This window comes from Venturia canescens, chromosome 4, assembly GCF_019457755.1.
Source record: "Venturia canescens isolate UGA chromosome 4, ASM1945775v1, whole genome shotgun sequence".
NCBI classification, from domain to species: Eukaryota; Metazoa; Arthropoda; class Insecta; order Hymenoptera; family Ichneumonidae; genus Venturia; species Venturia canescens.
The window spans coordinates 13838148-14956107 of record NC_057424.1 but is presented as its reverse complement, the minus strand read 5'-3'; the positions used below and the strand labels follow the sequence as shown (position 1 = coordinate 14956107).

The 1117960-nt window shown below is 40.5% G+C and overlaps 69 protein-coding genes, 4 long non-coding RNA genes and 1 pseudogene across 141 annotated transcripts; 40 read left to right on the top strand and 34 right to left on the bottom strand.

The window, feature by feature from the left end:
* Positions 1–15157: 15157 nt before the first annotated feature.
* Positions 15158–22631, bottom strand: LOC122409646 (dynein axonemal intermediate chain 3-like). Its single transcript, XM_043417375.1, has 10 exons — positions 22203–22631; positions 20906–21226; positions 19993–20241; positions 19720–19878; positions 18973–19304; positions 17946–18515; positions 16685–16985; positions 16389–16565; positions 15451–15798; positions 15158–15370 (listed from the first exon to the last, which is right to left on the bottom strand). The coding sequence occupies exons 1-10, from the start codon at positions 22629–22631 to the stop codon at positions 15158–15160; spliced, it is 3099 nt and encodes a 1032-aa protein (XP_043273310.1).
* Positions 22632–51427: 28796 nt separating this feature from the next.
* Positions 51428–277122, bottom strand: LOC122408999 (synaptogenesis protein syg-2-like). 8 transcript variants are annotated; one of them, XM_043416165.1, is made up of 16 exons: positions 276624–277122; positions 270043–270820; positions 242386–242424; positions 128504–128636; positions 100789–100997; positions 95291–95401; positions 91683–91889; positions 78603–78757; positions 71823–71967; positions 70534–70664; positions 70011–70170; positions 66777–67076; positions 65833–66132; positions 61199–61441; positions 59883–60046; positions 51428–57374 (listed from the first exon to the last, which is right to left on the bottom strand). In XM_043416165.1, the coding sequence occupies exons 2-16, from the start codon at positions 270170–270172 to the stop codon at positions 56967–56969; spliced, it is 2835 nt and encodes a 944-aa protein (XP_043272100.1). In that variant the 5' UTR covers positions 270173–270820; positions 276624–277122; the 3' UTR covers positions 51428–56966. The 8 variants fall into 8 exon arrangements, with proteins under 8 accessions (XP_043272100.1, XP_043272099.1, XP_043272103.1 ...); XM_043416164.1 differs by having other exon boundaries at positions 270043–270624; XM_043416168.1 differs by having other exon boundaries at positions 59883–60040; positions 270043–270624.
* Positions 277123–401577: 124455 nt separating this feature from the next.
* LOC122408983 (serine/arginine repetitive matrix protein 1-like) lies at positions 401578–411771 on the top strand. Of its 4 annotated transcripts, none has more exons than XM_043416139.1 (15): positions 401578–401940; positions 402102–402191; positions 403280–403402; positions 405424–405594; positions 405698–405858; positions 406128–406328; positions 406441–407193; positions 407472–407594; positions 408095–408271; positions 408780–408999; positions 409126–409214; positions 409307–409542; positions 409647–409808; positions 410035–410534; positions 410795–411771. In XM_043416139.1, the coding sequence occupies exons 1-15, from the start codon at positions 401929–401931 to the stop codon at positions 411005–411007; spliced, it is 3231 nt and encodes a 1076-aa protein (XP_043272074.1). In that variant the 5' UTR covers positions 401578–401928; the 3' UTR covers positions 411008–411771. The 4 variants fall into 4 exon arrangements, with proteins under 4 accessions (XP_043272074.1, XP_043272070.1, XP_043272073.1 ...); XM_043416135.1 differs by having other exon boundaries at positions 408095–408592; XM_043416138.1 differs by lacking the exons at positions 401578–401940; positions 402102–402191 and adding an exon at positions 403915–404659 and having other exon boundaries at positions 408095–408592.
* RpIIIC53 (RNA polymerase III subunit C53) lies at positions 411735–414994 on the bottom strand. Of its 3 annotated transcripts, none has more exons than XM_043416140.1 (8): positions 414722–414994; positions 414167–414428; positions 413383–413494; positions 413052–413310; positions 412729–412830; positions 412530–412645; positions 411956–412201; positions 411735–411881 (listed from the first exon to the last, which is right to left on the bottom strand). In XM_043416140.1, exons 2-8 carry the CDS (start codon positions 414415–414417, stop codon positions 411762–411764), a joined length of 1206 nt encoding a protein of 401 aa, XP_043272075.1. In that variant the 5' UTR covers positions 414418–414428; positions 414722–414994; the 3' UTR covers positions 411735–411761. The 3 variants fall into 3 exon arrangements, with proteins under 3 accessions (XP_043272075.1, XP_043272076.1, XP_043272077.1); XM_043416141.1 differs by lacking the exon at positions 414722–414994 and adding an exon at positions 414500–414688; XM_043416142.1 differs by lacking the exon at positions 414722–414994 and adding an exon at positions 414537–414688.
* A 3860-nt stretch (positions 414995–418854) lies between these two features.
* Positions 418855–420760, top strand: LOC122409516 (protein artichoke-like). The gene is made up of 2 exons (XM_043417145.1): positions 418855–418961; positions 419100–420760. Exon 2 carries the CDS (start codon positions 419112–419114, stop codon positions 420522–420524), a length of 1413 nt encoding a protein of 470 aa, XP_043273080.1. The 5' UTR covers positions 418855–418961; positions 419100–419111; the 3' UTR covers positions 420525–420760.
* A 2548-nt stretch (positions 420761–423308) lies between these two features.
* On the top strand, positions 423309–427940 carry LOC122408875 (uncharacterized). The gene is made up of 15 exons (XM_043415960.1): positions 423309–423687; positions 424010–424086; positions 424157–424180; positions 424564–424611; positions 424691–424732; positions 425175–425219; positions 425302–425343; positions 425556–425600; positions 426216–426302; positions 426392–426433; positions 426510–426554; positions 426651–426692; positions 426776–426805; positions 426883–426924; positions 427284–427940. The coding sequence occupies exons 2-15, from the start codon at positions 424036–424038 to the stop codon at positions 427563–427565; spliced, it is 867 nt and encodes a 288-aa protein (XP_043271895.1). The 5' UTR covers positions 423309–423687; positions 424010–424035; the 3' UTR covers positions 427566–427940.
* A 3566-nt stretch (positions 427941–431506) lies between these two features.
* On the top strand, positions 431507–521835 carry Calx (sodium/calcium exchanger 3). 2 transcript variants are annotated; one of them, XM_043415896.1, is made up of 8 exons: positions 431507–433918; positions 438331–438603; positions 455315–455406; positions 480124–480306; positions 484955–485146; positions 503205–503363; positions 509611–509782; positions 510344–521835. In XM_043415896.1, exons 1-8 carry the CDS (start codon positions 432558–432560, stop codon positions 510555–510557), a joined length of 2646 nt encoding a protein of 881 aa, XP_043271831.1. In that variant the 5' UTR covers positions 431507–432557; the 3' UTR covers positions 510558–521835. The 2 variants fall into 2 exon arrangements, with proteins under 2 accessions (XP_043271831.1, XP_043271830.1); XM_043415895.1 differs by having other exon boundaries at positions 431508–433918; positions 480115–480306.
* Positions 521836–523200: 1365 nt separating this feature from the next.
* On the top strand, positions 523201–529607 carry LOC122409714 (alpha-glucosidase-like). 6 transcript variants are annotated; one of them, XM_043417468.1, is made up of 11 exons: positions 523201–523473; positions 523709–523833; positions 524174–524358; positions 524717–524896; positions 524992–525149; positions 526421–526555; positions 526633–526838; positions 527016–527220; positions 527387–527808; positions 528623–528763; positions 528867–529607. In XM_043417468.1, exons 3-11 carry the CDS (start codon positions 524184–524186, stop codon positions 529585–529587), a joined length of 2343 nt encoding a protein of 780 aa, XP_043273403.1. In that variant the 5' UTR covers positions 523201–523473; positions 523709–523833; positions 524174–524183; the 3' UTR covers positions 529588–529607. The 6 variants fall into 6 exon arrangements, with proteins under 6 accessions (XP_043273403.1, XP_043273404.1, XP_043273407.1 ...); XM_043417469.1 differs by having other exon boundaries at positions 523709–523874; XM_043417472.1 differs by lacking the exon at positions 523709–523833.
* A 3015-nt stretch (positions 529608–532622) lies between these two features.
* Positions 532623–537657, top strand: LOC122409487 (sporulation-specific protein 15-like). The gene is made up of 3 exons (XM_043417100.1): positions 532623–532650; positions 532993–533105; positions 534246–537657. Exons 2-3 carry the CDS (start codon positions 532997–532999, stop codon positions 536666–536668), a joined length of 2532 nt encoding a protein of 843 aa, XP_043273035.1. The 5' UTR covers positions 532623–532650; positions 532993–532996; the 3' UTR covers positions 536669–537657.
* On the bottom strand, positions 537533–555083 carry AMPdeam (AMP deaminase). Of its 5 annotated transcripts, XM_043417096.1 has the most exons (15): positions 554941–555083; positions 554753–554844; positions 553707–554073; positions 552770–552939; positions 551241–551456; positions 547100–547265; positions 543481–543634; positions 542253–542439; positions 541536–542083; positions 541110–541405; positions 540896–541022; positions 540551–540714; positions 540001–540295; positions 539789–539899; positions 537533–539423 (listed from the first exon to the last, which is right to left on the bottom strand). In XM_043417096.1, the coding sequence occupies exons 4-15, from the start codon at positions 552903–552905 to the stop codon at positions 539256–539258; spliced, it is 2568 nt and encodes an 855-aa protein (XP_043273031.1). In that variant the 5' UTR covers positions 552906–552939; positions 553707–554073; positions 554753–554844; positions 554941–555083; the 3' UTR covers positions 537533–539255. The 5 variants fall into 5 exon arrangements, with proteins under 5 accessions (XP_043273031.1, XP_043273030.1, XP_043273029.1 ...); XM_043417095.1 differs by having other exon boundaries at positions 553707–554844; XM_043417094.1 differs by having other exon boundaries at positions 553707–555083.
* A 423-nt stretch (positions 555084–555506) lies between these two features.
* LOC122409484 (uncharacterized) lies at positions 555507–562033 on the bottom strand. 2 transcript variants are annotated; one of them, XM_043417093.1, is made up of 5 exons: positions 561065–562033; positions 560564–560699; positions 560423–560485; positions 558935–559097; positions 555507–558834 (listed from the first exon to the last, which is right to left on the bottom strand). In XM_043417093.1, exons 2-5 carry the CDS (start codon positions 560632–560634, stop codon positions 555754–555756), a joined length of 3378 nt encoding a protein of 1125 aa, XP_043273028.1. In that variant the 5' UTR covers positions 560635–560699; positions 561065–562033; the 3' UTR covers positions 555507–555753. The 2 variants fall into 2 exon arrangements, with proteins under 2 accessions (XP_043273028.1, XP_043273027.1); XM_043417092.1 differs by having other exon boundaries at positions 560564–562033.
* A 149-nt stretch (positions 562034–562182) lies between these two features.
* On the bottom strand, positions 562183–564439 carry LOC122409492 (peroxynitrite isomerase THAP4-like). 2 transcript variants are annotated; one of them, XM_043417107.1, is made up of 4 exons: positions 564302–564421; positions 563887–563940; positions 563148–563533; positions 562183–562486 (listed from the first exon to the last, which is right to left on the bottom strand). In XM_043417107.1, exons 3-4 carry the CDS (start codon positions 563529–563531, stop codon positions 562361–562363), a joined length of 510 nt encoding a protein of 169 aa, XP_043273042.1. In that variant the 5' UTR covers positions 563532–563533; positions 563887–563940; positions 564302–564421; the 3' UTR covers positions 562183–562360. The 2 variants fall into 2 exon arrangements, with proteins under 2 accessions (XP_043273042.1, XP_043273044.1); XM_043417109.1 differs by lacking the exon at positions 563887–563940 and having other exon boundaries at positions 564302–564439.
* A 21-nt stretch (positions 564440–564460) lies between these two features.
* Rrp46 (exosome complex component Rrp46) lies at positions 564461–565815 on the top strand. The gene is made up of 4 exons (XM_043417105.1): positions 564461–564711; positions 564781–564894; positions 564995–565116; positions 565458–565815. Exons 1-4 carry the CDS (start codon positions 564612–564614, stop codon positions 565782–565784), a joined length of 663 nt encoding a protein of 220 aa, XP_043273040.1. The 5' UTR covers positions 564461–564611; the 3' UTR covers positions 565785–565815.
* Positions 565816–565964: 149 nt separating this feature from the next.
* On the top strand, positions 565965–569490 carry Sec10 (Exocyst complex component Sec10). The gene is made up of 4 exons (XM_043417101.1): positions 565965–566392; positions 566555–566998; positions 567448–569022; positions 569139–569490. Exons 1-4 carry the CDS (start codon positions 566360–566362, stop codon positions 569238–569240), a joined length of 2154 nt encoding a protein of 717 aa, XP_043273036.1. The 5' UTR covers positions 565965–566359; the 3' UTR covers positions 569241–569490.
* Positions 569377–572909, bottom strand: Art1 (arginine methyltransferase 1). Of its 3 annotated transcripts, none has more exons than XM_043417102.1 (2): positions 572679–572909; positions 569377–571348 (listed from the first exon to the last, which is right to left on the bottom strand). In XM_043417102.1, exons 1-2 carry the CDS (start codon positions 572742–572744, stop codon positions 570263–570265), a joined length of 1152 nt encoding a protein of 383 aa, XP_043273037.1. In that variant the 5' UTR covers positions 572745–572909; the 3' UTR covers positions 569377–570262. The 3 variants fall into 3 exon arrangements, with proteins under 3 accessions (XP_043273037.1, XP_043273038.1, XP_043273039.1); XM_043417103.1 differs by lacking the exon at positions 572679–572909 and adding an exon at positions 572100–572253; XM_043417104.1 differs by lacking the exon at positions 572679–572909 and adding an exon at positions 572008–572144.
* Positions 572910–573129: 220 nt separating this feature from the next.
* Vps20 (vacuolar protein sorting 20) lies at positions 573130–577302 on the top strand. Its single transcript, XM_043417106.1, has 4 exons — positions 573130–573576; positions 573683–573792; positions 574041–574459; positions 575157–577302. Exons 1-4 carry the CDS (start codon positions 573511–573513, stop codon positions 575201–575203), a joined length of 642 nt encoding a protein of 213 aa, XP_043273041.1. The 5' UTR covers positions 573130–573510; the 3' UTR covers positions 575204–577302.
* A 6024-nt stretch (positions 577303–583326) lies between these two features.
* Positions 583327–596084, top strand: LOC122409305 (uncharacterized). Its single transcript, XM_043416773.1, has 4 exons — positions 583327–583832; positions 592223–592473; positions 594559–594851; positions 594969–596084. Exons 2-4 carry the CDS (start codon positions 592225–592227, stop codon positions 594970–594972), a joined length of 546 nt encoding a protein of 181 aa, XP_043272708.1. The 5' UTR covers positions 583327–583832; positions 592223–592224; the 3' UTR covers positions 594973–596084.
* On the bottom strand, positions 587001–588251 carry LOC122409307 (uncharacterized). Its single transcript, XR_006260648.1, has 2 exons — positions 587776–588251; positions 587001–587313 (listed from the first exon to the last, which is right to left on the bottom strand). It is a non-coding gene; the product is annotated as an uncharacterized lncRNA (long non-coding RNA).
* On the bottom strand, positions 589105–592380 carry LOC122409306 (uncharacterized). Its single transcript, XR_006260647.1, has 3 exons — positions 592264–592380; positions 591635–592171; positions 589105–591505 (listed from the first exon to the last, which is right to left on the bottom strand). It is a non-coding gene; the product is annotated as an uncharacterized lncRNA (long non-coding RNA).
* A 1657-nt stretch (positions 596085–597741) lies between the features above and the next one.
* On the top strand, positions 597742–601427 carry LOC122409304 (probable ribonuclease ZC3H12C). 4 transcript variants are annotated; one of them, XM_043416772.1, is made up of 6 exons: positions 597742–598145; positions 598396–598609; positions 598974–599383; positions 599674–600022; positions 600301–600510; positions 600636–601427. In XM_043416772.1, exons 2-6 carry the CDS (start codon positions 598431–598433, stop codon positions 600841–600843), a joined length of 1356 nt encoding a protein of 451 aa, XP_043272707.1. In that variant the 5' UTR covers positions 597742–598145; positions 598396–598430; the 3' UTR covers positions 600844–601427. The 4 variants fall into 4 exon arrangements, with proteins under 4 accessions (XP_043272707.1, XP_043272705.1, XP_043272704.1 ...); XM_043416770.1 differs by having other exon boundaries at positions 598275–598609; XM_043416769.1 differs by having other exon boundaries at positions 597742–598609.
* Positions 601059–606323, bottom strand: LOC122409301 (DNA excision repair protein ERCC-6-like). The gene is made up of 14 exons (XM_043416766.1): positions 606015–606323; positions 605610–605842; positions 605080–605459; positions 604765–604866; positions 604331–604619; positions 604094–604221; positions 603865–604022; positions 603450–603764; positions 603147–603344; positions 602903–603052; positions 602694–602804; positions 602405–602608; positions 601795–602326; positions 601059–601606 (listed from the first exon to the last, which is right to left on the bottom strand). The coding sequence occupies exons 1-14, from the start codon at positions 606135–606137 to the stop codon at positions 601428–601430; spliced, it is 3102 nt and encodes a 1033-aa protein (XP_043272701.1). The 5' UTR covers positions 606138–606323; the 3' UTR covers positions 601059–601427.
* Positions 606324–607066: 743 nt separating this feature from the next.
* Positions 607067–616504, top strand: Sf3b1 (splicing factor 3b subunit 1). Of its 3 annotated transcripts, XM_043416755.1 has the most exons (17): positions 607077–607101; positions 607203–607323; positions 607836–608014; positions 608280–608366; positions 608806–608932; positions 610763–610842; positions 611011–611181; positions 611268–611484; positions 611595–612463; positions 612609–612966; positions 613098–613390; positions 613533–613880; positions 613993–614175; positions 614264–614452; positions 614711–614886; positions 615029–615518; positions 615758–616504. In XM_043416755.1, exons 2-17 carry the CDS (start codon positions 607296–607298, stop codon positions 615914–615916), a joined length of 3954 nt encoding a protein of 1317 aa, XP_043272690.1. In that variant the 5' UTR covers positions 607077–607101; positions 607203–607295; the 3' UTR covers positions 615917–616504. The 3 variants fall into 3 exon arrangements, with proteins under 3 accessions (XP_043272689.1, XP_043272690.1, XP_043272691.1); XM_043416754.1 differs by having other exon boundaries at positions 607067–607323; XM_043416756.1 differs by lacking the exons at positions 607077–607101; positions 607203–607323; positions 607836–608014; positions 608280–608366; positions 608806–608932 and adding an exon at positions 608948–610038.
* A 914-nt stretch (positions 616505–617418) lies between these two features.
* DppIII (dipeptidyl peptidase 3) lies at positions 617419–621201 on the bottom strand. Its single transcript, XM_043416767.1, has 4 exons — positions 620756–621201; positions 620025–620322; positions 617894–619658; positions 617419–617809 (listed from the first exon to the last, which is right to left on the bottom strand). Exons 1-4 carry the CDS (start codon positions 620935–620937, stop codon positions 617664–617666), a joined length of 2391 nt encoding a protein of 796 aa, XP_043272702.1. The 5' UTR covers positions 620938–621201; the 3' UTR covers positions 617419–617663.
* Positions 621202–621824: 623 nt separating this feature from the next.
* On the top strand, positions 621825–624595 carry LOC122409303 (Factor interacting with poly(A) polymerase 1). Its single transcript, XM_043416768.1, has 4 exons — positions 621825–622231; positions 622459–623373; positions 623534–623895; positions 624099–624595. The coding sequence occupies exons 1-4, from the start codon at positions 622055–622057 to the stop codon at positions 624217–624219; spliced, it is 1575 nt and encodes a 524-aa protein (XP_043272703.1). The 5' UTR covers positions 621825–622054; the 3' UTR covers positions 624220–624595.
* A 231-nt stretch (positions 624596–624826) lies between these two features.
* On the bottom strand, positions 624827–726746 carry pum (pumilio). Of its 8 annotated transcripts, none has more exons than XM_043416757.1 (19): positions 726391–726746; positions 724544–725181; positions 723374–723796; positions 722292–722489; positions 701520–701543; positions 696803–696935; positions 694485–694596; positions 693948–694047; positions 693665–693795; positions 690600–690966; positions 640076–640456; positions 638668–638911; positions 637017–637175; positions 636371–636490; positions 635603–635897; positions 635219–635459; positions 634603–634993; positions 634233–634401; positions 624827–633968 (listed from the first exon to the last, which is right to left on the bottom strand). In XM_043416757.1, exons 2-19 carry the CDS (start codon positions 724634–724636, stop codon positions 633653–633655), a joined length of 3897 nt encoding a protein of 1298 aa, XP_043272692.1. In that variant the 5' UTR covers positions 724637–725181; positions 726391–726746; the 3' UTR covers positions 624827–633652. The 8 variants fall into 8 exon arrangements, with proteins under 8 accessions (XP_043272692.1, XP_043272696.1, XP_043272695.1 ...); XM_043416761.1 differs by having other exon boundaries at positions 723374–723784; XM_043416760.1 differs by having other exon boundaries at positions 724544–724847.
* Positions 719150–722211, top strand: LOC122409308 (uncharacterized). Its single transcript, XR_006260649.1, has 3 exons — positions 719150–719378; positions 719455–719718; positions 720413–722211. It is a non-coding gene; the product is annotated as an uncharacterized lncRNA (long non-coding RNA).
* A 2271-nt stretch (positions 726747–729017) lies between the features above and the next one.
* E2f1 (E2F transcription factor 1) lies at positions 729018–744929 on the bottom strand. Of its 6 annotated transcripts, XM_043416394.1 has the most exons (8): positions 738190–738375; positions 736001–737043; positions 735204–735301; positions 734954–735111; positions 734298–734653; positions 733363–733636; positions 732629–733046; positions 729018–731944 (listed from the first exon to the last, which is right to left on the bottom strand). In XM_043416394.1, exons 3-8 carry the CDS (start codon positions 735280–735282, stop codon positions 731820–731822), a joined length of 1410 nt encoding a protein of 469 aa, XP_043272329.1. In that variant the 5' UTR covers positions 735283–735301; positions 736001–737043; positions 738190–738375; the 3' UTR covers positions 729018–731819. The 6 variants fall into 6 exon arrangements, with proteins under 6 accessions (XP_043272329.1, XP_043272327.1, XP_043272328.1 ...); XM_043416392.1 differs by lacking the exons at positions 736001–737043; positions 738190–738375 and adding an exon at positions 742812–744929; XM_043416393.1 differs by lacking the exons at positions 736001–737043; positions 738190–738375 and adding an exon at positions 744549–744929.
* Positions 744930–747032: 2103 nt separating this feature from the next.
* On the bottom strand, positions 747033–749513 carry Archease (protein archease). Its single transcript, XM_043417111.1, has 4 exons — positions 748915–749513; positions 748651–748675; positions 747633–747837; positions 747033–747530 (listed from the first exon to the last, which is right to left on the bottom strand). The coding sequence occupies exons 1-4, from the start codon at positions 748964–748966 to the stop codon at positions 747345–747347; spliced, it is 468 nt and encodes a 155-aa protein (XP_043273046.1). The 5' UTR covers positions 748967–749513; the 3' UTR covers positions 747033–747344.
* Positions 749514–749520: 7 nt separating this feature from the next.
* On the top strand, positions 749521–755581 carry LOC122409495 (uncharacterized). The gene is made up of 3 exons (XR_006260714.1): positions 749521–749948; positions 750295–750925; positions 751281–755581. It is a non-coding gene; the product is annotated as an uncharacterized lncRNA (long non-coding RNA).
* A 1402-nt stretch (positions 755582–756983) lies between these two features.
* Positions 756984–759353, top strand: LOC122410264 (uncharacterized). The gene is made up of 5 exons (XM_043418406.1): positions 756984–757128; positions 757808–757900; positions 758010–758279; positions 758383–758541; positions 758738–759353. Exons 1-5 carry the CDS (start codon positions 757050–757052, stop codon positions 758884–758886), a joined length of 750 nt encoding a protein of 249 aa, XP_043274341.1. The 5' UTR covers positions 756984–757049; the 3' UTR covers positions 758887–759353.
* Positions 759354–763447, bottom strand: LOC122410269 (protein takeout-like). The gene is made up of 6 exons (XM_043418410.1): positions 763331–763447; positions 762825–763178; positions 762004–762137; positions 761255–761427; positions 760899–761107; positions 759354–760367 (listed from the first exon to the last, which is right to left on the bottom strand). Exons 2-6 carry the CDS (start codon positions 762895–762897, stop codon positions 760216–760218), a joined length of 741 nt encoding a protein of 246 aa, XP_043274345.1. The 5' UTR covers positions 762898–763178; positions 763331–763447; the 3' UTR covers positions 759354–760215.
* Positions 763448–766042: 2595 nt separating this feature from the next.
* Jhbp16 (Juvenile hormone binding protein 16) lies at positions 766043–771930 on the top strand. Of its 2 annotated transcripts, XR_006260885.1 has the most exons (5): positions 766043–766315; positions 766886–767148; positions 769537–769648; positions 769883–771188; positions 771910–771930. XR_006260885.1 is itself a non-coding variant. In XM_043418407.1 (4 exons), the coding sequence occupies exons 1-4, from the start codon at positions 766255–766257 to the stop codon at positions 770194–770196; spliced, it is 750 nt and encodes a 249-aa protein (XP_043274342.1). In that variant the 5' UTR covers positions 766043–766254; the 3' UTR covers positions 770197–771800. The 2 variants fall into 2 exon arrangements, 1 of the variants encoding a protein (XP_043274342.1); XM_043418407.1 differs by lacking the exon at positions 771910–771930 and having other exon boundaries at positions 769883–771800.
* A 2040-nt stretch (positions 771931–773970) lies between these two features.
* Positions 773971–777308, top strand: LOC122410262 (Juvenile hormone binding protein 2). Its single transcript, XM_043418404.1, has 4 exons — positions 773971–774368; positions 775559–775846; positions 776313–776462; positions 776544–777308. The coding sequence occupies exons 1-4, from the start codon at positions 774194–774196 to the stop codon at positions 776693–776695; spliced, it is 765 nt and encodes a 254-aa protein (XP_043274339.1). The 5' UTR covers positions 773971–774193; the 3' UTR covers positions 776696–777308.
* A 4687-nt stretch (positions 777309–781995) lies between these two features.
* Jhbp3 (Juvenile hormone binding protein 3) lies at positions 781996–786089 on the top strand. Its single transcript, XM_043418413.1, has 3 exons — positions 781996–782202; positions 783383–783614; positions 785367–786089. Exons 1-3 carry the CDS (start codon positions 782139–782141, stop codon positions 785800–785802), a joined length of 732 nt encoding a protein of 243 aa, XP_043274348.1. The 5' UTR covers positions 781996–782138; the 3' UTR covers positions 785803–786089.
* A 1493-nt stretch (positions 786090–787582) lies between these two features.
* LOC122410270 (putative beta-carotene-binding protein) lies at positions 787583–789878 on the bottom strand. The gene is made up of 3 exons (XM_043418411.1): positions 789635–789878; positions 788422–788784; positions 787583–788004 (listed from the first exon to the last, which is right to left on the bottom strand). Exons 1-3 carry the CDS (start codon positions 789690–789692, stop codon positions 787694–787696), a joined length of 732 nt encoding a protein of 243 aa, XP_043274346.1. The 5' UTR covers positions 789693–789878; the 3' UTR covers positions 787583–787693.
* Positions 789879–793486: 3608 nt separating this feature from the next.
* LOC122410266 (putative beta-carotene-binding protein) lies at positions 793487–797424 on the top strand. The gene is made up of 6 exons (XM_043418408.1): positions 793487–793728; positions 794534–794574; positions 795251–795453; positions 795873–796044; positions 796149–796298; positions 797227–797424. Exons 1-6 carry the CDS (start codon positions 793703–793705, stop codon positions 797379–797381), a joined length of 747 nt encoding a protein of 248 aa, XP_043274343.1. The 5' UTR covers positions 793487–793702; the 3' UTR covers positions 797382–797424.
* A 1083-nt stretch (positions 797425–798507) lies between these two features.
* Positions 798508–802050, bottom strand: LOC122410268 (uncharacterized). The gene is made up of 4 exons (XM_043418409.1): positions 801825–802050; positions 799738–800118; positions 799500–799649; positions 798508–799238 (listed from the first exon to the last, which is right to left on the bottom strand). Exons 1-4 carry the CDS (start codon positions 801889–801891, stop codon positions 799090–799092), a joined length of 747 nt encoding a protein of 248 aa, XP_043274344.1. The 5' UTR covers positions 801892–802050; the 3' UTR covers positions 798508–799089.
* A 1334-nt stretch (positions 802051–803384) lies between these two features.
* On the bottom strand, positions 803385–809778 carry LOC122410260 (uncharacterized). Its single transcript, XM_043418402.1, has 5 exons — positions 808173–809778; positions 807796–808062; positions 806912–807038; positions 806616–806771; positions 803385–804260 (listed from the first exon to the last, which is right to left on the bottom strand). The coding sequence occupies exons 1-5, from the start codon at positions 809469–809471 to the stop codon at positions 804136–804138; spliced, it is 1974 nt and encodes a 657-aa protein (XP_043274337.1). The 5' UTR covers positions 809472–809778; the 3' UTR covers positions 803385–804135.
* Positions 809779–810598: 820 nt separating this feature from the next.
* LOC122410263 (protein takeout-like) lies at positions 810599–812676 on the top strand. Its single transcript, XM_043418405.1, has 3 exons — positions 810599–810684; positions 811132–811372; positions 811801–812676. Exons 1-3 carry the CDS (start codon positions 810609–810611, stop codon positions 812240–812242), a joined length of 759 nt encoding a protein of 252 aa, XP_043274340.1. The 5' UTR covers positions 810599–810608; the 3' UTR covers positions 812243–812676.
* A 3456-nt stretch (positions 812677–816132) lies between these two features.
* On the top strand, positions 816133–822055 carry LOC122410261 (protein takeout-like). Its single transcript, XM_043418403.1, has 4 exons — positions 816133–816601; positions 820161–820253; positions 820320–820601; positions 821205–822055. Exons 1-4 carry the CDS (start codon positions 816472–816474, stop codon positions 821507–821509), a joined length of 810 nt encoding a protein of 269 aa, XP_043274338.1. The 5' UTR covers positions 816133–816471; the 3' UTR covers positions 821510–822055.
* An 808-nt stretch (positions 822056–822863) lies between these two features.
* Positions 822864–830315, top strand: LOC122409521 (MFS-type transporter SLC18B1-like). 3 transcript variants are annotated; one of them, XM_043417152.1, is made up of 9 exons: positions 822864–823059; positions 823665–823820; positions 826119–826214; positions 826418–826708; positions 826824–826944; positions 827102–827325; positions 827640–827815; positions 828074–828242; positions 829291–830315. In XM_043417152.1, exons 2-9 carry the CDS (start codon positions 823710–823712, stop codon positions 829600–829602), a joined length of 1500 nt encoding a protein of 499 aa, XP_043273087.1. In that variant the 5' UTR covers positions 822864–823059; positions 823665–823709; the 3' UTR covers positions 829603–830315. The 3 variants fall into 3 exon arrangements, with proteins under 3 accessions (XP_043273087.1, XP_043273086.1, XP_043273088.1); XM_043417151.1 differs by having other exon boundaries at positions 822864–823130; XM_043417153.1 differs by having other exon boundaries at positions 822864–823143.
* Positions 830316–832678: 2363 nt separating this feature from the next.
* LOC122408772 (malate synthase-like) lies at positions 832679–835189 on the top strand. Its single transcript, XM_043415801.1, has 2 exons — positions 832679–833261; positions 833593–835189. Exons 1-2 carry the CDS (start codon positions 832910–832912, stop codon positions 834975–834977), a joined length of 1737 nt encoding a protein of 578 aa, XP_043271736.1. The 5' UTR covers positions 832679–832909; the 3' UTR covers positions 834978–835189.
* Positions 835190–838070: 2881 nt separating this feature from the next.
* Positions 838071–884712, top strand: LOC122409581 (mucin-12-like). Of its 3 annotated transcripts, none has more exons than XM_043417257.1 (11): positions 838071–838354; positions 868690–869226; positions 873024–873186; positions 874393–874533; positions 875148–875272; positions 875352–880844; positions 881008–881404; positions 882033–882452; positions 882605–882806; positions 882939–883133; positions 883384–884712. In XM_043417257.1, exons 2-11 carry the CDS (start codon positions 868818–868820, stop codon positions 883555–883557), a joined length of 7719 nt encoding a protein of 2572 aa, XP_043273192.1. In that variant the 5' UTR covers positions 838071–838354; positions 868690–868817; the 3' UTR covers positions 883558–884712. The 3 variants fall into 3 exon arrangements, with proteins under 3 accessions (XP_043273192.1, XP_043273195.1, XP_043273193.1); XM_043417258.1 differs by lacking the exon at positions 838071–838354 and adding an exon at positions 864012–864108; XM_043417260.1 differs by lacking the exon at positions 874393–874533.
* A 213-nt stretch (positions 884713–884925) lies between these two features.
* On the bottom strand, positions 884926–885981 carry DCTN3-p24 (Dynactin 3, p24 subunit). Of its 2 annotated transcripts, none has more exons than XM_043417273.1 (2): positions 885732–885981; positions 884926–885650 (listed from the first exon to the last, which is right to left on the bottom strand). In XM_043417273.1, the coding sequence occupies exon 2, from the start codon at positions 885635–885637 to the stop codon at positions 885071–885073; it is 567 nt and encodes a 188-aa protein (XP_043273208.1). In that variant the 5' UTR covers positions 885638–885650; positions 885732–885981; the 3' UTR covers positions 884926–885070. The 2 variants fall into 2 exon arrangements, with proteins under 2 accessions (XP_043273208.1, XP_043273206.1); XM_043417271.1 differs by having other exon boundaries at positions 884926–885653; positions 885732–885979.
* Positions 885982–886191: 210 nt separating this feature from the next.
* On the top strand, positions 886192–887521 carry LOC122409588 (rhodanese domain-containing protein CG4456-like). Its single transcript, XM_043417270.1, has 4 exons — positions 886192–886497; positions 886778–886984; positions 887092–887254; positions 887375–887521. The coding sequence occupies exons 1-4, from the start codon at positions 886353–886355 to the stop codon at positions 887427–887429; spliced, it is 570 nt and encodes a 189-aa protein (XP_043273205.1). The 5' UTR covers positions 886192–886352; the 3' UTR covers positions 887430–887521.
* Positions 887522–887567: 46 nt separating this feature from the next.
* LOC122409587 (NKAP family protein CG6066) lies at positions 887568–889558 on the bottom strand. The gene is made up of 3 exons (XM_043417269.1): positions 889016–889558; positions 888631–888721; positions 887568–888486 (listed from the first exon to the last, which is right to left on the bottom strand). The coding sequence occupies exons 1-3, from the start codon at positions 889099–889101 to the stop codon at positions 887911–887913; spliced, it is 753 nt and encodes a 250-aa protein (XP_043273204.1). The 5' UTR covers positions 889102–889558; the 3' UTR covers positions 887568–887910.
* Positions 889559–889686: 128 nt separating this feature from the next.
* LOC122409582 (protein ST7 homolog) lies at positions 889687–892305 on the bottom strand. Its single transcript, XM_043417261.1, has one exon. The coding sequence runs from the start codon at positions 891652–891654 to the stop codon at positions 890104–890106; it is 1551 nt and encodes a 516-aa protein (XP_043273196.1). The 5' UTR covers positions 891655–892305; the 3' UTR covers positions 889687–890103.
* A 322-nt stretch (positions 892306–892627) lies between these two features.
* Positions 892628–910896, bottom strand: LOC122409580 (uncharacterized). Of its 2 annotated transcripts, XM_043417256.1 has the most exons (15): positions 909752–910896; positions 908746–908930; positions 908301–908497; positions 900909–907759; positions 900033–900724; positions 899771–899951; positions 898876–899496; positions 898671–898782; positions 898274–898583; positions 898164–898208; positions 897972–898088; positions 897755–897857; positions 897422–897667; positions 896706–897314; positions 892628–896555 (listed from the first exon to the last, which is right to left on the bottom strand). In XM_043417256.1, the coding sequence occupies exons 1-15, from the start codon at positions 909894–909896 to the stop codon at positions 895489–895491; spliced, it is 11481 nt and encodes a 3826-aa protein (XP_043273191.1). In that variant the 5' UTR covers positions 909897–910896; the 3' UTR covers positions 892628–895488. The 2 variants fall into 2 exon arrangements, with proteins under 2 accessions (XP_043273191.1, XP_043273190.1); XM_043417255.1 differs by having other exon boundaries at positions 892628–897314.
* A 1264-nt stretch (positions 910897–912160) lies between these two features.
* LOC122409583 (GA-binding protein subunit beta-2-like) lies at positions 912161–917144 on the bottom strand. Of its 4 annotated transcripts, none has more exons than XM_043417263.1 (8): positions 916601–917144; positions 916340–916442; positions 916078–916191; positions 915629–915826; positions 915206–915551; positions 914717–914980; positions 914291–914565; positions 912161–913953 (listed from the first exon to the last, which is right to left on the bottom strand). In XM_043417263.1, the coding sequence occupies exons 2-8, from the start codon at positions 916400–916402 to the stop codon at positions 913690–913692; spliced, it is 1524 nt and encodes a 507-aa protein (XP_043273198.1). In that variant the 5' UTR covers positions 916403–916442; positions 916601–917144; the 3' UTR covers positions 912161–913689. The 4 variants fall into 4 exon arrangements, with proteins under 4 accessions (XP_043273198.1, XP_043273200.1, XP_043273199.1 ...); XM_043417265.1 differs by having other exon boundaries at positions 916821–917144; XM_043417264.1 differs by having other exon boundaries at positions 916340–916459; positions 916975–917144.
* A 155-nt stretch (positions 917145–917299) lies between these two features.
* LOC122409585 (protein phosphatase 1 regulatory subunit 21) lies at positions 917300–920418 on the top strand. 3 transcript variants are annotated; one of them, XM_043417268.1, is made up of 6 exons: positions 917300–917443; positions 918023–918110; positions 918357–919199; positions 919418–919564; positions 919834–920067; positions 920136–920418. In XM_043417268.1, exons 2-6 carry the CDS (start codon positions 918048–918050, stop codon positions 920160–920162), a joined length of 1314 nt encoding a protein of 437 aa, XP_043273203.1. In that variant the 5' UTR covers positions 917300–917443; positions 918023–918047; the 3' UTR covers positions 920163–920418. The 3 variants fall into 3 exon arrangements, with proteins under 3 accessions (XP_043273203.1, XP_043273202.1, XP_043273201.1); XM_043417267.1 differs by lacking the exon at positions 917300–917443 and adding an exon at positions 917467–917576; XM_043417266.1 differs by lacking the exon at positions 917300–917443 and adding an exon at positions 917491–917576 and having other exon boundaries at positions 918005–918110.
* Positions 920419–920428: 10 nt separating this feature from the next.
* Positions 920429–921759, bottom strand: LOC122409590 (iron-sulfur cluster assembly 2 homolog, mitochondrial). The gene is made up of 3 exons (XM_043417274.1): positions 921554–921759; positions 921198–921419; positions 920429–920837 (listed from the first exon to the last, which is right to left on the bottom strand). The coding sequence occupies exons 1-3, from the start codon at positions 921628–921630 to the stop codon at positions 920660–920662; spliced, it is 477 nt and encodes a 158-aa protein (XP_043273209.1). The 5' UTR covers positions 921631–921759; the 3' UTR covers positions 920429–920659.
* Positions 921760–923802: 2043 nt separating this feature from the next.
* Positions 923803–927788, bottom strand: Cap-G (Chromosome associated protein G). Its single transcript, XM_043417088.1, has 7 exons — positions 927480–927788; positions 926494–927287; positions 925852–926383; positions 925392–925700; positions 924944–925312; positions 924326–924838; positions 923803–924202 (listed from the first exon to the last, which is right to left on the bottom strand). Exons 1-7 carry the CDS (start codon positions 927585–927587, stop codon positions 924065–924067), a joined length of 2763 nt encoding a protein of 920 aa, XP_043273023.1. The 5' UTR covers positions 927588–927788; the 3' UTR covers positions 923803–924064.
* A 97-nt stretch (positions 927789–927885) lies between these two features.
* Positions 927886–934402, top strand: tst (twister). Its single transcript, XM_043416774.1, has 11 exons — positions 927886–928052; positions 928510–928819; positions 929125–929785; positions 929890–930127; positions 930225–930478; positions 930639–930810; positions 931053–931331; positions 931671–932563; positions 932656–933017; positions 933311–933489; positions 933612–934402. Exons 1-11 carry the CDS (start codon positions 928020–928022, stop codon positions 933939–933941), a joined length of 3711 nt encoding a protein of 1236 aa, XP_043272709.1. The 5' UTR covers positions 927886–928019; the 3' UTR covers positions 933942–934402.
* Positions 934403–934424: 22 nt separating this feature from the next.
* Positions 934425–942178, bottom strand: LOC122409645 (protein SEC13 homolog; annotated as a pseudogene).
* A 9557-nt stretch (positions 942179–951735) lies between these two features.
* On the top strand, positions 951736–1023401 carry LOC122409519 (uncharacterized). Of its 2 annotated transcripts, none has more exons than XM_043417148.1 (4): positions 951736–952078; positions 952293–952471; positions 1021403–1021675; positions 1022106–1023401. In XM_043417148.1, exons 3-4 carry the CDS (start codon positions 1021508–1021510, stop codon positions 1023399–1023401), a joined length of 1464 nt encoding a protein of 487 aa, XP_043273083.1. In that variant the 5' UTR covers positions 951736–952078; positions 952293–952471; positions 1021403–1021507. The 2 variants fall into 2 exon arrangements, with proteins under 2 accessions (XP_043273083.1, XP_043273084.1); XM_043417149.1 differs by having other exon boundaries at positions 952259–952471.
* On the bottom strand, positions 1016838–1020472 carry LOC122409644 (outer dynein arm-docking complex subunit 4-like). Its single transcript, XM_043417373.1, has 3 exons — positions 1020235–1020472; positions 1019267–1019542; positions 1016838–1018153 (listed from the first exon to the last, which is right to left on the bottom strand). The coding sequence occupies exons 1-3, from the start codon at positions 1020470–1020472 to the stop codon at positions 1016838–1016840; spliced, it is 1830 nt and encodes a 609-aa protein (XP_043273308.1).
* Positions 1023331–1024627, top strand: LOC122409520 (uncharacterized). The gene has a single exon (XM_043417150.1). It carries the CDS (start codon positions 1023444–1023446, stop codon positions 1024002–1024004), a length of 561 nt encoding a protein of 186 aa, XP_043273085.1. The 5' UTR covers positions 1023331–1023443; the 3' UTR covers positions 1024005–1024627.
* A 10841-nt stretch (positions 1024628–1035468) lies between these two features.
* Positions 1035469–1037798, top strand: Gnpnat (glucosamine 6-phosphate N-acetyltransferase). Its single transcript, XM_043415748.1, has 5 exons — positions 1035469–1035821; positions 1036231–1036369; positions 1036729–1036791; positions 1036867–1036994; positions 1037249–1037798. Exons 1-5 carry the CDS (start codon positions 1035804–1035806, stop codon positions 1037483–1037485), a joined length of 585 nt encoding a protein of 194 aa, XP_043271683.1. The 5' UTR covers positions 1035469–1035803; the 3' UTR covers positions 1037486–1037798.
* A 17-nt stretch (positions 1037799–1037815) lies between these two features.
* yata (N-terminal kinase-like protein yata) lies at positions 1037816–1042311 on the bottom strand. The gene is made up of 12 exons (XM_043415726.1): positions 1042194–1042311; positions 1041589–1041732; positions 1041018–1041146; positions 1040705–1040916; positions 1040449–1040539; positions 1039848–1040330; positions 1039539–1039760; positions 1039140–1039392; positions 1038832–1039002; positions 1038466–1038731; positions 1038153–1038261; positions 1037816–1038068 (listed from the first exon to the last, which is right to left on the bottom strand). Exons 1-12 carry the CDS (start codon positions 1042305–1042307, stop codon positions 1037935–1037937), a joined length of 2328 nt encoding a protein of 775 aa, XP_043271661.1. The 5' UTR covers positions 1042308–1042311; the 3' UTR covers positions 1037816–1037934.
* Positions 1042312–1042740: 429 nt separating this feature from the next.
* On the top strand, positions 1042741–1045529 carry LOC122408753 (centrosomal protein CCDC61-like). Its single transcript, XM_043415749.1, has 8 exons — positions 1042741–1042958; positions 1043440–1043522; positions 1043590–1043741; positions 1044187–1044383; positions 1044590–1044889; positions 1045117–1045194; positions 1045271–1045376; positions 1045503–1045529. The coding sequence occupies exons 1-7, from the start codon at positions 1042787–1042789 to the stop codon at positions 1045345–1045347; spliced, it is 1059 nt and encodes a 352-aa protein (XP_043271684.1). The 5' UTR covers positions 1042741–1042786; the 3' UTR covers positions 1045348–1045376; positions 1045503–1045529.
* LOC122408748 (putative OPA3-like protein CG13603) lies at positions 1045410–1047886 on the bottom strand. 2 transcript variants are annotated; one of them, XM_043415742.1, is made up of 4 exons: positions 1047814–1047886; positions 1047407–1047492; positions 1046938–1047131; positions 1045410–1046399 (listed from the first exon to the last, which is right to left on the bottom strand). In XM_043415742.1, exons 3-4 carry the CDS (start codon positions 1047077–1047079, stop codon positions 1045879–1045881), a joined length of 663 nt encoding a protein of 220 aa, XP_043271677.1. In that variant the 5' UTR covers positions 1047080–1047131; positions 1047407–1047492; positions 1047814–1047886; the 3' UTR covers positions 1045410–1045878. The 2 variants fall into 2 exon arrangements, with proteins under 2 accessions (XP_043271677.1, XP_043271678.1); XM_043415743.1 differs by having other exon boundaries at positions 1047407–1047478; positions 1047814–1047850.
* A 179-nt stretch (positions 1047887–1048065) lies between these two features.
* On the top strand, positions 1048066–1052162 carry PIG-N (Phosphatidylinositol glycan anchor biosynthesis class N). The gene is made up of 7 exons (XM_043415724.1): positions 1048066–1048562; positions 1048687–1049124; positions 1049416–1049701; positions 1049890–1050358; positions 1050492–1050828; positions 1050971–1051364; positions 1051645–1052162. Exons 1-7 carry the CDS (start codon positions 1048330–1048332, stop codon positions 1052059–1052061), a joined length of 2574 nt encoding a protein of 857 aa, XP_043271659.1. The 5' UTR covers positions 1048066–1048329; the 3' UTR covers positions 1052062–1052162.
* Positions 1052163–1052340: 178 nt separating this feature from the next.
* On the bottom strand, positions 1052341–1055171 carry Sf3b2 (splicing factor 3b subunit 2). Its single transcript, XM_043415727.1, has 2 exons — positions 1052795–1055171; positions 1052341–1052575 (listed from the first exon to the last, which is right to left on the bottom strand). The coding sequence occupies exons 1-2, from the start codon at positions 1054970–1054972 to the stop codon at positions 1052507–1052509; spliced, it is 2247 nt and encodes a 748-aa protein (XP_043271662.1). The 5' UTR covers positions 1054973–1055171; the 3' UTR covers positions 1052341–1052506.
* A 194-nt stretch (positions 1055172–1055365) lies between these two features.
* On the top strand, positions 1055366–1056898 carry Membrin (golgi SNAP receptor complex member 2). 2 transcript variants are annotated; one of them, XM_043415745.1, is made up of 3 exons: positions 1055366–1055680; positions 1056312–1056516; positions 1056598–1056898. In XM_043415745.1, exons 1-3 carry the CDS (start codon positions 1055541–1055543, stop codon positions 1056808–1056810), a joined length of 558 nt encoding a protein of 185 aa, XP_043271680.1. In that variant the 5' UTR covers positions 1055366–1055540; the 3' UTR covers positions 1056811–1056898. The 2 variants fall into 2 exon arrangements, with proteins under 2 accessions (XP_043271680.1, XP_043271679.1); XM_043415744.1 differs by having other exon boundaries at positions 1055369–1055680; positions 1056312–1056898.
* Positions 1056899–1059136: 2238 nt separating this feature from the next.
* On the bottom strand, positions 1059137–1063325 carry LOC122408743 (myotubularin-related protein 9). The gene is made up of 7 exons (XM_043415730.1): positions 1062776–1063325; positions 1062388–1062553; positions 1061779–1062065; positions 1061578–1061681; positions 1061126–1061430; positions 1060225–1060548; positions 1059137–1059915 (listed from the first exon to the last, which is right to left on the bottom strand). Exons 1-7 carry the CDS (start codon positions 1062938–1062940, stop codon positions 1059506–1059508), a joined length of 1761 nt encoding a protein of 586 aa, XP_043271665.1. The 5' UTR covers positions 1062941–1063325; the 3' UTR covers positions 1059137–1059505.
* A 615-nt stretch (positions 1063326–1063940) lies between these two features.
* Positions 1063941–1072303, top strand: Zmynd8 (Zinc finger MYND-type containing 8). 3 transcript variants are annotated; one of them, XM_043415721.1, is made up of 8 exons: positions 1063941–1064244; positions 1064437–1064859; positions 1066477–1066903; positions 1067543–1067870; positions 1068079–1068259; positions 1068681–1070627; positions 1071008–1071352; positions 1071865–1072303. In XM_043415721.1, coding segments are annotated over exons 3-8 (3201 nt in total). In that variant the 5' UTR covers positions 1063941–1064244; positions 1064437–1064859; positions 1066477–1066505; the 3' UTR covers positions 1071867–1072303. The 3 variants fall into 3 exon arrangements, with proteins under 3 accessions (XP_043271656.1, XP_043271655.1, XP_043271654.1); XM_043415720.1 differs by having other exon boundaries at positions 1063942–1064244; positions 1068693–1070627; positions 1071008–1071312; XM_043415719.1 differs by having other exon boundaries at positions 1063942–1064244; positions 1071008–1071312.
* Positions 1072304–1073064: 761 nt separating this feature from the next.
* On the bottom strand, positions 1073065–1075307 carry RpS8 (ribosomal protein S8). Its single transcript, XM_043415746.1, has 5 exons — positions 1075285–1075307; positions 1074730–1074860; positions 1073784–1074035; positions 1073564–1073693; positions 1073065–1073221 (listed from the first exon to the last, which is right to left on the bottom strand). Exons 1-5 carry the CDS (start codon positions 1075286–1075288, stop codon positions 1073112–1073114), a joined length of 627 nt encoding a protein of 208 aa, XP_043271681.1. The 5' UTR covers positions 1075289–1075307; the 3' UTR covers positions 1073065–1073111.
* A 1016-nt stretch (positions 1075308–1076323) lies between these two features.
* Sap130 (Sin3A-associated protein 130) lies at positions 1076324–1082072 on the top strand. 2 transcript variants are annotated; one of them, XM_043415723.1, is made up of 10 exons: positions 1076324–1076538; positions 1077558–1077877; positions 1078130–1078377; positions 1078660–1079011; positions 1079143–1079343; positions 1079550–1080075; positions 1080254–1080403; positions 1080489–1080929; positions 1081106–1081302; positions 1081479–1082072. In XM_043415723.1, the coding sequence occupies exons 2-10, from the start codon at positions 1077569–1077571 to the stop codon at positions 1081725–1081727; spliced, it is 2673 nt and encodes an 890-aa protein (XP_043271658.1). In that variant the 5' UTR covers positions 1076324–1076538; positions 1077558–1077568; the 3' UTR covers positions 1081728–1082072. The 2 variants fall into 2 exon arrangements, with proteins under 2 accessions (XP_043271658.1, XP_043271657.1); XM_043415722.1 differs by lacking the exon at positions 1076324–1076538 and adding an exon at positions 1076872–1076902.
* A 143-nt stretch (positions 1082073–1082215) lies between these two features.
* Positions 1082216–1084801, top strand: Dnaaf3 (Dynein axonemal assembly factor 3). The gene is made up of 5 exons (XM_043415734.1): positions 1082216–1082907; positions 1083116–1083305; positions 1083547–1083897; positions 1084038–1084275; positions 1084404–1084801. The coding sequence occupies exons 1-5, from the start codon at positions 1082661–1082663 to the stop codon at positions 1084701–1084703; spliced, it is 1326 nt and encodes a 441-aa protein (XP_043271669.1). The 5' UTR covers positions 1082216–1082660; the 3' UTR covers positions 1084704–1084801.
* Positions 1084796–1100559, bottom strand: Atg4a (Autophagy-related 4a). Of its 4 annotated transcripts, none has more exons than XM_043415735.1 (10): positions 1100536–1100559; positions 1088143–1088320; positions 1087830–1088000; positions 1087573–1087750; positions 1087375–1087454; positions 1087096–1087247; positions 1086946–1087024; positions 1086537–1086733; positions 1086281–1086452; positions 1084796–1086077 (listed from the first exon to the last, which is right to left on the bottom strand). In XM_043415735.1, exons 1-10 carry the CDS (start codon positions 1100542–1100544, stop codon positions 1086010–1086012), a joined length of 1284 nt encoding a protein of 427 aa, XP_043271670.1. In that variant the 5' UTR covers positions 1100545–1100559; the 3' UTR covers positions 1084796–1086009. The 4 variants fall into 4 exon arrangements, with proteins under 4 accessions (XP_043271670.1, XP_043271672.1, XP_043271671.1 ...); XM_043415737.1 differs by having other exon boundaries at positions 1086579–1086733; XM_043415736.1 differs by lacking the exon at positions 1100536–1100559 and adding an exon at positions 1089166–1089533.
* Positions 1091226–1100351, top strand: MFS9 (major facilitator superfamily transporter 9). 2 transcript variants are annotated; one of them, XM_043415732.1, is made up of 10 exons: positions 1091226–1091533; positions 1094567–1094625; positions 1095559–1095742; positions 1095858–1096091; positions 1096267–1096569; positions 1096713–1096836; positions 1096902–1097035; positions 1097160–1097302; positions 1098297–1098417; positions 1098916–1100351. In XM_043415732.1, the coding sequence occupies exons 2-10, from the start codon at positions 1094573–1094575 to the stop codon at positions 1099096–1099098; spliced, it is 1479 nt and encodes a 492-aa protein (XP_043271667.1). In that variant the 5' UTR covers positions 1091226–1091533; positions 1094567–1094572; the 3' UTR covers positions 1099099–1100351. The 2 variants fall into 2 exon arrangements, with proteins under 2 accessions (XP_043271667.1, XP_043271666.1); XM_043415731.1 differs by lacking the exon at positions 1091226–1091533 and adding an exon at positions 1093739–1094248.
* LOC122408736 (proteasome activator complex subunit 4B-like) lies at positions 1099795–1110183 on the top strand. Its single transcript, XM_043415718.1, has 15 exons — positions 1099795–1099914; positions 1100872–1101098; positions 1101188–1101455; positions 1102305–1102445; positions 1102597–1102765; positions 1102845–1103243; positions 1103354–1103502; positions 1103597–1103916; positions 1104164–1105166; positions 1105316–1105586; positions 1105719–1106105; positions 1106190–1106753; positions 1106857–1108440; positions 1108620–1108799; positions 1108887–1110183. The coding sequence occupies exons 3-15, from the start codon at positions 1101229–1101231 to the stop codon at positions 1109019–1109021; spliced, it is 5529 nt and encodes a 1842-aa protein (XP_043271653.1). The 5' UTR covers positions 1099795–1099914; positions 1100872–1101098; positions 1101188–1101228; the 3' UTR covers positions 1109022–1110183.
* Positions 1110184–1110303: 120 nt separating this feature from the next.
* On the top strand, positions 1110304–1114037 carry LOC122408742 (protein O-mannosyl-transferase TMTC4-like). 2 transcript variants are annotated; one of them, XM_043415728.1, is made up of 10 exons: positions 1110304–1110689; positions 1110915–1111140; positions 1111238–1111421; positions 1111560–1111739; positions 1111833–1112293; positions 1112505–1112888; positions 1112976–1113083; positions 1113197–1113338; positions 1113463–1113760; positions 1113833–1114037. In XM_043415728.1, exons 1-10 carry the CDS (start codon positions 1110665–1110667, stop codon positions 1113988–1113990), a joined length of 2166 nt encoding a protein of 721 aa, XP_043271663.1. In that variant the 5' UTR covers positions 1110304–1110664; the 3' UTR covers positions 1113991–1114037. The 2 variants fall into 2 exon arrangements, with proteins under 2 accessions (XP_043271663.1, XP_043271664.1); XM_043415729.1 differs by lacking the exons at positions 1110304–1110689; positions 1110915–1111140 and having other exon boundaries at positions 1111281–1111421; positions 1111550–1111739.
* Positions 1113781–1116603, bottom strand: Pbp49 (proximal sequence element A Pbp49). Of its 3 annotated transcripts, XM_043415740.1 has the most exons (7): positions 1116482–1116498; positions 1116154–1116245; positions 1115805–1116064; positions 1115315–1115507; positions 1114752–1115003; positions 1114430–1114671; positions 1113781–1114358 (listed from the first exon to the last, which is right to left on the bottom strand). In XM_043415740.1, the coding sequence occupies exons 3-7, from the start codon at positions 1115999–1116001 to the stop codon at positions 1114025–1114027; spliced, it is 1218 nt and encodes a 405-aa protein (XP_043271675.1). In that variant the 5' UTR covers positions 1116002–1116064; positions 1116154–1116245; positions 1116482–1116498; the 3' UTR covers positions 1113781–1114024. The 3 variants fall into 3 exon arrangements, with proteins under 3 accessions (XP_043271675.1, XP_043271674.1, XP_043271676.1); XM_043415739.1 differs by having other exon boundaries at positions 1115805–1116245; positions 1116482–1116603; XM_043415741.1 differs by lacking the exon at positions 1116482–1116498 and having other exon boundaries at positions 1116154–1116258.
* Between the last annotated feature and the right edge of the window lie 1357 nt (positions 1116604–1117960).

Below are 1117960 nucleotides of genomic sequence, written 5' to 3'. Positions count from 1 at the left end.
TTTTATATAAGCCTTCACATATTCATGAGAAATGTATTTTTCAGTGACCCACATATTTTTCAGAATCTGTATGACCATGATTAATGAATCGAAGCGAAAAATCATCAGTTTATCTTGAAATTGGGCTCGGCCGACAAACACCCCTTCCCGATTTCGTTCTCTCGGCCTCGTGAGGTCAACGTGATCGGCAAGGGCCGGATCCCTCAACGTGTAATCGATCTGATCCTTCGGTGACAGTGATTACAGTGCGTAATCAAGTGGAACCCTATAACGATCGTCTATTAGCTATAATAGTTCTCGCATCTTGATCACACATCGCACTCTCACTCTCTTCATGTCTCTCTCTCTTTCTCTCCCTTCAGGTATTTCGATATCTATATACGAGCTTATAATCGAGCAATCTGCACGCATACATAGATAGAAAACAGGTCACTGGTGATGATCTCTCAGATAGAAGATCATCATGTATCTATCGGGGAGCCTCAAATTCACCATCAAATTCTCATCACTATATACGTGTCTTTCATTAATTCTTTGATAATCCGTACGAGGAACTAATAGGATAACAAATTTGTAGAGACTGATGAACGTTCGTTTATGCGAAAAAGTATAAGGAAAAAATAAATTTTATGAAAAAATATTGTGGTACCATAGATGCCGGGTACAGTATAGCGACCGACATTTTTACCATCGGTACAGCAACTTTTCATTCAACTTTCATTAAATTTGCAAAATGTCATAAATTTCGTTTGCATTCCAAATGAATATTGACTCTGTTTTTGGTGAAAACCATGAGTCTATGGTGTCGTACTTCGTCTTTGTTGCATATTCGTTTTTGCCACTGATTCGAAAATGCGTGTCGAAATACTTTTTTTGTTCCTTAAGGCTGACCTATCGCAGCAGCTAGTCAAGAGATACCCTATGATTTAAAAAACTTTAAATTGCCTATAGATGATGGATTTATATATATTATTTTATTAGTTTTACGAATGTCCATGATTTTCAAGTGTGTGTCCTGATGATTTATGGAACATAATTTATCATGATGTTTTTCAATGTCATTCTGATTTGACTCGCATCGTCCAATCAGCCACACTCCTGATACATATGGCAACGCTGTCTCGTTTGCTTACCATTTGCCATCGCTTTATGTGCGAGGAGGTTCTGCTTGATCATGAATCGACACAATATTCGGCTTGACCAGAAACATTTTCTTCAAACAAATTTGTTTTTCCTAGCATTCTGTTTCTCAGATGAGAACCCTCAATTCCACTATTCAGTGAAAACAGTTTGATAGTTCACATATTCGAATCCGTTCCGTGTTATTCGAGATTATGCATCGTTGCCACCTCTACGCAGTCAGAGCGGTCGTGGCAGAAGACGACGACACTCCACGTAATTACTCGACTAAATCGAAGATTTTTATTTTCATTGTTCGAAAAACTTCTTTTTTTTATTAAAAATGGTTTTTATCATTTTTTTAACATTTGATAATGTTTTTAAAAACATTTAATCGGGAAAATTATTTATTCAGGGCTCAAATCTCTGTTGGAGCGCGGTCTCCGTAAGCTGTGTGTTAAATTTATAAATTTGATCGATTACTTATTGTTATAACTAGTCAATGATGCGCCCAAAAATCTTGCAGGCGTTTTCCTGTGCACTTTAACTATCAAATAAAAAAATATCACGTTCGTATCTAATAATGAAGTTTGCAATGGGTCAACCTTAAGAAACCATGGAGCTTCAGCACCTTGGCTCAGCTGCATCTTTTTTTAAATCTATTTCCAACGATAGTGCCCAATAGATATAATTTTTTATCAAATATATCAAGTTTTCTTCCTGCTCCGAACCTTTTTTACGTTTGGATCTCTGGTAATATTTATCATTTAAATAAACTTTTCATTTTTATTGCCAACGTTCATAGCCTTCCGGAGCTTAACAAGCGCATCCCACCACTATCGATCCCATTTTCCCCCTCACTGATTCTGTCCCTGCGAGACCCTCCAGAGTTTCGTCTGCAGTGATTGTTTTCGAACGCACTTCGTACCGCATTTGCAAGAGGGTCAGGGAAACTGTCGGGAACCCGGTCGGTACAAGTGGCGAAATTTTCATAATAGTTTCAGGCGGTCGGTGCCATCAGAAACTCCGATGAACTGCCTCCGCGTCAGTGATAGATGAGCGAGCCGGTACTCATTCAGCCGAACGGTCACTCATCCAAGTACTTCTTACCTTCGCTTCTCCCGAGGCTGTCCAACTCGAAAGATCGCCGAAGCCATTCTCCGAACGCGAACACATCACAGTCGATAAATTAATATTCATAAATTCACTGGCGACGTTCTGTTTGGACCATCGTTGAAATTCTTTGCAGTGCGTTATTGGGGCTTAAAATTTTCTATATCTTTTCCTCAGCAGGTTTTTTTTTCTCGTTTTTCTTTTTTTTTTCTTCCAGAAGCAGCTTGAACTACTTATGCAGATGCATACACGTATACAGGAGGTATATATAGGCAGAGCTGCACAGAATATATCGATGGAGAGAAGTGATATGAATATTACGATGAAAACGCGGAATATACGATTTCTCTCGAGAATGGCAGAGAGGCATCGAGAGTGAATATCTCCGATTTCTATACGTGTATAGATGTAGGTATATGTATATTCTCTGAGGAACTGCAGCGTTGGCAAATGTGGATTCACCGATATGACGAAGCATAGACCCGAGTCTGGGAGAGCAGGGAGAGGCTAAAGCCTCGGGAGCTATTCCAAATATAGGCAGGTATATATGACGTATGAAAATTGCGCGAGAAATTTGGATCACACCGTCTTGCCAAGTGATTAAGCCGTAATTGAGGGATTATGATTCGCGGCTTGCGTGCCTTACGGAAGCTGTGAGGGAAGGGGAAGACAGAGAGGGGGAGAGAAAGATAGTTGCTCTTTCCATCTCGTTGTCTTTCTCACTACTTGCATCACCACATTAGAGTGTCATCTGCATAAGTAAATTATGAAGAATTTTGCAAATGGTTCGATCGAATTAAATTCTTGAACAAGTTGACTCAATTACGCAGATAATTCAGATGAAATCTTGAGCTCTTCGCAATCGTTGAGTTTCACCTACGAAGGAAAGTTTGAGTTGCACTATTGGAGGGTGTAATAATTGGAACGAATATACTGTGGGGTGGAGCAGTTTATTGTAAAACAAAATTTTATCTCCCAGATCGTCAGTTTGGACGAGTTTGCTATTCAACGATTTTTTCATCATTGAATGAGAAAGAGAAAACATTTACATAAACTGTGTTTTCTATTTGGCTGAATGAGAATGGTGTCGTCACGATCGACTGTGTGCATATTCTTCTGCGTTGAAAAGTTTAAATGATTTTGTCGAGTGAAACGAAGCCCCCGGTCTCACATTCGCCGAAAGTGTTGACACATCGTGGACCACGAACGCGATCATATCTGAAATGACTTCTGGTGAGAAAAGCTTGTGCAAGCCTCGAACGTAGCGAGAGTAAGAGTGACCGAGACGAGAGCTCGGTTAAGGGTGGGGAGCACACACACACGAGGCAAAAGCTTTCTGCTCCTCGAAATGGTTAGTGCCTTTGGGCCTTGGTCAAACCATGGTCGTCGACGGTTCTCGTGGTCGTTGATTTTGCTGCGGGTGTGGCCATCTTGGTACCCGTACGAAACTGTTCCTCCGGGCGTCGTAAAGTTTCTGGGTGGGGAACGAGGATCGCAACGATACGAAGAGGGAGAAAGAGAGGGAAATCATTTGGCCCTGGAGGAGTACGTGGTCGGAGTACAACACGATTCAAGTCGGTTCTCCTTGTTTCATAAAATCGTGTTATTTACAATATTAAAAAGAAGGTAAAATCCTGCAAGAGTCATCGATTAGTTGCTTCAATGACGTCATTAAATCGCAAATGCCTGGGAATTACGAAATTTCAGTTCAGTATGTTTTTTTTCTAAAGACTGAATTTCGTGCGACGGGGATTCGCCTTTCTCTCATTTTTCCTCTGTTTCTCTTTCCATCAAACATTTTTGGAACTATGCATAATGCCGATGGAATAATGACGGACGTCGTTAATGTACAATATAGAAACTAGACGAGCGCATGAAATTTTAAGTCCGGGCCGTCCATTGTTCTGCGTTCGAATAAAAAACTCAACGGTGCATGAGTTTTATATACTTTAATTTCGTGTACACTTTTATAGGGACGTTTCGTACATTACGGTGGATTATGTTTATGGGATAATTTTAATAATGGATTACTTCATTGAATAATGAAAAACTCATTTTTACTTATACAATATTTACCGCAAGCAGAAGAGAAAAGATTTATGAGATGTCGTCTAGCTGCGAACAAGTACAATTTTTTCAGTGTTTTCCCACCGCACGAAAAATAATCTAATTTTATCGTGAACCACGAAATTCATTTATTCGAATTCCATATATAAGGTTTTGCTGCATGTTCAATGAATTTTTTATGCTGCTATCGAGCTTAGTTTCACTTGGATACAATTTTACACGAGCTAATGGGACACGCAATTATTTTCTGCTCCCTATGCAGACTTACATATGCACCTTTTCAAATACGCATAACGACGTCTCGGCCCTTTAAATTGATAAGTATTTTCGTCTGATGATAAAAATTGCGGTCTTCCAGATAAGCGAAACGAAAAATTAGTAGTTTTTTCTGTTCGAGTGCTTTTGAAAGATTTAAGCGATTTATAAATTTACGAAAGCAGTGAGCAACGATTAACCCGAAACTCGAATAATTCTTGAGCCATGAAAGAGCACTGCGATTTTTTTTCCGTAAAAGAAAAAATGAAATTGGATTCTACACTATTTGTTGATTGTACTTTTGTTTTGTCCATTCACTGCGCACGGTGATCCGGAGCGATTGAATTTTCAATCGGTGTCTCATATTAATTCGAGTTATTCAACGTGAAATTTCTTATTACGAGTGGGTGGCGAGGGCGAGCCGAGATAGAAAGAGATAGCGAAAAGGAGGGTTGGAAGGATGTATTTAATAAATTTTTCCGATTCAGTACAAATTTTAGTTGATTTTATCTCAACTCTATTTACGTCGTAATAGAGAGGGAGAGAGCAGAGGAGAATGGAAGGGGGCGAGGGGCAGAGAAAGGGCACATTCGATAACGTCTTGATTAGTCGGCTCAAGTCGCCCGAGGATAATTGCATTTAGTCCGGGAAACGGTAGAGCGCTTGCTCCTGGTCTCTCCCATTGCGAGCATCGCATCCTTCTTACGTCTTGAATATCTATTTTCCTTCTCGGAGGCCTCTTCATTATTCATACGACGAACGATCGACCTTGCTACGTTAATTTTCTTTGAAGCTCTCGAAATTGTAGCTCCCAGCAAGCCTGGGTGGGTGTCCATAGTGAACGAGAGACATTGCCGAGGTTTAAGATAATTGGCTATTAGCTGACATTACTCATGTATACGATGAAGCTTTTCATACATTTCATAAGAATAAAATTCATTTTTATTCGATTAACGTATGAATGATATCCGGTTACTCAAGCAGTAATGCTCTAAGAAGATTTTACTCGAGGGATGAATAATTCTACGGGACGAACTATCGACGAATTTTCTCTACGAGCACACTCGTTTCGTGGAAAACGATTGAAACGTTGGAGCGTCTTATCGCAGATGGTTGCGGCTACATTTCATCTTGAAACCGAGTGTTTCCGTCGCTCACCATTTTTCAATGAGATTTATGAAAAACACTTTTCCTGCATCGAATCGTAATGTAATTTTGTCAAATATTTTTATTCGTCTGCAGCTAGACGCGAAATGGAAGCAATTTCATATTTTTTTCGTACCTTTTTCCGCCGTCAATGGCCCCTCGGATCCTCTTTTTCTTCCCATCCCCCTATCGGCGTAGTTTATGCCAAAAGATTTGAAAATCGTTGTCGAGTCTGTTCTCTGCGAAGCGTTGAGAAAAGAACTTTTGTTCGTACGAAAAATACTCCCCTGACAATAATCAGGGAAAGATATTTCGTACGTATCGGGGAGTATCGTTGAAAAAACAAGACTCCGTTTGAAGCTCGGAGGCGAAGGTTTCATCGTCGAAATTCGTTAAAGACGTAAAAAATGTCAGTTCCAGCTTGAGTTTGCTGTTTACAATATAAATATATACGTTTATACGTTGCCCAAGGGATGGCGACGTTTCGAGGATGTTGTAAATGAATAAACGGTAGGGTACGGTGTTAACGTATAATGTCGACCTTAACCCTCGGAGTGCCCAAGGTCACCCCCATCCTTCTTCATTAAATTTAACCTGCTCGTATAGCTGTAGGAGGGCTCCTCGATAAGGGAGAGCAAACTAGAACGAGAGAGCGATGAAATGTTGCAAAAAATAGAGCGAGACAAAGTGAAAGAGGGAGGAGAGCGCTGTAAATTGCACCTCGTAATAATGAAATGTTAATGAGAGCCGCACAGTAATGAACAGGGAAAAAGAGAAAGTGGCATGAGCGGGGGAGGTAGACGCTGCAAGGATTCAACCTCTCGCTTGAGGGCGTCTCGTCGTTTCTCTTTCTTTTAATCCCTCTCGCTTATTTTCTTCAACACTTTACGTTTTTCAAATGAATTTACTTTATTTCAATTTATTTAAATCAGCCTCGTGCGCTCTTCTTTGAAGCGAATGTGCCGCGAGAGAGAAGGAGCAGCGACGAGTATATTTATAATACTCGGCACTCTGGCAAAACATTTTCCTACATAATATACATGTACATCATGTATAGCCTCGTGTATTATATGTTTCTCTTTTACTTGGCGAGAGTTATGGCAGTTGCACCGCTGCTGGCTCGAGTCCCGTACAAAATTCATAACATCCATGTAAATTTTGCCCTGTTGATTATTGTTGAGAGGTGTTGCTCGCATTTCCTGCTACTTCAGTTTATACGTCGTTATGTTATACGTATAAACACATCGCCCAAACGTACGGGGCATTTCGAACGAGACCGAACGATTTTTCAATCTCAATGTTATTCCGATTGATTATTATTGTTAACGCTCCTAACAGAATCGAGCTTCGGAGCCAGTTTTATTCCTCGAAAGATCAATCATCCCTTTAAGTTTATGGATTTAATCAACTTTATTATTGGATGATAGTTTTTATTGATAATTGATGAGATTCGCTCTGGGAAGATTCCCTGAACGGAGTTGATTAACGAATTCTCCGACTGATTATCATTTTTCTTTTTTAAATAAACAGTCAATTGGAATTGTCAGTGGCTACTCTGCTATAGAACACCCCATAATAGTAATTTTATACACACACACACACACACATATAGATGGGGAGAGACATTTATAGCAGAGTAATGAGATGAGAGAGAGAGAGGAGGATTATGCCTCAGCTCGGGAGCGCAGAATTAAAATGGAAACATTTCGAAATCGTGCACTTCGTCTAAACTTTATTCGTACAATGCATTAAACACATTAAAATAGTCAGTAATATCGCGAGGTTGAGAGAGAGAGAGAATAACAAAAAAGTGCGTTGCTTCGAAATGAGAGGAAAATATCTAATGAATTAATTCTTCTATTTCACGCGTGTTTTTATGTACAATGAAACCGAGGAGATTTCCTTAATTGGAGGAGGATGCTGGAGATTGAGATGAAATGAATTTGGAGCGTGAGTCAAAGGAAGTAAGAGAGTGCCATAAACTTTCATTCCAATGTACTCCGAAGGCTAATCTGGTATTTCTCTGTGGGCACATCCGAACAAATTTGTTTCATTTACAGCTGCAAGTTCGCTACCTTCGTTTACGTCTTTGAGGAGTTTGAATTTCGTTGTTTGAATTCGCTTGTTCTCTCTCTCTCTCGCGCGCGTGCGGCAGCATCGAGAGTCACGAGTGTTTCGCAGCCTCGAAGTTTCCTGCTCTTGCGAGCTTTCCGTGTGTGCTCTCCAATATATCGACAGCTGCGAGGTTGTAGAGCACACGAAGACTGGACACGGATAGCCTCACTCGAATGCTGTACACGGTTTAACTTTGTCACGACATACGAGAGTTTGTTCGCCAGTTCCGCTTCGAATACTCGCAACTATCTATATAAAACTCATATGCGGTGTATTCTATAGAGAATTTGGAAGAGAAGAAAAGGGGAGCTAGGCTCCCAGTTGTCTTTCTGGTTGCCGTGCAGCTTCTTGTCCGAGGGATACAAGCGAGATTTCACAAGCCGGTCACCGCCTGCCCCTAACGATTATTACCGTCCGACCTCTCTCCCAAAAGCAGCGTTTTCTCCTCCTTCTTGGACCACGACAATCGTGCTTCAAGCTTCTCTCTCATTCAAGCTCGACCTCGGAGGTTAGCCCGCAGCCATGGACGAGAAACTCTCACGTGTGTTCTGCGTCCTCTTATCATGCTCTCCTGTCTCTCGTACACTCCCCCCCCCCGGACCTCTTCCTCCTCCGCCCACTTCTTCCCCAACCCTCTTACTCTCAAAAGCTTTTGTCCTGCCGTATATCGCGTATACACTGCGTGTCCCTGTCAGATTTATCTCCATCCAACTCGTATATCTATATTTTATAGACGTGCAGTCACTCTAAAAGACACGATTTTTCGAGCTAAATTCACAAAGACCTGGCTGCTAACTCACGACTTTTGATTCTCTAATGATCGCAATAAAGTTTTCGAGTCGCTTGAAAATCTTTCATTCTTCCCACGGTGCTGGAAGCTTCTTCATTGTTCTTTCAGCTCGGAAAAGCTTTCATAAATTGGGTTTTCCTCGTATCTCCTATTTTTCTGCTTTACGAAAATTGTTTTGTTTTTTAAACTGAAAAAATTGGATTTTATCTCACAGATGTGCTATGAAGTCTTTCTTAATTTCGTGTTTAGAGCCTTCGCATTTGAGTAAAAAATTATTTCGTTCGGGAAAAAGAATCGAATATCCATATAGAATCGTGGGGAAGAGGTACGAGGTTCTTGACGGTTTCGAAAATCTGAAGGAATTGTTCAGTCGTGGGGGTCTTCCCGGGGAAGATATCACAAAATGCCATCCGCATTGAAGCCATTCGAACGCGGAAAATGGGAGAGTTAAATATTGAATATTGCGGATTTACGACGAATTAAAAGGTCATGCGTTTGATCGCGCAAATGTAGTTTCAAGGGAAACGTGTCGCTGTTTCAAACTTGTCTTTACAACTTGCTCAACGCATATAATCCGAGCACCTCATCCGTTTATAAACCCGGAAGAGAATTCTCAGAAATGTCGAGACACGATGAGTTGGGATAAAACAATTATGGTGAAACATGAATTCTCATCGTGGAAGCTTTAATGGAAAAAAAGCGGAGGATGCATAAAAGAGGAAAATACTATTTGAGAATGTTTGAAATTCTGCGTAAGAATCTCATTTCTTGGGCTATGGAATGCGGCCAAAGGATGAAGTTGTATTGAAATTTATGCAAGCTTGACGAGCTTCATGTGTGACGAGAAAGGCTCCGTGTATGGGTCGCACGTCGGAGCAGAAAAGTCGGTGAAGAGTAGATTAGCGTCTTGTGTCCAACATAACCGAAATGCGCACCGTAACACGCCGTTGAGCGAGGCTGCTCGACTTCAATGTTTCTCATAATAGACTAAACAAGTTGACTTTTTACCCTCGACTTTCTCATTAAGAGACACGTCCTTTATGTCGCTAGAAATCCCCACTCTCTGTCCCAACGGGCCAGCGAGTCCTTGTTCCTTCTACCCTTTTATCTTTGTATTGGGTTCTCTCATTTATTCTCCAGCTCCATTTTCTCCTCTCCTTTTTATCTTTCTTCCTTTTTTTGTTCCTTCTTTTCCGCTCTCTCTCTCTCTCTCTCTCTCTCTCTCTCTCCCTCTCTCTCTCTCTCTCTCTTCAACAACATAATTACATTGCAAATTTCGTATCCTTACCTTCAAAAACAGAGCCTTTGGTCTGCCACGGCAACCAGCTCTAATTATTATTTCGAGCGTGAACTTTATATTATGGTGTTTTACAAGAAAACGTCATAAACCGAGCACTCGACGGAAGCTCTTTCGTATACAAAAACCTAGCCTTTGGACTCGGCTCATAATGTTCCGGCTTTGATTCGAGGATTTGTAGAGAGAAATCGTTACAATCATTCTCTGGGTTTCATTTCATTCGCATTTCAGGCGCGCGTCGACTTTATTCAGAATTTTCTTTTACCCTGGCAGCGATTGAAACAAATGGTCAAATTAATGCGAGCATACCATTTATGAGAAATAATTAGCTTTCGCGTCAATTATCTATGAGAACCGGTTGTATAACGATAAGTCAACTCCCATAATAATATCGACGTTCGACGCGTAACGTGCTTTGCCCGGAGCTCGTTAATATTCATCACGAAAGAGGAAAAAATGAAGAGCTCGTTTTGATCTTTTTGCGCCGCACGATGTCGCGGCGACGACGAGAAATTTTCCACGGATAAAAGGCTCTTTCATTCCCTCACTAGAAACGATCCTTTACAGATTCGTCGCTTCGGATTCCCGATGCTGAATTAACGCGATATGATGCGATGGCATATTCATAGTAAATTTCACGTTAGTGTGGGTTTTTTCGGAAACAATAATCGACGTACGTCGACATCTCGTTTTCTGCACTCATCGAACGTATTTTTTAAAATCAAATTTCAATTGTTCTTTCATCATAAATTTATACAATTGATTTTTTATTTTTTTAATGACTTTTCCATTGTTCGCATCGCTATTTTTACTCGGAAATAGCTCCACGACGAATGATGAATTAATTGGCAATTCCTATTGTGCAACCAGAAGTTGAGCGAAATTTCTCAGTTTCGTAACAGCATTTTGAAGTATTTTGAACAGGAAAATTCAACGCTGTTACAAAAACGATTAAGGAAATTCTCAGGAAATTCTCGCAAGTTCGAAAAATGTAATTGAGCAGATTATAGTTTCGTGATTTTGATGCTTGGCTGCGTGCTCGGATACGTTCACACGAGTCGTATGAACTTTTGTAAAGACATTTGGATTCATTCTCATTCGGTGAGCGAGCGAGATATACTTTTTCGCCGGATGTTCGTAGCTTGTTTTGTCAATATAAATGAAGAAAAGTTTGGCTCATCCGGGGCATCGGGCGGAGGAACAAAATCCTTCGTACAGATCCATCTGTCCAGTCAGTATCAACGTTGCCCGGGTGGCCAGTCTCCGCATCGATGTAAAGAGAGCTCAATATATGTACACAGATATATGTATATAAATATAAAATATATAGATAGATCTGGAGGGGAGTTTGGTCGGAAGATGGGTGAACGGACAAACAGACAGTCGGAGAAAAGCAGAGCAAACGAGTGCCGAGGATGTTTCGGAACTTGGGCAATAATGCCGGCCGTCGTTTCCAGAAAGCTTCGCGTCGCTCCCACTCTCGTCGCTGCCGTTACAGTTTCTTTTTCTCCTCGCTCCATCTTTCTCGCAGAGCAAGAGGAGAATATAGTTGGCGAAACTCGTATCATTGCGGGGCGCACGTACGGAGCGGCCTTTCGTTTCTCGCAGCATGCCCCTCCGTCGAATTTTTCCCATCAAGTCCCGCTCGGTCCCGTTCCCCTCTTCGCGGTAGTCCCTCGATTTATTTATTAACTTATTTTCTTTTCGGCTGAATTCTGCCCCCACCACATTTCTTTTTTCAACACTCAGCAACATCGGGGGATGCGCGTTACCACCCACGCTCGTTTCTCCAATGATTTTCCTCTTTCTCTTGCGCCTTCACTCCGCGCCCTCTCTCTCGCTCTGTCTCTTATCCGAGAGTTGATCGTTTGCTTTTCTCATTTTCTTTTTGGTCGTCCAACTCACCACCCTGGAGGGCGCCGAAGCCCGTACGAAATGAGAACGAAGGATTTATGTAGCGTGGCAGTAACCTCAGCTCGACGTGAGATGCGCGTCCTTGCCTTCGGCTCCGCACACCCTCGCTTCGCACAGCGCCGCTGAGAAGCGCTCTCGATTTTCATTATTCTTTATTTGACCGACATACCACCATCCAGTGTCTCGCAAAATATGTTTTCTCCGGTTATCTCATTTTATTCTTGGCTTAAGGAGCTCTTGTTTCAATTTCAAAATTGTGTCAAGCACTTTGGTATCTCCATGATAAGTTATTGACGTCGCGCCCGACTACGCCCTCTCTTCCTCCGCGGAAACTTTGTCCAAGTTTTCCAACTGTTCTTCAAAAATAAGTCAACGAATAATGGATCACACTCGGATATTTATTCAATTTCCTATAAAACGTCCCGGTGCGTTTTCTCGTATTTTAACGTTACGTAACGCTGCGATTCATTTAAAAAGCCAACGAAATATATCGCCGCTCCAAAATAACGAATGACCTTTTTCCTATTCAGACTCTCTGTGTCTCTTTTCCACATTCTTCGCTCTTCTATTCGTAATAAAAATAATACCCCAGAGATAAGATCCCGGAGCTATCCATGCGTCAATAACCAATGGAGGCACGAGGAGCTCCGCGTTTTTTCCCCTTTTCTAACGGTTCACCTATTTGTGTCAAACCCTTCCATGTCCCTTCACGAGACACCGTAATGATGATAACTCTTTTTTTTTCAAAAATGAGGTATGATTACATTCCTTCCTGGACTCGAGCTAGCTTCGTGCGTTTCTCTTCAACATCCAGTCACATGCATGAATTCCGTATCACGCTCCAAAGCTCACCTCTATTTTTTTGTACATCTCATTTCGTTCTAGTTATTACTGCGAGAATTCAAGAGCCGTTTAGCCCAAGAGTTTGAGGTATATCCACCGGGTAGACGGGTCGTTTTTTCATTTGTCAGAATGCGCAGACGAGAGCAGAACGAGATTCGTGGGGAGTTGTGTTTTATGTTAGTTTTTATCATTTTTTCTAGCAATGGATCTTCGATGCGGCAGTGTCCGCTATCGCCAGTTTTGGCACTCGCGATTCAAAATCTATTTTTGTTCTCGTTCAGTAGTCGTCGTCGGCATAATGAGAAGAGGAACAACAATTCTTGTTACCTGTGCCAGGAATTCTTCCCATTCATCGTTCCATTTCAAATGCATTTTACGAAAGACCCCACTTTTTCGAACAACGTGACAGTGACGATTAATCTCGACGAATTCGATTGATTTTTAATATTTCTTTTCACGATTATTAGCTGTGAAAGACGTTACAATTCGTTCATAAATACGATTGGGGGTTGCGACTAATATTTCATAGTCACGTTCTCGCTAGACATGAAATTTCATGTTTTCAGAAGAATCGCAAAGGATAGAGCGCGGCTAGATTTTATTTCAAATTCCCGAGTACGTTGAGTGTGTAGAGAAAGGTAAAATTAGCGAAAGAATATGTCATTAGCTTGGTAGTTAGGAAAATGTAGCAACGACAAAAGTGAAGAATATGAATGCAAAAAAGTAAAAAACGAAAAAAAAACAACAACGAAATGGTAAAAAAAGGAGGAACAAGCGGCTCGTAATTGCAGCTAGCGTAGCGCCGGGAGGGGGTGAAAAAATGAGGTTTCTCGAGAAATTTGTCAGTGTAAATTGAAACTCTGCTAATGCAGACCTTTTATCACGTTTCTTTTCTCGCTTTAAAGTTCCTCGGTCTCAGTTCCATAGGTGAAAGTGGACGAGAAGGTTTCCATGTTATTTTTTGGTCGATGATGAATATCTCCTTGTTCTTTCTCTTGCGAAGAGATCGAGAGTTGAGATTTAAAACAGTATCAACGGTTTTGTAATTTTTCAATGCTAGATTTTACCCAAGAAAAAACGACGATGTTAAGAAAGGGAAAGAGAGGGGTGGGGGCGGGGGGGGGGGGGGGGAGGAAAGAGAAAAGCTTGAAATTATGAAGCGACCGAAAAATGATAGGAGTGGGTAGAAGAAAATCGGATGAGGGAATGGGGCTCTTGGGAAATGAAGAACGAACGACACATCTCCCTCGCTCTCTCTCTCTCCGCCTCTTCGTTTTTTTCGTCGTCTTTATAGGTCCATGTACATTCCAAGCCAGGGATAATGACGCCACGGGCTGAAAGACACCCTGCGTCATGTTCACGTAGTCTCTTCTCCTTCCTCCTCCCTCATTTTCTTCCCCCCCTTCAAATGTCCATATCTTCGTTTTCATTTTCTTTTTCCGCTGTCTCGTAGTTTGTTCTCTACCGAGACTAAATCGTGTGACGGGATATAAAGATTGAGGGTTGAAGAGAAAAAAAACGCTCAGACTTCTCGGTGACGCCCGGTAGTTTGAAATTTCAAATTCATTTACGCCTCCGCCTTTCGTCGAGTTTTAATCCGCTTTAATTATGAAAAATCTCCGAGTCTCGACGACTTCATCTATATTTCTTCTTATCCACTTCGCTCTTCCTCTCCGTCTCTCTTTCACTTCGCCTGCCTGCCTCCCTCTTCGTTTGACTTTTACATATACACGTAAAATATAAATTTTCTCATTTATGGGTCGCGGCAGGGACGAATCAAGGACCCTGCGCTCTCTCGCTCGCCTTGTTAACTACGACTTGGTTCTTTGTCGCGTAGTTATGTCGTCGTTACTATTCTTATTTCTCTCACTTCCTTCTCCAGCCTTCGTACTCATCGATTCATTCTTGCTGATTGGGGCTGAGCCGCAATCTCGTGTCTTCCATGCCACCTTCTCGGATCATTCCTCCCTTCTTTCGTGGAGTTTTAGCATCAATGAAGACTCGATTTTCTGTACTTGGCTTTGCGAGTCTTTCCGCATCGTACGTTATAACCACGTTTTTACAACTTTATTCCTCGAGTCTGCAAAGTAAAACGAGCTTCTGTCCGTTCGATTGTAATATTGAATACGAAAATGTAATTAATCCGTTGAAATAAAATGTGAAAAGTTGTAAAGTGGTCGAACAGATTTTGTGCAAGTTATTTTTTTTTTATTTTTCAATTTCACTTATCGTTAGTATACTCAGCAGCTTTAATACATTGATTCATACAATATTTGTCGGTTCACCCAAGGCTAAATATCACGAATTCATCAAAACTGTCGGTGTATCGGAAACGCTGAAATATTTACATTTTTTTCATGGAGTTATGAATGAAATTTGATAAAATAGTTGGAATCGTTCGGTAACGATTATTATTGGCGTAATGAATTTGAGGTCGTCCAAGCTCATCCTTCTCAATAACTGACAAGTTTGTTAATCGGGTTGCTATCGAGCGCTATTTATTGTGTTTCATCAGTCCAATGCGGCTCGTTTTGTTCCGCGTTCCATTTCAACGCGACGTCCATTGATTTTCTTCGCATTTTACCCTCGCTCAGCACTTTGCGCCAGTCGAAATCCGGCTCATACGGATTCGCCCTCATTTCTGCCAATGCCTCGCTCTGCGTCTCCATAAAATCGTATATTATTTGCTCCTCAGGATTCTTGAATCTCGCCTACGGTGTGACGGGTCGCAATTGAAATCGTTTTGCCGTTATGGCTCGTACGTGGAAACATCTGACGACCAATGACTCACCTTCGGCAACTCTTCGAGCACTTTCTTCAAAGTGAGCGTTGTGTCGTCCGTTTCATCAATTTCTGGCAGCTGAATAATTTTCGTTTCTGGACGGTCGTAATAATACTGTTCGGGGAACAAAAATGCCATTGTCTCCTCGAATATTTGATCTTGCAGTTGCATTATCTCACGTATTTTTCTTTTCTTCTTCTTCGCGTCCTGTCGTAACTTCAAATACGGAGCTCTTCGTCTCTCGAGAACGTCTTCTCGGAGACCTTTCTTTTCAAGTATAACTCTTTGCATACGCTCGAGCACCATTGCTTTCCATTGGAGTCGAGCGTCTTCTAAAAATTTACCGGACCTGTCACTCTGTGGATTCAAAAATGAAAGAAATTTCAATGTTTTTTCATCACCGAGACAAAAGTTTGGTTGAAACACTTGAAAAATGTTCAATTTAACTAAAATATTTATTACGAGCATTAAGATAATGATTCAAACTGATAGCGATTTGGATTAACGACATTCAGGACTCTGTGACGATATTTGGGTTACTCATGTTTTGTTGCTACGAAAATGTTAGTTTCCGAAAACTAGGAATACATAGAAAAAAAGTTATAAACAAATGTTTCGAGTTGTTCGAGCAAAAGATTTCATTTCACTTATTCAGTTAATTTACATAAACAAAAATTTATTGATTCGGGATAAGTGAACTATTCTTTATTTATCGCAAGCAGATGTTGGTTAGATCAAGCAACAAAAATATCAACTGAAGACATTTAGTTGTTACAACTATTTTTTCTCAATGAATGTTTTCAATATTTTTAATCTTGTTTTTTTCTGTTAATGATTCTTCGCTGTTTTCGCGAAGTAGAAAGAACTAAAAATCCAGTTATTGAGAGAACAAGAGTTAATGAAACAGTTTGTTCCCTCAATTATATTATTATCGCGAGGTTTGTTACTTTTTTCGGAGTCCTTTCGAGCTTCTCCGTGTTCATTTGGTCCATCGGAATTTTGACTTTTGCTTCTGCTTCACGCTGCTTCTTTTCAGCCTCGATATCAGCCTCCCTTTTTCGTTTTTCAGCGGCGTCAAGATTCGCCTCATTTTTTGACATTTGCCACCGTTTGAACTGACGAATCTTGCGATTATGAGGAAAAAAATGTAGAATTTTTATCATTTTTTGGAAGCCCCATTCGCGATGCACTGTCGTGCCATCTTTGATAGAAACCCAAACGAATGACTCTGCCCGACATTTACTCTGTCGATTTCCCGGTCGACGTATTTTCTCATCCACTTAATGTCGCCAGCATCAAAGGTGAGGAGATCGGGCGGTGCGGTGAAAACTCTGAGCGTACCGTTATAGTCGCAGAAAGCGACGCATTGAGGATTCAGATAAAGCTCGTGAGTGTATATGCCGGTTATAATACGACCCGATAGACCCTGAGTGAAACTTGGCTCGTGAGTCTTGACGATAAAGTCCCAAATCTCGGCAGTTCCGTCGACCCGTGCCAATATTACAACCGTAGGCCTGAAAGTGCCCCAGCAACAGGCAGTATATCTGTCGCAAAAAATGTGCAAATCCATAAATGACGACGAGTCGAACCAAATGAAAAGTACATCTTTTTATGTGGAGCGTTCGAGAACCTGTAAGAAAATGTGAATAATCGTCGAATAAAAGCGACAGAGTTTTCTAACCCAGGAATAATGACACTGGGAGTTCTATGTAGCGTGGAAAATGGAACTATTTCGTGAAAATATATTTCGTATAAATTATAATTTATATTGGAGTTGAGAATAATTTAAAGCGCGATTTTTTAAGTCAGTTGTGTTTTCTTATTTTTTTTTTTTCCCAGTGATTTACGAAATCGTTACTGAATGAAATTCGATTCTATATTCCTTCTCTTTTGCTCGGCCAATTTAAAAAAAAAATTTATCTCTGGTGGAAATATTTTTTCGATGATAATCGTGCAAAATTCAAATCCGTTAATGGATTTTAAATACATTCGGTTATTCATCTTCAGTAAATATTTTGCAACGAGTTATTATCATTTTAAAAGAAGATTTCGTACTCGTGAAAAGGATTTAAAATGGGATGGAATTGATATTTACTGCGCGGGAATATGGGTGAAGGAAACAATGTATTATCCACTAGTGGATTTGCAACGAGATTTAACCGCTTTTATGAGGTATTTCACGTTTTTCATGTAATCGGATTTGTTCCGATTATGTGTTACGTTTTTAATGCATTATCCATCCCGCGGTAAATGGACGCAAGATTATTCGATTATATTTCGTTTTTTATTCTTTAATTACGAATAATAGAAGTGCTTATTATTTAATCATTTTTAATTGTTGTTACGAACGAAATATTTGAATTTTTATAAAAATTGTCTTAGTGTCGAGCAAGCAAGAGAAAAATATATTTTTGAGTTCGCAGTCGGACAATCGGTGGACTGCAGTAATTTTAATATCGAAATGGGGAAATATTGAAAAAAGTGGATTGAAATATCGTAAATACCTGACTTTGCACTTTTTCCAAATAACTGGTTCTTCAAAATCTTCACGCCAAACCGCAAAAATATTGCCACCAACGGTGAGAATGACGTCTTTGAGATATTTCGATCTAACAGCGTGGGTAACAGGCCCATCGTGAATACTATTTTGCCACTCAAATTTCGAGGTCTCGTGGTTGACGAATACACCTGTTGAAAATTCGTAACCCTCCCACGACAAACGCGCAACGTAGCCGTCGACCGTACCGATGAAAATGAAAGGTTCGAGATCGTAATCCGGTTTGAAGTTTTCTAATTTGTAATATTTTCTAACACCAACATTATCGTCTTTGGGATTTGGTTTTGGATTGTCCAATTTTTTTTCTAATATGGGATTGTGAATGCTCATGGTCGTGATGACAACGGGTTTTTCCTCGCCCGGACGTCGTACCTCGAGCATATAGAAAGGACGAAAAAGACCGTCAAAGGATTTGAAGGGAGAAATCGATTGGAGAAGAGCTTCCGGACGCTTGATAGTTTTTCTTTTTTTCTTATTTCGGCTCCCAGTTTTCTCCTTCTCCTCAGGAGGCTGCAACCTTTATTTGCCCCAACGAAACACGAAACATCATTAGTTCAACATTCTTTTACCGTATATCCGAGGCAAGAAAAGAAAAACTATGAAAGAGGAACGAGCGGAAAAGTGTAACGACATTTTGTTCGCCTCGTTCGTTGGCAATTCGTAGAGGTTAATTGCCCATTCTCAAGTGGCGGAAGATTGAAGGGAAGCTTGTAATATGGATGCGAGGCTTGTTTCTTGGGGAGAAAAAAAGATTCAAAAGTTTTTTTTCTCGCCCCCGAGTAAAGCGAGTTTAGGGACGAATGAGAAGTTTTGAGATTGGCGAAGAGGTGTCACAGCGCTGATGAATCTTTGAGGATTCTATTTTTCCGTCATACCTTCCCCTTCTCTCACTTTCCTCATTTTCATACCCCCGCGCGACAAATTTTCATCTTATTTCGCCTCCTTTCTTTTCTCATTTAGTGACAATTAAATACCTCAAATCCCAGAACGCTATGGTCCCGTCTTCACTCGACGTTGCAAATTGCCAACTCAGCTCTTCCCTCGCCGTGTCCTCTGGCAAACTTTCGATTCTACCGTTTTTATCGATTCTGTTGTACGCCGGAAACCAAACTATTTGCGTTATCGGCCCTCTCTGACTGTATCGCATCGATGACATTGCGGCTGCTTGAATTATCGACGAATTCGCAAATCCTTTCATCCACGACATCAACGGTTTCAACGCTGTTCGATACTTGACCTGCGCCGCTGTATTTATCACGATCGTTTCCACTTCTTCGATCTTACCGGGTATCGTCCAAATAGCAATCTGTCCAATAATCGAATTAATCACATCTCCCGCTCCATTTCCCTTTCCGGTCTTATTGCTTCGGTATATTTCCCATCGCGTCTCGTCCTCTGTCCTATTTTCATTTTTCAAAACTATCCAAGTACATCTGTTTCTACTGTATTTTGAACTACATTCATTAAAAAAATTGTTTTATCTCTCGCAAAATCTTTGTCCATTGTTCGACGAAACTGCTCTTACTTTTATTAAGTTTGAGGAAATTTCGTGTTGGCAAAATTCCACAGTTCGAAAATGGTCCAGAAGGCTCAGTCCAAAAAAACGGTCGTGAAAAGGAGCCAACCGTGCATTTCGTACGTACCCGAAATGCATGTTGCACTCTCAATCGAGTTGACTCAGTGCAAAACGAGTGAATTAACAAAGTTATCATAATTCGTACTTGACCACTGGTGCATCCTCCCACAACGACATTTCCATCGAGAGGACAAATAGAAATTGCGGTGACTTCTCGAGAGCATTCTAGTATCAATTTGGGTGTCAAGCAATCGTTGAACGACCAAACGAGCACTTGGTTTTCCATTTCCGTCGATGGTAATACCTGAGAAGGTGAATGTGATAATTGAATTTCGCGTTGTCGATATTGTACGAAAGTTGGTAAGTTTCTAACTTTATTTTTCGAGTTTTTTATAGTTGAATGTAAATTTTTTGTCACCTCGGCGAGGGACGAAAGCCCAGTGAGACGATCGCTTTTGCAATATTCTGTGTAAGCAGCCACAGCGACACCCGTCCAGAATGGATGCCAGCAGAGGTCATTGATGACTCTGTCGTTGGTTAATTTTCCATCGTAATAACTTTGGTGCTCGGTATAAGCGATGGGTATGGGGGCCAAAGTGTCTCTCACACGACGAACCAGTTTGGAACAATCGTCCGTGTAAATGTCCCAAGTGGCATTTTGTGAAGCCTGTGATTGAAAAGAGAGTTTCACTTCAAAGTTTGATTGATACGATTGAATGAGAAAAGATCGAAATTCTGTCGAAAACTAGATTCCAAAGACAGCTTATTTGCTTCCGTCAACAGGAAGAGAAAAAAATCGATGTTTTTCCTTAAACTTGAGCATTCGAGAACGAGATTTTGATTATCCTAACGAAGGGAGTTTGCGAATTTCACCGGAAGGGTTTCCCGCTGCGTTCTTGATGGCTCGGATCGAAAGCCGAGTGATCAGGGGACCCCGTACGAGTTTCATTTACTCAGCAAATAGTCACTTTCCAAAGTAAAATGGGAATGAAGAAATGACTTTTTAAACTTCACCAATTACCCGAATCGATGGCATTCTACAAATTAAACCTTCGTTTATTCAAAGCCGTTTTTTAATAGCCTCCAATAGCATTTGTTGGATATAGTTTTACATCCATGAACTTTTAATGACTCTGCACAAAACTCTAGACCGATGGATGCGGGTTGCTGTATTTATTTAACAATTTTTCGGGAAAGGAGAATTATCGAGCCGGCGTGGTTACGAAAACATTTTATCGACCAACTTTATTCTCAACTCCTCCGAGATAAACACGCGAATGAGAATCTTTCAGGTTCGTAAAAAAGCCAGCTTATGTTATGATCGATCAAACCTCGTCGCACAAATCGTCGGTGTACTTGTCGAGGAATTTTTTCATCGCAGATTTTTTCTCCTCGTCGTAGGTATTCGGGTTAATAGGTTTGTGGTCGTAACGATATTGAAACCACGAATTGACGAGCATCGTCGGTGTGGTCTGGGCATTGTTTTCACGCAGTGCAAGTCCTGTCTGTATGCCCTTTGACGCGATTTTCTTTGTCACGTTATCGAAGCTCTGTCGATAAGGCAAGAGTTCGACGTAGCCGTCTCGTTGATCGTCGGCGTTACGATCGGTTAGCTTGATCGGAACCTTCAGTAAATCCAACGTCGTTTCCACCTGCCAAACCACGCTCGACTTATGGCAAACTCGTTCCACGTATTCATACTTTTTTCAATTCTACAACTCGAAAGAAACATTTTTGACGATCCTTTGTAACTTCAATTTAATACAAAGAACAAGACTTTTCAAATTTTTCCAGATTTTACATAAACAATTCGATTCATCAACTTGTTGACTTATTTCAACTCTTCTTTGTAACAGTATAAACAAAAAGGAAAAAAGTGAACCAGCGTTTATTTTCAGCATGATTGAGCTTGATAGTCGTGAAGTTAGTTTTCAGGTACCGCAGTTCATCCACAGTCGCGTTCAAAAGTTAACTCTTCGATCGTTGTTCGGAAACTCGCATATAGCTTGTGGAATAATCTAATTCGGTATCGTACCTCACAGTTAAGAATGTAAGGGGGGGGGGGGGGGAGAGAAGTGTCTAATATAAAGTTTAGAGCTTGAGAAATAACGACGGTTCGAATTTCTAGCATTTCTAGTAAAAATGGATCATTTTTTATGGCAAACATCGTCGGACGTGTTTGCTGAGTTCTTACTGAAGAAAATATGCATAGAAAGTTTTCGGAGTTACGACGAGGAATGTGAAATTTTTGGATGCTCTCCATAAAAACACTAAAAAACGAGGAGATTTTTTATTTCCAATATCTTGAAATTTCCAGTCTCAATTTTTTTCATCCTCCAAAGAAGCTAAGGTTAGCGAGATTTTTAGCGAGATTAGCGAGAACACTCGGAAAAATTGTCTCCCGCTCGAGGGTTGATGCACGCGAACGGCTCAACGGCCACCCCACCAAGTACTGGCCTCGCCCGAGGCTGCCTAAACTCGGAAGATCGCCGTAGCCGCATACACCGATTGCACCCCCATTATTGTCGCTCCATTAATGAGAAAAATGATTTATCGAATGGTTTCGATCGCCATAAAACTATTTTGAAATGGCACCGGATAATGCTCCGTTAATCGTTGATATCAAACCTCAATTTCGAATAATGGCCTCGTATTCTTGACTATGGCGTCGTCAACCTCTTGGCCACTCCCGAGGTCCTGCCATGTGCGAGGTATTTTATAAACGGCGTTTCGTACTCGATTCTCCTGATCGATTCTCAATGCCTCGATGCTTTTAATGACCGCGTCTCTTCCGGCTTCCGTAAGACAAATATAAAATTGTCCTTCATCGTCGGAAGTTGGCGAGTAACCGATGAGGATATTTTTATCCGGATAAAGGCTGATGTGATCGCGGACCGGCAAAAAATCACTGCTTTCATCGTGGAGATCTAAATTGTCTTCGATGTCCTCTTTTTTAACGTATACCCATGGATATTCGGTCGTTACGTTTTCCCCGATGACACAACCAATAATCTTTTGGGTCAGAGGCGTCAGATTGATTCTTGCTATTCCTGGCATTCCCTTAATCAATGTAAAGTCGTACCTTGTAACTATGGAGGTTAATCAAATTTTTCGAATCTCCGTAAATGAAAATGAAAAGGTTATGGAAGTGAAGGAATCAGCGTTGCATCTGTACCGAAGCTTCGGAATATCGAAATTTCCGTGGCCCCTCGAACTCGGTTGCGCTTGTTTCACCGCCTTCGTAATCCTCGAATATTGAAATCTTCGACGCAGCGTAAGAGTCGAGCTCATAAATGGTTCTTCGTCTCTCGCTCGGTTTCTCCTCTTCCGCAAATGGAAATTCGATGTTTCTTCGCCCTCGGGTCCCTCGATCTTCTCCCTCGATCGTTGCCATTTTTATCGATTAGAAAAATCCAAAGATTTCATTACTTTATATTCCGGATCGTGGCATCGGTGCTATAAACGTTCGAAAAAAACCATATTTTCGTGATAATCATTTCGATAAATTATCCCTCATCAGTAAATATAATTCCGATCTTCCGTGTTGAAATTTGTCATGAAATTATATTTGGATAATTTTTCATGAAATTATATGGATTTCAATTTAGATGAATATTTGATTTTGGTAAATGCGTCGAGGGAGCTAAATTTCATTGAATTACTATTTTCGAATACTTATCAGATTCCGTATATTCGAAATTATATTGTTCCTCGTGTTCAGGTGCTCCAGATTCTCCCCATTCGTCCAGTGGCCCCTTCACAGAATTCATAGTTCCAGAGATTTGGTACTCGTAGTCAAGCTGGGTTGGCTCTTCTCCTTGAATTTCTTCCTCACTTCTCGATGTTCGTTCTTCCATTCCTGCAGTTTTCTCGAAATCATGCTCTTCTGTTATATCGCCTAGTCGACTGCGAGAGCTTCCCTTCCAATTCATCGTCAACAGAAGCGACCAGAGCTCTTATGGTAAAATAAATGGCAGAATGACAAAGATTGAAAAATAAAAAAACGCCTCCTCGAAACGTAACGGTCCTCGACGTCCCGTGAACAACGCCCTTTCACCACTGTCCCTCCGGAAATCACTCGAGCTTCCAAAATGGATTTGTACCAGAGTACTCTCTCAGCTTTCTATTCCATAGTTCTCGCTCATCCTTCCTCGCGCCATTATCTTCATCTGACTCTGTATATCACTCGTTCAAAAAATACGAGTGACGTTGCCCACTCTTGGCCTTTCATAGCACACGGGGCTCGATTCGTTTTTTTTCTCCCCTTTTTTTGTTTTTTTTTTTTTTTTTCGTTTCAAGACAAAAGAAAAATAGTCAGGGAGACGCGAAATTTATGCGAGCTTCACCGCGATTTCATCCGATGAATGACAACATCCCCGTTCCTATAGGAACTGGCACTTAAAAATGCGAGCTTCGAAAGTTGACAAGCATCTCTGATGATAAAGTGAATAGGGAAACTAAACTTTTTTTTTTATTGAACACGAAAAACTTGGAACTGGATTTTTAGTCGGTAGTAAGTTAATGAATTTCAAGAATATTCAATTTTTATATTTTTTTTTTAGTCATCTTCTTGAGTTATTATATTTTGTTTTGATATTTTTCCAGACTGCACTTCCATGCCATATTATTCTTTATGGAGTGTAAAAACTGTAATTTCTCATGCAAAGTAAAACAGTCTCGTAAAGAATAGAGTGGTGGAGCAAAAAGATGAGATAATAACTTTTTTACTTAGTTTGTTTAATGAATTTAGTTTTCACGACATTTTCATGTTTTTTTCAACCGAAAATTGTCCTTTTTTTTATTAAATGATTAAAAATAAAATAATGATAATAATAATATTGTATGAGTGAAAAAAGAAAATTTATTTTAAAAAATTTGCTACGGAACTTCGAAATTCACGAGTTCTGCAAATCATTTGATTCGCTAGCTTCAATTTGGTTGGTGGGAAAATTCGATTTTTTCTAGCTTTCCTAGCTTTTTCATTCAGGACATTCGGGGAGACAGAACGACACTGCAGAGAGGAGTGTAAAAAACAAAACAATTTTGACTGAGGGATAGAAATTTCGGATGAAAAAATCCTCACAATCATTCGAGTGTTTTCCGTTTTTTGCTACGTTACATCGAAGAATAAAACTGTGAATTCGATTAATTTACCTTCAATACGATTTCTGAGGGTGCAAGTTCGTCCCGAAATTCAGTGAAGCAATACTTATTGTGTCTCTTTCATGGGTGCATCGAAGGTTTTTGCAGGAGTGAAAATATTTCGTTAGAGCAAAATGAATTCGTTTGTATTGGCTTTATTGAAATTCGTGCTAAATTCTTTGGCCTCGCTATCGGTACTGCAACGAAAAAAATTGACGGATAAAAAGAGATGGAGAGCGAGTGCAAAAGGGGAGGAGGAAAGAATGGACGAAAACTTTTCGATGAAATGGCACATGAAAGAAATGATAAAAAAAGGCTGGACGAAAAGGAGTACGAAAAAATGTTAAAAAGAAGAAGAAGAAGAAGAAGAAAAAAAAAAAGAGCAATCCCCGGGCTGCTTGGATCTTGGGGAATTTTCTTTGAAGCTACGAGGCAAGAAGCCTCTCGTTGAAATGAATGAAGATGGGGAAACATAAACGACGAGCCAGCAAAGTGGTGTCTATCTACAGAAACCGTTCTCTGGTATGCATATATACACGAAAATTATTCGTACAGCGAGACAATATTATGAGTTGGGTGTATATAATATACATGTATATAAAAAATTGAATGTACGTTGTACATGTGTGCGCGTATTATACGGGAAAGCTCGTACATTTTGTCACAACCGTAAATTCGTGCGATAGAGAAACCGCTTGAATTATGTAAACAGATTATGGGCGTCTCTATGGGGGCCGATTATGGAAAAAGCTTGGTGGATAGAAGCACGGCAATGAGCTCAACGTTCGTTTGGATTTTTCTCGTATTTCTTTTTTTCGTTTTTTTTCGTTTTTTTTTTTAATTATATTTTTCAACGTTGAACAATTAAAATTGTCATTAACCACGAGCGTTTCGCAACTCAAATGAGGGCAACGCACTGCCATTCAAGCGCATTGATTAATTCACCGAAACGTGAGTTTAATCGCGGACAATGAATTTACCCAAACGCTGCTCGGTGCGTTTAAAGCAACGAGTTAACGACATAATCACAGACGCCGGAAAGCGAATGATTTTAGTATCAAATTCACATGAAGTCTCGTTATACACGGATTTTTCAAAGCCTCTGAAGCGGCGCTCCGAAAAGTCCATTTCTTCATCAACTTTTTTCGACGATACAGGAACTTCTGCGGTCTCAGTCGATTACGAATCGAAACTCGCAACAGGAAAATAATAAATATTTTTCATGAGAAAAAAATGCGAAAATAGTTTTGAAACAATGCAATAAAACCTGGAGGGTTCTGAAAAATTGTACTAACGGAGAAAAATTGTGAATTTCCCATCAGAACATTGATCAATGGCTCGTCTTTTCAGGACTATGCCAATCGGGGGAACGTCCTTTCTATCTTTTCTTCTCACTTTTGAAGATAGAGGACAATATATCGTTCGAGCTCTTCACTATATCTTTCAAACCCAAACTTCGATTTTCCATTTTTACAATACACACACACACACAAGTATGCATACATTCATACATGAATATAGCATACTCGCAAGTGACGTGCACAAACGTTCTTTACCTTCGAAAAAGCCGATCGTTCGAGCGCTTCGTATCGAGAGGAGCACGATATTATTCCACGACAATGTGCGGAGAGAGGTAAACTGCGAACGGGGGACGAGAGAGAGAGAAAGTTGCGCGTGTATGTCGACGACAGAAGCGTATATGGAGGCGTGAGTGCATTATCCAAAAGCCGATCGAGCACGGGAGAGCGGGCGAAAGGGTTTGCAGTCGAGGTCGCATGAAAATACGGTTCTCGAAGAGAGGAAAAGCGGAAGACAGAGACGTAGAAAGGGCCACGCGCGCACACACGCCCGCGTACGAGCGAGAGAGAGAAAGAGAGCGAGGAAGCTTCCACAAAATGCTAGGAAGCTCCGGCTTTGGTGAGCTTCGAACAGTTTTCCAGATGAGGCGCGCGGGACGCTAGCCCGCGAAGGGGGCGCGGTCGCGTGACGCTGCCAGAAGGGAGATAAATCTTGCTTCGACGGTAAATAACACGCTAAAACAGTGAATTGGATTACGGGACGGAGAGGGCCAAATAAAGCGCTCTTGAAGCGCCCAAGAAGAGGGAAAAGGATTCGGGATTGACGGGCAAAAACGAGCCGGGAACCGTGTTCTCACACTCCTAAATACTTATGCATACAACTCGTAACTATACAATGGACAAAATGTTGCATACGCGAATTATCGACAAATCGAATCGACCTGAATAGCTAATTGATAATAATCAAATACTACTCTGTCTAATTTCAACTATACTTTCTCATATTCTATTATAAAATCAACCTCAATACCGACCGGATGCTAGTTTTTCTCGACGACCTCCCCCCCCCTCCTTTTTTTTACTTTTTTTGTGAACAGCATTATCAACAACTCCGTGCCGTTTTTACGCAGTTTTGAATGTAATAAAGTTGTGGAAACAAAAGTTAAGGAAGCTCATCCGGTAGTCGAATTAACATGCAAAGAGATTTCGATTTAAAAATTTAAATACTGTAACGAATAATAATAAAATGTCCTGTCAAAATTTTAAGGCTAGAGGACACTTTGCTCGTGAGAAAAAAAATGAAAACGGATTCTCCAAATGAACACGGTCTCTTACGGGTTTCAGTAAAATCCATTCAATACTTATAAAGTTCGCAATTAATGATTTTTCTCAGGAAAAATGGTGATTACAGTCGCGCGCTTTTTGAAATCGCAGACTACGTTTTCCGATCGACGCGACTCACACTAGAGACTTGCAATAAGATTTGGAAGACGGGTGAGAAAATCTTGATGTAATTAATAAAAACTTGTTTTTTTTTTAGACATTTCTGGAATTTTTTAATCATGCCAAACGTTTGAACACTGATTATGACTTGATGAACTTCCTTAATAAACGGCAACTGTCACCCCGCAAAAATATATTCTAGTAAAATCTATTTGAAATTCGTCATGCACGGTGATAAAATTGTTGGAGAATAACGAGTTAGAATTTTCGTTACGTGTCGGACGCGTGTGAAAAGAGAATAGAAACAAGGGAGGGGAGAGAAATATATCGCAAACGGAAATCCATGAGTCGTGCTGCAGACGAAGAAACCACACGGGCAATAATCGAAGCGATGAAAGTCGTGTAGCTACGAGAGCTTCGGGAATCGTAGATCGGCGAGTCGTAAAATCTCATGGGAATAGCTGGAGGTGAACACAGGTTTTTCCAGATAAAATCGTTACCATCGTCGAATGAACGTTATTGTCGAAAACATCATATCGAACGAGAAAATGCGAGGTCAAGGAATTTCGAATTTTCATCCGAAAAATAAAGCATTTTCAAGATTTTCAAAAACACTATTAATTTTACTACTTAATTTACGAGGCGAGGCATTATTTTTGCGATATTCCGAACGAACCATCGTCAGTTTTCTTGAAACATTAATCTTCGTTAATTCCTCAAACAATCAAGGGCAAAAGCAAAGATAAATGTGAAAATCGCCTCGAATCGCCTCTACATTAGATGATTCCGAAGATGGAAGGAATATCGGGGTCGTTCAATGTGCATTCGAAACCCCAGGGCACACCTTCGGTTGTGCTATGAGATTTTTCAGTACGCTATACATACACACACAAATATAAGTGTACACGTCGAGTCGTCGAGAGAGTTTTGGACATGAGATGAGACGATCGAGTCTTTCCCGTTGGGTTGGCTGATTCTACCATGTACTTGAGACTGTCGCTGTGAAAACTTTCTCTCCCTCCCTCCCTCCCTCGCTGTCTCTCATCGCCTCGTGTTTTCCGTCCCTCTATTTCTGTAATGTAGTTTGGTGGTCCCATACGCGAGAGTTCGTCAATAAAGCCGAATCGAATCGACATCGAATTTTTTCGTCTCACGTTGGTGAGGGCGAGATCCAGAGAATTCTTGCACGAAATTACAGCGTGATGTCACTTTTTTGGAATGACACTTATTCGACATCCCATACACAGAGATTTCTCACACGTACGTTATTAACATTTTGCATGTGTGTTTGGAAGCGACCAGCACGAACGGCCGTCTCCCCCAGCAAGAACGATGTAAGAGGTCGAAAGAAAATCGAAGGGATATCGAAATGATCAGAGACTCGGCGGGGCTGCCTCGCGATATACAATAATATACAATGTGCTTGAGGGAGCAAAAACGATTCGCCATGCGAGATGTTTTTTTTTGCGTCTGACCCTCGCGATTTGGCGCTTCCGTTTCACTGCGAAGGCTCCAGTACATTCTCCACCTACGCGTTGCCCTTCGCATTGTGACAATCTTTTTTGCGATCATCCACCTCCGGTCTTTCCCTTCCTTCCCACCGATTCGGGGCCGAGGGTGGGCGTCTTTTCGCCGAAAAACATTTTGTCAGTCACGCGTCTAGTTATTTCGTCAGCTTCCCGGCAAAAAGGCAAAATTTGCTTCGACCGAGATATTTTTAGTTCGATGAAAATTTATTATGATCCAGATCCTGTGAAAGCCCACTTTTTGCAGGCTATGATGAGCCTGAATTTTTCCTACTATTTTATCACAAAGCCGAGGCAATCTCGCTCTGCCAACGTCCCATCGTCCACCGCGCCTCTACTCAGCCCCAGTTCCAAGCGAAGCGGAGCCCAAAACCATGGGACCAAAGCAATGCCAAATGAACGTTGTACCGAGACACTTCGAGGCAGACTGCGGCATAAAAAATCCTCACGAATTCCCCCTCCAAAATTCTTGACTTCCACTCTACATTTTTTTTTTGTATTTATATAAATGCAACTGAATTGGACGTTTTTCGTGCTAGGATTGGATCTAATGGCAAAAGAGAGCGAAAGATTACGAGACGCTGGGAGTATTAGCCCGGAATAGACAAGAGGTCTTATAAGCATAGCGCGTCGGGTCCGCGTTTCCTTTTCGAATAAATCCAGACGATTCATTCGGAAGGTAGCCCCCGGAACGGAGCTCGCAGTAACGTGGCTTTTCGTCTTTATACAAGCTTCCACATACAAGCGTAACCTCACTCATATGGACAAAAAGTTCCACACACTCGTATGTTTATGTGTGGATGTTTCCTTTATCGTTTGCCAGTACTTTTATAGCCTCATAAATGTTACGAAGTGTTATACTGCCACTACCGGCTGTAGGTACGTGTATATACGTGCATATATATCACGCTCTTGTATAAGTATAAGGGCGTACGGTGCGAGTACATTGGAATAGTAAATATGGCTTTTGGTCTTAGGACTTTGACGCGTATATACGTAACAGCCGCTGGTATGACCGGGCCCAACGGAGCTGTAGCTGTACAGCCGCGTTGCACGTTCAATTGTTCGTGATAGCGTGAGCGAGTCCATCGGACTCGCGCCCTTTTGACGCATGCAACTGCTATAAAAATGGGAAAAAAATAAATGAGAGGAGGAAAAAGGAAAAAGCTAAGAAAAACTAACAGCCACGTGTACACACGGACACTGCCACAGTGTGTGTGTGTGTGTGTGTGTGTGTGTGTGGTTACGTAAGAGATGGACATAACGCGGTAAGAGACATTAGGGATACGCGCGGTTGCGATAGAGAGGAGAAACAGGAAAAAAAGCTATTCCCGCGTTTTAGTCGCCATAAATTGTTATCCACGAGGATCACATTGCGGTCTCGAGGCTTTTAAAAACTTCCCTTTATCAGTTCGGCTTTGTAAGAATCGAGAGTTTTTTTTCGCTCGTCGAACTTCATCCGAGCACGTACAATTTATTCGGATGCGCGCAAATATTGCAATACGAAAATTGGCTTCATGATGAAACATTGAAATATTCGAACCGCAATTTTTTGCAGTCCCACTCCCTTGGCAACGCGCTCATCAGCCTCGAGTGATCACAGCTTTCTTACGGGTCCAGTATTTTGGCGTAATTTTGTTTTTTTTCGAGTGTTTCCAGCGATTCGCGAGTGAGAAAGGAAAAGAACGCTCGAAAGTCGAAGAGACAAAACATCCTCATATCCGTGTTCAGCTGCAGGATCGCGCTCCGATAATATCCCGGGAGAATGTGTCTCAGCGAACCAATAATACCACACCCGGGAAACAAGCTAAGAGATTCCGACGTGCATGTGCACACACCGGGCTTGTGTAAGTGTGCACAGAATTTCCGAGTCGCCGCGCCGTTCGAGGGGAAAAAAATCGAAACAATCGTGGCGTATTGGTTTCTTGACTTTGCCACTATCCTGTGTATAAAAAGGCGGAGACGACAGAACCAGCACCCTTCTATTCCACTCCTCCTTGCACGGACTCGGACTTTCGTTGGGGAAAAGTCAATTACCCGCATTTCTCGTTTCACCCTCTACCACAATACATTCATTCACATACAGATGTATAGCGTTTCTCTTTATCGCTGTATGTATGTGTACGTTATGTATTTGTACATGGCGAAGCGCGTGTCCGCAACACCCCCTATATTGTTACAGAACCGTTTTGTGGAGCGTGGAGATAGCGGACGTGTGCGAAAAATCTTTGTACCTTTTTTTCTCTCTCATTCTCTCTCGCCCCCCCCCCCCCCCTATATTTCGTGGAACGAGGAAAAGGTCTCGTCACGTGTTATTACGTGATACAATCGTGTACAAGAGGCATTTTACGCCAGGCAAAGAGTGAAACACGTATCACTTGCATTTTCGGAAAATTGGCTCGTTAGTTTTTATTCTCTGCTTTTCACGAATGCGATGAAAATATATTAAATTATCTTCGAATTTCAGCCAACAGGCCTTTCGAGATCAAATCGATCGAGCGACACCAAATGACGATCGAAACTTTCCGGCTGAATGAGTCACCAAATTTTGGTCTCCGGTGTCGTCTCCGCGGAGACCGTCGCCAAGGGACGGGTTATCGAGGACGAGCATTTAAGGGATTAAGGCCAAAAAGAGCCGGACTCCGAATCGATGCTTTTACGACAAGTTGACAATAAGTTTATTCAAGAAGTAACTAATTCGAGGTTCGACGACACCACGAAAACCTGGACGTCAAAAGTGATGCGACGAAAGCTTCTCCATTTTGTGGTGCAAGGCTTTGGCGAGCCATGTTGCACAAATGTCTCTGCACATTTCTCGTCGGGTCAGACGGATTCTGATAAGGCAGTGATAACATGCGCGTGTAATCGGAGAAGGGCGCGGTCGATTACTTATTAGCGTGTCTGCATTCGGCGTGTGCAGTATACAAAATCGCGTTATCGGCAGGGAGAGCCAGCGAGAGCGAGAGAGCGAGGAATGGGGATGGTGGAGAACGCTGGAGGTGAGCGAGTACACGTGTGAGAGAAATCGACTTGGCTGTAGCGAGGGTGCCATGTAGATGCGCATATAAAGCGTGTACATAACCTGGTGAACCCGGGTTCAAGTGCGGGATCGCCTGTGATTAGAGGCCACCGAAATGGATGAACCGTTGGTTGGTTAATTTTCAATTATCTGAAGCGCACAGATAGAACCGAAGTACACACGGTGATGATGCGCGCATTCTCTCTGCGTCTGCCTTCCTCCCCATTTCTCTCTTTCTCCTCCATTTCCGCTTGGCCGTGCTGTGTCGGCGAGGACGCACTCAACGCTAACACGATTCTCTGTTTTTCTAGTAGATTGTGAAAGCTCCGCTGTGCTGACTTCCCAGACGAATAAAACCGTGGGAAAGAAATCAAACGTGAAAATAATAATAATAATAAAAAATCCGAAACCAAATTCGTGACCCTCGGTCCACACGTCGGTGCGGTTTATCAAAAAATTATGTGCAAAACGGGTGCGCTGGTGCAGCAACGTCGTATGTTTCACGATAACTTCGAAGTTTCGAGTCCGCGCAGATTGACACCAGCTTGTTCCTCGCTTTTTTCGTTCGAAGCATCTCACCTACACAAACGTTTCATAAACTCACAATACGCCCTTCTGCTTCTCACTTAAATCCAAATTTGCAGGGAGAATCCCTTCAGCACAGTTTCGGCTGATCATCAGCTCTCCTGATTGGACACAGTCACGCGTAGCTCGAGGCAATTAAAGCTTCGGGGCTGATGGGCCTCTCACACCTCGTGATTCTCCTCCACATACATAATTCATTTGTCCAATATGCACATGCACATACGTGCGGTAGATAAAATATAAAAAAAAAGCACAAATGAAAAAAGCGAAAACGACAGAAGCAATAACAACAACGATCTCGAGTTATGAATAATGTGTTTCGTGTCGATAGGGGCTCCGCAATTTTACTAGTGAATAGAACTGCTGATGACTTTTTAGCAATATCCTCTCTGTTTGTTCAACGCGATGCTGCGATATCGGTGCGAATGTTTCGTACCGATTACGTAATTTGAAGCAATGCTGCTGCCTCTTGTAACGCAACACTCGGCAATCAAAATACTCGGCCCCGCGTCCGCTGAACGCTGAATAATGAGAATTATTGATTTTGACGATTCGTTGATAAAAAAAGCTGATCAGTATTATTAGCTCTGTGCGGAGATAGTATATCGCGAACTGCGCGAGGGTGAAACGGGCAGATATGATAAAAATGAAAACGAGTAATAATTGCGGGCTTTATCGAGGACGAAAATTAACTCATCTCTGGAGAACGAAGCTCTGTGGGGCATTGAAAATTTTTCACACGCCTCGGGGACCCTCGCGCGCCCGTTGTGCGCGAATTTTGTGTATGAAATTTGGATAAGCGATTAAGTATCGGCGAACGGAATACGGTTAGTTTGAAAAATGGGTTTAATGAGCCATTTGAGAATATAAACATAATTCATCAGGATGTTTAAAAAATCTGTCGCCCCTCCCTCAGAGGAGAATAACTTTACGAAGTTATTCGCTTTTCAGAGTGTACCATTTTTACAAAATTTATATTAAGCTTTCGTCTTTTTCTGGAGTAAAAGGAGGAGAGCTGCTCCCGAGGGAAGGACACGGTGCTTATTTGCTCCGGTCGACTCCGGCGGATTAAGCACCTTCTCGGCCACAGGTGCATCGTTCGGGTCAACGGAGAAAAATAGCTGCTAGAGTTTGCTCCTCTTGCTCCTGTTTTCCGTAGACTCTGGCTACCTAACCGTTATAAATACACAAAAATTCACGTACGCAGTTGCATTATGTGCAAAAGATTCGCGGAGCTCGTGGGAGGGGGTGGGCCGAGGGAGAAATTATCGTATCTGCCGGGGCTTTAATGCATGCCAAGAGTTTACCACCCTTGGCCTCCCCCTCCTCGGCATCCGTCGACCCGCGATCCCTTGTACAGGGACGACCTTACAGGGCGCGGCCTTCCTTTTAAATTAGAGCTGTTTCTCCTTCGTGCGATTGTTGTTAACGTTTTTTTTCTCTCTATTCCCGAACGCGGTGCTTACAACGGAACTGTACGCCGTACAAATCTCGGTGGCCCGCGTACTTCACTCGAAGCCTCGCTCCCTCTCTTTGGAAAAGCTTCAGACTTTCCGCATACGCGATATACGCGACGTTTCAGACCCTACAATAGAAATCCCAGCGGTGCGACGACCGCTACCCTTTCTCATCCTCTCTCTCGCACATGGAATGGCCCATAAGAGAGTAATATTTTAATATTACGCAGTTACGTACCAAGCTCACTGAGTTTTTCATCGTGTTTTCCTTTTTATCTCGCTCCCTTCCTCCCACTTTCTTCTCCCTGGCTGCCTTCCGTCCCTTCTTTCTCTCGCAACAGTCTTTCTGCTTTTCTGTGCTTCCGCAGGCAGCTTGAAATATGTAGCTTGTAGGAGAAATGGGAGGATTAATGCGTTACTTTTTTCCCTTAAATTACGAATCTTGATCCGCCGTCGTAGTTTTTTTTTTCACATATTTTCTACTGCAGTCACGTGGCAATGATAGTCTTTATTATTTATCGCACACGGTTGGACATATCTCGGGTGTGCGATGCATAGATTTCAGGAGCTCCTGTAAAATGATAAATTTTCTGTTGTCTTTATTCTTGTGCTATCCGAATTCATTCCGTTGAAAAACTTTCTACGGTCAAAAAAGTGTCTGCGGGTTCCAACGCGGTCCTTTTCGAATACGCAGTAAGTCTTGATATTTTCTTGGAACTTTGTGATCCGCTGAGGTGAATTGATCGTTGATTTTTTTCAACCGAGTCCACCGCACTTATTTTGTCAACTCGTCTTACATTGTCCAACCGCCAAAGATTATTCTTCTTTCTCATACTCCGGGCAAATATCTCGTCCCGTTTAACAAAGCACGCTGAGAATAAAAATATCGTATATTTAGCGCAGCGATTCGGGGCGAGTTTTTGGAAGCACCGTCGCCGTGTAAGAACGGGCCGTTTCGTTATTGCGCTAATGTAGCGTGAACGCAGCTTTGAATTTTCCACTTAACCTCTTTTCCAATGTCATAAAGTGCTGCACTGACGCGCTCGTGCACAATTGGCAAATAAGAGGCATTACTTACTTGTGTAACGAGTGCATAATGTTAACTGTAATGGTCTCGTGTACTCAGAGGGATGTATAGCGAAACAATGTATAACGAAGCATGCGAAAAGCACTTTCCCATTCCGCCCATTGGTCGTTTGGAAATACACTTGCGACTGTATACACACACTCGTACACAAGCCCACACCGACGTGCAGAGTGTAAGCCAATCTCTTTACCCATCTACCTTCATTTTTCACTCCTTTCTTCACGAGAGAACACGAGAGTCTCTCTATCTCGTTAGAAACAGGATATCCTTCCCTCCCGACATGATAAGTAATTCCCGTAATTTTTTTTTCTTCCTCATCGCGAAATTGCGCGGAGTTGCGTCATGAGTATAGCACGTCGTACCCTTTTCCGTCTTCCGCTTTGTCTTCTTCGTTCCTGTCTTTCCCAAGACTTCTCGTCGTCGTCGTCGTCGTCGTCGTCGTCGTCGTCGTCGTCTTCGTTCTTCTCGTTGCCGTGCTTTTCTCCTCCTCAGCTCCGCTTCATCCACGTGTATATACATTTACACAAAAGTGCGCATACGTGTGGGTGTGTATATGGGCTGATGGTAGATATCAGGCCTCTTCCCCGGTTACAAGACGATTATTAACACGTCGACCAGACCCACTCTGCGCTACGTGACATTCACCAGCGAGGCGAGCCTTGGCTATATACCTTTGGGACATTATTCTTTCCGTTAAAATTGAGGAAACTTGTAATCGGACACTTTCCAGAGGTACATACATAAATGAGGTATTATGGATCACTCGACGGAGCCGGCGTCCATCACGCTTCATTATGCTTTTCGTTTTCGCCTTACTTAGCGCTGGTGTATGGTGACCCATTAAAAATACTTTGTCGTAATACCCAATTCTTCTTGAAAATCGTTCAATCCGATTTTCAGGTTTTCTTCCCTCGTAGCCCTCTCGTTTTCCTCGGTTATACGGCACGATGTACGCGCGTTGAATTCGAGACACGCTATAATAAATCCTCCGGGGATGTCCAGTTATGCTTGAACACGACGAAGCAACTTTCGCCGTTATTCAATTACGGATCATTATTTATTTCGCTCCTGTACCCCTGCATGTTTCTTTTATCTCAGGTTTTTTACGCTCCCTTCCCTCTACTGTAGCTTCGAGTCACTAATTTTTTTAGCTCCTCGGAGACTCCCAAGAGCGGTGTCCAAAGCTACTCTTATACCTAATTCACTATGGTGGCTGGAGCTTTCACGCGGGGGGGGCAAAAAGGTTTGGCGAAGCTGGCTCAAAACTCGTTGCCATATTGGAATGAATTCAGTCGGTTTAGCACCAATAGAAACTCTCATGAAATCACATCTCTCTCTCTCTCGCTCTCTCACTGATCACTGGACGAGCCACCGAGTGATTAAGCGGTTATCGATTCGAGCTCCGTCTCAGCATTAGATTCTAAACTTCGATAACGACCGAAAGCGCACATTGACCGCGAGCGCTGATTGGTCAGCGATTAATTATTTTTGTAATTTGGCTGCTCAGCGAGCTGGTAAATTTTCTGCAGGGATACGAGTTTTTTGATTCAGCAGTGATGTAGATTCACTCGGTAAGATCATCGCACTCTCTTTTACTCTCAATTCGCGATGCTAAGTTGCAACGAGTCGTGCCATCCGCGCTCCTCTACTTCGAGTGCAGCAGCTGCGCTCGAATCGTTTTCATAACGACAAATATATTTACCGTTCATATTATGAATCTACGCATATACACACGGAAAGGTAGGACGCAAGAGGGATCAAAGTTCGCGATTGGCCGCGCCGAACGGTTGACGCGACGAGACAGTTCGGTAGCGAATTCCTAAAGGCCAAAAACGCTGAATTCAATTATCGGCCGTTTTGCCATGTCGGGTACAGTTGCCTTGGTAAATACGATTCGTCGCGAGGCGGTGGAAGAAAGAGAGAAAATAGAGCGAGAGTGGTAGCTGCGCGGGGACACAGTGGACGAAGTACGAAATGAAAAGCATCCGCAGCGGGCTAGGGTTAAAAGATGCAATTACGTTTTTGCACCCTCAAACCGTCGCCACCGCTTTCCAGAGAGTTTTGCGTGTCCGCATCCTTCTCACTCTTTCCGCTCTCGCGTCGTCAATCCGACCCTCTCTCCTTCCATTTTCCCTTTTAAAGACGAATTCTTGCGATAATTAAATGTCATTCAGTCGTGACGTTCATTAAGCGGTTGGCTTGTTTTGGTATTCCTACCTTTTCGTCTCTTGTTCGATCCCTCACTCTTTTTCCCATTTCCAGGTTACTTTCCGTTTGTTTGCTTCTCTAATTATCTTTCCTTACAATAATAATTTATCTACGTGAGATAGCAAAAAGGAGAATAAACCGAAAGAAACGAGCGTTGATGATTTATTGGTAATTCCAAATCCGCTTCGATTTTATACATTGTGATTTTGTACATTTGCAATACGGTCGGAAAAATCGAATAAATAGAGAGGCAGATAAACCTTCGTATATTTTCTTAGCAGAGAGAATAAGAAATTTACTGTGCATGGAAATGTGAGATATCGCATCGCCGCGTCAACAGCCCGCACTTTTTCGCTGAGCTTTTTTTACTCATACTTTGTTTGTGTATCGGCAAAGGTGAATGTTTATGCGAAAGGATGCGAAGGTGGACAAACGATGGGGTTGCGGTCGATCTCGCCGTAGTCTCCATTCTCTCAGGCCGGTTTTCTCCGCGCAGCTTTTGCGAGTTCGTTCACCGAGCGGCTGGAATGGATTTTATGTTTTCGATATAACTGGACCACTCTCTTGAATGGCCGGGTCGTTCTCAGGGTCTAAGGTGTGATATAACTCGTCGAAGAAAACGACATAGTCTGGCGCCTTGTACAGTTTTCTCTCCGGGCATTTTTCTCTCGATCATTCTATCTTCCTTCCTCGCCTTGGGGCATAAGGAAAACGGGTCGACGATGACGACGACGACGACGACGATGAGAACCGACCGAGAGTACGGTGTACCTTCCCGAGAAAAAAAGTCCCGAGTGGTACTGGAGGATAGGGGTAGGCAAAATGTAGCGCGTTTCTCGCCGGAGGGAGATTGAAGAAAAGAACGAAAGTAGAAGAAGGATATTGAACAATAGTTCTTCTCGAAGAATTTATTCAATATAGTTATACTCGAATATACAGATATGTACGAACACCGTGCGCAGCACATTCGTCGGCTGCTATCCGTTTTCCTGTCATGGGATATCATTCTCTTACAATTTTATGCAATTTTATTTTTTTCTTCCATTTTTAAAATAGTATCATCGTCAATGGCTTATAATTACTGGTGCAAAAAATGATTTTTCTCGCGTCAAATTTACTGTGTTTGTAACTGAAGATTGTTGGCTACACCTCGATGGACATTCGTTTGGAGAAGAATTTTTCGGCGTAAGAATTTGATTAACGACTCAACTGCCCCTTTTCTATGTCAAATGCCAACGTTACAAAGTCTCTTTTCAAGATAAACATAAATTATTCTTTTTCAGTGTTTCGAATGAACGTTATCATTCGGTGCGTATTTAATCAACGGGCGAGAGTGCCCTCGAACTTTATTGCATCTTCCAAAAAGTTAATCGAAGCCAACATTATCTGCTGGCATAGTTAATATCACGTCTCGCAGCTTCGGAACGAATAACATCTCTGTTGAAAGTTGGCAACTCTGCGACATTTACGACTCTTGTAATGAGCGATGAAAGTGTCGTTATCCTTTCTTATCCAGACGTTTATATAGTCACAAGTTTGAGGATTGCGAGCAATAGTATGTTCCGTCCTGGCAGATTGGTTACGTCCATAAAATATGGCGATGTTCGAGTACAGTCATTTGGCTTTTGATATTCTTTACGTGTTTCTCTTCCATATTGAACTCGTTGAGCTCTCTATTTTTATCATCACAGATTTTTAATGATTTTCAATCTTTTGGCTCGTGCACTTTCGTACTAAAATACCGAAATAAAATGAAATTAGTGGAGGAGAATGAGAGCCCGGAGATTTCGTTGATTTTTAAAAAACTCATTTCTCTCTGTGGATTGTACTTGGGGCGATGGACCGTCGGGGTCGGTTAAAAAAGTTCACTCACGTGTCTAAGTGTGCTTAAATGTTGTGTCGCGCGGGGCTTTCGCCCAAAAGACCGGAATTTTGATACCCACTTGTATATTTATTGTTATTTTAACGTAAAAATTTCACATGACTGGCATCCTCGTCGTTTCAGGCCTGGTGGAAGCTCGCGCACCAAGCTTCAACATACTTTGAAACAGAGCGAGAGAGAGAGAGAGAGAGAAAGAGAGCGGAGTAAAGAATTGGATGGGTGCACATGGTGAAAATATATATAACCGGGAATACATCGCCCGACAACGGAAGAGAGCGCTATAGTATTTACCATGTGGAAAACGCGTCGTCCTATTTCTTTTTATTTATTCCTTTCTCTCTTCCCTACTCGCTTCGTCTCCCCCGACCTTTCAAGAGTGTCTGCTGTTTTTCCGCTAGGACTCCGCAATTCTTCAGCCGCGAGTGTTCTTTTTCGCTCGTTTCTCCGTAGCTTCAACCCCCCTGCGAATCCACCGCGGCAGTGCCACTATTTGATCGCCATTCTTTCCAGGGATATATCTCCCTGTTTTCTTCCTTCAAATCCGCCGCACATGTATCCGTTCTCGCAACGTGCCCCAGTGTCGTTTCGCCCGTGGGTGGGTGAGGCGTGAGCCAATAAAACGAAGAAATTACCACTGCTTTTCTCCCTCGAGTATTTAACCGTTAATTGTGAAAGGATCGAAGAAAGGGGGCGTCTGAAGAATCGATTGCGGCGTCGTCGCGCATGCACCACAGCTGTTTGACGATCATTCCATTCCAGGATCAAACTATTAAAGGTTTTTTTTATCACGAGGATTGCAGAGGTTGGGAGCCTCGAACTATTCGCTAAATCTGATTACGGGACGAGCCCTATTTTAATGGGTATTCGATGCAATATTTCCATTGATCGCTCGAGCCATCAACTTCTTTCTTCTTCACGGAGAGCGAGAAAAACTAGTTTGACAGGAAAAATTGTGTGCACATATACAAGTCGCATAGACATTGGCTAGAGCGCGAGACTTCAAGTGCTGGGCAAATTCCCATGGCACGTTGACGAGGTTAAAGGAAACCCTGTGCATTGCACGACGAAGCGCGCACACTGCGACTCCGGGCTGGGGTCAGGAAGCACAAGGGATTCGCTTGGACATGTATAAACGCGCTCCTGTTTATTTTCCGTTGCACGAAACAGGTAGGAATGCCCGTGTTTCCATTGTATGCCCACACTCGTCGGAGCATATGAACAAATGCTCGCATGGAGAGAAAGGTAGAGTTATAGTGGCCGAGAGAAAGAGAGGGAGAAGGGGAGAACGAGTGAGAGGTCAAAGGTTGAAGGGGGTAGGTAATGGTAGGGGGTAGTCATACAGGAAAAGACGTTGAATAAAAGAGTCGGAAATATAAAGGCTAAAACGAGAGAATGAAAAAGCGGGACTAGTGGAAAGCCCGGGGGGTTGGAACGGCGCGACTGGAACGAGTCGGGATGCTGCTATGCTGGGGACCAGAGAATGAGAGAGAGAGAGAGAGAGAGAGAGAGAGAGAGAGAGAAGGAGAGGGACGGAAACTTCTGCTTCAAAACGTGCATATTTGCGGTCGACATTTTTATAATTCCATTATCACAAGCCTTATTTCTTTTATCTTTTATTTCTGGATTTATTTTCTTTTTTTTAATCCTCCTTCCCCCATTTCTATATTCTCTCTTTCTCTCTTAAACGTTTTCACTCCCGGTTTGGTCACCCCAGATTCACGCAACGCGACGCTGCCCAAGTTCCTTGGTAAATACGGAAAATCTTTTTTCTCCTCTCGTTTTGCATTTAAAAACGTTTTTATTTAGGTTTCGAGGTGGCGGAACAGAAAACTCTATAAAATTGTTTGTTTCACGAGAATGCAAAATAACAGTTATATCCTGGAATTTCTCGATTCAGCGCAACTCTCTATTGCTCAACGGTGGAGTTCGAAGCACCCGGCTCAGCCAGGGATTCGTCCTCCAAGTAGCGATGTCCGATTGCGATCAGACGCCAAGCACATTTTTACGATTACTCAAATGCGATTGCATCCAAATGTACTGCGAGCTCCTCCGCGCCCGTTTTCGCTCATTTCCTCGGGGCATATTTTCCCGAATTCTCATGCGCGTATTAATCGCAGACAATCGGTACGATCGAGGCATCCGTAGCCGGCAAACTTTTATTGCCCTTTTTCAGAACGCGACTCTGGCTTGGAAGCATTAATATTGATAAAATTTGGCCCGGACTCAAATGCTTTTTCCTCGAATTACGAGATCCTAGGGATCTAAACAAATAGCAGTTTGTAGAGGGAAAACTAACTCGTTGAGCTACCGCGCTTACGATAACGTTTGACTCCGCTGCACCAAGTTGACCCCCGCCAACGGCCGGGAATGCTATAAGATGGTTTACAGTACCGCAATCGCCGCATAGCTCTGCCCCTGTTTGCGCTCTTTCACTGTTATTCCTTGCGGCAGCTCGGGATAGTCATCTTCCGCACAGAAGACATTAGCTTCATTGTGTGCGTTTGCAATTCATTATTATCTTGAGCCTGAGTCTTGTCTCGGTGCGGGGAGCGGAGGGGGGCGGATACGAATAGAAAATAAGCTGGATCACAATTTCTCTGTCTCTTTCCACTTATTTTCTTTACAATTGTAAACGTTCTCGCGTATACGATAATACCGACGGATAACGGATTGACGCTTCGTTATGCCAGTCTGGACGATAAATACCGACGTCCCCGCACCCTCCGCTTCTCTCCCCGCACTCCTACAAACTGCTCCGGTTACCCTCGTCGCGGCCACGGTTCGCGAAGCTCGTCGCTTGAATTATTTATGCAATTAGGCGTTTACTGTATTTTCATACACGCGTGCACGTGCACGCTCGCACACACGCACGTGTAACGCTCGCTCGACTATGGCAGCAGCGATATGCATTAAGCAGAGCACTTGCACCAACGGCGAGACGAGTGTATTACTGTATTTATCATCTCGCGGTCCAACAAGCCGCGAGATATCCTCATTCGGAATCTGACTTGATTCGCCCCCCCCCCCCTCCCCCTCCTCCTACTCCCGCCGCTCCGCTTTCTCTGTCGTATTCATATACGTGTCGTACAGCCTCGTCCTATTTTCTCACACCTTCTACCCACCGCGTTATCTGCTCGCAATCACTCTTTACTCCCGCTCGAACGAAGAGGTTGAACGAGAAAGAGAGAGAGAGGGTCGTACGAGAGCGAAAGAGAATGGGAAGTGAACGGGATCCCTGTATTTCCTGTGTTTCCAGGATTAACCGACCAATAATTCGAGTCAATATACAATCGACGATTGCACGGTTTGCGTGTACCGCGGGGTCTATGTATTGCTACGAAAATGGCGTTGTACATGTTCTATTTGTTTATGAAAATGGAGGATCGAATAGAAGTCAGAATTGGTTAAATTAGATTTTTCGAGATTGGAGCAGTGGCCGAGTGTCTGTCTAAATCAATTGTGTTCTCTGCATGGACCGTTGGGGAGATCGTTTTCGCGCGATCCCGGAGGTAAAATCATTCGGGGTTTCCCCGTTGATTGCCTTTTTTCTCTGTCTTCGTTTTTAATCGATTCTTCTCTGCTGCTATTGTATTTACTTTTTCATCTCGCGAGAGCGTTCGCAATTGTTTCTTCTTCATTGTTTTAATCTATGAAGGAATTCTCTCTCTCTCTCTCTCTCTCTCTCTCTCTCTCTCTCTCTCTATATCCACAAAACGTGGATTTTCATCTGGTTTTTATCTCCCGACGATCGGGGGGCCCCTGTAGCTCGATGAAAAACTGCCAAGTCTCTCGTCGGATTAACACTCCTGAAGAAGAAGTATACTGAAGGAAATGCTAGGAAGGCCGCAAAAAAGACGTATAAGAAAATGGCGAACGAGGAGAGGAACGGGCTTCGGTGAACACCAGCACGAAGGTGCTCCCGCTACGAGTAGCCTCGGAGAAAGAGAGAAAGAATCTGGGATGATCCGTCTCTACGTGACCGGTGATTTCCGTGAATTATGCCCCGTTCGTTTTCTCGTTTCGCGGCTGTAATCGAGACCGGATGGCTCTCGCGCGGCACACGCCAGATCGCGTTTCTAAAAATCGCTTTGGGGCACGAGAGCGCCACGAAAAATCGGCCGTTTACCTTCTCTCCGTTATATATTTTTCCTTCTCCTTTTCTCCCATATTCTCTCCCCGCTCTCTCTCTCTCTCTCTCTTTCTTTTCTCATCGACTCGTCGCTGCTTTATGATCTAATTGTCGGCCGCGTTGCAGTCGCATTTGAGAAGTCAGGGGCGAGTAGGATACTGCGAGAGGCGATCGGGAAGCATCGCTTTCAAAATAATCAGAGAAAAAGATAGGATATGTGAAGAAAAAAAAGGACGCGAGAGTTGTCTGTGATTTTTGATTTATTCGGAAAAGACTACAGAAATCCACGCACCAATCAATGCATTGTTTATTTTTTTGAAAATTTGTACATTCGTTTAGTTCGTTGGATAAAAATCGAAACGTTAGTTTCATATTTCGCAATATTTTTCATCCCGCCAAGTGTCAATTTGTAGGGAAAAATTGAAAAATATTTTTTCCCAATTAACAGTTCGAGGGGGAATGAATTTCAACAGGATAACCTACCACGGATTTTCCACTTGATTTTTTCATTTGCCGCAATTCGCTGGATATCCGTGCACGCGATATACTTTTCATTGGAAAATAACCGGATGAGGTTCATTGAAATTGGAACAGGTCTCAACGTATTCCGCTGAGCTTCGATATTACATTTTTGGTTTGTTAAAAACGTAAGTTCTGCTGGAAGGTGGGAAACCACGACTCTCGTCCACGGTAAATTTCGAACGAGAACGCTATTTCAATCAATTCTAGCACAAATACAAATTCACATAAATTCGTATCCTTTCATTCGGCGGGTGTAATGTTCCCAAGGGTTGGTCTCTGGCAGCGCTGCAGTGGCGCCCTCCTGCGCTGTGGAAATCAGATTTCACGGGAAATTGAAGAACGTGGGCTTGGAACGGTGCCAGCAGGCTAGTAGAACGTTTCCCGAATGCTTCGCGAATGTTAGGGCGCGTGCATGTTTGTAGATAGTAACAGCTCCTTCTTAATTTATATGCTTTTTTTTTTCAAGACGAAAAAGGAAAGAGTTGTTGAGCTGTAGTTATGCAAGCGATTACCATTTGAAGGAACATCCCATTTTCATGATTGCATCCGCAAACTTTAATCGTTCAATTCACCATCGCTTCTTTCGGGGACAGAATGTTATGGGCACTTTTTAATAGCGGTACTGAAGGCAGTTATCAAGACCCCTCCAGTTCAGTATTCATATAATTAGTTAAAATCCTTAAGAAAGATCATGCGTCACTTGTCATTCAAAAAAGCAACTGAATTTTTTCCTCTTTTGATGATCAAAGAAACGATTAAAATTTATTCTCGCAATTATTAAAATTATGTGTAATTTAGTTGTTCAGATTGATAAATTTTTAATACAATTTTACATTTATTTATTTATTACAATTATTGATTATTTATTTATTATTTATTATTTATTTTTCAGTTATTAATTATTTATTTAAACATTTTCGTAGTAAAATCGTCAAGCAAAATGTGACAACAGGCATTTTCTATTAATATGCGCATGCATGTCTATATTTTAAATCAGCTGGCTCATGGTGTTGTCAAACTTTCCACCGTTTGTGTCATCACTCGTCAACCTCAAATAAGTGTTTTACTTTTTCCATTCCCAAGTCATTTTCATCGGTAACAAGACTTTCTCAAGACATCATTGATATCTAAAAACACTTTATTTTCTTATTCTCGTTTTTGGCTCTTTAAAGTTGGGAGGATCCTATTTCATTAAATCCAAATCGTCGCACAGAAAGTGTGTGCCTGCCATACGAGTAAAACCCTTCAAAAAATGTGATTTTCGTTAATTGTTTTCTCGACAACTAGACCGTAGATCCTATAATAATTCCGAGAATAGTTGGAATTTTCGATTTCCATTAGATTCGCGTCAACTTCCTTAATACGATAATGCTGATAGGCACATTAATTACCGTCGTTTCGTGGGTCAATTACATTGATTAATTCCAATGTAGATACGGCCAGAAGAATTTCCAGTGAAAAATCTGTTCGACACCATTCCCGAAAGATCAATTAATTCAAGAATTTAATAAACGATTTCATTCGAGGAGAGTAAGACGATGTTCTATCGTTTCCATGCGAAATTTATTTTGTACGAATACTCCATTAATCATCGTTGAACAATTATGGAAAATTGTTAACAACGTCTGGGTTGTAAGGACGTTCACATGTATATTGCTCTGCTGCTGACTCTGCCTACGAGTAATCTCTAACGTACAATAGTGTTCGTAATAGAGCATTTGTGTTTCGTAACAACCAAGAGAAAATGAGTCACGGTGATTAATCGTATTATTAATAAAAGTTTCAGGCGCAGATCACCGCGTGTCGTGATGCTTGTTTTGGCCTCTGGAAAATTCATATGCGGAATTCAGACATTTGAAGACGTTCTACATCCAGTGCAGACAGCTCGAATCCTATCATTTTTCAATAAGAAGGTAAGAGACTACAGAAATTTACTACTTTTTTATACTCGTTCTATCTTTCGATGAGGCTGATTCAGTGTTGAAAAATAATTTTAGTTTATCTTGGAAGTCGTGCAATGAGTAGTGCAGGAATCGTTCTTTATACGAAAGGACTGTAAATTATTCTTCAACTCTGTTTTGATGACTTAATCGATCGTATAATAATTCCGTCGCGGCGACGTGACTACGAATTTAATGACAGTCTTATTGTAATTCCTGTGCCGAAGCACCTTTTTCTCTTTCTTTCGGTCTGCACAGTTTCATTCTCTGTTTTTCACGTTTTCCCTGTTCTCCGGTACCGTAATCTTTATTTGCCGACTCAAGTGCCATTGGATTTTCTAAATCTGCAAGAAAAGCGGGCAGAGGGTTGCAGCTTTTCAACAATTGTCGAATCTCGAGGTGTTTCTTCGTATCAACTACGTGAACGTACTTTCACGATTAATGTCTCTTATCGCAAATAAATAATTCTATTCTTTGTGGTTCCCACGCCTGTTTACGAATTCGCTTCGTGTCCAGGGGGAAAAAGCTTCGTTGATATATAATTGAGCTTCGTCGATCGTGGTGAAAAGTTTGAATTTTTATACCGCTTACTGGGTCCAGTGCAAACACGGTGGTTATCGAAAAACTTGTTTTCACGAAAACCTCGTCGATCACTAATTTTCGTTCGCCACATGAAATGAAGAGGGCAATTTTCGCAAAAAAATTTGCCAACTCGTACAACTGTGGCTTCCAGAAAATGTTTTATTACATTCTTTTTGAAAATCATCACGAATTATGGAACCTTTTTTTTGCCTCAATGCCTTCTTTCTACTCTCGTGTCACAGTGAGCATAGTAAAGAATTCGTTATGGAGATAACGGTGGTCTGGACTTCTCGACAAAGTACTCGATGTTTCAGAATTATCGCAAAGACGATAAAATACCTGGCAGAACGTCCAGTCAGGGATATTATGAACGGTAATGGTGTACGATGATTGAGAGGAGCGTTCGGAGTAAGCTGGCATTCGATCGCTCCTTGCGAACTTTGGAGCGTATTTCTATAAAACTGATAATGGGCATTGAAAAGTGTGTGGATAACGATTTTTTAATCCGTAAGATTGTATTAGTTTTACGTCGATATTCGAATGTGGCGATATACGAAAAACTCGTTTATAAAATGGTCGGGAATGCATAGCGAATAGAATAAAAGTGATCGGCGGTTGTTGGGGAGGTAAATTGAAGAAATTGCGGTTTGGATATCACAAAATGTAGGGCGATTGCTATTTCGAAATGAGAGGGTCGCTTTATTGAAACGCCCATTTTCTTCTCACCACGACTATTGCTTGAGTTTGCTGGTGCCCGCTGCGGCCCGCATCGCTGGATACAGCGGCTTTTCTCAAGAGAACAATTAGCATATTATTCGATATCGCCCAATGGAAATGACTTCGGTGGAGGAGAAGGCTTCTCGCGATACGTACCGGATACTGTGTTTAGTGCTCGGCCAAACGAAAAGTGAACAGAAGAGCTTATATATTCAGCGAGATAGCTGCATTGAAGAGCAAACCGCAAAAGGGAGTGTGAATCCCGATAGCTATTTCAGACTGCACTGGATACACTTAACTTTAAACCCAAAAGGAAAGAAATGTCATAAAGAACGAAAGTGGCCTGCTGCTGTATCGAATTTTCGTTCCTTTTCTCCCTCCAAGTTGTTCAAGTCGCTTTCGTACAATATTTTTCGCTCTTCTTATTCCCATCTGCGAGTCTTCTTTTCAGTTGAAACTATGAACGTATTGGTTCTTCGTTATATTGGTCGGTGGAATTTAGTATTGTGAGATATTATTACAACAAAATTCTTAATATCGAATTACACGCGAGATTGATTTTTCTATTGACGCTGCTCAACAACTTTGCAATAATTCAATAGACAAAGAAATTATTTTTATACGATTATTTCAGAATAATTGACATCGGATAATGCAATACTGCTGGAGTGAAATCAAATATTAACGAAAATCAGTCAAAATCAGATCCTCCGCATTTCCTCATAACGGAGCGGTGGAAAGAATATCAATGAAATTTAATTTCGTGGAGGTTATGTTTCTGTTAGATATGGTACGAAGTTTCCGATATTTATCTGCCGGTTCATTTTGCCCATAATGATTCGTCCACCCAACTTACCCGGAAGCCACAGTTATTGCGCTATAAATACCTTTATATATTGCACACACACACATATACTGACACATAATCCACCTCACTCCCTTCACCGAACAGGGTCGATACTTTATCATGAAAGTGCCTTTCCTAGTGCAGTGCCGCGATTCTATGAGATGCTTCATGCCTCTCTCGCACTCTCTCTCTCTCTTCCTTTCTTTCTACATCGACACACAGGATGTGTTCGCGAATTATCGGTGGTGCGAAAGTACAGAGCCGGCTGTTCCGGCTTTCCAGAGAAGCTTTTTGCGAAAATGAAGGGAGGAGTGTGCTGCGAAGCTCCGTGGTAGTTCAGAATGGGAAAGAGAAATCGTAAAATAGTAAAAACAAAGAAAAGAAGCAGTAAAAAATAGTGGTGGTGTGGATTATCCTGAAACACACACACACACACACACACACACACACACATTTGTAGGCTTCCCTGTTGAATATTATATCGGAGGCATTTATTTATCGATACATCGTTATTATAGTCTCTTGCACAAACGCTTAAGGTAGTGGAGGTTAGAATGGCGTGATGCACCCAGTAAGGGAGGTTCACGATTCCAGTTACACTGTTTTGTTCAACATCAAAAATAGCTAGAAACTTTATGCAGTCGTATGGTATCGATGTAAAGATTGGTGTGTTTATAGCAAACGAAAAAAATGGGAGGGGGAAGAGACGGAAGGAATGCATGTACTGCTTAATGAAAGGGGAAAAATGTGGGATGAAACTGTTCGGTTTTGTATACTAGTACGAGAACTGAGTGGACTACTTTTGGCCACTGATCGCATTTGACTATCGAAAATCGAAGTGCACAGATCGGGCTGAGCTTTTCACCACTTTCCGGTTCTCTGTAAACTGTTAACAGTTGCCACGAGAAACCACACCGATCGATTATTTACGAGGGGCAAAGAGAAAACAGCGCCGGCGAGAGAGAGAGAGAGAGAGAGAGAGAGAGAGATAAACAGAGACGGAAAGAGATTGGGGGACGCGAAGCAATAGTTGCAATCCACAGGGACATCCTTGATTGCAACACGTTACGGATTAACTAGATACCTTCTCTGCTACCCACCCTTTCCCTCTTTTCTCTCTTTCTCACTCCTTTTCCGGTTCAATCCCCTTCCGCAATTACTCTCAACGGCAGCAATCCTACATAGCGTTATCTACACCCTTTTGCTATACTCTTGTGTCGCACATCGAGAGTGCCCCGAGCATGGTTAACACCCGATAAAAAAAAGCCGATTGCTTAACTATGGTGCGCATGCAAAATTATCGATGCTGGATGAAAATTGGTGTTGAAAAAAATTTTCAAACTCTACGGATTTTAAGGAAGTTCACGCGGGTCTAATGGCTATCGAAAATTCAAACTTTAAGAGTTGAAATTTTGAATTCTGCTAGAAATATACAGTGTGCAACTATTCTCGGAATTATTGTAGGATCTACGGTTTAGTTAAAATTAAACAATTAACGAAAATCACACTTTTTAAGGGCGCTTATGGCAGGCACACTCCCTGTGCGACCATTTGGATTTAATGAAATTGGATCCCCCCAACTTTAAAGAGCCAAAAACGAGAATAAGAAAATATAATGTTTTTAGATATCAATGATGTCTTGTTACCGGTGAAAATCACTTGGGAATTGAAAATGAAAAACACGTATTTGAGGGTGACGAGTAATAACGACATTAACAGTGGAAGGTTTGAAAACACCATAAGTCAGCTGGTTTAAAATATGGATGTGCATGCGCATATAAATAGAAAATGGCTGTTGTCACATTCTGCTTGACGATTTTACTACGAAAATATTTTAACCGTTGTATTAAAAATTGTATTAATTGCAATAAATAAATAATTAATAACTAAAAAATAAATAATACATAATTGTAATAAATAAATAAATGTAAAATTATATTAAAAATTTATCAATCTCAACAAATAAATTACACATAATTTTAAAAATCGCGAGAATAAATTCTGGTAAATATGTCGAATCGGGGCTGCAGCTCAAAACTGTAACAATTTTTTTTTTACATTTTTCGTTATAAAATTTTTTTTTTTTACCGATCATCCTTAATTTCTTCTTATAACTTGCGAGGTCAGGGTTGATTCCATACTGCAATACCGTGGTGTCGTTAGAGCTAAACTTATCGTTTTCATTTTTCGTTTCTCTCGACGAATGTGAGAATTGGGGTGACGATTGAGAGGGGAAAAAAATGGAGAAAGGGGGGCAGCGCATACACACGTAGAAAAAGCGAAGGCGTACTTGATTAATAATTCGTCGGAACGAAAAGTGACCAGGACATGGGGCAAGGGGTTGCGCGCGAAAGAGAAAAAGCGTTGAGGGCTGAAATTGGTCGGTTACACCAATTCTCGATAAATTGCTTCGCGGCAAGAGGCGGACTTTTTAATTATACGCGTGAAGAGGTGAGTGCGATATCTCGTGTAAAAGAGGCTAAAAAAAACCAAAGGAAAGTGAAAAAGAAGAAGTAAAAGTAAAAAAAAAACGAATAAAGTAATGAAAAAGAGTATAAAATTAGGGGAGGAAAAGAACGACTCTGAGGGGTTGTTCGTGACGAGGAGATAGCCGTGAGCTTTGTGGTGCTGTGCTGCATCCTCGGGACGAAAATTCTTTCGAGTAAAAATCCATTTATTTTGTGCCACTCTACGTCGACCTCTGCCGCGCTCCTCGTAAAGTGTTGCTCCTCATGATCTTTTTATATTTGCCTTGTGTGCGCGCGCCTTCGAGATTTTTTGATGTTTTCCCATTATAGTACTCAGTTTTCGTTGATGATACTTTCCCATTGAGAGTCGTGATGCTCGAGGAAAAATAAAAACTACAAAAGGAGAAGAAATGAATACATGAAATAGAATGAAACGAGGAGGAGGAGGAGGAGGGTAAAAACGTACGAGTAAACACAGATGCACGAGGAAATCGTTCGCGCACAAAAGTTCTCAGTGTTCGGGTCACGAACTCGAGGACGTGAAGGCATTATTAATTACATATTATGACCAAACAGAATAATTAATTGAATAATACGAGGAAAATTTCTTTTCGCTGGTACATTTTCATGAGTTATTGTTTCAAGCTTGGATAATTAGTCATCTTCATTCAATTCGCTGTAACCCACAAAATAAAATTAGCACCAGAGCGCGGTGGTCAGCATGTAGCAGGAAAGAAATTCAAAGGAAAAATTTCCTTTACGCAGGGAAATTGTTTGGCCGATGAAAAGAAATGAGTACAACAAATTTTATTTTCTTTTTGTTTGTTTTTTTTTTTTTTTTTTTTTTTTTCATATCAACACGTTTATTTGGTTTACGTTGTTGTTTACGTATAATATAATTATTATTTACACATTCTTGTTCGTTCATCGATTCATTTATATACATATATAATCTATAATTATTGTAAATACACATAATATGGTCATCGTCTTCTCTTTTACTTTTTATATTCGTTTGTATATTTTTCTTTATTTATTTTTTTATTTTTCTTAAATTCTCTTCGTTATTGATAAATTTAATAAATTCACGCGCGCTTTTAATCTCAATCTCGTTTCACTCTCTCTCTCTCTCTCTCTCTCTCTCTCTCTCTTGTCAATAGGCAAAAGTCATATGTTCACTGCTTCGATCGAATGTATCGCAATAATTTTGACATCGTTACAACATCGATCGGCGATACAATTTATCGTATTTTAACTCGTCTTCTCATTATTTTCTCCTTATTCTTTATCGCGTTAGCCACTCTGTGTACCTAGGCTCGAGTGTGTTTTTGTTGTGTGCGTCACGTTGGAAATGAAATTGTTCGACTTAAACAAACCGGCTGGGCTGATAGGAGCCTCGCGGAGACACAAAATGAGCGTTATTCAGTGGATCCTTGGCTCAGTTAGGAGCGATTGAAGAATAAATGATAACAAGCTCGTGAACGAAACAAAATTACAATGGAACCCTTCCTCGCTCGCGGTTCGTCCCGTCGCGTTGATATTCATTGTTTTTTTCTTCATTTGTATAATTTATTCAATAGTTTAGAAGTACACGATTATAAATATCGATATAAAGCGCAGGTCTTAGAGAGGCCGTTCATTGATTTTCACGAAAAATCAACAGTCCGCTTCTTCGAGGTGGACAAACTTTGGATATACACGGATTTAACTCATTGGGAATATTCGATGATTAAATCAGGTTAAGCAGGAGGATATCAGTCTCAAAGATTCGTAAAATAAGGGGTGGCAGTGACGAAGATACATTAGATTCTTTAAATTGTAGATGGACTCAGCCAGGTCCTTCTTGTGCGTGACAAATAATGGCAGGAATACGAGAGAAAGAGGGGAAGAGAGAGAGAGAGAGAGAGAGAGAGAGAGAGTAAGAGAAAAAAAGCAGATGACGTGATCGGAGAAGGCTCGCGACGCTAATTCCAAAGGCATTGCGTCTTTTTCAGTGCTTCTTTCCTCACCATTGAATAACAATGGGAAAAATTGAATTTTTTATAAAACGACGAAATTAGAAAGTCTCTTGGAACATTCGGAATGAATTCACGCGAGTGGAGATGCTCAGTCGGAGTCGTCGGATTGGAAATGAAATTATACCTTAAGATGGAATGTTTTGGAGTGATTCACAATTTGCTTTTCGATAAGTATTCCCTGCTCCTGCTGCGAATGTTTTGTGTTTTTAGACAGTTGATAGGTGGTTTTTTATAAGGTGATTCCGATGGTTCTCAAAAGAGAGGCTTTTTCGTGTTGCGCGGGGATGGACGAAACAGGGAAGAGAAAAATGATGGAGTTTGAGTGTTGGAAAAAAGTGGAATTTCGTTTCGAACAGCCGACCCAAGTGGGTGCACGGTGGAGGCTCAGAGCATCGGAGCAAGCGAGACAGGGGTCCGACATACTTCGGTTGCATTAAATCCGCGGGTTATCGAGGCCGCTGTGTCGGACTATTAAAACATGCGTCGACGATGTACAATTTGAGGAAGGGAAGGTCCGGATTCACGGCATCCCTTGGATCGTTAATTACTCCAGTACACGTTCGTAAAACGAAAAGCGCGTTATTGGCCGGTGTTTGAAGAGCTCAAATTGTTCGTTTCGGGAGCTCAACGATCTTGTGTACCATCACGATGTTCATGGACGTGTCGCGTTAACATGTATTCGACAAAAGCTCCACCGAAAACGTACAGGAGTCTAACGACTGGTACCAAGTGCCTCTCCAATGCTTTAATACCTCGAAATAGGGCGAACGAGAGAACGGTCGAGATCATTTACATCATAATTCTTATGTATATGCGACGTGTGGTCCGAGTATTGGAGATCGACAGATATGATTATAAATAGAGTGAAAATCGCGTTGAAAAAACGTTCGTCAAAAAGGTTTTTCGTCAAATGTTCAATCTGCGTAATTCCGTTTTCAGGAGCCTTGAAAATTCGTTACCAACTTGAAAGTAAAGGGCAAACGTTTCGCCATCAGGATCGTGCTTTTGTTCTCTCGGTTAAAAAAATCCTCAAATTTGCTAGTAGTTGGGACCTGAATAAAAATAGTGTGCAAACGTTGAACGTCGAATAAAACTTTTTGCTCGTTGATTTGGTAGGTGGGTGCTTTTTGAAAAATAGTTTCCTTTCATTTGGGATTCCTTCATGTACATAAATGAGAGAATTGAAGGACGTGAATGTATAAAATGTTGAATTGTCGGTGATGGTCACTCAGTTTCCCCGCACCGAGGATGGCACGTCTATTCCGTTGGATTGACGAGCGGTTGCGGAAAACGCGCGCGCAATATTCGATGAACGCGAAACGCGAGAGTCCCGAGTAGGAGAACGCGGTGCATTTGAGCTCGACTATGCACGAGAGCGGCAGAGAGAGAGAGAGAGAGAGCGAGGGGGTCAAGAGAGAAGGGTCGGAGCGGGAGGGGTCGAGGAGAGGTACGCCAAAACTGGTAATCGTTAACGAACGCGCGTGCTTCAAATACCTCGGGAAATTGAAGGGCCTCGGGTCGCCCGACGTGACCTACATATTGTCCTCGGACATAGTGTGGAGAAAAGTTACAAATTCGGACGTAAAAAAAGCTTGGCCAAAGAGTGGAAAAGAAGAAAAAATTAATAGATCGGCGCAGCATAGAAAAAAATATATCTATGGATTTTGGTCTCGACGCAGATGGTCACTCGAGCCTGAGTGGCTCGGGGCTGAGTGTTGCACATAAAAGGCTCATTCACTTGTATTTTTTTCTTCATTTTTTATTGTTTTTGTGTTCGTTCTTTCTCCGCTTTTTGCTTTCTCTCTCTCTATCTCTCTCTCTCTCTCTTTCTCTCTCATTCGCTCGTTCGCTTTTTTAAAGTCCGATATAGTATTCATTTATTAAATTTGTCCACGAGCTCGTTGACTCCATATCCGACTGATAATATTTTCTCACATTTGCACCTGGCCAATCTCTTTCTTTCTTTCTCACACACACACACACACACAGAGACAAAACTACACCGTTTCACAGACAGAATAAAGATATAGTCGTATATAATCTGTACCTTCGTTAAGTGTACTAAATTCATTTTATATATATAATATTTATGAGAAATATATGTGGAGCATTCCTCACGGAGTTGCCAGCCTCGAATTCAATAAATTCGTAGTGCTCTTACTTTCAACAACAACTATTAAAAAAGATTTCAGGAAAAAGAACGACTTAAATTCCATCGCGGAAAGTTGTGAAATTGAAAAAGTTCCGAGTGTGATACTCGGTGGTGTGGATGAAAACATTTGGCGTTACGAGAAAATTTTTAAGATTTTCACGAACAAAAAAAGATAAAAACAAAAGTAAAACAAAAACACTCGCTCGACGAATATTAATTTCGAAGATAACAATGAAAGATTATCTTTCCATTTTGACGCAAACAACCTGCAAGGAAAGAAGACCATCAGGAAAACTAAAAATTTCAGACCTTCGACTTTATCAATCGGTCTGGAGTGCTCCACATACACTTAATCGTTTCTCCTGAAACTCGGAGTAAACAAAAATGTCTCTCTCTCTCTCTCTCGTTCTCTCGCCTTCCTCTTTCGACAGTGTTTCTTAGCCTTTTCTCGTTATTTTTTGTATTTTTTTTCTTTTCGTTTTTTTTTAATTTACCTTATTTTACTAACGTACGTTTTTTTTTTTTTTTTGAAAAAATATCACTGCTGTACATCGGTATATTTTACAGATGAGGCTTTCTCAAGAGTATTCGTCGTCGTGGCGACACGAGTCTGTAGAACGATACAAGCGTCGACACATGGCGTTCAGTATTTCCTGCGTAATTTCACCATGTTTTTATGGCTTTTTGTTGCATTGTTTGCCGAGCTTGCCGAGGGATCGCGACGACTCACTTCGAACACCGACAAATCCTCCCTTTCCATCTCTCTCTCTCTCTCTCTCTCTCTCTCTCTTTCTCTCTTCCCCACTTTTTCGGTTTTTTTCTCCTGCTGTTTTAGACCGTATTTTGAATATCTCTGTAAAAACTACGAAAACGAGGAACAAACGTAATGGAAAAACACAGTCATAGGGAAATGAAAAAAAATATGGCGACTCGACCGTAAGAGCGCGACTATTGTCGGGAATGCGTGGAATTTTTAAATATCCTTTCCAAGGATATGAAACATTTGATACAATTTAAAATCATTCTCGGGTTGAACATTCCATTCATTTTTAGGCACACCGTCCAATTTTTTTCGCTCGTTCTTCTCATCAATTTGAAATACCGTTTTGAATTCTCGTTCGTTGGAAAAATCAATTGTTTTTTTCCTCTGCGTACACAATGTTTCATACGTTGGATATTGAGGGTTTAGTTGCAGCCGCAACGCTCAAATTTCTCGTCGTTTCATAGCGTTTAACAATATTTTAAGTTCCCTTAATTGTTGCTTTTTCGTTCTTTTGTTTTCAACCATCTCGTATTTACAATAATGTACAATATTTTATTCTATAGGGATATATTTATTTCTTTGGAATCGGGATAAGGAAAAAGGGAAATTGGTTGTTGATAGTTCGAACGCGAGGTCCCATCGTTGAAATTGAATATTTTTCATTTCATCGAACCACGTCGATTGATTTTTTTTTCTTGTTTTTTCTTTTTTTTTTTTTTCAGGATCCCCGAGAGAATTATTTCCATTTTATCATTATTAATAATAATATTATTATTATTGTTATTATCATAACATTATTTACATCTATCGAAATGAATTTGTCAGTAGTTGTGTTGTTTTTATTGTTACGAATTAGTCGCGTTATGTGGTTTTGGTTTGTTATTGTTTCGTTGCGATTTACCGAACGTCACTTCCCTTCGATCGATCAAACGTTACGCCTGGCGATACAACATTTTCAATTAATTGGATAACGGTGTGAACGAAGTGAGAAAAATTTTGAAGAAGGAATGTGACTACGAGAAATTCGCGAGGAAGGACGACGCAAAATACCTTCTCAGCTCCGCCTCCCCGGCTTCATCTTTACATGCAAATCGTTCAAGAAGATATAAAAGACACGAAAGGGGAAGAGATTCCACGATGCGAGCGTCTTCACCGTCCCTTATTACTTCGACGCACCATGTTTTACAACCGTAAGCACGCACACATATGATACGGATTTTATCGACAGTTAAACACGACGAAACATCGAACGTTTTTTGAAAAGGGATTTTTCATTAGAATTTTCGATCGATTTCTCATGGAGTGCTTCGATGAAAATGAAAAATCGAGTGACAGGTCAATTCGGCATTACGAAGCAGAGAAAGTGGCCTTCGATGACGCGCAGTGTGACGAGCACGCTATCCGGAGCGTAATTTATTAAGTGTCTTTTCTCTTTTTTTGGATGCTATCGTTCGGAAAAATGAGTTTTTATCTTCTTTTTTTCTTTTTCGGAGCGCAATATTCTCAAGATTTCAATGATTATTTTTTGCTTTCAATTTCCAAGATCGACGCCGCAACCACGATCACACGTAATACTCGTTGACGTTTAGGGCGTCGGTTTCCCGTCCCTATACGCAACTCTCCTGCGTCGAAATAAGTGGCGTACGAACCGTAACGACTTCCCGGGGATGATGATGATGTTGCTGCTGCTGCTGCTGCTGCTGCTGCTGTTGCTTACCCCCAATGCCTATGGAATCTTGCAAAAGAGAAGTCTCCAGATTGGCACCCCCGTTCGACGATGGCTGACAAACCTGATCGATCTTCGGTGGCCTCGCGCTGTGATCTATGCACGCGTACACGGTCGCCTCTTTTGTATACTGTTTGCCACCCACTAGAACTCCTAGGCCACTCGTAAATCCACCCAAACCAGCCAGTCCACCCACGCTACCGAGACAAGCCAGTTTCGAGTCTGCTGAGGTCGTGAGTGTCGTTGGTCTTGCCAGACACAGCTCCGCGTACGTCACTTCACCAGTCAACTGAAACCATTACCAAGATCAACGTTTTATTCTCAATCTTCAATATTTTCAGGAAGGAGCAATTTTGTTTTTGGGGAAAATGATCATCAAATCGTTCGACATTGATTTTTGGTCAAATCTTTTTTCTCCTTTCTGGGAAAAAAATTCTTTCGTTTGATAAAACGAACCTCGTCCAAGTTTTCGTTTCTCATCACGATCGATGCAGAAGCTAAGAATACGATGGCACTAAAAAATTTCAAGAGATCGTTTCTTTTCGGCGCGATGCGCACCTAAAATTCGTTCTCAAAGACGAAAAGCACGTTCTGTTCTATCCTAGGATTTTTCAAGCTTTCATCGTGTTCGAAAAACGCCCAAGATTTCATTCCTTCTGAAGTACTTTTTAAGTCAAATTTTCAGAATTACTTTCTACATTTTGCGTGTGAAAATATATGAAACGTTGAAAACGCTGAGTTTATCAAACGAGGATTTTAGGAAGAATGTCTCTTGAGTTCGTCTATTCTATGAAATCAAGGGTCACGACTTCGAAGAGCTAGTTGGAAAGCACGAGTGTTCTCGGACGTCTCGTTAAGCTGAATAAAAGGGAGCGTCCGAGCAGTTTCGTCTGACGTCTTTATGCCATATTAACGTCAAGCTCAAAACTTTACCAATGCTCTTTCGCCCCTCTCGTGTTTACATCTCTCTCTCTCTCTCTCTCTCTCTCTGCATATGTCTATATATATATAGAGAAAAAGAGAAGAAGAGACAAGTTTGTTTTTTAGCTCAGCTATTCGAACGAAAACGTTATTCCTTTTGGAGATTAAGACAACCGAGCGCCTCAATACGTTCAAATGATCGTGGAAGAGCAGCAATTTCGAGTTTCCCCGCATTAGTGATAAAACTAATGACGAACCGGGGCGCAGTATTACGTTGAATTTGAGATGGAGGGCGAGGAATGCTATGAAGATGCGAATCCGAGTGCTCGTATGCGATTTCCGGGACAGGGCATGAATGTGTGCAGGCTCTCTATTCCTGACGACGTTTTCCAGAGACAATGTAAAACCTAAGATAACGAGATTCCATTGGGAGCTCAACGTTTTCCAGCATTCCTAGCGCTGAAGAATTTCTCCGACGAAATCTTAAAAATCCGTGGGAAAGTAGCTTACAAAATAATGAATATCATTGTCTAAAAGTATGAGTGAAATATGAGTAAAGATGAGTTTAACGAGGGAGTGGAAAATGTGTCAGGGCAAGAGACTGTACATGACATTCAAGCTGCTCCGGAGGTCGGGCGACCAAGAAAAAGCAACCATTTGAATCGGATTCAGTGGTATTAATAATTTCATTCCTTCGCTAAAGTTTCCAGATGAAAACTGTCTTGGTGGCCTATTTCCTTCCGACGTTTTGCAACGTTCAAATCATCGTACTAAAATGCCTTAAACGTATTCGATTTTTCTTACTAACTTCAACTACCATAACTGTCATGAAGCACGTTGAATAGATGCGCCCGAGCCGCTCCATTTGTAATCATTTGCTCGATAATTTATACCTTTTCGACACGTTCGTCTTTGTTCCCCACTTATTTGCAATTTATCGGAAGCTTTATAGTCTCGAAGAAAGCAAAATGTAGCCCGAATGAATTTGATTGGAGTTAAAATCTCATTCCCTGGCGAATGGCTCGTTCATACACGTGTCTATACCCACGAAACTTTATATTGAACAAACTTTATTTGTTTGCAGAGGCATTTGTATCATTCCCTTTATCCTTCGTATCTCATGGATTCACTCTTATTTTGCCTCGATGTATACTTTCTTGCTTGTCGGGATTGCAAACCCATGCAGAATTCAATCTCGTACTAGTTTACGCGTTCGTTCCCACGAGTTACGTCCTCTCGTTTGCTTATGGTCAATACTCAAGAACACCAACGACATGGATATACACATATACGCGGGGACAGTGAAACTAAGAATAGCGGGTTGTGCAAGCTTGCCATCTTCGACGCTTTTCTTAAGATTTTCCAACCCCTGTTCTGCTCCTCCCCTCTGTCTTCAGGTCTTACATTATTGGACGAAAGAATGGCTCTCCCTTGAGTATCTCGAATGAAGCAGCTCCCGAACCATGGCTCTTGTCATTGCGATAGTTGAATGTTTGAGAATTTCAAAAATTCGTTGCCCTTGAATCAAGAGCCATGGAGTCTGAAGGATTACGTGAAATTTTCTGTGCGTTTGATAATGAAATTCTAACAAAATGAGTAATAGGAATACGAAGAATTTATCCAGCGACGCGGCAGCGTCTTGACGCTACGTAGTAAAAAGAAGATTTTTTGAATTATTCTCAGGAAATATTTTCATGTTCATAATGCAAAGTAATTTTGAAAATATTGAATTTTTATGAACGCAAGTATTTTCGGTGTTGTCGAATGTATAAACGAGCGCTGGGGAATGCAAAGAGCTTCGTGCTGGAAATTTATTGTTTCTTCCCAATGCAACGCTCCCCGTACGTGCGAAGGATTTGATGTGAAAAAAACTCACCGGCAATGTTGGGTAATTGGTGTAGTCGTTATGAGCGTAATTAGCCAGTCCTTGTAGATGATTCGTCTGTTGAATCGAAAGTGACGCAGCTGGTAACTCGTCAGGGGTGTTTTGCGTTGCGAGGGGAGTTCCCGCAGTTGAGCCCGTCAGCTGATAATCTGAATCTTTCGATTAAAACGAATATTGACGTAATACAGCCTCGCATATTGCCAATTAGATCATCGCATCACTTTTTCATTACTGAGCAATTATCTTGACTCGTTTAATGAATGCAATTCATTAGTGAACTTTTATATTCACTATTTTGGTGCAATTTCGTGTTATCCAAATTGGCGTCTATCAAATTCTGATGAAATATCACTCAACGGTGATATCGCAATTGCAGTTGAGTTCTAACGAACGTTATGAATGAATCGAGGGTCAACTTGAGCCATGAAATTCGAGACATGACAAATCAACTTTCCTCTTAAGGCAGGCCTGCTTTAGAAAGTCAAAATATATCGATTCTTTTCGGAAATGTTTTTAGGATAGACGCGGAAATAACTCATCGTAGCGAACTTTTCGGTATAGTTTCAAGGATATTTCAAAAATACAAAAACATTTTTTTCATGTGAGAAATACTAATTTGTACATGCTTTGTGCGCAAAGTCTGATTGTCGAAATTTCTCAGCTGTGTACAATGTGGAGATCGTAATTATTATCCGAAACGAAAATTCAAATTTTTTTTTCCATTTTCATACATTTTCCTTTCATGTAAACGTCTATCCTAAAATAATCCTATTTCCGCGTCTATCCTAAAAACATTTTCGAATAAAACAATCGATTTTTTTGACTTTCTGAAGCTGGAACCCCCTTAATATTTCGTTTCCACATTATTCGATTTAAATGAGCCCTCAAATTTCAAGAAGTTTGTTAATAAAATCGATTCGTAAGTCCATTTTCGCATATGCGACGATATTAATGTGCTTCGCTCCAAAAACGGAAAAGCGTTTTATTTATAATGATATGAAAATCGATTAGGTTAAAAAACTGATAAAATATTCACGACTCATGCTATCGCGAATATTATTTATGATTGATTCGGTAAAAACGAATTTCAGTTAGTTTGCTTCCTGAGTATCGGCCCGAAAAAACGTGCTGTCTTCGAAGCTTGAATTTAAAGTCGATTGATCGTAACTCAAAACCATATTTCATCGAGACGGTGCGTCCGTCAACATCGGAAAAGTGTGAAAAAATGCAAAGTTTTGTTATATTTTTACGAGATTTTCAAGCCGATGATTTTACATTTACGCGAGTATAAACGTTGATTTTTTTACCTTTATTAGTTGGCACGACATCAGGATTTCTGTCGTCAGCGTCGTAAAGATCTTCGGAGCTCGGGGCCGTGGCTTTTTTCACGGGCAAGTCACCGGGTCTTTGTGCCCGACGTTCGCTTCGAACTTTTAACGCACCGAGTATGATTATAGTGACGAGAAGTAACGCCGCGACGACCCCTATGAGGATACCCAGGAGCGGCGTTATCTCGAAAGGCACCGGGGTACCTGTGAACAAAACCCGCACTACTCTCGTGTAGGCACTTCCATAGTTCGCCACGTCCGGTGTAAAATAAGAAAATAAGAAAAGAAAACAAAAAAACGAGGGAAAACCCATTTTTCATAGCAAAGTTAGAAGAGTTGTTAGAAATATTAAATTCATCAATGGAAATGGGAATTTTCCGAAGATTGAAAGAATTTGAAGCATCGAACCAAATTGAAAGGTCATTTTTCAATGTTTCCTTTGAATTTCGTGCCGAATTTCACAATAAAAGTGAACGAAACAATGAAGTTCCGTTGTCCACCAACTCCCCTCGCCGATACAATTATTGGCTACGAATCAGACGTAAAAAAACGTTCGATAAACGGTAAATTCGTTGACGTACTTCAACGTCTGCGCAAAAAGCTAAATTCATCGTTACCTTGCGACGTTCATAAAGAATCATGAAGACTCATTAGCCAAATTAATTTACGAGTCATGCATGATGAAAGTGTTTGCCCAACGTTTTTTTAAGCACTATGTGCGTCTCCTCGCATACGGCGAGAGAACGAACCAATTTTTTCCCCCACCTTATTTTCTTTTCACCGGATACTCGGTGCTCTCTCTTCTCATATGCTTTTTTCACACCCATCGTTTATCGCCGTATCTCTACGTATAGCCGACTCGTACGTGTGTGAATATGCATGTATTGTAAGAAGCGATTATATTCCGGAGCCAGCGGTCGGGACGAGCTAAAGTGCGTGGTTAATTTTTAATCGAGACGAAAAGTGTTTTGGGGTAGGTTCCTAGCAGTGCCAGGCCCTTATCTCTGATGGATGAAGTCCCTTAGCCGCTTTCACCTTTCGACCTCCCCCTCTCTCATCCAGCTCGCCCCTTATTTGCAGCTCTCGAGCTTACGTTAAGAGACCCTCGTAGTTTTTCCTAAGTTTCTTCCTAACGCGAGATCCCCTGAAATTCGTCTTTCTTTAACGTACTGTCGACAGATTATTCCTTTCTGCCGAGCCTCATTTTACATTCGCCGGAGCTGCCAAACGTATAAATATCAAAATGGACTGGCTCGTATATCTTAGAATATTCATTGGCTAGCGTCCGATTTACGAATTCATTAGACCGACGAAGCGAAGGTTCGTGTCACTGGAATATGATCGTTATTATTTATTCAGACTGGGTCAGGTTGACGAAAAGAATAGCGAAGTATTAAAAATGTACGGTCTTTATCCAAGATTGATTTTTAGGGGGTTAATTATAGTTGAACGATTTATTGAAACGACTAGTGATTTTCTCGCTCATTTCTCGTTCTCGGGAGTTAAGTAATGAAATTGCGTCGCAGTAATCTCCATAAGCGTCTTATTCCCATCGCGATTTTCTCGAACCCGTTTCGATCCCGGCGAGTGGTTAATTTAACCTCAATAAGGCCTGAGCTCTCTTGTTCCCTCTTTCGAGCTCGATTGAATTTAATCTGTAGCGAGAATCAGCAAGAAAAAAGTCTTGAGTTGAAAGAGATCGAAATTGTCGATCCATCCCCCCCGTACATTTATACAGATTTAATATACGCGATTGTGCCAGCTCTGTCTCTCTCCCCTTTGACTTTTAAAGGTACTCTTTCCTCCTCGATTCGAAGCATCCCATTCGAGCGTTGATATAATACGTCCCTTGGCGTAACGCCAGAACTTTATGACACGACATTCGCCGGAGCTTTTTCTCCTCAGATTCAAACTCTTCTTCGTCACCTACTCGAATCTTCGAGGGCTCAAGTTGTACCATTCTCGCACTGGATACAAAGTATCAGTGATTTCTTCATGAGGGACGAGAGAGAGGGAGAGTTAGTTTTCCCTCTGCGCATCGATGCAACGAGTACGGTAAGAAAGAGGGAGATTCGAGTTCTTCCAGTCCCTCTGTCTGATGCTACTATTTTTTAACGACCCATCTCTCCACTTTGTACATTTTCCAACGAGATTCGAGTCAGCTTTTTTCCCATTTTTTTCCTTTCAGTTTCCAAAACCGTTCTGGAGCGGAGTTTCGAATTTTTCGCAGTCATTCCCCACTGCACCGAGTGATCAAAAATCGTCATCCATGCTGAGTGTTTCAATTTGTATGTAAACGCGCAGGCTTCAAACAAAATAGCGTCAACGAAAATTCAATTTTGCAGATCGATCGATACAGTCTGGAATGTCTTTTGTATACTTTAGTCTGGTGCGATTGAATGATGCTGCGGGGGAATGACGTTGTACGCGCTCCGCTGGCTACGATTCGCGTGCTGTTAGTCTACAGGCGGACGCCTCTTTGAAATCCGAGATATTCATTAAATGCAGCGATGGCCTTATTTATTAAAGTACTTCTTCTTCTCTCTCTCTCTCTCTCTCTCTCTCTCTCTCTCTCTCTCTCTCTCTCTCTCTCTCTCTCTCTTTCATCCCTCAAATCATATATACATATAAATCCTTCTCTCGCTTTCCATGAACCTCGTACTATGACGCCATCCCTTTTTCTTGTCCAGAATACTCGAAAAGCCCCCTGTTTCTCGTCTGCCTGGCCAACCTTTTCGCTCTTTCTTTTTTTCCCCTTCTCTCACTCTCTCTTTTTTCCACGCTCTCTCTTCCTCTTTCTTTCCGTATCGTCGTCGAGGTTGCCTCGTCGACGCTTTATGAATCTCTAACTAACGAGCTCCGAGTGAGTCCCCTCTCACTCGGCTTGGCTATATATAAAATATAAACACCTTTACATTATATACTTATGCATATATAATGCGTATAAAGCTGATGAGATTTCGAATCTCCTGAAGTATGTAGTTCAAAGCCGAAACTTTTTTGCGGCACAGAAAGTATACGTACAAGCGAGAGTATATCGTGCAGTAAGAGAAAGGGAGAAACAGTATTTTCTTTTATTTTTCATATAATACTGGCATAATCTCGGTACTTGTTTTCTTTATTTTTTTTATCACTTAAAACACGGAGGGTTCATTGAATAAAATTGAGCGAGACTTTTTTTCTTTACGAGTCCCTTAATAATTCAGGGTTTTTTGTGTCGTGCGAATGTGCTCGTGAACATATTTACAAAATCGTTGGCTTTTTCTTGCCTCCTCTACGAGCAAAAGTGTTCTGACGATTAACACAGTCGTGAATGAGACTTGTCACTAAATTAATTGCTCCGGGCTAAATGTTGTGTAGAGAATTTCTGCTCACGCTATTATTCGACGTACTTTTCAGTGATAGCACAAAATATAGTGCTGCGAAATTATTAATGGAAATGTGTTTCGTAAAGTTGGTAAAAATCGTCTGGAAATGGGGACTCGATGTGCTGTCGACAATCCTTCTGGCTCCTTGTTGCTACATCCGGTTTTGCACCGTCCCGATAAATTCATATCGATTTTCGTTGAGTGTAAAATCGTGTAATCATAAATATTATCCGGATTTTGTGGTTTATGTAAAATTACGAAAATCGAAAGCATGTTTTGGCCTCGAACATTCGGTCGCCAGGTTTTCTGAAATAACTTTACTCTGGTCTGCTATTGGCTGTATGAAATCAACTTTTTTGCTCAAGTATCGATGAGAATTGATATATGCTGGTTTAAGAAATCTCTGCAGCACATGATACGGATGTGAGGGGAGATTTGAATGAAGAATTAATCTCATTGTGGAAGCCTCTACGGAGTCTAGTCTGATGTGAGTTTTATGAAAAAACTGAGCAGACCGAGCCATTCCTTGTTCTCCCCGTTTTTTTATCGTTACCACAGATGGACAATAGCAATTTAACTTGTAAATTTCCCACGTCCTCGACATTCCTGATGGACAAACGAAGACTCTGAAATTTCGATGCGAGCTCTTCTCTTCGTTTATCGATTTTCTCGCTTTATCTTTTTTTCTCTGCTTATTTCTCATATCGTCTGCATCCTTTCATCCCAATATCCAAAAAAACGTACCAGCCGGGCGGCACAACGATCGATTCGTTCGCACTGCTGCTGCAGGCTTTTTTACAGTAAAAAATAAACACTTTTGCGAGGCTGCTTTTCATGACTCAAAGGAACTCAAACATCAATTATTTAACGAATCGTTCTAGTAAATATTTTGTGCAGGTCGAAAACAGTAATTAACTTTCTGAAATTTTGATTGAATTTTTCATCTTTGAAAAATATATTTTCGTTGGCTCTATCGTCAATTTTTATAGTTCGCTTTCTCACTATTGGGCTTCCAATAAATCGAGGGATTCGGAAAATTGTATTTTTTCTTTGCCCAGACTTGCAACATATTCTAATTCTAATTTCGAATGCAACGAATTCGAGGACAAGTCTCTTGGTGTAGATTTTCATTGATGTCTGTGCATTGGAGAACAGCAGTCGAAGGTTTCAGCTTCGAACTTAAAATTAATACGAGAAAGAGATCGAAAAAAGAATTGTCTTAGGACTCAGAGGCTCGAGACTTACCAGTCTGTTTTTCAGCGATCTTGAGGGTGAAACCCTCGAGTCTCGTTGGCTCGCTTCTGCCTTTAGAATTGACAGCGTAGAGTTTCATATTGAGTATTCTACCAGGTTCGAGGCCGTGTACTGTGAAAGCAGCATTTTCCCTCGACGTCAAATTCTTTTGGAGTACGTTCGTGTGTTGATCGTAAACCTCGAGGACAAAGTGTTGAGTTTGACCTCCGTCGAAGCCCGGTGTGCATTCGACCGAGAGTGACTCGGTCGTTTGATTCGTCAGTGTACAGTTGTAAGGTGCTTCGGGTTTGCCTGCGTGACAAACGGTCCGGCAAAGAAAACACGAGATTACTCCTTAAATTATGGAAAAAGGGAGGAAATAGCAATCGAGAGGGAGAGGAAAAAAGCCCCGGAGGCATCGTTGTTCGAAAAAAAGGAACAATAATAAAAAGCAGACGAGGCGCGAAGGCACAAAAACATTGTGAGAATTATTCGGGCTACGCGCAGCTGAGAGTGGGTTACGCAGTGGAAACTGAGAGTGAGAGTGGCTTAATTAATATACATTTGTTGGTTCTATTTCTCTCTCTTTTTCTCTAAATTTTTAATGCTTCATGAGGATTAAAAAAACAGTGAGCAAGCATCGAGGCCGGGGAACGGCGCTCTCAATCTTCCCCGAACAAATATTCTTTCCCTTCGAAGTGGCATCAATAATTCGTAAAGTTTCGCTTTTACCCTCCGCATCGAAGTAGCCCTCATGAACGTTTTCCCTGTATTCGATTCTTTTCGTGCTATTGTCGAATACAACGAGGGTGGCTCACGTGCCCAAGTTCATGGGTCTTTAGATACACATAAATTTTTGTTTTGTGCCTTCGAGCATCGCTGCCTATATTCGGACTCGCAGTACCAAGAACAACATTCACTCGCGTGTACAGATTGAAATTTTTCGTATGACTTACCAGCTGGAATAATACGGAATACGCAAGCGGTTTTCTGCGTTCCTGGGGTATTGCTCGCCCAACACAACACCATCCCATAATCCATTTCCGTAACCGGCCTATACTTCAACACACTCTGCGTGTGGCGAGTCGAATTCTTGTAACGATCTACCGGTACGTCGACGAGTTCCTCAGTGTTGTTAAAAGCCCAGCGAAAATTGTTCGGCATCGGATATGCCTCGACTTTGCAAACTATTCGAGCCTCCTCGAGACGCGCCACGCCGTAAATGCGCTGTTGATCCGGCAGGCATATCGGTTTATCTACAAATTAAATGAAAAATTCATGAGCCGTGTCTATCGCAATGTGGAATCAACATTTTTTCTTCCTACGCCCTCTTTTTCCACGTTATCAGGCTTCGAAACGAAATTCGTCGCAGAACTTCGAAATTGTTTTCTTCTCGGTCATGGTGGAAAATCCATTCTCGGATTAATGCCAAACTTTTGCTAATGCAATAATTTTCTGAACAAAATCCAATACAGTTTCGAAGTTGTTGAAACTTGAAGGCTAACGAAGCGCTACATTCACTCGGATTTATCGACAAATTTATTTATGGCTGATGTAGCTTGTCAATTTAAGGGAAATTATTATTATTTTTTAATTCTGTAAGCAATGACTCGATCGCTTAAAAATAGTGTTGAGATGGGCTTTGAGAATACTGTCAGGATTTTTTTTTTCGATCTGTTACCCCGATGAAAAAACCTCCGAGAAGAATCTAATATTATTGGACGAGTGGAGAGTTTAACGAGATAAATTTGCTTCCACTTTGGTTTATGTGAATTCCATAATTTCCCCATTTTTCAAGCTGAGCCATCGGTTTATAATGGATTTGGATGGAGGTCGAGGGTCATATTAGATCAAAGGTCTTATTCGACAGCCCATTAATTCCTAATTCACATTAAAATATCATATTTTCGAATCACTCGATTCTCGAGAAAACTCTTACAAGCTTCTGGAGAGAAAATTGGGTCGATTTTCCAGGCATTGACATGGGACATTGGCTGATTGATTTACTAATATTTACTCTGTCATGAATAGTAGGTTCTGGTGATTCAGGGCGATTTAGGGTTAAGATAGATTGATGGATCCATCGAGGTCTGACAGTTGATGGAAAAATATCATGAAATCATACGGCCCTATTGATAAAAGTGACGTGGAAAAAGTCTTCGTATGTTTGTAACGAAAAAAATCGATCTTCGTTACATTTGCCTTTCAATACGAACATCGAGGATGCTTGAATGAATAAAAAATCAATGAAATGAGTAATTTAAGAAGCAATGAAAACATAGTGTCCATTACAAAAGCTTGAATGATCGAATGAGACGGAAAAAGAGAATTTTTGATGAAAGTACACGCATCGAAGGTCCTTTGTATCTTGGTCGGACGCCAGGCTCTCTCAAACCAAGCAGAAAACTTGGATCCTATGATCTTTTTTCACTCCGCGAAGTAACGCAATGAATTTGAATAGTTCGACAGTCGTGAATGGACGTTTTTTTGAACGATACAAATCCGTGTCTGGGCTAATGGAAGATAATAGTCTGTGGTATATAGCGATGGATTGAAGCATCGAAGAGCTTCTCCCTTTCTCTCGATCTGTCAAAAAGCACAGAAAACTCGAGCGTCGAGGTTGTGGTCCGAATGAAAATAATTCTTGCGATTCTCTGCTATCGTGCTGGTGCCAGAGGAAAAAGCAATTAAACACAACGACGCATCTAAACTCCGATTTTGCTAGCGCAGAGTATTCGATATGTAACTACAGCAAGAGTATTCACATATACATAGATAAATATATATAACAAATAGGAGAGTATAACGAGAGATGGACTGCCGGAAAGAGAGTTTACGTAAAATTTATTAAAACTCTCATGGACAGAGTGCGAGCGGGAGAGATCGAATGGATTTTTGGTTGGAGGTTTTGGTCGATCGAGGGTGAGGTGAGCTGGGGGGTTGCAAGGTTGGAGAGATGTTCGAGTTTTCGCTGGCGTTTTTTTTCATCCTCTCTTCTCTCTCTCTCTCTCTCTCTCTCTCTCTCGTTTTCTCGTCTCCCTTTTCTCTTTGTCTATTCTCCCATATCGTTCGAGGTCCTCGCCCGCGTCCACCGAACACCGGAAGATCGATGGGCATTATTCCTGCGTTCAAATAGTTTCCCTGAACGGGTATAAAGTTCGTCGGCACGGAATAATTTGTCGGTTTTTCCCCAGACCTCATCTCTCCATCTCTCTTTCTCTTCCCCTCTCTTTGCTTTTCTCCGCATGGCCTTGTCAGCTAGTGTGCGTTTTTGTTTTCTTTTATGTTTGTTTTTTAATGTTTTTTTTTTTTTTAATTTTTTTGTTTTTTTTTTCGTTCACCACGATGTTACTGCTATCCAGCTCGTACAGTCGTGTCTGTTTTTTATTCTCTAGGAAAATCGTACACCTCACTGAACGGCAACGTACACGTGGGCAGAGAGGGAAAGAGAGAAAGGGAGAAAAAAACAACGCGAGTTGGTCCTCGTTACAACGACGCTATCGAGAGATGATTTTTTCGGTTTATATTTCTCTCGCGATGGACTATAATCAATCAACTCCTATAACCGAGTGTTTCCAGATACCCATCATGTCAAAGTTATTGATAAAAATCTGAAATATTTTCCTTTCGTTCTCCATCGGATTTTTGTTCATGTTTCACTGTTTTTTTGTTTATATGTTTTTTCTCGACACTGTCAAGTCTTTTTTTTCTCTACTGTTAAGGTGAACGTTTATGTGTTTATTAGTAGGTCATCGCCGCAGGGGACGAAACTGGCTGTTGTATTGAAAATAATCTGAAAGCGTCGGACGCTGTCAGAACAAGCTTTGGTGGTTTCGAATCAATACCTCAGCACTGTGCTGCCTGAGCTTAAACAAGCTCCGATTTCTGTGCACGATCTTTATCGAAGGAATCGTGATTTTTATTGAAATATTCATCGGATTTCTTTTTCATTATTCTCATCCCTTTTGCAGCCAACTTTTCTCGAGGAGAAAAGTTTGACAGCTTAGATTGAAGAATAATTGGCTTGAGACTTGAAATGCATTCTTTGAATTGGCTTCGTATCATGCTCAATGAAAAAAGCACTTCCCAACAATAATAATGCTTCAGTCAAAAACTTACCGTCACTTTCTTCAATGCCAATGAATTTGAACAATTTAATATTATCGCTCGTATCGGTGTTAGTTACTTACACATTATTTTGAGCTCGACACTGTTGCTGAAGCCATCACCCTCGACGTTGGACGCGACGCAAGTATAATTGCCGGCCTGTGATCGATTGACTCCTCTCAGCGCAAGACCATTCGGTTGAACTATGACACCGTTGTTGACATTGTGCTGGATTATTTTTCCCTGTGTTACAACACACAAATGAGAAATCGTGAGGCATCGTTGAGCAGAGAGTTTTATAACCCTCGATTAGTAACGCAAAACGTTTATTTGGCTTTTGAAAATGTTTAGTTTTGGCACAAACTCATCTTCGAAGATTCATGCAATTTGGAAATATTTTTTTTTTTTTTTATCCACAAAGGCCAAAGGTGAACGAGTAAATATACTGCGCAAGTCGCTCCCTAGCTTTTCAAGCATTTCGCTCTTTCGTCTACTTCGTCCAAATATCCACTGTCATTTGCGGATAACTCTCGATAAGAATTTAACAATGCGAATAAAGTAAGAAACGAGCGACACTTCGTTACTGACAAATTGAGAATGACTTACATTGTGCTTCCAAAGAACCTTGTAAGCTTGAGGATTCGCGTGTACTTTGCACTCGAAATAAACGTCGTCGCCCTCCTCGATGTCGTGAGGATTCATGTTGGAGCCGAGTTCGAGAGTGAGGATTGGCATAACTGGTAGGAACACACAAACCAAGATAACAACTTGAGATGTGACAATATTTTATGGATACGTACAAATATATGATTTGTCGAAGAGTGGGTATGAATACGTGTCCGTGAAAATATATGTGAGTGAAAAAAAAAAAAAAAAAAATAAGTTTTGCGCGAGGTACGAACCCCAGCCGGGAATAAGTAGTGTGAGATGAAGCGGGTAGGGAAAAGAGAGCGTACAATAGGTAGTTGGTTGGTTTAGCCGAGGGAAGTGAAAGAGCCAAGTGTTGGAAGAGGAAATAAAGAGGAAGAGAAGAAGAAAGAAGAAGGAGAGTGAGAGAAAAGAAAGCGAAGATAAATAGTGAAGACTGGAAGGAAAATACGGGGAGAGTCGTTCGGAACTTTTTGCCAACTTTTCACAACGCGAGAACGAACCCGACGAGCCTCCGCTCTCAAGGCCCGCGTGGTGAACCCTCCGCTGCGGTAGTGTGCGGGTGTCGAGCGTGATAATGACGTTTCTCAGCGTGCGTAAACGCTCGAACGCTGAAATTTTCTTCGTTTTTTTATTCACTCGTATTTTTTTCCATTCCACCTCCCATCCGCTGGGCCTCGTTTTAAAACCGTTTACCCAACACTAGTATCGAAATTTGCGAACCGCGGTGCGGCAACGGGCGCGTCGAGTTGTTTAAATCCTGCACAGGCTATACCCGCCGAACCTTTCATTTTACCCGGCGTTGACTTTTCTGTCTCGTTATTTCGATTACATTGCCGCGCGCTTGCATCCACGTAATCTCCATCGACTGTTCGTACTCACACTCGTCCCGGGCGCTGCTGCTTCTCCCTTTTCATTTATACCGCTCTCGCTCGCGAATCGTTTGACCGATACCAACCATCCGGCTGAATACGCTTAACTCGTTCAAATACCGGCCGAAATAATATGGAGTCAGGAGCAGAAGGGACCGATAAATTGCATCGTTACATAATCGCGCGCGCGCTCGTGCCGTCCTTTCATACTCGAAATACCATTTGCGGCTTTTCATTCTCGTTTTTACCCTTTAATTGTCTATGACTGTAAATACCCTTGCAATGCGTAAATCTATATCTTCTCGAATAAGCTATTTTCATCGTTTAACTAAAAGGAGAGAATTATATCGGAGCGTCGAAACTCTTGAAACTTACAGTACACGTTCAGCTTCCAATTGTCCTCTTCAAAGCCGCCGTGAACTTTGTCGTTTTCCGCTCTACAAGTTATCACTTTGTTGTTATCCTTCAGCGTCGGATTAAATGTTAACATTGACGTCGTCATATTACCATCTTCTGATATCTGCAATACACCGATGAAATAATGCGTTAGCACATTCAAGTAGTTCGGCCGTTCGACAAAGTACGGCAAAGATCCACTTTTTTTGCGGGAAATGATGTAGTTTAAGGTCCTTTGATAACGATAAGCACAGTTTCGGGACCTCTTACGGGGCAAAATTTACAATTATTTCATTTACAATTTTGAGTCTTCAACACGGTATCCTGTGGGAGAACTCGCAATAATATTAATTGTGAAAAAATTGTACGATGTTCGAGCTTCGGAAAAGTTTATTTCGTGAAGAAAATCACAGATAACGGTTCCTTAAAAAAAACATTACTTTATGGGGCTTTGAAGAAAGAAAACATGAAAAAACTTCAGTTTTTGACGCGTCGAAAGCGGATGCCAGACATTGCGTTGGACTGTTGGTAACAACTGATTGAACTTCGGGCAAATTCAAAGAATCGCCGGAATTTCATCAAATTTATTTTCGAGACTGACTCACGTGCTTTCATTCGTCTAGTAGCTTCGCTTTTTTTAAATGAATTGACCATTCCTTTTTCTCGGTGCCATTACACCGATATAAACTTTCTTTCGCACAATAAAAATGTCCTCTAGGTTATGTGTATTTCGAGTGTCACCGGTATCGACTCGATCATTAACTAGTCGATATTTTTAAAGCATTTTATTACATTCTTACGATAAAAATATTCTCAATGTAAGTGTTTATTAATTTTATTAATAATTGAGATTTAAAATAAATCAACATAAAGTAGTTGCAAACTTGACTAGTCGTAGAACAGTCGGACTACAATGCTGCGATTCATCAGAAATAAATGCTGATCAAAGTTTCGATATGACGCTGAAGTTTGCAACGTTCGAGTCCAACGAAATGATATAAAAAAAACTCTCCACTAATTCCAATAAATCTCCAATTTCGTTTCCTGCCGAGTTTGCAATTCGTATTTTTTCAACCTACACCGATGCTTCGTGAAATAAAAAATCAGTGAATTACAAATGTTTTTTCGTTCATTTCGTTGGACTTCAAAGTTGCAAACTTCAGCGTCGTAGTTTCGATTCATCTTGAGAAATGACTCGTTACAAATGACAAATAAGAATTACGATAAAGGAATGATTCGGGATCATTCGTTTTTCCGGGTTCGTTCAACATTTTTTTTTTGAACACGACAAACTTTCGTTAGTTTCGTGACGATCGATTATTTTTTTTCAACATCACAATTGTTCTCTATTCCTGAAAAAAGGTGCTCCTCCAGCCATGAGATCTCTGCAGATATTATGATAAAATAATTCGTTGGCCCATCGTTCTTCCACAGATTTTTGGTCAATTCAGTAATGACCAGCAACACAACGAAAAGAGCGAGAGTGAATAGAAATGTGCGGGATGAGATAATCGCTGGTGTGCTTGAAAATGAAGTCCGTCATGAACGAGGAAGAAGAGAGGAGGGAGGGCGAGTCGAGAACCTCTAATTTAGCATCAACAACGCCTTAATTGCCAGTAGGGAGTAGGGAGATTGCGATTTGGAGGGTAAATGGAGAAAGACTGGATTGGGGCCAAATCCGTAGCGAGCGGAGGATCCTGCGGAGACAATGAGATTTCGGAAGTTAATTGCGTCCGATATTCAATGGTTTCTGCTGATCGCTTTGGTTGCAGACGCATATAGCCATGTAATCGAGTAAATGAAGACGTGAACTTGGTGCAACAGGACGAGAAATAAATGCTTTGAAATAACGTGCGACTATCCAATGACGGTCAGTCATTAAAATCAACGTTCGGACACCTGCTTAGACAAATAAATATTTCCAGCGATAACTCGCCCGCGTAAAATCGTTGAATGTCAGATGATTCGATCTTATGCTCAGTCGTGAAAACGGTATGAAAATCTGTGCGCGATATGCCAGCATTATCGGATAAGAGGAAAGGCCCTGAGAGGAGGCTCGGGAGGATTATCCACGCCGTAAAATAACTCGGAAGGAGTTAACGATAAACAAACTCGTTGCTAGGTTACGACTTGAACGTGTGTCATTCACATAACCATCCCGTGATTCCCGTAATGGCCATTTCGTCTTGCAGCATCACTTCCGCTTGTTAGTGTCTCGTTGCTTGATCAAAATCCTTATAAAGGCTTGTTACAAGCGCAGGGAGCAGCAGCAGGAAAAGCAACTCGACGATGTGCACGGAAACTGGGATTCACGAGTTTCGTATACGCGTACATATGATTTATACGCGTTTTGTAGCCGTTTCATGAATATATATGTATAATAGAGAGCGTTTATATGCATAGTGTACCGCTGCATCCACTTTGGCTGTGTATAATATTGGCTGGAAAGAGGGGAAGGTAACGATGAGTCCCAAGCGATATAACCCACCTTCGTGTGTACATATACACGCGCGTGGACGCGTGTCTATGTGATATATATGTTAAGGTAACGACGGATTATAACGTTGGTCCGATCTTATCTCGCGAGCTCATCTGTGTGCCCTATTCACGTCAGGCTGCCGCCGGTATAAATCTTTGTGTACCTAGTGCGGAGGTACATTTTGCACGCTAGCTTCATATTCGGAGAGAGTATCGCGAATGATGTAGTGTTCGACAAAGTCTCGAATCCTTGTGAAACTAATTGGGGGGAAGCTAAGCTTTTGTCTTTCCATGCGTACGATATTGTGTTGGAAAAAAAAAATTTAAGAAGCTTTACAACGAAAATAGACTTATTGGGAGATTGAGTCGAAGATGAATTTGCAATAAAAAAGCGACCGTTTCACGAATCTTTTTTGCAAAAAGCAGCTGGCAACAGGGACGCCATTTCGGATGGATTTCATTTAAAATATCGGACATTTATGCCTGCGCTAATTGCTAATGAGCCCTGTAATGGGTTTGAGAAAGTAAGGCAGGAAATAGGATCGATGGACAGGACAACTCCAAATTTGGCAGGACGTTAGATTATAATGTGGAAGTAACTCGTTCCGATTTTCATTGTCCGAGATGGGTTTTCACGAGAGATACTTGCAATTCTTTTTATAAGCTTCAACAGGTCGATCCAACGTCGCTTTTTCCGAGAAATCACGAAGTGAGCTGTTCATTATTTTTCTCGATATCTCCGTCGTTACGCAGAGGGATTAAATAGATTATTCGGCTTTAGAATGTTTCAAAATTTTGACGTCACAAACAATGTAAAATATGAAAAGCCCTGGAGCCAGAAAGCTGGATCCTGGCTAAAGACGTTGCAACGTCCAACAAATACGCAAAATACGTTTGCTGGTTACAGCTGATGAGCTATCAACCGTCGACGTTACATTAACGTATTCCTCTCGCGAACCCGAATATTCTTCAAATAACTGATTTCAAATAACAGTAAAGTAAAAGTGCATGCGAATAGAATGGCAAAATTTCAGGTCAGGTTACCGAATTTTTAATGAATATAAAAAATAACGATTAATCAAAATAAAAATGAATAATACATGTACTAAATAATTCTAAATTCTTGATACAAACTGTCTCACAGTTAGAAAAAAGTGTAAGGAATTCATAGCGACAATAAAAACAAGTTCGAAAAATGGCAGAAGCAGAAGCTTTTCCCGTATAATCGCGACTTCTCAGAGGTCAGGAATCACTTGAGAAATTTCGAGTGCCCTAGTTTGCCCCACCAAAAAATACGCTCATGCGAAAGGAATACCTTAACCGAAAGCGCGCATGAACGAAAAACAACGGTGTCAAATAAAGTAATAATCAGCTCGAACGTTCTCATGCCAAAGTCGCTCAACTTTTTTTTATAAAATAGAGGGAATGATTGATGCGAAGTAATCATCGAATGCATGTTTGCACCATCGATTCGGATAGTCATCCCTATTTATCCGCCAGAATTGCGTACTGTCAGCACACCGTGTAACGTTCTTCATGAGAGTGAACGAAAGTAACGTTTAATCGAACTTGTAGAGACAGCGCAACGATCAAAAGAGGAATAAACAAAGAGTATTTGTTGATGTCGAAAATCTATATGGAATCTCATCTCCTTTGGTTGGTGCACAACGGTGGACTGCACATATTAGGTAGCCCAAATGTGGAGAGCTACGGATATCTGACGACAGAGCAACGGCGAGGAGAGTATCGATAGATTGTGGAGTAGGTAAAGCACAGACGGATGTGCAGAAGGACGGACGGCGACGGACGAATCGAACCCGCTGGACAGGACATGTCGCGCGTTGCTCGAGTCCTACTGCTGGCGCATCGGACAAGAGGATCCTGTTTCCCCTATGTAATATATTAACTGTATGCTATAATACATATACATACGTAAATTGATGCATATATAGTTGAGTATATAGAAAATATATGTACTCTCTGCGTGAGAATCGAGTTGCATGGACGGAGTGAAATTGGCTTGGCGCTAACGGTAATAAATCGAGGAACGGTGGGAGATGAGGTTGCCGGGAAATCGGGACTGGCTGGGATGTTGGCAACAGAGAGAACGAGAGCCGCGGAGCAAAATCAGCCCGGGAGTGAACGGAATGAGAGATGAAAGCATCGGTGACTCTCGCGCGGCCGCGCTTCTTGCTATCGATATACCGTTGATGTGCGTCTAGTGACGTATATTCGCGAACCAGGCAACATTCCTGCCTCCGCCGTCCCTTGATATGTTTTCGTTTTCCCTGTATCTACCGACAAACACTCCACCCATTTGATCAATCGATCGTTTCCAACGTTCGACAACCCCCCCTCCTCTTCCTCTTGGCACCTGTCTCTTTCTCACTCTCTCCTTCATATTATGACATATCGCGCCAAATATTCGCAACGCTACGACCAACCGCTATCCAAAGTCGATGAAATATATGGACGAGATGAGTGGCTAAAACAGCCCTCTGCATTCTACGTCCCATTCCTCATTCGTCGTACATACACATTTGTATGAATTAAAGGACCCTTGACTATATTGCAATATCGTCTCGGCCATTCAATGCCTTATTTTGCTAGCCGCGTATGTGGCATCAAATCGCGAACAAAAATCCAGCGGTTTTTAATTGGCCCTCGTCGTCTCGGCAGTTCACTCCGAATTTTTGTTTTTCACGTTCGATGAGGTCAGCGGATACAGTGGAAAGGCTTGTTATGCCGAACCGTATTTTTCTGCTCATCAGTTCGATTAACTGGTTTATTAAATATCACCTAACGCGCGTGGTTCGACTTTTGTGAGCTTTATCGACCCGGTGATCCTGCGAATCATCCCCGGAAAGGGGGAATAACAAACACGAAATAAAATCATGCGACACATAAAATTTGAAAAACTCATCACGCAGATACGGTTTTTCGGTAGAGGCGCTGACTTTTTATTGGTTATTGGGTTACTTTTCGACGCTGATTGAAGACTCTAGTTTTGCTGTCGAGAACAGCACTAAAGTAGAGCAGTCCAGAGCATGCGCCACTCCGAACCGCGCGTACACGTATACACACTCGATACACCGCAGATTGTTATTTGTGACGATTTGGGTGTTTCGCAAATACCTCTAACTGGCAAAGCTCGAATTTCCACTCAGGTGCCCGATGCGAAACAGGCGCTGCATTATATACACACGCAACTGCCCTGCTCTTTCCCCTCAGGGCTATGGTTCCGATGAAATTCTCATTCGGCTACCGAATCCTTCGTTTTTTTCTTTTTCGTTTATACTTTTTTTTTCATCCCATTGGGTAACCAAAGTGCTTCATCGATTGCGATGCAACGAGAGAAAGAGGTGACTGGTTGATTGAGAGATTTATCGCTCAGATCCACGCTGACTTTTTATATGCTAATTGTAAGTTTTTTTAATTGATTCATGGCTACCGCGTTAGTTTTCCGCTTGTTTATCGACCATTAAGCCAAAACGGCGTTCAACCCTCGATGCATCGGCTCTTCGAATTCCGATATCAAACGAGAAGTACGCACGCGTTTGGACACCAGAGAGAAAAGGGATTGCGGTCAGGCGTATCAAGGGTTAACGGTTTACGCATTCGTCTGGTAACCATCCATAATGGTAACGCACGAAATGAGGCGAAACGGCGAACAAGGCGATAGACAGAGCGAGCGAGAGGTTGCATTCGGTGGGGAAACAAAGTAAGAGACAGAACGCTACAGAATGAGCCACCTCATCACGAAAGCATCGCGAACTCTCTCTCTCTCGCTCTCTCCCCCTCTCTCGGGTAATTGCCCTGTGGCGTGCTTGTCCGCAGGAACGCTAATGGCAACGATGCAAATACCGATACCTGCTACACCTAATGTCAGTGATTTTGAGGCCCGAGATCAGAAGGAATGCCAGAAGCACATAAGTCCTACACGAACTCTGGTCATATCATGGACTCACAGCTGAAAATACCTGTGCCCTGGGGTTTGTGAGCTCAGGATTTCTACTGTAGCCCCGGGCCATCTATCGCCAAATGGGCTTTGTAGCATTGGATGTGATGACTCAATTTCTTGACTCTTCGGCGTACTAACGACCGATTTTTTTGGTCGTCGAATACGACGATAAAACATGTTTTTTCACCTTGCTGATGATCGTGCCCTTTGTTTTTTCTCAGTCTCAAAATTTCGGTTTTATTCGAATAATGATCTCATGGCTGGGATTATTTGAAGCGGATTTTGAAATATCGTCTTATTGTTTAAGGAGTCGAACTTACCGTTTCAGTGTAATTCGTGAGCCTCGTATCTTCCATGTACCAAGAAAGCTTGGCTGCTGGTCTCGAGCCGACGGTCATGCAGTTTATTTCGTACTGCCGTCCCGCACTGAGGGGTGCAAGCTCGCTGCTCAGGATCGAAACGCTCAATGGTTTAACTGCAACAAACGGAATTATTGAGGGCGAGAAAGAGAGAGGGAAAAATAGGAAACTAAGAGAAACGAAAGCGCGCAAGACACGAAGGTAAATTTTTGATTCCGAGGGTCCAATGACAGGAGGGGTCGCTCCTTGAATGGGGAAAAAATATCAGATAGGAGAGGTATAATGAGAGATATGGGGAATAAAACACGAATGGAGAAGCTTTCGTCTTTATTTCTCGATCTTGACGAGGGTTCTCCTTCGTTCGTTTTGCTCTTCACCGATACGTGTTTCTCCGCGCCGCCTAATGTGTTTCAAATGGAAGCGCAATTTTTTTTTCCTTTCTTTTTTTTCGTGTACACGGATTATCCGGATAGCTCGGATATAAAAGATTCAACGCTCCGAATCCAAAAATACGAATATCCGGGGCTTTCCGGATGACGAAAAATCCTTGTAATCTCAAGCGGATAATAATGGCTGGTAGATTCCTCTTATTAGTTCCTGAAATACATTCTTGATAGACGTTTTTTAAGAATACGTTGTCAGACTTGTTCAGTTTTCCGATATATTTTGCCTCTGCTATTGGAATAATTGAAGAACAAAATTTCCATCCACATATTCACAGTTATTTGGTAAATCTGATAATTTACAAACACCTCGAAAGTCTCCAAGTTTTGGAATCAACATTTTCATCCTAGTTTCAGACACTTTTGGCAAACGAAACTTCGGGGACGAATCTTTGACACTTATTTTCATATTTGTAGCTCACAAGTTTATCAGAGTTTCTCTAATCTTCGAGCGGAGAACTCGTAAGCTACAATGAATACTCGTCGTTGGGGTTTCCTCAGCCTCTCGTATTTACACTCAGAATTATTACATGGAAACTTTTCCTCGTGTGTCAACGCTATTCCAATATTTGTTTTGCACAAATTCTTTTAATCAATCTCGCACTGAAGAGCAAATGTTTATTATATTCCCAGTGAAAATGACACGTCAACATATTTGCACGGGAAAACTCCACCTTCCAGGAACAAAGTTCAAAATTTTCATTCCCAGTGCTAAAGTACGATAATGGATAGTCTTTTTGTGAAAGCGAACAAACCGTGCAAATGAAATAAGAAAATGAAGGAATTGTGCAAATTTCACTGGCATAGTCTGCCTTCATTTTTATACACGACGATTCGAAAACTTTCGTATTTAAATATTTAAACATACATACTGGGAGGATGAAAAAAATGATAGTTATAAACACACACAGAAGATTAATTGAGATTGAGTTTCACAATATACCTATATAAATATGCCCTTTTATGATACCGAAAGATACCGAGTAGAGGCTCGTTGATAATGATCTCAAAGCAACGTATATAAATATGTACTTGTTGTGAATAATATCATGACACAGCTAACCTGCCTCATTCGCTTTCCGAAGATCCACACCCGTTCGTGTGTATGCGATTAATATCGCTAGTGAACTCACTCTTTGTCGTACAATTCGCATATTGATATACATTTTTTTGTCACGCGAGAGTCGTGTTCGCTTATCTTTTTCGTGTATATCTTTATTTTATTCTCTCTCTCTCTCTCTCTCGTCCCTATGAATCTTTACGTATATTTATATGGAGGGATATAAAAACGTCACGTTTTGTTGGCGATGTGCACTCTCCAGTTGTATTTTTAGATGGATCAACCGTCAAAATCTGGAGGGGGAAAAAATGTGGCGAGAAATCGAAAGAAATCAGATTCATCGGATTCATTCACTGTGATATGATCGTCGACGAGCGAGTTTCGTGTATTTTCGGCTGGAATATTATCGTCTCCTTGAATCTTTGGAGTCGTAATGATACGGAGGATTTTCAAATAATTTGTGTTTAGACGTTCCTGCGTAATGAAACAACTTTTAATCAGTTTTAGGAAACTATAATAGCGGATTTATTTTTCTTCACAAGGATATTATTTTCTATGGTGTCAATTCGAAGGAAGAAGTGAGTCTTCTCACTCTCGTGATACTCGGGTGAAAAGGGTTTTTCGGAAAATAAAAGTGGAGTTGGATGTAGGAAAGATGTCTCTATCGCGTGACTGGAAAAAGGGTGAAAACTAGGAGAAATGCTACGAGATTTTCCATTCAAGAGGCGTGTGGTGAGAGAAATAGGGGGAGGGTAAGAGGGTTGCCACACGAAAAACCGGAATTAAACTTTTGGCAGTCGCGCGCGCAACTTTGACTCCAATGAAAAAGCAAGAGAAGCGAAGGAAAGAAAAAAATGTTAGTTTTCGTTGAGAACGAAAACTCGTAACTTTTTCGTCCTCTTTTACTACTTTTTTCTGTCTCCTTTCAATTCCTCTGTCCTCTCCCTCCTTCACCGACCTCTATCTATTTACTTGTTCTTTCTCTCTGATCGTGATATCAAAATCTAACGTGACTTTTTATTTCTCCCTCGCTTTCGCACGTTATCGAGATCCATGGGAATAGCTATCCGCACGAAATCCCAGTCTTTCTTCTCTTTTCCATTTAAATTTACTCATTAGACTTGGAGAGGCCGCGGCGAGTCTCCTCGCGTAACCGCTTCTATTCTCAAAATTCATAATAAAATTCGATGAACTGAAATTCACAATGAGATTGGAGGATATTACTTTTGGATGAAGAATAATAGATGCGGCCTCGGGGTTCGCGGTCAGATGGAATTATACATCGGCTCCGCGCTCATATATCTATGCGAGATATATTTCAAGCGGAATAACTTTATGGAAAAAGGATAATTTATCTGAATTTTCAATCTCTTGTGGGCTTTGAACGGTCGGAGTATATAATTTATTCAAAAATTCGATGTCTCTTAAAATAACTCTGCGACGAAGAGTCATACACGCTTTTTAAAGGTTTTCAATTAAAACGGTCGTTTACATTATAAAATATTTAGCATAAAAGTATTGTGAAAATGAGTGAATTTTAGGTGTCGTTAAAATAGCTAAATTCCTATTGAAAAACCTTTTACTTTCTAAGAAACGTTCAATACAAGTATTCGAAATATCTCCAATGCGGATTAAAGGTTAAGGCATCGACGCGTTTAACAAAGCACAAAGTAAATGATGGAAATCGGGAATGTGTTACGAGAGACTAGAGGCTTTTGAGTTAAAATAATTAACGAGAAGAAAAAATTAAAAGCTGGGACTTGCGACCAGAGAATAATGAACGAGCGGAGTTGAGAGAACGAAAGAGAGAGAGCGAGATGAGAAAACGAGTGAGTAGGGAGGGTGGGTTGTGCAATTACGGGTAAAAGGGTGAGTGAAGGGAAGAAACGAAAGAAGAGGAAAAAAAGGAAAAAAAAGGAACGAGCGGGGTATGAAACTCCTCGAGCTCTATTTATCGTTCGTCCTTTCTCGTCCCAGTGGGTTCAATAAGAATTCACCTCTGCGCTTACGCGGTGCGGGGTCTCGAGCGAATAAAGGAACGAGAAAGAGAATAGCGAACGAAATGAAAACTGCAATGAGAAAAAAACGAAGAAGAGAGAGAGAGGGAGAGAGACGAAAAACAACGAAAAGAGAGAAAGAAAGATGGACGAAGCACGAGACGAATGAATCCATAGGAAATCCAACCTGGACCGATAAGAGTTTCACCCCATGGCTATAGGTTCTCCTAGCGAGATCGAAGCACGAGGAGAACCAACTTGGCGTCACGGGGGGGAGCGCGGTAATCACGGGGGAAAAAAAACAAGAGATACAGGGCAAAAGATGGGGAAAGATTTCCGTGGTTTTGCCGAGGGAAACTAATGAGCGAACGAGAATGAACGTAAGTAACGAGCGAGAGGTGGGGGCACGAGGTTAAACTTATTGCAATAGGGAATTGAAAATATATACGTTATACACATAAATATATACATTTTTTTTATACACGTGCAGCAGAGAGCGCCTTTTAATCGTTGACTACGCGTGCTTAGATGTTTCTAGTTTGCGGAGATTTTACCTTCTCTTCGTTCGCGTTTATAAAGCGTCTCCTATCTCCTCCATATGGACAAACTACACTTTCTTGCTCGTGGTAAATGCAGAGCAAGAGAAATTAATTGCGTGAATATAACGATTGAATCAGTCTTTTTTTGGAAATGCTAATCGGCGAGTAACGAATGAAAGGTTTTTCATTTCGACTCAGAATTTTGTGTGAGAAAACATTTTTCTATCGCAGACGATCGCTCTTGAGGTATCGTTGAGGAGGTCAGGTGCAGTGACACCTTTTTCTATTAAATCCTATTTCGCAATTCATTGAACATTTTCACACGCGAAAACTGTTGTTGCACACTTTTTATTCTGCTTTTTCGTGCGTTGCTTCATTTTTATTTCTCCAGGTACGGTCGGTTCGCAACAATCATCCCGGGAGACTGTTCCCTCTCGCTCCTCACTGCAACCTCTGGGCATGCATTCTGTATAAATATATATTTCGAAATTTTTCTATTTCTCCGTACTTTTTGTCGCACTTTTTTTTACTCTCCAAGATGACGTGGCAGTGTTTCCTCGCTTCGTTCGCTTCCCTTGTGAAACTCCTTGTGCGATAGTAAAATACGAAAGAAAAATAATGTTTGCGCCCTCCGGGTGCGAGGAAGCCTGGAAAGGTGCAAGATCTTTTTCTCGCGTCCTCGCGCGAATTCGCACGTTTATGCTCTTTTTCCCCTCCTCTCGCTCGCGTTTCCTTTTCGAATACAATCTCGATGATTTTCGTTCGCTTTTCTTTCTCAATACAGACGTAACTCCGACATCGTTTGCTCTCTGTTTTTTCTCTTTTGTTTGCCCGATCGAGAAATTCCCACTCCTGTTGCGATACTCGCTGTAAGACAGCCGAGCGAGCTTTGGCTGAGCGTTCTCACAGCCTTCGGCTATACGAATCGTTTCGTCTTGATTTTTTTTTCAAACTCAGAAATCGCTAATAAACGCCGAACGAAAAGAAAACTGTAGCTTCCACGTGATGCATTTACGGGCTAAAATCAACGAAATGCGAAAGAGCTTCGTTGTAAATACTTTTTTACAAGATCAATGAGGCTCCGAATTTCCCTTTCAACATTATCAGAAATGTAAATCCACAGCAAGTTGTTCCTCCTTAATGGGAATCCTTGTCAATGATAAATGTGATTCAAAACATAATTTACAAGTGTTTTAAGTTTTTGTTCGATGTGAATTAATAATGTGTCAACTGCGTTAGTGGAACGTTCACGAAATGGATAAATAATAGCAAAACAAAGCACGAATGAATGGAGGTTGATTTTAGGTGTGGACGGTCGACGTACCATCTCCCGATACGCATTTGAAAAGTAACATATCACGCGAAGGAGTGCACATCGTTCAGTGCTTTTGTGCATCGGCAACAAACACTTTTTTACTCTTAGAACTTTGCTAATGGCATTATACCATATTGATAATGGTGTATATATACTTCCATTGAGCAGAGCTTTTCTGATCCATCGATATAATATTTAATCGAGAGTTCCGGCAGTACGCTGATGGCCCTCCATTTTCCTTTTCATTTTCATTGTCGTTGTTTCAACTTTCTTTATTTCTTTTCTGTCCTTTCATCTTTTCGTCTCGGTGTTCTCCCATCGTGCCCGGCGGGTTTCCTCTTTCCGTGATCCGCACGAAGAATCAGAGAGCTTCGATCGAAAAATCTAACGGATTTCCGTGCGCCGGTGATTTCTCTCTCTCTCTTACTCTCGTTTTCTTTTTTTTTCTTCGTCCTCGTGAACGAATTTTTCTTGTTCCCTCGGGCATTCGTTGATACCATTTCATTTCTTCCTCCCTCATTCTCGCTTTCTTTCTTTCCACGTCTCCCTTCATTCCTTTGTTCTCCTTTTTGCTCTTCCCCCTCTCCCTTCCTCGCGCTTGTTCTCCCGCGGCCCTCCTCCTCTCCCTTTCTTTGTACGTCGATCTTTCGGTCAATGAGCGAATCGGTGAACTCTTGGGTAGTCCATTCGTAGGAACGTTTCCGTTCAACCGGCCGGAACAAGCTGGCCAATCGACGGAGCGACCACCAACCACCGGCCTCGATGCGATGCTAGTAACCGTGGCAACTAGTAGTGGCGTTAGTGGTTGCGGAACCATCCCCCGCTTCTGTACGTTAGAATCCAAGAGTAACTCGGCATTATACAATTTCCTGGTGCACGCTCTCTCTCTCGCGCCACTCACTCGCTCACCTTTATCGTCTCACTTTCACAATCTCCTGGCACGTGTGTGCAAGCGAGCGGCTGTGTGCGAGGGCGCGCGTGTGTGTAAATCAGGCATAGCATTATCCAATTTCGCTTGCTGACTCCATTACCAGCCAACTGGCCTCTAATTAGTCAAGCTCGATTAGGTAGGTCGGGTATGGTGCAGAGGGAGGAGACGGTCTATATAGGCCTGAAGGCGAGAGGGCTTCCCGGGGGGTCGGTGTGTTCTCCGATTCTCTGTAGAAATTGAGAAAGGACTTGGGCGCTTCCGACCACATCGAAAAGCACTCCTGTGTGGAGATGATCCTCGTTCTCTATATTTTCTCTTCGCTCCTCTCGAGCTTGCTTCAGAACGCATATAGACGCAGGTGCACATACATCCGCATACATACGGACTTGGCTCTAATGCGCTACGTGCTTTAGCCGAAGCGCAATCGTTTCGAGCTCTCTAATTTCTCTCTCCTTGAGGTTACATCAGGCGCGCCGATTCAATTTCGGAATCATTCTTCCGCAAATCTTCTGCTCTACTGTCTTTTTCCTCCTCGGCAGCTGCTCCTTTTTTCTCATCTTTGATTCGCTCGACAGTGGAAAATCTTTTCTTCTTCTCTCTCTCTCCCCTCTCTCCCTTTGGCATTTCTCTCCCTTTCGTGGACAACTCACCGCATATCTTTGCCAACTTTGTCGGAGTCCCGAAGTTCTTGCACTCTGCTCAAGGGTAAGCCTTCATCTTACAACTGTTCACCATCTTCTCCCTCTTTTCATCTTTCACTCCACCTCCCATTTCTTTATTCCTCTCCATTGGTTGTAGATAAAGGGAGCATTGATTCTTAAGGTTTCAAGCCAATATCGAGGCTCTGGGCACTGCACACTTCGTTAACCATTTCTCGCGGTTTCTTCATTTTTCCGTTGAAATAAAAAAGTTTGCTTTTTCGTGTATCCCTGGATGGAGTTCTGGAATTATTCTTGTCGGCTTTTCCGATCGGTCCTACCATAACTATTTCTAACAGGCTACAGGTATTCTCATCCGGTGAGGAGAACATTCCGATCGAATAAAACCTTGTAACTTTTATTTTATCTCGGCAGTGCAGTTTTAAGTAATATTCGTACTTATAAACGTCCCCACAGGACTTTCTTTGCCTCATTTAATTCGTTTCAGTGCCGCTCGTCTCGCGCATATTTGACGACTGAATTAGCTCGCTAGAAATTTCCAAGTGCATCACTCAGCAGGAGTTATTTAGTCAACCGAAATTTCTTCGCTCTGCAACTGCAGTCGTTCAATTCGAGTTTGTTTATATGTGACTAGCATTGCGCACGCTGCGAAAATCGGCACTTGATAAACGAGAGGTCTCCGAGTTTTGGAGACAAGAGAAGTCGCAAAGGTATGTACGGGAGCGAGTAGAAAACAGAATGAAAGAGGGCAAGTAAGGTGACTCGTGAGGCGGCATACCGATAATTCCACAAAATGCATCGCGAAAGTTATGAGATTTAATCCTTTGCGGAATCCCAGAGAGCAGCGCTTTCTCGTATTCTGTGCCTCTGGCACTACTTTATCGTACGAATTCCTTGTAGTACAGCTTAAAATCTCACTGGAGGTCGGTGGTGCTTACTGCCGCTTTCCTCACTCTCAGTCTAATCCCCTTCGGGACTGTGGTTTCGATTTCTCTTCGAGGAACGTGCGAAGGTTCAAACAAGAGGTCCAAAGTTCAAAGTGCAAAGAATAAAATTTCCATCTGTTAATTTCGCGTCATAGGTAGACATTGACAGACGAAATTTTCTCTCTGGCACTTTCCTCGAGCATGAAAAGCTGACGTGCACCTCGAATTTCAACTGGTTCTATTTAAATAAAACCACAGATGTGGTAGATACGAGATAGAGAGAGAGAGAGAGAGAGAGAGAGAGAGAGAGACCTGAAGAATCCTCACGAACTTTGGAAACGAGTTGACGAGCCTCACTTTCAAAATGACGAAATTCCATTTCTAAAGGTGAATTACTTAGGGGGTAATTAATTAGTAGAAAATCTTCTGCTATTCGCATTCGTATAGGTATTCTGACAAAGAGTGTGGGCTGAAGATTGGAGGAATATCATTTCCTGTCGATTATTCGGAGTTCGCCGTATTAAGCAGCTGATCATTCATTATATTTAAGATCTCGCGAGAGCCAACGACTGAAATAGCTCACGAAAATCTCTCCAGAAACATTCGCCATCGTCAATTTTTATTCCAGTCACATTCGTCGATAGGTACAACGGTTAGAAAAACAAAAAAAATAGTGAGAGAATTTAAGTAATTCCCTTTAAGAACAAACTTTCAAAGTGCAAGAGTAAAACCCAAAGTGTTCATTTACGCACTTTAAGAGGGCAACAACCGTCGACGCGGTTTTGTGACTGTCATGTGAACAGATAAAGAGCGAAAGCCGAAAGCAGGAACGAGGGCGAGAGAAAGAGAGAGCGTCGTATAAAAGAGAGCGGCTAGAAAACGTTATAGAACGTTAATGTGTTACGATAAAAGCTTAAAAGGTCAAAGTGCCTGTATACCCGGTGCACGCGGGATTCTCTAATACCTTGGTAAAAAGGTAGCTCGAGAGGAGTACAGTATCTATGAATACCTGGTGAGATGTTATGCGCTTCTCTGAAAGTAAACTTAACGATATGGAGGAGCTCGAAGGTGGAGACAAACTTGGGCTCCGGAGAAGTGGCCGAGCCTGAATGCTGTACGCGATAGAAAAGCTCTTATAACCTTTGCCTACTTACATATACGTGGATGCACGTAGATATGCACGTATATATCGATGGATTTAAGTAAAAAGGCGTATCGAGAGTGTACTTTCGACAGAATAAACGACCTTTTTTTACTTTAACTCGTATGTATAGCTCCCGTATATAGTAAAATGGATATAAAATTCAAGTGTGAGTGTATGTGCGTTTACGAGTACACTGAACCACCGCAAGGTGATAGCTGAGTGTACGACGAGCGAATGTACGGCCAATATGGAGCTGGTACGCTCTGGTTAACTTCTCATCGTCGCCGGGGAGTCACGATAACGTTGAAAGTCAATGTGCACTACCGCAGTACTCACTTGGGACATATTCACACGTACACACACACATTCATTTGAGTTAATATATAGAAAACAAGCGTGCTTTTCCACCAAGAGCGTTTCGCTTTTTTAACGAGCACTCGTGGTGATCGTACAAGAGTCAACCCACTCAAACCCGGTTATCGGACTTTTCTATCCTATTTTAAGCATCCTCGCTAAGAATATGTTCCCATCTAATATACTTTATTCCCTCTGGTTTGAAGATGGACGACGCTGTTTGCTTGGAAATTATAGTCGTTTCTTGCTACAATTTATCATTGGCTTTGCGTCCCTCCAGTTTCAATGCTTCAAGAAGCTTTTGGAGAATTTTGTGAGCTAATATCAATTTCGATATTGTGAGCAAGACATTTTTTGAAAAACGAATCGTTCAACTCTGAATTCGTAGCTTGGGAATTGGGAATCGAAATTACAGTTTCGCTCATTTCGTTAAATTATCGTCCATTGTTTTATATGTAAAGCGATTAAAAAGCAGTTTTATGAATGAGTGTAAAGTGCTATTAGACGAAACTTTGCGCACACAAATAATCGATTCATTATCTGGGCTCCTAATCGCAACATCTTTGGGTCGTTGTATCCGTGGCGAATCACATCGTTTATCATGTTCTTACGGATTTAGCATCCTGTAAATAATTGATGAGGTTTCATTAATCTTATGAATAGGGAATTCAAGAGCGTCTTCATTTGTACATTAGAAAATCAGAAGATGAGGTTTCGGCTTGCTACGTCAAGTGTCCGAAGAGAAATTTCAAATATAAGCCAAGGAGACGAGCAACTTGAAGACTACAATTTATACAATTGTGTCTATTTTAATTAAAATGTTCTTGAGAAAATGGTTGGCCGAACGTTTTTCCACCACTCTCGTTTTCAGTAGTCGCATTTTTAAGATAAAAAATGCAAAAATGTCGCGCGTCAACCTGTCTCTTCCGTCGGTGTAGCAGGTCGAGGTTCCTGTCATGTTTCTTGTTCTCTTCTTTATTTTTATTGTATTTGTAAACGTCGGGAGTCGAGAGGAAGACAGTCGAATAGATAACTTGAGATTTCAGCCTAGAGACGAGGCAAGTCGGAATTGTGTACAGTTCGACTCGTGAGTCTCGATAAGAGCAATCTCGAGGAGCCGTGGAAATGAATGAACTGTCAGTTTCGATAGGCGAAAAAAATACCGAGACGTTGAATTTTCTGAGAGAAAGAAAATTCGTGCGAGTAATGCTTTCTAGAGTGTCTGCAAAGCGAAATTACTCGTCTCGTGGTATCTTTCCTTTTCGTTATAAATAATATCTGTAGAAAGGATCGAATCGCTTGAAATGCTTCCAAAGACAGCAGCATGTTCCCTTATCGAAGACACATTTTTCAGTGATTCTTTTTTTAAACCATACACGCAAGGTCTCATTGCCAGTGGAATTATGACTTTAATTACGATAATGAAAAGAGAAAAAAGAAACAACAACAACAAAAAGGGAGAAACGTACTGCTGGTATTTGTGCAGAAATGCTGCACATTTGTGAATTTTATTATTGGCTCCAATTTTATCACTCTGAGATTATCAGATTGTCCCAAATACGTCGACTTTCGTTCCTATCGAGAGAGCCTGCCAGAAGCTCTTCGCTTCATGGCAATCGTATAAATTTTCAAAATTTCAATCGGTAAACCAATTTGGGATAGTTCCTTGTTATTTTTGGTAATACCAGAAAAGCATAGTTTTGACGAGTCTCGGACCAGCGGACGACGGAGCTGTCAATGTACTTGCTATCTATGACTATCAATCACTAAGATATTTGATTAAAATTTTTTTGGTATTTTCGGTTTCGTTTTGTCCGACGTTTGAGCTTTATTCTGAGCCTCCCTTATAAAAATGTGATATTTATTGCTCTAATTATATCGATAATTAAAAACTACAATAATACACCTTTCAATAGTCATAATCAGATTAATTTCTGTTTCAAAACAGTGCTGGTTGTTTTTTTTTTTTAATTTTCATTTTTCATGCAAACGTGCCAAGTATTCATGGCGAGTTTACCGATGCTATGAGTCAATTTTTTCGACGCTGCGGATGGATATTTATCTGTGTTTATTGTACGACGCCACGACGATTTGTTTCATATTTTACGACAAAAATTCATCGGAAATAGTACCTCCAGGATACATTTTGTTCGAAATATCTTCGTCGTTTCTGGAATCTCTCGACATCACTGATGAAATCTGAAAAGATGAGCATTTCTCGTAAAATGTGGTTCTTTTTCGGTCGAGAGATTCTGTTGGAAAGATATATTCTCGGTCGTGGAAGAGAGCAGAGAGAAGAAAGATGCTTTGGTTTGCCATCGAAAATCGTCGTTCACAACAAAAACATAATCCGCGGCGAATGTATCGATGTTGAGGAGAAAAAGAAAAGCAGCATCGCGGAAGCTTCATTGAAGAGAGAGAATGCAAAAGAAGCACATGCTCCATTCGTACGGAAGCTTGCGCGAGAGTAAAAGGAATGGCTTTGGCAGTCAAGGCTATGAGCGTAAAAATTTCCTTTGCGCTCGACTGGCAAACCGAGAACTCTCGGTATTATGACCGTTTGTGCACAGACGTGAATTTGCTCCTCAACTGGGCGAATTTTCGTTTTTCATCGTTTGAGAAAACGCATCTTTTTATCTCCATGGCCTATTTACTATGAAATCTCGCTCATTTTCTACTTCGAACACTCTTCACTTTTCCCCTCTGTACTTTTGCTCCTCTTTTTCTATTTGTTCTCTTTCTCCCTCTTTAGCTCTCTGGAGAGCTAAATTTTCTGTAATTTCCTCCGCTTTAGCTGGCCCGTTTGGGAGCGGTGGATTTCCGCGGATTCTGTGTTGTGTATATGTGAATGAAAGAGAGGGATTCCGGCAACTAGACGAGAGTCAAAGCACCTCATAAACTTGAGGTTTCTCTTATTTCGGTTTGTAGACAAACTGAGCCGAGGCCAGGTGATTTTCACGAGATTTCAATGAAAATAACAAACTCCAAAATCTTGGAATATATTCGATGAGATTCACATACAATGGGGAACACCGTTGTTTTGTAGTGAATGAGCGAAACATTGTAACTCAAATAATCAGCAAAAACTTTCTACAGGATTATTCATTGATCGCGAAGTTGTATCCCGGGCATGCCAGCATTTTATTTTCAACTCGGATGGACAGTTCCGAAATGATTTCATTAGAGAAAGGATGCTCCAGTCAAGCTGGAAGTCCTGGAAGTATTCTTTCATGAGTGAAAACTTACGTGAAAGTTTTAAGTTAACCAATTAGTAAGATTGCTCAACGAAAGTGCTCGCGCCACTTGGGTCTCCATTGGTCCTTTGAATGGTAACATAAATCGAGAACGGATAAGTGAAGCCGCTTAGTTTGCAAACGATTTGACGATCCTTCATTAATTGTTTGAAAATTTTTTCTCTTCGCTTATCAACGGAAAATGCATACAAACCGAATGTCAAATCTCGAAAGTTTCTTGATAAGAAATACTGAATTTTTCTTTCTGCAAGTATATCAAGTAGCTTCATTTACGTTTGGGGTAACAATAACTTAGGGAAACGACGGGGTTGATTGTCAGCTCGATTGCCTTTTACAACGCGCTGGTCCTGTTCGAATTGAGGAATAAAACAATAAATAAGAGGTCGTTGGAGCAATTTGGGGGCATGAATAATACTCACGATGCATTTCAATGGCGACCTTTGCCGAGACAGGCTGACTAATGTTGTTATTCGATGCCTGGCATGTGAAAACAGCATGTAGATCAGCCCTTGTAAGGTGTTTTACAACGAGGGTGTTTCTCTTTAACTCGGGAAACTCCCCAGGTTCGTCCTTCGAATCGATGAGAGTTTCACCCCTCCACCATTTGACGTTGGGTTGAGGTCGTCCTGCGAGTGAATAAAGATAAAATACATTGTTCGTTAGTTATGTTATTTCGTGACAGCGTTAAGATTTATTGAGAATAAATAAATACTTAGTAGCACACGTTATTATTTTTCAATCCAACATTCCTCTAAGAAAATCTACTCGATCATTCTATCGAACGTGGACAAAATAGTGCTCATCAATTACAGTTATTATCTTCGACAAGGTAGTTATTCCGTTCAATAAATCGATGCTATTCCGACTCTGAATACTTGTCATCGTCCTTATAATATTCGGTGTCAAAAGGTTACTATTTGGTCACTTAATCTCGGCTCTCTGACTGGCACTATTTGCATCCGTTTTATACCCTCTTGTACGGATGACAAACAGTCAATACATGGAATTATATCTGCATATTTATTATCGCAAAATATTACCAAGTTTTAGAGAATGTCTGACCTGAAAAAGACAAGGCCATCTGTTAAAATATACACGTAAAAATACGCGCACATGCACGCACGAGTGTGCGTGCAGATGAAGCGAGGCCCTTGTCTTACGCTCCACGAGGCCATCGGCTTCTAGTTCACCCTTCCCTCCTCGCCCTCGTCTCGTGTAGTTGGTACGCGTTAATTCATAATTCATAATGGTACTTGCGTGTCGGTAATTCGCGGGGGAACTGGATGCCCAGCGTGTGTCGACCGCCCTATACAGCATGCACGAGTGTAGGAATATATATACAAGTACAGAGATCTGATGGTGGTCGGTCGCGAAGCAGTCGACCTCGTTATTTTTCATCGGTGAGGTCACGTCGTCAACCTTTTCACCGCTGTGCATTCATGCATCGGATATTATCCTGGAAGTGGGCCATTTTTTGGCTCTTGATTTTTAGATGGCTCTCGAATTCACTTCGATTTGAGGATAGAAAAAAATCAGTTTTTTATACAGCCAGCCGTTGCCCGGAGCATTCGATATCCTGTAAGTTTTCTATCGCAACGAAAAATCCCGGACAAAAACCAAACGGAATAGGCTATATCAATGGAAAATAACGGTACGGAGAAATTTTGGAAAAAATCTAGGAAAACATTCGGCGAGTCCGAATACCGGAATGAAACTTTTTGCTCCTGAAACGAAATATTTGTTGGGAAATTGCAGTTTTTCTTAATCGAAAGAAACGTTGATAACTTTTCAATGATAAAACTTTGAAAATTTTCTAAAAACGAAACTCGAAATTACTTTTGTCTCAAAATCCAGTGTGGAAAGCACTGCAGGGATAAAAGTGAAAAAACCGAGGAAAAAACACCACGGAGCTGAATCCGCGTGCTTTTGAAAAAGAATTTTGAAAAAAATGCTCATCGAATATACGACAATTTTTCATCTCATCCGTGAATTAGTCGATTTCGATTGGTAAGGTCGAAGGAAGTGGTCTTACATTTTCAAATATTTTATCTCTGGCTCTTGTACGATGAAGGGAATTGCGGAAGCAAACTCATCGAGCGACTTGAGAAAAACTCTTTGATTTTTCGACGAAATCCGACGTCGAATCGAGAGACAATTATTCCCACTGAATATTCTGAGGATCTTAATCATTGAAAAGCTATATTCGAAGGTCGAAATAGGTGGTTCAACAGATCGTGGAAAAGCTTGAAGAACGGTCGAAAATCGTCTAATCATCCATAGAATATCCCATGTAAATAGTCATTAACGCGAAGCATAGGCAGCGTTCACAGCAGCACATGGTTGAGGGTCGAAAATGTTTCGGGGCGGAGGGAGCATCTCCCGTCGCCCTTCCGACACCAGGCGAGTGAACAGCTGAACAAGAGGGTCACGAATTCGGGGATACACATGAATTTTGTCGGAAAGGCATGCGAGGCAATAAACATGAATTTATTATCGTTATTACTGGCTGTTTTGCGAGTGCATTAGAGCCACGACAGTTAAACTGTAATGAAGTAAGCGAGACTGGTTTCGCGAAAACATTGCAAACTCGGGGCGTGAGCCTCGAGGAGAGTCGGCTCCCACCCGGGAATGAAATTAGTGCGAAGCTTTTAACCAATATTTTATAATAATATGTGTTACGCGTTACATTTGCATATAAACTATATTTAAAAACAGGCGTTTGACAAAATCGTACTGGTGTTGGTGCTACATTCGTTTGGCTTTTAGCTCGACAGAGCAAACGAATAATTATTCGAAGTGGAAAATTCTCGAAGAGTCGTTACCCTGGCAAAACTATTCGGCGTTGCAACGATCATTTGTATAACGAAATATCTTCCGCTTAATTGTTCAATATATCTAAAGTGGAACGCCACCATCGTCCATTTTGGAAGTTCGTTGTTTCATTTGTTCGTGTTTATATTGTAGATTGTGCATCCCTAAATTGGCAAAAGTTTTCAAATACATCAACTAAAGCCTTGAATGTTTAACACGAGAGAGAAAAAAATTATCGCCAGCCTCCGCTGTTTAATAGAAAGTTCTAACTTACGTTCGTTCGTGCTATTATATAAGAGAGCCAAAATGAGACTTTGGGCCATATGAAGGGATTGAGAAACTGTAAACCACGAGGCGATGTGAGGAGAAAAAATAGTGTAATTATTTCGCCTTTAGAAACGTTTTTTACGTGATTGTCAATCCTCGAAAATCGATCAATAATTGCGAGAAAAGTTTTTGTTTACAATCCCATACAGGGTTCTGCTGAAGCACAAGAAAAAAATCAAACTTCCATAATTTTTCGTTACATAGCTGGAATATGATCCTATTCAAAATATTGAAATGAAATCTTCGTCATTCTTAAGCGTTTAAGGGGGGCTCCTGCTTTAAAAAGTAAAAAAAATCGATTGTTTTGGGGGAATACAGCACGTTGAAGTAATATTCTTCATCTTTAGAAGCGTTTTTTTTTCAAACTCGCTAAAAATATATAGAATTTCGTAATTTTTTCTGGTTTTTATAGGTTCACGTGGATCGAAAATACATGAAAATGGAAAAAAAAATTGGAATTTTCGTTTCAGACAATAATTAAGATCTCCATATTGCGCATAGCTGAGAAATTTCGACAATCAGACTTTGAGCATCAACAATGTACAAATAAGTATTTCTCACATGAAAAAAATGTTTTCGTACTTTTGAAATGTCCCTAAAACTATACCGAAAAGTTCGCTATGCAGAGTTATTTCCGTCTATCCTTAAAGCATTCCCGAAAAAAATCGATTTTTTTGACTTTCCAAAGCAGGACCCCCCTTAAAAGCAAAGTTGATTTGTCATGCCCGAATCTCGATTCATTTTGCCCCGGTCTCTTCCAGATCGCATCGTAATCTCGCATCTGCTATGTTTTTTTTTTTTTTTTTTTTATTCAAACAAACGATCGTTTATCGAAATGAATATTAATACTCGAGAATAATTAATAAAAGTATTCGTGGTATATACGAACCTCCGGAAACGAGGCAGGTGAGTTTCATGCTGCCGTTTTCCTCGAAAGGGCCAGCGACTTTAGTAACCGTATCGCCGAGTTCGTTCACGATGTTCGGTTTGCTTGGAGGTACTGTAACAATCGAAAGCAAAGTTATTCAGGAATGTTGGACGTTTCGATGAGGCTGATTCCACCGCGAATGCACGATGGGAAAACATAAAGCGAATACAATAAAGACAAAAGTCATTTATAATTCCAATTTCGTAGTGAATCCATGCGAGATAAACGCTGTTGTATATTATTAATAATTTTCGATGAATGAGGTTAGTGTAAGAGCCCTTGAAAAATGAATTGAAAGGATCTTCGTTCAAGCTTGCAGCCGCAGTACCACAAACTTCTGTAAATTCTTTGTAAGCGCGATTTCATTCCGACGGAAGCCTGTCAGATGTCAATCAATCGATCAATCAATCATATTTTCGTTTAAACTATTATCGATACCGGGGGGACTTATTCATCACCCGCGAAAGATGGAGTGTAAAAGAAATTCGTTCTCCTGCGTTCATCCCTCAGCGGATGTGCGGGGAGCATATTATTCCTGATATCCGTCTCGCATCCATCCAAATTTAGTACACCAGCTTAATATTCATCGGGCGTGCGTTAGCATCAATTATTAATCTGTATACGTATATATAGTACGCCGCGAAATCGTTCAACATACCACAAACAGTGAAGGACGTCTCGTATATTTCCATTGAAAATATGAGGGAGATTGGTGAGACAGCCAAGAATCATGAATGTCTGACACGACGACGTGGATAAGCGTGCCACGTCGTGGCGAGGAGTTTCGTCGGTACGACGTGTAAAGGGCTGGAGTAAAGGCGAGAGTCGGGAAAGAAGGGAAGGTTGGGAGGACGTTTCTTGACACGAGTCGGACGTCTATAACGCCACGTAATTTCTTGGATATATGCTGTGATAAAGTAAAAGGGGATGGTGCTCGTGTGTATGAAATCACGTGTCGGAGCTCTCTCGGCGCGGTGCGAACGTTAAACCACGAACACCTGTACGTCGGTTCGGTAAAAGCAGTGAGAAAATGAGAGGAGTATTGAAGGAGGGTGGGGAGATAGGTCAGGATTCCATCTCCCTCTTTCTCTCCCTTATTCAGTCCTACGCGAAAACGCGAGAGGGATATTCTCGTTTGGAGCTCTCGTGCGCTCACCTGAGCGTGCGAGGGAGGCTTGCAGACATTGATATGAGGCCAGAAGAGAAAGGGGTGAGTTACGCCTTCACAAAGGAGACTCCGATTTGAACTGGCATTGGTGCAAAGGGGATGTTCTCAATACCGGTCTCTGCTTTCATTGGACTTTATATATATATATATATTTACGTGCACCATGTGCTCGATGCGCGCGTGCTATCCATGCTCTCGCGAGAGACATTGTGATTTATGGCTTTGCCAATCAGCCTTTGTTTCACTTCTGAGGCGATGCATACTCACGAGACTGTTGAAATAGTTTTTACCTGTGCATATATGTTCTGCCTGTAACACTGAGAATGACTGAAGCCCCCAGAGCAGCCAACTTCTAATGACAGACCATGCTTCGTCGGGGCTACTATGCGGTTTTATGCACCACATGCCCCGTTGGCTTCAATCGGCAAGTACATTATACACGTGCACAAGTTCACGTGATATTTCTATTCGTAAATGTGCAGAGAGCAGCGCCGGTACACACAGACACTTTTAATAAGACGCTCGAGCCAGCCTGGCTGTAAAGCTGCGCAAAACTAGCAGGCAAAAAAACAGGAGGCCGATGTACAGGATGGAAATGATCGAATTGCCTCCGTGACCGTACCCTGGCGCCTGCAACCTGCCAACTCCTTTTCGTCTGGAGAATTATCCGTGTTTTGCATAATAGGCCGACAGACACGCACACCTGACACCTTCGTAAAATCGAACGTGATAACCCCCGAGATGCTGAAAAGTGTGTATTTAAAGGTTATCGATGTGGAATCGTAAGGGAGCGATTCAGTTTGTCCGAGAGAGAGAGAGAGAGAGAGAGAGAGAGAGAGAGAGAGAGAGCTCATCGGTAACTGAAGTTAATTAATTTTTCTCTCCCTTTTAGAAAGCACGAGCTGTCATCGAGGTTTTGGCGTTTCACTCTATGTGTTCGTATTTAATCGTAGTTTCTAGCCAACGAATAAATCTTTCACTCGGAATCATGTGTGAATTCAAAGTTACTGAAATCTTCGTTGTATCAAGAGTCTTGAGAGAGTCTGCTCGAGACGAGCACATTCACAGCTCTCCTGTCTATGGCGGCCCGAGGCTTGTCGAGACTTTATTATCTCTGAGTGAAACGGTTCCTCGTGGTGGGGGTAGAATCGGCATATCATTTCGTTTAATTAAACAGTTCAGATATATATATTTGCACGAAAATAATCAAGGATTCTTGTCTGCTCGTCTGAAATGTATAATTAAATCGTTTCTGCATTCTAGAAATTGAATGTCTATATCCAAGATGTTTCGTAGACGTTATAGTTGCAGCACAAAAGCGATAAATGTCACAGTACATCGAGCACGTTGATACTGAGCAATTCAATTACTCTCTCTCTCTCTCTCTCTCTCTCTCTCTCTCAATGTGGAAAGCTCAAGGACGTTTTATATAGAAAAACGTGGAGGAAAAGGATATAATTAATTGATACTCATTTATATCGTCGGTATTAAGGTTGTCGGATCAAAAGGAGAATGGAATCTCCTGTTTCTTTGGCAGAGACAAAAGTAGAAGATAATCCACTATAGGGTGCGGAGAGTGTATTCGGTACTCTTTCATCCACATCTCGTCGATATTTTTTCACTTTCATCTCCGACGATTCAGCTCAAGGATTCTTTATCTTTTGCCGGTTACAGGGTTTCGCAAGCTCGACTTTCATTTGCACCAACTCGTCGAACGTTTCTATCACAATGAAAAGAGGCGGGAGTCTCGAAATCATCGGAACGTTGGGACTGTTGCGATTTCAAGGATCTCGTGTTTTCAGGGAATTCTTTATTTTTGGTTTTATTGTTTTTTCATTTTGTGACGGAAAGATTTTCCGATCTGTTAGAAACGTAGAATATGTGAGAGTTGTTTTTCTTCTGGGGTTATATATTCAGCATCTCAATCGAGAAGGAGCAGTTCTTTCGAGCTTGTACGAGAGTCATCCACGTACGAATAGTTTGGAGTGCGTACGAGCTTTGGCGCAAAAGAGATCGTGCCCGGGGTTGAAAGAGAGCATTTCACTCGTGGTGAGAATATGTGCGATATCGCAATGCTCAGTGAAACTCTCGCTCTTCTTTTCGTCTCAAAGTATAAAACCGAAAAGAAGCATCTCTCTACTTTGCGGTTGCGAAATCTCGCATCTTGAACCCCCACTCCGAGGCAAGTGGTTCCTCTTCAATGGTTCGGTACACGCATCGATGAAACTCAAAAGAAGTGACTGTTGGCGTGAGAAAAATCGACGTATGAAGAGAGGAGCAAAAAAGATCTGTTTCTTCCTATTCGCCTGTTTCGCGCTAAAAATTTGTTTTTCTCTCTTCTATAATGAGTTGTTTCTTTCTCTCTTTCGTTGTTCATTTCTCGGGAGTCTCGAATAAGTAACGATTTTATCAGGGTGATAAAGAAATTTGTAAAATTCGTAAATGAAAGTCTCGACGTTCGGTGCATGAATTTTCGAATCGGGACAAAGCTTTATCCCGTTCGTACACACGGGTTTTTTGTGTTCTCATCTAGGCCCGTGTGTTGGTGAACGAAAAAGTGAATGCAAAATTGCAGTATAGATTGAAATTTGTTGGAAAAGGTACAGGCATGTTTGCAAAGCGTTTTCTCTCTTCCTCTCTCTCTCTCTCTCTCTCGTGGGTCGAGTAATGATAATTACGGCGTGCCTTGAGGGCAAGAAAAATATAGGGCGGGTGAGAGCACGTTTATGGGCTCAGCGTTTGAAATTCTATCATCATAAAATGCATACAGAAGTACATAGAAGTACGTTCTGAAGCTTTATTTGCCCTGTACTTTTGACTGTTACACTATTTTCGTTTATCTCTCGCGTTTCATCGAGAGACGAGACGATATATGCAGCCGACTCACGAGTATAAAGGTATTTGATCCTCCGCTAGATAATATAGCATTTTCACCTGGAAAAGTCATTCAACGTGCGCCCCTACGTAATCGTTCATACGTACAAAACTACCCAGTAAAATGGAGTATGCTGCTCTTTGCCTTTTAGATTTGAGTCTCTCTTTTTACACGAGCCTGCCTCGCTGTGAAACACTTTTACGTGGCAATAAATACGAATAAGAGCATACGGAGACGGGCGTAAAAAATAACTACGGCGAAAAGAATAAGACCCTTGACTTTTCGCGTCATTCAGCAATAATATTGTGTCGTTAAATGAAAAGAAGCGTCGGTCGTCCCAAAACACGAAGTTAAATTTACGAAACGGAAAGTAATTGTGCAAATATAATTACAATCGAGTCATAAAACTTGACGGTCACTCCCAGGAAGCCTTTCATGGCTCTTTTAAACCATCGATCTTTGACAGAGCTTACGGAAATATTCATTCGTGTAAACATTCGTTAAAATAAGAAGGTGTTTTTTACTGCTCGTATTATGGACGTACACACGGTTTATAATACGATGGTTAACGGGCCAGACTTTCGTTGGGCTCTCTCTCCCCGTGGACATATTTATCTACTAGAAAACGCAAACACTATACTCCCGCAGAAATGTCAGTTACGAGACTCCAGTGCCACGAACAAACTTTCGATGTTCGTTCTCTGGCTCATGTGCAAAAGTATGGCAGTAAAAAGAGAGGAGCGAAAAGAGACAGGGAAAAAGAGAGAGAGAAAGAGGGTAACTTCTGTCCAAAACGTATATTGGCTCAGTACACAGGTTTATGTTGAATATACGCATGGAGTTGATTAAAGTACGGATGAAAAGATGCGAAAAAGCGAAATCATAACAGGAGTTTCTCTCCGCCACGAATACGGAAAAAGTCGAGTGGTTTTGATAGTTATTTTCGCGATATTTCACGCTCTCTTAAACCAGGCTGTTCCTCCAGGAGGGAGAGGGAGAGTTTCTAGAACAAAATGTGCTTCCACGTTTCTTTGATATGCCCGCAAACGTCATCGTCAGGATTAACTGCTTTTTCGTACAAATCGTTTCAAAGCAAAAATTCTGCATAAACGAAGAATTTATCGAGGTGAAGTTTAGCTGCAAAAATACGATACGACGGGGGCGCGAATAAACAGTTTCAATGAGCGATTGCCAATACGGAAAAAATCTGCATATCGCTTATTCAGGAAGGCGATGGCATCGTGAGACAAGAATTGGTCAGGAGCCCTTACCGCACTCTTACACCCTCGAATATGACGCTTCCCCGAGTTTTTCTCGTTCTTCAAACTTATTGAAATACAGCAATACGAATTTGCCTTGGAAATGTGATGGCGTATTCGGATGACGCGAAGAGTGTATAAATTCGACGAAACTTACCTATCACGGTGAGATTTATTCTCGAGTTTCTCGTCGGATTTTTCGTGAAATCGACTCGACATCGATATTCTCCTTCATCCCGCTCCTCGACATGGTCGATATTCAGAGACGCTGGTTCCGCGGCTGTCCTGAAGAAAGCGCGTTCATTTAAATACTCCTTGTCGGTCCACCGTGACGCTGTTTCCGGTTGTCGTCCTCGTATGTCATAACTGAAGCATTGCAAAAAAAAAAAAATACAGTTCAAGTTTACAAACGTTTTATCCGAGGTTTCAGTGTGACAAAAAAATGCTGCAGTACACTGAGAAAAAAAATTGTTGATTCAATAGCAATTGATGTTATTGCAGGAAGAATTTTCTTCATTTAACTGCAATGTTTTCGGAGAGAATGAATCTGCAGTTTCATCCAAAACTATTTTATTCGTTTAATCATGTTTAACCTTGTGATGATCATATATATTTCATTGGCACCCCGTAATATCACATTTCGTCGTTCCGCAATGACTTTTTTTCTCAGTGTACATTGAAATATTTTCGTTATTATCTTCAGTTGAGAAGTCGAGTGGTCCATTTATCACAATAAAATACAAATTCGACTGCACGGGCGGGGTTTTAAGCTGTAATTTGTACGAGCCACATGGAATATTGTTGTGTTGGGGAGTTTGCTCTCTGGATTTCTGTGCGCCTCTCATCCGGAGGATTCGGATTGCATTATACACTGTCTCGCCAATGTCCTCTCGTGTCTACACGCTTGAAACTGAACGTTTTACAAACGTTGAGGATCGCGGGCGTGTTCGGAGTGTGGCGAGAGAGGATCGTGATCACGAAACGTTCACTGTTCTCTTGTAACATCCGGTTTCTGGCGTCAGTGCATCATTCGGACTGATACCGCCGCCGCTGCGTGTATAGACAAACTCTCGCGAAAATACGAAGTGATTCTCTATGCAGGCAAGCCCCACACGAGCACATATTTACAGCTCCATATGCCTGTATATACATGCGCCAAGAAATACATGTGTACGGTGAACGTGGTACACGTTTTGAGCGAGCGACACTCTGAAAACTAGCCTCACGCCTCGACCACCCGGATTGCGGATGCATTGCGTTACGTTCGCGAGAATCCTACTGGCGCTGTGTGGCGCATCATGGAAGGTCGGGCACACGTTAACATGAGTGTGTGCGCGCGTGTGTGTGTGCCTACACAGAGCGTCGTTCTACGTGTTCCCGGAATGGAGACTCGACTCGTGTGGGTGGTGCATCAAATTTGGGAAAATACTCCGATGCGATGATCATCCGTACATCGATGTTGAATGCGTGTATGCGGTTGTTCGTCAGTAGATATTCGGGCGGTATATTGCTCCAGCTCTCGCGCTCTCCCTGCCTGTCTATTTCCGCCTCGCACGCAGTCTGTATATTTCATTATTCGGGGACGCAACACTGAAGAGAAAGCCAGATGAGGCGCTGGTCGAGATTCGTGGTTCACTCGTTAAGGGCTCTTGCCGACTGGTCGCGATGGAACACGGTCCTCGTGCGAGGTTAACTGATACGGAAACTCCCTCGGGGAGTGGTCTGTGCTTCTGATATATTCAAATGCATCTACGTGTCAACGTGTCCAATCTAACGAGACGTGTACCTTCGACATGTTTTCATACGTGTATTACTCCCCGTCACACGAAGCCCTCATACTCACACATTGGAAAAACTGTGTAAGAGAGGGAGTGATCATTTTAGTAACTGCTGCAATTAACCCTTGCAATAACATCTGTGCCTTCGTTTTCCTCCCGTTTCGCGCATATAGCAACATTGAATCGCCTTCTGTCGAGACGTTTGGAAACAGAGCTACAAGTCTATCCCCTGCTGCCTCCACAATCTGGCTGTATGAAACTATCAAACGAGGTACCAATTTACCTCTGTGGAATGAAACGAAATCCATCTGAATGCGAGGCGTAAAGATGAGGAGGAAAGAAGAAATAAAAAATGCGTTCCACCCCCTTTTCATGCCGTTTGTACTCTACTTCGTCATTGCTTCTTACTTTTCTCATCGACCGAGGTCCAGTACGGAATGAATGTTTTAACGATGGGTGTCGAAAAGAACTTTCAAACTGTTTCTTCTTCCATTGGATTCTCTGACAATTGCGCACTGTTTGAGCCGGTTTTAGAACATATGTCATCCACACGTACACGTTATAAAGTGTACATGCATAAGCCAACAATACGTGACACAACCGAGAGTTGGTAGAAACTCGCCCCGTCCGGCGAATGTTCGCTTAGGATGCGCTACGGGAATTACACAGGCAAGGAGAATTACATGCTCGAGTACATTTCGGTGTACACATTGATATATATAGATATCTGCATAACACGCCAGTGGATCAAGACAAGAGATCTTTGTCGTATGAGGATCCTCGCGTAATTTATTTTGAAACAGAAGGGCGAACTACGAGCTCGCGGACGCTCTCGCCCGGGCGAAAAGTTAACGAGAATACCAGTGGAAAAGTTGGTCCGCGTATTGTACCCGTCCATTTCTCGTTTATATATTCAACTTCAACGGACGTATAATGGGTTCCATGGGGCCTAGAAATTCACTGCGAAATATGGCTCTTTCTCGTTCCTATTTGGAGTGAAGGCTAGAACTTCTGACAACGATATTGCCTTCCATCGGATATATATATGTGCACGTATATGTAGACAATATTCGTGAACATTATACATTTTTGCTTGGAATATACCGTTGCGAAATATCATAACTTATATCTACATTCGCTTTTAGCGAGAAACATCGCGCACTGGAGCTGCGGATGCTGAAACGAAAAGCTCCGAGTGGGGATGCTGGAGCAATGGCGATTATTTTGAGTCAAGCTGATGCTTCTGATTGGTCTTTCTAATAGACAGAAATAGAGAAATCCACACTGTATGGAGACTCGCAATGCAACGCTAGATACGTACAGTCAAAGTTCCCCGAATGCTCTCTACGACCGAACAACTTTTTGCAACATGATCGCCCACCTATGACGCAGGATGGAGTTCGAGTACAAATAGCAATGCTTCTATTTTCACGTAGTGAGTATGCTGAAAGCGGTCTGAAATCTAACCCACGAACTTTCAAAACACTCCGAAGTTCCCTTGTTTTTATTCATTTTATCAACGATCTACGCGCTTTGGGCTACTGTTACTGATCAAATCTGCGCTTTTACACGCACGCTTTTTACGTTCAAGGTCTTTATAAATTCGTGTAAGCGAATAAGAATTCATGCAATCATTTTTATGGACAATTAACGAATCATACCAGCAGATAATATACGTGTAAGATGAGACTCGGTGCATATATTTCGAGGCCTTCTAAATTTATAAAAAGAAATAGAAAATAAGGCTGCTAAGAAAAAAACGGTGCCAGTGTTGTGCCCGTATATCGCACTCATAAAATCGAGTATATAAATTAAGCGCTCTCAGCGCAAATGAGTCAATGACGAAATATCGACGCTCCTGAACAAGCGCATCGATCCTCGATCTCAACATCGAAACTTCTAGAAGGAAATTCAGGCTATATTCCCATGAAAGGGGAAAAACCCCCGAATTTATAAAACTATCGATTAACCGAAAATCGCCAGTCTTTGACGAGCATTTGTAGCGATTGGTCTCGAGGCAATAAAACCTTGAATTTGCAATTTCTTAAGTAGACTTATTGTTAACTTGTTGTAAAAGTATCGAGTTGGAGTTCCGCTCTTTTTGACCTTAATCCCTTAAATACTCGTCCTCGATAACTCCTCCCTTCGTGACGGTCCTCGCGCACACAACACCAGAAACTTGGAGACATAGATCTTGATATCACAGCTTTTTTCGTGGCTGGTATTCGTTTATTCAAGTATTCTCTTATTCTGCCATGTCTCAGGAAAGTTCACGTTGCATAATAACTAGTTGTTGATCCCGACTATTTCTGAATTCATGCTCATTTTGAAAAAGAACCCACAACATAATGTTTGTAGCAGTTCAGGTTACGTGTTCTCGCATGACGTGTGTTCTATTTTCCTCTTTGGTCTAATATTCAATGGACTGTTTGATGTTTCGCTCATACCCATTCCTCAGCTTTCGTAGCTACATTTTACCTGGTTCTTGATCCTGTGGAATTGTGAGTTTCGTAGAATACATCGTAAGCTCCGAGCCAAACCACTGCTGGTCCTGAGCATTTCTCATTTTCCGAGCACCCAATGAATATCATGCTACTGACGTGTGAAACTTTACCATATGCTCTTGAATTTCTCGTAACTGCGATGTACTTTATCTATTCACTATGTCATTTCGAGTGCATTCATGATGCATGTATTTCGTTGCTCAGGATACTACGTGTATCCGACGGAGTTCGTTGAATCTGATGTCTTGTTGTTCACTCCCTTTTGGAGGTTAGCGGCTTTGTGACGAGGTTAATGTGAGAATTGCCATAAATGTTAATCGACGATGGGCATGAAAGCAAGTTTTTATTCTCGAGAGCATTAATAACTTTCTCTCTGAATTTATGTTCAATATTCCTCGACATTGTTACAAGGAATATTGACGCTTTTCATTGGTATCTTCATTTAAAATATTTCCTGAGCCATAATTAAATACCGTGTGCGCAATTGGCGGTGCGCAGATCTCTTTCAATCATGGCTGAAAGAGAGGTAGAAGGGAGTGGAACATTTCAGTCGAATTCCTCCAATATCTTCGTATCTATCTCCATCGTTCACATAGTTTTGCTTTCACCCTTCTATTCTCCTACAGCTCGTCTTTAATTATAGTTAAAGGAAGAAAATAAAGAATGATGAAAGTACATGGCAGAAAGTCCGAAAGCGACGGAATTGCCAGCATTCCGCGAAGAGATTAATCTCAAGCGTCCTTTATACATTCTTTCGTTTGGTATAAATTCGGCATAATTTTATCATCGTCAAGGAAAAGGGCATTTTATGTGAAAGTGAACATTCCATTTTTCCAATATGGGGATAACAACAATTATTAATCAACAGTCTGAGTTTGATGTTCCTTTTCCGACGAATTTTGTCGCACGACGCACGCTGAAGTTCTGAATTCCAGTTGCAGGATTCATTATTTTTGATACTTCTGTAGATGTTCGTAATTTTCTTCTGACTCATTGACGTATTAATCTCATGCATAAAATCAATATTTCATCATAAATTTGTGTGTCTTATGTGCAAATGTCAGGAACATTGTGAATATAAAATTTCGAAATTAATATGTCGATCTCAAGTTAAAGTCCTGTTTATTGTGAATGTGATTTTATTTTATCGACGGAAGATTGTAGTTTAAATAATATTTGAATCCAATGAGCTTCTTTTATATCGTTGAAACGACGAATATCGATTCAGTACTGGATTGTTTTCTATTTTATTTTTATCCTGAGCCAAAATGGGAGCAAACACTGCCTCCGGTAGAACTAAACCGGCTATTAAACGAGATCTACCTCTGGATTGGACGGCTCGCTTAATCGAATGATCGATCGTTCAAATTTGTTTGTTTTTTTTCTTCATCACCGTAATCTTCCCGAGCTTTCCCCTTGCAGCTGAACTCTATTTCTAGCGCAGTTTGCGCATTCCAGCTCTCGCGTGTTGGTGATTTTCGTCGGCAGTCAAGCTCCTTTTTTTTCTGACCGAGCATCCATTAATTGTCATTACAAGTTTGTGTGCTAAAACTTATTGGAAAAAGTCAAGGGACTGACAAGCGTAGATTAATGAGTCCTACCATACTTTTCTCGAAGTTTCACGAGTTTTATTTATAAGTATACAAACTCATCTTTCGATATTTATACTCAGCTACGAAGCTACGTGAATTGGTTTTATTGATGAAAGCGCTCGAGTGTCTGCCGAATATTCATTTCTAGTCAACTCCAAACCAGTAGTTATAGCAATATCGACAAGTTTTTTCGTCTCTTTTTAAACTACACAAATGTATACACGCGACTGTGTTTCTATCATGTATCAACGTCCATTTGGACGTGATGATACTTCAATCTTCATGCAATACTAGGAATCGTCAAATACAACGTTTTTAGATTCATACTTGGCTCTCACTGCGCGAACACCACCGCGCACATACAAACCTATTGTATCTCTTTATGACCACAGGACTGGAGTTCGATCCGTAACGAATAGCTCTTCAATACTATGAACATAAAAAGAAACTCGATGCGGTCATACGAGTCTTTATTTGGTATCGACAAATGCCACGTACTGTTCAATCATCATTCGTTTGATTTCATTGAACAGCGAGAGCACGCGGAAAACCGATGAAAAAGGAGCGGCGAGAGATGAGGGAATTAGGAATGCGAAATTTACCGCCAGAATAATTACGTATCTCGTTGATTAATCCATCAATTTTGGTGAAATTATATGGTAGTTCGAATTCTACCGTAAAGGCACGCGAAACATATGAGCACGTTGGCATCGCAGCAGCCGTGCGTGGTGATCCATCGGTACGCGGAATATTGTAAAGTTGTTACAATGAATTAAATCGTTAAGCAATGAGTTCACAAGTAGTAACGGAAGCACGAGTTAATTAGCCAGATCCGCATGACATTGCGGTAATTATCGAACAATCCAGTAGATACCAACGATTATTTGCCTGTAAAAGCTAATAACTGGCGATGTACGAGATATTCAGTTAACTGCGTACATGCGGTGAGCTTCAATCTCGATGATGGATATTTTGGAAGTCGAGTATGATGTAGTTTGCTGGAATGCATGGGTTTAGGAATGCAGGAGTTTTCTGGTCGAACAGTATGCCAGTGCCTACGGGTTATTGGGGTGTAGAAATCAGGTATCTCGATGATGATTGTCAGTATCGATGGTTAATACGAGTGAAAATGAGGTATTTTGAGGAATTCATTAGTGCAACGAACCCACGTACGGTATGTGCAAGGTCTAGAAAAGTTAGGATGGCTTTACTTGTAATTATCTGCGCAATGTTTCGTCATCGAATTCGACTCGTGATTCGCCAATATCGAAGGTTTACGGGAACACAGATAATGTATAGTCGAATAAATGCAAATGCCTCGAAATAGCGAAGATCGAATGAAAGCAGTAGTTTGATAAGTCGCAGGAGTTTGCGTTACTCTCATCTCCTCTAGTTATTATCGATGCTGGCCATAGGAAGTTCAGGGACCGAGGTGACTCCGTATCCGAGTCCTTTGGTCAGTTCCGGAGTTTAACCGAAACCCGAGTGAATGGCCGATCTGTGTCTCACTCTCTGCTTCCCGTATCTGACTGGTGCTGCTGCTGCTCTTCGTATTTCGGGCTCTTTCTCTTCGGTGCTTCCCTTCGTCGAGGCCAGCACAGTAGCGGGTCTACATCAATGATCTCTCGGATACGATGGCGCGTGAGCTCGAGCAAGCTCCTCTTTACATGTCCGAAGCTCTCTTCGATTGAGATAGCGCACATCGAATTCCTGTATACACTCGCATTCGCATTGCGTATCATGTGCTGCGTGTATATCGGCAGGGAAGAACAGCATCCTGGGTCAAAATCCAAGTCATGTGGAGGGGAATTTCTCCTCATCAGAGGATCTAACTCGAACAATCTTGAGGTGAATGGTGATGCTGTGTGTCGGTGGTACTTGCTGCGGGCGGATGCCACAGCCAGAGTGTCTCACTGATCTCTAATACTACAAGCTCGTGCATATATCGATATACGTTATTTGGCATATAGTGTAAAGCTAGGCTTCCCCATCAGTGACAGTGCCACCGGCTGTGGTGTGCCAAACGTGTCAAGCAGATAGCACACTCTCTCTCCCTCTCCGCTGCTGTAGCTACTGCAGTATCACAGAAGGTCTGCTATAAACGAGGAGTGAGAGAGCAGCGCGAGGCTCGGATAGAGGAAAGCTTCGAGAATCGGACACCGCGAGAATCCAACCACTACGAGCACGCGCCACGATTTTCAATTATCGACGCCGGATACGTTCGCGTCTATCTCGGACCGTACCTCAGATCTAGCCCGAAATTGGATATTCTACGTGCTCATTCACTTCAGAGGAGTAACTCCATCGGAAACGAGATGATATACTATCTTCTGTAGGTTCGGGTTAAAAGGATCGTACTTTCAGATGTATTTTGAGCGATGTCCATGCGCATGTGTCACGACCATAGGGACGATACGGACTTTAAAGAGTTTGCATTTTTCTCAGTGACGTTCATAACCTTCTATAGTTTATAGCATTTCTTATATGGGAATAGGTGCGCTCTTCGCTATTTTCGGTCTAACGTACGTTACGGTGTATTTCGTAAGGCCTTTCGTTGGAGAGAAAGCTTTTTATTTTTAATGTATTTGAGAGGAAGGCATAAAGGAAACCTGCATCTTGGGAACAAATGCTCGGTATAAGAAGCACATAATTCTATGGTCACTTGTTTCCATGACATTTTATCTCTTTATAGGGAAGGACCCAGAAAAAGAGAGCATTTTTCGTGTTATTACACCGGCGTGTATACTTTATCCTCCGGGACTCTCCTTTCGAGGAATGTGCAGGAAAAGGAGAACGAAAGTCCCGACATCGAACGTACTAAGAACGAGGGATTTTCGCTGAATCTTCTCGTACCTCGATCGTGTCTTTGTCATGCGATCGGTCGTCGACCGCCCCCGCTTCGCCTCTCTCACTCTCCTTCTCTCAATTCTCGTCTTTATCTCTTACCCCCCATGTTTCTCTTCAATAACTTCCTTCTCGTTTGGCCCCTTGAGTATCCGCGATTTTCAATTAACCTACCTCCGTTCTTCCGTTGGAGGAAGGTCTGGCCGGAGAATTACCAGAGAGAACTTGAAAAGCTGACGGTGTAGAGTATCCGCAGCCTCTCCTTGGAGTAATATATCTATACGAGGAATCCGTGTACGACGAAGCGGAGTAGCAAAGTCCCATGTCGATTTCGCTGGAGGAGAGAATTTCGCTCGGTAACTTCCCTCGCAATGTTTTCGTCCAGTCAAAGCTCTTCCATTTTCGTTTCTGTTGATCGTCCTATCGTTTTGACACGTCAAGGATATTGGTATTCCGTCATTCGTGTTGTATCTGTATACACACACGCGTGCACATGCACGACTGATCCTCACGGAGAATTTGTATATGCGGATAGGCCATTTGGAAGATGGGTGGAGGGCGACGAATAAGCAGACGTGTGCGTTGTTGCGCACATGTCCGTGTGCACCTGTGTATGTGTGTGCGAGTGTGTCTGAGAGAGGGAAAGGTAGAAAGAGAGAAAAGCGCAGAGAATGTCGATTCCCGTGAGGGGGATAGCGGGCGACTACGACGCTGGAAATTCCAGTCGGCGAAAGTTGCCTGCACCGCTTCCTGTTCCTCAACCCTCCATCATTCCGAACATCCTACTTCCACTACTCCGCGTAGCTCCGCTACTTGCATCACACCACCATCGCGCTACTACCACCAATGTTCAATTTCTTCTTATCCCTCACTTCGCTGCACACCGCACATTCACCTCGTTCTCGTTCCGCACTGAACCACCCACCCTCCCAGGGAGACTGTGTCTAGCGAGTCGAGAGAACGATTTGCATATTCATTAAACGCTCGCGGTGTGGCTCCGCTGTATAGTTCGCTAAGGGCCCAGCTACGTCTAGTTTCTCCGCTGTGGCAACATCTATATATGTTCAAGTGCATACGTATGTCATAACCAAGTTCTACCTTTCGGCCGAGCGGTAAAAGTGATCGAGAGAAAGCGAGACCAAGTTATGGCGCTGGGGCGAAGGAGCTTTCTCTCCGTCCCGCTCGCTCTCGCACATCCAGTGGCAACATCCTCTTTCGTCGTCCTTTCCAATATGGCAGTAACGCTGCAGGCAGGCCAGTAAGGACCGGCGTCGACGAGAAGCACACTCTGCTTACACGTGTAAGTGTATTCGACTGTCTTTAACGACCAAAATTTAAGACGGATTTGCATTTTGACCGTTCTTCCTCCAAGCAATTTTCCCTTCAGCACTTTCTCTTCGCCCCAGAGAGACACTCCCCGGCTCTTCTCTCTCCCCCGGTGGTAAGCTGATAACGATTCGAGTGTGGATACTGAGAAGTGACTTAAACTTCTAGCGGTGCGAGCAGACCCACCCCTTTTCTCGTTACGAGTACTTGAATACATCTCTCCCTTTAGGTACACACTGCTTGAAGAAAATATGAAGTAAAGCTATCGAGCGAGCGAGAAGGACGTGGAAGATGAACGACATCTGGCTTTTGGCAAGCTGAATGGATATGGGCGTACGAGAAGACTTATGAGGGGGAGAGTTTGTGCTTTCTTGCAGACGAACAAATTGGCACACAGTGTTATTGCGCCTTCTTCCCGCGACACTGCTTCACGGTGGAAAAAAACACGCCGAGCTTCTTTGAACCGAGTGAAGAAATAAAATTCTGCTTTTTACAGCCAGCCTCAGTGGTTTCAACGAATTTATATTTGTTCGCAAAAAGTTTATATAAAGTTGAACGAACCGATACAATTTCCAAGTAAATATTTGACAGCATCTCGTTGTATTGCTATTATACAAGAGTGAAAGACAGATGAATATGAACGGAACGTTATCATACTCAAACAACAACGCAGCGTCGAACCGACTACATCTCACCGAACCTAACGAACTGATATCGACGAATTCGTGAGCGACGAACCGCTCATTTCGGATGAAATTAGTGTCGGCGTCGCAGCTCGGGGAATAATCCATCGCGGCTTGTTTCGATGCGGGGACCAATCAGCACCAAATGAAAACACTACGCTCCTCTGTTCTATAACATCTTTCGAGCTTACAGGCTCATAATTGCTTCCTACTGGTTTTCCTCTGAGCCTAATTTTCACCGCTAATAACACGGTTACGCCTTGTACGTAGTTATGCCATCCGTCTGCCAAGGCTGTAATCCCCTTTCTACCTCTTACTTGCTTAATAATATATACCGGAACAACTATCAAGTTCTCCAAGTGCTCGAACTTGCTTGCCGCAAGAAGCTGCTCCTCTTCAGCAGCAGCGACAGCATCGCTATCTCTTCATCTCTTCTACCTCGTACCCAGTAATTAATTCGGGTTTGCTTAGGTATCGTTGTCACCAGCCGGCATCTGCTCCGGCGATGCGAACTCGAATGAGAAGAGTACCACGACACGTTTCGAAAATCTCTCTCCCTCGGCCTCTCTGTCTCATTCTTCGTCAGAGACGACGTCGCGCGGCGTGTCTTGGTCTCTTCTCCAACTCTTCGCCAGTCACCATCGCTACTCCTGCCAGACCTCGAATTATGCATTTTCTTGTCACGCCGCCAGATAAGAGCTAACTGAATATTAATGCGGCGTGTAATAGTTTGTAAACTAGGTCCGTGCCTCGGGCTAGCTCGATCTAACCTCCCCTTTCTCTCTTCATCGTATTCTCTGACTCGGTTATATTCCACCGCTACCGCACCACCACCAGCCATAGCAATACTCCCGCATACTCACTCTTCCCGTACGCTTAAAACAGCCGCAAGGGCTTTTCCCATCTAACCATCTCTTCCTGCCAGGGCGTATGAGCAAGAACGTCACTGGATGTCGCGCCTTCGGAGGCCGAAAATTTGCAAACTTTGTTACCAGCCGTACTCCACAACCTGAAGGGATTTTCAGTGGCCCTTGGCGTGATTTATTCTCTTGCCTTACCAGTCCCTCCTTACTTGACTGTTATCCGGCAACTTTTCCAAAACAAAACTGATGCGGTATACGCGTCACTATAAAATTTGCACCCGAACGACAAGTCGTTTCTGCGTGTGACATTAAAAACATTATGTCGGGGCTGCGACTGTGTATTTTGCTACGATCGACCTGTAACTTTTACATTTACTTCATCGATCTTCAGATCCTGCGGAGAGAAAACTGTCGCAATGTTAATCCTCAAAGATTAGTGAAAAAAATATTTTCCTAGTGCGATACGCCATCTTGGCTGGTACGTGGATTGCATTTCATAGCTTAAAGTATCAATTTCAAATACACTTTGTACAAGTCACAGTGCCGAGGGTGAGCAGCCGGAAGCGTTGGATTACAATTGCAGGCAAATATTCACCGGCCAGCTCGTGTGCATGTATTCATAGCTCATTTACAATTTATAAAAATTCTCTTGGTATTAGGTGCCGAATTCCTTCCGGGAGCATCTGTCTCGCAGCACTTTGGCTTCGCATCCCTATTTACCAAATCCATTTCCTTTTTTATCCTATTCGTTTCTCTCACGCCTCCGGTCCACTCGGCTTTCGAGCGCTCAGTCAACGAAATGCAGAAGCACCAAGGCCGATAACCCAACAACCTCTTGTAAAAGAGGGAACCACCTACTTCTTCTCTTTTCCTTAGAGTCTTCGTCCGTGCACCTCCCCCACTCCTTCTCCACCACTTCTGACGCTACTGCTTCAGTTCTTTCTCCTACCTTTGTACATTATTCATACACCTTACCACCGTTTCGCATCGCCACTCGTCGTCTCAAGTATTACGCGCTCGATATCGTTCTGGCGGTTGTGCTACTGCTTGGGGTACAAAAGAAATTCGCTCGAAAAATCATCCCCCATCCCCCTCGGGCTCTCACTTCCTCTATACTTTTCAAGACCTTCTCCTGCTCCTCGCTCTGTTTTGTTTTTCATTCTACGAAAATACTCCATTTACTCGTTTACCCTATTTTACTTATCCATTCCAAGAGCATTCGCGTAAAATTTTATGCAGGAGGATAAAACTGAAAAATGGCTGGGAATTCTGAAAAACTCTTCGTACGATACATCATTTTGCAGATCATAATCTAAATAGTCTCGCGACTAACGTATATTCTCGAGCTCTCGTTCTCTTCAAAAATTATGATGCATTTATTACTAAATCGATTTTCACATGAGATTGTATTAAGCAATGAGGTCGGACGAAAAACCATAACCGCAAACCATTACCTAGCCGTTCACAGATTCTAGCTTTATTCGCCATAGTATGATTGGCTGTGGATTGGTTGCGTCGGGGGTTCCCCCGTCCTGCTCTTGATGCTTCGTTTACTACATGCGACTCGCTGCCGCGTCGCCCTATTTCCACGAGACCTTTCTGCAGCTCCACTGTGTCGCCTACGATCGATCCGCACAACTTCCCTAACGCTCACCGTGGCGAATAATTACTCGAGCGTTATTACTTTGCGGGTCGTCGTAATACCGTCGGGTAAACCGAGTCTCGGAAAAGCCGAGAAAAGAGAAATCAGAAAAACGATAGACTGGGAGAAACATTGAGAGCGAGAGAGAGAGAAATAAAAAATGAGAAAGGCGAAGAAAAATGCACCGCAGAGTGGAATACAAGGGCTGTGGAAATATTGAAAAAAGGGTGGGCGTGACAAAAATAAAAGAATATTCAACTGGCTGGGGTGAGCAAGAAAGAGAAATTGGTATGAGTAGACCTACGCTCTACTGCGAAGGAGAGGCATAAGATACTCGGCATAAACATACATATTCAAGAATCTGAACAAGTTATGGCCAGACAGATGACATTATGCAGTATGATTTCTACAACTGACAATTCAACAGCAAAGTGATGCATAATTAATACGATAATAATATATTTTTATCCTGCTGAAATGAGGATAACCAACGTACATTTATCGTTTTGTGATGACACTGAAGCGAATCAAAGAGTATGATGATAACTGTCATTGACCCTGATCATTCGTAATTCATGTTCTACCACTTCGTACACGTCACAATTGCAACTGCATGCCTCCTTTGGCATTGGCAACGATAATAATCTCGTTAATTACATGAGGCTTTTGTTACGGAGGCTCAACGTTTCTATTTCTCGTTTTCCATATGATTCGTTTCCAATTATTCTAAGTACAGGACGTAACGTTTCATTCGCGAACGTTTCCACCTGTACAAGCCAAAAACCCTTTTTTTCCCAGGATTTTCACTTCCGAAAATGCAAAAATAAGAAGCTCAGTATCTGTACGAGTTCGGGTACCTACATCTTGTGCACTATCGATAAAAGGATACAGAGTTTTTTCATGTTGCGGTAAGAAGTCTACAGGCTGAGAGAAAAAGGAGTGGAAGAGAGAAAATAGTTGAGGGAAGAGAAAAAAACGCTATGTCGCCTCCTATCGCAGCTCGTAAACGCTACAAAGTTTCGAATTACCAACGAAGTGTGGCACTGCCAGAGGGTTATAGCCTGTGGCACCCCTCTCACTACAAAAACCTCAAGCTCAAAGAGAGTGATTTGGAAGGTTTGAGTTCCTAAGTGAAGAGAAAAACGAACGTACAGGTATAAAAACTTTGCTCAAAACCATGTTTACGTATAGAATGATGCAGAAGCAAAAAATTTATATGGTTTCTCGCTCCCGGAGCGAGCAGGTTTCTCCTGTACATTTTCGACGATAAAAATTCCTCCTGCAATCCTCATTAGTATATAATTGTTGAAACTGTCGAAAAAACATTTTTGACAGAATTTTTGTACTATTTAGTGCCCATCTTTATCGAAAACTCTGTGAGTATGAGAGAAATTGAATGAGAAACGGTTTCTGGAACGATAATCATAGGAATTCAATGAGACGAAGTTCCACGGATATACGACTACCTACGCTCTCGCTGCACCGTAGAGCTCTTGATGCAATAAAGTATCTGATTTCGTATTGGGTCAAGAATATTGAATTCATTCGCATCGTTAAGCTACGGTCGGTTTTACCTTGAGGGAATTCAAGCAATTCTGTTTGAGATCGCGACGCGCGGTCTCAAGTTCTTGTTGTTCCCTCGGTGCATCCTGGAGCTTTCGCTCACGTATTCGCTCCAGTAACGGTGCAGCAAGAATCGTTAAGCTGGTACTTTCGCCAGGCATTAACGCCGTTCGCGACTCTCCTGCGGGCTTCCATTAACGGGTTTCGCTTCGCCTTGCCACGCCCCTTCTTGTACGAGTAATATTGTACACCATACATTGCACGCCTACCTGTGCGTTTCTGTGTATGTTGCACTTGTATATACTATTTGCCGCGAATCGTGAGGCTTGTTTTGGTAGGTTTAGGAGTCGAGGGTTTAACGTTTTCGCCTCGATGAACCTCAGTGGGACCTTAGTGGCATAGCAAACTTCTGCACCCTTCGCGGATGAGCGGACCACGAGAGTTTCATGTTCACGGACGGCTTTTCCAGACGCTCATCTTTCTCTCTCCCACTCTTTATTCCTCCCCGCCTCTCTTTTTCCCTTATTCTAAAGTTTCTTCTGGGGGTTTACTCACTTTTCTGACACACCCCTCTTAATTATCGAGTCGTCAACATCCTTGCATATCGCTAATGGTATCGTCCTCATGACTTCTTCATAAATTCTTCGGCTGCCCGACTCCCATTACTGCCGAGAGAATAAGAAAACTATCGACGTTTTACATCACCTATTTTTCTGCTTTTACATAGAAAACAGACTGTTCGAGAAAAAGTTTTCAAAGTAAAAACAAGAATTTTTAACTTTGCACCAAGCCAACTGAACCTGAACACGGTGATCGAAGATCGCGATGAGAAATGATTGATATCCTTGGCATAAGTGACTAAGGTTTCATATTTATCAGCGAGGCCATTCTGCTTTGATTTATAGAGCGATCAATATTTACATAGCTAATGAGCACAAAAAGCCACGAACGACTGGACGATCCTAAATGTATGTCGATTTGTCTGCTCTCTAACTCTCGTATGACTTTGCGAGAGAGATTAATTAACTGCTAGTTTATATGTGGATTAGAGTGCCGTCTCAAGAAGGACGATTACTCGACATTTCTGTGTTCCTCCACAGCCTACCCATAAATACACAAATGAAGTGAATTCCTAGATAAGAAACACTGATTGAGGAGCAGTTTCGCGACGAGTCACTCATCTACCGCTATGCTTGTCAGGAGATGAAACATTAGAGGTCACATACCAGAGAGATTCGAGTGATATTATATCACACAAAGACATGTCGGGCCATTCATGCTGGAATCTCTGCCGTATTCGACATCGGTTAAGAGTATCGGCACTGATAACTTTCCATGGCTTCTCAATCTGTGGGCAACACATTTGCACATAATCGGCAGGATACACGTACGTGGAAACTCTCTCGACCTTTAGTGCATTCCCATGTGGATACGAGGTGGTACGCGTCGATGCGACGATTGGGTTCAACGGAAATTCGTCGCACCTCCATTTTGTCCTATGGGCCGTATATAGAGGAGCAGCGAGGATCGGGAAATCCTAGTCGGAAGCTAACCAAGTGGATTCTACCAATCACCAGCGTGTTGAGAGCCACCGTTGTGCATTTACTATGTTGAAAGTTCCGACATGCTGGTGGATTCCTCATGGCGTATTCCAAAGACAAAGGTGTATTGGCTGGTGTCCGCACCTACCTTGCGATTTGTATTAGACCGCTAGGCGTACAGTTTACCTATTCGACGAGCGTCCAACATCCAGCCTGTAATCTCGATGACTGAACGCGCTCAAGAATCCATAATAGTTCTGACAGTTTGAACTTCTCTGTTGCTCTTCTGTCCCTTCCACTTGCCTTTGTTGCTCTTTCTCTCACTCTCTCTCTCTCTCTCTCTCTTTATACGTATATTTATGTATAAGTGTCTATCCAGTCGATGTACAAAGATATAGAGGATTGAACCGCTTTGGTTATCACCGTGAATTGAGGCGACTACTACCAGCTAGACTTTCCTGAAATTTCATCTCGTCGTCGTTGTTAGTTCACATTGTACGTAGCCCTGGCATTGTCTCTTTCTCTCGTTCAGGTCCTATCGCCGAGTCAGATAAGTCATTAATTTTCCTGGAGGAGTTCGCCATCGAAGTATAAGGGCTGCACTAACCAGTATTAAGCTTAAGCCTGAGCGTGGCTCCGGCATATAGCGGAAGCACTTTCATGGTTTCCTCTTCGTTCAGAATGAAGGATCAATGAAACGAAAAAAAAAGAAAAAAAAAAATAGAGTAGAGATGAGCGGAAAGCGGAAAATGTATCGGGCAGAGGTAGATTGAGGATTAAGGATTATCGAAAATAGAGGACCTCCCAAGACCAAAGCTTTCTCTCTTCCTCTCGTCATCCATCCGGTAGATATTGAGTTGCATTACTTCTCTCATATATATATACAGTCAGATAATTTTCATTAGAGATTTTAATGAATTTTCAATGGTTCGTTCCACCAGATTTTTCATTAATGAGATTTAAATTCGTATGATAAGTTTCTTTTAGCATTCAACTCAATACCGTATAGTTTTTACGAATAGAATTTCTTTCGTAGTATTTTCGTTCTACTAGCAAAGGGATTCGTTGAAACCTAGCTTCCGAAATGTCAACCGCGTTACTCTGTGCTCGTTCGATTCAAACTTTTTAGCGCTTAAAGTATCAGTGATGGGAAACGAAAAAATTCCGGTGGCATAATTTCTACAAAAGCCCGTTAAAAAAAACGATTCCAGTAACCGATTTCATCACGATGTTGAAAACGCAATTATTCCGAGTTCGAGGAATCAGAATGGTATCGATTCGCCACGAAGTGAGTGTTACGCACGTCACTCAGAGTAAGGCCCCTTCATTGTTGTGTACATAAAGCATACGTGTATGGGTAGCCTAGGTGATAAAGTCTACATCTCGGAAGGAGCGCACGTTGAGTGTTGGCAGAGTGCTCGGCGAAGGGTGAAAGCGAACCCGCAGCATCTCCCTTGGGCAATCAACTCCTATTTCGCTTTGGCGCTCTCGCATCTGCGGTATAGTATCTCGGGAAATGCGCCTGGTTAAACGATGTATAATCTACGTGTATATTTAACCTAAACTGCATACGTACCAGTCGTGGCTTAGTGCATGTATTCGCATTTAGCATATCGACATTATGAACAGGCGATTAGATGCAAACGGTAAACATAATGGATGGAATTTCAAGATTGACGAGCGAAGAAGTGTGGAAGTGTGTTTAGTGTATTTACTGAGACAGAGATAAACCAGCATAAATATCCTTGGGAACAACGGAGCGAGCCAAACTCCCGAAAATGTGGTCCAGTCGTGAGAAAACTGGGCCGAAGACCAAAGTTTTTTTTCATCCACTTATTTTGTATGTCAGATTCTCATTAGCTATTGACCCCGCTCGTTTTTTCACTCGTTTCAGTGTCTCTTGAATCTGAGCGAATTACTTGTGGCGGCGGCTTCGGTCGTTGAGCGATCCGGACGTAAATCCGCGCGCGAGCGACACGATCCTACGAGTTTACCCCACATTTTTTCACCCTCGCTCGTTCCACTACGTATCACACTCCGGAGACATATCTGCCTCTATACGTACACGATTACAGCACACCATAAAGTTCCAATAAATAAATCGTACCTTCTTCTTCGCAATCGATAAATCTCCACCATGTGTCGAGCTGCCGTGCCGAATTATTCATTTTCATCTGCGTCCCTTTCCTATCAAATCGTTTCTCCTCCATTCAGTTTCAATTTTCTCAATTAGATTGTCCTTGATTGAAGCAGTGTATCTTGACGCGGCAGTGCTTCTCAGAAGATTATCAATATTTAATCTCGTTGAGAAGAAATAGAAATCAGAGCTCCGTTCTATAGGGCCACAAAAAGCATTTATCACGGAACGATATCGCATCCCTGTGAAAAACTGAGCATCTTTTTTGCGCTTTTCTTAAAAAGTGTAAATCGTTTGGACGCAAGCAATTTAGTATTCAACACAAAAATTAATGATCCGCGTATTATTTTCTTATCAGACAGTTTTACGATAATTATGCGTGAAAACAAATATAAAGAATTGAGTAAAAATATCTATTAATTTATAGTGTGACCGTTTATACGTGCAATCGAAAAAGCCAGTCTTTTTCACGCTCGCACTACGCTCTGTTAATGTCGTGTCACAGCCACACTATTTATAAAGTCTTTTTTTTTCTATATATATTTGAAAGCACTCTGCTCCATTAAAATCATCATTTTTATTATTCGCTTGAGGGGCAGATGGCATAAGACGATAAAACGTCGTTACATTAATGTGGCACGGTTTCCCTAGTGTTAAGTGCAAACTAACCAACGACTGAATGAGGCGGATGAGTTAAAATATGACACCTGTGAGTACGGTCGGACGAATACAACACAGAGGCTCGTACATCCACACACGAACGTAGATATCCTTACAGATATACAGACGTTGTACGAGCGTGGATATATCCTCTCTAGACACGAGGAACGTGCAGATGAGAGGCAAAAGTGTCGAGTGCCTTTTTATTACGTCCGGGAAAATGAGACACTCGCAGCTTTTTCGTTTCCTCCTGCGTTTATTTTTCTTTTGCTCTCGCACCCACATCCAGTCGTGCATGCGCGTGTTGTGTCTCCTTGTCTGCATTTACACATGAACATATATAAATCTATCTGTGTATGCATGTACACTCATGTGTGATATATACAAACTACCCCTTAACATCAACTAACACTTGAGCCAGAAAATTGGTAATAAGCCACGCTGTGTTATCGCTCGTTTCCCGTGTGAATGTGCACCCGAGTGTTTCTCCGCGCTCCAACCCCTGCTTGTGTGCGCGCCCGCGTTCTCAACACAGATACCCGAGCGTAGAAAACACGTATAATGCCTCGATGATATAGTGTGATCGCAGTGTGAGCTGTTAAATAATGTTTAGCCATTAAGCGGAGCAGGAGACGGCGCGGTGTTGGTGGCATTGGCTCGCGACCCTCTGTGAAACGGGCTGTTTTTCACCGCTACATTCGCTCTATATTGATTACGAGCGAGAGTGTCGCAGAAATTGCATAAGCTTTTACACTTAGTAGAGCACCGTTGTGTACGCTTCTACATCCCACTTTTCACTCTTGCAATATTCTTATTCCGAGTTCACACCATCTGATAAGTTGATCTCGACTTTTATTATATAATTTAGAGGTTTTTCTGTGTCTTTATACGAATAAATTGATATAACTAATATTTTTTTGCATTTGTCAAAAACGTTGAACAACTGAATGGATCTGTGCGTGAAGATGAAACATTTGCGTGATATTTATTTTGTAACGATGCGCGAGGAAGGGAGCCGAGATCCAAAGAAGTGTCCAGCGCTCCAAATTTAAGGAGAGATTATCGCGATCACGGTGATAATATTTAGTAGTCGACTGGCTACCGTCTGGAACGCACAAAATTATAAGGACGCTCTTACGAATAATACCGACTCGAAACAAAAGTAAATGAAAAATCTGTCGATCGCTGACGTCAAACACAAAACTCAGGTCGTGGCCTTAAGCCCTCTCTCGCCGCGCGTATTATTAAGTTCGCGATTTGAAAATTATTATAATTGTGAAGGAAAGCGAAGATTATTTGTAAAAGGTCGAAAATTTCGAACGATTATTGTTAGTACCAATGAGAAATATAAGAAAAAGGAAAACAAGATTCTATAACGTCAATCAAATAAATAGAGAATATACGAAATAAATATCGATTCTTGTTCGATCGTTATTTCAAACGTTGTTTAACTATTTTATGCCTCTGTATTAAAATAAAAAGAAAATTACGTTACAATATCAACAGTTGAAACGAGAGCAGTTTGATTTGATTTAAAAAAAAAATTGGATGTCGTCTCGTTTTTTCTGCCAAGTCGAAGCGCCCCGGCTATTTCGAGTAAGCAACCGAGAATCTTTCAATATTCGAAGGAGAGGCGGGGAGCTCGAGAGCTCATTTAGAAATTGAATTGAGGAAGAAAGTCGGCGAAGAAAAAAGAAGTGTAGTTGAAAAGAGAGCGCGTCTGGTAGCGTAACCGTGAAAATGGAAGATAAAAAGAGTCTCCAAGTCGGATCACGTACGTGCGGTGTTTCAGTGCCTGTGTAATGCTGTTTGTGCAGTAATAGCGAGAAACTAGCTTCTAGGAGGGAAGGAATGGTGTTTAAACGCGCAGAGAATGGGGGAATAGAAGAAAGAGGGTGGTTGTTGTTACAAATGAGGAGTGTCACGGAGACAGCACACCGGTTTTGTCCTGCATGCATGCGAGGGAGCGCGCGAACCGACCACCATCGGGCATAATATACTCCCTGCTCGGGAGCAGGGGTGGGTGTAACTACTGAGGGTACCTTGGCTGCACCTACCAGTGGATACGCGTTACCTTCCATTATAGCTTTGCCGCTTGTCCTCTGCTGGCTTGGACTGCGGGGATAGAGAAGCTCGGGTGTGCACTTGCTCCCTCGGTATGCCAGCAGATAGCATCGCATATACATTTGTATCCAGATACATATACGTGCCATTCGTATCTATGTATTTACATTGCCAAGTCGGGCAGGGGCCACAGCAGCCAGGCGTTACCGCGAAACAAGTGACTAAATGAAGACACATTGCTTTCATTATGAGCCACGCTTATATATAGTGAGAGTATATCTATTCTCGGCCTTTTCTCCAACGGACGAAGAACAAACCCTTCTCACGTGTACACCGACAGCCTCACCTCTCAGATCCTACACTAAATGTACCAAACACAGTTTTCCTTTATTCTCCTATTCTTCTTCACTATTCGAACATCAGATATCATTTACGGTGAGTAACGATAGCCTCGTACACTATTCACGTGGCTTGTATTTGTCTCGAGGCGCGTCGTTGTTAAAAGTCCTTTCAGTTGTCTCACAGTCATTCTCGCATTTTACTTTCGTATTGTTGATGCTGAGAATCGTGTTGGAAGGTTCAAGACTGACGATTCGTGAGTGAATAATTTTCGTTGATTTTTTATCGCTTGTTTTATGCGGTTTTTGTCGCCTGAATCTTTCTCTTTTCTCGTGTTCGCTTTCAACATTTCGCATTTTGGGATCTAGTTTTTCTCATCCCTTCCTGCGGCGGGGGAGGAGAACCGTCGACAAGTGTACCGACACAACTGCCATCTAACTAAAATTATCTGCACGATCAACAAAAATGCTTTGCTCCGCACCCCTTGAAGTGCAATTTATACAGGAATGCGTTGAAAAATCATCCCGAATAAATCACTGCAATTTTTAAACGAACGGAGTTCCTAAGTCGGATTTTAGTATTTAATTCTGCATTGAGAAATCGCGACAGTAGCAGTTCGTTGGATAACACGGTTCGAGAGTTTTGAGGACAAAAGAGACGAGCGGGGCAGGAGGGGGGAGTTGGGACAAATTGAGGGAGAAATCGACGACGAAAGGATGTCGCGTGCAGTTGAACGACGGAGGAAAATTGAAAAACATTCATCTTGTTCAACCGTTAAAGAGGTATCTACGAGGATTTATATAAGAGTTATTTTTTTGTAAACGGTTTAAATTTGCCATGTCTATTTGAATTCCGATAGAAATGTACTGCGAGCCTCGAGTTACGCTCAACTATTTTTTTCTCATTTTTCTAGTACTCGTGTATTTTCTCGTTCTTTTTCTTCTTCTTCATTTTTTCTTCGTACACGATGTAATTTCCATTGCTCAGCAAGCCGTCGAATTCACTACTTCATTCTTGTGTCAATTGTCACTCTTCATTGAGACAAAGAAATATCGCATCTGAAGGTCAATCGAATAAATTCATGGGCATCTCCGTTCACTGGAATTAAACGGGAAAAAGATGCTCGTGAAAAAAGCAGTGAATCTCAGCCGATACGGAATCCTGTTACTGCCTGGCCAGGAAACTCACCGATTTGGCTCGGAAAGTCTCCCACATAAATGAAGAATATCGAGCCGAATGAAAGTTTCATGAGACAGTGACGCTCTTGAGAGCAGACTATCAGTGTTCCCGACTCTCGTTGGGACTTACTTCCAGCCCTATTTTTTCAGCAGCAATTAGAAGCCGGATAATTTATTTAGCCCATTCTCGACACAAACTGAAAGTTTTATTGTACAAGCGCGTTGGAGTTTTGTGAAACGAGAGAAAGAAATAAGGGTTCCGGGGAAGCTGCACAAGTACGTACGAGAAGTGGGAACTGTGGCAATACACAAAGTGATGCACGAAGCATGAAACCTAAACTGTAAGGTCTGCACAACTCTACTCGCGCGACCATTAAATATGTACACGTATGAAACTCGAAGGGGAAGGTAAAATGAATTTCTGCTCAGCGACAAAGCGTGGAAAGATAAAAATGTGTATGCGCAAAAAATATTGGAATGATTCGGTGGCATTGACTCGGTTTAGCGTAATGAAAAAGACGAATCGTCTGTAAATAATTGATAGCCAAGTACAAAAGGTCAGTCGTCGCTCATTCGAGTGGGCGTGTTTACAGATAATGCGTCAAATTTCACAACGACAGGTAAAAAGCTTCTCATGTTATGACAAAAATGTTTGAATCATATTTTGATATGATTTCATATTCCCAGGACAGAAAAATAAACATGAAGTGGGAAGGAAAATGGTTAACACACGTGCGTGACTGTACGGCAGAAAAAAAGAGTAAATCGAGTTGAAAAATTGCATGAAAATTCATGCACATCGCTCTGACAAATACCTGTAAATTGTGTTCCATAAATGCCTTTCGAAGTAATTCTGTTATATCCAAAAATCAGCAAGTAAGGACTCGGTATAAGGACTATCACGGATTTTAGCTTCATTTACCAATTAAGTTGCAAAAAATGGCCTACTTTTGTTGTTTTTTTTCTCTTTTTGTGTGTGTTTTTTTCTTCTTTGCTTTTGTGTATAATATAATCCGTACAGCTGCGGTGCGATGACGTGACGAGGAAAAGTGAGAGGCCGTGTGACACGCGAAATTCAGGCTCGCTAATGAGAGGAGACACGGATGTTCATACTTTTGGCGTTCTATCATTCAGCCGTAGAGGAAAGTGACAGAGGGATATGTACGGGGAGAAAAAACGAGAGGCGGATGAGCGAGAATTTGATGAGTGAACGTACAATATGTATATTAAATGTGAACGAGATACGAGCAGACGAGTTTTCTAACCGAGCAGCAGACATGGCATGCTTTCACGACAGATTTTCTGTCCTCGTGAGGCAGCAGCGCCCTGTTATATAACTGGATTCACGTGTACTCATGAAGATTATACGAATGAACGAGAGAGAAAATATATGGGAACAAGGCCAAAAGCCGGATGCTATTCTACCGTCCGCTCGAATCTTCCACCATCAAATCCATCGTATACACACACAAATAGAAGAGTACAGGGCGACGCGAGTGTGTGCACAGGAAAAAGGAAAAGGGCTAAGAGTGTGTTATCGCGGATAGGAAGAAAAAAGTTGAGTGCAACGGTGAGTGCAAGTGAAACACACAGGCCTGTAATCCACACGTATATACAGAGGGAGGAGGGCAGCTCGCGACTTTTTATTGTTTTAGTGGGCCGATTTCCCGGCAGCGCACGGCTTCTGAATATTCATGAAACTTTCGTACGGTAATGCAAAGAACGGTGCTCCTGTATGGTTGCTGGTGTGCATGTGTGCATGGCCGGAAGTGTTCACCGAGCAGATCGCCTGTGAGAGCGCCAACCGCAGAAGCAGTAAAACGCAAGTACGCGACACGTACGGAGGAGTGAGCAGTGCGAAAGGGGTAACTCTCTCCGTAGTCAGCATGTACTAGTTTAATACATGACCCGATGATATTCCCTATCGCACTCTTCGAATAGCCATGAGACTGAATAACCCAACATTTGTTTGTGTAGAGAGAATTATTCCGGAAAGGCATACGTAACGGTTCTCGCTGGGCCGCGAGAAGTCTTGTTTTTTTTAAGCAGACGCGTCATACTTTTTTCATTTCTCTCAACGTTTTTACACGCTGCTGCTACTGCTGCTGCTTTAGTTTAGTGGTCCTCGCATTGCGAGAATGGATCAATACCCGTTGGGCCTGGAGTCCATGGAGAGACTTTCGTCATGGGCTTTGTAGCGTTGCAGCATACCGAAAAATTTAAAGAGACAAGCTAGCTATTATTTTTTCAGCATTACGCGGCAAAATGACTGCTTTCATTTATCTAATGGAAATATTTGCCTCCCGGAACTCCGGCAACAAGACCGGTTTATGTAATTTCATTTAAATATATGTCCGACAACAAAACGTACAAGGGATGTATAACTTCGGTTGTGAAAGCATCCAGCAAAGTGAACTTTGGAAAATTAAGTCTCGTTGGAGGAAAAATGTTGCTGTGGCATCGTATTTTTCAAGTAAAATTATTTATTTTTCAAATCGAGCTACAGGCTTTCTTACATCCTTATATATATCAGGACTCACGACGTAAAAATGTGAGAATTATTCCACTATCTGCAATATTAAACGTCATCTACGAACAAGGGAATTCATTTTGTGATTAGCAGTGACAATTCATACGTCAAAACAATTCCATCTTGCTCAACTGTCCGCTTCGTGTCTACCTGCGATGAACTGTACATGAAAAGGAAATTATCGAGCTCCCCAGAACTGTTTTTTCCTCGAGCATTATCTATACATAGATCAGACGTTTGCTAGTCCACCAGCAGTTCGAAGACGTTTTGACGGAACTTCGGAATACTTCATGGGATGTTCGTACGTAATGTTCTACTCCCATTATGATCAATAAAGGTAATACACGTGCCCGTTGAATGCGTTCTGCGCTACCTCGATGTCCGACCCTTTACGGTATTTCTCTACTAGCTAGTCGGCCGAGGCATTCGTATCTATCTGCAGTCTCGTATTTCCGAGGGGGCATTGAACATCGAGTAAAGACTGAGTGAAAGGAAGCTTCCCAGTAGTGCAATCTACCTACAGTCATACGTCGGAGTTCTCTCTACGGTCAACTAAAAGTATACTTACATTCAGTAAAATTCTACCTAGCAACCTTAGAATAGATTGCTCTGCTATTTCTTTGAATCTCATTCATTCTCCTGCTAGACACTCGAGTATTGATTATAAACTAATCGATATGATTATAGGAATTTAATCATCGATGTGTGATGTTAAATTATGAAGATTTATGTGAAATTGATGAATTTTCAATTTGAGATTTCCATATTGAAAAATTTGAAAAATTTAAGGAATCGTGTCGATTATCAAAATGAAATAAATCTTTTTATGTCATAGCATATATCGCTTGCTGGAAGCCAGCCACTAAAATTGGTGAGTTATTTTTGGGGTTATCGGAAGATTTTCAGACCGACGTCCGGCGGTAGGGGTGATCGATATTGTGTGGCATTCAAAGGTCAAAAGGTTGATAGTTATTTTCTTAAAACTGGACAGCAGTTCGATCTATCCGAGTCTTCCAACGACTTTCAACGGCCCATCGCAAGAGGGTGTACGAAACTGAGGATTCCGGAGCATAGAAATCTGGACCTTGCATTTTGAGAACTCTTTTTAATATTTGAAGTGAAGACGCTTCGCATTTCTCGATATTGCGGTGCTCGAATTTACCCAGCTCCTGTAATTGCCCCACTTTTGCCTTTTTCGTTTTTCCCTGTCTTCAAATTTCATAGTCCCATGTCATTCCCAGCCACAATATCTTTGTTGAATTCCCAGTCGTAGGAAGCCGGCTATAGACGTTGGTACGAAATGTTTCTAATATTAAGGGAGGCTAAGGGAAACGAGAGAGTTGGTAAGCAACAAACCGGCGAACGGAGGGGCTCGTCGCGAAGCCCTGCTTGGCGTCTATTACCTGTTGACACGCGGTCTCTTATTACAACGCCCTACGGAGTCGACCTCTAGCAGGGGGCCACGGTTACGCCTTGTCCGTTGCTCCCTCGACGTCCTGTCCATACCTAGTCGTCGGTGTATACGTACCACTTATATAATGTCATACACATTATAAACTCGTATGGATACACCCCTGAGTATATGTAGTTATGTAATGCAGAGCGTTAAACTAACGTGAGTCTTTACACTCTCGAATTTGTGAAATTGATATAAGTCAAGGTGTACACGTAGAAAGTCAGACGGTCTGCATTCATTATGGATGTTAAATAATGTTTTTATAGACTTCAGAAAAAAGACAGGCTTACGAATAAGATCTCTGAAAAAACTAGCGTCACTATCAAAGGTGTGCCTTCGAGTCGCACTCTCGTTTGTACGTGCACCTGCTGCTCGAGGATTGTATGCAGCATGTGAAACTCGTACGATGTATTTACCGCGTATTATTTTAGGGTGTAAGTGTTACATAGAAGAGAAGAAAAATGATGTTGGACACGCGAATTACGTGTCACGACAGAGACTCAGACTCGTTTGAAGAAATCCGCGGGATAATATCAAGGTCGTATTCATATTTTTCCTCATTTTTTAATCCTCAACTTTTTCATCTCTTTGCAACTATTTTCTTTGAAACTTTTCATTCATTTTGCCATACCCACTGACCTGTTTTCGCTATACACGAAACTAGATAATTAGAGAGCCCATTTGCTTGATTGAAAAAGACCTCGTATTCTTGTCAAATGTATATTTAAAAAGATGTCGAAGCCGAAAAGCTCGAAGGCCATGATGTCTCTAATTAAATTCCTCTACCCCCCACCTTCGCCCAAGGGTCAAGGTCATGTTAGCATACAATCTTCTTGCCACTCGTTAGAGTGGTCCGTGCGCACAGTATATTTGACTCGGGATGCGATTATCAAAAAGCCAAGACTATCGAAAGCTTTTCGAATTCTTTATTTTTTCAATGGAATTTATAAAAACCCCGTTTCCTGATAATTTTTATGTTCTTAGATTCTCATACGCTGGCCAATCTCTATCCCACTGCATGAATAATTTTACGACCAAGAATATCGTGAGGTCGATAACGACCGCGGTGAAACTTCGTAGAGCGAAAAAATGGGGCATAAATAACAGCGTTGTTTATAGTAACAGGTATTCTTGACTGGTAATTATTTAACGAGACGGTTGAATATTCTTACCTGTATATCGGGACAACGTCGTTCTTGTACCAGACGACGAGGATGGCTGTGTCGTTGTTTCGGTTTGGTGGGTGAATGTCGCAGGGCAATTCAGCTGTTCCACCGAGGACTGCCCTCACCTGGGCTGGTGGACCTGTAACAGGAAAAACTGATCGGATAGTCGCCACCTGTGTCGCACCTCATGCTCTTCTGAGCATAATTTGAACTACTGTACTACCGATCGAACATGTTCTAAACACAGAGGCTACGTTGATGACTGCAGACATGCACGGAGAAATAATTTGTAATGACTTTTGTAGAAGCGGAGTACTTCCGAGTGGAGCTCATTTTTTAATGTGAATAAGTAAATATAGTATAAAACTAGAATTACGAATATGGAGCGTCCGACTGAAATCGTTGAAAATAGAGTAAGAAATCGGTGAAGCTCGTGTGAAAATGCTGGAGTTCTGCGCACCTGCGAGGGCTTTCGATTTCACAAGGAATTTATTTGCATCGAATCTCGTTATCTGCATGAAGAAAATAAGGCAGCAAGAAACGAAAGCACCGATAAAGCGTAGCTCGAAGAGATCCCCACGAGGTAGCGAAGTCTGCTTTTTTCGGTCGTAATTCAGCACAAGTGTCTGTATATTTATAGAAAATGTAAGGTGTCGCGTGAGAAAGGGACCAGGCGGTGGTTTTGAAATCTCTTGTCGGAAAACTAAGACGTGTAACCGGATTCGTGCTCGCAACAACCATAGATTCGAGGCTAAAACCGTGAAGCTCATGTACGTGACGATCGACATACGCTAAAATAACCTTACGCACGCTCTATTCTGCCCTTTCTTGCTTCCGCTTCACTATTTCCGCTTGCATATCACACTCATGATATCTATATAGAATCCGCAGCTCTTCTCTCGAAGCAGCCAAACGATCCTTTCTGTTATTCCAGCACGTTTCGGGCTCGCGCAGCTTCACCATTTCTCACGGTCTTTTCTCTTTGATCGCTTGCTCTCGCTCGCTTCTTTTCGGCTAGGCTACCTTGTGGAATTGTTTCAATGAGAGCTCCTAGGTGGGTCGTTGTTCGTTGAAACGCGCCTTCTCTTCAAGGTCGATATAACAACGTGTGTTACTTTAGAATTCCGGAAAAATCTACGGCGCGTATTGTCGGTGACGAAAGTGTCCTGCTCCTTGGCAGGAACCATTGCGCGCGGGGACTTTAAAAAGTTACTGATTCGCCTAATTGATTTAAATCCTCATCAAACGAAGTCTTTACTTCATGAAACTTAGCGTTGCGAGCCAGTCTAAGTTATCGGATTGCAACGTTCGATTCGTGTTCGCAACTTGTACCGTGTGCAATTAACTTTGTACGCTGGGCGTTCCTCCTTTAGCGCAAGAGGAAAAATAAATTAAACAAAAAAAAAAATAAATAAAAATCATACTCGCTGGCTCATTCTACGGATGGTCTGGAGAAGTATTGATACACATCGACAGCTCTCTCATATCGCACCTATGAATTTTAACGATTGGGCAATTTCGTTGAAAAAGTCACGCGATAATGGAAAAGTCGAAAGCGCCTAAGGAGACTGAGAGAGAGAGAGAGAGAAAGTTTAAGAGGACGTAAGCGTGAGAAGATCAAAGAGAAAGAACGAGAGAGAAGGATTGATTCGTGGGTTTAAGCAGTAGGAGGAGACCAGCGGCGCATACGTTGTACCACCAGTGGTTAGAGATGCCTATCCCTCTCACTTCTTTCAGCCTGCCTTTGTACACCCCCAATCTGTATGTGATCCTCGTCCGGCATCTCGCGTGTACGCCACGACCTCGAGCGTATGTATGAAACAAGGGTTTTACCGTGCCACGCTAAATTTCCCCTGGGTTACCTTCCGTTGGATTATGAGTAGCGAAGGGTGGCGCAACAACAACGACGACGACGGGGCTGGTCTCTTATAGTCTCTTCATGTGGCAGGGTACAAGAACTCTGTCTGTTGAACTCTTTCCTATACACAAACTGTGTTTGTGTGATCCTATCTTTCTCTCTCGCCTCGTGTTTCGCTGTGCATTATTTCGATCGATAAAGTCAAACAGATCATAAAATTCAATCACTCGATCGTTAAGTACGTCTGCATGATACGTAATAAACGGAATATTTGGACGTTTTATGAGCTCCGAGTCATAAAAGAACTGGTAAAATATTATACTACTCTTCGTTAAATTTATGTCAGTAAAGTAGCTGCTTGATTCAACCGATACACGTTAACCAACATTTTTTTTTATTACAAATTGATAAGTAAATCATCCCTCGCAGTGCTCTATCCATGGCAATAAAATAATATGGTGTAAGAATACTATATCAATACGAACTATCCGAAATTTATTTCGAGTCATATGTTTTGCATACGATGAATACGTGAAAATATTTTAACTCAATAACATGGTTTTTCACGAGTGCAAAGAGGATTGCTCACGAGTTCCACGATAGTTGAAATATACGTGAGTATTTTATGCGAATTCCTACAAATTCCTTTTTTCCACTTGATTCCCCGTTTCATTTTTATTCGATCGTCTGTTGCCCGACTCTTGTTCGCACCCTCGCATTTGCTTTTGACGAAAGTGGATTGCTCCAGTTAGCATCACATTCTCTGCTTCCTGGTTGTTGGTAGATACTCCTACCTCAAATTCTCCTTCTCTCTCATGCAGCTAAAAGATCAACATTATATGCTTTTCTCTGGGTTCATCCACTGAGGTGGATACCGCGCGCGGTTCACTTACACGTCGGGGTGAGGTGGAGAGAAACAGAAGGAGACAGAGAAATAACCCAACTGGCTGTTCTTAGTCGTAGGCAGATAATCCGCGGGTCAGACAGTGTCGCGAAGCCGTGCTAGTGCTTGCTTTAGCCCTCTCGATTCTATGGCAAAGCAAATATGTATATTCTACAGCCGCGGCCATAATATACCTTTCCTCATGTCCAACGGCGTATCCCTCTATGCCGTTGGCCTTGATCCCCACATAAAAAATTCGTACAATTTTCTTATTTCGTACATTCGCAAGATGAGAATGATTCTAAAAATAGTTTTTTTTTCCATATTATCAATGATAATATTCTTGAGCTGAAAATTGTCCCATCGATCCTCCATCCTCTGAATATGTTTCGTATGTGCCCACGAATACATGGATCATCATTTGCATATCGACGTCATTTTTTTTTCTGTGCCATTCGCAAGGGCAGACATCAGCTCCTTTATCGAGGATACGCGAGTATTATTGAAGTGGAAACTTGTCACTGCGAGATGGATGATTTCCGACTCGCCCTTCGTAAAACTACCGTTCGATATCGAAGAGTTATATAAACGTAGCGGCGCTATAATTCTTTCGATTTAAGCCGTATCTCCCTGGCACATTCCCTTCTGCTAAGGGCTCTTTTTCTCGTAGTTCACCGAGCTCTCTATCGCAGGCATCTATACGAGTTTTCTATATACACTCCGGAGTCGATGAGAGCTAACCTTTATGGACCGATGTGCTTAACCCAACCGTTTACTATCACTTCCGGACGATCGTTCACCGATGTGCGAGTGATCACTGGGATTTCTCAATAAAAATATAAAGGAAAGCTTGAAGGGGTCATGAGCATGGCGAACGAGAAAAGGAATAGATGTATACTATAAAGCAGAGTGGAGGTGTGTATCGTTATTACCATCTGCACTCGTAAAATTACAATTTTTCGAGCGCCAATGTGCTTTGAATTACAATTTATGTGCCGGTAATGTCTTTCCAAAGCGAAATAACACGTTGTAGAATAATTTAATCTTCCAGATGGAAGCGACGAGATTTCCTACCTCACTGTAGCCTGGCGGAAATAATGATATCTTTATTCCCACTGGGATATATATTTTGGGGAATGAAAAGCAATTATCCGTGTTCGTGGAGCCTTAAAACAGTCCGATAGGACAGGGCAATCATCTTGATCATGATGCAATCTTTAGTGGCGTTCGCGCGCAATATGGAGATTTGCGTAGATCCGATTTCATTTCCATTTTTATCTGTGTGTGTTGTGTATACGAAACCGCAGAGATTCAAAGCACATAAGAAAAAAAAAGTGTGTTGGAAAAGAATTCGCAATTTCGGTTAGTTCGCCCGACCCCTCTGAAATCTGCGCGCACTCGTAAGCATCTCTGCTCCGGAATACGCGGCGGGGAATGCAAAGGTGCGAGGTCGTAATCGTGTGGAATGATCTTGCCGGCGTAGACGACCAATCGAGTGCGCACAGGGGGATTGCACGTTCACCGCATACAAATGGCATTTCTATTATCAGGTTTACGCGGAGGGCGAAAGTTCATCCTTCAGGTATAGTTGCTGGGAGAAGGTGGGAGATCCACGAAGCCCAGCCTAGAGGTGGAAATTTTATGGATTTTCTATTCACTCATAGGCCATAATATATGGGCAATATATCGTACGTCCGAATAGTCTCGAGAACTCATTCGGTGTTTAACGGTTAAAGTCATTTGCAATTCTACAATGGCCGCCACATATCCCGCTACGAATAACGCCTGCAGAAACAAAATAGACAAACTCTGGAGAAAAGTATAGCTTATAAGGGATATTCACAGAACTAGCAACACCTAACGACGCCTAGTCCTTTGGTCTTTCGCAAGCAGCAGCAGCAGCAGCAGCTCGTTCTCTACCTACGATTCCGTTTCTCTCTCATTCTCTGTCAAAACTTTGAAGTGAGTGGCGTGCTCCGTCTCCATCACAGAGCGAGCGTCTCGTTCCGAGTTACCACCGCGAAACGCTTCCGAACTAACCGCAAGACTCGACTCTGCTCGGCGTCGTGCACAACTCCTGCCATCGTTCATCACGTATATGTTCTACAGTTTCAGACCTTTCGCTGCCATCTCGCCTCTCTTTCTTCCCCTTTCTCATTCCCGTCTCTCTCTGCCTCCGGCCGCCTCCGGCCGCCATTGCCGATGACGATGCTGCAGAAGGATTTAGTTGCGCACTTTCAGCGCTCCCGTCAGCGCATCATTCTGAAACGTTGTGGCGCATCGTCTCGTAGATACTAACTCACTACTTGAGCTTAACCACTCTCCCGAAGCATCCCTTTCCCAACTGCGACCTTTCCCACCATGCCTCTGGCAAAGTTTCATTGGGTTCAACGGTAAGGCATTCTCCGGTCGAATTGCTGCCGCTCTTCCGTCGGAAGCTCATCACCCGTTCCACCTTATATCACGTTGAAAGAGGTATACACCAAGAGTCGAGGAGTATTACACGGAACGAGGCGAGTCACGCATCAATCGTGGTAGCTAAACCTCGCTGATGGCACGTATACAGTAATTGGAATAAACTTTCATTGAAGCGTTATACAACGATAAAAGCGGCATCAGCTGAGCCTCTTTGGTATAGAGCGTTCTGTGTTCTTCCTGTGATAACATTTCTTTTTTCTTTTATTTCCTTAGCAACGATATCACAGTCAAACGTATGAAGAGGCACGCTAAAATATGATAGTAATTGGGCCCTCCTATGGCGAAGCATTTCACTGTAAATCTATGAACGAGATGACGATCTCGTTAAAATTTGCCGCACTGCATGCTCCAGAACTCAATTTCTATTAAAGAGAGGCAAAACTTCGTCACAGCAAAAGAAAGAGATTCCACCGACAGTGATGCTTGTGCGGTGTATGGCTTCAGTGAACTCCAAAGTTAAGCGGCCTCGACCGCTACTTCGGTGGGTGATCGCTTAGCCATGCACTCGCTCGCGCATCGACCACTGAGCGGTAGACAGTGTTCCAACGTTCCAGATTTTCCTCAAACCACCTGAAATTCAGTAAGAAATCGAGTTTTTCACGATTTTCATTGGCCCTCGTGCAAATGCCATTCAGTGGGGCATTAGGAAAGAGTCACTTTTGGCAACACTGTGAGCGAGTCTCGCCGGGGAAGGAAGAGGATAGTGAAGGGCAAAATTAGTGTAAGGGTGATGCAATGAGCTCGCCGAAACCCGCAGGGACAATAAAAATTTGCATAATGATATGAAAGGGCATTCGATTGATGATATAAAACAATGTTCGTGCTCAAAATTCTTATAGTCGAAACACTCTCGTTAATGGCAAGGTATTTTACCCATTAGAATAGCTTCAATTAAGGGTGAATGATACAAAACTCGAAATAATTAGAAATTGATCAAATTTGGTGATAATGTTCTTCAACATCAAGTGCGAAAACACAAATTTTTTCAAAATTTTCTTCTGTTTAGTTATCAAGTAATTACGCATTAAAGCAGATTTCTTATGCCCGGAATGTATACCTATATATATATATGGAAACGCTATGCTTATACACGTGAACTTTAGTGATCAATTACTCGATAACTGTACAGAAGAAAAATCTTAAAAAAATTGTATTGTCAAATTTGGCACTAAAGAATATGTTCACCAAATTTTATAAAATTCTGATCATTTTGAATTTTTTTATGTTTTTAGCATGGTTTAGCATGGCAACATTGTATCGCCTGTGCAATATATCCTTAAATAAAGATCATTCATGATGGAGCAATGAATTTATTGATTGATTATTTATTTTGATCGATTGATTTATGTCATAAATACAGCTGACTTGAGGCATTAAGACATTCGCTATGTTGCATTAAAAGTTCACAGACAAATTGAAAGCATTAATAAAGCTGAGCAAGAGGTTGAATTAAAATACGAGCAGCAGGACACTGGGGATGTATACATTCGAGGAGAGTAACTCTTAGGTGACACAGACTAAAGACACGAGAGGAAACATGGTCAAGAAAACAAAGTAGGAAAATCCAGGAAAATATATAAGGTTAGAAGCAGAAAAACCATCCAGTTGAATCCTCGGTTGGTATTCTTGTCACGGTGTCCATCGGCGAGCACGCTCAAAACAATAATCCCTGCCTTACGTGACATTCTTTTGGAAAATAGAAAATGTAGGAAAACCTAGAAATGAAAAAGAAATATTCTGAAGAATATTTATGAGCATGACTAGTTCAATGTACGCATAACTGTCGCTCCACCCATAAATAATTAAGATCCCTGAAGCTCATCAAAATACTGTTTACTTAAGGTAAATATAATTTCAGTTAAGCGAGCCTCATTTTTCTTGGGGCTTTGCGTGAAAGATATAAGTGAGAAAAAGAGCCTGAGGGTATAGATGCAAGGTATTGGAGCTTGGTGAACCTAGCTACGAACAGGGGTAACAGAGAGGCGCGTACTCGGCCGAAAAAGAAATCATTTTTCTTGCCTGGACCCTCTCCGCTATTCTTTATCCTGTGCAGCTCTTCCGCCGGACCAGGATTTCCGGAGCGCCGTTATTATTTCCGTGTCCCGCCTCACCGATGGACCGATCTAACTCTTCGCTCGCTTTTAGTCACTTATATTCTTCAACCTATAGGTATGCAGCCTCAGTTCTCTTCCATTTTCATCCTCTTTCTCTCTCTCTCTCTCTCTCTCTCTCTCTCTCTCTTTTGCCTTCGTGATTTCCCAACCTTCGATTATCCACGGCCGACACTTTTTCTTCGACAAAAGCTTTCTGATAACCTTGGCTTTTCAGTCGTAAGTTCGAAGCTTTCACATACCGGAGAAGTAGTAAATTCAGGAGGGGCTCACATTTTGAGTTGAATTTCGACTCGCCCAGAATCAAGGCAAATCCATTCAATGGACTGAATTATTTCCGGGAAACATGAGCCGAGTATGATTGGTACCTTTCGTGAACGATAAGACGAGATTGCGTTCCTCGAAACAGTGAATTCACTTTGATCTGCATATTCTCAGGATCCAATTGAAGGGCCATTGTCAAACTGACTGCATAATTTTTCCTCGAACCTCTGAACTCGATTCTTTCGAACATCTTACACTATTCGAGAAGCAGCCTGCTTCCGAAGAAGGCTTTTCTCCACACGCGCGAGTATATAAATCTTGATTAACAGGATTGCTGGAATTGGAATTTGCCACAATGTTATCGACTCCAGCACCGCTAAGAGCGGTTGCTACTGTACTCACTGGAATTGCAACCCGGGCCCGGGAAACGCATTTCCCGTATTTGCTAGCTGGCTCTCCAAATCTCGCTATCTCCCTCCCGCTTCGATCGAATGTACCTTTGCTTGCTTGCCCATCTGGGATTCCTCACCGTCTTCATCCTAGCCGGATCAACATCGATTCTCGAGAGGGCTTTGTCCGGGTTCAAGAGTAGGATAGAGATGGAGAGTGAGAGAACGAGAGAGAAGGATTTGAAGACCGTATTGTACATAGCACGGTACTGCAACTTAAGCAAGTATACAATATGTATTCAGGTCAAACGGTTGTGATTGGCGGATTGAAGGATTTCCAATACATTCACTTATCTATCGATCATGTATATAAGTATTCCAAGAAATGTTTTTTATCTTTGTTGTAAATATTCGTATAGTATTGACGATGAAAAAGTGCATGAATATTTTTAAAATTTGGAATTTTAAGATTTGGAAAAATGATGGAATGCGCGAGCGGGAGTTCTGATACCGAGTAAATAAATTCAGTCCGCCAGTGGCTGAAGGTGCGCACGAAAAGAAGTAGTCTAAAAAGCTTCACTTTTCGGAAACAAGATCCTTTCGATGTACGTGTTTCATGCATTAGTCGTCGTTTTCCATTTCCACTGAGCATCTCACCGAGCTCTTTTCTATTTCTTCCTCTTCAAACTCGTTCATTTTCTTCGTGGTCTCTAACGATCGTTTTCGACGTACTTTCAACCTAACACTCTTTGCTCGTCGACAATCCCCCAAGTCACGTAAGTTCTACGTAACGTTAGACCGCTCAGTTACAAGACTCCTTCGAGTAGTAAGTAAAGAAGAAGTGTGTACGCACGCAGCGCAGCCATCTCTGTGTGAAACCCGAGGAACAAGATCTTCTCGGTAGCACGGAGTAGCAAGCACTCCATTCTACCAATGAGAATGGCTAGCAAGAAGAACACAAATAGCGTCTCGATCTATCTCAACTTTGCTATGGTGGTATAAGGGTGGTGTGCTCTTTCTCAATGTCGATGATTCAACTGGCGGATGGCATGGACTATCGAGAGAATTGCAAGCATGGCTAGTTGATCGATTGCTTGCCAACTTTTCTTTCTTTTTGGATAACTCTTAGAAGTAGAAACCTATTTTTCTTGTAATTTCAACTTTTAATTTGTTTTATTATTTTTTTTTATTTTTTATTATTTACTAGTCCAGTTCTAATACTCGAATGATTTGAGTTTGAATAGGAGAATCCCTCTAATTGTCTCGCAATAGCCGCCCTTCTTAGCGGTGATTACATTGTTATATTAATTACAGCGTAATTATTTTTCTATCTTACATAGTCCATGGTTAACATTCAGATCATATTATCCTCCCTCTGGAAGGGCAGTCAACTTCATTTTTATGTACTCGATTCGCTTGTACACATGCACGTGTCTACCTACTGTACACGTATTTCAGACTTGTTAGCCACGCATCACGGGACAAAGTGCACCGCCGCACGAGATTCACCATGCCCGTTACTTTATCCTTATAAACGGATTTCGTATCGTAACGGGAGAAGTGTGTGTTGTGTACGTGTATGTGTGTGCTTTTCAAGTACGGTAGATAGATATATGGTGCATAACACAGTTGGTCGGTGAATCGCTGCTTTTAGCAGCTTATAAAATTATACGAGAAACGTAGAGCCAGCCGCCTCTGCTTTGGCACTCGCAAGAGAATCGCTCGTGGGTTGCTCCCAGACGGATATTTTCTTCTTCACTTTTCATCCCACGATAGTAGCTCATCTCTCGCTTTTTCTCTCTTTCTCACTCATGCATGGGCACACCCCTTAACGCATTAATGCAACGGCACTTCAACCGAGACACATTAAAACGATATAATATTCCGGATGCACAAGATTTTCGCCGAGTCGGGTTATTATTTGTAAAATATCAGCCGATTTAACCGAAATTTCCAACGGAAATAGAGGATCACGTTTATATTGCACGTGTTACGAGGCTACCGTATTGTATAGCTGAATAGCGCGCTGCGGTACAAGAGCGGGGATTACTGCAGCAGTGGAAACGCGTTGCGTCGACAAAGCGTGTACAGTATCGGGCCAATGTATAGCACATTCGGCACAGCCCGAAGAATCTAGAGAAACGAAGCGCCTGGAAATAATCGGTTTAGGCTCTCCGAGAGGCTGCACCGAGCCGGTCAAATACTTCGACGAGTTATCGCGAGATAATCCCCTCAATTCACGAGAGCCGTGAGTTTGACTTTGGAATTCGGATGTCAATCGGTATTTCTAATGTCGCTGCGGCAACTCGAGACGGGTACACCGAGTCAAATTATTCCGACAGGAAACACAACAGGAGATGGTGATATAGAGAAGACGGTTAAGAAAGAGATCTCGATGCATGATACGATTCGATAATTTCTCAGGTCATTCGTGCGGAAACAACGTGGCAAGGGAGAATAGGATATTCACGCCTTGTGTTATGTCTCGGATCCCTCTGCCCTCTTCACCTTCTTCTCATTTCATTCGCGTTGGCCGGTTGCCAAACCTCGTAAATTCGCAAATTACTGTGCAGCTTGCTGATGCTCGAGGGAATAACAGTTCCACGGAGTCGACAACGAGATACCCTTTGAGAGGCTACTCCTCGTCCTACTCTATTCTTCGACGATGATATTGGATTCTCTTCTTCTCCTCTCTTACCCTCTCGGCTCATTTCAATTTCGGGAAATGCTGGGTCACTCGTTGAAACTTCCGTTCATGAGGAAGTCTGATGCAATCCGAAACCGTGCATGGTGACAGCAGTGGAGCAGCATGTAGCTCAATGGTCTGCTATGTAAAGAGCTGGTTGGTGTCTGTATATGGCTAAGACTTATTAGGAAATTCACGTATTCAGGTACCTGCTTTCTGACTGAAATCCCACTGGCGAAGATTCTCGTTCTTGGAGTAAACAGTCGCTCCAGCGTGTTGTTACAGTAGCAGCTTTGATAACTATTCTCCCAACTCTGTACAAGGAGATACTTCACCGGTTAGATGCCCCAAGTAGGAAGCATCCTGGAAGCGATGCACTCAAAAGGAATTTCATGATCCGGGGGTTCCTTCGACCAGCGTTGTTGATGGTTGGGTAAAGTGTGAATCGAATATGAAGCTAATAAGTGCATCCTAACACAATAGCATTGGGTTACTTGAGTCCTCGGGGAGTCGTGAAGGCCAATACAGGTGAGACTAACGTTTCGGTATAAAAAGGTACGGGAGACTGATATATCTCATTTTCAAATTTTTTTTACTAAAGTAACAAGTTGGGGAAATACAAATTCGAGTGAAAGTAATTTCGAGCGTAGCGAAACGAAGGAGAGAAAGAATTTAAAGAAAAGGGATTAGTGAAAATAAAAAGTTTTTAGTGACGAGCGACATGAAGTCACGTAGAAGCGAGTTCCCAAGAAAGGAACAACCACAACTGATTCGGCCTTCGTGTTCATGAATGTCAAAGTATTTACTTTGATGAGAAATATAGAGTAGAAAAGAATGTGATGGATAAAAAGTGGAACAATAAGAAGAGCAAGGATGTGGCCGTTGTCACAAGCAGTAGCACAACATCGTCAGGGCGATGTCATGAGGTGGATAACACACCACAAAAGCCTGTAGTTAAAGCCTCTATAAACTATCTCCATCGACTATTCGCTTTCACTTCACCGATCTCAGTGGAATCATTCCAAAGTTCAACCGCACTTTGGAGCGAATAATCTTAGGTCGAAGCTAGCAGCGGATAAGATGCTGCCAAAGACCAGGGGTCTCTTTGTGTTCGATTGTTCACGAATTTCACGACACGTCTTGCGGTACACCAAAGTATGGGGTTGTGGTTCATTGCAATATGAACAGAATATTGGAGAATTAACTCTCATCAAGTGCGATCGCGTTGACGAGACAAGACTGTTGCATTGAAATATGCATCAACGGCATATTATAGAGTAAATATTAAGCATTTAGTCGAACCGAAATTGCGAGAACAATTCATGAAACGATTCGATTTACGTCGCGAGTTTTTATAATTCAGGAAGAAGAGGAGGTGGATGGAAAAAGTAACGCACTATTTTGAAATCTCTTGAATTTCAGCAGTTGGAGAAAAGAGCTATGCACGTTGCGGAGCATCGATTTATGCGGAGTGCCGCGTGTCCTGTCTTTGAACTTTGATATCGGTGAGTATCCGTTATGCTCTTTGTCCATTTTCTTTTACCTCTGCATAAGCTGAATGAAATATTTTCTTTATACCATGACATGACATCGCATGACAATTTAAACGAATCTGATGCCGTTGGGCTGAATTAAACAACAATAGAAATTTATGCAGACTAACAAATTATTTCGGCCAATATTGTCGAGGTCATCCAGCACAGATCAAAGGTGTGTTTTGGATTCATAACGTTGAGTTTGACCATGTGCGCTTCTTATTGCAAATCTTACCACTGAATTTAGGATCTTCAGTGGCCTTAAGACTTTGATGGGAACAATGATACATAAATTGATAGCACGATAACGAGTTTTTAGTTTTCGCTAATCAATGTTCCGTTGTCAAGAAGAATGTAAAAGATAGAGACCAGAACAAATTTTTCTAGCAAATGTTGAAGACGACAGTCTGCTTCAGCACTTTTAGAATCTTGAACCGGATAGCAGGCTTTATTGGAAGAAAGTATTCGTGCCGGATACAGTAGACCCTCGGCATGTCTTGATCGTTCGACAAGGTGGTACGCAAGACTCTCTCGCCGGGGTGCTGATGAGATTTCAGTTCTCAGATTCTCTATTCCTCTTTCTACTTCAATACAATCGTGAGCATGAAGCGTGTCGCGCCGAGCCAGCACGGACCATCGAGCGCTAAACCGGTATAGGCAATTACCGACATCCGTGCACTTCCGTTCCAACCATCAAAGATCTACAGTATCCGATACACGTATAGTTAGATAGACGGTGGATCCTCGCGTCGTTCGCTCGCTCGTGATTCTACGCTACGATACACGGAGCAACGCGAAAGTCTCTCTAATCGCCCGCTTCGTATGTGCAGGTGTGTAGGGTGATTCGACGTGCATGAACACACAAGCCACCCGTAGCAAGCTTTTGTACGATGCTGGAGGTCTCAATTTGACGCTGAGTCCCTTTAACGTTTAACAAAACCCGTTTTCATTAAATTAATGCTCGAGTTGAGCTCGTACATGTGGCCTCTGTATGCGCATACTACGTGGCAAGATTTATCCATATAATTAAGTGTAGCGTATGAAATACGGAAACGTGACGCGGAGAGTTCACTCAAAGCAAAGTGCTAAATTATAGATGATTGAGAAATCTTTCTTGAATATTTGATTACATACTAGTTTTCATTAACATGTTATTTGCTTCATGGGCATTTCAAAAGTCAATTATATTCTCAGTTGATATTTTACGTGGAAATTTATGGTTTAGAAATATTAATTAAACCATGAGAATCTATATGAGAATTTACAAAAAAAATCGGCATAATAACAACCATCCTCTTTACGTCACTCGAAAAGAACTCTTTACTCCGAAATTCATAACATTTTTACGTCAACTCATGTATAATCCATAATCTTCAATATTTCTATTCATGATGAGATGTGCCCTGAAATTATCATGAGTAGAGATATTGGGGATTAAATATCACACCTCTTTAACGTGTCTAGGCGGATAACACAGATTACTAATGACAAAAGAGGAGACATATTGCATTGTATTGATTTCGCAAATTTGAGAATAGGCCTGTTTGGAGCAGCGTTGTTTTTGAGTAGAGCCATAAAGAGGACGGTTCTTATTCTGCTTAGAAATTTCATTCGATATCTCATCAAGTAATTCGCTACTTTATGATTCATTTTATTTTTTACATTTCCGTTCAATTGCGTCTCCGCCGTTAACTTTGGTCAATGCTATTGAACAAAGCACCGCTGTTGACTTTTCTTTGGGGCGAAGAAAATAGTGCGAATATTGTGTTATCTGGATGTACGGTTGTCTAGTTTGCTTGGTCACTTTATTGAAGTGATACATTGGACGTTTGTCACAATTCATCGTCACTGGGAAGCAAGACACTTGAAAAAGTGCGGTGGGTACCGGACACGTTAAACGTGAAAAAGTGATGTAGGTTGACGCTGAAAGTGGACGCCACGAAGGTGTCTGACGACTACTTTAGTATCGAGTGCTCGAATAGCCTGTGTTTCAGAAGAACGCCAACGTCACGGATATGCTCGTTCGAGCGTGCGGTGTAAATCAAAATTGGCAGGTATGAAATTGCAATAGGATTTCGAAGCTGTGTTGCCGCAGTTCTCAACACAACATCCGTATGAAAACTCCTTTCGTGGATTCATAGCAGTGCACGTACCACATCGATCAGAACCGAACATGGCTAGTAGCAGGGCCGAGTGTGCTAAGAAAAATGGACTCAAAAGGAGAGAGACCGAAAAATGTGAGATAGTGACTGCGGTGAGTCTCCTTAGGATATCAAGGGCACTAAATCCAGAAGAGCTTTAAGGCAAACGAATGCGAGGAAAAACTTTCACCAGTAGTATCGGTTGGGTGAATGAAGAAACCGACAAAAGCTAAAAGACTCACGTTTCAAAAAGAAGTCAAAAGAATCTCAAGTAGAATCCGATATGCGATATGCCAGTGGAAAGCACGATCAAACAAAATAGCCATGATAAATTAGAATGGAAATAGCAATCGGTGGAATTGGAATGAAGATAGGAAGAGTAGGAAGAACGAAAGGGTAGGGGTGGACTGTCGATCCAAAACTTATGCGCCGACCTCTGAGAAGTCCTCTTGCCACTAAAAGATTCAGCTTTCATAGTTTCTCTGCTCAAATTTCTGTGTTTTACGTCCCAAGAACTTAACTCATAGAGGCACATGGCACAGCACTTCTATCGCGAAATTATTCTCCGTTCTTTCGCATTCGAGCTTCGGTTGGAGTCTTCTTATCGATCTTCAATGGCACGTGACCAGCGAGCCAGCAACGAGAACGAAAACATTTTGAGAGGAAGCAAAAGGAGGCATGCGCTATGACAAACGACGAGAGAATATGTGCTCTGCTCCCGGTGCGTCGTGAATTTTACTACCTGAATTTAACGTCTAAAGGAATGACTTCGATGGGGTTGAGGACGGTGAGAGAGATTCTTGAGGTTCTATTATATAGTTTGAATTGAACGACGAAGCGATCAAGAAATGATCGATCTGAGCGAGGATAACGTAGCACCTTAGGCGGTGACAAATATCCTATAAGTATAATCACAAGCATAACCTGCTTCTCCATACTGCAAACCACGTATATAAACCTTGATTTATAATTCTAAGAAGATGGATCACTATAAAATGAGTATGCGGATGAATAGACTGCATAAATGAAAATGGTCGCTCATAAAATTCAGTTTTTCCGGGGCCAGTCAATATATTAATATAAAAAAGCATATGAAATTTTCGGATCTAAAGTCAAAGCTCCGGGAGCCTTAAGCTTACGCTATTTAAAAAAATAAAAAAATAAAAACTTGAAAAGCCGTTTGAAGCGACGTATCGACAGTGTTGTAAAGGGAACACTGAATGAAGGACGCACGAAGAGAGAAAGATAGATATCGAGGAAGTCGAAGAGAGATAGGCAACAAATGAATGCCACTGTGGATATGGCTCGGACTGTGTTCGTAAATCGTTGATTCACTCTGTCTCTCTGTACGCGTCACGTACAAAGGTTAATTGGTTCGACGATCGGCGCCACGCGAACCGATAAATCTCAGTTCCGACTGCCGTCAGGCTAAAGGGATAGCCATATGTAAATTTGGAGGGAGAGAGAACAAAAGAGATAAAGAGAAAGAGAGAGAGAGAGAGAGAGAAAGAAAGAAAGAGAGGAAGAGGTAGGTCATTGCATCAGATTCTACCAACGTACTGCACGTTCTTCCGCCACTGCCACGAGACGGTAGCAGCATCGCGTATGAATTTATCGTGTCGGATGCTCACGTTACCTTGGCTTTTACGTTACTTCGAAATGTAAGGGATTCGGTGCACGAATCGCTCGACACATTATAGTCTCTGACAAGCTACTATCAATGATATCAGTGATATCTTGAATTTTGAATAGCTATAGATCCATCAAGCTGCATGCAACGTTAGGGCTGCTATATCAAACGATGATTCATAAAACTGAGAAGATGCGGACTGAAATCTTTAGCTGAAACTCTTTTTTGAGATATGAAACTTTGGACTGAAGAATTTGGGCATTTTATTTTTCACCGATTTCCTAATACTTGTTTCGAATATAAAACAAAACAATGGTATCTGGCATTGTGAAAATGAACCGTTGACCCACACGGTGTGTAAACCAAGAGGGCACGAGATACAAACCCCATTCAGTACGTTACGCCACTATTTCTTTGCCAAAAAACATTTCACAAGATCGAGAAGAATCATAAACCCCCGGGCTTACTTATCGTCACGGAAGTATGGAAAGGAAAGAGGAAAGGGAAGCTCGAAATCCGGTGAAGAGCTGGCGAAAGAGTGTAGTAACGTTTCTTCTACGGAGAGCTCTAGGGAGCAACGGGCGGAGGAAGGCACTACGAAAAGCTTGTAGTGTACTGGTCCGAAGTCTGCTGGCTGGTTCCACGGGTTTCCGAGACGGAACGAGGAACTTTTAGCCAGACATCCGGTCTGGCGGCCTTCAGACCCGTTGCAGGGGGATCGTCGACAAGCGTAAGAGAGGGAGTGCCAAGTCGAAAAGTTGCAGCTTCGCCGAGCGTTATATAAAGAGATGGAAAAATAGATGGAGCATGAGAACGACTGAGAAAGGAGGAGCAGGATAGAGGCCGAAAGGGGATAAAATTGTGGGAGAGCACTGCGAGCAAGAGTAGCGCAGCATCTACCCCGGAAAGGGTACCACGTGTTTTCTCTCAACGCGTCCGCTTTTATCCTTTTCACCGGCAATCCTTTATCTACCACTCCTGCTGCACCACACTATCTTCTTTAGAGCACTAACATCCTCGAAAGGCTATATCTATTGGCTTATACACGCGCTTTTCCACGTTCCCTCTCTACATACATTCGTACTTTGGTATTTACGCAAGTGTACGAAACGTCTCTGCGTGCAGACAAATGTGCTCTTAGGAAGTCTCCCTCCTTTTCCACTTGTTCAGGACTTTTGCGGCTCGTCCAAGACATATTTGGGCAGTGGATCGTGGATGAGGTACTGATCAACTGGCTGAAGGTTCTAATGAAACATTCATGGACATTCGAGTGTGGTAATGAACGATTCAGGCTTTTAACTGAGGAATTCCAAGTCCAAATTTTGATGAGGAAGAATACTAGTAAATCCTAAGTGAAATATCCTGTGCGTGTATTTGCAGATATCATTATACGTACATACAGTATTTGTAGATAATGAAAAACTCTTGTAATCCTTATTTGCTCTACCGACTGCTGGCTGTGTAAGCAAAAGCTATGTACTTTTGTACTTGCCCTAGCGCGAGTATACGCATCGGGGGCTAGCAGCACGCGGACGAACTTTCAGAGCTTCTCGAATTACGGTAGGGCGTATTAAAGAGTTTCCAGGTGCTTAGGGAACTGAAAGAGCAACGGCGCCAGGCTAGATCTTGTTTTATCCACCAAAGTAAAATGGATATGCCTTCCTGTATACAAAATAAAACACCACCGCTCTTTTCGCCTCTTTCCGAGTTCGAGGGGGGAGAACATTTTTCACGGAAAACTTTGACTTTGGTGCGAGTGACCACGTGCGGTGAATGTCTGTAATTCGAGAAAGTCTGTTTGCTTATTCCCCACTTCATCATTGCACGGGGAAAAAAATTGTTTGTCGAATAAAATCTCATTTAGTTAGATGAAAATATGGTGGATTCAACGTTTTTTTTTGTTGGATTAATCACTTGCCATTTCAAAAAGCGTATACCAGTTCAATCAACTATATTTTCATCAAACTGTAATTCTATTTCAGAGTTTTTTTCTCATTGCATATTTTAAATAATTTAATACTCGTTTTTGTTTGCCTCACGGTTGAGGCTCTGGGTTATCATTTAACAAAAGATTTCCTGCATCAAGTTGTACATTCCAGTAACTCAAGTATGCGAGAATGTAAGAAATGTGAAGCCCCATCATATTTGTACCGGGTTGAAACAATATTCAGCCCACTACGACAGGGAGTGTGCATATGCCTGAAAATACTTGTGTAAACATATTTCATAACTCTTTTTCAAAGGTGCATAACTGTACGAATGTGGTATTTGAAAACGAAACGAGGCAGTCGTGAAATTCAAATTGTCCATAAGCCTATGTAAATGGGGAATTTCAGATGAAGCTACATTGATCGTTGGCTTTACAGCAACTAATAATACACTATGCTCACTATCTTGCCAACATCTCCAGAAATTATTACCTTTTCTGAGGTTATATCGATTTACCCTTTTCGAGAATAAGTTTCCTCTCTTATGTCTTCGCATGAATACAGTGACAAGAATTTTCGTTTGTTTTTCTGAAAACCATTAAAAAACTCTACCAATTTTTACAGCTAAGTTTAAGGCATCAAGTATAATAAAATTCTTTTTATACGTCATTCTTGGATGTCCAAGAGAAATGTCGCCGTTAAGGAGGCTCATTAAGCAACAATCGTTGCAGCTTTTCTTATATTCTTGATAGCTGCAGACGACATTGGTACCAGAGTCGATTCAACATTCGCATGCTGGTTCTTTCGTGCACATTTCCTCAGTTTTATCTGCAATCTGAACATAGTAAGGTTGAGGGCTCGAGGAGTACGATGAAAGATGACACCAGATTTCTCGTGGTAAAAGCAGGTACTAGATTGCTAGGTGGAAAAGAAAGAAGTGGAGAGGGTTGAGGAAAAGGGAGGGGGAAGAGAGTGAGTGGGTGAAAGGGCACGATAGAAGGAAGTCAAGAATCACGGTAGAGAAGAGATTGAAGGGCTAGAAAGAAATGAAACCTTTATGAAAGGAGCGAGAGTGAAAGAGAGACGAGATGAGATGGAGAAATGTATCGACGTTGTCTCGAGAGGTTGCTGCAGGGCTGCTTATGTACTTTCTACTGCGGGTAAGACTTTGCGAAAGTTCGTTCCCCAGGCCACTCATTAACAAGCCTTATTTCATTAAGTTCCTTCATTCACCTTCTCCTCCTCCCCCCCCCCCCCCCTCGGCTAGCCCCTCTTTCACTTCTATCTTTACTGCAAGCTCTTGTTGGGCTCAGACCCTCGGGTATACCGGCCAGTAAACTATAGATATTGAGTGTTTTGCGGGGTCGCTTCTCTTACTTTAGTCTTTACACCCTCTTGAAACCTAGCACTTTGTATATACGTATATTTATACACATATATATGACGTGATTCAAATATATATGGAAGTAGATAGATAGATAAGTAGTTTTAGTGCAACAGCAGCCAGTCCAGTCTATCGTCGGTACAGAGAAGGTGGAGCGTATATTTTCGCCCACGACGGCCAACCCCGTCGTGAAACGTCTGATTTATATCCCACCTGGCAGCTGAGTAATTCCGCCCGTTTGTCTCGCTAATTATTCCTTCGCTGGCTACCGGAGAGTTTCCAGTTTTTCCCATTGCCTCTATCTGCTAGCATTCATGCCTCGTACTTCAAAGTCACACTCTCATACGGCAAAAAATTTATAGAATTTCTTTCTTTTTCTCCAAATGCAGAACTCCTGTATCGACTGCACTTTTGTATTCTCTATCATCTTCCAAAGTAATGAACTCTTAATTTATCGCTGGATAAAAGGTCTCTTCGAGCGAATCGACACTTCGTGCAATTAATGGCTATGACTCATTGGATGTGGGCATATTTTCAACGTGTTCCTATCGGCATAGAGATAGAGGAAGGATATCTGCTTTTTTTTGGTTCATGAATTTAGGCTCATTAAAACTTTGTGAAAATGTATATTTTCCTGCAAAATAATCCACTTTTCTAGGCAATTCGTCTACTTGCTCATTTAAACCATATATCAGAACATGGCAATATGTTTATGTAGACGCAAAAAATTTGATGAAAAATGTTTACAAATTCTCATATGGACTCTAAATGTGGATTCATTCCTTATTCATTATTCACTGCACATAATGCACAGTATAATTAGTTTAATTACATATCCGGACCTCTGTGGGATGTAGTAAAAAAAAATCATATCCCAGGGATTTGGTATTACGTTGGTGGACACGTTATGAAAAATGTTTTTTTTTCCTGTGAATGTTTGGTTTCGGTGGATTTTTAAAAGAAATTTTAATAAAAAATGTTTGAGCTGTCTTTTTCTATCAAAATAATCAGAACGCTGGCGTGTTCAGGGTACGAAATACATTTCACTTTAACGAATTAAACCGAGGTAGCTGTATGGGAAGCTATCTCTTGCAATGGGCTACAGAAAAAGGGGAATTTTCATAGTGGCATTGTGCACCTTACGAGCTCGCTCGGTATAGTCCACATATATACGTGTGATCTTTTATCTCTTTGCCGAAATAAGACCAAGAGAGAGAGAGAGAGAGAAAATAGAGGTGAAAAATTCGATGATCAGCTTGAGGGGAGCAACGAGTATAAGAAAAACAGTGAAGCAAGGAAAGTGGCACATAAGGAAGGAAAGACGAATACGAGGAGGATGCATAAAAAGCAGAGAGAAAATGGTGAAGGAAGCGCAAGTGGAAAAATGTTAACCTGTGACTTCCGAGTAACGATTGGAGGGGTGATTGGGGACAACGCTGATGGAAGTTGTCGGGATATAGCTTGGTTGTTCGTGAGAAAACCCGGAGACAACGTTTCTAGCAACGAGACATCGTATGATGTTGATTGGGATTTCCACGGTAAAACTTTCATGCGGTAATGTTGAAACGTTCTCACGGGACTGGATGTGAGATTGAGACATCGAAGTGACGATGTCGAACGTGCTATGAACGTATAATGCTTCTATCTCGAGAATCTGTATACGGACATTGTTTTAGGGTCGAAATAACAATGGATATCCGTCGAAGAAAACAAACATTCGCAGTATGTGAAATGCATGTTTTTTCAACTCTGTTTCTTTCGTCTCAAGCATTTTTGATAGTTCGACCGAACTTTATTTAGTTCCCGTGACGACGTCATCGATACAGTGACCTCAAGAATTAATTCAAGTAATCACCAAGTTTTTGAGAGTTACGAAGTTACAATCGAGTTTTAAAATATTCTTGCTGAAATTCTCATTCACTCGAATCTCGATTCCGAAGTGCCGTGGATGTGCCATTTCGGAAGTTTCACTAGTTATCCCAATAAATAAATAACGTACGAAATGTCAGAAGAGGATTTGAGGATTGAGTCTGTACGCACGATCCTTTAAAAGCTCTGTCGGTAGTGACGCATAACGATCACCGGCTTAACAGACGATGTGGTGGGGTGGTAAACGAGACGTGCACCAAGGTACATAAAGTTTTAGACGCCGCGATATGCGCACACGTTCGCTTACCACATTCGATGATAAATTATTAATCGAGAGGGCGAGAGAGAGAGAGAGAGAGAGGGGGGGGGGGGGGATCGATGCGATGCCAGAGAAGCAGGGGAAAGGGGACCCGGAAGATCGAGTTCCAGGTTGGCAAACTGGTGGTGCTTCGAACGCTCTAACCTGGTCGTGGTATTAGAGATGGTTGAACAGAAGTGGGGAGCTCTACAGGGAAGAAGAAAGATCGACCGTAGGTGGAGGAAGAATCGACGCGAAGCCATCTCTAACCGGTGCGAGCGGGGGAGCTTATCCGAACGATTCGGAAGAGGAGGTTGAGAAGATCGTCGCACACTATACATGTATATGTGCCTACATACAGCATAACCATCTTTCTTCCGTCCTCCTACACCGCGTCACATTCGCTCCTCTTCCTGTAAGATCGATCGATCTTCGATATCCGCGACGTGGCCCTTTTACCATCGTGAAACGAGGATTCTCGACTTAATCCCGGCACCGAAGTTTTGGCAGTGATGCTGAGAAAACGTTATTTATCACACATCCATAGTCAATAGATAAATATATAGTCTGTTTATATTTACGTATTCACCTGTATTCGTTGTAATTGAGTGTGAGAATATATACATGTATGCGACTCTACTGGTAGAAAGGAAAGAAGAAATTGTGAGCTTCGACACGATAGATACGTTAAGAAATGTAAGAACAAATGCGCGGCAAAAGGATGAGTGTGGAGAGTGGGAGATAACCCGGTGTTCGGGTCGTGCGAGGCCCTTCGACAGTACGACGCGAGGTCTTGTGATAAATACACGCATTATCGTAATTATTCTGGTTGAGTTATTTTATTAAACCCTGGTTCCTATATTGAAGTTCTCAAGTTTATAAGACTCTTACAATCTCAGAAGTGGGATATGAACAATTAAAACGTACAAAAAAAAAAAAAAAAACTTAAAAAGGAACACGAGACCTTGGAATTCGCGGCGTGGGAGAAAACGAAAACGTGTTTCAAAATTACGGTGTTGATTACGGTGTGCGAGAGTAAGAATATTGTAGCGAAACGGGCGTGGCAATCTCGGCTAATTCGCGTATAATTTCGACTCGAATTTTATCGTAATTTTTGAAAACGTGTTTCTTTTCCTTTCCGAAGCATCGGGTAACGGGAAGAAAGATCCCAGTCCAACGGAAGTGACTGTGGAAAAACAACAATTAAATATTGGGAAAAGTTCATTTTTAGTGAGATCACAAGCTGAGAACGGATGGTCAGCGACAAAATTTCAACGGTGATTGAATATAGAAAAGGTGAATTTCTTTTGGTGCGATCACAAAGCTGGGAACGGACAGCCAGCGAGGAAATTTTGGTGATTCAATCCATGTGAAGCGAAGGCTAAGGAAAATCGCCTTTATTGTTACGATTGAACATTCGAAAACTGTGTTGAGCATAACGACGAACTCAGAATCACACGATCGGTGGCATGATCTCCGATCTACCATAGCGGTTTTATTTACGTTCTTCGAGAGACTTCGAATTATTTTGGATACTCCCGCTCGTAGAACAAGAGATAGGAAATAGAAGGACACACGAATTCTGGCGAATCGTGCATGTGAGTGATCGACCAGAATACGTCGAATACGTCGGTAGGTGCGTGTGAGTAGCGTCTCCGTGTTCGTAAACGTACCAAGATAGTCGGTGTGTACATTCGTGAATATTGTGGACAATAACTGTATACCAGTGTGCTTCTATCGACCAGCCTTACATATATCTCAAAACAGTGAACGACGGATAATTCAAAGTTATCGGGAGATAAATATTCATCGACATAAAATGAAGGAACCAAACGAGTTTACAGTTCCTCAGTTAAAGGCGAAACTCCAGAAACGCGGGCTCTCATCAGCTGGTTCGAAAATTGAACTGATTGCCCGTTTACAGGAAAATGACCCATCCGGGGAATGGAGACAAGAGTCGGAGGAATCAGTGAGCTCGGGGGAATCATCGCACCAACATGACCCGGTATGTAATACACCGACGGCAGACGCACAGAGAGAACTCGATTTGTTAAGGCGCGAACGCGACCTTATGCAGCGAGAACTCGAGCTCGCACGACGAGAGCTCGAGCTACTTCGAAGGGGGAATTCTCCAGCAAGCGTGGAAGGGCAATCAAAAGTCAATATTAAATCGCTTTCGGATCTAATAAGCGAATTTAACGGGACACAAAATACTTTTTCGAATTGGGTAAAACAGCTGCAACTATTGAAGAACTCATATGACTTGGACGACCATTCTAGCCGGATTTTGGTGGGGTCAAGGCTTAAAGGGAAGGCACTCGACTGGTTCCATTCGAAGCCCGAACACATTGAGATGAGTCTTGATCAATTGCTGGAGGAAATGCGAACAATGTTCGATCATCGGCCAAATAAAGTCGCGTTACGCCGACAATTTGAGAATAGAATCTGGAAGAGTGGGGAGACTTTCAATGACTATCACCATGACAAGATTATACTAGCTAATCGCGTAGGAATACCACAAGATGAGATAGTTGATTATGTAATTGATGGGATTCCAGACCCACGACTTCAAGACCAAGCCAGAATGCAAAAATTTGATGACACGACCTCGATACTAGAAGCTTTCGAGAAAATTGCACTTCGTCCGTTCAAGGGAGACGGGAAAAGTGGTAGCAGACATGATAATAACTACAGGACGGGTCAAAAACAATCATCGATGGTGCCCGGTACAAGCAGAAACGTACGCGGAGAAACAGCGGACCAGCGCTCAACACCGAAGTGTTTCCACTGCCAGAAGGAGGGGCATTTGAAGCCTCAATGTCCCGAGCTTCCGAAGAAAGAAGTTTTCTGTTTTGTTTGTGACCAACCCGGCCATTTTGCGCGAGACTGCCCCCATAAGCCTTCTCAAATCAGTAACGTTTGTCCAGCACCCAGTGAAGACGATGAGTATCACAGAAACATCCTTTATACTGTGTATCCTAACGGGGGAAAAGAGCGAATCGAGTTGTTGACATTGTTAGACACTGGGAGTCCTATCAGTTTCGTTAAATTGAAATATATCCCAGGCGATGTAATAGAGGTTACGGATGATCAAACTAGTAAATTTAAAGGAATTAATAATAGCAACTTAGTCGTTCTCGGTTCGGTCTGTCTCGATATTGAGATGAATGGAGAGTCGCGAAAAGCCAAATTAATGATTGTTCCTGATTTCACCATGGTATCTTCGGTAATTCTAGGTCGCGATATTTTAAAGATGTTCGGTCTTAGTTTGAAGGGAGAGAATACCGAGTATGAAACTGAAATTGCTAACATCGCTAATATTGATATCTCGTCATCTGGTGATGACCCTAGGGATCAGTTGGAAATAAATTCCGCACTTCCGATCGATGTACAAAAAAAAGTCGAACGACTATTCGAAGAAAGATATTTGATGCCTGAACGACCCGAGGTACCATTGGTGAAGACGGAATTCTCTCTGTCTCTAACTAGCGCTCAACCGTTTCGGTTCGCGCCTCGCAGGTTATCGTATGTTGAAAAAGAGCAAGTACGCGAAATTGTAAACAGACTGCTCGAGAGAGGGATTGTTAGGCCTAGCGAGTCGGAATACGCTTCTCCCATTGTGCTCGTGAAAAAGAAAAACGGTGAGACAAGGATGTGTGTCGACTATCGCGCGTTAAACAAAGTTACCGCTCGAGATAATTACCCCCTCCCACTGATCGAGGATCAACTCGATGTTCTGCAAGGAAAACAGTATTTTACAATGCTTGATTTAAAAGACGGGTTCCATCATATAAACGTCGCTAACGATTCGATTAAATACACCGCATTTGTTACCCCTTTGGGCCAATATGAATATGTGAAAATGCCCTTTGGACTCAAGGGTGCGCCGACCATGTTTCAGAGATGGATTAACCAAGTATTGCGAAAATTTATCGAGCGAGGCGATATAATTGTATACCTTGACGACTTTATGATCGCGACAGAATCGGTCGAGCAAAATCTAAATATACTCGGAGAAGTCTTTGAAACGCTTGTGGCTAATAAATTGGAACTTCGCGTTGATAAATGTCGATTCTTATTCACCACGGTCGAATATTTAGGCTACAGAGTGTCAAACGAGGGGATTAGCCCAACTGATGATGGAATCGCCGCGATTCAAAGATACCCAGTACCGAGAGATACCCGAGGCGTGAGGAGCTTTTTGGGCATGGCTTCGTATTTCCGGAAGTTTGTCAACGGGTTCTCGCTCATAGCAAAACCTCTGCACGAACTTTGTAAAAAAAATGTAACGTTTCGATTTGGAGAAATCGAACTAAAAGCGTTCGAAATGCTGAAAGAAAAACTCGTTCAAGCACCAATCTTAGCGATTTATAGCCCTCGCGACGAAACCGAGCTACATTGCGACGGTAGCTCTCGTGGTTATGGTAGCGTTCTGTTTCAACGGAAATCAGACAACAATCTACATCCTGTGTTCTATTTTTCGAAGCTTACGAGTGAAGCCGAAAGCAAGTATCATAGCTTTGAATTGGAAACCCTTGCGATTATTTACTCGTTGCGAAGATTCCGAATCTACCTACATGGAATCAAATTTAAAATAATAACGGATTGCAATTCTCTGAAAATGACCCTCAATAAAAAAGAAATTAACCAAAGAATCGCTAGATGGGCCTTGGAATTAGAGAATTTCGATTACGAAGTCGAACATCGCGCGGGAAATAGAATGCAGCATGTGGATGCGCTTAGCCGTGCGACAAACGTGTTGGTGGTCGAAGATAATCCGTTCGAAGTGAATCTCGCTGCAAGTCAAGGGCGTGACCCGGTTATTAAAGACTTGAAAGAGCTACTAGAAAAAACCGAACACCAGCATTTCGAAATGAGAAATGGCCTGGTGTACCGTAAGGAAGGGCAGGAGTTGATGTTTTATGTTCCACAAGGAATGATCACGCATGTTATACGGAAATGTCATGACGAGGTAGGACACTTATCAGTAGAGAAGACGTGTGGTGCAATAAAGTCTACGTATTGGTTTCCAAAAATGAAAGAAAAAGTGAAAGCATATATTCAAGACTGCCTCAAATGCATTGCGTTTAATCCGGTCACGGGAAAGACGGAGGGATTTTTACACAGCATTCCGAAAGGAAATGTACCCTTTACAACGATACACATCGATTATTATGGACCGATTGAAAAAGCACGACTGATTAAGCGCCACCTCCTCGTCGTGATAGACTCGTTTACGAAATTTGTAAAGCTCTATGCGACAAAAACCACAGCGACTACCGAGACGATTAAATATCTGAAACGCTATTTTACTGACTACAGTCCGCCGAAATGCATTATCTCCGATCGGGGAACGAGTTTCACTTCCCACGAGTTTGGCGAGTTCATTAGAGAAAATAATATCAAACATATTGAAATTGCAACTGCGTCTCCACAGGCCAACGGGCAGGTCGAGCGCGTAAATCGCGTATTAGGACCGATGTTAGGAAAACTAATCGACAATGACTCAGGACGCTACTGGTATAAGGTTCTAGATCAAGTAGAATACGCGCTCAATAATTCGATTAACAAATCAACCGGTGAAACCCCGGCAAAGCTTCTATTTGGTATGAACCAACGTGGAAAAATCCAAGACGCGATAAAAGAATATGTTGAAGACACGATAGTGAACAAGACACGCGATTTCGATGCATTACGAGAAAAAGCTGCCGAAAAAATAATGAAATCACAAAAATATAATGAAAAAAACGCTGATAAAGGGCGTAAGGAAGCACACCGATATAAAGTTGACGACTTTGTCATGGTGAAAAACTTCGAGAGCGCACCAGGCGTGCCTCATAAATTGATTCCGAGATTCAAGGGACCCTACCGCGTTATAAAGGTTTTACGTAATGACCGCTATGTCATTGCTGATGTAGAGAACCATCAGGTTACCCAAAAGCCGTACTGTGGTACCTGGGAGGCTAAAAATATGCGACCCTGGTGTTCTCAAGGAGATTTTGACACTGACGAGATCGAATGTATAAGCGATTGATCACTGAAAACGAGTAAAAAGGGAAACGATAAACGAAAGAGATTTTGACACTGCCATCTACGCTATGAAAATAAATTTAAGTTTATAATGTAATACATAATTGACGCCCGAGACGGACGTGTGTCAGGAGAGGCCGAACTGTGAGCTTCGACACGATAGATACGTTAAGAAATGTAAGAACAAATGCGCGGCAAAAGGATGAGTGTGGAGAGTGGGAGATAACCCGGTGTTCGGGTCGTGCGAGGCCCTTCGACAGTACGACGCGAGGTCTTGTGATAAATACACGCATTATCGTAATTATTCTGGTTGAGTTATTTTATTAAACCCTGGTTCCTATATTGAAGTTCTCAAGTTTATAAGACTCTTACAAAATATTGAGGTGAAGTGAAAAAAATTCCGATAAATTCGAGTGCATAACTTTGATGGAATCATGAGATTTATACTCGAAATGAATATGGTGGCGCCTCTCGTGGCGTACGCGAACTGCTTCGTATTTTTATTCATTCGTTGCGTTGACGAGAACAATCTGGTGTCCGAATACGGAGCACAGCCGGAATCGGCTAATTGAATCACGTCTTTTGATATTTTGTTTATTCCCGTAATCGCGTTACATTCGCGACGAAATCCGGTAGAAACGGATTTTAGTTTGATTCTTGGGCACTTGGCGCTGCGCGCGCTATCGCCCGATGACTCTTAAAGATGAGTATATGCAACAATTTAATTACAATTGCCACCTGAAGTTTGCCCAAACAAAATGATTTTGCAGCGGCGTGTGCAACGTGAACAACAACAATAACAACAACGTACCAGACGTTACTCCATGCTATAATGGATTGTGATTTAAATAGAAATGGTATGGTATCCTGTAGAGAACATAGAACGGGAATATATAGATTCTGAGTATCCAACTGCGCGATTCAGTGGAGCACAAAACCTCTCGACATTCCCCAAACTCTCGGATAACCTATATACTGCTCGGTACATGCTCGTATGTATGATAACTATAGGCGATCCTGGGAGCGTACTCTGGTGTCTGCTGGACGAACTAAGCCCGGCGGACTTTGGGGTTGGTTTTTGGGGTTGGGGCGAGAGTCGCGCGAAATTAGTACTCTATTCAACTCTATTTCCACTCACCTGTCGCTTTCCCGGGACGTCAGTCGACGCGAGAACAACGGACTCCTGTCCGACAGGTTCGACAGATAATCGAGTAATGAAATAAAAGAAAAAAAAAATACCGCTCGTAAAATGGGAACGGTTGGAATATGTTGAAAAAGATGGGGCACGGGGCAACACTGCCGACCTTTCGAGTGTAAATTACTTGATTCTATTCTGCTAACCAAGGTGCTTTTTTTTCTATCGACTTGTACAAGAAAACAAGGGAGAAGAAAGTAGATTTTTAAAATGAATGTTCACAGATGACGACGTATGGAAAACATGAAAATAAAACAATTTCAAGAGAGGTAACGAGAGCAAGAGAAACAAAAGCGTACTTTTATGATCCTTAGAATTTAACATCTCGACGAGATTCTCCTCCTTTCGTAAAGCTCGTAAGCACAAGTAAAAGAGATCTGAAAATTTGTTCACCCTTCCTATCTCATTCACTCTTTCGCAATCCCAGAATATTTCTCATTTCCCTAAAACTGCATGCCGTTGTTCTTGCCCTAGAATAGCGAGAGGCGAGGGAAAGAGAGTGAGAATATCCTCGTTTTGTCAGGACGTCTATTCGCATTCTCATTCGTATTCGTTTGGATATGTATGCCTATGTATACGTATATACATATTTATATAAATACGTTGATACATGTAAAGAGGGTAAGAGCACACCGCGAACGAGCAGCATCAGGTATATGGGAGGATCTCATCCGAGGCTTGCACACGCCGTTACTCGAAACAGCCCTCTGTGCCCTCTACGTTCATTCTACTTCACCCCCTAGAGCAAACCCCTTCGCTGTTATATATAAACGCAACTCTACTTCAGTTTCGAATCTCTCTTGCTCTTGGAACGTCTTGTTTTCTCGGGGGTCTTGCTGCTGCTGCTGCTGCTGCTGGCACCCTCTCGGTTGAAGTGGGTTGGAATAGCAGTAGCGGAGATAGAAAGAGACGAGGCGACAGCCGCCGGAAGTGAGAACGGCGAATGCACCGGGTATGAGAATGGGAACGAGACAGTCAGAGATCCGGATACCAGCACCACCGAGAACCTCGCTATATGTGTATCCATACATGTATTTATATAAGGCTATAGTTATATCCTGATGCGACGTTACGTGTAGAAATAGCAAGTGCAAAAGCGGAAGAGCCCCACCCGGTTCGCACACAAAGCCATTACGACTCCTAGTGTAAGTATCCCGGCGGCGTTCTTGCGGCATACTACAGCGCCACCATCATGAAAGCGGGACCGACGCCCACCTTTTACAACGTGCGCGATCCGGCTACGTTATGTACTTGGCGGAGTACACGCACGGTATAAACTTTGCATCGCCGCGTTGCAGAATTTTCTGCAAAAAGTCAAATAAAAAGGGGTGTTTGGTATAGTCGTTGAGAGAAGGCTCACCGGCAGGTAGCTGAAAACTTCCGGCTGATGCTCTCTTTTTGTTTTTCTTACTTGTACACTCCCTAGTGTCCTCGAACACGAGAAGAAGCACGTCGTCAGCGGACTTTGACATCGTCACAAAATGATGATATTCCACCGAGGCCATAGTCTTCGAGACAAGGAATATACATTTTTTAAGAAATATAAATCTTCAGGCTTATGCACTGAACAACGTAGGCAGCTTTCGAAAATGAGAATCTTAAAAGTCCAGTCGACGAAAGAATTATTCTCAAACGCGATCGTCAAAGAGGCCATGTCATTTTTTTCTATATAATATTATGCAAAGAGAACGACGAAAAAAGTAGTGAAGGGATAATTGAATAATTTGCAGAACGAGGTCGTCGCTCGTGAATGGTGAATAAATTTCTGACAGGTCAGCGGGCTTCGAGTGGAATGTGAAGATGAAGTGCCAAAGGGAAAAGAAAAGACAAAGAGCGAATGAGCAAGATAGCGAATCATTTTATTTCATCTGCAGATGACCCCCCAATCGTTTCATCCCTGATATCTCGCTCTCCGAGTACGAAAGAATTAATGCAATATACCCTCGTGTGTAATGAGTATCTATATACGCGGATTCATCCCTCTGGGAGCTCGAACATTTGAACGAATTGGTGAAAAAAAATTGACGTTCCTTCTCTCTCTTTTGTGAGGATCTTGCCGAGGATGTGATGATTATTTAACGTTTTGCCAACGACTGCGGTAAGAGAAGGTGGAAGCAAAGACGAATATCGCCGAACGAGACTATGCTCGCTCGACCGAGGGCGTTGAAGCCTCGTTTTCGCTTCGCCAGCTTTTCTTGCACATCATATACTACCCAGATAATACAAGCGGGTGTAGGATGAGGATGAGAATGAAGAAGGCAGCGATCTCGACGATATTCTGGCACCCTGCGATCTTACGTCGTCTCCGTCCGGAACCTCGTTCATATTTTCCCTCTTCCTTTCACTTCCCTTTTCATTTTGTGCGCCAAATTCGCTTTACCTCTCGTTTAGAAGCTCGTATGTCAAATTTATTACAATTGAGGTACGTCATTGAGTCAACTGACGGCAGCCACCGCGAATATTCAAAAATTTTACAACTCCGCTACAGTAAACAAAAGCAAATCAAATAAATTAATCCTCCAACACTAAAATGAGTCCAAAGGATTTCAGCGAAAACCTGCATTGTTTTGTTTCAAAGTTTCCTTATTTTTTCTTTCTCGAGTCCGAAAAATGAAACGATAACTCTATAACAATCCTCTGTTCTTCTGTCTCTGCTTACCATGAACATCTGTTTGGAATCACATGTTAAAATCACAAAAAAGATATTTACATTCGCAATGTTGGTTCGATTAAATACAATGATCCCTTTCGTAAGCATGTTCATTACAAACGATAAATTACATTAATACATACCAGGCTTTTAACGAAAGATGTATTTGTTCAACTGCATATCTAGCATAGCTTTACTGTAAAAGAGAGAAAAAATGTACTGACAGCACAGCTAATGCGGAATGAGGAATCGCGCAGGTAAATCGAATCATTTAGCTGGCCTCCCTATCCCCTTAAATACCATTGTGTATGTGGGATGAGCCAACACGAGAGAGTGCCAGCTTTTGTAAAATGTTGCGCCATGTATCCAGAGAGGGGTAACCAATTGGGCGTGCCTATGTATGTCCGAACGTGTATATATGTGTGTTGGCAGAAACAGACAGTGCAGTCCTGTTTTCCTCCGCAATCGTTTACCAGCTTGGATTAAAGCGAATCTCCTATATATGCGACACGACGTGCGCGCGCATAATGGCCAAATGCACAGGCTATAATTTTCGGTCCTGAGTTCACCGTATCTCTTATTCTCCAACTCTCTCGCTCGCGATTTTCCGCAACGAACTTTACTTCTAATTTAATTGCGTATCCGTGTGGTGTAGAGAGCAAGCTTTGTGATTGTGAAACATTTTTATACTGGATTACCGAGGTTAAATTATTGAAACGACCCGATCTCATTGATCAAAGTGCACGTGATGTCGTTCGACGACGAATGTTGAGGTTTGAGCGACCAAAAGTTCACTGCATGAAGCATTGTTATTTGTTTACGAGGACTCGAATGAAAAAAAAAAAAAAAAAAAAAAAAAAAAAAAATGTGTCAAGTGGAAAATCGTGGACCTGTGATGTTTGAGACGAACAGAGGAGTTTTGATTCACATCTATTTTGCATTGATCGCTTCTCCGGATCTGAGCCATTTCACCACTGAAAAGTAGACTGAAAATAATAAGTGACGCTGAAGTAGCGTGGAGCGACCTCAAAAATAATCACAAGCTCGCCTCAATGAGGAACAAAACTTCGAATCCCGGTTGAGAGGAGAATGAAGCAAGAGGAAAATTATGAAGAACGGATAAACTGCTAACAATGAAAGAGGCATCAAACTGTAACATCTGACAGAAGAAAATGAAAGCTGCTACGCCATTTTAAAAGTTCATAAGTGATACGCGTGCATGTACATACCGTGACGAAATTAGGAGAAACGTTAGCTAGCGGAATGGGGTACGAAGAGCCTGCACGAGAAAATTGGACCGGGAAACATATCGTACGAATGCGTGCCACTCGTCGTCGTACATTTGCACGTGAAGCAATCATAATTTCCTCTCCCACCGTACTCTCGAACAAGCATTGCGCGGTTTGTCAAAACGACGAGGAACCATGATTATTATACTTACGTGAAAACGGTTTTATACTCCTTCCATTCATACCAATCCTTTCACAGCTATATATGAATACAGTTTCGAAATAATTGAACTGCACTCACGTTGTTTTGCATTTTCCGACCTGGTTCTTTTGTTTTCTTTCAGAAATGAAAGTCCTTTAGATACGTCTTCGAATCTCTGAACTATTTTGTTTCATTGCATCGATGCGAATATTTTTCAGTTGTTCAAACAAGGACCAATCGAAGAGGACTAACATAATGACGTTGATCTAGGTCGAGAATTCCATGTACTTTTTTTCGCTCAATGATCGCCCGCACTTGTCGAGTGGAGTAGCGATGGAAGCAACTGCACTGAATGTTATCTATGATTTCAAACTTTTAATGAGACATCTTCACCCTTACATTTTCAGACGTCCTCAGACTATTCTTATTTAGATCGAAGTATCGAACTTTTTTCGCTATTTTTTTCTTTTTATAGTACAGCTCCCTGACTGCACGCTTTTTTCCAACTCCGAATATATATTTTGTCCTAGTTCACCTTTCCATCGTCTAAGTCGAAAATTGTATAGAGTTAGAAAATAGTCAAGAATTCAGGAGAACGGGCAAAGAGAAGAGACGAGGGTGAGCTGAGAATCACGTAATTTTCGTAACTTTGATTGTACACTTTCTTTTGCGACGTCGTATGAATTTAAAAATTCATTATTGTTGGGTAGGCAAATGAGGGAGGTGAAAGAAAGAAGCTCCAGTTTTTGCACTTTTTGTGATCTCGTAAGATCTCTCCTCGCGCGAATCCTGAAGTTCGTTCTAACATTTTTTCTCCTTTCTCTCTTTCTCGTCGTCGGTCTTGCTTCCTCTCCATTTTTTTTCCCTCTCTCATAATCCTCTCCTGTATCTCGAATCTTCGCTCTGCCAAGCTTCGTTGTGCCAACAGAGCCTGATTATCCTTCTTGTTATCCTTACAACTCTCTTATGCCTCTGGACGACTAACTCCAACTTTCCGTTCTCTCGTTCATTTTACCGTTGTTCTTTATTCAGAAAAGTTGTGATGTTAGCATGGCTCGGTGCATCTTATTGTACTTGGATAAAAACTCTCCTATGGGCCCGTCATATAATTCAATATCATAAACTGTTGGGAGAACCGGGCACATCGAAATCCACGTGCGTTATAAAATATAATTCACTTTTAAAGTATCGTTTATAAGCAAACATTTAAATTTATAGTTTTGGTAGATTCATTTACAAAAATCTGAAAGAAATTTCTGTTCTTGCTTCTCGACACAAATACCATGATCGTTTTCGTTAACCATATCATGCTCGTTGAAAATACAAATCATAGACAGTGATAGCACAAGTAACCGGAAGCTAGAAATGGGGCGAAATATTTTGAGAGATTTCGACTAGTTTACTTCGGTTTGCCACGTTTGTTTGAGTTCGTGCCATTATGTCGTTGTGGTTGATATTTTTCATGGCTATCTATCGAATCGTGGATAGTGGAGCGGCGGAATAACTATTGTGGGACGTAGAGGCAATTTATTCAAAACGAACGTCACGCGTGCACCGAAACTGCAGCTGTGTTTGTAATAACAAATGCATTTATCGGTTGGGTATATGAGATCAATCGATTCAATGTCATACGCCGCTGAATTCCCATCGAACGTATGCACTGGCACGTTCTCCTATCAGAAATTAACTTTTCGACTTTCACTTGACGGTACGAGCGAAATGCGTTATTGCATACCCAAATCCACACGTACCGATACGTTATCTATATGTGGTCCCTGCGATCGAATTGACGTTGACATTCTACGTGGAATCAGAAATTCCAGGATTTACGAAATTCCACCGAATGCGAAAAATATACTTTTATCCGTTGACGAGCCTCGAATTATGGTGACGGAATGGCAATTAGCAGGGCCATTTGAATTCCATAGAAATGATCAGGTTTCACACACGAAATTAACATACTCAGTAGGATTCCAATGAGTTTGACAAAGCGTGATACTAAAATCAATCATGCTCGTTATGAAAATACTTACAATTGGGATGGTGCAACGTGCTAATACTCACCACCGTGTTCGAAACATAGATTTAGTATATCGTAACGTGGACTCACCTGGAATCAGAGAAAAAAGGCTTTGATATAACAAATTTCCATAGAGGCATATGTTTTATTTGTACGAAGTGCAACGATGGCAGTAGCATAGAAAAAATGACTATGAATTTTTGTCGACGTCGCACTGTTAATATAATAAAATTTGTTATTTATATAAAACCAGTTTTTTGCTTTATGCTCGACTGAAATACGTTCTGGCAGCGTGATAAGAATCAAGACATGTTTTTTTATGTGTCATATGCTACAAACACGATAAAAGATCCATATTGATTGTTCCGTAGGATAAAAAATTTCGATATTCGTATCTTTGTATACACCTGGTTTTATGCCATCGATATATTTCAGTTTGAAAACAAAAAATCAAACGACAAACAGCATGATAAATATACGCGTGGCCTAAATAAAACTGCGATTTCGTGTCAACGAATCCAAGTTACGTTTCCGGAAGATGAATAAGTTCCCAAGGTAAACAGTTTTTGTAAGAAAAATTTTCGATACAAATAAAGCGACGAGGATTCTTCGGAACTGAAAATTTACCTTCCAATTTATCGTGAAGTATGACGTGCGGTGGCTTTAGCCAACCCCTTTTTCCCCCTATGGCCGATCCCTCACGGGCGTACGTTTGCTAGGGTTTTTATTTTTTTTTTATCTGCGTCATCTGCTCTCAACGCGTAAACGCGCGCTCAGCGCCAATGTTACACGTAGATATATTACCGAGGCTAAAAAGGGGATGAACATATCTCGCATCGTATTCTATGGCTCGATTTTGTCGTTTTTTTCTCTTGTCCTCTCCTGCTCTTTCTATCCTGCGTGGATGTAGCGTCCATGCGTACGAGCGTAGGTAGTATCACGACGAACTCGAAAAGTACGGCAGAGGTATACGCACACAGACGCACACTCACAAACAGACAGACGCACACTGAAACTGCGAGATAATAACGTGTCCTATATTCTCGTTATATCCTCGCCTCCAGCACTCTTGCTTTCTTCATCCTTCTCCCCGTCTCACTCTCAACTCTTTTTCTCTCTTTCCTGCTCGCTCGTATAACACATTTCCGTATGATCATATATACGTGTATATATGAATGGAAAAATCAGTATTTACTCATGCGTTGTAAAGCCAGCACACACCAAGTTTTTGCTAGAACCGTAGAAACGCGAGGACGTGAAACGGACTGACTCCGATCTCTCGGTTCCTCTCCCGACTTCCTCGCGTATTAGCATTCTGCAGGTTCACGCCTATATACTATTCGTGTGTACCGTACAACGACCCAATGCACATTACTATGCGTGTGTATAGACGTGGCGGCGTATATTTAAACACTGAAAGTTATATTCGCCACTGGAATCGTACACAAAGGGGCAGCATCCTCGCTTTTTTATTCTAACATCATACGACACAAAGATATACGCACAAGTCCTAGAAAACTTTCATCTTTTCCGAGGATATTGTCATTCGAAATGCTCTTGAATATGATGGAACCTCAGCGATTTCTCAACTAAATTGCACTTGTACTCACTCATATTCAAGAAATTGACATTTCGGTACCTGCACCCCTTTACACGTACTCGATTCTCAACGTTTTCCGTATAACGTTATTGATTCGCTGCTGTATCGATGATATCGTTGCAGCACGAAATGTTTATCCCTTCGTCCGTCAGATTCTACCTGGCAGAGCATTCAGATTCTGGAGCAAGGCAGCAATATACATTGCGAGAGATCGTAGAATTTCCTTCGTAGAAAAGATTCGACGTTGAAGGGATTTTTCTGTCAGAGTAACTCTCACTGTAACATCTTGCATATCTCTTTCGAACTTCTCACAGATTTTCACGATTCCAATCATTCTGATAACCTGTCGATTCCTCTTTTTTCAGAATTCAAACATAGCTACTCGTTAGCTGTATCATAAAGCCAGTGGGCCATTCATGCAGGCTGAATGAATAGGGGTTTTGTGAAGCCACGAATTCGCTCATAATGATTTCCGACTAACGAATTTTCAATGTTTTTAATAATTCAACTCATTTCATTCTCCGTATCATATTTATTAATTATAAAATTAATGAATTAAATATAAAATATTCAATTCATTTAAAATTCACGCTGCGCACGTAATTTTCATCAAAAGCCAAAGTATCGCTGGAATTTTAACATTAAAAATCAGTCAAATTGTGAATAGGGCAGGTTTTTCCTGGATTATTTTGCGAATACCTTTCAACTCTTCAGTCTCAATTATCGAGTGTTATACTGGATGATAGGCAGAGACCGACAGAATATGAAGCTCCTTTCATCCTTCAATAAAATTCAAGCTTATTCCAAAGTAAATGTGACGATTCATTTATTGGAGTGCCACCGTATGTATACAGAACTACGCAGATTTATGCGTTTGAGCTTCGATCATTAACGGGTATGTTGAATGATACGGCGGGCTCTCGGCATCACACCTGCCAGGAGTTTCAGCTGATGAGATATGACTGGGAGAGATCTTGAGTTATCTTGTTTCACTCACTTTTCAAATTGATCATTTCCTATACCCGTATTTCTTTTTCTCGATCTCGGGGTATATTTCAATTGAACGTTTCGAACCGGTAACGAAGCTAATAGAGGGAAGCCGATGACACAGAGAGAAGCTCGTGCTCGTGATCCTGATACGCCGTCATAAGCAATGCGCGCGTCGTTCAATCATTTTTACCGCAATGCATACTTTGGAGCATGTTTCAGGTGTTGCATAAGATAAATGCGGTAGAATCCATCAGTATGAAAATAGTTAGAGTGAAGAGTTCTTCGAGCAACTTCGACGTTTCTCACTACGGGAAAAACATTCCCGCACTTTTTCTTTCTGCATTTTTAACAAGCCAATATCTCTTCCCGTTCAACCACGTTCGAGCGTGCCCTTATGCGTGACATTTTCCTTGTACTCGTTTTTTTCTTTCTTTTCAGAGGTCAAAAAAATGTTTTGTGAAGTTTTTGCCAGTAGATACTGTTCAAATAGAACGCACATCGCTGTGTAGTAAGCAGGTTTGTGGTGGAGTTGGAAATAAAAATACTGGAAAATCAGAGGCAAAGGCTATAAACGAAGAGAATTTATTGTAACCCGCCTACAAGAGAAACTTTGGAATCGAGCCACAACGGAGACCAACACAACCCTCGTCCTTAAACGACGACACACACTGCATGCTACTACAGGCTTGCAGATGTGACTCATTTAGCATGAGGGCCTTGCGAAATTTTAACTAGAAAACTCTTCAGGCCAGATTCGAATGCATTCTTCTGAAAATCTGAGCCAAAACGCCGACAGTTATTCCACTAAAAAAGGAATTTTACTGACTTCTACACAGTCTGCTATCAAATGACTGAATATTTAGAACCCGTCTGTCAACTACGCTATATTTTGAAAATGGAATTATACGTGTGCGAATTAATTATCTTTTCTATACGAGTAACGCTCAAAAACGAAATCCAAGAATGCGAGCACGTTTAAAAAACCGGCGAGTGAATAAAATGGTTTTCAAATTATTTCGTTCATCGGTAGAAGAGGTTTCGTGATGGCGAAATAAATTGAATTTCAAACAGAAGTAAATTCAGCTCGTAGCAATGGCTCTGGGAAATCTCTTTAGCGAATTTCCATACATATAAATATAAAAATTAGCAAATACCGTTATCGAGAAATCAGCGGAGTGTATAACATGTGAACAAAGGTATTCAAGCACGCTTGTGTGTCGTGTGAAAGAGAGTAACACACGTATAAAGCTTCTACCTTGTAGGGTTGGGAACGCCTCCGCCAATTCCGCAGTTTCCTCGCCCCATAGAGCCTCTATACACGCTAGGGCTATTTCAGAATCGCCGAAATCAGATTGAACGCTTTGCGGCTAATACGTGTACTCTGAAAGTGGCGTTGAGGCAAGAGAATGGCGTAAGAGTAAGTGAGGGAGAGAAGCAACGGTTAATAGACTGCTTTTGGTGTATGTGTGTCGAAAATATACTTTGAACGAAGTAAATGAGTGGCTGAGTGAGAGGGAGAAATGTGTATGTGCGAGTGTCAGCAAGAAAGAGAGAGAGAGAGAGCCAGGTGGGAAAAGCAACGTAACTCCGCAACGGTGCACGGCGTCTTACGGAGGCACGAATTACCGCAGAAAGATAACTCCGCGTCACTATACGGTCTGAGTGCGCTCCGGTACGCAGAAGCCACGATATACAAGTGGCGGAATATACGGCATTGCTATAGTAAAAGCAGCGGTGGTTGTAGACCGAACAGGAATAGCCATGAACGAATGATTTGAAGGGTCTATACCCACGAATGGCGTTTGCTTCAGGATCGGAAAGCGTTTCAACTCGGATCGTCTAGAGCGAAAACCCCATCCTGTACCTCTTCCTTCGGTACACCTACTTCTCGCCACTCTGTTGTAGCCTCTTCCGAAACTTGGGTTGTGATTTTGCCAGGAAATTGGAAGGTCGATTATATACGTGTGGTAGACACGTGCAACTCTCCTGCTTTCCTCTCTTTCCCTGTGCTATGTTATGGACGAGTTATATGCCAGGACCATGGTAGATGTATATTGTACTTGGGACCGATGCAACATGCTCGTTTGCGTTTCCCGGAGACTCATGTAGCATAGAAGCCAGCTGAAGTTGTTGAAGTTTGGGGCAAGAGCACGGCTGTGAACTTAGTCAGTTGTACATGTGCATATTACATTGGTTGAAGTCTGAAGAGGGATGTGGCGAATGTCCGGATGAGGTGTCTTGTTTCGTGTGCGTTTGGTAACGAGTTCGAATTGAGGAACGTTTCAGACACGTATATACGTTCGAAAGCAACTCTCCCCGAAGCTCATTATAAGTGGAATGGCTTATTGCATCGATGCTTATGATTATTATAAGATTTTAAAGGAGACTAGGAGTCTTTCGAGCATGGAAATACTCAATTCTTGGTGATATAATCTTATGGCGAGTCAATATAACTATAGCTCGGTGGTGTCTCGCTGCAGAGGTGTCCTGGTATAAAAAGCAGTTCAGCAGTTTACAGTTTACCACGAAGAAGCCGGTAACCAAGTAAGCCGTAGGAACGAAGAAGCGCTAACATCGTCTTACGGTCGAAACTGTGTGCCATCTCTCGAGTAGCTAACATCAGGCTCCTTGAGATTTAACCCCATGAATCAGCTGCATTATTTTACCTTCCAACGGCACACGGGGGGCTATATAGATACACATTTGCGCGACTAGATATGTATGTACACAGGGGCAAAGAGAGAAGGAAGATTCTCGAGTCATCGATGCATATTCATACGAATTAGCATAGCCTCGAGTTGCAAGAGACAAGAGTGAAGTAAAAGGAGAAACGCGGAACTAGGGACGTAGAGGGCGTCTTGGTGAGGGTAGTTTTGCACTGCTTTTGCTTCACTCGTGAGTGTTTGTATGTTGAAACAGGAAGTGTAGGAATTATCCAAGAGATAAAGAAAAAGATTTTATCGAGATATAGGCAAAGTATGAGTCTCCGGACAGCCGCCGTACCTTACAGATAATTCTATATGAAGGTAGAATAAGAAAAGATAACTTCTTTGACCTCAAAATAACCATCGACTGCCTGGGTACCCGGTAATCCATACATATGCACACGAATATTCACGCAACCGGTGGTAAATACGGAACCAGGATCATACATAAACATGAACAGTGCCACCTCGCATTTGGTGAAACGAAGGTTTTATCTGCATATAAGAATTCAGAGTTAAGAAGATAGCAGATTACCTGTAACCACCGCGATGAAACCTTCTCGACAGAGTTAATCCCTTTGAAAGCCGCGGAATGTTTGCACTTACAAGAATTACTTTCATATGGTTTGTTCTGCAAATAGAAACGTCCATTCGTTTCAAATATTTTTATTCTCAACGTCAAATGATCCAGCAACTTTGTAAACATTAATAACTTTCAAATAATAATAAACAATAATGACAACAATAAATAAAGTAAATAATAAAACTTTCAATCCCATCATGGGTAGATGTGATTTTAATCATCTAGCTGCACGTACTTGATGAATTAATCTTTTTCCACACTTTCAAAGCTTCGTTTCAGCCTCGTATAATACAATTTACCGCGATTTTCTTTCGCCTCACGCGTTTTCATCGAGAAGCCAAGTTTGAGAAAGAACTGGTAGGGCGGGTAAGGAAGGAAGATTGACGGTGAACATTAGACGTCAGAGGCCCGTATACAGCATGGATATTACAGTCGAATGGGGAAGCGATAGAAGAAGAGGGGAGGGGAGTCTATATGTGTAAGAGAGAAAGCGAGAGAGAGAGAGAGAGATCCCGTCAAGTAACCTAACAGCTTCAGCTACAACCCCAACCCTAGTCAGCTAGCTATACAGAAGCAGCAGCAGCAGCAGTAGCAGCCCCTTCGAACCCACCGTCGCGATTTAATCCAGACAAATGATCCTGCTTCCATGCCGTTGCTGTTGGATCCTCGGTTGCCCTCGGCGAGCGAAATATACGTCTGTTATATCACTCCTGTTAAACTCTAACCTGTGCGGGCGCACGACCGATCGAGTGACGAAGTCGATTCTATGAAACAAGCGGCCAAGACATGCCGTGAATTGCTGCCACTGGATCGAAACACCTTCAAGTACGCGACTTGATTGCATAACAATGGGATATGTGGGAGGGGTTTACAGACGTCCGAGGGCCAATCCGATGACTCGACATCTTCACTTTTCCCCACCGTTCGTAATTCCAACCAGCTTTATTCAACGTCTCTGGGCAGTTCCCTGTCATCCAATGTTTTTTCTATTTGCTGATAGCCCTATTTTTCGGTTCCATGAATTCCAGATGAATAGACTGTGGAAAATCACTATTTCAAAATGCTTCCAGAATAAAAATATACGAATAAAGTTTGCTGTCAATAAAAATACTCGAGCATGGCTGCCGCGGTGCGAAAAATACTTCGCTATCGATTTTCAAAGATGATTGACAAGCTTTCTGTTATCCACATTGAAAGAGAGGAGTCGAAAAAAGCGAGTCAACACCGACTGCAAATCTTTTGTTTGCAAATTTGGGGAATAATTCGGGGTAAGCTGCTCAGTTGATTTACCGTGGAGAACTTCCATCCCCTACAGCAATATACTATAGATATGTCCAAACGTAGACATTGCATGTCTCCGTCTGTGTGATCGAGATTGAAGCTGGATGTGAGCAAAGCTGGGTCATCCCCGATGCGACAGGTATTGAATGGGTTGGGATGGAATACCGGGACCGATGTGGTGCGTGGCTCTCGGGATATACCGGATAGATAAACGTGCTCGCCTTGCCGCACACTGGAGAGACTCGGAGCATCCAGTCGTAATACCTGCCATTTCTCTCGTTCTCTGTCGTTCCTTGTCTCATTGCCAATGCTCCCGTACCTGCTTTCCCCTCCTTTATGTATATGAGGGATCTCTCTCTCTCTCTCTCCTCGTCTCTATTAAGCCACTCGAATCAATCCATGACTAGGGTATCTAATGATCCCACTCCGCTTCATTCATCACGCAGAATATACTGCGTTAATTATGACAGATGTTCGTCCACGCTGGATCCTCTCATCTGGCACAGCGAGTGACATCGGTTGAAGCTGTTCTTGATGCACCCAAGGGGAAGGAGATCGACCCTTGTGTTCGATCGAGACAATTGATTTCATAAACCGAACCTCTCCTATTAATATGCCTGTATAAGATACGATTTTCATCCCCAATTACCCAATTTACCGAGCATCTAAATTCGCTTGAGAACATTGACGTTCGCGGTTTGGATTTTTTTTTTCAGGAGTGAAAAGAAAACGTTCGCGTTCCATCGGAGCGTAGTGCGTCCGTATTTTCGTTACGAGACATCGACATTTTTGAAGAATCCGGTACGATTTGCATTCTTACTGGTACCCCGTTGCCTATATACATTTATTTGTACTATCACAGTTCGTATACCGGAATACAATTTGTTTTCTATATGTAGTTTATTTAGATATATGCATACGTGTACACAACAATACATCGCACATCCGTATTGTCTTCTGCGCACGGAGCATAAATCACACCGGATACCGTAGTAGGTAGTATACTAGCCGCATAAAATATATAGGAAAACCACTGGAGAGAACTCAACTGGTTGAAGACACTGTTGCGATTTCCTTCTGCATTCTACCTTTTCTTCTCACCCTCTCCCTCCCTCCCTCCCGCCCCGTTTCCTTATTCCTTGCATCTATCGTAACAATTTCCTGGGTACGAAAGCATTTCTCTTGGCGTATAAAAGCCCGTCACTCGACGATTCTCTGTGGACTTTATGCGCTTTCGTCGTCATCTCCACTGCGGTGTGCTCTGTTTGCGTTGAGGTCGAGTGCATCTTGTTGAGTACTCTGCTGTACTTATGCGAAAGCACGAAACGAATTCTGGAATGTCTAGTGTGGCGGCTTCGATGCTCACATGTATTTGAATCATGGATGATTGTTTTGAGCCACGTATTTCGTGACCGTTTGGAAAAGTTTTTTTTATATTCATGAAAACCCGAGAGGAAACGCCGGTATTCACTGTATGCACGCAACTTTCTCGTTTTTGTTTTTTATTCGGAATGTATACAAAGTTCATAGAAACGCTTTTTGAATTCCGATCTCGATGGACCGTCATTCTTCGCCCCTGTGCTATCCATTTTTCTTTCCATCTCCATTTCTCGAGTTTCTTGGATAATATCAGTTCTTCCGTGGCATCCGAAAGTCGTCTTGGCATGTGAGCACGTGCAACATAACGAAAGAACAGGGAGTTAGAGGGGGACGAAAACTCACGAAGAGTGAAAACGCCGGACAAGCCCAGGATTACTAGGGAAGCATCTCCCGAGGACTTTCTCTAAAAACGACACGAAGCTCCCACGAGATTCGTGGTCACGTCTCATTTGAATACGAATACATTTCAATTTTATCGAAATTCACAAAGTTTTACGTTCTCCTTCGTCACACGATGCGTCCTGTGTCCTGCACGGGGAGCTGTGTCTTCCCTGGATGTGTCGGTAGTCAAGTATATATACTTCAATGTAATATGATAACGCGGCTGGAAAGAAGTCCTTGGAGATAAAATCATGAAGTTGCTTGAAGCTCGATCGACGCAAATGTACGGTAAATAAAGTGAACTAAGATTTTCCATGGTCGGTTTGAGATATCGTTACGGACTTTTCTATTTTCCGGTAAAGAAAATGTAGCTGACGAAGAGTACTTCTATTCGATCGTATATGTGAGTACTTTTTTCGAGGGCCAGTTCTTTTGGCTCGTAAAACTCGTTGTTATGCATGCTCTATTTCTCCTCGGTGGGCGCCGCCACAACCACAGATTGTTGGAAACTTTTGCCACCGGAAGTTGCGGTTATGCTGTACGTATCAATATTTCTCTACACGTACGCCGTCCACACGTTCATGGAAGGGTTGAATAAAATCTCGAAAAAATATCGAGGTCTACTGTGTACGAGATCGGAATTCCGAAACAACAAATTAGCTGTTTATGGTTTGGAATTTCTGCTCGATCACTTTTAAGGGCTTCTATGTTTTGTAAGACTGCAATGAAGATGTTGAATACTGTTTTCGACCTTCTCATATACCGCATCTGTTGCCTGCCTTGACCGGAAACTCGCCCGGTCGTAACCATGGAGGGTGGAAACAATTTGTGTAAAACTTTTCCAATCAAAAGCGTGGACGACGGATGACAACGGGGAATTGTTTTTTTTTTATTATTTCTACAGTGTTCCTTCGTTCAGTCGTTTTGGATTTCTATTGTTCCTTCTCATAATTGAATTCTACTGAAATATCTCCCGCGATACTACGTTATTCAGAGCTATTTTTTCTCATAGAATAAGAAAATTTTCATGCTGAAATGACTGGTTTTTTTTTTTTAATTGCGTGCTGATTTGGTTAACGGCACGAAAAAATCAGAAAAGCTGACTCGTTTAATTAGCGGTCTCGACCGAAGCTGCTCGAACAGAAAAATCGCTGGAGCAATTAACCGACAATTCAGCTATTGTCACTGTAGATGCGATCGCAAAAATAGGAACAAAAAAAAGCTGCAATATTCGATCACGAGATCGTGGAAACATTTTTCTCGTATTAATGCAAAAAATCAGTGAAAAGGGTAATCCGTATTTTTAAACTGTTATTTTTCACATTATTCTGCTAACCGCAATCATTTTTATTTCAGGTGATCCTTTGGACAGTAAAATGGTTTTCCGAGACGGGCTTCACAGAGTATGTAATTGACTTTTTTGTGCACATGCCAGGGGATGCTTCGGTAAATTTTTGTGTGCGCTTGTATCTGTTTACATTGTGAAATTATCCGTTTTCTGTGCCAGCGAACAGTCCGATTGTCAAAGCGAAATGGAACACAGAGCGAAGCTGAACTCATTTTGCGGCTTCTCGCGTATTCGTTTAGCGCCGCATGTTTCCAAATTGTAAAATCACCCGTGCATGATAAAACGAACTCCTGATAGTTCCATGAACGCTGCAAGAGAAAGGTCCCCTTATTATCAGGCGCGGATTCAAATAATAGATTGAATGATTAGTCTTGGAAAGGGCGGCGGCGGGAGAAAAAAAACGGTCAATGCGATTGTAAAACGTGCTCTGCGCTCTCCGCAGATTCATCCACATTCGCACCTCCGCTGCATTAACGGAGTTATGTTTTGATGGATCATCCTATTTTCATATCAAATAATATCGCATTTCCCGAGCTATATAGGAGCCTTAAGGTATCGATTCAGCAGGTGAGCGACCGAGTATGTGCCAGCAATGTGATTCGAGGACTTAAGATTACATATTACAGGATTATAAACAGTTGGCTGATAAGTACCTTGCCAACGGAATTTCGCCGAATTAACGTTGGTGTCGCTCCGTGCAAAACTATCCTCTGTTCCAGAACGATGTTACGACCGTTTTATACATTTATTATGCGCCAGTATGGGCGTATGTGTATGCGAGTGCGCAGGTGTGCCTTCGTACGCATATGAAGATTACGTGATAGAAAAATAATATGGAGATATAGATATACAATGTTGGATATAACGTTAGTCAAGGTACGCCGGCACGTAGAACAGCGAGGTTGAAAACGTTAAGACGCCCTACGACCGCGAAACACTTGAGCTCTTGGCAATGTAAATAAAATTGGCCTGGATATACAAGAGCAGCATTCGCCGTAGTCGGTGCATGGCTTATCGTAGGTAACGGCTTTATCACCGGTGTATATATTTCCACGGGTGGGAGAGCGCGCGCGCGTGCCTTTTCACGAAAGTATATTCTGCGAGCCTTGGTCTCTAAGGAAACCTCCGCACCGGTGGAGAAGGGAGAAACGCGAATGAACGAAGTGCCACGTACGCTCAACGGCTACCTGGTAAACGTGGAAACTCGAGACGAGCAAAGGCAGCGAGCGAGGGTTGAAAAAAAAGTTGAACACCCTCCGAGGACTCGTAAAGACGCCTGGCTAATTTCTCAAGAGAAAGAGAGGAGGGGAGGAAGACGTGGACGGGTAGAAGAAGAAGAAGAAGAAGGAAGAGGAGGAGTGAGTGGAAAGGGTGAGTGAAATATGAGAGCGGAATGAGTATATATGAAATCTAGAAACAAGCAATGGCGAATAGGTCGAGTATAATTCTCCTGAAGCGAGGAATTCAGTTTTTTTTCCTTGACTCTTTCATCTCACTGCTCTGAAGAATCCTCTTGGCACCCACGGTTCGTGACTCGCTTACGATAACCAGCAGCTAAACTATCATCGTGCGAACAAATACTTTTTATTCGGTCCGAAAAAAGCAACTTTCTCGGTGAACGAGTACAAATTTTTGGGGCGATAATACTCCGACTGATTGGAAGACGATCACGTGCACAGAGAGTAGCTTACGATTACACACATTTTTCACTGTTCTTGTTTCTTCTCCTCTCGGCCATTCCCCTCGCCCCACTCTCTATCGGCCTTCCTTCAAAGCTCCATCACCAACACGCGTAAAGGGACGTATCAAGATAGAAGCTCTCAGACGGTAGAATGTCTGAGTGATAGAAAACGAGGACGGTGGATAGTGGCGGGGAGATAGCAGGAATGTGCGAGGTTCGAGTTTACCCGAGCGACTTCAAAGGGATAACGTTTTGTTCCAGTGGCTTGTCTCGTTGAGAGCACCTTGAACGGTAGTGCGTGGAGCATCAACTTTCGTCAGGATGAATATACTCAGCTGGCCAAGTTACTTTACCGAGTCATAGGAAAATGGGTGAAACGAGAAATAGTGAAAAAGCATTAGTACCGACGAGGTTTTGCCTTTGTGCGACTAGGGATTCGTGGCCTGGTTAACTTAAACAAGCTCGAGGTTAGATCGATCAGACAAAGGCGTCAAAATATTTTCACAACAGTCCGTAACACCCCGGTATATTCCATTAGAGCCTATAATTCTTGGCTGTACCGGGATTATGAATAGTCTGCAGCTGCAACTGCATTGGGTACTAATAGAAGGTCTTCGGCAAACTATCCGATCGTTAGGAGTATACGAAATCCGTGTGTGCTGAAGGGATTGTACGTAGCACATAACGCCCGACCAGAACGTAAGTGACGCGTGAAGTGGCCACATACGTTGGTCATGGGGTTGCAGTGGTCGACTAGTTCTACGTCTGAACTAACTGCGTACATGTGCATATAGATACAACAAATGTGGATGCGTATGTATAGGTATGGATGTATACGTAAATGCCAGCTCATGCAACTTCACAATTGTACTATGTATGACGTTGGAGGTCCGAACTATTGTAGTGCCGCAGTGCAGGGTTGCCGGTGGAGTGATACACACATTGGTTCAAACCAATTCTGTTCGTGCTGGCGACTCGTGGCCAGTTCAAGCTTCCCCAATGCTCTGTGGCCGAGAGAGCCGTCCAGAGAGAGGAGAACAAGGGGTGGATTACAAAGGTGTTGGAACGGCAAGAGCTTGCTAAAACCAGGGCATGAAGAGGGACGAATGGCTACGAACATACGATCACTGAGCAGAAAGGGAGACGAGGATAGAGCGAGACGGAGATATAGAGGAAGAAAGATGGAGAGAAATCCCAACCCCGGGCCAACACATACCAGAGAGAAGCGGATGGTGTAATTTCGGCGAGACCCCTGGGTGTAACTCCCGCAGCTGTCGACGGTGGTGGTCAGTGCTGGAGCCACCCCCGTGGCGTCATGGACAATACTCTATTCACGGGCCATCGAATTCGGGCTTCGCCCACTCCCTTGCTCTGTCCTCTCTTTCTTTTCACTTCTCAGTTTCCCTTTGCCTCCCTCCCTCTCTCTTTTTGCTCCGATAAAGCAGCTAACCATCATCAGTTTCTCTACAATTCTTCGCTCTATATACGCCTTTCACGACGGTCGTGAATTCCATCTCACTTTTGTCAATTAACGCTCGGCGAGAAAAGCCTTGCCCCCAAGTAGACGGGTTGTAATGGACAGCACGTATGGACGTAATCAGGCGTATCGTAGATGATGAAACGTAAAATAATTTTTTAATGCATCGATACAGTACGGTCGCTGATCATAACGTCTTTGGAGAGATAAATCACGAAAATCCATAAATTTCAACGAACACCCACGAGTTTTTCAGCCACTCGGGATTCTCGACTCATCAATTTGCTCGACTCAAGGACATTAATTTACTGGCTTGGAGTGCAAGAAACTCAAATGTATATGATCCAGCGGTTATGATCATGGGCATTGAAAGTACACAGAAGAGAAACGGGCTCGAGCTGGGAGCAGCACAGCAGAAACAGAATACATATTCGTTCTTTCACCAAGCATTATATCTATCTTTGCAGCTAAATAAAAAGCGCGAGGCCGCAACAACTCGGTGAAGTTTGTAATTACTTTTTTATTCCGGGCTCTTCCAATGAAGCTTTACCGCGTCTCTTGCATTACAACTTGCTACCCTTCTACTTTCGCTGTTACTTGTATTTTTTTTCCTTCCATTTAACCATGGAATACCATCTATTTATCGTACGACCTATGCAGTACGGTTTCATTGCATCTTTTTGTACTTTTTTGCTCTTTATTTCCTATTTGAATGGCGAGATCTGCAGATGTTTTCAATTTCATCGTATTCTTCAGAATTGGAAAAAATTTTCTAAGGAAGTTTCTTGAGGTCTGACAGTGTTTTTCCATTTCGAAAGAATTTATGTTTTGGCCAATACCACATTTATCAGGCTAAGGACGACGAAAAAATTTGTTGAAAACCCTCGATAAATCTTTCACAGTTCATCTCGAAACGTAACTGTTTATAATTCACAATGTCCACATAAAATGCTAAACGTTTTATTGGTTCTCAAGCACACCATTGTGTAGCGAGCTACCAGGAGGTCACGAGACCCTGTGGAAAGCCACGAATAATAACACTTCATTGTGGTCCGTACTGAAAAGCTTGGTATTCCGTTCCGCACAGTTATCCTAAACCGCTGGCCACAATAGTACTTTGCCTCGAATGACGTCTAGTGCAATATTCGAGCCGTTCATAATATTTTATGGATGAATTTTGTATCGTGGATGGAGCCTCTTCCGTAATCGAGGTAACGGTGAGTCTTTCTATCATTTGCGTCCAATTATTATTCGTTCAATAATACGGGTGTGATTGAGCTCTGATTATGTGTGCGATACACCGTCATTATAAAAGTGAAACGAACTAAATTCTACGATTGCAGTTTAAGCGTGCATGCGAGCTCTGTGCAAGAGATTTAACGCGTATTCGGCTGAAAGCTCACAAATCAATTATATGTTCCAGTAAACGAAAGAATACAATAACGACAGAAGTACGAAGAGAAAATAAGAAAACAGAAGTGAATGGCGCTTATGCTGAACTGAATGAAAAACCAATGCAAGTCACGAAGGAAATAAATTCAACGTGAACGATTGAGGTTCGCATAATCGGTAATCAGACTCGTCCAGTATCAGTGTGCCGATGTTGTTTTAGTGACGATGACGTAAAGCTGTTTTCGGCTCCCATGTTGCGTATAATTAACCAGTCTTTTGATTCCAGCATCATCGCGCATGTACTTGGAAGTCATGAATTTTTGTACCGCTCGTATATCACAGAATGGGCTTCGTTAAAACGACATCTAATTGCGTACATTTTTTCACTAGCACGATTACAAGTAGCAGGAAACGAGGAATACTCAATTAACGTAGCAGAGCATTCCAAAGTTCCTCCAGCAATCAGGTCACTGTAGACTTCTTTTCACCAAAGACTGTGTCGACGATAACCAACGGCCATGGTGTACTTCTCGGCAACTCCATCGTAAGAGCAGCCCGCTCTAGCACGTAGTACACATAGTTCACGTAGTATTCTCTGTTGCTTCAACGTACTATAGTTCATCTTGAACCTTGCTGGTACATGCAGAAGGCGTTTGTATGCGACTAGGGGTAGGTACGCTGCCTTTGTCGCGTAACTACTGGAGCTCTCCTTTGTCACATTGTAAGAGAATGATTACCGTACGACCCGCTTCTAAGCGATCTTCATCCCGAATCATAATAACAATGATAAATAAAAAAAAATTAAAAGAAAATAGGAACAACCAGGACCTGTTAGTAAGTTAAAAAGAAGGGATATCCTATTACGAACAATGAGGGATGTAATAAGGCAAAAGGTTCAGGGCAGAGAGTGAAAGAGGAAAAGAGCGAGGGAGGGGGGGGGGTAGTTCAAAGGGAAGTGTTACTGTGTGTGCTTGGCTTTCTGATCGCTCTCGTTAAAAAAAGATCTGATATAACTGTACTGTGTTTACGGACAAAGGGCGGCGGGGGCACGGAGGGATTAATGCTGCAACATAATATTGGGTGAGCTCTTATTCTGCTGGGCAGTGCTCGATCCACACATAGATTCCCCATTCCAAAGTGGAGCAATGGTCATTGTAGAGTATAGCGAAAGTTCGAAGCCCGTATTATTATGAGGGTGAAGTCATGTCTTGTGTCGTAACACACCCCGTCGAGTTCAACAATCGAACGCTTAATGCCCCGTTTATCGTGTGTCGATTCTCAAGAGTCTCTAACTGCGCGTCGTTGTCACGGGTGTTCTCGTTTCAATTGGAAAATTGCACTCTTATATTAACGACCATAATATAACGAGAGGTATAAGCGAATTGTGTCGAATAAAGAATTCGTTTGTTAGCCGATGAAAAAAAGGGAGAATGGGAGAACGCGAGAGATGTAAGAGTATGCCGAATGGTACTTGGATCGACCGTTTTTGAGAGTCGCCCATATATAAGTTGCCTGATCCCAAGTGTGTGTCAAATTTGCCACGCCGGGTGTTCGCCTCCACTTATCCAGCTCCTTCACCACGTCCATATGATTATTATCAAATGAATCCTGATTTTGAGTATTGACCCTTGGAAACGGATTCAAACAATCTCCTGCTCCCTGGCGACTGCTTAATGTATGAATGACGCAATGTCGAAAGAAAACGACAGACGAAACGTGCAGAACTCAAAACCAATGAAATAAACGTTGGTCAGTACTCGTGGAAGCTTATTTGGCTTAACTCTTGGAATATTCTGTCGAAAAACGTTCCATCGATAACACAGCTTTTAATGTTTCAGTCTCGTTTATATGCACTAGGCTACTATTTGAAGAAAGAGATTTTTCACGTAACGAGAGAGCACGGTTCGGGATAAGTTAAGATCGCAGGACACGTGTGCGAGACGGTAAAATGGGTCAGGATGTAAATGCCGTGGAAGATTGTGTATATGCTATCACGTTTCGACTCCCCTCTCGTGTACACGTGAAGCAAAGCAACTTTGCTTCGGAAGAGGATGACCAAAGGGAGAACACGTGACATACTTTTGTTCGTTTTTCGTAAGTTTTTCTCGGTCTCACCGCCAAGATATTTTGGCAGGGTCGTATCGTTTTTGTGGCCTATGGCTCGGAAAATTGCCAGGGTCAACGGGGGGCAGCAGCAATTTGGGATGCCCTGATACCCCGCACCCTCATCCTTTTCATAAAGTCTCTTCGTCATTGCCCTTCTCAGATATTTCCTAAAACGTACTCGACCGCGTACGACAGTAACGCCGAATGAAAGCCATTGCGACGTTCTTTTCCCCTCTTCTGTCTTTCAACCTCACGTGACTCGAAATTTTCCTTTATTATCATTCATTAAATGGTTGCCCATTTCTAGGACATTCTACAAATATCCCACTACGATCCTCCCGTAAAATAACTTAGTGTTCACAACTTTTACATTAGTGCATGTGTGCCTGTAGAAATACGTGGATGGGATAGGTAAATTCCTCGCCAACCGAGGCTTTCAGAGAGAAAGAGAGAGAGAGAGAGAATACAATGATACTGTTTTTATGGTTGAAATGGTTATGATTGAGGACCAAGCCGAAATATTGAGATTGCGATCATGTACGATTTAATTGAATATTGAATTTTATTTCACCCAACAGCTTGGAGGTTATTAAAATTCAAGGTAAATTTGAAATTCACGTTTCACCGAAATACATGCTTCCCAATACGCATCACATCGCACCAGGTGGAATAATAAGTTAGGTTATTTTACCTCAGGCTTGGATGGCTCTTGGATGAATGAAAAAGTGTGCGGCAAGTCTGTGTGTGTGTGTGTGTGGATGCATCAAGAAAATTACTCGCAAATGCGCTGGTAAGAAGCAAGGATTTGATGGGGAGACAAGATCTGTACACAAATATATATATACGTATAGAGATCTCGTAAATCCTAGCCGAGCTAAGGTGGTGAAACTTTCGTGGCCGTTTCTTCAATAACCCGCCGGAATGGAGCTTACGAGGCACTGGTATACGGTATGAGTTTCATCTTCTATCTTCCTCTATAAGAGCACCACACCACACAGTTTACCGTGGAATGGTTGAGTTGCGGTAACCCAGCTATTCTCAAACGTTTTACTTCAGCTGGCAGCTGTTAGGGTGTGATATTGAGACGAGGGTAGAGTTGGGGTTACTTCACAGTGTAAAGAAAGAAAAAAAATATACATATACGAAGAAGAAACAGAATCAAGTACTTCGTTCTCGCGCGGGATCCGCAGTCTGAAAACTTCCGGTGAAAATGATTTTGCATCACTGCGTATCAAACCGGTGGCAAGTGTCCGTCAATTTTCGGAGATGGCACATTAATTTCGCAACGTAAAACAGCTCACATGGTCCGACACGAATCGGAACTTTAAAGACACAAGTGTAAAGTGCCTTCTAAGCAAATTTATTGAAGATTTTTCACTCAAAACCAATATCCTTAGAAACATATATCCATGAGCTTGTTTAACAAGGTTTCTCTGCATCGTTATGGCCTAAAAGTTATAGACCCATGGCTTCTTGTTGGTACCCTGACCAAACTACGTCGTCGTCGTCGTCGTCGTCGTCGTTGTTGTTGTTGTTGTTGTTGTTGTTGTTGGTCCTCCCGGTATGGCGTATCAGTGATCATCGGTACGAGGGTTGTATACCTCGAACTATATATCGAAAGTTAGAGAGATGACAGGGGATACGACGAACGATCGGTATTCTGCACCAGAGAAGCGGTCGCGCCCACCACCCTTTAACCATATTCATACAGCACGCGAGCACATATACGTGTATAAGCGAGCAACGTTTATAGGACCTCATAACCTTGCCGCGATATACGAAAGCCAGTCGAAGCCCCTCGCGCATTGCCTCGTGATTTACAACGAGGAATTACGCCCTGCCGGCGTTCGTACGTCACTCGCAGGGTCAGTCATAGTAGAACGTGTACGGTCGTAGTATTAGTAGTAGTATCTGTACCGACCAGTGAGATCGAAACGCCGTCCGGATTTTAGTACGACCGATACGACAACCCTTCCACCATTCCACTAATTCCCCCCCCCCCCCCCCCCCCCCGCCCCCTGCCGTTCCTCTCTTTCTCGTTGTCCTCTTTCATCTGGACCTTTTTCTTTTCAATTTGCGTGTCTGAATGTGTACAATCAACCATTTTTGAACGTGAACGGATGAAGCATCGAGGAATCGATCAAATCGATAGCCCCTGACTGATGATTTATATTGAAAAATGAAAAGGTTCGTGTAAACTTCCGAGTGAGCTTTATTTGAGAAAATATTCTCTTCGGAAAACGGAATGAACCGAATATTTGATGCAGTATTTTCTAATTAAAAGAGAAAAGATGAGTTGGAAGAATAAAATGGACGCTTAAAGTTATAATTAAAGGTGTTAAATTGTGGTGGCTGCGAACGTTAAAGATTCATACAGCACCCGACGGTTTTTAATCGTTATGGCGCAGCGGGTATAACGAGCGTTGACAGATGGTCGATTGGCGCGGAAGGTTCGTTATAATATTGTGTACGTTAGCATCACGCGGGGTGGATATTATCTGTGCTATTGTATTATGGAAATGGTCGTTGCAATAATGTCAGGAGAGAATCATCGCGATGCGGTCAGAATTTTTCGCTGTCTACCCCTCGTCGCGGAAACGTTCTCTTCATGATTTCCTCTGCTGCAGAGCGTGGACCCTTGGGACAGATTACAACGGTCAGAGCGGTGCAATAAAACTCATCCAAATAGTGTTATCTATTTCTCTCCGCCATTTTTACGATTGTCAACCTCTTTCACAATGGAAATAAATTTCACGACATTTATTAAGATAGATGTTTAGTGTAGCGAGAAAAATGAAGTGTAGAATGGGACGAAAAGTTGACAAGGGAGAAATTCGTGTTGAGAAACGTGGCGTTGAAACAAGCGACACCTTCCTAAAAATAGATACGAATCAAATATTTGGCATGATTCCAAGGAAATGACGTTTTGCTGTCACTCTTAATGGAAGTTGAATAAATCATGATCGTTAGGAATTCTACAGCCAAGAGAAACATCACCGTCGGTGACGGATAAATATCGCGGTGACTGAGAACGATCTCAAAGGTTCGGAGATCGAATATGACCTCGAGCATGCGATGTTTGTCGTAAGACTCAAGACTCCGAGGGGCTGGAAGACTTTCCTGCACATCAGCAAAGCTCGTTTCTAGCTTTTGATATAACGAATGAACTCTGCATCGCAGTCGCAAATCGCTAGAACAATTTGGAGTGCAATTTGGAAACGGTTGTTCGGAGGCCAATAGCAGCTGGTACAAAAGTGGTTGCCAAGCAGGGTGGGAAATGAATTTGTCAAAAACTCACTTTTCTATGGACGATACACTCTCCTTTTTCCAGATAAAGCTTGCAAATTTATTGTGACTCCGTGTCTCTCTCTCTCTCTCACGTTTCCTATAATATGGAGCCACCGATCGCTCGATTCGTTGCATAAATGGAGCAAGAGACAGGAGCTGTCGAATAAATTCTTCCATGTAAACTCTACCAACGTGCCAAGATGGTGAATTATCATTATTTTTTGGAAGCATCCTCTTTCTTGAAAAGTTGACTCGTAAGATGGCAAAAAAAAATCACTGATTCATTCGATTCTAGGGATTCCAGAGTGAATGGCTCCTGAAGGAATGTACTCGAAGAAACTTCAACGAAGCGGTTCATACGTCATCCTGAAAGAGCAGGCTACAGTCGACGAGGGAAAAATCGGTGTATTTTCATGTATTGAAATATTCATATAATCCCTGTCTCGGGTCTGCGTTTTCATGCATCCGTTTAAATTCCATATTGCTTCTTGATGAGATATGGGGCCTTGGCCAATATCATAAACCACCTGGATTGCACGAAACGAAGGCTGAAAAAGGCTGGGGGGCTGAGAAAAGAAATAAAATATATGTGTGCGTTTCGACTTGGATTTCATCGATCTGGTCAACGGCGATTCGGAGGCAGCAAATTTCGTTTCTGTCTCTGGTCGTTCTACTCTCGCACACCAAACGATCGTCGAGCTAACCGTTATTGGTACGGTAAAAGGAACGTACAAATTCGCGTCGGTTTTTTTTACGAAAAGAAAAAGTGCCATACAGATATGCGAGGGCTCTGAGCCTGTCACTATGATGTGTGCATGGGGGTGTGCCTCGGTGGGTGAGTGGATCGTCCAACGGTGAGGCTGACGGCGCGATCGTATACCCTCCGGGAAATATTATATTCGTAAGTGAAGGAAGAGGGACACACTCCGTGTGTATCTCCGCGCCTCTCGCTTCTTTTCCTCTTTCTTTTATTCTTCCATACTCGTCGTATACATATACGGAGTTTTTGCTGAGAGCGGAGCTCTGTGATTTATTCGTAGGTGGGGATCGGTAGCAGGTGGCATCGTAATATTCTGGGAACTCGTTCTCTGCGGCACTCTCCCGAACTCTGCTGCGTTCTCGTTCCCTCGTTCTGGACCCTCCGAAGACCGAACGAGAGCTTGCTGTTTTCCGTTGGCAAAATTGTTTTTTAATATCGAGAGACAAGAGAGGGCCGAAGGAATTGCCATCGCGCGGTCTGGCATCCCTCACCCGAAATGTCCTTATACATACATATAAACAGAAAAGACGAGCAATGATGAAAAAATCAAATAAAACGAACCGGAGGCTCCTGCAAGCCGCGGTATTCTTCGGCGCTGTCCTGAAGATGCCTCGACACGCGTAGAAATTTCTCGCGTAAAATACGCGCACGATGATTTCGAAACTTATTTTTAACAGCCTATTCGAGAAATTCGCAGATCCATATACATACGTGTGTATTCGTAGGTGTACAACAACGAACGTATCGCTCGAGTATCGAGCTTTGGGCTTTGGTACCGCGAGTCTTTTTGTCCTACTTGGCCCCTCCGTACACTGTATAGAATGCACAGAACGTTCTATATACATTAGAACAGTAACCGTACGTGATAAAACACACTCGAGGCGTGTACGTGAAACGAGACTCCTATCATTTTCCATCCCGAAACGACGAGGCGCGAGCGCGATGGAAAAAATAATAAAAAAAGAAAAAAGTATGAAATGGAGCTTATGGGAGCTCGCAATAGCTGCATAGTGGCAATGTTCCTCGTTCCCTGCTGCTATACACGAATATCCCCTTTACATCTCTCCCTCCCTCTTCTTCCTCCTCTCTCTTTCTCTCTCTCTCTCGACCACTTTCTATCTTATATCCCGTTCCATATGTAAACCTCAAAGAATAGCTTATTCTAAAGCGATCACGAAACGCTCTTCAAGCCCCGGAGGATATATGAACGAAATCGCGTTTTATTTGAGCGAGGCCAGCAGATATGGAGTATGAAGTGAGAGGAGTCCGATAGGTGGAAGAGAAAATGAAGGTGCACGTGGGGAATGATCAAACATCGACCTACACACGGCCCCGCGCCTTCAGCTACTTCATTTCCATACTTCCATTTTTCGCTCTACTCGTCTCTCTCTCTCTCACGATCTTCTTATCTACTTTTTATGGGAATGATAATCGTTTCGATTTATTAATCTTACAGTTTCTTTCGTGCAGTTTCGATCGTTATTATTGCTGAGATAATATCGTTTTTATTTTTTTTTCTATTTAGTTGCACGACTGAGAAGAGTTGAATGGCGGGGGGGGGGGGGGGGGGGGGGGGGGGGGCATCGATAAATATCATGAATTTATATTCATAATACCACGAATAATGGTTATGACCATCATTTTTTTTTGTATATATAAAAATCCGAACGTTCAAAGTTCTTTTGCATAACGATTATTGCAATAGGATTTCGAGTTTAGTTTTCTCGCAGTAAATTATAATAACGATTGATTCAACATTATGATGTTTGACTCACGGTCTTGCATTGAGACGTGGATATAAACTAATCAATCAATGACTTCACTTCGTTCCTCCTCTGTAGTTTTACTCTATTTTTCGTTCGCTTGTTTATTTTTTCCCTTTATTTTTATTCTCCCTACACTCCCATTCCGCAATGAAATATATAACTATTCACAATATAAAATAATTGGAATATTGACTGCAAAGAAGGTAAACTATGAACGTAAAAACCACTCAAGTAATCAAATTTATTTGATGTTTTATGGCGCATTGTTCGCTATGCGACTAGTTCTATGCATCAATGTGCTTCGTATCTTGAAAAGCTCCATATTTAATAGCTTCGGAGTTTCAACGTTATGAAAGCTATTTTCTTATGTTTACAAAAATGAAATTCGATCCTGCAGCTACCTTCCTTTATAATGGATAAAAAAGAATTTGAAGGAACGTTTACTTTCTTCGTTGTTTTCATACAGGAAACGAAAAACATTTTGAATACGACCGTGGATAAAAGGGGATGAAGTTACCTGCCAATAACGATTGGTTTCTGGGTTATACCCGCCTGGTACCCTAATGGATTTGGCGTTCGCGGTGTTTCATCGTCAAATATTTATCTTCGTTCCAAACACAGCGAGTAAAACGAGGCTCTTACTTGTCAGTATAAATTTTTCTCACCAAATTGTCAAAAAAAAAAACAATGGAAGTATGCGCTGTCGTAACAAAATCTATCCACGTTCACAATATAAAAGTTCGAAAGTCGAAAATCTTTAAATTTTATCAAATTTTTCATTCAATCTCGAATTTCTTGTCCACACGAACCTCGACGCGAGTTAAAGTACGAATTACATAGAAATAGATTACGAATTTTCATTCGTCAATGAAACAATCGTCCAAATACTCTGTGTTTCGTGAGCATATTCGAAGAGGCGTACATACGAGCAGGCCATTGGCATCCCATGTGTTTATATTATCTGTAGATATTCAATTTAATTTATCGATCCGTATAATGAGTTTGATGTGTACCCTCGATATTGATTCATTCCGATATTAGTGGCTCTGGTGACCCGGCTATTGCGAGAATCTACGTCAATAAAGTACGAACGTTAGTGTGGCCAGTATGACGTGTGTGCACACAAATTAAATATAGAGAGTAGCCTTTAACATGTTTGTGTAGTTTTCGGGTGCGTTCGACGACTGAATGTTCCAATAATTTTATCACCGACGGCAATGTTCTCGACTGTGTCAGCATTGTACGACGCGTACATTGGGATAAACCAAAAACATTGGCACCAATATCATTCCAGATGGGAATGATATTTCAGGTGAATTGAACGTTAGCGATTGGAATGATTTTTCCCATTCTCATAAATTCATCGATGCGAGCGATTTCTTTGAAAAAACTTTAGCTCAATACACACGGAAAGTTTATTATTTCGCTGTATCGCGATCGAAGTTGATAACCCTTGAGGGATATTAACTATTGATATTAATTCAATCCAAACTTTCGATGGACGGAATGAAGCTCACGTGTGCCTTCAAATGGATTAGTGTGAAAGGAAAAAAGGGGAATTCGGAGTCGCAGTGAGTGCGGGGCATCGGAGCAGGAAGTTGGAATAAAAGTGAAGCATATTCCTAGTGGTCAGGAACCCCCCATCCTGTCATGTCAAGGCTCTCTTCTTTCATTTTTTTCGCACCCTCTTCTTTTCATATCCAGACCCCAGGGTAGTACATGCGAAAAGTTTTACTTCAATATTTATTGCTCTCTTTTTCGCATCGCGATGCGACCCGAAGAAAGATACAGAAAGAAACGAAGACGGAGCGACAAAAAGGAGGGAAACAAAGAGAACGCAACGGAGAACGACACGAGCAGATAAAAAAGAATAAAAACGGAACGTTGCGTGTGTATGTGTTAGAGGGAGGGAGAGGGAGAAAGCGTCACTGCATTACTGAAACACGATAACAATACTCGAGAGACCCGTCACAGGGGTCGGACGCGTTCACGTTTCCACAAACTTCATTTCGCTCGTACACGATCGCCCAATGTGCGGTGTCACAACGTTATTTCCAGGGTTTTGTCACAGTGTTGGTCTTTCTCTTCCTCCCTCTTTCTCTCTCTCTCTCTATCTCCCGTGGTGGTGTTCGAGAGAGAGGGAAAGAGAGAGGTGGTGAGAGGCTTTGCCGCCATCACCACCGACGACAATTATTAGCCATTGTCCTCCCAGAAAATTCCCCCGAGGTCGAATTATCCTCACCGTCTGTCTCCTCTGGTATAACGTTCGATGTTCACCCACTAGTCAGCGCACATATTTATATGTCATATACGTATGTACATCAAGTGAATAGAGTGCAGCACATGTGCACTGTGTGTACATGTGTGATATTTTCCGATGGCAGCTACGCGTCGATGCCTCTTGGGATTTTGCGAGCTCTCACAAAATTGAAAGTATTCCCGTGTGTCGGAGACCCCTGTTCGTCGTGATATCGCTCCAAAAGTTTACTGTATTTCCTGGCAAAAGGCAACATTCTCCTTTCACAAAGGCTTCAACTGGCACAAAGTTATCGGTATATCATTGATGAATATAAACAGCAGTGTGAAATATGAATTTTCAACGTACCGTTGCAACCTTCGTTGTTCTCCATGAGATCCCACATTAAACTGAGGTAACAATATCATAACCCATACGAGGTAATTAACAATTACTAACGGAAATCGTTCAAATTCCTGTGAACAAGACTGAATTATTTATCGACCAGTTACAACAATATTGTAACCCAAAACAAATGAGTTAACTAACACTGTTCCATCTATTTCGAATATCCTTCAAAAATCAACGTCCTAACGTTTACATTTACGTACAATAATCGTACAAATTTACTCTGGAAAAAAAAGAAATTTGTCGAATCAGGCGATGGGGTATGAAAAACAGTGCAGCGTACTATATTGAATAAAAATATACGTTTTCTCACATATGACCATATAAACACACATGTATCCATATACATTGAAACTGGGTAAGATTTTCACTGGGAATCCGGCGAGAGGTGTGGGAGGGAGCCCTTGGGAGCGGCTTGGAAGAGTGTGAGTAACGTTAGACGTATGACGGATGTCGGGAGTGTAGAAGGGGACGCGAGTCGTAGGAGGGAAGCGAGGAGAAGGGGAGAGGATCTAGTGCGCCCAGGACGTCGTACTCTCATTCATATTCATATTCATATTCGTGCTCTCGCATTCGTATTCGCGGACCGAAGCTACTTGTGTATACATACAGTCACGGTGTTCCTGTCCCCCGTATATATATTTTATGTAACCCTGGTACGTCCCTATTCGTATGCACATTTGTGTTGATAACCCTGTGTACAAAGTTTCTGTGTAAGTATACGTGATATCTACAGCCATTCGCAATGTAGATAGTTGCGTATTTGAACTATGCAGGAAAGTGTACTGGAGTGGCTCTATTCAAGCACACCGGAGTAGCAAGCGTATGCCACCCTTGCCAGCGTACGTGGTACATACGGCCGTGTGTATACCTAATACGCGAAGGAAGATACACGACTCCCACGAATCTCATAGGACGAGAAAGGAGATGCTGGCTTTTCGTATATGTACCATGTCATCCCAGCCAGAGAGTTGTCTTTCTTGCCCTCCGAATCCAGCCCTATTATTCCTCTTCTTTCTCCTTCTTCTTATTCCTGCAGCCCTTGCTTCGACATACCTTAGTCGAAGCTTCACATGCACGTGGAAATGCACACAAGTGTATGTTTGAGCCACAGAATGGGGACTACCCTTCTTTACCTCGCGTTCCCGACACGTATTCTTCCGGTCATCCTCTACATCTCCTTTGCCTCCCCCCCCCCTGCCCTTCCACCGTCACTCGAGCTCGACTCCAACCGAAAACTTGGTATGTATGCTCCTCTGTATGTACATGCACTTTTCTGGGCAATGTCCATCTTCTATGTGGGATAGTCGACGTGCGCCTTTACAGTTAGATACATAAATCAGTGGCTGCGCGCCGGGATTCTCGGAAAGAAAGCAGCAACGACGTCCGGAAACATTTTGGCTTGTGACTGTCGCTCCTTGTATCTCATATTGTCTCTCTCCTCGACTAGCCTCGACGAGATTGTACTTATGTAAGCCACTGCATAAAGCTTTGTGCGCTTCGCTGTAACAAACCACACCGCAACCAACAAGTCGTCGTGCGGCTCGCCACAGAGTTTTCGGACGCTGTGAGGAGAAAAAATAAAACTGTTGGGCTGCGACTTTTCATGGGATGAACATTTGTGCACGAAGACGGAATCCTTTGGGAGGATTTTTTATCACGTGTTTGTGGCTTTATATTATGGGGACGTCATTTTTAGGGTTTGATTTTACAGTTTTCTGGAGTGGATTCGAAAGTATTTTTAGAGTAACGCTGCTGGAACGGTTTGAAAATTGTTTTCGAATCGTAATAATTTATTCATTTGATTCACCAACGGGATTTTGTTTTTTCTAAACTGCTAATAACAATACTTTGAACTTACATTTCTAACGCTTAATTATAATATACAGCGACACTTAATTCCAGATCCTCAATTACCCCACGTTACTTCGAGACTATCGCTGTGATAATTGACTCTGCCGCGCGCGCTTCCGGCGCGAGCATTGGCTTTACGAACTGTAAATTTTCTCTCTCTCTCTCCCCTCCTCCCTCCCTTGTTCTCTTTCGTCGCCTTTACCTTTTGTCCCTTTTACCAATGAACAGGTCCGATAAAACCAAAGGTCTGTGGGATTCTCGGAATGTCCAAGTTCATAGATTAGGGTAAGTAAAACGTCGAACTGCAAGTACGAGTAAAAGGGGATTGTAAACTCTGTGAGTGAATAGTAGAAGCGAAGAACGGGTGATTCAAAAGAGAGAGAGAGAGAGAGAGAGAGGAAGTGGCTTCGATCTGTGGTCGTAGGGGGAATTCTACCCGAAAACCTAAGCGGTGTTGTTTCTATTGTTACACATCTATATATGGGACGTGTGTGTATTAGCGTATTTGAGTCGATAACGTGCTCGCCAGCCACTCGATACCATTCCTATATATTTATATACATATGTGCATATATACAGAGAGAATTCTGCCCCAATACAATTGAGAGTTCCACGCGAGAAGTGGCTGGGTAACCACTTGAAATCATTACATTTCATGCATTTCCCGGCCCTTGGGTCGTGCACTTGTTCATCAATTCTCCCTTCCGACCACTCCGATATACTTTCCGCCCCTTCCTTCTGCAGGCCACCAGGCCCACTTTATAATATCGTATATGCATACACTCTGCATTTTCATTAGAAAACGAGTCACGGAGTTACCTCCCTCGTTGCGCATCATATACATCCAGGCCAAATGTATATACACTCATTTATGGAGATATCGGTAACCCCGGTGGTGCACGTGTAAATACGAGTATACAAAACGCACACGTACGTATAAGTTGACAGTAGCTGGTACATGGCGATCCCTTGGAAATCCTCTTTTTTATACCAATTTTTTTTTTATTTTTCGTCGTCATAAAAGCACAAGCTTTGTTCGTATAATCCGTGAGTACGCGCGGAATATATACGAGTGGAAAAATGTCCAATTAAATGTGTAGATCAAGTTTTATTTGAACGCAAGAGTAATCATTTGTGCGTATGTGTGGGGGGCCACACGCTTTCTTCAAATCCAACGGGCTTTCAGGCATTTTCAATTCGGGTCATACGAATAAACAGGACCAAGTTATTCGAAGGATCCCACCAAAAAACTGAGCGAATAAAATATTGAGCACACTACAAAAAAAAAACAATTGGCAAGCGTTAAAATCTATAGACACGCGGAGTGATCGAATCCGAAAGGTTTCGAATCCCCTTTATTTGATGAGACAGCGAGTATCGTGTAATACTGGACCATCAAGAAACTAAATTGAAACCCGCTTGAAATATTTGAGTAACAAAACATACTCTCCGCTATCCCGCTATTTCCGCCTACCGGACAGCTCCAATTCATAGTGCTATCGTCTATCCCGTGGGATGGAGTGGCGTCACGACTCGTCAATCGGCCTGTCTCATTCGTACGTTCTATTACGTACAACGGGATCGCATGCATTGAATAACGAACCTGTTAGCACTCCGGTCGAAACATCATTTATAGATTCGACACATGGCCCCACCAGGCGTTATTCATCGGTAGGCCCAGCCTTGGCTGAAAATATTGGGCATATCCTGTGGGTCTTCTCGTGCGGGCAAGCAATCAAATATCTCAACGAATACGAATCGTAAGTCGAGCGAACAAACGAGCTTCGGAAGCCAACGATTCAAGCTCGATCCTGTTTATTTTATTTCACTTTAAAAAAGCACTTTCAAGACTTCGAAAACATCGTGATTTCGTTTTTGAAAAACTTCCCTGCCATTATTTTCCCATTGTTTCTCGTTGAAATATTCGGGTTTTATCTGACATGAAAACTCAAAGGGTTCCTCATACTTTTGGCCAGGGCTGTACGAAAATACATACGTGAATACTCATATCTTCGAGCATGATAATCACACGACTGTTTAAGGCAGTTTGAAAATTTAGGGGGACGATAATGGTGAGTTCGAAAATGTATTCGATAGAAAAATTCCTTGTCCCCATACAAATCGCGAACGGACATGTGGTAGGCTCGAAAATATAAGAAACAGCGTTATATTTCTCGAACGGAAGAGAAAACTGCGTGGCACGTGCCAGTCGTAATGTTCCACGTGTGCTCGGCATACGAAACTCCGTGGCGATACATATGTTTTATACATTTACCATTACATACGAATATTTGAATGTACATAGTTATGGGAGTGTAAAGGTAAGAGAAAAATTTTGCAAGCGCTATCTGGCGAGCGCGCACGTTCGCTATACGGAATGGAACGGGGGCCAGAAGAAGAAAGGGACGCGTATAACTCGAAGAAAACGGTGAAAAAATACATCCGCGCGGTTGGAAAAGCTTGAAATTTAAAGGAGCATATATAGCTGTGAGCGAAAAGTAGTTTCGAAGGAATAAGAGAATTCATGAGAGTGCTTTGAAACATCGAAGCAGGTAATACGCGCCGCGAGAAACATAAGCTCAAACGCCTGAAATGAAAGATGAGTGGACATTTATATTTATATTCGTGAAAAGATGAACGTACGTTTTGATGCTCATGAAGATAGACAAAAATAAGCTGAGAGCGGTAAAAGTGGAAGAGAGAGAGAGAGAGAGGGGCGCGCGCGAAAGGCGAATTTACAACGCACTTAAAATTCATAAAACGAAACAGCTTCTTCTAGCATATGAAATATTCGATGTGTATCTCTCGCGAGATGCGAACGCAGGAGTCTTGCCGACTAAATAAAATATAAAACAGGCGGAAATTGTTGAATGGAGACCCGTGAAGAAGTAAATGTTTTTTAAAAGCCTCTCGAAATGTGGCACGTTGCATGACTCGACGTTGCGGTAGCTCGGTTAATTAAAATATCAGACGGGTAAAAATCACATTGAACACAACGAAATGTATTGAAACTGTAAAAAAAGCTTAACCCAAAAATGAACGTGTAAATGAGAGTGAACGCGCGAAGCTGAAAAGTATTCGTCACAAAAGCTCTTTTCTGCACAACTTTCTATATTCCATAAGAAAGTGTCGTATTTAAAGGCAAAGAGTTCATTCGTTCTCCAACACGATTTGTACGAGATCTTGCCCATTTGTTTCAAAATAAAATGGTATACGAGTTCGTAATGTTTACAGCCAGCACTAAAGCTTCCGTAACATAATATTAATCGAATTCTATTCATGCGCTGTTAATATGAAACATGCATTCAAATAGGATTATTACAAAGTCGAAACTCTGTAACAATAACCCTGGAGCGGTGAGTACGGCCGTTACGCACACGCGCATGTAGAGATATAATAATGAAATATAGGGAACATCGAATCCGGTACGAGACACTTACGAGCCCCGAGAGATGTTGGCAAGCTAGCGCCGCTCTTTTCTCGCCTCACCTTGTGCTGATCTCGTCGTGTCTCGTGCGCGCATGGAGGATGATGCCGCTTCTGTTTTTCATGGCTTTCGCCAGGGCGGCGGGCGCGCGCGTGTTACCGCAGACAAAAGTAGCGGGTGGCTCGTTTCGAATGAGCGCGTAAACCTACGGCGCTATCAACCAGGTCGAGTTATGTTTGCATTACGAAAGTATATGTACAAGTATAGAGAAGACGGTGAATCATGAGATTGAGGGGGCTTTTGGTGCGAGTATTTTCTCGTAGCACGCATCATCCCTGTGGTATACGGGTCCGACGTTAAAATCGTAAATATTTATCAAGTTTATAGAGCCTCGGGGGGATGCGTGGCTACATTGTCGAGCTTCTCCGACGTTATACCTTGTCCCGTAATTTTTTGCCTCTTTTACCGGGATCTTTTTCTTGAGGGTGTTCCGCAGGTTTTTTCTCTCCTCCATTTTTCCTCCTCCTTTTGTTTTATTTTTCACTTGGCCGCCCCTTTTTTATAATTCTGTGTGTGATGCTTTCGTCATTGTGCCTCGCTCAACGGAACAAAATGAAAGAAAGAGAAAATAAATTCGCGTCCGGAGAAGCAAACGTGGCTGAGTGAGACACATTTTATCTGCGGATATATCTCTCTATACGTGTATATACATTCGCACACATTAAAGTTAGATGAGCATATATATGCACGTAACTACTAGGGAACACTGGTGAACCTCGTAGCATCCAACTCCCGAGGGGCTCGAAACGACCCCGTTCCGCGACATCGCCGGCCGGCGACGCTAAGGCGCCCTTCTATTTCGCTTTTTTTTCAGCGCACAAGTCCCAGCCCTCCACTGGCATGCGTCCCGTCCCGGAATCCCTTGACGAAACGCTCGCTAAAATTTTTCCAGCAAAGCCCCTTCCCACTCCCTCCGCCGCTCCTCCTCCTCGCCCTGCTTATTCTCTTTTCTCTCCTGCCTCTCTGTTATACCTCCGTATCGTCAGCCTTGGCTTGTCGTCGACGAGCCTCACGGGCACCCTGTGCACGCGCTCCCTTTGCCTCTCGCGCGTCACCGAGGCCAAAGCTTTCGAGCATGCGGCAGAGAGAAGGTTAAATTGAATGGGACGGTCGTGATTGCCCGAAGCACGCAACGTTCTCCTCCGTGCAACGTATCCTTTTTTCCTTTCTATCGTCTTCTGTCTACTTCTCGCTCTCCTCTCATCTTCCCTAGCTCCTTCCTCTCTGGGGGCGTTCTTCTGCAATTTGGCTGTTCTATGTAGCATCTTTCCTACAACGATAGAGCCCCCTCGTATAACTGTAACTTCACTTTTTCCTTCGTTTCAAACAGTTTCGTATTTCCGCTTTTCATTAAGGTTTTACTTCGCCATTCGCTCATAACTTGCTCCTCGGGGATACACTTTTTTATTTAAGAGAACCTGCTCCCTGTCTCCTTTACTTTTGACTAAATGTGTGAACAATTCGAGTGGATAAGACAGGTGGCCCTAGTGATCAAAGCATGTGCTATACGAACGTTATTATCATTTCAAGATTTTATTCTGGTCCCATCAAAATCTCAGTGCTTGGAGTCTTTTACTCCAATTCTTTTCATTTTCCTCATTACATTACCATCTTGGCTGAATTAACGGAAGCGCTCCGGATTCGTTTGCTTTTATTCATACTGACCTTATTCTACCGTTACGAATGAAAATGCGATTGCGAACGCATGTAATTCTTATAAATTCAATTGAATTGTCAAATATTTGCATGACGTATAATATACCATTTTGTTTATATCAACGTTGAAAAATCTTAATACAAATGATTGCGCTTTCGGTGCTACGATAAATTTCCATAAAAGATCGTTAATTGCTACTCTCGTTACAATTCCAAGAGTTAATGATCACGCGGTCGTTGCACGCGCTCGTATACGCGAAGCAGGGGAGCGAAAAAAGGCAAAAGTGAGAGCTTTCCTGTGTTTTATAACCGTTCGTTTTTTCCGTCCAATCCGTCCGCTCGCATAACGCTTGTCCATAGCGAAACCCTATGCCGCATGTAACGAGAGAAAAAATTATAAGAATAAACGAAAGAATACTGTTTGTTGGCGATGTCAAGTGCTCGGATGTACGTGTGTATGTGTGTGTGGGTCAATATCCACAGTTGTGTAAAGAGAGGTCGACCATGAGGAAACGAAAAGTAGCTTAGTCCAAGGAAACCCAGAGAAAATGGTCGAGATTAGAACGAGAGCAAACCAAGAGAGAGCGAGAGAGAGAGAGAGAGAGAGCGACCATTTCCGTTAGGCGTTACGCTCAAAGAAACGTGCTTGCTGGTGTAACTCGTTCGGCGATTCTCATACAACCACAGAGAATTCAGCGCGCATTTTACGTTCGTAATGCCAAGCTTGCGTGCTCCGTATCGACTTTGACCTCTGCCCATTCGAACCGTCAGCTACTTCTGTTATTCTCGTAAGCCCACTTGCCAGAAAAATAATACCTTCGACTGACTATCGGAAGTAATGCCACGTAAAGTACAGGGAAAATCAACGATCCTTTTAAAATATATATAGAATACCAGCAGGTTTCAAGTCACAGTGGATAACCGTCAACAGCTGAGAGATATTAAAAGTTTTACTCCCGATATGAAAAGCAGTCCTGAAGTAATGTTTCAATTAACTCTATTTCGTAATCACAATAGCAATTCTTTAGGTGGGACGAGGAAGTACTTGAGTGTGTTTCAGTCTATTCATCGTCTTACTCGATTCGTTGATATAAATTAGATATTAGACCGGCGTCTTCCACTCGAAAAGAAACTTACGCGGAAACTCTCTTCCGTATCCTTGCCCGAGCGTACAATGACTTCAATTTGCTTCACTTCTACAACAAGCGACATTGCTCTTACCCTTCTTTCTACGACACTCAGCTCAATTTTGGATCTACGTTTATAGCTACAGTCTGGGAAATATACAATACACAAGTTGATTAACAGTCCTCACAATTTAAGGGGAGGTACTTGTATAGCGGCCTTAAAATAAAGTGAATTTCACTAACTTGTTTCTCTTGTAATGAAGTAAATAGTCAACTTGAGTTTTTTTAATTTTTTGCCTAGAGACTCGTACAAATAGTTGACAGGATTTTATTTTTCATTGGGGAAAAAAATCTTTTGAACTTCAAGATTCAGTAAATGAATGTGAAAAAACTTGAGTTTTTCACTTACTTTAGTTTGAAGGGGGAAAATTCATGAAATTCACCTCATTTTTCAGTTTCTTGATAAGAACCTGCCCTTGATTCCTTAATTCTCCAACAATTATGTCACTTATTGGATTGCACACGAAATACTCTTCAAAGAATATCTCTCTGGTTTATTCTTCTGCTCGTTAATTTGTTGGGTCTTTGAAATCAGGCGAGCCCTGCATCATCAGCATGTCGACTGAACAGCATCACTTTCGTAAAAGGCTCAGTTTACTTTGACAGTTTGACAAGGAAGTGCGTACTCCGACTAATGTTTGATGGAAATTATTCTCAATTACTGCATGAACTATCTCTGTAGAGTGACTCTTGCAATCTCAGGTCGAAAGACACTTGCACGCTGTAACGACCTACTAATTGCGGAAAAAGCTAAAATTTATTATTCTGAAAGCGGATTTAGATTATTCTGCACTCTCGTTAAGAATTCAGAAGTATCTGCAGCCCAAAACAATAGTGATGCTCTTTGATGTTTAGTGTGTCGCGTGGTTAAAAATACGATATGACCTTGGAGCAAAATTTTTCGAAAAAAAATTTTAAAAGAGAGAAAACAGTGAATGGTATTCATAAAATTGTAAAAATTATTGAGTAACAATGAAGGCATCATGTAAAATTTCAAGAAACATTCATTAATTTCCTCACTACAAGGGAAGTACACGGAGAAAACGAGGCCGAAAATTCCAGAAGAGAGTGAATATAATATTTCGGGGACAGTATATACGCACTGGACTGCAGTATTAATTCAAAGATACCTTTTATTCAAAAGACTCAAAAGTGTTTTTCACTATAAGAATAGTAAAAAATGTTTTCAGTCACTTGAAATTTTCATATTGTAAAGTATGCTCGGTCAACCCTGAAAAAAAAACTATTCACACGTATTTGCTGTATATTCGTGTATTTATCATAGAATTTACTATGTTGACAGTGAAAGTTTGTGATTAACATCTTCACTTATCAGTAAGTGCTAGTTTGACACGATGAATGATACTCGAAAAGAAAACGAAGTATAGTTCTCACGTGCATGGTTTTTTTGCTATCCACATACAGCTCTTTAGAATTCAAGGGACGAAAAACTGCAAAATTCAAAAAATACTATGCTCTCTGTAATCGGTGCCTACATACTTTTTAAAATTGTCATGAATCATAAGGGGAATAAACGATGAGAAATGAGGAGAATGCTAGTGCGAAAGATACGTGCAGGAGAGCTGCAGAGGAATTCGCTGAGATAATGATTGAGCGCAGATGAAAAAAAAACTTCACGTAGCGAAAGTTTTTTGCTTGATACAACAAAAATACGAACGGGATACTATTTTCGTGCGGCAATTTTATCCACTAAAGAAGCATCGTATGTTTGAGGGCTTATCATCGCAGAGGTCGCTTCATTTCGTCTTTTCTGTGTCTACCCTTTGGAAGGATCTCCGTATCTTTATTCGGGATTACTGCAGCTTTCTGTCTTCCATTCCCCGCCCTTCCCCCTGTCCCGCCGGTTCTGGAACGAAAACTCTGAAAATCTTGTCCGAAGGATAGAACACGTGAGAGGCAGAAGTAGAACAACACCGGATCGAGTTGTATTATCATGAACAATCTATATCATAGAGTAGCGAGAAAAGGGCAGTAGCTTGGCAAGCTGGCCGAGGGTCACAAAAAAAGGGAATGAGAAAAGATCTCTGGACTAGTCGCGCGAAAGAAGATCAAGTTTTGGATTTTCCGTCTCTCGGGGGAGATAGCCGGATAATAACCTTCTTCCGAATAGTATGCCTCGTAAAAAAATGTTTCGTCGAGGTCAGAGCCGTTGGGAGGATTCGATCGGCGCGGGAGAGCTTTCTGGACAAGGACGATTAGTTTTAGGGATTTTTTCCCCAGCGATGTCGCGGGAGGGAGGCTAATCGAAACTGGAATGTCGTCCGAGGGGGAAAAAATATAATAAAAACGGCATGTTACTAAGGTGCGGAAAAAGTAAAGCAGAAAATAATAAAGGCATGGGTTTGAAAGAAAACGTGATCCATGGCTATTCATTCGTGACGAGAAATCTGTCGAGGAAACACTTTCCTCGAGCTTCCTCGTATTTTTTCCTCTAAAATCTTCTATCAAACGAACAATATTCTTAGCTAAATAGAACACCTGAAAAGAGGCGAAAATAGCGTGTCACGCACCAAGTTTTTACGATATCAAGTTATCGCGCAGGCGCAGTTGCATCAAAAACCTAACGAGACACAAAGGTAATTTTGACGATCGTCGCAATTCCACTGCAAAGCAGTGCCATACTGCATGCCTCAGGACGTTGTGCGCTTTCACGATGTTGGACGTTTCTCCATAGCGACTAGGGTTACAGAGGATTCAGAGATTCCGTTTGGCATTCTCGAGAGACAGCGTGTAGAGAGTTAGGTCCATGGTCACATTGGCTCCATCCAGGATGGAGGTATGTGTCTGATCATCAGCTCGCTTGGAGCGCGCTTTCCTGGCTATTATATATAGATTCGATATTGTATATCGAGCTTGTGTCTTACCTAGTACGATGGAATAAGGGAGAGGGTGTGCTTTGAAGCGGGATGGAGAGAGGGCCATCAAGGAGAGCGGAGAACAAGAGGCGCTCCGGCACTGTGATGCTAGTGACAATGGTCCGCAGGCCTGCCCGTCTCCCGTATGGTGCAATTGTATAACCGTGTGGTGAAAGTGGTTGACGTTCTCGACTTCAAATTCCATCGTGTTTTGTTGCCCGCCGTGTTTGTCACCGTGTACGTGTACGTGGGTGCGTTTGGTGTAACACGGATCCCTCCTTCATTGTTACATCCCATAGCAGCCTGCTTAATGTTCACTCACTCACGTAGTAAATTGGCGCGTCAGGGCTCACCCGATCCCCTGCTCGTGCCAGGTATGTGACGCCGATATAGTGAAACGACAAGCGCATCATGCATATATTGCCATCATTAATCATGCCTATATATTGAGTGCTTTGCGTTCTCGTCTACGCCGAGAGCCCGTGAGCCACGGGGAAACGGTTACCAAATATATGAAGCTACCGTTCGGGCATTCCCGATAAAAGAGGCGGGGTGAAACGAGAGAGTGGAGTGAAAGAGAGTGGAACGCGGTGCGGAGGTGTAACGTTCATAATGATGCACTTGAAACGCGAAGCACGGAAGCTCCAAGTACTTTGGATCAAACTACCAATTGCATCCTTCAATCTCTCAACCAACAATTTATTCACAGCTATATGCGTGCACACAGCACGCATAAGAAGCTCGCTATTAATGATTACCAGATGCTGCTAATGAGTGATTTATCGAAAACAAATGACTAGGCTATTCGATGAGAAAAATATCTGAGACGAGGAGGGAACGATCCTCGTTGTGTGCGCATTTAAAATATCCTCTCGGGCCTCGTTTATCGACTTGTTGATATGCATTTGAAAATCAGAGCGGTTCGAAGGGACCAGTAATTTATATCTGTGCTGTTGCTCTTTGAAAATGCCTAAATATAGCCTGCTAATTTGCACTTTCCCATCTGCCAATTTCACCCTTTTCGAAATGTTTCATCAGCAGAGCGTCATTCGGAAAACACTCAACCCTTCGATGGTCCTGTTTGCTTCATAGTTGTTTATTCTGTCATGGAAATATACGAATGTTCAATATTTGACGTGCCATTTATTTACAACTCGCGTCATGCTCGCAATCCCATGTCGATGCTGCCGAAGTTTGATGTAAATAATAAATAAACCCGAATATTGGGAGGAATATTATAAATTATTTTCAAATGAAATGGAATGTCAGTAATAGGAAAAAATTCTGCAACGAATTTTGACGAATTCGCATCTGCAAACATGTCAAACTGCCGATCGAGTAACGACGGTGAGCCCTTCGTTGTGATTTTTGAAACTACTGGCGTGATCAAGCGAGAAGTTAATTGTTACAAGGAGGCATCGATCTGACCTAATGTTCACCAGCAGGCGGCAAAACAAGTCCCCAGGAAAAGTGAAGAAAGAAAGGGATGTGGAGAGGAGAGAAAAGGATCTCGTCTGATATTCAAGTCGATCTCGATTTCAGCAAAGGTTCAGTCACGTACTCGGTACCAGAAAAGAAGCATCAGAGGGAAAGATGAGACGGAGTATGCGGGAGAATGGATGAAGGAGATGGGAAAAAGGGATGGTACTGGGAAAGATGCCAAAATTATGAAATCAGCAGTACGTGAGAAGGATTTTGCAGCGTGAAAGGTGGAATGCCGTTCGTACGCCACGATATATATGGAAGAACGTATTTATGCCTCTCGTTCTTCGCTTTACATGAATAAAAAAAAAGAACTTGGCAAGAACTTACGTCGGGAAAATACTAAACGTGTGAGTCTGAAGCATCGGAAGAGAGTATACAAATTATACATATATCTGGACACAGACAGCATAATGTCATCACCGGGAGCGACGAATGTATGGTTTCAGCGATCTCAAAAGTGAAACAGCCTCCGGCGAACTCGATACTTGAATGGGTAACCGCTTCGCACTGTAACGGCTGGAGGTGAAACTCAATTAAAATATAGTCGCCTCTGTATCGACCGATCTTTCGACTTGGCTCTCGTACAAGTGCGGTACAGAAGTGCAATAGAAATAAAGAGCGCAACCATGGGCAACGCTCTCGAAAAGCGTGGTTAAAAGTGATGGGATGAGCTTATGAAAACCCAAAAGGGTTTACGTAGGAACGTGAAAAAAGCGGTTTCGAAAAACGTTCCTTTTTTCGTTCAATACTTTTTCAACGTGCTCTGTAGCCTCGTAGAGATTTCGCTAATTCACGATTTCATACAAATAATTCAAATTTATGATCCAAGCTTGTTTTTAAACTCCATCGTTATGTATTTTACTGACTTGCTGCGGCACAATATACAGCGATAAATTCTGTTGACAAGGTAAGAGCTGGTTGTACTTTCGTCCACGTTGTCCTTTCGTTGGATCTTCGGAGGTGTATTAACTAGCCTCCCAAGAGGACCATAAGCTCAAGCCAACGTCACAAGCTTAGACCGTTTATATATGTGTGTGGATGTATGATATAGAGCATTGTAGTATTCGGTCCTAATATTTATGGTGCGTCCCTAGGGATATTTCTATGGGGTAGCTTAGAAGGAACATCCACAATCTACTGAACGGACAGCTGAACTATTCTGGGCTCAAGAAATCACAAGGCAAATGCAATGTGGTGTACGAAGGTCGCACGAAAATGACATTACAAAGTTCTAAGATGAAGTGTTTCAAAGATGAAGAAGTTCTCGCGTGTGCGTGTGTGCGGGTTCATATTTCGATGAAATTGGCATTGAAAATTCACTTTGTTGAAAATTACTTGTAAATTTGCTTCTGCCCGATAATCACGTGACTGGTATTTAGAGAGAAAAAAGTCATGAAGATTCGTGCACGGTACTTTTGACACGCACGAAAGCTTCGAGCGTCTCGTTTATTGACGGAATTCAGAGGGATGTACAGTAAGCGAAAAATAAGAGCGTGATACATATGAGTCACGTCAAAGAAAATTTTACTTCGTGCGAGAGCGAAGCGCAGAGGGTTGCCAAGCGCATGTCGAGAGATTTAGTTTACAGGGGTGTGTGTCTCGTTGGTAAAATTCTTGGGCTTTTTCTCAGAGGGATAGTGGCTTGTTCAGTAGTATATTTCTCTCGTGTGTGGCACCCCGTAAAAAAAGCTGAAGCTACAAACGGTGAGACATATATACAGATACGAAACTATATACACAGAGACATATTCCTATTCATGAATAAATGTGCTCGAAACGGAATGGCAGCCATGAGAATAAGAGACAGAAAGGAGGGCGAAAGAGTTCTGTCAATCTCGTCGTGGTGCGTACCTCAGTCTCGAGTGGAAAACGCTCCGGGCCCTATGCTAATAAGAAACACGAGTGGAGGAAAGAGAACAGAGAGAGAGAGAGAGAGAGAGAGAGAAAATTCACCAGCTGGAGATGTTTATACATCCACAAAATGCATGTAAAAACACACGAAATAGTGTAGCACGCACACAAAAAGAGTTTAAATGAATCTTGAGCAAAAAAAGAGAGGAAAATTGTGCTTCATCTTAGTGTCGAATCGTGTAAGTACGCCATATTGTTTCCCAAAAATCGATATACATATGTCGCGTTAAGAATCTTCGGCTACGAGGGTTGGAAAACGCGCGGCGGTGAGCGATGAATACGTGAGGGAAAAGAGAATTTAAAGGGATCCCGAGTTACAAATGATATCTTTTAAGGCATGCAGGTACCGTAAGATTTACTACGAGAGAGCGAGAACATTTGAGCCAGGGGTGTAATGTGCCACACGGCCTAGCTCACGTACCTGCCATTTTGAAAATCTCCAATAAATTGTAAGAACTTTTCCTTCTCTTTTAACTAACCCATACACGTGGTGCTTCGTGAAAAATAATGCGAGAGGCCTTATTCCTTCGAGGATTCTCGGTGGGGAGAGAACGAGTTTTTAGCACCATTGTGATTCGATTCAATAAAATTTTGTGTCCACTCCACCGCTACTGGCTACCGAAATATATCAGCATACCATGAACCATTCGAAACTGATCTAGGTGATCTGAGGAATCTTTCATGCCTATAAGTAGGTCCAAGTTATTGTACCCAATCCGTTCACGTAAGTGTTTCACATCATATAAACAGCCCCTATAATACAAGCACATAAATATTTGATAGGTTCGAAAGAACCGTTGAGACACGGAGGACCAGCAGCACTGAGATGCGATCTTGAGTTTCTCCCCACGTCAGCCCATACGCCGCAGGCCTTATACACCGGAGGTTCTCGAGACACGAAAGGGTGCGACGTGAACGAATGAGTGTTTTTTCCTTCCGGCAATGTATATTATATAAAACCGTACCTTATCCCCTATTCTTTTCTTTCGTTTCAGTCTCGTCTACGAAAGTTTGTCAAAATATTAAAACAGCAAGAAAAAAAAAGTAGAAAAGTCTGGCGAAACAATCGTAAGGGTCAAGAACACGAGAGATAGCAAGGCAAAACGTATGAAAAAAAATGATGAAAAATCGCTCGAACCTTCTGTGGAAAGCTGCTTTTTCTTATTTTTTCTCCTTAAACATTTTCTTTCACATCTCCCTGCTTTACCGCATTTCTACATGATACTTTCTCGCTCGCTCGTAAACCAAGAATTGCATACACCCTCGTGCTTTCTCATCGCGTACTACCTCGTATATATATATACACACCCATACAAGACACGTGTGTACAAGCTTCTTCCGAAGTTTGTCGCAATCATCATTTGTCTTCGTACCGACGTGCTCCCATGTGCTTCCACGCTATATTTCTAGCTCTTTCTTTCCCTTCCTTTTTGCTTCTTCTGGTTTCTACCTCTGCGAGCTTTTTTTTTTTATTTTTTGGCGTTGTTAGCCAGTCCTTGTCCTCTCCGGACAAATAGCATGCCCTGCTTGATCACAAATCCAATATTATAAATATAGCAATGAAGATGTGTATGTGTATACCGTACATCGGTAAAAATATCGCCGAAGATCACGAAGCCCATGAGCTATCGTCCATATATGATACAAATACACGCGTGTACATTTATTTTTCCGACGGTACTTTCATCGAGATTGATTGTTTTACGGAAAAACGTGCGAAGAATTATATTCCAAAGCTGGTAATCCAATGAAAGTAAAAAATATTTGAACAACGGCAAAAATCAAACTACAACGAATTTTCGTTTTTCATGATTCACGAATCGCGTGCAGAGCCTAGGAATTCTTCCGGTAACTATTCTGCTGCTTTCTCGACTGCGCGTCAATTTCGTATGAAAACTTTTCCCCTGAGGTGGGTTCGTAACTCTGAGACACCAGAGATAAAAGTCGTCAATCATTTCATCTTTCATCCGCAATTATATTTGTATAAAGGCATTAGTATTACCAAAATTTCCATTTGAACCGTATTTTTGTCAAAAGACGCATGAGCAACCCGAAAAGAAAGAGGGCGTTTTCTGGTTATATTCAGAAGGCACATAATTTAAAATAAAACCGGAGGAAATGTTTAAAGTTTATTCCCGTGTGATTGTGAAAAGTAATTGGAGAAGGCGATCGAGGGGTGAAATTTTCGTTCGATATCCATTCGAGCATTGAAGGGAGAAAGCGAAAAAGAAGATAATTATATCGCGAGAGAGATAATATTGCTGTAACCGTGATGTAGCTTAAACGTACACATTCTTCGGTTGGGTAGTAGAGAAATACGAGCGTCCCGACGAGCCCGGGCGCTCTGGTAGTGCCGGTTAATATTTGCATAGGAGACCGCGCACAGCTCTGTGAATTCTCATATACAATCCTCAGTTCTCGTGCACGTTGCATGTACGAGATAGAAGTTCTCAAGGGCAAGATACGGGGAAAAGCGGAGGACTAGACGCTCAGAAGCGGAGATCGCAATGATCTCACCCAAGGGAAATAACTTATTTATGAGAATTCTGGTCTCTGGTTATGCTATTCGTAAACGAGGAAAGCAATAGTGCTCCAGGGCGGGTTATATTGCCCAGCACAGAGAGAATGCGATACAATGTAGAGTGTGCGAACGCGCGGCATTGGAAACACGGCCGATGTTATTTCGCATGTATATAGACACCGTCTCAAATGAACAAAATCGGAATACATACAAACGCCGAAAAGATCGTCGAGACTGCGCCGGGATGTACGACTCGCTTCGTTAGGTACAACCTCAGTATCCATTGTTCACGACGTAACCTAGAAACGATCGTGCGACTTCTCTTCGTTCTCGAATTCAGAATAATCGTCTTAGACGTCTATATAAACGCCCGGATCGTATATTTACAATATTCGAACATTCCAATTTCAATTAGAAGCCATAATCCGACGTGCTACTTCATAAGCCTGGAGGCTAAAATAATGTCAGCAATTATTTCAAGTAATGAGGCAACTTTTACTTCGATGCTTTTCTTTCATTTTTTCATTCAGTCATCCCTCGCTGCTGTCCACATTTGTCTAATGCCAAATGAAAATATCGTTCCGAACATTGGAGTTGTAACACTTCTGTACCATATAAAACATGAAAATGTACTTTTCGACCAGTCCGGAGGCAAGTAATTCCGTGTTGACCTGTTCCTTTGATCGTTCATCATCGGTAACCATGAGAATGAGTGTAGAGCATTCAATAAACTGTACTCATCGGAGCGAAAACTTGGAATCGGAGATGGCGGTTCCAGTGCTCCAATTTTATCCTATTCACATTGATGCCTTTGCGACCATTCTATAGACCGCATGGCCAATCAACCTGTCTGAGCATTAGCAGGTATTTCTACTGCGACTCAAGCGTCGTCAAGTTTCTAGTTTCCTAACAGCTATCACAGATTTTACCATTCGTTCGTTATGTCCAACTCCCTTCGTCGTTCCGCTGCTCACAAACGACCGCAACTTCGACCTTTTTTGACTTGCAACAGCTGCATGCTTCCCATTGATTGACTTGGTCAATTAGTCGAAATGCCCTGCGGTGTAGTTTAGGTCGAACAGAGTAGGACGAAGATGCACATTACACGTGAATATTCTCGCACTGTATTCAAAGAGTTGGAGACAGAATTTTGAATACCATTAAAAATTAGTTTTCAGGCGTGCAATCGGAATTTTACGTACTAGTACGCTCGGTGCAACAAAACGAAAAAATCATCTTCACAGCAGGTCATTGAATTCTCTTCTTCGATTAGATTCCTTCCCAAATGTGAATCGGATTGAAAACTCTCGAAGGTACCAGTAAAATATTTATATCCGATTGTTGCAACGCGAATAATACGTGCCGCAATGGACAGCGCGTTTATGCCCAACATTTTAAGTGGGAATTTCCATGCATCCTTTGCTCAGAGACGTTTTTTCCCCTTTTTTATGGAATAGCATATTTCAATCTCAGCAAAGGTGGGTTGGTCACGTTTCGGTAATTGACGCGAAAAATTCGAGTGTTCTTTAGTTAGTCACATTTTTGAATATGGATTTTCTACTCCCTCTTTTATTCTCATTGCAGTAACCAATCGAATTTTCTCTTCAGTTGGTAAGAAGGGGTGCTTTTTCTCTTCCATTATTTTAAAGCATGTTTGTAAAAACAGATTCGTAACGAATTCAGAGCTGCTCACATCGGAGCAACTTGTCTATACCGAACGAAAGAGCTGTCGTTATTTTTTATCAAAGCACTTCAGCTATTTTTGATTCATTTATTCCAAATACCTAACTCTTCGTAAAAAGTTGGTTAGGGCATCATCAAGAGACGATACACCGATTGCAAGCAACTGACTCGATATTCAAAAGAAAACTTAACAATTAATTGGTTCGTTGAACTTGAGTCCAACATTTCAACAATTAAATATCCTCGATCCAGATAAAATATTGGCGAAACAAAATCCGCTGAATTCTTCGTTCTGCTTGGAGACAATGAAAAAGATAAGGAACGGTGTGGAAAAAATGGACCAGGATATGACAATTATGGTAGTTTGAAGGATCCGCGACTATATCGAAGTATCAAATTTGTATAATAGAAACCACATATTGTATATAGAGACTGTTGATGTTGGTAGAAGGGAGTGGTTATAGGGCACATGCTCGAGAGAGGGAAGTACCAGGAGACCGAGGAACTTGATCGATGATCGCGTCCACGTCGGATGTTGTCACGATACTCACGTAAAGGTGAAGGGAGTTGAAGAGAGTATAGGAGAGTAACGTCAACGTATATCCAACGATAAGCCGAGGGAATATATAGTAGTAGAGCCGAGTTATACTGAGCATGGTCTTCGCAGATTCAACGCGAATAATCGATTCTCATACTCCCCGAAGGTTATACAGCTGAAACAAGCCCACAAGCTTGCATATAACATCCCTGTTACCTTCGGCAGTTTGCACATGGCTTGCTGGTATAAGCCCTTCCCCGCATCACGATCGTTTCCCGCCGATACACCCCTCTTCATTCTATCCCCTGCGTACTTTTTCCACACTTTTCCTCTCTTTGGTCGCGCTGTTTTCCAGCAGCCCGCCCCGGCCCTCTGCCGCTTTCTCACTCTCTTATTCTCGTCAGTCTGTAATCGTGTGCAGCGGGAATCGAGTGGAGGGTAAGTAAGTGGATAAACGATCGAAGCTACACCGTATGATGGAAGTAGAAGCGAATAAAAAGAGAACTACGAGAGGGGAGAAAGTCGAAGTAGTATCGTCGTGCATAGTCGAGTTAACGATATTTTTTCTTTCCACCAACGGTTACAGCAGTGAATTTTCAGACCGAGTAGCTGCGTGACGACCGTTATTAAAAAAAATATATGCGAATAAGGGGCTGCGATACCGAAGCCCTTTCCTCGGTTCTCGGTCTTTTCGACTTTGTGTAAGTATCCGTGCTGCGGGAGCAGCGCAAGTTCATGTGCGTTTATATGCAGGTATCGATGTTTTACAGTGGCAACAACACACGTATAAAATGCTCGACACTCGGGGTATCAACCGTTTGATCGTTCGGCGCCCCCTTTTTTCCTTCCTCCCTCTCTCTCTCGCCCTCGGAGCATATTTTATGCGTGAATCGCACGAGCCATCATCACCTTTCGCTCTCGTTTTATTCGTCCCTCGCTACCCCCTTCGCTTCTATTCTTATTTTTTTTTCTCTTTTATTTTTACAATCGCCCGCGCGTTCCATTGCAATCTTCGCTTTTGTCAAGACTTTATCGTTTTCTCGATATATAACAAAGTTTTCAAACGCTTTTTATTTGCTTCTTCGTATGGTTGTTCGGTCGCGCAACGTGATAAGAAATGGAAGTTAAAAAATAGGAAAAAGACAAGAATACACACACACACACACAGAGTGGAAATCCGACTTCGTTCCTCATCCGAGAATAAGGAAAGATAAAAAGAAAATTGAGGAAAAGATAGAGAGAGTTCGTAAATTGGAGGATAAAAATCGCGGTGAGCTAACTCGATCAAAGTCAATCTAAGACAAGCGGGGATCGCCGGGATGTGGTTATACGGAAGAGAGGCTCTTGGATGTGCTGGATCAGGCTAGGTTATACAGAGATATATACAGACATACACGGAAACACCCACATACACACACGAAACAGGGATCAAACACATCCACAGAAATAGCACGGTGGACCACACAGGAAGCTCGGGAAAATGCGACGTGGGCGAGACAACGCTTTCCAAGCGGACAGAAAAAACGCCAGGGATGTTGGTATAGAGGCAAAAAAAATTGCTGGAAGGAAAAAGGGTCGCGGTTTGTTAGCCATTGGCTCCCGTAACACACGTCGCTTCGTTCACTACCGACTCTTTCTCTCTATCTTCCAAAAACCTCGACAGACTTTTGTTTCTTCGTTGAAAATAACGCGATATGTCGATAGCATTCACATCAAATTTATTCATCATTGATTGAACCCGAAATTTTATTCGTCCCTGGCTAAAATACCATAGTTTTTTATGTAAAAAATCGCATTAGAGAGCGCAAAGTGAAAATACAACGGGAAATGGATAAAGAAAAAAGTATAAATAAAAAGACAGAAGGCTGTGACAAGCATGGCCCAAGCCAAGAAGGAACAAAATGCCGAAATAAGCAAACGTGAGGTTGTACAAATGCTCATTGCCAATTTCGTCCAATCTTTAACGTAACTATTTAACACTAGTAAGACAATCGTCTCGAATTTTTTCTCGGACCTTCATTTTATACTTCATTATTATTGTGTACTTTTTCGTAAATTTATCTTAATAATCAATTAGAAGAACCCTTTAGAATTTAATATGCGTGTCAGTCGACTAACCATTAAAACTCTGTGTAAATTTCAAAACTTTCTTATGAAAATCGTTTCGTGCATATGAACTACCTTAAGAGAATAAGAATCGCCAGCATCATTTTTTTTCTCGATTATGAATCCAGCATCCTTGATATCTTACGATCTTGAAGATAATTCACCGGGCCAGAACATTTTCTTGAAATAATCTCACGGTCAAAGAAACGTCAGGGCGTTGTGAGCTATGTTACAAGGTGACTAGAGAAACTTTGTTTTTAATAACCTGCATTAAGATTCAACTTTGTATGCACAATTTTATAATGAAACTTGAAAACGTTGGAGTTTCAGAAAGTTATCTCGTTCTGCCAAAGAAGCCGAAAGTCTTCAACAGCAAGACACCGATCATTGGACTTCTCTTCGAGTTTTTTGGACTTGGAAAAAGTCCAATTCGATGTTTAGCTCAATGATATCTTTCCCAGTGTGCTGAACCTAAAAATTTATTAGATCACTCTGTGTCTTTTTCGTCTTTTTATCTCGACTGTAATTAACTCTAACAAAACTATCTCTAAGCAAGCCTTGCACACTCTTTATTCGTCGATCAATAAATAATTGTTGAATACACGTGAAGCGAGAAGAAATATCAATGAAATAAACTTTTCGTCTGTGACCAACGCTTCGGTGGTGAGTACCACTTCACTTGTAGGATTGAAAAAAAAAATCGTGTCCGCTTGTTAACGACTGATGGAAGAAATGCGGATTGATAATTATTGGCCAACGTTTTAATGGGGTTTACATTTCGGTCAGATACCTCGTTCACGCTACGCGCTGCGTTGCATCAACTCTTTATCTGTCTTCCTCTTCCATTCGGCTTATTTATTTATCCACGAGCTATTGCCGTCATTTATTTACTGTAACGCGTTAATCCGTCACGAAAAACGAGAGAAAAGCCGGAGCTGGAAGCTGCGTGCTCGGGAGAGGGAAGTTCGACCATTATATACGACATGAATCGCGCACGCTTGACCGAGAATATATGCAAAAAGCAGGGTATATCGCCATTTTGTGTTGTAGGCACTGACGCAATTGGTGCGGTGAACAGAGGGACTGGCAAAGTCCAGCTGGCGCAGGGCGATAGTTTATGCTCACCGACTCTACTGATAAGAGATTGCTCGCAAGAGATTGTCAAATGTGTCTGCGGGGCAAATACGCGTATGCATATATCTGTATATAAATAAATGCACTCGCATACATATATACAGAGCTACCAATGTATATATTATACATAATGTTTGGTATCTGTCTCAATGCATGTAGTACGTATTCCATGCTCTCCGTGGAGGATCGCATGCGAAATCGCGCCCAATCCAGCCCATATTCTCTCCCCGTAAACCCGCCTCCCGCGAAACTGACGTCACACCATACCCCGTTATCGAAATGACCAACCGAGGCGACGCAAAGCCGCTTTTAGGGTGTTTGCATTCGGACAAAAAGAGCGCATTAACCCGCAATCCTTTGTATTTTTATTTATCGACGCGTTTTATTTTTCGCGAACGATTTTGTATGTGCGCACTCTCCTCATCCGTACAATTCTCAATTCTGGTATCCACAGGGTACTAACATCGATGCAAAATCCATTTTCCATATCTGACTTTTCAATTTGATCCTCTTTTCCGATCTGCTTTATTAGACGACTTGTATATCTCGTTCGCCCAAACGAGTTGTACTTGTAATTCGATAGATTATCCTAGGCTCCGGAGATCATTCGCGTTTCCCCGGTTGACGATGTCGTCTGAAAATTTAATGGCGTAATTTATCCCATGTAATGAGACACTTTTATTCATGCTTGATTCCTAATCGTCAACGCGCCGAAACGCTCCTTCGACTTAAAACGTTGTTTTTTTACTGATTATCAAAAGCCCTTTTATCCCAAAAAATGCAGACTCGCTCTACTCTTATTGCAGAATATTTTCTAATGGAAAAGATCTCTGGATTCCATCAAGGGAATTAATTAAAGAGCAGGGAAGTGAGAGAGCGAGAGAGAGAACATCGCTGCGTTCGCAATGCTTCTCGGTGTGGCTTCCTCGAACCTTAAAGCTCGTTCATTGCCTCCTCGCACAGGACGCTTACCCGTTTCTTCCACCTCCTTGGCTCTCCCGGGCCCCCCTTCTAAATTACCCGATAATGCACTTGCGGCCTTATAATTTACTACTAGAAAGTGAAAGTGGATAGGGAGAGCTTGTATATAGACCGATGGGGCATGCCCTCGTAAGAATTAGAGAAGGAACAAAAACAAAGTGGTGAGGGAAAAGCAAAGAGAGCTGTGTAGTCTGTGATGCAGTACTATATAGAAAGGAACGAGAGTCGAAAGAGGAGAGTGGGCGAGCGATAGTGAATCGCTGTAAGGATACGGAGGAAATAGCAGACGGTGGAGTCAGGGGAAGGCGAGGTAGGGAGTTGAGGCGGCAAAAGGAAGCAGCGGAAAAAGAGCAAAAGCAAGAGCAAAAGAGGAAGAAGAGGAAGAAGAAGAAGATGAGGTAAGGGAGCGATAAGTGCTTGTAGATCTCTGGCAAAGTTTGCGGGAGTGCAACTCCAAAGGCACACTAGTAGGATATATATGTGCGGAAGAACGGAAGAAGAAAAATGGCTGGTGGAGGAAAGAACGTTGTAGCTCTCGTGTTAGGTAAAAACCACGGAGTGCTATCCGAATCTCGTATATCTCAAAGGCTCTGTATATATTTTGTATAACATAAGAAACGTATAATATTGATATGGAAAGTTCACATATTACGATTTACTGCCCGTGTATCTCCCGCCGTAGCGGCCACTTCTGTCTTCCTCTTCCCGCACTTTCTTTCAGCACATTGTCTCTGCTTACTTTTACTGACGTCTGACAAAAAGACGCGACTGAGTTGAGCACCTGTTTGACCTCTTTCGCAGAGTCTGACCCTCATTATCTTTATTCTCTGGTTTCAACCGACTCGCGACTGAGTACATCTATACAAAAACCTCTAGAGCTTGTCGCGTTCGCGTGCAGAAATATGCACAAGACTACTAAGAGTGCTCCACTCCGATTACCATGATCACAATAAGCTTTGTGCCCAAGTTAACCAACATCCAGTGGGTTACGAGCAGTAGCAATCCTTTTACCGAGGAAAAAATCCACGAGGAACCAACCAAGAACTTCAAAATTTGTACACAATGCAGTTGAACTCGTATTTGTACGAGCTGCCAAAATTACTTGAGCCTTGAAAATATTTTCTCTCCAATCATCTCGAATCTCCAATGAACAGTAAGATTATGGGACAATTATATTTATCTCATTTCTTATTTACATGAAAGTATTATAAACTTCAATCATAAATTGCAGATTATAACTGCACAATTGTGTTTCCTATTTTATTGGAAAGTTTCTCATTAATCTGATTAGAATTTTTCGAATCAATCAAAATGACAAGCCTCCGAGCATAAAAATTATTCATTCAAGCACGAGAAGGCCATCGATCACATTCGCCTGTTTGAAGCAGAGCACTACAGCGTCATTCTCATGAGAAAAACGAACGCTAATTCTAGTTTAACTAAAATCTCTTCCACTTATCTCACTGTGCATGTATACCAGCACACCTCTATATCTTTTCCCACTAGTCTGTATCTGTATCTATAACTCTTGCTCTTTCGTAGACTGGTGATTGCAGTTAAATTTATACGAAATGAATTTCCTACCGAAGGGTACGTTCTAGTACGTGCTTAAAAGCACAGGGAGCGAGAGAGAAAAATAGGGACGAGAAGAGAGCCATCAAAAGAGCAAGGGTGAGAGAGAGCAAGAGCTAGTGACGCAGGGGAATCAGAGTACAACTCGAGTGAGTTTCGATGGAACTCTATCGAAGTGGTTTTTCGCTCCGATAATTTGGATTTGCAATGCTAAAATTCACGTGGGTGTGCGTGTGTGTGTGTGTGTGTGTACCAAACTTTTATTAATGAACATTTTCTCGCTTATTTACATTCCGTACGGTCATATCAGTACGCGAAGAGTTCAAATATTAAAACGAAAGAAATGTTGATACAATATGGTACTATTCACTTTACAGTTATGTCATTATTTGAAATACATTGATTCTCTTTGACAGAACGCATACGACGAAAAAGCTCCATGAGACTAATATCCTCATCAATATTTGTTAACCGCCTTTTGGGTATTTAAGCAGAGCATGATTTTTTATGGGTCGATCATGCATAAAGTTGCACATTATTTTCTGCCTGAGAGTGAAAGTTTGTGGCATCAGAAAAAAAACTTCGTGCCGTAAGAGCGAATTCTCGTATAATGATAAAAAATGAGAAACGGTGTAATTCGAAAAAATCTGTCATTCAAACTTACATATTAGAACCTGTCGACCTCGCAGTAGCAAATGGTAGCCACGTAAATTAAATGGCGGAAAAAGCCGACGATTATGGTAATATCTTCCGGATAATCCTTTGCCGAGCAGGATTTAGGTCAGGAATAAAAATTTCATGACGAGACGAAAGTATCGGATGAAAGAAGAATCGCATGTAAAATTTCATAGGAATGCCGCATCTATGCGCGGATTGCCATTGTATATGGTAGTAAATATACATGAAATGTTACATATTGGACATTTTTATTTTTATTTAGTGAATCATGTTACAACAAAATACCGTCACTACTCCCAACTTGATAGATTGCCGAAGCTCATCATCGTTGGTCGTAAAAAGAAAGTAAAATGATGTTTGTAAATGTCTGCAATTGACGCGAGTCAACAGTAGTCCAATTATATCGCACTTACAATCAAATGAAAGAACGAAAGAATAACTATGAAAGATGAAACAAACATCTCGATGTTGTTTTATCTCCATCGATGACAGTACTATAGAAATCGACGAAATGATGCCCATCGAAAGGGACGTTAGCCCAAGTGAGAAGTGATACGACACTGCGCATAGATTGATACAAGCATGAGACGGTAATTCGTGTAAAGCGTAGAATGTTGGAAGGAGCTAGCGGATGATGATCCTAAGTTAATTAAGCAACATGGACGTACACACCGGTGAAGGGAAAAGCATGCCCGAAGGCATGTGACATCCAGGAAGTTGGGAATGGAATCTTGTATCGGTAGTGCGTGATTGCTGCAAAGGGGATGACCTCGTCCAGCCTTGGTCTAAAAGCCCCTGAGGGTGAAAACGGGTTGTGGGGAGGTTTCATCAGAGCAAGAGAGACGGGAGTGTCGTCGTAATCAGTATTGGACACTTAGAGCAGCGACTACGAGAACCCCACGTAAAGCTCGACAAGGAAGGATCGACCTTTGGACGTGGACACGTAACAGAGTCGAATCGTACGAGCGTGTAATCGTTCGTAACGGGCAAGAGAAGCTCCGGTGTACAGAGGGTGTGAGACATAATAAGCCTCGAGCAAAAGGAACCAAGTGAATTGGAAACCCATTCTCGTATGTGTAGGCATGTTCATATATAGGTCGATTACTCTGTTGCCTCTGCTACACGAGGATTCCACAACATACTCATATCGCATACTCCCAACAAGTTTGCGAATGTATCCAATAGGGCACGCTGAGACGTGGGTGGGAATAAGACGGCCGAGGAGGGAGAAAGAGTACAGAAGAAAATTAAAGATCGAGGCAAAAAGATAAAAGAGGCTGAACAGAGGAAGGGAAAATGAGGGGAAAGTTACACAGCCAGTGGTAATGGCTGTGACAAATAATCTACGTCATGATTGGACCAAACGTACCTACGGAACCAGCGAGACATCAATCCGATCACCCAATCACTTGCCCCATAAATACTTTTATTTGGAGTCACGTGCGGTCACGTCTATAAACCTCAAAGGATCTTGCGAGTGTGAAAAAATGTAAAAAGGCCCTGGTGTGTTGTACGTTGGCGACAAAGTGTTGCACGCCTCGACCAGGGGAGGGAATCTTGCCATCGTGAACCCTGACAAAGTTCGCATAAACAAAAAAGATGTACGGAAGTCGTTATTCCACTTGATTATTCAAGAATTTCTTTATTTTTTGAGAGAGATATTCACGATACAACTTCATCCTACTCTTGCAGCAAACTGATGCAATGAGTCGAAAAAATTTGAAGAAATATATTCGACTAGTTGATCCTGATCCCTGCATCTGTGTATTTCCGCGAAGATTAGGAAGATAAAAAATGGAAAGAAAAGTCGTCGTTACAGAGGCTCTTGCTACGGAGACTGGCAAACGAGAGGCGCACTTGCTAAATTACACCGCCAGCTGTAAGTAGCGAAGGAGTGTTTTATATGCGAGATGTATGAATCCCTGCACGGCTCGGCATGGCTGGCACGAGACCACGGAGCTCAAATCTCGAAGTAAACTTCAGTTTCATGGCCGGGCATTTGTCTGACGCATAATTCGAAGAGTTCATCTTCTAGCTAAATCTCTGCCATATTTCAGGCGCCTCTCTTCGGCGTATACCGAAAACGAGCTCGATTTTTTCCACGTGCAGTAACGTCGAATGTTATTTCAAATTTTCTTTCATCAGGTTTCGTTCATTTTTGTAATTTTTCCTTCTTGTCGCCACATTTCATGGATACTTCAAATTGCGCTATTTTCAGGAGCAGCCCCTTCCACATTTAATTTCTCGTTCTTCACCAATTTTTTCATGTCTCTAAGAGTAAAAGCGTGTGCTCAAGGTGAGAGGATGCAAAATAACGTGAGTGACTATGCGAAGGTGACACACAAATTGTGCTGCTGCCCATGTGTATGAGAAGTAGTTCGAGCTACCCGAAAGCATGTAAAAAGAGATGTTTGTAACAGAGAGATTTTGGGAAGCTCAAGGAGGCTCGCGAACCGCGAATTTATCTGAGGAAATGGGGAAATCAGTCAGCATCAAGGCAGGGACGGCGCCAAAGAAAATGGTGACTTTTTACACTCGAGTATTCTCGCTCTATTTCTCCCTCGCGCTTTCACCTTGTGACCGAGATCTCATGACGATGTACACATGTACACGTTTACTTCCGCTGAGTACGCAGCCCCCTTTTGTATGTGCTATAACCCATGCACGCACACGACTACATCCACACACAGAGCGGTGTCTTTTTGTAGTTTTCTGAACATCATACACACACGTAATATGTCTGTATCATCGTGGACGAACACGAAGCGGGCGCGAGAGAACGTGTGGAAATGGAACGAGCTCGTATCCTCGACACGTCTCATCGTCTCTTGCATACACAGCGCCCGCCGCGTGTTGGGTAACTAAATCCACATTTTGTCATTCCTTTCTTCCCAATCTTGCGCGTATATTTTCGCTTCCACGTTTCTCCCATCTCACACATATAAAACAGCAGCTCCACGTTTCGCGAGCCTTAACTCGTACCCGAACATTTTCTTACCGCAAGTTTGCCTACTTTTTCTCCATATCTGCAGCACATAAGTTTCTCCGTGCATGTGTATAAGTGCGTGTACGTGGTGCGCGAGAAATAAAGACACAGAATCCGAATTCTCGCGCGAGGTGCGAGATCCTACTAACGCGGCGTTTCAGGTACGAGGGGCATGCGTGTGACAGTCCCATATATTTCGTACGAACGCGCACTTTCCAGACTTCTTTTCGCACCCCCATGTTCCACGCTTGCTTCGTTTCTTCTCTCTTAAACAACTCCACCTCGTTCCATTTCGTGTGTATACCGCGCAAGGGTTGAAAACAAGGAAGCAGTAGAGTACAAAGCCACGTATCATCCGGCCGACCACGCCGGAGATACATGCGTCGGAATACGTTTTAAATTCCCCCAAGCGCTCAGCGAATGAGAAAAGTTTTCCATGGTAATAAGCGGCGGCAGAATCACTCCCGGACAGTAGAATCACTAGCGAAAACAGTAAAGCAAAGGTGTGCGCGAGCTCTGCTCGTACAACATTTTCCACTCTACCCGGCGATTGGCCTTCGCTTTCTCCCCCGCTCGTTCTCCCCTCCACCCTCTCTTTCCGGTCTCTGTCTCGCTTTTCTCCATTACGCTTCTATCTTTCTATTTCTATCTTCGCCGAGTCCTGTTATCTAACCGTTTGGTGATCCAATCAGGCTGGTCTTATCCGAGGAATACTGTTTTCTTTGCCTTCAACCGGTGAGGAAAGAGGAAAAGAAATCGAAAGAAAGGAGAATGAAATTTTAGCACTGGTTGTAAATCTAACGAAATTCGAGTCTTTGGAAAAATAGGAACGAGAGCTCGTGTCGTATTTGAGCTAAGTAATCCTCCATTAAGTTTCAGTCAATCGGATTGAAATATTGAAAAAATCATTGTCTTTGAGCCTCCTCATCGTGCATCCTGTACATCCGGTTTCTTTGACAGCGCAATTGATTTTTATAACGCGAGCGTTTTTTCGGAGGTTCTCTTACCGCATTGTACATTTTTTTTAAGGGTATATACAGCGATGGTCTTAATCGTGTAAAAACTGTCTCCGTGAATGCGGCAGCGCTCCTCACTCGTGGCAAATCTTCTCCTTACAGCCCGGATTATTTCTGGAATATCGGTCCGCTCGCGTGCTCACCGAGAACGTTCTCTCGCACCCTGCCATTGCCGTCTTTCCGCTAGTTATCTTCAGGGAGCCGTGAAAGTAGCCGAGAGATAAGGCTCTTTACTTTCTTCGTCCCTTTCTCTTCCTCTTTATTTCTTTCTCTCTGTCTCTCTTTTGGTTTCTCGGCTCGTGTTGTTCGTCTTTGTTTCTTTTCCTCTTCCATTCTCTCTATCTATTCGCGCTGAGGGTAGCTCTCACGTCGAGTGAACTCTCGCGGAAAGCTCAAGCTATTCTAGTCGAAAAATCTGATAATTAGAAAAATTATATTGTCCCGAAAGTGTTTTGGGAGCGGAAACGCAACAGAGCTTCCGCATATTCTACTATGTATGAGACCTTCCACTGTGTCAGGGCTTTGATGACTTTTCCCGGCGCAGGCCGCACAAAATAATATTCGCGTTCTCGATATTTTCCGGACGCCGGTTCAAAATGATTCTTCAACAAATTTTTCTCGTTTATTTGAAAACGTTGAGACATTGAAAAGTTTCTAAACTAAAAATGTTTTATTCGATTCGCAGAGCCACGCTTTATGAATTACTTTTCCTCGATACGACGAACTCACGATAATTCATTGCCTGATACTTCTTCACTGACGTCCATTCGGTGAAGAAAAAAAAATATAATTCCTCTTGGCAATTCGATGATTGAAACAACGAAATTCGGTCTTTTTTCAATTTAAACCATAAATCAAAATGGCACAAAATGAAAACAGAAACGGGAGCTCACTGCTACAATTTCTGAGATTGGAAATCCTGAAATACGGATGATTCTCTAAATAATTCCGGCGTCGTTGTATTCTGAAACGAGTTAACGATGGTTTGAAAATAAACGTCGGGTCTCGTTACTATCGAAAAAGAGAATCCTCGATAAAGTCCTAATCCCCCCCCCCTCCCCCCCCCCCCCCCGCTCTTCGCCTCCCCCAAGAATCTAAAATATTCTCGAAAAGTCCGAATTTAAATTGTTGAATTCTTGCCGAAGATCCCTGATACCGTTGGACACATCGGATCTCACAAAATCGGATCTTCATCGAGGTATTAGATGTTTTTTCATGAGATAAAGATATTTGGAGATAGGGAGACATGGAGAGAATATGGAGAAACGGAAAAAGAGCCATTGAAATAACGGTGATTCGAGTGTATCCAGTTTTTTAATGCGTGTCCTGTCTCACGTTGGTTGAAAGACTCGTTTCGCGGGTATCGAGCGAAGGAGGAAGTAGAAAGTGTGGAATATAATAACAGTTGAAGATGCGATGAGCCGGAAGCTTCGAGAATAGAAAGAAGAGGATGAGGGGCCATCAGAGATTCTATACGTTGGAGCGAACATCAGCGAGCCCTGAACAGTGTGAGGGGAGTCACGAAAAAAGAAGGAGAGGGAGAGAGAGATGAGCGAAAGCGAGAGCTGGAAACGGAGGAAAAGAAGAGGCCAGAAGAGGGAAAATAACCTTCGGAACCTCTCGCCTGAAAGCTTTCTTTAAATGCTTGGCCGTAACAGCTTCTGGCAGTACGAGAAAACGAGCTTATATCCACCTGATGGGCATAGCTGGTTGTCAGGTTATAGAGTGAGACAGAGAGAGAGAGAGAGAGAAAGAGAGAGGGGGGGGGGAGAGAGCAGAAGAGAGGGGGAGAAAAAAGCAGAGGGACAAAAGCTGCACACGTCAGAGCAGGAACAGTGTGAAGCAAAAGCTGGCACGAGGTGAAATAAAAATAAAAGAAAATATGAGCAAAGAGGTAGAATAGATCTAGCGTGTGTGGCCTCCGACGTTGGATCGGAGCTACGGTAAAAAGGGGTTTCTCTTGCACCGACAATCTTTCTCGTTTCTAAGTTCTCCCACCCCGTATCGCTCGTACTCTTTTTACCTCCCTTCCCATCCTCTTCTTTTCTCTTTCTCTTTTACCAGTTTCATCCTTTTTTTATTTCTCACACGAGCCAAAGCGAGCCTCTTTTTTTACCCTTTGCAATTCTTTTCTCTTTTGCAGCCTTCCGCTTTTGACTGCCCATCACTCTGTGATTCTATGGATCCCACTGTTTTTCTCTCACATCGAGACCATACGTATACACCTTGCCCCAAGCCTTTGCCACTGGGTTTTATTCGGCTTGGTTTCCGTACAGCCCACATGAAGAGGACGCCCGGAGTATGCCAGATTAAAAGTGGGTATTCTTTCAAAGAACAACCCCCGTCGCATCCTTGGATAAAGAAAGAAAAAAGACAAGAAAGAAACGAAAATGCGTGAGCTTTCGGAACGGGGCTCCCTGTTCTGCTGAGTTATTCGGTACCCTCTCGCTCTCGCGGCATCTCCGTTCTGTCACTTGCTACGCTACACTCGTACTGAATATGACGACTCTTGCATCGTCCGCCCCATACTTGCGTCCTTTTTACAGCTTCCGAGCTTCACGCTTTTTTTCATTCCATTTTTAGGCTCTTCTCTGTTGCAACATCCCCACTACCACGAAATATTTTATTTTTAAACGACTGTCCATTTTTTTTATGGATGTGGAATGTCCCAATTTTCATTCCTGTGGTTTTATGATAAGTGCACTAAGTGCGAAATGTAAACGAAAACCGATCGTTTGAAATTTAAAACTAAACCAATTTTTTGAGGCTTTTCACAGCGGTTTGCGATGTTTGCAACTGTGATGAGTGATCTCTGTTTCGAATGTACGTGAAACTGATATCACCGTAAACGCGATATCAATGTTCCTACTTGAGTTGATACAAATTTATTTTCTGCTTCGCAAACTATCGGAAAACTCGTGGACACTTCGGACGAGCTCAACTAGCAAAAAAAATCCACAGTCCGGTGTGCAATACGAGCTCGAAAGTGAGGCACGGACGACCTCGAACAGAATTTTTCCTCGTAGATATTTCCAAGAGATCTTTTGTCGCTCCTACCGATAGCGAGAAAATATTTTTGCGAGAATAAGCACACTTTGGTGTCATCGTTATTTTTTCACTTAAAATGCTAATAGCTTTGTAGTCGATTCGTCATACCGAAGGAATTTTTGGAAGGAGTTTCGTATGTCACGTCACCAAAAGCTGTGAAACTGGAAATATTCAGTCTTTCGATATACTTTTGATAAACTGGATCGCACGTGTGTCAAGAGAAAATAAGATTTTTGTGAATTGGATTCCTGGAGTAAAAGATCAAACAAACGAATCGTTTGGATGGAACACGGTCAATGCCCAATCATGAAGAATCAGTGATGATTGAGTTTTCGTATAGCTAAAATTCACCATGACATTCGACGAAGCTTTTATATGCACGAAGTCGAACGTGCGATAGGAAGGATAGGACGCAGAAGGAAAAACAGCAAAGAGCTCTCATTGGCCGCATGAAATTTAGTTACGCGGGGATGAAAACTTTTATAGAAGCAAACGATAAATAGGGAGCAAGGCAAGTGGGAATAATTGAATTTGAGGTGATAAACTTAGGAGAGACGCACGTTTTATAGTGTGTACGTGTGTGTGTGCGCGTGCGTCGGAAACTGTTCTCAACACTAAATTCTCTGCTTGTAATGTTGACACCTTAAACCTATCTTATAGTGCGCACTTCCTTACCAACCTGTCCGCGATCTCGACACTAAACTAATGAATGCGCGCGATGTACGTGTGTACGTACATACACACGTTGACACGCCAAGTCTGAATTCGCCGAAACTCAAGGCTGGAGTAACTTTTAGACTAATGGAATTAGCGGACCCTCTACCGAGACGAAGACGTTCCTCGTCGATCCTGCAAGAATAGAGTATGTACAGCTTTGAAGAGGAGTAAAAGAGCGACATAACAATCCTGTTCCGGCAGGCTCCCTTGCAACAAAACGTGCAGGGCTTCTGCTTCTCTCTTTAACCGCAATCGTCCCAGATTTGTGCTTACTCACGCGTCCGCTCGCCCTCGGCTACACTGAATCAGAAACTATTTTGATGTGGAATTAGCACTTGTTTCGAGGTCCTCTTTCCTCTCTTGATTCGTTACGAAAGCTTCTTTAGGTTCCCTGCTTCCCGAGCACTCTACAATTCTGTCATTCCAATTTACTTCTTTATTGAATCGTTCTATCGTGAGAATAACACGTCGGAAAACTCTCGGCACCTTTTCTTTATTTATTTTATTTACGTCGCATACTTTAGTAGTTGAATTGTGAGCCCTCCGTGGAATCCAATCATCGATGCATTCCGTTGGGAGTTACTAAACTCTAAGTATATCGAATGAGACAGTGGAAGGTTTCATCGCGAAGGGAAATCGCGTATTAGGGAAACTACGAGGTGCAAAAGTGGAGTATTATTGTTCCGTTGAAATAAAAATTATACGCAGGAATTTGCTCATCAGCAGCCATTCGTGATTCTTTGCGTCTCACTCGAATTTCAAAACCTGATTGTCAGTTTTACTTCAGTAACAGCATGCGGAGAAATGAAATGAGATAAAAATTCAGAATATAGAATTCAGGAGATCCGCGGGGACGAGCTCGGATCGCTACAAATGTTTCGTATTAAAATTCTCGACGCTTTTAATAATTCATCTCCTCCACTTTGAAGCCAACTGGCTCTCATTGCTCCACTCTGCTCGTAAGATCTTGTACGTACGTGAGCATATATTCTTACATTATATAAATGTGTCCACGTGTATATTTATAGCAGAGATTGAAGTGGCGAGAAGGTTGCTGGCGATTGGGAAGTCACAGACCGATAAACGAGCCCCGTGTGTACGCTCACTCCTGCTTCCAGTAGTATAACACTACGCCAGGCAGACGGCTAGACGAGCCAAGTTTCGTTGTATATCTATAGATACACGTATGTATAAAACAGTTTTCATTTATTTCCTCCCGTTGGTCTTTCGCGAATCCTCGCTCGGTCCACCGAGAGTCACGCACGTGTGTGGCATATTGAGATGAGGATAGCATTCTCGGTGCTGCGAGAATAAGAGTCCGTAGCCGGACGAAAGGATCATCCCTCGGGGATCATTTCGCAACCTGTTTACCCCTCTTCATTCTGCCATATCTCTTACGCGACTCGGAATTTCATCCCTTGGCAAGCAAGGAATTGAGGGACTTTTGAAGCTTTACGTTAAATTATAGTTTATGACGAGTCCCTCCGTTATTCTTCGTACATTTATTCGATCTACGAGCGGAGTTTCCACGTCTCGGAATTGCGGATCACCTTGAGCCACCGGAAATATCGTGACACTTTTTTATGCATGCAATGGGAAATACTAAGTGGATTTTCATCCGAATACATTTTGTTCGGAACGGTAAATTGATTTATTCTTATTATGCCGCATATATTCTGCGTGTTGCCCGTTGATCCGCAGAATAACGATGAGAACTTTCGATATAATCACACTCACCATTCGCTTCAGCCAGAATTACTATGGAATATTTGGTTAAATGGACTCACCTGAAAGCAGAAAAAAATTACAGAAAATTATTCTCATGGACGTATTTGACGTACTCTGTTGTTTAATTTAAATACTGTTTAAACATTCACCGTAAAATTAATGAGAGCATGGAGCTCCGGATAAAGCAATTGTCCCGTGGATTGAATTTGCTCGGATGAGGGAAGAGATTTTTATATGAAGGATGGAATGAAGAAAGGGAGAGAAAAGAAGATGAAAACGCAGACGTGAGGGTGGGCTAAAATCAAAAAAGCGTTCGATATAAAGATTCTGGTTTTTACGAGAATCTTGCTTCCTGAGAGCAAGGACAAGATGAAATTTAAAGAGTAAGGTGATCGAGGCGGAGAACGGGATTCGTCGAGTGGAGACACGGGAACGGTATATAATGTTGACAAGCCTTATAACGAGAAAGTGAGAGTCGTAAAGACGTATAGCTGTCGCCATCGCACGAGGCTCAGCCTATGAAAGTGGGATGAGGTGAGATTCGAGGGTTGCCACCAATTCATAAATAATCGCGTGCGCACGCGAGTTTCCCCGTCGAGGCTAAAATAAAAATGAAGACGGGAATATACACCCGGACAGCTTTCCCATTTCGATTTGCAGCGTGAAATTCTTTTTGTAAATCTTTTTGAATGGCTTTTGGGACGAGCCAAGGATATCAAGCGGGGTCGGAACTGTCGTTCCCTCGTCTTCCTCGATGGACAGCTAGGGGAGTAAGATACACCAGAAAGAAAAAGCGAAAGAAGGGAATCAACGGTTGGGAAAAAACGTAGGAAATGAAAGAAAAAAGAAAATCACCTCAGCATAAAGAATTATTTTAGGAAGGGTGCGTCACTTATTTCCGGAAAAAGTCTAACGATATACGGTATAAATGAAATCGTCAACAGAAGCCCCTTGCCCATCACTGCTGATGCTATTTTGGTGTCCCACTTAACCATCAGCACCCCTCCATTTACTTATGCAATGAGGGAATTTCAGGGATAAACATACAGACACACATACGAAGAGGAGAGAATGAGAGAGAAATTAAAGTTTGGAGCGTTTTGGAAAATCCAGTGATACACCGGGTCCGATGAGATTTGTACCTTGGGAAGATAACCACCCTACTGGATGGAATCTATGGCAGAGATGAATATTAATCAGATTTCCGTCACGTTTGTCCTCGTCAAACAATCTGTTCTCTTACGTGACTGAGTACAAAACACTGATAAATAATTTTGATCAAATTATTATCAAATTCAATCTGAAATTATTATTTTCAGCTCATTTTCTACTCTGTTGACGTGAGTATAATAATCGTAAAAAAATTGTGCCTATTTGGGACTAGGGTTGATTCCCTCGACTAGAGCACGTCCTGGATTAGATGGCTTGGCTCGGATGGCTTTCTCACACAAGATATAGAGGGATCAAGAACTCGATAAGCCGCGATGACCAAAAATAGTAAGTGTTTTGCTGCATTTTATCTTCTCCTATTGTTTCTGACGTTTCTATTCGTTTTTCTATCCCCTTTTTCTTTTCCCTACCTCACCTCAGTGAATACATTATCGATTAGTTTTCCAATAACATCGAGGTCAAAATTCATCGTACTTTCTTCAAAAATTAAACATATGTGGAGTTGAAAATATAACAAAATATGCATGAATTCTTGTGGATGCACATGCACATAAACCGTTTCAGGTCAAGTGAAACTGCTTGAGTCAAGAATTCCAACGTGTCTGACAGTTGCCTACACTATGGAGATGTAAACTCTCTCTGTCGCTTTCTCTCCGAGGGAAGCATAAACTTACTCCTGAAATTGATGAAATGTCAGACACTATGGCTGCCTTCAAGCAGGAGCTCTTTAAATTCCTATTCGATTCTGAAAGTTTATGACCTATCGAGCTTCCTTCTTGCTTGTTATATGGTGTGCAAAGTTCCAAGTTCTTTTTTTCCTAATTTTTTTCATTTCATCTAGTGTTTTACTCATAAACACCATGAGTCGAATTATATTCATCTGGTTTGTTTTATTTTAGTACGATTTTGATCAACATTCCTCTTATTCACTTAAATTGTTCACATGCTATTGCAATACGACGTTGTTGGTAATGTACCTCCTGAAAAATTTCATTCTATCATCGCGAATAGCCTCAAAACGTAGCTAGAGCATGATTGAATCATCAACAAATGTGAAAATTTTCTTCGGCAACGTTTGAGTGAGCCGGGGAAAGGAAATCTGCATGTAATTATAAAGTATGAAGCGAAAAAAATCAACAAAATTATCATTATGCGTGAAAAAAAGTTTCCAATCCGTCTCATAATATTTGGCCCTCCGAGAAAGAGAATTTTCCATTGGCAATGGGATTTCCCGTGCATGAAATATATCAAGGAGCGCCGAACTAGTGCTCCCGCCCGGAGTCTGGCTTCACTTTGTGCATATATAGGTCGATGAAACTTGCACCGGTACCTCAGTAAGCACTTTTCGGACGCGCCGGAACGTTTCTCGATTAGCATAGAGATTGAGTCGCAGCTGTTTATGTAAATGTATCGTACTGCGATGCTGTGTGTACTAGACCTTCGCATGCTTTTGGAGTTGCTACCAGAGCTGCCGTCGTTGCTTAACTTGCTGGCATACGACACGGGGAAGCTTCTCGTCATTGTGTCCTCATCAACGAGCGGGATGTCAAGTTGACAGTTCCAACTCGTAGAGACTTTGATTCGAGTTCATCGGTTGCCGGTACCGTTCACCCCGCAAGCCCTGAAAGCTTCGTCCTGAGTATGACAAGCTCTTCGAACATCACTACGGGATCGAGAGAACTGAGGAAGAGCGAGTGGGGAGGAGGAGGAGGGGGGGGGGGGGGGAAGAGAGAAAAGGACCATGAGTCATTGAGAAGCGTGCAGTGATATTGGTAAGAGCAGGTTTGCGAGGGGAAAACGCAATTACCCATGCTTGGTTGGTGGAGGGCAATCACAAGCAGAATACTCAATTATTCGTCAAGAAGCAATAATAATTCTGGGGAAAAACTTGAAGAACTCTCGTGTCGTTAAAATGAAATTGACATCCGTCGCACTAAAACAGTATTCATATTCGACCGAAGCCGTGCTTTTTACAGACCTTTGTACATACCACCGCACTCGCATCATAAATAATTCGGCTATCACTACCACATTCGAATGTAGGGATAAAAAAAAGCAATTTACCAGATGAGACTTACGAGTAATTCGTTCATTGGAAGCACATAACTTTGAAACTCTTCAGAAATCGTTGTCAGAGCCAGCCGGGGCGAGGATGGATGGAACTGAAGAGCCGAGGGAATTGAATGTGAAGAAAAAAAATTAAAAAATGAATATAAAAAAATAATTAAATAATAGAAGCGACGAAAAGCGTGCAATGGAATTGAATCTGCTTGCATGATAGATGCACATTCGAGGACCGCGCATAGAGAGGAATTGTCATTTCACAACGATATTTCAGAACTCTGAGTGGCGCTAAATGTGAGAGGAAGAGATTCGTTGGAGCGTTATCAAAGATATAAGCAGAAATGCAGGAAGCGAGAGAGATACCGAAAGTGCACGAGAGAGACGGAGAGTGCGCGAGAGAGGGTGGAAGGATTATAAGTAACGAGCGATATATGTAAATATCCGGGGGCATATAGGGATATACTATTCCACACTGGCCGTTATACGAGAGTCCACACCGATAGGCAGGCAGTCCATTTGAGCGGAGACTTTGACGCAACGCGGTACGTATACATGCATAAACGTGCTACTAGACACACAAACGCACACCTGTGGGCTTACCCACACTTTCATTATCTTTACCTATGCATATAGATATTGGGAAAGGCCGTAATGCAATGGAGTGCGATGAGCAACCCTTGCGCTTTTGTGGTCCGAGTCAAGCCAGCCAAAATGATGACGCAAGATGACCCGAGCCGCTTAATGAATTGGCTTATCGGAATTATATACGAATCGCCAATAATCAATTATACCTCTAGTAAAAGCGACTACTGTGCCAGCGAGAGATTAGCCTCTAATACTATCTCCCCGTTGCTGCCTTATTGTACCTATTTATAGTGCTGTTTGCATCGACCCTTCGATGCCGGCTAACCTCGAGTCCAAAATTTAATGCCGTTGCTAGGAATCTGTAGAAATTTCATTATTTTAAAAACGTGAAAAACTCTGTGGGACTGCGGTGCACACGAGCATGTATGCAAGGAACGAATGACATCAGAAACGTGGAGCCGAGATTCGAAATGGCAAGGGATAACTAAAGGGACGTTGGTGTATATTGAAAGCAAAACATTTCGTTTTCAGAGTAATTGGTCATCGAGCGATAGCGTACGCAGCAGCAAGTGTCTAAAAATCAAACTAAAATCCGTTTCTACCGGATTTCGTCGCGATCACAACGCGATTAGGCGAATATAAGAAATATCAAAAAATGTGATTTAATTGGCCGATTCCGGCTGTGCTCCGTATTCGGACACCAGATTTTTATCATTAACGCAACGAATAAATGAAAATACGGAGCAGTTTGCGTACGCCATGACACCTTTTACGCCGGTTACAAAGATCATTTTATCACAAATTGTACACACATTCGCCACAACCGAATAGAGACCGGAGCCGGATTCACACCACTTCACTGCTCATTACGAAACTCATTTGTCGGGAATTCAATAAAAACTGACGGAGAAAGCCGGTAAAATACACGCGAAGCGTCTGACATGTGACAGCGAGCGTATTTGTTGTATATACGCCACCATCGATTTTGAGTTGGTCACGTGAGCTCGATGATCCTTAATGATAAGGGCAGTGAAAATTTGTAGAATGTCGTGACAGCAGCTTGCCACGGAATTCCTCATACCCGTAATCACGTTTACGTCTATCAAATAGCCGAGTTCTTCAAGGTGGAACACTCACGTAGCAGAAAAGCTTCATGGTTTACCGATAGATCGGCAGCTTAATATTTGATTGGAAATATTGGTGCAGGGAGTCAAGAAGGAGAGAGATGGTAGATCGCACGTTTCATACTCTCTCTCTCTCCCTCTCGTAGATCGTTGGATCAAAAGCACCACGTGTCGAATCATGCATATGCGTACATCCCCGTATGAACACACATACAGGCAAGCCGCTGTCTCTTGCGAGAGAACCGTGCGAAATAGCGAGCTGCTTCGTCACGTCATTAATATCGGTATTAGCATTAGCATTAACGCGCTCGTTGCACCGAATGCGTCGGATCGTCGAAGCGATGACGTCGGGAATCCGAACTCTGAATTAGCTCCTCTCGCCCGCATGTATATATGCGTGCGAACAAATGAACGTACATGTGTCGATGCATATATCGGGCTTGTATGGTCGGAGGCGTTCGAGAGCTCACGACGGCCCCCACGGAGATAACATCAACGTCCGATAACATCCTGGTATCAGCATTCGCAGGCGTCGATGTATTTGGACACATTAATATTTCCGAAATGAATACCCAGCTCGGTCGTGTCATTCATGCTGATCGAATCATTTGTTTTTGCCTGTTTGGGGTCATTTTCTTATACCCAGTTATTACACATCTCATAAAACGCGATGACGAGTTTAGAATAATTAAAAGATGGCGTAACCGTACTATGGCACGAGCCGGCGCTACGTGTCTCGAAAGCTCGAGACCGGAGCTTTCTATCTATGTTGGAAACGCGGCGAGAGCCTTTATTATGTCGAGCTTTTCGATTTTTTTGGAGTTGGAAAGTTTGAAAAATTTTTGAAACTTCAAATTTTGGGTATTTTGAAGCGCGAAAATCTTTCAATTTTCAATATTTTTGTATAATTTTAGTTTAGGCGATAGCCACTGCTGGATAAATATATGGGTTCCTGTGGAGTAGTCGAATCTACCCGAGATATCAGAGTTGAAAAATTCCACTATAAAGTTGAAATGCCAATAAATAATCCCTTCACACTTCAAAAGTCTATGTTTTTTTCTCGCCGCAAAAAAAAAAAAACGCGAAAAACCCCAAAAAATCCTGCTGCCACACGGGTTTAATAATGCATTTACCAAAAAAAAAAAATATTGATTTTTCAAATAAACATTTTTCAACCAACTTTTATATTTTTTCATTATTGATTTTCGTAAAAAAGCAAGCTTTTTTCATCGAATGCTAGAGCTCTAGAATACTTTTCGTGTTCACAAATAAACACTCGAATAAGAAAAGTGTCTTAAAATTGTCATTTTCGTACGGCAGAGTTTGCGCTCTCAGTTTTTTATCGCAATACTCGAGTCGATACCGCATCTCTCGTTAAATGCACGAGCATGGACCAGACGGTTAGAACGTGTCTAATAGTCGATGTGTAAAAAGTAAAGTGGGGCGGAGGTTGGCCCTTCTGGGAACCGAGGAAAAATCACATCCGACTTTTGTTCCAGTCCATTTGATTTGCGTCAAGCATTACGTACTATTTCACAGAGACTCAAAGAAATTTGGACTAAAGAACGAGAAGCTTCAATACTATTGGTTGCCGAAAAAAAATTGAAGGAGAGAAATACAACGAAGTGGCCGTAACAGTAACGGAGAATCGAGGGGTGGGACGAGTGGCCCCAACGGACTCGAATAACACGGTCGACGGGCAGGTTATGCATTCGTGGATCGGTCCATACACGTGTAGATCTTTATACGCTCAAACCTCGGGATCGTCCGGTGAACGTGAAATAGCCTTTGGTTACCACTTCGTTTAGTGATCGACACATGAATAATTGAATTTAATGAATGGACTGTTATTAATCCGCTGTATAGGAATATTTGATTCATCGAGCGAATTGAAACACCCTCAAACCATAATTTTCATGTGCTACCGGAAACAAAATCAAAAGCTTTTCTATTTGTTTTCACTTTCAATTGATAGTTCTAATACTTTGAGTACATTGCTTTGACGATCGACGTCATTCATTTCCCTCGTCGAATTTTATCCATCGACGATATACATTGACGAAAGCGTTACACATGAGCGTACGTATAGCCGTTATTGCGGTTCCAATTACTCCATCGATTCAAATGCGTGACAAGCCACAATCTTTTCTAGAGCTCCGGTCGCACCGCAGTATTTTGACATTATTTAACGGCTGCTGATCGGCCAATCGTGTCGTTTTCGATCGTCGAGCCTGGCGCGCTACAAAAGACCTCTTAGTTTGTATTCTCTAGTGTTTTCACTGGCGTGTATGAGCGGTGTATAAAGTCCTGTTATTGAACAGTGATCGGGCAGAGAATAGAAAACAAACAAAAAACATAAAAGAGAGTGGAAATGGTCGTAGTGGGAAGGATGGGCTCGAGGTGGAAAATTGTGTCTGTCGCAAGTTTCCCGGCTACATGCGGAAAACGAAGGGCTGCTCGTGTATTCGTGCATGCCCGCGCGACAAGCACTTCAATATCCGCATCTCTATGGAGAAAACCGCTATTCTTCGCTATGATACTGATGCACAATATATCGTAGAGATAAAAAGAGAGAGGAAAAGAGAAAGGGAGTCGCATGTATGCAGCCCATTAAGGATATGTGTACGCATACATTGATACACAAACGTACAACTATATACATGATCGTGCATAAACGATGTGTGTTGCATCGGTAGAAAGCAGGGCGACGTGACATTCTATGAAACTGTGTATACAGAACGGTCCTATTGTACCCGTGTCAAGCTGTGCGCATTGTTTTGCAATATTTCGCGCACTAATTGGCTTGGAAATTGCTATTTCCTGAAATTACAACTGAACAAACTGAACGACGTAGAGGGCGCTCAGCCTCGTTAGTTTCTCGTTTCTCTGTGTGTATATGAAGAGCTCTATAGCAACTTTCGCTACCTCCGTATCTCCTTCCACATGAAGTTCTATCTTCCCTCTATCTCCTCTTTGTCTTTCTTTCTCTCTTTTTACTCTCCTCTTCTTCAACCCCTAATCAACAAGCCGTATAGCGATCTTTCTTTAATTCCCACAGCAACGAGTCTCTATTTCTCCCAGCTGTCAGTTCCCTGCTCTCTTTTACCTTCCGGGTACACGCGTTACTGTGCAACCGAACGTTTGCAGCCCTTAATGCTTGTCAACCACTCGGTTTAGATGTTTTTATACCCATCGGTACTTATGGAACTTCGCTTTGCTATCCCGCCGTTGCGCTCTATCAAATTCGTACCTACCAACCGAATAAACAAACCCAAATACGAGAATGGATGCAAATTTATGTATCCCGAAAACGAACGAAACTCTCGGGGATTCATGCACGGATCTGTGAGCTCTTCAAGTCTCCTGATGTAAACCACACTCTCGTGTATACACGGAGAAAACGAGGCCGAAAATTCTAGAGGAAAGTACTTAGAATATAGTATCTCGGGGATAGTATATAACTGGGTTGCAGCATTAATTCGAAGAGCAGTTATGGCAATTTTTCTATCCACCATAATAAAAAGACCAATACTCATTCCTTTTATTCAAAAGACTTAAGTGCGTTTTTCTCTATAAGCATATAGTAAAAAAATTTTTCAGTCATTTCAAATGTTTATATTGTAGAGTATGCTCGGGCAACTGAAAAAAAAACGATATGTATGGTAAAATGTCACACGTATTCGGTCTATATTCGTGTATTTATCATAGAATTTACTATGCTGATAGTCAAAATTTGTGATTTACAATACATTTCCACTTATCAGAAAGTGCTAGTCTGACATGATATAAATAACACTCGGAAACAAAACGAAATATAGTTCTAACACGTGCATCACTTTTTGCTATGCACATAAAAGCTGTTTAGAATTGAAAGGATGAAAAATTGGAAAATTCAAAAAATACTATGCCGTTTGTAATCGGTGCCTAAATACTTATAAAATTCTTGAAAAATAATATATTCCTCACTGTACAAAACAAATCCGTTTTCTCCGTGTACTTCCATACACTCGTTTTCTTTTCTCCGTGGCGTGTATTTTACCGGATTTGTCCGCGAGCTTTTATTGAAATCGCGGCAAATGAATTTCGTAATGAGCAGTAAAGTGGTGTAAACCCGGCTCCGGCCTCTTCGGTTGTGACAAATGTGTGTACAGTCCGAAAACGGAGCACTGCCGGAATCGACTAACTACTTCACGTTTTTTAATATTTTCAATATTCGCGACGAAATCCGGTAGAAACGGATTTTAGTTTGATTTTTGGATACTTGGCGCTGCGTATGCTATCGCTCGATGACTTTTAAGTACTTACAGGAGAGTTTTTCCGTGAGCAAAAAAGACCCACAGACTCGATGGTCCGTCTGTTGGCACTTGGATATTATGATCGTAGAGTGAAAAATACAAAATCCATTATTGAAAACGCAGCACATCATATTTCGTACATCAGGTTTGTTTAACCTCACTCGCTTTCCTATTTCTCTCTTTCTACTTGTCGAAAACAAAAAACAAAAAAAAAAAAAAACAATGAGAAGCGACGATAAATTTTGTACAAATGCCGCACGAAACGTTCTGGCAGAGTTGTAAAACGGTGATTTATTTACAATGCGAGGTAATTGATTTACTACTCGCGTGCGGCGTAACCAGAGGCCATACGTGAGCTTTTTCCCCATTCGAGTGTGACTCTGTTTCCTCTGTGCTCGCCCTCTTTATCCCGTGACAACTCTTTGTTCGCGTTCAGTTCGTATTTTTGTTCATCCGTATCTCTCCTTCTCTTTCTTCCCATCACTTTTTTCATCTTTTTCATACTCATCGCGTATTTGACTAACATACATTGCAATATTCGACTTTCCCCTCTCTTTCGTCAAATCGCAACGTATATTTTTCTCTTTTGCACCTCTCCGGTTCACGATTCGTGTCATCCACTCACGCGAATGTCGCCTGAACAGAATTCTCACCAGGGATTGACCAAGCACCTCACGTAAAATAATAAAACTGGCGGACGCCATACGGTGCACGGACGCCCACACACACTCAAACCCACATTTACAGACACACGTGCGCAACGATACACACACGCATGTGTACATATATCTACAAGATACGCAAAATGAAAACTCGTTATCGTTGTGGGCGTCAGGTGTACGAAGAGGGTAGCTGAAGCGATACTTTGTGGGGTTGACGAATTGATCGTTTCGAGACTCGTTCGAACGACAGACTTCCATTAGTTATATCTTCGACTAATGCCTAAACGATTTTCGCGTGTTTTTAATGGATAACGCTCTGTTACACGATTCCCTCATAAAAAAAAAACCTCAACCCAACCCTCTGTTACGTATTGTTGAGGGTGCCTTATGAACGACAAGTGAAACCGAAATTTATGAGCTCACTGATACCATTTACCAGCATTCGAACAATTGTACGCACGCATGATCGACTTTATTGCGCAAGGAATGATTCCCTGGCGATTCTGAGTTTCTATTAACATTTTTCTCCACTACCGCAATGTATTAGTACGAAAAAGTCCTGTCTGAATGGGTGGATCCGACATTTGTAGAAATATATAGTTGTGCTTATTCTTGTACAGCAAAACTAGCGCTACTTTTCAAAGCTGTAGCGATTATCGTAATTCACAATGGCTCAAGTTTGAGAAAATGAAGCTTTGTTTCGGATGAATATTTCATCATCTACGTAACAGCTATGTACGAGGAACGTGAAAACTCATAACTTTTTTCGTTCGCTCTCCAAAGAGCAGTTTCGATGAGAGTATGGAAGCCTCTCTAAGCCAACGGGAATGGGAAAAACTGGATGAAAATAAAAACCAAGACGGCACACACGCACATATTCATACAGGCGGAGAGAAACTGACTGGAGAAACGAGAGATTTCTGTGCAACACCAGCAGGAGCTACGAAGTACAGTGAGGATTTTCCTGTCAACGTCCACCAGGGGACAAGCTGTGGTGATATTATTCCTGGTCAGCGTGGCCACGAGTTCCCGTCTTCCCGTCGGTTTGTCCGCTATTCTAGTCTCCCCCGAACCTATTCGTATAAACCAGGAGAGCTAAATTTACAGCGCAGGATCAGTGTCCTTTACCTCTTACGTCGTCAGTTGTGCCGTGTTCACCATCGCACTAACGCCCTCTGGTGGACTGGTACTTCTTAATCCTCGTGCACAGTTGTCTTCCTTCTTGTTAAACTATCACTCCGCATTCTTGCGATGGGGGTACAAACCTTGGGATCTTTCCTCGCTGGCTATCAACCCTATCCCATCTTTCTCAGCTACTGCAATTCACTCAACGTATATTCATCTCCCAAGCCCAAGTTGGTGCTCCGGGGCCAAGTCTCGAATCCGACCCAGCCACCAAGCTATAAGCCAAGATGAAGGCTACTTGCTCATGCTCCTGTATGGCCCTTGGGATTTCGTTCTACGGGAGCTATCGCAGTAGCCCCGCCCTATCCTCTCTATGGACAAGATACTAATTAAACTGAAATTCGGAACGAGCTAGTCTCTATAGGACCATTCCGTTGAAAGCATTGAGACTGGACTCACGACGGCTTAAGTTATCATGATAACGAAGAGAGGCACGGAAGCAAGGAAGCTATTTGACCAAATCTGTTTTACAATACACTTCACATTTTTTATTAACAAAATTCATTCGATCGGAATACGACCGTAATCATGATATATGTCCAGCCAACTTTTTTTAAAATCTGTCAAAAGAGACAGTTTGAAGGGGTGGATATGTAGTGATTGCGCGGTTACGAGGATCAATTGATTTCTATTCCATCGGTGGAAAGCGATTTCTCATTTCAACATTTTGTAAATAGAAACTTCCTTTTCATTTATGTCGTATACGCGAGAGCAGGTCTTCCAGACGAGCTGCGTTTCTGGACCGTCCAAATGCTCCAACGCCGCTCCTGGTACTTGTCCCCAACCTCGACCCCCGATCTTCCTGAATCCCCCCTCAATTCACCGCTCTTTTGCTCGTCCTCAACTTCCGTCGAGATAAACGCCCGAGGTAAACGTCCATTGAAATATCCGGAGGAACTACCGGCTCTTTTCAATGACCGTCCGAGAGTATAGACTGACGGTGATATTTCCAATTGAAAAAAATAAAAAATAAAATAAAGCAAGATTGGAGGAAATTGAGAGGTTCTTTGAACCTGTATGCCACCAATGGGACTGAAGAAAAGTATGAAACTCCCCCAACTAATTGGTTGACTTCAAAAATTTTTTGTTCTCCGTTCAAATCCGGTTTCGATAATTCAAAGTGCGACTACGATGAGAAAAACTGTACAGTATCTCCGATTATTTATATTTCGCTGTAACGGCGATGAACGTGTAGCTCGTTACAAGTGATGAAACAAATATTATTAGCTCTCTCGAAAAGAAAATTTGAATAAAATTCTACAGCATTTTCTCAACAGAAATGCCAATCCTTACCCTCTAAAGTCAAATCGAAAAATTTATAGAAAATTGAAACGTCGATCACGGCTTTCCATCACTTTTACAATACTTTCAATTTACGAGAGGGCAGTCGCCTCTGCGAAAGGAGAAAAAAAGAAAAGCATGAACAAAAGATAGGAACAAACTCAGCGGACATCAAGAGTGAGTATATCGAATGCCATTTCTGCTCGGCGCAACACTGCCCTCTTCACGTGTGCTATACTATGTGTGCTATTACCGTGGAAAAGCACAGAACAAGGAAACAGGAGAACAAAAGATAAAGCTGAAAAAGAAAAAAGGGAAGGGGACTCGGGCTGAGAGAGAGAGAGAGAGAGAGCTGCGGCCTCTGCGGGTCAGCAGAAGAATGAAATAGCGGGGGATTGAGCTTTCAGTGTGCTCCGCGCTCGGAATGTGGCACAGAGTGTGCCGCTCCATCGCATTCTTTTTTCATCTCTTTCCCGTTCGTACCATTTTTCCATCGCAGAATGAAAATCAAAGCTTGACCGCGAAAGTACTGGATTCCCGCAGCGGGGAGGGATTTTCATTGTGGTGGATAGTGTGAGTACCAAAAAGGGTAGGGCTACACTATTTCATCTGCAACGGTCCGACCATTTGCAAGCTGATGAGAGACCGTCGCTCATATACTTTTTTTAACACTCCACCCCACAACATTCTCTTGCGCTGCTTTTCCTAACGGTGATTCTGCTTATCACGATAGCACATCGTATTAGAGTGCACAAAATTACGTTTCATTCTGATGCTAAATTATTACTTTTTCTTCGCCAAAGCATATTTAACAAGGAAAATTAATAGTCTCATTTATTAACCGAGCGTGGAATGCTGAATATAACGAAACTCACCATTTCCAACGCTTTTCGAACCTCGTAGTTTCGTATTTTCATCAAACATTTGTAATACTCATATATCCGAGATTCAGTACGCGTTTTTCCATGTTATAAAAACATTTAATAAAAAATCTAATGATTTTCACGAAGGAACGAAAAGCGTATGAATATAAAATTTTCGGTTAATGAATTTTTTCATTCTCCCGAACATTTTAGCTTCGATGATCTCATGAAACTACCAGGAAGCTCAAATTTTTTGGTTTATTTCACATGAAAATAAAATTGAAAATGATTAGACGAAGATGGTAGAAAAAAAAGTAGGGCGAATTCGCGAAAAACTAAACAAGAATGCAGAACTGGGACAAAACCTTGGTAATATTACCCCCACCCATTTCTAGTCGTGCTCATTTTCGTCACCGACCGTGCCTGTGTAAGGCCTGCAGTAAATCCGTTTTTTTCTTGACATTCCGATAAGATACTCTATGCACACATTTTGAAAGAAAATTTCGTCGATAAAACTAAATTGTAGAAATGATTTTGCAAAGCTAAAAAATCAGATGTTTTTATCCATTCGCGGAGTGTTTTATTTGTAAGCTTTCATATCTTTCGGTTTCGTTCTCGAATGCTTTATTTAACGGCATAATTGATGATTCAGAATTCAGATTTTAGGGAGCGCAATGTGATTTGTTGGAGAAGTGTCTATAGCTTCGAATGTTATTATGATGGCGCGTATCCAAGCTCGTAGGCACGAAGGGTTTAGGAGTTTACTCTCTCGTTAGGAACACACGTCGAGAAGCGTGCTGGAGTATGAGTGAGAAGCTTCGATGAGGCAAGTTTCTGGCAGGTTTGAGGGTGAAAGAGAGTGGGTCGTACGCGGAGAAGGGGCTTTCGAGAACCTCAGGGACTACGAGGGACTGTTGGGTACAACGCGAAATCTGTAGGTGTGTGCTGGGGAAGCCGGTTGTACGGCGTTAGGAAGGACGAGGTCATATTTGCAGCGGATGTGGAACGATCGTGAGTTCGTATCGTAAATGAAATCACGTATTCGCGCTCGTGGAACGAGAACACGTAACCCCGAGAAAACGTAGGAGCAACTATATACACAAAAGGGGCAAAGAGCGAGAGTGAGGGAGGAAGCGAGAGACGTGAGATCTGTGGGCGCAGGAAAAAAACGGTTCGAAGGAAGGCGAGAAGATCAATGCAGAAAGAGTGCCTCGCTGTGAGTTGCTATTGCACAGGAAGAAAAAAATGCAGAATGGCACTGAACGAAAGTTTGTAATACGCGAAAACAAAACACCCAATCCAATAGAAAAAGTGCGAGTGCTTCAAATCTGGTATTCATTGGCATCAAATTCAAATTCATGAATCGCGGAATGCTGCTGGAAAAAGAGGCTCTGAAAATAGTATCGTAGGAATTAGCAGGAGCTGAAGTCCGTCCGGAGAGAACTGGAGAAAATATTCGGCATCGAATTCCGTTTTTATTTGATAAAGATAAAAGCTCATGAAAATTTGTCACAACTAAATCTCCACGTTGCTCGTCGGAGTGTTTCTCAAAAAAATGTAGTTCAACTGGATTTCATAATCAAAGTTGTTCCTTCTCGCGATTGCAAAGTCGAAAAAGTAAAAGCTCTTCTGAATCTTTTCAGGTAATAAAGCTGGCTATCGAGAGATCTTTGATAGCATTGAGCGCGCGCAATGCACTGCAATAGCAAAATATGGTAGTTTGTCGTGAGATCTAGCGTGACATACGCGATAACACACTGCGAAGAAAATATAAAGGTAGAAGTGCATACCGATATATAAACGGGAGCGAGGCAGTTTCGTAAGTTGGTAATGCAGTTTTCATCGAGAAAGTTAAGGGCGTGGAGTCTGCAAGAAAAGTCGTGAAAGGAGGAAGTCGGCGGGGAATAAGATGAAGGGAGAAAGAGAACGCGAAAGACTCGAGACAGACGGGTACGCGAGCACGTATTCGAGTGAACACCGATGGTCAAAGAAAATTTACATGAATGAACGATTGTTCCAATACATATGTATGCATATTTATGCGTAAGAGAGTTGCCTCGTTGGCAGAGAGAAAACGTTCCAAAAAGTAACTTAGAAAAGTGAAGATAAAGAGAGTTCGGCGGGGCTGTGCAATATGCGGAGTAGTGCACAGAAGAAAAGCCAGACTTGTTCTTCCGGTAAAAGATGGGGGCGCAAGTGTTGCAAAAGTGAAATTTTGTTCCTACCAAATGAATAAATCTGCCTTCCTCTCTTCCCAGAGGTAGCATCTATTCCTCTCCCTTACTCATTCCATCCAGGAGTCCGTGCGTCACGTGTCTTACTCTTTCCAACCCATTCCCTATTTTCCCCGAAGGGTTTTACGCTTCCCTACGTTATATGTACTTATACATTTATTCTATACTCTTCCTGAAATTCAAACGTCTTCTCTCTTTTCCTTTCGTTATACCATTTTTCTTGACTTCGCTCTATAGCTTATAATGCGCCTCCACGAATATATCCTCATTCTCCATGTATTTCTGGGGAACAACGTGCAACGTTGAGTACGAATTTTCCTCCGTGAAATCGTAAAATTTACTTTCCAAACATTTTTACCCGCACCAATCCTCCCTCTTTTAGCACGAATGAAAGCTTCTCCTGCCTCGCTTATCTGTTACTGTACTCCCTTTTTTTTTTCTCTTTTTTCGCTAACTTCCTATCACAGTTATTTTTTTAGGCTCACGTATTCCTTCTTCTTCCAATATTTTATTTATATATTTATAAGCATATTCTCTTTTTTTGGTAGAATTTCAAATTCTCATTTCGCATAGCAAATTCTCTTTATGCGTTCAGTCATTGTGCTTTACACATTTTAATAAAACGGATTCAAATCTCAAAATTTCGTTTCATATTTTTTCAAAAACTCAACTAAACGGTGTACAATTGCTTTAATAAGAATTCCTCTACATCGTATCTGATTTTTAATGTTTGAAAAAAAAAAAAAAAAAAAAAAACCCCACGTGACAACAGTGTTGAACAGCATTCAGAAGATTCGTAATCTATTCGTTCACAATGAAAACTGATAACTTCTTTAAGGATTAATAGCAAGGGACTAAAATAAGAAACTCCGGAATGAAGTGCATAAAAAAATAGACGATGATTTTATAAAGGCGTTGTGTGCCTCAGAACTATACCTGCTATACGAGCCTCGCCAATCATCATTCTACGTTACATATTTTCTTCGTCACTTGACGCGTCACTTGACGAGGAATTCCTGGGGAGTAAGAAAAGCAAATGGAAATTAGAGTAACTGGATAAAATGTGTACATTTACATTTGAGCCTGCGTATACATAAAATGTAAACAATGGGGATTATGGGGAACGATAAAATTTCAACGATTGAATTTTCGCTAGCGCCAAGTAGCATAAACCACTAGAATGAGTCGAGGGTGGTTGGCGGTAGGTTTGCGATGGCCATTCTCCATTGAGTCCTAAGGCAACATTAATCCCTTCGAGTTTACCTCTGAAGACGTACGCAGCGAAAAAAGTTGTGAATAACGAATGCATAAAATTATTGAAATCTGGTTTGTCGTCGTTGAATATTTCGCGCGTCAAGCCTCAAATACAGGTGAAAAATTTTATTTCAATCGCAACTTGGGAGGGAACGGTGGAGAAAATATGTGGTGGTGAACATAAAGAGAAAGAGTTTGAAAGCTGAGCGACGAATGGATAGACATAAAGATCGACGTCTCTGCGGAGCGACTTGACAGAAGCAGTCGCGTTTCGAAGCAACGATGCGAGAACTATTTTTTTCGTGGAATATACGTATGCTGTAAACGCAAATATAGACGTGTGCATTGGGCGATATATCGACAGGTAGCCGCAGCGAAAAGAAGGCGAAGCGTCTGTAAGACATGCCGCCATCGACAGAGATCGTCTCGGTTGTCAAGACGGAGTCTCTGTGTTATACAAAATGTATCGTCGAATGCGTAGTGCTAGGTGATAGGATGGCAGAGACGAGAAGGAAAAATGGATTGAGAAAGGTTGAGGGTAAAAGGGCGGAGGGGCGAGGGGGGCAGGCAGAAATACATAGGCAGTGAGATTATATTCAACCGATTCAACGTACCAGCGAGTCAAGTCGATTTCGGAAGCGACATCGCAGCAAGAGCTGCCACAGTTATCTTAGGTGGATATCTGTACATATAGACATACGTGTACCTTAAATATGTATAGCTAGATGGATGGATATGTGCACAGTTCGACGCACAATTTTCTCTCTCTGCATTGGGATGGTGCGCCGTTTGCGCGCGAGTAAACACACGCGCGCGAAAATCTCCTCGCGCAAATATAAACATATCACACAAATATATATTTTTCACACATCTAAACATCGATCGTCTAATAAATATGCTATTATAATATAATGTATGTGTTTAGTAATATAAATGTAGATAGATGAGGAAACGTTTGTTAAAGAAATAGTCAATGTGTTAGTGTTCATTTGGTATTATCATTGAAAATAATAGTTCGATATGAATCGGTGATTTGACATATTGCAGCAAAAACAATACGAGCACGGTATATTCTGTAGTTTCGTCCGGTGTATTCGTAATGGCTTATTTGTGTGTTTTTCTTTTCCCAGGATATATCATAGATATGTTGTATGCAATCGTCAAGAGGTGGCAGAGACGGAATTATCAAGAGAATTACTGGGAATAAGACAGGTCAAGAGCTAAAAAATGAACTCTGATTAAGTAAAAAGGGTTTTGTGGTGATGATGTTTTGTGGAGGATTATTTGGCGGTTACTGATGATTAGTAAAAGGCACGTAATATACTACAGAATGTATAGTGCCAACGAGGTTGGAAGAACGAGGGGTTGGAACGGCAGATCGTGGTTGAATCATAGTTTTCTTTTTTTTATCTTTTTACGTTTGTATGATTTTTCGATTTATTTCTCTTGTTACATATTTTTATATCGGTCGTATGTACATGTGATAGTCATTTTTGAGATATATCAGTGGGTTAACGAACGGTTACAAAACAAGTTACTGAACTTTCGTGTACCAGAGATAGAGACAGAGAATAAGAGATTGAGAGAAGGAGAGAGAGAGAGAGAGAGAAAGATATGTTCATATATATATTTATAGAGAAAGAGAGAGACAGAGAGAGAAGAGAGAGAGAAAGATTCGAGGAAGACAAAGGACATATACGTATATAAGATTGAAGGAACGTTTTACGACATATACGCATATATCGTAATACTATGCCATGTCATATATATGTATATTGATGTATTAGTATAGAGAAAAATTCTACAGACTATATCCTAATTTGCAAACCAAACAAACGAACCAACCTCCTCGGAAAGGCCTAGCCGAAAATGTTCGCGGGACCCCTGTAACAAAAACATAGATAAATCATAAGAAAATCATAGAATAACGAAAATAAATAGCTAGCAGACGTGACTTTCTATTTGTTTTATTAATTTTTGGTTTTTCTTTTTTTCTTTTTTTTTTCTTTTTCTTTTTCTTGACACCTTCATATGAATTTTTCTTTTTTCAGTAGTAAACACAATCGGGGTCGAACGCATTTTTCGATCGAAAACTTTGTTCTCAATAAAATTACGTGTTAATTGTGTGGAAAAAAAACAACATAATCGTAATAATTTTTCTAGCTAATACATACAGGTGTATACACGACGAATTTAAAAGGGAAGTTTTCAAACAATTGAATATAAGATAGCCATGGTTTGAGCCTAGCGATAAATCTATGTACATACACTAGTTCTCTCACGTAAACTCTCAATTCTTATACAACGCCCTCGTACGTCACACTGGTCTGTCGATGTGTTTGTTGTCGTGGGTCGTCCGTGTACGAATTTATTTATACGAGCGTTACGTGTAATTAATTTTGATGAGCATGCATCGTCGCATGGTAAATGTTCGGCCGATTCAGATATTTTGGTCTGATGGAAAGAAAATATAATTTTTTTTTTTCCCCACTCTCTTCGACTAACGCAAATTTTTTAAAGTCCCTCAAAAACTGTTTGAAAACAAAAGCACAAAATTCTATGAGCGTTCACACTGAATTGATGAATAAAAAAACTCCCTTTACACAACTAAATATCGCGAGGTTTTTCTCTAGTGTGTATTTCAGATTCGATCTCATGCCCCTTGACAAGGAAACTCGAATGAGAGAGACAAAGGGTTGTGAGAGCTCCGGAGAGAGGGACCCTCAGCATAGTTTGTTGGCAAGTTTGAAAGCACGGTATATCGGTCCATCGCAAACGTTTGTCATGTGTACACAGTATCCGGTTTTCGCAAGGAAAAGAAACCACCAGAGAGGGGCAGGAAAGACCAACTCAATGCTGTTTCCGTTTTCATCGACGTCACTCAGTCTTCCGTAAGGCTTTGAAATAATGCTCTCCAACTCTCTTTCTCTCTGTTTCCAACGATATATTCCAACATCGTAGTCTTTGAACTCCGCGTTTCGAATAATGCACCTACGAATTTACAAAAGTATTTTAGAACGCGATATCGCATGCGAGAACCACACGCTCCCGTAAATCATACATCGCCTATCGAGTGGCTGCAATAACTATTAACATAAGTAAACACGTACTTTGAGACGAGTTGGATCTTTGTGTTCGTAACCGGTCAATATTTGCGACGTAAAAAACGTTGTTTGTACAGGTCAGTTTACCGCTGGTCACGAACTTTCTGGTAGGCAACTTCAGGTATAGCATTGAAATGAAAATTTCTCGAATACAGAATACGATATCAAGGCCCATCTCCCAACAATTCTAATTATTTTAACGAGCCAAACTGGCAAACAGTAAAGCAACAGCTCGCCAGCGGATTATTATCAGAGTCAAGTTCCATTCGATGTTACACAGCGGTGCGGAATAGTCGGCAGAGAAATAATCAAACAATCATAAAATATGATCGAATGCTATTTGATATTCTCGGGAGGTCAGGAGCAATGATCGATCGAATCTGAAGTTGGGCGTGTCAACGAGATCTCCATCTATCTATTGCGGTCGCGGGGGATGAATTTTCGTTTTTCGTCAGTGCAGTTCTTAAATGATGAACCACCACCGGGTCATCGAAATGATTGTACTCCGTTGATTTCGGTCAACCGGTCATCGGAAATCATCAAACATTCAACTGTCTCACTAATTTTGATCAGAATTGTGGCTCTACGGGGATACACATAGGGGGAAGGCGGCGTGTGTCGTTGAACGGAAAATTGTGCAGAGGACACTACACTTTCGTATACGAGAGATTTGGCTCACTGTGCTGCGCTGCTGTGGCACAGATTGTAACCATACTACTATATTTTGTTGGGTCGTGTCAACGTCCGAATCGACCACATTACCGTTTCGGGTACGGCCCCGTACTCGCGCGTTTTGTACCTCGTCGAGCCAATATTTCCGACGTACATACCAACAAAAATACGCAAATACATACGTGTATCTTCGTGCACACACACACACACTGAGAAGTTTGCATGTTCGTTTGCTTACCGCTTCCCACTTCTCTCTTACCACGATTAAACCTTTACCGGGCGTTTGAGAGAGCGCCTGTGTGCCATTTACTTCATAAATGTGGTTAATCTGGCAGTGCTATTCACGGGAATCGGACACGATAGTGCACGGTGGGCAGGAAGTTAGCGCGAGGATGAGCGAATCACTTTAAGCCTATAAACTCAACGTTTCCTCTCTCGCTTTTTTTCCTCGCCATCGACTTGTATTCTTTTTAACTTCTTTTTCTCGTATAACAGGCTATTTTTATATTGTATCTGAACTCATTTGAATAGGAATTACAACATCGGAGCAAAATAATTTCCAATTTATTCGCGCTCGTATAACCGTGTTGTGACATTTATCTTCGTCTCTTATTCGATTTTATATAATGAATTTGAGCGTTGAACTGAATTTCTCTGAGGCCTGACCGCCGTTCGTTCCTCCCGAGTAGTCCAAGTGTGCTTAGGTCAGACGAGCCGAAAGTGGGAGAATTCTACTGGAGGAAGGTGTGCGTTGGGCCACTTTTATTAATTCGGACTTCTACAAATATTGTTCTTGATTGTTAAACTACACGAGGAATATCGAGAGGAATAAATCGTAAGTGTCTCATGACCCGATCGGATCCCGCATGGATTTACTCTGTCAACATTTTAGCTTTTCACCCCTCGCCCCTGTTCCGTCTCTCCCCGGCGACATGCCCACGATCTTTTCAGTTCTAGTGTATGCTCTAATGCAAGGAAAAGTTTTCTTAAGGGAGCCGAGTGTGCGCGGTGGTTGCTCGTTGACGTATATAAGAAGGCGAAGATATACAGGAGAAAGGGCAAAGCCCAGAAGGCGCCATCCGAATGGGAGGATTTTACAACAAGTGTGCGAGTTCTCGAGAGGGATCGAGTTTAAGGGGTTGGTAATGGGACTCGGGCCGAGGATCGTACATGGATTTCTAGCGTGGAGCTTTGGAGAACGAGGGACCAGTTGGTCGTTGCGTCATTGGCAGAAGCAATGAGAATATCTGTGCGAGTGTGCGAGAGTTCGTGTAAACACATGTGCAGCAGTAGAGCCAACGGAGGCTGCAGCCTCTTCTGGATCGCCCGAGCTTGCGGCATATTCCACGTATATATGCAGTGATCTGGCACTCTGTGAGTAGAGCGAGAGGTGGGCATATCGCCCCCGCGCAGTATACGTGAGGCAGAGTCTTACTAGTTGGAAAGAGGGAGAGGCGCGATCAGGAGCGAGGTCTCATAACACTTGAGAGCAGGTGGTGGGACCAGTCGCGTCGTCTTATTGCCTCGCCCGGAGAGAAGAAAAAGTCGGTGAACTCGACTCCGCAGCATCGAAAGGTAGAGTAAGAGTGTCGCAGTCTCGTAACACACACGCAGCGTCGTCGTATGTGTCTCGTAGAAGACGAGAACGAGGCGGAGATAGAGAGACGCCGCCTGAGAACTTGGGTGGAGGGATGCAATGTGGGAGAATCGTGTGAAAAAGTAAAAGAAAAGGGCGAGAGGAAAGAGGAAGAGGAAGAAGGAGGCGGGGAGGCTATATGTAGACGTGTCGAGAGGCGAAGCAAGACGTGCGAAATAGAAAGAAGAGAGTCTTGAGGCCCTACGACCAACACTCGACCTTCGACTCTCTGGTCGCACGTGCTCCAGATCTCTTTTCCACACGTTTCGTCCGCGCACAACATATACGATCCGGATGGCTACGTACGAGCAAGCCAATGCGAGTGTGTTCGGGGCTATGTTTGTGGCAGACTCGGAGCGGGCGGTCTCTTGGCTTCGTACTCGTCGCAGTCCTTCGACACCTACGTTTCAAGTGTCGAATGAAGGGGCGACGGGGTATGTAATAGAAATCGAGGCTTCGGAAAGGGAATAAAAAAAAGTATGGGAAAAAGAAGCTAGGAGAAGAGAGGACTGCGAGAGCGGAGCTCGAGAGAGTTGTACCAATGGAGTGTGCCGGGGTGAAGTTGAACGAGAAAGAGATCTCTCGACCCAGTCTCGGCGAAACGATCTCAATCTTTTCTCTCATCGTAGCACCACACAGCCCGCGAAACTCGATTTTTCTCTGCTATTTTGCGGCGAAAAATACATATATTTCATCTCCGCACACGTACATATACAAAATGGTGGCTTACCAGAGAGCTCGAGAGAGCTGCGTTTGAAGCAAAGACGTGGCCAATATCCTGGAGGGTGAAGAAAATAATGAACGTCATCCGCGTACACGTCACGAGAGGAAGACGGAACATTCCCATGGAGTCCGTTCATGGTGGGCGTTTGTTACATTCAGCACAAAAGACATGGCAAAAGTTTCTTTCATTCGATTCAAACCTTAACGAGATTGAACGTTATTATTTTTTTGTCTTTTTTGACTTGTGCAGCAATGGGACATTTGGAGAAAGAGTCTTTCGACGTCGTTTCGTAGAAAAACATTTCTGCCACTTACGCTAAAGGAATTTCGTATTACACGTTGAGATGGATTTTCGTTCTCGACAAATCAACGTATTTCATTGAGTGCTCGATTCAAGTGGAAGAAAAAACGGATAAAAAATCGGGGATATAAACAGTGGATACGGTGAGATAGTTTGGCCCGTATAAGGGATGATGCTCAAACCAGGGTCCAAGAATCCGGTACTCGACACTCGTCGTCAAGTGGGACAAGAGTCAAGTTTATTCGCTCGTGACTGTGTTGGTTGACGACAAAGAGAAAAAAAAACGAAAGGGAAGGGAAGCGAAGAAGGAGAAAAAAGTTAGCTAGCTCAGTACCCCGACACTTCTGGGTGTCCCGGTTGTGGCAGTCGGCATTCTCCTGTCCACACCTCTGCGTGAGAAGAAAAATAAAAGATTTGAGAAACAAGAGACGGATGAACGAAGAACGCTTGGCTATATAAAACGAAACAAAAGCGTGGAAGAAAAAGCCTGCTCCACCACGCCTCGCGTGGCCCACAACTATTCCTCCACGTTTCCACTAATAAATACAGGGCATTCCATAGCACAGTAATCTGCCCCTAACCCTTTGTCTCTCCAATTTTCTTCGCGCACCTCTGAAAAGTACTCAGATATTTTTATAGAGCACTTTGGCAGACTGCTGATTTGATAAAAAAAAAAAAAAAAAAAAAGAAATTTCCTCTAAATCGTACTTTTTGACGAGCAACCGAATTCCCAAAAAATCGTAACATTTTCTCACAATATTTCCTTTCGAAACAATTCCATCGCAATGACTTTAAATTAAAAACCATCCAATAGTGAAAACTGAAATGAAGCTCAGCCTCTCCCACCCTGCTCCATTCAATCGAGTAAATCTCAGTCCTAGTTGCTTTCCAATCATTGCTACCATTCTTCAGTGGGAATATGTCAGAGCAAAAACTGCGTGGACTCGGAGATCTTGAAGCTGTGATCGTACGTCAAGTTTTTAGTAATAAATTCATGGTCGTCGATATAATCTGGAATCGTTCATATACACGAATGTCAGTCGAGACGTATCAAGTCCCTAAATTACATATCTCGATGCGTATACATATATTTGACATGATGGGAGCGGGAATGCGAGGTCAGAGCCTCTTTTCAAGTCGACTTGCACTCCAATCTTTCTGCTCTAATCCCAGTGAGCGAGTCCTCTTCACCAACCTCCGCAACCATTTCATTTTGAGTTTTTCTCCTTCGCGTTTTTCCCCCTTTTCTCTCGCACTACTAGCCACAGCTTCGAAATCGTGGCAAAGTTTTCCGATTTAGCTGCTGGTGCGCGACCCAGTGTCATGCGTACTTTGCCCTGGCAGTCATATAACTTGCCCCTTGTCTCTTTTTCTCTCTACCCACATGGGGATGAGACTGTGCAGTATAACTAGTTAACATGTGTACGTTACATACGTCATCCACGAAGGAATCCACATACGTATCTGGGCATGTACCTCCGCGTCGTATATTGTTCTTTAAATGAGAGATATGTACGCGTGGGTTTATGTCGCGAAAAGGAAAGGAAATACGTTACTCCGGACAGCTGAAAGTACGAGTCAGAGTGAATAAAACTTATCGTCCTTCTACGGTCGAGCCCCTAAAATATCGTTCTGCGATTTATGCAACTACTTTAGAGTGCAGTCATGAAAAACCGTTTTTTTTCTTTCTTTCTTTCTTTTTATCCTTTATTTTACCAACCTGTTCTCACTGCTGTTGACAAAATTGTTCTTTACACTTTTACCGTATGCATCCACGTAAACCATAAGTCTGTCATTTATTTCAAATAAAAAAACAATGAAACCGTCGATCAAGAGACAATCGAAATCGAAATTTCACGTGCGCGTGAATCATGCTTGCGTGAAATGGTCTTGACTAAGAGTATACATCATGCATGTGCGTTTATATTCATTTTTTTTCGTTAAAGCATAAACCGAAAAAAGTACAATTCGAAACGTGCAGGAGGTCATCGTGCAGCTTTGAACGTTTATCGCTTTCTTGCTGTTTCTTTTTTTTTTTTTAATTGTGTAATTATATATGCTTGAGAAACTTGGCTCACAAAAAAATTCGGAACTGAGAAGGGATCCTAAGGATCCCCTAATATAAATGAGGTGATACAATGATTTATTTATAAGGAACGAAACGTAACAAAGACTTGAAACTCGCAGGTATCCCCCAATATTTTTGATGGCTCTTTAGCGCTTTTCGCCAGCAGTCTCCGAAGGGACGACCTCCTTTCCATTCATCAGGCTATCGGGGTGGTATGATTGTACGCTCTCGTTTTCTTTCTCCGTCTTGCTCACGACGAACGAGCCCCTCTTGAGACTTTGCTCCCGTAGACTCCCGTGAACGACGCCTTCGGGAGTAATTACAGCGGTTGGTTGTGAGAAAGGACGATCCCTGAATGACGTGACAGCGGCAAAGAGAAAGAGACGAGGAAGAAAAAGGACGACCGAAAAGGGGAAGCGATCGAGAGATGAGCGAGAGAGAATGACGTATTAAAAGGGAACCGAGAACAAAACGAGAGCAAGAAGAGTATGCGAGCAGGTTTTAGCGAGCTCGAGGCTTTTATTTTGCGTGATTAATCTTAATTTTCTTAGAAGCATTATCTTTAATTAAATCATCATTGATTCTTTGGGGGCATGCCAAAAAAAAGGAACTCTCACGAAAGAGAAAAGTATATCGTCAGATACCATCCGTCCTCCTATATTGACGCCGTCCAACCTTCTGTGTCGAGCTCAAAAAGCCCACACACATTGCACAGGGAGCCAAGTTTCGCTCCCTTTGCAACCTCGGTAAACTTGCGTAGCGATCCACCGGCCAAATCGATTCAGCTAACGAAGAAATCAATTATCAATTTGTGGTGTATCACAAATGGTGGGTTTTTTCGAAACTTCTGCCTCCCTCTCATGCCCCAAAAACCCCATTTTCGGATTAATTAACATGAGCAATCCTCAGATAAGATGGAAGAAATTCTTCATAGCAAGCTAATCTCGTAATCGATCGAATGGAAACGGACTTACGTAGCATCTTTCCAAGAATCTATAGTATTACCGATCCATATAACAGACGAATTTATAGGGGATCTGTGCGCTGCCTATTGAATGTTTTCTTCGCTCATCGACGTTTATGAAAAGAAACATATAAAGATAAAGGAATTCTCTAGGGAACAAGATTCCAGGGAATGAAATAAAAGACAAAAAATAGTTTATATTGGCATCGTGATGATACCTATACGTCCATGGGCCATAATACTCATTTCATATAGTCTCTGCAGACAAGAAGTTTCCAGTATCACGATTACACTCACTTCGTGAACGTATCCGAATGTAAGGAGGGGGATAAATAGAGGAATAAAAGAATCGCAAATCCCCGGAAAAACAATGAAGGAATCGAACGCGGCGTTGAACGATTCGATTCACCGGACGTGGAAGGGTTTTTTCTTCCTCCCTTCATCTCTTTTCCTGCTCTTTTTCTCCCTCTTTTATTTTCTATTGAAGATTTTTCTCTTCAATTTCCCGGAGGGAGCGGGCGCACGCGTTACATTCTTCCACAGTTCTCAGGCATCTCTTTTTCAGTAAATACATGTAGCATCGCATGTATAGATCGATCGAGAGAGGCGGAATATATAGATTTATAGCATATATGCAGCTCACACTCCGAGTGAAATGAACCTCTCCGGTTCTCCGCGGTGCAGGTCGAACGGTCTTTGAAAAATATGGTTTTGTGGAACGCGATCAAGATTGCTATCTGATTGCTTCAAGGGTTACCTCCCCCACAGCGTACTCGAGTACCCATAAAATTGATCTAATCCCGTACATAGACGAGACCGAAGCAACGATCAATTTTTCAGTGTGACTTTAGGCCGAAGGAATCATCGAGACACGAACGGGAAAAATATTGAAATGCCTTTCGGGGCGCTACTAATTATGCCACCTTGTGTTTAATAGTGCATTGAATATCGCACTTTGAGCAGCTTGTGAAGTGAAAAAAAAGACACAAGAAATCTAACGAAACCATCGAATAATTTGTCGACATTATATTTACTGCTAAAACGAAACTTTTCACCCTCGACGAAAGTTCGTTTCTCTTCTTTTTCCTCGTCCCACTCGCTCCCTCTCTCTCTCTCACTCTTTTCGTTTTCAACAAGCCCGTATCCCTTTGCATTTAGAGAGTGTAAACGATATTTATGTGTGCGCACCTCGCAACAACCTTCACGCTACAGTTTGTATATGTTTTGTGCTATGTAATTGCAATTCCTGCTCGATTCCACCCCCATTTTCTCGCTGTACATAACCTCATACAAAGTTTTGTGTGCTAGATGAATTTCGCCTATGTATATTGCCTACATGTCTACACTCCATCTTTATGTAGAAAAATACATGTATATTGAAACAGGACGTTTTACCGTCGAGTAAACGTACCATCCAACATCAATTAAACTTCAAGTTTCGATATCTCGCAGCAAAACTCATCACGCGGTTTGAAGAGTCGTTTGAGCGTTTTCAAACTACCAGCTGAACATAACGAGGCACACCAGATACTGTAAAGTTTAAGAGTGAGCCTCAACATTATGTACGTCTACGTTATATACATCCATACACTCGAGTATAGATAACGTATAATTTATGATATACTTAAGAATCATTTGCACGTACACTTCATTGCTTGTAGCACGTGAAGTGGTACGAAACTTCGGCCCACATCTTCAAGGCCTGCATCGGAGCCTTAATTTGTATAAACTCTTATAATTCACACAACTATCTGGTAGTGATTATTTGTAATAGAATGAGTGTGCACAATATTTGAACGTGAACAAATGGAACATATATTCTGAATTTGAAATATTCTCAAGGTACCTGAACTTTTCGACTCTTCTTTCTTATTTTATTTTCGAAGAAATATGCAGTGCTTTCGAACGAATGTTATTCATGATCTTCATTGGCATTCCGAGCATCGGTTTAATGTTTAAAAAAATGCAGCCCAAGAAACAACGATTTTGAATATTTTTTACTAGGAGGATGATCTAATTCGTATTTATTGAATAAATAGCTGCTGTACATGCACGAGTATCCGCAGAGGGATTCATATCCGTAAAGAAAAAGATCGAAAGAGATTGATTCCGGATAATTCGGAGGGAACGTAAACTATATGGAGCTCACTCGGTGAATTTTCGTCGCTTGTTTACCATCAGCTCTTCCGACTCCAACCTGAAGCCCAAAGGGGAAGAGAACGGGATGGTAAATATGACACGTAGCTACTATGTGCGATGGTGTATATGATACAAAATGCTACGAGCGGCTTCATCCCTTATCGAGCTTGCCCGTTCCCTCCGCATTGAATTATGACGCTTCGCTTGCCACGAGCTCCATTTTTTCGTTCCTTTTATTTTCCTCTTCTTTTCTCAAAAGGTCAACCTGACATAAGAGCGCGCGAGAGGTTGCGGACAAGGGTGATGATTGTTTTGTGCTCACAGTGAAAGCGAGCTTACTCGAGTGGATTAACTTTGGATCGAGAGACCGTGGCCTCTCGGCCATCTTTGTGCCCGTCCGATCGGTAAATTAATACAGAAAAGTGTATGCATATATGGTGTAACACGGACAGATCAAACCGTTGGGAACGAGATCTCCAAAAAATACAACTTCGATTTGCTAGAACTCTTGTAATCTACTTGAGGATTTCAGCTTCCGTGGAATTAATCGAGAATCAAAAAACTCATAAAGTGCCCTTCTTTTCATCCTAGTTGAGAATTAGTTTAGAAGTTGAGAATTAAAATAGATGGAGCGAGTACCGCAATTAAAACTTGTACGAGGACGAGTGACATCGGTAAAAGCTTTTTCGGCTCCACAAATTTTTAAACTGGTGCACCAGCTGAACTGTTATTTTCGCACTTATTCAATCAGCAGCTCAGTTACAGTAAATATAAAATTCAGTTTTTGACATGCGAGTCGAAACCGCGAGCACGAATCTTCAACGTAGAAAGAAAGAAATAATAGTTTTTAAAAATATTTTGCAAATAAATAAGAAAATAAAAAAAAAAAAAGTGTGTCGATTAGATCTGTAAATCTGGATGAATATCTGCCACTCCAAAGAGCAAGATCAGGCTCGTTTACACTCCGATAATGAGAGTTTAGCAGAGTAAAGGTAATATTGATATTCTTGAACGGTGCTCGTGGTGAATTGAGTAGACTCCATTAATTGGATCTATCGTTAAGTTCAATCCGAGCCGTTGACAACGACTTGAAAGCAAAAGAGGCAAGTTCTTTGAAAGCCTCCTCCTCGTTAATGTTTGTCCTTCTTGATCCCCTACACCAACGCACGAACATTGTTTTATCACAATCCATACGTGACTGAGAGACACGCACACGTGCACACCTGAACGTGCAAGATCGTGTTGTTTGCCCCAGGGAGACGGCAGTCTATAGACTCAACCCCGTTCACATATAATTCGCTCGCAACGTCGAGCCGATGCCGCTGGCTGGGGCATACAATACAAACAGCTTAATTACACGAACCCACGAAGGCAAAAGGAAAAAATGGAAGAGGACAGGGAGCGAGAGACAGAGCGAAAGAGAAAGAGGGAGAGGGAGATGAACGGTAGAAGCCAAGGGGTGTATTATCATGATGCTATCCTCAAGATCATTATGATTTCACGAATCCACCATCCCCTTTCTCTAATAAGGTCCTCAGAAAAGAACGCTCCGGTATGAATCTCCATTTTTTTCTCTCCGTCATTTTCTCTCGTCTACGCGAATCTTCTGTCTTTCATTCTTTTCTCTGCGACTATTCGCCATACCTTGTATTGATTGTACATGATTATGCCTCGGATTATAAAGTCATAAAACCGAATCTAGGTCGTGAGCAATAATTTCATCGCTCTCGAAACAGTTATCTGCCGCATGTTCTAGTAGTCTGCAGAACTTCAGTATCTGCATCTGCTGTCAATTAATAGGACATAACTGATCTGACGTTATTTTTTAATTCCTCGGTGCAAAGCGAGAATCTTTCTCAAAAGTATGATACGATTCTATATTTATTTGATCACTTTTCTGAAAATTTTACCGTGAGAATCGTCGGAAAGTAAGTTGGAAAATAAAATATTTGTAAGATCCATTATTTTGGGTACGAAGTATGACAGATTCAGGTGAGAGTATCATTTCCTGAGAATACTAGCTCTCGTCCTATTTGCCCCGACGTCAGAAGCATTTCCAAAAACGTCTCGCTTCCGTGGCTATTTCAGGTGTACGAAGTCATCGAAAACGATCGAAATTCTTGACGTATGAAATGTCAATATCCACAAATATCCTCAGGGTTGAAATTATGTTTCGGATGAAATAATTCACTTTTCACGAATCGAGCATTTCCCGTGCTTGTTTCATTACTTTTTGTTTTTCTCATGCATTTTATATAATGGAATTATATACGAGGGCTCGAAAAACAGAGCCGGAATAAAGCCTCGTAGGTATCGAGACTTTGTCAAGCAGGACAATATCGATCTAGAAATGAGGAACTGCGGAGACAGAGACAGGGAGAAAGAGAGAGCAATGAGAAAAGACTGAGAATGGACGGAAAGGAAACAAAAATGGTGTGTGCCCGTGTGTGTATGTGTGTCTGTGGGGGTAATAGTGGAAAGGATTTGTAAGGGGATCGCGTGTCGCTCGGCAGGTAAAACTGCGGCCAAGAAAGAGGTTGAAGGTGTATCCGCACACTAGTGTTGGTACGTTTGAGCCGGAAAGGTTGCGCTGGCACTATGTAGCTTATGAGATTGCAAAAATAACGTACTTATATACAAATATATTTGCTCGTGTATAGAAGCACATTGTTCTTGTGCGCGCTCGCTCTGTCGCTGTTGCTCCAGTTTCCTCGCAAGAGATGTATCGATCCTTTCGCTCTTTCTCACTTTTTTTCATTTTTCTTTCCCGTCCCGCATCGTAAATATACGTAAATCGATCTTACGAAACACATGACTCGCTGTGCGGTCGTTTCGTCTGAAAAAGAATCGTGTCCCGGCCCTCGTGCACTTCGATATCTCGTCCAACCCAACGGGGCAAATCCATCATGGTATAGAAGGATCGATGAATTCGGGCTACCAGAGAAGGAAATAGCGATACGACGACCCACATTTGCATACCTATTGATTCACTGAAGTTCCCTAAAAATTTCCACTCGTCGCAACCTCCTTCGAAAAACAACTGAAATCCAAAAATATACGTACAAATTTTCACTCCGAAAGGAATTTTTAATAATAAACTTGTTTCTTCTACAAATCTTTCGACATTATCCGATGGATGGAAAACAAAACCCACGGATTTGGGTTGACACATCCGGAATCTGATCGTCAAACCGAAATGAATACTGCACCTTACCAGCGAACTTTACTCGACGAAGAGAATTGAAGTTTGGCGAATTGGTTAAATCATTATCTACCCTAATTAGCAAGGTGGACAGAAAGGACCATATTCGAGGGAGGTGATGACCAAGCTCACTACTTGTCGATAATTTGCCTGATATTTCCCGGCCCGGTGAAATCGTGGGAAAACTGCGGACGCAAGAAACTCCTCGTGAAACGCATCATTTGGTGGATGTCATGAGATAGAACGAGTTGATGAAATGTATATGAGGAGGAAATGGCATTCGAACGAAATTTGTGAGAAAGAGGCAGGGAGCAAAGAAGACGAACACAACAAACATGTTGGAAGAGGCGGAGTGAGGATACGTCGTTCGGATTACGCACCGAAGTTATTCGACCGAAGTGTTGAAACATTCGTAGAGTTCTAGCTCAAAAATCATTCGGATTTTTTCGTCTGTTCGTCATATTTCCAGGTTATAAATACCCGTGCAGATGCCAAGCACGTGCGTTTTCTTGGTTTCGTTACTTATTTCCGTCTCAAATGTTAACACCGTTGACATATTTCGGACTAAAATGTGAACCGGAAAAGTTTTTACTGTAATACGTTGTCACGTTCGTGGATTAATCGCCCATCAACACTCGACACATTTGTTAATGGGTCAAGTGAATACTAAACTCAGCTTGTATTCGAACACATATTCATTCCAATTTTTCAAACGCTTACATCACGTTTCCATAGACCAACGGTTCGACGTTTATGCTTACATGCTTAATGAAAGTTAATGGATACTCAGTGAACCTAACGGGCAGGTGAATAGTGGACGATTTTTGTGAAATCAGAACCCAAAGTTTTTGTATTCGGAAAATGTGTATCAATGAATGAGTTCAGTGTCGAAGCTCGGTAAGCTTTTAAATTCCGATGCCGCAGATTTTCCACACCGCTTGACCGAAAGGGATAAACGAAGCTTAACTCGTGGAAAAAATAGTGAAACCGGTTTGTGACGTTTTTTATCCTGATCAATCGAATGGTGTGGAAAATTTTAAATGGAGAAATTTTCAGCTATCTCTTGCGTGGCGACTCGAGCGGTATATGACACATATTGTCTGAAAACGTCTTGAAGAATATGCATCAATGCGGAGAATCCGATATATTGCTGTGATGCTTTCGCCTCATAGTTTTTCAATATTACTATCATGGGCACTTGAATTTTATTGCTTTGTTGAGACTCTTCCTGCTCCACTATGAATGCCAGCAATTGATCATCGATACTATACGAGGAAATTTTTTGTCGCGTAGATCGAAAAGGTTCTAACATTGACGAAGCACGCTGATGTGTTAACGCCATAGAATCTTTCAAGTATTTTCAACCGAAGTTACGACTATCGTTATTCGTTATATTCCAATAATTCTATTGTGTCCAACTATGAAGCGATTAATCAATGACAAATTTGCGTTCAACCGCGAGGGTTTGCGGTACACGCTAACATTGTGCGTGCGTCGTTGCACCGAAATAGCGTTACGGTTAGAAATGTAAAATACGCGTGGTCGTCGGCATGAGGGATTTAATTTCCAATCCATAAACGTCTTTGATGTTTAGTCGACTGATAAACACAACCGAACAACGATCTCTCATTACGTAATTTGTGTGTATTTGAAATTACGATGAGTTTAGGATCTCGTTCGAAATAGCTTTTGATGAACGCGAATACGAGTTTGTTCTGCATTTCGAAATAATTCGGTATCTTCCGTCATTCAATTTGTTGATGAATAATGAGACTTATAGCGAGTGTTCTGAAACATCGCATGAAAATGAAAACAAAAATGATAAAGAACGGCGGGGAGTGCTTTGGTTAGTTTCTTTGCTCCATGGAAGTATTATAAAAAATAAGCGAGACGGTTTTTTTTCTCAATGATTTAAGCAGTCTAAGCGAAAAGACGATTTTCTCAGTTTTATTTGTTTTTCGGTCATTGAGCCACAATTAATGTTAACGTGACGATGGAATAGAAAACACACGTTCAGAAGCAGAGTGAAATAAAAACGAGGATGAAAAAAGACTGAGAGAATTGAAAAATATGAAAACTACAACAAAAGAGACTGAGAAACGAACACAGAGGAAAAAGACAAGAAAATATCGAATTGAGAAAGTCGCATCGTGTCCACAGTGTTCTGTGTATACGAAGGAAAAGCAAAAACAAAATCAGAGAAAGAGACACGTTCGTTATTATAGTTCGACAGTAATTTTTTTCTCGATTCTCATTGCATTATTTGTAGACGACGATAAATTTGTGGCAATAAAAAAAAGTCAAAGTTGTAAAAAATTTTGAAAAACACATTCAGCGAACTGCATCAATGCGTAGTCTTATTATTTTTTTCGTAAGGGCTGTTTCCGTAACGTAATTTCGACACAACCAAAAGCACAATGAGTATAAAAAATGTAGAGCTGCGCGAATGATTGATAAAACCGACGGATCCGAAATGAAAATGCTCGAAAAAACTAATATCCATGCCCCTGTTTCCCCGTTCGTAGATGAGAAACAAAAGATGGTAAATGTATTCTTACAATATTTCAATACGCGAATACGTGTGCATTTTATCTTCGCACACTTGCATCCCTTCAACGTTTCTTACTTTCCTCATTCGTTTCTCTCTGTCTTTCTTTCCTCCTCCCGCGCGACTCTGTGTACCGTCTCAATTCGCTCGTTTCGGCTACTTCGCAACTTTATAGTTTTCTGCTTGCTTTACAAGCGTCCGATGGGAGAAGCCACTATCACCCCCCGCGGCTCGTATCTATTCGCCTGCGGTTCTCTATCCACAAAGTCTCGGGGGGGTTTTACGAGAATTTTACAGCAGGGCGAAGGGGGTCACGAGGAGAACGTCTTGTGCTCCGCACGAGCGAGTTCCTGGATGTATAAATATATACCGACCCACGAGAAGATATCGCTTCGCATCTTCTCATCTTGTTCTTTGAAACTTTGGTGCGTTCAGCTCGCTATCTCGGCCCGCTTCTTTATTCCCTGTGCCCCAGAAGCGTACACTATTCCTAAAGCGCAATCGAATTCGAGAATTTTTCTTTGGCCAGTGTGTGAACTAGCAGCCCCAGAATATTACTAGAATTGACCTGCATTCAATCGCTCGAACAAACTTTTTCAACTCGTCAATCCGTTTTCTTTCTTCAAGAAAATATATGTTTTATCCCATACGAATTTCTCGAAAATATCGTTCGAGTAAGCGTCGCAGCGTGACAAATTTCCCCAAGCTTTTTCACGCTCAACCTCGTTCGTTGACCCCGAAAATACTTAAAAAAATACCCAAAAAAGAGCCAATGTACGAAATATTTGTCGCTTTAACTCGCTGCGTATCATCAAAGCTTAGTAGACTCGATTGAACACTACGTCAGAACGCGAGCTGATTATTCCCACGACATCGTCCAGTAATTTATCAATAATATACCACTTAATATTGTCACGACCCCTCGTCAAGTTCTCTGCGGATTTTCACTTCGGTATCGTAGCAGTGACGATGATATCACCCGAGGGTAAGAGTCCAGAGCTGACTAACAAAGAGGGTCTGCGTCAAAAGATGAGCTACAATGGAGCAGGTCCATCCTCGTGATGATGATAATGATGACGTCGGTGAGTGAGAGTCCACAACACGAAGCCAGGATCGCGTGATTTCGCGCCTGCGGGAGAGTTCTATCTCCACGTGTTTCCTCCTGCTCAGATCAACTGCTCATGCTCCCCCTTTCTCTCTCTCTCTCACTCGTTAAGGTGCTTCCCTCTAATTGGCCCTCGATACACGATAATCGTATCGGTGGGATCCCCGGTGCGTGGGATTGGCGAGTGCAATTAACCGAGGCGCGTTGTACCTACGGCGCACGGCGTACGTACAAGGCCGATAAGGGAAGGGTACGAAAAGGAAACTCGTACAGTGCTGTACATTCCGATATCGAGATAGACAGAGGCCGCATAATATTGGAGCCTGGACGAATATGTGGGCACCCGAGAAGCTGAGATGCACACAACGTTCGTCGAGCTTTTACGCGAGAGTGGAGCTTCGATAAAGCCGTCAATGCTCGCGTATCTGGGGGTATGACGCTGACTATACACAGGCGAAGATACAATTAATGCGAATGGGAATTGCGTTTCTGTCGACAAGAAATTCTACTTACAAGGCTCGTATTTCGCGGAATAAGAGGGAGCAGAGCTCATCGGCGCTTGAATTTACTCTACGAAAAGGGTGCGATGAGGTTACAACATTGCCGATTCGAGACGAGCAATGCAAATGGAAAATTTCGTTTATTTTGTTTCAATCGGATTCGTTGATTTATTTCTCCTTTTTCTTAGCTGCGAGTGAAAGCACACTTTGCTCCGGCAGCGGTTTCCGTGCGCTGACGAACTAATTGAATGATTAAATGCAATTTCGTCACTAGCGAATTCGATAAGTTCATTCTTTATGTGGATAGTCGTATGACCGGTGTCATTTTGAAATGTTGTTTCTGGCTACTTCAGCAGTCTCGGTCTCAACAGCCTAGAGGTCGGCTGATCTTCGTGCGAATTCGTCGGGCGATTATAAATATTATTACTGGCGTCTCAGACATGGTGCCCCAGACGATCGAAACTCGGGGAGTTGAGCCCCGCTCCCTTTCTCGCACTCCGGTGTTAATAGCGCTGCTAATAAACGTCCTCGAGCTGCTTCAGTATTCTCAGGCTTTCGCGAGCTGTGCTAATTTTTGAAATAATTTCACGTCGTTGCTCTTGTGGCGATAAAATTGTTTGCGAAAACAACTCGACCGCGTGACTCAGCCCGTAGTTCTTGGCGTTTTACAACAACGTAAGAAAAAGCGAATAACGAAGGAAAGAAACGAGGAAAAAGAGCACGGAGAGGCGAAGAGAGAGGAAGCACAGCGTTTCCTCGAGTTTTATCCTCGCTCATCACTGTGCGATGTGCGCCTTGTACGTTTTCTTCCAGACGTGCTTTTCTCCTCTCCTGCGCTGCCCTTTTGCCTTAAAAAAAGATTCCCGTAGCCGCAGGGCCATCAATACGCGTGTATATGTACGTGGATAGATGTGTCCGAGGGCATAAATATATACATTCTAGCGAAACACGTTTCTCGACGAGATGGCCAACTTTCCACCAAAGTACATCGAGAGAGAATCTCATGGGAGCGAAAACTTTTCCCGTGCTATCCTCGAGCACACAGCTGTGCTAAGTAACAGGTATACACTCGCTGAGGGTTACAGGATACAACATCACGGGGTAAAAGCTGAAAGAAAAAACGACGCTGATGCAAGAAAAATTTTCTCGAGAATACATTGCTTTATGTAAATTCACCATGAAGAAAAACAACAGACCTTTCGATTTGGGACTTTTCGTAAACTTATTGACTTAATCAGTGCAATGAGCCACGGTGAGTAACCTTTATTTTATCCTTATTACAAAAGAGCCATCGAGCTCTCGTGACCAACTCAAAATCGATGGTGGCTTTTATACAGCAAATACGCTCGCTGTCACATGTCAGACGCCTCGCGTGTATTTTACCGGATTTCTCCGTCAGTTTTTATTGAATTCCTGACAAATAAATTTCGTAATGAGCATAGTAAAATGGTGTGAATTCGGCTCCGGTCTCTTCGGTTGTGACAAATGTGAGTGCAATTTGTGCTAAAATGATCTTTGTAAGTTTCATTTATTCGTTGCGTTGATGAGGAAAATCTGGTGTCCGAATACGGAGCACAGCCGGAATCGGTCAATTAAATCCCATTTTTTGGTATTTTTATTTATATTCGCGTAGTCATCATATTCGCAACAAAATTCGGTGGAAATGAATTTTAGTTTGATTTTTGGACACTTGGCGCTGCGCACGCTATCGCTCGACGACTCTTAAAACGAATTATTGGAATTGTATAAGCTTCGATAAGATCGCCACAGATCCGTCAAACTTTCGTGTCGATTTTCTTCGTCGCGCCACAGAAATATCCTGCCCTCATAGTGCTAAAAGTACTCTGTATGTTTTGAGATCTACCCCGTCAGATATCAACATCACCCCCGAGTATTAACGCTCCGAGGTGTGCACGAGTTCTATCCCCGTCCACCCGCAAGCGCAGCAAGGCAAGGGAAGAGAAATTCCACGATCGCGATCTTATCGCACCGCGGTGAGTGTAGCGTGGCAATTCTCTCTCGGTTCACTTAAATTATTGATGCTCCGGCTCGTACTGGGCACAGATCTTGAGGTGCATCTCGTATGGGATAGATACGTTGAGAGAGGGAAGAGGCGAGGAGTGGAGAGACGAAACGCGCTCGCCGGTGTGTGCAGACACGTATACTTTTTGTACTCGCACCAGACCAGTGGAATTTTTCTGCGCCCGCATGGAAATAGGCTATCCTAACAGCTATTACGTACTTAAATATTGATATGCATGAAGGACTGTATGGGACGATTCCACTCGCTGCAGTTGAGGGAGGATTCACGAGGGTCATTTTGACATACGGTGCAACTTGAGCCGTAGGAACAAACGAATAAGAGAGCGAGGGCAATGACACTTTTGTACTTTGGAGGACATGCATTTTTTAAGGTAAATTGATGTGGTCGTACGTAAACTTTTGTAGGGTTTTTCATTCTCACATTTTCGTAAAGGTTTTCGTGATACGTGGATATAATCTTCAAACAAAAACTGTAATATCTTGAATATGCTTTTGGCTGTTAAGGTGTCCTCGGAACCGCAGTGACGAATAATCGCATACTGAAAGCTTCGTCATTTGCTCACCTCGATTTATAGATAGAACTTCATTGCAGGCTTTTACGAAAGGCTTTTTTGCTGGTAAATAGCTGATAATACTCGCTGCGATCAGCATGAGAATCAGAATACTGTGGAATGAAATGTTCAGAATGAATCGACTGGCTGTTGAACGATCGGCGACGATATTCCAGTAAATATATGCAGGCTCCATCAATTAAACTCATGAGGTTGATTCTCATTCAATTATTGCAGTGAACGCTCTGCGATTCGATTCATTTGTATTCTATTCATGTAATACGGATCGCGTATGGTATTTTTGTAGTGAATTCATCGCGAGGTACTTGATTGTTGAAAAATTCTCAATATAATCCAGCGAATAATTGAAGAATGAAAGAGACCGAGATTGATTTTGGTTTTCGTTAGCGAGCAGTTCACCGATCTTTTAAAAAAAACGTATGAATGTGTCGGAAATATTCATCTCTTTATAAATGAAACTCGCCAGCGAACATTTCAAAATTTTCGAATACCATTTCCAATTATAAAATCGGAGGAATTTGAAATAATATATTGAAGTTGGAATTCGGAGAACGAATCAAAGTGGCATCGTTAAATGAACATTTTCGTGGAATTTGAGCCCGGAAAAATGGAAAATAAAAATAGTGAACGAAGTCCGTTCGAAATAGATTTTCGAAAATTTTCCAAATAAACAAAGAAGGAGTCTGAAAGGGGGAGACTCATTGAAAAATGAGAGAAAAGTGAAAGAAAAAATCGTCGTTGTCGTCGCAGCGGGATGGGAGGACCGAAAAAAAGTAAATATTCGCAATGCCTGTGCAGCGGGCCCCGAGGTGAAGAAAAAGAAGAGTGTAAAGATGAGGATGCGGAGAGGAGATGAGGAGGAGAAGAAGCCCGTCGGCGTTGCAGTGAAAGAGGGTGAACGTAGCAGGAGAGAAGCAGGAGATTCGCCAGAGAAAAGAGTAAATTGAAACGCGCGCGTGGTTGCCATGGTGTGTGGCCATCGGGCGAAACTGTCGTGCCAAACAATTTGCAATGCTGAAACGAAAAGTTGTCGAGCGTTACGAAAGGAACCGTAGAACGAGGAAGCAGGTAGGGGTGGCTTGCGAGATAGCCAGCACGAGTCTAAGTCCCGGAGTCCAAACTGTCCTGCTCTCTCTCTCTCTCTCTCTCTCTCTTTTTAGCTCTTGCTCCTTCACTTTTGGAGTAAGCGCCGCGAAGGGTTCGTTGCGGCCTGAAAGAATTAAGCAGCACGCTATAGCTCTCCGCGCTCTCGTTGAAAGAGGGGTAGTTTTAGTCGAAAGTGCGCGAGGTAGTCGTATGGAATTACAAAAAAAAAAAAAAAAGAAGAAGAAAAGAAAAAACGTACCGAGCGTTCTGTGACGAGAAATACGAAGGAGAATTACTTCGCGTGTACGTATATTTATGCGAACTTACATATACACATGCTCCATGTGTGAGTTGTATACTCCAGAGCTAACGATAATATCTTAACTCTGCTAATAACGTTAATAATTAACCTCTCGTAACTCTGCCTCGCGATATTACTAAAAAAATTTGTCCCAGAATCGTTTCGCATACATGCATATAAATATGAAAACATAAAGTTTTTTATTTGACAATCCCAGGAGCACGAAGATTATTGTAAATTTTCGTAATTGCGAGTTACGTCCAACGGCCGTAACTAGTGGGAAATCCTCGATTGCATATGTGTTATTTTTTTCTCAATAAATATGACTGAAACAAGAATTTCGTCAGTTCGACAAGAATATAGCACGCGAAGTGTTTGTAATGAACGAGAACATTTCTTTAAATTACCACACCCGCCCGGCAAATATTTATTCTTCTGGGAACGTTAATTGATCGCTCTTTTTCTTTACTCTTTTCCCTGGGGTAGTCCGCGTGGATACCAGCAAGAAACAATGACCGGGCTGTTTGGACAACGCCCACGCCACACACCGCAGCTCTTTTTCTCTTTTTACCATTCTATTACAGTGTACTTTGATCCATACGAAGGGATGTTACACGAGTCATAACACCGAATATCGATCAACTTGTGGGACGTGCGGTAACACAATTGTAAATCGATTTAATAGTTTAACAGTAAATTCTTAATTATGAAAGACTATTATGGCATTATGAGTATTTGGAATTTATAAAAAAAACGAAACCTTTTTCAAACATTTGAAGCTTCTGCGCTCCCGAAAATTCTCGACGTGATTCGGAGTTTGCCTCATAATAAAACTTCATTATTACCCGTTAAATCGGAGCTCCACCAAAGCGAAAGGCAGCGCGATGTCGGGTATGCGGAAAAATTCCTCAACTTTAAACCAAAGTTTCGAAATATTTGAAAAATTGTGAAAATTGAGAAGACGCACCTTTCGCTGTGTTGGGACCGATCGAAGGTGACCGATCGAGTTTGTGTTTTCACAATGCGGAACAGATCTTTGTTCTACTAATATTATCTCGAAAGAGATCCGTCAAAAAGGTCGAGTCTGATAAATATTTCGTGAAATGAACGTCACGTGAACGTAAATAGGAAAAAGTTCCACTTTAAACCGCGACCTCGAAGGACTGTTCGTCGCTGAACCTTTTTGATCCAAGCATCTATTATATACTCATCTTCATCCGTCACAGCTGGGTACTGGACGTTACAAGCTCAGGTAACATGACCCAGGTGCCACGGGCACGCGCATGTCGTCCTTCAACGATCGAGTCGATGGGTGATGTAGCCTATAGTCATCGGAGCAGTGGCCTTCGAGGCAGCGTTAGTCACAACACTCAGAAATACCATTTTTACAGATCCTCTTCTGTGGTGGCGTTCGTTATTTTTCAAGAAAGTCAAAAAACACTGTCCCACGACATACGTTTGGACCGGAAATCATAAGAGTGATGAAGCCTGATAAAAACACAGGAGGATTCGTGGATATTCATCGAGCCCACGAATATTGTATTTTTTCAGTAAACATTTCTTCAGTAAACGGTTTCGCTTTGTATAGTGAGAAATATATTATATTTTTCAAGAATTTTCCAAGTATTTAGACACCGACTACAAACAGCATAGTACTTTTTGAATTTTACAGTTTTTCCTTCCTTGAATTCTAAACAGCTTTATGTCGATAGCAAAAAGTGATGGGCGTGAGAACTATATTTCGTTTTGTTTTCGAGTGCTATTCATCGTGTCAGAGTAGCACTTACATTAAGTGAAAATAGATTGTAAATCACAAATGTTGACTGTCAGCACAGTAAATTCTATGATAAATACACCGCGAATGCGTGTGACATTTTACCATACGTATAATTTTTTTGTTTATAGAGAAAAAGACTCTTGAGTTTTTTTATTTTTTATTACGGTGGATAGAACAATATTTATTACTGCTCTTCGAATTGATGCTGCAATCCAGTATATCTTCGGTCTCGTTTTTTCCGTCTACTGAAACACAACCGCGATTACGCAGCGAAGAAAGAAATTTAGCAGGAGGGAGTGGGTTAGTAATCCTCGTCTGTCCGATCCATTTTTTATACTTTCTTTCTTTTCCACTTTCATATTTACAGAACGATAGTTCTTTTCGCTTCTTTTCCCACCCCCATATGGCTGCGTAGCCCGCCATCGCATCAAGGGTCAATATTTGGGCTGTAACTCAAGAGCCTAATCATAGCGATATATTCACGATGTTATATTACGTGGCTGTGATATCGGGAGACAGGATATATGTGGAAAGTGAAAGGAGGCGAGGCGCGAGTGTCGCCCTTTGTGTGTAGGCAATCGTGTGTACACGTAGCTCTTGCTTCCGGTTAGGATATTAAACGGACAGACACGCGTTCTCATCGTTGAGGCGCTCTTTCGACCGTGAAGAGTGCTAAACTCGGTGAAAAAATGAGAAGAAAGATAGTTATAGGTTGCTAAGTGTGAGTGAGATGAGGGAATGAGAGTGGCACGCGTCTGTCTCGCGCCGAGGAGCACGCCGTGCGAGTATTTTACTGCTATCGTATTTTACTGTGTGACATACGAAATGCAAAGGGGGCACGAGCAAACTTCGATGAATAATCCTCATATTTATGCTCCAAGTAAGTTCGAGGGAATATGATAATTGAACATCAAAAACTTCGAATCAGCTACGTATGAATAAAAAATGTACTATTATTCAATAACCTACAGCGCTTGTATGGCCGAACCACGCAAGCAACCAATTTTCCAAGTGATTTTATTCCAACATGGAAACCCTCGACGACGGGGCTGTAGCTGACGAGAAAATAATTGGGGAGCATGACAAGCTTGTTCGTTCTCGAAATAATTTAATCGAAGGAGCTTATCCCCCTTTCAACGTCCATTCGTACTCAGCTTCTCACTTATTCCCGTTGCTACTAAACTTCGCCCGGTCGATTTTCGTTAAAATGTGCAATCTCTCCAGCGGAACAATCGAGTTCAATGAAGATCATTGCAAAGAGATATGCAGGGGAACGTAAAGAAGCCTTCGAGGTTGATTACAAAGCTCGAGATCGCCGCACGAGCTCGACGTGGCTGTTACTCACTTTACTTTCTTCGCTCGCGATAATAAATTTCGTGAAATCTATACACGAAGATATCGAGGATGAAAAAGCTCGGTCGACCATTCACCTGTTTTCCCCTTAATACACGTCAAACGTAGCTCTGTATACTGCACATTTACACAGAGCAAAAGATTGCAAAGGAGCAAAGGAAAGGGAGTGCACCAGCCCGTAACCCCCTCAGGCAGCACCGCGACACGTAATTCGTCGACCACGCCTCGACGCCCGCAAACTGCTGGGCACGGGCGCGGCGGCGTCCGAACCATGTACCTCTCTGCTTCTATGGATATAATGCGCCTGTGTATTGTCTGTACAAACGTTCCTACGGCTAATAGAGGAGAATGGTAGGCGCTCGCGCGTACCCCACAATGGGCACCAATGTGTTTAAATGTAATACACGGCGTGTAACACATAATTGGAGAACACGCTCGCAAAAACACGAGCCAAAGAGCGATGTCACTGAAACGCATATGCGCACTGCTTTACTCGCTTTCCATGTGTTTCTCTCCAATCGTCTGTGTTTTTACACATTAATATGTACTCGTATTCGCATGTGCGGTCGCCTCGCACAACACGAAGAGTCCGCCCGGCGAACGTGAAAGCGAATGATACTTAGCAAAGAGCTCACGGGCCCTCGAAGCCTGCGGCTCGATTACACGACCAGGTCTAAACGAGCCCTCGCAATTACTCGTACTTTTAACGTCTCTGAATACGATCGTTTCGCGTACTCGTTTATTAAGCCGCTCAATCGTGCGACCGACTGTCCTCGGACTCGGGCTACTCGACCTTATTTTGTTTACAATTGCTTCTTAGATTACTTTCCTAAATCGTTCCGTTTCTTAGTGCTTTTTCACGTGTCAAGGTAGATCGTGTCTGAAGGATCGTATTTTATGGGTGTCCGAATTGGGTCGGTTTTCACTTCCTCATTAAAGATATTACCACTTTAAATTAATGTCGGAGTTATTAATTCGAAATTTTAAATACATTTTTTCAACGCCAGCTTTTGGCGAATGAAACTACAAGCCATTCACTAATCGGGGATCCATCACTGACCGAACCCGAAGTTTCATTCGTCTCTAACTAAAATACTGTGGATTTTTTGTGTAAAAAGTCGCATCAGAGAGGGCAAAGGGAAAACACGAAGGGAAATCGATCAAGGAAAAGGATTAATAAAAAGACACAAGACCACGACAGGAATGGGTCAAGCCAAGAAGAACCAAAATGCCGAAATAAGCAAATGTGAGGTTATACGAATGCTCATTACCAATATCGTTTAATTTTCAACGTAATGTATCTGTTTTAGTAGTAAGACAATTGTCTCGAATTTTTTCCCAGACCCTCATTAGAAACTTCATTGTTATTGTGTACTTTTTCATAAATTTCGTAAGTAGCGTTCATTCGCTATGTGGAAAAGTAAACGATTTTTTACGCATAGTCCCTATGCCCCCGTGTATTTTTCTTCATATTGAAACACGTTTATCTCAATAACCAATACGAGGAATCCTTCAAAATTTGTCATGTCTGTCAGTCGATTACCGATTTAAACTCTGAGTAAATTTCAAGACTTTTTTAAGAAAATCGTTTCGTGCACGAACTACATTAAGACGGTGCGTTTTATTTTGTTAACATCACGTGTTAAATCAGTCTTCAGTTTCGAGTGAAAAAAATCTGTGAAATCATATTTTTCATTTTGTGAAAAGTTAAGGTATTTTTTAGTAGACTAGGTTAATATATTTTCATACTTAAAATCAACTGTATGACATAAAAATATAAAATTTCCACCGGTACTTTTAATAAGCAAAGTATAAATGATTTTTAAATGAATTTACGGCTGCATTTTATTGCGTTGAATCATTGAATTTTTCCAATAAATTCTAACGTCAAATATACTTTTAGTTTTTGCAAACGTAAAACCCATTTTATAAGCATGAACGATATTTTACGTATCGATCATACAACGGAAAATTTGATAGATGGAAATGCGAGTAACACACTTTCCGGTTATATTCGGTCATTAAATTTTTCCATACAGCACGTGCGTGTTTTTGCATATAAATTTTTGTGTATGAGTCATGTGCGCGTACTGGCACATATAAATTGCTCGAAAATGGCACTGAAGGGTTTCTGATCACGAGCTGTTGTTACCACAATCGTTTCATTGTAATTGAAATTTCATATGCCTTTCTTTGTCGTAAAAATATTGAAAAAACCATTTGACCGTTAAAAAAATAGACTAGTGAAAGAATGTAGTAGAAATCCTGGAATAACAACAGTGACGGTGAACCTTCAAAATAATATTTGTTACGAAAAACATTGCGAAATTTGTTTCCGGATAACAAAAACGAAGCGAAAAAGTTAAAACGAGCATTCGCCAATGGTGCGAAGTATATCGACATCGACAGGCATAACATGACAGTATCGCATCGTCATTGTTGGTGGATCGGTTTCCACACAACAACAACGTTTTTACTCGTATTCATCTCGCGGTAAAGATCGTGACAATCAGCTGATCGTGGTGAAACCCATAAACTCGAGCTTTTCATAGCTTTTTCGAGAGCAATCGGAAGTTCGAATCCAAGAGGATTTTTCATTGAAAACGAACCGAAATTTACTTCGTTTTAATACAGAAACATGGAGTTGGTGTTGGCAGAATTGAAGCGCTTTGGAAATATATCGGCGTGGAAGATAAAACTAGTGACTACTCGTCCTACCGAAAGGGTATTGTCTGGCTACATACCGGAGCGACTACTTGCTCCTGTCTAAATAACGATCTGAAATGGCATTGAAATTTTTGACAAGGGAGAATGGTCGAGGTACTGGAAAAAGGATTTCCAAAAACTTGGGTATTCCGAACCTGATGCATATACGAAGTGAAAAGACACCGTCGAATGATTGAAAGACAAAAAATTAGCGACGTCCGTAGTCGATAAAAAAATCTACATGCATTTTAAACCACCGAATTCAGTGAATACAGAAACGTTCCTTTTTAATGTGTAGCCCAAACAATAATATGAACGATCATTAAGAAAATAAATATTTTAGCTCCAAATTTGCAAAGTGTACCGTTTGTTTGACGAGTCCCACGAGTAAAACGTCATGGACAGAGTCTTGAAAACATCGCACTTACAAAAGTTGGCCGCCCGAGTAAACTCTCGGAAGACAAATTAACTAGCGTTTAGCCCGTGACTGTTTTCGAAGTACTTTCTCAGATAATGTGGAAAGAATTATTTGCATTTAGGATGATACCGAGTGTTTCACTTCTACAGGATGCGAATGACAACTTACGTAAGCAATGATTAGGTGAATAAAAAGTTGAGGGACGATTAAAATAATGTGAGAACTGCGACGTGTGTCTGTCTATATGCGTAGATGAATGTTTATCGAAAAACTTAGTGACTGACCTTGTCCGCGTACGGTGACGAGGAAGCCAGTGACGAGTACGATGATCGGATGGCACCTCATTTTTCCACTTGCTTTATGTCCAGCCTGTCGACCTGAAGTTAGCGCGTCCTCGTCCTCGTCGTTACTCATTCACACCTACGTTCACCCGGACACGATTCACTTTACCTCCGCCACCTGGTTCACCACCTTCCCGTCTTTCTTCCTGGCAGCCCCGCGTCCTTTGTTTCGCCAGCTCGCGTTTTCGCACTTTATCACAGTTCAACGCTAGTTTCGCGCACTCTTTGTTTCTTCTCTTGCTTGTTTCCTTACTTTTTTCCTCTTTTTCTTCCTCTTCTTTTTTTTAGTCCGTTATTTTTCCTCGATTATATTCTTCCCGTCATACGAAATTCACGCTTTTTTATTGTGTGTATGTGTGTGTGTGTGTGTGTGTGTGTGTGTGTGTGTGTGTGTGTGTGTGTGTGTGTGTGGGTGGGTGTTTTTTTTTTATTATAAGTTGATGGCGCACACCACTTTGAAGGGTCACATGAAAAAACGATCAAGCTCGATGTTCCACCGCTTTGCGATCACGGGCGAAAATAAAACTGCAAGAAACAAATAAAATTATGTACATTTCGGCTCGACGTTGCACTTTTGCAGACAAATCATTTTACATTTCGATCGGAATCTCTTCGTTTTTGATCAATTATCGATATGTTAATGTTTACATCACTATTGTTACATACAGCAGGCTTTCTTTGGAGAGTCGAAAGGTCAACAATTCAATAGTTCACCCCAATACTGTATTGAAACATGAAATGTGCACACTTTTGTATCAGAAGAGTGAGGTCAAGCGTGTACTTGGATTTAAAATTTTTTTTTAACTTTTGTTGAGGTGAAAAACCTGATCTGGGAAGACTCGCTGAAATGAGTAATCGAAACGATAGTCATTCACTTGAAAGATGAAAAATTGAGCTGAGCTTTCGATTGAAAGAGCTCGTTACAGATTCTTCGATGTAAAATACACTAGAAAATCTTCATCTCCAGATGATTTTTATTATTAGAATCATTTTTGTCATTTTAAACGTACTCAAATTCTAATATGAAGCAAATATATTTCCACCTCGGAGAATGCGAGTGAGTGACGTTGAGATCATTCGAATTGGTCCAGTCGCGATGAATCACAGCTGGATGAGAACTTTTTTATCGAAATTTTGACAATTACTTATTTTGCGAGAAATGGGAATGACGCGAGTTGAGTAATGTGGGACTCGATCACATGGAAGACACGAAACGAAATAATGAGAAGGGCCATTCGTTCGTCGTAACTTTCAGGCTCTTCGGAGTCTTGCGTGAAAGACTCGAGCCTTGCCACAGAACGAAATTTCCCAACTACGGGACACGAGATGAGAGAAAGACGGAGAAAGAGGGGAAGAAGGAGATAAAAACTTGTGAATAAATATTCAAAGATGAATAAAAAGCGAATATAATAAAAAAAGCCTAAAAAGCATGTTTCTTAGAGGTCCCCATCGTTTTTCCGTATTCCATAAATATCGTCGAGCAACGAAGCATTAGGATGACTGAAATGGCGAAAAGAAACTACGAGAATGTGTGTGTCTCATGATTCGCGTGTAGTTCAAGAAAGTACATATATCTATAAAATGTACTTGAAGAAAGACAATATTGTTCTTAGAGTTGGGTGATGCTGTAGGCGTCGTCGTCTTCCAACGGAAAAGCATCTCCTCGGCATCCCCGTGTTTGAATTTTTCCCCTATTATTTTCACTTTCTTCGGTCTTCTGTTTCCTTTATTTACAATTTTTTAATCGTAGCCCACCAGTTTTGCACAGTCCCCGAAAAAGAGAAAGCAGACTCGTGCTCTTTGTACGGAAAAGTACAGGGAGGACAATAATGAGAAAGTGTCGGAGTTTTGCCGGGACAATTGAAAGCGGGACAAGAGATTGCTGCCGCTGCCCCGTGCGCGCGGCACCAGTTGTAATTCACATTGAAAGTCTGGTCTGCATATTCGTGTGTTTCCACTACTGTATACCGCACTAGCTCTCGCTCCTTGGAAACCATGAGATCAGCTCAGCCGTGCCAGCGTTAAAACGAGGCACGGAGTTTGTGCATACAGATATATAAATTTGTCTCGGACTCGCGACCCCATTTTTGTTCTCCCTCGGAATCACTCTTCCCCCTATCTCGCTTCCTCACTTTTTATTCTTCTTCGCTTCTTTCCTTTTGTCCAAGTCTTTTCTTCCACGATACTTTTCGCGGCACCTTGTCACCCTCCCCGACACGTTTTCGGGCGAGCTTCTCACTGCCGTCATTTCACAGTGAAAAGGTAAATCGACTTTTTTTCCTGTCCTCCTCCCACTTTTCCTCTTTTCCGTATCCCAGATGGGTTTTATCGTCGATGATTGATGAACACCTATGCGAGAGTTCATAGTGGGCCAAGTTGCAGGACGCCTACGTATGGACATGTATATTCATACGAATTCATACACGCAATCGAATTCTTTGCTCCCCATTACCCGCTGCCTTTTCTACCCCCTTTCCGTATCCTTCTTTCCCATTTTTTCTGGGCTACGTCCGTGTATATTATCGAGCTGACACGCGTCGATTAACCATATTCCGTACCGATACAGCTCCCAACTTATTTTATGCAGAATGCGAAAAAAAAAACGACAGTTTGGCAACGCCTCAACCCTTTGTCAAGAAAACCACTAAAAATGGCTGGCTCCCCAAAGCTCTCAAACGCAGCACGCCCTCCGCCGCACTCGCAACGCGAATATTTTACTGTAAGCTTCGTGTTATCAACGAGTTCAATCTCGGGCATAAAAATCTCGAGCGAAAAAATGTTCCAGGGAAAGCAAAGTTGCCTGTGGCAGAGAGGAGGGAGCGAGGCAGCGCAGAAGTTACGACATTAAGAGTATCACTTACGATCCTTTTCTTAGTAAGTTTCCGTCGCATCTGTCGCTACCTTCAACCCCTATTCGTCGCTCGCTTCTTTATATCCTTCTTTTGCGAGCAGCCTCTATATATTCTCGTCGCTAAAATTTGTCCACGTCAAAAGATCTGTGCACCGCTCGCTCAGAATCTATCCATCCACACCGTTCAAGATTTATAGAGATTAGATATATCCATACAAAAGTGTACGCTTCTACGTATATTATCCCTTCGCGTGTTCCTGTGTGCCCTCAGCCTCGACGATCCTGACAGCCGTGACATAATTAAATAAAATCGCTAAATGATTAATTACCCGAGTGAATGTCGAGCGATATGGCTGCGGGGGCGCCCTCTGTAGTGTGTATACACACTCCTGCGTACATGTATATATACACATGTTGTCTCAGAACATCTATTCGATCGGGCTATATGCATCCTCACTACAGCGATGAAACGCCCATCATTAATACAAGCTTTCTCTGCCTGCGACGAGCGTTCGAGCACTCGGCTCTCTTCTCTCTTTCCCTCGCTTCCTCATTTCCATCGTCTTGCGTCATATATACAGCGAATCGCGACACGAGTCTTAGCTCCTGTACACCAGGTGTTCAAAAAGCCAAGCAAAGTTATTTTTCCTCTCATCTCGCAGCCGCCCCTCGTCCTTATAGCTCGCAAAGCGATCACGTACCGGTTGTCTACGGGCGGACGTTGTACACCCAGCCTCGAGGAGGAGAAAGCGCGCGGGGAGAACCTGACACGGAAGCCTGGGATGGTTTCAGCAGATAAATACGCGGGGAGTAACAAGCACGCGGGGATGTTACAGTAAATGTCTTGGGAAGTTTGTTTAATGAGATATTTTACGAGATTGTGACATAAATAAGTTGGCGATGCTTAATGGTTGTGTTAACTTGAATGAAAAATCGATGAAGCGATTGAGGCTTTTCGTCTCGTCATATTCTAGCTTGTGAAAAATTGAAGATTCGCTTTATTTTTTGTCGTTGTAATCGATTATGTATCGACACGATATTCAAATGATCAGATTATCCGAGATTATCCGCTCAATCCGGTGGGATTTTTTAAAAGAGCGGACGTTTATTCAGATTTATTCTATGGTCTGTCATTAGGAGTGATCAAAAAGTGTGAACACTCAACTCTGTCCATTACGAGGCAAAACCCACTGCGGTTAATGATCGATTTTCACACAAACGCTGGATTAGAAGTTTCTTCAAACACGGCACTCCGCTAATTTAGTCTAATAACGACTGCTCGCACACGCCGAAAAAAAAAACAACACGGATACGGGAATCGGCGCATGGTGACCGCAATCTCGCTTCTACTCTCGTTCCACGTTTTATACATTTGCCATCCGAAACTACTGTCGTGAGAGGTAATCGTACGGAAAATTCGCTTTAGCGTGTCGTGAAAACTTGCTCTTCTTCAGATGAGTAATCTCTGCCGTTATCTCTCGTGTTTTATCCCGTTTCCTTCTCCTTCTCTCGCAGCCCAATCGATTTTCTCTTTAACGGAAACTAAATTCAAAAATCTCGAAGCGTTAACGAACTCTGTTGGGAATAACAAAATCCAAGGAGAATGAGAGAACGAGTGAGAAACTTTATGTAAAATTTCAATGTGATACAAACAGTTTTTTAATATCGACTCGTAATATAGGCTTACCGAGCACATCATCCATTAAAATATTGTGCCATAAAGTTCATTGCGAGAATTGGAAGAGAAAACACAGATTTTCCGAAACAAAACACGCAGCTCAAGTTTTACGTTTAAATGAAAGCTTCGATTTTTTTTCGATCCACTTTGAAAACGTACCTTGAATACAGCAGAAACATTTGAGTGTAATTGTTGAGTGAATTTATTTTTCATTATTATCGTTTTAACTGCGAGGACTTAATTATTGATTCGCTAATGTTCTTTAGAGAACGTGGTCGATAATCGACGCCAATGACCACTCGAAAATCACATTTATGTGCCCATTACAATTATTAGTTCCTATCGAAGTCTGTTCGACTCGACTTTTCCTATTCCTGATAATTTGGAATGACGAAAATTCGTTACCGAATCGAACTCCCTGAACATCACAAATGCGGGGATGCGAAAAGAGGATCTGTTCGAATGTGTAGCCCTGTTCGTGTTTCGTGAAGCAACCGACACTCGCATGGCTCGTAGAGAAAAAAATATTATCGAAATATCAATTCAGGTTGGGCGACAGTGGTTAACTAAAGCCTTTCAACAAACTGCGTATGAAATGTTTTCATCTCCGTGCCTCGTTTGTGCTAACGGAGTACTGCGTACATGATATTTCATTGTTGTTAAACTAAAAAGACTTTTGAAGTCGTCAATGGCTAATCCAAACATTCCTTAATAAACGAAAAACTATCGTTTTATGTTTATTTTCAGCTGAAGATTGAGTAGCCATAAAGCCTGTGAAAATCTTGAGAAATTGAGTCTTTTCGATTTTTATTCCTGACACTTTTGACATCTTCATAAAACATCATAAAATTGGACATCGATATTGAGCTGTGCCACGTACTCCTCAGCTAAAGGTCGAAATCAAGAAACTCGACGCGCAAAGCTCATCTGTTTTCAGTCGATAACTAAATTGATTATTTTTTAATAAATTCGAATATAAACTAAAAATATAGTTTTATTCCTGGATCAATAAATGGAAATGGTACATTTTATGAGCTGAGATTTTTCCAAATAGTTCGTCACCGTTCGAAGGAAGCCCTACCACGAATCCACGACAGTCATTTGGATCGGTTCGATTACTTTAAATAATGAAAGTTTTAATAATTCTGTGTGTATTTAAAGAGTTTGAAACCCAAACAGTTACCAATAATTTTCCATTCGTTGGTTTCCCTGAAAACCTTAGAGTCTCAAATTGTTCCAATTCCACTTTCGTCGAGGAGAATATCACAGCTACGATCCTATTTAACTTGCCCGAGGTTCCGAAAACTTTATTCTCCCATTCTTTTTATGCCTCTCCCCCCCCCCCCCCCCCCCGTCCGATCTCTCAATTTACTTCATCGTCTTATATGGGTCAGTCAGCCTTAACGGACTGAGTGCGGTGGGTTCACTCTCTCGCGATACAAATATAGCGCGTCATTTGTATTGCTCCCGTATTGCTAGGTGTACCGCGAAGAAGATTTCGCAGCGAGATTCGACCGTGGCAAAACGGCGTCACGTAGAAAATTGGACCATTCGTTCGGCACGGGGCGAGACTTTCGCGTTCCGCCCGCGACGCGACCTCCCTTACACCCGTCGTCATTTCGAGTTGAGAAATACATCAGTGCGCTGGAACGCGACCTCGATCGTTCCTCCCAATCCAAAGTGTTAGATATAAAAAGAGAAAAGGATGGAGACAGAGATACCGAGGAAAAGCGACGAGAGGAAGAAAGAGAGTGAGAAAGAGAAAGATGGAGAGTGAGCCAGGTGTCACCAACCCCAATACGAGCTGACTACTCCGACAATGCACGCTAGAGAGCGGCATATCAGTTTGAAAGACGAGCGGTATCGAGCAGAGGACCCCGAAGAAATCCCGAAAGTTATAACGACCTTTTTTCAAGTCTCATTGTAATCATTGGTGAAACCAATTATAATGATCATCGTAAAAGAGTAAATGAATAATCAATCAATCGAAATTACTATTGGTGTGATCCTTAATCCTGCATGGCACTTTTTCTTGACGTTGCACGTTTAACTCCTGGTAGTAAATTGTCCACGATTACTGGACCGCCGACTGGTCAACTCGGTCGAAAAACAGAAATTTAAAAACGATTTTCCTTATTCTTATCGTCCTTGAACGAAACGATGTGACGGCCTTGAGCTTTGGTAAAGTGCGGGTAAGTCTGACGTCTGAGGCTCAACGCGATGAAGCGCATCGGTTTGAAAGATTTGCGCCTCCAGTCCAAATGGAGCAAACGTCAAACGGATTCAGGGTTCTTTTTAAATCTTCCCCATTCGTCGTTTTAAATATGTTTTTTTTTTTTCACGAACGATTTTTAAATCTTACGATTTTTTGACCAAGATAATTGACGATATTTCGGCAGATTTGAAACGTCAGTCGCAAGGTGGGTTCCGAATTTCGCGGTAGATATACGCCAGCTGCGTACGTTGCGTACGATATACGCGTACGCTCGCCACGATCGCGGGCTCAACACTGGCGGCTCGAGTTGCCCGGACCCCCCACTAGTTCTCTGCGCTTCCGAGCAGCGTCGACGCGTCGCCTAACACCCCACCAACACCCGCGAAACCCCAAACTCTCGATCTCCCTCATTCTCACTCTTTCTCTTTCTCGTGACCAACGATCTGCCCCAGGACCCATCCAACAGTCCGCGAAAATTATGCATGTTTACGTAAGAAGACGAAAAAATCATTTTTCAATAATTACATCAAGGGTCCAAGGGGAGAATATTTATTTCCATGGAAATGAAATCGGCGTGTTTGCTAATTGGATAATACACTCGGAGTTCACTGCCCGGAGGAAAGAAATCATTAAACAGCGTTCAATGTTATTACGACTGAAAGATTTATTCATAGATTCAACTTTGGAGTTGTTCGTTAAAATATCAAAGACAACTCGGCACTCCCAATGTGAAATCGTTTCCAATAGCATTGCCATTTTTCGAACATCAAAAGTTCCAAAACAGAAAATTTGCCTTGCAAATCGATTGAGATAATGATTTATTTCCATAGTGGACCGCGATCACACAGACTGGAAAAAATTTCTTTTCGCGATGTGGCCTAATTTTTTGCCCAGCTGAGTTGACTAGTTTGAGTATTATGGGTCACGAGAATAATTTGTTGTTCAGCAACAAATTATCGTCGAGCAATAAAGTTCTCTTGAAACTCAACAAATTATGAGAAAATCTGCACAAGGAAAATTGAATTTTTCGCATGACTCATTCATCGTACTTCAATTGATATTTATAAGAAAATAAAAGCGAAAGGCGTGCAAAAGTTCACTGAAAAGTGTCGAGTGCCAGAAAAAAAACTGCCCACCGTTTGGCCCAACAGGATATTTCTAACACGTTGCCTATGCCTGTGTACAGTGTAACTGTCCACACGCATTACGCGGGCATTAGTCTCTTGCCTGCTCGTGTACGCAGGATGAAAACACACCGGAGGAGAATAGCGCGGCAGTCGAGATGAGGAATTAAAGAAAAAAGAATGAAGTAAAAACTCCGGAGAGAAGAGAGGAGGGAGCAAAAGACCGAGAAATCCGAGAAAAGCGTTAAATGCCAGAAGAAATGATATATGGAAAGGTTATAAAGGGAGAGGTGGAAAGTATGAGGTGGAAAAAATAGTGCGATAGAAAACAATATTCTCCGGAGAATTATGGTAAATCAACCGTGGGCTCGTTGATGGTGGCGGGGTGCATGGATTTCTGTATATCTGTACGATCTCCGGATTCGAATTTACGCAGTATTTATATAGATATAAACAAGGATCAGACTGTGGCATCGAGTCCAGGAGGGTAGCCCGAGGAGCAAGAATGGAGGGGTTCAATCTGTGGGGTTTCCATGCCTGTGCTGCGAGCACAAGGGAGAGAGAGAGAGGCAAAAGCCAAAAGGGAGAAAGACGGAAAGTCAACGTATAGGCGTATATTTTCATTAACGAGTATATCAACCCTCGGAGCCGCATGGTGCGCATCCCTCAGGCACATTGGCGAATGCTCGGATGCATTACCTTTTGCACCGGACACACGCGCCATGGGGCTCATATCCCCCTTTCATATCCTCCACAATATTCGAGATTTTCTCTCTCTCTCTCTCTCTCTTGCTCACTTCCACTCTCGCTTTTTCTCTCTGCGATCCTTTCCTCTCTGTCTCTTTGCAGATATGAATTTATCTTCACTATATATAAAGTAATATAAGCCCGAAATACATATTCGTTTTCAGCTTTCCATTAGATCGATAACTCCTGGTGCTATGGATCTTCCTTTGTACTCTCCAGCGTTTCGTTAAGGTACGTTGTGACAAATAATTGATTGGAACATTGGCATCTCGTATTACGAGATGCCAATAGAATTCACGATCACAGAATGTTGCAAACTTCCAGCCGAATGTACAAGTTGAACTTGCACTATCGTCTTAACCGAGAATAGAGTCCCTGAATTAGTAAGGTCTCCCGATGATGCAAACGTCGTGTTTTATCTCATTTACGTTTTTGGATATTCTTACGTTCCCCTATATATTTCTACGTATACGTAGACCCAAAGATTTCGGCTACCTAAGAAAATGAGTAGTGAATGGGAATAGACTAATAGCAGAGAACGATCGCATCGAAAAACCTTTTCTCTGTCTGTGCATGCTGCTCTAAACTCTTAACTCAGACGCTCGCAAAGCTTTTCCTCGTCCCACGACGACGATTTTGACCAGTCATTTTAGCTCCCCATTGTGACGAGTCACTAGAGTGTAGGCCTGACGTTACTCTCGAGTCACCGATGTGTATCGTTAAGAGGGGCACACACAGAAGGAGAAAGAGAGGGTGTGACGGGCATAATAAATCGCTCGTGCGCTATCCCCTGTACAGAATACAATTATATTAGATGTACATACAAACACGTAGACCAATATGTACAATTAACGATCAGAGCACGACTCATGTTCGGTGAACTCGAAGAGTGAGAAAAAAGAGCGACAACCCTTGTGCACATTTTGCCATTTCACGCTGCTGAACGCCATGTGGTCGCGAGAGAGTGAGCCGTTGTGAAAACACACCGCGTTATTAATAGCAGGCCAGTTGGTAATTTTTGCAAGATTGATTTTCTCGGGAATCTCGTACAACTGAACTCCGTACGAGTGTATGCAAATAGCAGCGAGAATAACAGACGTACACTGAGCTTCTTTGGAGCCAGCCACAGCTTGATCGTTCCAGAAGTTTCAGCGAGAATGTTTTTCCTGCGAAAATCCTTGACGTCCTAATTTCACGTGTACGCTACAATTTTTTTCTTCCCAGTAAAACACTTGAGCGATGATTTTTTGTTAAGTTTCAAGAGTTCGAAGTACGGGAAGGAATGTGCATGAGCTAAGATGCAAAACGATAAATTTCTACGTCACAATTAACCCGTAGGGACACCACACTTCCTTTGAGGTCACACACTCGCCACGCTGGTGCAAATTGGCACTTGGACTTTTCAACATTTTTCATTTTATCCATTAATGTATAAAATTAATCTGACAACGTTAATCTGACTAAAAAGGGGTAACAATTCCTTAGTGATCGATAGCAATAATTAAAAAAGTTGAAAAATCAAGTTTTATTATGGAAAAATGGCCAAATTGAAGGAAGGAATTTTCAAGTTTTAGACACCTAAAATTTTCCGTTCACCACGTATTTGCGCGTCCTCCAAAGGCGTTCGATCGAGATGAATCGAGGAATAATATTGATGCCTGCCAGAATATGCGGATTTGAAAAGGGGGCTGAAGCGCACAATGGAGAGAAGAATGCTCCACATGCGAAGTGTAATATTTTCACACCGGATGAAACACCGCGTTCGGCCGACCGCGGCTGATTTGACGCGACCCAGCGCCAATAGGACGTCCAGAATATCGCACTGTCCGCTCGAGTTTTATTTCGTATATGCGCGTATACGCAGATGAATCAGAATATATGCGAGTGCATGCACGCCTCTATATATCGTAATATACAAACATAAGCCCTATTACTATCGACTCTGTGTACGCATACATGTATATCCGCGGACTATCATTAATTAGCCGTTAACCAACAAATTGGGGGATAAACCGGGAACGCGAGCAATTGAATATTTTCAATGTGGCGGCGGCGGCAGCAGCAGCAGCAGTCTCGCCGATTTCAAGAGCCATATACTCTTTAGATGAAGCGAGAGGGAGGGTGTGAGTGCAGATGAGAGAAAGAGAAAGAGAGAGAGAGAGAGAGAGGGAGAGAAAGATATGACCATGAACGCATGGGCGCAAAACAGAGTATAACGAAAAGCTCGGTGTTAGTATATGGCCGATATAAACTCCCGCGGGGTAAAACGAGCAAGTGAAAGGGGGTTGGTTTAGCGGATGGAAGCTCGACAGAAAAGCAGAGGCCTATGGGCGCAGAGGGAGGCTGTGTAAACGTGTGTGCAAAAGTGTTTGGTGTTGGTGAGTACGCTCGTGTAAAAGCGCAAAAGTATATACGTGTTTGTGAAGTCTGCCGCGAAAGCTCTGCACGTATACGACCGCGGTTGATACAAACCTATACCGCTGTTCACAAGCTCGTCGTTCGTTTTAGGAAAATGAACAGGTAATCCGGCTCAGTGGAGATAATACCGAGGTTATCATCACGAATATGTGAAAATTCATCACCAGGATCCTGCTACATGGTAAAAAAAATAGGTTCAAATACAGCAGAAAGTTACGAGGGACGGAAGCTTCGAATGGGGAGCTTTATTATGAGTCGAGAATGCGCTTGATGCGCAGTAGCAGAGAATGAGAAAGATAGGAGTGAGGTAACGAAGCTGAAAAGAAAACAAGAAATATGGCTCGAGTCACCGAGAAGTCGTGTAATAATCTGGCAAATCGGAGCAGCAAATTACACACTCGTAACGACCTAACCCTATCACGATCGAGATGTAAATCTCGAAATTTTCCGAGCGACTAACTCCGTCGCATAAGGAGGGCGTTCGAAGCGTTTGCCGTAGCGAATTGAAATGGATGAATTATTTTGTCGGAAAGGGCGGCCGAACGAAAGTGGGTAGTCGGTCGGGGGGACTGGCGAGTCGTCAGGGACAACAGGCGCGCAAGAGTCTCATGCAGAACACGAAACACGTAAGCCTATTTCTGCACAAGGTAAATACATAAAATAACGATAGGGACAAATTGGAGGTTTTGTGTTTATAAAGCAACCCGGTCTGTGGACGCGTATTGGGCGCGGGTGTGTATACGCGCTTCGGAAATACAAACAGCAACGCGCGCCCGGAAAAGCGTGTGCTTTGCGGGCAGCTGCACACGCAACAACAGAAACGCACGCGGGCTCCGGTGTCGCTGTGTGTCGCATATATCGGTATGCGGTCCAAAACCATTGGGATTATAACGAAAGCTAATTAACGCCCCCTTTTTGTGGATATACACCGAGAACGCGGGAGCACTTTCTCTGCTTTAGTTCAACCCTAATGTTCGTATACATATACGGATATTCATGATTGCTATTACTTGTTCGTATCGATGTACGCTCATGCACGATACACATGAATGGATTAAGGGCACAACACTATTGTGAAACAGGTCCTGTATGCTGTATGCGGTAGGGAATGCAACTAAACTCCCTCTCTCTCTCTCTCTCTCTCTCTCTCTCTCTCTGCCTCTCTCTTTCTGTTTCTCTCTCGATTCGTCTCGCCACACTGCTGAACAGTTCACCACAGGACTGCACACGCTTGCAACCTTTTTCTCTTTCTCCCTCCATCTCGCTGTCTCTCTTTCTTTTTCTTTCTCTCTCGAACCAGTTCGCTGCTTCATTCCGCGAGACCGAGGGCTGTTGCCAAAAGGATTTCCTTGTCCCCTCCCGCGTTCCCACACCCCGAATCCGGGGCTCGCGAGTTCCGAAACGCCCGCACGGCGAAAGCGGAGAATCGTCCGCCGGAAAATCCTACCTCGTTCACGGCTTTTCCCCAATTTCCTCTCACCCACTCTGCTATATTCCCGGAATATCCACCGCATTCCATCTCTCTCTCCATATATGTATATGCTAAAATTCATAAATACCCGTGTACGTTTTTAAATAGAAATATAATCGTATCACACGCAGGCGTATTAAACCCCACCACTTTCGCACAAATAGCATTGTCGACCTCATTAATTCAGGATGATTGTGTCTAAAGAATGCATCATCGATTCACGATCGTTCAACCAAATTTAATTATCGCCCGCGTCGCCTCGACGAAAACCCATTTGTCATTGTCCACCAATGCTAAATGAAGCTCTGCTTTTTTCTACTTAACCTTACGTCTATTTAAAAGCAAACAATACTTTCCTACATAATGCATTTATTCAACATTCGATATCGTTATGCCCGGGTACATCGATTTTTTCATCGACTAAAAAAGAACGCTTTTTCGAGGTTTTTGCTCCTGTGAATACTACTCATCTATGGGCATGTGAAGTACTATTATTTTCCACGATTAATCGAGGAACCTTTTTCAGTGCTTGACAGAAACAGAGTGATCGAGTTTCCTGCATTCTGTACGATTGTTGTAAACTTTATAACAAAACGATTTCACGTTAATACTTCAAAATTATTGAATTGGTAATGTCTGCGAGAGTGTTGGAAATTAAAACTAACGCTTGTCGAAGTCCTCGTGTCTTTTGTGGGTTACAGAGTACACTCAAAGAGTTTAACATGCGTGGCAATCGAGTTTTCAAACTCATATATTTAATACCCGAAAAAGCTATTAGAGCTCACTAAATTACGAGTTTCATTTTCATTAGAACAAACGTGACAATCTGAGCTACGGTGAAAGAATTTCTGACAACGTTACGAAGAAAGTTTCGAGTCGATTGTCGTCGTGGAGTTGTTACGACTCGGCTTCGTATTCTTTAGACCGATCAAGAATTCTTCATATTCAGAGATTTTTTCTTCCAAAAATTGTAAAATATTACCGTACATTTCTCGGTTTATTGATTTATTTTCATAGAAGACGTACTGCAGTGAATTGCATTCAATCGTAAAAGTTATAAGGGATTAAGGGCTCAATCATAGAAATTTGATTCGTCGAGATCTGGAATTGATGGCTTTTACCGTTGAGAAACCGGTCGGAATTACTTTTAACGAAATTTCTATTCGAGACGCGATTCAACGGTGAATGTTAAAAAAAATGAAAAACACTCGTGTCCGCGCCAACATACCAGATGTAGCGGAATCATGGTACATTTTCGAAAAATCACATTGGAACCGAGCTCTTTTCCTATCGAATACCGTTTATTGAAGTTGTTTATGTACACTGCCGCGGCACAGTGCGGCGTCGGAAATGACTTCAAGACCCTTTCGGCAATATCGTCGACAAAGTTTCGACCGGTGGCTTATCGAAAAAGGTAATCAGGCTTCTTGAAATGTTGAAAGCATCTGTTACGTCTCAATAAGCTGAGGCTGTGTTTTTATGACCTTGTGTTAAACCCGTGACCTCGATAACACGGGTCAGTATTATTCGCGGGATTATCGCTCGGTACGGTCAGCACGATAAGTAGGTCACGGTCGAAGATGAGTGCTTGAGAACTTTGATATAGATTTTTGAGCTGACTTTATAAGAAAGTAATTCACCCTTCAAGATTCATTCGTCACGAAGATCGTTCTCGTGATACTCGGATAGAGACGACGAGTCAATGGTTGAGATTTCACGCGGATATGTGCGGAATGAACAGATTCGTGTTGACGTAAAAGTTGATGGAAGATGGCGACGCCAATGAACGAGAACCGAAATCGAGTTCGATCAGTTACATGATCAGGTTTTTTTAAAAAAATCATGCGTTACTTGTGACTCAAAGAAGCAACTGAACTTTTTTGCTCTTTTCATGGTCAAAGAAACGATTAAAATTAATTCTCGTAATTATTCAAACTATGTGTAACTTATTTGTTGGGATAAATTTTCAATACGATGATAGCGGTTAAAATACTTAAGTAGTAAAATCATCAAGCAAAATGTGACAACAGCCATTTTCGATTTATATGCGTATGCGTATCTATATATTTTAAACCAGCTGGCTCATGGTGTTACCAAAAACCTTCTACCGTTTCTGTCGTTATTACTCTCGGTAACCTCAAATAAGTGTTTTTCTTTTTCCATCTAAAATCATTTTATTTTCGTATTCTCGCTTTTGGCTTTTTAAAGTTGGCAGGATTTTATTTCATTAAACAGAGCGATAAGAGCCTATGTATAACCCTTCAAAAAATGTGATTTTCGATATTTGTTATCCCGAAGACTAGACGGTAGATCCTCTAATAATTCCGGAAATAAATGCACGCTGTATATTTCTAGCATATTTCCAAATTTCAACTCTTTAAGTTAGAATGATCGATTTCCATTAGATTCGCGTGATCTTCCTTAAGGAGGGTGGATCATGGCGATACAATGTCGCCATGCTAAACCATGTTAAATACATTAAAAATTTCAAAATGATAAGAATTTAATAAAATTTGGTGAACATATTCTTTAGTGCCAAATTTGACAATACAATTTTTTTTAAATTTTTCTTCTGTACAGTTATCGAGTAATTGATCACTAAAGTTCACGTGTATAAGCATAGCGTTTCCATATATAAAGGTATACATTCCGGGCATAAGAAATCTGCTTTAAGGGTGAATGATACAAAAGTCGAAATAATTAGAAATTGATCAAATTTGGTGATAATGTTCTTCAACATCAAGTGCGAAAACACAAATTTTTTCAAAATTTTCTTCTGTTTAGTTATCAAGTAATTACGCATTAAAGCAGATTTCTTATGCCCGGAATGTATACCTATATATATGGAAACGCTATGCTTATACACGTCAACTTTAGTGATCAATTACTCGATAACTGTACAGAAGAAAAATCTTAAAAAATTTGTATTGTCAAATTTGGCACTAAAGAATGCGTTCACCAAATTTTATAAAATTCTGATCATTTTGAATTTTTTTATGTTTTTAGCATGGTTTAGCATGGCAACATTGTATCGCCTGTGCAATATATCCTTAATGCGTAATTACTCGATAACTGAGCAGAAGAAAATTTTGAAAAAAATTGTGTCTTGGCACTCGATGTTGAAGAACATTATCACCAAATTTGATCAATTTCTTATCATTTTGACGAATGTAGCCACCATCCTTAAAGGAAATTGGATACTGGAGCGTTGGAATTTATTGTTCACATGGCGGTATTCTCAACTGTAATGTTTAGTAGCGATGACATTCGTTACTGACGACCTGGCGAAAATAGAAATAGACCAGTGGGCCCAGATAAATTGAGTCGAACGTGTTAAGTCAACACTGCGGTAAAAATCGATAATTCCAGCAAAAACGATGAAAACGAGAGGTTCGAAGTAGACAGAAAACAAGGATTGAAAAGCGGATGGAAATGATAATTATTGCAGTGGATGCTGAGATTGGGTGTGAGCATGAAGAGATATTATAAATTATATTAATCTAGGTATCCGAGGATTTCTGCGAGACGAGAATAGACGAGAAGGATGCTGCGAGAGCGGCGTAACCGAAGCGGTTTAATTTAGGATGATGTAAGAACGAAGGTGTCGAACGAATGAAGGAGAGAGAGCTCAGAACTCGCTCCCACACTCAGCTCCCTCTTCATCGCGCATATTTTAAAAGAGAATAAATACAATTCGGTCGAGCGCTTAATTAAAACTTGTAATCCGCGCGGATAATACGATCAGGTTAGCCGACCCGTGGACTTTCCCGAATGAAATATTTCAATTCTTACGAAAGAATATATTTCCGCAAAGGAAAATAACGAATGAGCTCCGATTAAACGGTGTACGATTGTGCTATTTAATTTCAAGCACGTGCTCAATATTTCGAGAATCATATACGAACCAACATTCAATATGAATTTAAATTTAATTTTTTTTTATCGAAAAAGTTTCAAATACCGAGACTATAAAAAAAATCAGCTTCCAAACACCAGGGCGCGCTCAATATTGTGCTTCGAATAGTAATAACTTTTTTAGCGTACTACAAACACTACTTTTTTCAGTCCGTTCGAACCCTCGAGGTTTTTGAAAAAAAAAAAAAAAAAAAACACTTTTTTGAATTAAAAAAAAAAAAAAAATCGAGTTGTGCTCGAGAATTGAAGATTGAATGTGATAAATGGACAATGCAAGTGTCCACAATATGGAGCCGTGAATATTAATTGGGCTTGGAGCTATTTTAAAAAAAAATCAGCTAGAGAAAGAGAAAGATTGTAAATAAATTCCATCGTATTCTCCATTTCCCTCTGTTTTAATGCATTTTTGCTGCAGTTTCATTGTTAACAGCAGGAGTAGCAATCGAATATTGCTATTGTTTGTGCTGTTACGCTGCTATCGCGGGCTTGTATTTTTTAGCCCGGTTTGTAACTGCAGTATTCGATTGTGGGCTGATAATAAATTTATCGGGGTATTAAAATCATGTGCAAAGAGAACGAGGAAATAAAGGTGAATGCAGGGGGGTCAAAAAATGAACGAACTTTTGAACGCTCAAGGGCATGCTTGTTGGGGTCTATAGTTTGAATGTGTTACTTCAATTACCTTCGGAATAGCCTGCCTCTCTTTCAAACAGTTTCGATTTCAAAAACGGTGAAAAAAAATACAAGAAAAAAGGACGTCACCGGTCGGGCAGCTTTACCAATTCGTAACACCATCATTACAGTTTTTATGGTCGGTTAACATTCTCGCGAAATTGAAAATGCTCAGTGAACGCTTTCAAGACTCTTTTAACTAGTGTTTCATCGGCTGACGAAGGTCGATAAAAAAATCTAATCTCAAACCTTCGCTGCTTCGTCCACTATTAACATTAATAAATCACATGCTTATATAAGCTAGTATTAGCTGTTCAATCATATTCCAGAGAGCATAAAATCCGAAGAAAAAATTAATTGATCTAACAGGCGCTTAATCGCAGCTCCAGAGAATCTCCTCAGTCTTGGTACATAATATTATCGAGGCCGCTATTCAAAAGTAGCACTTTTGTAATTGTGTGTCTGGCCACACTTCTTCCAGAAGCGAAAGAGATAGATTGGACCCGACGAGAATGCCACGCCTTCGTTCACGCTTAGCAAAGTGTACCGACCGTGGCTCCAACGGCCCATCAAGAAACACCATGGCCTAATTAGCTTGTAATACGTAGACATGTGCATATACAAATAGCTGTGTGTATATACATACTTTTTCACTGCTGAGACTCCGGATCATTAAATACGGTGGCTTCAGCACTCACGTCCGGGGTCTCGTTAACTACCATAACGAGTGATGACAGCAGGTTATAATATACGTCAGACAGAGTTCGAGCCTCGGAGCGGGGGTTCAACGTGCTTGACTCTTCATTTTGAATTCGGAGTCTGCGCCACGAATACCTGTAGAATTATACTTGAATTAAATAAAACTTCGGCATTCCACATTTTATTATTATGGAGAGTCTAAATAAAAGTTTCTGAATTAAGATCACGAACATTGTACTTCTTCTTTCGAAGATTTTTTGAAAATCATAATTATTTAAAGATAATTATTTAAAGAGTATTATTTTATAGAGTAAAGGCCATTTAATGGGCAATGATCAGGATTGTGGAAAGACGAAAAATTATCAAAATGCAATAATTATCGTAATATTTGAAAACAAGTGAAGGTGGTGAGTGAAATTTCAGCAGACGGAGTTGCCAACGAATAAAATTTCCCTTGAGAAGCTGGTGTTATTTAAATTTTCTACACGAAGGTGCTCAAGAATTCAGATTCCTTGCCAAATCAATTTTAAGCGCAGTTGTGGAAATCTCAGGCAAATAATTCGAACAACCTTTGAACGGTGATACCAAACGAAAGATAATGGAAGAAGAAACTTAATTATCAAAGGACTCATCGACGTTCGAATTCAAATCTTCAGTCGACACCAAAGGTTTTCAAGTGCAATAAAAAAATGGTCACGAACATTGATTTAGAATGCGTCGAGGGAAAACGCCCAACAAAGCTCAGTCAAGAGGAAAGTGATTCTCTGGAAATAGTCGGGAAGTGCACACACCTGGTACTTTCCTGCCTGATGGAATAAAGTAGATGGAGACGTAAGCCGAAACCCGAGAAGGTAGGCGTCTTTAGCCGGAGTAAAGAGGATTCGTGGTTCGTAGAGAAAGAAAGGTAAAGACACTGCCGGGTGTGTGCCAACTCCTTCGTACCTTCGCTTTCTCTCTCTCTCATATTTTGCCTCTTTCGCTTCCTCTATGTCCTCCTCGTTCCTCGTCCATCCTGCTCGTATCATCAGGCTTTCTCGCTTCCTGCGTGGTCTTAAGGCTCACCAAGCTGATGCATACTCCGCGCCGATAATTCTCCTCCCTTTAATGCTTAGCGAAGAACTCTTCGCAGACGAGTGACCCGGAGCTAATGGGCCTGAAGGCCAACGGAGCTGCCGTTGTGCAGTAATGCCACGTGGTGATTCATACGCTTCGTCTATTATGTATTCAATGAATATCATTCGCGCGATCGAATATGGAATTCGATAGATTGAAAAATGCATATCTAGTCCAAAGCGCCAGGCACACTCTATTTTCTGAGCTTCGTCAGAATCACTGGGCTGCATCCTCGAAGTGTAAGATCGCATTAAAGATGATCATTCGATCGAATATTTGCGCAAGGCTCAGTCGCGCTCGAAAGTCATAAAATAATCCTGAATCTCTGCACCGCGTTCATAATCAACTAAAACCTTGTCAAATATTCCAGCAGGAACAATCAAACGAATTTGTCTCTTTCTTAAGATTAATTTGATGGAGTGACCCGGTCACTTGGACGAATTCAGCGTCCGAGATACCCCGCAGAGTCCAGCGTATAAAAGGAACGTGGCTTATGCAGAATGTGGCGCGTAGTGCATCGTGATTACGCTTGTGCACAAGCCGCGCTCTCTCTCTCTCTCTCACACTGTGTTAACGTTTCAACTCAGGCTTGGTCTCAACCACTCATACACGTCGGACGCCTCCATTATACATACGAGTGGTAGACAGCCCAGCGTTTTCCTTACGTAACTGGATTTCCCGCAGGGCGAATTAATATTAACTGCTTAATTAATTAATCGAAGGAGCGGGGACGGCCCCGTGACGACGGGTCTGAGGTCGTAACTCCCGCAAGTTGGATAGAGCGAGACAACGCAAAGGAAGATGGAATCAAAGAGAAAAGCAGAGAGGGAGAGAGAGAAGGACGAGTGGTGTGTGGGTCTCGCGCACTCTCGACCGACCCCTGATTTAGCCAGTGCGAAGGGTTGCTCCACTGCCCAATGTCGAGCGTCGCTCGTTGGCAACCGTGTCGTCTCGGTGGTGGTCGACGCAACGCTCGTGCGGTTATACGGGTCAAGAAGCGTGACGTGTTCGAGAGACGGAGCTGCAGAAGAAGAGATCGGACAAAGATGAATACGGGGAAAGGAAAAAAGATATGAGGAGAAGAGACAGGAGCAAAAACCGCACTAAAAATAGAGCCCAAAGTATAGAGAAATATGGAGCTCAAAATATACGTATCGTATCATTAAAAGGGAATGAAATGAGAAACCCTGTCGTGAAAATTCCATAGATAAAAGCTTCCATGTGGAATATGAATTCTAGCTAAATCCTCTAGACTTTGACAAGTACTTTTGTACCTTTACATGATTTCGATAATGAGTTTACTCACCAAAGTTTTCTCCTTGAAAATAAAATGTGCCTAAATTTCAACATTTCTTAAAAACGTTGATATTCATCTTCACTCTCTTTTTCGTACTTGTTTTTAATTCGAATGAGAGAATAATCGTGCAATTCATTTTGAAGAAAACAAAAAAGCGAACCCGGAACTCGATGAGGAAAATTTTTGTTTTTGCACCCAAGTTTACTAATGACTTGCAAAGCCCTGCAGATGAATTCAGTATTTAAGGTAATCAAATGAAAGAAATATCTACGTGCAGTCCGTGTATATGTATATACTTCGGACACATTATATACGTGCATCAATATATCAAAGAAATATATAGACATAAATATATGTACATTTTAACTTTTAGCCTGGTAAAAATGTTACAGGTCTGGAGCACCGTGGAACCAGAGTTTTTCCAATGTAAACGCGCTTATAACTTTGTTCCACGAAAACGTCGGATTACATGAAAAATATTCGCGGTGGACGGGAGGTTTCACCAAAAAAGGGTTATTAATTTTCGTAAACTCGACGATTATTCATGACACGTCGCGAAATATGATGAATGCTCACCGGTTCTACACTCGCGACTGCCAAATTTTAAAGCATTTTGTTCACAATTCTTTTCTCTCATACAAATAATACATGCATATTAAGGTATACACGAACATACGTATGGATATAATTTTTTTGCACGTTAATGAGATTGTGTGTATTGATTTACGAGAATTCAAGATAGCGAGAAAAGTCTCAAGAACAACATTAACCGTCGTCGAGGGACGTAGATCGATAATATATACCGCCCAGATTTAAGGAAAGAAGTGAGACTGCGAGCGAGAAAAAAAGGAGGTTAAAGGAGGTATAAGGTCGCACAGTAGATGATGAAAGGAGAGAAAAAGAGGCGGAGAAGCATGAAGCTGCCGCGAGAAGTTTTCAATGCCGGTGTATACGCATGGCAGAAAACGAGAACAGCAACGAATTCCTCTTCCCTTCTCTCTCTCTCTCTCTTTCTTTTTCTCTCGAGAATATGCGAGAATGCTTGAGAGAGCTTTCGGAGGCCAGAGACTTGAAAAAAACGAGCTGGTGAAAGAGCAAAGCGAAAGAATACGTCTACAAACCCGAAGAAGAAGAAGAAGATGGAGGGAGACAGAGAAAGGGGAAAAGAAAAGAAAATACGAATTACGGTACTCGTACCTGAATTTTCCAAGAGGGGTCTCAAACGAGCGAACGAAGACGACACCGAGGAAAAGCTTTGAAATATATATTTTTATTCCGTTAATGTATGAAAAATTGATGCGAGCACAACTCTTGGCAGTTGAAAAAAAGAAATATTTATGTATTTATATACATATTTAACATTCGTGCTCCTCGACTCTTTCCTCACCCCCGAGCTTCTCGAGCCAACCCATTTTCACGTGGACCATATGTACAAGCGACTCTTGAGCAGGACACTTGTTCGCAAGGAAAAACGTGCATTTTTAGAACAATGTCTTAACTTTTGATTCAATAAAAAAATGCAGCTTACAAAAAGTAACCGATTCGACTCTAACGGTGTCAGTACTGCATATACATAAATGCCAATTCCAATGCTTTAATCACGACTCCATGAATCATTCATTTTCCCTGGTCAAAGTTCAAACACGCAGCAATAAAGTTGCTCGAAAAATATTACGCTTTTTCTCCAACCTCCATTATCTGTGACACCCGAGAAAATATCAGTTTCTCTCATCCTACTGCAAATTCTTGAGATATTATATGTTGGAATTTATCTTAAAGGATCAATTTTCACGACGGTTAAGTTTTGTTAGTAATTCATTGTGAATGAATCGTAAACCAAGCCTTTTAAGAAGGACATGAGGGTTATTATAACACGATGCGGGAGTCACTCGATGTATCGGCCATGAGAAAAGAAAAATACGAGCGATGAGTGCCGAGGAAAGAATGAAGGAGAGTATATAATACAAAAGATGAAAACCTCGAGACTACTCCCACCCGTCCCCGTATTGTATAGACGCGACAGAAGAGAACAGCCATCGACTCACCCGAGATAGTGTACTATTACTACTACCTGTCGGTTTTTTATCGGTTCTCTCATTCCTCGAGAGTCTTTTGCTCGAAAGAATAAGAGGGAGCGTTGGAGGGCCAGGCAAAAGAGAAAAAGACAGGAAAATGGGCAGGCTCATCCGACCGGCACTTCATGCTGTAGGACATCCGGTCTGAGTGGATACGCGAGCATGTATGGGAGATGATCGAGTGCCAGGTGACTTTCTCAAATTACCAACATTCTTTGGCGATCATTGAACGATCATCGTTTCGTGGGCAACGCTCGAAATTTAACTAAACTCCATTTTCGAAAAAGTCGAATGTTTTGGTGAAGAGAAAAAATCATTAACGAATTGAGGGAATGCAATTTTGAAACGGACACTTTCAGCTTCGGTTGAAATATTTTTGCACGAGTCTGCGCATATTCGAAATTGAGTGAAGCATTAAAGAATTTACACTTTTTTCTGAACTCGAGAGTCCCCCCAAAGCTTCTGTAACGGAGTCTCACGATCTCTGGAATCAACATCTGAGATGAAAAGAAAATTGTCAAAGCGGAATTAGCCAAAGTCGTTTAACAAAGTCGGCCATTAAACGATGGGGTTTTCCATAGTTTTCGAAAAAATTATCCACGACATTTTTTCTCAATTATATTTAGTATAATCTAATTGATGTTTTCTACAAGATTTGAAAGGTTGAGCATTGCGCTGCGCTGCTTTTTCAACGAGGGCAAATAAACGTCGGAAAGTTTGAGTGTTTTTAATACTAACGCAGAGAAAAGAGAGAGAGTGAGGCTAATGAAATTTGAGAGCATATTACCGAGAAAGGGGGCGAGTTCTTTCGCATGATAAATGTATGCCAGATCCTCTGTATATTGAAGAAAAATACAAAGTAAACGAACCTCGTATATTTCTGGTGAGCAAGAAAAAACAAGGTTGTTAGCAGGAGAGTTGGCGAGATCGGACGAAATCCTTTCCAAAGCAGTATAGACATCGCCAAGAGCAAAATACGTATTTTTATTCTGTAAAATGTATGTAATGCTTGTACAAAAGTGTACGTATACGTATGCAGAATCGTAGTGAAGAAAAAAACGCTGGATCCTGGAGTCTTTCATGCTCCATCTCCTAAATTTGAGGTTTTTTCGTCAGGTAATTGTAGATATACGTCACATGCCATGCGAAATGCTAATAGTGTGCGTGCTCAAGGGAGGTTCTCCTCGAGAAATGAAGCAGATGAAAAGGACGAAGGGACCGTGCGAACGTTGCGTATTTTGTATTATATATTAGGAAAGAAGAAAAGTCACAACGCCGATGAGCTGGCTCTCTTTCGTGTTTAGCAAGGAAAAAAGAGCGAGAAAGGGATAGATAGAAAGCCCCAGCACTGTCGGCAAAGTCTTGGCTCGTAAAATTTTAACGAGGTGAAATACGCTTATGGTTAGAGAGACGCCGTGTGTTCTACATACACAAAAAAGCGAGGGAAAGACACAGCACCACCGTCGTCGCCACCGGTTTCGTCTTTTTTACTAAATAAAGTGAAGTCGCGAAGGGCGGGCGCCTCCTTTCAAACGGTGCGACTAGGTTTTGGCTCTCGCCGATATAGTTTAACGGGTTTGGGTCACGCGAGATACACGCGCACGCTCAAACTCGTAATGGAACCCTTCCACTCCTTTTTTCCATCATCTGCCCCTCGAGAGTGTTAACTCTTTTTTCTCAGAATTTACGAAATTAACATTCTTTCAAATTTCCTAAAATATCATTCAATAATGAATTCAAATATGACAAAAAAAATCTTTACTTCGTTTTCTCACAGTCCGTCACTATCTAAAAGTTAAACGGTGAACTCTCACCATTTTTTTTTATGTATTTTCAATGATATCAATCTTCTACTTTTTAGCCTCGAATCACAGAATCACAGTTTTCCCATTTCGATTGTTTTTGGATTTTCCTTTCACCTCGGTATCATAAAAATATCTATTCTAAAGAATCCTGGAAAAAAATATGTATCACGTTTCGACTCTCCCTCAAAATAAACTTGACTTTTTTCCTGTTAATGGTCGGGACCTCATCAGCCATCGTTCACTTCTGTTATTACTGAATTCTCCTTTGTTTGCGTGTGTGTCTACGGACTCCATGCATCCGTAGACGTATATGAATTTGATGGCACTGATCTGTTTTGGTGTGACGGTGAAGTTAATAATTGATGTTTCAATTATTCGGAGATCCAGGTCTGGACTATGACTAGACAATGAGACAGACACATAATTCATGATGACTCGTGAAATCGGATTCACAAATAGTCCGATCTATTCCAGCAGCTCGAGAGCAAAAACTAATAATGAAAAGTAAGATTACCAGACGAATCAGTAAGATTTCCTGTCTATGACCTTTTTTGTTGGTTTTTGTGTATGCGAAATGAAGGAATGGCAGTTACGCTTCAACCCCAGTTTTCTTTTATTTCTATCGTCGTTTTAGAGTCTCGAAATCCGATCGCTTTCAGACATTCAAAGTTATATCATTTTTATCATAGTGCAATAACGCGATTCGAGCTGGAAATTCTCTTCTCGCTCGACGAGACGGCAAAACACGACGCTGAAAACGAATCCACTCGAGAGTCCCATAAGGTCAAAACCCAAGGAAGGTCTAGGGATTGAATGGACAGTGGACTTCTCTTTTGCTCTACTTTTTCGTATTTCTCTCATACCTCTATGGGATTTTCAATGCGAAGTAAAACAATTTCGAGGGAAATTCACACCGATTTTCGTCCAGCGTTAATTTCGACGAAATCGTAATAATTTTTATGGATTCACAAGCTCATATAATTGCTGCGGAAAACGGGGCAGATCGTAGAGGAAAAAACATGCGTAAATTTTCGCTTTAAAATGATTTGACTCGAGGCTGAAAACCCGATGTGTAAATGCATATACCATTCGTTTTCCATATACGAGTGACTCTTGGAATTGCACACCTTGGAGCGCAGCCGTGCGAGTTCAACAAGTTGAAGCTCTCGCTCTCTTCCCGTTCCTTCTATTCTTCTTCCTCTTTGGGAATCGATACCAATATATACATAGATCTACATATGCGGAGGAGCCCGTTTGTGCTTACTGATACGTGAAATATTGAAAAAACCAACGGGGTCTCTCAGACGAAATGGAAAATTTACGTATTCGAAACTGACGCTCGAGCAGAAGCGGACGTCGGAGTTTTGCATCAATATTTCAAATAGACGAGCGCGCGTCGTAACTAAAAAAAGCCTCTCCAATCGAGTACCAAGAGAAGAGAATCGATATCGCGAATTATATTTGCGGCAAAACTGACGTTGTTCGATTCTCCCTTCGCCAGATATCGATAAGATGAGAGGCGTTGAAAATGTTGGAGCCTAAAAAGCCATGAATCGCTCAATATTCGTAGCTGTTTAATGGCTCCTTCAAACGTCCAATAATTTCTACCTCCCTTCCTGTATTTCATCTGGAAGAAGTTGTTGCGCGATCAGCGAGTCTTTCCTATCGTCAGATAAATAGCCAAATTAACACAGCAGGCTAGAAAAAACGTGGCTGCTGCAACGAGGAAAGTTGCCGTGAGATACGGAGCCACGTTAACAGTTGAGGATGTTAAACACTCGAGATTGAAGTATATTCAAAGAAACCTGGCCCCGACACGAAGCACAGTCCAGTGAAAAGGAGAAAGAAGCCGACCGGACGCGTCCAGGTTGAGGTGGAGAACGGCGTGAACCCTAACAGAAGCACGCGGGCGTGAGAGACAGAGTGGTAAAACTACGTACAAGGCAAGCTCGTAATAAACCACGACGTAGATAATCGAATACACGACGCGTAACAAGCGTGGAGCACTTCGGAGCACTGGATAAACGTACTCATATACACACGTAGCTCTGTACGTACACATACTTGGGTATGTCTTCATGAATAGCCAGAGCACGTACACTTATGTACGAGTAACACTCGTGCAGCGTCCTCGACGACAGCACCAAATGCTACAAGAGCTCGTGCTTTCTCTGCTGCTGCAGGGACCCCATAGGTGGGAGAAACGTTGAACAGGCGCGTATACGCCCGTGAGCATTGTCACCCGGAGTAGGGGAAAGGCATAGTGCAGTCGCCGTCCAGCGTCGGAGGTCGCGAGACCTCCCTGTAGTGCGCCTCGACACACGCTGTGTGCACCAGCGGTAATTCAGGTACCATTGGTTTGGTCAATAGCCAATTCCCATTTGGCGGTGTTCCAAGGGACCAAACAAACCGGCCATCGCCGCACCCGGCCACTTCGTCGCTCCTCGTTGCAGCCTCCAAAGGACGTACAACTAGAAAAAGAGAAGAGAGAGTGATAGAGAGGCTGAGAGGAGAATCTCGAACGTGTCTTTACCCTCCCGTGTCTACCATTACCTAACCGTGTACACGCAGACACTGCTCTGTTCGAAAAAGTCTCGTCCGACCCTCGAGGTACCATACGAAACATCAGAAATCGAGCATGCAACTCTCCCCGTGTCATCCCCGCTTCTACGACGCTCCTCTTTGACCCTCCATTTTGCGGTCGACGTATGAATACTTTTCGGTTACCATTTGTACGTTAAAATGATGACAACCGACTTACAGCTACCATCAATGTTTCTCAGCTTGCCAGTCGATTTCTCCTCTCTCATAGAAACTTCTCTTCTCATAAAAACAATTGCCGATGACGAAGTTGGACTTCAAGGCCTTTACAGGGAAGTCATGAAGGGAAATCGTTTGTAACGAAACTCATGAAATCTCGCGAGCCATTGTGCTTCGAATTATGCGCTTGAAAGAATCTTTCCGAACCACGATTCAATCTCGAAACTGAGGATCAAATTGTCGTTGATACACAATGGCAGAGTTGGTGGAAGTTGCTTTCATTCAGGCTACTCCGGAACACAAAATTTGGACACGATTTTTTGTTATTTTTATAACCAAGAGAACGGTCAGATCCCAAAACTCCACAGTGCGTATATGAATTTGTTTTATGTGCATCTGAACCGGATAAGAAATTCGTACGAGTCGATTGTGATCAAAGAACAGCAGGGATGGGAATTTCATGTGGAATTCTTCATTCATACACAACCATACGTGGATCGTAAAGGATAGAAAGGAGAAGCCAACTTGTAACTTGTAACTCGTACAGGGATGTGAAAAAAGCCTGGATATAGAAGCTTACACATGCATGTGATACATGCATACAGAAATGCCTACGCGCATAAGGAATAAGCGAGGAAAGTGGACGACCGCCGCGAATTCCCCGCGGCCATTCCAAAACTTTATCCCGCAAGAGTCTCTATCGCAAGGCTCGCATTGAATATTTACAAAAGTCTATGCATGCTCCGGTCTATGTGCATACATGGAGCGCACACTTGTCGATGAAAATGCGATAGACACATTACAAGAAGGTCTCGAGAGAGATGCATCGAGAGGTTAAAACCTCTGACGCAGAACAAAAGAGTTGGTATGCGCGCGCACTGTGGATAAAAATCAGTTGCCTTTTTTTCTACTCCGGAGAGTGTACGGTCGAACGATGATTTCAATTGCTGAATCAACCTTTTTTGCAGGCTTATTTTACAGCACTCAAATTTGTGTACGGCTTTTAATCATTTTTACAATATTTTTACGGTCATTGTATCTTCCAATATTTTGGTTAATCCTGGTGGATTCGTGGCACTGATTGAAATTGGTTTCAAATCGTGTCGAATGCGGTTGATGGTTCCTGAAGCCGATTGATGATTCACATTTTCTACTATTAAAACATTGACATCACGGTTGTTATCCATCTTTAGTTTTTCCACCATTTTTCTGTTAGAGCTAAATAAACGAATTTTTGGTGAAAAATATTTTCACCTCCTTCTGCATTCCGTCTAGATCCGTCTACAGGGCATTGAGGCTCAGTATAATAATTCATTTTAGCCTTTAAGGCAGCTCTGTACCTACACGCACGAAGCAAAAGTTTGAGCCGCGGCGTACAATGAAACCCAATGCTTATACGCGTCAGAAATGTAAATGTTTCCCGAAATCTTATTTATTCGTCGCGAAAGAAATTAAAAAGTGTTTTAATAACAATTCAATCGAGAAACGTCGTCGAACATTTGCGAAGAAAGCTTTCATATTGTTTTGTATTGCGCCTATCAGTTCGCATCATACACTATTGCCACGTCGTCACATCTGGTCATTCGCGCGTTCCGCGTCACGTAAAATTAACACAATTCATCAGTTGATATCTCCGAAACTAGATGGTCAAAAATGCCCATTTTTTAAATATTAATCCCACAATAGATCGTCGTTTATAAGTCGTTTAGCATCGGTAATAAAAAATGTAAACAAAGGGCTATTCAGTAACGTGTTAAGTACAGGCATCGCGCACAAAATGACCGATTTTTAATCGCGAATATCCGAAAACTAAATGGCGAATCGATTTGAAGTTTTGACAGTCGTTCTGTGAAGGCTATCTTCACACCATGTTTAAATTTCAGCCCATTCTTAAGATTTCGACAAAAGAACAGAACTACCCTAAAAGGTTTTCCCGCGCATGGAAGATTATTAAAAATGGAAACGGACGAAATACAGAAGAACTCCGCTGAATATGTTCGAAAAATGTGAACGTTCTTCATAAAATATCAAAAACGCACATAAAATATCGTTTTTGTTCACACTTATCGTACCTCGAAACAAAAACCTGATTAATGAATTACGTAAAGCTCTGATAATCCATGACGAATGTGCAAAAGGTCGTGCAATCTTCGAGGCGAAGGCTCTCAATCGTTCAAAATCCCATGAAATATTTCATTCAAAGTCCGTATGCGTTCATACATTAAGAAGTGACAGTCATTTCTTGTTCTCGATTCTCGTTCAAAGAATTTTACTTGCTCTACGATGCAGATACAGTTTGAATGTAAAAAAAGGAAAATGGTGGAAAAAGGAGATGGAAATGATAAATCCCTCGAATTCGAGGCTCTCGTTTGCCGTGCTACCAGCAACCAGCCAACATTTACATATATACATTATTCTCTATACATATATTCAGTATTCTTTGCACGAGCGTGGAGTATGTCCCTGAGCGAATTGAATTTCATCGTGACTGAAGCTTTAACGTATTCCGATCGTAACCAGTGGTTTAGGCGTGCTTTAATCCGTGGCTGAAGTAGCAAGATCACACGGTGACGAAGAGGGTGACTCGGTGAAATTTGTAATCGGTGCTAACATTGTCGTTTTATAAGTACCAGCACGACGTCACTATCCTGCTCCGTTTTATTTTGTTTTTTCTCATTTTCTCTGCTGCAGCACTTCACCCTCTCATCTTCGTTCTTGTTCAGTCGCGCGCGGGCGCGCGACTGAATAATCCAAAACATTGGAAAGCTTGTCGTCAGCAACAGTGCACCGGTGTTTTACACGTTTTTATCATTTTTCGCGGAGATTTAATTTGCACCTCTGACAAACACCCCGGAGATGATATGTGCGGCAGATTTTTTTCAGTTTAGTTTTCAGACTAAATTTTCCGGATTGTATAAACTCGGAAAATGTACAATTCAAGCAGTATTCCCTTTGGGAATGTTTACTCATAAATAGTGAAGAAATCTACGAGTCACGACGACTTTTTTTGTTCGTACAGGCGTTACCGTATTTTTATTCTAGACTTAAATAAAACGATTCGTTCTATTTCGCACTCCTGGCTGCAGACGTACTCACTCATTTTATTAAGATAGCAGCACGTTCGACGAGATAATAAAATAAGAGTTAATTTGTAAGTCTGTGAGTCAACATTGCGAGTGAGAGCTCGTAATTTTTTCGTTGAATTAACGAGACAAGAAATTTGCCATTCTCGAGTAATGAATTTTTCGTGACATGCATGCCCTGCCAATCGCATTCTGATCTTTCCGCGATAAAGAGGGGTTGCAATGCCCCAAGGACTGGTGTATCATTCCACGGAGGTAGGGTGAGACTCTCATGTATATACGCTGCCATGTAAGAACACCAGAAAATCCATTTGGCGTGACTCACCGACCGGCTGTTCCTTCGTAGCTCATTAACAGAGCCGCACGCACCAGTCAATTCCCTGTAACTTGACAAATATCAAACGTATATTTTATATACCATTGTCACACCAGTAGATAAGTAGAAGCACGTGCGGTAGTGCTCCATACCGGGCAACCGATATAAATAATATAATCAGCCCCAGTCTGAGCACGAGCTTGGCCAAATCCCATGCACAGCCAAAACTTTTAATCCCTCCATTTCCAGTCAATAGTAACATTGAAATTTCATTGAATTTTCAATTAAATATACCATGAAAAATATATGTATGTTCCAGTCAAAATCTACGTTTAGGTTGTTGCTAAATCTTTTTAGAGGGTGGGGGTAAGAGACGAAGCTCCTATGCTAATACAATGAGTGACATCAGCAATGCCACCTTATAGATACTGAATGATTACTATTCATTCGGATGAACAATGCGAAAATTTCCAAGTGCGTGCAAACGATAACATTAAGGAGTTTCGGTACAGAAGTCAAAATATTAAGAAATTGATCAAATTTGGTGATAATGTTCTTCAACATCAAGTGCGAAAACACAAATTTTTTCAAAATTTTCTTCTACTTAGTTATCGAGTAATTACGCATTAAAGCAGATTTTTTAGTGATCAATTACTCGATAACTGTGTAGAAGAAAAATCTTAAAAAATTTGTATTGGCAAATTTGGCACTAAAGAATATGTTCACCAAATTTTATAAAATCCTGAACTTTTTGAAATTTTTTATGTTTTTAGCATGGTTTAGCATGGCAACATTGTATCGCCTGTACCGAAACTCCTTAATTTTTATTCGGAAATACGTTTATTTAAATCACTTAAGGTTGAGAGAAAATTTATTCACGATTATTGAAAATTGCGTTGAAGTAAAGTCAAAGTTCGACAACGTTGCGTAATTTCTTTGTACTCAGCTGTCGGGTTGGATGCCGTGAGCCCTATGCCTCTGTGCGTACGCGTTACTTGTTTCGCCTTGCGTTTTTGGAGGTTATTGTGACAACGACTGCCTGTCAAGGAATTGTTCCCGATGGTGTCGTATAGTTGCAACGTTGCCGCATTTCTACGCCGCAGTTTCAGTTAACCCGATATGATCGTGATGCAGTCACATATTTTTGGTGATTTCTTGTCACTCAAGTCGGTAAACGATCTGTTCTTTTCAGTAAAATCATTCTATATATCGTCCCGATCCGAACTGTCGTTTTTCAAATGAACTTCTTCATTAATAAGAGTGATATAAGCAAAAAAGTGCGGAGGTAACGACTTCGTCCCGTTCAACCGATGCAATGAAATGACATTTTTGCTCAACTTCGACATTTAACTTCTCCAAAATGAATTCGGTAACCTCAGCTTTTCTTGAAACACAGTACATTCGGGAAATATTCATCAACAGATATAAAATTATTTTTAGACATATTTATTCACCTCAAAAATGTTAAGCAACGACCTTAATCGAGTATCAAATGTTTTCTGCTTGATTCTCTATGGATTGTAACTCAAAAAGGCTGATGTTTACATGCACAATGACAATATCAATGAAATCATAGTCATTAAATAAGTAAAAAATGGTTAATTTGTTGCTAAGAATATTTATAGACTCGTCGTTCATCCAATGGGGTTTCTTCAAATGTTTTTTGGTGTTTTACAATCGATGAAGATTCTAGGGGACTTGGAGTAACGATCACGCAAATTTGTCGGGTCGAAAACGTTAGCGAACTTGTTGCGGAAGGCAAAAAAACGTGAAATTCTCGTCGGCGCGGTCGTTAATTATCTTGCGTCAAACTTGTCATTTTATCCGGTTCGTTGGTACTGTAAGGGAGGATGAAAAAATAGAATTAATAAACAAATAAAGCTCGGAGTGTGTGCCGGGTGGATAATTTATTGAGGGTGTTCTCACCGTGAACAATTCCCCGGTGTGTTATTCGCGTTTCGTAAATGCTCAGCTATAACTTTTTTACGTTCCGTGAAAGCTTCTATGGAGAAGGAGTGTGCGTATAAATATGTCGAGACTGAATTGCAGGTGTCGTTGTTATGCGCCGAGAACATGCCACGTATGTAAATACATATGGACATCCTCGTTTGTAACTCGTTATTTTTTTGTCATTAACTGCCAACTGTTTACGATAATTATGAGTACACGAGAGCCAGACAATTAAAAATATGTAGGAACATAAAAATCTAACAATTCATTTATAATTATAATGATCTCGATACTCAAATAAATTTATGCTATTAAAATTCCAAAGTAATGTGACGAAGGAAGAAACAAATTGATAATCGCTCGTGAAATAAATCTGAAAAGTAAGTCTCAACGGTTTCAACAGCCCAGCCGAAAAGTGAATGAGGCAATGAATAATTCATAAGTCGATCGAATATCGTTGAAACCGCACTAGAACGGATATTCCATTTCTCCACCTCGATTTTTCCATGCTTGAGACGCGTCCGAAAAAAAACTAATTGTGAATTTCGAGGATCATAGAGAATGCAGAAATATAAGTATGAATGGAAACAGAGGAGAGTGATGTGTCGTCGTCGAGTCGCGACCGCTGTTTGAATTGTTAATTCGAGAAGCGAATAAATATATTGACACTTTTTCATCGAACATTTTGATTAACAATGTCAACGCGCGATCGTATTGAAAATCGCTCAGACATTCAATTTTTAGGGAGGGTCAACGAGTCTGATATTTTCATCCAGACCCTGTGCGAACACAATTCTTGAATATACATAGATATACGGAAACTCTGTAACTGACGCATAAAGTGACGCCGACGTCTACGGTTCACGTGTATGTACGTAACTCCAAGTGTAAACTGTTTATTAGAGCGACCATGCCGAGGAGGGGTAGCAACGTATAAAAGAAGAAAAAAACATCAGCAACCCACGAATCGAGGGGTGTCTGTCAAAGGCAAGGCGAAAGCGGATAATTCCATGGCGTTACGAGTCACTATATCTCCGACAAAAAAAACACCATTTACTCATAAAACAAAAAAGGGGCGTACGGCGGACACGTCATGCCGAGTTAATTTCAATCAATTTTATTTTTTCGTCATTGGTTCCAGCTGCGAACGTGGTCGAGTGTGAATACGACCGTTAATTTTATTCAGGTGCTTATGAAAACAATTATATTTGAATTTAGTTGAATTTCGTTTCAACAACGCTATTTCGTGCACGTAATTCCGTTAATTCCGTTATTTAAGGGGTCTACCCTAATTAAACGGTCAAAAAGAAGACTATTTTACGAATTTTTTTGACCGGTATAAATTATAAATATGAACATTAAAAGTGTTAAGCCTAAAAAAATACACTCTTAAAATAAACAAAAAAAAAGATTTTTTTTATTTTTATTTTACTCGGTTTTCGTACAGAAAACTGGGGGACAAAATAAGTCCAAAAAAGAGATGGGTGTGCACTGTTGATAAAATCTCTGGAATGGATGGTGGGCGAGAAAAAAAAGTGGTTTTAGATTCAATAGGTAAATGACTATAGCGCATATCATACGATTTTTTATTTTTTCAAAAACGACAAAATGGCGGCCATTTTTCCTAAAACTACGAAACAGCCCGTGTTTTTCATCGTTTTTGGCAAAAAAAAAATAGTTCCATTCAAAATTTCAAAATTCGTATTGTATACGCTATAGGTATAGTCATAAAGAACGTATGGTAAAATTTTGGTAAGGATCGGTTGAATAGTTTCAGAGATTTTATAAACAAGCCGTCTAAAAACGTCATTTTGAGAAAAACACGTTTAAACAAAGGCGCGCTCAGATATGCAAGTAAACGTCGCTTGCAAGTACACTTAGACCGCTCAGATCTTTATAAAATTTTAGTACAATGCTTTTAAATTTCAAAAAATGCAATAAAAAAATATCAATTTTTTGATAATTCTATTAGGGTAGCCCCTTAAAACACTGAATTCTAAATAGTTTTTGGTATATTCATAGGAAAAATAGTCACTCGTTTGCTAGCACATCTCAATATTCCTTTCTGAGTTTCTCACATACAAAGTATTGTTCAAATAGCGCATGATCGTATATTCAAGTGCATGTACACATAGCAGCGATAAATTGCGTGTTCATGAGGCACATCAATTTTGCTCTTTTACTCAGTAAATCTCAGCAATTCGTTACGAAATCAAGAGACGCGAGAGTCAGTGAAAATCTCCCCGTTGCGATCAGATAGGCATAATTACATGCAAATTCGAGCGTATCCATGCGGCGTTCCGGGCCCTCGTTGCATACCGACGTCCAAGTACATTTTGCTTTTTCATTTCACTGCAAAATATCTGTTGATTTTTAATCTGAAATTTATTCCTCGAACGTAGATTTCTGGCAAAAACAAAAATACAAAAAAAGTATGTTTTTCAGGTTGCAATTACTTTGGCCGATCGCTCGGTATGTTTTCGTTTGATTTATCGAGTCAGACAACGTGCTGGAACATATTTTTTAGCGCGTAAAGATTCAGTTGGTTGTGTTGAAAGATGATTTGTTCAGTGGGGAAGCCTCGTACGAATATATCGTGAGCTCAATAAGCCACGAAATATTGACCTTTTCTCGGACAAACGAGAATGTATGCGTTTTTTTTTCTTTTGATATAATATGAAAAGGTGTGAGCACATATATTCGATGCACATGTTTATATACGAGGATGGATCATCAATTTAGTACAAACTTCTCCTCCCGCTTTAGTACGCGATTTATTCCTCGTCGCTCTTTTCCTCCTGCTTTTATTCATTGACAACGTAATTGGGTCTCGTTCTCGCTCATTTCTCGCGTGACTCGATCGAATGTAATCGTGATTGGCGAGCGGTGTTTTCATAGTTATATAGCCGGTGTATTGTCGCTACCACTCTCCATCGCTATATATACGCATATACATCGAATAAACGTACAACGTAAACGTCGAAGAAGTTGTTCAATTATATACTCGCGAAACTCCTGTAATTATATGAAAAGTCGTCCAAGGGTCTTTAGCATAATCCACCTCCGCACCGTGTCTGCCAGAGTGTATGAGAATAAAAACCTTTCTAAATGAAATTGTTTCTCCCTATTTATGTGCTCAACTGTATATCCACTGTCATAGGCCAATGATTACGTAGGTGAGCATTAAGGGCAAATAAATAAAATGATGGAAAGCGCGTACACGTGTTGCGATGCACCGATCGATGCAATCTCTGCTGGTGAATCTTTCTGGAAAATCGAGAACCGAAAACGTCAGACTGCTATTACGGTACACGCGGACTTTAAACGTATACATAGAGTGTCGCGCACCAGCATCGTCGTTAACGAATTTCGTTAATGATATTAGTGCAACGAACCGAATTTGAGGCTCCTCCTACTCTATGTACACACTCCGCACGGATACACGTATATCTGCTCTCATTTGTACGTATGTACATACACACGTGCACAAGTACGTAGATGCACAGTTGAAAATAGCGGCGGCTCGTTCTAATCCACGCTAGATATCTCCTCCGGTGCGCTGGAAAGGGGGATCCTCGCCTGCTGGCACGTGGGAGATAAAAATCAAACGAACGAGAGATCCCCAAATCGTTTCTGCTTATTTCTGTTCAAACGGACATAAAACCGTGTGCGTACGTGTATCTATGGGAATAAAGAGGAGAAATAGTTATAGAGGAGAGCCCCACACCGAGAGGAAACGCTACTGGTTCGTGGCATTTCTCCTGGCTGTACATCAGTTTCCGATTGAACGGGAATGAACGTAGCTCTCTTGATTGAACGCTCTCTCTCGACCCTTTTCATACTTTTCAGCACCAAGTACTTACATCTACTTTCAAAAATACCTTTGTTTTAAACTTCCTCTATTTTTCGTCCCCTGATTACAAAGCGTTAGCCTCCAGTTTTTTTACCCTTTGTGCTTTCTCATTATGCACAATTTTATATTTTCATTACAACCGATTCTTTTCCTGTATTTATGTAAACAATGTGGTTTAAGAACCACGATCGACGTAAAGTTTTTTACGAGACACGAAATGCTCGGCGGGATGAAGAAATTCTAGTGAGTATAAAAAAGAGCATTTTTTCTGCAAGCGAAGCTTGCTCAGCTACTCAACCGTGAATTTTTCAATCTTTAGAGTTTCTACTCATTAAGAGACACCAATTTTTTGCAAAATTGTCACCAAAATGAAAACAAAAAAGATGCCAAGCATCGGTTGAAGTTCACATTTCCGCATTGTTGTTTCGTCTCGTGTCAAAACTCGACTCTAAGACTCGTGTCAACTCAAAAAACATAAGAATATGAATATATGTGTGTTTTGTTAAATTTGGAAAAAGAGTTTTCTGTACTAATGGTAATGCAATGAAATAAAACAACATTCTTGTTTCTAATTTCTTGGATTTATAATCGATTACAAAGGTAGTCAATCTCAGTAAAATATCGTCAAGAACATGACAATTATCTAATCCTGCACGACTCTTTACTGCACGAGTCTTTATTGAGAACTTCCCTGCACTTTCTGAGTCGAGTGAGTTTCTTTCGTCCAAAGCCCATGTGGAGATTGTCTCGCTACTGGACTAATTCTTTCAATACTCGTTTGGTTAAATCTATACGCACAAGTCTACACTGAAACTTCTTTCATTTATGAAACTTCTTTCACTTACACAAGCCTGTTAAGAGGTTTTATTCGCTCGCGTAACGATTCTTGAGTCAAAACACATCCAACCAATCACGTGTTGATTTTTTATTCGTTCATCGTCTAAATTGTATCACTAATTCTGTTTGTTTTACCAAACCAGATGAAAGAAAACTCTCCACTGTAAAATATCATTTTAGCATCATTAATGAACATGAATTGTTTCCTAAAGCACGTGACTGCTCGTCCTGTACGACCGGCTATGTAACGGAGACTTGACAAGCTCGCGGGAGAGTCCTACTCGAGAGTTCCTTCGAAGAACAGCGTGAGCCCAGCTGAACGGACATCCCCGCAAAATCGACGATCAATATTGTTTATTTGAGCGAACACCGTGCAAACATCAGCACTTTGCATAGCTGGTACTATTCGGTATGGAATTGGACCGCAATAATATTGGGCATCGCGCAACGTGTGTCCTGGGGATCATCGGTTTGATGAAACTCCGCGCGCCCGCCCATGAAGATGCAACTGTATTCGGGAAATCAAGATAGACTACCAGCAATCTCGTTTTGTGGTCGATTCGAGCTGCATGTGCGGTAACACGGGAAATTTCGTGATGCACCCTCGAGTTGGCTGATTATCGTGGGAGCAGATTTCTCCGGCGGTATCAATTGGATTGATTCTCGACAAAACTGCACTTCGTCGAATGCTGACCATTTGTTTAAATTCTGCATTCGTTCGGGTTACAGCTCGACCTTATGAAGTTTAATGCCAAAAGATAAATTGCGTTTAGCCTTAAAAACTCGGTATTCGGGATAGGAACGCGTGCATCCAATGCGGTTACGTTGCGTTTAAACTGCTTTGAAAACATAGTTTCGACTCGGTGGTGTTGAGTCATGAAAGTTCGACTCGAACGTAGCGTCGATCGATGAAATAACTTTTCGATAAAAAATGAGGAAAAGAGCTTGAAACGAAGAGAAAATTCGTGATACGTTCCATCTGCTAAAACCTCTCTATAGCACCGAAAGAATCGAGAAAATGAAATGGAAAATCTACACATCGAACGACTCAATTGCGAACGAAATTCCTCTTCACAATCAGGTTGACGAAAGTTTCGGAAAAGTTCGTCGTGCTTTCAAGAATTATTCGACGGCTGAGATTTTTGTCGGCTGGAATAGTTTAAAGTTATAGTTAGTCGAGTTAACCTGCGAGAGATTCGAGGAGTGTGTACCTGCCGAATATCTACGAAAAGAGGGAGCCTCCCGCAGGGCGGTTCTTAACCCGGCGTCGAGAAGGATGACGAGGTTCCGTTGACGGTTGATGTCCAGATCGGAGATAGAGCATCTCGAGGTCGGAACGCCACAACCAATTACATACACGCAGACACTTTTTTATTTCCATCCTCGTTGAATCAGCAGCCACGTGATCCTATTTTCCTTCGTTCCTTTTGTCAGAGCCGCTCTTTGTTGGTTCCGATTTGGGATCGCCCCCTTCAACGGGCATAACACAATTGAGGATAGAGGCTTACGAACGAGCTTGTTGCTCCAAAAATTTCCATCAGAAAAAAGATAAGACGATTCATATGTACGCAGATACACGTTTTGTGAGGAGTCCTGCCTTCCAAAAGTGTCGGCTTTCCCCAATGGAGATGTCAATTTTTTGGACTCGAACCCTCGCGGTATGCGGGCATTACGACGAACACGATGATCCTTTTTGGTATCGATACTAATCCCGTGAGAATGATGCTTCATGCCCTGCCGTTATTTGGACACATAAGCATGAACACATACATACGACTAAAAACGTTTGCTCACCTAGTGTTCATCAGTATTCTTCAACGACGTAGTATAACAATAAACGTATAGTATCGCATTACCAAATCTAATAAGTCATGTTTTGTGTGCAAATTGACGAAGAAAGTATAGAAAAACATGAATGGTTTTTTATTGGAATATTAAATTCTTGCATTTCATTCTATTAAGAGTATGCATCAGTCGACTAACCTCACTTGGAACTTTCGAAATTGAAATTCTTTGACACAGCCTACGCAGAACGATGGCAAAAATCGGCTGACAGAGCCTTTTTTTAATCGGTCAAACTGTTTCAAAGAATTTCAATTTCGAAATTTGCAGCTATCTCTCTCGTACTCACGGTTGCGATATACCGACTGATCCGTCCTCTTAAGATGATGGATCAGTCGGTAATCACAACCGTGAGTGCGAGAGAGATAGCTGCAAATTTTGAAAAGGAAATTTTTCCACATCGTTCGTTTGATCGAAAAAATAAAAATGTCATCGGATTTTTATTATTTTAATCGGACGAACGATGTCAAAGAGTTTCAATTTCAAAAATTCGAGGTGTGATTACCGACTGATCCATCATCTTAATATGTCAGTAACAGTGCACGAGTGGAGCCGAGGATCGGAGCGTTCATTGACGAAAGCAGCAAAGCTGCTAAACTCTATTAATGAGGCCTCCTTCTTATTGGGCGATAATTTTTATTAAACTATTCAAGAACCATTGTCTGGTAGGAGGCTTTTCGCATATTAATAGTTGACCTGAAGTTGCTCGAGAAGTGTAAAGCTTGATGAGCAGTCTTATTTTTGTACCAAGTAATAAGACCACGAGCCGCGAGGGTTTACATTACTGAAGAGTTATGTGACATCAAACATTACAGAAGACACTCAACCATTCGTATCTACGGTCATTAAATTTGTGATGGGATCATTAAAACGAAATATTCAACTGCAGACGAGTATAGTGATTCGCGGAATATCGTTAATTAAGAGATTGCTTAGGTAGAGACACATTCAACTTGTTTGGTCTTTAAACATTGGTATAAAGTGAGTCAAGATGTGAACTTACAAGCGGATTATTTCAGAAAGATTTTTTTTGGATTTCAATTCGAATTTCATATGTTACAAAATCAGTAAAATAATTAATTCATCAGTGTACTAATGCAAATGCGACCCAGTAAAATACTGGAAAAGAGCCACTGGATATACACAAATCTCTGGAGGCTCGCAGAGGAACGAGAAAGAAATTTTTCATGTAAATAAACTAGTAAATTCAATCGATAGTAAATTCAATTATCACCACGTGTTTAGTAGGGAATTTCACCTCTAAAACGTTAGTTGTAATCGCAAAATTCCAATTGACAACTGCGTACTGTGTGAAGGTGCTTAAAAAAAAGTATACGCAGTTCAAGGGTTAAAACAGATTAATCCCTTATTCAATGGCGTCAAACGTCATGTATGTGGCACAGATTGCTCACCACTTGGTTGAATGCAACGTTATAGAGCGAACATATACGAAGATTGCTCATAGTGACAGTGTTGAACGTAGCGCAGGACGCATACACGGCTTGTCAAATCTTCAAAATTCACTTGGTGAATTCCCGCTGATTCACAGAGAAACCAAGGTTTACCGGCACGGTCTTCCCTTCGTATATACGATCGTATAACGCTGACACAACGTTTCCGAGTTTGCTCGGCCAAGAGAAGCCCAACGTTGCTATATTCCCTTGGGACGAAGTGCGTGATGCTTGACGAGAAGCTCGTGTGAGCTTGCCAGACTTTGGATATGCGTTTGAGAACCATACACGACTAAATGTATCATTGTAATTCAACCCTCGGGCATACCTAATATGAATTAAATATTCCTTTGTCGCCATAGGAGCGAGTGTAATATTTCAAAGCCCTGAAAGGAATTTCCATTAATCTTAAAATCAGGAGATACGAGTAATTTATTTTGTTTGAGTATAACAACAAATCGAAGCTTGTGGCCAATCAACTCGAACCCCTTTAGACACAGTTTTCACGAGCCGTTCGAATTGCTTATCAAATTGGTCCAGATCAGCTTGTCTATTGACACGAATATAGGAAGCAGCAGAGAAGCTAATGCTTGGTGGTTTGTGAAAACACTCGTGACGTAATTTACGCAAACCGACGAGAAGGAGAATTGAAGTAGAAAAGCAGAGAGAAAGAGAGACTTTTCAGTTACGAACTGTTCATTGACAAAGTAAACAAGTTTCACGTGAATGATACTCAGGCTAGATGGAGGCTACACGCTTAAAAGTTAACGGCCCATACATGTTGTATTTCGGGGGATCCCTTTCGTCGGCTTACACTCGCGCGAACTTCGACTTGTTAAATTCGTCAAAGGCAAGTGCAAACGGTGCGTCAGCAAGCCCACCCACGCACATAAACATGAATACATGCATGCATATATATTGCGCCACACCGTATGTTTGTCATGCACATACACGTGTGTTTGTACACATCGCTGCAGCCTCCTCCCGTGTTTTGTTAAGGCTTCCACCTCTTCCATAATTCTCTCTTTCCCTCGTAGCATGGAATACTCCCATATTATGATATTAGCATTGAAACAAAAGAAAAATAGAAAGCGGTCCCATCGTGTTACTCGTTGCCTCACTAGCTTCGTTTACCGAACATACTCTTTTGCTTTCAATACTATTTTTCCCTCCCCATAACAAACAAACCCCTTTTTCCCTGTTTTTCAATATCCACGCTCTCTTTTGGTCAGCTCAGTCGCGGATAGTCTGTGACGTATGAATTCTTATATGCGCATAAATATCGACAGAATATGATGCACCCATCAAAATGTAGTTCTCTCATAACGACGAATATTCCACTCGGAACAATTTCGTTTGCTGGATGCGTAAAGCATCGGGTTATATCGAAGGCTCGCGAAGGCATTGCTCCGCATTGCTCGCGACTACAGCAGTCGCTTATCCCAATATATTGTTCAGGTATATGGATCTACATATTTGATTTTATATATGTACCATCGGAGAACGTACTCTGTTTATCTTTGTACTCTTTCGCTCGAGAGATTTTCATCATGCGTACAGAACGTGGAGGAAATTTTATTTTTTCTTTAATTGTTGTCGAATCGCACGTGTTTTCAAGACAGCATCAATGTCTTTTGTACGCATCGAGCTTTCGAGCGTCTCGCGAGTATGAAAAAAAAGTTTCAAGCATGATGGCTCCTGCCATTTATGATTTTTCTTTATTGCGAAATGCTGTGTATTAATGCTGCATCCCAGAAACATCTTTTTGCTCGATATGTTTTCCCATCTCAGATCATATAAAACCGAAACAAGGATACACGCAGGATTTGAGTAACTACGTAAAGTACTGACATCTCAATTTTTGCATGAGCACATGAATCTGCGGAGATTTACGAACGCATACATATGCGGGGATTTGAAAAGTATGAAAGATATTTACTGGTATTCATGGATAAGATCCTCTTACATCGCTCAAAACGAATTTATCGGGATGGACCAATAAAAATATCGGCATATCTAGGTCCGCGCAGTCCTGCTGTGGCAGCAGGATAAAGACTCTCGAAAATACATAGATATATGTACACGTGCTGGTCAAATGGTTCGCGAGAAAAACGAAGATAGGATATTGAGGAGCTCGATAAACGGTGGGTCAAAAGAATCGGTCGAAGATGAGACTGGAATTGTCGGACCAGCCCGTTTCGGGATTGAAATACCGGGAAGTAGAAGTACCCAAAGACGCCGAGAGACACGCGTTGAGAAGATGGAATAAAGTCCGGGAAGGAGAGAGACGTCGAGGAACTGAAGAGACACGAGGCGATTTTCTGGTAAGACTCGTGAGACGTTTTTACGACAGGACTAAGCGGTTGTAACTCTCCAAGCGTTTCTACTCTGTATGGAACTTGTCGCTACTCCGCCTCGCTCCCTCTCAGTCTCTTTTCCTGCCTCCTCTCTCATCCCTTTGTTTTTACCGCCTTAGCAGCTGGCAGATCGTCGGGATGTGAGCTTTTTGCAACGTCAACTCTGCGGAAGCATCGAGACGACGCCTTAATTCTAACACGTGCACCTCGTTGCCAACCGCATCAACGATTTCGTGCAAAATCGAATGCCCATTTATGTGACCAACTTCTACCTAATTATCAGGCCGAACTTTGCCAGCTTGAACTACTCGCTAATGGAATTTCTCCACTAATTTCATCATCACACAAAACCGTTGAATTTCATTCCTACAGAGTTCATTGAAATCAGATTCAAACGAGATAAACTCACAAAAATTCATTGAATATCCATGTTGATCGCTCAAATAGTTTTCCAAAATTGAGTAAAATCATATTTCTGAAGGTTCCGACATTATTCGTTGTTTTGTTCTATCGCCAAAAAATTCCTCGAAATCATACAGATCTGAAAGCTATTGAGCTGTCGGTCCTCGAAGCTTTGAGTTCTATTACGAAGTAAAAGGATGAGAAACGAATCCGATAAATGTCCGGTGTAACGGAATATATGGAGAGCGGTAGTTCTCATCAGCGTGCTAGGATTTATACGCATCGTCATCCATTTCGGATTGACGTATGTGAAATACCGAGGGAGCAGGTCGACTGACTTTTTCCCTTTTCTCTTTGTCGCACTCACTCATTTATATCGTGCTCATTGTGATCACGGGTTATAGTTCCCATCGGCCACGATTGCGAAAAAGCACAGCCTCGGCGTCGGCGGATTTTTGCCATGGCATCGGGCCAGGATCGCACCAGCCCGAGAGGATGAGCAGCTCTGCGCGTCGCGGCGACTCTTTCCGACGCAATGTCTCCAATATCCAGTCAATCCGATATCTATGGACTCGGAGCAGATAATCCAGCTACGCTCGGTGCTCCAGCCTTCTCGCCTTTCATAAGACATTTTGCATGTTTTTCGCCTCCAAGTACACATCCGCTGTTCAAAATGTGATAAACCATTCAACATATCATGTCCTACTTTCTAATCAATTTCCATAAAGCATGTACGAGTTTAAAATTCCCAATATTTCGCCGAAAATTTACGGACGATCATAAATTATTCAATAAGCAATCTGCGAGTGGAAATTATTGACAAAATATTGGCTATAAATTCATTTAACGGATCCGTATTGAGGTCTTCCTGTAGTTTTACATTTATTTTCGATGCTGCATTAAGATAGTTCACGCACGAAACGATTTTCTTAGGTAGTCGACTGAAACGCATTTCAAATTTTAAAGGGTTCGTCTTATTGGTTATTGAGATAAACGTGTTTAAATATGAAAAAAAAAATACACAGGGGTATAGGGACTATGCGTAAAAAATTATTTATCTTTACACATAACGAATGAACGTTTCGTGCGAATAAGTTTATGAAAAAGTGCACAATAACAAAATGAAGTATATAATGAAAGTTTGGGAAAAAATTCGAGACGATTGTCTTACTAGTAATAAAGATATAGGTAACGTTAAACATTTAACAAAATTGGTACCGAGCACTCGTAACCTCACATTTGTTTATTTCGGCATTTTGTTTCTTCTTGGCTTGGCCCATTCCTGTCACAGCCTTCCGTCTTCTCATTAACACTTTTTTCTTCATCCATTTCCCTTTGTGTTTACCTTTTGCCCTCTCTAATGCGATTTTTTACATAAAAAACTACAGTATTTTAGTCAGGGACGAATGAAATTTGGGGTTCGCTCAGTGATGGATCCCCGATTAATTAATGGCTTCTAATTTCATTCGTCAAAAGATAAGTTCAAAAATTTATTTAATAACTCTGACACTAATTTAAAATGATAATATCTTCAATTAGGAAGTAAAAATCGATCCAATTTAGACACCCATAAAATAAGATCCTTCGGGCATGATCTAAGGTTGAATAGAGATAAAGAAAAGGTAGAAATCACTGGCCTATATTCCGGTTAGCCCATGTATATAAGTAACGAGTTTTCATGTAAATACGTATATAGTACAAACACTGTATACAGGCATAGATTGTACCTTTAAGCCTGGATCCCCGGTGGACTCGAGAGACGGAATGATAGCGTATTTATTTACCGTGGGATATGGCGAAGGGGGTGGGGGAGGAGGGTGAAAGACGACATGTATCTCGAGCTCTCGGAATGCTCGTAACTCGTAACTCGGAGCGACGATACCACCAATGGCTCACGCTTTCCAGGTTTTCTCTCAGCGAGCGAGCAGCCCAGCGCAGAGGAGAAAATATTGAGAGAAAGAGTGATAGATAAACGTATATAAGTATATTTGTATATATGAAACAAAAATCCTGAGGAGACGAGATGAAACGAGGAGTGCTAGGGCGCCCCTTGCGATAATGGCGATTTTATGTTGCGCCCAATGGCCTCCTTTGGTGCCGTCCCGGAAATGCGTTTTTCATCCTTCTATCCTCCTCTTTCTTATTATTATCAGTGACAGGGTGTAGGATGAAGAAGAAAAACAAGAAGGAATAACGCACCTCGGAGAATCTATTTGTGGGATGCGCAAAAATGAGCAGGAGGTCGCGAGACTCGAGTCGTATATCACGCTGTGTGGAATTCCCCGTTTTGTATCACCCTCTCGATTATTTTGGGGGAGCTCCGATACGGGGACCGATACAATACATCTTTCTAAATGCATCGAGACGAGTGAGATCTTTTTTTTTCTTCTTTTTTTCCTTCCTCGCTGTTACGCTGACACCTTTTCCCCGAATCCTAAACGCGGCAAGAGCAATGCGGCGTAGAGGGAAAAAAAGGAGATTGGTGGATTGTTTTTGTGCGTCGGTGTGCTCTTTGTTCGGCGCGGAGCCGTTCGTAGTAATGATTTTATATAACGAGAGACAAATTCTCCCTCAATCGACAGTCCCTCTCTCTCTCTCTCTCTCTGTCGTGACAGCCAAAACACGCTTTCTCCAAATTGCACGCTTAGACACCTCGTTGCTATAATCCGCTGTTAGTCGCTCCTCTGTTATTTGACCACGTGATACAACCTCGTTTGCACTGATTTTCGACACGTTCTTAAAAGGGTTGGAAACGGACACGAAATAGTAGTAGATACCGCGAGGAAAAACGAGGAAGGAGATCACGCTGCGCGAAGAACGAAATTCTCGGAGCTCCAAAATTCCATAATACCCATCGAAATTTTTTAACAGCGGCCCTCCTTCGGTATACACGAGAAATCCTCGGCTCAATAATTATAGGACCGTACTCCGAGGTGCAGAATCCTGAGGGCGATGAAACCCGAGGCACCGCGTTTTATAAATTGCTTACCGCGCGAAACCTCCGCTCTCGCCCTAGCTGTGAGTTTTTTTTGTATTTTTTTTTTTGTTTTGTTTTACTTTTTCTTCTTTCAACACGCGAACCTACGTAAAAGCGATTGTCTATAATTCTTGAGCACGAGGCTACATCGAACCCGCTACCTCGTTGCGTTGCCACAGCAAGGCAAATTAATTTGATGGATCGATGCGAAGTTCGATTAATGAATTTCGTTCAATTAGGGAGCTATATCGGTAGACCTTTTATATCGAAGTATTATAAAGGAGCGGCAGCATCCGAGATCGCTCCGATTACTTCGACTCCTCATCTCAGTGGCCCTCGATATTTTGATCAATAACTCAAACAATTTTTTGCTACTATTTCCAAAACTGTGTGCTAATAGAAAAAATCAAAACACTCACGAGCCTCCCTTACCCGAATGAAATTAGACTTTGAAAATAGATGCAAACCTTCCGCGTGATATTTCGGATAAAAGTTGATAATTTTTTTGAAATTCATTTCATTCTCTCACTGCATAAACAAGACGAGTCGCTTTTGAGCATGCTTTTGTAGGGGAAAAAATGGTGCGAATGTGCTAGGGCGCGCGGCCGTCAGACTGCACGATGTTGGCAACCGGTAAAGAGCTTAAGTACGTGGAATACACGTGGAAAGTAGGAAAAAGACAATATCGGAAGGGTATACGTACCCACGAGGTTGCGGCTGGCACGTAGAGCGAAGAAAAAAACTCAACGAAACGCGTGAGCGCGATTAAATTTCCTTGCACGATGAGCTACAGTATATGCGGTGTTACGTACATATGTAAGTATATAAAGAAGCACATATTTATGAGCTGAGGTTGCTCCCGAGAATGCCAGGTTGTTACGAGGTTGGTGTCCAAGAGCTTTCGTTGCCACAACGTGTCCCAAAGCCTGAGAAAATAGATGAAATACAACGTCGAATTATCGGGGTAATATGGATCACAGTACAGTCAAATATAAACGTCAATAAGTGTGAAATAATATTTTAATGGTTATTATAAAACGTGTTTTTCGTGAATAGTATTTAACGTGAATGAACGATCTTTCATTATGATTGCTTTGGTCTAGTTACATGAAAATTCGTCGCATCCGAACGATCTTAAAGTTTAAAAATCGTTTTACTTAAAAAATCAGAAAATATTTCTTCCTGCTGCTGTTGCTGTAAGAACCGATTTCGCACGATGAATTTTAAACCAATTCGAATCGTTATCTTCCACTTTTCTTCTGAGAGGTCACATAAATTCCTCCCTAGTCATCATAAAAAGTCAGTTTTCCTAATTTATCTCTCTACTTCTCGCGCATGTGGGCCACTATGTTACGATGAAGCCACTAGGAACGGGCTTAGTTCGCAGCTCATAAACTGCTGCAAAGCCTTTACAGATTCGTCTCTATACCTGCTGGATGTAGGCTCAATCCCGTGCCTACGAAGATCACTACTTTTTTCTAACCTTTTTGTTTTGAACAACGAAAAATGGTGAAACGTCATTGGGAAATAACGACTGGGAAACTTTTTCAATTCTTGTCAGCTAAATATGAGTGTTGGTCGATCACGAATTTAGTTCTTACGGTGTAGTTTTTTCATACGATTTTCAACAGTAACGTGAAAGCAGACGACACGTAAGACGCAAAGACACCCGAACTTTGCCGAGCGTGTTGTCACGAGATTTCGGTGTTCCTTGCGTAGTACGAATACGACGATACATCGATTTTTTCGGAGACGAGGCCGAGGCTGAAGCAGGATCGAGTCACCTCGATCGTCTGCTGCCATTTTCGAGGAAATGTACGGTTATCGAAAATGAGAGAAAAGGAAAAGTGCGGAGAAAAAGCAAAGCTCGCCATCCCCGACGAGTATTTCCGTAAGCTCCAATACATTTTCCCCTTCGTATCGAATGTGTATCACAAGATCGAGGAAAATATATTAAAAAGGCTAGAACTCAAAGAGCACGAAGGAGAGAGAAGTGATTAGCAGAAGCATTATTGATAAAAAAAAATGAAATGAATTTTTTTACAGAGTTTAAATACCAATAAACAATGTGTAAAAATGATTTTTATTCATTTCTATTGCTATCTCTTCTAAAAGCAGTTTTTCTTCTAGCGCGTTTTAGACACTGCTGGACGCATGTAAGACTTTGACATCGAAATGTCGTTTCTGTATTGATTGAACGTCTGAAATTTCAAGGAATCGAACCTCCGCATCAGGCATATTAAGGTCTGATTAATCCATGAAGGAAACGTAAATTTCAGCGATCTGAGCAATTCGAGCGTGCCATTTCTGGCATGACCCATAAAGATTGTTCGCACCAAGAGTTCTCTTTGCATGATTTTTTTTCTGTTGAGTAAAATAAGCCGAAGCTCGACGTCTCGCTATCTTCATATACGCCTGCCTGCAGTGTACACAGGCGGTTGACAATCTACTTGGAACGCGTGGGTTATTTAATTTGCACTCGCGGGTCATCTACGGCGGTTGCACCTACTCGGGGGTATAATTGGTGACAAGAATAAACCGTCTAACAGGCCGTGGAATGTCACGGGTTATTACTGCGGTTGCTAAAATACGAGAAAACGAAAATTTCTTCTTTTCTTGTCGATTGATGCGAGCAGTGTGCACATGCTATGAGCCTCGTGTATCACAAACTGTCACTGTATTTCGAAAACTAAATTTCCATGACGTGTGTAAATGTTTATTTTTTTACTTTTTGTTGAATATTCGTAAATGCATTTGAACGGATATTCGAGATGTTTGAAACAGTCGAAAAACTCTGAATCATCGACAGCCAATTCGTCAAAGGTACGAGTTGGAAAAAAGCAACGAGCGAATAAACGAAAAAAGATGAAAAAAAAAACAAAAAAAAAAACTACGGAAAACAAAATACGAGAATTCAGTGTTCGGAAACGCAGGTCGTTGATTTTTTTCACGTTAAATCCGTACCGTTGGGTATTGGTGGGGTCCATTTTAATTCACTGGTATATACTCTCCGTACACGAGAAGCCTGGACAACCAATAGTAAAATCGCAGCTGCCTGTTTGATTTGCCGGAGCCGGGACTGCTGGTCCCGGCGAGACGAGAAAACCTCGCTGCATGTTCAACATCGCTCGTCGAACGCCCTAGCGTTGCGTCGTAAAACAAATAAATAATGAAAACAAAAATTCATTAAAGTGCAAATTGAAAGGCGAGTCTTGACATCTCTGTTAACAACATCGTCATTCAATCTTCGAACTTTTCTCTCTTTCTCCCCCCACCCTTGTAACACTCTACGAAGAAACGCTTGTGAGCTTCAATATCAAATTAAAGGAGGCGGTGACGTGTCTGGCCCCTGTTATTTCATGAAATGTTTCATCTCTCATACACGAGAGTGTTAAAAATGCAGAAGGCGATCTCCAAATTTTGCTTCATCAATATTGACCAACAATTAATTACTCTCTTCCTTTCGCACGCCATCTGCTTCAATCTCCATATATGAAAATCCTCGTCGAACGGATGCCCGCGATGATAAAAATACTTCGGTCCAACCACATCATAATAAACTCCAGAGGATCATCGATTTATGCGGAATGAAACGCAAATCGAACTGCACTCTTCGGGGGAATGAAATATTTCATAATTATCATAGTCATTTTATTTTCTCCGCGAATATAAAAGCCCGGAGGATAACTCAAAGAAAATTATCAAGCAAGTCATTAGCATCGACTAATTAGAACTCTCAATTTTTTCTTCCGCTCAAGCTCCAGCCTGAAGATCGTTAATAAGTCGAATCCAGACACGAGCGAATGTGCGTGTATTCAGGGAGTTGTTTTTCATCGGTTTTTCACTCCTGTGATCTTTGATGATAGCAGTCATAGCAGAAAAATGTGAATACACACAGTTGTCATGAATTGTTGACGATTCTTGGAACGACGAGGATTATGTACGTATATATGCGGTGAACGATTGAAGCAGACTCGAGACTCATCCGAGACGTATATATCCATGTACATTATATTATATATACGAGGCTCCTCCCGACTCTGTTCACCAAAAGCCGCTTGCTCTCGCTCGTTATGGGAGCGATTTAACCCCCGTTGACCTCGCGACTCCAGCATCGTGATCCTACGCCTCACTCATCTCACTCGCATTCTCCAGCTCCCTCTCCCTCTTTCGCTTTCCTTCTTTCTTCCTCTCTTCGTACGCTTTCCCTAATGGGGTTCCGTACTACACACGTTAATGTGTACACGTGTAATACTTGGTGGTCCTAACAATGCGCTTGTAAATGTATAGACGGCTGAGAAGAGCGAGGAGAGAAGAATTTGGACGTATGAGTGCGAGTCGCAGCGTACAGACTTGTGCCGCAGGCCAGACCAAGGCTATTAATACGTGCCTCAACCAAACGGTAATTAGATGGACGTTACTCCCCTCACTGGAATTGGAGTAATTAGATTTAATTGGCACGGGTACGAGGAGGAGCGACCCCGTGCACACGCGGTCGCTGGCCCTCGCGATTATTGTCTCATTCCGGCCTCGCAGCTTCTTTCAATTTTCTAACAGGCTTCTCCGCTATCCATCTTCATATTCGTGGACATCGTTCTCTTTTCACTATTCAGTGAGATCATGGATTCCGTCGCAGTATAGAGGAGAGGAGAAGTGAGCTGCTCCTGCATTTTATTCTATTGCAAAATGGGGGCATTTCTCACTGGCGAGATTGCGGCTTCTACTGCGAGCTTACCATCCGCAGATCGGAGAATTTTTCGTTCAACACATCGCCCGGAAGTACTCGATTAGATATTTTCGTGGTTAATTATATAAATCGTTCTCGGCCCCTGGAATGTGAGCGGAGCCACGCTCTGCGAAGACTATCTTCTTATTCGCGAATTCGACGAATGTTTTTTCGAAAATCTATAATGTCTTGGGAAAGTTTTCCGCTGTTTTAATTCAACCGAGATAAAGGAATTATTGTTACAGCGCAAACTGCACTTTTGGATCGACTTGTGACACGTTGAGTGAAAGAAAATGTGACTCGACTACGGTTTTTACCGTGAATTCATTTCGGCAATGACAGCTTTCGAAAGCTTTTTTAAAATATTATTTTTCAAATGGACATTTTTTCAGGAACGACTGTCAATAAATTCTTTTCCCGACTGCATCTGGACTTATTCCTCGACATCCATATAATTGGATGCTTCAATAGAAATAAAACGCTAATCAGCTCAACTTTTTTCGAGAGCACAAGAAAATCGGACGTCGATAATAATGATTGGTTTCTTTCCGAGACTGAATTTCGTCCTCACTGCAGTGATGACATCGATAAATTCAAGAACGTATACTCGCGTCATGAAAATCGTTCTGCTTTCAGAGAATTAGATATTCAAAAGTGAAAAAAAGTACACACACACACACACTTTAAAACGTCTTTTGACATCTATTCAGGCAGGAATATTCCAGGCTAAAAAGAAGTAAAAAAAATCAATTGCTTCACGCAAGGCAGACTCAGCTTTCGATCAATTTCTCTGTGCGCGTCGAGCGATCGTTCATTCTCGGTTTATAAGTCAAAAATACAGCTTTTGCTTTGACAGATCATAACCCGTTACAAAAAATAGTGAGGCGATCGCTCACAAACGGAACTACAGCGAAATACACGAGTTCGAATGCTGATCGCAAGGTACCGTATAACAGGGAAAATCACACCACACGTGAACCGCGTCAAAAGTGTAGCGAAAAATATAATGTTTTCCCTCTGATCCGATATCAAAGATTAACTTTGAGCGGATACGTGGCTTGAAATTTTTTGTATACAGCAGTTCAAACGAGAAATTTCAATCAATAAAACGCTTCTATTGAGCCTTTTTTTGGTGACAGATTCTGTCAAAAGTGGTATAGAAATTCGATGTCCAGGGAAAGGGAAGATTCAGTGCCTTTCACTGGGAAATATATCCTCCGATAGCTCAATACTTGTAGCTTTGTTTTTCACTAAAAACGAACCACTCCAGAATATTTTATTTTTAGAACCTCCCACACTATCGTTTTTTAGAAATTTTTAAATTTCAAAGGATCCCCAAGCTTTTTCTTCTTCGATTAGTGGATTCTTGTAGAGTTTTTTTGCGATACAATCGTAAATTACGATCCTTAACGCTTCTTTGAAAGCGACCTCCTCCGTCACTTAGAAAAAACGGTGAGAAAGTGAAGGGTTCGAATACCGTGAGACGGTATTCCATTCCAATTTCGCCAACTCCTTGCAGGAGTACTTCTCAAGAGACGGCGAAGCAGAGGAGCGCGTTCGGGACATATCTATTGAATACGATTGCATAACCTGACGAGAATTTTGGAATTTCGTTATAAGAGCATTATGAAATACGTAATAGATTGATGCACCGTCCGCACAAGATGGAGCCCGTCGTCGTCGAGTAGCTCGCTCGGAGGTTCTTCGGATCTCCATGAAATTCATCATCTTATTAACGTCGAATTTTTCCTTAAGCGTCAATAGCACTTGAAGGATTATTTTCGCGATAAATCTTAGGATGAACTTGGAAAACGATCGAAACGTCACATATTTTTCAGGCATGACTCTAATACGCAAACCGCAATTGAGAGAGCCTCGGATACGAAAATTTGTTTCTTTTTCATTAAATTTCCCATGAAAAACTTTCAATCTCATTCCACCAGCGCTACTGCTTCATACACGATTGAAGAATTTACGGCGAAACGATGTCAATTGTTTTCTTTATCATCGTAAAACTCTTCGGCGATATAGAACGGAAGTAATTGGCATGCACGCGCCCCTCTGATGACAAAGATACACATGCGTATGTAAATTCGTCATTAGAGACGCTACGAGTGAGTGGACGTTGAGTTTAACAGGAGTTTATACAGTGTCGAGTGAGGTTTGAGTTTAAAAGGCGCGAAATAATGATATCGCGATGCCTTCAGGAGGGTGCCGCGCATCTGGTATAACAAGACTTTACCCATTCGTCGATGAAACGTTCATCATGATGACGGAACGTTAGTTTTAATGTGCGGACACGCCAACGGCAATTCAGACTCGTCAGTGGAAAGGCCTCATTTAACATCACTGCGGGACACATATATTTTCTTTGACTAACGAGACACTGTGTATATGCAGGCGAACGTATACACTCGTATAGGTGAAACGAGATAGCTCAGAAAAAGACTTTTCGCTGTCGACTTGTACCACGAATGGCCACTACTACCCTCCCGGCAGTCTCGTATATCCCAGCAGCTGCGAGCAGCAGCGATATATAGAGACACAAAGTGAAAAGAGAAAGCTAGAGTGAGACAAGATTTTATTAGATACGCCGGAAGATCAAAGTACGTAACCTGTATTCCAGAGTGCAGCGAGCAAGTTCAAAACGAATGTATACCGAAAGCTCTTGATGTTTCGTAATGAGTCCCGAACCTTAAGCTTGAGAGACGAAGCTGAAGGATGACCGAGGAATAGAGTCAAATGGATGTGGGGGCGGGAGAGTATCTTGAGTTTGAAGTTTATGAAAGAAAAATGGGATCATCCTGCTGCTTGGCTCGGATATCAATTATCTCACATTAAAGACGTATTCGTTCAGAGCTACAATTCACTCATTTAATTAAGAATTTGTAAAGATTAGTTACTCGTTTGAAAAATGTATTACGGAGCATCCTTGCAGTAGTGAAACATTCTGCTTCCTTTGACAATCGGATTCGGAGAGAATAGCCTCGAAAGTGATTTGTTATCAGCCCCGCAGTGATGGAATTCGCTGTATATTTGCTGAGAATGCGAAGGGGGCCAGAGGCGAAGGCAGGGTAAGACAGAGGGGAGCGAAAAATTAAATGTTTTAAAAGCTTGGCGAGAACAAGTGAGCCAGTGGAAATTGGGCATGCCCTTATCATTCGGAAAGAAAACGAAAGACGAGAATGAGGCAAGAACTATTTAAATTGAAAGCCAAGCTTGCCCGGACGTGTAGCAGCCCTTTCTCGCTCGCGCTCTGATCCCTTTTCGCTCTTTCCCTCTTTCACTTTCTCTCTCGTTCTCTGTGTGGAGAACGGCATTCCTCCGGATCGTTTTTCCTTCAGCTCCGCCGGCACACACAGAGAATCTTCGAAAAGGAAGCGAGAACACGGCCGAGGGAGAAAAGGGAGTGAAGAAAGCGGTGGAAGAGCTCAGCGATTCCAGCATCGCCAACTAAGTAGAAGTGGATCTTCTCGCACTTTGGAAATTGCCTCCTAAATCGCAAAAGGTGATTCCCGATCGAGCTAGTTCGTAAATTATAGACTCTCTCGTGTGAAGAGGAAGATTTTTCTGCCAATGAATTCGCCCTCGCGTGCACCATATTCCACTCTTTTTTTTATAAACCTTTCCGGCTTCACTATTCACATATTTACATACGTCTGCGCATACTTAACCGTCGGATAAATAATTCGAAAACTCCCCACTCTCATCTCCATTCAAACAATAGTTGATCTTACTCTTATGCGTTTATTCAAAATTCTTCCGAATCGTTGCGAAAACTCATTTCGAGATATTTCGAAATATTGAGGAGAAAAAGGACGCGAAAGCAGCAACTTATAAACTAATCGAGAAAATTTAAGATGCCCCCTTCTGGACCCTTGCTCGCCCTTCTATTCACCCAAAAGCCTGTCCACATAGCGAAATTTCATGACTTTATAGTATAGGTATGTATATACGTCAAGCATTTTCGAGCGAATAAAATGCAAATGAATCTTGGCGGGATTCATTACTCAGTTAACCCAGTGTATAACAAGTTTCCAGACTCCTCCCCAAAAGACGAACTACCAGTTGTCGAGGCAGCTTTTAATGCATACCGAATTGATCACGAATCAACCGTAGAACCGACGCGATCGCTCAAAGAATGAGCTACTATTATACAGTTACGCCGTGCAAATGGAAGGCATCGCGTTGCGTTTAAAAGCTACTGAAAATGATGCGTTTCGTTTGGGCGTGACTGCGTAAAGCAAGTCAATTTTGACGTTACAATAACGTGCGAGTTCCCAATATCGAGAGGCTTCCAAGTGGCTAATTGAATAGTTAAAAAGTGTTGAAAAAAAGATACATTTTTTGGTCGAGTTCGTCGAATATCCAATGAATTGAGATTTTTTAATGACACCAATGCTCTACGAATAAGCATAATTTTATCGATAACGAAACCTTCACGTTTCTTTTCTCTTATTTTCCTCTCGATACACTTTCTTTATTGGCGTTCGAAGTATCGACATGTCCGAAAATTCGCTTCCTCTCTTTATACAGATTTCGATTCACGTGCTTGATTTAGAGGGAATACGGATACAACCTCACTAAATTTTACCCGGAGACACACTCGCAGTGGAACAGCCGACCAGAGGAGATCCAATCACTATTTATTATTTCGGGACCGAGACGTGCCAAGAAACGCGTGACTTCGACTTCGGTCAAGACTTTTCTTTTTACGACTTGGGAAATGGGGAGGTCACAGGAAATCAGTAGATAAGAAAGAGAGAGGAAGGGAGAGAGAGAGAGAAAGTCACGGAAAAGGAGCAGATTTTCATGGAAGATCAGCCGTGTTAGTGGAGTCAGCGGGTTCGTCGTAGGTAAGTGATATTTTGACTATTTTTGGAAGGGTCAAAAGAATCCAATAAGATGGGAGTTTGGAGTTCGTGCTCGATCTATTTCTACGCTTACTCATTGCTATATATGTATATGCGTATGTATAGGCTGTTACGTATGTCGATTCCCAAAAAAGTAGAAACAGAGTGGTATGGGGATACACGTATACCAATATCGCATCTTTCTACGAATAAATAAGAGATCGGGAAGACCGGGGCAAGGGGGATACTCCAAAAATTGCAGAAATTATTATTTTTTTATTCTTCCAATTTGGCTTATTTTGACAGAAAAGAAAAAAGGGATTCTTCCAAAATTTGGAAAAACGATTTCGAAAAATGGAAGAATTTTTGAAAAAAATGAAAATCGAATAAAGAAGGTTTCGATGGAATGTTAACTGTGCGTTGGATTAAAATTGCAGTGAAAAGAAATTCCACCATTTTTTAGGGGTACCCTATTGTGCCCGGAGAAAACCGATCGTTTTTTTCGAAGGTTTCGCACAAATTTACAGGGGACTACTTTGCTTCGATCGTTTCAACCTGAAAATTCGACTCGCGTGATCTCCCTCGTTTAGGTATATTTCTGGCATGACACAGGAGAAAAAGCTTGAGAATACAAGAAGGTAATTTCTAGGCGACGATATACTAAATAGCATAGGATGCTGGGCTGAATCTGAGGAGTAAATGAGCAGCAAGCCACCTCCCTGAAGGATATCGATTCGATTTAATTTACAAGAAATCCCGTGAGGATGACCGCTACGGATAAGGAGTTCTTAGACCCTCTGTCCTTTGGCCATGAAGAGTCACACTCCGAATGTATACAGAAAAATCGTGACTTTGGCAGCTACGCACAAGTATACCGAAGCATACACGAATGTGGACAAAAACATTCGAAGGGTTGAAACGAAGTGATCCCCGATCAGAAAATGGCCCTATAATCCTGACCCGTTTATCGCGCCCTCCCTCGAAAACGTTGGAAAAGCCCGACGAACTTTACCTCATGTATATATGTATCTTGAGAATATAGATATATGCACAATCCTTCTATGCTGTGTAGGGCACAGCATCGAAAATTCTCAAAGTTGTAGGACGAAAAATCCTCACCGAATCTATGTATATTCAGGCGTGCTTTTGACTCAAACCTCCAGCTCACGATTCTCATACTTTCTGAACCTCCCATCTTTTCCAAGCTTATATTCCTTCTATTTCTATCTCTCCTTTTCGATATAGGTACAGATAGAGTATAGGAACGGTGTGTATGTACCAATGTAGCATATCGACAGGCTTCGCTCTCCTGCTTTCCTTCTTCGTTATTCCGAGCACACGCGCCTCGTTCACGCCTCTTTTCACCTCGGCAAAAATGCTTTTCTACATTTTTCCCCGTCGAATATACATCCCGCGTATAGCGTATCCCGTATATTTACGAAAGAATAATGCAGTGCATTGTCGAGGTACACTCGATCGAAGAAAAACATAGCAAGCCAAGCTTCCCCCGAATGTTTATTTTTTCCGCTATCTCAAGTACGAAAAACCCGATGCATATATTGGAAAATTGTTCACCGTTTCGTTTTCAACTTTCATTCTTTTCAATTTTATATCTCTCGTGCCCATGGATCTAAATAAGTGAGTAAGATATAAGTGTAAATTCAAAGTTCCACGTACTTTCTCCATTTGCTTCCACCTTTTTTACGAACTGATACAAACTTACGATAAAAATACCAGCGATATCGCAGGAGGCTTTTGAAATCATATTTATCAAAAACTCTGAACGTTTTCCGCAACCTTCTCCTCATACCGATCCCCAATTCCCTGTTTTCTTCGTTCTTTTCGACGTTGCAGCAGAGAATTCCTGAATGGGAAATAATGAAATTTTTGCCCACAATAATGAGGTGACTCTCGACCTGTTTACAAAGATCAACAAACTCAAGATTTAGCACAATCCGAAGGCACAAAACGATTCGACGACGCATGGGTTTCTCAGTCTGATGCACCAACAATCTTCACTTTTCCAACAAACGAATTATTCCGTTTCACATCTCCAATGAATCCGAACCGTGGGTCCGAGCCAGTCAACTTTTTTATGGCAATAACGTGCTCTTGGGAGACCCAAGAAACCGTCGTCTGTATTTTTTTGCTCATCAATTCCCCCTACAGAATATCGCGAAGGTACGACAAACTTTAGCAAAGATCGTACATTCGTCGATGTGGTTTGCAGTACTCAAATGAACATATACACATATTGCTCCATCCCTGTCTGATGGTAACCGGTAAATTTACCAATTTATATGTTTGACAAACATCGTGGCAGGCGTCAACAAATTAAGTCAGCAACGCCGGCCACCGCCTCAAGGAGCGTTCTATATACGCGTTTATATCGTACATAGTTGTACGTATACGGTGGATAAAGCAGGTGCAGAGTGTTCAAAAGCATATAGCCAGACCCGGCAACGACGTCGAACGAGGATCTTGCCGTGGCCTGAAAATGGCCTTCCTCTCGGCGTCTTCCTATGTCGTGCCCTTCGCCCCTCTCGCTCCCTCTCACTCTTTCTCGGATACCAAACGACGAGAGCTTTAAAGTCAATAAAGTGGAGGGTTGATGCTGGTAGCACTGGTACAGTGGCTACGAAAACCCTAGGGCAAAACGTAAAGAGAGAAGCATTTTCTCACCACTAGGCTTTTGTGGTTCTTTATGTGATTTGGTAATGAAACTAACGAAAAAACTTGTCCTGCTATTTGTTGACCGATTGGGGATGCGGTCGTGTACTTAGCACTGGGACTTGAAGCTTTTGAGTTTTTTCGTTATTGGAATTATCAATGAAAAAATAAATGAATAAATAAAAGATGAAGGTCGAAGCGTTGGAGAGCAGAGCTTTAATTAGAATTGTATTTTCGTTCAGTCGCGTTATCTCAGAGTCGCGTAACTTTCATTATTTCTAATTAAAAAAATAGTGAAACCTTGACAGAAAAATGATGAGTTAATTAGTTAATGTTACATATGTTATTTGAGGCAATAAGTTGAGTAATGAAAGATCAATAATGAAATGAATTTTGGTGAACAGTTCTCGTTCGAACTGCAATTTACTGATGAAATGCTGTTGCAAACGTGAAAAAAATAGCAGAAAAATAAATTGTGTAATGAACTAGTAGCTTGATTTCTACTTGAATGAATGCGTGAGTGAAAAAAAAATATTTTCTACCGGATTTACTTCCAATTAGCTTGAATTCGTTCGATTGGAATATAATGAATTTTTAAATAAAAATACATTTTTTTCCATGTCTTTATACAATCGAATAAATTCGCTCGTACATTGGAAAGCCGATCAGGGAATGATCCGTGAAGCTCTGGCACATTCCCTTCGAATTATCCGCTGTTATGCCGTCTCTTATCGTGTTAAGCGTGAGAGATTCAATTCTCCTCCCGCCCTCCCAGGAACTCGAGGTTCTCGACGAGATAGTACGAGCTCCGATGTGTGTACATAATTCGACGAGGAAGCATCTGGTGCTTTAGCTCTCAATCAAGTGCCATTCTATACATAGTGTATCGCAATTACAGGTACCCTATCGTCCTGGCTGTGCGACGAGAATTAAGGGCTTGACTGGACCGAGATACGTCGATTACATTCGAACCTGAATTATTTCCTCCTCGGTCATCAAAATCGAATCGTTTCTACATCTTCGAATCTGCATGAGGTAAATTTTATTATTCTCATTATCGAGTTAGCAAACAAGTTATTCCCGTGATAGTATCGTAATGTTGGCGAAGTGAATATTCGAGTAAGACAAATATAAATTTAGCAATCCGAATAAAATGCACGTTCAGTAGAAGAACAATTAAAAATGCATGTTTGACTTTCCCCACTGCTCCATTTTACATGAAATAAAATCAAGATTAAATCGTTGTATAACGTTGTATCATATGTTCAATAAAAAATGAAAAAGTTTTGAGTCCGCATTGAGCAGGTTTTCAGAAAGCTTTGTAAATCGCCAAAGAAAAAGTTTATCCGTCGGATTAGTGGAAACACTGAAAAAAAATGCTTCGTCCGCAGTATGAATATTCAAGTGAATTTGACGAGGTTGAGAAGAGGTTGTTCGAAAAAAAACCAAAAATTTAATGTTCATAATAGTAAATGCGCGAAGAAAGGAAGGAAACGGAGCAAATACTGCAATAGAAACTAATAATGGCATTGAATGGGGGTAAAACGGTATATTTGTCTTGCTTTAGAGCTGCTCTGATAAAACTCGTTGATAACGAGTGCGAGATGAGAGTGTGGATAGAACGAAAAGCGGCACGTAAATTCGAACCCTTCTCTTGCGATGCGGCGGCTTTAGCACCCGGCTTCTGGCGCTCTTCTACTCGTAGTTGCAATCGAGAGCCTGAGGCGCCTAACGAGCGCGAGATGTCGTGTGTATGTGAGCGTGGCCATGTTTGTGTGGGTATCCGTGGGGCTGTATGTGTGAGAGAGAGGCTTGGAAAAGGGAGTCGAGATGCACACCGTGAACACTTCTATCCGGGAGCAGCGAGAGAGCGTCCGGTCGGTGTGCTATGGCCTCTGGAATTCAAGGGTCGTGCACCAAGAGGAGTTGGTGCTCTCTCGAATCGCGCGAGACCGCAGGGTAATTTCCATGTGGGGTGTAATCGTTTCCGGGGCTTGACCTCGCACACCCTCGGACCATCTTTCTCTCTCTCTCTCTCTCTCTATTGCTTTCTCTCTGAGCTGTTACCCCCATTTTAGCTTCCTCTCTAGCTCTGTGGTTATACTCCAGTTTCAAGACCGCCTTTCTCGTTCAACGTATATTTCTCGCCACGCTCTGTACGCAGCCCCGGCGCACGGGTACGAAAACACAGTCCGGTCGCCGAGGTTGCTGCAGTTGGATATTTCGTATATATAAGCGTATAATGGACAATAAATCACGAAACCGTTTCGAAAAAGATATTAACAAAAAATGGGTGGATGTATACCGGCCCGCATGCATACAGTGGGGTGGATAATTCCTCAAATTTGAAATTACTTGTGCACTTGCTCGTTTAATCTTCTCCGTGATGTCTGTTCATTATCCTGTGCGAACGTTGTGCCCACGTTTCCCTCGCAAATCTCGCACGGTCACTATCATCGTAAAATACAAACTCATTTTTTTATCCTTCTTACATCCCTCGAGCGATATAGCTGCACGTAGTTAAACCGAAGTGCATGCCACACTTTCAAACCTAATCTGAGCGATAGTTGATCACGCGGAGTAATCATAGTACGAAGTCTTGGGGGGGAAGCCGATGCCCGCTGTGCGTGGTCCGCGATATCAGCTCACACTTATTCGCGATAACGCCGCCGCACAGTGGCACGGTCACGTACGAAGAAAGTCTGCGGATCGATCGTTCCGGTCCATGGGACGTGATAAATATAGGAGGGAATGGAAAAACACAAAAGGAAGAAAAAACACACGCACACAAAGGAAAAAAAAACGACAAAAACCGTCGCGCCGAGTGAAGTAAAACGAAAAGCTATAGACGGAATTTGCTGGAATAGCGGTCCACGGAGCATCGCGAGCACGTCGCATCTCATCACTTTATATACATGTATAATATACCTATGTACGTATATACAGAGTCTCGCACGACTCGCGATTTACTTCTCTTACCGCTACAGAAAATATCATCGGGTGAAGCGCCTGGAGTTATTCGACTCACAGTGCAAACTAATAACGACGTTTAAAGGCTCTAATATTTCCCGCCGTGGGTATGCCGACGCTTCCCCACGAGCCCTCGGGAAGACTTTCGCACGCGAAAAGTTTATATCTTATAAGAAAAGTTAGCATTTCGACCCATCGCTCGGTTCCCCTTCTTCTTATTCTCCTTTTCTTCTTCTTCTTCTTCTTCCTCTTCTTCTTCCATTGCCACCACACTACGTCTTATTCAGACTTACTACTTTACTTCTAGTACACACTCACTCCAATATTTCTACATGTATACATACATACATAATTATATTTGAGTTTTTTCAGTGTGTGCAGAGCAGCCGCAACGTCTTACTCTTATTTCCTCGCTGTTGGTCTCGTCGCCATTTTCACTCCTTTTACCAGCACCTTCGTAGCTTTATCCCTGCTCTTTATATCCCTTCATCTCGACTATTACCACAACAAAGTTCCTACCTTTGCGGCCTGTGCGCCCCTCAATGCCAAAGAAAGCATAACTCCATCGGCGAAAGAAGATTCGATAGGAATGCAAGTCGATTAATGGCAATTTTAGTGATGCTTTCAGATACTTATGAATTATCTGGAGCAGGGAAGGCTATGATATCGAACGTGTTGCTCGTGTACGATTGATATTTCGTCATGGAGTGCGATGGCGATTTAAAAAAAAAAAATTTATTTAGTATTGAAAAGGAAATAAAATAGCATGAAATGTGATAGTGAGAGGCTGGATTTTCGAATCTGATAAACGGGATGTTTGGTAACAGGTAACAAACAAAATTGTAATAAAATTGGCCGAACGTTAGAGTATAATTCTAAATAAACGAGTTTGCTCGCATTTTACGACTGCTGGCTCAACGTGAACGTTTTATACTCGTGTCGATTAATTTCAAAACCCTCTCGTTTCTTTTTTTTTTGCGCTTGTCTCGAATGTCTTTTAATTACCGAAAACACGGTAATGGGGTACGGGAAAACTGAGTGATTAAATAGGCGGGAGCTTTTCAATGCCTTTGGAAGCGTACCGGACTGGAGCCCACGCACAGACACTCGATCTCTTCGCCATTTCCCTCATTCGCCCTTTTCATTCCACCGGATATAATACAGCTTTAATTTCCGGATTATAAAATCCCACTTGACGCGCGCGCCCGGGTCGGACGCTCACTCCATCGCGCCACCCCCTTAATTTACCGTTCTCACGCGCAATGCATCGCTCTGCTCTCTCTCTCTCTCTCTCTCTCTCGGTCTCATTGGTGTGTACGTTTTTGCATATACGAGAATTCGTACAAACTCAGCCGACGCGTCGAGCATGCAGCAAATTACTTATCGCTGTCCGCGTTTCACTTCCCCCCCGCACTTCCATTCTGCCTCTTATTACTGCAGGTATCGAGAAGTACAATCTTTTTATGTCCACATATATCCATCAGTGCGGAGTGTCTCATGAAGAATCTTTGTAATTATTCCCTTTTCATTTTTTCTTCTCTCTTCTTTCCACCTATTCATATATTTTTTTCAAATCCACCTTAACAATTTTCCCACCGACAGCACTCGATCCTATTTTCACCCGGGTTTCCCCCAGAATTCGCGAGTCTACTAGTCTTCAAACCCCATTCGATGATAGACCAGTCAACAGAATCTCGAAGGTTATACACAGACAGGGATTAAAAACAAAATGGAAGACAGGAAACTTTGCAGATGCGATGACTCAACCGGAAGTCCCAAACTGATGGTGCCTTCCCTCCCTCCCCTCCCCTCCCCTCCCCCTCGTTTTCTTCACCTCTCGTTGGGACGGTGCGATACATACCTCAAAACGACAAAGGCAGAGGAGCGTGCTAGAGTCGTAGTGCGGGAGGATACAAGGGTGCGAGGATGAAAAAATGCACAAATACCGACCGAGGTCGAAAGCCTGCTCGGCGGTCTCTCACTTGGCGAAGAGAGAGACGAAGAAAAACGCCTTTATCGAGCAGAGACACTCGGTGAAGTTGGTCAAAAGTATATATACAGAAGAAAACTCAAGGAGTTACGAACTTGGGCCATTTAATGTACCCGTCCTCTCGAGGCTCACCGTTCCTAAATGTATATAGATCGCCAAACCGTACCTATCTATGTACATGCATAGTATGTGCAAATCTATATTAAACATTGCATGAACTGGCATGGAACAGTGCATGGCAATACGAGCAATATGTACACACCACTATCAACTCTAATATCCTATATATTTGTAGATCTAACGTGTAGTGTGTATATGTATACATACATAAAGTACGAATGTGTGAAATTACGTAAAACTGTTATGCACAGTAAACGGGGAGCAACATACATTGACCACGTGCTGCGTAACGACCCGACCGTTCTAATTTTCCTCTAGGTCTTCGAGGCGAGAACATTTTTTTCATTCCCCCCCCCCCCCCTCCCTTCCTCCCCGTCCTTTTTTTCGATCTCATTTTATTTTTTGTACCTTTCGTTCTTTCCATTTTGCCGTAGCAAAGAAGCGGTGAGAAGGGTAAAAGAGCGAGGGAGCAAGAGAAACTCAATTTCAACCGCTGTGGCTCTCCAGCTAGGAGGGCGAAGGGGAACGAAGAGGGACGCGAACGCGCGGGTATATATACGCGCGCGAGCCCACGGTAAAGTTCTTGATAACAACCAGGGTGTCGAGGCGAAAGTAAGAGGGATGAAAGTTTCTATTTTTCATGTTTTGCCAGATATGAAACTCTATACAGTTATAAAAGGCGGCTATCTCAGCTACAATTTTGTTAGGATATTACTTTTATTATACGCGCTTTCTATAGAATACGATATTCATGTATGGTTGTGATATTACTGTATATTTGATGTTTAATTGTAATTTGGAATGCGCTGAAGAAAATGAGACTCGCTATATATTGATGGAAGTGCATGAACCAATTAAAAAATATCGATTCAAAATTTTATTACTATTTTTCATTGGGCGGTCTCTGTGTGAACTTACGAAAGCGAAAAATCATCGTAACCCTTTGATGCGCGTACCGGTTTTATGCAAAATTAATCGACAATTGTACCTGAACACAAACGATCAATGCTTTGATAGGCATTTTTATACTGGCTGAATTTATCTGGGGGGTATTGCATAATATTTCGTATTCGGAACAGTCCAATTATTTTTATTATCTTCATTTATTTGTGCACTGGTAGATTGCTGGTTTTTTCCATTCATATTTTTAACAATAAAATCAAACGTTTTTATCTTCGATCGGTATTGCGAATATATTTATTAATTTACTAAAAACTCCCGAATTTATGCAGTTCGTGAAAAGAAATAAGAGTTTAAATATTGAAGATATTTTTTTGTCTGTTATTCCCATGATCGGATAAAATAATTGACCTCGAATGATGCTATGAAAATGACGCAATTAAAACTTCGTTCGATCCTTGATGATTTTTCAAAGAGGAAAATCGACCGAAATATTTCGAGCTTTTCCTTTTTCCGTTACCCTAAGAAAAGCAATGTGGAAATTTGACAAAATTGATGACGTTTGTGCAACGATTTTTTGTCCTCGTAGAAGCTTCATCGCGGTATCGATTTATTGGTATTTGATTGAAAGTCGCAGTAAAATTATTTTCCACCGACAAGATTTACGTATACACGCATGATAAATATTCAGTGCACACTTAATATATCTTTGCTTCTTATTGTTATTCCCCAGGTTGTTTGCGTCGTTCGAAAAAGCTGTCGAAAAGAGAGAGAGAGAAGAGTGGGTGGATCGGTGCGGCGGTGCTGGCGATGGTTGGAATGTCACGATAGGGTGAATTGGAAAAAGAGGGATAGAATGGAGCAGCGGAGGGTGGATAAAGCGGAAAAGAAAAAGAGCGGCTGGTCCGTAGAGCGGAGTACGAGGGGCGGTTATGGGGTAGGAGAAGCACCAGGCCCCAGGGTCGACGAGCCTTCCTTCCTCCGTAGCGATGCGCTTATTTGACACCCCGAGCGACAAACGGCCAGCTTATTACCTTTCTTCCCCCACAGGAATAGCATACCATCGACGTTTCGAAGAGACCCCGTCGTCGCGAGGAGCCGAAGACAAGCCCGACACTTTCCTCGAGCTTCTTCTCACAACGACATCACCAATCGATTTCTCCTTATTCAATCGTTCTTCGAGAGCTCTCTGTTCTTGGCTCTTCTAAGCGTTATACCGACATTCTATGCTCACACCACCACACAGATGTGTACGGACACACGGGCATGCACTTCTGTACAGATAGAAGCGGCTCGAGTCCAAGTACGTGGACACATTCTTATTCAAAGTTCTCGAGGAGCGAGCTACCGATGGGTAACGAGTTTTGAAGGTATTTTCGAATCGCGGTGATAGCGCAGGCGAATATTGGCAAAGTGAAGATAAAAGATGTAAGATACCTCCTGAAAGGGCGGTCTGCAGTGTGTCATCTTGGAGCATTCATTCCCCATGAATCCTCCCACGGTGCATCATCTCAGTGTTTCATTACACCATCGCACGAACTTTCAATCTGCTTTCTTGGCAAAACGTAACATAGTAAAAATACTGGAACCACGATGGGACGAGGCTCCAGAAAATGATCATCGAAACAATTTCTTTTCAAGAATTTATTTTCTTATCCACGAATACTTGGGCATGGAACTTTGCATTTGCAGTTGAAATAATGTCGCGACCCGCCACCGAATAACTGCTTTTTTGTCTCGATCTCTCCCCAGGTTATATTTCTATTTGAGTTCACCAATGAGACTCGTGTCCTTTCGAACCTGCGAGGATATAAAAAGACTGCAAAGTTCAATCAATTAGGGACCAACTCCTCATCCCAGTCGCAAAGCCATTTTCCTGTATGCATGATTCACAGCGTTTGTATTGCGCAATTCTTCAGTTATATTTAGCCTCCGCACTACACCCGCATTAATACACTGACGCGAGATGAAACTGACCTGAGGAACGGAGAACGCCACAAGTACCTAAATGCTTTTCGTATCCCCGGCGATATCGACGTTATCTCGCCCAGACGGATTATCGTGTTAATCTCGTGTACACGTGTGTACCCCGTATGCATCTCAGCATGAGTATATGGTCGATGCAGGCGTTCGTTATTGCCGCTATATTACCGGCTACGTAGCCTCGTGTAGTGTAGGTCTTGAGATTGCCCGTCTTCACTCTATATCCACACGCGCACACGCGCGCACTTATATGCTGTATACGTGTTTACACATCAAGGGAATGGTGCAAATTTGGATTACGCTATAAATTCCGAGAATTCAGGTTATTCTTAGTCGAGCACTATGAGAAACTGCAGCTACAGCTGTTCCCCTGTTACGTACCAATATTCGATTTAATCAATTCCCAATCAATTCAATGCTCCCTCGCGATCCACTAGAAGAACAATTGTTCCATTAAAAAAACTAACCAATTGAGGCTTTGATTAGATTGGAAACTTGATCTAATTAGTGAAGCTTACTAAATCATCAGGGATAACGAAAATAGATTTTTTAATGGAACGTTGGCTTGTTTCATTGAAAAGCAATTCATCAGGAATTTCAATTTTACAATAAACATTCAGGGACACTTCCGATTACGTTACTGGAATACGAGCATGGACTTGTGAACGGATGAAAACGATGGATCGAGGAACCGATAGGATGCATTCGATGTATAATCTGATCGGGTGATCCCACTTGACGCATGCACAAGAAGAATAATGGTATATTACACACCTAGGGCAGGAAAATAAGAAAAGTCTCAGATCACATGGAATTGTCGGCCGAGGCGAAGCCGAGGCTGACAAACATGTCAGAATAATAAACTTCTTTGCTTAACTTTTCTTTGGAATTTCTCCTTTTTTGTTTCTTCATAGAAGAAGCTTTGTGACGATGAAAAATTTTCTTTTTCAGTTTTCAATGTCAATGTGCTCAAAATGTCCCAAAACATCGAAAAATCATATCTAGAAAAAATGTCCGGATGTGTGTGTGTGTATGTTATGGCACTGCAAAATTGAAACGCTTATAACTTGGAAACGGTTTGAGATACAGGGCTACCGTTTTGCACAGATGTTAATCTATACAAGCTTTTCATTCTCTGATAATTTTGTCAGAATTTGTAAAAAAATACGAATCTGACGACGTTTTGAAATTTTCATAAAAATGGTGTCGACGCTCTAACTTTCGAAAATTTGGAGATTTATTAATAATTTTTTTTTTATAAATAGACTATCATAATAGGAAGGTTGGTATTGAATTTGGGGAATATCGGTTGAGCGGTTTAAATTTTATGACATTTTGAATTTTACGAAAATATGAGTTTTTCAAAAAATCGTCTAACCGCTTTAATTTTTGGAAATTTTGCAAGATATTGTGTATAAGTCTGTACTTTCTCTATACTTTCCACCAAAGTTTTCGAAATTATTTAATTTCAGTGTAAATAGAAAAACGATGAAAATCGAAAGTTGCAAACTGTTTTTTCTGATGGCTCGCGTCATTCAGCTGTTGTTTATGAATTTAAACAAAGAGATAAATTAAAGTTCGTAAAAGCGAAGGTAGAGAAAATACATTATTTCCTGGTATACAAAAAAATTGCTGCAAATTGAAATTTGCAAATTGCTTCCTCAAGATGGCCAAGATGTACGGTGCTCAAGATGCACGATGCTCAAAAAGCTTCCTCCATGAGGAAGCCAAAATGAAAAATATAGCACCTCATAGAGTAAGCTTTGAGCATCGTGCATCTTGAGCACCGTGCATCTTGACCATCTTGAAGAAGCAATTTGCAAATTTCAATTTGCAGCATTTTTTTTTTTTTTCTTTTTTTAATAAGAGTTTTTTCGGTCTGAATAAACCACCGATTCGTGAGGAGAGTCTCCTTTAGAGTATCAAACGTGTACCTGTTATTTTTTATATTTTAACGAGCACGTGACTTCACGACCATCAAAAGGGTCTAGTTTCGGTGAGGGCACATAGAAAATTATGACAATAACGCCGTTTATGACATGGATATCGAGCATGTAATACAATGCCAGAACCGTCTCTCTCCCTCACTCTGGTATATTCCCTGCCTAACCACTGTTGAGATACATAAAGTGGTTTCAACCCGCGTGTTCTCTGTAATCACTAATCAGCCGATTCGCTGTAACACGCTGCACCGTTCGAGCTAGCCGCAAGAGTGGAAACGGCGATTGGCTGATTCGACGACTAATTAATTAATAGTCACTACGATCGCTTGCGTATGTGTGTGGCACGTGAACCGCCTATGTTGGGGGTAACAACGATCAAGAGAGGATGAATATCGTTAGTAAACATGTATATTTATACTACGTTTTTATTTTTCTATCAACTTCAAACACGCGACGCGGTAAGCATTTTTTTTATCTTTACGTCTCATTTATATTCTTCGTATGTGTGATAAATATATAGCACTTGACTTGTGTGCCCGTTCAAGTATTTCTCTTTTCCCTACTCGTTGTTCGGCTGCTCGAGCACAAAATGTAATGGATCGTAACTGCCTTGGTGGGGAATTCAGAAATAATATTTCCTGTCTAGGTCATCATCGCGCAATTCGAAACCCATGAAAAAAATGTGCCCTATCAAAATAATTGTATACTCATGAAACATGAAAATACGTAATTGAGTAAATTTTTAATGAAATTAAAATAATAAAAAGTATTCAATTAAATTAAATTCAGATGCTGCCGTCGCACTATTCATCAAGAGTTTCACGTGTTTTCAGGCTACTGATAAGAATCACCCTCTCACTTTGAACCCTGAGTGTCTGCCAGCTCTCGTGTTAACAAGTCTTGCACGTAAATAAATTATTCGAACGATCCCAGAAATTTCTTGTTTTTCATAACTCGGGCACCCACGAAATTTGACAAAAAAAAAGTGTCTCCTTTGTTAGCTCGAATAATTGTTATTCACGAAGAACTGAGTGTTAAATTCAATCGAGACAAAAACGTCACGTGAACTTAATCTTATGGCTCTGCATTCATTATCATGGTAGCCGTGAGGAAATACAATTATATTACTAATATGCAAATGAGATTATAATTAGTTTTCGTTTTCAGAGAAGTATTTATGTTTTGCCGAAATGGTAATGATGCAGGAAGGAAAGATAAGTAATGTCTCTTGATTTATTCGAGCCCGTTTTATCGTGCCTTATGTCTTATTTTTTGTCACATCCGGCTGTTATGCGATGTTTATCTTTCATCCCACTGCCTGTTATAATAGTGACAGTCATTTATATTAATGTCGGAATGGCTCGAGAAGAACAATGTGTTTTTTTCAATATTTAGCATCGATCAAAAGCCACGCCAACTTTTTTTACGGTTAAGAGTCATCGAGCGATAGCATACGCACCGGCAAGTGTCCAAAAACCATGCAAACTAAAATCCGTTTCTACCGGATTTCGTCGCGAATTCAACAACGTCTCTGATCGCTGATTTTTTCGATGAAGCAGATAATATGACAGAGAAACACATAAAATGAAGGGAATTCCGTAATAAACTCATCGAGTCCATTGAAACCAGAAAATTTTAAGCTAGTCGCGCCGTCGCAGATTGCACCCGTCGTGATTTTTGGCTGACGAAGACGATCCGTAGAACGACGGGAAAGCCGTGTTTTGAGGGTGTATTATCCTGTGCCCCTCTACGCTCCTCTTTCCCTTCTCCTGTCTAGCTTATGTGGGACGCGTAATAACGGAACTCCCCCGTCACAGCCCCGGTGAATATTTCGCATGCCTCCGTTTTTTGCCCCGTTAGCATCGATCCGATTTCACTCCCTCAACGCGACAACCTGTAACCCAACCGTCTCTTCGAACGAGAATTACCTCGTCGCCTAGGGTTTCACCAATCTTGAGCGAAATATCACGAGCTCCTACTACAGAAAACTGTAAAAAGGACGCCGGTCTTTGATATTTTAACCACTCAGCATCCCCCAAATATTCAAATACTTTCTCGTCTGTTAATAAATGTTGGGGAAACCATGATCCTCAATGTAAAAACACAAACCAGCAGTGTCAAACAGAATCTCCGTAAACATGAAAAAACGGCTTGCCGATTGCCCAATCTGCGAACAGCAGGTTCGTAAATTTTAGTGAGTTTTAGATGAGTGAAAGAATGTGAGCACCAAGTTTTGAAGTTTTCGAAAACTTGGGAATTCGCAAAAACGGGCGGTGTAATTGACAACGCAAAGGGACCCTTTGAAATGAAAAATCCTCTCCAGTTCCGTGCAACAATTTTTTGCTGAATTCGTTCGAAGCAGAAATCGTTTTTTTTTTTTTTTTTTTTTTTTTTTTTTTTAATTTCCTGTTATGATCCCAGTTTTACCGTCGTTTCGCAGTTTTTTGAAATCGTTTATTTTTACTAACGATTCAATTTTCAAAAATTCAGTACCTTTTCGCAAAACGTTTTTATTACAGTACGGTTGAATAGTTGAACTCAAAAAATGGAGTCAAACCACAAACCAGTGAGGGAAAATGTTTTAAAATAGAAATATAGATACGAGGATATAATTCAGATGAAAAAAAGAAAAAACAAAAAAAAAGAGAATTGATTCATTGTACCCGAGAGAAGGTTACGGCTGATAAAGCAAATTGATCGTTCCCCGATGGAACACACATTTTCTCTAGTTTAGCCGGGGATCGGTCAGGAACAGCAGGACTTTCACAATCGTATACACGTATCAAGGCTTTCGGTGAGTCATTGATTAATTACCGGAGGATCGAGCCATTCCGTTCCCCTCTGTTCTGTCATTTTTTGTCCTTCTTTTTTTATTTCCTCGTTTCGCTTTTCAGTATTAGCACCGGTTAGTCTTTCCACCCTCTCGATTTTCGCTGTACATCGAGGTGGTTGCATGGCGTTGGCTACATTATGATTCAAAAGTATATTTGCAGAACTGTTCTATGCTTAATTGGTTTAAATTGAAGTGAATTAGCAAAAGTTATTGTGAGGTTATCATTCCAACAACTTTGTAACGTCGTTAACAGAGAAAACGGGATATAAAATGCTGAATAAAGTTGGATGTATATTTTGATAATGCAGATTTTGATAGAGAAGATCGTGAAAAAATATTTTTATGTACCAGGCTATATAACCTCACGCATATTTATATATTTGAATATTTGAGTAATGAGAGGTGCGAGCGAGCAATGGAGAGGAAAATGCGGTCATCGGGTGCGTCTGATACACGCATCGCGATAACGATCGAAATCTCGCCAATATCATTTAATTGAGGAACTATAATAATGTTATGAATATCGTCCATATGAATGTCACATATATACCGATCGAAAGTTGAAAACAATCGTGAATTTCAATGCCGGTAATTGTGATCACTCGCTTTAGCCTGCTCTGTCCCCGACGCAATTTCGTTTTCCCATATTTTCGTAGCGGTTACTCGCGAATAAAATGAAAAAAGAATCGCTCGACCTCTGGAAAGGGTTAATCACTTTACCGCTTATCCCACTGCACGAGCTCCCCCTCTCGCGAGCAAGAGCCCACTTTTTTCATGAAATATCGATGGTGGTAAGTGACGCGCGCTATGTGGTTGGCAAAATTGTTGACTGTATAGCCTCGGAGAGCAACTCACTCAATTTGCATTAATGAGACTTTCAATACAGCGGCATTGTTGCTCGCGCATTATATTGTGGTTCGTGCATCGGTCGTACGCCACTACGGGGTTCCACTTTGCCTGCCTCGCTCTCTTTCTATTTCCCCTTCTGCTCACTCTTCTATATTCTACTACAAAAATTCGATCCTATTTCCGAATTAATTACCGAATTGGCAGTTAATCGGATAAATGAGGTCAAATATGGGGGAGAGAACTGAATTTTGGATTATTCAATGGAGAATAAAAAAACGTTCGTTCTCCAAAATTCGACAAATCTCCGCGGATTCCCCGGTACTCAGGACCTCGAGGTTTGACTTGATATTTTGTTAATACAGTTAACAGTCACCGGTGCCTCGTTGCATAATCAAGGATACGGGTATCTCGGTAGCATTAGTGCATGGGAGATAACTGCAAATTTGGAAGGTGAAATTCACCGACACGCTTTGACCGATTACAAAGAGGTCGTGTCAGCAGATTTTTTTTCCCACTGTCTCGTGTCCGCTGACAGAGCTATTTTGTAATGGGTCAAGCTGCCTCGAAGATTTTTAATTTTGAGATTTCGAGGTTGGCTTTCATAACTGATTCTTATACCTTACAGCACTGCTGAGAGAGAAGAGTAGTCGCACTACTGATCCGTGGCTGAAGTTCATCAGAAAATGGGCACCGGGTCGAGACATTTGTCTTATTGCTTCAGAGCTATCACCGAGCAGAAGCCCGAGAGGCGGCTGAGGGATTGATCTCTCAAATACTTGCAATCAATTGAATGTTGTCAACCTCACAAATAGTCTCTCCGGCGATTCGATTTTTAAGGGATCTACCCTAATTAGACGAGCAAAAAAGAGACTATTTTGACGATTTTTTTTGACCGGTATAAATTATAAATATGGACATAAAAAGTGTTAGGCCCAAAAGTAAACCCTTAAAATACACAAAATTTTGTTTTATTGTTATTTTACTCAATTTTCGTACAAAAAATTGGGGGAGAAAACAGGTCCAAAAAAAAGATGTGGGTATGCGCTGTTGATAGAATCTCTCGAATGGATGATCTGAGAAGGAAAAAATCATTTTTGATTCAGTAGGTAAATGACTAGCGCGTATCATACGATTTTTTATTTTTTCAAAAATAACGAAGTGTCGGCCATTCTTCCAAGAACTACGAATAGGCACGTTTTTTGCAAAAAAAAACGAAACAGTTCGGCTAAAAATTTCCAAATTCGTATGATACCCGATAGAGCCATAGTCATAAAGAACGCGTGGTAAAATTTTGGTAAGGATCGGTTGAATAGTTTCGGAGATTTTATCAGCGAGCCATCTAAAGCCGTCTTTTTGAGAAAAACACAACAACAAGTGCACTTGAGCTGCTCAGATCTTTATAAAATTTTAGTATGATACTTTTAAATATGTATACATTCGAAAAACGTAGTAAAAAAAATCGATTTTTGCTGGAAAATTTTAATTAGGGAAGACCCCTCAACGAAAAAATCTAAGTCGACTCGAGATCTTATAAAAATATAAAACTAGTAATTCCATGTCAAATGGTATGCTTTTAAATGACAGGAGAAAATAAAGGGATGATTAAGCATTGGCGATGCCTGATATATATTTTGCACAGAACATTTGCACACTCGATGCCGAGCTCCCATCCCCCCCCACCCTCTACATCGGGGATCCTCAGTCCATAAAACGTGGATGTGCGTGGATGAAAAAACTCACGTAAATGTACGTGCAAATTTTGGAGCGAATCTCGCACGCTCGAAAAGCTCGTTGCGGAAAAAGTCAACAAACCCGGTGGTTACCAATGTGATTCCAAGCGAGAGAATTCGCCGCGCCGACGGCGCGTTCGACCGTGCCTCCAACAGTGATAAGCCAATAAACGCCAACTATTATTTTACGGATGATTTGTAGGCTCCCGGATATTAGCTCTCGACACCGATTGCCGAAATAACGTATAGAAAGCCTTCCTTCTATACATATGTACATCACATGTATATATACATCACACATCGGCTCTCTCGCTTCCTCCCCTGACGGCTCTATATGTATGTATACATCTAGTGTACGTCATGTGGCTTCCAATGCCGCCTGGAATTTCATTCGACTCCCTGCTGATGTTCCTCGCTACCTCTTCAGGGCGTTCCATCGCTGGTTGTAACATACCTGTTCTCTGCTCTCTTTGCACCGCTCGCGCCATCAACTTTTGCCAGTGTTTCTGCGTTATATCCATGCGTGTTTGTGGTCTATGGATAGAGGAGCATGTGTGTATGCGTCTGGCTATAGATAGAGAGGTTTTGTCTCTCGAACTTGAATTACATTTTTGCTGTCTCGCTCGTTCCGATGCTTTGAGCGATCTTCCTCGCCTCTTCCATCCTTCGGGTTCTTCAACTTCCCTCTTCCCTTCCTCCGAATCTCTACATACCCCTCCAGCCTTTTACGTCGCTCCAAGTGTTCTATATAAAAACGATATATACATATACGGATAGATGAAAGGAACTCCGCGTACGGCAACTTGTTCCACCGCCGCGCGTGGAACTCGAAAGCCATATTAATAGTCGGCACTTAAGAGTTTCATTAAGTCGCGACCGCTCGATCACTGCCTCGGCTGGTGCTCGCTTCCTACCACTACTATTTCCACCCCCTTTTACCTCACACTCCGTAACTACCCTTATCCTCCCTCCCTCCCTCCCTTCATGGCTGACTTTCCTCTCACACCCCCCAGACTGAAAGCTCTAACTCGTTGAAACAAGCACAGGAAAACTCAGCCTGTACTTCTCGCTCGATCTACCTCTACTTTTTGTTATTTCACGACGCGCACAGATCCCCGAAGAGAAAAGGAATCAAGCAAATAACAAAATCCCCCGCATACTGCTTTTTATGAGTGTGGCTATTTAAGAACTCGCGTTTATCGAAACTTGATTATGCAGTTTTGTTATTTATCCTCACCGGTTATTCGGGAACCTAAACACTCTAATGCCACCATCAGATTTTTCTTCCAAACTTATTCTCTTTCAACGAATAACTCTTTTAAGGTAGCTCTTGCACGAAACGATTTTCTCAAGTCTTTAATTTTACACAGAGTTTAAATGGGTAGTCGACTAACAAGCATTTCAAATTTTAAGGGGTTCGTCTTATTGGTTATTGTCATACAGGTGTTTAAATATGAAGAAAAATACGCAGGGTTATGAAGACTGTGCGTAAAAAATCGTTTATCTTTTCAAATAACGGAGTTTAAGGTTTGGGAAAAAATTCGAGACGATTGTCTTACTAGTAATGAAGATATATTACATTAAAGATTCAACGAAATTGGTAATGAGCACTCTTATAACCTCACGTTTGCTTATTTCGACTTTTTGTTTCATGGTTTGGACCATTCCTGTCATAGCCTTCTTTCTTTTAATCAATACTTTTTTTCTGATCCATTCTGATTAGAGAGTATAAAACCTCCTTGCTAATGTCAAACGAAGTGCGAAAAAAATTTTTAATTGATCTTCTCTCTAATTACTCAGTCCGTTGATCCATGTTACGGTTTTTTTTTCCTCACCACTTCGCCATCCATCACAACTGAATTCTTTTTTAGTCTTTTGAATGGATGTGACACAAATACGCTAAAATGGTGATATAATTATCGTAGATGGGGAGAGAAATTAGTTTTTAAATAAACTTGTAAATCTCGCTCCTGATATTACGGTGCTTTTACAAAGTGCTTTGTTATCACTATAAATAGTGTCTAATTACTTCCAATAAAAGGACGTGAAAGGCTCAATGGAAAATGCATTCAGGTTTAAGTTTGTCGTGATTCGTCGAAGTGTTTTAATCGGTACATAATTTCACCAGCCATCAAAATGTTGGCTAATTACGACACTCAACGTCCTCAGTAGCTCTACTCCCTCTTGCAATTTTACATCCGTAATGGACATCGTAAAGAGTTGAGTGGAACGATTACGAACGTAGAGCAAATCCGAAGACCGCAGTATTTATATTTAGAAATTTTCAGTTTGAGGCCCCTGAACTCATCCGATTCTCCAATCGATGTTCGCCACTGTCACATTGTTTGAGACATGAAAATATCTTTTTACCTTCAAGAGACCAATCTGATTTGAAATATTAGCAACGTATATATTTGAAATTGGAATTTTCTTACGTTTTTTCCTTGCTTATCAACTCTTAACTTCCTAAAGATTTAAGGATGAAACCGAGTTCACGATGTCACATCTTTTGTTAAATATTTAACAATTTTACTATTTTTTTCGTATCATGAGATTTGATTTTGAGGATAGCAAAGCCGCGAGAGATTAATGAAGCTTTTATTTACAGCGAAATGATTTCGCCTTCGAAAGCAGTTTGATTCCACATAATAAACAGATATTTTGTCATGAATCCGATTATTAGGATCATCGAGGCAATAAGCTATATCCAAACAGACCCGAAATGTGTAAATAACATGAAATTTCAATATTACCAGCCAGTAACATCGCACGCAGTACATTTGGGAGAGCATCTTTCAAATACCACACATGCCAGATGTCAGTTTGTTTATTCGGAGTCCATTCATCCATAACCATTGAACTATTTCGTTAATCGGCGTGCTATTAATACTCTGTAACCATTAATATTATGTGAAATTAATACACATGAGGTGTTGATAACAGCTGATAAACGCTTCAAATTATCAGAATATTACATGATTGTACGAAGCTGTTACCCGCAGCTCCGCTTCGCTGGACACTGATAACTATGTCGGAGTTAATTTTATTATCGCCATTGTGATTACATACGAGTTCAACGAATAGGTAAGTGCCCTAACTCCGTCTCGGTACTCCGGCCGGAAAATTTAATTGCGTGTACGTTTCCTTGTTACGTGGAAATGTTCGTTAATTTGAAAGATTTTTCGTTGCGGCGTGCTAGTTGGGTGAGTGCTAAATTTTAACAATTTTTTTACACCCGGTTAAATGTATTCATCGCATTTATTCGTTGGCAATTTTTCTCATGTTAAATGTTTTTTTATGGTAAAAAAAAAATTATAATAGCACTACGGTCTTGCTGACGAAAATGCCTCAGGAAGTTTCGCTTGTGCAGGCCTTGAATCCCCGCCCCCCAACTTTTAAACGCAGGCTGGGCAATTGGCAGAATATTACGAAGTGCCATTCGCCAGAGGTATTGATTGGTATCGACGAAAATTCACGTGCCAAGAAAAACCTGCCAGACTCTGAGATACGACATTACAAAGGGAATAATAAGATCACAGGATCTCTAGAATGAAGCCTTTTCTTCGTCGCTCTTTTTTTTTATAGTATAAACTTTATCCCTTTGCCGATATTCATAAATTTCTGAGAATATAAGTCCTCGAAGGATTACTTTGTTCGTGCTTGTATATGAAAGTTTGCGCGATTGTTCGTCGATTTGTTTTTTATTTTCTCTTTTATCGTTGTTTGTTGGTGTTGTTGTTTTTATTATTTCTTTTCTTTCCTGCTTCCTCGATCGTTTCATCTCCCTTTCATCCAGTTTAATTTGCTTGCCGGCTCCTCTTCTGTTTCGTTATTCCTGTCGTTATTGCCTTCTCGCCGTTTTACCTGAACTCCGGAACGAGAAATTTATGACTCTCGGTGCGTCAGTGATTGAGATGGGCGGTTCTAATGGCGGGTTCTGTCAGCGCTCCTAGGATTTATACCGTTCGAAGTCGATTCCCGATCGATCGAGCGAATGAGGCTTGACGATGAGTTTCTCCGCAATGTAACGTACACACATATATCTAGCATTAGTTGCCGATAGAGTCTGTAACTTCGAGACACAAACTCAACGTATTATGTACGAACGCGCACTCGGATCGAGAATCGCATAATGGCACTGCCCCCTCGTCGCAGAACTTTTCCAACCGCAACTTTTCGATTATCCATCATCGAGCACCGAGTCGAAAAGGGGCATTAACGTTGGGTTAGCCATATACTGAAGTATAAAAGTGTATCAATTATTCAATACGCTTTAACCAGACGAAGATTCAACTTACTAATTGGACGGTGACTATATTTCATTCAAAACTTCGTGAAGTTACCTTCTATTAGGCTGAGAAAAATACGAAATTTTTTAAAAACTTGTTCGAAACTTACTGACACAATTGGAAGAAGTGTAAGTACTTAAAAATCGGATTTTACATCTGTAGTCAGTTCGATGGTAGCAGAATATTACATTTTATTGTACGACAGTGAATAACCGGCCCAGTGGGTCGATGATTTCTCCGCGTTTTTTCGCGTCGATGTTGTGCATCGTTTTTCAACCTGCAGACGTTCAATTATTCAACGGCCACGAATCCATGAGACACACAAGGCTAGAAATTATTTGAGCTTCGTTTCGATCGTGAAGAGCATATTTTTAGCGTAGCGTTTTCGAGTGTCTGCTTTCAATCACTTGCTCCGAGATCTAGAAATTCTGCTTCTAGAAATTGAGATTCCAATTGAAAATTTCTCATTTCAATAACCCCACCAATGAACTAGCAATAATAAGTTTGTCATTAGACGAACAATATTTTATAGCAATTTAATGATTAAGAGTCATCGAGCGAATGTAAAAAATATCGAAAAACAACGTGATTTAATTAGCCGATTCCGGCTGTGCTCCGTATTCGGACACCAGATTTTTCTCATCAACGCAACGAATAAATGAAAATACGAAGCAGTTTGTGTACGCCGTGACACCTTTTACGCCGCTTACAAAGATTATTTTATCACAAATTGTACACACATTCGTCACAACCACTTGACTGCTCGCATCACGAAATTTATTTGCCGCGATTTCAATAAAAACTCACGGAGAAATCCGGTGAGGCGTCTGACATGTGACAGCGAGCATATTTGCTATAATTGTACTACGGGAGCGGCCACCATCGATTTTGAATTGGTCACGTGAGTTCGATGACTCTTAAATGACTTTATGAAGTGTGCGTATAAAAGTTTAAAAGTCCACTGGTCGTCGTTGTGGCACCATATTAAGGCTTTGATTCGAAGGACTTCTCTTTACCTCATGTAGGAAAGAGTGTTTGCATAATTAGCAGATTCCCAACAACTGCCAATAAGATTCACACGTACGTGGACGTGTAGGCAAGCGCACGCGTATTTCCTGGTGGGTGGGCATTAATGGTGTGTGTACAGATAGACTCGCATCAAAGGAGATCCTTGACAGGCGGTATGTACGTTCGTTATTCGCCACTGTCGCTTTGTCGTGTTTCAACAGTGCACGAGCAAAACGGAAGCGAGCTCACCGAGCATCGGCGCGCGCGTACCTCCCTTTGTCTTTCTCGCTCTTGAATTCCTCAGGAACTCGGAGTAACTGCAGCATCTACAGGAGCAGCTCTGACAACGCACGTATTAGTATGCACTACCCTTTCTACCGCCACGTGGTCTTGTTACAGAATAATCTGCTCAGATGCAATAGGAAATGGGGCGTTAAATGGAATGCCTTTAGAACCTTGTTCATGTGAATCGAATGTATGATCAACTGACATATTTGGTTAGTTTTCAACATTCAAATCAACGTCGAACTGTAAACACACATTTTTTTTTATTGAAATATCCTTTTCGATTCTGATATTTGCTCAATCGACATTCATTTATTTATATGTCATATTTTGTTTACTATTTCAGAAACCGAAAAATACGAACCTGTTGTGAAAGGTATCTGAATATTTCACAGCGAGGAAGGGATGAAGAAGAAAAAAAATGTTTTTATCGGATATTTTATATTCGTTGAAATTCGATGAAATACACGATAAAACATTATGTTTTCTGACGACTTATCGAGAAAAACATCAATATGTACAGAATCAAGCGAAATATTGTAAATAACATTTCAATGAAGCTAATGAAACGTGCTTCAAGTTCTCTCCTCATTCAATCAGTTAAATTAATAATCAACAGGGCGATGGATGCATGAGCGTTGTGTGTGTCTATGGCAATCGGTTTTGGGCGAGGGGCTTAGAGTTCGATGACCACTAAACCATGCATCAGCTCGCCAGTCGATCGCCAAATTGGAGGGAGTTTTTCTGGGTTCCTGAAGTCCTGTCTGACTAAAATTCGGTATGAGCTCACACGATGCGTCAGTCAAGTTTTTCGCAGTCTTTTTTATTATTAGGGTTGTGCCTTGAGAAAGAAAAGCTGTTATTTCTTGGATGTTAAAGCGTTACTATGAGGGTTGTTGAAAAATTTGAGACTGAAATCAGTCAACCGACGACATGAAATTTCTCAAGATTGTAACTCGGATCTCACTTTGACGTACAGTTTAGGGCTCGAAACGTCGCTGGACCTTTCTCCTTGTTTCCTGTTATCATGAACGCTTGTGAAGTGAGGAACGGCAGACACTAGGACCAAAAACAACGGAAAGTAGGTGAAGCTATTTTTTCATCTACTCTTTCCGGTTTTCTCTTTTTCCGTCAGACACTTTCGCTGTACATTCCATAGATATCGATAACCGACGAATTTTAGTGTTATAAATCGAACGGTAGACTCGCGAAACGTGATGTACGAAGAGTTTAAGGGTAACGGACGTTATTGGAATTTACTGGGCCGAAAATTGGGACGCTCGGTCTAAGCTCTGCTTTCTTTCCCGTGTCGATGTGTGTCTGTACGTGTGAGATGCAGTCTATTCTTCCTCTTCCCTTTGTCTGACATATATTTTTCTATCTATTTGTATCTCTATCTTTCTCATAAACGTTCTCTCCCCGGTTCCTTTCGCAGTGGGTGCTTTTCGCCCGGCGTAAGAAGTAGAGAGAGAGCGAGAGAGGGAGGCAGAAATAAGCAAGGAAATATAAGGGAGTGAAAGAAAGAAAATGGAAGAAAAAGAGGAACAGAAAAGCGCGAGGTACCCTGCCCCGCGTATAAGCACCGATGCTACACGTTCGTCCGGACCGGAATTACGTGTTCCGCTGGTTCCACCTTATATACTGGCTTTGCCCATCTTGCCCCCTCGCCCTTCTAGAAAGCTCGTGGCATTTCTCCTCCTTCTCTCTTTTTCCCGGCTCAGGCGTTTTTCTCTCACAATTCGTGCTATATCCGAAAAAGCTCAAGCCAGAACCATCGCTCTCTCGACTCCTCGTTCGGGAAACTTCCGTCCCGTGTTCCCTCTCGCTTTTTCCACGGCGCGGTGCCAATGCTATAGAGGTCGATCGCTTCGATGGAGAGCAGTACACCATTGACAACCGGCTTCGAGAATCCAGACGGTCGTAATTTTTTTAAGCCCCCTCCTATCTCACCACTCTTTTGTTCACTCTTCTTTAATCGAGCTCTCTTTCTCCGTCTCCCTCGTCTCTTTCTCTTTCCCCTCTCGTCTCATTGTCCTCGTACAGCATCCGTTCACACTTTCCACCAGAATTCTTCCATTTGTGTATCTCCTTAAAGACGCACCTCCGCATTCCTCGTTATTTTATTTGCCAAGAGTTTTTCAACTTTCTTCTCTCTCCTTCGGATCCCTTTTACTTCTCCCTCTGCTCTCATAATTTTCAATTGATCAATAATGCCTATCGTTCAAAGGTCGAGCGCGGTAATTTCCGCTTGAATCGCTATTTTTTATTCATAAATACAAAGACTCTGCTCGGATGAGCAGAGCTCTCGTGGCTCATATTTTAGGAAAACCAATTATTATCAATCATTGTGGACACACCAAAGATGGAAAAAATATGTAGAAATCATTAACAAATGAAACGATCAAGCATTCAAAGATCTAAATGTCCGATAATTTCGTGCGTCAGCTTCATTCAACAGCTTCATTTGAGACGCACTCAAAGTGCATCGTATAGGAAAAAAAAATAAAAAAAATAAAATTTTGCCATTTTTTCTTTTCATTTGAAGAAAAATTTAAAAAATTAAAAGGACGAACGTAAAAATTTCTGTAAATTTAACCCTATTTTACCCCGGAAATTTAATGTTACAGTTTTGAGACGCAGAATAATGAAAAACAATTCGTGTTCACGATATGATTCAGGAACAATAAAAACTTTCGATTCGCCAATAAAATAAAAAATGTTCATGTCCGCGTAATATATTTTTTTTTTATTTCATTTAAAATGTCTTTTTGAAATTTTATGAAATCGGTGAGTTTATAATTGTTAGGATTCAGGCATACATGTTCCGCCATATGGATAAAGGATTCTCACACATGAAATAGTCGGAGGGTGGTATCTCGCAAACACATTTAAATATGCAGTTTCCGGTAGATCCGGTAGCACGAAGCTCGGTTCGCATTAGAATAATTACAGGCAGTCACTCGGCCATGTTCGCACTCTTGCGGTATTGCACTCCCGTGTACACATAAGAAAAAAGTAGAACGGTGCGAGAAAAGAAGGCTGAGGTAGAGAGAAATAGAGGAAGAAAATGAAAGAGGATTTCTACGATTGCGCGTGGACACTTGAGGAGGAAGGACGTTAAGTACTGGCTGCGCTGTACGATTTTGCTCTCAGCTTATTATTCGCCCACGACCCGTTCGCATATTCCTACACTCTCGTAACTCCACACTCTCGTCTCCATTCCCGAACTAGTTGGGGATGCGAAAAATCCAGCAAAACAAAACAGAAATCTCCAACGCCATATTCAATTGCTCACTATTTTCATATTTGTGGAACTCCGCAATTGTTTACCCTGGACCGTGTACCAGCCAGAAAAACACTGGAAAAATATTCAACTGCATTATGGACCATGTGAACTTTTCACCCCTTTATTCATGACATCGCTGTTTGAAATGTTTTGTTGAAAAGTTCTTAACAACTGAATTGATTTTGGATAAATCTCTTCGATACTGAATTATGACAGTGTACGACGGTTCTTCGTAGATCCTGCACTTCCAAACTTTCCATAGGAAACCTACGTTCGCTTGTTATTTCAAACTGTAATAACGAATTCCTTGAAAAAAGCGATTTTCACAAACTCGTACTGTCTCAGTTGTCAAATTATGCAATAATTTATTCCTATGTCTATAGTTCTTGTGATCAACAGAAGTTTCTTTTTTGTTCCAAATATTGAGATATTGGAGTACGCATTTTTGTGTTCGCGATTCCTTAAATATTCAAACCTCAAACCGAGTCTAAAAATATCGTTCGGCAATGGGAAATAAGATCGAATATAATTCATATAGCGTTTATAATAATTCAGTGTCGCCCAGAATCGGCTCCAAGAGATTTTTTTGTAATCGGAGCATTTAAGCAAGGGAGTGGGGAGGCCTCGAGCAATTCTTTAGGGAATGTGACTCGCTTAAAATATTAACGTCACAGCGCTTCATGAAATTATTACAAAAGAGCACCGTCTTTTTCAAAGGATGCTGGGGTTTCAAGAAAATTTGTGTAATTCGATGAGAATTTCGAACATCCATCGTTTCACAAAATGTACATCTAAAATCTCACATTTCCTACTATTTTTATTTTTTTGTGGAAAAATAGAGATGCAAGAAAGAGAGAGGATAGAGCGGAGGGTGCATGTACTCTCGAGTGATTTCATGTGACGTAAATAAAGCGTTGAATAAAATAGAACGACAACGCAGAGAATCCAGGAGATGAAGCTGGAAAAAGACTGCAGACTTTTACCCAGATATTCATTTTTTATGAGTATATGTTCAGCGGTTCATATTTTACTTCGAGGATATTGTCATGCCATAGACAAAGGAAACGCGAAAGGTCTGATGAGGTAGTTCGATGACCTGGAATTGCACAATGAGAAAAGCTAAATACCCGGAAACGAGACGAGAAAACAATGCAGTTTTTATTTGCAATATAAATACGGAGGCATGACTTGTTCCAGGCCATATTACCTTGAAAAAACGCGAACAAGCATTTTTCTTCAGAAGGGATTGTGACTCTAACGGTGCTCGCTGGAATCGAGTCGCTGTACTGTGCAGTGGAGCTTACGAAAAATCTGAATCACCTTTGTCGATATTAATTATACGTGAATCATGAATATTCGCTTTTTTAGAGATAGCACAAGGAAAGGGAAACGGTTTTGGGGTGAAAAATTCTCGAATTCACCGTAAAATTGAACTGCGCCTTGGAAGGGGTTCAAAAAACTTGGACGAGTATTATTCCTCGCGTTATTACATTGTCGAAATACTGCGCAATTCGATTTTATTATCGTCAAAAATTGGTTCAGATAAAAAAGTAATTGGATAAATAATTTGAATGAGATTGCACGCGGTATCAAATTGTTGTGCACATTTTTGGAGAAACGAGTCTGCACAGAATTGAGAGGGGATTGATCAATTTAAAAAATGACAGGAAATATTGGGCCACAAAACAAAAGCGCGTAACTCATGAGATTAAAGCGTCAGGTCCAGACTTCTTATTTAATAACCTTACGTCGATGTGAGGAAAATGGACGTCTTGGGAGCTTTACGAGCGACAATGAAAAGGGGCTAAAATAAGCGGCGGTGGAAAAGAACCCCCAGTAAATACATCAGCTGTTTTACGATTTTGTTAAGCGACTCGCCTATAACAATGGCGTCGAGCTTAGCTGCCCTCTGATTAAACATTTTTACATCCACCAGGTCTTAAAGTACCGTTAACCCGATTTGGCTTGTCACGAGGCATCGAGTTTCTTTACTTTTTACCGCGCACAATCGCCAATGCGATATTCATACTTAATAAACACGTTGCGCACATTACGCCGCATTTCCTCGAACTTCCTTCGTCGCTCCGTCATTCCGCATATTGATTATATCATTAAAACAATATATCATTAAAAACAATATTCACTTTTCTTAAGGAAGTTGAGGCTGTACAGTCATTTTTTTACCCAAAAGTGATGACCTGTACCTTTCAAAAGTTAGGCCAGTTTACAGTTTGGCAATGCTGCATACACTTTAAAGAAAAGTTGGGGAAAGAAAGACGAAAAAATGGTGAAAGCTCAGTCGAAAACACGAACAGTGACGATCCTAGCCTCAAAAAACTGCACGGAAAACGGATTATTATTAATATAATCTCAGCAAATCTCCTAATAAATCTGAAAAAAATTGACATTATTCGGCAAGCCTTGCTCACGTTGCCCAAAAAATTTCATATTTTTAGCATCATTTTTAACGGAGATATCACCGAATGTGTCTTGACTTCCATAAGATTACATGTTATTTGGCCCAAATTGTTATTGATTTTTCTCAGCAACGACGCTCCTAAACTGTCTGAAAATTTAACTGATTTTTTTTTACACTTCACTTTATAAGATGCAATCGGTTTAAAAGCGGTGACATCATTTTCATTCTAATGCCTCAACTTCCTTAATCTCCGACGATGACTCGTTTGAACAACCGTAAACGTAAAGCATCGTAAGCGTAAACATTAACTAGTTTCTGTCACCTTCTTGGCTCGCTCATCAACATGATCGAAATTATTTGACTTTTTCAACAATATTTCAGCTCCACAGAAATTCGAATCCCCGAATACTCGTGGCCCCACGTAGAAAAGTTTACCTTTCACCATATATCATTAACTATTTATACGGCACTGCACCCCCTGTCCGTAGAAAACTCCCCGCGATAAGACGTGCACTGAAACATTGGGAAAACTCGAGGACCCCGCGACGCGGTGCATGATGGAAAGAACGAGCGAAGTGAAGAGAAAGAAAAATTGGAGAGAAAAGACGGGAGAGAGAGAGGGAAGGAGGGATATATTCCGCGTGGAGCGATGCCTAGCCCGAGGGCTTGCCTAACGAGTAAAGTCACTACTTCGTGCTTCTCTTGGTCTCTTAACGTACAGGATTGTTGATACTGGCTCGCCTATACAGCGAGTATCTGTATGTGTGTATATGTATATATGAGTTTTCCTCCTCTTCGTCTTTTTTTCATCTCCTCGCTCTCACTCGCTGTCCCACTCACTCATCGTTGGTGTCCCCAACGTAAAACTAGAACCCAACAACTTTGAGACGAGAGTGAACCAACCAACCAACTAACTCGCAATAATCTCGACCCCCAGCGCGTATATATATCTTAATAAAAAGACTTAGAATGAGTAACAGGCAAGCGCAGTGAGTGAGTGAGTGAGTGAGTGTGAGGGGGAGGAAGAGCGAGAGAGGGTGCAAAAGGCGAGGAAGATGATAGTGAACCAGTGCGACCAGCCGGACGAGGATTTACGAAAAAAGCACACGGAATATACGTTGCTTATATGTGCTTTTCAGAGTCGTTCAACTTATATTTTATAAGGCCACTTTTTTGGACAACCTCGTGGGAACGGGAGAGAAAACAAGCGGACGAATGGAAAAACATAATCGCCCGTTATAACAGGGAGTATTACCAAGATTTTCTGCAGGAGGCATTAACACGTCAAGAACAGAGCAACGGATTAAAACGTTCATTAATAAAGAATTACCATACTCCGACGCTCCAGTTAAAAAAAAAACACACCAGTTTGTTTATTCAGTACTTTGAAACTTTGTTTCACTCACTAATAACATGTTTGAAGTTATATAAAACAAGTTTGCGGCAGCAAAGACATTGACGTTCCGGTCCCTGGTAGAAGGAATTGCCTCGGCAAGAGCTGCCACGAATATCAAAAGATGCGGTAGCGGTTTGACGCCCAGTCTTGAGAGCACCCGACCTCACTTCCGGGCTTCGTAATTCAAATGCTTCGAGATCGTTGATCGATTATAAAAAAGCTCCCGGCCCAGTGGACGATGGCAAAAGTGCCACAGTACAAAATTTTCACGCGTCCGATACTTTTTTTCGGTTAATCGAACCTCAAATCCAAATATTGAAAGGGAAAACTTTCCTCCAGGAATTGTAAACACTCTTTTCCCCTTTTTCTATTTCCCTCAAACTCTCTCCCGCTCTTTTTTCCATCATTTTCTTGTTTTTACTCAATGTCCGTCGCGCTCTCTCTCTCTCTCTCTCTCTCTCTCAATCCTTTTCGATTCTGGCAAAGATTACTCTGTCACAATTCGATTGACGTGTGTTTTATCCGTTCACGCATCGCATCCGGTCAACATCGCCCACATATACACGCATACAGGCTCCAAAAGAATCCCGAGATTGGTACGAGTATACGCGCGCCGGGAGAATATTTTTTGACCGTCAGTAACAAACCCATTTCGGAAATTGATATATCTATACGGTCAACCATTCGGATTTACTCTTCGATCCGTACAATTACTCCGACGAGACTATTCTATCCACGAAACATTGATCCTATGTGTATGCGTTTATATTCACGTATGGGAAACACAAGTGTGTGCATAAGTACAGTAAAACTGCAGCCCACTTTTGCTATATCACACGAACGAAGTGAACGCTCACACGGAAAACACATCAACGTTTATCCTGAAAAAAAAAGTGGACATGTAATACTTCCTGATTTCCTTCCTCACCCCTTGGCCCTCAGTATAAATCGTCCAATTACCTCAACTACCCACACTTTCAGATAGTTACTCTACACTCAAGTTTTCTAGATCTGTCAATACTTCGATTACACAGTAAATTGAGCATTTTGCAAGGACTCATGAAATTTATGAATGAAAATACTACGTAGATGGTCACTTTCATCGAATCATTTTCGTCGAATGTTTCTTTTATTTTAAAAAATGTGCTTTCTCGACGTACATTCTTACATTGTGGGCAGGGTCCGATATGTCAAATAACCAAATTGTGGAACGGTCGATATTTCGAAATGTGAAAAGTTGTAATATCAGATTAGAGAAATATAAGCGATTACAAATTCTTATTTCCGATTGACTATTTAGCAAATTACGTGTTTAATCGAATATTCCTTCGTTAAGGAAGTTGAAGAGACATATAGGACATCATACGAAAAATACATTAGATTTTATTATTCCAAAATAATAAATTGAAAATTTACGTGTATCTTCTTGAATAGCGCTTAATTATGTGTGAAAAATTTGAAGAGGTTTCACCGCCTGGTAATCGAGATATTCATTGTCGAAAATGACAAGGTTAAGGAGTTTCGGTACAGGCGATACAATGTTGCCATGCTAAACCATGCTGAAAGCATAAAAAATTTCAAAAAGTTCAGAATTTTATAAAATTTGGTGAACATATTCTTTAGTGCCAAATTTGACAATACAATTTTTTAAAGATTTTTCTTCTACACAGTTATCGAGTAATTGATCACTAAAGTTGACGTGTATAAGCATAACGTTTCCATATATATAGGTATACATTCCGGGCATAAGAAATCTGCTTTAATGCGTAATTACTCGATAACTAAGTAGAAGAAAATTTGGAAAAAATTTGTGTTTTCGCACTTGATGTTGAAGAACATTATCACCAAATTTGATCAATTTCTTAATATTTAGACTTTTGTACCGAAACTCCTTAAACACCGGCTCTTATGGGAGCTTTCAAAAAATTGCAAACTTCAACAATAAATATCTCAATTTCACGACGGTGAACCATCGGCATGTCCCGCCAGAAGTTTAATACTGTCTTAAGCTTTCTGTTTAAAAAATTTTAATGTGCAAAATTGGAAAATAGTTTTAACATAAGATACGCTTCAGCCTCCTTAAATTCGAATTTACTCGAAAATGTATATTTCAATAGTTTTCATTTCGAATGCAATTTTAACAGAGCATACGAATGTCAAAAGTTCATATTTTTGAATTCAAAATGGAGAGTAGTTGCTTTATATACAAAACAGGATATAAAGTAGCAAAAAATCGAAGGTGAATTTTGCGAGCCTATAAAACTTGCAGGTATGCGGAATAGCGATGGCTCGAAAAGACGAAAGTCACAGTGGCGATGTTTGAAATTGGAGATGACCAGACTGAGACGCGTGTACTTTGAGCTCTGCTACGTTTCTTTATTTTGATCAGTTGACTTTCTAACGCTTCGCTCTTTTGACCGTTCGACTTTTTGGTCTTTCAGTATTTCAGCCTCAGTAATATTAAGTCTTTCGTTATTATATTTTCGAAATTGTGAATATTCTACAATATTGCTGATTGTAGTAATCGATCTGTCTCCATATTATCATTCGAAGTTTAAAAATTCGAGATTTTAGCCGTTCGAAATTTTAGTAATTCCAACACTTTATCCCCGCCCCATTCAGGTTCATCGGTTCATCTGAGATGTGAATCTCTCGAGGAGCTACCCCGCATCTGAGAGATTTTCCGAGTACTTCGTTTGTGCGATTCGGGAGGGTGTTCAACTCGATGAGCTCCGTTGGTATATCATTGCTGTGAATGAGCGTAGTATTTCATCTGCTCATTCTGGTTATTGCACGCAGAGAACTTAAGATGCCGAAGAAGGTATATCAAATACTACGTATATAATTATTAATGGGAGAATTTCATGAGACGCGTTGATGTGCGTTCAAGAGCATTCTCTAACACATTGCTGAGTGAGATAGTTCCATTTGTCTATAAATTGTGCATGTGCACGAAGAGGAGAACGAGAGCGAGAGAGAGAGAGGATGTTCCAAGGCAGAGATGCTTGGGTTATATTGCCTAGCCAACAATCGGGGAATGCGACCCTTTGTACTATGACTTGGTCTTACACGTGTACGATGATATATATGTTAAGTGTTGCAGTATACTATGCACCAGGCGGCTGCTACTAAATGCGCCTTCTGTTAGTAATTCGATACGGGATGCGGTACCGCTTAACGCTTCCCACCTATACTCGACGTATACAGTATCCGCCTTCTATTTCACAGTAGTAGCTCTTTCCCTCAAAACAAGAACCAGAGCACACCTCCCTCTAATACCCACTGTACATCATCAAATGTTAGACTTTAGACAATGACTTTGCTTGCTTCCTTCATAAACAATTGTATTCTACATTCAGTATATATTGCATACTCAAAGTGTTGACGTGTATGTTTGGTGGATACACAGACGTGCCGGATAGGTTTATCATATGTGCACATCCCTTGTGACTGTGCATGTAATAAACCTTTGAGTGATGATATGGAAAAAAGGCTGAGGAGGCTCTGCCAAAGCGATTTATGCCATTTGTTAATTTTCCTCTTTATTAGGCTCGTCTCTTGATGCAACGATTGCACATTAATGCAATTCAATCAATATAATGATAGCAGTTCAATGGTGTCGGTCGCTCGGAGCAGTTTTCAAGCTGCCATCGATGTCATCGACTCGGCGACAAATAGGTCGTTGGACAATTTTTTCTCACGGTGAAACTCAGTAAAAATATTGTTGCCTGATCACCGGTAGGATTTTTCACATTTCTCTGACCTCCGCGTATTCAAAGATTATTCAAAATTGTTTTATGTGGAGTTTGGCGATTTTTTTTAAAGCAGTTGTGTACTGACGTTTTTAGTATTTCATAATATGTGGGTATTAACGTATATCGAACAAGCGATTATTCGTATAGCCATGAATTCAGAACGGGGAGAGGTAAAGTGAGAAGCCCCTGATGAATTATCGCTTAGAGCAGATGGGAAACTTCTATCGAATTCCATTATCCGAAGCAACTGGCTAAAAACCGATAGATTAGCTGTTCCTGCTCTACTTCACAATCCATAGGCTCATGAATCGCTATGGCTAATCTCAGTATCCATTAATAAGAGCATAACTTCTGAGCTTATAGTATCACATTTACGATTTTATTGAGAAATTATATTTCATCTATACGATAAATTTAACGTCAACGAACAACGCACATACAGATAAGACATCTTCACCTAAAAATGTGCCACAATGTATAATTAAAAACGATGACGAAAGTTTAACCGAAAAACACGACTTCGAATGCAAGCTTGGAAAAAGCACTCGCAATGTTTTAGTCGCAAAGTTGATCGCCTGCTCATTTCCATACTGCTTTCGAAATTATTCTCATTCATTTGCTCATCACGTACTTGGATTAGTGCATGGTTTCTATACCCCAGAATAATAAGAAAAACTATAAGAATTACATGAAAAAGTACAAGATAATTAGTACAGGAAAAGTTTGAAGAGGTCGTTGTGACATAAATTAGTATTCTGCACAGAGACTCCGAGAGATTCGTCATAAAATAAAAACAGAGAGTGTTTCGACAGTTGTTTGTGAACTGAAATTGCTCTGGTAAGGTTAAATCTGAAATTCGACTAGGAAATAAAGACTCGTTTATAATTGTGGAAATCGAATTCATGTTTGTTACTTCACAGATGAAACTTTCACGTCACGTCTCATTGTATGAATCCTTCGAAAATTGTTCGAATATATGTCAGCCTGTAAATGATTAATTCGCGATTTATCGACGATGTGTGTTTCTGAAGTGCGTTTCTCATATTTGCAGTATTTTCATACGCCCGCAGTAATGAAAACTACAGCGAAGCGTAAAGCATATTGTTTTCAATCGCCGCACAGACATCTGGCCTTTTTCATTCCTCTCTTGCGATATTGAAATCGACGAGCGGAAAGCAAAAGTAACCAGACACCTGACCCGCCAAGTTGGACGAAGTGTACGAGTATTTTCATTCGCTTTTGCGTACGTGTGTGCACCAGAAGCCAGAAACGGGTTATGGGCATTTGCAAAACTGGGGTACTTCAAAAATTACGACAATTGGTTTTTTTCTTCGCTCTACGATTTTGCATATTTTTTTAGAAAAGAAGAAAAGAAATAATTTTAAAATTCTCAATAATCATTTCAAAGAGGAATAAAACGAAGAAATTTTGGAAAAAATGGTAATTGTTAAAAGAAATTTGAATGTTTTTTTCAGTATTTCGATAACGAGAAAAAATTCCCAATTTACTATCGCAAATTTTATTTGTACATGCATATTTTGTGATATCCAAGAACCCTAAGATCGATTCGGAAAGTTTCGTAGAAATTGCTGAACCCTCAATCGATATTTCATTTTGCTTAGATATCCGCAGATTCGTAAATTTTATATATCGATAAATACCTGGAATAATATTGATTGAACTGGAATCGAAAATCAGGGACGAAGAGATTTGCGGCCGCGGGGTCGATCCGTTTGACTGAGCATCATTCGTGCGGATAGGAGTGCATACTCCGTGATTCGTACGTGTGAATGAAAATACAGACGTAGTTTGTACACAGGGTCGTTACCTGTACGCATGGACGACTGTGTGCCCCGAAAGACTTGGCACGCGCGCATACTGAGCGAAGCGAACCGAGACGGAACGAGACGAAACCGAGCACCTTGAACGACTATAGACAGTGAAAAGCTTCGAGGGGATGGAAAGTGGAATGCGGACGATAACGCAGTAGAGTGTGAAAATATTAACCCCACACGCATGTAAAATCGGTGTCGTCACCACAGTTCCGAGGACTCGTTGAAATCGTGATAACGAAGGTTTAAGCATGATGAAAATATAAGCGATAAATTGAAGCAGCAACGGAGATCGTCAAAGTCGATAATTGCAAAATCTCTTAGTGAAAATATTTCTTTGAGTGCTATTGAAGTGAGCCTGATTCACTGTAAATTATTAAGAGCTTTCAATAAACACAAACAGTTAATTAGTATACTTTTTCATTCACAAAATAACAGAGATCCATTGTATACGTTGAAAGTAATATATTTCGAGCGCGATATCACAATTGTATGAGCTAATTAGACTCGTACGAATAATATATTCGCTAACGGCTCGATTAAAATATTAATTAATCAAAGTGCATCATATATCGTAAACGAAAAAAAAAAAAATTGAGTGACACGAAACTGCGATTGCTCGGTTCGGCTTGCCCGTTTTTTTCGCTGCTGGCCACGTCGATAATTGCAAACATTTCTGTTATGAAAGGTATCCTCATAACCGGGCTATCCGCAGAGTTGCAAGCAGAAGAACTGAGTCAAAACTTTGGAGCGATAGCAAGTGAGAAAGCGGTTCCTTCGGTGTAGCACGAATAGGGACAGTGACCAGTCAAGCGAGAAACGAGAGAAGGAGCGTGCACTGTGAAAGAGAAGCACGAGAAGGCGGAGGGTGTGAAAGGAGGGAAAAAATAGGATGTAGCGCATGGTTCGGGACACCATTGCCGGAGTCTCAAGGGGTAGAAGAAAAGAGGGTGGGAGGAGGAAAGTGCACATAGTTTCGTTCACGATTACTACACCGATAGGGGGGCGAGAGGGGCGGAAGTTCCACATGCCGGTACATCCGCGAGCACGGAACAACCCTCGCGCTCTTTCGTCCCCTCTTCCGTCGAACCTATGCTTGCTGCTGCCGCATGCAGGCTTCCCTGTGTGATCCTATATGGGGTAGAACTCGCGCGAGAGAACCACCGCGCCATGTATATACGCCCATTTAATTAATAGTTGCCGAGCGTTCGTTGCTTACGGAATTTGACCCGTGATTTTCGCCGGGGTGGTTAATTAGAAAATTATGTAGGTAACGTCCGCCCGCACTCCGCCATGTCGTTTGTGTCTTGCAGTTTTAGGACGACAAGAGATGGAGAGCACGCGAGAGCGGGAGACGGTGAATGGAACATTCTCCTTCTTCCTCTCTCGCTCGTTACTATTATCATTGTTGGCTTAGGTTATTATTTTGACACATTCGTCATTCACTGTACTCTGAAATTTTCGTGATTATGCTTTCGGTCCGCTACATCGTAATGAGTTTAATCAATCTCGTACTATTTTGATCGTACACATTTTGATAACTTTCCAGTATTTTCCAGACGAAGAAATAGTAATCGGATGTTTATCTCTGTATTTTGTCACTTGGAATTGAATTTTAGAAAGTTGTAATCGCTTGATGGTGCATGTTTTTTTTTTCCTTTATTTGATTCCCCAAAAACTTGCTACTCGTTGCAGTCGCACTCTCTATTTTTTTTTTTCTTTTTCATCTATGCATATCCATCTTCATCGTGAATCACCGTGACGAGGCAACAAAAGGTCTCGTCAAACTATTAAGTTGCCACTCTCTTTTGGCGTGATTAATGCTTCACGGGCGTTCATATATACGGGCGACAAGCTACACCCGAGTACGTATATTGACGGTTATTTCGATTTGAAGTTTAAACATTTTGAAACTTTTAAACCGTTTTAATAATCTCTCGAGGATTTAATTAACAGTTTTCATATTATAACGATCCAAAAATATCCAATTATTGTTTTTTTCACGTTTTACTTTTTGTGCAGTCAATGATAGCTGTTTTAACCATTGGAACGTTATTTTCATGTTATTTTTGGTCGTTATAATTGAGAGCATTTACAATCACACGAATTTATAAAATATTTTCACATTCAAATTTCATCGTTGAAAATCATCCGCCACTGCTTACGATTCGTTATTGATGAGAACGTATTTCGCTGAATTCAATATTTCATTCGTATTCATAAAAATATGTACATAATTAAGGTACTCGAAGAAAGTGTACATCTATATTTATTAGTCAGAAAAAGGAGCACACAAAATGAAGAATCTAAAATAAGCACCTTCTGAAATCCACCCCTGTAAAGTCTGTCTCGCCAATAAACTCTTGTGGTTCTCGACATAAAATCATCTTCATAATACCATAAATGCCATAAACATTTTTGAAACAAAAAAAAAACAATGCTTTCTTCGATAACCCTCATGCACAGCCATGAATTCCCATTTGAAAAGCAACGATTAATATTTTGTTGATCCCGGACGCTGATTGAACGCTTTAAAAAGAGTAAAATCAAGATTCGCACAAGAACTTTACAAGCTTTATTACAAAAATATTGTTGCAATTGATACGCCCAATGTTAAACTACTAAAAGTGAAATAAAAAGCAGTCGAAGAAAAATGATAAAAAATATTGAAAAACCCAAAATCAAGCGTTTTGAAAAACGAGAAAACCTCGTCTACGCGCGGCTCAAAAATACGTTTGGTGTTTCCACATATACTTGTGGCCGGAAGTGGATGCATCTGCGGTGAGATGGAGAAACCCCGGCAGTGCACCGAGCTACTCCGACCGATTTTAGAAAACACGTGTGTATCCGTATGCATGTCATACATGAATGTATTCGTAAAGTCGAGATGCCAGCGTAGGGTGGATTCAACTCGCTCCATTGCAATTTCACGGAGAAAGGGAAAGATGGAGAGAGACAGTGAGGAGATATAGATTGGCGTGTAGCACACGCCCCGGATCTGGCCCACGTTTTCAGACAATCTGCCAAAATTACTTGCAATTCGTAGTAGTTGCGCGCGGGCCTGTAAGAGACCATGCCCGAAGGACTGCACGGTGGTAGACAGCCAAGGATCGAGTCTGTTCAAGAAGCCAAGCTAACAGCGGAGAGTTCTTGGTAAGGTACAGAGCAGCGGAGGACTAGACCGAATGATGCTAAGAACGAGAGAAGGGAACCAAGAAAGAGAAAGAGAGACTGAGACAGAGACGGAGATAGTTGAGTAAACTTTGCTGTGACTTCCCATTGGCCACAAGGATGTGCCAGGTTTCGGTCGCACCTTACCGCATGAATACGTAATGCCGTAATCCGCAAGCATCTTGCTCTCTCGACCTTCCATCTCGCTCGTCCTTCCCTTTTCGCTAATACTGACACGTTCTGCTCTACTCTCCACTGTCTATGTCTTACCCCGCTGACTACTCTTCTCCATAACTCCGAGACATGTATATACGTATAGGCAGAAAGGCGAAGAGAGGAACAGCGAGAGAGGGAGAGAGACAGAAAACAATCTTATCCAATAGGAGCGGTTCGCAAGCGTGGTCCTTGGCTATACTGATCTGGATTCAATGTTTCTGCGGTGCCTCACGGGTGTTGAGTCCTTTCGCATCTAACTAACCTCCGACAGCCTCATATAACTATTCCTTCGAGGATGCTTCACCCCAAGACTCATCTCTTACCTCTTACACAAACCTTCTTGTCGCATTCCAGATCACTAGAAAGGTAATTCCAAGTCTGGCTCGAGCTTTTAGCTGCGTCGCGTACATCCACCACAACTGGGAAAACAACAAGACTAGCTTGAGTTCCAAATCGCGTTAACCCATTTCGATTTCATCATTGTCTAAAGATGCAGAAGATTCTTGGGACCGAATATCGATAAAGAAAGCTCAAAATGACGAGTTCACTTTTACACGGAGATTCGGCCATTTACAGTTGCATTTTGTTGGTGGATTTAATCCTCCATTTTCTTGTGAAAGCTTTTTTGGGATTAAAAATGTATGGAATATCTAACTCCTGCTTAATATTTTATAGGGAATGTCATTCTTACTGGTTCTGAGTAATTAAATACCGGGAGATATCCATCAAAAATTTCAACTAATTACTTGTCTGTTGTAATTTAACGCGTCGGTTCGAGCTACCTTAATAAAAAGCAGCAGGTATGAAAGAATCGTGAGAACAGGGAATTCATGTTTTCAGCATTTTGACGAATTAAATGTATTCAACGCTGACCGATGTTTACACGACAATTTATATTTGATTTATTAAAAATTCGCGATCGCACTCGAAATCGAAAAAAATTTTTAAATAATTTCAAATCGCTCGTTTCAAAATGAAAATTCTAAAGTGTTACTGAATTTATACAATAAAAAATTACTATTTGATTAAATTGGCGCGATACATTTTGAGGTTAGGTTCGGGTTTTCGTTCGCTCGAGTCGTTTGGCAAGTGTAACCTTGCACTGTGGATCAACGAGAATAGAGCAGCTCGATACTGAATCATAAATGAGCGTAATTTCGTCCGGCCTCTCCTCATTATCTCGCTTTGTCTTATTAATTTTAGTTCTTGCAGTCTCTTCTGGTGGAATGTAACATACGTAATCCGCTGGAGAATTCATAGCCAACTCAAAATACAGAGAATCAGTCCGAATTTACGTAATCTCGGTGTGCTACCTCCGGTAAAGCGCAACGTAGTTCCGGTCCGCGGGCGCGGCGGCGGCTTCAGAGTTAGACAGATCCTTGCGAATAGTCGTTTCCGGTTCGTGCTTCTTCTCTGCCCCCTCAAGCAGTTTGGCTCTCTCACGCTCCTCCCTTAATCCGGTAATGAGTTTTTGAACTGGTAAAGGCAAGCGGTAATAGTTTAAAATACTCTCGATGTTGAATACTTTCAAAGATTATTATTTGCAGATTTACGTACGCGCACGGTTCATTGTGAAATTGAACAGGAAAAAAGTTCAACAAAAAGTGCGTAATTATTTTCTTCCGGGCAAAGTTCCTACTTTTTCAGCATAATTCCGGACCAACCAAGGACCCTCTGGACCCAGCCATTTCATTGGAAATAATGAAAAATCTTGAAGAATTAAAACTTCGTCCATGTAATCGGTATCAACATTTAAAAATGTCTATTATTATCAGGTAATTGTTTGTAATATAATAATTCGCTTAAATTAGTATCCGGCAAAACTCTGTTCTCCATTTCGAACGTCCACACCGGATGTCCTTTGTTCGTACAACCAAGTCAAGGACTCCGTGAAGTTTTCATTCTCGTCCTTCCAACTGTGCATGGACGTCCTTCTCCCCCCCCCCCCCCCCCTCCCTCTCTCTCTCTCTCTTCCCGCGCACTTTCGCAATGCTTCCTCTGCATATTTACCGGCAACATTCGGCGGTAAGTTAATTAGGGAGAAACTAATTACGGCAGATATTTACTCTCGCGCGGATCCTCGAGTTTGGTGCTGCAATTATTTTGTAACGGTGTAACAGAGCGAAGTCTGCGAGTGTTACATTGTTAATAAAATAGATATCACAGCTTGCAAGGTTAACTGGATTTTTCATCACGTTGCCTGACCCTCGGTGTGAAATATTAACCAACCAATATACTCTGACGCTGGTGTAACCGAATCAATGAATCAGAAAATCGTTCTTCTTAATTGAACACTCCACCAAGGAACGAGGAAAGATTATTTTCACCAAAGTTCAATATTAAGCATAAAAAATTCATGAAAACGATTGAAATTAATTTTTTATAAGCCACCACGATAAAAATAAATAATGAAAAATCTTGTCAGTCAATTTCAGCGGTTCGTTTATGGGGTATTAATAATATGACGTAAATGTGAGAGACAACACGGTTGCACGTACTATTTGGTAGGACGAAATTTGAGCACACGTCGTTTGAGCTCGCACGTGGTAGGCGTGTGCAGATGCAACGTTGCATAAAAGCCGAGAAAGGGTTAAATAGGTAGACGATACAGGGTCGTACGTAGTTAGTGACAGCGCTCTCGGCAGCTTACTAGAGCCAGGGAGTGATTAAATCAGGTGAAATTCCGCTTTCTCTACACGCTCATCATGAAGCCCGATAGCGCTATATCCGTGCATAGAAATTTCGTGAATAACGCCATAAGAGCTCGACACTGCTATACACGCCCGTGTCGCATATACGGATCGTGGTCATTTCACGCACATCCGTACACCAAAACATGTTCCAAGCCCACGTACATCCATAACTAAAAATAACGAGGACGTGACCAACCAAAATTTAACAAGTTAATTGATGTATTTTACGTCCTTTTGATTCTTAGTCAAGGCTCGTGGTGCGGCTATGCAAAAGCCACGGGAGTTTCTGCACTGGACAGTAGACTGACATGCTGGAATTTGACATCATCCACACTGTAATCCGTTTACAGGATGTCCCTCAACGTTATACGTACCTTGATATTCTATCGTCGTGAGCCAATTTTAAAATCGAGTAAGAAAGTCTTGTGGGATAGAATCAAATGGACTGTCGTTGGACGTAAGATAATCCGAACAGTGATAACCCTGAAGCATTTTCCTTCCCCAGAAATGCCGAAAGCCTAAATTCCAATATTTTTTATTGTAAGTGAAAATTTTTGTTTTTGAAACTGTTCCCATGACAATTGAATACATTTTTTTTACTTAAATCTTCAAAAAGAACGCACTGAAACGATATACCATGCGAAATAACTCCTGAACATCGAAGACTGTTTTTCTATATCGACAAATACAGGGTTGCAGATAAAGCTTCCATTGATAATTGTCTTTTAAGTGATTTTCGTTCCGGACTTAATTCGGCGCCGCTCACTCGGTCGAGATGAACAATCGCCGTAATCGCTGTGCATAGGTCGTATATAGAGTCAATCACAATTCGGGGTCTCGGTCGACGGATTAACCCTAGTGCAAATTGACGTAATTGTCACGTCGAATCGGGTTTGTCTTTCTCTTTCTCTCTGTCGAATTGTGTTCTGCAGATCGATGGACCAAAGTGGATAGTGTCGTCGTGGTCGCCGGTAGTAGAACCAAACAGTATCTACGTCCACTTCCATTATTCAGAAATCTCAATATGTGTGTATGTACATGGAGATGGGTATTGCTGTGTGTATGCGTGACAGAGAGCATCCGTAAATTTATATATTTATAGATGTAGATTTGAACTGGAAAGTGGAGACAAGCATTGCGGTAGCGGTTTGAGGAGAGATCTGATGGGGCAAGAAACTCACAAGCAATTAGCCAACAATTGTTTAGCGCTCAACGCGATGATTGGCAATAATTTTGCGATAGTATGATTGGGATTACCGAAACTAAGTTTACGTCCTGTACGAGCGTATAAACTGAGAAAATATAATAATTTTGAAGTGATATATTATGTGGTGAAAAGCACAAAACTCTTGTGAATCAACGACCGTGGTAAGTCTCGCCTTCCATACGTAAGAAAATGAAAAATCAATGAGTGTGGAAGCGTTTCTTGTAACAACAATGTTTTTAACTCAAAGAATGAGGAAAATCTAGTTCAGAGTAGCCAGTTTTCACGCTGAGTTTACGTACAATTTCTTTCGGTTTGAAATTGTCGCTCGCTCCAATGCGATCAAATTTACCCTAAATAATAAATCTGTCGCGTATTGCAATGCACGTGACAATATGGAAACGGATCTATAAAACTTCGATCCCATGACGCGGGTTGCTGCCATAGACCCCGTTGCAATCCTATGCAAACATATTCCGCTTCATGCACATAGTTTTCAAATCAAACAGTCCTTTATCCAGCCCATTTCTCACAGTTGTCACAAACGTAAATAATTAAATTCGATTTTGATACTGTTTGAGCAAACTCGAAATTTTATACCGTGCGAAATTCCCAAAGCCTGGATCCCTGGGGGTCAACGATTCGAGTCTTTTCAACAACATTCAACGTATTCCCAACGGAATTTTCATCCACCATAAAATCAATATATTTTATCCGCAAATATATAATAATGTTTTATTGATAAGAAAAAATACAAATAAAAAAAAACGTTTTCGGTGCACGGCTTCAATCGAATGACGAGGATTTGCAATTTTTCAATATGAAAAAAATATTCTAAATTTTTAGAGAAACGAGGGGAGTGTTCAGCTTTGCCCCACTCTTCCCTACTTTACAATCCAGAATAGCCCCGGTAATTCTTGACCGCACACTACCGCATTTCCGTCCCCACATTTCCATGCAATTTTTTTCTCCCAGACTCTATGCATTACTAACGTATTTTCCAAGTTTATATATCCACTACTCATACGGTCTATGCGAATTATGTCGCACACATGTTGGTATACAAGGGTCGGAAAAGCGGGCCGTATACGAGGCTACAACCGAGAAAACTCGAGACCACTTCTGTGCTCGTTCCCGTTGCACGTATCCCTCCGAATATCGCACACGCGGCCTCGCCAGAAAGCCTGTCTCAATCAGCCTCTCGGCGCAAAAACGAGGCAGAAAACGAAGTACGGCTTCGTTGCATGTTTTTCAGGAGCACATTCTCGATATATCGAGCATCAGCGAACTAACAAAACGTCTACAATGTTTATGAACGAATAAAAATACTAAACTCATTTTCCCAATGTCTCAACTCCGTAACGAGAATGTTTCGTTTCCCTCAAATGAGCTGTTTTTGTCCACGGTTTTCCTCACGTTCAGAGGATTTTTCGATCGTCGATAATTGAGAAATCGACGACGGAGGATCCGAAGAAAGTACAAGTTATTGATTTATTCCCTCACGAAATCATTGCGCCTTCGAAAAAAGCGACCCAACTTCGAGCTAAAATGATCAACACCTAGGAGTGAGTGGCTACGTAAAAAAATAGATTCCCCGCGACCGAGTTTCAGCATGCGGCGAGTGAAGGAGCCCAAAGGAGGGTTGGGATGAGATCTGCGGCGGAGCAAGACTGAGGATTCACTCCCGCAGTGATCCTTTCGCCTTGAGGATGGTCACCGATTCACATACATATTTACGTGGTCGGTACGCAGACACAATATTCGCGAGAGAATTTTCGAAACGCGAAACGCTTATCGGATCTGCTCGCTGGACTGCTCGCTAGTTGGGAAAGAGGAAGCACGAGTTATACGTTCCCGTAGTTGCGAGACGAGCAGCTCGTGCCCCGCGAAATGTTACCGGGGATGAAATATTGCCGCAGGTGCTCGACCGTAACCCGGAAGCTCGCCGGTTACAAGGTTTTACTTTTATCGCGCGTTAACGTCGACCGCGAGCATGGATCGACAGAGACGGATCGCTACCCATTACCGTATATGACTAGTCTATGTATCCGAGCAGCATATATGTATACAAATGCAATATCATTTGTGTGAGTGGGTGGGCACGAGAGGGAAGCGTGTGCCTACGGAGCGTGGGAAATATTTATATAATACACATTTTCGTAGAAGCATATACGTACGAATATGTCGTTACGAGATTATATAAACCATCAAAACATACTTATTAAATATTTCATAGATCTTCTGCTACGGGCGGGGGGGAAGGAACAAGGGCTGCAGTCGGCACGATTCCAGGGATATCATAATATGGCTTGCATCATTCCCCTTGCTTGCCACTCAAATACAATATGCATAGATCCCACGAATGTGTGTGTAATGGTGAGTGCTGCTGTTACTTTATTTTATAGGAGCGCTGTATAGAGGAAAATTCGAAGCGCGCGAACCCGGTAGGGGAAGGAAATATCATGCGGATACCCTCCGTGAAATCCTCGCATATTTGAAGATACCCAGCACAGCGACAAGCGACTGCTGCGGAACGATATTGCTTGGCGCACGGTACAACATCATCTATTTAATAGAATGAATAACAGTGGAGGCGGTTCAACATTTTTGTAGCGATGCCGTGGATATGGTGACGTCTTGATTCTTGAAAACTGGCTCGAGAAGACTAGAATTTAGGACATTGTTCGTAAAGAAGATAAGAATATTTGTTTCTCAAGAATAAATTTTGGAAAAGTGTTGGTCGCTGCTTGGTTTATTTGTTATCTGTACTTATTCGAGTGCCCTCCGGAACGCGAGGCATTCTAAATATTCACTTTGACGAATAAATTGATTGTTGAGCTAATTTGGTGAAACTACCTGGAGAAATTTACTGGGATGGAGATTTCTCGACGCGGAAGATGCGCTTAAAACGAGACGCGCACGAGGAACTAATTAGGTAACTAATTCTCAACGTTAATATTCGTAAGTCCAATGTTTATATATATATATACGAGTACCTTCCATGAGAGATGATGTGTGAGGCGAACTGGAAATTTCAACAAACGCATCTCCATACAAAACTATACGAATCGTTGTGAAATTTATCCACCTGAATCTCGTTTATTACTTCTCACCCGAGCCAACTCCACGAAGCTCGATCAACCCCGAGGGTTTTCCATTCTACGTGTAAGCGCGAGATCCACTCTCGTTCTGTGCACAGAATTCTCTCGCGCAGTGAAAACAATCAGCGAGAATAGAATGCAGCTATATACTGCTCGAGTATCCGATAGTGCATACCTCCCAGAGCCTCATATATACCAACAAAATTCACGCCACAGAGCTCGATTATTCAAGCACGAAAATTCAGCAAAAAAGCTCTGAGGTATAGCCTCTTTCTCCCTCTCTGGCACGGTTAATGGCCCACGGGAAATTCGTCAAGTTTCTATGAGCAATTGATGCGTATGCATGCGTTTCCAAAGAATTGGTGGCTACGGTGACGTACCTACGATTCACTAGAAATTCCAATGTGATTGATTACTAACCGGCAGCCGCTTATTCGCTCATCCTTAGCAGAAAACCAATCAACAAAATATGCGTACTTTGATATTGAAAAATATATTAACACAATAATAGAAAATTTTACCTCAGCTACTCTTAAGCAAAATTTGAGAGCTTCGATAGTTGGGAATATAGAAAAGAGCAACAAACCCATAAAGATTTTGCACAAAAAAATTGATTCTTCGTATTTATCTACGTTTCGACGACTGAGCGAGAAGTGGTTGATTCATTTTTTTGTCTATACGTCATCTGTTCGTTATAAAAATAGATCAGACGTTTATTGAAGAAATGAACCTTAGTTTGCACGCTTTCAGGGACAGTAACAGACGTGAGGATGCATCCGAAGGGTCCGCGGGAAAAGTACCGACACGGAAACCGTTCTGACGCTTAATGCACTCAACGGTTAAGGAGGTTCAAGCGTCTCTTATGGAACATTTTTTTTCCAACTTTGCGCAATAACATTTTTTAAAACACAGTATTAAACTTCTGGCGGAATATGATTCACCGTCTCGAAATTGAGATATTTGTTGCCTGTCATTTTCAACAACGCGAATATCTCGATTGCCAGACGGTGAAACCTCTCCAAATTTTTCACACATTATTAAGCGCCGTTCAACAAGATTCACGCAAATTTTTAATTCGTTATAACTTGGAATAATAAAATCTAATATATTTTTCGTATGGTGTATCCTATTTGAACTTCCTTAATCGCAAGAATTCAAAATCTAACAACGACAACATAGAGACCCTCCGAATTTTTGATAATAGTGAATTCAATATCGAATGAGTTTCAATTAATTTAACTCGTTTATCTCGGAATAACATGAATAAATAAGTGGAACAAAAAATCTATCGTAGAATGTGAGTGTTTTTTGCATTGATCATGTGTGATTTGGATGAAATGTCGAGTTGAGTGAAATAGGGGAACATCATCGTTGTCGGTACTAATGCTCGTGCCAATATTCCGGGAGCGCAGTATCCACTCTCGGAAAATGCTTCAGTCTCGTTGCAACGATATCAGGTTCGTATAGCTGTATTCGTTCAACGCTTTTCAATCATCCCCCCTCCGGAAGCAACCGCGTCCTCTTGAACCCCTTTGCTCGCCCGTCCCTACGATAGTGTACAGTAGATAGAGAATGAGTAGCGCAGCCAACACAGTTATTCAATCCTCTTCATTTAAATCAGCACTCGCCGTTGGAGCCTTGGCCTTCTCGCTCCCTTTCTCTTCTCTCCTCTGCTATTTCTCTCGTTTCTCCTCTAATCTTATTGCTCTCGCGCGGTGCTTCTGTTCTTCGTTCGATTTTATTTCTGTGGGCTGTGTGCTTCGGTCGTCCTATTTCATTTGAACCAGTAGCGCGTACTCATTTTCTTGCTTTCCCTTACCTTTCTCACTTTCTCATCAGTAAACTGTGTATTTATATTTATTCGTGAAAGGATTTTATACAGTAATGGAATCTGCATGAATTCTCGATAATAATGAGAATAAATTAATTCGAAAGTAGGTTTTTCGATTCGTTTTTCAATAACGAACGTATAGGTATTCTGGTTTTGTAATAATCTTGGGATCTTGAAGGAACGAAAGGATCCTGACACGAATCGAATCAAATACAATAATATTGTTATCGAATCAACGTGGCGTGTGTTCGCGATACGTCAAATTAAATAATGGAAAAATGTCGCACGATTTTTCAAAATCTCCGGTTACGAAGGCCTCCTACAGAGATATCTGCACGCCGTAAATCGGCCTATTTTAATATGTACACTATGCGAAAGGTGTGAGATCATATTAAGACTCGACAAGAAGGAAGCAAGGGTTGTGCAGCCTGGGTGTTGAGAATAATAGAAAAGGAACGAGAACACACTCCGATTGCATGAGGAAGCGAGTGAGGGATAGACGAGAGGGGGTGAATTCGAAGTGCGAGTGCGAAGGGATGAGACGGGGCTGAGGTAGAGGGCTGGAATTACAGCGGTAGGTCGTTAGCGTTAATGAATAAGTAAGGTTAATTTGCGAATGGGTTTCACAGTCCTCTCGTTACCCCGGTGAGCCAAGCTCACGTCCGTAAGGCATCCATTTCATTATCGGGGCTCGAACACCCAAACCCCCTTACTCGGGCGTGTGGGTGTTACACAACATCCTCGCGCCGGCGCTATCAACTGTTTTCCATTCTTCTCGTCTCCTCGGATGGCACACATGTGCCACTCTTTATTTTTTCTTTTCAATATTTAATGTTCGATCCACGGCTCCATCATTCATTTTATGATCGAGCGTGTTTTTATTCTCTGAACAGTAAATTTGGTGACTGCGTTGATACAAATGTGTGCAGTTGTGCACGTTGTTTGTACTTCGTAATAATGTACATGTCGACGCTTGAGCTTCGTCCATTCCTCTCTCCTATGATTTTCGTTTTACTTTTTTGTCTCTCGCACGATTCTCGTATTTTTACGATTGTTATTAATCTTTGAATGTTAAGATGCGAGCTGCGGCGGGGGCGGAATCGACTTATCTTTGTCGGGACAAAGTGATCAGTGGACGAGCCGCGTCTATCGGTCCATAATCAAACGCAGGAATCCAGTTATTCTTCTCTTGCAGGCATAAAAACAATGATTCACGGAGAATGGAAGCAAGCCTGTTGAAAATCATCATTTTTGACGATTCAAAATAGAAAAAATCATTTTTTTTACATTTTCGTCTGTCGATTCGATTTAACATTGCGCACTATCAACGAAAGACTCGAACGTTGCTTCCTTCAAATAAATATTCATTATTATGCGTTCCTATAACCGTACACACTGCTCAACCAAGTTTATCATTTATTCGTTTGAGATTTTTCTAACGATTAAGTGGGGAAAAAGCGTTCAAAATGCTTCATAAAGAGGAAGAAAAATCCGCAAAAAAACTCTTGTTCCCCTGGCGTTCCAGCTTATGTCTCGAGGATTCTATCAAGTATGTGTGACGAAAAAAATTCCAGTATTAACTGGGGTAGATTTATGCTTATCTGCTTAAAAGGATCGTCCTCGCGTCCCCGTCCCCCACACAACTCTCGCTCATAATTATGCATGTGTCGAAAAAATGGGAGGATAAAAATAAAGAAGGCATGTTCGTACGATGAAAAGAGCGAAAAGACGAGAAATAGTAAGGAGAGAACGGAGATGAAGTGGGAGAGAACACTGGACGCAAAGCTTTTCACAGCAACTAATTACTCCGGTGTTCAGGAACTTGCGCAAGACGCGTACCGACTGTGACACTCGTAAGCCAAAAAAATTAATATACTCTCGACGTATGTATTTTCTAATGCACATACGAACATGAATATTCGTAACATGGACGGAATACAAAGTAGAAAGGGAAAACGCGAAGTAATGAGACCGAGCAGGGGACCATCGCTAAGAGATGAGAATCATTAAACGAAAAGGCCAAAAGAAAATACTGTGAGGGACAAAAAAAATACAGAGAAAGAATAATATGAAGAAAATCAAATTGACTAATTAAAAAAGAGTTGATAAAAATAATTATCCAACCCCAGCTGATATGTCTCTGCCAAAATCAAGTTTATCTCAAAATAAAAGTTCTATGAAACGGCCTCGACATAGTCGTGGCAGACGCTTCGCGATCTGCGTTAATTAAATCGCGAGCAACATGATCTATTACACGAGGATCTTTCTTGAAGCAACGAGCTCACTTTGTTGCAGTGATGAGAATCGTTGAAGCTTTGAATTCCAGGGAACGGATGTTTCCCACATTTTCGAAATGATGTTTCATACATGTGCGCATTAAATTTATATTTTCTGAATAATACTGACATTCCTAGCACATATTTAATTCAATCCCCCAATATTCACTTTGGTATTGCCACAACGAGCTTTGCGTTCGCGTACAAATCTATGTGCACACCGAGATTAAATAATATTATCTCAGTGGTCAGGCCAAAATTAATACCGTTTCAAGCTTCTCCCAAACACCCTATGATACCCTCGATTATTAGGCTTCGTAGCCTATCCTGAGCACACAGCTGATTATTCGGTGCCAATCATCAATGCGTGTATATGCATTTGCAATATTTAAACAAACGCGCCTCGCCAATACAGTGAGGAAACCGTACAGGACGTTTGTTCGTATTAATGAGAGGAACAAAGAATCGTATGTGCTATGCGTTGAGCGGGCACATATTCGTTGAAAGGTCGTTTACCAGGGTAACGTGAGAACATTGCTTCCCACTGTGTACACATACGTACGGATCCGTTCGCATCCCCGGAACAATCGACAAAAGTCTTCCGTCTCTCTCATTCTTGCCCATAGAATCGAACGGCTATTTGACCAGGTCCAAGTTAACGCGCTTCCACTGTTACCACTCTCCCATTTTAGGCTCCATTCAATACCTTCACATTCGTATATTATTAGATACGCATTTACAGGATGCTCCAGAACGAGCGACGGATGTCTCCGACAACTTGTCACATTCGATTCGTTTCTTCTAGCTTTCATGCTGCTTCCTGATACAATGAGATAAAGCAAGATCAACACTAGTGTGGTATCGTTGTTCAAACAGAGGGCCGAGGACTGCCGATTGCGAATCGTCGAATTTGAGGCTCGAAGAATGAAATTTGGAAGGAAAATCCGTGCCTAAATTGCAGGCATTTTTGACAAATTTTATTATTACTCAATGTCGCCCTGTTATGAATCACCCTCTACACGTGCGTTGTCCAACGAATTCATAGCGCTCCCTCGATATTGCCGTTTCCTCTGGATGTTCAATTCCGCGTTTACGTCGCGTAGTTGGTATTTGTGACCACACTTAAACTCCCTTCTCTCTCTCTTTCTCTCTCTCTCTCACACACACATATTGTATTCTTTATTTACTTGAACTTTTTTTTAATAATATTCCGTGTAATGTGCTTAGTTGCCTAAAAGTTGATACTAAGGCAAAAATATACTAAATCAAATCAAATGAAATCTCTCTCTCTCTTATTATTCAGAATAAAATCAGGCAAGAAGTTATGCACGAAGCGCCCGTTTTAATTGCTTAAAATAGATTTAAAAAAACGATAAGAAAAACAGTAAATGAATGTGTCGCTTCTCGTCATTATTTGTTTGTACATGTAGCAGAAATTTGGAATTATAATTAACCGAATCCGGAACGGCAGAACAATGTTTTTCAAAAAATCGTGTCAGCTGTCGAGCTTACTACGAATCTGATTATCATGTTCGTATGAACATTGAAAGCGCGCACTCCGTCATATTTGCGTACGCATAGAATTTTAGCAGCACTGGCATATTGGCTTGTTCTTTCATACTTGCCAGAGCGTCGAACAGCCACCGAGTTTCCTGATGTTAATATACGCGTTTAAATTCTAATGCGAATTGGACTCTCCCAGCAGGCATCTCCCTCGATGCATTCCCGACCAAATATAAACAAAGATCATTTGAGTGTGTATCGAATAAATATCGACGATGCGTATATTGCACCGAATTGCGATAGTTTGCAAATCATGAAAAGCGTATATCACAGTCGACTTTTAGGTTAAGCGGACACCGTAATAAAAATTATCTTATAGTTCCGGTACAAAACTCTAAATTATCGATCACTCGTTCAAATTTATTATTTACAGAGTCCGTATGAAGAATAGGAAAGGCGAGGTAAAAGAAATGTGGTCACATGAATTTTCCGGTTGTTGTAAAAGTTTTGAGAAATTTTGAAAAGAGAAAAAAACGAATTTTCGATCAAGACTGTTTCAAATCAAAAGAAATTTGAGTTTGTTTGCAAACGTTGAATCAAGCGTTGGTCGAATGGGAGTAGAATTTCTTGTTTATAATCAAACCCACAATGAACAGATTCATATACGAATGAATGTTGGTCGCAGTTTGTACGAGAATTAGATATTGTAACTTGTTACATATTATCGGGCTTTGCGAGAGTGGTGAAGTGCAAAATTGAGTCGGCGAGAGTTCGGTGCTCTTGCATGTTCATACACCGACTAACTAGCCCCGAATGCATTAAAGTAATAATGACTATGGAAGGCTATTGTTTGAATCCACATTTCCATTACATATATCGATGTAAATACATATATATGACAACAAATACCGGAATTCTAACTGTACTCAAGCCTTACACCCTCGATCTTCCTATCTCATTAAACCGCACAAATGCGTTCGCAAGCTCGTGTTATCTTGGATTCTCATCTCCCAAACTTCCGGACAACCCAGCTTTAATACATGTACAGGTAAGGTGAATAACGCCACGATTAACACTAAAGCCAAAATGATGAGAGAGCTTAAGGATGCTCAGCAGTCGTTGATTGATGACGATCATTTTTTATGAGGGATGTTACATCAAATATTTCGCGAGCAATGAGCAACTTTTATGAAGTTTACTTCGCGCTGATTTATCTTCAATTTATAAAAATACAGTCCGAGGTACGAGTAAGGTGATGTAATGGAAAATTTTTTCGAAGATTACGAATCGCGCAGTTCTTAATTTGTGAAGGATTCCTTATCACCTGATAAACAATAAACGTCAAACCGTCAGTAAAGGTCATCACGCTACTGAGGTATACGAGCGAGTAATAAAATTCGAACTTTCGCCATTAAAATGCAATGCAATATCATGTTAAGAGTATCAACTTATGATGATAAACGAAGTTGCTATTAAAAGACAAAAAAAAGTTTCGTAATGAAATCTCTTTTCCCCATAATCTGTAGTGCCAGAGGAGACGAAGTTTGATGATGATCAAAGCGAGATATTAAGCGTCGAGGAAATAGTGAGGTGACTGGAGCTCCTCCGCGTCTTTGCGAACTTTTGAAGCAGCTTTCTCGCGGATTTTTAGAGGACTCGACGATAAAAAAAAGATACGATATTGCTATGTCTCTAATACATATAAACTGAGCGGACCTTCGCGTTATTCTGGAATTTCGAAAGGTTCGCAGAAATGTATACGGAGAGACGTGTTGAACTCGCCGTAGAGATCGAAACCCCGTTGAGCCAGGGGAGCTTAGGCTCTTTTAATATAGAGAACGCGACATCGCTCCTCCACCTTTTACCCCAGCACTCGATCGCTCCCAATCTCTCGTTGCCTCACATCTTCAGCGATATTTCCTGCGCGTTATATATACCGTTGAGGGAAAAAAAAATCTATACTCCGTCAATAATATCCCTCGAGGCCGAGGCTCTTTCTCATCTCGTCATTGACTAAGAAGCCCTCTACGATCGTGTCAGGATTATCTCTCGCACACTTCTTTTCCTTTTACCATGAATATACATGTACGTAATGAGCGGTAAGGTGTAAATATATAGTTATTCATTTACGTGTGCTTGCGAACGTACGCACACATTCATTGGACTATGATCACATGAACGTAGGCATGTGCTATATACTTCGTGCGTGGGGCAGAATAGGTCCTGATGCTCTCTTACAGCCCTGTGTCGATCGATCATTTTTTATGAGAAAAATGCTGTCGGATATAACACCGGCGTTCACCGGCGACAAATCCTGCGGTCTGCACGAGAGTTTCATTCTTCATCTCTCTCCCTCTCTCTCTCACACACACACGCACACTCTCTCTTTTTCCTCCCATTTCCTCACTCTCTATTATCCATCTTCTACATTTTTTTGCCTCTTTTCAATTCTCGTAGCACTATCAAAATGGCGTCGTAACCCAACTCTTTGGACTCGTATTTTTATTTTCTCAGCGCCCCCTCTGTGAAAGATGGTGAGGAAAAAGGTGTAACGAAAAAATACCAATCGATTTCTCCCACCTCACAGAGGCACATGAGAAAAGCCAAAAGACATTGTCCATTCAAACTATCTTACTTCACCCATATTCAATCCCTTCCGCCCACGGAGAACTTTATTTTAAACTCATTTTGCCTCGAGCATTCAAAATCTCGAGCGGAAGTCATTAAATCTGAGTCATTTTCATCGGGATATATTCTCGTTACGTCATGAACGAAATAATCAACGCTTCAAAAAAGTAGTACCGAATTTTTTTTTATATCCTTCAAAAGTGTTTAGAAAAAGTGAATGTAGTTGGCAAATTTATATTGGCAATATTCGAAAGACAAAAGAAAATAAAAACTAGTTTGTCTAGTCAATTTCCTGTTCTTGTTGATTTTGGGTGTGTTTTGTTATCCTCAAGAGAAGAACAGTCCGTATAAGTCGTAATGAATCGAGAAAACAGAATAACAGTTGTTGCATCTTGAAGCTGAAGATCAGCAATTTGTCATCAGGATCGATTGTCAGAACGACTTCGTCGCGAATATAAAAAGTATCAAAAAATGTGGTCGTGCGTTTGTTCATTGCTCGCACAATTATCCGGGAGCACATTCCGGTTCTCAAACCCGTTAGTTGGAGGGGGGAGATGGATCTCCCGTCAAGCGAGAGAAGAAAATCCTTCCCGTTCTCTCAGCGCGATTGACGATCGTCAAGATTCTCACTTCTTGGATATTAGCATGCAGATCGAGTAGCTGTGAGAAAGTCTATGCAGAGGGCGCCTGGTGACCCACGTGATGGCACATATAGCCCTCGCGAGACCTCCTCAGCGGAGCTCACGAACCTAGATGAAGGGGTTCCCCAGCTCTGGCGCGCACTCTATTTCTATAGTACAGTAGGAGTGAGTAGTAGTAGTAGTAGTGATAGTGGGATCGCAGAGGTTGGGATATATGTTGGAAATCTCCCGTATCCGCCATCGCTCGTATATATGAGAGTACTTCAACTTGGTATTAGCCACGGCTCTCTCGTTTCTAGCTCTAGAGCATTGTGTGCACGCCTCCCGTTGATACTCCACTCTTCCATCGTCCCTCTCTTTTGTCTCTCTCTCTCTCTCTCTTGCTTTCCCTATCTTTCACCCATGCACCCACACATTCGGATACTTACTTTGCATCCCACGGTCTCCGCCGCAAGAACTACTGAGAATTGAGATTCACGGATTTCAAAAGCACTGGAATATAGAATCCCAAGTGAAAATGAGACCGGAGGAAACAGAGAATCGTTGTCTTCCTTTCCCTCTCTCTTTTTATCCTTATATTTACTCCCTGTGTATATATAGGGGAACATGGGGCAAAGTGGCCACATGGGGCAAAGTGGCCACCCACTTTTTTGGGGCATTTTTGAACTCTGGGGCAAAGTGGCCACTCACGCAATTCCGATTTCTGGCGGGGCACAGAATCAGTGAGAATTCTATGTTTTTTGAGAAATTGATAGCTATTTGAGGCAGAGGGTGAGAATCATTTTGCGAATTACTGATAAATGTCTATTTTATTTTAATTGACAAAAATCGTACTTATAATGGACTTCATCTTCATCAACACCTGCACACAAGGTGTGCGCCCATTTTAGGCATGTTTCGCAGCGAATTCAATCTTTGGAGGAATGCGAATGAAGTTGATCGCAGAAAATACACGCAACGTCCGCCGCAGACAAGAATTTTTCTTTTTTCATGATCTCTTTTTTCTTACTCACTAGATTTGCGCGATACGACAGACTCGTGACAATGGCGGTTTTCCCACGATTTGCCCCCGATAAGAACGGGCTTTTGCCATTGGTAATGGCAAAATTTATCCAAGTATTCCGACTAATTCTTTTTTCATCCCATTGAAGGAGGGTACCTACTATGCCTCGTTTCTTTTCGGTTTATCGCGGCCTTCAATGTTCCATGCGGGAACAGTCTATTACAACGTCTATTTAACCAGAAGTGACAATTATCGATTTTCACCGCATTTGAGAGGGTGGCCACTTTGCCCCAAAAAATTTTCTCGACGCAAATGAGGAAAAAGAGGATGAACAAAGAGTTTTAAGACTCAACAATAGTCGAAAGATCATTTATTATCTGATAAAGTTGGCTGGATATTCATTTTCGGCATGAAAAAAAATTTGGCAAAATTTATCAAAGTATTCTGACTAATTTTTTTTTCATCCCATCGAAGGAGGGTTCCTACTATGCCTCGTTTCTTTTTGTTTTATCGCATCCTTCAATGTTCCATGCGAGAACAGTCAATTCCAACGTCTATTTAACCAGAAGTGACAATTATCGATTTTCATCGCATTTGAGGGGGTGGCCACTTTGCCCCAAAAAATTTTTTTTTCAAAATTCGAGCAACAAGGAGGTGGAATCAGTTTGGGGGCATAAAAATAAGTAAATGATCATATATTACCCGACAAAACTCGTTAAATTCCTTAAGTGGGCCACTTTGCCCCATACTCCCCTACATATATATATATTTATAAAATAATGGTAGTAGCATACTTCTTTAGGAGGAAGAAACTGCTACTCCTCACGGGGCAAAAGCCCGATTAAACTAGGAACTAAAACGTACGAGATCAACTATTTGAATACGTACGTATTTGTAGTATAGGCATCATAAACGTTCTAGACGTATACAAGTTCAACGCCAAGAATCTGGTAGGAAATTTGTCCGCAGGGGCGTTGCGATAAGCGTCCAGACAAGCATGCTTAGCATACATACATAGGCACGCACGTAACACAGAGAAGCAACGGATGATTCCAAAGTGAGCTCTCGACGGGTGCGCGCCAGTCTCAAAGTCGCTTCACATATAGCCATCAGTATCAAGTCAGTTATATATGTATACTTACAAGATTATACACACCTTTGGAGTTGGGAGTTTCCAGTTAACTCGAAGCTCTCACGCGGGACCGCACACGCCAAGGTGGTGGAGCACCAGCACCAGCTGTTATGGCCAGAATCACTTTCCCACTTCGGGTTTTCATGCGCGGGCTTTCACCCCGTATCCAAGTACCATCTTCCATCTCTTCACTCCCCCCATGGGTGTATTCAGACTTTACCTTACGTTGTACCATCGCATACGAGGGAAGAGAGAGAGAGAGAGAGAGGAGGAAAGAAGGTTTCCATTACACTACATGTCAAGAATCAAACCAGAAGCTATATTCTGACGCAGTATATAGCTAAGTAATAGAAATCTATTGCGCTCGCGTTAGCTTTGTACAGACCCAAGGGATATTACCTGCATATAAACACCCATTGGCAAAGGCCAATTCTTTCAATTTTTCAATCGATATTTACCCTCCTATCAATCTTCAGCGTTTTATTTTTAAATACGTTTATATTGGTAGTGATATATCAATGAATAAGTGATTGTTATACATTAGGATGTACGGGAAAAAAAAGATTTTTTTCCTTTGCATCCGGCCGAGAAAGTTGAATTAAGTTAAAATAAAAAAGGGTAGCCGAAGGCAGAGCTCACCGAAAAATTGTTTCGAACGGCCCATCGCGTTTGAAGATTTTCCATAAGAATAACCCAGGAAGCTGGTGAGGCCTGCGATCATCGTATCACAGACTCTTTAGGAATAAATCACACAAAAACCACGAAAATATGTTTTTAGAGAAAATCGATTCATCTACAAAAGAATTAACTCGGAGCAACCGTTTTGGTGCTATCACCGCGTTTGAAGTTGAATCGATAAAAAAACATTTCAAAAGATTGTAAAAATCAAATTTTTCGTTTCACGAACAAACTTTTTGGTAGTTTTTCGTAGAGAATTACTTCCTCTTTTTTGTAGGGAAATTAATTTCCTACGAAAACATAATCTTGTAGTTTTTGCGTGATTTTTTTCCTAAAGAGTTATGATACGATGATCAGAGGTCTCAGTAGTTTCTTATGCGGAAAATCTTCAAACGCGATGCGCCGCGCGAAATAATTTTTTAGTGAGCTCTGCTTTTGGGGATCTTTTTTTTCGCCTCAATTCGACTTTCCCGGCTGAGTACAAACGAATTTCCCGTTTTTTTCCCGCACACTCTATTATACATAGTCTGAGCATAAAAATCCGACAACCTGCCGAAAGTCTTGGCTAGTTCATAACTGCGGCAGCTGATGGTGACCAGCGGTCGCCCGTACATCAGAGGCCGGTAACGCTCGCCTCTCACTCATTCATCGACTACATTCAGCTCATTGTAATCTTTCGCTTTTTCGAACGCCTGCTGGACATGTCTTGAGTCGTCGTTAAAAACGATTATGGGAATGAACGATGGGGTCGCCGCGATAAGGACGATGCAGTCTTTGTTATAGCTTCACGCGTTCATCGTCATAAAATTTTCGTGTTAGCCACGATATACTTTGCTGGTTCACCTGCGTCTCTCGTCTCTTTTTTTCTTTTACTATTGTACTCACATTTTGTGGCACTTTTATAGCCTACTTTTCTCTTCTCCCTTCACATGTACGCTTCATCTTACTGAGTACACACGATGGTACGTAAAATTATCATAACAGGGATTGACAGTATAATCATTTTTTACGAGCTGCTATTACCTTTCGCGGTCGTGTTGAATTATCGTCACCGCCTGTAATTATTATTATTTTCTCAATGACCAATCTATCATTCAACGAATCTAGAGTGCCTGTAAAATCCGTAAATAAAATGTCAAACGTTTCTGTAGATTTATCACAGAAAGGTTTCCAATGACAAACATTAATTTCACAGCGAAAAAAACAGCTTTATATTTTTTTAAACTTGGAAAATAATGGCACGAAGATTATTCGTCCCTTTCGATTCATCCTGAGGGAAGAAGATCGAATCGGTCACGACGTAGGTACAAACCACTGTGATAAATACAAACGAATTTGTTTGTGTTATTTATAGTTTTGATAATCATCCAAAGTTTCGTTCCTTTAGCTCTCAAGAAAATAAGAATTTTTCAGCGTTTGGTGGTTTTCATGAACGAAATCGTTCATGACATCTGAATAATGTACATCGATTCTCTGATAGGAAGGATCACAAAAGTAAAATGAAAACAAAGAGAATATTAAGTGAAAACTATGCCATTTTAATGAGGAAATGGCCAGAGAAAATCTCGATGGCACTTCTCAATGTGATCGCGAGCAACGAATGAGTTGTCCATTTTCTACGACTCCACTCACATTTAGCAATCCCTCTTAAATATTCCTTTGAAAAACATTTAAATTTCGATGAATATTGATAGATTTAAAAAGAAATGATATCGTTGTGATTGTCATCGACGTTTGAAGTTCATAAGACTCGATGAAAATTCGTGATACCAAAAGCAACGATATGAACGATAAATGTCTTTGTCGAGATTGTTTGACGAAGTATCTTCCCCGATAGATTTTTTCTCTGTGTCTGTTGGAATCGAGTTTAAATTGACGGTGGAGTATACTCCAGTCGTTGCTTCAGAAAGTACGTATCCGTTATTCAACTATATATACGTTGGACGCAGTAACGTTGGAGAAAAGTTTGTCGTTGGAGAGTGGTCGCTTCAAAAGCGAATGGACTCGTACACATTCGTCCTATTTTCAAATATTTTCATACGAAAAGTTGATCGTACACTATTTCAATTTGACAGTGAAGTTTGCGTCGCGAGGGAAAAAGCGTTTTCCGGGGAAATCTAGCTGGGCACAGGAGGGAGGACGACATCAACCAAATTCGATTGGTAATAGTTTGGTAGGAATGTGAGAGCGGCTAGAAATGTTTTGCAGTTCTTTGTCGCGAATAGAATTGCATCAAATTGGATTTTCGAATTGAATGCTTCTTGTAAACAGACATACACATATTGTCCGTACAGAAGGATCGCCGTGTGATGGAAAATTTCAGCGTGATTTAAATGCTTCTCAAATTTTTCTTATCGACAAGTTTGGCACTCGGTAATTTTCATGTGTTTCCAAGAACATAACACTGATATACGTCGTGCCTGAGGGTATCAAGGGGTACACAGTACGCTGCAGAATCTCGATGCATGAGGACCCTCGTAGAGAGAAAGAGAGACGAGAAACGCTAGACGTACTTGAAGTTTCGTCGCCCTTGGTGACAGAAAGTGAAAGGCACCGTTCGTCGTCGTCGTCTCATCATCTCTCGTGTTGCTCTCCAGATTTCAGGGACAAGGACGCACTGCTGCAGTACGAGCTGAATGGCTTCTACAGTCGTGAGGATTGCAGGGGTAACTAAAGGATCAGGCAACAACCCCCGAAGACTCTCGTTGACGATGAGAACGAAAATGAAACAAAGCGGAGGACCTCGCGCAACGCCAGCTAGCCCCGATATGTACTGTATACATGTGTCAATAGTCACGGTTATATGTATAAGGGGCGTGGTTCGTTTCACTCCCCCCCTCTCTCTCTCTCTCTCTCTCTCTCTCTCTTTCTCACCCTCACTCTCTTATTCCATCTCGGTCGCGGTTGCAACCGGAAACCGTCGGAAACGCGTGGAAGGGCGACAACAATGGCATTGTTCGAGTTTAATTAAAAGAGTGTCGAGGGAGAGCCAAACGTACGTTTACTGTATAATAGTATGCAATATATATATATGCACGCTAGAAATGAGAATACAGTGTTGATATAAGCCTCCAATCATCATCACGCTCATGAATATTCGTTTCACTCTGATAGTCTTTGTTGTTACGCCACAATTTGAATAATATGTATCAAATAATAACGATATCGTAATGAACGAATTTTCATAAAGAACAAACGTAATGCTCCTTGCAACGAGAACCGAGATACTGACTGAAAAACGAAACTTCGGACAAGCGGGTTTGAACTCGGGCTAAAATATTGCACGAAGCTTCGGACGTGTGTTAAGCTGCGATGTTTCAGCATTTCATGCCAACGTGTACAGTAAGATACCATTGAATCACAACGGCACGGAGCGTGTGAAAATGCGTCTTTTCTGCAGTCGGTGAATGTGACAACATCTCGTACTAAGAGACGCGTTGGTGGTTCGAGGCCAGTTGTAAAAAAGAAATTTAAAAACCATTGTCAGAATATTCCTCGAGCCCTGACTCATTGTTACAGACTCGTGCATACAAGAGTATATCAAATATTTGTCGATTCAGTAAAAAATTAACTTCTGCATGGTTAACGTATTTGGGAGCAGAGAGGGTCATATCTTAGCCAGTATGAAAGAAAGAACTATTTCAACAAAAGTTAGGACCAAACGCAGCACATATGGTCCCAGTACAATTCCATTGTCAAATAATCGACTATGCATTAATGAGTGGTAATCACGACCTCGAGTGAATTCTCAAGTCGAGATTCGTTGATAATTCTCAACATTGACCCAACAGCGAGTACAAGATCGACATATTCATTCTAATTAAACAATCGGTAGGCCAGTTTTCGCAATTATTTTGACCCTCTTGCGGTTCCGGATATGAAAAGGTTAGAAAACACGCACGAGACATGGATGAGCGAAGAAAATGAGATCTCCGTGTACGTGTGTATATGTGTGAGATAGTGAGAAAGAGGGAGAGCAGAAAAGTCCCTCAACCTATAACTGTTCCGCGAGGGTCGGAAGGTGAAAAGGCCACGCGTCTTACTTACACTATACACAGTGTATACGCGTACAGCGCTCTTTTCTACCCTTCCATCCTTGGCAGCATCAAGCGGCCTCGCCAGGGAAGAGTGTTATGGCCGCCCATAATCCCCGGCTCGACGCTCGACGTCGAGCCACCATCTCCTTATCCCGAGTTTCGTAGACGCTAATGTCCTCGAAGGTAACGACGACGAGTGGCTCATGCTCCCGGAGCTTTACATTGTTTCGTTCACTGTCCACGGCGACTCCTGGGTATAAAATTTTCTTTCGTGCCTTCGGGTGATGACAACGACAACAACAACAACAACAGTCACGAACACGACAAGGTTCCTCTTTTGTACAAATATTCGTATACAGCTGCGCTCCATACTCGTGCTCATCTCATTTTCATATCCCAATCCCGCTCTTACCCAGTTACACAGAAAATACATGTTTACACACGTCTATATAAATTTACCATATTCCATCTTTGTCCCCGCCTAGCACTTACTGTGTCTCGTTCCTTCGATGATCCCCATCATTATAGCCTCGCTTCAGCTCCGATTTACCGCACTTTCTCTCTGTCCTTTGAGGCATCTCTTTTCGCAGAGAGGAATTGAGAAAAGAGACTGCGTGAAACGCATGAGTGACGGGCTTGTACGTTTCCCGAATAGTAAAACATTGAGAGAGAGAGAGAGAGAGTTTCTAGCAATGGAATGGGAAGTGTCTAAGGATGAAGGAGAGAGAACGGAACAAATCTTCTTGAATAATTGAGACGCCAAACGTGCGGAACCAGGAAAACGTTTATCCAATCCGTCACAGGCCGCCGATCAACTCCGCATTGAGTGCGTATATCTATAAAACATCTCCATTGTCCCAAGTACGCGAAGATAACGAGTAACCTCAACAATTTAACGTAACAACGTATTCGCTCAATACTTTCATAATAAACAAATATTTGCAGACCGTATGAATAGCATCTCGAAACTGCGATGGAGAAAAACGTTTTCAAGTACATGAAAGAAAAAACTTGATGAATGGACTCACCGCACGGCCGCTTATGGGAACACATAATTTATTTAGCCAATTCGACGGGAGGAGAACAGTTAATAATTCCCATGCCCACTTACACGAAGGCATAAATATTTCATAAAAGCTGATCTATAGGAACGATCGTTCACTCAATCCCTGCCAAAAAAAGTTCGGATATACGAACGTTCTTTAGTATACATATACATGTAAATATGAGTAAAAGCTTCCATCGCGATGTGGTCCCTTGTAAACTCGGTGTGAGAGCGTCGAGAAGGAGTCTTGTTGGCAAAAGTTCTTACAATCAGAATATAAAACTCTCTCTCTCTCGCTCTCTTTCATTCTTGCTGCAATGGAAAGGGTTTTAGAGCCGAGGGAGTCACGTTAAAGCACGAGGTAGACGTAAAGAACGTTGAAGGGGTGTCTTCAACCCCGAGAATTCCACAATGTAGAACGAGTGACGAGGTCTGCAGCTAGTCCATCTGCCTCTGGTGTTGGTGTATGTGTGTACATGAGATATGTCCGGCACTACATGAAAATGTTGGTGAGCGTATACCCACTGCAAACATATACAAACGTGCTACATACATAAACATACATACATGCACCGTGGATGAAAAGCAGTGTTTCCCCAAAATAGTGGTGTGTATAACGGATGAACACATTTTACATTGGTGGAAGATCGTCGTTCTTCAAGCTTAGGCAAGAGAACTTTCACATACAGTGACCAAAGGAATGTCTGGAAGACTTTCTCTGTAGGAGCAGCAGGAAGGTGGCCACATAAGATGCTCTATGCTACTGGCTAGTGTCAATAGTTCATACGTCCATGTATTACATATATTTACAGAGAAAGCATCCTCTACACTCTGGTGTTACCAGAGTAATATTCCGTTCCACTCATGTTGTACGTCTCCGCTTGCACCCCGTATCCACCGCATTCTCTCCGTTTCACGTTTCGGAAAATATTGGCAAAACGTGGCCAGTCTGCTTCACCTTCCTCCCCCCTCTTCTTCCCATCCCTTCTCTCTTCTATCTTTCTGCATCCATACTACGATGACATCCTTTCTCCGCAGTGTGTTTACTATATGTCATGGAGATATGTATAGATATATTGTATTTGCAAAATTTGACTCGTTGGAAACGATATTCTCGTCGTCGTCGTCGTCGTCGTCGTCGTCGTAGTCAAAGCGTTCGAGCCATCATGTCGGTACGTGGTTTCTTCGCCTAATATGCCTCGTAAATAACCCTGCCCACACCATATCGATGTACAGGGAATTTGGTAACGCCATTTTCTTTGCGTCACCCCGAGTACCCAAATACGTAATGACTGTGTATATAATAGTGATGGGACTTGGTATTTACCCATACAGAGCATACGGACCTTGGCGAAAGGTATTAGACGAAGATACAAGTATTGGAACGAAATATTGAATATCTTGACGAGGAAAAAACTTGCTAGACTTTCAATAGTTCGTAATCTCACGATTTTCCGATTAAATCTTCAAAACGGACAATGAGAGGCTTTATTTCGTCTTTTAAATGAATCGGAGAAAATTTTTACAAAAACGAAATTAAAGGCTAGGGCGACCTCTTCAAGGGGGTTTGGGAACTCCAAATCGTAACGAACCTGTTCAGCCCGTAGATGAAGCATCAGGAAAACTGCTCAATGTAGCAGTAACTGGCAGACTTGTAGAGAATATAAACCATTACCCAGAGTTGATCGAGATTCGAGAAATTGGTTGTCCCACGTCACCAGCAGCATCACCCTATACTCAATCCTTACACCCTCGTCTCTATATATGTATATATGTGCTCATATTTCGTTTATAACTGGTAATATTGCTGTATTAGGTAACTTGTGAGCCAGATCGCTTGTATCGTCTGCCACAGACCGCAATGGTCATGAAAGGGGGATTGGGGGTCCTGTAGAACATTACGATATGGTGTAGGATATGGCGGCTGGAACGAATTTGGCAAGGTCACGTATGAAATACTGTCGTCGAAGCAATGGTCTGAAGAAAGAGCCTTGACCTTTTGGCGCGTCTAGATGATTGAACTCTTGGGGTATAAACAAGTACTGTTACGGAAGAAAAAAGAAAAGCGTAAAATAAAAAACAAAAGGCAAGAGTATCGCGACGATTTGTCACGCCCCAAAGTTATTTTTGCCTGGACAGGCGGACATCCCAGTTTCTGTGGATTTAATTTACCGATATAACAACTTCGATATTAAACTCAGAGTAGGTAAGATGATTGCTAGAAACTACTTGGGCCTTATCAATTCCATACAAATATCACTCGTGTGTTATTTGCAAAACTATTTTCGCAATCTCCCATCGTAGTCTGACTACTTTTGTTCTTTTCTTCAACTGGCCAGTAGCACAAATAATAGGGATTCTCAATATGAATTGATAGTCCATTAACAGTCTCGTACAGTGTACTCCCTTCTATATATCCTCGTCCTATTAGCTCACCCTCGGGCCCCTCTTCTTCCGAATCTTTTTTTGCAGCCTCGTTACGCTTCTTTTAAAGTAACGGACGTGAAACTTCCCTCCTGCGCTCTTTTCTCCACGTTCGATATATCGGTAGACGTCGTCGCGTCCGGGCTCTACGAACGATTCATCTTCGAGAAGAGCGTCGCTCCCCCCGAACACTATCCTCTGCATCACCTCTTCGAGCTCTTATTTTCGCTATCCTCTCTCTCCCTCTCTCGGCCTCTGCCTCTTTCATTCTCGTGGCCAATGAGACATCTACTGTGATGTTGGAGGAGTATGAAACCGTTGTAGAAAATACGAGACACGGTAATGTTACCGGATATATACGGATATGTACACGCGGACAGACACACCCACACACTGGCAATGCATTTACACATAGCCAGCGATGAAACTGGTGCTGCAGGAAAACGGCGGAGCGGTGATAGATGGCGCTCCAGAATCAAGCTCAAATTTACCTTTTCTTTTCTCCCGTTTCTCGTGTAAACAACCGAAACAACAAATCAGCGTGAATAATAGTGCTAAAGTGTATTGAAACTTGATTAATCAAACGATCATTGAGCGGGTGGAAGGATAATAGAATTATTTGAAAAACGTCTCGTTCCGTCGGGACTTTTTATTTAAGAAAGTCCATCTGGTGAGCGAATTAATTAAGAAATTTCGACAAAAAAATTTGAATACAGTAATGAATAATAAATAAATGCCCTGTCCAAATTTTAAGACCCGAGGATACTTTGTTCGTGAGAAAAAAAAATATTAAAAAGGACTCTCCAAATGAACACGGTCTCGTACGGGTTTCAGTAGTTTTCCCGTCTTTATAAATGAAATTTTCAGGCATTGACAAACGGTTCTTACAGAAACTTCCATAAGTGATAGAAAAATATCTGAAGAATGTTTACAGCTTTGTAAAATCCATATCCGATACTTATAAATTTCGTAATTAATGATTTTTTTCTCGAAAAATGGTGATTATTGGAAGGTTAATCCATATGTTACTTTCACGATGGCAACGTTGCAGCCGCGCGCTTTTGCAAACCGAATACTACGTTTTCTGATCCACGCAACTCACACTAGGGGCTTCCAATAAAATATGAAGAACAGGCGAGAAAATATTGATGCAATTGAGAAAAATTTGTTTTTTTTTTTAGACGTTTCTGCCATGTTTTAATTATGCCAAACGTTTAAACACTGATTATGACTACGCTAGTCGCAATAATTTTTCTTTTGACTAACTCGGTACCAGATAAACTTCCTTAAAGAAATTGTTGCAGCAGTAGGAATAAACATGTTCCCGCTTTTGGAGGGTAGCACAGAAGCTCAGGAGAAATCCTACGGCGAAAAATGTAATGAAACTGGCGCGAAAGTATAGGTGGCCACGCAATTGTGGCAAAGGTAGCAGGATAATTCAGGTATTCGTTCAGAGGGGTGCGAACTTTTCGAGCCGTTACACCCTCTCGTTGTCCTATACGTTCCTCTGCTTCAACTATTATCGCGATGAAGCCCCATTCACGCGATCATCCGCGTCAGTTTCGTACACCTCGACGTTTGATTGAATAAAACAATCTACATTGCACTTTGAGATCCATTACAAGTATCTTCATTATACATGTACTTCTCACATCCGAATGGAGCTTCTCGTTTAAAAGCTTTGAACAGTTAACGTTTAGTTCTAAAGAAAATTTTAAGGAGCACCGTTTCAATAAAAAATGGTGGAGAATATAAAATCCATTTTTTAAAGTTTTAAAAATTTTGAATTTCATTTCATATTCCTTCCGTCGCTTTGCTGAAATACAAAAAATCATATTCGTGTATTCATGAACTACCGAGTTTGTTTTTAACTACGGAAAAAGCATGATACGAATTCACTGTTTTCACCAAGCATGTTAGCGTTCAATTGTTCCTGGAAAATACACGAATATGAGCTTGGTTGAATCAAGGGTACCGAACGATCCTCGATGAAAACAGTGCACCACGGGATCCGTGAGCTAATAAGGCTTATTTGACTTCGTTCTTGCAATCTCGTGCTACTTTATATTTATGCCACAGGCTCTTCTCTCTCTCTCTCTCTCTTTCTCTCTCCCTCTTTTCTTTGTGAAACCCAACGGAGTCTCAAGGGACATGGCCTGAGCGTAAATATCAGCCAGCATTATTAATATCAGAGGTAATTTCAGATAATTGAAAATACCTAAGAGGGATCTCGCTCGTGAGGGTGTATCTTTAAATAAATCTATATCTCTGTTTATATGTATATATAATGAAGACGCTCGCCGATTCAAGGCTGAATTCACAGCATGCTCGAGCGTGGGAAAAAGTGAGTCGGTTTTGACTTGCGAAACGCGACGAATTGTGATTTTCAACAACGAGATTCGATTATACGACACTGTTTCGACAAAAAACTGGAAAAATATTTGGAGATTTTACGTTGTCAGCATTACGACTCCGATAAAACGATTGATTCGAAGGTTGAAGAGTCGTTTAATCCAAAAGAGCGTTGTGAAGAAATTCCATCACCTCGTGTTGACAGGACCTTATAATGGATGTATGTCAACGTTTAAAACATTGCGCATCTAAGATTTTATAAGAGAGCAGACTCAGTTATTACTTAAGTTGCGGAAATGATGGCTTGGAATCTGGTGGACCATTTGAATCGGAGGGAGACATAACACGGGCCGGTGTCTCACGAGCGTAGAACCAAATTATAAACAAATAGCGCGGATAACGAGATGCAAACAGGTCGTTCGCGAAGCTTCTCGGTGAAAGGGGTAAGAAAAAGACAGCGATGAAGCGAGGAAGAACAGAGGGAAGAGACGCTGAGGGAGAATAAGAGGAACAAGAGGAAGCTGAAAGCATGAGAGAGCCAGAACAAGAAGGGGCTGATGCAAGGGAAGGTACAGCACAGTTGGTGGTCATGAATATAGTTCTGCTTTTCCACAGCTACTGTCTTTGGTGCGAAGGAAAGCAACCCATAGCCTCAAGAGCATACTCCCTATCTACGCTTTCCTACAATCGACGAAATGCCACGTCTGTTTCTCCCTGTTTCTTGGGTAATACCCCTTAAATCAGACATTTGGCCTATCTCTCCAACGATGTACAATTTCTCAAGAAGAATATGTACAAGAGAATAACATAGTTCTATGTGCCACTCAGTCCTGTATTGTCCCGACAAAACTTCACAATATCACAACCTCCACAAAATTGGATATCATACCAACCGAAGAAAATTGCTCCACGTCTTTTATTCTTCTCTTGTATTCGCCGGGCTTTTGGAATCATAGATCTCACCGGCGCAAGTTAAATCATATGAATCGCATTGTCAATTCGTAACATCAATTTGTAGAGCTGTTTTAACTTATGAATCGGGGAGCAGGAGAATTCGGCGCGGGGACGTTTGGGCGCGAGAAATATCGAAATAATCGAACTTTTATTTTTTTACGATGATTTTTTTTACAAAACAAAGCCGCCCAACGATTCCGCACACATATCGAAAGTGTTCGAAAGAATTTTTCGTAAATCTTCATTTCTCCCATTACATTTTTCTCATTTTATTTAAAAGTAATATTTAACGAATTCGGAGGAATTAACTAAACATTTTGCTCAAAAATTTCCGTGGGCTGGAAGACGTCTTTATTTGAAACGTTCTTGCGCCGAAACGTGACACACCCCTCTTCTTTATTTTCATGAAAACTCGAGGCTGGATCATCGACTTGATGACCGCAAAGAAATAAATTATTTCAAGGTATTCTTCTTCGTAACGAAATGCCGAGAGAATGCACAGAAATCCAATTTTCAAATGAATTTCAGATACCTCAAGCTTGTGGCTGTTCCACTGTCACAGTAAATTATTTCAGTTTTGTAACTCGACGCAGATAATATAGAACCGGTTTTTAATTAGTACAAGCTTGTTTGTTTTTTAAATTAGGCCAGGCACTGAGTGTACGAAAACGTTTGTTCTCAAATCGCTATGGAATTGAGATGAGCATAATTTGCAGTAAAAAAATCCATAATCGAACCACCTCTAAGAGCTTTCCAATCCAACCAACTGAGCAAAACGTTCATTGCACCTCTCCAGATACCCGTGGCTTTTCTCAGAATCATGATAAATCGAAAGAAAGTGTTATCATGTCTCAGGCAAGCTCTACAGAATGTTATCATACAATTCTCGTAACAAGTAATCTTTCAATTAAATGTTGTTTCATGGATGTCGCGCCAGAGCTAAAAAGTGTTTCTATAAGACGTCCTTAATAGAGGTGCACAGTAGAGAACCTAGAGGGCAAGTACACCGAAACACTGTCGAGTACGACGAGCGGTATATGCAGCATAAGCGATGGCAGACCAAGCTTGCAGTATGCGCAGCCCAAACTTAACCCTTTTCTCAGGCATCTAAGGAGATTGTCGTTGCGGTGCATGTGCATGCATCGAGGCCACCTTTGCCATGTGCGCCTATTTGCTTAGGCAGCATCTCTTACTCGGTCATACTCATACCTTTGTAAATATATGAGAACACAGATACATATAATTTATAGGTGCATGCACGTTACTGTATTTATACGGTATCCGGTGAGAAAGTGTGTACAAGTTATTCAGGAACGTGCGCGTACTTCCATCGTCCGTTAAGTACTGCGTCCGCGGTTGTTCACGACTGTCTTATGAGATACTTGAAAGTTACTTTAGCTCGGAGCATGAACCGTTGCAACGTAGTCGTTCTTCCCCTCTGCTACTGCTGCTGCTGCCGCTGCTGTACACACCAATGTTTAAATATTACAAGCACCTACCTCCGGGTTTAACTGCAGATTTTCAACCCACGTTGCACCCTTAGTTAACCAGAGTGTGAACATAAATATGTACACTTTGGCCTTTTTTATTATCTTGTGCAGATCGGCAAGACTACCGGGATAATTAGGGCGGAATATAAATTTCATGAAAATATTCGAGCTCCTACGTTTCGCATCAATCCGCGTGCTTTTTTTAACGCGGGATACGGACATATCGTTAATCATTTAATGCCGTCAATATTTTTCGACATTTCGCTCCTGATACTTTGCACGACCGGACCATGAAAGGTCTTAATTATCTTTTAATATTGTAAACTCTTAAATTATCGTTGCTTTTGATTACTTTCTCAATTCCGTTGCTTTGAAATCTTGTTCATCAACGTTTATCGTAAATTTGTAACTCCTCGGATCGCGAGGTTTCGAAAACGAATTTCTTTTGAAATAAATCAATCGCTAACAAGACTTGTTTTAAAGTAATGAGTTTTCACCTGTGGAACCACCGTATTCGCTCAGAAGTAACGCTGCTCTCCCTTTTTTTCCCGAGTATGATGGAAAAAATAATGGAATTTGATGGCTGAATAAATTGTGGTATCAAGAGGTTCAATATACGCCAACAGTTTCGTGCATTGCTCCCTATGAGAGCGTAGGTCAAGCTTTTTTTAAACGAAGTCTGCGATGCTTCTCATTCGGTAGAGCTAAAATTATCAATGTTTGATCACATTTACAACTCTAGCGGAAATTTCAATATCCAGAGTTAACAAAGTTTTGGCTCAATGTGTCAATATTTGAAGCAGCTGAAACTCTGTTTTACTCTTGCAAAATTTCAACGCACTTACTCCTTCGGGTTTGTATTGAATTTTCAAATTTTGTTATAATATTTGGTTTAATACTATTGCAAAAAATAATAAAGCGCTAGGAAGAAATTGTTCGTGTGTAAAATAAACGTCGCGGCGTCTGGACGGGGCTGGATGATGGCAGTTTTTCGATTAATAAGAGCCTCGATGGCTTCCAGGGATTCTTACAAAAGGACGTTTGTCTAGTCTCAATATTAAATATCGTACTCGTTTGCATTTATTTCAGAAATTTTCTACCGGAAGATAAATCTTGCAGCTAAGAAAATTCTATAAATCATACGTTTTTCACTCCTCTTTTCCGCGATTTTCCTGAGTAAATTTCTTTCAGACCTTTATTTATTATTTTTATCGTATAGTCATTGAGAAATTCGCCGGAAAACTCGTACGGCAACCACTCCGAACACAGTAAAAGGATGAATTGAGGTAGAGGGTAGTTTTCTTCAGCGATCCCGGGCAAAGCGGAACACGAGGCAGGAATGGCGCGTCAAGACCTTTCCGCCCAGTCTGGACCAGTAAATTCTCGGGCGTCGAGTCAAAGAGACCGGAAACGTTTGCGGTCGCTCACCCACGCGTTTATCCTTCCACTTGCTGTGTTTTATTTTCTCTTTACTCTTTCCCCATCAGCTTTCTTTCTTTCTGTTCTTCCCCTTTTTCTCTACTTTTGTTAGTGGCCACTTCCGTTACCGCAGTGAGCTCGCAAGGCACGGTTCGCTCGTTCGGGGTCCCTCACTCGGAGAGGTTACTTCGCACAGGCTTGCCAGGCATGAAGAAGATCAGAAGTTCTAATTTCCCCGAACTTTCATCGCGGATATACGATTGAGGAAAAGTCTCCAACTTGGAGCTCCCGAGCGCGTTATTATGTTGATGTTCATATACCATCTCGAGATTGAAAAATGATAATTTTCTCAAATTATTTATCCCGCGGAATGATTATTGAGCTCGAACCATCAAATCGGATTACTCCACGCTTCAATTTCATCTCGAAAAAGATAAGTAGATAATCGATAGATTAATTGGGCTTGCGACGAATCGATTTCATCGGCTGTGAGCCGTTATGAAAAATTTCAAAGCCACTGAATGACGGCATCCCAAACTTCGAGAGCAAGGGAGACCATGAATTTATTAAAAATTGCAAAACCAAATCAACCACGCTCTGACATCCAGGGAACAAACGATGCAGTGAACCGTGCAGCGATTCAACCGTCTTGCTCGACGAGAATCATACCTTTCGACGAAAGAAGACCAACGGCACCACAGGACTAACGCGACATGCTTACATGTATAAACGTCCGAGAAGATAGTCGAGGGAAAAATGAGGTTTTCGATAGCAGCACGAAGGATAAGTTGGTGCACCGCACAGTAAAAGTACACCGAACTTCAACGCCTTGACTTCTAGCAAGAAGAACGTGTATTCAGGAAGACGTAGAAGCGCCCTCCACTTTCCCTACCGACAAATACCTCCCATCGGTCTTACCACCATATGGGCGAGGAAAACTGGGATAAGAATGAGGAAAAGGTGGAAGAGAGAGAGAGGAATATTTGTTGGTTGAAAACAAAAGACCGTTATTCGGGTGATTCAAGGGGTAAATTTGTGAGAATTACGCCCTTCACTTCGGAAGTAATCGATAGAGGTAAAGCTTCGGAGAGAGAAAGAGAGGACTGAGGAAGGGGAGAGATGATGGCGGGGGGGGGGGGGGGGGGGGGGAATAAGTGGAGAGGAAAAGTGGTGAAATGAGAAAAACGCGCTGGAGACGCAAGGGAATGCGATAGAGAAGCAAAAAGGCTTGTAGAAACGAAGATTCGAGAAGCGGGAGAGAAAGAGAAAAAGAAACAAGGAAAGATTATGCAAGAGAGAAAAAGATGTTGCGATAGAGAGAGAGGGAATAAAGAGAGAAAGAGAGGAAGGCAAGAAGGGAGATAACAACTGCAATGATGTCGAGCGTCACGCCCGACAAATGGTTTCAGTTTAACGAATAACAGTGTAGTACACGTTCGACGCTACAAGTTTAAACGACGATATGAAAACGTGGCGAGAATACCATAATGGGCGCATGCTTCGTGAGTGTGTAATGGCTCGAGGCTCCCTCCCTTTTTTTCAGCCATCGCAAAGTCACATATATTCATACTTTTTTTTCTCGAATTCCCGACGATCGTGACACTCAAATGCAAAACTATTCCATTGAAGGGACTTTTTCTGTAATGGGTGTCCTGGATTACAGCACTTTAAGGCACATTTTTTTATAACCCCGTGCATGTACGATTTATTAGGCGCGTAAATTTTAGCACCGTTTCAAATAAAATGATCTGCAACGACTGGGCTCAAGTTCAATTTATTAAATTAAAATTTTCTTCAGTTCCCAAGTAAAAAGCAATGATCGTAGGTATTTTGAGATTCAATTGCGAAAAAAAAAATTAAAAATTGTTAGTGAAGCTTGGTTGAGTGAACACGTGCTCGGGAGAATTAGCGATTAGAACACGAGCAAAGGGTTGAAAATATTCAGTACGCTTTGCAAATATTCACGTGTCGAAACGAAAAATACTTTCGTAGTAAAATCGTCAAGCAAAATGTGACATCAGCCACTTTTTATTACTCGTTGTGATTTTCGTTAATTTTTTCTCGACAACCAGACGGTAGATCCTATAACAATTCCGAGAATATAAATGCACGCTGTATATTTCTAGCACACTTTCAAATTTCAACTCTCAACGTTGGAATTTTCGATGTTCATTAGATTATTCGCGTGAACTTCCTTAAATCGAAGACCCCTGTAATCTGTCACTCTGAGATAACCGACAGCGGGTGAAAATTTTTCGACTCTCAATAACGAAGCGAATGGTGCATGGACGGAGGCGCAATTTGGTGTAGATTCGATCATGAAAACGCTGTAAATGAATAAAAAGTCTCGGAAGAACGAAAAAAGGTAAAATGCAGCAAGAAAAAAATGACGTAAAACTGCCGCTTGATGTCCGAGACCTGAAACTCTTTGAATTCCTTCAATCCCTTGAAATTTGTCTCATAATCGTTAAACTTTTTGTCTGCTGTTATATCAGTTACGTTGCGAATAAACTAATTCGAAGGTAAGAGCTCCGGCGAGACATCAACGTTAATAATTCGGCATTTTGCGCTCCTCGAAATGGCTGTAGGCTCATTTTTTTCGGTAACACAATTCCTGATATTCACTCACTTTAAAACTATGCTTTTCTTCGAGACGAAAACGTTGGTGATGTTTGTACTATTTATTTCAAAGCTCGCACCGAACAACGCGCTGAAAAACACAATTTTATTCCACAGCAAAATGTAAATTGTACTTTTTACTGTAAATTTTATTATTACAGCAAAAAATGTAAATTCTCGAAAGACTTGACAATGAAATTCCGGTGCGTTGAACCCGCTTATTTCTAAAATGTTAGGTTAGTTCACATTTTCTTGGTTCATGTCACAACATGACGAGGTAAAGTTTTACGCAGCAAAGGGGCTAATGGAGAAACGATCACGGAGAACGATGCGCGGCAGGCACTTTTTCACAGTATCAACAAATCACTCGTACGATCAAATTTTTGATTTCGCTATGAACACGGTTGTAAAATGTACACTCTGGAAAACACGTTTATTGCGATTTTGAGGTTACTTACGCGGCGAGATACGAGATCACGGTCCCTCTGCGACATGGGAAAGTTATTTTTCGTCTGTTTAGTACCGGCATTGTGAAGATCGTTACGAGGAAAAATCCAGGAAAAAATTGATGCTCCGAATAATGTCCATCCGCTTCGGAACTTTTTCAAAACACGAATTAATTGTACCATATTTAAGTTCGATTGAAAGCGGGAAGCTAAAGTGATCACTGAACGAGGCATTGAGGGAAAAATATGTGCGTAGGTTTATATACGTTTATAAATAATTGACAATCAGATTTTCCACAGTTTTTGATTCTGAGTTATAATCAAGACTTTCACGGCAATTTTGTTTAGCCGGAAGTTTTAAATCCTTAAATATTTGTGATTGTTCATTTGAGTAATTGCCCTCCATTTTGAGAACTGCGAAGTTTGAACTGAACGTTGCAGCCCTCACGGCGCCCTCAACGGAATTTGGGAGCACTTGGAAAGGCGTAACTCTATGAATTACCGACTGAGCCGTTTGTCATAATAAGAATCACGGTTCGATAAACGGTGATGTTTTGTGGTTTTACAAAAATTTGAAAAAATAAAAAAACAAAAACATTCACTCTCTTTTACCTCCGTCAAAGACAATACAACTTCAGGGAGAATTTCACTGAGATGACTGACTGAACTCACTGACAATCTTCACGTGGTAAATCAATGCTCTGTTTTATCGTAAATCGGTACTATTCGTAAATGACTATTCGACGAATGGTTAACCAAATCGCCACGGTATAGTAGATGGTGTGCGCGTTTTTGCAAAAAATAATATGACGAATCGGATCAGTGGTGACGTTATCTGTTCGATGCTTATAAAAGTGGAGTCGCGGAGCCTCCGCCATATTGGCGGATCGATTCATCGTGTGAGTTTCTTTATGCATAGAGAAGCATGCAAAGTTTCGGCATTCATTTAGTGTTAACGCTAGTGGTGAAGAGGTTTATTTCTCTATATTAAATAAAGCTTGTAACAGGTGAATTTGATTCAGCGTGATTTTAAGCTGATGTTGTAATACAACGCAGTTCAGTCATTAAAAAAAGAATAACAGAATTCTATCGACACTTGAAATCGCCAGTGTCGTACGTGTGTGTATGAGTGCGTGTGTGTACTGCGGCGTCGGTCGACCATAGCATCGTGGAACACTCACCGGACTCACTGTTGGCGGCTCTTCAAGAACTTTCGCAAAAATGATGTATACGGTAAGAATATCGAAACATCAAAAGTATTGTAGCAACGATTAAATATGAAAAAAATGACTATCGATCGTTGAAATTTACGAACCCAAGCGATTTATGCAGAACTTTACTCCACTCCTATTACGTTGTATATGACTGGCATTTATTTGTTTTACGTTTCACAGGGCACAACCGCGTCTCAGGACACCAGATTTAGTGACAAAGAAAAAAAATTACTCAAACAAATGAAGTTTGGCGATTCCTTGACGCAAAAGGTAATTTTTTGTCCATTATTTTCCCAATATTGCAATTTCTGTTTAGCCCCAGTTTTTTCGGCTGGCAGAAACAACAGAATATTTTGTAAAATAACTCGGATTATTCCATGCTCACGAAAAAAAGGATGTCTAACCTTTTCTCTTGTGTTTCATAGTACCGAAGTACTACTAGTTTTGAACACTTTTATATCTGAATCATATTGATATGTTGTAAATTATTTCTAAGACATCTTCTTTAACAAATTTTGCCATTTTGCAACATTATTATTTGTAGATTTTATCCAAATTTCTTGATAAATCTCCAAAAAAGCTTAACTCTTGAAGTCCCCATGTGCTCTAATATTATTTACAAGATAGAATATAAAAAAGAATTTCACCTATATTCAATAAAACAAACTTCTGATTTATTCAATTTATGCTGCTTATTTTGACCAATCATAAAAAAGTTTCTACGTCCTTGTCCCTTTGGAGTCTTGATAATTGCGAATCGAAGATAGCCTACGTTATCAAGATCTCAGGAGCGTAGCTCCAACGCTTCTATATAAAAACAAAAATGATTAAAAAAATAAAAGCTGGCACAATCGTAAGAGCTACTTATACATTTGAATAAGCAATTTTTCAAATTATTGTTGATCTTTTGGTCTTCAGAAAGAAGCGAAACTCTTTCTAAACTCTAAAACTCGAGTTTGAAAATTGAATCAAAAAGTTTGACTCTACTGAATTGATCAAAGAATTTCAGTTTTTTCTTCGTACTTGAACAAACATAAAAAATTAAAATAGCGAAATTAAAATTTTGCTCCGATTGTTTCAAAAGTTTTCTAAGTTAATAATCTCAATTTTTTATATCTACAATGCAAAAACATGAGGTGACAAAATCTGTAAACCGAAAAAATGTAGAATTCACTTGATTTATTTATCATCACAAAACTTTTTGTGATAGATGCAAAACTTGAAGCATATTTAAATATAAAAGCATCCAACCAGCAAGGTTTTCGATTGGTTAAGTTCGAAGCAAAAAGCTTTGTTCTAACCAAGTGCGATAATGTGTTTTTTCTTGCATTAAAAGCATTCTTTTGATGTACCTTTAGGTGGACATGACAAAGGTGAAACTGGACGTCATCAAGCCATGGATAACGACGAAAATAACGCAGATTCTTGGAATGGAGGACGATGTGGTGGTAGAGTTTGTTTATAATCAACTGGAGGAAAAGGTAAGAGAACCGTTACGGCGTTGAAAGGTCGTTCGGGCATTTACGAAAGAAAGAGAGAAAAGGAGCTGATGAAAAAATGAACAAAAGAAAAAGAAAAAGAAACACTATTAGTAATTAGGTTGGATAGTTTGTATGAAAAATATTAATTCGAAAGTAAGACGCGAGTACACGCATTCACTCGGCTTTTTCCCCTCAACGTAGATTAAACAGAAAGAAAGACAAAAAAAACCACACAACACACAACTCATATTGTTTCAGCAAAAAGTTTTATTACGATCGATGAATCAGCTTGTACGCTTTAATTGCGTACTAATTCTATGCAGCGATCGTTATAAAAAAAATAAAAAGAAAAAAAATCAATACAAAGCATCGAGGCAATTGCCGTCGAAAAGAGGAGAGGGAGTGAATCGAAAAAAAAGCAAACAGAGAAATGATCGTAGATCAAGAAACCTGCATATAACATAATGCGCACAAGTAATCTCTTATCACGTTATCTTTGACTTCCCCGTTAGTATAAGTAGAGACCGTTGATGGGGGATTCAACCCTTTATTCCAAATGGCATTCGGATGTGCTTCCGTCTCTCGCTGCATCTCCGAGATGTCTGTCGGTGAACGAGACGTAATTTCAACCGGCCACCAATCAATGTCTTCGTCCTCGTTGAACATATCGCGGAGAGCGATTCCGCGGCCAGCATCGTCATGCATCACGACATCTTCAGGTGAGAAATGAGCCGTTGGTTCGTTTCTTTCGAGCAGCCACGAGGCAGTATTTACTGCTGCTTAACTTCAAGATCATCGCCGAGTCGACGCAGAAACCCTCGTTTCGTTAACGAGGTATCATCTTTCTACCTCTCAACGAGTCTTGCTGATCACAAGGGAATACTTCATCACATCACCACTCCCAGGATCGACTTGCACGAGGTGGCATCTCACTCGAAATGCCAATCGACTACTGCCATCGAGATCGACAAAATCTCCAACATCGCTTCACTCCGAATTTGGCACTTGTCAATTCCACCGAGAGAGCCTTCCGTCGAATAATCTCTACCTTCCTCAACGAGAGGGGGGGAAAGCTCTTTTTCAAAAGCGCATCTCTTCATGCAACTCATAAACTGTCATCTTTCGTGACAACGCCACTCCATTCAGAGTCCTCACCAAATCTCCGTTGACGCTCAGTGGAGGCAACCGTTTAAGTGTGGCCTCCTTCGACTATCGTCGAATGACGAAACTGATGCTACTTCTCGAATTTCTTAGGAGGTACTGTTGAAAACGTAATGCGTGGTAAAAACAAAGCAAACAAGTTAAAACGTTGAGCCTTCCGTTAACAATAAAATCGGATGTGCTCTTTCATCACCTGCACTTCTCGCCTTGTTTGTCCTCTATCTCTAATTAATCTCTAGAGATATGAGAACACCCATGTCCAATCCAGCAGGTTGGTGATTCACACGTATCCTCCAATTTAACTGGGTTCCATTGACATAACTACAAATCTCACCTTTTATCTTTACAGTATGAATATGGATATTGAAAAACAGGGAGAGAACAAAAAATCAATGGCAACATTTTATTTTATTAATCGGCAAGACGCGAAGAACAACTTTATTCGTCGTTTTATTTAGCTCGCTCAACGCGATTATTTTTATTTTCGGTGACAATTAATTATTTTTCGTTTCATTGAATTTTCTACTTTGAAATTTTTGTTCTCTTCACTCATCATCAATATTAGCGAACATTCCAATTTTTCCATTCAGCTAGCACAACCGACTCAATGGATTTTTCCACTTTCGTCAGGATGGTAAGGTAGTGACTAAGCATAGATTTTAAGTGAGTCTGCTTTTTTCGAGGGGGAAAAGCAGTTTGCGGGTTTTTTTTATATCGTCTTATTCTTTGAAAGCGCAGACCGAGAATCGCAACATCGAATTTTATAAATTGCGTGCATGCCTCGTATTTAGACAGGGCTTCGACGAGGCCTGATTAATCGATGCTGATTATTGATGAATCTTTACCCCCCTCCTTTACAGTTCCCGGATCCACGAAAAATGCAAATAAACCTTACCGGGTTTTTGAATGGTCGAAATGCTCGATCCTTCATGGGCGAGCTCTGGGACTTATTAGTGTCAGCCCAGGAGAGTGTCACTGGCATACCCGAGGCTTTCTTGCAGCAAAAAAAAGATCAAATAAAAAAGCGATTGGTAAGTATTGCAGTTCAACCGTTCCTTCTCTTCACTTCTGCTTATTTAAATGTTTTTCCCGCTTAATAGATAAGCATATTATGTTCATTTTCGAAAATCGTAGGAAGAGCAAGAAAAACTTCAGGCCTCGTTAGCTGAGAAAGAAAAGGAAAAGGAGCGAGAGAAAGAGAAGGACGATACAGATAAGACCAAAAAGGAGGATAAAGAACGTGGCTCGTCGAAAGAGAGACGAAGAGAGCGAAGCCGGGATCGGGATCGAGACAGGTATTTACAACATAATTTCGTAATGACAATTTAAATGTCTCTATTGTTCGTTAAAAATTGCCTCACAGAAATAAAATCGTTCCTAAACAGTTACGCGCTAATTCTAGTAACACTGATAGAATGTATGTATTTGTATGTAATATTAGCATTTTATTATATTTTCATGTGTCGGTGAAAATATTAAAAATGAATACGAAGTAAGGTACTAAGAATACCGATGATACTCGTAAGAATATCGTAAAGTTTTTTTTCCAACACTTTGTACTTAGTTCCAGAAGTAAGCGAAGTCGATCTCGCGATCATCACCGGGAACGAGATCGTTCCGTTCGAAAACGTCGATCAGGCTCAAGGTCACCGAGCAAAGCATCCTCCAAGGACAACGGGAAAGATTTGCAAGATGTTAAAATCGAGCGGGAAGATTCCCCACGGGCGGAAAACGCAATTCCTGTAATGCCGATAAAAACCAAACCGTAAGAAAAATTCAATCGAAGTAGGATTAAGCTGGTTCGGAATAGTTTTGAATATTTAGAGTTGAATCAATGATTCAATGACATTGAATTTTTCTGTTAATTTGCCAATTAGTGAGGCTGTTGTGGCAATCTCAAGACTGCAGGCCAAACTGATGAGCATTGCAGATGGTAAGAAGAAAAATAATCGCTCGCCGACACCGGAGCCAGAAAAAGTAGCTAAAAAATCTCGTTCGAAATCGCCGGTGGGAAGCAGACCGAAGAAATCGCGTTCGAAGTCACCAATTGCAAAAACTCGACGTTCATCACGTTCGCCAGTATCAAAAATTCGAAGATCTCGTTCAAAGTCAAGATCACGAAGATCAAAATCGAAATCACGAAGATCAAAATCTCGCTCGGTAGAACGTTCCAAAAGTCGAAGATCGAAATCTAAGTCTCGATCACGTTCTAAGTCTCGTTCCCGCTCGAAGAAATCAAGGTCAAAGAGCCCTGATCGCGGAAAATCACGCAAGTCAAGGTCTGACTCAAGCCATTCGCGGTCGTCAAAGTCACGCTCCAAATCACCCGACAAGAGAAAAGATAACGGTGATCGTAGTAAACGAGACGCGAGCTCGAGCAGTACGTCCGACAGCGAAGATGAAAAAGGCGGCAAGGATAAAAATGACTTTGAAATAAGAAAAAAAAAAGATGGCGTTCAAGCTAAAAGATCGTACAGGAAAACTAACAAAGACGACAGTGGCAGTGACAGCGATTCTAGCAGAGAGAGAAAATCCCCGACTAAGAGACGTAGTCCATCGCCTCGAAAGGATCGTGATCGATCAAAAGACCGAGACAGGTCAAGAGATCGCTCGCGAGATAGGAATCGAAGGTACTTCATTTTTATGTTACCAAATTTTCAAGCAAAGTAATAAGAAAATCGTCTTGACGCATCATCGTCAGAAGTTGTGCCTGATTCATCAGATTTCTATTTCAATTCCATTATGTAAATTAAAAAACATTTTTCCTAAATCAATTTCTTGACTGAAATTTCAAAATTAAAAACTTTGACTAAGCAAAGATTTTCTGTAGCTCTTAACGGGCACAAAAATCTAACCAATTTCAATTCGTCTGCCCTTTTTTTAATATAACTTAACATTCCTTTTTAAGGAGATCATCGTTGGATCGTGATCGCGACCGAAGGAGAGATCGTGAACGCGAAAGGATTGATCGTTACAGCGGTAGTCGTGGCATGAGACCACCTTCAGTTCGCAGAGCACCTAATAGGCGGAGGTATATTTGCTTTTTATTTGGAAATCTATCGATGCGAAAGTGTATATCTGTTAATATCATTAAGCTGATCTGTCAGTTGCAAGAGTAAGGGGTTGACGACTGAAAAGTAGGTATACGTTTTCCAAAACACACTTAATATACCCACCAAATATCTTGAGAGAAAAACGTGTACCTACTTTTTGGATATCGCTCCCTTCCCTTACTCTTAAAACTCGGAGACAACTGCGAATGAAAAAGGTCGTTCTAGAAGTTTCCAACTGCAAAAAACCATAATTATATTGATGAAATTTATGATATTTCACTCAATGTGTTAAACTTTAAGTGTAATGAATATTTTACAAATGTATATGGAGATTATCGATATTATTACGTATATTATTGCCAAGTCAGGAAGTAGGCTTACGTTTAAGTTACCTCCACGGTTTTATTTTATGAAAAATATTGAAGAAAAAAGAAATTGGTGTTGGACAATATAAACGAGAAATTGTTGGTCCGCACAGCCCACCTCGGAGAAGTCCACTGAGATACCGCCGTAGATCGCAGAGTCCAGGAGATAGACGAAGAAGGCGTTCGGCTGATCGAAGGCGTAGATCTTCGGAGCGACACGATCGTCGAAGATCGCCCGATCGTCGAAATAGCAGACGTCGTTCGCCCGATGGACGCGATCGATCGAACAGGTACGATAGATCCTCGTCTCGCGATCGATCTAGCAGGCGTGAGCATTCCAGAGAACGTCGAGTCGAGAAGGAGCGTCGATCGAGATCAAGAGATGGCCCATCAGTGGAGAGACACAACAAGGACGTTAACAAATCTCCTGAACGTGCAAAGGATATTTCAAGGGATAAGTCACTGCGAGACAAGGCAAAACCGAGTGACGAAAAAATAAAAAGACCGGACGTGCCGATTTCGCGAAAAGAATTGCGAAACGGCAGGTCCAAGTCGAGTAGCACGGAAAGTAGCGAGAGTAGTTCCTCTAGCGATGGGGAGCCATCACCCAGGTGAGTCGGGATAGTAATTATTTTTCTATCAACTTCAAAAAAGAAAAAAAACACCGAATTCTTCATGGTTCCGGGTTATTTTTCTTCTTTTCCCCGTGCTTCCAGGAGCTGTCGGTGTTTCCAATCTTCTTTTTTTTTAACTTCGTATTTTCCAAGATTCGATCTTCCGGGCTTTTTATGCTTATAGGAAATCCGTAGAACGAAAAAGATCGCAGGAGAAACGTGACCTCGAAATGGAGGAAACGAAACGTCGGGAGAAAGATCGTTCCAACAAGGAAGAACCCGTTATCAAACGATCTGAAAAAGAAATTAAAAAAGTCGTCGAAGTCACCAGTGTCAAAAAAACTGACATCAGCGTTTCCCCAAAAAAACTTCAACCTTCGTCGATGCCTATTAGTAGACACAGGGTAATTACTCCAATTTCTAATAATTGAATTCCTTCCCTTGCCATTCAGATGACTGAACCTGCCAGAAACCCTTTTTTTCTTCTAATTGCAATTTCGATACATAAAATGAATTCTTCATATTTTCAGTTCTCCAAGAGTTTGTCCCGCACACCATCACCTTTCAAAAAGACCGAGGATATCCTCGCTGTTGCCAAAGCGAAAATGCTGACTCTTAAGTAAGTTTTTCTCTGTTCTATTTCGACGTCGTCGATCAGTTATTCAACAACTGAATAGTTTTTCAACCCCTATGTCTTTCGATTCACTCCAGAGAAAGCAAAGAAGTTTCGCCAAAAACTACATTGATGGCTTCAATCGATTCTTTCCAACTGAAAAAGGATGACAGACTCGTAAGGACAAAAGAAGCAGTTAAATCGTTGCCAGAAGAGAAAAAAGTTGTCCAAAAAGCAATTGAACCGTCAAGCGTCAAGAGACCAATCGAAGTGAAAAAATCACGAAGAGATAAACGGGACGAATCAACGGATTCTGAGGACAGCGAACCCGAATGTATGTGCTTGATGTTGTTAAGTGTCGCGCTGTGACTGTTTCTGTAAAAGATTCCTTTTGCACCATTTTATTTTCACCTTTAAAACTTGAATTTCAATTCGCAGCCAGAAAAAAATCACGTAAAAGTGAGAAACTACGAAAATCCCGCAAACCTTCGTCGGACAATGAGAAATCTGACAGAAGCAAGGCAGCTAGCAGTTCTGATTCGGATGACGATCGAAAACACGCGGAAAAGGTTAAACGTTCCCGTGACACGAGTCGAGCTAGTGAGTCATTTTTTCAATTGAAGAAACAAAATAATTAAACGTTCTATTTATTTTTTTTTTATATTTATTTTTAATGTTCTGCCTTGAAATATAAAAAAAAAAGCATCCTGATTATTTATCAATTAATCAAATCATCCTTTTCAGCATTATTTATTTATTAGAAATATGATCTTTTGTTAAAAATTACTTCATCGGCTCAATAGATAATTTTGTTAAATTTCATCAGCCTCAGATTCGGTTGAAGATCGTAGTAAAGACCGAAAGGATCAAAAGAAGCGAGAGATTAACGAGAGCGAGCTCCGCAAACGATCCCGAAAAGATGGAGAAGAGGAAGCGAAGAAAGTAAAACGTTCGAGAAAGGACTCGACATCGGGCGAGGAAGAACAAAAAACAAAAAAAACTAATAAGAACGAAGATGACAAGCCAAGGTCAAGAAAACAAAAGAAGGACTCGAGTTCCGACGAAGAACCCAAAAAATCGCGTAAACGTCGCGATAGCTCCTCCGACGAGGAGAAAACTAAAGTTCGTAAATCGCGAAAAGGTTCAACGAGTGATGACGAAGGGCGTCCAAAGGCTAAAAAACCCAAGAAAGATTCTAGCTCGGATGAGGACGAGGTGGTTGAAAAAGAAGCGAAGAAGAAAAGGAAACCGGAAGAAAGTAGCGATGAAGAAAAAATAAAAAAGAAGCGCAAGAAAAAAACTAAAACCAGTACGAGCGAATCAGAGGTAAGTTTTCTCCTAGAAAAATCAGTTTTTTTTTTACTTCTCCACAGAATTGCTTTACTTTTTTATTTAATTTTGATAAGCAACTACGACTTGCTGTATACATCAATCGAAGTGAGATGTACATTTATTTCAGTAAATTAAAAAAGAAAATTAAAAAAATACAAAAGTAAATAAAGATTTCCTCAATCATTGTGGAAAAATCTCTGAACCAAAATTTCATATTTTCAAATACAATGTGGCTCTTCTTGTGTCTCAATCAGGAAAGCGAAATCGAAGAGAAGAAAAAGAAGAAGGACAAGAAGCACAAGAAGCATAAGAAACACAAGAAGCATAGGAAGCACAAAAAGAAGAAGGTCGCAGACTCCGAAGAATCGGACGTTAGCGAGGGCAACACCGAAGAATTGGAGAAGAAACTTCGAGAGAAAGCATTAAAATCTATGAAAAAGGGACACAGCATTGAACGAAGTGACTGAGGTTAACATGAAAAAAAAAATATTATATAAAAACGTATTTATATATTTTTTTTTTTCGTTTTGTACTCGAGCCACTATCTCACGCGTAACCTCAGAGGGTATTCTTGCACTAACGATAAAAGTTCCACGAGAACGAGATTGGTGTTTTTACCTGCTAAGCTGTATTTCAAATGTATCACGTGAATAGTTTATTACTCGAGGATACATTTCTGTTTGTTTCCTCGATCTCAGTGTTGGACGAATAACAAAAATAAGAAAATTTGAAAAGCAAAGTATATCCAATTTAATTTAGTGAAAAAAAAAAACAGTTAACGGACGCTCGATTTTTTAAAATGTGCTTCAAACCTCCCGAGAATATCATTTATTTTTCCATCAGTATAATCGACAACCAAGTGTTGAAATGTTTTGATAATCCATCGAGCGGTAATCGACTTCAGTCTATTAAAATCAGGAAAATAATTATTTTATGGATTGGTACTGACTTGTATCAAACTTCATGAACTCTCCGACCCCGAGCCCCCTTGCCCTTCCTTATCAGTTTAGATTGCAATGCTTCATTTCTATAATCATCTATGTATCGAATTTTCAATGCAGACTATTGCTCTGAGTGAATATTGGTGAATATATGATTTGGAAGACAAAAAAAAACAAAACTGGCATCATGTTTTTGCACGTATTATGAATTAACTACTATTCATGTACTACTTTAATTGACAAAATCCCAACGTATATTAGAAATAAAGTGTTTTATTATTTACAGACTAGCTAACATCGTTTCCCAATCGGGCGAACATATAAAAGTATTTGTTACACGTCCCAAATTTATCAACTCGCTATTCGTGTTGTCAGCATCGATTTTCGCAGCCATCAGATCCTAAAATAGTTTTAATCATTCATTGAAAATGAAAAAGTTGAATGACGCCGATGGAAATTTTTGTTTGTTTTTACCTGACGAAAAGACGGCCTTGAACCGACGTCAACTACCATTGCATTATCACCTACGAGGAAACGCGTTTTGCCGGATTTGCATATCTGAATTTTTCCTAAAAGACCACCCTTCAAACTTCCCAATGTACAAAATTCTGATTTTCCACCAGTCTCCGTCACAGCTGGAGAACTTTGCTCGACCTGCCTCCGTGAACGTGGGTCGGTTGGCTCGTCATTCGTTCGCAATCCAGGAAGACAGTTGGGAAACTGGACAGATCAAGAATTTTATTGAGGTGAAAAATACCTTTGGGAGGGTTAAATAAGTTACTTCTTTTATTCTAGCTTTTCAATAGAAATTTTATAAATTAACCCTAAAATATTTCATATTTTTGCTAACATTAAAAAAATTATTTTGGTTTGTCTTCATTCTAACTGTGGTTCTTCACATTCGTTTCTGTCTACGTTTATACACTGGCCAATTTCCGTATGTTGATTTTTTTTTTTTTTTTTTTTTTTTTTTTTTTTTTTTTTTTATACTTCAATTGAATTTCCAAAAAATAAGAGGAATAAGAATTATTGACAGAAAAATGTTTACCTGAATTAAAATGTAACTGCTTGCTTGATTTTCGATAATTTGTGCAACTGAATTTCGTGCTTTCTGGTCGACTTGAACTTTAGCGTTACCTTTGATTAACTTTGAAGGCATAACAGCTGAAAAAAAAAATAATGTATCTAATTAATTCCTTCACATCTAATTTTACGGTATTTCAAAGAGAAGGATCAAATTTGTTTACCTTCCCCGTTTGACAAGATTATAGGTTTTACATCAACTTCTTCCTCTCCTGGTACAGTTTGCATCTCAACTCCAGAATTCGATTCACTTTTATACAATTTGCCTGGATAAAATGATTCGACGGAGTTAATATTACGGTCGAATTGAAGGGAAGTTGACGAAAATTAATGAATTATTATCGCAATCATGAAAGATATTGACTTTTTTTGTGCAATATTTAATAGTAAAGTATTAATTTGAATAGTAACAATGAGTATTTTGCATTGTTCAACACGAAAAATCAACGTCGTACAATAATCGTATTGATGCAGAATTTTGACTGACCTTCATCGACAAGAGGCAATGATATTGGAGGATTTTCGATGAAAGGTTCACTGCCATCATCAATGAAATCGTCTCTCAATAGCGATTTCAATTTCTCTTCCTCATCTGCTTTGTCAATCGTTTGGTTGAACTTGAGCAATGGTTTCTCCATAAATGATGCCCTGGACTCTGAATTACTTGAGCTTTCACGATATCCACCGCCACTCCGTCTACTTCCACGTGCCAGATCTGTTATACCTTCAGAAAATATACCTGTCGACTGTAAAAAAGTTGATGTTATTCGAAACTCATTACATTGTTTCAGAATAATTCATAGATCAATTCTTCATACCTGAATCAAATTACTGGGAGTTTTCCCTCGACCTCGTCCCCGCTCGCCTTGACCACGTCCACGACCTCTTCCTCGCCCAGGTTTGATTTCTTTTTTGACGGAAGCTCCATCGCTTGAAGTTTAAAAATTGTCAGCAAGCTCTCTTCTCTCTCCTCGGGTAATAAACAAAATACGAACATTCGGATTTTTTTTTTTCGTCAGCTCGATCGACATAAGAAAATTGATCGTTTTCGTTTTCTTTATTGGACTGATCAATCTGATTTGAGATTTTTTTCGTGTTCATCAATATGTTCAATCCCCTTGCAATTTTTGAGAAATTTGTATGACAAAAGCCCTCATTTCTGATCTAATGTTTAAGACAATGAGATACGGAAAAGAATAATTTTGTTGATTGTACAGAATCTGAATTCGACTGGTCCAATATCTCAATTTTTACATTAACAAAACTTTCTGTGCTTAGAGGAAATTAAAAATGTATTACAGCCAATAGTGTTATTTCATCAACATTCTGGTTTTGAACTTGAGAAAGTATTCAAAAAGTTTACTGAATGCTGCAAATTTTAACTTGACTATTCGATGGAAAATATTTTCATCCGGGCAATACATCAATAATTATTTAACGGTTAATCAACTTTTGTCGAATTTCGAAATGGGTTAATTTTTTTCTAATTTGTGTCCAGTTCCTGGGGTTAGAAATGCTGATTTAATCAAATTCTTTGTAAAGGAACACAGGTCACCGCATCCTCATTGACTCAAAAATGAATAAAAGATTCCTGCGACATACTCCTTTTTTTTGTTCCTCTGCACATTAACATTGGGCGTGTAAACTTTTTTAGGTTTTTCGCTCTTTATGTTGGCTCCCAAGGTGAGATCCCTCGGAATGCGGAAAGACGTCAACCTAGTTGTTGCACCAGGTAGACCCGGTTCAACTTTAATATTCTTCAATAATGGTGCTGTGGAAGTGCCAGGTTCCACTTTTACTTTGACATTCGACATAGCTACACTGTTGCTATCAGCTGGTTTTTTAGATGCCATAATTCAACAACCTGTCAACGAATTTACTACATTAATTAATACGAACAACTTCCAAATCGAAAATACGAAGGATAATTCATACATAATCTAAGATAGTGATATTTTTCATTATATATCACCCATAAAATCTCTTGAGGAATTACTATTTTGGACATTTTGAAAGTAAATAACTTCTCGAGATAACCTCAACAGATGGAAATCAGTCTTGTACGTCCAGAATTACATGTTCAAAAAATGACAACGAGTTATTCAAAAAAAACTTTGCAATTATGAAAAGAGATTATTGAATTTTCTGTTCACTCACGTGTTTACGTCGCTGATGCAAAACGTAACATAAACAAAGGCCAATAAGGAGATCTGAGAGATATTTGAAATCCGAAGACGGGGTTTGACGGGGTTTTTGAGAAGTCGGTAGTAATGGCGCTTTTCCGTAACGGTTAACTCAGGAAATAAAAGCTCATCCCGTAAAATTCAGTCGATTTGATTCCGAGGAACATAATTTTGCTGCTTTATTCTACAAATCACGTACATAAAAAAATACTTTCACTACTAGTTAGCTCCTTCAAGTCGACTATATCTTTTTTTTTATGTTCAAAGGTCTCGTATAGAGCGGTGTGTAATAATTGTATCGTTGAGTGGTAAATCAGTTTCACAAACAAAATTGGAAAATTACCGCTCCCGAGTTAGCGATTTCACGTCAACAATATTGATTTTTTTCCAGATCGCTTGGAATTCGTACGTTGGTGTATAGTATCGCAATTAAATAATTTGACAGTACATCATATTTTTGAAAAAGAAAGTCAAAAAATGGCTTCCTGACTTTTTACTCCTCCGCCATTCTTATACTGAAACTTTATTTTTGTGGAGAATTCATTAGGTATAATTGTAGGACCACCGAAAAATTATATTTAAGTGGAACAAAAGGAAATAGCTGGAAAAAAAAGCTAGGCTCAAGTGTAACGAGCGTTTTCACCCCCGCGGCAAGTGTTTCGACTCAACTTTCCGGATTACCAAGCATCCCTTTTCCTCTTACGCTCCCAGGTATACTACACACTTATTCGAGTCGCGCTAATCGTCTAACGATTTCGTACATTGTCGTATCTCTTTTGCAGCACAATCGCGTCTATCCATTTATTTACTAAATAATCTTCTACTTTCATATTTTCAGCAAATGCCTGTTTTTTCCGCGAGTGCGAGAGAGATAGCTGCAATTTTTGAACGTGAAATTTTTGCCACACCGTTCACCCGATCAAAATGATAAAAATGTCAGCCTATTTTTTCCATCGCCCTGCGTTTTTCAATCGATCAAACTGTGTCAAAGAATTATGATTTCGAAATTTGCAACTATCTCTCTCGCACTCACGGTTGCCAAATGAACTGAATTCAAACGTTAATTTTGATTCTTTAGCATGCTCACAAAAATGAACATTTTTATAGGCTATAGTATTCTTATGTTTCCAAGGTCGCTCTTTCGAATGCCACTAAGAAAATTTTGGAAAAAAAACATCTTATTATACTTTTTTAAGGGAACGTGAAAGCGAAAAACAGGATTTTTCACCGTTTTTTTTCTCGATTTCTCCTTTTTTCAATAGAAAAACTCAAACAAGAAGATCATGCCTTAGGAAAAAAAAATTCAAGATAGCGTTGTCAAAATGACGGTTAAAGAATGAGTTTTCATTTCAATGGATGATTACGAATGTTTATCGGTTCGGTTTCATAAGACAAAACATTTATTGGGGTTTTGGGGTCGTTGATTACAATCTCGATGTCAAAATGGTGAAATTCAAGATGGCGGCTATTTGTCTTCAAATATGTTGTATTTGCAAAAAGACTTTTTGTAATTTTGTGAATTTGTTGTTCTTTTCGTATATTTGTTAAGGAGGGTGGCTACGTTCGTCAAATTGATAAAAAATTGATCAAATTTGGTGATAATGTTCTTCAACATCAAGTGCGAAGACACCATTTTTTTCAAAATTTTCTTCTGCTTAGTTATCGAGTAATTACTCGATTAAAGCAGACTTCTTATGCCCGGAATGTATACCTATATATATGGAAACGCTATGCTTATAGACGTGAACTTCAGTGATCAATTACTCGATAACTGTACAGAAGAAAAATTAAAAAAAATTTTTATTGTCAAATTTAACTCTAAAGAATATGTTCACCAAATTTTATTAAATTCTTATCATTTTGAAATTTTTTATGTATTTTACATGGTTTAGCATGGCAACATTGTATCGTCCCTAGCCACCCTCCTTAATTTGAGCACATAAAAAACCCCATAATTCATAATATGGAAAAAGACTACTTTTTTTCAAAATGCTCTGCTAGCTTAAGGAGGGTGGATCGCGACGATACAATATAATGTTGCCATGCTAAACCATGCTAGAAATATTAAGAATTTCATCATATTTTATAAATGTATTCTTTAAAAATATATAACACGATATAAATTTTTTTAAATTTTTCTACCACATAGCTCTCGAGTTATTCAACACTAAAAAGTTCACGTCTATAAGCATACAGTTTACATATATACAGTTATACATCTCGTCCATAAGAACTTGGATTTAACGCTCAATTATGCGATAACCATGTGATAAAAAAATTTGAAAAACATTGTATTTGTATACTTGATGCCTAAGAATGTTATCACCAAATTTTATCTAATTCTGATTATTTTTATTTCGTAATCCACCCTCCTTAAGCTACATCTGTATAGTTAGAATGCCGTTTTGCAGCGGCAGCACTGAATGACTGCAAATTTGCGCCACAAGTGACGCTACCGGCGGTTAACGCTATAAAAAAATATGAGAATGGCGACATAGAAGTCATCGTATATAACACGTCACCGCATACAACAAAATGGACCCGAACTAGCGCATATCTAACGCAACCCCTTTTTGAACGCCAGCCTTGGTTATCTGGGTTATATGATGTCATATCCACGCATCAGGCAAGCTTCATAACCGCCTGTTCTGTATCCCACACTTGAGTAAGCACTTTCAAAAAGCCAGTGAAACAACGGTTGAAAAGTAAAAAGATGTAGATCAAACACAGACGAAATTCTATGTGTTGTGTTTCGTACTTGGAATAAAAAATTCGAACATTCATGTCATTAACGAATTCGTTTTGAAGAAATTACGAAAACTCGACAATTTATGTACGGCCTTGTCGGACAATACATTAAATCTCGAAGGGGGACCGAAAATAATCACAAAAATGATGAAAAGTAATGTCGAAAGAGTTTCTTTTACTGAGAAATACATGAATTTTGTTAATTTCGAAAACGATATTTCAGATTTTCTACCGAGTGGGATTCACTGATCACTGCGGAAGACCGCAATCGAATCGGGAAGTCGAAGTATAGTTACATTGAACTCTGTAAATTATTTAACCAATGTTCGATACAATGTAGAAAAATAATAAACAATGAAACATTTAATTAAGGAAGTTCATTTGGGACCGAGCTAGTTCGTCTGGCACCATTGGAAAAAGCGACCTCAAAACTAGCAAAAATGTAACTTTACTTGCTTTTTCCGTTCACCCTGAATGTGTCCGGTGAAGAATGTTGTAGAAAATGGTAAATTTATGTCGTTAAGACGTTCGAACCAGTCAGTAAAGTCATACATCATACGTCAACTTTATGTAATCATACAATTGTCTTAAATTTCATATTTCTATGTACGATACGACGAAGCTTTCGACTTATGAGCGTATACGGAGAGAAAATTTCACTAAAAACTACTATGGTGCCATAGAAGTAGGGTTCTATATCGTAATATTTATTAATTCTTAGGAACATGCATAGCAATTTTTTGTGAAGAGACTCGGTGAAAATTGATGAGTGGTGTCAAAATAAATACATCGGTACACATGTATACGAGTATATTATCGCACAATCGCGCGAATGAAATTCTGTTAAGCAAAACGGCATAATAATTCTACTTGACAGTTCATCATCGAGTCAACATAAATTTTACAACATTTCCTTGGTGAACTATGTTAGGAAAAAATAGCACAGTTTAAACCTTTGTCACAGCAAAATACGCAATTGAAAAATTTTCATTCAGAATTGACTTGGAAATAACAATATTTTTGGTAGCCCAATACCATGGCAGCATAGTAATTCTTGCTATTTTTTTCTCTCCGTGAATAGAAAGAGTTTATTGCAAAAGAAGAAGAAAAACGTTGTCACGTGGGTTTTACCAGTGAGATTGAACGAAAATCACGCGTGGTCAAAAATGAGAGAATTTTCTATAATGTTCACGCTTCCTTCTATATTTATGAATGCACGTGGTAACTCAAGTTCGTGTTTTTCGATAAACTTATTCGACCTCTCTAGATAATAAAGTTTTTAAACGGTTGACGCATAATATCCGTAATCACGTCGTTGTAACTAGAATTTTTTTTTTTCAAGTGGCCTTGCTATTGGAGTCGAGTGTAGAAAAAGTAGATTTCACTAAGCCTATAAAAGTCTTGAACGTTTAATAGCAAGCAGCATCATCTTCAAGATCGTGGTGGCTTGAAGCAGCGTATTTGCGGTAAGAATAGTGAGAGAAATTCTTTGGGCAAACATGCTCGTAAAAGGCTATAAATAAATACTGAAAAAATGAATATTAAAGAGTATGTACGAGGTGGAAAAATAAATATTAACTAAACGTGACAATTCGTATTGACAGACTCGAGGTAAAATGATTGGACTCGGCAAACGATTTTTATTGATCGTTATAATTTCATTTCTTGGATCGATCGAGACCCGTCAAACGATAGCGGAACTTTTGAGAGTAGTTCGGAGCATAAATTCGTACAACGATGAGCCTGATATACCGAGCGGCAAGTGCGGGGATCAGATGAATCAGCGCCATGAAATATCAGCTTATTTGACGCGCACATGTGTTTCGAGGATCGTCGATCGCCAATCAATAACAAGCAACTGGCTGACTTGTCTGAGTCTACGGGACTGTCAAATAGAGGAGATTCGTTATGGATCTTTCTCAAATATGGCGAATTTGTATTACCTCGATCTGTCGAAAAATCGTATACAATATTGTGATTTATTGTCTTTTGGGGGCCATGAAAATTTGCGAACACTCATTGTAGATGAGAACGGTGCTAACGGCATAAACAATCGTGGCTTAACGATCAATCGGGCTGATTTTTTCCCACGATTGGAGCATCTTTACATACGAAAAAATTATCTCAATCGTTTGAGGATCTCGATTGGTCAATGGTTTCCGGTTCTGACTCATCTCTATCTGTCAGACAATCTTTTAACCTCGGAGTCCTTGAACGATCTGACAAGTGTGCCGATTTCTTTGACGCATATTCATTTAGAACGTAACCGCATACGTCGTGTGGAATCGTCCTTAATACGCAGCCTCCGTTACGTTTTTCTCGATGGAAATGCAATAAATTCAATTTGCAGGACAAATTGTTATGAAAATTGTGTAGATCTTCGAGCAGCTAACGAATTACGATTTTTATCGTTATCCAAAAATGAGATCAGCCGGGTGGAAATTGATAGTTTTGTGGATACTTGGAATTTACGGAGTTTGAATCTCGATCGTAACAAGCTAGAATCATTCGCGATCGGTACTTTTGATCAGTTGCGACAGCTCGAGGATCTTTCCTTGAGTCACAACCTTCTGAGATACGTGCCCATTTTACATCACGCCACTGTGCTCACGAGTCTTACTTTGAATTATAATTATATCGATAGAATTCAAACCGATGCCTTCCGCGATCTTTATCGATTGAAATGGCTTTCCCTGAATAACAACCGCTTGAGAATTATCGAGGAAGGTGCTTTCCGCAATCTTCGGTCACTAGAAGATCTCGATTTGTCGAATAATAAGCTGGATTACTTTTCCCCTTTGTGGATTGACTCCGAAACTCCTCTTCGAACTCTCGATCTCCGCAATAACCGATTCACCACCTACGATCATCTTTATCTTCGTAATTTATTGTTTCTCAACGATCTTTACATTCAAGGCAACCCATTGGCCCGTTCACCTTCCTGCTACGATTTTCCTCGCAACGTCAGTGTTCACGGGGAAAATGGTTTGATGCTTAATATGAAACCATGTCGTATTATTTGTACGTAATGAAATAATCACTGGCGTCTTAACCGAACACCAATCGAGAGATAGAGCGACACAGCAAACCAGAAGATAAAAATCATACGTTGATAAAATATTTTTCCAACGCATATCTACGTTTGACTGTAATTAATTGTGACCTTTGACCACCAAAAAAATGTAATTTTTCAATACGTAAATCCATGAAAAAAATATTTTAAAATCCTATATAATAAAAAAACCATAAAATTCATTGTTCAAAATTGATTGATGCAATTATTTATCCTACTACAGATCTGTGCTGAGAACATTTTTATACTCAAAGTTGGAAGCAACTCGGAAATAAAGTGAACGAATCGATCACATTTATGTTATTTTTGGAAAAGAAAAAAAAACATTTTTTTTTCTCTCATTTATTCATTCGTATCGAATGCGAAAAAGTGGTTGTCATATGCAAATGCATTTATTATGTTTTATAATTTAACAATCAACCTTCGTTTTTTGTTTGTTTTAAATGTACGGAAATTTTTGATATTAATATTTGTTTGCCTCTCTAAAAAACAAACAAATTACAATGCAGTCTTTTCATTATTCGATCGATGACCCAGAAATTATTTGCGATAATGATGCTTTAAAAATTTGATAAAATTGCCATTACGTATAGCAGTGAATATTTACGCAAGCGTATTATCATTGGAAATAGGTCCCCTGGTAAAAATACATAGGCAGGTCAGATATCCGAGGAACATTGATTTCTTTATGGACTGCAAATCTTTAATGAACGCTGATATGTTTTATCATTGAGATATATGATGAAATTAGCCCGGAAGCCCCTTCATGGACCTTCCTCTTGGAATAGTGGGCAATTTGAAACAATCCGATTAACATTTCTTCACGAAATTGAAGAGGCTCAAAATGTTTCTATGAAAAATTGAGGTACAAATACAAAAATTGGGTATTAAGGGGGGGGATCCCGCTTCAAAAAGTCGAAAAATTTGATTGTTTTCGGGAATGTAGTTTAAGATAGACGGAAATAACTCAGCATAGCGAACTTTTCGGTATAGTTTCAAGGATATTTAAAAAGTACTAAAACGTTTTTTCAGTGTAAGAAATACTAATTTGTACATTGTTGATGCTTAAAGTCTGATTGTCGAAATTTCTCAGCTGTATACAATGTGGAGATAGTGATTATTGTCTGCAACGAAAATTTCATATTTTTTTTTTTCATTTTCATATATTTCCTTCCATATAAACTTATAAAAACCCTAAAAAATTTCGAAATTCTGTATTGATAACACGTTGAAGTGATGTTCTTCGTCTTTAGAAGGCGTTTTATATAAAATTTGGTTTATAGTTCGATTCAAGTATATGCATGCGAAGGTATTCGTGTGAAGTGGTCTAACGAATCCAAAAGATTACTATCTTTCCCAGTGCTCACTGGTTACCATTCCATTTATTTGAATTTCAGTATTCATGACTTCATTAAAAATTCAGGCCCATGCAAATTTCAATCTCAATAAATAATCGGTTATACCATATTTGCACGTAATTCCAAAGCTAAAATACTAGTTATTTCAATGACTCGGTAGTTAGTAATCAATCACGCTACACGCCCAGGTTAGCCTCGCCACGTCTCCAATGTGTCGAATCAAAGCCAAATTTCAAAGTTCAATTTCAAATGAATAATATTTCCCAAAAACTAGGTCGAAAATCGTTTTTTTTTTCTGAGACCGTTGGATAGCTCCGAGCTCGAAGTGCTCAAATCTGATATCTGTATATCTTATGCGTTTACATTGAGATGCAACATAATTAGTGACCGGAAATCGAGGTTTCCTATCTTCCACTGCGAGAATCCGTCACGGAGAAAATCTGCTAATAATTTATTCCTGGCAATTTATACTGAATTTTCGTGACGGAAATAACCGACGTATGAAGAACTATGCATTGAATATTTTAATCAAAACGAGATGAGCCAAGCCTCGTAATAAAATTACCTTCAGAATATCCGTGCTATTTTCGTTTGAAGATCTTTTTTTATGAGAATAAATCTCTGTTATCAAGACCGACGCGATTAATAATTATATTATTGATAAGTAATAATAATAGCAATGATTAAAATATAATTACAAAGTAAAAATTAGTATAATTACGATGATAAGTAATTTTTCATAATTAATTATCATTAAAGTAATTTATTTAATTATTTTTATAATTGATTATTCCATAATCAATTCACGAATTATTGTCATTTATTATCATTGATAACGACTATCGTTCTCAGTACTGTTTTAATGCTAGTGAGATATTCAATTTCAAATTAATATCTTTCGTGGTGCCATATAAAAAATTGACTTTCTCGTGAGATCTCCTGCTGGTTGGCCCCAACCCTCTTCTACCTAACCCTAACTTGGGGTCTACTCACTTGGGGGTCTAAACGACCCCATTTTTCGTGTGATTCTAGAAAAGTGTGAGTGATCAGGGTTAAAAAATAAAAAGATTATCATGACTCCCAAAAATTGTTATAACCGCCGACTTACTTAGTAGAATCATAGCCTTGTACGGTTAATATTTTGAAATTTTTCGATCGACTCCCATGCAATCCCAAAGTTTTTTTACTCAATATGATGTTGAAATAGGGAAACTATTGAGTCGTTTTTAACACGTGAATTGATAATTATTTGGTCGGTACACAGTGACCCAAAAACGAAATCTTACGACAGGGTACATCTGCACAGCTGGATAATGTTTGTTATTCCATGGTAATAGAAATGAATTCTTCGTCTTTTTATCAGTAAACGAATATTACGAAGGACGTCAAACTAGCACACATATCTGAATAAATTCTAAAGCCACGAATAATAAACACGAAATCAATGACCTGAAAAATTTTCGTCCGTAGGTTGCCAAAGACATTGTATACTTATAAGGGTAAAGCACTCACACAGACATTAGAATTTTAATTTTCCAGGTCCCAAAGTACACCTATTTCTTCATCCGCCAACAATTTTGTTGGTTTATCTTGATTTTTATCTTTTATAAAAACGCACTATATATTCGATCATATTATTCCTTGTACATCGCAAGTTACGGGTGTATAAAAGCGGCGGAAATCAACTGTCGTATCATATTTCCCATCGAAGTTCGTACTCACCGTCATCGGCAAAGTGCTCTGTAATATTCTTTCTGATCGGTAAGAATAAAATTTTACATGGACAATATAAATGTAAAATTCAATTTGATTCACGGGAGAAATAATCACAACTCGAACTCAAAAAATTATTAAAAAATAATTTTATTGAAAACTAAACGATATACGTCCGTTTTTAATCACGAGTGGAAAATTTCTCTTCTTTTTTTTCATGCCACGATCGTCTCTATTAAAAAAAAGTCTAATAACGCCATGCTTTGCTGAGTTGACAAACCAATTGATAATTATCATTGAAAATATGAAAAATTTCGATTCTTCAAGTGAATTTAAAATTGTAACTCGTAATTGTTTCGGTATTTTTTAGATTCAGTGAAAATATTAGAGGCAACAATGGGCTCTCGTGTTCTGAGGTTGGCCCTTCTGGGTTTTCTCTTCGTGCAGGTAAGTTCGAAACTTTAAACGATCAACAAATTATAGCTCATTCTCATGATATTATATTTGATTTTTTTAGGTAGCGCTGTCTGCACCGTACGACGTGAGTTGTTTTATTACTTGAAAACATTATTTCATTTCGTATCCATTAATGTGAAAGTTTGATTAAGTACAATGAAATTCCACGTCGTTAGAAATTCGTCTTTGTAATTGATTCCATCGTTAAGGGGATCACCCCGTGTGACAGTCAGATTTTTTGGGGTCTTTTCGCGATTTTTCTGCGGCGAGGAATAAAAACATAGACTTTTGAAATTCGAAGGGTTTATTTATTGGTACTTTAACTTTATAATAGAATTTTTTAACTCCGATATCTCGGGTAGATTCGATTTTTAAAATAAATAATATAAGAATTAAACATTAAGAAAATATTTCGTTCAGATAAAAATGAAAATTACCAATAAATGATATAAAAAATTTTTCTGACAGTCGGATGACGTGACGGATGAAGATCTGGCGAAAGCACGAGAGGAATTCGTAAATATCAGTCCGAATATACGTTACTTTTGCAAAAAATAACGGAGAGCCAAGGTTTATCGTGATATTTATCTTTCAGATAAACTATAAAACAGATCGTATAAAGGATTTCCAAAATTCGGTAAGTACGACAAGTATAATGAACGAGTTCACTTTCAAGGTCACATTCAAATAACCAAATATCAGCAAAACGATCCGTTGATGTGTGGAAAAAATATCTGTCGTTGATGAATTCTCCCATTCCAAGGTTTCTTCTAATCTATCAAATGCTATTAAGGAAGTTTTTTTTTTGTTTGAAGCGAAGTACGACAAAGTAGAACTTGATTAATTAAAGAAATTTTTGGAAAACCCAATCAGAAATTTCTAAGAGAATTAATATCACTGTAATCTGGATACTTTTACGTTGTTCCATAACATTTTTACAACGTCTTATCGCTTTTTTATCTTCCGTGCTTTATACATCAAAGAGAACATCCCACGCGAACAAGGAAAATCCAAAATGTTCTTGATTGTAAACCGGAAATTGAATAACCATAAAAGTATACAATTGTATGTATTCGTAGCTAAATCTCGGTAGCAACAAAATAAAGAAGGCATTCATCGACTTAGTAAGTATTTGACTTTATGTATAAAATAGGCCCTTCGCGATAACGCAACTTTAAATAATGAACGTTGCTTTGTAATTTACAGAAAAGTCAATTGATTCACTCGAAAACGGATCTCGGCAAAACGGTGAGTGCATTTTCTCTACATTCAATGATCTTTCAACACTGCATATCGAACCGCTATTGCATCCCTTGAAAAGTTTTTTTTCCCACACGACGTTCCTAACGGGTCATCGAGATGAAGATGATCCACGAAATTCTCGCTGAAATTCTAATTCTAATTATTTTTTGGTAACGAAAAACATTATGTTTGATCATCGTTTTTCGTTCTTGTTGTAGATAGTGAAAGGAGGTCTAGACTTAGCTGCTGAAAAGGTAGCAGTGGTAAGTATTTTTTCAACTACTTCCAACTTCTATGCTTTTAAGGTGCTTGTGCACGTGAGAGCAAATTCTGAATGTTGCTCTCGCAAGCGTTCTCACGACTGACTGAGAGAAACACGCCTGCAGTTGCTCTCGGCAGCGTGTCCACTGACAAGTACTTCAAGAGTGATTTCACTCTCACGTCGTCAGGCACCTTTAATAAGAGCTTAACTAACAGATTTATTTCGAGTTTCCGCGTCTAAACAAGCAAAAGCAAATCGTTCACGAATATACAGAATAATTCGTTTGTCGTTACTCTCCGGACGACCGACTTCATTCCGGAAAATTTCAATCTGCTACCCGGAAAATATTTATAGTAAATTTAGAATGTAATTGTACATGATTTCATTTTGGGGCCGATATTTTTTATTGTGTTATTTGTCTTGTTGGTGACGTTATTTTTTTTAACAACGTTTCAAAAAACGATAGTCGGCCAAATATGAGTGATATCACTTGGTATTAAAACATTCCATGATTAATAGTGTTTAACTTAAAAGTGATCCATAAAAATATCTGTTAGGGTAAAAAAAAATGTTTGCCTAAATAGCGCTGAACGAAGTGGGGTTTTTCTGTCTACAGGGCACGCAGATTATGAAAAGCGGTGGGGATATTTCTAACGCGGTTGTAGATGGTTCTTTCAAAGTAGCAAAGGGGCTCACCAAAGCCGTGAGTATTGCAGAAACGAAGTGAAACTTTTTAGCCTGGGAGAGAGTAACTATGAAAATAAAGAAATAATAACTGCTCTCTCATTGTAGGGTAAAGCAGCGATCGGCGTCGTCGGAGACGTCGGCACAGAGGTAAATTTATAGATAAACAAATATTTATTAAGACGAAAAATGTTGGATTGTTTAACTTTTTCTTTCGTACAAACAGGTGGTTAAAAAAAAATTCAATCTTGCTAACGAAGGCATTAAAGTGGTAAGTTATTTTGGGACATTTATATCTAGCACAATTGGATGAAAAAAAAAAAAATTAAAGTTACGAATGAAACGAGATTTTTTCGACAATTTTTAGGCCTCACAGGGAATCCAGAAGGTCGGAGAAATAAAAATACAGGTTATTATCAAGACATACATGTACTTGAGATTATTGAAAAACAGTAAGGATATTTATAATTGTTCAAATATTTTATTTTCTAGGCTGTCCGAAATTTCAACAGTTCCTTCTTGGTAAATATTAATAAAAATGAATTAAAATCTCCCCGGATAACAGTTCAAATGATGAAATCCAACTAAAATTCTTACAGGATGGCCTAGGACGCAATACAACAGATCTGATTTCTAAGAAAGTGAGTATCATTGAAAGAACTAAGAAACGAATAATCCAGAAAAGTTTGTAATGTTTTATTGACTTTATTCGGTTTGAAATTACATTTCGTTAATAAATCGAACAGTCTCGTGAGGCATTGAAAAGGTAAACATAAAAAAAAAAACACTCATTCATCGAGCAATAAGAAAAACAACGAAATTCGATTCAACGATTGAATGACTCCTTCAATTATCCCAAATCATGAATAATACAGAAAAACTATTTATTTCGAGTTATCTTGTAAGCATCAGAGATTGAATGAAAAGAAACGCCAGAGTTGTAGATTTAAATTGAAAAATGTTGTTTTATATTAAAGCCAAATTTCTGTATTTGTTGCAGTTTTCTACTTTGTTGGAAGAGAAAGACAAGTTCATTTCGGAAACAGGGCGCAACGCTGTGATGGCTGTGACATCGTTGCTCGATTCATCTTCAAAAGAGGAGCCTTCTTCGTCTTCTGAGCCGCCAAGGACCCTACCACCAGTTGATTTCAGTACTGAAATTCTGTTGCCTACAAACCGACCATCAGTCCCTCCAATCCACAACATATTTGGTGTGGAAAATTATTTTCCCCCGTCCGATCCAAGTTACCGGGACATCGTTGAAGATTTGCCGCCTTTGTGAGGCGCTAGAGACTCGATCGCCATTGTAACCCAGTACTAGGACTGAATTGCCTGTATACGCAACAGTCGTCACTTCTGAGTACTCCCCCTAGGATGATTGAACGATTATTTCTCTTCGTTAAGTATACTTCAGTTACTATACAAGACTTTCATTCAAGTAAGATCTATTACGTTCACCATATTACAAGGAATACTAAGGCGCAAATCGAAAAGTACCATTATAAATAATCAACACTTTTTTCAACTACTTATTGCCGGAAAGAAACTCAGATGTGTATGAACAAATAACCTTACTGAACCGGCGAAACCTTTTCAACAATTGTATGTTCTTCTGATGTTTATAGTGAAAAATTAATAAACAGCAGCAAAAATGAGATTGCATATGACGAATTTTTTATACAAATCATGTTTCAAACCCGAGGCGTTATATTTACATTTATAATACAACATAGTACCGAGAATTCTGAAATAGATTGCTGTTAAATCGTGCTCCTTTCTTTTACTATGAAAATTATAACGACTGGTTTTTCTAGCTTGGTATTTTTCGAAGGATCTTATGCAAATGTTGAGCATAAAAAGAGACAACTCCAACACTTGTTATGAATAAGTTTTGTGCCTTATATCATCGCGAATAAAACCCTCGTACTTTTTGCCATTTGCCTGACAGGCCTTGAGAAAATCTGGTTCTTAATCATTCGCGTTTTTCTCACTATTCTTTTACTCAGCAACAGTGAATAGTTAAGATTGTTCGACGGGAATAGTGAATCGACATTGACGTTGCAACTTTAGCCCTCTTTGCGATACAAAAGTACAGAAACTTGAGTCAAATGTCATTTTGTCTTTATAATCAACATTTTTATGAAAAACACAATACATAAAGTTCCCATATCAAAATTATCAATAACCATGAGCGTTTCACAAAGATTTATCGGAAAGTTTGATCGTCCGAACTCGAAAGAGTGTCGACAACTTGAGAACACGTTATGGCAAACTTCAATTTTGCCATCACACATCCCCATCGATCTGCATTTTTCCATAAGAATCTTCATCTCAGGACTTTATTGTCGGAAATTTTCACGTTATATTTTTCCACTGATAATTGTCAAATTTTTCAAAACAAAAAACATTTGTGAAATGCCGAAAGCCTCGTTAAGAATTCTTGGGTTGAATTCTTTCTCAATTATACTTGCCATGTGGTTGGTAAAAAATTTATTGAATCATTAATGTTACTATACCGCATATTACTTGCGCGCTAAATTTATCCGGATTTCGTGTGATTGGCAGTTAGTTTTGTCGGCACTTTTATCACTGCTCGAAAGAGCAATGATTTTTCGGCAAAATCATTTTTCTGTTGAATGGCTGATGGTACATCACTTTGGATTTACTCCACCCCGGTAAAGAAGAAAACCTACAAAATTGAGAAACTCGTCCATGGTATTTGAGCGATTTCTATGGCAATTCTCATCGTGTTCTGACTGGCGAAGCTCTCCGTCAACTACTAATAACGCTCCTGGAATCTGACGTTTGAATATTCGAAGTGTTGAAATCATAAAATTCATATAAATTTAAGGAATATTCATACCTGAATAGAGTCCTCGTTGCGTACTCGCAGTAAAGAAAACATAATTATCAAGCACTTACGAAATATTTATTGCAACTGGAAAATCAACGAGCGCATCGTGCTCTGCTTCTCCTCACTCAGTGTCTTTGCCTCTGGCTCTTTCGCCCCTGTTTTTTCCACGTCTATCGATGCTGCACGCTTCTGCCTCTGCCTCGTCAACCTTTGTCCCCTGCGCTTGTCCTGCTGCCTCGACTTATTCTCTTTCTGCCTTTTTTTTCTCCCCTACGTATTCTGCCTTTGCGTCTTCAAGTTATGCCTTTGCCTTAGTCTCTTCTGCACTTGCTGTAAAAAGACTGTGGTACCGACTCGTTTGCAAAGTTGCAGCACGCAGGTGAGTGTACATATCTCAGGTCGGCTCTAGACTCGTGAGAGTATCGACAGACTGTTTTTTCCCACTTCGAGCTTGAAAAAAAGTACTTTTGTGATTAGTACTCGACTGTGAAAAAAAATCATGTTCCGATAGTTCACACTCTGTGTCGATGATTCTTTACTTTTTATGTGAAACATGCTTTTTTATACAAAAATTCGGACACGTTTTCAGGAAAAGTTGCGAATATGCGAATGTAAAAATTAAAAATCTGCCTGCAACAATCGCCCCTATGAGAAAAATATCCAGAAGCAAAATCAACAACGAAACCATTTAATTTTATATTCACTTTATTAAAAAAAAAATGGTGCTAAGCTCAATTTTCATTAAAAACAATAAAATGAGCAGACACTGCACTAATTCTAGCAACTCGAGGCTGAAAATTATAAATAGTAACGGTTGGATGTCTGCGATCTGAATAAACGCATCTGTAGCTACGATCCTCCAGGTTCACTACGCCACCAATTCTTGCTGGAATTCTGTCAGTTTTTCATACTAATAAAAACGAAAAATTTATTTGAAAATCAGCGTTCCAGGCGACTCTTCTGTTCTCCATTGCATCAAATAAATTCGGGCATAAGAACGTTCGAGTATTTTATTCATATTCTCTTGTGCAGTATTCACTTGCCAAAAAAATGACTTTTTACTATCGTACAAATCAATAAAATGAGCGCGGTAGTGGCATGGTAAACAACGCCAAGTATATCGAATGAAAATGATTGAATATATGCGAGATACCTGATGTCACTACGATTCTCCCAGGAGAATTATGAACCTCCTACCGCAACGGGTGACTTCTCACCAAGGCAAACTTGCACACGATTAAGGGAAGAATGACGATGCGAAATGACTGGGAATAAATAAAATCGTATTCCACAGTCCTCTCGTTACGTAATCGTGAGTCCAAATTTGAGGGGTCGAATTTTTCATTACCAACTTTATCGAAAAAAATCACTCATCAAATTTTCAGCTTGCAGGGTGTGGTCGATAGATAATAAATCTGCCCATAATTATAGAATTTAGAATTTTCGCAATTTTACAATTAAAGTTTCGCTACCTTAAATTAACAGTACAGAAAATATCCGAAAAAATTGGATCTATTAGACGCGTAAAGTTGGCCGCATCGCTGTCGGTAAGTCTCATTTTAAATAAAATCGTACATTTTCAAAAATGTATTTTCGGACTAGAAAATATTTTTTCAATATTGCCATTCGCAGAGAGGTGGAAAATCTTTTTTTTTTTTTCAATCGACTACTGTTAGCATTTGCAAAGCGCAGCTTTGGTAGGACGTGAACTTTCCGAACCCCTGCGGGGCTGGGAGAAGTAAGCGGGTAATCCTTCTTTCTTCTGGCCTCTCTCCCTTTCTCTCAAATTCTCTTTAGTCCCTTCTTTCTCCACCGTCTCTCTGTGCAAAGTTTCTCTCTTTTCTTCTTTCTCTCGTTCTCCTTTCCCGTTCTCCGTTCATACAACGCTGCTGTGAAAACGTATGAAAATACATATATAAAAGAGGACTATGTGGGTTTTCGGAAGCCGGGCGAGAACGATGCGAAACACAGAAAGCAAGTTGCGAGGAAATGGGAGAGAGAGAGAGAGAGAGAGGGTGGCAGGGGGTTGGAACGCATGCGCTGCACAAGGGGTTGGTAAGCTGGCAGGGAGATGGTACGAGAGAAACATAGTGAAGGTAGAAAAAGAGAGAGGGAGAAGGAGAAAAACAGAGAGGGTGAATACAGAACGGGCTGGGGGTGTCGTGTACGATAGAGAAAGAAGGGGCGTTGCGTGGGTGAAGGAAGGACGAAAATATCGGTACTGGAAGCATGAGAGAGAAAGAGAGAGTAGGGGAAGAGGAAGGGAGAAGGATAAAGAAAGGCTGCAAACGGTTCCAAGTCCGAGGCGAGGCCTCCCGTATAGAGCTGGCTAGCTTGACTCTCTCCTCTTCGGCTGGCTCTTTTGCCCACCGGCCCGATGCAAACTCCAGTGCTCCCTCGAACGGCGGCACAGTTCGAGCTCTTTTCTCGCGTTCCGTCAAACGGTTAACGAGACGAGCCTCGTGATGGGAGCTGACCGGCAGATCGTAATCGGCAGCGAGTTATTGCCGCGGTAGCCGCGATTCTCTCGTCGAACGCGATCAGACTTCGAATAGACCAATTAAAAATATATTTTCTCAAGAGGGCCATTCGAGGGATGAAGTGAAAAAAATAAGGGGAGGGAAGAATGAAAAGAAGCGATAAAAGAGGATAAAAGCTAGCCAGTGCGCTCGTGTATTTGTTTGTTCGTGTGCGTTACGTTTTCGAAGTGAATGTGCTACGGAAAAGGAGAAAGGAAAATAAATGAAAGGATAATTGGCCAGGAAATCTCGAATGCCAGTGAAAAGGGAAACGGAGGAAAAGACAAAGCAAAAAAGTCGGATAAAGGACGTCGTCGAACGCGCGGAGTGATATATAATTGAAGAATTGGAAAAAGCCAGGATGATCGCCATTATGAAGTAAAATCATTTGTTTTCGTGCGGGGGCGGTGGGCCGGGGGCGCTCGGTTCGGAGTCGTCGAGACGCTTCTCAAAGAGCATTAGCCAAAAATAACGGGTGAAAAGCCCCGATAAAGATATAATCACGATTGGAGGGAAAAGTGTGAAGAAATCGAGGAGAAAAGGATCGTCCCGAACGGACCAGGCCGGGGAGGCCAAGTGGAAGATTTTTCATTCATCTCGTAGAGATGAATAGAATGGGAATGATGAGGGTGGAACGGTCAACGACGACGGTGTCGTAGCTTATCGAGATTAAAGATTTACGATCTCGGATAAGGAGACGAGTCGGAAAAGGAAAAACGAGAACGGAAAGAAACAGAGGGAGTTAGTGTGCGCGCGCGCCCGTGTGTGCGTGTGTGTCAGTGTGCGTCCGTGTGCGGGCCTATGTTTATGCCTGAATGCGTGGATGCATGTATGTCGGTGTTTCGAATAGAGAGAGGGAGAGAGAGAAGGAGAAGGAGAAATAAATAAAAATAAAGCAAGGATGTCAGGAAATTATTCAGTCAAATGCGAAGAGGGTTTGGTGGTGCCGCTATGGAGTCCTTCGAACAATTTGAATCTGATAGATATTATATTCCGCGGTATAGTTTACTTTCTACTTCTACTATATTTGTTTATCGGTGTGTCGATAATCAGCGATCGATTTATGGCCGCGATAGAAGTCATAACGTCTCAAGAAAAAGAATTGGTGGTACGTCGTCAAGGGAGAGAACCGCAAATCGTAGTCGTCCGAGTATGGAACGAGACAGTCGCGAATTTGACACTGATGGCGTTGGGGAGCAGCGCGCCAGAAATTTTACTTTCGATAATCGAAATATGGGCGAAAAATTTTCAAGCCGGAGAATTGGGCCCCGGCACGATAGTCGGATCCGCGGCCTACAATCTATTCGTTATCATCGCACTGTGCGTTTTCGTAATACCGAACGGTGAGACTCGCAAGATCAAACATCTACGGGTTTTTTTCGTCACAGCAACCTGGAGCATATTCGCTTACGTATGGCTTTACATAATACTCGCTGTCTCGAGCCCCGGTGTACTCGAGGTCTGGGAAGGCATCCTCACATTCTCCTTTTTTCCTGCCACCGTGTTGACCGCCTACGTAGCAGATCAACGCCTACTCATTTACAAATATTTACACAAGGGCTATCGCATGAACAAACGAGGCGTTATCGTACAGGGGGAAGCTGGCGATTCGGAAATCGGTGTAGAGCTTGAAATAAAAGCACAACAAGAGAGCATCAATGGGATGGTTACTTCCGGTGAACGTTTGGGCGACGCGGACACGCCCGAAGCCCGCGAATTCGAACAAACTCGACGCGACTACATAAACACCTTACGGGAGTTGCGCAAAAAGTATCCGATTCTCAGCCTCGAACAACTCGAGGTTATGGCCCACGAGGAAGTGCTTGGCAAAGGACCGAAAAGCCGCGCTTTTTATCGCGTACAAGCGACAAGGAAAATGGTTGGAGCCGGTAACCTCAGTCGGAAAATTAGCGAACGCGCTCAAAGCGATCTCAGCGAGGTCAAGGCCGAACTCCAACGCGCTGAGGCCGAAAGCATCGATATCGAACACGTTAATGCTACCAGGGTCTTCTTCGAACCCGGACATTATACTGTCATGGAAAACGTTGGAACTTTCGAAGTTGGCGTAACACGTGTCGGCGGTGATCTCAACAAATCGTGCACCGTCGATTACTGTACTGAGGATGGCTCTGCCGAAGCCGGATCCGATTACGTTCCCGCTAGCGGCACTCTCGTATTCGAACCCGGTGAAGTTCGGAAAACTATCAAACTTTCCGTCATCGATGACGAACTCTTCGAGGAAGACGAACATTTTTACGTCAGGTATGTTTCATTCCTGCTTCTCATATCTTTCTTTTTAATTCAGCTAAATATAACGTTCTTCTGCTCGTTTTTTCTTCAACAGAATTCTACTCATCAAATGACTTTTTGGGTAATCCGTAATTTTATTCGAATATTTAGTTAGCAAAGCATTTGTTTTTTTTTTTTTTTTTCCAGGGAAACTTCTATACTAGTATTTTTAGAAAATTTGAAAAATATGTGATTATGGAATTAATTTGGGCTAGAGGCTCTGAAGCGTGAGAAACGACCATTGCTTCTCAAAAATACGTGTCACCGTGAGCTTTCATGATTTTTTTCAAATTTTTCTGTCGAGCCGTTTCGAAGTTATGGAGATTTGAAAATTTGAAAATTCGCAATTGTTGACTTTTTGTGTTGGAAATATATCGAACCTCCGAATTATTTTTTGAAAAATTAAACGCAGTGATTTTTATGTTAAAAATCTCAGCTTTTCGATATAAATATTTTCAATATTCCCCGGTACCAGGAAGATCCCGAAAATGTGATTTTTCTACTAATGTATCATTTTTGAAATTTTTTAAAATATTTTTTTTCGAAAAGTTCAGACTTTTTTACAAAGAAACAGTGCTACTTTATTTTGGGATTCTCAAAAAAGCATCCATAAAACAATTAAGTTGAAAGTTGTCTTATGCGAAGTATCGGTGCATGTGTGCCGTGCTGCCGCAACGCTCGTCACGTCGTTTATCGATGCCTCTTAACTCGCTTGGGACTTTTATTATCGATTGAATTTTCGCCAACAGATGTTGAACAATTTCTGTTCGTTCCGTCACAAACAAACTGAAAAAATCTTGCTTTTCTGGATTGTTTTTCAAGACAACTCGGATGAATAATAAATTCTTGTAGCAGCCTTCTCATTATTTTGTGGAGAACGAACTGAGCAGGAGTTTCATCAATGCGTGAATTTTTCGCATCATCAAATATAGTCCCGCAGCTCATCACGCACAAGTTAACATACTCGAATCTCGTCATGCGAACTGGCTGCATATACGGAGACGAGAAGAAACCAACAAAATTGCACGTAGGAGGCTTAAAACGATTTAACGAATTCCATTTTCAACGAATGTCATCGTCCCTCGGTTCCGGATGACGCGAGAATAAGCTAACGCTTCTCGTGTATTTACTCTGATATGATGAAGCTCGTGTTTACGAAGTATTCCACGCGATTTCGCGTGGTCAAGAGTTACGATACGAAGAAATATTCAAGTTTTGGGATTTCCGGTGAAGTTTCAAATGCCGATGGGTCTCCGACGAATGAGAACGACAACGAGCTCAATTGCTCTTTTTGTATTTTTCATTCGAAATTTTCGCTAATCACTCCACGCGATTGCAACTTTCAAAGTCCAGACTTCCTCACTTCCTATATAGGCACTTCTCTCTACCCACTTCAACTCACTTTTTTACTTTTGTTCCATCGAGGGTGAAGAGAAACTGCGAAAAACTTTGTGGGCACGGTCGGCAACTGACTTACCGACTCGGGCGACAATGCGAATTTGCTCAAGCAAGGCTATAATTTTACGACACTCGATACGACGATTCTGTGACCAATTATAGAATGATTTATCTCAGGAAATCGTTAATTATTCACGTGCTCGACCAATACATTAGAAATGAAGAGGGTCAACTCGGCAACTGATTCGGTCGGATTTAAAATTGGTGAATTGGTGCTCAAATCGATTGGAACTCATCACTTGGCCGAGCGATAATTTCATGGTTACAGAAAAATAGTTTTTTTTTTCTATCATGTCTGCCTTCGTAATAGTGTTTTCGTGCAGTGTTTAATCTACGAAAAGTTATTGCTTATTGCTCGACGATTCGTAATTGTTCACTAAAGTTTATAGCAAGACAAGCTCAGCGAGCAGTTTCGTGCAGTAAAGAAAAACAAAAGATGTTCCTGCAACCGCGAGGGTTTGAGAAAACTCGGCTAATGCTTCCCCGCTCCGACGGGGGAACCGAACACAATTATAATTGCTTTTGAATCTCAAGCTTAGAAGGATCATACGCTTCATGAGCTTCAACACATTCCTGCTCGCGTCAAAAAATCAAAGTTCTTCCAACAGTTGTAACTGCTTAAAGCCGTGAGATGATAATCGAGAAATTAGTGAGACGTTTTCGCTTCGTGGGTGGTTCAACGGAAAAAACTATCAGAAATTTTACAAAAGTTACAAAAAACTTGAGATATTAATCGTTATTCGATTTTGTATTAAATGATAATCTCGAGTCATCGAATTTCATTGCTTGTTACAGTCATTGTCAAGTATAGCATTAAATATTAAGAAAAGAAAAAGTAAATAAATTGAATTTTGCCAGACCTCTTCTATCGAAAAATTCAACTTTTCACGAAAAACGGAAGCCGGAAACGCTTCATCCAAAGATTGTCTAATTTGATGGCAATCACAGTAACTGTGCAATTTTAAAAGAGGCCGGGAATTGAAAATTGATATTTGACATATTCATTGGTGATGCGAAGGGAAATCATGCAATTATTAAATACTTATCAAAAATATTTCATATTTCATTTCGTCTCTCATTATTTTGACGCCAAAATTACCACAATCCTTTGAACTGGAGTGAAGTAAACCTTCAGGAGATTAACGTTTGATATCAACGTGACCTTTTGTCGCTAGATTTATTTCAATAAGTAGAAAAAACACAAATGTACTGACTAAACGTCAACGTGATTTTAGAGAGTTTCATGCAAGACGTGAATAGTAAAAAAAAAAAAAAAATTTTAATGTGGAACGTGACTCTGAACTTATGCACGAATAGAATGAAAAACCTTAAAAGACGTTGAGCACATACAAAAAAGGTTTCAAGTTTAACCCGTAGGCACCACACTGATAAAAATTTGCACCTCCAAAAATAAAAATAAAAATAAAAAATAACAGGTTTTCAAAATTCCTTTCTTCAATTTGGCCATTTTTTTGTAATAAAAATTTGCTTTTCATTTTTTTAAATGATTGTAATCGATTACTAAGGAATTTTTACCCCTAAAAAGTCCCGTTATAAGATTAATTCCATACATTCATGGATGAAATAAAAAGTTTTGAACAGTCCAAGTGCAAATTTGCACTAGTGTGGCGAGTGTGTGATCTCAAAGGTATTGTGGTGTCTACGGGTTAAGAATTTTTAAAAATACGATTAATAACCAGAGCCTGATTAGAATGTATTGCGTGCTTGAAAAACAAACCGTGCTGTACACAAACAGTAATAGAAAACCGTACTGTGGCTCTTAGACACGCGAAATTAATCATACGTGATTGCGAATAGTGGTCACCGCTAGTCATAAAAGGTAGATGAGGAAGAAAGACGAGGGTGGGCGTGAGCGAGAACCACCGTCCCTCAGAGGATGTTAAAATAATTCTCAAGTTCCCTTCCGGCTAATAAATGGAGTATGTGCAACTGCTCTCGTAGCTCCGCCACGTGGGCATGTTTGAAACGCCACTTTTTTAAAGCGTATTATGCTGTGAATCGTAATGAGACGTTACAAGTAGAATTTTCTTTGTCGCAGAATAAATATTGCCGAGCCCCCGACGATTCGACGTGGTTTTCGATTATGGCGGCGAGTTTACTCGCCCTGAGTTTTTCTCCAAACAATAAAGTCCCTATCTCAAAGTCTTAAAAATTTCTAAACTTCTTTTTTATGTCAATCGTAATATTTCTTGACGCTATGACTCGAGAGTGTTAGAAGTACAGAACGTGAAAAATGTTTATACGTCGATGGCGGACTAGTAGTACGTCCTGAAAGAAGCAAAATAATTACCGTTTGGGAGCGGTGCTTCTCGTGCGTTTCGTGTTGAAAAAGCCCATGCAGAAACTCCCCACTCTCAATCTTCCGATGCGCCTGTCCCATGATTCACGAGCCTTCGTTCCCTCATTCTCATCGTCGTGCGATAATTGAACCATCTATCTTCGGCTCTGGCCTCTCTCGCGAATAAAAACTCATTTTCTTACGTCGTAGAATTTCAAAGAAGCCTTGGTCCTTGAAATTCGTGCTTTCTCGTCTTCAGGAATGTCCAAAACCCGTAATATTTTCATCTCATTCTGCATCGTATTTTTTCAATGGAATAAAGAAATCGAATCTTAGCAGCCGAATATTCAAGCGCCCTCTCCCATGTGCTCTGGCATTTCGTAGAGCCCTGTGTACGGGGAACATGGCCGCTCAGTCCCAGTCAATTTGCTAGGCCACGCCTCCGTGTTTTCATCCCGAGTAAACACGATAACGCGATTTCTTCTAGTGGCAAATATTGCGTTATTCAAACTATTCGAATAAACATATTTGTACTTGAGGCGTATAGGGAGTTATTGAGAACTACGGAATTTGATATGTTCCGCTAAGCGAGTGTGATGACAAATTGTGATGTGCTTGTGTGTTCCAGACTGACGAATTGTTCGCAGCCAGCAATGCTCGTTTCACCGAGTCTTGCCACGGTGATGATTCTCGACGACGATCACAGTGGAATATTTGGCTTTCCGGAACGAGATATCGAGCTCGTCGAGAGTGTTGGCCAATATCCATTGCGAGTTGTACGTTACAGTGGAGCACGAGGGCGGGTCGTACTCTCTTATCGGACTGTCGAGGGTACTGCCAAACCTGGCAAACAATATCAACACAGCGAGGGCAGCCTTACATTCGAGGATAATCAGACTGAGTAAGTTGTTTTGTTTTCTGCCATTAAAAATAAGCCATGGAACACATCCGCAGCTTACAAATTTTCACTCGATCATGAAGGATCCCTCGCAATCTCACGAGCTTGTTTAGCCCGCTGGAATAAGCTTCTGAAATACAGATTTCGTAGCGTATTTACAGCGTATCGAAGCATTCGGACAGTTTTTTTCTTTCCCGGTGAATTAGACAGAATTTTAGACAGATTTTCGCGAAACAAGACTAATTTGTTCCGTGGCAGATATTTTCCAAAATTCGAAATTGTCTCCTACTTTTTGCTCTCATCGTGAAAACTCGTTTCGCTCTTTTCACGAACTTTTTTGTGAGAGCTATTCAGTTCGTATCGAATCGAGGCGAGACCGAGCTCATTCGAACGCTGAACAAATTTGTTAAAAATTACCGTCCCGCTGTTTCTTCCCCGCGCATCTTGTCCCGTGATTGTGCCGCTCCAACGCGAACTTGGTAATTTTCTATTATTCGAGGCAAACCGATTATACATAATTTTTCGCAAAATTTGAATGTGAGAATTTCCGTGGCACGAAGTGGAAACGTATATTTTATTTTCCGCGGGTTGACAATAAAATGAGGCGGGGGGAGCGAGGTGAGTTTGCAAGAGCTGCAACTGTAGTGGGCGCAAATGTGGTAACGAAAGCAAAAGAGAACGGGAGAAGCGAGAAAAAACACACGAGGCGTAAGTGGGCCAATAGGGGGCGGGAAGCCCCGAGAGTGCTTTGGCGTAATGTTCCGGCAGCCCCGTGAGCTAACCCTCTCAGACTCACCCTCGTCTGCTACATCCATATATGTGCCTACACCAGAGCTGCTTTAACTCCTCGACTGCAATAAAGTCTCTCGGAGAAGTGGCTTGCCAAAAATTCGAATCTTTGGAAAAGTATTGAAAATAATGTTGTCTTCAGTACGATTTTTAGTGTGTGGCGTCGGTAGCAAACGTTAAAATCGTTCACTTTCATAGTTAAAAAAAAATTTTTTTTTAAGGTGGAGAATTCTACTCCGACGAAGAGTATCACACTCCGTTATTCATTTTTAAATCAATAAAGTGAAAGACTTCGTTGAAAATCATTTGTAAACTATGCAACTTTATGGTTAACTCGATTTTATGGTTTGGCGAGACAAGTTTACCTCTTCGTGTAATGCGCTTAAAGCCATGTTGCTTTCAGCAGTTGCTAAGAAACATCCGAGAGAAAATTCGGAATTGCTGGACGCAGGGATGTGTGCGGATATGACAGAAAGCTATTTGCACATGAAAAAATGTGCAAATTCTGGCACAAGGCCAAACAACTTTGTTGAATTTACTCGGAAAAGTATTTTCTCACTTTTTGTTGTACGTGCATCCGAGATACGAGACTGTTTTTGAACGAAAAGGCTTTTTCTGTACATTTTTGATATTTTATTTGCTCGTAAACCCTCATGAGCGTCGTTCATTTCAATCCACTTGAGAAACTTACGAGATACGCAAAATGGAAATTTCCTCAAAAATTCCTTCAAAAATTCCTGATAATACACAGAACACGATTTAACATTGATTTCGTTTTTCCAATATTTCAATATTTCAAATAATCATTTCTGGTATGAAGAAAATATTACTGCAGAGTGAGGATTAATCGTCTAAAAACTTGTGGAATCCAAAGACAGATTATTCGTCGTTTGAGTGAGAACGATTTATTTTTGCGCCGAATAAGATGCTGGCCGGAATATCATGAATAAAAACCCAAGAAAATGGTAATGTTTGATGGCAAAGTTTGAAGAGAGAGGGTCGATAGAACTTCATTTCTCATGGAAATTCAATCTTCATTGAGAATTGAAGGTTTTGTACTCTCGTCGCCCTGAGAGCTTCGGTGGGTGTTGAATGGGGTTGTATTTTAGCGAGAGGCGAAGTAAAGGGTTATGGAAGGGAGAGTTCGGTCACGGTTAGACTCATTTGAAAGGCGAATTTGGTGAGGACTGTGACGGCTTTCAACGAGAAAATTGAAAATGGATCTTTGGAGGTGCCCGGATGGATGGACAGAGAATCTAGTGCTTTTAGTGGGGGCAAACGAGGGCACGCTGGCATATAAAAGAGATTTAAAAAATGAAGGAAATAATGAAATGAAAGGAAAAAAAGAACAAGAGAAAATTTAACAAGATTTTGTTAAATTGTCATGAATTCAGACATAAATAATGGAAGCGATACGTTCAATTCGAATTAAGGGGGAGTCTTGCTTTGGAAAGTGAAAAAAATCGATTCTTTTAAGGAATGTTTTTAGAATAGACGCGGTGATAACTCGTCGAAGTTTCTCAGCTGCGTACAATGCGGAGATCGTAATTATTGTCTGCAACAAAAATTCCAATTTTTTTTCCATCTTCATATATTTTCCTTCCATATGAACCTATATAAAAACCCGAAAAAATTGCGAAATTCTATATTTACAGCACGTTCAAGTGATATTCTACAGTAGAACCGTTTTTTTTTTCAAACTCGCTAAAAATACAGAATTACGCAATTTTTTCGAGTTTTCATCGGTTCATATGGGAGGAAAATATATGAAGATGGAAAAAAAATTTACGCAGCTAAGAAACTTCGATAATCAGACTTTGCACATGAACCATGTACGAATTAGTATTTTTCACATTAATACAATCTTTTCATACATTTGAAATATCCTTAAAACTATCCTGAAAAATTCTGTTTACCTGCCCAGTTTTCTATATCTTACTCGGTTTCGCTGAGGGCCAAAACGCGACAAATTCGTAGGTCGTGATTCACGTAGAATAATTTATATGCTTCATCGCAGATAATTTAATTGTAAAACAATTATAGCTGTGCCCAGACCATTATAGTTATAATTGTATTAATTATAGCCATGATTGCTCGCCTATTTCAGTGCTCAGGAAGTAATTTAGCTTCATTATTGAAAGGGATATGGCGTTGCAAAAGAGAGATACAGGAGAGAGAGGGTGGGGGGGGGGGGGGGGAAGAATGCAGAAAAATAAAATCAAGAGATTGGAAGTGAAGCGTTAGAAAATAACTTCCAAGCTTGCACGTCAGATCAGTTAGAAGACTCGAGTCGCATTTCCGGGAGACTGCGTGGGTCATCGGCCGGCTTCGGTCATGTCGCATGCGATGTGTGAAAAACGTCGTCCGAAAGTAGAAAAGAAAACATCGTAAGGGAGGAAACAAAACTCCGCAATGTTTGTGAGGCTGTGGCAGTCCCTTGACTATACCACAAACTTCACGAAACAGTTGCCATACATGCGAAATACTTTCGTCCTTTTTCCCATTTTCTTTCGCGGTGTAGAAATTCCAGAACCACCCTCGGAAGTAAAAGTAGAAATTCATTGAAACAGCAATGAAACATATGCCAAATAAAAAACGAGGATTCGGATACCGGAGCCTAGAAATTCCAGCTCGACAGAAAGCGACTTACCGCCGCACACGTATAACAAATATTTTCGCATATTGAATTAAAAAAATAACATACTGAATATGACTGAAAATAATTATATCTAAAAATATATAAATAATACGGCTGATTGCGTGAAGTGAGCAACTATTTTATCACAGTTCTGTTCACGACGTTGGCGCGTACGTTGACAAAACGGGAATCACAGTTCCACACATGAACGCATGAATAGTTGTATGAAAAAAATAAAAAAATTTTTAAACTGAAGAAGTGATGTCTAAAGTTCTAAAATGGGTCATCTGTATTAGTGTTCCATGCAGCCCCACATGAAAATACGATTCTCTCTCTCTCTCTCTCTCTCTGTCTTTATTTCCCTTTTTGATATCCCACTTTTCGTTAACTTGTCGCGAGTAACGTTTGCACCAGTTTCCAAAGTTCACTCTCCAGTTCTCCAAAGTGGGCGTCGTTGATGAGCCATACATCAGAGTCTCTCAAGTGCCACAGAGAGAGAGAGAGAGAGAGAGGTAGAAACGTCACCACGAAAAGAAGCCTTTCAAGCTGACATCTGGCTCCTCTCAACCCTCAAAGGTAGCGATAGAATCTAAAATATGTATTGTTCTTAACCGTGCAAGTGCGAAATGAAAACGGCGCAGAGCGACGACTCGAGTTAAGGAGTTTCGGTACAGAAGTCTAAATATTAAGAAATTGATCAAATTTGGTGATAATGTTCTTCAACATCAAGTGCGAAAACAGAAATTTTTTCAAAAGTGATCAATTACTCGATAACTGTGTAGAAGAAAAATCTTTAAAAATTTGTATTGTCAAATTTGGCACTAAAGAATATGTTCACCAAATATTATAAAATTCTGAACTTTTTGAAATTTTTTATGTTTTTAGCATGGTTTAGCATGGCAACATCGTATCGCCTGTACCGAAACTCCTTAAGAATGGGGAAACGAACAAGCGTTTAGTCGACGTAGATCGCGATCTCGTCTTGTCCAGATTTATCGCTGGCCTCGATTTTGCGTGACGAAAACGTTTGAGCCCACTATGTCACTTTATTTCTGCGGCAGTGCTCGGGCTTCCTCTCTAATTGAAGTTTTCCGGCCGTTCATAAATATTTCACTATTTGTGAGAAGCTTCGAGCAGATTGTGTTTGGGGAAGAAGGAGCAACTTCAGTGACCGCAATACATTCTTGGCTTTCTCTGGTAACAAGAAAGAACGGAAAAAGATGTTGAATGAAAAAAAAATCAAATAAAATAACATTCGAGTAAAAAGAATGTTCAAAGTTAGAGATATAAAAGAAGGTAGCGAAAGCGAGGGTACGGATGAGGAGCGAGGTGAGTGATGAGCCAAAGAAACGAAAAGCTTCCAAGTTCAGGAGCTTGAAAAGACGTCATGTGAGAGGGAAAAAAGTACCGTGGAAACTAACTGTATAAGACGCTCGTTGGGTAACTGAAAGGAAGACGAATAGAAGAGAAGTCTGATGAGCATGTCGCGAGCTTTCTGACGCTTTTTTACAATGATTCGCGATCAATATTATGGTCCAATCGAAACGCAAAGGATCGCATTCGACGAAATTTTGAGAATGGAAAGAAGCCCGAAAATGCTGATAACAACGACGCGAATAAGGACGTTGTCATGCGAGAATTTTCTCAGCTTCGCTCTTTTTCCTTTTCGTTGAACACTTTTCTCCCAACCCTCTTGTTTCTTGTGATAAAAGTCACGTGAATAAACGATAAATCAAAGTGACCCCTTGTGCATCGGATAGAGCTCGAATTCGATATTCCATTCCGTTGTCCCCTGGCACTCTGATGCAATCTTCGGCATCTTTTTCGGCGCAGTGACTTTTTGCCAGCAAATGAGAAAACGGGCTGCCCCATAAATCTGGCAAAAGCCTCGGCATGCTCGGGCTCATCTCCGTGTAAAAGTCTTGCTCAGTGTGTCGCCGCCGCGAAAAAAAACGTGCACTAAAAAAATGTCTTCGTGCGCGGGCAGATGAAGCAGATTTACGAAGACTTTTTTCCAAATATCGGATTTCAAAAATGTTTTCGCACAGCCTAATTACGTTCTTGGGTCTGTATAAACTGTGATTGTAAATAGTGGGAGGAATGTTGCTGACAGTTTATTCACTATCGAATCGCAGCTCTACCGACGACAAAAAGAAAATCTTGTTTCAGAACTGAGTAAAGAAAAATGAGAGAAAAATAGTGAAGGCCGAGGATTGGGAAGAGCAAGTTCATCCCTCGCACAGTAAAACTCGCGTTCTTACAAGCCTCAAGATATTTCAGACGTCCATACAGTGTCATGGCAGGCTTTCTAATGTCGTTATAGTATTTTTACAAATAATCCTACTCATGTAGTGCCCAAGATGTTTTAATTCTTATTAATCGAACCTAAACCTTCGTGAATTTCTTTCGAAGCGATATGAAGCAGACTGATGAAAACCCAAAAAGATCTGAAGCAGAAAGGATGAAATCATAAAACTGAAGACTCAAACAAAATCAAGTTCTGTCCGATCTGTGTCACTTTTTTTGCTATCTCGAGGAAACAATATTCTGACAAATAAAAATAACGATCCATGCTCATGCATCGAAAGTTATTGCACTCCGGATCGCTCGACGAGGTTTCTATTGTCGATCATCCGAAGAGCCCAGTCCGTTGTCTGACAGTTTTCGCGTTCACACTCCTGCAGGAGAATCTTTATCGCTATTTATATGCGTGATAGATTACGAAGAGAAAAGGAGAAAGAGGCGGGGGGGGGGGGGGGGGGGTGGAGTCTTCTGTCGAGGCGTTGAATCGTTTTACCATAATCCATTGACCCATTTTCTATATTACATTTGTCTGCTATCACTTCCCGATCATTGTATTTATATTTTTATTATTTCATTCCGTTTTCTGGGTCGCGTGATATGCCCGAATATGGCAACAGTAAAGAAAGCCTTATTGCACATACAGAGCAGACGCGTCTGCGTTCACTTTAACGTGTATGGAAAAACGAGAATTCACTGGCATTGATATTCACTGGAACGTTGGTAAACTGGTTAAGGGCGGTGGACTTTTTCAGTTTTTGAGCAGCTTAAAGTACGTTTTCACGCTCGATACTCGGTTAAAAATAGAGAAAATTATCCGAATACGTATACACAAATGATACCGCAGCAGCAGCTCAATGTTATCGATCGATCGGTTTGGGAAAAGCGGTGAAAAAGTTGCCTGGTCACAGATAAAATTGACGCAAACGATGACACACTTTTCATGCTCGCTTGATTACAAACAGGTCTGAAAAAAGTGCGCCAAATTTTCTTGTTAACTAAACAACGAAGGGTACGAAGATTCTCGCTCGCCGAAAGAGGGTCCCGATTCCTTTGCACATCTACGACGCGGCTCCTTACTCTGACAAAAGAATTTGAGAGTCCCTGAGAAAATGTTTCGACGCCGTAAATAGCCCAGGGGGTGGCTTAACACCTCGAGGCAGCTAAAACCGGCGTCACTCACACGTTCACGAGCACACACACGCACACACGTGCTCGTAAGATCGATCGGTTCAAAGTGTTTTTACTCCTTGTTTCATTTCGCTCAGCGTCGTGTGCACGGTCCGAGTTTTGCGTTGTGGAACTTCTAAGACAAAGGTGGTTGACGGCGGACTTCGATCTCGACGCGACAAGCTAAAATAAAGTTCAACGTGTCGACGAAATGAGAACCCTCGCTTGTGCGAGAGCTTCTCGCCCGCGATGCTCCGCAGATAAAACCATATCCGCCGTAGTGCGAGTTTGCGCGCCATCGCTCCTCGCCTAGCTTTTTATTTCTTTCTCCCATCACCTCCAGGAAATCCTCGCCGCTTTCTCGTTATCCTGATTTAGAGGGTTTTTATCCAAATTGTTCAAAATAAACTCCCCCTCGTCTCAAGCCTCCGAGGCATACATTTCCCCCTCGCGTACAGAGCTTAATGAAAAGTTAACATGAAAATGAGAAAAAATTCTCAGCTCGTGCAATTTTGGAACTAGTATAAAGACGATGCAACACAAACGATTCTGAAAAAATATTTTATGCGTACTGCTCGAGTAAAAACGAATTTAATCAGCGACAAAACGATGCGGTCACCCTCCCAAATGCCTGTCAGAAATAATCCTGTAAACAAGAGTCTTGAACTTTCAATACGTAAGCATACGAGCTAACATTTTTATCGAATCGTGTCACTTTAAGGAAGTTCACGCGGATCTAATGGAAATCGAAAATTCAAACTTTAACGGTTCAAATTTGGAATCATGCTAGAAACGTACACGATGCATTTATTCCCGGAATTATTATAGGATCTGTCGTCCAGTTGTCGAGAAAACAATTAACGAAAATCACATTTTTTTAAGGGTCATACACAGGCTCTTATGGCAGGCACACTTCCAGTGCGACCATTTGGATTTAATAAAATAGACAACTTAAAGAGCCAACAACGAGAATAAGAAAATATTATGTTTTTAGACATCGATAATGTCTTGAGAAAGTCTTGTTATCGGTGAAAATCACTTGGGAATGGAAAAAGAAAAACACTTATTTGAGGTTTCACGAGTAATAACGACACAAACGGTGGAAGGTTTGACATGAGCCAGCTGGTTTAAAATATAGATACGCATACGCATACAAAAAGAAAATTGTTTTTGTCACATTTTGCTTGACGATTTCACTACGAAAGTACTTTAATCGCCATCATTGTATTCAAAATTTATCCATCTCAACAAATAAGTTACAGATAATTTTAATAATTGCAAGAATAAATTATAATCGTTTCTTTGATCACGAAAAGAGCAAAAAAGTTCAGTTGCTTATTTGAATCACAATTAAAGCATGATCTTCCTTAATCCGAAGTTAAATCATTCATTACGTAGACACTGCCAAATATTTCGTAGAGTCTATTACAAGTCTGCACGCGCGCAGGCTTCGAATTCCCCTCAGAGCATATTCTCATGGGACACATCTTCGTAACCGACGAGTTTGTTATTAAATAAGGTTTATCAACGTAGAGGCCCATTTGTCGTCGTTGCAATGAGGAAAGTACACAAAAGTAACTATTTTCCCTCGAAAGTTACTTTTGCGATTGTTTATTATTCAAAGTATAAATTAAACGGAAAGCATAAAACAATCGACGCGGGTTTAGAGAAGTTTCGAAGTATCGTTTCAAACGGAATTCGATTTACTGTTAATATCATGGGAAAACTGTTGCGAGTTGATGCCAATTTAAAATAGCTATGCTTCACGGAATTTTGCAATTGCCAAAGACACTACCGTCGAATTAGTCATGAATATAGCGTCACCGGAAACTCTTCCGTGGCTAGCTATGAAAATGATGGTAACGATGAGAAAATGTAGGGGAATTAATTAATTGAGGGCATTGATGTTCGGTAAAAGGTGCAAGCGAGTCATCGATGTATATATTGAAAAACACTAAAAAGTTTGAAAATACTAGATATTGCTCGAAATATGAAACCGTTATGAAACACTGTTGCGGTGAAAAATCAATAAATTTAACGTCCCACAGTAAAATCGTCAGGCAATCGTAGCGAGAGAATGGATCGACGAGAGTCGAAGTCTACCTCTTGACAGGTATTCACTCTCGAGCTATCGGATATGTCAGCCCATATCGAAACATTTGAAGAATCCACAAGGCAAAAATGGAATAAAAATATTCGTTACAAAGAGCTTACGAACTGTCGATGAAATGTCACCGATACGTAAAACTGCAGTATCACAAGAGATTTGAGAGGGAATTTAGCCTAAAGCGAGTTGGAATAGGTTTCGCATGGAAAATTTTTCAGCACGTCATTCTGAGCCAGTCTAATGGTTTGGAACGAAGGAAAGCAGCATCCCTCGCATATCTTTTCTTTCCTCATCGTTGGTGAGTGTCGGGAATACGTAATGTGTCGCATCAGCGCAGACACCAACAATTTTGAACAACCTTCGCGTAGCGCAACAGCTGCTTCGGCAGCGCTCCTGACCTGAGACGAGAAAAAAAATCGAAGAAAAACTCATCCTATGCACGCGTGCAGTTTTCCATGCGAGCTAAATCTAGCTCCGGATCATAAAAAGTATGATTTTTTGTCATCTCTCATCCCTCGCCCTCCCTCCAAACTTTGAAATTTTTCTTGATTTTTCTAAAAAGAGTAAAAAATATCTAATTCATCAATATATCACAATTTAGCTCGAATTTTTTGCCACTATTTGTCTCATGTATACCGACATCCGTGGCTTCCAGCAAGTATATTTATAAGAAAATAGTTTAAGTGCCTACCAAGAAAAATTTTAGGAAGAGCAGTGGCAGTAGTAAAGGCATATAAAAGTCAGACTCTGCCCCAAGGAGTGTCCGTGGGAAGTGCTGTAGTGCTGTGAGTCCGGATATCATAGGGGACTTTTGTACGAACATGTCGCGAATGTTTCTCATGCCAGCAGGTGTGTAAACGTGAGTAGCTTCTGGCCCAACTGCGTGAGTCGAGCTAGAGGCGATGCGAGCGCGTTAAATGAAGAGTGACTTGATGAAACTTGTACCAGCCGGAGAATAAACGATGGAGAAATGCGCCTGTCAGTCTCTGTCATGTCGAAGTAAACGTACACTCATGGAATTGCGTTTAGACGACACTTGCACCAACATCGAGATTCAAGAGCGATTTAGAACAGATTTTTTGCAAGTGCAAGTGCAAGTTATAGAAGAGCGTTCCATTGGGATTGTCGAGTGGATCGATATTGAAATGAATGAATTTTCATGATCGCTGGCAAAACAAGAATTTGGAAGATAAAAATATAAATTTAGTGCTGTCAGTGGATTTTAATCTGCAGGTTCATCCAATTGTTGATTCAATGAAATACGAAAGGTCACGAATGTTTCTTCATCCCTTTTTTTTCATCTTTTTACTTAATCGGAAAATACGTACCGAAAGCTTCAGAGAAAGAGAGAGAGGAAGAGAGCTTGGTAAATAGTTTGTATATACTTGAAGAAGGAACGTCGAGCAGAAGTTGAAAACATGAAAGGCTTAAAAAATCGAGTGATGCAAGAAGGCCAACTGAATATTCGTCTCACAAATGTATGCAGTTGAATCACGAGATAAAAACATGTATCAAAAGCTATTTCCATCGAGGTTCTCGAAACTACTTAACCGAGTTTATATCGCTGATGAAGTCCAATTCTTCTTACACTTATTCAATAAACCGAATGATTTTTACACTAATGAAGCTATTTTCATACAAACTGTGAATTTCTTAACGATTATCGATGGATATGTTCGTCAGGTTATATTTACTTTTAATACGCTCTTTAATTATTCACTCCAGTGAATGAGAATTCTCGAATGAAAATACTACAATTATGCTTAAATGCAGTAGCTGCAAACACGCCCGACTCAAAATGAACAATTATGGAAATACTCGTCGATTTCACACGATCGTCGGTCTGGAATGATGCAGGTGCACCGATATATTGTGTGGCTAAAGTCCACATGTGCAATAGTGCAAATTTATCTCCGTGCCCTGTAAATCTGTTCATAAACATACAATTTTAAGCAAAATAATGTTTGTCTGGATGTGCGTGTGTTGAAAGGAAAAGTCTCATGATTAATAACGAATCAATGATCACGGAATCTTAAAAGTATGGATCGGTCACTTGAGGAAGTTGAGGCATTAGAATGAAAATGATGTCATCGCTTTTAAACCGATTGCATCTTATAAAGTGAAATGTAAAAAAAAATCAGTGACATTTCCAGACAATTTAGGAGCGTCGTTGCTGAGAAAAATAAAAAAAAATCAATTATTTTTATTTTTTATTTTTTAAGGGGTTAAAAGTCATGCGCCTCCTTAATATTACATGAGCATTTTGGTGATAAAGAATGGTATTAAAAAAATTGGAGCTGTTTTGAGGTGGAGCCGTGATTAGACACAATTACTAAAATCAATAACAATTTGGGCCAAATAACATGTAACCTTATGGAAGTCAAGACACATTCAGTGATATCTCCGTTAAAAATGATGCTAAAAATATGCAATTTTTTGGGCAATATGAGCAAGGCTAGCTGAATAATGTTAATTTTTTTCAGATTTATTAGGAGATTTGCTGAGATTATATTAATACCAAACTGTTTCCCGTGCAGTTTTTTGAGGCTAAGATCGTCATCGTCCGTGTTTTCGACTGAGCTTTCATCAGTTTTTCCTCTTTTTTTTCCCAACTTTTCTTTAAAGTGTATGCAACATTGCCAAACTGTACACCGGCCTAACTTTTGAAAGGTACAGGTCATAACTTTTGGGTAACAAAAAATGACTGTACGGCCTCGACTTCCTTAACCTGACTTGGGATCGAAATCAAAATTCTTTCAGACAGTTTGACCGATTAAATAAGGCTCTGTCAGTCCACGCAGGGTGATGGTAAAAATGAGCTGACATTTCGATTATTTCTTTAATAATAAAGGATCTTAATGGGAGAAACGCTTCAATCGTATCCGCAATATACCCAAAACCATGAGCAATTTCAAATTTCCAATATTTTTTGAAGCAGTACATTCCGTTAATTTTTCATTGTCCAAGAGCATTAAAATTATTTTCATTCTGTTCACATGCCAAAATTAATACGAAAATGCAAAATGAAAAAAAAAAAACGCACTTCAAGAGTTTTTCGAACGTTTCTTGATAACATTGTAAAAAACAATCGTCTCCCAAACAGTCGTGAGTAGCTTTCGAGCGTGGCCAATGCTTGGAGAGGTGAACGCTCAGCCACGCACACTGGCTCGCCCATCAATTGCTGAGTCGGAGGTAGTTTTTCTGGGTTTCTGACGGTCCCGATCGGTTGAAACTCCGTAAAAATCGAGTCGCCTCTACCGGCTGAGTTGCCCACAGTTTCTCTAAGCCCCCCACAGATGCGATGTGGAACAGGGTATTAGGAAAAAGTGACTGCAGATAAACCCGCACAGAAACATTGAAAAAAAAAAAGGAGAAACAAGCAATACAGCAGAACGTCCTTCATTATTTCAAGCCACTTGGACGAAGTGGAGTGTGTAACTAGCAAATAAAGAATTCGACTCTTTTGATTAAAACACAGGACTCTGACATAATAACGTGGAAATTGTCAGCTTCTGATGAAAACTTTATAGTGGAACAGGCGCAATCTGCTTTGGACGATATTTCCGATCCATTAACGACTAAGAAAATCGAGTTACAATCCCCCAGTACGTAAACCGATAATCCATTTTCGGATAATGCAATTTAAATATTGATTTATCAATTTATAAATCAAAAGCAATATTCTCGAGAGTCCAAACGTATAATGTGCCATTAAAATGGCCTTCGAATGTTCACGACAAGAGGCACATCAGGGTACAAATTTTCGTTAAACGAACCTTCTTAAACGATTGTTAATTTTCGATAATTTTTATCTCTCTCGGATCGGACACGTCCACGCTATTTCAAGGCACAGGAATCACAGGAAATCCCATCGGTTCAATGATTCATGCGTCTTGGGTGTCCCGTTTCAATGTTCGTATTGTTCTCATTTGGTCCTATAGACAATGGTGCTGTATAATCCACCACAAAAACATGTCTACACATCCGAGGCACATGCTTCCCGGACGGAGTGAGCTATAGGCATGTGAATGTGTGACGTACACGTGTATGTGTTGGAATTAATGAGCAATTATCATTCCACCTGTGGTCGTTTTCGTCATGTACTGAATCCTGACCTAATTGCGTAATGTTCTTTTTGTCTCGGTAACCATTTGGAGCTTAATGAAAGGGTTCACTCGAAGGACTAAAAAACACAACAAATATAAGCAATAAGCTGGTCCATTGTACACCAATGGAACGATTAATCGATTCTTTTCGTTTTAAAATGACTTTTCATGTGAAAAATGACGAGATGGTTGAGTAAAAATAAGCTCCGACATCAATTACGTTGCTCAATTGATCAAATTTTCGATATCGAGATATGCAGTACGGTTCGAGCGGTCATAAAAATAATATTGCACAGGATCGTGACTCATTTTCTTCTTTTTTTTCAATTGCCAGTGGCCTGCAACGATCGAACGATTATCCTTTTCCAATAACTTCGAGACTTTTCCCCTCTGACTTGACTGTTTGAGCCTCAACTGATTGGGGTGATGATAAATTTAGAAAAAGTGTCCCAACACGAACTGACCGCCCACCCATCGATGTCGGCGCATCGCATCGTTATAATAACACCATAAATAATAATAATAGTTCACTTTTTTTGACGGGCTTAAAATTCAAAGGTAAATCGGTTGTCTTGAAGCAAAGATGAAAGCTTCGACGGCTACTCATCCTCCTTGGTTTCACAAGCGCGTTACTGATATTTCTTTTTATTTCTTTCCAAGATCTTTTTCTCGACTCCGTTTCAAGTCAAAAGAAGTAATTTTTAACTGTCACGTCTCACGATCTGCACGGAGCGAGAGCCAGGATCAGGATTCCCCACAGCATCGCCGCGCTTCTGCACGAACCAGCACTTTATTTACCTTCTCGAAAGTTTTACACGGAAAAAGGAGAGAAAAAATCATTCGGACGCGTGCCAGTAAAAAACTGGGAGCAAGCATAGCTCGGAAAGTATCTACCGAGAGAAGCGGCGGCAACCATGATTGGCCCATGAAGAAATATACTTGAAGATTTTTTTTCACGCCTAGAGATAGCTCTCCTGACTTAACATCAAAACTCATTGCCTCAAACTTCAAAGGAGTATGACGGATTAAGTAGAGACTGAAGAAATGCTTTGAAGCAGTGACTTGCAAGAAATTCACCCCACGAGACATTGAGAGTCATCGAGCGACGGTATACGCAGCGCCAAGTGTCCAAAAATCAAACTAAAATCCGTTTCCACCGGGATTTCGTCGCGATCATAACGCGATTAGGCGAATATTAAAAATATCGAAAAATGTGATTCAATTAGCCGAAATCTATTTGCCGCGATTTCAATAAAAATTCACGGGGAAATCCGGTCTAATACACTTGAGGCGTCTGAGATGTGACAGGCGCCGCACCATCGATTTTGAGTTGGTGATTTTGAGCAGGACGTTGGAATGAGTATTCGATTGGGAAAAACATTTTTTTAATATCTGCATTGTTCAGGTGAAATGCATAATGAAAAAAAAAAGTAAAATTGTGACCCAGTCTCAAATACGCCGCATTTCCAGGGCTGAGTATTTGAGTTTTAACAAAAACTCTCGTTTCTCGTTTCTCGAATGAAGACTTGTATCGAGAATGAAAACAAACATGAAGCTCCAGATGCTATAAAAATTCGAAACTCCTGCAAGCTTTTTTCGCTACGTCGCTGCTACTCAAGGTGAGAATTCAATTGACGAGTGGGAGAAAAAATCTCGGGATTTTTCGTGATTCGTTGATAGCACATTCTCCGGGATAGTTTTAAGCACCTTCCAACTTAGGCTCTTCACTGATAAAGGACTCTCGTCTTTTCGGTGAGTATCTCATTCAGTGTAGTAATCGAGTCAATGATTACATTTCCCGAATATATAGAGCTGCGGAAAAGAAGGAAGGGAACGGCGTTTTTATCGGACGGGTATCTCAGAAACGGCGGTGTACGTGGACTAAAAGTGGCCGATGTCAGATAAGCCTCGTGTATTAATTGTGTTGGATAAACTTCCTCGTTAATCTTCGTTAAGCCCTTTTATCACATGAGCTCTTTGTTCTCTCATACTCAACGAACAATACAATACGAGGGTTACGATGTCCTTGTAATTTTTTACAGCCTTTTCAGGTCTTTTTAACCAAGTGAGAAATGCTAATGTTTAGTCAGTGAGGATAAAGGGCTAGGTCGACTGTGTATAGCTTCAGGGGTGGGTTTTTACCCACCCCTGAAGCTATGCACAGTCCTGCTCGAATCTGATGCCCTTATTTGTATCTCATAGATAAAAAAGCCGTGCGGCTCCTTATTTGTGATCGCTTTGAATCAGCTTTTCTTCTACCTTTACCATTTCTCCTGGGCTCGAGATTCCGCTTCACTTTTAGTTCGTTTTCACCCTCGAGTCTGCACATTGAAGCTACAAGTTAGAACATGATGTTCGGAAGCAAGTTTCAGTTCGAACTTTTGGGTGTGAATAGGACGAAAACTATCGGAATAAAAAATTATCGTTTTAGTGGTTAAAAATTCGTCGAGTTATCCCACACAAAGTAGCATCGAAGTGAGAATTCTCGGTCACCGATTCTGGTGACGATTTTTCTCTCCCGCGTGCAGAAGATTTTTTGTTTAAAGCATTTTTTATGAGACTCGTGAGCTCGAGTGGTGCGCCATGGATGAAGCGCCCTGTAGATTTTCTTGGGAAAAGCGATTGTGAGGTGAGAGTTACCGAAGCCTCGCTGAATTCGGCCTCTCAACGCTACCGCGGTAATGGGGTCATTGTATTCGATTATAATAGTCCTACGAGTGGCTGCAAATACACGTAAATATACACGAACAAAACCGTTCACATCCCCTGTGGAGGAGATTGTGTATACCGAGCTTAATGCGACATCCCCATTTAGCGTTTCGATGCAAGCATCCATTTGATCAAATAACGGAATTTACAAATCTGGTTTTTCGAAATCCATGGCCCGATTCCAATTATAAATCGTTACATTATACATTCATTTGTCATTAAGGTCCGCACAATAGTGCTCTTCTTCGGTATAGTCGACCCCTCCTATTTTATTCGGAATCAGTTCGAAATATTGTACAATTAATTATTCGTGAGCAGTGTTTGTCAGTGGATAACAACTTAATTTGGTATTTTAGTATATATTTGTCCATTGAAGACATTGGAATTTAAATATACGAAAAATAATACATGGAAGTAAAAGTACTTTTTAACGAATCGATAACATTTTGTTAACACTTGATTTATTAATTATTGTTAATATGTTATGTTCGTAATTTGATATAATATGATACGTTAACAAACTATTAACATAAAATTTCAACAAAATGAAAAAAAAATGATAACAAAAAAATGTTTAAATCGAAGAAAATGTTAAAAAATTTGTAACAAAACAAAAAACATTGTCAATTTTGTTCCGAAACAATTTTCTAAAATAGTGTGCCCAATTTCATGACCTTTGACCCTTGTAAAATCGCAAGCCTATTTATTTATTTTCTAATCTATTATCCGATACCGGAATAACAATTGAAAGCAAAAAATTGAAGTTTTCCATGTGAACCGTTTCATAGGCAAACAGACCATATTCACTCGAAAAGCAAAAAAGTTTCAATGAAAATTCGACCTCTGGAAATCTCAGTCATAATTTAGAAAATATTTTGTGTTTTTTTTTCGCAGGAAGACTATAAATCTGACGATAATCGAAGAGGACTCGTACGAGAAGGATGCCCTCTTCTATGTAGAACTCAGCGAACCACAGTTGCAAGGAGGTAAGCCTTAAAACAGCTCAATAATTTATTCAATGAATTGCAATCCCTGTATATCGTTGTCAAGGCAAATGCTATATAATCTGAATTTTTTTAGCGAGAATAAAGTAGATTTATTGCAAAGGTAAAAGCAACGAATGTCAAAGTGACAATTACTTACGTTAATCAGAGAAACTCATTGCTGTTGTGAATATAGCGTACTTTTCCTGGAAGCGGATCAAGTTATTCAAGTTTTTGATGAAAAAAGCCGAGTCTAAATTGCGCAACCGAAGAAAATTGTTAATGCGATGTGCCCGGAGTTGAATAATCTCTTAGGCTGCTGTCTCTTTTTTGCCCAAAGATTAAATTTTCTCATTACGAAGTTGATCCCTCCAAATCGAAAAACTACTCGTTTCAAACTTCTTAGCATAATACGCAAGAATTTCTAGCAGTATATATGTTCCATCGAAAAATGTGAACTTTAAACAATTCTATGAGCGGTATTAATAATCATTTCATTGAAGCAAAATGTATTATTATATTTTTTGATAGCAACGAAAAATCGCTTTGCCTTCGGAGTAATCTATCGGTCTCGCGATTAGTAGACATTCTGCGGCACCTTTCTTTTCTGTACCATTTATTTTCGAAAAAAAAAAAAAAAAAAAAAAAAACAGGAATTACGCATTGTTTTAATCCATTGAAAAACGTGGTGTAACTTGTGCTTTGCTCGATATGTCAAGTGTGTCCAAAAAAACGTGAATTTTCTATTAAACCATGTGTCGCTCTAACGAAACTGACGGGGATTTCATTTTTACCCAAAAATTCCAGTTTGTTCTAAAGATTCAAATCTTTGAAGATCCTCCGATATGATCTATTTTCATGTCTAAGAAATTTTTCCAATCGACGTTATTGTGGTGTTACAAAATTTGAATAATTCGATTCTCAACTCCTTGCATTTCGACGTTCGCATATCACGAGCCCTTAAAACCAATAAAAGGGTTATTCTAATTTTAAAAATTCAATGCTACCATTTAAATTCTCTCATCATTCTAATCTCGTTTCTGATTTGGTCCCCCCTCTCTATTTTTCTCCTCGTATTGAATAATTTATTTATCACGTGCACACTGGTGATGAAACTGGACACTGTACGTGCTCGCAACGCGACTGCCCGTAAGTTGATAAGCAATAATGAAAACAAAAGCAAACGAGATGACCATTGCATATACACAAAAGCTAAACAAATATTTACGCGTAGAATTTCGCTGCTGTTGATTATTTCATAGTTACTGCTTTTGTTTATTCCAAAATCACTATTCGTTCGCTTTATTCGGATAACTATAATCAAGCTTTAAAATACACGAGTACAAACAATAACATTTAAAAAGTACAGATTCGATTCCAATAAATTTTATTCCATTAGAAAAAAAAAACATTACTCCAAAAATCTCATTTTCTAATTGAACGGAACAATTTTACTCTTCGCATTCGTTAATTATTTAATTTTGATGGAACTCCATATTGGAATCGAACTGATCGTTTTTTCATTTCTTTTTTCAACATTTTTTTATTTTCACGTTAATGATTGCCAATATACGATCTCGCTGGATCACGTAAATTAATCAGATAAACAGCAGTTAAACGTGATCAAGCAATTGCCTGTATATATGTACATAGTCTCTTACTTATCGATGCTTAGTATTAAGCTCTCAGATATTTTCATCCCTCTCTTCCCCCCCCCCCCCCCTCGCTCTCTCTCATTACCAAAGCTTCCAGCGATGTACATCGCAATAGGCAAACGAGTTTGTCGTAGATCCTCGACGCGCGCTCACTAATGAGCGCAGGTTCTGCTTTATTAGTGTTGGTGGCAAACGTAGAGTGCGATGGGAATCTGCAAATGGTATATAATACGAAATGAACGAAATCGAGTTTTCTCATCTAACGCCGAAAGAAATTCTACCGAAAAACACACACGGTTGAAAGTGAGTTTTGTTTTCTGAAGAATTAATAATCTGGGCGCGTCGGACGCTTCTTCTCTTCCGCAAAATTCTCTCTTTCGACTACTTTTTTTCTCCGCGAGCGTATGAGTTGAAGGAAAATTAACTACGGGGCTGTTTCCCTTTGAGCTGGATGACAACTGGAAAGAATTTGAAACATTCTTCTCCCCCTCCTTCGCTACGATTACGGTGCACTTTTTTCGGAGGGAGCGAAACAAACCGTTGAAGAATCATCCGAATAACGGCCCGATACCAGCCCGCCGACGGCCGCAAAAAAGAGCCCTGAATTGTCAGCCGGCATAATTAAAAAACTTATTAGCGATTCAGTTCCCTTCGTAATAAGTTGACTCCACCATTTTAAAATGTCGAGAGACTCAAGCCTGAATAACGCGAGCATCCGTAACGAAGTTTTCATACCATTTATTCTGCTGATGAAAAAAGTTATAATGCGTGCGGGATTAGGCCGCTCGCTTGGGCCATGGTTTCGTATCGATCGAGCCGATACGAAGCCGAGAGCATTGTGAATCTTTGGGGAATAATGTTCGCACGGTTCGCCCGATCAGGATGACAAATAAGTCTTGAAGCATCTTCCTCCGTGCGTGATTACACTTTTTCGTACAAATCCCTCGAACCAACTACGCGCTAGTGAAATGAAAATGAAACAAAACGTACATTCAATAATGACGATGCAAAAAAAAACAAATTGTTTGAAAAATTATCAAATGAGCACTCGAGATGCACACCGAGAATTTCGCTTATAGAAATCGAAATCGTGGGGTACTATCGTTTCGTAAACCCTCGTAAATTCGAGTTATATCTCGCATGCTCCGACGAACAAACATTAGAATTGTATCCCCGGAGGCGTGGACACGTGCTAATCGACTGCGTTACAACACCGCACGGATCAAAGGGACAGGGGAAGTGTTGATGCGCAGAATGGTCCATAGAAATCCACAGGAATATTGACGAATACCTGGATCTCTACGAGGTGCTCGGACCCCAAATAAACCGACGTTAGCGCGCGGTTTAAGGAAGTTGAGGCTGTACAGTCATTTTTTTTACCCAAAAGTTATGACCTGTACCTTTCAAAAGTTAGGCCAGTTTACAGTTTGGCAATGTTGCATACACTTTAAAGATAAGTTGGGGAAAAAAAGACGAAAAACTGGTGAAAGCTCAGTCGAAAACACGAACGGTGACGATCCTAGCCTCAAAAAACTGCACGGGAAACAGATTATTATTAATATAATCTCAGCAAATCTCCTAATAAATCTGAAAAAAATTGACATTGTTCGGCAAGCCTTGCTCACGTTGCCCAAAAAATTTCATATTTTTAGCATCATTTTTAACGGAGATATCACTGAGTGTGTCTTGACTTCCATAAGATTACATGTTATTTGGCCCAAATTTTTATTGATTTTTCTCAGCAACAACGCTCCTAAACTGTCTGAAAATTTAACTGATTTTTTTTTACACTTCACTTTATAAGATGCAATCGGTTTAAAAGCGATGACATCATTTTCATTCTAATGCCTCAACTTCCTTAAGGTTTCATTAAATTCATCGAACCAACTGTGCTTAAATTTGGCCAATTGTAACAAAAAATTGGGGCGACCGATCGTCTGAATTTTTATTTCAGTTTTTTTGTTCGCCTGCTTCGTAAAACTCGAAGCTCGTTTCACGGGAAAAATGGAATTTAAAGTTTCGACGCTCAGGATAAAACTCGGTGGGTATTTTCATACGAGCTGGAAAACTTTGACCCAAGTTTACTCAGAGGAGCTTTCGGCGATGGTATCTGTACACGAGTTTTTTCTCCTTCCTCGTTCCCAGCGAATTTGCTTGATCCTTGTATACGCAATGTGTTAATTTGCCTCGTGGTTGAGCAGCCCCGTGCGTGGGTGACCTCGAAATCGCAAATTACACAATGATTGCAAAACTCGATCCGATGCACGGTCTAATTAGTGCGTACCCGTTCATCGATGACTCCATATTACTGCGAGAGTTCACGCTCTCCATAATGTTTATAGCGTTTTATGCGCGTAGTTCGGATAAAACAATTATTGCCGTATCATCGACGTGGTCTAACTTACGGCAGCTAACGAAGTTGAGTTTTGAGTTTGGTCGAGTTTCACTAAAAAAAACTATCTTCGCTAATAAACGCGTTAACAATAGGTGACTGTTTCACTATATTCGATATTATAATTCTGATAAACTCCACTGAACAATAAAAACCATTGAATTATTGTTTACCGTGTGCTTTGATCTTGATAAGCGTGTTTTGTCAAAAGTTATTTGCTAAAATGTATTGGGGCGTGTGCGGTCAGTGCACGGCTTCGTCCAAATTAAGCAGTTACGAGCGAAGACAATACTTGGATCGGTGACCGCTCAAGCTTGCACTGCCCGCGCATCAATCACTGAGCAGGAGGCTTTTTCTCCAAGTTTTTGATGATTGGTTCGAACTCAGTGAGTGATAATATGGCCGCCTGGCTCAGCCGGATTTCCCACAGCTTTCCATGGCCCTCCATACGGTAGTTCATAACGTGGGTGACTGTGGCCAATGCTCTAGGGAAAGGGGAAAGTCTCGTAGGAATTCGTAATAGGAACGGCGAAGCGAGGGGCTGAAGCAATGGCTCATAAAGGTTCATGAAAACAGGGAAGGTATCGACAGGAAAATAAAATAAAAAAAATCAAATGAAAAACAATATTCGTTGATGGCACGTGTGAACGCCAGCGAGCGATGAAACCGTTGATATTAAATTCGACTCTCCCTTATTTCCTAAACACATTCTCTTAATAGGCTTTGAACTTTGGTGAAATCGAATTCGAGGGTAGATCGGAGGGGGTATGCCGTAAAAGTTAAATATAGATGAAAAAAGCTCGATCCGAAAGTCGTTCCTTTTTATCTCCCGGACGAAGAAGAGATGAAAAAAATCCTCGTCCAAAAACTCAATCCCCGTGGGCTATACGGAAACTTCATTTTATTCTATTTTATTACCGTCAACCGGAAACACACAGAACGATCGATATTTGCCGGGCCGGAAATACGCTAAGGGACAAAAAGAGAAAGTGAGTGAGAGAGAGAGAACGTGTATGAAAGTTTGAGCGTTGTACGAGCCTGATAAATCGAAGGTCGAACACGTTTTTTGTCCAGGGAATCGTCACAGGTCAACCGGTGGACTTCGACATTTATTTCCTTGTCAACTTCGTGAATATTTTTCACGCGATTGAGGAACCACGAAATAAGTGCAATGCGATCATGCGAGGGAATCGTAAATCAATTTTCCTGTCAACATTCATCGAATACGATGAAAACGTTTGAACACAAGGAAAAAATTTCTCTGCTTTCGACCCCCATTCTTGTTTGCTGCGATTACTTAAACGTTGTATTTTTACGAGCTTTTTTTCGACATGATTCTCCAAGCAATTGTTCAAAACAGAGATTGTTCTTCGATGGAAAATACAGAATTCATAATGAACACAGATATAACGACTAGTTCGACTCCAAGCTGGGCAGCAGAACCGTTATGCATAGTCAGTTGGGACCACACCGATAATGGACTTTTGGCATGCACCGTGTTGGCTTCCAACAACAATACTTGGAAAATTTCCAGCTAAAAGAAATGAGCAGTCACGCGAATTCCTGTGACCATGTTTCTCTCATTTATTTTTATGTTTTTTCCCTCCTAAACTTTCATATTTAATTATTATGTTCTCCTCAGTTGTTCAACAATCGACATCCCTCCGGACAGATCCTATCGGCGATCTTCAAATCTTGTAAGATTCCGAAAATAAAAGAGAGAAGAAGAGAGAGAGAGAGAAAGCGGGAGGGGGGCTTAATGATGGGGAGAAAATTTCGTGCATGCATGCATTGGCGATGATAAACTTGACCCTAAGATAACGTCGAAGATGACGTTTCTAATGATAAAAAAAATCGAATTAAGATGACCAGATTGTGTGCACGGATTGCCAGACCGCGATAGTCATATAAATGTTGATACGAATGTGAATTTAGACATTTATGAGCAATAAAGAAGCAATAAATGCTTAGAAAATGTATCATTTCAAACGATCGAAAATCAGAGAGCGAATGAGGATAGTCATGCACTAATTGTTGTAAACCGAATTATCGTTGCTCGCCTCTGTCGACGAGCCTGTTGTGCAATCATAGTTTCGTAACCGAATACTTAGCTAAGAGAGACACGCGAATAGCTCATACGCGATGATCCCCCGCGATAATCTCAGTAGAGTGAATTATCGAATATGAACGGTTCATCTACTTCGAACATTGACAAGAGCGCGTTTATCCGCTGTCTCGGGAAAGTTCAGGGGATCTTAGCAGCCAAGTATATGCGATCGATATACCAGATGGAATAGAAAGAGGGAGCAAAAAATAAATGAAAATAAAAAAACTTGGAGGTAAAGGGATGTAAGATAAGGTTGGAACGACAAAGTAGATAGGGAAAGAGCTGTGAGGAGTTGCTTCACGAGTACGTTGTGTATACGTCCACTCGAAACGGCATTGCTACATCATTCGATATTTCTCTGCGCTCACTTGAGATAAGGAGCAAAAAATTGAACGAAAAAAGTTGCAAAGCGAGTGTCCCGGAGTCGGAAGGTAGAAGAGGCGAGAAATGAGGAGAAGGAGGCAGGATCTAATGTGTATACCGGAGCAGCAAAGAAGGCTCGCTCGCAGTAGTGCAAACCGGATTATATGAAACGGTGTAGGACCCCAGAGGAGAGGAGTGCGCGAGTGCGAACGGAAGTGGAGCGAGTAGTTATGATACGTACGTTGGTGCTTCCAGAGCCGCATTCGCACGCTCCCTTGGACGATGAAATTCGAAAGATAACATTTCGTTTCTCCAAAGCACTATCAACAACGCAGTTACTAATTATTGGCGACAATCGAATTAGTAAGTCGTTGAGGGGAAGTCCGGAGTGGAATGAGAGTCCGTGCGGTCTCAAAGTTCCAGAAGATTACCTCGAGCCGTATTTCTATGCTTCCACTGTGCTATTATATTTTTACTAGCGCTATCGCGTTTGAGCGGGCAGGCAAGGATAAGTGTGTAAAACCTGGCCAATTCGGGAAAAAGTGTTTACTCGACTCGTAGTAATAATGGCCACGTAGAGACAAAGCAAACTTTTCACTGATGATTATCGATAATTTTGCTCACACGAATCAACACAGACGAGAAAAACTCGACCTGGCTCTGTAATCCTCGTTCTGACTCTCTAAACCTATTGAGTATGGGAGGCCGGGACTGGTTGGCCAACTTTTCAAAGTATTGCTTCTAAACAAGGGACTAAAGAGGATTTCAAAAACCAACTGGCTGTTTCGAATAGAAGCACAAACTTTCTCTATCTTGGATAAAAATTTGAATTTTTAAATGTAAAACGAAATGAGTCATCGAATCGCTTTTTTTGACGAACCGTTTTTGTGTCGACCGACCCCACGCTCGGGGCAAGTTGACTATGGTACTATTTTTACCTGATAATCAACTACGGGTTAGTGAAGTTGATAAAAACGGATAGTTATTATTTGATGATTCGAACAATGAGTACAAAATTTTGACATGAGTGAATGCAAAGATCATTTTTGTCCATAAATGTGAAAAAAAGGAATATTCGAACCTCATCCTCGTCATCGGAATCAGAATTGCAGTTTTTACACACGTAGAATATTATATTTTTTCTGGCACACCTTGAGTGGGACCATTTGGAGCACTCAACTACGTCGACACATGCAAATTATAGCGATAATTGAGAAAAATACTGTGCACAATTCAATATATGAAAATTCATGTAGAGGATTATTCTAATAATTGGAAAAAAAAGTCGAAGCAGCAGGAGATAAATAAGATTGACGCAAAAATGTGGTTTTTATTATAGCCCCGGCCTTCCCTATTTTTTTCAGAATACAAAAAAACGATTTGAGATGACGGAAGAAAAGCTTCCCATAGAACAGTGATTCGCTTCGCTGTTCCCGTTCGCGTATTCAAGGGAAAGTGTCAAAATTCTGCTTGCTAGTCAGGCTTTTTTTCCTTACTCAGAGTCTCGCGGCAACGTTTCGAAAAGAAAAAGTTCGGCCGAGCAAGGCAAAGTAGTGCAGCGTACGTATATGCTCGATTTCTTTAAACTTTTAAACTTGTTTCGCAAACGCGCGCGCGCAAGGAACGATAATTGAGTACCGATTTAATGAGAATCTTGCAACTTATCTGGCGCCGCAAATTTCTGATGCGACTTCCTGGGACACCCTATAAATTCACGTAAATATAGATGGCTATACGAACGTGACTTGACGAGAAGAAGTATAAGTGGAATACATCCCCGCGTCAGACGCTCACAAATTGCAACGACCGCGTCTTCAACGATAAGCCAGAGTAGATAGTGGTAACCACATAGTACACTCGTGTTAGTGTACCGGAAAGGATCTCGATTTTCCATTAGAAGAACTCCTCCGGGGTTGTCTATACCTTTAAGAACTAGATGCGACAGAGAGTCCTGAGAGAAATTCGAAAGGTATTTAATCTGGGCTTGACTAATGGTCTCTTTCGAGGGTTTCATCAGAGTGTGCTTTATAAATCGTTAAAACGTTTAATCGATTGTTTGGAATAATTGATTCTTCGATTATCTCTTCAAAGGATGGATCAGTCGGTATATCGGAACCGTGAGTGCGAGAGAGATAGCTGCAAATTTCGAAATCGAAATTCTTCGACAGAGTTTGACCGATTAAAAAAAGGCCCTGTCAGCCTACGCAGGACAGGAGGTTAGTCGACTGATTCATAACCTTAAGAGTCATTGAGCGATAGCATACGCAGCGCCAATACCGGATTTCGTCGGGAATATAATGCGAATATAAAAAATATCAAAAAATGTGATTTCATTGGCCGATTCTGGCTGTGCTCCGTATTCGGATACCAGATTTTTCTCATCAACACAATGAATAAATGAAAATACGAAGCAGTTTGCATACGCCACGACACCTTTTACGCCGGTTACAAACATCATTTTATCACAAATTGTACACACGTTCCTCACAACCGAAGAGACCAGGGCCGGATTCACACCACTTCGCTGCTCATTACAACATTTATTTGCCACGATTTCAATAAAAACTCACGGAGAAATCCGGTAAATTAGACGCAAGGCGTTTGACATGTGACCGAGACCGTATTTACTGCATATACTGTATACATATATAATGTATATTGTACTGCGGGGGGCGCCACCATTGATTTTGAGTTGGTCACGTGAGCTCGATGACTCTTAAGGAAGTTGAGGCCGTACAGTCATTTATTTTACCCAAAAGTTATGGACCTGTACCTTTCAAAAGTTAGGCCAGTTTACAGTTTGGCAATATTGCGTACACTTAAAGAAGAGTTGGGAAAAAAAAGACGAAAAACTGGTGAAAGCTCAGTCGAAAACACGGACGGTGATGATCCTAGCCTCAAAAAACTGCCCAGGAAACAGATATTATTATTGATATAATCTCAGCAAATCTCCTAATAAATCTGAAAAAATTGACATTATTCGGCAAACCTTGTTCATGTTGCCCAAAAAATTTCATATTTTTAGCATCATTTTTAACTGAATGTATCTTGACTTCTATAAGATTACATGTTATTAGACCCAAATTGTTATTGATTTTTCTCAGCAAGGACGCTCCTAAACTGTCTGATAATTTAACTGATTTTTTTTACACTTCACTTTAAAAGATGCAATCGGTTTAAAAGCGATGACATCATTTTAATTCTAATGCCTCAACTTCCTTAACTAGTTGCCATCATTATTTCATTATTTTTTCTTCATGCTCTCTTTTTTGTCTCAGGAAAGAAAATGCTGACGCATATCGCATGTTGTCGAAACTTCATAATTTCACGTACTAATTTAAAAATTTACTAACGTGGTGTTGTGCACGAGTCAACGCTCTATTGCATGAGTTCCACTCGTTATTAAAAATCGGTTCGATGGCTTTACTTACAAAGAGAAACAGTAGAATGGGCGTGCAGCTCACATAGTTTAAACCCCCGACTGTCTCGAGAAAGCTTCGACAAAGCCTCTCGAGGCTTTTTCAGCGAAAAAATCAAGGGCAAGCGACTGGAGCGTGGGTCGTTTTGAAGTTTTCTTTCTCTGAGCAACCCAGAGAGCCATATTATTATATACGAAATAATATTACAGTATCAAGAAACTCGGTTTCGGCTCAATGCCGAGTGTTACATAGTATACGAGAGTATAATTGCTACAGTATACATGCAGAATAATTGCGGGCAGGAAAATTTCATGGTCACATATACAAAGGGTTCAACTTAAAGCAGCGTTACAAGCTCTTTTTCCCGGAGAACCGCAAGCCTCAGAGTTCCAACATTCGAACGAAAATTATTGTCAATATGAACTTGAAAAGAGTAAAACGAATGCTGTCTTCACGATAGAACAAGAAGCCTCATTATCGTGTCAAATTCCAACAATTTACTTACAAAATAAAGCGTCGGAATGGCCTCGGGAATTTCAGGCAACGCTGAATCAAACGCAGCTTCTCGTAAGTTTGTTATCTCAGACGAATAACTATACGCAAAGAAAAGCAAACATATCATCACGAAGATATACATATGTGTGATAAATGTTTACGATCGAAGGAACTTGGAGCATTCGACAGTTAAAATGAGTCCCGGAGCAAGGTGTATGCGGTAGTGGTAGTGACCTTGCCCATGTCGTAATGGGTCCCCATTTCTCCGGTTCTCCAAGTTGTTCGTCCTCCACCCTTTATCTTCCTCGTTTCACGACTCTTGCATTTTACTTAACGACCTACTTTTGTTGCTGATATACACGTGACACGGGGTGTGGAAGTTCCACTTTTCATCTGTTCGCGCTCACGCGCGATATACTTACCCCATCGTCCCTTTTCTCATATTCCCTGGTGCTTTTTTCCTCGAAAAGATTCCACTTTTATTCCTGCATTTATCACCATTTTCTCGCGTCTCTTACCGCACTTGGTCTCTATCCACTAGGAACATTTATCAAATCCTTTCTTTAGGGCGACGCGAAATCCCTGGTCTTTCATCACCGGCACGGTCGTGGCTCTCCAAAGAAAATGGCCAGCGAGGCCTTCGCTATCTCTATGTACATTGGTACATGTGTGCACGTTTATAGATTAACTCCCAAGCCCGGAGATCCGTTGTGCCCCTCGCTCCCGGTAATTGGACGTATCAGCCGTTTGTTTTTAATCAAAGGATTAATTGCTTCGGCAACTCGGTAAATCGCCCGCAGAGATCGCAAGTACATAACCGAATGTTCTCAAACGTTGACCCGGTTTTCGGAGCTGCACACCGTAATCACTCGCCAACTTGGGAACGCTCGTGTTACAAAACACGTTTCAAAAATCGTATACCAAAACTGCGGAAGCTTTGCAAGGAAATTAAACCTCAGACTGGCCTCGACCTTTTCGATGAAAATTTAATTAAAAAATAGAAGGATTTTCGAGCCACATCCAATCAAGGGCTACGAGACGAGAAACCCTGAACCTTAGAAGGGATTTTCCAAGCATCATTTTTCAGCCCCCCTGTACCTGGGATATGGGAGAAGGTGAATTAAACGTGGCAGATTGCTACGCGTGTAAAACTTCAAGCTTCCATTTTACGCGCGTGCAGAAGAAACCGGCGATTATTTTGTGTACGCGCCGAGTTATAAAAACTCGCATCCCCGAGCTTTTTCCACCGATCCAACGTTTTTACAGTCCCCGCACCGATCTGTCCCAGTCGCAAGTAATTCCGAAGCGAAATGCATCGACCGATGGAATGCACGTGCCAATGGCTTTTCTGCCATGGACGACTGCGAGGTGCAACACTCGCTTCAACTTCTGATGCTGCTCCTGGCGTGTATTACAGACTTTCGACACGGAGCAACCAAGTTTTATACGCAATGGGGAATTTCTCGCGTAATTGTCGTTTCGGATGCAAATCTGGCAAGCAAACTGAATATTATAATGTGTTTCCGTGACTACGCAAAGTGCATTCGTTTCGAGCATAACCCCGGAGCAGTATTGTACGCAAGTAGATCCATTACACGTTGTAGAGACAATCCGAGTTGATTTAACAAGCACGCCAGGTTGATGAACTAATCTGGTTTTGAGGATGATGCTCGTTGAGCAAGGGCTCGTAATCCGATTCTCGTGAGACAGGTGTTCGTTGCAGTAGCAGCAGAGAGCACAGAGCGCAACACTAAGAGGCTGGGCGAAGCGGTTTATCTACACGCAGAGATGTATAAGCACTGCCGCGACTCTCAACATATTCAGGCTTCGCATGCTTGTCGCAGTGTGCTGTAACACTTGGCGGGGGTCTTCTCAAAAGCGAGAGTCTCCTTAACTTTGACAAGCTTGTCGAAGCTAATTCGAAAGTGCCTCGCTCCTTTTGTTCCACTCCCCATTTCTCCTCTCGTTCACATTTCTCCTTGCATACTGTCGCAGCTCCCACTCCGTGGTCAGCTGACCTTCCTCCGTGTTTGTTCAAAATTTATCAAAATTCACACCATCCTTTTACCAGACTTTCTTCACGTTCTGAATGAAGAGTCAACGAGCTTGCGTGAACAGGGGATCGCGCTGCTCGTACGCGTCAAATGCCTCATCAAAATCGCGGATTCCTCGGTCAGTTTTCAATCGCAAATGAAACGAATCACATTTTCGAGTGCACTCGAGTGAAGCACGTACCAGTCTAGTTCCTTCGGCTCATCGTGTAAATATAGCATTAGTTATAAATATTCAGGCTAGATAATGCTAGTTTTAACAATAAGTGATATTTTCTGATGATCCAGTCCAACTTCTAGTCAACGAAACTTCTTTTTTCTTTTTTTTCTCTTTTTGTTATCCTTTTTTTTCATTTTTCACGAGGTGCGAACGCAACTACTTGCATTTTTTGTTTAATTTTGCGCAAAAACACTAATGTTAATTGATATGTATTAATGAGCAATAGAACCCCGGTTATAGTTTGAAAATCCAATACCAGATGTCTCACAAATTTTGTCAGATCCCAATTCAATCCCAATAAAGAATGAGAAGAAATCTGGAATTCATAGATTCCAGAATCCAGGAATTGAAGAGAATTTTCGGTATTTTTATAATATTTTTCAGAAACTACAAACACCCTCGGTCCCACTCTTGCGTCAACTGATCGCAGTGAAAGGCTTATTTTAACCTCACGAACAATGGCAAATTAGAAATTAGAGATGAAACGTGAAGAGCAAATAAAACCCATGTCAAAGGTTCAGGAGTGCATACACTTGAACCCCAGGAACTTGCCAGAGTCGCTCTCAGGCATCGGCGAGCAATTTTTCCTCTGTTTCGCGCTTCGTGCCAGACTACTACATACATATATACCGTAGATTTTGCACCCTCTCGTCGAGAGAAGCAAGGCTGTAGTAAAGAAAAAATAAAAAAAAGCGAGCAATGATCTCTCTTTTCTCTGCTGAGAATTGTTGCCTCGCGGTCAACCTCAGCTGGAACTCTTTTTTTTTTTCCTGTGATACGATACAAAGGGCAATAGCAGAGCAAGAAAATAACACAGACTTAATATCCTTCCCTCCTTCATCTCATTTCATCTCATCTGTTTCGCCGTTTCTCTGAAATTTTTGTCTTTTTTTCTCACTTGGTCGCGCGTCGCATCCCAAGCTTTCGTGTACGCTGCGTTTAATTTCGAAGTGCATTAAGAAATGCCCATTTTTTGTGTGTTTTGTGAAGGAGAAACTTGGCGCAGGCTGAAGAAAACGATGGAGGAGAATAAAGTGAAGGATCAAGGAAGAGAGTCAGGGACGGGGGAAGTACGTTGGAGAAAGAAAGGGATCGGGAAAAGTGAAAGGGGAAGGAAAACAGAAGCCAAGATGAATGAGAGCCCAGAAAAAAGAGAAAGATTTCTGCGATGTATCCGTAGGAGAAGAGGCAAGCGACGAACGAACAAAAAGCTTCCGCCACAATCATTTGTCGATACAGGAACGACTAATATCCTCTCTTGTTTCCACAGTTCCCTCTCCCTTTGTCCTCTGTTATCTAGACCCATTTTCGCTCTTTGGACCTCTTTTCAGTCGCAAATATCCGGGCGTACTTCACACCAGTTCATCAATCGGACATCATTAAATACTCATATCTCTTTAATGTTTGCTGCATTCTTGGCCCCCTGTCAAAGCTCATTCAGCGATCAAGGAAATGCATCAACGAGGACCACCAACTCGGTGTCTACTCGCAATTTTGCTGAAATTACTGTACACATGTGTACGAGGACCCTAGCTAAACAGACGCGCCATCATTTAATTAGTGAAAACACGATTTCAAGGGGTGGAACCACCCTCCGGGGTGGGTCACGTCCAGGGCTGGTTTTAGAGTTTGATCCATAAATAATCCGTGGATGTGGGAATTATTAAGGTAGTTTATGCACGAAACGATTTTCATAAGAAAGTCTTGACATTTCCACGGAGTTTCAGTGGATAATCGACTGATACGCATATCAAACTTTAGAGGGTTCGTCTTGGTGGTTATTTAGATAAACTTGTTTAAATATGAAGAAAAATGCACAGGGTTATAGGGACTATAAGTAAAAAATGATTTATCTTTACATATTACGAATGAACGCTTCTTTCGTAAAAGTACACAATAACAATGAAGTACATAACGAAGGTCTGGGAAAAAATTCGCGAAGATTGTCTTATTAGTAATACAGCATTCGTATAATCGAGCACTCGTATAATCTCACATTTGCTTATTTCGGCATTTTGGTTCGGACCATTCCTGTCACAGTCTTCTGTCTTTTTGTGTTTTCCCTTTGCGCTCTCTAAAACGACTTTTTACATAAAAAACTATAGTATTTTCGCCAGGGACGACTGAAATTTTTGGGTTCGGTCAGTGATGGATCCCCGATTAATTAGTGGCTTGTAATTTTATTCGCCAAAAAATAAGTTGAAAAAATGTATTTACAATTTCGAATTAATAACTCTGACATTAATTTAAAGTGGTAATATCTTCAATTGGGAAGTAAAAATCAGCCTAATTCAGACATCCATAAACTGCGATCCTACGGGCATGATCTACGTTAAGATCTAAAAGTTGTTTAATCGCGATCTCGGAAGATCTGTAGTATGGATGAAAAAAAAAATTCGACACAATGAAAACGATCTTCACATTTCTCACACTGGACGTTTACTTCTCCGTATATCATATTTTGGTACGAGAGTAATTTTTCTTATAAATTATCATAAAACTTAGAGGACCATTGAAAATTCTTCTTTCTGAGTGAGAAGTTAAAATTTTGTTGGAAAAACAATAAAAAAAACAAGGCCAGAATTCTTTTTCTCTCAACAATCTGATTGTGAGTAGAGTTACACGAATATCTAAATTACTGTCGACCAGAAAAAACTATGCTGATACGAAAAAAAAATGGAAATACGAGATATTGAAATATTTACGATGCAACTGCGATTGAAGAAAATTTTGATAATTCACCAATGCAGATATCGAAGGGGCGTTGGCTACCGGCGTTGATGTATTTTCATCGAGTGCTCGATACCTGCTTGTGACAGTTTTGATGATCAATCTTTTATAAACAATAAATCTTGGCGTTCCATCGAGTTTTCCGGTAATGTTGACGCTGCTACATGCGCCACTCTCAGCTCAGTGTGAATCACCATTCCATTCCTATCAATTCGTCATAATTCAATCTCGCACCAATTATTTTTCGCTTTATTCCTCATCCCATAAACACACACAAGCTGAGTACACATTCACGTAAAAAGCAGTGGACGGAGATTAATTTATCAAAAGAATCAGATCATTATTTCGGTTCATCTATGATAAAGTTATGTCATGACGAAATTAATGCACTTTTCGAGTTAATGTTCCCTACATTGGGGTGTTGATATGAAAAAAAAGAGAAATCACTCCGTGCTCACTCCCCATTTCTCTAATTCATATGATTTACCTCTGGATACGAAGTTAATTGAAGTTTCGAGTCTTTTCGCGTGCTAGATCTCGAGACCGACAACTCCACTTTATTCATCACACGCGATCGACGAGGTATGACCCTCCTTCTCCCACCTTCCCTCTCTGTTGCACTTTTTTATTTTTATTTTTTTTTTTTTTTATTTAATGACCAAGCCATCTTAGCTTTCCTCTCAGTATTACAACTGTAAAAGACCGCTCCGGTGAGCAGTTAGATCGATTTTCCAACACTCCACAACACTGAGAAACAAGCTTTTTCCTTATCGCTGCTTTTACGGAGCCGCTCGGAACGATCAATACGAGGGTGTCAGCTGGCTAGAGAGAAACCACACTCATCTTATCCTTCAATTCTCTCAATCTTTGGATCATGCTTCAGTGAAAAATACACTCAAATTTAAGCATCGCTCAGTTGGGTTTCAAAAATATCTTTGTAGCGATGGAAATTTTTATTTCAAATAGTTCCGTCCAACTTACGTTATTCCAGAATATACCGAACAAATATTCTTCCGACTTGGACCACACTAGGATTTGTCGAGTCCATCGTAAACCGTATCAAGCACTCTCAATGTTTGGCTTATTTTTCATTTGATTCACTTTATTTTTTTAATGATTAAAAGTATTTTATTTTATTTTGTTAAATTTTATTTGTGAATGGCGTAATTGCCTAAAAGTTGATGCTGAGGCTCTTTGTATTTTTCTGCTGTGCCTAATTATTTATATATTCAATTTTTTATACTTTCTGCAGCCATTCGGCAATTTTGTACAATTTTCTATGTTTGCTTTTGCCCATTGGAGTGTTTTCCGCGGCATAATAAGTGCAATCAATCAATCAATCTCTCTTCGTTGATCCACAGCATGTCAAATATCCACGCGAACCCAAACAAAAAGTCAAATTCCTTTGATGTCACTCTTCACAATCGTGAATAAAGTTATAAGCAATCCGGAGACAACAAAAAGTCTTTCTGAATTCCCCTTCCGGTCTGCCAAATTAGCCTCTCGCCGAGTTTTTTGTTCGTTAATCCCACACTTTGAGGATAGAAAAAAAATCTATTTTCGGTATAGAGTTACAACCTCATCGATGTTGCGGTTGAATATCGCGGCTTTATTATTTCGGAGCTGTCACAGTGATCGATGCTCCCGGAAGTCATTGATTAATTCGAGCCTCTCATCCCAGCGTTTATTAACGCAGAGTTCCGGATAAGATTAAACGTTTCGCAAGGTCATTGGCGGACAAAGAGGCAGGGAGATAAAAAAGTGGGAGAGAGAAAGGAGGGGACAGGCATTTTTTCGCCGTAGTTGTCAGCTGCACACCTCATCAGGAAGACCCTTTGCCAAAGACGAATGAACCTCCTCCAATTCGGAGGGTGAAAATATATGTATTTAGAGAAGCTTCTCGTGATCAAGTTGCGCGTTTGTCGACGGTTACACGAGAGCTTCTCTCCGCAGCGTAACCGCGATGTGGCATTTTGTGATGTATACAAGTACGAGAGCGAATCGTTCTTTACCACAGAATGGCGGAAAAGTTTTCTCGTTCCGTTGGAAAATATAACGGTCTAGCACATACCCTTGAAAAGGCATTTTCTCTCCTCAATATTTCCTTATCAAAGGTGCAAACTGCAATGCAACTCTTTCACTGCTTTAAGCTGCCTACAAATCCAGCAATTGCTGGTCAAACTTTAATCGTTTTCTCCGCTCTACGATCACGTATGGCTCTGAAAGGGGAATTCATACTGCTGGAAATAAAATGAAAATTTATAAAATAGCGTGAAAATAAGAGTTGAATGGACGAGGGAACAAGATAAGGTTGAAATATCACACATATGTCCAGCTGCTTTATTTGTACTCGGAGTTGAAGCGTGTCGTTGAAAATCAGGATTTTCAGAACGTTCTCCCATCTCCGCGACTTTCCTTTTTTCCCGGATAAGTCTTTCATCGGAGATATAAGCAGCTTTAAAGCTTTTTCCAATCTACTCGTCCCAGCAGTAGTCGACGGAGTCAAATCTGTTGTATCAATGGATACGCTCGCGCAGACGGTCCCGTGATCGTTCTTTCGGGTTTATAAGAATCTTGGCCACAGACCGATCTGCTTTACTATTTCAATACCAATACCCCTTTGAAAAGATCTTAAATTCTTTGCAGAATCAACCTACCATATTTGATCAACGTTGCGAAGCTAAAGTCGGTGTACTTGAGTCGTTTTTACTGGTAAACGTACAGAATCGTGACTCACCCCAGAATGGAGCCAGAATTTGTTATCCAAATTTTTGTGGAGTCAAAAATAATCGACCACTTCCATACGGTCCAATGGAACTGTTGTTCAAAAATTTGTTTTTTATTACAATTCCTCAAGGTGATTTATTGGCTTATACGTACGTGGAATCTGTAGTCTCGTACAGATTAAACCTCCTGAGGTGACAGAGCACCTTCTGTGGTGCTTTGTTACACTGTGAAATAACGATGAGGCGATGCCCTGGACGTTTGAGCGATAATTAAAGTTCCCTCCATTTTAATAATGCTCGTTATTTTTTTCGGCGGAAGAAAAACTTTTAGTAAATATATTAATCTTGGCCACGATACTAGACTTCGAAGGAGAAAAAAGTGCTTCGATCGGTGGAATTGTAGGATGCGAAAAACGAAATGAAGAATCGAGTTTTCCCATCTTTCAAACATATGAGGCCTGCTCGTATCCAGAAAGCAGAATCTATGCACACACGCGGTTCTTCACGGAGCGAGAAAAAGAATGTAGCAAAAGATTTTCCAATCTCATAAAATTTCCCATGAAAATTTCCCCGGGGTCTCTTTTCCTTTTCCGTTTTCATATGAGAGCATTTTTCCTATTCTCGTGCTATCATCGCGCTCTCGCACAAGGTCAACCCTTTTTTCTTTCTCTTCGCTCATACACAGATCTACGAACCAAAGTATCCTTCCATCAATCTTGATGAAGAAAATGTAAGCGAAAAATTCTTTATAACCGTAACATATTTGAAGAAACCGCTTATACCTTTGAGATTGATGTTACTACTCCAGGGGGAATAGACACGAGACCTGGGCCCTTCTCGAGTCGCTCCGTAGACAAATTCAATAATATTTTTTACGAATGGTCGTAGAAAGTTGGTTTTTTTCTCTCGCCAATAGGATTAAGTCCTCGAAAATCATTTTTTCCAACAGTTGCCTAAAAAGTTATTGTGTTTCATCACTAAAAATACGACCGTATATAATTAACTGATGAACGAAAAAGCACGTAGAATTCGACTTCGAAGAGCTGAACTTGAGTTAGATCGCGTGCCCGAAGGATCGTATTTTATGGATGTCTAAATTACGCCGATTTTTACTTCCTAATTAAAGATATATAATCACTTTGAATTAATGTCAGAGTTATTAATTCGAAATTGTAAATACATTTTTTCATCTTATCTTTTGGCAAATGAAATTACAAGCCATTAATTAATCGGTATTAATACTGATTAATAAAAGTATTAATAAAAAGACAGAAGGCTATGGCAGAAATGGTCCAAGCCAAGAAACAAGATGTCGAAATAAGCAAATGTGAAGTTACACGAGTGCTCATTACCAATTTCGTTCAATCTTTAACGTAATATATCTTTATTACTAGTAAGACAATCGTCTAGATTTTTTTCCCAAACCTTCATTATATACTCAATCGTTATTGTTTACTTTTTCATAAACTTCGTAGGAAGCGCTATAACCCTGTGTATTTTTCTTCATACTTGAACACGTCTGTCTCAATATAACCAATAAGACGAATCCTTCAAAATTTGAAATGCGTGTCAGTCGACTACCCATTTAAGCTCTGTGTAAACTTCAAGACTTTCTTAAGAAAATCGTTTCGTGCATGAGCCACTTAATTGTTTGACCAAGAATTTTGAGTAATTTTTGCATGGACGTACTTTATCGAGAACATTATGACGCAAAAATTTGGTTGAAACAATTGTTCCATAGACGCATTCTAAAAACATAAATAACCGATAAAAATCGACTTCGAAACTCGAGTAATTTTTAACTGCAAAAACCATTAGAATTTCTACGAAATCTTGTAGGTCGAAAAAACAGTTTAAAAAAATGGCGCTGCTACGTCTGAACAGTGATTGGCCCGCAAACTTCGGTCATGTCGATTGAATTATAGGGGAATTCGAGTGCTCGCTCGTAAATGGCTTGTAAATGTGGTCTTGAAAATATCTTCGGTACATTAGTCGAGCACTTGTCAGGCGAGAAGGGGTGCGATCGATATGTCAACATCGGTAGCTCGTCTTGTGATTAATAAGCTATCATCCCATATATAACTTGCTGTAGAGCTAAATTGGTGCATCGATACAAGGTTCACTCGAAGCTATATTCATAAGACAATATGGGATAATGTTTCAAGGCTTAATAATCAGTCTGCATTGTTCTACTACATTAAAGTGATTCCAGTATAGATGAAACAATGTCACAAAATCATTTGAACCATTGAATATTGCATTGGAACGTAAAATTTATATTGAATGATGAAAACAAATGGATCGATCGATTGTGGAGCTTCCTTTTAGTTTCATAAAGCTCAGATGACTTCTGAAAATTGTGAATGCCTTCAAGAATAATGGCAAGTATTATGATCAGAAAAATTTTCAAGATTTTCATGAGAAGGTCAAAGCTATTTTTGGTCCCATAGAAAAAAAAAGAAAAACAGAAATATATCCTAACTACCAGGCTATAAAGAGTCAATTAACTCAAACGGGGCGCGTTGATGCTTCAACGAGCTTGTTACGGTCCATGGTGAAGCTTAATTCGACACGGCCATACATACATATATATTTGTGTATATATAGACGTGGGTCGTCCGAACGCCCCTGTTTAAGGGTTAAAGTGTCGAGCAAACACGTCCCCCGTGTATTCGTGTGGTTTATTATGTGCTATAGTCGCACACGTATGTGCAAGGTAACACTTAGCCAATGTTGCCTGTGTACCGGGTGAACAAAGAATTGTTGCAGAGGCGTTAGCAAGGTTATTAAAACGTCTCGGTAGCCACTCGAGGCGAGTACATTTACGAAGTGAGTCGCACGAGGCACTTTCATCAGAAGCACCGTGATTTTAGCTGGTTATGTACGTCGATAGTGGTTCAGAAGAACCTCTTTTGAGCCCTTCCAAAGACTTTCACTTTTTTTCACACTTCCATCCCATTTTTCATAAAGATTTCAGCCACAAAACGATGTTGGCAAATATCATCAAATGATGTTCCCAAATCGGCTCAACGGACTCGGATAAACTTTGAAAATGTTTCTTAGCAATTTCGAAAATGAAAAACACTCCTCCGCACATTGCACGTGACACTTGAAACAGCCTCGACTTGGACGAGAGCTCGCAACATTTCCGAGGGTTCCTCAAAATGTTTTATGAGAACGTGGAGACTCGCGCAGAAGGCGCACGGGAGTGTTCGCTCTCGGCTACCCCGCCGCGTATACATAACTTATGCATAATCTTTATGAATCCAAGTTGTATACACACGATCGGAGACCTATAGAATAGTGAGTAAAAGGGCACGGTATATAAACTAGATATTGCTGTACGGAGAAGCGGCGAAAGCAAGCGTCGATAAAAGCCTGCTCAAAGATTGATACCACTCGCCACATAAACCACAAATTTGTCTATTCTCGATCCATACAGCGTCCCAGCCGCCAAAATAGACGGAGCTAGTTATACGTCCGAATTTCTCGTTTACCGAGCTTTGGAGCGTCGGCGTACTCGATGCTCGCTCATACCTTCGAACCGTGTACATATTGACATTGGCTTTTGCTTTGAGAAGATCGTGAAAATGTTGTGAAATAGCCGGAATAGTTTGGTCGATCGAAATTTTTATTTTCCTTCTACTTTTTCTCATTAAAATCATATTTTCTGCATCTAGAAGAGAGAGTCTCAAAATGCATTGAATAATTGCACAAAAGCAGGTTATCATTTGCCTCGAAAAATCGTCAATCAGACATTATTGAAAAAGACTTGAAAGTATGAGTAGCAGAAAGAGAAAAAGTCAGAATTGTGTTAGTATTCCTCGGAAATTTCTTTCTTTATCGTTGATATTTTCGAGATGAATGTTGTACATGCGCTTGAACAAGTCGTGCACAAGAACAAATTGTGGTCGTTTCCTAACCGCTCTGTTTTCCTCGTTCTCTCTCTCTCTCTCCCTTCTCTTTGCTTCGTCCCCTTCGAAACATAGCTTGGCTTCTCGAAAGTGGAAACTCTTTTTTTTCTCGGATAAACTGCAACGTGAACGAAAAATAGTGCAAGCTCGTTTTGCTCGTATCGTAATAACGCTCGCAAGAGTGAAGGTATGACAAAACAGTCCTTGCTGTCGTGTGTACATTCTTTACGAATGCATGGAGATGACGGAGCTTGTACAGGTCGCACCGAAGAGGAGTCCTCCAATGAAAAATCGGAGCTGTCGTGAAATTTTTAATGCACTCTGTATCAAGCCCTCTGCGACGTTATGAAGCACATAGAAGATGAGAAAAAGAATGAATACGGTGAGACGAAAGTTATGACAAGTACGTTTATTCTTGTCGAATGAAAATTCTGCTCAATAAATTGCCTCCTAAACACGCAACCATCACAAAACTCGCGAAATATGACAATTCCAGCTGAGCTTTTCTAACCGCATCTTTTGCAGTGGCCTGTATATACGTTTACTCGAAAACGACGTTGGTATCGTCGCCCGTAATAGGCGGTTTTAAATGACACGTATCGATTCGACCCGGAACATCATGCAACGTGTGTGTGTGTGTGTGTGTGTGTGTGTGTGTGTGTGTAACACACGAGAGTATGGAAGGACGTGTGTCCGTAGAAAGAAAGAGAAAAGTGGAGACGGAAAGGGAGAGAGAAAAAAGAGAAGAGAAACGCGCGCGACGTAATGTAATCGCCGGAGTGATGCCCTTCGTGTGGCCGCGGGAATATACAAGGTTTTCCCCGGAGGTTGCACCGTGATTGAGTCCAACACTGTCCGGGAGAAAAAAACGTCGAGCGAGATGCATGCCTTTCGTAGGAAATGTCAAAAGGCGTGATAGTGACTTAATAAAAAGATTTTTTTTAAATGGCACAAACATCACATTTGGTCTGTGTCAAGCCCGTCAAAGGTTCGTGGAGAAAAATTCCGTTGGACACGAATCGTCGTCTAGGAATTCAAATATGCTGATGAAAAAAAAAAATTCTCCTAGTTCCCTCAACGATCGATTTCCTCGTCAATCCTTTTCCTCAAATGAGCTTTTTGGAGTAAGCTCAACTCGTTCGAAACACACACACTTTCAAAAATGTTCTACCTCTGATAATATTCTGCCCATTTATTTGTATTTTTCTAAACGATAATCCTGACAGAGGCTTACTCAGTGCAAACGACACCGAATGAAATAGCGACCACGTGACGTTTTCTTTTCGTAGGATACTTTTTACCCTATTTATTACGTCTGTCAAAGTAATCTACAACGAGTATCAGATCGCCACTAGTAGCAATAACAAAAATCCTCGAGATTTTATCCCGAACATTCTGCCACGTGCAAGAGCAGATCCACGTGGAAAAAAACGGTGGCCATTAGTGCTCATAGGTGACGTTAGAAGGCTATACGTCAACTCGGTGCACGATCCAGGGGTGAGCTCTTCCCAAGATATATACGTGCACGGAAACCACAGGATGCGAGTAGTCATGTGCACAGAAGTACGTTTATCCGTTATACGGGGTGCACCAAAAATTGCTGTCCGGAAGGACTTTCCACGGCTCGTTATTCCAGAGACGATCTTGGACGGTACAAAATATTTCTTCAGAAAAAATGATTCTTCCCACGCTCGCCGTAACATTTTTGACTAAAATTGTACTCCCTTTTCAAGCGAGTTTCAAGTCTCTCAGTCTCCGTCGCATAGCAAGATTACACAATTTAACTCGCAATCACTTTCGAACAACGAAACGCTTTTTCGTAAATTGAGTCTTTACGGCCGAAGCTGTTGAAATCGAAGGCAACAATGGACAAAATTATGAAACCAAAGGGATTATGAATCTCGAGAATTTTATCGTGTGAATTTTATCGCGTGAGAACTGGAAGAAAATTTACATGGGAAAAAGTGTCTGCGCGGGGTGGAAAAACACTATCGAAATCGTCCAAATTACTAAACGTTTACAGTCAACAGTCAAAGTGATAAAACCACGTGGACATTGCCGGATATCCTAAATCCCGGAAATATGTAACGAACGCCCGCGTCTATGTGCTCAAATGTATTTATGTACGAATGTACATGGCTACATACGACGATTTCGTCCGAGAGTGTATAATTTATTAGAAATTCAATAGCGCTCGTGTTGGGTGAGGTCTGGACTTCCGTATGTTTCCTGATGAACGAGCGGAATTCTTGAATGAGAGCGCACCGGGGAATCGACGACATGTCCAACCGAGTGATTGATTTTTAATTTTATAAAAGCTGAAAATAAGAGAGCATGCGTGTGAATTGAAGAACATCCGGTAAATGCGATCAGAATTCTTGGATTCGAAGATGAAGAAATGTGATTATGGAGTTTTTCAGGGAGCTCCGAGCAGGGAGTTTCCTGTAATAAATTTGAGTCACATAATAATCATAACTAAAGACATCGAACATTTGTTCGCTAGAACGCTCCCATTTTTGCTAAATAGAAAGAAAAGCTAATTCGACAGTAAAAACGCACAAAGCATTGAAACATCGATCTCGACACTCGAACGGCTTGTGTAACAACGTCCGATGTTACGACTCGTTTTTTGTCCTCAGCTGATGCAGGATTAGCAGCTGCCGCAGAACTTAAACAACCGGACGAACGTACGGAGGAAGAAAAAATGGCGCTTTTGGGAAGACCGAGACTCGGAGAAGTTTCTACTGCCCAAATACGCATCAAGGAGTCCAAAGAGTTCAAGAACACCGTTGACAAACTCGTTCAACGGGCCAACGCCTCCATATTGCTCGGTAAGCGATTTTACTTCAGTTTTCACCGTTTATAGATTTCACAACGGCGCAAGTTATAAATGCTTCGAGGAAAAGCTTGCGATTGTCCGGCGGGATAGCATTTTTCAGTATTTCTTAGTTTCATTTCCAACAGATTCTTTTCGTTGATTCTGATGACGCTGAAGTTTGCAACGTTGGAGTCCAACGAAATGATCTCAAAAGAGTCTCAATAAATTTCAGTAATTCTCCAATTTCGTTTTCTGCCGAATTAGCACCTCGTAGTTTTTCAACCGGGACCGATACTTCGCGAAATAAAAATTTACTGAATTACGAATTTTGTTTTCCGTTCATTTCATTGGACTCCAACGTTGCAAAACCTCAGCGTCGTTGGTTTTCAATAAAATTTTACGACTATTATCAAACCTTTTCATCCTCTAAATTATTTTTTACCAAAGGAAATAGCTTCAAACATCGTTCAAAGTCTTTCGAATGAATTTTCAAAAAAATATTTTCATTCTTTTGGTATTTGATTTGCGGTGCTTTTCTCCTGCAAATAGAGCTCAGTAATGACTAGAATATCGTCACGTGTCACACTGCCCGATGCCCTGGATCGTATAAAACCAAAAATGAGCCGAAAATCTAATACGCTTTTCGTCATAAAATGTATTCTAGACCATAACCGCCGCAGATTTTTACGCAGAAACAACTGGAGCACGATAAAGCCAGAAAGAGGTTGTTCTATTGAATTATTTAAGATCAAATAATGAAACGCACTGTGCAAGTGTTTAAATATTAAAAAAAAGAATCACACGAGCGCACTGTGCTTTTTTAGATCTGACTCCCGTGAGTGGACTTTGTTAAGATAAATTATTTTTGAATGAGTGGCGACTACGAATTCCTGAATCACTATAGCCGTGTTAAAATGAAAACTGCAATTGTTATTTCGATGAGCTCAACTTCAAAATACTTCGAAAAAGATATTTCACGAGAAACAACTTTTTCGACGAATTACAAAATTTGCTATTATCCACTCTTGGCACAGATCAGAGGATTAAGAAGGACGAATAGATCAAGATGGAAGGAAATTTTCATTGACCTCGAGAGACCGGATTCGTTGAGCAAATAAAAATGTACAAAAAACGTGCTCTCGTTTTTATAATCGTAAAATAGTGCATCAAGGAACGTCTGACGTTCGTGAAGCAGTAGGTGGAAAACCATCAAAAGAACAAGACGATCGTCCAACGCGTAATAAAACGATTTTATCGTTCGTTCGTTCCTTCCTTCCTTTATTCGTTCGTTCGTTCGTCCGTTCTCCATAATGTTTCTTTAATCAGTAATATTTTTTACGCCCGATTTCTCGGCGAACCTTCAAACAATATCGTCGTGACTTCAGTATTCTTTACTCACGTGAATGAGATAAAGGGATACGAAGCTCTTTTTTATACAGTTCTGGAAGATTCACGTCACCTTTTTCTCTCTTTAACGACCTTCCCCCGTTGTTGCTTTCTCAATAAAAGTCAAACTCGTATTCTCCGTGTCTTCTAAACTCCTCGACCAATATTTCTTTTTATACTAGATAAAATTCATAACTTTCTAATTCGCAGGTCTTTCTCAGCTTTTCAAACCTTTGCCATATTCTCTCCAGTACTCCGAGTGTTTAGCATGTACGTCATTATCATACTGAAATATTGATATTTCGTGAATACACTGCACTTGCCAGTATACTCATAGACGTATCTATGTACATCGTGTTATTGGTTTTCATAATGACTACATTAATATATTCATGGGAACGTTGATTGCTCATTAACTGCTCATTAACTGCGAATCGAAATCACGAAATCTCTTAGGAATTGTAGCACAAAGTTGTGTGTTGCTGTTATTATTAGGAACAATTATCTGCCAAAAATACTTGTCAGTGGTTCACTGTTTCGTTAAATTAAAGTCCTAATCAGCTGTCCTGTCATTTCGAGTCGTGGCGTCCTGTGGGGAAAGTTTTTAACAGTTAATTGTGATTAGAAGTCAAAACATTATGAAAACCCTAGTCTCGTAGAGCGAGTTTTTAACAATATCGAAAAAAAAAAAGAAAAAAAAAGGTTGTTGATTGATGAAAGTCTACCTCGAAAATATGAACGGTTTCATATTCTTCGTTGTCTAGTGTTTCAATTTCTCATACAGCTCATATTCCCATTTATTATTTTTACTTGCGAGAGAAAAGAGATGAAAATAAAAATGCAGTAGTTTCGAGACACCGGAAAACGAAACATTGTGACCCGTGAAGCTTGTAATAGGAATTTTTTCGTTTTACCTTCTACTCCATTTTTGTCGATATCACTCATTCAGAAAATGATAACCGCACTCACAACCCCAACGTCGAGGTCGTTGGGAGAGAATATCGAAATTTTTGTTCGATCCGTCATACCCGTGCAATATCACGAACCAGGAAAAATTTCATTCGAAGGATAGTAAGGAAAAATAAAAAATGTAAAATGCCTACGACGTATTAATCCGTTATAATTAATTAAAACGCTTTTTCCACGAGATGGCAAAAAAACCATCAGATTAACTTTGTTCTCAGGTTGAACTTGCTCCTGTTATGTGTGACACGTCATAAATTTCATGCCCTGAAATCATGCTCTATGTGTTTATGGCTGTTTTGAAACTGAATGGAAGAGTACAAGGAAAGCTCTGCGGAATATAAAATATGGCGGCGCGTTCACGCACAGCTGTATCCGTGTTTAGAGTACGGCCATATATTTTCTCACACACCTTCATAATCTACACGCAATAAATATTTATGAGTTATGGCTTATAAATAATTGGTCTATGGTACTCGCGGGTGTGTACATATGCACATTTTTGCAAAAGGCCTGTTTTGATGGAACGAGGGAATCATGATACCTCGTGATGTCTGTGAGACGATTTTTCAAAAGAACTTACTTGAAAGGTCACTCACGGTATTTCAAAAATCAAATAAATCGGTATAATTCGGTGAATTTTTTGCCAGTTAAGGATGATCGATCACCAGGTCGAATCTAACATTCTGACCTGAAATTTTTATGACGTAGATGAATATTTTACGTGACGATTAGCAAAATTTGGGTTAGATTGACCATCCAGTTATTTTGTAATTAAATTGCAAAGCTGAGCATTTTGAGGCACCGAATACACGTCGTTTATGATAAATGAACGGCCGGAAGTGCCATAAAAACGTGATTTCTCGTGATGAAAGCGTGATTTCTCAGGTTTATAGAACGAGTTGATTTTTTTTTTAATTGATAATTACGATTTCTAATACATCAATTTTTGTGAAAATAGTTATTTTTCCTGCATTCTTTTCTTTGACATTTTTTTTTTAATATTAAAAATAACACGAATAGAATAAAAACGTTATATAGTCGTTTCTTAAGGAAGCTGAGGCATTAGAACGAAAATGATGTCATCGCTTTTAAACCGATTGCATCTTATAAAGTGAAGTGTAAAAAAAATCAGTTAAATTTTCAGACAGTTTAGGAGCGTCGTTGCTGAGAAAAATCAATAACAATTTGGGCCAAATAACATGTAACCTTATAGAAGTCAAGACACATTCAGTGATATCTCTGTTGAAAATGATGCTAAAAATATGAAATTTTTTGGGCAACATGAACAAGGCTTGCTGAATAATGTCAATTTTTTCAAATTTATTAGGAGAATTGCTGAGATTATATTAATAATAATCTGTTTCCCGTGCAGTTTTTTGAGGCTAGGATCGTCACCGTCCGCGTTTTCGACTGAGCTTTCACCAGTTTTTCGTCTTTTTTCCCAACTCCTCTTTAAAGTGTATGCAACATTGCCAAACTGTAAGCTGGCCTAACTTTTGAAAGCTTCAGGTCATAACGTTTGGATAAAAAAATGACTGTACGGCCTCAACTTCCTTAAAGGTTCAAAATACATTGCAGTATTTTTATTTTATTTTTATTTTTTTTTTACAGTTTTTCAATTTTATTTATCGTCCCCCAAAGTGAGTGGGGTACTTTGGACCCCGTGTGTCTATTATGCCAGAAACTTGAGGTGTGACTAGTAAGGGTTAAGAATTTGATAAAAAAAAACAGAAAAATCGTATCTCACCAATCGTATCTTTAACAAAATAATCTTACACAAAAGATTTTTAATTTCCGGTTGACAATTGTGAGAACGACGAAGTAGTATTTAAAAATGTGGCAACGTCACAACTAACAGATGATGCCGCCAGCGGTCATAACCTAGCTTTACTTCAAACACCAATACCGGATATTATAATCGCAAAGTCGCCAAGTGTGTTTTGTTAAAAATTCTTATTTGGAGAAAACTATAGAGTCGTTGACGATATAATTTTTTCAGTTTTCACGAATTACTGTGCTATGAAATACTTAAGTACCGATAATAAAATCGATAACACAAATGTTCAACATCGGTAAACTTAAATCAGAACAGCTCTGAGTAAAATAATTTTGTGCTCGTTTTTTGACTCTAAAATCATGATCGATCATCCTTAATGTTCTGCAGAATATGATGCTCTCAAGCTCAATCCCTGAATCATAAAACTTACCGAGATTTTCTATCAAAACGTTACACCCTGTGCATTAAATATTTATTGATACATGCATAAATGTAAATCATTCACTGTGGTTTCGGGGTTTTTTTTTGGCAGGTACGAGCTCGTGGAAGGAACAATTTACGGAGGCTTTGATGGTCAGCGGTGGCGATGACGACGAGGCGGGTGAAGATTCCGGCTCAGGTGGTCCGGGCGAGGTGAGATCGTCATCCCCTTCTGTGGCGGACTATCTCATGCACTGTCTCACAATATTCTGGAAGGTTCTCTTCGCTTTCGTTCCACCGACCGGTAAGCACCCCGATCTTTCATCCCCCGGAAAAAATATCCTTTGCAACCCCTTGGGCATTTTTCATTTATTCCCTACTCGAAAGAAGAAGAGAGAGAGAGAGAGAGCAAAAGGAAAATTCGGTCTCACATAAATCATGGAACACCGGAGGCCGGAAAAGCTCCGAGTTCAACGAAACTCAAAAGGACCGTGCCCAGGTCGCCCTCCCTAACAGGATCAAACGTTGGAACGCGGGCAAAGGCTTTGTTAAAAATCTTGAAAAATGTATGTCATTTCCCGCTTAGCAATACGTACATCGAGTTTTTTTGATTTTGCCGTTTTCTCAAGGTCCTCCAGAGATTTTCAATCAGCTTTGGAAACTTTGCAGGGGAAGATACGTGGGCACTTTTCTATCGAGAACAATACAAAAAAAACTCGATCGTTTATGAAAAATTGAGAACTGCCATTATTCATCCTGCCTTTTCATTTTCCTTGGCTGCAAACTCGCTTGCCGTAGTCGCGTTTTTCAGCTCAAAACTTCTGCTTGATTTACCTCCATCACGGCAGATCAGACTTTTCGATCGCTTGCCAATTAATTGCTCAAGAGCACCGTGCATTTTCGAATTTTTAACGCGACTAATGCATTCCCAAAAGAATCGACTACGCGAGCTCAATATGGGTAAGGAAAAATCAATCAATCACACTTTCGAAGGTCGTAAAGTGAATTGCTCCCACTTATACGATTTCAATATCTAATAACGATAAAACGATCCGACCAGGCCATGAAAACTGATTAGTTATGCTACGCCCGTCTCTTCACACGAGTCTTCAAACTTGCGAGGAGAGTTTGTTTCCGTGTATCACTTCAAGCCCCGCTATACACCGATGGAGAAAACAAAACAGAATTCTGGTTTGAGAGATGGAGTGTCGAGTTTTGCGGTGCCGGCGCTCAACTCCAGAACACGCGGTATCTATTGATATCGAAAACTTGGACAATCTAACGTACAGCGGCGTTGGGGAGGATTGTAGGGTCCTCTCGAAATTTCGAGACTCTCGAAGGCGTCCACTCAATAAACGCCTGTGGGGTGAGGATCCACATTCCCGTCACGCCCAAGGGACTGAAGTGGTGAGAAATTTGCCCTCGGCACGTCATTGTGTGCATATATGTATGAGTGTACGTAATATTTCACGTTGATTATGTATACTCAATGTTAAGTAGACGTACATGGGTATGGGAGAGGATCTCGTCGAGGTTCAGCTAACCCGGTGATCGAGCATAGAAAACGTACTTGGAAAAAGTGCCTGCCCCTTCCCTTGCGTCGATTGAATTTATACTATTTTCAATTGGATATAAAAAATGGAGCATTCGCGGCGTATAATCGTAAACAAAATTCGCTTGGAAAATCTACTTTCCATAATCTTATTTCTTAGGTGGAAAAAGTACTTGCTCTTGCTTGAAAGACTCCTCGCAGGGTAGACAGAGCGAAGCGAGGAGTTCGAGGAAAATTTGTACGAGTAAATTTCGCTCTGTATGATACGCTTATGTTGATATCCGATTAGCATAAAGTGTTTGCTGCCATTACGAGTGCTTGAGTGGCTGGGAAGTCACTAATGTTCGCTCAATCATTTCGAGCACAAGTGTGATTTTGTGAAAAATACAATTTGTGAGTTTAACCAAGGAATATCCGTTTTTTTATGCGTACACATTTTGGATAACGACACCAATCTCAATACCAATTTCCGGCAATGTAACTTCGACGAAATCCCACATTTTGGAGTGGCGAATCAAGTGGAGCTACTTCAGCAGTTCTCATGAAGCTCATTTTTCGAATTCATCCGAATATTTATTCGCAAATGTTACTCCGGCGTGTACCGGGCTCTTGTATATTTTAATACCAAGATAACGAGGAGAAACCGCGCAGTATTAAATACGTCGAGTGATTCGAGTCAGACGCTTCCTAGTGATTTCCGTTCCATCCACCACATAGAGCGACGAATCTGGCTGTATAGATAGATGTTTCCGAGGATAATATCCGAAGTGGTGGAATGTTCGGAGACCTCTGGGATTTGCGGAGTCCATTGTCTGTTCAGGAAAGGCTTCGAGACGGTTTTCCACATAGCGCCGCGTGCGGAATTACGTGCTGTACTGGGAGATGTTTCAACTCTCTCTCTCCTCGCTCCCACTCGCTTTTTCCACCCCTAATTCCTCAACCGGAAGTCTCAGCGCGAACGTTTGTCATGCATATATGTTGAGATTATAAAACCGAGAGAATTTTCTATGAAACTAGGCGAGCGGGGGATGGAACGGAGATAAGGGATGAACGAACACACGGACACAAGTCCGTATGGAAACGCGGCAATGTGGCGGCCTCTCTTCTTTCAATTCACGCATGGCAAACCGATCACGATTTTACCAACACGTTCCTTCGCGTCTCGTTCGACAACGATAAATCCTCTGGGTTACCGGACGAGATAGCACATGAATTATCGTTCCGGGATACCGCCTTCGCCCTTCTCCTTCCCAGTTCCAAGCCTCCCCCAGTCTACGACCCCTGCATTCCAATAAAGTCTAGAATACGCTAGTTTCTTCTTTCTGAGAGACATCGACGGATTGATGATACTTTCAAGTTTTGCTCCAAATATTGCCGACCATTCGCCCCTTCGGCTAGATTATTCCGATCCAGCCCTTGCCTAATGGACGGATTCATATTTAATTGTATCACAATATATTCCGGACATGGAATTTTAAAGACTAAATCCTCGTCTGCTGACACGATTATCTCGGGATAGCTGCGTAATTCTGTCAACGGTAAACATTTGGGAAATCCCAAATTCCATGCACAAAGTGGGAATCGATCATGTGCACGTTTTGGCAGGAACACTAATGAAAAACCTGAAGAGATAATGTTCCCTCTGTGAGTGATAGAATATAGCTGAAAAAATTTCAAGGTTAATGAAACGAAGCAGAAGATTTCGAGGCTTTCTCTTTACTTGCTCTTTCTGCGATGTGAATAATTCAATTTCCCTTGGACGGACGCTTCCGTCACGATTCGATTTGATATTCACCCGCGATACACTGGTGATTTGTTAAGGGAAGAGATGCGAAATCGAATCGGGCATGTGTCTCTTTTCTCATTCTCACTGTTCCTCGGTCCTCTTTCATTTACGACCCTCGAGAAAGGAGCCCCCCTTTGAAAGAAAAACTACCCTTCGAAAATTATCGGAATCCCATCTCGCCTAATGGTGAAGATATTTTCTCCCTTTCTCCGTCGGCATTACCGTGTGGAATGCCAGCTGGACTTGGGGTATTCAGATAAAAATAAACGTCCTCAATCTTCGCACAGCTTAACGCTCTATTCCTCTCTGGAAAAAGGGATCGAAGAAAGGAAAATTATTATTGATGGATGGAGCAGCACCGAAGGTCCGATCTTTTTGTTTCTTCGGATCTTTCGTGATTCTTATTTCGGCCTTGATTTCCTGACTCAATATTTTTCTAAATATAAGTTGCTCTTTATTCTCATAGAATCTCACACAATTTGCAAAGAAAAAAACCAATTTTATCTACTGAACGTTTTCAGAGCAGACACAAACGATACAAATGGTTTAACTTTTTTATCGAGCCTGCTTGAAAAATCTGTATTTTACTCACATTTATAATTCCGAGTCGACGAAGTAAAAGCTCGATAATACTTTCACTCCGCAAAACATAATGTAACGTATTCGTAAAAGCGGACGTGAGTATGCACTAAACAACGATACGATTGTGTATTCTTGTATGAACGTAATGCGTAAGTACCCACAAAACCATTATGACAGAAGTAAGAGTATCTTGGAAAGCGATTAATTCCACCGTACAGGGAGTTCCAAAAAACGTGCTCTACGGTCAGAGCCACTTGAAAGCGGTCCGACGAGAAAACTCCTTAAAAGGTCATCGAGCGATAGCATACGCAGCGCCAAGTGTCCAAAAATCAAACTAAAATCCGTTTCTACCTGATTTCGTCGCGAATATAACGCGATTAGGCGAATATTAATAAAAATATCAAAAAATGTGATTTAATTAGCCGGTTCCAGCTGTGCTCCGCATTCGGACACCAGATTTTTCTCATCAACGCAACGAATTAATGAAAATACGAAGCAGTTTGCGTACGCCGTGACACCTTTTACGCCGCGGTTACAAACATCATTTTATCACAAATTGTACACACGTTCGTCACAACTGAAGAAACGAGAGCCGGGTTCACACCACTTCACTGCTCATTACGAAATTTATTCGCCACCATTTCAATAAAAACTCAAGGAGAAATATACTGTACCACGGGAGGCGCCACCATCGATTTTGAGTTGGTCGCGTGAGCTCGATGACTCTTGCGACCTTCAATGATTATCCATCTGCAAACTGAAAAGCGCCTTCGAAGCGAACTTTTGGAACACCATAGACAATTGTCACGAGAATAATGCTTTTACGGTCCACTTTCTCACTCCAAATCAGTAAGACACGCGTTACATCTTGTGGAAGCTTCTATCGCTTGGAGTTACTGTAGAACACAAAATGTGGATATACTTGCAGATGCTTTAATTAAGTGGAACAACTGTTCTGCTATTGATACAGACTGCTGCTACGTTCTTGAAATCTGAGATTTCAATGGATACGCACGAGATAAGCGACATTAGAATTTCCGAAGAAGAACGAGCCGTGGGGAACCGAGCATGGTGTCGTATCCCCCAACTTTCCGTACACGGGAGTAACATAAGCCGAGAATCTCTTTATATATGGCGACCGGAACAGCTTCGAGCGATGATTTATGAGCAATAAAATTATATACACTTTTTTCGTCGTACGTACGACCGAATAAATTCGAATCATGTCACAACGGTGATGGTCGGACTCAGTGGAAGGGACTGAGGGAAAAACAGCAGCAGGAAGAGGGAACTGACGTAAGCGAATTGGGAAAAGCACAGGCAAGCAAAAAAAACGAACATTTTTCTCCCTTCTTGTCTCAAAGAAGCTTTTTCAACGAAATTTTGACTACACGTTCGGATTGCTTGAACGAAGCACATTGCTCAGGCAGATTTACCTGTTTAACGTTTTTTTACAACTAGCTAGCAGAGGCCATTGCATATTTTTTTAAAATAGAAACGAAGTTCTCTACTTTTTCTCCCAATAAAATAATGAAGGAAAAAGAATAATGATTTTTGAAACATCTCATTATTTCGCTGATTTTTCTGTCAATTTTTTTTCTACACAAGCAAAATCTTGTGGCTGTCGCTCATTTCGTTCGCTCATCAATGTGCTTCGATTTTTTCAACAAAGTTTGTTTGTACGTCGATATTTTTGAGTGACGGTTGAATTTTTCAATTTAAAGATTGAACAAAATGAGTAAAGTTATTCCAAACATTTTCGTACGAAGGAAAACATCAGATTTCGGTGAAACCACGAATGAAGTTTCAATCAGATTACGAAACAGTGAGTCACTAATTTTCACCAAATTTTATCACCTTCCGAATAAGCTTAGCTCGCAAACTGAACGGTTCGCAGTAGAGTTTGTGGAAAAGTGCATCATCGCAATGTCGTCAGAAACTCGTTGTTCGCAAGCCCCCCGAATATATATTGCGGAATGTTTCGATGCTTTTCTCGCAACTTTTCATCAGGTTTCGGCGACGAGTCTCAAGACGCCCATACCACCTACGAAAACTTACTAATCTCCAAAGTTCTACAAAGAATATTAATTTTCTAGAAGAAAGAGAGACGTTTTATCTTGCTCACTAAAAAATACCTCCTCGGAATATGTTGAGATGAGCGATTTTTGAATTTAATATACCACTGCTTAGAACCAACGAATGTTCCAAAAAAAAACTCTCCATTCATGCTCAAAAAACCTTCTCGTAACGCACGAGCGATCGGTGTCTAAAAATTCGCTAGCCTCTCGTGAACCTTTCTAAGAAAAAAATCCTTGTAACATCCTTCTTGGTTGTACCCAATAAAGTTTTGCATCCCCAATGGTTAGGGTGTCGTTACGACATCGAGCAACTTTCCATAATTATACTCAGTTGTACACGAATGACTACGCAGTGCCACTCTGCCCCAAGTGAAGAAAACATACAAAAAATCATTTCTTTCGAACCCAATGAGTCGCGCAAATAATTAAAAAGTATTTGAGTACTTCAAACTATAGTCACAGTGTAAAAAGTCAAATTTTGACGATATTTATGATTTTATAAAATTGATCATTCGATGATAATTGGACACGAGAATTTTAGCACTATGCTTCGAATTTTGCGGAGGAATCATCGTCTTCTCCACCATCTTCAAAGTGAGCTCTAAATTTTCGCGGTAAAACTGCTCGGGCAATGTTTTCTCCTACGTAGCGAACTATGGCCTTTGCGAAAAAACAAAGGTCGAAATTGGTAAAGTTTTCCGCGTATTGGGTGTCTATCCATGAAAAGCTTCTCTAGAGTATAAGTCAGTATATGACAACAGCATATTAACCTGAAATTTCTCGACTGGCAAAATGTGCCTGTGTACACGTGACTGAATTTCAACAAAGTCTCTCGAGCTCTGCCACTCTGAACTTTGAGAGTATTCCTAGCTCTGCAAAGTCTATAAGCAAACGGTCTATATCTGTGTGTTACTCGGGCATGGGTGATTCGACGCCAGTCAGTCTGAATCTTTCAGCTTTTCTTTCCTTTCACAGTAAACTATTATACATTTTCATGAATTATTCAACGAAACTATTCTGATACGAGCGACTGAGCGTAGATCGTTATTAACTCCGTTTGATTCTAACTGTATTTTTAGTGGATCGATTAAATATTTATTAAATTCAATAACGAGTTCTCGAATTTCGAATAACCATGTCAAAAATATCATTTGAGCTCAATCATATCAATGAGATACCGAATATTGTGCAAACACTTTATTTGCGTGTTACAAGAAAAGCGGTTAGCGCGGCGGACTCGAGTTTAGGCTTACACGGCGCGCAGCTTCCGCACTCGAATCTTTGCTCAAAACATTTTTTTCTTATTTACGCTTTGGATAAAATAAAGTCTCGAGAAAGCGTCAACCCGATGTTGAGTCTGCATAAAATACTCCGTACTGTAAAATGCTGTAGAACTTAATGTAGGTCTGCGGGTACGTGTACAGCTACTTCTGTTTCCGTTTTCTCTTCAAACCACCAAGCTTGAAAACGAGAAAGGAGCGTTTAGGGTAGTTCCATTTGTGCAATCATTTTGGCGAGACCACTCGAGCGAAAGAGTGAAATATAGGGGAACAGAGTAAATGTACTTGGTCGAAGGCAGAGGTGAAATCAACGCCTGAGGACTTTTGATTTGCCGAAAATTCTACGACCTTTGCAGGTCGAGTGCTGTTCAACTGATTTCAACTATTTTCCTACTTACTCTCCATTAGACAGAAAATCGTAACACAAAAGTGCTATATTTTCATCATTTTTTTTTGACGCAATTCTTCACTCGTCGTTCGTCAATTCGATATTTTTGGTAGTTGAAATTATTTTTTATTCAGCAGAAATATCAAGCCACGTTTTTCTATCATTCTCATGAATCGTTATTTTTATTTTTAACGGGAAGAAATTGATGAGCAAGGAGAGCAAGAATGAGCTGAAACGTAATATGAAAAAAGATGAGGGAGTGGAGGATAGGAAGCCATAAAAGAAAAGCAATAATCGCAGTGTGAATGAGAAAAGACCGAGAGGCGGATTCGAGTCGCGGTATTGATAATCGTATTTACAAATATCCGAAAAGCAAAACTAATCCAAAAAACGAGGGACTCGATTTTTGCTTTATTTCTAAGTTGACTCAACCCATTTTTCATACACGACTATCGATCTGTTAAAAATAACGAGTTGGAAATTTTTTGAAGTATGGCGAATGTCAGCAAATGTCATCGAAATGAATGGAATACGTGAGTTATCAAATTCTATTACGAAACGTTACGTTGCATTGTGTGTGAAGCTTTCGTGGAAACACGAACCGACGTGGAACAATATTCTCAATGAGCTTAACACCCCCAGTATTATTCCTGTTGTACGATAACAAGCCCTTTCTACAGTTGATCTGAAGATCTTCTGGAGCAGTCTGGTTAAGCATTATCTCATTCTCGATCCGTCTTCTCGAGAGAGCTGAAGCGGTGTATTTTCAATATTCATTCCTTTGAACACAAGATCTTCTCATCTGAGCGTTCAATTGTGAAAATCGTATTAGCGTTGAAGGGCAAGAAAAACTATGTTCAATTAATCTCAAGCGTCGGTTAATGATGGTTTTTTCGTTTATTTTCATTAACGACGTGCCGCTCAGTTGTGCGCTGCGCTTTGGGCAGGTTTTTTGTTTTGTCCTCGCCACCTCATTTACAGGACCGAAGTGCATTGTTATTTTTTTTTTTTTTTTTTTTTTTTCATGAGGAGCTGCTGTTTCATACTTGAATATGGAAATCGTTAGTGATTCGATCAGCAAAAAGAACGTTCGCGTTGACTTTCAAGCGTTTTATAACGAGACTTTTTCCCTGGAGAAGAGTAATTCTCACGAAGGATTCTCGAAAATAATAATTATTACCCTGAGGCCGAGGATTGGAAATTTTCGAATTTATCGATTTTTTCGTATACGCCACTCGAAAATACGATTGTGTACCAATTTTTGCGAAAGGCCGTTGAAAATTGAGAAGATTTTTCAAGTTTTCACATTTGTGATGCGATACCGAAATCGGCATGGCGTTTTTTCACCGTTTGTACTACACAACAGCCACGATAATGGCCAGCCAGCTCTGTTATTCGAATGAATTCACGTGCCTTTAATTTCAGAAAAACAAGAATAATGACTTCAGATCAGAATGTGAAAATGCTATAACCGTAACTTAAGGTATTCCTTTTGCATGACAGTATTTTTTATAAAATATATTATAAAAGAAAAGCTTCTGCTTCTACAATTTTTACAACTTGTATCGTTAACATCTCTTTTAAGGATTCGGTAACCCTTTATTTTTATCGTCGCTACGGATTCCTTACATTTTTTTCAATCTGCGAGACAGTTTGTGTCAGGATTTGAGAATTATTTAGTATATGAATTAATGAATAGAAATGGTGGTCATGATGTAATCTCTATAAGCTCCCGTACGATTTTTCAAGGTTTTATTCCTTTTTAAAATGTTCGATAACCTGACCACAAATTTGGCCCATGCACTTTTACTTTACTGTAATTTAAAATCAGTCATTTGTAGAACATTCGATTCCGTGGAAGGAATATCATAAGGAAGTTGAGGCATTAGAACGAAAATGATGTCATCGCTTTTAAACCGAGTGTATCTTATAGAGTGAAGTGTAAAAAAAAAAATCAGTTAAATTTTCAGACAGTTTAGGAGCGTCGTTGCTGAGAAAAACCAATAACAATTTGAGCCAAATAACATGTAATCTTATGGAAGTCAAGACACATTCAGTGATATCTCCGTTAAAAATGATGCTAAAAATATGAAATTTTTTGGGCAACATGAGCAAGGCTTGCTGAATAATGTCAATTTTTTCAGATTTATTAGGATAATTCATCATAATAGGAGAATTGCTGAGATTATATTAATAATATTCTGTTTCCCGTGCAGTTTTTTGAGGCTAGGATCGTCACCGTCCGCGTTTTCGACTGAGCTTTCACCAGTTTTTCGTCTTTTTTTTCCCAACTTTTCTTTAAAGTGTATGCAACATTGCCAAACTGTAAACTGGCCTAACTTTTGAAAGGTACAGGTCATAACTTTTGGGTAAAAAAAATGACTGTACAGACTCAACTTTCTTAATCAACTAATTATTAATAACAAAGATGAAATTCGTGTCAGACTCCATAAACGGCATGGTAGGTTGTAACAGATCGCAGTAAATTGTCGAGAAATAAATGGAGCTGACAGTTATGGAAAGTTGAGTCGATAACGTCAATTATGTTAAGATTATTAAAAGTATGCCTCAAGAAATATTTCTTGGTGATGAGAAACTGGTTGGCTATCGTATCCGGGGCAACGATATAATTACGTCAACGAAACGAGAGAGGGAGCTCCGTTGCTAGGTAACCGCACCCCTGTGATGACATAGGATCGTTGCCTGTCCTGTGATTAAGCTTTCTTATTTTTTGTTTTTCCAAAAAGTGTAGACCTTGTTACAGTAGCAAAGCGAAAAAAATGTGCTGCTCCGCGATCCCGATTTCGAAGCAACTGCGAACAGGTCCAGGATTATTCTAGAATTTTTTTTTTACGAATTTTGTGATAACACTTGTATTGTATAAAAATTAGTGAGAACGTCGACGCTCTCAGGACGTAATTGCATATTTGAAAATTGTCTCAGCGCCCCGATATTAATGAATTGAGTTTCAAACTGTAGCGACGGTTTTCGGTGAAGAAAATGCGACGTTAAGTATGTCTCGCGCGGTGGTAGAACATTGCAAATGGCTGACCAGTTCGATCAGTAAGAGAGGGAGGTTCACGAAACTTTGGCAAAAGTTTCGTCGCTCAACTTCATCTTGAGGACAATGTACTTGACACATGTTGTTTATCTCCCAAAGCATCTCGACGTATAAAAGCAGGAAAGAGGCATACGAGGGGGTCGGAAGATAGGACGGGAAAGCAATATGGCGGATGCTAGAGAATGTAGAACTAACCGGAGGTGGTGAACCATATGTGTTAGTCCGTTAGCATCAGGATGTGCGTTACGTCGGGGCCATAATTCCTCGAGAGCGTTAACTCACCCCCGAGATCGTTCATACAAACTGGGTCACACGTTTCACGGATAAAACAAACTGGACCGATTCACGGCGCAAATATCTGATCGTCGGATCGCATCAGCGTCGTCTCTCGTTTACGTTACTCTCATAATAAGCAGTGCTTATTTATAAGTAAGCATTGAGCTGGTAGGGAAATGAAAAAATGGAAAAACTCATCGACTACGTTCGTCACGAAAGTTGCGAAGGTGTTTGCATTCCAACTTGATTTCAACCGCTGATTTTACTTTTCTGCATCGTCCATCAGTTTAATTAGTTTAATAATGACTGAACACGCGATCTCTCTCTCTCTCTCTCTCTCTCTCTCGAGTAGTGCTGCGTTGAATTTCCTCCTCCAGCTTTTTCTCAAACTGCATGAATCCGCTCGAGCAATGCTCACGCGGAGACAGAGGGAACGTGTTATTTAATCATTTTCCAAGATTATAATCTCGCTTACGTTCGCTGGTGCGGCTCAGCATGTGGCTGAGACAAGGAATTACCGTGGTGGAAAATCGATCAACTCGGAGACAGGCCATAGCGAAGAGGGGCGTTTTGCATGAGACGTTTTCACGTAAAATAGAACTTTGTGATATTACGAAGGCAGAGACGGTGAGTAAGAGCAATGAAAATCGAAGGGAGAAAGAAGAACGGAGAGGAAACAAAAGACAGAAACTGATAAACATCCGTAAAAAGGGAGCTAAGGGGAGAGTCGAGTGGCGAAAAAGTGGAAAAGAAATGGAAGAAACTGATGGAAGTCCTTGGAATAGCGATGACAAATAAGAAGTAGGCAAACGGAAAATTGCAGGCAAGTCATGCAGCAAAAGCTCGACGAGTAGAATCGAGAGAAAGGGGAAACAAGAAAATAAAGATTTCAAGACAATAAATAAAAGCGGGGAAAATAAATCGAAACGATAGAAAAAGCCGATGAGAGAAAGAGGCAAATTACGAGGGAGACAGTTACACGAGCCCGGATATTGGGCCGAGCGACATTAAACCGAAGGGCTGGATTCATCTCCTGGAGGATTGCCTGTCGATATAAGCTCACACCCTATTACCTGAATCTACCAGACCGAACCACTGAAATACACGACTTCGTATGCTGAATTACCAATAAATCGATGTCGCAGCAAGTGCGACACGTTTAAATATTTCTAGTTTTCAATAACGCGGATATTCCCTTTAAATAGAATGATCTTTCAGTTTTCCAATGATTGAAGAGACGGACAATCAATTATTCGAAAAAGTTGGATTTAGTAATAAAGGAAAATGTATTTTTGACCAACTCTGTGCTGCAGCAGCGTTGAAAGTGGAACGATGAAAGTGAGCAGAGCGCTGGAGAATGAAATTGAGACGAAAGGGGAGCAGGAAGAACGAAACGACACTAAGAAATAGAAAATTGAAGCAAAGATTAAAGACGCGGATCAAGGATTTTTCTCAATCAATGGAAGAAAGCGAGGAAGAGAGAGAGAGAGAGAGAAAGAACGAAGGGTCAGAAAGAGTCAGGGATTGGGAGAGAGAGAGAAGAGATTGGCAAGCTTCCATTATCGGATTGCACAGAGATCCTTTGACCTCTGGTTTATCTGTGCATCGCCGCCGAATGCATGTGTACTTGGTTAACGAAGCGTTCGACGTTCTGTCACCTCGGTCCCACACAGTTTCGCGTTTCCGAGAATGAACCTGGTAGCCATTCACTACGGCGAAATGCGTCGGTCTCGCAAGCCCTGTGGTGGCTGTTTCCCATCAGGATGAGCGTGGGTTAGGACCTGTACGTTCTCTCCGCAGTCACAGTATTGCCTTCGATTTGGCCCTTCAAACTTTTCGCCCTCCATTCGTTTTGGCAACCATTATTTTCCAACAAACTCGAATAAATTCGATTCGAAGTTCGATACTCTCGCAACCGCGGAAGAGTGTCACTTTCGACTGATGCCAATTATTTTGGGCTGTTGGAAACGAAAGCACAATGAGCAAATGTACCGAGAGGATCCAACGTGACTCGGAGCACTTTTTAGAAACGTCGATCGTGCTTTTTTCTACTCAAAATTGCTGCTTTTTTTCTACTCAACGTTTCTTTCGTTCATTTATTTTGAACGGAAATTCAATAGATGAATTTTGAAGCGTCGACGCTTGAGCAGGAAAATAGCGCATCGTCGCTGGCCCCAATAGCCAATTACCATGTCGCTCCGACTATTAATCAAGCCAAGTCAAGAAGTCCTCAAGCAAAGTTGTTTCGTTCAACGAGTTTCGCTCCGTCCTCGTCGCAGGGGAGGCCTGGGAAGCCTCCGGCCCGCAAATTCCCTCCGAGTTTCGTCCTGCTCCGTCAGTTCCTCGACAATGTCCACCAGAACTTGAGTGCTCAGGCTTATTCAGACAGTTTAAACTATCCAACCAACTGTTAGGAGCAGAGATACTCAACGTTTATGGTTGACCCTAAACGAACGAGATTGTGGACGAGTGGTTGTTCGAGTTATCGCCCAAACCCAATCTGGCACGTGTGTCTTTCCCTTAACGGCCGGTGTATTTCAAGCTTTCTCGTATATCCCTTGCCAAAAAAGACGTTCCACAGGGATGTCCGAGTTTGCTCTGATGCGCTGGAAAAAACCATTACACCGAAAAATGAAAACAGTGAAGTAGAATCACAAAATAAAATCTCTACGATCGACAATCCCGGAAATTACTCGAATATCTAACAGAATCTAAAAAGCCGTCCATTTCGTGGAGTTTCAAGGTTTTCAGAATTTTCGAACGCGTTCAGTTGAATAGACCCTTAAAAATAGTACTTGAGAAAATTAGCCTACATTACTTGAGTTGCCGAGTGAATGAGAGACTTGAGCAAACTACTTGGAAGGCCCGAATCACTTTGAAAACTGTCTATATTTTGTAGTGTTCTTCAAGGTAGTACAGAATGTGATTAGACTGCGAATAAGCGTCGCTTTATCGCGTTGAAATTCGAGGAAAAGGTGGTTTGACGTTAATCAAAAGATGTGGGAAGGAAAAGCATGCGAAACTGAAAAAGCTTGATTGTTGGAGTTGTGAGATTTAGACGAGAGGACGATCGATGCATTACAGATGAGGAAGCGCTTTCTCTCGTGATTTCTCCGTCGCTCTCAATCTCTCCCCTCCCGTTTTGCTTCGCGGTCGCAGTTTATTTCGTGTCGAACGTTCAAGCCGGGAGAGCGTGGAGCATACGCGTGCTCGGCATCCTGATTGGAGCGATTCGGAGGAATACAACGATAAAAAGCAAAACGCACAGCAAGCAGCGTATCCATTGTCCCGGCGGGAATATTATGCTACGGTGAAGCGAAATATACGAGGCTGGAAAAGGGATTGTGACCGCGCAGGGGGTTGAATAAAGAGTGAAGGGAGGGATGGGAAAGACTGCGGATAAACCACGCAAGTTTATGGATTTATAACGTTTCGTGCGTTCCAATCCTTCACACCGGCGGAGACGCCGCATTAGCATCGTTATTTGATTTTTTTAATTTTCGTACCTTCGTGTTTAGTGTTGGCTTTCTCTGTGGGATTATTCACCATGAAAATGTGGATAAAATCATTCGTGAGGTACCTTTTCCATGATTCTTAAGATCGCTCGTTCCGTTGCTGTCATTTGAATTCCGCAAAAATCCTATTTGTCGGGTTATTTTGTTCAAAACAACCTGAAAACGACCAATTTTCGAGTTACACTTTCTTCAATGTTCACTTCGCTGCACGTTGCCGAACACATGAATTTTTATAGAATACAATGTGACGTAACACTCCGCGACCGAACATAACCGCAAAATACTTCGAAACACTCCGCAACGTTTTTTCAAGATCGCGTGCAACGACCGACTGACCGACTGACCGCGTCTTTGAGGACGGGCGACGGCCATATTGGCGAGCGGTACAAAGGCCCGAAACAAGCCGCGGCCAACCTAGCGACGCCAACCGTTAAAAAGTCGAAGTAAAAAATCGTAAATTTTTTCTTTTTTTTTTGATAGTTTAAAAATATCGCGATGTTTGTTATCAACGTAATAAGGCTCAAGCTGGTCGGAAAAATACGCGGGATCGAGGGGAAATAATCCCGAATTTAATTTTGTACAAAAATTTCAATAAATCGATTAAACAAAGATGCGCTTTGCGCTTTACAGCGCATGCGCAGATCAAACGTCCACTTGACTTCGATTCGTTCCTAACAGTTTAAACCAAACTACTCCTGAGTAAACCGCTTCTTCCCGGTGTTTATTATTTCACCTGGACGCAAACAAGCCTCAACGTTTCCACCCGGATTTTAGTTTCATCATATAGCGACCCTAATTAATAAATGGCCGTCGTCAACATCGGAAGTGTCAAATTTGCGCACAACGAATAACGAGGTTAGCGTAAATTACGTTGATGAATATTCCAAGCGAAAAACTACCGTATCAAATGTCAAAGGTTGAGCTTGACATTTTATAAAACTCGAAAATTCTCATCTTGATTTTAGCATTTACAATTTTTTCTTTCTCCATTAAATATTTTTCACATTTCGCAAAGACGCTGTCTTCAAAAATGTACCCTGACACGACATTGCTTTTCACTCCTTTTTCTTTTGTATCTGGTGAAAAAAAAAAAAATATATAAAACACACAAAACTGAAGGTCTCGCAACAAAAATTAACATATCTTTCGTACCGCTGCACACGCTTACTCTACATTAACACATATATATGCGCATAATTGCTACAAATGACGCTAGAATAGAAAAAAAAGCTCTTCCCCTTTTATTTTTGTTTTGCTCTGCTCCACCCTCGTTTTTTTTTCTCCTTTCATATTTTTCGCTGTGCGAGCTGTTTTTTTTACTACTTACCGAAAGACCTCGAAATTTTTTTCTCCGCTCACGTTTTTTTTCATCACGTGACCTCGAACTTCTGCCTCGTTCGCGGCAGTGTGCAGACGTCATTGTGAGTTGACACAAAGGATAAAAAATGGAAAATAAAAAAATAAAACGAAAGAAGGAAAAACGTTGAAAGATATTAGTTGAAAATGAATAACGCTTCAACAAACGCTCATACATACGTGCAAAAAATAAATCGCGCAAAGGTGGCCTCAAGTTTGTCGTATTCGTGGAAAAACGATGAAACATGGAGGGAAAAAAATAGTGAAAATAAAAAACGAAACATTAACATCTCCGCCGGATACACAAAAACTCGAGGCTTAATTAAGCTTTGATATGGGACTCGGAAAATGCAATTATTCACCAAACCGTACGAAGCTTTCGTTGTGTGTGAAGTTTACATGCAGACACAAGGCTCTCTCGCTCCTTCTCGCTACCCACTCTTTGTCATAAGCTGCATGCTTTCATAACCACTTTATTGGCCTTTTCTCTCTCGGTCTCCGGTTATGCTCTGCGACTAATTTGTTCAACCTGTTGATGGCTTGTCGCTCATCTCATTAACCATCCCATCCAGCACGTGGCTTACCTCATCAATTTATGATCAAATAATATACGATTTTCCTATTTATTCGAAATCAACAAAAAAATTTATATTCTATATTATGAATGGTTTTGGTATTGAATGAAAGAAATATTTATCGACTGTCATTGTCGTTCGGTGTTTAAATATCTTTTGTAAACAACGTTATCGTCGTCGGGCCTTTATTCAATAGTGTTTTCACTCCAACTGTCACTTGCTCCTCTGATATCGTGAGATTTGTTTAATTCCATCGCAGCTTTAAGGGGATGGTTCGGTTTGCAGCCTCGGCTACAATTTTCGAAATTAAAGTTCTTCGACGCGATTTGACCGGTTGAAAAAAAATTCTGACGTCAGCGGACGCGAGACGAAAGCGAAAATTCGCTGACAGGAGCTAGTGCGATCAGCCAAACGGTGTGGGAAAACAGGGTATCACACCTTTTTTTGAAAACTGTTTTTAAATAATCCTGAGATCGTAATAAACCAGTAGAATTTTTATTTCTATTTTATAAGACCGAAAAGTGTCTTAAAAACTATTTTTTATTTATAATTTTCAATTTTCCCACGGAAACGCCAGCCGCCACGTTGTTTCGGTCTGTGACGTCACTCCTTTAGTAAACAACACGATTGCGAAAGACGAAAGCAACAAGATTTGTGAAAATAACGAGTTATAACGGTACATCATTGGTGTCTCGTGCCTCAATGCAATAATACAAGTGTAAAAATGCCAGAAAAATTGTGGATCCATCGCCACCATCATCGTATTTATCATTGGTAGATTTCTACTTTCTGCTTTCACAACATCGTCTTCCATGATGCGATTTTAATCAAATGAATGATAAAAGTCCACGAACGTGCATAATAACTTGAAAAATTTCAAAATAACACAAAACGCACGATAAGAATCTCGATCGTTTACTATCGGAGTGACGTCACGTTCGAATCCAATATGGCGGATGGCGTTTTAGAAGTTTGAAAAAGAGATGAAAAAAGACCATTTTTAAAATTGAATTGTGAAATTTACATCGCATTTTCATGGATAAATATTGACGTATCTCGTTTACTTTTTACGAAATGTATCATAAACATGCATTTTGCTATCTCATAGAGGAATCAAGCTATATGACGATGAAAATTTTTTTTTTTTTTTCCACTTTTCAATGTCAATGTGCTCAAAATATCCAAAAACATCGAAAAATCATATCTAGAAAAAATGTCCGGATGTGTGTGAGTGTGTGTGTGTGTGTATGTTATGGCACTGCAAAATTCAAACGCTTATAACTCGAAAACGATTTGAGATATAGCGCTACAGTTTTGCATATAGATGTTAATCTGAACAAGCTCTTCATTCTCTGATAATTTTGTCAGAATTTGAAAAAAAATACGAATCCTACGACGTTTTGAAATTTTTAAAAAAAGGGTGTCGACGCTCTAACTTCCGGAAATTTTAAGATTTATTACTAATTTTTTTTTTATAAATAGATTATGATAATAGGAAGTTTGGTATTGAATTTGGGAGATATCGGTCGGGCGGTTTAAACTTTATGATCTTTGGAATTTTACGAAAATATGAGTTTTTTGAAAAAATCCGCTAAAATTTGTGGAAATTAACTTGTAAAAGTTAAAAGTCGTTAAATAAGTTGAAATTTTATTTAAAAAACAATTAAACGTAAAAAATTGCTTTCTCAAGCTTTTAGAACAATGCTCGAAGCTTCCTCTGCATCTTTACCATCTTCGTTTATATATTTTTTTATAACATGATGTTAAATATCCTATTTCGATATTTTTAACTTTCCCCCTTCTACTTTATCTGATAAAGCTGATGAAAAATCTTTTTTCATCGTTATATTTAAAAATAATTTTCTATAAGAAATTGAATTGGGTGCGAAAGAGAAATGCGCTTTCTGTTGCAGACATTGCCGGTGGCTACTTGTGCTTCGTCGTCAGTATTTGTGGGATCGGTGTCGTCACAGCGATCATCGGGGATGTTGCGTCGTATTTCGGATGCACACTCGGCATTAAAGACTCCGTTACCGCGGTTGCCTTCGTCGCACTCGGGACCAGCATTCCTGGTGCGTATATGAACCGTAACGCATGCACTTCGCCCAACAATATTCGAGGGATCCACATTATACTCTCGATTTCACAATTATTTTAGAGCATTAGTAACTGGAATTTCACCGGGTAACATTCATTGAAATAATCGTTAAATTTGTTCGTCTTTGTTTTTAAATAATAAACTCGGCAAGAGTTGACCTGAGGAATGTTTCTTGCTCAAAATGAAATCGGCCGAGGAGTGTTCAATTCGCTCGCTGAATCCGTCTGGCCACGAAGCTTCAAACTCGAGGCATACGAAATGAAGATTTTCATGAAAGCATCATGTTCTCACCGGGTGTACTACGTCGAGGGGCGCAAAGCACTCCGGAATGCTGCCTCGTGCTTTCATTTTTCGTCTTTAACATTCTCTCGGGAGTTCCCACCTAATATCCGTGCGAGAGAACACCCTGGGAATAACGGAAATTAACATAAGTGGCGTGCAGCTCGAACGAAAGGTATTCCCACGAGAATCGGCCTGCCGAGTAGAATTACCAAATTCTTTCACACTGCGCCACTTGGAGGTGCAGTTTTTTTCCGATCGCAGCCTTCGAGGCTCGAAATCTCAAATAGAACATTCCTCGAATCTTTCTTCATTCACGACCCCGCGATATTTCATTCAATCCCCCTTTTTAAGCTTCTTTTTGCAGGATTTTATGAACTCCTTCCCTGCAGACTCTTTAAACGTCTTCCGGAAGTTCTCGCGCACGAAAATAGCCTGAACTTAGTTCCCGAGGTCTCATAAATTGGCAATCGTCATTCACATCGCGGGCCCTTCGTTATTTCACGCTCCTTCCTCCAAGTAATTGCCGTCGTTTCACAACTTCGCTAATAATATACGCATACAAGCGACCACGCGATTTACTAATTCGAAGATGGAGAGAAAACGAGAGCTCGTGGCGGGCTCCGGAAGCTGCGAAACTTTGCAGCCACGTCGCGACGAGCTTTGGAAACACTTGGATCGTAAGCGCGAAAGCTGCGTGTGAGAATCCGTCCGAAACGACTTGAACAACGAGCTAATAGCTCACCGGCTAATCGAGAACCGATCGATGCCAGGCTGGACATTAATTGGGTGTGTTCTTCCGTAACGCATAACCCGATCTCCGTTATAATTCCAAGTGCCAAATGATACTGCACAATAGCAGCCCTCCAGTAGGAAATTGTGTCGGGAAGCTTCCATCGAGTGGCCTCCGATAACGCAATTATTGTGCGACGGAATAATTATGTTTGACAAATAATGAATACTCGTTGAATTATGTCTGCTGCGAGCGACAGCGAATTATTGGCCGATATTTCAAAGTCGCCGACGCGGCCTTTGGCGCGGCGATAGAAAAAATATGGAAAGGAAAAAAACTTTTCAGCTTCGTTATACCGTAGAGAAGAAAAATCATTTTGACGCTTCTTCCGATCGAATTTCGAGGCCTGCGAAAAACGCACGCGATATGGAAAGTTTACTGGAAAATTCCGGGCGCTGAATTTTCGTTCGAATCAAAGGATAATTTAATTACCTGTCAGAGAAAAATCCGCACAAATATTTATTCAAAAAGTGTTCGTGCATACAAATCTTCTAGTTGTTTGCCTCAAATTCACACACTCCATTCGAAATTTATAACGCCGCCGTTGCGACACGCACACAGAGAGTTTTCACGAAGCGGCTACGAATCCGATAAACTCGAACTAGGACGAAACTGTGTGTAGCTTCGACGAAAAGGAAGGCCAAAATAAAATGGCCTGTCGAGCGGGCAAGAGGCAAAGAGCTTTTTCAGCCACTGCTCTCCGTGCTTCAAACTCGCTCGAATTTTTTTATAGAATTTTCTCCCCTTTCGTGTGTGCGTGTGTGTATACGCCTGTGCGTGTCTATTTATAACGTTACATGAATTCATACGTACATGCGAATGCGAGGAGACGGAATACAGTATCGCCTCCTGTCATTCTTTCGCTGCGTAAAGCCCAAATGTATTGAAGTCGTCGGAGGGCTCCTGCCCCTTGTTCATTCTCGATGTACAACAAAGACGATTTCACCCGGAGCTAAACTCCTCTCGCGCAAAGAGAAAAATACATTTGTATGGATAGGCCACTGCAGATTGAGGCGGGAGTGAGCTTTGCGCTCCTGCTGGCCTTTCTTCAGTTCAATTTTTCAGTAAAACTCTCTCGTAAACTTTCACATACTCTGTCCCTCATTCTCCTTTCCTCTCTGACGGAAAGTCCAATTTGTGAAAAGCTTCGTATTAGCTTTGCGAGAAAATAAAAGTAATGGAGCGTTACAACATTATTATTCTCCCGCTCCGCGTTCGAAAACAAATTGTATCTTCTCGAGACGTAATCGCGAAACTTTCTAATAGGTTAATTTGCCTATGCAGAAATAGGAAACTATGAAATACTGTGGGCCAAAAAGTTGAGGAATATTTGAAGATGCGTGTGTCTGGTAACGGCGTGTTCAACGGGACAATAAGTTTTGGGATATGACGAGGAAAGGGGATCGTTGAAGCCTCTCTCGACGAAAACTCGGTGAACTATCCTAATATTATAATATGTTGGTAAACGAACGATCGTCACCGCCTTGATAAAAGTTGCTTACACATACGCGAACGTATGCATCGATGTGCGCACGTATATAAACGAATAGCGGTTGCCATCTTGTCAGGGTTGTTTAGGCACCCTCGTGAAAGCTCGAAGCTCATTTCTGCCGGCGATTATACACGAGACTGGGAGACCAGTACGATGGGCGAGGGGGAGTGTTCAAGTTGTTTAGTCCAAAATACTAAAACGAGAGGGACAGGAGAGTCCACCAAAAATTTGAGAGCGAGAGAGAGAGATTGATCGATTGATATTTTATTTTGCCCTGGAAAGGGGATCGATGGGGTTACAGAAATCTTAAAATTATCGCAGTGACAAAGAAGTATGAAAAAACAAAGACAAATAAGAATGATAAAACAAAGTGGTATATAAATATTTAAAGTGCAATGGCTTGAAATTTAAATTAGCTAAAGCGGTAATATGGTGCAAATAATTGGATTACGCATATTTAAGGTAGCTAACGCAATAACATGGGAGACTTATTTGGATCCTCACGCTCAAATAAGCCGAACGAAATTCAATGGTACACTAATTTCGAAAATACATGGCAGAGAGAGAGAGAGAGAGAGAGAGGGAGATTGATTAATTGAATATATTTATGCCTTAAACAATGTCTCTGAGGCAATAACAATAGTAAATAAAAGTAGATGATACAAAAAATGAATCACATAAGAACATTTTCAGTAATGAAAACAAAAAATTGCTAGTATCGCATTGTAAAATAAGAAAGAAATAATAACAAAAAGAAATAAAACAAATTAGACTATCTTAAAGTAATAAGAGAAAAAAATAAACATAAATTATGAGTATTCGTAACAAAAATGATGTATAGTCGTAGTAAAAAAAGCAGATAAAAGTACCAAAAAAATGAAATGATAGAGAGATCGATTGATTGATTGATTATTTATTACACCTTAGACGAAGTCTTCGAGGCAATTAAGCATGCTAAAAAAATGTAAAAAAGTAAATATGTTAAGGAAAAATATAACAAGAAGAGAGAGAGAAAGAGGAATGATGATGAGGGAAAATGGAAATGGGAAAAGGAAGTGAAAGAAAGAAAGAAAGTTGAGGAAAAGAAAAGGGGGATGAGAGCAAAGGGTTGCAATAGTGTCAGGGTTGCGAAGCTCCGTGACACGTGGAATCATTTAAAGGAAATGACGCGAGGATGGTGGGGGAAAAAACTGACGTGAGATAGCAGGAATTTACGTGGAAGATAAAGAAGGGTGAGAATCGAGGTCGACTGAGCGAACGAAGCTGAAGGGTGATTTTTTTAACAACCTCTATTCAATCCAGGCCATCAGGCTCGTATACGCAATTAGTAATCATCCTTAATAACTCGTGTCCCAGTGTTGAACACACCTCGAGTTTTAAACGTAAAAAACACGAATGAAGATCGTATTTAACATCGATTTTCGTGTCGAAACGCACTAGACGAAAGCTCTGCGAAAAAATTAATCGTTGCGGCTTCCCAAGGAGTGGAATCGAGGAATCTCAGCCAGGATTCGAACAACCCAGTAGTAAAGCCCCATTACGAGCGAACGGTGAAGCACGCGTTTTTTTTTTAAACATTCCGATTCCCTCAAAGGGATCCATTCCCTTCCATATTTAACTTGCATACTGTAAACACGAATATGTACCTCGAGTTTCCGCGAAATATGTACGGTTTTATACACAAGTATGCGTTCATAAATGCGCAAAGGCCACACCGTGTGGGCTCTACGTTCTCACCCACACACAGCCCATTTCCCTCGGACAATATTATCCTATACTTTTGCCAGTGGACAGGATACCTCCCCAGTTGTTTGCTCTAAAAACCCTTTTTATCGTCGCCCTTTCCGCGCCCCCGTAGCTTTTATCGTAGAGACAATATTTTTTATCCACTCTCCCCGCGCACAGGACGCAATATCTGCTTGTATATGCACTATGCACGAGTTCGCATGTACTTGGAGCACAACGTCATTTAGAATCTAGAAGAGCCTGAACGATCTGAAGATGCTGAGATGACGCTCAAGTTTGCAGGCTCGGGTCCCAACGAAGTTATGTAAAAAAAAACTCTCCAATAATTCCAGTAATTCTCGAAATTCGTTCCTCGCCGAATTTGCAATTCATAACTTTTCAACCTACATCGATGGCTTCGTGAAATCAAAAAATTACGTATATGCTGGGTCCAGAATTATTTTTTACGACGATTGACCGACTTTCTGTCATTTCGTTTAATTTTACGATACTCATTTTCTAGAATCTCAAATCTTTATGAAGATACACCGAAGTCTATCGATTCAGTTCATTTAGATTGTCCTCAATTTTTAAAGCATCAGCGATTTCCAGTGTCCCCTCGAAATAAATGGAATTTTGGGTTTTTTATGTTCAGTCATCCCCCCTTAATGCTCGCCCCCACCTCATTCGCGCAAGGGCACAAATATACTGCAGAAAACATGCAATACGTGCGTTACTGTCGGTGGCGCTTTCACCGGGTTTAAAGTTCGTTTACGCTAACTCAAACTCACAAAACATACGCCCTTTACACCCAAAATCAATTCGAATATGGCGTAAGTGCAATTATTGGCTGTGCTTAATTGCGCTTGACCTGGATAATCGCAAAGGGCAGAAACCGCAGTCCTCAGAATCGTTAATTCAGTCGGAGATTTTTGGGAGTCTTTCGAGGGCAACGACTCTCGAAAGTTTACTTGAAAAGTATCCTCGTCGTCAAACATTTCGGAAAATAGTTTCAACTCGTCCACTTCTCAGGAGGTTAACTGAAATGATTAAAAAAAAAAAAAAAAAAAAACACGAAATTTTCACCACAAGTTTATCGTGACACTGAAAATGTTGAGCCTGATTTAAATGAAGAAAAGGTTCAATAGTGACTCACACACGAGATCGAAATACCCCGCACACGGTATGATTGAGTGCTGATCGAAAGTGCGATATGTAAATAAAAAACTGGCTCACGAAGGGTTGGAATATTTTTCAGAATATTTGTGTATCGAGAACGATCGTTGATTGACATTAGAGATGATCGACAGGAACGTTTTCTCGGGCAGGAAATCGATGTGAAGTTCATTTTGCGGGGTGGGAATGAAGAGGATTGGCAGGCAGGCATAAATGAAAAGCATGATTCGACGAATTCGAGTTGAAAAGAAGTTGCAGGGACGCGATGTTCGTCCAGATGGGAGTAGAGCACTTTGGAAGATTGCTCATTATTCAATAGAAATATGAATTTGATATATTGCGAAATTTGGGGTGTAATTATTCACGAGATTTGTGAGACCGAGGATGAAATTTGAAAACGAGCAACCAAGATGAAAAATGGAGTACGCGAATACCGGGTACAGCGCTCTCCAAATTTTTAATCAGCAGACATAAGAATTCGCGAGGCGAATAAATCGTTAATCATTCTTCCCTTTACAGCGCAGCCCTTGAAACATTAATTAGTTTGGATACTAATTCACTCACTGAGCAATTTCAGCCCCACATCCGTCTGCCAACCTCGCCGGTGGTACCTTTTGATTCGAGCATTCCTTCCGTCATCAAACCCATCGAAGTCCAATTTTCTTGCCTCCCAATAGTGATTCGTGAATCTTAATGAGACTGAGCTTAATGAGAGCGAGTCTTCGTGACGTTACTCATCGGATGAATTTCTTTCAGATACATTCGCGAGCAAAGTGGCCGCTTGTCAGGACAAGTATGCTGATGCGAGTGTTGGCAATGTGACCGGAAGTAATGCGGTCAACGTCTTCCTAGGTATCGGCATCGCGTGGAGTATCGCTGCCATGTATCACGCTTATCACGGCCAACAATTCTTAGTTAATCCTGGAAAGTGAGTCGAACCTTTACTCCTCGTTTTATTCGCAAGTATTCCCGACGTGCTATTTGTTCTCGTTACGCACCGCGTTATTTTAAGTACATTGTTCACAGCGCTTTGAGAAAAACGTCGAGTCACTAAAAATTAGAAAATTATGAAAAATTAATCCCAATTATCGACGCTATCTATTCAAAATCAATTCGTAAATACACTCAACCAGTTCACTGTTATTGGAGCATATAAAAACAAAAAATATGGCAGTTTTTTGGTATCGAATACCTTCCGGATTGCTTGGTGAAAAGGGGATTAAATCAGCAGCTTCAAACACCTGCAGAACTGATATTTTTATTATTTCAGAAAACGATTAATTTTTAATAGTTTTGGTTAAGAAAATGAAAAAAAAAAAACAAAAAAAATACTCACTCGGACAAACTGGTTTTGATGAAATAAATGATTTTTAACTGCCAACCGGTAATGAGAAGTGTAAAATGCTGAAATGAAGATTGTTGCATATGCGTAAAGAACGTGATAATCGATCGAATGAAAAAACAATGATAGAAATGTTATTACCAACAGTTTGGCGTTTTCGGTGACACTTTTCTGCACGGAAGCATGCCTGGTTGTGGTGGTGCTGTTCTTGAGGCGTTCCAAGAGGATCGGTGGTGAGCTCGGTGGTCCAGCTCTGCCGAAGATCATAACGTCGATATTTTTGTTCTCGCTGTGGATCTTTTATCTGATAATGTCGACTTTGGAGGCCTACGATCTTTTGCCTTACCAGCAAACCAACTGATCCTGCTGTTCGTACTTGATATCGCCAACAGCTCGAGCAAGAGCTAGCTCAACAAATGGCCTACGCGACTATGTTCGCAGCCAGTCGGAGAGTCGAGAACGGAAATTAACTTGGGCAAAGATCCTCGAGGCCATCGGGGCAAACGCGAATTATCCATCACGTCCGATGAGCCTCGTCATGTTTTCACGGTTTTCCTGAAAATTCAAGCATTCACGAAATTTGGCGATCTCGATGAAAACCACCGTGTCAAATGGAAGCCCAACATTTTTCCGATGCCCAACATGCACACGAACATCTTCAATATTTTTTTTCCCACTTCATTCGTTCTTGCTGTTTCCAGTATTGCGAATGAAGCTACGCGACGAAAAACATTCGACACGGAAACCACGAAAGAAACTTGACTCAACGAGGCCAGCTGAAGCTTCAACGTTTTTTCCTCCCTTCCCCCTCTTACGTATTCACGAAAATCCTGGGCGAAAATGATATTTCCAAGATTTACTTTGCAACTTGAATACTACAAGTTTGATAAGGAAAAATAAATATCCTCACTTCAGCTGTTCAAAGTGAAGCGCATAACTATCGCCCTTTTGCCCTGCAAGCAGTCGGGAGCAGGAAAAAATATCGCTATAATCGATCGAAATATCAACGATCTAGTGAAAGAATCAAGAAAATTCATAAAAAATTACATTTCTTGGATTTCGATCTAGTGACGAGTGTGTGTTTGTGCTTTCGAAACTCCGTTGCATTGAAACGACCCGTTGAGAAACTCCTTCTAATTGTCGTTTTTTTTTTTTTTTTATTGAAAAAATAATTTTCATTGGTGGGTTTTAGAAAAATATTACACCGGGAAGAATGAAAGTAGTATTGAAATCGGCCTTTTAAAAGACCTTTCATGATAGCGAATGCAAAATAAAGACGGTGAAAAAGGTTCGGTAACTCGATTCTCTGAGGTCGGACGAATACTTCGTTTTTGTGTGAAATTCTGGTTGGTCGAAATGAACGAAAATACCTCGTACGTAAGTAGCATAAAAAGTAATAAAATTGAACGTTTTAAATGAAAGTTTGACAAATATTTTAGTAGTGAGGTATATTTGCAATTCTTTTGATCTGCCAGAGAACGAATAACGGCTAATTTTGTATAACGCGTTTAGAATTAGATCCCCAATGTGGCATTAGTTGTTAAGGAGGCAGGAGGGCGAGGTAGAGTTATTAGAACACGCCGTATTTCAGCATTGTGTATGAAAAAAAAATTGACGAATCTGATAAAAGCGTATATCAAGTTCCGGGGAATCGACGAAAATATCGTGCGAGAATGTGCGAGGTAAATTTACGAAATGATAGAAAAGTAACCAGGAAAGGAGCAAAAGTATTTTAACCCTATGAACGCAGAGGTTGTCTCGCGAATGAACGCGTTGAATTTCACGTCGACAGAATATCGCGATCAACGAGCAACGAGATTTCGCGCAAAATTTCACTGTGAAGGAAAAAAAAATGAGAAACAAGTCGAAGAGTCGAAAAATTGTCACGAAATGCAAAAAATTCGAGGTTCGAGTACCAAATACGTAGGAGGTTAATGGATTTTCAGAATCCGCCGAATTTGCGAGGCGCGTCGTTGAAGAAAGGCACGAAAATTTCGAATCCCAGTGTTTCGTTGTCTTCGAGAGAATCATTCCTGAAGCTAACGATTCAGGAGAAAAAATCTGTTCCACGACATTCCGACGTTTGAGGCTCTTCATTGCGGTATGAGATCGAGGAACGGAGAGAATAAAAGGCAAAAAACGAGAGAGAATAAAAATAGAAGTATCGATTGTCGTGATTGCGAGGCGCGCGGCCTTCGTTCAAAAGTAAAAAATTTCGTCGTTCTTCACTGCCTTTGATCGAGGGTCGCATGCCTCCGACGAGCTTTAAAATAAACGACGATAAAAATAAAAACGTCTATTTAAATAAAAATGAATTAAAATCTATCGGATATCAATAATAGGGGAGTTAATAATAATGAAAAGAAAAATGATCGTCGATCATGACGACAGACGAGTGAGTTCGATCCGTTGGATCATTATTTAGCAAATCCAAATACGTTGTCACAAATATGAAATAAAAAATAAAAAAAAAAAAAAAACAACAAAATGAATGAGTTACCAACAATGTGCATGTACGTGTGTAATGGTTACGAATATTTATAACGAATTCACAGCTTATAGAAAAATTTCGTAGATTCCTTCAACGGAAACGTAATTAATGGAAACATTTAAACAAAACAAAAAATAAATCAATGTGTAAAATCTTACTAATGATACCACTTCTGGGTAACAAACATTTTCCGTGTTCATATAATAATGTCTTCGACGGCTAATCGCGTGGAGTATAATCTCGCAAAACTGTATAAAATATTCGCAGATCTATAATCCTTTCGAGAATTGCGCATTTTATTGCTCTCAGCAATAATCCCAATTTTCAACTCCTTCGATCTTTGACTCCGGTTCCAATGGACTCGTTGCTTAATCCTTCGTTCAAATAAGCCCCGAAATTTTCGGGTTTTGGACAACCGGAAGTGAGGGCAAAACAACAGTAAAGGAGCTTCCGTTTACTGTGGAAGGATGTTGCGCTGCTGTCAAAGAACATCTTCCAACGAGTCAAAACGCCCTTCCCACTTTTATGCATGCTCCCCCACGAAATAACGCGTGTTCTCTCTCCCTCTCTTTCTCTCTTCCTCCACTGGTTTTCCCCGGAGCGATTTAGTGCCGCGGAACGACGTGTTATCCTGCATTTGATACGTTTAGCTGGCTGAACTTTCTCGAAAAGCCAGAAGTTCCTAGCGCGACAAGGCTCGAGCTTTTCGCCAACGAAGAGGAGGAAATCAGAGGGGATGAATCAGTGGGAAAAGCGAGCGAAAGGGTGCAAGAGACGGGAAGGAAAGAGATGGAAAAACGGAAGGTTTGTTTCACCCAAGGTGTTTGCACTCCTTGACGAGTTTTCCCGCCCATCTCCAAGGCGAGTTCCCTCAACATTATTTGTCTATTTCATTGATGAGATGAAATCACATTTCTGTAAAAATAATCCAACAGAAACTAAACGGTTCGAGACGTACGGAGGAGACGAACTTTTTTGAAGCGAGAGTCGAACTATATCGTACAGTGAATCGTCGATTTTTCATTCTACTATTTTCCCCTTTAGTCAATGCCTCCGGGCGCCTGGCTCGGGACAGGGCCGGCGTTTCCCCCACCGCCGAGGCCTGCCAATCACGAGGAGGCTCACGCGTGTGCTTGCGCAGCTCGCTTCTTTTTTGGTAGAAAGAGGATTCCATAAAATTTCGAGGCACACATCCCGGAGCACGTGAAAGCAATCGCAACGTCCTTCAAATTTTCAAACTATGGTTGGTGAGAAAATATACTTTAAAGAGAATTAAAATGATGGAAAGATAATCAAAGAAAGATTCAAATTGTTTGTAGTCGTAAGAATAAACACGTTGAGAAATCAACGCGAATATATGGAGGAAAATAAAACGCAAATACAATCTCCTCGCTCGCGAAACCGTTGCGAGATAGGGAAACAATCATGCTCTGAACGAATTGAATGACATCGTCGGTTCGTGAAAACAATAATACGAACCCCCTTTATATTTGCTGCGGAGCAAAAAGGACATAATATTTATAAACCTTGAAAGAAGAAAAAAAGAAAAAATATCGTATATTTATGTCGTTCCGACGTACTTATCGAACGATAAATCACTATTTTAAATAAATAATAACCATACTAGAGGTGAACGAAAAAAATAAAATAAATTTGAACGAGCAAGGGTGGGGGTTGAATTACATATTGATAGAAAAGTACAGACACTCAACTAGCAAAGCGTTAAAGTGATAAACCGTAAATGAGATCACGAAAGTGACCCAAGTTTCCGAAGTTTCGATCGATCAACAAACAAAGTTACGAATATTCTCAGAGTACCCGTTCCCTTAATTCGTCAATATTTTGTCCCGGAGTAATTCCTTTGTTATGGACACAGGAGAGAAGTTGAATTCGGGAAAATATATTTTCCCATTCGCGTTTAAATATGAGGATGGGCTCCAAGCATATATTTGTAGTTTAATCAAATGAGTTTGGCGTCATGAGAAAGCATCCACTCGCAACGCCTTTTTAACGATCACAACATAATCGTCGTCGGAGCTCTCGGAAACCACCGGGATCCGTCGAGTCTCTCTTTTCGCATAATCCAAACTATTTCCTACATCCGAATTCATTGATAATTATTGTGATTTAGTCTCGTGAGTATTTTAACAAAAACAAAAGTGCGAAAACATTGCACTGTCAGAGGATTCGCAGTCAAAGCATTCCGAGTAACTTGAGCACTTTTTTCAATGGATTAGCCAAAAATGTCGTCGATCATTCCAGAGGTTGTGCTAGCATCGTCTTTTTTCAGAAAACACGCAATTCGGTCGTTCAAACTTTTAGTCGTTCTAAATACATTTGTTCTTCACTGGGCTAGATAAGCAGAAGAAACGAAAACCAGTCGAGAGAATCCGATAAGAATTTATAACAAAATAAAACAACGATGCTGCGTATAATCTCACGGAAAAAACTTGAGCGTATTGACGAGGAAAAATTGATAAAAATCGACTGTGCCCTGTCTTTTTGATTAACTGCTAGATCGTTTGAGTTCGCACACGCCCATTCGCTGTTCGATCATAACGACGTGAGATTAGAGTTCGCATTGAACGATGAAAGGGTCGAGGTAAATCGTGAGTCACTGTGTCTCGAGTTACATAGGTAATTACAAAAAATCGAGGGGTATTAAGGAAAATTGATAAATCAAATAACGAGTGAGATAACGATCTTGTTTAGCAGACAAGCTCGAAGAAATCGTGATTTAACTTTGACACTTTCGATACAGCAAATGCGATGATACGAAAAAAAAGAACGATTTCACCGAGTCACAAAATACATATAAATCTATAAATATACTCCAAATGTCACGGTAGACAAGTTTATGGGGATTATCTCGATCAGAAGATCGAGAGGATGAGACGCGACGCGTTTACTTTCCAATAAAATGAATCATTAATCGCTGTAGAGACCCAATATGCCTATAAATATATTCATATTTGAAAAAAAAAATAAATAAATTTTAAAAAAATAATGAATGGGACGTTCCGCACTGAATCAGGCGTATTTGGAATTCGCATTATTTGGCGTGTTGATTAATTCTCTCAGGACCAACTGCCAGCAACTAACCGATCGTTTTATTGGGATTTATTTAAAAACCAGTTTTCTCTTTTGAATTTTCACGCTTCGTTGGTCGAAAATCGAGCCGAGATGGGAGTCGAGAGACTCGTGGGAGTTTGAATCCTTCTTTCAAAATGTATCCAGGCTCGAAAATGCGTTGAAAATAATTGACAGATGGCACTCAATCCGTTTCGAGTGAAATTTTCGTCCCCTTTCTTTCTGATTTTTTATCTTATTTCCTACGAGAAACGAACATTCACTTGACTAATTTCAATTTTCCCAATTCCCTTGAAAAACTTTATTTCGTCACCGTTGAATCTTGCAACGCCGATGAAAAAGTTCTGGCAGAGGAGCCTCTCGAAGATGAACGAACCAACGGAACAGACAATGCGGATTATAAAGGAGGTCGGTTCAGTTTGCACCCCCCTTACACATACATGATATGTAACGATAAAATATAAAAATATAAATAAAATACTCACCGATCATTATAATAAAATATCGTTATAAAATATATTGTAACGAAGTGATAAACTAATTCTCCATTTCCTACGGTTCTTTTAGACTAATATTTGGCAAAGAACGCATTTTTCGCGAAGCCAATCGCTGATCTACACTCACGGGACCCCCACCCTAAAAAAAACATGCGCACCATCTTACATTTCTTCCCTAACTTTTCAAAGGAAAGTAGAAAATTTTAAGTAGAAAAATCGAATGATAAAAACGAGGGTGTTACGACGATACTCTGCCAATTGTTTAACCGGGGTGCACTAAAGTTTTCCCAAAAGTTACGCCTGACCAGCCCCCTCTCGTTTTTTGAAAACTATACTCTCTCGCGCGTTCAATACTTCGATTTCGTAGAGCAACTAAAATCGAGTCTTTCATTCTCTTACTCCTCTTGTTCTGCTTCGACGAACAGATGAAAATATTGGAAAATAAAGCAAAAAAACAACAACAACAACAACATTAACACCGGACCAAGTTTATATCCTATAGGTCGACTGTTCTCTTGAGATAAATGCCACGTGGAGTTGATCATTGTGAAACGGAAAGTCTGATGTATTGTGTTGCTATTATGTGTAAATCAAATGGAACAAAAATGAAAGCAAAAATAAAATATTGTAGTTTATTGAACACGGGGGGGAAAAACGAACAAGAATAAATTCGGTAGAAAAACGGTTCGGCCGTTCGATGCAGGCGACTGAGAAACATATTTTGGGTTCGATAATCCACGAGGGTAGTCGCATATCTAGATGCAAAACGTACACAACAGTTACGAATATTTCGAGTGCTAAAGAAACGAGAATTCGAATCAAACGGAATTTTAAATTCGTTTGGATTTCAACATTATCTTCGATCGACGTGCCGAAAGATTTCTTCTTTCCTTCCATTGACAAATCATTTAATCGTGGTGATATTTTACACGTAGTTGAGTTTAGTTTTTTTTCCAGTCTCGCACCGGTTCGTTGTGTGCATTAAATATAGTTTTCGTGAAAATAATCGTTTGCCAAGAACGTAATGTGCGTGTCAGTATTCGCGAAATGACCAAAAAAGAGAAATCTAGAAAATCAACATTTTCCGAAGGTTAAAGAAAATGTAAAACAGTACGATTTGGACCAAACATATTTCCGTTCGTATCTCACTGTATTCAGTCTCCCTTTTTTCTCTCTATGGAGTTAAGGCATTCGTTGAAAATAAAAAAAAAAAAAAAAAAAAAAAACGAAGAAAACGTATTCTTATCGATATCAAAATATTTGAGGGGCTTTTTCACGGTTCAACGATCGAACCTTTACAACGAGTTACTTCATTCGAGTTCGATGATCTATATAACCATTTGTCTTTTCTTCGATTCACTCCAATGCTTCACGCACAAAATCGAAGTGCAATTGGCATTGAATATCACTATTTATTATCGATCCTACTGGTCGTGACGAACCCGCTCACCGGGGAAGAAAAATACTCGTCACGTTCGAATTTCCAATAATGATATTCTAACTTATCTAAAAAGTACACAAGTACATATATCACTGGAGTTTCGTGGGGCTGGTCACGATCTTATTTCCTTTTTTATCTGTAAATATATACACTCTGTCTCTCTCCCTTAAAAACGTTGCTTTTAACGTTATCGGAGGAATAAAAAAATGAAAAATCAACGTGTAGGTACGAATGTTATACAAATAGTTAAAATATTGAAGGAAATTCAAATATAAAACCAAATACTATAGATCTAATGATAGCTTGGGTGACAAAATGTTAATGATTAGTTATTTGTTTTTAGAAACGTATATACGAAAAGGAAGGAAAATGTATCACCAATCGGAGAGAACTGTCGTCGTACTGCGACGCTCAGCCTCCTAGTTAATGTCACTAATTGTTGCGAATTAACTCCAGCGAAGATCCAACTGTCGCCGTATTATATAAAATCAATAAATAAACACTCGATTAAACGAAAAATTGATAAATGAGATTTAAAATGTGAAGATATTAGTGAGTTGGCGCGTATCGCATCTGCTCCCACTTTAAATTTAAGCCAAAAATGTACACGTTTATTAACTTATGGGACATTCCACGCCAACGAACACTTCGAAATTTTTTATTTCGTCAAAACTTTGATTCGGCATTTTTTATATTTTTTTTTTTTTCCATTCGCGTGTGGGATTTTTATTCCGAAATTTGATGTTTTTCGAACTGCGTAAACTTCCGGATAAACGGAGCCTCAAATTTTCGATTTAAAATGGTGGTTTCTGTTGCTCTCTTCCAACAGAAACGAACGCGAATGATTAGCGACTGCGATTCCTATCCTTCCTCACACTAAGATGGAAAATCATTTCAAGACGTCAGATTGTTTAAAATTATTGCAAAAAAGCTTCGAACATTCCCGAATTTATCATATTTTCAAAACAAATTTAAAAATCTATTTGTCCCGAATCTCCACTATAAATATTCATCATTTTGTTCACCAAAAAAATTACCCCAAGCCATATTTTGTTTAAGAAAATCACCAAATTCATTAATAATCGAACCCCTTATTCGTAATTTCTTATAAAATTCGCCAAATTCAATGATTATCATGTTTTCAATTAGAATGCAAGATGCTGAGATAAAATGTACTTATACCGGAATGAACGTAACGAGAAGTCTCGACGAAGGTTGAAAGATTTTCTTCCTTCCCGCATCATCTAAAATGTTAATTTGGCCTGGAATGTCCGATACAATATAAGAAAGTAATTCGTGTCGTTTTTTAGAGATGTTTCGCGAAAGATTGCGACAAATGTTACTGAAAATGGAAAAAGTCGCATAAAACAATCGTTAGAGAAGTTGGCGAACGATACAAAGATGATACGCGAAACGATATCGTTGTCAGGTGTGACACGAAACACGAAAAGGTTGAATAAACGTATACAAAAAAAACTAAAACACTAAACCAAAGAAATAAACATAAAAAAATATCCAAAATATATGAGAATGGAGAGAGGGATTGAGACGAGGATGCACATTAAGTATGAGTTTTGTACTGTAAGCGAAAAAAAATAAGCCAATTGCGCCAGTAGTTATATAAATATAAATACACATTGTATGTAAATACACGAGTTAATTTGTTCGAAAATTGTCCAACCGTTGTACCGTGACCTCGCGATGATTTTTCAGGGCCCAGCCCTCCGAGGGAGAAAAGAGTGAAAGAGAAAAAATTGAGATCCGTTTTTCCTTGTCAAACTCTGGGATTGAAAAATGGATAAATTTGCAGTAACAACGAAGACGTCGATCGCGCTTAAGCCTCTAGAAGATACATTTTCTCAGTGTCGAACCACAATAATCACGAAAGAGTGTGAAGAAACCGTTTGCAGAGTGCAAAACGACGTTAACATCGTGAAAAGTGAGGATCCAGGAAAAACAACAAAAATTCGTTCGCTCTTGTCACGTGACGAAAAACAGATTCCAGGGCACACGAATCTCACCCTAATTTCGAGGTCGTGCCCCATCGACTCGCAGAATTTTCATTCCGGGCGATAAAAACGGTACAAAAGTTGGTTAATGCTCAGAAATAATAACTCGTTGATTGTTATGTTATTGTATAGTGAGTATAAGTATATGTTGAGTACAGAACAGAACAGCTGCGTATTATAGAAACGTAATGATGTGAAACACATGTTCCTTCTTCCTTTCGCGCTACCTCCGCCCATAAACCGGTTACGATTCATCGAATTATATTTATATTCCGACCGAACACAGAAATAAGGAAAAAACGTATTGTTAGAGGAAAGAAGAAAAAAATAAAAAAGAGCAAATATAGTAAGACGTGTTACAAGTATTATAGTGTCTATTCCTTGATTGTAAATAGAGTTGATCTATTCGAGCGGTTGCACATATACGGGATGAGAAAAGCGAGTATTTTCTTTATTTTTTCATTGAATAAAAGCGCAGTATAACGAAGGAAAAATCGAAAAGGAAGAAAGAAGGGAACTCTCTTAAGATAAGAACTGAAAAAGTTTGACTCGATCGTTCGATTTTGGAATATATCGTGTGGGTCGTTGAGCCAAATTCACCAAACGACGAACGCTCCGTTTTTTTGAGCTCCGTATCGATCGGTATGTGCTTGGAATATAAATTTTTCAAACTTTGTGTTAAACAGCTTCACTGAGTTTCGACAACCGCCATGGCATCCAATCGATCTCTATCGTCTCTTTCTCTCGCTGCGCGTAAGCGCGCATCTTAGTCTTATATAAACGCTTGCATATAGAATAAGCTTCGCGGACGACTTGGCCGATCGGGGAGAGTACGAATGAAAGTATCTTTCGCTCTGATCGACGAGTCTCGCAACGTATTTACACTACTGAACATCTTCACAACGAATACAAACCTGTTTATTTCAACTCGTCAATCGATTCTCGATTCGAAGTGTATTCTCCTTTTATTAACTTGTTTCCTCCGAAGAAAGGCGTCTTCCTCCCGGCATGGGGTGCGAATAATTCGAGTCGATTTCACTCGGATTCGAGAATAACGAGAGTTCAACGAATGAACGTGCTCGTGAGGTCGAAACTTTTGTCCCGATATATTGATTGAGAAGAAAAAACCAAAAAACAAAAATAATAGATAATGGTCGATCCATTCGAGACGCACTCTCGTCTCGCCCGGATCTTTTCTCGAGACATTGACAAAATATGAGAAAGTTTGTTATGAAAAATTGAGTTAATGAAAGGAAATGCGAAAATGATTAATCGAGTAGCACACACGAGGATAGTCTCGCGATTCTCATGAATTAGCGATCGCGTAGATGTTATCTATGTATTAAGTATGGATAAATGGGAAAAGTTTTGTCACCCTTCTTGGTTCGTACGACTGAGTAAATAAAAAAATAAGGAAAAAAGATAATCTGAAAATCCATGAAGCATTTTGACGCCGGCTCGAAACGCGCTGTATGAAAATAATTTTTAGCGCGCGATTTATAAACGCGACGGAGATTGCAATACGAGCCTACACTCAATATTCATTATTGCGAAAGCACACATTATTTATCCCTCCTCGTTATCGATTATCGTTATATGTGCGAATACAGATGCATAACGATTGGACGCGATTGAAGATTTTGTGGAAAGGAGATGAGAGGGAGGGATAAAGAAAAAAATAAGAAAACGCGTTGATCGTTGATGCGTCTGAAAATCTCACCGAGAATTCTCTGGACAGAGCGCCATCTTGAAATATTCCTCGGCAAGGAGGAATTCTCGGTGAAAATGCGTTGACGCATGATTATTTCGGAACGTCAGATCCATCAGCGACCGTAGAATAATCGTAGGATCATTATGTACCAATATTTCGTTGATTAAACAAAATGATAAATAAACGATCGGAATCCGCACTGTTGGACATCCGTTGACCGATCGAGTGGAGAAAGCACGCGATATGATTGACTAAAGAATACAAATAAAAAATATATTAATTGATGGGAAAAAAATTAAAATTAAAAAATTAAAAAAATTAAAAAACAAAGAAAAGACAAGAATCAATTAATTGTAATTGAATCGAAAGTGCAAAATATACATACATTGAATGTTGTTTACACGAGAGAAATATTTATTAGTAAATTTATATCCTATTTCCATCCATTATAGTGCATGTATTGAAACATTTGAAGTTCTGCATTTTCAGTGCAGATTCGTAATCAGCGACCTCGAAAACCCCCGGCTACGAATTTTCGTGGAAATCTGAAAATCTTTTTCTTCAACGTTTTGGGCACTTGGCGTGAAAAATGTCTTGCCACCGAAGGGGCAAGACTTCCTTTCTTATTCCTGTTTATAGTGCCTCCTAAAATAGGCATTGTTTCCTTTTTAATGATCCTTTGAGTGATCCGTTGAGTCGAACGTGTATGCGTGGAAAAATAGTGGCTACGGCGTTCGAAAAAAGCAGCTTTTTATAATCCAATTTCCCTTTCGATCGTAGGCTCTATCCAAGCCCGCACAAAACCTGGATGAAAAACGTCCAATTTGTATTCGGGTCGTGGAAAAAGATTGATTAAACTGGGTCAGAGGGAAATTACAAAAACACCGGAATAAAAAGGTAACATGGCAGCTGTATTCGCATATATGCAAAGGCTTGCAGCCGGAAAAGAGCGCACCCCTGTTCCAGGACGAATAATGTTTTCGTAATTGCTTTTGTCCAATGAATGACCCGGGACCCCTGGGGTCTATGGAATTGCAATTTGGTCTCGCGACCCTGTTTCTTTTTCTACTCATCCGTGTCCACTTTTCACATATATAAAGTGTCCTGCGATCAATGACCCGCGGAAGGTCAACCGAGCTACAGACCCAAATGTGGCTCGAATATTCTGCGACCTTTTCTCATGAAACTCTCCTTCGACGGGTTTATTAAAAAGGAAAAATGAGCCTTCGGCGGTACTCGTCAATTTTGCAGCGTGCAGTTTTTCTATTTTTCTTTGTATTTTCGTCCTGAAAGTGGATCGAAAATACTGGATTTTCAAGTGTCCTGCGTTCTCCAGGAACGAGCCGAAATATTGTTCTATTCGCTTTCAGGAAAGGAGTTAGAAAAAATACGAAAGTGTCATCGCGTTATTTGGATTCGTGGCATCTTCTCATTCGTTGGATTAAAAATGATCGTTGTCCTCGTCCACGATTACTGTTATGAAGCATTTCAATCTGCACGAGAATCGCTGGGGAGTCGCCGACGAGGAAAATACTATAAAAGGCTTCTGACAGCAATACTGTTGGGTAAACCAGCGAAATATTCGTCACGTACAAACACATTTATTTGCAACGCCGGCACTTTTCCTGTCGTCGCATACTTTGACGTGGAGTCAGATCCGTGAGCGAATTTTTTCAGACTCGGCATAAATTTGAGGCATTCAACAAACTTGCGTACAACAGAATTTTTATTTTCTCTTGGAGACGTGATTAAACCAGACTTTGTTTAACCTCCGAGAAGTTATCGCCAAAATTTCAAATTGTGCGGCACCTCGATAATCGCGGGGTCGGAGAGACGTGACTTTATCGCCGAAATGCCGGGCCCAAGTTCCAACGAATGCGACAATATTATTTTCACTTCCTTTTGATTATAATAATGAGAGGCTCGTACCACAGTGAAAAGTTGCAAGAGCTCCGATGGAGTTGACTTTTTGAGTGTTGAAAAGAATTTAAGCAGGCGCGTCAAGCGTCAACAGAATTTAAAAATTATCAATACACAGGTCAGTGCGGTTTTTATTATTGATTTTCCAACGTCAACGCGCCATTCGACAACACATTTTTCTGTTAACCCACCGTTCAAAGTGTCGCAATATTCGTTCTCTCTCACCGAGACAATTATTTCGCAAATGCTTTATTAAACATCGCACCAACATACGACCATCCTTAGATCTAGGAGCTTGCCAAATTTCGTAATACCCGGTGACATAATAAATTGAAATATTTACGTATATGTAGTGTTTACAAAAGTGCTTTCAACCGAAGAGGGGACACTGCAGTTGGACCGAAAAATCAGTCACTCAGTCGTCGATCGATCTTTGCACCGCTTCGGTTTTTATTCCTTCTTCAACGTCACACCTGAGGTTCTCTGTTTCTTTTTTTTATTCATATCCAGAGGATATTCGTACGTATAAAGATTGAAAAAAAACGTTTGGAATTTCTCGGTGCATTTTGAATGTCGAATTGGACGAATTGACCATTTTTATGCTGGTCAATCCTTAAGGATCTTGAGCACTGAATTCATAAAAATAACGACAACTCTGCGATAGAACATTAGCTTTTGGTAGATATTCCATTTGAAATATAAGCAAACGAGCGAATTATTGTTTTAGAGGCAATTTACAATTTCGGTGTCGTCGATTCCTCGTGATTTTTGCTGCTGCTTCTCGCGAGATTATAAAATATTGAGAAAGATTGTTTTAGGACGTGGAAAATGTTCGGGAGAAAAGTTTTGCTAACTATCGCCAGTCTACTGATTCTCGAATCGAATAAATGCTCGTGCACCACAAATTTCGACGAGGAAGAATGGTGGGAAAATATGCTGGTCTATGAAATTTGGCCGACTTCTTTTCAAGACAGTGACGGAGACGGAATCGGCGATTTACAAGGTTCGTACTGTCTTTGAATACAGAATTATTGACAGTTGGTAAATGTGAGTCTCAAGAAAGAGGAAGAAACGTTGATTTGATAAAAAACACTTTGTGTTTTGAAGCCACGTCGTGGCTTCAATATCAAGTCGTTTTCGTTTCTTTCCATTCGTTGCTCATTTTCTCATATATTTTGCCGATCGAACAACTTTTTTGAAACGACAAACATTCCGTTGCGTCGACCAAGAATTCTGTTTCCCAGCCTTAAGAAATCAGAATACTGGAGAAAAATGTTGTTAGAAATTGAAAAAAATGTTTTCCTTCATTTTTTTTTACATTCTGGGCTTTTTCAATGTTGTAAAAATTGAAAATTTCTCAGGGATAATCAGGCGTCTGGATTATCTAGAGGATTTGGGAGTCGAGACGATATGTCTCAACCCAATATTCGCATCTCCGCTTTCCGACGGTGGTTTCGATGTTTCCGATTACGAAAACATAAACAGGATTCTCGGAAATCTCAGTGATTTCGACAAGCTCGTTCAAGAGGTGCACGATCGCGGTAAGGGTTTTTTCTTCCGTTGGAAAAAAAATGTTCGCGTACCGTTCCAACGAGGATTCTCATTGAAACGATTTCATTCTTCGTCCCGTACTCAGACATGAAACTCGTTTTGGACGTTGTCCCAAATCACACGAGTGACGAGCACAAATGGTTCGAGGCGTCGAAAAACATGCTCGCTCCTTTCGAGGATTATTACATTTGGGCAAATGGCACTTTCACTCCAGATGGCACTCCCGTACCACCGAATCACCAGGTGAGTCAGAAGTTCCAAATTAACAAAAAAGTAGAATCGACCAGGAGGGATGCAGCACGGTCGGTGTATGGCTGCTGGAAACTCTTAACGCCTTACATACGTTCATGCAGCAGTGCCTAAAACACGCTAAAAGAAAGACGCTTTTTAGAAGAGATAGCAATAGAAGTTAATAAAAATAATGTTTACACATTGTTTGTTAGTATTTAAACTTTGGCAAAAAATTTGTATCATTTTTTTCAATAATTACAACATGAAAAATCACGTCTGCATCATTTCTTCTTGGAGTGTTGATGAATCTGCAAAACGTAAAAAAGTCTTGTTAAAGTTGTAGTTCTAGTCTGTCGAGTCGGATTTTTGAAAAAATTTAGCAATTTACGGCAGTTTTAAAAAAGTTTGCATTTTGTGTCATAAATGTCGCACTTTTATTATGTTTATCAAATTTTTAAATCACAATATGAAAAATCCGACTCGACAGACTACAGAGAAAATAATTTCGAATATTTAAAAAAAAAAAGCATCAAAAAATGTTAAAAACTGTACGAGTTACCGCGTGCAGATCGTGCCGGAAAAAGTAGCTTTGAGAAAAACGCATTTTTCCAAGTGCGCATGAGGCCCTCTCGTTGGGCAGCCACGTTTTCTGTAATAACTTTCGATCTACAGGGAACTTTTACAATCGACTTTCACAGAAATACGCTTAAAACTACAGAGAATAATAATCTGTAAAAAACGATTTTTTGAAAATTCTGGACGCATGTAAGGCCTTAAAGGATGGATGGCCGCTCAGCCATGCACCGACTCGCCCATCAATCACCGAGCGGAAAATACCTTTTCCGAGTTCCTCGTGACCCCGAGGAGCCAAACTCGGTAAAAATATAGCCGCCCACGTCCCTCGGGTTTTCCAAAGTCTTTTTAGACCCTCGTGCAAATGCGATAAGGCAGTGCATCGAGAGAGGAGAGTAGCTGAGAGAAAAATTCGGAAGGGATCTCACAGGAGCAATAAATGTGGGGCAAAGTGGAGCTAGAGCGAGGGCTCGCAAGGGCCCGAAAGAATATACGCGGGAGGAATGAAAAAATGAAAGAATAAAAATACTAAAAATTCGAAGAATCAGGGAAGACGTGGCAACGTTTTGACGCAGAGGATCAGAAAAAAATTTGATTTTTCCTCCTCTTTGAGCAACGTCGAAAATGGCACTTCACAAGATTTCGAATGAAAAAATATGAAAATTCCTGGCAAACGATGCATGAAAATATTTGGATGTTTTTGTTTCGAGATCGTGGACGAAAATGACGTGAAAAATTCCGTGTGGAGTTACAACTCGCGCCGAGGACAATGGTATTATCACACATTTGGGGAATTTCAGCCGGATTTGAACCTCGACAATGCAGACGTTCGGCGAGACGTGATGGTAAAGAATTTAGTTGCACCGTCGTCATTGATTCCGAAAAACAGGCGAGCAAATGACGCTCATTTTTTGTGCTTCAGGGCATATTCGATTTTTGGTTAAACAGGGGAGTCGATGGTTTCCGAATAACCGGGGCTCCTTATTTCTTCGAAGATTTCCATTTGGGAAACGATCGAGCTGCCGTCCGTACAAATAACTTTTCAGACGAATCAAGAAACGTTCAATTTCTGTACGATATTCGCGAGCACGTTGATCAGTGGGCCAAATTAAACAGCGCCAATTCCAAGTACGTATTACGACCATTGGTAAAAACGGTTGTGACTTCGAGTCTGCCAAAACAACGTGGCGAACTAATGCGACGGAAAATCCGGCAATCCTCGCGTTCAGAAAAAATTCGCCAATAACCATTTTTCCAGGTATTTTTTTTTATTTTTTTAAACAAAAAACACCGTTTCACTCGCAGATATTTGACCACCTCGACTTACGATACGAAGGAACATTTGTTGTCGTACTACACGGAAAAAAAGAATGACACGATGTCGGTTATACCGCCGAATTATTGTTTCCTCCAAGGTAACGTCGTTGCTGGCCCGAGTGCCAGTCGATTGGGGCACGTCATTGAACAATGGCTCAATGCGATCCCGATGAACGAGAGCACTGTTTGGATGGTAAGAAATACAAACCTGGAATAAATGTCACAAGTCTCGTTGGTCTCAGAAAAGCCCCTTGTATTCGAGGCTCGAATAAAAAATTTGATAACAAATTCTGTTTGTTTATGATACGAAGGAATCACATTTGTAAAAATCTCGTTTTATGTATTATTCCGTTGCGTAGCTCTCGAATCGCGATACTTTGAGAATCACATCGAGAGTTGGTCCCGACAGGCTCGATGCTCTCCTCATGTTGAGCATCTTGTTGCCCGGTCAAACCTACACCTTCTACGGAGACGAGATAGGCCTCTCGGACATTCCCATTCCAACGATTGGCAAAACCCACGCCACACTTCAGACTTATTCGCCGATTGCTCTGATGCAATGGGACGACTCGTTGTCAGCTGGTTTCTCCAATGCAACGCATTTGTCTATACCGATCCACGATAATTACATGTACATTAACGTTGCCGAACAACTCAAGGATCCCCACAGCCACCTGAACGTTTTCAAAAAACTTGCACACTTGAAATACGAATTTGTGATTCGTCACGGTGACTGGGAAATCGAAAGCATGAACGACGATACTGTATTCGTATTGCGAAGGTAAATATAAAAGAATAATCTTCATTTTGCTTGAGTGTGTGGTGCGAGAAAAATTGACACGGTTGGAGAATTCACTCACAATCGCGATGAATTCAGTATTGCTAAAACAAAATATAGTCATCGAGGAATAGCATAGCAGCGCCGAATGTCCAAAAATCAGAGCCGGATTCACACCACTTCACTGCTCATCGCGAAATTTATTTGCCGCGATTTCAATAAAAACTCACGGATTAAGGAGTTTCGGTACAGGCAATACAATGTTGCCATGCTAAACCATGCTAAAAACATAAAAAAATTCAAAAAGTTTAGAATTTTATAAAATTTGGTGAACATATTCTTTAGTGCCAAATTTGGCAATACAAATTTTTTAAGATTTTTCTTCTACACAGTTATCGAGCAATTGATCACTAAAGTTCACGTGTATAAGCATAGCGTTTTCATATATATAGGTATACATTCCGGGCATAAGAAATCTGCTTTAATGCGTAATTACTCGATAACTAAGTAGAAGAAAATTTTGAAAAAAATTGTGTTTTTGCACTTGATGTTGAACAACATTATCACCAAGTTTGATCAGTTTCTTAATATTTAGACTTTTGTACCGAAACTCCTTAATCCGGTTAAATACACGCGAGGCGTTTGACACGTGGAATGTGAGAGTGCGACCGTATTTACTATGTATATAGATATACTGTACTATGAATCGATTTTGAGTTGGTCACGTGAGCTCGATCGACAAAAATTGCTAGAATATGGTTTTTTTACTTTCTCATCGGAGCTTCTACTTTCTGTCGGTCTTCTTTTCCCATTTTAGAACGTTGACGGATCACCCAATCTACATCCTCGTAATTAATCTGTCGAATGACCAACAAATAGTGAATATGACCAAGTTGTATCCAGATTTGAAGGAGTATCTCGACGTCATTGTCACGTCCGGAAACGATAACATGTTGAGGTACCAATTGACTTGTAACTTTTGTTGCTCAGTTTCTATTTTATTAATCGATAAATAGTAAGCAAAAATGTTTATTTTCCTCCTCCTTTTATAAACATTGCAGAGAAGTTGTCTCTCGGAATTATTTTCCTGTTCGACCGAACGCTGGAATCGTTCTGATGTCAGACACGAACGAAAACGTCAACAGTTCAGAAATCGATGTTGGGCGGGAAGGGACAAAAGAATTGGAAAACTCGCAATTTGGGATTCGAGGAAACGCAACGGCAGGAGAACCAAATGATGCTGCAGAAAAAAAACTCGACGACGAAGTAAAAGAATTTGAAAAAACAGAAGAAGCAAAGGTGGAAGAGGGAGAAAAAGGAAACGTAGAAGCAGATGGGAGAGAAGAAAAAACAAGCGCAGAAACAGCTGAAAAAGAGAATGTAGAAAAAGAAGTAAATCTGAAGATTCCAGTCAAAGAGAATGAAATGGAAGAAAAAAATAAAAAGACAGCAAAAGAAGCAACGCTTGAAAGAAAAGTTCTAGTTGAAGAAAAAAAACAAGACTCACAACCGAAACAAAAGAATGGAGAGAACAATGAGAAACTCGCCACCGAAATTCCTGAGGAGATATCAATGGAAAATAACAGTGACATAAAAAAACAAACATATGAGAACGTACGAACCGAAAGCAATTCAACGGTCGAAACTACATCACAAAGACCATCCTCCACTGACAGGACTACCGAAACGAGACCGGTTACTGGGGGCAAAAACTCTGTAATGGCTGATTGGCATTTGTTAACGATTGTCATTACAAATTATATAATTGTTAGAATTTGTTAAATCTCAAGAGTGTAATAAAACTAGAAAAACATAAAAGAAGGTCCATCTTATGGACTGGGCATGGTAATTTGTTTTTTTTATGATGACGTAGCTCACCGATGAATGGATTTAAGGTAACTCCTGTACTGCATGCTAGTCAAATGAGTGCTAAATTTTCAAAACGCTTTTAGACCAAGTTTAACCTACCGATTAAATCTATTGTTAGTGGATTTGTATTACATCATATCTCATTAAGATGTAAAAATATTAAAAACGCTAATTTTGCAAAAGCATCAACTGATAAATGCAAATTTCCACGCTGACACATTTTCACTGGTATTTTTCAAAGAATTATCTACGTTTTTTCATCGATTTTATTGCAACAAGTCTCATTTTGTTCGTCAACTGGTCCTTTACGAATCCACCATCTAGTTGTTTTTTTAACTTGATCGTTTCTCTGTTGCAGCTAATTGTTCATTAAGTGAAAAAACTTTTTCATTTATAATTTCTGAAGGAATGAGTTTAAAGGAAAATCTACGTGGTGAATTCGCAGAGGATCAGTTGAGGAACAAAATGAGACTTGGTGCAATAAAATCGGTTTTAAAATACAGATGATTCTTTGAAAAATACCTGTGAAAATGTGTCATCATGGAAATTTTCACGATCGGTTGATAGTTTTGCAAAACTATCATTTTAAATATCTTTTCACGTCAATAAAATATGCTTGAATACATATCTACTAACGATGAGTTTAATCGGTACGTTGAACTTGGTCTAAAAGCGTTTTGAAAATTTAGCACTCATTTGACTAGCATGCAGTACAGGAGTTACCTTAAGTGCGCTGTATCGATAGAGACAGCTTCGCCTGCTTACGAGGCTGTCTCTGGCAACCTGCGGAATAAATATTGTTTAGTTCAGTCAAGTTCAGTGTAACATAGACCGTAACATATGTAACAAAATAGTGTTGTGAGCACGTTGTGAGGAGAAATGATGATAATGTGGGGAATTTTGTTCCTCACTTCACGAATTATTCGACCTTACAATAAAAAAAAGTCAAGGAAAACCTTTGCATATATGTACATTTTAACATTCTACACTTTAACATTATATAGGATTTGAAAGAGACACGATCAAAAGGAAAAACGCAACTATATAATTAACAACGTGTTGAAATATGAAAAGGGTAAATAAGATCTTCGTGTTGAATGGAAAATATAATTTTATCCGTGAACAACTAGACAGCAGCAGCACTAATAAAAATTAACAATTTTATGCATTTCATATAACCATTTAGTCGCAGTCTTCGAAATTGATTAGAAACGTCGAAGTGAAAAAAAGTGAGGTTTTAGACCTTGCATAGATGTTTTTGCGATTACTACGTGATAGATTAAGGAGGGTGGATCGCGACGATCGCGATGATATACAATGTTGCCATGCTAAACCATCTTAAAAATATAAAGAATTTCGAAATGATAAGAATTTAATAAAATTTGGTAAATGTAGTCTTTAAAAATGTATGAGAGAATATGATTTTTTTTAGATTTTTTTACCACATAGCTCTCCAGTAATTGAACACTAAAATTCACGTGTATACGCATAGAGTTTACATCTCGTGCATAAAAACTTCGATTTAACGCTCAATTATTCGATAACCATGTGGTAAAAAAATTTGTATTTGCATACTTGATGCCAAAGAATGTTATCATCAAATTTTATCAAATTCTGATTATTTTGGTTTTGTGATCCACCCTCTTTAAAATCACCCGCAGTGTGGAGAGGCCATAAGGTACGAATAGGGAGCACGATAGGGAGACCCGAGACCTCGCGTTTGGAAATTGAAGTGTTCGTAAAAACAACAAACGTTTTTTAAGGAAAAACTTTTGAATGATTTTACTGAGAATGATTTTTACTGAGAATAATTTTCGCTTTGAAAATCACAAACACTCGATCAACTATACATTATGTCTTTTGTCAGGGAAAAGATCTGGCATTTTGGTCTTATAGTATTTTTGTACAAAAATGGATTAAAAAAGTCAGTTTGAATGAACCAAACACATGTTTATGAACTATCGTGTCCTCTGTTGCTGCGTTTTGGGATTGGACCAAAGTTCATGTGACCGTGTTTTCAAATTTTCTTATATTCTTTGGTAATTTTTTTAAATGTTCTCTGCCTCATCGAAAGAGATATCGAAAATTAAAAAAAATCAATTAAAATTAAAAAAAAAAATCTCATTCAATAACGGCTAATTTAATTTTTTAAATTGAAAAAATTATATTTGACATTGAATTTATCAGGTTTGATCAATACATTTTTTTAAATACTCATTAACTACGATTTTTTACAATTTTTAGAGGTTTTTTTGCCATTTGGTCAACATTTTGATGATCTAAAGCTAAGTCAGCCCTGGTTATCAATCTAGCGCGTTAAATTACATGAAAATCATGTATGATACAAAGGTTAATCAAATATTTGAATACTCAAAAATGCGATTTTTTGACATTTCTGACGGTTTTCTGTAATGTCATGAATGTTCTGGAGGTCGACGAGTTGAAATAGCCCTGAATTCGGATTCAGCGCATCAAATTACATAAAAATCATTCAGGTCAGGAAAAACTTTGAAATACTGGAAAACGCGATTTTTTGATATTTTTAATGGTTTTTTTAAATTTACTCAAAAGTGGTGGGTGTAGTCGTTGAGCTGGGCCAAAATTCGGATTCAGCGCATCGTAATACATAGAAATTGATGGGTTCGATCAAAAGTACTGACCACTTTATTTTTGTGTGCCAATGTTATCATGTTGAAGAAACCTTGTGATATTGTTTGAAGGAGTGGCTTTTTTAAAACAATACGATATGAAATAGCCTTGTTAATCCACGTTCACTCCACGAAAGATAAATACGAAACGTGTGATACACTGTGAATTCGGAATCGGAAATAAGAGACCCCTTTGTCCGTCTCTTATTGAAAGTTTATATAAGCTCGATGCGACTAATTTCACATTCATTTCTATAAAACATCGACAGTTTAAAGAGGTCTTCGGAACAGGAACAGCGTCGGTGAAAAATTTAGCTATCTGCTTGAGGTAAAGTATTCATCGGTTTTTCAAATTCACTTGATTTCTTCAGTGGTCATCGTTGCAGGTGATTTACAAAACATCGTTGCAAAGGCTCATCATCAAAGAATTTCGGATTTCCGGGACAGAAAAAATGTTGTAATAATCCTACGAGTCCTAACTGGACTGTTTGGGAGATGTTTATTGGATTTTGATGATTGATATATATAACTGCTAACGACTAGGGCCCAGAAATATTGATTTATAACAATTGGCTTTATTTCGCGACCGAAACTTCGATTGATAATGAGAGCACAGTTTGAATTTTACGATTATATCAGACTCCAAATTTTTTGTATACTTTTGTTTCAGCAAAATGGTGGCGGTCAAATTTTTTTTAGTCGGTGCAGTTTTGGTGACAATCTTTGTTACAATTTCACTGGTATCTCATCCTGCTGGGTTCGAATACGAGGATGAGCCTACTGGTAGATATTTTTATAATCGAATACTCGTCCTTTCTACCAAGGACAAGCTTTCTCAAATAGAGTAAAATAATGATTAACATTCAACAGTCCACTACTTCTACTTTCAAAATCTCTTTGAAAAATTGAATTCGCATTATTTCTAGAGCATCCAGGCACATCGGAAGATGGCGCGTTAAAAACTTTTAATTGCAATTATGCAAAAACTAATTATCCAATAACACTTAAATTGTGTACTCAGATGTACCTTCGGAAATCTTCCACCTTGCAAAGAGCCTGACTACAATTCAGAAAAAAATGGCATAATACAATATTTGGAAAGGAAACCGCTAACTATTGTGGTTATTTAGCTTTTTTTCGCTGTGTAAGAATTCGATCGGATCGTTCCAGACCTTTGTCGTTTTTTTTTTTCATTTTCTACAAATCGTCTTTCTAGAGCATTAACGATGTATGGTACAAAAGTCTAAATAATTAGAAATTGATCAAATTTGGTGATAATGTTCTTCAACATCAAGTGGCGAAAACACAATTTTTTTCAAAATTTTCTTCTGCTTCGTTATCGAGTAATTACGCATTAAAGCAGATTTCTTATGCCAGGAATGTATACCTATATATATATATATATATATATGGAAACGCTATGCTTATACACGTGAACTTTAGTGATCAATTACTCGATAGCTGTACAGAAGAAAAATCTTAAAAAATTTGTATTGTCAAATTTGACACTAAAGAATATGTTCACCAAATTTTATAAAATTCTGATCATTTTGAATTTTTTTATGTTTTTAGCATGGTTTAGCACGGCAACATTGTAAGCCTGTACCAAATATCCTTAAATTCGATTCATGAGCTTTCATTTTATAAGCGAAAAAAACAGCAAAGAAAAAGAGATTTTTTGTTTTCAGTTGTTTAGATAAAATGATAATTTCGAGTTGGAAAGAGAGCGGAACATAACTCTGTCCTCTATTTCGTGTGGTCGAATCATAAAAATCCTATGTAATTGTTGCCACGCGAAAATTTCTATTGCTCGGTCTGGATAATTGCCCGTGTGAAAAATGATCAACGCCGCACAGATAACCGGAGTTCTGCCGTTTAAAATGTCTAAAGTTAAGTGACTGACAATTACATTAAAATTTTCAGCGACTGCTGGTGGCTCTAATGATGGATCAGAATCGGACTCATTTTTCAGAGTCATTAAAAAAGTTTCTCGGAGATCACTCTTCAATTTGTGGCCGAAGTCGCCAGTGAAAAAAAAAAAGTGCGTCAGTGCTGTCGGTGAAAAAACGGTCGCGACAAAACTAGATAAAAAAAAAGAAGTTATCAAGAACCTCAAAAACGAGGTTGCCCGTCAACGCCAGCTCATCGAAAATTTGACTGCGGAGCGAGAAAAATTTCATGAAATCGTCAAAGATTGCAACACGAAAAATGATCGGGAACGCCAACGGTGTAATGACCTCGAAAAAATTAACGGTAACATCGATAGGAGTCTTGCAACCTGCATCGAAAAAACTAAAACCCAGAGTGCATCAATTGATAATCTCATCGACGAGAACAAGAATCTGAATGACGTCTTAAGTAAGCTCAAAAACAAGAATCATAATGATATAAGACAACTTAAAGCAACCGTAAGCAACATCAATGAGAATCTTACCAAGTGTAACAATGAAACTGAGTCTCTGAGGGATTCAATCAACAGGCTTACCACCGAGAAGAGCAATCTGAATGATAACTTGACTAAATGCAACGATCTAACCAAGTCCCTACGTGATTCAATGGATAATCGCACCGGCAAGAACAAGAATCTGAATGACAGCTTATTTGAACTCAAAAACAAATGCGATAATGATACAAGACAACTGAAAGCAACTATAAACAACATCAATGGGAGTCTTACCAAGTGCAACAATAAAACTGAGTCTCTGAGGGATTTAATCGGCAGCCTCACCACCGAAAAGAGCAATCTGAACGATAACTTGACTAGATGCAACGATCTAACCAAGTCCCTACGTGATTCAATGGATAATCGCACCGGCAAGAACAAGAATCTGAATGACAGCTTAATTAAACTCAAAAACAAATGCGATAATGATACAAAACAACTGAAAGCAACTATAAACAACATCAATGGGAGTCTTACCAAGTGCAACAATAAAACTGAGTCTCTGAGGGATTTAATCGGCAGCCTCACCACCGAGAAGAGCAATCTGAACGATAACTTGACTAGATGCAACGATCTAACCAAGTCCCTACGTGATTCAATGGATAATTGCACCGGCAAGAACAAGAATCTGAATGACAGCTTAATTAAACTCAAAAACAAATGCGATAATGATACAAAACAACTGAAAGCAACTATAAACAACATCAATGGGAGTCTTACCAAGTGCAACAATAAAACTGAGTCTCTGAGGGATTTAATCGGCAGCCTCACCACCGAAAAGAGCAATCTGAACGATAACTTGACTAGATGCAACGATCTAACCAAGTCCCTACGTGATTCAATTCATAATTGCACCGGCAAGAACAAGAATCTGAATGACAGCTTAATTAAACTCAAAAACAAATGCGATAATGATACAAGACAACTGAAAGCAACTATAAACAACATCAATGGGAGTCTTACCAAGTGCAACAATAAAACTGAGTCTCTGAGGGATTTAATCGGCAGCCTCACCACCGAAAAGAGCAATCTGAACGATAACTTGACTAGATGCAACGATCTAACCAAGTCCCTACGTGATTTAATGGATAATTGCACCGGCAAGAACAAGAATCTGAATGACAGCTTAATTAAACTCAAAAACAAATGCGATAATGATACAAGACAGCTCAATAAAATGATTTATGAAATCAAACTGAAACAAACTATGTGCGAAACCAATCGACAAGAGTGGTGTGTTGTAAATTCCAATGCGTCCAAACCGTTGCAAATGTGTATCAATAATAACATGAAGCTCCGCGATGCTAACATGATGTTGAACCAACTCAACACGACCCTAAATAGAAAGCTTAATAACTTGCGCGATAATAACTCGCGGCTGGAGAGTTTTCAGTCAGCATATTACGATTGTAAAAATTGGACACATAAGGTGAGGTTGGACGATAAATGGAAGAAAAACACATACTACGAGCACCTTCACAGTTTATATTTGTCCTGGTCAAATTCGAGCACTGGTTTTTCACAAGCTTGCCACAAAATGTGCAACGGCACAGGAGTATCCACGGACGAGGTTTCCATGGACGAGGTGGCACATAGAATACACGATTGCATTGATAATCAAAGACAATACTTCACACAATCAAAAATGAAATACGAAAGAGACATAAGTTACTACCGCGAGGAATTAGTTAAGGTACAAAACGAGTGTCACCATGAATCTTCCGTAGTTCCAGCTATTACAGAAAGGACCAAGCCCATTCCAACCTGTGACGACGATTTGCCTGCACTGAAAAACATGTTGGAGTCGTGCAACGAGGATCTTATGAGTGCACAAGAACAGTTAGAGTTGTACCCAGCGGAGTGCCGTATAAAAAAAAATAGGGTGCAGCCCCCTAATGTGTGAACATTATTCGTTGTGAAATGTGTCCCAAAAATCCTTCACATTATCGTTATTTATCAATAAAAAAATATATGCTTACGATATTTTACTAAAATTTCATAATTGCTCGTAATTTTGGAATTTTTATATTTTTTCTTTTGCGTACACCCCTGCTAGAATACATCTTCATGCCGTATGCACATATACGAGCATACAAACGAACGCTCAGAAGCGCGTCAATCGTGACAACATTGTACACAGGCAATTGTTTGAAACGAGCGCAGCGTCCTAAAGTATAGTGATAATCATTGCCCGTCTCACTCGACAGTTGTCGCTATCGCGAACCTTGAAATTTTCCCACTCAAATTCTCATACGATTTTTATTACAATCATTTTTTTCTATAAAACTAGACGGTAGATCATGTTTTTTTTTTAAATTATTTCTTTAGAAGATACTCTAACACTGTTTTTTTTTAAATCAAAATGGTAAGAACCGTTCTCGAGTTATTTCGGTTCACATTTTTTGTTTGACGATTACCATGTGTTCAGATGGAGAAACCGCAGAACTTTAACTTGCAGTATCTGAAAAACTAAACGGTAGAACTACTTTTTTTTTTAATCCATTCGTTAAATTTTTCTGGGCGACACATTTTTTTCTAAATTTCCGTAAGAAATCGGGTTTTGGTATTGAACAACCTTAGGATCGTTAGAATTTTGTGAACAGTGCCATACCGATAGGAAATGTAAAAAAGCTGACAGTGGTAGAAACAGAAAGTCTTTTCATTCATGGTTATTATACTGAGGTCTTTATACTGAGAAAAGAAAAACGAAAGTTAGAAGAAAATCGAATGGTTTTTTTTATATTTGATAATTGAAAACGAATAATTGTAAGCTCAAACTTTTTCTCGTATATTTTTATCATTTTCGCTAGTAATAATGTAATGCTATATAATATACACAGAGTTTGTACAAGAAATACATATCTTTGTTGCTATCATCGCAATACAATAAATGTCGAAAATCTACGCTTGATCACATTTTTTCCTTGATTTATTTCCACACCCTTTTATATCGCTTCCGTACCAAAATTCATTTCATATTTCATCAACAACAAAGAACATGAACTGGGACTTTTGATTGCACGAAATTGAATTTTACATCACGAGCCAATGATTACGAAAAAAATATAAACTATTGGAATCGAGAAAAGACGAAACGATTGATGTTTTCATCAGAAAAAAAGCTTTTTTAAAATCTCTGTCTCATCGACGCGTAAACATCAGAATACGACTGATAAAAGCTCCAAGTTGGAAAGTAGAAAATATGAACCTCAATTGTTCATCGTGAGAAAAAAAAAGTGAAAGTTTTTTTTTCACGTAATTTAATCGCAATAGGAAAAATCATTTCTAAAAATTTCAAACACGATAAAAAGTTTTGATTGAAAATCATTACGACGAAGAATGTTGAAGGGATCGAATTGCTAAAATCTAGGCAAAAACAAAAAAATATATTTCTGTTTTCAACTCGCAAAGCGACGAGGCGATTATTTCGCGAAAACAAATTTGCATTTGGTATATAAACGTACAAAAATATAACAAAATCAGTAACAACGTTCACACGCAAAATTCTCGCATTGTATAGACAAAAAAGAGAGAGAAACAATAGTGCCATAAATTCGAAGAAATAGGCACAGTTAATTGTTGTATTCATCGATTTAAGCTCACGATTCGTCGATACGAATCAACAACAAAATCTTCGTTTTTTGCTTGCTTACTTTCGCTATTTTCCATACATATACTATGTACAAATAAGTTCATCAGCTTTTTTTTTGGTTCCTCTCAACACAACCAAGACACGAATTCTCTCACATCAGAATAAAAACTACTTTTCTCTATTCATTACATAATATTGGTCGTTAACATCACTGCTTTTTTCCTCAGTGACCTAGAATTTTACTACCAAGAGGATCGTCGAGTGTGAATCTCTTGAATTTGTAAAAATGAAATTTTCAATGATTTTTTCACTGTGAATTTCGCATTTGTAAATATCAATTTGAAGCATAGAAAAAGTTGTCGAACTATTGCGAAGAGTTTCCCAGTCGTAGGGAAATTTTGACAAATCCAGAAATTCAAAAGACAATGGCAACGTTTCTGTTGACAGGTATTTTTTGTTTCTGTAACTTCTATAAACGACTGATCCCAAATATCGAATAAATTAATTATAAAAATACAGAGATGGAAAATTCATTGGCAAAAGTATTTTTTTTTCGTTTATCAGAATTTCTAATTATCGCTAATAGAAACACTTTTTCGCAAAATCTTTTGTTAAGATGAAAGTTGTTGGAGAATTTGTTGGTTTTCATTCGAAAGCAATTAGAGACGCATTTAATTTCGTTGTAGGCAGAGTATACGGAGGATTTTTTACGAAATATCAAAACGGAATGAAAAAAAAAAAACAACCGATTTTTCCACAATCAGAATTACTAATAAGTAGTTGAATAAACCTCGAGAATCACCAGTGCAAAATACCATTAGAGGCTATACAGATGATTCGAGAAAATGGAAGATACTTGGAGATCAGTGAGAGCTTCGTAAACTCTCCATGATCCATGCTAAAAGGACTCAACTGGCTTATCAACGACCTTGAATATGTTGGAAAGCTCGTCGACAAGGGTCTCGTAACGATAAGACACTCGAATGTCCGGAACGTTTGTTCTCGTTATGTCATTGCCCGCCACACCTTCCTTCGTGTAATTCGGTCCCAGCCAATATTGTTTACTCTGAAAAAAGATCGAGTCAAGAATAACCGTTCAGACTTATTAGTTCCATTGACGAATGTCGTTTATGGCTGTTTGCTGAATTCGTTAATACACAACGATAATTACATAACGAGTTTGATGTAATGCAGTGAAATTCGAGTCAAACTTCAATTTATAATGATAAAAATTATTGACATATTGGGCATAAAAATCGTTCAATGAATGATCGGAGGGTTTTTTCCAAATCTGTTTTCATTCCTTTCTAGAAATAATTTTCCAATTTCATATTACTAATGAGAAAGCGAATAGGAAAAATGTTGCATGTCATTTTTCGAGGGGTTTCTTGATAAATAAAACAAAAAAAAAACGTTTAGAAAAAACTTTACCTTGTGTGGAAACCCACTCATAATTACAGAATTTCTCGCTAACTCGCACATGTCGCACGAGCTCAGTTTCCACACTTGGGCGGCTATACTATATTCTTCCATGAGAGGTTCCTGCAATAAGAAATGAGATTATGAAAAAAATTGGAAAGTAAAAAACACACGGTTCACCGTTTGGAGGCGATTGAAAGTGAGTAAATTTTCCTCTCATTTACCTTGGTGAAATGAAATTGTAGAGGATCGTCCGTCGACAAACTGACACAGAGTCCACGGGCTAGATATTCCGGTAATGGATTACGATGATAATTAAGAAACAAGGAATTGTTACTTAGCGGAGACATCGCGATACCAATCTGGGCAAGATAATACAAGTATTGAAGAACTGGGACTTTTCTCAATAATAGACCGTGAGATATGTTCTCCGCCATCATAAAACCGCAGACGAGATGTTGTATCGGACCAGCTTCACCGCAATGGGGTCTCAGAACAAATGTGTTCATGCCTTGTTCTCTGTAAACGTATTTTAACAACGAATATTCATTTCCCTTTCAGCTATTACGAATCATTTATGATCGAAATTTCGTAGGGGGTTATACCACATTCGAACGTTCAAATTGCTTTTTATCATGTTTATCAATGAAATTGTCTTCTAATGTTCAAAAATTTACTTCATATCGTTTGAACATTCGTAATTTCTACGACCACACTTTTCAAAATCATTGAAAGATCTTTTTAATAAATGTATATTAAAATAAATGAACATACGCTCGGAAATGATTCAGCACTGTCATATTCGCGTATGTGTAGTACTGATAATAACCGTATGGAGGATTTTCGACATCGTTCCAGTCCTCCGGTGGACAAACATCCTTGTCAAAGAGAGGGTTTTCCGGTTTGCTTTCATCATCGACCGAATCGAATCCTATTACCTGTTTTATTGTCGAAACTCAATGTTATATCTAGTCATTTATTTGTATATTATGAATTTGCATACTTTTTTTAAACATTGAAAGCTCTCGAACGCGAATAATAAAATAAGACTCAAGTGGTACATTATTCTTATTATTATCGCAACGATAACTATTGTAAACGATAATTTGATGTACTCACGTATTGAAGAAATTTGTGGAGTTCTGGATGACTGTTTGGATCATTGGTAGCCTCGAAGAGTGGCAAAAATATGTTGTTCAAGATCTCTTGGAAATTGGTCATCAACTTATTCAACTTGAATATATCACTGTTTGTTTAAAAAAATATGATTATTCGTGGATTCGAGAGAAATTAATATCACTTGAGAACGTTGAATAAACACGGGGATACTCACTACAATCGAGGAATTTGAATGAGCCAACGCACGTTGTCGGAAGAAACGTCGCTCGAAATCGCCCATCTAGCCAATTTGTCCCATTCCTCAGGATTTTTACCGTATATCGAGAGTCTCAATTCAGCGTTTTGATATTTCGACTCCTCGAGGTCGCTCGCAACTTCTTTAATGATACGAGCGAAATATTTGCCCTCTAGATAATTGTCGGTTTTGAGAAAAACTTCCCGAAGCCGGCTTTCTCCGATCGGATTGTACTTGGCGTTGAATTTATCGAATCTGTGGAACGTGTTTCTGTCCTGTAATATAAAAACCGAAGCTTGAGTACATAGGAAAGTTCATTTTTTCAGCACTTTTGAAAATTCGTGAGAAAAAGATACTGAAGGATTGGAAAAAACGGAAAATTCTTTACACAAATGATTATCTTACCGCGTGAACGTCAAGCATGTCGACGCTAAGATCATACGTGGTTAAATTCATAGATTGAAAGACTTCTTCGAGGGTCATCATTTCCCCATTTTTAGAGCAGGTGACGACCTCATCCGCGTGATTTTTCAACGTTTTTTTGATGAATCTCAACAAATGTTTTTGATTCATGCACGAAGCAGCGTGAATGTGAGTGTCGACTTTTCGGATGTTGTAAAAATCTCGATGGGGCACAGCTTTCTGGCTCGCGAGTTCTCGTAATTCGTTAAGAAGTACGTGCAATTGGAATTTCGAGGAAAGGTAGCTGAGTCTCCGATAACAAAACGATTTGAGTGGTCCGTCTGCGATCATAGCACAGAGGAGATTCATATCGCGAACAAACGTTCCCAAATCCGGATAGGAGTACGGCAATGGTTTTTTATTCACGAAATCGTCCTCGCTCGCGTAAACGTTGAAAACTCCGTTCAACGGTGCTATTTTATAATTTTTTGCCTCCGGAAATTCGCACTCCCATGGATCACCGCGTGAAGCTGGTGCGTGCACCGGATGATCTTGAAAAAAGAAGAAACAAAATTGATTTTTACTGTTAAAGCCTCGAGAAAATTTGTAACATCCGACCACGGATTCGATCATCGAAGCAGCGCGTGCCCTCGAATGTTTCCATAAGTTTATATCTAAAACTCGATTGCTGTAAAAGAGTGAAAAATTTTATTAAAATACCTGCAATAGCCATTCGATCGTCGTGTTGAACCTCGTCGTCGCTATTTAAAGGTCGTTTATCAGCGGTTCTGAGGAACCTCGATGTTATCGAGGGAAAAGTTTGTTTGGAATTGTTCATGTATTTTTCCCGTATCGCTAATGCCTGCACCAACATTTGCGATGCCTGTTGTAAATCTTCCAAGGGAACCTAAAAAATGAAAAAAACGTTTATTCGCTTGAAAACATTCATTTATAAACAGTCTTTCACCAAAAAATAATGGATTGTACGAAATTTCGAAAACTGCAATTTCAAGTTATTTTTGAAAAAAAAAAAAAAAAAAAAAACAGACTTTCAATAATTTCTTCGAACAAAACCATGCTTTTGAAATCGAGACTTTTCTTGTTTCTTCATTTCAGTATTCATGAACACGAACGTAAAGGTGACCCAGGAAGGAAGCTTTTTGTCATTTGAAATTCTCATCACAAAACGAGGCTAATTTTAGCGAATTCTCAAAAGACGGATCGACCCGTTTGGTCAAAGATGAAAAAAAAAACTTGTTCTCGACAGGTACCCGTGACTGTTGAAAAAAATTGAAATTTCAGTTTGTCTCTATCATGGTCGAGTGTCAGACACGTTCCGTGTGATTATCGAACGGGTTCGAGAGAAGCAGGAGGGAACGGGCGGCGGGGGGTGGTTACTGGGAAAAAACTCGGCAGTATTAAAGAGGATGTAGTGACAGTCGAGTGACCACAAGTCGATCTTTAAAACCGTAAAAAATGGAGCTTTTGTTTTCCATTCGCGAATCTCCGATGAAAGATTAATGAGTTTACTCAGCTGAGAGGGTTGACGATTAAACTAAAATTCTGATTCCTCCTCGTCGCTTGATAAGTCAACAAATGAGAATAGCCGAGATGAAAAAATGGGCAATCGAAATTCCGAGGAATTTTGAGTTGAGAATAAAGAATGAAGATGCAAAAATGAGAATCATTTTTCTTCCGTATCGATGAGCTCTCACTACCCCCAAGTTCGAGGATCGATTGTCAAATGCGATTTTCAAGAGTCCAAATTAAGCCCTGAACCCTCGTATGATCGAAGCACTGTCGAGGCTTCGCTGAAAAGAACTGGGCCGAGGGATTTATCCGTATGCACGATGTCTCAAGCTCGCAGTGATCGACGTAAGAATCCTTCGAAATTAATGAGGGAGCAATATTAATTGATTAAGAGAAAACGAAAAAAAAGCATACTCACCCCTGAAGTGTCTTCTCCGGAAATGGAGACCCTCTGGAAGTGCGGAACGAAATCATTCTCTTCAAGGGTGAAAGAATGCTCGATATCGTCGGGAACTCCGGGACCCAACGACGGCTCGTAATGACTTCGGCGTTCCTCGAGGTCTTTCGCCGCCCTGAAATCATGTTTTTGCTCTTAGAATTGATTTTTTTTCTTTTCAACATTCAAGTGATTTCGCTTCCTCCTTCTAAAGGTGAAAAAGCTCATTTCCGGCGTTGTAATACTGGAGGAAAATCCTTAATGAGCGCGATTTTGTCACACGTAACCCACGAGCACGTGGGGGTTGCGAGGGGGGAAAGCTGGAAACGAGAGCTCGCTGCGAAGGTGTTTTTCCTCGAGAGGAACGAAACGTTGTCAGCGTTCTATTCATAACGTGCAGTGATATTTGAAATTCGTTTAAAAAATACGAATTTGAAAATAATATTTGTAAAATATGTCCATCTGTCCATCTCGTTGAAAGATTGGCTCAGGATTCCTGCAAAATTTTCGCAGTTTTTCGAACCTCGTTGAAACGCCTGAAAAATTGAGCACCAGCCGACGTAACTGACTCGAGAAAGCCCGTGTGTAGACCCAGTGACATTGATCATGGAGCAAATCCCATTTAATTACCTCAGCAGAATCGAATTATCTCTTTGCCAGCGCTTCGAGTCGATAGCACAGGCGAACATGTTTGTTTCCTCGATCCTCGTTTTCCACACCAAGCAAATCCAACGAAATATTCGTTCCCGAAAGAAGCGTCAGCGGGGAAACGGAATGTAAGAAAAGCTCGAGTTACGCGATCCGGAGAACGAGTTAGACCGATTCCACGTGGAATTATAAGCGAATGCGAAATTTCGGTTGTTCGATCAACGGATTCTCGGACGACGTTAATTAATATGAAAATTCGTAGCGACGCACCAACGCGCAATAACGTCGTCAGTGATCCCCGAGCTGTTGAAAAAAATCCTTAAGTCACTAAAAGGCACTTTTTCTGATTGCCCCTAAGAGTTCTCCGTGTCGAGAGTCTTGGACGCCGAGCGCAAAATCGAGCATGAAAATTCCATGATTTTTCAACTCATTCGCGCGTATCTTCGTCTTCCGGACCACTTTGAATCGACGCACGGGCGAAATCACGACTGTCCATTATCGCCCGCTTTGAATTCGAGTCTATCGAGACCGGTGCCAAAAGTTCAGAACTTTTCGATTTCTTGCCATTATTTCAACGCTTCCCACTTGTTTCTATGATTATTTCAAATAAAAATGAGCAAATGCGAGATTCTTGATAACGACGAGCGCTCTCGTGACGACGTCCCGAGCTGCACTGACAGCGGCCACCGGTTGCCTCACTCCATCATGCGTCCCCTCCCGTCGCCCGGCTGCTCGACAGCAGCGCCCCTCGAATCCTCTTCCAGCCACCAGGTCTCTTTCTCCTGCTCGTCATCTCTTCGTTTTTCACCCTCTTTCCTCCCGTTCTACTCTCCCTTCTCATTTCGTTCGTCTCTCCTGCTCCCTCGTCCCTTTCAACGTCGTAATTTCTCCTGATAATAAACTACCGATTGCTCGTTCGCAGGATAGACGATACGTTTATCTCTCCTCGAGCGTCATATGCGCAGTAAGAACAAAATCATTTCTAGCGACACGCACGCATCCAATTAGTTGACCTTGCGAGCGGGCTGCGGCAAAGCTCTCTTTCCCATTTCTTTTTGCTCTCTCTCTCCGTTCTCTCGTCGTTCAAAGATTCGGTCATTCCGGTCGATCGGTCGTTACCGAAATGTCAACGTAAACCGCACGAAATTGGCTTTTTTAGTTTGCAATTATTCGGACAGTCCCAAGCGGAAGCCACCGAAGCTTTTTCTCCACGCGAGTTCTGCTGGTTATTCGAATGCGCTGTCGAAACAAGTGCCTTTCGTTCCCCCCGGATAATAATTTATTCCAATAAAAAGAGACGAAGCGTTACAACATTCTGTGATGGCAGGCCAAATGGATTCGGGAGGAAAAGAACTCGGATCAAAAACTTACCGATGTTCCATTCGATTGCAACGTTCAAATATGCGCATGCCTGAATTTTCGATTGGAAATAAAAAAACTCGGACTCAAAAGTCAGGGGAAATCGAAGAAAAATCAACTTCCCGTTAAGGAGGGTGGACCGCGACGACGCAATGCTGCCATACTAAACCACGTTTAACCCTCCGTGGTCCCCAGGGGTCAAAATGACCCCAAGAACAACTTTGATCTAGAATTTTTAAATTATTCGCGCCCGAGGAAGCTGGTTAAAGCATTGCCGGAGTTATGATTTTTTTAGTAAAAAATAGTTTTTTCTAAAACACGACCTTGGTATTAATTTATTTTGCTGTTTTGAAAATTGGATAAAATATTTTTCCATGATATTCTCATTCGGAAAGGTTCAAACTAATATCGTGAATTTTGATGTGTCGTTCGGAACGATACTGACGACGCGGTGAGCGTTCAAACACGGCTGGGGTCATTCCGACCCCGTGCGAACAGCACGTTTTTTCTAGAATGTCTGACCACGAAGGGTTAAAATATCAAGAATTTCAAAACTATAAGAATTTTATAAAATTTGGTAAATCTATTCTTCAAAAATATATAAGACAGACATTTTTTTACATTTTCCTACCACATAGCTCTCGAGTAATTGAACACTAAAGCTCACGCGTATAAGCACAGAGTTTCATCAGAACTTTGATTAAACGCTCAATTATTCGATAGCCACGTGGTTAAAAAATTTGAAAAAAATTGTATTTGTACACTTGACGCAAAAGAATGTTACCACAAAATTTCATCAAATTCTCATTATTTTGATTTCGTGATCCGCCCCACTTATCAAACAACCATCGACTCATATTCCATTTATTACAAGACTATTGAATTACGTCGTTACGTAACGGAGAGGAGCGAGTCGGGGGGTGGAAGCAAGAAAACAAAGGCAACTTGACGTGCGAGTACTTCCTTGTCGGTAAAGGGTAGCGCCGGCTCGGGGGGCGAGGGACTTCGGGGTTGTATTATTGATCGTTTCTTTACTGCGTATAACGCTCTCTCGTAAGCATTGTTCCTGGGTATAGATGTTACATTGATCTTTACAAGTGCATACGTAGAGCGAGAAAGAGGCCACTGGACAACGTGCCCAACGTGTAAAAGTCCACTACTGTCGCAGGCACGATCGATCGTGAGGACGATAACGAAATTTGCGCCAAAGTTACGACGGCAGGAAGAAAAAGAGCGAAACGTTAGGGGAGAGGTGAATGTCATTGAGCTCGCGACTGTGTGGATCGAAACGTCAAATGACGCTGAAGTTCGCAACGTTGAAGCTCAACGAAATGATGTAAAAAAGGTCTCGAATAATTACAGCAAATCTGCACTTTGTTCCCTGCCGAATTTGCAGCTCGTAGTTTTCCAACCTACGTCAACGATCGTGAAACAACAAATAGGGGAATTACGAATCGTTGTTTTCTTTAATTTCCGTTGGACTCGCGGAGTTTCTTTATTTCGTGGAAGGAGGAAAAGTGATCAGTCAGCGGTTGCTGTTGACGGGCGAACCTTGATAATCCGTGGTGTTCATGCACAAATGAAGGGTTCTTACTTGACTGTCAGTTGTCGCTGAATCAATAATTTTTTCTCGATTTGTTCGATCGGGAATTGGGGAACTTCGTACGGCGCTGATATCTCGTTCGGCAACTCGTGGGGCGTTCTAAGACCCCCGGCACCTCCGCCTGTCCCGTCGAGACCAAAAACTGGACTCTCGCTACCTGGAAAACGGAAAGAAAGGGGTCACAGAATGGCGTGAATTTCACGGGCCGGAACAATCTTCGTTCCGAGACTTTATTTATTTATTATTGGCGAAAAAGCGAAAAGTCGACTGCCAATTTGCGAAACGAGCACGAAAAAACAGCTGGAGAATCGTGCTCGGAGAACGGGTTGCCGCTGTGAGCGAGCGAGGCGTGGGAGAAAGAGCGAATTCACGGAGAAATAACACGCAGTTCTACGGTCAAAGGCCAACGACTCTGGGTTATAAATACGAAAATGTTTTCATCCAAAACTCAACAATGAGTCGCGACTATCTGTCACAACAAAAGTCAGGCGAAGCACGAGCGCGCTATTATCAGTTTGAAAAAATATTCCCCGAGGCGAATATACGCGAAGAGAAAAAGCTCATGAATTTATTCAAAAAATTGCGGCTCGGGGCCGGAAAATATGATTGAAAATTTGTGTATTCAAAAATACGAGACGATTGGACTTTGTACGTTGTCGATAAATGCCTTTGAAATGTACATACATTAATTCCGAAGTGGTTTACAGATTAGAGAAGCTCCCGTGCAAATAAACTCGCTTTGACCCTAAATCCAATAACCAGTAATACATAACTTGGCGTCAAGCCGCTACCGCGTCTCTTGATTTAAAACTTATTAAATCCACTTTCTGGGGAGCATAAACGAATAAATATCTGAAGATCAGTTGTATTGTCCTGTCACGTACTCTCGGTGAGAAATGGTTCTAAAAAGTGTTAAGTTTTCGCAGCTGCACTCGATCATACTTATCTCGCCTCGTTCTTTCTTCTTTCCTTCCGCGTAAGCCGCGTGATTAATTTTTTTTGAGTCACAGCATTTATTTTCGTATTTGTTGGAATCAATGGCGGAATGGCCGAGAAGAGTAACGAACTCGCGCGAAGTATTTTCTCGGTCCCAGTTGATTTGTAGAGGAGATAAATTTTGGCCCGTTTCCTCACTAGCAGTGATCGATTATTCGATGAACTACGGATTGGCTCATGGTAAACGAAACGGCCCATATGCGTAGCGCATAATGAATAAGATTGTAATAGCGCAATAAGATCGGGCACACACGCAGCGAGACGCGTGCCGCCTCCTAAACACGTTCATCATATCTCCGTGACCCAGATATTCGATCGTGCTTCGGCTTGTGCGGCTAAACCGATTGGGAATACGGACGTGTTTTGCACGTGTGCATTTCGCTCAACGCTCGCACGGTTCAGACACCGATGCTGCGTACAGCAGCAAGCGAGTGAGGAAGAAAAAATACGACGTTTTCTACTTCGCGAGCTTTCTACAGGGTGCCGCTTGACTTATCCCTGCATGCTGTTGTAAGAGAGTACAAAACATGCTCGTAAAATTCTGCAGAGAATAATAATTCACGAGTAATTTATTCGATACGTCGTTATCACGAGATACTAAAAAACTGAGACAAAGCCAACGGTCGCCAAAAATACGTTACTACGCACTGTCTAACGGCCCGGCGTGTGAGGACAAAGGACGCGGAGGGGTGGAGCCAACTTCTACCACTCGGCGGCGCTCTCATCAGTACGTGAAATTAGCCAAACTGTCCAGTGCTCCGCATATCATTGGAGAAGTGAATAGAAGGAAACTTTTTTCTGAGTATTCAAAAATGTAGGGCTTTGGGTACTGAGTGAACATCTAACACGACTTTATGGACTCTTTGTATATCGAACATGACGATCGAGAGTTGCGTTAGCAGCGACACCTTCGCAACGAAACTCTGCACTAACTGACAAAGACGACGCCTCGTATAAAACTACACTTGATCGTAAGTTGCGTTGTTATGATTATCGTGTAATTTTAGCTCGCACGCACAGTTAGCGCATGGCACTTAACTATTTAAAGTATTCTTTATGGCCTCAGCTGTACCGTGCCGGAAGCGCCGCTTACGTGCGTAACACTGCCATTTTATTTTCTCTACTTTTTATACAGAATAATGAGATTCGATCGTTGTTGCATACTATTCTGTATTCAATTAGAGTTTCATCGCGTTGTTGTCCCAACAGATAACTTTTTTACGAGACAACGAACCCGCACGATTAACGCAGAGTTTTATTAAACGGATTAAAAAACCTGCAGATTCTTTCGTGCTGTCTTGTGCGCCGGTTTCGTATCGTATACGAAGTTATAAAAAGCTTGATGCATCGCTAAAAGATATTCCACGCGTTGTGCAAGATTCGGTAAACATGAACGATAAAGAGGAAAGAATTTATACTGCGCGTTATTTTTATTTTTCAAACGAGAAAAACAAAGCATTTTCTCTCGGGCTATCTCGAGCGTCATTGGACTTGGCCGGCTTGAGATAAAAGCATGAAAACATAAACCAACGACTTCCGAGCTACACCAAATTATTTTCTTTGATCACTTCTGTGCATCGCAAAGGCACAGTTTTAATAGAATTTACTGCGAGTCGAATGACGAACGAGTAAAAGGAAAAATCGTGCTCTACAATTTAGTCAAAATTCGTAAAAATAAAATCTCGTTCGAATTCTTGTGTCTACAACGAAGTCATTAGCCCGGCAGGTGAGCTCGCGTTCAACGACGTTGGACTCAATTTTTTAAACGCCCATCTCTTGCGACGCTCGAACAAGTGATGAAAAAAGAAAACAAACAGAGCTGAAACAACACGGCAGCTCTGTGACAGTGGGCGTGGATGGAATCGGATGATCGAAAATTGCAGACACTTAGCACCTGTCAACATGGAAGTCGAGCTTCGATCGCGTGTTTTAAGAAAGAATGAGTACCTTAAAAGCACTCGTAAAACAACAGCTTTATTCGGTATAGGCTCGAATAACGAAGAATAACGTCGTGAGCGAGGAGAGAGAATCTGGAATGGCGAAAATTGAGATTTCCTTTGTCCCCTTTGTGGATACGATCCTATGAATTTTCCAGAACGCGGTTTGCGCATCGAGGACGTGTGAGGTGAATCAGCTTCTGGCATGGGACCAGAGAACTGCTTCTGCCAGACGATCGCCAAGCAACTTGGTAAACGTTTTCAGGTTTTATAGAAGGATCAATACCGCGGAACGACGACGATCTCGACAAAAATAACGTGATAAACGTCACAGGCTTTCCTCGGCGCCTCGCTACTTTTGCTGTTTCTCTTTGTAATTAGTTTTGTTACATTTTTTCGTAATAAGCGAGGGGAAAACTTACGAACATCTTCCGTGCCGAGGATTCCGAAATGCTCGTGCAATACGAGTGTATAATTATTCCGAGCTGCCGCGAAACGTGCATTGAAGTCGGCTGATGGCAGATTTTTCGTGACACCTAACGTCTTGCATCGCTTTACCGATCAACGAGCACGTGATCCCAGGCGACGATCTGATAAAGGGTGTTTTATTATACCGGAAAAAGCTGAGCGACCCTGAAGTTTGCGACGTTCGAGTCCAGCGAAATATGAACGAAAAAAACATTTGGAATTCGCATATTTTTTATTTCACGAAGTGTCGGTGCAGCTTGAAAAACTACGAGCTGCAAATTCGGCAGGGAACGAAACGAAGAATCGAGGGTTTTTCACGTCGTTTCGTTGGACTGCAACGTTGCGAATTTCAGCGTCATCGAACCTGAGCGTGGGTTGAAAGATTTAAAAAATTGCTTCAAAGTGACAGTGTGACAGCAAGAATGTTAGAACAGTAATAATAACAACCATGCGAGGTTACCGATACAAGGGATAACGAAAATAGTGACGAGAGAAAGGCAAAGTGTATTTTAAAAATGGTGAACGTCAGCAAAACAGTGATCGAAGTATTAATATGATAAAACTCTAAAACTAGTAAAACTGTGACTCAATTCAATCGAAAATACTCTTGGTTTTGCGACTGTCATTTCGTTACCATTCGTTGGAAAGTTATGGAAAAATGGGAGAACGAAGCACTCGAGAAGCGTAAGTTTCCGTATGGACAAAATTTTAGCTAAAAGAAAAAAAAATACCTTCGTCCAGATCAATGAGGAAATTAGGGGGATGCATCATTCCCAAAAAACCCTCGTTTCCACCGGACATAACACCTCTGCTTGACATCTTCGTACTTAAACGGCACGAAAAATAAGGAATAAACTGTTCACTCGGTACTACGTGTAAAAGTATAAAATACTTTGGCACGACGGAGCTGTAAAACGTGCGAAAGTTCGAGACCGTCTGTTCCGATACTTGAAACAAAAATGTATTGCATACGAACGCATAGATATCAATATACCGTTAAGCTTTTATCGCGACGAGACAATTAGCGTGTGGGTGTTGAGGTTATGATAGTGTCGCGTATCGATACTAATTGTTCGTCACTGCGCGCCACATCGGTAAAGTGTCGCTAACGAGAAGCTCTTGTTTTATCACTATTTTGAGGCTAGAATTTCTCGGATCGACTCGCGCTCTCGACGAGAGTACTTACTGCACTCTTTATTCAAATCGTATTTATTGATTGGGTGAGCACCGAAAATACGGGAGAACGAAACGAGGAAGGTAACCCTTCACGGACGACGAACCGACATAATACTGGGCCGAGACCAAGCGAGTTTCGTGTTTCTATTCGCGTAGTTACGAGAATTATCTTTACTCGGGTTAGCATCTATTCACCACTTGTACACAAGCCAATGTCTGGTGTACGTATTCTTGAACGTAAACGTTTTGTGTCTGGGATGACGAGGCAACTACTCGATCTGGCGAGACAAGCCAAAAATCACGACGCCTCGAGCAGAGTACGCACGTATCGTTGTGGTTGCACGAAGAGTTGTAATAAATAAACAAACGAAGATTAAAGGTTGACGCGTAACGCTGTCGAGTATTCCAAATTCGATATTCAAATAAAAAGTTACATGTTGAGGGTCAATGAATGCTCTTGCGCTTGAACCTTTCGCGATGAAATGAATTAACCGAAGGGAGCCGCGGAACAAAGCGCAGACCAGTGGCTCACAGCGTCCGGAGTGGCAATTTTCTGTACTACGAAGCATCACCGATCGGTTCAGAACGCCGTGCCCTCTTCCGAACTGTAGAAAATCAAACGTCGTTTTGAAAGTTTTTCTGTGCGAGCGTCATTGGCCTTCACTAATCCCGAACGATTTCCATAATTTGTTACGCAACCCTGTTTCGGGAAAGCACTTTTCGGAAAAATGAAATCGCATGTCATAACTTTTTAGAAACTTTCACAAAATTGTTTTCGAGCTGTCAAAGTGAAAACTCAGTGCGGAAACGAAGTCAACGCCCTGGAAATTCTCGGAAACAAATTATCCTCTATTTTCGTAAATTAATTAGCTCCCGACAGATATCGCGGGGAAACGTGACCCAGTCGATTCCGCGTGCTCGTGAGTATTAAAAAATGCGTATATTCCGAAATATTTCGCGAACAAGAGAAGCACACCTGCTGGCTAATATTCATAACCAAAAAATATTTCTCATGCTTAAATTCAATGTTACGAAATGAAAATAGTCTGTCTCGACTCAACGAGAGATAATTAAGAGAACTCACGATCTCGTTGATGATCCACGTTATTGCTAGGTGTAATCGAGCTGTCAGCGTCGCCCTCGAGCTCGTAATACAGTGTTTCGGTTCCTGGTGTACCATTCGTAGAGCCATTTCCGTTCACTGACACCGGATCTTCCATGTTGCGTTTGAGCGACCTACTTTTCGATTCAAATCTAAAGAAAAAAATCGTACGTGACATTCGCTTAGGTCCACCATCGGTATGTATCAACGTTGCAACGTATTATACGGTGATATATGACGTGGACACCGCTGAGTAATCGTGCAGAGGGTCAAGTGCGATGGATCTAAAGGGACTGTAGCGTTTAATCAAACCAGATTGGGGGATCACTTTCGAAGTTTTATCGTCTCATTTGGGCTCCATTGAAATGAACGTGCATGGAGATTATCGGGATTACAAGTTGAAAGAACTGTACAGTGATACGATAAAATAGAAAAATCACTCGTTATAGCGATCGGTCGAGAAATTCAAAATTCGACGTAAAAAATAAGCATAAAATAAAACCCAGTGCGAGATCGATAAACGAGAAAAACAAATGATTCGTAGTATCGAGCTGACTTCCCAGAAGTTCCGGGAATCAAGTGCATCACGGTTTACTTGTTCCCCGAAAGTGAATCACGGCCAAGCTAATGCGTCTTTTCGCGTAGTGAATTTCCAGGTCGGAGACATCAAAACCGTATTTAAGAAAAAAAAACTCAACGCTACGAGCATTAACGCCGGCGAATAATGTTTGCAGATTAAAATAACTAACAATAAATTTGAGTTCAGTGCAGCGAGATTCCCACGCCCCGTTCCAATGGTTGCGTGTGTTGCGTGAATTATGTTGTTTTTAAATGATTATCGCCCGGCGCCCGTGCTCGTGCAAACGTGAATAACGAATGAAATGACAGGTACATAGATATTTATATGCAGATTGCTCACCTGGCGCTTTCCTCTGATAAAACGAGATTCTGACGTAGCGCACACGCTTCCGCAGTTGTCGGGAAGAGTACGAGAAGAGAAGAATAAATGACACGTTCTTGCGAGTGGTAGAAGCGCAGCGCTTTATTGAATTTACGACGAAGATACTCCCTCGACGTCGAAAGATTGAATGAACCGAATGAATATTCGGTTGAACCTCAATACCGATGTACAACTATATAGCGACTGGTGTAGCTCATAGGCAGCCCGCAGCTACGTGTATACAGTTCACATGTGATAGATCGAACGTACTCGTACTTTCCGGATGAGAGAGAGAGGGCGAGAGATGGGAGGGGGAGAAGCGAGAAGCCGGCTGGCGAGGAGGTGCCTGGAGAATCAAATCGATAAGCCTCAGCTCGGACCAGATGTAGTACAGAAACAACACTCGGGTATATTTTTCCAGCGAGAATTAACAGATCATTGCACCGGAGTTTTCGTAGTCACGCACTTTCCCGGAATCGAACGATGCTTTGAAGAAATTCCACGAATCATGCGTTAGGATAAACAAAGATTTCCCGAAAGTGAAGGGTGGAGGGGGGGGGGGGGGGGGGGGTGCCGGTAATGAGAAACGAATTTTGAAATATGTTTGGTCAAATGCAAAGTAGCGAGAGTGATAAGAAAACTGAGATCGAAGTTAAACAAGCCGAGCTCCGTTATACAGTGTCAACCGCATCGCGTTCTTTGACAGACGATACTGGGATACGAGGCTCCAACGCTCACACGAGCTGCCGGCTCGCGCGGTGCCTGGAAATTCTGACGTAGCGAAGCGTCGGAGATGAAGAGCGGGAGTGGAAAAAAAAGGGAGGGAATATCAACAAGCAGACAGCGAACGGTCAAGCCGGCACACGAGCCGTCGTGTAAAACGTAGTAAACATGTATTCCCGAGTGTATAGTGTGTATAACGCTGCGAAAACGACTAGTATTCGAATATGCGTGTGTGTCGTGCACGACCGAGCCGCTAAGTAGAAGCGCTCGAAGCGCCACGTTTGCTGTTCCAATAAACTTACTGTTCGCGCGCGAGCGAGCCTGCCATAAATCTGCCCAACCGGAGCGCCAACGCCGCCAACTCCTGTCCCTTTCACTGCGCCGCCCAGAGTCGCTGTACAAGTAAACATATCGATATAAACCTACGTACATGCGATTTCGAATGTACTCTGCTTTACGGAGAATAATAACAAGGAAAGAGAAATACTACTCGATATATATAACTGCAAGGTTCCGCGCGCGTGTTCCAAGAAACAGAAAACGACGCCAAGAACACGCCACCAAAGAATGATGACACGCTGCGCGGGGTATAGGCGTGAGAAGGCTCGTATTCCCCACACACCGTTTAATCGTCCAGCCTCAAGGGCGCAGACTCTTGGCGCGTTTTAACAAATTACGAAAATCCATACCCCCGCTATGCGGACATGCCGGAGCGGAGGAAAGCTCCTCCGGTGCCTCCGGTGTCTACTTCTCTAACGCGTTTAACGTCTAACGCGTATCAGTGAATCAACAAACTAATGGATGCTAAGAATAGTACAAATGAAAATCGGCGTGGCGGTCGTGGCGCTGCCTAGCACTCCAGACAGCATTTGCTTGTGTTCAAATAAATGAGAATGGAAACTCAACTGGTGGTGATAAAGTGAAAAAACACAAACAAATTAGGTTCTATTAATACTTTATACTCAAATTTGAAACACTAAAAACAACGAATATACGATACTTTCTCTCATTCGCGATGACTGAAAAAAATACCAAAAATCAATCTACAAAATGTGATTTGGACTAGAATCCGATTTATTACATAATCACGTTAATTATATACCTACACTTACATTACACACGGGACAACTATACGTTGCTGGATACATTAATTGATCTATTCTCGTTTATATTTTCATCAGCTTGAATTACCTCGACTTATCAAGTTAATCGTCAACGATAACGGGGATTGAGCGTTCTCTGAAATTGCACCTTGAAGCTTTGAGCACATCTAAATCTAAGAATCTACAACAGGCGAGGCGCTCTAATTAAAATCGAAATCACTTTCTGTGTTCGAGACGTTTTTCTCAATCGTAGAGTCTGTGTCCGATTCAAGGATGGATTTTATAACATCCTTGGGCTTTTTTGTGACTGTCTCGCCCTGAGGTAAGTTATTTGATTTAGCAAAACTCGTTGATCGTTCAGGTGACTGCTGAAAGTTTTCCTCAGACTCAAAGGGAACTGTTGAGTCTTCCTGCACTCGATAGTAACCTTCGTTGTTTGGGTAGTCCTCAACCACTGGGTAAGTATTATCAGTCGTCCTAGCCTGATACTCTTCATCCTCATTTTGCACATATTCACCCGTATTCGAATACGGCTGAACGTTCACGTCTCGTTTTGAATATTCTTCGTTCGATTGTGCAGCATATTCCTGATTTTCCGAGTATTGTTGAGCCGCAAGGTATTGATTATTAGAATCTGCTGGGATCTGCTGTTCAGACTCCGTTGAATATTGCTGATTGACGTTATCCGGATCCTGGGCAAACTGTTGACCATCATCCACATTGTACTGCTGATTTGGATCACTCACCCATTCGGGCTGATTGGCATCTTGAACGTATTCCTGCTGGTTTAGATCTTGAACGTAATCCTGCTGGCTGAGATCTTGAGCGTAATCCTGTTGGTTGGGATCCTGAACATAATTTTGCTGATTAGCATCCTGGACGTAGTTCTCCTCGTTAGAATTATCAACAGAAGTTTGTTGATTGGGGTCTTGTGCATAATTTTGAGGATCGGGATCCTGAGCATACTGTTCTTCGGCATATCCGTACTGTTGTTGCCCCTGATTTTCTTCATATTGGACGCCATCATTCGAACTGTATTGAGGATACTGCTCGTCCGGAATTTGGTATGATCCTTGGGCATTGTACGCGTAATCGACATTTGAATTATCAGGGTAACCTTCATCGTACGATCTACCTATGTGATTCTTGTAATCGGTATTCGCCTGATTTTGCTCATAATCGACTTTTGAATCAGCGTCAGCATTTACAGAACCGTAATTCGGGTCTTCAATGGCTTCTTCCTGATATGAAACTGTGTCTTTTTCCAGAGACTCATTTTGCAAGGAATCGAGGGGATTTGGAAGTGACTGCTGGTTCTCTAGCCTGGAATCATCTTGGCCCTTGGCTCCGTCCTGAAGGTCTTCAACATTCTTCCAGGAAGGATCATAAGGATTTTCATCGATGGAATCGTTTATTGTCTGCTCATTAGCCTCAGACTCGACGATCTCTTCCTCGATTCCTGCCATTGCTCGCTCATGTTCAAAATGTTTCGAAGTGGCATCCGCGTCTCTAGCGGTTTCTCTTCCCACAAAATCATCTTGTGCCTCATCGTTGAGAATAATTTCATGGACCCTTCTTTCAAGTGCACTGAGATTCCACGGTTCCAAATCGGCAACAACGTCATGAAGATTTTCATCATTTTCTCTCTCCTCACCACTCGCCAATTTGTATCGCGATCCTTGAAGCAAATGCAGGACCGAAGAACGTCTCGAAAATTTATCACGTTTGTCTTCGGGCGCTTGAGAAATGATATGCCTCTTTAAAAATTTTGTTCCATCCCCGTTCATCGGATTCGCTCCAATTCCCTCCGAAGCGCATTTGCCTTGATCGGAATGTTCGCTACTTCGGCTCAATTTCGCAATATCGTGGATATTTCGGCTCGGCCGTGAAGCTAATTCAGAATGAGATTTCGTAACGTCCCCGCTTATTCCGTTCTTGGCAAGTGACTCGTGTTCCTCGTAACGTGAAACATTTTCTTTCTCCTCACATTCTGTCTGGTCGAGTAGTCGATTAATCGACGCCAATCGGTGACCCTCCTCCGGGACAGCCATCGGCACAGCACTTTCGTTCCTCCCGTCATCAGGAACAACGTCAACCCTCGCATCAGTTTCCTCGACGTCATCTCCAGGAGGAACCTTTTGATACATGTTGTTGGCAACGTTGAACGCATTTGTCGCGGTCTGATTAGCCAAATCGCTTGCCAAGGCCAAGACGTTTCCAAGATCTTGTCGCAATAATCTGTCCCGTGGTTTATCCTCGACCGGTAAATCAGGTCCATCGTCGGATAAGCTCACGTTGAGCAAATCACCGCTGGTATTTTGTTCGTGATCGACTTCCTCGAGGCTCTGAGGTTCGGCAACGCGATGAAGACTTCGAATTTTGCTTATGTATCGTTCCAACTGATTCTCCACTATGTGACCAATATGTTCCTCCTCATCACCGAGTTCCTGTCGCAAAATATCGCAGAGTTTGGGAGACCGAGGTGAGGATGATCGGATCTTGCGATCTTCTGAGTTTGAAATTCGATCGGAATCAGGTGAATTTCCCTGGAGAATTTTTGCATAATTGTTTCCTGGTGAATTTCGAGTTACGGACGTTCGCTCATAAGAATCCTTGAAGTAAGCTGGTGCAGAATTGTAGGACCTCGGAACCGGCTCGATCGAGTCATAGGCACCGGAAGCTGCCAAATTTCGTGCCACAGACCGTCCAAATTTCAAATTCTGACCGAGCTCCGTGCTCGATCGATGCGGAGCGTAATCGCTTTCTTGATACGGCGATAAATTGTTTTTTCGATATTCCAGATTCGACGACACCAGAGGACTGCCATTTCCATGACGAAGGGATTGACATATGGAGTCAGGGGGGTCCAAGGAGGTTTTGCTGCTGAGGAATTTCGTCGGAGGCTCGAGGCTGTTGAACCCAGCTGACGATTCGTTGTCCCGATTGAATGCGTGACTTTTTACACCTTGGGAAAAACGTGGAAACGCGAACGACGACGGATGCATTGGAGAACTTTCACAACGTATTCCTGTCCAATTACTACCGTAAGAAGAACCTGGTCTCACTTGACTCGCTGAACCACTCGTCCGATTCGATCTCCCTTTATTTCCAATCGGCCTATTTCGACCTGGAGCCAAGGCCGCGTTCCCACTACCACAATACGGTTCCACGGATCTCCGATGACCATCGTCATTTTGACTTGCAACTCCACTGTCCCCGGTGACACTGCCATTCGGACGTCTGTACTCGTGTCGAGCGAGTATAGAAGCCTCGTACTGTTTCTAAAATTCAATTTTCAACATCGAATCGATCATTATTTGCCATATTTAGGTGAATATCCGAAGAAAGCAAGCACGATCATCTCACTCGCCCTCAACTCACCCTCAGTGCTCCCAATCTGTCAGTTTTCGCAGTCATTCGAGCCAAGCTGCTGTCAACACGATCAAGGGCACCCAGAAGCTGATGATTGCGTTCATCTCGTGCTTGTTGCTGTTCTAAAAAATCGATGTATCTCATTCTCAAGCGATTGATGCATGTTTCGTGTCTGAAATTACAATCATCATAGACTTGTATGAAAAATATAAAAATAGAATGAAAATCCGCGTCTTCAAACTCACAGAGAAATTACAATAAGAAAAATCATTTTGTTAAATTCACAACATTTTTATCGAGTCTTCGATTTCTATAACAGCATTTAACCAAACGAATTATTCACTGCGTACCATGATTTGGGTTTCGAGAATTCCAAGTTAGCTTGCTCAAAAATGCTTGTACATGACATTTGAAATTTTACCAACTGATTCTTTTTTTTGTATAGTGCATTTGAAAAAACGATTGAAAAAATGAAATTGACAAAATTTTTCGAAATTATATGACGTTTGTGATAAAATATGACTAATTGCTTAAAGACAGGACGGCATGGAACGCCTGACATTGAATATTCCAGGTACAACGAAAGATAAAATGTAAATGTTGTTCACAAGGCCTATCTGTTTTGGTACCAGGCTTGACTTGTCGTCTGAAATCGATTTTCGTCTACTGTGAAACAGCCAACACGCGTTTCCGTGCACCTCCAGGGCGCCGAATTTGTCTAACAATACACAATACATTCTCCTCAAAACTATACACACGTATATTTTTGTATAAGCAGAGAATCTACGTATTTCTATTTCGTAGCCAACTCCGTGTATTTGTATCGTTTATTTTCTCATAGCCGAGCCTCGGTTGGTGAATGTAAATTATCGATCAGTCACATTCCAGAAAATACGGGTCGTCCGTGACTGCATCGATGTAAAAATAATAATCATGCCAAAATATCCAACTACATAACTGAGCTATCGAGTTATTCGATAGTTTCTGTTCAATAACATGCTACAATTCCCTTATAGCTTGCAATTATTTTCAGTAATGAGATTGTAATAGAAAGAAAAATTGATTAGACTTTGCGACAATGACTCGAGCACTTTTTTTTAAGCCAAATTAATTGAGAAAATTATTCATTGGAGAAAAAATGTATCATTTTAAAAAATACTTTTCAAATGACATTTCTCGTTGAAGGATTATAGAATTCGATTAATTATGGAATAATTTTTTTTCGATTTACTGCCTTTTTGATACTGACAATTTGTGTATTCTATTCCGAACGTTCGTTGAAATTGATTCTCTTGATTCATTAGATCAGTAGGAAAACAAATGCTTGCGAGAAGTTTTTTTTGCAGAACATTAACCTATCGCGAAAAATTATTAGCTGATGCATTCGTGCTCGACGTGTCATACTTCTTCACGCCCATTTTTGTCAAAAATGATTTTTTTTACAATTTTTCAATCCCCGTTCGAGTAATGAACTGTCGCAAAAATGAATATCCTCACCTGCTTCGTGACTCGTGCTCCAGCAGTGAGAATCGTTCCTCCAGCCTTATTCTTTCTTCTTCACTGAAAAAAAATATTCTATTTAATCACATTTAATATAATTCGTTCTATGCGGTCGATAAAAAATGTTGACTCTTTTACCTCTTTCTCAAACGTTCCTGCAACTCAAGCATCTTCTTGTAGTACTCATTTCCATTGTACAGAGGCATCATACTGGACCTGTTATGCTCCTGTCACCTCATTTCGAGCATAGACAATTGGTGCTTTTCATGTCAAACTGAAAAGACAAATAATGTGAAAAAAAAACCAAAGAGAAAATTTTCATAGAGATGAATGTTTCTGAAATTCGTTAAAAATAAAAATAAACTGTAAGAGTGTGAAAAAAAGACCACGACGAACACGCAGTACAAATGAATTTTGATCAGTAGAAAGTTTAGCAAAGCAATTTTCAAAATTTTAATTGTGAAATATTTTTGTTTTAAAAACTGTATCGGTGTTGAGAACTCTGCATTTGAAAATTATTTTTGAAATAGAGTGGATGAACGACGAATAAAACAGGCGGACGATATAACTTCGAAAACAAGACAAATGAATTCGTCGTAATATTTATGAGTCCCGGTGAAGAAAACAGGAATTCCGAACCTCCGCACTCAGGAAGCGTCGAGCAACTGTCGCATTCGGGATCGCAGCACGAGCAGGCATGGGGGTGTTTCACCGAGCGTACAACGTACAGGTGTTCCATCCCCTTACTCTCGGTTTCATGTCAGTCGTCACTCGACGACTCCTCCCCTCACCCTCCACCAATATTAGCCGGTTGCGTTATTTCATCGGATACATAAAAAATTAATAGAACGCCCATGTGCACTCGCGAGGGCGCAGTAGATATTCACATGTGGAATTTACTTTTCGGATCACCAAATTTGCTGGGTTTCAGTATAGTGCAAGGACACACAAAAATCATTCACGAATGTATCAACGAATTTTCACCTGATCGAATAAAATTGAATATTTTCATTGGTAAAAAAAGTTTTAAAAAAAACTCGACATCGTCCAATTGTCATGAAAAAATTACATTCATTGATGAATTTAAATGTTGTGCTACGTTTGTTTGACAGATGGTGCGCAGCGAATCTCTACGAAAATTCTTAGTGGAGATTTTTAATTATTTTTCACAGTTGAACAATTCTTTGTAGTTGAAAAATGAATAAAAAATCGTTTAAGTATCAACTTGCATTTAATACTCCCAAGTGATAATATACGTTGAGGAGAAAACGTGCATAACTGAACTCCATTAAACAAGCCTATTTTGAATGAACGCTACAAATTTGGCAACTAAATTTGGATGCATTAAGAGTGAGAAAGAGAGTGAGAGGAGCCTTCAAGTTGGTTGAAGAAAAAAAACAAGTTTAACCGATTAGTTAGGTATGCACGAAAGTCATAGACGTGCATCCCCCGCAAAAGTGCCTCCTTCGTAGATGTAGGAGGTTCGCGTGTCAGCAGCAAATTTCATTTCACGGACTTTCGATGCACGCCCTTTCCGTTGAAAAGTTTCAAAGGGCGCGGAGGAAAGGGTCGAAACCGAGTGGTCAATTCTCGGCGCGTGATATGCCACGAGTGCACGATAAAATTATTTTCTTATTTTGTATTCGGTGTTTTGAGTTATATGCGCGTGAGAATCCGGGCATAAAATTTATCGGTGCACACGGAAAAAATATTTTACCTGTGTGAAAAAAAATTTCATGAAAATAAATAAACTTACGTTACTTAATATAATTGAATACTTTAATCGAAAAAATTGAACTGATACAACTTGCGATTTTCACAGCAGCCTTAGGTTCGTCTCATCATAAAAAATCACTCATGAAAATATAAACAAAGATTTTGTACAAAGATGATAAATATTATTGTTATTTATACTTTTTCCGTTTCCCTTCTGGCTTATTCATATCTAGGTAATTTGACGTAACGCGCTCGCAAATGCTCTGCATATTCCGGCGTTGTCGTAGTCGCCATGTGGACAATTTGCTCCAAATCATTTCCCACGAGCTTCAACTCTCTTTTCAACTGTAAAATAATTTTATAAAAATTTTAAAACATTAGAAGTCGAATTCGCTTTTGGATCGAATAAGCTTTATAATACGCTACGATTTGGAATCGAACATTTTTTTTGAGCAGTGTCTTGATGAATTTTATTACGGAAAGTAACAGAGTAACGGTTGTTTAAATTCCAATCTTTAAGAAACAAAAATTCCACAAACATAAATATCTCGAATTTCATTCCAGTACTCAAAATAAAGCAACGGGTGTATTGCAAAAGCTCAATCAATTTGGGCAGAACAATGCTTCTGAAGATTAGCAAAGAGATACAAAGAAAAAATTAATTTTCGAATCAATGGATTCAAAAATATTGGTATTAGGAATAAAAAATTCGATGCCTTCAAAGAAGTCTAAGTTAGAGTCTGTATCAAAATCAATAGTACATTCTGCACGTTTTTTGGATTTGAATTTCAGAAAGAGAAAATTGCTTGAGCTTTCCAGAATGTCATCAATGTTGACCTCTGGTTTGCATAATTTCTTTCAGTGATTGATTTTTTTGTATATCTATGAAAAATTAAAAAAAAAAATAATTTCTCAACATGTGTTTTTCAACAACCAATGCATTTAATGCAATCAAAATTGCATTAAATATTGATCAAAATAAAAATTAATTTGAATTCTCATTTACCTTTGTCACGCCAGGCTCCTTAGTACCTTGTGACATTCTAGCAATTGATACACTCTCCAGTTTAATTTCATTGTCACCGATGAAACCTTCTTCAATGGTGGTAAGTCCAAAATTATGCGAAACTACAAGAGCCACTTTGTTACTTTCTGGAATCACTTTGAGAAATCCAACCTCTCGGTGCATGGGATTTTTTTTCTCAGGATGCCAACTCTGTGCCTCAAAATTCAGCATCGGCTGACCAATCGAAATGAACTTTATTTCATCGCAGTATGTGAATGGTTTTATTGTTGGAAATTGACCTTGCGCAATAGTTTCAGTTCTCCATGTTCCTTCTAGCCAGCTTAACGACTTAATAGCATTGTGCATTGGCAGACAACGATTCATATCTGCAAAAAAATCCCATTGAATTTGCTTTAAAATTGAACCTTTCTGGAATTGTAAAATTTTTGCATTCTGAACATATAAAAATCAGTTGCTCCCTTTGTTGGAACAACTTTATTTGTACTACATATCTGAAAATTGATTGCAAATACTTTTTTTTGTTTTTATGTGAATAACCTCAACACAAAAATTGCAAAAACTCAAAGCATGACTATCTTTTCTGTTCTCATGGATCCATACATAGAACAATCGTCGAAAAATTATTTTTCGAATGACAGAAATGACAAGCGGAGTTGTACTTATTTGACTCGTTTTATTAAACATTTACAATTTTTATAATCATGCCGGCTGAAATTACCGTATATTGGAGATGAAGATGACGGCAAGGGTTACAGTTTTGACTTTGGCTGAGCTGAAGAGCAAAAAAAAAATTGCAAAAAGCAACAATCACATCAATCGTAGTTCAGTGACAACAGAACTGCGTGACTCTTTAACTACGAAAAAATCGAATAACCTCGCCGCGCTTTTCTGACAATAATAGAAGTTTTGAAAAATTGAGTTCGTCTATAGAAAACCTAATGTTACCGAAATTGTAACAATATCTAGGTAAAATGGAGTTTGTAAAGCTCGATAAACAAAGAACAACGCTTTTCATACAGCAAAGTGCTCAAAAGTATAAAATTTAGGAGATTAAATCAAATAGGAATCGTCATGATCAAGTACAATTTATGACCCGCCGCATAATTATTTCAATCGAGTTATTATTCACCTACTTTTTTCATTTTTCTATTAATTTATAATTTCCGACAAGCGTCAATAATCTTGAGCCGACAATCACAAGAGATCGACAAAATGCTTTACATTCAAAAAAATAAGTCGGAAATCCAAAATTCATTCGCCAAGTTCACGGAGGTGTATTGCGGTCACGTTAGGCGTTAGGGTAACCGGTACCGGTACCCCGGTCAGTCTTGTTTTCAAAACATAACCTACCACATAAAAGGAATACCACAAATAAGAATATAATAAAGATCAATCGCGACTGGCTGCTACTTTTAATTATTCAATTCGAATTGAATCGATGTAATGGGTGAAATTACGATGGAGGTAGAATACGCTCTGCGTCCGATGAATTGTGAACTCAATCAGCTTTCTATGTCAGATGGATCATCCATGTTTATGCAAGGTTCGTAAACTAGGTAAATCTGTATATCTAACTTTTTTTTATCACTGATTAATTTCCTTTATTTATTAGGGAATACTTCCTGTATAGCTGGTGTCTACGGACCGGTTGAGGCGAGACTACAGAAAATGATTTATGACAAAGCCAGTGTTGAAGTAACATTCAGTCCCCTAAAGGGACCACCAAGTCAGTGAACCGTTACTTAAAAAATTTGTAATATTCGTTTTGAAAGCTAATCGTAAAACATCTTTTCATGTATGAACTGTGATTTTTATTTTATTCCCAGGTATCGAAGACAGATCCAAAGAGCTGTATATTAAAGAAACCTGTGAATCTTCACTCATAACTGCTCTACATCCTAGTACCTCTATTTCTATAAACATTCAAGAGATGCAAGATGCTGGTGGAGTATGTTGAAAATATCAATAATTCATTTTTATTATTTCAACTCTAGGTTCATTTTATTCGTTTGAGTCTCTGTTTTTGACAAGCCCCTGGCACTCAATCTTTTTCCCATTCTCTTTGTGTCCATGATGTTGGAGGTGCTGGAAGTCGGTAGACAATGTTTAAATGGGCAAATGGACTGAGTGCCAGGAGCTCAACTCTTTGTACAATACTTTTTGGGAAAAAAAAATTATGAGTGCTTTTCAGAGGCACTACAATCCTAAATCAAATGCTGATTGAATTGGCATGAAATGCCCTGTATATCAATTTCATGTGAAAATACTTTTTTCCTCTATTGATTGCAGTTGTTGGGTTGCGCCATTAATGCTGCTTGTATGGCACTAATAAATTCCAGTCTTCCAATGAAATACACTATCGCTGCAGTCAATTGTATGATTGACAAAGAAAGTGGAAAATTACTTCTCGATCCGGATGCCAAAGAGTTACAAAATTCTCGAGCATCTTTCACATTTGCTTTCGAAAGTATAAAAAAAGAGTTGGTTTGTTGCCACACTACTGGACGTTTCAACGATGATGAATTTTTTGCTTCGATGGAGAAATGCAGGAGTGCTAGCCAGCACGTATTCGAATTTTATCGAGAAATTGTTAAAAAATATGCTAATCGAATATGAGATAATAAACAATAAATATAAGTTTTCACAATTTTTCCTTGTTTTTCTTCTTCTTTTCGAAATTGCAAGAATTTATAATACACTGTTCAACACCCCTTCAACAATCTCCGACTTTCGCCTCTCACGATGATTTGCAAGGTTAAGTTCAGTGACAATGAGACTATGTTCAAGCTCTTGAGTGCTTCTTGCGTTTTTGCATATTTGATCGGTGGGGGGCGTGAACAATTACAACGATGTTTGTGTTTTTAATCTGTTGCATCACAGTCCATATAATTATTTCAAATTGTAAGGATTGATCCATAAAAAAAAACATTTTTCCCCATTTCTGTTTGAAAACTCTAGCCATCATTGGAGGAAAACATTCACTATAGTGTAGTACAGTTTGTAGTGCGCGAAACAACTTTTTTCAACACAAAAGATGGCTGAGGGTTGACGGTTGACACATGGCTCACTCTGAAATTCTGAAATTCGATAATCTTCATTACGGAAATATGAGATGACGTTCCATTTTGTTCCCTAATTAAAACAATATATATATATTTACTCGTTGAGTGGAGTTAAAAAAAGGCGTCAAAATGATGCAACAATACATGAAAGAATTGGAGCAGGTACGAAATAACAAATTTTTAGAAGTGTTAATCGTTTTTGTTTAAATGAGGTGTCAATGTTTGGTCAGGATTGAAAAAATCATTTACACTAAACGTATTATTACACGGGAACGTGCATTATTCAAAACATTTTATTGAGCAGATTTTTTTCACTATTCACAGGAGCCTTTTGATCCTGAGGAATTTGTGGAAAGATTAGCTTGGCGTACAGTAAACGACAGTAGCAAAGAGGGTTCGAAAGGTTCTTTTGATCCTGTTCTTGTCCACGAGACTTTTCTTCATGCCATCAAAGATCTTCAAGTATTGCAGGATCGTCAGCGAAAAAAATGTGAAAAACTTGAATTAGCTGTCAAGGATGAAGAGACCAGGCACACTTTTGAAGTAATTGAGCTCCAGGATAGAAATAGACACGCCATTGACTTGTTTCATCAGCTCGACGAAAGAATCAATTCTGTTGCAACCAAAGTTCTTCATTTGGGTGATCAGTTGGAAAGTGTCAATACCCCGAGAGCAAGAGCGGTCGAGGCTCAAAAACTCATGAGACATTTTGCAGAATTTCTCAGTCCTGGGCCATTGACTGATCCTATATTCACTGACAAATCAACGGTAATCATTTTTTCATTCTATTCAAACAGCGTTAATCAAATATATTAATCACTGTTTTGACTTATGAATTTTCAATAACAATAGAGAACAAGAAAAAGTGATATACGAAATTTGATTTCATTCAGAGTGACATTTCTATTAAAAACTTTCAATACACCAGTCGAGATTTCTAGCCTCACTGGAAGTGAAATGATTCAGAGTGAATTTTGTTTCCCATTCAAATAATTTTCACGAATTCTTTTTTACTTTTTGAATAAACAAAATTTGCTGCAGAGCTTGTAAAAAACTTATCAAATGAAAAGTGAACCCCTGCAATTTCAAAATTTAGTACTAGTCCAATCTGAATGGTATGTTATCGAAAAGAAAGTTGTTACAACAATGTAATATTATCCGCATTCTTCATAATTTATGTAGAAGTTATAGGAGAGAAAAAATATTTTTTCTTCCAGTTGGATGTAGCAGCGGATGTGATACAGAAGTTGCATATAATATCGCAGGAGTTGCCCTCAGAAAAATTTGATCATGCAAAAGCAAAGATTGCTGGAAAGTACGACGAGATTGAGAGAAGTTTGATTGAAGAATTCGTAAGGGCTCACAATGCGGAGGATGCTGATCGAATGAAAGAATTAGCTTCTGTTCTGTCCCATTTTAAGGGATACTCTCAGTGCATAGATGCGTTTATCGAGCAGAGTCAGATGGGTTCGTTCGGTGGTAAAGACGTTTTTCAAGACGTGATACCGATGTGCACGAAGAATTACACTCTGATGGAGCGCGTTTTCGGAAACCCGGATCAAGTCATGGCTAAATTCGTTCTAAATATTTATCATTTGCGTTTGCAAAAATATGCCGTAGCAAAATTGACTGACAAAACGGATGCTGACAAATATCTAAGCAATTTGTTCGATCTTTATTCAAAAACAAGTAAATTATCATTGGATTTGAAACGTTTCAAAATGGGTACGGACGATGCTTATTTAACGAAACTCACGCAAAACATGTTTCAAAAACATCTCGATACTTACATAACAGTTGAGCTCGACGCGTTGAGAAAAAAGTGTCGAAACCTGTTGATGGAATACTATGAATCGAAGAATCATCAGAAAAAGCAATTGCAAACCGGTGGATTTCAAGAGTTGAGAAGAGATTTACAGGCTGTTATTGGTACAAGAACGAACATAAACATAGCACAGATTGAGGATTACGGTGGGGAGACTTTTCTCTCTGAAGAACTTGCAATTGCGCTGCTTCAACGAAGCAAATTGGCCTTTGAACGTTGTCGCACCTTATCTCAACCTGCCGATGTATGTGGCAATGCCGTACAAATTCTTGAAGTACTTTTGCAATTTTTGATGAACGAACATGTCGACTACGCCCTCGAGCTGGGACTTCAAAGTGTGCCGATACCAGAGACACGTATACAACCGGAAATACATTTTTTCAATGTTGTACGACAATGTAACGTTATAGTCAAATTACTTGAAGAGCAATTTAACGAGAGTCTCGTTCCTCTTGTTGTCTCAACTCCGAAACATTCTGACTGCATGTCAATGGAAAAAGTAGTTTTGGATCAGACCGAAATGAAATTGGATATTGGATTGGACAGAAGCATCAACGCCATTGTTGGTTGGGTCAAAATGTATTTGCAGAGCGAACAACGAAAAACCGATTTTAAGCCGGAAACCGACGTCGATACTTTAAGCACACCAGCTTGTCTCGTAGTAGTTCAATACGTAACTCTCATGATCAGAAATATAAGGGACAGCCTTGACGGCAAAAATGTTGAAAACGTTTTATCCGAACTAGGTATACGTTTTCATCGTGTTATTTATGAGCATCTTCAACAATACCAATTCAATTCGGCCGGCGCCATGTGCGCTATATGCGATATGAACGAGTATCGAAAATGCGTAAAGGAACTTGGAGTTCCTATAGTCATTTCGCTCTTCGATACCCTTCATGCCCTGTGCAATTTGCTTCTCGTTAAACCGGCTAATTTGAAACAAGTTTGTACGGGTGATCAGTTGGTTAGTTACGTTTTTATACTTTTTATTTAAGCATTCTCAAAATAACAGATTTCAAATGTTTGTTTCCATTGGTTCATAGTATGTATTCCAAGTAATTTTAAAAATTATTGTTCCAGGCCATGCTAGATCGATCAACTCTCGTAAGCTTCATACAATTACGAACGGATTACAAAACTCAAAAATTGGCCAACTCTCTGAAGGATCTCGCTCCAGTGTGAATATAAGTTACATTTATGGAGTTTATAAATCGATCGGATTGAACAATTCGTGTATAAATGAAGGAAGAATGGATTGAAAAAAATATATATATGAGGAACTAGAAATTATTTTTATGAAAAAAAGTAAACGCATACGGATAGCAAACGTATTAACTTTATTATCTTTACATGTATATAACTGTATGTGATCGTGTGACGATAAAAAGAGCGAAAATTTTTCGCAGGTATACAGTTCTGCACAAACGCAAAATTTGTGTTTATTCCTTTCGAGTTGTTCATTCATAATCGTTTGCACATGACAATACCACGTTCGTCGCTCTTCTTTTTTCATAATGACCAACAGTCGTAACAAAGCTCTTCTAGTTTTTCGGGCACGTCGTTGTTTCAATATTGGATTTAAAAAGAATTGTATTCGTAAAGTGAAAGGCGTTGTTATTAAGAGCCACGGAACCGCAGTTTCATCGAAGCATTTTTACACTGGTTGTTTTAATTTATTCATTCAAAGGAATTGTCCTAGTTATGATAAAGCTTCATTCACTCAATTTCCCACTAGATTTTGGCTTTGTTTTATCTATCAAATAGCGACTGTACGGACACATTTTCATACAGTTTCTTAAAAATCTATAGTACGAGCTCTAAATTCTGATTAATAATAGAGTACGGAATCCACGATTCACGATCGATCATAACGGATATACGCATCTCTTCATGCGTTCTCATGTATTTCATAGTTATTCCTAGAATGAGGGGAGGATTTTTGAAATTGCTACTAATCGTCTTGATCGTTGAAACAAATTGGATTTTTTTTTTATTTTCTGTTGGATGAACTCAACAGGCAAGAGACAGTATCAGCTCAATAGAAAATACCGTGAACTGTACGAGGGATAAATTAAACAATCTTGCTAAAATAGACAATAGAAAATATTTTATGTGAGGTGCAGCGAAGGCTATTGTAACGAGGAAGATGGGAGGAAAGAAATCAACATCTCCGAATCTTAATAGTATGTCAAAGGAAAGGGATATCAGCGCATACGGTAAGTATTTGTTTCGTGAACTTGACACAATTCACCTTTGAAATCAAGCTCGATACTGAAATCAAGATCACGATAATTACGAGCGTTTGGTTTCATCGAGAACACACCGCAAATTTCCTCGCCTTTTTTCACAGTCATAAACTCGTCAAAGTAGAATACAGTCTGTTTCCAATGGGTGTATTGTACTTCAGGGGCTGTGCTAAAACCAATGCGCTTATGACATTTTGTGAATTCGATGGTAAAGAACGTGACGAGAGCTTGTACGTAATCGTCTTTGCGGACTTGTAGACTAAACGGTGATGAAAATTCGAGATCAGCCTTAGTTACTGTGTAAAGATCAACTTCTTTTATAAGACATGCATTCGTTACAACTTGTTTGGGATCAACAACGTCCACGAGAGGCTCGCTTATCGCCACTTTACGGATGCTCGACATATCAAAACCGTAAACATCGTCCCACCAATTGATCTTCTCATCCTTGTACTGACGGTCCTCTATGCCACAGATGAACAGAGTTGCCTTATCCGGGAACAACATTCCACCTTCGCGTAGCCACTTGTCCCTGGCGAATAGAACAGTGTCGAGCATCGATTCGTAGAACAGACAGTAACCCATCCATTCTGATATTATAATATCCACTTTTTCCAAGCCATCAGGCAGAACAACCTCCTCCACTTTTCCCTTAATTATTGTTACAATGTCTGATAAATGATTAGCCTCCACTATTTTTTCTGCATACTCCACAATGTTGGAACACTCGATACCGATTACTTTGGCTGCCCCTGCCTTTGCAGCAAACATGGACAAAATACCAGTACCGCAACCAATGTCCAGTACCGTTTTACCCTTGAACAGATGCTTGTTGTGGTACATTGAGTTACGATAAGTTATTGTACGAACTTCGTCTTTCAACATCTCCTCGTGTATGCCATAATGAGCATAAGAATCAAAGTAATAATCCCTCGAAGTCATTTCGTCTACCGGCACCAGTTTATGATTGCAACCAGCATTTTCAGCATCTTTCGATGCCGATGTCATAGAGTCCGATACTTCCATTGTTTCCATTTTTGATGTCTAGTCATTGACACAAAACAGAAAAAAAAACAATGTATTTTTTTGTCTATATCTTGCGGAATAGAAAATGGCATGTTCTTGAATTATTTGAACTCATTGTTACAACAAAATTATTTATATCAAATGAGAAAAGGAAATTCAAAAATATTCTACTCTACAATATAAATATATCGATTATTTTGAGAACATGCTCAGATATTTTTTTGCCAAAAAGATGTGCTCACAATGGATCAATTATTGCAATTATTCTCACTGTATTCTCAAAACAAAAATCTGCAATAAATGAATTACAAACACGCGAAGTAAAAAAACACAGCATCTAAAACTTTGATGACTGTCATTAATTAAACAGTTAAGGCAGCGTAACAACTTTCTTTATGGACCAAAAATATACGAATAGTGATTAACATGAAACGGACATTGCATTTTTATCTTAACGATAATTAGTAACAGATTAGATGGAAAATTTAGTTAAAAAATAAATAACAAGTTGTTTCGTGAAAAAAATTATAAATGAGTATGATCCACGTCGACAATTATTACAGATATTGATTCGAATTGATTGATTACAAAAGTGATTGATTCGATTAGTTGACATCTGTATGAAATAAAAGACTGTGAAATCTTTGGTTATGAGCGTCATGGGTAGGCCGGCATACCGTTCCGAGCCGGTGAGTAGAATGAAGCTTTACTTGCAAACTCTATACGTCGAACCATAAAATTTGTTACTGTTAATTTAATTTATAATTACAATGTTGTTCATATGGAAGACGATTACACGTCGATGGAGATAATTGAGATTTCAATCGTTGCAAGAACAAACTCTCACTGCGTCCACGTGCCCGCCAAAAAGTTAGGCGTCCATTTCGAGCTAATCGAATATTTTACCAACACCACAAAATACGCGCGCGGGACACGCGCGCGCAGGGCCGACATGGAAATAGACATGCGGGAACAATTTTTTTTTTCGGCGTTTCACTCGGAAATTTCATGTACAATTTTAATTTAATAAAAACGTGTCATTTCGTAATTTTTAATCATGCTGTCACCATTAATTTTGATTGTTTTTTGTGTATTATTCAATTGACAGATCAATCGTGTGAAATGAGATTTTTAGGAATACGTAATACCGTTATGGATGATGACCACGAGATATTTAAGCATGCGTCTCCGTTGAGCATTATTACGAGCACGATATCGCGACGACATTATTACTACAAAAAATTTTTCAACATCTTCGAGGGTTCAATATCTCTAACGACACACGATAAATTTACTCGTAATATGAATATGTTTCAAATATAATAGTTAAAATTGTAAATGTACTCACCGAGTTATCGGACAATGTAGTATTACTAGCACTAATATCTGCCGGTACTTCGTTGTTCGTCGCCATTTTGTTTGAGCGTCAGGAAGAGCACTGTCGAGTGTCGTTGGCACTGTTGAAGCTGTGAGCAGAAGCACGGAGCAGAAGACACGAATAGGGATAGGGTAGTTCGGTTGATGTAATGCGTGTAATGCAGTGTAGTGTAGTAGTTTCTTTGTGTTGGGTTGGCTCCAGTCACGCGTCACGCGCCTCCGATAGGTCTTATTGAGCCACATTCGTTCCGACAGGGACAGTTTATCGGGGTGATTTTTTCCTTCTCTTTACGATCTGCGCACGCTTGTGAGCACGCGCATTAATATTGTACAGTTTGAATAGAAAATCGTTTTCTGGCGTCCAGGATAAGCTCATTCATATCGTCAATTACTTAGCCTGTGAACTTTAGCAGGCATAACATGGGTTGATCACTGAACTTTCAATGACACCGATACGTAGTTCAATTAAACAGCATCCTCCTCAAAATCTCGGCTTAAAATATCGTTATTAATTAAGTAAGGATCTTTGAGAGTGTACAGCGTCTAGCGTCGCCACCTTCAGGCTGGAAAATACGCTGTGTTTTTGTGTTTATTCCTTCTCTCTAGTGTCTAGTGCAGTCTAGTGTCTCTAGGTCTCTAGTCTCCAAGCTGGGGACACTTACTTTTTTTAACCTCTCTTATCGTTACTGTCAAATGTTTTTACGTATCATCATTAAATATTGTTACCGGTAACAATCGAATTTTTTTTAACTTCATAGAACGATACAAAATATTGAATTACATTTTAATTGTAAGAAAAAAAAATGGGAATATTCTTCTCGAAGAAAAAACCACAAAGCCGTGTGACCGACCAGGACAAAGCAGTTTTGGTAAATTTGATGATGTTTTCACGGTCACGAACCTTTGTCCATGAACTCAACCTTTTCCAAATAACATCTCATCGTTGTTTTTTTGTTAAATCTTTAATTGTGACAGCAATTGAAACAAACGAGGGACAAAATCAAGCAGTACCAACGTAGAATCGAGCAGAGCATAGAAAAAGATCGTGGTATCGCAAAGAAACTTTTACAGAATGGCAGGAAAGAGTAAGCATTTTTTTAATTTCTTATTTTTTATGTGTAATTGTAGCAAAATTGTGAATAGAATCAACAGAGTAATCGTTCCAATGTCTTTTTATTCCCTTCCAATAATAACCACAAGAATTATGACTAGATCAAATGCTGTAATAAAAGTTGGAGCGATAGAATAAAGACGATATGAATTTCCGTTCAAACTTTGATGTACCTATTCAACAGCGCAGAACATAAAATTTTATAATATATTTTGTTTTCAGTCGAGCTTTGCTTCTACTTAGAAAGAAAAAGTTCCAGGAGCAAGTGTTATCTAGGACAGATGGACAATTGGAAAATCTTGAGAAAATGGTTTACGACATTGAATTTGCTCAGGTTGAGACTCGTGTCATAGATGGTCTCAAAGTTGGCAATGTGGCACTTAAAAAGCTTCATGAAGTTTTGTCCATTGATGAGATAGAAAAAGTGATGGAAGACACTAGAGAAGGCATAGAGAAGCAAAGGGAATTGGATGATCTATTGATGGGAACGTTGAGCGAAGAAGATGAAACTGAAGTCGAAGCAGAGCTCGACATGCTTCTGGCCCAAGAAAATGCTGAAACGACTCCAGAGAGTTCCAAAGACATCCAGTTACCTGATGTTCCTGAAGACACTCTCGAAATAGAAAAACAAAAACAAAAAGGTATATCCTCATCATTTTTATGTTTCCAAATTAGTCTCAGTTTATGGATTTGTGTGACGAATTTTTTCATTTCGTTTATTCCATTATCTGTTCAAATTCCTTTTTTGCGTTTCCACCACAATAGCAACTTCTGGAGTGAGATTTTGGTTTTGAAATGAGAATACATTGATTCCACAAAATTTCTTTGATTCAATTGCTTTTGGTGGAATGTTAAAAAATACAAAACAATATTCTCAGTCTCCGATTATACTAAGCTGCTTAGACATTCATTTGACGGGTTTCGCAATTGTTTCATTATTCCACTCGAATCAATCACTCGTTTCATTATTTCTTCGTAACGAGTGGGTAAACCACTCGGTTACTCAATTACGTTTTGATTTCCCTGAAAGTTCTGTTTTTCTGAAAAATACGAATTTATCCAGCATTGAAAAAAACAGTGACGATAAATGAAATCGAAGCAACGCACGATTCCCCTCACTACTCATTGATGACTCATAAATGACAAATTCGTTCTTTCAAATACCAAATCATGCCGCCTCGTCGCTCACGAAAACGTTCATATTATCCCATCTATTTATTTTTTATCACCAAAAATTCGTCATTCGTTGAAAAATAAGGTAATTTCGAAAATTCTTCCACATGTGACCACGCCGGTGCGCACACCGATTTCAAAATATTGTTTTTCTCTTATCAACAGGTGTCGCGAAGAAAGAGTCTCGGGAACCTGTCGCTATGGAAGCTTAACTTGCGTTGTTATCTTTTTATTAACGACGCGAGAAAAAAGTTTCGTGAGAGAGAAAAAAAAAGCAGACGTCACTTGAACGAGTTTATGTATATATGTAAATGTGTAAAACTTAAGACATTTTGCAACATTGGAATTTGAAACTTGGCCACGGTAGAAACAAAAGAAACCAAAGAAGATCCTTCGCCACTGTTGTTGCAAACTTCACAATACGCAGAACAAAGCTACGTATCGTCTCCTAACGACATTTTTTCTATTGCCTAGTAAAATTTATGTCAAAAAAAATATTCTAACAATAAATTTAAAAGAAATTTTATTGGAGAAAAACATTTATCGCTCGGCTAAGGATTAATACGATCACTACAGTTCTACAAGTTGTTTCGAGTACAATGAAAAAAAATATATAAAATGTACACAAATTTTAATTCTCTATTGTACTTGAACATCTGTCAGGAGAACAAAAAATATATGTTTTGTTAAAAAAAATGAGTCGAGATTTATTTATCGAAAGCAAATTGAAATTTGACAAGGAAAGACGTGCATGGTTTTAAAGATAATTGCTCACTCATCTTCAAATTTCTCAATAATTAAATGAATGTTTATTTTTCCACATTTTCTCACAGAGGAGTCGTTTATAGCACAAATATTATCCTTACCGAATGGTATTTGACCAATGACCGTGTAAATCCAGATTTCATTGCTGATTCATTCACCGATCGAGTGGACTCTCGAGCTCAGGATTAATCGAAAAGCGATCAACGATTTCTGCTTTCCTTATCTCTACTTATTTACGGGATCAAGTTTCGAGAAAGAATCGAAAAATACGTCATGGCCTGAGTGATTCCAATTCCACGTTGAATACGGTCTTTTTTGCTCATTTAAAATGTGCAACGATGATCGAGACATTTTCACTAGAAAGGAGTGAATCTCGTTTGTCATTTTTCGGATTTCATTTGCAATGAGAGGCCAAATCACATAAATGTTATCTCAGTTGATGTTACGCAAAAATGAGATTTCATTTAAAAAATTTACGTAACAAAATAATGAGCTTGTTATTTTTTCTATCAAAGTTTCTTTCCTTCAAAAGCGGAGGAATATTTAAATCTTCTATTTTCAAAATTCAAGCCTCAAAACCTTCCATGAAACAATTTCAATTTTTTCTCTGTTCGATGAAAAAATTATTGAAAAATCTCAAAAACAACATTTTCCTTTGTATCATGCATAAATATTTAAAAAAAAAAAAGTCTCCGCATGATTTCATGAATTTTACAAATCCTCTTGTATCAAGTCTCGGAGTGCAGAAAAAAAACCGAAAAAGTGTTTCGCCGAAAGATTGTAGCTTAATTGCACAGTAGAGACCGAATAAGATGTACAAAGGAGGAATAGCGAAGTTTTCTCGAAGCGAAGCGTGTAATTCACACGCTTCGTTAATTCAACCAACACGATCCCAAGGCGTCGATCCCCGATAAGATAAGATCTTGTTCCATCAGCAAAATTGATAAAACAATTGTCATCGGATCGCGTATACTTGTGTACATTTAAATAATCTCGATTCGCAGCTCCAGTAATATTTCTCAAGAAGAGGGGCCGCAGGCAGGAAGTACCATAAAGAACGACCAAAAAATCGAAGGAATCGATGGTGAAGGATTCGCCAGGAGGATGATATTACGCAGATTCTATTCCCGTCGCAGATAAGGATTCAAAAGTGCTCTGCAATCTATTCAACTTTACTGCCACAATGAACTTGGAAGAGTTATAATTTCATTTCAAATATCTTATCAAGCTCCGGATATTCAACGCTATCATCAACGATCCTCTAATTTGGAGTATAAATTTTATCAATTTTTTGATAAAAATAAATCAATCGGTACGAACTGATCGAGCGAACGAAGCTCAATTTTGTTGAAAAATTCGTAAGAGCATATTATTTTTACGAAAAGCGATCGGAGAGTGGAGTTCACGCGTGTTTCAGCACGAGCTGCTAAGGCGAGAGTGTACTCGTCCAAATGTGCATTGTTGGTTTGAGATTCACGCGACAATTTTACGCCCGACTGGTTTGTCATTTTCCAAGTAACATGAAAAATATACATATTTTTTTTCACTTTTGTTCCACACTATTTATTACGAGAGTGTTTAAACGATCGTAACAGTGAACTTGCCTTCGAATATCCTTGATAATAGATTGTCCCAAGGTTTTCCAATAATGAATCGAACGATCGCCGCGATCTCGAATCCACGTTGAGAATAAGTCAGGGGCAGAGAAGCATCGATGAGTGGAAGAGTGAAGAAAAAAAATGAATTGAAATCTCACGTTGTTAACCGCTGCTCTCCACAGACATGAAAACCTAAGAAAATCTTCGAAGAACGAGCAACGAAACTTTTCGAACGCGTTCAGAAATCCAATTGTTTTTCGTCGTACGTGAGAACGTTTTTCCCCCCACTTTCTCCACTCAATTCAAGTGCACTATGCAAATTTATTTGTGCTCCATTTCCTTTTTGTATTTACGAGTAATCACGAAAATACGGTGCGCCAATCAAGCCGAAGTTCGTTTACCAAATATCCAATACCGAGTTCGAGTGCTGTTCGAAGAAAACTCATCGACAAATTTTGAAAAATCGATCTCGCAACAATATTCGTAATTTCGATATTTTCTCATACTCAAAAGGGAAACAATCGAATGACAGACAATTAATCCAATAAAAGCACAATTAACATTTTTTTATCGAATCGGAAAACTAGCCCTGCACTGAAATTGATTTTTTAATTAATTCAACGCTTCAATTGCCTCACTGTGCCTATGTTGCAGGCTCACAACGAAGCGTAACAAATTTTCGAGCTCGTAATATGAATTAGAATTATTTTTAGGACGTGACTAGTCCAAGTGTTAAAACAAAAGTTTGTTTTCGTAAATGCCCGTGTATTTAAGCTCATTTCTATGATTTAATGGGTTTCAAGAAAATCCAGGGTTGAACGAGATTTGTTAAGGAAGCTGTTCGAACCGCTATTTGACGTCACGCACGTGATGCAACTCTTCTTCCCTCCCCCCCTTCCCCCTGCCCATCTCGTACACGACGTGAACGGATGAGCGAGCGTCTGCATACACGCACGCACATTCAGACTCCGTCTTCAGATATAATACTTCCTCGTAGTCTAGTTAGAGATTTTAACGAGGACGATTCGTGAGTGGCAATTCGCGGCTCACCAGACGACGCGAGATGCACGCATCGAGGCTTATGTTCGTGAAACTTATCTCAATGACTAATCGGCACGTTCATTTTCAACACTATCGTCCACAGGACCAAAATTTTCATAAAAAATAGAAAAAATTTCCTCTTGAATCAATATTTTTCACAATTTTTCAAACTTGCTTTTGTTTACAAAATATGTGTTCGACGCGTTGCCATTTTTTTTATTCAGCTGAATATCGTTATATATTTATTTAAATGAATTTTTCGATAAAAATTCATGTACTTGTTTAACAAAATGTGCTCAATTCTTTTGCTCCCCATTTTTCCTTAAATTCAGAAAAAAAATCGTATTCCTCAGCACGCTTTGATACTCGAACAATTTTCCTCTCAATTAGGTGCAACCTTGTACGATAAAATGTTGTTTGTCACTCGTTTACGTCCAAAATGAAAACCCTTCTCTCTCTCTCTCTCTCTCTCTTCCGAAAGATGAGAAGTAGAGCCGTAGTAATTTACAAGCGATATGAAAGATTTGAAGAATATAAACTACTTTCATTCGACTCTCATTCTCGATGCTTTAATAGTCAGCATGATTCGCTCACCTAAACGTCACCGCATTCATTTTTTTCCACTCAATTCAATATTTCATTATAAATCTTCGCTCTCATTGCGCTACATTATTTTCAGTCATTCTTTATCCCTCCTAGTTTTATATACGAATTGACACGAATTAATGCATACGCATTTGCTTTTTTCCACAATAACGAGGAGAGCAGAAACACGAATGAAATGCATAAAAAAGAAAGAAAAGAAGATAAATAAAAATAATATTTCATCTCCGGTTCACGCAAATTGTGCATATGCCTTTCAATTTAATACGGAGGGAGCGAGTAGCAACGAATTTTTTCAATCGTCAGCAACATTGTCCGGGGAATTGAAAAGGCTGGTAGAGCGAGTACACGAGAGTGTGTATCGAGGGTCTTTTCTATAAGTGCCTTTTAAGTGGGTCTTGGGTCAGTATTAGCGCTCGATGTGGGTCGTCTCGAATACGGGGCCAACGTCTTCGACTCACCGTAGTCACGTTTCACGCAGTTTATCCTAAATCAGTGTAATGAAAACAATACGAAACATGGGAATGGAATGGAAAAGTTTTATGTTGACAAACGTTTTCTTTTTTTTTTTTTCTTCATCGATAGTGAACAAAAAATACCAAAAGTATTACAACGAAAATATGGAAATTGGAGGGAGTCGTTGAATTCGCACTGAAGGGATTTCTGAAAGGATTCCGGAAGTGAAACATTTGGAATAAATAGATGAAAAAAATGAGAAAAATAACGAGAATGTAAGAAAAAATGAAAAAGAACGTCGGTAAAATGATGGTTGCAAAAGTTGATCTAAAACACGGGCGAGTTGGCAAGAGTTCCGTATACGAGAGACCAGGCGACCTTCGAGCCAGCCCCTTCGTGACTATCCGCAGGCTCAAAGAGAAAGGAACAAATCCGAGATCGTAGGCGAGCTCGGTTAGGTGTCGTCATCAGACACCGTTTCTCGCATTTTTCTTCATAATTATTTATATTGTTTTTTTTTTATTATTTTGTCTCTGTTTTCCTGTATCTTGGTTATCCGCGCTTCGAATATATTTCAATAACATTGCCATATAGAAGATCATTTTTTTCCATTTATATAATGACGATAATATTACGCATTTCGAGATCAGCCAGTGTGGCACACGGATACGTGCTTTTTCATGAATAAAACAGTAGCTGCTGTGATCACGTTTGTGTTTTATTGAAAACTTAATAATAAAAAAATTAAGTAAAAGAAAAAGCATTGTGTTGAGTTGGTAGAAAAAAATGTCGGTCACGAGCAACCTCCGACGAATAATCCTTAAAAAATTGACTACTTACACTCCTGGGACACCATTTCGTTTGGAGAATTTTCATATGAAGAGTTAACAATAATTTTATCGTCGTTGAATTTTGGTTCACTCGTGTTTCATTCGTTTCGCAATGAGCAGATTTCATTGAAATTGCTAAAAGCACTTAGTCCCAAGTTCCTGCGTTAAAAACTCAAAAATAAGAAAAATTAAAAAAAATGTTCTACCATAAATTTTGATGCCACGTTTCTCCAGATGATTTCTATTGTCCTCGTGCCCGGGGACCGAGGCTTTTTGGGCTTTGGCTATATTCTCGTCGGTTTATTAATCTTAGAGATGGCAGCACTCGACATCTTTACGAGTTTTAACTTGCACCGCCAGACGGCGACTGATTTGTTTACTGTTGCGACGGGGTCTGTACATCCTAAAGGTGGCAGCACTTCGAATTTCAAATATGTATGACCTTTCTGACAGTTTTACCTTGCTTGCACCACTAGACGGCTACTGATCGTTTACGGTCACAAATCCGTTGGATACGTGTTAAATATTGTCCTTCAGATAAAAATGGAATATTCAAAACAAAAAAATGCTTTTGACTGATAAAACGTTGCTTTCAGTACGAGTCTGTTTGAGTGAAATCCTCGATAATTTGAACCGAATGTTTCTCGAGATCAAGAGATGAAAATAAAATCTGTGCTGATTGTAAAAACTGAGAAAATCCCAGCTCGAAACGGTGATCAAGTCCCAAGTGTGATAGCGCCCCGACGGCGTAGAAAAAGCGCAGAGGAGGAAGGTGGGAGAAAATAATGGGCGTCGAAACGTCATTCGGAATGGCCCAGAAAGTCAACGCAAAAAATCCAACGATTCTTCGTATATTCCAATATGTTGATAACGTCACGACTCTTTCTTGGACAATCCATCGTATTACCCTTATCAAGAATTATGACGATGAGCTGCCGACACGTAATAACCTGTGCTGACTCACGAATCTAATTATTGTCACCACGGAATTCACCTTACGTTCCCGTACAACGAGTTTCCTAAGCTGCTACGTTTTACAAAAGAAATTGCCCCTTAACTATTCGAAACTTTACTTTTCCCAAGTATTTTTCATAATTATTCGACAAGCATATGCATTTTCGTAAATGGCTGCATTATTTCTACCGACTAGTATTTAGCATCGTCGATGTCGATAGTAAACTGAAAAAAAATGAATTCGTCGATTCAACGAAGTGTACGTGAGTTCAAAGAATTGTGGTGTACTAATTGTAAGTGGACGTCGAATGGACAAAAATTTCGGTCGATTTGACCACCAAATCTGTTGGTTCAAGCAAACCAGAATTGATCGTCACCTTTCATCAGTAAGAATTATTTCATTTTATCAAAATCTTGTGATTCGGTTGATCACTGAAAATTGAATCAAGAAAATTGACGAGGTAATGGCAGTGTTTGAGGAAGCGAGCCTCTGAAATTGGATGGTAAATTTATTGAAAAATGTTCACTTCTCGTATAGGTACGAAGGAGAAAGAAAATCGTGAAGAAATCCGAAGACAAGTGCGTCTTATCTTTGACGCGATAAAGTGCAACGACATCAATATCGCACGGGACATTTTATTGTTGTAAAATAATTGCGTCTCCTCTTGAGACTCGATCGGGTAATAACTTTCGCGTGAACTTCATCGCGACAACAATAATTGAATATCTACGAGCACAAACGTCTTGGCGAGCCGTCGGTTTCTTTTTTCTTCGCTGCAAAAGAAAATACAATTTGCATAAGGCTCAATACATTTTTTTTTAATCACCGATAATCACCATGATTTTAATCCGTATTTTCATTCTTTGCCATTTCTCTCTGCGGCCCGATACTCCGCTCTCGTATAGTGTCTTGAAAACTGATTAAACATCACATGGCGAGTCTCCTTATTGACCACTCGAACGTTCGACAATTATAAGCTGTTGACCAGCCGCGATCTCGCTGATTAAGATCTAATCCACTACCACATCATCCGAATCAATTGAATTTTTCAACTTCTCATTTGTCGTGCACTCGTCGGTCGCAAAGCGATTTTAAAAAATACACAATCAGGTAGCTCTGCATCGCGATATTATTTCGATAAAAATTTGTCATTCAAGGTCCTCGTATTTTCCGTTCAATGTCAAAAATCTTCGGAATACTCCAGTTTTCATATGCAATTTCATCATTTCACCCCCCCCCCCCCCGTCCTCTCCTTCCTTCGCCACAGTCTTCTGAATAAATGAAAAAAAAAACATTCGAGTTTCGAGCAAAATACTTTTCGCAAATGAGATGCTCTTTCTAAGGCTTTGAACCGATAATTAACGATGGTATGTGAGAAACCCAATCCCGTGAGTGGAATTTTAAAAAAGTGTGTGACATATAGTATAGGTTATACCTTGTATAGAGCAGACACGAATGACGTCAGTTTCTCGTATCGTCGACAATCTTCGGTACACGTATGTGTACAAAGTGAGGTTAACGGGGTAGGGGGCGAGAGATTTATGATTTTTAAAAAAGTGAAGAAAACATGAGAATTAAAATTGTTTCGGGTTTGGAAGGAACTTCAAACGTGCAACATGAGAGCTGTGTAAGAATAAGACTGAGAAATGAAGGAAATACGTGTGAAAGGTATGAACGAAAATGGATTGAAAAAATAAAAAGATGAGTGCGAATGCGAAGAAAAAATTGAGGTCGATGGGACGGTGAGATGGCGAGGAGCGAGAAGAGACTTTTGCAAAATGGCTCGCTTTCGTGCTGGCTCAATTCCAAAATCTCGTTGGAATATCGTCGATATATTTTTCCCGCCAAAGCCGGGTCATCCACTCGCGTCGGGATGAGTGACCATCATTACCTCTCTTATTTCCGGTATATATAAACGGAATCCAAACTCGTAAATGTATAGATATATGTAGATATGCGAGTATGAAAAGTTCATGAGACCGGCAAAGTCTACAACACCGGTCGTGAGCGTCGAAGGTGGAGAGGGGGGCTAAGGTTGTTCAGACGCGACGGGACACTCGAGCGGCTCGAGCGCTCGAGCCTCGATTCAGTATTCAGTCGACGCGCGGAGTCCGCCGTAGGAGCTGCGCTCTACTGGGGCGTTTTAAATGCCCGTTTAACCAATAAGAAACGAGAGTGTGTAGACGAAAAAGTTTTTCATAAATCTAGATCATTCGGTATACCGCTAACGGTATCGATAGCGACCGATAAATTTGAAAACAATTTTTTTTCCTACAGTCTTTTTCACGTGCACACATGTATTAGCGTTTATCAGGAATTTACTTACGACCCGCTCGAGTGTTGCGAACGGCAAGCGGTTTGATAAGGGAATTTTTTTTGGGACGAGTTTTATTCTGTGCGCGTGTTTAGTTGTGAATAAAGGAGGAAAAAACAACAAGACCGAAGTCAATTGATCGTTCGAAGATTCGATAAACCTTCGTTCCAAGCGTTTGGTGAATATTATTTTTCTCGCGCTCCTGAGACTTCGTTCTGAATAGAATATTTGGCTACAGCAGGGTCAAACTGTCCGGGCTAAACGACAATTTAGATTCAGGTATGTTCAAAGAAAAACATCGCCTTTGTTTCTCATATATATTCCATTTTCAATCTCCGTTATTTCCTCGAGCGTCGGTTACACTTCGAATTTAAACAACAGAATTCCGATCATTCGAAATTCTATTGTCCCTTTCGATATTTTTCTTTTATTTAAGGGGGGTCAACGACGAATCACTCGTGTAGGATAAATAACTGCGAATTGGGAATTGGGAAGGGAACAAAACTGGAGATTTGGAAATTGTTTTTTTCTTTCGTTTATTTCGTTGGACTCCAACGTTGCGAGAGCTTCAGCGTCATTTCTCTCTGGTCCTTGATGTGTCCGCACAAATTTAAAGACTTAAAGATCGTATCGACCCGGTATAAATTTCTGTACCCAATAGACTTTCGTATCATCATTTAAATACCCATAAATATTCGTGAACAATATTTATGGGGATGGTGATTGCACAAGTCGAATATCGAAATTCTGGCTATGATGAATGCAAATTTTATTGAGTTATCACGCGTCCGGAAGATGCATGGAGGCTCTACAGAAATCCACACACGTGGCCGATCATTCGACGAACACGAGATACTTTGCTACTTCATTGATCGAGTGAAGTTTCTATTTTTGCATTAATTTTTTTTTTAAATTCCATTCAACGGGGATTCGATTAAAAACATTGAGAAAAAATGATAACGAAATATCACGGAACCGGATCGATAATGTATTAAATTTTCATACGCACACCATTTCCAATTGTTTTTAATTATTCAAGAGTTGGAAAATGTTGGGGCAACCGAGAAACTGGTTTTCCATTTTATCGATCGTAGCAAAACTCTAGCGTAAATCAGCCGGTTTTACGAATTCCGGACGATACGAATAAGCTTTTATTCTGCACTTGAAATAATAATTTAAACGCCCGAATAAGATTGTCAGTTACGTGCTGCTGTTTTCGAGCCATTGATACAAAGTAACGAAGGAGAATTCCGCGGTGCTCTCGCTCCTCAGTATTCTTTTGTCCTTGATCAAGTTTCTTTTATTCTCGAGGACTTTCGCGTACGACATGAATCAACGGAGACACACTTTTATTCCTCGATGCTTCGCACGTGGGAAAATCCGAGAAAATGAGGTGTCCCGACGCGTGCCGCCACCACACTTTAGTCTCCAAGTCGAACATTTTTTCTCAATTTACAATCGCTTTACCCTCAACCAAAAAAAAATATTTTTCTCGCATTCAAAAGTTGACAACGGACGTGTCAAGAGCTATAAAAACAACTAATTGATAAAAAATAACCAAATGCGATGCTCATTCGCACCCCAGAAAATACCGCTAATTTTTGTTTTTTTTATTGAATTGAGGTTAGGTTTTGGACGAATCGACAGAATCTTCGCATTTCGTTCTGTGTATCGTCCAATAACTATTAATACCTCCTGAAAATGTTTTCTCGTTCTTCCAGCCTTATATTCATTTGCCATTTTTCTCTTACCGTCGAGTATATAACGTCCCTGTTTCTTCATATTCCTGTGACTGCAGTTGTACTCGCTCCAACGTCTCCTTCGCTCCGTGCCCTCACGAGTGACCTCTGAATGAGGGAAAACGAATATCTTCGTTCTCACGAAACAACCCTGTTCGCACGTTAGTACAACGCCACGGCACATGTTGCGATCGATATATGAGGGAACGCGTCTGTATACATACATCGAGCGAACTATCGCAAGGCGTGTGCGAGTGAGAAAAGAAAGAGACCGAGTACTGGCGTCAACTATGTGTTCGCGATCCTCATAGCTGTTGGCATCACAATCACTTCTTTTCATTTATCAAATTGTTGAAAAACTGTCTTGACAGCTGATTTTCTTTTGATTTTTTGTATTTCATGCAAACGCAAATTATGATTTTTTGCATTTTTGACCACTGACAGCTAAAAATGTGAATGAGATGTGCTCAGAATGGAATGCTCGAGATTTGCGTGAAAATCACGAATTATTACTGGCGAGTGAATCGCTCCGAGACAACACCGCGCACCCGCGTGCACTCTCTCAGTTATACTTGGAAGTTGAGTTCACGTCGTACGCGCTAGCCCATTGTATTATATTGGATGGCATGTGAGGCGGCGATGCTTCCAACTGGAAGATCGCCATCGCAAAATCGAAGTATAAGATCGTCCTTAAAATCCTATGAAAATTTAAAGTAACAATCTTCGATTTGATTTTACGATTGTTGTGCTAGCCGAAGCGAGCACTTGTCCAACGAAAAATGAGCCTCGCTCGAGGCAAATCGAAACCGCGCGTACACCGATCGTTCTCAGGCTTTTTCCACAGCAGCGTTAACTGCTAGTGCTATCATTTCCCGCATTGCGGTGTTTGTTTTTTTTATTTTTAATCCCTCAAACCCTCTTAACGTATCGCGAAGTGATGAAAAATTAGTATTTTTCAATTGAGAAGAGGCCGAGAAGGTAGCTTGACAAAAAATTCCAACAGAAACGGTAAGTGGACGGATTGCGGCGTGGCGGGCGGGCGGGCGGGGGGGGGGGGGAAGGTAGCGAGTCCAAATTTTTCCATACCTCGTGAATCACCAAGAATTGTGTGATGATTTTGTCACTCGCCAGATGCGCTTGTTCAGCTGTCTGAATATTAACGGGCAAACCCCATTTCAGGGCGAAATTATTTTGCTCGTAGAACTGACTAGTTTTTTTTTTCCTCTTTGTTTTTTAAATTGTGCAAATGAGATTAATGAATGAGGCAGGCAGAACAGATTGGATTCAACCGGGGTAACTGCTTCGCTCGTAAACAGCTCGAGAGTCGTTTCGTTATTTTTGATAAACTAAAAAATTGCAAAAAATAATAAAATTTTACAAAATTTCGCACCGACGAGTATACAGTAATTTTAAAAAATCCGAGAGACATGAAAAAAAATTTTTTTCAAAATACTCTGGACAGGCTAATTTGAACTCTAAAAAAACGTTGGTGCGCCCCAAAACTTATTTGTCGAGCATTGTACAGAGGTAGAAAGATTGTTGTAGCCTGAGTTGGAGAAATTTTGAAAGCTGGGGAAAAAAATGTAAATATGAAAACTGAGAAGTGTCGAGGAAAAACAAGGGCGAAATCCCCTCGAGTAGCCTCCTCGTGGGGAACACTTTGCAACAAAGATTTGCATAAAGGAATAATAATAACATGTGCAAAACATGATTCGTATTAAATTTAATATGATTGAAAACTCGGCCTGGGCACGAGGTACAAACATGTACAGAGTCAATTCCAGTCTAGCTTGCATCAACCGTTGCATTTTCATTTCATGTGTGCTGCTACGTTATCCAGGTCAAGGTTGGATCTCTCGTTACATGCTCAATACTCTCATAACCTCGTCGCCAGTGTGGGACTTTCCTCTTACAGTGCGAATACATGAATTTTTAATGATATTTTGAATTTTAGAAAAATTAAAAATATTCTGCTTTTTGGTAACATCAGCAGTTTGACTCCTCTTTGGTTATAATCTTCTCTGCGATCCCACGTTTGACGAGCATCATTGTTAATTTATCATCGTCGTCGGCATCAAATTAAGGAGGGTGGCTACGTTCGTCAAATTTATAAGAAATTGATCAAATTTGGTGATAATGTTCTTCAACGTCAAGTGCGAAGACACAATTTTTTTCAAAATTTTCTTCTGCTTAGTTATCGAGTAATAACGCATTAAAGCGGATTTCTTATGCCCGGAATGTATACCTATATATATGGAAACGCTATGCTTATACACGTGAACTTTAGTGATCAATTACTCGATAACTGTACAGAGGAAAAATCTTAAAAAATGTGTATTTTCAAATTTAACTCTAAAGAATATGTTGACCAAATTTTATTAAATTCTTATCATTTTGAAATTTTTAATGTATTTAACATGGTTTGGCATGGCAACATTGTATCGTCCCTAGCCACCCTCCTTAAATGGCTAATTAATCAATACCAGAAAAATCGATTTCACATCTTTCCTCCATTCCATTCCTTTTTATCAAACACTCAAATATCCTGGGATTTTGGTCGTAAGAATTCCTCGTGACACTTTGCTTTTGCACGTTTTGCAGAAATCTTCTGGAACACCAATGCTTTAATTTTCATTTATTAAGGAATTTTGCTTTTACTCATCATCACAATGGGCGCGTACAGAAACAGGAATGCCTGATACGTACATTTACGTGACTACCTGTTCTTCCTATTTCGACGATGTCATTACGAAAGAATGATCAATATGCGATCAATTGATGTCCAAATAGCAGTGCGTCAATGACGACGAGGAGGATGGTACGGGGAATCGATGATGACTTCCCAATGCCCCCGGGCAATTCTCCGTTTCTTTTAATTCTCATTAGTTCGTCGACATAAAAGTCACCTCCGCCATTTTCTCCGTGGATATTGCTCGTTTTCTTCCACTAATCATCTCTCCTGAAGCACGATGATCTGTTTTTTTTTTTTTTTCCTCAATCGTTGGCTCATTTTCAACAAGTCACGTACGTTTTTTCTTACGGAATATCGACGACTCGCTTATTTCTTTTCAATATATTTGGAGAGTTTTTTTTTAAACACGATAATTGTAGAGTGAAAATGAGCGTGTCGATAACGATAATCGGACGAGATAACAGTCGTTTGGTTTAGGCAGTTGCGCGAGTCCATGGCGAGATTATATTTTTTTTACGATTGAGGAATAAAGTTTTTTTTTTATTATCAAGATTATCCTAAATTTCGAATCCTTCGCACAGCAAAGTGGCATTTTATTTGGCCCAATGTTTACGTTAAACAAAAGCAGAAAACGAGCTTTGCAGTAGGCCTGAAAATACTTGAACACTTGTTTGAATGTACGTGGCATCGAGTTCTCGACGTAGCGTTAATTTTTCACGGTGCATGAAAATATCTAGAGCAATCGCCATCGTGAGAGAGCCGAGCAGAGATGCAGCAACTGCGATACGAAAATGCGAACGTCGAGGCTAACGGTACGGAATCGATTTTACTTTTCAACGGATGAAAGGCATCGTCGCAACTCGAGTTGCTCCAAGTAACGGACAATTCACGCTCCGATTGATCGATCTTGAGGAGTTTTCTTCATCTCTGACTTAACTGACACGATCGATGGATATCACGTTGATCGTGAATAAGCACCAGATTTTTTTCTACGCTGCTGAAGTTTGCAACGTCGGAGTCCAACGGAATGAACAAAAAAAACATTCGGAATTGAACAATTTTTTATTTCACGAAGCATCGGTGCAGCTTGAAAAACTACGAATTGCGAATTCGGCAGGAAACGATATTGGAGAATTACTGGAATTATTGGATTTTTTTTTAGATCATTTCGTTGGACTCGAACGTTGCAAAGTTCGGCGTCGTTTTTTTCCAATAATCAATATTTTGACGACATTGTATTTTCAATCATGGAAACGAAGAGATCAACTGAAATATTTCGCCTTAAAAAGACGAAAAAAATCTTCGATCTTCCTTCATAATTTTTATCTTTTACGATCTTTTATGATCTTCCATATTTTTAGTGCCAGCTGATATTATCGTGACGGTTAACTGTCATACTCTAAATAATGAGGGAAGATGGTTTTGAAAATTGAATTTCAGCCAATGGGATCGATGAAAATGCCGAGCTGGACAAATTTTCGAGTTTTGGTCGAAATAAGAAATTGTGAGGAAAGAAAAAGCATGGAGAAATCGAAAGATTCTTAATTTTAGTGCATGGTATGAATTTTTTTATGACACTAATAAAAATTAATCCACGCTCCGGTATATTTAAAGTCACTGTTGCGACAGTTGATACCTCAAAGCCTAGTGTTTTCAAAATTTCATTAAAATCTTTCGGGCAGTTCGTACGTGAGAGTGTAATTTTTATGACGCTGAAGTTCGCAACGTTGGAGTACAACGAAATGGTGTAAAAAAACTCTCGAATAATTCGAGTAAATCTCCAATTTTGTTCTCTGACGAATTTTCAATTCGTAGTTTTCCAACCTGCACCAATGATTGGTGAAATAAAAAATTGGTGAATGACAAATCTTTGTTTCGTTCATTTCGTTGAACGCCAAACGTGGCAAACTTCGACGTCGTTAATTTTTCAAATGTCTTTTTACGCGAATAAATTCCTTTTAAGGTTGCTCGTGGAAGGAATCGATCCTAGTGAAAACTTGCCGACTAATCGGCAATTCCAGGGCCACGTAAACAAACCTTTATTAGCTTCTTTTAAAGAACCGACCTCATTTTCGAACCGACTCGAAAAACGAAATATTCCAGTAAAAATACAGTTTTCGTATCTCTGATGAGCGAAAATGTGTTCAATACCATAAATGCTTGGGCATATTTGACAATGCCGTTGTTGCTGTTGGAAAATTAATGCAACGTGTTTCGATCGAACCTCACCAAGCTTTTTTCACGACGCAATAAAAACGACAAATCTCAAAAATATACAATTACATATGTACATGCATGCAAGATAGGATAAAATCTCGCAGGCTTACCGAACCTCGGTTAAAATAACGAAGAATTGCGTTGCGTCGCGGCCGTGACTGTTTTACATACAGGAACGTATGAGCATTACAATGGAGCGTTGAAAATTCGAACAGCGATATTTTCGAACGAATTCAACGAATTTTTCTCTCTTTGCACCGACTAGCGACGAGTTTTTTTCCTCCTTGTATTTATCAGTGATCTAGATTTTTTTATATTCACGGGCTATGATAATTTTTGGTTTTTTTTTCCCACATCATTGAAACGGAAACTCGTGCTGCTTGTATTGTAGATTTCGAATATGAGTCTGTGGCAGGAGAAAACTCGAATGTGAGAATTTGAGCCGTCGTCCTTTACAAATAAACTACAATTTATAGATAGAAACTAAACGAAAATAATATTTAAACGAATTTTTACATTTTTATCTCGCGTCTCTCAATCATTACGATTTTTATATTTTATTAACTATTTTGAGATGGAGCTGCGATTCGATACATTTTTCGAGTGTGAGATTTTCCGCTCGCTCTCTTCCAGCCTCTGCGTTAAAAGCCAGTGAGATTAGGAGTCGAACGAGCTTCGCATTGTAATGAAATTTGAGTGAATTCTCTATCGGACTCTTGGAAAACTGATTATAATTATTTCCAATGATATCTTAAGAAACCTGTATGAGAATGAACCGATTACTTGCCAAGGTATTGTCGAAGAAAGAGCAGTGACAAATCGAACCGGTAAAGTGCTGGTTTTTTTCTGAATTTCAAATGATCCCTTCCATCCAAATTTTCTCAATGATATTTATGCTTTTTATAACCATTTCGAGAATGCCATTTGAATGAGTAACATTGCAATGGGCACGAAAAGTAATGCATCGTTTCAAATCCTATCCGGAAAAGGAGAGCGTGAGATTTGAGTTCGCAGAGGTGAATACGATAACGGAGAGGAGAGACCAAAATAGACGATGAACAACGAGCCGAAGTGGGTTAGGCTTGTCCACCTCAGCCCTCTATCTTTATCCTCTTACTTTGACTGCGAAACGTGTCACTCCATTGACGAAACCCTGACGAGAATGACCGTAGTAATTAATTGTCACGTACACAGTCGTCGAAGTTCTCGAAAGGCCGCGCCAAGGGGTCGGAACTTGAGCATCCACAATGGAAGATTCATTCGCTCCGAATAATTTGCATTTGGAAAAAAATCAGAGTCCACACCTACGAATAAAATGTTCGTTGCATGAAAACGTATTTTTCGGATAGCAAATAAACTGCGAAAGAATATGAGGAGTGGGGGTAAGTCGTCACATGTGTCAGACAACCCCGTACCAATGTTGACATACTTACGCATTGAGAGACGCGAATGTGTGGGAGATCGCAAAGAACACAATATGAACCGCCCGTATGTTTACATTCCTCGGTTTCCATGTTATTGATGGATAATTAACTCGTCCCGTTGCGGCGAACTAGCAGCCCCGGTAGCCCCCGTTCGTCCCTCAGATTTCAATCGCTTTGAAATGTTATTCTGGGCACCGTCCCGAGTGATTTCGTATAAAATTATATTGGGTGCTCTCTACAACGGTTTCGGGAAAATAGAACTTTCTGTATAGACGATGTCGACATGTGTGAACGTACAAATCGAATCGATGGGGTTTCTCTGACGGAAGCTGAAATTTTCGGATTTCGTTTATCTTATTCTTCCAATTTTTCGTTGATGAATTCTCCGAAAACAAATTATTTCGATCCTGATACTTGTGTAATGGAAGAAAAAAATATTTGTGAATATAAAACGAGTGTGACAAATGTCTTTCCGACCATTTTCGAGTTTGATGGATTCTTTTTCGTCGTCCCCCAAAGGTGGGACTTCATTGTCGAGCATTTTCCCTGAAAGCGTGAATTATTCATATGAACGGTTATTTTTGTTGTCTGTTACAGCCATGTCTCTGGAAGAGTCACGGCGTTCCCAACGTCCGTACCGTTACGGTATGGTGTTATTGTGCGTCGGTGCCCTCATTAATTGGCTAGGTTTGGCTGAAAACTACGTCGAGCCTGTACGCTACGTTGGAGTTGCTTGTATCGTAGCCGGAGCTCTTTTAATATGCGCAGCAATGTGTTGCTGGCTTCATGCGCCACCCACAAGGGCCAGTGTCCAAGCTCAACACCCGAGTCATCCAATAACAGCTCAGGTAAGAACGTACTTTGAGAATGACGCTGAAGTTTGCAACGTTGGAGTCCAACGAAATGATTTAAAAAATCCCTCCAATAATTCGAGTAATTCTCCAATTTCATTTCCTGTCGAATTCGCAATTCGTAGTTTTTCAATCTGCACTGATACTTCGTTAAGTCAAAAATTGGTGAACTACAAATATTTTTTTCGTTCATTTCGTTGGACTCCAACGTTGCAAACTTCAGCGTCGTCTTTGAGAACCCTTCGCGCTTCTTCTTTCCTATTTTACTGCTGGAAGTAAAAATATCCCATGAATACTTTTATCGATTACAATGCACTATTTTTTGCTGTTGGAAACGAGGAAAAAATCAATGTGTGCACAGTTTCGAGTTATTATCGTATACGAAGAGAGTTCAATGATCGATTTCATTTGACAGAATTACCGAATTTTCTCATACTACGTTTGATTGCCAATTTTATTATTTTCCATCCGTACGATGATGGACTTTAGCACCCCCCCTCTTACTTAATCTATAAATTTTATCCTGCTATTTTTGGCTGTACTCCATTTGTAAATTCTACATTCGAACTCCATGAATATTATTTACGAACCCCCCTCGACAACTATAGACGCATGAACAAGAAAACGTTCATTTTTTTTTAGATATCGTCTCCCACCCTTCCCTCATTCTTCTCGCATCCATCGTTCGGGCGCTCGTATCGTTGAACTAGGGGTTGAAGGCCTTAGAACGGTCGTATTTATATCGATTCGAGTAAAGCCTCATTCTGATCTATTTTTTCACTCATCGTGTAAATTCTCCCCATCGTACGGACACCTCCCTCCTCTCTCTTTATTTTTTTGTTATTCTCACTATTGTACTCATTGGCATAGTAGTTTGTGTACGGTGCTTTGTACTGTTTTGACATTATCGTTATTACTGATCATTGCACGATTCCCCTTTTCACCCTGTGAGCTGAAATATAAGAATCTGTAAATAATACTTTGTCGCGGCAAAATGAACTCTATTTTTCCCTCTCTCCGTCGGCAAATCAATCGTTTCTTGATTTAGTTGAATGACCGCCGGCTTTCATAACGTACCGTCGTTCTAGTCTACAAACGTGAAATACTTCACTAGCTATGACGCACAAGAACCGGTCGAGGGCTGCGGGTCCTCATTATCGAGACTTTTCCACCCTTTACATCGTGAATGTTTTTTCTTTCTTTCTTAATATTTGTTCAACTCCCATGACGAACGAAGGAAAAATAAGGTTACGACGGAGGGAGGAAGACGTACTACGTGCAGTCGCGTTTAAATTTTCCGCAAATGTATATCAACTCGTAAGAGCTTATGAATTTCACTTATTATATCTAACGTTACGATCCTATATTTATCCCGAGTTACCTCCACAGTTACAGTTACTCGTTGCGATCTATAAGAGGAACTTTATTTTGCACGTTTCCTCAGAACTCTATGCTCTTGTGCATTATAACCGCTGACCGATGCTGTCCATATCTCTATACCTGTATGCGAATAAGCACGCGCAGTACGAATACGTTTCCTTCTTCTTTTTTCCCCCCCTGAAAAATAAAAAAGGTAAATTAGAACGTCGGCTTATTGGAACACGATGTGCATAAAATAATGAGTGAGTCTAAAATAAAACGTGCTCGCAAACATTGACGTTAATTAAGATCGTATGAAAGCGTCCATTGGGGATGTAAGAGGCGAAAAACTTTTTCATTATTCCATTAAAATTACTGTGATCTTTGTTCTTGGACAACATTAGACCCGCAGCCAGTACGGTGATTTATTGCATTTTTAAATCATCTTGGAGTTGTATGTTTAACGAAATAACCAAATTTTTTTGAATCATGATCTTTGATCTCGGTAGATAATCGTTTTTTTTTATTAAAAAGCAGTGAAACGTCTTTGAGCCAACAGGTTTCGAGACACATAAAAGGGAGATTCGTATTTCGAATTAATTTATAAAAATTGGAAGATCCAGAGTTCGAAACCTAAACTTGTGACTGAAAAATCTTATGACTTTCTGTGTGTACATCTCTGCGTGATGGCGATGACTCATAAATTTCCGTTTGACATTACAGATTGACGATCCAATTCACGTTATCTCAATCGAGGAACCATCGATAACGAATTCGCGACAAAAACCACCAGATTACGAGGCTGTTGCGGACGCCCCTCCGAGTTACGATGACGCTATAAAATTGAATCCAGCTCAATTAGCTGCACTACCTAGCAATAGTAACGATGTTACGGGGGCGCGTACATTGACAGCTACCACACAACCTGTAGTAGTAACGATACTAAGTACGGCTGGAAGCGAAGGTCTGACGTCAGTGGAACCGACTGCGCTATCTCCACCGCCACCTTACGCAAGGTAAGCTCACGCGTTGAATCGTCGAATCGGAAAAACAATTGAATGCACTCACTCATCATTTTCAGTTCCGTTATTTCTTCATTTGATTGATTTGATGATTTTTTTCTGCCCGTTAAGGTGAGACTCCGCCATGAGGATGTCGCACTCTTTGATGCAATCGAGAGTATCGACCGGAAGTGCTCGCCGAAACGAGTTTTTCATGACTCGTCACCAGCACCAACGTGGAAACGTCCGTGCAGAGAATCATCATTGTCATCGACACAATAATTACAATCAGCAGCATCACAACCGTCATCATCCATTCAATGGTAGAACGTCGCGACACAACAAAACGGCGACGATGCGCTATCGACGTTACGCCGTCAGACCCGTATCGTCGTCGATCTCCACGATCGAAGCAAAAAGACTGCGAGCCAGTGGTGTTCATGCGCTTTACGCAAACTTGCTCTTCGTCCAACCCAATTCCTTTGATTCTTGATCATCGGCGGACTCATCCTCGGTTCGCGAAGATGATCCTTATTTCGTTCTGAAACAGCTAACGGGGGAAAAAAAATATTGAGGAACGAGGCAAAAATTTGTTGAACGAGTCGACGAAGCGCGCTGATCCAGAGGAATTTCGTTGAGAACGCGACAAAACTCGAGCCGAATAAGATGAAGGTTCGGAGGCTGTGAGAGAAACCATTGATATTTTCAGGCCGAGAACGATCGAATTCTCTTCACGAGTCCCTGAAAAATCAATTAAATCGCAGTGTTATCTTCTGGTTTCTTATTTACGAATGCGGTGATAATGCCACGGCGAACTCTGATTACCGAAGCTTGTACGAATCAATCCAGCCGCCCATCGATGTGATCGTTTATCGAAAAATATTGAAGAATCCAATTTGGAACGTGAAGGAGAAGATTTTTATCATCCGAAGCCAGTCATGTATCGTTTGAGTTATGCTTAGGTGGAGGAGAGCTAGCTGGAAAGGAGATCCCGGTTTTTCTCAAACGGCCTTGATATTTCGAGAACAGATCGATGCGGATATGGTCATGAGCGAAGTCAACGAGGTGTGGCTACAACAACACAAAAAAATGAGTTACTTTGTATATTCTTTGATGAAAGGGGAGCAACATCTTAGTTAAATTTTTCCGAGAATTCAACAGTGGCACACCAGCAGGATTTTCACTGACCAAAGTACTCACAACCGGCCTTAATTATATATGCCACTCAATAAACTTATATCACCTTTACACAGTTTTTTTGAAATCGATACAATAATGTCACTATTTTTCTATATACCACTACTTTCCACTCAAAACTTTTTTATTAGTCATGCAACCACCTTTGTCGTATAATTGACTACTACCGGGCTTCCGTTTGAATAATTCAATTTTACTAAAATTGAGCCATCAAACTCAATGAATTCAGGAGCGAAAATGAAATGACAGGAGATGCGATGATGTACGTGAAGTTTATTTCACAAAAATTGCTCCGACGCAGGGTGGACCAAGTTAACGGCTGAATCATTGAAATTATCAAGCTTAAATATGGAATACATAACTTGGACAATTGACCTGGAACACTCTGCTCACGATTCTTAGAGCAAAACATGAATTTTATTTAGGAAAATAATCAAGAATAAAATCATCGGACTAAGCTATTGATGGCAGAGGAACGTCAAATCAACTCCATGCCCCATGCGACAATGAACAAACGACTTGTCTGGAGAAATTGTTTTGTAAAATAAGAGACTTTTTTACACCGACTGAGTAAATTTAATCAATTTGATAGATTAATAATAAATGTTATTTGTAAAAAATATTAGTGTATTGTTTTTAGTTTCTATTCCTGTTCCTTGTGGAAGAAATCAATTAGTTACTCCTCCGTTTATTCTTTCCAACAGTCGACATGACATCACTATATTTAACAAACTGCACATTCTCCCTGCATCTACTTCCCAAAACAACTTTTCTTCTCCATTTTCTTCAGTGCAGCCGTTGAAGACAATTCCGCCTGGCGTCTAGCTTACTGGGTCGGCTCATGTACGAGTTTCGTGTATAATTAACACTACTGTAATCATTTGGTGAGATTTATAAATAGTCAGATATTTCTGATTGCAATATTCCCTCTCGAATAATATGATGCGTCGTTGTTATAGCTTGTACTTCCAGGAACTTGTTATGGAAAACTGGAATATTTTCGATTGACTGTTTTTTTTGCTGATTATTTCGAAATGTTGGTTTTATATTATTGCATTTATATTTTTTTCAAAAACTTTCTGACATGAGCCGGCTTTCCATCTCGCAAGGTAATTTTTCACCTAATGATTGAAGTGCTTGGGTATCGGGGCAGCACACCTGGAACTACCGAGTGAAAAATGGTCTCAATTATTGTTGGGAGACCTTTGTGAGCGGGCGCGGAGCTTTGTGAATACATTGAATCAGCTTGATAATTTTTTCTTTGCTATCTAGAGTTGCGGTGGCGACTCAAGACAAATACATTTAGAAGACAAGTGCGATTTATATTCCTCCGCCAAAATGGCCAAAACCGAATGTGCTTCCATCAGGTGATTTAAAATATCTCAATTTCATTAATCGGCCGACTTCACACTGTCTCTTTTTTCCATTTTTTTGATTGGCTAATTTTTGACACGCGTCGCCATCATCGAATAATCAGCCTCGGGTGAATTTAAGCCTCAAATAAAATAAAAAATTTATATTTCCTATGGATTTATGCTTTCTTTCGAAAAACCTTGAGGCGAGCTATGAATATCGTACAAGAAGGCAACTTTCTAAAATTTGCTCTACGAACGCATCCTTTTCCCTACGATCTGCGCGCATGCCTGTGCACACGCGCTTTTGAAATTGTACAGTATGAACGGAAAATTGTTTCCTGACACGTTCTTAGTCGTCGTACTGCTCGTACAATGCTTTTTCCGTATATTTTCCTTTCTGTCAGCTGTATCGACAGAGACGACCGCTTCGCCTTATTTGCGAGACTGTTCTCTGGCACCTGTGAAAGAAATAGAGTTAGTTCAGTGGGCTCAGTGTAACATAACCGTAACATATATAACAAAATAGTGTTGTGAGCACATTGTGAGGAAAAACGTGGATTCGGGGAAATGTGGGGAATTTTGTTGTTCCTCACTTCACGAATTATTCAACCTTTCAATAAAAACAAGTCAAGGAAAACCTTCGCATAAGTACATTCTAACATTCTACACTTTAACATTATATGGGATTTGAAAAAGACACGATCAAAAGGAAAAACGCAACTATATATAATTAACAACGTGTTGAAATATGAAAAGGGTAAATAAGATCTTTATGTTCTATGCAAAATATAATTTTATCCGTGAACAACTAGACAGCAGCAGCACTAATAAAAATTAACAATAATTAAAAAATCAACAAATATACATTTCATATATGACCATTTAGATCGCAGTCTTCGAAATTGATTCGAAATGTCAAAGTGAAAAAAGTGAGGTTATAGACCCTGCATAGATGTTTTTGCGTTTACTACGTGATAGATTAAAAACAAGACACGGCATAAAAACAGGTTTATTCAAAGTTAAATGTCACTACTTGGAGACGATGACGACATCAACGAACGATTCTATTATTATATGCGAGTCTCCCAGTCCGTCAAAATCGGATCCCTCAATTGACAGGTTCACTAATTATCGTAAACGGTTACGATCTCCTCAAGAATTTAAGTCAACTCTGGGAACAGTCTATGAAAGTCCACTAGTCCACCTCAGGCGCAATAATGTGTATGTATTGTTTTGATCACCCAATCGAGAATTTAAACGATTCTGTGTTCTCTATGTACACTATTTACAATTTTGATTCATGTTCCATTATTATTCTAAAAACTATTTTCATAATCATAAATGGAAAAATAGTTGACATTTGTCTGTTACCATATATTATGTAGGAAACACTGAAAATGTATAGATCTTTATCAGAAGAGTTGTGAATAGATAATTAAGATTTATAGGTTGAGTGAAATAATTTGTTCACACCCTATTGCAGTTCTGTATTAACTTGAAATAAAGAATTATTAACAGAAATATACAAAGTTAAAAGAATTTCATAGGATTACTTTATCTTATTAGCTCAAAACTGAAATTTCAGACCAATTAATAAGGCACGTACAGAAAATGGAATTTCTCTTGATACAACACCACAGAGAAAGAGGAAAAAAATTGATGATGCTTCTATGAGACATGGAATGAATTTAGACGAAAGTATCATTGTGCTCAATGAAACAACTCCCAATGTAGTTGAAATTGGATTGTCGGATGTTGAAAATGATGTGGTTGAAGTTCCGAGCAAAAGTCTAATACAGAAGAAATCACCAAATAAAAAGTCTCAAATTGGGCACTCACTAATAAAAAATCATCATGCTAAATCATCAAAGAAACCTTCTTCAATTAGCAGGAAAGTGAAAAAAACGAATAAAAAACATTCTGCAAAGACTGCAAAGAGTTCGAGTATCAATGATGAAAATCGTGATGGACAAATTATGGAGAGCAAGTCAAATGGTGAGTTTCATATTTAGAAGTTGAGAAACGACGTTGGAGTAGGCTGACAAGAATTCTTGTTAATAATATTTTGAAACCTACATAATCTTTTTAAGTAATATCTTTCAATATGAAACATGTCATGAATGAAGCTAGAGCTTTGTTTACGAACAATTCATTTAAAAATTAAATTAAATTGTCGCTATCTATTTCTTTCATTAGTTTTGTATGTGTTCCATACCTTTATTCAACTGACAGCAGGAGTTTTGAATAATTCAATTTAACATCTTCATAAGACAATTTAACTCAAGCAATTGCAGCTCCCGGTGAATGCGAGGATATTGAAGTTGTTTGGGTATCAGATACGAACGGTGATGCCGCAAGCCAGCAACAAACTGTCAACGAGCAGCAGCCTTTTGTTATTGATACAGAACCAACCCTCGAAAATTTAACTAAAACTTTCTCACCTCGTACCAAAAAAGTCAAAAGATCGGAAGGCAAAAAGAAAAACATAAAAACGCATAAAAAAAATCAATCCCCTTCAAATATTGGATCCAACGACAAACCTTCATGTTCTGATCAAACTCGGAAGAAAAAAACATCACTACAAAATAAAAAACTTCGTGAAATCGTCATTGATGGCTGCAACGTGGCAATGGGGTAAAAAGAATCATCACTGAGAAAAAACTAATTCAACATTCAATTAGAAAACAGCGAAAGAAAAGAGACTATTTTAAACCACGGACAGAATTGTCCGCAAGCCCGTGGTGGACGATAACCTTTTTTTCATCACTGTGTTTTATATAATAAGAAAGCATATTTTAAAATTAACTTAAAAAAAGAAAAACTTAAATATCACATTTCAAGAAACTCTTAAAAGAGAAATTTCGAAAGATATAAATTGGTATTTATGAACTAACACAATTCGAATTTGACAGGCATAAAAACGGAACCGCTTTTTCGGAAAAGGGTCTCCAAATCGTAATTGATTACTTCAAAGAACGTGGTCACGTTGTCACAGCATTTTTGCCCCAAAGTATGCGATCCAAAAGTCGGGCATTACTAGAAAAATTGCACACCAACGGAAACCTCGTTTTTACGCCGAGTCGCAAAATCGGAGGCAAAAACATCACGCCGTACGATGATAGGTATTTGCATAAATACTTCACTAAATAGTATTAACATGAAGTAATTAAATAATATATATTTACGACGAAACGATATGATTTGAAAGCTCAGTTAAACGAGTACTCCAAATTATATTATTTTACAGATTTATATTGGAGTACGCAACGAAATGTAACGGAATAGTTGTTTCCTCCGATCAATTTCGTGATTTATGGCAAGAAAAGCCACAATGGCGGGACACGATAGAAAATCGTCTCCTTGCTCCGACGTTCGTCGGCGATTATTTGATGTTTCCGGAAGATCCATTGGGCCGAACAGGGCCCAAACTCGAAGAATTCCTTCGACATAAATGATTTTCTAGAATTAAAACTGCCATTTTTTTTTATATATTATTTTCGTGTGATTAATTGTACAGTTATTTATAAGTGACGTCAAAGATGGCAAAATCCTTGAAGAATTTGCCATGATAAAATTTCTATCAAGTGAAAAACACGGGAATGTGAAGCGATCGAAACGGCTAAATTTTTTGTTTTTTTTTTCCACCGGGAAATTATAATAATTTCGATCATATCCAAAAATAACATTTATTCTTTCGGAACAGTCAATGACAATTCTTTCTCGCTTTTGTTTCTGTATCATTGCATATTCCATGAAAAAAGATAGGCAATCATTTATCAGTGAAATTTGGTGGTTAACAAATTTCTCAAGAACGTTTTTGTATTGAATATTTCAAGTAGCGTGTACTACATGAATTACACAAATGTACAAAATCTGTAACTATACACTTTGTAATTCACTATTGTCTTATCGCAACTAAAATTAATATAAATACAATATTTTTTTCGTTATGGAATAATTATCTTACTTTCAAGGTTTGTACACAAACTTCATCAGTCTCTAGGATCGATCTTTGATAATAAACAAGATCAAAATCGTATTATTCGTGATTACTCGGCGCATCCCAAGTCGGTCTCCAGCACCATTTTCTTGATTGACGAAGCAAATCCATACTTTCTTGTGCAGTATCACGGGCCATTCGATTCATTGGATTTGATTCTCCGCCGTCCGATCTCGCGCCTGAGAGAACAGCATCGTGTTGAATCGCCGAACTCACGCCTGCTCGGAAAAATACGGATATGAAAAGTTAAAAAGGTGAACGAAATCGTCACCGAAAAGTGTGTCATCAATAGAACTGTACAGCAAATCTTGTATATAACTAAGCAGCGATAGTTAGGAGAAGGAAATAACACAACAGTTAGCTACTTAAACAGTGGAGAAATTGATATTTTCATCCGGAAACTTACACGTTTTTGAAAAAAGTTTCTTGAGAACGTACTGATCATCGCAAGTGGAAGAAATATCTTCTTCCTCATTGGTTTCTGATCTTTCAAGTTTTCTTCCAATCAGACAAGGTACTTCTTCGCCTTCGAAGATAGCTGAAATTTTTGCCTTCCTATTTTTCTTCTCTTTATGATATTTTTTTCGATTTTTCTCTGCAGATTTGCCTTTCTTAGGAATCGGTGCATCACTCGGAGACTGTCCTTTACTTTCTTCAGTAGTTTTCTTAGCGATTTCTTCAATTTTTTTGCTGACTGAAGACGCGAGCTTCTTCATAGCCTCTATTTTAAGAGGAGAAAAGTTCGATTTTAAAAGTGCGGTTTTTGGTTCGAGTTTACAATCACGAAATATTCGATCGGATTCGGTCGCTGTGCCATCCAAAGGCTCGTTAAAATTAAAGAGTTCTGCGAGATCGGAAGTCTGGAAAAGTCTCCGTTGACGTGGATCCTCGAGGATTCGGTTCGACAACAATAGTTTGAAGATTTGACGATGATAAATCTACAAATGACTAGACTTGTGAAACGAGAAGTTTTAGGTTTTTAAAAGCGTCATGGCGAAGATATTGCATATTTGTACCTTTTCTTCTACTGTGCCAGCAGTGATAAGCCTGTAAATTGTGACATGTTTATCTTGACCGATTCTCCAGGCTCGTTCTCTTGCTTGGGCATCTACAGCCGGATTCCAGTCAGGATCGTAAATAACGACGCGATTCGCTCCAGTGAGATTGACTCCGAGACCTCCGACCCGCGTAGTTGATATGAAAACGAAATAACTGGAATCCTAAATTCCGAAAATGAAAAAGAAAAAAATTCAAATTTATTAAACGCACAACAAGTTTTCTATTTTTTTAAAGATTTTGACCAACATTGTTAAATTTGTGGATTGTCTGTTGGCGCTGTGCCATCGGGGTCATTCCATCGAGACGGAGATACTTATGACCTTCACGTTGGGCAAGGGCTTCCAATACGCGCATCATCTATAAAATAAAACAGGGATAAGGAGGAGGAGAGTTGAGAGGTCGTAAATTGCTGAATTCTATCAATAAATTCTAACAATTTTGGAGTAACTACTGACCTGTCGGCCTTGCGTGAATAGAAGTGCTCTGTGTCCTTGCTGTTTCCAAATTTTCAGCAAAGATTTAACGACCACCAATTTACCGGAACGTTTCCAGTGGCCAAAATCTTCAACCGATTCTTCTTCGAGATTCAATTCTTCGTCAGAATTCTGAGAGCAAATAAAGCCGTTAGAACATTAGAGCAGTATGAATATTTGAGCTTACCAATCGCCCGACCAATATTCTATTGGCTGGCAAACTTACGACATTTTCGTTTCCATAACTATAAAGATCCGGATGATTACAGATTTTCCGTAAATTTGTAAGAGCTACGAGCAGTCTGGCACGATAACTATTCTCCGATTGATTACTTTTATCGTGAAGGACCGAAGCTACGTGATCCGTCCTCAAGTACTCTTTATAAAGGCTCTTTTGTATTTCTGTTAGACTACAGAAAAGTACCTAAAATAATTGCAAGTCATATTGAGAAGAATAAAACTGGAGAATGACAGTTTCAAATCCAATGATAACCATGGCGAATATTTCAGCCATGAATAATCAACGAACTTGCTCATTTTTTTCCGGTAACTTGATGTGATGTTGGACATCTCTTTTTGTTCTTCTAAGCATATAGGGAGCTATTGCATCTTTAAGCATGGTCGCCACTTGAAGAGCAGTAGCCTCTTGGAGAGGTGAGGCATTGGCATACCCACCACGAGTTATAGGATTTGCGCAATGTTCAAGAAAAGTCGCCTGCGTACCCAATTTTCCTGGTAATATGAAGTCGAACAAGGACCACAATTCTTTTAAGGAATTTTGCATCGGACTTCCAGTTAGAAGTAAGCGGTGAGGCGTCGAAAATCTTTTTACTGTTCTAGTTACCTGGAAAATTTCAAAATGTCACTTGTCTTTTTTTTGTAAATTCAAAAATTACTTTCTGTAATTTTAATGCTTCTAAAATTGTTCATAAGTTTTTTATTACCTTAGCCTCAGGATTCCGAATTTTGTGACCTTCATCCAAAATGATGTAGTGCCAATGGGATTCGAGTAAAGCCTCTTTGTGTTGGAGTACACCGGAGTAAGATGTAATTAAAATTCCTCCTGTTGTTACAATATTTTCGATCAAATCCTCAGGTGTACCTTTGAATTAATTTTTTATTTGTCTTTGGCCTTTTATTTATTATTTTATCGTGATTCTTTTTCTTATTCACCCCGATAAGTCCCTGAATGATGAAGGACAGCAACTCTTAAAAATGGTGCCCATTCTCGGAAATGTCTTAACCATTGTTCGAGCAAAGTTGCCGGGCAAACTATGATCGTTGGACCTAATCCTCTGAATCTAGAAAGGAAATTCATCATGAAAGTTCGAAAAAAAATTCATCTGGCATCGTAACGTTTGTATGAGGATTTCTTCACATGTTTCTCTCCATTTTTTAAATCCACTTTACCTTCCACCGTCGGAAAGCAATTCACTGACATCTAAGCCGGCAAGAAAAGCAATAACTTGAACAGTTTTGCCCAGACCCATTTCATCACCCATCAAACCACCCAAGCCTCGTCCATGGAGTTCCCACAACCATCGTATCGAGACTTTCTGATACTTGTATAATTTTTTCCATATCGATTTTGGTACTTTGAACAAATTTTCCACGGTAAACAATACGTCCTTTGACGAATTTTCCAGCAACCGAGCCTCCATACGCTCTTTGTAAATCGCATCGTCACCGTCATCCAAAACTGCATTTAAAATGTTAAATGACGAGTTATAGAATCGATGAATGCTCAATAATACATTCGATATTCAGATCAATCATTTGTTATGATTCTTGTCTCCCTTTCTTTCTCTCTCTCTCTCTCTGTCGCATTTGGGAAGTTCACTCACTTTTGGAACCACCTGAAATTGAATTTTCGTTTTGTCGATCGACGTCTTTTCGAGATTTCTTTCTTCCTTGTCGACTGGATTTCTTTTTCTTCAATGATGTATCTAAAAAAATAAAAACATGTTTCACAATAATGAATAAAAGAACGTTAACAACATCAACTTAGCATAGTGCATGATTGAAAGTAAAAAAAAAACTCACGATAAATCAAGTTACTCAATGACTGAATAATAAGATTGAATCTACATAAAAACTGTGTTAAAAAGTAAATTTCATAAGAACTATATGAGATCCCTCTGAAATGAATACATGCTCACCATCTTCTTCAATTTCGCTGTCGCTCGGCAAATATTCACTTCCTGAATCTTGATTGTCCGAATCGATACCAGTTACTGCACTTAGATTACTTTTGGAAGACATTCTTACTGATTCTTTGGTAACATTAGGTGGATTGGAAATTTCATGATTTGTTTTTTCTGGCTCACGATACAAACTTTTTTTTATTCGTTTTTTTTGCTTATCGAGAGATAGTTTTTGTTGAATACTAGCAGATTCCTGGAGGCAGGGCTTTTGAGATTCTTTTTTGTTCATTCCAGTTACTTTGGTGTTTTTCAATCTTTTTCTTTGCTCTGAAAGTTCAGCTTGTTTCTTTAAATAATTTTCCAAGCCTGCCAAGCCAAAAGCTTCATTGAAATTCCTGAAATCACAAAAAAAATTTAATCATCTTATAATGCAAATTTAATTTAAATAGCCAAATATAAAAATCTCTAAATGACCCCATGAATTGTATGTAAGATAATGAATAATTTATGAAGTCGTTTGAAAAGAAAAGCAGACCATTCGATACCTTTTATTTTCTGATTTTGAGGCATTTGTAATTTGAGCCATTTTAAAAGGTGAAACTTCACCCATTTGTACTTGTCTTTCCAATCCTGATTTCTCCTTGGCAGCCTCATTTTCATTGTCAACAACATTGCCAGTTAAATGATCTTGGTTATTTTTGTTAAATCTGTTCAATGCCTCTTCCAATTGACTCGAAGCAGCACGAGTCACACTCTCTTCTGAACAAATTGTGACAATCTAACAAAGAGATCCAAACTTTGTAGAATATTTCGACACAATTTTCGAAGTGATCTATCAAAGTTGTGTAACGGCAAAAGGGATAACTACGTTACGAATATACGTTTTTCTCAAACATTCTTGCTATCGAAAGCAATTGAAGTCATTGTTATTCTTTTTTTCTTTCACTTACCCCTTTAAGTTGTTCTTCGGTCTGGATATCATCGGTTTCCATAGAAACTCCAGCAAGATTTTCTATTTGTGTTTTGACACAGCCTACTAGGATATCACGATGATCCATTTCCCTTTTTATCATGTTTTTTTGTTTTTACACAGTTATCACCTGTTCATGTTTCTCTCGTTTGCCTTTAGCATATCATGCTGTCATAAATGTTATACAAAGAATTTTCCCAGTATGCGCGTAATCAACAAAAATATGATACACGAGATCTCATGGTCAGGCTTTGTCCGTTAATGGCCTTTGCACACTACTGCGCGCGATTAGCAATGAGCGACGAGCGATAGCCAATGAGCATGCTTTAAATTGCGCTCATCGCTAATCACCTGCAGTGTGCAGTGGCCATAATACACGAATTACCGAATTCTCGAATCCAAAAAGCTTGACAAATTTTAGAAAATTCTGGAACCCATCTTCCGTAGCGGGAATGGTGGCACATTGCAAAAGTGTGCCAAAAAGTTATCGTAATGGTATATACAAATGACAACTGTTAACTTTCGGATAACTTTTTTTTTGGCACACGTTTGAAGTGTGCTACTATAGGGTCGTAGTTGTTCGTTCGCAGTAGTGGGATTCGCGATTCGCGCCGCCGAACCGGTTCCGGCGACTCTGGGGTATTTTTTGAATTTGACATATTTTTTTTATCTGCGTTTCATTAGAAACGAACGAATTAGATTTTTTTAAATATATTATATTTAACAATCAAAAAAAATCGGCTAAGCTGTTTTGAAATATTTGTTTAAATAATATTATTCCAATGATCTGACAATCATTTATTGGTTAGGCGTTTAAAAATTCCCTTGATATTATATACATAATCCCCTGTAAAATTTTATTCCGATTTGCAAAAAAAATAACTGTTGGGAAACCATTCAACAGCACCTTTTTAAAAAAACCATAAAAATTTTGATTAAAAAAAATAAATGGAGTAAATGTGTTCGTAAATTCGATGAATAGTGTCCTTGCGATGTATACATGTATATGCCAATAGTATTGCCACATCACCCATCTTGAAATCGCCAAATAAACGACGGTCAAGAAGGTGATCACCGATTGTGAACTCGTGATTAGTGATAATTAAATAAACGTGTTGATTAATCGGTCCTTCAAGTTGTAACAATAATCTTGTTGTTTTGATCACAGTGCTGTAATCAACAGAATCTTCTAAAGATCGTGGTTTGAAAATAATTTTGTGTTTAGTGGCGGGCTCAAGTTATCTGCCAACGAGCCACCACGATGGACGCCATTCCGAGAACACACGAAGGTAACACTTGCTCATTCATAAACTAATAATAGTTTAAATTCAAAAATCTAATCCATCAATAGCCAATTTATTTACTTTTAATGCCTGGGGACAATCAATTTTGTTTTGGAATTTGCTGCATTCATAAAAATCGGAGTGATCTCGGCCGTTGATCATATTTCTAGGTTATGCATTGAGATTTACAAAGAAATGCGCATAATCAGAAAATAATCGAAACATATTATTTGCTCAAGAGGGATGCAGATATAAGAGCATTAATCATTGAAATTTGATTGCATATATGGTTTTCGAGGAAAATTTATTAAAATTGATTGATTCATAACGAAATCTCCATTTCGAATGAACCTATGAATGAAGGCTGTATTAAGTGATAAATCCTTTCATTATTAACTGTAAACCTACTTAGTATTCACCAATGCTTAATAATTTAGCTTTGTAATAGACCCGAAAACTTGAATTTTCTGCAAACTCTTTAATTGGTTATTGAAATTTTTTCTATTTGTTTTTTTAAGATATTGAAGCACAGATACGCGAGATACAATCCAAAAAGAAAGAAGTTCAAAGCGCAACTACTGAAAAAGAACAAGTAGGCCTTGGCAAAACTGGTTTCTACGATCAAGACATTTATGATGGAACCAATAATAAATATGACGGATATGTCACGTCCATCGCTGCAAACGACGAAATCGAGGTAATGTTGCAGAAAAATTTAACTGATAATATATACCATATTTGCTTTTTCACCTCTGGTAATGCTTGTGTGCCTGTTATATGACTGTAGAGTTTTCTCCCACAAAAAAAGCCCCCGAAAGAGTCAAGCCTTGTTTAGGCAACAGCTTAGTAACGCATCAAGCTACTACTGTCAATAAATGTGGAATATAATGTATTGGTGCCTTTTTTCTGTTATACAATTAGAAAAGAAATGTTTCATTTAAATTGTGTTTTATTCAACACAGGATGAGGAGTATGAGCCGAGTACATTCAGTTCCAACAAAAGAGCAGGTTACAACGCCCCTGCTGCTCTTCTCAACGATGTGGCACAGGTAAAAATTCGTTGACATTTTATATTTTTGTAATTGCACAATGAGTTTTGATTCAAATAGAACAACACCGTCTTCATTTTTGAAGCTCACCCTAACCCTTTTTAAAGGCATATTCAAAGAAGTATGTCATTTGTTGAATAGTCATCAAGAGCCATCTTATTCGTTTTTGCACCAGCAAAAAATAGTTGAATGTGTTCTATTCGCTAATCATGAAAAGAATGTCAACAAAAACTGAAGGACTGAGTTTTTTAAGTTTTCTAAACCAAACAGTTCTAATGACTGATAACTTTGAGGTTTCCATGTCAAAATAGATAACGAAAATCAGTGTCTAAATAATGAATATTTTCATACTTTTTGATAGTATCTATAATATAAAAAACTTGAATAGTTTTCAATGTTTGATGTATTAAAATAATGTTTTCTTTATATGTTTATTCAGAGCGAAAAAGGTTACGATCCATTCGCAGATCGAAGACGTCCAACAATCGCGGACCGCGAGGACGAGTACAGACAAAAAAGACGGCGTATGATAATTTCACCAGAACGAGTCGATCCATTTGCTGAAGGTTTGTACATGCATCTACTCTATAGCCCTAATATTTTAATTTATCGTCTAATTTTAAAACAGTTTGAAAAGAAATCGCAGGAAAACGTTATTCTAATTTATACTTGAATCTTATTTTTATATTTTTTACATAGGGTACAAGCGTAGCCGGTAAAACCGGGGCTTGAAAACGATAAATTTAACAAAATATTCATTTACATGAGAAGTAGCGTTTTTTTGCAGAGTTGGACGGACAAAAATATTTTTGAAAATAATTTCTTTACTTATAAATATCAAACGAATATAATCATAAATAAATAAATATATTATGCGAATCAGTGTGTTTATTCATCGGTTCTGAATAATTTTCCGTCATTTCAAGCCTCGCTTCGATCGGCGCTCGCACGTATTTCATAGGCGAAAAATAATCTACGACAGTCGTTTGTGTCGTTGCAAGTGAGAACATAAATGAATAGAAAAAGAGGAAATCTTTTCTTACAAGTTCGATGAGTCGGAAAATTGGTTCGAGCAACGTTTCAATGACACAGATTTTAGGGTGTGAATGTGGATCGAACGAATGGTGAATCAAGGATGAAAAAAAGAAAATATCATACTAATGTAAACATATTTTGTTTCCAATCATAGTGACGGTCTGCACATTTGGATATCATCTGCTTTCCCCAGGGATACTGTTGTCGAAGGTTTTAAACGACATCCATTAATTTTTTCTTTTCTTTGTGTAATTCTCATACCGATCGGAGCCGGAAACAAAATCATTTTGAGGCTTTTCTCTCATTTTCTTTTCGCTCTTCAGCATTCTGCACTTTCATTGTTTCCTCATATGAATTCTATCGCTTTGTGAGATTATTTCTTAATTTTTCAAGCTCAAGTACAATATTCCGGAGGAATAAACGTTCCCGTTCGGTGACGTTGGGAATACGAGGCTCTGATTTCGGAATGACAACTCGCAAATAGAAGGAAAAAAAACAAGAAAATAGTATGAGTGGTTCTGAATGCAAATATTATTAATAACGAGAATGAGTTGATTTTTAGATGGCTAAAGTATTTATTCGATGTGGAAGAGAACTTGAGAGCGGGACAGTGCTCCCTGTGCCACCGAGTCTTCACGTACGTATTATATATGCGAGCTACCCTTGTCAATTCTCCGAATCGTCCGTTACTTTTGTATATTAATTTTTTATCATTTTTATTGTCAAATAATTAATAATATACAATTAGTAATTATGTAATTAGCAGCGAAAATTGAAGGAGAACGATGAATGGGAGAATGAATACGGTAGCTCGTTCTTTTGGAATATCAACCGTCGTATTCCAACGTTTCAAAAAAAATAATATGAAACTGAAATTGATAAAAAAGATCAAAATAGCACAGCAGAAAATACGCATATCGAGCGAGCTTTAATTTTAAACAATTTTACAAAAAAGAACCGGTATCGATAACAAAGGTACAACGAGAAATATAATTTTTTAAACTCATCTTGATAAAGAGACACACTCATTAATGCCACAAATTTTATTCGAATTTGTGAACAATGAAATGCTTATTATCGGCTGGTTATTCCTCACCAGTTTCAGTTTCATGCGGTAAAATTTGCAACGATATAAACCTTTAAAAAAACAAAACAACCAGTGACCAGAGAAAATAATTACAAAAAACGATTCAGAGTCATTTGGTGAGGATTGATATGATAAAGAATGAAAATAGATACGGTTTACGTGAATTACCACGAAAGAAGAATCTTTTACGATCAAGAAGTCTTCACCTCTTTGTTTTAACAATTAATTATAACTAATTGTTACGCTTTGCGTGACGTTTGATTCGTGGTTACAGGTGGCAAAACTCCGGACATCGGTTCGAGATCGTATTCGGAAATTATGCGTGAGCAATTGCTCAAAGGCGAGGAAACTGAAGTAAGTTTTTTTTTTTAATGTACAAGCTATTTTGAAAATACAAAAAGTCAATACTCATTAAATATACCGAATAATTGGACCCTTTCAAGATTTTTTTCTGTATGGGACCAAATTTGATTTTTCATTAATGGTAGAAATTAATGAATTTTTCTTATTGTCAATTGCCAGTTGAAAAAGAAATTAGCGGAAAAAGCAAAAGACGGTACATTGAAGGCAACTAATGGCGAGCCAAAACCTGCACCAAAGAAACGTGGGCGTTGGGATCAAACGGAGGATACACCGACTGTGAAAAAAGTAGCTAGCAATTCAGCGACTCCTACTTCGTGGGATAACGCTGATGTAAGTATTACCAGCAGGTATAATTAGAAATAGTCCGCGTTTGAACACTGGCAGGTTTAAATTATTCGTTTTGTTTTCGAACGAAGGTTACACCAGCTGCGATAAGATGGGACGAGACTCCGGGACATGGAAAAGGTGGCGAAACGCCAGGAGCGACACCGGGTCAAAGTACACGTATGTGGGAACCGACACCTGGTCACGCAACTCCTGGTGCAGTAACGCCCGGACGAGAAACCCCATCGCACGATAAAATTGTCTCTAGTCGACGAAATCGGTGGGACGAGACACCCAAAACTGAAAGAGGTAATTTTCAAAATATTTGCCCACCTATTAATCATTATTACTATTGCGTTTGAGAATGATATTGATTAGAAATAACAACTTGAAATGAAAATATAACGAATAATTTGCAGAAACACCGGGTCATAATAGCGGATGGGCTGAGACACCGCGTACAGACCGAGTGGCCGGTGATTTGATTCAGGAGACACCGACACCATCAGCAAGTAAGCGTCGAAGTCGTTGGGACGAGACCCCATCGAATCAGACTCCTGGTTCCATGACACCTCAGACGCCAGCGACGCCTCTTACAACGCCTCATCAAACGTCCATTCTGACACCGAGTGGTGTTACACCGACAGGACCGAAAGCGATGGGGATGGCGACTCCGACACCGGGTCATTTGATGTCAATGACGCCAGAACAATTGCAAGCTTATCGTTGGGAACGAGAAATCGACGAACGGAACCGTCCGCTTTCAGATGATGAGCTTGACGCACTATTTCCTCCGGGCTACAAAGTCCTACAACCTCCCGCGGGTTACATACCCATTCGTACGCCGGCACGTAAATTGACAGCAACGCCAACTCCCATGGCCGGCACGCCTCAAGGATTTTTTATTCAACAAGAGGACAAAAGCGCCAAATTCGTCGATAATCAACCCAAGGGTAATTTGCCATTCATGAAACCCGAAGACGCTCAGTACTTCGACAAATTACTCGTCGACGTTGACGAGGAATCCCTCAGTCCGGAGGAGCAAAAGGAACGAAAAATCATGAAATTACTATTGAAAATAAAGAACGGCACGCCCCCCATGCGAAAAGCTGCACTTCGACAAATCACTGATAAAGCCCGCGAATTTGGTGCTGGGCCACTTTTTAATCAAATATTGCCACTTCTCATGTCCCCTACTCTCGAAGATCAGGAACGACATCTTCTTGTTAAAGTTATCGATAGGATCCTTTACAAGTTAGACGATCTCGTTCGCCCCTATGTCCACAAGGTCAGTACAACATTTTTCTTATTATTCATACTGTTATCAATATTTTACATTCAATCATATTTTCTGATGAAAATTTCAAATTAATTTGTTGTGTGCTTAATTGAATTCGTTCATATTTACGATTTTTTTTCTCCCAATTTTATAGATTCTCGTCGTAATTGAGCCTCTATTGATCGACGAAGATTACTACGCTCGTGTTGAGGGTCGTGAGATTATATCGAATCTAGCGAAAGCCGCAGGTTTAGCGACGATGATATCAACTATGAGACCCGACATTGATAATATTGATGAATACGTAAGAAATACGACCGCCCGAGCGTTCGCGGTTGTCGCTTCGGCTCTTGGAATCCCTTCGCTTTTGCCTTTTCTCAAAGCCGTTTGTCGGAGCAAAAAATCTTGGCAAGCCAGACACACGGGTATCAAAATTGTGCAGCAAATCGCTATTCTTATGGGGTGTGCAATTTTGCCACACTTGAAAAGTTTGGTCGAGATTATAGAGCATGGTAAATATGTTTTTAACATTTCATTATTTATTATAGTCTTCCATTCTAGAAACATCATCAACATGATAAAAATGTGATATATTTTGGGTCTGACGAATAATTAAATTACAAATAACGTATTTGTTCACCAGGCTTGGTTGACGAGCAACAGAAAGTTCGAACGATAACGGCTCTGGCTATAGCTGCTCTGGCTGAAGCGGCGACACCCTACGGTATCGAGAGTTTCGATTCCGTCCTAAAACCTCTATGGAAAGGTATAAGAACACATCGTGGTAAAGGTCTTGCTGCTTTCCTCAAGGCTATTGGTTATTTGATCCCACTCATGGACGCCGAATACGCTAATTATTATACCAGAGAAGTAATGCTCATTCTCATTCGAGAGTTTCAATCGCCTGATGAGGAAATGAAGAAAATCGTACTGAAGGTAACAATCGCCATGAAGTTATTAGGCAGCTCTTACTATGATTTTTTATGTATTCTTTCGATTCTAATTATGATGATATATTATCGTAAATGATTTTGAAAATCTTGGGATGAACGAAAAAAAAAAACAATTTTTCTTTCAGGTCGTGAAACAATGTTGCGGAACTGATGGTGTCGAAGCTCAATATATAAAGGACGAAATATTGCCTCACTTTTTCAAACACTTCTGGAACCATCGTATGGCTCTGGATCGTCGAAATTATCGTCAACTTGTCGACACGACTGTGGAAATTGCTAACAAAGTTGGAGCTTCGGAAATCATAAATCGCGTTGTGGATGATCTCAAAGATGAAAATGAACAATACAGGAAAATGGTTATGGAAACTATAGAAAAAATTATGGGCAATTTGGGAGCTGCCGACGTCGACTCGAGGCTCGAAGAACAGCTTATCGACGGAATTCTTTACGCGTTCCAAGAACAAACGACCGAGGTAAGACAATTTTTTTCTTCGTTTATCAGAATCATCAGCTCAGTTCACTTATTATTATTTTTCTAACGCCCTTACGAATTTCATTTGAGAACATGGTATTGAATTTTTTCAGGACGTTGTAATGCTCAACGGATTCGGAACCATAGTCAACACTCTAGGCAAAAGAGTCAAAGCATATTTGCCTCAAATTTGCGGAACGATACTGTGGCGTTTGAACAACAAATCCGCAAAAGTTCGTCAGCAAGCTGCCGATCTTATTTCTCGTATCGCTGTCGTCATGAAAACTTGTCAAGAAGTAAGTTTTTTTTTCTAAAAATAGGGTCAACTTTTTCAGCAAACAAAAATGTATTTATTAAAAATGGATATTTTGCTTTGTTATTCAGGAAAAACTGATGGGCCACTTGGGAGTCGTTCTATACGAATATTTGGGCGAAGAATATCCCGAAGTTTTGGGTAGTATTCTGGGAGCTTTGAAAGCTATTGTCAATGTAATTGGAATGACGAAAATGACACCGCCGATCAAGGATTTGTTACCCAGGCTTACACCAATTTTGAAAAACAGACACGAAAAGGTTTGTTCTCATTTGATTCAAGTTTTATGTAAGTAAATTCCTAATTGAAATAATATACGTTCATATCTCCGATAGAATTTCTAAAATTTTATAGGAAAACACTTCCGCGAGACTCCTTATTGAATTACGGAGTAGAAATATCTCCTCCACATCCGAATGCTTGTGTTATTTTTAAAGATCGCCGAAATAAAATTTTAAACTCTACAACTGGGGAAGAGCACGCTTTAAAAATGTTTGAAATATTTTTTTTATTCTCAGGTACAAGAAAATTGTATAGATCTTGTCGGTCGGATTGCTGACCGAGGACCCGAATACGTTTCAGCCAGAGAATGGATGAGGATTTGCTTCGAGTTATTGGAACTTCTGAAGGCACACAAAAAAGCAATTAGAAGAGCGACCGTAAATACTTTTGGTTACATAGCGAAGGCCATTGGGTGAGTTGAGAAGACAAATTATGACGAAATGAATACTCTGAATAATATCTCAGTTGCTAACTGTATGTTTGCATTGTTCAAATATTTCTTTGTTATTTTCGAAAGAAACGATGAGCGATAACAATTTTTTTTTGCTACGCAGTCCACACGACGTTTTGGCGACGCTTCTGAACAATCTGAAAGTTCAAGAACGACAGAATCGAGTATGTACGACGGTGGCGATTGCGATTGTGGCGGAAACTTGTAGTCCGTTTACTGTTTTGCCAGCATTGATGAACGAATACAGAGTTCCGGAATTGAACGTGCAGAACGGAGTTTTGAAGTCACTCTCGTTTCTCTTTGAGTACATTGGTGAAATGGGCAAAGATTATATTTATGCCGTTTGTCCATTGTTGGAGGACGCTCTTATGGATCGTGATCTTGTGCATCGTCAGACAGCTTGCGCAGCTATAAAACATATGGCGCTTGGCGTTTATGGTTTTGGTTGCGAAGATGCTCTCATCCATTTGTTAAATCACGTTTGGCCGAACGTTTTCGAAACATCGCCTCATCTTGTTCAAGCTTTTATGGATGCCGTTGATGGTCTCAGGGTTGCTCTTGGACCGATTAAAATTTTGCAGTACACTCTACAGGTTCGTAAAAATATATTTTATTTGATAGTCGTATCATCGTAATGAATACTATTTCAATGTACTAAATTTTTGTCGTTAAAGCACCAAATTCAAGTTTAGTCACATTAAACGTGCATTACAATAAAAATAATGAACCACTTTCAGTTTTCCTTCATTTTCGTATATTGGATGATGTAAATTATTGAACTGATGCAATTTGACAGTTTATACTTCTTGCTAATGTAACAAAAAAATTCCAGGGGCTCTTTCATCCTGCGAGAAAAGTACGTGACGTTTACTGGAAAATCTACAATTCGCTCTACATAGGCGGACAAGATGCATTAGTAGCCGGCTATCCACGAATAATGAATGATCCAAAAAATCAGTACATTAGGTACGAGCTTGATTACGTTTTATAAGAGAAAAAATGGAATATGAAAAGGCAAGAAAAAAATATAAAACAGAAGTAAAGATAAAATAAAACGGACGAGATGTTTTTAAGAGAAGTGAGAGGAATGTAAAATAGTGTACGAGTTAATAAAATTTGAGGGGGGCTGCGGTTCACGCGCGGCGACAATAACGACCATTGGAAAGATTCATAAATCCCCCCGGTTTAGTTTCGAGTTTTTCGGAGGCTCGAAAATTTCGTGAAATTTCATGCTCTTCTATTAATCGATAATTTACCAAAAAGGAGAGAGGGAGAAAGAGAAAATGGAAACACTTGGAGGAAATTAACAGGAGACCATTATTTATATGTTTTTCACATTTCGACAGGGCATTCCTCCGATTAATAATGGCTCGTTACATTGAAATAAATCTATTTCATTAATATGTATAGATTTCACGACCACTGTTTATCAGTTTACTAGCAACAAATGCATAAAATGTTTTACACTGTAACCTTTGAATCCACGAAAGTCATCTTAATGGAAATAAAATAAGAGTGATTAATTATGAGTTACAAATTCGACCAGTGTATGCAACGCCTATAAATGAAAATAATCGGACGAATCTGTTTTTTATTTACCATTACAACATTGGAGTTAATTATTATAAAATAGGGACTTGATTTTATGGACTAACAAAATCCGACATTGAAAACATGTTCTCTATTGAAGAAGGTGCCTCTTCAAAAGGAACTGAGGGACACCAAATTTTTCACCGATCTACGTTTGTTTTAGGAACCGATTTCGACCACTGAATTTTAATCCGATTGTAGTACAATTGCAGAAGAAATTATACTCTGAGCAAAATTTTATGTCAGCTATAAGAAAGAAAAATTATAAAAACTCGAACTTGAGAGTCGTTAGTCCGACTGGCATGCCCGTCAAAAACAACGAAACGGGCGGCTGGAGTATCCCGGGGACCGACCGTTGTCATGCTATATTTAAATTCGGCACGCATTTTACCACTTTCTATCTAGCAGTTTATCGGTTGCGTGGGGAGGGGGACGATAACTTTGATATTAATATTATCAAATAAACGTTATAATTGATAACGGAAACACCATGGAACAAATACTTGTAAACAAACAAATTGAAAAAATCGAAATAAGGAGCTGCGTTTGAGTAACACTGTTGGGGGGAGGAGGCGAGGAGAACGTTTAGCGCTCAAACATCGACGCGCAACGGTGGCGCAGGGAATTACTTCACCCGGCGCATGGATGCGTTCGAATTTCGAAAAATTGTAATTTCATGTTCATTTTCGTGTTTGGAATTCCAATCAAGGTGATCCGCCAGCAAATGTGTATATTATAAAAAAACAATAAATTTCTTGGAGCCTTTTTTTCACGTCTTCATCGTTACGATGATTCGCGTTGAACTACGACCTGAAAAAGATGCCTCCGAGTTTATCCCGAATTGCTGCAAAATCCTAATCGGTTGAATAGTTTTCCAAAGGGATGTATAATTGAATCATATTGTTATGGAAAATATCATGAATTTTTTATATTTCGTTACAAAAGTTTTATACGAAATATCAATCTTTCAAATCAGTATCTCGAAGGATGCAAAAAGCGAACCCCGACATCCGACGAGTCAAGGCAGAACTCATCGATTTGGGATATTGCTTTAACACACGTAAAAATGAAAAAAGAAATAAATCGATGTTTTTGTATTAACGTAGAAAAAAAAATTAAATGCTTCGAATCACTTCAATGTTTCACTTTTAGGCAAAATATTTTTGATCTTTTTCCCAAAGTTCGAGAAGATCGGCTGATGTTTGTGGAGATGGAAATCTGTCGATCCAGGATTGGATAAGTCCTTCAAACGTTGGTTCGTAATTTTTCAGAGTCACTTTGCTCAGATCGTTATCTGTCATAACAAAAAAAAAGAACATTAATATTTAAATTTGTATATTTAGAAGCGGCGGTCATTGGAAGCGCTTGAAATTATTACCAGTAACGAAAGTGTTGGATTGAACGAATATTTTTCTCGGTTGTTTGTGGGCAAGGACGATTTGTCGCCATTGTTCCCACGGATGAGAGCCGGAAGCTGGCACGTCTGTATATTTGTCGTACATGGTTTTAGCCGCTTCGACGTCTCCTGTACTCTTGTAAACTTGTAGTTTCTTCAAAAATTCACCAATCGCGCGTTTACCAACGGTAGGAATTTTCGAACGATCAAGTGTCATTCTCAAATTTTTGCCTGCTTCAGTTTCTTCAACTTTAACGAAATCGTCACCTGCTTCGAGACAGACTTGAAGAAGAGCGTATCTCGCCTGCGAGTGAGCTTGCAACCATTTTTTCGTCGATGGTTGATACATTTCGAGTGCTTTGGCGCAACCGTTCCACAAAAGTGACAGCCAATTGACGTAAATTATGTCATCGGCGTCTTGTCCATCGTAGCCAAATATTTTAATGACTTCTTTGTCGATGCTCAAATACAAGCCAACAGCCTCAGCACGACATTCTTCGTAAGACGATGAAATCACACCGAATTTGGAATCGTACGTTTCACCGTCTAAGAACCATTTGTCGATCGGCTGATTCGTCAACGGATTTATTACTTTTTCTTTATCGAAATTGTATTCACCATTGGCGAGTTTTCTGAACAGTTTCCCGCTGCCATGTCCGAGCAATTCGTGAAGTCCAACTTGGACATCGAAACTTGCGATGCGGAATTTGTTCATGAGCGCCTGATCATCGTCCGACAAAAATGGTATAACGTCTTGTTTCATATTCGCAGGAATAACGTTACCCAGACTTACGTTCTTGAAGCCCTCGTTCTGTCGTATTTCGTCGTAATTCGGTATATTTATTCCAGATGGGATTCCTGAACCAGCGTAAGTGAGAACGTCGAGCGACGTGAAGTCTGGTCTGAGGAATTGATCTTTTTCGAAATCTGCTCCCCACGGCAATGTCGGTAACAATTGTTCAGCACGGCTGACGAGAGTCGAAAATTTTCGTGACATTTCTTTGTTAACCATTGCAACGAAACCTTCGAATTCCCCTCTTTGACCAGCTGGATCACGATAAGTTTCGATGAAGCCAATGTAAACCTCAACAACTGGTCCCTTGTCTTTGATCCAAAATCTCGATCCATCTTTGTGATCATTCAAAGATCCGGTTTTAAAGTGACTTATATATTTATCCAACATGTTCTTCTGGTTATCATCTGCCGCGTACGTCTTCGCATTCTCAAGATTTTCGATGACTGGTCCGAGCAGATTGCTGTAATCACCACGGCTCACTTTGAACGCAGCCTCTTTGAAAATTTCCGTAGGCAGTGTTATTTTTGGATCCTCGCTCATCTCCAAAGAAGCCAACTTTATATCGTATAAATTTCTTACTTTTTGCACACCCGCCTCTTCGTACGTTTCCGTTGTCTTGAAACATCTCGTGTTGTAACATTCCAAACCTTTACTCTGCATGAATTCGTTCACCAATTCAGAATCTTTCGTGTCACAATTTCTCGAGAAATACGTTGTTATACCCTTTTCTCCCAATCCTAAAGATTTCACTCTCTCCTCTAGTGAATAAACTTCTTTTTCGATCTTGTTCCAAATACTTCCTATCTCTTGCGATTTTTCCTTGTGAGCTTTTGACGATTTTATTATCGTCTCAAATTTTTCCGTTGGCAAGTTTGGAATGATCTTACTATCCCCGAAACTCTTGTAATTACCAGCATTGGAAAGAACACCGCACACATATACCAGGAAGGCCTAGAAAATAAAGGAATTCTCATATTTTCTCAAAACAGAACGTGTTCTTGTAAACATATTTGAAAAACAACGAATTTTTGCTGTATGTCTTGTCAATCTCCTCCAACAAAGATTCAAAAGATTACTCTGAAATTTTAGAGATTGTTGAATATTTTAGAGTGTGATTCCATTTGATATTTAGAAATTTCTGAAGCGACGGCAGTATATTTTTTCACAGAAACTTCATAATGAGAATAATGGGAATGAGTATTTAATGAATTTCAGTAATAAAAGACTCTGAATTTCATCATTTGTATGGGTGACTTTATAATGTTCAATCACTGCATTTCAGGTTTTAAGTGTAAAAGTTGTCTCTGTTGAACTTACAGTATATTCATCTTCGCTGACGCCAGCAGCAATTGCTGATTTTTTGAGCTCCTGTATAGACTCCTCTGAGAAAATCTTGTGGAATAGAGTAAATATCAGTGGCGATTCCGGTGATGTTTGAACCAATACAATGAGGCCGCCATACCAAGAAGCTCGACTCAAGTAATGGGCATAGAGTTTTTCTTTAAGCGACAGTGCGTTAAAGGCGGTTGTACAGTCCAGAACAACGACAGGTTGATCATTTGGCAGTGTGTATAATGATATATCGTCACTCATTGTATGCAGTTTTTGACACAGACTGAAAAAAAAGTTGTCGAGTATATATAATAATCACACTTTGTCGAACTTTTTTTCCAGAAGTCTGGCGATTAGTTTCGAAAAATAGGAATTTTTTGGTCACATCTTGCTATAGTGCATTAGAAATCTGTAGTGAGGAATAAAAATCTAAGAAATTGCCATGACTTTGTGGTTATGAGTTAACCACAAAATTTTTGAAATTATTTCAGATTTTTCAATTATAATTTAAGACTGAGCTGACTTTTCTATGAAACGTGGCGTTTTCATTTTACAACGACCATTTATCTATGAACATACAGTATTTTCTCTTTTAACGGGAATTGTGTCAAAATCAACATCTTTTGAATATCATACCAAAGTAATGAAAAACAAATTTTAGAATATGGATTGTAAACGAGATTTCGATTAAAGCTATGCATATGTAAAAAACTTACGATGAATTTATCAATACAGGTGAGCGAGAGTCGACGTTCCTCGTGACTTTTGACGGTAATTCCTTTGTACTCAACAATCGGTTAAGTGTTTTCTTCGTGACGTGTGCCAAAGCAAATGAGCGATCCAGATGTAGGGTTGGTGTTATTTGAAAAAACAATCGTGACTTTGGCAAATTGAACATCGACTTTTGCAGTGTGTACGTACGCAGCTGGGTGTGTACAATTTACCGTGGGTGCTGGGCGTTTGGTGTTTGTGGCATTTGCACTGGTTGCCCGGTGACTTATATATGGAGTGTGACGGAAATGTAAACTTGCCGATAAACACCGGTGAAATTACCAGAATATTACCGTAATTTCATCTTTTCCAATGTAAAATTACGGGACGACAATGTCAGTGAAATTGTCATTAAAACATTTTAATGAAATTTCAGTGAAATTGTCATTAAAATACTCATATTCTGCTATATCTCGGTGTAAAAATATTCCGATACTAAACAGTATGAGAAGTCAATGTACTGGATATGCTAGTGTTTGTAAAATTTTCATAGTATATCCTTAATTTTAGTGTTCAAATTGGTAATTAGAAACATTGTTGGGGAGTTGAGATTCACTCCTTTAATTTTAGATGCAAATAGAGCGCCTGATTATTTTCGGCTTTATTACCGGCATCTATATGTAAATTAGCAATAATGGGGTCAAGTTAAACCGGGTGTAATTTTATTATCGGTCTAATGCCCGTTTTCTCCTACGTTAATCTGCGTTTAAACTCGGTTCATCCTATCTCGAAACTATATGAAAAAAATTGAACTGAGTTTGAACCGCGTCGGAGAAAACAGAGGTAATTGTTTTATTACAAAATATTTGTTTTTCAATCTTCTTACTTATTCTCATTTAAATTGAAAGCTTTCAAGTTGAAGGTCAGTTCATTGCAGAACAAAATATACTTCACTATATAATGCAACATTTTTATAAATAAAAGAATACATAGTTATTGGAGAAAATGACCCATATCCATACCAATTTAATTTGGCGTTGGTCATCAATTATACTGTTTCCGTTCATTACGCTACTATGAGGTAACCAAAAAAATACCCTGAAAGCTCTGGGTTAAAGCATTTCCATTGTTAATAAAGATCAAATGAAAATAAAACTTCTCCGATTGGTAGAGGACCCCATAGATTGGTAATTCTGGCACTCCTGGAACACAACACTACGGCTGTGTTACGTTTTCGTTCATCGCCGACAACGTGAACGTACAAAACTGCGGACTGCGGACTGTGCGGACAAAGTTGTGAAAAGATGGCGGATGAAAACGAAGATCAGTGGTTATACGGTGATTCTGTTGACACTAAGGATGATTCTGTGGCTGAGGGTCAAGGGGAAAATAAAAATGAAGAAAGCTCATTACCTATGGATAAAGAATCTGGAACGATTGGAGAAGAAAATTCCGAGAACAAGCCTGAGGAGTCACCGGGGGTAAGTGTTAAACATAACCTTGTTTTATGATCGTATACTAGAAATAGTCGTTATAAATAATTTCATAAACAAACCAAAATTATGAGATACTTGCTTTTATAACAATGATTGCATCAATAATGAATGAATACACAGTTGTAATAACGGTAACATTCATTGAAAATGGTTTAGACTGGGTAATTACGAAGCATTTACAGTTCAATAATTCGTATACAATCAACGTTTAGGTGACAGGAGATTCGGCAGCACCTGATGGGGAGGCACCAGAACCAACAACCAACGGTAACGAAGAAGATGCTCCGGAAACCAATGGAAGTAACGGAAAAGAGGCTCAAAGTCAAGAAGATGAGGAAGCTCAAAGTGATTCGGACTCGGACGACGATGTACACGTTGTCATAGGTGATATAAAGTCCACACCGGCGTATGGGAGTTTAAATATCAAGCGTGGTGGACTTCTCACAAACACGTCCGGAGGACCTGACAAATTGAACAAGCAGCCTGGAAAATTTAGTATTGATGAATTCGAGACCATCGGTGTAATAAATGGTATCGCCGCGCACGAATACAATTTGGATCAACTGGAAGATAAGCCCTGGCGTCAACCTGGAGCGGATATAACTGATTATTTTAATTATGGATTCAACGAAGAAACTTGGAGAGCCTATTGCGAACGTCAGAAAAGAATGCGCAGTGAATCTGGTGTCGGATTGATATTGAATGCTGGCGGTGGAGGCGGAAATCCAAGCAGTGGTTCCAGGGTTCCGCAGGTCGCAATTACCAATGACAATAGTAAATATTCAGGTATCATGGGTCCAAAAAGGGCAGGACCACCACCTGGCAGAAAAATGGCAGGAACTATAGATGTGATTGGCAGTTCGGGTCTTGCGTCCAGAAGAAATCTCGACAAATCTCCACCAAAAGAAAATGTGATACAAGTTATGACTGCTGACAGAAGAGAATATTCAAGGAAACCTGGCTTTCCGGACATGAGTGTACCTCCACCCGGTGCTGGAATTCCACCGGCGTTTGATATGCCTCCTCCCGGATATCCTGGTGAACCACCGCCTTTCTACATTCCTGAAGCAGATCCTTATTATCAGAGCTATGAGCCTACTCAGGACAGTCAATGGGGAAACGATCCGGTAGGCTTCTATTGTTTGAATTTTTTATTCAAGTGACAAACTTACACTTTTCGAATTGTTTTTGCCTACTTTTTGGTCATCATACACAGATCGATTTTATTAGAAAACAAGTCACTGATGCATTAGATTGAAATAATTCAATATTGAGTTCCATTTACAGACATGGCAACCAACCAATTTGGCCATACCAATAACTGACACAGAGGAGGAAAAAGACTGTGGTCCAAAAACCATTCCAACAATGGTACCACCGATCTCTATACCTCCACTGATGCCACCAAGAGACCAGAAAGAATCGAGAGACCGTGAGAGAGAACGGGACAGAGAACGAGAGCGGGAGAGACCCGAGCGAGGGGAACGAGATCTCGAATCAATGGGTCGTGAAAGAGAACGTGAACGTGAACGAGGCGAGCGTGACAAAGAATCGGTTGCGAGAGATCGTGAACGTGAAAAAGAATCGGTCGCTAGGGATGAGGATAGGGAACGCGATCGATCAAGATCGCAGTATCGGCATAAAGAGAGGTAATCCAAAAATACAATTTTTCTCCTTGCATTTTATTTATTTTCAACTGTATCAAAAATATTCTCGAGTGTCAGTTATTTGGCAACAATACGAGTATTTTATTCATGTAACTGAAACGAATGTGGGCACTTTGTCTTCTACTTTCTTATTACTTTATCTGTCACGTGCACATATTTCATGTTTTTTTTTTTTTTTTTTTCAGGCACAGGCATCGATCGCGATCGCGTTCTCGCCGTCACAAATCAAGATCGCGTAGTCCAAGTCGTCGAAAGAAGAAGTCTCGAAGATCCGACAGAGAGCGTTCCAAAGAAGAGAGCGAATAAAATCTCGGCCTCGTGAATATTCCATTTGTGTGTGATCGCTGTGAGTGTGATTTGATGGAATTTGTTAATTGCGTCAAGATGCTAAAGACTCGATCAAACAAAGATAACACTCAATGTCAGGCAAGATTTTCAATCCGAGTAGGTACAAAAGAGTGGACAAGTTTCATTGAATTCCTTATTCCACATCGAAAAATGTACAGTGTCGATGAACAATGCGACAGTTGGGTTTTACGTATATTTCCAGCGTAATACCGTCTTTTTCTGTATAGAAATGGCTCATCATTGTTTTTATCCGAAATCGCAATATTTGCGTTTAATGCTACGAAAAAAAACAATTAAAAAATTTTTAGAAAATACACGTGTCCAAAAAATTTAACCTTCGCAAAATGTATTTTCTTTCCTCCCCTTTTTCAAGCACCTCGGCCATCTGTAGCATGCATCAGACACCATTCACTAAAGCATATTCGCTCAACCCCGCAAAATAATTTAGCATCTCTATGGACAAATTTACAAATGCGTAAATAAACAACGTGGGAAGCTGAGTAAGCGTGACGAATTGTGTTTATATGACATTGGGAAATACACGAGGAGCAAAAACTACAAGTTATTGCCATTCAATGTATGGTTTTATATCATAATGTTATTACAGAAATGGTATTTTTATAATTATAATTAATAGTAGTTTTATTGGTAAATCACTCGCGGGTGGATCAATTGATCGCATCGACGCTTCACGGTCAACCCGGAATCGACCGTTATTTTCAACACACATGCGGATTTTTTGTTTTGTTCGATTATTTTCAGCGTTTCTTTTTTTTTTTTTCATCGTCGAATCTTCCCTTTTTTCATACATAATGGAAAAAAATGTTACATTTGTACAGCCATCATATACATGTTACATTTAGATTACCGTTAATTTATTACCATTGTTTTTTTTTGTTTTATATGTATGTGTTTGTGTATTTTGTGTATCTGGCGTGTCTCGTGTATATGCCTATATTATGAGAGTGACAATGTTGCTATAATCATGACAAACTACTAGCACGGCCTTCTGCGTTTAATTTTTTTCTATTGGAGAATAATTGAAAAAGAAAAAAAAACCCAAAAACATGAATATTTTTTGTTCCCAAGACTTTTTTTCACAGAACGAGCTGCGTTTCTCGTTTTATCGTTTAGTTTTATCACAAGTTGTAGAGAACAAAGCTACGTAGCTCACAAAAATTTGTCCTTTCTCGATCTAATATCTTTTGAATGATTTTCCCTCAGCGTGGGCTTCACGATTTTACAGCTTCATTCGATAACTTATTCTGGCCTCCAAGTAGCTCAACGTAGACTGCCATGAAAGCAATTAATATTGAATTCGACGTTATGAATATGACAATAAATAAGATTCTAGGATGGAAAATACTAAACGTGTTGAGAAAAAAAAAACAACAAAATCAGGGAAAAATACAAAATAAACGAAATAAACCGACAGAAGAAACCAGACATGAGAACTCAAGCGACAAAAGCAATATTGTGTTATTATTGCAACAATTTAATCAATAATTGCAGCTACGCCGTTAATATGCTCTTTGCAGAATGAACAAATATCGAGTATAACTATACTGAAGTATGTATAATAAAGTGATTAATTGATTATTTATACCGTTTATTTAATTATCCAAGTGGCTTTCAGACAGCTCGAGTAAGTGAGCCCCTACCAAACAACTGTAAGCATAAAATGCGACAATCGACTGCAACTCCTAGTCCTCTTTCTCTGTAAAATGCAGCTACGTTTGTTTTTTCCTGTTTTTCATTTGTTTTTATTTCTTTTTAATTACTTTCATACGTTGGTGAGTTATTTAAGGCTTTATCGTCGATTGCGCTGAAAATGCGAAAGTCTCGGAGCTAAAACTTCAATCGGAACGATAATGAGACTATAAAAAAAAAGAACGATGTGAATGAATGCAACGAGAAACTAAAAAGACAAAAAAAAACAAAAAGTGCAGGATTGGTGGAATTGAATAAGACGGTCCGAAAAAGAAAAATTTTGGGGTACGAGAGAGCTTTTCTTTTCGAACGTTGCGGGTCAATGTGCATTGTTAGTTTCAGAATATTGCATCCGTAAATACAAGTTTTTGCATCAATATTGAAATGCTTTTCTTTTCCACTGCGACTAAAATACGCTTGTCGAGGATCCTGCGGATATTAGAATGAGGTATTAAAAAGAAAACTATTAAAAAATAGTAGCGGAATCTAAGAGCTTGAAAAATGAATGATTCCTCGTGTTTCGAACGAAGATTCGTACAAATTGACGCTCGTTGATGAAATGTCCTAGTTCAATTGGCTTTGCATTTTCATTTTGCAATTATAATCCGGCTACTCATTCATCAGCTATTCAAAATACTAAGTTTCTGTGAAAGGGTTTCGTGTGTGTCCAGCTTTGTTGTCCATCGTGTATTATTTGTGAGTGTACGTCGAACCGGTTTCCAATCAATTTTATTGTTGTTCCGTTGTTTTTCTTTGCCTTTTTTTTCTACATCATGTTTGGACGAATTTCACAATTACATGTAGGTGGGTTGACCATGTTTTAATGCTTCGTGTAATTAAGTTGTTAGAGTAATGGGATTAGTGGTTTATAATCATGCATCATTTACGAAACTGCTCTCAAATGCTTTTTTTTGTTGTTTTTTTTTCTTTCTTTTTAAATGTTACAATGACATATCTATTCGCACTGCTCTGCCTGTTGTAAAAAACATTGTCGAAAATGATCCTCTTTTGTGGCTATTTCATCGTTTCTACATTCTATACACTAATATACAAGTTATGTAATTTTTGTTGTTGTTGTTGCTTCTTTTGTATGCCTGTCCTTCCCACTTATCTAATTACCTGCTATTTCAAATACAATTGTTATTTTTAAAAATTTTATTTTCGCTTTCATGTTTATTTGTTTGTTTGTTTGTTTGTTTGTTTTTTTAATTATTTTTGTTTCTCATTGTTTTTCATGCGTTCTTCTCGTTCGATCTTATACCAACATAAAGTTCGATGTCCCGAGTCCCGCTGGCTCGTATATTTCATCATTACGGAGTACATCGAAGAGATCATTTGAACAATAACATACGGATGACAATGAGAAATTACGAAAATCCATTGTTTTTAGTTTTCTCGAACGCACATTTTATTGTTCGACAATTTGCGTCACATATTTCTCTGTTGATCGTTCGTACGAATTGAGACTGTACAAATATACGCTCGAAACGAGACTAAACAGCCTTACGGATCCGTTTTGCTCGGAACGCTCAGAGGGTGTTTAGAAATCATTTTGAACTACAACCTGGGACGTCGAGACGTCGTTACGAGCCAGCGGATTCGTCATTTTTTGAGGGTAAATGTACGACGATTTATGAAACGAATCCACGACATATTTACCGCATGGGGACACATGTGAAAATTTCGCTGTTGCACGCACGTGTTTTGTGTAAGTGTTGAAGCAAATGTAGGTGTTCCGTTTGAACAGTCTATGAATTATGACGTGTACTTTTTGACGGGTGATGGGATGAATTGGAGATACATGACTTAAGAGAATAGCGCGCTACTGTACATCAGTCTTAATATCAGGGCGCACCATTCCCACTGATGTTCACTTGTTTTCTGTCAACTCTTTTTCTCTTTCCCTTTTCCTTCCTTTTTTTCCTTCAAATATTTCAGATATATTCGGTGACGAAAAAAAAAAAAAAAAAAAATAAACAAAAACAAAAACAAGCCAGAGCGTGTACAACCCTTGCTAATCAACCATCAAGTAATTACATCAGCGCTATGGCAGTTGATTTCGGTACAATTAGGTATGGGAGGAAAAGTGTGGGCGTTTCGTGAATTCACTTGTGAAATTGTGATTTTGTGGGTGTGTTAATCCGAACAGAGCGCTCCGATTGCCCCATCCGTCGACTGTCATTCTTTTTGTATTTGCTCGCGTGTGCGTGTGTATCTGTGTATGTGTGGGTGTGTGTGTGTGTGTGTGTGTGTTCTACAAGTGGGAGGTCGCAGATCTTTCATATATATAATACAATTAGCGTGTAGTAGTAGTAAAATCATATACAATTGTTACAATATTTAAATAGTACTTATTACATGTATATCATCAACCGATGGGTTTATGCTTTTTTTTTAAGGTATACATATACAGTTATATATATTTATATGCATATATGTATATATATATTTATATATATAATATATTCATATATATATAATCAATATTTATAGGGTTACGCGCGATTTTTTGGATGTTCTCACCCACATCAGAGTTTTCGAAGTTTTGATCGGTGCGCGGTGATTGCAAGAAGTTTTTTTATATTTTGATTGAAAATATGCACGTTTCTCGACGAGTCGATATTCGCGCTGTTGTCGTTCTTTTTATGTGGATTACTCATCGCTGTTACACCGTTGAAAAAATCGTCCGACTTATCGTAGGTCAACTTAATATCTCTTCAATGAAATATCTCATCATGCTTACACCGCGTCCGATCAATACTTCGAAAAATAATGATTTGCACACTCAACCAAGACAGCTTGAAAAGCAGTTTTGTTTGTACTCGTGGGTGCTAAAAGCGCTTACAAGAAATATACTCGAGGCATGCTTCGCTCTGTTCCCCTGCTGGCCCTCTCGTTTTTTTATTCTTTCTTTAAAACTCATGTGCACTTCGAGTCTCGAATAGAAACGGGTGACAATGTGCTGGTTTTTTTTTTTCAATTTATCGTCATCATCTTTTTCTCGGTTTTTTTCCGATTACGTTTTTTTTTCGGGCACGCTTTTACGCTATCGAGTATATACGAATAAAATACGATTTCCGACCTCTACAAATATTTCTTATTAGCTCCACCCACTCGAGTGTTTTTATTTTTCCAACAGGCTCCGTTGTGCCTTCCATCTCGTAAAATCAGGCGTAAAATAACGAAAGAATTATTTTCATTGCTGTTCTTTTGTTTTTGTTTCCTCTTCTGTTTTTCTTTTGTTGTTTAAAAGATCGAAAGACTATGTATTGAATGTAGAATTTCTTTTACTTTTTTGTTTTTGTTTTGTTTTGTTTTATTTTTTATTTTTTTTTTCATTCCTCATTCATGTATTATACATGACCACTTGACGTATTTCAAGTTCCATACGGTCAATAATATTTCGCACTATATAAAAAATTTACACTATTTATAATCAAAAAATCGTTCCAAGGTTTATGGTTGTTATTTCCGGTTTGCTATTCCTTTATTCTTTTCTGATCGCATGCTTTCTTTTGCTTTTGTTTTACTTTTCTTACTTTTTATTTCCCAAGGAGCTTAAGTAGATTAAAGAGATAGCGATTAGATATTTTAAGTACCACTAACGTTTCGTACTAAACACTAAGTAAGGTAAGGATCGTTAGCGGTATGGATCGTGGAAGGACGCCGTTTAGAAGAGTTTGATATTCGTATTTATAAAGTGTTTATATGCGGTCTTTTTTTTTTTACGTTCGTATATGTATATGTATATATATAATACATATATATGTAATATGTACATATATATGCCTAGTAATTAGTATTAGCGATCAATGAATAATCGATAGAGGGTGTCGTTAATCAAACAATTATATTCATACTAATAAAAAATAATAAGCTGTAATCAATTAATCGATAATGAAAGATGATAGTATAGCAATAGTTCAATAATCTTAGTCGGTACGACGTGAGAGAGATTTTGCGTTCGTTTCACTTCCATATTTTGTCTGCCCATTCCTTTTTTTTTCAATCTTCCTTTCTTTTTTCTTTTTTTTTCTTCTTTTTTGCAACTTCGTCGACGAATGACACGTTCGTGTCATTCGTATACTATGATAAATGATGCGTTTCTTTGTCTTTAATTTACAGATGACGCGCGATTTACAAGGATGAAGGAACTATCGTCATTCCTTAAATATTATTACATTATATGTTCATATCGTATTTATATAATTCTTGTTAATCAATGTCCTGTTGACCGAGAAAGAGGGAGAGGGAGAGATAGGCATAGAGATAGAGATAGATAGAAAGGGGGAGAGATGGTGGCTGGAATGTGTTTGTCCCGACTGCCGTGTGACATCTATGTTTTTTAAGGTTACTCGATTAAAAAGTTACATAGAAATCGACTTAAGTGTATACAAAGATCGAGGAGGATCCTCTTGTTGGATGTTAACGCCGATATTTTGCATTGCTGTCGATTTCTATTAGACTTTTACAGAGTCCATACCTTCTGTACTTTTTGATAAATTGTCCTCACCCCCTCCCCCCGCCCCTGCAGCGATATTCCTGACTGAAGTACGATGAATAAATAATACAGACGAATGATACCGACGATGAATTTTTTTTTCGCTTAAAGAGTGCTTCCTCGACCACGCGTACCGCATTCACGTAGTTTACCGTTTAAATTTTCCGTTCAAGTGTATGTGTGTGTTTTATGTTGTGTTCGCGCGCGAAGGATTCACAGAGAAAAGGTACCTACGAATTTATCAATGTCATCAATAAATTGTTATATACAATATATTACAAAGAAAGTTGCCACAATTCCTTTTCTTCGATTTGTTTTCTTTCTTATTTATTTTCTTTTTTGTTTTTAAATTGGTTTTCTTCGTTTTTATACAAGGCCCTCACACGACTGATTACATGTAACGAAATATCATACATTGTACAAAGGGATGCAACTCGATCGGATGTGCATATGCATATTTATGAATGAGTGATTATATTCATATCTAACGGATCAGCTACGGTTTTATCTCTAATGAAATGCGGGTGATTAAAAGATTTCAAGTATTCGTCGCTTACACGCGTATAACGCTGAAAATCGAGCGGCCATTTGGTTTTAAAACAGAATTGTGTGTTTTCAATCGTTACTCGTTTTTTTCCGAGTTACGCGGCGTGGTATCGTTCCGGTTTCTTCGTCTCTCGATTATTAATTATTCATCGTTGATCCTTTATTGATTCGATTTCTCCTAAGAACCAGAAAAGACTACTTACTTTTCGGGTACTTTTCGAACAAAACGAAAAAATCATTTTTTCTCTATTATCAACGCTTACAGAATGCGTTACTTCGTTCAAGTACACTGGAGTTATTATTGTATCAATGCTTTTAAACATTGCTCGAAATTTGTATGGAAAACCACACATAAAACAATGTGGGAATCGCTGCGAGAGGTTAAAACGAAAAGCTACATGAAAATTAGCATGGTGTATTGTACTTCGGAGGCATTCGAGGGTTGTTTTGAGGAGATATATATGCGGGGTGAATATGATGAGGGAGGTGGATAATTGCACAAGCATTGTGCGAGCTGATTTGAAAGATTTCTCGAAAGAGAGAAAGAGAGAGAGAGAGAGAGAGAGAGAGAGAGAGAGAGAGAGAGAGAGAGAGCGAGAGAGAGAGAGAGAGAACGTGGCGGTTTTTTTTATACAATGTACAATTAAGATCAAATATGTTCAAATAACACCACGCTAATTGAAGTTGCGGTAATCTTTCGAGGAGTTAATAAAACAAATAAAAAAGAAGAAAATGAAATGATTACATTTTCGCTGAAGTATCACTTTGTCAACAAATTTAGTATTTTACAATATAGAAATAGAAGAGTTATTTCAATTCACACATCCCTTCCAAAATGTTTCGGACAAATATTGGGCCCAAGTTTGAATTTGAAGCATGGGCTCGGGAAGTGGCAGCAGAACGCAACTCATTATTCTCCTTTTTAAATTTAATTAATCATTATAATACACAATATTCACAGAGTCCGTTGAGAGAAAAAAAGAAAGAGTATGTGTGTAGTATGAGAGAAAAGAGAAAGAGAGTAAAGGAAAAGAGATTGCGTGATAAATGAAATATTGGAATTGGATTTTGGTACGATTTTGTAGAGGACATTGTTTGGGTGAACCGGCGTATCTATGCACACTTTTCTCATAAATTTATATCACAAATTACAAAACTAGCAAAGGGAGCGGGAGAAATGTTAAATAGAAAGTAGCAACGCGACCGGACGGCCCGGTTTTCTCTTTCTTCTTAAGCCTGCTTTAAACCCAGAGAAATTGCCCTGTCATTCTCCGGTTTGTCAGTTGTAAACGACAACTGAAGGTCGGCAAAAAAAACATATATATATTCATTTACATAATATATGTCTTTCTTCCCACTCTATTCTCGCCTATCGAATGTTTTCGTTCATGAAATAATAGTGAACTCAAGACCTCACATGTGTTTTAATCAATCTTTTATGATTAACGTGTTCGTCTCCTCTTAGTGTTGTTTTTCCCAATTCTAAAATGATAAATAAGACCTGATTGGGACACGCAATGTCCAATGCGGTTGAAAAATAGCAAGAGAGAGAGAGAGAGAGAGAGAGAGGGGGGGGGGGGGACAGGTGTGGCGAGAGGAAGGATAAGTAAATCGGTCAGGTCTGGGATGTTCAATTTATAACTCCCCTGTCAAATGCTACTCTAGTGTGTTCAAATCAAACACACAGTAGCTCCTACAATTTCCATCCGTAATCGATTCTTGTTGAGCCTTACAATTTTATCTCCGTTTTGTTTTCTTTTTTTCTCTTCATCTCGAACCGTCGTTCGTTCGCCTATCGTACTTAATAATACCTCGACGTGTATCGCGCTGCGAGGAAACTTCATACGAGTTCACGCCGCACCGCGATCAGTCTCGTGCACATCATACAAGTTGTTTGATGATTGTAGCACTTCTACAGCTCTCTACTCTAGCTAACTCAACTCGCGTTCAACACGTTTCAGCGAATAATCATGGCTTACGAGAGCCGGCGATATCTCTGCTTCTCCATTTTCTTATTCTTTTCATTCTTTCGACTCAAACACATCAAATATGTGAAAATGGTTTCTTCCGTGTCGTTCAAGATGCTTGCGTACACAAGTTCGTCACTGTCACGAGACTAAGTTTTCATACTATTTCGCTCGATCTTTTAAAAAATATAAATAAAACATCGGTGACTCGGCCGCAATTAGGAAAATCGCTACAGATTAAATATGTCCGTTATCAATGAAATTAATTCAAATGGTAAGCTTTTTGAGTCTCGATTAATCGACAATTGTCTTTGCTGTTTCAACCATTTTTCTCTCTTAATTTCTGTCAATTTTGCACGCAGATCAAGCATTTTTTGTTTCTAGGCTTTGTCGAAATTTCAACCATTGCGAGCGTGAATACTGTTCTACAAATATTTTTCTGTTACGGTAGAAAGCAGTTTCACCGTATTTTCGATTTCTAGACTGAATTTCCCATTACCCTTTTCTTTTCTCTTACATTTCTTTCATCTTTCTTCTTTTTTTTTTTTATCGTTCTTTCATCGTCTGCACTATTTTCATTTCGCATACTCGCAGACCTTACCGATATTTACGATGAATCGGTGATCGCTTTAAGACGTTTTATTTGCGGGATCGTGGGCTGTGTTGTTTATAAAACCTGAGTCGGCTGTTGAGCCGTTGTCGGGACTGGTCCGGCCGATGACGCTGGAGGTCCAATTGGACCGAGATCTCCAGTTCCGGCCGATGATCCCGCTGGTGTCGTCACACCCATTGCTGAAGCTGTTTTCATGAAGAATTTTTCCAGTTTTACGATTATATGTTTGCCGTATGTGTACTTTCGCAAGCTGCCCAAATGAGGTCGAATTTTGTGCATTAACACTTTACGCTGGGCTGGCTCGGCAACATCTATCATCTTTTGGACCACGTAATTCGCATATTGATCCTTCATCATTACGTTCAAGGCACTGCAATGAAATTTATCAATCAAATCTACGGTTGCACGAAATTCCATAGATGCACGAAACAAATATCTAATCTTATTGATAATTCAAGGGAAACAAATAACTTTCTGATTTTCTGATCTACGAATAATATTGTAACGGAAATGATGTGAAGTTTTCAAAATTGTCGTTGTTATTCAGATTCCCTGCATGTGAAGTATTTCAATGTTCAACATTCCCAGAAGCATTAAAAATACAGAGGATTGCATCAAACGGTATGAAACTTACTTATCGTTGAAGCCGCAGACCTCTTCGATAAGCACTGCTCGTTCCTGTCTGGTGGCATGTGTCACGCATTTTTCAACCACGTTACTTGCAAATTTGTGTTGTGAGAGAGCAAGTACTTTTCCCCTGACGCTGCTTATTAATTGGGCCTTGTCCTCGATTTTACCGTGTTCTAAATGGAATAAAAATGCAAATAACATTAAAATCGATGGATCAGGGAGGGGGAGGGGGGGGGGGACTTATAACGTGAGAATCAATTAAATAGATTCGTTATTTTAGAGGACTCATGCTCAATCATGAAAGTTACATCAATTAATGTACCAAATTCACAATTAATCGAAAAATATTGAATGAACAATGTTTAAAATCGCACCTAGAACATGCTGAATAACATAATTCCCATATTGATCTTGAATCAACTGATCGGTAGCAGCGTGAAGTTCCTGGAGAATCCCTTGCGTCTGTTCGGGCGTGCAGTGTTCGAGGATACGCTGAATGACTCGACATCCGTAAGGATGCGTGCTGAGGGAATAAACTTGACCGGCAAAAGCACCAATAACGAATTGTAGAGCTCGTGGCTCGACGCATTCGATGCATTTTTGCACGACGTGATTTCCGTTTTGATCTTTAACGCATTTGAGTACATGACCGTCAAGTTCACGAACAATTTCCTGTTGCTGTTCCGGTCCGATCGACTCAAGTGCTTTCTGAATAACACGACAGCCGTACATCTGCAAAGCTAACGGTAGTACGTGGCCGCGCACCTGAAAGCGACAATGCAAAAACGGTGCTTTTGTAGCGCGGAAATATAGTGAAAGAGGTGATCGTAATCGACCGACTATCAGTGAGCTATAGTCAATCATGACAATATCAGCTGACACGCATTTTTGTCATCAGGTCAGAAAAGGCAATGCTTCCGCGAGAACAAAAAAAAAATAGTAGAAAAATGAAAATTTTTATCGAACTGAGTCCATGGGAACGGATCTTACCTTTTGTGCAAGCGTTGATTTTTGTTCCGGTGTACCGAACTCGAAGAACTTTTGTATAACGTAGTTTCCGAACACATCAGTCATGAGAGAATACGCCGAAGCGAGAATCTCTTGAAACACGAGCTGTTTTTCGCTCGCAGAGGCGCGCTCGAGTTTCTGTTGAATGAAGCGCGAACCGTGCTGATCCTGACTAAACTCGACTATATGATGAGCCAGATCTCGCAATTGGAGACTCGGAAATCTGTGGTGGAGTCAGTTACAGAGCGTTGTAAGGAATGGAATAAAACCGGTGTCAATGGTGGGATTATTGTCTAAGGTACGAGATTGAGAGGTCTTGTGCAAATAGAGATATTTGATTAACAAATGGAGGTGTAAATTAGAAACCTGTTATTTCGGAAATCCTCTAGCAAGCGTGATCGTCCTCCCGCGCTCTTGTCGCCAACGCCAGCCGCTCCACCGCGTCCGGGTTTACCGACGAGATTTGGGAATAGGGAGCTACTCGAGCCGAAAACTCCGTTTGCAGTTAGAGCCGGAACTGCGCTTGCACGGAATTTCGCTTCCGCGCCGGGGGCTGCTGATACTCGACTCGCTCCACCGACGAGAACTCCGAGTGAACCACCGAGAGTCGGTGGCGGTGTTAAAGAGAGTCCCAGAGGACTCGGTGACGCCGTCACGGTACCTGGAAAACGACCAATGCATCGATTGTAATAATGTGGCAACGAAGAAATGGCACTCGAAGTCACGATTATCGCGAGATTATTTCATGCGCTATAACTGTCACGTAGAAAATAACTAATTTTTCAGTTACAAGGACGTCTTCGTTTGGACCGGTCGTCCTTGTCTGATGCGCCAGCTCATTCCGAGTCAAGGATTCTACAAGGACGCGTAAGAGAGCCTCCGAATAAAATCGTTTGTACAGACGTTTCGTACGAACGAGACGAGCCTTACGAGCGCGTGATGCACCTTTAAGGCTTCAAGTAGGACACGCGGAATGAATTAATCCGCAGGCCTCAAACGGCTTACATCGATCACGTACTATTTGATCAACTATCCAATTTACGCATAGCAAATTGTGTTCCCGGAATGGTATATAAGAAATAACTTAAACGTTTTCCGTTGCCTCGCGATGAAAACGCTTCGAAAAAATCTTACCCAATGCTCCATAACTTTGAGCCCATTTGGCACGACTGCATTCCAAGCTTGGGCTGAAAGCCGAAGTGTTCCTGTCGAAAGAATCCCTTCTACCGGTTGACGATGCACTCAAACCGAGACCTGAACACAAAGAAAAAATTGGACTTTGTCACATACTCGTTACTCACAAAAATACCAGATAAATAAACACACAAAACCAGATAAATACTCCGTAGTACTCCGTAGAATGTGACATTCGCACACGTAACGTGTATACAAATAGTTCAATAATGTATATGTACGAACACAACATTGAAACGAGCAGACGCCACAATGGGAATGGAAAAATTAATAAAACGGTATATTAAAGCGCGGTTGTAGCATGCTCTTATTAACTACGGTTATTGTTATTAATATAATTGCCATGATTGTACTTCTTGTTACATTTATCGTTGCAACGTATATGCAAACAATGAGGGAACAGCGGATTTGCCGATACGAGAATAGGTTGTGCGACTAAATGTACGTGAACAGGAGGGTGACGCACGTAACGTCGAAAAGCGAATTGAAAGGGTAGTAAATAACGTTGGTCCGTTGTTGCGACAGTGGGGGGCAAGAGGAGGAAAGGGAGAAGAGGTTGGGAATAGTCACGTCATCGCGCGAGTACCTGTGCTCTGTAGTTGAGCCGGGGAGCCGAGGGCACCGAGAGGTGAACCACTGTAACTCAAAGCCGCCAAACCCGCGGCAAGTCCCGAGCTCTGCTGTTGGGCCTGTTGTACCGCAACCGCCTGAGCTTGCGCAACCACTGCGCTGCACGCTGCCAGACCTGCACCAAAAGCCCACAACCCACGCGTGTTTGTTTAATTGTCAATCGATTAGCCAAATGTTTTTATGTTCTTCGTGATTAGCGATATTTCGTGTCCCCTTTTTCTCCTCTCTCCTCTTTCATCTTATTGTTTTTTTTCTTCTTGCCAACACCATATTATTGTACACCACCGGGAAATACACAAAACGTACACATAAACGTACACACACACGTGATAACTAGGCCATTCGAGAATGGCTATTGAGAAATGTTCGTGGAAAATAAGCTCAGCTCCTGTAACGATGCTTGGTTCCGATTCGATCGGCTCTATTCAATCGACGAATGAACTACCCATTATATTGACTCAATATCTGAAATATTAATAGAATCGAAGTACTTTGAGGCTATGGAAGCGTGCTTTAACTCCACGAATGAATTATTTTAAACTATTTCAAGACGGTTCAAAAAGTGACGAATGATTGAAAAATGTAAAAAAAATACTATTGAATTACAAGATGATACAAAGGCGTTAAAAGCATCTCGTAATATATGAGGAATATTCAAAAATATCGTGTTGCAGGCGTACATCGAGTCATAATTTCTTGCCTGAAGATTATTGCAACTTTATACGTAATTATTTGTATTATTATTGTTATTGTTATTTTTGTTATCGCGACGATCGACATAAGCATGCATGGTCAAATACACTTTTTACATGTCTATAGTAACAGTACTGTGATTACTTTCTACTACAATTCGAATAAAAATGATTGCAAGGGGATTGACAATGTGACAAATAGGTTTGCCATATGACTCGTTAGCCTCGATGAGAAAGTCACATCCTGTGATTGAAAGCAAACCAGAACGTGACAGAGAGCAAGATAAACACGAAATTTTCTCATTGTCACGTTTCTGAGGTTCATAGGCCAGTTTGACGTAAGGTCCATCCATTGTGATTGCCCGGAGCAAGGGAAGCGACAGGAAAATTTGTCTCTAAAGTACGAGTTTCCGATTATTTTCTCATGTCATCGCGAGCGAGTTCTTCCACGAAAATATAAGTGTTTTAATCGGTTCAAATCCCCGCGAAATTGCTGTTCTTTTATTCTCGTGTAATTTGATCTCATCTCTTTCAACAATTTTTTCACTTTCCATAGTGCTTAAGGGTCTTATAGAAGCGGACCCATAAAATGACAGTGTTATCGCGTACAGAATGTCAGCTTCTTTCTACGTTACACCACGACGCAGAGATAATTCGAGGCACAACAAAGGGTGAAAGTTTATTGTGTACTGAATTAACCTCGGTCTACCGTACGTCCGAGAAAGAAGGTGACGAGAGATTACTGTGAAAGTACACCAGAGAAAAGATTGGAGGCTGTTTGTGTGTCGGCTCCTCCTCCTCCTCTCTTCCATACACGCACTCTCCACTTCTCTGACTCTACCGTTTCTTTTTATTGTTACACAGGATGAAAAGGACAATTGTACATGTGCTCGTACACGATATGCATTCCATTACCTAAGCACTCGCCAGGCGTGGCGTTGCTGTGTGCCGACGTTGGGGTTGGTTGCGAATATAGGCTCGGTGGCGGTGGAGCCGGAGGTCCTGGAGGTGGTTGAGAAGGTGCTCTGTTGACGAGTACGGGCGCCGGACTAACCAATCTCATGGGTGTGGCTGCAGAACCGAGGCCTCTCACGCCTCCCATAACGATGGATCCGTTTTGGTCGTAATAAGCCGGTATCACCTGATATTGACCCTGAACCTAAAACCACCAAACGCAGAGTTCGATCATCCAAAGAACACCGCGACATCGTATCTCAGATTCCATTCGTGCTTATGGCTCATGTTCCATCTCGATATCGAAAAACAGAATAAATAGTGTACCAAGGAATAAATTAATGAGAACTAACGTAAATGGACGAACTTCGTGGAACCGGATGTTTCAAAATTTTGCAATCGTCGGTCTTTGGGTTTTTGCCCACAAAAATGTTTCCGGTTACTAATTACTCTGAGAATACGAAACGTTAAGGCACGCCGAAATTTTCATATACTTTTATTTCTAATTGCTGCTTGTCATGACAAATGTTAGAATTTTCGTTTTTGTGACTCCAAAATCTATAATTCAGTGGACCGAATCGTGTCAGAGGTTCTTTAACGGCTAAGATCTCTCAATAACGGACAATTATCTTTACAACTATTGGATACCGTTTGGCCATCACTGGTTGCGGATATTAAATACGTATCACGGATTTACTAGTACGTGATACGTCAGAAAATTGAGCAACGGAGTTTTTTCCACAGTGGCCCAATTGTTTTTCATAAGGAGACCAAGTTTTTTCTCGACGAACGTGTATAAGGTCGCGTTCAACAGCCGTCAACAAGACGCACGCCATGACCACACGTACAACTGTGCTCGCATTCTTAGCGTGAACGTTTTTCTATGCACTTTTCGGATACGGGATTACGTCCGACAATTTGAACGGAATTATCGTACTCTTGAATTCGTTATTCTCTTTTTTCCATATTGATAACATGCAAAGTGCTAAGTTGTTTTTTAAATCCTATGACGTATCCAATTTGTTCCAAGAACTTGAAAATTAGTCTTCTCAAACTGGAATTAAAATCAGAGTTTCCGAATCAAGTAAATTCGTACGACAGTTTCGAGAATATCGAAGCAAACAATATCGACCGGTGAGCTGCACAGTGAGATTCACCTGTTTTCGAGTGTACAGTCATAAAAGTATAAACAGTTGTTTATCGATGAGGAAAAAGCTTGAAGACACTTGAAGGTAATAAATTTGCATTTAACGATGAAGTGGAATACGGTCGAGTTATACGAGGGGGAGTTAATCGTGGGGGATATTTCGACGATGCACTACTCAAGTTTAAGGAAGGTTATACGAGTTTGACAATTTATAGCTCTCACCGTCTGTGCAAGATTATTGGCGCTATCCTGTGCAGCGGCAGCAGCGGCTGCCGCGGACGAGGGTGTGAGTGGTCTTCGGGGTTGTGGCGGTGCGGCTGCCTGGGGTGGTGCTTGTGGCAGTAAACCCGCTGGATAGACCCACGGCCCGACTCCATAATATTGCGGCACTACGGGAGGAGCTCCAGCAATTAGAGCACCGACGTAAGGTTCCTGTCCACTTATGACCGTGTACGGTGCTGTTGGAAAATTTTGTTGTTGTTGTTGTTGCTGCTGAGCTTGCGATGCGGCAAGATATTGTTGTTGTTGTTGCTGCTGCTGCTGTTGCTGCAAAAGTTGGAGTTGTTGAGGCGTCGCTCCTTGTGGTTGACTGCGGAACAGTTGCTGCAATGAGAAAAAAAAACAAAATCTCATGAGTACCATTGTCTCTGCGAACGAGAATCATATTTGTTTTTTTATCGTGTTTCATTTAAATTGTGAGGAATTACGGAAAATAAGTTCACATGAATATAGTTCGTTGTATAATATCGTCATATTTTCATGAGCACTTTGATCAAAATTTTAAGCTACCGAGTCTAAATTTTAGTATTTAAACTGTCAGGTTACGTTGCGAGCTTCGTGGAAGCCCTTGAAGACTTTGCGTAACATGTAAATGAATCGAAGAGATAGGAAAGAAAAAAAAGAAAAGAGAAAAATGATCTCGAACAAGAAATAGTAGTTTTTTGTTGGGGGGGGGGGGGGGGGGACGAGGTGAAAAGACAAGTCTCTTGACCGAGCGCTGTCCGGTCTCCGGTGATTCGACAGAGCAAGAGGAAGGAAGCAAGAGGGGAAAAAGAGGTCGTCGAACTTGCGCGGACGTTCACCGAAGAACGCATTTGCCTCTTTCTGTTACAATGTGCGCCCCGGGTCCTCGGCTTTTCTACCGGCTTAACAGCCGTATATATATAAACACATTAATTGAGCACTAGACGTGCAGTACGGTGAACCAAGTTCCGGAGCTCGATCCTGAATAACAAAGTCTTCCCCGACGAGTGACGAAACTTCTTCCGTAAATAGTGAAATAAAAGTATGCAGTCGAGTTGTCTTGGTTGTTGGTCGAATAACGCGTTTGGGATTCGCTAACAGAGCGGAATTAGTCGTAAACCCGCTTGAGGATGGACGACCATTTAATTCGGGGATTATTCGGTCCAATAATATGGAGAAGATTGCAGGCAAGAATTTCCACGTGCCTGCGTCCCTTGAAATTTCTATCGCCTCCGTATTATAAACGGAGCGAAACGAACCACGATCTTAGACGGGTTGACCTTGACGGCGGTCACAGTGGAGGCGCGATCAACATCGCGTTAAACATGAGAAATCGTTGCTTTCCAAGGGACCGAAGAAACAATGAAGAGACACTGGGATGGTAATTTTCAACGAGAAAATGTTGTTTCGTATCGTTGCAGCGATTTTTTCTCTCTATTTTCATTATCTTTTCTCTCTGTTTTTGTTCACCAATGGAGTTCACCACTTTACACGTAATTCTTGATCTACGTAAGCGACTTGAAGTTTGTACTCAGCGACTCGTGACACGCCACGTCCCACCGGAGCACCGATGCGTTTCGGCTATCGACCTCGTGCCTGTCTGCGTTAATGCTCTCCTCTTTCTCTCACCAAGGTTACGCGCTTACGCCGAAAAAATTAATGGTAACGATTGTTGGATCTGGTAACAAGTCCGATTATAAGTACGTTGATAAGTGGCTAAACAATATCGCAACGGAGCCAACGCTGTCGCCTGCTTCGTCAGCTTCCCGCTCGTTTTTTAAACTCGAATAACAATGAATACGTAAATTAATTTTAGAAACTGAAAATACTTTGGTGTCCGAGTGTGGAGCCTTCATTTTCATATGACTTCAGACACATAAGGTCACAGAAACCGGCGAATATGCGCTCTAACCCGATAACTAAACTAAAGTTTTTTAAGCACGCGGGAGAAAAGTCAAGTCATTGCGAATTCATACATTCGTAACGTATGATAATGCAACGATCGATGCTTTTTTCGTGTCAAGATATTCCTAGTGTGCTTTAAAATACAGTAAGAATGTTAAAACGTCACGTTGAATGAAACAACATAAAAGAAAACAAAGATTTGCAAGTCAATGGAAAGTAGCGACCTTCGTGTTAACACTTGGCTCATTCGCTTGCAGAATGAAGCAGATTGCTCGAATGAAAATTAATTTCCATCGGACTACGACACGAGGATTAATTGAATGTGATAAGAAAAGGAAAAAAACTTGTTGGAAAAATGATTTGTGATCGCGGCAAGAGTCGTTTCCAGTTAAGGTGATTCACGGACGTAGCACGCGTAGGGTTTCCCACCCCTTCCAAAGCTCATAATCCATTGTCTATAGGCATCACCGTCCGGGCCACGGATATCGATCCTTCCTGTACGGAAAGCCGGCCACATATGTGCCGTCGGAAATCCACTTGATAACGCAGTTAGCGAGTACTTCGAGGAACGTTAAAACGCCTCTACAAAATTCACGTTAACCAGGATTTAATATAATCTTTGAGAAACGAATGACAGCATTCTTCGTTTTGAAAGTGAGACGCAGACGAAGCAAACGACTCGATGTACCGTTGAAAAAAGGTCGATGCTCCGAAAGAACTGTCTTCGAAAGGCTCCATTAGTATTCATTCGGAAGCTCCTACAGTAGGATAAATAAAGCATGGATACAGAAAAAAACATGCATGATTATTCAATGAGACCTTCCAGTGTTTTGACTAAGTTTTTATTCGTTCGTCAACGACGAGGGCATCAATAAAATTCATCTTGTTACTCGGAGACACGCGGAAGCGTGGAGAGATCGTTTGTTTATTTATGCCCAAGCGAGTTTTGGGACACCGTAAGCAAGATGAACGGAGAAAAAAATGAAACGATATACAAGTGGTAAATAAAAATAATAAAGGATTGATGTGACAAGTTATATCACCTTGGGTAAATGTAAGAAGAGTTAACGCAGAAGTTAGCAAGAATATAGAGGCAAGACTCGCGCAAGAAACGAATGGTAATCCATAATAAGGATCAGCGAAAGCGCAGGATAAAAACTAATAATTATCCTTAACTTAATGTCAAGTAAAAAGCTATCAAGATGAGAATGAGGAGCAGAGCAGCGATCGCAGCAAACGAAAATTTCCCGAGTTTTGACTCGAAAGAAGTAAGGGAGGAAAGCCGAGTGATTTCCAGTGGTAGAGTGCCAGAAATACATGCCACTGAGAGCTAATGAATTCCTTAGAGTCCTTGGAGAGAGAGAGAGCGAGAGAGAAAATCAATCTGCAAGAACGCTTTTCCTAGAATTTTTATCCTTCGTTGAAAATCGTATGCTCGCACATTACCAAAAATTGATTTCCCAACGTATTCGCATGTGCGTATTCACATTACTGTGTACGATTATAATTTTATGAGTTGAGAAGCTAAAAATTGGTACGAAGTATCGAGACTCAGTGACGTTTTAGTGAAAGCAATGAAATTTTTCCATCCTTTTTATCTCTTTATCTCGTGCGTGTGAGTGTCGCGCGAACGAAGAATAACCGAACGATCTTGAACCCCAAGAGACTCCGGTGATTTAACAATTAAGCACACTTCCAGGATAGGAGATACGTTTCCTTGTCGCAATTATGAACACCTCCGTTAGAGTATGATCCGAAGTGCAAGTGCGAATGTCACGACGAACGCGGGCACTCCAGCTTCTCGTAAGACTCGAGTCCTCGCAGATTCAACGCTTCGAGTTGTGTATTTAAGACACTCAGTTTAAGCAGCGTCTCCCTGGCACAGAGAAAAATGACCGACGTGCTCCATTTCTCAGTTCGCTTATTCCTCCCGAGGTATTCAGTCACGAGATTCCTACCTCGACAGCATACCAAGCACCGGAAGATTCGCGAGCACGGTACAAACTCGCGTTTCGGGGACGTGGAAGAAAGATGTACAAAATAGATTTAGCGAAACGCGTAGAATACAATTTCTGTTTTTACGTATGCAAGAAATTTTCATCACATTTAACATGCGTCTTAGATCCTAGACCGAAGTGAGTCCGAGGTAACGCGCGTGGATTCATGGCCCCGCGGAGAGGGGATGGAATCTTAGGACTTCTCGTTTCCCCTCAATTGAAGCATTTAATTTTTTGATATTACAGTAAAAAAAAAAAAGAAACGACAGAATTTGAGTGAAAAATTCTCGAAAATAGTGTTTTCAGCGAGGAGTTCGCAATGTCTGAGAAAACACGTAACTTGGCGCACAGCTCAGTGCAAATGCCCGGTGATTCCAGCCGGTTTTGCGAAGAAAAAAATAACTTGGTCGTCGTCAGGGGCTACGCTTTTTTCGTGGAATCCGATTAGTCGACGTGGAAGAAAAAATGAGAGCAGTACGAGAGCGAGGGAGATCGAAGGCAGGAGCAACGTCCGGCAATCTTGAGAGATGAGAAATTACGAACTCGGACTCTACGGATCGGCACGGGACAGCGAGAGACTGCCAGCCCGTTACTTAACCGCGGCGCGCTCTGGGAGAGGCACCGTTAGCTCACCTGGCGAACGTGCATCGAATAACCAGGGTGCTACGCGGAGAGCGTGCCTCGCTCGAACACAACAAAACATCGCCATCGCCGCTCACATTATTTCTGTCTCTTTGTACACATAAACACTGATTTTATGCACTGGCGACATACTTGACAGGCCAAATAGTTCAAGTTCAACTACACCGAGTAGGCGCTGTCAAAAGTCATCGTGGGAATCGCAAATGCATGCGAAAGGCAAACATTTTTCACGAGAATCCTCAAACCTTTCGTGGGCTTGAACGCGGAGGGAATTAAATTTGAAAAATTAACTTCCAGTAACGATAGTCCGCAATTCATTATATTATGAGGGGGGAAAAATTGAATTTTCCTATTTAAATAATATTCAGTGTTCAAGTAGGAACTTTTACCGGGGTATGTCTAAAAGAAATATCCGGTTAAAAATGCCGCACTTTTGAGGCTTATTTCGATATTTATTCCGCAATATTAGAGCGTCAAAGTGAATTTTACTGCGCTGCACTGTCAAAAAATCAAAAAATTTCCGTACGAATATTTATGCCAGGATACGGTGATAATAGGAACATGGCAGGGGCATCTTCCTTTTCGGCTTATCGCGGCCTATTTCCCCGTTGTTTTTATATGCTCAGCCCTTTGTCGAAGAGTGTAAATCACCGATTTAGTGGGCTACGGAATTCGGAAGCGAGGGATCGACACCTACATTGGGGCAAAGACACTTTAACGAGATGCACCGTCAAATTTACTAAACTTTTTATAAATTTTACAGTGAATTTCACGCTAAATATTACCGAAGTAATTGAATATATTCTTGGGTTTTACATCCTGCGTACCGTCGAAATACGAGCACGCTCAAGACGAAAACTTCACTCCTGTTCTAAGACATAATAATATCGAATTACAAATGTGCATGAAATGTGCACTTCGGAGGAAATGATATCAGCGATAAATTCACCCTAACGAGGCTTCAACCATAGTTTTATTCGCAATGTACACTCGATCTCTCATACTCTCGATAATCCCTCAAACATCAAACGATACTTAGCTCACAGGGTCCATTAGATTCTCCGAAGTTTATCAAGCCTTCGGGCGTTACTACGTATACAAAGTTTGAGATCTATTTTCTGTTGCATAATCTTGGAGAATCCAATTAAACTTTTCTCAAAGGTTCGTAATGGGCAGAATCGTTGTAAAAGCTTTGCTCGAAAAAAGTCTGTGTACTGGAGGTGGGATGGCGCAGTGTTTGAAAGTTCCTCAAAGAACCACACAGAATTGTTAGTTCTCGTTTCGAGGATTTTTTAATCAAGGATATTTCTCGGGTGTGCATATATATCTGCGAGTTCATTTATGCTAAAACATATGAATATTCATGATACTTAATAATCGTAAGCTCCGCAATATTTTGTATACTAAAAGTTCGTACATAATATAATCTAAGTGTGATCAACATTACTTTTTAATTTATGCTTTACAGTTAATTGTTTCTCTGCCAACTGTTCGTTCCCGAGATAAATGAGAAGAAAAAAAAAATTTGATCCTACGATGACTCCGGGCAACTCGGGCCACTGTGTCTGCTGCGTGCACCTCGATTATCGCGTGTTTCAGGCTGTTAATCCTCGGTTTGCACGTTTTCAACGTAGGCGACGCGAATATATTGCTCGGCTTGGGAGCGAGCGGCAAGCATATGGAAATCGGGGGTTTTGTATCTGGCTTGGGACGAGTCTCCATGGATGATGCTATTCAACGTGATTCCCGCGACGGGGTATGCTTATAAACATAGTTAAATCTATAGTTAGACGTTTAGGAAATTAGTGTGAATACCTTTTCGTATGTTAATTTTGATCACGTTCGATAAAGCTCGAACAATGGCCATTTGGGATTTGGTTTGTTGATAATCAAGAGCTATTTTCATTAGCGCATGTTTCATAAAGAACCGACTTATTTTTGGATTACCGTTGATCCTTTTACCTACCATCGAAACAGTTTTCATTCAGAATGTTTAATCGAATTCAAATTTGGCGATGAATTCAAGATTTTCAGCTCATACCAGAATATTGTGATTCGCTGAGCTACGAATTTCATAACGCAAAGTTTGTTCGATTCGTTTGAATACAAAATAGCACAAAGTTTCACCCAATTAAGCATTCCGATACGAGGCTCCGAAACAAGCTCAAGTCGCCAATTTACCGTGGTTTCAAATCAAACAACTCAATATATTTATCACTCAATTTGGCGATACGAGAACTTACTCGCGACTCCCCGGCTTCGCGAATCAAGAAAGTAGTTACCCCGGTTCAACGCACATTGTGCATTCCGACGTTGAATCAAATCAAATTTTCAATTAAAAATACCAAAAAATCCTCCTTCGAAGTGCTTCTAAGAACTGGCGACCGAAATGGAAAATCGTCGACCTGGCTGGGCGCACCTGTTGGATTCAGGTGCGTAATTCCGTGGGGGAAAAAAAATGTAAAAGTATCATGATTTATTTTTACTGCTAACTGTTAATCTGTGTTTGCAATGCACCCAAAGACTTTTTGTGACGGTCGGTTGGTAGAAAGGCGTCGCCAGACTTAATAATTATTGAAAAAAATAATAAATCGCGTTGAGAGGAATGAAAATGGGCGCCATTCTCGGCAGAAGATCAATTTGGAATCGAAATTCAAAAATTCTCGTCTCGCTTTTCAATGACTCGGAACTAGTTGAACGACCATTATGACGATGCATAAATTGTTTTGACGTTTAACGTTTCATTTCGCTAAGGATATTCGAAAAATGTGATTTCAAGCCCCGAAACAGAGAGGGAAAATCTAGCTCCCTGCGAACCGATACTTGTTTAACGATTTATTTACTCGGTACATTAAACCAGTAGTGACGTTGAGCATATACTCACTCAGAGGTTATGAAACATAGCTTTCGCAAGGCAAACAACAACCCTCAGCCTCAGGCGTCTTATTCAACCCCGCGGTCGACCTGGGTACGATAGCGTCAAATGAAGAGATGGAGCAACGTCTTGAAACTTTAAGGAAAAGAGAAGTCGACGAGAGTCGCACTCTCGTGCGTTTCAACTTGTGTAAATAATAATCATGAATTAGCTAGTGATTGACTTTGCGTGAAAACGTGTACAGCATTAAGATGAACGAAAGCTAGAGCGAGAGGATATGAGAGAACGTTATTAAGGGATCGTGTACGCTCAACATTTCCAATCCGTCGTTAAATGATATTTTCTGGTCCCCTGATAACGATAAGCACAGTTGCAGGGTCTCTTACGGGGCAAAATTTGGAATTATTTCATCAACAATTTTGAGTTTTTAATACGGTACCCTATGGGAGAACTCACAATAGTATTAATTGTGGAAAAAATTGTACGGTGTTCGAGCTTCGGAAGAGTTTATATCGTGAAGAAAATTTATCACAGATTCCGTTTCTTTAAAAAAAAACATTACCTTACGGGGCTTTTGAGAAAGAAAACTTTTTACATTCTTACGATAAAAATATTCTCAATGCAAGTGTTTATTAATTTTATAAATAATTTAGACTTGAAATAAATCAACATAAAGTAGTTGCAAAGCTGACTAGAACGGCTGAACTGCTTAAATAAAGGGACAGTGAATTTCACGCAGAACCATATGTTTCACGACTCTTCTACGATATCTGAGGAGTAGTAGTTCGTTGTATTATGAAAAAAGCGTGAAAGGCGAGTGACATAAGAGTCTGCGTTTTAAGCAGGTGGTGAAAGAGCGTTTCAGGGAGATTCGTATATATTTTTTCATGCTGGCTATAGGAAGGAGGTGGCGGTGAAAAAGTAGTTGGGAGGTCACGAATATGTACCGCTCGTTCTAATATAAGGTGGGATAAAGACTGCGATTTCAGACCGGATGTAACGAGGTTGGGGTTTTGTTTCTCTCGTAGTTTGTGAATAAAAGTCGCAAAAGAGTTTGCGAAGAGAAGCGGCCCCGCGCGCTGCTGTACCGCTAATGTTCCACGCTTGTACGAGGAACCGGTTCCACGTTCAAGTTGTTCTTGCTCTTACTCTTTCTCATGGTATCCCTAACTCGTGGAGGTATTACATAGCGAGGAACGACGAGGAGATGGGGAAAAGAACGGCTCATCCTGCGGCCTCGGTACGTCGATGCGACTCGCCAACGCGCACGGATACGAGCTCGCGCTTCGGAGCTCAAGAAAATGAACGATGAAAAAAGTATCGAAGAATCCTTTCCTGCATAGCTCCCGACGACCGATTGCAATTACCGGTACTCCCATCGAAGTTTCGATCGACTTGCAGGAATTGCGGGAATTGCGTCTCGAAGCTCTTGCCATAAATGTCTGAGTGCGAAGTCTTTCGACAACTTCCTCGATTCGGTGGACAAAATCTCATGATAAAACGGCCTTTTTGCCACAACAAACCAATCGCTTTCTTCATCATTCTTCGCTCCTTTGAACAATATCATTTTTAATATAGAATTTACGTTCGCTCGCACGCCTAGACAATTGAAACGGTTCTCGCGTTACTTTTATAACGTTAATAGACGCAGCCGCGATGTGGAAACACACGAGGAAACTTGCTCGAGGATGGATACAACAGGCTCGCGGTAGACAATGGATCATTGTAGGGAGGAGGCAATGTTGTTATGTCCGCGGAGTGATCCCGTGCATCAACGAGCGCTTTTCTCCAGTTAGACGTTACCCTAGTTACGAAATTCAATTAAAATAAACTCTTGGCTCGGTTGCTCCTCTCTTTCTCAGAGCGACGTCGTGTCTCCCTCTTACAAGCGCGTCTAGACGCTCCATTTATCGGTTTATTTTATCGGGCCTTTTTTCATCTTTGCTGTCTCCCCGTAGCTTCGTTTTTCCGCTAACGAGAATCTGTCTTCTCGCCGAGATTGTTTCAACAAACTAATAAGCTGGGTCTCTTACCCAAGTTAATCGACATTTTCAAGTTTCCGCAGCCCCCTCCCCCCAAGAATAATAATGAACGAGCACAATTTTCTTCTTCCACCGTTTGATTAACGCATCTTGTACAATATTTCGCGTTGAAATCGACGGAGGCGAACGCGCAGCGTCTCGAATTTTGAACGTTCGGGGGGTGAGCGCGAAGGGACCGGAAGTGATGCGATAAGGCAATGATTGCGTCGGGGCACACCTTGATACGAGATACCCTATTCTAAAGGGAAATCTTACGGGCGGCTTTTAGCCAAATGACGAGGGATATTTTTTCAACTTTTTTTTCTTCTTCTTTTTTTTACTTTTATTATCGGATGGCCTGACGAGGGTGTGCCGGCTCGGAGATTCCCCCGTTGGCCTAATGGTATCGCGACTGACCAGCCTCGCCTTTTTCCCCTCCCTTTTCCCCGCGTATGCATGATCACGTGCCTTTTTCATATACTCTCCCGCGTATTAAAGTAATTAGATTGTAATTCGCCAGGACTCGGAGGATTTTTACCGAAAGTCAGCCCCGAAAAAACCGGTGTACAGCGCTAAATTGCCAGAAAAACTGACACCTTGTTGTCATGGGATTATTGACTCGGTCTCAGACAAATCTTCTTCGATCATTCTTCTATAAATCATTCGTAAAAATTGGTCCCGATCGAAGTCGATATCAAAGACGATTTGACTGGCCCCACCGAAACGTCATCGCGAAAAAATTACTGCGTCTCTCGCGATTCAAATTGAGTGCTTAAATGCTCGAGCGAAAATAGCATCGAAGACGCTGCGAAAACAATATTCAATTAGCGTAATTGACAAAGAGTGTATTCAACTCGGCAGCTCCGAGCGTCGAGGAGATTGAATCTACGAGATGTTGGAGAGAAAAAAATATCGATAGTGCGTGCGACTCGGTGGCACTCGATGTTATAAAATATAGCTGAAGAAAACGGGAATGCGTGCGTGCGTGTGTGTGTGTGTGTGTACGAATCTCCACGTATACAGATGGGTTTCGCAGGCAATTGCTTCGCTGTATAACAGCCTGCGGATATCTTTCGTACTTATTATGCGCGCGGGAGCTATTACGAAAGTATTACATTTGCGGGGTACAGTGAACGCCGCATAGCGAAGTATCAGTGCCGCACACACGTGCGAGCGTTTATATAACGAATGTATTAACATGTAGATAAATTTTAATATGTATATAAAGCAGTGGCACGCCACCTAAAACCGAGAGAAAGGAGTCGCCTTGGCGGCATGAGCGCAGCCACGAGCTTTGTTCGCTCGCTCGTTCTCGAGTCGCTCTCTCGATCGGCTTCCCTCGATTCAGACGTTATTTTTCCTTGAACTAGCAAATTATTATCAAGTTTCGCTCAACGGCCATTCGGTTACGCGTAATGTAACACTTCGTAAAAGAGAAAGAAGGAACGATACGGCATGCACGTATTATAAGTGCGCACGTCCGACTGGCGATTCCAGTGAAATTTATTGTTCCGTACTCGATGATTTCACCAATTTCTTGACGCTTGGGCCCGATTCGCTTATTTTTTTCAACATTTTCTCAAAGTTTTGTTTGCTGGGGAACGTTGGGAGAAAATCACATTTTTCTGGGCTCTTGTTCGATACGTTCAAATGTGAGAATAATAGGACCGTCCGTTCTGACATTTCTGTAGAATTGGGGAGCCTCAAAAGTGTTGAGATTGAGAAGAAAAAGCCCTGAGAAGACGGCACTAAAGTTGCAAATTGTGCTGAATGACCTTTGAGACTCGTACACGATGATAAAAAAATGTCAGGCTATAGCTGGCGAGCTGCTTGTGCCGATTTTATAATTTTGCTTCTTCCTTTTGTTTTGCGCAAATGACATTCCTGAGAATATACGTGACAAAGAATGCTACGAACGTCACGATTTCGCGACAATTTCAGATGCTTCCTTTCGCATTTTGTTTTTTCGTTTTTTCGTTACGATCTTATGTCTTTATTTGCACTGACCCTCGTGTGCTTTTTATCACCTTTCTTACTTCTTCTCATTTTTTTTTTCTTTTCTTTTTCTTCTCCTGCACTCTTGTTGTTTCGAGCACCAATTAAGGCAGCTCGGTGTACGAGCAATTAGCACGAGGAGAGTCTCGAGAATAGAACCGACATAATAAGGAGACCGAGCGCGCGCACCGATGACTCGAGAAAGCGTGTCTCTACGTCTGCGAAAGCGTGTCCGCCCGAAGCTTTTGCCATTTCGACTTGACGTTTCTCAGTTTTTTTTTTATTTCTTTTTCTTTTTCTTATTCCGCAGACAATCCTATTTCCGCGGATTTGTCACTCGAATTCGTACATCCAACGCGTTCTCCATTGGACGAAGCTCGCTAAATGAGATCACGAGATGAAAGAGTATGTGGCAGATTTGAGAAAAAAAACAATCGATGCACTTTGGATAGAAATTTATATTCGGACGGAGGTACGCGGATTCGAACGAGCCCGATCGGTTGCTCTAAAATCTGTAATTATTGACGAAAGAACGATAATCGCTGGGAATGCCGGAAATGATTGAAAAACTCGGGGGAAAGTGGAGCGCGCGCAGTATTTAAAAGGCACGCAGAGCAGTACTGGGTGGAGATTGCCACGGATATGATAGAATCTGGTCTTGCGGCGATCGCTTTATTTCTTCGGGCCGTGGCTAGAGGCGGAACGATTTTTCCGTGTCGAGATTCCGGCTGAGCGAATCCTCGATGAGTTGTTGTTGTTTGATTTTTCTACGATTGATTTCCAGGCGAATCGGGGCAGCGTTTGATGTTTCACGAGACTTCCAGATCGTACAGTATTTCAATTTGAAATGAGAACTGCGACGTCAACAACGAGGGAATTTACGAATGTCAGAATCCTCGGAGCAGCGACCCAAGTAATCCAATTATCATCGATCTCGAAGCCGTTTATTTGAAATACCGAGTTTCTCCGCTAATTGATGCGAATAAACCGAGCGGGGAAAAAGTTATCGAAAGGAGGTTGCGATATGAACGAGAGTCAGGGCTACTGGAAAATAGTTCATTGGGAAAAGAACGAGGAGGACGAAGAAAGAAAACAAGATTCGGAGGCTCGTCGTCTGGATCGGCGATTACCGATTGCAAAAGCCTAAAAATTCAGATCACAGACATTGATTAATGAGTGAGAGAGAGAGAGAGAGAGAGAGAGAGAGAGAGAGAGAGAGTGCGTGCGAGGTTCGTTGCCGTGAACATACGAGCGGAGGTGAGATCCTCGTCACAGGTTTATCGGCCGGCAGAGCGCGCGGGGAGTGTGCTGGTGTCATCGAGTTTCCGGGGTAGAATGAAGGCGTGACTGAGATTTCACAGGGTGCGAATGAAAGAAGAAGCACGGAGAGGCCCCCGGGGAGTAAGGCCGTCCTCGGTGTCCTTCTTTTCCCTCTCATATCCTGTCAAGCCTGACAAAGGAAGGCGCGGGGCGCGTTCAATTTGTTTTATTAGAACGTCGTCCCGGTACACTTTTGTACGGCACGAACGTGTCTACACACGTATACGAATACGTGGGAAGTCAATAGCTACGAAAAACGGGAGAAGACCGAGGGATCGAAGTGTTTATATACGGTGCGTTTTCCACGGGCCTTTATACGCACACGCAGACACACCGTAAATCGTCGACTTGTATATTATAGCGAGAGAGAGAGAGAGAGAGTTTCGTAGCGTAACGTCATCGAGTTCTCTCCTTCCCTCGGCTCGTCTGATAAATTTTTATTAGCCCGTTATCACACCGTCATGACGACGGATTGTGTTTGCCTTCACTTTGCCACTTTGTCGACTATCCCCGTCGTTCGCGCTGCTGTCATCGACACGAGGGACGATAATTTTACTAACGATGACCGACTAGACGACACCACGTTCGTTACATCGATTTTTTTCTCTCTCTCGATAGAAACAAATGAGTGACTCTATACATTTGAGGATCGTAAATAAACGAAGAAACAAAGAAGCAACGACGTATTACTCGATGCTCGCATACGGTGTTAATAAAGCGCGTGTGTTACGCGGTTTATCCCAACGATCTTGCCCACGTTTGTTGACTCTACGCTCGCGCTCTCTCTTCGAGCTACGGTCACGCGTATGTGTATTTACATTGTGGCTAATATAATCGTATAACATTCCGGACACTGTCGTATCGGGCTTTCTGACGAAAAGGGTCTTCGTACGATAAATTTAACGATCGATTGGCATTTTCTCGCACGCTGAGATCCTTCATATTCATACTTGCAAGCCTACCGCGGCAAATCGATAGAAAAGCCACAATTACAATCGAGTCATTCGAAATGCATTATAGAGGATGGTGCTTTTCCGAGTGCGTTCACCCGTTTTATGGAGTCGTTAAAGATGGAGGTTTGAAAAGCGCCGAGAGCGGGCAACCTTTGACATTGAGCATGAGCGACGCGACGAAATTTCGTTTATTATCGAAGCAACGAATGCTGGTAGAAAAAAAAACGGTTGAATAACTTATTCGCTGGCAGTAACGGTATTCGTTTTACCGAGTCGTTTGCCTAAAGAAGTTGGAAGAAAGTCATAAAATTTGGAAGTTTAGTGCGGCTACGGAGGCATCTCGTTCTTACACGTCGATCCGGACGTGATATCACGAGGAACGTTTTGCCTCGTGGTTTGTATCACGCGTCAAGCTACTGCGAGGGGAGTCGGAGCGAGCACGGGCTCGTAGGTGTGTTCGGGGACGCGCAGGAGGTAAATTTCTACGAGGGTGGGCGAGCTCGACGATAGAGTCGATGAGGCGTCGTGAGAGCTCGATCGGAAGAGAAAAAGAGAACGCAAGTGATCCGGGGGGGACGAGCCCGGCGCGCACGTATAAGAATGAGTAAACGTGCAGGAAACGCGAAGAAGTTGGACACGGAGAATGGGATAAGGCAACGGGGGACGCGGAGTTTTAGTTATGAATGCAGTGGAATTCGATCGACATTTTGAATTTAGAACAGATGCCCGATAAAACGGTAGTCGTGTACGTTCGTACGGGGGAATCGACACAAACACGAGGAAGCATCGCCTATCTGGATCACAACTAAATGGACTGACGTATAGAGGAAGGAGGAGGCTCTGGCGGTATGAATATACGGACAGATGAAGGAGAATCAAAGATAGCGGGGGTTGATATGCAGCGCGCTCATGCACGCTACCCCGAGACAACAACGTATTTCGTATGAACACGATGCTCCTCGCAATCTGCCCTTATCTCGGTTGGATTATTCTTTCAGCTGGTGGGATCGGCAGCCGAAGGATTGCCGGAGCAGCTGGTTAGGGCTCGGGTTTTTTTGCGTCATGTTGTGAATCGTTAAAGAGTGGTTGAAAGCTCGTAGTCTTGGGGAATCTTGAGGGCCAAGGAGGAAGCTTCGAATCATCTTTTTGCGGTGGGAGGTCGAAAGCGGGAGTTTTTTGAGGAACGAGGAGAATATCGAATGCGAAGTACGGGGAATATCTCAACGGAAGTCGATAATTTCGGTGTTGCAGCGTGCTCAACGATAGCGAGAGATTGATTTTTCAAACGGGCGAGTATAGCTCGAAAGATAATGGAGGAACGTGTCCGATTTGCCAGGCCATCGAGTTCCAACGAGGCACGAGTTATGACCGAAGGCATCGACGACTTCCCGCGGCGCGTACGGATTACGGGGAAACTTATACGGAGGACGAAAATGCGCGGGGAGGCCACACGAACAGGGAGACTCAACTCACCACCGAGAAGCTCCGATTTTAATAGCCCCGAGGGAGCAGAGTCCACGGAACGCGAAGACGAGGGTTCGGATATGACCTTTATGAAATGTTACAACCTTTGTGAGATGCCTGATTGCTCTTCTCTTCTTGAAATGAGAGTGGTTTGTCAGACAGAGAGACTCGCCAGGGAAAATTCTTCTCTTTCAACGTATGACATGACGCGCTGCTGCATTTATGCACCGGGGCATCTGCCTAGGATTGTTACGCTCCAGGACATGAAAACGATTCTTTAGTCGAGCGACGCGACCGAGATACGCGTGTATCCGCCGAGTAAAACCCGGCCTGGAACGACGTTCGAGAAGAGCAGTGAATCGGGCATGGTATTCGTGCTTTTCCTGCTTCTACGGCTATCCGATACGAGATGAAGGAAACGAGACGACGTTCGTCGTGACATCTTGTAATACGAGCAGTAAAAACGGAATTAATCGTTTGAAGGTATGATTTATTTGAATGCTTTGTGCAAAACAGCCATCGAATGTACGCTTGCTATTATTATCCGAGCGCATCGGTTCAAGTAGCTTCCGCAAAAGGCACCGAGCGCCTACGTGAATTTTATAATCGCGTAGTACGACGATAAACGGATAGAGGAAAATCCTGTTAGAGCATTCGCGAGGATTATCCGTCGGCAGGAAAAAAAACACAGACGCGTAACGATCTTTCGTGACGACGTTTCGAGCTCTCGAATTATCGCACGGTTATCTTCAAGAGCTAACTTCGACGACCGACGAAAAATCTAATAACGTATTATTACGGAAAGGAGAAAGGTGGCGGGAGAGAGTGAAAAATGAATGGGAAGAATGACGAGTGTTGTGTACCACAAAAAATAGCGAGGGTAGTAGCAATTCCATGAAAGTTTGAGGTTGCCGGAGACACGATCGAGGTACACGACTATAGTCGACTCTTATGGCGTGGAAAAGCACCGGTTTGCACGACAGGCGTGTGTTAAGGTATTACAGAAAGTATATAGGGCGGCTAAAGCAGCTTCGAAATATCGCTTGGTATCACACGATGAGCGCGGCGCGTGTGTTGAGCGAACCTTTCGTACCAACCCCCGACAAGCTGTTTTCTATCGCTGTATGTACGTGGCTAGAAAAGCTGAGAATATGATAGAGAGACCGAATATAAGTAAAAGATGTAAAATGGTGTAGAAAGAAAAATGAAGAAAAAGGAGGGAGAAAAGGGGACGGAAGTGTCTGTGTATCGGTGCGACTCGAGTTCGCGGAGGACGAGGCGCCGGTGAAACATTGGCCGAGGATCGATGGATCGAGAGTTATCGCATGTCGTCGTGGGAGAAACCTCGTGTGTATTCACATCCGCTAGAGATATGCGCCCGCGAAACGAACCGTCGAGGAAAAATCTTTGTAAGGTTTCGTTCAACCCCTGCTCCAGAAAGCTGATATGCGAGGGGAGAAAAGCTGGGGAGAAGGTGAAACGATGACGACGTTGCGTATCAGGTTGACAACGACGAGGCAATAATAATAATGAATCACAGCTCCGCATAATCCATCAAAGGAGCGAGACTGATGCGGATGTATCGACAGGTTTGTCGCGTTTATTATATCGTCTCATTAACCAAATGAGCCTTGTTTCGGTCGCTTCGGGAGAGAATATAAAACGTTTTCCAAGCGTTAGGACGAAATTTGGATCGGAGTGTTTGCTCCCAATCGAAAATAGATTTAGGCGCGGTGAGGCAGTTCTATTATAACGAGAAACGACGTACCACTCGAAACGGCGGTTGGCGAAACATCGATTACGAGCCACAAACTAAAATCAAAGTCAACATCGATCAGTTCGACGGGACGCGGACCTGCTCGGAGTGTCACGTGGCGAACTCCGAAAGTTTAGCAATTCTGCAATATTCTGCACGTCCTCGATTGACTGAGCGGCTTTTTCAAACTCGAAAAACTCGCCAAACACATAAGAAATGTGAACGATGCAACATAAAAATAAAAGTTCGATCGAGTGGATGGATGTAAAGCAATGAAAAGCACCTCCGTCAGAGGCTTCCTCGTAGCTCGTCAAAGACAAAAGGAAAAGTAAAGTTGCTGAGAGGATAATGAACGAGACGCGCGAAACGTTGTGGTTCAACATTTAGAATTTTATATTCGTCCATACATATCTATGCAACGAGAAATGGAACGACGAGTTTTCCTAGACGCGGTCGTTACGCCGGTGGAAGTTCGATTAGGAAGTTAAAACTCTCGCTGCGGTGAGCCGCGGCGTCAGATGCGCCTCGGCCAGTAGAATAAAAGGGGCCGGGGGCACGAAAGAGGCTTGATGGAAGCAGCAAAATGCATGTGCGCTAAACTACACCGGAAAACAAGGTGGAGAACAACGGCGCGGCCGGGAGGGAGAAGGAAGAGGAGAAAGAGCGAGAGAAAAGCTCGACGAGGCTGCAAAACGGAGAGGAAACGATAGAGCGATACGAAACTCAATGAACTCTCGAAAGTTTCTTCTGGTACCGTGTGCTACCGGGGCTTATTGGGTGGAGGTTAATTCGACATCGACCTGGGAGGCAGCGCACTCGGGGGCACGGCCCAAAGTGCCTGATATTATTACCTGGTGCGGCGTATATAACGTTTGTTCTCTTGAAATCTCTCAAGTGCCCTCTTCTCCTCTCTTATTTTTGATATTCCTAAGGATTTTCTTAGCTTTACAACTTTCGTTACGTGCGGTGAGGAGACCTTTTACGTGTGTGGGTGCGTGTGCATGTTTTTCTGACCGTCTGAAGCACGCTTTTTTCAGGAGCAGCTACATTGAACCGGGGACGATGCGAGAGTCTGGCTTTTCAGTGTATATCAATCTCGCAGCAACAAAATACTTTTTAAATGCGTATAAACAGAAGTAACGCGACGACGTTGACATTGGACGTGGTTATTGAAAATTATGTAATAGATTGTAGACAAAATGCAGCGTCAATTTTCTCGTTAAACTGTCGAACGATTTTTCACAAGTGTCAATGGAAAAGATAGAATAAATTATACAGAACGAATGGGCGGATACGTAACAGGCGTTAATTGTCCAAGTCTCATTGAATAAAAACAGCGACTCTCTGCGCGCGTGAATTCCACGAATCATTTCGCACGAGTTTTAATCTCTCTCTCTCTGGACACTGAACGTTCGAGAGTCTCGCCGCCGCTGTTGCAACGGTACACTCACCGAGCGAGGGAACGGGTTGATCGTAAAAGCCGGCTAAACCGTTACGCGTCAACAAACGCCCGGGCAACGCACACACAGGATCGCGGCGCGCAGTGTGCTCGCGGGAGTTACATCGAGCTTGACAACCGTTGCAGAAAATAGAGAGACCCAGCACGAACCAGAAGAGATTGCGATGATGGAAGAGGCACAAATCATCTTCGCATTGCGATAAGTATTTCCATATCGAGAGGAAAATCGATATGGCGAAAGTCACAGGGATCGACGCGGTGACCAGGACGTTGCAACGTGGGTGAGAAAAAAAAGAAACAACAGTTTTCGTCACCAATTAATCAACTTTTGAAAGAAAGATTTACAGTTACTTTCGCTAAATAATACACGTTTCAATGCTCTTTCAAAGCTCCGCACTTCGTTACACGAAAAACTTCTTCGAGTTCAAAAGAACTTTATTAAGGGAAATGATCCGGCGAAAGTGGCAAGTTTTAAAATTGAAAAAAACTGTCAAGTCGCCGGAAAACATTCGAGCTCCGTGCCCCTGATTGTCTCACCACCTTTTATTTACGTTTGGAATATTAAAATTTGAACACGATTTAAAAAGCTTGTATTTTTGAGTCAAAGGTACGAGTCGACTATTATTGGGGCGCTGATGAAATGGACACGAGTTTTAACAAAGTGTTCCAAAGTACGTAGTCCAGAGTTTGAAGTGTCTTTCTGAAATGTGTCTCCCCTGGATAGGTCCTCGTGTAACTCCTAATTCGCAATTTACAAGGGTGGCCACACGGGCGATAGAATTGCGGAGGATTTGTGAGATTCGCGTGGAGGGAGGAAGGAGGAGAAACAGCGGATGAATAGTTGGAGAGGCAAAGGCGAATTGGAATTGGAAACTGCTGCAATTAGTGAGCGTGTTATATTATACGAACACGATAAAGGTCGATGGCGAGGAAGGCTGAGAGACAGGACGCGGAGGGATACGCGCGACGTTCGAGCGTCGCATATCGCGTTACGTATTTTAATCGAGATATGTCCTTGGTTCGATAGATCGATCAACTGGAGCTCTTAGCCGATAATACGTGCATCGGAATAACCGAGAATTCTGCTTCGTTTTGAGGTTTCGCCGTGACCAGTAGGCGCTGAATAAAATCAATAAAATCTCTATGAGCAAGGGTGCTGCTCGAGGGTTATGAAAAATAGTGGAATTTTCAATCGAGTAATTACCAAAGACTTTTTATTCGCTGGCGCACCTGTGGGCAGGCTCTTCGTGTACCGAATAATTCATCGTATCAGTAATTTATTCGAGCTCAATAAATAGATGATAAGAATAGAAAGAGTAGCCAAGAAGAGCGAAAATGCGCGAGAGCTACAAAATCAGAATTTCAGTATATTATGCGAAGCAACGAATACGAAAGAAACCGTGAAGTTGCTTCAACGACGATTAAGAGCCTCGCGATTAGTGAAACTCTTCAAATCCTTTGCCGACCATTGGCCAGGGTACACGTGGCAAGTGGCGCGAATCGAGACGTCGGAATGCGTCTGGATCGAAAAGTCAGTGCGAAGGAGCAAAGTTGGCAAGATATGAAATATTCTGGTCCGAGCGTGTGCTCGGGCTTGGGCCCATAAATAATTGATGTACCCGTAACACAAAGGATATAGAGAAGGATGTGAGAAGTGAGCTTTGGGCCGAGCCGTATATTGATCGAAAGAGGATTCCACGAGAAGAGTAGCTGGTCAATATAATATGCTCGTTGAATTTTTCGTCATTGTTGATGCATGAAAAGGACAAAGGGGGAATGCCGGATAGGGAAGAAGAAGCGTGCATTCCGCGCTGTGAGAAGCTCCACAAAATGTGATCCATGGATGTGTAACGTCACATATAGATTCGCGACGTTATCCGTGACACGAATAACGATCGTAATGGACGTCGTCGTGCTCCATGTGGTCGGGCGCCTTGTAAAAGCTCCACAGCAAAATGTGGAACGTCACATTCACGAGGCTCCAAGTGAACACGATCGAATCGCATACACGCTTCTCCCTCTTGTGTCTATAACGCGCTGAATACCTCGATGTACTGTTACAATACAGCCTACGAATATGTGCGCGCCTTTCTATATCGCAAGAGACACGTTAACGCGCGTACATCGACAATTATGTATGGATGTATGCAAGTATTATTACAGTGAATCATGCTTGCACTGACTTCTGTTTGTACGCGCACACACACAAGTGTGCGCGCTCAATAGTTATATACAAAGGTATATCGCGAGGAGGGACTCCGAGTATGAAAGCCGAACGGACAATAATAACGCAAGTCGACTCGGCGTGCCGTCAGCATACGTGCGAGCAAATTTATGCATATGCGGTGAAAAAAAAGCTCGGAGTCGCAGCAAGTCCTATCGGACCGAGTGATCGCTAGCATCGTCGTCGTCATCGTTATAGTCGTCGTCTTCACCGACTTCGCCAGTCCCGTACATTGTGCTCGAGAGGGCGTTGAACGTGTACGATTCGTAACCGTACTCGCGATTCCGTTTTATCGGACACGAAACTATCATACAATTGAGGCGTAAAAACCTATTGATTTGTAACAGTTTTTTTTGTAATTATGTTCCTGGTTTATATTGTGGTGGAGTATAAAGTTGTGCTCGGGGGTGGGGATTAAAGGTCAGGATGACTAAAGTTTCGAAGAGCTAAAATCTCGAGTTTATAAAGTTCGAATGACAATGCGGAGACCGATGAATTCGAATAGAGGCTTGAATGTATAAAATAAATAAAGTCGAAGCTTCGAGGCTCGAAGGACGTTTACATCGAAAATATAATGTAACAATCGCCGACAGAATGACGACTGAAATACCGCTTTTCCGAAAATTCAATTATCACTCTTTCGATTCATAAATTACTACAATCAGCAATACTTTGAATGTTTACAATTTCGAAAATATAATAAGGAAAGACAAAATATTACTGAGGCTGAAGTACCGAAAGGACAAAATGTCCAAAATGGCGAAACGGTAGAAAGTCGACCATCAAAATAAAGAAACGCAGCAGAGCTCAAAATACACGCGTCTCACTCACTCGCTTACTCAGATTAGCGATCTCCAATTTCAAACTTTGTCATTTTGACTTTCGCCTTTTCGCTGAAATATATATTTTCGGGAAAATTCAATTCAAAGAAGGAATGAACACATAATCTGCTAAATAGTCTATCGAAAATAAGAAATTCGAATTACTTGCTTTTTTCCAATCCGAGATAACAACATTTTTCATTTCGAAATATCGACCGTTCTACATTTTGGTTATTTGACATATTGAACCCCATCCAGGGTTGGGATAGCAAGAAATTTCGACCGATTCCTAATCTCCGAGAAGTCGCTGTTATATGGGAAAAGCTTCTGCTTCTCTCATTTTTCCAACTTCTATCGTTAATAACTCTTTCAAAGATTCGGTAAACCTTTATTTTTATCGTCGCTATGGATTCCTTACATTTTTTTTCTATCCGTGAGTCAGTTCGTATCAGAAATTTAGAGAATAATTCAGTGTAGTATGAATTATTGAACAGAAATGTGCTGATGGTGGAATCTCCGAAAGCTCCCGTATAAATTTTATGATTTTTGAAATTTCAATTCTTCATTGAATGTTCGATAACCTGAGCTTAAATTTCGCCAATCTATTCGCGTGCACTTGTACTTTACCGTTAATGAAAATCGATTTTTTGTAAAGAGTTCGGGTTCGTGAAAGGAATACCTTAAATCGAAAATGATTGATTTTATATTAAGATACTCGAAACGAAGGTGGGAATTTTTAGACGCGGCTGGTAGGCACGAAGAAACGAAGGAAAATATTTTTGAGATTTATGACAGCGTTTGAAATTTTATCGAACGCGTACGTCTCGAATTTAAAACAAAGAGAAGCAAACGTCGAGAAGCCCCGACGACTCTGATCGAAAGCTCTCTGGTTCCCCGGAGAGAAAACTTCGCGAGGGATATTGCGGGAGAACAGAAAGGCAGCGACAGGCACGCGTATCCTCTCTTCGCTTCCTCGTTCTCCCGTGAGACAATTTCCTCGACAGTTCCCTCCTCTTAATTTGCACAAAATATAAGGCTCGAGCTTTTCTCGTCAATCTATCAGACAATAATGATAATGATGCCGAACGACGAAGACCGAAGAAAGTTCAATTGTAAGGGGGAAATGCTGTTACCACGCAACATGCGAGCAGGAGTAGTTTGTGTTTTCAGTTCCTCAACGCGTTTTTCCCTCAAGCTGCCGCGTTCATTAATTTTCTCCATCTTTGTATGTCAATTTTTCACGAAATAAACCAGGTCTGCTCATATTTTTCTCTCCATATTTATGATAACTTAATCGACGTTTTATTCATTTCAATTCGAAGTATACAACGAGGGTTATTAGGAGACTCGATGGCTTAATTAACACTGGAAAGATCCTGTGAAAAATGTGGAAACAATGGGCAACGGCGTTGGGGGAAAAGCAAACGGTAGCGATCTCCGGCCGCTTCTTTAGGTGTCTGACTGAACGTGGACTCGTTCCCCTCAACACGAAATTCTCAATTCTACGTTACTCGAGTAAGAATCGAATGAGTAATTCGATCTGGAATTCTATTTTCGAGACCTTTACCTCTTTACGAAATTCGTCTCTCGTGCATCGCTCTTGCCAATGTTAAGGAAAAAAACCTACAAAACTTCTGCTCCAGACAACCTCTCGAGGATCTTTGTCGCTCTCGTACTTTCGCGTGTAAGATGGCGACAAGGAGATTATTTTGTCGCCACTGTGCGGGGGCGCTCGGGGGGGGATGTTGCACCTTTCGTGTCTGCACTTCCGGCCGGCAGGTATTTCTCGAGCGGTCGTTATTACGTCGTTTGCTTCGTTTTTTTCCTCCCGAGCACATCTTCTCTCCGGGATACGTGTGAGCGGTGAATGATAAAGAGCGTGGGAGTTTCGTTGCTACGAGTTGAAAGGAGCGAAGGAAAAAAGGGGGGAAAAAAAAGGCAAAGGAGCGAGAGATATTTCGCGATTGCATACAATGCTGGGGAGCGCATAGAATTCCATAATTCATGACAAAGCGGAGGGAGAGATTGACAGATCCTCGTGCGAGATCGTAGCGTGCGCTCGCGGGAAAGGCATCGAGTCGGAGGGAAGTTATTCCGTAATGAAGCTAAGTGCGTATGCGCCCAGAACTCGGACCATCAAGATTATCCAACCAAGTCCTTTCCAGTTTTATTTCGAAAGGCCGATATGTCCGGGTGCGCCGATGCAATAACTACGTTCGCAACAATGATCCAAATAACTGTAATAAACTTCTATTCTTTCAGAATCGTCGTGAATGAATATATCCGCGCCGACGTGTACTTACGGCTTTATGGGCTTCAACGAAATCTCTTCCTGTGACAAGAGCCCGCGCGGCGTGAATCTCCGTACGCAGGATTATTGCCTTCGTGTCAGTACGCACGGTGTTTAATATCCGACGAAGTGTATGTTACGCGATGAAGGAGAGAGAAAAAGGATTTAAAAAAGGAGAATACGCGGAGGAAAACCGGACGTTTCGTGGTAATAGTGCCCCGCACGTGGCAGATCGCTAAAGTAGAATGTGCTTGGACGAGCACAATTTTTTGTCGACGATACCTTAACTAGAGGGGCTTAAGCTCGCGTTTGCTTCGTTCCGACTTCTTTGACACGTTTAATCTCAGTATACCGTAGACACTTTATATCGCTGAACGCTGACACACGAAAGGCCGGAATTTCGCTGCGTCTCAGCTGCCAATTGCAACCACGATGCGCCCTTTTCTATTTTTTCGTTGGACTAAAAAGATCCATTGTTTCAGTCGAGGCTATTATCCAGACTTAATACATATAAAAAAAGCCCTGAAACTCGGCGCTTCGAACCTCCAGTTTTATACTTCATACGATCAATACTGCGTTCCAATGACGTTTGTATAGTTTTTAGACTCGATGTATTCACGACGCGACGTGTCATGCTATCGCGTCGGAATTCCCATCTCGTTATTCACTTCGGTTTTACGCAGGCCTCGGGGGATCGTGAGATCGTTTGGCAGAAATCGAGAATGGGTAAAAGTACTTTTTTTTGAAATTGTAAGATGCTTGACGATTTGAATTTTTCCGTTTGAAAAATACGCTCGAAGGTAATTTTGAATTGCGCGGTAATCTCCATAAAAGGGAGAACAAGCCCCGCGTTCGAGCGAGAAGGCGATTCGAGGAACGAGCAGTTGGTAAACTCGTTACAGGATTAAAAGTACATTTTATCGAGTTTTCATTGACCGCGTTCGTTAAGAGTTTCCAAACTTTTCACTAATAGCAAATAAAATAAGATTACTATGTCGCAGTTAATTATGATCTTAAAAATGAAATAGGATGGAAGTTAAAGCTCGTAAACAACTTGCTCATTATTTTCGAGTGTCGGTTTCGATGGTCTTTTATTTTCCAACGTTTTAGATTTTTCGTCCAAGAAACGACGCGAGTCTTCGACAATTATGTGTGGAATATTTGCACACGTTTGCACACAACATTTTTGAATTTTGAATCAACAGCGCACGGCTCCAATTTTTATTTCACAACTCGTTAAGGCTTGTCGGAGCTTATTAATGTTTCGTCCACGCTGCAGAACGTTTTTTTTTTTTTTCACAAAACTGCAACCACGCGTCGCTAATAAGCATAGCCGTTTATTCATGACGTTTGAAAAACCGATGGTGGCGTCCGAGTTTAGCGATTCTTGCAAAAAGTGGAACAGACGCTCGCGTGAAATGTATTTCTTCGAATATCATTCCCAGAGTTTCATTGCCATTGGATGGGGTCGTATGAAATTTGGAGAAAATCGATACCGAAGCTGCGGCTCGTCGTCGAGAAGAGCCGGCAGAGTGTAGTCATTTCACGAATATATATATAAAAAAATGAATCTCATCAGGCTTCTGCAATTCCCGAGTTCAATTTCCATTTCGCCCACCTCGAATATGTTCAATGAATTTTTCGATTAACCGAATCCCGCGCAGCGTTCGAAATTTCGGACTCAAATGGTTGTGCCGGATGAAAAAATCCGTAGCGAGCGGTGGAATTTTGTCGTTGACGCGAAGGACGGTGTGCCAAGACGCTGACGAACGCCTGTGCACGCGGACATTGCAACAGGAAATTGTGGTACTCGGTGAAAACGAACGAGTAAAGAATGAAAAGTGTGAGAAGAATAATTTCGCGAAAAATGAATGCCAATAAAGTTGAATAAAAGCTCGAAAATATGAAAATCCACGAGGACAACGTTGCGCGGATAAAGAAGAAGTACGCGAAGCGAGGAGAGTCGCAAACGTGAGAGAGTTTCGCGACGTTGCTGACTGTATATTTCATCGTTTCACAGGGGAGTGAGGGTTTGCTTGCTTTCGGCTCGTCTATTCAGCGGTAATGCGAGAACGTCGGTAATCAGAGCCGCCAGCACTCGGCAATTATATATTCCCTTGGGAGAAGCGAGAAAAAAAAGAGAGAGGAAGGAAGAGATAAAAAAGATGGAAAGAGAACACCGCGTCGAAGGGGCCGGGACGTAATTGTGAGGTGCGAAGAAGTGGACAGTAACGGGAAAATTTAGAGGGAAGATCGAGAGAAAGGAATAAGTATCGAGAGCAGGAATGGTGAAAAAAGACGAAATCACGCTTCGGCATAATGTTCCGAAACGTCAGAAATGATTAACAGCCACGAGCGCAGTCGACGCTTCCTTTTTCGTTGAAAAAATGTTGAGGATCTTCCCGAAATGATTAAAAACACTGGAGTTGGTAAAAACGACAGGGAAACCGCGCAGTCTGACAGCAACTTCGAACATATTTTCATTCTCATGGTAAAGGATAATGAAACGAGGTCGCAAAACGTCGATGCAGTGTCCGCTTTGACGTCGCATTTCTCCCTCGTTCTTTTTCATACTTTCTCTATATCCTTATCCCCTTTATGCACGTATGTGCAGTTGCACGAAGCAGGCTTTGATTTCGAGGCGTATATAGGTATGCTTCGGGGCCAAGTTGAGCGGAGTAACTTGCGTGACGAAGGTCGTAAAGGACCCTCGCGCGGAGGCGAGCGTGCGGACGCGGTCCTGCTCCTATTCTCCTATTCGCGAGCTACTTATGGATGGCATTGCAGTGTGCTCGGTTATGTAAATTATTTAAAAAATATGATCACGGCGCGACTCGTGGTCTGGAGGACGATTTCTTCCTCGATTCCCTCGAAATTCTTCGATCGTATTCGCACGAGAAGTTGTTTTGTCGCAAAAATTCGTAAAATTTATAAGTCCAACTTCGATGGTCGTATTAGGCGTGACGGAAACCAAGTTTTCGTGAATCCTTACAATCGCGCTTTCCGCTAAAAATGTAAAAGTCTCAAAAACGTCAAGTTTTTACTTCAAACGAAATCCAGTTGATGGCCGAATCAACTTTTGTAGGTGATTTGATGCGAACGAAAAAGCCTGAACAACGCAGCGAAAACATTTTTTCCGACACCCCAATATTTTCTCGATCACAATTTTTTCTCAGTGGCTAAAAATATTGTTCATTTCCTGCACCAAGTTTCCTTGCATTCATATTTTCCTGTGATTCGCTCTCGGTGGTTCGTAATCGAAAAGGTTTCGTAGATAATCTCTCATTGTTTGTCTCCCATGGAAAATCCCTCTTTATCGTTCTCGTTCTGGGCGATCAATTCGGTTCCTGGTTAGACAATGGGGCGTGTAAACGTAGCTGGATGGAAGCTGAACCAGCTGCAAGAGCGTCGGAAGGAGGAGTAGTGACAGCAGGCGCAACGGAGAATCGCAGATACGGAGCTGACTCGATACAGCAAGGATGCTAGCTCCGAATAGCAGAGTACACGAAAGACTTGCTCCTGCAGAGACACGTGAAACGCATACACGTACGAATACCATCCTCGAGGCTCCTGCAGATGGAAAGTTGTTGTGCTTTCTCGCTCTCTCGAGATTCACTGTTGTCTTTGACGCACAACACTCGACTATGATTCGTGTGTGTACAAACGCCATAGAAATCGCTGTTTACCTCTAAACAATTCAGATAACGAAGCGACGAGGAGGAGGCAAAATAGACAGCTGTACGTGGGAAAGGTTTGCTGTTGAGTGGACGAGCAGCGACTGAAAATATCAGAACTATCGTTCGAATACGGTACGCGATTTACGGATGGGAAATGAAGTATCAATAAAATAGTTCAAAGTGCGTCGTCCTCGTGGTACGAGACTCGACGGAGAGTTCAATGTTACGAGAGCAACGGTTGTGCTTGAATTTAAACGGAAAATCATTTGGACCAAAAGGCTATTTTATTAGAATTTTTCGAATTCTAATGGTTTCGAAAATATTTTGAAAACTTGGTGGTTTTTTGATGCTTGAGAAATGAAAAATCGTAATGAGTCTCAAACGGTTGAGAAATTGTTGCAGAAATTACAAACGTGGGCACAGCCAATTGGAATTGCGGTAAGTGCAAAGTCGTAGTTGGTCTATCGGGCACGAATCATCACGCGATATAATTTCTACACGGTGAATAAGGAGAAGAATTTCTTGAAGAGAATGAGAAAAACTGGCGACTGAGAGCGATAAAAAGCGGAAAGAAAAATAACGATGCGACGAATCGTGGAGTGGAGAAAAAAATGTTGAAGAGCTTCGATGTATAGATTCTCATGGCCTTTTCGATTATACGCGTGGAATTCCCATAGCGACACGATGGAGTACCAATCGAACACGGAGACTTTCAGTTTTATTACATTTCGAGGATAAATTGAAAATGTATCACCCACTCGAATGCAGAAATAGACAAAGAGTCACGAGCAATCGTGAAACGAATTCGCGTTTGACGTATAAAGAAATCTGAAATTGTGAATCGAAACAAGATTAATTTGACTTTGTGTCAAGAGCCAACGTGTTCGTTAAAATACGCGTACGATCGCGTACAGACACATTATTATTTTCTCGTTAAAATCGTTTTTTTCTCCTTCTTTTCGTGTATGGCAATCGAGAAATCTCGTGCAACGGTATATCAGCGTTTCTTCCTCTTCCACCGGTTTCGCGAGCTCGTCTGATCGGATTCCAGAGAAGCTGGGGAACAAAACGATCGAGACTTACGCGGCCCCAGCAGAAAGAGGGAAAATAACAAGAAGCGTACAAAGTACCCGGGAAGAGGAAAAAGGGCGAGGGTCGAACGAGCCGAGTTTCTCGTGTATATACATATTTCCTTATTATCTTTAATGCATAATAATCCGAGGAATGTTGCTGCTGAACGTGTCCATCAAGCCTCGCAGCGGTGGACGATCGATTTTTTAACGAGATGAATCGTGAGAAAGACACTTTGGAGCGCGAGCTCCGTTCTCAAAAAAAAAAATCGATTTTTCAAAATACTTTTTTCAAATGAAAGTATACGATGGAGCTGCGCTCGCGGTGTGTTCTCCGTCGGGCCGCTGGAAGGTGGGAGGGGAGCAAAGAACGAAAAAATCTTGAAAGAAACGCATGCAGACACGAAACTTTTCAAGTTCGCGCATTGCCGACTAGCGTGTCAGTAAAAATCTCGAAAAGGAGAAAAACGAAGATTTAAAAAGATCGATGCCCGAAGAAATTTGTACAGAGCTCGTCGCTTCACGAAATCGGCGGTGTGCATCGCCACTCCTGAGCTCTCGCAACGAGAGATAAAAGGTCCGAAAAATATTGAAACAAAAGCAAATCGTATGGGAAAGCGTGTTGTTTCTCCGAAAAATATTCCACCACATTGGCAAAGGGGGGAGAGGCCGCGGACAGGCGAGAACTTCTTCCGTGCTGAAGATCGCTCCGGCGTGGTGTACGTCAAAGAGGAAATTCAAGAGGGGAGAAAAACACGTGAGAGAAGAGACGAGAGAGCGCGAAAATGAAGCGCGCGAGGGAGAGAGACAGGAGGGACATTCAACCTGACGGAAAGGGGGCGCGCGCTCGAGAGATAATTGGTCCCCGATTTAATTGGCTGATAAATTCTCCCTGATTAAATTTAATATTGCTGCCTAACCTCGCTCTTCCTTCGACTATTTCAAGTTCGTTCGACCACATGCGGGACAAGATTTAAACAGCGTTACAGTTCACGCTAATCGAATGTTACGTGGATTATTATATTCTCCGTAGCATGAAATACACAGCGAGTTTAATATTTAATATCATCCAAATAGGATTGATCTTTCTCTCTCGCATGCGTGCAGCGACGAAAAAAAAGACAGCCCTCGATTACGTGCAAAATGTCATGGTCATACCGTAAATTAACAGGGTGTCTAATTTTGACCAGAACAGAAATTTCATGACTTTTAAGGCTTTTTAAGTCAAGGAACAGGAATTTTTCATGACTTTTCTTATGGTTCCGATACTTTTCATTCATCTTTTAATTATAAAAAAATTCAATAAAAATAACAAAGAAATGATATTTTATTTTGAAATAAAGAATCTTTTTTTCTTACAAACTATTCATTCGATATTCGTTTTTATATCGATGATGAGTATTGACGAACCAGACATTGTCGCCACCCCGCGAATTTTGAAATCATGTTGAAGAAAACCAAAAAATCGACAATGACAATGAGCGTTGCAGAGATCTTAAAAAATCAGGTTGTTTGGTCATTTTTCATGATATTTAATGATTTTTTCAGGTCCGAGTGTAATTTCATGACATTTAAGAATTTTCATGACTTTTCAGGTCGTTAGACACCCTGATTAACATATTTTCAATTTCAACGTTAATATTCCGGTGCACACCGAGTCGAATATTGTTTTATGAATGACAGGAGTTTGCTCGGTGCTTATTTAGGTTGATGGAAAGATCAAATACTATCGGCTTGGCATTTGAAAAAGATTTCTGTAGCAAGAGCCGAGGGTTGAGGGGGCGATTGAACGCGTTGAGAAGTGACGACAATGAAAAAGGCAAGTAAACTCTTGAAACGACGATCCGTGGCTCGTCCCGTTTTATCGTTTATGTATTCAACTTGAAACAGATGCTTTTCGATAGTCCGAACTGACTCTGCCTGTTTCACACTCGAGCCGATTTACCTCGTCGCGTTTCTTATTTTACGAGACTGAATTCGAAGAGAACTTTAGATCCGTTTGAAGAATGCTAGAATAAAATGCTGCTCTTTGGGAACTTGGAGCGAGTGTTGAAATCTCGCCACCTCATGAATTCACGATGCTTTTCGCTCGAGAACGAATATGGTAGAAAAATGTGAGAGTCGCGATTGACGAACTTTTTCTTTGACTCGACGATGCCGGGGCTGCGCGGAAGCGAATGCCATTTCGGGCTACCGCACAGCAAATTTTCTCGGGTTCGTATGAATTTTAAAAATTTTTTCCCCTTTCCGTTCCAACCGATGAAACGCTTGCGTTCTTATTAATTTCGCAGTGTCGCGAGCGGGAGTGTCTAATAAATGAAAAAATTCGTAAACGAGCGAACAATTCTGGGGATAATTTGTCATGATCGGATAATATCGATCGAGCGTTTTTCCAAATATCGGACAGAGTTTTTGTGGATCGGCGGATTCGACATTGAACTAGACGAGTTTTGCTACGCGAGGATTATTTGCGAACACGAGCGCGTCGAGGCCGTTCCAATTTTTCTCGGGTTTTCCGAGTCCAACGTAGTGAATTTTATTCGAAGAAGGAAGAAGTTAATGAGGGCGAGGTGGTCGAGACTCGAGACTGCCTGAAGAGGAGCAGGCCTCGGGTACGTCGCATGCAGTGGAATACAACACTCGCGCGCACACTCACCTGCACACGAGCATGTGCGCGGGCGCGCGATTTTTTCTTTTTTTAAGTTATTACTTCGCGGCTCGTTAATTGGTGAGGCTTTACGCGGGCGAGTAATTAAGAGAGCGAGACGGTTTCGCCCGAGCATTCTCGCGCGTGTACTCTTTCTCTCTCTCTCTCCTCCGTTCGCACATTTTTTCGTAGAAACGAACGGATAAAACAAACGCCTCGACGTCTAGGTGTCATCGCTTCGAGACTCATTCAAAATGCTATTGAAGAAGTAGGTGCGACAGTGAAACGGAAATTCATCCCCATCCTTCATTTTTCTCGATTTCTTCACACAAATCGTTTCGAGGTATCGAAAACAAACGAAAATTTTGTTGAATTCGAACGAAAAAATTTGAGCGCCATTAAATCTGCGGCTCCGGTCTCGCGTGAACGAGAAACCGCAGCGGCGCGCTCCTTCACGCTGCTATAAGTGATTGACGGATGCATTGAGAAAGTATGAAAGCGGAGGTGCACCGACGAGGCTCGTCGCTATCGTGAAAAAGGTGAAAATTGAGGAATCAAATTCTTCGTGTGAGCAGCGTTGAGTTGCGAAAGATCGTTTTTATTCACCGCTGCCGCTCCACTCGTTGAACTTCTGTGTAGAGAAATTTCAATACTCAAATCCTCGTTTCATTTCGTCTGAAGCGAAACTAACAACTCCGCCCTGTTGTGAGCAGAGGATAATTCTTAATGAACGCAAAAAATGAGTAATTACGCAGCAACAATTTTTCAATGACAGCAGCCCAATTTTATATTTTGAGAAACGAGTAAATTCAATGAGAATTACTAAGTCTCGGAGCTCTCGACTCGCTTTTTTCGACTGCGTATGCGCACCCGGCAGTTCGTTACGTCCAATCGACGCGCAGACTTCTCCGTTCATAATTATAAGTCCAGCGTATATGAAAGTAATCTGTAAAAAATTCAGAGCCCGAGCATTTTATTTCTCGATCATTTCCCTACTCGCCGTTGAGTAACGAAAGTACGTCCAAGTATTAATCTGACGGGGAACGAAATAATGAAATTTAATGAAAACAGTAATTAAAGGAGCCACGAGTTATTCGTACGTTATAAAATGGAAAGAAAGAAACGAACGAACGGGTAGGGAGGAGAGTCGGCGATAGGATATCTATTATATGCATGTGCGTGTACGAGAAAGTACGTGTGTGCGAGTGTGTGTGTGTCAGTGTACAGATACGTATGCGAGAAATTGTCGTTGCGGTTTTGCATTCGGAGATGAAGAGGGCGTAGAGATAATGGCGCGCTTTCTGCTCGGTACGGAATTAAATGTCCTCGGGGCAATTCGTAGGCGTATTGGGAGAGGGAGAAAGCGAGTGAGAGCGAGGGAGAAAGAGATGGAACGAGAGCGAGTTGGTCTTGTTCATTTTGTTAGTCCAAGAATGCAAAGGACGAGGGCAGGGTGAAAATTGTGGAGAAAAGCCACGATGACGGAGTTGTTGCGTTCCTTCGGTGCCAACGACATTTTCGTTGATGCGTGCAGTGCAGCGAATGAGAGTTGGATTAAAACTGTTGATCCTCGGATCTGTTGAACGTGCGATAATCTTTTAGTATTTTAATAATCGTGATGCATAGTGTCAGACAAACGGAATTCGAGAGAATCGAGCCCGACATTTTCGAACTTTTCTTTTTCGTCGTCACCGAGTTTCCTAACCGCGACGAACCCATCGAGCTCGTGTATCCACACGCATACCGTATATGAATGGCACAAAAAGTGAGGAGTTTAGAAGCTCCTGAAAGCTCGGGAAAGCCCTACAAACTGCGCACTGCTTCGTTTCGACGAACGGTCAAACGCGCGTAGAGCAATGTTAAGTCGAACAAAAGCTCGAACAGAAGCGGCATTTCGAAGGTGTGCTCGGTACACGCGGTTGCCGTCCAAGTGGCGCGTGTCGAAAACGCGTCGGTTTCCAATTGGGAGTTAACAGCGACGTTGCGTCGATCGGTGGGGGGACAACATTTTTTGATCTCGTAAAACAACGATTCAATTCAAATGACAATTATGGACGGGTAATGAAATTATTTGGAGATTTTTCGGACGAATTACCGTTGATTTGCGACCCTTTGTTGCAACGACAGTGACAAAGAGATTGAACAAAATTAAATGAAAAGTTCGAGCGAAATATTGGATTTGGTTGATCGGAGTCGAAACATCGAAATTTTCGAGCATTTCTCGTCCTCGAAATGATTCATGACAATGAAATAAAGATAATCATGTACTTGGTAAATAATACGTTAGTATCGGAGTTTTGACACGAAAACTGGAAAAAGCTTTCTAGTTAACCGGTTAGGCTGGTCTGTGACCAATAATTTGTTTGTGCACACGAAGGGAGGAAGAAAAATGTCGAGCCAGCGAGAACGAGAACATTGCGAGGAAAAGAAAAAACGACGGGGGAGAGAGAGAAAGAGAGGACGTATAATCAGAGTTGGTTCTCTCATAAGCCGAGCTTTTACCACTCTTACTGGTCATAAGTACAATGGGAAAATAGTGGTGTCAAGAGAGCAGACCTGTGTACTTGTTCACGGGGTGGAACCAGCGTCGTTTTTTTCCAAGTCTCTCATTTTTTATTTATTCCCTTTTCAACGGGAAAGCTCGCGATCTCATCTCGTACTTCGCCAGGATTCTTCGACTTTTGGAAACGAAAATTTCACCCTCGAGAAAGCACTTCTTGCATACGTACTATTATTGTCTTTGTACTCGCAGCCCGAAACGCTCTTCTCGTCTAATTATCGGTGCTTTTCAACCCCGAAAACAAAAAGTAAAGAAAAACCTCGACGAGCCTCTCTCGCGACAGAAAAACAACTCACTTTTTTACCTTTCCTTCTATAAAAATAAAGGAAACGACGTGTTCTCGTTGTTTTTCCTCCTACAAACAGGAGAGCAAGAGACTTCAATTTTACATTTTTTTTCGACTGAATCCTCTACTGCTTTTTGGGATATTTTATTGTTTCTGCGACCCTCCAATCGTTTCGCGTATTTTTTGTAATTTTGATCGACCTCCCCTCCCCCTCTGTTTAGATTACTTTCCACGGTTCTTATTATTCTTCAGAACGAATTTACAAAAGAACAACGATCGTTCACCGCACCGAAAAACCACGATGAAAACGTTTTTAACGTGTAACTGAACAAAGCTTTGTTTGCGTTACCGTTTCCCTCTCCCCGCGACTCCCTCACTCTTTTCCTCTTTTTCCCCGTTGTTACTAATACCGTTTTCATTTGACGAAAGCGAGAAAAATGCGAAGAGTATGAAAAAAAAAAACCCCCCGAAAAAGCACAGTTCCGATTTCGGACGTTGGTGGTAACGAAATTGTGAAAAATCGTATTCAAACGAGGAATCACTGCCACAATAAATTTCCAGCATGTTGTAGTTGAACTGATTCAAATACGTTGGAATACGAACGAGGCAAGCACAACTTCCGGAACAATAGTTTCTATGGAGCGTTGACATTGGAGGGAGCGAAAAAAGCATAAAAATATTCCCGAAAAACTGTAATTGAGCGAGGTCGTTGATTCAAAATTCGTTCATCTTTTGTATCGATGAACGGCTAATGAAAACATCGTTGATTATCGACGGACATGGACGCGAGGAAATTCAGGTGATTCTTCATCGTTGATAGGCGCAACGTCGAAAAAGTTTCGTACCTTGTCAGCTGCTAACCTCGCGACGAGAGCTTCCTTCAGTGGTCCGAGCCAATGATGAGCACCGAGGAATCTCTTGTTCAAGAGTTTCGTATGGGGTGCTGCTTGTGCGTAAATCGTTTCGAGTTCGAGTACCACCATTGTTCAACCGGTTATTCCGCCGGCAAGAAACCGGCAGGTTCACTTTGTTTTTCTGTCGATTCAAAAATTAATCACTCGAAGAGAATACGGCGATTTTTGGGCAGTTTGACGCGCTCGGTTCTTCCTGTAACGCGTTGATTCACCTTTTTTCCTTGGGAAATATTTATTTCGGCGTTTTCATTCTCGTCGCTGGGGACGACTCGAGGCCTTTCGGCCTATCGCGGCCGTTGTTCGCTTGTATCCACGCCGCATATATTATTCCATTATTCCGACAGACACATTTACATTACACACTTCTCAACGGGAGCTCGCAATATTTTCCAGCCTCTTTCGGCCCCGCGTATATGTATTAATAAAGCCTTGATTCTGTTTTTATCGCGTCAAAAGACATGGAGCAACGGAGCAAAAAAAAACCGCTTTACTAAAACTCACTTTTCAACAAATCAAATATTCCGCGTCCGTCAACTTTATTTTTCAACTCCATCAACGAGTCGAGAGTTGGACAATGAGATGAAAAGTGAAAACGAAGCAAGTATCCACAGGAACGAAGAGAAAAAACTAATCACCGGCGACGATAAAGAGCGCCGAGTGGGCGAATATAATCACCGCACTCCCTCCTCTCTCTTGCTCTCGCTCTTCCGTATCCCGGATCGTCGACTTCCGGTCTGGCGGGCTTTCCGCGGCGAGTACAACATCCACCACGTTGAAAGAGACTCCGCGCGACAGAGCTTTACGCTCCGGAATCCACGAGTGTGAGAGGAGAGGGTGCTCGAGGGAGGGAATTGTCCGGAGGCCGAGGAAAAACACGTGACGACCCCTGGCGATCTCTCTCCGCACCAGTTATCAACGACCTAACCGTGGCGTATTGTTAACCGGCGATTATAGTCGTCCGCCGTTGTTTTGGTCCCCTCAACGAGACCGATTCATCGCGTAAGGGAAAAAAACCAAAATAAAACCGAGTAAATAGTTATTTCTCTCTCAATTATCCCGAGAAAAAATGATCTCCAGCGGTGGTATTTCCCTCGGAGGCGAAGTGACGTTGAGATATGATTTTCGATTGGTCCCGATCCAAGCGTTGGTGGTTTCAATGGTCGGGGAGCGATGCCGGCGCACGAGTTTCTTCCACTTGGACTTTCAGGTTCGTCGATCCATCAAAGGACGACGAGGCACGTTTCGGTGAATGAGTAATTGAGAAATTGAGAAAAACTACAATACTGGAGCAGCTCGAATTATTGAACGCGATTAAAAAAATATTTTCATTATCTGTACAGCGTTATCGGTTGATTCTCATCATCAACAAATACGATCATCCCACAACACATTTGAGCGTTGAAAAATAATCCTTCCTTCAGCGGCCCTGATAAGGAGTCCTGTTTATAAAATAGAACAATGAAAAAATAAAAGCAAAATAAATACGTCTGCGAAGCACCGTAACTCACGACACGCACGCACAAAAAGGCTGTCACAGCTTTCAAAGCTATTCGCTCATTAGGATAGCGATCGCGAAGCCGGTCAATGAGAAAGTAATAAAAAGCATCGGGCCCGCACGCACTCACACACTTGGACACCGAGTCGCGCACGAATGAGAGTGATAAGAACGCGCGAAGGTAAAGAGAGAGAGAGAGAGAGAGAGAATGAGAAAAAAGGAATAAGAATAGACGACGAAGCACGTTGGAGACCCAATTGTGTACTCCTCTCTGGTGCGATCGAGTAGTCGGAGCCCCCGCTAAGTCCGGTGTAATCGGGGCTTAAACCGCGCTCGCCACCGCTGCCGCATAGAAAGGCAGTTGAGAACTGACTGCTTCAAGCCTTCTCGCTCCCATGCCGCCCCCTCCCCGTTCTCCTCTTCCTCCTCCGCCTCCTCCTCGCCGTATCCCTGCTGTGTGTGTATGTGTGTGTGTGTGTATGCTCGCTCGCTGTGTAGTTTGAGTGACGCGACGCGGCCGATGTGACGCGTACGTCTTTCTCTCTTATTCCCGGCGCTCTTGCTCCCTCGCTCTCGCCCCATATCGTTCCTACTCCGGGTGATTTTCTCTCTCGCACTCTCTCGGCCCAGCCTCGAGAATCCGCGACGCGCTTGTGTCCCTCGCTCTCTCTTCGAGCGCGCGGCGCAGCGGCTCCTCCTCGACTTCCACTTCCTTGCCCTCGCTCACGTTTCTCCCTACCATTGAGACTCTCCGTGACTTCTCTTTCTTTCCTCACCTCGTTCTCTCGTCCCTTATTTCCCCCCCGCTTCTCTTGATTCCTCCAAGTCTTTTCGCTCCTGATATTTTTGGGCTTCTTCAATGACTCTTTTCTACCGTTGTGGATACTCGTCACCGATCTTCTGGCGAACGTGAACATCTTCCGGGGACGAAGTGTCCGCGGCTGGCTAGGCGCGCTCACAGGCCGAAGGGCTCGGCGAATGCTTCTCAATGCTCGTCTCGTTCTTCATTCGTCCCACTGCGAATTCACAGGACATTTGACTCCCCTAGAATCGCTCGCATTCACGAGTTCGCCCGAGCTTTCGAAGATGAGGGCTCCGATGAATATTCAAGAGATCATACGGAGCCCTCAACACTCGGAGGTTTCCACGATGGACGTATTGTTTCCTGGGGGTTGCAGGCGAGTCATTTCTCTTTTTTGTCCTCCACGAATGTATATCTTGACGCTTTTATTTAAATTTCCATCCGACTGAACAATGAATCCACCGATTTTTTCGTGTTTCCCGCCAAGTTAGAGGACGAAATGTGTCGTTAGAATGAAATAAAAAAGAGCACGACGAGTGGCGAGTACCGTTTTCGAGAGAATTAAGTTCATGACCTATTTCGAAACGGTTCGATTGGAAGGAATCGGTGAAATTTCCTTGACCGATAGAACTGGAACGAATTTGAAACTCTCCGATAAACTCTGCGAGGCAGGAAAGAGCGGTAAAAAAACGATGGGCAAGATTTCGTGAAATTCTTCAAAGTTCATTTCTCTCTGACGCAACGAAGCGTGCGCGCGCGCGGCCTCGTAAAAATTCATGGTGGACGAAGAAAAAAGGAAATAAGGGGCTCGTACTGTTTGCATATGGTATACGAGACGAGACGACGAGAGAGCGAGCTATTATGCGACGAGATTTCAAGTATTTCGTTGCTCTCGCACCACCCCACCGCGAACGAGGCAACGGGCCTGCCCCTGGCGTCTCCCTCGCTCGCAGTTTCTTTCATACCTTCTATTCTTTTTACCGATAGAAGAACGGCACTAGCCACGCTCGTGTGTCCGCGTTCCCTCTCTCACTTTCGGCCCACTCGTCGTCTGCACAAGGGTGAGACAAAGGCTTCACTTTCCTGACATTCAAAGAAGATGAGAGCTACCCTTTGGGTGCAGCCCTCCTCGCAAAAGCCGCGTCGAGCGGGAGCGAGAGCGAGAGAAAAAGTACCCAACACCCTGAGAGACCTCGCGCTCTATTCTGACGTGTCCTGCGCGCCTCCCTCTCGCAGGTATTCCAAACATGGACGCGTGTACAGGGGAACACCGAACCCCAAACTCTCGAGTACGCGTCCCCGAGGGAGTAGAATCCTCTCCGCAGTCACACACGGGTTTCGGGAGGGGGAAACAAAAATAGTGATACGATGGAGAAAAAGAAACTCGTGAACTCTTCGCATTATTTTGTGCAGTTGCGTTCAAGTTATATTTACTTTCGTATCAGATGCAGCGACATGATTATGGGATTGAAACGCCTCTCTGGTAAAAGCATCCTCTCTGGATGCTTTTACAGAAGGCTGGAAGCGCGGATATGCGGAGGCTTCGTGATCGAATCGCCCGAAGTCTGATACAAAAATAATTCCAAGATTCGCTTCCAGTTATAAAACAGAGCTGGGCACGAGCGTGTCGAATTCAATTGCATAACGAATGCTTCGAATTGTGCTAACGATGAAAGCATTGTCCGAACGAATAAATGAAAGCTCGAAGCTAATTACTGGAGCTACGAGTCCGTTTGATCGTGCGTCGTGAAAAGTCGGTCGAGTCGAAATGTGCAAGAATAAAAAAAAAAAAAAAAAAAAAAAAGAGAGATTTATCTAATGAAATGAAGAAATTTACGAGAAAAAAGTTTGTAAAAAGTGCGTTACCACAGAGAGTAATAAAAAGAAGAACATTCGCTCTTACGAGAGGCTACGGTTGACTCGCATCGCGATATATTCGAGCGGTTGAGCCGGAGTGTGTCCCGCTGTTTCCTTCGTCCGTGAAACTTTTCATAATTTCGTATGAATTATATAAATGACGCCAAACTTTCGTGACGAAAAACGAGTACGAATAAAACCCCGTATAAGAATAATTCGACGCCACTTTAATTGGCCGAGCCTTAATTTCGACGTGCCCGCCATGCGCCGCGTCGAGAGTTCTTTCGGGCACTCGAGAGTCACGAGGGAGGGGCGGGTGTCGTGTGTGCAAGACGGGGATGAAAAGAGCGAGGTGACGAGGGACGGAGAAAGGTGGTGCAGCGAAGGTAGATGATACTCTGGTCTCTTGGTGGCTCTCTCGGGAACCAGCACATTGTCGTCGCCTGTGGCCAACGGCCCATTGTCTAGAGGCAGCCTCGTGTCATACCCTCGGCTCTCGTTCTCTATCTTTCTTCCACTCTTGGGCATCCAACGTTCCCGGTTCAGCACGTACCGACGCACGGGGGTGGCAAGAAGCTCGAACGGAGACGGAGATAGAGCGAGTGGGGGGACTGCATTATTTACATGCCAGGAACTCTCGGTCCTCTGATACGGTATAGAATGGAGAAGAAGCATCAACCAAGCAGCAACGAGAAACAACGGCGTCTGTGTATGCTCGTGCTGTGCATGTGGGGCCATGCGCCGAGGTACTTGTGTATATTTACACAAACGTGCGTGCGTGCGCGTCTGTGTCTGTGTCTGTGTCTGTGGGAGAATCTTGTTTTTCATCCTGCTTCATCCTCGTGTTCATACGGCCTGTTACGTCGTATGAGCGGACGGTGAGCTTCGTAGAAAAAACCACCCCCCGTATCATGTGAAAGTAATGAAATTCTTACTGCATCGAAAATAGAATAATTAAAATGCGTTTCGCAAACGTCTGAGCTTTTGTTAACGTGGAATAAGAACGTTTGTAACCTGGAGTCACGTTTCGTTGACTCGACAAGCCAATATTACGCTTAAATGTTATTTGCTCCTTTCGAATCTTTCGAAAGAATGATTTTTTTTGACCTTTTGTCAAGCAATGTGCGGTGTTGAGAGAAAAAAAAGATTCACAGGTGAAGAACGAATTAGTGACAATGTGCCTCGGCAATGAGATCGAATTTCACTATCTTTTGATCGACGTGACAAACGAGAACCTGCGTCATCGGTGCAGGAAGTTTCGTTTATTTCGAGAGGAATGACCACGAAGATCGTAACAGGTACTCTCGACAAGGCGTCGCTTCGTAAAAAGTTATTACGATCTCACCCCTTGTTTGAGGGAGTCACGACCTCCGAGCACGATCCAATTGAAGCATGCTTTCGCTTTCTTCGCTGTAGGGTTCCAATTTACAAGACAGCATCGTGCATTTAAGGGCTCTACCCTAATTAGAATTTAAAAAAATCGATTTTTTTCATTACATTTTTTGAAAGTGTACATATTTCAATCGTACTAAAATTTTATACAGATTTGAGCAGTCCAAGTGTACTTTTGAGCGACGTTTACTTGACTGTCCGTGCGCGCTGATACGCACCGCGTACCTGTCTTTGTTTAAACGCGTTTTTCTCAAAATTACGTTTCTCGACGGCTCGTTGATCAAATCTCCGAAACTATTCAACCGATCCTTACCAAAATTTAACCACGTGTTCTTTATGACTGTAGCTGTAGCGCGTATCATACGAATTTCGAAATTTTGAGCGGAACTATTTTTTTTTGTAAAAACCGATGAAAAATTCGTGCTTTTTCGTAGTTTTTGAAAAAATGAAAAATCCTATGATATGTTCTATTCTCGGTTCTATTTTTGCCTGTTTACTTGGAGCAGACCCCTCGATAGATTTGTGTTCCATCGAGTCGAGTTACACCGCGTAAGCTCAGCGATCGAATTCCCCTATAATTAAAAGGAACGCGACGGAATCGTGAGTGCTTAATTTTCATTGTAAGGTTTCATTTATCGAGAGGTGATGAGCTTTTTATTCGTCCGCAGATCAAGCATGCGAGCTTCGTTCTGGTGACAATATTGTTTTTTCGTCGGAGCTAAAGGGGGGATAAGTGGATTCGCGTTATTTTCTCACTCGTCGTCGTTTCGCTACTTTCCTTCAAGTACAAGGTGGCGTACGTTGAAGCATTTGCGAACTTGTACGATCCGCACGATCGGGGCGAGATAATTACGAGTGGTTGAGAACCCCGGGATTCCAAGGGATGGACGAGCACGCGAGTTGGCGTGTTACACATCGGCACACCTCTCGCTCTCGCTCTCTCTCGCTCTCGCTCTCTCTCTCTCTCTCTCTCGCTCGACTCCTTTGCCAACCCCCTCGTGAGACACGCCACGGGTACAGGCAAAGCCGCAACGTTATGTACCCGCACCCTAGAATTTCTCATTATAATAATAATAAAGAAAAAAAGCAAAAAAGGCAAGGAGAGAGAGAGAGAGAGAAAGAAAATTTCCACATGAGCACTGGCCCGCGCACTCGCGACCGTCCGACCGCGTATAAATACACCCCGAGTGTGTATGTGCTCACCCGCCCGCGTCTGCTCTCCACTTGCTGGGGTTGCAATAAATAAGCTCTCCCACACAAACACACGCATATAATCAGGTATTAATAATACCTTTGTAGAAAGAAACGAGAGAGAAGGAAGAAGGAGGGAAAGAGAGAGAGAGATAGAAAAAGAGAGGCCGCAATCCATGCAACAAGGAATGCATCGCCATCAAATATAAATATATAGCTTTCGTGTATCGACACACGTGTAACCTGTTAAGTGCATAACGGCGTATGCACAGCCTTTGGCAATCTCGACGTTCTCGATGCATAATATAATTAATCATCGTACAAAGAATGGGGGGGAAAAAAAAGGAGAGTTTGTAAGGCAAACACTCGAGGTGTATTCCTTTGATGAAATCGTTATTAACCGCTTGATATTTATGTCTATTTTGTTTTCAAATGTTCCTCGATAAACTGAGTCTCCAATATAACCTGGACGGATCGCGTACGCGAAATTTGCCGGAGGACGATTTTTTGCGTCGCTCTCACGAGCCTGTCGAGGCTCGGCCTTCGGAGGTTCGGTGTCATCAACGGTTCGAGGAAACCCCCGTAGAATCAGGTCGATCGAGTACGCGAGTCCCAAGAGCTTCGCAGTTGGCTGATAAGACGAAGGACTTTCATGGAACGTCGCAGCCCCAGCGATTCGACGCTTCGGTTAACTCGTACGAGGAATTTCCACAAGGGATATTACTTATAAATATATTTTAACCCATAATTCAAGCCGCTGGTAGCCGCGTTCGTGGGTCAGATAAAAATAAACGATGCATGATTTTCCACGTTTGAATAACGATGGAAGCGAAAAACAAACGGTTTGAGAACCTCCGGAGCTTAGGATCTCACACTTGCTCACCATTTCAACTTTCTCGGCGCGTTTTTCCACAACGGTATGTTCATCCAGCAAGACACACCACGAAGTTGTGGACGCGAGAGAGCTACGACAAAGACGTCAAGGAGAGGGTGGTCTCGGCCGCCGCCGCCGCCCGAGAAAAGGGTTCAATCGGAGGAAAAAAGAGAAACGAGACGAGAAGAAGCAGAGGGTGCAAGTCCGACGGTTGAAATAAGGGAAAAAATGGGGTTGTTCGAAGAGGGTTGTAGGTGAAGGTGGTGTACAGAGAGGCCAGCCGACTTGCAATGCCGGTTTTGCTCTAGCCTAGATTCTAACTTTGCGGGAGCGAGAGAGAGAGAGAGAGAGAGAGAGAGAGAGAGAGAGAGAGAGCTCGTACAAGCGTTTTAATCAGAGCCTCTTGGCAACACGGAAAGCATCGGCTTCGAGATATATGTGCTCGCGCCAAGCTGTCTTTCCCTAATGATTTTTTGCCGCCGTATTCGTGATTGTCCATTACGGAATATTGCACTAACCTCGTACCAGGGAGGCTCGTCATTATCGAGAGGGAAGAAAAAGAATTTTCGTGATGGCGATTGACGTAAATCTGTGAAATTTCTTGAAATCACTCAATTTCGGATTCAACTTTGTTTTCTTGTGAATATGCATATACCGAAGGTAGGTCGTAGAGCTCAATTCAGAATCGAACAAATGAAGCCAGCGGGCTTGGAAATAAAAAAAAAATAAACTCAATTCATAAATGGTTGAACGCCACCAATGAAGTTCACGAATGGAAATTTGAGCAATTCCAATTCTCGAGGACGTGTGTGAGGACGATAGCGATGGATTGGAATAACAGACCTGACCTTTCCGGCTGTGTTGGCCTAGAAAAGAGCCTGTACCCGGATAATAATAATAATAAAAAGGAATCGGTTTTCATTCGGCTCCAGGGAAATCGAGGGGGCATATGAAATGAGTGAAAAAAATGGTGGAAGATAAATTGAAATGGCCTAAAAATTGTTCCTTTATCTTCAGTCTTTTTTTGCTTTTTTTTTTCAAACCTCTCTTTTTTCACTCGAGAAAAATACTTTGTGACGATTGGTTCGAGCTGTTGCAATAAGAATTTGGCAACATCGTCCCATACATCGAGTGTAATCTCGTTTAAATGTTTGCAGCCATTCGGCTTTGTCAGTTTGCCATTTTTCAAAATTCCTCGTCATCTGGCTCGAGCACGTGCTTCCGAATAATATCGATTCGATGGTAATTTTTACTTAGTTTGACAAATTGCTGTGAATATGATGAAAAGCTCACGGGCAAAATGGAATCGACTTGATTCAGGATGAATCACAGTTCGGTTTATTTGACATAATTATATTTGGGTCTCCCACACTACGACAGAAACGTCGTTGAGTTAACAAAAGTTTCGTCCTTACAACAAATTTTATTTCCAACGATTTTGTGATCGAAAAAAATGTTCGACTTTTGCTGTCTCGAAATCTTAATCCGAGTCGTGAACTCGCATCGCGTTCGTTGCGTCACGTGAAATTTTATTAATGAATTAAAATAGTAGTGGAAAGGCTCGCGAGCGTGAATCGAGGATGGTTGACGGAATGGAAAATGGTTGCACAAGTGAAGAAAAGCTCGTCACTTAGTCGCAGGAGAGTAGAGAAAAAGAGAGAAGAGAGAGAGCGCTGCTTCTGTTGGTGACCAAAATTGATTGCTTGTCCGACACGACAAACGATTCTCGTGAAGTGAAGACACAACGGCGACCTTCGCGTCGCAAATGTCGCCCATCGTAGGAAAAGGAAAGAGCATATGCTGTGCCACAAAGTGTCGTCCGTGCAGACCACCGGGTCTCGTAAAGTCGAACGCATAAATTTGTCTTTTCACCGCAGCGCGGGTTCTCATGTTCCTTTTCATTGTAAAATGAAATCTCTCTCTCTCTCTCTCTCTCTCTCTCTCTCTCTCTCTCTCTCTCTCTCTTTCTCTCTGTCGTACAACGGTGTACTCGAAAGTCGAGAATATTATAATTTTCCTACTTTTTCAAGTGGAAATTCGAGTGAAAAAAAGCGTCCACGATTTTCAGAGACGCAGTCGCGCAGTCTCATAACTCGGAGGCACTCACAGTCGACTTCGTTGACTTTTTTCATTCCCCCCCCATTCGAAAGATTTCGTGAGATATAACGCAGTTTGTAATAAAACTAGAAAGTACCTTTGTCAGCGTTCGTGCGAAGACTTTATTACCCGCATTCGCGTTGCATACGGAAAATTCCAGTTTTTCTATTCGACTGCGTAAATCGTACGAAAAAGTCCAACTAATTGTTTAAGCAAAAGTTCGAACGATCCTTCGATCATCCAGCCCCGTCGATTCGAGTTCGAAACTCTTTATTCATTCTTCCCCGTGTGCCTACCTCTCTCTAACGCCCGGCAACTTCGATTTTACGACGACGACGAAGGGAGAGAGCCGCGAATTAAAGAAGGAGCAACGTGAGAGAGACCAGAGGAAAAGCCATCAGTCCGATCTTTGGCGTCGTCGTAGGCGGTACAGAAGATAGAAGTTGAACGAAAATATGAAAGATTACGCAAGTTGAGGGCCAAAAATAACGGTCGATGAGTGACAAGCACTCGACCTCCCTCGCAAAGACCGAGAAACACCGACGTTAAATACGAGCAGCACAATGACAGAAGAGAAAAGTCGACGTCTCCGATGAACTCATGTTTGCCAACGTACCTTATTGGATATACATTCGAGACGAGAACCATACGTTGTTGCTGCTCCGCGATTCCTAAGAAAATTGATCTCAACATTTTCTAAATATACAAACACATTTATGTAATAATAGTCATTTTCCAGAGGGGCGGGGGAGGCGAACTACATAAAAGCATGGAATAAATATCGCGCTAACTGGGACGGTGTTTCGACACTGACGTCCTCGGTTGCTTTTATGGAGTAGCCATCGTCGAGTGAGTACATAAAGCCCCGTTATTTCCGCAAATTCATAAAAAATATAAAACTCGATGTACAGATGCGCGTGCTAAATACATGAGTGAGAAACGTAATCTCGCATGTTCCGTATTCCAAATAAATGAAATGCGTTACGTCGTTGATTAAAAATGTTTTCATAATGAAAGCGTTGTCGGGCCGTGTGTGGCCGTCGCGCGAATTCCGCAGGTTCCGTTTTACCGCACTGAATGAAACTCGCTTAATAAGCGTAGGAAGCGCGCACGCAGGAGAATAAGGAAAAACGAAAATTTCTGGTTCATTTGAACCTCGATTCGAGAGGGTACGTTCTATGGAATGAAAACTGGGGGGTCGATAACCGGCCAGTTGCATAAATACACGTCATACCGAGGAATTGTCCCGAGAGAGTTTCGGGACAAGCCACTTTTTCGCGCGGTTTCTTCGACATAGAGTGCAAAAATAGCGGAACGATCCAAGTGCTTCGAGCCTATTCACAGTTTTTTTGGAAGATTTGTCAAAATTTTTGAAATTTCGTATACATCGAATCGTTGCAACCTGCCGATCGAATTCAATCCCAGCTCACGCCTCTCCTCCGTATTATTCCAATGGGAATTGTGCAATATCACGATCTTGAATGAAAAATTCACCGGAGCGCGTACGACGGTGTTATCTCCCGAGCGGAAATTTCGACGAAAAATAAATCCGTTGGAAGTTTAAAATATGAGAGGCAAGCGTAGAAGCGCGTTATAGATTTTCATCGTACAAAGTCATTGCACTTCATGCCGAATGGGCAGCGAGTCAACAAACCCTCTCATCGCTGTCTTCGTAAGCATGTACACGTTAGCAAACACACAGGAATACACTTGCTTATGCACGTGTATGTACATCGCTCACGCTCCTCTCTTCTTTTCCGTCCGAGCTCTAAATCCGCGGATTTCTCATACGTTACCTCCTTACTATTATCGTGAGGTCAGAACACAACGACGAATCCAGAGAACGAGCGAGCGAGAGAGAGAGAGACGGAGGAATGGAAATTACGTAGGGGGAGAATCACTTCATGCACCGGAGGGCACGAGGGCCCTGCCCGCGTAATAACGCGATCACGATCGCTCGTACCAGAGACTTTGAGCATCGCGGAGCGAGGGAGGAGCCGCTTACCCGATCTGCGAATAAGGAAAAGGAAGCGGCGGTTAAACTTGAAAATTTTCTTCGCCTACGATCTGGACGAAACGCGGACGAAGATTGAGCCAAAGAAATTCTGGTGGAAGAGACCTCGATAAATGCAGGAATTGAGCAATCAAAGCCTCGTTGGAATTGAACTTTCTTCGACAAGGAGAAAAAGAATGAAGTAGCTGAGAAATTTTGTGAAATAATTATAAGAATGCAAAAAAATCGTAGTACTTTCTACCAATTTCATCGTCTGAGAGACGGAAGATTAATGTCGTGATTCAATGTCTCGTGCGTAAGAATCTGCGAGGCCCCCTCCTTCCTTGCTATTTCTCTCTCGTTAAAATCTCTTCACGGTTAACTGTTACTATCATAACGGTTGAATTAATGGTTTATTACGGTAGAACGGAGTTCTCGACAACTAATTTGACGGTTAACAACTGGAGCGTTATCGTGGGAGTGCGAATTTGCGTTAGAGGAACGACTGTAGCATGTTAAATTCACGTTTTTATTTACTTTTATTCCAACAGAAATTTGCTCCGAATGAATCCTTCTGAAGGCCTGAAATTTCAAATTCCGAGTTTGTGAACTTGAAGAGAAAATAAAAATAAAAATGAGAAAAATTTGATTTCTACAATTGATGACGTTCGAGGAATAAGAGGATAAGCGAAGAATTCTTGATGCAATTCTGCAGTCCAAGTTGTCCCTGAAAACACTTGAAGTAGGAGTTCAGTAGAATAGGTTCGTTTCGGATCAGACAGTACAAAGGCAGGTGCTGTAAGGGGACTTGAGTTTCGCAGAAAACGAGGCATTGCCGCGGGTGGAAGGCATCGAAAATAGAACGGAAGATTTCGAGGGAAAGAACGGATTTTTTTCAACTTTGGAAAACGCTGCGAAAAGCTTTTTTTTAAAAAAAAATCAAATACCGAGAAATAATGCGGACGGGGCGAAACTTCGATATTTCTCGAAAGAAATTTATGTCAAAGTATTTCGCAACATGTTCGATCTTTCCGGAACAAAATTGATTTTTCTAGCGGTATTTTCTCATACGTATTCCTCGAAGAAGCTTTTTTCACGGTGAATCAACGTCTGGGTTCAACGATCCGAATGTACGAGTCCTTTTTCCACGAGGTTGTTTCTCCGCTCCGCGTCGTCAACTTTCCCAGTAGGCAAACTGGGCAAATGTGAATTTTCTTTCTTGTTTTATTTTTTCTCCTCCTCCGCGACCGCGATCCCCTTGCGCTAGCGAGCGTAACGAGAGGGAGTAAGACGCGTCTGAATGCACCGGGCGTTCGCGCTTTTGAGGTAAGCGAAGAAGAGATTTTTTTCCCTCCTGAATCAGTGGGATTTATCCACGCGTAAACACGGGACGAAGGTGGATGGAAAAACGGACGAACGTTTATGCTTTCTGAGACGATTCGAATGAAAACACCGCACAAATCTCCCTACTTAAAAAGAAAAAAAACGATGTGTCGCCCTATTCAGAACAGGCCATTGTAGACGCAGACGAAACGCGCACTTCGTTCGAACGTTCATACGACGATTCGAGTCAAACTCGATTAAACGAATAAAATTGCATTCCCTCATTCACTAATTTCGTTGGGACGAATAACTCGTTGACGTAACATTAACCTGAATTTTTCATTCCCCTTAATTCATACTCCGCGAGACAAAACCGAGCGTATAAATTCTCGTAATCGAATGGAGAAGCGGTTAATTTCGTCATTTTTCAAAAAACCATTTGGTCGATTATTCCGAGTATCAGTTTCGCAAGTTTTCAAAAATCTTTTTAGTAATCTGAAAAACTATGAGAGCGAATCATTGTCGAGGGAAAGAATAGCATAAAGAAAACAATGTTTTGAAAATCATCAAAGATGTGCGTGTCACATCGAGACAAACAACAGCTTCTATTTGTGACGTGAGATCTCGCTGGTAGAGAAAGCGAGCAAAATAGAGAGGGAGAGATGAGAAGAGTGAAAGGAAGAGAGAGAGAGAGAGAGAGAGAGAGATCTGTCACTGAATGATCTATGTCATAGTTTCAACTCAAGTCATTAAGTACTCGACTGACATTATTATAAGCTTCTGAACAGTTGCAGGATGTCTGGCTTAGACGGATTTTAGTAGAACGTACGAAAGCAAGTGAAAAAATGAACAAAGTTCACACTTCGGAGTTACTTGTTTCTATGCAACGAAAAAAAATTGGTGAGGCAAAACCGATGGAAGATAATAAAACGTGGGAGTTTTGGAGGAAACAATGATAAAAGAACCAGTTGATATCGAAGTTTTTTTCGTCAAGCATTATCGATGCAGGATAAAATGTATTTGGAGACAAATTGTTGTGGGTTAACTGCACGAGCTTTGGTCAACTCTCTTAATCCCGGAAATATTTTACGGCGTAAAACAAAAAAGATAATAAAACCGGGGAAAAGATAAAACGTTGCAGAGCCAGGATAGAGATAACCGAGTGATAACGTTGCTCGCCAACGGATGGAAATGTCGATGAGTGTTGATTAAAAAAAAAGAGGCAAAATGAGAGACCAAGTGAGCGTTCAAGGTCGATATCGCGAGAATCTCGCGAAAAGTAACTTGAAATACCACGACGTCCGAGAAAATGTATAGTTGGGCTTTTCCTAGCTGAGGGTGCCGAGAGAAAAAAGAAGTTGGACAAAAGGAGGAGAAATTAAAAAAAGAAAGGGTCCAGAGCAGCAGACCATTGGTGGTTGGAAGGCTCGTTAGTGTTGCTGGCTCTGCTTAAAAATAGCTCGACCGTCAAATTAACGGTTTTGACACGTATATCTCTTTGTAAAAAAGTAGCCTTTTTTGCTACTCGAGTTTTTCCTCCAAGATTGGCTCACTTTTAATGCGGAGCCGAATATTCTATGTAACTTTTTTTTTCTTCTCATGCTCTTACGTCATTTCTATGAGAATAGTTCGCAACCGAATCCTCGGGCGTGCTTAGCCTTTGGACGAACATTTTTTCAATTATTTTTGTACACGTTGTACTTTGAATTAAACTTTTCCCTGAGTTTTCACCTCATTATGAGGTGCTGTGGAAAATAGAGTTCTTTTTCTAGGGATTGCTCTATTTTCGGAAACGAGATGAGCGCAGCGTTTTTTTTTTCTCGATGCATTATTTCCTGTTTGTTATCGAAGAAAACTCTGAAAAGGAGTTTTCTTTGAAGGTTTTCGAATTAGAGTTTGTGACTGATTTTAATGAATTTTTTTTAAATCTAAAGTTACTATAATTAATTATGAGAAAGTGTGATCATAATTCATTCATGAGTTTTCTGCTTTCACCCAATTTTTTTAATATTCGAGATACCATCAAACTTTTAACGTACGATGAAAGAATCTGGGAATATTTGCTTTCTGAAAACTACCTTTTACCCTAAATCGGGTCAATGTTCGCCAAGCTTTTTGGCTCTCTGCCTCGAACGAACGGACTCATTTTCTCGTCAATAGAAACTTTTTTTTCTTGCAAAGATACTTATTGTCGAAGAATTCGGGGAATTTTTGCTTTTTGTTGATTGGCTAATGGCGCTTTGGACACCAAACTGAGAACGCACAGTCAAAATTGAATGGCTGAATTGAATTCTCGAAAAGAATGTTTGCTTTCGTTTTCATCTCAAAACTTTCAAGCCTGATTCTCGAAAAAGAATTCCAATTTGAAAGAAAAGGGAGAAAAGTAAACGAATCTAGTTGCTACAGTTTTGCTTCCGTTTCATAAAACGTGGCCGACAATTTTTAAAAAAGATGCTGGACATTTGGACCATTTGTGGCACTGTTCAACGATCTTGGATACAAGAAATGAAATTCGTTGTATAGGCATGACCCAGACTTGGATAAGATACGATAGAACCGACGTGAGGTGTGCCTCGGACGAACTCGTTGCGAGTGAGACTTACCTGGACATCAAAGTGAGTGGTCGTATCTTGTTGTTGGGGTGGTCCCTGTTGTTGTTGCTGTTGCTGTTGTTGCTGCTGGGACGGAGGTGGTCCTTGAGGCGGCGGTGGGCCTTGAGCGCCAAAAAGTTGGGCAGCGTGTGAGTGAGGATGCTGGAGATGATGAGCCGGGGGGGCCTGGTGATGCTGGAGATGGTGAGGCGGCGCGGGCGCGAAAGCGGCCATAAAATGTTCCTCGCTTCCGACCACGTCGACTCCCGGCTTCAGTAACACGACCCCACCCCCTCCGGTGCTGACGGCCAAAGTGGCTGCTGCGTTCTTCTGAAATTCTTCCTCACCCGGAGACGGTTGTCTGCTTCCCGGTGTGCGACTGCGAAGTTGATGGATAAAAATCGTTATTTCAACCGAACAAGGAAATCAGAACTATTCTTTTTTATTTCGCTACTTTCTCAGTTTCGAGAACACTTCGATAAAATTGGGAAAAATCAAATGAGAATAACACGAATTGAGATGAAGCACGATGAATCTAATGGAGGCGAGGAATTAGCGGGATGGACTTTGGAGGGGAAATATCTCGTTCATTCCCTACCGATCTAGCCGATTAATTATCTCTCCGAGCGTCATATATATCACGGCTAAAGCTCGCGTGACGCAAAGTATGATCGTTTATTTTCCCCTTTTCCCCAATTTTTCAAACGCTTCGATTTTCATTCGTTGATACGAGAGAGCTCACCGACGATCGTTCGAGGCTCAGGTGCTTTATGGATAATGAGAAATCGACCATTTTTATTACGGTGTAGTTTACGAGGCTGTGACGCAACGAAATTCCGCTTTTTATAGATCTATAGTTATGAAAATCCGTACGTTGTTTTACTCGTAATTAGTGCAAGAATTAAAACACTAATTGTGCAAAAATCAGGTGGTTCAACGGTGTTGATAAACCTACGATTCGATTACTCTGTTCCAGTTGAAAATATTGTGTTTCCTTTTGTATTTTTTACTGGGATACGTTGATAAACATTGAATTCGGGACATTGAGTACCATTTAAAAGGACATCACAATTTCTGGTCTCGGTGTAGAATGGCAATTGACTTATTTCATTGATTATTATCAAGTTATTTCATGAAATAGTGAGGGCATGCGTTGCTACTCGTTGACTGAAACGCGCTTGCTTAGGCTATTTCTATTTTCATTCTAAGAAGATTCCGACGCAATTGTAAATGTCAGATATCCGAGTACTCGAGTAGGATTTCTTGCATTGCCCTCATTCAGCGAGCGCAAATAGTCTTGATATTATCTAGCCATTAGTCCATCGACATACCGAGATCTCGAGGTGCGGAGGATCGAGGAAAAAAATGAAAATAATAAAAGAAAACGAAAACAAAAATGATGGAGAATGAGAATCAACGAGCGAGCAAGTGTACAGGTATGAATCACCTTCGTGATGAATGCTCGACTCGTATATTAAAGGCGATATAAACACAGACGATAAGACTGACCACGATCGCAACGTGGGGTCATTAAGCACGTTTTCAATCTCCATTATCTTTCGAATCTAAGGAAACTCGGTTCTGTAACATCGACCTCAGGTTATTCTCAACGAATTGAACATTTTCAAGTATCTTTTCCAACATTCTCCTTCTATGCTTGATAGAATTTATCGATAGCCAACACGACCTTGTCTTTGTTACCCACGGATCGGAGTCTTTGCAGAAACTTTTAAGGATTATTGATCCAGCTGGTAATTTTAAAAATCATGAAAAATTGACTGCCCATCATTAAAGTATTCGGAAAAATTTTTAGCTCGGGGACCTGAGATTATATTCGCCGTCCGAAAAGTTGAAAACTCCAGATTCTTTCTGTACATTGAAGTTTATATTTGAAAAAATTCAACATCAAAGAAACGATAAAAGATATCATTGTCTTCTTAAATGCTAAGAAAAATCCTTGAGCAAAAAAAATGTCATCAGCAGTTTTTGCAAAACTCTTATCGCCCCCTTACACATGAATAGCTATCGAGAAACAATAGGATTGATGAATTAATCGTTTCTCAAGTGTGTGGAAAGAGAAGGAACGAGGGCTTGCCATTGTATCATCGGACGAGCTCAGCAGATATTTCTGAATACGTTTGTCGGTAAGAAAAATTTCTGTTGTGCATAGAGCCTCTTAAGGAGATGGCGCCGTCTGACGGAAAGGAAGGAGAAACGAGGACGCCGGCAACTTCATTTGTTAGAGGTGAAAACGTGAATTTTGAGTGTTTGTTCGTTAGCGCATATTTTATCATCGAGTTCGTTCAATTTTCTACTCGAGCACTGTTCCAAAGCTCGAGTATATTCACCTGGCATTTTTTGTTCTTTAGAATTTTTTTAATTTGATGAATGACTGATCTATTTTGTCTGGAACAAATGATACATTGCCGCAAACGTATAAAAAGTTTTTTATCTTTTTAATGTTTTCCGAGCTTTGAAGATGTTGAATAAACCAAACCGTGTTCTCGCCAATTAGGGGTTAGCTTGAGTTAAATGAAGTTTCAATTTGAAACATTAGGATCAATTTTTTTGTTTCATTTCTGGAAACCACTGAGCTAATTTGCTTTGCATATCCTGGACATGCTACACATAATGGTATTTTCAGTACTGGAAGATTCAATAAAGCATTTTTGTGTTTTCGGAAAATTACGTTGAAGAAAAATCATCCCTATCAAAATTTCATTTCTATCCTCTATAGAGGTTTGTACCTTTTGAATTGAACCTTTACGATATAAACCTTGATTGACACTGTTTTACCATCTTTTAAATCATATGCACCAATACGTGAGAACGTGAGGGCATAAAAGCTGTTATCTCGAAGCTCGTATGGTACTTGTTCGTCATAGGTAAACGCTTGGGAGCTGAACAACGTTGAAACTGACGACGATAATCGGTTTCGAGAGCAGAAAACAAGGCTAAATCGTTTAAACTTCATCGGGGAAACCGTATATCGTCATTCGTAACATTTTCTTTCTTTTCTTTGCTTTAACTCTCTTTCACTTGGTCTGTAGGAAAGCAAAACAGGCGAAGTGACTCACTTGAACCCTTTGTCATCGTCGAGACCATTCTGTGATGCGAGTCCGTTGCCCTGAGGCCCGTTGTCGTCTTTCGAGCCGTCGAATGGACTCGCCGTACCTTTGTCCTTTTCTTTCTTATCACCTTCCGGGTTCTGGAGTAAAAAAAAAAATACAATGAAATGAGAACAATGTAGTTGTGCATATCTACTTACGTAAATCTCACAAAATAGGAACGCTTTACGTGTACAAATGAAAGTGAGCCGAGAAATACAAACGGAAAATTTGATTTTCATAGTTTTCGTACCAGCCTGAGAGAGACCATTCGAGACTCCAAATCCTTGGGCGTTGTGGGACTCGAACCGAGGACGTATTCGACCATTTTAACACCAAGCCCACCAGTTTCGCTGTAAGAATACGTTCGAACGATTACATCATTTAGGCGTCTTTTAAAATTGCCAACAACTCTACAATCCTCAATGTTCCTATATTCACCAAAATATTCCAACAATCGTAGAAAAAAAATTGCAACTCGAAATGTCAAAAGCTTTAAGATTCTACCAAAAATGTTATTTTTTGGCCGATCATTTTGTCAGATTTTGTCAACATCGTAAGATCATTGAAATGGAGTTTACATTAATTGGAAAGAATTGATAAAAAAAAACATGTAGTAGGAAGACTCATAAAGAATTCAGGTTTCCTGTTAACCATTTTTTCCAAATATAAAGAAAAGTACCGGAAATATAAATATTTGCATAATGAATTCGGTAGCGTAATACTTTTGAAATAAAAACGAAATGCCTCGGACGTTTTAAAAGTCAAAGAAAAAAATGACGATAAATACCTGCTCCTGGGACTAAGAACAGCGCCAACTTCTGACGTCTGATGATGATATCCTGTCCCAACGCCAACGCGTCTTCCCGTTCCCATTGAAATCGGTTGTGACACTGCATGATCTGTGAAAGGTCAATACAATCATTAGTCATTTCGAAACATTTTTTTTTTTAATTACGTTACCAAATTCACGTTAATCATTAGTTGCGGATTCATTTCACTAACATAAGACGTGTTCGGAGCATAAATGCTAACACCAAATTTCAAATAAAAATGAAGTAAAATGGGGTTGTCGTTATAGAATAAAATCGAGGTGACATTTTCGTTCGCCACGATTATCACAGAAATGAAAGAAAATTCAGTTTCATACGCCCACTGATCGATTTATCAATATGAATTCTGTTGTGCACATGAAATATCCACGAGACACGTAAAACGTCACGACAATAATAAAAATGAAAAAGAACGCACGTGCAGTGAAACATTTCGACAGGATTATCTCAGGATCCGTTTGATATTATGGTGTTTAAGTGGAGCTTCAATATCGATGAGTTAAAAAATAAGAAACATGCTTAAAAATAACGTACACGAAGAGGGGAGCACACAGATGATGTATCGACAAAAAGGTCAAAAACATTAATCGTTAAATGAAAGCAGCAACTGAATTCATATATTTCCGGTCATTTAAATTTAACTCCGAAAATTATGAACGAGCTCATCGCGAGTGATGAAAGATACAAAATAGCAGAAAGAATTTTTGGACCGCGACTGACAAGCTGCATAAACTACCCTTCGGTAGATTAAAAAACAAAAATGAGTTGATTAGCATCTCGTTGACGGATCAGTATGATTGAGATAAATTGTAGGGACAGTTCGATGACGTGTGCCTCTTTCGTACATTTAGCGAGATTATTTCCGTGAAAAAACGAAATGGAGATGATGCTGAGAAGAAGGAGAGAACGAGGAAATGAAGGAGGAGGGTCGAAGGGCGAGGGGGCGAAGAGGATCCGCCGGAGGGTTGCCTCGGAGTACGCCCAGGGTTGATGAGCAGAGGAGACGAGCCTGGTTGTTGGGACGTTGCCCCCACCCAGTTGCCGATGCCGGGCGTCTGTCGCCATGGCAACAGCCGCGTTGCACCCATCGCCGTAGTCACACATGCAAAAACCATGTTGCTTTTGCTCGACACGAACATTCGTCGTACACGGACATACGTCGTACAGGAAAAAAATCGGCAAGGCATAGACAGAGCTTCAATGCAATCAGTCGTATGCGAGTGCGTGTGCGTTTGGCTCTGCGTCCGTGCGTGTGTTACCCCCGAGTTATCAGAATTACGAATGTGGCTGAGTCGGTTAGACGGAATATCGGAAAGATCGGAAGAGAAAAGAAAATGGGAGGGAAAAGGGAAGAAAAATCCGGTTGAAAGGAGAGGAAAAAAGGGGGAACAAAAAATTCTATAGCGCTCTGAACAATAGTGGAAAGTTTGAGAAATTATCATTCGAGAATATCTGATTGACATTTCGTAACGTTTCATCAATACGCAAATTGACGTCAGCCACTGGGCAAAAATCGATTGAAAAAGCCTCTCTCTCTTTTTATTATTCCTTTTGTTTAATAACGCAGACAATGAGATTTTCTGTTGGACAGATTTGATTACAACATCGCAGTCCTCTTAATGAACGAGATGAGTTCGGAGCTAAATTCTATTATTCGATGCTTGTCGACTGGGACATTGAAAAGATGCAAGCACATTTGGACCGTCGTCCGGAATATTGCGACTGATAACCACTTTTTTTTAAAATGGATATTGACCAGAAACTTTTTTCATGACAACTTTGAAAAATACGTTCGTTTAATTCCCAAGAATTTTGATTCCCGGTTTATTCCATCACAAATCTTCAGAGATATTACAACAAAAACAATAATAAATTGTTGGCCAATTCAACCAATTTTCGGAATGAAATTTACGTTACCAAACGAATTTATGGACACGAGCAAAGTTTTTTTTTCTCAGTCTCGAAAGACTGCAGGTAAGATAATAAAAAAAAATTGAAACATCATCCTGTGACAAAAAATTCTTTAATTGGCCTCCATTTTCGAGGACATAGTTGGAAAAAAGTGTCTCTTGCCCGGAGATACTAAAAAATGAGCCAAAAAAACTCGGTGTAAGCGTTCCAGTGAAGAATGTTTCTACATCTTTCATCATGTTGCAAAAAAAGATGAATGCACATTTCATAGAGGTGGAAGGGGAAGGAAACTCGATTCGTTTGAATCGCGACGACGACGTACACCGCGAGATGCGATTAATGTCTTAGCGTAATATTGAATTACCTGGTGTACTCCAGGTTGGGTCTCGCCACATCTGGTGGTCGCCGAGATGAAGTATCCCACCGCCTTTTACACCCCCTTCATCCTTGGAGCCGCCCTCATCGACGCCCCAGAGCTTTTTTGCCGAGGGTGCAATCTGTAACGAGGGGAAATAGAGATGTTTTAAAAAAAAACGTTGTTTTACGATGGTTACATTGTGCTTACACGTCATAAATCTAAACCACACAATTTCATGATCGTTATCACACTGTGAGAGCTTTTTACAACGATATCATAATCAATTGTCGCGTTAACAAGAGAATTAAAGGGGAGTTGATCGATCACGTCGAAGCAGAGTTTTCGATATTTTTTCCTCGTTTCATAATTTCAAACGTCGTTTCAAGTTTTTGGTATCGCATTGCGAGGGGAGAAAATTAAGTACGAGTGGGGCTCGATAAGTTGTTCAACTGCTCGTAATCATGCGGATTTTAACGAGTCTCGCGCGCATTGCTTACTTAATCGCTGTTGGAAAATTTTTAGTGGAGAATCGACTCGAGAATGGCGTTACTATTTATCGGTGCTCGGTGCAATATTCACCCCAGACTTTGACAGCTTTTCTTTGGTAATAAGAAAATATGGAGTAGCGAAGCTGATAGATTTTTTCTTTCACCAACGATCCATCCGTAATGTCAGCGAAAAATGGTCTCACATTGTTGTCGAATTGAACGAGCGTTCGAGTGATTTCCAAACGACTCCGGTGGAAAAAACTATTTAACGAACTAACGAAGTTTCGGGTACGGTGGAAGCGAGAAATTCGATCCATTGAAACGCGAGGGAAGTTTGTAGCAACTAAAATGTCGGAGAACGGATAAATGCGGATTGGAAATTCGAATCGCGGTTAAACTCGCGCGATGGAATCCTCGCTCGATGTACACTGACCTCGGGCAATGAGAGGTCAGCGCCGCAGGTGGAGGGGAGACACCGGATATTTTAAACATTCTTATGGATTCGTTCATGAACGATTTCTTAATCGTGTCACTAACGCTTTTCACTAAACGAGATTCTAAAATGGCACAAAAACTGGTCGAGAATACCAAATCAGAATGTCGACACTATTGATTCACGGATTTGATGATTCATCTGCAGGCTCGAGACTCCACAGCGTTTTTCCTCTCGACGGTGCGGGTGCCAGCGAAATAGGATTTTCCATCACCGATATAATCCCTCCGGGAGTAAAAAAAGCTTCCAATTTATTCCGGAAATGCAAAGATGCAGAAGCGTGACTATTTTTTCTCGAGAATAAGTCGAAAGAAAACACAATCGGATTTCCTTGTATCGTTCACCATCAACGACGATGAGCTGAGCACACAACTGTCAAAAAATCAATGAACGCGAGTGCTTCGATGGATCGCTGTACCAAACGAACGGGAATTACGACGCTGAAATTTGCAACGCTGGAGTTCAACGAACTGAACGAAAAAAAAAAAAAAAAAAAAAGAACACATTTATAATTCACCAATTTTTTATTTCACGAAGTATCGGTGCAGTTTGAAAAACCACGAATTGCAAATTCGGCAGAGAACGAAATTGGATAATTACTGGAATTATTGGAGGGTTTTTTTAGATCATTTCGTTGGACTCCAGCGTTGCAAGCTTCAACGTCGTCAAGAATTATAATCAACGTTTTCGTTATTTTCACCATTCGGTCTTCTGGTTCAGATTTTTTGGTTTCCCAAATAACCGATCCTTGCTTCGAGATAATTTCTTGAATAGTTGGTAAAAATAACAGTCGTCGGTTCTCCGAACGGTAAGGAATGGCTCCGCGCTCGTAAGAAGCTTTTTAAAGAATTTTTTTCCATTGCGGAGCTTGCGCTCGAGACAGAATTAAATCATTTCTATCTCGATAATATGAGAAAATGCACGTTGGAATATCGAATTGGCGCGAAGGGTCGGGGGCAACAATGATGGTTGGCCGAAAGCACTCTCCTGGAATTATCTCAATTATGTATCGATGTATTTATTAAATAATGCATCCCTCGATCGTGCAGTACTGTCAGAGTTCAACGGTTACGAGACAAAATTATGGAATTTATACGTCTATATCGAATAGCGCTGAAATATAATCGCGATCTATTCGACGCTGCATCAATTTGTTCGAATTATCGAAAGCACTTTGTGATATTCAACACTCGAAAACTGCCTCGAGTTAGAGCGAAAATTCGAGATGGTTCGAGGGTCTGCTAATAACGTTAATTGTAGAGAGTTGGAATATAACTTGATATTCATAAACGATTGTAATTCTCTGGTGAACCGGAAGAACGAAAGATCTGATATTGTTTTGTTTTCAACTTATATGATGCAGCAGAGTACTGAGAATCGAGTATCATCGATTTTCTTGAGGGAGAATGTGCTTCACTTGGTTCGTATAAGCACATTACCGATGTTAAACATAATTTTGGCAAAGGTTCGTTCAAATGGCGTAACTCGGAGCTCGAGTTTGCGTTCAGTGACCGAATTTGGATCACGATTAAAACCGGAGTCTCATTAAACTTTGACGAGTACGCGAGTCATTAAAACTTTCCATTCGTCGGAATATACGTAACGTTTATATATCAAAATATCGTTTTTCAAGGAACTCCGGTTGTAGGACCTCGAAGATATTTGTCAAAAGTGGTGAAAATTATCGGAGGCTAAGTTTTCGTTGAATGATACTCTACGATTTTCTCGTTGAGTTCGTTTGGGGTCGAGAAATACAGTTGCTAGAAAAAACAGCCTTGGAAATCGCATTGCAGCTTCCAGATGACAGTGGATCCGATAAAGTCGAAAATACTATTCGATCCGTTTGCTCAATATATCGAATCGATGTTGATTAAAGATGGCAACAATGTACGATTGTATTACCTGCGCATTGCGGTAAAAAGTGTATAGAACGGTGACGAGAAAGAGCGAAGAGATCGAGGAGAAGAGAAAGAGTGAGAGAGAGAGGAGACGTTTGGAAAAATCGAACGGGTTTTCCCATTGAGACGGGGTGTAAACCGGTTGGGAGTTGCACGAATAGGACAGCTGAGAGGAGCCCTGTCTCTCGGAGATCTGTAGATTGATATGTGTATAGAAAAATACACCTATGTATAGAGCTCCATTGCATCCGACGTCATTCGAGAGTCCTTAACGACAAGCCCACCGTAATACCATCAATTTACGACCAGAAAAATTCTCGTTTGACACCATTTTTTCATCCCCGTTTCAACCTTTTCTTCAAATAGATTACCGCGAGTTCGCGAATCGCTGCTATTTAAGGGCTCTACCCTAATTAGACGGGCGAAAAATGACTGTTTTCACGATTTTTTTTCACCGATATAAATTATAAATTTGGATATAAAAAGTGTTAGGCTTAAAAAATACGCTCTTAAAATACACAAAAAATGTTTTTTTTTATATTTATTTTACTCGGTTTTCGTACAGAAAAATGAGGGAGAAGACGGGTTCAAAAATATTATGGGTGTGCCCTCTTGATAAAATCTCTGGAATGGATGATCGGAGAAAAAAAAAATTGGTTTTAGATTCAATAGGTAAACGGCTGTAGCGCTCACTATACGATTTTTGATTTTTTCAAAAATGACAAAATGGCGGCCATTGTTCCTAAAATTACGAAAAAGCACGTTTTTTTCAACGTTTTTTGGAAAAAAAAAGCATAGTTCCGCTCAAAATTTCAAAATTTGTGTGATATGCGCTACAGCTACAGTCACAAAGAACGCGTGGTAAAATGTTGGGAAGGATCGCGGTTGAATAGTTTCGGAGATTTGATCAACGAACCGTCGAAAAATGTAATTTTAAGAAAAACGCATTTAAACAAAGGCAGGCTCAGATGGCCCGAAAAATGGAATAGAAAAAAGGATTTTTTGAAAATTCTAATTAGGGTAGATCCCTGAATGTCGCTTTATGGTATCAGAAAATGGCGTCAACATATTCATGCTTAATACGAAATTGATTCGATTTAATCCATGATAAATATGAAATCGATAAATTGTGTTTATGGAATTCGAGTGATACGAGTTTCTGCAGTATTTCATGGTCGAGAAGAGCAGTTGAATCGATGGCTACCTTTTTATAGACTCGATTTAATTTTCATGAGAAGGAACAAGAACTGTACGAATAAAAAGGCTTTTTTCTTGCTGCTGTGTCCAAAGCGTTCAGAATTCGACGAGCCAATCAAACGTAACTGAAAATCGTGTCTGGTGAGCGGAAAAAGTTGGGTTTTCTCGGTGATTCTTGCGAAAAAAATGCGTCATAAGTGAAAGAGGGTCGGGAGCACGGACGGAGAAGAAGGTGAGAGAGAAAGCGCGAGGTTGCGCGGAGTCATCAGGTGCAAGCGAAAAATCTATAAAGCTTCGCTGCTGCTGTCGTTGTGAGGATATACGAGAAAAAATGTATATGAAAGTGAGTCGTCGAGGGGGGGGTTTGTGTAAATCCAACGCGGTAAATGGACGTCATTGGCGGGCTATTCGAGAGCGAACGAAGGGTAGAAAAGGCTTGAGGTCGGACATTGGGAGAGGGAGATTCGTTACCGGTTGACGCGACGTTAGTGACTCAGAGTTCGATCAACTCACGGAGGATTCCAAATACAAGACACTTTTTTCTCCCTCGCGGGGGGACGTACGTCTCGATATATATTGATATGACAAATAAATATGGACAAGAGTGTGGTCGCGAAATTATTGATTATTTTAGAATGAGTACAAACCAGTCCCGCATCCTGCCAGCTATCCTGCAAGCAAAATGTTTCGTTTTAAGAAATTTGTGTGAGTTCTTTCATTTTTCAATAAAGAAAGGAAAAAATCACCACTTTTCAACACACACACGCACGCACGCACGCACGCACACACACATGAGCAACAGAAATAAAAAATACAACGAACGTAAGAAAAATTTGTAGTGCAAAGGCTTCGGGGCAACCGAGCGTCCAACGATTCTCTTTTGCATGCTTCCCCCACTCGAGTTACACTGTTTTTTTTTTTTTTTTTTCATCTCTCGATAGTTGACAGTTTCTCAATGAAAATTCTCAATGATTATAAATCCTGTTAACACCCATGATTTTCGTTCGCTTTTGTTCGTTTGTGCAATATGCTGCCGACGTTCGCCTCGGTAAAAACGGCGTTGCATTGTGGGAACCTCGAGGTGGCCTCTTTCGTGCCATTGAACCTACGAGTTATGGCTAGACCAAAGTCACGCGAGTACCTTCGCGACAACAAACTTAAGCAAGTAATAGCTTAATAGTTATTCGCATTTGTGTACAAAAACTCTTTAATATAAAATCGATGAATGAAGCTGAGGATTTTAAGGGCGAAGATCGTTTCGATGCTAATTATGCATCTTTTTATCGTTCAGAACTCACGTCAAATTTCAACTGTTAGGAGCATTCATTTGGAGAGAAATTTTCGAAAATCTCACACGAACGTCATTGTTAAGGATTTAAAAAATATTGAACTCTATCTTTGACCCAGTTCGGGCTACTTTTTACCATTTTCAAGTTTCTATTATTTCTCTGCTACTGGCTGAACTGAACGCCAATCGAACGAGGGTAAAATTTTTATTTTATATATTAATTGAGGCAATCATATTAGAGACAATTCGTGGCACGGTCTGCCTGAGTGACGCAGGAAAATACGAATAACTCCGAAACCATCAATTAGTTTTGAAATTATAAGGTTTCGTTTGTGAATCATTTTCTCGTTAAATAAACAACGAGAGCAGATCGAGATTGGACGACACTTCTGTAGTAAATCAGTGGAGAATATCTTGAAGAATAAAATGAGAGAAGTTGCATTGCAATCGGGTCAAAATTGAGGATCATTTTTCGAAAAAAAAACCTCGGAAATTGTGCCATCATAGAAAATCGTGTTCAACACAGTCAACGGTTTCGTAAATTTATCGTTTTCGATATCTTTCTGCGTTAATAAGGCATGCTGTGATACAACGACTTGGAGCACGTTCGACCGGTGCAGCAGCACTGGGCTTGGCCTGAGACAATAGTGAGAACTTATCAGCCATTTGACTGGCATGCAGTAGACAAGCTTTTACTTTGAATGTAAATAATAATCTACCGTGGCAACTTTGTTCGTACGAGTTTGTAGTATTTTAACGAAAGGCTTTTGTGATGACGAATGTTTGGCGACTGAAGAAGCTTCGTCGCAGTATTTGACCGAGGATCGATTCTCGAACGTTACAAAAAAAGTTCAAAAATGGCATGTTTTTAAAGTTTGCATGGATGGCGATCAAGTGAATATTGAAATATGTAAATATTGATTTTGGTACCAGGAAGACGGGCTCGGGCCAGGCGAGTGAGTCGGAAATACCCATGGTATTCGATTGGCTATCATCCGAAGGATCCTTCCGAGATTTTGGACGGGAAATGGGACTCTGGAGTTGAGGAGCGAAGTGCGTGGGAGGCTGGAACTGATGTGGTTCGTTTTCGAGCTGATGACGGTGGCGGTGATGGTCGTAGGATAGGTAGGAAGTCGTCTAACGTTCGGTGAGGCAAATGTGGATGGTGGATTTGGAAAGCATGCGGAATTCACAGAAGAAAATATATGAGGAAAGTCGAAAAATTGTGAAAAAATAAACAGTCCAAAATTCAATGACAATTATTTCAATTGGCGAGGATCTGTCGTAAAAAAGTCATGCAATAGGTGAACACGAGTGCTCTGCACCCGTTCATTCGAGAATATTCGACTCGGTTTTTGCATTCGCTAGGACAGAGACGGAGGGGAGATAATAGTAAAGATAGCAAAAGCATTTACGAGAAAATTTAGTCCAAGAAAAGAGAGATGCATTGAGACTTATTGCGAGAAAAAGAGGGATTGAAGAAAAATTATTAATTGCTGACGATTCGAGTTCTAGCAAGCCTTGAAGCAAGTTTCAGGTAAAACGAAAATTTTTAAATAACGAGGTCAAGTACAATTCGCAGTGGTACGAGATTAAATTAAATAACATGAAATAATAATAATAATAATAATAATAATAATAATAATAATAATAATAATAATAATAATGAAATGGAGTAGAATGAGAGTGGCAGAAAAAAGATGGAGATTTGAATGATGTAGAAGACGAGGTTTGATAGAATCGCGGTTATCGACCGCGCCGGGAGCCGCAGACAACGACGTGTGCCACCCTAGCACGCCTCTCCGTGCTCCCACCTAAGTGGGATTGGAGGATCGAACTCAACTGAATACCGTGAAGCTTAGAAGCACAAATAAAATGAAAAAATGCAAAAAGAAAATATGTTTAAGGAGATCAAGATGAGGGAAAAAAGGAGGGACGAGATTCGATATTGCGACACAGGTACTACACGAAGCCTTCGAAACTGCTCGCCTGAGAAGGAAGAAGGGAACTGAGTGTGTCGCACCCCTTATCGAGAATGTTACTGAGCGAACTTTGACAGGTACCCCAAATCCTCGAAGAACGACGGATTGAACGAGATGTGGAATTCTTTTTCGTATTCACTCGATTCGAAGGAGAAATAAAATTCGAACGAACGTATAAAAAGTCGAAAATTTTGATTAGAACAATAAGAAAGCAGGAAACCAGTCTCAGACACGTCGAGGCTCCACAGAGTACAAAAAGAACTGAGAAAGGGCAAGATTCACTTTTTCTTACATCCTCGTACAATCCTGCTGAAGTATGTGTCCTATAGAGAATAAACTATTTTTGGAACACCAGGAAACCCACCGATTCGACCACCATTTTTCCAATTTTCTAAATTTCATTAGTTTTTTTTTTTTTTTTTTTTAAATCGAGTTTAAAACTTTCGAGACCTGGTGGAAGTGAGGAATATTTGAGAAAAAAAACGAACAGCAAACCCCTTCAGCTTGTTTTGTATCTGCGAATGCTCAAAATGTCTAAAAACAGTCGAGCAGCAATGATAAAATCCATTAAAAGTCGTTCGAGGTATTTGGAATAGTCCCAAAAGTCACGTGTACGAATAATTTTGGAAAAAAAATATATTGAGAAAAGGAATGAAGATAGCTTTCGATTGAACCGGGGAAGGGAAAGTTCAATAGGATCGAAAAGATTAGTGACGTACAGCTGTGAGGGTTCGGTCGGTGGTGACATGCGCCGGTGTCGATCATCAGCCACACCGGCGACAACGTGAACGAGGGAGAACGAGTATGCACGCTTGCACGTTGGCATAGCTCGCACACAGTGGAGTTCTCGAGCCGCGGGGCCGCCGACCCTACCACGAGCCCACGCTCGGGTCACGGCCACTGTCCTCTCTCGGGATTCCCCCCACCCTCATTTTCCTCTCGTTTTCTCTCTCGGTCTTTCTTTCTCCGTGCACTCACTCGCTCGCTCTCTCCTCTCTGCTCCTCTCCTGCGCCATTGCGCCGTTCCTCCCGGTAATCGGCTGTTCCACGCAACACACGGGAAAATTGTTAAGGAGATGCGAACAGAGAATGGGAGCTCTCCCATCGGTGGTGAACCGATAAGAAATCAAACTGGATGATCGAGATCGAACGAACGGGCTGAGCGTGAGATTGAGTTACGAGAAAACGTAACGCAACGGGTGCTCGGAATGAAATATAAATAAATGTCTACGGAAAAGATACCATTTCGGAAAATCTACTTACACCAATGTCAATCTTCGTTCCTCTCGATTTGCCAGCATAATTCTCATTCCGAATGAACTTTTTACACCTCGGAATTTCAAAGGTTACGTATTCGAGGTAGTAAGAACAGCAAAAAAGGGTGGGAAAAAATAAACTCCCAGTCGAGATTGAGCGCGAAAGCAAATAAAAAATCGTTTTTTCGGAGTACGTACCATTCGGAGTTGCAAATTTTCTGAATCGTGTCTCTAAATATTTACGTTTTTATTTCAAAATATTGATTTCCTTGGAATATTCGCTAAGCGTCGTGATACAACGACGCATCGATCAGTTCGAGGTTATTTTTCAAAAGTTTATCGACTAGCTCGCACCGGTATTTACAAATTTACAAGACGCCGCGTTCCGAGTTTCTCAACTCGGAACGAAATCGCAGCGGCTGACGATCACAATCAATGTCACACTAAAACTGACTGGTCCAACGGCCCGAAGTTCGGCACGTTGAATAATCGAAAATCGAGGAATCGAGCTCTCTTTTCGCGATTGACGATCTCGTCATTCTTCGTTAACTGGCGAACCTCGAAAGTCTCACCAATTCCTCAAATCGTAACGATATTATGAGATTTCATTTCCGAGCGAGTAATTGCCCTCGAAAAGTAAGTGACATCGCGACAGATTCGTTGAACCAACGATAAAACTGCACAACTCCTTCGGTTCCCAGTGACTCATTTTTTATAGCTGCATTTCGGGAACACTCGAGAGCTTTCGCTGGGGTGCGAGAAAGGGACGAAATAGGAGGAATACATAAAACGTGCAATTTCAGTGTCTCCGGGCAACGGAGCAGCGCATAACTTGGAAGGCAGGAAAAAGCTGTTGTAACACAAGCCACGATACCGCGAGTTTCGAGACGGAGTAAAAGCAGCCGCGCGTGTACCAATATCGTCTAAATTTATATGAAACTTCAACAATTGAATGGCAGTAAGAGAAACAATATTTCGATGATGAAAAATTCGTCGAAACTCGAGAGACTTCGAAAGACTTTTTGGAGAGGGTTATCGTCACGCCCGACTCCACCGTCGTTTTTAGCAACGAAAACTTTCCATTTATCCATGACAGTGACGTTCGGAATGTTCTGAATCGACGTATGAAAAGCATTTGAGCATCAACGTTCCGATAAATGTGAACGAACCGTCGTGCTCTCGAAGCCCCAAATTTAATCAAATTAATTTGAAAGGACGATGCACTAATTAAATGATGGAACAGGACATTTGAGGGAGAATCGATTTGGGCATCAAGCGAAGTCGAGACTATCATGGATCGACTTAAGGTAGTTCTGTATGCACACGTACGAGCCAAAAGTTTGGCCACATGAGAATCCAATGCTCGCTGCCGGCTACACGGTTTTGTCAAAGCTCGTCCTACCCCACAATCACGCCTCGTGTACGAATGGGTTTTCTACACATATAGAAAGTGGCGCTGTAATCGTGGCAACAACGCCATTCTCCAGTATTACTATAGCGTCGAGCGTCAAAATGTCAGTGTTGTCCGAAATCTCATTTATTCGTCACGAAAGAAGTTTAAAAGTGTTCAAATGGCATTTCAATCGAGAAAGGTGGTCGAACATTTGAGAAAAAAGCTTTCATATTGTTTTGTATCGCGCTCATCAGTTCGCCGCACCGTGCACTGTTGCCACGTCGTCACAGCTGATCATGCGCCCCGGTTCCGCGTCACGTAAAATTCTCACAGTTCATCAGTCGACATCTCCGAAACTGGATGCTCGAAAATTCCCATTTTTTAAAATATCAATTCCACAATAGCGCTGGATACACGACTGGTTTTATTTTAAAGTCGTAAGATCCGTTTAGCGCTGGTAATAAAAAATGTAAACAAAGTGCTATCCAGTGACGCGTAAATGGTGAATCGATTTGAAATTTTGACAGTCGGTCCATGGAAGCTATTGTTACATCATATTTTAATAATCAGCCGGTTCTTAAGATTTCAGCAAAAGTACAGAACTAGCTTAAAACTGTTTGGGAGAACTGCGATTACTGGAATCTGTCTGGATGCATTCTATTTAACGCTGAATTTATAGCTTTTAACGATAAGAATGGATGAAGTATTCCGAATTTGATGAAAAATTGACATGCGAACGATTGTTTTCTGTTGCGTGTATAGAAAAATATTAAAATCGACTTTTAAATGTATTTCGCGTGTTGGATACACTTTTTTGCTGTTTCGCATCCCGTTGCTGCAAGATATAAATTTATGACTCGAGTGTATTACGTAAAAAAAAGTGTTTTTCAAGAATTTTATAATATTTCGTTGCCATGGTAACGATAATAAGGAGTTTTTCAAATGGAACAAAGTTAACAAGTGAAAAAACGGTAGTTACGAGAAAGCGAGGGTTTTGCCATAAAACGTCGGGAGTGCGTAACGCACGTAACTATACATAACCTCGCATCGAATAATCTCTTCGCGAAAGTATTGCGTATCCGTAAAGTTACGAAGTCGGTTAGAGGCAAGCGTTAGGCACGAGAGAGGAAACGATTCTATCCTTTTCTCTTTTAGGAGCGTCTTTCCGAGTCAATGTCAGCGAGAGAGTGGCGATCGAAGTTGTAGAATGTAAGGAAGAAAGAAGAGGTAGGGAGGGACACGATCGTTGAGGAAGAGGAGAGGGCGTTACACTCTCTCGTCAACGAAACCGAAACTACGCAAACTCTTGCTCACTTACCGAGGCCGCTGATATTTTACTTTTATTTCAAGGCAACAGTCAACTCTGAATTACCGAGCCAATTTTCATGCGACTTATTTTACACGAATTCTCGGTTCGGAGTTGCCAACATTTTTTTTTGTGTAAACTCAAGTTTGCGCACTCCGAAAACCACATTCGCGTGTCAGAAGATAAATAAATTTAAAGATAAATGTTTTTCCTCGAATCTGAAAAAGCAAATTTAATCTTTGGTCGATTAATTATTTTGAAGCATTTTCGTGTATTATCCAAGAGGCGAAAAACTGAAAGATCGACGAGTATGAAAAAGAGGGAAACGACGAATACAGAAAGCCTGACGAGATGTCGGAGAATGATCGTCGCTGTGAGGAGCTGATTAAATAATTAAAGGTGCGCCATTCTGATTCGTTTCGTTGGCAAGAGACAATGATCGATCGTGAATATGATTTTGAGCCGCCTCCACGCTCGAGAATCACGAAAATAACTTGCGGAAACGCGCCCTCGTCGACGTCCAAGCGATACGAAAAATAGCTTCCGAGTTATTTCAGCAATCATGAACGAACGCGATATCGATCATTCGGTTGGAGCGCGATTAAAAGATTCGATAAAACTGTGAAATCGCAGGGATCAAAAGTGCACGAAAAAATGCACTTTCAATGCAAAAGTATATAGACGCTGGAGTAGAAGCAACGAGAAAATAGCCACAAAAGGCACGAGTCGAGTAAGGTCAGTCCGCGCGGGCGAATCAACGGGAAGATACAAGTGAGTCACACGCGAATCGATATCGACGCGAGCGCCGATTCCCCGCTGTTTTCCCATCGCAAATTATCCATCAACCATCTATGCATCATTCACAGCACTCGATTCGCTTTAAAGTACCTTTTTTCTCGACTCCTCTAAAAGTCAAGTACGAAGCAAGCGAATGAAGAAATTGAAGTAACTCGTACGACGTTGGGCGGGTGGACGAGCCACAAAAACTTGACACACCGTCTTATTTTTCAGGATCGAAATTACGATCGTAGTTTTGGTGGCGTACCAGCGACACTTTTTTATTTTTACTCGTTGAAATTTCGATATATTTTCCTCGAGCAATCCAACAGAATTCATTCCTCGAGGCAACCGAGTTTCCAATAGTGCAGCTAAAGTTCTTCGTACTGAAAGAAAACTTTGCTGAATCTAACAACGTTTTTGCATGACTGAGATGATTTTGTTGCGAATCTTCAACAAAGTATTCCCGTATTTCGACAAAACTTTCATTTATCTCGGTTCATTTTTTTTTTTATATTTTAAGCGAAACAGTTTTGTTGAAGAAAATCGTTCAATTTTGTTTTAAATGTTTTGAATTTTTTACGAATCCACTTTCGTGACGAAGACGTTTTTGACTGAACCAAAAGCTTTGTTTCGTCTCAGGCCTCTTGGAACTTTTTATTGAGTTTTTAAATTTCGATTCGTTGGAGTTGAAGCTCGAATACAGAATCGGCGGCATTGAATTAGTTGGTTCGATCGAACGTCAGTCCGCTGAGCGAAGATCGAATAAAATAATCGTGCAATAACTCCGATGGCGAAACGAGCCGATTCGAAACTCTCAACAAGCCGACAAATGAGTTTCGTTATATTTGGCTGAAATTAGTGGAGTTTCATTTTTCGCGAGAGTTTGCAGAGCGAGAGAGCCAAGCGAAAGGGAAATTAGAAAAGACGGCGGCGAAACTCTTCGGGCTGTTGAATCGCGAACATTAAAATCGATCCAAACACGGGCACACACATTGTGCAAGCGAGTTAGTCCGCGTCGAAATTTCTCCCCGCACAAAATACGCATGCAGTTAGAAAGTCGCGACCGAAAGCTCAAGGACAACGTGGCAGATCTGAGTATGCGATGACGACCGAATTCAAAGGAACGAGAAGAATCGACGGTGAAGGATCGATCCCTCGTCGTTCGTCATCGTTAAGAATTCCTGATGGCAGGAAGACGAGAAAAACGAGATTTAAATTAGCACCGTCTCTGTGTCACAAGTTCGAAGGATCGGAAGTAAAAAGACTGCAGAAACGTCGAGTACCTCAAAGAACTGATAAAAATCATGGAAAAGTGGCTTCTCGATTATTCCTATTCAAGAAGTGGAGCGTAAAAAAATGCAGTCAGCCATAGCAACAAATTCTATTCACCAGGGCTTCTGAGAAAGGACATTTTTTCTCGAAGTGACTCGCTATAAGTGTTGCGGATTCGCACGGGCGTGTATGACAGTGAAACAGCAATTAAAAGCCCTTTGTCTGCGTGGAGTTTCACCACTTCTAATTCAGGCTAGTCCGCAGCAGTTCAATGGGTCTCAAAATTGCATCAAGTTTAATAGCTTCGGTTTCTCAAGCTTCATCCCATCCACCGGTTCTTCGATTTCTACTTCAACAAATTCAATTGTTTACCAGTCTCTGCGGGTGATTGCTCGTTAATTGTATTCGGAGGCAAAGTTCGATCGATTGCTCGATGAGCAAAGAAATGCTAAATGCCAAAAAGTGTGGTGAGGGAGGGAAGGTGCGAAGGCGAATGACGCTGAAGTTTGCAACGTTGGAGTCCAACGAAACGAGGCAAAAAACTCTCGAATAATTCCAGTAAATCTCCAATTCGCCTGACGAATTTGCAATTCGTAGTATTTCAAGCTGCGACAATGATCCGTGAAATAAAAAACTGGTCCTAACGACAAATCTCTTTTTCGTTAATTTCATTGAACTCGGAGGCTGCAAACTTCAATTGTAATCGATTGAAGAGTCGATCAATCAACGGCTCGACGGTCATTTTATTTTCGCTGTTACGACAAGAAAAGAAGGCCGAGTTTTCAAGAATTAACGACACCGAGAGAGCCCAAGTTTCGTTACGATCGAGGACTCTTTCGAGCGTTGTTAATTTCGGGGGTGTGCCTGCGTTTATAATATTGATACGCGCCCGTATTTTTAGTGTCGTAACGTCCGTAGCGAAATCAATGAGTCTCGGGAGTGCTTTGGTTCATGGAACCGGCGATATAGAAGGAATATTGTGCGTGGTGAACGAGTGCGCAGTGGTGTGTTTACGCGGATCCTCATGGCGCCGGGCCGGCCCTTTTCCACCTTGGCTGCGACCGCCGCCGCCTCGGGCTCCGGCTTTCCCTCCTTCCACCACCGGGGACTCGAACTTTCTGTGGGCATTTGGTATCTCTGTTCTTCCGGATCGACGCAATGAGTGGGCGGACAAATAAAAGAGGGTCGCGCCGGTTCGTGCGACGGGGATTCGGCGATAGGTGCCGACGCGAGCCGTTCGGGGCTGGAAATATCGAATGAGGAAGGAAAATAAGAGCTCGAACACCCCGGAAAATAAGTGGACCGTCGTCGTTTCGCGCGAAAAGCCTCTCCCAAGGTCAAAGGCGACTCGAGGATCCCGGGATACGTGGTTTCACGTGAAATATCCTCGACGGTTTGACGAGCAGGAAGTATTCACATTGCGAGTAATACGCAGCAAGAAAATAATAGCTGGGAGACTCGGGCGATAATCAGCCTCAAGGCTGAAGCTACGAAAGCCCGCCCGATGCGCGCGGAAGGATATAAAACATTCGCGATATGCTCCCGAGGATCGCTCCCTCCATTTCCACTATCTTTCCTCCCCCAGCGTGCCCTCCAACGAAAAAAAACTTATCTACCTTCGTCGGAGTGGCACGCCGCGAGGAAAAAGGGGAATGGCGTCGCAACGCGGTGCAAAATAAAAGTATGAAGAGGATGAGAAGGAGAGACGGAGTTATAACGCGTCGGAACGTTTCGCTCCCAGCCTCTGCACTCCGGCGCTGACGACTCTTCATCCTCGCACACGAATAACGCGGGCTTCTCGGATCGAGTATGTCCGAGGCGGGGAGGGTTTTTAAAGGTGTGCGGCTGAAGACAATGCCGCGGGAGACTCCGGTGCGATGCGTCGAGCGTGTATTGTGGGAATGCAACGGAACGCGCGAGCTGCGAGCTGCTTCGAATGCGTTGACGTCCGAGTTATCATTTGCCTCGAAAACGATCGCAGCAATTTTGGAACAAAATTTCTTGAAAATCCTCGGAAGCGAGGAGTACTTGAACAGTTAGTGGAATCGATGGAAAATATAGAAAATTTGCGCGGTTATTCTCCCAGCGGAACGTTCGTATAGAGAAATATTGACTTTTCCATGATGCAGTTACCGAAATACCGATCTTCGGAGGTTTTGCGATCCGAAAAATCGAACCTCCAAGTTCTCGGCTCCCGGCCGAAGCTCTTCCGATCGGATAATTAAATTTTAACACAGTCAGATTTTCCACAAAAAGGGATTGTAATAAAAGTTTGATATTCGAGTTCAACGCTTGGCGTCGAGACGCTACCGCGGCGGCTCTTAGTGTATGAATAATAATTCAGAAAGTACCATATTTGCGCCCAAGTCCTTCATGTCGCAGTAGAGAAACAAATCCCCCGGCGGTTTCATCAAATCGCCGGTATTAGTGCCCTGGCCGTATCCAACGCCGAAACTCTCCACCGTCTCCAAGGTGGTCTCGTGCCGAGCGATACCCGGTGAATAAACTTCAGCGAAGTAAGCGCAAGCTCGGTGCTCGGTATTGCTTCGACTTGGGCAGTTTAAATCGCGAGTCCGCGGATGGCGAAGAACCGTTTAAAATCTCGGCGGCGTTAAGCATACATTCGGGAATTTAAAAGTCTTTTGGCTGAGGCGATATTGAAGAAGGAAGAAATGAAAATGACACGCGTGTGTATGCACAGCACTCGCTTCCAAATATTGCGTGTTCGCCACTCCTCAGGCCTCTTTATTCGCCTCACTTCTCGCTCTTATTTATTTTTTAAGACGCACGCGTGTGTGGGTAATACTTGCGAAATGTGAAAAGCCACAATGTTCGAGATACGACGAAAACAGCGTGGTCGTCAGCGCGAGGGGGACACGGGGGAGGAATAAACAGTGAAAAGAAAATAAAAAGATGAAAGAAGAAAAAAAAAGCACAACAGCGGCAACAACCGGGCACGCGAAAGTAGCGAACGACCACGCACGGAACGATCGAGAGGGAGAGAGTAAAACTCGTAGGGCCTAGGAGTGTATACGGTGTTGCTCGCTAACGACGCGAGCGTTCCTCGCCTTTTCACGTTTTTTTTTTTTTTTTATTATTACAATTCTCGCAGTATTTGTATCACAACACTTATTCACACAAAAAGTTATTTACAAAATCCACGCTCAAGTATCCTTTCCTCGTATTATGTTCAACTCGGTTGCGTGTGTGTGCTTTTTTTCGTCGATCTTTCCCTCGGCAACAAAACAATCGCTCGTTCCTTCGCTCCTTCGACTAGCGTAGCTCTCCACCTCTTCGTCCTCCTTCACAGCCGTAGCTACTGCCGCAGAACGCGCGCGCGCATCCACGAGCAATAATAATACCGGAGACGAAGGTTGGTGGGGAGAACGCGATTCCGAAAGAACGCGCGCGCTCCGACACGAGGTAGAACGACAGATATCGAACAGTCAATGTGTCGGTTTTGTTTTTATAAGACCATCGCGGTAAACGAGGAGAAACGCCACTGTATTCGCTGCTCAAGTGACGCGAGGAGGATTCATGAACGATTAGTTTCGGTCGCGATATTGGAAGGAGCACCGAGTCGGTAGAGTCCTCGAATTTTACGTTTTAAAGTTTGTTTCGTTACACGTTACGCCAGAGCTCCTTCGAATTGAATTTTCGGCGATATTTTTTTTCAGCTTTCAATCTTCCCCCACATCTGCATTACGTGTTTCGAAGTAACGTGCAATCGTGACGGCTTTTAAACTTCCTCTCTCCCTTTTCGGTAACGTAATCTTACGGGGAATTTGTTCCTCCACCCCCGGCAACGCAGCTCTTTTATTTTCCGAGGTATCTTCTTATCCCGTTTCCCACCCTGTCCACATCGTCAGACGACCCTCGGAGGGGTATTTCTGTTACCACGCTCTGCCTTCGAGACGTAACAGAAACGTCAGCCGTCACTGACCGGACGACGCGCGTGTGCTGGCCCCCGCCCCCTCTGGCGCTATACTTGGCCGCCGGCACCACCACCGGGACTTGTTCTGACAGCTTCGTTTCGTTCTTTCTTTCTATCCTCTCGCTCTTTCGCCCCTGCTTTCGAATAATTCTGTTCTATCAACTGGGTTCACCCATGGAACTCTTGCCGAAAGTTTTTCTCCCTCATTTCCTGAAATCCTGTTCGGTCTCTATTTTTTCGATTGTAAAAGTATCGCTCCTTGATTTTTGCGCGCACACTTCCTCCTCCCGCGTCTCCCTCCGCTACGACGTTGTTTTCAACGACGATATTTATCGATTTCGTATCCGTTGCTATTTTTTTTCAAAATGACGTTTAATCCTCCACGGGCTCGTACACAAACGCGCTTTCGTTTCTTTCTTCGATTCACGTTTGTTTTCGTGCAGATCCGACGCTCAATACTCTGTCCGGTGAAAGCGAGCGTGGACACACTTTAGTTTATACACAAAAACCGAGCCCAAAGCTTGTCAACACTCGGCTCGCGTCTCTTTATTTACTTATTCGATTCAACAGTTCATAAATGCCAACCGGTCTCCTCTGCTCGTGTTGATAGGAGAAACTGCTGAACCTCTTTCCTCGAAATAACGAAACAAAGAGCGACGCTTGACTGCAGCGCCCCGCGACGTTTAAACGAAGAAACCGTTCTCGAACGATCCTCAACCGCTCCCCCCCTCCCTCTGCCAATCTGCTCGCTCGAAGCGCCAGTTACCGCGTGGAGGAGCCCGGAAAACTTTGCAACTATGAAATATACCTGCCTGCTTGCCTGCTGCACGCTCCTTCCCCCCAACTTCTCGCCAATTTTTCTCTTTGCTATGTCAAACATCAAAATATCGAAATTTGTCCGTCTTTGAAAATCAAAGTATCCCTTTCATCCACTCTCAATTGAAATCAACTTTGTTGTCTAATCCAGGGCTTCGTCTGTGTTCAACAACTAGTAACCAATGCTTCCATGCCGGGAAAGTATGATTCATGCTTCACGGAGCTTCGTGACCACGCGTGGACACCGGTGTGGCTCTCCCTCGCTCGTTTCTCATCTATACTTTTCTCACTTCTCCGTTCTCTTGCTCCATCGCTCTCACATGGCCCGATTTGTATCCCTTGATGCGTGCACACACTCGTTATACTGCTACTATACATCAACTCATTCTAATTTGTAGGACCCACTCGCGTAGGGCGTTTATTAGCATTTTGGAGCCCAGTTATTAAATTCGCATCGAGATAATACGTCGAAACTGTTGTTACGTTGAAAAAATCATTTTTCAATGGACTCTAAATGAACTATTGCGAGGGCGTATCATCCCGCGCACGCTTTGTCGAGGTCACAACTTCGCGCTGAAATTCTTTTCCAATTCATTCATACGAGTCGGTATCAACGTGATTACTTCTGAACACACTGCAAGTTTTTTGGTATCGTGACACTTCGAAAAGTCGATTTCATTTCTCGATTTGGTATAACACGGGGGGCTCCAAATTTCGGGTGTCAAGACTTTGCGATATCAATTTTTTATGCTACTCTGAAACCAGAATGATCCTGCAGAATATTCCTGAGTTGAAACCCCAGAATTTCTTGGGTCTACAAAATTTCACAAATTCCCCCCCTTTTCGTTCGACCAACATTGAAGAAGCTTCGTTATTAGCATACTGAATATTTGACCGAGGTCCGATAGCTATTTCACACCGTTCAACTGGTTTCCTGCATCGATTTGAAAACGTACGAACAACGAATGCAGAACATCATCGGGACACAATAATCTCACGATTTCAAATTTGTTGTACATTGAGAAAGTTAATAATTAAATTTAACTCGAAACACCAGCCAACCTATTTCTCTCCGCGATTAATAATCCAATCGGACCGATAACTGGAGGATTGCCAACGAGTATTTTTGTTCCAATCCATCGAGTAATTTTCGTGAGAATCAGTACGAATTTAATTGCCTATCACAGAGTGTCCGACGCTTCACTCGCTTTGGTTACACTATGAGAGAAAACCTCTGATCGATCACCGGGCGTCAAGGTGGACTTGAATTTGAGCATGCGAAGTTGATATTTACAAGTGTCATGATCCAGCTTCCGGGACACGAAGAAATTCTAAAAACTTTGAAAAATCGTTAATCCACGCGAATCTCATTGCGACCATGACGATGGTTTCCTCTCTGAATATTTGTCTTCTTCCGTTTTATCAATTCGTATCGATAATCCGGGGAACGCTAGGGTGCCTTTTCAGATGGAATAACTGTCGCGTATGTTGACGATCATCGTGTGAAATCGGTCATACGGCAAATGTGATAACGTATCGGGAAATCAACGCGTACATATTCGACACTAACTCTGCGCTTATGTCCACTCGGCGTACATGGTAAATATGATGTATTCACGTTCGTGAACTTAGCGCTTGTTTTGCATTGCAGCGCCGTGCCAAGCTCGACATCGATATCGTCACGAGTATGCGTGCGATCGCTCGTTTTATTTTGAACGGAAAATGAGACACTTCAACGATTTAAATGGTGAAAAAGAAGGATGACGGAGGGAAAATTAAATTGTGCGGATACTTCGAGCTCTTGCTTTACTTCGCTGACTCCGAGCTTCGTCAGCGTCGAGACTTCTTACTCAGGTGTGTTCCCACCTAAACCCAATGTCGTCTGAGACGAAGATAATCCGAGAAACGAAAGCAAAACAGCCTTTTAAATTGATACGGACATTATCGAGATACGACAAATATCCGAACTCGGCATTGTTTTGACCACGAACGAAACCGCAAATCGACTAATGAATATGGAAACCTCAATGAAATGCCATTTTCAAGGTTGTGTGAATACTGATTGCAAAACGATCAAATTGTTGATTCTTCATAATTTATCGTCTCTTGTTAGCCGTCATTTGAATTATTTATTTCCACGAACACGAAAACCACTGAATTTATTCGAAATTTTTTTAATTTTAACCAAAATCTCAAAAAAATCACTGTTTTTAAAGCTTTTTGAAAAATCTTTCAATAACTCATTGAGGAAGATCACTTGTGATTCAAAAAAGCAACTGAACTTTTTTGCCTTTTTCATGATCAAAGAAACGATTACAATTTATCCTCTCAATTATTATAATTATATAATGATTGCCTTTAAAATACTTTCGGAGTTAAATCGTCAAGGAAAATGTGACAACAGCCATTTTCTATTTGTATGCGTATGCATATCTATATTTTAAACCAGCTGGCTCATGGTGTTGTCAAACCTTCCACTGTTCATGTCGTTATTACTCGTTAATCTCAAATAAAAATTTTTTTTTCCATTTCCAAGTTATTTTTACCGGTAACGAGACTTTCTCACGACACCATTGTTACCTAAAAACGTCCTATTTTCTTATTCTCGTTTTTGACTCTAAAGTTGGGGGGAACGTATTTCATTAAATGCAAATGATCGCACAGGAAGTGTACCTGTGATTTTCGTTAAATGTTTTCTCGACAACTGGATCAAATTTCAACTCTTAAAGTTGGAATTTTCGATTTCTATTAGATTCGCGCGAACTTCCTTAAGGATACAAATTGTATCTTTTTCTGGTTTGAAAAAAACCTGTGAGATGAACGAAATATCGTCAAGTCCGAAAAACTTTGCTCTACCTTGAAACTTCAATCGAGACTGATAAAGTTTGACTGCAATCTCAGTTTATTCCATCGTTGCCCACATCATTGATGTAATAAAACTCCCGGAGTCCATAATGTTCCAAAGTTTGGGACGGTACTACCCGAAAGTAATATAGCCATTCAGAAATGTGGGGCTGACAAGAAACACTGATTTTCGAGGCGAATTCATTAATTTATGGTCTCACAATTTCGTGATCCACAGTTGGATGTTCATTCAAAGTCCATAATCGTTAATGACTGTGACAAACCCAATTTACTTTGTCCGGAATATGATAACGCAACGTGAAAAGCGTAAATTCGGTCGCGAAATAAGTAAAGCCCAGAGAAAAAGATGAAACGAGCAAATGTGGCTGAAGGAAGTATCGCTGAGTCGAGTACTCAAGTTTCTTTCGCTCTTTCTCTGTCTCTGTCTCTCGATTTCGAAGGACGCTATCTCTCCACGGCCAACGGGCGACTGCCAGTCGGTCGACCCCTTTGCCAAACGGCCAAATTCTGGCCCTGACACGATTTTTACGACGGGGCTGATAGTCCCGAGAACACTCAAGTTAGGCCCTCCATATTCAAGACTTTCGCCGAGTCGCGACGTCGAAAATTCATTCACGAGTACGCACACGCTCAAGTGAAATTATCGCGGCTTTGTCGATCAAGCGTCGGAATTTTCATTCCATTTTTCGAAGTTAGTCTTGAAGTGCCAGCTAGGAATTCCAATATTTCTTTATCGAGTTACGAAAAAGCAACAATTCTTCTCAAGAGAAAGTAAAATTTTGAGAATCGACTGAGATCGAAGCGTATTCGCTAATACAAAACCAAAGTTCGAAAAGCAAAACCCGGAAGTTCGAGGCTATTAATATTTTTCAAAAATTTTAATGAAATACAAAGACAAGAGGAATTCAATATTTCTGTACTATCGCCCTGCTCCTGCTAGCAACAAGCCAATTACGCAAACAATGTGAATTCCCTTCTTTTGAAACCTAGACGACGAGCCCAAAGAAAATACGAACAGTTTTGAGAATAATGCAGAATAGAAATTCTAACCGATCGACTGCAACGAATTCTCAACGTTGTTTCACTTTGTGTCGAGCAAAAGGCTGCGAGATAAAATTTGCATTTGGTTCCATATATCCATATCTCCTTTATGGAGTTCAAATTGGAAAAAAGCTCGGAATTTTTTGCTGTCAATTGCATTATTCTCGTCGTTGCGTCCCCCTTAGCAGTGGAATAAGTATATCGACCCTACTCGGTTATGAGTTTCAATTTAATTGGCATTCAAGGTGAACTTCCTAATCGCTTAACGTACATAAACGAGAAACGCGTTGTGTATACGTTTTATATGCGTATATGGATATATTCGTATATGCGCGTGTATATTTATATCTTCTGTACAGTAACATTCAAAAGTTTGAAATCATCTTTATCGGATAAATCATTGATATTAATGTCTCGCACGACGACGACGGAGTCTTTTTGCACTCGAGCTTTAAAGGAGAAAACAAATATGAGTCGCACGAAGGACTCTTAAAGATTCGAATCGTATTTTCTTCTGCTGGCAGTTGATCAATCGATTTTTTCACACGAAAATTCACACGAATCCAGTGGATTGTAAGGATTTAGTTAATTATTCGTCTACTTTAGAATCCAAAGTTTTATTTCAAGTGATATTTTCAAATGTTGACAGCTTTCAAACTTTTGAGCGACAGTGTATGCATGTTTACGTGTGCATATTTGTACACAATGTACGAATAAACTGGTATATCCCCATCGCCATGGAGAAATGCGAGTCGCGGGTTTTTCTCGCATGTGCGTACGATCGAGCGAAGAAACCCTACCCGAGCTCTTTCAAGAGTTTCATATATTCGATACAGAATCCGGCGAGGTCAGCCAACTGGCGGTTTATCCGCTTTTTACGCACCTTCCTTGACAAAGCAAAGCGATTAAAAAGGTAGGTTCTAACTCGTAACGTGCTACTCCTTCTGCGACGAACAACAAACTTATCTTCCTCTCTCTTTCTCATCGTGAGAATGAAACGAAAGCTCGGAAAAATTGGTGGAAATTCAGTCGAGAGGAGAAGCGAATAACCAACGAGTCCAGGATTCATGAATTCAAAAATTTTCATTCACCTCTGATATTCACTGATTCAAATGGAGACAAAAAAAATTATTTTGTAGTTTCACTGCTTCTAACTTGGTGCACGACTTCAAATGATGCTTCAGACTGAGGAAAGAATATCGACTGCGAAAAATATGCTTATAACCTATTTTGTAATTCACTTTTGTTATTGCCCTCGATTTCACTGTTCCCCCCCCCCCCCCAATTTCTGTTGTTAAAAAACATGCTCCTGCATTAATTTTCACTATTCGTTGCTTCTTTTCCTATGAAAAGCTCGAAGATTAGATAAGAATAAGTGACGAATCCTTGAAACATTTTCAAGCAGCTTCGCGCTACTCTCAGAAAATTCTTCGACTCGAAAAAATGAGATGGAAAAAGTGGAAAATTAATTTTTTTTCCAAAGAGGATCAAAAACTTTAAACTTTCGATCGTACGCCGAAGACATCTGAACGTCGAAGCAGCTGATGCACTTTAAAACCTCTTTAATTTGTTTCGAGTTTTTGTAAAATATTGAATTTTGTTTTCAGAATTAACATCGCGTTGGAAACTGACGGAGTCACGGAGTGTCTTCCACCGCCGGTCAATTACGTGTGATGTCGTATAAATATCTGTTTGTTTGTCAGACGTATCTACGTGTGCGATAACTCAGAGCACCCAAAGCGAAAATGAATTTTGGTGGGCGATCGCCGCGGTGGGACGGACAGAAAAAAACAAGAGACTGTGTGCGCGAGGTAGAATCCGTAGGTTCCAAAAGATCGCGTGGGCTTTTATCGTTCGCCCGCAAAAGTAAATGCGCGCCTACGGTACATCTGTGCTAACTCTTCACCAACGAGACTAGTTCCTCTATGGCTTCCCATATGTGAATAAAATACGCACGGGTTTCGCTCTGTCTACCCGTTTCCACGTTAATTACTTCCCTCGGCTCTGCATCGCAGTGCTAATTAAATTTGGATTGCAACGAGTTTTTTATTTGGCTTTTTTTTCCAACGAAGGTACAAGTTTTCAACGAACTGTTGTATGCAACACTGTATCGGATTTGATTTGGCGAAGTTCGAGGATCGAAAATTCCAAAAATCCTTTTCCAAAAACTTTCTTTTTGCTCGAAATTAAAATTGACAATCTAATGCTCGAATTTGATGAATTAAATGAGATCAACTAGTTTTCAACGATTACGAACATTGACCTTTGACACAGACGAAAAAGCATTATTGGCTAATAGTTTAGATGAAGAGCTTTCTCAAAATAATACATTTTTTCCGCATCGAATAAGAATAAATCGATTACTCGATTACGAACCTTGGAAAACTATTTTTTTCGTTCTCATATTAGTTTTTGTTGCGGCAATGGTTTGTGAAAACGGTTGCTCGCAGCTTAAAAAACTGACTTCTGAAAATATTTCTACTACAGATAAAAAGTTTGCAATAATCTATGCGGAACGAGAATTAAAGGAATTCTTTCGGAGACTCGAATCAAGATTTCTAGCGAATAAACGCACCGAAACGATCAGGCTAAAAATTATCCATTGATGTTCAAATGATGGGATATTTATAGATTTTTCCTATCTAAATAATTCCACTTCTTATGAATAACTAATGGAGTCGAAGAGCCAATGAATCTCTCAACAATGAACGAATTCAAAAAATATATCAATGCCTACCTAATCACAGTCATGTGAATTTCTAATAAAAAAAAAATTTCATTATATTTATTCCTACCGAGAGTGAATTAGAATATTGCTGAGAATTCACTAAAAGATATCAAGGTGTCTTTGGAAGCGTCTTGTGCCGTGATTGAAGTTGGATATAAGAGGGTAAGTAACCGTGAAGAAATGGGATGGAATTGTAAGGGAATAAACGCCTCTCGTTCATTCCAACATCGATATTGAGTAGTACAGAACAAATTTAATTTCTCTACCTTCGAATGCCATATAAAGTGAAGTATTGAATCTTGTATTGAGTTGAGTTGTCAGAAACTGGGAATAGAAAATTAAGAGAAAGGATAAAAACGAGTAAAAAGTGGATTCATGACAAATTAAAGGCCAAAGATGTGTGATAGGTGGCAAAATGGATATAGAGCAAGACGCTATTTCTGTGAAAAGAGCTTCTCACCAAAAAGGGAAGTCTACGAGTGAAACAACGAGTAAAAAAGGAATTCAAAGGGTTTTTGAATCGCAATTCTGCAATGCCGTTTTCCACGAGGTTCCCCCCTCTTCATCTTAATCACTTACAACGGAAGAAAGTGACGGTTAATTAGCAAGATTAATAGGAAACTAAGAAGATGAGAGTTATGTCGTGGTGTTAACGTTATGGTTAATAATGACGTTATTTCGGTATGCCCCTTAAAATGATATTAGAAAAAAAAAATAAAGTCGATTCCATGCATATTCAATGTCAAATGTCAACTCACTTGTCCATTTCGAAATTGTTGCTGTTGCTGTTGTTGCTGCTGTTGTTGTTGCTGTTGCTGCTGCTGTTGTTGCTGCTGCTGCTGTTGCTGCTGCTGTTGCTGCTGCTGTTGTTGTTGATGGTGAAATAGCGCGACTTGTTGCTGCGCCGTCATTTGATTATTCAAATAAACTAAGTGCTCAGTTCCTGGAGCGCCACTCTGCAATAACATTGAAATATCGTTATATTAGTATGAATGAAAAATTGACTTTCAAATTTTCTTTTTTCCACAAGTTCACTTGTTACGCTAAATTTTCTGCATCATTACTTTCAGTGTAATGTCCAGTGTCATACTGACAATTCCTCTGATTTTTATTAACTGAATTCCAACCACGAATCATTGATAAACTGATTTTTGTGATTACGAATATCTTTAATGTCGAAGGTTAATGTAGTGAATTAAACAAATAAGAATTATTGACATGCTAAAAAAGCGATCACTCGATTCACAAATTATGAAACCAATTTTTCTATCCGTAGCTCAAACGGTCCAATCAATGTTTTGCTCCAGAGAAACAAGCAAACCGAAAACATGATTTTTTATGTTTCTAATTATCCGAAGGTCAATTTTCTCAATGCTTCGAATTAGCTTCTTCGATTTCACACGCTTTAAACTTTAGTGACGGTTCCAACTTTTTGTACTCGAATTATCCATCCACAAATTCAAGACTAGCAAGCTTCATTTGTCACGAATTTTTTATAAAATGTGACGTAGATTAATAAACTGAAGTTGATTTTCTTAGGACTGTATTTTTTAGATCGACCAATTTTCCAATGAACGTTTCACTATATTCCCCTCTGATCAGCGAACCGGATATACAAATAAATTATTTCAAAAATTACGATGGATCAATAAATGAGCTGAAAATACAAGTTTCAATCCTGAGCTCGCTATAACTCAAAACTTTTTGAACGGAGCATCAATTTTATGAACAATTGTCCGAAACATTCACTACGATAACAAGCAAGTCTGAAATACAATTGGTTACTTCGAACAGTGATAATTAGAGTGAAAAACTGTGATAATATTTTGGAAAAACTTGCCTTCAACTGCATAGGATGTATTTCATAGGGCAGATGAACATTGTTCATGGCTTGAATGCCGATTTGTTGAGGTTGACTCTGCTGCGGTACACCGATTTTGTTCATGGGATATTTCCACTTTTCATGATTTTGAAGAGCCGGCGTGAGGTACCCATTGGTGGCGTCGCCGCTCGAACCACCGGAGGCACCAGCCATACTTACATTGTCAATGATTGAGTCGTCGGCGAGAGCCCAAGCTCTAGGTGCTTGTTTAGTTTGAAAAGAATTAGCCTGAGCGTTGTAATCTTGTTCGGCGGGTCTTTGGAACACATAACCGACCATGGCGTCATCTTGGGCTCTGTTGATGCCCATTTGGTGACTCTGTCCTTGTTGTATGCGAACGCCGTCTCCTCCGGCCATAACCTGAGCGCACTGTTCGTTGTCCTGCGTCAAGAGCAGGATGAAATGAAAAGAAAGAAAGAGAAAAAGAAAGAAACTGTTACTGTACGATTATTGAGATGGAAAAAGACACACTAAAAAAATTGTCAAATATACGTAGAATCGCAAACACGAGAAAGTTAAAGAAAAAAACAAGAAAACTGTCTCGAAAACGAGGAGAGCGAAACGTACATAACCTCCCGTGACTTTCACCATCATAAATTCACTGTTGCCTAACAATTGAATCGCGGAATAACAAACTGCAGAATCGGCGGACGCGACATTCTCATAATCGTTTTAACTACACATTAATGAGAAAACTAGACAAACGAAATCGAAATACGAAAGAAAACACCAAAAAAAATCACTAAATTGTAACACGAACATTTAAACGAGCAGTAACATGGTTGAAATTCGCGGATATCGATGGTGGGAGAAATCGCGAATTTTTCTTTTTCTTTCTCCTTCGGTGAATTCGCACTTTGGCGGAGCTATTAAGACGCGGGAGACGGGCAAAGCCTGCGAAGGAAAAGGAGGGGAGGTGTGAGGAGAGCGGTTATACGAGAGCGAACGAGAAAATGCTGTATATTTTGCTCTGGTGTGCATAAATACGTACATACAAATGGACCCGTGCTCGTGTTAACTTTTACGTATGTATATTCAGATGGAATAATATATATATATATATATATAATAAACTGAGAAAGCTTGTAACGTACACACGCGCACACGGCAGCATAAACATATACGTACTGTGGGTATGTGACCATTTGCCGAGGGATAGTGCAACTGCATAGGGGGTGCCGGCTCTCCACCGCCGCCGCTTCCCGCACCAAGCCACTTCATTCTTCTGTCAAACCGCACCACCACGTACGCTCCTTTTTTTTCCACTTGAGATTTTTAGCAGTGGCTTGATGATGATAATGATGATGACGATTGTAGTGACGATGCTGGGCCTCCTCGGCGACTGTTACTCGCCGCGCGCGCGGAACCGCAGGGCAATGCGGGGGGAGGGAGGCACAGGGTGAGAAGAGCGAGGTTGTCGAGAATTGTATACCTATACCATATATATACACATATATATGGGTGTAGATATATGCGTGTATATATATTTCTACATGTATGAAGAAAAACCCCCGAGTCGGCGCGAGATTGAGGAGAAAAAAAACAAGATGCAGAGAAAAACCCTTGTTGAAGGTTATCTTGTCGTGATTACCGGCGTCCGAATACTCGTATATATAGAACGCTCCTTCTCACTCGATTTTATTTGTCTCTTTTACCCGAGTTTCTTTTATTTTCACGTTTTTTTGCAGATCCACATTTGCATAGTTCGGCTTGCGATGGTTCGTTCTACGTCGTCGACTTTATTTATTTTCTCGATACACACGACACTATAAAAAAAAAACCAACTTTACGATGCAACGGGCTGTTTCTTTTTGTTTATGCGTTAAAATTACGAACGTCGCTCTTTTTTTGCTTGCTCTCTCGTTCTCTCTATCTTTTTTTTTTTATTATTTCACCGTGTCGTCGTCTTGCCCGTATGCGAAAATCCGCGACAAAACTCTCGTTATATACGGTGTTGGCGCTGAGGCTAAATTGGCGAACGCGGATTTCGATAAACGCGCCGAGTAGCAAACGCCACCCGAAGAGCAGAGCAATGGCAGCTAGTCCGGCGCGCCGTTGCCGCCGCTACTGCCGGAATTTTTGACAACCACACACGCACACACACACACACACATACACATGCACACGTACACACACGCGCAAGCAGACGTTCGGGAGGACACGGGTGAGGTTAAGAGCGCACGCACGCCCGAGCCGGACACACACACAACACCCACATACACACTTACCCACGCATACGACAGCCACACGAAACACAAGAGAGAGAGAGAGAGAGTTCGGAGACGAGCGCGTCGAGGACTATGTTACGGTGTGCGCGAGAGGCTCTCTTTCGCGCGGACAAAGGGACACTCTACTCTCCGCAGACTCGATATATGCGTGAAATATGTATGTATGTGTGAAAATTTGTGGGACCGGTCGTCGTGGTACACCGCACCGGACTGTTATACATGCACTGACACAACGTTTTTTTTCTCTCTCTCTCTCTCGCTTTTGACGAATTAAAAAAAAAACTGCCAACTGTTAAGTTCACGCTCGACTTTACCTTCATACGAGGGTAAAAGCGTCTCCATTGACTTTTAGCAAATTTTGACTGTGTAATTCGTTCTTTGCCTCATTCAACGAATGGTTTTGTCAAGGCGTGATTTTAGACGAAAAATAATTCGAAGATTGCGTCAATTAAATTTGGCTAAATAAGACTGATCGTTCAAACATATTTGTTGAAAAAAAAAAAAAAAAACATTCTAGATTTTCTACCACAATCCGTCTCTCTGTTTTTAAGGGACGGCTACTGAGGCTCTAGGCATGAGAAAGATAGAGAGAGAGCAAAACACACACACATACACACACAACGCGCGCTCGAGAATGACGGAACTACCGCGCGGATGCCTTTTCCGTTGTTTCCGAGAGCCTCTCGTCGTTTCTCAACCAATCTTTTACCCTGATCGATCGAAAAATGAGATTTTGTTTGACGGTACCTACGCAAATACCGCCTTGATATATATTTCCGGAAAGATGGAGATCGGTCAAACTCAAGATACGCAGCGTAATGCAACCTTCGTCACACCGATAACTTCGACCGACGCACCACCGTGTTTCTTTTTTTCTCGTTTTCTTTCTCTTCGAATTTGCGTTTTTTTTCTTCTTCCGTTTTTGTTAAAAACGTTAAAAACTATGCGTTGCACATATACATGTTATTTTTTAATCTTAAATGCACTATTCACAGTTATATACAGTTGGACGGGGACTCGCGACGCGCGTCCACCGGCATTCGCGTTTTTCGCGTGCTACGATGCACCGCGATTACTGTGCTCGGAGTTCGCACACTCTCTGATTGAAGCCGCAGCTGCCAACTGCCGACATGTTTTGCTCTCTCTCTCTCTCTCTCTCTCCTTCCCTTCCTCTGTTTTTCGTTTCTCTCTCTCTCTCTCTCTGTCACTCGATTTCCTTTCCAACTCGCATATTCCGAGAGCCCCCTATAGGCGCATGCGCCGCACTACCGGGACATGGAACAGTGTGGAACAGCGATGATCCGCGGCGGCGGCAATGCTACGAAACAGAAGCGAGTGTACGAATCACCGTGAAGTTTGCAGAATTTACCTTCGCACGTTTTCTGTGGCCGAACTAAAATCGTTTCCATTTTTATTTCCACTTTTAGCCGCCAGTTTCAAAACCATCGTCCACCCAAAATTCCCGTACTTGAAGCATCAATTTACGAATTACGCCATTTCAGCCACATATACATAATTATTAATTATATGAACATTGAAATATAATTAATGATTATTAACACATAGCAGAATATATTTCGCCCATACATCGATCTTGAAAATGTTTCGTTACAAATTCTTAATATACCAAGGTTCACTAATTATTAAAATTTTCTTTTTCCGCCTCAATAAAAGCTGACGATAACAAAAATTTATTTAATTCCTTAAAATTCCATCTCATGCTCGTTCATCGGCTGGCATACGCATTGAAAGTTAATTGTATTTTCTAAACAACCGTAAAACAAGAAGCAATAATGATGATCGAAAATATTTATTGTTGATCAATATTAATATATATACCATTTTTTTTGCAATTTCGACGAAAAAATGTTCTACGTATATTTTATTTGAATAATGCATTACTTATACAGCGAATTGAGAATCCAGCAATTAATATTTATAAATGAGAATGAATTTTGCACTTTATCCAACAATTATCTTAAAAAAAAAACAAAAAAAAAAAAACATTACGATTAAACTCTCAAGAAGTAATATTTTTCCCATGAATCTATTATTTTAAATAAAAAAATGAATGAAGAATAAAAATTTGCACGACGGTGTCTGATAATATACCATGAAAAATTGAACTATTTTGCCGTATAAAACAGGGCTATACAATCGAATGAATAATATTTACAGATGCTTTTAAGTCTTAATAGTTTCCACGTGTCTCGTAACCACATAAGCTGTAATACATGCCAAAATTTACAGTCGAGCGATAAGAGTGTGTGTGTAAAATCGATTTCATTAAACTCAACGTATCCTTTCGATAAACTGATCTACTTTGTTTTATCGTGAGTTAAAAAAAGCACAAATTGTGTGCTCGATTAAGACCGAGTCCTTAAGAGCTCAAATTTCAATGATTTTTTTTGTCCCTCGGAGTATTGTACGAAGTTTGGCTAAATAAAATGAAGAACTGCGCCGAAGACTTTTGGCTAAAGGGAATTGAGATGCGATGAATAAATGTGAGCCACCATTTTTTTTCTCCTTTTTCGCATTACAAAAGCCCATTCATCTTGTTTGTTTTCGTTTAACTTCTTTACCTCGATTTTTGTTTTCAAAGGATTCGTCTATTTTGATGGAGTTTCCACGATGGAAGAGATCCACGAAGTGAATCTGGTAGAGACGTCGTTCGTACGACAATGTGGTTGTGATTCAACGATACGGGTGAAATTGGGGATTCAATAAATTCCAAATAAAATGTTGCATTCCCTATTATTCCCACTGTGCAAACGTCGTTTTTTTTTTAACAGTCTATCATACAAAATGGGAATCAAGCAAATAATGCTCGTTTCACACGTACACTTTTTTCAATTATCATCGAGCCACTACAATCGTTTCGTTTCTTGAAAGAAAAACCTTTCTGTCACATTGACCGGGGCCTTCTTTTCCCCGTCCTTCGTATTTCGTTATTTCACTTTAATTTATTCCCCAAATTACGCGTGCGGTCTCATGTGCTTAGACCGCAATTTACAAAAGATTGTATCAAAGTTTTGCTTTTTTTTTTCTTTACGACAGGTCGGGCGATTCTTCGACAGACTGCTGGAACATACGTTTTAGTCAGTTTTTTTCTCTTTTATATATGATTTTTTCAGTTTTGTTTCGTTGGGCGAAATTCGCTCCCACGCAGCGACCTCGGATGAGCTTCGCTAGGGTTTTCACCACACTTACAAAAATGCGCTCGTAACTTTCGATTAAAAAATATTATAATATCTCAAAATGCACGTGAGAGCAAACTGATATTGCTAAAAAAAAAGGAAAAAAATATTAAAATTCCAGTTTGCCCTCTTCGTGTATTTACTCTCGTTTCGTCTCTCTCTCTCTCTCTCTCTCTCTCTCTCTCTCTCTCTCTCTCTCTCTCTCTCTCTCTCTCTCTCTCTCTTTCGCTCGCTCTCTTTCCGTGCACTCTCGCTTTTGCTAAAATAAAAAAAGAAGCGTAGACGGGCCGGTTAATTTCGTAAATCAAAGTAGAATAGTAATTAACGCGGATTTTTTTTCTCTCTATTTTCATTCTTGTTTCGTCGTTGCTCGGTTTTTTGTCTTCCTTTTTATTTTATTTCAATTTTCTTTCTATAACAATCGGTGTTTGGAGGGATGCGTATTTCGAAAAAAACGACTAGCTCGACTACTCTTTTACAAATTGTGTTTTTCTTTTTCTTTTTTTTTTTTTTTTCATTTCTCTTTCGGATTGCCAGATATTTAACACGACCGTTGAAGAATTTTATTATATTTCTCTCTTGTTTATTTCATTGTCGGACCAATGTTCATTTGTACAAATGGCTGGTTCGGTTCTTCGTATATGGACTTTCTCGTCTATCGTTCCGTTTGGATTTCATTGTTATTTTAATTGTGTATATCCGATCGATAACGAAACAACGAAAAATCGATTATCGAACCAAGCCCAAAGCGATTCTCTGGGGAAGTCATCCCTCTGCGCAGTTTAATATATTTATACATATACATACATTCATACATATTTGTATATGCATATATAAATATACCAACACGCACATACTAACATTCGCTCATTTAATGATTTTGATAATAATATTAATAATTAAAAAGAACTAATTAATAGATATTCTACGAATAACCGTAATATGGAGTCAGCAGCGTCTGTTCTCGTTCGTGTCTATTCGGATAAACATTCAATTTTCTCCCTCACTCGTTACTATTTTTTCTCCGACATTTTCGATTTACGACAATTTGTTTGTTTTTCTTACACTTTGCTCACACTCGTATTATCTTTTGTTTGTTTTCCCCCCACACAATTATTATTTTCTTCTTCGTTTTCGGCTTCTTTTCTTCTTCTTCTTCTTCTTCATGTTCTCTCTCTCTCTCATTTCGTTCGTTTTACATATGTAAAGTATTTACAAGTACAGAGGTGCTTGTGTACGTGTACATTTGTGTACGTTCGTGTACGCGCGCGCCTGTGTTAGTGTGTGTGTGTGTGTGTGTGTGTGTGTGTGTGTATGTCCGTGTGTGTGGGTGAGCGCTCAAGAAGCGCGCGTGTATACAAAGTTTTGTTTGTGTGTCATGTGACTGATCGTAATGGTGTAGGCACTATGGCTTTGGACGTACACTAAGTTGCACATTAGGGTACATCCTTAAGGGGCTTGTGAATAAATTTGAACTGTTGAAAAGAAAAACTCTCGTGAGATTATCTTCGAGCTTTCGCGGACTCTCGATTATGATTCGCTAATTCTTTTCCACGTACCCTTTTAATCAGGACCAAATTGGCATCCTGAAAGTATCTTATTAGACAATTATTAGAGTAATATTAAATATGCGTTTACACGAGACGAGATAGCCTAAGGTTTTTTCTTGTATTTTCTTTTTCTCCCCAACTTTAGTTTCCCTACTATTGTTTTATTTCTCTTCTTCATTCAAAGTTTTGTTTGAATATTCTGATTTGCGTTTTTAGTACGAGGTTTGAGTTCGTCTCCGTGCTTGATGATTTTTAACCTTTTGTTTCTTTGTTCTTCTCGCCCTCTTATTCTCGGATTGCCTCAAATCCACGTCCAGTCAAGGGTACCCGGTTTCACACTAGCTTTTGCATGAGCACGAGAGCACGATTCATTTCAATCGTTCAGATACGACGAGACGACAATAATATAAAAAAGATAATCGTACGCGGGATCGACGCTCGGAGCACGACACACAGTTGCTTCACTTTTTGTTTTTTTTTTGCCCGTTTTCAACACAGATTTCGGTACGCTACATGCATTTTTGTGACTCAATATTAATTGCTTTACGACAAACTGTCCACCAAGTTCCAACTGTGCAACGGCGTACCGTGACATTCTTTTGAAAATAATAATTTAGCATTCCTATATCCATGCATGTACGCCGATCTTATTTTCACATTTGTTTTCTCACAAAAAAAAAACCTTTTCGTTTTCGTTTACGTTTCAATTTTGAATTTCTGCAATCTCTTATTCTCTCATCACGCGCTTATTCGTCATCGGTCGATCGATTTCTTTTTTATAATTCACTATAACAAAATCCTACGTAAATTCTCAATTTCACCAAAATCGTGGTGCTTTATCTCAAATTAACATTAACTAATGAATAAGGATTGCACGGGAGACGGTTCGATTACGAATCGCGAATCGAAGAGTATGAGCGCGGAAATAGTTGGCCTCGCGAATCGTTGAATATATTTGGCGGATTTGTTAGGTACATTAAAAGATAAAGAAAAAGCAAGAAGAGAATCTTAAGAAAGTACGTATCCTCGAGTTGAGCGATCGCACCGGACAATTGATATGTTTTCTATTCGTTTCCTTTATCGATCATGTACCTGGCGTTCGACGAGAATGAGAATTGCGATGCGCGAACAATTGCCTTTACGAGACGACGGCGAAGATTTATCTTCTTCTGTTCCATCGAATCGGAAAGTCGACAAACGATATCGAATCTATTTCATATTCGTGTACTTCGAGGCCGTATCACATTCGTGTTAATACGGGGTTGCGTCTCGAAGACACAAAACGGTAGCAATTGAGGCCTGACTCGCCATTTCACAACGCGATTTATCCGGGGAGACGAACTCAGAGTAAACAACAATACGAAAACAACATAATGAAAAACGTCATCGTCACAGGCTCTCGCGCGATAGAAGCCGCGTAGAAAACATTTTAGAACTTCAAGTCGAATAGATCCGAAAGTCCTTCATCGGTGCCGAGGGTGAAAGGGTAATCGCTCTCAGACAATGGTGGCTCCAGAGGCAGAAGAGTTTCTCCAAAATCGAGCATCGCCATATCTGGAATACAAAATTATCGTCCATCATTTTTCGCCAATTATTACAAAAATGTATTGCGTCGTATGTATTTTTATATCAACTGTGCTTATCATAAAAAAGATGCAAATGAATATAATCTTCCGACGTGATTCATCAGCCATACGATCAATAAAAATTCTGCTGCAGATTTTGTTCAAAGAATCGTCCAAGACAGTGTCGAGTCCACCAGTTGTCCTTGATCCGTCAGAGTAGCCCAAAATTGGGCTACTCTGACTATTGGGCATCGAAAATTATACTCTATCCTAACATTATGTCCTGCGGATTACAATATTCTCTCTTTCCGTATTCTCTCTTTCCACCTCTTCAGAGTTCTCCCTTTCCACTATTTATTTTTGTCAGAAGTGCGAAGACATCCTGAAATGTTATACTACGACCGAGGTTTTGAAGCGAAAGGAAAGAAAAATCTCTCAAAACCTTTGCTAATCATTGGCGACAAACAATTTTGATACATCTTGATGGAAACTGTAGCGTGATGCGCGTCACCTAACTAGAACTCAGCCTGTGATGTGACAATAGAAACACAAGTCACAGTCGGAGCTCCATCAGGGAACGGCCAGTATGTCCAACGTTCAGGTTTCCTGTGATTTCACGAATTAAATCAAAGAGAAAAAAAATTATTCGTTGGAAAAGAGGACTGAATTTTACCTGGCGATGAATGTTGGTCCTCTGTTTGTAATTGAAATCTGCCACCGCCCATGGGTCCGTAATCGTCCGATTCGCAAAGAAGAGCGTCCCTCATACCAGTCGTCGAGGATAACATAGACATCGAATCGACTAGCTCCAGTTTCACCGGTGTTTTATGCTCAGATTTCACAGGTTCTGGATTCATCGACAAACTCTCCGTACGTGAATTACTGACGCAACTGTTTATCAATAATTCTGGTGGCAGCGAAGCACTTCCTGGGGTTTTGAAGGTCACAACTGGCGATTGAGGCTGTTGGTGGTGTTGTAACGTTTGCTGTGTCGTCACCGTTGAGGGACTGTGGCTAGTTCGAACACCAGGATCATCCGGACAAAGGAAAACCTCGATCTCACCATGCGACGATCTCATGTGAATTTGGAGCTACCAAACACAAACGTAACCTCCGTAAACAATGATTGAACATTTAACAGAGAAGAATAAAAAACAAAAATCAGGGGAACACAATGAAAAACGAGGAGCCCTTAACACTCGAAAATTCCACTGTAAAAATCGTTCTAAATGGGAATGTATGTAACTTGACCTCAACTGTACAGCATGAAAGTTTAACAATGCAGATAATATAAAGAATACGGAAAAATGATAAGCTTTTTTGATAAGGAAAAGTAGAAAAAATTGAAAATTTATGAACAAAGAATAGAAAATCGTGAGCAGGTAAAAAAGATAAGCTTCACTATACCTTCGGTTGACCGAAATTGTTAATGGGCTTTGGAACGTGAAGAGTCGCTTCCGGTGGCGCTTTTACCGCCATTATCGCCTGATCACGATACGCTACGACGGAACGTAAATCGTGATAAGTTACGTAGGCGTAATGCCTGTCGCGGCATAGTTCTCTTAAGTTCTTTTCCGCCCCGTGTATAAGTCGGTCCAGGGTATTCTCCTTTGCTTCCAGATCCGCAACTTCTCGTCGAAGATCGAGAATGTCGTTTCTCTCACCGGGCAATTGGCCACCTCTGAAACAACCAAAAAGATCGATCGTGTTAATTCCCATCATCTTTTTACGGAATTATCTTCAAAAGCAGACATTCTGGCATAATATTGAAGTTTTTATCGTTAAATAGAAAGAAAGTTTTATTTTTGCTCCTTTATTTAAAAAAATTTTTAGTTTCGGTTCATTTTTAAAGTTCAAATAGTCATAAAATACTGTTCATTGCGTTACTTCAATAAGTTCAACAAGTTTAAAATAGAAATTCAATAAGTTCCAAAGTTTGTGGTTTTTCGGGCTGCCGAATTTTGTGCAGCCCGTTAGGAATATAAATTTTCATCCTTGATAGTAAAAAGTTGATTCGTTGATCATATTGTTACTTCGTTTACACAATTGTGCCGGGTACTAACAACAGCGAGCAAAAACATTACGCTTGTACGTCGACTCGTGAGTTGGTATGAACACATTAATGTGTGTATGAATTTTTCTCAAGTATTCTATAACGCCCATGAACGCTAATTTATTCCTCTAGTTTAGTTTTTGTCTTTGAACACCGTGTAATGGAGCTACTTTCATCAAATGAAAAAACATTTTCTTCAACGTTGGGCTTACGATATATTACTGTTTTTCTTATTTTTCACAACGCATGCAGTAAGTAAAAGGAGAAAACTTTATAATTTTACACTCACTTCCACTGTATATTATTTTTACTCTTTTTCTCCAATATTCCAATACCCTCAAGTACATTTGTGATGTCGTATATCCGACGTTTCTGAACCTCGAGCTTTTCCGAGGCAACGTTTAAGTCGACAACGCCATCGTTACTGCTCTCAACGAGGTTGATAAATTTCTTCGTCAACAAACTGAGCGAGGTGTCGTATCTCGTTCTCTCGACGGTTTTGCTCTTTGTCGGCGTGTGTCCTGACAACGAACTCGAGCCTGATCTTCTGCGCTTCCCACGTGGTGCTTTGAAGGTCGTTTGATTCGTTTCCGTTGTCGCAATTTCGAGGTTCAATCGTCTTTTAACCGCCTGAACAGATACTTGCTGCAAGAGAGACAAAATTTCATTTCAATCAGACCGATGGATGGATCAACGTTTCGGAGAAGGTCAGGTGAACATTTATGAAAGAGACTTTGGACTTTTGACTCGTAAAACGTTTTTTTTTTTATCGAAACAGCTTATTCGCAGCTGGTTTGCAACGTTACGAAATAATTATATTAGATCGAAGGTGAAGTTTCTACTCAATTGAAAATTCGACATTCGAAAAATTCACTCCAAAATTTGACCCGTTTGGAATGTGTATTCTCTTTGTAATTAAACTGAACAAATGTTCGGCAAATTTACCTCTGCTCTGGGTAATGGTTGTGAAGGTCTCCTGGTGACTTGATAACAAGGCGTTTGTCCGTACTGGTGATCCTGTAAATGTGGACTGGGCGTCTCCTCGGCAATCTTTTGCGCTTGAAGCTCGTCCAACGACCCATCCTCGATGAATTCTGTTTTCACTGAAGTCGAACGCAACCGATCAGTTTCCCGTCATTTTCCACATTACAAAAACCGTTCTTTCTCGCTCTCTTTCTCTGTTCAATGAATTTACCTAGTTTTGTCTGCGCCATGTCCGGAGTGACCGGCCTCGAAGGGTCATCCAGAATAACTTGTCTCCTTGCTCGCGGCATTTTGACGGTGTTTCACGATCTGTAAGAAAAAATACCATTCCGATTAATTATACAACTTTGTTATCCACTATCGCTCATGAAGTACCAGAAAAATACATCACAAATGAGTTTCGGTATTCGACGGATACTGCCTCACGATATCGTATCGTGCGCTAACTGATTGGAGAGTAAATACAAAACAAACGTATGTACATCAAAGTAGAACGAGTGTAATTCGTGAAATTTTTCGTTTATCGCTCCGACGAACACGATCAATCGCTCTCATTTTTCGGCGATGCTATCATCAATAAATTTAAGCAAAAAACGTGCTCCCACGAATAATTATGTTCATCTGAAATTTTGAATTCGCTCTCCAAGCAGAACCCGCCGTCTTCGCGATTGTAATTTCACCATGATCCTTCTCCTTCAAAATTTACGCAACTAATTCCATTTTCTCGGTTCGATTAGAACCGTTTTACTCTAATTTTATTCTGGTGCTACACCTTTTCTACTTATGGAAAAAAAATTATTAAAATTCGATGTGAATAAAAATACAGGAACGTGAGCGCTCTGACGTGCGACGAAAGAGCTCTAATTGCGGAACGGCATGCAACTCGATCATTGAATTAAGCCTGAAACCATATTCGTCTCAGAAGATGAGCGTAATGATAAGGCCGATAACACATGACCCCAATTTTGAAATATTTCTCAAAAATGAAAAAGCGATTACGATTTTCACCTTTATTCAAATTGCTGTTTTTTATATATCTGTCGGATTCCATTTCAGCGTTAAAAAACGGAGCGATATAATTTCACAAGAAAATCGTTTTATACCGGTTTTCATGAGAAATGAAAGCGCGTTTTGAAACTCGGCTGATTTGACGAAATGTCGACATCAGTACGAGAATGATCTTCGATTCCGGAGCCCCATAATTCACTGCCCCGATCTAGGATCCATACAGAAATTTAGGGCGAGAGTCGGGGAGCGTCATCGGAAGCGGTAAATCGCTCTATCATTTCTCGAAATCCCTTAAACCCACACACAAATCTCCGAATATAAGAATCGAGTTCGAGAGAAGCGATTTGAGGGAGGAAATGCTCGAAGGTCAGCGTTCAAAGCGTCTGCAGAGATAACGGGGGTGAAAACAAGGAATCTCATAAATTTGGGGATAGCGAGTAGCTTTTTTTCAGGCCGAAGAAAATTTCACACTGAAGAAAAGCCGGCTGCCCGAGAGCCCGCGCGAGTCGAGCATTGTGCGAAACTAACATCTGGATTTAGAATCCTCGTGAGTGTGAGAGCCGAAGGATACTTTCGGGTCCGGAAGGCTGGGAAAGGAAAGCGGTGAAAAACGTGAAGTAGGACCGATCAATGGCTCCGAGGGACAAAAGGATGTCTCGTGCGCCGTATTCGAGGGTCTATTGAGGTGTGTCGCCGGGAAAATCGTCGATTTCCCATGCCCCCCCCCCTTCCCCCCGACAGCGAGACCAGGTTTGTATCATTTTTTATTCTCCTCTTTCCCCGTGAAAAGAGGAAAGACAAAAAAAGCTCGGTGGGAAAACGTGGTTGAGTCGTGGACGGCGGCATGTGTCTGGCCGGCCACGCGGCTTTATCCAGTCACGAGGGTGCGTGAGCATCTTCTCTGTTGGCAATGTCGCTGCTACACGTCAGTCTCGAGTCCCTTCCTGGCGGGTCTTTGAAACGAGTATTTTTTCCTTCTATACAGGGTGGCCGTCTCAGTGGAGAGTCGCAAATTCTTAAGGAGCTTTCGGTTCGATAAATCCCTGAAAATTTTCGTCAAATGAGCTCTTCGTCGAAAGATTATTCGCGCTGAAGATTGCACCTTCTGTGACATCGGACGGGGCCGAGTCGCGTCGTGAGTTTCGCGTTACCGAACGGGCTCCCCGTGGCTCGCGAGCTTCAATGAAGAAGAACGAGCGAACGAAGCCCGTGCATGCGGCATTAAGGTAACTCCTGTACTGCATGCTAGTCAAACGAGTGCTAAATTTTAAAAACGCTTTTAGACCAAATTCAACGTACCGATTAAACTTATCGTTAGTAGATATGTATTCAAGCATATTTTATTAACGCGAAAAGATATTTAAAACGATAGTTTTGCAAAACTATCAACCGATGGATGCAAATTTCCATTACGACACATTTTCACAGCTATTTTTCAAAGAAAAATCTGTATTTTTAAACCGATTTTATTCCACCAGGTCTCGTTTTGTTCCTCAACCGATTCTCTACGAATTCGCCACGTAGATTTTCCTTTAAACTCATTCCTGAAAGTAATTATTAATGAAAAAGTTTTTTCACTTAATGAACAATTAGCTGCAAAAGTGAAACGATCAAGTTAAAAAAAAAAAACAACCTCATGGTGGATTCATAGAGGACCAGTTGACGAACAAAATGAGACTTGTTGCAATAAAATCGTTGAATAAATGCAAATAATTATTTGAAAAATAGCAGTGAAAATGTGTCAGCGTGGAAGTTTGCATTTATCAGTTGATGCTTTTGCAAAACTAGCGTTTTTAATATTTTTACATGTTAATAAGATATGCTGTAATACAAATCCACTGACAATACATTTAATCGGTACGTTAAACTTGGTTTAAAAATGACGCTGAAGTTTCCAACGTTGGAGTCCAACGAAATGATCGAAAAAAACTCTCCAATAATTCCAGTAATTCCTCCTATTTTGTTCCCTGCCAAATTTGCGATTCGTAGTTTCGCAAGCTGCACCAACGATTCGTGAAATAAAAAATTGGTGAATTAAAAACGTTTTTTTCGTTCATTTCGTTGAACTCCAACGTTGGAAACTTCAGCGTCGTGTTTAAAAGCGTTTTGAAAATTTAGCACTCATTTGACTAGCATGCAGTACAGGAGTTACCTTAAAAAGTAGGGAGGACTCATCGAGCCTGAATTACCTGCTGGGTCCGCACTAGTGTCACTGACCTTCAATTCTAGATCACCCTGTACATAAAATATAAACGTTTGCGGTATAGACTGCGGGATTGGCGTGTGGGGGGAGCGAGGCGCGACGATCGGCTGACTGAGCTGCTCTGTATATGTGGCGCCGTGACATTTTAGCCTCTCAAACGACCGGAAACGAAGTGTAAAAAGTAGCCAAATGTGTCTGTGCAGCTGAAAAAGTCCAAGTTTTATTTTTATCGTTTAAAAGAAAAGCAAAGATTCGGTAGGACGAAGAATGATTCTGAAGCGAGATCGGTGGTCAAGTTAGCCGTTACTTCCGGCGAGCGTACCAACTGATAGGAATCTCGTAAAATAGGAAATTCGCAGAGCTTCGATAACGAGGGTATATAAACATGAAAATAATTGGTAGCGCGTTTTCTCGGTACGCCGAGGAGTTTGGCCGCTCGAGAGGCGTCCCTACAGTCGCGTATAGTCGTCGCAGAGGGTTCCACCGGCCTCCAGGACGGCCGAACACTCAAAGAGAAAAGGAGCGAGAGAGAGAGAAACCACGCGGACGGAAGATTGGGAAAGTGTGCGTGCTGGAGGCACGAGGGAGAAAGAACGTAACGAAAACTGGGAGGGCAAAAAGGGATGCAACGTTGAGCGGTCGAGAAAGCCCACGGTTCAAGAGGCGAAGAACGTACACAACGGTGGAGGAGCGAAGACGAAGCGAGACCGAGAGGGGAAAAAAAGAGAGGAAGAATTTTCGAAAAAACGATCAAGCGGCCCCGGAGAGCGCACGAGGCGTTCCGGGCCCAGTTTAAAGAGAGGCGAAGCCAGAACCACCAGGCCAGCAAGCCAAGCAGTATAACCTCGCCGAGTAGTCCAACTACGTAAACCGCCCCCCACCCCTACTACGATCTCCCTTCCCTGCCCTTCCCCTACCTGACTATTCGCACGGGACGTTTAAACTCGACGCACACTCGTGTACATTAATAGATACATTTATATAACTGGTAGTTCTCAAGGTACGAGATTTTAAACGAAGAAAAAAAAGGAAAATAAAAAACGTTGCATATTCGTTTACGCAGACATAATCGTCTTTACGACAAACCGGCTTTCTCGTTTTCGCCTCGCCGTTCAAATAATCCAGGGGCATATTTTTATCGAGATTTATCGAGATTATTTGATATTCTAGAAAATCTTCGATTTCTAGTCCCCGGATTGATTTTGTTGAATTTTTTAACGAAATTTCATCGAAATAGTCTCTTCTTAGGGTCGTTTTTTTCATTCATTAAAATTGTCATTCGATGAGAACATTCGACGAGTTGCATACCCACGATACGAAAGGGAAACGCACGAGGTCGTTTTCGAATAAAAAAAGCGAATGAAAATCGACTGCGGACAGTGTAATCAGGGTGAACTCTGCTTCGACGATTCGTTGCCGCCTAAACGACACGTTTGGCAGAAATTCCAAGAGCGTTGATTAAGAGGTTAGGTGGTAAAATTCATTCAAATTAAATTTCCAAAATTAGCGATGTTTGAAGAGGCCTTTGTGTGCAAATAAACGTGGATTTACATGCGAACGCGGAGTCTGAAGAAAAACAGGTGTAAAGACAAAGCCAGATTGTGACACATGATCGAATAAAATAGTCTCCGAGTCGGTAAAAGAAGGGAAAAAACGGTTGGAAAGGAATAGCCGGTACGCGGCGAAAGGACGTGCGCTTTTAGTTCGAGAAACGCCCGCCGAGTGCGACCCGCCACGCCGGGGCGTGCACGAGGATCTCTGGCTGGGACTGAAATTTTCGAAATGTAAAATTTCTGAAAGACCGAAACTACAACATGATGACCGAAGTGAATTTTTTACTTTTGTTTCGTTCGAAGGCTCCTCGTTCGGCGTCCCAAACACTGCCAATACACAGGCTAAAGCCGGTTCAACGAGAAAGCACGACATCACAGTGGAGAATCGAGGAAAAAAAATAGGAGATTTGTCTCTTGCAGCAGAGAGGAAGATCATTACCCGGTCGCGTGTGCGCCGGGCGGCTACAGCGTGTCGGAGCTTTCCAGGCACCGGTACATATAGACGTGTTCATGCGTACGCAGTTGTGCGCGTTTTTACATGTACGGAGGCGACGAAGAAAAATGCACCAAGTCGAAGGAACGAACGTATCGTTCGAATTTCATAACCGCCAAACCGCCGCTGCTCAACACATTAGAAACGACGGGAGAGCGAGGGAATCGTCGAAGAAAAAAAACGTAGTCGAACGTTGCGGTATTGGCACAGCGACGAAGTTACGGTTTTCAATGCTAGATGGTGTTGAAACGTGCGGGAGGCTTTTTTTCGAAGTATTTTAGTCGGATACTTTGTTTCGCGAAATGGATACGTAATTGGTAGTGTTTTTTTAGGATTCGTAAAACGGCGAAGTAAATGGCGGGGCGTATAGCTCGGGGCCGATCAGCTGTTGACAATTGTACAAGTACTAACACGTAGTATCGACCGTAGGAGAAGCAGCGCGAGGAAACGAGACACGATTTCACTACAGCTTTGACGCACACATTCGAGTACACGGATGCGCGTAACTCGGCCGGAGAATTCCGGCGAATACGAGAGAGGAGGTTACGTTGAATTTCGTGTATTTTCGTGTAGCGATTAGTGTTTTAAATATGCGACGAAAAAGGATATTCTGTACGGTGAATTGCGGGAGGTTACCGAAATTTTAATGAGCGTTTCTCCTCGCGTACACGCGGCGTGAAGCACAAGGAATGAAGACGTTTTTTCTTGGTTACGCACAGCGTGTAAATATCGTGACCTCGGCAAGCCGAGCGCCGCGCACACACTCGCACGTGCGCTCCGAGCGATGCCAGTTGCACCCACACGCGCGCGCGAGAGCTCGCCCTATCGTCGTGCTCGTTTTGCCCCCTACTCTTTAACCACCGGTGTTTCTCGCCACAGTACGGCCACGCTCCCATTCCCCAAATGCACGAATCACCGGACAAATTTTCCGAATTCAAAAATCCCTCGTACCTCCGGTCTGTGCGGAGAATCGTCGAAGGAGGTAGCAGGTAGAGGGAAAACGGTAATGGGAAAAAAAAAGCAGAAAGGGCGGCGGAGAGGCGAAAGTGTATGCCGAAAAAACACGCACGCGGTCGCGGGGTTCGCTTCCGAGCGCGCATCCGCGTTTAAAGACCCAAACAGCCAAATCCGCAGCGGTATGGCTCGACCGAATACATCGACAATCGTTGTACACCGACGCGCGAACGCGCGCGCACTCACACACGCGGACGAATACAGAAAGGGCACTGACGAAGGGCGCATAACAGACGGATATAACTGGGAGGACAGAGACGTGAGGAATCGTTACTCGATCCACATTGATAAAGATAGAGACGCGAAGAGAGGGAGAGAAAAAGCGAGCTAGCGAAAGATAGAGCTGAATTGTGCCGGCACGAAGCGTTGAGTAACATACGCCGACCACAACCTCGCTCGACGAAATTATCTCTCTCTCTCCTGTTTCTTTAACGCAAAGTAATATTACAGCCGCACCATAAGAACGCGTCTTTTTATTTTCTTTGCGGGAGATAGGTCGCGCGAATTCCGGACTTCTGACCACGGTAGAGAGAGAGAGAGAGAGAGAGTCGCAAACAAAATATGCGTAGAGTATTTGCAGGTACTATGACATGCGTATATACATATAAAAAGATAGTTAGGTGGGCATGTAAATGAAAGCGTTAAAATGTCGCTTCTAAGCTGACACACACACACACACACACACACACACACACACACACACACACACACACACACACACACACACACACACACTCGTTAGGCCCTTCTCACTCGCAAAACTATCGCGACTTGTATGCAAGTACCGAGAGCCATGCGTGGCGCGCTAAGGCAAAAGAGAAAGAGAGATTGGATCGCGCGCAGTGGTATATAACAACTGCGATGGTGGTTTTCTACGCCGATACGGTAGATGGCCCGAGAGTTCCGTTCGAAAAGCGAGAGAGGGCCCAGAAACGCGCACCAGTGAAAAAGAGAGAGAAAAAAGGAAGAAAAAAACACGCATCCACGACGGAGAGCCGGGCGGGCGAGCAACGAGGCACATAACCCAACCACCCAACACTGGGAATCGAGTGTGCTGGGCTCTGGTGCTGTATAAAGCGCACCCGGCAGGAAAAAGCACGCGTCACACACCGCCTACTCTATCGAGACCCGAAAGCATATTCGCTTTACTTTTTTTCTTTTTCAATCAGCTTCGTTGGTTAGATATTCACGAATCAAGTGGATTCTCAAAATTTTAAGATTCCCCCCCCCACCCCCCACCCGTTCGAATAAACGAATGTTTTGACGAGCAGGTTATAAAGTCGTGTCGTTTAAAAAACGGGACCCGCAGAAGATACCTGCTAACACACCACGCGATCGTGTCGCTCTTGCGAACCTCGTGAGAGACTTTGCAGAAGGGATGAGGAAAAGTTGATAAAAAAATTTTTTTAAACTGAAAATACACGTATTTCGGCGGAAACTAACGTAATAAGGAATGACAAGGAAATGATAAAAAAAATATGGCATTCTATATGATTTGTCACGATATAGTGGCTCGCGAGAAAATTTATCTCAATTGTTTCCACTTACTTGCGGCTACTCGGTCGTGAATACGCGCAGGCAGTATTTTGAGACGTTGCCCACACTCTCTTCCGGGGGATCTTCGTTTCTCTTTCTCTCTCTCTCTCTTTCTTTTTTCGTTTTTTTTTTATTGCTGTATCTTGCTTTTTCGTCGGCCTGTAGAGCGTGTGTGTTAGAGAGCCGGAGCCATTAGCCTGTTCGAGGGACACGTTCTCGCTCTCTTTTTTTTTCTTCGTACGACGAACTTATTTACCCCTCGATAATTTTTCGATTTCTCCTTCAAATTTTGGTACGTTGACTCGCCCGGGAAATAAAATGTTCATCGGGTATTTAACATAAGCAAGTGGAACGATCTGACAATCGAAGAACAAGCACTCTGAGCATTTCTTCGTTGCTTGCTCAACTCGTACGTATGCATAAGAGAAAGAAAGAGAGAGAGAGAGAGAGAGAGAGTCTGACTCGGTATCTCGACGATTTTTTTATTTTCGTTCTCTCTCGCTCTTTCCCTCCCGGAGCGATTCGAGAGCTTTTCGATTCTCTCTTCGTATTTTCTTGTCAATATATAGTACGGGAAGCTTCACCGATGTTCCCAATAAGCGTTTCCAACTCTAGGGACTCGATTCTCCTTAACGTACAATGTATATTGTGTACGTGTACACACGCAATAATGCATGTATATGAATAACATATAAATACAGATGTTCTCAGCTGCACTCTCTTAACACGCTCGAGTTTTCTACCGCGCTCCGTGCGGTATCCATTTTCTCATGTTGGCGACGATCGCGCACACGTCCATCGTGTCGAGAGAGGCCCCTCTCTTTACGGCCGTGCGACAGTCGCGATATATCGTCAAAAGCGAACCGTCGACGTTTACGGGCCACGGGTCCCCCTCCCCTCTCAGCCCCCCAGCGATTTACTTCAGTGACTTTGTCTTACGAGCATTATTACTCTCGCTCGTTCAACTATTTAGAAAAAAACCTTTTCCTATTTCCAATTTCGTCGTTTTTTCCTCTCCTTATGCTGTGTATAGAAATATATACGTAGATATCTGTTTATGCGAATGTTTTTTCGTTTGTAATCGTGTTTGATGAAGCACGAGGCCGGCTCGTGAGGTCGGACGGGCTACGGGCTGGCGCGCTGGCACAACTGGCACTCGTACTCGTACCAAGGAGAGTCCAGATAGACGGTAGGGACACTAGACAGGATTTGTGTGCGGTGTCGAGAATACACCGCTATGCAAGAGAACCTCTCTCGTGCATGTATCTTCGTCCGTGTGTGCGTTCAATATACGTGTGCCGGCACATTGGCCATCTGCCGGTCGTGGCGCAAGTGATCGCGCGCCAAAAACCCAAGCTCGTATTTCCCGCAATGCGCGTTACCAACCTCACGGAGCTCGAAGCAACGAAAAACACCAGGTGGAACACCGAATGTTACGGAGAAAAAGAGGGAGAGAGAGAGAGAGACGGAGATAAAAACACCCTCTTTGCGCATTTAAGACTCGGCTACTATACGTGGCGTGTTTCTTTTTCGCACTTGCCCCTATTTTTTTTTTTAATTGTAACAACACCAAATCCTCTTTCTCGATTACTTCAGTTACTTTAATTCGTTGAAATATTTGTCACATCTTTTAACCACCGTGTTCGCATTCGATACGCTTTCACCAAGTTGGGCGTTTTATTTTACTTTTAGCCAGTTTTATTTTTATTTACAAATAATATACGGGAAAACTCAATAAATCATCGTCACCTAGTAAAAAGATGCGCGCGCGAACCGCGACTCCTGCATCGTGACGTTTCCGCACTATCGACATCACCCGGCATCGAATTTTCACGCTTTATCCCGCGGGAACAGACGGAGGCGCAGCAGGGAACAAAAAAGATGGAAGAGACTTGGCGGTGTTATCGCGTCGTCGCCCGAGCTCCACGAATATTATGTAATTTTTTTTGCTTCTCTCTTCTTTCTAAGCTCCAACAATTTCGCCAGGACATGAAAGTGCAGTTTGTGCAACGTTTAACACCCCTTCAAAACACGCTTTTTCCCTTTTTTCTTCTCGCGCGACACTCGAGAGCTCCCGAAGGCTTCCCGTTTGCTTTCGTTCCTTGAGCAAAACTACCGTGAGCGGGACGTCTCGGCGTTTTCCTTCGGGCGGGTAGGGATGCTAAATCCTCAGTGCCGTACCTACGAGATCGACGCCCGACCAGACACGCTCGCGCTCACATTCCACGTTTTACCAGTTTCACCACAAAACATCGGACTGCTCTAACGGCGCACCGTTAAACTATCGCTCACGATTTAGAAGCGCTTCGCCTTCTCTTTTTTATTTCTCGTACGAGTCAATCTCATTTTTGTGACCGTGTGTGTTTAATGTTGAAATAAAATATTCTTTCAAATTTATCCTCATTTAATTACCAGCTGTCTTTCTTACTCGCATTGATTTTCAAGTCTAAAAACTCGTTGCATTTCAACAAAATTTACTGTGTAAATTCTCGCACGATATACATCGAACGAGGATTTTTTATTTCATCATTTTTCGTGAATGTACAATCCAATTTTTTTTTTTTTTTTTTTTTTTTTTCATTTCTATCGTTACAACACATCGTTTGAGGTAAAAAAACTCGTAAAATTTTCCACGTAAAACGCAAACAATGCCAGTACAAGGAAATCCTTCGAGTGACGTTATTTTTCTTGTTTTCTGCGAACGAAACACTCGTTCTGCCATTTTATGATCGTTCCTATTATATTCTACGATCTGGACCTTGACAACTTTTGTTCTGAACGTAACTCGCCATTGCCCGCACGGACTCGGAAATTCGACTTCGAAAGTGTCGAATATCTTAATCAATTGAATCGAAATAAATGAAGTACGTGTGCCGTAAATTTGACGCGGAATACGTTTTGCTCAATTTTATCGATCCTCCAAAGCCCAGGAAATCCTTTCACCGCGACAAACTCGAGTTGCTATTTTAAATCGAAGACGATTCCACGGATTTACCGCGCATTTCATCGAGCCGTTGTCCACTGTTGGAGCCAAATTTTTCATTCGATTCTTATTTTCATACTAAAATTTACAAAAAACTCTTTTCCCCTCCTCGAAACCGTTATCGTCAATCGTTACAAATTTTGAACCGAAAAATTCCATTCTTTTTAAATTTTTCTACAAGCGAATCCAAACACTCCAGTCGGACCAAGAACTTCCGGAAAGCTTGCATTCGCCCTCAATTTTTCAATTTACTTCCATGATTTGTGTCATCGACTGAAAAACGTAAACAAAGATGATTCTTGTCGACTGGACACAAACCTTGCTCTTTCCCCTCATTTCGTCGTTCCTGTTTTCTCCTGCAAAAACCCTTCCCCAGCTGGAGCGTTACACCAGAGGCTGGATTTATCGTTGACAGAGTTTCAGCTGATCTGGGTCGTCGAAAGTTCAGGTAAACAGCCCTCTGCCCATCGAATGGACTCCCAACGAGTCGATGCATGCTAATGCGGTCACCCCTCCGAGTATTGACCTCGCCCGAAGTTATTTAACTTCGAAGACCGCACTCAACGTTGTCGGTTTATTTAAATGAGTATGGAAATGCTTTTGAAGCACGCGCGATCTCGATCGTATTTTTGTCAAAATTGACTTCTGTTATAAAAAATCTTGAGAGAAATTCAGCAAGCAAAATGAACGATGCAGTTGACGTGATTATTCGTCGATGGAAAACCATCCCGAAATTGGCCAACACTTTAAACTTCTAATTAGACTCGAGTCCTTATAACACTTCGAACGTATAAGAATTCGATTTTCCCTCAATTTTTCATTTATAGTGCAAATATATTTGGTTCGAATTTACGAAAGAGCAGCAACGAAGAACTCATAAGGTTTGATTATCTCAATAAAATAGCGAAGGTTTTTTTTATTGAAAGAAAAATCGCACACTTTTCTGCGGTTCTCAATCAAACGACAACCAGCCAATAATTTGCTAACGATTTTTCCCTCTGAGCAGTCATCGTCAGCTCGTCCTCCGAGTATGAAAATAGTCACAACATTTTGTAAGGGTCTTTTGAGTTTTCAGATTAAATAGATGTAAAAAGTTCCTTAATTACCGGACGATTGTATTAGCATCCGAAGAGTCATACTTTCGTTTACTTGAGTAATCTTCAGAGTGCAGAGTGCTGAGAGGCCCCGGGGTCCCGTGACACGGTCACGACGGGACTGGGACGCGAATCGTCAAAGAAGGGGGCCCGGTGTTTCTTTCGTAACGTATTTATTTGAACCCTGCATGAGTTTATACAAAAAGGAGAGAGAGAGAGAGAGAGAGAGAAAAGCTGATGCGTTTCTAGAAAATGGGGATAGGGGCGGTCGCTTGGGTCTCTCTCCCTTCTTAAGACTCGCTCGACTCTGAAAAGTTGTCCCTCTCGCCCTCACTGGACGAATAGAGACGAAAAATGCATCCCCTCCTTGGAGAAAATAAGGCCTTTGAAGAGGAGAAAACGAAGAGAACGTATTTGGGGTGAGGGACCCAATTGTCGGTGGATTAGTCGTTGGAGATTCGTCGGTGTTCATATATCCACGATTACAAAAACTTCGGGACGCTCGAGCTCCGGTCGATCGTGTATTTGCATTGCCGAATACGTGATAGCTTTGACTTCAGCACCCTGCGGATGTTTGCCTATTCTGAATTCCTCACCGATCGCTATTGCCTTGATCTTGAAATTGTCACGATCGAATTCCTTGATTACAACTTTCTATAAATTGAAGAAAAAAAAAAAACAAATAATTGTCAAAATTTTTTATTTGTTATTAAGAATTCAGAAATTGAGATTTTATTGCTACGTTCATTTACTTACACGCGCGACGAGATAAGGCTCAGCGGAAAACATAAACAACAGCTCGTCCAAAAAGTGAAACAACAAGCCCGGCAAGTCCTCCGCTTCCGCTTCGATTTCGTGCACTTGCGTCATTTCAACCTTGTCCAATTCCGTCATGTAGCCGAACATCGCCATTGCACATTGCTCGAAAGCCTCCTCCATCGTATCGCCCCATGCGTGCAATCTGTACATCAAAGGTTTTACGAAGTCGAGAAAAATTACAAATTTCACAGTTGCTCACACTTCGATCGAGAAACCGAGCTCAAAAGATGGAAATTTACATTTTTGCGGCTCGGTTCGATCGATAATGTTGACGTGATTTTCTTATCGTATCTTTATAAAATTCCAATTTGACCAATCGTTCGTTATTTTACTCGTCAAATCCGTGCCCTTTCACCAAAACTACTGCCAAAGCCGTCAAAATAGTATAAAAAACGTGAAGGACGATTTCAGAGAGTGCAAAATTTTCTACAGATGAGATACGGCAGCATTTTTATATTTTCGGTAGTTTAGTTCCGAGAGCTTTCATAAATAAACAAATCGATTTTCGAAGATCAAAGTTTTTCTTCTGTGCCCAGCAGTTTTAGCAGTACACGCGATAGGAAGTGGAGGAATTCGATAATTTCAGTTATAAATAATCCCATAAAGATTATTACAGTTTCAAAACTTATTTGAAATTTCACGATAAACGTGTTTTCATTCAGTTCTCAAGATTTTTTGGTTATTTGTAGAAAAGCTGATTTTTTGGTCAAAGTTTCATTCAAATGGAAATATTTTTCTGTAGATCATAAATAGATGAAAAGTTTGCCTCTAAACTTTAGAGCTTTTTTGTACTTCCAAGTGTTTCTAATTATCTCCAATGCAACTGTTCTCAGAAGACTGCTTTATTAGATGTTCATGTCTAGACATGTGTTACATGTGCTATTTTATTGAAGGTTAAGTTTCCATAACCTAGAAATGACAAATACGATTGTAAAGAAGTAGTATTCAAACTTACTGTACGTCCGCGGTGTGATCTAAATCTGTAACACAAAAATGAAAAATATTTTTGAGTAAAAAGCCATTTACGTAGGTAATGACAAAAGCAAGAATAACACTTATCGCGAGTACGGCACTGGCCTGATGTTGTTCCCGCCAAACAGCCATGTGTTCGGGGCCGCGAGATCGTGCGAACCGGAACATTGAATACACAATATCGGGGAGGCGTTGGATCTCGAAAAACGATAAGTTTATCATAATTTCGATTATTAATTATACTCACATTCGTATTTTTTCGGTGCCGGAGTTAAATCAGCCTCCGTAAGGTCTTCCATGATTAATGCAACAGCTGATTTCTCCCACACGTGCCGAAAACACCAAACAGCTGATTCACTGACAGTAGAAACAATGGCGGGCTTATTCCTTCGGTCGTTCGCCGTCGCGCATCATTCTGGCAGCACCGTATGGAGCTGTCCGTGTGATTGCCGGGGGAGCACATGTGTCTTGTAACTAGGATAGGGAATGTGCGGTCCACGCGAGCTCAGGCGGTATTCCAGGCGTGACAAAGTTGTTTCATAACAGAATCAGTACGCATAGCTTTCGAGGGCGTTTTTTCATTGTGAGTATTCAATAAGCGACGATTTTTCCCCGTTGCTGGATTATCCCGATGATTAAGATTATTGCAAATCCTTGCGAACACTCTCGTGTCACACAATCGTTCCTCGCCGTCCGCTGGGTATCGATAGGACTTTCGATACATTTTGCGGCCATCTTACCAGACCGAAAGAGGGAACTGTTGTGTATTTCCAGGTAAATTTGAACTCTGAGAAGACGGAATACTCGAAAATAAAACTTCAAGTGACACAACATGACCCGAGCACTCGTTACATTTTCACATAACCGTACTTTTATGCGGACGAAACGCTCGGCTAACCGACTCCGTGCTATTGAAATTAGACATTTTTATTGTGGTATGATGAAACGTGATGCCGACAGTTACAGCGCAATTTCGATTGTCCTCTCGCTCTCTCTCTCTCTGTACTGTTATTGTAATGATTTACTTATTCATTCAAATTACTTTTTCCCTATTATTTATTTTAAGTAGATTTCTGACTGAATCAGCTGCGCATCGGCACTGCTTTTTCTACGATTCTGATTGGTCCGCTGCGACATTTTCTCTGTTCCCAAATCTTACGACAGCTGTTGTTGATCGCAACTGAAATTCGTTCTTGAAAACTCGTACATGAGAGAAAACAACAGCGAAGAATGATTTTTCTCAACAAATTTTGCGAGGAGGAATATTCTGTTAAACCTTGAGTAAGTAATTGGCAGAGTTTTTACGTACAATTTAATGTTTGAAATGAAGGCAGTGTCAAATATTGTCGTAAAGTGTAGACGTTTCATTGCACTGTCGCCACGTTCGTCCACTCAGGAGCGTCCATTCTGGACACTTTTGGGGAGAACTTTTCGCCCAATTTATTTCCGGTTTCGGGGGTTCCGGAGCGACTAAAATTTTTGAATCTTTATTATCGATTTTAAGGCGTTTTGACCCAGATCGCGAGTTCGCGAAAAAAAATACGTTTTTGCCTTCGTTTTTTTTCTGAATGAAAAAAAAAAAAAAATATAATATAAACCGAAAATAACTGCATCTATTCATTTTCAGGAGAGGGACGAAGTTCATTCGTTGAAAAATATCGATTTTTCGGAATGTTATTCACGGAGGATAAAAACTCGGACGCAGAACATTTTATTTGCTTGACCTTAAGCCTTAAGGCCACTTCTGACGCGAGCGACGCTTCGACTGGAGAAAAAATGTTCATCGTTCATCGCGATTTGGATGGAAATTGGAATTGCCCGATTTGCTGACAATGAGTGAATGTTCAACGGACGATGAAGTACCAACTCCATTTCTACGTGTGAAAATCAACTTTAAGGACGATCCTCACGAAAGATTTGGCAATTCCGTAAATTCGTCCGATTTCGTGAAAATCCATTGTCAAAGCGTCTGTTTCTTCGGGAGTTTGAGCATCGACAGCGACAAATGAGGAATCGCACAGTCGGCGCGGTGAACGGAGGCCTTAGCAGCAACGCCCCTTTTAAATGCAAAAAAAGAAAAATAATGAAATGCGCGCGCATTTCATATGAATAAGCGAGCGTTTTTGCGTACACGCGAACGCCGGGACCTACATATTTCTTCTTCTGCGAGCTCGCGCGAGCTCGCGCGCGTACACCAGCAAGAGAGAAACGGAATTAGATAAGACTCGCCCACGAGCACGATTGTCCCCGTTTTCAACGTAAGCCCGAGTTATTCCCTCGTCGTTTTTTCTTCGGATTAGTCTCTCGCCTCAGCGAGCCCTAATTAATAATGCATCGCGTTAGTTACGAAATTTATTGATCAATTCAAATTAATCGAACGGTAATGTTCGACATGCCGTAACATTTATTATTAGTGCTTCAGTTCCATTCCAAGCTTCGAGTCACGTGATTCTTTCTCGCAGGCTTTTCTTCTCCAATTACCATAATTTATCGTCATTAACATTATTCTCTCATTGCCCTTCGTCCGACCGATCATATTTTCGTGACTTTTGTTCACTGCCACACTTTTATCCTCGAGTTTGAGAAACCTGACAAACGTTTATTCCTTCGCAGCACACGACTCATTGATTTCTTCTTCGTGCCAAGTCCACGTCCTCAAGAGAAACTCGTTTTTCATACGGCAAAGGATGTCCAAGGGCGTCCACTTCGATGCTAGACGTGCATTCTGTGCTCGTTACATAAAAACGTTCGTACACTCCTCGACAAGGTGGATTTTATTGTAGTTATCACTGTATTGCTTCGAGACGGAGTTTCGGAGGGGGGAGCGAGGGAGAATAGAAACTAAGAAATCGTTTCGCTTCCCTCGACATACGACGAGATTCTAATACAGCGTTTTTGACGCTCTCGATCGTACGTCACCGGCATTACGAGGTAATTGACGACTATGCGGAAGTTTCATCTTCATTCGCGATGCAAATTAATGATGTTTTTCGTATCAAGTAACACGCGATCCGGGCTCTCCAATTCCGGTGCAAATATTCCTTCGAATCGCGATACTATACAAAGTTTCATTGGTATTTCGATGAGTAGAAATTGAGAGGATGCAGGAGATAAAACATTGTGGCGATCGTTACGATTTAAACGAGTTTTTCTTCGTCTCTGCGCAAGGCCCACTCGCGGCTATTCTTTTTTGGGATGAACTTTGACAATCCAACGAAATATTTCATCGGATTATTCGATCGAAACGGCTTACGGAGTGACGTTTTTTTCAATTTTCTTAAATACGTGATAAAAACTTGTTTTTTCTTTAAATTTCATTAATCGTAGCAGTTCTGAAAACACATTGAGTCCTTTCACTTCCTTTGTGTATAAATAAACATTCGCGCGTATGCTCCGATCGACCGATTTAGTGTCGATCTACCGGAGCGAGAGTGACGCAGGCCTGAATATTCGAATCGAGCACGAAGACGGTTGTTCGTGAATTTACTGTTTGAAATAAATCCAGGAAACGCGACTCGGTGCTGAGACGTTGAATGCTCGTTTACATTCACAAATAACAAATGGACCGAGTGGATCTCGAGTCCCTCGCCGTGCCCCGGAGGCTGGGTGTGCAATCAGCTGGATCTTTGCCCTCGAAATATCTCCGGAATCGTCCGGGAACTCGAATTGCTTTAGAATCTTACGAAGAGCCTGCGATCTGAAGTAATTTCGTTCCTATTCCGGCGCGCTTATAACTCGGGTGGGAAGAAAAAACGGGAAAAAACGTGGGCGATAAGAGAAACGTAAAGCTTGAGATTAGGCGCAGCAAGTTTATCGATCGCGAGATCGATTGCCGATAGCTACTTGGGCTTGGGGAACAAAGAAAAAGAGCGAGAGAAACGATCGCGGTCTCTTTACCGCGCTCGTTAATCGTATTCTGCGAAGGACTGAAACGTCGCGCGTGTTCGCCAACAGAGCACAGCGCAGAGATACATCAAAGAGCTCGAGAATGTCTCACAGCTTTATCCTCGATCTGGCGAGGCTGCACCTCCTCGTGCTAACAAGAAAAGTATGCACAAAAAAATGTAATGGGACGGGAGCGCGCGCAAAATCGCGTCCTACAAAGACGCAACTTCTATGACGATTCGATATCTCACGCGGTCCGGACCGCGCAGCGGAGGATAGCGACGCGAGGACACTTCTCTTCCTTTCAGACTCTCATCAACGCCGGAGAACACGGGGAATAGTTAATCAGTGCATAACTTCGTAGAGGCTCTTCCACGCGAAGTCGTTCTTGGGCATTCTCAAATATCTCGGGGGAGACTGCTTCGACACTTTTTCGAGGTTCGGCGACTCGGAAACTCCGGCGATTCTGTGGGCCCGCACCGATATTTTGAGGGAATCTTTCGTAGCAAAAAACACTGACGAAATGTTTTGATTTACTCGCATTGTTATGCAACTGACAGCAAAAAGTGGTGTTGCGAAGAGATTTTTTAGTAGGGAATTGCACACGCGGGGGCATTCGTTTTACGGCCGTTTCCTCGCGCTCCGACCGTTTCGGCAATGCGCACGAAAAAGTGGCGCGTGACTCACAACTTTACATAAATTAATAACCCTCCGCGGACGGAAGCCGAATCGACAACGTTGCTGAACTTTTCGTCGCACGAAATACGTTCCGAAGCTTTCGCAGAATGGACAACTCGTATTCAATTATTCCGAATTGAAGCTCACGCGAATGGCGAAACAAAAATAAAAGTCGATTCTTCAAAAAACCGATTAAAATTCGTCGCAATTACAAATTTAAATGCATTCAATGGTCAAACAAAATCAAGTCAATTTCTCGAAAAAACAGTCGGTCAAATTCGCCTAAACTTCGCAATGCAATGGTCACCTTCGGGGCCAATGAAAATTGGAGCTTTCAAAAATATTCAATTCACCTCTAACAAGGTGCCAAAAGAGAAACGTATTGTTGAGTCGTTTCCTTCGTATTTTGCACAAAGTCAACGAAACATCGAGCAACTGTTCTACTAGAACGTTTTTCTTCCGATGCCTCAATTTTCAAGCCACTCCGAATCAATCGAGCCGGAGAAAAGAAATTGACGAGAATTAAAACAGTTGTGAAGCTCCGCTGAATCGTTGACCAGAGAAAATACCCGAAAATTCCTAAAAAGTACGATCTTTGTGGTAAGAAAATGACGAATTCTTAATACGTTGAGGCTTTCGGAATGAAAACTCAACGTGAAATGTCTCATACATATAATTTGTGTGTACTTCGAAAACACGTATTATATAGGAGCGACGTGAGCAGGTGCGTCTTGAGCCAGCTGTAGTTGTGCGTCCAGCGAGGAAAAAAAAACGAGAATGGGTTCTTATTATGCGGAGGAACTTGTCCATAAGACAGCAGTGACAGCAGATTGCATCTACGTATTAGACATAATACAATAATTCATCGTGCCAGTTAGACTTCTCTCTCGGTCTTAGATTCAGTCCCAGTTGCATGTACGATTTCTGCATCTGCATAAAAAAACAATGAGAGAAGAAAAAAAACCGATTGCAAAATGAAAGCAAAACAAAACGTATTTTTCGCTGCATTCATGAATATCAAGTCGGTTACAGAAGCATTTTTTCTCTGCATTATCTGTGATATCAAGGGACTCGCTTTTCTGCTGTATTTTTTTTAGTTCGATATTTCACTCGATTTTCGATGATGCGCACGCAACGTTCAATGGAACTGTTCACCTTCTTGGTGCGAAGCAGCGAAAATATAAATCGATGCATCCGATGTGTGACATTCATGGCGGCTTTTTGTGCGACGGGAACGATCAATTTCTTTTTTTTTCTTCACAGTCTCGGTTGATGTCATACGTGGCTTGAAAAAAAAGGGGACGGGAATAAAGTAGAAATCATCCGAGACGGTGGCGAAGAAAATATCGGTTTTTTCATTCTTCATAGAATACTGCAAGACTACGAGTCATTAATGTGATTTATTAAGATTCTTGCAAGTGCAGACCGTTTTTTTACCGACCGCGATCGGAGGATTGTCCATTGGAAGAAACTCTGTTCCCGCACCGTCGACGCGTGAACGACTTTTGAAAGTACCGGAAATCGTTTTCCCGGCAACATTAAAACACCCCACGAAAATATTCTTTCGTCCTTATTATATACAGCGACGATAGGCACTCACCGACTGATTAACTCAGTCGGTAAGCTTCGATCCCTCCGGCGTTGTCGTGGCTTTTTCATTCCATTTCTTTCGACTCTTCGTTGCTCCCTCCTCATTGAACCTTCATAGGAAATAAAAACGAAAATAAAATGCAGCAAAAAATAATGACGAGTTGGTTACCGATGGGACCGGCCCGTCGATTATTCATTTCCGTGCCTCGGACGACGCCGTGAAACTTTAACGTCGGTAGAACAGTTTTGGGACGAATTCGAGTCAGCGTGGAAGAAAAAAGCTTTCGCAGGGATTCGTATTTATCGATATTAATATTTTCCTCGAGACGAAAAATTTTACGTTTTCTCGGACGTTCCGTTGCGAAAATTTTGAGGAAAAGCGGTGAAGATGCAACCGCACATTTCACAGCGTTAAAACTCACGATCGTTTGCACAGCCAACGCAGTGAATTGTCAACATTTCTTTGAGCACTTCACACGATTCAAAGCCGTATAGATGAGAAATTTATATTCGCGGCATGGTAAAAATAAAACGAACGAACATTCGGCGATTTCGAGTTCGATTATATTGTGGTTCGGTAACTGGGTAGCCGGTCCGACGAAAAAAGTTGTTGCGTCTGTCGGTCGAGCACGGAAAAAAACGAATTCAGCCAAAAAACGAATAACAGCTAAAATTGTATCGAACAAAGAGAATTGCCCACTCGATACTCGCTCGAATCTATAGTAATATCGATGCATTTTGAAAAAGCCGGTTATTCATGTATCGGGATCATGGAATAAATATTTATAAAAACAGAAATCCGTATTACAGGTTTCCCGCGTTCGTATCAAGCTCCGTGAGATTTCTTTCGTATTTTTATTTCATTTGTTTATTTGTTTTTTCAAATTATCACCGAAGTCAAAGTGAATGAACTGGGGGAAAAAGCAAGGACGCGAAGGCGGTATGGGATAAACAGAGCGAGACACAGAGCGCGTAGCGACGTACAGCGGTGAGCAGAAAAGACCGCGATTATCCCTAATACGATTGGGATCGAATCGCGGAGGCTCTCGCGTGCGAGCGCGAGAAACAAATGCGTCGAAATAAAGACTCGCCTCGCAGCTGTTGAATTTGAAGTTTTTCGAGTCACGCGTCAGCGGACCGGGCTCGTGCCCCGCTCGGAAAATAATGCAACAATACGAATAGCCTCGGAAATTTATATTTTCCTTGCCAAGGATCGAAGGAGGAGAGAGCCAGGGAATGTCTCCAAAAAAACTTCCCGAGCGCTCCTATTCGCTGGTACTAATTCAAACCGGTTTTCAACACTCGATAGTTCTTCCCGATTTTCTCTGTTTTTTTTTCTGTTTTGCTATTTTCTTTTCCTCGAGCATGGCCCTCGAAAAACGAATGATTGATTGCTAAATTCGTACCGAGAATCGAGCGCAGGAGGAAACGCAACGAAAGTGCGTAGAATATCGGTTTATAGATCTGCAAACGTTCATGGATCAACTGACATTAATAAGATGTGGGCCGATCTAAAGCACTCGTTTGCGTGTACTTTCAAACGAAATGATCGCGGTCGAAGCCACTTTTGAATTCTTGGCTTTCGAAAAAAATCGGCACCGAAGCAGTGCGATTGTACCGATTTTTCGAAAGAATCTCGTTTCAAGATAATGCTCGTATCGGGCCCCTCGTTTCGATAAATACGGCGAATCAATGATTTTTAAAATATCGTACGTCAATTACGTTCAAAAGTGTTTTTGAAAGCCAGAAAAACTGAGCTTTCGCTGTTTTATATTTCGACAGCAGTCGCGGAAGCCAAAATTATTTTGCATCGCGCAAAACAGACGATTCTTCCGCAACAAGAAATCTCGATTTCGATAAGAGCTTGGGATCCAGCAAAGCATCGATCCGCGTTCTCTCGTGTCGTAGAAGCAATTTTGTTCGAACGGAGGCTCCAAAGGGAGCATTTGGAAATGACGTATTTAATTAAGTGTTTATTGTATACGCGGACATTGCTTATTTTGGCCCCTTCCAGTCGCACGAAGCCCGCGCGTCCGTTTTCTCGCTCCGTCTTTGTCGGTGTTTCAGTTCTCCTGGAATAGAAGGAATCGCGAGAGTGAGAGGAGCCACTAATGACATGCAATTTTGCAACGCAGCATCGGCGAGCGAGTCCTTGGGGCGGGAAACTATATAAAGAGAGCGCGCAAAACGCGAGGCTGAGTTAGCATTTTTAAAAGCGCCGATAAAGCAATGTCGCTCGTTTACGTACTATCAATAGCGTTTTGCGCGATCAACCTAGTCACGGTCCACGCCGAGGATGTCGCTCTTCGTAAGTCACCTTCCTCCGCGCATATCGCTCCCGCAAATTCCGCGGAATGTATTCACGTTGCTCCGATTTCATGTTGTGCCAACGAAGCGAAAGAAACATGACGATTTTTCATTACTCTCAACTGACTGTGCGAAGGACCACCTCCTTGTCGGATTAATTCAGCATTTTTTAATCGATTCGGTGATCCGATTATCGCCCTGGATATTATCGTGACTCGAGGAAACTGTGATTCCCTGTATTCCCGCCAATATCGTTTTAAATTCATCGATTCGCAGCGAAACCTTCACTCGATTTAGACAAGTGTCGCTAGAAACAGGCACGATTAATAAATATTTTTTTGACAATAGTAGAAAAGAACGGGACCATTTTGCACTCTCGGTATTTCTCAGATTCAGTGCTGTTTGCTTTGCATTTAAAACTATACGGAAATTGAGCGAACGAAACTTCAAATCGGAGCAACAAATTTCAGGGATCGCACGATGCTGATTAGAGAATTTTAAATTCGATCGCACTTGTGAAGCCACTCCGGAGGGAATTTGTAAAGATTTTTCGGCAAAAGCCTCGCTAGGCGACGAAAATGCGACAAAAGTTCAAAATTTACTGATTTCGATTCATGCGTCGTTTAAACAATTGAAAGATGCGAGGGCTAAAAACGAAACGAAACGTTTTCTTGATTCAGCTTCCTCGGTGAAAACATGCAAAAAGGATTCTGATGACTATTCGTCCTGTTTGCGACTCGCTCTGCAGGAATCCTGGCCAATATTTGTTCAAGGTGAGTTTCTTCTGTGCGGGGAAGGGCAAAAAAGTCATTGCATCATCGACGGAAGAGCGCAAGCGAGCGAGTAGCGAATCTCCGGTCACCGAAGTTTACTGATTTCTAGGAATTCCGGAATTGGGCGTTCCCTCCCTCGAGCCATTCGTCGTCGAATTCCAAAGCGGCAATTACAAAGTAGGCGAAGTATCTGGGCAGATAGTTACGAAAAACATCAGGTCGTACGGGCTCGCAAAAACTCGTTTCCTCTCCGTCAAACCTCAGCACGATACCAAGGGCCGTTTCTCCCTCGAAATTGATTCCGAGATGAGCAAAGTTTTCGTTGAGGGAGACTACAAAGCGGAGGGAGCGGTCGGCAGCTTCAGGGTTGGAGGAAAAGGTGAGAATTCACCGGAGAAAAATCTGCGAAATATATCTTTACCAGCGTCGTGTCCAAATAATTTAACGCGGAAAATAAAAAACAAAATCATCTCGAAATACAGGTCACTTCAACATTTCGATGGAGGATGTTCGATCCGTTTGGGAGATCGAGGGACCGGTCGTTAATGACAAATGGATCATCGAAACTTTCCGTTTGACTCCTGACGTTGGAAAAATGAAGATTTGGGCGAGTGACCTTTTCAACGGCAACGAAGAATTGAGTGAGTATCTCAGAAAAAAATTCTTTCATAATCGATTCCGAAGCGGCAAAGAGCTTCCTTAACGAATGTGTGTCGAATCCTCAAAGTTTTTATTCAAATTTTATTGAGTAATACAGAATGTGGAAACAACCAGAAAGAAATGTGTGAAAAATGTTGAGCATCGAATAGCAAATAATTAAAATTGTTAAATTTTCAGCTAAAGCAGCGTTGGCATTCGCAAACGAATACTGGCCGGTGTTCTACCGGGACATGTTGCCATACGCCGCGGAGACTTGGAACCCTTATCTTCGTGATCTCGTTGGAAATATATTTTCGAAGCTCTCGTTTTCCAAGACATTTCCATGAGCGAAGAATTTTGTGTAAATCGACGAGTAAAGATGAAAAGAAGCAAATAAATATTGAATAACTTTCGTGATTACGTCCAAAAATCTCAAGCTGCGATCGACGGCCGATCGTATCGCTGCTCCAAGGTCTTCCGCCAGCAGGAAAAAAAGCGTGCATATCAAAACAAACGGATTGCTACACTTCGGACAAAGGCTTATCATTTTGCTCAATGATTCGTTAGATTTTTCCTTATTGCGTGTGTGCTAAAGACTGATGTCATTTTGTTATAAACGAAATTCAAAGATATCTGACACGAAAGCTTTATACGCGCATCAACGATGGTCTCTCTCCGTCATTTTTAACTTCAACGAAGCCGCGTAATCCAAGTTTTAGTGGCTTGCTCAAACAGTGCATATTTCTATTGAAATGTGACATGTGTAAAGACCGAACATCGTATGTACAGACCAAATAAAAACAAAACAAACATATTTCGTTGATTGTTTAACCCATTTTATTTTCCAGAAAACGAAATTTCATCTGCTCCCTTTTATTTCTCTCGTCTGAGACTGCATTTTCATTTCTTTCCTAATTAGTAAAAAAAGTCCATTTTTTTCCGCATCATAAGAATAAAACTGTTAACAAAGTGAAATTGCTTCCTCACTAGTGGAGCACGCAGTTGCAACAGTTATCAACGACAATGTTTTCCATCTCGTAGCAAGCGAATGTTCGAATACTCAAGCTATGATTGTTGTCTTCAAATGCCACCGTTACATGAGCTTCCGTTTCACTTGTATTCATCGGGTTTTCAAGCAAAGTGCGTTTTAAACTGTCGATCGATCAGGATTGATCGATGAGGATAGAAAAGGCCAGCATCGATGGGTAGTGAGAGAGTGATTTAATTCATCACCGAAATGTGTTCCCGCAAGTGTGTTTTCGTCGATGGAGTTAAATTTAGAAAGTTCCTCACTGAAACTAGTCGGTATTCGGTCGGGATTGTAATATCGTGGAAAGTTCCATTCACCTCGTACGACGAGGAAAAAACGCGCTGTGCCATTGTCGTTCTTCATTGACTTCGCTGCTCACGTGACCATAAAAACGAAAAACAACAACAACAACGTCGTTTGGATTGAATGAGAGTCTTTTATTGGTCCAGTCATGGAGGGAAATATGTGGACCGAAGTAGCTCGATTGAAATACAGTCGAACAACGTCAAATACTTCTCGAGCACATTTTCACCTTACCCATACGATCACCACTAAGTTGAAGCTGTGAAAAAATTCTCCGAACAACGCTGTTATATCGCAATAGCTGCGAGTACCTAATATAACATTTGAATAGAACTCGCGAAGCTCATGGCAAAAGGAATGTTTCTACAGGCACGTTGAGCAACAGTTGATTGACGATACCGGCGAAGAGGGCTGATAATTTGAGCTTCAACTGCGGTTCCATCGCTTTTAGAACTTCCTGTCCGTTCTCACGAAGGAAAAGATTCGTGGCCTCCGCTGTAACGTAATCGTTCGGATGCAATGCTCGTGTTATTGAGCGTAATACTTATTAAATTGATTTCATTGATTTTTATGACATTCGACACAAAGTATACCGATTAAGGTATTCCTTTCGCGTGAGCCTATTTTTCGGTGGCGCGAATTGGGGCACTCGAAATTTCGACTGATTCGTTTATTTATCGTCGCTATGGATTTCTTACATTTTTTTCTATCCCCGAGAGCAGTTTGTATGAGGAATTTAGAATTATTTAGCATTGAATAAAAATGTGGTGACGATGGAATCTCTGTAAGCTCCCGTATAAATTTTACAATTTTTGAAGTTTTTATTCTTCATTAAACGTTCGGTAATCCGAACTGAAATTTGGCCAATCTATTCGCATGCACTTTTACTTTACTGTTATTTAAAATCAGTTATTTGTAGAGTATTCGGGCTCGTGAAAGGAATACCTTAAATGTTTGGTCATCGGTTTCCCGATCGGAGGAGGGCGAGCAATTGAGATTTCAGTATTTCAGAGACACGTTACTCACTCAGTATCCTATTATTATTGAATATTTTAGTCACTCTCATGTTGACGTCTTTGACACTCAGTTTGACGTCCAAGTTCTCGACGTACAGATAAGTTTTTCCGTTACGAACTGCAGTGCTTACGATGCCGCGTACCAAAGCCCGAGCTTTTCCAAATGTTGCGTGAAACGTGCCGTTTCCGCTTGCTGGCAATATTATCAAAACTCCGGAACTGAAATCGAACAATAATTTGATCAGTTTTGAAACGAGTTTTCAATGCGAGAAGGAAAAATTTCATCGATCTTTTCTCCTACGAATGTAGGTCAAAACAAAACTGCATTGATTAGATTAAAAATTCACGCGAATAAAGTATTCTGACCTGGAGTAATGAGCGTCGAGAACGAGGGCAGGCATTCGTACGATCGCTTCAAAGGGTGAGCCGAGCTTGATCTCGTCGACCGTGAAGTTGCTCGCTCCCCTAACGAGTAAATCGCGCAGACGAACCCTGTAACCGTTCGCACCACCTGTCAGTGAGAGGCTCAGCTCGTCCATCTGTTGTGAATCGACAAACTGTTAGATTCGTAGTCACTTGAGGTGGGTAAGATGAGTCAGTTGACGTCGCACGAGAGCGTGACCCCGTCCATTCTTTTACGATGCAAACGTTCATAACACTATCGTCGTTCAATCAATCTTTTTTCGACATTAAAAAATCATTCGTCGAGCACACTTTCACGACTCGCGGTGCACGTCAACTCTCGTCCTAACTTTACTCAACTTTTAGCACGAGCAGAAAAGCCCGAAAAATTCTACGAAATTTGTGTTCCACTCATCCTCGATTTTCCTCATTAAATCGAATTTTTATGAAATTATGTAAAAAAAAAACAACACCCAGAAAAAGTTTGCTCGGAATCGTTTTTCAGGTCCTCGAGCTTGGATTTTCTCTCTCAAGTTTCAATGCGAAAATGTAACCGCATCGATTGTCGCCACTTAATTGACTCGTCCAAATATCAAAAACAACGATCGCGTCCCGTGAAAAAAATGGGAGACTGCGCTCCGTAAAGTATCTTCCCAGCAAGCGTAAAAATCGCTTCTCTAAAATGAGAGTAAACGAGGACTGGATAAACTCACGTGAAACGGTTCGACCGAAGGTAACTTGATGTCCGGAATGCCGACCTTCAAGTAGGGTCTGAGATGGTGGAGAGCATCGATCAGGCACGTTTTCAATTGAGGATCGCTCCTCGAACAAGGTTTGACGTATTCAGCTGAAAAAATGGAGGGTCGAAGTTCATGAGGGGATGCTGGTACTGATCGATTCGCAGAGCGTTACGAACGAAGAAACCTTCGCGAAGGCTTCAGGTACGAAAATATCGGGAAAAGAAGCACGTCGTCGTTAACCCTCTCAGACCGAGACCTATTTCGCGTTGACGGAAAATGATTCCTTTCATAATTTTATCTCAAAATACTTTCTAGTTACCGAATCTATTGTGACATTTCGGTTTTTTGTTGGGAAATATGAATTTTTGAATGTTCGCTGCGCGCAGCACCAGGTCCTTGGGGAGCAAAATCAGGAAAATTTACGAATGAATCTAGCACCGAATACCTTAAATACATCATATTAGCTTCCCTTTGAAAGGAAATAACGTTTGGAGTACAAAAAAAAATGTATACCCACTTTTCTTTTGCGATAACTAAAGCACCTTTTCACACAACGCCAACTCAACATGAAACGCCGACTTCATATTGATATTTCGATGAGTTAAAGCAGTTTATCTCTTGGTTTAGGAGTATCTAAGGTGCAATCTAACCTTGCGTGATTGAAATAGGCAGTTAGAACCCCGACCTTAGTGACCGATGCAGTTTCATTGGGCCTGGAAGCGCGTGTTGCGTAGAAGCAACATACGGTCCGAGAGGGTTAAGCACTCGCAAGAATCGGGATGAATGTTACTCACGATGGGTTTCCTCCGCAACGACCGCGTTCGTCATTGCCACCGCGATAAATCCGAGGACGAAAACAATCTGCATGTTAATGCTCGTAGAAAAATGATATAAATCGTCAACAACACTGAATCCCACTGTTGATACGAGTTGGCAGGCGATCCTCGACTGACAGCGAAATGCTGAATCCTCGGAGAGCTTTGGCTGTGAATTCTTTGGCAGCTTTCTCAACAGCCGAACAACACTGTCGTCGAACGCTGTGTCGCGTCTCAGGTAAATGAACTTCTAACGCGGACTGCAGTTTAGTAAACGAGGAGAGTTTGAAATGACGTCTACAGAGTCATTGCGGTGAGTAGTACAAGTTAACTCTGTGGAAGATGAAGTTTCATAGTAGCAAACACTTTCACTGCCCCACCGAGAATAACGCATACAGTTATGAGAGTCGCATCCGCGTGTCTAAGCCCCCAGTGCATTTATAGATATCGGGTGTCTCGCGACCGATCGTTAGCGCGTACTTTACCTCGTCGTAAGTCCAGGTCCGAATTCCAACTCGATCTAAGTCTTGTCGTTTTTCAATCGGCCTTTTTATCCAAGAACATGCACGCAAGATTCAACGGCACGGAGTGATTAACGGTACGCTAACAATGCATAACACACCGAGGAAAAACGAGGTTATCATATATTCACCGAGTCGACGTTTCGTGCTTTTGCTCAAATACGACGTTCCTTAAATTCGACTGTTTGCAATGAATTATTTATCAGGCGTGTCTCGCTCCGCCGGCTTATTATTGCTTCGGCCAATATCTCTGGAGATGTATTAACATTTTTTTCTCCACGTATTTAGCGCTCGATTGGATTATTCTTAAGAAATTTAAATATCGACGAAACGTTTTTGAAGTTGGGCAGAAGGTTAATATTTAGGATCATTCGTCATCGTTGCCCCCTCATTTTTCACTCGCGCGGCTTCCTGTTCCGCTTTTCAGTGCGTCCTTTTTCTTCGAGTTGTCAATTTTTCACGTCCTTCACTCGATAACGAAAATCCTTGGGGGAACGTTGGAGCGAGATGGGGAAACGAAACGATCCGAGGCTATTCAGAGTCGGAATTTAGACTGAAATTTGAGTTCGTCGAGTACGCCAATCATCCAGGCTGGGACACCCGATATGCTGGAAAATAGATAACCGGTAAGCGAGGTTGGTCTATGCACCACCGGAGTACGCCACCGTAAGATCTTCTCGTCTTTTGTACTGTCGCAATCCATTTCCGCCTTGGAACGGTTGTGTGCATCTCCGGTTGCAAAATTCATGGAACGCAGAAGTTGGTCAACACAATTAATTGTATACGCAAAGTCCTTTGCAAATAAGCGAACGGGGGACAATGGGAGCTGCGAATTCGAGTGTGAAATTTGTAATCATACCTTAAAGCACACATGCTGGGGCATCGATTGGGCCGCGAAGCGCACGATGCAAATCCGTTTTATCTTCATTTCGAAAGCCAATGTCGATCGACCTCTTTGACGTTTTCCCTCGGAGCGAAACATGCAAAGGCACGTAGCTGGAAACGACATTTTAATGGATTTCTCACGCCGTCTAATTTCCCAAGAAATTGAACAAATTCTTGCATTATTTCTCCCATTACGAGCCACATTATTTCATCATTTTTTTCTCTATCAAATTCTATTTCGTCGTTCTACTTTTTGCCAAGATTGCTATTTCAAAAACTCATCCTTTCAACCTCCTCCGCATTATCAGATCCAACGCTTCAAGGGCATTCGATGCATCAGGGAACCACTGGCTCCACGATCGGTGCGTTTGAACTACGAGTCTCGCTGCTACTGTCTTATTTCTAAAAAAATTAACACCTCGGAAGTCTCCATTACAAGACTGACGTCTAGGAATAGACGTGGATAAATATATGAATGGTGGTTTACGGTTACTCGTCGATTACGTCGACGGATACGTTCAATTCGTAATACCCATTTAAATATGCATCGAAGCAGTTCGGAGCAGTTTCCTGTCAATCAGTCCGTACGATAAGCTTCAATCGCCATGCAACTAATAACGCGCTGTGATTATCATTCGTGAGAATAAATTTATGGGTTGATTAGATTAAAAAAAAAAAAAAAAAAAATACGATCATTACTTGTTGACGGCACTGTCGCGAAAACTGACGAAATTTTTCTACTTTGAATTTTTCAGGTATTTTCTGTGTGCAATTGAAATATTTCAATACAGGATTTTTGAATTTGCTTAAAAAATATAAATAACTTTGTTCCAGGGCTCGGGCTTGGTCCTGAAATAACCAGCTCTGGTTTCGCAGCCTTTTTGAAAAGCCATTTCCTCGGTACGATTTCCCGGAAGCTGCTATTCATTTGATATTTTCAGTTATAAATTTCGATGCATTTCAGGTATTTTTATTTGAACATTCGTTCAAAGATGGAGGCTCGAGGGATCGAAAATGAGACGCAGGATCAGGATTTCCCTCAGGATTATTGCTCACGAATACGTCCCATCGCCTCTGACAGTTTTCGCGTGTAAGCACACTTAACGAACGCAGCGAAGGCTTACGACTTGAATCTCGATTTATAGGAGAATCCTCGAGGATCGCAGCGGCGTCAAAATCGTTCCGTGACACTGTGTCATTCGGTTTGCGAAATTTCGTCGGGCTATTCAGCTCCAGTGATACTTTGACACGCGAGCTGCATTCGAGACGATGGATCTCGTGCGTGATGCGCGAGCTACGGAAACCTGAGGTACCGAGAGGTGGCTCCGGTTTGAACTTTCACAAAGTACTAATCAAGTCCGGTCAGTAGAAACGAGTTTTTATCTTTCGGATCGAAGCGTTTGTTGATCCTCGTAAAATTATATGGTTTCAGAGATGTGTTTCCAGGCCAATTGATTGGCTGGTGAGCAAAAGTTAGAATGAATATTCGATTCTGGTCTTTCGCCTCGATCGTCGACTCCGCTGCGTTTAAACATTATTTTATAATCAAACAACTTTCTCGAGCTGACCACCAGGCTTATTGGGCTTATTGGATATTCCGACCAATTATCGAGCCACTCCGGTCCCCAGCATCTTCCGAGATGGCATGCGATCCGCATCCGTACACGCTGTACATCGATCAATCCATGGAATTCTACCAAGAGATTCTCCAGTTACGAATTACATAACCTTGCTCGAAAATTCATGGGATAAAGGACGTGCCAGTCCGTGGCTCAGATGCATTACCGAGAGTGAAAGCAAACGGTCGCGTGGTGTTTCTCACCGAGCACACGAAACAGTGCTTTGCGTCGTGGCCCCGCGCGGATTATTCTCGTACTTCTTCACACATCATCGGTAGGCTCGACCGCTTTTCGGAGTAAAATCATTCGAAAAATTGGCGATACGATACGCGAGGTTTCTCAGTCGTCGAAGAATTGCTATTGTTGGTGAGATCAGCCTCGAAGATGCTGCGGTATCTCGTTGTTGTGATTTTTTACGTTGGTGCGTGTCGAGGCGCTGAGTTCGGTAAGTGAATAAAGTGCGACGTGTTTTTCTGTGCGAGAAATGCTCGTCGACGTTCCTCCGATTTTTTCGACTCAATTATGTGTTTACGTTATATTTCTAGACGATTACGAAGTCTCATTCGCCGATTTACGTACTCCTTTTTTCATTGCCTCTTTCAAAGTTCAATTAATCTCGCCCCCCCCCCCCCCCCCCCCCAAACGATGGAACAATTCGATTTGGCTCGAAGGTCGTTGTTTTTCATATTGCATTGGAAACAAAATGTCTCTGTCGAGATCGTTTTCATGCTGGATGCTGATCTTTTGTTGCGGACCGATATTCGAGCTACTAAAAAATCGCTATTGTCGCGGTCGAACTCCAGTTTGGTCCAGGTCATTTAAAAACCTTCGAATCATTATATGTGCGTCGAGATTTCTACGCTTTCAGACTCCAAAGTTGCAATGGTGTGTTTACTAAATAAGTACGCTGACGAAAAATACGCGTTTAAAAAAAATCATCAAAGCACGTCACCGACGACATGAAAAAAGTCAACAATTTTCAAAGCTTGTTTAATTCCGTTTGATTTTTCAACAGAGGACGCATTCCAGAATTGCCACGTAGACGTTCAAGGCTTCGATGGCTGTGTGAGAGAAGGCTTGAACGCGATTCGGCCTTTCTTCAAGACCGGATTGTCCAAGTATAACGTGGCACCGTTCGATCCGTTTTTCGCGAAAGAAGTTTCGGTCAGACGGGGCTTGCCTAATCTCGGATTTACTCTCACACTGCGAAATGTAACAGAGAGTGGATGGTCGAACAGTAAAGTGACGAAATTCGTCAGTGATCTTCCAAATTACAAGGTATTTCGATGGCGGAAGCTTTCGTTCAGTTCGTTCGAATACATTTTTTCACACAGACACCAAAATTCTCGTAGTTTTATGAAGACTTTCGCACGTACGTATTTTAAAAATAGGCGGTCAAAATTCCTCGGCTGGATACATCACACGAAAAACGAAATTATTCGTAGGAATTAGGAATTCGTAGGAATGAGGATGCTGAGGCACTTTAACGAAAGTGATGTCATTTCTTTCAAATTTTCATAGAGTGGAGAAACTTTTGGCTTGAAAAATTCAATAAAAATCCACACTGAATAACGCTTTCTAATGGGCGATCAAAACTCACAGTGACATCTCGTTAAAAATGAGACTAAAAATGTGATTTTCTCGTTCAAATAAGCGAGATTATTGATGATTCAAATTTTTTGAAGATTTATTCAAAGAATTTTAGAGATTGAGTCCATCATTTTCCCAGGAATATTGACTTTATCGATTGTAATTTTTTGTTTTCAAGCTCATTGTTAATTGCTAAAAGTTTTATCAACAGATGACTGTGCTTTTTGTATATTGCGTATTTTTTATCATGTACTCGATTCACGAGGTTCGCCAAACGATTCGATAATCACAGTGCACTAAAAAATTCGGAAACTCACTGCAAACATTGATATTTCAGTTCGAATTTTCATAGGTCACGCTGTAGTTGAAACAAAAACGTGGACCAAGAAATTTCATGGTGAAACGCCCATTCAAACTCATTACCATATTTGTTCATTTGAGTTCAAACAATGGAAGGCTAAATTCGAATAATATGACATCATTGTACGAACGTGATGACTCGTAATTGCTGATAAAAATGCGAGAATTATCGCCTTCCAAGCTTAACTCGCTCACAAATGACACGTCCCAAAAATTATTTATCAAAACTGAAAATTCCATTGCCGATTAGATAGTGGATATCGTTTCTTTTAACAATTTCTTTAAGGATAATTTCCCTGCAGAAAATTAATAAAAAATCGTCACAAATTTTCAAGTTCTTCTATATGAAATGGTTTATTTGTGAGAGCCATTTGAAAATTCTGTGACGTCATAAAACCGGCATATTCGCGTATATAAGAGTAGCGGCAGGGCTCGCGCTGGCTTTTCTTTTGCGCTGCAGTTTTTCCTTTTAATACTTGGCGTCGAGCCGCTACCGCGTCTCTTGATCGAGGATATTTGAACAGGCTTCCATGATTCAAAATTTCATTCCTTTCGAACAATTCGTACGTTTTTTTGAAAATTTCACGAAGAGTCCATGCTTTCCCGAGAATTAAATCCGGCGAAAAAAATTCAGATAAATTTCGAAACTTTGTTCTAAAAATCGCGATTTTACGAAGCGTTTACATAAAAATTACGAAATTATTCCAAGCCAGTGTGTGTCGTGCTGTTGAAATAAAATTTCCTCGCACCACGTAGACGCGAGTTTCGACCCAATACGCCGATTAATTCTCAAGCTCTAACGCGACAAAAAATTATGCATTCAAAATGGGTTTTGAGAATGAGTATTAAACCGAAAGCGTTGTGCACGCGGACGAAGATATCTAAAGTTGTACTCACAGCTGTAACAGGGCCAAAAGAATTCGCGAATTAACTCCTGTAGTCGACCTGAATTCTTAATATTAAAACAAAAAAAATGAACAAAAAATAACGAGAAGGGAATTCCCGGACGGGACAGCGATAAACACGCGGACAATTCGAGAAGCTGAAAAGTCTAATGACGTTTTTCTTAGAGATGCCCTTAACGCCCCCGAATACCAGAAAGATACCTAAATTTTGTTTTCCAATAAAATATTTAAGAACATCGCATTGCTGGTGTTTCGTGGTTGGTGTTCGACAAAGTTGCCTTTCGCTCAACGAATCATGCCGCAACGGTGCGTGATTAAGCGCGGTCACCGCGATTATCCTCCGAGACTGTTCACATAGGAAATAGCCTGAGGCACGTACCCCTTAAAACCCACCGTTGTCGATTGAATAGTAAAAACATTTTTGTATTCGCTAGTGAAAAATGGAGTAGAATAGACTGGCTAAAGGGATACTTTCCAGAAGTTTTGACAGGAACATATAGAAGTTGATGCGAAGTTGAGAAGGTTGAGAAAAAAGAGGAACGAATTCGCAGAATTTCAGAATCCACCCAGCAGAAAAGTTCCGCAAAAAATCATTTATTTTGAGTCACCGGATCGTTAAGAGTGATCCAGTAACTTGCGTCTTTGCATGCTTCTTGAACAGACTTTCGTGATAAATTTTTCTTTATCCAAAAACGCTCCTGGCGAATGAGTTTCCATTGGTGCTGTTACGTACGAATGGTCACCGTTTTCTAGGCGCAACGAAAGCGTTTGCTGTATCCCAATGAAAATGCATATGCGATCCGTTTTTCAGGTCGTTTACACTCAGAGCTTTCCTGAAAAATTTCTCGTTGGCGAATACGAGTTCGAAGGATCTATACTCGGCCCGCGGATGAAGAACAAAGGAAAATTTGACTTGGCTTTGTGTAAGTATTCGACAGAAGTGAAACTCCACTCGAGCCAAGCATTTTCTCAGAGCAGCGTATTAAAAAAATTGATTGATCTCGTGTTAATTTTTATCCTCGCGTGACTTCATATAGTAAAATATTCCGAATTCAAATGAAAAATATTCCCCAAAAGTTCGAAACAATACTTTTTGTTTTTTCAATGAATCATTCATATTTTTTGAGCTGAAAACTGAAAATTGGGATGAATTTCAGACGATTACGTGCAGACAACCACCATAACAAAAGCACCAGGCTCGAAGGTGAAGGTACAAGTGGAAGCTCAAACGACCCGCGATCTGACGCTGCATATTACGAATTTATTGTCAGGACGACAGGTCTTGGAGACGATGCTCGATCGTATAATAAACGGTGCATGGCAGCCGGGGTTCTTAGTAACCAAGCCGTTGATAAACGATTTGGTTTCAAGCGCCTTTACCGAAATATTCGGCAAAGCTTTTCAAAATTTCCCATTCGAGAAAGTCATAAGGCCGAAATCGGGCGTTACTTCGAGAATTCAAAAATCTTAATTCTAGTTTTCATAACTACTTTTAAGCACCTGGACTCATGTGACAACCACCGGGGAAACGAGACCTCGATCGATCGTGAGGCTGAGAATTTCCCAAAAGTCTGAAAAAGCTTTTCGACATTCCGACCGTTCGTTCGTCCCCTGAGCGTGTCATATCGAAAGTGCAAACTCTTTCGTACTTTCGTATTTTAGTTAACTAATGACGAATACGATAGAAAAAATATCGTTGAATTTATCATGACGATTATCCCGACTCGATGGAACAGTGCCGAGCATTTTTGGCTCCCTGATCTTGTTGGAGGGCTTTCCGAATCCCATGAAAAATTAAAAAAGCATCAATTTCAAAGAGCGACGAATGTTCGAGGGCGAGATGAAGCATGAAGACGAAGATTAACCGGTGCAGCCACACGAACAGTGTTCAAATTAAAACAAAATAATAACGAAGAGTTCGGCAGGAGCGACGTACATTGTAAATAAATCGTAATAATAAATAGTGTAAGTAATCCGTGAGTGGTTGTCGCATGATACAAATCCGAAGCAGACGAAAAAAACCCACGAACACACACAAGAGGAAAATGTAAAATAAAAAAAAAATGGTACGACCGAAAAAAAATGTGGGATTTCAATCTTTGACAAGCTTTATTTTAGAGCATTATAAATTTTTATCTCGCGTGACGTTGCGCCTCGCTGGAGATGTGTCTCAAGTGCAAGCTAAGAACGAAGAATCCAGTCGTGAAGAAAAGCCTTTGCTCTGTGTTGGCGGACAGTTGTAGTGGTAAACACAATACACGCAGTGACGATTATAACTCGACAGAGAGTGATGGTGGAGTCGTCTTCTTACCCGGTCAGGTGCTGGAAGCTAGCCTTGAAACCTTGGAAGGGCAGACGATCACTCACCCCGCATTCTTGCATACCGATATTATGGAGAGGTTTTTCTTCTTCACCTCTTCCACCGAGCCTAATGCGGATCCATGAAGATCTTCTCTACAGACGGTACTAAAGCCCTCGGCATATTTTATAGTTCATAAGTGTTTTTTATACGATTACTCTGGATGCCGTAATTCCACCGACTTTTCGTAATAAAAATATGAAATTTTTATTTTATTTTTCTTCATTCATTTTTTCGTTTATTCATATTTAGTTTTATTCATTGTAATCGTTCGAAAAAATTATTCATTAGTAACTTTATTAAGGTGACGGATCATTCGGTATGCGCGCATTGAAATTTTGAAAGTTGATTCCTGCCCCACCGTTCAACCGATCGCGTTGAAATTTCAACTGCGAATACAGTATTGTGCCACGATTGGGCTGGCGGGAGGGATTTTTGGAACTTTGATTTTTTTTTTGATTTTGTATTACTATCCGAGTAATCGTAGAATAACTCAGTAAATATCGACCGAATTGCAATAAAAAAATGCACATTTTGAGCTTTGTTGCATCAAAATCGATCATGAAATGAAGGAGAAAGGAACTTTTAAAAATTCATCGAAAAAATTGTCGACATTAGTTTATCGAGATGTGCGCGATCGTCAGTTTCCGAAAAGACAGACGAATCGTAACGATAATTCCGTCGAAAACCAAAATAATAATATAAATTCAAAATAAGCAAGGAATTAAACTGATTACATATGATTTTTCATCTTAGTGGACCCTTTGCGAAGAGCTGATCAAAGTTTATTACGTCTAAGCGAATTTTTTATCAATTATTCTGCAGAGCACATGTACAGCTAATTCGAAGGCTAGCAACCTCCTTTACTGGAACTTGGTTTCACGAGGTCTGTAGTCGCCAATGTCACGCGTACCGAGTACGTGTTTCATTATTCATTCGCGAGATGCTCGAGTGTCGTCTTTTCCTGTATTGCACGTAGGGGCATGTTAAAATATCTTGATATTCTGAATCGAGTCGAGAAACAGCCTCGGAGTTCCTCAACGCTATTTATAATCTGAGTTACGACTAAAGATCGTCCTTTTTGATCGGTATTATTGTACAGTAATGGAAAGATCGAGGTTCCCGGTCATGGGATGATTAAAGATTTGGCGAAGTTTGAAAAGTTTAAAAATTTTTGGTATCGTTGTTGACTCCGAGAACGAAGCAACCTTTGTTATAAATGGAACAGATCCGTGCGCCGTTGACCCTCTTTGCGAGCGTCATTTGAGAACGAAAGGAGACAAAGAACGAAAAAGCGATAAATAACGTTTCGCTTACTCTTTAGCGTTTCGTTTTTTTCGGCGTTTTGGCATCTCTATTGTTCGATATTCTCAGACCTTTCGATTAACGGGAGTTTTCACAACGATTGTGTACGTTCGTTCGGGACGACGAGCGTTGCAAGTGTATCCAGTTTTTGCACCTACGTCACAGCTGCTTTCATCCTCGAGCCCCATTCATTACTCTTTTAGTGACTTTGTAAGGTTCCAATATCCCAAACTGCCAGCATGCGTCTTGATTTTTCTACTTCATTGAAACTCTGTCCATTAAATCGTCGAGTGAACGAGAAATTGAAATCTTCGAGGGGACACTCGTTACGAAGAAAAAAAGTGGCCATTTCAATGATAGCTTCGAGTCCCACTTTTACTCTTCCCCGAACGACGAAGAAAGTCTTCAGCTGCGAAACAAACGGTTCTGCGGTTATCCGTAGTATGAAAAAATATAGGCGCCATTTCACTCGGACTCGAACTACGCTCGGTGCTTACAGTTCCGACAACAATCTGCTGTTGCACTTATTTTTCTATCGCGGTCATCAGACTCTGGGACCGTTTCGTTTTTCATAACTGGCACGAGGAGACGCGAGAATGAAACGTTAGAAACGTCGAGCAGTTCGGGTCTGTTGAGAATTCTGAAAAACCCCGGGAACCTCACGTCTCGCCAAGTCAACGTCCGAAAAAATTGTAGGCCAAATTCCGGAGCACAAAGATCGAAGGTGCATCGCGGCCTCGTGGAATGTCTCATGTGTACGCCCGGGTCATTCCCCTCTCGCGAAAGTTCAATAAATACTGCACAAGTATCCGCTCACTCGAGTTGTCATACCTTCACAAAAAGCCTATTATTTCACACGGAGCGATTAAACATCGTTTCACTATCCTTGAGTCAACGCACCGCCGCAGTTCGCCTTCAAAAATAGATCGAATGTCGCGAATCACAGCAAACAGCAGTTTCATGATCATCGAATCTTCATTTGAGCTCGATCAGGATCCGGCTAACTTTCAGTATTCATTTTTAGTGTCGTTATCACTATTTGAATTAATGCGATTACCATTGTGAATATCCATGTAAAAAAACCCGTACCGGATACAGGGTGTCCCGGAAACGGGGATTCGGAACAAAATCAATGACGACGTTGCGCCGAATCGAAGTAACTCTTCCCAGGGCGATCCAATAATTCAAGGACTCCGAGCCACTCGAATTTTGTTGGTCTTCGAGGCATTCGATAATTTAACCAACTTCCTGCGTCGAGCAGAGGCTCCAGGAGGTTTTTATAGACGAAATTCGAATTCTGAAAAAATCAGAAGAATTCGAACATCGTTTTTTGACGTTGCAATAACTCGATTCAGGCTTTTGTTCGAAGAATCTCAGAGCACTTTGGGCCTCAGTCGCTGGGACACCTTGTATATGCGTCTGCATGCGCTTTGAAAGAATGTCAAGGGGCTGATAAAATACGAACTTGCTCTCGGCCTGTTGCATCGTGTGTCTTTTAGTTATATGATATATCGAACACCATATTCTTCTTCGAACAGAGGGGGGCAATGTCAAGGTGATATAAGTCCGTACGCATCTTCTACAACCGGTCACTCGAGGCGAAGAGGACGTTCGGGCGGTGTTCGGGCCAAGCTAACTGTCCGTCTTGGTCACATTTTCGGAGTGGAGCGCGACAGAAAATAACTTCAAGACGAGCGAGTCGATGAATCTTTTTGGAGTAACGCTTTATTTCGAATTCGATAAATTGTTCATTTCTTCGTGTGCATTTATTCGATACGTTTGGAAAATTTAATCCGATAACAAGATGAAAAGCTTCGTGGTTTCGTGTCTCGTGTGCTCGTTCATCATCGCCTCGAGAGTCGAAGCGATCGGAAAATATAAAGGTCTGGAATTCATCGAACCTTGCTCGAGAAACGATCCAAAAGTTGAAGCCTGCCTAACCAGATCCGCCAATGCGCTCGTCGAACACTTCCGAAACGGTAAGCTTTGACGTACGATCTTCTCGCTCCAGTATTTTTCCATCCTTGTATCGATGATTGTTTGTAGTCGCATTTTCATGGCGCGGAAGCCATCGGGTGTAGCGTTTTCTCGGGATGCTTCTTCGGGATCAAAACTCTTGGGTTTCAGTTTTCATAACTCTTTTTTTTATTCCATAAGTTTGGAGTTTTTTTCCAATTTCTCAATATACATTTCGTTATAGTTTTAACTTGCACCGAATTTTTAAAAGCTCATTTATGGGGTGACAAATTATCTTGCCTGCTACAAGAAAAAAAGAAAATTCTGTGGCCTAGGATTTGAAAAATGTTTAAACGCTGCTATTCTTTTATTTTTTTGTCCAGATATAATTGAAAGTCAAGAGTAGTTTATCGCACGGCGCAGCATTTATTAAAGAATAATCGCTTCGATTCGATAATCAGAATCGTTGAACGATTCGCTACCAAAGGCTTGCACTTCTGCTATTGAAAATATATAATTCCAATGAGTGATTTGTTTGCTCGTAATTATTTCGAAAAAGTGAAGAAAAAAGGCAGCCCGTTTTTCTGCATTATTCGTTTTGTCGCATCTTCCACCGAAGAGTCTTGACGCGAGCGCGAAAAATCAGGTTATAACGGGGCATACAAATGGTCACCCAGTGTGCTAGATACCACACGTGGCAGAGTCCTCCGTTGGATGGATAAGTTTCTTGTCCAAGTGTAAGAAAGAGACGGAACGAAAGAAGAGAAGTCGAGAATGGGGAGGGAGGGAGGGAGGGAAACGGAAATTGACGAAGAGTTTATCAAGCGTTTTGCGGCAAGACCTAACGGCACTTGTATAACTATCTGAGGCGTCTTATGATTTGCATAAAGTAACCAAACGAACGAGTAAGTGAGGCACTCGACGAAAGAAGTCGTAAATCATCGGAATCGATAAACACCGTGAAATTTGTAGTGACGTCGACAAAAAAGAAACGAGAAAAGCCACTTTTTTTCTTCAAGTTCATTGTTTTGTCAAAAATGTAAACATTCGCTACAATTTCAACGAACGAATAACGTCATTCGCGAGGAAAAATCAAGTGGGTTTTGGTCGTTGTTTCTAACAAGTAAAAACGTGCTTCGAAGAAATTTAAAAAATGACTTTACTGACGCACAAAGCTCTCGAAATTACATTGAAAAACGAAACCTTTTTGCAGGCCTGCCACAGTTGGGTTACCCGGAAGTCGAACCCATCATTTTGGACGAAGTGCAAATATCGCTGGGCGGTGGTGCCAATGGTTACAGAGCCCAGTTCAAAGATGTCGGTGCCAAGGGGGTTTCCAATCTCAATATTACGGGCTTGAGAACAAGAATAACCGACGACGAAGTCCAACTGCAGCTCGCTCTCAGCATCCCGAAAATTTATGCAGCTGCCAAATACCGTTCCAGTGGAGTTTTGATGCTGGTTCAGGCCGGTGGAGCTGGCGACTACTGGGGGGAATATGGTCAGTTGAATCGAGAAAAAACCATCCTCGAACAAATTCTGACGCAAAGTGTCTCTATTTACTCGAGCTAATCATTTCTCATTTTCAATAATTCAGTCTTTTTCCATTAACCCTCCAAACGAAGTCGATCGACGGCTGACTTCGTTTCGTTGACACAAAATCCTTGAATTCGGGTGAGGCTTGATCCCCCAGTTGGAAAAAAAATAATCACAGCGCGTTGTCAAGGGTTTGCGCCTGCTCATAGGCAACCACGTTTCTCGCCGGAGCGTGTCATTGATACGTGGCTGCCTAGAGGCAGGAGAGCCTCGCGGAGCGAAATTGCTCCAAGTCTCGTGAATTACAAGCAATGAAAAAACTACGAATTTTGATGAAAATCCTGCTATGACAGATGCAGATTAGATCGGCACGATTTTTCAGAAAATTCAACCCCATCAGTTGGTATAAACGTGATTTTATCGGTCTACAGAGGGTGTGAACGCCAAAGTATACATCAGAGCGAAGCCGTTCAACTACGAGGGTCGGGAGTACCTGAGTTTGCAGCAACTGAAAATGGACTTTAGTGTTAAGAATATAAACATGGGCGTGAAAAACGTTCGCGACGGGAATACGATACTTCGTGAGTTCTTTTTTCACGGCAATATTCACCGAGCCCGAAATCGCTTGGAGCATTTTTTCAAAGGAATCTCATTTTTTGCAGAAGCCGCTTTGAATCTTTTCATCAACACGAACAGCCAAGAACTGCTAAAGGAGATGAAACCAGATCTGAGAAGAAAGCTCGTTCAGCTGATGACGTCTTTCGTGGAGAAACTCTTCGCTCAGGTCCCCTACGACGCATGGATCTCTGACTAAATGAGCAGCGAATGGGCGACCGCGCAGTACTGAATCACGCTGAAATAATTAGCGTTTCTCGACTATACTTTTATAAATGTGAACGGTGACGAAGCACCGTGAAGCGAGAATGACTGATAAGATTATTTAATGCGTTAGCTATAGAACTCGTCAAAAAACTCGCGAAGAGCAACACGAGTTCAGGCTCCAATAATTGTCTTTGCGAATCACCGTTTTTAAGATTTTTTTCTAAATTCAAAGGCCTCGGTTCCTGGTGTCCCGACAGTGGAAACGAAACATATTCAGAGTATTCTTGAGCAAGTCTCGGACAAATACGTCAGGTGCAGTTTTCATGAAATCTCGAAAGACTTTTAAGAACGCTGCTCAGATTATTGCTTTTCTTTCTCTCATTTTCCACCTCGACATTTGCTCACCACGGAGCCATTCGATCTTCGTGTATTTCGTGAAGTATACCTCGGAAAATTTTATAGGAAAAATTGAGTTTTAGTCACTTGCGTTGATTGACTGATGAGAGCATGGCAACGATCGAAGAATGTAACGTGTCTCCATGAAATTAACTTATTGGAACGTCTTTGCGTGAAAATAAAGTATTTTCAAGTGCTTTCAAGGCTGACGTAGATGTAAATGGAAAAATCTTCGTGCGGTAACTCTCACATTTTGCCTCCAAGTTCGTTTTCAGGTGAAAAATTTGTTCAACGAAATCAGAAATTCGATCATCGACTGAAAATTGAAGTTTACAGTTTGTTGTGTAACTTCTGCACGTGTCGCTAATAAAATTGTGAATTATTTCTTATTCAAAGAAAATCGGACGGTTCGTGTCTTCCCAGTGCTCGGAATCGCAGCATGTCGAATTAAGGAGGCTGGATCACGAAATGAAAATAATCAGAATTTGATAAAATTTCGTAATAACATTCTTTGGCATCGAGTATACAAATACAATTTTTTCAAATTTTTTTACCACATGGTTGTCGCATAATTGAGCGTTAAATCGAAGTTCTTATGCACGAGATGTATAAACTGTATATATGTAAACTCTATGCTTATACACGTGAACTTTAGTGGTCAATTGCTCGAGAGCTATGTGGTAGAAAAATCTAAAAAAATGTATATTGTCTTGTATATTTTTGAAGAATACATTTACCGAATTTTATTAAATTCTTATAATTTTGAAATTCTTCATATTTTTAACATGGTTTAGCATGGCAACATTGTATCGTCGCGATCCACCCTCTTTAAACGATTCATCTTTCCCTCTTTTTTTTAAATTATATTAAATTTATTGAATAAAATGTTACTTGCTGTTACTGAAAGTAACGAAAGCGAAGCAGTTCAACGTCAGGTCTGTCGATACTCGAGTTGTGTACACCTTCCCAATTCATTGGGATTCTCAGTGTTCGTATGAACGACGGTGGCTGTGAGGCGTGACTGAAATACCCGAAGTACTTCTTGACCGTGTAAAAGACATTCAGGAGTTCTTTTTTTCGCAGGCAGATCCAACTGGGCTTGAAAGTACCAATGAAAATAGTTAAACTATTATGCCTTCTAGGATCATTGTGAAGTTACGTTGGACGTGGTCGACGAAGAAATCGAAGTGAATTGAAAAAAATTGTGTTTGCACAGCTGCATAAAATTAACTTACGAACCAGACCAGAAACTGCCTTTTTGCGATCGAACGATAATGTCGGCAAAGTCGAATCCATCGAGCTTCCTCCATCGTTCATATACTCGATCGTAATTTAATTCTGTCACGGCGAAGTAGAAACCACCAAAGTTTCAGAAATTCATTTCGATTTAAATCGAAAAAATCTTGTTCTGAGGAGAACGAATTTTTTGCACGCATGAGGCGACGATACCAACTTGAAAAGGACTCCACAATGCGGAAAAATTAGTATGCTTTTATGTATTACGAAGAGACGGTTTGTTGAAAGATTGCGCACTTGCAATAGTTGGCTATCAGCGGAGGATAATTCGCGACGTCGGGATCTGGTATTCGCGAAAAATAAGAGTAAAGACGCGAACGAATTCGCCCCGGATGAGCTCACGCGAATTTCTGGGTGAAAAATTAGTTGAGTATGGGGGGTTTTCTAAGGCAGCTTTTTCATCCTAAATACGCATTTAAACCATTGGCCAAAACTCATCGCCGGCGTTGTAATATTTATTTTAATTGTCCCGTTTTTAAGTTCTTTATCTAATTGAGATTTCACGAAACTGGCAGATATACTAATTTGAAAAAATGTATTTTCACGTTTCGAAAAGTATCGTTCTTCAAAACCCTTTCATATCATCTGCAAAGCCTTTTCGAATCTATAATTTCATACAATTATCCCATAACCAAATTTCGTTTTATTGAAGGATCGTTGACTGGTACAAATGGGAGAAACATTTCGAGAAACGAGCCAAGATATTCGACAAAAATCGCGGTTCGTTTATTCGTAACCAGTTTTAATGGGAATTCATAATTTTAAGCGGTCGCCACACGGCAAAAGGCCACAATCCCAAATGATTGCTGACGTCAATAAATTCTTGGTTAAAAAAAATTTCGCTTTATACACGACGTACTCCGTGTATATATGCTGCTCTCGGGTTATGCAATAATTATGACATTCGGAACGACTGCTTTGATCCGTAAGTACGATAATTGGAGGGTTCTGCTCCCACGAACCTCACAATTTGTTTAATCGCCCCACAGCTTCGATGATAAGACCTCAAATTAGGTTTGTCCTATAATTTGGCTTGCAAATAGCGCGTAATATTTTTTCGTTGCCCGCACTGCTTCGATCATTTCAAACGTTCATTTTATTCTTTGATCAAATATTCGTTTTCATTAAAAACTCATTCGATCGATAATTACGATAAAATTATGTCAATTTTAATAATATTTTGCTAAGAATAAGCGTTTGGAGTCGAAGACTCGACTTTGTATGCACAAAGAAGAAAAAAAATGTTTTTTCATGCTCGAATGTACAAAAAAGCTTGAAGGATCATGAAATAGTGAAGTTTAGATAAAAAACGACTCGCAAATTCGTTGCATCGATCTCTCATTTTTCACCGCAGCCCATCGTCTCGGGATACAAAAACTCGGTTCGCAAGTCTATTTGCGAATATGACTCGTCGGAGGAGCAAACTATTTGATAAAAACTAGAGACACTTCGTATATGCTCGTGTGAAAAAAATTTTCATACGAGAAGGAAGAAGACAATGAGGAAAACCGATTTGCGCTTATCGGCATATTGAGAGAGTGACGTGAGCGTCCAATTTCTCCCAGAGTTCGTTTCAACTGACGAGCGAAATGAACGCGAATCTATTTCAGCGTTTCGGAGAAGGTGGGACTCGAATTTCCGAATCGTTGAGTCCACTCGACGCACCACGCTTCGCCATCATTTTTACCAGCAAGAAAAACGAGTACGTTTTTTTTTCATTCATCCAAGGTGAAAATGAAATTAATATCGGCCGATGTCTTTTTTCCCTTTCTCTTTTTTTTCGCTGCGAAAATAATTCAACAGCTGTCACCGAGGGGGAGGTTCAGTTTAAGTGAAACACAGCACCGATTAATCAGACACTTTAGTTATCGAGACGATTTTTTCGCCGTCCTCAAATTCGCTACAAGTGTGCGAGCAAAAAGCGTTTGTACATCATCATTCTTGCTTTTTTCGCATCAATTTTTTTCCACTCTCTGACTAAATAGCTCCCAGGATTCTCGGGCCTTGAACGTGACATCGAAAATAGTTGTGGTCAGACGGCCCTTCCTATTCCCTCGAAATCGGTTTGTTTCTCTCGATAAACCAATTTTTTTTTGTGATTAAGAGGCTTGGGGAAAAAATGAAAATTCAGAGCCCATTCGTCCAATGAAATTCCGACTTTCGGTCTCTCAATACTGAACGCGAATGATTTAATTTTGTGTAGCAACGAACAGCTAAAACAATCGAGCTCTGATGAACGCCCATGTACGCGAAATTGAAGTTTTTCTTCGATCATTTGAGTACACTCGAGCCGCGGTGTGTAAACGCTTTTCCCGCTCAATCGATAATCACACAAAGTACACACTTGTTAAATTAAAATGGTTATGGTTATTTGAATTCGCATGGTTGAGTTGTAGAGTCACGTTTATAAGCAACGTGGACTCTGAATCCAGCATGATTTTAATGGCAAGGGGCTCCATTGTGCTCTTTTAATGTTTGTGTTCATCGTAACTAGCTCTCGTTATGTCCAGATAATATCATGACATTTCATGAATAATAAGGCGTTTAAGCTCCAAACGATCGCCTTTATAGAGTGATATGGGAGGAAAGAAGGAAACGAGGGACGGAGGGTGAGAGAGACCGAGAGAGAGAGAGAGAAGAATATTTGATGGAAAGACAACTCAATCATAGATTCCAACCGCGTGTCATCCTGATTCGGAGTCACAGTGCACGTGCGACCGCTCCAGGGATAGATCCGCAAAATTTTATTATTTTTTTCTTTTTATTATTTCATTGCTTTACCAGGAAACCGGGCACGCGAATGTCGAAGGATGTGTGCGCAGTCAATGTCGAAACGAAATAACGTTTTCCGCATTTTCAGTTTTAATATTCGAACCGACTGAAAAGAAACCGGTTAGAATATTAAAACTAATAAACTCTCTTAAGAGTGTTTTTTTTTTTAACGAGAGTTCAATTATGAGTGCGAAATGATAAGGAGTCTCGGTGATTGAAGGTCCGTTCCCATGGGTTTTGAATCATCTCCAAAGGTGCAAGTTGACCGTTTTTTTATCAACAGCCGTCAAAGGTGGTCCTCGAATCCGGTGTTTTCTCATTTTTTCGGCTCTGACCTACAAAAAAATGAGACAGTTCCGAGAAACCTTGTAAAAGTCGTTCGTATATTAATAGTTTCTTCAATGAGAGATTCGCAGGAGCAGCCAGAAGCTTCGGCCGCTTTCAATCTCACGGCTCTGCCAGATTCGTATGATTTCTTTTTCCTAGTGCATGTCAGGTGAGTCAGGTGAGTTCAGGGTCATTTTGTCGAAGTGAATAGAATACCCGTACGTTCTATGACCACCAGCGTTGAAGAGCTTTTTTCATGTGAGCCTGTGTGCAAATGTTTATGCGAAGACACACACACACACACGCATAGACACACAAATACGCTAAGACGAGTCGACGCATAAGGAACACTGTGAACAATCATTCGTACATTAAAATTACGTGGAATGGAGGGAGAACGAAGACTGTGGAGGATGCCCTCTTCCCGCAAGTTGTATGTCATTTAATGCGAATCCCACCAGACACCATCCGGTCCAATATATATTTGCAACAGATGATACCACTTCGTTCATCAGTCGTAGTACATCTTCCTTCGCTCGCTGAGGATCCATCGTCCAAGATCATCGGATCTGCCTGAGACTCTGATTTCTCGAGGTCTTTGCGTATTTTCTTATATTTGGTGTGTCAGCCTCGATTATTCGAAAATGGTGCGTTCAACGATCGCCGTTTTACTGGCTCTTCTTGCCACCACTTCCGCTGTCGATCTTCGTGAGTAAATATTCATTAGAAACTTCCGCTACGACTCGAATTTTGCGTTCGAGCCTATTTTCTCGTTTTCCCGGTTTTTTCATCTATCTCATTCTGTATTCAACGTTCACCCAATTTTTTCACCTTTCAAAACGGCGCATGCACCGTTCTTGAGTGCGAATTTACAGAAGTGAACTTTTGTCCCACCGTCGCCGGTGCTCCATCATCGAAATATTTACACCGTTAATTTCATTGTTTCAGCTACTCGTTCATATTTCCTGGCAAGATTTTTACTTCAAAAGTGCTTACAGGCAGACATTTCATAAAAGTCGAATCCGCGTCATTCGATCGTGCTAATTTAAAAAACTTTTTATAAATTCTTAAAGTCAAGTGCCCATGCAACTTTTTTTTGACCTCGGAGCCTATACCGAACATGTTTCCGGGTTGGTTCCCACTGAAATAATAAGGAGACCGATGACGTCGAACACACGCTCGTCAAGTGTTGCGGTCGCTGCACATTCGCTTATATTTCAATGATCCTTGACTTATTCTCTTATTCAAAATACTTTTTTTACCGTGTTCCACGTCGTTTTATTTCGAGTGATTCGTAATCACAACATCATTGTTCCAAGGGAATGGCATTTCAGTCCAAGATTTTCACGAGTGCTGATCATTTCCATTGTCATCGAAACATCTTGACGCGCGTGACAACGATCGACTGTTAGAATCCATCGTAACTACGAATGATGACACGAGTCCAAAGGCATTCATATTTTCCATTCGTCGTGTAAACATCGAACAATCAATTCGACGTTTGATCATTACGCACCGAAGCTGTGTCCAGATTAAATCATTTTTGCCATGCAAAACTGCTTACCAGCATTCGATTTATACTTGGATCAAATTGTAGCTAAAGTTTATCCAGAGGCTTCAGAAAAGGCACGTTATTTTAATATTTCGACGTCGACATTGAAATCTTACGGAAATGAGCGGAGCGGATTCTATCATTTCAATCCTGAATGGATACCTGCTCGAACCAAAGAACTTTGTGCTGCTACCGCAGAATCATTGAAGAACCGGAGTAAATTCGATTGTTAGAAAATGTGTCCTTGACACGTTTCAATCTTAATTTACAGAAAAGATTTACTCAAGGAATGAAAAATTTTTCAATGAAATAACGAAAATGAATTCGATCTCACAGCTGAGTTCATCAAGGTCTGCAACAGAAATGATCCTGAGCTCGACGCCTGCATCACTGGTAGTGTCGATCATCTGAGACCGTATCTCGTGGAGGGCGTTCCCGAATACAACTTGCCAAGCCTGGAGCCTCTCGTGTTGGAGCATCTCGTTGTATCTGAAGGCCAAGGCATCAAACTTACAGCGACCGAGATCAAAGCTTACGGTGCCAGCAACTTTATCGTCAAGAAAGTAGAGTAAGTTCAACAAATTTCATCGATTAATAGATGCATTGAAACAAAAGGTTATCAAAATTGAAAAAAAAAAACCATTCGCTATCGTGTAGTTTACAATAAAAGTACAGATAAATCGATCAATTTCAGTTGGCCAGGAAAACACTGGACTGAATCACTAACAAATCCAATTTCAATCGAATAAACTTGGAATTTCAATGATTTTTCGTTTGAAATAAATCGTGAAGGAAACTACTAATTATTGTAATCTGCGCTCAACCATGTACAGGAAGAAATGAAAAAAAAAAGAAAAAAGAAAAATCTTGTATGATCCCGTCTTTTAACTTAACAATGATAAAAATCGATCAAGTTTTCTGTGTTTTACGGTGCCTTTAAAAGCTGTTCGCGGTGTACACGTGATCCGTGAATGCAAGTTTAGCTCCGTTTTGAGGGCTCCGAGTGGGAGTATTTACTGGAAAAATCGATAAAATTTTATTCGAGAACGGAGAAGAGAAAAGCTGGTTTTCGTTGATTATTAACCGCGAACAATCGATCGACTATTACAGACGATCGAGTGGATATTTTTTTGCAATAATGTCAGGATAATGAGACGATTCGATGCTCCGAGTTAGTTAAACGATAAAAATTGATCGAGAACAATTATCTTGTACGTAATGCAATTAATGTCAGTGCATGGGAATTTCGAGATCATAAAAAGAGTGCTCGATGAAAACTTGTTTTTTTCTTCTCAGTCTGTGTAATTCGCGTCGAATGAAAAGATTTTCTATGCTCAATCTGTTGCATCGCCCGGACGGACGCGCGCGTATTCGAGGTGCAATCGCTCGTTGCATATGTATAGAGCCACGAGGAGTTGACTTTTGGTGGAATTCGTTGCGTAATTCTGAGTCAGATACAGGTTGAATTATTTCACGAGTTTCGTTCGTATTTTCAGGCTGTCCACATCATTCGCAACGGCATTATTACGTTTGATTTTTCCAACGTTGATTCGCAACGTTCACGATTCATGGTGAACGACGAAAACGAATTTTTCACTTGAAGATAAAATTGAGTGGTTTTTCGTAAAACTGCTCGTGACTCGACGCCCTTAGAATTCGCGTCGAGAAATTTTGGAATTTCTCCAAGAAAATTTTCCATGCGCTAACGAAAATTTTGCATACGGAATACATTTTTGTGAGCATTTTATCGAAATGCCATACGATTTGAAACGAATTTTTCTCCCATTGATTTTGACTGTGATTAAATAATTGTGAGTAACTAACCAACAATCCTCAACCGTCGAGAGCGTTAGCACGAAAGTTACTCAAAGTTGATTCTACGACGAATGAAATGGCCAAAAGAAATACAACAGTTTCGTCAAAATGGTCCGAGGATGAATAAAAAAGGTCGTTTGTATTCCGGGAGCGTTATTCTGCAGTCGCGTGCGATGACCATGACACGAACGCTGAAACACGATCCGATTACCGATTTTTCAACGAGTCATCCGCGATTACGCGAGTTACCATTACGTACGATTCACACTGATGCAAAAACTCATTTGAGATTCTCGAAAATAGTTGGAACGAACATGATTTTATTATGAAATTATAGTGACGATCGCGATATCAGCTCGATGAATATTTTTTCTTACTTTAGAATTTTCTTCACTTCAAAGTCCTCGAAATTCTCGTCTCGATACAATTTTGAAAATCTCGTTTATTCGTGCAATGTTTAAAACTCGGTGAATTAAACGAATTCCGTTAATTTGTGTTTTCGAAGGTCCGACATGGCGAATCTCCATTACAACGTAGACATTGAACTGCCTCATCTGTACATAGAAGGCCATTACGAGATCGACGGACGCTTATTGCTTCTGCAGGTGACTGGATCGGGGCCGCTGCACGGTAACTTTACCGAATGCTTGGGTCAAGTCAACTTCGACGCTGAGCTCTACGACGAAGGTGGCGAGGACCACTTCCGAGTGAAAACGTTTGACATGAAGATAACCGTCGGCCAAGGAAATCTCCAACTCGACAATTTGTTCGGGGGAGAAAAAGTCCTCGGGGACGTTGTAAACAACGCGATAAACGCAAATTTCGATGCTTTCGTACAGGAGCTTCTACCTTTGATCGAAAAAGCGCTGTCCGACTTTTTCTTAAAACTCGGCAACAACATCGTCACACCGTTTGCTTTCGATCAACTTTTCCCTGTGTAAAATAACGTCCTAGCGACCACATCGACCTTATAGAAATCTCTAACAATGATTAAACGAATAATTTGCATCTATGAATTCCAAATCGTAAAGTAATTCGTACGCCAAAGCTTTCGTTTCGTATTACGGCAATAGTAATTTGAGCAGAGAGAGAAAGCCCGAAAAAATGGGACGGGACGACGAAACAACGTTATTTATTTTATTCGCTTAAGACATTTCGTAAAAAATATCAATAAATTGATGACTTCAGGAGCACAATAAAACGATTAGTCAATATATCTATCGTGAAATATTCGTTGTTTTCATTCATCTGTAATCGAAGCTCTTCAAAATGACCTTAGTCATTTATCGGGTGGACAAAAAATGGCAGGAATTAATTATCGAGGGAGAAAATGATCGTTTATTGCAGACTAAACAATTTTAGTTGTCGTTTCACTCTGAATTTCAACTTTGAGAATCTTGAGCGAAATTTTAACGTTTGGAGATTTTTGCGAATCACCCGATTTGCCGTAACAATAATTTTCCTGAAGCTGCGTCGATCAACGATGAAGTAGTTGATCGAAAATTTTTTGAAAAATCGAGGAATACGATGTACTAAAATGAAGGAAATTCTTGCCAGCCACCCTTTTGCCAGATGGAATTATTTTCCTAATTATCTTAGCAAGTTTGGTCAACTTTTAAAACTTTTTCCAAATTTTAGTTTCGGAAAATTATTGACAAACTGAGAATATATCAAGAAAAGAGAATTTTCATTGTACACGTACAGCGTTGAACTGTACTGAATATTTTTAACCAAGAAGAGAAAAATATTTTGTAGAAAAAGGTGTCTAAAAAGTTCCAACTTCCGGTTAAAAAGCCATTCGTTGAAATTCGTTAAAAATTTCATTCGTCGATAAATGTTTCAGTAAACTTATATTTAACGATGATTGTTGCAGCCAACATGAGAACCAACAATTTACGTCCATTCTAGAAACATGAATATTCGACAGAAATCAAACGTGTTCCTTGTGCATTTTTTATTGCAAAATGAGCATTTTCATTCAAGCTCTTGCTAAACCTCGAGAGTATAATTGTACTCCTCTAAGAAGTGCTCTTCAAGCGGCCAGAGCAATAAAGACTTAATCACGGTATGAAAAAAGTAGATTTGCAAAAAACTATGGACGTGCGTCATTGAACAATGTCGAAGGAAAGAAAAGCGTGCAAACAACGTTGCGGGGATAAAAAAAAGACTCTGGCAACTTTTTTTCGCGAAGGTAAAAATACTACTTAGATGCGTGTATATTAAACAGTCTCTCATCTTGGCCGTGTGTTCTGTGAACGATAATATCAACGACTTCGGACAACTATCCGTGGCATTCAAACGACCCTCGTTGACAGCTTGTTTTCTTGAATGCAAAATATTCAATATTTCCAGCACCAATGTACGTCGAAGGCTCTGCAGGCGAGTTTAGAATTCTCGGATCTAAGACCATCAGCGACTTCATTAGTAACATTATTAAATGATTGTTTATTCGGTCCTTTTTATTCAACAAAATTTAGGGCTGTGACACATGTGAAGCAAAAATAATTTCAAGCAATTCAGTATCCATTTTGGGCAATGAAAAATGCTAGTGTTTTTGCAACGTGCGAAAAAAATGCTGAAGCATCAGCACATCTTTGGGAGCCCTGATGGAAACGTTTTTTTTTTTTGGAAATGCCACTTTCTGCGGGAGATAAATTCACTCATTTTTCTCATCAATGTCAATCGGTCGTAGGGTTTCGTTGGACTTTAGGAAAAACCACATTGCATAAAAGTATTTTTATTTTTATTCTTACTCATTCATCTTCTTATCGAAATGATTTGAGCCGTTATTTTGACCCGTTGCACTCCTTGATAATCGATTCGAAGCTCATTTTATTCCGTTGTGTCCGGGTGGAGTTCGTCGTAGGTAAATCCTTTGCAAACGTTGTTACCAAGCTCGAGAATTTTTTCGGAAATGACTTTTTCGAGTGTGGGTCTGACTAATTCGAGAATTTCCTTGCGGCCTCCATCGAGGGCGTCGTTGATGGCTTTCGTTATTGGGCTGTCAACGCCATCGGCTGATTTAAAGTCGGCCTCGAAATCCTTTATTGAGAGCTTCGTTGTCATCGACGAGAAATAAACGTATTTTGCACCATTTTTCATCGCGAACTTGTATTGCATCACTACCTTAGCTTCGACGTCATCTAAATAATAATGAAAAATTGCATATTATTCTCAGCTGTGGTGCAATCTCACAGAAAGAGGTGGAACTAATTTTCTCGATCGATTTATCAGACTTTGGACATTTTTCGGATTCCAAACTTCAGTAGTTCAGGAGTTCAAAAAAGGCAATTCGATTCACGCAGAAGAAGAATATTTGTTCCAGTATGAAATGCAGACAATGATTTTCGTTCGTTTTGAATTGACAGGGAAACTAGAAACTTGCATGAAAACATTGCTCCCTGTGACGTGTTTTTCGTAATCCACTATGATTTGAAAATTTTTTGGGTAAAAAATAATCAGCATGCACGAACGTTAAGATCATAATAAGAAAAAAAATGCTTTGTAACGAGGGTAATCCAGTTTTTTTCGTCCCAAGTAGTCCTCTCGTTTGAACTTACGTGACACGATGTGGATTGGTCCTTTGCCTTTGATGGGGACGAGTATTTTCGCGTTTATATCGTAGTCGGCGTCAAGATCTATTCTTTTGAATACGACATGCATGTTCAGTTGATTTTTGTCTAGATCATTGTGGAAACTCTTCACCTCGAAATTCGTGAGTCCGGTAAGTTTAACGTTCTCAGCATAAGCTCGGAACGTTTCGGTCTCGGATAGAGGAAATCCTTTCAGTATCATGGGCTCCAATGGAGGAACATTGAGCTCTGGCATTCCTGTGCGAAGCTTCTCTCTCAAGCCTTCCACGCTTTTGAGGATACATTGGTCCAAATTTGGATTTCTTCGTCCACACACCTTTATGTAGGGAGCTAGAAATATATTTTTTTTTTTTACTTTTTAGTTCATCGATATTTCAAGGATTCTGAAGAAACACGAGGTATACAAGTTTTTTTTAACGATTTAACGATTCTCGTGAATTGAAGATGTTTGTGGTGAAGAATATTCGTGCAAATTTACAAAGATTTTGACAGCGAAAGATTGGGGAGGGGAAGGATCCATGAAACCTCTTTTATTATTGAAAAAAAACTCTTTTCTTTTTCGTGCTTTTTAAAAATAAAATAATAAAAATAGAAATAATAGGATTAAATGATGTAACAATAAAATTGAAAGATGATTTATTATTTTTGAATTGACGGGTCAATATGGTCAAAGTAGAAAGTGAAACAACGCTGACTCAATTGAACACAAATTTTTCCCAACGAATATTTTCATTCGTATCACCGAACACACTCACTATAATTTACGTCACTTCTTGCTAATTTATATTTGACTCGTTATTTTCTGGCGAGACAAAAACCACCATCGCATCCAGCGTCAAATTTTAATAAAACAACTATTCGAAATTCTTAGTAAAGACAAATAATCCAATTGCGATAAGTCGTCGAAACCGATGAACTGAAATTTCTGAAAATTAAATCGCCTTTGCAGTATCGTACAACAATTAGCTGTAGTATTTCAGGTTCCCAATAAATAACTTGAACCAAAAACACAATCAAGGCGTAGTGCACTTCTTCGGTTTTAAATCGAGTGATCCGTAAAAGCGAACAATTTTGATGGTCGTTGAAAGGATGTTTGAAACGCTCAACAAGTTAAACAAGGTAACGAACGATGTTAATCAAGTCTGGATGTAACACTGGTAACAGTAAAAATGGGACTTACGAATTTTCGCCACAACGACAGTGACCAAAAAACCAAGAATCAGAGATTTGGCCAACATTATCACGAGATCGTAGTTGACTGAATTAGGAGACGATACGCTTAAAGAATAAAAGAAATTAGGATACTATTCCACCGTCAAAAAGTGACGAGCGATCACCGCCGAACGAGAAATTCTCTCGAACGCAACGTGAGAGGATTTCCACGCTGATAGAAAATCTATAACTGCTGTATCCGATGTGCAAGTGGTTGCTTTTATATTGCCTATGTATATATCACAATCGACAATGATAGGGACATCCATCAGCTCCATGTGAATCATCAATTGATCAATTCATGGCCATGGTCGGAATCTACCGACGATACACTTGGTTGTCCCCACTCGTTTGGTCCATACGTTGCTTAGCGATATTCAATCTCTGTCCAACAGTGTTCTTGGGCTCCTTTGACTGGGTCTTCGAAGGTTATCTCACCGTTATCCCCCCCTTGTTCTTCGTGGGACAACATGTCTTAGGATTTGCGGAAAAACTGTTGCTTTATTCATTTTCATTTGTCGTCGTGCATCGTTTTGCTGCCTCTCGTTAAGTGTCTTTTTACACTTCGAGTCGGTTTCATGCTGAATACCTCGCGGCGAATTTCCACGGATGTTGGAAATTCTGATGGAATGGAAAGCTGCTTCGAATTTGTCACATTGGAAAACTGCACGAGGAAATCTGATTACAGTTATTACAATAACTGGAGCAAACTTGGCGTGATGAATAATTTTGAAGTGTCGTTTTCTGTTTCACTTGAACAAATTGCCGGTCATTTTCCCTCGGGCGTGGATTAGCACGATGCATAAATTAACACGATTAAAATCAACAGTGGTTGATTTTGAGGTAAAAAATGTCGCGCGTTGGAACTTATTTGCTTGGGTTGTAAATCGCTTCCTTGATATTTCAGACAATCTTCAATGCTCGCATCCTGCGACGTCGACGCTGTTGCGGTTGCATTGACAATTAGCAAAGCAATTGATGTTTCCGCAATAAAACGCGATTGCGTCGATGATTTTTTCAAGTATTTACCACCAAACAGCCTTGGATCGTTGTCGCAAGTTTTGTGTAAACTTCACACAAAGTCAAATTTTTAACGTCAAATACACGAAAATGTTCGGCGACGTCGCATGTTTGTTGGGCTCTCGTCAGAGGCGGTCCAGGTCCGAACACTTGAAAATTTCTTAATTCCGTGGAAAGCAGTTTGCCGTTGAAGTAACGGCAAAAAAGAAGCAAGGGAACGGGATCGCGCATGGTTATCGGAGCTGAGGTAACGAGCATGGATGTGCGTAACTTGGCTAGAATTATGAGATCGATCGAGTCTGTCAAAGCCGCGTGCAGACAACGATGAAATACGCATTCGTGTGTATGTGTGTGTGCGCGTGTGTGTGTGGACGGAGCTGTGTGTGTCTTACGCAAGAATACGATCGAGTGTATCAATCCCAGACATCGAAACATTTTTTTAACCCCTTAAAGAGGCTTCGGGGATTATGACATCGGAATATTAACCGGTCTGGGCTCTCTTTCGTTACGAGTATTCGCGAGACTGCGAGAAACGCGAAGCTCTCCCACTGAGGTTTTATCACTGCAATTTTCAACCATTCAAACAAATTCTAAAACGTTGAGAAATATGTTTATAACCGGACGATGTTATTCATTGCGATTATCAATAAATTATGATAATCGATTGGTCGCTCCGACTTCCTGGAATTGCGTACAATGTTTCAAAGTGAAAACTCTTCATTATGAAAATCGTCGTTCTAGGTCGTTGGATCCATAAAATTGCGTATATATTTACAACGTTCAATATAGAAGCTTGAAGGAAAAAAAGAGATTTTGCAAACCGGGGAAATCGTTGATACACACTCGAGGATCTATAGAACTCGACGCAAGAGACGGGAACGAGTAGGGTCCGAAGAGAAATGGGATTTCCTCACTTTTCTGCACTCTCTTGCAAGATCACACGTGAGCGGTTCGTGCAGTGCAATAACCGTAGTATTCGTCTGCACACTGCTTGCACGAGGTTACTCGTTCACGCGTACTCGCATGGGGAGATTTGCAGCTTGTTATGGGCCATGGGATTGGGCTATGTGTGCCCCCGAATCTCCCCCCTTGCCCCTTTACCTTTTGTTTTTAAGGTAGATCATGCCCGAAGGAGCGTTTTTTGTGGGTGTCTAGATTCGATCGATTTTTACTCCTTAATTAAAGATAGAATCAATTTAAATTAATCTCAGAGTTATTCATTCGAAATTGTAAATACAGTTTTCAACTTATCTTTTGGCGAGTGAAATTACAAGCCATTAATTAATCGGGAATCCATCACTGACTGAACCCGAAATTTCATTCGTACCTGGCTAAAATACTATTTAGTTTTTTATGTATAAACAATCGCATTAGAGAGCACAAAGGAAAATGGATCAAGAAAAAAGTGTTAATAAAAAGGCAGAAGGCTGTGACAGGAATGGGCCAAGTCAAGAAGAAACAAAATGCCGAAATAAACAAATGTGAGGTTATACGAGTGCTCATTACCAATTTCGTTCAATCTTTAACGTAATAAATCTTTGTTACTAGTAGGACAATCGTCTCGAATTTTTTCCCAAACCTTTCATCGTTATTGTGTACTTTTTCATAAACTTCGTAAGCGTTCATTCGTTAAATGGAAAGATAAACGATTTTTTACGCATAGTCCCTATAACCCTGTGCATTTTTCTTCATATTTAAACACGTTTATCCCAGTAACCAAATAAAACGAAATCTTTAAAATTTGATTTGCGTGTCAGTCCCCATTTAAACTCCTGTGTAAATTTCAAGACTTTCTTAAGAAAATCGTTTCGTGCATGAACTACCTCTCAACTGCTTCGTTTCAATCGCGCATAATTTCACAAATTCTTTCTCTTCAATCAGATTTCGTAATCGTTAAAAAAACAATAATTTTTTTGAGACTTCGATGGGTTAGCATTGTCCCTGGACAATGTGAATCATCGTTTGATTCAAAAAAATTTTCCAAGTTCCGCCCTCACGGTTGTGTCTCCTGAGACGGAGTTTTTTTTTTCTTGCCCTATGATGCGACGACCGTGGCCTGAACGTTTCATTACCACTTGAAAATCGTTCGAATTCATAAGAAAATCCGATGTAAGATTGAAGATTCTGCGGAATGAGGACAACCGCGTGTGTCACAAAGAGGCCGACGTTCTTTTTTCTTCACAAAATGTCATCTGCCAAGGAGAGAAGACGGCAATGAAATTTTTTTCGACGTGCATATCGCGAAGGATAAATGCATCGGAGCAACGGCATAGTGTGTTTTGTATTTTTACATAACCATCGTTTCCTGAACTGTCTGTCTAACGATTCAGTTTCCCACGTCCTTTCTCGGTCTTTCGATCCTAGTAAAATTAGCCAGAAGCTCGTCGAGTTGCGATCGTCACTTGACGATTTGTTTACCCTTTGAGAAAGTGCGGTCAACCTCCTGGTCGCCGTATCAATTCCTAATAATTTCAATAAAAAGACAAAAAATGAGCCTCTAAAAAGAGGGAGTTCATGCGCGAGTGTATTTCAGCGGTTCGCCCCGTGCCCCCACCTTCGGATTGCTCTCTAGAGTCAGGTTTATAATGCTGCAACGAATTCGCCTGTTTCTGTGCAACAGCTTCTCATGGATACATTCTAAAGGCGAATATATACGCGACTGAAAAGCGTGTTTGTTGTAAGATCGATGTTGCAGGCAGCCAGTGGCTGAGCGACCAATGGCTATCAAGTGGCACGAGGTAATCAACTGGCCGAATGCAACAGGGCAACGATTTCAGGCTCACTCGCTTCGATACGCGCACCGATCGTTTTGCCGCCAGGCCCCAGGCCAACCACCCTGTTTTAAAGGTGTGAATGCACCAGTCTTGTCTAAAACCTCGTCGTCGTTGTTCTCCTGTTCTCGTTCGGATAGCTTTTACTAATTCCAAATCATCTTTCACTTGGTCCAACGAGCGGAGAAATTCCCTCGACCATCGACCGGCTCTCAATCGTCTTTTCCCGATCGCGAAGCACGGACATGTTCGCTCTGCTAGTCCGCGTGTGGTACGTTTTTTAAATCCAATTCGTTAAAAGTGTCGTTGCTTTCCGGCAAACTTTATCCGACCGCTTTGATGTTTCTGCCTGTGAATTTTTATCGCATTTCTTTCGACGCTTCCGGAATTTTCGCGTTTCCCTGATAAGCCAGGCCGATCTTTATTTTTTATCGACTCAGTGTCATCGGGTGCTGGACAACGATTTTTTGTGTCCCGGCTCGCTACGTTAACGCGAATTCCCGATTTCGTCGTCGCGCCACGATCGATCGGTGTTCACAAAAACCAACGAATCTGTTTCGTTTTTTTTCTCAACAATCTCACAATCGAATTGCTAAATTTCGGGGTATGACCGCGTCGCTAAAACTCGTTGAAAAATGTATCGGTGAAAAAAGTTCGTAAAGAATAGCTGCACAAAAATGCTTACGACCCACACGGTCTTGCCGATCTTTCGTCACGGCACGAGAGTTCGGTCGAATTTTATGCGATCGAAAAACAGCTAAAAACGTCACCCCGGGATTTTCGCAATTTGTATATGCCCCGCCGCGAATTAACGTTATTCGGAGTGACGCTGCCTGACAAAACCTCAAGCTGAATCCCTGCTGCGTACGTTTGGCTGCGTGTGTGAGTCTGCATTTGCCTGTGCGATACGTGCGACTGTGTGCGTGCGTTTCCCGTGATACGAAAATTGCTAACTTTTATTATGTAGCCGTAGAGCGTAATTAACTATAGCTATTTAGCGTTGTTACATCGCCCGATTTATATATCTGCCTAGAATCCTTTCGACTCGCTCGTGTTTTTTTGTTTGTTTTTTGCAGCGTTACCGCCTCGTTAGCGGGAATTGCGCTTGCCGCGTTACGTGAGTATATCATATAACACTTATTTTCATTTGGTATCCAACGACGGTTACACGCGTATTACATACGAAGATTACATTGATAGGAGAGGCCGGGGCAAGACGGAGTACTTGGCAAAATATTGGAGTTTTTAGAGATTTGGAAAATTTGGCTTGTTTCTTGATCCTAATTTACGAAGAAACCTATGATTCGTGACGTAATTTTTTGAGAATTCGAGAAAAAACGAATATTTTTCGGGGACAATAGAATATTGACAAAAATTTGGGAACTTTTTTCACTACAATTTTCATAAGTTTGTTAAATATTAACGAGTGTCTCGTACCATCGTTGTTTAGTGGTTCAGAGGCAAACGGAGGAGCTGAGGAAATATCGAGTTGAGCTAGTCGAAGCTTAAAGCATTTTGTCTACTTTTCACACACCGTCGAGAAAAGCATCGTATTTTCTTCTCAATTTTGCAAAAAAATGTCAAAAATTCTAAAAATGAGAAAAGCAGTTCGCGGATTTTTATGCATCTCCATTCGCCCCGGTTTCCTCTGGATATGATATGAAAGAAATTACTAATTTTTCGAATTTTCGGAACTGATTGCATTGAGAATAACAGACGGAAGGACATTAGCGAAATTACTGAAGTTTCTGGTTGAGTTTTCATCTGCGAATTGTCTGCAATCGTGGTTTTAGCCCCCTACATCAAGCCCTGCAAGCGATCGGATCCTGAACTCGACTTATGCATCACAAAGGCGATCGAAAATCTTCGGGAAAAACTTGCCGTGGGTATTCCAGAACTTGAGGCTCCAGCTATCGAGCCCTTGAAGCTCGATCAAATAAGGTTGCTGAGGGGACCTCAGGGAGCAAGACTCGATATCAATTTGACAGACATTCAGGTAAAAAAAATCGAATCTCCAACGATATTTGACTCAAGAAACCTTTACGCATTGTTTTGATGAAAAAAAAAATGACAAATTCCAATGAAAGTGAATGCCTGCGAAATGGAATACGAAAATTGATCGTTCAAAAAAGATCGACAAGAAAATTGCAGCGAAATGTAATTGCATTGGTCCTTCGTCAAGATTGGCACTCAGATAAAAAAGTAGAAAAAAAAAACGTTAACGCAAGAATTGCAAAGAGACTGAATTAAACAGAATTTTTATAGGAATCATTTTAAAAAATGCTTCATTCAAAATCGCAGCCCATTACATAAACCCAGAAGTGTGATTACATCGAATCTATTCGGTGAAACATTTCACTGGAATGCTCTAAGGAGTTTGGGAATGCGAGTAATAAAATTTCATTATTTCGACAGGTAAGTGGCCCGTCAAAATTCAAGGTTCGAGATCTCCGAGCCAACGTCGACGACGTATCGTTCACCTTCAAGGTGAGCTTCGACACACTCAGCTTTCGTGGAAAGTACCAAATAGATGCGAGACTTTTACTTCTAAGGCTGGCTGGTGCGGGTGATTTAACCGGAAGTTTCAGTAAGTAGAATCTTCACGAAACCAATGCAAATATTCGCCGGCTCGAAAACAATCTTTCGGAAACTTTTTATCCACAATCTTCCGTTTTCAATCGTTTTACCAAGGTGGTTATGACTCGGACGTTATCCTCCGAGCTGAAAAGATCATCAAAGGCGACAAAGTTTACTTAAACTTCGAGAAAATAAAGCTGGTCATCAAAGTGGGAAAAGCGAACGTGTATCTCAGCAACTTATTCGGCGGTGATCCAATCCTCGGTAAGTTTCACTAAAACCAACCATTTCAAACGGCATTCTGACACAGCAATCAAATTTTTTGTTAAAATATTATGACTCCACTCGTTGAACTCCTCGTTGAAGCATCATTGTAGAATCGCTATGACGAGCAAGTTAATTTTTTTTCTTTTAATATTATAATTGAGAAATCTCTTCGTCAAAACAATTCGTATAAAAAATTTTTTTTTGCGTGTCCCAATTGACATGTCTCGTCGCACCTTGGATTTCTGTAAAAGTCAATCTGCTTTAACGCAACTTCAGAGCCAACTACTATTTATAGGTGGATCGAGCAGCAACAACAAAAATAAAACGACCAAGGCCACTTTCGATTATGATCGAGGCTATTTTTTCTTCTTAATTTATGCTTGCTTCTGCCTGCATCATGATGAAAAGGCAACAGGTTATTGAAATTAATCTCCATGCCTGGGAGTTTTTTTCTTTCTTCAATTTGAATCGATTCAGATTATGCTGAATTCCGTACGAACACAAACAATGTAGTTGACTATCTACAGTTGCGCTGTGAGCAAGAGATCGAGAGAAAAAACTGGAGCGCGCGTTACGAAGAATCTTGTTTTTCAACGTTCGTATTTCTGCGCTCGATAGCGCACGCGGGATTCGATCGAGACCAAAGTTCGTTAATGAAAGTCACCTTCCTCCGAGTTACGATCAATTTTTCTTCGAGTAGATTGCGTTTGTATTCCTCAGGATTAAGTTCGAGGACGGGAAATTGGGAGAAAAGTGAAAAAACTTTATTCAAGTGTGAGCGGGAGTTTCGGAGTATTCATTTGGAACTTGAAGCTTCCGAGGCAATAAGAAACATGAAAATAAAAAAAAATTGATGATTTTCAGAAAAAATAAATAGATCGAAAACGTTTAATTCTGAAAATGACAATTTTCTTTCGTTCTCCAGGACCAGCGAGCAATCAAGTGCTGAACTCGAACAGTCATCTCTTCCTGGACGAAGTTAAACCGGTGCTCGAAACAGCTCTGGCTGATGTGTTCACAGACGTCACCAACAAAATCACTGGATCATTCACTTACGACGAACTCTTCCCGGATGATTGAAAAGACACAAAAAGAAAAAAAAAGAAAAATTTGATCACTATTATTTACACGTTTTTTTAATGCTCGAACCTATTCATCATTTCGACTCCCTGCTCAACTCCGCATCGCAGCAGCAAAAGTGACATTTTTTTCTTACCCGAAAGAGTCGAGCGAGACGGCGAAGAAGTAAAATAATGACCACACTTTACGACGAGAACCGTTTAAAAATCCATTCAACATCGTTTCTCATTTCGTCGTTTTTACACATTTTTTCTCACAAGACCCTGCAATCTTTTCAAGAAATTCTGACAGTCGCGTTGTCGCCAATCGGTCATGAAAGTTTCGGTGACATCGATGCTCGTAGAGTAGAAATCCTCAACAATTATTTCGGCGTCAAGGGATTTGAAAATAGGAAAATCATTATTCAACGAAATCGTAAAATTCTCGTTCGAGTCGCTCCTGTCGAGATCGCCAACTTTCAACTGTGCTTATCACGTGTGTCTTGATCGAACTCCAAAAGTTTCGACATTTTTTGAACTTTAATAAAAAATATATTCTTCTGAATGAAGGATGAATTTCCGGGAGCAACACTGCCCATAGTTCAGGAGAAATATGCAACGATTTCAAACATCAAAGATCCGGTTACGACACTCTTTGATAATATCATAAAAATTCAATCGATTTCTCACTTATCATCGCTACAGCGTACTCGAACACCTTAGAACTCCCGTCATAGTGGAACGCTTCACTTCACGGAGGACGGATATTAATGTACAGCATCGTCGGTAGGTTGGTATTGAAATATGTTTTTTCATCTCTGATCGAAAAGCGTTATCGCAAGATGAATGTAAGTGGGGGATTCTGATCGGTGACCAAATTCGGAAGCGTGAAGAAAAACCATCGCAATTGCAGACTTCGCTCGAAAATATAGGAATTTAGAATAATTTGGTATAAAATTTTACGATTTTTGAAGTTTTAATTCTTCATTAAATATTCGGTAACCTGACCTGAATTTTCGCCAATCTATTCGCATGCACTTTTACTTTACTGTTATTTAAAATCAGTTATTTGTAGAATATTTGGATTCGTGAATGGAATACACCTTAACCTAACTACAAACGCCCTACAAACAAATCTTCCTCTCAAATTCCACTTGTTCGCTTCTGGTTTATTTTTGACACTCTTCCTCCCACAAAAAGGAAGCATAATTTGCGGTCAAGCCTGTCACAATATGTTCGACGAAGGGAAATTATTCAAAAGTTTTTCAAATTTACAGCTTTTTACTTTCAAGCACACTCGAAAGGTACGCAAATAGTGAGAAATTTTGATGCACTTTGTTTGCTCCGACGCGATTGAGAATGAGGAAATTTGTTTCCTACAAATTTGTTTCCGGTCCGAATGAGGTTTTCCTCTTTTTTTGTAAACAATAATCCTTTTGTACAAATTTCCATTTTTTATGAAGCCTCGAATTTGAGGCTTCACGAATATAACTTGAGACTTCGATCGTCCCTAAAGCAACGAACGCGACTCTCGTGTGCATTGATCGAATTCTGAACGTCATTCTCAATGTGTCTTCGGTTAACACACGTCGCTGTACGAGAGTCAATATATGTGCAATTAGCATGAAATGAAGTAGCAAAGGATCAAATTAGAATAATTGTGATCAAAGGGTTTTGATATTCTATGGTAAAAATCACTGGTGCGATGGAGATCGCGCGACTGTGTGGGACTAGGGTAACAGCTCTTCGGCTGTGAGGACGCTGAGCGCTCTCGCTGCCAGAGCTTTCGCTATCGACGCAGCAGTTTCTTCAATTATGGGATTTATGATGTCGAGAACGAGGCGAGGATTCGAGTTGAAGAAAGTCATCGCTGCATCAGCTGAAAAAAAAAAATATTCAACTATTTTGACACGTTCCAGTATCGGGCGACATTCGTGCAGGCACCGCGATTAGGAATTTCAAGAGGTTGGAGGGCTACTCGAATCACCCGAATGCAAATCTACCGAATTGAGAAGCATCGAAGCTCGGTTTTATATAAAAATGACAGAAATAACGCGGCGTGCAATCCGATTTTTCTACCTCGATCAATGATCAACGAATTCGAGGGAAAATAGTTCACAATTTGGTGAAAATTTGTCACCTGTAATTTTTTGAACGGCTGGTGCCTTCAGCCTGATGTTGCCGTCGCCGACGCGAATTTTAGTTGCGAGTTTGTGAATCTCGATTCTCCTCACACCATTTTTGTCGGTGACCTCTCTGCCTTGGGCGTTTACTCTCGTTTGAGTATTTGCTGAAATAAAATGTGATGAAATTGTGAAAAAAAAACGTATGAAAACACGAAGGTGGGAAAAGGGTGAAAAGTATTTTCAATAACTCACTAAAGTTTCCTCGGAAAGCTCCATTTCCCGTCAGCGGCAACAGGAGAATAGTTCCTTTGACGTCATAGTTTCCCTTGACGTGTATGTAGGGCAATTGAACCTTCAAGTAGACCGTAAGATTGTCACGATTGGCGCGCAAATCATCGATCAAATAGTTCGTTGAACCGTGAACTCGAATGTTCGTCAAATTAGCTTTGACTTTAAGAGCCTCGAGATTTCGGTCGACGACTAACGACGGCAATGTGAGTGGATCGAGAGGTGGTAATTTCAGCGACGGAATTCCCTTTATCAATTGTGGGGTTATTGCTTCTAGCTGCTTCAGAACGCACTTGTTGTAAGCATCGGGATCGTTCACTCGAGGACACGAGGTCACTCCAGGCGCTGAAAGTCATTTTTTCATCATTTTATTATTCTAATTTATCACTGCTCACGTGTACGAAACTAGTTTTCATATTATCATTCGTTATGAATGTATGAGCTAAGAAAAAGTACGTTCGAGCTGTGCAGGTCAATACGAACATGAGATATTTCAACAGAAATTGATCTCAACGCTTTTGCTTCGTTTGTTGCAACTCTGTCGAAAGTTTTCTTTGCCCATCATCCGCGTCACACGAAAAAAAAAATCCTCAAACTTTTTCTCCTCTCAAACAACAAAGTGACACGTTTAAATTCCTTCGAACGCAGTAACAACTATCGAGCGATATTCTAATTACAAAAAACATCGACCATTAACAAGCCTGGTATTTCTAACATGTGAAAAACTCATTAATATTTCCCACTTTTATTTAGAATGCAAAGAAAAACGAACATTACTTATCCCTGGTGCATTCGGACTGAGTCTGTATCATTTTATAGTTTCTTTCGGTCTCGTTTTCACTTTGTGACGGAGAAAAACATTTGTCGCTGTGATTAATGTTGTGCTGCTTAATATACGAGGCGTTTCACGCTCCTGGGCCGCCTTCTCGACAAAGTCTTCATTGCAACTCGAGTGGTTTTAATTCAGGAAAATGTTGGCTTTGGATCGAGATAACCGAAAATTGAAAAGAAATTTTGAAAATCCGGCTACTCGTTGCTACTCGTCCAGTCGAAACTTCGCAGGGTAAAAATAACTTCACAAGTAGTATGCAAATATATTCAAGTAAATGTAGTCGTTCAAGTGTGGACGATCAGTAGAAACTCACGCGCAATGACCAATTCGAGGTCACTATACGCATCAATGGGAGAATCACTTTTGAAACTTTGGACGTTAGAATTGGCAACGACGGAAAACCCCGTACAAATTAATTCTATGTACAATGCAGGCTACATATATACGTGATCGATACCGCGATGTGAGACTGGAGACGATTGAGTGCCAGGTCTGAAATCGAAAGTGAACTTTCCGTAGAAAGTGATATTATACGCTCGTCGTGTTGTCGACTCCGTCGTCGTAGTCTTTCAGCGGAGTCGACCTTTTTTTTCATCGAGGCGAATCCACCTTGCATTAAGAGTTCTCGCACGAGAACGTTCCTCTTTCGATCGAAGGAAAAATAAAACAAAAAGAACCGGAGAACGTGCTTTCGTGTCATCATTTGAAATATCGATTTTCTCTATTTCCAATTGATTTATCACAATGAAGGATTGAAAGGACTCCATTTTTTGGGAAGCTCCGAAGTTCTGAAAATTTACTCAGTTTTCCCGTATTTCAATATCACCGCGTTGGGAGTGTTTCTGCATATTCTCACTGGCGAAATTCTGTAATTTCATTCAACTTTCTAAAACGATTGATCAATAAATCTGCCTCGATAATGATATTTCTTCCTGTTAATTGTACAGAAGGATAATTTTTCAAAGAAAGGATAAAAAATCTAATATTCAAACGCATTTCAACGCGGCTAAGCTTGAATAATGCAGGTCAATTGAATAGTTGCTTTTCATTATTTCGTAATCGTGATGAACATTGAACCAATTGAACAGATGGAGACAATTTATTAAAATAAACAGAAAATTTGTGAAAAATATTGTCAATATTTCGGTGTTTTGTTATCCCAATAACAAAAGGACTCGAGGTGGAAATAAAAAGGCGATGAATAATCACGATTACTCACGTAGCTCCGAAAGTACGGTTCCGAAAAGACCGGCGGCGATAAGTAAGTTTATGAAGCTCCGCATCATTGATCTTCGATCCAAAGCACACGTTTTACTCGACTTTAAATCCTTTTTTAGATGGTTTTTGGCACTGAACGATGAGTTAAAAAACGTTAGTTTCTCGCCCCCGGTGTAATCGCAATTAGCGAGAGCGTTATTGAAAATGTGCGTACGATGGCCCCGTTCCTCGTGTATATATGAAGGAAGTGCACTTTCTCCGGTATGACTTGGGATACACCCGTTTACCTCCCTACGTCCCTACTCCTTTCCTGCCTTATAACCCCCCCAACGTTCAACGATTGCTGGCTACACGAAGCTATCGCACGCTCGGGTGAACAGCTTTTTGAAAATCGTTTGATAAATCAAATACGAAAAGTGACTTTTCGAACATAAACGAAAAAACTGGGGCAAATCAGACGCGGAAAAAATCTGACTTGTAAATGTCAAACGAAATTCAAAAATGTCTGAGGAAAACGGGATTTTCATGTATCATTTTTGGTATTCCTCGTTTATGGTGGAGCAGACTCAACGAGCCTCGTTAAGGGTACGGATCAACCGGTCGAGGCATTTCGAATTTGAAATATTTTGACAGGTTAAAGGAGATCACAGGGAACAGTTTCAGCTCGCATCGATGCCTCTCAAAATTTCTACTCTCAAAATTTATAATCATCTTCCTTGTCCTAACTGCGCCAAAATTCTGACCGAACACCCTTAAAGTAGTTCACGCACGAAACGATTTTCTCAAGAAAGTCTTGAGATTTACACAGAGTTTAAACAGGGACTGACACGTATATCAAATTTTAAAGGGTTCGCTTTATTGGTTATTGAGATAAACGTGTTTAAATATGAAGGAAAATACACAGGGATATAGAGACTATGCGTAAAAAATCGTTTATCTTTCCATATTACGAATGAACGCTTCTTACGAAGTTTATGAAAAAGTACACAACAACAATGAAGTATATAATGAATTTATTAATACTTTTTTCTTGGTCCCTTTCCTCTTGCGCTCTCTAATGCGATTGTTTACATAAAAAACTATAGTATTTTAGCCAGGTACGAATAAAATTTTGGGTTCGGTCAGTGATGGATCCCCGATTAGTTAATGGCTTGTAATTTCATTCGGCAAAAGATAAGTTGAAAAAATGTAATTACAATTTCGAATGAATAACTTTGACTTTAATTTAAATTGATTATATCTTTAAATAGGAAGTAAAAATCGATGCAATTTAAACACCCATAAAATACGATCCTTCGGGCATGATCTATGATAAAACTTGAAATTTTTATGATTATGCGCTTCGATCCTCTGGTCTGACCTATGAAGCAGCCCAACAATGTCCCGTAAGTGAACATAAGTGAACGTCAAATGACGCAAATCATTTTTATAGTTTATCTAAGCTTATCTAGCTTTTTAGAATTAGAATATGTTACTTGAAATGACAAAAAAAACAACATGCCTTCACGTGACTAAAATCGAAAGCTCTACCAGCGACTTTATTGGCACAAATAGATTGAAAGTCAATCTTACATGCATACTCAGAAAAACGTGTCACAAAAATAATCCTGACGATCATAAAGTGCATACACGAAGACGAATGAATTTTTTACACGTCTGCTAGTCCAAGTATCATAATGTTGTTTCTTTGTAACAATCATCCTCGGATACGTGTGTGACGAATGCCTCATTGTCTCAAGAAATTAGCCGACATCTCACGTCTGTGCTTTCTGTACATGCTTTCCACTTCGCATTGACCATAATTACTCTTATCGTGATTCAAGTGATCCACGACCTTCGGTATATTCCACAATCTCGAGTTTTTACGTAATTACCAGAGGCAGAAGAAAATAATACTTTTGCGAACAGAAAAATGTATTTTCATAAGCTCCGTACATATATTTTCAACGACAAAGTATGTAGAAAAACATCGCGAAGTAGTGAAAGAATCCGTACACTGTTAGACCGATTTTCTCATCCGTTTCAATTCTGTTTTCGTGACCCTTGAAAATGACGGTTCAAAAAATCACTCGCAAAGAAAACTGTCATTCGAGAATCCGCACATTACTTTTCTTAGAAATGATGGAAAAGTCCTTAATCATACCGAAATTGGAGCCGGATGCAGGCCTCAATTTCCTCATCGTTAAGTATTTTTTTATTTTCATATTCAAGTAAATGCTCAATAAGTTAAAACACTAATAAATATATTTTTGAATAAATAAATGAACGGCGATGATGTTGAGAATGAAAAATTCCGTGATTCTCCGCGGTCCTCAATTTTCCGAAGGCAAATTCTTGTACATCCTGTATATAATGGAATCGGCTGTTTTTTCGCTGAGAGCCTTGGTCGTCAGATCGTCAGCTAACATAGCGGCGACTGCTTCAGCTGCCACCAAACCTGAAGCACAAACGAGCAGTGTCATTAGCCGCGTACATGCATATTTTTTCCACGCTTGCGTTCACGTCTTCTCCACGTTTTGTACTTCGCGAATGAACTCAAGAAACTTCCCCGATGATGAAACTTATCAGCTGTTATTTATTCCGGAATCGCCGCTACGAGGGTTTTCGATTTCAACCGATTTGTCCATCTTCGTTTCATTATGAATTACTGCAACTCGATCATATCGATTCCCCACTCGTTTTTCTTCCCTATGATTATTCTTCGATAAGAAGATCGTTAAAAAATGCAGTAATACGAGTCAATTGACATTCGACGATTACAGGACCAGTTAAAAATCGAGGGATTACTCATCGACGATGGCAAGAGTGAACCTCTCGTAAACCGTCGTGCACGCAAAGCCTACCGCAAATCATTTATGCTCGCATACCAACGATCAGCCATGTACTCAGTACCTATATATGACTCGTTACAAAACTCCTCGGTTCATCGGATTACGCAACAATCAATGACAGGAACAACTCAATGTACTTTCTTGCGGCACGTAACCCACCGGTTATATCATTAAACACGACTCTTACTATCAGTACAACTTCACCAACCATTACATCCGTAATGTGCACTACAAATTATTATTTACTCAAATCGAGTAACGAAGAAAAAATAAGTATTCAATAACTCCGAGTTATTTGCGAAAAGCAAAACTTTATCGCACTGAGAAAAAAGTAACAACTGAATGTCTTTAGTTGATATTTTTGTTGCTTGATTTAACTAACATCCGCTTGCGACGAATGAGGAATAGGTCATACGAATTACTAAATTTTTATTTATATGAATTAACTGAACGAGTGAAACCAAATATTTTGTTCGAAGAACTCGAAATATTTGTTCATTTCTACTTAATTCACACGCACTTTTATGATATAATTATTTGAATATCGAGTACTGAGGTATCCGAACGGTTTTGTTGAGAATGATAAATATTTTGTAAATCGAATCATACTGGTCAGTTCAATATGACCCAAAATTTGTTGAAATTTATTTATTATATTAGCCAGCATGATTTGTGGAAAATAACAAATAATTTTGATACCGAGTTTTTTCTTCATGTAGCTAAATCTCATCGATCACGAATCGAATCAATTATCTATAGAAATGTCTACCTCGAAAGAAGGTTTAGTATACTCTATGTGTAATTTAGTTAAACGTATTTGCTTATTTCTTGACTAAATTCTTAACTAAATTTCTGTCTGATCGATTAGTTGTTTTTCTTTATTTCAATTGTTGCTACGAATACGTTTTTTGCATGGATTCCTAATTTTCGGACTAAGTGTTATCGATAATCAAATAAATGAACAGTCTACAGAAGTGAATCGTATAAATAAATTATCTATTGCTTTAAATATAAATTAGTTCAAAATCCTCTTCTTGTTTTGCAACCTCGAAACAAAATTCTTGTATAAATTTATCGCATCAAAGAAAGACCAATGTGTGAATGAGCAGTCGTGGCTGTTAAAATGGCATTTGTAACAGATCGCCGAACAAAGATTGTTCGTAATCGCAAGGGCGATTCGGAGAGATGAAAGAAAAAAAAACAACTTTGCGATAATCATTTTTGACACTACTCGTCTCGTTCGTCATAAAGTAAAAAAAAAAAAAGTAAAAAGAATATAAAAACAAGTTGAAAGGTAATGTATGACTGAAGCAAGTTTACGTAATTTTGTGTACATTCAGCGTTCTGCAAGAATCGATAACCAGCGACTCGACGTTTGCCTCGGTGCTATTGCAAATGTGTGTACAGTACATTTGAAATTAGTACGTCTGTATATTTTGATAGTGTAATTATTATGATGTGTTTTGAAAACATTGAAAGTGAAATAAAAACAGTTGATTCCGGAATTATAATCATGCGCTAAATTCATGCTGATGAACGTCGACTTGCTCCACAGTGGCAATCTCGACGGTTAAAGCGCGTTCTATAACCGTAGGAAGCTGATATCGTCGTAACGGGCTCGTTTGATCATGAATCTCCGGGGCAGCTTGCAACTTGATTGAATCGCTAAGCGCCCCTGGCAGGAACGCTAACGCGATTATACAAACGAGATCATACGGATCGACTTTCATCGAAAGAATTTCATGAAAATGTCGTTTAGTTTATGCTGGGAACTGGCTTTTGTTGAGTTTTTCAAACGTCGTCAAATTTTCAGGCATCAGGGATTTAATTTTAAGGAAAGATAGTCGAGTAAAGCCTCCGTCGTTATGCTCGCCCGGGCTGGTCTCACTACTTTTCTGTCTCGAATGAAATGTATCAAAGGATATGATAAATTTTTGTGAAAATATGAGAAAGCTCATTACCTTGTGTCAGTATCTGATTAACCGGACCCTCCTCATCCATCCCTTGGAGAGTAATTTTTTGGTCGTTGGCGGTTAATCTTGCTCTAGCAGCTCGTACAACCATCGTATCGTCGTCGACCTTCTTGAGCTCCAGTGTGAAATCGCCAATCAGTTCCGCTGTAAGACACCAAAGCGTCGTTATGTCCAGCGCACTCGAGTGCTTGTAGAAGGATAATGACTTTTTATTATTCAAGCGGTTTATCGCCAGTTCGTCAAGCAAATGGAAAAAGGGGAGAAAAATGTTGAATGCTTTTTACTGAAATTCGCTGTGAGAAGGCCATTGCCCCGTAAAACTTGCTTTCCAACCGTCCCCGTCAGGACGTATCCTGCAGCAACGCGCAGCATTGGCACACGGATTTTCATTATGACGTGCATCACATCCTCCTGCAATTTCAAATGTTGAATCCTCTTAATAGTTTCGTGTTAACGATTCAAAAGTCCATCAATTTGGAGCTGTCAACCGCATTCGGCGTCACGCAGCGCGCAATTGAGGCAGCCTCGATTCATGGTTTCACGAACTCTTGAGCATACGACGAAGTTGACAAAAAATTGGATTAAACATTTTTCGTTTATGGGTGGTTAAATAATGGTGAAGTTTTTGAGCTATTCAGAGAAATTACTATCATTTCTACCGAATCCTGAAGGCCTTCGGTCATCGCCTCACCTCCCACAGCAACGAGTACTCAATGAACGTGACATTGGTCTCACGGATGAATCCGAAGCAAGTTCACTCGATCGTTATTCTTATTGGAAAGTTCTACTTTCTCGACGCTTAAATAGAACTGATTAATTTATTTGTCATGAACGCTCCTTCGAACAGGAAGATTGATAAGGACTTTCCTTTTCAAAATTCGACAATAAATTTTCCGCAAGAAAGTAATAAATTTTGGGACTTCCTGCGTCCATGTGCGTGCGCTGATCGAGTGAAATTGAGCTGAAAACTCGTTAGGCAATGATGCTCGAATGAACATAATATTCGCGATTATAGCAAATCGTGTTATTTGAGTTCTTATCGATGTCTCCGTGTGGATTTCAACGTAATAATAAGAACCTGAAAATTCCTCTTCAACTGATTTCACACCGAATGATTTGTCAGGGGATTATAGAGTTACGAAATTTTCGTAGTAAATTTCCGACTTACTTCATCTTCTTCGTCGAGGTGCGCTCGTTTCGTTCTTCGACCTTCGCTGTCTTTGATAATCAAGTCCCCTTCTTTGCCACCGTAATGATAAATCAATTGCATTCCTTCTTCGTAGTATCCATGTTTTTCTTGAAAATCTTTGGCGTACCTCACGAGATCTTCGATTCTTCTTGTTTCGCTAGCCGTTCTAACTGCGTCATTTTTTTTCTTCAGTGATTCGCCCTCGGTGAAATTATGAACGATAAATCTATTGTGATCGCGAAGATCCTGGATAAAAATACCTTCGTCAATGTTTAAAGCTCGTTGATAATTAGTCATACGAGGATGAGTTCGTTTTAATAATGAAGAATTTTCATCATTAAGAGTTTTCTAATTACCTTGAACACATCGTCGAGGCTGTAAACTTTCTTGTCACCCTCAGGCTGGACTCTCAAGTTACCGAAGTGTCGCATTTTCTGATCCTTCTCATCGGCGTAAACGATGTCAACGTAACCAGGTTGATTTTCCAAGCGTTGGGACGTTGAACTTTCTCTCGAGGGTTGACGATTTCGAGGGTAATTATTCGGCTCATCGATTCTCGCATCGAAAGTAGTCCTCGATTCGGTGTTGCGGATTCGTCCCCTAAAATCTTCGACGTCTCCTGGTGCACTGACTCTAGCATTGACGTGAGCCCTGCGCGATTCGTAATTCGTAGCAGCCCCAGTCTCGGCGTCAACTTGTCTGTTATTGAAATCGTTTCTCTGTTGATTTTGGTTCCTCCGAAGATTGTAGGAATTTCTTCGGTATTCGCAGCCCCCGGAACAACCGGAAATTGGCGGGGATTCGGTGCTGGGCCCCCGGTGAATCGTTTCGTAATTATTTTCTGGATTCTTCAATTTTTCAGCGTAGACAATTCGCACTCGCTCCGGAGGATTTTGAGCGTTCACGGAATGTCGAGAATTCACCTGATAACTTCCGCTTGCTGGGTACGAACCTGAGCATTCTGGTTTCACGGATGCCTGAACATTTGCGGACTCGCCGTAGCGCCTCGTATCGTCCGGTCGCCTATTCGGCGCATCGTAATTCGATCTGTGCTCATAAGGTCGCGCTCGATCGTTTTCATGCCTCGAAGAAGGTCGTTCGTGGTGAATCCTCTGACCCTGAGCTTGTTCCTGATTATCCCGGTATCTCGAGGGAGTTTGGTAACGTCCACGGTCGGCCGATGCAGGCTCAGAACTGCTCACGCGTCTGTGAGAATCGCCATCGAATCTCGACTTTTCGAGTCCTGGAATAGATTCGACTTCCAAATTTTGAGACTCCTCGACTCTCGGCTCCTTCACGACCGTGTGGAATCGGTATCGTATCATATCGATGTCATGCTGGTCGGTGTAACTCACGTAACCGGCCTCGTGCTCGCTGAGATTTGACTTGAGTCGACCCCGTCCAAGGTGGATGCTCTCGAGGGTCGAAGAATTCAGCCCACGGATTTCTACGCTCCGCAAAATCATTCGATAACTCGTGCTGCCCTCGGACTGATCGACCTTGACGATTGGAATCCTCAGTGGATCCAGAGCTCCAATTTTTGTCAGACCACCTTGGAGGGCTTTGGTCCACAGGGTTTGTGACATTTCTAGGAGGGAACCGCTCGTCATGCTCGCAACACAAGCGACTAAATAAATTGACGGAATCACCCTCATTTTTCTTCTTCTCTTTACTTCTCGGTATTTTCAAAAGTATTCTACGAACTTCAGTGATTAAAATACTATTTCATTGTCGATGAACTTCCCAAGCGTAAAATGGCTTGTAGAGAAGAATTAGGACGATCGCTGTTATGAGAAATATCGCTAAGAAACACGAGATCACAGCGCACATATAAGTCGAATTATTTCATAAAATTTACCAATAATTTAGTTAACGATCGATTGTTCAACGCGAAACTAATTTATAACGATCGTCATTATCGAACACGTTAATCCATTCGTGTCGGGATTCAGTTTTATAAGCCGTTGGAACCAAGTTCAAAAAAGTTTGTGAAACTCTTAAAACAACGATACAAGAGCACAGAATGCAGGAGGATGATGAGCAGCGCAGACTTTTTATAGGAGTATCGTGGAAGGGCGTGCGATCTGGGCCATGGACCACAGATTCCGATTCACGACTCTCGCCAGCTAGTCGATCTACTTGGTCGTGCATTTTTTTCTTTTACAGCATTTTATCAGCACGTCCATGCTGTTTAATGGAGGGCAAGGTCCTCCACTGATCTTGGATTCGCTCCCAAGGTCGATTATTAGGACCGGAATGTAGCGTTCGTCTGATGATGTGCAGGAACGTGTGGTTTTTCAAAATTCTTCAAACCGCACTTTAATTGATGCAGCAGCAGTCCTTAATGGAATTTATAAATCCATTTTTGCATGGAATTCAAATTTGTTATTGTTGGAAGTTGAAAACCACGAATTGGCGAGCCTCTCAAAAGATCACCTTGGAAAATTTCTATGTAAATTTCCTAAAATTTCATTTTGTGCTTAGTTGTTCGTGTCGGTAGTACAGAAACTTCGTGGAGCGATCCTTTCGTGGTATTAATCATTTCCATCGAAACTATTCAATTCGATTGCACGAAATGTTCCGAGAAAATGAAATTCTTCGAATGCGCTTCTTTTGTGTATCGAAAAACAGTGACCGTCCTACATCGCAGTTGAGTAACTGGAACAAATTTCAGTCAGCAGATTTTCGTTGTGACCGGGATTGCCGAAATCAGCGAAAATTTTTACACCGGCTGCTATAACTTGTTCTCGTAACTGCTATAACATTTCATTTGGAGCAGCGGAACAGTGACAATGAAGCTCCGAGTCGTGTCATCCTTTCTCATTCTGGGCTATGTTAGTGTCAGTGCACAGGACGAGTTCGACATTCGTGAGTTACTGTCAAGTTATTTTTCCTATGATTCAATCAGAGTGCGAAGTTCTATTGAACGTTTTCTACGTGAGAAGCGCACTCGAATTGCAATTAAAAAAAAGTAAAAAAAAAAAAAAAAAAAACGTTTGCGCATCGTTGCGGAATGCACGTTCAGGAATGTGTAGCTAAATATCTTTGGCTTGTTCGATCTTTGCTTTGCTCTTCCAGCATAATATCGAATTCTTGTCGATGGAGTATCTCGATCGGGGAGTTACTTCGGTACGAATGACTCAGAATCCTTGCGTTTAAAAAAACTAGGTGATTGCAGTCTATTTTGAGACTTGCTATACCCAATCTGTCGTACCGACAATCAAAAGAGTTTTGTCTTAGTGTGTTTACGCGTAGATCGGCCATGTATAGAGTTAGCATTAAATAAACATAAAACTCATACGAACTCGTCTTCAGCACCTTTCCTGAAGTTGTGCCATCAAAAGGATTCTCAACTGAACGAATGCGTGAAACGGAGCGTCGAGGCGCTGAGGCCTCACCTTAAATCGGGTATAGAAGCTCTCAACATACCACCGTGCGAACCTCTCCGCATACCGCAGATCGAAATTAGCCAAGCCGCTGGTCCCGTCTCGATAAATTCGGTTTATAAAAACATACGGGTTCTGGGAGGAACTGATTTCGTTCTCAAAAGTGTCAAGTAAGTAACGTGCTAAATGACACATCGTAATTCACATTTGAATGAGATCGGATACACCTCGAATCGAGAACAAGGTCAAAAGAATTACGTGCGAAAATAACACACTGCGCGATCCAGTTTTTCTCTTGTAATGAATAATGCGAATATTTTAATGACACGGAAATTCATTGTTATTGACGGTTCGTAGCAGCGATCTTGAGGAATTTTGGTACCGACAGTGGCACGAGAAATTCAAAGTTCTTTGGTCGTTTCAATAATTTCAGTCATTTTGCTCTTTATGATTGACGTTTCGTTATTCATTATTCACAACTTTTGACAGTTCCATCATTTTTCATTATTCTCAAGTAAAAACGAGATTCCCTTGAATATGATGCTGCAGAAAAAAATCTTTTTTTGTTGTTCTTTTTCACTGAATTGAATTTTCCTAGAATCGACATGGACAAGGACAGAATACGATTGAAACTGTACATCCCTCGACTCCAAATGGACTCGGACTACAGCTTGAGAGGGCGAATCCTCATGCTGCCAGTGATCGGACGCGGCCAAGCCCGTGGAAATTATTCGGACATCGATGTCATAGTGACGGTCCAAGGGGAACGTTATCAAAATTCTCAAACGAATAGAACGCACTTCAGGGTGGCTGAATTTTACGTCGACTTCGATGTTGGCCACGCGAGCATTCACCTGGACAACTTATTCAATGGCGAAGAGACTCTTGCCCATGCTATGAATCTTTTTCTCAATGACAATTGGAAAACTGTCGCAGCCGAGATGAAACCAGCCCTCGAAGACACCGTTTCCAACCTGTTCAAGGAGTTCTCCAATAACATTTACGCCAAATATCCCATCGACGTTTTACTGCCCCCTTAAGACGTTTTTTTATTCATAGAGCTTCGCGTGAAACATTTTTGAGGAAATGTAGAATATTTTCTAACGACCTCGAACAGTAAACCGATTTAGGCAGTTTCGCTATATTTATTCCACATTTTCAAATTTTTGTACTTTTTTAAAAGTCAGCTTTTCATCGGTTTTTGAAAAGTGTCTGTTACAAAACTATCGACGCAATGGTTATTGACACTCTGGAAGGATGAATAAATAAAAAGTCAAAATAACAAAAAAATTAATTCATCTTGACAGAAGAAGGAGTTCGATTGAGATTGCCAAAAAGTTTTTGAGTAATTCTCCTTCGAATAAAAGTGTATAAGGAAAAGTAAGTAAGCATAAAAATCGACTAATAAACGCTTCCGAAAACGATGCCAATTCGACAACGGTGGCGTAGCTCATGAATAAAAACATGTAAATAATTCATCCTTCCTTTAATTCCCACTTTTTACATCAAGCGTCCGAATGAACCACTCACGAGACCGAGCAGTTTCTAAAAAGTAGCGAATCAAGGTTTTATCAGCCTCACACTCGAGCTTTTCTTCCTTTCTTTAAAAGTGATTTTCTCATGCAATCATTTCCGTATAAACACGAGCCCTCAAATATCGAAGTATCTTTCAATGCTCCAGATCCTTTCTCATTTGTCAAGAAAAACAAAAACTCGTTCTTCCGGAGTATCAGTGCATGGTAAATATGAGCACTGTGATAACGATTATTGATGAAAGATGGCGTCGCAGATACTGAGTCAGATTTAATCGTTAAGATATGACGCTGCTCGGTCTACGCGCCTGCGGCATGTTTCTCGGTCCGACAGATCGTCATGCAGTTTGCCATTGACCAGGCGCTGTTCGAATTGTTTTTTTTTTTTAATATCCCGTTGACATTTCAGAGTCCAGTTGTTTTTTTTTCTATTTACACCGAGATATAAAACGCGATAAATCAAGCGGGAAATAATCGTCGATCGAGATTCAACTTGGTCTTCGAAAAGTGAGCGTTATTTGCTTCAATTTTATCCTCCAGACGACTGATTTTTTTGCGAACGAACAAAATTCTTTTTCCCAGTTTTTCACTGTGGTTCATTAAAATTTTTTTCATCGGGACGCATTAATCTTTCTCGGAGATCGTTCGAACTTGAGAGAAAATGGAATTGAGGAGGCCAGAAGTCAACTGAACCAGGGTAAATCAAGAGTTTTTTTATGTCCAATTGAGCAAGACAATGGCCATTAGAAGTTGGTAAATTGCCCAGGAACAGTAGCGTAGCCAGAAAAAAACGTTTCTTCCACGAATCGCATGAATGTCTCTAATCATAGTGTCAAAACTGTTAACTCACGGAATCGCTCACTTGTTTCACATTTTGTTTCGAAAGTGGTTACTACAAAATGGCAATAGACTGCGATAAACCCGAAGTGAATGTGTCAATAAAACCTTGACGTACTATAAGAATGGCCCAGTATCGAGGCTCGAGCCTTTAAGTACGTTGCCACTCACGCAAACCCTTCGCTTTTTCGATACGTTCGAATTACGTCTTTCAAGTATGCTGTAGAACGTAAATCTTAAATCCCGGTAAGGTGTATTCTTGTCTGGAAAAGGCGCTCGGCGAAATGAACGAAGAAGAAGAAGAAGGAGAAAAAAATAATCCAATCATCTAAAACCACTATGAGTGACGGTAACACGCTCACATTTTTTTGCATCTTTTCTCTCGCTCTTTCTCTTCAACTCTGTTGCAATCCACGTAAAGTTGAACAATTGTCAGTCACGTTTTCCCGCGTCTCGCGATCGCAACGTTTTTCTCTCCTCGTGCTCTTATGCACCCGTAACACAATCATACCGAACGTACACACTCGAGAACCACGTTTGAAATTTTCACACATGCAAGCTCGCTAGAAAAGACATGCAAAGAAAAAGGTCGAGAGAGAAGGAGATGACCGTTTGCATGCAAATCGAAAAAAGAGACGTTGCAAAATTACAGGTATAATAATAAGACGAAACAATCTTATTTTTGCCATAGAAACACCGTAAGCAAACGTTGTTGACGAATCTGAAAAAATTGAGTCACAAGCTAGCAACGAAATTGAATATCAAGCGCAATATTTTACTCCGTAAACAATCGACTTTTTTCGTGAACGAGCTGGCCCATCGAGGGCTGGACGGTCGACAATTTTCTAGAGCCTCTAATGATCCTGATGAACCGGAGTTCAGTGAAATTATGAGCATTTAGGGGGTTTTCCGCAGTTTTCCTTTGGCCTTCAATGGAATTGGTTTCAGTAAAGTATTAAACCCAAGTCATTGTAGCCAACACTTTCAGGAGGTTTGACAATAACATGCGGAAGTGCGAGTGTAGAAGGAGAAAAGGGAGGCGCTTTTTCGTTGTGACGGCAATGTAAAAACCCGCAATAGCATGCGCCGCAACAATAATGACGATGAATATTCACATCGTGAATCGCACTTGTTCTTCGTCGTTAGTGAGTCATCTGTTGTCCTCATATTCTTAAAGAACCTGAAAATTACATATGAGCAAAAGGACTCACATTGTAAACTGACGTAAAAACGAGTACGGCAGCACTAGGGAAAAATATTCTCATGATTTGCTTTCCTTCTAATTTAACTCTGGTGAAAAGATTTTCCGAATTATTTTACCCGAAGAATCTGCGGAGGAAGCTGCATGAATACTATCTTGGCGATGGTATTTGTGCTCCTTCATGTGCATTTTCTCATCCAAAAGTAGATGAAGCTGCTCGTTCCCTTCATTTTTGATTATTATCGCGTGATTATACAGTCACAGTGATCATTGTATTCGCAGTGTTTTGCGATCCAAGAACTCGTTCAAAGTACATTCGTAGAGAATTTGCCAGGAATTTTGAAAATTTACTTTTTTGTATTAACTACGCGCTTCTTCGCTACGTTGGAATAAAAAATTGTTTGAAATTCATGCCAAAATGACGGAGTTGATGGGGTGGTTATAAGAATCACGAATGAAGGAAATTAACATTTTTTTCGAAATTTCCATGCGTTAGAAATCGCTCGAATAGTGCGAATTTGATAATGAAAATCCCATCAATTGGCTGAGACAAAAGTAAAGAGAATCGCACAACGCGATGAAGAGTTGAGTACAAACAGAGAAAACCTGCTTCAACAATTTTCTGACTTTGTGGCATCAAACAAGATTTCCTATCGACTAAATTCATATCGAATTGAGCGTTTTTCATAATAACGTCAATATGAACAATGAGAACGACAAGTTTCAGGTTTTAACTTTCATGAACATGCGAAGGAGAACACACAAAAGTAATAAACTCGCGAGAAATAAATTTCTGCATTTCAAACTTAAGTCTTTCACTGCCATATTTTTTATCTTGAATACAAACAATGTTTGTCTTTCATCCCATTCTAATTTTACCTAATTTCTACATTTTTATCGAATTTTTTTTTTTTTAATCGTCAAAAGTTTTATATTCCTCGTCAAAGTCGATATTCAAACGGTCAAACATGAGTTTGCTATTATAATATATAAGAAGAAGCCAAAAGTAGGTCATTCGAAAAATCCTGCCGGATCCGCGCAACCGCAACATAAAAATGTGGTTTTGTTCTTTTTTTCATCTCATTAGTAAACCGGAGAATCGATGACGTAGCCGACTTCCAGGCAGCCCCCTTGCTGCCCCCTGAACATTTTTTGCTCTCTCCTGAGGGGCGAGAGAGCATTCTTGTGTTATCGTGCATGATACACAAAGGCATGGCATGACAGAAGCGAGGCAGAAGGAGAGAAAAGGCGCGTACAGGTATGGATCGGCCGAGTTGTAACCGCGCGACTTTTCAAAGGAGTGAGATTCTGTAGAGTAGGGGGAGCCCCGCATATAAGACAGAATATGAAGGGAACCGTCTTCAGTTTAAATCCCAAACCATAGCAGTTCTATCTCATTTATTAAGGAATCAGCGAGAGCATTGTTTATGCCTTATAAAAAGTGTGTCATTCAGTGATTGAAGAAGCAAAAAGTTTTGATTGTTAACGAGAATATAATGTATTGAAAAATCGTACTGTGAAGCGAAGAATTCTCAACTCAATTGTTAATTTCGTGCTACTATTCGAGTTCGCGAGATTCTCTCCGAACCCACGAAGCGGGACGCGACGGTTCTGATCACAAATTTCGTCCTCCTTTTTCCTACGAGCAGTTTGCCTACTCAAAGTGGTAAAGACAGAAAAGAAATTCCATTGCAAGAAAATGATTCCCGGAGCACGAGTTTTCAGTTTCGTGCTCCTTCTCGCAACAATCGGAACGTCGAACTGTCAGGATGTGTCGACGGAGTCTCAATCGGCAAATGCGGGCGCTCGAGAACCGGATTTTGTAACGCGTAAGAGTCACAGCACAAAAGAGAAAGAATACGACGGAAATTATAAATAACATGTTCATTTTTCGTTTCTTTTTTTTTACGTACGTAAGCTGTTTCATAAGTCGCAGAAATGCAGTGCAACTAGTGAAAAGCTCGAGGAGTATTATGACGTGTTTTCCACGTGTCAATACTCCGGAAATGATCAATCGTTTCGACGATCTTCACGATTATTTCATACTCGCGTGACCTTCGTGACCTAATCCTACGAAATGTCATTTTTTTCACTAAATCTTTCGCACCATTCGATTCTCTTTCGAATATCCATAATGGAATAACGATCGCATCGACGCTCCTCCAATTTTATAAATGGGGAAGTGAATCGACTCGCGAGTGTAGTAATTTCCGAAAAAAAATTTAATTACTCATCATTAATGATGCTTTTTAACCGTATTTTTGTAGCGACTCGCAAATTCAGCGAGCGCAGCTACCGAGAAATCCGACCAATCGGATTGGTCGGTTAGATCTCCAGTGACGTGTCTCTTTATATAATGCGAGCGCAGGAATTCGAAATCAGGAGTGTTTCCGAATAAGGAAAGTTTCGGATGACGCGGAGCCAATATTTCTCAAATTTCTCAAACAAACATAGCGTGACTTGCCAAAATTGTATTTAATTGTGATTTCAATTCTGTGTACACCGTACTGCGGTTACATGAGCACACATTTCCTCGTTGTTGATGCAACATTGAGTTATCTAATAGCCAGTAATATCCACGAACCATTGTTGAGTTAAGGCTCTGTCCTCACCAATGTATTTCTACGGATGCAATGGGAATTCATTGAACTGTAGCCTTCTCGAGGAATCTAATCTCGTTATCACAGTCATGAAATCGTGGATTTTCATAGATGGAACTTCGCTCAATGGCCCAACGGAAAAATGTTTTTTTTAAAATCACTCAGTCAATCGCATTACTCAATGAAAATTCATACGAACACGTACCGAATTTCAAGAGCCTTTGGCTTCGAAATTAGTCACAATAATGAATAAACAACTGAAAAAATTAGAATATGTAGGAAGTTCAGAAACCCGAGAAAAGTTCTCGTTATGCTGCAACGTAAATTAACGCTGTTCCAGTAACGAGGTACCTTAAGAATCTTTATCGTTTACTTAGCCAGAGATGATAAAATACCGAACGCGAGTTGGGGACAATAATCAAAAATAAATCCTCATATATGTATTAACTCATCTGATATATAATACATAGGACTATAATGGCAAAGGTGGCGTAACGTATACACGAGTCTGTAGCCGTAGCGTGGCGAAGGTTATGTCAGAGATTGCGTAATGAAAAAGTGACTATGGTTTTACGGACACGGAGCAGGCATAGCTTGGAGAAAGTCGGCGTGGACTTGAGCCTCAAAGATTCTATGTATAAACTCGAGCGTGTATACCGAAGCAATCGTCCGAAGGGGGGTTTTACCTACTGGCGATGCTGCCGGTGTGGATTCCCGGCTTTTCCACTTGACGGGGAGAGACTCTCAGCTGGCAGAGAAAGCGCGCGCGTTAATCGTTTTCAGCTTCGTGACCAACCATTCTCCTTTATTTTCCTCTAATGAATCTTCCAAGCACTTTTCATTTCGGACTCAAATTATCCACAAAATTTCAGTGCACCGTTGTCTTCCGTCGTTACCGGACTAACGTACAATTAAAACAATATTTTTATGCTTACTCATTTGTCTTTTCATTCTGCTCTTTTTCTTTCTGTAACTCGCTTAATTACGAAAAACGAGAGACCATCTTTTCGAATAATGTACTCAAATTTTTCATCCGTACAAATGTTATTTCAGTCAAATTTTCATTCCTCTTCTCTTTATTTTATTAATTATTGCATTATTTGAGCTTTGGATAATCTTCGGTTCATTTGTTCGTAGAAAATAGTCTCCTGAAGTATTTAAAAAGATTTCTTTGTGCGCATCGTCTTTTTCAAACTGTTTATTTATTCTTTACTTGTAGCCATATAATTTATTTAAATTTCTTCAGAGTGGCACTCGGTGTGACGGAGCAGCATTTATTTTTCACTCGTTTCTAACGATTTTTTCTGTAATATTTTATAACGAATGTTTGCGAGAAATGAAAAGACTTCGTTTCACAAACTCATTTTACCATAATCGCTTCAACTCTGTCTTTATGACTCCACTAAAGATTACATTACGTTTCTACGGACACTGCATATCTAATGAGTCCTTCGGCTGGCTCGGAGAATGCGAAAAATATTTTGCTTCCATTTTTCGTCAAGGGCAGATTCGTTTTATCAAATAATATTCCGATTTTCAATAATCTTGGTACCTGCAAGTCAGTGATACAACAAACCTTTTCTTTCTTTCTTTTCTTTTCACTCTCACTCGCATACTTTTTTGGTTGGAGTTTGCAATAAATGGAAGGACTTTGTTTCGGACGATAATTTTATTGTGCCCACTGCCAAGCTCGTATTTACGAGTGTGCTGGAGAGCACGTTACGTCGGTACAAACAGTGAATCTCTAATGTGCATTTCCACAAAGTTTTATGCGAATTCAAAGCAATACACAATAAATACGTCAGATTTCGCATTTATTTTCCATCCCGTATTTCTTCGTTGAGCATTTAAAAACGTTCGACCTCGCGGAAAAGATTTATTTTAAACTGGAATTTGAGTTTTTTGTGTCTCCAATTCCGTGGATTTGGAAACTCTCGTTAATCGAATTCGTGTATCGTACAAAAAATGCATCGTTATTCGGTCTCCAAATTAACATGAATTCGAGCGAATCTTCGAGCAGGAATTGCCGAATGAGCTCACGCGACTGGACATTTATTTTGGCGTCTTTGAGTGAGCTCGGTCTTTCGAACCGGAAGTTTTAAAATTTGCTATTTGAACGATACCAGAGGATGGTCTGTCTCCAGACACCGTGACATTCGGATCACGATCTCGTCCGTTAACTAGCCTCGGGAAAAAATAAAAACGAATCGCAACTGCGCAGTGCTTTGGTCGCGAGAAATAATACGAATTGGCGTTACTCCGTACGACGATAAGTTCGTTCGAAAATTCTGATCACGCGTAACCTTGAATACACTTTCGTCGTTAATCGCGTGCTTGGGGAACGCCCGTTAGGGTAATAATCGAGCGACGCACTTGAGCATGGACCGAAAAATCTCGGAGATTTGAATATGAAAAAATGGAGGTAGGCGCAGAAGACAATTGATGGAGGTAAAATAAGGAAAATTGGTGGTAAAAATCTAGGGAATTCCCTTACATTTAGCGTCTTTTTCTTCGCTCCGCAGAAGAGAAAGCCTCAGTTGCGTAAATTGCACGGAAGTAGGAAAAGCTTTGAGCGGATACTCTCGCGTGATGAACGTGAAACCTGTTTTCGTGTGAAGAAAATAAAATAAATAGGCATTATAGCATTATCTTAATGAGGCTCGCGGTTGATTATCATGAGCGTGCGCGCGGAGCCAGGGACGTCCTGAAAACAAATTTCACTGGGAAGGAATGGCTCGATCGAGACGAAAAGTGTGCGGTTTTAACATTGTACGAATTGTTTTCGCAGCGGAGTACATATTGCCTTGCAGTCGTAGCGATCCCGCGATCGAAGGATGCATCCAGAAGGCGTTCAACCATCTGAGGCCCTACTTAGTGCAGGGTAATTCCAAGCTCGACGTTTCATGTCTCCTAATTACAGTCTCCTAATTATTTCTCGCTTCCGTAGGTATTCCAGAGCTGGAACTTCCGCCGATCGAACCGCTGACGATCCCAGAGCTCGGAATGGAAAACGGCAAGGGTGCAGTCAGAGTTAGAGCTTTCTTCTCAAACATAACGGCCTTCGGGCCGGGGAATTATACGGTTACCAAAGTCCGCGCCGATGTCGCGTCTCTCAGACTCGATCTGCATCTCAACATACCCAAGATCGAGCTCCAAGGTCGTTACGAGGTCGCTGGAAATGTTCTACTTTTTCCGATCCAGAGCCGAGGGGAATTCTGGGCTCTGTTCGGTGAGGGAATTTTACTTGCCGATCGGTCACAGGAAAATCACTTTTGAATCGAATTTCGTTTTTGTTTTCCAATCGAAATTGTACCTTAAGGCATTCCTTTCGCGTGAGGCTATTTTTTGCTGGCGCTAAATGGGGCCGAAATTTGGACTGATTCCTAACCTCTGAGGAGTCGCGGTTACATAGGAAAAGCTTCTGCTTCTGCCATTTTTCCAACTTCTATCGTTAATATGTCTTTTAAACATTCGGTGACCCTTTATTTTTATCGTCGCTCCATAAGCTTTTTTTTCAAGTTTTAATTCTTCATCAAATGTTCGATAATCTGACTTGAAATTTCACCAATCCATTCGCATGCACTTTTACTTTACTGTTATTTAAAATCAGTTGTTTGTAGAATACCCAGGTTCGTGTAAGGAATACCTTAAACAGATTTTTTCCGATTTTTATTAATCACTCGACTCGCATATGTCGAGTCATTCCTGCTCCAATTATCATTTTCCTCTTCTACGATCGTCGATCGTTACGAACACAAATTTCGAAAGGTCTCGATGCTCATTATCGTATTTTTGAGTTTGTGTTAACTGTGAAATTACTCCGTTGACACAGGAGACGTGCAGGCAATTGCTAGGGTCCAAGGAATCGAGGAGATTCGGGACGGCGTTCGTTACATGAGAATCGGCCGGCTCCTCGTCGATTTCAGTCTGGGAAGAGCAAGATTTCGCGTAGCCGACGAGCTCAATGGTAAAAACGTAATCGGTCAGGCCATGAACCAGTTCCTCAATCAAAACGCCAAGGAAATAATCGAAGAAATGAGACCAGCAGCGAGCTCCAGTATCGCGAAACATTTCATGTCTTTCCTCAACACCGCTTTTACCAAAGTGCCCCTCAAGGTTTGGCTACTCGACACGTAGAGAGCAAACAAACTTCATCGTCATGCATCGCGCGATACAATTTGGTTAAAAAAAATTCGACATCATTCGATTGGAAAAACACGATTTATTTGAGCTTTAAACTTTTGTATATTTCACTTAATCATTTGAAACTCCGCCAATTTGTTGCTCCTTTCGAATAACTCGTTGTACTAACGACTATTTCACATAACTTTTTTCCAATACGAATCATTCGAGTGTTTTGACTCTTATCACCATTTTTATTATGCATTTTAGTACACCATTCCACCCCTGAACACGACGCTGTTTACTCATTTCATGTGTTATTTTAAACAGTAGAATTCTAATTGTATTAATGACACGATGTAATCATTTCAAATGAATAATTTTAGCGTTTATATACCACAACAGCATTCACGTACGATGTGATACATTTACGATCATCTACCTTTATTCCGATGATATTCATAGATCTGTACTTTACAACCATGAGGGACTCTATCTGTAGACTCGACGAGCGATTTAGTTTTCTATATAAATAAATTTCAATAAAATCATCGAACTTTATTCTCCTCAAATGTCTTTTCTCCAAAGAAGAATCCTGCATCGATTTTTACTCGTGAATCGACAAGCTTCGCGTTGATTCTCCCACATAAAAAGCATTTAATGCCAGAACAAACAATCGTTGCGTTACGAAAAGGCAAATTTTGGAAATGCGGTTTTTCATTGATCGATCGTCGGTTCATGACGATCCTCGTTATTTCAACGTTCATTTGTACCATCAATGTAAACTGGTTTATTTGAAATCGTGATTTCAATCTACAGTACCGTAAACGTTGATGAATTTGTGTTGAGAGTTTCCTCGCAGTTTGAAGAAATAAGAATGAAAAACAATGTAACGCGCTGTCAAATGGGGAATAATGGCACCGGGCAGCGATCCAACGAAAAGGTCGCCGGCCTCATCGATTTCGGGCTGGAAAGTTCGATCCCGTTAATTACTATTTATTTGATGGATTTGTGGAAAGTGAGGGAAAAAAGGAGGCGGGAGAAAGGGTCTCACAAATTTCTAGTCTCTGTGTCATCTCGGTCTTATCGTGGCACGAAGAGCACATAGGAGAGCGTGTTTCCGATAATAAATTAATACCGTCTCGGGGCATATCGGTTCGACCCTCGACCCGGGCGTTGCGCGTTCGAGAGCACAACTCTCAGGCGTCGAGTAAGACAAATATAACGTAAACAAAAATGTGTGGGTATACAGGGAATCGAGCGTGGCTGCTCGTGTATACAATCACATTAACAAAAGCAGCTCATAAACGGAAAAACAGAGATTTGCTCTCGATCTTACGCATGTTCTCCCGTATTTTACGCTTTGGTGACAGTCCCTCGATCAGTCGTACGTCGGATTCTTCGACAGCCTCTTCGCACCGGATTTTCGGTTCCCGAATTTCCGTCCCCTCCATTTCGTAAGATTCGTCGGAGGTGGCTCGAGCAACGAGCTCCGACAGAAAATCTGCTCTCGTAACGTCGCGAATTTTCTCACGAAAGGAACGAACGCGCTCATCCGGTTTCAAGTACGCGATACTTCTCACTATTTCTTGTCGAGCTTCGTCGTCTTCGATCATCCGAAGTTAAACTTTGTTAGGTATTTCAACGAGGTGGATAATATATCGTTACCGGTTAAGAAACAGTGAATGGGATGCTCATTTTTTGTGAACAATTTCTCAGGGCATTCGGGCAATTTCAAATTGAGAGATTGGAAACGTATTTTTGAGTATATCGCGAACATTCCGCTATCGAAATTGACGCGGTGACGTGCTCGAGGGTGCTCGATTCTTGCAACAACACTTTTCACTGCTAAAATTGTTCTTTCGAATGTGCCCAATCTTCGGAGTTTACTTTCATTACGAAATTGGTGTTGTGAACGATGAAAATGTTCGCTCATCATCTATGAGCCAACTTTCTTCGAGATTGTAGTCGTAATTGGAAAATTCTTGTTTTCAAACTCCTTAAAAAAATTTCGTACAGCGCACAACGCTCAGGAGAAGCGGAGCGGTCGCTCCGAATCATTCGAAGATTCGACTGTGCCTTTTTTATTTTTTCTTTAAACAGCATGATACTATTTTCATATGAAAAAGTTTATCGATGAATAACGAATTGTTGATCATATTACGGATAGGAAGAAGCGACGAGGTTCGTAGACGATCTCAATAACCTCGGTAACATGATGGGCCAGTTCACAAGACGTCAGTGGCTCACCCTGATCGTCATAAGTATTGCTGACTTTGCAAACGCTGTTTGTGTCTCGCTACAGGCCCCTTTTTATCCACAAGAGGTAAGATCTGATCTTGGAAATGCACAAATTACTTTTTTTTTTCAAGTTCCCCAAGTTTTCAGCTTGAAAGTTTTCATGAAACTTTTGCTTCGTGGTGATGCCAATTTTTTATGTACGAATATAAATATTTATGTTTATCGATATCACGTGAATGCACCGTGCATCGCACTCCATAAAAATACATTTGGACATTGTTCGGACAAAATTGAATTGACATGTTGATAAGAATAATATTTTTTCGATGTATTTTACATTCTCCATTTGGGGAAGAAAATTTGTTGGAGAAAATACTTATATTCAGGCACATTCAGAATAGGTTCTTTCGATCAGTTATATTTTGTCGATCTGATTTCAAGAGATGTCAATTTTGTTGATGTTATAACCAACAAATATAATTCCAAATTTGTTCAGTTATGGCGAAATTTCAACGAGAATTTCATCAGCTAAGTTTTCAGCGATAACTGTTTTTTCTGTATTTAAAAAAAAATCATCGGATCGAAAAATTTTGTCATGGGTCGTAAACAAACTGTAATAATGTGATTTCGGATTGAATCCCTGCTTATTCCAAGAAAAAGTGAGTTGCCAAAATGATCATTCAATCTTTTGGAAGGATACCGCGATTGTCTAGTGGAAAGAAGGCAAAATTCGAAGAACGAAAACTTTTTAAACTCCATCCAAAGAAAGCTCCTTCAGTCAATACCTCAAATAGTTGTCTCATTTCTGTTCGTTTGTGGAAATCGTTTTCACCTTTCGAGGACGAAAGATTGAACGCCGAACCCGTAGAATCATGTCCGAATTTGCGTGTATCTGGATTCCTTCAATTTACTGAATTGTGTCATCATAAGCCATCGTGCATCGAGGCTTTCTTCTCGATCTTTTCCCTTCTGATCGTTCAATTAGTCGTGTTGTACGTCATGAGCGTGTCCGATCATTCGCGTGCACGACAATGTCACGAGGCGCCATCCTCTTCCTTCGTGCGTTAATCTTATTTCGGGAATGTTTGAAGCGGCACCATTTACGACGAGTCAAAGGTCACTTTACATATTAGACTTGGAGCAGATTAAAGTGCGGATTTGTAATCGCCAGTCTCTAAATCAAGCGTGAAAGGTGCGATTTGAATGTTTTTACAGCGTATTCTAACTGTATCATAAATTCGTCAAAATAGAATTCACTGAATGGCCTGTTGCCTCTTACCATAAAAAATAATAAAAAAATTGTTGAAAACAAAAAAATCGTTTGCCTCGCAGCAATGTTTACAAACAAATATTCACATTCTCAGATAAATTTTTTGACAAGACAAAAAAATGGTCGAACTATTAAATAGATTCTTGAGACATTTTGATCTCAGTATTTTGTTTTAAATAATTTGAGTGAAAATACTTTATTTCATTACAATTAGAACGAGTGCATCCGTAACGTTGGCTACCAAGGATCGGCGCTGTCATTGACGTTTCTGTTCGAACGCTCATTTCGAACGGTTGTGTATAGAGCAATGATGATAAAAATCTATTCATCGAGTACGTTTTTTTTTATCAAGATAAAATAGGAGTAAACATTGTTCAACAGTAAAAAATGAGCAAACGAAACTCAAATCAACACTATTGTAAATAGTTGGACGATAACAGGGAAACAAAAGGATTGTCATCGTGACTCAATAGAACTCAACATGGAGTATTTGGACGGGAAGGCACACGATCGATGATAAACGCGGCAGAAGATTGAGTCACACTTTCAAGCTCCGGTTATCGGTCTTAGGCTCACTCGCGATTCGATTTTTGATGTATGGAGAAACGATAGGCGAGGGGATAATTTATACGAACAGAAATCTGATTTAAAAAAAGAGTGAACTACTGCGTAGCATTCAGTCGCGAATTGCGTCGTACTCCACAGAATATTAAAATTTATTTTTATAACGCTTTCTGCGCCGAAATGAATGAGGAATTTCATGCCAGGACGTACGAGGCCTTCCAGGCCCATGATCCGCTTCGGTGTTTCGTTTGATTTTTAAGGAAAATCGTGACGTCCCGATCAACGTCCAAGTTCAAAAGTTTAAAATTTCAAAATTTGTGTAACTTGTTTACGGTGAATGGTGGAAAGTCCGAACGATCTCACACGATAATTTAATTGAATGCGAATCAAAAGAATTCTGTTGAACCGTTTCACTCCGAACGCCCCATATTTTTCTGAGTCCATTTGATTTACTTCATTCAATCTTTTCTCACATTAATACACGCGTTCTTATCACTTGTCTTCGTTCATACGTTTTCTCCCTCGTACAACGTTCTAATGCGATTACAGGCTGAAAAAAAGGGAGCTTCGCCATCGGAGTATGGTCTCGTATTTGGCATCTTCGAACTCGTCGTTTTCATTATTAGTCCTATCTATGGCCAACGCGTATGTATAAAAACTTGATAATTTTTTTGATTCCCATTAATCACCTTCTTCTGAAGAATTCTTTGAATAAAATTTGAGATACTTATAAATAGTAGCAGCGTACAAACATTTCTTTTTTACGTGCGTTTACAGAGTTTTCATTCGTTATCGATATAGTGTGATTCTCATAAATAAAAAACTCACAATTATATCCACGTTCAAAGTTGCACAGGATCGGACCAAAACTCCTTTTCAACGGTGGCATTCTGACCACTGGTACATGCGCCATATTCTTCGGTCTTCTCGACAAGGTTGACGGTCACTATCCTTTCATAATACTCTCCTTCGTGATAAGAATAGTCGAAGCTTTGGGAAACGCAGCGTTCCTTACCGCCAGCTTTGCTATCATCGCCAAAGAGTTTCCCGACAATGTTGCCACCACTTTTGCCAGTCTCGAGACATTTTTTGGTCTTGGACTCATCGTTGGCCCTACGGTCGGAGGCGCCCTGTACCAGGTGCGTTATTGAACCAACAAAAGTTGCAAAGATCGAACTGAGAAAACGAAATTTTACAATTTTTTTTTTTTTTCTTTTTTTTTATTTTTCAATAATTGTGTTTTCACTGACAAAGATCGGCGGATATGTTACTCCGTTTGCCGTTCTCGGATCCGCCCTCTTCTTGGCTGCTGTAATGACCGCATTCGTTCTCCCGATCCACGAGAACAATGAAATGGACCCCCACAATACAGGTGGTACGTAGAAAAACGTGTGACGTTCGTTCCAAGGGAATAATTGTCTACCAAAGAAAATTGAACAAGCTTCAATCTCACTTCACCTCCGCAAAATAATGTGAAAAAATTGTGAAAATTAGTTAATTCGTAATGAAAATCGGTTGAAATGATTTTGCAGGTTTCATGCGAGTTCTGAAAATCCCCGGAGTCATGTTGGCGACCGCGTCGATCATTGCAACGTCTATGAGCATCGGTTTTCTTCAAGCGACTCTTGAGCCTCATCTCAGACAATTCGACCTGAGCCCAGTCGTTCTCGGTCTCATGTTTGTTATAAACGGTGGCACTTACGCCGTCACTGCACCCGTCTGGGGATGGTTCTGCGACAAGCGTATCAAGCCAAAGGTTAGCCAGATTATTCGTGATTAATTTCACGCAAAATTTCGGTTCCACGTTTAAACGTCATTGACGAATAATCGCGTGTACAATGGCGCGTCAAATCGTGGAAAAATATTCCGAAAGTAAAGTCGCAACTCCTGGCCATGACCCCATTTATCCACGAATACTTTCCGAAACGCAATGATCTCTTCTTGAATTTTGCATTCGAGACTTTTAATCAACAATCGATTGGCTGACCTAGCAAAAGAGAAAAATAATCAAACGTACGATAACTAGTGGACGACGGCTGCTTCAACATTTTGTTATTGTTATTCGATTAGATCGCCACCGTGGCTGGATGCATTTTGGTGATGATCGGTTTCTCTCTTGTTGGACCAGCACCGTTCATACCTTCGAACACCTTAATATGGCTGACGATATGTGGTCTGTTGATTCACGGATTAGGAATGGCTGCACAGCTCGTCGCCAGTTTCACCGACGCTCTCAATACAGCCATGTAAGTCGTGGCTATCGTTTCACAGGCGCTTTGAGAGTTCAACTTTATTTCTTTACCTGAGATTCGGAAAATTTGGCGTTTTATTTCTCAACGAAAATATCGTGTACTCGAACAAATTATTGTTGAGCCAACGAAACGAATCCATCGAATTATTCATTTTTTCAAACATAATCGTTAAATTTTCGTCACGAAATTCATCAGTTTTGAAATATATTGACTTTCTTTTATGACTGATAAAATGATCATACATCCATTCAGATCGTACGGTTTCCCAAACAATCTCGAAACCTATGGACTGATCAGTGGCCTCTGGACAAGTGCTTTTGCTCTGGGTGCTTTCATCGGACCGAGTGTAGCAGGGATGCTGATGGAGGGCATCGGTTTCCGTCACGCCTCCATGTTCATCGTTCTCCTCCATTTTCTCGTGGTAAGATTTTCAAAATTTACAATTCGTGTCATATCAAATTGTGAAGGGTTCGTCTTATTGGTTATTGAGATAAACGTTGTTGAATATGAAGAAAAAACACAGGGGACTGTGAGTAAAAAATCGTTCATCTTTCCATATTACGAATGAACGCTTCATCAATAACAATGAAGTATATAACGAAGATGTAACGTTAAAAATTGAACGAAATTGGGGTAATGAGCACTTTTACATCCTCACATTTGCTTATTTCAGCGTTTTGTTCCTTCTTGGTTCAGCTCATTCCTGTCACAGCCTTCTGTCTTTTTATTAATACTTGTGTCTTCCCCTTGCGCTCTCTAATGCGATTTTTTACATAAAAAACTATAATATTCTCGCAATTTCGAATGCATAATTCTGACATTAATTTAGAGTGATAATATCTTTAATTAGGAAGTGAAAATCGATTCAATTTAGACACCTATAAAATATGATCCTATACGGGGCATGATCTAATACCTTAAGAGAAAAAAATTGTTGTCATTGACCTCGAAAAAAAAGGTGAAAGTTTTAAGGAGGGTGGCTAGGGACGATACAATGTTGCCATGCTAAACCATGTAAAATACATTAAAAATTTCAAAATGATAAGAATTTAATAAAATTTGGTGAACATATTCTTTAGAGTTAAATTTGACAATACAAATTTTTTAAGATTTTTCTTCTGTACAGTTATCGAGTTATTGATCACTAAAGTTCATGTGTATAAGCATAGCATTTCCATATATATAGGTATACATTCCGGGCATAAGAAATCTGCTTTAATGTGTAATTACTCGATAACTAAGCAGAAGAAAATTTTGAAAAAAATTGTGTCTTCGCACTTGATGTTGAAGAACATTATCGCCAAATTTGATCAATTTCTTATCAATTTGACGAACGTAGCCACCCTCCTTAAGACCACGGAAAGTACTGAGTTTGTACAAAATGAGAATACTAACGAAGATTTTCGTAGTTGAATCAACATTTTTTCAATAAAAATTTGTTTTTTATTTTTCGCCACCGCGAATCGAAGGGTCTCGCTGCCGTGGTATACCTGAGCTGTTGCGACCGGGGACCGAAGCCATACACGGAAATAGGTGCGAGCGAAGATTTGAGAGTTTCGTTAACCGACAGCGGAAGATCGCGAAGCATGGGCCAATCGCTTCGCGAGCATCACAGTCGTCAAGGCGTACCGATTGACAGGCCGAACGGCATGAATTCGCTGATAGCTTGCAACAGTTATTCGAACCGAGCGGGCGCATGGTCCCGAGCTTCGTACAGCGGGCGATACACTCACAGTTACGGTTCGCTCGAGGCCAACAGATTTCTAGAACGAACGACCTGATGAAGGAAACACCATTTCAATCGGTTCTAGATACCGATACAAGCACAACGGATGATAAATCTCAGTACGAGGAGGAAGATCGCCCAATGGTTAAAAGAAATATAAAAAACGACGCATGAACCGACGAATCGTTTACGCGGTCTAGCAGCATCCTGACAGTCGTGAAAAAGGATTACGATTCATTTTTATTTCGATCGATTCTCTTTCTCGAACATTTTTCCACGGCTATCATCCCAAAGAATAATATATTTAGTGTATTCCTAAATTATACGTATCCCTCAATCGTCACGTATCCGCTCATACGCTCAACCATGCACGAATGGACATTGTGCGTTTGACTTCGAAATCAACAGGGCTGCCACCCTCCTTTTCTTTCTCTTTTATCCGTATTTCTTAAAAAGAAATTCATAATAAACCTGCTCAAGGAGGATTGCGAGTACGCGCGATTCTCTCATTTTTATCGAGCTTCGTCTGTTCTCTAGTTTTTCAACACTTTTTTATTCTGCACACTTATTGTTTGTAATTACACGGTGTGCGATGCAAAGGACATCGTGACAGCCTGATCGATTTAATTTCAGATGCCCTATCCGTTTGAATATTATAAATCCATAATCGAAAAAGTGGAACAATTTTTGTACATATACGCTGGCTCAGTTGGTCAAAATTGCACTTTTAATGGATCTATTAAAAGATAGTTTCGTTTCCTCGTTTAATGTTATTGTTATAAATTTGTGTTGAATCGTAACCGCTCATACGCGAAGGATCGTATGTGATACACTCAACTAGTAATGCTGATGAATAAATTAACTTCTCCCACTGATGGTGAGAACGAATGAAACTTTGAAGGAAAGATTTCAAAGAAAAGTGTGAAGGAGTTGTCTCCCTTCGAGGGATCGCCGATGACGTAAGTCGCGACTTTCGGGACACGATATATACGCGCAGGTTTTTATACCCACGATCATGACATACCTGTGCGTTCTTATCGAAGACGCGCTTCGCAAGCAAGAAAAGTGCACTCACACACAGACGTGCTCTAATGAATTCTGGTTACTGGAAAGCTCACCCTCGCCAATTTAAAATTGTAATTTTTTCGTTGCAGCGATTTACGTGATCCTCCCGCGAGTATATAGCAGGCGAAAAATCTTTTTCCACGAGATTGAGATAAGATTGTTGGTTGATAACGGGAGAGTTCGTTCATTTGGATTTTCGATCGATAGGAAAATCGAGCGAATCGGGCGGAGCTGATTATCATTTATCGTCAATCGGTACACGGAGCGGTCGTAAAATTACGTGAAAACCGAACGATTGACGTTTGTTACTTGTGATTGTTTGCTGGTCGAAGACCGATCGACGCGCTGATTGAATTTTTTTCCCGTTGGAGTAGATTTTTCCTTTGAAAAGAAAAAACGACCGCGAATGCGCAATCGTTTTTACCCACCGTCGGATCTAAACAAATATTTATTTATCCCATTTTCGGTATCGCTTTTTTATTTTCATCGCTCATATTCTTCAAGCTCGGTTAATCAGAACTGGATACACACCTCCGTGTATACCAGCGATACATTTCTAGGAGCGTGAACTATTCTCTCAATAAACCACATGGTGTGCTCACTCATGTGCATCGGAACCGCCCGGAAGCTGCGCTCGAGCTATCTCCCTGTACATATATGCATAATACACGTGTATATCGTACACGCAATACCTTTAGTTGCGTTTGTTGACGTTGCTGTACCTCGACGAGAACCACCCGGAGTATGGAGGAATTCGTTTGCGTGGAGATCCGTTCGAATATAAATTCTCCGAGCTCACCAGCGGTGCTCGTTGAGCCTCGAGTTTGCACCACGCCCGAGTTACGCGTGAGACTTTCCACGTTGAAATTCGATGTTTGAATTCGACTTTTTTCATTTTTCTATTTGTTTTTCATGAACCATCACTTCTGAGAAGAAAAAGCGAGGGAAAAAGTTTTTTGCTTTTCGCAAACACGAAATTTCTTCTCGTGACATTAGAGAATTGAATTCATTCGCCTCGAAGTCTCGCTGTAAAGGTTTTTCTTCGTTCTCTATACAAATCGGTTCGGAGAGCCAGTGGTTGGAACTCGAATCCGATTCCTCACTGCGTTGTCAATATTTTTTAGTATTCAACTATCGGGAGTCATTATCACGATAAGAATCGAGCAAGTACACTCGGATTTTTTTCAAGGCGAATTCTGCAAAAGCTCCCAACTTTTATTGCATAATTACGAAGATAAACCGAGTTACGCGTTTGTTGAGAATGATGTCGAAATTTATTCACTCGGTAGGAAGAAAATATTTGAAAAAATTGGACTTCAAGCCACGTTGGCTCAATGTGGAATGCCCCGTATATGCACAGGCAGCCTCGACCGTGACCTCGGAAAATAAAAGAAATCTTCTCCGTGTCCGCACGAAGAAAATAATCGTGCTAGCTCACCGCTCTCGGCTCCTCGATGTAACAAAATGTTGAAACAAAATGAGAGCAATTTTGTAAATATTGTGCCTCTTACTGCTTCAAATCTTATCGATGGAACAAAACAAATGTCTGTCAAAATATTTTCATTATTCTCGAAATTTTATCGGAGATCTTGGCTCCATTAATGCTCGAATTAAGCTTTCGTCGTTTTCAATCCACTTTATTGTTAATTCAAAATCGCACAAAGGTACGAAAAAATTATGCAGACGTGCAAAGAAAACGATCCTCCAATCACCTTTTCTCGTCGTTATTTTATCTTTATTAAACACGCATTGTTATGAATGTCATTCACAAAAACGACTGCGTAAAGTACAAAGAAAAAGTGTCGAAAGATCGAGAACCGGCGCAAACATTTTGAACAGCTGAAGGTGAAATTGAACTGCACGATGGTTCTCGTTGTTTTTGTGTACAAACGAGTGCAAAGTGCAATGAATGGGAATGCAAATATTTTAACAACCGTCTGAAAAAGGCAGCAGGGAAGGCACGATTAATGTGCGCTGGAAGGGGAATTCCGTCCGTGACAGCGCCGGCTTTATCGGTTGTTCAGATAAGAAGATTGAGGTACTAAGGTCAATCGGTGCTCGACGAAAGTGTAAAAATAAGGCAATCGCTTCCACAAGAGTCGGAAGACAAACCGTGACCGTTTTCGACGTGGCCAAGATCGTGTGAACGTTGCCAATCCTCTCAACAATATTCTAAGATTTTCCGGTTTAATTGATGGTTGGACTGAACATTTTGTAAACCGACATAATTTTAACGTTCGTTCGAACGCCGAGGAGTTTATTCTGTAATCATTTGATAAATCATTCCGAATGTTAAAATGGACGAGAAGTTAGAAACGATCGTCGATCTATTGAGTGACTCTAAGAAAAACCGGCGTAATTACTCGAAATCACATTTTTCAAGTGACAGTGAAAAGAAACAGTGGAATAAAGGAAAAAACGTTTTTATCGACGCTCCACCGAAAGACTGTGAACGAGAATATTTTGGTCTGTTCACCGACGGAGCCATAGAATTTTTGGCAGATTTATTCCTCGAGTTCGAGCATAAAATTGAAAGACTTTATGATGGGAGAATGCGAAGAAAACTGCAACTTCGAAATTCAACGAGAATACCCGAATTTTCAAAGTCTATCAACAGTCTCGATCGAAATTGGAAAGTCGCACCAGTCGGTAAGTTGAACGCGGTTTATCAAACCCATATAAATAAAAAAAAAACAAACCTTCGATTTGGTATCATTTCTCAACTCTGACAATTCAATTTTTGTACATATTTTCATTAATAAATCACTTTGAACCCACACAAAATACTCCTTAAACGATTTTAAAAAAATCCTTAAGTAACTGAATCAGAAAATACGAAAAAAAGTTCCAAAGGTTTTTCGTTGCGTCAATAAACACTTCTGATATTCTCGCAATTGCCGGGTTTCGTTTCAGGCTAAAAAAAAAGATTAATTTTTGGCTCAATCGGCGTCACTGAATCGATATCTTTGATCGAATGTAGGAAAACGATTGGAGAACCGTCACTTAGATCTCGGGGACGTGAGCCCAAGTGACCTGGCTCATTTCACAGCAGCATTGAAGTCACCTGTTCAAGGCGTTCAAGTAGATTTTGACGATGGACATTGTCCGACCTGGAAGAACCAGATCACAGGTTTGCACAACGTGGGCTTAGCAGTTCGAGGACTTTTGCCTGGTGTGCCAAAAATAAAGGAGGCTCCGATACTGATGCTGCGCCCGCGAGCTTGGAACATGATTGAAAAGAACGTGAGCATCAACGGGCGTCGAGTTCCAGGGGCGCTGTTCGATTTTTCGATGTTGATGTACCACAACGGGAGAGAAATTTTCGAGAAAACTGGAACTGGCGGCTCGTTTTATCTGTCAAAATTAGAGGGAGCTGAAGAGGCTAAATTGTGGAAAGAAATTTTCGTTTGGAGCGAGAAACGACTAGGATTGCCGAGAGGAAGCACCAAAGCGTGCGTCCTCATCGAGAATATCCTCTCGGCCTTCGAGATGGATGAGATACTTTGGGAATTGCGGGAACACTCGTTGGGACTTAATTGCGGAATTTGGGATTACGCGGCCTCGATAATATCGAAATTCGGAACGAACGATCGACGTTTCTTGCTGCCGGATCGTAAGAAATACGTGAACGCCAAAAGAAAATTTCTCCGCAGTTACATGCAATTGGTTGTTGAAATTTGCCACAAAAGAGGCGCCCCCGCGACCGGTGGCATGGCCGCCAATCTCTTGCCAATCGACAAGCCAAATTTACAGCTCCGCGACAAAGTTGTGCAGACCGTTCGTCAAGCTAAATTACAAGAAATACAAATGGGTCTGGACGGATTTATAATTTATGATTTGGGCCTCGTGGAACCGATGAACAAACTTTGGCGTCAACATGGCGCCGGAAAGCCGAATCAGATTGAGTTTCCACTGGGCAACACCAACGTCGTCGTCAAGGAACAAGATCTCTTGAGTCTTCCGGAAGGCGGAGTAACTCTGGCCGGACTCCGGCACAATATCCGTGTCGGTATTCTTTTCATATTTTACTGGTTGAACGGAAAAGGTCACTTTGCTTATGACGGTTTCATCGAGGATTCCGCAACCGCCGAAATATCGAGGTCGCAAGTTTGGCAGTGGATCAGATATGGAGCAGAGCTCGAAGACCAAAACGAACGGGTTACGAGACACTTTGTGAAGGAAGAAGCGCGCGAAGTTTTCTTCGCTTTGCAGAAACAATACGGCACTTGCATCGAAGCCAATCGAAAGCTGATCGCTGCGTTGGATCTTTTCCTAGATTTAGTCAATCGGAGGGACTTTCCGGAATTCATCACGACTTATTTGAATGAGGAACAAACCTTCAGGAAATTTCATTCGAATTTATAAGTTTTAGTGACCGTATCACGGACTATGAAACAAATGTTCAGAGAATAGTGACACTCCGCGACTAATTTTGTTAAGATAGATCATGCTCGAGGATCGTATTTTATGGGTGTCTAAATTCGACCGATTTTCACTTCCTTATTAAAGATATAATCAATTTAAATTAATGTCGAACTTATTATAATTCGAAATTGTAAATACATTTTTTCAACTTATCTTTTGGCGAATGAAATTACAAGCCATTAATTAATCGAGGATTCATCAACAATCGCATTAGAGAGCGCAAGGGGAAAGGAATCAAGAAAAAAGTATTCAATCGTCTCGAATTTTTTCCCAGACCTTCGTTATATACTTCATTGTTATTGTGTATTTTTTCATAGACTTCGTAAGAAGCGTTCATTCGTAATATAAAAAGATAAACGATTTTTTACGTATAGTCTCTATGCCCCTGTGTATTTATCTTCATATTTAAACACGTTTATCTAAATAACCAATAAGACGAACCCTTTAAAATTTGTTATGCGGGTCTGCCACCTCCCCATTTGAATTCTGTGTAAAATTCAAGACTCACTTAAGAAAATCGTTTCGTGCATGAACTACCTTAGTGTACTTTGTATTTTTGCAATAAATTCTGACTCATCATAAAAATGTTCAATATCTCAAGGAATTCGATGATACAACAACGCTTTCTGCCAATTGTAATGTTTCTTTCAATAGGCACGTTGGTGCAATTTTTTTAATGGTCGGAAAGACTCAATTTGAGTATTATTTACTTTTGATTTAACATGAATTTATTGCTCACGTTAGAACGATTCGTATCAACGGACTTTGGCCATAAAAATAACATTAGCCCGCGGTCTTGCGCCACTTGACCCGGAACCCAATATCCAGGGGAGTCTTTCTCGATGGGGATCCCAGTCGCGCATTCGTGGTTCACCAACCGTAATGTTACCTCGCCCAAAAGTCGTTTCTGTCCATGAGTATTGGCATCCCTTCGTGTCTCCTTCATAGAAGCCTGCTCCCCCAGCAGGTGCAAAGGGCGGCACAGCGTTGTTATACTTCCTCCTAACCTGGTGCAAATATATAAAAAAAAAAAAAACAAAACAAAACAAAAAGCACGAATGAATACGTTATTCCGAATGTAAAACACCCTGAAAAAGCTGCAAGCACTTCCTCGAAGAGCAAACGGCAAGTTCGTGAGGTGAAACGATTCAAACAGTCTTGTCGTTTTGTCAGGAATACCTCGTACAAAAATGCTGTTTACATCCAACCAAACGGCGAATGTGACCCATTGAAGTCCCATGGAAATTCTCAGGCACGAAAGGTTACACGCGGGTCAATTCCGGCTGCGTAAGATCGGGCGAAAGTGCACACGTTGAAACGAAGAAAATGCCAGTGCAACGGAGAAGCAGCGAGCCAAGGAGAAAAGTATATCACGCAAAGAGGCAATAAATTTGAAAAAAAAAAAACCAGAAGATTAGAATTAGAAGAGGGAAGAGCACAGGAATCGTGGCACCAGTCTGCTCTCTTAGAACGAGCGTCTCCTCACTCCTGACTGCAACACGAATCGAATTCCTGGGTATTTTCAGAGCTAAAATCGTCTCGTGTCTTTTAGAATTTCGATCCAAAAGCAAGGGAGTTTCGAGCCCGAACGCAAATGCGACAGAGCCGTGACTCAGGGTCCGATCGATTTGCTACAGAATGACGGAATGGCACTGCGTGGTGCGGTGGTCTTTCAGAAGGACTGTTTACCGGCGAGACCCTTCGCAGGTGAAGACGAGCGCATACAATATGGTGAATGTCGAGTAGTTTATTATATACGTGTATGATGTACATGTGGAGAGCGGAGGAAGACGAAGAAACAGGTCCGACGACCCGCTGAGGGTTGGCTCGTACCTACTCCCACTTATCCGCTCTCCTCATCCTTCTCTCATTCCCTTCCGTTCATCGCTCATACATTTTAAGCTCCGTGATGTATATCCAGACTTAAGGTTAACGCACACAAAGATAAAAGAGTTTTGATGCACGTGAAATGCGTCGTTGAGGTACGAAAAATTCTACGGGTCGTCATAAAAGTTGCGCCAGAGTCTCGCAGGCGTTCGGCCAACGGGCAAGCTTCGGAAACTCTTTTTTTATTGGCTCGACCACCGAAGCGTCGACGGCACATTCGATAGGCTGAGTAATTGTGTGCAGTGAAAAAAAGGATCGGTAAATTAAAGAAAAGTTGAATTGTTACGACTCATCAATTTGATTGATTTAGAAACGACAGATTTTTAAAACTTGCTCTTCTTCTACTTGCAATTCCATATATTCGACCTCAGGGCGTTTCAGTAATTTTTTGGTGAACAGCAGCTTGCTCAATGATCCGATCGTCGATCGAGTCTAGACATCACTTCGAGGACACCCCGTTTGCGCATTATTACCATAGTCGTGACGTCGGACTGCGATCGGCCAGCCGCGACTTTGGCGCATGCGCTCGCCGGTATCGCTTCACGTGTTCTCCGTTTGTATTCTTGTGGCGCGGTTTTCGCCCCCACACACCATAAACACGACTCACTTTAGGGACGCAGTGTGAGTGAGACGAGAGAATAGAAGCAGGTAAGAAGAACGGAGAGAGAGAAAGGGAAACGCGGCGGGAGAGAGAGAGAGAGAGAGAGAGCGCGCAGGCAGGTAACCGGGCTCCCTAAAGTCCGTTTCCATCGTCAGCCCAGTGGCGGTAAGGGAATGCGCGCAAATCCCGCTCACCTGAGCTCCGTGCACGATCGCTTGTGCTGGCTCGTCGACGCAAAACTTGCCGCACACTTTTAAAACCCTCTTTTCTCCCTTTTTCTTCGCCTTCCTTCCCCCGCCACTTTCTTCCGTCCCTCTTTTCCCTCGATTCTCGATCTCTTTCTACCGAAAGCCAACCCCGATTTTTTTCCTCACGTCCCATCCTCTTTCCATCTTCTTCTCCTCCGCCTCGTTTCTCTTTCTTATTCGCTTCTTCGTTCACCATTCCTCGCAGCTTCGCTCGCCCTCTTCTTCCTTCGGCTTGCGCGATATAACACGTTCCCTAGTCCGAGCATCGGTCCGATTCACCGGTCAGTACGAAAGATCGAACAGTCAACGGCCAGCCACGGTGAAGGTAGCGGCCATCCCTCGAAAAACGCACTGGTGGTGTCGGAGAAAAGTTTTTTCTCTCTACTTTTCATTATTGATTTATTTTATTTTATTTTTTCAAGCTGTGTCGTCGGAACTATTTTTATTTGTGAAATATCGACGTGCATCAACCGGATACACGATACGTGGAGACGATTTTGTTTCGCGATATTTTGTGACGACGATATTTCGAGTTTGTTTTGTTCAGAGAGTGCCATGAGGATCTAGTTTTTTCGACCAAGGTAAGTTTTTTTTATATGACAGTTTTTTTCCCTCGGTTTCGAAACTTACCACTCCCTCTGCTAAAATTAAACGTTTTCTATTTCAATCGTGACTGACTGATCATTGAAAGTTCATCGGATTAATAACATCGCAACTGTCAGTGTGATAACATTCGAAGAAAAATATTATCTCGTTAACTGTTACAAATAACAAGCGCGCTCGGGAAGAGCCCAAAACTTTTTGTACTCCTCTTTCGCGCCCAGTGATTCCAACGCCGGGTCAGGAAATGATGTCATCGTTAACACGCCAGACTATGATATCTCTCTATCTTCTTCTCCCTTTTCCTCTCTCTCTCTCGCTCATCCGTTTCATTTTACCATATTTACGCAGGTACTTCACAAATCAGACCGTTCAGACAAAAGCTTTTGAAATGAATTTTTGACAAGGAAATATATCAATGAATTAGAATAGAATCAGCAATTATTTCGTTCAAAAAATGAGGTCACAGTATCCGAGATTTTGTGAGGGAGATCTTGAGCATTCACCGTTCATATATCAATCCTTGTAACGAATTATCGCCATATTTTGAGACAATTTTGAGTATTCCAACGATGCTAATGAAAACTAGTGACGAATGAAAAATTTACAATTTTCCCTATGACATTTAACCACTTTCGGTATACGAAATTCGAAAATAGTCTCTACCAAATGGATAATTCATCCCAAACGAGCGGATTTTTTTCTTTTTTTTTTTTTTTCGTTCATGGCGAAAGGTCGCTCTCACTTTCTCTCAAGACTTTGAAAATACCGATCACCAGAGAATTATGTAAATGTTATTTTCCCATATTTCTTTTTATTCGAAGATTTGTAACCGGCCCCGATATCTGTAATGTGCTCGTTTTTTTACATTTTCGGCAAAATGATCGTCCGAAAAAAACTCGATGCTACAGGTGTTTGTATACGCCGTTCAGAAGCCACCTTCGTAATATATGCGAGGGGGAGGCGAGAAGACCGGTTGGAGAATTTGAAATTGTGATTCCAGGCGTGTCCATGGGGCTTAGCGATGCCAGAAAAGACGACACGCTATATATTTTAGTGAAGAACTGAATCAACGGAAAAGGATGCGTACGTCACATTTTCTAGGCGGCGATATTAAATTATGGGAGACCGGGGCAAAACGGGTCACTTTGAAAATTGCGCAAATTTTTGTTTTCTAGGCAATTCTAATTTTATTTTTCGACTGCTTTTTAGAAGAAGCAGTCGAGGTGCATTTGATTGGAGTTGCAGTGAAGAAAAAATTCACCCATTTTTGAAGCCCCGTTGTGCCCCACGAAGAATTATTTGTCTTTTAAGAATGAAAAATTTGGAAAAATCCGAATATTTCCCAAGATACTCGCTGCGATGGGACACTCCACGAACGATTTCACTGACAATTAGCCACTATCGGACACGACCGAATATTCTAATCATCGAAGGGAGCGTCCAGACGAGATCGATAAGATTAAATGAGAAACTATTTAGTAAATTTTTCTCGAAAGCGTGATGCTCGCCCGCCCACTTTAGCGTAAGCAAACGAGTCTTCTAATATCCCGGGGTAACATCTCGTTGCGAGGTTTATGAGTGTAATTGCATCGTAATTAAGGAAGAAAAAAATGTGATATTTAATTGCGCTCGTAAACGCCACTGTTATATGAATAAAGTTCAAACGTGGGTTTATGCTCGCTGTGTTCGAATAGTTGAAAAGCTTGCCCAAGCCTCCGCATAAATACATGCGCGAATGCGTACCAACACGAGGAGAAGAAATTGCGCATGTACACGAGTCACTCGCACCCATATGACTTTCCAGAGAGGAATGACTTTATCCGAGCCCGCTCCTCGGGCATGTGGGCCCCGACGATTTCCATTAAATTTCAATTCGACGAAACCACGTGTACGATCTCTGCTCACAATCAAAGTATCGACGCGCCCACGATCGGCACACATCTAATTCTCCGTCGATGTCAAGTGAATGCCGCGTTCGTACCAACTCAAAATTTCTCTCTCGCCGCGGTATCATCGGAGGCATACTACTTCCCGCAAAATCCATCAAACTTTCATCCCACGATTGTAGCAGAAATGAAAAATCTACGGAACAATCGAAGGAGCTGTCCCTCAAATTTTTGCCCATCCGCAGTCCAATGCCTCGCGTATAACGTACTAACGTGCGTGCGTACACACACTGATATGCAGAATATGCATCCGTTGTGGCGGAGAACGCGGTTATAGACCCACGGAGAAGCACAAGTCGCAGGGGAACGTGCCGAGAAGAAAGGCTCGTAAAATGGCACGTTTATGCGCTTATATCTATATACGAGAATTCCTATTATGGTATTGTGCAGGCTTTATACACACACAAACACACACTTGAATCCATAATCGTTGCACCTTACAGCTCTTGCAGACTGTCAACGTTTCCTTTAGCTGACTATAATACAGGACAGCAAACTCGTAACAGAATTTTACATAGTGTAATGGCTTCGAACGATTTCAACCCCGCTCGACATCATGCTTTTTACATAATTCACTCAGAAATAAATATCCGCTCGTTGGGAGTTGGAAAATTAATAAGTGGAGCAACGACGCAGAGAGAGCGAACGATCACGTGAAAAATGAGCCCATTTTAAGCGAATTATGGCTCGAAAATCGAAGGCTAATTGTGGAGCTGTTGCTAGGAAGTTTGGACGAATCATGGGATCGTTTGATGATCAATCATTTTGTAAATTGAAAACTTGCGACTCGTGGAATGTCATAACTGAATATTGCTACTCGCGTGGAACAGTTTTTTGTGCGAGAAGATACAGGAATTTTTCCTCAAACGTTGCGTATACTGAATCATTGAACGAAACTGGCTCTCGTATTCGCGTTTAAACGTTTCGATCCAAGTATGATCGACAAATACCACGAAACAGGATGAGCCGAGTGTCGTTGATGGGATGAAATAATTTTCCGGATAAATACACGGCGGACAGATCCGTTTTTGTTCGCACAAAGGAGGAGCCTTTTTGTGTGAAGTTCAAGAATAAAGTGGCGTCGTTTCAGTAGCCTTTCATGAATTCTTCATATCCGTGAATTCCAGTTGTCAGGAAACGCGTTCGCGTCTTCTTCGATCAACGTGTCGTAACAAACAAGTTTATATAAATTAATCGATGGGACGTAATGGCATTTTTTTCACCGCGTTCACATGATCAAAACGATAACCGAGAAACGCGCATTATTCGATTAATACCTCAATGAATATCCATGACGGAATGGAAAATGTAATTTTGCTCTTTTTTTCCGGAATTACGAGATGCGAAAGCTCTCGTTAAAAGTATAAAATGACCTATGCGCAAGCTGCACGCTTTCGTGTATTCGCACACGGACACCTACGGATTCGTTTAATTTGCCGAAAGGACCATAACTGGAATGGCAGCATCCCGTAGCCTTCGATATATTCGGGGAGAGATCGGCGCGCATCACGCGGTACTTTCACCGTTTAAAATTTCGTTGCTCTTGTCTTTCCGCGCGCTCGTCCTCCGCGCGCATACGAGACGCGATATTTTTTCGTTGACCGAGTGCGCATACGCTCGTTGTTCGAGAAAATCGAGCGGCAAAAGTCCCGAAAAAGTAGGCCTCGCTAAATACCGCATTGCGTTTTCGCGTGCACGTATATTAAATATTATACACACGAGGACAAACGCGAAGCTCGTGTGCGAGAATCGCCCGACGGGAAACCCGCGCGGCGATTTCTGCGCGATATAACAGGACCTCATTCCACGCGAATTCTTCGATCCCCCACTAACGTATTGCATTGATATTTACGCGCTCCATATCTGCGCCCTCTTCACGCCCGCTCTGTCCCCGGCCGCATGCTTTATCGGCATTATTATAAACCGGAAACACCGGCGCAGCTCGCCGCGCCGAGTGCGATCGAACTCGATTTCCCGGGCCGATCGACTTGCTCCAACTTTTTCGATCACGAGAAATCTCATCGGAAAACAAATTGCTGGATTTTCTAGTCGCTTCGCCAAACATGCTTATCGAGTTCTCAAGGTGAACGCGCATCGACGGCGAGACACATTTGCCGTTATTATACACTCTATAAATGATACTAAAGTTGGAGCGATTCTCTCTGGCGAATATATCTCAATCAACGAAGATTTTATATCAATTTTATTCTGAGAGGGATTTGCCAACGTCTTGAAAACTATATCAATACAGAGAGACCGACGTTTATGAGTACCTTGACCGGGTTCTGTGACGCGTGAAATTTATCGACACGCGTTCGGTGACGAAAGCTCTAGAGGCTACGACATTTCTCGTTTGTTCATTCACTTATAGGAGATTATTGTTTCGTCCAACTGGGTAGGCGAATCGGCTGTTTATTTTGTCATTATCGCACGAAATAACGAGGTTCTTCGTTCGGAGTTTCCCGACTACTTTGAAAAAGTAGCGTTAATCTCCTGCGTGCTCTCGCGGATTCTGGGTTAGGCCGTTGTTAGCGCATCGTTATCTGAATTTTACGTGCAGTATCATAGAACGAATATGCAAATTCGTGTGTCCGGTACAAGCGTCCGAAATGTACTCCTCGATTTTACTCTTCCCGTAAGTTTTTCGAGTCCGCAAACATCTTGGCAGTTTCTCTTGAATTTTTTTCGCTGAGAGAGAAAACTTTGAGAGCAACGTTCCAGTGTTTTCTGAATAAGAATGAAAATGAACGAATGTTTTCAAAAAAACTAGCGGTTCCTTTGCTTTGTTTCGTGATATTTAATTTATTTGAATCTGTTTTTTTTTTCTTTCAATTCGTTTGACTTAATTTGCTTGCTCGCTAAGAAATAATTTTCTTCTGCATGAGCGTTGTCGCAACGAGTATCGAAATTTTTTCCCGATTGAACAAAAGGGCTGCGCTTTTTATAGTGGTATATCGCACGTAAGAAAGAATAACGCCGTGCGAGAATTGCGTCACGCATGAAGGCGATTACAGTAGCCGAGTGGTTCAACCGCAATCGCAAGTACTACAAGTACGCGCTCTTTTTTGCTCTCTATTTTATTTGTTTCTGGCTGTCCCTCCGATTCCCTCCGGTTCGAGAGGAGGTTTCATTGCTCGTGGAGCGAGCCGCGGTCTGTACGTCTGGCAGGATTAATGTGTGCAGTGGAAGAATTAAGAGGGAAACGTCGTAATCGTTGATCTTAATTCGAATTAGTTACGCCCTTATATTTCGTTCATAGCGAAGTTAGTTTCTCGGTGAATTTAATCACGGACAAATATACGATACGTTCGTCGTTGGCAACGTCAACGAGGCAATTATGTGTACGTGCTGCTGCTGAATAAAGCGAAGATCGCACAGAACTAATTGGGTTTAACAGTTCTTCTCCTTAACGACTTTGATAAGTAAGATATCAGGAATGAATCTCGTGCCAATGCTCCGATCTTCTATCAACGATTTGACAATAATTAAGGGGTCTACTCTAATTAAACGACCAAAAAAAAGACCATTTTCACGAATTTTTTTGACCGCTATTAATTATGAATATGGATATAAAAAATGTTAGACCTGAATAATGCACTCTTAAAATACACTGAAAAATTTTTTTATATCTAGTTTACTCAATTTTCGTACAGAAAAATGGGGCAGAAGACAGGTCCAAAAAAATGATGGGTGCGTGCACTCTTGATAAAATCTCTGGAATGGATGATCGGAGGAAAAAAAATGGTTTTAGATTCAATAGGTAAATGACCATAGCGCATATCATACGATTTTTTCAAAAATCACAAAATAGCGGTCATTTTTCCAAAAACTACAAAAATGCACTTTTTTTCATCGTTTTTTGCAAAAAAAAAATAGTTTCACTAAAAATTTTGAACTTCCTATGATATGCGCTATGGCTATAGTCATAAAAAACACGTGGTAAAATTGTGGTAAGGATCGGTTGAATAATGTCGGAGGTTTTATCAACGAGCCGTCGAAAAACGTAATTTTGAGAAAAATGCGTTTAAAGACTCAAAAGTACACTTGGACTGCTCAGATCTTTATAAAATTTCAGTATGTTCCTTTTAAACATGCATATTTTCAAAAAATGCAATAAAAAAAATCGATTTTTTGAGAATTCCAATGAACGAATTTTGGAAAATCTTTAACTAGCTCAACACCATATTTATTAATTGGAAACTGGAGAGAGTAATTTGCTATGAAACTTGATGCGAACTAATCGCGTCACTTTCAAAAGATATCAAGCAAATTCCAGACGTAAGAGAAGCAATCAAAAGTAAATCGCGATAGCTTTGAACGAGTCGCGTTGTAGGTTAACTTCTTCGTCGAATAAACATGCGAAAAAGTGTAAAGGGATCCAGCAAAATAAAAACCGAAAGAGGCGCTCGAGGAAAGTAGAATGTAAAAAAGTCATTTGAAATCAAGTCGCGTATAGTTTGAACGATTGACAGTGTATATACAAGGAGTGAAGACGATACAGCGATTGATGCTGAATCCGTGAAGAGAAGAGGGAAGTGAGAGGCGTCGCGAAGCGGGAGAAGAATCGCGCGACCTTCTTTCTCCTCGGAATACTGAAAAGGCCACGCGGTGGTTCTTCGTGTTGGTGCTCTCGCGGCCTTCACTCTCGTTAATTATCATATCAGGATACGCACAAATGAGTCTTGAATCTGCATTAAACGAAGTTTAATCCGTGATCGCGTTCGTATACGTAAACGTATTTAATTTGTTAATCTTTCGGATTTTAATAAATAAATGAAATGAAATACACGCAGAAACTATAAGGCGCTCAGCATTCGCGCACGTATATATTTTTGATTGAGAAAAAAATGGTGAATACGTGTGCGTACTGCGATTCGATTTCACATGCACCCGAGCTCGTCGAGCAAGAACAAATCCGCGAGTGTTCTGAAAGTCGTTCGCGAGCGCTGCAGTCCGGTTTTTTGCGATATCTCATGAGCGAATGTCGAGCCTGACCAAGAGCTTTACCAATGTAGTGGCCCAAAAGTGGGCCACTTCTGATTGCCAACATTCGTTAGCATCGGCGTGTGTCGCAACCTTAGGAAAAGTGTTTTATCAGCCAGGTGCCATTTCTTGTTTAGAAATGTTGGCGCACGCACTTTTCAGTTGTATTACAGGGTCAATACTCGTTCCTCAAACTTTCGCAAGAACTTTTCCTTCCATCCGGTCAGAGCAGCAACATTTATCAGGAAGTGAAAAATGGAAAATCCAATTCTTCGAACGTGAGCTCATCCGAGGACATTCTCTCTGAAAAAATTTGCTGAAAACTTTTCCTATTTCTTGCGAGTCGACGCCCGAAGATTCCAGATTGTTCTCGCATCCTGCAGCCGCGAGGGTCAAATATTCTTACGAGTCAATCGAGCATTATTCGATCTACCAAGTCCGCAGCCCACTGTGACGTTACCGCGCGCCACGCACAGCCGGAGAAATCAGCGGAAGATTGGCGGATCGGTGTTAAAAATAGGAGCAACATAATCGATCGTTATTGCCCTCAGGCTCGCAGGACACGCTGTAATGCCGGAACAGCGAATCGATAACATTTTCAACTGTATGCGCGCGCGTATATGAGAATTGTACACAAATACAGAGGAATTCTCGCGACAAAAAGAGCGAGCGAGAGAGGCAAACTTGATCGAGGGACACTTTCACTTGTGTGTGCAGCAGCGCTCGATCGGTAGTTGGATCTTGCCGTGCCAGAGACCAGCGTCCTTTCAACACAAGAAATAGATCGCTGAAACTTATCCACCGGTTATCAAGAGCCAACAATAATTTTTCAAGCGAAAAAATTCAGTCACCGAGTGCCCTGCGTACTTGGCTCACCGCGCGAGTCTGGAAAAAAAACGTTTCTCATCAAATATTCTTTTAGTAAAGTCTTTTTTTTCACCGACGACGAAATACCTGCGTCCAGAAAATCATTCGCGGCGAATAAACAACGATCTGATGATCAGCCCAGACAAATCAACAGCATCGATCCTGGGACTGAAATTACTGACCCACGCGATGTTCTTTATCTCCTGCGCCTGTGAGTGCTGCCATTTATCCTTGTCGCTCGTTTCGTTGTGGACCTTCCAGCAGCAGCCACGCCCAGGGTCCACTATCCTACGGCCTAGACATTTCTCTCCAGTGACGCGATCGCTCTGCGATTTCTTGACACTAATACATATCTATATAAGAATAAACCGCTGCTAGATGAAGTTTTCGGGAGCGTTGGAACGAGAAAAACGATATTCCACAGTTTCCATTATTCCGAAGGCGATAAAGTTCTTTAGTGCATCGTCATAAACAAGAGGAGTGTCATAGTCCCTCGAAAAACAAGCTCAGCCGACGTCCTCAGAGGCATTTTATCCTCGTAGAATGTCACCCGATAGCTGCTCCTGAAGGCTTCTTCTCCGGACGAGCCCCTGCTGCGTCCTTCTTCCAGCATGATTCATCGTGATTCCTTTTTTCAGGGGCAGTATTCTTTCAAGCCCGTCAGCTATTTAAGAATCTACCAAAAACTGGGCTTCGTGTACTTCGGCGAGCGAGAGACTGTTCGTGCGATAAGATTCTACTATGCCATTAGACGCTCGTCGAATCTCCTGGGGATTCTCTCAGCCAATTGTCTTGAATGTGTCGAAGCTCTTGGTGCTAATTAACATAGAGTACCGCACAGAGATAATTCTTGGCCACTTGCGCGTGGAAAAAGATAAAAAGGGCGTTCTGCGTGCGTGAGTTTTACAACGGGGACGAGATTTATTGGCCGCCTGATGACAGTAGAACAACGGCACAAATCTAACCAACTATTTCTTCCGTTCGACACCACCCATACACTTCGTTCCGCTTGTTCGTTCAACAAGGAAACCCGGTCACTCTCGATACCCTCGATACGTGCAGTGCGACCTCCACCAGCCACCGGTGAAATACCGCGACTTCCTTAATTACTGTTATTTTCTTTTCGCGGACAATTGATGCTTCTGGCTGTTCTTGGTTGTACAAAAATATATCGTTACGTGGCCCAGAAACTCGCGGATCGGGGAAATATCTCCCCTTGCTACGCTCGTGGAATTCTCTCACTCGGGTGCAAACTCCTCGCACGGTTATTGGACAGAGAAACAGAAATTCCATCGACCCGAATCACCCAAACTACTTCGTTGATATATTCATCGAGTCCTTGAAACGACTCATCAAGTTTGGATCGCACGAACCACCTTTCGGGTAAACACGCTCACAGGTGGGCCACCTTACCTGGATAAATGACGACGGAACTTTTTCCTTTGGATTTATAACCTGAGGATCGATATACAAGCATAGAATGATGGAGAAAGTCGCGAGGCCGAATAATTATCGTCAGAAAACTTGAGTATGTTTTTTTTGGCAGAAAAAATACCATTGGAATTTGTAGTTAAGGTAACTCCTGTACTGCATACTAGTCAAATGAGTGCTAAATTTTCAAAACGCTTTTAAAACAAGTTTAACGAACCGATTAAATATATTGTTAGTGGATTTGCATTACAGAATACCTTATTAACATGTAAAAATATTAAAAACGCTAGTGTTGCAAAACCATCGACTGATAAATGCAAATTTCCACGCTGACACATTTTCACTGGTATTTTTCAAAGAATTATTTGCGTTTTTTCATCGATTTTATTGCAACGAGTCTCATTTTGTTCGTCAACTGGTTCTCTATGAATCCGCCATGTAGTTGTTTTTTTTAATTCGATCGTTTCACTGTTCATTGTTCATTAAGTGAAAAAACTTTTTCATTCATAATTTCTTTCAGGAATGAGTTTGAAGGAAAATCTACGTGGTGAATTCGTAGAGGATCGGTTGAGGAACAAAACGAGACTTGGTGCAATAATATCGGTTTAAAATACAGATGATTATTTGAAAAATAGCTGTGAAAATGTGTCATCACGGAAATTTGCATCTATCAGTTGATAGTTTTGCAAAACTATCATTTTAAATATTTTTTCACGTTAATAAAATATGCTTGAATACATATCTACTAACAATAAGTTTAATCGGTACGTTGAACTTGGTCTAAAAGCGTTTTTAAAATTTAGCACTCATTTGACTAGTACATGAGCAGTACATGAGCACCTTAAGGACACACGGACTGCGTCATTTAAATTCGCTTGTTTTTCGCACACATCTTGTGTAATTACTTACTGTTTATTGTGATAATAAATTGTGATAAAAAATCCTGTTGGCAGTGATTGCCAACAGGAATTGAGCACCATCGTATTAGCGATGTCTACTATTTGCTAAAAATGCAAAAAATGTTATCAACACTTTTCGGAAGAGCTCATGAATATTCACCCGATTTCGTTCTCTTGATATCCTCATTCTTGCTTTTTTATCATCAGCATAGTTCAAGTTGCTCAGCTCCAGTCATATCATTTGACCAGCTCGTCTCGCATTAGAATGAATCATAAATTCATTCCAAAATGACACTTTTTACCTTGAAAATAAATGAAAAATAGTTCAACTTGATTATAAAATACCATGAAAAATCGTGTTATTTGATATTATTTTGGAAAATAAATAATAATGAGACATGAAAATCTACTCGTTTCGAGAATCCTAGCACAGCTTGATACGAGAAAATATATATCTGAAAAACATGTAGCACATAATAAATAATGCCTTGTTACAAGTATGCCTATGGATCGTATTTATACTATAATAAATTAATAACAGCGATGCACTGAAGCAAGCAAGAAGGCATATACGTAGGCATGGAGCCGTAACAAAGTGCACGGACGAGCGAAGAATTATACGCGGCATCGTTGCTCGCTGCTCGCTGTCTGTAATCACCGAGTATAATTAGGAGTAATTCCGGTTGCGATTGTGTAATTAATGGGCCGTATTTTCACTCCTAAGAAAACGTGCCCTGCGAAACGTTTCGTTTGAGCAATAATCGTTTGTCAACCGTAATGTTGTCTCGTAATTTTTAGGTGATGATTACAGTGATCGAACGCGAGCGACTAAAAATTGCGCATTTTTTTTAACGATTCGTTTACCGTATCGAGCTGATTGTTTTCGGGCAAAGGAAAATAATGTTTCTAATCCGAGTTTCTCTTCGCTCTTAAACTTTTAGTCAATTTATTATTGCACGCGGTGAAAGAGAAATTGAGAATTCGAGAAGCTCTCGTCGGGCTTCGAGAGACCTTCGGCCTCGATTTCGAATGCCCGTCACACTCGAACCTTCTCCGTGAATTTATTCTCAAAATACACCCTCCCTCGTTCGTTCAATCACATTGAGAATACGACAATGTTTCACGATTACAAAATCGAATCTAAAATTAGAAAAAAACATTTTTTATGGACGTTTCAATACCCAGGAAATGTGTTGGAAGCATTGCACAACGATTATTTGAAATTGATAACAAAAGCCAAGTTTTTATGACTAATTTGTACGAATTTTCAAATTCGAATTTCGTAACTCATAAATCCATTTACGATTGGATTTACCTTCAGATGCAACGGATAAAATTCTTACGCAATCCCACATAAATTGCTGTCGTAATCGATCGTTTCGTGGGCTAATTTGAAATTAAGTTCACGTACGAAGACAAAATATGGCTCATGAGAATAGTTCATGGCATCGACCTCCCTTCGGGTGCTTGCACCTTGTCAAGGTCTCGCGACCTCGTGGTCCAACACGCACCCGTGATTCACTCACGGACTCCACGAGATCACCATTTCGCCGTATTTTCGTCGCGGAGTTAATTTTTTTACTCTTCATTCTCCGCAGATTTGCGGGCTATCGCGACGCAAATCGAATTAGACGATGTTTACGATTGTGACCGCAGCGTTTTTATCGAATGGAAACGACGTCTGCGCAGACAAAAAATCATCGGCGAGGAACGTCTTCGTCAACAAACCTGAAAACGTCATCTCGAGCGTGACGGGGAAACTTGCAACGTTTGTTTATATATCTATGGTGCATATATGGGAGTATATGCGCCCGTGAGAAACTGTCCTCAAGGTCGGCACACACTTCGCATCCCCCGTCTCGCCTCGGTGCATTCTTCTGTCCTTGAAGATTTGACATTAACCACGTATTTTTTCGTCTTCCCTCGACCTAACGTTGCTACTCGTCATCCTCCACCATGTACTTCCGTTTTATGTCGTCTTCCTAAGATTTTTCTGGTTAATTACTCGGGATGGAATGAAAATGGCGAATTCTCTATCCTCTCCACCCGCTTGAGGAAGATCATGCGTAACTTGTGACTCTAAAAAGTAATTGAACTTTTTTGCTCTTTTCATGATCAAAGAAACGATCAAAATTTTATTCTCACAATTATTATAAAACTATGTGTAACTTGTTTGTTGAGATTGATCAATTTTTCATATAATCGTAGCCGCTAAAATACTTTCGTAGTAAAATCGTCAAACAAAATTTGGAGACAGCCATTTTCTATTTATATGCGTATGCATATCCATATTTTAGACCAGCTGGCTCATGGTGTTGTCAAACCTTCCACTGTTTATGTCGTTATTGCTTGTTAACCTCGAACAAGTGTTTTTCTTTTTCCATTCCCAAGTCATTTTCATCGGTAACAAAGGTATCTCAAGACATCATTGTTATCTAAGAAAAATTTATTTTCTTATTCTCGTTTTCGGCTCTCTAAAGTTGGGGCGAAAAATGTGATTGTCGTTAATTGTTTTCTCGACAATTGGACGGTAGATCCTACAATAATTCTGAGAATATATGCACGCTGTATATTTCTAGCATATTTCCAAATTTCAACTCTTAAAATTGGAATTTTCGAATTCCATTTCGCGTGGACTGGCTTTGTGAGCTCGCTAGATAATCGCGGATTTACTTGATTTTGCTGAAACGTGTGAGAATGCCATTATCGAATGACTATTTTCGAAAAAAATGGGACCATCGAAAAGTAAAGAGAAATCATCAAACGTTCGATGTTGTTGGATCAAGAGAACTCGGGTCGAAAAGCCGTTACATTACATCAATCAGATCTTATCAAACTGAATTCTCATTAGAAGTGATTTTCCTCGAATCGAAATATCTCATTCCTGGTGTTACGTAGAAATTTCTCTTTCACTTAAAAAAAAATGACAAAACGAGCGCTCAAAGATTTGTTGAACATTAATTTTGACTTTTTAAAATACGATAAGGAGCGCCTAAAAATCCTGTTTTAGAAAGTTTACATAAGCCGTAAATGTATACAAGTAGGCTATGAATCTTATGGGTTGCCTATATTAGTATACACCGATGGTCAACTCTCGGAATCGTGGAATGTCCAGTCCAAACGAAATCGAAATGATCCCATATTCGCTCGAGGCCAAACACCTTTCTGGCCAGAAAAGAGACGGGGAACCGTTAGCACCGCGTCATTGTATTTTTTTTTCTTTTTTTTTTTAATTCTATGGGAATAGAAATCGATTCATTCTTACTTTTTAAAATTCTCAACTGAATCGTTAATGATGGTCTCTATTGAATTTATATTTTTGCCACAAATTGAGCGAACCGAGTAGATCTACAAAATTAATTTATTCAGTGACTAAATTTGATTAGTATTTGAAGATAAATGAATTCCAGACATAAATGGAAAGGTTCGTTTGGGTAAAAAATTTGCGTAAAACTTGCAAATAAAATATATTTGAAAGCAAAAAGCCTCGAAGGTTCGGACAAAAATTTGTAAAAAGTGTCTCCCCGCAATGCGACAGTTTCAAAATCATTTGAACACAATATTAGAAAAAAAAACGAATCCCATCGTTCGCGATTACGTTCGATTTTCAGTGAACTTTAAGTCCATGCGAACACATGTGAATGCAGATGTAATTATATTAACAGAATGTGCAAACTGTAGAAAAGCAGAATGACGCAATTAACTGGCAAGGCTGAGGCACAAAAGTATCGATTTCTGGGACTAAAAAAGAGTGTGAGAAAAAAGGTATTGGCGGAGAGGATCACGTGTCACGTCGCGGCGTCGTGACGAATCTTCGTCTGAAAGACCGCATCTCACCTCGTACTTTTATACACTAATATACACTTGGTGTGTGCGCAAGAGCTCGAACGAGAGAAGATTAGTACGACGTCGGAAGAGGATGGGTGCCAACCTGACAGTCGACGCGACGATCGAGGCGATGCTTCATTTGTATTCGTCTGGCAAACGTCCTCTCGATATATTCGATTCCTTAACTTGTTCCAAGCTCTAAACGTAAGAAGAGAAAATGTTTAACTCCCCTCAAATCTAACGTTCTATTTTCTTCGTAAAACTCAGAATGTTTTTTCGCCACTTACGCGTCTCCCCTTTTGATCGTTCAGCACAACATTATTGGCTTCTCTGTTGCAACGAAAACGTAAATCAGAATTAGTCCTCGATGTTATAAAATCTTGTAAAAAAACCAGAATCTAACGACGTCACGAAGCATCTTCACGAATCTAGTACACCAATTAAAATAATGACAATGGACTCGAAGTTTCGTATCCTATTCTTCGAGGACGACAAACATCCTTGCTACAGAATCGCGATGAATAAATATTGAATAAAAAGTATATAGTTACTCATCGTAATATCCTGCAACGCATATTGATCAATTAAATTGAGCGATTTTATGAGATGTGCTAGAATGCTATGGACTATACAATATTTATAAATATGAGCATGACTAGGATTTTATTTATACATCGATACCGATCGAAGCCTCGTGTCCTTCCGTCAAGGCAAACGATAATAATTCTGCGAGATAATCGTCATCAAGGCTTCCTCATTTTGCAACCCGATCCTCGTATCTAATCCCGCAGGCTTTTCGCTCGATCTGCATAAGCGCGAAGATGGAAATAGCGAAAATATTGGAGCAAGGACTGCTCGCGTGCGCACGTTTTCACGCGATTTATCAGACACGTGTCCGATGAAGAAGAAAAAAATAAGTCCCAGGTGTCATCGAGTGAAATTATTCTTGATTGTCGCAGCGGCTTCTCGCGGGCGCCAACGCCACACGGCAAAAGAGTAGCGAAGAAGCGATCGGTGGGAGAGACCGCATGAAAGCTCCGTCGTGCCGCAGCCTTGGTTGGATTTTACGTACGTTTTATATGCGAGTGGCTTACAAAAGGTGTAGCAAAAGTCAATCGGACTGGAGGCACGAAGATCGCAGTGTTCTGGTACGAAGAGGCCTCGCGATTTTGTTCGCAGTGCGATGCAGCGTTGGTGAGAGCTGGTCGTCGATGGGTAGGAGCCAAAGAATGCTTTGGACAGTGGGAAATGCTCGGTGGAAGAAGCGGAAGGAAAATGAAACTGGAAAAGGCTCGTCGTTGCTCTCGTCTCCGATCGGTTGAAAATCTTTTCGACGATTCGTTGTAGAAAAAATCCAAACTTTCCTTCCTGGAATTTCATGCTGATGTAACTCCGCACACTCGAACCCGGGCGCGGACCCCGACGTGCCCGGTAGATGCGTTCACTCACACTTGTACAAATATTCCGCCTTCGTACTCACGCCGAGTGTCTGCCGCCGCTCAAACTATGACGCTAAGTTGGAGAGAAATGAAAGTGGTGCTGTGTGTCGCGCGCTCGCGATCGCCGCAGATCTCGCGCGAATGCCTGAACTCCTAGAGATCGACCTTGCTGTTGCAACGCGGCGAGTAAACCAGAACTCTCCTCGCTCGCCGCGCGCCCACTCGCTGCGGTCTCGCGGCAACGCCATTTCAATCTTAATGTTGCTGGATATTCTCGACGAAACTAATGATTTTCAGTAAAAACAGTTCTCGTTCGGGCTATTTCGATCGACGTGTTTTATCACTTTTTTCCTTATTTCTCTTCTGATATTATCGCCGAACGGCCGATAATGAGATTGGACGAGTGCTGAATATAAATTTGTACAAAAGCCTGAAAATCCGGATCCGATCAGACCGCGGAAGACTTTTCCTCCTGGAGAACTTAATTCCGTATAAACTCATCGAAGACTTGCGAATTATTTACACCCAAGAGCTTAACATACGAATGAACTTTAATAGAACCTCGCAGTGACTAATCATTGGCTGAATAACTGAGCGACTTTTTATTCGGCGAGAAAAAAATGAATGCGTGACGTCACGATGAGTACAGTCGTCTCTTACCAATGTTGGTATTGCTGAGCAGCAGTTTGCGCTTTTTTCGTTGACACGTGTCGCATAACTTCCCGGTGCAATTGCATTGAATTTTTAATACACTGTGGCTAGTATGTAATCACGAACACATTCACGTGCCCGGCATTGTAAAGAAAGGCTTTATTTTTTCCGGAACGTTGGTCCAGGTCATATGGAACTACAGTAATCACGTAATTAGTGGTTATAATACCCGACAACTTTTTATGACACGAAAAGATCTTTTTATGCCTATTGACCAGGTGTATCGTCCTCGAGGATAGTATTTTTTATGAAAGTGAAGTTCTCCGTTTAAATTGTGAGCCACTCGTTCGTTCGATATGATCAAAAAACGAATAAAATTCGACCAATGATAGACATTGGGCAAAAATTACATTCTGTAAAACTGCTGTGCTGCGTTTATACCTCGAGATTTCCGTTTAATGTCGTTAGAGAAATAAACGAGTCTTGAGTAGCTGTCATTTTCACTTTTGAATGTGATTATTCATCCTCAAACGCCCACCTCGGATCTGTAGCATTATTCGATTCAAATGAAACCAGACATATTAGGACTTTTACATTTTTATTTGATGAAATGCTTCAGCTAGAAATCTGATGGAGTCTGCGTGCATCGAAACATGGGTTTATTTTTATCGTCCATATACAACGAGGAACAAAATATAAATAATCATTCTACGCCTCAACAGAGTGTATAAATTGGATATGAAAATAGTCATTTTAACGTGTACTTTCGTCCACATGGAAACTCGGCATACATTACGACGATGGCAGAAAGCTCCGAGTGTTGGCAGCGAGAGAAATTTTCATTTCGAATTGTGAGGAAATGGAAAGGGACGGAGCCGTTGGCTTTTAATCTCCGGCTTTCCAATCTCACTCGTTACATGCTTTTTTGTGTAGAAACGTGTAAGAAAAACATGATTAACGTTAGTCATGGATATAACTTTCGTGACTATTCAGTGTGAGAATCTTATCAGCCTTTGAGCTGGACATTTCGAATTAATTGAATTTGAATAAGTGAATTTTTGTGAAAAAACGAAGTGAAGGAATCCACAAATGAATTTTTTTACTAATCAACTCGCAACGCTACTCGTAGGTTTTTTTTTTCATGATTAATGCTAACGCTCCAAAGAATCTTGCTGTTGATCATCCACGAGTCTATCAATTTCTTTGCCCATTTATTTGCCTAAGCTCGATACTCGCGACGAGAGAAAACCGTTTGACAAAAAAGGAGTCAATGCACACACTCGTAAGAAACGCCAGTGTCCGCGCGTATCGAATCGAGACTACCGGGTTTTAAGGAATGTCACTTAGTCGCTGGCAGTAAAACATCCCGCAACATTTAACAATCCCCGCAGGTGTACTCAAAAGATACTTCGAAAGGAGTCCGATCGAGCAGTCGTCCGGACTTCGCTGTCGTCCTGCCGGTCTTTGAATAACAGGTGCGCTTAGAATCAGACTTTTTTCCATCGGGAAAAAAAGACTTTCCCCACAGCCGCGTTCTCGACCCCGCGTTTTCGCGCTTTTGAAAACAGCAAACGGCCCGAAAGACCAGCGGAAAATTTCTTTTGCCTTTCTAAATAAATAAAGTAGATAAAACGAGAACGTAAACTGATAAGCTACGTCGGCGTGATTCACAAAAGCTAACAAATACCCTCACGCGAGCCCAGATTTGTTTCTCTGCTCTTGGTCCCTCGTGAACGAAAGCCCGCCAAAGAAATCACGTGCGCCACATATTAGCATACTCGTTTATCTTTCGCAATAGATTTGAATGAAAATACTTTTCCTCTGATTCGATTCGCTTTTGATCAAACGTCCGGAGACACTGCGCCTCTGTGAGACGCAAGAATTTCATTCTTTTCCTCTGATCATTCTACTCTGAAAATTCTAACAGTGTACTCGCAGCGTCAGGTGTTCGTTAGTATACGCACTTTTTACTCCTCGCGTGTCCAAAATGCATTCCCCTCAGGCGTGAAACCCTTTGCTTATAAATTGATTTTTAGAATCTCAAACATTCATTTATTTTCACGAAAACAATGCTTTCTCTGTACGAGGAAGCTAGAAATCATTTTTTAACACACAAACATGTTTACATTCGTACATAAAACATCATAACGAAGTTTAAATTATTACCATGCGTGTCGAGAGAGCGTACACGCAAACTCTAATTTATGTTGGTTAATTCCATACATGGAATGACTTATGTAAGTATTGGTTGGCATATCCCTCAAACCGAAAGGCATGCGGATAACAGAAAAGTCGAGCTAGACACATTGCAGCGGAGGGGGCACACGTTTATGCTCCTGCAACTTTGTCCCACTTCCCACTTTCTAATCATATACCAATTCTCCCAAGGACGTCGTTTAATGCCCTTCAGTGCAAGCGATCGAATAAAACGGTGCGTCCAAAGTTTTGTCCCGTAGTCGATTGAGAATATTTTCTTTCCGAGGATTCTTTTGTTCCAAGAAATTCCATCTGCTCGCTGCGATTTGTTCGAGCAACAAAGACTCCCTCGAATCAGAACATTTTTCTCAGTGGATTGCCAATCATTGGAGAGTCATCGAATTCAGATTAATATTGAGCGCGGTACCGCGACTCGCTTATCTGATTGGACGAACGAAAGGGCGAAGGTGCTTTGGCACGAAGATCCATAGAAACATATTTTCGTAACGGATAAACATGAAAATGGCACGAGGAATTGCAGTCGGTGCTGAAAAGGGAGAGTCGGTGGCCGTGAGCCTCGAAGAATATTCCACAACGCAGACGAACCTAATGCAACATACGTGATCGTCGGTGAAGAGAGTCAGTGGAACTTGGCACCTTTCTCATTTTCACTCGTATCTGCGAGTCAATTGCCAAACCTCTTTGTCGATTTATTTCCATTTTACGACACTGTGCAGACATCGGGTACGTATGAGCTGTGGCGAACGGGGGTCGTGCGGAGCTTGGATGTTTCGAAAAGCCTCTAAACAGTGCATTCCACGTGAGTGAATATTCAAATCGGTTTTTATACGCACATACGAGGAAGATTTTCGAAATGTCAAATCTACAAAGTGACAAGGGCGCTGACAGTTTTTTTGTACTTTTGTGTATTATTTCGATTTGGAGTCGTCGCTTTCGTATTATCAGAGCGGTCATAAACCTCGATTTTGTTGGATCGTGACGTTCCTCAGAGTCACACTGCGATTGAACTTTTGGATGCGAATTCGAATGCGTGGCCGTCAAGTTTCTTTCGGCAGTTGCCAGTTAATGGATTCGACGACACGCTAATTATAGCGAAATTTATCTTCCACTAAAGGTCGATTCATCATCCGCGACCTCGCAAGGATATCCCACAGAATTTCGAAAATGTTAGAAAGGATTGTGCAATAAAAGGAAGAATCGCATTATATCGAGTGACATCGTCCAGTAGTTAGTCTTGAGAGAGAGAACTTTAATTGAGAAGACGAGACAGCAAAAATGAGCGTGGCAGGGTAGCAATAATAATATTTCTTTGAAAACAGGTTCAGTCCTCACGATACGTACGTGTTTCGTAACTTTGACTCTTTTCTCCGCAAGCACCGCGCGCGAGCTCTCCGTCAACGACCTGGGCTCGAGAGCATGCACGAGTGTCTGCGGAGTCGCGATCAGACGGCGCGGTCTCCTCGGATCGTTATTTGCAAAATCGAGCAACAAAGTCCCTCCCGGAGACGAAAATTTCGTGCAACGAGCATTTTTTCTTAGTCGTCGAAAGCACGAGAGCAATAAAGACCACTTTTTATCTCTGGAAAAAAATATTTTCCGCAAAGAAAAAACAGAAGCTGGCGTTCCTCTCACTTCAATTCAGCTGCGCTGTGCACACATTCTCAGATTAAATAGTTCGCCGGCGTTTCCCATTATTCTGACCATAAGCGAGCGGGTGAGCGGCCATTATCACTAAATGAGACTCGCCCTTCTTTTCCACCTACTTTCAGTTTCATTGTGCGTCTATCCGCCGAATACGTGAGTCACGATCCATTCGCGACCTGGTGCCAATTCACCCACAAATTCGCCTCGAATTCGATCTACGTATCGCCATTGAAATCCGGCTTCGCGTTCGACTACGATAAAAGACTTTACTTACTATTTATAATTTAAAAGAATATCAAAAACGCCAAACATTTTTCCATTGCGTTCAACTAAATTCATTATCCAAAGTCGTCGAATGTTTTCAACTAAATTTTGCTGGAACCTTTAAATATTTCGTTCAATACATTCGACAAAATATTTCGTCCTCGCAACAAAATATTTCACAGTTTTAACTAAATTTTGAATCAGAATGAGCTTCGTTCTAATATTCAGGATTCTTTCGTCCGAACGATAAACTTCGTCGAATACGTACGACAAAATATTAAAATATTCTGACAAAATGTCGTTTTTAATCGATGCAATAAAACATTATTCATTCACAGATTCGAATGAGAAAAAAACGACTCCGATGAACTATCAAAAATTTAAATCATCCTGATATCTGGCCACGTTTCATTTTCATCTCATGAATAAATAATTTCTCCGCAATTTAGCCACAACCCGTTCAACTAAAACGTTGAGAAAAAGCTAAAAGTGGATTGCCTAATAGCAGTTACCTGCGAGTAATTAGAACCCAATGAAAACTCCGAGCGAAATTGATAGTTGCAAAAAATCAAACTCTCCTATAAATAACTGTTAAGAAAAATGGTATTATCGCGCAGTTTAAAACGATGGCTAAACTCTCGAAGTAAATCAATTGAAAAGGTTATTAACTTTGACCGTTTCTCGCTAAATAATGAGCAGTCGCGTGTACGAAACGAAGTGTCTTGTCTACCGATGCCGCGGGCGTAAATATCGAACGGGAGGGAGGGGACAAAAATCTTGAGATCGCGAGCGAAAGGTGCGTGTAAGCGCGGACAAACGCCAACGTGACACCGTTGCCCCTAGCTGCAGCACGCCGGTGACGACAACTCTCTCACTCTCCATTGTCTCTGTTGCTCTCTTTGGAGTTTAGCGTTACACGCGCGAAACGGGTGAGGCAAGGACGGGTCGTTTTGCTTCGATGCAATTTTTAATAAACTTTTTCTTTCTGTTTTTGTCCCGTCGTGATATTTATCAAAGAAGCCGCGATGTTGTTGCGCGAAATGAATTTTGTTGAGTTTTTCTAAATCGTCGTTCTCACGTGGTCCAAACCCAGGAGCAATTATCCCCTGCAAACTTCCCTGCGATTCCAAGCATATTGCGTTTTTACAGATCGCTTTTCAGTTCTTCTATAGAAAAATTGAATTTTCTGTCGTCCTCGACAGTGATAAACGTGCCCCTTGATGACCGTGGAGAAACAAGCTATCGCATTACGCTCGGGAATCAAAATTATATTGTAAATTATGTAAACGGTATCGTGTGTTCACCTTCCGTACGAGCAAGCGGCATAAACTATCTTTAACGAGACTCTCGAACAGGATAACGAACGCGATGCTGGTACGACATGCCTACTGTTCAGATGTATAAGGAATTTCGACTCGATGCTCCTTCCCTCTCGATCGCCCTCGTCGAAGCTTGAATTTTGATGGATCAACTACGCAAATTTCCTTGAAAAAGGAAGTCGCTTTACGGTGTTGCGGGGGCTGACGGAACTTCTTTAAAACCTTCGTCAATCGTTCGAATATATATAACGATTCTCTCAGTGAAACTCGATTTTTTAATATAGGCGATCGTGAATTAAGATTTTTAATGTCCGCCTTTAGTTCGCGAGAAAAACAAAATTTGTTTCTAAAAAGAGAAAATTTGAAAAAAATCTATGCTCCTTGCAATCGGTGCTGAATTCTTTTGCTATCGTTTGAATAAATGAATTTTTTACTGAACGAAACGAAAGCGTTTTCTTCGTGTATAGTTAATTCATTATAAAGATAAATAAACGATAATGAACTTGGAGCTGATTCAGCGTAAAAGAGCCTGTGCATTTTTGTACATCTGTAGAAAAATAACGCTCCCTCGTAATCATATTTAACGACGAGAAATAATGGCAGCTATTATACATCTGCATGTATATATGTGGACACGAAGCCACGTTGTCAGACTCTCTCTTCGAGAGCACGACGACGATTAATCGATGTATCACGTATGCGATAAAGAGTCCGACGTATATGTTGGCACCCGCATATTTATACTATTTCTTTTGTCAAATATGAAAGTATTGAGAATTCATAGAGAAATGGCTCCGTGCACGCGGTATTCGTTAAATAACCTCGAAGACGGTTACATTTCTTCCGTAACAGTTTCGAGTCGTAAGCAGTTTGAAGAAGCTCCAGGCTTCGGGATGCGATATCCAAAGATAAAATTTGAGCAGTAATAGAAAAAAGTAGCAAAATATTTCAGAGAGAATCACAATAGAAAAGGATTCTCGTGTAGCTTCGACCACGATCATTTGTCAGGCAGCTCCGCTAATTAATACGATAAAAGTTCATTAGCTGGAATGGGCTGCCGTTGAAATTGCACTGAGAAAAACAAAGATATTTGATTCAATAGCAATCGATGCCGTGATTGCAAGAGTTTTCTTAACTAAACTGCAATATTTTCGGAGATAATGAATCTGCAATTTCATCCAAAACTATATTTCATTCCTTTAACCACGTTTAACCTTCTGATTTCGTAGTCCCAATCACTTTTTTTCTCAGCCTCATCGAAAAATGTCCAGTCAATCGTTCATCAACCGCGATGTGTCAGCGGCTCGAAAAATCGAAACCGTTTTACTTGAATCCCGCACTTTGTTGATGGCTCATAAGAAACAGGTGAAAAAATTGAGTGTAACCAGAGCCTGTAGAGAAGCAGCCAAAGATTAAAAATTAGTTGTGTACCGTGTCTCAACTGGGTTTGCTCTTACAACAAGACAGAGCGAGAGGATTTGGCGTTACCGCTACATTGTAAAGCGTATTAAATACACGTGCATTTGTGCGGATGAAGTATGTATGCGTGGGTGGTGTACGCGCGTATTGTCTCTCACGAAGAATGTAGAAAGTAAAGGTAGATCTTGAGTAACGCGAATGCACGAGCGCTCTGCAAAGTATAGGTTGTAAGTTTTGTTGCCTCTGTATCCGTATATGCCTGCATATATAAATATATACGAAGATAAATGTACGTCCGTATACATATAAATATAATATGGAGGCATTTATTGTGGGTTGAAAGGGAGCGGGGGCTATGGAACGCGCGCTCTCAGCCAGCTGGGGACGAAGAGGACGCTCGGAGATTCCGAAGGAGAAGATGAGCTGCAGCGCGCGCGGCGAGAGCTCCGGAGAGTAGATTCAGCCAGAGTTCTCCTTTGCCGCTCTCTCGCGATCCTTTCTTCTCTCGTGCGCCAAGACTCCCCTCTGTTACTATCTCCCGATGACGCGCTGCTGTTTCTCCTCTCGCGGTAAGGCCGAGAGGCTTGCGAGCATCCTCTCGTCTCTCCGCGCGGACCTCTACGCTGCAGAAAGGTCATGTCGAGTTGCTGCTGGACCATCGGAGGGCACGCGATGCATTTCTCGATCGCTCACACTGCGCTTGAAACCGAGGATATTAAATTCTATGATCGCTCGTATGCGAAGGTACTCGAGATCGCTCGCTCAGAGGTTTATTTACGGGAGGAAAATCTTCGCGGGTCCGGGACGTAAGAGAGCTTTCGATCACATGTTTTTTGGGGCTTGATATAGACACTCGATTCGAAATGGAGTTGAAGGAATTGCGCAGCAATAACGTTTCTTGTGAAAGGATGTTTTATTTGCTGAAAAGAATGGCAATTAATATCTCGCAATCGAGACTCTTCCAAAGCGATGGATTCTCGCGTAGATTGAGCCACATGTGAAACGGGCTCTCTACTCGCAGGGGCTAAATGACAATTTCTTAACTTCTTCGCAACGATAAATACGCTCAACGATTCCGCAACGCGTGCCTCCTGTTGGAGCTCGCGGGTCGAGAAAACGAGAATACATTATTCGCTGATCGAGAAAAATAAGTTTTTGCAGCCCACACGCACGCACCGTACCCGCGACACGCACCGCGGAGCACGAGGCCCTCTTGGCATTTATCGCTATATTTATACGCATTTCTGTAGCAGTAGCAAGTAGGGTAAGCCTTTAACGTGACTAGCAACAAAGCGCTTGCTTCGCTTATGCGCTTGATGTTTCGTACTCGTCCTTTCCACTAGGAATTTCTTTTCCCCTCTTTCCATTTCTCCTCAGTCTCCCTCTTCCTCATTCTCTTTGGCTTCTCGTATGAGTCTTCCGCGAATCTTGAGCCCGAGCATGTACCGATGACGCGTATATTCGAATGACGAAACTTTAGTGCCTTTCTGATATAAATTGATATTCCAAATGAACGAATTTTTCAATCGATCCTTCAGAAGCGCAACTCCAAGCTTCAGCTTTGCAACAGCCTGTACAGGAGTCTCATCTTTGTTCCTGTTTTTTACGATCCTTATCTTTGACTCGCTCCAAGCCGATCTCGCTTGCACTCCACGTGTTCAAACTGCCCCCCTCCGTCCCTCTCTCCTTTGCGGTTCAAAGTATACGTACGAGGAAAGTCCGAAGAACGGACAGAAAACCGATGATTCATTCTCCATTCAAAATACCCTCCAACTCTCCAACATTGCCTACGAACTTTGCACTATTATAAAAAAAACGATCGATTCACTCATTACCGAAGGAATTCAACGGTCGAAGTTCCAAACAAACAGGTGGTTAAAATTTGTAGAAAAAAATGATCGAGTGCGCGCAAAACCTTGCAGAATCAAGTTACGTCAGCACCCAGCAATTCTTCAACAGCGAAATATCACTTTCATTTGCTAATAATTCGGTAAGTGCATCCCATAAAAAATTCAGCCTTCTCTGGCTTCTCCAACTTTTTGGTAAATTCATAATCGATTATCTACGATCAAATGCTAACAGACTCGAGGATACTGTTTGAAAATTTTTCAATTCGTAGAATTTCTATGCTTGTTGTTTATACCAGAGAATATTACGCTGCAGGACTTCTAGTTCCGCCTCTTCCTCGCTGTTTCAAAGCGCCTTCTTCGCTCGCTTTATCTTTTCGGACGTGCTGGCCCTCCGGCAGGAAGATCTACCGGTTTAACTATTTTTATTCTAACGTCCGCACATTTTCGAGGAGCAATATAATCGTGGAGTCAGTTGTACGCTCGGCTAGTCGTGAGTTTCGAGCGAGCGCGCGCGGCATCGAAAGAGAAGGTGGCGGCGGCGCGGAGAAGGAGGAGGAAAAGAGGGAAAGAGGGAAAGAAGAAGGAAAAGAGGAGGAGGAAGATGAGCGGATAGAGTCAACAACAGTACGTACAAAACCTCCGCAATTCTATGACCAATACCCCGAGTTGAACTCTCCTGTAGCTCGCACGGCAACAGCTTTCGTGTACATGTTGGTTCAGTCGCGGGCTTAATAGGCTGCTCTCAAGAGAACGAGAGTTTCGCACACTTCTCGGGCGTTCTCGTTAGCGCTAAAAATTTCTTCCACCTTACGTCACTCCCAGGAAACTGGAAGCCTTTTTTCCTTCTTTGCTTCACTTCTTATCCATCTTCTGTGCCACGCGAGAAGGAGGAGGAGCTCGGTCACACGAGAGTTTACGCTTCCACAGACAATGCGTAGTGCGAAACGTTTCATCGCCCTCCTCGGAGTCTCTCAGGTATGACGACGTCCTAACAATTGAGTATCGATCAGCCAATCGTCAATTCACTATTTTCATCGGTTTCAAGGATCTTTCGCACGCGCACCTTTTCCCAGCCGAAACACACGCGCTTGCTGGGAGATTAACGCGCTAGATTATCGGCACCTTGTACGAAGGCAAAATTATGGCGAATTTTCTGTCTTAAGGATCTGTTTAAATCCGTTTTTTCCATTCTACAAAATCCTCGGGAGCGATAAACTTGATTTAGGATCGATTCAAAGTGTAACAGGTAACGGACGTTCTATACTCCCGCGGCGGTACCCTTGCAAGGTTTATCCAGATTAGCGATCGCTGGTACGGTACTCCAGATTTTTCTCCTCCTCCTCCTCCTCCCCGCATCTTTACATCGAATAAAAGTTACGTTCGGTTTTCCGAGATCTTCGTTGGATTATCTCCTCGACGATTCGTCAGGACATGAACCAGTAAACATCGCGCGGTGATTGAATATCAATAAAGTCGAAAGATTTGAGTACGCGATCGACGAAAAAAGTTTTTCGCCCCAGAAATTCGAGAAAATCGGAAAACTCCTCAATATTTTGTTGCTAAAAAAAAATTATTAATCCGATGAAATACAACCGGAAGCGACCTATTTGGTGAAGAGAAACCGAGGGGAAAAGCTCAACTAAAAATCACTTGCTTCTGTTGGCTGCGTGTTTATCGATTTCACAAAACGATTTTCCTTCGATATTTCCCCAAGTAATCCGACGTTAAGAGGATTGGTTTTCGCTCCATCTCGTCAGCTGAGATACGAAACTTGTTTTACTGGTTCTCGGAAGATTTCTAAGATGTTTATTGTCAAAGATTATTGCTCTCGCTTCTGTCTCGTAGCGGATGTTGTACACAGTTGCTGGTAACCATTGGTACACGGCCTCGTGGCATAATTTACCTAGTACGACACGTGCTCCGAAGCCCCATCAACATTCCGCAATCTCCAACGCTTCAAACACAAAAACTACACAATTTTTGTCTCGCATTAAGGCAGTTCATGCACGAAACAATTTTCTTATAAGAAAGTCTTTAAATTTACACAGAGTTTCAGCGGATAGTCGATTGACACTCATATTAAATTTGAAGGATTCATCTTATTGGTTATTTAGACAAACGTGTTTAAATATGAAGAAAAATACACAGGGGGCTATGCGCAAAAAATCATTTATCTTTCCATATTACGAATGAACGCGTCTTACGAAGTTTATGAAAAAGTACACAACAACAATGAAGTATATAACGAAGGTCTGGGAAAAAATTCGAGACGATTGTCTTAGTAACAAAGATATAACGTTAAAAATTGAACGAAATTGGCAACGAGCACTCGCGTAACCTCACATTTGCTTATTTCGAAATTTCGTTTCTTCTTGGCTTGGCCCATTCCTGTCACAGCTTTTTGTCTTTTTATTAATACTTTTTTCTTAATCCATTTCCCTTTGCGTTTTCGCTTTGCGTTCTCCAAAGCGATTTTTTACATGAAAAATTGTAGTATTCTCGCGAGGGACGAATGAAATTTCGGGTTCGGTCATTAATCGGATGCCCGATTAATTAATAGCTTGTAATTTTATTCGCCGAAAGATAAGTTGAAAAAATGTATTTACGATTTCGAATTAATAACTCTGAGATTAATTCAAATTGATTATATCTTCAATTAGGGAGTAGAATTTAATCCAATTTATAGGCACCCATAAAATACGAGCCTCCGGGGATGATCTACCTTAACACAAATGAATTACGTCGGACAAACTTCAACTTTAAAATGTTCAAAAAGTGTTTTAATCGTCTCAGATTGAATTTTATTTCCCGGTATATAAAAAGAGGAAGAAGCTAAACAGGAATTTCTGAAATACTCGAGACACCGGTGAACCTCGACATAACGACGTCTCGACGAGGCTCGACGCACGTGGTATTTAATTTTATCTTAAGAGTCTTGTAAACGCGAATTTGATTTGGGCGATATTCTCATTGACGGCGGCCTCCGAGCAGAACCGGGTAAAGAAGATCGGATGTCCGGATGCTGTGGTCCCGATTTTTTCGGCGCAATACACGCGTATACCCATGTTTTCTGTGCACGTTCGTATGCATGTTCTCTAGTGTAACCCAACCGGATCCCAGTAACCCGTTTGGATAGTGTCACGTGCCAAGTTGACCGTCTCTCGTGGTACGAAAAGAGATTTGAGAAACATATCTGTATATGCGCCGTCTCTGGGGCTCACATACCGGGTGTTCGCAAAGTCAAACGACAATTCACAGTCTCAAAGATGGCACGAGCAGTTTTGAGGAGTTAAGCTCATGAGGAGAGCCCAAAGTTGGGCTTTCGCTCATGCGTTGTCGCTCTCCACCCAGCCGATTGTGAATGTTTTCTGGGAAAGTAGGTTGGGGCATTCTGGCAAAAATTTGAACGATTCGTTGCGGCGATCTTCGTTGACGGAAATGAAGTTAAAGCGTATGTTGAGACGACTTTAATTGCCGAATTAAGATTGTTTGTGTACGGATAATGAATTTGAGATCGTTTCGAAAAAACTGGACTGGAGGCAGCCCCGGAAAATTGTATGCACGAATATCACGGGCGTATGAAGATATTCTGTGCAAATAAAAGATTCATTCAAGTCTCGGAGAGTCATAAACGCTGAATTCTGTGCTCCTGTGGAAAAAACACGAATCTCATCTCTTGCATATCGTTACTTGATGCGCTTGTGCACAGGCTTCGCTCGCTGTTGCGCTCCTGCACCGTAAGAGAATCCTCGCTGAGAGCGAACCAGCTCCCTGGTGAGCCCTACGGTGAATCAGTCCTTTGTGGCTGGCGAGAGCTCTCAGGGTCAACCACTTTTCGTCCTGGCAGAAATATATACACGTATACACGAGCCGATGTATATATCTATCGAAAGGGAAGTATATTTACAGGGTTGCTACTCGAGAACCTTTGCTGACCGCTTCTTCGCGCCCGCCAAACTCTCAACTTATTCATTCAAAAGAAAAAAGGTCCGGTTGGCCTTTTAGTTTCTAATTTATAATGATTGTAGGCAGGAGAAAAAAATCTTCAAGGCGACTAGCTTTTTTGTTCTAGGATTTCATACCTCAACGGCTCGGACTCGCTTACGTTTCGGAGTTGTAAACTCAACGCACAAAATCGAAGTATATCGGAGGGCCTTAAGCCCCTTATTCTCCGGGATAGCGCGCATTTAATAGAGTTTTTCTTCGAATCAACGCGGTCTGTGTTTACGACTCTATGAAAAGACCTTCGAAATAAAATAGTTTTGAGGAAATTAAAATGGTTTATTTTTCTCACATGGAGCCACACGAACGAGAGCCTACCGTGTGTTCTCGGCTTTCGTACAGCGACTCCTCCGAGGATCCTTCTCACGAGATGCCCGCGCGTTGAACGTCGCCCCGGGGCGACTCTTCTCTCGGACCCCCAAACACGCGTCTCGCGAGTTTCGCTCTTTTTCCTTTTATCGCTCATGCGTTCGTTTTTTTGCTTCTTTTGGCTCGGGGAGCCTCAGCGAGTCAGCATTGCCGTGGCTTCGCCGTATAACGCACCCAGGATATATACGAGAGCAAAAAAAATTGTTGAAAGCGAAAGAGAGCGTGATCCGACCAACTTCCAGGATGCCGAGGCTCGCTGCAAAGCCGTGAAGGTGCAAGAAGACCGAAACAAGCCTGAAGAAAAGAGTATAAAAGGAGAGAAAAAATATCGAAAAAAGCATCGAGACAAAACATCGTCTGGGAACTGAACGAACTGACTCTCCCGAAAACCCATAGGCTCACCCATGTATTTCTCCGACATAACTCTCCCTTAAGGTTCAACTTCGAAAAGATTTCGTCGAGCACCGAAGCATTTTAGTAAATTCAGTATATGGAAAATGAACATGCAATCAATAAGGACTTTTCTCGTCGAATAACAACCGAATCACCATCGTGAAGAGAGAACAGTACGAGATTTAAACTATTTTCAAATCCTCATGAAAATGAGATGAAATTACTCGTTTAATGGTATAAAAACTTCACTTTTTGAAGAAATTCTTATCGGTCGATTGAAATTACCATTTTTATGGCCTTGGTAAAATGTACCGTGTGGTATTATTGTGTTAGAAATAACATTTTCAAATGGGATATTTTCAATTGAAAAAATTGAAATTAAAAAATTATTTGCTAGAGACGAAAATAAAACTCGGCATTGAATTTGTGAGTTTTGTTAACAATCAGCACGAAGCTCAGCTGAAATATTCCAACGGAAAATATCCCCTTGCGATAATATCTCAAACACAAAAAAACTCAGCTAAAACATGAAAAATTGAAAATATCTTTCATTAAAGTTATTTTCAATTGGGATATTTTCCACTGGGCTATCATTAGCATTTGAGAATACCAAAATCATTTCAACTTGGCTTAATTTGCCACGCAATTTGAAGACGTCCGAAGACAGGCGAATCATATTCCGACGTGGAATTACGTATCGATAATTGTCGCCGAAGATTTAATAATGAAATGAACTGTATTATTCTCGTGCACAACAATAATTGCGTGTATTCGATTCCTCGAATGTTTCAGATCTCCGAACGTATGAGATTAATCGATTTTATGAAGTCGAGCTGAAAGCCCGACGAAAGATTCCTCAAATTGGGAGGTAATACGGACACGAAGAAGGGACAAAAGGATTGGGAAAACGAGCATTACCGATGACGATGTCAGATACGGGGGGCGAGGACAACCCGGCGTTTAGCAACGACGAGGACTGCCCGAGTCAAAGTACCTTGGAGAACAGCCACACGGAGAGTCTCCAGCAGGAACAACACACGAACAATTCGACCATTAAGGATCACGATCACAAGACTGAGTCTCCGAAAAAGGAGAATGAAAACAAGGAAAAATCCTTCGTATCTCAGCACTACGTAGAACCGGTTCGCAACGGTACGGAATCGCATTCGTACAAAACGGAAACGAGGATCGAGCTTCCGGCCGATAGCAACGAAAAAAATGGCGTTGTCTCACCGCCAAGCGGCGTTAAAGTCAATGGTGTCAATGGCAATGGGAACAACAACGATGCCAGCTTTCTCAACACAAGTGCCACCAGCATTCAGACGAATGGTAAGAAGAGAAATTTTTCGTTAAATATATCACATTCTCATTCACCGTAGCTCTCCTACGAAAATCCTGCTTTTCCCACTTCCACGATCAAGCATTTTCCATCCTGACATCAGCGACACTGCGAAATCAATTTAGAAAAAAAATCAACTCCGGACAAACCAAAACCCACGTTACACACTTTCCAACGTATTCACCATCACTTCTCCAAAACTTGCTCAAAGTATTCTCAGACGTTCAGGATAATACGCGATCTCGAGAACGTGATCGTGAGCATCGATCAGTAACAGCATCATTTTTATCAACGTGTTACGTATCGCAATAAAATTTTATTCATTCGACATAATCGCGTTGCTTGCAAAATATTAGAAATTCTCAAGCTTTCGAAAATACGATTCCAAGAACACTGAGCAAAAAAAAATTGTCGATTCAACAGCAATTGATGTTATTGGAAGAATTTTCTTCATTAAACTGCAATGTTTTTGGAGAGAATGAATCTGCAGTTTGACCCATAACTATTTTATTCGTTTAATCATGTTTAATCTCGCGATGATCATAATATTTCATCAGCGCCCCGTAATGCCACATTTCCTTGTTACAATAACTTATTTTCTCAGTGTAATAATCTCAAAAATGTTCTGATAATGAAGCATCTTTAAAGAAGAAAAACCATTATGATGAATGATCGAGCAACGCTCACGAATGGTGGTCCAGCGTTGAATTAAGCACATGTAAAATTATTAATAACATGCACGTAGATATCGTATAGAAAGCGAGCATCGAATTATTTCTTTCTATTAACGAGCTTGTTACGCGTATATATTACAAACGTCTACGACTATTGAGTGTGTAATTAGGTGGAAATATATGCGAGTGTGCATATTTTATAGTAGCATGTTTAATAGTCAATATGCTATATTCATAAGCGTATATTTTCGATCGTTAATTTCGAATGGAAAGATAAACATCGAGAGAGCTTTGAGCGTCTTTTATGCAGAGATGCAAAAAGTCGTTCGAGGTCGGTGAAATTCTCCGATAAGAAGCTCCTGTCTCCTGCGCGTTCATCAGACACGCGTCTTATGTATCGAATGAGTAGAGAATGTCTGAAACTCTAGCAGTTTTAATGCTCGCACTCATAACGTTCTACCGAGTATTTCATCCTCTCAACTAACATCTGTTATTTCTCCCTCGATTTCAATGCCGATGCAAAGGTTTTTTGACAGGATAGCTCTCACTTGGAAAACATTTACGATTTATTATAGAATTTCATTGCACAGCTTGCAGAAATGCAATTATCACGATAAAAATCTGCGCTGATCGGGTTTGACAAACGTTGAATAGTTTTCTTCAATTACGGTAGTTCACGCACGGAACGATTTTCTTAAGAAAGTCTTAAAATTTACACAGAGTTTCAACGGATAATCAATCGACACTCATATCAAATTTTAAAGGATTCATCTTATTGGTTATTTAAACAAAGTTTATGAAGAAGTACACAACACGAAGATCTGGGAAAAAATTCGAGACGATTGTCTTAGTAACAAAGATATAACGTTAAAAATTGAACGAAATTGGTAACGAGCACTCGTATAATCTCACATTTGCTTATTTCGAAATTTCGTTTCTTCTTGGCTTGGCCCATTCCTGTCACAGCTTTCTGTCTTTTTATTAATACTTTTTTCTTAATCCATTTCCCTTTGCGTTTTCGCTTTGCGTTCTCCAAAGCGATTTTTTACATAAAAACTGTAATATTTTCGCCAGGAACGAATGAAATTTCGGGTTTGGTCATTAATCGGATTCCCGATTAATTAATAGCTTGTAATTTTATTCGCCAAAAGATAAGTTGAAAAAATGTATTTACGATTTCGAATTAATAACTCTGAGATTCATTTAAATTGATTATATCTTTAATTAGGGAGTAGAAATCGATCCAATTTAGACAGCCATAAAATACGATCCTTCGGGCATGATCTACCTTTAGTACGAAATTTTTCAAGCCACAGGGATTGTGTTTTGTAAACCGAAGTCAAGGTAAACGTGAACGAAAAATGAAAGAGAGAAATCGATCGAATCTGTCTGAAAGAGGCGTGGATACGGTTCCGTTTATGGAACAAATATTTGGAAAGACCATCGCGAATAAGTTTTTGCCGGATGAGCCAAATTTAACGGTTAAATTACGCGCAAACTCGATGGATCCAACAGCCGCAAAATAACATATGATTTGAAGTTTGCTTTCCTCCAATCAGTAGACTCGAAGCTTTCGCTCAACTAATCCAGCCTTGTCACATGACTGATCACTCCATTTTTTCGTCAAATATTACCAGCTGATTATCCGCTCGTTTCACACTAAATCTCAGCACTGTCACTAAGAGAAAGTCGACGCGAATCCGGGTTTTTGAACCGCAATAAAGAACAATTCTCCGAAACAAAAATATCGAAGCCTCAATAAGTGTACCGAAAAATCCAACGCTGCACCTCTACCCTAAATATTAACGATCCGTCGGCTCAATAAGCTCAACAAATTTCCCGCTTATCAAGTCCGCGTGTGAGACGCCGGGCACCTTTCAATTTTTTTAAGAGGTCTACTCTAATTAGAATTTTCAAAAAATCGATTTTTTTCATTACATTTTTCGAAAGTGTACATATTTCAAAGTATCATATTAAAATTTCATAAAGATCTGGCAGTCCAAATGTACTTTTGAGCGACGTTTACTTGGCTGTCTGAGCGCGCTGATATACGCGCCGCGTACCTGCCTTTGTTTAAACGCGTTTTTCTCAAAATTACGTTTTTCGACGGCTCGTTGATCAAATCTCCGAAACTATTCGACCGATCCTTACCAAAATTTTACCACGTGTTCTTCATTACAATGGCTACAGCGCATATCATACGAATTTTGAAATCTTGAGCGAAACTATGTACTTTTTGTAAAAAAACGATGAAAAAAACGTGCTTTTTCGTAGTTTTTGTCATTTTTGAAAAAATCAAAAATCGTATACTATGCGCTGCAGCCTATTGAATCCAAAACCACTTTTTTTCTCCGATCGTCCCTTCCAGAGATTTTATCAACGCCCATCTATTTTTTTGGACCTGTGTCTTCTCCCCCATTTTTCTGTACGAGAACCGAGTAAAATAAATCCAAGAAATATTTTTTTGGGTATTTTAAGAGCGTATTTTTCAGGCCTAACAGTTTTTATATCCATATTTATAATTTATACCGGCCAAAAAAATTCCTAAAAATCCGTCTAACCAGAGCCGATATCCCTTAATCACACGACTATCCCAAACTTTTAATCCCTATCGAGTCGAGTATTGGCCGAATACAAATGCGCGCATGCGAGTACGAGCCATAAAAAGTCATTTGAATGATTGCAATAGCACTGATGTCACCTACATAAAATCAAATAAAAAAAAAAGCAAAGAGTGCCCATCACGCCATAGAGTCAGCTCAGTACTTGTATTTTGCTGGATTCTCGATATCTTTTTCCGTGCTCCAAATAATCCAAAAAATCTCAACTGCGTCACTCCACAATTGTGTACTGCGTGAATCATACGAAAATGTGTACGAAATTGTGCCCGTACTGTCATCTTCGATAAGAGTCACACAAGAAGCGACTCTCTCAGGTTTCTCCGGAGTGTACCTAAACCTGCTTCGCCCGATTCACAGCTTGCGGGACCAGCCAGGCCTTCTCGGATGCAATGACCTTGATCGAGCTCAAATCCATGTGTATACACATATATAAATACGTTTTTTAAGGTACAGGTGTATGAAATTCACGAATTCTGTCCTGTTGACCCACAGACGGGAAAAAGGAACAAATCGAGGCCGTGAATCTCGAGCTCGTCTCGATGAGGCCCTACACCGGTAACAATCTACAGACGAAAGGACAAGAGGCATGCGAAGTTCCGACCGACCCTTACGAGGAATATTTCGTTCCTGTCAACGAGCACCGGAAGTACATGAGGTAAGGGATCCATCGTGGTTATACGCAGTTCCAGAAAATTTTCATGGTTTTTCATAATCTTCGATTCATCTCGAGTTCTTATAACTATTCCCACCACGCCGTCTCTCGTGTGCTTTCGTAATATACCCAACTCTACATTTATTTATCGCCTACCAATCGCCTCAGTCGATACTCCAGGGTGCGTTTTGTCGTTAACCCTTCGGCTGCCCTCCCACCGCTTATTTTCAAACGCTTTCTTCTCCGACTCGAACCATCCGAAGGCAAGTAATCACCGACGACTTCCGGTCTGCCGGAGGCTTTTGAGTTATCATTCATTAGCGCAGACCAAGCCTTCAATTATATTTGGCACTAAATCCCAGGGGAAGGTATAACTTGCGGGGGCAATTGGAACGAGAACGGCGCCGGAGAGAAAACGGAAGGGGGAAGCGTCTCGTTCGTTTTCCGAGGCACGAGAGCAGGCTGCGGATTTAAAAAATGAATTGATTAGTTGGCTCGCTTTTGTGTTAATCCTTGGTCTCGATCCATTGGCAGCAAAAAACATTGCTTTTGAAAGTCTGACTCGAGTCCGTCGTGTCCTACAGCAGCTCGAACTAGCCCGCCATCTCTCGCCTCGGATAATCCCAGAATTGAAAAAAGGCAATGAAATGCAATCGCGTGGATCGCGGTCTCGAACGCTGGCAAAGTTGCAACCTTTCTGTTCCCATTTGGGAGAGGGAGAGTGAAACACGAGTGATTTTCCACTGGAACGAATACGATGAAAGGAGTTCGGGTGTACGCGGAGGTTTTGTAGAGAGTGGGCGCATACGCGCGAGCCGGAAATGTTTGACGTTGAACAACGGATCGACGCTTTCGAGAATGGAGGTTGGAGAGGCGAGGGTGAGGACGACGTTGCGAGATCCTCCGCTACAACGTATCGAGTTTCCCGTCATGTATTTATGAACAATTACATATTACACGACGACTGAGCGGGAAGGCTTCATTTCGTAAGATTTCGACGACTCCCAAACCCGTGCTCGTCTTCAACTTTTTAACTCAAAGATTTCAGGACCTCGGAGTGTTGCGTGAAAAAACGTTTGAGCCGAAACAGCCATGAATTAGAGAAAAACAGTACCTTAAATAACCCCTCCCCCAGGAATATGCGAGTAACGCCGAAAAAACGATTCTCACGAATGTGACTTTTAAAAATAAATATAAAAAAACAATTAGCAGCAGCCCAAGCGCAGAGGTCGAAACTACAGTAGCCGGAGTCCGTTTCGATCTTGGCCCCGGAGTCGGACGCGAGGGATTGAGCTTACGAGATCCGGCAGCAGGACTGGTCGACTATTCCCATTGGCTCAATGCCCTAAGGTATAACAAATATCCCCTCAATCCGAGGGCGCGAGATCCTCTCGTCGCCGCGTACCACCACCCGCCCCCCTTCGATCCTGCGGGTTGATGCTGGCTTTGAGGGACTGCGTTTACGTCCGGAGCAAGTGTGAGAGAGCGAGGACGCGAGTGCCCGTCCGCACTAACCCAGCGCTTTCTCCTGCTCACGGAACACACCCTGGTGGATGGACTCATACAATGCACACATAATGTTTTTTATTTTGTTTTTTTTTTCCTTCTAATTCTCATCTCTACCTCGAACATCCAACGAGATGAAAATCTTACACAGTTCGAAACCCGGGATAGACCCTGTACAGAACTCGAGAGGTGTAACTTCAGTAACCGTCGAAGCTTCTATAACCCCGTGGCTAGTCACTGACCCCATTGAAAATCCACTTGGAAGAATATTTTTTTGTACTTTTTATAGGATTCATTTGACTCTGGCAGTTTCACAGCTGTAAAAATCGCTTGGGGTTTGCAGTTAAATATTGAAATATTGAATAGAGGAATAGATGAGGATTAAGGAGGTCGTGAACAATAAAAGGAACAAACGTCCGATGTTTCGGGGCCACTAATTTGAATTTTTTGTGTTTCAGGGGCGAGAAACTTTACGTAACTAAAGACAAACGGTCGCGGAGCTCTTACTGGAGGAGAGCAGCGTGCTGGGGATGCGGACTCTTGATACTCGCGATAGCGCTCATTATTGCCATACTTGCCGGCAGTAAGCTATTACTATTGTTATTTTTGGCTCCGTATTGATGCCAGCACATGATCATTCATGCGTTTACGTTTCCTTGCAGCCGGTGTTATTTTAGCGCAAGAAGCAACGCAACCTTTGGAGACCGGGGGCCAAGTGAGCTCACAAGCGTTCGACGAAATACGCGCAGCTGGCAGCCAGGAATACGTCAAAAATCCACCGAGCAGTCCGCCACCGGAAACGTCCACTTTTCCACCGTGGCAAACTACCGAGGAAACGGCTTTCGAAACAGTGCCCGAGGCCCTTGACGGAACTATGATCCTTGATAATCTTGACTGGATTGACGAACTGGGGGATCCGAAATCGCGGGTTTACAGGGACGTGTCGAGCGAAATCGAAAAAAATCTGAGCCAAATGTTTCATCCAGCTGCAGCAACTGCGATTATAAAGGTTTACAATATCAGTGACAACGGACAAGTGATGTTCAGAATAAGTTATCCGCCGACATCGACGCCCGAAGCTGCCCAAAAAGACATGGAAAAAATGCTGCGGAATAATGGCAACATGATTGGAAAGTATCACCTTGGAAAATTCAACGTTAAACGATTGATCAACGAATGCCAATACAACAATCTCGAGTGCTCGGAAACGTGCCGCTTCGACTATTTCAAAGGCGTATTTGCCTGCGCGTGTCTGCCTGGTAAAATTTTCGACGATAGCGGGAAGAACTGCATCGACGAGAGCGACCTGAGCAATGTTGACATGGAGAAAATCTTGCCGGAATCAAACACGGAGTCGGTTCAAGATGTTGTTCAAGGCAGAAGCAGGGCGCCGGAAGGGGCTTTCGATCCCAGACGACCGGACGACTGGATCGACGCACATCCAGAAACCGCGACGGAATCTATCGCTGAACCTACGAGTGAACCCTCAGCGGAACCTAAATCAGAGCCTGAACCGACAGCTGAACCGAAATCCGAGCCTGAACCTTCGGCGGAACCGAAATCCGAGCCTGAACCTACGGCGGAACCGAAATCCGAGCCTGAACCTGCGGCGGAACCGAAATCCGAGCCTGAACCTGCGGCGGAACCGAAATCCGAGCCTGAACCTACGACGGAACCGAAAACCGAGCCTGAACCTTCGGCAGAACCGAAATCGGAGCCTTCGGCAGAACCAGAGTCTAACCCGGAACCGTCATCAGAGCCAGAACCCACAGGAGTCACCGAGTCAGTGGATCAAGCCTCGGCCAATTCAAAACCAGAGCCACAACCTTCGGAAGAACCAAATTCCGGAGCCGAACCTTCTGCGGAGCCAAGCTCAGAACCAGCGTCTCATCCAGAGCCGACACTACAGCCGGTTCTTCATGAAGCGTCAACGGAGCCAACGTCAGAACCAGAACCTTCAGCAGAACCCGGAGCACCGATCGAAGCAAAATCGGAAGCGGAACTCACTGATCACAATTTTTCAGCTCAGCCCATCTCAGAGCCTGAACCTACTGCAGCGACCAAAGCAGCCAGTGAAGTTTCTCCAGAAGCGAAACTAGAATCTTCCACTTTAGACGAGCCAAAATCAGAACCGGAGCCCACAGTCGAACCCGAACCTTCCGCGGAACCCGGAACAGAGTCCGTACTTTCTAGTGAGCCTAATTCTCCCGCTCGATCGAAATCACAGCTCGAGCACGCAACGGTGACTTCGACTCCGTCGACGTCCGAATCTGAGCCTTCGGCAGAGCCGAAATCAGAGCCCGAACCTTCAGCAGAACCCACTTCAGAGCGAGAACCAGCAGCGGAGCCGGAACCATCACTCGGCGTTGATCACCCTTCTGTGTCTAAAAACGACTCTGAAAAGTCCTACGACAACCCCATTGAGCCTGAAATGATCAACGACTCAGGATCCGGCGCGAGTACAGAAGCTCCTGCCGAGACGAAAAACATTCACGAGCACGGTACTGAACCAAAACCCGAAAGTGACTCCGCGCTCCAGTCTCCAACTGAGCCATCTGCTGAGCCGGAGCCAAAACTCGATTCCACTCCAATGGACATGGACCGTGATGGGCCCGATCATCGCTCCAACGACGAACAAGTTGCCGGCGTCGAAGACGGTGTACCTTCGGAAAAAATCGACGAAACGAGCTCAGAGCTTCATACCATCCCGGAGCCAACGTCCCAGGAACCAGCTACGGAATCCTCACCGGAAGTCACCACTTCCGTGGAACCTGAATTAAAATTTCCTGACGGTTCAGGACCATCCGAAAATTCTATTGCGACCCCTACGATGAGCGCGTCCGTAGAACCTGCAGCTGAGCCAGCATCGAACTCGATCCATGAGAGCAGCATCGAAAGCACTTCCGGAGCGACGGAGCCGCAGTCCTCGTCGGAAAGTCCCGCTTCCCCTGAGCATGATGCGACGACAGAACAGCTTTGGAGAGAAAAATCATCGTCTACCTCTGAAATCGATTCTCGAGCAAAAACGAGTGTCGGAAGTCAAGAGGCCGGGGCAGATACAATCGGAGTTACTGCGGCTACGACGGCGCGGTCCGCAAGCACCGGAAACTCGGGAGCTGTAGAAATCGAAACTTCGACGATGTCTACGAACGCCAACGAAGCCGATACAATTCGTCCTGATGCCGTAATTGTCGAGACAAAAGCTCAAGATTCTAGCGAATCGAGTACAGTCGGGATGCTCAAGCCGGTTGGCACTTGGACCGAGTCCGAGGACGAGCACATCATGCTGATCCCAGTAACGATTCATGAGGATGCAGGAAACGATAAGAGTGAAGCGACTCTCCCTGTTGATTCGGAATCGATTCCCAAAGCAGAGAATAAAAGCTCTTCGATCATTGACGAGACTTCCAACGGAAATTCCAGCTCGCCGAGCACCGATGCCGCAGCTGTGGGAGCCTTCGAACAGACGACGAGTGTCGCATCATCGCCGCTGATGACGACAGAACGCAGCGCTGAGAAATCGACGGAAAAGATGGAAAACATCGAGGAGAAGCACCCCGAAGACATGTCTCCTTTCCTACCGGATGTGATGAAAGAAAAAGAAGTGACGAAGAGTCCTCCGAGGTTAGACAAAGACGAGCAAGACTTTCCGAACCCCTTCGACCCCCACGTCGAGGACGCTGTTATCCACAACCTGCACCACCATGATAGCGAAGCGACGGTGAATTCGAGCACACCAGCATCCACGAGAAACGCTGGCGAAGCTGATGAAACCTCGGACTTCTCAAACGAGGTTCACACGCCCGTTGAAGGCGAGCCGAAAGCATCGAGTGGGCAGGAAGACGAAAGGGAGGAAGACGCGATAACGACTCTGCCGACTTTCACTGCCGACGCACCCGCCGCACAAGAAAAGAACGTCGACGAGCCAGCCGGCGAACGCAAAATAGTTGATAGCGTCGATCTTGAGAAAGATCAAGGCCATCTCACCGGAAATGACAACAGCTTGAGCGAACACGAGCCAACGAACGACGATCTCAAGCTATCCGAAAACGGGCCCAATACTCGGCCTCAAAACGACCGGGGTTCCAACCTCCCAGGAACGAATTCCAGCGCCCTTCGGAAGGAACTCGTCCCAGGCGTCTTATCGCTCGAGGATACGACGACGAAAGTACAGACAGCGATACCGGAAACCCCGGAAACGACAACGGACAGTGAACCCATGGAAAGTCCGACGACCCAAGCTCCTTCAGCGGACGCTTCCGCTCATATCAACATCGACGACGCGCAGTTCCGCACGCGTAAGCCCGAGCACAACGTCGTCGAGGAGCAGTACAACGACATAGGCGATGAAAAGCTCTTCAAGAATTCTCGCATCGACAACGAGGTTTCGCCTGACGCAGAGGCCAACGATAAAGCAGCGTTTGAACCGAGGTCCGACCCGCCCGGCGACGGCACGACCCTGACCCCCCAAATGACGACTGCGCCGAACGATTCGGACGCCGCAACTAGTCAAGATTTTTCGGATAAAAATACTCCCACGGAGATGAGCACGTTCGAAGCGAACGATCGAAGAACGGAAGAGAACAATACGCAGACCACGGAAAATCCCATTATTCCGATGGAAATTCTACAAGAGGCTTCAACGACGGAAGTCAGCCCGAAATCCGAAGCCGCAACGACGATGATCAGTGAGACGAATCAAGACTTCGCTACAACGGACAAAGAATCTTCCACCGAAGCTTCGATCCCGATGACGACTCAAGTCTCGTCGCACGAGAACACGAAAACAACGGCCCAAGTTCCGATTCTGCCCGAAGAGTTGCAGACCACGGAACGCGATTTGTCTGCTACGACAATTTCGAGTTTGTCAACGTCTCCGGAAGCCGAGGGGTCTGAGAACGAAATTTCTTCGTCAAGCATTCCAAGCACGACGGAAAACCTGTCAACCGTCGAATCCGGCAGCGACACCCCGGCAGCGAAAACGTTTACGAGCAACGAAGACGGAGGGAAACCAGGGAAAACCGCCTCTGAGAAATTCGACGACACCGTGAGCTCCGACACCGTCACCGTAACTCCGGACGACATAAAACCGGTGTCGGAGATAGTTCTCGACGACCCCGAACCCGTCGAGTTTGATTACAAGCAATTTTTCACCACGACCGAGCAGCCTTCGACGACGAATGTGCCTGAGGCGGAAGAAGATGCTGCCTTGAGGGTCATTCCGCTGGAAGAGAGTGAAGATTTCAGTCGTGAAAACGACGAAATTGCAGCATCGGTCCAAGCGGTTTCCGAAGACGGAAGATCCTTGGGAGAGAAAATTATGTTCCAACGAGATTCCTCGAGCTCGACGACTCCCTCGGCGATCCGCCCCGCGGGAGACGACACCAAAGTGCCAAAGCTGAAAATCGTCGAAGTTACATCGATTTCTGACCAACCGGAAACCCCGAAAGATCAAGAATCTTTCATGACAACACTCGCCCCAGCGACGAACGACGTCGAGTCCCCGCAAAGCGAGACGTCGTTCAAGCCGGCGATTCCTCAGGTGCGTCAACATCCGATCGTCATTCCAGTCTACGAAGAGATCGAAGAAGATTTTGAAGACCCTCGAATGCATCCGATCGCGTACGGCATCGAGACGAACCCGATGGCCAAGTCCCACGCCATTGAAGGCTCGGACGAAACCTCATTGACTGCATCGAGGGAGGATCATTCGGTGAATTCGACGAGCGTGCCAGCAGCCGGAATCACGGAGACACCGGAAGCCTCAAAAGAGCTTGGGAGAGGTGCGAGTGAGGCGACTACGGTTGCCCCTGAAACCGATGCGACGCCGAACCCCGATCCTGCACCTCCGCTTCCCAACTTGATGTACTCGAAATGTACCACCGGACAATTCCAATGCGCTAATGGAACGTCCCGAGACGGAGCGTACTGCGTCAGTGGCTCCGCGAAGTGCGATTCCGAAAGAGATTGTTCGGATGGCTCCGACGAAGATAATTGCGAGGAGGAACATTGCTTGAATAACTTCCAGTGCAAAAGTGGCCAGTGCCTCGCGAGACATCTGGTATGCAACGGTATTAAAGATTGTGGGGACGGTAGCGACGAGAGCGAATGCGACAAATGGTCTTGCAACTTTGACGAGTTCCGGTGTCCCAATGGTAAGTTAAACGTTCACACAAGCACGGTTGTAATGTTAGAAAAATAATTGCTCGCGTGCCTTCGAAACTTTGTTTTTTCCGTGATCATTTTTTTCAATTCCTCCGACGACGGGAACCAACTTTGACAAGGTTTATCAAGAGCTGAATCTTAATTTTTCTAAAGGGCGCTGCATCCCGGACCTTTGGCGTTGCGACGGGCGTCCCGACTGCGAAGATCATCGCGACGAATATTCGTGCTCCGAGAGCTGCGGCAACGACGAGTATCTCTGCCAAACGGAGAAATGGTGCATTCCACAAACGTGGCGATGCAACGGTGTGTCCGAATGCGCGAGCGGCGAGGACGAGAAACTCTGCGACTGCTCGTTGGAACAATTCAAATGTCTGACCGGTGGCTGCATTGCGGTTGAGCAGGTCTGCGATGGCATTGAACACTGCCCCGATCGCTCCGACGAATGGAACTGTCTCGTTGCCAACTTGACCGTCGTGAAGAACGAAACTCTGCTGGAGCAGGACGGCGCCCACGAAAATTTGGCAGCGCCAGCCACGTTACTACAAATAAAGTAGGCTCCCTCTCACTTTGAGGCTGAATTTATGCCGCAGACACCACACTGGTGCAAATTTGCACCCACGATAATTTCAAGTCTCCAGAACTTCAAAACTCCTATCTTCAATTTGCTCATTTTTCTATAATAAAACTTCATCCTACAACTTTTTAAACGATTGTAATCGATTACCAAGGAATTTTTACCCCTAAAAAGTCACGCTGTAAGATTAATTCCATGCCCTCATGGATGAAATAAAAAATTTTGAAAAGTCGAAGTGCAAATTTGCACCAGAGTGGTGACCTCAAAAGAAGCCTGGTGCCTACGGGTTGAGTCGTGAACGACGCGCTCACGACACAAATTTACATTTTATCACCTTTTTTCCGAGCTTTTTTACAAATCGTATTCAATCAAAATTTGAGTGAATCAGTTTTAAAATGCAAACGTTTCTCGAAACGTTTGAGCGTTTATTCTCATTGAATTTCGTTCCGTTCAAGCGAGATGATATGCAGCGATTAACCAAAAGTTTGTTCTCTCACGGCCCTTTCGGGTCATTATCTCCGAGCAATTCGCATGATTCCCGAAAACGTTTTTGAAATCGATGAAATTGATGAATATTGTTATGATTTTTTGATTTTATCATCAGGCAATCGAACAACGAGCGACGCCTGATATGCAGTGACGGTTGGAGTAACAAATTCAGTGATTTGTACTGTCAGAATGTTGGATTTTCTGGGGCGGAAAGTACCCAAACGGTGGTTATCGAAGGTGGTGAAAAGATCTTGAGATTGCGCGAGGGGGCAGAATCGGAGTCGAACTTCGTTTCAAAATTGGAAAGCGTCGATACGTGCCAATCTGGCAAAGTCGTTGAAGTCTCCTGCCGTGAATTCACGTGCGGTGCGCACGAGACCGAAGGACCAACGGCTCGTCTCGTCGGCGGCACCCCTGCTGGCGAAGGCCAATGGTCGAGCGTTGCTCTGCTTCGCGAAGTTAAACACGGTATCGCCTGTACTGCGAGCGTTCTCGGGCCCATGCACGCTCTTGCCAGCTACTCCTGTATCCACAGGTAAAAGTGCAATCTTCGGATTCATCCGTCCACGTTTCTTTCCGATTCGCTCTTTTTTTCATCGGGAAAAATGTCGAAGGATTCGAAATAATTTGAAGTGAAAGAAAGCGAATCGCTGGGAATTCTGATTCACGCAAACGTCATTTTTTTAGGCTCAGGCAGAGCAACAATTGGGAATTGTTCACCGGCAGAGATTTACAGAAGTCAACAAAAGTGAAAACCATCATTCCGTACCCTCAAGTAAAGTACAATCAGTTCCTGTACAGCAACGACATAGCTTTGGTCGAGCTCGCCGAGCCGTTGGTCTTCTCGAGGAACGTCAGTGCTGTGTGTCTCCCGAGACAACCTTTCCTGGTACGAGAGCATTCTCTTCTTCATTTCCCTTTATTTTGTCAATGGCACTGAAAAAGAAAGTGAATAAATGTTTGTTAACGTCCGAATCTCAGATTCAACTGAAAATAATGATTTTTTAACGTACTACTTCAGCCTCGTGCTTTGTGCGTCACGGCTGGTTGGGGTTTTGCAACGAACGGTGAAGTAAATTTGAAGCAATATCTCAAATTCTTGCCCGTACCGACTTACGCTTCGGAAGAGTGCAATGCTACAAGCCACTACGCCGGTTTCATTACGAAAGACAACATTTGTGCCGGGTACACGGATGCTGACAAAGGATCTTGCTACGTAAGATATTTTTTTGTATTTTTACAATGGACCCTCACAATCGAAGCGAAAACGAGCTCAATTTTTTTCTCCAAGCAATATTTTCTGAATTTTTCAAATATTCTCTTCGTTCCATAGAGTTTCGTACGAAAAACAAAAGAATTTTTAATTCTCAAGGCAAAATATGCGCCGTTTCAAATTTACGTGCAAGTGTCGTGTTCATACTCACATTTATGAAATTATTAAATAAAAAAAAAAAATTCGCCAACAGAACGACGAAGGAGCACCATTGATGTGTGCGACAGAAAACGGGCGATGGGAGATCCAGGGTTTGCTAAGTCACCATAGCAGATGTTCGAGAGTTCATCCAGCGATATATTCGAGTTTGAGCCCAGCTTTATCCTGGCTCCGGAATTCCGTGCCCGCATTGCAAATTCAAACTTAATAGTGAGATGCTTTAGTAGCATTTGTTCGAAGGAAAGTGATGGAAAGTAAGCGAGAAAACAATTAAAACACACAAAAGAAAAGAAGAAACCCTAAAGTTGACTTCTCTTCGACCTCTCGATCGAAGCTGATCGGTCTGTGATTTAAACTCAATCAAAATAACTCTCTATAGTAGCGTCGTCAAGAACATTAAAAAAAACGTCTTCCTCGATAGCTAGAAAGATTTGAGCCTCAAAAGCTTTTGCAGCAAAACAATTATTAGACCAAACAAGCATGTTCTTAAGCGTGACCTGCGGAAAGGAGAAAAACAAATGTTAGAATAAAATCGCACACTTAGAAGAATTCGGTGCCGTCCAACTCGGAGTTCGATCGCGAGAGAGAGAAGAAAAAATCGTAGTACGAAGCCAACTCGAGGAGACTTGTACATAATGTATAAAGCCGAATGTTTAATACGGACTGTGGGAGATTTTTTGTTCGCCTAGCGTAGAGGACCTCTTGTAGCTTATTATTTTTTCAAAGAAAATTTTTTTTTTCACCTTGAAAAATGAAGTTTCGAATCCATTGCGATTTTTCAAGACGCAATTACATTTTTTCTTTTGGATACATTGATTATTACCAACGCCACTTCCTCAGAAACGAGAAGTCTCTAGCTATGTACGAATTATTCCATACGATCGACCGTGTGCCTTGTCACAGAAATCCTGAAAGGTGGATTTTTGCAAAACACACGATATCTTTGAGACAACTATAATTAGATAGATTATAAATGTATATAATATGTAGTTATATTGACGAAAGTAATATTGTTATGATTCTATTAATACGAAAAATTTATGATGATGTATGCACGAGTCATGGACGAATGACTCAAGTATTTTTATACCATAAGACAAGCATATGAAACAACAAGTAAATAAATGAATAAAAAATATTATATTAAAATGCTACGTATCGTCTGTGAAGAATAATAAAATTATGGGTCTGAAGGAAAGGGGAGAGTGCTGATTGCTGATCAAAAGACGAACGACTTGACACAAAGTACTTGAAAAGAAAAAGTCAGCGCCGAGCCCTGCCCACTCTTATATATGCAAATACTACAGTTTTTGAGCCTGCTCATGTTATAAATATACTACACATAAATATATGAATCGTCAAATGGGTTTTTATTTTGTGTCAAATTTACTTATGTTTGTTTGAGTGTAGACTTAACTAACCGTTGGCCTGCTCGATTGAAAGAATCATTTTTCCTTTGATTTACCAATATATCGTTTCACTTGAATACAAAAGTATGTTAGTTGTCACAAAATAACAAGGTGGCTGTATTGCCTGAAAATTTTTTCATGAATTCTTTCAAACTTTGAAAACGTGATTTCAGAACACTTTTCTTCTTTTATTTTGGACGAATAGATACATATTTTTAGAAATTATTGCATTTGAACATACGTGAATTGAAATAAACATGATAAAATGAACTATTAAAAAAAACATTGGGATCTTGGATATCAAAAAATATTTTAGTCTAATTGTTTCTTGGGTGTAGCTGCAGCTTCTGCTGCGGTGACAACAGTGTTTAAACTTATAAGAGTTTTGGCGATGCTCTCAATAATGTTGTTGTATTCAGTGAAAAGAGCCCAAACATCCCCAGCCAATTGTTCTGACTGTTTGTGAGATTCGATGTAACTCAAAGTTATTTTGTTCAATTTTGGCATTAATTCAGGTGTGTCTCTCATATGATCCAACTTTAAAGCTGGAGCAAGTTCTTCCAGGCGCTTGATGGATTCTGCATGTTCTTTTATCTCCGGTTCCATAGCCAATAGTAATTCCAACTTTGCGTCATTCTGCAAATCCTCGCTGTCATAACTCGGATCAAGCATATCACTCAACTCTGGCAACCTCTTTACGAGAACGTTGGTATTTTCACGACCAGAAAGAGCTGATGAAATCAGAGTGTTCGCGTGCAAGAGATTGTCGACTACTGATTTTTCCGGCAGAGTGTCGTCGATAGAGATTTTTTTGTTTAAACCATAAACGCGGCTCTCAAGCTCCGTTACACGCTCTTCTAACAGATTTATGGACGCCATTATTTTGCAAGAGCTTCTACAACATACATAAGTTAATTTTTTGCGATAGATGAAATTGAGGTTAACTCGTAATAGTCCACTGCTGCGTACTCACAATTAATAAACTTTTTATGACAGGTTGATATTCCCACGGTAGATCCAAATTTTGTAGTATATTACAAACTTCTATAAATATTCCATGCTCTATTTTCCAACAATTTCAACTCGTCTGGAGCAGCTAACACAATTTTGACATATTTAAGAAATAACGCCACTTCCAGCTGTTCGTTCTGACCCGTCATCTGGCGATTCCCTTGCAAACTATACTTGAAAATGTTGAATGATAAAAGAATACTCCAAACTACGAAAAAAACTGCTAAAACTGTAATTGGACAAAATTTTTTAATTATAATGTTAAAGACGGCGCTTTCGATTATTCGTAAAGCAATATGTACATTACAAATTTAAAACAGTACGTAAAAATTTTACATACAGAAATTTTAGGTTCGATCTATCTGACGAATTCGTGATTTGAATGAAAAATCAATAGACGCACTATCAAAAAAATATTTGTACTTGTCTTATACTGTTCTCTTAAAAAACAACGCCTCTTTTCAATCCGGGCTGAAGATTATATTACGTAATCTGATCTCAATATTGAAATGTAAACCGAAAACCAAATTCGCGATATTAGTCAACAAAGATTCATCTCAAATAGAACCTCAATACCGTCATCATGTTCTCGCGGAACGCACTGCAGTTGGCTAGCAAAAGTTTTCGCTCGTCGTCATTGTCGTCCCTTTATTCGACATGTTCGAAAACAAAAAGCATTCTCAACTGTGACAGTTTTCGACAAAATGAAAGACCGAAAGCTGAAACGCGTACGTACGAGTTCCCTATTATTTCAATGCATCAAACTATCAATTCAAACATTAGGATTATAATTTAATGAAAAAGGAGATTATGATTTATAATTTGCAGCCAAAAATTGATCGGCGATTTTAAAAATGATTTATTATACCTATTGCTCTCCCCGAGCATCTTCTGTGTCATATGACAGGTCCACTCTTGCCAATCACTACTTTCACAAAGAGTCTAACCTCGCAATGATAGAGCGCGTTGTTTACTTGATTTTACACATTGCAGTTTTCATTTCCGCAGAACAATTTTTTCAACGACTTTCAACGTCAACTGGTCCATCTTTCGAAACTACTCATACAATGGACGGTGCTGGGGATCGTAAGGTTTTGACCGCCGACTACAATGAACTCGTTGAAGCACAAAAAAAAGGCGATCTTATTATAGACGTCAGAGAAGATAGTGAAATCAATGAAACGGGGAAATTGCCTGGTAGCATTCATATTCCTAGTAAGCAATTTTGGCCTTTAAACATCAATTAAAAATTGACATAACCTGTATTGATATTTGGAAGTAAAATTATCATAATTTGACGTGAATCGTTTCCTCTTTTTCAGTGGCTAATGTTACCAATCTTTTGACGAGTCTCTCAGACGAGGCCTTTAAAAGTAAATACGAAAAATCCAAACCTACTAAAGATACAAAAATCATACTTAGCTGCAGGTCAGGAATGCGAAGTGGAAAAGTCCAAGAAGAAATGCAGAAATTAGGCTATGAAAAGTGAGACTTTTTTCAAATTTTTTTCATATTTTGATATTGCAAAATTGTTATAATCAAAATGGAACGACGTTTGATAAATAATTGATGTTTAGGTTAAATTTTGGATTTGTTATTTTTCAGCGTCTACAATTACAAGGGTGGTTGGCTTGATTGGGAAAGCAAACAAAAATTGTAAAACCACTGTAGAATGTTAAAAGATATTTTGCCTTTCATATTTCTACGATGAATAACTGAAGCTGAATGAGAATAAAATTGATCAAAACTTAAGCGTAATAACCTACACAGGATCTTCACAAAAAGACATGAACAAATATTTGTTTTTCCTAGAATTTCCTTCAATTCAGTATCTTTAATATTTACAGTTTGAGATGATTAAACATGATTATTTCATATGAACATTAAATAAATCCTTGTTGCTTGTAGAATCTACAGTCAATATGATACAAACACATGAAGAGAAAATCATCTGTAATAAAGTTATTACTTATTGTGCTGCATATCTAATATTAGAAGGATCAATTTAATTAAAATCGTCCATCTGTACTGAAAAAATATTCTCCCGTCTTTCCTCTTTGCTATTATCCATTTAGTAAATTTGGTGTTATTTAAGAATAATTATTAGACAAATAGATAGAAAATCGTCTATTGGAACGTGATTATTTATTCTGTTCTGCAGCAAGTTTTTGATGGACCATTTCACGAAATTGTCCAAGGATAAGATTTTCCCTCTTTTGCCTTTCCTCTTTGCTAAACATTGCCAGCGCTCTTTTCTCGTCTGCCGAGTAAATTTGATTTTCTTTACGAATACGTACAGCCTCCATTCGTCTGTGTCGACTACCACTCATAACATAGCCGACAGATTCATAGGAAGCAATTTCATCGGATGTCAAGCCAATTTCACCACGTCTCGGGATTCTTTTTCCTTCTGCTACGTAAGCAGCCATGGCTGCACCTTCTCCTGGTAGCAAAGCTTTTCCAAAATCCTTTGCAGACAGCGTCACATGCTGTTTCTGTATCGGGCCGACAATCCCGTCATCTGCACTTTCTTCTGAGCTAGAATTCTTCCTCGACCTCTTGCGTTCCACATTGGCTGATTTTTCAACCCATTCCAATTTTTCATCATTCGACTCACTCGTATCATCTGAACTACTCTCTGAATGCTTCCTCTTTCGTTTTTTCTTCCTCTTCTTTTCCTTTCTTGCCTTTTTTTCCTTTTTCAATTTCTTACTTTTCTGTAAATTCAAAGAATTAATAGCTTTATTACTTGAATCATGAAATATAACATCGATTCAAATAGGCCCTATATTCTATTTACTGGATAATGTTCGATTACAGATATGTTTACAATTTCTACTGAGAGCTATTGTTTTCATTACCTTTTTCTTTTCCTTCTTTTTTCTTTTTTTACTGCTTTGTAGTGTTTCGTCCTTATGCTTGTGCATCATTTTTTCATCATCTTCGTCAGAGCTGTCAAAAAAGTATCAAAAGTAAATAGAAAGATGGGAAGGATGAATTTATTTATAAGCAAAAGAATATGATAAAAGTTTTATAAAATCCAAAATTTACTGTTCGCTGTCATTTCAAATTTATATTCCCGTCGTATATGTCAAAAGACCACCTCAGAGATCACCACAGTACAGTGTGTTTTTAGGTTATGTTCCCATAATAGTGGATAATTATTCGCATTATTTTATCAACATTTGCACGCATTTCTTTTATATTGCTTATCCTACGAACGAAATTACTATTCGGCAAACTTACTCATCAATTCTTGTGGGAGATTTTCCCCACACCCTCTCAACTCCTCGAAGACCAATTTCTTCACGTTCCCGACTTCTTGAGTCCATTTTGAAGTCTAATATTACTGTGATGCACGTTTAAAATAAAAAATTGTGGTTTGAAGAAACCACATGCCAAATTAACTTCACGATGGTGCAGTCATTTTCTGTTTTTTAAGGAATTGCCATTCGTACATAGGCTTCCCTCTGTAACGCAGAATAAGTATGTAAACAAATCAACTACGTTCTCGGGGGTGAAACAAACTGGCAACTCCGCTAGACGCTGGCGGCTTCCAGAGCTCTGGCGGCAATGCATGAAATTAGTCCGAAATGATTCATTTTTCATCTTTTTATGCTTCAATTTCCATTCATCTTTAATTAATAGTATAGTTAAGAGTTCTAAAAAACCCTGATTCAGAACTGACCGTACTAATTGTTTTGTTACAATCCACAACTAGGATTATTATGATTGACAATCGGAGTTTATCAAATCTTTGTAAATTGACTGATTTATTTATAGCTTGAACAATTTTGTATTTTGGATGAATCGAATGAAACATATTGGCCACTACGCGTATATGGGTAAAACTATTTTGGTCAAGCTACAAAGTGGAATATCGAATTGTGCAGAATAATTAAACGAAAGTCACGGTATTAACATAATTATGTCATTTTTTTATTTGTACATCTGCTTTTTTTTGAATTATCATGCTAATTGGGTCTCATAGTATGATCATAATCGTCAGTAATCGATTAAACAATGAGTACTAATATATATATTTATATATAAATACACGAGAGTCAGTCAATCATAAAGAGTATAGGAAGTACGTATTGTGATAGTATTTCGAATATTTGGGAGCACAGAACGAAAGGAAGTAAATGTGGAAGAGGGAATGGGAGATTCATGGTTATTTTTAATGACGAATATCACATGAGGTGGTGATTATAGAGAGATCATATTTATAAATATATATATATATATGAATATAAATATGTGCATATACATGTATAAACATATTTATAAATATGTATACAGATATATGCACATTCATATACATAGGAATAAGTTTATATTCTAGAGAGTTGTTGCAATAGATTCGAAGGTAAGATGGCCTCGAGTTTGTCCAGCACGTAATAAAATGGAAGAGATAGCCAGGCTATCATAGCTCGAGCGACAACCCCCATTGTGTCAGGATACTGATGGGTGAGAAGAGCCAGAAGCGCGGTGAACGAGCATAAGCCAGCGGTAAATAGGATGAAGAATGGCAATTCTTTCTTGGGATACACGCTGACGTCATGGAATGAAGGTAATAATTCACGATCAGCGCACTCTGTACAAGTTGGATAAGGATAAAATAAGTGGCCTCTCTCCAAAGGATATGGCAACATTCTGAAAGTGCCCTCCCAAGTACAATGAAGCAAATTAAGAGCACCCTCCATTTGTTTCCAATGGGATAGATGAAAAAATGCATAAGCGATGGCCTCGGAATCGCCTCTTTTCAGAACGTGTTCAGGTGGCAATATCAAGGGTTTCATTTCCAGAAGATATTTGGGCACGTGAGGATTGAATTCAACAGCTCTGTGGATTGCTTCGACCGCTGACATCTCGGCCGTTGTCAAGCCCCTTTTGCTCGCTATATCAGGTGAAAATTTGTCTGCCACTAAACGAGCCTTCAGAAGAGCTGCAGTGTAGCATATAGTAGCTGATTTAGGTAAACTAATGTCGTCGTATTTGGCCAGAACAGCTTGAACATCCGCATAAGCTTGCATCTCTAAAAGCGCTTCGATGAGATTCTCATGTATGTTCAAAACATTCATGATAGGTGGAACTTCTTTGGTCAAATCACGAAACATCTTCACTGCTTCTTTCAATTTACCAAGTTTTCTGGCGCACATAGCTAACCTTCTTCTAATATATATTAGCACATTGGTATCTCGGCGATGTATGGCTTCCGCCGTTGTACCTTGATGCTGAGTATTTTGGGATTTACGATAATTATTTTCTGCCACTTTCAATGCTTGTTTAAGTATTTTTTCTGCCTCTAATATCGTTGTGGCCTCCTCTTCCGCCAGCAGAATATAGGCAGGTGCACAATCTGGGTTACGTTCCAAAGCTGTATGCGCAGCTTTGATTCTAACAACTGGATTTCTTTCTCGCCAAGCGGTTTGCATTATTTCATACTCTGCTTTGCCCGTATCCCCTTCGCAAGTGAAAAATGTCTGATGATCTTGCGCTGAGAGATTCATGTCATAATACGTAAGTGGCTCTTTGTTCGTCGCCCAATAAAATCTCTGATATTCGGCGCCACGGAAAAGATTTATAGGATTTCGCCATACTTTGCACTCGGGTACGTTTTGTTGACTCGACGCGTTCGCACCGCTTAAACTGGAATTGTTCCCTTCAGTTCCATTGTCACCACCCCCGATCCACGGTGATATGTGATTAAGTGATACTTGTTCGATGAAAGACGTGCCATATTTTCGAAAATACCACCACTCGAATATCAATATTAAACCCGATATTAACGACGATGTACCCGTAAGCGCTACATAAAATTTTGGGGTTAGAGTACTAAGGAACATTGTCGAGTCCCACATACTTGTAAATAAAAGGGCCATTTAGCCTCCTATCATACGATCTTTGAATCTCCCTTCTAATCCTACTTTTATTTTATTCACTTGCACTCGAGTTTTGTTTTATATTTCGTTTTATTGTTGTTTTTACGGACGCTTCTCATCGAATAACAATCGAAACATTGCGACGAGGGGATAAGATGTATTCTTACCCACTGATATTCTCGCCGATCGACAAATTTCTGTCTCTCCAAGTCACAAAATGTGTTGTTTAACTTTTATTCTCACTTGATCATCATTTTTTTTTTTCGTTTTATCTATCGACTCAAAAAAATGGGTGAATTTTTTTTGCTTTGTTTTTTTTCGTCGATAGAACTAGCAAGAACGCCATTTAAAACGAGCCCTTTAAAGCGCGACAGACTGACAACCCAGAGGGCTCTTTAATCCTTTCAAAATTCAACCCACCCCTTCGCCATTTCATTTGCCGTAGCAACACGTTCCCCCGCTCTTCATCTTCACGTCTTTTACTGGTTATCTTCCATCCTTCCATAGAATAGGGAATGTTCCACAGTTCCACCACCCCCACTCCAGTGGTATTGAACCTTTTTATAAGGGAGAATCAAGGGAGAATCGTGAGCAGCAATCGGTGCAATCGATGCGCCCGTAAGGTAACGCCACCAGGAGCATTCTGCATTCTGCGCGATTAACTCGTAAGCTTACTTTACGCCAATACACGGTGATTTTATGTACTGAGCTTAGCAACACCGGTATTGTGCTGCGCGCGCACAACGTTCATGTGGCATGCAAGAAACGTTACCGCAAGTATAAAACTTTATCAATTTGGAACCTCTTCCAACGTCTTCGATAAAATTGTTCCCCATAATGGATGAAAAAAATTGTTATTAAAAAAATATATTAATTTATGACAATAACACATGAAATATTTAGAGTCGGAATTCTAATGGAAGATATATTTCCAGGTCTACGATCTCGTAAGGGAAAGAAAAAAAAAGCCAAATATCGTTCAATATAATGATTTTATTACAAAACTTCTGCAATTATGGGCTACAACATGTAATATAATAATCGCGTTTGGTCTAGACCCTTAATAAAAAGAAAGCCAAACTGCACCAAATTTGTTATCTATTTTTATTTGTTTTCGATTTTCCTATTTGTTGTAGCAAATAACTACGGTTTAGTTTGCGCTTATGGGACACATCGTCGTAGCTTTTTTCTTTATCAAATCTCTGTACGAATAAACAAAAAAGAATTTATAAACGCACACATAATTTTTCTCGTCGCATTCTTTTCTCCCGACACGTTCAGAATGAATTTTCTTTGTTCTTTTCGTCATGAATATTTGCGTAGCGATTACACGCCGCTGTAAACGATATTATCGTTGTTCCCTCAACAATTTTTGACAAAGTATATTTATTCGTGTTGAATAAAATTACACACGATTATGCAATAAAAGAAAGAAAAATTCGGGTCATGCCAAAAATTGTGTTTTCCGGGACAGTCGTATCGCTTATATAAATAATTGTTTTTTTTTTTCTCACAAAATGCAATCATGATACAAGCGAATCGTCTAATTTTTAAATGTCAAAAATCACACCTTAATTCGACATTGCATTTTCATGCGCAACACGATTTACGTAGTTTTGAAACAATATTTCAATATTTAAAAAAAATTAAAAAAAAAAAAAGAAAAACATAGTACCAACGATATTTCTCCTTTTTTTTCTCTCTAAATTTCCTCACATGATATTATCGAGTGTTTCCCAAAAGCGCAACCTTTGCCGAAGACACATCGAGTCTAAGGAAGAGAAAGACAGAGATTGTACATTTAAACGACATACAATCGAGATAGTACATCGTATAGGTGTAAAAATAATAAAATTATTATATATGTAGTTAAATCATCTCGTTTCACATTATGATTTCTCGTTTCTTTTGTTCAACATGGTTTTTTTTCTTCTTAATTATTTATCAATTGTAAACGTTCAGTTGGATTGGAGGAAACTATCCCAAGCTGCTAAATTCTAAGATAATGTATAATCTTGTGTTTTTTTCCTCTTTTATTTATAATAATTTCTATTTATATTAGGTATGCACGTACTTGCAAGAACTAAACAGATACACGTTCTTTTTGTTGTTGTTTTTTTTTCTTTCTTCAAAACAGCGCTATTGGCCTTGTAGGCCGTCAAAGAATATGAAACCTATGGGGGAGGGGGGGGGGGGGGCGCGCAGCGAGCCGCCGAGTTGAAAATTGAAGCAACAAAATCCTCAGCACCCTGAATCCTCTTCACTTTATTAATCGTTTTCGTTTCTCCGATTTCTTGGCTATAACTATATGCGGGAGATGATTCGCGATCGAACAATATGAATAGTAAAACGATCTCCTTATTTTACGGAGTAGGAGTATTTTGTTGCTTCAAACTTGTGCGTCGGTCTCATATTCTTCCCACCAAATTCATAATCATATTTAATGATCACTATCGAATAGGTATCAAGTAAAATCTGTAAAATACAATATACGTACTATTATAAATTCTTAATATTCATTTTTCCCCCTCTTTTCTTACTTTTTTTGTTTGCCTCGTTTATAAATAATTATAGTAGTAGTCTTCACACCATTTGTTATTTATCGATTTTTCATTTTTTCCCTTCATTTCCTTCTCGTTATCTTTCATCTTTTAGCGCATCAAGATTCACATGCCTCAACGCGAGCGTCCATGATTTAATTTAAATATTACATTTGTGCCCCTTGCACTATTCAATTTATGGTATTTTTCGTGACTGTGTGTATATATGATACATGTAATATATATGTGTATATATAGTTATATATATATATATATAAATATATATATATAATCTAGAGGAATTACGGTATTTACATATATACATATGACACTGGCATTACGCCCGAACATGTTAATATCTTTTTTGTTCTCTCATTCGTTACTATTACGGCCGATTAATTTGAATGGATGAAGAAAATTCACTTTCATTAAATCTGCGACTAAAATACATTTTGCAAATTAATTTGGATTTTGGAAGTAATATTTCTTTTTTGTATTTTCATTATTGTTATTCATTTCTTCGTTTTTTTTTTTTTTTTTTTCATTTATAAATATCTTTTGCAAAGATCCGCTGACGTAATTTAAATATTTTTCATTCGTGTCAGATCTGTATCTTCGTTAACTTTCGTTAAGTCTCGTTCGCACGTGTTATTGCGATTGCCCGTAATCGCCGTTGGTTGCTCGTCCGCATGGAGTAGCAAAAAACGGCTCAATTTCCCCATTTACCTGACTAACAATATAGAAAGCTTTTTAAAGTATTAGGACGTTGACGGTATTGTAGAAACCAGGTACTTGGCCAATTTGCAGCTTAGTGGCTCTCTTTGTGTTGCATACGTAAATTGTGATTTTTTTTTACTTTGCTTTCTTCTTTGCTTTTTTTTGTTTCTCATGTAAATGTATTTTCGTTGAGATCATCTGCTGATTTCAATATCCACCGAGATCTCTGATTTTGATGTTGTTTTTTATGGGAAAGGTCCTCGAGTTACGAGACGTAACAATGAGTTTGCAGGCGTTCAGAGAGTTCATAATTATTTCTCTCGAAGACTGTAGTCACGACGCACCTTGGAGACTAACGTGACTTTCGTCCCGTATTTCCAAAGCTCTTGTACGTCGTTAGAGAAACTTGACATTAAGTGGATACACGAGCACGTCCCCATTGATGGAAAAAATGAATCTTCGTCAATGCCACGAAATAATTGATTTAAAGAGCGATCCTGATAAATGTTTATGCGGTTATGTAATGAGGCGATAAACAGAGTCGCGCGGTTCACGAGTAGCCAAGGATTCACTCATGCTACGAGTCAAGATCGTCCTCTCGTTGACTGCTGAAATAGGAAACGAGACCACCAAATTCACCGGTACCTTCTTCGTCGTACTGCTTATTGCCAGGTCCTCCAGGTTCGTTCGCGTGAGGCTGCGGTGGGCCGGGTTGCTGTTGAGGAGGTGGCGGTGGCGGCGGTGGCTGTATTTGAGGTTGGCTCTCAGCGGGGGTTGAAAAATGTTCGGCAGAGTAAGGTGAACCTTGATAAGCTGCTGCGTCATCAGCCGTAGTCATGGGCGGTGGTGGTGGGTAAGCCCCGTAATGATAATTCGGTGGTGGTGGTGGATGGTACGGAGAAAAGTTGCCGGGTGGTCGATTCGGGGGTGGTGACGGTTGCTGCATGTTGTGGTTGGCTGGCGAGGGACTTGGGAATTGTGGTATTTGATGTCTTGGTCCTAACTGTGGATTATCGGCGAATCTCGAGTGAGCCGGGCCGCCTCTGACATAAGGCGGGGGCGGAGGTGTGGGACCACCTTTTGCCAACGGACTACCGGCGGCTGGTGGTATCATCGCTGGTACAGGACCGAGGGGTGAGCTCCGATCCCGACTGTTTATCGATATCGGCCCACCTCCGGAGGGCGATGGGTCCATGGGATGATGAGGTGTGTGATACATCTGGGGGCCTGGTACTCGCATCCTCATCGGTGGGGTTCCCGAACGCACAGCTGCAAAGTGTGGCATCGAGGAAGGACCCGATTGCCTGTAAGGAGATGGTATTCTGCCACGTGGCGGCATGTCGTAATTGCTTGGTCTAGGACCCGCCATCATTTGGCCGGCTGCGTTTGGACCGCCAAAATACTTGTGACCCATCGCTGCTGCCGCAGCGGTGAACGATTGCGGTGTACTCGATACTGGCTGGGACTGCAGCATCCTCGTGATTACGGAAGACTGTTGACTAGGCGGCAGAGTAGGATAGACCGTGGGTTGTTGCGGCGGGGGATGTTGCTGTTGATTAGGTGATTGAGCCAACGGTAGTCCTTGGCTCGGAACGACACTGCTTGTCGGTGGTGTTGGCGGTGCTGAACCCGAAGTACTGCTACCTGGAGTAGGAAGAACGTTCGGGATATCGTCCGTTTTAACTTCTGGATTAGAGTCGGTTCCGGTGATTCCGAGTTGGCTGATATCGACGCCGGAAGCTTTCGCTGCCGCCTCAGCCGCGCGAGCAGCCTCCAACGCGAGTGTTTTCTTACCCTTGCCCCGACCTCTCCTCTTTGGCTTTAGCGGTGATCCATCCGGACTGAATAGTTGACCGTCTGGTCCGGCCATCAGTGGTATTTGAGCCCCTGGACTTCTCTCTATTTCCACCGGCGCTGCTACGATCGTTGGTAATGCCGGACTCGTCACTACGTTTGGCGACACATGGCTCGGGGACACGTCCGGTATTAAACTCGGTTGTAAGATAGTCGGAACACCCGTCAACAAACTCGGCACACCGTCACGGCGCATCTGTTCTGCAAGAATTTCTGCTTTACTACGACGCCCCCGTTTTTTCTTCTTCGGTATCTCCCCGTCCGTCCCATCCGGCGCATTTGGATCACGCTGTTGCTCCGCTGCTAGAATCTCCAAAGCTTTCAAACGCGCCTTCTCTAATTTTTTCGCTTCTTTCTCTTCCTGCTTCTTGTTCTTAGCTATCTCGATCGCCGCTAACTCGAGCTGTCGTCGACCGTACTCTTCGTCTTCCATCATCATTTGCTCTATCTGCTCGTCATCCAAAGCGTTTATATCGTCGGCTGTCAAACCCGTCAACGAACCCTCTGGGACTTCCCCGATTACCGATCCCGTCGCCGACATTGTCGAGCCTAATAATAAAACTTATTTCAATTTTTTTCCATCTTAAGACTGATAACAAATACGATTACTTGGTAAATTAAAATGAAAACCGAATCAACTCCTTCCTTCGTCTCACCTTCCATATCTAGTCCACGGGACACCGAGTCCGTATCGTTTGGCTTTGCGCTTGGTGATATTGCCAATACTTGTTGATCACGAGGCTTGTTTTTACTTCCGGGTTTCGGGCCTGGTTTTTTTCTTTGTTTTGGCGTACCATTGTCCGTTGGAGTTTTCGAACCGGCAGGACTTTTTTTCATCTTTTTGTTCTTCGGCGATTTAGCTTTTCCTTTCGGTATATCTTTCTTGGGCGAATATATGTCACCTTGAAGATTATAAAAAATAGGGACTTTGTGATTAATTGGTTCTTCGAATTGGATCAACTTTTCTAGTTCAAATTATTATAACTTACCCGAGTCCGAATCCTTTTCGACGTCCTCATTGAACTCTTCTCCTTCATTGACGACGAACTCGTCTTCGCTTTCCTCCGTTTTTCGTAAAACCTTATTCAGCTCCTTCGGAAGTTAAGTTAACGAACCATGTGATCATCGAAATCGAATAGCATCCAGCTATGATTTATGGAAATATGCTCTTTCTATGATGCATAACTAAACAAAAGAAATATATACCTCTTCACTGTCAGACCCCATAATGTCCTGATAATTGATTTTACGTCCACGCGTACGCCTCGCCAGTGTTTCCTCTTCTTGCCTCGGTCCATCGTTATCAAGACCACCATAAATAATCTGCAAGATAAGAAGATTCAATAGAATCTTGATTCCAACAAAAGAATAATTTTTCTATGGTTCGGTGAGGCTTACTTTTCTTCTGATACCGGGAGCTTTCTTAACTCTTGGCGTGGTTTCCTGCGTAAAATAGAAACGAGATTATTATTTTTGGTTCGATTCGGTAAATAAAGTTTCGTCATTACCTTCTTCTTCTTTTTCGGATTTTCCTCTTCGATATTCGTAGCTTCATATTTGGTCTCGCCATCCTGCAGTAATTCTTCCTCGTGAATCTTCTTCATAGAGACTTGCTCATTGTTTTTGAATTCCTCCTCGTTGGCTTCTACCAGCGGCTGATGCTCGACATGTACTGCTTCAACCTCGTTCATTTCCTCAGCCTCCTCCTCATCGTTGTCACTAAGATTATCAGATTCTATAATGCGTTTCCTTTTCTTTTTCTTTCGGGATTTCGATTTTGACGTTGCCCTGATGCGAGGTGCCGGGATAGTCCTACTCCTTTGAGCGAAAGAAAATATGAAATGAGTATTAGCTTTTATATGGCCGGGGCAAAAAATGCGTAGTAAAACTGGACTCGAAACTCACTTCTTTTTACGCTGCCGCCACGAATTATCACTTTCTTCGCTCTCCGAACCTTCCCAAATAGATCTTGACTTCTTTCTCTTCGGGCGATCGCTGTCCTCACTGTCGTCATTGACTGCAGTTAATATGAAAAGAAAGATAAAGTCGTGACATCGAAAACAATTGTGGATATTTTTCAGCTGGAATGAAAATTTATTATTTTTTTTACCAAAATCAGCATCGTATCGCGTTCTTGCAGCTCTTGTCGATCTTCTAACAGGTCGAGATTCTCCTTTTCTACCTCGTCTTTTATTCATTGCAAATGAGTCGTCCGACGATTCCAACTGGTCGTCAAAATCTTCTTCCTCCTCACTGCTCGAGCCTTTGAAGTCTTCGTCACTCTCAGGATCATCCTCGCTACTGATGTCAAGACTGTTGAGTTTGCGATGCTTCTTGCGCGAGAGCATTTTTTTGTTGGATAACTTTCTCGCGTGGTCTTCCTCCTCTTCGTCAATTTCTTCTTTGTCAATTTTATAATCCTCGTCGCTGTCCTTTTCCGACTTCTTTCCATCTTCGTCGTCATCCTCATCATGCTCTCTGCTCTTGAGCGCTTCCGCTTGGGCTTCTTCCTTCTCTGCGTTCACTATCGTAGCAATGTCCTTGCCACGTCCCTGATTGCCCGCTCCTTGAAGCGCTTCCACTTCATCCTGTATCGCTGCATTTATCATATCATCGTACTCGTTGAATTTATACGTATTTGCGCAGCGTCTTTCTCGCAATTGATAAACGGGCTCGCTTTCTTCGCTGCTGGAACTACTTGAACTCGATCCGGAAGAGGATGATGACGAATCTGTACGGAAATGACATTTTTATACCGCGATAACTTCCATCTCATTCGTTGCAACCAAAAGTTGAATAGCAACATTAGTTTGTTGAATTTTGTTACCAGCAATTTTGAATATCAGCATTAGCATTCAAAAAAATTGATATTCAAAAGGTTAAAAAAAGATCCAACGTACAGTTTTCTTCGAAGTCATTGAGAATGAAAATTCCAATTGTAAAAAATTTTTAAAATTGAACGCACGTCTTCAATGTTACTATATAAGCGGATGAAAATTACTTACCGTTATCCGATTGTTCACTAGACCCTCTTGAGCTGTCGCCAGCTCGTTCACCTTTGAGAACGTTGTCCAAGCTGATACCGACAAAAGCGAGTCTCTTTTTTCGTAAGACTTCGTTTTCGTGCTTCTTTGAATTTTGATCGAAGGTTTTCAGACTTTCTCGTAGTTTTTTCACCAGGATATACTACAAATTGAGAGAATACAATGTCGTGAATAACAACATGGATGAACAATTGTCTAGTGAAAAAACGCATAAGAAACTAACGTGTTGACACGGTGGACAGAACCAATCGCCCTCGGGAATGAGCATCAACGCTGGCCTTAAGCAGGAACAGTGCCAGCCTTGGTCACAAGTATCGCAAAGTAAAATCCATTCGGGATGATCAGCTTTTCCACACTTTTGACAAGCATACTCGTCTTCCGGGTCCTCAACATCAGACGGTCCTGCTTTGGCAGTTCTCGCTCGTCTCAAAGGTTCCGATTCTTCATCTTTCTCGAGATCACTTTCAGGCGAAAATTCATGGTCACTTTTAAATAGAAGCGAACCCTCGCTCTCAATTTCTTCTTCGTCCTCCTCTTCCTGACCCTCTTCGTCGCTGCTCGAACCTGAGGAACTTTGCCACGGTTTGGCCTCGTTGAACGTAGACAGCATTTTCTTCTTCTTACGTTTTCGTGATTTCACCTCACGCTCCACTTCCTTAACGATTATTGCGTCGTCCTCGCTCTCGGCTTTTTGCTTTTTCCGCTTCTTCTTCTCCGTACCATCGCGATCCTTTTTATTGTCTCTCATGTCACTGAGCGTTTCCTCCTCGATTCTTCTCTTGTCAGCCTCCTCTTTGATCTTCAATTGCGCTATCCTTCGTGATTGCCGCACCGGGATCTCGTCCACACCAGGACCACCTTGCGATTCCGGTACTGCAATATCGATCCCAATCTCCAGGCCAAGAACCATTTTTCCTATGGAAAATACATAACGACTTTAGTAAACTCATGCTCATTTCAGGAAAATTAATATTGAGTGATTCTTTCATGCAAGCTTCGAGGAGGAAAATTGATCGAAGCTTTTCGATTTGTTTAAACAACTCTTAAATAAGATACAAAATAGGAGAAAATAATAAAACCCTCGTGGTCTTGAACTTACTTTTCTTTCTTTTTTTCTTCGACTCCGTTTGTCCAACATCGGTCGAATCAGTGACAGGAAGAGTAGCGAGGTTTTCAGAATTTTCTTCGGACAGTTTTTCAGTGTTGATTTTAGAGCGAGCCGCTGGTTTGGGAAAAGATCGATTACCGCGTCGTCTCCTACCTCGAGGTCGTCCACGGGGTTTTTTGTCATTTCTCGTAGTCTCGATTTCGATAACTTCATCATCGTCGTCTTTGATGTCAATTGTTTCAACCGGCGTTACATCTTTAGGCCCTTCGTCCTCAGAGGTGAGGGCCTCAGGACGATTCGCTTCGACCGATTTCCGAAGTTGCAAATCCGGAGATCTTTTGCCTCGAAGCTTCATTCTCTTTCCACCTGTTTCACCGTCATCTTCCTGCTTCGTCGTTCCCTCCTCGGAATTCGATTCATAAGCGCTGTTGCGTCGTTTCCGCGAGGCAATCTGAGCAGCCGGAGGGTCCGGCGAATCGAGTTTCCACCCTTCGTAAACTAGATCGGCAACTGGTTTAACGCGAATGCCAATTTTTGGAATGGAAGCTTCTTCCGAATTGGTTCTTTTCGAAAAATCATCTTCCTCGCACGCGAGAGGATCCACATCTTCGGCAGGAGCTTCGAATATAGTCTGGCTATCGATTCCCATCGAATCATCAGACTCCAGATCGACACATTTAACGTCGATGCTTTGGATCTCCGAGGATTTTTGCTCTAACGGCGTCGATTCAGCACAATTACCAAGAATTTTCGGGACCTCGTGATTCGTCACTTTTTGCATTATCTCCATTGGTGGTTCTACAGTTTTCGAAGCAAGTTTTTCGTCGACCGTAACCGACGAAGTTGTAAGGGCGGTGACAGTTGTTGTCGGGATGGCCGGGCTTTCAACGAGTTTACTGTAATCAATTGCGATGCTTTTTTCCTCGATGGAATGTCGAGTTGTAAGCTCATTATCGAAATCATCGCTCGGTGGCTTCGATTTCGTCGGCGGAAAATCTTCGCTGTCTGATACGCCGTGCAATCGTTTACTCGCTTCTTTCTTCGGTTCATTTTTCGCCGATAAAACCTCATCAATTTTCTCGCTAACGATTGATACAGGAACTTTGTTCACGAAATTACTCTCGTTCGATTTCTCGCTCGGAACATCCGCCAAAGTTTTCAAAGTTGGTGCGGTAACTACACTCAGTTCTGAAGCTTCCGCAGCTTGTCGAGTTTCCGCTGGGACAACTTCATCGATTATTTTAGCTTCAATTGGTTGCGTAGGAAATTCTGGCAGCGCAGGAATGTCGGCAATGTCCTGCTTTTCGATCAAACTCGTTTCTGTCAAATGCTGCTGATTACCCTTCGAAATTTCAAGGCTACTTTGGTCGTGCAGCGAATCAGCAACGTCAGTTGCTGATTCGAGAATTCCAGAAACGACCGACCGATCGACTTTCTTTTCCGATTCAATTGATTTCTCAGTTACACCCTCACTCTCACAATTTGTCATTGGACTCTCAGAAGTTGACAATTCGTCGATTTTTTCAATCGCGTCTACAGAAATCGAAGGAATCGATTCCAATTTTGAAATATCTTCCAAAGATTCTTTATTTGAAAATTCGATTGATTTGCTCCCCTGATCATCGTCTTTAGCAGTAGTGTCAAACGTGCTTGAAGTTTTACTCATTTCGTCACAGTCTGTTACAGGATCCTGAGTTTCCCGCGCAATTTCTAAGCATGCAGATTCCTTTGGAACATCCTCGTTCACCACTTCGGCGATCAATTCATCAGACTTAACGTCAGTTTCTTGCACATTTTCCAGGCTGACTTCCGACACTCCCGTTTCTTTTGTGTCGTCATTCGTTCCTAATCTCTCGCCAGGAATATTCAATTTTTCGTCGATCTCTCGTTTGTTCTCAACATCAATATTTTTCGTCGAAGCTTCGATTTTTGGGTGCGTTTGTTCATGCGTCTCCGCGTTATCGAATTCGGGCTCGGAATAATCTCTGCTGTTCTCACAAATATTAACATCCGATTTTCCCGCAGGAAATTTGTCTTCCAACTCGCTTGATATTTTGCTTTCAGAACTTTTTGGTTCAGAGGCCTCGACGTTACCAACTACGACCGTTAGCCTTGAGATTTCATCCTCGATCGCAACCGGAGATTCTTCGTCGATTTTTTTAGAAGACACTTCGAGTTCTCCAGTCTCCGGTTCGAAAACTTCATCACTCACATCATCGTCGTCGCTACAAACGTAATTGGGAACGAGGGAAGGTTGAACAGTCGAAGATTTTTCTTCTACTATTTCAGTCACGTTATTCTTCGTATCCTCGTTTTTCAAGGCTTCTGGAGCAACCGGTGGATTCTCTTCTGGCTTTAGAAGACCTGGTAAAACGTCGTTGTTTTCGGAAACCTGAATACCTGAGAGGTTTGGATCCACCAAAATTGGTTGAGTCTCGTTGTTTAAACTCTGCTCTTTATCTTCAGTTTTTTCGAGGTTTTCCGAGGGCTCTGCGGAAGATGCACCACAAGCTGGGACCTCGGACGACTCGGTGGAGAGCGGAGCTTCGATATCCTCGTCGGTTTTTTCGTTGGAAGTAATGGGAGCAGATACTTTATCGACAAAGTTCAAAGTTTCGACCGCACTCGGTGCAGCTTTATCGACCTTCGCATCTTTTACGGACTCTGTGGAGTCGGATGTTCTGTCATCAATGACCATAGCTTCGTTCGAGTCTTGATCAGCTGAGCTTTGGTTTTCCGAAAGATCGTCCGTGTAGGAATCGACCGCTTGTAAGAGGCCGGTTGAGCTCGAAGCTTTTTTGCTCTCGATGGTTATTCTCTCGGGCGATTTAGCGATATTTGAATCAACGATGGGAGCGGGAGTTACTTTTTCATGAATTTCTTCTTTCTCCATGGATTCGGGGTTGCCAGGCAAGGACGAAGCTTCGCAGATTCCACTCGTGGTGGAGTCTTCGCTGGGATTAACGGCCAAGCTGGAGTAGCTCAAAGCGATCGAATCACCGGAAGAATCTTCGGGCAATTGAACGCTTGTTTGTGATCGTTCCTCGTGCATTCTCCCGGTGTGCCCAACTTGTACGATATTATCAGACGGTTCAACGCTTTCTTTAGTTTCTTCGGGAATTTCAGAACTTTTAGAGAAACCGTCTTGGGCGTCCTCGTTACAGAGCTCGTTGTTGGCGTTCTCTTCGTTCATTTTGACGACTCTCATGGCGCATGAATCATCTTCAGAATCCAGGGATTGTTTAGTTTTGTCGTCAAGATCGCTCGACAGCTCGAGTTCTTTGGCGCCGTAAGGTTTCTCATCGCTCGTCTCGTTCGTCTGCGTACTGTCATCCGGAGTAACTTGTAACGTTGAGCTCGCTGCCTCTTCGAAAGTCGTTTCGGCTAGTTGGTCGCTCGAATCGCTGGTCAGATTAGTACTTTCCGCTCGCGATTCATCCGCTTCGTTGATTTCTCTCGGAGGAACAATTTTATTTTCAGCATTCGCATCATCTTTTTTCGGAGAATCAACTTTTGCAACTGTTTCTAAAAGTGGCGTACTCGATGATAATTCTGAATCAATTACCATCGCAGACTCATCCCTTGGTGGATCATCCGTCGAGGATTCGATCGTCCCGAGTTCAGATCTCACAACTGTCGACGGTTGACTGTCTTCGGTTGTTTTCTCAACCGCAGAAATCAATGCTTCGTTCGATTTTCTCTGCGATTCGGATTCTTCGGGATTGTTACTTTCAGAAACCTCCATTTGTTCGCTCGCGTCGATTTTTTCTTCTTTCTCGTCTCGCAAGATCGAAATATCCATCGGCACAGAAGGACATTCAACTTCGTCAACAGTTTCTGGACACGTCGACGACTGTACTGTAGAAACGGATGGGATCGTTGCCTCCTCAATCTTATAGAGTGGCTGAGCTTCGGGTTTTTCATTCGCGATCTCGGGGCTCTTTCTTTCGCGTGACGTATCCGATGATTCTGGATTTTGGGGTTCCTCGATTTCAGCTAAATTATTATTATCACTAACGAGTTTCTCGATCTCAGGTTTGCTATCGGAAGTGGAGGGAGCTTCGCTCGAGGGTGTTTCCTCTTCCGTTTTCGAGCTGTAAGAAACGCAGTTGGGTCCGAAGAAAAACCGCGGTGGAGAATCGGCGGTGGGATCGTTTTTCTCCTCGGCGGGTTCAGGCGAACAAACTTTTTCCTCGTCCGTGTTGAAGTCTTCCTTAACCGTTGATACAACGGATTGAACGACGTCAACGGACGAAGTGGCGACGCTTGGAGCGACCGAGGAATCACAGTGCAGTTTTTCGGAGGCTTCTGTCTCTTTGCTCTCATAATCGTTGCCGGTGGAAGTTGAAGTTTCAGTGGATAACGAGCTGTCTGGTTGCGTCGAAAGAGTTTGAATCGTGTCGGTTATGTTTTCGACGTCTCCAACGCTCGACGAGCATTCGGCGACGATGCTACTCGCGGGAGTTTGATTGGATGTACTCGTGATGTCGTCAGTTTCGGATTGCCTTGGAACGTGATCGTCGCTCATGCTCAAACGATCATTACCCATCGTTCGATGATGATCGGCAACATTTAAAGTTTCGTTAGGCGTTGATATGTTTTCTCCACTCGATACGATACTGCTATCGCATTCGGTTTTATCTTCAGGTCTTCCGACGTCCCATCTCGAAGTTTTCTTTACTCCACCGCTGCCACTGCTGGTGCCCGTTCGAGGGATAACTTGAACCCCGAGCGTAGGTTTAAACTTGGCCTTCGGAGAGACCGAAGAAACTACGGTAGACTGACAATTATCGATGGTCCCGCTGGGATTACTCGATTGAGAACAATTTGCATTTATTCTCGGAGGTAACGACTTGTCCTCGCCGCTCGTCGCTTCGTTAACGCTGCCCTCAGGATTGACGATCTTCGTAGGCGTCAAACTCGTCGTAACGTCGCTACAACCTTCGTTTTTTGATTCGTTGCTTTCCTTATTTTCTGAGGACGTATCGTCGCCGGGATTACCCGTATCACACTCTCGACCGGTTCCGTCGCCGTAAAAAAATACAACTTGTTCCTCGATCGCTTCGCCAATAATGGGGTTAACGGCATCGCAATCGCTTCCGGAGCCTTCACCCCGTACCATCATCACGGGCTCTTCGATTGCAGGCCCAACGATGTCATCGCGTCTCGAAGAATTCATAATCGGTGTTAACCTTTTGTCCATCGTGCCCCTCAACGGTAAGCCCTCTGTTCTCATTCTCTTGAGCATTTCCTGCTGTGGATCTTCGCCCATGTCCATAGATCTTTTCAAAGGACCACTGTTCATTCTCATCGATGCTATTTTACTCGGATCCGGTAAAATCGTGTAATTTGGAAGTCTGTGCTCTTCTTTACCGCTTATTCTCGGACTACTGTGATACGCGCCAGCTTGAGGCATCTCGTAACCAGGGTACATTTGTTTCTTGCTCAAATCGGTCACCATCGTGTGATTCCGGAGTATTACTGAGCGCGAATCGTACGGCAAACCGGTGCTTTCCGGCTTACCGATTTTCCTTGTGCTCAGATCCATCTCTCGATGCTGAAAATCTTGCGGTCTATAAGCCCCCGACGGAGGATGGATATCCGCACCAGGTTTGGAAATTTTACGACTAGACAGATCGATGCCAGAATAATCCATCGGTCTCGCATGATCGTTCGAGCTTTCCCAGCCACGAGGCGATGTCGATAGATTCATCCCCCGTTGACTCCTCGCCGGCATTATACTCAAGTTCGATTTTTCAGATCCACCTCGATTAATGAGTTCCTGCACTTTATCATCGTCTCCGTTTACCAACGTTGCACCTTGAGCACCGCTCGAACGGGCCAAATTCTCAGCTATTTTTTCAAGCAACTTAGCTGCGCCGGGTTTCTCCAATTTTTCCGACTGTATACGCGACAAATTAGCGGCCAATTTGTCAATCGGTTTAACCGGAAATTTGGGGTGAATCGATGTCGATTCGGAGGCTTGAAAAGGCAAGGCCGATTTGACGGAATACTTCTCCTCCCGCTGAAGCCCTCGATCTACTACCGCTGGATTCTGTAACTCGTGGATATTTATTAATTTAAGTGGTGACGTAGTTATAACCGGAGTTTCGATAGCCTTAACTTGAATCGTTGAATCCAAGGCATTTGCCTTCGCCGCAATCGGCTTTGGTATTTGCACCGCTTCCCCACTGATCGGCACCACTTCGTTGTTTACTTCGGAAATCGATACTTTCCACGGTGTTCGTGGTGCTTCTTTCTCTACTACGTTCTTCGCTTGAATTGTCATCAGTGGGGCTTTGTTCTCCACGAGTTTTGGTGGAATCACCGATTGAGGCGCTTGATTCTTAATCTCCGATGCTTCTTGAGAATCCTCTTCGTCCTCTTCTTCTTCGTCCTCTTCCTCCTCCTCTTCTTCCTCGTCGTTTTCGTCCGAATTCGCTTCTGAACTTTCGTCATTGCTCACTTCTTCGTCTTCCTCGTCTCCTTCTCCCTCTTCTTCCTCCTCTTCTTCCTCATCTTCGACTTGCTCCTCAACTTCTTTATTCTCGTTTACGTTTTGCACTGTATTTTCAATTCTCTCTTTCTCCGTTTCTACTTCTTGATTATTCGGAACTGTGACGCTCGCAACTTCTTGCTCTTGTTCCATTTTCTCTTCTTTCGTAGTCCCGTTTTCAGGCTTCTTCTCATCTGCCGGAAGTGCACATTCCGCAACTTGACCCGTATCTATTATCGGCTTTTCCGATATTCCCATACTGTTGCTGCTGTCCTCGTTCACCGGAATCAACTCGCCCTCACCGTCCGACAATAAATTTATTAGATTCACCACACCTTCACGATCCCTGATGAACGAATCAACAAAATTTATATCATTAAAGTACATTCAAAACACAACGATACTCTGAAATGATCGTTTTATATTTTCGTTTGTTAATTCTTCGACTGCATCTTCATTTTCACCACTTATTTCCAAACGCTTGTTTCTCCAGCTTGAATCGTTAAATTTCAATTGATCGTGCGAAATTTTTAAACCTCTAAATATTCCCAATCGATTGTCATCGTGAAAAAACGAGCTGAAAATCGTGTTTCACACAAAACCCGGAAAATTTACAACTACTGGTGTATGGTAGCACCAACGTGCGTCAGGGGTTTAGATATTTTAGGAGATAAATTAAATAACAACGTTCATTTAAATTCTCGACTGATCGCGCGAAGCAAAAGAGAAATCTATGAAAAATCGACTAGTATTCCCATCAGAAGTTTCTTTGTATTTATTAATTCTGTTTACCAGTCTTTGATGAAATATTGAAAAAAGAGAAAAGAAAATTGTGAATATTATTCTCATCCAGATAATTCATGTTGTTTGAGAACAACAAAACTCACTGTGCAACCAGTTCCCAATTTTCTTCATCCAAGTCTTCTCGATATACTCTAATGTTACACTCTTCGTCTAACTGGAACCAGTAAGTCAAGCCTGTTTTATCACGTCCCAAAGGTTCGACTCGTAGCTGGTCCGCTGCCAACTTGTTTACTTCCAGCTTGAACCTTGCATTCAAGTCGAACTGAGCTTCGAGCAAGACCTGTGTTAGACAACGAGTATTTACAAAATGTTTGCATCAGACCAAGGTATAATTTCTTACCATTAAAGTTTGCAGCGTTTGAAATTTAAATAAACGATTTTCCAAACCTCTTATAAAGAACATTTATGATTTTTTGTGTAAAAATGTCGACATGCTCAGAATTATAAAAGTGAAGTTTAGAAAGATTTGAAGCTGCGTCGCAGGTTTCATCTTTCAGAATCCCACAATGTATTGAAGGAGTGAAATACCTTGAGGAGACGAAGTTTTACGCCGATTCGTGCTTTTTTGTAACCGAATCTTTCCAATTCCCAGCCATCCTGATTGGAATACGTGTGACAAAACTTCACCAGTGCTCTTTCCCATTTTTCTGGTGACACAGTCTTTCTCAATTTGCGCAATAACTTTATGTGCAATTCTACAAGCTGTTGAGGAACTATAAAACAAAAAAATCGAAGACCGTTTGTCAAATATTTTTGATGGAGTTTGTTTTTCGGGAGAATCCCGTAATCAATAGCATCTCGATTTATAATATTTTTCTGCCACAGTAAAGTCCTATAAATCGACGTTTTCATTCAAATAACGTTACGAAACGATTGGCGGATTGTACAATGGTAGGAGGATCGAGTGACAACAAAGAACAAATAATAATCGTTGTTCAAACAAAAACAAAACAAACTGTAGCTTCGAGGTATAAAAAACAATAATAACTGCAAAACAATGAAATATTATCAAATATGAAACATGCGTGACACGACTTATAAAAGAAATTGAAGGATGAAGTACCGGAGAACAGTAAATAACCTTGAACGGCGTGCACAATGCAACTGTCAGTGGCGTGTCAACGAAGTTTGTGATTCGCGCGGTTTTTTCTGCTTAGCGGCGGAACGGAATTTCGCGACGAAGATCGATCCGAAGAGCGGAACGAAAGGTTCGAAGAAACGAGTAAAACAGAAAATAGATGATAAACGAAGATACTTTAGGCATGAAAGGAAATAAAAACGAATCGAAAAACGTGAAAGATCATAATATTTCATGGTTGCTGTTTCGAGAGCGAGAGAGACAGGTGAAAGAGTTGTATTTGTAAACCCGGCCGCAAGAGAATCGAACAGAGAGGGGAATTGTGGAACGAACATAGCGCGAGAGAGAAAGAGTGGGGAGAGGGGAGAAAAGGAAGAGAGATGGAAGACTCGGTGTTACTGGCGCGCGCAAAAACATCACGGCACAGAAGTGAAATATTCCGAAAGTTTAGCTTACCTTCTTGTGTATCCTCGAGCATCTCCTGGAGTCTCGCAATGTCGGGATAATTAATGCCACAAGATTTGCCGAAACATTCGAGAAACGAGCATATGACCGCGAAATTTGGGTCACTCACGCAGGAGGCTTCGTTATCGGACGCCATTTTTCCGCCGCTCTCGCTTGTGTGTCCTACCCCCTCCCGCCCCCACTTTATCCGCCGTCGCCGTAAAGCAGAGACTCGCGCAATCCAACTATATACAATCCGCCTATTACACTACAAATGCTAGGTGGCTTGACGACTCATGTTTTTCTTTTTTTTTGGCGGCTAAGGCGTTTATTCTCACTGATTTTTGTCGCCGTTTTACAGGGTGTATGAAATTCGCCGCGAAAATCATTAAACTTGAAATTCGTAAGACACAAGCAAAACACGCGAGACGCCGGGTTGCCCTGACGCTCGGCGACACTGGCACTCCGAACACTAGGCGTTTAAGCACCCGCACTAAAAATCCACCACACCTCCCTCCTTCCCTCCTCCCTCCACTGTGGACTCTACACTATTCACCCACTCTCTCTCTCTCTTCCTCTCTCCGTATATATATGTATAAGCTACCTTTCCTGACCGCCTCACCCACCTCCTCAACCTTCTTCGTCTTCTTGTCCTTCTATTACTCGTTTTTTATTGCCACTCAGAACTCACTTAACAATATCGTTCACTTTTTCCTTCATGTCTTTCCCTCACTTTTTCTCTCTCTCTCTCTCTTTCTCAGTCTTTCTATTTTTTCTCCATTATATGAGTACGCTACATTTATCCTTGTCGCTCCCACTCCCGCCACTCGTACTCACGTCGACCGAGATCGCACTTCGGCTCTTCTTGTGCTTCTCGCTGTTAATCCGTTTCTCACCGATGTGCGACACCACTATACCCTCGGGAATGCCACACGCGTGCACCACCATCGAAAGCTCTTCTATTTCGCCCTGTAAAGTCACGAATTTACGACGTATAACCGACTCCTGGCTCTACTCTACTTTATTGACATTCTGATCCTATGTACTACGAGAAATATCTACGTAAAAACACACTGGTACAATAACTCTAATGAGTTTTGTATCCTCGTTGTTGTGTGTCGTGTGTGTACATTGTATTCGTGTTCGTAAGAAGCGTAGAAAACGCAAACGCGACCCTCCCCCCTCGCTTTACTGGACATTCGCGCCGCCGTTCGGTAGCTCCGGGTATATACGAACATTCGACAGTGGTTCTCAACCGGCTGAGTACACCCTTAATACTTCGCGCTTGTATATCTCCCTCCATTCATATATTACTATTTATATGCTATCTCTCGCTACTTCGCTACATTATTACGCTCCACGCATAGAGGGATTTTTCGCCGTGCGAGTGCCGTGACTAGATACCTTTGACTTTTGCCTTTATATTCTTCCTTTTTCCCTCCAATATTCAACACATGGAGTATTTTTTGAACTGTGAATCGCATACGAGGGTAATTTCATTTGATATAGCAAGTATACAGAAGCTGGCATTTGCAGGGAATTTTGCTTTTGAATCAAACAAACGTGACGCGAGAGGTATAAAAAAGCGCCTCGAATCAAATAGCCTGGCACATGTGTATGGTATGGAGATGCCTTACATGTATACATATGTACAAATTAATACGTTTCATGTCACATACAACATCCATTTTTCACCCTTGCTCTCAATTACTCGCAAACCCTTTCTCTCTCGGCGTCTTTGAGCTTTGAGCCCGATGCAACATCAGACGCATCACAGCCCCCTTTCTTTCTGTCAGACTTCTCTGGCCCTTTTACCCATCCTCCCCCTATTGTCTTGCCTTCATCTTCGATTGCTGCACACCACTGTCTACGTGGCGCTGCACTTTTCCAACTCTTGTCAGCCCCTCTTATCGATCTACGAACCACGGATCATCAGTCGTCATATTTCCGCGTTCATGTTCCTTTTTTGTTCGATGATGCGATCAAATCTTTTTATTATCGAAAAAATTACACCAAATTAAATATTTTCATTCCACCATATTTTGAAGATTTTTTCTGTTGTTCCGGTACAAATGTATATACCAAAACTTAAAATGAATAACAAGTATAATTATTTATCACGAAACATGCTACATGCATGTGCAGTGAGAAAACTTCCAAGTTTTATTATCAGAAATTGTCAAACTTTTCATGAAAAAATCGTGGACGGAAAAATGATCAAAGAAATAATATTTTCTACGAAAAACAGAAAAATGGTTTCGACGTTCAGAAATGATGAAAAACCAATAATGTAACCGACGAAAGTGTTGCAGTCAGCATAAAGCAATTTCATTGGAGAAAGTTGAAAAACCATTGTTCCAACGATTTCGAAAACAGAAACACGAAACAAAAGTCAAGAATGAATTATGACCGAAGGAATAATTGATTGTTAGTCTGAATTTATTAACAAATTGAACATTAATACAAAAATTTTTTTGTACATGAGATATTATCAACTTTTATTTTACATGTTTTGTTTACTGCTTTTTCCTGAGTGGAGTTATATAATTTCTTATCTCATGGATTTATCGTTATAGCAATAAATGTAACTAATGAAAAATTGTAACGTAACAAAAGCATTTAATCGTGGAATGTAAATGTATAATTTTACTAATTATACAGAATTTTTTTTCAATGAAACGTAAAAATATTGGTGTAGAGTTTTATTGCATTCCGGAGATATCAACGATTACATCTATTTTAAAAATAAATCTGATCAGATATATATTTTCCTCAATTATCAAATTTAAAAGAAAAATTTCTTTTTACATGTAACAATGCATAATTAGGAACAACGTTGGTCTTTTTGTCAGTTTTGTCGTTTGATGAGAATAACTTCAATAAAGTACGATATGCACGGTTCAAATATTTAATCCGTACGTATAGAAAAAATTTTGAAACGATACTTTTCGACATAATCATACGAAAACTCAGGCAATTATCAGTAAACACTTTGTTATTTTTTTTTATTTCATGTAAGCTTTATCCTAAAATCGGATATAATCTGAATAACAAACGATCAACGATTCGTCATAAACCAATTTTTTAAATTATTTGCTTTTTCCTATTATTTGCTGGTTCACGCGCCGGCTTATTCCTCTCCACAATGTATATTACAACAATCTATACATAAGTAATGATCGAAAATCACAACTGTGGTCTGTACAATATTTTATTCTCTCTGTATTGAAAAATAAAGTAAAACTAGAAGAAAAATAATGTCACCAGGTGGTGAAAATAAAATGACGAACGAATTAGTCACGAGTCTCTAAGGTCTCGCCATGTGCGTTGGCACTAAACTTCGGTATCAAAAAAGACGCCGTTGCGACTCAATATCTTCGCGAACGAGAATTCTCGAGGCGAAAATTAACAGCAGAAAAAAGGAGAGAAGAACTATTGATATCTGCATCAATAGAGCAATTGTGGTTTAACGACTGACCCTTTTACAATCATGGACCACTATCGTGATCGGTGTTTTGTTACATGTTCCATCGAACATGTGTTCGGAGACAGATCTGATATGCTACAAACCCAGATTTGGTTCCTCCTCCTGTCGGATGCACAATTGGCTTTAAATGATTATTCATAAGCACTATAAACAGAAGAAGACCTAAAAAAATGTTGTATAAAATAAAAATCCTTCTTTCAGGATTATTGTCACTTGTGGTTAGTTTTCGAGTTTAAGAACACCGGAAAACCGTCACGACGAATTGTCCTTGAAATTCATGACGCCATACGAGAAACTGAGATCCTTTCTCAAAATTTTCAATCCGTAACAGCTGTACAGAGTTTGAGAGATTACCCAAACGCACAGTCAGTCAGATTCACAACAAAAGAACGGTCCTGAAGCGATCATCTTCCAGTTACAGTTTTATGTTTAAAAAAAAAAAAGGAAAATGAGCAAAACAAAATCACTTCAGAGCCTTTTGAGCTGTCATATTTTTCAACTGTTGCTTATATATTTCTGCTTCCTCTTCTTTCTTCAAAAGCTGTTTTCTGTATTCCGCTGCTTGTCTTCGTGCTTCTTGCAACTGTCGATTTAAAAGTGCTATATCCATTACCGGCTCGTTACTCTCTTCCGCTGAATTTACATCTTCTGTTATTTCCTCTATTTCATCGTCCAAATGAAGTACCACTGGTTTTGTCACGTTCGGCGTCACGCCAATAATTTTTTTCTGCAAATTAAACGTATATTGATTAAATTATTATCTGTTATAAGAATCAATTGAAGATAATTTTGAAGAATTCTATTTTTCACTAAAAAATTTTGGTATTCAGAGATTCCTTCAAATACCAAGAATTTCAGTGGATTCTTGTCAAAACGCTGCATATTTTTGAACATTTTGTTTTCTTGAAAAATCCGTCAAAATTCGTTTGGTATCCATGACATTCGAAGTGATTTTAAATTGAAATTTTTTTCGCTTTTTATTAAATTGCCAAGAAGCAAAGTTTGAACAAAATTTGCGGCAATTAAAGTTTATGAATGAAAAATGTTTGGAGTCAGGAACAAACCTTTGCTGCAGGAATTACAGCTTTCGCTGGCTTGACGGAAGCCATTGGATTGTTACCAAGTGAAGTGAGAAACAATTTGCCCGGTTGCTTATCGGTATTTCTCTTTAAAATGTTGGGTCCCCGAGGAGTCAGTGTCGTTGGATTGTGTCCCAGTATTTGATCGGCCCTTATCGCAATGACTTTTCTCGAACCACCTCGACGTGTGCCAACGTGAAGCCTCTTAACGCCCATGGTTGGCGGCGATCTTGTCAAATTGAGCGCGAGTTTACCTGCTTCTGTATTTTGGTAATAACGAAACGGTATAAAATAACTATGAAAAACACACCAGATGTCAATGAAATTGAACAAAAAAATACTAAGCGTCACAGGTTAATTTTTAAAAATGTGCGAAAATGAAACAATTATTTTAGCAGGAAAGTTTTCTACCTGTAAGAACTACTGTTCTCCCACTCTCCATAGCGTTTTCCACGATACTAGCATCATTGTCGACAGGAATCATAGTTATTCCATGAGCCTCGAGCAGTCTCAAGGGTTGCTCCAAACCTGTCAAGTTTTTGTGTTTTTTCAGAGCACTGTGATCGGAATTCGTTAAATCGTCGATTAGTTCGGCGTCTCTGTCTTGTTCATCGTCGCTCGGCGCAGCCATACGGATTTGTTGGAAAATCATTCGTTGTTTTTTCCCAGTTTGAGCTGAAAATTCAGTGAACACGTGTTATGCAAATTTTTCATGAATAGCACTTCAAGTAAAAGAATTTCTAGACACTCAAAGAAGTTTTAAATACTATCTATTTCTTAAAATTGTGATTTTAGAATTACATTTAAAAAATTATAAAGTTCAATTTTACACTTGACTTCTACCGAGAAACACTTTTTAAATAATGATAGAAATAAAGGAAATTTTGTTTTGCAACAAACCTTGAGCTAATTTTTTCTTCTGTTGCTGCTGCTGTTGTTGCTGTTGTTGTTGCAGTTGAAATTGTTCTTGCTGTTGTCTCTCAGCTTCAAGTTGGATGAGACTGTGTGTTGCTTCCTCCAATTCAGCGCTATTCGCTTGATTCTGTTGTTGCGCATGTACACCCAATATTTCTCTTTCTTGTTGAAGAACATCAACGAGGTCAAGACGATCGTGTTCAAGGGCCAGGCTAATTGGAGTTTTATCGAATTTACTTGTTGAATTTGCATCTGCTCCATGCTCTAATAAAACATTCATCACTTCTATGTGTTCCCGTTCTACTGCCCAATGAAGAGGCGTCATTTTGAGCTGGCAATAAGAAAGAAAAATGGTAAAATTTTTCTATAACAAACAAATAAATATGAAAATGAAATTGATCAATCAACCATGTCTTTGCTGTCTACGTCAGCACCGTAATTAAGGAGTAGTTGTGCCATTTCGTTGTGACCTTCGTAAGCAGCCATATGTAGGGGTGTTCTATCCACTTTTGTTCTCGCATCTCGTGAAATGCCAGCTCTCAATAGCACTTCTGCCGTTTCTGTGTGATTGTTCTGAGCTGCGAGATGCAATGCGCTTGTGCCTAACTGGAAGACATTCGTTGAAAAGAAGATTTCAATTTATAGCGTGGAATGTACAATATTAAATCATTGCAACAGACATAATTGAGTTTCACAAATGATAGTATTAGAAAAAGCGCATAACCGACTCAACATAACTCAAATCCATTTTAGAATATGGGACTTGAAGAGAAAAAAAATTAAAAGGGCAATTTTTTGTTTGCATTCAATCTTTTCCAACTGAAAGTGACACTGATAAACATGTTTTTTCTACTTACCCAATCGGTAGTAAAAGGAGCACCTCTGCACATGAGATCACGGACAGTATCCGTATCACCATTTTTGGCACTCATCAAAAGCTGCTTCCCCAATTCTACTATCGACACGGCATCCTGCGATTACCATTTCATTATTTTTCATTAATTTTCTCAAATTTAAGTCTAGTACTATTTCAATTATGGAATTCGCATTAAAGCTTTGTATTTTTTTGTCTTGGATATTTCCTAAAGCTTTACATTTGTAAGAATTTTGCATACTAACAGGAATGAAGGTGTCCGAATTGAGTGCCTCAACATCATTGTCGCAAAGAGTTTCAGCTTGCATTTTGCCCAGCAGACGTTAAAAATCCTTTGCGATGAACAGGCTAAAACGAAATCATCCCTGACGGTAAATTCGACAATTTGAATTCGATCAACAATCATGAAATCACGTGAATTTTTCATGTTTCGTTTTGGTTTCAATGTGAAAAAAAATATTAGTGTTTGTTCCAATTCTTGATATTCACAACTGGCTGCTGCTTACGACAAATAGAAAAAGTAAAAGTTGAAAAAAAAAAGAGAAGATAAAAGTAGGTCGTCAATAATGAACGAAGTGATCCTCGTCCGCGGTTCTCACGCGTACACCTTGATTTCATTTCCAAAACTAACAACACATTCTGAACCAACAAGTGTTTCCACACATATCATTGTTTCCTTGTTTTTTTCTTCTTTTCTTTTCGTTTTTTTTAAAGATTCGTTCGTACAGGATGTTTTTATTTTGCCATCTACGTGCACAGTGAACTTCCTGTTCCTGTCCGCGTTAAGCGGAAGTCCCTTGCCATAGGCTCCGCGTTTTATTTACGAACGGACGACCCATGCACGCACCGAGCCAACTCGCTATTGTTTTTTTTTACTCACGTCAGTATCATTGTTTAACGTATGTTTACTGTTGATCGCAATATTAACGAGGCTCCGCGCACAGTTTACAGGAATTCTCGATGTCCACAGCCTTCTTGATTTATCGTCACCAAGATATTTCTTCAACATGGCGACCGCGGGTTCGCGCTAATTGTTAGCACCTTCTATATGTATAGATATCGTTTTACGGACTCTAGAAAATGCGATGATTGCGACGTCTACGGGGAAACTTTTCAATGAAAATTTACTATCGAAACGTTTGAGGTTATGTCAACAATGACTCAATCGGTAACTACAAGAAAGCAGAGGTCATGTCATATGCACCGCCGCGGCACACGCGACAAACGTAAATCGGAATGTCAAAAAATATATAGTTCAACACAGAACTCGAACCTACCAAACATTGTCTGTTGAAAAACACAATCTCTTTAGAATTTCAATCATCACCATCGTATTCGTCATTTGTCAAGTGATTATATATATTAAGCTTCTTTATTTCGTTATAAATATAACACGTCGCGAATGTTACGACGCATGTGAATGAAGCCAAATATTGGAACTTGCAATGGAAATTGTACTCAATCATATGTGCTTTCGTGTTCGTATGTATTTACATATGTACATAAAAAATTGCACAGTAGGTTTTTGACAAGTAACGTTCTAGTGTCATATTCAACGATCGCAACCGATATTTCGAATCAAACAGCAATATCTGTGGGGGCGTATCAATTTTTTTAAATTATTCGATACCAGTGTATACACGTATACATATATACACGTCGTCAGTGAAAGCCATCTCGCCACTATTTAATGGATGACGGTCACTTATTTTCTCTGTTAACAATTGAATGTTCTTACAAAAAACGCAACGGGCCGAAATGACATTTTAGTTTTCTACTATTGTGAGCTATTATTGTTGTCGTTGACGTGGCATAAAGTGCTCTCTTATTAATATGTCGAACATCGATGTAGAAGGTTTTTTACTAATCGAATTTTCGTCAAATGTATAATTATTGTGTATTAATTAAAGATTCAAGTGCGATTTTAGTGATTTTTCAAAATATCCACGAATAATGGAAGCTACCAATGGTCAACTGCAAACGAAATACCAGAAGATCGCGACGGAATATTCGAAAGTAAGAAAATAGTTTTTAACATCAATTATTTCAATGGTTATGGAGAAAATGAAAATTTGTTGCATCAATCTGTCTCGATTGAACTAACGTCTTCCAGAACTATTGATAAATCCTATAGTGTCAATTCGGCAAAGTTTTTTGAGCTGTTAAATAATCAAGTATGATGAAAAATTGACTATTTTGAAAATTATATGGTATGTCAATGAATGAATCATGTTTTTTATAATGGTAATATTTTTTGTTTAGATTCGTGCACAGGCCAATGTGTTGAAAAAAGCTGTAATTGACGAACAAGTACGAAATGTCGAGATAAGGGAACAGCTAAAAGAGAAAGATGTGGAATTACGAAAAGCTGAACAAGAGTTAGATAGTTTAACATTTAGAAATCAACAATTGACCAAGAGAGTTACTTTCCTTCAAGAAGAATTGGACCATGTTCAAAACAAGTCTAAAAAGGGTAGAAGCAAATCGACAGAGAACAAAGATCCCCAAGTCGCTCAACCTAATCACATTTATGTGGAGGAATTTCAGAAAAAAATTATGGAAAATGCTCAATTGTTGTCCCAAATTGCAGACAAAGAAGGTGAAATTGAATCTCTTAATGAGCGAATCATTCACCTTGAATACAAACTCAGACAGTCGGAAAAATCTAAAATTGAATTAGATAGCAAATATCAAGAGCGCGTAGACAAACTTGAGAGAGAAAAGAATGATGTTCAGCGAAAATTAGCAGAAAAACAGAAACAGGAAGAGACAACTTCTTGGTCAAGCGTCGAGGGAACAGATTGCAAAGTCAGCCTAAACAACCATCGACAGAACGATCAATCTCCTTTTTCATCGCCCTCCGTCTCACGTAGATCCTCCAAATCGTTGGGAGATCCGAGAACAGCAAAAATTACTGGTACTGATGACGAGTCTCGTGACGAATTTGAATTCGTTAAGCTCGCAGATCTTGAAAAAGAATTAAACCAGTGGAAAGCTGATTATCATATCCTCAAAATAAAGTACGACGAGATGCAGCAAAAAGAAGCTTCAGAGACTAGTCAACTTGCAAAAAGTCTTTTAGAACCTGTGGAAATCAGTAATATGGTACTTTTTGTTCATTAGAATTTTTCCATCACGATTGTTATCTCATGATTGAGAAAGTAGAAAAACTCGTATACCTTCTTTGATAAATTCTGGGAAAAAATTCCAAGAAAAATTAAGAGAAATATCAAACGACCAACTCAGTTATTCAAATACGAATTCACTGTATCTTTTATATCGCCTGGATATATCTGACTTCGTCATTTTAATTGTCATTTCAGCTTGGTCGATTAAATGCACCCTTCACAATACCAGAGGAGATCGAAACTCGGGAAGCCAAAATCCGGGATTATTTTTTGCGTGAGATTGACAAGTTGATAACGGAGAAGCACATTTGTCACGTAGAAAATTTAGCCATAGCTGCTAATGTACGAACTTTTACAGAAAATAATTTGAATCTATTTTCGAGTTTTCTTTACGTCAAATTATATATAAAAAATATGAAAGTTGAAAATAATCGTGGAAATGGAAGGAAAACATTACATTCTAAAGACTAATTGAGTTCATTGAAATTTCAATTAAAATTATTACATTTCTTCCCACGTTTCAGTATCACAAAAATTTTACGGAAAATTCACGCCAAACTTCTTATAGTGTCTGAATCATTAAGACTAAAGAAATATATTATGTTCGGCAGAACGAAGTGTTGAACGTTCATCTCGAGACAAGCGAATCAAAGCGTGAAAAGTGTGAAACCGCTTTGCACGAGACGATGTTGAATTGGACGAGTTTACAAGAGGATAGAGAAGTAAGAGAAGGCAATTATAAATCACAGTTGAGCACAATGAGTGAGCATCTTGCAAATATGAACGAGAAATTAATCCGCCAAACTGAAGAAATACAACAATTGAAATTCGAACTTAGTAACAAGGTACATCATTTACGCAATAATTTTTTATGACTTTACAACATTCTTCCCAACATGTTTTTTGTTTCCAGAATGTAAAAAAGGGAAAGCAAAAATGAACATAAACAGGTGCTCTTTAGCGATCAACGACATTCCAAAATATTTTCCTCAGCGTGCTCGAATTTGTGTACATAATCGAAAACCATGAAAACTACATAAGTTTCAAAACAAAAAAAAATTGAAACGGATACCCACCAAATTTGGTGATACCAATTTATTTGTAGATATGCGGCTCTTATTTGATCGATGTTATTACTTCTAAGATGCGAATAAGAACATGATGGAATAAATTACTTTTCAGTCTATGAAGCAAAATTTCGTCAAATTATATTTCGAGGGTCACATTTATTCATTATTTAACAAAATATATACAATATTTTTATTTCGAATGTAAAATCAAAAATAATTTACACTACCATCTATCGTGTACAGCCAATTTCTCCGTGCGTCCTTCTGCAATGATTTTGGTCAGTACCTAACGCAATTTCATTGACAAATTTGATAGAATCGATTCATCAGGCTAATTATTTGCTAGGGTTTTTGAGATTGAATTGAATCAATCGACTTTTATTGCAAAACTTGCACCACAACTGCAACCTTGCTCAGCCAATGGATTACTTGTTATTCTGAACGCCGATCGAATCAATTCGGAATGATAATCTATTGTTGCACCCTTAACATACTCCAGAGACGTCGAATCTATCACTACCTTGGCTCCATCTTTTTGAAATATCCTGGAAAAATAAAATTTCATTCTTATCTACTTATATAGCACTACTTTTGTCAAATTCTTCTATAGTTTAGGTTAATTGCAGATTTTGAAAGAAGTCTGCAAAAATTGGCAAGTTATCAAAATCATTGATTTACTTTTCAGCTATTCTGACATCGCGCGAGTATTAACAATAAAACACGATTGCTCTTGAATAGTGATTCCTCTGTCATCAAATTACATGTGTTAAAAATTTTTTTTAAAGTTTCAACAATTTGCAGATATCGAAATGCAAATCACAATGTTAGCTGGTGACTGATTTTTAAATTCCGAAAACTCTATTCGATTATTTAATGTAACTAAAAAATTTGGGGCAATTCCTTACTTATCGTCGTCGTGAATCGTTGAGTCCAGATCAAATTTGTACTGAAAACCTGAGCATCCTCCCCCTTCAACGGTAACTCTTAAACACGTACCATTTTGCGAAATTTCTTTGAGACGTTTGACGCAGTTGTCGCTAATAATAAGAGCATCCTCATGCGATTCAATCGCAGTTTTAGTCGCTAAACCTCGAAGTTTACACGATGTGACATGATTCAGAGGCGATCTATTAGATTTCAAACGGTTTTCGAACGTTACTTAAATAAGAGATTTCAAGAAAATTTACAACCTGTCACAATAAATGTTTGAACCACATGGATACGTCGTACATCATTAAGAGTTTGGCAATAACAAACTTACATTAGTAAACGCGAAAAGTATCGATTCGATGCAAAATTCGAGGATAACCCCCACACCGCTTGACGTAGTTTCGCCATATTCTTAACATCGATCAGCTGATTGTGTGAACTATCTTTTTCTTCTCCTTAATGGCTATCTCCCATAAAGCCTGCTACACACGGTCAATAATATTGCACAATAAGTTTGTATGGTGTGTAGTGCGCCATAAATTTAAGATAGCTCAAATTTCTGTTCAATGATTGCGCAATAATGTTTTAATACTACATCTACACGTTCAATAATATTGTGCAATCACCTATATTGCGCAATATTATTGACCGTGTGTAGCAGGCCTAACCGGCATGTGCCACATCTCATTGGTAGGTTGGTAGAGATAAGTGAGAGGACCATCTATCGGGAAAAATTAAAAGGGATTGGCGGAACTTTCGAATTATTGTTCTTCTTTTCATTCATTTATCCTTTTTATTATATATTCCTTATTATTTTATCGGTGCAGATCGGACCTGTTCCGTTCAGTAGGGCACGGCAAATTTGGACAAGCTTGGTTGAGGGAATTGACTCTCAGATTAAACGGTGGATTTCCACCTTTCGTTATATAGTGTTTATATACCACGAGGTGTTACATCTCCTCCTCATTCCAGTAAATGCAGATCGACTCATATATAAAAAAAAAAAAAAACTACGTGAATATAAGAATGGAGTTAAATACATTGGCAATCAAGAGTCCAAAACTAGATGGGGATACCATTGTTGATAAAAAAGTCACATATAGGTCTTTTAAGGAAGTTTCGATGCTTTTCAAGAACAGATTTGTCAGGTTCGTACCTGGATTAATTCCCAATTTTCCCAAAACCGGAGCCAATTTATGTCTGGCACGACTAAAAAGATGACAAAACCAAAATAAGTGATTAATTGAGCAAGAGTAGTAACCGCACTCACAAGAGGCATCCTCTATAATACCTTTTTTTTTGGAGGTGATATGGAGTCAGCGTATGTCCAGACTTAATTCTGTTGATAATCGTAATTTATCTTCTGCTCATACAGGAGGGAGTGGAACCAGGATTTGGAGTTAAGGAAGTTGAGGCTGTACAGTCATTTTTTTTACCCAAAAGTGATGACCTGTACCTTTCAAAAGTTAGGCCAGTTTACAGTTTGGCAATGTTGCATACACTTTAAAGAAAAGTTGGGGAAAAAAAGACGAAAAACTGGTGAAAGCTCAGTCGAAAACACGAACAGTGACGATCCTAGCCTCAAAAAACTGCACGGGAAACAGATTATTATTAATATAATCTCAGCAAATCTCCTAATAAATCTGAAAAAAATTGACATTATTCGGCAAGCCTTGCTCATGTTGCCCAAAAAATTTCATATTTTTAGCATCATTTTTAACGGAGATATCACTGAATATGTCTTGACTTCCATAAGATTACATGTTATTTGGCCCAAATTGTTATTGATTTTTCTCAGCAACGACGCTCCTAAACTGTCTGAAAATTTAACTGATTTTTTTTTACACTTCACTTTATAAGATGCAATCGGTTTAAAAGCGGTGACACCATTTTCATTTTAATGCCTCGACTTCCTTAAACTGGCCGGCCAGTTTGCAAAAATTGGAGCCTTTTGAGATACTGGAAGACGTTATGTATAAAGTTTGGATGAGTCGATAAGTTCTTGTTTGAATATTGGGTTGACGTTGGACCATTCACATTTATCGTAGGGGTGAGAGATCTGCAATGATCTGGCGTAATTTGCAGCTCTATCTACAAATTCGTTTCCTGTAATACCTAAATTAGCAGGTACCCAAATTATGGAAGATTTTTTCCCTTTCAATTGCCATTGGAGTGCTAATTCTTTAATTTTTAGAATCAGGGGATCACCTTTGAAATTAGTATTTTGGCTACCTAAAGCTAGAACTGAGGATAAGGAATCCAATATAATAGTTATTTCAGAAATTCTCGTTTCTTTCAAGAATTGAAAAACTCGATAAAATCGCTGTCAATTCCGTTGTGAAGATGGATGAGAGATCGTTAAGCGAAATAAGGGATATAATGTCCTTTTGGAAAATCAGTGGACAATCTATGTTATCGACGAGTCGCAAGCAATGACGAGAAAAACGCGGCAGTTCGTTGGGCGGGTTATGTGTTTTACCTACGTCATGATGGTTGCTTTTTGAGCTCGAGCATTTGGAAGAAACTATAAACAAACTGTAGCGACTCCATGCGGCGATTCGAGGAAAGAATAATCGAAGATTCCCTTACCTCCATGATGGGCTCTGTTCCAGTTTTTTCATACTTTATTCGTTGCTTGTACAAAAATTATAATAAATATATATATAATTAAACTTTCTTTTTAGGAAATATTTTTACGTAATCAAGTTTTTCTATTACAAATGAATGAGCAAGGATTTTCGAGGAAGATTGGAACAACTGCTAGAAATTGAAAAAATAAAAATAAAATGAAAATTAGTTTAGTTACAATTTGAAAAACGAGAAACAATATAATTCTGATGCGTTAATCAGTTTCCGTTTCTGAGAGAGCTTCGGCGACAGGTTCAATGTTTTCGCGAGTTTCTTCCGGGTGATTGACTTCAGAGATTTTAATCTTGAATTGTTGTATATATCTGACCAAACGTTTGTCAGTTTCTTTCAACTGTTGGTGATAGGAGAAAAGAAAAATTAGAAAATCGGCATGGTTGATAACACGAGGTTGTTATAATAGTTTGATGAACCACTAATTTAGTTTATAAATCGAATAAAACAGGAGAAAACTCACCGATTCTTCGAGTTTATCAACCGCCTCGAGAACATTGTTTTTGAGCGTATTGTCCTCGAAGCGCACGTCCAAATATTTCAAAGACTTGAGCAAACTCTCCTGATCGATTTGGCTCACTGGATCGAGGGCTTCGGCTAAAATAGCCATTGCCAAATTATTGTGAACGTCGTAGGATTCGAAACCGGGTTTGTGATTTCGGCTGCTGGTCAAACTGAGAATGATTTGAGCCATGTGATGAGGCTCGATGGCTTGTAGCGGGCTCATTTCAGGCGCATTTACGAGAGTTTTCAAAGTCGGCATGAACGCCTGTTCCAACATTTCTTGACTTTCGGGAACACGAACGACGTACATTTTGAAAAAATTGCATAAACACTGGCGCAGATACACGTCGTCGACGCTTACTGGATTGTAGAGTAAAATCAGGAGCCGCGAGATCAACTGGGCTCCGCTTATTCTACCGTGTAACAACAATTTGCAAAGACCTTCTGTCGTGAGTGTTCGCAATTCCTGATCCTGCCGAATAATTGAAACTCGTTAGAGAAAATTTGTTAAACTTCAAGGAATCCTTCATGGAATGGCGGCTCGACGAAACGAAAAGGTCATCAATTGTACACCTACCCCATTATCGAGCAGGGCAATGAGCATTTTGACGAATTTTGTTGATCCATTGTCATTATCGTCCGATCTGAGACTCGTTCCGGTCATATCGTCCTCGGTATTGTTGCGCAATTTAACATGTCCGCTTCTCCTGTTTTTCTCTTTCGAATCATCGTGATCGTCCTGTACAATGCCAAAAAAGTCAAGACCGTACTGTAGCAGAAGATCGAAAATTGCTTGAAGACAAACGACCCAAACTCCTTGACTGTCTGGATCCAACGTAAATTGAAGAATGTACATCATCATGTGTTTTTCGGCCAATTGTTCATCGAGAAGACAGCATATAGCGACTGCCTTCAAGGCAAGAATATGGACGGCTGTATTTACATTCTGAAATTAAAAAAACGCTTATGCAATCCTGCGCTTCTAAGACGTAGTATAATCAACTTTTTCATTTTTTTTTACTCACGCCAATCATCGGCAGGGCCATATTATCATAAAGACTTCTCAACGTCGTCGTGAGGGTCGTTACCGATTTTGCAGCAGCTGCACTACCCATAATTGTTAAGCATTTAACCATAGTTTTGGCATCGCTTTTTTCCTCACAAATATTTTCAATTATTGCCACTGGATTGATCTTGCTTGTCTTCGCGTCGATCTCTTTCTGCATCTGTTCAATTTGCTCCTTCAGTTCTTGCGCTTTCAAAAAATTTCTGTTCTTTATAGCATCGTATTCTTCTTCCTGGATTTCGTTTAATTTCACCTTCAACTTTGCCACCTGCAATTTTAAACGCATAAAGTTATAATTATTTTCGAAATTCTTGTGTACAAAAATTCACCTTCCTACAATCTTGAATTAGATTTAATTTTCAAATACGTTAGTGCTTGTGATGAAATTATGACGGAATTTGTGATTTGAGTTTGTTTACCTCGTATTTGTTCTTACGTTCATCCTCCTCTGAAATTTGTGTAGAAACCGTTTGCCGAGTCGTTAATCTGATTTCGCTAATGACATGAGCCAGTGAAATCAAACGAGAGTCAACGTTCGGTTCGACGGTTTCCAAGTACAAAACCAAGGATTCGACAACCTTTTCGGAGCATTGTTCACTAAGCAGGGTATCCAAAATTAGTTGATTGAGATTAGAGCGACCAATCTCATCCGAGAGATCGTAGGTTTTGGCGATTTGGAAAAGTTGATAGAGAATAAATTTGAGGGTCGACAAATCGGCCGGTTCGTATTCTTTAGACTCGATCATTGTGACGAAATTACGAATGTAATCACAGAATTTAGTTAATTCAGGAAGGCAGTGCTCAACCTCGTCCGTACACCCTTCACGGTACAAATGTTCGATTAAACAACACCAATAAAGCACAGATTCGCTCGTTAGCTTGTCTAACGGTATCAGTTTCGTTTCCGAATCAATGGGAAGTTGCTCTAATAATTTTGTCAGCGAGTCACGTCTGCAAAAAATGGTCGGAATGTAGATTTAGAAAATAAAATGACAGAGTTGGTTGGAATTTTGAAAAAAACTATTATCAACGAACACTTTGTTGATGTAATTGATACTTACTTGAGCAATGTCTCAAGCGCCAACTTTGTAGTTTCTGTGGCAGTTTCAGCATCGAGAGCTCGCATGAGCTTCAAATAATTTTCCTTGAAGTGAAGTAACCAAGTAGGCAGAAGAACGTTTTTAACAAACTTGGTAACAATCTCCGATCTGTCTTTGAGCCCATCATTGAGCAAATCTTCTCTCTGTTTGATGGTCAAAGATCTCACAGTGATTTTACTGATGAATGCGTATGCCATTTTTCTCACACCTTCATCCACGTCTCGAGTTCTCTTCAAAACTACAGGCAGAGCTTTTTGATTTTTGGCAATAGCTGAGAGAATAGCTTTGCGAACGTCGCTGCTGGGATCTTTGGACAAGTGAAAAATGTACATTCTGATAACTTGACAATTCTCATCAGTCGGATCTTGTAATCGTTGCAAAGCAAGAGCAGCTTGAGCTCTAACTTTGGGTGATCTGTCCAGCAAGCGTTCCATCATGCTTGATGTTATTCTGTCGCAAAGACTGTCTTCAATAAAGGCATCATCGCCCATGGCATTCAACAGCATTGTAAGCAAGTGGCACAGACGAAAACGTACTGCCAAATCTTTGGCAGTGTGATGACTGAGAATGAAATCAAATATATGCATCAAGAATGGACACATGTGTTCGGACATGTTTTCTATAGGGGTGTACAAACTGGTGGCAAATTGCACAGCAAAAGAGAGTGTGTTCTCGACATGAGGATGTTTTTTGCCCACAGTAAGAGGAACTCGCAGACATTTGATGTATTCCTCAGCAAATACATCATGATCAACCTAAAAACAATGATTCATAATTATAAAACGTGAGTTAAGCATTGATCTCGCGTTGTTTATCGTTGTTAAGGAAATCTAGGTTAAGGAAAGGAATCGAAAACCATCAATTTCGATGTTTTATTCTCAACCAATAATTTTTTAATTGAATTGAAAAATGATATATCTATTGAACTGCGTGACTTGGTGCCTTACCTTCGAATAAAGCTTTTTCAATCTTTTTTGTTGAGCCTGATGCGATGTTTTGCTATATTGTACAGCAGTAAACGCATCATGCATAATCCCTACAACATCAATCGGCATTTCAACTGCTCTTTTATTAAATAATTATGGAAACATCAGTTACAGTTAGTTCATTTAGTATTTGAGGAATATTCGATGTACTTCGTATTTTATTTGTTTTTATCCACATAATATCTAGAAAACACGACCAAATATTTTCACCCGCCACTTTATATAAACACTTCTAGGCACTCACTGCTGCTCTGACTCCGACTCACTGCTCGATACTGCTACGCTGCTACGGTTATTTTTTCAAATTCAGCGTAGCCAACAGAGACGACGAAGAAGACACCAGTTTTACCAACCACCGCCTTCGCGGCGTATTTCAGGCCTGACGGCTCACCGCAATTTGGGGTTATCCGTTATACCTTTGATTATTGTTTCTATTGTTTATTTTGTTCTTGCAAAAAATATTGCTAATATAAGCGCTTTGGCATTATCTGCAAATGAAAGATGGATATCACAGACGGAAGCTGCATGGTCGAGGTAGTCACGTCAATCTAATAATTATAATCAAATGTCAATACAATAATCAAGTTTGCAAATTTGTTATGAGTACAAACGTGAATGATGTTATACTTCTCGTTTTTTAATTGTTAATTTGTTTATTGTGGTTGTTAATTGTAATTAATAAGTTGTTAATTGATCATTTAGAACTTGCTGAAAAAAACCTTCTTAGAAATATACTTTTGAGATAAAATAATTTCCAATGACTATTTATTTAATTTGAGTAGACACGATTTTGACATCATCCGTTCAGTGTTTATTTGAAAATTTGGAAAATATGATGTTGAATTTTATGCTATTCCTTGTCAATTTTCAGCTATAGAGTAAATAAAATAGCTAAAAAGGAGAATTCAAGGCTGGAAGAAAAAAGATGTAACATTCTTGTTCTGTAAATGTATATTTATTAAGAAACAAGATTATACAATTAATGTTACAGCTTCCCTTTGGGCCACCTCCAATATTCTCAGAGATAGAGGATGAATTACGAGAATACATAGAATGTCCCGAAAGATTGCCCATACATCAAGTAGAAAATGTTCAAGCATATTGGCCAAGAGAGCCGGACATACTTGCACTTATTGACTATGATCTTTCACCCGTTGGGACAACTTTGAAATTCGACAGAGACCCTATAACGGGTAAAATAAGCAACATGCGGGAAGACACGCTGCAAGGAGCTGGAGAAACAGCAAGAAATTCAATGTCTATGAGTCGAGCACCCGGTCCTCCCACTGAGGGAGTTCAAGGTCAATTTTCTCTCATAATATCCCTACATTTATTATCTGCTCCATTTTTTTTTGTATTTCATGGGTCTCAGTAAAAAAATATTTGTGAAACTTCGATTAATTTCCTTTCTTGTATTTCCTAATGAATTTAATGTTTATTTTAATAGTCACTTTGAAATGTCATCTGAAACTTATTGTACCCATTTCTGATCAATTAAGGCGTATGATCTATTGAAGTAAAATTTTTATTAAATTTAAGCATTTGAAGCATTGTTAATAAAAATGTTTATGTACTGTGAACTTATTGTTTCATTTCTGCAATTCAGGAAACTCCAGCAATTTTCCATTCTGGCCGGGAGGTTTTGACGAGCCAAGCGTCAGTAAAACTTTTTCTTCAAATGATCTAGATTTTGAGAACAATCTCAGAACACTGGCCAAAGGATTCAGATCAGGTGTGTTGTTTAAGAAAGACAATTTTACACCAAAAACAGTTACAGGTAACAGTGCAAAAAAAGTTGAGACAAAATCGAAACAAGTTGGGGATCGAAAGGACAAGGTAAACTTAATGGCGATGTTACGTGACGAGGAAAATCAATTAGGACTGTGGTCAGTTTCGAATGAAACGAAAGACACCGAAGTTAACGTGTCTCAAGTCGAGGACGATAACGAATTATCGAAATTGGCAGACGTGGAAGATATACCTTTAGAATCGTGGAACGTACCAATCATTAAAACTACTGACAAAACAACGAAAAATATGCACGCTGAATGGGCAGAACAATTGGACGTCTCAGTGCCGGTTGTTGATTTCGATAAAAAAGTACCTAAACCCGCGATGACCTTTGAGTACGAACTCGATACCTTCCAGAAACAGGCCATTTTGAAATTGGAGGAAGGCTGCAACGTTTTTGTTGCTGCTCACACTTCCGCCGGTAAAACTACCGTTGCTGAATACGCGATAGCGTTGAGCCAGCAGCATATGACAAGGTATAACAATGCTGATTCGACAATTTTGTAATTACTAAAAAATCAACGAAGATTAATATCAGGAAAGAATTTCTCGAACAATAACCATTTTCTTCTTTCCACAGAGTGATTTATACGTCGCCTATCAAAGCTCTGTCTAATCAAAAATATCGCGACTTTAAGAGAAATAAAGTGTTTGATAGCATCGGATTAATAACCGGTGACATGCAGATCAATCAAACCGCATCTTGTTTGATAATGACAACGGAAATTTTACAAACGATGCTTTACAACGCTTCCGAAATATTGCGTGATCTCGAGTATGTTATATTTGATGAAGTTCACTACATAAATAATGAAAACGTGAGTAAAACAGTATTAAGGTAGCTGACCGGCTACCCAGATAGTTTTTAGAAGCGACAAATAATTTCCGAGAGATTCATTATTTTCCAAAAAATAGCGCGGTCATGTATGGGAGGAAATCGTAATTTTGTTACCTTCTACTGTGAACATCGTAATGCTCTCGGCCACGGTTCCGAATCCTTTAATTTTTGCCAATTGGGTTGGAGGTATAAAAAAACGTAAAATGTACGTTATAAGTACGTTGAAGAGACCTGTGCCGTTGGAACATTACTTGTATCTTGGCACTGATGGAAAAACGAGAAACGATCGTGTCTTACTCCTCAACTCCGAGGGACAATTTTTATTGCACAAGTATGAAATCATCACATTTACGTAATTGGCCCTTTAGCTCCGAAACATAGGAAGAAAGAGTTTCAAATTTTCAACGGAATCTTCATTTTACTTTTTTTCGAAACTCCTTTCGTCGTACACAAAAACATAGTCTGTAACATTTGCTCATTATTCATTTCAGCTGGTACTCGGCTAAAAGTATGAAGGACCAAGCGGGTTCAAAACCTGGTCCGGATGATGCAAAGTCGAAACAATCTCTGAGATGCGCTAAAGATAAACAGCATATGAGAAGACTTACTCCGAAACAAGAAAAAACTATGTGGGAGTCGTTCATATATCATCTCAAAGAGAAAGTTCGTATTCGATTAAGCAATAAAGTATATCAATGAATTTTAACACGAGACTTCAAGTAGAATTATTAAAAACGAAAAACTCAACTCTACTGACACAACTGCTCGAATCTCTATTGCTATGAGTTTGCAAAGGGTTTTTACACGCTTTTTCGAATTAATTTTTCCACGGTCAACGACGGTTATACGAGTTTTATTGATTTTTCTTTCGATCATTGACACAAATTTTATTTCTTCGCCTGCAGGAAAATATGCCGGTGGTTGTTTTCACGTTATCGCGAAATCGTTGTGATGCCAACGCAGATGCTTTGACTTCAGTGAATTTAACAACTGAAACGGAGAAAGGTCACGTCCGTTCGTTTTTCAAGCGATGTATCCATCGTTTGAACGAGCCGGACCGCGAGCTGCCACAAATAAAACGAATGGAGTCTCTGCTGTTGCGAGGCATCGGAGTCCATCACAGTGGAATACTGCCCATTCTCAAAGAAATTATCGAACTTTTATTCCAGAACGGTGTCGTTAAGGCAAGAACAAAACTTAATATTTTTTACTTTGAGTAATGAAAAGATAAAATGTGCTAATCAAAGCCAACAGTTACACAGTAGCAAATCAAACTTTCAAATTTTCCACTGACATCCAAACTTACATAAAAAATCTCGAATTATAGATAAAAAAAGCAAATTTCAGAATCGACTGAATTTTTTTAGAGTTTTGTCGAATCTCAGATTACCAAAATTTGACAAATCTGACGCGTAAAATATTTTCAAATAAAAAATCGATCATTATTTCGTATGGTGAATCGCGAGATACGAGAAAATTTCCAGTATAAAGAAAAAGTACAGGATTGGCCGTGTTGATCGTAGTTGCTGTTTGCGACGGAAACATTCGCGATGGGAATAAACATGCCAGCACGTACGGTGGTGTTCGATTCGGTGAGGAAGTACGACGGTCGACAATTCCGTGCGTTGTTACCAACGGAGTATATTCAAATGGCTGGTAGAGCAGGTCGTCGGGGGCACGATGCGACGGGGACCGTAATGATAATGTGTAAAACGGAGATACCACATTTCATGGATTTGAAGGCGATGATATGCGGCCAGCCGGAAAATCTTCAATCTCATTTCAAGATCACATACGCGATGGTGTTGAATTTGCGACGAGTAAGTGAGTCCGTGAGCGTCGAGGACATGATGAGAAAATCGTTCAAAGAGATGAAATTGGCGAGCGGTGAAAAAACATACAGATCCGAGCTCGAGCGGATTGAAACGAAGCTGGCGGAAATGCCGCCACTCGATGATTACCAAAAACAGCTTACCGAATTTTGCGACACCGCGATCGAGTATATCGAAATCAGAAAACAAGTCCGAGGTCATTTGCTCAATGCAAAAAACGCTCTCAAGAGCTTGACCGAAGGACGAGTTCTACTCATTTCACATCGCTATCATTACAACAAACTGGCTATGTTGCTCAATGTGATTGAAAAAAATCATGAAAAACAGTATCGCGTTTTGATTCTTGATAATCCTTCTGAAAGACTTTCCAACGATGATTGGGACGATGATGAGAAAAAAAATCATTGGTACGAAATGATCGCACTCACGAAAGGACAACTCTTCGTTCCCGATGCGAGTCAAGCGTCTCATGCTTTTCTGACTATACCGGGCACGAGCATTCTAGAGATTACCAACTGTAATATTCGAGTTGATTGTGGACTCGTAAGAAAAGACTACGAAAAACGACAAATGGAACGGTTCAGGTGAGTTCACTGGATTGCCGTTATTTTCGTTGATTTATCAAAAAACAATTAAAAACTCATGATTCCTTTGTGTGAATCTCAACTTGTTTCAGAAATGATCCGCCGAGTCAAACTTGTCAATTAGCGATCCAAGAACTACTCTCATTGTCTTTATTGGCAGTACAAAATCCTCGAATTCTCGAGCCGTACGTTCAGTCGACTCTCAATAACCCAAATATGCGCACACAATTAAATTACATGTACAATTTGGTCGCAAAATTGTCCAAGTTCAATTGCACTCAAGTTCCTGACTTTGAGGAACAATTCGAAAAGGTTTTCTTGCGCAATGAGCTCGAAAGGGAAAGAGCCGATTTGAGACTCAAACTCAGCGCCGAAGGTCTTGCCCTTTATCCAGAATATATCAATCGTGTGAATATCCTCAAAGATTTGAATTACATCGACACTGACGACAGAGGTATTATAAGATGAAACATTGATTATGAATCGTTTTCCTTCGGAATTTACACAGTTTTGATAAATTTTCCGTTCAATGGTTGACTCTGAAGTTTTACATTTTTCCGTTTTAATAAAATTTGCCTTTATTTAATGACGTGGAAAAATATTGAAAATTTTTTGGAAAAGTATTAAGCCGGATATTAAATTTGAAAGTAATTTGAAACAATTAATCGAAAGGAATCGGTTTTACAACAAATTCTTCCAAAGTTCGTGCTAGCTATAAACATTGACTTATTTGAACTTAATCCTCAGTGACTCTGAAAGGACGTGTTGCTTTGGATATGGGGACCCATGAGCTCTTGATAACGGAGCTCGTATACAGAAATCTACTGACCAATTTGCATCCCGCAGAAATAGCAGCTCTCTTGTCAGCGTTGATCTTTCAGCGTGGCGGTGACAACACGTTGCCGCAACTTCCGCTTTTAAAAGAGGTATAAACGAAAAATAACATGGCAATTCTAACATACAAGTTTTTGAATTGTAATTTTTATCGTGAATATTTAAAACTAGAAATAATCGAGTTGGACATTTTATCGAGTTATTTTTATTGCAGAGTTGCCAAATGATGGAATCAGTGAGAGGGGAAATCGAGCAAATGGAACAAAAGTATGGGGTTGAACCGGTGGAACCTTTGAATTTTGGCCTCGTCGAGGTCGTCTATGAATGGGCAAGGGCCGAATCGTTCGCTAAAATAATGGAGCTAACTGATATCCAAGAGGGAATAATAGTGCGTTGCATACAACAATTGAACGATACACTGCGAGACGTTAAAACTGCCGCGACGAGGATCGGTGAAACGGTGCTGAAGGAAAAAATGGAAGAAGCATCGACGGCGATCAAAAGAGATATCGTTTTTACAGCTTCTTTGTATACTCAGGATTGAAATTTTTTTACACACGTCTTTATAACGAACAATTTTATTCTATCAGAATTGTATAACCGACCAATTCGCGACGAAATGTTCAAAATTCTTGAAATGTTCTTGCATTTTTGTAGTACATGTGAAAAATTCAGAGATATTCAAATAGAAAAACAATTTTGATAAAAATGCCTTTTGGCTTGATGAAAATGGTCAGTTTTGGAAAAAAAAAACAAGAAAAAATGGTTGTCTCGAATGTTCCAAATGAGAATTTGTTCAGAAAATCAATAAATTAATTACATTATTGAAAATAATTATTCGAAATGTAAAGAAGATGTCTGGATTTCCGGATATTTTGATGTTAAAATTCTGATGGAGTAAAATTTCAGTCGAGGCACGTTCTCGGAAAAAATACGTCGTGTCGACGATGAAAATATTTTCAACGTGGGGAGCGATGTCGTGACAAATAAAAGTGACTCTTTTAACGAATAGTCCATTTATTTACGATTCTTTTTGTTATGTTTGTAGTCCTACAATTGATGAAAAAGAGGAATAATAACGAAGTAGCGCATTTATGTAGAATCGTTGCAGCAGCTAGCGACGAATTGTTTTCATATTATCATACAGTCCCGATTCTCCATTCGTTTCTCTACAGCGTGCGTTGATCCGCGCTGTTAAGGTTTCCTCGACCCTTGTTCAATTCGGATATACATGCCCATTGACCCTCGGAATTCTCACGCCACAAAGTCACCGTATTGTCACCACCGCTCACCGCCAATATTCCACCCGTCAACGACCGACTAACGTTCCAAATAACACCCTCGAATACGTTTAATTAATTAATACGATTGGTGTCCAGTTCTCGTAATCGGTCGATGTCCATTCCACCACTCGACGATCTTGAGAACACGAGGCTAATGCAGCGCGAGGTGTTCCTACAGCTGGTGCCCATGCAACGTCTCTTACCTACAAAAATTGAACGAGTAACCGGATGATTCGTTTGCGAATCATTTTAAGTTTGCTTTCAAGAATGTGTAACGAAATTGTAAAATTGAAAATTCTAAATAGCCAAATCACGTTTGCTCTCCATGTGTTTCAAAGAAATTCCAATTTTTTAGTTCTCGATATGGATTGAGTGAACATTTTTTTGCTGCAAGATTTCATCAGATATCGATCAACTGAATTCAAGGGCAGATTGAACGTGAGAAAAAATACTCACCCAATCGCTGTGAGCTTCCAATTTATTTTCTTCCACTCATCGAGTTCCATCTTCCCGCTAAATTTTTACTAGATTGTCACATCCACCGGTCGCGAGTCTCTTGATCAAATACCTCTTTGGTTTTGAGAATTGGAGTCAAAGCTGCTCTCAACAGCGGGGCACCACGCTACTGCGTTGCACCCAATTGTACGAGCGTTTGGAACTTTTCTCACGTCCCATGTATCTCCAGCACTGTTTACCAAAATTGAGACCGAACCGTCGTAACTCCCGCAGGCAAGTATCAAGCCGAATTCGTGCGGAGCCCATGCTACAGAATTTACTGAAGAATCGTGACTTGTGTGCTCGTAAATCTTGGTCCATTCGCCCAATTCTTTCCAGATTATTACTTTTCTGCAATGACAATACAATTTTGAATGCACTTAAAATTTATTCTCTTCAAATTTCTATGTTAATTTTTTACTTGCAAAGCGTCTTTATGAAATCTGTTTATAAGTAATATGGCACTCAACATTTTTTGTTTGTAAGGATGAACGTTGTACAAATTATTTGTAATTTGTCCCGTTGAAATAATAAAAGATGAAATTTCATTTTAAAAAGGTTATATTCAACATTTTTTGAATTAGTCAACGATGATTAATAAATCACTAATCGAAAATTATTCTTAACCTTTAGGGACCACCTGCTCGGTCAGAGACTTGTCTTGAGGTATACATTCGATTTATATGTGAATTACACGATTTGAAAGATGTCGATTTGGACTGAAAATTAATTATATGGAAGGAAAAATTTTTTAATTTCAATAGGTTATGTGTTTTCTGAAGAAGGATAACTAACTTTTTAAAATGTTTTCATAAAAACAATTTAAGTAGATTTCATTATTGCACCGTACAATTCAGTACATTCTGTATTAAAAAGATACTAATAGGAACGATCATCTGCTTTTGTTTCAAACGACTTGATTAAAATATCGGTGAGAAGCAGTCATAATTCACTTGGATTTTGAGAAAAAATTTGGAATATTGAAAAATGAAAGTTTATTAACGTTGTTGTGAATTCGTAACAATTTCGAAATTGAAGATTCTGCATAGAATTTTGATTCGAGTATATTCACATGTCGTAACTGCAGGATGCCAAAAGATTGCCATTTTCGGATGTGCCCAATAAGCGACTTGCCAGGCCGGACCAACGTGTCCTTTCAAATCGGCGACCAAGCTCTGCGAGCCGTTTTAAGATCAAACATCTTAACGGAATTGTCACTGGAACAGGTCGCTAACCTTAACTGTGTTCAACACCGACACCATTTTTCTTTATTGATAAAAAATCACTTCACTACTAATTCACGACTAAAGATAATATGATGAAAGCTCCGGTAAGTGACGAAAAATAATGACGACAACGGTAAATCGTACTAATCGGAGAACAAAAAAATTTCAAAAATAAAAACAAATCTCCGTGACTACATTAGATACAAGAGAAAAAAAAATTTGCTCCAGCAGGAGTTACCGTTCGAGAGGAAAGTAAATTATGATCCGAGTTGAACGCTCACTAAGACGAGTGCATCAAATGCTTTGTCCCGGTCATTTAAGTTACTTCTTTTGCACGAGTGTATTTTTTGGTGGCGCAAATTGGGACACTCGAAATTTAGACCGATTCCTAACTTCTGGGAAGTCGCGTTTATATAGGAAAGGCTTCTGCTTCTGTCATTTTTCCATCTTCTATCGTTAATATCTCTTTTAAAGATTCGGTAACCCTTGATTTTTATCGCCGCTATGGATTCCTTACATATTTTTCTATCGGCGAGACAGCTCATTAATTTTCATAAATTTCGCCAATCTATTCGCATGCACTTTTACTTTACTGCAATTTCAAATCAGTTATTTGTAGAGTATTCGTGAAAGGAATAGCTTAATGTTTGGACTAACTGATCTCAAGAGGATTGAACAGATTCCTCAATAGCGATATAATCGCATGAAAATCTTTGAAAGAATTAATTTATCCAGAAAATTGCAGATCGTATGCATCGTTTTATCGAATTTTCCGATTTTTCGTCCGATTTTTTAGGATTAAACAAAATTTTTCGAAAGAAACAAACGAAAGATTGAAATTTACTATAAAAAAAATTTGAGAAATTGACTTGTGAAAGATTTTTTAAATCCATAGCAGATCGTGGACAGTCCGAATAGAAGATGCTTCTTCGTTTTATATAAAATGAAGCAAGGACAGCGTCCTGTTTCAGGTTACAACGTTCTTTCATCGTTCAACCGTTCGTAGGATGAACGTAAAACTTGTCGGTACCGATAACTCACGGCATATCTCTGCGCTCTTGTGTGTAATAGAGGATCTTCTCGTACCCTCTTCTGCAGCTTATATCTCGAGCATGTTGAACCCTTATGTACAAGAGCCCTAAGTTTCAAAGGACATCTGTGTACGTATACCTAACGGAAAATTTGCATGGAATGGAGCGATTCCCAGTTAAGGACATTTCCGACGATTTATTTTATTTCTCGTCGTCTCTGTGGCTGCACTAGTGAAATCCTGATAAAGGGTTTGTGATACCTCGACGATTTTATGGCTTCAACCATTTTTAATGTTTCTCACTATATACAGGATGAGACATGAAAGTTTTATCAAAAGGAGAGTCTCAAACAATTCTCTGGTCGAAAATTTCGCACAACTTTGTTTGGTTAGGTCGAAAAATTTCATCACTGAATCTCAATTCAACCTGCCATGGAAAATGTATGAAAGAAAATTTGATTTCTTATAGTCGTATCGAGAACCACTTTTCAGGGAGGCTTGCACTCAAAGATTTCGTGTATTTTTTCACAAATACTGTGCAAAATTAATTTTCTATTAAACCTAACGCTGTTTCGAATGATTCTGAAATTTTCAAATATTTTGAGATATTTTGAAATTTTTTTCAAAATTTCCGTAAAATTTCGGGTTTTGCTGTCGAACAACCTTAAGAAAATCCACAGGTATTTGTGCTCTGAAGCGAGCAAAAAATTCATCCAGTCTGTAACGAAATACGAGACGACAGTGCTGTAGCTTAGAAATTATCGATTGTCTCGTTATCTTCGAGAAGGGCTAATACACACGCGATGTGATTGAGGTCTGTTAAAAAGACCGGAGTGAACGCGAGTGTAAGGGGAAAAGATATCTTGATCGATAAAAAAAAAAAAAAAAAGCAAGGGAACAAATTTATGACGTCTCGCGGGAAATTCTTTTAAAGTATCGGTAGGTACGGAGGCAAAGTAGACTGATAAGGGTTGAAATTGTGTATAAATGTGTAACCTGCTTTCGTATCGATAGTTTTTTTGGGATACGGCGTGGTTCATATCAAATAGTTAAAAATTGACGCAGGAGCATCGAATTTATAGCATCGCACCTTCAAGGTTAAATTTCAAGTTTCCTTATAACTCACTCCGTTGGGAATTTCTGTGTCAGAAAAATTGTTCCAACAGTTTCATGCAGTCGAATCACTCTTGCAAACAATTGGTGAATTTATTCGAATTATCTACAGAAAAATATGAATGATTTGCTTTGAATAAGCAGAATCGATCGGAGAGTGCCCAAAAGCACACAAATAGCAGCAATTAGTGTGGCTCTACTTCGTGGATAAAATCGGCGCTCCTTTCGGAGAAACATTACGAAAAAGTTGTGCGTGTACAAAGGCTCGACGATTATGATCTAATCGCTTCATCCAAACGTTCAGTCGCCAATGGTGAACAATGCTGTCGAGTTTTTTCACCCTCAGCACCAAATGCCGCTGCACGCACGCGTGAACGAGAAATCGGGTCAAAGTCCAAAGGTCGAACGAAGAATCGCGAAGAAAATCCGAAAAACTCACTTCTCCAATCCAATCGTAAGCACATCGGAATTGTATATCGTAAATTTTTTGATACCGGGCACGAATAGCTGCTGATCGAAATAAATTTCATTTAAAGGCCAAACGTTTCGTTCATTCTTTTACTAAAAAACCGTATTTTTCCTCTTCTCTTAAGTCCAAGCGACTTTTGACTCGAGAGAAATATTCTTGTAAAGCGTCTCAAGAATTCGTCATATACGATCATCGAATTGGATGAAATTGCATGGCTCCAGGCGATTAAAAATCGATTGCATGACTCAATACGAAGTGAATTCGCATCCCTTTAATCAAACCGTCGAAGGTGAAATGAATGTTGCGCATTGAAACTCTGGTGAAGACTCGTAGGAATGACTTTGAACATCAATTTTAAGTACATCGGGTCGGCTTAATATAAAAACTTAAGCTTCATTGCGTTGTTGCAAATTTAATAAACGTTCGTGCGTGATGGACTGTCAGTTTGTCTATCAGATTATGGAATAAAAAAGTATTCGTCCGATATTTATCATCGGTGCTACTGCTTACTGATGAAGTCTTCAGCAACATGCAAACTTCGCATGAACAGCTTTATCCGAAACGTTACCAGTTTAAAGATATATATTGCCGCACTGCTTATAGCAGTTGCCCGATCCTATGCATGCGCAACTGCGTTTATGCTCGAGTGTTTAGAAATGGAGTTTCAATATTAGTGCAAGTTTGCTCACGTCAAAGTATCAAAATGTTGGAGAAGCCGGGCTCTCGCGCCGAGGGCCAGAGAAAGGGAATTTAACAAGACCCCGTGGACATCGAACCCCACTTACACAAACTGCCGCAGGAGATAAGTGCAAGGGACAAACGAAAGTCAAATGGGATGCTTCGTTTTTTTTCGAAGCTCTCACTATTTGTAATCGCACAGGATCAAGCTCGATGCTGAAGAAAAGTAGAGCGAGTTTCGATGAGTCCATGTGATTGGAGGCCCTGCAATAAAGTGCTAATATCCAGATTCTTCATCGTATTTCTGGCCAGTTTAAATGCTCGTACAAACTAGAAACAATTTCGGTGTTTATTCCACGTCGCATCATTGCTTCGTTCCACTCTTCAAGTTCACGTGGCCATGCATAATGTTAGCTCGTGGGGAACGATCGCGTGGTCGTATTACGAATTGCAAACAATCACAACACCGTTTTCAAAATGAAACGTGTGCTCGCTCGTTCTCCATTTTTTGACTCGTTTTTTTTATTCGATTTTACATGAAATTATAATTCAGGATTTTTTAAGCATCGGAGAAACCGGATGGTCGACTACAAGCGTTCCGCCTTATACAGGTGAATTTATACAGGTCACGGTGGGTAGTGAATCGAAGACTGATTGGATGGAGAGAGGGATGAGTTGTGGAGAAGTATTCCTGCGGTGAAAGCTGCTCCATCGGGGGAAAACAGCTTCGCAATAATTATACCAAACGATTACCATTATACAGCAGAGTAGTTAACCCAAAATCGTCAATGCAATTTACCAGTCAATATATCGTTGGATCTGTGTGAAGGAATTTGCTGTAAGCCCGCGCATGTGTAATTGAATATTCTGATAAATATTTATGTTACAATACAAGAATGGTATGGGACGAGGAGCACATATGCGCGTTCAGACTATTAAACATTTGGTAAATATTTACAATACTCACTTTTGCTAAAAAGCATGCCAAATTATTTTCTGAGCATTATCATTGATGAAAAATGACAAAGGTAAACATTTTCTTTTTTAATCTGAAAAAAATCACGTAGGGGAAGACAGGAAAATCAAAAAAAAAGATTGAAATTTCCTGCATAAAAACAAAATTGTGTTTTTTTTACTTCCCCAATTCTTAAAATTCATCGTAATATAATTTTATCAATATTACACATTGCCAAAAATATTGGGACCACTTTTCTCATTGATGACAATAGCGAAGAAATTTCATTCAGATTTTTTCAACACTTTTTTAGTTTTTCTACATTCCCCCTCCCTAAAATGAACCTCCGCATTAATTTTTATTGATAATACGAAGAAAAAAAATTTAGAACCATTTTTAGCAAAAATAAGTGTTGTAAATATTCAGCAAAAATGTGTTCTTTGTGTAAAATCGATGACGATTTTCCCAACAGGATTCACGTAATTTTCCAACGATAGACTTAAAAGCATATAAGAGAGTAATGGGGATTTGAGAAGGCACGTTTCGAATCGAAATCACAGATATTTGATCCTTCTTCTGACAAAACTTCTCTCTCGTTTCAACCAAAGTCCTCTGTACCGTTGATCATCGAGGACGAGAGAAATAGATGGGTGGTTCAAAGTCTCCGATTCTCTCTGATGTATAGCTCATTTACGAAACACATGATACGAGTCATGAATATTGCATGCTTACGCCAACCTGCCTTCACAAGAAATATGCCCACACGCATGACGTCAATTTACAGATGTATATATATACCCATACGTATGGGATACTCCATTCGAAGTGGTAGGTCCTTCAGACTCCATAAATATTAAATGCTATCACAAATTGAGATAATATTTAGTGGAGCAAGTTCGAGAGGGATGAATTCCCCGAAGGCATTACGTCGGAGTTAATCTTGATTGTGGAGAAGTAAAAGGAGCATCCTCGTCCCATTTTCTCACGCACTGAGACGGTTAGCTCCCCCTCCCCCTGCTAGAATACTTTCTGAGATTAACGATCTGTTTCAATTTGCCTGAATTTCGTCTAATTTTTATTCTCCCAAGCTGTCATCAAATTAAGTCAAAATCTGCACGTTTGCCAATAATATTAAAGACGAGTTAACTCTTTATGCGTGATTCGAATATTCAATTGGGCTAGTTCCATTATTTTCACCTACTCAAAGTGTATGGACCGTTGGACTTTTTGATGTAATAAAAATCGTAAATACGAAATGATTTTTGGATCAAATTTGTTTTTAAATTTTGACATGCTTCGGATCATGGATAAATATGATTCTCACTGTTGACCCACGTACCAGGGTAAACCTTTTTCTAAACTTCTTTGGATCTCAGCCAGGGCCGAATTAAAAAAGATGCAACAGAGCGCGTCTGTCGCCTCGGAGGCAACAGTTGCATCTGGCAGAATGCACGAACTTTGTAAACGTTATGACACTGCTGATTCGTAGGTCCCTTCTCGCACAATCGTTCTCGTATTCTCTGCTGCGTCATGACCCGTGTGTCACTTTGAAAACGATGCAACAAATAATATAGTTTTAACATTGAAGTTCATTCCGAATTTTCTTTTTCCTTCGAGGATTAAGGTAGATTATGCCCGTAGGATCGTGTTCTATGGGTCTCTAAATTGGCTCAATTTTTTATTCCTGATTAAAGATATTATCACTCTAAATTAATGTCAGAGTTATTTATTCAATATTTTAAATACATTTTTTCGACTTATTTTTTGGCGAATGAAATTACAAGCCATTAATCAAACGGGGATCAATCTCTGACTGAACCCAAAATTTCATTCGTCCCTGACTAAAATACTATAGTTTTTTATATAAAAGATCGCTTCAGAGAGGGCAAAAGGAAGACACAAAGGGAAATTGATCAAGAAAAAAGTGTTAATAAAAAGCCAGAAAACGAAATGTCGAAATAAGCAAATGTGAGGTCACGAGTGCTCATTTTACCAATATCGTTCAATCTTCAATGTAATATAAATTTATCACTAGTAAAACAATTGTCTCGAATTTTTTTCCAAACCTTCATTATATACTTCATTGTTGTTGTGTACTTTTTCATAAACTTCGTAAGAAACGTTCATTCGTAATATGGAAAGATAAACGATTTTTTATGCAAAGTCCCTGTGTATTTTTCTTCATATTTAAACACGTTTATCTAAAGAACCAATAAGAAGAACCCTTTAAAATTTGACATGCGCGCCAGTCGACTACCCATTGAAACTTTGTGTAAATTTCAAGACATTCTTAAGAAAATCGTTCCGTGCATGAACTACCTTAAAAGAAAAGATTCTTCTGATTTCGTTTCTTCATATTCGTTGTTTCTTTTTTCTGATCGAGTAGATAAATTTGATCAGCTTAAAGACCACGGTCGACTGAAATTTGTTTAGTTCTCAAAAAAATAGGAAGATGATTGAAATAAAATAATTCCGTTTTGAACTCGTAACTTTATATAATTTGCTCGCTATTTCTACTGCGCACAACGCTTTGAAATTTGGGGACTTCCTGTCTGTGTTTAGAGATAAAGAGGCACAGAGAAGGAAAGGATTATCGAGAAGTACGATACTCCTTCCATTCGAGTCGAGATTCGAGTGGTAAATTCACGAGAAAACTGTGAGAATCGCAGGGAAAGAACGGATAATGAAAATTCCGTTAGTAATCCGACGATTGCAGAGCCCCCGGGGGTCGAAATTCGCCAGAGGCGTTGCTGTTTTCGTGTACGTTTCTAAAAGCGGTCGGTTATTGCTATAGAAAATTGATACGCAAGGCAAAAAGGACAATCGTTCGGCAAATAAATGGGGGTTTTGTAGAAGCTTTTCTATCTACTTGACGATTCTCGCTTCGAAAACTATTTTATTTTTATTGTTTCTACGTATAGTCTTGAGGGTTTTTACGGGCTCGATCCATCACTTCAACCTCGCTGTCCGCCCTCCTCACTGTACTTCGCATGCGTTTGTGAGGCTCCCAAGGGTGTTGTCCTAATGCCGGCAGTGCATTAGGAAATGACTCGAATAGATTTGCTTGAGAGCGGAGAGGGCTGTGGAAAATTCGGCCAAAACCAGCGGCAACATTCACTGAGACAAGAAAATAATTTGTGAAACAAATTCGGATTCGTTTAGAAGAGGAAATGGGGAATTTCCACTCGCTTTCGTTTGACAGGAAATGATTTAGATTTTTCAATAAAAAAGTATATTTGGATTCTCCATATTGTCGTTTACCCAAACGGAGTTTAGTTTCGTGAAATTCGTTTTTTTCAGGATTTTTTTTTTATCGCATATCTTCAGATACTTGGAAATTTTTTTTCCCGATTAACGATTTATGCGCGAACCTGCACGCGGAAAAACGATAATTGGACTGAGAAGAAACTCTGCTGGAATATTTTTTCCACCATTTTCTCGTTCGACTGCATGAATTTTTGTGCGATCAACAAATATCTTACGCTCACTGCTCGCGTGTGGCTGAGCCGTCACCCTATCGAGTAGCGCGGCTCCGCTCGAGGCTGCTTAAGATCTGGAATCGCCGGAGCAACATGTCGACCGCGCACCGATCGTACTCTGTGAATTTATGAATTATACATGAAGTAACCAAAGAATTTTTCCTTACTTATTTCAATAAATTAGTACGATATTTATTTTCGGTTACCAATGAAAACCTCATTTGCATACAAAACAAACACACCAATAAAAAAGTACGCTGCATGGTAAATGCACTATACCAATTACTAATGAACATTTGAAAAATCCACAAACTTAATTTTATTAAATTAAATTGCTGGAATTATGGAATCAGATTGGTTACTAAAAAAAAACATTTAAACATGAAAAATGTGTGCCCAAAAATGCAAAATTTTTTGATGAAATTAAAAAATAAATAATTCATACTTTCAATGCGTTAAGCTACAGAGTTCGAAGAGGTTGCAATCGAAAGGAAAAAGAAAATACGTCAACTTGCAGTGTTCTCTGAAATACCGTAATTATTGAATTGTTAAAGACATTAATTTCCAAAGTTATCGAAAACAGCTGAAAAACACTATCGCTCCTGTAGAGGCTCTCAGGCAGCGACTCGTCATACACAAAGGTCTCGTTTCAGAGTCGCTACCGCGACTCTAGATACCGAACCGTCGTATAATAAAATGACTAAAAGAGAATCTTTCCCGATGCCCGATAATTAGCTTTTTCTTGTGGTTGTGAGCTTGTAATCAGCAGTAATTTCCTTGCCGAATATTGCACTTTTATATCCTGAAAACGTTTGGTCGTGCAATGGAATCTGAGAAAAAAAGATGAGAGCCGGGCAGCGAGGTTGCGGGAGAGGTGAAAGAAAATCTATAACCTTTATACGTTCTGTGCCTTCATGGGGTATAACTATAGTGGAATATAGAAACCGGAAGGGTTATAGAATTCACGGGATGAGTTGTGAGCCCGAGGATGAAAACTGTTATTAAGCGAGAACCAGCACCGATATTGAAGTTGCAGAGAGAAAATACCGGAGGGACCGCGCACAGGGAACGCGAACATGAGGGCGAAAGAGAGAGAGAGAGCGGGGATTGAGACTTGAGGATGTGGAAAAAGTGATGCCAGGCAAAACAAGGAAGGTATATAGGCCACGAGTTGTGTTTCATCCTAAAAATTAAACCCTGGATTATCGATATATCGCTATTATTTTTCGGAAGCCTCACTTAGCATGCGATAGTGGATTTACGACGAGCACAAACGTCAGAAGTGGATTAGTCCAATCCGTGCACGACTTTGATCTCATCGACCTATAATTAATTGAATGTTTTTTCTTATCTTTATCTATTTTCTTGTGGTCATTTGAGGTCAATGTTGAATCGAATACTTTTTGTATTATAATATCCTTTCTCAGCAGTGTATGTCTATTAGTTCGATAGATTTTCGGGGAATGAGATAATGCGAACGGCTTCATATGTATGTGGGGTGGATAAAAGGAATATCAGTGTGTAAGTATAAAGGAAGAATCGTAAGAAAGAAGATGTTCTCAAGAAGAATTGAATGGAGCTTGGGAGGAGGAACGCTATGAAAAAGACGTAAAAGGGAGGATAACGAAAAGTCCATCCGGAAATCGGACGTGGAAAAGTGCATAGTCGAGAATTTACTCTCATCTCGAATCCCTCAGGCATCAGGGCTTCCTCTGTCTCGTTCCCTCCCACTTTTTCTCTTTTCTGTTCTTGAATTTTTTCTTTCCTTCTTATTTTCCCCACTCGTCTTCCATCTTTTTTGCCTACTTTCTCGAGGATTTAGGAAAAACGTGTTACACTTGTTGGGAGATCTGACTTTGAGCTCCATTCGGTCGCTGCTCCTCCTTCGCTTTTCTCCTTCTCTCTTGCCACGTTGTCTCGATCCTTTCAGCTCTGGCTACACCGACTACCTATAGTGTCTTGTGTACCTGAACGTCGTACATTTTACTCTGTGCACCATGGAAACGGTCTTGTATAAAACCGAAAACATCCCACAACTAGCCACGATCGAGGGCTACGACCCGTTTCTGCAAATCCACTTCAATGCGCTTTATTCAAACGAATATCTTGTCAGTAGATCCATAAACGTATATCAACAATCTCTTGAGTTTACCAGTGCGTGCACGCTTTTTGTGTACTTTATTCGAAAAATGAGCCATCATTGTTTCACGCAAGTTTTGTTAATTCAACTCTTATTATTTATTACACATTAAACCGCAGAAGGGTATTCAATATTTTCTCACCACCTTACAAACCGAGCTATCGGAGTAATAAAAGCTGAACATCAATCATGTGAATTCGTTTCGTGCTGAAACGTCCACAATCACGTGTCTTTCTCGTTCTTCAGAATTTAACCTTGCCCACGATCCATTTCAAGGATGTATAAAAATCTTGCTGAATCATGATTCAACTGAGAGTACAAACAAGTCTTTCGATTAATTCATGTGCTCTATTTTCATCGAGTGAATTTCTGTCCGGTGAACGATGAAGCGTCTGGACTCGATATATGTCGATAAAGAGCCGAGAATTTCACGATTCGAACTGTCGGACTGTTCAGTACGAGTTTTGGTTTACGCGGTAAACGAATCAACGATAGAAATTAACTTGTGGATATTCTTGGTAATAGAAAAGCTTGCAATTAACCCACTGCGTGTGTGCAATAGTGCAATGCCGAGTGGCATTGTTATCGGAAAGTAGCATTAATCTGATAGAGTCCGGAACGAAATACGCGAGAATTGTATCCCAGTTACAACTGCCGGCGCATTAATGCCTCTCATAATGCTGCTCCGTTGCGAGGGCTCAATGACGAGGAGAACAAAACCGAAGCTAGTAGTTAGCGCACGATGCGGTCAGACCGAAGGCGAATATGCGCGTCGCTGGCGTAGAATTGCTAGTTCTCTGCGACCAATTTCGTTCCCTCATTCTATCTCTTTCTCGTTGCTTTTCTGTCTCTCTCTCTCTCTCATGGTGTTCTCGTGTTGTCATGGTGTTCAATATAATAAAAAAGTATTCTCCATCAATATACTAGTTCTTTCCTAATTTATTATAATATATAAATTGGCAAAATATATTATAAAGTGTATGAAACATAAACTCGATTATTAATACATTTATTATTTTATGATTCAGTATTATTTTACCCTTAATTTTATTCTCATAATTGCTAAGAGTTTGATTGATTTTTTATGGATTGTATGATTGTATGATTTTCGATTTTGTACATGATTTCGTACGACTCATTACCTGCTTATGTTTTGCATATTGTATTTTTACTTATATTGGTTTATTTTCATTTTATGATACTTTCAATTTGTTATGATTTATGGTATTTTTTTTTCTTATTCTGTTAATTTTTCATTTGAAATGGCATAGTTGCTTAAAAGTCGATACTGAGGCAAATACATCTTATGAAATCAAATCCTCTCATCGATTCTTATAAATCCTTGCAAATTTCGAATCAGTCTCTCACTTCCTATGCTGATTGCAAATTTTTGTGTATTTTCGAAATCTTTACTTTTTTTACCTTCTACCATTCTGTAATTTTTACTGCTAAGCTCGTTTTTAAGCTACTTACTATTTCTCTAATATTCCTTCTCTTCACCTGCATTGTGATTTTATTTACTCATATTGTAACATAGTTCTACTTTTATATTTATTTTTATTTACCGTCCACCGTAACTACTGTAAGATTTACTTTATTTTTTAATTCTTCTATCTTTTTCTTGTTACTTTCGTTTACACGCTCTGTTTAACTTTATTCTTATTCTACTTTGTTTTATTATCATTGTATACTTTTATTCTTAGTTTTAGTTTTATTTTTTATAATTTTTTATTCACCCACAACGCTGGCACCTCGTTCTATCGAATTCTACACTTAGCCCAATGGATCATTTTGAACTTTAATCAATCAATTTTTGTCCCTCTTTTTCGTCTCACTTCCTGGTTTTTTCTATCTTTCGTTTCGATTTTGCTTCAAGATATTTGGGATTAGATCGAAATCGAGTATCGTTATTTCGGTATGTTTCCACAATTTTTTCTCTGAATTTAGCAAAACGATCACATATTCTCGTAGTAAGGATTTCGTATAACCGAACTCGTTACCATAGTAACTTTCTGGAGTCCTCGAAGTTGGATATTTCAGCAACCGATGTGCAAAGGCAGTCCGACCATTATACGCGCGAGAATTTCGCTCGTATCTCCGAAATTTTATAACAGATTTCATGCTTTCAAACGGAAATATAATTTTCTGCATAGTCCCGTGTCGAGGGATATACAGAGATTGGAAATTTTCTAAACAAATTAAATGCAGCTGAATAAATTCTTGAACCGATTAAACCAAATATGTCGAAGAATTCGTAGCATTTTATCATTATTTCACTCTGAATACCTACGAAGGAATTAGTCGGTTAGCGATGTTTCACATAATTGCCTTCCCATAATTTATCGCAGATTCCTTACGCGCATTCTATACCTGGCTGTCGTTTTCTCTCATAAATATATAAAAGGCTGGGTATAGGTAGGTCACTTGGTGCTTATTAGCCGGTCGCTTCGGTGATAGTCCATAAATTTTCCGAGACGTTTCGTGATATATAAAATATAGCGATATAAGATTACGTGTTGAGCTGGTCGGCTCGGACGATACTGGCTATTCCAGTATGTGACTCTCATCTAGATGATCCCTCGACAAAAAGGTCAATTTACGTTTTTTCTCCTCTTTTACTGATATGTTACGAGGCAGTCGAGGCACTCTTCGATCCAGCACCCTTATCGACCTTATCAATGTTTTCCACCTTTTAACAAATTCCTTCCATTTAGTAGACTCGACTGTAATTCCCATGATGATCAAAAGTTTGCATGAATATTTGTGAAAATATCGTCCGTTACGTTTAAAAAGTTCATATTATGATTGGAAAACTATTAGAACGAAGTTATTAGTATTGAGGAGTCTACCCTAATTAGACGGACGAAGAAAATACTATTTTCCCGAATTTTTGTTTATCGGTAAAAATTATAAACATGGATATAAAAAGGTTAGGCCTAAAAAATAGACAAAAAATGTTTTTTTTTTTTTCAAAAATGACAAGATGACGGCCATTTTCCAAAAACTATGAAAACGCTCGTTTTTTCATCATTTTTTGCCAAAAAAAAATAGCTCCCCTCAAAATTTTAAAATTAGTATCATATTCGCTATGGTTTAAACAAAGGCAAATCTTTATAAAATTTTAGTATGATACTATAAAATATGCAATTTCAAATGAATGCAATTAATAAAAAACGATTTTTTGAAAATTCTAGTTAAGGTAGACCCCTTGAAAATAACTTTGGAGGCTGTTAGTCTTCGTACAACAATAATGAAAAAAGTAAGTACGAAAAAAAACTGATCGATGAAGAAATTACATTATACAACACTTGGCTGTTGCTTAACGTCAGCTTCGTAATGATTCTTTGAAACAGAAATGCGTTGCCTCAACTGAAAGACGTTTCTTCCACATTTTATTTACATACATAATCCACCGGCGCTCCTTCCGGATGATTTTTCATCCATTTTCTCTCAACTTTTTTACGACCTATTAGCATAATTTATTCGCATTCACCTAAACGATTTTGAATTTATTACACCCACTCGTGTATCCCTAGATCCTTTTGTATATATTCAACTAAGTTTTTCAACCGTAAGGCCACGAAGTGGACTGCGATCGAAGAACACCGCTAACAGCAGATTTTATCCACAAGTAATATATCGTAATCGCATGACCGCGTTGAATCTGTGATTTTCGAAGCTCCACTCAATGCTTCAATCGACTTTTGAGGGCTTACCAAATTCTTACCATCCTGTGGCGATTCGCCCATGGCAGATTTTATCATGTGGAGGATATACACGGAGCTTAGAGCACCGATCGCCGAGATAAAGGGATGAAACGGCGCGAGCGTCACGTATCGTGCGAGCAATATCCAAGGCAAGACTTTTCTCACTCTCTTCTCCCCTCACCAGGTCCTTGTTACATCCTCTTTTCTCTCGGAAGCCACACATGGCGTGACTTTTGCGCTGGGAAAATTGGAGAATCCGCGTTAAAACCGACGTGACCTTGCACCGAAGCAAGAAATATCTTCTTCTCGCGATGTGGCGAAGAATATTTTCTTGCAAAAGGTAACAACTCGTTCTGTTCACTTTCATCCGAAAACGGATTGCGAATGTCCCGACCATCCCTCGGCCATTTCCCTTCTATTATTTCCCTCCTATCGTGTCTCAGACCGAAATGTTTCCGAGAAGCACCTCGTTCGACATCTGAGCCTGTAAAGAGCTTTCGTTATTTATAGCACTGAATATGGAGCAGGATCGATGCTCATGCTGTTTTAAGGTGGAAATTCATATCGTTCGAAAAAAGTTCGTGAACATTCCGAACTTTTTTCGAAATCCCACGAACGTGGAAAAACGTTCTCGAAGTATATTTGAGCTCGAAGATGCAAAAACGGGGAAGAATCAAGCATTTCCGTGCTAAATTGTTCTTTGCAAGTGCAAAGAGCTGATATTGCACTTTGCCTCTATAGTTTAAACATTTTTCGATAATCTTATCAAATTTCTAACTTGACGATCACGAATTTACTCTTCCTTTGAATCCAGACAAGCAAATCTTCTCACGTATCTCAAAAACTGGCAGCTTATTCGTTGTTCTTCATTCGCATTTTAATATATGAACTCCACTCTCGACTTCGTCATTCAATTGCGTAGACAAATTTTCAGAGAACGGAGCTTTCGTCACGAGTCTACGAACGAGAAAGGCTTGTGTAAAAATGCGTGAAAAAAGTGTCCCCTTGTGCAAAGCAAGGACGTTACCGATGTACTTGAGATTTTTTTTAGGTACGCCTTGTACAGCCGATAGCAAAAGATTGTTGGGGCGATAGCGATAAAAAAAAGGTGGGAGCCAGGCTCGTTTATTAGCGCCAGCAACTCCTAGGCCGATAAAAAGGACGAGCGCAAAGTGCTCTTATATCTTTCGGAAATCACCTTTTTTCTCATCGTGTGCATATAACGCGGGATTCTAAGAGGGAAAGGAGGCTGAAAAATCGTGACATTTCGACGCCTCCGACAGTACTCCGGAAACAAACGCCAGAGAGAGAGAGAGAGAGAGAGAGAGAGTGAATGAAAGCGAAATAAAAAGAATGGAGAGCGCGGGAAACCGGAAGAAAAGATAAATAGGAGGGGAAAAAATGCAAGGAGAATAGAGATGCACGAGGAATGGAGGAGGCGAGCCAGAGGTGAAGCTCCGGGAGGTGCGTAACGCTCGTTAAAGCTTGCGTGGTATATTTCGTGGGGATGATAAAGCATTGCGCTTGCGCCGTAAGAACTCCCGGCATCGCGAAGTGAAGAGGAGAGGGTAGCATGTGGGAGAGAGAGAGAGAGAGAGAGAGAGAGAAAGAAAGAGAGGGCGACCGAGAGGAACGAGAAGGAAAGTTGGGGGTTGAAGGTACGCGTATGGGGTAGGAGAGAGAGTAGGGGTTGTTGGAAACCTGCTCGGCCGGGCCGAGAGGATCTACCGAGACGCCGACGGCCGTCAGAGCGGCGTCGTGACGCGAGCCTTCGCGTCCGTCGGCGGCCCCCCCTCCCTCCCAAAAAATAAGACCATAAAAAACGAAGTAAAGCGAAGCAGTACTAACGAACCCACGCAACACGCGAGTCAACGGACCAGCGAGCATTTATTTCTCACCGCTCGCTGGACAACCTCGCGAGATTCGTGAAATTTAATATTATTAAATACAATAACGGAGTACGAGAAAAAATTTAAAAAAAAAAACAAAAAACAAAAAACAAAAAGAAAAAAAAATAAAAAGGAACATTGTGATTCGAATATTTGATGTGCACGAATAAATACTTCGATATTGGTGTCATCGAGCTTGACGATCAAATATATTTCTGTACGAAAGCAATTTTCCATTATTTAAAATATTTTTGTTTTGTTCAGTGCATCCAGAAACTCCATTCGTGGCGATATGCATTTTTGAGACTTTTCGTTTAGAGCTTTGTGAGAAATACACGTGCGTCCAATCGCTGTACCTGGGCATACCCTAATTCGATATTTAATATCCAAACAAAAGGAGAATGAAAAGACACACACTCCTTTTTTTCCAGTTCACTATTCGTTATACCTGGTAATTAAAGCTCGTGAGAAACCTTTGGGCGATACCGAATCGCTGGGAGTGTGTGCAACACGTTATTAAAGTCGGAAACAACAAAAGGAGATCGGAGCAGGGACAAGAGGCGGGATCGATTCCTAAGGGTTTTTTTTTGTGTTCATTGGCGTGTAACAGGTTAGTGGCAAAACTATCACTTAACTAATTCACTAACTTAGAACCGTTCAAGACTCTTCCATCGTCGTTTAAACTCGTACAGTTATTCTCAGCCCTTCGCTCCTTCGAGTATAACGTTGCCTCGGGCTCTTCTACTTAAACACGAAACTGCAATGTCAATGTCGTTAAAAATAATGACACGAGGCTCCATGTGTCTTTCGACGACCAATTGTTTTGTGTTAAAAATCTTTACGACCTTTTCCAATTTTAACTTTGAGTAAAATGAAACTTATTTATCGGCTCGTTCAGGGCAAATTATGATGATTGGCATTGGGGATCATTTTCATTTCGTATCATTGAAACTCTCTTAGCATCGAGCTTTTTCTATCTTATTTCGTTCTGAATAATCAATCTTTATATTCTGATGACACTCGTAAGATTTTGTGGATATGGCAGCATCAAAAAATTCTGCATTTTATTCAATGTGTCATGATTTCAGCAATGGAATAATGCGCTCCAATTCGGCCTTCAATATGGTGACAATGCGTCTATCGATTTTCACAATTTTACTTTTTTTAACAGACCCGTTTATTCAGTCTGCTAATTTCACGCTGATATTTCAGGAAACGAATTTTCAATGATAAAACATGCGGTACGATCATTAAAGATGCACCAGCAAGAGGGCTGTTTTTAGATAGCTCTCCAATTCTTTTCATACAATCCAAGATTTCTCTTCTATGCTTGTGAAATTTCAAGATCCTTTATCGACTGTTTACTTAAAATACACTAACAGTCGAAAAGTACAGAAATTAACGTATCGCTTATCGCCACAATGACTCACTGGCCCCTTCAACCATCTTCAACCCAAAATTTGATGTATTTCTAAATTAGATGTCAAAGATAAAACCTCCACTTATATTAAGGATATATTGCACAGGCGATACAATGTTGCCATGCTAAACCATGCTAAAAATATAAAAAAATTCAAAATGATCAGAATTTTATAAAATTTGGTGAACATATTCTTTAGTGCCAAATTTGACAATACAAATTTTTTAAGATTTTTCTTCTGTACAGTTATCGAGTAATTGATCACTAAAGTTCACGTGTATAAGCATAGCGTTTCCATATATATAGGTATACATTCCAGGCATAAGAAATCTGCTTTAATGCGTAATTACTCGATAACTAAACAGAAGAAAATTTTGAAAAAATTTGTGTTTTCGCACTTGATGTTGAAGAACATTATCACCAAATTTGATCAATTTCTAATTATTTCGACTTTTGTATCATTCACCCTTAATTGAATCGTGGGGAATCCAGCGGTACGCTAAAAAAAAGAGGGTCAAAGGGAGGCTATTTTAAAAAGGGGGAAGTGGCATCTGTACTTTTCAAGGTTACATGGTGATCTCTGATCTAATCTGTCAACTATGTTCAACTTTGTCAAACGTTGCCTTTTCGCAGTGTACTATGAAATCATGTGAAAGACTCGGAATGAAATATTTTCTGCAATTAATTCATCTGAACATTATTTACGATTGAAAAATTAAGATAACACTTTTCTACTAATATTCTGCAATATATGAATGACCAGGCTAATTGATTGAAAAAAATATGCAAAGACTGTCAACTGACTGGTACGACGCTACATCCTTAAAGTATTCCCATTAATTTGAAACTCTTGCCGAGTCATTTTTTCCACTCTCGATGACAACGTGCTGGTTAGTAGTTTCGTTAAGTAAAGATTTTTTTAAGTTGTGATGAAAGTTGACACAGGATCGTGACTAAAATAGCCAAATTTACCACAATATTAGTGTACGCATTATAATTTTTATGATACTTTGATAATATCCGACAACATTCCCATGCGATTGTCCCTGATCGTGACGAAGTAATGGCCTTGCGTGATCATCCTGTCCTTCCGATCTGACTTTTCCCTCGCCATCAAGAGAAAAAAAAACTATCACGATACTCGTATCGTGTCACCGGTGCATAAACACCGCAGACATTAAATTCCAGTTTTCCTGTCACGATCATGCGGACCATATTCGAGGAAAAAAAACGCGGAAAAATGCAAACTGGAAAAGCGACAATGTAAAATAACGAAATTTTCGATTATTAAATGAAAATCCATTTATTTCGAAGGAAGAAAGTTTGAAACAGTACAAATGTTCGGATTTATATGAAAATGTCGTTTCAATACTTTTCGCAATTGTGTTTCTTGCAATTGGAATGTACATCCAGTGCAAGGAACGAGTTGTCCCAATGTTTCGTATTAAGTTTTTGCCCCGTGATGACATTCACGACCACGAGGGAAACATTTGTAGAGGAAACAGCACCCACAAGATTTCTGCTAAAACAATACAGTCGGGATAATGGACGTTCTTATCAAGGCGTGTGCATATTCCGGGGAAGCTCATTAAAAAAAGCCTTTAGATCGTAAAAGTGTCAACTCGATGCACGTGTGACAGAGATTTACCTTTTATCTTTTCCGCAGCTGTATCGTATCCAAATTGCGATCAAGTTTATTTCGTTGTTTCATTACATGTTCGAAATATGCTCCCGACTTGAGCGACTTTATATTTCAGCTCTGCGTAAAAAATACTGAGTTTTGAATCCAAAAGTGCGTGTGGCAATTAATTCGTATATAATTCTTTATCATAAGTAAATTTGCAAAGAGAATAAAACTTAAGAGATTGTGACACAGAATCAGCTTTCCACAGTTGCATTTTCTCAAATCGTATTGTTAAAATTTATGGAGAAATGTAAAGTGAAGCTTTCTCGCTCTGCTCTACTGCGCGCTTGAATCGAATGAGGAACCTTTGGGCAGAAAATCCTTTTCACTCAAGACTTCCGTCATTCGATACACGAGAATATCGATTAAAACAGTGACATTTTTTTCGAGAGTGAACAAAAATCATCGCAGAATGTAGAACGCCAAATGATTCATTTCCAATATTATTTACGTACCAATTATCGAAATTTTCGTTGTCGAAAAATCTTTAGCGAAGTTGTAACTTCGATCCTCCTTCGAATGCACAGGAATATTTTTGAATCGATGCGATCCCTCAAACATTTTCAGCACATCGAAGATCCTGCTTGCTCACAGATCCTTCCACTTTCCTCGTATATTTTATACGTCATATGTTCTCATCGTGCGTACCAATTCTGTGAAGATCCGCTTCTGTTCACACCGCTAGCGCGCGACGGTACAGACTGAAATAATGGGAACGAGGAGGACGAAGAAGGAAGAAGCGGTTATTATCCCCGATCAACGTTCTTCATTCTTCTTCTTTCACCCGCCTTCCCATTCCTCCCTCAGCGTCTTCCCGCATCTCTTTTCCCGGGTACCAAAAACGCGGAAAAAAATTTGAAGAATTGTGAAAGAAACTGAAAATATGGGGATCAGAACAAGTCTCGTCCTTGAATGTTTCAAAAGAAATCCGCGTGAGACCGTCAGGCGTGCAGTGCTATCGCGCGGGATAATACTTTCTTCGGATACCACACAATTCTTTCACAAGTTGCACAACTTTTGATGCGTTGCAACCTTTTTCCTGCTGTTTGCAGTCGCGTCCTTTATAATAATCATCTCAAATTTCGAGAGTCGACAACGAAGAATTCCATGAGTTGGAAGTTGTTTTGAGAGGTTTACTCTAATGGGGCGCGGGCAAAAAAAACTATTTTCACGAATTTTTTTGATCAGTTCGAAACTTATTCGAAATAACTAGCTTGGATAGTACTTGAGAGGAAGAAAGTGTAGCATTTCTCGGATACGAGCATTACGTAAATTGGGCACATGAAACGAGGCTTATACGCGAGTTCGAATTCTCGGCAATATTCGTCGTTATATTTAAACGCTCGACGGTTGTAAAATCTTCGTATGCTAGAAGTGGCTGGAAAGGAAAAAAACTAGCTAGAAGGGACGAAAAAAGATAGAGAATGGCACGAGGAGAGTCAGAAGTTGGCGTTACCGACGAATGGATCTAAAATATTCATGCCCTTTTCTCCAACGAGGGAAGGTCCCATTAGGACCTTGTGAAGCTCAACTTTTGTAACTTTTTTTTTTGTTTTTTTTTTCTCCTTTCTTTTGCTTGCCCTAGCAGCCTCTCCCCTTGCAAAGTTACGTCCCCCGTTTCTTTTATTCCTTCGTCAACTGCTTCCCAATGCAATCAGGACTTTCTAACTATTCAGAGACTAGTCGCTCACTCAAAAGCCTTTCTTGCGAAGGGTGGTGGAACGTTATCGAGCCACAAAGCCCAAAAAACAGTGCTGAACACGCGCCACCTCACTTTCCTTCTTCCGATTATTCTTTTGTTCGAATCGAAAAAGAATAAAACAAACACTCAATCCGGATAACAAGCCTTGAGAATGGAGGGATTCGGAAACCTCGAAATCGAATAATAAATCTTCGGAAAACACAACCTTCATAAATACACGGCTGCAGTTGGTACCCCCAAGTAAGCGCGATTGCCGTTTCTTTACAAGCCAAATCGATGCGACGGTCGCTCAAGAGATAAATGAGGGGTTGGAAAATTTGTAATTCTTTATTCTCTCAATCACTTTGAGTTTTATCAATCAAGTTATCCAGCAGGATTCCGCTGCTAATAAATGGTCAATGGAATACTACTAAAATTTTCGTGATTATGAGCGAATATGAATTATAAAAACGTCCACAATTTTTTCTGTTATCAATTAAGAAACCCAAAAATTTCATTATGTTTATCTGTTAACTAATGTCGCAGTTGGTTTCGAAATTATCAGACCTCTATTGCTTCATCCAAAAGTTCTCGTACAAGAAATTCTTCACACGAGTCACTTTCGACGAAACATTTATAACTGCGAATAACGGAGAGGTTTTTCTCAAGTTTTCAAGATTCCTCGAGTAACCACATTTCCATTATTTTCGTTAGCATCCTCTAAACGTCTGAAGCATCGATCCGTTTGGCATCCCCTTCACCTTTGACGCAGTGTTTACAATCTTTCCCTATCTTGAAGGCAATAATCTTGAGTACCCGCGTGGCCCATTAACGCCCCAGATTTTTCATCTTTTCCGCTCGAACCACACGGTTCATGCGTTTTCACCGGGGCCTCTATTTCTTCGGCTTCGTCAGGCGTGTAGGCCTCGAGACGGGAGAACTGAAGCACGAGATGGCATCTTTTCTTCTCTATAATACGAGGAAGGAAAAAGAAGAGGAAAAAGGAAAGGATGAGAAAGCAGTCGGCTTCTTGACTTCTCTCTTTGCCTTCACTTTTTTCCTTCCTTTTCCTTTCCTGTACGTATCACTTAGGACCAATTTTTTGTACGGTCCCCTTGAACCTCGCACGGTAACCTCGGAGAAACACTCTTCTTTCACCTTTTCATGGCTGCCCACATGTGTGTCATTGGAAAATCCAACGCTGCAGCTACGAACCTTTGAAATAGGATATTCCCGCGCTTTCGACGACTCCTTTTTCCAAACCCTTCCTTTCCAGCATCGTTCTATCTCGACTTTAACTCTTTTTCGAGGATAAAACATTTTGTATAGATTCTCGACACGTTTCGGGGTCCTCGCTCTGCGAAAGTTCCGCTCTTCGTTTCCGCATCTCTTGCGTCTTATCTCTGCCTACTTGCTCCATCATTGTTGTTGTTGACGCTGTCCCTTTTTTTCAATCGAAGCTCCTACACTGGATACGGAATGTTCGAAATCTAAAGAAGTGGCGACTTGGCGCCAAGTATTCAGTCGTGGGCTCGGTTTCATTCGAGAGCCCAAGGTTCAGCGCATCGGAAGCCACTATTCGTTTCCAATGCAGTCATTCTAATCGATTTTTTCCCTTCATCATAAAACCCTCGGATATAACGAAGAGATGGCGCATCTTTCGTCATAAAATTCGACACGAGCCCGAGCACGTTGACAGTGACAGAACCGTTGATGGTCAAACAATTCGACGAAGGTCGTTTTTTATCGTTTTTTTAAGATCTCAAACAGCGGCCTGTCAAAAGTATTTTTATTCACATTTGCCCAAACGAAAAGTTTGACATATTAATCAACTCCAATCGCGACCCTGCGGACTTGGTCCAATTGGATTGATTTATGTTCCGTTAACTATCGATTCATTGAACCAGCGATATTTCAAATTTTTCCAACATTTTTATTCGATTTTTCTACCAAATAACCTCCCGGAAAGTCACCATTTTGTTTCCTACTTGTTAAATAAATATTCGAGGCCCTTTTCGTCGACGAGTTTTTTCACGAACGCGGAATTATTATATGAGAGCTCATCCAATTGGTATTGGAATAGATTGAAATATAAAATTACACGTGCTCGTTGATATTCTCCATCTTCGTTTCATCCTGTACTTTCTCTCTCAAACAATGTGTATACTTATGAACACCCACGCATTTACGTGACACCTCCATTTTCCCTAAGGAATCAACGACGAAAGTAGTTGAAGCTTGGAATGCACGAGCAGGGAAATTCCACTTGAGGATGAGGCAGGATAAACGACCTCGAGATATTTGCTATTTTAGCTCAAATTCCTCCCTCTCTCTCTCTCTCTCTCTCTCTCTCCTCTCTTAGTTGCTCTCGGTATATGGATTTTGCACTTTCGTACGTGTTCACATTTCATTTTTAGCTTGTTAATCCCGCGAATTTTACTGCCCCTGCTCCTCCCTCTCTTTCGCTCGCACCTTTGCCATTCCTCCATCTCGTATCCCCAGAACTAAACTCAGTGGCCGCGTCGAGGGAAACACATTTACTTTAATCACGTAACGTTTAATTGCCCGAAATTGAATTTATTCCGTTGAAATAAAATCTACTCGATTCAACTCTAGCAAATGTGCTTATTCAACCGGAGGCAAATTATTTCAAATGAGCCATTGACGCATTTCTTGTCACTTACTACTTTTGAGAATTTAAATTAATCGAAATTTCAAACGCATTCAACACCGTGTCAATATTGTTCTGATTCCACGAATATTGCTCGAGCATCGTAGGTACATCGGTGCGGGAGAGCAGAGCTGAAAGGTCATTCGTTTTTTGATGAATTCCCTACAGACCGAAAAACATAAAAATAATGCCGAGAAATGTGAATTCGTCTATAAATAACTAAAACAAAAACCCGTTCATTTGCTCCATTCGCATCGTTAACTGCGTCAAATGTCATCGAGTACAGTAATTCCATCTTTTATTTTCTGCGTCGTGGAACCTCCGCCATGAATTTCCGGGTTCTCGATGCGTCGCTACAACGGGAAATTCCGTGTTGAAGATAGTCGAGGAGTTGGTGAAATATTCGCCACGACACGATGCTAATCGATCTGAGCACAGTGAGTAGGCATTTCCACAAGCTGGCTGCAACGGTTGGAGAGTCGTATCGTCGAATTTGAAAAGTGACTGAAGATTGTTGAGCACCCAAAGACATAACTAGATTGTCGTCGTCGCCGCAGAAACGTACGACATATTTTTTGTGCGTTCTATATGTACATCGGGATACCGCAGATCTGGCGACGCGCATATTCATCAAGCTGTAACCCTCTTTCAACTTCTTTCCGTTTTCTCCCCGTCACTTTTTCCCCTCGTGCGCACGAGAGCATATCGCGGCCCTCGTATTTATTAATCTCCGTCAGACATTGCGGGATTACTACGTGTGACATTTTTATTGATCAATGGGCTCGTATGATCGATGTCTCATGCCGTTGTTTGGGTTTCCCTCGACCCTGCGTCATTCAACGTCCACCTTCATCCCTTGATCCAAAAGAGGCTAAAACAACGAAAAATTCAGGCTTGTGGCAGGCCGCTCTCATATTTGCACAGATTCAAGCGCTATCCGATTGTTATTTTTTTCCTGTGTACATACAGCAGCGTTCCATGAGAACTGGCCGAATGTTTTTTTTCCTTTCGTTTATTGGTACACGTGATTCTCTCCCCGCACTCCATTTGCTTCCTTCTTTTTCATAGTTCCATAGATACATGTATATAAAACGTTTTATCGGTGAAAACCAGGCGCGAACGAAGAACCGGTAGAAGTAGAGGAGAGGAGAGGAGAAAAAAGAATTCCAGGACTGAAGCCGGAGGGGAAGAGCGATTGTGAACAGCTTAAAACGTTAATCAGGATTGGAAGGTGAACCAGCCAAGAGTCGTGACGTCCTATGCTTCCCTAATCCTCCTCACTTATATACGTATAGAGAGGACATTTCGTTTGTATTAGCCGGGACCCTCGTGATTGAACATTATTTGGGATGCTAATAAACCAAGAGTGGGAGCAGCTTCGATCTAAAATGTCAAGTTTTATGAAAAATTTCAACAACGTGGATTATCATTGCTCAACATTCGTTCGAATCCTGAATGAAATATCACTTTTGCATCGATTTTATCACAATTGTTGATCCATTGGGAAATAATTTGATCGCTCCTTTGCGTAAATAATATCGTATAAATTAGTGGGAAATAATTCGTAGCTGATTACATCCGCGAATGTCCGCCCATATTCGTGTGTATTTGTTCATTCATCTGTATCTTCCATTCTCTGCATGACTGTGGTTCACTGGTCAGGACCACACAAGAGCTCTCATCCAACATTTTACCTTGACACAGCAGTGTCCCGAGTCTTCACATACACCGAATGCACCAATGCGCTTGTATATCCTCTCTTCGGACCAACTCCGAATTGCATTCTACCTTCATGAAATTTCGTTTTTTTTTCTCCCCATTGTTGTACCCATTCTGCTTTCGCTCAATTTTTTTCAACGTTCTTTTATTCTTCATTTTTGTGCCGACGAGCCTGGAACTCTACTGGGAAAACCTGAAATTTAGATTAAAGATGGAAACTGGAAAAAGGACGAGGGAAAATACGAAACAAACGAACCTCGATGCTCGCCTTGTCGATTCGTTTGGGACGATACTTTTATGCGAAAAAACGTTGCAACGCATCCATGAAAACTTATTTACTCGTTAATCAATTTCCTCCATCGTTATACTTTTCGTTTCTATTGCTCTTGCGATTATTCACGGATCAGATATTGATTCTTTGCACGATTTTGATGAAAATTCGAAAATTAAGCTACACACAGAGTCAACCAGTTGGCAGGGGCGTCGAAGATGCTCGAGCTCGAACTCGCAGAATCTTGCATCTCGTGACATTATCCACTGCAACACTTCGTGAAACTTGGAGGAGGCGTAGACTCTGGCGTCGAACTCAATGATAAAGTTTAACCCTTACGAGAAAAGTTCTGCTTAACCCTGTGCTGTCATTACCATATGTATACACGTAGCTATATGTGTGCATAAGACTAATCCCTGTGATAATAAAATTTGAGTGCCCTGTAACAAATATATGAACTTTGGGGGATTATTTTCATTCTTGTTTGCAAATGAAAATGTTTGTTTTCTAACAGACACGAAAATGAGCGCTCTGATATTCGTTCAACCAAAAAAATGATGAAATTGTAGCAGCAAATTGAAAGAGTTTTGCAACGTAATTTGAAATATTGCAAAAGCACAAAAGAGAGGTAGAATTGACGCTTTTTTCGGACACATTTTTTTTTTTGTACTTTTCATTCCATGGTTATTTTAACCTTCCATGTTCAAATGCTTTCTTGAAATATATCGAAAATTCTACAGTCCCTTTTGATAACTTTCACTATATGGTTGTTCGCCATCGCGTCGTCGATTCGGTTATACGGCTTACAATGCATTTTCCTGGAAAACTGATGCAGGGTGGGTGACGAACCGGAAAGGCAGTTACCAAAACTTAGTCTTTCGGTGAAAATTTCACGGGAGACGAACAACTGGAGGCTATTGAGCTTTTCGCCGGAAACTCTAATAGAATATTCTTACCTCTGGCGGAAACTCATTTAGCTTTGAATTTGAAAAACAGTTAACTAGCACTCGGTAGAGCAATATCACAGGCATCGTGGTCGAAACGGAGTTTCGTGTCATCTTCAAATTTCACGTTGCGATGTCGACTGAATTTTCAGTTGAAATTTAGACTTTTTTTTGTTTTGAAACATCCGCGCTCTCTAAAGCGATTTTTAGTATGAAAAACTACAGTATTTCAGCCAGGATCTTCGATTAATCAATGATTTATAATTTCATTCGCCGAAGGATGAGTTGAAAAAATGTATTTACAATTTCGTAGAGTCTGGCATCAATTTGAAGTGATTTTATCTTTAATTAGGTAGAAAAAATCGACACAATTTAGACACTCATAAAAAATACGATTGGGCTCTGGGAAAATGGCAATTTGTGCCGCGAGGGAGAACGAATTCTCATTAGAAAATGGTCATGATGATGTCCGTGAGTGTTTCGTCGTTTGGAAGTTCGGTCTTGCCAATATCTGAAGGTGCGCCGTTTACAGAGAATCTGGATTTACTTCGGCCCATAGAGTAAAAAATGTTTAATCGCAGTTAGCACAATTTTCACTGTTCGCGTGTGCTGGGAGTAGAGGAAGATTTTTCAGTCTCGTTAAGAGTCGGTGAGAAACTCCAAATTGCCTATCGATCGGTTTTTTCTGTCGCGCTTTACTCTCTCGCGAGATATCCAATTAAAAACTGAACGATGCTTTCCGTTTGTCCTCGATAGAATGAGGAAACAAGGCTGTTCATTTTTCGAGCTAAATACAGTGCCCGCATGGCTGTTTTTTGTAGCTCAAATTAGCGAGAAAATGAAATAAACGCAGAACACTTTTCAACTGTTGTCTATTCGAATTGCAATTCGTTGCAACATTCGAGATACGAGATTTATTTACCGTGTTCGACAATTTTACGCCCGGTTTAAAGTATTAACGAAAAGCGACTATCTCGTTCAATCGCTTTTTAAAAGCTTTCGTTAAGACGTCAATAGAAACTATTTACGACTCCATAATTCCGACAAATATTAATCAATTTTGAACATTCCAAATTCGTTTTCCATTTGGAAGCTCCAGGCATGATAAATTCGTGTGATATATTCGTTAATGGCTCAAAGACTCGAGATAAAAGAACGTTTGTGTAAAAGAAAAACGACACCGCAATGCACGCATTCTGCACAAAGATTGCAAGAAGCGCAAGTAAAGCTAGAGAAACTCGTTCCATGCTTGACCCCGTTTTTATAACAAGCGTCCATCTTGAATCCTTTTCTCATTTTGATTAAACCCCTTTTTATTCGTTTTTCTGTAAGGATTACCTGAGCGTGGTTGTTAAAGAGGAGATTTTTATGGGAAAACGTACAAGACAGGAAGATAGAGCCTGGAACAAACCGTAGGGGATGAAGCTTACCTCGTCCCAGGTAATTTGCAGTACTGTGAGGGAGGAAAGAGAGCAGGAAAAACAAGAAACCGTTACTCAAGCATCCTCTTCCACAGCATGTTTAAACCCTGCAGCGTCCTTAACCGCCCTCTTTTACTTTAACTTGTTTACCAAGCTGTAAATTACTTCGCCCACGAAAACTTACCAACCGCTAAGGAAATTCTCATCCAACGCTTCTCCGCATGCCTCTTTTTCCTCTCACGCTTTTATCGTGCGTGTCGTTGTCTCCGTTCCTGTAATATCATTACTCGGTGGATTTTTCAATTATGAATCATCCCATATTATTTCATTATTCGAAGCATCCCGGGCGTTTGGTGTGAAAGTGAGGGAGGTGAAAAAATGAATATTTCAATTAACGTTCCAATGCTGCAACAAATTTATTTTTATTCTCACAAAATCGTTCGAGTTTTTCGTCATTTTGTTACGCTAGATCATTTAATTAATGTTAATTTTGTGTTCAGTTCCACGCTACTGAAGACGCGATTGCTGTATAATTCTTCAAATCTTCAAATTTAAATGTACGTTATCTGCTTAAATATTCCGACATTATTTCAGGCCTCGGTGTATTTCGTTCATGCTGAATTGAGCAAACGCGTGTATTCCCGTTGTATCGTTGCCTCCTTAAAACTTACAATTTATATAGACTGTTATAGTTTGCAGGCGGATGAATTACAAAGAAATGGAAATTTGAATTCTCGTTAGTGGGCTCGTGTGCAATACTGATGAGCAAACAGCAAAAAAAGGAGGAATTGTATGCACCGAGTGAAGGTTTGTGCGGAGGATGTAAAGTGAAATATAACGGCGTACGAAGAGAACGGAAGATCAAAGCTCCGCAGTTTCATGGCCTCGGGCGAAAAATAAAGTACAGTGGTTATTCGTATTATAAAAAACATGGCAAGTTCGTGGAAAATGAATTTTTTGTCTGACCGTACGTTACGTGTATGAGCGCAAACAATTATTGATTTACATAACCACTGACTAACATTTTGTGATGAAAATTATGTGGCGAACGGTTTCAACGGATGTTGCATCATTCACCAATTTTCTTCAAAGTATATATACGAAATAGATCCATTTAACGGACAGTTACTGAATGAAATTTTGAGACTTTAAGCACCGTTAATTATCATCTGACTCCCGATGGATTGGAGCTGCACAAGAAGCAAGAGGGAAGAGAAAAAAAGGGAGGAGGAGGAAGGAAATTGAGTGCATTGGGTAAAGGGTCAGAGAGTGAGAACGGGCACGAAACAGTCGAGGACGGGGAGAGGCCAAAGCACTCAAGTTTCAGCGCTTAAGCCGAAAGGAACGATGGTGGTGGTATTTCTTGTCGTTGTGGACATCAAGGCTAGGAGGATTGAGTCGAGACGAACGCGTAGGGACGTGAGGTCGAATGAAGTAGCCGGATGAACGAATGCTCGATTAGTAGTCTGCTCAGATGGCCTCTCCATGGACCAACTGTATAGAAAAAGGAACAAAAAAGGGCTTACAGTTATGCTATACCTCTATGTTCACGTAGACGTAAAAAAGCTTTTTCTCCATAGACTTCTCTGTGGACTCGTGCTTTCGTACTCCTTGAGCGTACCGCTTAGCTCCTTTTTCTTCCAAAGGGAAAGCCCCTTAACCACTTTGACTGTATACATTGACTGTGTCGTGTTCTCGACTACTCCCTTTTATCTCTTCCTCTCTCACTCTCAAATAGAACGTTCAACTCAGCCTTTCGTTTGCATCGTCGTCTATGCACATTCATAAACAGATGCGAAAGCGTACACCTCGAAATACCACAAATGCGCTAAATTATCTCTGAGAGCTTGGAGATTCCTGAGCCTCCTCAGACATAATTTACAAGTTATTCTTCATCTGAATCAAGAATAATTTGAAATTTTATGAATTTATTTAAATCATCACTTTTTTTCTTTACCCACTGACATTTCAGACTCCGTCGTGCAAATATTATTAATGAACGTCTCGTTTTCTTTGAGATTTTATTGCGTTATACACGTCAAACATGGTTTACGTCAAACGGTAGCGTTTAACAAAATCGAGAGTCGTGGTATTGAGAAGAAAACTCGATACCGCATTCTTGTGCACGCAGATACAACGGTTTGCGAGCTCTTCGTGTTTAATCGCATGATTTTCATACAAAATTCGCGTTATTATGTGAAGCCTAAGTTAAACATCGAATTCATAGTGTCAGGCCGAAAAATATATTTTCTCATCAGCTTGAAAGTGCAAACGAACTTGTAAGTGCAACCGTTACATTGTCACTCGCGTTTTAAGGTAGTTCGATAGCTAAGTGACGTCGCGAACTTTGACATTCTTCCACTCAAATTCTCATACGATTTTTATTGCAATCATTTTTTTCCCAAAAACTAGACGGTAGATGATGTTTTTTGTATATTTTTTTTGTTCATAAGGTACTCTAACACTGCGTTTTTAAAAATCAAAATCGTAAGAGCCGTTCTAGAGTTACTTCGATACACATTTTTTGTTTGACGATTACCATGTGTTCAGATGGAGAAACCGTAGAACTTTAACTTGCAATATCTGGAAAACTATACGGTGGAACTTCTTTTTTTTCGTAATCGATTCTTTAGATTTTTCTGCGTGACTTTTTTTCAAAATTTTCGTGGGTTTCGCTATTGAGAACCTGAATATGGTAGCAAAATGTTTCTACTTCTTCACGGGAAACTATTAATCGGTAACTTTTTTTTTTCATTCTTGCTCTGTTTTATACCTCAAGTAATTAGCGAGAATGAGAATAACTTATTATTTATTTGATTCACAAAAGTATGAACTTCATTTGAGTCCTGAATAATGTTAGATTCAACGAGAAACATTTCACATATGCATTAAATTTGTCGCTTACTTTTCAATATGTGACTTTGTTTATCTCGTTATAAAAGGCAGTCTTTGAAAAGACACTACTACAATAAATTCTCTTTGTATGAGAAACTTTGTCGAGATGGCTGACTGTGCCGTTAGAATTCGCTTCTGTCCGTGGCTCAAAGAAATTGCGTCTGACCACAACGACCGTATCTACTGCTTTTGAAACGGCCAGATGTTCTTTACATGTGCTCACGTTTCGCTTCGTGAACGAACACCGTCGAAATATAGCATCGCGCCAATTTCAACCTCTGGAACGCGTTTCATCGTTTCGCATGACGAACACTTCGAGTCCTGATAGCTCGCAATGTTTGCTGTACCCGTTCCATTTTTTTTCCCTCCGTTTGTTTTACAGGTTCTATACTTCCATGCACACACAGACACTCTTCATCTCCATCCCGGTGAATTTTTCGAGAGTAAAAAATAAGTATCACGTCCACCTATCATACGTGACACGGCTATATTTATGTTTCACTGGGGAACATAAGTTATTTTATATTATTCGAAAAAAAACATGTGGAATAAAGTGAAGCGATCGTTAGAGATTTACGACTCCTCTTTTGTACCGTCCAACGCTCGATAACGATATTCGATTTTTTAGATTCCACTCTCTTTTATTAGTGATTTGTGATTCTAGTTTGATGTTTTTTTAATACGGAAAAACTGGTGAATAAAAAAATATTTTTTCCTCAAAGTCGCAAGTGATTATGTTAATACATAATGAAAAAGTAGTTCTCTCAAAATTTGGGCCATCTGAAAAAATGTTTGGACCGGAATCCAGTTGAATTTATACATTTTTTCATTCCACTAACGACACCTCCAAAAACCTTGTTAGGTTATTCAAATTTTGAGAAAATAGCTTTTTCATTATGTGCTAAAATATCAACCGACGAAACAAAGCGAATCATCTTTTTATCTCGAGACGTTTACGAAAAATTGTAAAATGAAAACTTTTAAAAAACCATTGGGACGACCTTTAGATGTTTCTCCTCCAAGCTCAAATATTGAGAGAAACACCGAACAAACAATCTTTTTTATCGTGGTTTTTCACTGAGAAAGAATTTTTTTTTTCAATCACCCTAATAAATATAAATAATTATACATAAATAAAAACAAAATAATAAAAAAATAAATATTAAAAAACTCAATTAAATTAAATTCTAATTAAAAAAAAAAATCATTTATATTTTGGAAAGATTTCGAGACTTGCCTTTCAAATATTCAGGATTATTGTTATTCCCTTTTCAGCATTGCACATTAGAATGGAATAAAAGCAAGTTGTTCCCATCGAGAATATCGAAATATCGCGTCTCAAGCCATTTCTGGAAATCTTAAGCAGAAATTTTCTATGTAAAAAGTTGTCAATTTGTGGAGTTGAAAATTATTGGCAAAGTTCGATCCGTCAATCGGTAATGCGATAAATGCTATCGCTCAATAAAAATTGCGTTTGTCGATGGTTGATTTTTTCTGGCAACGTTCGTACGGCAGCGAACGGAACGAGGTACGGAAAACGTAGGGAAAAGGAATTGAGCGTAGCTTTATATGGAAGAAACGAAAAAAATGGTTGTCAGGGATGCATTTTACAGGCGATGTCACACCGAAGGAGCCGTAGCTGTTCGCTCCTCTGTTATCGCATCGCTACGATCGAGCATTTACATAAAATTTACATTTCTACCGCGCCTTCACTCTTTCTCCAAACTGAACGTACCTATACTTTCCGAAACGATTATTATAAATAAAAAGAATAAAAAATAGCCCTAATCCCTGTGGTACAACTGCAAACTTTTCGCAATAAAGTCGCTCGCTCCGTGTCACATTAACGGTAATCTAAGCCTCCAGGAGCTTCCCTTCGTCGAATTATTCACCTTTTTATACCTCCTTAAGAACGATCGCACGTTCTTCAAGCAATTCCACTCCGTTTTATTTTCGTATGAACGCTTTTAGAAATGAGGCTATAAAAGTTTGCAGGAATTCTTAGATTTGATCTTAGTGGTCTTCAAAGTGTGGGCATATTACGAGGCGAAGTAATTTGCTCATTTTTTAATTCTTGCTTACTTGCACGAGAGAATGTGGGGAGAGCAGTTCGATCGGCTATGCTTTCGAAATTTCTTATCGCTTTCGAGTACTTAAGGATGCTTTCGAATACTTAAGGAATATCATGCGTTACTTGTGATTCAAAACAGCAACTGAACTTCTTTGCTCTTTTGATGATCAAAGAAACGAATAAAATTTATTCTAGCAATTATTAAAATTATGCGTAACTTATTTATTGAGATTCATAAATTTTTAATATAATGATAGCGGTTTAAATACTTTCGTAATAAAATCGTCAAGCAAAATGTCACAACAGTCATTTTCTATTCGTATGCGCATGCATACATCTATATTTTAAATCAGCTGGCTCATGGTGTTGTCAAACCTTCCACCGTTTGTGTTATTATTACTCGATAACCTCAAATAAGTGTTTTTCTTTTTCCATTCCCAAGTAATTTTCACCGTTAACAAGGCTTCCTCAAAATATCATTGATATCTGAAAACATTATATTTTCTTATTCTCGTTGTTGGCTCTTCAAAGTAGGGAAGATCCCAATTCATTAAATCTAAATCGTCGCGCAGGAAGTGTGCCTGCCACAAGAGCCTGTGTATAACCCTTCAAAAAATGAGATTTTCGTTAATTGTTTTCTCAACAACTAGACGGTAGATCCTATGATAATTTCGGGAGTAGATGCGTGCTGCATATTTTCAAATTTCAATCCTTAAAGCTCGAATTTTCGATTTCCATTAGATTCGCGTGAACTTCCTTAAATACGAGCATTTGCTTCTTTATACTCAGAGCACTGCGAACAGTTGCAAAAAGACTTGCTAAATATATTGATACTCGATATAAAATGTATCAAGTTTGTGCTAACACAAATGCGTGCGCCCGGAAAATTTACAAAAAAAAACTACAATCCCGGTATTGATCCCGACTCTATACCAAAATTGAATGTGTGCTTGAAGGTTAATTTTCCACATATTTTTCTCGAAGTTCGATGCATTCGAAATTTGTCGTCAAACAAAAGTGTGCTGCGGTCACGATTGTTATGATTCAGTACGTGTTTTGTGTACTGCGGTTGAATAATTCAGTAACAACAAAGCTTGGCTTGCTGGAAATGTAAAAATAACTCAGTACGTGTAATGGTAACTTCGAGATTCAATTATATATTGAAATCCTTATCGATCAATGTCACGCAGAATAGTTTGCCCGTGACAAAAAAAAAAAACGATCGACGAGTGCCACAACGGTGAGTCAAGCAAAAGCATGTAGAAATTCGTATGTTATGAAAAAGCAACTCAAAATTAATACTGAATATAAAATGTTGTTATTCATTGCGAATTAAGTTGATTTTTTGGTTTCTTTTCGTGAAGAATAGCGACTCGTCAAAGCAGAATCAGTTTATCTGCTTTTATTTGTAATCGGTTAAAAAAGCTAGTAATTGTTCGGGATTTTGATTGAAAGAAAACTGAGGGAATAGAAGGCGATGACTTTGCGATCGCATTCGATATTCATACGTCCCTTGCGTGGGTGACATGAGCACAAGGAAATCGTACACTTTGTACTATCGCACGAAAGCTCAAGCTGCAAAGCTTTCCCTACTTATGATAGGGCGCACACGCGATGGAAAACATTTTAGTAAAATGTGTGTAATGAGTCCTTGTCCAATGAAGAATCTACCCCGTCGACTTTCGCGTGTCAAAGCGTGCAACATACAACCTTCTGTTCGCCAGTAGCCCAAGTACTTGATCGGACTCACAATATGTCGTCGCCTGACTTCATGACAGCCCCATTTACAAATTTCCACTGGGAATTCATTGTCATTTCGGGCTTTACTGCCGCACCAACACACCCACATCCAAATCCACGCTTTCTTTTTCAACTTTCTGACAGATTTTCCTACAGAAAAAAAAACCCCCCAATTCAATGCATGGTGAATCAGAGATGTGCCGAAACAACTTTACTCAATACCGGGTGCCTCGAACGTCAGTGATTCTACAATACTTTCGATTTTGTTAGAACAGAAAACAATGAAAAATACTTGAACCCAACTTCACTAGGAAAAGCTCAATGTGAGTTATTCGAATCAATACTTTTATCGTTCTGTAACAACAGAAAGGAATTCAAATTTTACAAAACCCAAGCACCTTGCCACAAACCTACTGAATTAAGAGAATTTAAAGAGGAGGATAAAAAGACACAAACCGAAAGACCTAAGTGTTAGATTATAAAAGGGAGCTAAGAATGAATCATCAGCAATCGACATCAACGCGGATGTCAACTTGGCTCATGCAAACATTAATACCCCCAACAAAATTTCCGAATGTTTAAAATAATAAAAAATTGCAATTAACATCTACTATAATAAAAAAATAAAAAAATAAAAATAAAAATTCTACAAAACATGAAGAAACGAAGAAAATATTGAAACACCATAGTTCTTCTTGCTTCCGGACCACCCCGTAGATAACGTACGGAATAGCGTGGGAGTCGTTTGATGCCAGCAAATTGAAATGCTATGAGCGTCAACGACGAATAGGCGAAAGCCAGATAGAATAGTTTCCGTGCTGAAAGAAGTTTTATCCCTGAGAAATAGTTCCCAAGAAAATATTCGAATGAACAGGGTTGCCGCATCAGACCATAAAATTTACACGCAAAAATCTTTCTCTCTCAGTGATTTTCCCTTTCTCTAAATCGTACAATTATATTATGGTGCAAACGAAGAGAAAAGTTTTGTTTGCCTCAAAATGAATACGATGATGCAAAAAATGTTTACTACGAAGCCACTTCCGTACAAAAGATACGTGCTATAAAATTTTGCAGTTTCAACGCCCTTCGAAGCAGTGTCCGACGATCTAACGGTTAAATCCATCAGACCTTTCATGACGGAACCATAAGCATAACCATAAGGTTTTGACCGATCACGTCGCTCTAGAGGTTTGCGCGTTGTTCGCAGGCTACGCCGTTGATCAAAATCTTACGGTTACTGCTATTGTTACGATTCAGGAGGAACGTTGTTGGGTTCAACACTCAACGATATTCGACCATTCGTCCCATACGAATAGTGAAGATTCCATCAATTATTTATCGCTTTGTTTCGATACGGTGGAAAAAGTAAACTCCACAGAATGGCTTTTTTCAATACTCCATAAATCAAGTACTTCGACTACCCTCGAATAGAAATTCTCATAAGAAAATTTAATCTCGAGACAAATCTTGGGAAATGTAACACGAGAAAGAGAAACAAGCAGAAATATATGGATATTCAAACTCGAGCGAAAATTGGGTCAAAAATTTTCAAAAAGTCATTTGACTTATCCAGCCGTATAGTCGAATACTTCAAGATCTATTAACTTTGGATAAAAAATCTTTAAAATGATTTAACGTACATTTTTGCCACTGTGCAATCGTCCTCGTTGGAATGAAGCCTCTAGAGCAAATTTTCTTTATTATCGAGTCACTATTGCGACTCTCGATAATATCAAGCTATAAAAAACGGGGTAGAATTGTCTTTCGAAATAATTGAATTGACGGAATATTGAAATGAAACATTTCCAATCGCCGCTGTGGGATTTTAAACGAATGAATCACTTAATAATTTACCGCCAGGTATTGAGATTTTGTATAATTCAGTCGATCTCGTTTCTACGAGACGGTGAAATTCGTCAAATAAATTCAGTACGATTAATAACGAAATTCACAAATTAAATTATAGAAAATTCATTTGACGAGAAGAAGTTTCACGAATTTCTGGATTGAAAATCATTAATCGTGCCCAATATTTTATCGTATCGATCACGAAGCACGGAACTTTGTTAAATGAACCGTTTTTATACGTTGTTCGGAAAATAAATTTCGTCGTCTAATAAATGATCGTTTTATTGATACTCCAGGGCAGACAGTGAAAATGCGTTGAATCTTTGAATCGAATTTCCCCGATCATTTATCTCAAGGAAGAGAAACTGTTGCGAACTCGGCCTCGGGAATTGAGGACTCGGAAACGTCGACCATCTGTGTATAGAAAACGATATTTTCTCGAAATTTCGCAGGCAATTAAAAAAATCAGGCGCTGAAAAATTTTCTAATTTTTTATTCTGATTTCAATAAATTCCTTTTCACTTGAAAAAAGTGTGATTTTGAGCATGGAAACGCTTGAATATCCGAGAACATTTTCGTTAATGGACGAATACGTTCATAAATTTTATCGTGGAATTTATCTCTACAGAATATTAAAATGTTTTCAGCGTCGGCGTATATTCTCGAAGCAACATATTCCTCTTTCTGTGCTTTGATTTGAGTGCACCTCGTGAGAGTTCGAGAGGACTGAAATACGAAAGCTTAAAATTTCCCGACGTTTATTCGTCCAGAAAATATATTTGTTCGTACCGATAGACGAGGGAGAATATGTCGTTAGAAAATCTGCGATATTTATTCGCAATGTAACGGATTTTTATACGTACCTGATTCAACATTTAGGTAAGAAATAAGGACGTAAGCGAAATAGAGTTTCGATCATCGTACAATGTGTGCATACCTTTTTTGTTTGGCACGAGTCGATAAAGATTTCGGGCGTTTCTATTTACTGGGAAAAGCCAAATACTCTGGAACCATTCGCATCTCACTCTCTCTCTCGTTTTCTCGTCTTGTCACTCGAAACTAGAGCAAGAAGGATTCTGAAACTCGTCTGGCTTGCTCCTCTCGAGATACACATTGATGCACATGTATTTGAGATCCGTTGGAACGCAATTCGGTGGTTTGCCAATGCGCGCGAGCAACGCGTTGCATTTCACATACGATCCGAGAATATTCGGCCTGCAATAGTGCAAGTTTCTCATCCTCCCGAAGCTGTCAGTTATTTTTTTGTGGAAAAAAATCTGTCCTTTGTACGGTTTAATTCGTCAATAATTCGACTGGCTGAGCGGTAGGCGATCGGATGAATAAATCATTCAGTTTATTCCCATGATATTTCGTAGCTTCATCATATACTAGCCCCGAAGCTTCGTCGATCCGATCAATAACGTGTTTTAGCATTTATGAATTTAGACTCTTATACATGAAATATTTTTGTGAGTGCCTACATCAACAAAACATGATAATTTCTCATGGCTAAATCCAAAGCCCCCGGATTTGCGTTCAGATTCAATTGAAATCATCAGTTACAGATTCGATCACGATAAATAATGTTCTATGATATGACATCTACCTAACACGATATACGAGCGCCATATTTCGCTTTATTCACCTTTTCGTCATTCCCTTTCAACCTCTCGTTGCCTAGATGTATGTCATTACGAAGCGTTCGATTTTAATCACGTTTCTGATGGAAATATGTTATGATAGCGAAAATGGTGTCTTGAATAAATGTCCAGCACAATATGGTCAACTCGTTCGATCAATCGCTGCTCAAAATCACTCGTTGAAAATGCAGCTTTCGTTGCAAATCATGAAAATACAATCTCAATATCAACAATAACACGTATTTACTAATATTACTTGGTGGAAATAGGATAACGTAAATTTACCACGAAGCTCGCTGCGAGAGCTCCCAAATTATATTCGATTTTTGCCTCGAGCAGCTTCGAAGTATATTTGAACTGAGACATTTCAATATTGACTTTTATCATTGTTGGGAAAAAAGTCGAATGATATTATCAAAAATGAAAAATATTTTTTAACTGAAAGAAACATCGCTGCCATGAAAAGTGGAACAGTTGGTCATGATTAGGAGGCAAAGTGAATGAATGAAATATTGTCATTTCGCGGTAGCATCCATAGAGAGGCGTAATGATGATTAGAGGAGGACAATAATTTATCCCCCTGCCCTCTCTCACGATCCTCTCGCCCTCGACTTCTCCCTCGTTCCCATTGCCCTTATCATCTTTCTATTTCTCTCCCTCAATCTATCTCTATCTCTGTTCCCGTAACGACTTTTACCAACGTCAGCAGTAGCAAGCACCGATGTAACATGGGAAAAGCTCATGCTCGTTGCTCACGTGGATCCTGGCAAAATTACCGGAAGCTGGGCCACCGTGAGGAGTGGAACTCTGCGACAGACCGTAAATGCATATGATATACAGGCATAGACAGTCGTAAGAGCACATGACTTATACATCGCAATCCAAATGCCCGTATACGAGGAACGCTAAGAAAACCTTCAGCTACGTTCCGCTCCGGCGACTGAGAGCGAGGCGGAGGGATATTTGATTTCATATCGTGGACGTGCGGGAAATCGTGATTGAGAGCAACTTTATAGTGTGTCTTACCGGGCGCACGATACGCCGTATGTTCGTTGCGATTTGCTTTAAAAGACTCGCTACGCTGACAACTGCATAAAAATGTTGCAGAAAATCTACAGTGGTCCTTTCATTAGTGAGTTTTGTGTGTAGGGAAAGTGTGTTATGAAATTTTCTGGTCTGTACCATCAAATACTTCCCACGTTGAATTTTATTCGAGAAACAATTGAAGCTGTTGAAACGAGTGAAGAAATTTGGCTCGGAAACTCAATGATAAATCAGCATGTATTTTTTGATTTTACGCAGTCCGAAAATCGGGGAAAAATAGAATGAAGCAGAAATGAATTCGAACGGATTTAATAAAAAGCATGAAATTTTGTTGAGAAGTAAGCTAACGCACACGAAATGAAAAACTCCAGGAGAAAAGAGTTTATTGTTCGGAAAGGAGAATCTTAGAGGGTGTATGCAACAAAGGAAATATAAGAGATGAGATATGTCCTAAACGAAAGAATTGTTCGCCAACCCACCATCATCTTCGATAGCGTTTGCTCGCTTGGAAAAATCTTCCAAGTGCAACTTTACGTTCTTAGTTCTCACTAGATTTTTTTCTACGATGTACGAAGACCCGGGTTCCTCTTATCCTATTGCTCGCACACAGCTGCTTCTTCGGATACGAGTAACCTCTTAACTATATCTGTGTAGTGTATAGATACCAGATGGACGTGAGGGTAATGGACCGTAGTCTTTACAATCAATGAGAAAGAAGCTTGCAAGTTTTTTTTCCCACTTTTCCTCTCTTCTTGTTACTTGCTTTCTTCCTTCATTCTTTTATTCTTCTTTTGCTCTTTATTTCCTCGAGGAAAGGATAGACTCTCGTCACAATATATATATAAAAGCCCTTGGATAGAAACTCGAGTCCCACGTTGTTGCATAATATCACTCAAACACTTGATCAAGCAGAATGTGTTATTCGCAGTTACTGTTTCTTTCAGCTCTTGGCTGCATGGCAACCTGATCCTCTACAGGCAACGATCCACTCACAGATTATTGCTATATCCCTAAAGTACAAATTCACTATCGTTTAAAGTCGATATCTAACCAAAATATCCTTTGAGTATTTCCGACCTTCTTAAGGCGATACAATCACAAGGATTTTCACTTTGTCGAATGCTACACGAATTTAATCAGCCGATGGTGAGTTTTATGAAAAAATGTTCGTTTCCCACATTTAAAATCCACCGAAATATGTCATGAAATCATGCTTTCTTGGGCAACAGTCATAAACAATATTCATGAAAATACGCGTTGATGAGGCTGCATCTGCTTTTGGGTTGACCGAGCAGCTTCAGTCGACCAATTTTTTCTTTCAAGGATATATGGAAAACCGATTACGATAACTATGCCTGACTATATGTATATTTAATCAATGCATAGAAAACCCTCCATTTTTGTTTCCTCGAGTCTGCACAGTATGTATGATATAAATATATACGACAGTGCATAATATTTTCCCCAAGAATGCTCACGATGCACTCCCATCTTCGTCTCTCTCTCTCTCTCTGCTTCTCCCTCTTTTCACTAGCATGGGGAAGGGTGCATTTCCACCCTCTTGGCCGGAGAGACGTTGAGGGGTAGTCGGTGAAGGGCAGAAAATGGATTTTTCCAGGTAAGTAGGTCGGAGGTCACGGTATTGGAGAAAAGATTTCCTAAAAAAAAAAAAAAAGATAATTTACAGGAAAGACAGACTGAGAAGCACCGAATAAAAGGATGCGATGCAGTCCTCCGTTCACGAGTTCATTTCACGTGTTTTCCAATTTCGGTGGATAGTTAGGAACTGCGTACTTTACCGTTTTTATTGAACGAAGTTTTATCGAAAATTATATACTTCGGTGCTATTGAAAAGGCGACCATATTTTCAATTTTCCAATTACGAAGAAGGCCATAAACATCGCTGCATTCGATGGATGCTGAACGATATTCATACGAGTTTATAAAAAATTATGAATTCTTATGTTATCGATAGCATTCCCTATGTGATTGCTGCAGTAGAAAGGCAGTTTAATTATGGAAAATCCATAAATATTTCGTTACGTAGAAATACAGGCAGGAATCGATGTACTGTACATTCAATTCCGGCGATCGTGAATACTAGAATTCGAAATCGAATACAATAAAATTGCATAAAATTGTGATTTCGTTGATACGATTGTGCTCAACAATATTCATGATTTCACAGAATTTAATAGAGTCGTTATTTCGACTGTTTGTTTTAAAATACTAATTAGGGTAATTTTATTAGTTGCAACGTTTGGCCATTATGTGAGAATCATGCTCTTCGTTCATCGATGAACTCTAAATTGGCACGTTTGTGACCCGTGCAAAAATTTCAGTTCATTATATAGTTAAATGAGATTGTACCGTAAGTCATGTATACACGTTGTAGTCAAATTGAGACGGTACGGAACAAGCGAGAACTCTCAAGACATATCGCATTATTAACATTCACCCCGAATTCGTCGAGAGTTGGCTGGAGGCCAAGTTCAGCGGCCGGAAGTTATAGGGTCTCGAGATTTGAGAGGAATTTGACTGAGAAATTATCCGCCCTCGTTGGGCCTTTGTTGTGAGACATTTGTGACAAATCCGCATAATAAATGTCGCTGCGAGTCTCGACAGTAGTTTTTGAAATTTTTTATTTTTAAAACTTCATTGATTCAGTGATTTCAGTGATTGTTTGGTTTCATAGACCCAGTTTCAGTGCGAGCCCGTGTGCAGTGTTCAATTTTGGCGAAGGTGATTTATATTTAACAATAGAAAATGCCTCGCAGTCCTGCCAAAATGATGGATCGCCCACGTGAACAAGAGAAGCCCTTTTGTGTGCAGGGACGCCTCCGTATTCCGCTTTTGCTATTTTGGTTATGGTGCATCACGCAAACTTCGTCCGAGGGTCGATCGATCGTTCAATCTTTGATAAAAATAACGCTTAATAGCCCCCCGCGGATAATCACACGCCCACAAAATCTTTCGCCAGCCCGTTATTCCCGATCCATAAATAAATACATTCAATAAATACATTTAATAAATACATTTACGTTGATCAAACAGCTCTACCCAACAGGGAATAACATGCTGCGATCGTACTTGCCTTGTATTTGCAAAATACCAGCACGCGGTCTGCGCGATCAGCAAACAAACTTGCGTCCTCCAACAGTTCGAATGAAATATAAAATGGCAATGCCCAATAACTTACGAGGAGCATACGACACGTGCGATAAGAAAACGTGTTCTTCCACGAGGTCGAGGTCGATCGTCTAACCAAGTGTCTATCGCTTACCGTAATAAAAAAAAAAAAGAAAGAAAGAAAAAAGAAAAACGAACAATTTATAATATGTTACGTAGCTTGTGAACGAGTCTCGAATACACCAAGACGGTGAATATTTAAAACGTCCGTAGTCGTTTGACCCCTTGAGGCTACGTGAACTATGTTACGAACTCCGAACACACGCACTCGTGATCGAGTAGACGTGACCACGAACTGCTTCAGCAAAATTCGAGAGCCTACTACAAGCTACTTCATCGTCATTTGACGTTTGACAAAAATGATGATTCGTCCGTGCGGCAAATAATTTGATGGGATATATTAGAAGGAAGCCCATGAATTGTTGGAAAATTTGATAAAAATGGAAAAACAAAAATCGAACAGTGCAGTCAAGCTTTGAGAGATTCACATTTTCATTGAATTCGTATTTTGTTTCATAATTACATGGAATTATTCATGTCCATTTTTCGTTATGATTCCGTTGGAATACAATGAAATTATTATTGAAATTACAAACGAAGCGAAATATTTATTTGAAGACATTATCACACTGACGTTAAAGCTAAAACTTATCTTCGTGGCATTATGCTCTATACAAATTTCAATGAATCTCGTACAGGTCGAAAACGGTTGATCGAGCAATTTTGTGGGAAGTTGGATAAGTTTGAGGGCACGAAAGTGCCAATAAATTAATACGAGCTCATTGTCAACGTTGGTCATCCATTCTCCGGCACATAAAATATCACGTCCGGGATGAAAAAGAGGGGAGACCGGTTAGAATGAAAAATAAACGTGAAGCAGGACAAACAAGATTGTCCACAGTGGACGATAACTCGATCGTCGCTTTTATCCATCGGTAATAAAGTTTGACAAACTTTATTGAATCGCGTTTTAACGGATTGCGTACCTCTGGTTCGAGTTTTTAACGTTTTTTTTTTTACGTTTTCCCTGATTCTTATTAATTTCACATGTAGCCAAACAAAGTACAGGACCATGGCTCGAAAAGTGTAACTATTCGATGAAAGTTTATTTGCGTCAATCTATTTGTTCCAAGCCATATAAAGAAAACTATTTTCGCGAATTTTTTTGACCGGTATGAATTATGAATATGGATATAAAAAGTGTTAGGCCTTAAAAATACGCTCTTAAAATACACAAAAAATTTTTTAAATATTTTTTTACTCAGTTTTTATACAGAAAAATGGGGGCGAAGACAGGTCCAAAAAAGATGGGTGTGCGCGGTTGATAAAATCTCTGGAATGGATGATCGAAGAAAAAAAAAATGGTTTTGGATTCAATAGGTAAATGGCTATAGCGCGAATTATACGATTTTCAATTTTTCAAAAATCACAAAATGGCAGTCATTTTTTCAAAAACTACGAAAAAGCACGTTCTTTTCATCGTTTTTTGGAAAAAAGAAGTAGTTTCGCTCAAAATTTCAAAATTCCTATGATATGCGCAACAGCTATAGTCATAAAGAACATGTGGTAAAATTTTAGTAAGGATCGGTCGAATAATTTCGGAGATTTTATCAACGAGCCGTTCAAAAACATAATTTTGAGAAAAACGCGTTCAAACAAAGGCAGGTACGTACGCGATACCGAACTGGGCGGTGCGTATTAGCGCGCTCAGACAGCCGAGTAAACGGCGCTCAAAAGCACACTTGGAGTGCCCAAATCTTTATAAAATTTTTGTATGATACTTTTAAATATGTCGAAAAATGTAATAAAAAAAATCGATTTTTTGAAAATTCTCATTAGGTTTGACCCCTTAAGTTATACGCAGTCGATGATCTTTCACGAGCAAATCGATCGTTGAAAATAGAGAACAAGCCTGATGTCAATGACTCGTTAACGATTTTCTATTTCAATTAATTTGCCACCAAGTAAAAATTCCCTTGAATTTACCACAATATTGTAAAATAAATGGAACAATGTTATATATCGTCCATAAAACAAAACATCATCCGGTAATTTCAAGAATCGTTTATCTCATAACGACCAACAAATTAAGGTACCCTACCAACTAAGTCAATTTCATCGTCTTCGATATTGTTTCATCAAATAAAATAAACATTCGTTATAACCAAACGTATCATCAACTTATTCCGCAAAGTCAATTAGCCGATTCAACTCATTTCTCTTTTCTCAATTAACCGCGGCTTATGGAGTAGCAAGAAGCTTACTAACGAAAAAGGGCAAATGAGAGAATCGATTGAACACAATGAAAAACCATAAGCCACGTATTCGTGGGTTGCCAGCTCTAATGAATAAGAAAATACGAATCGGCGAATGTTGCAGCTATCGATTGCCATCTCCTCCTTATCCTTACACCCACAGTTAGACGCGTGGAATTTGGTGGTAGCGATGCCGCAAATCCTTCAAATTGACTATAAGCTCTCTTCGTCCATCGCGACTCTGAAGAGCAGAATTCGCAGTACGGCTACACTGCCGCCGTGCCACAGTAACATAACTGGTCTACCATCTATGCAGGGAAGTACGAAGGAATAAGGGTCGAGTTGAAGGGCCATCCCACCGTTTCGGTTAATGCCATTACTGCGGTTCTCGAACTAGGCTATCTCTAGCGTGGACGTCACGCATTCCAAGTATTTCCTATCTACCATCGCCCTTAAGTGTACCACAGCGTTGCTGACTTCCTATAGATTTGTATGGATAGATACGACTGTGCATTAGAAATATAAATCATATTTATGAGACATTTAGTGTTCAACTAAACCGTTATGGCTTCTTTCATATCGTATACCTCGTTGACTTAGCACGAATGCATTTAATAAATTATCTAAACAATCCCACCACAATTTTTTACACGTCTCACGTAGTCGAATTATGAAATAATTTTAAAGTGCTGTTTCATCGGAAATGAGATTCCTGATGTTATACAATCGTTCCAACTCCTTAAGGTATTCCTTTCACGAACCCGAATATTCTACAAATAACTGATTTTAAGTAACAGTAAAGTGAAAGTGCATGCGAATAGATTGGCCAAATTTCGGGTCAGCTCATCGAACATTTAATAAATAATTCAAACTTCAATATCGTAAAATTTCTATTAAATTGTATTTGATAATTCATAAACTAAATAATTCTTAATTCTTGATATAAAAACTGTCTCGCAGATAGAAAAAAATGTGAGGAATCCATAGCGACGATAAAAATAGACGGTTACCGAATCCTTGAAAGAGATATTAACGATAGAAGTTGGAAAAATGGCAGAAGCAAAAGCTTTTCCCATATGGGACTTCTCAGAGGTCAGGAATCAGATCAAATTTCGAGTGCCCTAGTTTACGCCACCAAAATATAGGGTCACGCGAAAGAAATAGCTTAATAAACGTTAGTTCAATTCCTTCGACACAAAAATTAAAAAGCTCCGATCACATAGAGTTTGACGATAAATTCTTCAAGATTGTCGCTCATGAAGTTCCAGGATGGTTTGTACTTCGTGAGCAGAAAGCTTTGCATATCCATAGATCGATGAGACAGCGGCTGTAACGGTGGCCAAATACCGCGATATTAATAGCATTTAATCTCGCTCAGATTACGCGTAACAGGGAATATTCAAGCGTATTCTGCGTCCGAGATCAATAAGCATTACACGCTCCAATATACACGATTTGTGTGTATGTCAGTGTACATCGATCGATGATTTAGGATGTTTAAGGCGTATGATCCATCGACGAGGAGCGAATCCTCGCCGTTTTGATGCTGAACCGAAGCTTATGGGTGCATAAAACATCTCTAGCGCAGAGTTCGGAGCTTAAGGAGGCCCCTTACAGCACGTAACATACCACAATCCGTCTATCTTTAAACTGCCACGTTCAACGCCCACGTGCAATTTGACAGCACGTGTGTGCATCAAGCCAAGACAAACCACAACGGGCTGGCCGCATTTGCATAACGCTTTTTTCCGCCTCGTTCCTCCGACAGGGCATCAAGCCCTTGTCACGAGACTCTATATACTATTTTGCGAACGAGCCCTTCACGCTTTAGATAAGAAACTCACTTTTTACGCCCCGATAAATGCATGCGTGGAAAGAATAAAATATTACGGAGTTTTAAAGTTTCTCGTGAATAAGTTACTGAAATGAGAGGGCTGCAAGTTAGTATTGGAATCGCATTATTGCTGATCATTCCCCAATCAAAATCCTACGCGATTTTTTAAATTTTCGTAAATTTTCAACCGTTTAATCGTGCTGGGGAATGTCATAAAATATCAGAATTTTCTCTACCTTTCAATTTTCATTGCTTTGGTTCCGAATAACGATGAATTATGAACCTCTTCAGCGAGGCAGGAAACGAAGATTCAGAAAGTTCGACGTGAACCGCCGAACGGGTTGAACAAAAAAAGGAAGCGTGTGGGAACTTTGATATTACATTCATAATTGATCGGGTTCGTCGCTTCCTATTGGCTCATGCCACATTTTTCTCCGCTATAGCTCGTCGTATGTTTTTTGTTAGTTAAGTAATGAGAGGGTACGAATTCTAATTGAACTTCCGATGCGCTAATAGACTTTCTGATACGATCGGACAAGCCGACTTGGAATTATACAAACTTGTACATGGGCTTATGGGTACAGCTCTCTTCACAAATTAAGCAGCGATGGGCTTCATCATCGCACGCTTGTTTTCTGTCGGTCGAACGTGGAATTTTCAGACAGTTGAAAAACAAAATTTCGCTTAGAAATCGGTGTGTGAATAGCAAGTGAATTCGCAGTGCTGGAAAAAAGGTAAAAAAGCCAAAATTCAATAAAAATGATCAGATCGAGAAATAGTGGTCGACCACACACTTATTTTGCTGCAAAAAAAATCTTGTTGGAAGAACTCCACAATCGTATTAAAAAAAAAAAAAAAGTTAAAACGGAATTTCTTCTTGGGAAATGGATAAAAGCTCCATTTTTATGTGGCCCCACATTTCGATCGAAGCGCCCCATCCGGTTGTTTCCTTCACTGCGAGAGTTGATGAGCTGCCAATACGCGAGTAAGAAAAATAACGGAATGATAAGAATTTTTCAGTGTATAACTCTTCTTACTGCAAAGTTATTAACTGTGATTCTCTGGCCACAGTGCCTCGAGCTGGTGATAAAGCGAACTTTTCGAGGATTACGTATCGGTTTAAAGCCTAGATTCCCGATTATTTCTTCAATTCGTTTTCACAGCTAAAATATTAAAAATAGAAATCGAGATTAACGCCCGCGCTTCTCCGTGGATAATTTTCTGCCCCCCCCCCCCCCCCCCCCCCCGATACGGGTTTTAGCCCTTTTTTGTTGTTTTTTTTATTTCGACAGAATTTGCGCGACGAAAATCCACGACCGCATTAATCCCGATACTCGATGACACACAGACGTTCGATCGGTCTGTCGCAGAACTGTTTGAAAAACTGCATTGGATTCTCCAACTCGAAATACAGCGATGAAGTCGAGTTTATGGGGACGAATATGATCGAGGGTAGACCTTCTGTATGTCGCTATGTATCAAAGTACCCTTTAGGGCGACTGGGCGCTCTCCTTTATTGGACTCGATTCCAATTCACTTCGTTCCACTTGAAGCAGTACGTATATATTGGCCCCCATCTTTCTCGTACATTTACATATCTATAGATAACGTCATATATATGCTTAGCTGCTTCAGACAAGGATGTAATCTCGTAGATCCTACCTACCATATTCTCATATATATTTTTTCGGTATATAGGCAATAACGATAAAAAAAGTGAAAATTAAAAACTCGAACGTTGCTCCTCTATAATTTGACGCGCCTCGTGAAAACTCCTACGCGAGCAAGCATATTTTTTTCATCATTTATACAATTTTTCATAACGAAAGTTTCTTGAGTGAAAATAAAACAGTGATATAGACATTGGCCTCCGCGTTGAATTTCATATTTTGAGGTCATTCAACCGAAATCACTGCGAGAGTTGTTATTACCTTCCGAAGCACGGTTTAATTACATCTTTGTCAATTATTTTCGTACCTCAAATCGTGCATCCGGTTAACGTATCATCGAGAAGAAAGCTGATCAAACATTTAATTAGTTTCCCCCTAGAATTTGTACGAGGAGTTGATTTCGGCTGCGGCGGAATCATATCGCAAAACGAGGTTTTTCCATTTTCTGGAGTTTCTAAAAAATAGGTCACGAGTCTTTGGAGATGTTTTTTTACATTTGAGAACGAATGAAAAACTTTACGAGCCAATATCCGGGGTGGTAGTTTGTATCTTTTTTCCCCGGATCGGTTATTTCATCATGGGATGTTGAAAATTCGTGAAAATTCTGAGGATCCTGCATGACGTTGGAACTTTTTTTTCAGCCCCTGCTCTGCGCCGCAAATACACAACTGAATGCTGATCAAGTCCCTATCCGCATGCTAAAAAGGAAAACGAGTAATCAGAATACACTTTGTACAGAATTTCAGCTCTCAATGACGATCGATAATTCACTAAATTTACAGGCCAAAATCAATTCCACCTTGTTGATGACATTGCCCATCAGACTTATCTTCATACAACTCATTGAAGCGGAGACCAATACCGCCAGCACTCTGGCGAAAACTTCTCAGTCAACTTGCCCCCCTGAATATACACTCATGCACTCGTAAATATATTTATGTGGAGTGCTTGTATACGCGCTGTATGAATGTTCATGCTCCGTTTGTATGTGAAAATACAGCCTGATGGCTATACGAACCCTCTGCCCATGGGCGCGTTATTCCAATCCATTTGATTCGTTGCTATCACGCAAACATCTCGCTGTATACGAGCCGTAGTTGAATGGGAATATCCACATAGTTCAATGGCACTCATCCTCTCTCTTTCTCTAGCTTTAGCACTTTTTATTTGCTGTAGTCTCCTCTCGATAGTACCATTTTCTATTTTGTCGTCCAAAAGAAGAAATCGCAGCTGGATCTCGCAGCCCTCAATGACCTTCGACCGCAATTTTTCTTGAGGAGGGTGATTTGTGTTAATTCTACTGCGATTGCTTCTAAATTGAGCTTTTCCATGATTTTTTTTCTTCGATAAGAACGTACAGAAAATACAACGTCGCGGGGGTTTCCCTCTATTCACTGACGTCGCCAAGAGCGAGAGAGCTGAAATCACAGATAGGGTGGAAATATTTCACCGGAATTCGCTGCAGTCGAACCGACTCGTGAGCTTTCGCGTTATCTCTACAGGAGAGGATCTAACATTTTGGGCTGTCGTTGGAGAGCGAGGATCAGAAACACTCCGAGCTAAAAGCTCAACGAGGGCGCAGACTCTTCGTCGAAGCCTTACATTAATTGGCATCTTTGCTTCTGATTTATTTGGTTTTTCGATCCGCAGTTTGATGGCTTATTGCAATAAAGCTTTCAGCAAAACACTCGCTGGACGCGATTGCTACCGACCTATTAATCGCTCTTGTATCCTTTTTATTGAGTTGAGGCGTAAGAAAAGTTTTGCATGGAAAAACTAATCTTGAAATTCCCACTCGAATAAAACTGCAACTAATTATTACTGCGAAACTTTTTTCGTAATAATCGTCATTTAAAACGAGCTTTATATTTGTAAATACTGGAATATGGAAAATAATTGAAATATTCATTTAGAATATTCATTGCGGATAAATATGAAACCCTTCGCGAGATTTTCATTGTACTAGATTCGAACTGCTTCATTATAAATTTATTGTTTATTTTTTAATGCTTTTAACATATAATTATACTTTTAACACGTTTAACATCTCGAAAACACCCATCTTGCAGTTTTTTTTCCTTCGTATTGATACGAAGTGCGTGTGTGTGTGTGTGTTTTTGTTTGTTTGATTGTTTGTTTTGGGATATTAGAGTTATTTTGTATATCGGTTATATTAATTACGATTATTCCGTTGTTGTATTGTTAATCGGTTTTTTGTTTATGGTCACTTTATTCGTTGGTTATTCCACCAGGTTATTTTGAGCAAGGTTATTCAGGATGGGAAGCGTGAATAATTGAAAGCTCACCATCGAATCACACAGCTCTTGAAAGTTGGCTTCGATCACAAAAATAAAAAAATCGCTCAACCTTCATTTTGAGGGTACGCAATGAAAAAGTTCATCGATTGTGCGATCGTAAAAAATCTCGTCAATGAAAGGAGCACCTCGCGGGTAGCCTGACGAAGATGATACGAGAACAACATTTTAGTAAACTCTCTCATTATCTCTCAAAGCCGTCGCGTCTTAATGAATTCCATAAATCAAGAGTGTTCGAGACAGTACGCTCGAGGCGAGAGGAAGGGGCTAGTAAAAGTGCCACCGAGCGGTACTGCAGATTACCAGCTACGGGATAGTCCCCGCACGATGTAGCTTACCCTCTTTTTATCCTTTTTTCTCTCTTTTCCCCTTTCTCGTTGATATGCACTCTTCGTTTTTCAGTCCTCATCTTTCTCTCTTCCTTTCTCCTTTGCATCCGCAATCCTACGTTTTTTTCTTCCCCATCTCTTTTTCTCGCACTCGCGCAGTTGCTCGTTGCAAAAGCTCAAATTTATATTCCAGTTACGAGAGGTTTGCTATGAAGGTACGGCTACTGAACGCTCACTTATTTTGGCCTATGCACGCTCCGAGACACTATAATAAATCTTTCCTCTCCCATCAGCCCAACTTTTTACACTCCTCTGAGTTAAAGAAAAACCAGCAGCTTTTGTCTCAGCTCAGCTTCTTTTCTTAATTTAGCACGTTTTTATTCCTTTCACCCTTTCATGCGGCGTTGATACCATTCGTTCTGCGCTACGGATTCGTCCTTAATTTCATTCATGAATTTATTCCCACAGAAGTCTCGAAATAAGCTTTAAATGATGTAACACACAAACCGTTAGTTCTCAAAAGGAAGCTCGCACGAATCCTCACGGTTTTATCCATTTAATTATTTCCCATTTGAAATTTTCTTCTTCTCGAGTACCCAGCACAGAGCCATGGATCAATCCATGGTCCATAACAACCGCCCTCTGCGGGAATAATGGCGATTGCACTAAAGCAAAATTGAATTAAAACGGAGAATAAATTCTCCGAGAGTTGCATCATTTTATTCTTCCAACTCAGCGAATTTTTATTATTTTTTACCGTGAAACCATTGTTACGGACTCACGTACCGTGTAATTTGTCCACATGAACTTGATCCTCCGGTGTTTTTCTGCTTGCTTCGAGGAAAAACTATATTTTCTTTTTCGCACATTTCTGCTACGCCCGCAATAAAGCCTCATTCCCCGAAACACCAGCACGCACATTATAACTCTCTGTGAATAATTCCGACAATTTAGACTCGCACGTGTCAGCATACAGAGGACAAGCGAGATGTTGGTGCACGAGTCAATTAATCCGAATTTGCGTGTCCATCGAGCAAAGGATTCTATCAACTTCAGAAAAGTCGTTCTTTCCTTGCTTCGTACCGATAAATGCCTTATAAAACCAGCAAAAAATAACTGCGTGCCAGCATTGCTGAAGTATTTAAAGCGAATGAAAACACTATTTTTTAGGGTTAATCCATCGAATTTACTGTCAATTCATCATCGTTTAAATAACTCTCCAATTCCCAGCGACTTCGCGAAATAAAACGTTGAATGAACGTTTTTAAAACTGAAATAAAACAAAAATTATGGCGTTGTTTACTCGCGAGTTGTTCAGGCACAACGTGATGTTTGCTGGACTGATTTTCGCTTTTTTAGCCGAGGCGTGGTACGTGCTTCGATCGATTAGCACTTTATTTAATGAGTAGTTACCGGAAGTACGTGTTCAAGAAGTTCGAGAGCCTCTGGCTGTTAATTTTCTGGGAAAATGCGCATTTCGCCCGATTCCTCGCGACCGCGAGCCTCGAATCAACAGCTCGTGATTATTATTGTTCGTTTTAAATATCTTGAGTATCGATCGATCAACAGTCGCGATAAAAATCGCCTTCGTTCGTTCGCTATCCGATGTATACAGGTACGCCGATAAGAGCAGCAGGCGAGGAGGATCTCTGATGTATATTATGAGATAACGTGTGTGTGCCGCAAGAGAATACGAGAACTGTAAGTACGTGCCGAATCCTAACGAAGCTCCTGCAGTTCCAGTCGTTATACAGTCGTACTGGCGGTAATGGCAAACGCGTTAAATTACGGAATCGTTTCCGTGTTAATCCTTTTTCCCCGCAGCCATTCCCTGCGGAGCTGTCACATTTTCCAGCCACAATTTAAGTGGCACACCGAATTATCACATTTTATTTCGCTGCAGGGATCCCGAATGTTCCGGTTGAGTGGAAAATTTTCTAAACGATCTCGCCAAGAGAAAAAGATTTACGAGGCATTTTTTCTCCCGAATCTCGAGATCTGCAGGCCCGTATTATTCCGCCAGGTTTTCGGCGGCGCACGCTATGCCGGTTTTTGACGTCACAGAATTTTCAAACGGCTCTCACGAGTAAATCATTCAATCGAAGAATCAGAAAATTGGTGAAGATTTTTTTTCCATTTTTCCCTTTCCATCGGTCCTTGTTGCAAGTAAATCCGTCCAGCCAATGCCGAGATATTTAATTTTAGCGAATTAAAATTCATCGTTTCGGGAACGTTTTTTTTCATAGAGACAGAGGGGCGTAAATTGAGCATGTTTACGTTTGGACTTACGTCCTCTGCGGGACTGGTACACTCAGTATGTTTATAACAAAATTTATGTATCCGCCAGTATCGCAGGTGTTTTCCACAAAACCAGTCGTACATGCGTAATGATCCTATACAAACTGGACCGCTCGAATGCTTAAAACCCGACGCGCTCGTGTATATATGTGTCTGTACTTTCCCTTGGTTTAATTTATGCTTGGGCCACAAAAGCCGTGACACCGTAACTGTGCAGTTTCAGATTGCGGGCTTACTCATAAACATTACAAATTATGCCGCACTCCTCTCCAAATAAACGTTTTAATCTCCCAATGTTTGCTGTTCCTGCCAATTTTAATGGACGCGCTTCAACAATAACACTTTTCATCTCACTTTATACCTCTATATTTATCGTAATCATTATGAACCAAATTGAATCCCCTTGTAAACAGATATAAATTGGGAACTCTCAATATTTGGCATCTCTGCTGTTATCGTTTCCAATGAATTTCTCACGGAATCTCTGTTTTTTAGTATTCTCCCGTTTTTTAAATGCTTTTTCAAGAATCTTCATCGAGTAATTATTCGTTCGTGCTGCTCAACGATGCGCCGGTTTTATTGATTCGTCAGGCTTTCCGAACGTGGGAGAAACAAAGGCTTGTTATCGGAAAAAATATTTGCGCCGATTTTAATGACTGCGCAAAAAGTCCACATCCGAGTTCACCTCCATGAGGAATTTCCGTTGGCCATGTTTAAAAACGAATATATCGCACCTGCATCCGGTAACGCAGTATATTGGAGAACGTTGTGAACGTAACATTCGCGATGTTCTCTCCAACAAAAATAATTGAAAGTGTCCATTAAGCAGGACGACAGCGATTACATTTTTCGAAAGGCCATTCAACATGTGAATAATCGCTCCCTAGCTGTCGCTCGAATGTCCACCGGCGCAGGATAACTTTTGGAGTAAACTCTGCGCGATCCAAAATACCAAGGATCTCTTCGGGGCATCCTCTCTTAGTGCTCTCGTCACTATTAAAGTAATTATTATTCATAAACTCCTATTCAGAAAGCTACATGCAGCAATGTATACGTATGTATATCGAATACAATATGCATTGGAACGATAGTAAGATAAATTTCGAGCTCTGTATATAACTGCATAACAGAACGATTTTACCATAAACGTTGGATACGTTTTCAAGAGGCTGACACAAGTTTTGCTCGTTCGTAGACGTTGCTTCTGAATCTCCATTTATTTAGGGTCGAAAATCATGTTGTCATTCAATTGTAATGTTGATGATCGACCGCAAACATTATTGATTTGATGGGATTTAGTAATTCCATCAGCAGGTGAGGAAAAACGTGATTTAAAAAATTTTTTTTCGACAAGAAATAAATGTTTATTGGAAAACTGCGAACGACATTTATTAGTACATATGTTCATTGTTCGTGCACTTGTGCAATTTTTTTCATCAAAAAATTTCTCAAAATGGCGCAACTCCAGCTGTATTCCAGTGGCACCTTTTTTGAGCATCAGTTACGGTAGACATGGTTACTAAAAAACTATTAATCCGATCCATAGCAAATTTATACCGCTTATCTATTACGACAATAGCTTGAGCCTGGACGGAGGATTTGTGAAAATTGTGATTTAAAAATAAATGGCGACAGTTTTAACAAAAAATTCATTTTTAAGGTGCTGAATTTTCGGATTTTTGTTACATTTTTTGTTTTTCCAACACAATACGAAATCCTTCGTCCTGGCCTTAGCTATTATTATAATGAATAAGTTATATAAATTTGGTATGGATCGGATTAATAGTTTTTTAGTAATCGTGTCCACTGCAAAGGTATTTTTCAAAAAAGACGATTCACAGCTACGAATCTAATGCTCCGATCTTTATGAAATGTGGTGAGTAATAAAAAATTTTCGATTTTTTCAAAAAAATGTTGTATCACAAGTGTATACAAGGCCTTAATTTATATCTACACTTCGTAACATCCTCTTCTCGGTTCATTATATTTTATGTTCTCTTCACGCTAGATTTTTCGTTCGAAGGAATTATTTTTGAAGTTAAACTAAACTGCCTTCGTGAATTTTCCGTGCTGATTTTAGTGTTCGCGGCATTTCGAGTGAGTATAAAAAACGGACGGAATATTCAAATTTTTTTAATTATGCAAAAGTTATTTCTCGACGAGCCATGCAAATTGTAGCTGCTGAAGTACCCTTTCCGGCTGAGGATTTTTCGGTTTTTTCAACGAAGAAAAACTGAAGGGCCAAGGCCCTTTCTTTCGTAGTGTCGGTAATGAAACTTCAACTTCGTTACTAATTCGTATTCACGAGTTTTACACAGAATTCAGGCCGTTTGAAAATAATTATGAATGCGACACAGAAATTGAGTTGAAATTATTCTCGTAAAAACTTCTCGACGCGATTTTTCATCTTTCAAATCGAATAAGGCGTCAATAGAACTTTTTAAATTTCTACCTCCCAGTGTTGTTCTATAACTCTCGTTACAATCGAGTTTCGAGCTATTTTTACTTCCTCACTAGCGAAAAAAACGGCTCCATATTGAACGAACCAGTCGCCTTCCTTCCTTCCTTCGACATGTTCCTGTCTTTTCTACTTCAATCGCCGTGATTTATCCCCGAGCGAAAAATACCCAAATGCAAAACCGTATCTCGCCCCAAAATCTAAATCATTGCGGATCGCTCGTTTATTGAAGTCAACAGAGAGCTTCGAAGCTATAAAAGTGGTAGAAACATTCTGCGATATAGGAGTCCGGAGTTATAGAACGACGATAGGAAAGAATAATGGATTGGGGAAACACACGAGATTTCTTAGCGAGAGAACGACGCGATAATCTCACAAACTCAGAAAACTCGACGTTTCTCTATACATCAACTCAGCACAAGCCCTGCTGCTTTTTTTTCCAGCGACCTGACCACAACCTTCCGTGATTCCGCTCAACTTTTTCCTTTCAATTTTTCACGAACACCTCCCCATCGTTAACGTTTTCTTCCCGTTTTTCTTTTCGTCTCTCCTCAAACGAGAAGAAATCTATCATTTTTCGCACGAATATTGATTAAAAACAAATCTCATTTTCACGAAACGTGTCGAAGATTTTCCATGGCATATATCCAACAATTTCGAATTCTACAATCACTCACAAAAAAATTAACCAAACTAACCTCTTTTCGGTCCTAATCTCTTCAGACCGGAACTACGATCTTCAGTTTGATCAACTCCAAGAGAAAGCTCAGAAGCCGAAATGTGCCCAACTAAAAAAATAAACGAATCTGCGGCTTTAATCTCATGAAATTACACTCGACTACTCAAAGTTTCACGTTAGAATGTACATTCTCTTACGAGTATACGTTTCGTCGATGAAGTCCCACTCGAGTTCTTGTAGTACTTCGACCTCGGTTCTGCGTGTATTATCTCGAAGCCTGAGAAACAAACGAGCACATCGACCGTCCCTTTAATACTGCCGTACACCGAAATACGCCCTGCTGCTTTGAAAGTAACTACAGAATCGTGTACTCGAGATTTCACTCCTCTAATATATATACGTATAATGTATCGTTCGTCTCCTTAAACTCCAATGAGTTTCACGACAGTGTTATACACATCGTTCGAAAAGCAGTTTCTTGGCTAATCCCTTGCTGAGAGTCGCATCTCCCAAGATCTTTCACGTCTTCTCTCTTAACTATGAAACAGAAGCAGGACGAAGCCTCATCTATGTACTCGTTGCAATTCTGCACTCTGGAATTAAACTTTTTCGTCAAACTTTTTCACTCGACAGGGAAGAAAAAGTGGTGCTGGCTCGAATCTCACGCGGTCGGAGCAAAGAAGAACGACCCTTCGTCGTTCCGCCTTTTCTTAATACGCGATATATTCTCGGCTGGAAAGCCATTTAAACTCGTTCACACATACTCTATGCCATTTCCGGCTTTAATTTCAGCCAGTGAACTCACAATTTTTCCGATCGATTGGAAGAACCTCGTGGCTTGAGGTTTAGAATTACTTCTAACGAATTTCAAGAACGGCTCAACGCCGGACGCGTCAACTGGCTGCTCGCATTTTCGTTCCATTAAGCGAGAAGAAATTTGACAAAGCCAGCAATTCGTGAGATTATTTTTTTTATAAGAAATCAAAATTTATCTCAAATTCGTGAGCCAGGTATTTTACCGTAAAAAGATCCTGCATAATTTTATTTTTATTAAAAAATATTTTATTCATGTAACCATGGACCCTCTTTCTTCTGCTCTGAATTTTCATTGAAATGTTACACGCGTTATAACAACATGAAATTGAGGGATTTCAACCCAAAAGCCCCACAATGCGATATCAATTGGACGAGCTTTTAAGGTAGTTCATGCACGAACCGATTTTTTAAAGAAAGTCTTGAGATTTACACAGAGTTTGAATGGGTAGTTGACTGACACGTACTTCAAATTTTAAAGGGTTCGTCTTGTTGGTTGTTGAGATAAACGTGTTTAAGTATGAAGAAAAATACACAGGGTTACAGGGACTGTGGGTAAAAAATCGTTCATTTTTCCATAGAACGAATGAACGCTTCTTACGAAGTTTATGAAAAACGTACACAATAACAATGAAATATATAATCAAGTTTGGGAAAAAATTCGAGACGATTGTCTTACTAGCTATAAAGATATATTACCTTAAAGATTGAACGACATTTGTAATGAGCACTCGAATGACCTCTCATTTGCTTATTTCGGCATTTTGTTTCTTCTCGGCTCGGGCTATTCCTGTCATAGCCTTCTGTCTTTTTATTAACACTTTTTTCTTCATCCGTTTCCCGTTGTGTTTTCCCTTCGCGCTCTCTATTGCAATTTTTTAGATAAAAAGCTTTGTATTTTCGCCAGAGACAAGTGAAATTTGGGGTTCAGTCAGTGATGGATTCCCGATTAATTAATGGCTTGTAGATTCATTTGCCAAAAAATAAGTTGAAAAAATGTATTTGCAATTTTGAATGAATAAATCTGACATTAATTTAGAGTGATGATATCTTTAATTAGGAAGAACATATCGAGTCAATTTAGACACCCATGAAAATACGATCCTTCTAGCATGATCTACCTCAACGAAAAAAGAAAAGTTCCGCCTTCGAAGGGTCCCGAATCTATGGTTCAATGAAAATTTGGAGGATGATTCGTCATGAGAAGTTCTGAATGTATTTGCGTGCGTTCTTGATCATGTTTATGCACGATATACGTGGCGTTTTTTGCACGTGTACGTATATGTATCGATCGGTAAGTTCATACAGCAAGCAAAGGTATATTCTTCTGGGGTTCGTGACGCAGCGTCAAATTCACGTTAAGCTCGACATTGCCTGTTGCTCCAGTTTTGCCGGGTCACTATCAGGGGTTGTCCGTGCTTTGGTCATTACGCGTGTTGAGCTCCGTGTACGAAGGAAACAATAATTCACGAGTTTTCAAGAGGAATTTTATACTATCTTGATCATTTAACGAATGTGGATTACGATCTCGACTGCGTATCCAGTTTCTCGGATTTTTTCATATTACGGCTTATAATATTATTTCATCCTGAATACTCCCTGACGATAAAAACGCAGATCGAAAACAATCAACAATCCTCTTGTGCAAGCTACTAACATCGTTCAACTTGAATTTTTATTCATTTCGTAAATACGAACGTAATGAAACCAAAATCGTTTGCTCTCCATGCGGCCAATGAAAACAAACAAATGGAAAAGTGCTATCGCGTTCGATCCAACTCACCTCACGATGTTTTTCCTTCCCTAAAAAATTCTTTTTTCCCCTACAACAGTCGTTTCTGTTCCAGCATATTTTTCTTTTGCAATTATTCCACTTTTTATACCCATCTCTAACTTCGTCAGAATGTTTCATATTTCATGGAGCCTTTGCCACGAGAAGACGTGCTGAAAATCGTATACTGCTGTGTTAAATGTAAACAAACTCACGAGAAAAGTTTCGAGACGGCTATCCAAAGAAATACTGAGTAAAAATAATCTCCGACTGACGACGTTTGCAACATTATCCCGTGACAGATACGCGTCATCGTGCAAGAACACGGTCGAAAGATTTTCAAAGAAGCAGTAGAAAAAACGTTAAATGGAAATGCACTAAAATGAAAAGCACGTTTTCATCAAAGCAGCTTAGAATGTCCTTCGCGAGTATTCGTACAAATAAATATGGCTACGAAATAATATAGCTGTGGAAAATTTCAGAATGGAAGTTGCCGACATCGTTGAGGGTAACGGATCTGCCTGTTGCTCCACTTGGCACAGGCTATTTTCCGAGCACAATACAATATAAATTACATACATTCACAATAAAAGTCAGAGCGTATAAATCTCGTGCTCCGAATTCAATAGACGAAGAATAAGAAAAAGAAGAAATATTATGGCTCTTAAATAAGATGAGAAAAGCAAATAAAAATGAATTAAGATGAAACGAGAGAGAGAAAGAGAGAGACATGCAGACGAGGAAGAAATATAAAGGAAAGCTCGTACAAGTGCATCCTGAACGAGTTGACGATGTGAATGCAGCGTTCCGTGTATCTGCTTCTCCCTCTTTAGTCGAGGGTGAGTGCAACAGTTGGGCACGATAACGATTGACTCACGGCATATCCGGACGATTCTTATTCATTCACCGGAAACTACTACTCACATCGACACTTCTGTACTCCAACCCTTTCATTAAAACCTCTTTGTCCTTTTGGCTTATTTTTTCACTTTTATCATTATCAAAAGCTCCATGGCTGCCCTTCAAAAAATAGGATCTTCCGGCGATTCGAACGTTTTTTCTCTTTCGCTCTACATTTATCGTACTTGCTTCACCGGAAAAAATAAAGGACTTGCCCGTTTCGAGGTGCGATTTTATTCCCCTCTCTCTCTGCCTCTGACTATCCAGCATCGCGGCCTGTTCCACTCTCGTTCGTCCTCGCTCTGGGACTCTGGGCTCTCCCGCGTCGATTCTCTCTCTCTCTCTCTCTCTCTCATCTAGGGTCGCTGTGCTATCGTGCTCGTCCGCCCTGCACACGCGACCGATCAATACTCACCTGCCGAGGCGAAAGTCGAGAGAGAGAGAGAGGAGTAACCAAGACGCAGAAGGACGAATATGCCAAAGTAGTAAAAACCGTTCCGTCGACCATTCATCGTCTCGACCACATCCGCTTTCAACTTTTATTCAATTTACCTAATACCTTGAGTAAACAGAGGAAAATTAAATATTGAAGAAATCAATGCGAACGTTGGCTCTAACGTCTAATTACATTTTCATCGCTGCGAAATCACACATTTTTATTAGTCAGCATAAAGCACCACTGATTCGTCTGACGATTTGTCATCAATTTCTTGTCGAATACTCGACCACAGAGTTCAACTATTTTCGTAGTTCATTTGGTCTAAAATTCTGATCAAATGTTGCGCAGTGATTATCGAAAGGTCTGATATTAAAATTTTACAAATATATAATGCACAACAATTTGGCTGGATATGATGTTTGATCGGAGGATTTGCGCTTCGAGTAGATGTCAAAAAGAATTTTTTCCAGGAAATATCGTTGACCGGATTTGACTGTCATCACCAACCTCGTGTCCCGTTTTTAAATTTTCAAAAAAATCTCGTTTTTCTCAAATTTTGTGTCTTGGAAAATCGAATGGCCCAGTTTTCCGGCTGATAAAATACGCTTACCGTTGCACTCGCGAAAGTTTAGAGCGAGCAAAGCTCAGAAGAGAACCGCAAAACTTTGGAATCGGAGCTGCCATTATTTTCGAATTTTTTTCCTTCGCTAATTATTGCTTATTACGAAAGATCGATTTTTTCAAAATAGACGCACATAAGGGATGAACAGTTAATAAAGATTTGGCCTTCACCCATTGCGAAAGGAGCGAGAGCCTTGAACTGAAAACTGCACTGGTTGATGTTACCCTGCACCGCGTCGTGTGCCACATACCCATTAAATGATAATTCACAAAGTCTCGACAAACTCATTCATATTTCATATCGTTTGTACGCTTGTCACTGCTGGGCTAAGCATATTTAATAAGTGAGGTATGTCGATACTGTCACTGCTAAAAGTATTAAACACGGCGCTATCGGTTTTACCGTAAATTATAGAAACATTTTTGACGCTGTGAAAAAGCGGTTTGAAAAATTCCAACTAAAAGATGAAAATGAAAACGACTGCTCAGCCATCGGACCTCGATTTCGTCGCTCGCTGTTGCTCCTTTCCACGGAGCAGGTTATAAAAGGATTAATGAAACAAAATACCCCGTCCCAAGTGGCGTAATGTGTGTGACGACATAATTGCTGCTGGCCTTATATAAACCAAAGAGCCCATATTAATTTCGAATGAGCCAAACGTAATAACACCTTCCCGTTGTTCCCCTGAAATAATCAAGCATTCCTGATTACTTTCGAGGAAATAATCAGACATTTGGATGAATGAGCACACAGAACGAATGTGGGCGCTGTTTCAAAAATGACATTCAAACTGGAAAAAGTCGTGAGGCGAAAACCCCCAGCTCTTAAAATTGACAGCTGTCGATCCTAAAAAAATAAAAACCATAAAAAAAGAAGGCATAAAAATATTGACGTAAATTTAAAAAAAATTCTCAACTGCGTCGAAAGATCGCATTAAAAATGCCTGAAATTACTGATCATCATTAATTAATTAAGAGCTTACAAGAGGCAGCGTCAGAGACGGGATGAGCCAGCGCCTGGTGGGACGTTTTCCTACCACAATTCCGCATTCAGCACTCTCCCCTCAGTTGTGTGGTGGTAAGTTTTGAAATGACCTCTATATATTTATGTAAGGTTCGTCGCAAAAGAGAAGTTATGTTGAATTCGCAACGAGAAAGCTTTCGTAAGTGCGTAGAAACTCGAGAATGACCGTGCGATAGCTCCGGATTTCTGGTTCTCTTTTACCCAAGAGCATACGCGGTAACTACTCGAGGGGCCTCCTATAACCGCACACTCGCTCGAGGAACAACTGCCGAGAAAATACGTGGGTAAATAACCGTCGTCACAGTGGCATCGTCATTGCTAATTCACCGTGCCAATGTATCAAATATCTCCAATTCAATTATTTATTCTCTCGTCTCCTGTACAATAAAATACACTAAAAACGACTATCAATAAAAGTTTTTTGCTTCATACTCAAATTTAGACGATTTGTCAAGTACAGATTAAGCTTGAAAGTGGATATTTCAGGGCCAACTTTTCCAATACAATACTTCGCGATAAACTCCTCCAGATCAGCGATCCAATTAAAATTTTTTCTTCTCTTTCTTCGTTCCGTGTGTGTTATCGGATGAAGAACGCTGAATCGAATAACTGAAGTCTTCGAATCAAGCCAATTTTATTGATAATTTAGACTCCATTTAAAACGTACGATTATTTCCAATGAAAAATCAATATTAAATGACGTGCTTGCTCCACATCAACGCTATCGATGAACACCTCCGGACCATTTTATTTCCATGTGGAATAAAAATATAAAATAAATATCTAATAACACGGTGTTCTTGCCCCAGATATGCACAGACGTATACGCATTTGCATGAGTGTATTTTATGTTTATAAATTCTATGCGGGGTGGCGTATGTGTTTTACCGTACGTCATGGTTATAATGGAAAAGCCTTGAGATCCCGGAATTTCAACGGGTCAAGGATGCCAGGGAGTATACCACAGTCCAATACAGGAACCGAGGAAAAGCAGGAATGGCATAAAACCAGTAAAAAAAGGTATATGGATTCTCGACTGAGGCAATACGAGACACAACTGTGAGGCTGGCCAATCCTCGAGCGCTTCTACTCTGCCTCCGAGGCAATTTCTTTTCTCTCGTATAACTCCGGAGATATTAGCGTTTACCTTTACCACTAGGTAAATAAATGTGAACGTTTGTACAGAGAATTTCGGTCTCTGATCGTAGATCGATCCTGTGGAAAAGGTCTCTGTGGATTAATGGAATTCTTGGTCACTTTTATATACTTTTTAAATAAATAAATTCATTCCTCTAATACAGAAAAGAATTTATAGTACTCGGTGAACACATTCAAAGAACATTTTCTGGAGAACCTTTTGTTAACCGGAGAAACCCTTTCTCCGCGAGAGGACTCACTGAAATATTAAAGTCCGCAAACTCACTTCTGTTCACGTGCATCATTCGACGAGAAATGTCCAACTCATACTAAAAAAAGTCGAGGTTAAAAAATTTCAGAAAAATCACGAAACATTTTGATAACAAAACGTCTTTAAAATATTTTTTAAATCTTCTGAATCTCGCTAATTATCAGTTTTTACGTACAAAATGAAAGAAACAACTTTAAACGCTTATTTGTCGCTTCCTTCGACGTATAAAATCCTTAAAGAAGCGTACCGGTTGGATTTACAATTTCAATTTGACACGTGCAGGAAAGAAATTTCGTAGTGCGCGCAACATAAAAGCTCAATGAATGCAGCAATCAAGTCCTGTTTACATGGAATGTCTCTTAGATTTCGTGGTCGTAAAGATTTTACGGTTGGTTCGTACGGTTCTTGCTTCTGTTTCATTGGCGGTCACACCCGTGCGAGGCTACTCGAGCATCCAGCAAGTTTAGGAAGCATTTTCTTTCCAAACTTCTTCTTCTTCTTTTTTTTATCACTCGACGAAATAATCTGTTCATGAAAACTTTGGCAGTTTTGAGGAATCAAGGGAAAATCGGTAATAAACTTGATTGGCAGGCAATCAGCGTACTTATCAAAGTTTTCAATATTGTTCCACGTTTCAGAAAAATCCAAGTGGCGCGTTTACTGACATTTAATTCGTCCAGAAAAGCAGAATGTACGATAATCGTGGTCGCATGTAACATTTTTCTTCTCGCTATATGAAACGCTCTCGCTTCAAGAGCCTGCAAATCCCTCATCTTGAATAAGATTAATAGACCTTATCGGATAACAAGATTCCTGTACCCCTGGCGCAAGCATTAGCATAGCAGTGAATATAAACCCGGAAACTTGGGTCAGGATTACTCTATGTAACCACCGAACTAGTGCTTTGAAACTACTGCCACAAACGATCGTTTCCACGCTGCCGGATTTGCACCAATTCGTTGATACGGTCACGAAAAAAAACCGAGATTACGTATCGTTTGAAAGATCACCAAAGTTTCAAATTTAGTCAAACTTATAAGCTGGTTAACAACGAGCCGAGCGATGAATACTTCAGGAGAGTGTTAGTTATACATGGAATTGACGATATAACACGGAACGTTCCAACTGAGAGAACGAAACGTCGGAGCAAAAAGAATGATTAAAGAGAGAAATTATGGGGCCAATAAAAAATAAATAACAAAAATAACATTCGGCCGTTTATTACATCGGTTAATCCAATTCAAAACAGATCACAATGAATAAGTACTATCTCAGAAAATTTTATTCGTTTTCATCTATACAAATAATCATACACATACTTCCATACCCGATTCTAACGATGGGAAGAGAGAGAGAGAGAGAGAGAGAGAGAGAGAGAGAGAGAGAGACTCCGAGTTCGAGCTGCTCGTGTATTCCTCGTGAAAACATTTCCTTGCCGTGGATAACTCCAGGTACGACGGAGTCCCCAGGATACGAAAAGAAATCTCCTCCCTGTTGCTGTTCGGCAGGAACGATGAAAAATTACAAGATGGCCGTTGGCCGTTATAAATCGGAGACTGCGACGATATTTGGTCGCGACAAGATTTTGTGAGTGAAAGGAGACCCCTGATGTTAGCGACGGTCTCAGCGAGATTGATCAGATATCTTGTGCAGAAGTCACAGGGCGCCGGCTTCCCCACTCCCTCCAGAACGTTGATGGGATAGAGTCCATCCGAGTTCGTGATTTTCTGACCGCCAAATTTGCATGAAATGCGACGAGCTCACAAGAGCTGACCACATTCTTCGACAGCCATCTTTGGCTCTCGATAAACACACTGAACCACTTGAATGAATGGTTCTCAAGAAACTTATTCACAAGCACAAACATAAATCATATCTGACCACCACAATCATTGGTTTTCCTCTACCGCATCAGTAAAGAAGAAAAATGCAATATCGATATTATACTGTTTCCTGCTCCCCGATCTGGCATTTGCACAATGGGCCATAACCATAAGCATTTTTACGACGAAAAACCGAGATGAGAAAAAACTTCTTCAACGCAGTATAATAAATAATCGTCTTAATGCCAATGCGGTTGATAGTGTGCTAAGGCTTTCGGCGTGCACGCGATTCATCTTCATTAATACTTGCGAACTTTTCTATCACGCTTGGTCGTCGATCTCTCTCGTAATAACTTATATTTCCTCTCGTTTTTCCACTCCCCCTTCTCTCCGTCGTTCATCTGCTAACATGGTGGAGCTGACGTTACCAAAGAATGTGAACATGAGACCGTTCCATGCTCGGCGTTCGACTGACTAAACCTTTACTTTCTCTTTATTCTCCCTTTTTCACACGCATTGCGATTGCGTATAGGAATTGCGTTACTTTTGTTCGTTGTTCGGAGGACTTTCATAAAAAACGGTGGAACATTTTCGACCCCGTTTCCTCCCTATTTTCGATTGAACGTCGCCAATTCAGTAGTGAAAATAGGTCGATTGCTATAGTCAGACTTCGCGATAGTAGAATCAGAAACAGCTTCGGGTGTACGTTTTGAGAGAAATCTCAATAAATTCCAAACGCTAAGTTCCGACACTGACAAATCGTAAGCTTGATTTAGCGGAAAGAAATTCGACTGACGGACTCACTATGCGGGCAGATGGCTAACACGTGGTCCCTCATAAAGTTGTAGCGTTCACTGTTTGCAGAATAAAACGACCCCGAACAAGCGAGTTGGTATTATTGTGACGCGTCGTTACAGCTGGAAGGAAATGAGCAATCTCCACTTTTAGCTTCGACGTGCGACAAATTTCTTGTTTATTTGTATCAGGGAAGAAAGTTGGAGCTATCAATAAAAGTCCCTTTGAGTTCGAAGGTGTAGGGAGGACAAAAGTTGTCAATTTATTCCAATTACTTTTCATGCCATTGATGGCGGGTGATTTGTACGAGAAATTGAATGCCTTCGATTGAATCAGGCGACTACAATTTATTTTTCACATTTGTTAACGTGACGGAAGAGTCGAGCCTCGGTATTACAAGAAAATGGGGAAAACCAGATGGCGTAAGAAGTTTTTCAATAAAAATTTACTTCGTTTTTATAAAAAAAAAGTAAAAGAAATAATAATATGAAATTTTTCTATTTCTTGTTCGCGCTTTTTGAGAAGACAAAATTTAAATTTAAATTCAAATAATTTAAATTATTGAAAAAACACTTGGAACAAGACTCGAATACGAGTGAGACGAATCGTTGAAGTTCGGATGCGGACTTTAATCCCGAGAAGTGCATATTTCACCGCAACTTCGTGATCCTGAATATTCAAAAGTCGAAATTCACAGTGTGAAATTGGAAAATTGTATACTCATCGAGAAGAAAAAGCCAGAGCGAACGAGGAACGCAAACAATACGAATAGAGTTGTACCCACGAAGTGTAGATCACAATGTTGGTGGAAAGCTTGACTCGTACTACTCAATACCGACGGTATATACCGCCGGAATGGAGTTGAATTTCGTTTCACCGGACCCTGTAACTTGGTCGCCAAATCATCGAGAATCGGAATACATAGAGGCCGTACACGCTACTTTTTTATTCGTAAATTAATAGCGACGAAAATATATTGAGCTCAAAAAAGACTATTTTTGAGGGATATTTCTGTAGAAGACTCGAGTTGACGTATAAATATTTCAACACTTTCCTGAATTCTAGTGTTTTTGTACAATTAATGGATGTTTAAATTTGTTCAATAGCAAAATCCGATTTCTTACGGAAATTTTGAAAAAAAAATCACCCCGAAAAATCTAACGAATCGATTAAAAAAAAAAAAAGTAGTACCACCGTACAGTTTTTCAGATATTGCAACTTCAAGTTCTATGGTTTCTCCATCTGAACACATGGAATCGTCAAACAAAAAAATGTGTATCGAAATAACTCGAGAACGGTTCTTACGATTTTTATTTTAAAAAACACAGTGTTAGAGTAACTTCTGAAGAAAAAATTTAAAAAAAAACATCATCTACCGTCTAGTTTTTGAGAAAAAAATGATTGTAGTAAAAATCGTATGATAATTTGAGTGGGAGAATTTCGAGGTTCGCGACGTGGCAACGCCGTCGCGTCAAACAAGCCACGATTGTCACTATACTTTAGGACGCTGCGCTCGTCTCAGACGGCTGGCTGCGTGTACAGTGTTGCAACGATTGACGCGCTTCTGAGCGTTCATTTGTATGCTCGTGTATGTGCATACTCTGGGAAGATGTATTCTAGGAGGGGCGTGTACGCAAAAGAAAAAATATAAAAATTCCAAAATCACGAGCAATTATGAAATTTTAATAAAGTATCGTAACCATATATTTGTTTTACTGTACCAAGTTTCGTTTAAGGTAAACGAAACTTGGTATACAGTGCTCGATAAATCGGAGCACAGTCATTTGCGAGAACGCTCGTTTTGCATTTATGAAAGCTATTTTTACAGAAGTAACAAGTAAGTCTTATTCTAATGAATCAGGATTGATAGGAATACATACGAATTAACAAATACGAAGACGGAAAAAATTGAACCCGGATATTACTCAATGGATCGATATGATACGCATTTTTTATGCTTCGAATAAAGTTTTATTGTTTTCCGAAGGCAAACTCATATTTCTTACCCGGGAGAATTTCCGCCGCTGTTTCTTTTATTTCCGTACGAAGTAAGCGACGAATATTTATGAGATACGTTGAAGATTCGTGGGATAGTTTTTCATGCTTACTCGTCGTTCGTATCATTACAGCCAAGTCTTTCGTTATAAATGAACGATACAATAATTTATCGTTCAGCTGTTCGAATCGACGAAGCAGCCTCGATACGTAAAACATCCGAGGTGTCCGAGTGAACCGCGATATTTCATTTTTTTCCCCTATGAAAGAAAAGGGTTGGGGGAACTTCCTTTTCTGACAGTAACAACGATTCTTCCGTCCCCTCGGACGGTGAGACTTGAATAACGAATTTCAGAGCCTTTGCCCGTATTCTTAAGGACTCGCGCGAGAGCAAGTGTCAGTAGGCCACGAAGTCTGACGGGCGGATGGAAAAAAAGCGTAAAAAAGAAACATGACGAAGGTTCAAGATGAAGCGAGGTGACGAGACCAATCTTGCCTGATTATTCTCACTCGCTGGATCCTCACTTTCGAGGGTCCATCAAGCTTCTTCACCGCTTTTTCAACAAGCGAAAAAAATTTTCATCTTCCCTCGAATGAGCTCAAATATTTATCACGAACAAATGATCTTCAAAAATTGTGCCTTATGAAGAATTTTGGACTCGGATGGAAATAAGATAATTTATTACAATAACAAATGAATTAGCGAAAATTTAGACTCTCAACAAGTGCCCATCCCGTAAATGTAATTGAAATATTTCTCTTCTGTATAATGACTGTTGGACAAAAATATTCAAAAATCATTTCCACGTAATAAACAACGTTTGCGTCAGAATAAATGTGCCAACGCTTTCGATCAACGATTTCAAAGTTGAATTCCAATTCTTCTGTATTACCGCAGTCAAATAAAAAATCATAAAAAGCCATCGAAATTAGCCACAAGGTCAGTTTTCAAACAGTGTTCGTAACGTGCATCACGTTTCTAATAAAACGTGATTTGCAAAAGTTTTTATTCGATCGTTGTCGATTGTCATGGTCCAGAGAAGAGAATTATACGATTCTGACATGAGGAATAAACACAAATACAGTCTGTACCTTATTGGGTGCGCAGCGAAGGGAATAATCCCACCAGCAACCTGTGAATCACGTTCCAAATGGAAACAATTCCAGTGTACGAATCGTGTTGTTTGATAGTGCGATTTATACTTGGGTCGAACAAAACATCTCTCGCCTCGTTACGAAATTCAGGTCGCAGGGTCAACCGAAACCAATTTGCGTGACGATACTCTATGCGTATGGAGGAGAGCCCATGTTCAAGCAAATTCTTTCCGGACGGGTTTCCCTGCCACTTTTGTGTGTACCACAACGTATTTGTTGTGCAGGACGCCTGAGACCGAAGGCAAATAGAATCGATAGCGACTCAGTAACGAGAGGAGCTCCAGGAGGCTGGCTCAGCCGTTCGCATCGATCCATCTAATGTCTCTTTAATTATGAATCATTGAATGTATTTGCATGAATTTGAACGAAGGGCTTGGACTTTTGTCCCCTGAATTAAAATGCTGCGACTCCTCGCGCGTAGCTCCTTAAAAACATATAAAAGTAGCATAAAGTGTCAAAGGTCAAATAAGAGGCTTCGTACGAATATAATTCATCGAGATGGCTGTCTCGCAGGTTTACGTGAGCGGAGCTCCCTTGGCCCGCATTTCAACCGCTTGCGTATACAAGTAGCAACGTTGGTTATCTCCCTCGCGCTTTCGGCAACTGCGAGCGCAGAGCCAGGATCGATTTGTGTGGAAGCCAAAACGACACTTCCATTTCACCTGCTCGTGCGGTCCCTACGTAGATTGTGTTTACGCCTTCGTCTCGCTCGTATACCCTACTCTACGCTTCTGTCAATTGCTTGCAACCGAAAGGCCTCAACGTTGAACCCTCGACCATCGGAGACACTTCAGTCGCGCCCTTTTCTGAGCTCCTCTGTTAGCAATGTCACTTATAGAATGCACGAGCCGACAGGAAACCATCGGAAAGCGGCAGGAATGTCACACGCGTCTCTTCCTTTGGCACCTTGACACACCGGGGGCTACCTGCAGGCCTTATTTCCTCCCACTAGTTATACATATGTTACGGACACGAGCAGAGCGCTCTTGCCAATCTTTCCCAAGGAGTGTATCAATAAAGCCTCGCACACGATCCCTGTCAACCAACGTGATATACGATCGAATACGTAGCCATGCATCCCCCCGATAAAAACCACTTCTTCCGGCAGGAATAAAACAAGGGTGGGTAGACTCACTTTCAAATATGCTTTTAAGCAGACTCGAAGATTGACACTAAACTCCATGACCTCATTTTTTTCATATTTGAACGCATAACTACAGCCGTTTTCAACGACGCAATATTTTCGTCACAATATTGGCATTACATTTTTTTGTTTTTAATAACGCAAAGAATGATGTACGATAAAATAAATCGCGTGGAAAATGTGTTCGCTGAAAACGCCTGTGGAGACTGGAGGATCTGGAAAATTGACAAGAAGACGTAACTCGCGTGGGTTCTACGATAGAATGTAAAATTTCATACTTTTCTAGTTTGGCCAATGCATTGAATTGTGAGAAGCACTTGCTCCAATACATTCCTCTGACGCATAAACGAATCTTGGCACAATGGGGATTAGCTGGGTGACTACTTTTTTGCTTTAACTGGTAAGGACCAGAGATCGGCATCAATAATTTTTTTGCCACTAATTTTGATAATTATTGTCAATTGATTAAAAATCAGTAATTATTTCAAGTTACATTATCAATTGAACAAATAATTAGAAATTGATAGAAACTTTATTGCCAAATGACGATTCATTTTTTAATTGATGCAGGAGATATTACCAATTGACGAAAAATTTCCAATTGATGGAGAAGATATTGTCAATTGACCAACCAATTTCCAATTGATGGAGGAGATATTACCAATTGACGAAAAATTTCCAATTGAGGGAGGGGATATTGCCAATTGGCCAACCAATTTTCAATTGATGGAGGAGATATTGCCAGTTGACGAAAATTTTTCAATTGATCCAGAATGTTCTGCATCTGGATCATTGCAGCATTGAAACAAATAATTGGTCGCACTATCGAAACTACGAAAAAATCACTGTAAACGCAACACAAAATCAAATCGTCGTCTGGCTCGTTCGTAAGAAATTTTCATAAAAATTCACTGAGAAATTTTGGCCCTTAAACAAATTGAATTTTTGTTCCCAACAGAGGGAAGTTTACTTCAATGGAAAAATCTTTACCATGGGCGTAAGAATGCACAACAACAGTATGTGGCATTAGGGAAAAGTAGCTGTCGACAAGGCTCTTGGGCGTTCCCACAGGAATATGGAATCTCGCTGAGCAGAGGAAAACTAGGGTTCAAGCGATAGGACGCACTCGTGGAGATCCCCAAAGAAAAATGTTTGATATACAAAAGAAAAAAGAGTGTGCAAAAGGTCAATATCGTAAAGAGAATTTGGAGGCTAATTTTCGAACAGGTGGTTCCCTAAAAATCGTATGATTTCTCGCGAGTAAAAAGCAGTCATGGCTTCATCTGGAAGAATGAAGGGCTTTGACAATCGTTGACGTTACAGTAAATATTGAAATATTCAACAAAGAAAAAGCGAATTTTTTAACGCCCTGGAACGCTCAACAGTTGAAGCTGGTGTCCAAAGGGCATATTGAACAAGATTGAAAAGAAGCAATCCATTCTGGATTTGTTTACCAGGAAACCGCTTTACCTTTGACGTACAAAATATCGGAGCGATTCACAATGAAAAACTGATGTGTATTTGAAAAAACTTTTTTTAGATTAAATTTGTAAAATAAATCCTTTCAGGCATACTGATCAGTCATTGTCGTCAGAAATTGGACGATTTTATCGACACAAGTATTTCAATGAGGACGAAAATTCAAACGTAGATTTAGCAGGGATCGAACGAGCGAGTTATGGTCCTAACTATAAATACTTTGGAAACGCAAAAAGAAATCGATAGCCAGTGTATTGAAGAAATTTTAGGAACGCTTAAAACGAGTCTGGAATTTCAGTGATCTAAAACAAGAACTTCAGACATTTATAATTGATGGAAACTTTATCTTCGCGGAGATAGAGTTTTTATCAGTTTCATGGTAGTAGTTTTTTTATCGGTTGTGCTAGGTAAGCTTTAATATACGTGGCAAAGTTTCAGAGCGAGTGCGGAGTACAGCCGGATTGGTCGTGCATTAGGGGGCAGTAAGCTCGATACACGGGCACTGCCATCGATACGTATATGTATCGTACATGGTATAGTTTATGTATGGAATAGCCATATTACATAGATGAGGCAGATTTGATCGAGGCTGGATATTCGAGGAGAGTCCTGTCCCAATTTTCCGGTGATGCCTGCTACTTATTCCTGCGTGACTTCAGTTGCCAATATCTCTGGTTCAAAGCTGGGGATATTGAGTAAACGACGAGAGTAGAGCCTTATGACGTGGCGTAAGGTTGATTGAGGTTGTTCAATACCAAAACCCGATTTCTTACGGAAATTTTGAAAAAAAAGTCACGCAGAAAAATCTAACGAATCGATTACAAAAAAAGAAGTTCCACCGTACAGTTTTTCAGATATTGCAACTTCAAGTTCTATGGTTTCTCCATCTGAACACATGGAATCATCGAACAAAAGATGTGTATCGAAATAACTCGAGAACGGTTCTTACGATTTTGATTTTAAGGGTGGAGGGTGGATCGCGACGATACAATGTTGCCATGCTAAACCACGTTAAAAATATTAAGAATTTCAAAGTGATAAGAATTTCATAAATTTTGGTAAATGTATTCTTTAAAAATATATTAGACAATATACATTTTTTTATATTTTTCTTCCACATAGCTCTCGAGTAATTGAACACTAAAGTTCACGCGTATAACCGTAGAGTTTACGTATATACAGTTATCCACCTCGTGCATAAGAACTTTAATTTAACGCTCAATTATTCGATAACTATGTGGTGAAAAAGTTTGAAAAAAATTGTTTTTGTATACTTTATGCCAAAGAATGTTATCACCAAATTTTATCAAATTCTGATTATTTTGATTCCGTGATCCACCCTCCTTAAAAAGCATAGTGTTAGAGTAACTTGTGAAGAAAAAATTAAAAAAAAAAACAACATCATCTATCGTCTAGTTTTTGAGAAAACAATGATTGTAATAAAAATCGTATGATAATTTGAGTGGGAGAATTTCGAGGTTCGCGACGTGGCAACGCCGTCGCGTCAAACAAGCCACGATTGTCACTATACTTTAGGACGCTGCGTGTACAATGTTGCAACGTATGACGCGCTTCTGGGCGTTCATTTGTATGCCCGTGTATGTGCATACGGCGTGAAGATGTATTCTAGGAGGGGGGTACGCAAAAAAAAAATATAAAAATTCCAAAATCACGAGCAATTATGAAATTTTAGTAAAATATCGTAACCATATATTTGTTTTACTGATCATCAACGATATTTTGAATGATTTTAGAAACATATTCAACAACGAATAATGTTCACACAGGAAGGGGGCTGCACCCTATTTTTTATACGACACTTAGCTATCGCACTACCTTAATATTTCACCATGTGTTACGACGAATGATAGACGTAAAAAATTCGCGTGTCGTAATAACAAAGACTCATGGCTGAATGAATGACGAGCACGATGACCTGTTAGAAGTCAAAAATTAACTTGATTATTCGGTATTACGAGCTCACGAAATGTCCAGGTCATGTGCCACAAGTAACGTGTTACGTGGGCGTTGAGAGAGGAAGATGTGAGCCTGGGCATGAGAGTTTTTATCCTCTTTACTTGCCCACTTTTCCCTGTACACTTTTCTAGGGAGCTTTACGTTTTTTAAGCCCTTTGTTTCCCTCTTTTTTCCTCCGTACCTTCTTTTTTCTGTCCATCACTTTTTGCGATCCTTCCTCCATGTTTTTTTCACCGCTCTCCTCGGTTTTATTCCGCACTCCAATTTTCTAGAGTCGACGAGTTTTCCAGGGTCCCTTGAATGACACGTCACACGTTCTCTCTTTCCCCATTTCTCCACTCTTCCAATCTTCCTCGTTTTTCATCATAAACGCGTCTGCGCCCTATCGCAACCGTGCGTACTTGACTCACAAATTGTGTATCCTGTTGCGGTTAGCACACTACTAATGGGCCCGTGTACTCGTGCGATAAGCTTAATGACGAGCTACCTGTGTCTTACCAAACATCTCACTCACCCCGAACGCCCCAGACCGAACAATTCGCGTGCGAATTGTTCGCAATGGAAACTCCCATATTCGTGTACCGAGTGATATTATTCAGCCTGCACAGAAACCCTCCGTTAATTCTACCGCGACCGAAAAATAGGACTGAAGCGCTCGTATACTTGAGGTTCATGATCTCTCTCTCTCTCCCTTGCTCTCTCCTTTCATTCGCATCTCGCTCTCTCTTTCTTTCACTGCTCAACAGGTAGCTTTTGTACCGCAAACTTAACCGGCGTGTTTCGCTACAAGGCCACAGAAACGGTGATACGAACGATCTTTTGTAAAACGACACCTTAGCTGTTGCGATGACGATCCTGCAGACATTTCTTCTGCCATGCTTCTCCGCGTGTACCCTCCATTCGGGCAACCATTTTTCACGTTATATTAACACTCTGACATTTAATAAAGGAGGAGGGTGCTTCGGGACACTTGAACTTTTACATACGCTTCATCGTTGCACGAGCATGGGCTGCTGCGATAAAATGAAACTTTAAATTCTCGCCCCGATTCGCGATTGGAATGGGGAAAAATATTCATACTAAACCATACGAAGAAATGTCAGTGGATGGGAGTTTAAAAGGAATTAGGGAATCGGTGAATTTTCATTTGTTAGCAATTTATTAGCGAACGATGTTGAAAAAAAACTCAGGATTATTAAGGAAAATTCTCGAAGAAAACGAATCGACGTAGCACTTTTTCACGTACACACTCTAATTGTGGAATCAAAATTGTGCTCGAAATTCAATTAAATTTCAATTAAATTTCATTTCGTAAAGAATGAAAACCTTAACTAATTTAATTTCCATAGTGCTATCGTCATAACTGTAATTACTAATTCAATGGAGTGAAAATGTTTTGAAAATATTTTTCGAGTCTGCTCGAATGAACTGACGAGGGTAAATTGAACCATTTGTGAAACTGTTACACTTCTTATCTCCAGCCTCGTGTTTCATATATTCCAGGGATGTTCTCCTCACGCGTTTCTAAGAAACACGAGGATGACAGCGTTGTCCGTGTCACGTCTTTTACGAGAACATCCGTGCAGCAAAGTTTTACGTTGTACAAGTTGAACAGACCATGTGCGACGTTTCCTCACGTATCGCCTCGGCGTCGTACGGTAGTAGAAACAAAGGGGGTAGCACGAACGTCATTTCTGTGTAGCGCGCTAACGGCAATGCAACTCCGAGGCTGGAAACATCTTGGAGAAAATCAATTTCTGAAATTCCCATAGACCGAAGATCCCAAATATGTGCTATATTCTTATCTGTGTTACAGCTGAATAGGGCTTGCGTCTACGAATTGTTCTTTTCACACCGCTCAGTTCATTGGGTAAACAACAAACCTCATTTCCATAATGGATGGAAAGATGAGCTTTTTATACTTTTTTATGCTACCGACAGGGTTTTCCCTTTCATTATACAAATTCTCTATTTGCATAAAATGAGAAACCAACAAGGAAAACACCGTGAGGAAAAATGCTCCGGAACGCATGTGCGGAAAAATATTGTTGTTGATATATGCCGATAAGAAATTTCTGCTCGGACACGTCCACAGTTGACGAGTGTCACGAAACAATCGTCTTGAAAGTCGAGATGAAATTTCTTCGGCAATTTGAAATGGCAGTAAAACTTCGCAAAATTTTCATGCATATGCGCGAACGATGGACTTTAAGGGGTCTACTCTCATTAGAATTTTCAAAAAATTCTTTTTTTTAATTGTATTTTTTGAAATTGCATATTTAAAAGTAACGTACTGAAATTTTATAAAAATCTGAGCAGTCCAAGTGTACTTTTGAGCGACGTTTACTCGGCTGTCTCAGCGCGCCGATACGCACCGAGCAGTGCGGTACCTGCCTTTTTTAAACACTCTTTTCTCGAAATTACGTTTTTGGACGCGGCTCGTTGATAAAATCTCCGAAACTTTTCAACCGATCCTTACCAAAATTCTACCACACGTTCTTTACGACTTCAGCTGTGGCGCATATCATACGAATTTTGAAATTTTTAGTGTAACTATTTCTTTTTTCGCGAAAAACGATGAAAAAAATCGACGTAAAAAAAACTTTTGTTCGTATAATTTGACAGCGTATATTTTAGGCCTAACACTTTTTATATCAATAATTATAATTCATGTCGGTCAAAAAAAATCGTGAAAATAGTCTTTTTTGCCTGTTTAATTAGGGTGGACCCCTTAAAACCAAAGAAGCAATGTATTCATCAAGTGGACATTTTTTTTATCAATAACCCCAATGAAATGATGTGACATAAAAAATCTTGATTTCTTGAAAAAAAAAAACTGTCAAAATAGCGACTTCTATTTCCACTTTTCTCCGGACCGCGTGCGATTTCTGATGCATTGAGAGTTTTCTGCTTGAGTTTATTGCAAAAAAGAAAAAAAAATTGCATCGTTTCTTCTTTCCCAAGGAAAATTGGTGTTGGGTCCAATGATTCGAGAGTTGAGAAAACGGAAGTGTAATCGTTTTCCCACAGGCAATAAGTATCAATGCTGCAGATACACTTCGGTCGAAGTTACATGTCGAGAGCTCCTCCTGTGTATAGCGATTGATTAATCGGTCCCAGCCAGGTAAGTCGGCGATGTATATAGCCCGAATCACTAGAGGAAACTTCTCAAGATGTTCGTCGATGAAACTCGATCGTCTCAGACACGAGCTTTACTTATTAAATTTCTCTTCAATCTCTCTCCCACTATTTCTTTCTCATATTTTTCCTCGACACTCTCCATTTTTTCCTCGTTCCAAAGAGATTTTCTTCTTTTCAGGGGAGATCCCAATTCTATTTACGCTTCCAATGATTATTTTTTTAAAAAGCAATCACCGTAGAAACAAAGCGTCCCGTCATCCAACGTCAACGATATTCAAAAACTGTTTTGGAAACATTCTATTAGTTCCACACAATACATTTGTTGGAATAAAGTAGAGAATCTTCATGAAATAACCTCATGAAATACAAATCCCTTTAAGCATTCAATGGTCTGAAAAAAAAATTCTACTTTGATCGAGCCAAATTTATTGTTATCGCGTACAACGAATTTAGTGGCCAGTGTCGAGACGATGCTCATTGAACACCTTAATTGTCTCGGACTAGAAAATTCTTTTCGTTTCAAACTATTGACTCGAGGAACCTTTCAAGAATGAGCACTCTGGTATATTTTTTGTTAATAGTTTATTATTTTTTTTGCAAGCTTTTGTCAGATTTACGAGTGATTTGCTTTTTGGTTTTGGCAAAAGCTCAAAACGTATACGAAAAATATGAAATTTTTTGTCATTGCTAATCTTTTCTTGGGATCAGCCAAGGCGTTAATCTTGATCGACGGACGACGAAAAAATCTTATCCCTTTGGAATAATATTTCTGGACTTTTTTGGTTCTACACGTGCGATTATAACTGATCGAGCACGTAAGTTTTCCCGGTGAGATTCGGAGGCTCTCCATCTCCGGAGAATTGTTCTTCATCGAGGACGAATGTCCGTGTGGCAAAGAGTTGTTCGATCGAATTAGCACGTTCGGACGTTTCTCTTTCGATCACTCGAGTTCTCGATGTGAAGGATTCCTCCTGAGTTTCGTCGGCATTGTCCGAAAGTCCGATGTTGTCAGCGAGCAAAATGTCATCATCAGAGCTGGTGGAAGCCTCGCTCGTTGAGCCCGAGTTCGAACTTTTAATCTTGTTCGGCTCGTTTCCCGTATTTTCGCTCATCAGGATTCGACAATGTTTTTTTCTCAAATTCTTCGGACACTTGATCATCGAACCTCGGAATTTATGGAGTTTAGTTGCTAAGCCAGATTGCGTAAGAAGATTGTCGCTTTTGTGTATCGAAGATTCGAATCCTTGGAACTGCCTCGATTTCGGAACGTCCTCAGACTTGGCTTTGCAAACTGGTTTCTCCAAAGTTTTCTCATTCCGTATCCAAAATTTTTGCCAAGTATCATCCAGAGAATAGGCCTCTCTGAGGGTTCGAGTGATTCGGTCGATCAGCTCGGAAACGTAGTCGCGAGTCTCGTCGTTCTTCTCGTCTTCAGCGATTGCTTTCACTCTTTCTAATACGATGACAGCCTCGCCCAGCCGGCCGAGCTCGACGAGCGACTGGCCACTCAGCAGTTGACCATGAAGCAGCCATTTCTGGGAGTTTCCTTCCTCGGCATACTCCAGACAACGATAAGAAGTGTCGAGAGCTTTCCCATACCGTTTCATCTCGAAGTAACATCTGCCAATCTCGTGCAACAGCCACGCTTTTGGCACAGCTTCGTCAACGTTTCGAAGCAATCGTTCCCAGGCTCTGGCCGTTGCGTCGAGGTGGTTAAACGTCAAATGGACTCGGCCGAGGGTCATGAACGATCTCGACTTTAAGGTGACATCGCCCGATTTCAAAGCCGATTTTATCATCAACGTGACTTCATCGACCGCGCGATCATGACGGCCCAACGGTATTTGAGCCATGGCCAAATAATGGTGAGCCGCAACTTCGTAGCGATAACGATCGACCAAAGACTCCGCGACGAGCAACAACTCCTTACCGATCTGCAAGCTCGCGTTGAAGTCGCCTGATGCGAAGGCCTTTTGAAGGTTCTCCAGCGTGACGCTCGCCATGCTTCCCAGTTGGTGTGACATTCTTCGGGATCTTGAGACCACGGTCGATCGACGACGATCACGAAAAATCGGTGGATCCTGGAGAAAATCCTTACGCGAGTCGAAGTACCTGCATTAGCAAACGTTGCCTACATTTTTTCTTCCAAGCTTCTCCCTTTAAATACTTCACTGTTAAATAAGAAGATTCTCTCGATCGAAGTTCTTTTTTACTTTAGAATTTGGTCGATCACGGATATCGGATCGTCCGATTCTTCCACTATTTTTTGCGCTCTCTGGGCAGCCGTTTCGGGACACGAAATCCCCTCCAATTGAGCTATGTTTTTTTCCTTCGGTAGGATTTTCTTGACAGCTTTAGAAGGATTTGTAACAGAGCTTATTACAGCTGCGGTTCTTCTCGCTGCTATACGGTGACTGGTTTCACGAGGACAGGCATTTGCTGCACGATGGTACAAAACCAAAGCCAATTCGTAATCCCCCCTGTACACGGAAAGAATTTCAAAGTGAATTATACACGAAAATTCACAGTAGCGACGCTCTGTCGCATTCGTTGGAATGCAGAGATGCGGGTTAAAGTTGTCTTTACTCTTAGTTGAGCAGTTTTTTGGATTTGATTCTCTCAGACCCTTTTCTCAAACGATTAATCTCACTAATCTCGACTATCGGAAGAAACGAAAATTAACAGCAATGAATAAACGAAGCGAATTATATTCGTTGAAAAAATTCGTAGGCCATGAAACTTTTTCTTTCAAGGCCTTATTTACACTTGCAGTGGGCGAAAAAACGTCATTTTTTTAATTTTTTCTCGACAAGAAAATATAAATCTTTATTTTAAAACTGGCAACGACGTTCGTTAATACATATGTTCATGTACTTGCATTGTACCAAATTCATACCACTTATTTATTATAATAATAGCTTGGGCCTGGACGAAGGATTTGTGAAAATTTTGATTTAAGAAAAAATGGCGACAGTTTTAACAAAAAATTCGTTTTTGAGGTGCTAAATTTTCGGCTTTTTTTTACAATTTGTTTTTCCAACAAAATACGAAATCCTACGTCCAGGCCTTAGCTATTATTATAATAAATGAGTGATATAAATTTCGCATGGATCGGATTTATAGTTTTTCAGTAATCGTGTCGACCGCAAAGGTATTTTTAAAAAAAGACGATTCCGAGATAATCGCGTTTAGAGATTCAAGTATTAGACGAGCGCGCGCACCGGGTGGTCGGTTGAAATATCCATATAGCTACGAATCTAATGTTTCGATCTTTATGAAATGTGGTGAGAATATTCTTCGGACATTGTACTTGAAGAATATCTAAAAAAAAAGTTTTCGATTTTTCCGCCCATCACAAGTGTATATAAGGCCTCAAATCTCATGATTCTGTTCAAGAAAAATTCGACAAAAATTTTGCATCTACTTCCATAAAAATAGAATATAAAAAGAGTAAAATGGTAAATACTTGTGATGAAGAATGTCCGCCTGTCGATGCAGGGCCTGAGCATACTCGCGTTTGTTCAAAACAGGCTTCGAGTCTTTCCTCCTGCCGAAAACGACCTTTGGATCTTCTCTCGCAACGGCTTCAAATTTCGCAACAATTCCATCGAGATTTTCCGATTCCTCGTCGCTGTCTTTTTCTCCCTTTTCTTTCTCACATCCACTCAAAAGGGTTGCCGATTTTTGGCGATCCCGTCTCTCATTTCTCGTACTACCACCGGACGATATTCTCGGAGATGACATTGCTTCAGGCCATTTTATTACTCCACATTTGCGCTCGAATGAGAAATGATAAAAGGATCATTGGCGGGGAATCGGTTGACAATCGACTCGTACGTGGCCGAATAAGTGAGGTTAAAAAGAAGAAAGGAAGGAAACAAAAGAGAGAGAGAGAGAGAGAGAGAGAGAGAGCGAGAAGAAGTGAGAGGACACAAAACCAAAAATCCTTACGAGGTTTCCGAATCTTTTTTCTGAGCCCCTTGAGCCTCGAATGTTGGAAAGAAAGCTTTCAAACTATTGAGAAGTCTCCACGAATAGCAATGTTCCAGCAATTCGAAAAGTAATCTCATTATCCCGGAGTTATTCGATGCGAAACAAGCTCCGAAAATAATTCTAAATATTCAGGAAAAATGAGGATCACAAAAATTATAATCCGGAAGTAAATTAATATGTGATTAGCTTCCAAAGTTGTTTGCCAATTTTTGCCAAATTCTCCATGAATATTCTTCGTACCTTTTATTTATAATTATGATCTAATGAATGTCATGGGAAGATGATGCGTAAACGAAATTTCAGTTTCTTCTTATTGTATTTTTATTAATCTACACGTAATTTTTTTTATTTTTTTTTTTTTATACAGAGTTAAAGTTATCATGCACGGACAAGAAAAACGGACGGAATTCAAAGAAAAAAGATCATGCATAATCATCGAAATCGACCCATCCAGGAATCTTTTTCGAGGGTGCATATCGCTTGAGCAACGCGCGCCTGGCTTCAGTTTCCGGATTTTTCGGAGAGCTCGGCAAGATGGTTTTTCTCTTGGCGATAACTTTGGACTTGGTATCCACAGGTTTACATCCTGGCATCACGGATAATCGTCTCTTGGCGGGTACAGCTCGCATCCTCGCAAAGAGGAAGGTTGCTTCGGTCTTGAGTTCGTCGGGCATGAGTTCAATAATGAGGTTTTCTCTCTCCGTGATGCTATCGATTCCCATGATCGTAGAGAGATCGATATCGTTAACGAGCTTAACAATCCTTCGATAAAAATCCTGGAGGTAACTGATCCGGAGTCGCTTCGCACCGAGATAAGCGAGAACGGCAGCTTCCCGTGCTTCGTTTCTGTTGTGCTGATGGATCTCGATTCTTATCATGAGATGGTGAGCGTTCAGGGTCCACGGATCGTGGCGCGCCTTGTAACCCGAGTCCCGAGACTTTTTCGCGTACAAACGCGCGAGATCGTAACGCTTGATCTCGATATAATACTTGGCCAAGTCGTGAAAAAGCCAGGCCAATTCGAGAGGCTGCGAAGCCAGGGCCAAACGCTTTCGGAAGACTTCGAGCGCGCTGCTTCCGTTCTCCGTTGCGACCCAACCGAGCTCCGCGTCCCGAGGCACCACGGCGACTCTCACCCCCAAATGATGCTTCAAATGGGTTGCTTTCGTTGATGGATCCGAAAGCGTCGACACGTCACGCGGATCTAAGTAAACCCAACTGATCATCTCGTACAGAGCATCGAGACACGGCTTTTTCATGGGGAAAATATCCTCTTCCCAGGCATCGAAGGAGTCTTTCGCTCTCTCAAGCAAACTGAAGAAAGCAGCATATTCGCGAGCTACGCGAGCCTCGTGGAGCCTCTGCAAATACATATTTGCGTCTATTACCACTTGGTTACGTGACATGCGTTTCTCAGCGAGCCGACGCGCTTTCGCATCGCCCGGCTGCCTCTCACGTTCGAAAGCGAAAGTATAAAGTGGCTTCTGAACTCGCAGCACTTCCTGCCTGTACCTCGTACACCTCACGCACTCTTCAACGAGCTTGAGCAACTCTTCACTGCCCTCTTTATTCGCCGACTCCAGAGCTGGATTTTCAAGGACTTGTTCAAGAAAAAATTTATCCTCTGCCAAAGTACCGAGATATTGTTTCGCCTTCAAACGGTCGAGCTTTTTTAAGTGCACTTCGAGCTTGTAGGCCGGATCGTTGACCTTGAATTTCGAATGGTCTTCGTCGATACCTTGACAAAATGAGGCAGCAGGATGCGTATCAATTGGAAAACTTTCTTATCCGAATTATGAGACTTTCATCGTTAGACTTTTTTTTCAATTTTTGGCCACTGCTTTGTTTCCACATTTTTAATAATTTCATACTCAAGAAAATCGATTGATTTTATTTATTATTATAAAGAAGAAAAATCTGCTGAGCGTGCCAAGAGTCTGATCAAATTACGGAGCGATCGTATCCACTCTCCCATTCCGAATGTTTAAGGGCTTATATACACTTGTGATGGGCGGAAAAATCGAAAATTTATTTTATTAGCTATTCTTCAAGGACAATGTCTGATGAATGAAAAACCGCATTTCATAAAGATCGGAACATTAGACTCGTAGCTATTCGTCTAATACTTGAATCTTTAAACCCGCGATTATCTCAGAATCGTCTTTTTTTTAAAATACCTTTGCAGTGGACACGATTACTAAAAAACTATTAATCCGATTCATACCAAATTTATATCACACATTTATTATAATAATAGCTAAGGCCTGGACGAAGGATTTCGTATTTTGTTGGAAAAAAAAAGTGTAACAAAAAAAACCGGAGATTGAGCACCTCAAGAATGAATTTTTTAATAGATTAATAGTTTTTTAGTTACCATGTCCATCGCGACTGATGCTCAAAAAAAGGTGCTACTGTAACACAGCTGGAGTTGGGCCATTTTGAGAAATGTTTTGATGAAAATTGTACAAGTACGCGAACATATGCACTAATGAATATCGTTCACAGTTTTTCAATAAACATTTATTTTCTTGTCGAAAAAAATCAAGAAAATGACGTTATTTCATCCGCTGCAAGTGTACATAAGGCCTTAAATTTATCAACGTTTCTTCAGTTTTTATATTGGATTTTCATATTTATGCGAGAACTTTTCGTAAAACTGTTATCTGAATCTGACGTACGAATCTTCTCTTTGAAATTAACATTTTTTCAGAAAAACTCGTTTCTCTACTTTCTTTGCATGCTATTAATTCCACTACAATTCTCCTCGTTTTTTTTTCAAACGCGAGAAGAATTGTAAGAAAAAAAGACCTCGGTAGCTGGATATTTGTCGATTACGGCGATAAGATTTTACCCTCGAATTCGTCCTCCTCCTCGTTCAATTTCGCTACGAGACTTCGCCGATACTCCTCCAGTTTTTTTATCCAGGGATACAATAGAACGAGTGCGTCGGGCGAGGTGTTGAGTCCCACGCAATCCTCGATTGTCTCATTCGCTTGCTTAATGGCCCGTTCGAATGGCAATTTCGTCTTTCTGGAGCCGCGATGTGCGTGAATAAGGCTCTGCCCGAATTCAGCAAGGTTGAAAAGAGCCTCCACCCACATACATTTGACCTGAACGTTGTCGGGATCTGCGCCATGCAGATTCCCGTTTCAGCGGTTCGAATGAAAAAACAAATCTTGATTAGTTCTCAGCAAATTCCAATTTATTTTCACGCGTTAGAACATTTCATCCATCACGTTGAACTTCCTATTCATAAATAATGTTCAAATTTTTTTCCTCGTTTCGATAATCCTCATAACTTTTGGTTTCTTTAAGCATTTTGTCACACATTCTCATAATATTACAAACCCTCTTGCCCTGAGCTATCGATTTCTGTCTCGGAGCCCTCTTCGAATACTTCACCGAGTCATATATCAAATCTCCATCGAAGGCTTTGGCGATGTGTGTTTCATATATAAAGGCTATTCCACCAAATATTTTCACGCTACCTCGCTACACATTTGATCACGGAATTGCAACCATTCCGGAATAAATAAAGTCGTGGGGAAGCAAAATGTTTTTTTTAGACTGCTAATCGGTTCTTTAGATTTTTAATCAAAGTTGGTAGCGACGAATACGGCGGGGCTGAAAGTCTTCGAAGGAAAATAGCTGCAAGACATTATTTTTTCAAGGCTGCGTACGTCGAGATTTCGAATTGAAAGGAAAATTGGGAGGTTAAAGTGTTGGCATTTTTCACATGGAGTTGCTCGTATAAAAGTGTTGCTCGGATAAAGGATTCAGTGGTTCACGGAAAAAGGGAAGGGAGGGAGCATCGTTTACCTATCTTGGTGCACTTCAATGCAACATCCGCGGCCTCCTGATACCTTGTGGAATTGGTGAGTGCCTCGAAAAGTCCAACGAGAGTTCTAAGATCGTCAGTTGAGGATTCTCGGATCGATTTCTCAAAGACCCCTATCGCCACATCGTAATTTTCGATTTTTTTCGCGTGAAAGCCCCATTCGCGATACAGATTTGGAGAGCGAAACGCTGGTGGATCTGATTCTTTGTTCGCAACCATTTTGAACGAGTTTTTGAGGTTGTAATTATAAGGAGGAGAAAACTGTTGTGTTTCCGTGTGATTTATCCAATTTCATGTATTCACAGGTTCACTCCGTTCGCATCATTTCACGTTTTTTCCGTTTTTTTGTGATCTCAAGTTTCTCGAAACTCGAGATCTTCAATTACCGGTGGAATTTATGACGGCCGAGACGCAATTTCATGTACGAGAGCATGATAATGGACGAAACGTCGAGAGACGTCAGCAACGAATTGGATCGATTGGTCGGTTCGATACAATACAAAGGGAGAAATGAAGAAAAAACGGCGGCACACACACAAACACACACACACACACACACACACACACACACACACACACACACGATCGTTTTCTGTTTTCCAGACGAGTCTTTTCATTTCCACGATTTTTCCCCCATCGCTGTTTCTTCGCTCTCAATTTATTTTTAAATCCATCCCACTTTAATTGGAAATCCACCAGTGAACGAAACAATCTTAACGTGTCTACGATAGAGAATGAGTTTTCTGAAAGAGGAGCAAGCGTAATTGGAGTCCGATCATGACTGACTTCGGAGTGTTGTTTGGATGACAAAACAATGGGATGAGATGGTATCGCCGGGGTGAAATACTTGCCGGAGCATTTGAAACGTGAAGAATCGCGATTGGCCAATAAATCGTTTGTCTTCGGTTAATTGTCCATCATCGCAGGAGCTTTTTCGTAGCTGGTTAAAGGGGCGGCCCCGGCCTAGATTCTTAGCAAGCAGTTGTTGTACCAGAGAGCTTCGATTTTAGATATGCAGCGACGCGATCGCGTGGCGTTAACATCGCGAAGGGAAGGGCTCCCCGGGATAGCGCTCTATTTTCGCGGACCTTTCTCACTCACGTGAATCAATATTTTCTAAACTCTCGGTTTTACTATCTTATGTTTCAGACCCGGTCCTCGGGGTATGAAGAATTAATAATAAGGAGCGAATAAAACAAAGAAGGAAGACGAAGCAAGGAATCCTCGGTTAAGCGTAAATCTCGTGATGCGGTGATGGCTCTGTTGTACAGATTCGCGCAGCTGCCGGATCGCGGTGGCACGCGAGTCTTCTCATTCGTCGTGACGAGAAGCGTCGTCCGCGATCCTGAAAGAGACGTCACCAGCAAGGAACTCGTTTGCGGCTTTCAAAAATGGGCTGTCGCGTTTTCACGAGGCGACAAGGTATAACTACACATCAAATTATTCGATAACAGACTTCGCTTTAACGTACACCGTCAGCGAATCTCACTCAGCTTCAATTTTTCTTTAAATCCTCTGTAAAAGCAATTTTACATTTTCACCTGCGTTTTCGATTGCAACTGTTAAGTTTCGTGTGTCGTTATATTCTGTGAACGGGTTTTCATCACTTTTTACACTTTACTCGTGACTTTTCTTCATAATCATTAATGAAAACTTTTTGTTTTGTTTTGTACTGAATCTCAAACAATTATAGTAACTCGTACATAGCTGAGGTCTTCCAATTCTTCCATCCGGAGAAACCGTTTTTTTAAAAAATAACAATTTCTTTGTTAATTCGATAACCAGATCAAGTTCCTTAAGTTGAAAGGATTAGTGATCTCTGAAGTTGGATGTCTTTCTGTACAATCATCAGGTACTGGGGGTCTACCTGGTGTGGCGTGGTGCAGCTCGCGGTTTGCGGGTGTACGTCGACTTCACGTTTACGCTTTTGAATCGAGAGCACTTTTCGACGAACGAGGGTTTCTCGGGGAAGCGAGTAAAGTTCACGTACGACGCGCCCGCCCAGGGCAACCGAAATTACATACCGGTTTCGGATTTGTACAGTAGAAACTTCGCGGATCCAAACGGGGAGTTTCAATTGGAGCTTTCAATGGCGAACGTGCGAACGGTATTTACGGCGGAGGTACCGATGCCGACAGGAGTATTTACAGCGGGTCAAGCGAAAGGAAACAAGCTGGAAACTGGTTACTTTACGTTCGGTGGTTTCGACTGGAACGTGGTGATATATCCGCAGGGTAACAAAGAGGGGGAGGCGCGTTCGGACAACAGACTGAGCGTTTATCTGGTGAGACTAACGGGTTTCGACCACCGTTGCCGGGTGAGGTACAGCGTGGCGCTCGGCGACGGTGAGAGGAGAATCGAATCGGGTCAAATCGAGGATCTTTCGGATGCGGAGGGTCGGGGTTTCGGTTGGCATCCCCGGGTGCGTTGGTCGAGTTTGGCACACAAAGGAATACTCCGAGTCTCCTTGGAGATGATCGAAGCCCGTACGATATCGGAAGTGGCTGTCCAGGCGGTGGGCACATCGACGCTTTCGGCGGCTCCTTGTTACGATCGGGACAAACAAGCGTGGGCGATAAGGGCCGATTTGCACTCGGACACGTTGCGGCTCCAGCTCGTTTACAAAGACATCCACAACGTGCCACGGAATCATTTGAGATACGTCAGTTGGTCGGCTTATTTGATGCGCGGGGAGGACCCGGACGCGGAAGCGATAAGCCTCCCGGGTGCCCCGTTCAGTCGCTATTACGTTCAGGAACAGGCTGACGAGGGCATTATAATGGAAACGAATCTCGGTATGAACGAGGTCAAGACAGATCACTGTCCGTTTATCACGGACAAGGGCCAGCTGAGGATTCGCATCGAATGGAACGAGAGTCACCTCTTGTTCCAAGCAACCTATCACAAATACGACGATGTCTGCCGCATCCACAATCAACAAATGAGACGCGAGATCGCTGCCCTCCAAGCCGAAAACTACAGCCTCGAACGACAGTTGTTTAGCTACCAAAAGAGTCTGGCTTACGCCCAAGCTCAGCAGCAACAGGAGGCTGGCACGGGTCCCGTTGCCGGGCAACCCGGACCTGTGCACTCTTCGCACTCGTCTCATCTCGAACGCTCAGCCTCGACCGACACCGAATACGCCTGACAAGTGCTGCCTGACGTTGCTGCCGATACCCGTCTCGTTGACATGGAGCGTCACGGCTCTTACGTCTATCATCGTAATTCAAACGGTATGAACGATAAAAACGATAATCAACAGTGGTCCTCGCTCCAAGAAAACGATCGTCGCTTGCACCAGAACCTCGTTATGATAATGGATCGTCGTTTGAGCAACGTTCAGCAGGCCCAATTTCGATACGACACGGAATCCCATCGGGGCTCGCAGGATGCGACCTCGTTGCACAGCACGCTCGTCGGCTCCAACGCCTCGACCAAGAGCTTCAACAATCGCTCAAATCGCGAGAACGTCAACAACGGTAGCCATCGCTCGTCACACGGCAGTATCGTCAAACAGCCGAGATCTTCGAAACACAACAACGAGCAGTTCATTGAGACAAATAAACACGCCAACAAACGCGGCTCTTATCAACGTTACTTCGCTGGATTCACCGAAACGTACGCAACGATCAACGGCGAAAAAAGACGAAGACCCACCCTCTGGGAAACTCTCACCGGTCTCGTTTGTTCACTCGGCGCCCTGGCAACCAGAGCTGCCAAAATGGCCGCCAGGCGCGGTGATTCTATATGAAGATCAGTGAATAATCAACATCAACCCAAATAATATCTATACAACACCCTCGGAAATGATCGATTATTTGTTCACCAACGAACGAGAAATGACACGATGCTGACCAAACTTCGTGCGAATCGTCCGATTCCCACGACTATTCTTACACCACGCGGGAATCAATTTCACACAGGGATTATATCTGACGCAAAAGACCACACGCGAAACTCGAATTTCAAATAACGATGATGATGATGATGATGATGATGATGATGATGATGATGATGATGATGATGATGATGATGATGATGATGATGATGATGATGATCCTCTATCTACTTGTCAATTTACTAAAGAACCTATTTTCCTCTAAAGACTTTTTTCACTTATCAAGACCACGCGAGATTCGATCATTATGAATGGATGAACCGGCGAAAGAGGAGAACGCGAACGCGGAAACCATGATAAAGAAAAAAGTATGAAACGGAGAATACCAACAGGATTCGATAATTGGCGGAAAATCGGGTGGCTAAGCGGCGTACTAGAAAGCTAACAAATATGTTTGGCATATCATTCATTCCATGATCGTATAGTCGACGTACATTAACACTGTAATATAATCTAAGTACATAATTACCAAAACATGCTATATTATTATTATTATTATTATATACATGTATATTATATACGATGTGAAGGTAAATTAATATGTAGACATAATCGATGTTAGTCGTCGGGATACCGTTAATGACGCGCAGTTCTCGTTACCGCCTCAGTAACACTCGGAGTTTATCACACACACGACCATCGATGTAAGTACCCAATGTGGGATGTTCACGTTGTGTCAGACCATTTCAATTCCCATTTCAAGATTTTTCTCACTTGGTCGTTGAGAGCCGATTCGCTAAACAAATGCAATTCCATGATAATTGGCCTGTCAAAGGAGCGTGCGAGAATCCACTCAACGGCTCTTCTTACAAGCCGGGCGGGGTAGTATTGTACGGTACGGTGAATCTTGGGTTCGGTCGGGATGAAGCTTGACTGAGAACGATTTACTCGGACATTCTTTTTTTTTTTGACGATTCGTTCTGGAATTCTTTTGGCAATAATTGTGGGAGGATCGAAGCCGAACAGGCTCGAATCAAGTCGAGAGAAATATTGTCGTTTAATTGTTCGTTATTAACGATATTGCGATATTGCGAAGACGATAAATTTGAAGAGTTTCGATATAAATTGATCCGCTCGTGGGACAATTAATTCTGCTTTGCTCTCACGACCATAAATAATCTACGCAAAGGCTCGTTTTATTTGAAACAGTCGTACAAACTCTCGCCCCTCTGTCCCTCCCAACTCGGAGTACAGAATTCCATCAATAACAAGTTTCCTGCTGTTATTCAACCTCATTTTCGCTACTATTACGGCTATCGATCTTTCCCAAAATGGTCAATTAACTAAGAAATTTGTAACAGCCCTCTCGTGGGCAGTTTCGAGAACGAAAATTACGCTGCTTGCGCCACCAGAGGGCGGCTACGTAAACCACCGTTGATTCAACTATGATTAGCAATCCTCTGGATGGATTGAAAAGAGCGAGAGAGAGGAAGCGTTTATAAACTCAGAACGTACAAATAGCGAGCTTTCAGCTCCATTTTGCCGATCGTGCAGCCCACAAATAACGGATTCATTAATACGTACGCGCGCTCGACGCACGGGCCCAAGTTATGAGAGCAAAATTGCTCGTGAACCTCGGAGGGATTAAATAAATTGAGCGTACTTTCGAGGGAAAGCGGCGGATGTTGCTTCATCGAGGGATTATGGAGCGAAGGAGTGGAAAAAAGCTTCCAATTTTTCGCTTCACTTATCTTTTTTTGAATTTCAAATAGTTCGTAATTTATAATTCTGCTTTTGGATGGAGGAGAGAAAATTTATTCGGAATAATCTAACGAGTCGCCGGGAACAAAGGAGCAGACACAACGCGCGATGCGAGTGGAAAGCAAAAGAGTTAAGAAAATAGCGGGATGCACGTGTAAAAATTTTCCGATGAGCAGAAAAAGTGACGGTGCTTCGCAGCGCGAAGAGAGAAAGAGCAGGGAACACAGTGAGACAATGGTCGATCGATAAACTAACCCGGTGTGTTATAGTTTGGTTATGCATCTCCAAAATCCCATATATCTCGTATAATTCGACGTTGCACGAACGATTGCTGACAATGGTATAAACGTGCATGGTACAGATAGCAATGGCGAGCTCACCAAGTGTGAATAACAGACTCAAATTCCATCAAACTCGCAATGCTTCAACGTTTGCTGCAATCGCGCGTTGTGTACACTCCGGACACCCGATTAATCCTTTTGCTGTTACGAAATAATGAAAACTGAAGAACATTATGTTTTTAATATTGTTGCAAATTTATGAGAATTTATCGCTTTCTCTCACTCTCGCTCTCCTTCCCATTCCGAACAATTATCTTAACCCTCTCGGACCGAGGGGCCTGTTTCACGTTGGAGGAAAATCATTACCTTCGTAATTTAATCCCAAAATACTTTCTAGTTTACACGGAGAGAAAAAAATAGTAAGAATTGCTATGATGCCATGATAAGATTACTATGATGCCAAAATATTGTAATTTCCAAGTCAATTCTGAATGAAAATTTTCAAATTGCGTATTTTGCTGTGACAAAGGTTTAAACTGTGCTATTTTTTCTTAACGTAGTTCACCAAGTGAACGGTGTAAAATTTATATTGACTCGATGATGAACTGTCAAGTAGAATTATTATGCCGTTTTGCTATACTCAGTACTGTTTTCACAATTGAAATTTACAGTTGAACGTAGTAAAATTTGAGGAGCTCGAACACAAGCATCGATCATACGCCAAAGTGTTTAGAAATTTACTATGGTAAATAACAGAATTTCATTCGCGATTGTACGATAATATACCGGTATACGTGTGTACCGATGTATTTATTTTGACATCACTCATCAATTTTCATCGACTCGCTTCACAAAAAATTACTATGCATGTTCGTAAGAATTAATAAATATTACCGATATAGAACCCTACTTCTGTGGCACGATAGTAGTTTTTAGTAAAATTTTCTCTCCGTGTACGAATCGATTGTGACATTTTAGTTTTTTTTTTGGGAAATGCGAATTTTTTAATGTCGGGTGCGCCCAGCGGCAGGTACTTGGGGAGGTAAAATCAGGAAAGTTTACGAATTAATCTAGCACCTAACACCTTGAAAATACATCATATCAGCTTCTCTTTGAAAGGATTTAACGTTTGGAGTATGAAAAACGAATGTGTACTCGCTTTTCTTTTGGGATAGCTAAAGCACGTTTTAACACAGCGCCAACTCACACGAAACGCCGGATTCATATTGATATTTCGATGGGTTAAAGCAGTTTATCTCTTGGTTTAGGAGTATCCATGGTGCAATCTAACCTTGCTTGATGGAACTAGGCGGTTGGAACCACGACCTTGCTGACCGATGCAGTTTTATGGGGCGTGGAAGCGCGTCTTGCGTGTAGAAGCAACATACGCTCCGAGAGGGTTAATAATTCCACACATTAAGAATAATTTCATAATTGTTTATTCAGACGATTAGATTTATTGCATTATTTTGTGCTCTTTGATGGTCCAATTTTCCATACCCGATTCGACTCTGCACCCCACGATTCCCACGACAGAATAAAAACTCCGAAGGTTAATGAAACTCGGGAAAGTTTGAGAGCGAGTTGAACGGAGTGATCTGAAAAATGATACATTGAAAAAATAGTGCGTAGAACTCGCGTCAAGTATCCGTCCTCTGTGCTAGAATTGAATATATTAAATGGAACAAGAAAGACAACTACAAACAGTAGGTAACAAGAAAGAAAAAAGCGAAACGCTGTATACTTTGTACATATCTGTACTAAAACAAAAACCTTGACAAACATGAAGCACTTTTGATCGTGGACGAGCGTGTCCCCCTCGTCCGTCTGCTGCAACGATCAGTGGCGCTCGCTCTCTTCCAACTCTCTATCGATTAATTAGTGAATCTAATCATTTAATCCGAGTGGATTTATCGATCGGTTGAGACGCGTGGCAACAAACGGGATTCGGACACGCTCCCCCAGCCGCAAACCTTGTACCTATGATTCAACATTTAAAGGATACCGGGGAAGTTGAGTAGCGTGGATTTCAATTATTTCCTTTCTCAATCCTTCGCACCAACGAGATTAAATAATGATCCTTTTTTCGAACAATCTAGAGGCTTCATTGAATATTAGTTATCGTATTTAAAGAGCGATTTATTTGTCTGAGAAGCCATGTTTTGATCGCCAACCCTAAAACGGCTTGGAAACCGACCCCGAGCTTCTTTTCAGCATGAAAAGTCTCCCTCGTGCCACAACGAGACTCAATTATACGCCTTTCTCTTCGTTCTTTTAACGAAGGGAAGGTTGCACGGTGAGGTCACTATTGCTCGACCAACGTCGATGATGAAACTCGTAAATATGTGAAATAAATGTTGTTTTCTTTTCATTCAAATAATTTAAGGCAATTTCGACTCCGTTGTACAACTCTCTAAGGTTGGTCTAATTCGATAATCATAATTGACTTATTTACGTGTTTAAAGCTGTGATTCGATGGAAAATTGAGAATTTTATCGATCCGTTGATCCATCGAGACTTCTCGACCAGTTTATTCTTAATTGAACGATTGCACAAACATCTTTAGAAGACTCGAAATCTGAACGATACAAACACAGACAAAAATATACAGGAATGAATAAACCTACGTCCTGCTTGTACAATCTGAACGATTATCACTCATTACACGATAAATATTGTCATCGTTGGTATAGTTTGATCAGTAAATTCATCAATGATCTTTGTTACGACATAAACTTTAGAGATTTTATCGTATAAATGTAAAAACACAACTGACGTTGATACAGGTACAAAAAAAAAGGAAATGAAACAAATATCGTCGATATTTTCTCAGACTGGCAACATTTTGGCACAAAACCGAAGAAAATATTTGAGGTTAAGAATTATGAATCGCAACAGAAAAATCACACGAGTATACACAGACAATTGTTCTATGGCGTATTAATCGATCTAAGAATCAATAACAATAATCGTCGTCGTTGTCGTCGTCACGTATTTATGCTCTTAAAATCCTCGATTCTTTGTCACGTGCTAATTCAAACCTCGTTTTCCTTTGACTGACCAACATTTCGACGAATCTCTGTCACGGAATTAATTAAAATGTTAATTCATTCGTATTTGAATAATAGTTATCGCACGTGCTGTGACGAGGCGCTTTTATGGCTACTGACAATCGCACAGGTTTCATTATCGTATAGGTGTGTGTATTGAATTTCGAAAGATTAGGCCGATTCTCTCGATTGCGGCATCGACGTCAGTCCTCATCGTATTGACGATCGTTTCAACTATATAATTCGATCGTTCAACTCTGTTAGACGAGCCCCATAAATTTAGTGGAATTATTGTAAAAATTTTCTTCTCGTTCTGATCGTCGAGGGACTCGACGACTTTTTCAGTGTCATTTCATGTACGCGATGAAAGAACATTTTGGTTTACGAAGCTCCAATGTACCGAAAACGACACGTTTTCGAATTGAACGTTTTGAAAATCGAACGCACTTCACTCTCATTTTTTATCATCTCTGTCCTGTTTAGAGTCCACGAAACAACACTTCAATTGTGCACGTCAATTGACAGAATAACCTTGCGGGTGAAAAATAATTAAAATTTTGAGGAAAAACGTCGATTGCGAGAGATAAAAGACAAAATGCACTCGAAAGGGATCAAGTCGTGCTATACCAGCAGGTACCTGTGTTTCCCATACGCTGAAGAGCTTCTATTCGTTCCTTTTGTAAAGCTCACCCAATCGAAAAATCTAGAAAATTTGGGTAATCGAGACGAGAATCGAGTCTCGATAGAAATTTGAAAAACCCACGATTCTGCTACGTCATTAATGTTTACGCAATTGTATAGTCTATTGGAAATTCTGCAAGATGGAATTCGTGCTTTTTAACCTCCAGTGAGCTTAGGTCGATAAACCAAACGCGATGAAAAGAACCTCTGGAAAAGTATGAAGACGAAATGTTTGTCACGTGGCGTCATTTCGAAGTGGAAGTGTGTGCGTGCGAGTGTGTCCATTCTCAAGAGCTTTTTCATGCTTGAGAAAGTTTCATAAAAACTACGATGTTGATAAATAAATGTATATTCGAGTGGTTTGAAAAATCAACGCGTTTCTCAGAGCTCCCGGCACAGAAAGTTTGTTTTTTCTACACTGCGGTTCACTTTTTCACATTCCTAACCTCCAACCTTCACCATGTGAGTTTTCGATTCTTTAGTTTGGGAATGAACATCGATCTGAAGTCTCGCAGTCATCGAGCTCCCGTGGGGATCACCTCAAAATCGATGGTGGCGCCTCTCGTAGTAAAAAGTAAATACGGTCGGCGTCACATATGTCAGACGCCTCGCGTGTATTCTACCGAATTTCTTCGTCAATTTTTATTGAAATCGCGACAAATAAATTTCGTAATGAGCAGTGAAGTGGTGTGAATCCAGCAGTCTCTTCGGTTGTGGCAAATGCGAGCGCAATTTGTAATAGAGTAATCTTTGTGACCGACGTAAAAAGTGACGTAAAAACTCGGCTAATGCAATCACATTTTTTGATATTTTTTATATTCGCGACGAAATCCGGTAGATACGGATTTTAGTTTGATTTTTGGACACTTGGCGCTGCATATACCATCGCTCGATGACTCTGTGTTTTCAACATAGTATAACAAACTTTTATTGTTTGAGAAACAATATTTTTTTCGTAATGGGAGCTCGAAGGAAAACGTTTCGAGAGTTTCGGCCACGGTTGCAAAAACAATTGATGCATGTTCCTTATTTTCATCATTGTAAGACAAAATCTCTACGAAATCGTAGAATAAACACAACAATAGAGGGGCCACTCTAATTGTCACGATCTCTCTCGATGTTTTGCTTGAAATGAGGCGAGGCGAAAGGGTGAAATTCAACGATCGAACTTCAGTTTGCGTCTTGATATTTGTCGCATCGTAGCCGAATCTGCCGTCGTCTGAAATGAATAATTTTCGTTTCAAATGGTACTGAAAATCTTCGGGGCATTTGTCGAACGCGAAGAGCATAATGTGCAAATAGGATTGAAAAAAAAGTGCGAATAGAAATTTTGCCATGCACCGAACTTTTTTATCGGTCTAAAATAACGATTCGCTAGACCAGAGGCGAGATAAAGTTGCGGATATTCTGAAGACACTTGCGAATCCTGCCCCCACCCTGACCCCTTTCCAAACCTCCTGCGTTTTGCTCGACTCAGAAATAGGGGAAAAAACCTCTTCGTAATTTCCACTCGATTATTCTCACAGCCCCGATCGCGACTGTTCGGGACTCGAACCATTGAAGGATAATGCGAGAGTCTCTTTATTAGGAATTATACAGGTTATATGAGAATGAAAAAAGTGCTATTCTTTCACCGAGTGCACCGAAGATATACTGCCAGTCTGCAGATGAGCCAAAGCTCCGGAAGGTCGTATTCACTCTGTGAACGAGAAGAATAGGCAAATCGTTTTCTCTATAATGCAAATATTGAAAGTCATTCCGCGAGCGAGAAGGGACGAGACGAAAATATAGGCGTGAGGGTAAAGAGCCGTTAAAGTTTTCTCTCGAGCCCCTTTTAAGGTACAACGGGTGTCCAAATTGTAACAATGCGATAAATGACGTTTTGGATTTTTTGAAAAATCGTCAAGTTGTGACGTTTCTTCTTGGGATCAAGACAATTCGAAGAATAGACAAATTCAAAAGAGTTTATAATTTCCAATATTTTTGCCGTTTGAATTTGAGAAAAAGTTCCAAAACGCTGAGCCAATAACGAAGAACCATCGAAGCCCTGAAACTATGAGAAAACAATATTATTTTTGTTTGAGAAATTCGACATCGTTGACATTTGATGAGTTACTTCGACAAGCGTAAAACAGGACAATTTTTACCTCATCAGAAAATGTGATTTTTCGACCGAGAGAAAATTCGTTGCTTCGAGTCTCTTCCTTTTACTTTTGCGAAACGAAATTCAGAGCTGTCAAAGAGCTACGTTGTTCCAAGGCTCGTAGCGAGACGACGCGCTCACATTTCCGACACTCCGTATATTAATTTTACGTCTGTAGACACTGTCCGGCGAATCTCGATTTTCCGAAGCTTCCTCTACAGTAATTGTTTCTCATTAAAAGTCAGGAAATTCTAAGCTCTTCCGCGCACTTGGGGTTGGAACGATTTTTACTATTTTATGTCCCTCCCGTCGCCCTCACATTCCAAGTTAGAAAAATTCTTAAAACAGATTAAAAATATCGATTTTTTCCGATTTTTTCGAATAAAAAATCCAAAGTTTACCCCAGAAATCAATGGATTTCAAAAAATCTATCGTTCGTTCCCGTTTGATCACGTCGGTTCCGTCGAAACGCGTGAAACTCCACTTTATTCGATTTTTCATATGAAAAAATTTGATAATACGCAGAGCCGACAAGAAAGAAAGATTATTTCAATCCAAACAACGACAGAGATCGATACAACAAAGCCACCATGCTTGACATTGGATTTCAATAGAATTGGCAATTTAGCGAAAAAAAAAATCTATTACAATTACGACGTAACGAAGAGTGTACAATAATATCAAAACACTCGTCTGTAACAGGGTAAACGTACATTTAGTTTTGCTTCACTCTGTATACTTACGATTAATATTATTGTTATCATTCATACTATTATCATATAATCAATGATTCGATTGAATCCTCGTGCAGATTCATGTCTCGTTGGGAGCCTAAATAATAATAAACAGAAACATGAAGTAATGTATGCTGATGAATCTGCGAATAAAAATGAAGAAATAATAGCACCGAAAAATTGTAATAAACGAGAAAACCTCCAACAACGAGGAAGTATATTTTTTTCATTGTTTTTAACATTTGTTGTTTTTTAAGAGCGCAGGATAACGACGGAAAAAAATACTTGCTCCATCGAGTAATTTATTTTTTGGCAATTTCGCGAGGAAACAATAAAAATGTTCGATCTCCCAACGTATTCAAAGGAATTTTAAGCGCAATATGAAAAATGCAAACGATAATGAAAAAAATCGACATGAAATATTCAATAATCCTGTATAATTGAAAAATTCCGAACCGTAGAGGAACGCTCGGGCTATTATAGTATGAAGAATATGTATGAATATCTCACATGACAGAAAAATTGTACCGAAAAAAGTCACAACACTGTGCACTAAATGAACGTAAAATTCTTTACATCTTCATTCTTGTTATTTTTATTTTTAGCTTAAATATCTACGTTATTTTTTGTTTTTTTTTTCTTTTCCTTTATCGACCGTTTGACGATATTTCGTTGAAAAAAAACTGAACTATCCTACTGCATACGAAGCGGATCCATCAGGTTTATTTTTCGAAATTAAATAATCAAACAAGCATTAAACAGTAAACTACCGAAAAATGGAGATTGGTGCTGTGCGACAACGATTCGAAGAAGATCGTTGAGAGGTTATGTTTTGTGGAAGTTCGTTCGAACTTCGAACGAAAGACGTTTGCCCTCATACTTACTTGGAATTATTTGCGTCATTTAATTGCAGTCTATTCGCGCTGGACGTCTAAGTTTTCGAGCTATTGTTCAGTGTTGCAATGCAAAACTGTAGTTCGAACACCGTTAAATGAGAAAGAATGAGAACGAATATGTAAAAAGTTGGCAGTCACTTGACACGTACGAGATAAATATACACACACAGAGACTACATATTAGCTCGAAAGAAGTGATGAAGGAATACTGTAATTTGTGAACATAATAAAAATGCGATAACAATTATTGTAATTTCGAGAAATGTAACATATTCATATTTCATTCTATTATCTATGCAATGTTCATAGGGTGTATAAAAATATGTAGCCTCATAGGTGTCAACTTCCTGGATTAATTGTAACTTGCATCGTCCGAAACATAAAAAACTACAATACATTACACGTATTATATATACAAATGGAACGAACACATGCATACATATATACAAAAAAGAATCAACAATGAAAAAACGTATTTCACACGAGCACAAAAAAAACATAACATTTTTTCGCCATACGACAAATCGACACGCGTATAACCACACAAAAAAAACATGTATTACTTAAACCATCTGTGGGTCTGCCTCGTCTTTTATAAAGTTCTTGCTATATTCAACCTACGCGTCTATCGTGTTTTATTTCTTACCTTCCTGCAAATCCATCACGCACAATATTAACGGTCGGTCTTTTATCCAGAAAGATATCAGTTGGAAAAACAGAGGTTATGTTGGCGAGTGTATTCGTAAAGGATTCTTATGGATTAACGTGTACTGTGGTCTGGATATTTGTTGACAAACAAATCGATACACGTTACAAACGCAGCGAAGAGGTTAGTTCGGTGCAGAGAATAAGTTTCGTGCTTGAACGGATCATCGAAACATCGCGAATTATTATCGGTCTCATCAGTCTGCCGTAACGAGAATATCAATCGATAAGTTTTCATCATCTCCGGGACTAGTTATACTCTCTTCGCTTTGCCATCAATATTGGCAGATTATTATTGATAAAAGAATAATTTGCTCGATTATACATATCAACTGCGGTTCTCGCGATCTCTAACTCTGCGAAACGTCGCGCTTTGTGTACACGTGTGGATATATATTATGATACAATAGGGATGGTGCAAGCTGACTACCGCGCCACTAGTGATGAAAAGTGAATACTTTTGGGGGTCTTTTATCATTATTGTATATATATTATAGTATATATAGTATATATATTATATAGTATATTATATTATATTATTATAGTATATTATAGTATATATATATATATATATATATATATATATATATATATATATATATATATATATATAGTATATATATTATTATATATATATTACATTATTATGATTATATTTCCATCAAAGTATTGAAAGTGCTACCCCCAAAAGCTTATAATTTATGACATTAGAGGCGCCACGAGTACTTTCGACCTGCCCTCTATCGAATCTGCACCATCCCTATAGAACTATAGTTAGTTAGTGCGGGACTATATATAAGAGCCAATAAAAATACAAAAGTAAGGAAAAAATATATATACAGGCCATGTACAATTATTTCTACATATCTCCCGAAATATAGTCCTTTTCTTGAAGTTACAGTTTTATTGCTATTGCATGAAAATACGGATGTAGTTTTTCGCAGAAAAATCCATATAGTATGCACTAATTCATCTTTCACTGTCATTGTCCTTCCCGTGACCTCTATAGCTATCTTTCTGTGTAGTTTCTGGAATGTGCCACAAAAAAATAATTTTGCAGTCGGTGGTAGAAGAACCCCCCCGCTCTCAATATCGTTTGATCACGTGAGCCTCCGGTCACGTGTTACTCAGCTGCGAAGGCTGCGAATACACTTGAAAGAATCACACGTGCATGAAACGACCGTGAATGTAAGTTTCGCGGTCTTGTGTGAGGTGTGACGTTTGTCTTCCGATCGCTCATATCGAGTTTAAAAAACCGGTAGATAGTAATAATACTCGACTCGTTCGATAGCCCGAGGCGCGAGTGTGAAAGTGTCGCTCGTGAAATGCCACGCCGGAGGAATTTCTTGTTCGACATGGTGGGAGCCCAATCACTTCTCGTTTGTCAACAGTAACAAAATTAAAAAAATAAAAAGCTGATTTCTCGTCCGTTACGTCCTCGGATAACTACGAAGCTTCGTCATGAGTGAATCGAAAGTGGTGAGTTAAAACTATTTACTACTATGTTGAGCAAAACAATTTACTGGGTATTGAAATGATTTTTTGCAAAGCGTCAAGTTTCAAAGATGCGTGAAAATCTTCGGATCGAACCGATCGAACATACGTTTCGATACTTTGACATGTGATGACGAAATGGAGATAATTATTGATATATTACTTACTTTCTTTCTTAAACGCGAATATCATTCTTTTTTGCAATGAAGTTTTTCGTTGAACTTTCTTTGTGATTAATTAACTTTGTTGTCTCATTTTTCAAACGTGAATAACATTTGTTTTGAAGTCAATAACAAAAAAAACCACATCGTTTTCATTTGGAAAAATTTCTAATAAAATTTCTTTTTGTATTAACAAATGAAGACAACATTCTAATTTTTGTTTGGGTTAATAGGGAAGGTTAGAGAATCAGGAGCTCCTGGTCGATGTGGATCCTTACTTATTTGATGCTAGCTTGCTCGATCGCTTACCCAATCAAAGACAGGAAAATGGCCTGCTGGTTCGACCGCTGCGATCCTCAGATTATGAAAATGGTATCATTGACCTCAAAGCTGTTTTTACGATTAATCAAATTTTGATGTTGCTCACTGCCTTGCATCAAAATCTTGCCTGTCCAGCACTATTTGATTCCTATAATTTTTTATCCTCGCCCTTATTAATTATGTTCATAGACGACCATTAGTGTTTTCAAGTTATGTCGTTTGCTTTATTTAATCTTCAATTGCGAACAATTCTCATTTTTTTCCATTCTTGGTTATCAATCTGACTGAATTTTTTTCCTTATTGTTTATTTTTCTTCCTGAATCATTATTCTTTTAGTATCCACATTTTTCTTGTTTTGTTTTTTAATTCGTGAGATTACAAATCTCGAATTTTCTTAAAATTGTTTTAGGCTTCCTCCAACTTCTGGGACAACTGACCGAAGTTGGTAACATCAGTGAGGAGCAGTACCGGAGTATAAATTTATTATTGACCATATTTTCGTTTCAAACTGCAAAAGTATTCATTCTAATCAAACTTTTGTTCTCAGGTTGTTTCGCAAAGATGAAACGTGCAGGAGGTTACTACATAGTGGTAGTCGAAGATTTGAACAGTGGCAAAGTCATTGCCAGTTCTTCATTGGTCGTTGAGCAGAAATTCATACACAATTGCGCTTTGGTAAAGAGAACATTTTTTTTTCAATCAATAAGAGTAGAAATTCAATTCCACTATACAGTGTCCATCTCATTCTCTCGAAGAATATTCATATTTATTAAGTATTATATAGTTTTGGAATCTTTGCGACTTCCCTTAAATTTTTTCATTATGACAACCAACGTTGCTATTGGCAATCAATAGAACTCTTGTCTGTAAATTATTTTGATTGAAAAGTTCTTCAGGATATCCTTACATTGAAATCTTCTATTTTCCAGAGAGGTCGTTTGGAAGACGTAGTCGTGAACAGCTCGTACAGAGGCAGACAACTGGGAAAACTGATAGTAACAACGATATCGCAATTGGCGAAACGATTACATTGTTACAAATTGTCGCTAGATTGTCGTGATCGTCTTATACCCTTTTACGAAAGCCTCGGTTTTGTCAGGGAACCGGGTAACGCAAACAGCATGAATATACGATTTGAAACATACGTAGAACAATCGCGTTTGTGACACAATTATTAGTCTCACGACGGAATACCCAACGATTAATTTTCATCCATAAACACTGAGGTTTCTCCGTGAAACAGAAACGTGTGCGATGTGTACCTGTGCGTATCATTTACTATATCAAAGTCCTCATAAACTCGTACCTTACAAAGAACGCTTTGTGTAAAAAGTCGTTCTGGCCCGCCTCAACCATCCGCTTAAATGCGTTTGTACTATAGTTTCCATAATCAAATCTGAATTTCTAGTGAACGAGCTTCTACAGGAAAAAATACACATCACACATCGTACGATGGAATAAAGCAAATTGGAAAAACATTATATGATTTTCCTTCGTACTTGGGACACATGGAAATGTTTATTTCATGTTTGATTTTTTATCTCAATGTTTGTATAGTACAACAGGGTTCGTGTATTGAAATAGTTGGTTGTATAATGGCTTTGGGTTTTACAAATTATACTTTCTTTGCGGGAACTCCTGTCCGTAATTTTGCGGCTCTCTTTGCTTCCATCTGTTGTTGCCGAGCCAATTTTCGCTCTTCTCGTTTTCTTCTCGCTTCCTCGAATTTATTCGAACTACTAGATACACCTAAAAATTTATTTCCACAATAACACGTATGTCGATCTTTATGCATTGATTTTGAGTCTGTGTAACAATAAACCGATCTCTTACCCGGTTGCTCGATCGTTTGGAAATCATCGAGAACCTGGAATTCAGAATCCTCCCAACCGGCCTCAGAAACTTCGGTTTTCTCTTCTGCTCCTTCGGCCGCTTCTTCTTCCTGCAATTGAATATCGTAGAATTCTCATTTAACCGAGATTGTACTTTCAAAAAAAATTCATATTTTTTTTTCAACTTTGTTGCTATTGTCCGACTTGAAACGAAACACCTTTTTTTTCTTAAAAATATATTCTCACGTTTATTTCTGCTTCTCAATGCATTTTTTGTTTTCAAGATCGTATTTTCTTGAAAATTTATTTCTCACCGGTTCCTCTTCCAAACTGGTCCAGTGATCGTTTGTTTTGGGTGAATTAGAAGGCTGTATAACAGTACTAGTCGTCGTGGTTACCGGAGCTGAAGGTTGTTGTTCCATGTCACCCCAATTGTCTGCCTCCCAGTCCCAATCACAGTCCGAGTTCGTGTTGGCCGTATGAGAATCGTGATCGTGATCATGATCGAGTGATGTCATGCTCGTTGCGCTGCTTGTTGTCGCTGTTGTACTCGCGCTGCTTTGCGAACTGCTCGCTTGTTCTAAAATTTAGAAAATCATATCCGCTCGTTTTGCCATCCATTCAAAAAATAAACATTCGACAGATGCAATCTCTGGAGGTATGATCTGCCTGTATGTTACCTAGTGACGCGGGCTTTTTAAGTAAAATTCGCGACGTATTTTGAGGATTCGAAGATTTCGGAGTATCGGATTGGCTTCGATAGAATTTTGCGGTCATAGTTGTAACCGCCCAGCCCGCCCACGTTGCTGCGGCGTTGCTTAAACTTGGAGTTGCGGTATTTACGTCTGCCTCTGTTGGGTATGGGAAATTTGTAAAACAAAATCAAATCATGCACAAACGACAAACAATGAAACATTCTTCCAAGTAAAAAAATGAGGAAAATTCTCTTTGAATTGAGAATAGCTTGTATTAGAAATCCTCGACTAACCCATAGATTCACGCAGTCCAGGATCTTCGGAAACTCTCTCAAGTTTGGATAAAAAACCTCGTATCGTTCGAAACGCGCTGTCTCTCACTCCTTTGTCGGAGTCTGTCGTGAGCGAACACAGAGCGGGCAATATTCTGTTAGCAACTTCTTGGAGTAAAAAGTACTGTTGAGTTATAGCGAGGGCTGACACACTTGCGCTCCTCGCAGGTGGAAAAGGGTCTCTCGTACCCCTAATAAATGCACCTATTAAAACCTGAAGCATGAAGAATGAGAAGAAATCTTCAGAACAACGAATATTCATGAGAAAAAGTGACAAATTGACAAAAAAAGATTAATCCCGCAAAACTGATAGTTTTCAATTGTACCGAAATATTGCGAAAAAATGCAACTGAAGCATACCTTTTGCCTAATTTGAGGATGAAGGTGTTGGGCAATTTTTCCTAAACAAATAGTCGTATTCGTTCGTATTCCGCCCTGTTCGTCTTTAGACTGAAGTCTTGCAAAATGTTTAAGTGTTTCAACATTGAGATTATTATAATCCAATTTTGGAGCTAAGTGTACGACCGATTTGACAGTTTGTTCCCTCACGGCAGGATTCGTATCCAGGAAACCTCGAGCCACCTTGAAAAAACATTGAAAAATTGTGCATTTAAAAAAAAAGTTTTGAATTTTCGTTTCAAATAGACTGTTTGATGATATTTCAATTACTTGTGGGAATATGGCTTCGTTTATAGTTGCCGGTTGAAGATGACTGACGAACCTATCGAGCTGTTGCAAAAGTCTCAATCTCGTGGCGCGATCATTCGATGCGAACAATTTAACAACACATGGAATAACTCGACGTTGATATTCGGCATCTGGTAATTGTCGTCCTAATTGCAGAAGCGGCGGTAAAACCGCGCTCCCCGCATCTCCGAATTCAAAAGCTGCCAATAATTGCGGCAGGATTTTGAACCGCCCAACACCTTCAGGAAAACTGTCCAATTGATTGGCCAACTGAGCGAAAAAACGGCCCTTCTCTCCACGCTCTTTCATCTGTATCTCTTCGAGAAAAAGAAGCGCATCGACCAAATCATTTTTGAAAAAACCTCCGTTGCTGCGACATCGCGCTATCACGTCGGCGGGATTCGGCCTACCATCAGGTTGGGCGCCAGTCAATTCTCGAAATACCGTCAATAATTGTTTGGGTATCTGTGAAAATAGAATTTTCATCAATATTTTCTCCCGGTTGTAACGAGCCAACCGGCGAAAATTCTAACACTATTTTGTTTGAGTTTTTTTACAATTTTGAAGAAGCAAATTTCCATACTTGATCGACGCTCTTGAGGTTCGCCCGTTGAACAAGGGGGCCATTGAACGATTCCCAAATTAGACATCCAAGACCCCACATATCGATCGAGCTATTTTTATTTAATCAAAACAGTTTTATCGAAGATAAACGTTCGAAAATAGATACTGCGATGCTTGATCAACATTTACTTTTCAAGTCATTCAAACTTTTTTCAATAAAAATAATCTAAATTTCATTGATTGATTGAAAATCTACTAGAACAGTGTCGTTTTACCATTTTGTGGCTGGTTTGACATTCTCTTTGATCTCGGGGGGTGCATAAACCTGAAGGATGTGTGGAAGAGACGTATATGGGGTGTCTACGGCAGTCATGTATTCTACGCTCCCAAGTTTCCATTCTCCGCTCTCTTCGTTCACGTATACAGAATATAAATTGACATTGTTGTGACGTAGATTACCGTCGTTGTTTAGAAAACTCAGAGCTCTCTGTAATCACAAGTGAAACGAACGGTTATAATCAACAAAAAGTTTGATACTCCAGAAAACACACTGATATACTCGACAATTGCTTTTATTTTCATACTTACTGTAATTTGAAAAATACCCCACGAAAAGTACAACTCCTTCTTTATTCCCTCACCAATGTCTCCTTTTCTGGCTAGACGATTCTGCAAGGGTTCTACTCGTTCTGTTGCTAAATAGATCACTTTGTCCGTCTGTTGATGAAACGAAATCATTTTATTCCATGAACTCTAGATCCTTGCAAAGGAGTGGAACACGACTCCAGATTTTTAGTGGGAAACTTTTTTCTACTTTCTAAAAACTTTGTTTTTATTCAACAGAAAATTTTGTTACATAGAACTGAGCATACAACATTTTATTTGTTGTCAAAAAAAAAGCTGTCTGTTTGAAAATAGCTGTTTCACATCAATACCAAATAAGATACATTTGCATAAAATCCATAATTGACATAGAGAAAGACACACGAAGCCATACAAAAATGATTTAGTATTGTTGGGATGAAGAAAATTTTTTGTCAACGTTAACTTCCATTTAAAAGAATATTTTTTGCTTTCCACAGTGTATCGTCTCAATGAATTTGAAGATAATATTTTCTGGAAATAAAAAATCATGTAATGAGTATGTCATAATCTGCACCTCTAAACTGTCGATGTAAGTGAGAATACTCGGATGCCGCAGGGTTTTGAGTCTCTTGACAGTACTGCGAGCAATTTCCAACTGGCCTTCTCCATTTTTGACGTCAAAAACAAACACTGAGACATCTTCACCACCTGCTGTACCCTAGACAAGTACAGAGGTAGGCTTTCAATCAAGTACTTTCACAATAGATTTTTTTTTTTTCAATGATTTATTTATAAAAAGGTAAAATAAATAATCAGGATGAAAAATATCCAAATATTTTCATTTGATATTTTCCCATAAGCCTCAGTGGGATTAAAAAACGTTTATGAAGAATTATGACCTTGAGAAAAGCTGTTCACAGCATGAATTTCCGTTTTAATTAACGATTTAAAAATTTAACTCACCAATTACCGTCCAAAAGCTCAATTTATTTTCATAACCTAACGAGAAATCAATTATAACCCCATTTCGTAAATTAACTACGAATCCATATTTTATAGAGCAAACAAAATTGTTTGTTTTGGTGTTTAGCACCTCACCCCTTTACCCGTTGGTCATCGTCCTTTTTTGACGTATAACAGATGATTATTGTAATGTAATTTGCAGGTTAACTGTCTTACCTTTTTCTTCGCCCGAAAAAGTGACCAAATACTTTTGTTATCGAGACATTCGACGGGATCGCCGATCTCGTAAGGGAAGTCCTTGGTAGGATCTCTGGAGAACAATGACCACATATTCTATCGAAAATTAAAGCTTCTATTACCTCGTGTCGAGTAAATAAGAAATCACTCTCATCGTTTAAACACTATATAGGACGTATAGAACTATATGAAATAATCTCGAATTGACAACCACGCATCAGAACACGACAACACTGATACAAATGCACACACGTCACCGACAACTCGTGGATGTCATTAAGTTTTTTTATCCACTTTTATTGCATCCCTCTTTCTCTTCCTCTTTCTCTCTCGTTCTCGGTCTTCTTCGTCGGATGCCGACGTCTCTAAAAGCAGCTAAAAGCACACAACACACGCACCCACGCACACTATATTCACAAATACATACACCACGCAATTCAAAAAAGCGTCTTGTAAAATCAACCACTAAAATTTGTCAGTTCTCGTATACTGACAAATAGAGGACCCCAACACAAATAAAAGTTTTGAAAAACCTTTTTTAGAGGAAAAACGCAAGCTCGTGCGGGGGAGCAATGAACGAATTGGGTCCAAATCTCGTCACAATTTACGCTTTCAAAGGAGGCAGAGAATACGTCACGAGAATGAGAGTCACTGCACTTCGTGGAGGATCCCAACGTAATCTTGAGTTGTCGGTTACTGACAAATACACTTCCGAAAATTGGCAATCATCTTACGACACTGCATGTTAGTGCGCTCCAATTTTATTGAGAAAAAAAAATTATATTCAATGTTTGTAGCAGATAATTACTCTCGCAGTGAATATTAAGTGTTTATCAATCGCTGCTTTATAAAACTGACTTTGATTTTGCAAACACACTGTAACCCGCGCGCGAGTTGCAGGAATTCATTCGGCCTAAACATAAATGATCGTTATTATAACCATTTCGTAACGATTCCTCATGAATTCTTTATGCGGAAAACAAAGAGCAGAATAAGCGTAGTAAATTCGCAAGCTCAAAGCTATATTCGAACACAGCACGCATGCAGCGTGCTTCTTCTATAATTGACTTATTACACTTATTATCAGGCTTCTACTTGAACGTGTAGTAATATTTAATCATTTAAATTTCACCGCGGTTCTCAATCATCGGAACGAAAATTAGCAGTGGGAGGACAGAATAAAAGTTTTTGTATTCTATATAATGATCATTAAACGTGTTTATAGATATCGAAAACTTGACACACAAGACCGGTAACTACAAACAGTTCGACGTATTCGTGGCAATGTTGCAATCCGGGCTGTTGAAGGTAATACGATTAAATTGTGTTATTGAATAAATATGCTCAATCGGATGAACCAGCTGTTTTTTTACAGACGAGCGATTGCGTGACTCTGGATCTCTTGACGTTCGAAGATTTAGAAATGTTGCGAGCCAGAAGATCGGAATCTTCAACACCATCGACCATGAGCAGTAAAGGAAGCAATCGTAGATATCTTATTCTCACCTACAGCGTAGAATTCGACAGGTACCTTTTTGATTTTTTTTTTTTCTACTATTGCATAAAAATGTATATGAATTTATAGTATTTTTTGCGAATGAAAAAAAATTATTTCGACGTAACCATCGGATCGTAGTAACTTTGATGAAGTCCATTTGGTCCCATAAATTCATTTCGTTAAACGAGAGTATCTACTATGAAATTCCACTCCGGTCCGGAATTAAATAACAAGAGCCAACAAATATTTTTGTGAGAAATAATGAATTTTGACAAAAAATGGAGACGAATTATGAGCAAATGACATAGTCCAATGCAATGTATGATTTTAAAATACAACCACGTCCAATTTTTTAAATAATCATTAAACAAGATAGACGAATAAACAAATATATTCGAGAGTATTTGCACAAAATAATATTACTACGAATAGACGACCCATAAATTATTTTCCAACGTAAGAAACGTCCTTAAGAATCCATTATCCGTTGCCCCTGGAGTACTGCGGATTTCCGGATCCGTCAATCCTTCAGGCTACAATTAGACGACTAACCGCTGAAAATGAACGATTGCGAACGACCGGAGTAAATAAAGATCTTCAGAAACGAGTTGACCAGCTTACTCTGGTGAATCGGCAGCTTGTTGAAGAGAATCGGGCTTTGATGAATGGCGGTTTGTTCATCAGTCATTAATAACAATGCCACTCATGACAATGGACTTTCAATGTCTATGCAGAATTCAAACTGTTTTTCCTAACTTTTCAACAACCACGCAGCACTAAATCTCACATTGAGTTCCCACAAAGCTGCGTAAACAATCAATGAATTAATAATAAAATGTTTTCTAACTGTTTTTAATAGAATATTTGTCTTCTGCAGACAAAGGCGCTCGGCGTTTATTTAGCGCGATAAAAACGCTCGAGAATGACGTAGCAAAAGAGAGAGTCTCGTTTCGAACCCAAATACAAAAGCTTCGCGTTGAAAACGCTAGTCTGGCTCTGAAGGTACGTCAACTGACGGAATTGGCAAGCCGGAGACCAGGAGACGGAAGTCCAGCTCTAAGAAGACGTTCTACACCTCCACCGAGATCGTCACAGAGCCGGCGATCTATGGCCCGAAAGGGTAGAAGTCGTTCTTCGTCTTTGACCAGGTGTTACAAGGCTCCGAGCTTATCCCCAGGTGCTTAATTCGTTTGTTTGTACTCAATTTACTCTACATTTATAGGAGCATCAAATTTAAACCGTTGTGCTTCCTGCTGTAACAAATAAAATTCATTCTGAAGAATCACTCATTCCCAATGAAAAATATTATTCAATAAGAACCTCGGTGGCTCGTGATTTCACAAAAATCAATATAGAAAAGTCTGATTCGTTAGATTTAACTGAAATTATTTCAATTTAAAATAGGAAGTTCTGTCGAGTCGTTAAGATCTCGGGATTCGTCACGCCGCAGGACAGCAAAGCCCTTTCATTTCAGGGCAAAAGGTTCGTCCTTCGTTGATTGCATGCAAATATTATTTCGTAAACTCCAAAATAAAGTAAAAACTTTTAATGTTTGCAGAAATCGATTTCGGTAAATTGGAATCAAAAATTCAAGCAGTGCAAAAAATGCTCAAAGAAGGAATAAACTTGAATTGAAAGTTGATCAAGAACGAAATTTCCTCGAGGTATATACGTACACGAAAATATTGAACAGACACTTATGTATATCATTTGTTATATATTTTCTAAATGTTGTGTATTGTTTTTCCCTTAAATACCGCAATGATCAACATTCTTGATGTGAAATACAGCTGCCTCAAGCAGATGAGTTATATACAGGTCACATATTATGCGATTTTTCAAGTCCTTCGTGAGACGAATGAACGACGGTAAGATGGAGTGAAACTAGTGGCGAAGATGATGTTAAAAAAACTGACAAATACATTTTTTTGACACGATTTAGTCAAAACGACTAAAAGCCAGCAGTAAAATGACTAGATCTAAGTGTACGTATAGCATCATGACACAATTTCGTACGATTGGAAGCTACACTTCTCACATCATATTGTTTTTTTTTTACATATATGAATCTTGAATTTTTTCGTTCATATAGATCTTCCGTCAATTCTTCGTGTTTCACGTATTCATTAGCTACTGTTATATTCAGATTAACGGAAAGTAACGCGATTAACTAAGTTTGTTATTGCCCTTCACGTCGTTTTGGAAATAAACGATCGCTCGCCGTACGAGCGATTGTTCTTCCTTCTCGTTACTGCTGTCTGGTTCTGAATTTGTTCCTTTTTCACCTAATCTCGTGTCCTCGCTACTTTTTTTCTTTTTCAACTCCTCGTTCCGTAATTGTTCCAACGTGGGGATTTTGTGTCTCGAATGTTTGATCAATTCGTCTATGGCGCTTTGCAATACTCTTATGTCTTCTTCTTGCCGATTTGCCGTCACGTGCAAACTGTCAATGTCATCTGTGAACTTTTGTATCTGAGCCTGTCTTGCTTCCTCCTTTTTCGTCTCTTTTGCCACTTGACGATTGTACTCAAGAATCAAGCAACCGCCAGCCACGCTGAATATTATCACCTCACCCATCAAACTCGCTCCCAATTCAATCGCCATTTGTTCGTTCAACTTTGCAACCTTCGTTGGCTTTCCAAGATTCATTATGTACATCTTTGTCTTCACTTCTGCCCAATGGTAAACTGCAATTCAAGTTGAGTCTTGTTACATTTGACATCCTTTGGAATCGTACACTTTTGATTTTAAATATTATATGCACATCAGTCTTATTCGTTAAATAATTTTCTGATAGTATTTATTTCAGGATTTCCACCGATAATGACCCAACTGTTTCTTAGCGATACAGTTCCATTTACGAAAAGACAAAATAATTACGCTTAGATGGAGCTTCTTTACTTTGTGTAATATCAAGCAACCAATTTATCATACTTTAAATAGCGATTAAAAATTTGAAAATATAGCTAGTAATCAATGATTAGGCTACTATCATATAACGCATGAGAAAGAACAAAATAAAAATGATTGAATTTGGAAAAAAAATATTTTACGACTGGGGAAAAAATAGGGGTCCGAGAAGCCAAAGTTCCGTAAAAAGTAATAAAATACTTTTTCACAATTGTATTGGTAGGTTTTCATAATTTTTTTTGGAAATGTAAAAATCAATTTTCATTCAGACCCAGCTCATACATCTGAGAAATGACATTTTGTGTCTGAACTTACACTGAGCGGGAGGTATGATGAAGTAAGTTCGAAATACTGCATGGTTTTTAGCTTGGGTGACAAGCATTTTAGCAAGTGGTTTGCTAATTTGTTTGATGAACAAAACACCCAATTTGAGGGCTGGAAAAACACCAACAGCCATTGTTTATAGTTTCGATATTTTGGATAGTTATAAAAGTTCGCACATCCCGTATCTGGAATTGAAAACGGAAAAAATGTGTATTAATTACAAAATTCAACAAATTCTGGCCTTGTGAGGCGGTTCAAGACGATGAGTGAGAAGGTCGTCGATCTAAAATAGCACGCGATTATAAAAACAGAGTTTTCGAATATCCAAATAGCCGTGTCATAATCATATTGGAATATTTCGAAACCCGAAAGGTTTAGATGTTTACTTATCGAATCGATCTTTGTCAAATAAAATAAACTTCATTCAATTATCTTATAAAATTAACATCTCAGTCCTTACCTCTGGACTATTTTAGAAACGAAGCAGACGGCAATACTAAGATATAACGGCTTTTTTTCAGCTTCCTTTCTCCTACGAATTCATTACTGTAAATTTATTGTACGATAAAATTTTCATTGTTGTAAACGAGCTATATGAACACTGCGATATTAACTAATTAGAATTATGATTTTTTTCCTCATAAGAGGAAAGAATGCCGTGCAAAGTTCGTTGTCGAGAACCTAAATAATTACGATAGATTCATGCACACGTAAGAAAGGTTATCTGCGAATATGATTCCCAGAATTCTGAATCAATTTTGCCATCTGCAGGTTAAAAAGACAACTTTCTTGTACACTAATTAGTCCCTTGTAATGGTAATATAGATAGTTGATATATCTCTTCAATAATAACAAGATTATACACACTTGATAATATGACGTTTTATAAACTATCAGCTATAGTAGAACTGACATTTTCTCCGGTCTCGTCACGTGACAAGTTGGGTGTTAGGTCCGAAATTCCGATTATACAATAAAACGTGTTATGTTGTCAAACGTCCCAGCCGGTAATATGCTGGCTATCGAGCATCTTCAAGAAGCCATTATTACCTACGGTTAGCCGGGTTGTATATATGACAATTCCAATGGTAATTCGAGGGAAAGAGACAACTTCATAATTCTTTCCTCGTGACAGAGAAAGATAAACAAAAAACATGTGTCATCTCTGTTGATTACATTTTCACGATGTATTTTCAAACCACTCGTATCTCGTATCGTTTGTATTCTGTATTAAATAGTGTTATCACTCAAAAACCCTAAAATCCTGTAAGATTCGTTATGCAACGGTACTAAATAATAACGAATATTTTCACGTGTCGATCACCCACATGAACTTTTTTATATCGAAAAATAACCTATCGTTCGTAAAAATACGTGATAGATATGAGTGATGAGAAGAAATTCAAGATAAATGTGTATTTTTTTATATTATGGGGTTCCTTAATGCACTTAGTTGTACTATGGGGAGTGTTGGATGCAAATTTCCATTCGCCAATTCTGCAAGGATTGCCAGTAACAGAAGCACCCAGAGACCCACCTGCAAAACGTGTTTTTCTCTTCGTCGCTGATGGCTTGAGATTCCGTACCTTTATCCAAGATCCCCCGCCTTATCTCAGGTTTTTTTATTTATTATTCTGCTTACTATAAATGAAAATTCACAGAATATTCTAAAAAAAAAAAAACAAATTCACAGATATCGAGTTGCTTCAACGGTTGAAAATGCTTTCTTTTGTATTTTAGAAAAATGATGCATCACAAAGGTGTTTGGGGTGTGTCACATACAAGAATGCCAACAGAATCGAGGCCAGGTAATGTTGCTATAGCCGCTGGGCTTTATGAAGATCCTAGTGCATTGTTCAAGGGCTGGAAAGAAAATCCAGTGGATTTCGATTCTATCTTTAACCAGAGCAGTTCTACTTGGGCCTGGGGAAGTCCCGACATTATACCAATGTTTGCCAAAAGCTCCCAAAAAATACATGGCAAAAGTTACCCTCACGCATGGCAAGATTTCGATGCATCTGCAAAATCTACCCTTCAATTAGATTCTTGGGTCTTTGAGCATTTTTTAGAATGGCTCAAAAGAGATGCAAATTCTGTCAGAGACCAACAAGGAGTCATTCTATTTTTTCATCTTTTGGGCTGTGATACTAGTGGACATACAAACAAACCTTATTCCAAGTATGTTTAAAAAAAAGTATTTTTTCTATCTTTATTGAGATCCGGATCCAAAAAAACAATTTTTAAGTTCTCTAAACAAATAATGATTTACTAAACAGTTCTTGTGACAAAGAAGTTATTGAAAGCGAACTATGTCTAAAAAAATGTTCCAAATTTCTATCATGTATGCTGATGTCATTTTGATTCACTCGCAAAAAAGTTGATAAATATTATACTTTGAGATATAGAATAATTATCGTTTTGTATCGCAGTGTATCAAACCTAGTACAACATTGTTGAATTTGGATTCAGAGAGTACAAGGAAAACATGAAATACGTCGATCGTGAGATTGAGGGAGTCGTACAAAAGACTGAAGAATATTTCAAAGACAACGGGACCGCTTATGTGTTCACATCCGATCACGGTATGACCGATTGGGGATCACATGGCAGTGGTTCAACCGACGAGACGGAGACACCCCTGGTTGCATGGGGTGCGGGAATCGGCCAAAATGATAAGAGACACGATATCGAACAAGCGGATATCGCACCATTTATATCTTCTCTTCTCGGATTGTCAATTCCTGTTAATAACGAAGTAAGCATTTTTGTACATTCACAAATTGTACAAAAACAAATGGAATCTGAAGTAGTATTAATCAATGTAATCAATCGTGTGTTTCTTCATTATTTATAGTGGTAAAATTTTGTTTTTCACTAGAATTTTGAAGACCATTGAATTTTTGAAATGTCATAATCCAGCGTTATTTTTTGCTTTCTCTTCAGGGAGTTTTGCCCCGAAGTTATTTGAAATCAGGAAATGAAAAATACGGTGCGTATGCGTTACGCAGTAACGTAGTCCAGCTGAGCGTGCAAGTGAAGGCAAATCGGCGCGTTTGCAGTGGAGAAGATCCGAGCAACGTTCACTGGCGGGAAAAAGAAATGGAGGAAAAAATTTTCCAGATGGATCAACATCTTTTAAATGGAAGAATTTCAGAAGCGATCGAAGAGGGCGAGAAAGCAATTGTTCTTGGCAAAGAGTCATTATCTTATCACCGACGATACCAACGGAACCGTTTCATTTTCTACTTAACATTAACTTGGCTTGGCTGGATAGTCCTTCTACTCATGAAACTCATCAACAAAGAAAACACCCGAATTACGGAGAGTCTTAAAAATACTCGCCATTATCGTCATCGGTTGACAAACTTGATTTTTGTCGTCATCGCAATAATTATACTCATCGAAGATAAACGTAAGATTCAATCGGTTTACTAATTTGTGATAAAATTTATTAACCTGCCTTAAATGGAATTCTCATATCGACTGATCGAAATCCTATTTTTTCACACTGGCCCAAATTCGAGCTAATTATTTCTCGTAATTAGTTTCAGGTCGTCCAGGCTGGCGAGTCCCAGGGTATGGGATTGCTGCTCTGGTGTCAGTATGGCTAGCGAGTCGAAGCGTGATAGAGTATTCACTATACTTTGTCAAGAAAAAAGACGCATGGTTATCGATGCCAATCATTGGCACGGTTTTGTTGATCGCGTCCATGTCTGTTGGGCTCATATTTAGATGGTCCTTTGCCATTGGCATGCTGATCACTGCTGCGATGCAAAAAATTCTCATGAGAGAAGCAACGCCTCGCTTATGGTTGAGCGCTGTGATACTCGCTGTATTTCCTCTTTTGCCAGTCGTTGGACCGAATCCTCGAATTTACATAGTGTAAGTATCCTTTTCCGATGTACAAATGTTTCGAGTGGAAAACCTTTCCAATGATGATGTAATTATTTTGGAGATCCAATTTCCAAGTTTGATTGAAAAATTCATGTTGGTTATTTTTTGTTTCATTATTTATACTTTTCAGATTAGCGAGTTTGAGTTTTGCCGCTTTGTTTTTGGCCATATCAAAAACATTGAGTAAATTTTTGATTGTCATGGAACTCGCGAGGCTCGCTATCACCATAATGGTTGTGTCCGGTTTCATCGACGGTCGCAGTTATGTTTCCTGGATCATTTTAATAACTACACCTTTCTGCATTTGCCTTTATCGGAAAAATCTTTACAACAGAATCATTGGAGTTGTTTACGGACTTTTGTGTCCCTACGCTTTACTCTCAGCCTCTTACGAACCCGTCTTTTATCTCGTTCTCGCAACGCATTTACTTTCCTGGCCACCGTCCGGGCCCACGGAAAAATCTACGAAATTCTTTGAGAACAAATCGATGACGTCGAGGGATGTTACGAGGGCTGCATTTTACGTATCCTTTACAATTTTTTTTCGTATAATCGAAACCTTGGATTATTCGAAAATAATCAACCAGAACGATAAACCTATTATCACAGAAAAATCAGAAAAAAATCATTTGAAAATCTCTCATTTTTGTGAAAAAAAATTCATTATCTTTAGTGCATAAAATCGAACGTGTTAATTTTTTATTCGAAATTCATTTGGTTGAGTGGGTACCAGTAAATAAATTGTATCGTACCTGAAATCAATGGGACCCAATAATTTGTGTATTCCTTGACTGAAATGTTCAGATGTTATATACGCTACTGTGTTTCTTTGGCACAGGTAACATGGCGAGTATAAGTTCGTTCGATCCGACATGGACGCGGCATTTCATAACGGTATTTTCGCCCTTCACGATGACGTCTCTAATTATTTTGAAATTAGGAATTCCACTTATACTTGTGGGATGCTCTAGTCGCGTATTCGTATCGTCGTCAGTTTTTCTCTCCGTACTTTTGCTCGGAGATTGTCTTTCTCTGCCACTGATGTATGGAATAACAACGCAAGGGAGTTGGCTCGACATTGGCAGTGCGATAAGTCGTTATACGATAGCAATAACTCTACCATGTCTTTTGTTGGTTCTTTACCACATTTCGCAACCTCTTATGACTTATAATGTACCTCAAATGAGTTCGAGTGCAGTGGAGAAAAAATATCTCGTTTGACGAACGATAAAAATGACGCTGAAGTTTGCAACGTTGGAGACCAACGAAATGAACGAAAAAAAATTTGTAATTCGCCAATTTTTTATTCCACGAAGTATCGATGTAGGCTAAAAAACTACGAATTGCAAATTCGGCAGAGAAGGAAATTGGAGAATTACCGGAATTATTAGAGGGTTTTTTTAGATCATTTCGTTGGACTCCAACGTTGCAAACTTCAGCGACATTGATGAGAGAGGTTTTGTATTATTGTAAGTTTTATGAAAAAATCGAAACTCAGTATTCGTCGAAGTTATTTTTCAAGTTGTTACCATGTACATATAATATTGTATTTCGTGACAAGATCTTTCATTCTCAATACAAGAAGAAAAAAAGAAGTGAACCTCGAGTACAAATGATTGGAAAAAATTTGACAAGACGCAAATTCGTGTCGAACGATATACAGTCCTTAGAACTTGAACTCCTTGTATTTTTTCGAGGACTTCGCATCTTGATTCTGTTGCCGTTTCCGTTTGCTCTGTAAAGAAAGAAATATTACATTAATTTTTGTACGCCACACGAAGTAAAAGATGGAAATAAAAAAGAAGAATGAGAATTTTGGTTTTCTGTACTTAATATCTAATGAATAATTGAGTTTTTTCTCGTTTATATTTGTTAGAACTGCAACACCGAGATGAAAAAAAATGTAAACCAAACGAAATAGCGATGTAAACGTAAAGATATGACAGTATTAAACCTTTTGGCGTTGTACGTGATCCTGAAGCATGTCAGAAAGATCTTCACGTCTGAGATGTGCTTGGCGGGATCGCATCGTTTCCTCGTAGCGAGAGGCCATAGCCTCGGAGTCGAGATCCAATTCGCTAGGATCAAGAGCCAATTCGACAGCACCGTCTTTTTCGGCGCGAGCTTCAGCAGCAGCGCCGCTTATACCTCGTCGTGCAGCGATGACGGAAGGTGGTGCTTGACCACCGGCAGCACCGGTCATGTCGTAAACGTGAGTCGAGCCCATCATGCTAGCGCCGAGACCTTCGGTACGGCGTTCCTGGAGAACAGTGTACAAAGCGGGTGTGTCACCGCCTTCCATTTCGCTCTCGATCTTCTTCTTTCGGAGTTCAATTGTTTCGGGTGTCTCCAAGCCAGCTGGGATGGAAGTAATTCCACTAGGTGTAATGAGACCTTCGGCGCCAGGAGTTACGAGGCCGCTGGCGTCGTTGTCCTCTCTACCTTCGGCGTCGCCCTCGCCGCCGTCGTCACCGTCTTCGTCCTCGTCTTCTTCACCCGAAGATTCAGACTCTGGCTCGCCCCACATGCCACGATCGACTTCCTCATCCATCGCGTCACCGCCTGGTGGACGAGCGACCCCGAACACGTCACCATAAAGAGGCCTTCCGGTTTCGTCGACCGGCGGTTTTCCCCAACCACCGGCGTGATACCCAAACGCGCAGCTCTCTGGAATAGGTGCGTTCAATCCGGGTATCTTAAGATTAGGGTAACTTGGTGGAGGCCCGTAACGTTGCATCGCGATTAGCCAGGGAGGCGGTACTTTATGGCAATTAGGACCGACCGGCATGCCAAGCGCGGTCCTTAATTCGTCGGACAATTCACCGGGTTTCTTCTCTTTCAACCTCGTCTCGAATTCCTTGCCCTCGTAGTAAAGATCACCGTGGATCGTCATACGTGGTTTTGTTTGCCATTTGAAAAAGGCGTCGTGAAGTTTTTGATAATCAATGTCGATTTTGCCTAACTTCGGACGCGCTCTCTCCCGCATCTTTGCTTTTAACGTACGAGTGTCGTCGCGTTCTTGAAGACTCGCTCTCATCTCTGTTATGCCTGTGCGTTTAATGAAATCGGGGAGATCGAATGGCGGTTTCTCAATACCACGTTTACCCTGGAGATACTTGCGTTTGAAGCACCAATGTCGCGGGACAGGTACAGTATTACGGTGAGCTTTCAATTGCACTAGAAGTTTAGGATCGCGTGCTGTCACGTCGTGCATCTCAACAACATCAGGACGTCCAACAAGTTGCTTCAACTCTGCAACACTCAGCCTCGTGAGTCTCTTCAATTTACGCTTAGAAAGACGTGGCGCACCGTTTTCGCCAGGCGCTTGCTGATTAACAGGTTGACCCATGTCGTCATCAAAATCATCCATCGGTGCTATTTTGTTGGGCACTACCGCAGGCACTGCAGCTGGAGGATATTGTCCAATCAGTTCACCCTTGTCTGCCCCATCCACACCTCGGGAATCAGGCTCAACAAGTTTGAAAGCTTCAAACACTCTTGCAAATTGTCTGTACATTGGTTCCAAATCACCGATGCCTGGAATGTCTTGAACATATTCCACTTCTGGCATGTCTTCTTTTGCGACGCTTGTATCTCCCTCGTCACTCTTTTTCGGAGTCTCTTTCGCAGTTTCTCCCTGTTTCTTCCTTTTCTTTTTCTTCTTTTTCTTTCCCTTACTTGTTTTTCCATCAGATTTATCTTCTTCACTGGCCATTATACTTGGCAGTACAAAATCCAAGGGTGGATCTTCTCTGGAGGTTTCTTCCGGCGGAGACGTCCCAGGTACGGATATGTCATTAGGATCTGCACCTACTTCTTTTGCTCTCTCGTTTTTAAAAGCCAAAGCTTGCTCCAACGCAGCTGGTAGTTTGACGATTTCTGCTTCTGTCTCGCGTTCCTCTTCTTCTCGCGGATTCTGACTCGGTATTTCCGGGGGTATGTTCACTTGCATGTTCAAAAGACTCGGCAATGTTCTCGGAGGATCGATTATTGGTGGCGGGGGCGACGGTTGTGACGTTCCTGGCGGCATTATCATCATTGAAGGTAGCTGGTTCGGTGGTAAAGGCATTTGTTGGTTCACCTCTTGATGATGTCCAGGCGGCGGTTGCTCCATTTGTCGTTGATCGTACATGTTTCAATTTACAACTCGTGTTAGGCTCGTCGTAATTTTCAAAATTTTTCTCTTTAATTCGAATAATCAACTTTTAATACACCATTATTTCAATTTCACTGTTAGAATGTTGCGGGACGGAACGCACATAACCTTAATATCTGGTAGATTGTCGTCAAAGCACAACAGCACAACGAACGCCGCGGATTACAGCTGTGAGTGTTTGCGCAAGCACATCCAGCAACAAAGCGGTTAAATTTTCATCGGAACAAGATGGTAATGACCTCTGTTCGCTTGCTTTGCAATTCATAGTCTAGCGGGAGATTTGAATCACGAATAGAGCACGAAAATACATCACGAAGAGGTCGCAGGTATCGCTAAATAAATCTTACATTCCACCAGATTCCACATCCCAACAACGAAGGTTGCTCAACTCAACCTACTCTACTAGTCTACTAGTTTTGTGTACACGTCACACGTATACGTGTGCGCGAATTCAAGGTTAAAAAAATCATGTTTCTTATTCTTAATTCAAAAATATACGTTATAAATACTAATTGAATACAGAAAAAGAAACCTCCGACAAACAATGGAGACTCTCTATCATCAGACGAACAAGTTGGTTCAAGAAACGCAACATTTGTTCACGCAGCTGGAAAGGAAGACACCTAACCTCGATGTGAATGTTGTTGAAAATGATATAACAACAAAAATTTCTGCTATAACCAGGTATTTGAATAATAGCTGTCACCATTCATGATTTATTTAAAAACTATATACTTTTTCAGCTGTACAACTGGTAGTTGAACCTACTTTACAGCGTTTTTTCTCTTACAAATTGGGTTTTTTCCCACCTCATATTCCAAATAAATAAATAATTGCATAGATTATAAATATATTATACTATTACTTGACTGATATTTTGCTATGTATTGCTTAATTTTTTATTAATTTTTTCACAAATGATTGAACTGAAAGTTATCTGAAGAAATTTCGAATCTTCCCGTATATATGTATGACACAAAGGCTCAGTGAGAAACATAGTAAAGAAAGTCAAACATTTATTGTCTTAGGCTCTTGGTAAAATGTTCAAACATGAAAAATGGATATCTTTAATATTTGTTTGTTATCTTTGAATGCATGAAAATTGCAGTAGCAGTTAATGATTCAGGATAACAAGTGCTGGCAAAACTGTAATAAAAATAGAGTTAAGTAGGCTAATTATCAAGTGGATAATGAAAATAAATTTATCTATGATAAGTAATTGATGAATAATAATCAAAAGTATGACTGATATAATTATGTAATTATCAATATAAGATTGTGCAATGGTTTATTTAATGTTGCATCATTGGTGCAGTAATTGCGAACGGCTGGACATACTATGTCTAAAGGGTCCGGTGTCACAGCGTCAAAATGCAAAGATGCGAGTGGATCAGCTGAAGTATGATTGTCGACATTTGTCAGCTGCATTGAATTCATGGCGAAGTCAGCGTCTGAGAGGAATGCGGGAAGAAGAAGAGAGGGAAGCGCTACTTGCCCAAAGATTTACAACCAACGATCATGTAGATATTATGATAGATCCTAATGTTCAGCACAACACGGGTCTGAGAAACGCCTCTAATGGCATTGACAATCTCCTACAGCATGGATCTGGAATCCTAGATGGCCTTAGATCGCAAAGAATGACGTTGAAAGGCGCTCACAAACGCCTCATCGACATAGGCAATACTCTTGGACTTTCCAACACAACAATGAGATTTATCGAGCAGCGGGGACGTCAGGATGGGTTCATCCTTGTCGCTGGCATGCTCCTAACTTGTTTCGTTATGATCCTTGTAGTCATTTATCTCACATAGATTAATTCTAATTCAACATTCCTTGGTATTTCAATATTTTTGTATATATTAGACACGATTAAAAGTTTGTTATGAGCTTAAAATTGCAGAAACCAGTGTTTGTATGTCTCAAGAAATTATCTAAGCCTATTTGTTCTAATCCTCAAGTCCGTCAAAAATTCATTTTCGAAATTATGTAAAAATTTTAGGTTCTTTATTTTTATCACTTTATGAAGTTACATGAGAGTTTGCCAATCATTACCGTATTTTTGCCGGTCCATCTTCTCCAGGAAATTACGATTCAAAAAATTTATCAAATTACAAGAATGCTTAAGCGCCCTACGAAAAATAACTCAAATTATCTTCACTAACTCCATTTACTTTTTTTTCCATTACTAATTGAAGACCCACGGTCCCTTTCCCCCTCTCTTTTTCTCTTCCTTTCGAAGCGGCCTGAATAGAAGAGGTTCGATTCTCGCTGCCTCATCGTGTACATGCCCCAAAACCGTTCAAATATTATTTTCTAGATCTTTTGTTCTCGGCATATATGAAAAACGCGTATTTTGTTTCCTGTACGAAAAAATATTATTTACAAATATTATGGGGAATAGAATTCGTAAAATTGGATCAAACCCGTTCGAATGTTAATTTCGAGGATTGGTAAAATTCTCTTTCGAGATTGGTAAAAGCGTTCGTCACGCGATTGTTGTGCCTTGGGAAGCTGAATCTTTCGCCCCTCTCTTGTTGCTCCTTCTTTTTCTCCCTTTCTTCGTTCTCGGTATAAAAGACGAAGACGCGTCGCAGGGAGGGAGAAAGAGGAAGAGAGAGCGAGAAAGAGAGAAAGAGCTCTCTTAGTGTGGCGTCCCTTCCACACCGGTCTTACCATATATTATATCCTTGGCCGGAGTGTAGAAGAATTTTTTCAAAAGCATCATTCCATCGCTCGCTTCGGTCGCGTCAGGACGCATTTTCGGGAAGAAGATATCGAGTTTGAGTCAAAATCAGATAGTTTGCTCTCGTGGAGACTTCATGAGAGGGGTTGACACTTGGACGGCGTCCGAAGAATAAATCGTATCCAGAAGCACTCTTCGCTCTTTTCGATCGTGTCCGTTTGCCCTGGATGGGTTTGAATTCAGTCCACGTTTTAATATCCTACTCGTGACTAGATCCACACTCATCCATGGAGTTCGGACCGTTACCAAATTTCTTCCTACGAAAAGGTAATATTGAATTCGTTAGAGGAGCACATTTCGCCTCTGTGGTCAGAAAGGGATCGTCGTATAAGTTTGTGATCTAAGAAATTAATAAAGTTGAAAACGTTGCAGCAGTTCGATGAAGTACGAATTTTCATGATGATGCCTCAGTTTCAGAGGTTTGATTTCGCTGGAAAATATCGGCAGCGTCCCCTTTGTTTTCTTCGGCGTCCTCGCTTCCGGCGGCGTTTTCATGTTCGTTCTCATTTTTTAATTCATTTTCTTGCCTACATTTGAAATTGTTGCCATTTTTCGTATTTCATCATAAAATTCGAGTCAGCGATTGAGAAAACAAAAAATAACGTTAGTCTTGCGTATCACGCGTAAATAAATCGTAAAATCTTCCAGTCCCAAGCCAATGGCTTCGAGATTCCTTTCAGTTTTCTTTGTGTGTGGAACACCTGCCGTATAATTCCCCTACGACTTCTCTGTTCTCCCCCTTTTTAGCCTCCTCTCTGTCCGCCCTTTTGCCTCTTTTCGTCCGTCCATCGTCCTTCCTGAATAACGGTAAATCCCCCCTCCCGATATCCTTTCTTTCCCCTCTTCTCTCTTCTCCTCCCATTTGGCAAGAAACGAAAGCCTCTTGTGGGACTCTACGAGCCCCACTTGAGGCCAGCTCTTCGAGACCAGGTACATTTGGGCCGTTTGGGACCTATGCCTTCGTCGTACCCTCCCTTTCAATTCGTATTTTCTACTCCAATTCATCGAGAACAAACCGGATATTTCGCCAACGAAAATATATTTTTTTTTCCCATTACCGAACAGTAGAGGAAATGTGTATGAACTTTACAAATGTTTCGTTATATTTGAATTATTGAATATTACTGAATTTTGGCTTCTTCGTAAAATAAACAATCATACTTGTACGGGAAGTTCATTATTTCATTAACACTGGATATTTGGTGCCTTAAAATTGTCATTCTCATGTACACGAATCGCTAATTTACTCCAATCAGTCAAATTCATATTTGATTTGTTTTAGGTTTCTATTTTAGATATCGCTAACCGTGTTTTTCCATATTTAATTATAAATATTCGCCATGGTTGGATAAAGCAAATGAAAACTCAATGAACGAAATAAAATACCAAAAAAGTAAAAAGTAGTTACGACACTTTGGTCTGTTTTATATTTTTTCCTCAGCTATTTGAAGCTTTACATTGGTGATAAATCTCAAGACAGAATTTTCAATATTCGTTCGTTTTTAATCTTTTTTTTTTTTTTTTCACCACGTTTCGTCTTAAGAATTCTGACGGCAGATTTGAAAATTGACACTTAATACATCTCTTCGGACACGCTTACGCGAAGAACAAATTGTGTGCGTGTATGCAATGTGATTACGCATTATTGAGAGATGCAACGTGTGGTTCCCTGACGAGAACAATTCGAGGCTTTACAATAATATTTCATATGTCAATCTAAATCGATTGTCATTAAATTTAATCATAAATAGCATCACGGTGTATCAAGTACTTTGAGATTCTAAGCTCAACAGAGCTAACCGCATTTTTTCTTCCATTTCTTCGTCGTTCTTTGAGCCGCACGACGATTCCGGATTCGATATGAGTTCTTCCAGCATTTGTTTTATCTGTCCTCTCAATTGACCCGCAGCTTTTCTCACCGCAACATTATTTTGTTTTATTTGCTTCGCACATCCCATTAATCCATTCCACGGCGCAGCATTCGTATGTGTCAAATACAATTCTTTCCATAATTCAATACTGACTGGTGCTACGCTTGGCCAAATCACACCTACGTTTGGCTCGTATAACGGATTCAATAAATTTTCCAGTATTTCTGGCTGATTTATGTACGACCACAGACTGTAAGTTCGTTCGGGGAGTTTTAGTTGTAATCTTTCCGCTTCCGAGTCTCCTGAAACGGTGAAATTATGAGAAAAATACTTTAGTAAGCCATATCATTTTGGGAGCATATTTTGTTTCATTAATCATTTTTTTAATCCTAACGATTTTTTTGATTTTGGAAAACTGTTACCAATTTTATTCTGAGCTCAACAGATACGACAGTGCTTAAGAAGGAAACATTTCTCAAACATTAAAAAAAACTTAAACAAAGAATAAAGATGCTCGAGCTCCTAGCAAATAGCCGAAATTCATTATTCGAAGTAGTTCCTTTTTTAGTCATGAAAAATAAGTTTTAATATTCCGAAGAAACTCAACTTACCAAGAAACGTTCCATAATCCGAAGAGTAAGAACGTTTGAAAAGTTTAATCAAAAGCTCCGTAGTGTATTCGAAACTATATTGAAATTGATAATTCAACTGGTAAAGGCAGTCAAGGAATAAAAGGAAAGTTGGGGCGTGAGGTGGATTTTGGGAATGAGAAGGATGATAAGGACCGTATCTTGTCCGACTGTAAAATGGATGACCGGCTTGGAGCCATTCGCGTTCTATGAGCGCCTGGAGTCCTCGCACTGTACGGCAGTCTGGATTCAGGATCGTTTGGGCAAGACTTGTCACTACCAAAGTAGAATCGCGGCCTGTGCCACCTGCATCAATTCAATTAAACACAATTTAAAAAATGAATATAGAACAAATATTCAATCGTATGTAAATGAATTAACACAAATCTCCGAAATTTGACTAATTCTAAATCATTTTTCCGAAGTCAAATGTAATTTTAATCGAAATAACGTCATTGAAACCCGTACCTTAAATGCCCATATCACATTATATTCACTCGTAAGTGGGACCATAAAATATATATTTTCACATGAAAAGAATCCGAATTGAAAAGTAACAGGAACAGTGTAAACCTTAAACTTTTGTGATAAACACAGAGTAATATTCAAATCTAGAAACGCAGCAGTATCTCGCACCAAGTACCAAGAAAAGAACATATCAAAAGAAAATCTCTCTATTGATATAGCAAATTTCATTTAATTTTCATGAAAATATGCATTTTGTTTAGCAATAAGAAAATCTTGGTTTAATCAAACACAACACAATTGAGTCAGATCACGAAACTCATGGCCGAACCTGAATAACTCAATATTGAGAATAAACCTAATCGATAAAGATGATATGAAAAAATTATTCTTTCTTAAAAAAATTTTTATTATGTACCATGGACAAGGACTGCTGCTGATTCTTGATGAAGGCACTGTGCAGCGACACAGGCAGCATTGAGGGCACTCTGAACTGCATTGAGCCAGCCACTGTTATCAAGTCTCGATAACCACTGCCCAGTAGAACAAGCTGTATCACTGCAAGCTTCAGTGAGCTTGTAAAGGCTGTCGGCAAGCTCCGAAAGTCTGGGTACATTTTTATATACCTTACGCCACTGGGGATATGCCGCATCAATTTCTGTACCTCCACCTCTGGCTCGTGCACTTTGGGCTTGATTTGCTGATCTTGTGTCAATGATATATCTATAAAATTAACAATAATAATAAATAAAAATGAAAACATGAAACTTCTATTGGGTTGGAGTTCCTTCTAGTTTTGGATATTTATTATTCTTTTTTTGAGTATGAAATAATTGTTCAATGATTTAATGGATGAAAGGTAAAACAAACCCTCTCCGTCCTGCGCCAAGGACTGCATTCAAAAGTCTTTCATCTTCCCTACACCTTTTTCCAGTTGCACCACAAAGCGGCTGACTGCTTCGGAACAAAATGCTCTAGAAATATAAATCAAAGATCACACAATAATTAAACTATCAATCTTAATAACGAAGAAGAGAAAACTATGGGATTTTTTATTTAAACTAAACGTACTCCTCCTTCGTGTCTGTAACAAAGGACAGGAAATCTGCCTCCATCTCGAAAATTAGCTGAAGCAACGATGATTTGATCTTCTATTTGACGTGGCACCACTATTGCTGATGGGTACGAATTACAGACTTTGTAGTCACGGTTCAAATGACTCAATCTCCACTCATCTCCATGCAGGGCAAGAAGTTTTGACCATTCAGAAACTGGTGCATATGCCGACCAGCCATCCTCATCCTTTTTATTGTTTATCGACCTTGGTCTGAAGAAAAATGGATACTGCGATAATTGATCTGAAATTTAATAATGTTTGCAATGTTCTTTCGGTTGTTTCCTTTTCATTGTTTTTCTAATTTTTATATTTTTCCTTCAAACTGCAATGGTTTTCTGAGCAATTAGGTAACTTTGTTTTCATGAATTTTTATTAAAATTGCCAGTTGATGGAGAGCTCACATTTTCTTTTAATAAAGTCAATTCTTTGAACCAAAGCTATAATTAAAATATAGTAATTCTACATTGGAACAATTCAAATGGGAATGTTTTTAAAATATCATAGAATAAAATAATTCTATAAATTTCAAACCAGTGTAAAAATGTTGTGCTTAGAAAGTATACCTAAAGATGATAGTTGCTCTAGTGTAGTAGAAATCCTGCTAAGATCATCAGTAGAATTTATATCCAATTGGAGAATTCGAAAATCTTTCAATTTCAATGTTATACTTCCACCCGGGCTGTGACTGTTTGTTTTTTTTTCTATCACATCTATGTTTCGATAGAGTAGCTGTGAAAAAGTAAAATCATTTTTTACACACTCCTTTTTCAAGTTTAAATATTTGAAAAATATATGATGTTTTTCTGACCAAAATTGACAACTTCATTGCAGTTATTATAAATCAGGAACATGTTTGTATTTTTGTTAATTATGACACGAATTACTTTTCAATTTAGGTTGGGAACATTATCAAAATCATTTCAGAATTCGACAGTTTGTAGTTGTTTTTACCCATAGTTCTTTGCGAATGTCCTGTCGAGAAGAGAGTAAAAGATGATGTCCACTGAGACATAAGGTTCCTTCTAAACAAGAATCACGACATTTCTCGTCGCGCTTTTGCCACAGAGTAACATTGTCAAGCCTCGGTACTGATATGTAATCGGAAAATTCGACCATCGTGAATTCGAGATATTCCAACAGTACCTTGTGTTGTTTATTTATCACTCAACACCATAAGACTTTGACATTTCGACATAACCTCATAACAATTTCTTTAAATTTGCTCCATGTTTAGAATATATCTCCCGCGGTTTTCCACCGTCTATACACTTTCTTATTTACTGTGATTTTTTGGCGAATGGCCAGGATGATTCATGTTAAAACGTCTTCATTCCACTTTCAAATCAAAAAATAAAATAATACATGCTATCTCTCTTTTTCGACACTACCATCGAATTACAGCTGATATGATAGGGGGCTAGTTCTAGTTGCCACTTGCCACTGCCACCTTCTCTGACGTTTTGACCCATTTGACGTTTGCTGAATGAAGTTTTACTGGCTGTCATGGCGGATTATTCAAAATGTCCATGATGAACAACTGTATAAAAATGATCCATCAAAAACCAATGGAGCTGAGAATTGGTGTTCCACCACAAAATTTATGATTTTTCATCCCGTTCTCCGTCTGAGAGTAGTTTTTTGAAAATATCTCGAAAAATATTAATACGTGCGTGCTACACATCATTTTATGTCGCTTATCAACTTTTATTTAATTAAGTGCGGTGTAAATGAGAGTAATTCTCAGGGTTTGTTTTTGAAATTACCACAAAGCTTTTGACTACTTCGATTTGGTTGCAAACGAACGCACATTCGCGCGTGCATACAACGGCCGTTCTATATACTTACCATCAGAGCACGAAAGAAATGATTGAATTATGACGAACGTTTTCTGCCCGGTTTTCTGCTTTAGAAATGAACAGATCATTTAAATTTTTTTTTATGCTTCTGTTTTTGCTCAAAAGTTATGAAGTGGAACACAATAGTAGAAACATTATGTACAACATTATAAACTTGTTCGTTGAGTATGCATCCAACATATACACATCATGTGCATATACACTGAACGAAAATATACATGTGTATATTTTAGACATGGTTTTGCCAGGAAGTCATTTCAGTGACTTTACCGTTTGGTAATAACGGAGTACGTTGACCATCGAATATAAAATTCAACGCTCAAGTGAATCAGAAATATGGCATCGAAAAAAAAATAAGAACATAATTTATAAAATTCTCCGTCGCAGAGCTTTGTCGGATAAACACAAAACTGCAAATATAGAAATAACTCTACTACCGTCAAACTTATTCTTTCTAACCTCGAGTGACACAGGCGAAAACCGAGAAAAAATCTTTTGTTCGAAGCAGCCCGAAACGAATGGGAAAAGCAAGTGCAGATATCGAAGAATTTTGCTGTTAAAAAGGTACGGAAATTGTTTAATTCTTAAAAATATGCCCTCGGAGAGGACACCTAAAACCATATATCAATGAAATGGTAAAGTCTGCAACAAGCCGAGGGAAATCTTTCAATTACTCTCTAGTCTCTACATTGTTATTATTATTGTTACTACCATTATTATGTGCTCACACATATACATATATTTTTCTAACTGCAGGACAGGTACTAAGGTGTACGGAGAGTTCGAGAGTCACGTGACGATGGAATTTGAGTGTACGGCCTAGAGATGGCGCGATTCCTCGCTTGAGAGGAGACGAGAGAGTTTCGTTGTCTCTCCGCTCTCCGGATTACGGAAAAAGGAAGGAAAGCTCGTCGGCCGTGAAGTCGTCGAGAGGAGCAAGAGGGGACACACTTTTACACGGGGGAACGCGAAGGAAGGATTATTTTTTTCGAAAGAAGATTGTATTTAATTTTCATCTTCAGTTGCGACGTGTGACGCTCGCTAACTGGGTAAATACTAAATTAGCGCATAGAGTGCAAAGAAACCGATTGAAAAAATAAAAGAGACGGAGGCTCGCCATTGTTTGCATTTTTCGTGCGATTGATGGATCGGAATCGCAGATTTGACACGTACTACGAGGTGAGTGTAGTTTTTTGCCTCGACGAGCGAAAGAATATGTGCTTGCCCCGATGGCTTTCATCCACTGTTTATTCCAACCCCATGTACAAAAGCAGAGAGAGAAAGAGAGAGAGAAAGTGACACACACACACGAATACACGTTCAGCCGCTTCAACTCGTCTCAAGCTATAATCACGAAGATCGCGCGCTCATTGCCCACCAACGCGTACCCACGAAACAACGACCAATTCCTCCTATTTCGAAATTCTCACCAATTTCACCAACATTTTCAACAATTATAAATCTTCTAATCATCGCGAATCCAAATTTCTTACACTCCTTTTCCTACATCAACTTCTATTTTGATTTATGCTCGTCTTACCATGACATTTTTCAACCTGTCTTCTTTTTTCTGACTTTCTTCGTCTGATGAAGCAACTCTCATGAGGCTTGCATTGGTACTGTCACAGAACATAGATTTACATCTGTGCTCTCTGGCACTGTCCAAGTGTGTAAGATGTTTACATTGTTTTGGAGTATTTTTTAATGAGCAGAATTGCTTGGAGCTCCATTCCAATATTGATGTTGTGATTTATTTCCATTATAAAGTACATTCGTCTCTCACTTTCGAATCTCTTCTTTTGTAGGTCAATAGATTTCTTAGATCTTTGAATATGATCTTGTGTGCCATTTTTTGTGGATTTTTTAATCCAGTTACTCAGGAATCTAATCTACACCTTCGTGGCTTTATTTAAGTGCTATTATCGTAATTTGCTTGCTTTTTGAAGTTTTCTCCACCTTTTGATAGAATTTTCGAAATCACTCGTGCTTAGCCCCTGTTTCTTCTAGTGTTACAATACATTTTTTTATTCCAAGATTTCGTATCTGGTTTTCAATACTTCTTGGGCCTTTCATCACGAATTTCACTCTTTCCTCGTGACATCTCAAGGTTTTTCAAAATTTTACTGAACTTTATTGAAACGAAATAAATGATTACCAATTTTCCACCTTGGTAATCGGAAATATTTAGATTATCCAAAATTTGTTGACTCATTCAGAATAAAATCGTGAACCTCGATATTTCGACGCAATTTTGTTTCCAGCAGTTTTTAAATTTCAAGATATTTTCACCTATCATTTCTCATGCCTGTTTACTCAAGTGGGTCAATCATTTGCTTTAAGTGTGTGAAGCCAGCACTTTTATTCTTCAACATTATAATTATGTTCAATATTATTTTTTCATGAAGTAACAAATTGTCACAAAACACACGATGAATCCAGAACAATTAGAATCAGATTTAGGTCGAAAATCGTTGTCCAAAGAAAACATTGTAAAAGAGTTTTCAAAATACTGCCATCAAAAAGAAAAGTGATGAACAACCACGGGAATTGTGGCCATTGAAAAATATCGTAAAACATAATTTCACTCTCAGTTAGCCTAGACCAGGATGCTTTTAATTGTGCTCCATCAACTTTCACTTTTAATATTGAGCAACACCTTTCTTTGTGCTATTATACCATCGGGCGTTAAAGAAAATATTCGTAATAAAGAAACTTGATTTACGTTGGAAGAACCTTAAAATTCTCGTTCACAAAACAGAAGAATCGAAGAAAAAGTGATTTAATTTTATTTTCCAGGAATAATTGAACGTTGGAGGTGGCGATCAATGATGGATCCTCCGGTGAGCCCGAGCAAGGATTCGGTCGATGTGAACCTGCCCGAAATTGTACAGGCGGAAACCGTTGAAACGGAAAATTCCGTGAAATCATCCATCGAAGATTATCCCATTGATATTAAAGAAGAAATAGAAAATGGGGAGATACCTGAAAAAAAGGAGGTTGCCGATGTTTCGAAAGCAAAGACAATTGTATCGACCGAAAATGGCGCTAATGAGCAAGAAATTCCAAAAGGAATTGAAACCGTTGCTGTAAAAAAAGAGGAAGAAACGAAAAAAGAATCGCCAGTAGCAGAAACGAAAATCGTCAGAGTGACTAACGTCGGTAAAACCCGAGTATCACCAGTCACGGAAATAAAAGAAGTCAAACGAAAGCGCAGAAGTACAAGGTATAAATAAAAAACAAAATTCGATCGGATTTTTGATCCGTTGTGAATTTTTAGTACTTTATCGATTCGGAGCTGCTAGGAAACCTCTGAACTCAATAAGATTCGGCTCGACTTGTCGGTGTAAAAAAGTGGGGGACGCGCGCGTGTCGTTGCAACACGGCCTATAGAGAAGTCACGGTTTCTCGCCGAGGTTTGAATCCGACGTCGCGATTCGACAATCAATTTTCTCAACACTTTTTCCGACCTTCAAATACTAAGTATTAAGCGAGATAAACTGAGCACCGTGAATGGTTTTTTTTATATTTTCAATCGGAAACTTACGATCGTCGGATTGAACTTCGAGCCTCAAATTTTAGACGAATTGTTATTGACGCTGAGAAAAAATAGATTTAACGAGACGCAAATTTCTTGCTTATCAAGGCTTACAAATGATGCAGTCAGTTATTATCAGTTACTGATAATGACTCGAAATAAGCGTGGAATTTTATTATCATTGAGAGCAGGCTTGTAAAAATGAGTTTGACGATTTAATTTTTTTTTCTTTCAAAACGCTATGCTCGAAAGTGATTTCAATGATGATATTTCGTTTCACCAATTCCCAATGTGTACATGGATACTGAAAAGTGCAACTATTTGCAGTGATCAGCAAGACGAAACGTCAGTCGATGAAATCGAGTCCCGACCCAAACGAGTCAAAGTGAAAAATACCAACGACAATTATTGCTGGCGTTGTCACAAGGACTCGGTCGACGCACGATGCAGCGCTTGTCCACGTTCGTGGCATCGAAAATGCATGGGTGGTCAACCACCCACCTCGATTAACGAGACCTGGATTTGTGGCGAATGCGCGACTATTTTGAGAGCTGAAAACGCCGAAACCCGTTCTGAAGTTGTTGCTCACATGTCAATCGATCACCTTTGCATGCTCCTCAAATACATCGTCGAACGCATGCGGAGTTGTCCGGGGGTGCGTCATTTCAAATCACATCAGAAACGTTCATTCTTCACTTTGAAAATTGCGATAAAAACACATTTAAAAATAGCTTGAGACAACTGTATTTTACGTAGACTGTAGCAATTATCGATTTTGTCGAGCAGTTTCAGCAGCAGTAACAAAACAAAACTTGTAGGAAAAATTGTTCATCATAATTAAGAAAGTTATTGATTATTTGCAGTCAGAACCATTCTGGAAAGCCGTCGACCTCACCGAGGTTCCAAATTACATGGATTACGTTATTAGGCCTATGGATCTCAATCTCTTAGAATCGAACGTTCGTGCCAAATTATACGGCAGCACTGACGCTTTTATGGCAGATGCTAAATGGATACAGCACAACTGCATTGTATTCAATACTTGTAAGTATTTTTACGGAATTACATTAAACTCATTCTCAGAATGTTTTCCCTTTTCTTTCGTTTTCCACGAAATCAATACAAATTCGATCAGTGATTCCGTTTTCTATGAAAATATCGATCTCGCTTATTTTTCCCTGTTACTGTCAAAGAGCACTTTCGTTGTGAAAAATTTACTAAACATGTAATTCTTTCAAGTTATTTGTTCGATGGAATGTCGAAGTAACATTATAGTATTCATATCTTTTGTCGTACATTATACAACCGAACAATTATCATTTCTGTTTGCTTTTTGCGTAAGGAATTTGATATTGTTTCAAAGTTGATGAATCACGAATTTTTCGAATGAATAAAGAGCAAAGTGCATGATTATTTAATTTAACGTGGAACTACAAGTGCTGTATATAATTAATGCTGATTGAAGTATTCTCATTAGGCGGTGGAGTATACGCGGATACGTCAAAGTTGACGAACGCAGCGAAGCAAATAATAAAAACGGCGAAACAGGAAGTGGCGGAAATTGAGGCTTGTCCGGATTGTTACGCGCGAGGTAGAAACTTGCCGCGTCCGCATCCCATGTGGTTCATCGAAGCGTGTCGTCGTCCGCATCCATTGATATGGGCAAAATTGAAAGGATTTCCATTTTGGCCGGCGAAAGCGATGCCCCGAGTGAATGGTCAAGGCCATGTGGACGTGCGTTTTTTCGGGCAGCACGATCGTGCATGGGTAGCCCCGAAAGACGTTTACTTATACTCACGAGATCCACCGGCGCCGATGCCGCGCAAAAGGAAACTCGAAATGGCCGAGTGTATAAAAGAAATAACGCGACACTGTCGAAAGCTTGAAATGTCGTTCGGACCGTTTCAATTTGCGCCGGCAAAAACTTCCTATAATCCGAATGATCCGATGCAAATAAAAATAATGTTGCCGCAATACGATCCATCACGACCAAGCGATTCGACTCCGTCCGTGGGAGGGCCAACGCGCCGAAAATCACCGTTACGAAAACGTAGCACACTGCTCAAACGTAAAATGGACAGTAGTGAAGTTTCGACAGTCGAAGAGCCCACGGTCGAATCATCGACGAAAGAATCGTCGACTTCGCCACAAATTGTAACTCCGAATGAGCATGAGAAATCCAAGGATACTACGATTCTTGAAACGCCAGTGAGCGAGCCACAGAGACCAAAAAAACGAATGAAAAAGTCATTGAACAGCGAGACGAAAAACACAACACAAGAGAAAGAGCCAAGCTCACCGATTCAAGTGATTGAAACAAGCTCAACGTCGACGGTCGATGATGTCTCCATCATAGCCGGAGCGATGAGCAACGGTTCACCGGAAACTCCGAGCATCGCTACACCGTTAAAAACAGTAAATCAGAGCAAAGCCAAGAGCGAAAAGACTGATGTGCCACTAGAAAAATCATTAGCCGCGTTACTGAGAACCGTTAATCCTAAAGGACGTTTATCTCATCCTCGAAATCTTAACGTTAAATCTGCTGGTGGCACACCAAACACATCGAAAAATGAGTCTAAAGTGTGCACGATCAAAGTTTACAAGCCAAAAGCTCGTATGCTGGATAAAGTTAACGCGGAAAAAGCGATGAAATCGTCCAACGAGAAAGAGCATGATAAATTGAAGGAAATTGATTCACCCAAGTCGACTGAACCCAAAATAATCAATGGAATTCTGACGCCTGTACCGATCGCGACGACTCCCACGCCCGGTAATTCGGGGCCCGGTACAACCAGCGGCAGCGTTTCACTGCTGCACAACAAACGCGACAACAATATCATTATTACGAATTCTCTTTTAAAAATGTCAGCAAAGAAGTTACCACCCCGTATATTGGTACTGAACAATGGAACACTGGAGCCCAAACGAACGTCCCCAGTCGTGGAAGAAAAGAGACCAAGAGCCGCTGAACCAGCTGCCAAACGGGTTCAGTCTGAACCTCAAATTCTGGGTCCTGGGGCACAGAAAAAACAGAGTAGAGCGAAAAAGTCGTTTCCTAATAAAGCTCCCCGATTGCCGCAACTGTTGCCGAAGATGCCAAAACCACCGGGAAACTCTCTCGATGCAATGGTTTATATTCCGGCACAACGTAACGAAAACGGCATAGATTATCAGCTGCCACCGCCCGAGGCTGGACCTTTAAGCTCGCAGCTTCATCGCAGTGCCAATGAATTAGTCAAACACATGGCACAATTAATGGAAGAAGCCATCAAAGAAGCTGCTGATTCCAATTCCAACGATACTGGCAACAACGTTGAAAGCCATCAGGCTACGATACATTCCTTACGATTGCAAATCGAGCGAATGCGGTGGCAGCATCAACAACAACTTGCTGAACTCAAACACAATACAGGTACGTTTTCTGTCAATTATAATCTTTGACGACACACCGAGTTATTACCTGCAAATTATGTTTAATTTTCATTGTCTTTTGTGTTTTTTTAGAAAATTAATGAAATAATTCATTGGTGATAAATTTTGGAAAAATGTCGATGAATCTCAAATATTCCAGTGATTCATTGTTTGTTTCGTTAATTTCGGCATATTTTGTGCTTCTTCATCCAAGTCCAGTCAACTAGGACAGAAATTCTGTAGAAGATTCCCGAGTGAAATTTTTTATGCTTTGTTGCAAGAGAATTTCGAAGAAGAATCTAGTGTGCCGATAGAGATTTTATTTCCCTCAAGTCTACGTCATCCCAATTTCATAGCTAATAACTGAACAAAAATGTGCAGATCGAACGTTACGAGAAATGCGGGCGAGTCTGGAGGCTGAGAGATTGCGAGCGATCGAAGAAGTTCGAAAAGAAGCAGAGGAGGACAAGGCTCGCTGCATCGAAGAAACGAAGTCGAAACAGTGGTGCGCGCAGTGTGGCCGGAAGGCACTTTTTTATTGTTGTTGGAATACGGCTTACTGCGATCATGTTTGTCAGCAGGCTCACTGGCAATCACATCAACGAAAATGTGCTCAAAAACCTTCAAATGTTTCTAACTCTCCCGGGGACTCGAGCAGCAAACAGCAACAACAATTACAGCAGCAGGTGATGCCCGAGCTCGTAGAGAGGCCCAGAGTCAATTGGTGTAAGTCCATGAAGTCAAGTACCCGTCCGTAAAGCTTGCCCGCGACGTAAAGCTCTGAAAATTATTGAGTTGAACAACTGTGATATTTTTTCAAGAAACTCAATATTATCCGAAAAAAAAATACGATGAAGGATTTTTGATGAATTTTATGAATAATAAAGTTTTATGAATATTTATAAAACAAGAAAAAAATGAAACAAAAGTACTGTTTTGTAAGCATTTGTACACGGTAAAACGCGTTATCTTCCAAAGTAGAATCGTTTACGTTGATAAGAAAATCAAAAAAGATACGCAGTTTTTACGAATTGTGCAGAAAACCTTTCGAGCCTCATCCATCTTCAAATACCGGCTTTGACAGAGACTGGACAATAATCCAGATCGCGTACGCAATCTTCATTGACATTTGACTTACACTGCCAAACTCTGGACCCTTACAAAATATAAAAGAAATAATAAGCTCAAAATCGCCAAGTGAGGTTTCATTTAATTTCATTGATATATCATTCTTGCAGAAAGCAAGCGGAAAAAGTAACTCCGACGTCGGGACGATAGAAGAAGTATCGAGATCCGGTTTCCTGGCATCGAACGTGGTCACAAAAAATCTCAAAGTCCTGTAACGCTCGACGTTACTTGTCGATGCACCAGTGACAATTAGGACTGAGGATCACACATATTCAAAACAAAACTAAAACACAACCATCCACCTGACAAGTTCAAAGTCTCGAGAAATCACAAAAACGAATCTTTACAATTCTTCCAACCGCATGTAAATAAATGTATAAAGTCGTTGTACAGTAATTTCAATCTTATATATATTATATATATAACACAATCATTCAGCTTCATTTATTGGGATTTCGGGCTTTCACTCGGGTTCATTATACGTCATATTATACTATAGTGGTGCTGAAATAGTTTTATGTATTGCGACAATACAAACGATTTCTTAGAGTCCTCGTTGTTTTCATTTACAACAAATTTTATCTGTCCTTTTGTAATCCCGTTTTTACCGCCGCACCTCAATTGTATTTATAACAAATTCAGGTAACTTGAGTACCCGGAAAAGTCAAATTTTAGTAATTAACGTTTTTCTTTCAAAGTATTTAAATAGATGGTATGAAACGCCTTAGAAAATCCAAGAAATGAGGCTCAATAATCTACTTTAAGACTCTAGAAAAGATCTATGTTCTACTCGATCACTGCTTAAAAAAAAGGATTTCCAAAAAATGTTCTAGTTTTATTTGGTAATAACAAAAAACGAAGCTAAATGGAATCTTCGTTTGGGGCACAATTCTTCGCGAAACTGTATCACTTCTTGTGAGACAAGCATTCTAAAAATGTTTTGGGATGCGTGTGCATACAGAATTCTATAAAAAATGGTTATCCGAATGTAATGCACATGTCGTTGAATTAACCTCCAACTTTTTGCTTTTTCAATACATTCTTAAGAAATTTTGTGGAAACCCAATCTAATTTTTGTATAAAAATTGCTGTTTCGATGCAAGATTCAACATTTTGTAGAAATGGAAACTTCAAAAATGTTCTCAAAAAATTTTAATTTTTTATTAGCATGTTTATTACCAAATAATTCTAAGCTCAAAATAACTTGTATTGGTTCAAAATCAATTCATGTGGTTTATTTTAGGAAACATTTAGATTTTTTATCTTTATAATAAATGTGAAGGAATCTAAATAAGACAAAACGTGTTGAATACTGTTTTTTATTTTTTTATTTTATCCACTCGTACAATTACAAGTTTTATTTAGCCTTTTTGCTCTTGATCTTTCTCATGTAGAACTCGAGTTCTTTACCCTCAAGGATGTATCCGTCAGCTCTGCCACATTGTCCGGGACGACTGGCAACGCAGGCTGCAAAGAAAAACCGTATTTGAAACATGGCTCAAGAAAAATAAAAAGCGTATCTCAATCGTTGAAACGATTGTCAGTACGCTGTGGGAATATTGTCATCAAAATACTCAGGATGAACAATAAGAATCTCATCATCTGTGATTTTGCAGAAATTTCATTTTTAAGAGATCATTGATATATTCAGCTCTCATACTATTTTTACATTCAATTCTGCACCATTGTTCATTTTTATTCTCCGGAAATTATAGATTTTTAAGATTTGATTTCATTCTCAAACAAAAAAGCATTCGGTTATGTAATAGTTGTATCCATGTTGGATAAAAAAATGTTCGTTTTTTTTACCTAAAACGCGACCGGTTGCGAACTGTTCTTCCAGAGCTTGTTCAACTTTGGCAAATCGTTGTCTCGCCTTGTATTTGGCTTCGGTTTTCTTGGATCGTTTCTTATTCAAGATTTCCTCCTCAGCCTCTGTCTGTGTGGAAAAAACAATAGATATCATTGAAAATTGATGGCAAATCATAAGAATTGGATTCCATTTTAAAGAAAAAAAAGTTTCATTTACCAATTTCGCTCCCCTCTTGCGTCCCAAAGGAAGAACGTAATGACTCTCATACCACTGTCTAAATGGTGTAGCATCGATCGTCACAATGGCGTTCTTGACAAGGGTCTTGGTTCTGACCAACTCATTGTTCGAAGCGTTGTAAACAACATCGATTATACGAGTTTTGCGGGTCGAACATTCCGAACCCCACGAGAAATTGCCAGTGTCAAGACGTAAAGCTCTGTACTTCTTGTTTCCTCCACGTGTACGAACCTTTAATTTTTTCACAAAGGAAAAAAAACAGAAAGTTCATTGATTTTGTCTATTTCATAAGCTAGTAGGGATTGATTATGTTTTGCTTCAGAACGCTGTGGGAGTTTGACAGCATGGCACTCAGAGTAGGTAAGGGTGATCATCATTTTGTGATTTAATTTCTAAAATATTTTGAGCTTGTAAAACCATGAAAATTTTATCTCTAAAAAAAAATGAATTATGGGGTAATCCATGCTTTAATTTAAAAAATATATCTAATGCAAGGAAAAATATTTCATTTTTATTCATTCTGTGTGCTGCAATAAAATAATTCTACTTGTGATCTAAATTTTTCCCCAATGGTTACATCTATTTTAAAACTTCTGAACTCAAATTACGTCAACTTCACAATTGTATTGATGGTCCAAATAACAAGATTTTTCTCAACATAAGTTGGAGCAGTAGAATAACTCTTGTTCATTCAACTCAAATCTCCAACTTCACTTTCAAAATCTCTAAATACATAACTTATTCTGAGATCTTGGAAGATACAAGCTATTTTCCTCCGATATCTAATAGAAAATTCATAATCACTTAGGTGGTGATCAGCAGTAACTGTTTAATGAAGGAATTAAGAACTTTTTCAACTTTTACAAGCTCGTGAAGTCTGAAATGATTACAGCTGAAGTATAATAAATAAAAAGAAAAAACTTACAGTGTGGATACGTTGGGGTCCAAGCTTAGTGTTGGCAGCAGGACGTCCCAATTCGAACTTCCTCTTCTTACGAAGAGGCTTCCTTTTGCCTCCGGTGGCACGTCTCTTATGCCAGTGGTCGCGTGAGATACCTGAAAAACAAAAGCAAAAAGATTGAAAACGATGCGGTCGCCATTCGCAGGACCGGGTATGAAGGTTAGGAATGATTCTAGAACTTTTCGATCAACGTATTCACTTAGAGAAGCAAAACGAGTTCAAATCGCGAAATTCGCGTTGAAAGTAAATGAAAAACGTGTTTCTTGAAAGCCGGATGCGTCACAAACATCGAAAGAGGGTTATACGCGATCGTGAAATGTTCAACCCCAACAACTCCACAACGTCAACAATTAAAAACATTTCCGAGATGTCCGAGGTGCAAGTAATCGAAAATATTGATATCGCCAAAAAGCCCAACATTTTCTCAATGAATTTGTATTTTTCTTTAATCCATTTGTTCACTAGTTATTCGGATGAAATACGATAAGAATTAAACGTTGAAATTTTTGTCACACTCACCCATCGTGTCACAGGGCTAAAAGAACCACAAACTAGGCAATCAAAAGGATCGAGTCCGAGCTTCCGGAGAGTAGAGCATTTGGGATGGAACTGAGACGCTATCTGTTGAGAAGAAAAAACAACGGTGTGTCATGCGAACTTCCGGTTTTCAGCGCATGCGTCGAAAATTCGAGTATTTTAATTGGAGTATAGAAATATTTTGCGAGTGTAGAGGGGGTAGAGGGTACAGTAGTTTTCTCATTTATAGTCCTTCCAACTTCTAGGTAGCTTATCTGGCGAGTAAAAGCATTGACTTGTAGACCTTTAACTGTCAGATAGGCTTACCTAGAAGTTGGAACAAGCCGCCTTAAACATTCCAACCAAGAAACAAAGTGCCATGGAGCGACATTTGAAAGAAAAGGAAAAGATTTTGAAAAGCGTTATAGCTAAAAACAAAGTGTTGATGGGTATGTGTAGCCAAATTGGCAAAAAGTAGGTATTCAGTACCAAAATCCAATTAAAACAAGTTGGAAACCGCTAGAAGTGATATTCGCTCCGGGTCGAAGCTATATTGGCTATATGAAAAAAATTGAACTAAACCGCGTCGGAGAAAACGCGTTTAATAGCCAAAAATTTAAATTAGCTAGCCAAAAGCTGTCGGAGATACGAACTGATACGAACGTAGAATTTTTAAGCAAGTTCCGACTTTGTACATAAGACGGCGCTGATATACATACAGTAGAGCGGTGAGAGCGGTGATGAGTGATGACGACATTGGCGTTTCAAATAGCGCGTCGGCTGGGTTGACGTTTTTATTGCATCAAGAATGCAGTACAAACTATTTTACAGCAATCCTTTATGAATTCTTTCCACTGTTTAATATAGGCTTTCTATTATTTAATCAACATCGATTTTGTACCGTGCCCGATTCATAGCAGGAAAGCCCGGAAAGCCTAATGAACGACACGATCCAAAAGGGAAATAATTTGAGACGTCCAGATCAGATAAAAGTTATATGCTAGGTGCTGCGCGTTGATGGTTGCGCGAAGTCACTAAGGTAGCCAGCCCTCGCAATGCACTGTTTGCATTATGCCAGTACGAACTAGTACGAAGAGTTACAAGCTTCTGTGACGATGTACGAATTGTTGTATATTTCGGAAAAATGTTTTTTCCCCTTCGTTCAATGAAATATTATAATTTAGCGAGAATTCAGTGAGCTGAGAAAAGAAAGCATATAAAGAAAAGTGTGATTTACAGTGATTTAATCGACGAGAGGTTCGTTTCAGAGTTTTACAGCTAACGAAATTCAATCGTTTTCGAATCGTGTTGCTGTCAGAAAAAAAAAGTGCAAAAGAATAATACTCCTAGTTGTGTTTCCATACTTGTTGTGAAAAATCACAGTGGAAAAAAAATTGGGGCAGAAAATTCGTCGAATTTGCGTTTATCATTGTTCAATCATGTTCCCGCGGGCGAGACGAGTATCGAAGTTTTCGCTCCTTTTCAGTAACCTCAACGCGACGTTTTGAAACTCGATGCTTTTTTTTTTTTAGAACATAAATTGATACGCAATGCGCGTCAATACGGAAACAGTTTTGACTTTGTAGAAATTCGATATGCGCTCCAATGCATTACTTGCCATGTAAACAAATAAATTAATTGATATTTTTCATACGTATGCATACATATAGATATATGTAACACATATATATGTATATTTCATTCGGAAAAAACGGAATTACTTATCTCAGTATTTGTCACTGAGTGATTGATTGATTCGTTCGATAAATATCACACAAAGGAGAAATCGTTCAGTTAAATTCGAAACCGGTTTTCCATTCATAATAATTTTTCAGACACAAAAAATAAACATGAACATCTTTTATACAATCGTCGAGCAACTTTTTTGAAATTCAATTACGCATCAATTGATTTCTGTGTGTTGGAAAAAATTGTTTTTCCAGGTTTTTATGTGCTAAATTGTATCACTAGAAAAATTGTATCACAAAGATGTCAATTTTTGACAAAAAATTCTGTCAACAAAATAACTTGAATGTTTTGCAGATTAAAAAACACTTGTCCAAAATGTCTGAAAATCAAGCATCAATTCTATTTGAGAAAATATTTGGAACTGCATTTCTTTTTGTGTTTTTAAGGACATAAAACATAACTTCAAAAAATTTATAACGAATTCAACCATCAAACTCAGTTTTTGGACTCCGTTTGAAACCCTAAATTTTGTGCTGGTTCTATGATGATTCCATTACGTCAATACTGAATACTGTTTTATTTTACAGCATCAAACAAAATGAATACAAATGTGAATTCGATGGATGGTGATGGAGAAAAACGCATGCCGGAAACAAGTATTTCCATGCCCGCACACAGTTTGACAACGATACAAAATTTGCAGAATGTGCAGAATGTCCAAAACATTGTTCAGACCAACATCCAAACGATCCAACCGGTACAGAGTGTCATTGGTTCAGTTTCAACGACCAATCCCTTGGTTGGCAAATCTGTGTCAGTGGATCTCAATCCAAAGTTGTCTCTCATGAAACCCATCGTTCAATCGGGAATAACATCATCCACAGAAGCCAACAAAATAACTACGACGGTAAAGGCAAAATTTTTCTTAAAAAGTGATTGATGAAAAAAATATGGGCATCGTAAAAAAGTCTATGAAGAGTAGCAAGTTTTTGATTCTTCAGTTAACAGTAATATTGATAAACAAAAACGAATGGCAATAAATAGGGTCAATTTGATATAGAAAAAAAGTTAATTGAAAAGTTATTACAATTTAAAGTTTAACCGTTCAGTGACAATGGCAAAAAAAGTTTGGAACATAATTTGTCATGGTCTTTTATAGTTGTGTTCTGTGGGTCCGACTGTGAGAATCATACCACCAGGGATGTTGAGTACAGTAGATCGTCAAACGCAACCACAGGTACAGCAACAAACACAGCAAACTCAACAAATAGTAACGAGTATACCAGCAACATATCACGTACCACGTGGACCAGCTGCTGTAGCTAATATTTCAGCGCCGAGATCGACAGTCGCCACGCCAATCGTTCGAGCATGCACCGGACAAGTAGTGCCAATATCGAGACCAGGGTACGAACGATTATTCAATAAATAATCGACGAAAAATGTAGATTCGAAAATCATTTTCCTTGGCACATACAAATTTCTCTATCAAATTTTATCAGTGGGAATTTTTTTATACAAAATGGAAAATTTAAAAATATAGTAAATTTTCTTTGGACAAGTGAGGAAACAAGCCCAAAATAAACGAATAGGCATTGAGATTCAATTGTATCGTAAATCCAAAACCTGAGAAAAAATGTATCATTACAAAAATCTATTCCCTTAATCGAGTTCAAATTCAAATATCAGCTTGAATACGAGTTCGGCGAATCCTCAATGGCAATCGAAAACGACGTCGGTGGTTTACGCACAACCGCAGAGACATTCGGTGCCACCAGTAAATCGGATAACAACGAGGCCGCCAACTGCAGTTTACAGTGGTCAACAACAGCCACGTTTAGTAACGCCAGTTCAAGGAAGACCTGTGCAAGCAACCATGGTTACTGGTGTTCAAGGTCAACCCTCGAGGCTTATAGCACCGGTGCTCCAAACTAACAATAATATTGCTCGAATACCCGTCGCTGCTCGGCCCACTACGCCTCAAGTTTCCAACATTACTACGACTATACAGCCGGGGAGGCCTCTCACTCAACCTTTACAGGTAAATCAAAAATTTTTTTTTCTTGATGTATGATATTCTTTGGTAATTAATTTCAGTCTATTCTAGGCAAAACAATTTTTTTTACTTGTTGCGATAATTCAATTAAATCTATACGTCACTACCATTTTCAGGCCAACCAAATTTCGAGACCTTTGACTGCAACAGGAACCGTGAATCGCATTGCGGTATCTGCACCCGTAATGGGTCCTATGAACCGAATAACAAATGCAACATCCGTAACCGTGCAGCCAACAGTCGGACGACAATTGACAATTAATCCTACGACAGGAGTTTCGACTGCTACTGTCAGCCGCATAGTTCTTCCGCAACAGGTTTTTACCATTTACGTTTCATTTGGAAATTCTATCATTCTGTCCTTTGAGCTTAAAATTATTGGATTAAATGGAAATCATTAGAGTTGATCGTCTAAAAACTTCAAATGTTAAAATTTCAGACACAGTTTTCTAAAAAAAAATCTAGAAAATCAATGGGAATAAATGATCTGATTAATTTTTTTTTATTTGTTTATCAATTCCAGGCACCGATACAAGTGCAACAACAATTGCAGTCTCAAGGAGGACCTCGGGTTGTACAAACAGTAACATCACTCGCAAATATTGGAACGGTTTCACGAGTAATAGCAACAACGTCGAGTGCTCCTGCACAAGTAACGCGCGTAACCCCGGCAGCCCCAACTTCTGTGGCGAGGATAACTGGTATGGCATTGCATTCATTGCCTTTGCCCCCAACTCGAACCGCCCCGACGCCGGTTAAAACAATATCAGCTCAAAGTATCGCTCAAGCTGTTCAACTCGCGAAACAACAACAACAACAACAACAGCAACAGCCCGTCCAGCAACAACAACAACAACCCCAGGGCATTCGAATAACATCAGGAAATTCTAATCCCTCCGCAGTCAGCAATATCAATAGCAACAATAACATCACTCCAACAAATAACAGTAATAGCAATAACAATTTGAATACTGGAAATCCTCAACCGGTTCAAGGCTTGTACTTGAATTCGCCTCAAACAACTACTTATTATTCTGTCGAACCATCTGGTGAGTGCTCCGACATAAAACCTTGATAATTATTTATTCTTTTTAATCTGCAGATAGTAAAAAGAATTGCGTTTAACATCCTTAAATATTGAACATGTGAAAAAGTTGGAGTTTACATTCTGCTAAGGATTCTGTTTTGAAGAGAGTCTTAACGTTTTAATTCTGTTGGGATGCACAGGTGCTTATTCGCAATATCGTCCAACGACTGTGCAACCAGTAAGATTGCTGGTCGAACCAACCAACTACGAGGAAACGCACGCAAAACCAAATGCATCGCCACGACCGAGCATACTTAGGAAAAGAGATCACGACAATTCGCCTGCAAAAGGTAAAGTTTGTGAGCGTTCTAGAGAAAATGAAATAAGCAAGATTTTCTCATGAACAACTTTCACATCGATAACGATTTTTTCCAGGTGTAGCAAAAAATTTGGTGCCTGTACTCGCAGCTTTGCCATCGATCGCTTCCACTTCTAGTCCACCGGGTTCACCGAGAGGGGATCGTGATGGTGGTGGATGTCAAAGCTCAGGTTCGACAACAGTCTCGGCGACATCTTCGCCGGGGCTGGACGAAGAGCCCGAACAATCGAGAATACCGATCAATCAAACGGTAGAAATGTCACCAAGAAAGAAGCCTCGTAAACAGCAGCTCACTGGAGTTGAACTCACCGAATCTCGATGTCACGACGAAGAGATGCAGTTCATAACGGAGGAAAAAATGAAAATTAAAGAAGAAACGAGGGAGAAATTCGGCGTGGAGAGAAAACAGATCCCGAATTTGCAGCAACACGACGGGAGAATCGTTCCTCATACACCACCCGTTGTTATGCGTACGAGACCCACCCCCAGTCTATTGGGTATGCTTCGGCTCATAATTTCCTTTGTTTTTAAAAGAAAATCAATTTTTCGGAAATTTATTCTTGCAATCAGCCACGGGATTGTTACTATAACAACTTTTCCTTAAAATCAAAACCATTCTAGATTTTATTGATAAAATTCATATTTTTATTTACAATTTTATTTGTCTCATCAGGATCTTCGTGGAAAAATCGCTGGGGTGGTAGTAGACTTCATCATTACAGGAGACCTAGTGACGTGAGACCGCGAGAAGAAAGAAGGCCGACAGTGGCCGAACTGGCTCAGCAGAAGCACGTTTTACAAAAAATAAATGGCTGGAAAGTTTATCATCTTACCGCACAAATGGAAGATTTAGCGGAATTAGAAAAACAGGTATTTCATTAACATTTGTATTCAAATTTCATCAAAACATTGATTTGAGGCTGTTCTATTTTTGAATCAATTGTCCAGGCTTTGAATACTCCCAAACACATTCAAAAAGTTGAATATTGAAGTTGTTTCTTATCCGAATGATTTCAATTGATCCTGATGCTTTGAATTATTTTTAGGTGCACGAAAAATTGAAAACAACGTTGATGATGCTGGAATCGCAGCAAATTGGAAAGAGCCGACAAGACGATGGTCTCGAGCGTGCTAACGAATTAATAAAAGGAAACATGCAACGCAGCAGTTTGATAAGCGAAGGAATGAACGAGGCGAGGAGTCAACTCGTCACGATCTTCCAGCACAAGGGCCACGTGACGGACATTTTGCAACGTTGTGGCAATAAGCGCGCGCAAAAGAAGCGGGACAAATAAGTTATTTCTTCGTAAAAATGAAATCGTCTCTACGGCGATTAGCACTTGTGAATATCATCAATGAAAAAAAAAAAAATACAAAAAAAAATCAACGTCGTTGCAGCGTTCGCGCTCATATAAGATTCGAGTCCAAATGGGACGAAGGAATGGAACGGGCGAGTTATTTTTTATCTGTGTCACAGAATCTATATTATCACAAATAAATCAATGGTTTTATAAGTCTTAAAAAAAAAAAAAAAATAAGAAAAATACCGACGTGACCGTCGTTAAACACGTCGATATAGCTTTGTTATACGAAACTTCGAAATGTTTTTATTTTAATATACAGGATTGTCGTAACTTTCAGTGGCATTCTCCAATTTTTCGATGGCCTTTTTCGGACCCTCGTAGGCCATTATTTGTGTGTTGATCTCTCCCGGTTTTCTAACTCAACTGGATAATGTACTGAACGTCAATGTTCGTTCTCATTCATTCGAATGGAATTACGTTCAGTTTCAAAAGGCTGAGCTCTCGACACCCACGAAATGTTCTCCGGTTTCTTTTAAAACGGAAATTATTCTGGACATTCCAGAATCTCTCAGATCAGGAAATGAAATATTCGTTATGAGATTTTGTACAAACGTCGACGATTAGTATGAATTGATGATTTGAAAAAAAAATGGAAATTCTATTCAATAATTTTTAATTGTCATTTGTCCAGTTTTCAAATTTTTGGTGTTTCACCATTTCACAAATGAAAAGTTTACATTAATTTGCATTTTTTCCAGAGATCACTGAATCCTGCAATTTTGTCCCTGAATATTTTCCTCTAGTACATTCTCACGTTTCTATGGCAACGTTATCAACAAAAAGTTGTCACCCGAAGAACTCCTCTTCTAGAGTTTCCTTCATTAGATACTAAAAAAGTCTTGTAAAGTACTTGAAAAAGGAGTGATGTGGTGGGGTAACAGTCCTCCTCTCGATTTACGACGCGAAATAAACGAAAATGTTAGCGGAAACTGCCAGAGTCCACTGGAGTTTTTGATCATCGGTTCCGGGGACGCGAGACACATTGTCAAAACTCTGGCTTCGGCGTACAATTATGAAAAACGTAGGATTAACTTTCACGTTATCGAACCAACCCTCGAGCAGATTGCTCGGTCAATTTTACTACTCAACATCTGCTTGGAAAAAAATTTAGGTACGTAATTGTTGGGTAAGTATTTTGTTTCAATGGAAATACTGTTCGTAAAAAATGTCCAGGATTTTCTACTTTTTTTCTCATTGTGGCGACGATCCCATCAATGCAAATTTACTATAATCTTTCGAAGATTTATTTATCATCAAAACCTTGGATTTTTTTCAATCCTTATTTGATTCAAGGAGTGAATGATTTTCTTGTATTCAAGGATTGCAAGAGTCGACGAGATATTATTTGGAAGTCTATGGGAATACACTTTTGAGACCTGCAACAGCGAAGTATCTCGCAAAACGAATTTATAGGCTGGCTGACATACCCACTCAGACTTTAAACTGCCCATGGCTTGAATTGGACAAACTCAGGCACAGAGATCGAGACACTATCGAAGGGATTTTCAAGTAAGCATCGTAAAATGTATCATTTTATTTTTCCATTCCAATAATAAATTCAGCAAAATTTTTTTTCGTTGATTAAACATGTAATTGGAATAACTAAAATTTGTTGAATCTTCCTATAAAATTGTGGAATTCAAACGTAGGACAAATGAGTAAAAAAATTAAAATTTTTTATTTTTTCAACATTAATTTGTTCATTCAAAAATTTATTCGTCATTTTTTAAATCACTTGATCATTATTCAGGTTCTGGAGCCGAGCGATTTGCGACGGTGTACCAATAACCGAGTACTGGGATCGTCGAGTTAGAAAAAATCTCGGTGTTCGATACGATTATCGAGACGGAGCTTTCGATTGGGATTTTAACATGGTTTTGAAAAGTCGTGATGTCCCTAATCTAACGCTTCAAGAGTACAAATTTTGGAGAAACAATGGTATCGCTTTCACTTGGTTTGAGGGTGAGCCAGCGCGTAGCAACCCAACTCTCCTGAGCAATGTTATGTCCCACGGAGCTGGATTTGTCCATTACGCTTATACTGAGGACATCACGAATGGACCGTTTTTCACTTGGGCACTGGATGAAGAAAATAAAAAAAAGTAATAATAAGTAAAAGTAAAAAAAAGATCAAATTTATTTCGAAGGGCAAAATCTGTCGCTTAAATCATTTCAACTGAATCGAAATTCATTAATATCGAAACCAAAATCTTCACGAAAGTTTAATTAATTGATGGGACAGAAAATTTCGTGCGACGGACGTTGCAGAGCGTGGGGTGATGCGAGCGATCCATGAAATTAGAACGAATGAACCACTCTGCGAAGATGCAATAGCGGCCCATCGTGACTCTTCAATTTTGAACGGGACTTTGGTCACGGAAATGCCAGACATGGAAATTGAACATGAATCTTGGATCCTGGGGAACAACATAAGACTGAATAAAGAAAATATCGATTGGGTCGATAGACTGGAATCAAAGGTTTTCAATCCATTTTGTTAAAATGAGAAAAACGGATAAAAAAGATGAGGAGAAAGTTTGAATCGATAAATGAAGAAGTGTAAACCAAAGCTTGTTATTGAACTTGGTTAAAATAGGAAATTTTTCAGGTGATATTTCATCCGGTGTCAAGTCTGAACACTTACAAAAACAAGAGTGACTACGTGGAAAAATTTGATGTGATTTGGATGGGAAATAACGTGACAAAGCATCTGGAAAATGTGTCAGCATTAGCTAAAAAAGGTGGGCATGTATTGGTAGAGTCGCGCAAATTTTTGGTAGATTTGCGTCTCGAAGGGCAAAAGAAATTCACCGAAGAGTTAAAAAAATTGGCGTACGATAATGGTTTACGAGAATTGGATGAATTCCATTCGGAAAAGCACACGGTGGCACGATTCCGTAGAGAATAACGCGTGCATTTTCATCTTGACCTTTTTCTTCAGATTTTAAGTCCTCTGTGAAAAACGAAAGATATTTAAAGGTTTTGATTATAAGCTTGTAATTCGAATCACGTTTAGCAATTTATTTAACATTATGGGCCCATCAACCGATAATTAAAGCCAATCTGTCATTGTTCATTGTTCTTTGATTTTTTTTACAATAAGATTTTTTTTTTTAATTCGAAGCTTTGACGTACGTTAATTCGAGCCCGTGTAAAAATTCTTACAAGAATCCCTATACAACTAGGATTTCTTACGTACAGCTTCGGGGCGAGCGATTCATATTCTCTTCGGCCTCATTAATTACCTTTCAGTCTCTACTTTTGGATTTTTGACCCTTCAGGTACACCGAAATAATGAAACGAGAGTTTCACTTTTAATCGTTTACGAGTGAAGAAACATTGAAAAAATCTGAACTATTTTTTCATTCAAAACACTTCCAAAGGTCTGCCATTGTTTTGTTTCTCGCATTTTTTTTTCGACATATTTCCGACGTATTATACTAAACCAAAAGCCTGAGAATCTCAGCGTGCAATATTTTTCTTACCAAAAATGGTGAAATATTTCGCATTATGAACTAGAAACAGAATTTATTGAAAATATTCTGTAAAAATTAATCTTGCGGACATTTCGAATGAATATTTTGATCTTCTCGAAGTGACTTTGAACCGAGCATACGGAGATAACTGTTGTTTGGAGCGGTAGTTTTGAATTCCCGTTTAAGAGTGAACCGCTCGCCTAAACAGGAGAGTGGATTATATTTGACTTTTTCGCCGTGATATTTCATTGTGAAGAAATATTACGGTGTGCAATCACATTGAAGCGATAAAAACGTAAGCTTACATACAGAATATTTACAAAATTGTGTGTCAATCTTATCAACTATTTGTATATTTATTTTGTATTATTTGTTAATATTACGATTATTTGGGTTTGATCCTCAAATACTTGAAATTAAAAACTCGTTATATGTATGAATATAACTTTTAAATTTCGCGATAGCTTTTTAACGGATAAAAACATCGAGGTTCAAAAGTGCAAAATTGGGTGACGTTAACTGTATAAAGATATTGCCGATTTTCTTCGAACCTCATTACAGTTTAAACTCACGCGTTATTTACAATGGTAAAATGGTATATTTTTTTATTAATCTCGTTCTTCCGTTGTCTTTCTCGCATGAGATTCACGTACTCGTATTTCGTCTCGGAAGATGATCGAACGACAAATGAGCGTCGGGCACAAGTGACGTAATAAAAATATTTCTCGTAACCCAACGTCAACCTAACAGTTCGAAATCTTCGTCCGATGTATCGTATTGTCGATCGAGCGGGTCGAGATCAAAAACTGAAAAGGAGACAAAAAATTTACATTTCTTCGTCTTTTTTTTTTTAAATTGAAAAATCAATGGAACTTCATCGATTTGGTCTGATTTGAATTGAATTGTTCTTATAAATACATAAAATAAAAGCGAATGATGTTCTAGGGAACTCTGTTTTGATGTGGACAAAAAAAAAAATTCCACTTTTTCCTTTCATCAAGTAACTTACGCTTAGTTGCTGTATTTCCCAAGGCCTCGGTGGCAATGTCTTCCGTAGGTGACCAATTCGCCGGTCGCTCCGCACAGATTTCAAACAATGGCTGTTTTTCCGGTGATATTAATTCGTCCTGCATCGATCTGCATAACGATTTGAAATCTTTTTCCGTGGGGCAAAAGAAACACTAGAAAATACAAAAAAAGATGTTATTCGATACGTTTTTTGCAGTTCTGAATTTTTACAAAATTCTTTTTTGTTGGTACGATACTCGTGAAAAGCAACAGGGCAAACTGTCAGAAAAAGCACTAACAAGTGCAACCGATGGATCCATTCCTGTGATTGGAATCCGACTGGCAGTTTTGCAATGGTATGTCGAGTCCATTTCAATGTCCTCCTCGTCCATTTTTTGATCAACGGAACCGAACCTTTGTGTAGTATGAGGATCTAAATAAATCACTTCCTCTCCTGTTAAGAAATCATTACTATGAATGAAAATTCAGCTCAATCTCTTGGAAGTATACCAATTTATTGATATTTCTATTCAAATGATTAACTTCTCAAATTACTGCTCTCAACTGTATTACTTCTTTGCTATTAAAATAATTTTCTAATTTGGCGTTGGCTGTTGAAAGGTTGTAACACTCGTAGAATATATTCAGAATAAAAACTAAACGTACCAACACAACCAATGAAGTAAAGAGCAAGATTTGGTTTACCCCCGATAACTCCCAACGATTGGGGGATTTGAAATGATGCCTGGAAAAAATGATGTTGAATGACAAACTGTTTTAGTTCTGTGAATTGGGGCTAGAATATTTTTCTCTTACTTTAAGGCCATTTATGTAAACTGGGTTAATGTCACTCAAACCAAGCCGCAGAGGTATGAGTAGTAATAGAGGTTTCCATTGACTTGGTGCTTTCAAAGGCTCGTCACCTTCGACGACAGCTGATGTGCCACCCTCAACTCGACATTGTCTCACTGTAATGATTACGATATTCCAATTATAAATAATCTCAACTCATGAGTATGGAATATTACTCATTGAGTTTATGAAGAAATCATTTTCCAAAAGATTTACTTTTCTCGTAACACGAGGTACACTTACAAACATCATTGACAATTAACGTGTTATCGAGAGCAACGTGTATCGTAATGCAACTCCAGTCATCGTAGACAACGAGTTTCCTAAGTAATGAAAAATATCAGCTTCTTAAGTACACAATTTGCAAAGATCTTAGAGGAATTTTTCAATTCTCTAGGCCTCTAAAGTGAGGGATTTGTAGGCTGAAATTTTCCAACATACTTTAGTACTTGAGCGACAGTATTTGGTCCGAACCATTGACCAACATCTTTACCCTCTGAAGCCCCCATCAAAGCAATTTGATGAATGGAAAATGGCGCAGCTCTTTTGTCTTCAAAACGATTCAAAATTTTGAGATACGTGCTATCTTTTGTTTCTGGTATCCACTGCCAGTCTCTACCTGTTTTTATGGAAGAATATTATGTTTATAAACAGTAACTGCTTCCTCTTATTCATCTAAAGTGCAGAACGGTTCATACCTAAATGTAAGAACACCAGTGCTTGACCTAGAACCATTTGGCCACACCTGAGCATACAGCCCCATCCTTTGTCAGATGTGAAAGTGGAACCAACACCACCAATTGGAACGAATCCTTTGCGGTATGTGAACCACAATTTTGATGTGATGTCCCTTCTAATAGTTTCCAATTCTAAAATATTTTGATATAAATCTTATATTTTTCTTAATAAAAAAATAATTGTGAGATAGAACCAAAACTATACTTGCTGCTTATAAATTATATGCAAGGGATGCTTTTTTATTGCTCATTCAGTAATTCAATGATGACAAACCTTTGAGGGCATTATATTTTCTGCCAAGTATCCAGACAGGTTCTTGAGTAAGAGGAATATCCTCTGGTTCCTCATTCACATTTGGCGTAAATAAACTGTCCATTTTTATTATATTTGGGACTAGCAATTGCGAGGTAAAGTTTTTCACTGAATCGTGAGGAATCAATTCGCTGATGCACTGAAGGAAAATAATTACCATTATGTTAAACAAAAGTATTGAAATAAATAACAATGATATCCGATCGTTGCAAGGAACGCTTACAATGATTACTTTGGCATGTCAAAAATTGAATTATATCATTATTAAGAAAAATTAAGGCTGAATTACTAAGAGTCATGACCATGATTAAACTTTACAGGCTTTGAGCAAGTCAGGAAAGTTCTCGGGTTGATTAGTGGCTTACATGGATGAATATTTGACTAAATTTGTATTTTCTTTGAAAAACAATACAATGGTCAATTTTAATCAAATCAGCCCAGCTTTAATGAGGTGACATTGTATCAAATATTTGAAAATTTCCTTGAGCCTTTGTCATAATTCAAATTGATGATAAGGCAAACTTTTACTGGGGTGTATCAAAAATATGATAAGATTAGAAATCTGACACAGTAGCAGTGAGAGAACTTATTGAATCAGATTTCATTGATAAAAGTGAAATATCGAAACAATATTTTTTGTTTTCGATAAGAAATATATTTTGCTTAGAAATCTTCTAATTTTCCATAAGGATATACGTCAAAAGCTACAAATTTGGTTAGAATAATTAATGACGCATCATAAACCCCTCACGATTATTAATGACAAATGAATTGATATTAAATTTGTGTTTTTATTTCGACGGAAAAAAAAGTTTGAATGATTCATCAAGTTTTTTTACATTGGTCGATTTTTCGAACAGTCAAGCAGATGAAAAGACGTAAAAAGCAAGAAACAACATCGCACGGTAAAGAGGTTATATTAACTCAGGCAAGATCAAGCGCGCTTGTTTTTTTTTCCCGTTGTCACAATTAATATCGACTGACCTTTATTGCAACCGAAAACATCGGTCATCGCGTTTCGCAGGACAATTGCATTGCCCGCTTTCGTCACAGTTTTGTCATTGTCTCAGGTTATTGTATTGAAAAAAGGACAACAGAGGAAACTTCGTTCGACAACAGAATTATGACAGGAGAGCGCACACCAGATGACTAAAACCTTCAATATGTCGTGTAGGTTCAATAAGAGGGGGGTGAGAAATGATGACAGCTCGTTGAATTTCGAAACAAACATTGGCCAATTTTATTCGAAATTTATCCCGACGAACTTCTGTAGTTATTGGACCTGAACTTTCCAAAACTTTTTTCGTATTTAAATATTCAATTTTTCTTTGTCATGTGTCAATTTTACGTTGAAAAAAATTAATCCATTATGTCAAGACGTGGAATTCATTTGTGTACATAAATGTATAATATATATGGAGATAATGGCTAACGTGTTTATCGACACCGCGTTCTTGTCGACTGCTTTCTTGAAACGCTAAGGCGCCAGCAGATAGCGCTGGCTACCTCAAAAAATGCTGTTTTGTCGAAAATCACTACTCATACGAAAAATTTCACTTTCTAATATTATTAAATTCCAAACTCTCATACATCGATTCATGAATTGCGTTATAATGAAAAATAAAAATGTTCTAATCGAAACTAAAGCAATTTACAGAATAATCTTGAAGCAGGACAACTAAAGCATCGATTAAAAGATTTTTTCAAAATTTTTTTATCACTTATCGTGCGCATGAACTGAGACATAAAACAATTTTCCGCTTGACAGTCAGGACCACAACTGAAAGTATCCAATATTTTTTAATCTTCGTTTCATTTTAAAAATTCTGAAAGGCACCGCAACGACTCCACCGAAAACAAACTGAACCAGCAGGTGTATCCCCTCCAGACCAATCGTAAGGCAGAAAATTTCAACAGACCAACCGACTCTCTCGTTCCTCAACTGTCCCAAACCTTTTCAAACCGCCGCGTATCATTTGTTGAAAGTGGAATCGTGCGGTGGATATTTTGTCGGATTTCTTCAAATGGATTTCGAAAAAATGTCTGAACATCAAGTCCTAGTGTTATTTTGGGTTGCAAAACCATGATGTTACAACTGAGTACATTCAAGAGCGTTAACTCGGCTTATAATATATGTATAAATATCGTAACCATGCGAATAAAATCGGTAGGAATATTAACTGTTTCGGAGGTCGTACGTCGTTAACGCTGACAGTTTATGCTGGTAGGAGGCCTTGGCTGCGAAACATGTACAACGAGCATAAACACACTCTGATATTATCCCATTATTCGATTCATCTTTGGCTAAGCGGTGGTCACGATTATTATTCGAAAAAGTCAATTTAATTTAATGACTCACTGTTAGGAAGCCCTGCAATCGTCCTCAAAAATCTTGCTGCTAGCTCATTCTCTCCTCTTTTTTTTCCAGAGTTTATCATGCAGTGTCGAAAGAACTGCTGTTCTGATATTCGAATTTTCATCCGTTCGATTATTTCATGAATCCAGCACGGAAAATGATTTTCTTGATGGTAAAATAATGAAATTTTTCTCCGTCATGATACAAAAAACAAACCGGATTCAATCGTTCTAAGAAAAAATTAACCACACGAAAATTGTGCCTCGAAGTACAAAATGTCGAAGGCACTCGAATGTTTCGTAATTTTGAAAGTACGATGAAATCTACGAAAAAAAATCAATCAATCGTGAACAGGGCCAGTTTTGTTTGAATTCCTTCAAGAAAATTACGAAACACATTTCTGTGGAAAGATATGTAATTTATTGAATGATTCAATTTAATTTTTTCCATCCCTAATTATTTAAAATTTGTAAATTGCTAAAATTAAATTGTATTTCGGAAAAAAATGAATATTTTGTCGACTTCAAAACTTTCCACCCCAGAAGGCGATGTTTTGTTCGAATTATTGAAGATTTACGGCTGACGTATGGTTTTATATTGAATCTGGAAAACGGGAGGTCAGTTCGGAGGGTATGGAAACACACGTGAGTAGAGCTTATCGTGCTCGTATACATTCTGGTCGCGAGCTACGAAAGGAGTCGGAGAATGTTTACCGACTCGGTTGTGCACTCATTCCCGGTTTCGTGCTTGTCGCGTGTGCCAGCATCACTTCCCAGAATCCTCGTAACTCTATTCAATCCCTGAACTCGCATTTTTGTTTTGAGTTGAATAGTTGAGAAAATCGAAACGAATACAAAAAGTGGATCCAGGAAGTCTGAGTGGAATATTTTTTCGAGTGCATCGAGCAAATCGTTCGTTTGTTTATACAACATCATAAGTGACACATATGGGAGCGGATTGTACGTGATAAAAGAGACGGCAACAATAGTAGCGGAGGTGAGATTCGTTCGAACGTTACGTTCGTTTGAAATGGCAACACTCAGGTCCGAGACCGCGCGATAGGGGCTTTATGCGATGTGAATAATCGAACGTTCCTATTGATAAGAATATTTGACATTTCGATGCCGAATACGATATCGGAACTGTCAAAATGAGCGATCGGAAAGCAAAATAAAATAATTATTCGTTCGTCTCGATGATTGATCGGCAACATTTTTCATTCGTCAGTTTAAACAATTTCGATCAACGTTTTCAACACAAATTTTAATGATAAAATAAACAGCTCCTGAAATGTTTATTTTTACGTATTTTTAATACGAAAAAGGCCGCAATTTCTCAAAACAAAATAACAACAAAGAAACGGTCACACAATAATTCACTGAATTCGACTTGGAAGCCTTCGAGATAATAATTTCGTACAGAATTAGCGATCCTTTTTCACTTGACCACGACAAAGTAGCTCCGCACGAAAAGTGAAAGCAGAAATCGAACATGCCGATCGCTCGCCACTAGTTCTCGCATGCCTGTTTCGTAAATATGTCAACAAACCTCAGGCAATTCTAACGGATTCACCTTGAATCACAATTTAAGCATATCGATCAACCTTCGATCGTATACCGGAAATGTTTCCTGACAGCTCTCACCCCAGGGACTGCGATTTCGATGAAAATGTTCATCGAACCAAATCTATTTATTCGATCGAACCGTTCTTTCGTCTAGTGAGTGAATCATGAAAAAAAATTTCGTTGAATGCACTCTACATTTGCGTGCAACATGATGAATTAAGTTTGACAAAGAAAAAACGTTCTTTTGTCAACGTTCGATATTTGTGGGTGCTTTCGAGCCGAGAATACGAAATTTTATTTCTCTCTCCACTCGCTAGCGCTGTTTCGGAAAAAATAGTGAATTTTTTTTACTATTTAAAAAAAAATGAAAATTATAAAAAAATTCTTCAACACCTCGAACCTCAATACTCGCCGAATTTATTGTAATCTACGATTCGTCGCGTTCGAGAAAAAAAGTGAAAGAAAAGTGCATGTTTTGGCTTAAACGATCACCGGCCGAGATCCTCGCTTGCGGGCGCGTATCGCACATTCGTTTTATGAGTGCAAAAGCACACTCCTCAAGTATTATTTAAACATGGAGAAATTCCGACCTCGCTAATGCGACGTTGATAATGACTCAATGTTGCTTTAAGGTGGACTTTAAGAGGGAGGCAGAAGCATGTTCGGAAACTTTGTACCGAAGAACAAAGCAGCTCGACGTCTACGGTTGCTCGCATTCTCGTTTAATGATCTCTTATATTTTATGTAACTCGTAACGAGATTGTGCAATACTCGTAATCGCCTGATTCGGCCGAGCGCAGTTAAGCCGAGGGACATAAATATTGGCGCGAGGATGACGACAAAGATTTTTACTCGATGGGAAAAAAAATATTCTCGTTCGAGCTTCCTCGTTCTTTGTCCTTTTTCCGGCTTCATCGGGCTCTCCGCAGTCGCGGGCAACGACGATCGACACGCATTCGAGCGCTTTTTGCTTTTCTTTATAACTTCAATTCATCCAGTTTTTTCACGTTTTAACTTGATCGCGAAACTGAATTTGAATGACGAAGAGTCACGGAATTTTAAATTTGTATCACGAGCTCGAATCTCGTTGGAAAATTTCCTATTTTCAAAGCTCTTCAAGCTCTTTCCCTCGCAGATTTCAAGTGGGAGAAAAATATCGACGGCGGTGCGAAAATTCACTTTATCAGCTATGAAAATCGTTATCGACAATCCCTGAAGTTTGAGAGCAACCATGGAACCGTGCTGGGACTCGAGGATCGCAGAGCGCATTGTGCCACGAGGCAGAATGTGAAAGTCCAAGAACTCCCTGTTTACCTTCGCGCTGCTCGCTCGGAGACTCATTGTCGAACGTCCAGGCCACGAAGCCTTCCGCGGAGAGGTCACGAAACTCGTTTCTGTCGAGATGAAATCCAATAAAAATTGATTGACGTTCGGATCTCCACGAATTTGGCATTTCGAACGAGTTAATATCAGGAAATAGCGCGCAATGTCAGTAGACGCAGATGAAAATTTCGGTAAAAGTTGTTCCGGCATAATTATTGGCCAGAAAAGGACCGCAAATTTTTAGTCCTCCGAGCCTAGCCTTGTGGGTACTCAAACTAAAGATCTGAACGAGTAGAGTACGAAGACTCGGTCCGATTCAGTCTCATTGAGAAACTGTAGCGCAGAGCACGAAAAAACGACGAAAACGCGCTCATTTAAGTGTTTTCGTTCCCCTGAGCCAGCAGAAAGCTACTCGATAAGTTTTCGATGTTTTTCGCAGTGACTTCCAGCGCGAAAATCGAATGCGCAAGTTTCTGGGGAGTTTGTGAAGGCTGCAACAAGTGGAAATGTCTGGCGGACGAGCACGCGGCGCGCGCGTGTCCGGTGAATCTCTGCGAGAGTTTAAATCCCGGGGGGTGTGTAACAAGGTGTTCACTCGAGCAGTGTTTCGTAGGACGATCAATATGTCGCGTCTTTTCGCGCTGATAACAGCTGCAAGGTTATCCCCTTAACAGCGCCTCGTTAAAGTCGCGCCTGGTTGAAAGAAGCGTTGAAAACAGCGAGATTTAAACCTAAAATCTCGACTCGGATCTCGGATTAAGTTGGCATTTGCGCGATGACGATTTTCACACCTCCGACGAGCAAACGCTCGTCGGCTTTGACAGTGAGTTTGATGCCTCTGCAAAAGCCAGTAAAAACCTTTCATTCGGCGTCAATGTTGAAAAAATTTCGAACGATTTTCGGGGAGGGAACGTCGAATGAAAATAATGGAATTTCGAAAAGCCCACGCGTGTGCTCGGCTCTCTTGACCTGACGGTATTTCGTTTGAATCACTACGATCGAATGTGCCACGCGGAAATAGTCAATGAGCGAAGGTGATCCGGTGATTTCACTCGAGCAGAGCCAACAGGAGCTTCGAATATTCGAATCTAGTTTACTTTCTTCGCTCCGACTGAGCGGACTTAACATACGTTTTTTGTAGGCCAGCATGGAGCGGAAAAAAAATTCGGTGGAACCGTCGAAAGACACGGACTATGGCACGTGAGTAAACATCTATTTTTTTCCATCGCTTAACGGCGAACGGCCTAAATCAACCTCGCCCAAAATGACCACGAGCAAAAAACCGATGAAGAATCCGTGAACAGAATAATCGCGGGAACAATAATCGTTTATTGAAATAATCTTCGAGTTTGCAGTTAATCGAATAGGGAGAGTAATTGAAATGTTCATTCGAAACATTGATTGCGCTGATAAATATGAAAGCTTTACGGATCGAGATGTCTCGAGAGCATCCACCCTGCAATTTCTTTTCCTTCGCATTCTGCTTTTGTTTGTTTAAGGGTTTTAGAGTCATCGGTTATGTTAATCACACGGTTATTCTGTTCGTGGGTTGTTCATCGGCTTTTTTATTGTTATTTTGTTCGTTGGTTATTTTACCAGCTTTTTGAGCGAGGCTATTTAGCTCGCTTAATATTTTCTGCTGTTGAATTTCCAATATGGGTGATTCAGCGACTCAAGGGCTTAGTCCTACTCGTCGGAGGCTTCGGGGCCTTTTAAGGAGGGTGGCTACGTTCGTCAAATTGATAAAAAATTGATCAAATTTGGTGATAATGTTCTTCAACATCAAGTGCGGAGACACAATTTTTTTCAAAATTTTCTTCTGCTTAGTTATCGAGTAATTACGGATTAAAGCAGATTTCTTATGCCCGGAATGTATACCTATATATATGGAAACGCTATGCTTATACACTTGAACTTTAGTGATCAATTACTCGATAACTGTACAGAAGAAAAATCTTAAAAAATTTGTATTGCCAAATTTGGCCCTAAAGAATATGTTCACCAAATTTTATTAAATTCTTATCATTTTGAAATTTTGAATGTATTTAACATGGTTTAGCATGGCAACATTGTATCGTCGGAGGCTTCGGGGCCTTTTAAAACGTGGTATTTAATGGGCGGAAATTTTGTCAGAGTTCGTTACGAAGAACAAGAAAAGACGAGTTGGAGGTTTTGGAAAAAGCGTCGCTACGTCGTCGGGGTTCTGGCTTTCTTTGGTTTCTTCACTTCGTACATTTTACGTGTGAATTTGAGCGTGGCCATTGTCGCGATGACCTCAAACTCGTCGCGCCTCGACGAATTCGGAAATGTTTATATCGTAAGTATAAGTTTGTACCTGGGGTGTCCGAAAAGTCACGAAAATTTTACATTTTCGTGGCAAAACTCTTGTTTTCATATTTTAAACGATGACGAACTCCCATCGCTCTTTACAGGCTCCAGAATTTGAGTGGGATTCGAAACTTCAGGGACTCGTTTTGAGCTCCTTTTTTTATGGGTACATAAGTACCCAACTGCTGGGAGGGTGGCTGGCTGCGAGAATCGGTGGCAAAAGGGTTTTTGGTCTCGGAATTGCTGCCACAGCTCTTCTGACTCTGGTTACTCCACCCCTTACGAAAATGAGCGTTTACGTTCTCATTGGTCTGCGAATAGTCGAGGGAGTCTTCGAGGTGAGCGAGCTCGTCGCGGACTGTACAATTCCCAAATTTTTTATAACTCAAAAACTCTTCGTTTTTCAATAACTTTAAATTCCCCATAAAATCCTCATATTTTTTATTCGAAATCTTCGCTTCTTTCGTCACCCTTCGTTGCCAAAGTTCGTTGCCCCGATTGTCGAATTTTCAGGGCGTTACGTACCCGTGCATCCATGCGGTATGGGCGAACTGGGCGCCCCCGATGGAAAGATCGAAGCTGGCGACACTCGCATTTTCGGGAAGTTTTGTTGGGACCGTATTCGCGATGCCGGTGTGCGGTCTCATGGCTCAATTTTTCGGCTGGATCTGGATCTTCTACGTCTTTGGGGTCATCGGTATTTTGTGGTTCGTCGCCTGGTGGTACATCGTCACTGACAAGCCGGAAGACGATCCCCGCATATCGGAAGCGGAGCTGAAGTACATAAAAAAGTCACTCGGTGACGTCGAACGAAAGGTGCGAGCTTCGAGCCCGCGCGGGGAGGAAAAAAATTTGGAGCAAAATCCCGTTGAATTACACGACGATTCGGTGGACTGAACTCCTTCAACTTCACATCAATTATTTCGTCTCAAATTCTAAAAAACTTCCTTCGTTTCCAGCAAATAACTCATCCGTGGAAGGCGATGCTGAAGTCAGGCCCAGTTTGGGCCATTGTTGCTGCTCATTTCAGTGAGAATTGGGGCTTCTACACGATGTTGACTCAGCTGCCAACGTTCATGAGTGGTAAGCACGATTTGTTTCGACGTCTGTTGAGCCAATCGCGGTCTTTCGGTAGCTCGTTTTTCCAGACGTTTTGAACTTCAAGCTCGAGAAAACGGGCTTCCTTTCGGCTCTGCCCTACCTCGTGATGGCCATCGTATTACAGTTTTCTGGCCACCTTGCCGATAATTTGAGATCGAGAAATATTCTGACGACGACGCAGGTGAGTCGATCACGCCCCTTGACCCTCGATCGCCATATTTTATTGGAATCGTAAAAGTATTTTCTCAACGATTCCACGATTCGAGTGATCCTCCGATTCGAATTTTCTTTCGCATGATTTCAAGGTTCGTAAGATTTTCAACTGCGGGGCTTTCCTGAGCCAGACGGTTTTCATGAGCTGCGCAGCTTTCGTCGATTCCGCTTCTGGAGCCGTGGCCTGCATCACCATTGCTGTTGGGCTCGGTGGCTTTGCCTGGTCCGGATTCAGGTGAACAATTTTTTCTATTCATCGACTTTATCACATTTTTTCCGGTGTGAGAAAAACGATCGAGATTTTCAGCGCCCGAGGGAGAGCATGCGTTTCAGAGCAATTTTCTTCACTTTTCAGGGGTGGGGATCAAATGTTGGAATGACTAAAATTTCGAACAGCTAAAATCTCGAGTTTATAAATTTCGAATGATAATATGGAGACGGATAGATTCGACTAGAGCTTTGAATGCCGAAAATAAATAAAGCAGAAACTGCAAGGTTCAAAGCATGTCTACATCGAAAATAAAATGTAACGAACCGTCCATAGGACGATGACTAAAATATCGATTTTTCAAAAATTCGAGTATTACTCTTTCGATTCAAAAATTACTATAGTCAGCGATACTGTGAAAATTCACAATTTTAAAAATATAATAACGAAAGACCAAATATTACTGAGCTCGAAATACTGAAACACCAAAAAGTCGAACAGTCAAAATAGCGAAACGTTGGAAAGTCGATCGATCAAAATAAATAAATGCAGCGGAGCTCCGAATACGCGCGTCTCACTCACTCACTTACTCAGACCGCGATGATCTCCAATTTGAAACATCGCCATTTTGACTTTCGCCTTTTCGAGCTATCGCTATTCCGCATATCTAAGTTTTATAGGTTCGAAAAATGCACTTTCGATTTTTTGCTACTCTATATTCTGGTCTGTCTGTAAAACAATTATTCTTCATTTTGAATTCGAAAATATGAACTTTCAACATTCGGATGGTCTGTTAAAATTGCATTCGAAATAAAAACTATTGAAATATATATTTTCGGGTAAATACGAATTCAAAGAAGGAATTTTTTATCAAACACGCAATCTGGTGAATAGTCGATCGGGAATAAGAATTTCAAATTACTTATTTTTCTCCAAACTGAAATCACAACTTTTAACATTTCGAAATATCGACCGTTCTACAATTCAGTTATTCGACATAATGAACCCCACCCCTTTTCAGCGTTAATCACTTGGACATAGCACCGCAGCACGCGAGTGTCATGATGGGCATCGGAAACACTATCGCCACACTTCCTGGCATAATCAGCCCGATCATCACCGGTTACATTGTCCAAAACAAGGTAACAAAACAAGGTATTTTCCGCATTAAGGGGTCGAGAGCCTCAATTCGGGGGTGGAATTTCGAGTGGAAAAGTCTCCAAATCTCATTTTGTACTCCAGCTCCTCTCTAGCGAGCTATCAGTCGCGAGAGTTTTCAAAAATCCTACTGTTTTTTCATATTCTACGAAAACGGTGAAAGATAGAACAAAATTCAATGGGACCAAACTCGAAGAGCGTCCGATTTCCTACAAAAAACGTATACGCATTTTTTCTCTATTTCTAACCGTATTCGCTGTACGTGCGTTCAAATGAAATTTACCGTTTGGACGAATTTCGTTGGGTCGCCTGTTTTCAAAATTTTTTTATTTTTTATTTTTTTAATTTTTTTATTTTTATTTTCGTTTACGAGATTTGTTTGTTGAGTTTACGTGCATTCACCCGTAAAAATAAATTGATTGGATTTAATAAAGTACGAAAATATTTATAAAATGGATTTTAATAAAAACAAACTTTTACAGACTGCAGCTGAATGGAGAATAGTGTTCTTAATCGCTGGCTCAGTGTACCTCGTAGGAGCTGTGATATACGGAGTTTTTGCTTCGGGTGAGAGGCAGCCCTGGGCGATCGAGTCGAAGAAGGACAAAGAGGAAAATGTAACATCTTATGACAATCGTGCCCTCGAGGTCGATTTGAATATGTGAATGTTTTTTCAGTATTTTAAGAATCGATGTATCGAGCTATTTGTGTAAATATAATGTTTGTAGTTTTTTTGAACGTTAATGACATAAGAAACGTCCTAATATTCTTGTAATGGAGTTAAAAAGCAGCAGGAATGCGTAATAGAGTGATACGATTCGAAGAAGCATTGATATAAATACTTGACCAAGTTCGAACCCTCGTAATAAAACAGCGACAGGAATGTCATTAATTTCGAGTAATTATTATGAAATTTTTGTATATTTTGAGGATACAAATTCGTGTGAAAATTCGTATAGTTCTCGGTTCGACAGGGAAATTACAGCACCGGAAGCCACGAAGTTTCATTCAATATGGGGAGCTGTCAACTCTGACGAATGAGATTTTTATTTGATTGACAGCAAAAAACATTTGCATTGCAGTGTGATTATTTATGAGCGTTATGAAAAAAGCAGATTCTAAATAAAAACGATATGCAAAAAAATGGAAAATTACCTCGGTAAATATTCGTGCGATTCGTATTCAGATACCGGGACGTGTGGTCACTATACCGCGAACTGTTTATCGGAGTAATTATGATTAGTATATTTTAGTATCGCCGCGTTAATACTGCGTACAACCGCTACAACGGTACGTCAAGCCATCGTGTATATATACGGCTCACCGTAAGCACGAGTATTAACCAAAAACTGCTGCGAGAAAGACAATCGTGCTGACGAAGGAAAGTAGAATACGCGAATTAATCAGGAAAAAATAAAATATGCGAGGCATCGTGTCAATCACGTCTATGTAGAGATTGAAAAACAAGAATAAAGGAGCAAGTGAGTTTTGAGGATTCTTTGGATACAAGTATAGACGAGATAACACACGTCTTTCCTCTTCGCATTGGCAGCGTGAAAAAAAAAAATTTGTTGTATTTAGAGTGTTTCTGAATATCTGCGGCCGCGAATGGAAAATTTCGTAGCGATAAGTTCATGGGTGTGAAATGAAACAATTTGGACCGAGTAAACCGGACTGTCGAGGCCAAAGTGCAACAACAGAGATGTCCTATTGCCGCTTATCGAGTTTTTTTCGTCGCGGGTGTCACTGTTTTTGAGTGGACGCTTTTATTGTTTTGTTTACCGGTAAAAGAGAGGTTAAAGCAATCGTCAGCGTTGACGTCATCCCCACCCTTACCCTCGGCCATCCACCCTTCGAAATTGTTCTTTTTGTGACACCAAAAACTTCAAATAAAGTTGTATATTATGGTCAGAGTTTACACTGGAGTGTTTCAATTCTATTGAAAAAAAATAGCGTCGTTTTTTGACTAACAAACACGCATTGCCATACCACCTTTGTCAACGAATAAGTTGCTCAGAACAATACAGAGTAGTTTCTGGGATTTTTTGATTAGTGAACATCCATTAACGAGTCAAAAATAACTACAAACACATTATACTTACGGTTCTCATCACTAGAAATGTCACGCTGTCAATATAAGTATGAAACATCGTTTCCTGCTGTTTCGGTTTACAAATCTGTGTTCATATGAAGCGCTGACAAGAAAGGCGAAGAGCAAATGCGTAAGATATTTTGACGAGTAGCATAAAAATAAAAGACAAATGCTATGAAAACAAGTCATTGGACATAGCGTTTTCGAGTGAGGTAACTCACAAATACATTTTATATGCATATTCGATAATAAAATACGGATATGCTAATGGAGGAATAAGAGTCAGAGGATCAGCTGATCGGGAAGCAGCCGAAAGACGAACAAAGTGACAAGTCATATTTTGCAGGTACGAATATACTACATTGGGTTAGGTGGGGATGTATTTGGTAGAGAGGAGAAGAGTGACGAAAGCATTTGTTACTTTCGCGCGGAATAGCGACGTGATAAATTATAAAACATGGCTACGATCGTGAAGAAAAACATGACTGGTTGAAAATGAATGGAAATTACGCTTGTTCATAGCACATTCGTAAATCAGCACCATATCCGTACGCCAAACTCATTCGGAGGACTGTGAGTACCATTTCACTATTCACGTAAACGCGTTTGTGTATAACCTAAAACAAGTATTCTTTTTTTTACTTTCAACCAAAAACGCACAGAGATTGTCGCGAAAATAGAAAAAAAAAATAAGTGATTTACGATGGAGGAAAGTGTCGAGAGTGACATAGAATCGATGGAATCCTCCACTGAAAGCATCAGCTTCCAATATCAAAGGCCTATTAGCAATGAAAAATTTTTGCCATACGCTGATGTCTTGGATCGTGAGTCTGATATTTTACTTGCTGACATAAAGGGACAATTGGGACGAGCTATCATGCTCCGCCAACTTCATCCTGAGTGTGTTCTATGGGTCGGAAAACTTCGCAGGTAAATTCTTTCATGTGGGAACTGTACAAATATAAATCAAATCTGATTCTATAATTTATGCTTTTCTCTCTATAACATTTTTCAGTAATGAAATAGCCCCTTAACCCATTGGAATAAAAAAAGATGTTCAAACAAGTTCTAATGTGAAAACAGATCCATTGTCAAAATAAAGAATTTTTTATCAAACTTTTTTATTCCTCATCCTTCAACAATTTGTGATTGGAGTTCCTTTAAAATTTTGCTTTATTCTTATCAAAGACATAAAAGCTATGTTTACGTGTTGCAACTTTTAACAAAGTGTTCTTTGAAACACAACATGAAACACGATATATTTTTAGCATAAGAAACCTCGTTGCATGATATTACCAGCTATGATTAATGAGTAACATTCTATAACTGGAGCTTATTGATTACTAATAAATTGTAAAAATTCCTAAATCAATAACTGCATTTGATTGATAGACAGTTGACATGTGTGTTCATCATTTATTAAAGAGATGCAGAAATATTGTAGGAAGCAATAAATCAATATCTTTGACATCTCAAGAGCTATAAAAATAGAACATTTTTTATAATTCATCAACATTTATCTCATTCTTTCATGTGATGTACAAATTAAGAATAAAAACTATTGGTAAGTGTTCGATAAGAAAAATTGAGGTAATTTTCTTTGATGAGTCACTCCTGCGTTGAAGTAATAATATTGAACAACATGAGAATTTACATAAAAATAAATGAGCTGAAAGTACATGTGATGAATAGAGTAATTCATAATAAATTTGAGTATGTTATTACAAATTAATTTATAATGGAATGTTAAACTTTAATCATTCACTTGTGTTCATCCAGATTCATGAGTATTTATGGATACAAGTTCAGCAAAGAAGATCACATAGTGTTGGTCAAGTTAATGTACGAATTGGTGACTATGCCCGATCTCGATCTACTTTTTATCAATACCTTTGGCAACATGTTCAACAAATTATTGCAGTAAGTTTGCTTGGTTTCTTTTATATTTTAGTCTTTAATTTGCCTTAACTCGGAGAAATCTATCAATAAAAAATCAAATATTCTAGTAACTTGATGAATTTAGTGGTTAATCAAATTAAATCAATCAAAGATAATGTTTTGATGCCAATAGAAAACCAGATTTGATTTCGCCCGAAGAGATGGAACTGCCGTGGAAACCTTTGTACGGAATTGTTAAGAAGATCATGTTCACCAGCCAGTCTAAAGAAGGATTACAGCGTTTTCCTTTCATCAGCCAAATTTTACAGACAGCTGTTCTTCGAGCAAAAATTCATTTTCCAGTAAGTCCTCTGCACATATATGCAAGGGTTTCCTTAAAAAAAATTCATGTTTTTGTTCTTGATTGTTATTTTTGTCAAGGTCACAGCAACCCAAGAAATTCTGGATGAATTTCGACCCAGAATCTGTCCGCTCGATCTCAAATCAATGGCAAAAACAATCGAGATGCTTCAGTGGTTTTTGCCAGTCAGTTTATTTCCGAAGGATCATCACTTGGGTTATAAATTATGGTTCGATGAATTGATGTCACTTTGGAAGGCTTGTCATAACGCCCCCACGTGGGAAGACAACATGATGTGGCTTGTGGCAAGATTGGCTTCTCACAATATTGGATACATCGATTGGGAGCCTCATATACCAATGATGTATACCAGATTTGTTCGATGCTTGAATCTTCCGGTGTATTACAAACAAATCCATGGTGGTAAAGTACACAAGTTCAAGACCCGTCCGATGGCCATTTGGATCGTATCCTCATTGGTAAAAATGTTTGCAGTTTTTTCATACAGATTTAGTAAAAATAAACTCAATAAAATAATTTAACTTAATATACTGGCAATATTTTGACATGCATTTTTTGTTGCTTACAGGGAAACGGTTCTAGTAGTCAAATGTATCTAGAAAAATTGTTGAAAACGATAGAAACATATTTTCATCAAGCTAATTGTGGGCCTTGGGTAATGAAACTGAGAGAAGTACTCGATAATTTGGCCTATTTTTTTATAATTCGTCTTCACAAGTAAGTAAAAAAAGTAAAACATAATATAAATACGACATAAAAAGTAATGAACGCAAGCACTCGAGTATAAAAATATGTGCGATTCTTTTATCAGCGAACGCTTTGGGAAGAAGACGTGGGTTCATCCAACCCCAGATTCGCACAAATTGACGGACGCTGATATTGACGCTTTCGTAAAAGCAGTTATGCCGGTCGCGATGACCGCGCTCTTCAGTAGAATTGGCTTACTCGATGCTTGCAAAGCGCTCCAACATCTTGCGACTGTACGACCAAATTTGGTAATTCCAGATGTTATCGACAGAATATACAGCACTTTAGATTCGTTGACAGAACCCCACAAATTTACGGCAGCGATGGCGGGGATCGCAGCCGTTGCGAGACCGATGGTTCAGGGATCCAGAAACGTCAATGAAGGTATTGAAATACGGAGAATCATGCCATCCGAACGTGGATAATCTCATTGGCAAAGTTTCTTTTAGTTTTGATCGGAAGTTAAGTTACAGTTTTTTTCTTCCTTTGAGACAAATTAAAATTTGTATGGAAGTTTATCTAGTTTTTTTTCGGTATTTCTATAACACCCGATGAAAATTCTATAGAGATTATGGCGGTCGTTTCGACTCCTTCGTCGTTGTATAAAGATAAAATGAATGAATTATTTCAGGTTACGCTTACGCCGAGGGTCCGTCGCACGTTCTTCCACTTCTTTTTTCCGTTCTTCCTGGAATTGACGCAAACGACTCGGAAAAATGCTTCACAACGTGTCGTTTGATATCAACATTCGCAATATTACTGCCATTCGTGGATACATCAAAATGTACAGTTCCGATGGACGAGGATGAGAGGCTCGTGAGTGAGTCAACTTCGCGTTTCGAAGATTTTGTGTTGCAGTTTTTCGATCGTATATTTTCGTTGATCGATTCGAGTACACTAGAATTTTTGGCTCACGAAAATCGGGCAGCGCGAGACGGCAAGAGTAAATTGGAGACGATGTCGGAAGCTGCAATCGCGAGTGTTTGCTCAGTGCTTCTTTCGCAAACGAGCGAAACGATATTTAAATCGGCGTTGCACAAATTGCGCCAATTCGTGACTGAGAGAATTCTCGAAACGACCGTGTCTGGTCAAATAGCTGCGGCCGTTTGTCGTGAATTCGCCAAAGTAAATGGAACCGAAACCCTTCGAGCTCTTGTTCCAACACTCTCGGAAATCATCATCGAAATGATCGGCGATGGTGATGAAGTTATCAAGGAAGAGAATTTGGATCACCGATTATTGCACGCGATGCTTTTACTTTCAGCGGCAATCGACACTCAAGGAAATAACCTTGTGCCTTATATTGACACCCTTACTAACGTTCTCGATAAAATTCTCCATCTCAAATCTCGCGAAGGTAGCCAGATAGCCTGTCGCATCCTCGAACATCTTTTTTGCTCTTTGTCGAAAGTATCTTCAACCAAGTTCACGAATAACGGACGCGATTACAACGATCCCGAATACCCGTATTTCAGAGAATGGGGAATGGGCTCTGATATTTCTAACTTCAAGATCGAATGGTATGTTCCTGGGACCAAAGAAATCGCTATTTTGCAAGCACTTTTCTCAAGATACGTGCCTCCGGAAATTTCAAAAATTCAACAATATAGCGCTCAACAAATTTCGCTTACGAGGTGAGTTACGTGTTGGCACGAACACTTATTTATGCAAGTACAATATTTTCTATTTGTTGTTCTAATCTAAATGAAACGATCATTACTGGGTATTTTTTAAAATATGATTTAGAAATGCACATAGTAAATATATATTGAAATTTTTTCAGGGATGAACTACTGATGAGCCTGAATATAATCTGCAATGCACTTGGAGGATCAGAAATGTTGTATCCTATTTATGGAGACACACCGAGTGATCTTGATCCAGGAATCTTGGCACGGACATCATTTTTACCGACATTAGGTGTCAAAGGTGAAATTCGGATGCCCGATGGTAGTAACGTTTACGAATGCATCTGCAGAACGATGATCGATTTACAGGAAATGATGCTTAATAATTTTGAGGATGATACAAAAAGCTTGTTTGCTATAGTGCGCGTAAGTTTTTCAAACCAAAATGAAGAAATGAAAAAAAGAATTAGTAAGCAATAGATCAAAACTGAAAACACTTTTGAGAGTTAGAAAAAATAAAAATAAATACAAAAATTAATCGCTACACATTATTTCCAGATTTGGAGTACTTTCTTATTAGGAAAATATCGAACGCACGATCACTTCGGACGTCATTGTAAGAATTTTAAACTAAACAAGAGTTTTATAAAAGACAAACTCGTACAGAAGAAAGGACAAATGGGCGGTAGTTGGTTACGCGGAGGCATCGGACTCCATCACGAGCATCGAGCGCAAATGAGCTGTCACCGTTTCACTGAAGCTCACAAGACCATGACTCTCGAATTATTCAAACTGGCCACCAGCCGATACGCCGACGTTCGGATTAAAGCTCAGGACGTTCTGACTAAGACCTTCAACTGTTTTCCATTTTCGTACACCGTCCTCACTACCAAAATGCTGGAAATTCTATCCATCGATCCCGAGGAAAATCACGAAGCTTACAAGGTATGCAGACGATTTTTATCGTCCATTATTTTGAAAAGAATGAGAAAAAATGATTAATTTTGAAAAAAAAAAATACAAAAACAGGGGCTGTTGTATCTTCTCTTAAATATTCGATCGGGACTGATAGCGGTGCGCTATTGGGGAATTGTGCGAACCCTGTGGCCGGCGATAATATCGTCGAAATCATCGGAGAAATTGTCGGTGATTCGTTTGAAGGAAAATCTCGTTCAAACGGTGAACGCAAATTTCGGAACAATTGCAATCCGGTACGAAGTGCCGGACAGTTGCGTCAGTTTAGGTCAATCATTGTGGCAAAATTCACCGCATCCAAAAGTGTCACAACCAAGTGCTGAAGAAATACTTCGAGGCCGCGTGGCACTTGAAGAAGTTTGTAAAAGCAACGAGGAACTTTACGACGGAGTTCTGAACGATTTGATGCATTCTATTTTAGAGGGAAATCTACACTGGCGTCATCGTTCGATGGCCATGAGTTTTATCATGAATTTGGCACACCCCAAACGATCATATCCGGCCGAAGTTGTTCGTTATTTTGTTAATGCACTCGTTCACGAGTCACTCGAGGAACGGAAAATTGCTAATGAAACTGTTGTTTACATGTTGACGCAACAGAAGCGGAAACATGTCAAGGTAATTGAATGCACTGCATTTTCAAACTATTTCAGCGCAATTCACGACTTTTGCATTGAAAATTTCTAAGTTTTAACGTTTGTAATATCATTTTGCTCCAAAGGTCGAGGCAGATTTGGAGAAGCTTCAGAGCCAAAGACATCCTCTGGTGAGCCCGGATGCAGAGTGGTATCCCGGTGTGCGTTCGGATAATATTTGGCTTCAATATAATTACGAGACGCGTCCGTTAAGCGCAGAGCAATGGGAAGAGGGAAGATACGTGCATCAAGGATACACGGGGTATTACACGTGGCCAAAAAAACTCGAAATATATGCGCCAACTAGTGAACAACCAAGTCTGGATCCGGGGGTTCGGGTGTTGAACGATCAAGAGCGTGAGATCGATCGTTTTTTCTCGAACGCTCGAAACGTGGAGAAACTTATAAAGTACAACAGTCTGGAGGAACGCAAGGGACAGGACAAATTTAGAATGATAAGAGCTCGACTGTTCAAGGGGCTTTTCCGAAATCACGGAATCGTTCACATGAAAATATTTTTGCCGCATCTGGAACATTTAGTGGCGGATAGTCACGAGAGCAGTCAGCGTTGTGCGGCGGAAATAATAGCAGGTCTCATAAGAGGCACGAAACATTGGCCTTTTGAGATGGTCAGCGAAATGTGGAGTCAATTGACGCCGGTTATCCGAACGGCACTGAACAATTTAACAGTTGAAACTGTGCCTGATTGGGGAATGTGCTTCTGTACGGCGCAAGAGCGACGAGATCCAAACCGGCAGCACTGGCTGTTGGAGTGTTTGATGGAGGAGCCGCCGCTTGGGGATTCGACGACTTCGTCCGTCGAGTGTGGTCGATTGCACGTTTTGCAGACTGTTTTGGGACAGCAATCGTGGCGAGTCGTTGAATTACTAAACCGTTTGGTGGCGCGTATCGAAAAAAGGTTACTAACCAATCCGTTTCAAAATTTGCGGGGACGTTTGGGATTCGTTCTGTCAACTATTTACGCTCATGAGCTCCGGTTTCCCGGATCTGCGAACGATCGTCTATCTCCCAAAGCTCACCAACTGCTAGAAAGGATAATGCCTACCATGCGAACTCTCGAGGAAAGTACCTCCAACGCTGTTGAATCTTCTTCAAACAGCAACGAAAATCTTGTCTTGTCAAGAGTTGCTCAAGTTAATCTTGACGCAGGGACGTCCACGAATACCATCGAGTCAACTAACAACGAACAAACCATCAGGCTCTTCAAAACTACCTGTAAATGGGTCATGGCCAGCGCTTGTCGCTTGCTTTATGGCTCGCTCCCGGAATTCTTTGAAATATTGCCGATCGCCTGTTACCTTGAAAACTCCGAGGCTGACGAGGAGTTGAGTAATTCATGTTCCGCCACTTTGGCCGTTTTAGCTCAAGCGCTTACACCCTCCCGTGACATGGACGTTGCTCTTGAAACTGTTGAACGTATTTCACGCAGCGTTTCTTGGTCCGCGCGAGCTGCTGGTCTCAGTTTTTTGGAAAACTTCGTTTTTTACAACATGGGCACTATCCTCAGTCGAACTGCTTGGGTCAACACTGTACGCGTCGTCGTTCTCCAATTGCTCGAGGACGAACGTCTCGAAGTTCGTGAAAAAGCTGCTCAAGTACTTTGCGGATTGTTGCATTGTTCTCTCATCGAGGAACAGACAAATTTACTCGTACGTTTTCAAACTCTCCATTCCTCTCTCGTATCATCTTTTTTTTCCTTATCAGAAGACTGCAAATTATTTCCACAATGAAAAATCATTCAACTATTGAACAACTGAGTTTTCATGTTTTATTTTCTGTGTAAAATTCCTAATTTGCTAATGAATTCTCATATTTTCATTCCTTTCAGGATGAATTCAAGTCAAAGTCGAAAAGAAGAATTAAAAAACGCGACGATATTCGACTCCGACATGCCGGTGTTCTGGGTCTTTGTGCTTTTATACGAGCGCATCCTTACGACGTTCCACCATACGTGCCCTCTGTCTTCGAACATTTAGGGATCCACCTCAACGATCCCCAACCTATACCGGTACGTATAAAAATAATAATTAAAAAAGCAAGCATGTGAAAAAAATAGTATTTTCTTACAGATTTTTCACATTCGTTTCAATTTCAGACAACGATAAGAAAAACTCTGGGTGACTTCAAACGGACCCATTACGATGGATGGGCAGTTCATTCTTTACGCTTTACAGAAGAGCAATTAGGACTTCTACAGGATCTGACGGTTCCGCCTTCTTACTACGCTTAGTGCAATAAGAGAAAAAAAAATGAAATGATAAGCGAAAAAGACATGGGGACGAAAAAGACGTGCAAGATTATTGTTGAAATTGGAAACAGAGGTTTTTTATACCTAGCAGGTTTATTGTGGGAAACGGACGAGTTAAATATATCGTGTAAGATTGCAAATAATTGATAATAAGATTATAAACCCCTGGACGAAAGGATTCATAGCATATACACAGGATATTCATGGCAAATGGGTTATGACAATTTTATCGTCAATATTTAACAACAAATAAATTCGAAGACAGATATATATACAAAAATATTGATTACGCAGATAAATAAGATTGTAAGAGACTCGCTTTCAGATTTTTGACGAAATTTATTCATGCTCTGTTTTATGTACACTAAGTTCAGGGTGCACGAGAATAACATTTTTTGTAAACTTTTTCAGCAACTAGAGCTCTTTATGCCTGTTGAAATCCCTGAAATAAACAGATGAGAAAACAGTTGTATATCAAGTATTTGAGAACAAATATTTACGATAAAAGAAACGGAGATCTTGTTCCTTACATTTATTGAATTATTATGTTGATTAGTTTCGATTCGAGCTTTAAACTCCTGAGGCATGAGAATTTTAGTAAAGAAATATGTAAATAACAAAGTCAATTTTTTGAAGAATTGTATTGAAACAAATATTTAGCGATGTTCACTTTTATTGTTTTAGATCGCAACCAAACTAAACGTTTTTTCCTGTATTTCATTTTGTTGTATTCAACTAAAACCGCTGTATATTGCACTCGAACAAAAAAAAAACGAATAAGATTTTATGAAAAATTAATGCTGAGTGATTAATGATAACTGCTTCAAATTTATAGTGCATATATAGAAAATTGAAGTTTCCAAGATTTTATTTACAATTTTTTGAATATTCGTCCAAAATTTTTTCCAGTTGCGAAATTCCGACATCCCAGTTTACTCAAATTTTGAGCATTCATACACGCAAATCAATAAGGAACACAATAGCCAGCAGAGAAGGCTGTCAATGTACTTGTCCCAAGACTACCGATTCTCTTGATCATTGATGAGAATGCAATCTACTTTGATATTGGAATATAAAACTGTTATTAGGTTCAGAGGTTATTAGATATTTTACTTTTTTGCGAAAATACACCGCTTTTATATCATGGTTTTGACAATTGTTATTTTTTTCAGTTTTTGTTTTTAAATATTGTAATACAGGATTATTTTGATTGATTACAAAAATTTTGTTCGAAAGTCGGGTCGTGACTTTTCACTTCCGCTTGACTTGACGACTTGACCTTTGCACCACCGAGTTCAATGCCACAACTGTATATATGCTTGTCTGCTTATCACACGGATGTCCTTGCTGGCAGCGGCTTCACGGTTTTTACGGTTCGAGAATTTTCAATCTCAATCTGACAACCAGCAACCCGTTACAATACTCACCACACAATGTCAATCTTGCTCAAGTTTAATGTGATTTTGTAGTCTCTCATGAATTAGGTGCTGTTTTCTCGTATTTATTCATCTATCATTGGAATGATTATCAATAATTGATACCGGCGTGTCCACAGTATTCGAAGGTATTTCGAAATAATAGTGAAATCTGAGACCTCTGAGACAGTGGTCTAACATTGTGTATTAATGGCGTCGAAAAGTGAGTTACCAGGTAAATATTATTAAATTGTATTAATCATATATCAATTTGAAAATTATGATCATTATTTTAGAGGCATATCTCATTTTTATAATATTTCTCGAATATCAGAAAGAACATGGACTATATCATAAATTCCATAAAAAAAATTGTTAAATATTAAAAGAGGATTTAAACAAAAAACTAAATTTGGGAAGAAATGTTAATTGATCCATTTTTCGATTTGAACATTCACAGGTGTTTCACTGCCATTCGCTATTCTAATAATCAGCTTGGCTTCTTTGTGCTTTTCAAATTCATACAACGGTCATTTTGTTTTTGACGACTCAGTGGCTATTGTCAACAATCCAGATGTCAAAGATACCCCCCTAACAAATTTATTCTTTAATGATTTTTGGGGCACAAAACTTTCTCACAAACAGAGCCACAGGTCGTACAGACCACTCACTATTCTGACATTCAGGTAAATATGGAACATGTTTTTGAATTTGAATTTTTCCATCCTCTGGATCATTAATTTTCTAATTTTTGTAAATATTCATTTATTTAAAATTTTATAGATTTCATTACTGGCTTAGAGGAGATTTGGACCCAATGGATTTTCACATTGTCAACATTGCTTTGCACACTTTAGTTTGCATTTTGACGCTTTATGTATTTAATTTACTATTGGCTTGGAGAGCGCAAAGTGTTGCATTTTATGCAACGTTATTATTTGCAGTTCATCCGTGTCACACAGAAGCTGTAAGTTTTGTTCACAGTGATCACAATTGGTATATTAGGCCTGAATAAAAAAACACTTTATCGAGTTGTTAAATGAAATAGTAATTTTTCTTAAAATAGGGACTCTAAAATTTTGTGGATAATCATAGGTGTCTTCAGGTATCAGGAATTGTGGGAAGAGCTGATGTATTGTGCACTTTTTTCTCATGGCTCTCATTAATATTTTACGACCGTTGCATTTATGCGAAACAAAGAAATTTCTCAATTTTCTTTTTGGTCTCATCAATTGTGTGCATAAGTGTAGCAATGTTTTGCAAAGAAATTGGAATAACTTCGATAGTGAGTATTCAAAGATGATCAATCTAGAAAAAATAATAAAATAAACAGCATGAATTAATATTCAATAATTCATGTACCCGTTGAAAATTGCAGGCAATTTGTGGAATGTATGACATACTAATAGTCAACAAATTGTCTCCGTATGAAATCATGAGAATGTTGAAATTTCAATTTTCATGGAGTAACGTAAAAAACGTTTGTATGGAAAAATCAAGCTTGATTAAACGTTTAACGACGCTTACTTTCGTTGGTATAATTCTCGTATCGACGAGATTCAGTATTATGGGATTTTCAATACCAACTTTTCAAGCGGTTGATAATCCAGCTGCATTCGTTGATAATTTCTTTGATCGTGTTGTCAATTATAATTATATTTATTGTTTGAATCTGTGGCTATTAATTTGTCCTGAGTGGCTTTGTTTTGATTGGTCCATGGGCTGCATTCCCCTCATTACCGGTTACGATCGAAGAATCCTCGCTGTTTTTGGATTTCTCATAATTATTGGATTTTTCATTCGTACTGTTATCAGTCCGACGAACAGGACAAATTCGAGGTAACCGAGTGTATGATTATTACAAAAATTGTAGGATTTTGAAAACTTGATTTAAATCTTTGGACCCTTTGTTCGTATACATGGAATGAAACTTTTTGATTCGGTACTATCAGAAAATGTAAATTCTTCAAAAATAAGATAAACAAATTATTTGAATCAGATGCAGATATTGTTTGAAAATGCAATTGTTTATAGTAATCCATTATTTCAGGTTCGTGGGAATGGGATTGTCACTACTGATCATTCCATTTTTGCCATCAAGCAATATATTCTTCACCGTTGGTTTCGTTCTCGCAGAAAGAACGTTGTATTTACCCTCCGCCGGATATTGCTTGCTCGTAGCGGTTGGTCTGGAAAATATTTTTGTCAAATTTGGTAGATCAAAAATCCCGGTCTTTCTTTATGGGATATTAATCGTTGTGTATTTCGGACGGTCTTGGATAAGAAGCGAGCAATGGAGACACGAAAAATCCCTTTTTCGTTCAGCTCTTGGAGTTTGCCCTTTGAATGCTAAAGTTCATTACAACATTGCCAAAAATGCAGCAGATTTAGGCGACTCGAATCTCGCCGGAGCCGAATACAGAGAAGCTTTAAGGTGAAAAAAAAAATTTCAGAAACTCCAAAACAATATGAAATTTATTTGCAAAATTTCGAATGTTTATTTTTTCATTTTTCATTCCAGACTCAATCCCGACTACGCTCAAGCTATGAACAATCTTGGAAATCTTATGAAAGAACAAAACAAGTATGAAGAAGCTGAAAAACTTTTTAGACGCGCTTTGGAATTGCAGTAAGTTGGTTTACAGAAAAATACCAAATGCACGACGTTACTCATACTCATCATGCTCATTTGGAGGTTCTTGTCGACAAGAGTTTTATGAGAAAAACAAAATTATTCTGCAGGCAAGATTTTGCAACAGCGTGGATGAATTTGGGAATCGTGCTGTCAGCCTTAAAGAGGTACAACGAATCAGAAAAAAGCTACGAAACTGCGTTGTTGCATAGGCCGATATGCCCTGATTGTTATTACAATTTGGGAGTTTCGGTATGAATTTTAAAATCGTTGGTGATTATATTTCATTCCGAAGTACTACACGTTCTTACAAACTTGGCTAATTGGTTATTGGCGGAAAAGTTCCATAATTAACATCTGTAAAATATTGATACAGTTTTTGGAAACTAAAGAACATGAGAAGGCGTTACAAGCTTGGCAAAAAGCAATCGCTCAGAAAGCAACTCATCGAAGGGCATGGGTGAATTGGGTTCGCTTGCTAGACGATTTAGGCAAGCCCAGCGAAGCACTGAAGGTGGCACGAACAGGGTTAAAATTTATACCGGATGATTCAACGTTACATTTCAACATAGGAAACATACTTGGTAAAGCGGGTCGCTTTGAGGAAGCAGAAATCGAATTTAAAGAGGCAATCTCAAAAGATTCGAAGAATCCCACGATCTTGACGAATTTAGGTAAAAAATGTCAAAAATACTTTCAGTCGTTTAGGATGTTTATTTAGCTTATAATTTTTGTCATGTTTTCAGGAGTCTTATACCATAGATGGGGAAAGTATGAGGAGGCTGAATTAATGTACAAAAATGCCCTAACGATAAAGCCAGATCTCCAGAGTGCAAAGGATAATTTGAAAAAACTTTATTCGCGACAGAACATGAAAGCTCGAGGAACGAAAATTGTGAACTGACGAGAGAAATAAATAAATGCGATTCTGATCGGGATCACGTTGCAGAAGTCGAGCTCCCTTTCTTTCTTCCCTGTGATTTGAACGCTTTTTTATTTTCCATTTCTGTTCTATCGTCTGCCAAGAGCTCCGCGTGGTCAGGATAACGATATGCCTTGAATTTACCGACTTTTTTACCATTTACGTAATTGTAGGATTTGAAACAAACGTCGCATAGACACGCAGGATTGTGCGGAATTCGGTCGCTGTCGGTTACAATCCATTGGACTGGCGAGACACTGCACATCATGCAATAACGAGTTCGACGTTGCTTCGTTCGATGAATTCTCGGATATGCAGATACTGCTAGTTCGTCCTCGGTGGTTAGAAATCTATCAAATAATGTTTAAATATTTTTAGCTAATGAATTGGTGAAATGAAAATTCGATGAAATTAAAATTACCGTGCATCGCTGAAAACGATGAAATGCTCGCAATTCCCTTGATGTTGATAAACCCATGGATATCCAAATCTCACGGACAATGTGTCGATACGGCATTCGTTCATTCGTGCGGTTTTGAAAGGGCCCAAATTGCGGCTTTGGGCCCATTCTCTTATCACAGCGCTGTTATCTTCGCTCGTTGGATCGCGAAGATCATTATAAAAAGTGCCTTCGATGTAAATAAAGTTGGATTTATAAATATCCTACAAGTAAATTAAGGAAAGTTTTTATCTTGAAAAAGTGGTTATGAACTATGGAGTTTATTAAAGAATAAAAAAGAAACCTTTGCATTAGGTTCGTGAGGAGCATCCGGATTGTCACTTATGTCTTTGAGAATAGATAAATCAGAGTTGCACTCTATGAGATCTCTGACTTTTTCCAATGTTTGAAAACCAAGAACTGCTATGACTCGTGATAGTATAATTCTTTTTCCAGTTGACGATACGGCTCTACAAGGCTCATAAACTCTGATGAAAATGATTGTGTCCTTGCCGGGCACTGCAAAGGGTCCTTTAGAATCAACTTTTTCATACTCCTAAGGAAATACAAATGTATAAACGATTAAATCATGTTTCGTGTATAGAACATTTTTAACATTAACAGTAACAAACCTTACTAAAATTTTTATTATGATAGTCATGATATAAGTTACATTATACAAATGTATAAACGATTAAATCATGTTTTGTGTATAGAATATTTATTACGATACCAACATTTTTAACATTAACAGTAACAACCCTTACTAAAATTTTTATTATGATAGTCATGATATAAGTTACACAGATTATTATAAAATTGTATGAAACTGAAGAAGGAAAAAATTTTTGAAATGAAGAAACTCACTATAGTTATTTCTCCTGCATATTTTATTGCTGCTTTCCATGACGAGTGGCTCTGTAACTTGTATTGTTCTTCGAGATATGCCAGTGTCTTTAGATTTGTACCTTTTGGTATTTCAGAGCTTTCGAACTTGGGAATAGTCCCTTTTTGTTTTTTATACCTTTCAAGTTCCCCAGGTACGGTTAATTTGTCTATACTGAAATGGGACGATTTATAAAAAATCAATTATTTTATGAATTATTACCAATTCTTTGATTAACGAAGGCATCAAGTGGATGGTTATGATCATTATTATAATGTTAGCACCGTCTTAATATATTTATTCTAATGATGATTTTGATCTTATTGAATATTATGAAAGGAAAAGTTTGTTTTGGATACCAAGTGTTAGTACAACTATTAATTTACTTTAAAATTCGAACGGAGTTCTTGTCTTCCTTTATAACCTTCACATACTTTGTATTCATTTTTAACAGTATTTCGTTTTACTTACCTACAATATTCAGCTAACATTTCTAATTCTTCTTCACCCAAAGAAGACGGCATAAAGCTGGCTATTGATTGTTCGCCATTTGCGTGAGCCGGTGTGTACCATTCTTCTCTAATCGCTTCGTGATACTTTTCAAAATATTTCCCGATATTAATTTTTTCAGATGCAATTCCATCATAGACCGAATATATTTCATCCATTATTGATGCTGCTCTTTTGAAATAATTCTGACAGTTCAATAACAAACAGTTTATCCGACAGCACTGTAATGAGTGTTTGGAGCAATGTTGATTGACTTTTTATAGAGTTCAAAAATTTATAATGGTTTTGAGTTTAGTGTTTATTTACGAACGGGACGAATTCATTACTATCGTTGACAACCGCTGAACTCTAACCACTCTGACAACTGCTGACAATTAACTATGGGTACATTCTACTTGGACGCTGAAAGGTAATATAGATAAGATAAAATAACATAAGGTAATTCTATCGCTTCAGTCTAGTCATACCACTGCTATATAGTTGAGACTTATAGTAATTAATATTATTGACATATGGAAAAAAATTATTTCTTATAAGTAAAATTTTCCATATGTAATCCTTTCAATGAATGTTCGTACTGAATTATAAAAATAAAAAAAAAGTTAGTCCAACGATTCGCGTAGTATCTCCAGGTTTACCTTTGGCAACACCGGTTCTCTCCGTCTTTTTCTATACTCGACCACTCGTGAGCACCTCGTGAGTGTTCTTCTTCTTCTTCTTCTTCTTCTTCTTTCGTTCTGTGCTGGCTCCGGCCTCTACTTCAGAGAGTTTGAGACCATACGGCCATGTTTGTGTAGTTCCTTATAGGTTAAAGGCAGAGATCAGAGGCGCCGAGCGCGAATTTTAAATGGAATGTGTAGAGTTTTGTAGTTATAGGTCAGATTTTAATTTCGATACTTTTGAGGAAGCGGACTATGTGAGAGAGTAGCTTGGCCGAAGGATCGGCGATTAAAGATTCAATATTGTGAGGCGGAAATCTCGTGAGTGTTTAATACCTCTTTTCTGCTGATCTGTCAAATCAAGGTTAGGATTACACTCAGCTGATGCCTTACTGTCATATCTCTTTATCATAGCGAGTCGTAGGAAATCCAATGCCGGAAGTTCAAATTAAATTTAATATTCCGTAAAAAATAGGCAAATAAGAACAACTTTTTTTGGAAGTATATTAGATTACTACAAATGTTAAGTATACGAATTACAGCTTTTTTCCAGAATTTTATGGATTTCTAGGCAAATATACTCTTTTGTAGCAACCGGAAGTTAGGTTTTTGTATGCTGTTTTGAAATTCCTTCATGAAAACCGTCAATTTTAATAATTAATTTCAAAGAAATTAGGTCGATAACCGACCCTGAAATTTTACACAGCCCTTTATTAAAGATATAAGTACAGCATACATTTTTTTTTTCAAATACTACCCCTTAACAACTGCACCATGAATTTAATTTTGATTGCACAGCTCGTAAATGTATAAACTGTAACGACTGTACCATGAAAATAAATACTTTTAAAAATATCCACCAGAAAATATTTCTACTTCAAAAATGTTCTATCATACTACGTCACTACCTCACTTTTTTTGGTGAAGTAATTTTCCAGGTTAAAAATAAAAAAATATTAATTAAAATTTGATTAAAATACCTTAATATATATAAATATTAGAGCGTCACAAATAATGTATAATTTTAATGGATGATCATAATTTATTCAACGGTTCGGTACATACAATTTTGTGTATTGATAATTGATGGCAATTAATCGGTGAATATTTACGAATGGATTTTGGATAATACGTTCGGTTTGTTTTCGTTCTTCACGTGTTTACGTTTCACACGCGTTTACGCTTGGTCGTGTTTGGACTATTCGCTATAGCGTAGTAGCAGAGCGGAGTGGGGATAGAGTCGTTCGGTCAGCCAGTGGGAGAGAGGGGAGACGGGCGAACACCGGGCGGGCGGAGCTCGAGACAGGGGAGAGGCGCAGGCGCAACATGATTCGCTTCACTCACCGCCGCTCGGCGCGCACAGGGAGGGGGAGCTCCGGCCCGACGGCTGGACAGGAGACAGGAGAGAGGCACAACACGTTTCGCTTTTTGTTTCACTCACCGCCCGGCGGGCGTAGG

What these genes read in the sequence shown, in the direction of transcription:
- LOC122409646 (XM_043417375.1), bottom strand. Translation starts at nt 22,631, where the DNA reads ATGCCAGGAATAGCAAGAATCAATCTGACGCCTCTGACCCAAAAGATT. An exon ending in GAGGATGCACCAGTGGTCAA is followed by an intron (nt 19,305 to 19,719) that starts GTACGAATTATG and finishes ATTATTGGACAG; the next exon opens with ATTGCTATTTGGACGATACC. An exon ending in ATAGCGTTCTGGGATTTGAG is followed by an intron (nt 18,516 to 18,972) that starts GTATTTAATTGT and finishes GGGCAAATAAAG; the next exon opens with GTTGCAGCCTCCTGAGGAGA.
- LOC122408999 (XM_043416165.1), bottom strand. Translation starts at nt 270,172, where the DNA reads ATGAGTAACGACGAGGACGAGGACGCGCTAACTTCAGGTCGACAGGCT. An exon ending in GGCTAGGCCTTTCCGAGGAG is followed by an intron (nt 128,637 to 242,385) that starts GTTGGTTCGTTT and finishes TTCCTGTTACAG; the next exon opens with GTCCACCAGCCCAGGTGAGG. An exon ending in AATAAATCTCACCGTGATAG is followed by an intron (nt 95,402 to 100,788) that starts GTAAGTTTCGTC and finishes CGATTGTTACAG; the next exon opens with TACCTCCAAGCAAACCGAAC.
- LOC122408983 (XM_043416135.1), top strand. An exon ending in CGGGATCGGGATCGAGACAG is followed by an intron (nt 405,859 to 406,127) that starts GTATTTACAACA and finishes CTTTGTACTTAG; the next exon opens with TTCCAGAAGTAAGCGAAGTC. An exon ending in GCGAAAATGCTGACTCTTAA is followed by an intron (nt 409,215 to 409,306) that starts GTAAGTTTTTCT and finishes GATTCACTCCAG; the next exon opens with AGAAAGCAAAGAAGTTTCGC.
- RpIIIC53 (XM_043416140.1), bottom strand. Translation starts at nt 414,417, where the DNA reads ATGGCATCTAAAAAACCAGCTGATAGCAACAGTGTAGCTATGTCGAAT. An exon ending in ATTGCCTCTTGTCGATGAAG is followed by an intron (nt 412,831 to 413,051) that starts GTCAGTCAAAAT and finishes CATTTTATCCAG; the next exon opens with GCAAATTGTATAAAAGTGAA. An exon ending in GCAGTTACATTTTAATTCAG is followed by an intron (nt 412,202 to 412,529) that starts GTAAACATTTTT and finishes TGATCTGTCCAG; the next exon opens with TTTCCCAACTGTCTTCCTGG.
- LOC122409516 (XM_043417145.1), top strand. Translation starts at nt 419,112, where the DNA reads ATGATTGGACTCGGCAAACGATTTTTATTGATCGTTATAATTTCATTT.
- LOC122408875 (XM_043415960.1), top strand. Translation starts at nt 424,036, where the DNA reads ATGGGCTCTCGTGTTCTGAGGTTGGCCCTTCTGGGTTTTCTCTTCGTG. An exon ending in CAAAGGGGCTCACCAAAGCC is followed by an intron (nt 426,303 to 426,391) that starts GTGAGTATTGCA and finishes CTCTCATTGTAG; the next exon opens with GGTAAAGCAGCGATCGGCGT. An exon ending in CTAACGAAGGCATTAAAGTG is followed by an intron (nt 426,555 to 426,650) that starts GTAAGTTATTTT and finishes GACAATTTTTAG; the next exon opens with GCCTCACAGGGAATCCAGAA.
- Calx (XM_043415895.1), top strand. Translation starts at nt 432,558, where the DNA reads ATGTCAGGAAATTATTCAGTCAAATGCGAAGAGGGTTTGGTGGTGCCG. An exon ending in TTCGAGGATAATCAGACTGA is followed by an intron (nt 438,604 to 455,314) that starts GTAAGTTGTTTT and finishes TTTTTTTCGCAG; the next exon opens with GAAGACTATAAATCTGACGA. An exon ending in ACTCGGGACCAGCATTCCTG is followed by an intron (nt 503,364 to 509,610) that starts GTGCGTATATGA and finishes AATTTCTTTCAG; the next exon opens with ATACATTCGCGAGCAAAGTG.
- LOC122409714 (XM_043417472.1), top strand. Translation starts at nt 524,184, where the DNA reads ATGTTCGGGAGAAAAGTTTTGCTAACTATCGCCAGTCTACTGATTCTC. An exon ending in CCGTACCACCGAATCACCAG is followed by an intron (nt 525,150 to 526,420) that starts GTGAGTCAGAAG and finishes TTTTGTTTCGAG; the next exon opens with ATCGTGGACGAAAATGACGT. An exon ending in ACGTTCGGCGAGACGTGATG is followed by an intron (nt 526,556 to 526,632) that starts GTAAAGAATTTA and finishes TTTGTGCTTCAG; the next exon opens with GGCATATTCGATTTTTGGTT.
- LOC122409487 (XM_043417100.1), top strand. Translation starts at nt 532,997, where the DNA reads ATGGTGGCGGTCAAATTTTTTTTAGTCGGTGCAGTTTTGGTGACAATC. An exon ending in ATACGAGGATGAGCCTACTG is followed by an intron (nt 533,106 to 534,245) that starts GTAGATATTTTT and finishes TAAAATTTTCAG; the next exon opens with CGACTGCTGGTGGCTCTAAT.
- AMPdeam (XM_043417094.1), bottom strand. Translation starts at nt 552,905, where the DNA reads ATGGAAGATCCGGTGTCAGTGAACGGAAATGGCTCTACGAATGGTACA. An exon ending in CGATCGAATGGCTATTGCAG is followed by an intron (nt 542,084 to 542,252) that starts GTATTTTAATAA and finishes TCTTTTTTCAAG; the next exon opens with ATCATCCGGTGCACGCACCA. An exon ending in GTGCTGAATCATTTCCGAGC is followed by an intron (nt 540,296 to 540,550) that starts GTATGTTCATTT and finishes ATACGTTTACAG; the next exon opens with AGAACAAGGCATGAACACAT.
- LOC122409484 (XM_043417092.1), bottom strand. Translation starts at nt 560,634, where the DNA reads ATGATGCCTCTGTACAATGGAAATGAGTACTACAAGAAGATGCTTGAG. An exon ending in CAGGAACGTTTGAGAAAGAG is followed by an intron (nt 560,486 to 560,563) that starts GTAAAAGAGTCA and finishes ATTTTTTTTCAG; the next exon opens with TGAAGAAGAAAGAATAAGGC. An exon ending in GAGCACGAGTCACGAAGCAG is followed by an intron (nt 559,098 to 560,422) that starts GTGAGGATATTC and finishes TTGTAATTTCAG; the next exon opens with ACACGAAACATGCATCAATC.
- LOC122409492 (XM_043417109.1), bottom strand. Translation starts at nt 563,531, where the DNA reads ATGAATCGTTGTCTGCCAATGCACAATGCTATTAAGTCGTTAAGCTGG. An exon ending in AGGAGCCTGGCGTGACAAAG is followed by an intron (nt 562,487 to 563,147) that starts GTAAATGAGAAT and finishes ATTATTTTACAG; the next exon opens with TTGAAAAGAGAGTTGAAGCT.
- Rrp46 (XM_043417105.1), top strand. Translation starts at nt 564,612, where the DNA reads ATGGGTGAAATTACGATGGAGGTAGAATACGCTCTGCGTCCGATGAAT. An exon ending in TCCCCTAAAGGGACCACCAA is followed by an intron (nt 564,895 to 564,994) that starts GTCAGTGAACCG and finishes TTTTATTCCCAG; the next exon opens with GTATCGAAGACAGATCCAAA. An exon ending in AGATGCAAGATGCTGGTGGA is followed by an intron (nt 565,117 to 565,457) that starts GTATGTTGAAAA and finishes TATTGATTGCAG; the next exon opens with TTGTTGGGTTGCGCCATTAA.
- Sec10 (XM_043417101.1), top strand. Translation starts at nt 566,360, where the DNA reads ATGATGCAACAATACATGAAAGAATTGGAGCAG. An exon ending in ACATGAAAGAATTGGAGCAG is followed by an intron (nt 566,393 to 566,554) that starts GTACGAAATAAC and finishes CACTATTCACAG; the next exon opens with GAGCCTTTTGATCCTGAGGA. An exon ending in TATTCACTGACAAATCAACG is followed by an intron (nt 566,999 to 567,447) that starts GTAATCATTTTT and finishes TTTTTCTTCCAG; the next exon opens with TTGGATGTAGCAGCGGATGT.
- Art1 (XM_043417102.1), bottom strand. Translation starts at nt 572,744, where the DNA reads ATGGCGACGAACAACGAAGTACCGGCAGATATTAGTGCTAGTAATACT. An exon ending in CTACATTGTCCGATAACTCG is followed by an intron (nt 571,349 to 572,678) that starts GTGAGTACATTT and finishes GTCAATGACTAG; the next exon opens with ACATCAAAAATGGAAACAAT.
- Vps20 (XM_043417106.1), top strand. Translation starts at nt 573,511, where the DNA reads ATGGGAATATTCTTCTCGAAGAAAAAACCACAAAGCCGTGTGACCGAC. An exon ending in ACCAGGACAAAGCAGTTTTG is followed by an intron (nt 573,577 to 573,682) that starts GTAAATTTGATG and finishes TAATTGTGACAG; the next exon opens with CAATTGAAACAAACGAGGGA. An exon ending in TTACAGAATGGCAGGAAAGA is followed by an intron (nt 573,793 to 574,040) that starts GTAAGCATTTTT and finishes TTTTGTTTTCAG; the next exon opens with TCGAGCTTTGCTTCTACTTA.
- LOC122409305 (XM_043416773.1), top strand. Translation starts at nt 592,225, where the DNA reads ATGTCTCTGGAAGAGTCACGGCGTTCCCAACGTCCGTACCGTTACGGT. An exon ending in GTCATCCAATAACAGCTCAG is followed by an intron (nt 592,474 to 594,558) that starts GTAAGAACGTAC and finishes TTGACATTACAG; the next exon opens with ATTGACGATCCAATTCACGT.
- LOC122409304 (XM_043416770.1), top strand. Translation starts at nt 598,341, where the DNA reads ATGTTTTTGCGTTTACTACGTGATAGATTAAAAACAAGACACGGCATA. An exon ending in CACCTCAGGCGCAATAATGT is followed by an intron (nt 598,610 to 598,973) that starts GTATGTATTGTT and finishes CTGAAATTTCAG; the next exon opens with ACCAATTAATAAGGCACGTA. An exon ending in TATGGAGAGCAAGTCAAATG is followed by an intron (nt 599,384 to 599,673) that starts GTGAGTTTCATA and finishes ATTTAACTCAAG; the next exon opens with CAATTGCAGCTCCCGGTGAA.
- LOC122409301 (XM_043416766.1), bottom strand. Translation starts at nt 606,137, where the DNA reads ATGATAAAAAGGGAAATGGATCATCGTGATATCCTAGTAGGCTGTGTC. An exon ending in TCAAAATCAGAAAATAAAAG is followed by an intron (nt 605,460 to 605,609) that starts GTATCGAATGGT and finishes TTGTGATTTCAG; the next exon opens with GAATTTCAATGAAGCTTTTG. An exon ending in TCATTCAGGGACTTATCGGG is followed by an intron (nt 604,023 to 604,093) that starts GTGAATAAGAAA and finishes ATTAATTCAAAG; the next exon opens with GTACACCTGAGGATTTGATC.
- Sf3b1 (XM_043416754.1), top strand. Translation starts at nt 607,296, where the DNA reads ATGGACGCCATTCCGAGAACACACGAAG. An exon ending in CTGCAAACGACGAAATCGAG is followed by an intron (nt 608,015 to 608,279) that starts GTAATGTTGCAG and finishes TATTCAACACAG; the next exon opens with GATGAGGAGTATGAGCCGAG. An exon ending in TCATGAAAACTTGTCAAGAA is followed by an intron (nt 614,176 to 614,263) that starts GTAAGTTTTTTT and finishes TTTGTTATTCAG; the next exon opens with GAAAAACTGATGGGCCACTT.
- DppIII (XM_043416767.1), bottom strand. Translation starts at nt 620,937, where the DNA reads ATGTTCAATTTGCCAAAGTCACGATTGTTTTTTCAAATAACACCAACC. An exon ending in CCTGTATTGATAAATTCATC is followed by an intron (nt 620,323 to 620,755) that starts GTAAGTTTTTTA and finishes CTTTTTTTTCAG; the next exon opens with TCTGTGTCAAAAACTGCATA. An exon ending in ATCCAACACTTTCGTTACTG is followed by an intron (nt 617,810 to 617,893) that starts GTAATAATTTCA and finishes TTGTTATGACAG; the next exon opens with ATAACGATCTGAGCAAAGTG.
- LOC122409303 (XM_043416768.1), top strand. Translation starts at nt 622,055, where the DNA reads ATGGCGGATGAAAACGAAGATCAGTGGTTATACGGTGATTCTGTTGAC. An exon ending in GTCAATGGGGAAACGATCCG is followed by an intron (nt 623,374 to 623,533) that starts GTAGGCTTCTAT and finishes TTCCATTTACAG; the next exon opens with ACATGGCAACCAACCAATTT. An exon ending in CAGTATCGGCATAAAGAGAG is followed by an intron (nt 623,896 to 624,098) that starts GTAATCCAAAAA and finishes TTTTTTTTTCAG; the next exon opens with GCACAGGCATCGATCGCGAT.
- pum (XM_043416757.1), bottom strand. Translation starts at nt 724,636, where the DNA reads ATGAAGTGGCTTGGTGCGGGAAGCGGCGGCGGTGGAGAGCCGGCACCC. An exon ending in GAATGGTCTCTCTCAGGCTG is followed by an intron (nt 693,796 to 693,947) that starts GTACGAAAACTA and finishes TTTTTACTCCAG; the next exon opens with AACCCGGAAGGTGATAAGAA. An exon ending in AATCAACGCTTGCACAAAAG is followed by an intron (nt 634,994 to 635,218) that starts GTAAGATCCGTT and finishes TGTCGCTTTCAG; the next exon opens with GTGCGCGGCCACGTACTACC.
- E2f1 (XM_043416392.1), bottom strand. Translation starts at nt 735,282, where the DNA reads ATGCCGCGAGCAAGGAGACAAGTTATTCTGGATGACCCTTCGAGGCCG. An exon ending in AACCATTACCCAGAGCAGAG is followed by an intron (nt 734,654 to 734,953) that starts GTAAATTTGCCG and finishes TCTCTCTTGCAG; the next exon opens with CAAGTATCTGTTCAGGCGGT. An exon ending in GGACCAACATTCATCGCCAG is followed by an intron (nt 731,945 to 732,628) that starts GTAAAATTCAGT and finishes TTTGTATTCCAG; the next exon opens with ATATGGCGATGCTCGATTTT.
- Archease (XM_043417111.1), bottom strand. Translation starts at nt 748,966, where the DNA reads ATGGAAGACCTTACGGAGGCTGATTTAACTCCGGCACCGAAAAAATAC. An exon ending in GGCACCGAAAAAATACGAAT is followed by an intron (nt 748,676 to 748,914) that starts GTGAGTATAATT and finishes TTTGTGTTACAG; the next exon opens with ATTTAGATCACACCGCGGAC. An exon ending in AGCCTTATCTCGTCGCGCGT is followed by an intron (nt 747,531 to 747,632) that starts GTAAGTAAATGA and finishes TTCAATTTATAG; the next exon opens with AAAGTTGTAATCAAGGAATT.
- LOC122410264 (XM_043418406.1), top strand. Translation starts at nt 757,050, where the DNA reads ATGTCGCTCGTTTACGTACTATCAATAGCGTTTTGCGCGATCAACCTA. An exon ending in CGCCGAGGATGTCGCTCTTC is followed by an intron (nt 757,129 to 757,807) that starts GTAAGTCACCTT and finishes TTCTTGATTCAG; the next exon opens with CTTCCTCGGTGAAAACATGC. An exon ending in CTGGCCAATATTTGTTCAAG is followed by an intron (nt 757,901 to 758,009) that starts GTGAGTTTCTTC and finishes ACTGATTTCTAG; the next exon opens with GAATTCCGGAATTGGGCGTT.
- LOC122410269 (XM_043418410.1), bottom strand. Translation starts at nt 762,897, where the DNA reads ATGCAGATTGTTTTCGTCCTCGGATTTATCGCGGTGGCAATGACGAAC. An exon ending in CGTTGCGGAGGAAACCCATC is followed by an intron (nt 762,138 to 762,824) that starts GTGAGTAACATT and finishes CCATTTTTTCAG; the next exon opens with CTGAATACGTCAAACCTTGT. An exon ending in CTCGACGCTCATTACTCCAG is followed by an intron (nt 761,108 to 761,254) that starts GTCAGAATACTT and finishes GTTCGATTTCAG; the next exon opens with TTCCGGAGTTTTGATAATAT.
- Jhbp16 (XM_043418407.1), top strand. Translation starts at nt 766,255, where the DNA reads ATGCTGCGGTATCTCGTTGTTGTGATTTTTTACGTTGGTGCGTGTCGA. An exon ending in GTGATCTTCCAAATTACAAG is followed by an intron (nt 767,149 to 769,536) that starts GTATTTCGATGG and finishes TCCGTTTTTCAG; the next exon opens with GTCGTTTACACTCAGAGCTT. An exon ending in AAAATTTGACTTGGCTTTGT is followed by an intron (nt 769,649 to 769,882) that starts GTAAGTATTCGA and finishes GATGAATTTCAG; the next exon opens with ACGATTACGTGCAGACAACC.
- LOC122410262 (XM_043418404.1), top strand. Translation starts at nt 774,194, where the DNA reads ATGAAAAGCTTCGTGGTTTCGTGTCTCGTGTGCTCGTTCATCATCGCC. An exon ending in CGTCGAACACTTCCGAAACG is followed by an intron (nt 774,369 to 775,558) that starts GTAAGCTTTGAC and finishes ACCTTTTTGCAG; the next exon opens with GCCTGCCACAGTTGGGTTAC. An exon ending in CGACGGGAATACGATACTTC is followed by an intron (nt 776,463 to 776,543) that starts GTGAGTTCTTTT and finishes CATTTTTTGCAG; the next exon opens with AAGCCGCTTTGAATCTTTTC.
- Jhbp3 (XM_043418413.1), top strand. Translation starts at nt 782,139, where the DNA reads ATGGTGCGTTCAACGATCGCCGTTTTACTGGCTCTTCTTGCCACCACT. An exon ending in CACTTCCGCTGTCGATCTTC is followed by an intron (nt 782,203 to 783,382) that starts GTGAGTAAATAT and finishes TCGATCTCACAG; the next exon opens with CTGAGTTCATCAAGGTCTGC. An exon ending in TTTATCGTCAAGAAAGTAGA is followed by an intron (nt 783,615 to 785,366) that starts GTAAGTTCAACA and finishes GTGTTTTCGAAG; the next exon opens with GTCCGACATGGCGAATCTCC.
- LOC122410270 (XM_043418411.1), bottom strand. Translation starts at nt 789,692, where the DNA reads ATGTTGGCCAAATCTCTGATTCTTGGTTTTTTGGTCACTGTCGTTGTG. An exon ending in TGTCGTTGTGGCGAAAATTC is followed by an intron (nt 788,785 to 789,634) that starts GTAAGTCCCATT and finishes ATATATTTCTAG; the next exon opens with CTCCCTACATAAAGGTGTGT. An exon ending in ACCAATCCACATCGTGTCAC is followed by an intron (nt 788,005 to 788,421) that starts GTAAGTTCAAAC and finishes ATTATTATTTAG; the next exon opens with ATGACGTCGAAGCTAAGGTA.
- LOC122410266 (XM_043418408.1), top strand. Translation starts at nt 793,703, where the DNA reads ATGTTCGCTCTGCTAGTCCGCGTGTG. An exon ending in AATTGCGCTTGCCGCGTTAC is followed by an intron (nt 794,575 to 795,250) that starts GTGAGTATATCA and finishes TCGTGGTTTTAG; the next exon opens with CCCCCTACATCAAGCCCTGC. An exon ending in TGATTTAACCGGAAGTTTCA is followed by an intron (nt 796,045 to 796,148) that starts GTAAGTAGAATC and finishes CGTTTTACCAAG; the next exon opens with GTGGTTATGACTCGGACGTT.
- LOC122410268 (XM_043418409.1), bottom strand. Translation starts at nt 801,891, where the DNA reads ATGATGCGGAGCTTCATAAACTTACTTATCGCCGCCGGTCTTTTCGGA. An exon ending in AACCGTACTTTCGGAGCTAC is followed by an intron (nt 800,119 to 801,824) that starts GTGAGTAATCGT and finishes AATGACTTTCAG; the next exon opens with CGCCTGGAGTGACCTCGTGT. An exon ending in AGCTTTCCGAGGAAACTTTA is followed by an intron (nt 799,650 to 799,737) that starts GTGAGTTATTGA and finishes ATTTTATTTCAG; the next exon opens with CAAATACTCAAACGAGAGTA.
- LOC122410260 (XM_043418402.1), bottom strand. Translation starts at nt 809,471, where the DNA reads ATGAGGGTGATTCCGTCAATTTATTTAGTCGCTTGTGTTGCGAGCATG. An exon ending in GCCTCGACGATGTGTTCAAG is followed by an intron (nt 808,063 to 808,172) that starts GTAATTAGAAAA and finishes ATTTTTATCCAG; the next exon opens with GATCTTCGCGATCACAATAG. An exon ending in ACCTCGACGAAGAAGATGAA is followed by an intron (nt 807,039 to 807,795) that starts GTAAGTCGGAAA and finishes TTGAAATTGCAG; the next exon opens with GAGGATGTGATGCACGTCAT.
- LOC122410263 (XM_043418405.1), top strand. Translation starts at nt 810,609, where the DNA reads ATGAAGCTCCGAGTCGTGTCATCCTTTCTCATTCTGGGCTATGTTAGT. An exon ending in ACAGGACGAGTTCGACATTC is followed by an intron (nt 810,685 to 811,131) that starts GTGAGTTACTGT and finishes ACTCGTCTTCAG; the next exon opens with CACCTTTCCTGAAGTTGTGC. An exon ending in TTCGTTCTCAAAAGTGTCAA is followed by an intron (nt 811,373 to 811,800) that starts GTAAGTAACGTG and finishes GAATTTTCCTAG; the next exon opens with AATCGACATGGACAAGGACA.
- LOC122410261 (XM_043418403.1), top strand. Translation starts at nt 816,472, where the DNA reads ATGATTCCCGGAGCACGAGTTTTCAGTTTCGTGCTCCTTCTCGCAACA. An exon ending in AGAACCGGATTTTGTAACGC is followed by an intron (nt 816,602 to 820,160) that starts GTAAGAGTCACA and finishes TTGTTTTCGCAG; the next exon opens with CGGAGTACATATTGCCTTGC. An exon ending in GAGGCCCTACTTAGTGCAGG is followed by an intron (nt 820,254 to 820,319) that starts GTAATTCCAAGC and finishes TCGCTTCCGTAG; the next exon opens with GTATTCCAGAGCTGGAACTT.
- LOC122409521 (XM_043417152.1), top strand. Translation starts at nt 823,710, where the DNA reads ATGATGGGCCAGTTCACAAGACGTCAGTGGCTCACCCTGATCGTCATA. An exon ending in CCCCTTTTTATCCACAAGAG is followed by an intron (nt 823,821 to 826,118) that starts GTAAGATCTGAT and finishes ATGCGATTACAG; the next exon opens with GCTGAAAAAAAGGGAGCTTC. An exon ending in ACAAGCGTATCAAGCCAAAG is followed by an intron (nt 827,326 to 827,639) that starts GTTAGCCAGATT and finishes TTATTCGATTAG; the next exon opens with ATCGCCACCGTGGCTGGATG.
- LOC122408772 (XM_043415801.1), top strand. Translation starts at nt 832,910, where the DNA reads ATGGACGAGAAGTTAGAAACGATCGTCGATCTATTGAGTGACTCTAAG. An exon ending in TTGGAAAGTCGCACCAGTCG is followed by an intron (nt 833,262 to 833,592) that starts GTAAGTTGAACG and finishes GATCGAATGTAG; the next exon opens with GAAAACGATTGGAGAACCGT.
- LOC122409581 (XM_043417257.1), top strand. Translation starts at nt 868,818, where the DNA reads ATGACGATGTCAGATACGGGGGGCGAGGACAACCCGGCGTTTAGCAAC. An exon ending in CACCAGCATTCAGACGAATG is followed by an intron (nt 869,227 to 873,023) that starts GTAAGAAGAGAA and finishes GTTGACCCACAG; the next exon opens with ACGGGAAAAAGGAACAAATC. An exon ending in CTGACAAAGGATCTTGCTAC is followed by an intron (nt 883,134 to 883,383) that starts GTAAGATATTTT and finishes ATTCGCCAACAG; the next exon opens with AACGACGAAGGAGCACCATT.
- DCTN3-p24 (XM_043417273.1), bottom strand. Translation starts at nt 885,637, where the DNA reads ATGGCGTCCATAAATCTGTTAGAAGAGCGTGTAACGGAGCTTGAGAGC.
- LOC122409588 (XM_043417270.1), top strand. Translation starts at nt 886,353, where the DNA reads ATGTTCTCGCGGAACGCACTGCAGTTGGCTAGCAAAAGTTTTCGCTCG. An exon ending in AAGACCGAAAGCTGAAACGC is followed by an intron (nt 886,498 to 886,777) that starts GTACGTACGAGT and finishes TCATTTCCGCAG; the next exon opens with AACAATTTTTTCAACGACTT. An exon ending in TGGTAGCATTCATATTCCTA is followed by an intron (nt 886,985 to 887,091) that starts GTAAGCAATTTT and finishes CCTCTTTTTCAG; the next exon opens with TGGCTAATGTTACCAATCTT.
- LOC122409587 (XM_043417269.1), bottom strand. Translation starts at nt 889,101, where the DNA reads ATGGACTCAAGAAGTCGGGAACGTGAAGAAATTGGTCTTCGAGGAGTT. An exon ending in TCTCCCACAAGAATTGATGA is followed by an intron (nt 888,722 to 889,015) that starts GTAAGTTTGCCG and finishes CTTTTTTGACAG; the next exon opens with CTCTGACGAAGATGATGAAA. An exon ending in AAAAGAAGGAAAAGAAAAAG is followed by an intron (nt 888,487 to 888,630) that starts GTAATGAAAACA and finishes TTGAATTTACAG; the next exon opens with AAAAGTAAGAAATTGAAAAA.
- LOC122409582 (XM_043417261.1), bottom strand. Translation starts at nt 891,654, where the DNA reads ATGGCCCTTTTATTTACAAGTATGTGGGACTCGACAATGTTCCTTAGT.
- LOC122409580 (XM_043417255.1), bottom strand. Translation starts at nt 909,896, where the DNA reads ATGGCGTCCGATAACGAAGCCTCCTGCGTGAGTGACCCAAATTTCGCG. An exon ending in GCGATACGATGCTGATTTTG is followed by an intron (nt 898,783 to 898,875) that starts GTAAAAAAAATA and finishes TATTAACTGCAG; the next exon opens with TCAATGACGACAGTGAGGAC. An exon ending in CGAAAAGGATTCGGACTCGG is followed by an intron (nt 897,668 to 897,754) that starts GTAAGTTATAAT and finishes ATAATCTTCAAG; the next exon opens with GTGACATATATTCGCCCAAG.
- LOC122409583 (XM_043417263.1), bottom strand. Translation starts at nt 916,402, where the DNA reads ATGCAAGCTGAAACTCTTTGCGACAATGATGTTGAGGCACTCAATTCG. An exon ending in CTCCTTTTACTACCGATTGG is followed by an intron (nt 915,827 to 916,077) that starts GTAAGTAGAAAA and finishes AATGTCTTCCAG; the next exon opens with TTAGGCACAAGCGCATTGCA. An exon ending in CTGTAATTCCTGCAGCAAAG is followed by an intron (nt 913,954 to 914,290) that starts GTTTGTTCCTGA and finishes TTTAATTTGCAG; the next exon opens with AAAAAAATTATTGGCGTGAC.
- LOC122409585 (XM_043417266.1), top strand. Translation starts at nt 917,515, where the DNA reads ATGAAGCCAAATATTGGAACTTGCAATGGAAATTGTACTCAATCATAT. An exon ending in TCATATGTGCTTTCGTGTTC is followed by an intron (nt 917,577 to 918,004) that starts GTATGTATTTAC and finishes TATTAATTAAAG; the next exon opens with ATTCAAGTGCGATTTTAGTG. An exon ending in AATTCGAACTTAGTAACAAG is followed by an intron (nt 920,068 to 920,135) that starts GTACATCATTTA and finishes TTTTGTTTCCAG; the next exon opens with AATGTAAAAAAGGGAAAGCA.
- LOC122409590 (XM_043417274.1), bottom strand. Translation starts at nt 921,630, where the DNA reads ATGGCGAAACTACGTCAAGCGGTGTGGGGGTTATCCTCGAATTTTGCA. An exon ending in TACTTTTCGCGTTTACTAAT is followed by an intron (nt 921,420 to 921,553) that starts GTAAGTTTGTTA and finishes GAAATCTAATAG; the next exon opens with ATCGCCTCTGAATCATGTCA. An exon ending in ACGATTCACGACGACGATAA is followed by an intron (nt 920,838 to 921,197) that starts GTAAGGAATTGC and finishes TTATTTTTCCAG; the next exon opens with GATATTTCAAAAAGATGGAG.
- Cap-G (XM_043417088.1), bottom strand. Translation starts at nt 927,587, where the DNA reads ATGCCGATTGATGTTGTAGGGATTATGCATGATGCGTTTACTGCTGTA. An exon ending in TGAAAAAGCTTTATTCGAAG is followed by an intron (nt 927,288 to 927,479) that starts GTAAGGCACCAA and finishes CATTGTTTTTAG; the next exon opens with GTTGATCATGATGTATTTGC. An exon ending in TTGATAAACTCGAAGAATCG is followed by an intron (nt 924,203 to 924,325) that starts GTGAGTTTTCTC and finishes TATCACCAACAG; the next exon opens with TTGAAAGAAACTGACAAACG.
- tst (XM_043416774.1), top strand. Translation starts at nt 928,020, where the DNA reads ATGGATATCACAGACGGAAGCTGCATGGTCGAG. An exon ending in ACGGAAGCTGCATGGTCGAG is followed by an intron (nt 928,053 to 928,509) that starts GTAGTCACGTCA and finishes TTAATGTTACAG; the next exon opens with CTTCCCTTTGGGCCACCTCC. An exon ending in CATCGACACTGACGACAGAG is followed by an intron (nt 933,018 to 933,310) that starts GTATTATAAGAT and finishes CTTAATCCTCAG; the next exon opens with TGACTCTGAAAGGACGTGTT.
- LOC122409644 (XM_043417373.1), bottom strand. Translation starts at nt 1,020,472, where the DNA reads ATGGTTGCGAACAAAGAATCAGATCCACCAGCGTTTCGCTCTCCAAAT. An exon ending in ATTGAAGTGCACCAAGATAG is followed by an intron (nt 1,019,543 to 1,020,234) that starts GTAAACGATGCT and finishes TGCATGGCGCAG; the next exon opens with ATCCCGACAACGTTCAGGTC. An exon ending in GGAGGAGGACGAATTCGAGG is followed by an intron (nt 1,018,154 to 1,019,266) that starts GTAAAATCTTAT and finishes CATTTTGTCAAG; the next exon opens with GTATCGACGAAGACCATTCG.
- LOC122409519 (XM_043417148.1), top strand. Translation starts at nt 1,021,508, where the DNA reads ATGGCTCTGTTGTACAGATTCGCGCAGCTGCCGGATCGCGGTGGCACG. An exon ending in CGTTTTCACGAGGCGACAAG is followed by an intron (nt 1,021,676 to 1,022,105) that starts GTATAACTACAC and finishes TACAATCATCAG; the next exon opens with GTACTGGGGGTCTACCTGGT.
- LOC122409520 (XM_043417150.1), top strand. Translation starts at nt 1,023,444, where the DNA reads ATGGAGCGTCACGGCTCTTACGTCTATCATCGTAATTCAAACGGTATG.
- Gnpnat (XM_043415748.1), top strand. An exon ending in ATCCTCAGATTATGAAAATG is followed by an intron (nt 1,036,370 to 1,036,728) that starts GTATCATTGACC and finishes AAATTGTTTTAG; the next exon opens with GCTTCCTCCAACTTCTGGGA. An exon ending in CAGTGAGGAGCAGTACCGGA is followed by an intron (nt 1,036,792 to 1,036,866) that starts GTATAAATTTAT and finishes TTTTGTTCTCAG; the next exon opens with GTTGTTTCGCAAAGATGAAA.
- yata (XM_043415726.1), bottom strand. Translation starts at nt 1,042,307, where the DNA reads ATGTGGTCATTGTTCTCCAGAGATCCTACCAAGGACTTCCCTTACGAG. An exon ending in ACGAAGCCATATTCCCACAA is followed by an intron (nt 1,039,761 to 1,039,847) that starts GTAATTGAAATA and finishes TGTTTTTTCAAG; the next exon opens with GTGGCTCGAGGTTTCCTGGA. An exon ending in CCAGTTTGGAAGAGGAACCG is followed by an intron (nt 1,038,262 to 1,038,465) that starts GTGAGAAATAAA and finishes ATTCAATTGCAG; the next exon opens with GAAGAAGAAGCGGCCGAAGG.
- LOC122408753 (XM_043415749.1), top strand. Translation starts at nt 1,042,787, where the DNA reads ATGAACGAATTGGGTCCAAATCTCGTCACAATTTACGCTTTCAAAGGA. An exon ending in TACAGCGTAGAATTCGACAG is followed by an intron (nt 1,043,742 to 1,044,186) that starts GTACCTTTTTGA and finishes AACGTCCTTAAG; the next exon opens with AATCCATTATCCGTTGCCCC. An exon ending in CTTTCATTTCAGGGCAAAAG is followed by an intron (nt 1,045,195 to 1,045,270) that starts GTTCGTCCTTCG and finishes TAATGTTTGCAG; the next exon opens with AAATCGATTTCGGTAAATTG.
- LOC122408748 (XM_043415742.1), bottom strand. Translation starts at nt 1,047,079, where the DNA reads ATGGCTGTTGGTGTTTTTCCAGCCCTCAAATTGGGTGTTTTGTTCATC. An exon ending in CATCATACCTCCCGCTCAGT is followed by an intron (nt 1,046,400 to 1,046,937) that starts GTAAGTTCAGAC and finishes CTTGAATTGCAG; the next exon opens with TTTACCATTGGGCAGAAGTG.
- PIG-N (XM_043415724.1), top strand. Translation starts at nt 1,048,330, where the DNA reads ATGAGTGATGAGAAGAAATTCAAGATAAATGTGTATTTTTTTATATTA. An exon ending in GATCCCCCGCCTTATCTCAG is followed by an intron (nt 1,048,563 to 1,048,686) that starts GTTTTTTTATTT and finishes TTTGTATTTTAG; the next exon opens with AAAAATGATGCATCACAAAG. An exon ending in CAATTCCTGTTAATAACGAA is followed by an intron (nt 1,049,702 to 1,049,889) that starts GTAAGCATTTTT and finishes CTTTCTCTTCAG; the next exon opens with GGAGTTTTGCCCCGAAGTTA.
- Sf3b2 (XM_043415727.1), bottom strand. Translation starts at nt 1,054,972, where the DNA reads ATGTACGATCAACGACAAATGGAGCAACCGCCGCCTGGACATCATCAA. An exon ending in ATCACGTACAACGCCAAAAG is followed by an intron (nt 1,052,576 to 1,052,794) that starts GTTTAATACTGT and finishes CTTTCTTTACAG; the next exon opens with AGCAAACGGAAACGGCAACA.
- Membrin (XM_043415744.1), top strand. Translation starts at nt 1,055,541, where the DNA reads ATGGAGACTCTCTATCATCAGACGAACAAGTTGGTTCAAGAAACGCAA. An exon ending in AAAATTTCTGCTATAACCAG is followed by an intron (nt 1,055,681 to 1,056,311) that starts GTATTTGAATAA and finishes TCATTGGTGCAG; the next exon opens with TAATTGCGAACGGCTGGACA.
- LOC122408743 (XM_043415730.1), bottom strand. Translation starts at nt 1,062,940, where the DNA reads ATGGTCGAATTTTCCGATTACATATCAGTACCGAGGCTTGACAATGTT. An exon ending in CTTGGCGCAGGACGGAGAGG is followed by an intron (nt 1,061,431 to 1,061,577) that starts GTTTGTTTTACC and finishes TTAATTTTATAG; the next exon opens with ATATATCATTGACACAAGAT. An exon ending in GGATTATGGAACGTTTCTTG is followed by an intron (nt 1,059,916 to 1,060,224) that starts GTAAGTTGAGTT and finishes TCACCGTTTCAG; the next exon opens with GAGACTCGGAAGCGGAAAGA.
- Zmynd8 (XM_043415719.1), top strand. Translation starts at nt 1,066,506, where the DNA reads ATGATGGATCCTCCGGTGAGCCCGAGCAAGGATTCGGTCGATGTGAAC. An exon ending in CGAAAGCGCAGAAGTACAAG is followed by an intron (nt 1,066,904 to 1,067,542) that starts GTATAAATAAAA and finishes AACTATTTGCAG; the next exon opens with TGATCAGCAAGACGAAACGT. An exon ending in GCATGCGGAGTTGTCCGGGG is followed by an intron (nt 1,067,871 to 1,068,078) that starts GTGCGTCATTTC and finishes GATTATTTGCAG; the next exon opens with TCAGAACCATTCTGGAAAGC.
- RpS8 (XM_043415746.1), bottom strand. An exon ending in GACCCCAACGTATCCACACT is followed by an intron (nt 1,074,036 to 1,074,729) that starts GTAAGTTTTTTC and finishes AAAAAATTAAAG; the next exon opens with GTTCGTACACGTGGAGGAAA. An exon ending in CGCAACCGGTCGCGTTTTAG is followed by an intron (nt 1,073,222 to 1,073,563) that starts GTAAAAAAAACG and finishes TTTTCTTTGCAG; the next exon opens with CCTGCGTTGCCAGTCGTCCC.
- Sap130 (XM_043415722.1), top strand. An exon ending in CTCTCACTCAACCTTTACAG is followed by an intron (nt 1,079,012 to 1,079,142) that starts GTAAATCAAAAA and finishes TACCATTTTCAG; the next exon opens with GCCAACCAAATTTCGAGACC. An exon ending in GCATAGTTCTTCCGCAACAG is followed by an intron (nt 1,079,344 to 1,079,549) that starts GTTTTTACCATT and finishes TATCAATTCCAG; the next exon opens with GCACCGATACAAGTGCAACA.
- Dnaaf3 (XM_043415734.1), top strand. Translation starts at nt 1,082,661, where the DNA reads ATGTGGTGGGGTAACAGTCCTCCTCTCGATTTACGACGCGAAATAAAC. An exon ending in ACTATCGAAGGGATTTTCAA is followed by an intron (nt 1,083,306 to 1,083,546) that starts GTAAGCATCGTA and finishes ATCATTATTCAG; the next exon opens with GTTCTGGAGCCGAGCGATTT. An exon ending in GATGAAGAAAATAAAAAAAA is followed by an intron (nt 1,083,898 to 1,084,037) that starts GTAATAATAAGT and finishes TTGATGGGACAG; the next exon opens with AAAATTTCGTGCGACGGACG.
- Atg4a (XM_043415736.1), bottom strand. Translation starts at nt 1,089,186, where the DNA reads ATGTTTTCGGTTGCAATAAAG. An exon ending in ACTGGTGTTCTTACATTTAG is followed by an intron (nt 1,087,751 to 1,087,829) that starts GTATGAACCGTT and finishes CCATAAAAACAG; the next exon opens with GTAGAGACTGGCAGTGGATA. An exon ending in TTTACATAAATGGCCTTAAA is followed by an intron (nt 1,087,025 to 1,087,095) that starts GTAAGAGAAAAA and finishes CATTTTTTCCAG; the next exon opens with GCATCATTTCAAATCCCCCA.
- MFS9 (XM_043415731.1), top strand. Translation starts at nt 1,094,201, where the DNA reads ATGACGATTTTCACACCTCCGACGAGCAAACGCTCGTCGGCTTTGACA. An exon ending in AAAGACACGGACTATGGCAC is followed by an intron (nt 1,094,626 to 1,095,558) that starts GTGAGTAAACAT and finishes AAATTTTGTCAG; the next exon opens with AGTTCGTTACGAAGAACAAG. An exon ending in TCGGTGACGTCGAACGAAAG is followed by an intron (nt 1,096,570 to 1,096,712) that starts GTGCGAGCTTCG and finishes CTTCGTTTCCAG; the next exon opens with CAAATAACTCATCCGTGGAA.
- LOC122408736 (XM_043415718.1), top strand. Translation starts at nt 1,101,229, where the DNA reads ATGGAGGAAAGTGTCGAGAGTGACATAGAATCGATGGAATCCTCCACT. An exon ending in GAGCAAAAATTCATTTTCCA is followed by an intron (nt 1,102,766 to 1,102,844) that starts GTAAGTCCTCTG and finishes ATTTTTGTCAAG; the next exon opens with GTCACAGCAACCCAAGAAAT. An exon ending in AGAAGCGGAAACATGTCAAG is followed by an intron (nt 1,106,754 to 1,106,856) that starts GTAATTGAATGC and finishes TTTGCTCCAAAG; the next exon opens with GTCGAGGCAGATTTGGAGAA.
- LOC122408742 (XM_043415728.1), top strand. Translation starts at nt 1,110,665, where the DNA reads ATGGCGTCGAAAAGTGAGTTACCAG. An exon ending in GTCGAAAAGTGAGTTACCAG is followed by an intron (nt 1,110,690 to 1,110,914) that starts GTAAATATTATT and finishes GAACATTCACAG; the next exon opens with GTGTTTCACTGCCATTCGCT. An exon ending in ACGAACAGGACAAATTCGAG is followed by an intron (nt 1,112,294 to 1,112,504) that starts GTAACCGAGTGT and finishes CCATTATTTCAG; the next exon opens with GTTCGTGGGAATGGGATTGT.
- Pbp49 (XM_043415739.1), bottom strand. Translation starts at nt 1,116,001, where the DNA reads ATGGATGAAATATATTCGGTCTATGATGGAATTGCATCTGAAAAAATT. An exon ending in ATGTTAGCTGAATATTGTAG is followed by an intron (nt 1,115,508 to 1,115,804) that starts GTAAGTAAAACG and finishes GTCCCATTTCAG; the next exon opens with TATAGACAAATTAACCGTAC. An exon ending in ATCGTTTTCAGCGATGCACG is followed by an intron (nt 1,114,359 to 1,114,429) that starts GTAATTTTAATT and finishes ATTATTTGATAG; the next exon opens with ATTTCTAACCACCGAGGACG.